At 38.8% G+C, this 1,153,433-nt stretch overlaps 5 protein-coding genes, 1 long non-coding RNA gene and 2 pseudogenes across 14 annotated transcripts; 4 read left to right on the forward strand and 4 right to left on the reverse strand.

Annotated features, from left to right (window-relative positions):
• Nucleotides 1-151,761: 151,761 nt before the first annotated feature.
• DOK6 (docking protein 6) lies at nt 151,762-569,092 on the forward strand. Of its 2 annotated transcripts, none has more exons than XM_081252874.1 (8): nt 151,762-152,159; nt 295,217-295,324; nt 325,691-325,805; nt 408,297-408,416; nt 425,781-425,970; nt 476,245-476,383; nt 489,085-489,202; nt 568,202-569,092. In XM_081252874.1, exons 1-8 carry the CDS (start codon nt 152,094-152,096, stop codon nt 568,339-568,341), a joined length of 996 nt encoding a protein of 331 aa, XP_081109000.1. In that variant the 5' UTR covers nt 151,762-152,093; the 3' UTR covers nt 568,342-569,092. The 2 variants fall into 2 exon arrangements, with proteins under 2 accessions (XP_081109000.1, XP_081108999.1); XM_081252873.1 differs by lacking the exon at nt 568,202-569,092 and adding an exon at nt 544,680-544,961 and having other exon boundaries at nt 152,000-152,159.
• On the reverse strand, nt 518,660-568,262 carry LOC308627112. The gene is made up of 3 exons (XR_014017353.1): nt 568,144-568,262; nt 567,127-567,213; nt 518,660-518,913 (listed from the first exon to the last, which is right to left on the reverse strand). It is a non-coding gene; the product is annotated as an uncharacterized lncRNA (long non-coding RNA).
• A 20,014-nt stretch (nt 569,093-589,106) lies between the features above and the next one.
• On the reverse strand, nt 589,107-666,122 carry CD226 (CD226 molecule). Its single transcript, XM_081252872.1, has 6 exons — nt 666,053-666,122; nt 665,410-665,748; nt 614,481-614,828; nt 599,094-599,196; nt 593,477-593,534; nt 589,107-590,238 (listed from the first exon to the last, which is right to left on the reverse strand). The coding sequence occupies exons 1-6, from the start codon at nt 666,096-666,098 to the stop codon at nt 590,125-590,127; spliced, it is 1,008 nt and encodes a 335-aa protein (XP_081108998.1). The 5' UTR covers nt 666,099-666,122; the 3' UTR covers nt 589,107-590,124.
• Nucleotides 666,123-680,148: 14,026 nt separating this feature from the next.
• Nucleotides 680,149-848,028, reverse strand: RTTN (rotatin). Of its 4 annotated transcripts, XM_081252869.1 has the most exons (50): nt 847,805-848,028; nt 847,277-847,464; nt 846,242-846,419; nt 844,272-844,361; nt 842,094-842,187; nt 840,620-840,734; nt 839,509-839,659; nt 836,281-836,446; nt 833,562-833,743; nt 830,959-831,074; nt 818,965-819,135; nt 813,181-813,393; nt 811,433-811,545; nt 809,863-809,989; nt 807,194-807,319; nt 806,573-806,689; nt 805,515-805,654; nt 802,613-802,784; nt 800,968-801,067; nt 798,681-798,769; nt 798,210-798,327; nt 796,204-796,300; nt 795,501-795,569; nt 791,453-791,641; nt 790,572-790,811; nt 789,202-789,346; nt 782,163-782,317; nt 780,537-780,756; nt 774,032-774,160; nt 773,457-773,567; nt 771,605-771,763; nt 770,317-770,388; nt 759,469-759,658; nt 757,894-757,985; nt 751,534-751,627; nt 747,419-747,611; nt 745,545-745,635; nt 741,925-742,078; nt 738,490-738,627; nt 735,757-735,974; nt 727,997-728,102; nt 727,143-727,240; nt 725,298-725,375; nt 721,302-721,428; nt 719,043-719,245; nt 715,746-716,013; nt 709,819-709,922; nt 708,659-708,728; nt 707,475-707,604; nt 680,149-680,229 (listed from the first exon to the last, which is right to left on the reverse strand). In XM_081252869.1, the coding sequence occupies exons 1-49, from the start codon at nt 847,833-847,835 to the stop codon at nt 707,519-707,521; spliced, it is 6,693 nt and encodes a 2,230-aa protein (XP_081108995.1). In that variant the 5' UTR covers nt 847,836-848,028; the 3' UTR covers nt 680,149-680,229; nt 707,475-707,518. The 4 variants fall into 4 exon arrangements, with proteins under 4 accessions (XP_081108995.1, XP_081108996.1, XP_081108997.1 ...); XM_081252870.1 differs by lacking the exon at nt 680,149-680,229 and having other exon boundaries at nt 707,295-707,604; nt 842,094-842,184; XM_081252871.1 differs by lacking the exon at nt 680,149-680,229 and having other exon boundaries at nt 707,295-707,604; nt 771,617-771,763.
• On the forward strand, nt 713,389-714,257 carry LOC308626983 (40S ribosomal protein S3a-like; annotated as a pseudogene). The gene has a single exon. The product of its transcript is annotated as a 40S ribosomal protein S3a-like (transcript).
• Nucleotides 762,146-763,263, forward strand: LOC308627111 (small ribosomal subunit protein uS14-like). The gene has a single exon (XM_081252875.1). It carries the CDS (start codon nt 762,662-762,664, stop codon nt 762,830-762,832), a length of 171 nt encoding a protein of 56 aa, XP_081109001.1. The 5' UTR covers nt 762,146-762,661; the 3' UTR covers nt 762,833-763,263.
• Nucleotides 848,029-906,602: 58,574 nt separating the features above from the next.
• Nucleotides 906,603-906,776, reverse strand: LOC308626984 (large ribosomal subunit protein eL39-like; annotated as a pseudogene). Its single transcript has one exon. The product of its transcript is annotated as a large ribosomal subunit protein eL39-like (transcript).
• A 998-nt stretch (nt 906,777-907,774) lies between these two features.
• Nucleotides 907,775-942,758, forward strand: SOCS6 (suppressor of cytokine signaling 6). Of its 3 annotated transcripts, none has more exons than XM_081253469.1 (3): nt 907,775-907,975; nt 912,953-913,141; nt 937,133-942,758. In XM_081253469.1, exon 3 carries the CDS (start codon nt 937,262-937,264, stop codon nt 938,867-938,869), a length of 1,608 nt encoding a protein of 535 aa, XP_081109595.1. In that variant the 5' UTR covers nt 907,775-907,975; nt 912,953-913,141; nt 937,133-937,261; the 3' UTR covers nt 938,870-942,758. The 3 variants fall into 3 exon arrangements, with proteins under 3 accessions (XP_081109595.1, XP_081109597.1, XP_081109596.1); XM_081253470.1 differs by lacking the exon at nt 907,775-907,975 and adding an exon at nt 908,443-908,639; XM_081253471.1 differs by lacking the exon at nt 912,953-913,141.
• Nucleotides 942,759-1,153,433: the final 210,675 nt, after the last annotated feature.

Consider the following 1,153,433-nt stretch of genomic DNA (forward strand, 5'->3'; position numbering starts at 1 on the left):
AAACATATTTTTATATAGTACAGTAAAAATATATAAAAATATATTTATATATATTATAATAATATATATTAAAGTAAAATATATAAAGTAAAATATATAAAAATATACAAAGTAATTAAAGCCATGTTGAGAGCAAATTTCTATCTGCAAATTCATCTTGACAGAAGGAAAAGTGCTCCCACACACAACATAATCAATTTGTTTCTTCAAATCGTCTTTCCTCTTATCTGAATGTGTGCATACCATGTATTCTTTTCCTATTCTTTAACAGAGCTAACCACTTGCACTGTTTTGCATCCATTTTTAAGATATTTATGTTCATTAAACGCCTTCTAATTCATATGCAAGACACTGAGTTAGACGTTGAGAGAGGTGCAGTTGGATGACATAACATGAAGGCTTTAAAGATGTTGCCTAAACGTTATGTAGCAAATGAGAAAGTTATAAGTAGAATAAAGGAAGCTAAGATGGGCTTAGAGAACGACACTACCACTTGGAGTGAAGAGGCATTTTTTTGCCTCACATGTTTTACTTTGACTGCTCAGATTTTATCTATATAAATGAAAAACATGAAGATGAAATCATTTTAAATCAAAAAGTTTTTATCTCTTCATAATTCTGCAAAATATGCTTCAGTAAGGAATGAACTGTTAGTTGCTACATCTTCTCAGTCACATTAGAGGTTTGAATGACAGTCCTGGGTTCGATTCCATTCTGTCAGGGATATGGAGATCAGACAGTGCACAGAACTCTCCTTTCTTTTAAACTAGCAACTGCTATTATGAAAGTGAGAGATGCCCTTCCAATATGCTCAACCAGAAATCTTTCTCAGCTAAGCAGATGGCAAAGCTCTTCTACTATGCTGACAATTTGCAGATAAACGGAAGTCTTACTTGGCCAATCTCTGTACTGCTGTACATCAGGAAAAGAGCAAAAATACAGAAAAATCTATGTGTCCCAAAAGAATGAGGACAGTCATATTTAGAAATAGGGTTAAGACCTTTTGTATCACGTTGGCAAAGCCTAACTCCAGAAGCCATACAACAAAAGCAGTGTTACTGGTAACCACACTGATAGGCTTTTCCCATACAGTGAAATTTTGTTTAAAAAATTGAAATAGATTCACCTAAATAGAAGAGTTTAGAAATGTAAATCAAATGAAGGAAAATAATTGACTTTAGATTGAAAATAGATTTGTCTTAGGTGTATTTTTTTTCATTTTTCACAGGAAAATTTGGGGGTCCTACTTATTTTCAGCTTATAATATACTGAAGTTTGCATTATTAGCATTATTTAAAAAGTCGTAATATTGCTTTAGTGATTTTACAATGTGGATAAGCTTTCAAATTCATGCAGGTTATACAATTAAATTTTTTACTTTCTTTAGTATTTTGAGATTTTTGAATAAACAATGGTTTTCTGTTGTCATAAGCTAATACCTTTCATTTTCTTCTTTCTCGTTGTTTAATAATTTTAAAGCTGTCACCAATGTTGTTATTCTCATCTTCTTTTCAAACACACACATTCCCTAAAAGCACGAAAGAGCAACTAAAATGTTCTGGATTTCTACATTCAGTAGAACGTAGACTCCATGAGAGAAGGGCTGCTGCCTTGTTTATTTCCCCTTTACTAGCTCCAGCAGTGTCTTGCAGGAGTAGATATTTTCTTCCTCTTTCTCCTTCTTGAAATGAAGTATTAATATCAAGCTGTATCTATAGTGTTTCAACGGATTCTGATATTCTCAATAAAACAAAATCTATAATTCCAAGTTCTATCTCCATATATTTACCTGTAAAGTGCCCATGTGAGACCCTTGTATTTCATTCGTCTGAAAATATTTTAGGCAGGAAAGGTTTAATGAACATGACACCTCTCTCGCACAGGGGTGAAATGCACTGTTATAAAATCTTAGTGGGAGCCTCTCTGATTTATGGTAGAAAGGAAAATCTACTCCATTAAAGGCACAAGCCTTCAGAGTGTTCTGTCTAAAACCGTTTAACCTCTTGGTGATGCCTGACAGGCAGACCTGGGAGAAGCAGAACCAGCGAGCAGACGTTACTGTGAGATAACTGAGAGGTGCGCTGACTGGCCTCTCCTCCCCTGGCCTTGCTACAAATAGAAACAGACAGCCACCGTCAACCTGGCGCGAGGCGATGGGAGTCAAAAGGCCCTCCTGACCAAAAATAACTACAAAATCCTGCTTTGTTTTCACCACTTCCAACATCGTCAGCCCTTTTAGTGCCCTTATGTGCTCTTTATTTTATTATTATTTTCTTTAATTTCCTTTGCTTTTGGCTGCACTAGGTCTTCATTGCTGCCCGTGGACATTCTCTAGTTGTGGCAAGGGGGAGTTACTCTTTGTTGCCTAGCGCAGGCTTCTCAGTGCGGTGGCTTCTCTTCTTGTGGAGCACAGGCTCTAGGCGCCCGGGCTTCAGTAGTTGTGGCCCGTGGGCTCAGTAGTCGTTGCTTCAGGCTCTAGAGCACAGGCTCAGTAGTTGTGGTGCACGGGCTTAGTTGCTCCGTGGCATGTGGGATCTTCCCGGACCAGGGATCGAACTCGTGTTCCCTGCATTGGCAGGTGGATTCTTAACAACTGCGCCACAGGGAAGCCCCCTCATGTGCTCTTTAGCTAGCTTAAGACATTATTTAAGTTTAAGAGGATAATTAATTTTCTACCAAATTAGCTGAGATTGGTTTATCCAGTTATTCATTGCTAACGATCTGAAGATCCTTGGAGAAATAAGGAAAATAAAAGGATAATTTAGGTAATAGAATAAGATAAGAAGGCTCCAAGAGTACTGAACTTTATCAGGCAGGGTAAATGTTATAATTTCTAACCAGGGGAAAGTTTAGGTGAGAAAGTAGGATTAGAGGTATTTGTGAACTATGGTACATTTGAAGGAGAGGGCTAGATGTGTCAGTCATCTAGTGACAGCTTAGAGTTTTGTACCCTTTTGACAAGAGGTGTGCAAATACCACTGTCACCATCAGAACCTATACTTGTCCTTGGAGGAAGAAAGAAGACGTTTTTCATACGCTTCAAGTGAGAAAACCTTAAATCTTTTCTGCACTCCCCGCCTCCAATGCACCCACATTATTTTACAAATATCGTCTGTATATGGCAAAGGGGAGCTGTATTCCCCATGGCAACTGGATTTTGCTTACCTGGCTGATACACGGATGAAAGGAATGAAGCAGTGGAGGTGATCAGCAAGAAGAGTAGACAGCTGAATAATAAGAATCACCTCTTAAGAGCATAAAGGCCAACACACCTTAAACACATAGAACTTTTTCCTTTTTTCTAACCCATAACATCTGAGGGAAAATTACTTTCTAGAAGAATTACATCCTGCTCTTTACTCTGCATGCACTGATTGTTTATTTAATGTTTAAATCATGTAAGATACAGTAATAATACATTTACTATAGTGAGAACTGGAAAGAATTATTTGTTAAAGCAAGGGAATGATTTCTAGGGGAAAAAATCATAGCGGTTTCCTTAAATTAGATTTTCTATTTGCTTAGCGGAAATTTAATTATGTATTGTGTAGTCAATAGGCAGCATTCTTGCATCCAGATTTTTAAACAGAGCTTAAAGATAACAGAGTACTTATCTCATGGTAGTGGCATTTTGAGAAGCTTACTTTGTGCACATGGATTTTAGGCTAGATTTAAATGTAAGGCAGTTTTTAGGAGAAAACATAAAAAAGTATCTGTACTTTATCTTGATTCAAAGACAGTTTGGTCATGCATGGAGTTGTTACATTGACCTGGAGAGCTTGTGTTAAGCTCCCCTCACTGAGTGAAGTGTTCAGGGATTAACACGCAAAGTGATATACCTGCTTCATTATTATTAATATATTTTTAATTTCAACTAACATTCATTAAGCTAGACATTGTACTAGGGGTTGGAGGGATAAAAATAAATAAAAGGGCTCTACTCTTTTCTTTTTTTAAAACATCTTTATTGGAATATAATTGCTTTACAATGGTGTGTTAGTTTCTGCTTTATAACAAAGTGAATCAGTTATACATATACATATGTCCCCATATCTCTTCACTCTTGCGTCTCCCTCCATCCCACCCTCCCTATCCACCCCTCTAGGTGGTCACAAACCACCTAGCTGATCTCCCTATGCTATGCAGCTGCTTCCCACTAGCTATCTACTTTACATTTGATAGTGTATATATGTCCATGCCACTCTCTCACTTTGTCCCAGCTTACCCGTCCCCCTCCCCGTATCCTCAAGTCCATTCTCTAGTAGGTTTCTGTCTTTTTTCCCATCTTGCCCCTAGGTTCTTCATGACCTTTTTTGTTTTTGTTTTTGTTTAGATTCCATATATATGTGTTAGCATATGGTATTTGTTTTCCGCTTTCTGACTTACTTCACTCTATATGACAGACTCTAGGTCCATCCACCTCACTACAAATAACTCAATTTCATTTGTTTTCATGGCTGAGTAATATTCCATGGTATATATGTGTCACAACTTCTTTATCCATTCATCTGTTGATGGACACTTAGGTTGCTTCCATGTCCAGGCTATTATAAATAGAGCTGCAGTGAATATTGTGGTACATGACTCTTTTTGAATTGTGGTTTTCTCACGGTATATGCCCAGTAGTGGGATTGCTGGGTTGTATGGTAGTTCTATTTTTAGATTTTAAGGAACCTCCATACTGTTCTCCACAGTGGCTGTATCAATTTACATTCTGACCAACAGTGCAAGAGGTTTCCCTTTTCTCCACACCCTCTCGAGCATTTATTATTTGTAGATTTTTTGATGTTGGCCATTCTAACTGGTGTGAGATGATCTATCATTATAGTTTTGATTTGTATTTCTCTAATGATTAATGATCTTGAGCATTCTTTCATGTGTTCATTGGCAATCTGTATATCTTTTTTGGAGAAATGTCTGTTTAGGTCTTCTGCCCATTTTTGGATTGGGTTCTTTGTTTTTTTGATATAGAGCTGCATGAGCTGCTTATAAATTTTGGAGATTAATCATTTGTCAGTTGCTTCATTGGCAAATATTTTATCCCTTTCTGAGGGTTGTCTTGTTGTCTTGTTTATGGATTCCTTTCCTGTGCAAAAGATTTTAAGATTTATTAGGTCCCATATGTTTATTTTTGTTATTTCCATTTCTCTAGGAGGTGGGTCAAAAAGGATCTTGTTGTGATTTATTTCTTAGAGTGCTCTATGTTTTCCTATAAGAGTTTGATAGTGTCTGGCCTTACATTTAGATCTTTAATCCATTCTGAGTTTATTTTTGTTTATGGTGTTAGGGAGTATTCTAATTTCATTCTTTTACATATAGCTGTCCAGTTTTCCCAGCACCACTTATTGAAGAGGCTGTCTTTTCTCCACTGTATATTCCTGCCTCCATTATCAAAGATAAGGTGACCATATGTGCATGGGTTTATCTCTGGGTTTTCTATCCTGTTCCATTGATCTATATGTATATTTTTGTGCCAGTACCATACTGTCTTGATTATTGTAGCTTTGTAGTATGGTCTGAAGTCAGGGAGCCTGATTCCTCAAGCTCCGTTTTTCTTTCTCAAGATTGCTTTGGCTATTCAGGGTCTTTTCTGTTTCCATACAAATTGGGAATTTTTTCTTCTAGTTCTGTGAAAAATGCCAGTGGTAGTTTGATAGGGATTGCATTGAATCTGTAGATTGCTATGGGCAGTATAGTCATTTTCACAATGTTGATTCTTCCAGTCCAAGAACATGGTATGTCTCTCCATCTATCTGTATCACCTTTAACTTCTTTCATCAGTGTCTTATAATTTTCTGCATACAGGTCTTTTGTCTCCTTAGGTAGGTTTATTCCTAGATATTTTATTCTTTTTGTTGCAATGGTAAATGGGAGTGTTTCCTTAATTTCACTCTCAGATATTTCATCATTACTGTATAGGAATGCCAGAGATTTCTGTGCATTAATTTTGTATCCTGCTACTTTACCAAATTCATTGATTAGCTCTAGTAGTTTTCTGGTAGCATCTTTAGGATTCTCTATGTATAGTATCATGTCATCTGCAAACAGTGACAGATTTACTTCTTTCCCGAATTGGATTCCTTTTATTTCTTTTTCTACTCTGATTGCTGTGGCTAAAACTTCGAAAACTATGTTGAATAATAGTGGTGAGAGTGGGCAACCTTGTCTTGTTCCTGATCTTAGTGGAAGTGGTTTCAATTTTTCATGATTGAGGATGATGCTGGCTGTGGGTTTGTCATATATGGCCTTTATTATGTTGAGGAAAGTTCCCTCTATGCCTGCTTTCTGGAGGGTTTTTATCATAAATGGGTGTTGAATTTTGATGAAAGCTTTCTCTGCATCTATTGAGATGATCATATGGTTTTTCTCCTTCAGTTTGTTAATATGGTGTATCACATTCATTGATTTGTGTAAATTGAAGAATTCTTGCATTCCTGGGATAAACCCCACTTGATCATGGTGTATGATCCTTTTAATGTGCTGTTGGATTCTGTTTGCTAGTATTTTGTTGAGGATTTTTGCATCTTTGTTCATCAGTGATATTGGCCTGTAGTTCTCTTTCTTTGTGACATCTTTGTCTGGTTTAGATATCAGGTGATGGTGGCCTCGTAGAATAAGTTTGGGAGTGTTCTTCCCTCTGCTCTATTTTGGAAGAGTTTGAGAAGGATAGGTGTTAGCTCTTCTCTAAATGTTTGACAAAATTTACCTGTGAAGCCATCTGGTCCCGTGTTTTTGTTTGTTGGAAGATTTTTAACCACAGTTTCAATTTCAGTGCTTGTGATTGGTCTGTTTATATTTTCTATTTCTGCCTAGTTCAGTCTCGGAAGGTTGTGCTTTTCTAAGAATTTGTCCATTTCTTGCAGTTTGTCCATTTTGTTGGCATAGAGTTGTTTGTAGTAATCTCTCATGATCCTTTGTATTTCTGTACTGTCAGTTGTTACTGCTCCTTTTTCATTTCTAATTCTATTGATTTGAGTCTTCTCCCTTTTTTTCTTGATAAGTCTGGCTAATGGTTTCTCAATTTTGTTTATCTTCTCAAAGAACCAGCTTTTAGTTTTATTTATTTTTGCTATCATTTTCTTCATTTCTTTTTCATTTATTTCTGATCTGATCTTTATGATTGCTTTCCTTCTGCTAACTTTGGGGTTTTTTGTTCTTCTTTCTCTAATTGTTTTAGTTGTAAGGTTAGGTTGTTTATTTGAGATGTTTCTTGTTTCTTGTGGTAGGATTGTATTGCTATAAACTTCCATCTTAGCACTGCCTTTGCTGCATCCCATAGGTTTTGCGTTATCGTGTTTTCATTGTCATTTGTTTCTAGGTGGTTTTTGATTTCCTCTTTGATTTCTTCAGTGATCTCTTGTTTATTAAGTAGTGTATTGTTTAGACTCCACGTGTTTGTATTTTTTACAGATGTTTTCCTGTAATTGATATCTAGTCTCATAGCATTGTAGTTGGAAAAGATACTTGATACGATTTCAATTTTCTTAAATTTACCAAGGCTTGATTTGTGACCCAAGATATGATCTACCCTGGAAAATGTTCCATGAGCACTTGAGAAGAATGTGTATTCTGTTGTTTTTGGATGCAACATCCTATAAATATCAATTAAGTCCATCTTGTTAAATGTATCATTTAAAGCTTGTGTTTCCTTATTTGTTTTCATTTTGGATGATCTGTCCTGTGGTGAAAGCGGGGTTTTAAAGTCCCCTACTATGCTTGTGTTACTGTCAATTTCCCCTTTTATGGTTGTTAGTATTTGCCTTAGGTATTGAGGTGCTCCTATTTTGGGTTTATAAATATTTACAATGGCTATATCTTCTTCTTGGATTGATCCTTTGATCATTATGTAGTGTCTTTCTTTGTCTCTTGTAATAGTCTTTGTTTTAAAGTCTATTTTTTCTGATATGAGAATTGCTACTCCAGCTTTCCTTTAATTTCCATTTGCATGGAATATCTTTTTCCATCCCCTCACTTTCAGTTTGCATGTGTCCCAGGGTCTGAAGTGGTCTCTTGTAGACAACATATGTACGGGTCTTGTTTTTGTATCCATTCAGCCAGTCTGTGTCATTTAATCCATTACATTTAAGGTAGTTATTGATATGTATGTTCCTCTTACCATTTCCTAAATTGTTTTGGGTTTGTTATTGTAGGTCTTTTCCTTCTCTTGTGTTTCCCACCTAGAGAAGTACCTTTAGTATTTGTTGTAAAACTGGTTTGGTGGTGCTGAATTCTCTTAGTTTTTGCTTGTCTGTAAAGGTTTTAATTTCTCCATCAAATATGAACAAGATCCTTGCTGGGTAGAGTAATCTTGTAGGTTTTCCTCCTTCACCTCTTTAAATATGTCCTGCCACTCCCTTCTGGCTTGCAGAGTTTCTGCTGAAAGATCAGCTGTTAACCTTGTGGGGATTCCCTTGTGTGTTATTTGTTGTTTTTCCCTTGTTGCTTTTAATATTTTTTCTTTCTATTTAATTTTTGATAGTTTGATTAATATGTGTCTTGGTGTGTTTCTCCTTGGATTTATCCTGTATGGGCCTCTCTGTGCTTCCTGGACTTGATTAACTATTTCCTTTCCCATATTAGGGAAGTTTTCAACTATAATTGCTTCAAATATTTTCTCAGTCCCTTTCTTTTTCTCTTCTTCTTCTGGGACCCTTATAATTCGAATGTTGGGGCATTTAACGTTGTCCCAGAGGTCTCTGAGACTGTCCTCAATTCTTTTCATTCTTTTTTCTTTATTCTGCTCTGCAGTAGTTATTTCCACTATTTTGTCTTTCAGGTCAGTTATCCGTTCTTCTGCCTCAGTTATTCTGCTATCAATCCCTTCTAGAGAATTTTTAATTTCATGTATTGTGTTGTTCATCACTGTTTGTTTGCTCTTTAGTTCTTCTAGGTCCTTGTTAAACGTTTCTTGTATTTTCTCCATTCTATTTCCAAGATTTTGGATCACCTTTATTATCATTATTCTGAATTCTTTTTCAGGTAGACTGCCTATTTCCTCTTCATTTGTTAGGTCTGGTGGATTTTTACATTGCTCCTTCATCTGCTGTGTGTTTCTCTGTCTTCTCATTTTGCTGAACTTACTGTGTTTAGGGGTCTCCTTTTCGCAGGCTGCAGGTTTGTAGTTCCCATTGTTTTTGGTGTTTGTCCCCAGTGGCTAAGTTTAGTTCAGTGGGATGTGTAGGCTTCCTGGTGGAGGGGACTAGCGCCTGTGTTCTGGTGGATGAGGCTGTATCTTGTCTTTCTGGTGGGTAGGTCCACGTCTGGTGGTGTGTTTTGGGGTGTCTGTGACCTTATTATGATTTTAGGCAGCCTCTCTGCCAATGGATGGGGTTGTGTTCCTGTCTTGCTAGTTGTTTGACATAGGGTGTCCAGCACTGTAGCTTGCTGGTCGTTGAGTGGAGCTGGCTCTTGGTATTGAGATGGAGACCTCTGGGAGATTTTTGCCATTTGATATTACATGGAGCTGGGATTTCTCTTGTGGCCTAGTGACCTGAACTTGGTTCTCCCAACTCAGAGGCACAGCCCTGATGCCTCGCTGGAGCACCAAGAGCCTGTCATCCACACAGCTCAGAATACAATTTAGAAAAATGAAAGAAAGAAAGAAGAACATAAAATAAAATAAAGTAAAATGAAATAAAATAATTAAAATTAAAAATAATTATTAATTTTTTTTAAAAGTAAAAAAAAAAAAAGGAAAGAAAGAAGAGAGCACCCAAACCAAAAAACAAATCCACCAATGATAACAAGTGCTAAAAACTATACTAAAAAAAAACAAAAAACGGACAGAGAGAACCCTAGGACAAATGGTAAAAGCAAAGCTATACAGACAAAATCACACACAGAAGCATACACATACACACTCACAAAAAGAGGAAAAGGGAAAAAATATATATATCGTTGGTCCCAAAGTCCAACTCCTCAATTTTGAATGATTCGTTGTCTATTCAGGTATTCCACAGATGCAGGTACATCAAGTTGATTGTGGAGATTTAATCCGCTGCTCCTGAGACTGCTGGGAGAGCTTTCCCTTTCTCTTCTTTGTTCGCACAGCTCCCTGGGTTCAGCTTTGGATCTGGCCCCGCCTCTGCGTGTAGGTCGCCTGAGGACGTCCGTTCTTCGCTCAGACAGGATGGGGTTAAAGGAGCCGCTGATTCGGGGGCTCTGGCTCACTCAGGCCGGGGGGAGGGAGGGGTATGGATGTGGGGCGAGCCTGCGGCGGCAGAGGCGGGCGTGACGTTGCACCAGCCTAAGGCGTGCCGTGCGTTCTCCCAGGGAAGTTGTCCCTGGATCAAGGGACCCTGGCAGTGGCGGGCTGCACAGGCTCCCCGGAAGGGAGGTGTGGACAGTGACCTGCGCTCGCACACAGGCTTCTTGGTGGTGGCAGCAGCAGCTTTAGCGTCTCATGCTCGTCTCTGGGGTCCGCGCTGATAGCTGCAGCTGTGCCTGTCTCTGGAGCTCGTTTAATCCCCTCTCCTCACGCACCTCGAAACAACGGTCTCTTGCCTCTTCAGCAGCTCCAGACTTTTTCCCGGACTCCCTCCCGGCCAGCCGTGGCGCACTAGCCCCTTCAGGCTGTGTTCACGCCGCCAACCCCAGTCCTCTCCTTGCGCTCCGACCTCTGAAGCCCGAGCCTCAGCTCCCAGCCCCGCCCGCCCACCCCAGCGGCCGAGCAGACAAGACTCTCGGGCTGGTGAGTGCCTGTCGGCACCGATCCTCTGTGTTGGGAATCTCTCCGCTTTGCCCTCCGCACCCCTGTGGCTGCGCTCTCCTCCGCGGCTCCGAAGCTTCCCCCCTCCACCACCTGCCGTCTCCGCCCGCGAAGGGGCTTCTAGTGTGTGGAAACCTTTCCTCCTTCACGGCTCCCTCCCACTGGTGCGGGTCCCGTCCCTCTCCTTTTGTCTCTGTTGTTTCTTTTTCCTTTTGCCCTACCCAGGTACATTGGGAGTTTCTTACCTTTTGGGAGGTCTGAGGTCTTCTGCCAGCGTTCAGTAGGTGTTCTGTAACGGCTGTTCCACGTGTAGATGTATTTCTGATGTATTTGTGGGGAGGAAGGGGATCTCTGCGTCTTACTCTTCCGCCATCTTGAAGCTAACTCCAAGGGCTCTACCCTTGAAAAGCCTCACATACTAGAAAAAATAATGGACATGAGAATATGTAATTTTAAACCAATAATGTAAGTGAATTCTCTGCAAAATGGTCTAATTGGTAGGAAAACTAAAAGGTTAATTCTGCCTAAGGCAGAGAACACAAACGGGATGCAATGTCAATTCTCTGGGCCTATTTGAGAGAAGGTTCTTAGACATGGTTGGAATATGAACACAGACAAAATTTATGCAACAAAAGGGCCTATGACTAAATGGGAAAAAAGAGCTGTTTGGTGAAATGAAAACTGTAGGAACAGTGTGACAGAATCTCCACAGCAGTTATCTGCCTAACACAGTAGGAGAGACAGACATAATAGCAGATGTACCATGAAATGTAGAGAAAGCAAATTTAACATGTTTGGAGAAAAACAAATTCCAGAAAAAGTCCTCGGCCTTCTCTTGTTGGAGGGACAGGGGCCAACCTGTGAAATGAGTGAAGGCCACCCCAGAACACACGGGGGTCAGGATGGGAGGTGGGAGAGAGCAGGGTGTGGGCTGAGGCTATCAGCACTTCAGAAATACAGAGTGTCAAGTGAGGCCTGGAAAGTCAGGGAACAAGGCTGAAATGTGGGGTGGGGGGGCCTGGTTGGGAAGCCCTGAGGTAACTTCACTCTGCACCCTGGGACTTTCCCTCCACCTCACAGGCACAGGAGGTAAACAGGCTGTACCAAGATAGAGCTGCATCTAAGGTTGATCACTCCAAAGACAGCATGCTTCCAAATGGGATATAATGCAAAGAAGCATTCAGAGAGGAAAGAATGTTGCTTACATTTGACTTTAGAAACACTGTTAAAAGCTCTGGTCAAGGGAAAGCTTTATCTCAAGGAAAGCTCACCTCCCCAGGAGTGCCTCGGCACTTGTGTGTGTTTGTATTATTGGTGCCATTTCAGTCATTGAAATCATAGGATGTCTTAGATGTCAGCATAAACTGAAAAGTGCTTATGAAATGTTCATCAGTTATTGCACAGTCCTGCCTTGGTATGTGCTCTAAGGGAAATGTGTCTAAAGACCCCAGAGTCATCAAAAGTATAGGATTATACCATACTTAGAGGAGGATTTAATCATGGTAATCAAAAAAGAACAGAAATTTCCAGGTAGGAGCATTTCCCATGGAGGAACAGGAAGTCAGTGAAGGAGAGGCAAGAGTTTCTGCTTATTCCCTGGTTTGTAACTAGAATGAATAGTTAGATAACAATGGTATTAATACGTCAACTTGCATTAATACTAATGTTATTATCATCATTAAGATAAATTATACTGATAGCTTCATTATTGAAGTCTTATTATGGACAAGGCACCATGCTACCCTATTCACAGAATGCTCGTTTCAAACTTCTAGTAATTCCGTGGATTATTTCATCCTTCACACCTCAATAATTCAGGTGGGTGCTTTATTTATACCCATCTTGCAAGTAAGCTTTTAAAGCCAAGAGAAGTTAAATAGCCCATTGATAACCAGTTAAATAGAAGTGGGTGACCATCAGTCTGACTTTCCAGCCTGTGCTTTCAGCATGATGGTGGTGCCATAAATTAAGATGAAAATACAGAGCAACCTCAGGCATGGGGATGCCTTCTGTTGAAGGAGAATGTAGGGATTGAAGTGCTCCAGGACCACTTCATGGCCACATGGAGAAGAAAGTTGACTTAAGAGACTGAAGCCCAGGGTCACAAGGAGTTCCTTGGACTCTAAGTTCCAGCACTGCTGAAGCGCTTATCCTTATGGAAAGGCATAGTGTTATCTTCTGTGCGTTCCCTCACTTTAAACCCTCTGCATTTCTCATTCCCCGTAGCTCATTCTGACTCCTCAATAACTCATGAAAGGCCTAGCTTCTTCATTTCTTCATGAAGCTTTCCAGGATTACTCAGGCTGGGTGACGTCATATTCTGTGGAGTCATTATACTCTGCCCCTCCAGTTACCACGGTCTTTCCACTTTGTAATTTAGTTTGTTATGTGTCTGTCTGCCTCTCCTAGGGGACCGTGAACCCCTTGAGGGCAGAGATGGCCTTAGGTATTTGTGATGCTCTGGGATTAGCCTGTTTTCAGCATCTGAGTTCAAATAAACGTTTTCTTGAAAGAAAGAAGCTGGTTAAATCTGTTGTAGAGATAACTTGTGACAGAGGCTAGACTAAGATCTCTATTGCACGAATTTAAATTACTGAAAAGTAAACTTCAATTCAGCTACAGAAAAATATTCTGATATTGAGGATACATACAGTCATCTCTCAGTATCCCTGGGAGATTGGTTCCAGGACCCCCATGGATACCAAAATCTAAGGATGCTCAAGTCTCTTATTTGGAATAGCATAGTATTTGCATGTAACCTATATACATCCTCCCTATACTTTAAATCATACCCAGATTACTTACAATAACTAACACAATGTAAATGCTACATAAATAGTTGCCAGTGTACAGCAAGTTCAAGTTTTCCTTTTTGGAACCCTCTGGAATTATTTTCCCCTAATATAGTCAATCCTCAGTTGGTTGAATCCACAGATGCAGAACCTGCGGTTATGGGGGGCCAACAGTGTGTGTGTATGTATATCTATAGTTATAAACATATTCACCATAGTGAAGTGGAATACTTATTATTGGACATAATTAAAAAGCAGTTTAATGACCAATTGTCACAGATATTGAGGAAGAGATTACTTCATTACTTCAATGGATATAAAATAGCTAGATTATATTACCTCTAATTTATTCTTCTCTTTCAAATATATCCTGTAATTCTACATTGTTTTGAATGAGTAATGAGTTGAGAGCAGGTCCTTCAAGACATACCTTTCTAAGACTATCCTTAGCTAACGGTTCCCCAGAGACATGACCTCTGTGCCACATCAATAAAACCATGGAGTCTGGTATAACACCCGGACATGTGTCAGTCATATGGTGGCCTGGCTCTGAGGGACATGATGGTAGTCAAAGGCAGAGCAGAAGTGGGAAGAGAGAGGACACGTTTATCTTGATGAAGGCACACTGTCCACTCCTGAATATGGCAAACAAAGTCAAGAATAATCTAAAACATGTCAACAAGACAGGACAGAACCAAACTGTAACAATAAGCTTCTCCTGAGAGAGAATTTTCCAAAAATACTTCCTTGGAAGAATTGATTACTGACATAATGGAAAGGTTAGTGTCCAAGAAATTCTACAAATACCAGGCAGTTTTGTTGCTTGGATATCAACAATGACGTGGGTCACCTAAAGGGGTTGAAGACAAAAACCAAGAGATAACTTTGGAAAAACCCCAGGAATCTAGCTTCTGGGCATGTGGAAAGGAATTGTACTAGCACAGGCGTACCTTGATTCATTGTGCTTTGCAGATACTGTGTTTTTACAAATTGAGGGTTTGTGGCAACCCTGCATCAAGCAAGTCTATGGTGCCATTCTTCCAACAGCCTTTGCTCACTTCATGTCTGTGTGTCACATTTTAATAATCCTGCGATATTTCAAACTTTTTCATTATTATATGTGTTATGGTGATCGGTGATCAGTGATCTTTGCTGTTACTAATATAACTACAACTAACTCAGATGATGGTTAGCAGTTTTTAGCAATAAGTATTTTTTAATTAAGGTATGCACATTGTTTTTTTAGACATAATGCTATTGTGCACTTAATAGACTACAGTATAGTATAAACATAACTCATATATGCTCTGAGAAACCAAAAACAACATGTGACTTGCTCTATTGCAGTGGTCTGGACGGAACCTGAGGTATCTCTGAAGTCTGTCAGGCAGACTCCTGGGCCTTGCTTCCATATCACATCTTGGCCAAAATCTTGGGCACCAGCAGGATAGCACCTGAGGCTCTTTACATGGTCCATAGTCTTAGTAATAGAAGCAGTGGTAATGCCGTCAATCACAACAGCGATGACCTAATCTGTGCGGTGGCGTGCTCATCACTGTGTATGCTGTGGCATTCACTCCTTCCAGCAATCTGAGTTACTGCATAACATGATTCCCTTTTTATGAGTGAAGAAAGTGAGAATTCAAGAGGCTGAGGATATACAACTGCAATTAACATAGCTAACTAAAAACAGAAAATCTAAACCCAAATCTCACTCTTAGTCACAACACTCTAGGATCTGAATTGAGAAGGATGTATTTAAATTGCTGTTATAGCAGACATAGCAGGGATTGTATTGAAAAATATTTAACAAAGGTAACGATGACCTTTGGCTCAGCAAGACCCCATTGCCACTGCCAAGGGCCTTGTCTGCCCCCGTGAAGTCCCTTCAGGACTAGAAGGTGCTGGGGTGGGGGTGGGGACAGTGATGAGTGCTGCTCTAAAGGAGCTCTGGTAGCATCTGGGTGAATTTAATGGTGGTCTCTGACAGTGCCTACTGGGGGTTTCCAGGCTGGGTGCGGGAGAGAACTGGGGTCTAGACAGCCCCAGGGGTCTTGGGAAGGGGGATTTTCCTGGGTCTGACTGACAGACAATGGCCAACCAGAGGAGTAGCTGGGAGTTGGTCCTAGTTGGGGCAGATGGGAAGGGTCGGAGTGGCTAAGGAGACCGCAGCACTGAGTGGCTCAAGACAGCAGCTATTTACCAACCAGTAAGGATTTTCAACAACCAGCACAGATGCCCTGGTGGGAATCGGCCCCTCATCAAGCATGTAGGCGGCAGAGTGGAGATCTCAGGGGAAGGTCTAGTTCTTCCTCCTGAAGGAACAAGCTGACTCCTTCGCTGATCCCTCTTTTGACAGAGTCAAGATCCACTTGGTTCTAGGTTTGGCTGATCTTCCATTGTCACCCATCAGACAGGCTGACTCCCGAATTGCCTGGCACGCTTATTCTTGAATTCTGCTCTCATCCTGCCCCACAGCCATCTGGATCTAGCACAGCTAAGCTTTCCTGTAAGTAAGGTGTCCTGTCCGCTGGCTTCCTTCTATGCTTAACCCTGAGAAATGACTCCTCTCTCTGAGTTGGACCTGTAGCTTTCTATTTATACATACTTATCTGGCGCTCTTCTTGGCTGCAGATGTCAGGAGATGTAAAATCTGCTTCCTCGGCGGGCTGGCGTGGAATTAGGTCGGGGGAAGGGGAGCTTCTTATTTACAGTACAATCGAAAAACAGGTTTCCTCATTACCCAGAAACGTGGCCAGCCGGACACTTCCTGTATCGCAGCCTTAACACACAGCCTGCCCTCACATTTGCGGCAGCTCAGGGGTCTTCAAATTAATCACTACACTCCCTCTCTGCCGTGCACCACAGACCAGGTGTTTTATGGGACTGAACTACCCTCTCTCTCAGCAGTCAGAGAATATCTGAGTCTGTGATCCTTCCAAGCCACCCACCAAATTCCACAGTGTGTCTCTGCATTGAATTATTGCTGATCCTCATTGGATTGATAGAATTTCATTTTCGTGCTCTAACAATAAATGCTCTTTCTGGCCTATGATATAAATAGCCAGCTTGTTTGGGTTTTGTCTGTTTCTTGCCCGGTTTTGCCCTCACTTTCGTCTTACGTTCTTCTGCTCTCAGTGGTTTCTAACTGTAAGTCTCTCCTCTCACTGTCTTCACCTTGGATCTACTCCTTAGGACTCTCTATCCCACGCCCCCATCTTTCTCTTTTATTTATTTATTTTTTGTTTGTTTTGTTTTTAATACCTCTCGTTCAGGATCTGGGACTGCTGACATTTCATTGCGATCCTCACACCCAGGAATTCATAGCACTGATTTCTACTAACTCTATCTTACTTAAGAATATATTTAAGATTCTCCATTGATATTTTAACTAAGGCACATCTAGCCTTTTAATCTGGGATTGGGCCACATGAGTCATCAACTTGTTTTGGAGAGGATGTGGGGTTTTTTTGTTTGTTTGTTTGTTTGTTTGTTTTTTGCAGTACGCGGGCCTCTCACTGCTGTGGCCTCTCCCGCCGCGGAGCACAGGCTCCGGACGCGCAGGCTCAGTGGCCATGGCTCACGGGCCCAGCCGCTCCGTGGCATGCGGGATCCTCCCGGACTGGGGCACGAACCCGTGTCCCCTGCATCGGCAGGCAGACTCCCAACCACTGCGCCACCAGGGAAGCCCCGAGGATGTGTTTTTATCAAGAATTGATTGAACATAGACTTGGCCCAATTGTGGGCCACCAGGCCAGCCTGCAGGAGGAAACGTGGACAGGAGGTATTTCTTACTGTGTCCACCTCTGTGCAGCACCCAGATTCAGCCCCCTTCACAAGGATGTCTGTACTCTGTGTCACATGCAAAGCTTTAGGAGTCTTTTAGGAACTACTTATATATTGGGGCTACCTGTCCTTTGGTCCCCAGAGGTAGTTTATTCCCAATAACTACTGGCCAATGAGAGTACAGTTTGAAGGCAGCCGTGGGGGAACAGCACTTCCTATATCACCTTTAACAACCTGCCTACAGAGCTCCCTGTGTGGCCATGTCTCAAGGTCAAAGGGTAAGTCCAAACACTTTTCTGTCAGTGACTCTATGGTTTAACCATCAACATGGCAACACTCCAAAAAAAGTAGACCTTTATACATGAATACTTTTTTAAAAAGTTTTAGAGGCATTTAGGTTTTCTAAAAGAGTCACAGAGTCAGCAAGTTACAGAATACTTAGCATGAAATCTGGCCTTCAATATGAGCAGAGAGGAAAGAAAAAGACAGGGCGCTCTCAAACAGACAGCTCTTTGGCCAGCAGGATGCAAATCTTCCCACTCCCGTTTTGCTGACTATAATAAATGTCATATTAGGCCACAGCCTCTCAAATGGCCAAAGTGACAGATGAGAAACTAGGCAGCAGGAAAGAGAAAAAAGGCTCCTTGTATACCTGCCACTGTCCTCATGCCTCAGACAGAACACTCCCCATGGGCCAGGGGAGATGAGTCAGGACACAGGACTCTGGAGGTGGAGCTAAATGAGGACAACTGACACACAGTCAACTAGCAGCCTTTGAATCTGAGCCTCCCTGATCCACTGGGGTTCAAAACCCAGCGCGACCATTGAGCTTAATGAAGTTCTTCTCACCTGCAGGTTATGTGTGACCCAAGGCTGCTCTGCTCTCAGCAGTAAAACCCAGGAGACAGCTGTATTGATGGTTCAGTGTTCAAAATACCGCTGGAACTCTGGACAGAATAGAACCCCCATTAGCTATTGACACAAAATTCCCAGGATTGAACACGTCTCTGGAACATGTGCTCCAGTATCTGCCTAGACCACCTTGGACGTCTGGTTGACAGCTCCCCAGGAATGACTCCGAAAATCAAACAGCATTTAGGGTGTATGAGTTATTCTACGTGATCTGATGTAACTACCTTGAGAAAATTTAACAAGTAATAAATAACATTAAACAGCCATAAAGAGAAATGAAATAATGCCATCTGCAACAACATGGATGGACTTAGAGATTATCATACTAAGTGAAATAAGTCAGAGAAAGACAAATATCATATGATATCACTTATATGTGGAATCTAAAATATGACACAAATGAACTTATTTACAAAACAGAGACAGACCCATAGCCATAGAAAAGAAACTTATGGTTATCAAAAGGGAAAGGGGGAAGTGATAAATTAGGAGTTTGGGATTAACAGATACATACTACTATATATAAAATAGATAAACAACAAGGACCTACTGTATAGCGCAGGGAACTATATTAACTATCTCTAACATATGATGGAAAAGAATCTGGAAAACTACATATATATATATAACTGAATAACTTTGCTGTACACCTGAAAGTAACACAACATTGTAAATCAACTATACTTCAATTATAAAAAGAAAATTTAAAAAAAAACTAAGCAAATTTTGAATCTAATAAATCTAATTCCCCAGTGACTCTGTAGCCAGAACCCCAAAATTCTGTGGAGGGCAATTTAGTCTGACTTCAAAATAGGATGTATAATAGGAAGTAACAAAAATGTAAAAATTTCTTAATTTGTAGCTCTTTAGTTGTTTTCAATTAATGAACATTGGGACATTCTAATTACTGAAAGCTTTTCTGAAAACTGAGCATAAAATATACCAATCTTAATAAACAAAAGCCAGACAAAAATTTTTTTTAATTAAATGTAATTGTAACCATATACTTTTTTTTTTTTTTTTTTTTTTTTTTTTTTTGCGGTATGCGGGCCTCTCACTGTTGTGGCCTCTCCCGTTGCGGAGCACAGGTTCCAGACGCGCAGGCTCAGCGGCCATGTCTCACGGGCCCAGCCGCTCCGCGGCATGTGGGATCCTCCCGGACCGGGGCACGAACCCGTGTCCCCTGCATCGGCAGGCTGACTCCCAACCACTGCGCCACCAGGGAAGCCCCATGTAACCATATGCTTTTAAAACATACAGTTACCTATCAGTCATGATTATAAAAACTAACAATTGTACAGATTTTAGATAGTTCTCATGACGTGGTGGGGCAAAAGTACTTCATCTAGAAAAGTCAGATCTTTGAGAAATCATTAAATTCAACATAAGACTTTAAGTCAGATTAGCAATTGATAACCTAGACAAATGCATTTTTGAGTGAGCATGCATGATTTTTTGCCTCTGAGTTATTCTGCTTCTTTGAAAATATTCACACAGTAAATCTCACCCCTGCTTTTATATTTATCCCAAACCTTTGTGGTCACTTGAAGCTTGGTGATGGTCTTTTAGTTGATTACTTAAGGTGTATTTAAAGTGTGCCTTCACTAATTTGTTCCTTTTTTTCTGCCTTTTGATATGTGTTCCAAGCTATTGTAAGATCTGTACTTTCTTCAAGATAACTAAAGTATTCCTGTCATCTAATTACATTGTTAAACACACCTTTCAATGTTCTTATTAACTTTATCTAATGTTTAACACAAACTATTAAAATGTTCAGGTGTTATCTTTTGAGTATATTTTTTCTCATCAATTTCAATTCTAATGACTACGATTAGCATAAATAATTACTTGGACAAGAAGACTGAACATTTTATGATGTGGTTGTGAGAGGGAGTTATTTTACATCAAAATTAACATTGAAGAAAAGGCGTATAATTTCCTAAGTTCTTTGCAGAATAATTTATAAAAGAGGGCTGAATATTCCATAAGCAATTTTAGAGAAGCTTTCTACCATCCCTCATTTTAGGTGGAATGTAATGTTATACTAAGAAATAAAAACAAAGTTATTTTGTGCTCCATTCTTTTGCAAGACCTCTTCATTGATTTCTTTAGAAAGAATTCTCTATGGTAACAAATATGCCTTTGTATTGCAGACCTAAATCTTGCAAGTTCTCTTAAGACTTTTTGTAATTTTTGTGATCATAACATAGGTCAAGTTCAGTTCAGCAATGAAGAGTCCCTTATGTCACTACAAAAGGTGTTGAGGTTACAAAAGAGAAAATGAAACCACCTTTCCCTGGAGATTCTCTCAGTCTGCTTACAACTGGCCAAACAGATTGTTTCAGTATAATGTTGAAAGTGTCATGATAAAATTCATCCAGGAAAGTATGGGAGAACAGAATACTTTGCCAAGCCTGAAAGGTATCAGGGAATGCTTTTTGGAGGTGAGGATGCCTGATATATGTTCTTCAGAAATGAGGAGGATTGTGTCAGTTGAGGAAAGTAACTGAGTGCCTTATTTATAACAACAGGAAGGGGAAAAATTAATAGATAAGTATGCCCCTTGGCAAGGAATGCTTAATGAAACAAATAAATGGCATTTCAACCAAGAAACTAAATTATTTCAGTATGTAAAGTACCTCCCTATGTATCATCTACCATTAGAAGATTTTTATCATTTTCAAGAGTGTTCATTAATGAGACTGCACAGTAATATTCTAGTTACTTAGAGAATAACATAAATCAGAGCCAACATTTAAAATTGAGTACCAATATATTTAACAGTGCTTTACAAACATTACCTCATTAAATCTCATATTAACCCCATAGGGTAGATAGGTAGATACTATTATGCTGAATTTATAGCTAAAGTAACTAAAGAATAGAGGGTCTAATAATTTGGCAATAAAGTTACATATCTAATATGTGTTAGTGGTTGGATTCAAACCCAAATAACCTGTCTCCAGACTCTCTTTTCAATCCATGCCATCTTCACTCAAGATCATGACTGTTTCTAGCTGGTAAGTAGCCAACTCATAACAAAGTAGGTAGATGAAATAGGAAGTAGAAACAGAGGAACCCTGTGGTTCTCAAAAAGAATTCCCAAGATTGGGTATTACTCTCACAAGCTAGAAGGAAGTGGGCATGATGAAAACAGCTAGTCCAATTTTCCAAAGAAAATTGATCATAATTTCAACTGTAGCCAAGCATATTGGTCTAGTATTAGCAGAGAATAAAATTTAATAAGTAGTGCCAAGCTATGGTCATAAATGACCAAGATGGCCTCCATCTTTTTTGTAGCCTCTTCAAAGCAAAGAATCAATAGATGTTCCAGAATTTCCCTCACTACCCCACAACATCCATTTCTGAAGATGTGTTGATTATATTTTCTATATCTCTTATCTTTGCATAAATTAGTTATTATAAGTCCCTTTGCAATCTTGGGTACTTATTTCATGTTGTACACATTTTCTCTCCAAAGAATAAAGAGTACATCTTATATTTCTTTATTTTTCCCCTCAGATTGTTAAAACAGTACCATCTATGTTGTTTAGACAGTGAGATAACATATGTGTGTTCAACCTAAGTAAATGTAGTATAACTGCAAGAGAAAAGAGAGTGGGAATTTAAATGGTGAAGATTTTGCCCACTTTCTAGTCCATGAGCACCTACCCTCGTAGGAACATAAGAGGGCATATGAATCAGTGTTTACTTCAACCATGTTCAGCTTCTTCAGACTATTCATAGCATGAGCATTTCAAGATGTGAATATGTATCCGTGGATTCAAAGGTATGTAGTTTTGTTACAACATATCTCCTGGATACAAGGTAATTAATTCATTAGGTGCTCAACTGAAAAGAACAGTGATGGCTTCATACTGGAGAGAAAACTGACTGCTCAATTTAGTGAGAAATCATATGTTAGGCTTCGATGTGGAGATTTCCTGCAAAACTTTCAAGGAAAATGCTTAATTTAAACAATCTTCACTCTATAAACTACCTATGGAATCTAAGGAATGTCACTTGTGATTACTGTACCCAGTAAACAGCTTTTAAATGAACTAATAGGATGGGCATGTGATAACAGTTATGGTGGACCTACTGCTAGAAGGTATTTGGGGAACCCAGGAAGGTCTGAATTTGATTTTAATTCAGTACCACTTCAACCCTCCAGTACAAGGTTTATAATGAAGAAAATGGGGCTACCCAAACCTATTCCTTTTAGGTTACCCTGAGTTATGATGCTCACCATCCAGACTTGTCTAGTTGCATTAAAGCACACAATTTAGTCTATAGTCCTATTAAGTCCTTCACTTCATCATGACCCAAACCCAACACCAACAGGCTGCATGGGATAGCTATCTAAATGATGATGAAAATAATTAAGCTTGTGTGTGGAGGGAAAAAAAAGGAGTCCAAGATGATTGACTGTGCTTCCTGATCACCCTTGATGGAGGCCACAGAGAACAGAAAACAGAAAAAATTCAGATTTAGTACTTCTTTTTTTTTTTCTTTTTTTGCGGTATACGGGCCTCTCACTGTTGTGGCCTCTCCCGTTGCGGAGCACAGGCTCCAAACGTGCAGGCTCAGTGGCATGGCTCACGGGCCCAGCTGCTCCGCGGCATGTGGGATCTTCCCGGACCGGGGCATGAACCTGTGTCCCCTGCATCGGCAGGCAGACTCTCAACCACTGCACCACCAGGGAAGCTCCAGATTCAGTACTTTTTAATAAACAGTAACTCTGTCTGCAAGCAAAAGGCTCAATCATCTTTCTAGGTAATCTGAAACTGTGAGATTTCTAGGTATGGATCTAGGAAGGTGATACAATATAGATCTTTTTTCCCACTCCACAATATGTATCTTGATTTACTATCTGTGTTATAGCAGATTTGGCAAAATATTGAGAATAGGTTAGTTTTTTTTTTTTTTAATTTGGAAATGCACTTACTTCCCTCTATTTCTTACATGGTATATCTTAAGACAACTTTATTAACTACTAGAGGATATTTGATGCCAATACTGGTTTGAAATCCCATGATTATGAAGCAAAATAGAAAATTTGAAAAAGTTCTGAAAAGGTCAACAATAGAATGCAAGTATTGGAGGATGAAACCATCTAGTAAAATTGAAAGGTATCAGTTACATTTGATGAAATCATGAGCTTAGGTGATTTGTCTCCCTGCTTTTATGATGTTATTTCCATTTGTATTTGAACTATACAGCTCTTTTCAGTTTTAGAGTATAGAGATTAACTCAATTACCTTAGCATAGGGAGAAAAGGGGAGTCTGGGCAAGGATTCAAGGGAAGAAGTGAGTCAGAGAGAAGGAAATTCAAAAGCAGAGTCTTGTATGGCCAGACTTCACCTATCTAAAATATGAATGGAAAATCTGGCAAGAACTCTACATCTTGAAGGCTGAAAAACCCATCTTTTTCATGATGGTGCAGCTTCTTTCTACATGTTGACTCCGTTCTTTTTTCATAACAACCACTTCCTTATTACCTAAGTTTGCACATGGTTATGAGTTCAATTTACCACTACCAAATAGTCTATTTCTCAGTTTCCCAAATTCTAATTCCCACTGGCCTAAGCTATCCTTTGTATAGAGGCCAGAAGTCATTGGTTACTGCCTTTGAATCAGGGCTGCACCATGTTGGGTATATCACTGGCAGCATAGGTGGAAGTGCCTGTGGATGAATAGACACAGCAGACAAGGGAAGTTACCGCAAAATAGATCCAGCAGACCGCACTTTATCATTTACATGTTTGTTAGCTTAACCCTGTTAAACTCTGCGAGGTTGCTGTGTTTATGATGGGGTCTTAGTGGTTGATATCCTCTATATATCAGGTTAATTTTTATCATCATATTCTCTAGCTACAGCACTTTTAAAGGTTCTGCAGCTTTGCTGGATCTGTGTATATGCTGTGTGACTTTGTCTACTGCTTTACTCAAATATGCTTTGCTGACTGGTAAATGGTATCATGAAGTGCCCAGTTGCAGGTATAACATTTTCTAACGAATTAGCAATTTCCAGTTGCTAGTTGTGGGCTCCAAGGTTATTTTGTATAATGTTATGTCACTCAGGGGACTGCAACTGAGTTCGAAGCTCTATGCCTTTCTCATCATTCTGCCCACAGTTGATGGTATATCCTTTGACGGCCCTTTGAAGTTCTGATAATGTTGCTTTTCTTCTCTCAGTATGCAGGAAACCAGGAGTTTAACACAAAATAAATAAGTAGGATAAAATTCTGCTACATTACAAGAGCTAAAGTTCTTTTCTTTCTCTCTTTCATCTCAAGTTTAATTCCCAAAGTGAAAGTGTTGCATTAATCTTTTTTAAGAAAGTTGATAGAATAATTAAATCTTAAAGCATGCATATCAGACAGCTAATATTTCTGTCTTGTGAGCCAACCAAATCCAGTCTCTCTGTGCTGCCAAAAACTGCTATCCTAATAAGTGAAATACCATTTTTCTGATAAGATAGATTTTCAGTTTCACCCTAGTTCACAGTTACTACTCTATAAATAAAACCATTGGGTCACTACTTAGATCACACTTACTTTCTAAGGAGCATTTTTGATCATGCTTGAGCAGTAATAAACACAGAAAGAATCTTTTCTACAAATTGAATTGTAATGTATTTGAATTTATGGAACTCCTTCCTCATTTTTAAAATGAAGGGTTTGGACTAGCTTATTTTTAAGGTTTTTTTCAGAATTAAAAGCCATGATAATGTAATTCTGTCATTCAATTAAACATCCCCTTTTCAATCAAAAGGATCAGAACTCAAGCAAAATTTGAACTTGGTAAGAAAGGTAACTTTTATCCCCAGTTACCTATCAAATTTTCCTCTTTGCTTTTATGGACCCTATCTTGGTCTCACAGAGCTGTTGGCGATCTTTCTCTAACCGCTTTAAATCATTGCTTCCTTCAGACCTAAGCATTTGTAAGAGGAACTTGAAAAGAGGAAAACCTTCAAGATACCAACAGATGAATTACCAAGGGTGAAACGTCAGGAAATTATGGGCAGCTGGCCACTCAGGTGACATAATGAACCTTATCTACTCGCTCCTCCTTGGCTAAGCTTGAAACTCTGGAGAATTAAACTGGATCCAAAAACTAGGTTTTCTCTGTTGTTCTAATTGACAATCAGTTAGTAGTAGAAGTGAAACAATCATTTTATTTATTGGTCAGTATATCACTGCTTCATATTCAGTCTTCTCTCAAGTTGGTACAGAAAAAGTATTTTCCTCCAATTTATGAGTGTAAGGCAGAAGCAAGTCTCCAAGACTTATGTTAGTCAAAAGATGAAGCTCCAGAATAGTGACTAGGGGATTACACTGAATAACTGAGGAATGGGAAAACCATGAATTCCATGTTCCAATACTGGTTCTAAAGGATATCTCTATGGCTTCACCATATGCCAAGTTTTGTATGTATGGGGGCTTTTGGCCACAGTAAAAAATAATTGATTAAACTGGTTAAAACAATAAGAGTATTTCTTATCTCAACTAACATAACTGTGGTTATCTTTTGCTGATAATTTTCAAAAGTGAAACGATGTGGGTTCATTAAGAAAATAATGCAGCAGGGAAATTTGGTTATTTCTGAAGTGTGCAAAACAAAGTCAATCCAAAAAATGTTTACCCTCCTATTTCCTAAGAAGACTGGATATTATGTATAATTATAAAAATGGGTGAATATAATTTTTACAGAGGAAAAAATCTTCAATTAAAATATATAATATCCTGAGATTATATTCCATTAATACACCAAGCTCATAGCTAGAATATATCATTAATATGTCAAAATAATCAAAAGATTCTGTAAGTCTGCAGTAGGTCTTAAATATCTATATATTAATAAAACTCCATAGGTAAGTGATGCATACCCTCAATTGAAACCTTTGGCCTTGAAGATGCTAGATTCAAACTAAAGAAGAAAAGTTGTCACAAAAATTAACATTTTAAAAAATAACTGAACTTATATCTGCTGGCACAGTGCTATTATCTAATTTCAAGCGTCAGGATTCTGACAAATAGAAACATGTTATGTTAACAAGGGCTTTGACAATTCTTTAGATTTTCCATACAACTTACAATTTCTGAAATATTTATGTTAATAATATTTTATCTATACCAACTTAACCTAAAAAATGTTAGCATCTCACGTGATGTGACATTTCCCATGCAAGTCATTAATTGTACAACGTCAAAAAACTTAGTTTTTTCTAACACCTTTCTTTTTACAAGGCGAAAGAACAAATCTTGTTTGATTTTCCAGTGACCCTTCAAGGTCACTTTACTTTATTTGACAAGGATATTCTCTGGAGGATTAGATCTTTGGGTGGTAAATATCAAAGATGTAAGGATATTTGAACAATTGTTTAAAATAGGATCCTGGGTTACTGAGAAACAAATGGGCCACATATTTAACCAAATCAACAATGAAAGACTTTAAAAGTATATAAAGGGGGCTTCCAGTTTCTGGTTCTGCATAAAGAGCTCAGAAGCCCCCACTCTATCCTAAATCAAGTAAAAAGCTAAAGAGAATGAAAAATCAACAACTATTCTAGGATCTGTCAGAGAGGTGAGGAAACAAGCCAAACTGCTGCCCCCAAGTTTGAAGAGACCAACAGGCAAATACAGAATATAATAACTTACCCAAGCAGAGACAAACAAGCAGAAACCTCCACAGGGACCAGCACCATCATAGGAAAACCAGAATATAATTTGATGAATTGCTGGACGCTTGATGTGGACAACTCTATGACAAACTCCAGGTGGACTCAATCAGAGAGGGACCCCCCCCCACAATCCTGTATATGTACTTCCAGGGTCTACACCAGGTTCAAACAGTAAATATCTGAGAAAACGTTCTCTCCTGCTAACTGCAGTGGGGAGGGAATGCAGCCAGAGAACTCTGGAAATACCCCAGAACACTCCAGTCTTCTTAAAAAGCCTTGCCCACAGGGGAAACTAGTTAACCATAGCCCAACCTTCTGGGTGTTAACAGAGTCTGACTCACCTGGGGGAAGGTAAATACCCAACTCCAGTTGGCTCTTGACTTCGATGTGGGAGGAGGGAAATAATGAACTTCTGCCTGCTCTAGCCATTCTCTCCCACCTAAGGAGGAGAAAAAATATTAAAAACACTTGTGAAGTTCACCGTTCAGAGGCACAGCCTCCCTAAAAGACTGACGCCTAATTATAGCATTATGGAAGACTTCTCTTCCCCCACACCTGGCCACCACATGACTAAAGGTCTATTTTTAGCAGTTCCTTTCACCCAGTACATCATGTCTGGTTATCAGTAAAAAATTACAAGGTGTTTCAAAAGACATAAAACACAATAAGAAGAGACAGAGCAAGAATCAGAACCAGACATAGCAGAGATGTTGGAATTATGAGACCGGGAACCTAAAACAACTAAGATTAATATGCTAAGGGCCCTAATGGATAATGTACACACCATGCAAGAACAGATGGACAAGGTAAGCAGGTGGGAATACTATGAAAAAACAAAAAGAAATGCTAGAGATAAAACCACTGTAACAGAATGAAGAGCACCTTTGAAAGGCTATGAGTAGACTGGACACAGCTGATGAAAGAATCTCTGAGCTAGAGGATACAGCAGTAGAATCCTTGAAAACTGACAAGCAAAGAGAACAAAGACTGAAAAAACAGAACAGAGCATCCAAGGACTGTGGGACAACTACTAAAATATAACACATGAGAAATGGAAATATCAGAAGGAGAAGAAAGAGAGAAAAGAACAGAAGAAATACATGAAATAATAATTGAAAATTTCCTCAAATTAATGTCAGACACCAAGCCACAGATCCACGAAGCTTAAAAAAAAAGAAGGATAAAAATCTCTTAATTAAAAAATTTTTTAATTAAAAAAATTCTACACCTAGGCATATCATTTCAAAATGCAGAAGGCCAAAGACAAAGAAAATTATCCTGTGAAATTATCCTTTAAAAGGGAAGGAGAAATAAAAACCGTTTCAGACAAACCAAAATTGAGGCACTTTATTGCTACTAGAACATCCTTGCAAGAAATTTTAAAAGAAGCTCGTTAGAGAGAAGAAAAATGATATAGGCCAGAAACTTGGATCTACAAAAAGAAAGTAAAGACATAGAAAAAAAAGAGTAAGTAAAAGTAAAATAAAAATTTTTATTTTTTCTTATTCTTAATTCATCTAACAGATAACAGTTTGTTCAATGTCAAAATAGTAAAAAGAAAAAAGTATAACTGATATGCGAAGAAAGGAAAGAAATTAAATAATATACAATGCTCAATTAAACCACAAAAGGCAAAAAGAGTGGAAGATAAAAATAGGAACAAAAATCAAGGGTAACAAATAGAAAAGAGTAACAAATATGGTAGATATTAATCCAACTATATACAATAATCACTTGGAATATAAATGGTCTAAATTCACCACTTGAAGACAGAGATGGTCAGAGTAGATGAATAAACACAACTCAACTATATGTCATCTATAAAAAACCCACTTTAAATATAAAGATACATATAGATTAAAAGTAAATGGATAGAGGAAAATATATAATGCTGACACTAATCAAAAGAAGTCAAGACTATGTTAATTTTGGATAGAGCAGTCATCAATACAATGAAAGTTATTAGGAATAAAGAAGGGCATTATACAATGATAAAGGAGTCAATTCTCCAAGAAGATATAACAATCCTTAAAGTGTATGCACCTAGCAACAGAGCCTCAGACTACAAGAGGTAAAAACTGAAAGAAAAACAAGGAGAAACAGATGCATCCACTGTCACAGTTGGAGACTTCAACATCCCTCTATTAGACATGGACAATTCCAGCAGGCAGAAAATCAGTAAGACTATAGATGAACTCAACAATGCCATCAATCAACTAGATAAAATTAACACCTGTAGACCACTTCATTCCCCAACAGCAGATAATATATTCTTCTCAAGAACAAAACACATGGAACATTCACCAAGATAAACAACATTCTGAGCCATAAAACACACCTTAGCAAATTTAAAAGACTAGAAATCAAACAATGTCTGCTCTCAGACCACAATGGAATTAAACTAGAAATCAATAACAGATTGATAACTGGAAATTCCCAAAATAAGTGGAGAATAAACACAACATTTCTAACTAAAATGTGGGTCAAAAAGAAATAGCAAGAGAAATTTAAAATATTTTGAACCAAATGAAAATGTAAACACAATTTAAATACGTGGGAAAAAGCAAAAGCAGTGCTTAGAGGGAAATTTACAACATGAATTAATATATTACAAAAGAATAAGGAACTGAAGTCAATATCAAACTTTCCACCTTAGGATAATAGAAGAAGAAGAACAAATTAAACCAAAAGTAAGTGGAAGAAAAGAAATAGTAAGAACTAGATCAGAAATCAGATGAAACTGTAAATAGGAAATTAATAGAGAAACGTAATGAAACCAAACGGTGGTTCTTTGTAAAGACCAATATAATCAATAAGCCTCTAGCCAAGTTAAGTAAGAAAAAGAGAGAGGACACAAATTACTAATGTCAGAAATGAAAGTGGGGACATCACTACAGATCCTGTGGACATTAAAAGGATAATAAAAGAATACTATGAAAAACTCTATGCCCACAAATTTGATAACCAACATAAAGTGAATTCCTTGAAAGACAATTGACCAAAACTCACACAAGAAGAAATAATCTGAATAGGCCTCTAACTATTAAATAAATTGAATCTATAATTAATAACCTTCCAAAACAGAAAGTACTAGGCCCAGATAGGTTTAATGGTGAATTCTATCAACATTTAAGGAAGAAATTATACTAATTTTCTAAGACAATCTCTTTCAGAAAATAGAAGTAGAAGGAATATTTCCTAGGTCATTGTATAAGGCCAGCCTTACACTATATATGGCCTAATCAGAGAAAATTTGAGAGAGAATACCTAATCTGGTACTTGAAGGATAAATAAGAATTATCAGGTTCATAATGCTAGGAAAGAATTTCAAACAGAGAGCACATCGGAAATAAAGACCTGTAGATATTACATAATTACTGTGATTAAAGCATTTTATATAAACCAGCATTTACTTAAAACATAAAATTCAAAGTTGTGAGTGCTAAGAAATTAATCAGATGAGGAAGGTAGACTTCAGTACAGAGAATGAATTTCAGAAGAACAAGATGGATGTTGGTAAGTAGGAGACAGTAATAATAATCCCTGCTACCTCTTCCCAAATCCCACATATTTTCCCGATGGCCTCATAAAAAAATATCTGCAGGTCCCTAGGCTGCTCTGATAACCTGTGGGTGGTGCCCAGTCCTTGAGTCAAGAAGGGAATCTAATTCTACTCAAATCAGATTAGACTTTTATGGTACATATTCTATAAAGTCCAGAATTAGAATGCCAGAAATGACCAGAAATTTTAGTTGTCCTTGATGTATTTTAGAGTAGAATATGCTAAAATACTTAGGAGAGATAGTATAGCTTCATAGACAGATTCTGTACCCAAGAGTGCCTTGGTTCAAACCATGAACAAGTTACTTTGTGTTTCAACTTGTTGACTTAAAATAAAGACTGCCAGTTATTTCTCTAGCAAAAATGGGTTTATGCAGGATCAACAGAGAATTGCTATTTGGGGTCTGCAACCATGGTAAGTCAACTGCAAGTCCCCTGCATAAATGGACAGAACTCTTTTATGGGGGGGAAAGGAAGTTGGGCTACAGTAAACAAACAGTCCATGGCTTATCTTTGGCTGATTTGTAACCATCTCTCACTGACTGGGCCCCTTCTCCCTGTTGGGCCCTGCTCTGGTGGTAGAGTGTGAGAGTTTCCCCTTCTGGTCTATTGACTCTATTTAATTGAGGCTCCTGTTTACTAATTTTTTACAAACTCTAAAAAGGGGATGAAAATAATAGCATCTGCTTTGCAGACTTGTGACGAGGCTTGAATATATTAGAAATTGTGTTAAAATATAACCTTCTCTGACAAATGGTAAGTGTTAGCTCCACTGCTATTGTCCCATGGTGTCATTGGAAAGTGGGTCCTACAAAAGATATTTTAAAATCCTTGATTTCATCCCACAGATACCCAAGAATGATCACACAACTGCACAGAACATCAAGTGGTAAGCGGGGAAAGAGGGAGGATTCAGGGAGATGCTTTCTTTGCTAAAAAAAATGATAATAATAATCTACAAAAGCAAAAGACCAAACCTTTACAATTTAGAAGTGCAGGCCCCCAGCCCTCTACTGCCAAAAACAGGAAATTAACAGTAAAATAAGTAATAATATTAATAATTTTAAAAAATTAAAAGAGAAAATGTAAAGCTCATGAAACACCAAATGTTGCTTCTAGACATGAAACAAGACTGACGGTGTACTTTCTTTCTTTTTTTAAATATAAATTTATTTATTTATTTTTGTCTGCATTGAGTCTGTTGCTGTGCATGGGGCTTTCTCTAGTTGCGGTGAGCGGGGGCTACTCTTCGTTGTGGGGCACGGGCTTCTCACTGTGTGGCTTCTCTTGTTGCCGAGTAGGGGCTCTAGGCTCCCAGGCTTCAGTAGTTGTGGTGCAAGGGCTTAGTTGCTTCTCGGCATGTGGGATCTTCCCGGACCAGGGCTCGAACCCATGTCCCCTGCATTGGCAGGCGGATTCTTAACCATTGTGCCACCAGGGAAGTCCCGACAGTGTACTTTCTTCCCCTCAACAGTGGAAAGACCCAATGATCTTTTTGATCACTGACTTCTAACTCCTAATCTGGCTCAAGATTACCTAATAAATTCACTCAGTTTCCAATCTCCTGAATGTCAGGGATTCTTCTATCACATTATCTAAATGTAAGATTAAGCTGTGGAGGTATTATAATGAAAGTTCTCAAATCAGCAGGAGATATGTCAAAGGGGGAGAAAAAAAACTTAAATTCTTTGAAGTTCACCAACTAAAAGACATTCTGTAAGCCAAAGGACATCCCACCCTTATTAAACAAACTGGAGAGTCCTCCTAAGAAGAAGACTATTTTATTTAACTCCTTAAGATTTTGAATCTTAAATTTGAGAACTTGGAAGTAGCAAAAATGGAGAAATTTTCCTTTAAAAGAAGCCTATATCAATTAGGATGCAAGGGTAAAAGTATTGCTTATATTTGAAATAATATATCCTGATCAAGAATCATTAATTAAAGATGTATAACTACAAGCAACTATGTTTTAATATCTGAAATGCTCTTTTATTTTACACCCTAAGGATTTATTGCCACCAAAAAGAACTTAGAAGTATTGTAATTCATACAAACATGTTATTGAACTTTTAAAAAATTTATTCAGAGAACTCAGGTTTCAAGAAGGAATCTTTGGAAAGACTCCTGGAACAGTCAGAGACCTAACAGATAGTGGTGGTACAATTGAATTAGTATACTTCAGGGAGATTTGAAAAAAGGTGACATTTACAAATTATGATCAGAGTGTAGAGGAATCACAGGAACAAGGCAGTAACCAGCTAGCAGTGTGGGTGCTGCTGGGGAGCAGTTGCTAGAACCAGGAAGGATGCATCTTGGAGGGATGGTCTTGAGGGATGCTTCTATCCTAAGGTGACTTTGAAAGGATTAGTGGAAATGAAGGCCCTCATCTCACTCCCCTCCCTTTCTCTGACCTTCTTCTGGGGTTTCCACTGGCCAACAGGAATTGAGAGGATCCCTGGTGATGGCGCTCATATAAGTCAGTGTCTTGAGGTGAGACAAGGCGCAGAACTGCAGAATCAATGTGGCATGCCAAACTGAAGATACCAGTGCAGCTGCCTCGAAAAACACGGTTTCTAAAAGACTGAAAACAAGACATTCTGTTGGTAAAAATATGACGACTGATGTTTACGTTCTTTGCTTAAAAGTGTTTCCAGCTAAAAAGACAGAATGGCTGTGAATCATTTTTCTGAAGGTAAAAATGATAGGAATTGAACTTGTTAAACTAAAAATGTTCTCTTTTTAAAAACACAATCTTATATTTAGAAAGAAATTTAACTAATGGAGTGATAAGAGCAGGCTGTAAGCCAAGAAAGTGATAAAAGGATTAACTAACTTTATTTTTTCAAGAGTCAGTTTTAAATCTTCTAATAGCAAAAGCCCAGATTTTAGAAAGGGATCAGCATCTCCTCCAACTCCATCCATTGGTTAAAGAAGTATTTATGAGTCCCTTTGTTTTTCAAGAACACATTTTTTTAATGTTTGAAGGTAAATATTAAATTCTATTTAAATTTGAAAAAGTGATTTAAAAGTAGGTATAGTATAATAAAACTGAAAAGTTTAATGTTTTGTCATTTGTTTTAGAAGAATGTTTGGTTTTTCTTCATGGAATTAAGCACATTACTAGTATAAAAAATTGGGAATTTGAGACATAGCATACACTAGTTTCCTGCAAGAATTTGCATTTCTTCACTAAATCAAAGTACATAAATTCCTGTGTAAATGTAATAGGGATTTAGGATTGTCATTGAAATGTTTTAGGATCCAAGTGACTTCGAATTTTACAAAATGATAATACTCTAAAATTCAAATCTATAAACAAAATCTATACAATCAATAAAATAAACATTAATTTTATATAGTGTTTACATATGCTTTATCTTTCCCAACATTGTTAATTTGTTAGTGGAAGTTAAGAGTTTATCATGGAAATGGATATGTATGCTTTTCCAGTGGCATCTGAAATTTTAGATTTCATGATAGGGATTTTTGTAGTTAAAATAAGAATGCTTAAAGGAACAAAGATGTATGAAGTAAAATTGAATTTTGTCACGTTATTCAAAAGGAGATTATTAACTGAACCACCACAGTGTGTATTTTCATGTACAGTTCTCTGCGAGGAGTCATCTCCTTAATTTCTCAACAGGAAATTTAAAGATTTTGACTACTGTATGGACCAAATAATACCGCCTCAGAGAATCCTTTGCAGTGATACATTGCAAGCATTGGAACAATATACATAGTATAATAACAAATAACATAATACATTATATGTGATGTTACAGAACTATTTTATATCATAATACAAAGAAAAGCTTGTGGCTCTGACATGAAATAACAATCAACTTGAAAATTTAATATAAAGACAGAATTTAGAGCAAATCCTAAGTTATATGCAGACACTATGCCATTTTATATAAGGAACTTGAGCCTTGTAGATTTTGGTATCTGTGTGTGTGTGTCTGGGGGGGGGGGGGTCCTGCAACCCATCTCCCCCCCGCCAGACAGCAAGGGATGGCTGTATTTTGAAACTTTTTAGGAATTAATGTTTTAATTATAGAAAAACAAAGTTCACTTACAGAACTAAGCATTTTAAGAGGAACACTATAATAACAGAACTGAATTGAAAATTCTAATGTGAATTCATGTCTTTAAAAGAGCATGCAATTTTCATGAGTCTTCCCTTTGTCCACTGAAACAGCCTAGGGACAATGTCACTCTAAGTTTCCATTGTTTATTAAAAAGAACAAGAGTTCCTTGAAGATACAAATAATTCCATTGGCCCAAGGTGAGCCTGGAACATACTCTGGTGCCAGAAAGCTGAATATGTTTCCAAGGTTAATGGAACAATATCAAAAGTGCACATAAAGCGACTCCCATTGAACAAAGTGTTGACAAATTGAGCATCCAAAAATGATTACAAACTTCAGTTAATTAAAAAATAATTAAATCTATAAAGACATGAGTTCATAATGATAACACACAAAAAAAGAAAAGGTAATATATTCTAAGCTATAGAATGTATTGTTGAGTCTTTTACTTAATCATCTTCACATTACAAACCCATTTTGTGTGTTTCTTAAGAAAACGGGTCTCTGTTTATATTGGAAGTTGTTTCCTATCTATTTAGGGTCACTTCCCGCATTGATACCAGCATATACATTTTGAAATATACTAGTGGGAGGTCTTGACCTCTATCTGTATATTCCTATAGTAACAAACAATGATTTGGACTTTATTTCTAACTTTTTTTTTAATCTGCCTTGTTTATTTTAGGTAAAGATAAGCCACTAAATCTTCTTCCAAATTTGAGTCTATTTTTCAGACTAATATTTTTTGTATTTCATTTGTTCCAAGTCTCTAATTTACTTCTTTCTTTTTTCATTATAAAAATCCAGACCCCACCATTTGAGGCCCCCTCATGCCCGGTGGTCCCTCACTCAACTTCCTTCTTAATTGTATACAATCCCAAGTCTAATTTCTAATTGGCTTAAACTGTTTTTTAATGGCATTACACACACTTTCAGTCTTTGGCTTGTACGGGCCCTTTCCTCCATCCATTTTTTTCAAGTCTAACTTCTTCAAATTCGTCAAGTATAAGAGACCCTCCTGTTACCATGTCTCCAGGTATCCAATAAATCCTTCCCTAAAACTCCATACAATACTAGACTCTTTCTTTCTGAGTATCTCCATTTTGGTCTGTACCACACACTAGACACTTAGTATCATGTTTTATACTATTTTATTGCTATTTTGTATGTTTATCATCTCCCCTTATCTAGAATAACATTCCCTCAGTATCTAAAACATTATTGATCACTCGGTAGACACTTAATCAATACCTGCTAGATTTCCATTCATTCATTCATTGTTATTGTTTATATACATGACAGTACAAGCATTGTTTTTGTCATCTGCATTTTCTCTCCTACTTCATACTTGGCCTCTAATTCATTTAATGCATACCTGTAGATTCAACCTCATTCTACAGTCTTTTATTATTATTTATTATTATTAGCCAGATGCATAACCAGAATTATAGATCAATAGTTTTCTCATTTAATGACCATATTTTGCTTTGTCATAGATTCACTTTTCCCAACAACCAAACAGTCATTAGACATTTGGATTACTTCTCCTTCCTCATCTGAAGTGTTGCTGGCTTGATTCCTCAAGCTTTTGAGGAGTAAACAGTACTCCTCATGTCCACATTTCATGTGATGGGTTTCTCTCTCCTGATCAAGCACACTTCATGAGAAAATGAACTGTATTTCTTTTGATCAATTTGCTTCTTCTAGTCACCTAGCAAAATACTACTAGTCCACTAAGTGAGTTAAAGCTTTCCTAATATTTTTATTGGGGTTTCTCTACTGTATTTTGAATTTAACTAATCACATCATCATTATCTGCTTGAACAGACTGGAATTTTGATTTGATTTTGTTTAGGAATTTATTAATAAATTGTTATAATATTATGAATAAAAAGTAGTTGCTGGGCTTCCGTGGTGGCGCAGTGGTTGAGAGTCCACCTACCGATGCAGGGGACACGGGTTCGTGCCCCGGTCTGGGAAGGTCCCACATGCCGCGGAGCAGCTAGGCCCGTGAGCCATGGCCACTGAGCCTGCGCGTCCGGAGCCTGTGCTCCGCAACGGGAGAGGCCACAACAGTGAGAGGCCCGTGTACCGCAAAAAAAAAAAAAAAAAAAGAAAAGAAAAAAAAAAGTAGTTGCTTTCAATTTGTTTTTTCACAAAAATATATTAATTGACTTTTTTTCAGTATCCACAGCTTCGATTTTCAATACTTAGTCTATCCTATTGCCAACTGAGCCCCATACAGATACCAGCCTCAGAGCAAATGAATATGATTCTAGCATGGAGTCCAAATGAAACTAGAACTAATTTAGCACCTTTACCATCTAGATATTATATTCCAAACTCTTTCTTAACTGCGTTAACCTTTGAGCAAAATTTAGTTCATGTGTGAATTTCTGTAACATTGTATTACAGCAAAAATGTTTCTATCATAGATCTATTCATAATAAACATAGACACCCAAGGGTCTAACACTATCATTTTTGGTTATTAACACAATTTTTTAAATGATTCTTCTACATATATTGTTATAACTTTAAAAACCTGTCAGAAAACAGGCATTAGGGCTTCCCTGGTGGCGCAGTGGTTGGGAGTCCGCCTGCCGATGCAGGGAACACGGGTTCGTGCCCCGGTCCGGGAAGATCCCACATGCCGTGGAGCGCCTGGGCCCGTGAGCCATGGCCGCTGAGCCTGCGCGTCCAGAGCCTGTGCTCCACAACGGGAGAGGCCACAACAGTGAGAGGCCCACGTACCGCCAAAAAAAAAAAAAAAAAAAAAAAAAAAAACAGGCATTAATGTGTTCCTTACTTTTTAAATAATAAGGCAAGGAGTTTCATAGAAAAATTTCCACTCTTAATATTTAATAAAACAACTCTTACAATTGCATGTGTTCATATAAACAGATTTCTTTAAGGTAAAACTTTATGAATATCACATCAATTTTCTCAGCCTACTGGTATACAAACTTTTAAAGCATTGTCAAATGTTTTAATTCATGTAGAGTTAACTATGCCATGAGAAGAAATATAACATTTAATTTTCCTCTCCAGTTCAGAAATTTTTTAAAAAATGATGAAAACATACAAAGTCTGTCATTCTCCAACTCACTGACTGAATTATTATTCTCTGAAGATTCTTCCCTATTTAGAATTTGGCCCACAATAGCACTTTCAAATAATAATTTATAATTTCTTTCATTTAATTTCGCCTTAAGAAAAAGGACTAAAAGAATGTCTTTCCACTGGTAAAAATAGTAATTGCAAATACATTTGGACTCAGTGATTAGTGTTTTTTACTCATTTAGTCATTTTATTAATAGAATAATAGAACCCATTCTGCAATTGAAAGAGTTTTAATTATTTGGCAGTTGCAAGTCAAATGTGCATGTGTGTGTAAAACCACTTGTTTTGTATTTTGTTCTTTACCAAACTGAAAAGTGTGGGGTATCATTAAGGTTTTTATTTGTTTGTCTTTTTACACTTTATTAATATGTAATTCATATGCTATGAATTTCACCCTTTTAAAGTGTGCAATTCAATGGATTTTAGTATATTCACAGACTTGTGCAACCATCATCATAATCTAAATTTAGAAAAATTTTCTCATCCCTAAAAAAACCCATGTACCCATTAGCCATAACTCTCCAACCCCACCTCAGACCCAAGCAACTGCTAATCTACAGAACATTTATTTTTGCTGCCTACCTCCAAGCTTCAGACAAAATATATTTTATTCAAGTTCAAAATTGGTTTTATCAGAAATATATTTTGTAGGTCAGTATATTAGTTTTCTTATTGCTGCTTTAACAAATTTCCACAATTTTAGAAGCTCAAAAAGCAACAAAAACAATGATCTCACAGATCTGTAGGTCATAGATCTGGAGGGCGTTGCTGTTGTCTCCACTCCAGGCCTCGCTAGGCCAAAATCAAGGTGTCAGCCAGCTGGGACTCTGGGCTACAGTCTCTGTAGAGAATCTGCTCCCAGGCTCATGCAGGTAGATGGCAATTGCACACAGTTGAGGGCTGAGGTCCCTACTTCCTCCCTGGCTGCTGGCAAGGTTATTCTCACCTTCTAGAGGCCGCCCCCCTTCCTTGGCTTGAAGATGGCCTTCTCCATCTTCAAAGCCAGAGACCTCCCCTTCTGTCTTATCTCTTCTACTGGTTCTTCTGACTCCAGCCTGGGGAAGTTCTCTGCTTTCTAAGGGCTGGGGTGATTAGATGGGCCTACCCTGATAATCCAGTGGAATCTCCTAAAGTCCTTAATTTAATTAGACTTGAAAAGTCCCTTTTGCCAGACAACAGACTTGTGGATTTTGGTGGTTAGAGTGTGGACATATCTTGGGGGCCACTCTGACATCCACAGTCAGAACTTTGTCATAGTTCCCACTTTTAGGAAGATGACATAGACCATTGACCAAAAGAAGTCAAAATAAACTGAATGAGACATACATGCTAAGTTTTTAGTAGTCATAAAACTGGTTTCAAAAAACGTGATGTCGGGCTTCCCTGGTGGCGCAGTGCTTGAGAGTCCGCCTGCCGATGCAGGGGACACGGGTTCATGACCCGGTCTGGGGAGATCCCACATGCCGCGGAGCGGCTGGTCCCGTGAGCCATGGCCGCTGAGCCTGCGCGTCCGGAGCCTGTGCTCCGCAACGGGAGAGGCCACAACAGTGAGAGGCCCGCGTACCGCCAAAAAAAAAAAAAAAAAAATGCAATGTCTGTATTTTTGTAACTCATGTTATTTTAAAGTCTGAAGTCTCTGTCTGCCTCATTGCAATTAACTTCATAGAAATACCTTCCAGTAAATTTAGTCCAATTCTTGGTTATTTTTGGTCAAGCTCAAAGTCATCAGTTTGATAAATTCTCAACTTCTTTCTCCATGCCCATGCTTATACACTACTCCAGTCCCGCAACTGACCCTATTGCCAGAGGAAAATTAACAACCTCATTTGGAAGTAGGCGTAGGGACCCCAGATTTGGTGTCCACTTTCTAAATGTTCATTTTCCCTTATTAGTCTCCTGGTCTCAGCTACTCCTGTCTTCATAGTCATTTGCTTCTGGGCATATTTGATTCTAATTTAAATACACAGTGAGTGTGATCCAATGATCTCTGATTTCTCAGGCCTGGCAGGAGCTCCACAAGGTGCTCACTTGGACTCTCAGCTCAATTTCCCAACTATTTTTATTCTTTTCTTGGGACCCATATAAAATTCACAGGATCCATTCTTTGTCATTACAGGCTAGCAGGAAAACCAGGATGGCTCTGAGCTCCAGAAAAGAGCTCAATTGTCTCCAATCCCGAAAAGACCCCAAACTTTGTGGGTCCTCCTGTCTTGTTTCTTACCATGATTTTCTCAGGACTCACCCTTCAGGGGACAGAAGAACCTCAACAATTTTTCAATCTCCTGTGTCTGGGTCCCCACCCTCCACTGCCCCAGCACTGTTTATGTGGTGGAAGAGACACACAGTTCAAGTTCTTAGTCCTTACACAGCCAACCAAATCCATCAAGGCTCACAACAGAAGCACTGCCCTTTGAATTGAGCTCAGAAGTGGCCCATCATCTACATAGCAGGTGATTATGGGCAGAGGTCAATACAGTGAGTGCAGTAGTATCTTTAGCCCTATCAGGCAGGTGGGAGTTGGCTCATCCACTCATAGTTTGAAATTTTGTAACCTCAACCATATATAAAGTACTTAAATTTAGAAGCTTGTTTTAACTTCTTCCTTTGGAATAATAAATATTTTCAAAGATACGAGGTATTTATGAATGCATGATCACTCTTTGAAATTAGTAAATCAATACTTATATACACAATGAATGATAATTATTGCATTTAACTTAAACTTGTATATTTAAATGACAATTTCTAAAGTATAATTTAAAAGTATTGCTTAATTGAAAATAAATGCATGCATCCCTTTAGTTTCTTAAACTTCTGTTTTCCAAAAATCTACTGTCCACAATTAAAACTTTAAGAAAATTTACTTTATCCTAGCCAAGTAGGACCTGGACTTACTCAGAATGGTTACATTAGATTATCTGTTTTCTCAATTTCTTTTACCAGTTAAAATTCCCATTATTGTTTTCTCCAAATACTTCCAAAGTTAATCTGAATAAACTGATTTAGGAACTTCTGCAGTTATTTATTGTTGCATAACCAATAACCCTAAAACTCACTGACATAAAAAATAGTCTTTTTATTATACTTGTGATTCTGTGGGTCAGAAATTTGGGCAGGGCACAGCAGGAACTGATTGTTTCCGCTACATCATACCTGGTGTGGGGTTGCACAAAAAAGCAGAAAGGCTGGAATGGCTGCATGCGATCAATATGCCTGGGCACTGGTTCTTCTCCACCAGCACCCACTCGGGCAGTGCCTTCCTGCAGTGTGTTGCCTTAGCTGCAATAACAAATATTGCTCTCTTTCCACAATGCCTTTCCATATAGCTAGCTTGGGTTTCCTCAGAATTCCCGGATTTGTGTCATAGCATCTGGCTTTCCTGAGAGAGGATGTTCCAGAAATTCAAGGTGGAAGCTGTAAGGCTTCTTACATCCTAGCTATAGAATTAAACAGCATCACTTCTACCACATTTCATTGGTTACAGATAGCTGCCCCAAGCCAAGGTGGGCGGGACTAGGCAAGAGCATGAATACCAGGAAGAGTATGTAATTCACTGGAGCTGGGCTACCCTAGGGTTTAAGACATGGTGCTAATTTCTCCTTATTAAACCTTTCAATTTTATCCTGGATGTCATATGTTCTAATCACACTCATTTTTTTTTTGTTGTTTGCTTTGTGAATAAAAACATAGGGAAAGGAAGTATAATCATTCTATTTCTTAGTGGAAGTCTTCAAAGCAAGAGGTAAACAATATTCTATTAATGTTATATAGTACTGGGTGTTAAATTATATGCGTAGTCTACAATCCAAATGTAGAATGTACTTTAAAATCATCCCATGGTAGAGTTGCAAAAAATAAAATTAAAATAAAAAAAATAAAAACTGAATAAATCACTTGAGCTAATACAATCAGATTTGATTGTATTGTTGCTGTTCATAAAAGGTTGCAGAATGGACATATATACACTACCAAATATAAAATAGATAGCTAGTGGGAAGCAGCCACATAGCACAGGAAGATCAGCTCAGTACTTTGTGACTACCTAGCGGGGTTGGATAGGGAGGGTGGAAGGGAGATGCAAGAGGGAGGAGATATGGGGATATATGTATATGTATAGCTGATTCACTTTGTTATAAAGCAGAAACGAACACACCATTGTAAAGCAATTATACTCCAATAAAGATGTTAAAAATAAAAATAAATAAATAAAAGGTTGTAGAGAAGAGGAAGGTTAGAAGCAATACTCATACAGTTGGACAAATTCACTTATTTTGTAGTTTCTTAAAGAGCATGGCTAACACTTTAGATTTTATGATGAAACAGGGTGGTGGTCATGATAAATTCAAATTAAGATTGAGGCTATCTATGTGATACAGTCTTTTTCAATCTTCTTTAAAAGTCATAATCCCAAGTGACATGGGTAGGTCAACATTGCACACAGGGTATTGCATGTGCAGAAGGAGACTGTCTACTCCATTTGTAGGTATACTCTTTGCCCTACCCACAACCTAGTCCCTCTTAGATTAGAAGCTTAGACACTCACAGACATTCTCCACTTGACATTTTACCCATCCTTTCTAGTTGGTCTAGACATGGCCCACTGAGAACCTAGCTTCTTCTCCTTACACATATATTTATGGCACACTTAAACATTTGTGATATTCCACTATAGAAAATATACATATTTAACAATCCACAGTATAAATAGGGTTGAGGGATATTAATTATCTCTGGAATTCTTTTCTAGTCTCCAAGGCTTCTTCAAAACCATCAGGTCTTATGTTTGGAAAATTCTGGATCCCTGGATTAGGAGTCCTTATACAAAGAGTCGCCTTAACCTCATGCCTGCCTTTCAATCACACAACTAAGTTCTATGAAGGAATCCGAGATGTGTTAAGGCAATATCATAACTAAGAAAATGTTATCTGGACCATATTCTTCAAATGTGCAGCACTGAAGTAGTAAACTTTTCATGGAGCATGTTACCAACTTGGATAATTCTCCATTCATTGTTAAAAAATAGTTACTTATCATGGCAAACACAATAACATCCTAATTCTTTACAAAGTTTCCAAACTGTGTCTGCAAACCTTTTATCCAATTGTTCATCCTATCAATATGTTCTGTATCCCACAGTCTTACCTGATTACATTTCATTCTGAATGCACCATGTACTTTCCATTTTCCATTACTTGGCTTAAACAATTCCTTTATTCTTAAAGGCTTGGAATACATTTTACCTTATCTTCAATTATCCAAAGCTTACAGCACTCAAATGAAATGTAATATATTATATTTATCATAGATTCCTACAACACTATTTATTAAATATCTTGATACCAACTACAGGCCTAGTCCCTGGTACCCTAGCACTGATATCTTGAACATACTAGATGCTTAATTAATATTAATATGTGAATAAATGAATGAAGAAACCTAATAATTAAATGGAATGTTATATTCCCCACTAATATTTGAGGAAGGTGAAACATTCAAGACCCTAAAAGAGGGATACCATAGAGCAGCATGAAATTAGATCACTGGACAGACACTTCAGAAGACCCATCAAATAGCCATATTTAGAGTGATAATGTTTTATGCCTTTTCCTATAGAATCTGAAAGCACATGAAATATAATGTAGTGTTCTAATGTTTGCTAATTATTGCCCTATAATTGTAATTAAATACACCTAAGTATTTCCTTTGAGCTTAAATACAAAATAAACTTGAAATACGAATTTGGTAATTATTTTTCCTTCATTGTCATTTCACTTTTTTTTTTTTTCAAGTAACCATGGACTGGGATCAGAAGAAATGAAAAAACAGAAAAATTCAATGTCAAAATGATTTACTGTAGGACATATTTTCAATGGGAAAAACATAAAGAATAAGGAGTTGTAAGATCCCCACATTCTATGGAAATGAAAAACAATAATACTTAAAATTAAAATGCTTTTTAAGAGGAAAAAGGTACTAGGTGAGGATTTTGTGAGTTTTTAAAAACTGCTTTTCACTCAAACTTAGGATGAGTAAAACAAGCATAACTCTCCCATTTCTATAGTTCAATATAATATTAGCCAAACTCATTAAAAGGTTGCTATTCATCAGAAAGACTGCCTTTGTATAGTAGCTGAAATATGTATATATATATATATATATATATATATATATAATTCACACAATAGCACCTTTAAAATTTTATTTGCCTTTAACTATTTTAAATTGTATTTATCTGCTATTAGAATGTATTTCATATAAAATATATGAAAATGTTTTACATATAAACTTCTATATAACTATATAGAGGAATGTGTATATTCTAATATTAACATTTTCCAAATACATATTTATAAATTCTAAATTTTTACCTTTTATCCAGCCATAATCTGGACACTTTTAGGCATTTCATTATCAAAAGGAAAAATGAAAATCTCAAAATAATTCCCCTACAAAAATTGCAATCTGATTTTATGCAGATATAGCCTTCCTATTATTGTTTTATTTCCTTTTAAAAATCATAACTTAATAACTTCCTCTTTTCTTCCTTCCTCCCTTCCTTCCTTCTTTCCTTCTTTTTTTTCCTTCCTAATACCAGAAAATAAGACTTGGCCAAAATGGGAAAAGCAAATCTTAGAAGTTATCAGACTCTTTAAAGTCATGCATGTGATTTATGTTGCCCTAAAGGCTAAAAACCTCTAGTTCTGACCGATCCTTTAGAATAATATTCAACTGTCTTCTTCTTAACATTCCACATGGTTATAAAATTCATATGCCACATCATGTCTAAAACAACACTTTTGATTTATCATCCCTTTCTCCTGTTGCTTCCTTCTTCTTTTCTAAATGGTATCCATGTGATGATTCAAGCTGAAAACCTGGACATTACCACTGAACCCTCCTATGGAGGACACTCCATTGGCAACCCCTGACACTGACCAATCCCCTTTTCTTCACTTCCTCTTCATTCTAGAGTCTAGAAAACAAGAAACCCATGTTTCCCATTTGTGCCTACAGCTAGAGGTTGCCATGTGACGAGGTTCTGGGCAATGAAAAAAAGAGCTAAGGATGTTGAGGCTTCTAAGCTGGCTTTTATGGTCCTGATCAAAAGAACAGATGTAACTCATGACATTAAATCTCTTTACTTTTCCCTTCTTTCAGTAGGTGGACATGATGCCTAAAGTTGTGACTGTTTTCATGTGACAGAGAGGCAAGAAATAGATGAGTAAAATTTCCTCCAGTGAAGGATTCAGGAGCTGGAATATAGCTTGGAACTTTGATGGCAGTTGTAAAGAACTGAACCACTGCCAGGCGACGCTTGCTGCCAGACTTCCTGTAACTATCCTGTGTTGAACCACTACAGTCAGGCACTCTGTTACTTGCAGCTCAAAGCATTCCTAACTGCCATACCTCTCCTTCTATCATTCCCTCCTTCCCATCTCCCAAATCATTCCTCAACTAAATTTTGTCAAGTCTACCTTCAGAATATATCTTAAGTACCACAACCTTATTTCAAAACTCCATTATCGGGCTTCTCTGGTGGCGCAGTGGTTGAGAGTCCGCCTGCCGATGCAGGGGACACGGGTTCGTGCCCCGGTCCGGGAAGATCCCACATGCCATGGAGCGGTTAGGCGGGTGAGCCATGGCTGCTGAGCCTGTGCGTCCGGAGCCTGTTCTCCGCAGCGGGAGAGGCCACAACAGTGAGAGGCCCGCGTACCGCAAAAAAAAAAAAAAAAAAAAAAAAGAATCAGCTCCGTTTAAGGGCTTCCCTGGTGGCGCAGTGGTTGAGAGTCCGCCTGCCGATGCAGGGGACACGGGTTCGTGCCCCTATCCCGGAAGATCCCACATGCCGCGGAGCGGCTGGGCCCGGGAGCCATGGCCGCGGAGCCTGTGTGTCCGGAGCCTGTGCTCCGCAACGGGAGAGGCCACAGCAGTGAGAGGCCCGCGTACAGCAAAAAAAAAAAAACAAAAAACAAAAAAAACTCCATTATCTCTTTCTGAGATTACTGTATTAGCTTCTTAACTGATCTGTAGTTCCACCCTTAAATTCTACTTATCTATTCTCCATATAACTTAAAGAAATAGTATTTCTCAGGTTTACTGTACATTGTGATTTTTGCTCCTTTTACCTAAAATGCCCTTCTGTGGAGCCTTCAAATAGTTGGAGCCTTTTCATTCCTCTGCTGTTACAAATATCTATACTGAAAGGAGCCTTACTTGACTATTTCATCTAAAGTGGCCCCTTCACAATCATTCTTGAATAACGTTATCCTGTTTACTTCCTTCATATCAAGGTAGTCCAAAATTATCTTTTTTCTTTGATTATTTATTGTCATTTTCTTCCAACTATTCTATGAACTCTTAAATTATCTTATTCGCCACTATATACCCAGTATTTAGAAGAATTTTGATTAATAGTAGCCATTCAATAAATATTTATTGGACAAATACATTCATGCATGGAAACTCAGAAATGTCTTCAACACTCAAATGTATTAGTATCTGAAGTCTCCCTAATATATTAATTCATTAATGTTTAGTTGCTGCCTTTTGGAGAGTGTATGTTGAAATAGTTTATACATTAGTTAGAATTAACTGTTAACTTCCTTCTGACAGATTCCTGAAGATAAGATTTTATATATACATGTGTGTATATATATATATATATATATACACACACACATATTATATATATATATATATATAAAATTAACATTATATACACACACAAACACACATATATAGTGGCAAGGCGAAATATCATGGATTGATTCTTTGCTAAGTCTTGTCAGACCTAAATTAACAGTTTGCAGTAAAACTGGAAACCTACTATGAAAAGTAAACTCCTTGGCACAGCAGAAGATACACAGTGTTAAAGATTACAAAGGCATATATACATTAGTTTCCCAAGGTTGAAATTATAGGACATGGCATTCCAAAAAAAGATACTTTTCATTGTGTTATTTCTAATTCCCAACAAGTTAAACTCTGTTGAGGGGTGGTTTAAAAGTGGATTATGACTGCAAGAATACATTTTAGTTCTTACATTCTCCTAGTATCTGCCTAAGATTCCTTACTTCTCTTAGGCCTGATCCTGTCTGAGTGCTGTGATCTAACTGTTCATTTAGTTTTAAATAACTTATAAACATTGATTCTTTTTTTAAATCTTGTTTTTAAGTAGTAAAAATGAAACATGGTTGCTGAGAGGAATAACTGTGAATAACTTTATCTTGTAGTTTGGAGGTCCAACTAAAATATAAGAGTTGGTTCAATTGGCTAACAAGGAATTACTTAACTTTTGGGCTTTTTCCATTTAGTTGAACAGCATTTCCATGGATTCTAAATTTAAAATGGGAACACTTTTAATAAGAGGTATAAGTAAAGATGACATCAGTTTCATGTCTGATGAAAAGCTTGATTCCTCCCAGAATCTGCTTTAAATTCTTACTTGATGGCATGCTTTTTTGTTAAATGCTACATTGCACGTCTACTTTGCCATTGACCTAAATGCTCCAGACTTTCCCCAAAGCACTGGGCTCCAGAGCTCTCAGTTATGAAAGGCCAAAACCATTTGACATTCTCTAGTCTTTAACAACCAAGTATTCTACATCCATTAGAGACCTCCCTTCATCTGGAATAATGCACTGAAGACACCACACTGACGTTTCTATTCTCTACTGTTTCTTCACGATGGAGTAGATTTCTCTCTCATAACTGTCTACCATTGTTGATATACACTGTGGGACATATAGAACTATTTCGGCTGCTCTTAGATTCCTCAACACTTCAAGGTTTATATTATTGTGTCTCTTCATTTTAAGATTCAACTCAGGGGGTTAGGTACAGGGTAAAACTTAACACAAACATCTCCTGTGTCAACATAAAATCTCTCTCCCTCTATTTTCCAAGCTCTTGTCTGAAAATGGAAAAAACAAACCTGACATCTTCCTTAAAATCTTTATTATTCATTTAGTTGCTAAGAATGTGTTACCATAACATTAATATGTCTGACAACACCAGAATAAATGACAGTCCCTCCTTTTGCAGATGTAACACCTTTGTTTTCAGGGTCTAAGAAAGTGACATATGTTAATATTTCAAAAGTTATTATTCTACTTCATTTGTACAAGTTAGATTATTTTGTGTTGAAATGAAAAGACACACTCATATTATCTTAACTGGTACAGAATTATTTATTTATTATAAGGATACTCTAAAAAGTATGAAATCATAAGGCACCATTTCATGACCTATAAAATTTACAGGCCAACCAAGAAGTGCTGACTAGAATGACCACAAACTGTCACTGGGAAGCTAACTTTCCCTAATCATTTGGGGGGGAAATTTCCTTTCATAATCAACTGATTGTTTATAAATCTCCCAGGACTAGATTATGTCTTAGGTCATCAATAACCTAGAGACAGTAATAGTGTCATTGCCTTGGAGGCTGGCATCTACTGTATGTCAAGCACTCTGCCTCCATCTATGCTTTCCAACTCTCTTCAGCCATCTTTGTGGACATTTCCAGTGGTAGGTATAGTTTCTGACTGCACACTAACTCACCTTCCAGGCAGAATGGATGACCAACTTTCTGCTCAAATTGATGTCCAGGATGTCTTTTCTGAGATCACTCCTGTGAATGTTCAGTATACTAAATTCTTTCCTTGTAAAGACACCTATGAACAAAAGAATTGTTTTTTTATGTTATACCTTATAATCATACGAGACCTCCTTTGAAACTCCAGAATGTGTCTATTTTTAGGACTCAGATTTTTAGAACCACAGATATGTGTGTGTGTGTGTGTGTGTGTGTGTGTGTGTGTTTGAGGAATCTGCTAATTTAAGAAACTTGTGTTTTCAGTGACCGTGGGCATCAAATGTCTTCATACTGCTTCCATTTAATAAGGAAATATTTTGAGGGCGTATATCACTCTGTTGGGGTAAATCAACTTTGCTTCAAGATGTAATTTAACTGCCAGCTTAATGTGTAGCTTGGGTTGAAAAGTTATTTAGTAACCTGTGATCAAGTATTTAGACTCTAGTAGATTCTAAAGCAAGCCAAGTTCTCTTTTCCAAAATGAGAATTATTTATACATATAAATAAAACTATGGCTTTGCTCCAAATCCCCAAGAGATCTTTCTTGCAATTCTACTATTAATCTTGTCACAGGCCTCAAGTTGCATCCCCTCTTTTTTAGATACTTCAAGCACTATTGAACCTGTAAAGATTTCCCTTTATTGCAGTAAACAGCTTTTGGGGTCATAAGATAAATGAGTTGGAGAAGGTCACTCACTTGGTGGTTATAGTCACGTAAAATCTAAAAAGTTACACTGATCCTCCTACACCTTCTTCCTGGTATGATGTTCAAGATGCAGCTCCTTGCTCTTCACATATCTACCCCTATGGCCTTAAGTCACTGGATGCACAGAAACTTCAGAAATGTAATGGATTTTCATAAGGCTTAGCTGTCTTCCTCTTCCAGGCATAGAAGACTTGTCACTTCATACTTGATGTTATAAATTTAACGGACAAGGACTTTGTCCTAGGAGAGAGTAAATCCATTAACTTGCCAGTGGACACTTTTAGAATACAGGCTAGGAGGTTTACATGACCTTGAGGCAGAATCCTAGAAGTTTGTTGCTGTTATTTTGGGTTAAAAATAAAATATATTTGGTCACTCAAGTGAAAAATAACAGAGAAGAAATGGCTTTACTATTTCAATAGCCCTGTACCAAGTACCAGGATTGGTGGGGGAGGTGGAGTGGATATGTTCCAATAACAAGGTAACATTCAGAGTAGATATAAGTAGAGCTGCTCTTGGCTAGAATTTGGGTCGTATGAAGACAAACTTTCAAAGACCAATCTGGGAAACTGAATGAGGAATTCAGATAAATTACTATATTACTCTATTTTGCATGTCTTTAATCATGTTGTTTACTGAGGTGAATATAAGAAAGAGACTGAAAGATTGCTCAGTAAGAGTTGAGTGTCAGAGGATTTTTTTTGAATTTTTGAATTTTATTTTATTTATTTTACACAGCAGGTTCTTATTAGTCATCAGTTTTATACACATCAGTGTATACATGTCAAACCCAATCGCCCAATTCATCACACTACCATCCAGTGTCAGAGGATTTTTCAGTTACTCTGAAATTTTCCTCCCTTAAAAATCATGGAGCCAGAGATTTCTGGAAAGGTGAATTTTCAACGATATTTAAAATCAAAAGAAAATGATCACCACCACCACCACGCCCAAAATGGATCTCCTAGAATGGCTGTTGAGGTGGAATTTATGGTGATAGGTTGTAATGGAACTGAGAGATGATTAGAAGGGTAACTGTAATATTGAGCAAGAGTTCCCCCCATACAACCACTGGGAGATTGCCTTTTCTCAAGTTAATATGGCATTCTCCATGAAGCTTAGACACCAATGGCAAAAAGCAGAGAAACCAAAAGTCAAAAATTGTACAGATATAATTGCTTATCCTTCTGGAAAAACATAATCAAGTTAGTGTAACTTCACTTAATAAAACAAAATAAATTCCAGATGAACTAAAAAACTGAATGTTATAATTAAACATGAAAACCTTTGCCACTCATTTTTTATGTTCTAAACTGATCAGTGGCACTAACATTTTAAAATACAATATTTTCTTTCCTATTTAGATTATACAATTCTTTTTTTTTCTTTTCCATTGCAATTTATTACAAGATAATGAATATAGTTCTCTGTGCTATACAGTAAAACCCTGTTGTTTATCTATTTTATATACAGTAGTTTGTATCTGCTAATCCCAAATCCCTAATTTATCCCCCTCTTTTCCCCTTTGGTAACTATAAGTTTGTTTTCTACGTCTGTGAGTCTGTTTCCGTTTTGTAAATAAGTTCATTTGTATCAGCTTTTTTAGATTTCACATATAAGTGATGTCATATTATATTTGCCTTTCTCTGACTTACCTAGTATGATAATCTCTAGGTCCATTCATGTTGTTGCAAATGGCATTATTTCATTTTTTTAAATTGCTGAATAACAGTCCATTGTATATATATATACCACATCTTCTTTATCCATTCATCTGTCGATGGACATTTAGGTTGCTTCCATGCCTTGGCTATTGTAAACAGTGCTGCAATGAACATTGGGATGCGTGTATCTTTTTGAGTTAGGGTCTTCATCTTTTCCAGATATATGCCCAGGAGTGGGACTGTTGGATCATGTGGTAACTCTATTTTTAGTTTTTAAAGGAACCTCCATACTGTTTTCCACAGTGGTCGAACCAAAGTACATTCCCATCCAGAGTGTAGGAGGGTTCCCTTTTCTCCACACCCTCTCTGGTATTTATTATTTGCAGACTTTTTGATGATGGCCATTCTGACTGGTGTGAGGTGATACCTCATTTTCGTTTTGATTTGCATTTGTCTGATAATTAGCAATGTTGAGCATATTTTCATGTGCCTGTTGGCTATCTGAATGTTTTAATATTATTTATTTATTTTTGTTTCGGTAAGAACACTTAACATGAGATCTACCCTCTTAACAAAATGTTAAGTGCATAATACAGTATTAACTACAGTCACAATGTGGTACAGCAGATCTCTAGAACTTATCCATCTTGCATAACTGAAACTTTATACCCGTTGAACAATTCCTTATTTCACCCTCCCCCCAGTCTCCGCCACTTACCATTCTATTCCCTGTTTCTATAGGTTTTGACTATTCTAGACGCCAAAGATAAGTGGAATCATGAAGCATCTGTCCTTTTGTTACTAGCTTGTTTCACTTACAATAATTTCTTTCAGGCTCATCCAAGTTGTTGCATATGTCAGGATTTCCTTCATTTTTAAGGCTGGGAGTTAAAGATTTAAGTGGAAGACTTTAAACTATAAAATGCCTAGAAGAAAAAAAATAAGGGAAAAACTGCATGACATTGGTCTAAGCAATGATTTATTCCAAAAGATAGTAACAAAAACTAAAACATACACGTGGGACCACATCAAACTAAAAAGCTTCCACACAGCAAAGGAAAAATTCAACACGGTGAAAAGCAACCCAGGGAATGGGAGAAAAAAAAATTGTGAATCATATATCTGACAAGGGGTCAATATCCAAAATATATAAGAAAGTTCTACAAATCAATAGCAATAAATAAATAAATAAATAAATAAATAAATAAAAATAGGCAAAGGACTGGAATGGAAATTTCTCCAAAGAAAACGTGCAGATAGCCAACAGGTATATGAAAAGATGCTCAACATCACTAATCATCAGGGAAATGCCCATCAAAACCACAATGAGATATCACTTCACACCATTAGGATGGTTATTATCAAAAAAAAAAGAAAGAAAGAAAAAATATAAGTATTGGTGAGGGTGTGAAGAAACTGGAACTCTATACAGGGTTAGTGGGAAAACAAAATGGTATAAACACTATAAAAACAGAATGGAATTTGCTCAGAAAATTAAAAATGGAATGACTGCATGATCTAGCAATCCCACTACTGGGTATATATACAAAAGAATTGAAATCAGGTCTCAAAGAAATATCTGCACTCCCCTGTTCACTGCAACATTATTCATAATAGCTAAGATATGGAAGCAACCTAAACATCCACCAACAGATGAATGGATAAAGAAAATGTGCTATGTACATACAAAAACCTTATCTGTAAAAGGACAATTAACTCGGTTATTTAATTTCCAAAGAATTCATTCCAAAATTTTATATGTAACCCCTAAATTAAGCAATTCTTGATTCTCATTCTCAAAAAGTTCCCCAAAGAAGAGAGACAAGTCATACATAGTAACATAAGTCACAGGTGAGTATCCGAAAGTTTGTAGATGAAGAAAATGGGCTGCTCAAGTTCTCTCCTAGCCTAGACACGCCTCCCTTCCTTTTAGGGGATGGAGCCTGGAACGTTTGATTGACCAAGACTTCTCCCTCTGTTTCACTATAAGAAGAGCAAATATATACTTTTAAATCTATATGGCTTTTTTTTCTTCTGGACATTAAAAGTGTGTATTTTGGTTTCCAATTTCAACTTTTAGTTGATAATACCATCGATGATTTATTCTTTGGGGGAATGGAGAGATAGAGAGGAACAGGTGGGGACTAAGAAAGATATTATTTTGTAAATAATATGTAAAATTCATGTATTTGTTTTCAACAAATATTTTAGTCTGTGTGCCTATTCTAGGCCCGGTACTCTTGTAGGTGCAGGAGAAAAGGAAATTTCCCACTCTCATAACACACTACAGTGAGATTTAGCAAATAGCTCTCTATAATTGCATATGATAGGTACCTCTTCAATTTATTACATATAATCAGATGTTTAGATTGCTTTCCTAACTTCAGATAAAATTACTCATGAAAGTAAATGGTGATATCTTAATAATTCTTCTGGGCAATAAAATTAATGGAGGGTTGTCACCGTGAACACAGTTGTGATGAAGCATTCTATATAAAAGAATGCCCTCAAATATCAAAACTGAAATACATTGCTAAATTACTCTCTAGCTTTATCATGTTTGTTTTGTTTTATTTCTATTGGTACTCCTATAGCTGATTTACAAGCTTTATCACATTTGGACAAACTTTCCCAACAAGACTTACATAAAAATGACACACAGAAAAAAATCTAAGGCTATTCTTTCCCAGTAAAAACTTCCAATCATTTCTGAGAGTAAAGAAAGCATCATACCTTTTTTGAACTTCTTGTCACTAGGTTAGGAGTCCATTTTTCTACCTATTTCACATCCATACCTATTCAGTGGCACCTCACCTTATCAATTAAACTCTCTGACGGTGGAACACAGTTAAATTCATGTTAGAAAAATTGAAGTATGGCTTCATCACTTGAATTTCTCTTACTGGTCATGACAGTAATATCTTAAAAAGCTTCCATCAGGCTGGTTAAGTTTGACTCCTATGCAGCCTGAAGTTTCTGGGATTAGCTCTATCAAAATGTCCTTTGTTTTCACACTCTCCTCTTTACTATTTCATTGCTGACTGACAGACCTCATCTCTCTGTACCATGCCAAATGTATTTTGCACTCTATAATTCTCTACCAATATAATTCCAAACAACCTAAGTCTTCCAAAGCAGTTGGTCTGGAATCTAAGCCATCGATTTTGTGTGTTTCTTGTCTCTAGTACTTCTTCAGGGGCTGACTGCATGACTGGATTTCTCAATAATGATCTTCAGTGAGAAAATTCGAGAAAGTATCCAAGCCAGCTCAGATTGTTATAACAAAAATACTCTAGACTTGGTGCCTTACACAACAAACTTTTATTTCTCACAGCTCTAGAAGTCCAAGGGTCCCAGCATGTGTGGGTTCTTGGTGAGTGCTGTCTTCCTGGCTTACTGATGACCATCTTCTCATTGTAACTTCATACAGTAGAGAGTAGAGAGAGAAAGCAAGCTCTTTCTGTCTCTTCTTCTAAGGGTACTAATCCTATAATGAGGGCTCCACCCTCATGACCTGATTACCTCTAAAAGCCTCCACCCCCAAATGCCATCAAATTGGAGGTTATGTTTTCAACATATGAATTTTGGGGAGGGCACAAAAATGCAGCTCATAGCAGAAAGATACATTATTTGAAAACAAAGGACATTGTATAGGAACCAAGTATCCATTATACAAGAAAGATTTACAAGCCAAGGTAAAATATTGATCCATGCATCTGTTTTTTCTCTTATCTCTTATCCATGCACCTGTTGTTTCTCTTATCTCTTCTAATAATTGGTGATCACTATTGTCAGTCAACCTTATTTTAAATATTCAATACACTTTTCAATCACGGTCCTTGTTCAGTATCTACGTGGCAGGTTAACCAGACAGCCTAACACATCATTTTCCCTCTTTGTAAAACCCAGATCAATCTTGCTTGGATGATCAACTTGAATAACAAACCTGTACTGCAGTCTTTTCATAATGACAATGTAGACCTTGTGTGTGAGACAATGTGAGCCTGAGAGGGAAAGAGCATTTAAATTAAAATACATATAAATAAAAATAAAAACGGAAACCAAGTAGAATTTGGCAGGATCCCATAAAAGGAATACAAACACTAAAAAGTAAATCTAACTCTATTACAAATTTACAACATAAACATGCTGAAAGTGGTAAGCAAGAAAAGAACTTAGGAAATTTTTTAAATGGTACCTTGACTAGACACTGTAAGTCTAAGAACAAAAGCTGTACATAAATGCTGTAATCTAGTTAATAACCTATTTTATGTGTATATGAGGATTGAAAATATAATTTCTCTGTGAGAGAAAGAAGTTGCAAATATGCAAAGAGGGAAGACCAAAAAGAACTCTGTGGTGCTGCACTAAAATCAGAGGTATCAGTACAAACTCATGATACATACATACATACACAGATACATAGATAGACACATACATAAACACATACTTACATATGTACTTACATACATAGACAGACCTGTATATTCATGGGTTAGTATACATGCATATATTTCCTAACTCTGTGTATTGAAGTGCCTAGAAGCAATGACACTTGGATAATGAATTGATGTCTAGGGAATAGACTTCCCTGGAGCCCCAGCACTGCCTTTGACGATGTGAATGGAGGCAGAGTGTGGGGTAAGCATCACTGATGTTCATATTCAGCATAAGGGGAGGATATTTCTCCCCAGTTAATTTGCTCACACAATTTAGTGTCAAATTTCATCTATGACTTAAAATACTTTATATGTCCCATAATAAAAAAACCTTAAAAGCATAAGTGACAATGTCCCACAGACCCTTGTCATATATATATATATATATGTATGTATGTATTAGAAGTGCTTCTTTTTCTGCAATATGTTTCTACTGCATATAGTTTGGTTTGTTTTTATTCTGGTTGTGTTTATACCTGATCCTTTGTGCTTTCCATATTTTAGGAATTATTCACAATTTCTGACTTTCTAACTGATTGTTTGCTTTATTGTTTATATTGAGAATACATTCTATATATTTTGATATTGTGTAGCTTTTCTGTTATTTCATGGAATTAGTGGACTAAAGTGCTCATTTTCTCAATCCCTATTGTAAACAATTTAGCCTTTATTTCTCATACAATTATACCTGCATTATCTTGCCTTATAATCCCCCAATCCAAAGCATAAATGTTAATATTCCTTAACTTAAAAGTATTGACAAATTTGAAGTGTGTGGTAGAAATGCATATGGAAACTAAAATATATTTATGTATCTTGATGTTTACCAAAATTATTATGATTGCTATTGTTGAAATAATGATCAAAATAGCCATGCCTAATGTGTATGCTGTTGTGATTAAAAATAAAAGATTCGAAAATACAGTACTTCATTTCGATATTGCAAAAACGCTATGTATTTTTAAAAAGTGAATAAGCAACATTTTGTGTAAACATACATACATATCTTTGATGATGTTGAGTTAGATTGCTAAAATAATTAGCTTTAGTAAGCCAATAATGAATGAGTGAAAACCATATTTTAAAAACCCTTACACGGAGAAAGCAACTGGAAAATCATTTTGCTTTAAGATAATCTCGATGATAGGCATTTTATATACATACGTATTAGAGTGTTCAGTCATTTGAAAATATGTAATATTGATTTAATAACATTAAAAAGTATTCCATCAAGAAAATGAAAGTAAACTGACAATGCCAATGGAAAATGTTTACAGCATATGACAGACTTCCCAGAATTATCTGGATAATACATCTATAATTTTTATTTATTTCATATATATTCTATTTATTTGCATGTAGATGACATCTTTAATTTAGCTAGAAATTAATAAATGTATGAGGATACATTTTATATATATATAGTAATCTAAAGTAAATATAAACTTAAATAATATAAAATTTAAATGATTTTATTTGAATTAAATGATTGATTCAAATGAATTTTAGTGTAATAATAATTTTGAAAATGGTATTTCTCACAGAATTTAGTGTCACTTAAATTTCATCTATGGCTTTAAATGGTTTATATATCTCATAATAAAGAAACATTAAAAGCATAAATATGACAGTGCCATGACAAATATATAAATAAAACTGAGGCTGAATATATGAAAAGCCATTAAGTTATAGAAATTTTGATTATCACATTTCCTCAAAATACATAATTTGATCCTATATAGACCCAAATAATTTTTTAAAAATTAGCAGGAAACGTTTCACAGCTTCAAGGAACGTCCAATAGAAAGACATGTAAAGTAATATTTTCAGAAAAATGGGCTACAACTGAAAGGCTAATATAAGGAGCTAGGAGAGTATAGCAGTAGAGGAAAGTGCATGCAGAAAAAGTGCTTATTATTTGGTTTTGTTTGTTTATTTGCTCATTCATTCAACTTGTTTCACTTATCCATTCATTTTTACCCCTGAATGTGCTCTGTAGGTTTAAAGAGAGGGCCTCATAGGATCGAATTTAAAAGCCACTGTATTTTACCTCCCCTCTGCAGGGTCCATAGTAATCCATTATAGAGGCTAGCCCTTTCCTGCTCTTTAATAAAATAGTTGCCCACGATTCCTCTGGCTATTATCAGATGATAAAAGGAGCTTCGGTTATTTCTAGTCACAAAAAAGTGTCAGATAAATAATATCTGATTCCAGTTATGAGTAAATCTTCAAATTGCATTCAAAGGGAACCCCATGCCAGCTCTGGCCTGCTGGAAGCCAGTCATGAAAAGGGGCTGAGGTGGTCAGCTTCCCTCCTTCTCCGCCTAAGTTTGCACTCTGCCTTGCTGATTCTGATTTCTGGACCCTTCAGATTTCAGGCTCTAAGGAGAATGAGAGAGGCACACTTGCATGCTCTGGTCTTGTAAGGAGCTGCCACTTTCCCTGCTGAGCCAATGTACTGGGGTTACATGGTGACCAGCACACTGCTTCTCATCACTGCTCTACTTGGGGGCTCTGAGAACCTGGCAGTATGTTTTTGCACAGCCTCTCCTTCACCTTCTCCTCTTCTTCCTTCTCTTTCTCCTTCTTACTGTAGCTCCCACTGGTCTCCAGGATGCCATCCTAGACGGGACCTATGGCAATTCCACACTGATTTTCTCTCTTCCGTGGGAAGCGCTCACATGACCTTTGACCTCACTGTCAGAAAGGACCTAACTGTAACATCCCTCCTTTTCCTGCCACCACAAGTTAGAGAGCCAGCTTTTTGCATGTTTGCTTCTCAGGCATGAATTGAACACTCTCTCACTGGGGAAAATAAATGTGAAAGAGCTAGCTCATCCCACTGAAGCCCCTTTTCTGGGTTTTGGGTTTGAGAAGGAACTGCCAGAAGAGCAACAACTTTTTCATTTAGTCTTTCCTAATCTGCAACTCTTTTCTTAGCTCTTCTATCCTCTTTGGTTGACTGATGATATGTTCAGAAACCATCTTTGCAAGAATTACAAAGAGGTCTGGAAGCCCCCTTTGAAGTGTACAATTTATATTTCTGGGTTTCAGCACAACTGGTGAGATGCTATTTAGGTAAGAATGTATTTATTTAAGGTACATACTGAGGAGTTTTTTCTTCTGGCTATGTGATCATTGAGCACTTGTGCACCCTGAAACTAAGGAATTAAAAGAGAGATCCTAGGTACTCAACTGATAATTGGAACTTGTTATGGTAACTAATTGGACAAAAATTGACTTTATCATCAAAACTCAGTAGGAAAATATGGTAGCTAATAAAGTCAAGCAGGGTAAAATTTTCTATTTGTCTGTGTGTCCTAAAATGATGATGGAATGTTTGATTACATTCACCAACAGTAATTAGTGAAACATTTGGACATAACTAGCTTTAAACAACTCAGTTTTCTTCTCTTTTTCCAGTCTCAAGACTGTAAATAACTAATTTAGCTTTTGGAATCAGTTTTAGCAAGTTTACTACAAATAGCCTATAGACTGGTTTTCATGTACTGGAAGATGTAATTAAAAATAAATAGGCATAACTTCTAATTTAACAGTTAAACTTAGAAATGACCCAAAATATGGAGTTTGTATTAGTGAGTCTAGGCAATTGAAAATTACCAAGGAAATTCTTAAGTAATATGAAGATTTTGCTTATAATATATTCCAGCACTTTTCCTAGGCAGTGAATTATTGCTGCCAAAAAGCAGTACAGAAACTGAAAATCTGAAAAATGACAAAACATTACAGGAGAGAAGCATGAGTTTAAGTGAACCGGCAAATCTAGAGTGAAATCACTTCAATCTAAATGATAGACACAAATTTGAGAAAATGTGAACATTAATTCTGAAAAGTACTGTTCATCAAATATAGTTTTTATGACCTGCATTGTAAAACTGCTTGCATTCATGAATTAATTTCATATATCTGCATTATTCCATCATAAAACATTCAGGAACTCCCACCCCACACACATATTTCATTCCTTCAAATATCAAAAGGTAGATTTTTCTAGTGTGTAATATGATAGAAGATGGCAGGTAACAGAAAACCTTTTCCATTGGTTAACTGTCATCCTTAAATGATCTCCACATGGTTTAAAAAATATACTGATTAAATCTTACAGTAACACTGATATTGAAGTACTCTAAGAAGGAACCTCATTATAAACTTCATTTTTTGCAGAGATATGATACATAGGAACTTTGTTTATTTTCCCAGGATCAAGGACATTTCAAGCTCTGAAATTGATATGCTGAGTAATAGGAATAGCAGAGATGGTCTCAGAAGGGTGCAGATTATGCTGCTGCCTAGGTGATGAGATTTTAGAAAATTAGATCCCTGTTTCCAAAATCTGCCTTCCTAATTTGCTCAATGATGGCTGAAATTCTTTCCAACATAGCCAAATTCTTTCATCCCCGAGTTAACTGAAAACCTGAAACTGCAAGTAACCTGGTAGGCTTAAAAGAGTGATATTTTTCTTTGGTCAGGAAGTCAGTGAGAACAGGAGAATTCTAGACACCTTGGTGAAAGATAAAGTTTTCATGGTAAAGGAAAGGAATTAAGATAGAGATGCTGGGGGTACTCATATAAGGTCCCCCATCTTGAACATTTTGCATATTTGCTTTGGAACTTTGCCTTTTGTTGCCATAACTGACTGAAGGATGCTTGACAAAAACTTGGCTATAATACGGTATAGAAATGGAGCATTAGACCATATAGTTTATAAGTGGAGACTGTGGATATGGATCATTCAAGCACAAACATATTTTCTTACTGTAGAAGTTGGATAAATCATATAATTCCATCATTATATCACTGTCACCATCTAGCACTTACTCATCTTTTAGAAGGTACTGTGAATGTTATTGTAGACCCTTAAAGCAAGAAGGAACCACATTCTTAGAATAAACTCAGAGAAGGGAAGGAAAGAAGTAGCATTTAAGATAATAAAACATTTATCCTCTCCTTAATTCATTAGACTTTCTTTGCTTAAACTCAAATTTACTATATTTAATTAAGCTAACAATTATATACCTATTTTTGAACAATAAATAGAAAATCTATATGATACATGCTGCAGAAGAGAAGATGAATGAAGTAGAACTCTACTATTAAGTATTTACCAGACTTGGGAAAAGGGCAGTGACAAGCAGACACCTAACTGCCATATAAATTATAAAAGTTTATATCTGCATAATGTCTTCAGGTTAATATTCAATTTCACTCTAATATTCAAATTAATAACCATGAAGAACACAATTTTAATGTTTATAAATGAGGAAACTGAAAATCAGAGAAGCTAAGAGTCTCTTCCATCTCTAAGTTTAAGGTATTTGTCTTATGTGTTATAAGAACATTTTTCACTTGATCAGTAATTATTTACTTAGCACCAAAATGCCACCTACGTATAATATTGCTTCCTGGGCTGATAGGATTTACAATCCTCTGGGAAAACAAGAATGAACAAATAAGGGCACTATAGTATGGAGGAATGCTATAGTAAAGGTTTGCCCAGCATAACATATACTGGGGGCACTGTACTGGTTTTCTATGGCCATCGTAACAAATTACTACAAACTTAGTGTCTTAAAGCAACACAAATTTATTATTCATCAGTTCTGTAGTTTAGAAATCCAAAATGGATCTCACTGTGTTAAAATCAAGATATCAGTAGGGTATCTTTTCTGTAGGTTCAAGGTGAGAGTCCATTCCTTTCCTTTAGCAGCTTCCAGAGGTTTCCTGCCTTCCTTGCCTTATGACCCTGCTCCCTCTCTTCAAAGCCAGCGAAGTTGCATCCCTCCAACTTTGCTCCCTCAGTCACATCTCCCTTTGACTCTCCTCTTTTGCCCCCTCTTCCACATTTAAGGACCTTTGTGATTATGTTCGGTGTGATTGGATAATATAGGATAATATCCTTACCTTAAGGTTGGATTTAGCAACTTAACTCCATCTGCAAACTTAATTTTCTTTTTCCATGTAACCTAAATATTCCTAGCTTTTGGAGATTAGGACATGGACGACTTTGGTGAACACCATTTCTTCTGCCTACCACAGGTGCAAAGAAGGAAGTGGAAAAGGTTGAGTGTTTAGGAAAACTTCACAATGATTACTTCTGAAATATGATTGGGAAACAAAGTGCTGTAAGGATCCTGAAGAGGGAATAATGCTGATGCAGTGAAACAATAGCATATTGCAACTGACAAACCCTCCCTGAAAGTAAATCTATACACACTCCTTCAACTCTCAAAGGCTGTAAAAGCTGAAAATATTCATGACAAACCTGTGAGAAAGCTCAAAAATACCTTGAAGATAAATGCCTCTGCCTTTAACAAATACTTAAATTGAGCAAGAAGCACCTAACACAAAAATTTGAGAAACTTGAGGGATGTTTCTTAGCAACTTGTCAGATAAAATTAACTCTTCATTTGTAATTTTTGCATTTAAATTAGTGTTTTAATCCCCTCGAAATCAAGAAGTTTACAATTGTTGTCAACTGAAGAAGAAAAAAACATGTCACTAAAAGTTTTGGTTGGAGAATTATTAATTACTTTTTTTTTTTGCGGTACGTGGGCCTCTCACTGTTGTGGCCTCTCCCGCTGCGGAACACAGGCTCTGGACGCGCAGGCTCAGCGGCCATGGCTCACGGGCCCAGCCGCTCTGCGGCATGTGGGATCTTCCCAGACCGGGGCACGAACCCGTGTCCCCTGCATCGGCAGGCAGACTCTCAACAACTGCGCCACCAGGGAAGCCCTATTAATTACTTTTTTTCTGTAGAAATCTTATTGGTCATAATACTACATTGTGATTTCAAATGAATTTTTAAAATTATATATATAAAATATGTATATATGTATATGTACTTTATATATAATGTTTTAAAATATTTTAAATTGTCTTTACTTTTTAGAACAGTTTTAGATTTACAGAAAAATTGAGTAGATAGTACGTACATCCTGCACCCAGTTTCCCTATTATTAACGTCTTCCATTATTGTGGGATGTTTGTTACAATTAATGAACCAACATTTACACACTACTACTATCCAAAGTCCATTATTCAGATTTCCTTAATTTTTACCTAATGTCCTTTTTTTGTGGCAGGATCTTATCCAGGATCCCATACTGCATTTAGTCATCATGTCTTCTTCGGCTCCTCTTGGCTGTGACAGTCTGACTTCTCTTGTTTTTGAAGATTTTGACAGTTAGGATTACAGGTCAGGTATTTTGTAGTAGGTCTTTTTATTGGAAATTCTCTGTTGTTTTCTCATGATTGGACCAGGATTATCTGTTTGGGGAAGAAGACCACATAGGTAACATGCCATTTTTATCATCTCATATCAAGGATACATACTATCCACATGACTTGACCTTGATTACCTGGCTGAGGAAGTATTGGTCAGATTCTCCTGTGGAGTTACTCTCTCCCGGTCCTGCCATACTGTCTCCTTGGAAGGAAGTTTCTTTGTGCAGCCATTATTTAAGAAGTAGGGAGTTATGCTTCCCCTCCTCAAGGGCAGGGTATTAATATGTTATTTATATAAATATAAATTATTTGCAATTCTTCTGCATGAGATTCGTAACCTCCCCCATTTATTTATTTATATCAATATGGACCCGTGGATAAGTATTTTTATACTTTGGGTTATAATCAAATACTACTTCATTTTGTTGTTCTAATTGTTTAAATAAATTTTTATTAGAAGATGATGCTACTTAAAGTGTTTTAATTATCAGTAATAATGCAACACAAAGGCTACGTCTGTTACAATCAAATGTTATATAAATTATTTTAATTCAATAAATCAGATTAGATATTCTGGGTGTGTAACTCCTTCCTTAGCCAAAACTATAGTGTTTATGATTACAAATGCATGATTTTAAAATCACAGAGAAAATGCAGTTCCCAAACAATAGTGTAGATAGAATATTTTATTCAGGACCACCCGTTTGAATTAATGACGAGCCTATTTCTTTCCATGTCCTTTATTATTTGACAGTTGAATTGACTAAATGGATTTAACTAGAGAAGCATTCTTTATATTTGAACTAAAATACGAGATACTGAGAACAAATAATAACAGAATAATTGCTTTTAGAACTCAAACTTCCCCACAGGCATATTTCGTAGGATTCAAACGATATAAAATAAAATTACTCTTACCAAAGTAACATCCAGGGTCCACATACCAGTTCAGGAGTACTTTGAACATATTAAATATATAGATTATTGTGAGCAGAAATGCATTTCTCTCTTTGCCTGATCTCTTTGGTGAAACACCTGATTTAACATTCTGTGCAGCTCTGTAAAGAAGGATTGAATTCTCAGTGCTTAATTACTTTAGTCTGCTTCCAACTGTTAAGTTAATTTCAGACCTTTTCTCCAACTTTAGACTACATAGAAATCCTGCAAGTAGGCCTATTTCATGATGGATACTTCATGTTGACAATTCAACAGACAAAGTTCACCTTCAAATTCATGGAACCAGCACACTGGCCTTATGTCATCTCCAAGCACTCCTCATATCCTTTTCACAATGGCAAGCCTAGCACTTTTTTAAAAAGTATCATGTTAAATTGCTTTTTTCTTTTTTTTTTGAGTCATATCCTTGTTCACATAAAATGGAAGTTTTAAGAATGGTTTATTAAAAACACAAGCAAATTGAGGTCTGTCAAAATCCACCTTTTAAATATCTAGCAACAGTTTGATGAAACGGCACATCTGTACTTGCTGTCAGTTCCTCAGCAAGTGATCAGCCAACATAATGGCAATGAAGTTGAACAGAGAAACCACCAATAATACAACAATGTGCATCTATCTGCCAAAATCTTGACTCTCTTTAACAGCCTGAGTCAAGGTCAAAATCCAATAACTGAGAAGACTGATTAAAAGGAATTATTTATTTCCATGAAATTTAAGGCTGATTTGGCATTATACAACTTTACATTAAATGTTAAAAAGTAAATTAAAGAGGACATTTAGTCCATTCCCTTGCTTTCAAATAGGAATGCCCATGACCCCACTTAATTTTGACAGAAGACCCAGAGATAATTAAAAGGTCCACTTCAAAGAGATTACCCAGGGTTTCTCAGTGATCTATTCCAGTGTTTAACAATTCTTAGGCACATAAAAATTTTATTAGTTTTGGACCAAAGCCACTGTATGACTTCCAAACTAGAGTAGATACAATATGATCTCTGAAAAAGATTATAAAGATAAAAACTAAAAGAACAGAGAGAATGTCTTTCTTAGTATAGAAATAAGACAAATTTCTCCAGGCTAAGCAGTTTCCAATGCATAAAGTGTCACTCAAAGTTGCAGCCCTGGCAGACTGCACCCCCCTCCAGCTGCCACCTTCCCACCCCCACTGACACATACCCCCATTCGCCAAATAATCATGGGACCCCCATGGGTGGTCACAAGCCCATTCATGGCTGGTGGGTGCTATCACAGAACCAGCAAGTCTCACACTTGTTTTCATCCATTTCTACCGCTGGTCCAGTAGGCATGTCACCTCTCGACACAGTCCCTCACAGGGGGCTGCCAGTTACCTACGGGTAATGACACATAACTGCTATCTGCTCCCGGACACTACAGCATCGCATCAGGTCCCTAATATGGCCCCAAAGTGACTCAAGCTTCTGTTCTTTCACCGGAGGCTCCTTAGCCCCAGTTTTATTATACATGTGGAAGCAACATACGTATATGCAAGATTTTACTCTAAATTTCATAAAGAAATGAGATCCATATGTCTCTGTCCTTTGGAAAGACTAATGAGAATAGAACAATACTGAAACAATCTAAGGTATTTATGAATTTAATTCTGTAGCTTGATATAGTGATGAGGGGATATGATTTCATAAGAAATGTCTACTTTAATGTTTGTTTTGTTATTATTTTCAGATGGGTGGGAGTTTTAATTGAGGAAAGCATTATCATGCTTTAGTTTTATCCACCAGGGTTCTACCTGGCAGAGGTGTGTGTGTGTGTTTGCATATATGCATATAGATACAAATGTACATCCAAACAATGTCTTCCTTTTCTTCATTTCTAACTGCATTTAACTAAGGCCTTCATTATTTATTAACAGAGTTATTACATACCTGCGTATATGTCTCTTGCACTTTGTGTCAGAGTCTCCTTCCACTTTGTGTCAGAGTGCTTTTATAAGACTCAGGCTACTTGCTTCCTTTAGTGACAACCATTGGTTCATGATAAAATGCAAACTTCTTAGCATGACATGAAGGCCCTTCTAGGAATAGCACTCACCCCTTATACTGTTCTAGAACAATCTGCTGCTTCCAGAATGTGACAAGCTTTTCTACATTTTGGCCTCTATCCCTACCTCTCCTCCCAATTTCCACTTGCCCTTGTCTGACTTCGTCACAATCGTCCCTCCATATCCGAGGATGTGGAACCCGTACATAGGAAGGCACATTGTATGTCATCCTAAATTTATTTAAGCAATCACTTTTTCTGTGCACTGTTTCCTGACCCTCTCTTAATATCCCATGTAATCTTCCCAGCCATAGCATCCATGGTGTCATTACCAGTATTGCAGCATGTGTTATTACAGAATATTCACTTACCTGTTTTTCTGTATTTGGGGATCATAAATTCTCTGATGGAAGTTTTGAAAGTTTTATGTTCCAAAACCTAACATAGTAGCTGGCATGTGAAATTGATGAGAAATATGTTATGTGATTGATAAAATGATTTGAAATTTGTAATGTGTTGTTTCCTTCCTAACTCCAGACCTCAGCTACATGACGAAAGTGGATCAATTAGTATTTGAGGGCTGAAAATTTCGAGTACACCCTACTTCAGGAAAATTTCTGTATAAATTCTACTATTTCATTTTCTTTTGCCTTTATCATACTATATGCCACAATTATTAGAAATTTTTGCCTCAAATCTCATGAGAGAACTTAACCTTGTTTCTTTGGGCTTTGACCTCATAAGGAATTAAAGCTCACCAATGTTTTGAATAGAAACCCTTTTCTATTGTTCAAGTTGTCTTGCATTTTTACTCTCTATGTTAAATTAAACCTTATTTTTCCTCTTTACTCATTGAGAATCATTTTTTCCCATTTAAAATTATAAAGTTTTCTAAAACCATGAGGAAATTTTGACAATATTGTTTTATATTCCCTATAAATATGAGCAAAGGAAATTAATAATTAGCAGAATTCTGGTCTAAAAATTTCTCAGTCAGTAATTAGTTAATTTTAAATAAATATTTTCCATGGTATTTAAAACATGAGGGTTTTTTTTCACATCTTTATTGAAGTATAAATGCTTTACAATGGTATGTTAGTTTCTGCTGTACAACAAAGTGAATCAGCTATATGTATACATATATCCCCATATCCCTTCCCTCTTGCATCTCCCTCCCACCCTCCCTATCCCACCCCTCTAGGTGGACACAAAGCACCAAGCTGATCTCCCTGTGCTATGCTGCTGCTTCCCACTAGCTACTTACTTCACATTTGGTAGTGTATACATGTCAATGCTACTCTCTCACATAGTCCCTTACCCTTCCCCTTTCCCGTGTCCTCAAGTCCATTCTCTATGTCTGCGGTCTGCGTCTTTATTCCTGTCCTGCCCCTGGGTTCATCAGGACCATTTATTTTTTAGATGCCATAAATATGCGTTAGCATACGGTATTTGTTTTCCTCTTTCTGACTTACTTCACTCTGTATGATAGTCTCTAGGTCCATCCACCTCACTACCAATAACACAATTTCTTTTTATGGCTGAGTAATATTCCATTGTATATATGTGCCACATCTCCTTTATCCATTGATCTGTCAATGGACACTTAGGTTGCTTCCATGTCCAGGCTATTGTAAATAGAGCTGCAGTGAACGTTGTGGTACATGACTCTTTTTGAATTATGGTTTTCTCAGGGTATATGCCCAGTAGCGGGATTGCTTGGTCATATGGTAGTTCTATTTTTAGTTTTTTAAGGAAATACCATACTGTTCTCCATATTGGCTGTATCAATTTACATTCTCACCAACAGTGCAGGAGGGTTCCCCTTTCTCCACACCCTCTCCAGAATTTATTGTTTGTAGATTTCTTGATGATGGCCATACTGACTGGTGTGAGGTGATACCTCATTGTCATTTTGATTTGCATTTCTCTAATGATTAGTGATGTTGAGTATCTTTTCATGCATTTGTTGGCCATACTGACTGGTGTGAGGTGATACCTCATTGTGGTTTTGATTTGCATTTCTCTAATGATTAGTGATGTTGAGTATCTTTCCATGCATTTGTTGGCCATCTGTATATCTTCTTTGGAGAAATGTCTATTTAGGTCTTCTGCCCATTTTTGGATTGGATTGTTTGTTTTTGTGATATTGAGCTGCATGAGCTTGTATATTTTGGAGATTAATCCTTTGTCAGTTGCTTCTTTTGCAAATATTTTCCCCCATTCTGAGGGTTGTCTTTTCATCTTATGATTTCCTTAAGTTTCGTTAGGTTCCATTTGTTTATTTTTGTTTTTATTTCCCTTGCTCTAGGAGGCAGGTCAAAAAGGATCTTGTTGTGATTTATGTCATAGAGTGTTCTGCCTATATCTTCCTCTAAGAGTTTTATAGTGGCTGGCCTTACATTTAGGTCTTTAATCTATTTTGTGCTTATTTTTGTGTATGGTGTTAGGCAGTGTTCTAATTTCATTCTTTTACATGTAGCTGTCCAGTTTTCCCAGCACCACTTATTGAAGAGGCTGTCTTTTCTCCATTGTATATTCTTGCCTCCTTTATCAGAGATTAGGTGACAATATGTGTGTGGGTTTATCTCTGGGCTTTCTCCCCTGTTCCATTGATCTATATTTCCGTTTTGGTGCCAGTACCATACTGTCTTGATTACTGTAGTTTTGTAGTAGAGTCTGAAGTCAGGGAGCCTCATTCCTCCAGCTCAGTTTTTCTTTCTTAAGATTGTTTTGGCTATTCGGAGTCTTGTGTGTTTACATACAAACTGTAAAATTTCTTGTTCTAGTTCTGTGAAAAATGCCATTGGTAATTTGATAGGGATTGCATTGAACCTGTGGATTGCTTTGGGTAGTATAATCATTTTCACAGTATCGATTCTTCCAATCCAGGGGCATGGTATATCTCTCCATCTGTTTATGTTATCTTTGATTTCTTTCATCAGTGTTTATAGTTTTCTGAGTACAGGTCTTTTACCTCCTTCGGTAGGTTTATTCCTAAGTTTTTATTCTTTTTGTTGCAGTGGTAAATGGGAGAGTTTCCTTAATTTCTCTTTCTGTTCTTTTGTTGTTAGTGTATAGGAATGCAGGAGTTTCTGTGCATTAATTTTGTATCCTGCAACCTTATCAAATTCATTGATTAGTTCTAGTAGTTTTCTGGTGGCATTTTTAGGATTTTCTATGTATAGTATCATGTCATCAGCAAACAGTGACAGTTTTGCTTCTTATTTTCCAATTTGTATTCCTTTTATTTCTTTTTCCTCTCTGATTGCTGTGGCTAGGACTTCCAATACTATGTTGAATAACAGTGGTGAGAGTGGACATCCTTGTCTAGTTGCTGACCTTAGAGGAAATGCTTTCAATTCTTCACCATTGAGAATGATGTTTGCTGTGAGTCTGTAATATAGGCCCTTTATTATGTTGAGGTAGGTTCCCTCTATGCCCACTTTCTGGAGAGTTCTTATCATTAATGGGTGTTGAATTTTGTCAAAAGCTTTTTCTACATCTATTGAGATGATCATATGGTTTTTATTCCTTAATTTGTTAATGTGGTTTATCACACTGATTGATTTGCATATGTTGAAGAATCCTTGCACCCCTGGGATAAATCCCACTTGATCATGGTATATGATCCTTTTAATGTGCTGTTGGATTCTGTTTGCTAGTATTTTGTTGAGGATTTTTGCATCTATGTTCATCTGTGATATTGGTCTATAATTTTATTTTCTGATATCTTTGTCTGGTTTTGGTATCAGGGTGATGGTGGCCTCATAGAACGAGTTTGGGAGGGTTCTTCTCTCTGCAATTTTTTGAAGAGTTTGAGAAGGATAGGTGTTAACTCTTCTCTAAATGTTCAATAGAATTCACCTATGAAGCCACCTAGTCCTGGACTTTTGCTTGTTGGAAGTTTTAAAATTAGTTTCAATTTCATTACCTGTGATTGATCTGTTCATATTTTCTAATTCTTCCTGCTTCAATCTTGGAAAATTGTAGCTTTCAAAGGATTTGTCCATTTCTTCCAGGTTGTCCACTTTACTGGCATATAGTTGCTTGTCATAGGCTCTTATGATCTTTTGTATTTCTGCAGTGTCTATTGTAATCTCTCCTTTTTTATTTCTAATTTTATTGAGTTGAATCCTCTCCTTTTTCTTGATGAGTCTGGCTAAAGGTTTATCAATTTTGTTTATCTTCTCAAAGAAACAGCTTTTAGTTTTATTGATCTTTGCTACGGTTTTCTTCATTTCTATTTCATTTATCTCTTCTCTGATTTTTATGATTTCTTTCTTTCTACCAACTTTGGGTTTTCTTTGTTCTTCTTCTTTTAGTTGCTTTAGGTGTAAAGTTAGATTGTTTATTTGAGATTTTTCTTGTTTCTTGCATGAGCCTTAATTGCTATGAACTTCCCTCTTAGAACTGATTTTGCTTCATCCCATAGGCTTTGGATTGTCATGTTTTTGTTGTCATTTGTTTCTAGGTATTTTTTAATTTCTTCTTTGATTTCTTCAGTGATCTCTTGGTTGTTTAGCAGTGCACTGTTTAGCCTCCATGTATTTGTGTTTTCTACAGTATTTTTCCTCTAATTGATTTCTAATATCATAGCATTGTGGTTAGAAAAGATGCTTGATATGATTTCAATTTTCTTAAATTTTCCAAGGCTTAATTTGTGACCCAAAGATATGATCTTGGGTCTTGTGACCCAAGGTGTGATCTATTCTGGAGAACATTCAATGTGCACTTGAGAAGAAAGTGTATTCTTCTTGTGTTACTGTTGGTTTCTCCTTGTATGGCTGTTAGCATTTGCCTTATGTATTGAGGTGCTCCTATGTTGGGTGCATAAATGTTTACAATTGTTATATCTTCTTCTTGGATTGATTCCTTGATCATTATGTAGTGTCCTTCTTTGTCTCTTGTAATAGTGTTTATTTTAAAGTCTATTTTGTCTGATATGAGAATTGCTACTCCAGCTTTCTTTTGATTTTCTTTTGCATGGAATATCTTTTTCCATCCCCTCACTTTCAGTCTGTCTGTGTCCCTAGGTCTGAAGAGGGTCTCTTGTAGACAGCATATGTATGGGTCTTGTTTTTGTATCCATTCAGCCAGTCTATGTCTTTTGGTTGGAGCATTTAATCCATTTACATTCAAGGTGATTATTGATATGTATGTTCCTATAACGATTCTCTTAATTGATTTGGTGTTGCTTTTGTGGGCCTTCTTCTTCTCTTGTGTTTCCAGCTTAGAGAAGTTCCTTTAGCATTTGTTGTAAAGCTGCTTTGGTGGTGCTGAATTCTCGTAGCTTTTTCTTGTGTGTAAAGCTTTTGATTTCTCCGTCGAATCTGAATGAGATCCTTGCTGGCTAGACTAATCTTGGTTGTAGGTTTTACCTTTCATCACTTTAAATATGGCCTGCCACTCCCTTCTGGCTTGCAGAGTTTCTGCTGAAAGATCTTAACAGCTTTTAACATTATGGGGATTCCCTTGTATGTTATTTGCTGTTTCTCCCTTGCTGCTTTTAATATTTTTTATTTGTATTTAATTTTTGATAGTTTGATTAATATGTGTCTTAGCGTGTTTCTCTTTGTGTTTATCCTCTATGGGACTCTCTGCACTTCCTGGACTTGACTATTTCCTTCCATGTTAGGGAAGTTTTCCACTATAATCTCTTTAAATATTTTCTCAGACCCTTTCTTTTTCTCTTTTTCTTCTGGGACCCCTATAATTCAAATGTTGGTGCACTGAATGTTGTCCCAGAGGTCTCTGAGACTGTCCTCAATTCTCTTCATTCTTTTTTCTTTATTCTGCTCCCCTACAATTATTTCTACCATTTTATCTTCCAGCTCACTTACCCGTTCTTCTCTCTGTTATTCTGTTATTAATTCCTTCTAGAGTATTTTTAATTTCAGTTATTGTGTTATGCATCATTGTTTGTTTGCTCTTTAGTTCTTCTAGATCCTTGTTAGACGTTTCTTGTATTTTCTCCATTCTGTTTCCTAGATTTTGGATCATCTTTACTATCATTATTCTGAATTCTTTTTCAGGTAGGTTGCCTATTTGGTCTTGTAGGTTTTTACCTTGTTCCTTCATCTGTAACATGTTTTTTTGTCATTTCTTTTTTTTTTTTTTTTTTGATGGGTGGGGCTGTATTCCTGTCTTACTCTTTGTTTGGCCTGAGGCATCCAGCACTGGTGTTTGCAGGCAGTTAGGTAGAGTCGGGTCTTGGTGCCGAGATGAGGACCTCCGAGAGGCCTCCCTCAGTTAATATTCCCTGGGGTCTGAGGTTCTCTGTTAGTCCAGTGGTTTGGACTCAGCACTCGCACTACAGGACCTTGGGCCCGACCTCTGGCCTGGGAACCAAGATACTACCAGCCGCGTGGCGTGCCAAAAAGAAAAAAAAAAGGAGCAGTACAATAATAGAGAATAAAAAATGAAATAAAATTAGAAATATGAAAAATATGTTAGGAAAAATAAAAATATAATTGAAACAACTGCAACAAGGTAAAACAAAACCACAACAGAAAAATGAAAAAAATTAAAAAACGGGAATAAGCCAAAAGGAGAACAATAACAAAGTATAAAGAATAAAATAAAATTAGAAAAATAAAATATTTATTAGAAAAAATAAAAATATAAATGAATCAACCACAAGAAGGTAAAACAGAACCCCAACCTAAAAGAAGAAAAAAGAAAGAAAAGAAAGAATGAAAAAAAGGGCCTTAGCTATGGGGGGGCGGAGTTTACACAGGGGTGGAACTTAGGCAGGGACAGGGTTTAGGGTCGGGAGGGGCCTAGGAAGGAGGGGGGGCGGGCAGGCAGGAGGACATTCAAGCATGGGGCGAGGCCTAGGCAGATTGACCTTTGTGTGGGTCGGGGCCTCTGCTTAGGACTCGCATGGAACGGGAGAGGCAGCACACCCAAAGGAGGGCCTATGGAGTGTGGAGTTCCGGAGTTTGGAGATAGGGCCCTGAGTGAGGGTGTGTGGGTGGGGTTTAGGCACAGCATGGAGGGAGTCTCCGAGTGTAGAGGTCAGGCCCTGGGTGGGGGTGTAGGGGCGGGGCTTGGGTTCTGCATGGCAGGAGGGAGGCTCAGAGGGCAGAGGATTAGGCCTGGGATGTCAACAGGCTCCCCCGTGCCTAAGTGGACAGGGAAAGCACTGGCCCCGTGCCCTTCCGTTCCTCCACACCCCCCCCAGGGTCTCCCCCATCACCGCTGGACCCCTAACCCTGGGTGGGTCCCGCTGGGTGTAGGAACACCCCTCCCCCAGACACCCCTCAGGGGTGCCATCCCAGAGGTCTGGCCTTTACTTTTGCTCCCCCTTCCCTCCCTCCCACTCCCTCAGGACCCCTGCGGCCGGAGGGGGCCTCGTTGGGCAGAGGATCAGGCCTGGATCTCAGCAGGCTCCTGGGGGCCCAAGTGGGCAGGGGAAACCTGGCCACACTCCCTTTTGATCCTCTGCCCTCCCAATGGTCCCCCCCTTTCCCTCTCCAGGTGTGGGATCCCTTCCCCTCCCCCAGCCACCTCTCAGGGGCGCCAGTCCCGTCCCGCCTCCACTTCTCCTCCCCCCTCACTTCCCCACATGTCCCACATCCTACCCGGTCACTGGGGGTTCTTCTGTCCCCTTAGGTATCCATGGTCCCCCACCGGTGCCTGGTAGGTGCCCTAGTTGAGCAGAGATGCGAATTCCACATCCTCCTAGTCTGCCATCTTGACTCCACCCCATAAAGAGTTCTTTATTTATAATTCCTGGAGGACACATGGTAATTCCTTTACTTGTATATTTGAATTTACAGATTTTTGAGCTCTATAACGAAGAAATCATTATGACATACATGTCTGCATATCATACAAAACATGACAAACATGCTCAGTAAATGAATTTTCCAACATAGCATAAAAGAATTAATCATTTAAATAAAATGAAATTCACTTTAGCACCTAAGTATTTGGGGGTTCCTGTCACTTAAAACTTTTTTTTAAGGCTTCTGTTACAAGGCCCATTCTTTGTTCAAAAACCAATAAAAGGAGGGGGAGCTGGAAATCTTATATAATACCCCGGTTCAAAATGTAGCAGCAGTATTAAGGAGAATACATATCATTTGGTCTCATGAAATCCTCACTATTTGAAGAGATGTGAAATAAAATATTTGCCTTACTTCAAGGGGCTTTTATGTGCATGAGTTTTCATACTTATCAGAGATTACTTCAGAGTAATGAAATTCAGCTCCTAAAACTCATCTAGAGAAAAATAATTTTAAGTTAGTAAGACTCTATTTTGAGTCAGATATTACAATTGAAGAGAGTATATTATGCTATTCTTTATCTGTGTTCTTACATCAACAGGACATGGGTCCATCAGACATAGTGCATTGGGAATCTCAAAACCATCTCCAACAGTTTTCCCTTTCAATTTCAAAGCACTTGATATATACTCCATTTAGCTTATGCTTTATCTACAATAGTCATTTACTCTATCTTAACTTTTGTTTGTATGTACTCTCCCACTCACGTAACACTGAAAATATTTTTTAAATACATGTGTAGAATTTTTCTTCCTGATTTTCACCTTTTAATACACAGATATCATAGACTACAATCATTTCAATTTAAAAATTCTGATTGTACAACTGGCATGGATAGGCCATGCCTGTGCTAGATGTTATGGAAATGAAGACAAGTAATAGGTAATTTTGTCTCTGAAGGATTTTATAATCTTGTTATTTCATGAGGTTCACATATGTGGAAACTACTATGAAAGGTAATGTGTCTCTAATAGATAAAGAGGAGCATGAAGCATTTAACTCAGTAGGACTTTACTAAGAAGAAAGCACTTGAGCTGAGTGACATGTTTGGAAAAAATCTTAAGGAAATCATATGAATTCGACAGGTAGACAAGAAAAAAGATGTCATTGGGGGTAAAAACCATACACAAAAGCATGTCATGATCTGGTGGCATAGAAAAGGAGTGTCAGCTGGCTTTGGGAAGACATGAAGTGTTATTTGGGGCTGGTTATTTAGACTCTTTGAAACTCAGTTTTTAATCAATTGTAAAATGGAGAAGAGAATTGACAGTTATTGGTAATTGATCATTGAAATCATTACAGATAAAGACAAATGTAGAGAAAATTAGTGCTGTGTCTCGCAATAATAGGATATCAACCCATTTATTGTGCTTATAACAGGCCATACCCGTCCGTGGTGTTAATAGCTATTTGGATGGTGGTATTAGAAGTTCAACATGTTTGAAGTATAGGATACTTGTTAAGGATATTGAAGCAGCATTTCAGGGCGTTGGTCTCTGTCTACCAGATTTGTGTTTGAGGATGATCTCTCCAAATGATAGAGTGGAGATAGCTATTCATAAATGAACATTTCAGCAATTATGTCATGTCCTCATTTCCCTTATTAAATTATTAATTTGGCTTTAATCCTGAGAAATTAATTGAATTTCTTCTCTGCTAGCGATCCCTAAAATGAAAAACCCTTAAAATATCTTTGAGGCTCAAGAAGAGAAGTTCTATACTCTGAAATAAGTTTTTCATCCTCTCACTTCCCCAAATATGCTTTACAAGTTAATATAATAACAAATCTTTATTATGTTTATAGAACTGAGTTATCAGCAACAGCTAATGTTAAGATATTTAAATATCTTATAACAGACATACATTAAATGTCATAGGATTTATTTCTTGCATGGAAAGAGAATGAAAATAAAATTAATATCAGGTTTCATGACCAATTATGTTAGCCTTTTCAAATTTGAAATGTAATAAGTTAAAAATCTCTGAGCTGAAACATTGAGGAAATGAAGTGAATTAATAAATATTTGTCTCATAATTAATTGAAAATTTGAAAGCTGTATTAAAGCCAAATTCAATGGGAAACATATGTGAGTAACACTTTTATAACACAAGTCCATTAATATTGTGAATATTTACTTTGGCATACATAGGCCAAAGAGAAAATAAAAATAGGATTTCATTGCATTTATAAATTCAGAAAGAATTCATCTGGACCCAGAACTAGTACAACTATTGACTGTGTGTGTGTGTTTCTTTCTTAATTAGTAAAACTCTAGTTTTCTTTCAATCAAAATCATGAAATCAGAAATACAGCTCCATCTGTACACCATAGTCTTGCAAATCACACATCATTGCTACTGCTATAAAAAGGTAAGTAAGAAAAATTTGCTGAAAGTTATTTCAAATAAATTACTCTAGATAATATCTATAGTATCTGTAAGTTAACATTCTCAGATTTACAAAACAAATGAAGAAACTACTTGGATATTTGCAAGAACAGATAAACAAGTAACTATGTAGTTTTAGCTGGACTTCATTAAAATTAAAAATTCTGCTCTCTGAAAGAATTATGAAGAGATTTAGAAAACTAACCACAGACTGGGAGAATCATTTTGCCAAAGACATATCTGATAAAGGACTTATCCAAAATATATAAAGAACTCTTAAAACTCAACAGTAAGAAAATTGACCACCTGATCAAAAAATAGACAAATGATCTGAACAAACACCTCACCAAATAAGACGGCAGATCGTCATATGAAAATAAGCTCGATGTCATATGTCATTAGAGAATGAGACAGCAATAAACATCTATTAGAATGGCCAAAATACAGAACACTGACAACACCAAATGCTGGCAAAGATGTGGAGAAACAGCTACACTCATTCATTGTTGGTAGGAATGTGAAATGATATAATCACTTTGGAAGACAGTTCAATGGCTTCTAATAGAACTAACCACATTCCTACATAATTTGGCAATTATTTCTTTGGTATCTACTCAAATGAGGTGAAAACTTATGTTCATAAAAAAACCCAGAAATGAATGTTTATAGCAGCTTTATTCATAATTGCCAAAACTTGGAGGTAACCAAGATTTTCTTTAATATGTGGACATATAAACTACACTATATCCATACAATGGTAAACTATTCACAACTAAAAAGAAATGAACTATCAAGCCATAAAAAGATATCAAGGAAACTTAAATATATATTTGTAAGCAAAATAATCCATTCTGAAAGAAGTACATACTCATGATTCCAAGTTTACGACATTTTTGAAAAAGCAACTCTATGGAGACAGTAAAAAAAACTAGTGGTTGTCATGGATTGGGAGGAGGAAGTTATGAATAGTTGGAGCTCAGAGGATTTTTAGGGCAGTGAAACCATTACATATGATACTATAATTAGATGGATATACATCGAATGAGTGAATCATAGTGTAAACTGTGGATTTGGGGTTATAAGGACATGACACTGTATGTTTATCAATTGTAACAAACACAGCTGTCCCTCAGTGTCCACAGGGGATCGGTTCCAGGGCCCCACAGATATAAAAATCTGCAGATGCTCAAGTCCCTTATACAAAATGGCATAGTGTTTGCATAAAACCTATACAAATACAGAAAACAGAGTATGTAACTATTTTTGTGCAAATTATAGTAGGGATATTGAGGAAATTTTCCAGTTCTTTCTGAGGAAGAGCTATCTCCTTTGCAATAAAAAAACAGTTTTAACTGTAAACATTAGTAGCATCCATCTACCATGAGAGATGACTGCAATTTACCACTCTGGAAGTTTACCATAACAGGTGCTGCCAGGGAAATCTTCTTAGGTACATTCAATACACTGGAATCTTAGTCTGCTGTGTTAATGTGATATTTGTATCCAGTAATACTTTTGTGCCTTTAATTAATTACAAATTTAAAAAACTATTCTCTCTGCTTCCAAAGAGTATGAAAGTAGGAAAAAAAAAAGTGTGGTACAGTGGCAATACCTGACAAACACTCCCTCAGCCAGGTGGTCAAGGTCAATCAACATCAACTGTGATAAATCCCATTGATGGTGTGAGCTCTTGGTATGCTGTGATGAGAATGGTACTTGACCTCTTGTGGTCTTCCTCCTCAAACACATAACCCGCATCTGATCATAAGAAAAACATCAGACAAAACCAAATTGAGGGACGTTCTACAAAATATCTGAGTACTCCTCAAAATTGCCAAGGCCATCAAAAATAAGAAAAATCCAAGAAACTCTTACAGACCAGAGAAGCTTAAGGTGACGTAAAAACTAAATGAAATGCAGTGTCATGGACGGGACCCTGGAACAGAAAATGGACTTTCAGTACAAACTAAGGAAATCCAAACATAGAATGGAGTATACTTAATAGTAACGTACAAGAATTGTGATTTCTTCATTGTGAAAAATAAATCATAGTAATAGAGTTCATTAACAGTAAGGGACACTGGATGAGGGGTATACAGAGACCCTCTAATATCTTTGCAACTTTTCTAGAAATCTAAAGTGATTCTGAAATTAAAAGTTTGCTTATTTTTAAAATCACTTAACCCTTTAAATGGGAGCAGCAATATTCCCTCTAGAGACAAATGTGTTATTAAGAGATGTTTTATTCTTTGACATTTATGGAGGAAATACGCTCTGAAATCTCTTCTTTACTAACATTTTTTTTTCAACTTGTCTGAAATCTCTCGGATTTCATAATTTTTAAAGACTGGGCGAGAGTAACCTTAGCTATTATTTCTTCATTTTCCTACAGCTTTTATCAGTAGGTGTATTCTCAGAATCACATCTGCTCTTGTCATGGAAAATGCATTGTTCATTGGCTTCCTTTCTGAAAAACTGACAACGTTTGAGTAATTGCCTGTTTTCCAGAAAGTTGTGAGACCAACACTGAGTAAGGATATATATCAAAAATAGAAGATAGCAAATGTACTTTAGTGGGGTAACCTGAATAAATGGAGAGAAGTCAGGAGAAATAAACAGTGATGCCTTTATCGGTGACATTTTAGCAAAGGTTATCTTAATATCCTACCCAGCAACATCTGTGACTGACACTAGTGCCATGTTTGTAAATGTAAAAAGTATACTAGTAAAGAATGCACATCAAGAACACAGAGGATTTCTTGAAAATGAATGGCCTTGATTTCTTTAACCACATTAAAAATCTTGCTTACCTTTACAAATAGTATCTTCATTACCTGAATTCTGCTAAATATAGAAGGAAGAAAATAGTCATATACATTCATGAACTAATTCAATATACAATATTCAGTGGTCCTTATAAATTTTTTAATATATATATTTAAATAGTGCCAAATGTGATAAAAAAGAGATATGTAATATAATCAACAAACAATTAAAAGACCTGGGCCCTGGATCTGTTTCCTTCACTTATTAATTGTTTGGCATATGACTGTAACAGTGATCTCTCACTCTTTCTCTTTTCATCTAAAACTGCATGGTCATACTATACCTGAATATATCTCAATGCCTCTATAAAGATCAAATGTTATATAGCATCTTTATGAGAAAAGATAAGACCTTGGATATCTACTTGGGAGTCATCAGCATCAAAACTATATTTAAAGCCATGATACTGGATGAAATAATTCAGAAAATATGTGTAAATAGAGAAGAGAAAAATTACAAGGATTGGTCCTCGCTTCAGATCACCTTTTAAAAGTCAGAAAGAAGAGAAGGAGTGAGGGAAACAGATGAAGGAGTAGCAGTTAGTGAAGTAGGAACATCAGAAGAATGAAAAAGATTGCAAATGGACTAAATGCTGCTGAGAAGTTAAGAACCATGAGTACTAACAAAGGTTGTGGTTTTGAGGACATCTACAAGTACTGTTTCAGTGAAAAAATAGGAAAGTGTAGTTTGAGGGAAAAAATGTGAGATATGGGATTAATGTATCCATAACTATTTTGAGTTTTGTTATAAAGAAGAAAAGAGAGAAGAGGTGGTAGTTACGTGGGGTAGGGGGGTAGAGCAATGAGATCAACACAGTTTTGATTTTGATTTTCTCTTTTTTACATAGATTTACATTATAGTATGATGTATAGCATGGTATATGTATACCTAGCTTTCTACATGTATATGTATGTGTGTGTGTGTATAGATGTATATACACCTATGTCTATCTATACCTGCACCTATACCTGTATCTTTCTATATGTAGATAGAGAGATACAGATGAATAAATAGAGAACTTGATAATATAGGAGAAAATAAAGGAAATCTTAAGTTTTAAGCAATTAAGCAAGAAAGGAGAGGATATAGTAAGCGTTTGACCTCAGGAATAGGTAAATTTTATTATATTAATTTTCTATAATGGCTGTAACAAATTGGCTTAAAACAGTACAAATATCTTATGTTTCTGTTGGTGAAAAGTCTGAAACCATTTTCACTGGGATAAAATCAAGGTATTGGCAGTGCTGCTTTCCTTTCTGGAGGCCCTAGGGGAGACTGTTTCCTTGCCTTTATAGCTTTTAGACATCATCCACATTCCTTGGCTTGTGGGTCCCTTTCGCTTTCTTCAAAGCCAGAAATACACCATTTCACTCTGACCATTCTTTCACAGTCACATCTCAGAGCTCTGACTCTCTTCCTCTGCCTCCCTTTTCCATTTTTAAAGAAACCTGTGATTAGATTGAGCCGACTGAGATAATCTAGGTTAATCTCCCCATCTCAAAGTCTTTGACTGAGTCACATCAGCAAAATCCATTTTGCCATGTAAAGGAGCACATTCACAGGTTCTGGGGATTAGGATGTGGACATCTTTAGGGACCATTATTCTGCCTTCAGCATTCACCTATTATAATAGGAAGAAAGACAGTACAAACATAGTAGTGGGGAAATGAAGTAGTTCTTATCTTGCTGCTGATAATGTATCATTGAATTATGACTCAGCTAGCTGAAAGTGATCAGAGAAGAAAGAATGTTGGAAATTTGAAGAAGGTATTAACAATACTTTGTCAAATGGGAGAGTGATTTGACTAGGTTAGTGTCAGCAGTATTTTCTTAAATGTCACTTGATGTTTGGGATAATAAATTTAAGGGGAGACTATTCAATATTGTTGTACATTTTCCACATTGGATTTCAGATGTTTGTATCAAGTAGGTGGATATTTGGGTTAACCAAGTGGGCAAGATGAGAAACAAGGCACTTGATGATGTATACAAGAGAATGTTTATCATCAGGGACAATTAAACTTCAGCTGGGAAAAAAAAGAAAGAGAATATATGGGTAATAATGGTCACTAACATGGTGGAAAAGAGATTCTAATGCAGTTGAACAATTTTTGAATTGGTCATGTGTTATTAGGGTATCCAGAGAGACACAACCAACAGAATATGTATATAAAAAACAAAAGTAATAGGGGATATAGATAGATGATAGATAGACAGACTTTATGAGAAATTGGCTCACATGATTGATTATGGAGTCTGAGAAGTCCAGTGGTCTGCCATCTGCAAGCTAGAAACCCAGGAAAACTGGTGGTGAATTCAGTCCAAGACCAAAGGTCCAACTAATGGTGTAAATCACAGTCCAAGGACAAGAAAAGATGAGATGAGATGTCCCAGCTCAAATTGTGAGGCAGGAGAAAAAGGGTGAGTTCCTCTTTCCTCCACCTTTTGTTCAATTCAGGCCTTCAACTGATTGGATGATGCCCACCCACTTTGGGGAGGATGATCTACTTTACTTAATCCCCTATTCAAATGCAAAATTCATCCAGAAACACCCTCACAAACACATATGGGCACCCCATGGCCCACTCAAGTTGACACATAATATTAACCATCATGGGTCAGTTCCAGGAGAAGAGATCAGAAAAGTAAAGAAAGCGTGGGATAATTGAAATTTTAATATAGAAAGGGCTTAATTATTATTAAAAATAAAGGCCAAAGTATGATCTTGGGAGTAGGTGGTAAAACTTGGTAGAGAAAACATGGTCAGAAGTGTGGAAGTAAAGAAATCAAGAAGCTACGTTTATGTTGCTGTTTCTATGTGTTTGTGTGTTTTTGTACAAATGCGTGCATGTGCATCTTTTTCTTTCCTTTTTTTTTCCTCCTTGCTTTCTTTCTTTCATTGCTTTTATAGTTTCCTGGGAAAAAAGAAGATTCAACATAAAGTCTGAAGTATCTCAAAACTGAGCTGTTAACATCTATTATGCTTGAAAAGTGATCTTTAGAATTTAGTTTCCTGAAATTTTTTGAGTTAATCTTCGTGGAGGTATTTTGCACTAAGAATAGTTCTAGAAGTTATAAAATGGAAAATCTGTGGTGAATATATTAATATCAAAAGTATACTAGTTCATTGAGTCACTATGTTGATGTGAGGACTTTAGTCTTATTTTACTAATTTGTGGAAGACAGAAGTTTTTGCTATAATCAAATCAGATATGAGGACTTTATTCCAAAATGAGGCACTAAACAAGTATAAAATTATCTAATTGGGTTGCTCACATCTGCTGATGGCAGCTGCAGGGCACAAGTAAAGATGCTTTTACCTTGACTATCAGTTAAGCATCTGCCGGACTGCCTGAGGCCATGCATAGAACTGGATAAAATAATAGGGCTCCTCTGAGGAGGGAAGGACAGCCCAGGGACAATGAGTCCCCACATAAGACATGACTCATTTCTTCAGTCCCATATCCTTTAAATGCCATCCTAATTAACAGTGAGACAATCATATATCATGACACAACAAGCATCTAGGGACCAGAGCGCCATTTTAAAAATAGATGATTTCTTAGTTCATACTGAGGCATTAAATTCTTTATATTACTCCTTTTTCTTAAATAAAGACATTATTGATATCATACAGAATGATACTTTAAAGCTTTACTATGAGACTAAGCTTTAACCCTCAGGGATAAATTCCATGATTCTCTAAAATTAATTTATTTTCAACACCATAATTAACAGTTCACTAAAATCTCCAGCACCATTATAGCAATAGAACAGCTCCTAAAGTTCCAACTACATGCTCATAAAATTTTGATTACTTCTTGTAATCATGCCATCTGGTAGCTTGATTATAGCTATGTCTTAAAACTCAGTGGGGTCTGCCTGATTTTTTAAGTTTTTTCTTAGTATTCTGAAAATTCAATACCTTAGGAATATAAATATAGTTTTTTATCTTTAAAACTTAAAGTATAAATCAATCATTTACATATAAAATGATAATTAAGCTGTTTTTTTCTATACATACTGCATTTAACATTTTTTAAATCACTATTGAATTTAAATTTAGAAGAAAATTACTCATAAGGTGCCAATAAGGGCATTTGGAATATTATAATTTGTCTTCAGTCAAATAAAGTAATTGTAAATAAACTGGAACCTAAGTGTCTTATTTTTAATTTTAGACAAGCTTAAAATTTTTATACAATCTTGTGTATTTTAAAATAATAGTAGAGGAAAGACTACTTTTAAGAGAATCTGGGATCCATCTACAATTCTCAGGTCAGGCTCTTAATGGAGCCACTAGGCAAACAGAGCTAGATGAATACAACTCTGGCTACCTCGGCAAGGGCAGGTGCAGATCTTTAGATTGAATAAGGATATGAAAGAAGCATTTGGTGAAAGAAATGAAATGAGACATTTGGTGATATTGGCCCCCAGAGACCCATAACAAATGCCTTGACCACCACCATTTCTAGAGGAATCTGACGTTGCCTGTTCTTCCTGGCCTCTGTCTATGGATGTGGCATCAAATACTGCCTCTCAGGTGTTCCTGACCCACAGAGAGACATCCTGTGGAGGCATCCACCTGCTATCTGTAAAACTGCCAGCACACAGGGGCGACCACAGCATAGCCCCATTCATGGGCCTGACTCTCTATGTGGTTTCCTGGCAGGTAGACCTCAGTCCCAAGGAGGAAACAAAGGAAAATAATCCATCTATGCACCCATCAAAAGAAAATACAAGAACACTTAAGTCACATCCCTCACAAGACAGAGACAAAGGGAGAACAAAGCAGCATCTGGAAAAAAGTAATGCTCCTTTTGGAATTAAAAAAAAAATTACACAACTTAAAAATTTCATTAGGTATTATGGAATAAAGGAGGGTAACTGTAAAACCCCAGGGTTAAGCTTAAAATATTGAGTGGAAAAATGCCTCAAGCAATAGAAAATATGTAAAGATAAAATAGAAGAAAAAATAAAATAAATAAAGTATCTATTTGGCAATAGGTTGACATGGTCTGATTACCATTATTAAATATTACCTAGAATATTGTAACAAAAGTAATGTGATAACAATTATAAACATTAAGTAGACAATAAATTATTTTTCTAATGTTTTGATTTTATACTTAAAAATTCACAAGATAATTAGAATTTATTAAACTTAAGTATTTTATTAAAGTGACTGGATATAAAATAAAGATGAGAAAAATAGTCCATCACACTGAGAGTACAAATTATGATGTAGTTAGAAATACATTTACAGAGTCCTGGACATTTATAAAAGTAAAAACTACTATAAAAAAAAAGTGTCAACAAATGAAAAAACATTTCATGAATGTGAAAACTTAAAATCATATAACATAAATTATTCCAAAACTCAATAATTAAATTCAACACAATTTCAATTAAATTCTGACAGTGCTTTTCTGATTCTGCTTTAACTACCATGCCTCCTTGCTGTACTTAAAACACACAGTTTTTTTTGTTTTGTTTTGTTTTGTTTTTACCTCAGGTATTGGCACTAACTGCTTATAATTCTTTTCCTCCATGTATTTACAGAGCTTTTATTAAGTATTTACATACTTCACTCATGTCTTGATTTAGGTGCCACTTCCTCAGAGAGATGGTTCCAGAGCACCATGTATTGAATAAAATCTAATACTTTTTAGCACCTTTTCTTCCTCATATCACTTACCCCTACCTGACCTTACATTTTGTAGTTTTAAAATGAATTTCTCCTCTCACAGACAATAAACACCATGAGGGTGTACACTTTGTTCCCTCTGCAGGCTTAAGGACAAGAGTAATGCCAGGTATGGCATGTATATTCAACAAATACAGTGGAACAAATGAACATTTTTTTTCCTATTCAGAAAAGCACTGTTGGAATTCTAATTGAAATTGTATTGAATTTAACTATTGAGTTTTGGAATAATTTACATTATATGAATAATAATATATAAATATTATTTTATATATCATTATATATGTGTGTATATATAATCATTATATTATTACATACATATATGTATAGATGGATATAATGATACATAGTGCAGCATTAAACATTGTGGTGGCAAAAATCTGGAAACAGGCAGTTATTGCTCTAATTTGGTATAACACAGTGGAATATTATGCAGCCAGTAAAAAGGAGTGAAATGTAGTTTCATTAGTGGACTTGAAAGGGATTCTGTGGGGGTATATCCAATGAATAAAACAGATATAAAGCAGCATGTATAACATAATTATATTTTAAAGCAAAAGATAAGAAAATCCCATAAATGCATATTTATACACATTTGCATACATAATTATAAAAACACAAATATTTCCATATTTTGGCATTACCATACAAATTATTAAAAAACTGTACTCTGTACTCAATATGTAACATTTGGAGAATTTAGATTGTACTGTCTTACTTTAGATTGTATTGGGTTCTGTTTTGGCAGGTAGTTAGTTTATTGGTGTGGCAAGTTAATCATCTCAAGTCTTGTTTTTAAGCTTTTTAAGGGCAGGCCTAGAGTAGTCATTATTCTAATTGTTGTCTTTCTGAGTTGTGAAACACTGTGAACTAGCTTGTTGGAACTCCTACATTTTTTAGCATTCTGTGACCTCCAACATCTCTGTGCAGCTCATAGCTCCCTAAAAGCTGTTCTTAAAAGGTCTTGTGGAGCCTTGACCTGAACATGAATAGATTAGTATTCAGCCAATGACATATGGGGACTCTATGAAGATTTCTAAAGATTCTTCTATGGCTATGTCCTTTCTGTTATTCTTCCCTGTAAATTCTAGCTGCCTTATCAGCTGTTAACTTAAACTCCTAATATCAGTGAAACTTCGATGCAATTGAACTCTACTTTTCCATGCCCTTAAGTATCCATTACTTCACCATGTCTGGAAGATAAAGTCACCAAGACATTACTGACTGTGCCATTTTTCCTTCCTCCTCAAGTCTAACTCCATAAAGAGGTAGTTTTGTAAAAAGAAACATTAATATATCCAGGGCGTTAAGCTAATGCTCAATTACTGTTTTAGTATGCCTTTTTTTTAAGCAAGTTAGGCACTTTGACATTCATGTCAATAAATAGTGCATCAATATCCCAAGAAGATGTGAAATACTTCCCAATAAAAAGAACTAAAATTCAGAAAAGGTGTAGGTTCTGGAGGGAAAGCAACTCAAACTGTTTTCAAATTTAAGTTTTTTCTTTTCTCCTATCAAGTACATCCAGAGAGAATATTGGTTATAGTTAATGTAAGTTTAAAAATCCTTCTAAAACGTTAAATCATTAGATAATTCATTATTAGAACAGAGAATATTTATTCTAATTTTTTTTTTTTTTTTTTTTTTTTTTTTTTTTTTTTTTTTGCCGTACGCGGGCCTCTCACTGCTGTGGCCTCTCCCGTTGCGGAGCACAGGCTCCGGACACACAGGCTCCGCGGCCATGGCTCGCGGGCCCAGCCGCTCCGCGGCACGTGGGATCTTCCGGGATCGGGGCGCGAACCCGTGTCCCCTGCATCGGCAGGCGGACTCTCAACCACTGCGCCACCAGGGAAGCCCTTTATTCTAATTTTAAAAGACATTTTAGACAAAATAGGAAAGACCACAACAATAATTTTAAATTAGAAATTTCTATATGTATACTGAAAATTAATCATAAACCCTTTCATTTTTTTACTGAAATCTCAAGGTAAGTAAGAAGATTAAAAGAAAAGCAATTGAATGATTCAATGAACAATTCTATTCAAGGCGGGCACTGTAGTTTTTTCATAGCCTAAAACATACACTTAATTTTAAAATGATAATTTTCTCATTTGAAAATGATAAAAATGTACACTTTGTCCAAAAGGTATAAATTTTATAAAGTTGACTATATTAATGGAAAGACGTGATAAATCATGGTGATAAAAGACTATCATTATAGAGCACCCTAATCCATCATTTTAAATAGACATTAATCATCTACTTAAAACTGAATGCTCAAGTAATCATAATTTATTATGGTAATTCAAACTAAAAATAAACATCAACAATGTGGGCTGCATTTGCAGGACAACACAAGTTAGGTGTAGAAACCACTTTTCACCCCAAAATTGTAAGTCTAGTCTATCAGGAGTAACCACATTCAGTGCAAAGTATATGTAGTCAAAGGATAAGTCATATTGCTCCAACAATTGAGCTAGCTTTGTTAAAACGGATTGATCAATGTCAATCAAACATTAAGACTCATTCAAATCCCCATAGTAACATGGACAGAGCCTAGATCATGTAACAGTTATGTATGTGTTTCAATTTAATATTAAATAATTAAATTTCACCACTTAACTCAGTATATTCTACAGAAAGAATATATAAACAATGCATGCTACCAAGATTTTACAACATGGCTAAATATGCTATAACAAATTTACCCTATTATAATTTTCCAGCTGTGTTTTCTAGAGTTCAGTTACCAGTGCCATTAACAATGTCTTGAGGGTGGTAAGAACAGAAATAGCCTTCCTTCCCTCCTCAATAAAAGCAGTTCTCTTTTAAAATTTCTTTTGTATAACAAGGTTTCAAGTGGGATGGTATTTGACAAATAGAGTTTTGCTGTAAATAAAACAATGTAAATTCTTAAAATAGTCCCACTGTAAAATAGATTAAATAAATATAAGTAAATTTAAGTACCTGGATGCATAAAGTCACTTCCTCCAGGCAGAATGCCAAGGCAATAATAAGGGGATCCTATTTTATTTCCCATTTCTCAGTGATTACAATCCTGAACAACTTGTTATCCAATATCTGAAAAAAAAAAAAAAAGAAAGCTGTTTAAACTATTTTGTCCAGTTTTCAGTTGCTTGTTGTGGAATACTTAAACATGTCTCTGATTCCATCATGGCCAGAAGTGGAACTAAAATTCATTTTTGCCAAAAATTGCATTGTAGTATATTGAGGGATAAGCTTCACAAACTTTAGAAAACTTCAATCAAGTATTACCAAAATCGAATAAGTTGCTTATAAATATATTTCTTATTTAAGAAAAATATGAACAACACTAAGTTATCTTGCAATATTTGCTCTTGAATAAGAAAATAAGTTCTACATATGGCTCTGTGATTAATATTCAGTGAGACATTTGTGAAAGCCTTTTATTTGTCTCTGTTTTGTAATATCATTAAAATATGAATAACTTACTCATTCTCATAGAAAATATTTGTACTATGAAATTGTTAATAATGACATAAATATTCTATAGGCATCAATAGCTGGAGGGTATTTTTATATAAAGGTATTCTGCAAAGTCCTCATATTTTAAAATATTTACTATACACTAGGGAATATATGTTTAATAACATATTTGTTAATATAATACCTAGTGAAGTACTGTATTATTTTTCTCACTGTTAAGAAAAAGTCTCACTTTGATTCTCTTTGGGACTGAGTCCATACTCAAATTTCACTAGATCTTAGTTCATATTCTTACTTCTCAGAATTGCACAATAAGACAGTATAAAAATTTTAAATTTCCTCATGTTTCTCAGGTAATTTGTAGTATGAGAATGTGCTATATAGTATTTCATAGAAGATCAGATATGGCTTTTCCCTCACCATAACACTTTATATACCAAATGTCACTCCCACCCAGACTCCTAATTTTGGGGACATACACCACAAAAACATGAGATGTATGATAACCTTCTTTCTCAGCCAAAGAATGAGATTTCAAAAGTTGAAGTATAGTTTAAAATAGTTAGGCATATACCCAGTGAAGACTTTGGTGAACCCTAATTTCTAATCTATGTAGTTCAGTGTAACTTTGCTCAGGAAAAAAACAAAAATGAAACAAAACAAAACAACAACAAAAATACACCTCTTTTGATTTACAGGTTGGCAAATGGCACTATTCATGGAGAAATTTGACTCTTGAATCCTATGGGCATGATTTACAATGAGGAAGAAATACTGCTGTTTTTAAAAGAAACTTTTAAAATGGTGCAAATAACAAAACAGGAATAGTTTAGGCTGAGGCTTTTATGAGATAATGGGGAAATAACTGTCAGATATTTATTTAACTTTAACTTGTCATGTATCCATTTCTTGAAAGTTAAAATAACTTTTTTTTCTTTTCCAAGATTGTCACTACTTCATGTAACAGTCTAATTGAGAATGGTGTTGGGGTAAATGATCCTGCACTTGATAAAATCTGACTCCTTATGAAAAGAAAGATAATTAACTTGGGGGCACAATGCACTCATGGATCAGCTGGACCCCTTGAATATATGACTCTTGTATATGGTGGCCAGGACGGTGGCAAACATGTGCCTTTATGTCTATGAGGGATTTGCTCCTACCAGAGGGTGAGCTGATCTGTTTTGTGCTTACTGCAGTCTTATTTGCCTGCTGTGTTAATGTTCAGGTAAAGCTCATTATAATGACTGAGTCTCAATATGATAAATATGTAGAATGTTGGGGTTCATTTATCATCTTGACAGCAAGAATAGTCTTCTGCCCAGCTGGAACTAGACAAAGTACCCTAGTTTACTGGAATGGACTTAAAATGTGTCTGCTATGATTATGGAGTTAACATTCTCATCTTTTTCCTCTTCTTCCAATAGGTTCTTAAAGAACTGGTTGCTGTCAATGTAGAGTTCTACTCTGTTCAAAGGCCAGGGTGATATGGGTGGTGGGGGGGAAAGCTTCTGGAGCTGCTTTGATTTCTTGCATATGATTTACTCTCCTGTCACAGCAATAAAGAAGCTCTACACCTCTGGATTTCATTTGTTTTCTTTAATCAAGTAAGTAATTAAGAAAAAAACAGTTTAATTATGAACTACCCACTGTGTTTGAATGGAGTTGGAACCAATTAAGATAAAATTTATTAGAATATGAGTGATAAAGTAAAGGCAACATGGATGTATGTGATGTTAGTCTATCCTATCGTCATCTTTTAAACAGTACCCTATAAAATGGTTTCGATTCAGTTTTCTAAAGCATAGTTCTGATTATAGCACTTCCCAGTTCAAAAGCCAGCTGATTTTTATCCCTTCCTGAATCAAGTCCAAGCCCCCAGAAAACCTAAAAGATCAAGTTCTTCCACCATCTGGTTCCTACCTAAATTTTCAGTTATATTCTTTATTTCCTTTAATATATTCTTTCTTTCTTTCTTTTTTTTTTTTTTTTTTTTTTAGTGGGAGAGGGTCAAAGTCCTCTATTGTCTGGTATCTATACATACTTTGGTTTCTTTTCTATTTTCCCCATTTTCACTTTGCTCTGGGATTTGGTTTTTACATCTTAGCATGCTTCTTCCTTACCATTTTGAAGAAATGCAAACATCTCTCCGAAGCTTTCTTATTTACTCATCATCAGACTTCAATTATTTTTCCCATTTTCCATAGTACTTTATTAATATCCCTTGCATAAAACTTATTACTTTACACCTTGCACCAGAATACAATCAAAACCATTATTGAAAACAGAATCCACGTCTGGTTTTCTGTATTTGTTCTCCAGCACCTAGCGTTATAAACAGAATAAACTAAATTTAAAAATGTTGGAAAATTTTGCTGTCCTTTTTAGTCATCAATCTTCAAGGCAAGCACACTGGAAATTATTATTTTTTATTTCATATGCTGTAGCTAGGTACACATTCTCTATTGTGGCTATATGATTTGGCTTTTCCTAGGTTTGATTAAACTAAATATCTGAAATGCTTTTATTAAGAACTATCATTAATAAGTTCAACTATTGTATCTCTTACTAAGTTTGCATTAAAAGCCCTTGAAGGTAACTTTCAATACTCTTTGGTTTGTCCCCCATTCCCTCTAGAATCTTTTTAAAGATAAATATTTCTGGACACCAAAAATATTCAATAAAAAGATATAATGAAAAATGCCAATTTCATGACTACAAGAGAAATAATAATTGATTTCCTCTCTTAAGATATAAATGACAAAGCCCTAATTCTTATAGAATTTTTAGCTTACAAAAAAACTTATGAAAGTGTGTCTTCTGACTATGACTCTCAATTTATGATTTGGGTATCTTCCAATTAAAATTTGTCTTTACCTCTAAACTAGATAAATAAGAATTTCGTTAAAAAAGGAAATGTCATATAAATTTTTCCTTCAGAAGATTCTGTGAAAGAAAGAATAACACATTTTTCTCTTTTATGCTTCTAGTACTAATGAAACATGGAAACTCTTTCAGTAATGCTTAATTCTAAATAAAGTTAACAAACCAAAGAGTAACATAATAAATTACAAGAAAAAATGCATTTCACCAAGCATTCATAAAAGATGTAAATCAAAGACAATTTGATAGTGCTCCACAACAAGAGGCCGCGATAGTGAGAGGCCCGTGCACCGCAGTGAAGAGTTGCCCCCGCTCGCCACAACTAGAGAAAGCCCTCGCACAGAAACAAAGACCCAACACAGCAAAAATAAATTAATTAATTAATAAACTCCTACCCCCAATATCTTCTTTAAAAAAAAAAGACAATTTGATAATTTACAGTCAGAGCCCTTGACTAACAAAAACATATTTGACGTGTAAAGGTAAACAACTGATGAATGAGTCATTATCACAATAAAAGATTTATGAATGAGGGATGGCATTCACTAAAATAATCATGAAGGAGAAAAGATAACTGATTCTGCTTGGCGGGTCATAGAAAGATTGTTTTAGTGGTAGAAAGATTATTTCATGCATATAAAAAGCATCATAGTCCATACCAAGAATTATACATCTGGCTTGATGTATGGAAATTAGTTTTCAGGAAATAAGAGGAATTATATTTTTCTAGTCAGTGACAGAGTAATAAAATTTTGATTAAAATCATAAGATAACATTTATTTAGAATCCACTATAGCTGAGAATAAAACAAACAAAAGGCAAAGCTGACATCACTTCCTGTGGGACATTTTCATCCTTTTTGTCAAAAACACTTTCCTCATTACATAGATAAACTAGCTTTCACTAAATTACTCCAGCTGCATATAGAGTTTCTTGAATAACAAGTGTCAACATCTCCACAATCAGCTATTCCTTCCATGATTTGATTTATGTTGCATTTGAATTTCACCTCCAATATTGTCACTTTCTTTTCTTTGCTGCACTTTCATCTTTACTGGCCAATTCCCTCTTTTGGGTATCCATTGTTGTAAAATACCAACTAAGTCTATCACTGGGAGGCACCGGGAGCACAAATACACACTCTTTTTTGCTGTCTATGTGTGACCAAAATAACAGATGCACAGTGATCAATCACTAGCAGAATTTGAAAGAAGTGTCATCATTGGACACCAATCATGTGTGTCTATTATTTACATGGTGATTGTGGATTAAAGAACTGGAAGCAGTATTTGTACCTCATGAAATTACTCTCAGTTACTGTGGTAACTGAAATTTTAACTATATGGCTGAGAGACTGTTGCTAACTAAACTATGGTAAATTAAATTCATGCATATAAGCAACATCTTTATGCTACTAAAGGAAAGCTGAAGTTGTCAACTTAGAATTCCTAACCTGGAGGAAATATCTTTCAGAAACAGGGGAAATCGCTTTTTCAGATATATGAAGGCTTTGGCTGGCCAGAATACAATGGGGAAATATGCTTTAAATGATGTAAGAAAACACACATACACACACACACACACACACACAAGCATACATACACAGCTGTCAACCCAGAATTCTATACGCTGAGGAAATATTTTTCAAAAATTAATGGTAAAATAATGATTATTTTTCAGAAAAAAACAATAGCTGAGATAATTTATCATAGACATATCATTATTTTAAGTAATGATAAAGAAATTTCTTTAGTCAGACAGAAAATTATATCATATGGAAACCTGCATCTAAGAAAGAAATCAAGGGCAACAGAAAAGAACAATATACGAATAGATACATATGATGGATTTTTTCTTTACAAAATCACTTCAAAGACCACTGATTATTTGTGCAAAAATGATATCAATGTATTACGGGTTTTATAACATATAAAGAAAGAAAATGCATAAAAATCAAAAAGAACAAGAAATGGAAGTACAAGGATATATTATCTGGAGGTTACCTATGATAACATAAAGGTAGAGTATAAAACAGCTTATCCTTAAAATTAAGAATTACATGGAGGCCTTGCAAGTCCGTGTGTTGTGAAAGATCAGAAACAGCTCCCTCCTCAGGTCTTTTACTATCTTTCTCTTTGCTGCATTCTAGAAATACGAGTTCAGTAACAAATATACAAAAATCATTTACATTTTTATATGCTACCAGCAAGAGATTGAAAAATGACTTTTTTTGTTTGTGTGAATTTTATTTTTTTATACAGCAGGTCCTTATTAGTCATAAATTTTATTCACATCAGTGTATACATGTCAATCACCATCTCTCAATTCATCACACACACACCCCCCCATGGCTTTCCCCCCTCGGTGTCCATACGTTTGCTCTCTACATCTGTCTCAATTTCTGCCCTGCAAACCAGTTCATCTGTACCATTTTTCTAGGTTACACATATATGCATTAATACACGATATTTGTTTTTCTCTTTCTGACTTACTTCACTATGTATGACAGTCTCTAGATCTATCCACATCTCAACAAATGACCCAATTTCGTTCCTTTTTATGGCTAATATTCTATTGCATATATGTACCACATCTTCTTTATCCATTCGTCTGTCAATGGGCATTTAGGTTGCTTCCATGACCTGGCTATTGGAAATAGTGCTGCAATGAACGCTGGGGTGCATGTGTCTTTTTCAATTACGGTTTTCTCTGGGTACATGCCCAGTAGTGGGATTGCTGGATCATATGGTAATTTTATTTTTAGTTTTTAAGGAACCTCCATACTGTTTTCCATAGTGGCTGTATCAATTTACATTCCCACCAACAGTGCAACAGGGTTCCCTTTTCTCCACACCCTCTCCAGCATTTGTTGTTTGTAGATTTTCTGATGATGCCCATTCTAAGTGGTGTGAGGTGGTACCTCATTGTAGTTTTGATCTGCATTTCTCTAATAATTAGTGATGTTGAGCAGCTTTTCATGTGCTTCTTGGCCATCTGTACTTCTTCTTTGAAGAAATGTTTATTTAGGTCTTCAGTCCATTTTAGGATTGGGTTGTTTGTTTTATTAATATTGAGTTGTTCATATATTTTGGAGATTAATCCTTTGTCCGTTGATTCATTTGCAAATATTTTCTCCCATTCTGAGGGTTGTCTTTTCATCTTGTTTATGGTTTCCTTTGCTGTGCAAAAGCTTTGAAGTTTCATTAGGTCCCATTTGTTTATTTCTGTTTTTATTTCCATTACTCTAGGAGGTGGATCAAAAAAGATCTTGCTGTGATTTATGTCAAAGAGTGTTCTTCCTATGTTTTCCTCTAAGAGTTTTCTAGTGTCCCATCTTACATTAAGGTCTCTAATCCATTTTGAGTTTATTTTTGTGTATGGTGTTATTTTGTGTATGGTTCTCCATTGTATATCCTTGCCTCCTTTGTCATAGATTAGTTGACCATAGGTACGTGGGTTTATCTCTGGGTTTTCTATCTTGTTCCATTGATCTATGTTTCTGTTTTTGTGCTAGTACCATACCTTGATTACTGTAGCTTTGTAGTATAGTCTAAAGTCAGGGAGTCTGATTCCTCCAGCTCTGTTTTTTTTTCCCTCAAGACTGCTTTGGCTATTCGGGGTTTTTTGTGCCTCTATACAAATTTTAAGATTTTTTTGTTCTAGTTCCGTAAAAAATGCCATTGGTAATTTGATAGGGATTGCATTGAATCTGTAGATTGCTTTGGGTAGTATTGTCATTTTCATAATATTGATTCTTCCAATCCAAGAACATGGTATATCTCTCCATCTGTTGGTATCATCTTTAATTTCTTTCATCAGTGTCTTAGAGTTTTCTGCATACAGGTCTTTTGTCTCCCTAGGTAGGTTTACACCTACGTAGTTTATTCTTTTTGTTGCAGTGGTAAATGGGAGTGTTTCCTTAACTTCTCTTTCAGATTTTTCATCATTAGTGTATAGGAATGCAAGAGATTTCCCCCCCCCAAACCACACTGATATCTTCTCATTAGCTTCCCTCTTCCATTTTCCCCAACAGTCAGTTTTTCTTAGTCTTTGTTGACCAAAAAGCCTTAGAACTGGATAGAGGTAGCTTTGCATGAGAGAAAGCATGATGGAATTTGTTTATATTTTTTTCTTTTTACTTATTTTGTAGTTTCAGCATTCTTCATCTTTAAGCTATGCTGAGAATGTAGTTTTGTGTAGAATTTACTTCTCTTTTGGTTTTATTTATGGGTTGGGAAGTATATTTTGGAGATACGCAACTATGCTGACACCATTGTCTTCAGCTACCAGAAGTCCTTCTTCAAATGCATTTTTATGATATTTTTGCGAGCGAGGTGGAGAAAATATTAGTTGCATGATATTGCCATTACCCAAATTCATAGCTGTGTAGTCCAAGTTGAATTGTTTAATTATTGATACTTTAACCCAGAAGTACAGGATTGAAAAGTCTGAGTGAAATAAAGGTTTTGTTCACTCTACCAGTAATTTCCTGCATTAAGGTAAAGGAAACGAAACGTGAAAGTAGAGTAGATAAAAGAAGTTCAAAATACCCACTACTGTCTCATCGGGAGTGACAGGAATGAGGACTGCAGCAGCTCTGCATATTTTCCTCCTTGATTGTCGTGTATGTGTGCGTCAACATTTTCCTTCTCTCTCCTCCTTCCTGTTATTATCTTTTATACTGTTGTTGTAGTTGGAGGTGTACAGAACAATTTAGATTTTAGGTAACAATATTAAGTTGGAACTTTCACTGAATTTTCAGATAATTAACATAACCCCAAAAGATAACACAACTCTCTCCCAAAGATAGATAAAATGACTATAGGTACTTTGTGTCTCCTCAGCTCAAGGAGAGACAATCTGTACCAAAGATAGTTTCATATTGTTAGATGCAAACACAGAGATATTTTTGTTGTTTTATAGAAGTTCAGATATGTGTAGATGGGTACATGATGCTACACAGATAAAAGAATATATACTGCCAATTATGAAGTTATTGTCTCTGAGCTTCAAACCCACAATTCTATGCCCATTTAATAAAACTGGGGCCCAGGGGTGACTGAATCAGGGTGAGGAGAGGAAAAAGAATACAAGTGAGGTCAGTGGGATACTACGGGCCCAGATTCTGCATGGCATTGTGGGCCACAATAAGTAGTCTGACTTTTATTCAGAGTGAAATCGGGAACTTAAAGTAAGTCGTGATTAGAAGAATAGCCTGATGTTAACTCTAATCATGCTTTTCATTGTCCATTTACATGCAGAAACCTCTCTCCCTAAACCTCCCAAATCCCCACCACCATCTGTATCTTCCAGGACCATTCCTTTTTCTGTTTGCTCTTTGCTTATTAGCTTTTCCATCACTTTGTCAATGACCGAAGGTTTCTCCATGAACTTGGCTCAAATAACTTATTCTTTATATGTTCATGAATAATTAATACTCTGAGAAAGTACATTTTCTGATATACCAGCTGTCTCCCTTGATGCTATAGTTTGGTTATTTCCCAGGTCGTAATAGTAAATGCCTGGGCAATAGTCCACTCTAAAATTGCCAAAGTCCTCCCCAGGGTTTGGTGAATACACTGGGGAGAATCCACATGTCTCGGAACAGATATAGAACTAATAGCCCAGCAAAGAAAGCTATGCTAGAATTCTGGCTTCTGGTTGCAATAGAAAGGAAGGATTCTTATTACACTCCAACCTAAATTTGACCATGTCTGAAGTGTCCACTACCTTTTCACAAGGCTTACATAACATAGCCTCGTTTCTCTTTTTTTCATTTACACATTATTACATATAGTGAAAACCACAAACAAATAGATATATTTTATATGCATTGTACAATTTCAGTCAACCTCAATTTAGGCAATATATGGCATGCTTTTAGTAACAGATTAATATAAAAGTTGAGAATTTCAGCAATAAAAAATACTTTTTCCATTTTTATTCTTCCACCACTCCTGATGTTCCCTTTGTACCATGGGAATTAAGTAATTCATCATTTATAGTTTTCAATTAGTTCTTCTGAACTAATGAAACAAAGCATATGATAAGCCTTCTAGGTAAAAGAGTTCATAAATTTAACTGAAGCAAGCAGAAAATTTCTATTATAGTTTTTTCCCCCATACCATTTGGAAATGTTTTTACTGTTTCTTTATGTGAATTATTATGAAGAGTAAAATTCTGAATTTTTTTGTTGGCATCTTTTCTAGTTTCTTAGTGGGCATTGGATGAAACAGCATATAAATGTACAGATATTCAAAAACATTAAAAAAATTGTGAATTTTTCACATGCATAAGTTTTGAATTTGGAAATATCTAAGTCGTGGTATAGGTAAATCCTACTATAGTAACATTTTAAAAATCACATTAAATCAATTGATAAAATCCATAATAAACCTTACTCAATGATTTGCAGAAACTTTCTTCAGTACTTCTTATTATCACTGGAGCAGTTTATATATAAGTTGATTGTAAATTATAAACTACTATACAAATTTTAATTATTATTTTGTTTTGGGAATGCTGGAAAAGAAAATTTTGCAAATCTGCTATGAAATATCTATACTTTATTAAATATATTTTAAATGTTTGCTGGTAGCAAATTTTATATTATATTTAAATAGAATGTCTTGAATCTTTTTACTGGAAACAAGAATTTCTGTTGTAATGAATGTCATAAAATATAGACTAAACCTTTATGAAGATACAAAACAGAGTTTGAATTCTTTTCAGAATCTCAGTAGAACAGTGGTCTTTGATAGTTTTACTGTGCCACTGTGAAATGATTAATAAGACTAAAAACAAAACAAAAAAAGGTCATAGTTAGAGAACCATCTGTGCTGCTCTGCTGCGTGTAAGAATGTGGAATGTAATTCTACCATTTACCAGCTAAGCCAGCATAAAAGATGAAATTGTCCAATCAGACTCACACATATCAGAAATTTTACCCAATATCAAACTTTTCTAATAAATTCAAGAATACAAATAATCAAAAGACATGGATGAAACAAGAAGGGGTCTGGGAAATCAAGGATACTTTCCCTGGTCTTTTCTTACATGGGACAAACTCTTTAGCCCAGAGGAAGAGATAAGATCTTTAAGGGAGCTGTTAGCTCTTGGACCAGGACATATTTAGGTTATCAAGCATCTTTATTTTAGGCCCAGTTACATGCTTAACTTATATGGCATTTTCCAGAGAGCTATGCCTCATAAATCTACATATTATAACTGTGTTTACCATAAACAACCTTAAACGTGGGATATCTTGATAGAAGCATTACAGAGGTAGGGGCTCTGCTCCCAATGCATGTCCTTTGTCTATGTTAAAAGGAGGTCTATCACTGGATTCACAAGAACATTAGGTAGAGTCACCTACTTTCCCTATTTCCCCAGTCATCAGGAGAGAAAGGGATCCCAAGCCAACTGCTTTAACTCTTTTTTTCTCACTACCTTATAAATTTGGGCAATTTATTTAGCCTAGATATATATTTGTTTTCTCATCTCTCATAGGGAAATAAAGGAACTCCATATATAGTGCTGCATTATTAAATGAGATGCAACATGTAACTTGCTGAGCACAATGACAGTAAGACTGCCATTAGTACTGTGTTTTACATTTTTGTGCATGTAAGGAGATGTTCTTCCTTTTTCAGGAAAAGATAATTTAAGAGAAGAACAAACAGTAAGATGGTGAGTATTAAATACTGTTAAACACATGCGGCTCTTATATGCATTTGCATTACTAGGAAAAAAAAACCCAAAATGTCGCACTCAGCTGCTCAGCTCACCCAAAGAACTTCCATTTCAGGAAGAGAAGAGTGAAAATTCATATACTTACGGAATGTTTCTGAATATTTTTAAGTTCACTGCTGAGAAAATACAGAAATTTAGCTCAGCAGCTGGTAACATGAAGCCCCACTGAAATAACAATGAATTTGCTCATAAGTAGATCTCACATTCTATTGAGTCTCCTATCTTAAAAAACAGTGAATGAAATGAGGACTCACATATATGAGGCTTTTAATTAAGCAGTAATTTTTTCTTCCATCTTGTACTAACATTCTACCTTCCTCTTGGGAGAATTTAATGGTCATTATGTTGGTAAGAGAGGTGATTAGGTACATTTATCCTTTATTTCAAGCAACCCTAATAGTTACTGTTAAGAGGAAGATCTAATTATTACCTAAAATACTTATAGAAAGTTGAACTGACATGTTAACCGTGCTTTAGTAAGATCAGCTCATTTTTCTATGACTGGGTCATTAATTCTCAGAAGAATACCTACTGAGTTCCTACCACACCAGAGACAACAGTTGAAGGAGGTCAACAAGAGGATGTAACCGCAGGTTCACCCTCCAGCTGGACCCGGGTAATTGGAGGCTCCTCACCCACTGCCATTGTAATGTACAATACCTTTCACCCATTGCTCCCAAAGGCAGAGCAGTTGGCTTGGGATCCCTTTCTCTCCTGATTACTGGGGGTTGGAGTGCCACTGGAGAAAGAGGGAAGGTAGCCTTGTTATGTAAGTTCCCTTGCTTGTGAAACTGCCACCTACCAATCTGGAGTGGTATGCCTCTTTCTACCTCTCCTTGCCCTCTGTGTGCCCTCTTCTTGATCCTCTGTACAAGGATCAGTTTTGATTTTCACCTGGGAAATTCCCAAGGTTTTGAACCAAGAGTGAATCGAAGTGCTAGGTATCCAAGGGCCATGAGTCAGGTAAAATCCCAGGCTACCTGGAACTTGTATTTTTGTTGAGTAGGAGGGAGAAACCAGAAGTGAGCGTGTGGTCTGTTTGGGGGAGCGATGTATACACAGTACAAGGGTGAACAAAGTGGCATGAAGCAAGAGGAGTAAATAATTCTCAATAATGTAGACAGGAGCTGATATACCCACTGAGGCAGGATTTTCTTTTTTTAAGATTATTTTTGGTTTTGTGTTCAGTGTAGGAGAGTTGGTTTTGGTTTTTTACTGCTGTTGATATACTGAATATCTTGCACATTACACAAGACAGTGCAGAAGGGTGCATCACATATAGCATGTGTATAGTCAATATTTGTTGAATAAATTACTAGAGCATTGAAAATGGTAATGAAGCAGGAGATGGTAGTTAAAACTGTAAATTTTTTTAAAAGTACACAAAATACTGGATGGCTGATGGAGGATTTAAGTGTAGGAGATGGCAGTCAAAAAAGTAAGGAGATGTTTTAAAAAAATCACTACATTTTTAAAAGTCCTCTCAGGAATTTTTCTTATTCCTTGAATGGGAAAAGTATCTCATCAAACAACATCATTTTGTTTGGGTTTTTTTTTTGATATTTATATTCATATCACCATACACTTATATCAAGTAAGTTTTCAATTTGTAATGTGAAATAAAATTTTCTTTTAATTGAATTGACTTTTGTAAACAGTTGATTTTAAGGAAAAAACTAATAAGCATAAATTGAAGACATACTTCTTTTGGGAAAAATAATAAAGGAAGTACACAAATAACTGAGTTTGCAGGAACCCTGCTTAGGAAGAAAAAATAGGAATTCCAGACAGTTGAGGATTAGGATTATTCATTTTCAAATGACAATGTGTCCTTCTGATTTGTTTTTTCTCCAGAAGTACGAGATTCACCTTCAAAGACAGGTGTTGTTTAAGGGTACATACCTGTGACTTAATAGATAATTAAGTCCTGGAGATCTAATACACAGTACAGTGATTACAGACAATAAAACTATATTATAAACATTAAACTTACTAGAAGACTCCATCTTAATTGTTTCCATGGCTAAAATGATAATTCTGTGATGCAACAGAGATGTTAGCTAACACTACAATGGCAATCATATTGCAAGATAAATGTATCAAATCAATATCTTGTACACCTTAAACTTACACTATGTTATATGTTAATTATACCTGGGGGAAAAAAAAGAAAGAAAGCAGATATTTAGGTTAACAGTGTTGGTTGACAATGTACCAGCCAAGTACACAGAAGGCATGAGAGCTGCAGTTTTCCAGAATGGAGTGCCAATAATCAAGAACCAGGCACTCTAAGACTGGTAAGAAGGAAAGAGATGGGATAAAGCAAACATGGGTAGGAATAACCCATCCAATTCTTATCAAGCTTAGTAGCTTCAAAGAATTAGTTAGGAAGCTTTCTATTTTGTCTAGGCTCTGCGATATTTAAATTAGCTACAACGTGCATGACCATGTTTTGGAATTCAACCTGTTAAAATGATGGATCTGAGGCCCTTCTGGAGAATAAAACTTTCTTTATTTTTCCAAAAAAATTTTTTTATTTTTTATTTCTATTGTTCCAGTAAGTTTTCTGCCTTCTCTTTAATTTCTTTGCCAATCTTTACTTTTCTTATTTAATCATCTTCATCTATAATTTCAATTGAATTGATATGAATGTATTCATAGTGATTTCTTAGAATTGTTTTTGGTCTTATTTTTATTTGCAGTTTTATTTGCTCTTTTTTATTCCTCAGATTTGCTTATGTTTTTCTCTTTTATTTCCCCTGGATTAAACCTGCTAAAATTAGTTCTTCCAAAGAACGATTTTGTGGTTGTATGCTAAAGTATACTTATTTTAATTTTTTTATTTCCATTTTATATTAAATCCTCCTTATTTTTTTTTTTATTTTTTTTTTTTTTGCGGAGCACAGGCTCCAGACGCGCAGGCCCAGCGGCCATGGCTCACGGGCCCAGCCGCTCTGTGGCATGTGGGATCCTCCCGGACTGGGGCACGAACCCATGTCCCCTGCATCGGCAGGCAGACTCTCAACCACTGCGCCACCAGGGAAGCCCCTTATTATCTATTTTTAAATTATTTTGTTAGTCTTTCAACAAAATATTAATTTATTATTAATTTAATTCCTCAATTTAAAGGTGTTTTTACTTATCTTCAGTCTATCCTGTTCTCTATGATATTCAATTTTTAATTGGCCTCTAGTTTTATACTCCATAGTTTTGATATTTAATGCTTTCATTTACATTTATTTATAATAGAACTTAACTTTATTTTAAAAAATTTAACTCAAAATATTTAGATGTTTTTATTTTAACTCTCAAATTTAACAGTTGGAGGGTAGATTGCACTATTCAATTTTTTGAATTTGATTAAAAAATTTGATAAATTTTCTTTCATATTCAGAGAATAGATCTGTATGATTTCACCTCTTTAGACTTTATTGCACTTTTTTCTTTCCATGTCTAGTAAATGGTCAATTGTTTTAAATGTTTCATGGATATTAGGAAAAATGTGTATTCTCTGTTAAGCAATATCTTTCTCAATAGATTATATATTGATAAATTGATAGATGTCCCATACAAAGCTACAGTAATCAAGACAGTATGGTACTGGCACAAAAACATAAATATAGATCAATGGAACAGGATAGAAAACCCAGAGATAAACCCATGCACATATGGTCACCTTATTTTTGTTAAAGGAGGCAAGAATATACAATGGAGAAAAGACAGCATCTTCAATAAGGGGTGCTGGGAAAACTAAACAGCTACATGTAAAAGAATGAAATTAGAACACTCCCTAACACCATACACAAGAATAAACTCAAAATGGATTAAAGATCTAAATGTAAGGCCAGACACTATCAAACTCTTCGAGGAAAACATAGGCAGAACACTCTATGACATAAATCACAGCAAGATCCTTTTGGACCCACCTCCTAGAGAAATGGAAATAAAAACAAAAATAAACAAATGGGACCTAATGAAACTTAAAAGCTTTTTGCACAGCAAAGGAAACCATAAACAAAACAAAAAGACAACCCTCAGAGTGGGAGAAAATATTTGCCAATGAAGCAACTGACAAAGGATTAATCTCCAAAATTTACAAGCAGCTCATGTAGCTCAATATCAAAAAAAAAAAAAAAAAACCCAATCCAAAAATGGGCAGAAGACTTAAACAGACATTTCTCCAAAGAAGATATACAGATTGCCATACCTATTTTAAAAATGTAGTTACTTATTTTTTGTTTGTTTTGCACTTTTGAACAAAGCTGATATCTCTGTCCTCCCACCAAAAATAAAAAGTTTGCACAGTTGTAATTCCTAATTTTCATTGTAAGATAATTACTTTTCCAGGTTCTTGTTTAAAACGTCTATTTCTTATTTGCATTAAATTAAAAAGTTTTTTTATAATAATTCAGATTTAATGATGTGGTTTTCCAATCTTTTATATGTCACATAGCTTCTTCTTTCTTGAATTTATTTTTCATGTTAATGGAATACACCCTGTCAGTTACTTTCCAGAAATTGTGCATGATGGTGTATTTCTTGACCTTGCATATATGATTAAGTCCTTTTCCCTCACAGTCAGATGCTTATTTGAATAGTCACAGAATGTTAGATTCTACATCATTTGCTCTCAGAACATAAATATTTTCTTCTAATATTCTGTATTACTAATAAAAACAGGAAATGCATGTGTTGAATGCTCAGTAAAGGTTTGTGAATTGAGTTAACGGGCAATTCTGCTGCAGCCTATCTCAATCTGTACTTCTATTCTTATATATACACATTCCCAGCAACCCATATTTCATCCAACATCTTAGAGGATTCCAGCATGGAGTAACTTTGAAAACTAAAACCCCAACAAGGATAATATATCATGTACATCTTAGCTGCTAACAGCATGGGCAGTTGCCAGCTGAAGCCTAGATGCTCTCCCCTAAATGACATAATGCTACATAAGGCACCTGGGACCTAAATGCCACCCCAAGGAAAATGCTGAATTGACAAACTACTATGGTTTGAAAATAACACTCCTGTCACATCTGCAATAATTCTTGTATATTTATTTGTGGTGTTCAATATTAGTATCTCCTAACAGACTCTTAAATGTCATAAGATGGTTATTATGATTATGACTATTTCTTATTATTTCCCTGGAACATAGGGCATACTCAGAAAATATTTATGGGCTTTAATTGAATGAACTGAATTGAACATTTTGTGAGTGGTTTATTCGAAGGAAACATAATGACATTCAAAAAGCAGGATTTTATGCATCGGGCAAAAAAGAAAAAAATCTTCCTAAGCCAATGGCTGAACACAAGGTAAATGTTAGAGATGTATTTTCATTGGAAAAATCACTGACTTGCTTTTTTAGCATAGTAAGTGTTATAAATAGGTTCTTATTGAAAAAAATAAATAAAGGTGATCAATTTTATTGTTAGCTAAAATGTTTTAGAGACACTGTTTACGTATATTCAGGCTGTGGAATTCAATGAGATCTATAGCATTTACCACTAGGGATGGTGCCTAAAATTTGATCCCAAGCTATGTTAGTGTTCTTGTCCAAAACCAGTGTTGCCACCACCTGATGCCACCTCTCTCCCTTCAGTAAAGACTATCTATCTATCTATCTATCTATCTATCTGTCTATCATCTATCTATATAAAGGAGCAGTACACTACTTCAAGTTTACCAAGTTCTGTGTCAACCTGACAGGCTTTAAACAACAATGGTTTATTTCTTACTCATTCTGCCTGTCCACCAGCAGTCATCTGGGGAAATCTGCTCCAATTTTTCTTTCACCAGCGCCAGTTCATGGAGCACACCCCAACTGAATGAGTTCGCTAGGGCTGGTGTAACAAAGTACAACAAACCAGATGGCTTAAAACAGAAATGTATTGTCTCAAAGTTATGGAGGCCAGAAGTCCAGAATCAGGGTACCTTCAGGGCCAGGTTCTCTCTGAAACTTGCAGAGGAGTTTTGTTTTGTTTTGTCTTTCCTAGTTTCTCATGCTTGCTGGCACGCAGTCGATGGTGTTCCTTGATTTGTAGATGGATCACTCCAATATCTTTCTGTCTTCACAATATGTTCTCTCCTGGGTGTCTCCTTCTTGTTCATATAAGGACACCAGCTATCTTGAATTAGGAAGGGACCCAGCCTACTCACCTCCCAAGCAAACTGCCTATCCTCTACCCCTGTGTGTTTGATTTTGATTGGCCTTTAAAAGACCTAAGGTAAGAAAAACCTCAAAGCTTGAAATAATTGGGTGAGATAAAACTATTTTTTACCAGAAAGTAAGTACTAGATTTTACATGACTTTTTCCTGTATGTTTCCTTGTTCTTCTGGATAATATATAATATATATACACACATACATATATGTATATTTATTGTTTATGTGCATATATATGTAAATATTCATATTTATGCGTATATAAAATTTTTTTTCTCTGTGTTTTATAATAATATTTGCATTTAATGTACCAACCACCTACTACAAAAAGAAAGTGATCATACTTGAACTTACAAACCAAAATTTTTAGTTGGGAAATCATTTCTCTTTGTTTTCCCTAGAAGTTATTTTGTGAGTAGTTGTGCTTATATAGGCTCCATTTAAATATCCTTAGTTTAATTTTTTTTAATCGCATATATCTTCCAACAGCTTTACTTTGCCATTTATGATTTCCTTGTGTTCTGCATTTAGGATAATTCTGAGAATCTGTATTTCTATGTGGACACGTTAAGGCTGAAGAATGGAGAGTATCCTAAATGGCAGCAGTTCCTCAGTTGTAGAAAACCATACAAGATGTGGGGCAAGGTCTAAATGCTAGGAGTTATCAGAAGGCCAGTTACCTGTCCTATTTTTGAAGCACATCCCGGTTCCCAGGCTCTTTATATTTTCAAGGCTGGGCTGCATAAGCTCCTTTATCAGTGTCTTGGGAGCCAGAAAGATCAGACACACACATAGTGGATTAATTTTGACCTTCCTTTATTGCAGACTCAGATCTCTGTGGGTCAAACTCTTCCCAAGATCCATAACTTTCTATTCCTTCTTCAGTATTACCCACTATTAACATCCAGACATGGATCTCTCCCACACTGAGACAAAAGCCCCAAACCAGCTCTCACGAAGTAACCTACAGAAAGGAGCCCAAAGTTTCACTTTCCACCAACACTTAAGCCTTGGCTAAATTTATCCCAGAAGGTGGGAGAAATTGGAGTTGAGACTAGAAGGGAAAGAAAGAGTGAAAAATTAGGACAACAGTCTCACAACACCCCTCTTGAGTACCCTGAGCTTTTATTCCATTGCCTTTGTTTTGTTTTGTTTTCGGCTACATTTTCAGAAACTAAACTTTTCACCAGGGCAATATAACATAGTTGTTAAGAACACAGTCTCTAGAGTAGGATTACATGGATTTGAGTCACAATTTATCTACTTATCTGTGTGATCCTGTACCTCATAATTTAAACTAAGTGCTTCTATTCCTTCTTTAAAATATGAATAATAATACTTACTGCTCAGCACCCCCCAGGGAAGATCATACAGTGAAGATCACACCTCTTCATCAGATTCTAAATAATTTGAAAATACATTACAACTCTGTATGTCAAAATACCCACTTATTACTGAAGGAAAATTGAAGTGGATAGCTTGGTAAGAGACAGATGTCAACCAAACCTCAGAATTATGACACTCTCATTTGCCAGCAAAACAAAATATGTCCTCATTGTTAGCAGCTGATTCCCAGAAGGAAAAATGAGGACAGCACTGAGCTATGTACACCTAGTTTTTTTTTTTTTCCCCTAAGTTTACCAATCCCCTAAGCTTGTCACCTCTCTATGGGTGAAGAGAAGAAAGGGTATAGTGGCTTTGGCTGATCTGGCGAAAATCTCTCTTCCAGAAACAAGAGAAAGCAGGAAAAGATGTCTTCCCTGTCCCACTGAGATCTGCTTCCATTCGAGACAGATTTTGCCCTAGAATTATTTGTGCCTTATCACTATTCCTGCTGTAAAGAAGTGTGTGGCTCCCCCTGAGGTTGGAGGTGAGCCATTCATCAAGTCAGCCCTGCCTCCACCTTCAGGAGGCTGTTTGTCTTATGCCAAAGGCAGGTCCTTTGGACATCCTTCTGGGACTCTGCTGGTCTCCAGTCTTTAACATGGCTGAGAAATACACATGTAAACATACGCCTCAGTCATCCCATTTCCATTCTATTCCTTTTTAATCCAAAATCATGGCCAGCTTCAAAGTACTGTGACCTCAGAAACCAACAGTGATATGAAATGCATAAAACCCACAGCATAAACTCCATTTAAAAATATCAAATGAAATATGCCCCGATTTTAATTCTATGAAATTATAAAATTCTCAGGGAGAAATTAAAGGTCAAATATGTAAATCTTATTCAAGTTAAATTTAAAGATAAAAATCCAAAGCAATTAGATTCAGCTACTTTGTTCTTAGAAGTTAAAAAACTAAAATCCAAAATTTTATGTTACATTTGGGAGAAAAAGATGTCCTCCTAAATTTCTTACTCAATTTCATCTCATTCAGAGGTATTCTTGATGACTACAAGTATGCTTCTTACAGCAGATAGAAACAGCATAGTCTGTCTCTCTTTCTAATGGTTGTATATCCTTCAGGGCCTGAGAAATTATAGGTGAAATAAATCTCTCAAGAGTTTCACTTTTATTAGTTTAAAAGGGTAAATAAAACACCAAACATTCAATTTGCTATCTCCCTGCCCTTAAAATTTGGAAAACAGGACAATCATTAGCCCTTGTAACAGTAATCCAAGGCAAAATTATATTCCCAGGATTCAGTACACAGTGTTACCAAATCCACAGCAGGAACCACATGAAAGAGGGTCTGCAGAGATCATACTCATGTAGTCACCTGGCCAGAATGACAACCAGACCATTTCTGTTATTCAAAATCCACGCCCTATAAATTCACATTGTTTGGAGGCAACAACCCTGCAAAGCATTATTTTTTTATTATATGCAACTATTATGTCTTCAGAAAAGGTTGACTTATGCATATATATCTTATCTCATACTTTAGCACTGAAATGCTGCTAGCTTCTTGGAAGTCTAGAAAATTCCAATGAAAAGGCGATCAGGCTAAAGATCATTTTTTTAAACATCTTTATAAGAGTATAATTGCTTTACAATGGTGTGTTAGCTTCTGCTGTATAACGAAGTGAATCAGCTATACATATACATACATCCCCATATCTCCTCCCTCTTGTGTCTCCCTCACACTCTCCCTATCACACCCCTCTAGGTCATCACAAAGCACCGAGCAGATCTCCCTGTGCTATACAACTGCTTACAACTAGCTATCTGTTTTACATTTGGTGTTATATATAAGTCCATGCCACTCTCTCACCTTGTCCCAGCTTACCCTTCCCCCTCCTCCTGTCCGCAAGTCAATTCTCTACTTCTGCATCTTTATTCCTGAGCCACCCCTAGGTTGTTCATAACGAAATTTTTAATTAATTCCATATATATGTGTTAGCATATGGTATTTGTTTTTCTCTTACTTCACCCTATATGACAGATTCCAGGTCCATCCACCTCACTACAAATAACTCAATTTCATTTATTTTTATGGCAGAGTAATATTCCACTGTATATATGTACCACATCTTCTTTATCCATTCATCTGGCGAAGGACACTCGGTTGCTTCCATTTCCTGGCTATTGTAAATGGAACTGCAATGAACATTGTGGTACATGACTCTTCTTGACATTATGCTTTTCGCAGGGTATATGCCCAGTAGTGGGATCACTGGGTGGTACGGTAGTTCTACTTTTAGTTTTTTAAGGAACCTCCATACTGTTCTCCATAGTGGCTATATCAATTTACATTCCCATAAACAGTGCAAGAGGGTTCCCTTTTCTCCACACCCTCTCCAGCATTTATGTTTGTAGATTTATGATGATGGCCATTCTGACTGGTGTGAGGTGATATCTCATTATAGTTTTCATTTGCATTTCTGTAATGATTACTGATGTTGAGCATTCTTTCATGTGTTTGTTAGCAATCTGTATACCTTCTTTAGAGAAATGTCTGTTTAGGTCTTCTGCCCACTTTTGGATTGGGTTGTTTGCTTTTTTAATATTGAGCTGCATGAGCTGCTTGTAAATTTTGGACATTAATCCTTCGTCAGTTGCTTCATTCGCAAATATTTCTCCCATTCTGAGGGTTGTCTTTTCGTCCTGTTTATGGTTTCTTTGCTGTGCAAAAGCTTTTAAGTTTCATTAGGTGCCATTTGTTTATTTTTGTTTTTCTTTCCATTTCTGTACAAGGTGGGTCAAAAAGGATCTTGCTGTGATTTATGCCATAGAGTGTTCTGCCCATGTTTTCCTCTAAGAGTTTGATAGTGTCTGGCCTTACATTTAGGTCTTTAATCCATTGAGTTTATTTTTGTGTATGGTGCTAGGGAGTGTTCTAATTTCATTCTTTTACATCTAGCTGTCCAGTTTTCCCAGCACCACTTAATGAAGCGGTTGTCTTTTCTCCACTGTATATTCTTGCCTCCTTTATCAAAATAAGGTGACAATATGCACGTGGGTTTATCTCTGGGCTTTCTATCCTGTTCCATTAATCTATATTTCTGTTTTTGTGCCAGTACCATACTGTCTTGATTACTGTAGCTTTGTAGTATAGTCTGAAGTCAGGGAGCCTGATTCCTCCAGTTCCGTTTTTCTTTCGCAAAATTGCTCTGGCTATTCGGGGTCTTTTGTGTCTCCTTACAAATTGTAAAATTTTTTGTCCGAGCTCTGTGGAAAATGCCATTGGTAGTCTGATAGGGATTGCATTGAATCTGTAGATTGCTTTGGGTAATATAGTCATGTTCACAATGTTGATTCTTTCAATCCAAGGACATGGTATATATCTCCATCTGTTTGTACCATCTTTAATTTATTTCATCAGTGTCTTATAGTTTTCTGCATACAGGACTTTAGTCTCCTTAGGTAGGTTTATGCTTAGGTATTTTATTCTTTTTGTTGCAGTGGTAAATGGGAGTATTTCCTTAATTTTCTTTCAGATTTTCCATCATTCGTGTATAGGAATGCCAGAGATTTCTGTGCATTAATTTTGTATACTGCTGCTTTACCAAATTCATTGATTAGCTCTAGTGGTTTTCTGGTAGCAGCTTTAGGATTCTCTGTGTACAGTATCATGTCATCTGAAAACAATGAGAGCTTCACTTCTTCTTTTCCAATTTGCATTCCTTTTAATTCTTTTTCTTCTCTGATTTCTGTGGCTAAAACTTCCAAAGCTATGTTGAATAATAGTGGTGAGAGTGGGCAACCTTGTCTTGTTCCTGATCTTAGAAGAAATGTTTCAATTTTTCACCATTGAGAACGATGTTGGCTGTGGGTTTGTCATATATGGCCTTTATTATGTTGAGGTAAGTTCCCTCTATGCCTACTTTCTCGAGGGTTTTTATCATAAATCAGTCTTGAATTTTGTCGAAACTTTTTCTGCATCTATTGAGATTATCATATGGTTTTTATTCTTCAGTTTGTTAATATGGTGTATCACACTGATTGATTTGTGTATACTGAAGAATCCTTGCATTTCTGGGATAAACCCCACTTGATTATGGTGTATGATCCTTTTAATGTGCTGTTGGATTCTGTTTGCTAGTATTTTGTTGAGGATTTTTGCATCTATGTTCATCAGTGATAATGGCCTGTAGTTTTCTTTCTTTGTGACATCTTTGTCTGCTTTTGGTATCAGGGTGATGGTGGCCTTGTAGAATGAGTTTGGGAGTGTTCCTCCCTCTGCTATATTTTGGAAGAGTTTGAGAAGGATAGGTGTTAGCTCTTCTCTAAATGTTTGATAGAATTCGTCTGTGAAGCCATCTGGTCCTGGACTTTTGTTTGTTGGAAGATTTTTAATCACAGTTTCAACTTCAGTGTTTGTAATTGGTCTGTTTATATTTTCTATTTCTTCCTGGTTCCGTCTTGGAAGGTTGTGCTTTTCTAAGAATTTGTTCATTTCTTCCAGGTTGTCCATTTTATTGGCATATAGTGCTTGTAGTAATCTCTCATGATCCTTTGTATTTCTGCAAAGGTCAGTTGTTACTTCTCCTTTTCATTTCTAATTCTATTTATCTGAGGCTCTCCCTTTTTTTCTTGTTGCATCTGGCTAATGGTTTATCAATTTTGTTTATCTGTTCAAAGAACCAGCTTTTAGTTTTATTGATCTTTGCTAGTGTTTCCTTCATTTCTTTTTCATTTATTTCTGATCTCATCTTTATGATTTCTTTCCTTCTGCTAACTTTGGTTTTTTGTTGTTGTTGTTGTTGTTGTTCTCTAATTGCTTTAGGTGTAAGGTTAGGTTGTTTATTTGAGATGTTTCCTGTTTCTTGAGGTAGAATTGTATTGCTATAAACTTCCCTCTTAAAACTGCTTTTGCTGCATTTCATAGGTTTTTGGTCATCGTGTTTTCATTGTCATTTGTTTCTAGGTATTTTTTGATTTCCTCTGTAATCTCTTTGTTATTAAGTAGTGTATTGCTTAGCGTCCATGTGTTTGTGTTTCTTAGAGATTTTTTCCTGTACTTGATATCTAGTCTCATAGCATTGTGGTGAGAAAAGATACTTGATATGATTTCAATTTTCTTAAATTTACGAAGGCTTGATGTGTGATTCGAGATACGATCTATCCTGGAGAATGTTCCATGAGCACTTGGGAAGAAAGTGTATTGTGTTGCTTTTGGATGGAATGTCCTATAAATATCAATTAAGTCCATCTGGTTTAATGTATCATTTAAGCTTGTATTTCTTTCTTTATTTTCATTTTGGATAATCGGTCCATTGGTGAAAGTGGGGTGTTAAAGTCCCCTACTATGATTGTATTATTGTCAATTTCCCCTTTTATGGCTGTTAGCATTTGCCTTATGTATTGAGGTGCTCCTATGTTGGGTGCATAAATAGTTACAATTGTTATATCTTCTTCTTGGATTGATCCCTTGATCATTATGTAGTGTCCTTCTTTGTCTCTTGTAATAGTCTTTATTTTAAAGTCTATTTTGTCTGATTTGAGATTTGGTACTCCAGCTTTCTTTTGGTTTCCATTTGCATGGAATATGTTTTTCCATCCCCTCACTATCAGTCTGTATGTGTCGGTACTTCTGAAGTGGGTCTCTTGTAGACACCATATATATGGGTTATGTTTTTGTATCCATTCAGCCAGTCTATGTCTTTTGGTTGGAGCATTTAATCCATTTACATTTAAGGTAGTTATTGATATCTATGTTCCTATTACCATTCTCTTACTTGTTTTGGGTTTGTTAATGTAGGTCTTTTCCTTCTCTTGTGTTTCCTGCCTAGAGAAGTTCCCTTAGCATTTGTTGTAAAGCTGGTTTGGTGGTGCTGAATTCTCTTAGCTTTTGCTTGTGTGTAAAGGGTTTAATTTCTCTGTCCAATCTTAAAGAGACCCTTGCTGAGTAATCTTGGTTGTAGGTTTTTCCCTTTCATCACTTTAAATATGTCCTGCCACTTCCTTCTGTCTTGCACAGTTTCTGCTTAAAGATCAGCTGTTAACCTTTGGGAATTCCTTGTATGCTATTTGTTGCTTTTCCCTTGCTGCTTTTAATATTTTTTCTTTGCATTTAATTTTTGATAGTTTGATTAATATGTGTCATGGCGTGTTTCTCCTTGGACTGATCCTGTATGGGACTCTCTGTGCTTCCTGGACTTGATTGACTAGTTCCTTTCTCATATTCAGTAAGTTTTCAAATATAATCTGTTCAAATATTTTCTCAGTCCATTTTTTTTTTCTTTTTCTTCTGTGACGCCTATAATTCGAATGTTTGGCATTTTACATTGTCCCAGTGGTCTCTGAGACTGTCCTCAATTGTTTTCATTCTTTTTTCTTTATTCTGCTCTTCGGTAGTTATTTCCACTATTTTATCTTCCAGTTCACTTATTCGTTCTTCTGCCTCAGTTATTCCTCTATCGTCTCCTTCTAGAGAATTTTTAATTTCATGTATTGTGCTGTTCACTTTGTTTGCTCTTTAGTTCTTCTAGGTCCTTGTTAAATGTTTCTTGCATTTTCTCCATTTTATTTCCAAGATTTTGGATCCTCTTTACTATCATTACTCTGAATTCTTTTACAAGTAGACTGCCTATTTCCTCTTCATTTGTTAGGTCTGGTGGGTTTTTGCCTTGCTCCTTCATCTGCTGTGTGTTTCTCTGTCTTCTCATTTTGCCCAACTTACTATGTCTGGGGTCTCCTTTTTGCAGACTGCATGTTTGTAGGTCCCACTGTTTTTGGTGTCTGCCCCCAGTGGGTAAGTTTGGTTCAGTGGGTTGTGTGGGCTTCCTGGTGGAGGGGACTGGTGCCTGTGCTCTGGTGGATGAGGCTGGATCCTGTCTTTCTGGTGGGCAGGACCACATACAGTGATTTGTTTTGGGGTGTCTGTGACCTTATTATGATTTTAGGAAGCCTCTCTACTAATGGGTGGGGTTGTGTTCCTGTCTTGCCAGTTGTTTGGCATAGGGTGTCCAACGCTGCAGCTTGCTGGTCATTGAGTGGAGCTCGGTCTTAGCGTTGAGATGGAGATCTCTGGGAGAGCTTTTGCCGTTTGATATTACATGGGGCTGGGAGGTCTCTGGTGGACCAATATCTTGAATTCGGCTCTCCCACCTCAGAGGCACAGGCATGACACCCGGCCAGATCACCAATACACTGTCAGCCACGTGACTGAGAAGAAAAGTGAGATGAAAGAAAGGAAAATAAAGTTATTAAAATTAAAAAAAATTATTAAAAATAAAAAAGTTAAAAAGAAAAAGAAAAAAAGAAAGAAAGAGAGCAACCAAAGCAAAAAACGAATCCACCAATGATAAAAAGCATTAAAAAGTATACTAAGAAAAAAAAAAAAAAGAGAGACAGAATCCTAGGACAAATGGTAAAAGCAAAGCTATACAGACAAAATCACACTAAGAAGCATACACATGCACACTCACAAAAAGAGAAAATGGGAAAAGAATATATATATCATTGCTCCCAAAGTCCACCGCCTCAATTTTGGGATGATTTGTTGTCTGTTCAGGTATTCCAAAGATGCAGGCTACATCAAGTTGATTGTGGAGATTTAATGCACTGCTCCTGAGCCTGCTGGGAGAGATTTCCCGTTCTCTTCTTTGTTCACACATCTCCTGGGGTTCAGCTTTGGATTTGGCCCCGCCTCTGCGTGTAGGTCACCTGAGGGCGTCTGTTCTTTGCTCAGACAGGACAGGGTTAAAGTAGCAGCTGATTAGGGGGCTCTGGCTCACTCAGGGCAGGGGGAGGGAGGTGTACGGAATGCGGGGCAAGCCTGCGGTGGCAGAGGCCAACATGAGGTTGCAACAGCCTGAGGTGCACCATGTGTCCTCCCAGGGACGTTGTCCCTGGGTCACGGGACCCTGGCAGTGGTGGGCTGCACAGCCTCTTGGGAGGGGAAGTGTGGATAGTGACCTGTGCTTGCACACAGGTTTCTTGGTGGCTGTAGCAGCAGCGTTAGAGTTTCATGCCCATCTCTGGTGTCCACGCTGATAGCTGCGGCATGCACCCATTTCTGGAGCTTTTTAGGGGGTGCTCTGAATCCCCTCTCCTCGTGCACCCCAAAACAATGTTCTCTTGCCTCTTAGGCAAGTCCAGACTTTTTCCCAGACTCCCTTCCTCCTAGCTGTGGTGCACTAGACCCCTCTGGGCTGTGTTCATGCCGCCAACCCCAGTCCTCTCCCTGGGGTCTGACTTCCGAAGGCCGAGCCTCAGCTCCTAGGCCCCACCCACCCTGGTGGGTGAGCAGACAAGCCTCTCGGGCTGGTGAGTGCTGGTCGGCACTGATCCTCTGAGTGGGAATCTCTCCACTTTGCCCTCCGCACCCCTGTTGCTGCGCTCTCCTCCATGGCTCCGAAGCTTCCCCCCTGCCACCCCCATCTCCACCAGTGAAGGGACTTCCTAGGGTGTGGAAACTTTTCCTCCTACACAGCTCCCTCCCAGAGGTGCAGGTCCTGACCCTATTCTTTTGTCTCTGTTGTTTTTTTCTTTTGCCCTACCCAGGTATGTGGGGAATGCCTTGCCTTTTGGGAGGTCTGAGTGCTTCTGCCAGCATTCAGTAGGTGTTCTGTAGTTGTTCCACATGTAGATGTATTTCTGATGTATTTGTTGGGAGGAAGGTGATCTCCACCTCTTACTCCTCCGTGATCTTGAAGGTCTCCCTGCAGATCATATTTGAAGTGCCTCCCTTTTACAACCAAAAGCAGAAATTGCTATTTATCCCGACTCACTTTTTTCTGATCCAATGTTACACTGAGGTTAGTGTCTTTCTCAGGCATGATTTATTAATTTTCTGAGCAACCTTTCAAGTTCCTAGGCCACAGTGGTTGGTTCCACTGCCTCTTAATTTAGGAAAACTTCAACCCCACAAGACTCAACTCTTAGAAATGATTCTTCTTCATCCCTTTGTCTTAGTTGGAAAATCACCTTCAGACTCATAATCTGGAGCTGCTATTTGATGCTTCTGAAACTTTTCCAAAAGGAACCTATAAGAACCACTATTTGTGCATGTTCTCTTTAATATGTGTATTTTTACCCAGTGTTTGAATCTTCCAAGCACTGAAGCATAAATTACTTTATGTTGCTTTTTCTCTACAGTCATGGAAAGTGCCTCTCACAATTAATTCCTTCTGCCATTGTCTTATTCCTTTCAGGAGGGTTCAGCTGGATTCCTGAAATTTCAAACTTATTTTTAACTTGGTTTCGTTCCTTCTCAAATACATGTATGATATTTTTATACTTGTTTTGCTAGAATTGACTGCTTTCTGCCTTTTAATATTTTCTTTATTTTATGCACAGGAATATTTCTTTTCAACATATTCCTTCATATTTTGTTCTCACAGTGAAATGGCTCTGGATCATCCAAATGTTCCATTGGTCTGCATGTTTGTCTTTATGCCAGTAAAGTACTATTTTAATTACTATAGCCTTGTGATATATTTTGAAATCAAGGAGTGTGATGCCTCCAGCTTTGTTCTTTCTCAAAGTTGTTTTTAGTACTCAGGGTATTTTGAAGTTTCATGTGAATTTTAGGATTTTTAAAAAATTTCTGTAATAAATGCCATTGAGATTTTGGTAAGAATTGTATTGAATCTGTAGATCAATGGACACCTCACCAATATTAGTTATTCCAACCTATGAACATGGGATATCTTTCCATTTATTTTTATCTTATTTTTTTCTTTTATTTATTTATTTATTTGTATTTTTCTGCAGTACACGGGCCTCTCACTGGTGTGGCCTCTCCTGTTGCAGAGCACAGGCTCCGGACGCGCAGGCTCAGCGGCCATGGCTCACTGGCCTAGCCGCTCCGCAGTATGTGGGATCTTCCCAGACCAGGGCACGAACCCGTGTCCGCTGCATCGGCAAGCGGACTCTCAACCACTGCGCCACGAGGGAAGCCCTATTTTTCTTTTAAACATTTCTTGCATAAATGTTTTATAGTTTTCAGTGTACAAGTCTTTCACTCCTTGTTTAATTTTATTAATTTTTTAAATATTTTCTTTCCAGGTGATTTGTTAATGTATAGAAATGCAACTGATTTTTGTATGTTGATTTTGTACCCTGCAACATTACTGAATTTGTTTATTAGTTATAATAGTTTTCATTTTTGTTTTTGTTTTGTGGAGTCTTTAAGATTTTCTACATATAAGATCATCTACAATCAGAGAAATTTGTTTTCACCATATTAATGCAATAGTTTCCCAAGTATTTCTTCTTCAAAAAACATAATTCCTAAATCAAATTTTTGCCTCAAAAAGCTAGCTCCAGAATGGAAGTTAGCACTAGCCATAACTGGATACACAATAATTTTTAAGTTATTTTATTATGTGCATTCAATATTAAAATTCTATTAATGCATTTAACAACATTCCTAACTAAAAAGAAGCTTGTCATTCCTCATGTTGAAATTCTAAAAAAAACAGCCACGAATAAGTGGTTATTTCTTAACAACTACACTGAAAACTCACTTGTGGAATATAGAGGTACATCTGTAAGCACAGATGAGGCTGACTTTTGAAAAGTCTACAAAGAACTGAACTTTCCCAGCTTAAAAATCAGCTGAAGCCTTAGAAAACTGTCAGCACAAATATGGTCAGAAGGCTCTAGTAGCCTCCAAACAAAGCTGACAGAGAACTCCCTTGCAGAAATCTGTGTATCTGAGCTACTATTCTGACCTGATTTTCTAAACACTACATTGAACCCACAAAAAATAAGGCTCTTCCATATCTCTGCCTTTTATTTATCTACAGAATTGCTATGATAGTCTTCTAAACTTTAATTTTAATCTTAGTACGTAGCCTGTCATTATTCATTATCAAATTTGATGATGTACAGCCCTCAGCCAGAATCACTGGCTGAATGCCCAAATAAAACTTCATATGTCATGTCAATCCCCATCTCCCAATTCATCCCACCCCCGCCCCTTTCCCCCCTGGTGTCCATATGTTTGTTGCTTACGTCTGTGGCTCTATTTCTGCTTTGCAAATAAGTTCATCTATACCACTTTTCTAGATTCCACATATATGCATAAATATACAGTATTTGTTTTTCTCTTTCTGACTTACTTGACTCTGTATGACACTTTAAAGCATGCATCTCTTACTTTAACATTCTTTCTCTAACAGGTTATTTCTTATCATTTCTCTCTTCCTTTTCTCATCTTTCTCTCATGACTTCTCTTTCCAAGCTCAAGCTGGAATGAATATTACCTTCTCCACTAGCTCACACTCAGCTTGGCTAGCAGGGAGACTCGGGAAATGGAGGAAAACCATGTGTCTAGTTGATATGGATCTGCCAGAGACATTTTCTCATCTCCAGTGTGACAACTCTGCTCTATCATACAGCACTGGATCTTTGTCCTGACAATTTCATTCTCAGATACCTGTAAAAATGCATTCTAAAATCAATGACAAATATGTTTTTAATAGTTGGCAACAATGGTTTCCTTAAAATAATTTTCCAGAGTCTTTCACAAATTGATGAACATTAAGATTGTTTTCAGGGTTTGTTAACTGATTTTTACTGTAACAAAGAACTTTTGCATTAAACATCCATGTACATAGCTTTTATTACCAGTACCATCATTTCTACATTTCCATAAACGAAAAATAGTGGGTCAAAATGATTATACAATTTTCATTTTAATATATGCAGCCAAATTGCTTTTTCCAACACTTTTTCCAAGTGTTAGCTAATCACATTTCTTAGAGAAGCATATGAGAAGAAATGGGGAGGTATGATTGGAGGGCGATGGACAGAAATCATACAAGAGATTTCGTAGCCCAGAAGAAGGGATTTCGGTTGATTCTGAGTTCAAAATAAAGTGTTGAAGGGCTTTAAGCAAAGGAGTGATGTGATTTTTAAAATATTACAAAAAACACTTTGATTTGACTTGGTTTGGAGAAGGCAAAGATAGAAGCAGAGAGAAAAGTATAATGAAAAATAGTGTAAGATTTTTTTTTCAATTATTTGGATTATGAAAATATTTTGAAATGAGTTCCTAATATTATAGGACTCCTCTGAAATTTTTATGCAAAGCAGTTACACTGAAACTTCTGTTTAACCTGTTTAGAATATAGCTCATACACTTGTTCTAATAAATGGATTCCAAAATGCATGTCCATAAAATACAAGAATGTGAAGTTAAAATAAACAAATAAAGTGCATTAAACAGCACTCTCTTGGATCAGTCTGCTCTGATAACCCAGTCTGAAATAGATCTTCCTCTCTGTTATCTTCGTTGATGTCAAGCATCCTTTTTTATCATAACATTTTTTAAATTTTGTAATTATAAATCCAGATGTGTCTTTATCACTTTAAAATCCATCTTTCTATCAGGCCCTGCCTCCCTGTCTGTCTTTCCTAATGTATTCTCAGGATGCAGCACAGTGTGGGTGCAGAATAAACAATACACAAAAGTAAATATTTGTTAAATTAACCAATCAAAACCTATTTACCTTCATTGCCATAGCTCATACAGGAAGACATTAGTAGACACTTTTAGGATCTAAATAAAAGAAATTACAGACTCTCTCAATTTAAGGATATATTTTATGCAGATTAGTATATTATTCTTCTATTTAATACAGCTGAATATCAGCCTTGGGAAATAACTAATGCAGATGTATTTTCAACTAACCACACATTCATGATATAGAGTCACTGCTTGATTATCATTTGAATATAGTTTGTCAAAAAAATAATTTATTTTCTAAATGATTTCTGCCTCCAGTCAGCATTCTTCTAAAGAGCTTGACCACATGGTTATAGGGAGATAGGAAATTATTATGGCATGTGAGAAGTAATTAGAAATTAAAATATGTTACACATGGTACATGATGGAAGAGTTCAAATGAATTTCTGATAGAGTTAAATTGAGAATTTTGGAGTATAAACTTTGCCTAATAAGTCTGTAGCTAACAGGGTGGAAAAAATTCACAATACTGATACACCTTGGCTGCTTCTTGATGCTTTTTACAAGATATCAGGAGATATGCTGAGGTGCAAGTTGGCCAAATACTGAGAAAAATAAAAGACAATATAATTTCACTAAAGGAAGCTCTCTCTGCTATGGACTGCCACTTAAAATGGCTGACAGTCCAATAATTTGCAGCTTTGCAGGATTGGAAAAGCCAACTGTATGTGTAACCCAAGAAATAAAAGAGATGATTTTCTAATACAAGCCAGCCCAATGGTACCAACCTACTTAAGGGTATCTTCTTCTTCCCCAAGTCTGTTATTTCACATGGCCTCAAGGTAATTGCCATTAAATTGATGGGGAGAGAGACACGCAAACAAGAGCTCCAGTAAATAAAAGAGGAGATCCATCAAGTTTTAAAACAACATGTCTGATTAACTTCATGTACAGTTTATTGAAAGCAAATAGACATGAAGGCTGCCAAAGCTTGAGGAAGTTATACTGCCACAGAAATTACAGACCTTTACAAAGACTGTGATTGTTTAATTTTTAGTTACCCTCTGTCCCATGCCTGTACCAGCCCCATGAGGTATCTCTCCATCACCGACTTCAGATTAGACCGTGAGGATCACAGATAAGGAAGACCCTCCCAGAGTCTAAGAAAGACAATGCATGGGCCAGTTATTCACAGATAGCAGAAGGAGAGGAAATCAGCAGACTAACCCAGGAAGCAGTGTTTGGTAACTACCATGGACTCTTTCACATTCTTCCTATTTCTAACACCTCATCTCTTCCTCTAGGACCCCTCAAGTCTTACATTCATTTGTTTCCATTTCTTAGTCCTCTTCAATCTGGGTCCCAGGAATGTCATTCAACACATCTGCCTATTGTATGAAAATACCTTTCTTATGCAATTACAGAACACAAAGATGAGTAAAAATAAGGTTTTTAGGAATAATGTTTGCTGTCCAGTATGGTCACGCACATGATTTAAAGGCTATTATGAGAAATTTCCTACACCCAAATATTTTTCCATAATGAATACCTTGACTTTGTTAGAGCAACTTTGAGGAAGAGGTGGGGCTTTTGTTCTAGTGGGTTCCTCATGTAGGCTTTAGATAGATTGGGAGAGCATAGACTCAGGGACAGGTGAACATATGATTTCAAATGGCACATAATTTGAATACTTTTGTGAGTAAAAACACCTACTTCACAATTTTTCCTGATCTGAAAGAGTCTCCCTTTAGTTCAGGACCTCTCCTGAACTCTCAGTTCAATAACCCCACGTTTCTGCCCCCCGCCCCGGCCCCCTCACACACATTCCAAAGTTCTTTATTTTAACATGACTCTTCCATTTCCTGTACAGCAAGAGTTGCATGCAAAAGTATACTGCAGAAACAATTTTTTGAAAAGCAATGTGGCATCTAGAATTTATTTTCCACATTGACTCTAGCCAAAGGACAAATCCTAATCCTCATCATAAACCAAAAGATGGAATGCCTTACTCCTTTTTATCATATTTTCATTTTGAAGAGCAACAAGGCTAAATTTATTCACAATTTACTGCTCTCTTAAAGAAAGCAGTAATAGGGTTTCAGAATCAAGCTGCGGAGAGCACTTAAATATTTAGCAACATTAAAGCACTCTTTTTTCTACTACAATTTAATGCCTCTAATATAAGAATTATTCACATAAAATGTTTAAGTGTTGAACACCTCTGTATAGGACATTGAATAAAGGTTGAATTAAATAAGTGTTTATGGAATTACTATTACATGACAAAATATTCCAGCATCAATTTTGATATGCTAATTAAAATGCATAGAATTAATTTATAAATAATAAACATTTTTTAAAGTCAGTGAAGGAGGAGACCTTTAAGCAGGTAGAGGAGTAAGACATGGAGATCACCTTCCTCCTGACATATACATCAGAAATATATCTACATGTGGAACAACTCCTACAGAACACCGACTGAACACTGGCAGGAGACCTCAGACTTCCCAAAAGGCAAGAAACTCCCCACATACCTGGGTAGGGCAAAAGAAAAAAGAAAAAAACAGAGACAAGAGAATAGAAACGGGACCTGCCCCTCTGGGAGGGAGCTGTGAAGGAGGAAAAGGTTCCATACACTAGGAAGTCACTTCACTGGTGCAGACAGGAGTTAGCGGGGCGGGGGGGAAGCTTCGGAGCCACGAAGGAGAGTGCAGTAATAGGGGTGCAGACGGCAAAGTGGAGAGATTCTCACACACAGGATTGGTGCTGACCAGCACTCACCAGCCTGAGAAGCTTGTCTGCTCACCCAGCTGGTGCGGGTGGGGCCTGGGAGCTGAGGCTCCGGCTTCAGAGGTAGGATCCCAGGGAGAGGACTGGGGCTGGCTACATGAACACAGCCTGAAGGGGGCTAGCACACCACAGATAGTGGGGAGGGAGTCCAGGAAAAGGTCTGGACCTGCTGAAGAGGCAAGAGACCATTGTTTCAGGGTGCACGAGGAAAGGGGATTCAGAGCACTGCCTAAACGAGCTCCAGAAATGGGCGCCAGTCACGGCTACCAGCGTGGACACCAGAGACGGGCATGAGACGCTAAGGCTGCTGCTGCAGCCACCAAGAAGCCTGTTTGCAAGCACAAGTCACTATCCACACCTCCCCTCCCGGGAGCTTGTGCAGCCCACCACTGCAGCAACGGAAAACCAGCAAATAACATACAAGGGAATCCCCATAAGGTTAACAGCTGATCTTTCAGCAGAAACTCTGCAAGACAGAAGGAAGTGGCAAGACATATTTAAAGTGATGAAAGGGAAAAAGGTACAACCAAGATTACTCTACCCAGCAAGGATCTCATTCAGATTCGAGGGAAAAATTAAATCCTTTACAGACAAGCAAAAGCTAAGAGAATTCAGCACCACCAAACCAGCTTTACAACAAATGCTAAAGGAACTTCTCTAGGCAAGAAACAAAAGAGAAGGAAAAGACCTACAAAAACAAACCCCAAACAATTAAGAAAATGGTAACAGGAACATACATATCGATAATTACCTTAAATGAAAATGGATTAAATGCTCCAACCAAAAGACACAGACTGGCTGAATGGAAACAAAAACACAACCCATATATATGGTGTCTACAAGAGACCCAGTTCAGACCTAGAGACACATACAGACTGAAAGTGAGAGGATGGAAAAAATATTCCAGGCAAAAGAAACCAAAAGAAAGCTGGAGCAGCAATTCTCATTTCAGACAAAATAGACTTTAAAATAAAGATTATTACAATAGACCAAGAAGGACACTACATAATGATCAAGGGATCAATCCAAGAAGAAGATATAACAGTTGTAAATATTTATGCGCCCAACATAAGAGAACCTCAACATATAAGGCAAAGGCTAACAGCCATAAAAGGGGAAATCGACAGTAACACAATCATAGTAGGGGGCTTTAATACCCCACTTTCACCAATGCACAGATCATCTAAAATGTAAATAAATAAACACAAGCTTTAAATGATACATTAAACAAGATGGACTTAACTGATACTTATAGGACATTCCATCCAAAAACAACAGAATACACTTTCTTCTCAAGTGTCCATGGAACATTCTCCAGGATAGATCATATCTTGCATCACAAATCAAGCCATGGTAAATTTGAGAAAATTGAAATTGTATCAAATATCTTTTTGGACCACAATGCTATGAGAGTAGATACCAATTACAGGAAAAAATCTGTAAAAAAAAATACAAACACATGGAGGCTAAAGAATACATTACTAAATAACCAAGGGATCACTGAAGAAATCAAAGAGGAAATCAAAAAATACCTAGAAACAAATGACAATGAAAACATGATGACCCAAAACCTATGGGATGCAGCAAAAGCAGTTTTAAGAGGGAAATTTATAGCAATACAACCCTACCTCAAGAAACAAGAGACAACTCAAATAAACAACCTAACCTTACACCTAAAGCAATTAGAGAAAGAAGAACAAAAAAACCCCAAAGTTAGCAGCAGGAAAGGAATCATAAAGATCAGACCAGAAACAAATGAAAATGAAATGAAGGAAACAATAGCAAAGATCAATAAAACTAAAAGCTGGTTCTTTGCAAACATAAACAAAATTGATAAACCATTAGCCAGACTCACTAAGAAAAAATGGGAGAAGACTCAAATCAATAGAATTAGAGAGAGAAGTAACTGACACTGCAGAAACACAAAGCATAATGAGAGATTACTACAAGCAACTATATGCCAAAAAAAAAAAAAGGTAAACCTGGAAGAAATGGACAAATTCTTAGTAAAGCACAACCTTCCAAGGCTGTACCAGGAAGAAACAGAAAATATAAACAGACTAATCACAAGCACTGAAATTGAAACTGTGATTAAAAATCTTCCAACAAACAAAAGCCCAGGACCAGATGGCTTCACAGGCAAATTCTATCAAACATTTAGAGAAGATATCACACCTACCCTTCTCAAACTCTTCCAAAATATAGTAAAGGGAGGAACACTCCCAAAATCATTCTACAAGGCCACCATCACCCTGATACCAAAATCATACAAAGATGTCACAAAGAAAGAAAACTGCAGGCCAATATAACTGATGAACATAGTGCAAAAATCCTCAACAAAATACTAGCAAACAAAATCTAACAGCACGTTAAAAGGATCAAACACCATGATCAAGTGGGATTTATTCCAGGAGTGCAAGGATTCTTCAATATATGCAAATCAATCAATGTGATAAACCATATAAACAAATTGAAGGAGAAAAACCATATGATCATCTCAATAGATGCAGAAAAAGCTTTTGACAAAATTCAACACCAATTTATGATAAAAACCCTCAGAAAGTAGGCATAGAGGGAACTTATCTCAACATAATAAAGGCCATATGTGACAAACCCACAGCCAACATCATTCTCATTGGTGAAAAACTGTAACCATTTCCTCTAAGATCAGGAACAAGACAAGGTTATCCACTCTCACCACTATTATTCAACATAGTTTTGGAAGTTTTAGCCACAGCAATCAGAGAAGAAAAAGAAATAAAAGGAATCCAAATTAACAAAGAAGAAGTAAAACGGTTACTGTTTGCAGAAGACATGATACTATACATAGAGAATCCTAAAGATGCTGCCAGAAAACTACTAGAGCTAATCAGTGAATTTGGTAAAGTAGTAAGATACAAAATTAATGCACAGAAACCTCTTGCATTCCTAAACACTAATGATGAAAAATCTGAAAGAGAAATTAAGGAAACACTCCCATTTACCATTGCAACAAAAAGAATAAAAGACCTAGGAATAAACCTACCTAAGGAGACTAAAGACCTGTATGCAGAAAACGATAAGATACTGATGAAAGAAATTAAAGATGATACAAACAGATGGAGAGATATACCGAGTTTTTGGATTGGAAGAATCAACACTGTGAAAAATGACTATACTACCCAAAACAATCCACTGATTCAATGCAATCCTTATCAAACTACCAATGGCATTTTCCACAGAACTAGAACAAAAAATTTTGCAACTTGTATGGAAACAAAAAAGACCCCGAATAGCCAAAGCAATCTTGAGAAAGAAAAACGGAGCTGAAGGAATCATGCTCCCAGATTTCAAATTAAACTACAAAGCTACAGTAATCAAGACAGTATGGTACTGGCACAAAAACAGAAATATAGATCAATGGAACAGGACTGAAATTCCAGAGATAAACCCACACACCTATGGTCACCTTATTTTTGATAAAGGAGGCAAGAATATACAATGGAGAAAAGACAGCTTCTTCAATAAGTGGTGCTGGGAAAACTGGACAGCTACATGTAAAAGAATGAAATTAGAACACTCCCTAACACCATACACAAAAGTAAACTCAAAATGGATTAAAACCTAAATGTAAGACCAGACGCTATAAAACTCTTCGAGGAAAACATAGGCAGAACACTCTATGACATAAATCACAGCAAGATCCTTTTTGACCCACTTCCTAGAGAAATGGAAATAAAAACAGAAATAAACAAATGGGACCTAATGAAACTTAAAATCTTTTGCACAACGAAGGAAACCATAAACAAGGTGAAAAGACAACCCTCAGAGTGCGAGAATATATTTGCAAACGAAGCAACTGACAAAGGATTAATCTCCAACATATACAAGCAGCTCATGCAGCTCAATATCAAAAAAGAAAAACAAAACAAAACAAAAAAACCCAATCCAAAAATGGGCAGAAGACCTAAATAGACATTTCTTCTAAGAAGATATACAGATTGCCAACAAACACATGAAAGGATGCTGAACATCACTAATCATTAGAGAAATGCAAATGAAAACTACAGTGAGGTATCACCTCACACCAGTCAGAATGTCCATCATCAAAAAATCTACAAACAAGAAATGCTGGAGAGGGTTTAGAGAAAAGAGAAAGCTATTGCACTGTTGGTGGGAATGTAAGTTGATACAGCCACTATGGAGAACAGTATGGAGGTTCCTCAAAAAACTAAAAATAGAACTACCATACGACCTAGCAATCCCACTACTGGACAAATACCCTGAGAAAACCATAATTCAAAAAGAGTCATGGGGCTTCCCTGGTGGCACAGTGGTTGGGAGTCCGCCTGCCGATGCAGGGGACACGGGTTCATGCCCCGGTCCGGGAGCATCCCGCATGCCGCGGAGCCGCTGGGCCTGTGAGCCATGGCCACTGGGCCTGCACGTCCGGAGCCTGTGCTCCGCAACGCGAGAGGCCACGACAGTGAGAGGCCCGCGTACTGCAAAAAAAAAAAAAAAAAAGAGTCATGTATCACAATGTTTATTGCAGCTCTATTTACAATAGCCAGGACATGGACGCCACCTAAGTGTTCATCAACAGATGAATGCATAAAGAAGATGTGCCACATATATAGAATGGAATATTGCTCAGCCATAAAAAGAAAGGAAATTGAGTTCTTTGCAATGAGGTGGACGGACCTAGAGTCTGTCATACAGAGTGAAGTCAGAAAGAGAAAAACAAATACCGTATGCTAACACATAAATATGGAATTTAAAAAATAAATGGTTCTGAAGAATCCAGGACAGGAATAAAGATACAGATGTAGAGAATGGACTTGAGGACATGGGGAGGGGGAAGGGTAAGCTGGGACGAAGTGAGAGAGTGGTATGGACACATATATACTACCAAATGTAAAATAGATAGCTAGTGGGAAGCAGCCACATAGCACAGGGAGATCAGCTCGGTGCTTTGTGACCACCTAGAGGGGTGGGATAGGGAGGGTGGTAGGGAGAAACAAGAGGGAGGAGATATGGGGATATATGTATATGTATAGCTGATTCACTTTGTTATAAAGCAGAAACTAACACAGCATTTTAAAGCAATTATACTCCAATAAAGATGTTTAAAATTAATTAATTAATTAAAGTCAGTGAAAAATAGGAGGTATGTCAGCTCCCCTCCACCATCACCATCACCAAATTGTTCATTTCTTTTTACTGTCTTAGCTAATTTCTGCTCTACTTTGACATGCTGAATTCTCTAATCTTATATCTGAGAACCTGGAAATACAATTTTTCGAATCTCTGCTCTGATAACACAACCTTGACCCCATGCATTGGTGCCTGTGTCCCAGTTAATATCACATCCACTTCTCTGAAATTTTCCCAAATGTGCAAGTGCTAATGCATTTTTTTCTTTTGTGTGGTTCCAAAAATCCATGCTACACTTATATGGCTTTTTAAATTAAAAAATTACATTTGTTTGAAATAATGAAGTGTTCCTGGGAGGTCATATTCAACAAAAATTATGATGAGTGCAATGAGCTTCATGATTTCTCACACAAAAATCAAAGGTCTAGATAAGCTCAACAATGGATTTTAAGGTCCCTCTCCCCTGGAGGAGGTAGACAGAAGTATCATTCACATAAACAACAGAAGTCTGGGTGATTCAGTTGTCTTTGTGTTTCCTCTCAGGAATCTGAGAGCAAAACGACCACTAGCGGCAGCTCTTCTCTGGGCCTCCCCACACAACGTCTCTGAAGACCTCTGGACTGCATTATGCCACTCAGCCGGGGTTAGCACGAACCTCCTTTCCCCCAGAGTGAGTTCGCTTAGAAGGGCAGTGTGATAGGAAGGAAATCAGGTGGTGTGTAGTCAGGTAAACAACTTGAGACCTTGAAAAGGTTCTATCACCCAGATTTAGCTCTCCTATCAACTGGTTTGGAGTAATAACACTTTTCTTATAAGATTTCAGAGATAACTGACTGCAAAGGCATACGTGAAGGATCTGGGAAAATCAGGCACTCAGTGACTGACGGTTTCTTTCCCTTCCTCATTTCCTTAGGGAAGTCATGCTCAGTCCATCCCTTGCTTTATGGGAATGGACCGAGTTGGCAGCAAAAGTCATGAAAGGAAGAAGAGGAAGAAAAACCTAAGACCAGGAGGTATAACGTGAGTCAACAGTAAAGGCCGTTGATTAAATATTTGGGCCTCCTGCTAAGGGTACTAGCTAAGATGCTGAGAAGCAGTTAGTGCAGCAACCACAAACCTACACACTGTGCATTAGAAATGTATGCCACGGCTGAGAATTAGCAGCGTCAGTGATTCCCAGGGCTGTGGCAAAGACTGGCGCAGGGTCAGTGATGTGAGAAGCTCACATCCCTAGGGACGTAAAATGAGTAACAGTGAAGGGAGAACAGAGTGGAAAGATACAGAGGGGGGCAGTAATATACATTACTACATAATACATAATACTACAACAGTAATACATATTATTTGTGGTGAGCTTTTCCCAAAAGACCAGGTGTGATAGAATAGTGGTTCCCAGAACCTCTGGGATTGACAGAAGAGTTTTCAATCTTTACCCTGCCTAATGAGGCTTACAATGAGATCCAAGGTCATTAGTAGTTATTTAAAAACCATTCTTCTGACACTTTGTCTTACTCAAGGTCAGGTTTTAACTGGGGAAAGAGTAAAAGGTACTTTTTCTGTTTCTGAAGTGGACATGTGTCAGTTTTTCCTGCTCACCATACATTCTCCTTTCATAATAGCAAGTCAGTTTCTTATGTGTGGCTTTTTAAAAACTCTCTCCCATTAAATGCAAATCCAAGTTCTTATCTTCCTTTATAGGAAATGAAGGGGTCAGATCTTCCTTTAAAATGGGAAAGGGAAGGAGTCAGGCTGTGTGCTAGCTCCAAGTCTGGAAAAACATTGGACCTTGAAATAGTGCTGCTAAAACCAAAGGAAAGGTATTAATCTGAGGAGCAGGGACTGAAGAGCCTGCTCTCACTAGAGCAGTGCTGTACTTTATATCCCCAGTCACCTTGGTTCCTAACCATTACTAGGACCCCCAGAATTCCCAGAGCCCTCAAGAACTTTCCAATAAATCATACTATACTTGAGTTAGTAAGAAAGTGTTCATACTGCTTGCCTTCGGTACACCTCATCTGGTATCATCCAGAATACACAGTGGGGAGAACACTTATCAAAAGCAGATAATTCGGGCTTCCCTGGTGGCACAGTGGTTGAGAGTCCGCCTGCCGATGCAGGAGACACGGGTTCGTGCCCCGGTCCGGGAGGATCCCACATGCCACGGAGCGGCTGGGCCCGTGAGCCATGGCCGCTGAGCCTGCGGGTCCTGAGCCTGTGCTCCGCAATGGGAGAGGCCACAGCGGTGAGAGGCCCGCATACCGCAAAAAAAAAAAAAAAAAAAAAAGCAGATAATTTAGGGACGGGAGATTGTGTACATCATCAGAAACACCAGTGATGGGAAAATTATTTCCTTATAATGCAACCAATTCTATGTCTGAATTTATCTAATTAAAAAAAAATCTCTTCCCGATATAGTGAATCTTCCCTGTCAAATCTTAATCAGTGGAAGATTATACAACTGAAATTAGTAAGTCAACTGTGACCTATAAAAATAGACTTCATTGAACTTCTGAAACAGAAACCAAACTGCAAAGAGTCGGAGTAAGTGAGTGGTGTGGATCTGGGAGCAAGAGAAGCTAGCGGTGAAGTAGGAGAGAAATGGCGCGCTGGTTTGAGGCACTGACCAATCTCAGAGAATGTTTTTAAAAGGCAATGGAAGCCGGTATATTTTTGGGTGAATTAGAAGAAGTTAATAGGGGTAAGCTGAGGAACAGCAGGGAGGTTGAAGAGGATAAATGAGGGGTACAGATGGAGAAAAATATCTGATAAGCAGAAGGGACATTTCGCTCAGGGGGGAAACATGACGGAAACGATGAATGAAGATACAAGGTAATCACAGAGATTGGAGAAACACACAAGAAATATCTCTGATCTTAGCGAGGTGTTCCATAAATTCATGGGCTGTAAGTGATCTTAGAAGCACCTGAAACAACCTCCTGATAAATGTATGCATTTCTTCTTCAGAATTCAAGAGAAAGAGTCAAACAGTTTCTTGAAACTTCTCGTGGTGGGAAAATACTATCTCATGAAGTACGATGCACTGTTTTTGAATAGCTCAAACTGTAAATGACTGTAGTAAATGAAGAAAAAAAATCCTTTCTTATATGTTCCATCTATTTATCCCAATTTTATCCTCGAAGACCACAAAAATTCCAATCTCTTTTTCAAACACTCACTCCAAATACTTACGTGAAGATAATTATAATTCTTACTTTAGTAGAGGAACTCATCCAAACACATCTTTTAAAATATAGCCTTCCATATCACAGACTTATTGGAGACACAAACATCTTCTGTTTAGATCATCTATTCTTTTCCGTCTGACGGGAATAACTTTAGTCCCTCTCTGCCTCTCTCTCTCTCTCTCTCACCTGCTTTTCCCCACCTTCCTCTTTCCTTCCCTCTCTCCCTCAGTACCCACTCTCCTTTTCTCTTTCTCATCGTTTGTTCTTCCCTCTTTCCTTTATTCTCTTTCTCCTGCAATCTCTCTTCTTTCTTCCCTCTCTCTTTCTGTGTCTATGTCTCTCTTTCCAACTCCTCATTTCTTTCTTTGTCTCTTCATTACTCTCTTCCTCACTTACATGTACTCTACCATGCTTATACTCTTAGGCATATGAAGGTGTACATAGTTACATGCCTTTCTATCCATGGCAATCAATAACTGGCACATTTTCTGTTAGACATCTTCCTTTGGTAAAATGTACATTTCTACATGCCCCTATTCTAACTCTCAGAACTTCATGATACCTTGGTGATTGTGTTTTTCTACTTAGATTTAAATTTCAAGTTCATGTTCTCTCTGACCCATATGTTGTGCCATCCAAAGTCATGAATATGATTTCTGACACACTTTACAATAATTTCTCCCAAGAACTGCTGAGGCTTCCTTCTATTGATTTTCTTTATCACTTGACAGACAAGATTTCCTTCATCCTACCAATATTACAGATAATATCAGATCATTTTTTTCTCCCCCTCCTTTTAAGCTTAAATTCCTTGTCATGAAATAAATAAAACTCAAGGAAAATATATCTTTTTAAAAATCTTCACAAGAGTCATCTGCCCCTGGAGAAGCAGTGTATTCTACACTAAACTATGTACCAGAAAGTCAAGTTGTGTTACTCGCTTTATTTTAAAACTTCGTCAATTTTCAGCTTCACGTAAAAATAAGAAATTAAAGTCCACCATTTATCTTAAAAACTTTCTGGTTCTTTTTTTCTTTTTTTTTTTTTTTGCAGTACGCGGGCCTCTCACTGTTGCGGCCTCTCCCATTGCGGAGCACAGGCTCCGAACGCGCAGGCTCAGCGGCCATGGCCTACGGGCCCAGCCGCTCCGTGGCATGTGGGATCTTCCCGGACCGGGGCACGAACCCGTGTCCCCTGCATCGGCAGGCAGACTCTCAACCACTGAGCCACCAGGGAAGCCCTAGATTTCTTTTTTATTGCTTATTTTCCTGATTATAAAATTTGTTACTACATTGATTCATCCTATAAATTTTTTATTGAGCATTTATCATATTCACATTAATATGCTAAACTGTATATATGAAAAGGCATATTAGAAATTGTCTTTATTGTAATGGAGTGCTCGGTTTATTATATTGGACATGTAAGTCAATGATTATATTACAATATATTAAATCTATTCATTTTTCAAGAATATTCATTACTTTTATTATAAAGGATAAAGGAATTATTGATTTTTGTCTGAAAACATGGAGATGTCAGAAACAGCCTCAAGAAGATAAATCATTTTAGTTGAGACCCCAGGAAAGGGTAGTAGTTGGATTTTTTATAACATAGATCTGCCATTGAGGAATAAAGCAAATCTTTAAATTGGACAAATCATATTGATATACAGCTACTTTCCTTATCCTCAGTAATGATTCTCCAAACATCACCTACATTAGTTCATTATCCTATAGACATAAGCAAAATGTCCTCACAATTCTTAAGATCTGTTGCTCTTCCTTGCCCTATAAGAACACGGTCTCACCCTCTTGCACTGTTGGTGGGAATGTAAACTGATACAGCCACTATGGAGAACAGTATGGAGGTTCCTCAAAAAACTAAAAATAGAACTACCATATGACCCAGCAATCCCACTACTGGGCATATACCCTGAGAAAACCATAATTCAAAAAGGGACACGTACCACAATGTTCACTGCAGCTCTATTTACAATAGTCAGAACGTGGAAGCCACCTAAGTGTCCATCGACAGATGAATGGATAAAGAAGATGTGGCACATATATACAATGGAATATTACTCAGCCATAAAAAGAAAGGAAATTTGAGTTATTTGTAGTGAGGTGGATGGACCTAGAGTCTGTCATACAGAGCGAAGTAAGTCAGAAAGAGAAAAGCAAATACTGTATGCTAACACGTATATATGGAATCTAAAATAAAAAAAAAATGGTTCTGAAGAACCCAGGGGCAGGACAGGAATAAAGACACAGACGTAGAGAATGGACTTGAGGGCATGGGGAGGGGGAAGAATAAGCTGGGATGAAGTGAAAGAGAGGCATGGACATATATACAGTACCAAATGTAAAATAGATAGCTAGTGGGAAGCAGCTGCATAGCACAGGGAGATCAGCTCATTGGTTGGTGACCACCTAGAGGGGTGGGATAGGGAAAGTAGGAGGGAGATGCAAGAGGGAGGAGATATGGGGATATATGTATATGTATAGCTGATTCACTTTGTTATAAAGCAGAAACTAACACAACATTGTAAAGCAATTATAGTCCAATAAAGATGTTAAAAAAAAAAAAGAACCCGTTCCCATAGACAGTTCAAATTTACCCTATGTGAGGAAATGCTGAGTTTGGTATAATGCAAATATGATATACCCTTGGCTCAGCTCTTAGATGCCTGGTGCTGAATGCCGCACAAGTCAGGTGTCCTGAAGCAGATGCCTAATCCCTGTGAGTCTAATTTCTCATCTGTAGCATAAATACAGTACCGACTTTGTACCTCCAGCAACAACCATCTAGCAGCCCCTATAAAGATATTGGAAGAAATGTGTCGAATGGTTTGCCTCCTTCTGCTCAGAGTTAAACTTAGGGTTTTCACAATCTAAAATGCTACATACATTAATTATTTTGTTTTCTATTTTTTTTCACTAAAATACCAGTTCCATGAGGGCAAAGATTCTTGTCTATCTTGTTCACCACTGTTTCCCCAAGTGTCTAGAAGAGGCTGTCCCATTATAAGTGCTCCACAAATATTTGTTGAATGAATCAGTGAATGACTGAAGGGAAAAAAAAAAACTGAACCAGGGAGATAGGGTGCGCCAGCAAGACTAAGGGAGTACATAAAAAAAGGTTAGCAGGGATACTATGGGAAATGAGGTATCAATTAAGTGATTCATTCTATCAATCAGATGGCTATCATGCAGTATTTGGAATGCAGCTGAAGTTAAAAGAGCAGTCCTGAGTGCAACAAGCCCACCCTACAATCAGGAGCTCTGGGCTCAGCTGGATTTAGGATCCTGGGGTCTTGCATGATTGATACTTTTGTGACCTAAGTGCATTTAATGCATATCTAAGCTGACAGCACCACACATATTTTCCAACTGCTTAAAAAGGTTTATGTAAATTAATCTTCTGATAATTTCCTGTTTGTTTTCTGGATTTTCTACAATAAGTACAATTGCTTTTATTATGAAAAAAAAAAAAACTGGTTAAAATTGAAAAGAATTTACCAAACAAGAAAAGACTTTCTTTGCTGTGAAAAGGAATGAACCCTCCAGTTAGGAAGGGATTTTATTAAATGTATAGATATTGAATTTTACCAAATAGATTTTCACATTCTAATGAAATATCTATGCATGTATTCTATGTTCACTGAGAAGAATTTCCCAATAACTCATTCATAAATTTTTTAGATTAAAAAAAGTGGTTTAATATCTTAATTTTGTAACTTCATTTTGTTAGAATTTTAATTATAAATTTTATGTTCATATTTTGCTAGTTGGTATTATTATGTGCAAGTAACAAAAGCCAACTCTAGATAACTTAAGCTACGGGGACCTTGTCAGGCGGATATTGGGGACACACAGAATGGTCAGAAGGCTGAAATAAGACTTTAGGACAGAAACCAAAGGAGCTCTGATGGTGAGACAAGTCACAGCCAGTGGCCTGCAAGAAGAGTGAGCTTGTTCTGAGGCCAAAGTGCCTTCCCATTCGGGACACTCCCTCAAGACGCAAAGTCCCCAGAGGGAATGTCTTTTGGCCCAGATGTAGCATGTGCTTGTCCCTTTGATGATCCAGGGCCCTGGCAGATGGGTCTGGGAACCTTGACTTTCCTTGAAAGGTCAGTGGGAGGTATCCTCTGGGAATACCAATTTTATTAAAGCTCTCCACAATGAGGAATTTCCCCAATGGGCTTACACTGTCACCAGTGAAGCCCATTAACAATTCTCAGAAAATAAAAATAGAATCTGGATGATAAAGTCTAACCTTTTTTTCCTTTGGGCTTAGTCTGGCTTCGCTTGCTCAGAGGGTGGCGCGTGCAGAGGCTTCACACCCATCCTTTCAGACCAGATTTCCTGGTGCGAAATGGCTGCGGACATCTCAGCTCCCGGGCTGTGTGCAGAAGCGCTGCGCACGACACCTCAATTCGAGATGACTGAGACGGCTGGCCGTGTGCAGAGACACTGTACCGGGCACTTTGACCCGAAGCGCACAGCCTCGCGAGAACTCTGCCTCCCCCGCGAGAACTCTGTCTCCCCCGCGAGAACTCTGCCTCCCGCGCGAGATCCCTGCAAAGCAGCCCCACCCACCGACTGTGGGGAGAGCTTGAGCTCTAGAGCTGGAGCTCGAGCTGTTCTCATTCTTTAATCTAAGAATAAAGCTTTCCTTTGCTTCTGAACCAAACTTGGTCTCCTTTTGGCACAAGCCACACCAGCCAGAAGGACCCGTGTTGGAAGGTCAGTAAAAACACTAGAGCTAATAGGGGCAGGTTGGAGAAAGGATATCCAGTCTCACCGCGAGTTTCCCTCTAATTATTTTTCTTACTATTTTTTTCCAGATTGGATAAATGTTATGGTGGCTATATAAAATTAATGTTTTTATATTTATTTTCTCTAGCACAGTATGTAATATGTGAATAATCTGTTCTTTAATGTACCAAGAAATTATCAGGTCTTAAGTATTTACTGGTTTCATCAAAAACTTACTGGAATGTAACTTTTAATTTTTTCAATTTCATCTGTGATGGTTGGTTTATTCCTTGATACTAAATTGGGTTGGCCAAAAAGTTCGTTTGGGTTTTTCCATAACATCTTATGGTAAAAACTAAGGGCTTGAATCATGTTTGTCCTTTTTAAATTTAATTTTTAACTTATTTAAACCAAAACAAAAACAAAAACAAATTTCTCCCAACCTCCACCCCTCCACCCCTGGCAACCACCAACCTGTTCTCTGTGTCTATGAGTTTAGTGCTTTTTTTTCTTTTTAAGAGTCCACATATAAGTGAAATCATACTGGATTTGTCTTTATTTGTCTGACTTATTTCACTTAGCATAGTACCCGGGAGGTCCATCTGTGTTACCGCAAATGGCTAGATTTCATTCTTTTTAATGGCTGAATAATATATATATATATATATATCTTACGATTTCTTTACTCATTCATCTATTAATGGACATTTAGGTTGTTTCCATATCTTGGTTATTGTAAATAATGCTGCATGAACATGGGGCTGCCTATATCTTTAACAGTTAGTGTTTTCATTTTCTTCAGCTAAATACCCAGAAACTGAATTGCTGGATTGTATAGTAGTTCTATGTTTAATTTTTTGAGGAAGCTCCACATTGTTTTCCATGGTGGCTGCACCAATTTACATTCCTATCAACAGTGCACAAGGGATCCCTTTTCTCCACATTTTTGCCAACACTTGTTATTTCTTGTCTTTTTGATAGCAGCCATTCTAAAAGGCATGAGGTGATATCTCACTGTGGTCATGTCTGTCTTATTCATAGCTATAGTCTTGGTGCTTAGGACAGTCACCAGGGTATAATTGCAGTGTTAATTAACAGTTTAATTTGTTGAATTGTGAAGGAATAACCTTAAAAACAGTTTTGATCATGTATCTTTAAGGACATGTTTCCATTCATTAAATTGTTCAGCATAACTTTCTGTGTCATACTATTTTCTTTTCATTTAAAAATCATTATGTATTTTGTTCTTTCATTTCCAGTTTTATTTATAATTTACCTTCTTTTGATGATTAGATCAGTGTTTATGGAAAATAAACTCCCGGGCTCATCAATTTTACTACCTAGTTATTTTTTTGTTTACAAGTTCTTATATTTGGTATAGTGATTCTTCTATTTTCTTAATTTAAAATGTTTTTTAGTTCAACAATTAGTTTCTTTATTTCTATTCTTGAGAAAGGAAATTACAGATAAAATTTCAAGCTCCTAATCCAGACAGCTAAAATACATAGAAACTGTATTTGGTGCAGGTTACTTAACCCCTCTGAATTTGAGTTTTTACATCAATAGGATGGTGATAATAACTTGCAGGGCATCTGTAAGGATTAAATGAAGGACTGCTTAGAAGAGTTCCTAACTTACAAAGAACATTCAATATTTCCATTCAATTTATTATCTTTTATTTTTTTAACAATGATATCATTTACAACCATGGATTTATATCTTAGTAAAGCTTGGAATATAAGGTCCATAATATTTTCATATAGTGTCCCTTCATTACATATTTTAAATAATCTATTGAACTTTAATTACTTCTTTGGCCAAAATACTCTTCAAATAGAATAGTTGTCAAAAAAAAATTGTACTTGGGATTTTAGTGCTTTACAATTACTATATAGTTTTGTTACTACTTGTTGTAAAATGTTATTTATTTTTGTCTGTTTTTTGCAGGTTCATTGAAATTTGATAGTTTCATGTCCTATAATGTATTATACATTTTTGCTTTCTTGAAATTGAGACATTTAAGATTACCTAGAATATAATCACATTTGAATCATAAATGTTTCATAGATACATTGTGGGTTTATAAGATGTAAACTGTATGTCATGTTTATATGATATATAGTTAGTGAAACATTCCAGATTTTCACTTTCCAAGCCATCATTTTCTGCATTAATTCTTTTATCTTTTAAAAACAATTCTCTTTGTTGTGATTCCTTGCCTTTTATCTTCTGTCTTTGCTGTATAGACTATTTTTAACCTCCTATCATTTTCAGAGAGCTGATGATAAAGACCTAAAATTAATCTTAAGATCTAATATTCAAACAGCACTGAAGTGAACTCAAGAAAGCAGAAAGCTTTGAATTTGTTCTTTCCCTAATTATCTGCCATGGATCTGCTATTATGGCATAAATGCAGAATATTTTTAAACGGTCAGATAGTTCCACAGATACTTTCCAATTATCCTGTTTTCCTTGCTGTTGCCTAAATTAAATGACATATTAAACACCTGATATTTACCTGTGTTCTGATAGAAACTTGCTCCAATGGATATTTAAAATTCAGGAAATAGGAGTGAGATAAGCTCTGACACCTTTTCTGACTTTCTTGAACTGTATGAATTGCCATGGTAATGAGAAGGGACTCAAGAAGGAAGACACTGATGAATCATTGGGGTTTGTGAACCTTGGTGAGAAATTTCCTCTCTGAGTCATGACTGACCCAGAGCCTTGTCTGGTCCTCGTGGTCTATAAAATCTCCATGACTCACTAAGCCAGAGAGGCTGTTATTCAAGCCTTAGTATACGTTGGGATATCCTCAGAGGAACAAAAAAATCCTCCCATTGTCTTTTTCCTATTCACTTTTTTTGTGTGTGTGTGGTACGCGGGCCTCTCACTGCCGTGGCCTCTCCCGTTGCGGAGCACAAGCTCCGGACGCGCAGGCTCAGCGGCCACGGCTCACGGGCCCAGCCGCTCCGCGGCATGTGGGATCTTCCTGGACCGGGGCACGAACCCGCGTCCCCTGCGGCAGGCAGACTCTCAACCACTGCGCCACCACGGAAGCCCCCTATTCACTTTTTAAATGCTCCTCAAGAATAAACTTCTTGTCTGATGGGAGTTTCTTTTTTGATGATTCTGACTTTTGTTCTTTCAGAGGAAGGTTTTAAGCTTCCATCTTTTATTTACATTCTTTTCTTAATTTATCCAGCTCTATTTTTATACAATAGGTCGTTTATTTAGCATCAATATTCTCTTTATTTTAAAAATGTGTTGTAAATACCCTCTACGAGTCACTTTTGCATACTTTAATTCAGTAACTACTGCTATTTATTTAAATGGCTATCTATATTCCATATTGGATATGTTGAATTTTTTCTCCACCATGAACAAGAAAATATCTGTGATATTTATCTAAGTCTGCTTTAGAGAGTTAAATGCAGTCTTTGGTGAAGTAAATGTTCTTTTTCCTCTATCCTCTAAATATTTTTCAAATGATTTGTAGTACCTGGAGTTATGGGTAATGCAATTTATATTTATAATGTGCTTTAAGGTTATATTGCTTTCATTCATCTGTCATTTAATCAGCATACCAATTATTTGGAACATTTTGTTTGTATTGGATACTCACTTTAATTTTACCAAAGAAACTTAAGATCATTAAAGGCGAATGACTCTCCAAACGTTCCCAGTTCACAAAGCTTATAGGTTGCAGAAATAAGACCCTAAATGATAGCATGTGACTTCAAATCCTATGGTCTATATTCAGTTACAAATTGCCTCTCTTTTGGATTTATTGTAATTTTAAGCATAACATAGCTCTACAATGAACTATGATATTAAATGTTTTATTTTTTATATTAATGTTGGTAAATAATGCATATACAACATTAAAATACCTGAGTATACGATATCTGTGAATCAACTAGAAAAACCATTTTGACTATAATTAGTTAGTTATACACCTTGACTATTCAATTATGTATGTTTATGTATTTGGATTGGTCATAACATTGAACTAAATAAGCTACTTTTAAAAAGTTCATCTGTTGAAAAATAATTAGGATAGCTGTGATACATGCAGATGACATTGATTATCTGTGATTCAAGATATAATGTTCCTAGACATATGGAGAGGCTAAACCCTTAAAACCCTTATACCAAAACAATTATTCAAGACAGAAGAAGACAGTTGATACTGATTTTATATAAACTGTGGGATGGGCACTGTGTCAGGGATATCATATTGTTAATAGACATCTCTAAATCACTGATATTCACCTTGGTTAATTGGGAAAAAACTGAGGCTCATGGAAGTTATAATTTGTCTTGCTCTGATGCTCTTGCTATTTCTTCAACAAATAAGGTTTCAGAGATGAAATGTGAGTGGCAAAGATTAATGATGTTTTTGAAAAACGGAAGCTGAACATCATATGTAAGAGTTAGCATCAAAGATTTTTTTAAGAAGCTCTTAGAGGCAGAACAGGAGTGTTAAATGATTATCATGGACAAGACAGATTTGCAAGTATCTCCCAAGTCCTAATGGGCAGTCAGCCTCAGGGGTTGTGGAACTCCAACACGGAAGCTTCCCTCCTATTATTCCTGTTCATGTTTTCTCTTCTAAGGGATCGTGTTGATGAAATAAAATTCATATTTTAAGGTAAGACAAGGAAAATTTAAACACAAAATTTTTCTCTTCCCATTTGGGCCTCCTCCCTCCCCTCTAGTGTGCATTGTGCATCTGTGTTATGCATTAACTGGACCTCCCCAATGGCAGAAAACCTGTTCAACCATGAAGATCAGTTTTTCTCCTTTTGACGCCAGCCATGTAAGTCCTTAGAAGATACCATTCCTTTCTCAATCCTGTAAGGGGTAACGATAACCCACCACTCGCCTTGTATGTGTAGGCATATTTGGTGAGCTTTATGTACAATGTCAATACATCATTTTCCTTAAATGGTGCAGAAATGACTGGTCAGATGACCTGGGGAGATTATTGGTCCACACCTAATGGAAGTTCTTAACTTAAATACTTATGACCTTATTAATGTTACGAGCTGTATTACTTATATTCTGCATATTTTACAAGATTATTTTGTCTTGCATTACCAAATGTGTGACTGAAACTCCAATAAAAATAATGATAATAAGGCAACTTGAAACAATGGATCGAATATATAGTTCTATAAGATCAATAATTGTCATAGTGTAACTCTAGATATGGGAAGAAGCAACATGAGAGAACCATCTCCTGGATCATAACAGACTAGTAAGACAGGTGGTCCAGAGACTTTGGTTACTGTTAACAGAGCCTAATACATTAATAGTACATTGAGTGGCCTATCAGCAAAATCCTCATCTCAACTGGGAATAAGCATTCCTAGTGCCATGAGACAAACTGGTCACAAAATGCCTCTCAAACTTTGGTCGAAATTAAGACCAAAGAGAAGGGATTGCAGCATAAAGAATGTTTTCCCCACCATCTGGTTCTACAAGAATCAAGTCATTAGCTACTGCAGTTGCTGACTGACAGTATGCCATGAAAAGAATTGATCTTCAGGGTGAAGATCAGGATGAAGCAGTTTGTGATCTCGGAAAACTGGCAGAACTGGCCCTCAGATAGTTACATATTTTTAGGAGAAAATATTATGAACCCAGTTTCTTGCATCTTCTACTTAGAAAAGCACTAAAACCATTAACTATCTGTTCCTCACGAATAGCAGTAAACTTCTACGGGGATGTGTGCTTGATTGCACAGTAGCCTTTCATCAAAATCAAAAATATACTGGCGGGCTTCCCTGGTGGCTCAGTGGTTGAGAGTCCGCCTGCCAATGCAGGGGACATGGGTTCGTGCCCCGGTCTGGGAGGATCCCACATGCCGCGGAGCAGCTGGGCCTGTGAGCCATGGCCGCTGAGCCTGTGCGTCCGGGGCCTGTGCTCTGCAACGGGAGAGGCCACAACAGTGAGAGGCCCGCATACTGCAAAAAAAAAAAAAAAAAAAAAAATACTGGCCTCCCTCCTTACCTCTTTGGAACAGTTCTCAGAGATCTCTGAGAGACTGTCTCTTAGGTTATAATCCTCAGTTTGGATCAAATAAAATTTTCCATTTCTTCCTTAGATTGACTATTGATTAATTTTGTCAACAGTGTGCATTCTACTTCCTAACTGAAAAATAACTTTTCCAGATTCTGGTTCCTTTTTATCTGCTCTACTTTAATATATTATTCCATTAAGGAAAAATCTTTGGATTAAAATAAAAGTTCCTGGAGTGTTGAAAACAAGCTACTGGTTTTATGAAATTGAACATCTCTAACTAAAAACTAAGAAGATAGCTCTGCAACTCCAGCTGACTCAATAATTTTATTTTTCTTGAATTACATGTCTTGTAAGTAGGTACATCCAAATTATATATTAATAAGTATGCCAATTAATTAACAGAGATTTTAAAATTCCAAATTAAGCTTAATAGTCATCGTTTAATACCTTGAACCTATTTACTTGTTTTAATGGGAACTAGAAATGAGATTTACAAATATTTTCTTATATGATTTGAAAAGAATGAACTTACTTTATTTATATTTAAATAATAAATCAGATCATAATTTGATGAAATATTAAATATATCATTGAAAAAGAAGAAATATGTTGCAAATAACCAATTAATCCCAATTTACGTTTTAAGCCCAATTTAGGTGGAAAGGGTAGAAACTGGAAAAAGTAAAAGTTAGATAAACTGTATCTGAAGTAGAAGAAAATTAAAAGGTAGTGCTTCAGTTTATCTCCTTTAGTTATTATAATATATACCAACATGTTTTTGAAATATTTTGCAGTTTTAGCCTAACTCTACCTATCTAGCCCACACGGAAGAGAACACTTAGCTTTCTATCAAAGCAAGAGTCTTTCCAGTTATCAATCTCCAACATCTAGACAGGAGTCATTCAAAAAGAGTGGAAGGGTCCAGAAGTCAATGAGATGAGGCAAAGCAATCAAAACAAAGCGCATGAAGCACAATTGTAGGAGAAGAGAGATGGATACAGATAAAATAATGCAAAGAACACATGAGAACATCCAAATGACAACTTTCTGAACTCATGCAAAATAATTTCAAGAGATATAAACATGTTTCCCAATAAAAGATCTAGAAAGTGACTTAGGGCAAAAATTACTGATGATAATGAGTTTACGCTCTGAAAGATCAAGTGCAAGGAATGTCTCAGAGGAGAGAGCCAAAAAATGAAGAAATGGAAAAATGAAGTTATGCAGTGTGATTTAAAGGGTAAAGCCAAAAACTTCTAAAAACTAGCGTGCAACTCCCTCAAAATGTCATTGTTGCCAGATCTTTGAAAACACAATGGGCAAGTGTTTAAAGCAATAGAGAAATTGAAAGCCATTCCTTCCCTAGGGGCATTTGGCTACAGAGGTCCACTTAGAAACTAAGATTTTTTTCTTTGCTTCCAGCAATGGGCCAGGGTTGTGGAATTGAGAACCAAGAGGAATTATTGTAACTACATGGGGCCTGTGTAACCGACGAGATTTGCAAGTGTTTCAAACACTGTCTCTTCCTAAAAACATTTGCCGTTTGATAAAATTCAACATCTCTACATGATAAAGTCAAACAGAAAACCAACAATGGAAGGGTCTCCTTAACAAAGACTACTTATGACGTTAACATCATAGTTAATATTGTAATATTAAAAGATTTCCCTGAAGTTAACAACCAGTCAAGGATGTTCAATATTATCAATTCTATTAAACATTATTGAACAGGCCTTAACCAGAGAAAGAATAAGAATTGGAGGAGGAGGAGGGGAAGGAAGAAGGGCACAAGAATAGAAAGGAAGAAGTAAAACTATTTTATTTAGAGATGGCATGATTGTACATGTAGAAGCTCAAAATAATTTCCAAATATACCACTATGTCTAAAAATAAATCTAGCAAGGTCAATATTTAAAAAAAGCAATTATATTTTTATATCCTAAAAACAAAATAAATTGAAAATTAAATTTCAAAAAATACCACTTACATTGGCTTTAAAAAGTCAAATATCAAAAAATAAATTTAAAGAAATATGTAAAGACCACTACAATAAAAGTTATAAACACTTAAAGTAACAGTGTATTAGTGTGCTAAGGATGCAATAACAAAGTACCACAGACTGGGTGGTTTAAACAACAGAAATTTATTTTCTCACAATTCTGGGTGCTAGAGATCCAAGATTAAGGTGTTGGCAGGCTTGTTTCCTTCTGAGACCTCTCTCCATGGCTTGTAAATTGCTGTCCTCTCCTCATATCGCTGCATCACCCTCGCATCATCCTCCCTCAACTCATCTCTGTCCAAATTGCCTCTTCTTACAAGGACACCAGCTATATTGGATTAGGACCCACCCTAATGACATCATTTTAACTTAAGTATTTCTTTTAAGATTTTATCTCCAAATACAATCACATTCTGAGGCACTGGTGGGTTAGGACTTCAATATATGAATTTGGCCGGTGCGGGGTGTGTGTGTGTGTGTGTGTGTGACAATTCAGCCCATAACACATAATGAGGCAATAGTGAAATAAAAAGAGTGAAAGAAGTACTTACATTTGGAGAGGTGTTAGGCATGTGGTGTAACTGAGCCAGATACTCATTTGTCCTTGAAAAAAATCGACACCAGATAAATTCTAAAGTTGAGAAATGAAGAAACAGAAGTATAAGCTTATCACTTAATTTGGAGTAACCCTCAAATAACTAAATGTAAGACTTTGAAAATATGGTTGGCTCTAGGAATAGGGACTGGGACTACATAAAGATGTAAGCTGGAAACCAGTATTTGAATTTATAAAATCTTTTGGCATACTTTTTCAGCTCTATGCTAAAGATATGCAAAAAAATGCAACTTACTACTAAAAATAACAGGTAATTAATCAGAAAAAAAAATAGACCTACATCTAGAAAACATAATCAAAAGAAAGGAACTTAAAATATTAGAAACAAGAAAGGGACTAGAAACACAAACATCAAAGAGATTTTTTAACTGTACACATAACACAAAATATTAATTTAAAATCATGAATATATTTGTGATGTATTATATAAATCACTAAAATTATCAGATAAAGATTTAGCATATCTGGAGAGACCATTAAAATCAGAAACGATTTAAAGTGATAAAATAATTAACTTTTCAAATATGTGAGACCAAAGATGCTGTCAAACTTCCATAGAGCAGATAATTATATTTAAAATGTTTCTGAGCACACAAAGAGGAACAAAACTTTCTATATCTTTTTCTTAAGACACACAGGATAGCTACACAAAAGTATAAACTAATCACACTAATCAATGGTAAGTTACTACCCCATCAAATTGAGAACTTTATTAAATAAATGATTAAATATGGTCAAATAAGCTGTATTTTAGAAATTCAAAATTGGGTCAATACTCATAAATATATTAATATACTTAGCTTATCATACTTGAAATACAAGTTATATTTTATGATCTTGATAGATATGAAGACATATTTAGTAAAATTTAATAAATTTTTTTGAGTAAGGAACACTTCATAACATAAGAATTGAGAAGTACTACTTTTATCTCCATCAACAGTCAACATCTGAATTGTAATCCCTTCCCAAATTCTCATTTACATCAAAAACATTTTTGTGACTGCTTTAGCTTCTATCTTTTAATATTGTTCCAGAAGTTATATCCATTGCAACAAAATAAGAAAAATATTATAGTAAAAATATTGAACAGGACATAAAATTATTTTTATTTGAATAAGAAATGCAAGAGAATAAATTTGAATGAATTATAAATAATAAGAGCTTTCAGTGATATGTCTATAAGAGGATTTCTAATAATCTAATTTAATAATCAGTTATACAGTTTAATAAAGGCAATAATATTTATGACAGCCAAAAAAAAAGCACCAAAGTATGAACTTGAAATGCATAAATATAATACTTATAAAAGAAAACTGAAAAATTTTATCAAGGCACATGACTTGTGGAAGGAAAAAGCAAAGTCATGTTTCTAAGTGGGAAAATTCAATATTTTAAATATATACAGTCCCTCGAATTTCACTGAAAAATTTTACAAAATTCCAAGCAAGTCTAGTGAGAAATTTGGTGGCAAAATTTGTAGGAGAATAACACTTCAGTACCACAAATTTTGATAAAGAAGAAAATAAGGCATTGGGGTGAAGAGTGGACTTGCACTGCCAGATGTTAATACACATTATAAGGACACAATAACATTTCATGGTTATAAAATAATATATAGACTATTCTGTTCTGTTGAATAGGAGGTACAAAAACAGAAAGGGATGTATATTCCTTTATGGTATATAATATTGGGGCAATTCAAATTCAATAAGCACAATTAAACATTAGAAGAAATATATCAGCACTCCCTCCAATAAACCTAAATAGATTAAAATTCGTATATAAAAATCTTCAATTAAAAATGATTTATAAAGGTAGAGGTAGATGTCTGTACCATGGTATTGGTGTGGGCAAGGAACATAATTTGAATATAAAAATCTTCAATTATAAATGATTTATAAAGGTAGAGGTAGATGTCTGTACCATGGTATTGGTACAAGGTGTGGGCAAGGAACATAATTTGAATGTACCAATCCTCTCACGTAAAGAAAGATGGCAACCGGGATAGAAAGGGAAAAAAATCTATACACAGTTTCCTTAACTAGGTGACAAGATGGACAACAGAGTCTACAATGAGAGGGTACATCCTGTCACCAGCAGGAACAAGAGTCTCAACACAAGAGTGGTTGTGTAAGAGAAACAAGAGGAAAAGAAGGATCTTGCATCTAAGAATAAAAAAAACCCAAATGCACCCAAACAGCACACTTTCAAGGGTCCCCACTCAGAGTAGTGGGTGAGGCAGACCAATCTGAGAACAACTGAAGAAACAATAGATAAAAAGTTGGAGGTTCAGACGTTCCAAAGTTCACGGAGTATATGAGGATGTAGGTAACGGTATAAGTGAAGTAAGTGACTTGGGCCTTGGTACTCTTTGAAAGACAGAGCCTAAAAAAAAAAAAAAAAAAAACTATTGGGAATAGAATAAAAGTGAACCAGGAGAGGAATTCTAACAGTATGGAAAGAAAGAAGGTTCAAATATTAGGAAAGGAGGAGACCTGAGTAGGAGTGATGTTGTTGACTTAGAACAAGAAATGTATATTTGGTCTTCTACCTGGTTCTAGTGCAGAGATTCTGAAACCCTTGGAATTTCCTAAGTAACGAGAAAGGTCATAGTTTCTTTTGTCATGTTAATCAGGTGACTTGGAAATGCCCCTAGGTCATCTAAGGGTGGGGGCTGGTTGCCAGGAGAACCAACCCTGTAATTGGAGGTTTGGAATTTTCAGACCCACCACTTGACCTCCTAGGGAGAGGAAAGGGGCTGGAGGTTAAGTCAATTACCAATGGTCAATGATTTAATCAATCATGCCTGTGTAATGAAGCCTCCATAAAAACCCCAAATGATGGGATTTGGAGAGCTTCTAGGTTGGTGAACATGTGGAGGTGCTGGGAGAGCAGTGTGATCTTGCAGAGATGTCCCCGTGTCTTCTCCTATGTATCTCTTTTGTCTGGCTGTTCCTGAGTTACATCCTTTTATAATATACCAGTAATCTAGTAAGTAAAATGCTTCTCTGAGTTCTGTGAGCCACTCTAGCAAATGAATCCAATCAAACTGGAGGAGGGGGCCTTGGAAAACTCTGATGCATAAGCCAGTTGGTCAGAAGTACAGGTTACCACCCATCTCACACCTGAAGATGGTTGGGGGGCAGTCTTGTAGGAATCAGATTCCTTAACCTGTGGAATATTGATGGTATCTCTGGGTAGATAGTGTCAGAACTGAGTTGAGTTGTAGGACACCCAGCTGGTGTCCTGAGTATTGCGAGCTGGTGTGAGGACCTCCCCTCCCCCAACCGGGCTTCACATCGAATTGGTGCCAGAACCAATTTAGTAGGTAAATCACAGAATGTCTTAAGGTGGATATGTTGAGAAGCTACTTTTTTTTTTTTTTTTTTTTTTTTTGCGGTACGCGGGCATCTCACTGTTGTGGCCTCTCCCGTTGCGGAGCACAGGCTCCGGACGCGCAGGCCCAGCGGCCATGGCCCACGGGCCCAGCTGCTCCGCGGCATGTGGGATCTTCCTGGGCCGGGCCACGAACCCATGTCCCCTGCATCGGCAGGCGGACTCTCAACCACTGCGCCACCAGGGAAGCCCTGAGAAGCTACATATTTTGACTGCCTTATGGTACAAGTGAAGAAGAAGGCCAGGAATATCCTAACTCAGCCTCTCCCCTGATAAACAAAACTTATCCTTAAAATAAGGGAAAACCTGATTCATTAAAAGTTAGCAAAAGAAAAAGACTGCCGTGTATTTTATATTTGTAGTATTTTGAGCTTTTACATGGATTAGATAATACTTTTAGATGGCACCATTGAGGAAGGGGTATGTTTGTTCATTTTGCCTATGAAAGAGTGAGGAGAGATCCGTGAGAGAACAAGAGGAGACATCCATGTTGTTTTGATAACCTAATCTGGAAGGTGACATCTCATCACTTCTGCCGTGTGTGCTAGAATTCATCCAACAAATCCAGCCCACGCTCAAGGAGAGAATATTACAAGGAGGTGGGGATCTTTGTGACCCATTTTCAAAGCTGGCTGCTACAATCTGCCCTTTGGATTCCAATGATTCATGTCCTTCTCATACAAAATATGCTTACCCCTCCCAAGAACCCTCAGATTCTCCTCTCATTAGACCATGAGCTCAAAGCACCAAATTTTGTCATATAAAACAGGTGCTGGTGTCTGTGTGGGGCTTTAAGTGGGGTACCTTAGGCACCATTTTTAAAATGTGGATCTTATTCTCAAACGGTAAACTTTTGAATCTAAAAAGACAAATCTGCTTCCCGCAATTCCAACATGTAATGGTGGGACAAGCACAGTACAACCACTGTACACATTCCTTCTCAAAAGCAGGCAGAAGAAAGCACACAGAGTCATGGCTCATAACAATTCTGAAATCCAAATGGGAAAATGATGGAAGTTCCTAGATTAGTTCTCAAGGTCAAGGAATACTTCTCCATGATTCTCGACTCTTCCTTCGAGGCTCTTAATCCCTCCCTCTGAGTCATCAGTCATATTTACTTTTTCATGAAAGGTAGTTTTTTGTTTGTTTGATTGTTTTTCTGCTGAGCTTTTCTCTCAAACTGCTTCCTGCTAGCAGAATATTGGGAGTCCAAGTGTCTCTCGTTCTGGGTGATCTTTGTCTGTTAATGTTCCTGCATATATAACTCTTTTAAGAGCTTTGTGGGTTTCTTGTGAATCTCTTTATTCTATTAGCGCACATCCAGAGCACAGCCATAAAAATTTGGTCTAAAGATACAGCCAAGGATGTGACTGTAAAATCATTAATTTTCTGAAATCTTAAAAAAAAATACATATTTTACAGTCACACCCTTGGCTGTATCTTTAGACCAAATTTTCAGTCCCCAAGGTTAGATCTTTGTTCAGAAGCCATTTCTTACTTTTGGCACTGTTGTGGTTTGGAAAGGCTGAGAATATTAAAAAAAATCAGTTGTTTGCTTCTTTTTTTTTAATGGTCCATTCCTCAATTTATCTCTCTCCTTTCTCATTTTACTAAATAGCAAGAAGAAAGAGGCTGCCCCACCAACACTTTGCCTGGAAATATTCTTATCTTCATGACACAGTTTATTAGGTACATTTTCTAGTTTCTATATAGTTGCAAGAAGCTGTATTGCTAAGCTTCCTTCCACTACATACGTAACTAGAATGCTCCTTCCTCCAATTTCCAATAATACTTTTCTCAGTTTTTGTCAGATCTCACTCACAGTGTCCTCAGTCTTCAAAATTTGGCAGTGTGTGCAAGTTACTTTATGCTTTCACCAGTATTCTTCTCAAGACCACTGATGGATTCCAAAGCCATTCCCCAATTTTACAGTTTTTGTTTGAGGCAGTACCCTACTTCCACACACTAAAATCTACTTTAGCTGTCCATTTATGCGGAACAATAACAAGTCATCCCCAAAATTAGCAGATGAAACAAGTGTGTCTTCTGTTATTTAGAAACAACCAGTAGCAATTTAGGTGGCTGGTTCAGACTCTGGGTCTCTCTCTCAAAGTGTCAGCCAGGGTGGAATCTTTAAGGGCTTCACTGAGGAGAATCCATGTGTGAGGGTACTCACAGCTGTTGGAAAGCCTCAGAAGATCTACCTCCAGGCTGATATACATGGGCCTCTCCACAGGATTGCTTCATAGTGTGGCAGCTGGCTTCCCCCAGAGCGAGCAGTCCAGCAAAGATCACCCAAGAGAGAAGCCACGGTCTTTTATAACCTAATCTAGGAAGGACACTCCATCACGTCTGCCATTCTATTCACTAGAAGTTAGTAAAAAAATCCAAGCCAGACTCAGAAGAAGGAATACATGGGCCATCATACCAAGAGTTGGGGATCTTTGGATCCCGGTTTAGAGACTGTGTACTATAGTGATAAAAGTGTGAATAATATGCAATTTTTTGGGTAAGTAAAATAGAAATAGGAGCACATATGTGTCTTATATAGTCAAAAAGCAGCAATGGAAACATGAACCCAAAGCTAGTAAAAATGGTTTCCTAAACAGAGAAGTAGAAAGCAGAAGGAAAGGACAAATCAAAGCTGTATCTCTCAATGCAACTTGTTTGGTAGGTTTGACTCTGGAAATTTGTGAGTATTTCACATAATGAAAGCTCAAAAGAAAAGAAGCAATCCTTAGATATGGAATCTGTCAACATTAATTTGAATTGGAAATATTTGTAAAATCTGAGAATTTTTCTCTTTTAAAATATATTTCTAAAAGAAGTGTTTCATTTCTTGACAACTGAAAAGCTTAGAATCAGTAGCAAAAATAACACCCTAGTAACCAGATTAATGGGAAATGAATTTCCCATTAAAAGGAACAAAGGTTCCCAGAAGAAATAATGGATTCCAGGTCCTGAGTTGGAAATGTACAAGATGAGCCCAGGATATCTTGTGAGTGATCACAGCAAAGCTATTAAGGTTCATGGTTTTTTTGTGATAGAAACACAAAAAATGTCTATTGAAGCAGTTCCTTTTGGTCAAGGATGGAGCAATTCAAACAGCATAAAGAATAAGGACTGTGATGGATTGAAATACATCACATATACAAAACTCTATCTTTGATGATATTTTAAAGGGATCAGAGTTTCCTTTTTGTGTTTGCTAGAACCCATTCAATATTTCTGAAAAATGGTTGATAAAGGTTAAGAATCAAGCATATTCCCTGCCTTTCTTACAAGGAATCTATTTCAGGGCAGTCCTGTAGTTTGCAAAGGAAAGTTTTGTTTTGTAAGAAAATAGCTTATAAATGCAGGAATAAAATCAAATTAGAAAATCAAAATGTTGCAATCCATAATAAAACAATGTATCTGAACAATGATCATCAGCCGCTGCAAAAACGATTAGGTGGGAGGTTGGAGGAGAATTTTGTAAAGTATGGATCAGGCTGACAACACTTGATTCCTCTAATCAGTGGGATAGTCAGACATTTTGTTTGCTTTGATGTGATTCAGTAGGATATATACAGCACCTCATAAATTATTCTTGAAAACAAAAAGAAGAATGTACTCAAATATCAAAGTCACATTACTAGTTTGGGGCTTAGGTGACTAAAATAAATTAGGCCATGAGAGTACAAGCAACCAACCCAGACCTAGAAGAGTTTACATGACAAATTTATATTACATAACCTAGTGTTTTCAAGATTCAAACAAACAATATAAAAAGAGGGGGAGGGTATTTTGTCATAGATACACACACATACACACACAAATTGCTATATCAGCACTATAAGAATCAAACATAAATATAGGGTAATATTTACATCATATTAGGGTATTATAAAGACTTACATAAGCATATGAACAAAGGCATAATCATTCCATAATCTTTAAAAGCCAGAGTTACCAACCTTACCTTATCCTTATCCTTAAGATTGTTGCTGAGACAAAATTAATCCCTGACTTCAAACAGCTTACAATCAATTTGTGGAAACCGATTATTATATAAAGGATGGTGGAAGTTAGTGGTCAGGGAAATTATTGTGGACACAAAACCTATCTTGAAATTGTGCCTCTGAAATTGAACATCTCTGAGCGTCAGTTTCCTCATCTATTAAATAGCAAGTATCTTTGGGTTGCAAAGCAGACTGAATGGAATAATGTATTTAAAGTATCTGCAAATCTAAAACAGTCTTCACATGAAGAAAAGAAATAACAGCCATGTAGTATACGAAATAGTAACAAATGTGTGGGCTGGACCACATGCTCCACGTATTTGGAGAAGGGGAATCACACCAAGTTAAGAGGGAGTTTATGCAAATTTTCTGCAAGTATCAGAATTTGAACTCATTCTGAGTGGCAGCCTAAGGAATCTTGCCATGTGATTGGATATATCTGCCCTGGCACCTGGCCCTCTGCATGGCGGATATCCAAACAAATGCTTGCTAAATAAATGAATGGCTAGGAATAGTGTGCTGTTTAGCCAGGTTAGAGTTGCCGTTGGGTTATATGGGCTCTGGATGGAGACTCTTGCTAATGATGGGACCACAATCACCTTTGGGGCGCCCGTTTGGTAGGGTGAGGGGCGTGCTACTTTATCCTTCAGGTTTTGATATTTTTCTCCCCTCAATCAAGTAGTTTCCTTTCTCTCTTACTATTGTTATGTTCCCATAGGGCTAAGAAATTTAAACTGAGAACATGGAAAAATACTGCTCACCAAAATAAGCAGAAATAAACACGATCTTTTGAACTCTTATTAAACATAGACTCTTGATAAAGAAGTCACTTAGAAAATTTTCAATCATTATACAGTATTTTTCTTAATTAGAAACATCCTTACTATGTATTAAATACCCTTCCCTATAGCAAAAATCCATATATTGTCCCCAACCAACATTTAATACTCCCTCTTTTTTCCTTGAATCTTATCAAACGGATATCATTTTTAGATTAAAATGTCTTTACAAAAGAGAATAGCCTACTTCTAAATGTCACGCGTTCCTACATAAAGGGGTCAGAGTTCTTCATTGTTTTGTTTTTAGGAGTGGAACATTTCCATAAATCATTTGCATCCACCGGTAACTGCCGTGGTCTGCATTTCCCCTGGAAGATGAAAAGCCACGAGCCACTTTTAGTCATAGTTAACTAACACGCGGGCATAAGTCACTCCACTCCAGCGCTCGCTGCTTCTTCGGGAGAGGACGTCGGAGACCGGGGCCTCGCCTGATTGCTCCAGTCTTTCCAGCAGCAGAGGGATTAGACACATGCGCACGATTGGTCTCTTTGTGTGCACCGGGAAGGGCTTGGCGTCGATTTACACTTCCTAACCTAACGGGGCAAAGACCTGGAGCGCGAGCGTGCGCTTAGGAATAAAAATGCACTGTAAAACACGGCCACTGAAATAAACAATTGCCTCGCTCCCGTTGGCCTGCTTCCCTGGGAGCATCCCCACCGCCCTTTCCCCGGTGTCCAGCTTGAGAGTGGAGATTAAGAGCCCGGGAATGAGGAGCCGTGGCCTCAGGAATCCCGCACCCAGGAGAGCGTGGCGGGCAAAGGGAGCCGGGTGGGAGCGGGACCCCGGGCGCGGGTGGCGGGAGAAGCTCCCCGCCCGAGTCGCGAGTGATGGGGCGCGTCTTGCGAGTATCTTCTAGTCCAGCCACCCCACGGGCCAGGGGGAGGGAGCCGGGCGGGCGAATCGGCCCGCCCCCCCGTTCCGCCCCTCCCCCCCGCGCCGGGGAGCCGCGATGGTGCACTCCGGCCAGCTGTGCGCCGCCGAGTGAGGCGCCAGCCCGTGGGTGCTACCGGGGGCGGCGGCGGCGCGGAGGGGGCGCCAGCAGCAGGCGGTGGCGGGGGGGCGAAGGTGAGGACCGGAACGCGGAGGGCGGGCGCTGCTCGCGGCGCCGGCCCGCGTTCCCCGTCCGCGGTCACCCTGCCACCCAGCCTGCGTCCCCGGCGGCGGGAGCTCGGGGGCACCGGGCGGCGGCTGGCGGCGGCCGGCTGGATGCGAGACCTGCGCGGACCCCGTGGCGGACGGCAGCTCTCGACTCGGGGAAGCCGAAGGCGCTGGCCATGGCCTCCAACTTTAACGACATAGTCAAGCAGGGCTACGTGAAAATCCGCAGCAGGAAGCTGGGGGTGAGTCGCTCGCTAGGCTTTCTCCTTCCCCTGCGCCCGTTTGGCGCAGCTGGCGATGGGGGGCGGGGCGGGGAGAGGTGACCCACTCGGGGGCAGAGGCAAAGAAGGACCCGGCCCTCCCGCGGACGGCCCGCTTGTTGCTCGGCCGGGCTGGCGCCCCGCACCTGCCTTGGGGGGCTCTGCAGACCCGGCTGAAGGCTCCGGGAGCGCCTGGGTCCCCGTCCTCATGTGCGCGGCGCTGGTTTAGACCCAGACTGAGAAGTCTTGTAGACGAAAGGGATTGTCAGTTCCGAGATGAATGCACCCCGGAGGGGGTTTACATTCAGAGCAATTCACAATGCTCTGTTCTCAGGAGTGTGCGCCTTCGGGTACAACTGCTCTGTGTGCAGGACGTGGACACACGCTCTGGTGTGTGTGTGCGTTTAGAATCACCGTTTTCCCCGCTTCCCCAGCCCTCTTCGAAATTCTCTTTTGATGCCTTGCCTGCGCCCCGCGTCCCTGCCGGCGACTGCAGGCGAGTTTCGTGCTCCCTGAGCAGTTGCCCACCGGCAGGCTCCCCGGCCGTGAGTGCGCCCGGACAGGTGGACCTGCGTCCGCGTGCACGCATGTGTGTGCTCACGGCCGCTGACACGGGAGCGTTCGCGACAGAAAAGTTTACGGAGACCTTCTCTTGGTTTTTTGAAATATGCTCTGCCCGACTTGGGAGAGAAACAGTGTAGACCCCCAAGGATTTAAAACTTCTCCAGTGACCGGATGAGGAGGTAAGAGGAACGCGTAGACGGCCCTAGAGGACCTGGGAGGTGGGCTGCAGGGAGCGAGAGGGGAGGGCGGGCACCTGGGCCGAGAGCCACCAGAGTGAGCAGACGTGGAGGGACCGTCGGAGCCACGGGCAGAGGTCCCCGCGGGAGCGCGCGCTGGGGGAGTGGGCACCCGAAGCCGGCCTGGGTGGGCCTGTCCAGAGCGCGAGGGAAACTCGATCTGGGGGCCACAGTGCCCGCTTTCCGGGATTCCCTGGATGTCTCTCCACCTCACGCTTCTCAAAGCTCCAGTTCTACGGAGCTCCGGAATCCTGGGGCAAAGCGGCCTTGAACGAGAACATTCCCTGCCTTCCCTGCTGAATGGATGAATTACTCTAACTTGGAGAGGGAAAGAGAAGGACGGAGAACTTCGTTCTTCTCATTAAAAAAAAAAAGAAAAGAAAAAAGAAAGAAAGAAAATAAATGCTAAACGTATCGTTAGAAAACTAAGGTGGGGCAGAGTCCCTAAAAGAGGACGGATCACCTCTCACCCAGAAGCCGCTTTGCGCGAGTTGGTGGACGCAGGTGTTGGGGGAGGAGGGAGGGGACGGACAGACTTGCCTTTTTGTGCTGCCCCCGTTGGGTTTCACGTTCGAGATGCAGACTGTACCCGGAGGACACACGGGACCCATTCTCGAACTTCAGCAGACCTGTAGAAGTGGGGAGTCCAAACCTGGGTGAGGACAAAGCTCCCCTCCCCCCCGCCTGGCGCCTCGGTGCGCTGCTGCGCGCCCCGCCGGGCGAGAGGGCGGGCGCGGCGTGCAGACCCTCGGCCAGGTTTCAAGGGCGGCTCCTGGGTAGAAGAATGCGCCTCATTCTTTCCCAGGGAGTGAAGGAAGAACCCTCGTGAAAAGCTGCAGTTGTCCGGCAGGCTGATGGCTTCTCGCGGCCGCTCACATCTGTCACACTGACAGCCATCGGCCAAGACAGGAGGTGCGGAGCTAGAACTTGGGGGCGCGGAGGTGGGGTGGGGGTAAGAACTGTTTCAGGAACTTGACCTTTGAAGCCCTTTGCTCTCCCACGGGGTGCTTGCTCATCATTCTCGCTCTTGCGTCTTCTTGAAATCTCAATTGTGTCTGACACCTCACACGCTATAAGCTAATGGATGATTTAAGTCCCCCGGGGAGATGTGCATCTGCTTCCACAGTCACCGTGTACGTGAAAATCAGACTAAGGAACAGAACGCTGAGAACCCTGCCTCGCGCACTTGGCCTTGGAGTCGATAGGATTCCTCTCCCATCAGAGCTTTCCAGGATTTCATACAATTAAAACTGAATTTGCATCTTAATTATAAGATAGGATCCAGGGAAAGAGCAATGAATGTTTCTTGGTTAACTATGGCATTTGCAGCCTTTGAAATGACCTTTTAGAACACCATACACCGTTTCCCCCCTAAAGATGTGTGCAGATGTTTATCTAATGTCCAAAGCATCTTTTTCCATACCCACTGTTTAGAGCTATGCATGTGTAAAGGACAGCCTTCACAGAAAACAATAAAAGCATGTTTACTTCAGAGTTTGGTGTTGAAACAGTTTTGCATTGTTTTAATATCAAAATATTAAACTAAATTAACCTTGACTATTTTGGAGAATATTATTTATTTTAAAAAACTTTAGCAACTTTTCTATTCAGAATATGCTAGTATTCAGAATGGTGAATTCCAGTGGCAGAACTTCACACAGATGATTCTGTGAAGCTTAATAAGTTAAATGGGTCCTGTAAGATAGTAAAACACTAAGCAAATATTGTGTGCCTTAAAAATGAAAATGTATAATTATACCCAAAATCATAGTTATAGGAATTATCTAAGCATTAGGTAATAGGAATCAGTTATAGGAATTATCTAAGCATAAGTTTTCCTAGTTAATAATACATATTTATAATTTTATGGGCTCAGAACTATGAACTTTTCTAAATAAAAGAATACTTTTAACTCAGAGGATACATAATGGTTCTTTTATGGATTATGTTCAAAATTAAATTTCACAATAAAAATAATTCTGATTAAATATGCACAGATATTTGATTTAGTATGGGTAGAAGGCATGCTTTCAAGAACCAAATTTTATAGTATTCTAAGGGAGAAAAAGGCCTGGATATGAGGCCAGTTGTATCAGAGATGAAAATGATGACATGAAAATATATTTTGAGATAAAGCGTTGGATGTGCCCTTTACTCCTCACAAGTTAGTGGTTATTATTATGCTGAATGAGGGCAGAAAAGCATTTCCTGTCCGCTAGGCAGTGGGGCAGCCCTTCCAGAGGTGCTTCCAGGTCAAAGTGTCTGAAAGGGCCCCTGCCCTGTGTCTTTTTGTGTCTTTTTACAGAACCTAGTGCTACCTGTTGAGGATAATTCCTTAGCCAAATAGTTGGGTGAAGTAGTAAGTGTTAAACATTTTTTTTTGTTTGTTTGCTTTCAAATTTGTCTTGGATCATTAATCAGTTTTTCTTCCATTTAGGAAAATAATTTTGAGAAAAAATAGAATCATCTTCCTGAATTTTATTCTTGTCCTTTAAAAAATACGCTTGTTAAGTCATTATTTATTTATTTATTTTTGGCTGCGTTGGGTCTTCGTTGCAGCACGGGGGCTTTTCTCTAGTTGTGGTGAGTGGGGGCTGCTCTTCGTTGCAGTGCGTGGGCTTCTCATTGCGGTGACTTCTCGTTGCGGAGCACGGGCTCTAGGAGCGCGGGCTTCAGTACTTGTGGCTCGCGGGCTTAGTTGCTCCGTGGCATGTGGGATCTTCCCGGACCGGGGATGGAACCTGTGTCCCCAGCACTGAGAGGCGGACTCTTAACCACTGCCTCACGACGGAAGTCCCAGTCATTACATTTTTGAAGGTATTAAATCATTAAAAGTATAATGACGACTCTTATAAAGAATCATTTCTTTAAATTCTCTATTAATTTTTCATTATTCTACATTACTATTTCTATGAATATATTGTTTTCCTTTTGCAGGATTTAAAAGCCCTTACTGTAGTTTAGTTCTCACCATCTTATCTGTTGCATGATTTATATTATAATTCACAAGATACCATGGTGGCCAGTATTTTTTTTTTTTTAAGAAAAGAGTAATTAAAAACTCTAATAAAAATAAAACAAAGCAAATGCTTTTTGGTCAATATTGTTTATCTCTTAGCCTTGATTATCTATTTTTCTTCTGACCTCTAATAGGTTGAATTTAGTCAGCAAGGCATATATTGCAAAATATCCAACCTGTTCTTGGTTTGCAGGTAAACTAAGAACACAATTGCTGAAACTGTTAATAACTTTATATGGGGCTTATTGACTCTATAAATGTAGCAAAAGTAAATGCAGCATTATGCAGTGACATCACCATAGCATCATCACCATTGCCACCAGTGTACAAATTCCAGACTGCAAATAGTCTACAGTAATTCTGCAGTTTGACTGCTTCTAGACTCTAACATCATTGTTTTCAAGGAATTCTATTCAAATACATCATTGTGAATATTCACAGGCACGTTGTGCATAGACAAGTAGTATTTTATGTAGCTTTTTTTTCTAGCTCTTACTCAAAGTTAGGTGAGAGACTGGATTAGTATGTGTGGGTATTGAAGGAGTGTCTCAGGATAGGTTGGTATTACATATTCAACAAACGGTCAAATCATGGAGCATCTACTGTTTATCAGGTGGCGTACACTGGGTGTGTGTGTGTGTGTGTGAGAATATTCCAGATTCATGTCGTATTAAGTCAAGGTTGTTAACAGTGGATACCTCCTATATCACCACCGCTCATGGTACACTAGGTCAGTAATAATCACCTGTTCCCGCCTGGCTGTAAGGAAAGCAGGGAAATATAGAGCACAATTTTGGAGTATTTGATGAGCACCAACCTTATGAGCTAATCATCTATTCAGGATTATCTCTTTTGCATAGTCTCCATTTGTTTTAACAACTTATTGTGGATTCATCTATCTCATGCCCTCTCTCCCTCCTTGATTAAAACCTTGAGACACCCCCATACCTGGTTTGATGATTATTTATCTGCTTCTCATAAACTGTTCTGAATTTTCCTGTCCTTTTACAAACAGCTTTTATCTGATGATGGAAGAGAGTAGTTTTTATGAGAGATGTTTTTGAAAATTTATCCCTTTATAGAATCTCCCTCATTAATATAAATGGGAATTTTTGTGGGTGCATTTGCATCATTTTTGGTCCATAGAGCATTTAAAAATTTCTCTGGTCTCCCAAATCTCTAGAAACTATTTTGTGAAGAGAGAGTATCATGTATGAAATGCATTACCAATTTGCCAAGAATTAGATACAATAAATGTATTTAAGATAATATATATAAATAACAATAATTCTGACCATTCAAAAGTTCAGAAGAACTTTCAGGATCATTACCTCAGATATGAGTTCTCAATTTAAGTATTTAAGATGTACAAGTTGTATTGGGTGCCTTTAAATCTTTACCCATTTGTGAATATTGTATATCCTGGGCATTTTGCTTTCTGAAATGGATCCATTATATCCATGGTGATTTATCATTTACCTCTTTCTCATTAAATATGGATTTAGAATGTATAAAAATTTTAATTATTTGAGCTCTCTTTCTCTTTCAGATTTTTATTTATGGTGACTATTATGTATACGTTTAACATGTGTACATACCACTTATTTCTGTATCTATATATATGTCTACAAAAATCACTTGTTCTTAGAATTTTAGAGTAGAAAATGGTCTTGTATACCTTTTATTCAATCTCGCTATACTAATTTATTTGCCACCGTATGTTTGTGTATATGACATTTTAGCTATTCTAAAGAAATTCTATTATTTGAATTAGTGAGACTTTTTCCTTTTTAAAACATCCCTATGTATGCATATGGGCATGCATGAGTTTCTTTGAATTTTCAAAACTTAAAGCCAAAAGCAAAGACAATAAAAGTAAGCCTAACTGTAAAAACCAAAGCCAGACATTTTGCTGGCTTTGATATTAAATGATTATGCCCATGCAATACCTGGGGGAAGCCATTAAATCAGGGGTGAGATATACGAGTTCACATCTCAGTTTTTGACTTGCTAGGTTTACAGATGACTGCTGTCAAGGTGAACTTTAAAAGATGGCATTCCCTCAGATAACAAAGATTGTACTCAGGGAAATCTTTTAAATGATGAAAATAGCGTAATCAAACAGTGGTCAACTATCTCTGTAAGTTTTACATTCCCAGTTTCCTTAAAAGTGTTTCAGAAGTGCTCGATAATGGCTGACGTTGGAGATGAGTATAAAATAACACGAGTATAAAATAACATATGTATTTGAAATAGGTGTCATTGTTTTGAAGTATTTTTATTCTAATGTGTTGTTCTATTTGGGTCATAATAAGCCAGGTGACTACTACTGAGTAAGACTATTAAGTATTCCTATCGTTGGTCTGTTTCTGTTTCCATCCACTTCGTTTTAGACACTGTAGAATTTAAAAAGCAAGCAATACAAATAAAAGCTACCTGTATTCCCACCATCTACAGATCATCTCTAGATTTTGTAAATTTTGAAGTGCTAGTTTAAAGGAAAAAGTAATTTCTACCAATTGAGACAAACTAATTAAAATAGAGTATACTATAGTTTCTTTGCCTTCAGTTTATAGCTTTTGCTTCATTTTACTCACGGTATTTTCTTTATTCTTCAAGCTCTTGGTAACTTGTCCAGAGAGGCCAAGAATTCTAGGTAGAGAACATTTTTGTTAACTTTCTGCATAAATCTCCATTAGTTTTTTTTTAAACATCTTTATTGGAGTATAATTGCTTTACATTGGTGTCCATTAGTTTTTATTTTAAGATACAGAGCAGGATTATCTTCTGAGTAATTCATTTTTACATTATAACACTATTTCCCACTGAGAATATTGTACCTGTCAGTCAATCTGGGTGGAATAAGGAATGGTATTTTGTTATTAGCAGAGAACAGCAATTTATTTAATAAAGAAAACTATTTTCATGTTATTTGAAATGAATGGTGGTTGTAATCTTTGAACATGTGCAAAGTGCTTTGCCTGCTATTTTACTGAATCCATTGCATAAAGCTTGGCTTAACAGTAAAATGACTTGGAGGACAAATACAGTGAAGTTTAATTTGAGACTTTTTAAAAAAATTGATTAATTAATTTATTTTTGGCTGCATTGGGTCTTTGTTGCCGTGCTCAGGCTTCTCTTTGTGGTGGCTTCTCTTGTTGCAGAGCACGGGCTCTAGGCACGCGGGCTTCAGTAGTTGTGGCATGCGGGCTCGGTAGTTGTGTCTCATGGGTTCTAGAGCGCAGGCTCAGTAGCTCTCGTGCATGGGCTTAGTTGCTCCGTGGCATAGTGGGATCTTCTCGTGCATGGGCTTAGTTGCTCCGTGGCATAGTGGGATCTTCCCAGACCAGGGCTCGAACCCATGTCCCTTGCATTGATAGGCGGATTCTTAACCACTGTGCCACCAGGGAAGCCCTAATTTGAGACTGTATAATAGTAACATAATCATGTTGCATTGGGTGTACCATGCATTTTCCAGCTTATAAAGAATTTTCATATATATTTTATAATCCTCCCAGCATACTTTTGAAAGTATATTTAGTTTTTAACCCCATTTTATACATAAGCTAAAATTTAAAAGAAGTAAAATGAATCAGCCAGGTCTACAGAGATACAGATTGGGTTTGTATGTGTGAGTGCGTATACTCAAATCTAGGTTTTATAACTTCAAGTTCAGTGTTATATCTACTAGAACAGTTTCCACTTTACAAAATATTTGGACAGGTAGTAACAGCTATGTGTACTATTTGAAGTAAATGTGCTTTCTTTAATTGGAAATAGTGTAAAGCAAATATTATCATTAACTTAGCCTTAAGCTATCTATATTGCATATAAAAGTGTGTTGGCAGGTGGGAGGTGATGGAAATGGGTGAAGGAGGTCAAAAGTACAAACTTTCAGTTATTAGATAAATAAGTTCTGAGGATGTAATATATACAATGGTGACTATAGTTAGCAATGCTGTATTGTATATTTGAAAGTTGCTAAAAGAGTAGATCTTAAAAGTTCTTATCCCAAGAAAAGAATTGCAACTGTGTGAGGTTATGGATGTTAACTAAACTTATTGTGTTGATCAGTTCACAATATATACATATCAAATCATTAAGTTGTATACCTTAAACTTATACAAAGTTATATGTCAATTTTATCTCAATAAAGCTGGAAAAAAAGAGCTATGTAATGAAAGAATGTATGCCACAGTAAGGAGGTTCTATACAGATATTTCTCCAGGCCACTTGAATGGCCTTGATTTCATTTTCATTGTACCATCTAAAACTCAGCTAACCTCTTATTTTACGAAAGGATAACAGGCTTCAAAAACTGACAGTGTCCTGGTAGAATTTAAAATGTTTTAAAAATATTTAAATCTATTTATTTTACCATTATCTTTATTTATGAAAAACCACCTTTTATTTAAGGTTGTCATATAAAAGCTTATGTTTCAATGAACTTAATGAAAAGTGAGTTTATTTAAAGAAAAACACAAGTAAAAAATAATAAACATTTACTGGGATCTGGCAAATCAAAAGGTGACATAGTTATGCAGCAAAAAGTGTGATTGTGTTACACTGTTGCTTTAATATCAGGCAGCACTGAAGTATACCGTGAACTCTGAGAGGCTGGGGTGGGTTGTGTGTTTATTTGTGTGGCTTGCTACTTTTAAGTGGCAGGAATTGAAACAGATATACTGAAATGATGTTCCTTTTTTTTCCCTTAGTTTCCTTATTTTTTTAAATTGGCTATATGCCTTTGTCACCTACATTTGTAAACTTTTATATAAGATCTATTGCATGTGTAAACATGTGTAGTTATTTTTCTCCCCATGATTTCTTCTTTGTAAATATGAAATTACTTTTTCTGACCATTCACTATCCTTTTGAATATGCATGTATGTGTGTATGTGTGTGTATACGTGTGTACATATGTACTCATACATAGATACATGCATATATATATAATGTGATATATATGTTATATATTAAATAGAATATGTATATATCTCCAAATGGTCTGTTAGTCCTCATTCACGCTGAATTGTTATCCTTCCTGACTATGTAAAAGCACCTAGCCCAACTCCAGGAGAAGAAAATGTTCACAAAATGTCTTAGCATACTTTTAAAATTATAAATTGTTACATGTTCACATTATACTTTATTTGGAAAAAATATTTGATATTAGTCTAAAATTGAAATTTAGTGTATCTTTCAAAAACTATAACTTTTAAAGGGTGGCAACCAGTAAGAGAAAATTCTGTATTTATGTCTGTCTACATAACTCTAGTGAAACTTTTCACATACTATTCAAGAAAAAGAGCAAAAACACACTTTTGACATATTTGAACTTGCTTAGAAAACTATGCCTTTTCATTTAACTTACTAGGGAAATGGAATACATCTCTCTGAGTGCTTTAAGGACCCTTGGGGCTGTGCTGTAGGAAGGACCCATGTCATTTTACTGATGCTTTTATAGACTTCATTACACTTCGGAATCTTTAAGTATTAGCTATGTAATTCTTCTAAGTAAAAGTACATCCAGTGCCAAATCATGATGTTTAGCTATAAGGTGCCAAATTTATGTATAAGTATGAAATGTACTCTTCTATACATTTAAGACATAACAACTATTTAAAGCTCCAAAGGCTACTTAACACTCATACTGTTGCATCCTGATATTTTGCATAATACTCTACATTACTTAGCCCTCTATTAAAAACTGATTCTCTGGGGCTTCCCTGGTGGTGCAGTGGTTGAGAGTCTGCCTGCCGATGCAGGGGACACGGGTTCGTGCCCCGGTCCGGGAAGATCCCACATGCCGCAGAGCGGCTGGGCCCGTGAGCCATGGCCGCTGAGCTTGCGCGTCCGGAGCCTGTGCCCCGCAATGGGAGAGGCCATAACAGTGAGAGGCCCGCGTACAAAAAAAAAAAAAAAGATTCTCAATATTTGTGAGGGACTGCACATTGGAGTCCCTGGGATGGGTGTGGAATGTTGTTGAGGTAAAGGGCCAGAATAAAGGAGCTTGCTCTGTCCTGAGAATCCAGGAAGTCACTGATGTGTTTACAGGAAAGGTTATATGTTCATTCTGAAATCAGCAACATCCCTGAATCTTGGGTGTGTAGAAAGGATTGTAGTCAAGTAGGACTTTTGGCAAAATAGGAGTGGGTTCTAATATCCAGAAAAGGCACTGGTAATTCTAGTGGCTAGCTCTGATTGAGAATCACCGATGTAGAAGTATTTTTTTCCAGCACTGAGAAGAAAGAATTCTTCAGCCTATTATTGTTTGCATTGAGAAGTCAGCTGTCAGTCATATTGCTACCTTTTGAAAAGGATTAGTCTTTTTTTCCTCAGGCTGCTTGTAACTTTCTCTTTTCCTGGTTTTCAGGAGTTTTGCTATCATATGTGGAGGTGTAGTTTTTATTCTTTTCAATATTTTGGGGTCTATAGTGCTTCTTAATTCCATAGCTTGATATCTTCCTGCAGTTCTAAAAAATTAACCACCATTACTCTTTCACATATCAGTTCTGTCCATTTTTTCTCTTCTTCCTTACTCATATGTTAGATCATTTGTACCATACGTCTGTGCCTTTACACCTTTTCTTTTCCCTATTTTTGTGTCTTGAAGATTCAGGATGGATGTTTTCTACTGAAATTTCTTCCAGTTCACTAATTTTCTATTCAGCTGTGAATAATCTACTGTTAAACCTATTCATTATTATCAATTTAAGTAATTTTTTCAGGTCTAGGATTTTCATTTCATTCTAATTTTTAGAATTTCCTATTAAAATTCTGTTTTTATCCTTGGTAGTCTTCAATGCCTTCAGATAGATGATTTTTGTATTTGTCCACCATTTCTAATCAACAGCAGAAAGGCTGGCCCAAATTACCTGGTCCACCATTAACAGGAATGGAGCGGTCCCAGCTGGTTGAGTTTTATAGTGATTGCTTTGTGAGAGCTAGAGGCCATGTGGTCCTCTGGAACTCCACTGAGAGCCAAGAGGGTTGGCTGTAGCTCTTCCATAGGAGTGAGACCTTCTCCCTGTGGTAATTTTGTCTTGAAATATTTTCAACAGGTTATTTACCTCCACATTAGAACTAGGGTTTGTGATAGTGAAGTTGAAGAAAAATGAAGATATTTAAGTTATAGGACTAACTACAACTTTGCAAGGAGTGTACGTGGGTCTAACCTGCCCTTGTATAAAAATGGAGGGAAAACAAGGCAAGGATTCTAAGCCTGCTCTAGGGTTTGACTTAACAAACGAGGCCAAATAGTTCTGCCTCTTGAAGCAATGGTTCTTAGCCCTGGATACACATTGTAATCACAGGAGAGGGTTTTGAGTTTGTTTGTTTTCGTGTTTACTAAATGCAGTGACAAGATCGGCTCCCATAGAGGCTTATTTAGTTGATCTCTGGGCAGTAGAATTGTTTTTGTTTGTTTGTATTTGTTTGGTTTGGTTTTAATCTACCCAAGTGATTCTAGCATAAGTGAAGTACTTTTCATCAGAAAATAATTTCAAAGCAAGCTGTTTATCACTATACATTACCACAGAACCCTACTGAACTAGGATAAATAGCTTATAATATACCTCAAGAAGTAGCTAAACCAATTAACAATACAGTTCAGACATCCATCATTTATTTTTTTCACCCAGCATTTGAATGTTCTTCCAACTATTTGGAGAATAACCCCACATTATGGATGTTGAAGATAGCAAATAATGGCTCACATTGTAGAAAATAAAATACCAGAAATATTATTTCCTCATCTTCCTTGCTACTAGGGTATGAGAAATGAGCTAGTATTGCCATTTACATGTCTAGACATCGAGTTATTGATGCAAGAGGCAACCCAGTGGAGAAGTCTTCACAGGGCATGCAGAATAGTCCTTTCTCCTGGATTAATTTATTGATGCAAAAGTAGAAGCAATGCAAACTGTCCAAAAGCAATAGCTTCATCAAGAAACTTTAATAATTTAATGGGTCACTTATGGTTTCTTAGTCTTGAACCTGGTTCTCCAGCCTCTATTCCTGATTTGAGGTAATGAAAAATTGAATAAACGTTTTTCCATCTAAGTCAGCCATTGTCAGCTTTGATTACAACTAATAGCAACTAATACATCCAATGGATAAAATGGCATTATTGGAAGTGACGCAATTAAATTTTAAAATATACTAAAATCCTATGTATACTAAATATATACTAAAATAACTAATTTTTAGAGTAATGGTTATTCAACAATTGTCCTTAACAATATGTAGACACTAGAATTCATTTTCTGTTGTAGTCACTCCTAATGTGGACGTATAGAGCATAGTTAGTGAATGACTCTGTTCACCCATGGAGAAGTTTAGGAGCTTTAATGGAAGCATACATTCAGACCCTATATAATTATATAAAAGTTTGTTCTAGAAGAGGAACCTACACAAATGTACGCAACACATTTTTGACAAAGGTGCAGAAACAATTCAGTGAAGGAAGGATATCTTTCAAATAAATGTTACGGGAGCAATTGGACTTCCATAGGCAAAATGAAGGGATCTCAACATAAACCTCACACCTTATAGCTCAAAATAGATTAGCGATTTAAATGTTAAAAGTAAAACTATAAAATTTCTAACAAAAGGTTAAAGAAAATCTTTGGGAACTAGGACTAGGCAAAGAGTTCTTAGACTTGACATCAAATGTATGATCCTTAAAAGGAAAACTTGATAAATTAACTTCATAAAAATGAAAAACTTTTGCTTTATGAAAGAACCTGTGAAGAGTATTTAAAGAAAGCTATGGGGGGGTGGAGATTATTTATGAACTACATGTCTCTAACAGAGAACTTGAATAAAAAACTCTTAAAACGCTGCAGTTAAATTTAAAAAATAATAATCCAGTTAGAAAATGGGCAAAAAACATGAACTGACCCTTCACAAAAGTTGATATGCAGATGGAAAATAAGCACATGAACAGATGTTCCACATTATTAGCCACTAGTGAGATGCAAATTAAAACCACCACGAGTTATCAGTAAACACCTATTGGAAAGGCTGAAATGAAAACCTGTGACAACAGCAAATACTGGCAAGAGGCAGAAAACCTGGATCACTCATACGTTGCTCTTGGGAATGTGACATGGTTCAGACACTCGTGAAAACAATGTGGCAGTCTCTTAATTAAACTAATTATGCAATGGCCATACGGTCATCAGCGGTGCCATCCACTGGACGTCTATCCCAGAGAAATGAAAACTTTTGTTCACAGGCAAACTATACACAAATGTTTGTAGCAGATTTATTTGAAATATCCCCAAACTGAAAACAAGCCAGATGTCTATCATTGGGTGAGTGGTTAAACTGTACGACATCCACATCATGTAATACTACTCAGCAATAAAAAGGATTAAACCACTGATAACCCCCAAAGGTGAGTCTTGAGAGAATTACGTTGAGTGAGTGGAAAAAAAAAATTCCAAAAGGTTATAAACTGTGTGATTTCATTTATATAACATTCTTGAGATACAAAATTATAGAAGTGAAGAATAGATTGTAGTAGCCGGAGGTTATAGACAGGGGAGAGCAAGTGGAGTCTGTGTGTGGATAGGGTGATAAAAGGGCAACGTGAGGGACCTTTGTGGTGATGGGGATATTTTGTATCTTGACCGTATTAATTGACATCCTGGTTGTAATAGTGGACTATATAAGATGTTCCCATAGGGAAAATTGAGTAAAGACAATGCAGGGTCACTCTGTATTATTTTTCATAACTGCCTGTGGGACTACAATTATCTCAAAAATGTTTAATTAAAAAATATAAGCGGGGCATCAAAATGTAGCCCCATTTTACAAATGTGATACCTCTGAGCCTCACTTTTGTTATTTGTAAAATGAGGATAAGAATACCAACCTCATTGTACTTTGTTAACATTAAATAACTATCTTACAAGATCTGAAACAGACCTTGGTCTATGATGCTCAAAGTCCCTTGACAGAGCTACTGAAAGTGTATCCCTTTGAAAAGGAATATGCATCTTTGCAGCCCTTTTGAATTGGGGTCCCATAAGCAAAGAAAGCCTTCCGTGAGTAATGCTTCAGTGACCATGGGAGTGTAGATAACTCTACTAGAGTCCTGATTTTAATTTCTTTGAATATGTACTCAGAAGTGAAACTGCTGGATCCTATGTAGTTCTGTGTTTAATTTCTTGAGGAACCTCCATACTGTTTTCCATAGTGGCTGCACTGACTTCCCTGCCCACCAAAGTGCACTGGGTTCCCTTTTTTCCACATCTTTGCCAACACTTGTTATCTCTTGCCTTTCTGATGTTAGCCATTCGAACAGGTGTGAGGTGATGTCTCACTGGGCTTTGATTTGCACTTCCCTGATGATTAGTGATATTGAGCACCTTTTCCTGTACCTGTTGGCCATCTGTATGTTTTCTTTGGAAAATATCTATTTAAGTCCTCTGCCCATTTCTAAGAGTGTTGTTGGTTTTTTTCGCTGTTGAGGTGTATAAATTGTTTAAATATTTTGGTTATTAACTCCTTATTGGATACATGATGGGCAAATATTTTCTCCCATTTCATAGGTTGCCTTTTTATTTTGTGGATGGTTTCTTTTGCTGTGCAGAAGTTTTTTTTTAGTTTGAAAATATAAATGTTGATTATTTTGCAGTTGCACATTAGTGCTCTCTGTGAAATGAGGTTTATTTTATATCAGCTACATTTGCCCACAGGACACCTTAATTACTAGGAACCAAGCGGCTTGAACACTCCATTGACTCTGGAAACAAACAGCAGTGCAAACCTCTCTACCTTTGCTTTTGAGCTCAAAGTGAGCCACCTTGCCCAAATTTTAGAAATGTCATTACTGAGAAGAAGATAAAGCTCAGCAGCAATTCAATGACATTTCATTTTGTATCTCCAGTAAGAGATCACTTGGCTACATTCCCATCCAAAAAGTGCCATTATCTGTTTTGATTCTCAAGGTGATACCTAGTTGCAGCTCCTTTTAAAATGATAATAAAACTGCCCAGAATACAAAATAAATGAAGTCCCAAATACAGCGTCTAGGAAGAGGTTTCAGTTATTGTGCTCTCCGATGACAGGTTAATTTCATTACCTGGATAGAAAGTGAAGGGGGAACCGAACAATTGCTTTTAAAAAATAGCTTAACACCTGAGGCATTTGGGTATCTGACTCATTTAGGATTCAGAAGCAGTGGTGAAGGAAATAATCATTTTGTTATGCAGTTAGAATCTGTAACATATTTGGTACGTTTTTCAATTAAAAATATCAAGACTATGTTAATATATATTAACATTAAGGGTATATTAATATGAAATATTAATATTAATTAAGGGTATATTAATATGAAATATATCAAGATGAAGCAGTAAAAGGAAGAAATATAAGAATTAGCGTCAATACCTGCAAGTCTAGTATGTACTATGCACAGGGGGTACAGAGATGGGTAAGAACCAATGTCAGACTAGCTTAGCCTGGCACAAAAGCGGGCAGTCAATAAATCTTTGCTAAATTGTTAAGTAAGTTTATATTCAGAACTGCACTATCAGGGTTTTGATTGACACATAGAGGAGTATTGGCACTGCTGTCTTGGAGGCACTTTGTAATTTCCCTCTTCATAACTAGCTTTAGCATTATCAACTGAATTGCAATACAGAGGCTGTAATAGGCGATGTATCAGCTAGAAAATGTCTTAATATCTTACCTAGGGCTTCCCTGGTGGTGCAGTGGTTGAGAGTCCGCCTGCCAATGCAGGGGACACGGGTTCGTGCCCCGGTCCGGGAAGGTCCCATATGCCGTGGAGCGGCTGGGTCCGTGAGCCGTGGCCGCTGAGCCTGTGCGTTCGGAGCCTGTGCTCCGCAACGGGAGAGGCCACAGCAGTGAGAGGCCCGTGTACCGAAAGAAAAAAAAAAAAAAAAAACTTACATAAAGATGTTATTCAATTTATAATATTTTTTAACTTCACCTAAAGACACTTCCTGAAAATTCTTTGAGAAAGCACTAAAATTTAGCTTCCCTAAGAACACACCATGCAACAGCAAAAATCCCCAAAGTGCATTTGTTTTACATAAGTTTTGTTTAAAGGTTACCTAAATTTTTTTTTATTAATTTTTATTGGAGTATGGTTGCTTTATAATGTTGTGGTATATGCCAGTGCACAACAAAATGAATCAGCCACACACATACAGATATCCCCTCCCTCTTGGACTTCCCTCCCATTTAGGTTACCACAGTGCATTAGGTAGAGTTCTCTGTGCTATATGGTATGTTCCCAACAGTTGTCTATTTTATACATAGTATCAATAATGTATATGTGTCAATCCTAGTCTCCCAATTCCTGCCACCCCACCTCTTTCCCCCTTGGTATCCATACATTTGTTCTCCACGTCTGTGTCTCTATTTCCATAAAGGCTACCTAAATTTAAAAAAAAAAGTAAGTTCTATAACATTAGATGTATTTCTTATATTGTGTTGCATTTGTTTCAGTTGCTATTCTGACTGTTCTTTGTATTTATTTTTAATATTGGTTTTGAAATTTCAAATAGTATATGAATTAGAACCTTATGATAACTGTTTTTGAGCAAGAGGAATTTTCCATTAAGAGTCATACCAACAACTTGTATTTTTATAGTATTTTACAATTTAAAACATGCTTTTACATATAGTTCCCCTTTAAAATAGCACATTCTTCAGTGGGTAGGTCAGATATCATCTTTATTTTACAGAGGAAGACTGTGATTTTAAGGGAGGTAAGATAACACTGAGTCTGAAGGCTTCATTCTTTTACACTCATTTCTAGTTTCTTCTCAGAATACCTGTGCTAACTACTGCACACATTTTGATGACAATGCATGTCACTCTTACCCCAGTAGAGGCTGCCCTCTGATATGGCATCCTTGACTAGGACATGGTATACTTTTTCTTAATAACCTATTTTATGTAGGTTTCCTCCCAATATAGATTGGAGCCATTTAATATCTCTGTTGTAGCGCTTTGTCTCTGCTGTGTCTCAATTCTTAATCTCAAAGATAATGTCACCAGTGGGTCCTCAGAGCTCTTTAACACTTTCCCTTTGCTGCGTGTAATCTGCCAGCCTTGAAACCTAGGTCCGTGCATCGCTTTAAGTGTTTGAGAATTAGGAAATTTTCTCACTTGTCTTTATTTTTTTAACATGAAAACCATTACAAAAATAGTCCTATATGCAAAAGTATAATTCTGAAATAGGTCTTCTTCCATCTCATTGATGTTGACTTATATGATAAGTGATTTTATGACTTCGATGGAGCTGATTGTTATCACTCTTCTAGCAATGACTACATTCTTTTTGTCTCTGAAATGACTCTCCACAAACCTCTGCTTCAGGAAAACTCAGTATTTCAGCTTATTCACACGAGGTAAGCCTCAGCTCAAGAGTTCCAAGCTTCAAGCATTAGCACAGTATAGTGGGGAGGAAAAGCTCTGGAAAGAAAGACCTTCAGTTGAGTCCATTAACTTTCCAACTCTGTACCTCATCTGTAAATTGAGTGTCACCTGCCAAAAGGCTATTCCATAGGGTTACTGTAAGCTGTAAATAAGATAAAATATTCAAAGTGCAGGAACATGGTAGACCGCATGACTTTTACCTATTGATAGTGGTATTTCTAAACAACAAACACTGACTTGACTTGCCACAGTGAAGCAGTATCATCATTTTGGAGTATTTTATATATTTCACCCCTTTGGGACAGTACCTCTTTCTTTGCTTTAGGCAACACGCTTCACTGAGTTTTATGTTTGACACAAAGTGGGAACATGGCAGGATTTTAATCCAGAGCAATTACTTGATTAAAGGTGTTTTAGACATTTTAGTCTGGCAAAATGATGTGCATGGATTGATGTAAGTGAAGGCATGGTAACCAGAGTGAAGGTCGCTAGGGTGATCACGCCTTGGCCACACCTGCATTGGGGCTGCCATGCTTCCTCACCTGGAGTGCTGGGCCTCCTGGACTGTGCTTGACTAGCTCTTCTCTGTCATTTGATTTTTTGTTTCGACTGTCACTCCGTTTCAGCTAATAGAAGCACATAGTGTCACCTAGGAAGCCCTCCACTGCTGGGCCTTGCATTATATACACCTTACCAATTTCCAGCCCTAAATGCATGTGCTCTGTTTCTAACAGCTGGTGTCACGTCTGTGTGGAAGGCGAGGAATCCCTGCATTTGTGCCTCCTTCTGCCTTGTCAGCTGCATCTTTCACTGGCTCCCCCCGCCTCCTGCCCTCCCAGTGCCCACCACTGCAAGGCTTCTCTCGATGGCCTGTTTCTTAAACTCTTACCTCTTTTTCTTAGAATCCTTATTTAGTCCTGAGCCCTACAGTTTTATTCCTACTTCTCAAAAGATTTATCTAAAGTAGCTATTTTAAGCTTTAATCTCACTTCCAATCTCCAGACTGGCATGCCCAAATTTTTATGAAAGCTTTCCTTCTTAATACCCATAGTGCACCCCAGTGCAATGAGTCTAAATAGAGCATACTATTTCTTCTTCCCAAACCAGCCACTTCATCACATAAAAACATATATAAGTAGATATTTCTATTAACACTACCAGTCATTTCGAAATGACTCACTATCACATCTTAGAGACGATACTGGGTCTTCCCTTTCTCTGATTCACTACAGACAACCAAATGCCGTGTCTTATTGGTGCTGCCTGCAAATGTCTTTGTCCTCAGTGGTCTCCTTCCAGTTGAAATTCTGCTTCGATAACTTCAAGCTCAAATGTTGGTGAGGTTTTTCCAACAGTTCTTTTTACTGCCAGCTCGATTACCCTTGTACTTCTGCCAGATTAATTTTCCTAAATTTCAGTTTGAAACATATAATTCCCCCTCTTAAATTTTCCCCTGGTTTCTCATTACCTAGAGTAATAATTAAAACTAAAACTTGTAATTCAAAGCTATCGACAATATCTACCATTGTTTCATTTAGGTTTTTTAAAATTATGTAATATTTCAAACCTACTGGAAATTATATAGAATCGTATTACAAACTGCCACATACAGACTACCCGTATTTTACCAATCTTATCACAGTAACACATTGAACAATTGTACTCAATATTTATCTATGTGACTACCTAGATCCAGTTTGTTCATTTCAATGGTTGTATTGTCCTGTATTACATAAATAAACTATACGTCTTCTGTTAATGGACATCAATGAGGTTTTTCTATTTTTGTTATTATAAACTATACTTCAACAAATACACTTATATAATTCTCTTGATCCTATGTCTCCAAGTTTCTCCAAGGTATGTGGCTAGAATTAGAATAGTAGTTTTTAAAATATGTGCATTTTCACTTTACTAGATGTTTTCAGATTGCTCACAAGTAATTGTTCTGGTTGTTCCAATGAAATGGGAGAACTTGTATCACATCCTTAGAAGCAATTGATATTGCCATATTTCTTTAAGTTATGAAACATTTCAAGCAGAGAACGTAAAACTGTCTTAAAAAATAACATTTTGCTATATTTACTTCACTTTTTTAAAACAAATAAACTGGGTAAAGTTGAAGCCCCAACACAGTAACTTCAGAAGTAAACTTACGTTTATAATTCTATGCATAGTTTTTCTATATTTATTACATTTTTATATTTATTTTAGTAATATGTGCTGTTGCTTTGCATAGTTTCAGCTTTATATAACTGGAATCATACACTTTATAACTTCCTGAAACATACTTGACTTTGCTCAAGATTATGTTTTTTGAGACTTAATCATGTTGATGGAGTTCCTGTTTATTCATTTTATTCTGTACACTATTCCTTGGTATAAGTGCTCCACAGTTTGTATTTCCTAGTACAATGTGCAGGAGTTTGTTTGTTTTGAGGTTGTATGCCTAGAAGTGGGTTTTCTGGGCATATGTTGGCACAGACTAGATATTGCCAAATTGTTTCCCAGATGGTATAGCCAAGTGCACTGTCCCCTGAATTTAAGTCCCTTTTACTCTGCTTCCTCACCAACATCTTATATTTTCAGATGAGACTTTTTCCTCCCTTGGGTAAATGGGTGTGTGAAAGTTATATTTCTCTACAGTTTGAACACGTTTTCATATGTTTGTTGATCAATGGATTTTCCTGGTTTATAAATTCTCTCTTCAGTTCCACTGCCTATTTTTCTGTGTGATATTTTTTCTTAATGGTTCATAGGGGTTCTCTCTGTATTTTGAACACTATTCCTATGCAGTTAGTAAACTATACAATTATCTTCTTTCATGTTATGGCTTGCCTTTAAATTTGCTTATGGTCTCCTGTGTCTTACTGATACTTTAAATTTTAATGAAATCAAATTTATTTTCTTTATGGCTTATACCTTTTGGGTCTTATTTAAGAAGTTACTCCACACGGTAATATAAAACTGTTGTTTTTCTGTTTTAGTCGGTTGCTTTCATGCATTATTTATACACTTAGATCTTTAATCAACCTGTAATTAATCCTCATTTTAGGATTTACATTTGTAATCTTATTTGTTTCCATATGGAGAGCCAATTTTTTCACCTTCATTTATTAAGTATTCTTATCCATGAGCTTGTGAAACAGATCCAATTTTTCATGTTTTCATATATTTCCAACATTTTGTTGTATTTACTCTTAATGTACTTTAAAGTTTTTATTGTCATTTTGAATGAAATCTTTTTAAATTAGATTTTCTAATTGGTTGATATTGATTTATAGGAAAGCTATTGTTTTTGCATAACTTGTATCTAACTGAATATTGAATATATTGATGTCTTGCTCTGTGCAGACACTGTGTAGGTGCTCAGGACACATCAAAGCAAAGGGCATGAACCTTGCCTTCAAGGAGCACATCTCATAAGGGGGTCAAAAAATTAAACACACAGTTGCCATGCAGAGTTATACGTGCCTTTTGCAAGGGAAGATGGTGAGAAAAGTAGGAGGGAACTTTGCCATTGAGAACCAAGAAGGCACCAGAATGGAGGTGACTGAGTTTGTTCTGATGGATGAGGGAGGCTCATTAAGTGGGTGTGGAGGAAGGATGGGGTGATGGGGTAACCTGGGCAGGGCAAAGGCCATGGAATATCTGCGTTTGTGAACCATAAGTACCCCAGAACCGCTTGTGTGTAAAGTGTGCCAGAGTAGAGTCAGATTTTAGAAGACATTTAAAGTGATAGGAGGTTACAACCCTGATGTGTATTCATTGGGTTTTTAGAAGAGGAGTTTTAAGCAGGGGAGTAATACAGTAATATTTGTGCATTTGAGGTGTGGGTTGGCATGGTCAAGATTGGAAGGGGGGATGCTATATAGAAATTAAGCCAAAAAATGCAAGAAAGAGCCAGCATAGGCAGCAAATATAGAGAAGGGCATTGCTGTCATAGTGCCTTTTGTGTATTGTAAAATGGGTGAATTTTCCCACTTCTGGCCTTTTGATTGTATATACTTACTGTATATAATATGATATATAGTATTTGTTCTGCTCTCACTATCATGGCTTGTCACAGTGCTACCTGTCTTTAAGACCACTTAAAAAGTCACCTCATTTACAAAGCTTTTCCCATAATTTCTAAGCAATACGTGGTTTTCCCCCTCCCTTTTTCAATTATTTAAAGTGCTTTGCTTGTACCTTTTATGTACTTTTTTCCTGCTTTTCACTTTATTTGTTCATGAAATTAATTTTTCAATTATCTCACAATCACATTTATTTTGTAAGGTCTTTAAAATGTAAGAAAATTTGAATTTATTTTACAATATTTTATTTTATTCATTGAATCATCATTAATGCAATTTCTTATTTTTAAATAAGAATTTTTTTAAAAATGCAGTTCTTCAAGCAATCTCTAATCAGATACAAAGTGATTCTGATTTAAAAAGCTGACAAACTGTTTCCGTATTAAAATGAAAGAAATCACATAAACTATTAAAGTCAAGGGGGATAGACAATCAGAAAATTAAGTTAAACTGTTAAACATATACTTAATTTTCTGATTGTGTCCCCCTTGATTTTATCTCTCTGTCTGTATACTAAGGCATTGGGCAAGACTATCTTTAAGATCATTTTAGCTTTAGCATACCATAGCTAGATACATATATTTATCTTTTTTTTTTATTTTTGGGGAAATTCTTCCCTGACCTACTATCATAAAGATATTCATGTACATTTTATTCTAACTGTTCCAAATTTTAATTTTCATATGTAGGTTTTTCAGTTCACCTGAAATAATTCTTGGTTAGTGTGAGATAATGATCAGATTTACGTGTCTAAAAGTTTAGCCAGTTTTCTCATCACTATTTGTTAAATAGTCTGTCCTTTTCCATTCAGGTTCAATGTTACTTTTTTCATAGATCAAGTTTCTATATATGTGTGGGTTGTGTCTGGGCTCTATTCTGTCCCATTGTGTATTTGTGTGTAATGAGCCTAGACAGCTCTCTTCACCTCCAACTACTTTACACTTCCTTTGCAAAGGTTTCTAGGATCTTTTATCCTTTATTTTGTCATTTGCATTTTGGGATCTGTTATTAAGTTGCATCAAAAACTTCGCTGAGGGCTTCCCTGGTGGCGCAGTGGTTGAGGGTCCGCCTGCCGATGCAGGGGAGGGTTCGTGACCCGGTCTGGGAGGATCCCACATGCTGCGGAGCAGCTGGGCCTGTGAGCCATGGCCGCTGAGCCTGCGCGTCCGGAGCTTGTGCTCCGCAACGGGAGAGGCCACAGCAGTGAGAGGCTCGCGTACTGCAAAAAAAAAAAAAGTACATGCATTAATTAAAAAATAAGTTATTGCTAAACAAGGCTAACCATCATCTACTCCTTCAGCAAGGGGTAATCGTTTTGCTGGTGGAGGGTCTGAAATATCGCGAGAATTTACAACGCGACAGCGATGTAAAGTAAACAGGTGCTGCTGGAGAAATGGCGCCTCGTAGACCTGCTCCAGGCAGGGTTGCCACGAACCTTCCGATTCTAAACCGCGCAGTGTATGCCACGCGCAACAAAACGAGGTATGCCTGTATGTTCTCTGACTTATTGAATCCCTGGGAATGTCTGCCTGGTACGTTTTTGCTTGAAAGATAACTTGAGCTACATTTAAATAAATGTAGTGAAAATGTAGCCAAATCTATTACTCAGGTTACAGTCTTTTTCACTGAGACGCCTGTAGACGTTGTTTCACTGTCTTCCAACATTTACTGTTTCTAATGGGGCCGAATTTGGTTTCTCAATTATCTCACTTTCTATACAAATTGCTTTTTCTTCTCGGATTTACATTCTTATTAAAAGCACATATTTTATTTGCCTTGACTATGAAAAACGTTGAACATGAAACAAAAAATGACGGACTTGTGTAAAATTTCGATCTTTGAATGGAAAAACAACTGTACATTGTATAGTTGAAGGTACTGAGTATGTGGGTAGTGAAATTCAGTAGCTTCTTGAGGTATTTCAAATCCCTCTGATTCTCAATGGGCTAATTTGTAAAAATTCGACTACATTAAGCTTTTGAAATTATACTAGAAAAGCATGGAAATTAAACTTTAAAAATCAATTCTCTGTACATCCTATTTCTGGTAAATTCTGTGTTTAAAAGAAAAAAAATATGTTAAATCAGAACTAATAGCCAACCAGAAAAAACAACCTTATGTCAGTACCAAATGAAGTTAAAGTACTATTTCATTGTAGTTATTATTATAATACTGTGTAACTGTCAAAATAGTATAAAAGTATGCCAACTCTTCTATTATAGCTGTGCTTAATTTTTGAAATTGAAAATTGTTCTGTTCATCGTACTATTTTGTGGTAGGTGTTTCAGGATCTCAGTTCTTTTGCTTTTTGAAACATTTTTTGCAATGGATGACATTAGAAGACAAGAGAAAATAAATTCAATAGGACATCTTTGTACATAACATCTGTTGTACAACTTAATATGAATTACTTGTCGTGAACTATTTTTCTTATTAAAAAAATTTCAAAGCTGTACCAAACCTACTCCCTAATGACTCATTCAAATATGGCTAAGATAACATAAATTTACAAGTTATTTCTGAATCAGAGAATTATATTGTTTCATCCACCAGAATATGCATTGGACAATGTAGCAATAAATGTAGCTACAAATCTGTTACTCTTTTTTATAATAGAAATATCAACAACCAGGGGATGACAGAGTAATTGTTCTCAATAGCTGTTGCCTGTGAAAAGCACTACAGGTGTTCTGTGGTATAAAGAGATGGCTCAGGTAGAGGTAAAACCCTGATATGCATAATGCAACACTGAATGTTTTGAGCGCCTTAAGAAAGACACAGTATTTTGGATATTGAGAGAAAAGAACAAATTGTGCTGCCTGGAAGGAGGGCAGAGTTCAGAATGATATTTTAGAAAGGAGATAACGTTTAAGCTGGGGATTAAAATATGGTTACCCTGGGATATACAGAGATAGGGTAAGAGAACAAAATAAAGGATCAGAGGATTTGGATAATCCTGAATTGTGTACAGTCCTTGCATAATTAATCAGTCTTTCTTTACCTTGTGTTTTATTTTTTAAAATTTCACCGTTAATGTCATTTTTGATTTATGTTCTTTCCTTAAAATAGGATAAATTTGCTCATCTTATGAATATTAACAAAATCATTTGGAATTATCTTTTATGTGCTTTTTAAGTATCCTTCAGGATTCCTAATATATTTGCAAATTATTTTTCAGCAGTAGAAATTTAAGTTCTGTTTGATACCTTTTTTATATACTGATCATTATCTTTAAGCCACTTGCATTTTCCCAGCATAATAGATATCATAATCTTTATATATCTGTATGAATACTGTTTTAGTGTTTCTCCCACTTACTGTGAGTTCCATGAGGTTAAAGACCACTTCTGTTATATCTCACTACATTCTCATAGCACAAGGCTGACCCATAGCCAGTGCTTAAAAATACTGAATTAATAAACAAATGGTGGGGAAATCAATGTTATTTCACATTTATTTTATCTAAAAATAATGAAGATGACTCAAATTTTTTCATTTGGTGTAAAGAGGTATTCTACCTCATAATGAATGCATCAGTAGGTTCGGGGCCTGAATAATTTCTTTTGAAGTAAAAAAATTATATTTATATAGAATCTAGAGTTAATAACATGATTTTCACATGTTGATTTTAAACCATCTTTTAATTTAAAGAATGACTTTAGTGTCTGAATGTGAAACTTTACTACCTGCTGAATGCATAGCTCCTTGCTCAGCAAGCAACTAGGGGCAGAGCCTTCAAGAGACCTTGTGAGAATGTACATATTGGTTCAGTGTATGGATTCTAGAGCAAGACTATCTCAGCTTGAAACCCAGCTCCAGCACGTACTAGCAATGTGACCTGGGGATATTTATCTCCTCTTCGTTCTCCAGTTTTCTCCTCTGCAAAGTAGTGTTGGAGTGATGAGTAAGTGAGTCAAATCATGTTAAGTCGTTTAGAAAAGTGATACAAGTAAAGTGCTATAAAAGTGTGTGTAATTATTATATTATTATAAATACCAGGAGACCCAATTCTCCACAGCTCTTGTTAGGACAGGGGTTACTCTTTCTAAGCTGGAGAACCCTGAATACTTATCTGTTTCTTGTAGCCTGCAAAGCAAGCCGGGAAGGATATTAAGCAGGGAATTAAAAATGTGAGTTTTAAGATAGCTTTAGATGACTTCAGGGAAATGGCTGCGCTAATCTAGGATCAAGTTCAGTAGGCAATTTGCAATTTTTAATAACCTTTGATGTTTTGGAGTGTATGGCATGCATCACTGCAGCCTGGGCCAATTCACTTGTAATGTATGATCATTGCAGATATATCAAGATGGCTGGATATTTGAAGAGTTAAAGAATAGTTGTGAATATCTGATTCAGGAACTCATTGCCTTCACAACTATGCCGAAAGGGCACCGTATGGAGTTGATTCAATTTGTGGTCATTTTCCAAGAATGCATTTCCCAACCATCCAGCCCCACATATGAGCTATGCCTATTTTGTAATTGTTTCTTTGAGGTTTACTTGGTTAAAAACCTCACAGAGAAGCATTTGTGTCATCCTTATTGCTGTCTCCTCAGCGCTGACTGCCATACTCATTCTTTTTTTCTAAGAAAAAAATATATTATTGAGGCAAAAGTCAGCTTAGTATAAAATAAACCATTTTAAAATATAACATTCACAGCCTTGTGCACCCATCATGTCTATCTAGTTCCAAAACATTTTCATCACCCCAAAGGAAATCTCTATTCCATACTTAGTCACTACCCATTTCATACTCCCCTAGTCCCTGGCAGTCACCAATCTGCTTCTGTCTCTATACATTTAACTATTCTGGGTATATAAATGAAATCATATACTGTGTGAACTTTTATGTCTGGCCCTTTCATCCAGCATAATGTTCTTGAGGTTCATCTATGTGTTAGCATGTGTCATTTATGTATGTTTCATTTATGTCTGAATAGTATTTCATTGTATGAATATACCATATTTTGTTTGCCCAGTCATCAGTTGATGGGTATTTGGGTTTTTTTCCACCTTTTGATGATTGTAAATAGTATTTCTATGGACATTTGTGTACAAGTTTTTAGTGATACCTTTTAAAATTATTTTGAATATATATGTATGAGTGGAATTGCTGTCTTATATGGTAATTCCTTGTTTCACTTCTTGAAGAAACTCCAAAACGTTTTGTACAATGACTGCTCCATTTTACATTCTATCAGCAAGGTATAAAGATTCCAATTTATCCATATCCTTGCCAACACTTGATGTTTTCTTTGTTGTTGTGATTATGATAATGATTATGATGATGGCTATCCTAGTGGGTATAAAGTGGTATCTCACTGTGGTTTTGATTTTCATTTCTCTAATGACTGTTGTTGAACATGTATGTTAAACATCATTTCATGGGCTGGTTGGACGTTTGTATATCTTTGGAGAAATGCCTACTAAAGTCCTTTGCCTGTTTGTGGGGCAGTGGTTGTTTGTTTGTTTTTTGTTGTTGAATTGTAAAGTTTCTTTATATATTCTGGAAACTAGACTCTTATCGGATATATGACTTGCAATTTTTTCTCCTGTAGGCTCTCTTTTCATTTTCTTGATAATATGCTTTGATGCACAAAAAAATTAATTTTGATGAAGTCCAATTTTACCTTGTGCTTTTGACTTCATATCCAAGATTCTATTGCCAAATCCAATGTTATGTAGACTTACACCTATGTCTTCTTCTAATAGTCTTATAGCTTTAACTTTACATTTAGGTCTTTGATTCATTTTAAGTTATTTTTTTTTATGGTATGAGTTAGAGGTTCAACTTTATTCTTTTCTGTGTGGATTTCCTGTTGTAATAGCACCATTTATTGAAGAAATTATTCTTTCCCTATTGTATGGTCTTGGCACCCTTGTTGAAAATCAACTGGCCACAGATGTATGGGTTTATTTCTACAATCTCTGTTCTATTCCATTGACCCACATGTCTTTCCTAATGATAGCAGGACACTGTTAGGATTATTGTAGCTTTGTAGTAGGTTTTAAAGTTGGGAAGTGAGTCCTCCAACTCTGTTCTCTATCATGATTATTTTGGCTGTTTGGGGTTACTTAAAATTCCATGTGTATTTTGAATCATATGAATTTTTGCAAAAGGCTAATGAGATTTTGATAGGAATTGCAGTGATTATGAGGATCACTTGTAGGGGTTGGGGTATTGCCACTTTAACACTATTAAGTCTTCTAATTGATGAACATGGGATGTCTTTCCATTTATTGAGGTAATTAAAAATGGTTTTGGTTTTGGCAATGTTTTATAGTTTCAGTGTACAAGTCTTGTGCCTCTTTGGTTAAATTTATTCCTGAGTATTATATTTTTGATGTTATTGTAAATAGAATTGTTTTCTTAATTTCATTTTCAGATTATTCATTGCCAGTGTATAGAAATACAGCTGATTTTCTTGTGTGTTGATCTTTTATTCTGCCATTTTGCCAATTTTGTTTATTAGCTCTAATGATTTTTTGTGTGTGGATTTTCTAGCATTTTCTATATGGAAGATTAGTGTTTCTGCAAGTAGAGATACTTTCACTTCTTTTCCCAATTTGGACGCCTTTGTTTTGTTTTTAATTGCCTAAGAGTTCTGGTTAGACCTCCTAATACAATGTTGAGTACTAGTGACCAAACTGGTTAACCTTGTCTTGTTCCTGATCTTAGAGTGAAAACTTTCAGTCTCTTATCATTGAGTAAAATACCAGCTATGGGTTTTTCATAGATGCCCTTTATTAGGTTGAGGAAGTTCCTTTCTATTCCTAGTTTATGCAGTGTTTTTATCATGAAAGGGTTTTGGCTTTTGTCACATGCTTTTTTTGCACTAACTGAGATTATCATGTGACATGAATTTTCCCTCAAGTCTGTTGTGGTGTATTACTTTGATTGGTTTTCGTATGTTGAACCACACTTGCATTCCTGAATAAATCCCACTTGGTCATGGTGTGTAATTTTGTAATATGCTGCTGGATTCAATTTTCTAGTATTTTGTTGAAAAGTTCTGCCTTTATTTTCATAAGAATTGGTCTATAGTTTTCTTATGATGTCTTTATTTGGCTTTGGTGTCAAGATTATTCTCTCCTAAGAGAATGAGATAGGAGTGTTCCTTCCTCCTTTTTTATGATTTGGAGGAGTTGGAAATGGATTGATGTTAATTCTTGTTTGAAAAATTTGCATAATTCACCAGTGAAGCTATCTGATTCTGGGCTTTCCTTTAGGGGTAGAGGTTGGTTACTGATTCAATCTCTTAACTATTATAAATTTGTTTATATTTTCTATTTCTTATTCAGTCAGTTTTGGTAGTTTGTGTTTCTGGGAGTTTGTCCATTTCATCTAGATTTTCTAATTTTTTTAGCATAGAGTTGTTCATAGTATCTCTTATAATCCTTCATATTTCTATAAGGTCTGTAGTAATGTCCCCGCTTTCATTTCTGATTTTAGTAATTTGAATCTTTCTTTCTTTTTTTTCTTGGTCAGTCTAGCTGAAAGTTTGTCACTTTTATTCACCTTTTTTAAAAGAATAAACCTTAGGTTTTGTTGATTTTTTCTGTTGTTTTTCTGTTCTCTAGTTCATTGATCTCTGCTCTAATCTTTATCACTTCCTTTCTTTTGCACTCCTTCAATACTTACCCAGGACATCCACAGCTCTACTTTAGCCTTCACTTTATGCTGGCATGGACCCTGAAAGTGAGAGAGAAGTGAATGCCTAGGTTTTCCTCAGCTCTTTTCAGAGTAGGTGTACAGCTCTGGGCATGTGCCTGGTCTTCTCAATTGCCCATTATACACTCATCTTTTAGAAGCTTTTATTTTCCCACATATTTCCTTTCTCAACCTCTTCTTCCTTGGCTTTTTGGTCTATTGCTTCTCCTGACTGTTATGCCTTGCCTCAGCCTTCTGTGCCAATACTTTTGCCTTTAAATGCTTTTGGCAAATGCTACCCCAGCATTTGTTGAAGAGGCTATGGAAATGCCTTGATTCAAATGAATTAACTGTAAGCCCTCACAGTGGTTGTTCAGGGAGCTGTCAGGTCAAAAAACACAACCACAATTCTTTGAGAATAACATCCACGTTGTTCCTTCTCGCACTAGCAGCGTGGCACCAGGAGTGTGGTCTTTTGTTTCGCTAGCCACTACTAATCTGGAGAATGCGAAACGGTATACAGGCAATTAAAAATGTCACAGCTGTCTCTTATGGCAATGCAGCAGCATCCTTCTCAGTAAGTTTTACCCTGGTTGTTGTGAGTTTTTGGCTTGATTTCAGAACTCTGCAAAAGTTAACTCTGATAGTTTTCCTGGTGTTTTAGTTGCTTTTGTGCAAAGATGGGGCCCTGGAGTTCCCTACACTGCCATTTTGGTGATGTCACTCCTTATTGGCTGTTAATAGTTGATTACACTGTGCTTGGCTCTTAATGGGAGATAATTAAATATATTTTTGAGTACCGAATGAAAAGGAAATGTGTTACTTTTTGAAGTCAAATATTAGGGATAATTAAAAGTGACATTTAATATGCATTCAGCAAATACCAATTAAGTGTCTTCTATATCAATGACCACATTTTTAAAAAACAGTATATACAAAATACAAACTGTATATAGGGTAAGCAAGTAATTCACCATCAAAATCTGGACACTTTGAAAGTAAAAAGAAGAGCTAACCAGTCAGGAACACAGGATTAAGGTGTAACCTGGACTACATTTGACTATCTAGTATATATGATAAGGCTAGTTCTTTCTTTCTCTCTAGTGATTGATAAATTTGACTTATGGTCTAGTCCCTTGTGGTCTTTAGTTATTAATTTTTGTTATTCTTATGCAGCTGTGCAAAGGGCTTGTTGCTGAAGAGTTGGGTGCAGGACCAGTCTGCTTTTCATGTAATACATCTATGAACAGTATTTTTCATTCTCACTTGGGAATAATCAAATTTATGGTAGACATTACGTTATAAACTTTTGTATCATTATTGTAAAAATGTAATTTAATACACAGTAATGAGGAATTGATTTTTTTATTAGTCTTTAATCCATTTTCAGTTAATCTTTGTGTACGGTGTAAAATAAGGGTCCACCTTCATTCTTTTAATATGACTATCCATACATCCCATGTTCATGGATTGCTAAAATGTTCATGCTACCCCCATTAATCTACAGGTTCAATGCAATCCCTATGGAAATTCCAAAGATAGTTTTTCACAGAAGCAGAAGAAACAGACCTACAATTCATGTGAAATCACAAAGGACCACAAATAGCCAAATCAATCCTGAGAAAGAAGAACAAAGCTGGAGGCATAACACTTCCTAATTTCAAAATATATTGTGCAGTTAACAGTAATCAAAACAGTACGGTGCTGGCAAAAGACCAATGGAATAGGATAGAGAGCCCAGAAATAACTTCACAATTACATGATCAATTCATCTTCAACAAGGATGCCAGGAATACACAATGGTGAAGGGATAGCCTCTTCAACAAATGGTGTTGTAGAAACTAGCAGATATGCTTTTTTTTTTTTTGGCGGTACGCGGGCCTCTTACTGCCGTGGCCTCTCCCGTTGTGGAGCACAGGCTCCGGACACGCAGGCTCAGCGGCCAAGGCTCACGGGCCCAGCCGCTCCGCGGCATGTGGGATCCTCCCGGACTGGGGCACGAACCCGTGTCCCCTGCATCGGCAGGCAGACTCTCAACCACTGCGCCACCAGGGAAGCCCGATATGCTTCTTTTTAAAAAAGTTAATTAATTAATTAATCAATTTTTATTTTTGGCTGTGTTGGGTCTTCCTTGCTGTGTATGGGCTTTCTCTAGTTGTGATGAGTGGGGGCTACTCTTTGTTGCGGTGTGCGCGCTTCTCATTGCGGTGGCTTCTCTTGTTGCAGAGCACAGGCTCTAAGTGTGCAGGTTTCAGTAGTTGTGACACGCAGGCTCAGTAGTTGTGGTGCATGGGCTTAGTTGCTCCATGGCATGTGGGATCTTTCTGGACCAGGGCTTGAACCTGTGTCCCCTGCACTGGCAAGAGGTTTCTTAACCACTGTGCCACCAAGGAAGCCCCTAATAGGTGTGCATCTAACAAGAATTGTAAGGCCTCACAGGGTTTTAGCAGATCCCTGAACTCCATTTTGACTCTTGCTGTCAAAAAAGTCATTTGATCTACTTTATCTCTGCAGTCAACAGGAAACTTTTGCTGCATTGAGTGTTTGTAAATTAATTGTCTGTGTGTGTGTGTGGCATGTGTTCTAATATATAAAGTGATTGTAGCTTGAACTGTTTTTAATAGAAATATATGTTTATATATTATGTATATTATATATTCATATATGTTATATATTTTCATATATTATTCAGGTATATGAATAATTCATACTGAAAAATATCTCAATGAGTTCCTTTCCAAGTGCTTTCTCTCCTTTTGGTATATGTGGCATATTCATTAGACTTGTGCAGAGTCACAGTTGTATTTTGGGAGATAATTCAATCAATATGGCTGTTTGTTTTTACATAGGAATGGGGAGTAAGATTCATAGAGACTCAAGATTTTAATTGACAGCAGATGAGAAGCGCAGAACATTTTGGGGGTAGATGCCACAGCATAAAATGTAAAATATTGGCAATCCTTCTCTTTCAGTAAAATTACCTGCAGCTGTATTGGCAAACGACTTATCATTTATATTCAAAAAGCTAAATTATGGGCAATTTGAACTCATTTTTCTTTTTAAAATCCATGCAAATAATGACAACATTAATCTTTTTTCTCCAAAAGAATGAACAACTAGTTTGAAATGCCAATTCTTTAAAGAGATTTACATGACTATAGTGTATCCAGATTAAAAATGAGAATTTAAAGAAGGGATTAAAGAAATAGAGGAGGCACAAGATTTCAAATTCATTTCTGCCATATACAAACAAACATTTTTCATTCAAGCATTATAATGAAGCACCATATCTACTGCATCAAAATGTGCTTTTTAAAAAAGACATTGATACCAAAACATTGTTTTTCTTCAGGAACACATTTCAAAATAAATTATTTCATTAAAGTACCCTTTAATTTATTATATTCCATAACAACTAAAATTTGCCTTTTATACTTTCCAGGCCTTGCCAGTTTTTCTGAATGGTTTGCACTTTTTCTTATTTTGAATCTACTCTCTACAATTCTTCTTGCCCTCTTTGTTGGTCCTTATGTTATTAAGTTGATAACACCAGTAATAATTAATGGCCAACCTTTACTGAATACTTGAAATGTGTCAATGTTTTTGTAATTTTACTTTTTAAATAATTTAATACTCACTTCTTTTTATATTTGAGGAAAGTCAGGCATCTGGCAAGTAAGGAGCAAATTCTAAAACAAGAGTAAAGCCTAGTCAGCCTTGTCGCCAGAACCTGTGCTCAGAACAATTCTATTTATTGCTTTTGATGGCGATTATTGCGGAGCATACTGTCTTCTGTTTCTATATTTATGTTCTTCATGACTAAGCTTCTGCCACTGTAGTTAGAACTTTCCTGTCACTGAGCACAGTGAATACTATTTGATAATTCACATTCGGGAAGAAATCTCAATATAAATGCGAAAGCAGTATATTCATTACATCTGATACTTGGCTTAAACATATATAATTGATATGAAGATATATATTTCAGATAATTTTATTAAAGAATGTAACTACTTTGATGTATCTATGGATAAAGTTCATTAAATAAGGGAGTTACATTCCTATTGGTATGCTATTTGTGTTTAAAAATGACTTTCTCTTATTTCTATAATATCATCTATGGACTCTTTTAAAAAAATCAATTTGTAGTCAGTTCCTGTCATTATTTACTTTGATACTTAAATTGACCCCAATGTGGCACATGAGAGCCTCTTCCAGCTTGTTTCTGTGTGTCTTCTTGCCACTTCCCCATAAGCTGTGAAGCATGTCCCTGCTTTTTGGCACAGGGGAGAGGAGGAAACTCTTCTTTACCAAAAAATGAGCCATAAAATTGCAAAATGAGTGTTAGAAATAGAAAAAAATATTATTTTACAATCACTAAAGTAGTAACTGAATCCCTCTGGCATCATCAACCACTGAAAAAAATAGTTAATAGAGAGAATATTCACAACTTAAATGATAAAACTTAACACCACCAGGAATGGGTCCAGTGATTATTACTATATCCTGATATAATGCAATAACAAGAAGATGCATATGTCAAAATAATATAATATATCAATGAGGTAATAATATGTTAAATACATAAATATATTGATGTAGTATATTTATATTACGTATAAAATACCAATTAGAAAGATACCAGTAAGTTTTTATGCAAGTAAAACTAAATATACAATCATGCTTTATATTATAAAACTACTAGATGGGCTTGGTCAGTATATTTGTACATAAATTTGTTAATGTTTCTATGTGCATGTTACATATTCTGAAACAGTAAGTGTGAAGTCACTCATACCTTTTCATGGGCAGTATGAGAAATTTATATTACCTGACACTTTTGTGAATTTATGATTTTCTAACTAAGCTACTGAATCTATTATTTTTTAACTTGTAAACAACGGACATCTATGCTGAAAAATGTATTTTCTTCTTTCCATATTTTTATTGTTTTAAAAGCCCACTTCTGTCTTTCTTGAAGTCTCATTTCCAGCCAGTCCATGCTCACTTTGGAATTCCTAGAGTAGCAACACTTTCTGCTTCACATTTGGTTCTGTTAACCTCTCGCGGTGTGCACGTATCTGTGTGTGCACGTGCCCAGGCATGCAAAAAGGAATAGAATTATGCTTGAGAAAAGCACAAAAAAGCCCTAAACTGACTTACATTTCCCATAAGTGCCTTCCTTATAGCTTTGTTCATAGGAAGTACTGAATATTTGAGGATAGCATTGTTACCATCATTATATTATTATTATTACTAGTCATAGCAGTGTGGTATTGTAATGCCAGCACTTTCTTTCTTGGCTCTGATGAATAAACATACTTCAGAGTCTCTCTCTCTCTGTCTCACACAGACATACAGATACACACACACACGTACACAACACACGCACACACATTTAATATATATTACTGAAAAAATTTTCAAACTCCTCTGACTCAGAAATGCCTCCTAGAATTATTTTTGTATTTTACTAGTTTGTTTGATCTTATTTTAAACCTTCTATTTCCTTTGACTTCTCACCTGCCATCTTCCTCATCACTCAGGGCAAGTAACCTTACTGCCCGTCCACCTTGAGAATACCTAACAGTGGCTTCTCAGTTTCCTGGTAAATGTCTGACAGTCTGACTGATAACTAAATAGCCTTGATTCATCCCATTGGGTTATAATGGAGCACATACCCCCCGACTCTGGTCTAAATTCTTTCCAGCTTTTCTCTGAATAACATCCACACTTGGGCACACTATTTAATCCATTGTTAGGTTTTCACAAAATTGTTTTCCCTCAATCTTTAAATAGTCTCTCTTCCCCACTTTCATTCCCACTGGAATAAACAAACATCTTTTTAAAACTCTCTTTAAAAAACAAAATTTGAAAAATTTTGATCTCATATTCTCCTACAGTTGTAGACCTGTCTTTTCCCTATAAGCGACTTTTTCAAAGGATTTCACCGACACCCACACACGTATGTTAGTTTGATAAGAAGTGGCCAAGCAATTCATCATCTCCTTTAGTCCTCTCCAACCATCTTGCCAACTAAGTCTTCTTATAAAACATGGGTTTGCCTTCCATCTTCAGCCCTTTAAGAACAACCTCAAATCCTTAATGCTTAATGTGATCTGTAAGGTCTTTTCTGATTTGCTTCCCACTTAGCTCTGTTCTGTCCGCAGTGAACAGACTCTGGTTCACCTTTAGTTTGTTGCTCACTCTTCCTCATCTCAAGACTCCTGCACATGCTTTTCCTTCTGCCTTGAAAACTTCTCCCTGCACCCTTTCCTTCTCTTGTCTGGTTAGCCTGCTAATCATGTTTTTCCTGCGAAACATTTTCATACCTCTTCTTCTAGGATATCTTCCTTGACGTTCCAAAGTGTGCTATGTCCACCCTGGCTGCTCCCATATCACTGATCATAATATATTGTGACTGTCTATTTGTTGGTATTTCCCACTAACCATAAGTTTTATGAAAGCAAGCATCATGTGTGTTTTTTAACCACATGTTCTCAAGATCTAGCACAGGTCTTGGCAGATAGAGGTTATTCACTAACCATTTAAAAAATGAAATGTTAGTTATTAGTCTTCTTGCGTAGACTTGTGTGTGTGTGTGTGTGTGCGTGTGTCCTGAAACCTCTCCTTGGGCTATGATGGTTAAGAGTATTTACAAAACGTACCTTCCAACATCAATTTTCCATGAATATTTTGATTACATTATTGCTTCTTTCCATTTCAGTGTTAAAAAGTCTAAATGTCATGGGTATTTAAGGTATATTTATTCAACATATTCTTGTAAATGAGAGAAAAATCCTGTCCTACTTGTGCTTGATTGTTGGTCTTTATTTTTATTAAAGCTTCGGTGAATTGCTTCGGCTTTAAAAAAATGTTTTCATAGAGCATTCATGTAGTGTATTAACTGATTAATCCTTCTGCTAGAAGATTACAGAAACCCTCAAATCTGTGCAGAATTCAACAAATCCAGAGTAATAGCATTTAAACATTGGAAAACATTGGAACATTGGAGAGGTGGTTTCTCTTGGGAGCTTGAGCGATTATTTTAGCTCTGTGCCCAAGTAACTCGAGTCCTTAGGAACCGTCCTTGCCTTTTAAATTCTGTGAGCCTGAAGGGCTGACTGGCAGCTCTGCCTGTGTTTCATTACCTTCAGCAGTGATTTCTTTTCAGCCTGTTGCTTGGAAGTTCGTCTTTGGCTTGGCATTGTGGAATCCGTGTCGCCATGTCCACTCTCCCTCCTGGTCCACTGTCCTCTGGAGACTTGGTCAGCACCAAGCAGGTAGAGATGGACAGCAGTGTTTGTAGCATTGCTACGTACCTACCGTTGGCCTCGCGGGCTCTCCCTCCTTCTTGAGAACGTGTTGGGTTACATGAAACACTGGAGTTTTCTCGTTAAACTAACTGAAATGTTTAACTAACGTATGCCTGAATAAGACACTTGATAAAGACGTTCACAGAGCATGTCCCAGTTTTATGTGCTACAAGTAATTTGCCTTTCCCTGTCATCTCTTGTCCTGTGCGTGTGTGCATGCGTGCGTGTGTATCTTATGATCTTCATTGTGTCCTCTCTTTAGATTTCTTGCTACTGCATCTGTATCACCAGGATAGTGCACAGCATCCTGCTGACACCAATAAAGCTTAAACTGTAATCGTTGTTGTTATTGCTACTTTGTTTGAAAATAATATCTACTATAGACTTTTGTCAATATTTTGTTACTTAAATTGCTTCCTCCTGTGTTTCTGGGATTCTGAGCTCTGGACCTAAAGCATAAAGATCTGGGCCATCTAAAGATTTGGCGATTCTTAAAGTGCACAGTGAGCCCTGGGCCTCAAATGTAATTGTAAATTGTAGCACACTTAATGAGTATAATAACCTAAGAGCAGGAGTGTTGTTTTCATACATGTTTGCATAATGATAGACTCACATCTGAGAAGAAATCATCTAATCAACGTGAATTCCCGTAATTTGTCATGAATCCTGATGTGGGATTGGCATTTGGTAAAAACCTTTTTAGCTGAAAGCTAGACTCAGCAGACTGTAAGGGTGTGTGTCACAGTGGAGGGGTTATGTTTATTTTGCTGTTTAAACTTTAGTTATTAAGGTCCACTTTCCTATTCTTTAAGGGGAAACCTATTCCCAGAGCTGTCTGTATCTTGATAGTTTGATGGCAACAGTTTGATTTTTTTTTAATGGGACTTTCTAGTAGATTATGAGAGCCTGAAGTGAATGCATATTGATACTTTTCTTTCATCATCTCCAGGGTAAGACAAAGATATTTAGTGAAGAATTTTGCTCTGACAAATTAGTGAAGGAAAATGATCTATAAGACACTGTAGAAGCATAATCCGTACAATTCAGTAGCTGAAACACTGTAGATGTCTTATATTTGTCATAAAACCTTTGTGATTTGGGCTCATTTTGAGCAGAGCCAGTCTGAACTAATAAACAATGCAAACTGTGGAATGCCTTTAAAGATGTATAATATTATTATGTAAAACTAATCAGGGCCTGAGGGATCTGCTTCTAAGAACAACAACAAAACCCAAAATAATCTCTATTTTTAAATTTCAGATCATACTTTTTAGAGTAAATGCTCTTCACATGTACTTCAAATTTCAAATCATTTATATTTCCTTGCAGCATTTTAATATAACTTAATTGGCTATTAAATACATGTGCACAGACACATACTGGAAACCAATTCACCCATTTTGTTGTGCGGCATGTTTGATTTCTATCCTTTAGTTTTCTAATAATACTAAAATCATGGAAAGCCAATATTGAGAAACATATATCTTCATTTAGGACAGAAGGAACTGAATTTACTTTTTGGATTTTTGTGATGTGACTGTAAAGGAATAAGCAAAATTCCTAATAGAAATTTTCTTTTGGCCTTTAAATTTAAAATAAAATTGTCCATATTTTCCTGCCTTTGAAAGGTTTTCAAAAAAAGAAAGCAGGATGAAGAAGGGAGAATCCTCTATTTGTTCAATGATTAGCTAATCACATACATAATGTAATATTACGTGGACAAAAATCCCAAAGACCTGAGAGAGAGGAAGGAGGAAGAGAAGGAGGAAGGGAGGAGGGGAGAGAGAGAGAGAGAGAGAGAGAGAGAGATAGGGGGAGAGAGAGAGAGAGAGGGAGAGAGAGGGGGAGAGAGAGAGAGAGAGAGAGAGAAAGAGAGAAGGGAGGCAGGGCCTTCTGTCCATAATGAAATATCCTTTTCTGATGAGTAAGCTGTTGATCCAAGTTACTTTTATATTGATACCAAGGAAAATGAGGATTCCCTTCCCTTCCCTTTCCTGCCCCTTTTTTCTTAAGTAGGAAGGATGAAGGGACCATGAAGACACTCAGTGCTGAGGATAGGTAACAGCATCGAAGAAGCCATAACTCATTTTAACCTTAGTGGTTATTATTATTGAATATTTTGTTTTGGCAAGGACAATTCTGTCTGCGTACTTTAATACAGGGAAAGTGTTAGTCAGCCCATTATCTTATTTAATAATGTTGTAAAGTAAAGAGGATGATAAAATTAATAAATATTTGAAAGAAATGATTAAAATATACTATATTATAGCTGCTAAAAGATGAGGTAATATGGCAATAGCAAATTACAAATTAATTTCTAAAGATATTGGTATTTACACATAAGATCAGAAGACCATTTTTAAAAGATGAATGTGAATGTAAGAAAGCAAATATTTAACATGAGTGAAAATTGGTAATGAATCAAGTAAGAATTTGTTTTGAATCAGAAATGTGAAGTGGTCCTGTTCTAGAAGAAGTAAGATAGATTGAAACATGAGTGGTTTCAAACACTAATTCATAGTTTTTCAAGGAAATGCAGAGTTTTCTTTACTAGTCTGTATTCAGCGAACCTGTATTTGACTCATAATATTGTATAAGTTAATAATTTAGCATGTGTTTCCTAGAAGCTCTCTGGATATTATCAAATCAGTTAATTTCTCATATCTCTTACATACTGAAAAAATCGGTCCTTTTAAAGAAACGTATCCTTCTATGTTCCACCAGAAAATCAAACACTATACCAGAATTAACCAAAAGTCTAAGTAAACAGTTTCCTCTATCATTTGTGTTACTTATTTTGATGAGGTACACATTAACCGTTAGTCTTGGTATTTACAATTATTATTATTGTTGTGATATCTGTATTAGAAGTGATGGGTGACATAGTTATCAAAATGATTTAGAGAGTATGGTGACTCCCTAATTTACTGCAAGTAATAGCATGGAAAAACAGCTTGCATTTCTGAACAGCCGTATGCCATGTGATAGGTAATGATTTAATTTTGAAGTTATTTTATTACATTTTCAAATGAAAAATCCACCCTGTTTCTTACTATGTGCCTCATTATTAATTCACACTTTATCCTCCTTAGGTGATTATCATGATTCATGTATCACTGCCTGACTTGTATTATATACACAGTTGCCATTGTATAATGGTGGGAATTTGATATTTCTCATTTCAATGGAATTACTTTCCTTGTATACAGTAAAGGAGCCTTCTGTATTTCAGGAAGCAAATTGTGAATACTTGTTTAACAAATAGGAACATGTCCACTGAGCAGATTTTCCTGTTAAATTCTGCTGTGCTTATAATTTGAAACTCAGTTAAACCCAGCACATCAATAACACACGTAATAAATTTGATGGTTTGGTATGCACCAGGTCTTATGAGAGGTCACAGGCAGTATCTGTACCCTTGAGGAATGAGTGGCTTAATAGATGGGGTTCTGCTGCATTTTGTGTCATACAAAATGCAGTAGAAACTATATAGTGTATATATTATATATAATTATCTTGAATATATTATACATGTATGTATTATATATACTGCATATATTTTTTTGTATTTATTATAATTATAGTTGTATCTGAGAAGCAGAGATGAGGCTGGAGAGAGAAATAGAAGCTGAAAGACATTAAATATCTCATGTTTAATCTAATATGCAATAAGATCTGGGGCCATTTTAGGTTTCAGACTGAGATAATGGTATGATCTAGCCACAGGTTTGAACCATTTAACTACTACTGCGTATAAGATGGACTAGAGCGTCTTCTCAAGCAATTCATGGGTGATGGACTGGAAAGAACTTGGAGTATGGGGACCAGCTGGGAAACCAAGAGACAAACACAACTCTGGATAAAAATGGAGATTTTGTTTTGAAACAAAAGCAAAGGAAGAAACTGTTGCATACTTCAGAGCAAGCTAATCTGGATTTTATAACTACTTGGATGTTTGGGACAAAGGAGGGTGGGTGAGGAGTTGCTTTTGAAGGTGATATCTTTTCTATCCCATATCTGAGGATAGTGCTGCTGCTGCTAAAGGAAAGGCAGGGTTTGTGTAGGAATTTAGGGTTGCCTCTTCTTTATAATAACTTCAACTGAAAAAGGAAAAGCAGTATGGAAGGCACCCAGAAATTGGGGGGCCAAGAGCCCAGTGCATCAGAACTAGAAAGACATTTATAAGTCTCCAGTGTCTGCTTAATACTGATAATTTCATAAAGCAAGTAGATTTTACTGAATTTGCTTTCTTATTATTTGTTTATCTAATTCTTAGTTTTATACAGGTTTTTTTTTAATTGGAGAATAATTGCTTTACAATGTTATGTTAGTTTCTGCTGTACAAGGAAGTAACTCAGCTATACAGGTTTAAATAATGAAGCATTTTATCCTTTAATTTAAATAATATAGTATTTTCAATTCCAAATCATTTTAATTTTGTGTATGGCTTTGAAGGATGGGGAAGATAATTAAGCAATTAGTAGAGATGGTAATCTAATTTGGGGAGGGTGTTTTTTTTTTTTTTTTTTTTTTCTTTTTGCGGTATGCGGGCCTCTCACTGTTGTGGCCTCTCCCGTTGCGGAGCACAGGCTCCGGATGCGCAGGCCCAGCGGCCATGGCTCACGGGCCCAGCCGCTCCGCGGCATATGGGATCCTCCCAGACCCGGGCACGAACCCGTATCCCCTGCATTGGCAGGCGGACTCTCAACCACTGCGCCACCAGGGAGGCCCTGAGGGTGTTGTTTTGAAAATACATATAATTTATGAACTATTCCAGAAAGTTGCATGGAAAAGATGTTAGTAAAGGAGTAGAAAACAAAGTGTAAGACATTTTCACTCATTCAACTAATAGTTGTTGTTTTGACTTGGGTGCTGGGGCTAGAACATTTGAGTTCTGTTCTCGTGGAGTTTTTGCTTTAGAGGATGGAGATGAGGAATATCTATTTGACACATAAGCAAAGAAATAGATGAAGATAAGTTCTACCTAAGGATTTTTTTAAAGTGTGATACAAATGGAGACGCAAGAAGGATATTCTGAACTTAGGAAACAGGCCTGGTGTATTTAAGAAACAAAATGAAGCCAAAAATGAAGGTGAGTAATGGAGATTAACCAAGGTGGTGGCAGGAGATTAACCAAGCAGGGTTTGGTAACCATGGCATGCTCTTTGGATTTTATCTGAGGTTCTCTGAAAAGTTACTGGATAGTTTTAAGTAGGAATTTGTCCTTACCTGGTTTATGTATTTTAAAGATCACTCTGGTTGCTATATTAAAAGTGGATGAGGGTTAGAGGGGACAGGAGAGAAAGAAATCAGGGAGACCATTTAAGATGCTGTTACAATATTATCATCTGAAAGAAAATTTTAATCAGTAAATATTGAATGAATGAATGAATGAATGGTCTTTTGCTTCTGATATCGCAAACAGAATAGTTTTTGGTTGAGCAGGAAATAAACTTTCAAAGCACCTAATGAAATCTGTCTATGCTCTTACTGAGAATTCTGTTCTACCCCATTTTTCATTGCAAATTTCTTATTCTCATGTTGCCTCCATTTCACCACAATACTTACCTTACAGTGTTATTATAAAATAATAAGAATAATCAAGTTATTGTTGTACTAGTTTGCATTTATTTATTAAGCAGGGACTGTGGTCGGTCTTTTACACGCATTATCTCATATCATTTTACCAAACAGCCCTATTAATTAGGTGACATAAATGTCCCCCTTTTACATATAAGGAAACTGAAGCAAAACCTCACCTGAGAAATGGTACCTCCAATTCCTATTTAGGAAAATCCAGAAATCAATATCAGAAGACCTACATTTGGAGCTAAGGAGACAGGCAAACACAGATGGAGCATCCCTAATTATCTCGGCCAAATTCTGAGCTTGACACCGAACTCAGGGAAGCAGCACTGCTCACTGGATGCAGCTTCCTCATTCCTCCTGCGATGCTGCCCTCTGTCCCCATGCTGAGAATCCACCCCCACCCCACCCCCACCCCCACCCCCACCCCCGCCCAGGGACTCACAGTCCTTAGAAGAAAAGGATGCAGATATTATTCCTGCCTTTGGGGCTCAGGTTTCCGTGAAGTTCTTGCCTGGGCTCCCTTCATTACATTGCCTTGGAATTTGCCTCCCCCTTCCCAGATTTCTGGGACTCACTTAGGCCCAGGAGGAAAAAGGTTCGTCAGTTATTTCTGGAACCTTTTTTTCTTTGTCTTCTTTCCCATTTCCTCATCAAGAGAAATATTGGGGAGAAACCCACACATGTCTGATCCCACTATTTCTTCAAAGAAACATTCTTTTCCTTTCCATTTGTCTCAGTCAAAATGTCTGGCCTAAAGGCAAACAAATTATCCAATTCAAGAACTCCTTCTTAAGAAACAAAGAATTTCAAGCATAGGTTATTCATACCTGCCCTGTTCTGATCAGTGTTGGAGAATCTCATACCATCTGAAACCTCTTCAAAAATAATTGCTGGCATTTACTTCTTTTGTTTTACAGCAGTGTTAAAGCTATAAATCAGAGGGAAAACACATTTTATATTTACCTTATATAGTACAACAAAAATTTAACTAGCACAGACTTGGGTGGGAAAAAGTAATATTCCATATTTTATGTAGCTAATCATGCTTCCCAAGTTTGAGAAAAGGTTCCAACTTGCCGCTTAATTACAAGTAGGCCTGTCAGATAGAATACAGGATACACAATTAAATTTCACTTTCAGATAAAAAATGATTTTCTTTTAGTATGAGTAAGTCCCATGCAGTATTTGTATTTTTATTTGCTGAATCTGGCAACCCTAATTATAACCTTAATTATAAAACTATTTTTAGTTGAAAGTTTACAGGCCAAATAATGGAAGAGGTGTTAAAGTGTCTCAAATTAGTTTATGTAATCACAATAATGAAGTGATGGTCCCTGATGTATTTCCTGTCGGTAGGATAATTCCTGCCATGGTCACGTTCTTTGGTCCCTGTTAACACAGACTCACCCAAGTTCTCGCCACCACTGAAGATTCTCACATATCACTCTGTTTTGCATCTGGCCTCAGTCCTGGGCCTACTACTGTGAGTCTCTGCTCAGGGGTCAGCTAGACCCTCACTGAGCTCTGTGTGACAGACCCTCCCAGGCCTTTGCTGGGTAATATGCAGGTACTTGAGGTCCCTTCCATGTTACAAACTTGCTGAGGGAAAGAGACTCAGGACCCCTGTTTCTGTGCTTTCTTGACCTTAACAGTGGCTGGCAATATTTTTAATTGCTTTGGCCACATAGCTTGCTGTGGAGTCCTCTGCAGGGGTACTGATCTTAGAATTAGAATTACAAATGGAAGCAGAACATGCACCTGTTCCTTTTGCTTTTAGCTCCTTTTCGTGATTTTTTGGTTTCTTCTGTCACCACCCGTCTTGAAGTTCACACCTAGTGGAGGTTCGGGGGAAACAAGGTTGCGGACTTGGGGAATCCTGCCCTTGTTTTTCTCTCTCTGTTTTCTTTGTTCCTCCCAATGCAGAGGGCACCTTCCTGTCAGTAGTAATAGCCTTTATGTATTTAGCCTCCGTGTCCTCCAGCAATGGCTTGAAGCTTTGCTTTTGAGTGTAAAACGGGCTTTTAAAAATGAGGAATATTTTTTCTTTGTCAACATACCTAGGCTTTTGAGACTCAGTAAAGATTCAAGAAAGCCATCTTTCAGACTCAATGACCCCTTTATTTCAGGTAGTATTATCCTTCCTGTTGAGGAAAACCATAGAAAAAGCTTCACTACAATAGGATTTTTCAGGAATTGAAAATGTATTTCAAAATTATTTTTTAAATCCTCCATATATAGCCTTTATTATGTGAGTCCATGTGTGTGTGGGTTTTGGGTGGGGGGGGTTTCCTCCTTCCTCTTTCTCTCTCTGTCATGCAGGCACATGTGCACTCTCTTCTCTCTTTTCTTTTCTTTTCTTGGAGACTGTGTAATTGTGTACACATAAGCACAGAAGCAGTATGGCCCCTCTGTATTGGAGAAGCAGAAAATCATTTGAAAGGTTAAACAACCTGATGCTGAATTTTGAGATATAAAGCAAATTCAGGCTGCTTTATTCTAATACAAACAAGAAACATTCATTTTATTTAGACTCATTCACAAAATATGTGCTTAGATATTTAAAATAAAATTTTCCCTACAAGGAATTTGATTTGACTCTTGATATGGTTTCTATAAGGTTTAATATATTTCAAAAGCCAATTTATTAGAAAATGTGTCAAAACTCTTTTTAATGCCAGTTTTCATTTTTAAACCAACGTATATTATAACTCCATTTGAAACTGCCTAGGCCTTCTTTGGCAAGAAAGTCTTTGGTCACAACATAACTAAAATAGTTCCAAAGGTTTCCCAATGCAATATTTTACAATCAGTGTATCCAGAGCTAGGGTAACTTTTGTCAAAAACAAAAATTAATGTGGTCTTGTAATTCTAGTTCAGTAACAAAACTATAACAATCTCTTCAGAAATACTACAGCCAATAATATTAATTATCTGTAAGTAAAAACTTGAACCAAATGAAAATGTATGGCAGAATGTAATGGTTTATTAAACACCAATGTATCTATTCTACATATTTGGAAAAATGTTATCTTGGATAAAATTTAAATATTATCAAAGTCCCCAAATAAATCCTGAACTAGATAGATGTTTCACTTTTGAGTTCTAGGTGGGCACATTTTTATTGATTTTTACATATTAAGGAAAAGTCAACAAATCACTCCATTAGAAATAATGTAGTTAATGAATAGCAATTGTATACCTCAGTATTTTAATCTACTTTAGCACAACATAAAAAGGTAATTGTGTAACATATACGACCATTTTAGAAAAAAGAAAGAGACTGTGGTTAAGTAGAAGATAATATTGGAATCTTATTTTCACTGGGAAGGTTGGAAAAACAGAAGTATTGATCTTACGAAGAGTAAGTAGTTTACAAGGCATAAAATAAAACTAAGAATTAAGGTTGGACCCTGTGGAAATGCACTTGTATCGATTTCAAATACCTACTTAGTATTTTTGATTTGCCCATAGTGAGATAGTAAAAAATAAAGTACTTTGAAATTGGAACTATAAACAAAGAAAAAAACAGGAAACATTTATCACAGAATTGGCAGATAATTTAAAATTTTGAAGAGAGAAATTCAGCGTTTGCTGTGCTGCTGAGCGTTGCATTGGACGCCTTCCTAGGTGAGCCCTCGTTTAAACTGTCTCGGCTTTACCTGAAATTATTTTCCTGAAAGTAAGGAAGCTTGGGTCTTAGTGGTATCATACTGAGCTGTATATCTGCTTGAAAATTAATTGTTTTCCTTGAGACGTATTAGCTTTTCTAGTAAATATGTAACAGCTATTCTTGTCTTGCTGCCCACCTGAAAAACTTTGTCTCCATTCTGCTTTATAAATGCTGACCTTACAGTTCTACTCAACAAGCATTAACAATATGAGCATCTTAGCCTGGTACCTGGCATTTTAAATGCAGTTCTCCACAGGTAGTTTTTTGTGACTCTAGTATAATTGATTTGATCCATGTATAGATTGTTAATGAGAGTTTTCATCTTTTGAACCATTTTTCTTTAGCACATACGGGTAGTTTTTTCCCTAGATATATGCACGTTGTGAATTTTTTAAATATGGAAAATGCATATAAGAGCCAGAAATTTTCTAGATGTTCTTAAACTCTCTGTGTCATAAGGGATATAAGTATCTGAGAACTCATGAATTTTTATTTTATTTTCTCAAGAACGAGACAGCAATCAGAGGGTTTCTTGGAAGACACACATAGTCGTCACTTTGTTAGTTGGGGCTCCTGGAGGAAACAGATGGCCGTCTCAGCAGGAATGATTAGAGAAATCTTAACTGTGGACAAGATGGGTAATGGACAGGTTAAGGGAAACCAACAAAAGATAGGAGAGAGCAAGAGTCAGACTCTGCCGTCCCCAGGCCTCAAGGACAAGAGAAGGGATTGATGCCCAGATTGGAGCCGAAGGTGTCAGAGGGGCCGCCCAAGGGAGTGGGCCTGGGCAGGGAGAAGCGGTGCCCTCTGAGGCCTGAGGGGGGGAGTGAAGGGACACACACTGCAACGCCATCCCCCTCACTCCCACTTCCCGCTGGAACTTTCCTCTGTCAGAACCCGACCGGAACCAGCTGGAAGCACAGGGACCTGCTCTGTGGTCCATACAGATCAGCTTCTGGGATGCAGAGCTGGCCAGAGCACAGTGAGAGTGGGGGACTCTGGAGCGGCCAGTGGAATGTATAATTCCCATTTTTATGAACACAGTAAGAGATTACTTGAATTAGTCAGTGGAGGTCATGAGGACATGAGTCCTGTTAATGACCCCATCACTGAACCTGTTTGCATTGCAGCCTTCAAAACAGGCTGCTTGTAACACGGGAACATTTGAAGATGGGTATAGTGTAGGGATGACTGTGTGTTTCATAGAGTGTGTGATAACCCAATGGTGACAGTGCTGTTTGAAATATAAATTTAAAGTTTGAAATAAAATTTAGAAGAACTTTCATCTTTGAGGGAGTCCTATCAACTCTCAAGTGTAGAAACAGGTTTCACGGTACCATTTCCGATGAAAGCATCAGTCTCAAGGATTGTTGAGATAAGATCATCCTATTGGAGCCTCTGGTGTCAGTAGGCCATACTGGCAGGTTGAGAAGGTAGAGGTGATGACTTAAAAATGTGGTGAGCATCGTGGTCCCTAAGTTTGCTCTAGATTTAAAATTATGTGTTTTATCTTGTTTTTAATCAAATGAGACTATGCTTCATATTATCTTTGTTGTTTTTCATAGCTTTGGATAGCTTACAGCAAGAGAGTGTAATTGTATCATTCAATTTATTACACAGATATTTATTGAGTTCCTCCATACTCCAAAAAAAAGTTAAATCCTGAAGTTGCAATGAATAGCATCTGTATCTATATTCTAAAACATTACTACTTGTTTTATATTTGAAGTAGGCTAATCTATATGTGTTTTATAATTCAAAGGTGACCTAATTCCTGCTTTTCGCTAGGTATAATATATGACTTTATAGGAATTTCAAAGAAAAATTTTGAACATTGATAACTTTGGTGGTGGCTTTGGCACCTCCTGAATGATCAATGTCCATTAATCAACTCAGCAGCTAAGATGGTAACTGTACAAATTAGCATAAATTTGACCTTCAAACTATGTTTTCAAACCTGCTATGTTCCTTCTACATTTGGTTTCTTTATAAACATAACTATGAAAAAGATCACTACTTTAGTATTTGAGGATTTAGCCTTAATTTCATTTAGCCTAAAACTATCACAAAATGTATCAAGAGTGAATGCATGTAAACAGTATTATCATTAGCAAACAGTAAAGAAAACTTACATCTTTTTCATAAGTTGGTGTACAATGTAGCAACATAAGTTGGTGTACAATGTAGCAACATGTGTAGTACATTTAACAGGATGAGCTGGAGGAATTATAGAATATGACTCCCACACCTTGCCCTCATATATAATGGATATTAAGCCAGTTGATAGATGACAGTAAATATAGAAGCAACTTTTGCAGGGTTCTGGGGGTTAGAGGAGTACAATGTTTTACTCCACTTGTATTTCATTGCAGATATGTTTTCTGTTCTGTAGCCACCAGAATACATTTTTAGAGATTTAATTGTGAACTCTTTGGAAGAAAAATGGCCCATTAATAAAAGTTAATATATATAAGTTAAAACATTCTTCTCCAGGTAATTTATTCATTAACTTTGGCACATTTTCATAAAAAATGAAATACCCTTTGTTATCTGTGGTATCAGTTAGAATGGAATTATGATTTCTTCCCATGAGGAAAAAAAAATTTAACACTCTTAAGTAGAGTTATAAAAATAATTTAAGGGAATGCTTAAAATTCACAAAGTATTTTGAATGAAGGTTGACACTAACATGATTAAACATTTCGCTTGCATCTGTTCAGTCTCTTGTGAGTATGTGGTAATGACCTGATTTTAATTATCGAAGCCCCTAATAAATTTAGACATAAATCAAGAGGGAGCAGGTCAACTTTGGGAGTTATTAATAAATTGGCACACTTAAAACATTTAATTTTTTAGCATCTAAACTAATGTGATGTTAGAGTCTACTTGTTGACATATTAATATAGCTGAATACATTGTTATTAATCACATATTAATTGAAATAGTAAAATATATTCTAATAGTAGTGATAACTTACCTCAAAATAATTTTCACTAATTAAAAAATAAACTATAAAGTTTAGCTTTTCAGAAGTAGCTTATGCACTATGCTCTTATTTTAAATATACCTATTGATGTGTAATCTATAGGATTAAAACTTGTAAATGATTCACGTGGGAAATTCTGTTTCTTTTTTTTTGTCCCAATTTTATCTAACTTTTGAGATGGTAAAATGAGTCTCAAAGATATGAATATTAATAGACTACAGTAGTGACAAGAATCTAACACATTTTTCATTTGTTAGCTCTACATCCTTGACTAAATTATTTTATGGAAATGAGGTAGCTCATTTAAAATATTTCTATAGCCTCATATAATTAATGTAATTCTCTGAATTTATATCATCAAACTATTTAAGGCTAGTAATGTATCTAACCTGTTTGAGTTAATTAAGATATATTTATCAGTTTTATTTACAAATGTGTGACAGGGACAGGTATCAAGGTAAATAGATATGAACTTTGCTTCAAAGCCTTTAAAATCTGAGATGTAAATCAGTGATGCTTGTAAACAGGCAAACACCATTAAAGTAAGTGAAGAGCTCAGTAAGGTAAACAAATGCTTGTATTTATTTTACTTTTTTGGACATCTGTCCCAAACATGCTGTTATTGGACTGGACCTTTGTACCTTTGTACTGTTTAGAAGCATCTTGTGGTAAGAAGTGTCTTAGCCATGAATTTACCTGTGGGTAAGGTAAATTACATAACTTCGATGTAACTGAGGTCATGGTACAAGTTTTTAATTTTCAGGCAGTTGCATCAGGTAGAGGTGGTCCCATGTCAGGGAGCTGTGAGGGTTAAGAACTCACACACAGGCCTGAGATATCTGCATGGCCGGTCAACCTGAGCTGCAGAAGCACTTCTTCCAGAGTGGCAAATGAAGAGGAGAGAAATTTCCCCTTATTCCGCTCTTTTCCCTGCTAGTATTCAGCACCTGTGCAGTGAGGCATTGATGACTGGGAGGACCCAGCCCATATCAGAGCACAGCTTCCCCCACCGGGTGCTTGAGAGAGAAGAGTGGGGACGGACACACCCTCTTCATTCTCATCCCTCCAGGCTCCTGCATGAGAGTGGATGGGAGGTGGGATGGGGATTTTTAAACTGTGCTGAACTCAACTCTTCACAACTAAAAATGATCCAAAATCAGGTGGTCCACTCAAGTGTTATGAATGGAATGGGACATGAAAAATGTAATATCGCACATTTGGGGGAAGAATTGGGAGAAAAGTTCATTTATGTTTGTGTGCCACACATTTAGAACATTCAACATGACTATTACATATATGATGGAAGGAATGATTCTGTTCTTGGGCTGAACCTGTTGGAGTGCATGCATCATTATCAGAAAGGTATTCCATAAAGATAGAAGTGAAAAAAACATGTATTTCATATCAGTATGAAAAGAATTCATTTAAAACGTTTTGGTTTCCTTAGCATATGCATGTCTCTGCTAGCAATATTTTTCTGTTTTGAAAATTGTTCTAGAAGTTAAGGAACCTTATGAAAGGGATGAAATCAAAGAGTTGTATAAGAAATATGAATAATTTAAAAGACCCTCTAAATGTGTATTTACTAATTGCTGTCTTTCAATGATGTAACGTAGTCACTTTGTCCTGAGGTCCCCCTCAGTCTTAGGAGACTTGTTCTGTTTACAAAGTGGAATTCTGGAGGCCCCTCGTGGAAGGTGTCTTAGACTGCTTGGCTGGAATGGGCCTCCATCCTTCTGTAGAATTTTAACAGTCTGTGGAGTCATCACTTTCGTGCTGATTTCTTCTTCTTTGCTTCTATTAGCTACTCCTGTCCCTGAACTTTTGTAATGTAAGAGTCTTTGCAACTCCTTTCTTCTCAGTAACTGCAGGTGACATTCAAGCCTGCAGAAACTCTTCTCTCCAGGTTGCTATAACAAACTGTGCAGAGTAGACTTGCTTGAAGAGAATAGTGCCTTAGAGGATGGCAGGCTTTTACCCATACTTGACTTAATAAAATTTAAAGAAAGGCATTAGAAAGACATTGGCCTTTGTGTTTTATTCATACTAGTTATGGACCTCCTTTTAAAAGTTAATTGTTTTAATGATTAAAATAATGTTTTTGTCCAATAATCAGCATGCCAAATTGGGTTTATTTGATTATTTACATCTTTTTAGATTTTTCAAATAAACAAGAATATTTAACTACTTAAGAATTAATCCATGTTTTCTTTTTTTTTTTTTAAACCCCACATTTGTTTATTTATTTATTTATTTTGGCTGTGTTGGGTCTTCGTTTCTGTGCGAAGGCTTTCTCTAGTTGTGGCAAGCGGGGGCCACTCTTCATTGCTGTGCGCGGGCCTCTCACTATCGCGGCCTCTCTTGTTGCGGAGCACAGGCTCCAGATGTGCAGGCTCAGTAGTTGTGGCTCACGGGCTCAGTTGCTCCGCGGCATGTGGGATCCTCCCAGACCAGGGCTCGAACCCGTGTCCCCTGCATTAGCAGGCAGATTCTCAACCACTGCGCCACCAGGGAAGCCCCATATGTTTTCTTTATCTACAGTATCAGCCAACAGGTTGAGGGTTTTCTGCTCTTTGCTGACATCCTGTGACCTTAGCATACACTGAATTTTCTGTTTGCTTAATTTATAAACCCTTTAAGGCCTGAGTCTTACCTCAAAAGGTAAATTAAATACTCCTATAAACCAAGACTGGCTGAAATATTCTTGTAAGACACTTTGACAAACTGATTTATATGTAATATGTGTATGCTTTGTAAAAAGAAATTCACAGTCTCTATTCTGTAAGCAACTGAAATATTTATTTTATAGAAGGAATCCAAATAAGTGTCTCAGCTTTATAAGTATGCATGGAGATACTCAGTTGATTTATTTTTGGTGACGGGAACAAAGCCCAAATTTAGAAGCTATCTTTCTTTGACAGTACAGTCCTAAAATACTTCTAGACATTTTCAGTTTTTGTATTTTGTATTTCTTTAGTGAATTAAAGAATTAATATAGCTAAGTCTAGAGGATGTTAAGCTTGGTCCATCCTCAGTTAATATGTTTTAAAATATTTTTATTTCTTAGTGACCCATGAAAAACTAAACATATAAGTGTATTTTTAACTATATTTTTAAACAGCTTCTAGCATGACTTGAAAAAAAATGACTCTGCCACACTCATTTGAGGAAAGAGTTGTATATGCAGTTAATTCTTGTTATTCATGGTAGTTACGTCCTATAAAGTAAACAAGAACATTGAGTTAGCTAATACTGAACCATTGTTCTTAGGAGAAATACAGACTTGGGTCCTGCCAACCTCTGGTCACAACATTTTCATCAAGCAGTCAATACATACATTTGTTTTAAGTGTGTTTCTGTTTAAAGACACTCTGTTTAACACATATTGTTGAGTGATTAACATTAGACTCACACCAGTAGCATTGTAGCTCATGATTGAGCTAAGCCTGTCTGGCACGTGTATTTTCTCCCTAAGGCACATCCCAACCCTCCTGTGCTCAGGGATATTAGACAGCACTTCAGCACTGTGCTTGGGGCCATTTTAAACAGTGACACTACCAACAAAAAGCACAAAAATGTGAAAAACATGGCAAATAAAAACATGAAAAAAGACACTAGTTTATAGTTAAGAGACTTGAAACAAAGAATATGGAGCATTGTCTTGTAAGATCTCAGCTGGGAATGTGTGGGCAATCGTTGATCCAAGTTGATCTTGGGATTACAAAAAAATATTAATGAGTAGATGAATTCTCAAATAATAGACTTTACAGATGATGAGGATCAACTGTACTGCACAGCGTATCCGGTGCACATCCTTTAAGGTTTGGTTTGGGGCTCTTTAAGTCAGCTCTTCAACACGTGATGCGCCAGCGGGGCCGCTCACATCCCCAGTCCAGGTGAGTTAGGGCCAAAAGTGAGAACCAGGCTTGAAGACCTTGTAGTCATTTGGCATAGTGTTGAATTCAATTACATTTTTATTTAATTACATTTTTAAATGGGTCTCTATGTTGTAAATATGTTTAAGATATTCATTTTCAATGTATTTCATAAAGTTTCTTAATGGGTAAGAGATTAAAAAAAAAAAAGAAAAAATGGATCCTTCCCCCCAGACAGTTGGAGAGGCATGGCTGCAGGTGGCTGTTTAACTGTCCCACTGGCCCAGAATATAGAGCAAATAGGCCAGCAGGTGTCCTGTAATCTAATCCTCATTGTCCATCCGCCACTAGTGATCCCTCCCCCCAAGTCTGTGTCTGAGACGTGAGGGCAGCCCTTTTGGCATCATTTAGTACTAAGATCCTTCAGAAGAGTGACGAAAGGCCTCATTGACCACGGCTCATCTGGTTCATCCTTCTTAGGAAGGTAGAACTGGTAATGCTCTAGAAATAAAAACATTTTTCTGCTCTGGTTTAAGTGATCAGACAAAAAGTTCTCTGATTCTACTGAAAATTGTAAACCTAAACATACTGCTTATCTTTTCCTAAACATAGGATGACAGCCATTATATTTTTCTCTTCCTCCGCCTCTTATAGCACAAAAGAAAAATAATTTTCATAATATAATTTTAGAAATATTCCCATGAAGCCTCAGATTTTTTCTGTACCTCTAGAGTGAAATATTTACAAAAGATATTGTATATATGCATATATGTTTATATAATATATGCATATGTGTTCACATAATATATACATATATATGCACAATGTATATTTATATATTCACAAGCCCCAAATCATTTCACAAATACTTTTACTCATTAATTTACAACAGATATTGAATGACAACCTTCCATGTTTCAGGATTTGTTCAATACGTATTTGTTGAATGATTTCATTAGTCATTGATTCTTCAAAGTAGCTTTTTAAATTAAAAAAATCAATTTCTCTCAAGACCTATAGTCAGTAATATATATAAATATTGAGAAATAGAGAATTTGTGCAGTACTTTGAGGAGGAGATAGATGACTCCAATAAGTGATTAGGTCAGACACGCTCTTGAAAAGCTCTGCTAGATAGATGGCTGATTATCAATCCCTGGGTCCCATTATCAAAAAGTAGTGAGAGAACAGGAGGATGTAATTAGGAGAGAAGATCACTTCTCTATTTGAAGAGTCGAAGCAAATGTGTAGCGTAAACATGTTGGATTGGTCACGGCCCTGCTCCGAATGTTCACCGGGAAGCCATCTGATGAAAGTGCCACCGTGCTGTGAATGTACCATTTGAAACAGGTCTTCTCCTTGGTTGCCATCACAGAAGACTAGGGGGCTGCGGAATCTTGCATAGGCTTTTCCCTACCTGAGCTGAAAGTGACATACATTGCTGTTACAGATGAGTCCCGATGTGACTCCTTTAAGGGCAAAGGGCCAGGAAGTAGGGAGAGCAGCCAGAATGCTTGGTAAATGGTCTCTCCTGTGTCAAAGAATGGACACTGTTTATAACGTGACAGTGTTTTTCCACTAGTACTCAGCTCACGGTGTGCCCTGTGTTTTGCTTGAAGGCAGTGAGCAAGTATGGATGACTCTTCTGATTGACGTTTCATTTAAACTCACTCACTGTTCACTCCAAAAGACACATTGATTTTCATCAGTGATACTGATTTAGCTCACTGGTTTTCAAATGGTATGCTTCCGACCCTAAACATCTACAGAAGTGTTTCAGGAGTGATATCAACAGGAGAAGGAGATCAGGTGGGCAGGGATATATGGCTGATCCCCAGCCTCAGTCCCCTAGAAAAGAGATAACCTCATCTGTTTCATTGCAATTCTGAAGAAGTTTTTTTTTTTTTTAATCTTTATTGGAGTATAATTGCTTTACAATGTTGTGTTAGTTTCTGCTGTACAACAAAGTGAATCAGCTATAAGTATACATATATCCCCTCCCTCTTGCATCTCCCTCCCACCCACCCTATCCCACCCCATCCCACTCCTCTAGGTGGTCACAAAGCACCGGGCTGGTTTCCCTGTGCTATGTGGCTGCTTCCCACTAGCTAGCTATTTTACATTTGGTAGTGTGTATGTGTCCATTCCACTCTCACTTCGTCCCAGCTTACCTTTCCCCGGAGGGTTTTACTATTGTTCCTCCCGCCCCCTCCCCCCCAAAGCAAGCAAACAAACAAACAAACAAATCTTTGCTACTGAAGAATCATTTGAAAACCAATGATATTTTACAGAAACCCACTTCATATTTATCATTGAATTAAGTCTAAAATATATGGTATAAAAAGATGGAATTTGAGGTTCTTGTCAACGAGTCTCTGAAATTTCAACAAAATACAAGAACATATATATTTGAAGGACTAGCAATTGAATCCACTTGTGATAAATATCTTCTCATTTACTTGATGTTTGAGTACTTTAATCATCTAATTCTAGTCTTCAGTTTGCTAATTTATAATGTCATATAATTATATATGTGAGAGTCGGGTTTTTTATGAAAAACTCAGTGATGGCAAATAAAGGTCTTAATCACTGAAAGAGCATAAATTATGGTACAGGTTCCCCACACTATCTGAAAGTAGAGCGTTCCTATGAAACCTTTCAGAAGCCAGAATGATGTAAAGAAAAGAAGCAGTCGCATTAGGACACATCTTGCTAACGGAGGCACAAAATAAATCGAGATAAAGCACAGAGGCTCACAGACACAGTTCAAAGCTATGGCAGCTTGATGCTGACATGCTGAGTGACTTCCGGGGAAGGAGCCTTGGCAGGGCTAGTCCTCCTTTCCGGGTGGGCACTGCCTCAGTAATAGCCCCCTGCAAGACAAACGCTGAATGCTGTTTTCACTTTTCACCTTTAGTGAAAGCAGAAATCCACTTGGGATTTCTTTTGGTTATGGAAAACAGGTACAAGTGTAGATCTTTTTAAAAGTGAAGTGGCATAATGTGAACTTTTGAAAAGCAGGAGATACTCGTAGTTTAATAATTTTATAGTAATAAATATTCTCATAGTGAATACAGAAGGTATAAAATTATATATATATAATATCATAGTTAAAAAAGGAACTGTAAAAATGTAGAAATGTCTTACAGTAGCATGGATCAAAAGAGTTGAAATAATGAAATCTTATTAAAGAATCCATAGTAGATTTTGAACAAGCTCTTAAAGAGAATTATCCTTTGGAAAAATGCCACTTCATTCGTACTAAGTGCATAGTTTTTACTTTCATTTAAACTATGTTATGTAAATATTTGACAGTGAAGTTTAAATCATTGACAGAAATTACTGTAGTGTTGTTTGAGCCTCTGACATTTATTTCCCCGTGAAACAGGTTTGTTTCCATTGTTTAATATTTAAGATACATTGCAGATTGAAAGTCTAAAGATGGATGAAAATCAATTGATAAATACATTAATCTTCCTCTTACCTTTGAGGAAAATAGTTTTATATTCAACATCTATTAGAATTCTCTTATTTTTCTCAAGTATTCATTTAATACATTGAATCACAAAAATGTTTAGAAATAAACTCAAAATATACTCTTATAGATAGAAATTGTATATAAGAAGGTAGGATGAATGATTTTGGCAACCAGATAAAGATTCAGATTTTTAAACTTCTTTATTGCTTTTTTCTTTTGCACATTGACTAATAAACAGTTGCTGATGCTTTTTTGTACACTACCAAGCTCCAAGTTCTTTTACACCTGGGACAAACTGTTTGGCAACAGGAAAGAGATACAGAGCTGCTGGGCCACATGCCTTGAAAAATTAATCCACGTGGAACTGTTTGTAATCTTATAAGTTCATGCCTGAACAAATTAAGATAGCCTCAAATAACACAAAATTGTTAGAAAGAAAGCAACGTTTTGCTTATCTGTTGCTGCCACATAAATTACCCCACAATTTGAAGCTAGAAACAGTGGTTTTATTTTCTTCAAATTTTACCAAGATTGGGAAGGGCTTGCTGAGTAGCTTGTCCCTGATGAATGGGGTGTCAGTGGGAGTCACTGAGGCTGGGGATCTATTTCCAAGACATTCGGTTCCTTGGTTCACAAGTCTGGCTCCTCCTTGCTTCCTCTCCCTCTCCTCAGGCAGCCGCAACTCCAGAGCCTGTTCCTGGGACTCAGGCTTCTCAAGCTTGGTTTTCCTGGTGCAGTCACACCTTCACATGCCAGCTGGCTTTCAACCAACAGGGACGGAAGTTCCCAGACCATTCATTGCTGTGCCTGGGACTGGAACTGCATCATTCTGTCATATTGGTCAAGGCAGTCGGAGGGTCCACCTGGATTCCAGGAGGAAATTCCAGAAATGGGCCTTAAATTAAGATTAGAGAACAGAGGATAAATCATTCAAATATACGTCTCAGTTTGAGGAGAGATAATTCTTCTGTGCAATGGACTCAAAGAATGTTGGTAGGAAACTGTGAGAACAGATTTTTCTAGGAAGAATGTCAGCATAGACATATCTTTTGGCACAGACAGCTCTTGTCTAACAAGAAGAGAATTCAGTCAAACCTTTTTGGATATAGTCATTTGTCTCATTGCAGACTTCAAATATTTAAGTTCACATAAATATACCAATATCACCTAAACCTATTTGTTTTCCTTATTAATATATGTTCTCTTTATTAAAATATGCCTAGTCTGTAAATATTATTTCTTCATCCTCTCTTGTCTTTATATGTCACATCTTGGGTGAAAAACAAATGTGAAACAGAGAAAATAGGATAACTCATAGGTGTAAAGGAGATTTGAGTTCCAGTAACAAGCAGGGTCTTTGTTTGCAGAGTATGGGATATTTCTTTTTCCTGGCTTGTTGTGCTGATTTTAGAGATTTACCTCTTCTGTTGAATGAATTGCTGAATGTCAATAGATGTTTGTAGGAGTTACACAAGAAAACTTTGGGGTGGAGTAAAGTCAGAGAAGGGGGTGATAGGATATTTCATCAGCTGGAATGTCCCTATACTTACAGATCTTCACCAATTCTAGAGTTGTGAGATCTCGGCTTCTCCCCACTTTGGTGGTCTCTGCCAATTTATAGAGTTTCAGTAAGCATCTCACTGTGTTTATAAATCAGTCCAGTTTGTTTCTTGAGTCACTGGCCAAGGTGTTGCCTTAATTCACCTCAGGGCCCCCACTGTTGCCTGTGGGTTGTTTTGGTTTCTCTCTAATCTGGCACCCCGGAGCCTGATTGCTCTTCCTGAGGGCTGACTCCATGCCTGATTCCCCAGCCTCCTGCCTGCTGCTTCCCACTCCCTCAGGCTACTCCCCAAATGCTTCTACCCAAACTCCCTGTGGTGGAGGCACACTCTATGCTCCCTTGGGGCCTGAAACAGACTCTTAATCCACTCATATAGAGCCCATGTGTCTTAGTCAGCTTGGGCTACCATAACAAAAATGCCATGGACTGGGTGGACTAAACAACGGAAGTGTATTTCTCATTTCTGGAGGCTGGAAGTCGAGGATCAGGGTGCCAGCAAGGAGGTGTCATTATGAGGGCTTTTACACTGGCTTGTAGGTGGCCACCATCTTCCTGTGTGTTCATGTGACTTCTTTGTGTGCACATGGGAGGGAGAGGGAACAAGTTCCCTGGTGTCTGTCTCTTGTTATAAGGGCACTAATGCCATCAGGAGGGCCCCGCCCTCATGCTCTCATCTGGACCTAATTACCTCCCAAAGGTCCCATCTTCAAATAGCATCACATTGGGGGTTAAGGCTTCAACATATAAATTTTGTGGGGGACACAACCATTCAGTCCATATCATCATGTGTCCCTCTCTCTACTGAGGCCACTGACCTCACCACCAATGAATGGCCTCAGCTCATCTGGGTCTCACTGTTGCTGGCTTATCCATCTGGTTGTGAGTCAGTTGTGCTGTTCGTCTTGTGTGACAACTCCTTTAATGCCAGTGTCACTGTTGCCTGTACTACCACAGCCAGACTGCTCATCAATCTATAGCAAAAGTAATGGAGAAACGAGCCTAGCTCTTTGATCAGCTCTTATTGATGTGGTCCACAGGGTCCAAAGTGTTACAGCTTTTTAAGTTTTACACACATAGAACTTTTCTACTAAATAGAAACAGAGGCTAAGTTGAGTGCACTGAAAGTGGTTCAATGAAAAACCAGCACTGAACTCAAGAACTCAAGTTTATTCGGTGAGATTGTCTCTGAAATCCTAACAATGCTTTTGTTATTTGTTTACATGTTACTGCCCTACCCACCCTGTCCAGTTTAAATATTTACGTAGTTCTGAATCCCAGTGTTTCAAAATCTTTTTCCAGAAAACTTCTCAGACTCAGTATAGGGCTCAGTATAGGACAAATACTCAAGGTCCATCTGCTCCATCCCCATCTTGCTCACGTAAGGGGTAGGTGGTCCACCTCTGATGACATGCTCCTAAGCTGGGTATGGGCCCACTAGTTCCATGTGCTGAGTACCTTCAGTGACTTCACATAAATAAGCTGGAATCAGCCATGGTGGTGGAAGTATTTATACCACAGAAATCGGCAAATGCTGCAATCTACAATCTGGGCTTTCAAAAAGAAAAAGTTTTTATTTTTTTTTTGTCAGCAAGCCAAAATACCAATACTCTTAACAGGACTGATTTCAAGCTATCAGTGTTTTACCAACAGCTCACAGAATTGCTAAAAACTTAACAATAAGCTCTCACGATCCCGTATCATTGGGCTGCAGCATACCACCTCTGTTCTTTCAAATGATGACTAGGAAAAACACAGTTTTCTTAGATATTATTATTTATGTTATAGGCTGCTGTTTTGGATATATCTGAAGCTGGGAAATTTATGTTTAGGCTTGCAGCACAAACAACAAAAATTAATGTAGCTGCAAATGTAGTCAGCACATTTCACATTATTCTTTAGTTTATAATTAATTGGATATTTGTGTTGGTGATTAAATATAAATGTATACCTCAGTCTATCTGTGATAAAACTGACTAAAATTTCCTTCTATAAAATACAAAAGTTAAATTTAATGCAGTAGTGGTCACTAACAAGAGTTAGGCAGAAGTGATTATTTGTGTATAGTGCCTGATTTTGAAGGATTCTGAGGAGTATGAAGACTGTGGAAGTTGGAAATCATGAGGTCATTGTACACATTGGATGGTAAAATGGTCAGGATGATGGGAATTGAGAAGGGCACCTGAGAGATAGGAGCAAGTGGAAACAGCTAGGGTAGATGCATATTTCCAGAGATTAGGAACACTAGAAATCAGATGGAATGGAAATCTAAAGGTGAAAGAGAGTAGGAGGATAGTTTGAGGAGGGATGAGAAGCCTTGTTACATTCAAATTGGAAACAGGTAGTCAGGAGAAAATGATAGCTGAGGATTCTAGAAAGTTAGAAAAAAATCGAGAGTGAACAACGTCCTTGACAGGCAGACTAGATATTCTCCTTCAAGACAGAAGTTGGAGTCAGGGTGGGGAGTTGAGGGCAAAGAGAGTTTAGAAACTAACATGGATTTGAGGGCTTAATATTCTCTCTCCTTTTTTTTCCTTTTAAAAACTTCTTCCTTTAGGGTAAAAAAAAAAAAAAAACAGTGATTCCACAAAACAATCTCAAGGGCCAGCAAAGTGGTAAAGCCATCAGGTGTGTCAGGCAACAGGCAGCTCCCTCCTCCTTCAGGGCAGAGCCAGTGATTCCCAGGCCTTCCAGCCTTGAGTTAGCCCTTTTTAATTTTTCTATTTAACATCTTTATTGGAGTATGATTGCTTTACAATTGTGTGTTCGTTTCTGCTTTATAACAAAGTGAATCAGCTATAGGTATACATATATCTCCATATCTCCTCCCTCTTGTGTCTCCCTCCCACCCTCCCTATGCCACCCCTCTAGGTGGTCACAAAGCACCAAGCTGATCTCTCTGTGCTATGCGGCTGCTTCCCACTAGCTATCTGTTTTACATTTGGTAGTGTATATGTGTCAATGCTAGTCTCACTTCGTCCCAGCTTACCCTTCCCCCTCCCCATGTCCTCAAGTCCATTCTCTACGTCTGCAACGTTATTCCTATCCTGCCCCTAGGTTCTTCAGAACCACTGTATTTTTTTTTAGATTCCATATATATGTGTTAGCGTAAGGTATTCGTTTTTCTCTTTCTGACTTACTTAATTCTGTATGACAGACTCTAGGTCCATCCACCTCACTACAAGTAACTCAATTTCGTTTCTTTTTATGGCTGAGTAATATTCCATTATATATATGTTACATCTTCTTTATCCATTCATCTGTCGATGGACACTTAGGTGGCTTCAATGTCCTGGCTATTGTAAAGAGTGCTGCAGTGAACATTGTGGTACATGTCTCTTTTTGAATTATGGTTTTCTCAGGGTATATGGCCAGTATTGGGATTGCTGGGTCGTATGGTAGTTCTATTTTTAGTTTTTTAAGGAACCTCCATACTCTTCTCCATAGTGGCTCTATCAATTTACATTCCCACCAACAGTGCAAGAGGGTTCCCTTTTCTCCACACCCTCTCCAGCATTTATTGTTTGTAGATTTTATGATGATGGCCATTCTGACTGGTGTGAGGTGATACCTCATTGTAGTTTTTGTTTTGCATTTCTCTAATGATTAGTGATGTTGATCATCCTTTCATGTTTTTGTTGGCAATCTGTATATCTTCTTTGGAGAAATGTCTATTTAGGTCTTCTGCCCATGTTTGGATTGGTTGTTTTTTGTTTTTGTTTTTGTTTTTGATATTGAGCTGCATGAGCTGTTTATATATTTTGGAGATTAATCCTTTGTCATTTACTTCATTTGCAAATATTTTTTTTCCATTCTGAGGGTTGTCCTTTTGTCTTCTTTATGGTTTCCTTTGCTGTGCAAAAGCTTTTAAGTTTCATTAGGTCCCACATGTTTATTTTTGTTTTTATTTCAATTTCTCTAGGAGGTGGAACAAAAAGGATCTTGCTGTGATTTATGTCATAGACTATTCTTCCTATGTTTTCCTCTAAGAGTTTTATAGTTTCTGGCCTTTCATTTAGGTCTTTCATCGATTTTGAGTTTATTTTTGTGTATGGTGTTAGGGAGTGTACTAATTTCATTCTTTTACATGTAGCTGTCCAGTTTTCCCAGCACCACTTATTGAAGAGGCTGCCTTTCCTCCTTTGTATATTCTTGCCTCCTTTATCAAAGATAAGGTGACCATATGTGCGTGGGTTTATCTCTGGGCTTTCTGTCCTGTTCCATTGCTCTATATTTCTGTTTTTGTGCCAGTACCATACTGTCTTGATTACTGTAGCTTTGTAGTATAGTCTGAGTCAGGGAGCCTGATTCCTCCAGCTCTATTTTTCTTTCTCAAGGTTGCTTTGGTGTACGGGGTCTTTTGTGTTTCCTTACAAACTGTGAAATATTTTGTTCTAGTTCTATGAAAAATGCCAGTGGTAGTTTGATAGGTATTGCATTGAATCTGTAGATTGCTTTGGGTAGTATAATCATGTTTACAATGTTGATTCTTCCGATCCAAGAACATGGTATATCTCTCCATCTGTTTGTATCATCTTTAATTTCTTTTATCAGTTTCTTATAGTTTTCTGCATACAGTTCTTTTCTCTCCTAAGGTAGGTTTATTCCTAGGTATTTTATTCTTTTTGTTTCAGTGGTAAATGGGAGTGTTTCATTAATTTCTTTTTCAGATTTTTCATCATTAGTGTATAGGAATGCCAGAGATTTCTGTGCATTAACTTTGTATCCTGCTAATTTACCAAATTCATTGATTAGCTCTAGTAGTTTTCTGGTAGCATCTTTAGGATTCTCTATGTATAGTATCATGTCATCTGCAAACAGTGACAGCTTTACTTCTTCTTTTCCGATTTTTATTGCTTTTATTTCTTTTTCGTCTCTGATTGCTGTGGCTAAAACTTCCAAAACTACGTTGAATAATAGTGGGGAGAGTGGGCAACCTCGTCTTGTTCCTGATCTTAGTGGAAATGCTTTCAGTTTTTCACCATTGAGAATGATGTTTGCTGTGGGTTTGTCATATATGGCCTTTATTATGTTGAGGTAAGTTCCCTCTATGCCTACTTTCTCGAGGGTTTTTATCATAAATGGGTGTTGAATTTTGTCGAAAGCTTTTTCTGCATCTATTGAGATTATCATGTGGTTTTTGTCCTTCAATTTGTTAATATGGTGGATCACATTGATTGATTTGTGTATATTGAAGAATCCTCACATTCCTGGGATAAACCCCACTTGATCATGGTGTATGATCCTTTTAATGTGCTGTTGGATTCTGTTTGCTAGTATTTTGTTGAGGATTTTCACATCTATGTTCATCAGTGATACTGGCCTGTAGTTTTCTTTTTTTGTGACATCTTTGTCTGGTTTTGGTATCAGGGTGATGGTGGCCTCGTAGAACGAGTTTGGGAGTGTTCCTCCCTCTGCCATATTTTGGAAGAGTTTGAGAAGGATAGGTGTTAGCTTTTCTCTAACTGTTTGGTAGAATTCGCCTGAGAAGCCATCTGTTCCTGGGCTTTTGTTTGTTGGAAGATTTTTAATCACAATTTCAATTTCAGTGCTTGTGATTGTTCTGTTTATATTTTCTGTTTCCACCTGGTTCAGTCTTGGACGGTTGTGCATTTCTAAGAATTTGTCCATTTCTTCCAGGTTGTCCATATTATTGACATACAGTTGCTTGTAGTAATCTCTCATGATACTTTGTATTTCTGCAGTGTCAGTTGTTACTTCTCCTTTTTCATTTCTAAGTCTATTGATTTGAGTCTTCTCCCTTTTTTTCTTGTTGAGTCTGGCTAATGGTTTATCAATTTGGTTTATCTCCTCAAAGAACCAGCTTTTAGTGTTATTGATTTAGGTGTAAATTTAGGTTGTTTATTTGAGATGTTTCTTGTTTGTTGAGGTAGGATTGTATTGCTATAAACTTCCCTCTTAGAACTTCTTTTGCTGCATCCCATAGGTTTTGGGTCATCTTTGAGGGCTTAATATTCTTAATTTATTGTTAGCATTCCTGATATGAGTGAAAGGGATAGAAACATTGGGAGTTTTGAAGGAAACAGGGAAGGATTTGCTGGAAAAACTCAACAAGGTAGTGAGAGAAATAAAGGAATAAAGCCCGCAAGAGACATTTCTCCCTGTTTAAGTCTCAAGTGTTAAGGCCAATCGTTTGTGAAATGCATTTTTATTCTTTTCTACCCTTAGACAAGCCCTACGTTGTTAGCATGAGGTGTACACACAGTATATATCTACTTTTATTATGCCACACCATCTTACTGTCATTTTTATCTCTGTTTCCCCCAATTCCTAAGATGGAACTTTTGCATGCCTTCTTGCTTTTTGCTTACATTTCATGCTCATTTGTTTTGGGAATTTACAGATCTTCCTTCACCAACCATGGGTTTACCTCCATTCCAATAAATCTATTCTGGGAATTCTGTGCAGGTCCAGTGGTTAGGACTTGGTGCTTTCAGTGTGGGGCCCAGGTTCAAATCCTGGACTGGAAATATTGTAAGTGAAAAATGTATTTAATAACCTAACCTACCAATCATCACAGCTTAGCCTAGCCCACCGTAAACATTCTTGGAACACTTACATTAGCTTGAAGTTAGGGAAAATCATCTGACACAAAGGCTATTTTGTACTAAAGTGTTGAATCTCATGTAATTTATTGAATACTGTAGTGAAAGTGAAAAACAGAATGATTGTCTGGGTACAGAATGGTTTAAGTGTGTCAGTTCTTCACCCACATAATTGTGTGGTTGCCCGGGAACGTCAGGAGAGAGGATCGTACTGTGTATCACTAGCCTGGGAAAAGATCAAAATTCAAAATGGAAAGAATGGTTTCTACTGAATGCCTATCCATTCCACAGCATTCTAAAGTCGAAAAATTGTGGAGTCAAACCGTTGTAAGTCAAGGACTGTCGGTACATAAACTCTCTCCTTCAGCCATTGTCTCCGCTGGGAGTGTTCTAATGCTTTCTCACTCAGTACACACCTCTCTCCTTGAAATCCCACAAGGACACTTTTCCTGACTGCTTCCCCAACAATCTGTTTTCTGAATCTTTCTTCACTTTACCTTCACGCTTGATTTATTTATGAGTTTAAATGTTTATGGAAAGTTTAGGTTCAGGTGAATGAAAACTTTGAAAGTCTCCAAAGACCAGTGAAGAGCTTACCATTTAGTGAGAGAGAACACATAAAGCAATTATTTTAAAATGGTATTTTAGTATTTAGGGAACAAATTAGTAAGTTATACACTCTTAAACACTCATAAATTATTTCCTCTAGTGTAATAGCAATGCCCTTTCTTGATCTCTGAGTGAAAGGTGGTTATGGAATTGTGACCAGCAATAAGGACGAAAAACAAATGCCTTAACATGTGCAAGAAGTTTACAGATATCACCCTACTACCTACTTAATAAAGTGTGTCCTTCTTAAGAAATAAAGTTTATTTTTCATAATTATAGTACTTTATTATTCCAAAATGCTACCTCTATGTAATATAAAATCTCTTGGAAACATATTTTTTAAACCACATCAAATTGGAAGTTATGATATTTTCTTTACAGAAATGAATCTTAACATAAAATTCTGGCAAAATGGCAAAAAATTTGATATTCCACACAGATTTTGTTTTCAGGCAAGTATCATATCAATAACTATGTGAACTATATCGGTAAAATGTTATAAATGTACCTCTAATCATTCATTAACATGATTTACATTGAACCTACTCTAGATATAGAGCAGTTTTCTGTAGCTTTGACATCATGTATATTATATCTCTTTTAAAAAATATATTTCACGTTTTCACTCATATGTAGAAAGTAGCAGCCTTTTATATAAAACAGGTTATATATACATTTTTAACATATATGATTAAATGGTAATCACAAACTAAGAACCATAGGAAATCTAAATTGTAGATCAGATTCCCCAATCAGTCCATAAAGACCTATTTGTTTTACTAAGCAGAAGTACATGAATCTTCTTCAGAGAGATGCTTCTCCTGCCCCATGTTTCAGTACCAATTCCATCCCTCCTCAGGTAATCATTTGTCTGCTGAGCATGTACCTCTCCATGGAATGACGTAGGTGGCATGTGCTATTGGATAAGATGTGGGCTCTGGGGCCAATGGACTCATTGGCCTCAGCAAGTGACAGTCACTTTGCTTCAGATTCCTCACGTGTGACAAGGGATACCAAGAGTCTTATTGCTTGGAGTTACTGTGAGGCTCACATAGAAGTTAAATTAATAATGTATAGTCCCCAGCACACAGTATAATTGTCATTATTATTCACTCTGAAGGTAGCCCTGGCAGAAATCGCTTTTCTCCTGAATTGTCGCCATTACCTCTCCCCAAACCGCACACCCACAGTGATACCTCTCACTACTGAGATGCAGGAATGATAACAGAGACATTACAGCTACAAAGATTTCAGGAAACTGGCAGCAAAAAAGGCAGAGGATTTTTTTTCAGAGATTGAGAGCTGAGGCCAGGACCTTCTTTAAAAAATATTGATCACATATCAACTCCTTGGTCGTCCCATTTATTTTCTTCCCATGACCCCAGAGATCAGCCCAGCTTCCCTCTTCCCATTGCCATCACCATTTTATTCCAGTCAGGGTTTCTTTTCTCCTATTTCTTATAGAGTAAAGCAAACATTTTTGAGTGTTTCCTTATCCTTCTGTCCCTAATGCATACAGAAAGTCCTGTTCAGATTTCCATGTGTTCCATAAGTCTGTTTGTGTATGTTTTGGCATATCTCAAGTAGATAGTTTACTAATTCTTGGTTTACAAAGTCTGAGTTGTTTTACCATACAAATTAGTACACCTTTAGAAGTGGAAGGTGAAAAGAGTGGTATTTTATTTATTTTTTTGTCATATATTTTGCCGAAAAAATGTTGGGAGGGACAATTTTGAGGTCATGCATATATTTTGGAAAATAATTCTGGAAAGCCTGTCTCTACATAAATGGATTTCTAAACAAATTTCTGGTATATATAATGCATTATTGCAGGCTGCTCTTTCATAGTTCTGAATATTCACAGAACATGCTAATTAGTCCAGAAGCTCAGATTGCTGGAGAACTAAATTTTGAAAAAGAATTGTATCATGTGATCATATATTTTCTATTTTTAAGGAGCTTGACATTTCTAAAACAACACAAACTTTTTTTGCCCCAATGGGCGATCTCTGTGTTTGTGTGCATTGTGACTTCCTATAAGTGATGAAACACTAGTTCTCACAGTGGTATCATTAGACAGCAGCTATGTCTCACAGCACAAATGGGAGGCTATTCTGTTCCATGCTGTTTTCATCGGCAAACTTGATACCCCACATGCAAAGAGTAATTTCATTACAATTGAAATGTCATGTAAAGAAGTGAGGTTGATAGAATATGCAAAATTCAGAAACAAAGAAGAACCTCCACAATGGATTGTGGAAATACAAAGAAAATATGAAAAATGTTTCCAGTTAAGAAGTAGTTCTTATGAGTTCTTTTAATTCTTATATATTTTAGAGAAATTTAATTTATTAATATATGTCTGCTAGCATATACTTAAATGAAAAAATACCTCTCGTATCATTTAATACAGATTTTTTACTTAAAGAATCTTGAGACCAAAGGCTAAAACTGTGACCACCTATATACTAATTTAATGCTTTCTTAAGTGTCTTGTGCAATTAGAACAAGCAAAAAAAAAAAAAGACAATTGGCTCTATTTAAATTTAATTTTTTTGCTTAAAGTAAAAAATATGATTTTGAGATAACTATAAAGTGATAAAATAATGACACATTTATGATTATTTAAAAGTCTTAGGTTTTATATTTAACTTTAGCAAATTGCATCCCCTGGTTTCCAAATGGGTTGATTTTGCATACTGCTAATACGTGCAAGTATGTATCATTGTGACGAATTGAGTTACACTTGGCTCCTGTGAATAGTATGGGGACGCGGTGTGACTCTTGCTCCCACTGTGAGTGGTGAGGGAGCAGTTGAATAGATTGCCTTCAACACGTTCTGCTCCTAGGAGAGCCTATGATTCTTCCTCATACCTGGCCTCAACACCTTATATGTTTCTTGGAGGAGACAAAAAGTGTCATATAAAATAAAGCTACTCTTTTTTAATTTCTTAATTTAGAATATGATGCCTTCACATATTGAATTGATGGGACAGTAGCCTGACCAAGAAATCAGGAGGCCTGGAAAGCATGTTTGGATAGGGAGCTCAGTGGTATTTGTCAGAATGCAGAAATGTTTAGAGGTTCTACAAGTAAGGAAATGTTTTTCACAAACCACAGAAATATGCAATGCTGGAGGGGCCTGTTCATTGCTTTTATTCATTTTGAGTTCCAAGAAATATTTTATTTGAAAGAAATAAATGATTGCAGAAAAGATTGATCACTGGAGTAGATGTTTACTCAGTCATCTCCAGCTCATTGGTTCCAATGAATAAGCTTTTACGTGCCTAAGTGTTTTCTGACTATAAATTAAATATATATTTATTGTAAAAAAAATTGGGAAATACAACAAGTATATACTAAAGAAAGTTAAAATCATCATTGAAAAAAATTATTTCTCTATTTTGTATTTACTTTTTAAACAAATAGCAAACATTACTGTCATAAAATTCCTCTAATTTAGTGGACAAATTTAGCCTATCATATGTCTAGACAATATATTTAGCACTGTATCTTTATAATTTTCAGTGTTCAGTAGTTTAGTTACATTCAGTATTTTAAAGGTATTTCTTTATAAAAATGATACCTCTGGGGTTACTCACAAAATTGCTTGAGTGTATATACTAATTAAGATAGGAATACAGGTTAGCTATTTCACTGAGACAATATTAACAGATCACCTAAGAATTTTCTTCTTCCACAAAACGTATGAGAACACATGCTGGAAGGTAAGAAAAATTTATATACATAATTTCTAATATTGAAAGGAATGTGCAAAAATTTGTATATTTATACATTATTAGTGATTGTATAAATTTATACAAGACTTTTGAAATCAGTTGTATAGCAAGGGCTTAAAATTATGTATGTATTTCTCTACTTCTTGAAATAAAAAGTTTGTTGAAATGTAAAATCACCACACATGGCATGGCATGTACTAAATACTCAGTAAGTATCAGCTGTTAATATTAACCACAATGAAATGGAAATTGTTTATATTAACTGAACAATGTTATCAGTATAGAACATCTACTGAGTTTATTTTTAGATCATTAGTGAATACTTTTCTTGACTAATTTCTAGAGGAAATGCATACTTTTTGCACTTTGCTCTCTTGATTAGCTCAGATGCCCTTCACGACAGAAAGATAACTAGTGAAGAATTATATTGCCTATAATTTTCTGACACAATAAATACATTTTGTGTACATAATATAATAGGATTTTTTATGTGTTGTTGAATGTGTCTTCCGAAAATAGCTGATGGTGTACAAAGAGTGTTTTCTAAAAACTCAGTAAAACTGCATGGGACTAAATTTGAGATTCTGAAATATCATCTCACTGATCCCATTATTGTACTGTATGTCCTTTGTGTGATGTAATTATGATCGTAAATTAGCAAAATGTTTAGCTTGTTATCTGTACATTTCCTAAGGAAGAACTAAGAATCTGAGCTGAATATTAATTCCAGCCATGACTGAGGGTTTTCTAAATTGCCATAATCATTTATCAGGCTGTTATTTTGCATACAGCTTTGGCCTTAGAGGTTTTTTATTGTATCTGTTGAATTTGAAGTTGTGTACAATAGGTTGCCTAGGCATGTTTCAGAAATGTACCATGCTATCTAAATATATAAATCATCGAGGTTTTTTGTTTTTTGTTTTGTTTTTTGCCAACTGGCTCGACATACCACTCAGTAAATGGCCATCAGTGTGCAGAAGAAAACCAAAGGAATATTAAGAACAGACATCTCCAAATTGAGAGCTCAGATAGGTTTACTATGGCTATATTTGTAAGAAAGTATTCATTCCCAAGTCTATCTCTTTTTGTGCAGAGATAATCATATGCCAGCAGCAGATAGAAAACTGAAGAGATGAGTGGTGTGCATCTATAATTTTGATTATCTCATATAGAGGGAAATACGGCCTGTAGGAAGAATAATACATTTTCTTTTTTGAAATTGTACAATAAACATCGTGATATTGTTTACATGAGAGTATGGTGACATCATACAATTATTGATTTTATACTTATGGCTCTCATACACAATGGAAAATAGTGTTAGACATGTCACTTCCTTAAATACCAAAGAGCAGTTATGATGGTGGTCCTGGAACAGCGGCATTAGCATCACATGGGGACTTGTTAGAACTCAAATTTCCAGCTGCACCCAGACCTACTAGTCATAAACTCTGGGAGTGAAGCACCAAAAACTGTTTTGTAATAATCAGTCTGGTCGAGTTTAATGCATGCTCAAATTTGAGAGCTATCGCACTAGACAAAGCAACTAAGCAGATGAACAGCAGTCAGTTATAATGATCAGTTTTGTCCAATGCACAGATATACACCCATTCTACTGGCTCTCAGCTTCCTAACCCTGCCTTAATAGCCACAGTCACTACGTGAAGAGTACCTCCCCTAGAATATAAACTAGATGGGGGCAAGGAATCCAGCTCCTCTGTTCACTGCCTGTTACCCCAGCACCTATAGAGGGTGATTGAATACATATTTATTGAATGAGCAAATTGCTGAGAGTTCAATAATTTAAACATTATGTTAATGGGTAATGTTAATAACAATTAATTTTTAAGATAGATATAGATAAATAGATCGATGTGTTCACCTTTATTTAAACAAGAGTAACCCCCCTTATCCATGGGGGATAACATTTCAAGATGCCCCAGTGGATGCCTGAAACCTTGGATAGTACTGCACCTTATATCTATTAAATATTATGTTTCTTCCTGTACATAAATACCTGCCATAAAGTTTAATTTATAAATTTGACATAGTAAGATATTAATACCAATAACTAATAATAAAATAGAACAACTATAATAATACACTGTAGTAAAAGTTATGTCAATGTGATCTCTCTCGCTCTCAAAATATCTTATTGTACAAATTTAATCATGCACACACTGTGGCCCCAATTTTTCCAGTTTGAGGTGGGACAGCAAAATTAGCATAATTTTCTTTTTCCTTTTCACAATTTCGCAGATAGGATATTTGTTCTTACCATAGATTTTAGCAACCTCAGCATGAGATTTATTTCCTTTTCTGATGAGTTGAGAACTTTACCTTCTCACTTAAAGGAAACACTTTATGGCTGCTGTTTGACATATCCAAATTGACAGCATCACTACTCTTGCATTCGAGGGCCATTATTAAGTAAAATAAGCATCATTTGAACACAAGCACTGTGATACTGTGATGTCAGTAGATCTGATAACTGAGATGGATACTAAGTGGCTAACGGGCAGGATGCTCTGGACAAAGCAGTGATTCACATCCTGGGCGCGGTGGAGCAGGATTTCATCACGCTACTCAAAACATCAGGAGATTTAAAACTTCTGTGTTCTTTATTCAGTTTTCCATTTACTACTTTTGGACCTTGGTTGACCGCGGGTAACTTAATCCTCAGAAAGCAAAACCATGGATAAGGGGAGACTCCTGTAATATGTCAATCTTGTATCACTCTGGAATGTAAGCTAATTTTAGTCAATATAGTTTGACAAGTATGAAAAATATTTAATATTTAAAATTTGTGTAGCATGAAACCACCATGCTCATAACTCTAGCAGTCACCTTCAATAAATTATTTTAATGCACGTACTTGGAAATAGTTGGTAAAATTTGAAATGCTAGCAACTTTTGGTATTGGGTTCTGTGTGAAAGTGTTAGAATGCTGCATTTCCTGTACTTTTATGAAAAGAATCCTCCAAAGTGAAAAACAACCCTAAAAAAATGGTGTATTCAACCAAAACATGAGATGAGAAAAATAAATTGAAATAATTATGGTCAATAGCATTCCCATGTAATATCCAAAATGTCATATTCACTAGCAACAGAAGTAAACAGTACTTTAGACTTGTGCCAGTTTGCTTTTTAGAACTAACTTCATAGTAGAGTGAATTCTCAACAATTGTGAATTCTCAAATTTATCACTGTGAAATGATCTTGAAAAATATTCATTTCATACTAACTTCACTGATTTAACTGGTTAGTGACCTAATCTGTGTGTGCTACTCACTAGGTAATCAGAAGAAAAAAGTGCAATTTTCAAAATTTATATTATGGTTGAAACATACTACATATCAGAACCTAATATCCTCAAATAATTTACTTTCATCTAAGGGTGTAATTTCAGTGTGAGTTGTCTAATGCAGCACTGCCACGAACACCAAGTCAACATCTGTTCCTCTCAAGGAAGAGTCACTATGTAGAGTCATCACTCTCAAAATATAATCTTGGGTTTCAGTGAACTTGTGTGTTAGGTGAATGATATTTTAGTGGTCTCCATGCTTTTAAATTTGCATAATTAATATATAATGATTGCTGAAAAATGCCTGATGACAGCTAGGACACATGGTACCTCTTTAGCTTTTCTGACAAGTTTGTAACCATGCATATCATAATAAGGCAAAAAAGAAACACATCAGTCAATGTAATGACTAATTTAAAATATTTCCCACTAAAACACAGAATGCTTTATACTTGTATTAGATTCTTTTTTTAAATTAATTAATTAATTAATTTTTGGCTGTGTTGGGTCTTCGTTTCTATGCGAGGGCTTTCTCTAGTTGTGGCAAGCGAGGGCCACTCTTCATTACGGTGCGTGGGCCTCTCATTGTCATGGCCTCTCTTGTTGCGGAGCACAGGCTCCAGACACGCAGACTCAGTAATTGTGGCTCATGGGCCCAGCTGCTCCGCGGCATGTGGGATCTTCCCAGACCAGGACTCGAGCCCGTGTCCCCTGCATTGGCAGGCAGATTCTCAACCACTGTGCCACCAGGGAAGCCCTGTATTAGATTCTTAAAATATATTTTATAAATGCTAGAATATTAAATCTGCAATTAAGATTTTAATAAATACAAAAGATATGAAACACCAAGTTCATTGTTATCAGAATCAAATCCCCATTATATTTATTTTAGGGGGAAGAAAAACAGGAGGTTTGGAACAATTCTCTGTAACAATGGAATAACACTTCTCCCTTGATATCTTCAGAAGAACTAAGAGAGCTGTTATTTCAGAAGCAATTGCTTCCATTTAGTATTACAATTGTTGGTCTTACTAAAATTAAAAAATGCCATTAGATTGACTTTTATAGTGGTAAGTTGTGCTTAAGATGGGTTGGTACTAAGTAAACAGCTGCATAACTTGCTAACTTCCTTGAAGTTATAGCATGGTCACTTATCATAGCTGTTTTGGTGGGACATGATTATTGTATTAGGAAGGGTGTTGAATTTGAACGTCTTATATATCCAGCAGATGAAATTTCAGGACTCTGAAAACAAAAAATCTATGAAAGGGGAGGAGATAATTGAAGGAAAGATTGTTGAGAGAAAAAAACTGTATGCTGAGGGTAGAATGAGGGGAGTCACTGATATTTTAAAAGTTGAAAAAGGAGAAATAATTCAGGAAGACAGAGATGAAATTGCAAAACAAAAACAGAAATTCTCAGGTTAGAATCTAGGATCCCAAAGAGAGAGCGCTTCAAGAAGCAAATGGTCCACAGTGTCAGATGCAAAGGAAAGGTTGTTACAGTATCGTTAATTGGCTAGAAAATACTAAAGCACTGACAATGTGATACTCTGCAGTGGTTACTCTAACCCTAGGGATGGATCACTTGTCCTATCACAGCCTCCAATTCCATGCATTTTCTGTGGAATGAAGAATCCGACACTCTGAAAGAACCTACACGTGGTTGTCCTGGCAATTTATCAATCAAAACACAGACTTTATAAAGTACTATAATAATGCAAAAAATTAGTTTTGTTAGTGAAGCTAGTGATTTTCAAGAGATGATAGACTTGCTAAAATATTTTAAAGATACTTTTTTCTCCTAAAATATAAGTATATAGAAGGTTCTGCCATATGCAGTCTGTGGATTGATCTTCAAATTGCCTGTGTCTGGTTGAGGATTCTAAGGATTTGGCTTAGCTGAATAATGGCCACAGAGTATTCTCACATTTTTCTTAAGTGAACCTTAATGTAAACTAAAGTTTCTGGGTAGCTAGAATTTCTTTGAATCTGCAAATAAATTGTATGAACCTTTTTGTGTCTCCCTGCTAAAACTATTTGTCTAATGAATAGCTCCCTGTGGGGGAGATTTCAATCTGATATATTCTTTTATTTAACCTGAAAAGATAATTATAGGAACCTTGAACATTGAAGAAGCTAGGAGTTGAGCATAACCAAAATGCATGTCAGTTTTAAGTAGAGACCCAGTGAGCTGAGGACAGAATTGACCATTGGACTTTTCACTGTGGTTGATCTGTGCCAGAGGAGGTTCAGTTTTTTTGTGGAAGCCTAAATCTACTGGCGATTGGCTGAGGAGAAGATGGGAAGCCAGAGAGTGCTGGAAACACCCAAGTTGACAGTCTCCATTCTCATTGACTGGTGTAGTCTCCTATTTTGATAAATAGTAAGTATGGTTAAATTTCCTTCATGTAAGAGTGAAGAAGGCAAAAGTATTTAAAAGCATAGACTTTAAAACAGTAAATTTGTTAGACTGTGTCTTAAAATAGCACAAATATTTGTTTTTCACTTCAATATATGTGGCACTTTTAAAAAGGAATTAATTTCCTTTTGGTTAATGTATCTGTGTCTAATAAAATTTGACAGATGTCATTTTGTATTGAATAACATTTTTAAAACCAATATTTTTTATTCAGAGACAGAAAAAAGAATGAGTAGAGTCACTATTCTTCCTGAACAATAGGAGAAATGTTATATTCATATGTATAAAACATTGTTTCAAGAGAAAGACCTTTTGAGAAGTAAAGAATTCCTGAGGGCTCTCAGTGACTCAGATGATGTTTTATAAAGCATCTTTAGTCATGTCCTCCACATGGAGTCACAGTGGAAACTTATAATATGATAGGTTTCCATGGCAAATATTAAACTACCAATCTAGGTGATGGACACCTGTCTACTCTGAGAGTTAGTGAGGTACCTGTAATGCTAATGCAAAGGACAGTCATTTAATCTTGGTAGCCAGATGAGTAGTTACTCTCCAAAAAACTCTTTTAGAAATATGTGTGGTCAAAAAGATCTATTAAGTTAAAATTTCTATTGTCTTAATTGGAACTGCCCAAAATATCTCATTGCATTTAACAAACTACGGGCAAGGGGATGACAATTGCTTAAAATAGACACACCAACTCTTTCTTCAGAAACATAACTTTTCATGAAATTAACCTAAAGAGGGAATGGAAAGTATATAAAAAGTTTAATATTGAAACACACGCCTGATATTATCTGACCCTAGCCTCTGGTTAGTGCTTATTTTAAGGTTTGCTATTTTATTTTTATACCTTGAGCGACGGACTTATTATACACAGTAGTAAACATTTTTCACCCAATGAATGTTATAAGAGGAAAGAGGATATAATTAATAATATTCAAATATAAAATGAATTTATGAGGAGACCTTCAAGATGGTGGAGGAGTGAGATGTAGAGATCATCTTCCTCCCCACAAACGCATCAGATATACATTTACATGTGGAACAACTCCTACAAAACACCTACTGAACACTGGCAGAAGACCTCAGACTTCCCAAAACCCGTGTGGCTGACAGGGTCTTGGTGCTCCGGCTGGGGGTCAGGCCTGTGCCTCTGAGGTGGGAGAGCCGAGTTCAGGACATTGGTCCACTAGAGACCTCCCGCTACATGTAATATTAAACAGTGAAAACTCTCCCAGAGATGTCCCTCTCAATGCTGAGACCCAGCGCCACTCAACCACCAGCAACAAACAGTGCCGGACACCCTATGGCAAACAACTAGCAAGACAGGAACATAACCTCACCCATTAGCAGAGAGGTTGCCTAAAATCATAAGGCCACAGACACCCCTCAACAAACCACCAGATGTGGTCCTGCCCACCACAAAGACAAGATCCAGCCTCATCCACCAGAACACAGGCGCCAGTCCCGTCCACCAGGAAGCCTACACAACCCACTGAACCAACCTTAGCCACTGAGAGCAGACACAAAAAAACAATGGGAACTACAAACCTGCAACCTGCGAAAGGGAGACCCCAAACACAGTAAGTTAAGCTAAATGAGAAGACAGAGAAACAGCAGATGAAGCAGCAAGGTAAAAACCAACCAGACCAAACAGATGAAGCGGAAATAGGCAGTCTACCTGGGAAAGAATTCAGAGTATTGATAGTAATGATTTCCAAAATCTTGGAAATAGAATGGAGAAAATACAAGAAACATTTAACAAGGACCTAGAAGAACTAAAGAGCAAAAAAAAAAAAAAAAAAAAAAGTAAACAACACAATAAATGAAACTAAAAATTCTCTGGAAGGAATCAGTAGCAGAATAACTGAGACAGAAGAACGGATAAGTGAGCTGGAAGATAAAATAGTGGAAATAACTATGGCAGAGCAATATAAGGAAAAAAGAATGAAAAGAAATGAGGACAGTTTCAGAGACTACTGGGAAACAGTAAACTCACCAACATTCACATTATAGGGGTCCCAGAAGAAGAAGACAAAAAGGAAGGGACTGAGAAAATATTTGAAGAGATTATAGTTGAAAACTTTCCCTAATATCAGAAAGGAAATAGTCATTCAAATCCAGGAAGTGTAGAGAGTCCCATACAGGACAAATCCAAGGAGAAACACACCAAGACACATATTAATCAAACTATCAAAAATTAAATACAAAGAAAAAATATTGAAAGCAGCAAGGGAAAAGCAAAACATAACATACAAGGAAATCACCATAATGTTTAAAGCTGATATTTCAGCAGAAATTCTGCAAGCCAGAAGGGAGTGGCAGGACATATTTAAAGTGATGAAAGGGAAAAACCTACAACCAAGGTTACCCAGAAAGGATCTCATTCAGATTCAATGGAGAAACTAAAATCTTTACAGACAAGCAAAAGCTAAGAGAATTCAGCAGCACCAAACCAGCTTTACAGCAAATGCTAAAGGAATTTCTCTAGGCAGGAAACACAAGAGAAGGAAAAGACCTACAATAACAAACCGAAAACAGTTAAGAAAATGGTAATAGGAACATATATATCAATAATTACCTTAAATGTAAATGGATTAAATGCTCCAACCAGAAGACATAGACTGGCTGAATGGATACAAAAACAAGACCCGTATATATGCTATCTACAAGAGACCCTCTTCAGACCTAAGGACACATACAGACTGAAAGTGAGTGGCTGGAAAAAGATATTCCATGCAAAAGAAAATCAAAAGAAAGCTGGAGTAGCAATTCTCATATCAGACAAAACAGACTTTAAAATAAAGACTATTATGAGAGAAAAAGAAGGAGACTACATAATGATCAAGGGAACAATCCAAGAAGACAATATAACAAGTGTAAATATTTAATCACCCAACATAGGAGCACCTCAATACATAAGGCAAATGCTAACAGCCATGAAAGGAGAAATCGACAGTAACACTATCACAGTAGGGGACTTTAGCACCCCGCTTTCACCAATGGGCAGACCATCCAAAATGAAAATAAATAAGGAAACACAAGCTTTAAATGCTACATTAAACAAGATGGACTTAATTGATATTTATAAGACATTCCATCCCAAAACAAGATAATACACTTTCTTCTCAAGTGCTCATGGAACATTCCCCAGGATAGGTCATATCTTGGGTCACAAATCAAGCCTTGGTAAACTTGAGAAAATTGGTTTCATACCAATTATCTTTTCTGACCACAACACTATGAGACAAGATATCAATTACAGGAAAAATCTGTAGAGAATACAAAAACATGGAGGCTAAACAATACACTACTTAATAACCAAGAGATCACTGAAGATATCAAAGAAGAAATCAAAAAACACCTAGAGACAAATGACAATGAAAACATGATGACCCAACACCTATGGGATGCAGCAAAAGCAGTTCTAAGAGGGAAGTTCATAGCAATACAAGCCTACCTCAAGAAGCAAGAAACATCTCAAATAAACAACCTAACCTTACACCTAATACAATTAGAGAAAGAAGAACAAAAAAACCCGAAGTTAGCAGAAGGAAAGAAATCATAATGATCAGATCAGAAATAAATGAAAAAGAAATGAAGGAAACAATAGCAAAGATCAATAAAACTAAAAGCTGTTTCTTTGAGAAGATAAACAAAATTGATAAACCATTAGCCAGACTCATCAAGAAAAAAAGGTAGAAGACTCAAATCAATAGACTTAGAAATGAAAAAGGGGAAGTAACACCTGACACTGCAGAAATACAAAGGATCATGAGAGATTACTACAAGAAACTCTATGCCAATAAAATGGACAACCTGGAAGAAATGGACAAATTCTTAGAAAAGCACAATCTTTTGAGACTGAACCACAAAGAAACAGGAAATATAAACAGACGAATCAAAAGCACTGAAATTGAGACTGTGATTAAAAATCTTCCAACAGGGCTTCCCTGGTGGCACAGTGGTTGAGAGTCTGCCTGCTGATGCAGGGGACAAGGGTTCGTGCCCCGATCTGGGAGGATCCCACATGCTGTGGATGAGCTAGGCCCATGAGCCATGGCCGCTGAGCCTGCACATCCGGAGCCTGTGCTCCGCCCACAGCCAACATTGTTCTCAATCGTAACTGAAACCATTTCCACTAAGATCAGAAACAAGCCAACGTTGTCCACTCTCACCACTGTTATTCAACATCGTTTTGGAAGAGTGCCACAGGAGAGGCCACAGCAGTGAGAGGCCTGTGTACCGCAAAAAAAAAAAAAAAATCTTCCAAAAAACAAAAGCCCAGGACCAGTGGCTACACAGGTGAATTCTGTCAAGCATTTAGAGAAGAGCTAACCCTTATCCTTCTCACACTCTTCCAAAATATAGTAGACGGTGGAGCATTCCCAATCTCATTCTACGAGGCCAACATCACCCTGATACCAAAACCAGACAAAGTCACAAAGAAAGAAAACTGCAGGCCAATATCACTGATGAGCATAGATGCAAAAATCCTGAACAAAATACTAGCAAAAGGAATCCAACAGCACATTAAAAGGATCATGTACCATGATCAAGTGGGGTTTATGCTAAGAATGCAAGGATTCTTAAATATACTCAAATCAATCAATGTGATAAACCATATTAACAAATTGAAGGAGAAAAAACCTATATGATGATCTCAATAGATGCAGAAAAAGCTTTTGCCAAAATTCAACACCCAGTTATGATAAAAACCCTCCAGAAAGTAGGCATAGAGGGAGCTTACCTCAACATAATAAAGGCCATATATGACAAACCCACAGCCAACATTGTTCTCAATCATAACTGAAACCATTTCCACTAAGATCAGAAACAAGACAACGTTGTCCACTCTCACCACTGTTATTCAACATCGTTTTGGAAGTTTTAGCCACAGCAATCGAGAAGCAAAAGAAATAAAAGGAATGCAAATCGGAAAAGAAGAGGTAAAGCTATCACTGTTGGCAGATGACATGATACTATGCATAGAGAATCCTAAAGATGCTACCAGGAAACTACTAGAGCTAATAAATGCATTTGGTAAATTAGCAGGATACAAAATTAATGCACAGAAACCTCTTGCATTCCTATATAATGACAAAAAATCTGAAAGAGAAATTAAGGAAACACTCCCATTTACCATTGCAATAAAAAGAATAAAATACCTAGGAATAAACCTGCCAAAGGAGACAAAAGACCTGTATGCAGAAAACTATAAGACACTGATGAAAGAAATTAAAGATGATACAAACAGATGGAGGGATATACCATGTCCTTGGACTGGAAGAATCAACATTGTGAACATGACTGTACTACCCAAAGCCATCTACAGATTCAGTGCAATCCCTATCAAACTACCAATGGCATTTTTCACAGAACTTGAACAAAAATTTTCACAATTTGTATGGAAACACAAAAGACCCCGAATAGCCAAAGCAATCTTGAGAAACAAAAACGGAGCTGGAGGAATCAGGCTCCCTGACTTCAGACTATACTACAAAGCTACAGTAATCAAGACAGTATGCTACTGGCACAAAAACAGCACTATAGATCAATGGAACAGGACAGAAAGCCCAGAGATATACCCACACACATACGGTCACCTTATTTTTGATAAAGGAGGCAAGAATACACAATGGAGAAAAACAGCCTCTTCAATAAGTGGTGCTGGAAAACTGGACAGCTACATGTAAAAGAATGAAATTAGACCCTCCCTAACACCATACACAAAAATAAACTCAAAATGGATGAAAAACCTAAATGTAAGACTGGATACTATAAAACTCTTAGAGGAAAACACAGGCAGAACACTCTTAGACATAAATCATAGCAAGATCCTTTTGACCCACCTCCTAGAGAAATGGAAATAAAAAGAAAAATAAACAAATGGGACCTAATGAAACTTAAAAGCTTTTGCACAGCAAAGGAAACCATAAACAAGACAAAAAGACAACCCTCAGAATGGTAAAACTATTTGCAAATGAAGCAACTGACAAAGGAGTAATCTCCAAAATATACAAGCAGCTCATGCAGCTCAATATCAATAAAACAAACAACCCAATCCAAAAATGGGCAGAAGACCTAAATAGGCATTTCTCCAAAGAAGATATACAGATTGCCAACAAACACATGAAAGGATTTTCAACATTACTAATAATTAGAGAAATGCACATCAAAACTAGGTATCACCTCACACCAGTCAGAATGGCCATCATCAAAAAATCTACACACAATAAATGCTGGAGAGCGTGTGGAGAAAAGGGAACCCTCTTGCCCTGTTGGTGGGAATGTAAATTGATAGAGCCACAATGGAGAAGAGTATGGAGGTTCCTTAAAAAACTAAAAATAGAGCTACCATAGGATGCAGCAATCCCACTACTGGGTATAAACCCTGAGAAAACCATAATTCACAAAGGGACATGTACCACAATGTTCATTGCATCTCTATTTACAATAGCCAGGACATGGAAGCCACCTACGTGTCCATTGACAGATGAATGGATAAAGAATATGTGGCACATATATACAATGGAATATTACTCAGCCATAAAAAGAAAGGAAATTGAGTTATTTGTAGTGTGGTGGATGGACCTAGATACCATCATACAGTGTGAAGTAAGTCAGAAAGAGAAAAATAAATAACATGTGCTAACACATATATACGGAATCTACAGAAAAAAGAAATGGTTCTGTCGGACCTAGGGGCAGGACAGGAGTAAAGACGCAGACGTAGAGAATGGATTTGCGGACCGGTGAGGGAGAAGGGTAAGCTGGAATGAAGTGAGAGAGTGGCAATGATATGTATATGCTACCAAATGTAAAATAGATAGCTAGTCGAAAGCAGCCACATAGCACAGGGAAATCAGCTCAGTGCTTTGTGACCACCTAGAGGGGTGGCATAAGGAAGGTGGGAGGGAGACGCAAGAGAGAGGAGATATGGGGATATATGTATATGTATAGCTGATTCACTTTGTTATAAAGCAGAAACTAATACACCATTGTATAGCAATTATACTCCAATAAAGTTGTTAAGAAAAAAATAAATGTACAAACAATAAATGCTGGACAGGGTGTGGAGAAAAGGGAACCCTCTGGCCCTGTTGGTGGGAATGTAAATTGATACAGCAACTTTGTAGAACAGTATGGAGGTTCCTTAAAAAACTAAAAATAGAACTACCATATGACCCAGCAATCCCACTACTGCGCATATACCCTGATAAAACCATAATTCAAAAAGAGTCATCTACCACAGTGTTTATTGCAGCTCTATTTACAATAGCCGGGATATGGAAGCAACCTAAGTGTCCATCGACAGACGAATCGATAAAGAAGATGTGGCACATATATACAATGGAATATTACTCAGCAATAAAAAGAAACGAAATTGAGTTATTTGTAGCGTGGTGGATGGACCTAGAGTCTGTCATACAGAGTGAAGTATGTCTGAAAGAGAAAAACAAATTCCGTATGCTAACACATATATATGGAATCTAAAAAAAAAAAAAAAAAGGTTCTGAAGAACGTAGGGGCAGGACAGGAATAACGATGCAGTTGTAGAGAATGGACTTGACGACACGGGGATGGGGAAGGGCAAGCTGGGACGAAGTGAGAGAGTGTCATGGACATATATACACTACCAAATGTAAATAGATAGCTAGTGGGAGGCAGCCTCATAGCACAGGGAGATGAGCTTGGTGTTTTGTGACCACCTAGAGGGGTGGGATAGGGAGAGTGGGAAGGAGACCTAAGAGAGAGGAAATTTGGGGATGTATGCATATGTATAGCTGTTTCACTTTGTTATAAAACAGAAACTAACATACCATTGTAAAGTAATTATACTCCAATAAAGATGTTTATAAAATATATATATAAGTACACATTCTTTAGTAATCAATTCAAGAAGTAATATTTTTCTTAAATAAAAGTAACATCTTTTTTACATATGATTAAGAAATATCACTTTATGATAGTTTAACACTTACTATATGTTTTCAAGACCAAGAGTAATTAAGATAAATTTTTAAAACTTTTAAAGATTATTTGTAAATCTTATGATCTAGGGCTTGTGATATTCCACGTGAGAAACATTTAAATATTGTCCCGAATTTTCCACCACTCTTTCAATTTTATTACAATGAAAAGTTGAGGACTTTGACTATGAAATTACATAACACAGACTTAAGCTAAATCTTTTTATATTTTTACATACAAATGCTTGATTAAAGCATATTTTAATTCTTCACTCCAATAAAATATTCCCAAATTGTTCACTTAATATATAAGCTCATATTTAATTAAAATATGACTGCTCTTATTTAAATAAAGCAGTCCCCATAGGATTTTATTCTTGGGCAAACAAAACTAAATTGCAAGTTTGCCGTTGATGTTCTCAGGGTGCTGTGCGTTTATGCATCAGTAAATGGGAGTGATATGCTGTCGTTATTTTCAGTCTTCAACATAGGAACAGCAGCAGTGGCAACAGTTTTTTGCTAGCAGTGTTCAACTTGATTGAACTGCTCTTTCTGGATGGTAGTTTTATTAAATCAGTGTTGCGGCACAGAAGTCTAATGGAAGAATGGTGATTCAGTGTAAATTTTACCCTGCGATTACTCTCCTAGGAGATTAATACTCTTTATTTGTGCTTTGTGAGCTTATTATTTTAGAATCATTTTGGCTCAGCTTTGAAAATTCTTTGAATCAAATGAATCCCAGAATTCTTATTAAGCACAGAAAGCAATAAAATGTAAATGTATTACACCGAATTGGAGCTACTGGGTATTGTCTTTTTAATTATTACTAGTATATTTCTTTTTGGTGCTGTTGGAATTGTATAATATTGCTTTTAGGTCATATCCATTGTTAAATAATGAAAACATTTTTAATCACTTGACAGGATACTTTGCCTCTTACTGATCATACCATCAGTTTTGCTGTTGTGAATATGGACTACTTTTTTTATCTTAAAGTTCTTCACTAATTGCTTTTAAAATATTTATGCCAAATATTTTTTTTAATGAATGACATGAGTTGGAGTTTTGTTGTTTAGCTTATTACATTTAAATACCAAACACTGAGCTAATTATTCTAAAAAATTTTTATGGTTTTCTGAATGGAAATTACCAGTGTGAATGTAACAAATTTGTATTCTATCCAAAGTGATCTATATATCTGTAATTTGGCAACAATACAAGGTATTAGCATTTTTCAAGTTACCTTTACTGCAACATACAAAAAGTGTTATGATTCTAAATTGGTATAAAAGAGAAAGGAAATCAGATTTGATTTAGTCAATTTGGTCTGTCATTTTATAAAAACATATTTAACAACTAATTTTAACTCAAAGGATTACATTATTTTAGTAATTTGAAAAATTATTTTAATTTAGTTTGTTGATTTTTGTTTTCTCTTCTCCTTCATCTTTTTTCCTAACCCTTCTCTCTTTCTCTTTATCAAAATTATTTTGTATTTGGTCAAAATTATAAATGTTACCAAATCATAAATGAAGTTAAGTGGGTGAGTTGAGGAAGAATACAAATAAGTCTGGCAACACTGTCTTATTTACCCAAAAAAAAGAGTAAAATTAAAACAAAACTTGTTAGCAGAGGAAATAAGTTTTAAAGAGGGAGATGATTTAAGTAAATAGATGACTCCATCCTTGTTACTTTCTTTATATTAAAATTTACTTCATATCTTTCACACCTTATTATTGTAACATTATATAACCCTCCATGACCTTAAACCATCTTTCTCCCATAACACCTGCTGTTTGTATCTTGGCACGTTCCTCTGACACATTATGACATGCCTTTTTTTTTTTTTTTTGGAATGCATTGCATCAAATGAGAGGGTACAGATCTGTAATACTGTGATTGTGCGAGTGTTTCTTTTCAACTCTCTTTATCTCAACCTTAATTTCATTTGGGAGTTAAGCTGTAATAACTACTTACCTAGGAATTAAGGGCAAATACTTGAAGGACTCAGGTAATACAAAGAGTAAGAGATCTTCAGAATCCATAAAACCTTGCTCCAATTTTATCGTTCTTATGCAGATACTCATTAAGGGAGATGGAGACTTAAACACATGGGCACATTGTCATTTTTCCAATTTATTATTGTTATTTTATAACACAGTAAATAGTAGCAATATTTGGGTAAGGCACATGTTGATATAATTGACATATTAAAGGTTTTTAATTTGTTGAACCCATTAATGGTTACCACAGACATACCTCATCCATATTTAATGTTAAAATTAGGGAATTTCCTACAAAATATTAAACAATTTGCCTGTTAATTATAAAATATAACTATCTGAATATCATTTTTCACTAAATCTTTTCTAGAATGTGGCTCACTTAATTTTTATTCCAAATTAAGTGTCCAGTAGACTAAAATTACTGCACCTATCATAACACATAGCAGAATGTTAGATAATCCTGAGAAATATGCTGGGTTGTTACAGTTTGGATGTAGAATGGAAGAGAGATTTGTTTGGTGGTACCTGTTGTGTTATGCTTGGGCTGATATTTGAGTTTATCCTGACAATCACAGTAATGATGCTTAGAGTGTATATTAGTTGATTTTTCTGTTCACTCTCTCCATCGCCCTCCCCTCCCACTGTCTTTTTGTTTAAAAAGCATTCTCTCACTTTTTTAAATTTTATTAGAGTATAGTTGATTTACAATGTTGTGTTAGTTTCAGATGTACAGCAAAGTGATTCAGTTATACATATATTCATTCTTTTTTCAGTTTTTTTTCCATATAGGTTATTACAGAATATTGAGTAGAGTTCCCTGTGCTCTACAGTAGGTCTTTGTTGGTTATCTATTTTATATATAGTAGTGTGTATATGTTAATCCCAAACGTCTAATTTATCCTCCCCCCGCCCCACATTTCCCCTTTGGTAAACATAAGTTTGTTTTATAAATCTGTGAGTCTGTTTCTGTTTTGTAAATAAGTTCATTTGTATCATTTTTTTAAATTAGATTCCACATATGAGTGATATCATGGTATTTGTCTTTCTCTGTCTGATTTACTTCACTTAGTACGATCATCTCTAGGTCCATCCATGTTGCTGCAAATGGCATTATTTCATTCTTTTTTTAATGGCTGAGTAATGTTCCATTGTATATAGGTACCACATCTTCTTTATCCATTCCTCTATCACATTCCATATTTTCGGATCTTGCCTCAGTGCTCCCCAAACCTCACCCCTTGCAAACAAAGACGTGAACCTGACACTTAAGCCTTGCCAGTTAAGATATCCCCTTTCTTGGGCACATAGTATTTTATGCAAGAGTGGGCATTTAGTCCAAGCCAAGCCTATTAGAATCTCCCCTTGAACTTTGCTTCTTAAACTACCATGGAAGAGTTGATTTTGATAGTGGGGTTGGGGAGAGAAAATGTAATGAGTATTAAACTGAGTCCTTCCTGTACTATCGATAAGGGTTATCATCTTTGAAAAGTCAACCAATCTCTCCATGACTCAGCCCCCATCTAAAAAATTGAGGATTTGGTCCAAGTCAATGGTTTCTATGATTATTAGCCCTTAAAAATTGTTATATCATTTTTTAAAAAACCTGATATATGCACCCAATGGTCCAAATTTCCGTTCGCTGTCTCATATTTTAGATGTCTTATAGCTCATGTATTATTTTCTAGTGTAAATATGTATCACTAGAGGTAAATGCCAGGTAGATTTTTACCCTTATTTTCATTAAACATTGCAAGTATCTGATTTTGTTAAATATATAAGATAAAATTCTGATACCACTTTTTTCATTTTCTACAAGTATAATTAAAACACAGAAATAAAATCTCTTCACTAAATTTGATGCATATTTTAGTTTGATATTTTATATTTGAACAATAGTTGTACTGATCTCTGTTCATTTGTTTGCATTGAAAAAAATCATGGCAGAAAATATTTTTGGTGCTGTCTAAAAGCAAGATGAAGAACAAGCTCTTAAGATTTTATGATTGTTGCCTTATTTTAGGGAGCAACTATATTTCTGTCCCTCTGTCAAATGCTTAAATTAAGTTCCTAGCCTGACTGCATGTATGTAACTCTGTCAGACATACACACTTGCATACATTTGTGTGCATGTTCACACACACATACACACACCTTTGGGTACATTCTACCCCAGCACATTGGGTCCATACTGTGCTTATGGGAAGTTCCGGTCACTTGGGGATTGTGCTAATGGGGATTTCCAGCAATAAGTAATCTCCAGAGAAAAACTGTTTCTTTTCTAACCAATCTGATATTGGTGAAGAATAGTATTTTCTTTTTGGGTTCAACGCTACATTTCACTCTCTGATAAAATGCATAGAGACCTTTTTATCATTTGAAAATCTTGCATAACAGGAGAGATTTTTTGCAATTTGTGCATCATGGTAAAATTCTAGGGCAGCAAAGCAATGTAAAGGCAGTGTAGAGTTTTTTAATTGTGAGATCTTAGTTGGGCTAAATTGCTTAGCAATGAAAAATGCAATGAATAAATAGTTCTTACTTGCCAAGAGATCAACATATTTCTTAGTATTATAGGACAACAGTATTATAATTTTATCTAAAAAGCTTATAAACCAGTGAAAATATAAAATATTTTATCTTTAGAAGATAATTGTATCATCTTCTAGAAACTAAGCTCTCTGTAATCAAATATAGTTCTCATTTCACAGTAACATTTGACAGATTAAAATTTAATAAATGCTAAGTCCACTTTAAGGTTAAAATACATATTCCCTCTGGTTAGGTTTTAACTTTTTGTCAATGAATATAACTTATTGAATGTATATTTAAAGATGTTAAGTAACAGTCATTCAAGAGTCAATATATGCAAAAAGGATAAAGTGTAAGATCATTTTCCATTTAGATTTTTTTCCTCTTGAAATCTTCTTGCAGTTATTTGATTACCTCCCCTATGTAAATACTTGAAGTATATATGTATGTATTATTCCACTATTGATTTGTCCATGTACTTCTTTTTTTTTTTTTTTTTTTGGTGGTGGTACACGGGCCTCTCACTGTTGTGGCCTCTCCCGTCGCAGAGCACAGGCTCCAGACGCGCAGGCTCAGCAGCCATGGCTCACGGGCCCAGCCGCTCCGCGGCATGTAGGGTCTTCCCGGACCGGGGCACAAACCTGTGTCCCCTGCATCGGCAGGCGGACTCTCAACCACTGCGCCACCAGGGAAGCCCCTGTCCGTGTACTTTTTTACTGATCACTTTGAGATCAAAATATTGATTCAAATATATGATAAGAATACAAATGAGTAGAGAAAAAAACACGAAGGAAACAGGAAAATAAGAAAAGCGGGGGAGGGAGAGAGGGTGGCAGAAGGGAGGGAGGGAGGGAAGAAGGAAAAAAGGGAGTATTGTAAAAGTTTCTTCCTTTGCTATCATTTTGAAGAATTACCTGTGTTCTGTATCTATTTTCAAATATCTATGTGCTAAATTTCTGAGGTCGGAAAAAGTGACATTCCTAAAAAATTTAATAGGATATTGTGTTGTAAAATTGTTTACTAGCCCCATAGTTGACTGAATCCTGACATGGAATGAATAAACCATGTAATACATTTTAAACTGTTTAAAATGAAAACAGAGTCCATATAACTCATAATAGATACCCTTGTTGATAATAAACAAGTAGGGGCTTAGTTCATTAACTTACATTGTGAACAGAATCATGACTGATGTCATTTGAGCAACAAGTGTATTACTTTTTCACACATCTTTCTTCTCAAAAAAATTATGGCAGTTTTTTTAGAATCCATTTTTATTTCAGAATTAGATCATAATTCTCACCAGCAGGATAGACGAAGCCCTCCCATGTAATTATGCAGTGTGCTCCCTCTTCTACAAGACCACTCATGGCTGGAGTTCCCCATTTTTTGGAAGACACAGGCCATCATTGTGTGCCTTTGAGGTTTGTAGGTAGAGCCATTCAGCCCAACACTCAGCTGTGTCTTCTGTCCGTAATCTCAGGCTAATTAGAAGTTCTGCTCAATTAATAGGATGATATGGTGGGAAACTGTTAGAATGATTGATGGCGAATTTTTAATGACCGGTTTGGCTATTCGTATGTGGGATGCTCTTGTTAAGGTCAGGATAACGTAAGTCTTCCGTTCTATTTTTTTTAAAACATGCTTACCCTATTTTCACTGTAATATTTAAAACACATGAGATGAAACAAATATTTTTCCACCAAAATTATTTTATCCAGCATGTTTAATTTTGTACAATTTATCATGTCTGCCGTTTCTTCGGAGACTTCTTTTAGACCACCAAGACAAGAGTGCACTGGAAGCGTTATGTAAATATGTATAACTAAAGGGAGATTTCCCATATGTTTGTGGTCAGATAACCTTTCTAATGCATATAAAAGGAAAGATAAACTTTTTTTCTGATTCTATGGTGAACCTGATAATAAATGCAGCAACCTGTCAGCTTCAATGTTTTCTGATAGTCACCAGATAACCTCCCTTTTTTGTTATTGCTTGGTCAATCATTTGTCTTGTTTCCCTTTGTTTTTGAGCCCTCTCAGGGCATCATTACCACAAAGCCAGTGACATACTGATTAAATGAGGGATGCAGGCAAGAGTTAAAGAACACAGAAGCTATTTTTAATACTCTTTGTTTCTGCTACAGCTCAGATGAAACAAAAATAGAATGGATTTGAAAAAATAAACACAAATCTATGAGACAAAAGAGGGGCAAAAAATCAGATAAGTCCATAGAGAAATAACGTGGATGTGAAAACTATATGGTACTAATGTTTTCACTTTCACTTCCCCTGTTTAACTTTACATCAACATTTTTTGGGGGGGAAAAAATAAAACCTTTTGTGTAAGACTAGGCTCATAGAGGAATAATAGTCTCTATCTCTCTCTTTCTTAATCTATGATCAAGTACGTTTGGGAAGTCTTATAATTGAGGGAATGTTTCATCATTGTAGAGCCGTCAAGGCATGCTAATATGTTTTATAAAGTTCTCAAACAGATTATGGTTATGCATTTCCAAATTCTTCAGACCACAGTTAATTTTCACCAATACTCACTTTAGCATATATTGTTTTGGTTTCATTGTTTACTAAACACTGATCAATTCTTACTTTTTTGAAGCTTTGTAATTCCCAACATGATTTAAATTTCTATTCCAGAGAACTTTACAAGAAATCTGCAAATGTACAAAGTACAGTTCACCCAAGAAAGTTTTAAATTCTAGGCATTATACAATATGCTGGGGATTAAGAAGTTACCTTTCCTATGAATTTAAAATAATACCTGGTCTAGCAAGAATGGCAGAAATACAAACACATAACCATTATATAAATAATTAGTGGTACAGCACAGGTACAAATAAAGTCCTATTTGCTGAAATGAGAGAACAACCAAATGTGCCTGGAGGAACTGGGAAGACTTTGTCCAGATGACAACTAAACTGAGTCATAAAGATAAATTGTTATTTCACCAGGTGAAGATGAGAAGGAAATATTCTAGATTGAGGAATGGTGTAAGCGAAGACATAGAATCACAAAACACTTAATTTGCAAGAAACAATGAGAAACTCATTAATATTTACTAGGCAATAATTTCTCTGAAGGCAAAGATTTTTTATATTGACTTTTTATTCTGTAATTTAATATACTATCTTATTAATCTTCTTTAATATTATATTGACCAACCTAGGTCATTTGCATTTTCACATAAAAAAGTACACCTATATCCTCTTAATCTATCTACAAAGATTTTGAGCCTACACCGTTTTAAATAGCAGACTTTGAAAATTGAGACTGTAATTTTCGAATCTTTATGTTCTCAGTTCTATTTATGGATATGAACACATAGGAGACTCTTTGTAAATAAATAAAAACTTAAAATACGATTTCAAGGCCACTAGATGCGAATAGAATCAAAGCAGAGATTAACAACTGAAGTTTTTAAGCATTAGTAGATTATTACCTTCATATTTACTATATGGATATGATGCCTGGATGGATTAGATGTCCCTGTTACTATGTGAGACCACCTAACTTCTGCATAAAGAAAAAGCTGCTGTCTTGCTTATGTATTTTCTAGATTCTATTCATACTATTAGCTTTTCAATTTGCATCGTTTTTGGCTTCTGAGGAATATCCTTGACTATGTTCATTAAACTTGAGAAGTTCCAGGGTCTCTCTGAATAGTTGAACAGACTACATAGAACCCTGGGACTCTCTCTTGCAAACCATGTCTCCGCAAGACCCCTTTTTATGTAGGTACAGTAGTCCCCCCTTATCCGAGGTTTCAGTTACCCGTGGACAACCACAGTTTGAAAATATTAAAGGTAAAATTCCAGAAATAAACAATTGATAGTTTTAAATTTTGTGCTGTTCAGAGTAGTAGCATGATGAAATCTCTCCCTGTTCCAATCCCCCCAGGATCTCCAACCATTGACATCTGTTCCTGACTGACGTCAGGTTTCATATAGTTCAGTAACTGTTGACATCATCATGGGTCGATGATCCAGGATCATCCTTCTTCTGATGTATTGTCAGAAGGTCAGCAGTAGCCTAATGTTCCATCCCAGCACCTACCTCATTCACCGCAGTTCATCTCATCATGTAGGCATTTTATTATCTCACATCATCACAAGAAGAGTGAGTACAGTAGAATAACCTATTTTGAGAGAGAGGGAGAGAGAGAGAGAGGGAGAGGGAGAGGAAGAGGGGGAGAGGGAGCACACTCACATAAGTTTTATTACTGTATATTGTTATTCATTATTGATGTTATACTGTGCCTAATTTATAAATTAAACGTTATCATATCAATAGGTATGTGTGTATAGGAAGAAAAGAGTATATACTGGGTTTAGTACCATCTACAGCTTCAGGCATCCACTGGGGGTCTTGGAACATATTCCTCCTGGGTAAGAGGGGACTACTGTATGTATTTATTGATTGTAACTAGAAGTCAGGTTGTTTTGCATTTATGTGTTTTTTATATGTATTACTTTCGATTTCAGCTGAGTGTTTAATGACCCTGTCCCTAATTCTTAGGATACTTCACTTTAGATGCCTCTGAATTGAGCTCAGCCAGATTTGAGAGTTGTGTTATATAGCTTGAATCTTTATTTTTTTTAAATCTCCCATCTCTAAGCCATTTCTTAGAGATGTTGAATTCTGAGCAGTAAATAACAAGAATGTGCACATGTCAACCATGGAATTGTGTTGATCATAAGGCCTGGGCTGTCCTCAGTCCTATATATCAGCTGGCAGAGCGTGGCCTTTCACTCGCCCTTGGTGACTCTGCCTGCTAGCCACTGGCAGCTTAGTTTCCATTTGTGCATCCCAATGACTCCTATATTCACAGTATGATTATTACCTGCCATAAGTATGAGAAGAATTACTTAGAAAGAAAGGATTTTTATCAGCACTCCTTCATTTTGGGAAAGCATTGCCGGTCTGATAAACTGAGAACTTGTTTTCAAAACATTAAAATTGTGGAGGATTCTGCTGGTAAAAATATGCACAGCTGAACACAAAATGCCTGAAAAGAGAATGACGTGTGTTACTTCCAGCCCTCCTCCTCCTCTTCTTCCCTTTTTCTTTTATTATTATTATTATTATTTTTTGATGTGTCCTGCCTCCAGTGTTGGTTCTCCTCCCTGTCTGTCTGTCTACTTATTAGTCTTCCTTCTTAGGCATGTTCCTTTTTATGCTCTTTTATGAGACAGCACTTTACTTACTTATAAAATACTGCATTGTGTTTTAAACATTTTAATATGTAAATTCAGTAGCAACACTGGTCATTTTGCCTGTAATCATTATTACTGTAAGTCAGGTGTTTGACTGAATTTGAAAATTTTATATGAAAATTAAATGAGGAGACAGCAGCAGAAAATTCATAGATATTTGGCAAGGTAATATGTGGATCATCCTTCCAGAGCATCATCTTTTTGGCTAAAGAGAACAGAAAATGTCTTAAAAAATAAAAGGTAAGACTAAAAATTAAAACCATGCTATATAGAAAGGATAATCTGATAGAATGAACACAGTGGAAGACATTGACTCAGTATAACTCTGAAAATTATGTATTTAAGTTTCATTAGATATAATGACATACATGGTGGAAGGTAAATTTACCATTGATTTTAAAATGACAGTAGTTTTAAAAATTGTCAGATGCATAAAGTTATTTTCTCCTAGTCACATTTGTAATGGCCACCAAGTATTTGACAATGGAAATTCCTTCTGCTGTCTGTGTTACATATAAACTAAAAAAGAAAATGCAGAAATTTAGCAACAGCACTTTGTAGTTGGCTTTCAGAAATTTTCTTGAGAAAACACAAAAAAATAGGATTAAAAAATTTAAGAGTTAGGAATATTAACTCATTTTTAGGCTCAACCTCACAGATTTTGTATTGGACACCGAAAGCAAATATTGTGCAAATATTAATGTTATGATAAATTGTGTTGAACATAATTACAAATGGTGAAGACAAATGTATATTGGTGCAGACTTTGTGGGGGGGATATTTTAATATTTCCTATTGAATTTTTAAAGAAACCTTCAACTGTCAGTTACATTTATATTCACTTACTAGTCAAACTAAGGCAATCAGAATAAAGAAGCAGAAGAAAATAATTCAGATGCAAGAATGCTTTATTTTCATTATTCATACATACAAAAAATTAACTGAAATGCCACAGATGTAAGCAAAATTTAAATAAATCCATATATTGGATTTGTACAGAGTCATTAAAAATTGAGATTTTGGAGACTACTTAGATATTTAGGAAGATGTTGATTAAAATGGTATGTGTAAAAGGCCCATTAAAAAGGAGCTCCACAATTTTGGAAAAATGTAAACATAGATAATCTGGAAAAATATACTAATAGTAAAAGAGGCTACTTTGGGAGTAGTTATTAAAATATATGATTTTCTAAATTTTACTTTTCTAAATTTTCAATAACAGCATTATATTACTTTTGCAATTAAAGAAGTTTTCTTGAAAGTGTTTGAAATAATGTAATAAGTCTTGTGCATAACATGGCATAAAACAGATTATAAAAAAAGTGATGTTAATGTTTATAATTGTAAACTATCATATTGGCATTGTCAGTAGATCCTTCAGCAGAAAGGTTAGATAATTTAATGTGTAGTATTTTTGTTTTTTTAGTTTCCTATTTTAAAAGGAAAATTATTATTTTATTATTATTGTTTGTTATTATTTAATTGCACAAAATAACACTGCTAAAAAGTGTCTATGACACTGTTAGTCTGAATAGCTTCATTTAAAATAATAGTATTAAAATAAATAAATCTCTTTTCTTCTATGCAGGTGAAATAACTTTGAATACCTTGAATTCTAATCTCAATTCATTTTATATAAAAACTGTTTATTATATTAAGGATAATTTATGCATTTTATAGTTACTTGCAATTTCAGTTACCCTCAATCATGTTTCTGAAGACTCTTTAAAAATGAATTTTTTTTAAAGATAGTATATTTACTTATTTAAAACTACTAATTGCCCTAGTTAAAAATAGTTACTACGCTATTGGATTTGGGTAAGGTGTTATTAGTGTAAGCCAAAGTGATTAAATCATATCTTCTTTGTGTACTTTTAAATATACTTGAATATTATATATGTCAGTAGATTAGGTTTTTAAATCTTAATTTCTTTCTTTCTTTGAATCACTGATTGATTGTTCAGATCTTTTCTGCTTTTGTTTTAGAAAACTGTGTAATAGGGTGGGGTCAGCCTGAACATTTTCTTTCGGTTCAATTCAGTTCAGTTCAATTCACCACTATGAAATATGCGAAGTTCTACCTAAAATGTGTGGGTATAATGATTAAAAAGACAAGCCCCCTTCACTCCATTGTTCATGTTTTGACAAGTAGGATGCAAAAGCAATTAATGAAACGTGGAATGGGGGATGGTAGTAACAATAAGTGTACTGGTTAAGAGATATTAGTCCAAAAAGCTTAGTCTTTAATGGATTGTTCTGGTAAGATACCTCTTGGATACATGAGATATCACTGTAGTTGTAACCTGATTTAAAAATTTTACTTAAATATTTATACATATTATAGAATTTCACTTAAACACCTAGAATCTACAGAAATAAATGAATCTGAGATTTTATTTTAGTATTGCATGTTTTAAATAATATATGCTTATCTCTCACACTATGTTCGGCAGTATATGTAATTTACATTCTCTGTCTTAAAATTCAGGTATCTGTATCTTAAAATTCAGGTGAGACAAAGAACCAGTCAAATCATATGTCATTAGTTTGGCAGTGTTCTGAGTTCTTTTAGAAGGTTTGCTGTATCTAATATCTTGAAATTTACAGTCATTTTTTAAACTTGTGAATTACTGTTTATTTCCATCTTTGCAAAAACCTTTAAGAAAGGACATTTTGTTTAAAGTCAAACCTAGTGTTTTAAGTACATTTTTAATGGACAATGAGAAGAAAACACTGAGGCTCAAAATTTTCTATGAAAGAAGAATTTACAATTGACATTTATTAATTCTTCTAGGAGAAAATAAGTAGTTACTTGCAAAACTAAATCATTCTTTCTAAGAGAAATAGAATTATTGACTATTTGTCTCCATTCTGGATTTATTAGTTAAAATAATTTGTTGTAATATAAATTTTTTTATGTCTGTAACTGACTTGGTTTGGGCAAAAATAATAGTTCTCATGTAAAATTTATAGATATTATTCTATTTAGCTTTTATGATATCTTCTTCTGTGATACGGAGTATTGTTCCATGTTATTGAATTATCTTCTAACCTTTGAAAAGTTACTGAATTACAGTTCAAAAATGTGACAGAGGAAAATAAAGCTATTCTTTTCAATTCCCTTTCTGCTTCTGAAGGAAGGTAAATCATGGCAACAGGAGCTTGCCTTGTTTTCTGAGCATGATTATGGATATGATGGGTAGCAGTGGAGGCAATGAGACAGGGGTTAATTGCTCTGAAAGGGAAGGAAAGAGGGAAGGAAGAAGGAAGCTGGGACAGAGGGTCTAGGAAGTCAGGCAGCAAAGCACAATGTAGAGGCCTCACAAGGCAATGGTCAAGAGAGAGCAAAAGTGGGACTTCGGAGTGACTGGAAACATGTAACATAAATTTGTTACTGAGTTGTTTATTTTGTGGTTTGTAATGTAAAGCCTCTCAGTTTCCCACGGATTTTTCACTGAAGCCCATATTTTTTTTAACATTTTTATTGGAGTATAATTGCTTTACAATTGTGTGTATACATATATCTCCATATTTCTAAGTATTGATTCAATAAAGTTCATCTTCCACGATGGACACAGGCAAACAGTAGAAGCAGAACACAGAGAGAGCCACCAACTTGATCTAAAATTAGTGTTTTATGAAATGTGGGTAAGGAATGAGGCAATTTGAAAATTTTTGATGAACATATTTTAATGTTTATGTTCCATGAGTAGTTCCCAATTACTTTTTAGAAAATTAAACAATATGCATAATATAAACCTCATTTGAAAAATAACATATTGCCTCATTTATCCGCCAAAGAAATCTAAATTTAAACTCTCTAAGATCGGTGTAGTGTAATACATACCATAGAAATGATTTATTGGGTTTATCCTAGCTTTTCCATTTTGATTTCAAAACAGATGCTTTACTTGATGATTGAAAATATTTTCTCTTTAAATGGTTTTTTCAGACACTGTAGATATTGATCTGCTACCAGAGAAAAACATTTTTTTTCTCTACATGAAGTTTTTTCCCCATCTCTTTGGTTTTATTTGTTTTGTTTATGTGTTTTTGTAACTGGGCCAAGGAAGAACTGCTGTGTCAGCACCAATGATGTTTGTGCTGTTGGTAACTCCGTGCAACTTCAGTTCCTTCTGGTAATGGTTATGGTCATCTGACCTAAGAAAATGTCTGCTCAAAATTTGCAAATGCATTAGGTCTACATGATCTAAAAGTTAAATATTGACTTGAAAATTGATCTAAAGTTATTCCTGGTTCTTAAATTCATAGTCCCAAATGTTTTTCCAACTTCCGTCTCAGTTTTGCAGCAGCTGGGAGAGTGAAGAGGTGATGTCTTCAAGTGCACAGGTGCAGAAGTCTAATGCTGTTACCAGAGATTTTATCCACACCCGTTTGTGCCTTATGCAGTGACTTCTGTATCCTGGAATGTGTGAGATGTTTTGTGTTGATTTTGTGTTTGAGAAACACATTTATTATTTTAGTCAAATTGGACAGTTCTGCATAAGAATTGAGGTTATGGAGTGAATTAATTATTAAAAATTAAAAACTTGAAAGTTCTATAGATTAAGCAACCTAAACATAAGAAATGAACCAAGCAATACTTTCCAAATGTTTTGGGTGTCACAATCTCTTATCAGAAGGTGTGTTTTATTAAACCTTCTTCTACTTTCATGTGATATTTTACAGGCATACGTTGTTTTATTGCGTTCTGCTTTACTGCACTTCACAGATCTTGTGTTTTTTTCCAAGTTGAAGGTTTGTGGCAATCTTGCATTGAGCAAGTCTATCGGCATCATTTTTCCAATGGTATTTGTTCACATCATGTCTGTGTCACATTATGGTACTTTTTGCAATATTTCAAACTTTTTATTATAATTGTATTTGTTATGGTGACCAGTGATCTGATGTAACTATTGAAAAAAGATTATGACTCGCTTAAGCCATAGATGATGGCTAGCATTTTTTAGCAATAGACTTTTTAAATTAAGGTATATATGTTGTTTTTTTAGACATAATGCTACTGCACACGTAACAGACTACAGTATAGTGTAAATGTAATTCGTGTATGCACTGGGAAACCAGAAAATTCATGTGACTCGCTTTATTGCGATATTCGCCTTATTTTGGTGGTCTGCAACCGAGCCTACAACTGGCCCAATGAAGAACCATTCATTTTGAAGTAGCAGACATGATGGCTTTTTCTGGTTATGAAGAATTTCCACTTTTTAAAAAAAATCAGGCAACTACTCATGCATTAGCCTGAAACTATTAAGCAAAGTTTTGAAAATGAAAATTAATTAAATAATTTGATTAGTTTGTTTAAAAAAATAAATGGTAAGTTTTTTCTTATATCAATTTGTATTACTTAATTGTTTTTTTCTTCTCTTCTCAGTCATATATTATTGCAATTATTAGACCAGCTTTGAATGCTATGCTCACAAGTGTACTGGAGAGAGGAGAATACTGTTCTGAATAAATTAATTATAAAACAAGGCTTTTTAGTGGAAAAAGAAACCTTCATTCTCATGGTATATATTACATATATACTGGCATATAAAATTATTATCTGAATTAAACTAAGTCAAATGCTGTATTTTACAATTTTTAGGTGGATAAGTAGAAATGACTAAATTTTGAAACTTCTTTAAAACTATATAAGAAATGGGAAACTATTTTTGCAAATAATATTTGTTTCTATTTTTTAAGGAGAAATTCATAATACTCTAGAATTTTTCTTCATTATGTATAATAAAATGTGATTTATCTAATGGTTAGCATTACCCTCAAATGCCAAATCATTCTGTTCCAAAAATTTAGATATTTAAATTTCAGTTTAACTTGTATTTTTCTTTATAATTAAAAATTTTAACCTTAAAATCTATGTAAAAATTTTTTTGAAGTATATCATGAATGATTTTGCATGTTTCTGGAGGGTTTCTATTTTGTATTGAAAGTTTAGGTAATCACTAAAGAAATCTAAGGAGATAATTGCTGTAGAAAGATGATTCTGCTTGTGCTGAGGACTACGGAGCGAAGAAAGATCAATGAGTAATGAAATCTATCATTCTGTTTAATTTGAATTCAATATTCCCTTTTAATCTTCACTGCATTTGCATTAGTTCAGGCACACACTACTACCCTTGGCTATATATTTCCTTTCTCTGGGCTCCTCACAGTGACTGGGAAATGTAACATTTTTTTTTCTGCAAAAAGCCAGATAGTAAATATTTTAGGCTTCTTTGTAGGCCATAAAGTCACAAGTACTTAACTGACCCACTGTAGTATAAAAGCCACCATAGATAATGCATAAATGAATGAAAGTGGCTAGGTTCCAACGAAACTTTATTTATGGACATTGAAATATGAATTTTATATAATTTTCACCTGTCATAAAATATTCTTCATTTACCTTTGCAATCATTTTAAAAATGTAAAAATCATTCTTGGTTCTTGAGTTATGTATAAATCTGGCCTGTTGTCTGTTTTTTTGTATGGGCCAAATGAAGTTTGAGAATCTACACAAATTAAAATTTATTCATTAAGTCATATTTATAAAAATATATCATTTTACAATCAATTTATACATACTCCTCCTTTCCTTACTATATTTTTATACCAGCTTTGTTGAGATATTAATCACATATCATTTCACTCCTTTAATGGCACAGTTCAATGGTTGTTAGTATACTCACAGAATTGTTCATGCATCACCACAATCAAATTTAGAACATTTTCATCACCATAAAAAGAAATCCTATAACCATTAACCGTCACTACCCATTTTCTCCTAATTCCACTGCAACCCTAGACAACTACTTGTTAGTGACTTCTATTGATTTGCCTATTCTGTACATTTCATACAAATAGAATCATACAGTATGTGGCTAACTTCTTTCGCTTAGTATTATGTTTTCAAGGTTCATCAGTGTTGAAGCATGTATCTGTACTTCATTTCTTTATATTGCTGAATAATATTCCATTGTATGGCTATCTCACATTTTAATTATCCATTCATCATGTGATGGTCATTTGGGTTGTTTCTACTTTTTTGGCTATGATTAATAATGCTACTGTCAACATTCATGTACAGATTTTTGTGTGGACATATGTTTTCACTTCTCTTGGCTATAGCCCTAGCAATGGAATTGCTGAGTCATATAGAAATTTGCCAAATTTCTTTTGTTAGTGATTTCTAATTGCATTCCATTGTAGCCTTAGAACATACTTTGTATGATTTCAATCCTTTTAAACTTATTTAGGTTTGTTTATGGCTCAGCATATGGTCTGTCCTGGACAGTGTTCCATGTGGACTTGAGAAGAATGTATATTTTGTACATAAAGTTGCTGAGAGAGCAAGGAAATATATGGGTGTTTCCTAACCCATGTATGTGTGCAGATGTATAAATATTTATAACTATAAACATACATCTCTATATTAAGTGAAACTTGAGTTCCTACTGATGTCTCCATGTCTCATCCATCATCACATGGATCATTCTAGCCTCCTCCCCTTGCTTTTCTGTGACCTCCCACTCCAACAGTGGGAAACTTGTTTCCTACCATCCACCATCTTTGCCTAATTGTTTAACTCCAGTTACAAGTATAGTAGTTTCAGAATTGTTAACCTGTACTTCTGTGGGAAAGAGCTTTGTCCATAAGATTCTGTGCATTTGTGTAATTGTTTTTGCTGTTAATCTCACAGTTTCCCCTCATTTCCAAAGTTACTTAATTCAGCACCTATTCCCTTACCAACTTCAGTGAGGCTGTTTCAGACATTTATAATATAGTTATATTATTTAGTCATATTCTACATTCCATCGAGCCTACTTTTAAAGGGCAAATGCCAAGCCTTTGTTGATTTGATTTCATACATAAAAAGTAGTGATTCTGTTTTCTATACCTAAATAATAGTCACCATTAATGAACGTTAAACTTAGTTGTAAGCATAATCGTAAAGCTGTGTTCCAGTACAAGCGCTTCAACTTACAGATGCATAAACCAAGACTTAGATACATAAATTATTAATATCACAGTAAATTAATGGTGGAGCCAGATTAGTATTCAGGCTACTCTAGGAAGAATGTTCTTTTCTTATATTCTCTCAGACACAATATTATCTAATATTCTCTAATCATTTTCCTTTCAGAATTTAAAATTTTCTAAGATAATTAGGGTTAGTATAAGGAGGAAAATAACTTTGAAATAAACAAATACTTAACTTCCCAAGAGTTTCTAATAGCATATTAAACTTCTGAATCAAGGAGAGTTAGTACAAGATCTTTGTGTTTGGCATTAATCCAGGAGATTCCCTGAATTGTAGCCTAACTCACTGCTGATAAGAGTACTTCCCCCAAGGAAGGCTGTAATCTCGCCAGATTTTACAGTGCTAAAGAGTCCTCCGCTCCAGCAGTTATTTGTTTAGACTTTCTATTTAAATGTAAGGTTTAATAAAACCGGATCTCCGTGATCTAAGTATCCATCATTCATGCTGTAGTTCTCCCTGGGCCGCATTAATTACTCTTTAGCACAATCATGACATATGTAACATTACTCAACATCTCTCCTGGTTGGAAACTATTAAAACAAGCACTGCTTTAGAGCAACTGGCAGTGCTTACATTGTGGTACTCACTATCACCTCTTTCCAGGAAAGAAGAAAACAAAAGTGAATTTCCATTGCCCTGACAGGTCCAAAGAGCAAAAGACAGTGGATCTAGCAGTATAAAAGGGATCAAGGACTGGATTTTTGTGTCTTTTGTGGTCAGATCTTGCAATGAGTATTATGTATTGGTTTAGGACTCTTATTTTCCCTCTTGCTCTCTTGTTTTCTTTCTCTCCCTCTTTCTCCACATATCTATGCATATCCTCCTCACCATCTGCAATGAAAGGAAATTATATAATAAATTAGATTACCTACCACCTAAACTGAATCCTAATAATACACCAGGCGTTATCGAGAACTCCATAAATTCCATTCCAGTCTTTGTTTAATAATTGGAATTCCCCTTTGATTTCTTTCTCCTTTACTCCCCTATCCAACTAACCAATAATTATTTTCATTGCTTTATGACTTTTTGCACCGGCAAATTCTTTTAAATTCCCATAATCAGCACTATTTTATACCTTCATCTCAGACCTTGGTTTCATTTCTCAATGAACTTCAAACTGTGTTCTCCAAAGAAGTTTCCCTGTCTGCAGTCTCTGCAATCTTCATTTATTTATGCAGCTAACTCATTTAAGGAATTGTGACCCTGAGTTGGAAAGGAGTACAAGTATTTGCTGAGTCCCAGCTTCTGCTACAAAAGGCAATAATTGCATGATATCACCGTGAGTACGCCACAACATAAGTACCCTCTCTGCCCCAAAGACTGTTGGTATTTTCCTCCTTTAAATCTTTGCTCAAGTTATTACTAAACAAAATACATTCTTTTTCTTAAACTTTTTACATTGTATTGGAGTATAGTTGATTAACAATGTTGTGTTAGTTTCAGTTGTACAGCAAAGTGATTCAGTTATGCATATACATGTATCTATTCTTTTTCATTTAGGTTGTTACATAATATTGCACAGGGTTCCCTGTGCTATACAGTAGGTCCTTGTTGGTTATCCATTTTAAATACAGCAGTGTGTACATGTCAATCCCAAACTCCCTAACTATCCCTCCCTGCCACCCTTCCCTCCCTGGTAACCATAAGTTCCTTTTCTCAGTCTGTAAGTCTGTTGCTGTTTTGTAAATAAGTTCATTTGTATCATTTTTTTTTAAGATTCTGCATATAAGCAATATCAAACAATATTTCTTTCTCTGTCTGACTTACTCTACTCAGTATGACAATCTCTAGTTCCATCCATGTTGCTGCAAATGGCATTATTTCATTCTTTTTTAATGGCTGAATAATATTCCATTGTACATATGGACCCCATCTTCTTTATCTGTTCCTCTGTCGATGGACATTTAGGTTGCTTCCATGTCTGGGCTATTGTAAACAGTGCTTCAATGAACATTGGGGTGCATGTATCCTTTTGGACCATGTTTTTCTCCAGATATATGCCCAGGAAGGGGATTTCAGGATCATATGGTAGCTCTATTTTTAGTTTTTAAAGGAACTTCCATACTGTTCTCCACAGTGGCTGTATCAATTTATATTCACACCAGCAGTGCAAGAGGGTACCCTTCTCTCCACACCCTCTCCAGCATTTATTGTTTGTGGATTTTCTGATGATGCCCATTCTGACTGGTATGAGGTGATAGCTCATTGTAGATTTGATTTGCATTTCTCTAATAATTAGCGATATTGAACATCTTTTTGTGTGCCTCTTGGCCATGTCTTCTTTGGAGAAATGTCAATTTAGGTCTTCTGCCTATTTTTTTTTAACATCTTTATTGGAGTATAATTGCTTCACAATGGTGTGTTAGTTTCCATTTTTTGATTGGGTTTTTTGTTTTGATGATATTAAGCCGCATGAGCTGTTTGTAAATTTTGGGGACTAATCCCTTGTTGATCATATCATTTGCAAATATTTTCTCCCATTCTGTGGGTTGTCTTTTTGTTTTGTTTATGGTTTCCTTTGTTGTGCAGAAGCATTTGAGTTTAATTAGGTCCCATTTGTTTATTTTTGGTTTTATTCCCATTACTCTGCCAGACAGATTGAAAAAGATCTTGCTGTGATTTATGTCAGAGAGTGTTCTGCCTATGTTTTCCTCTAAGAGTTGTATAGTGGCTGGTCTCACATTTAGGTCTTTAATCCGTTTTGAGTTTATTTTTGTGTATGGTGTTAAAGAGTGTTCTAATGTTCTATTTAAAATACATTCTTAAATAGTGAATTCCATGTGCATCAGAATCACTTGGAAGGCTTGTTGAAACCTCACCCCCAGGGATTTTGATGTATAATTTGTTCCCAGGTGATGCTGAAACTGCTTGTCTGGGCACCACACTTAGAGAACCACTGTACTAGAAGGTTGTGTGTTGATAGCTAGTTCACTAGTTTACCTTCATTGTGAGGGATCCCAGAGAGAGATTCAATCTAGACCCCTAGATTTTACTTACACTAGTTATTCAGAGTTAATGAGAAAATTGTCCAGGTATGTGTAGAATGTTTTCTGTGGAAGATAATGACAGGAAGTAATAAAAACATGACTTGTTGATGGATTCTGATAAATAATTATAAATTGATGAAAACAATTTATACATGTATGGTAGCATGTTAATAACATTTTCATCTTTATTTTGACTAAGCAGAAAATCAATATTGTACCCTATAGTGAAATTTCTGAAAAATACAATAGCTTTTCCTTTTTAATTTTTGCTTAAGAAATCTTAATTGGCTAGTCTTTACAGATTAAAAGTAAGTCTGTTACTAACAAGTATTTTACAAGTAAGTGGGTAAATCCATTGGTTAATTTTCCTATTTGAGAATTTCTTTTAAGAGGACATTACCAGTCATGAAGAGTTATTAGTAAGTGTAAACTTTTATTTCTTAAGGATTTCTGAATTTTATAAATGAATTTTTCATTAGGGAGCCAAGTTTCATCAGGCAGTACTTTTGTAGGCTAATGGCACTCATCAGGAATAATCTGCTGATTTCATAGTTTAACATTAATTTAAGCTGAGCCCTTGGAAATGTGTGCCAAATCTAGTTTCTTAATGGACCACTAATAAAATTAAAACTTTCATACCTATCATAACTTGGTAAAGAAACAAAACAATTTTTGTTTGATATATAAACACGTAAAAATTTGTTAGTTTTCTGTGTGATTCTAATGTATGCCCTGCTATTTGTCCCCAACTTAAATAGGTTAAACTGTAGCATCATTTAAAAAAGTAGATTTAGATAATAGAAGCTACATGGAAATTTATCTTAGAAGATATGAGATGAGTCCATTAATTGTTTCCAATTCAGAGTTTTGGTTTATGATAAAATAGAAATAGAGAGTATTGTAGAATTTTATTTTGTCTCTGCTTATTTTAAGCGTTTTCCTCATTGGTAGAAAAGGAGATAATTTCTCATTAAGAGAGTGAGTTCAGTAATTCTCTCACTCCCTATTTTGCTTCTTCTATCACATGTTTTCGATACCAAATCCATTACATGAAGTCGAGCACATGTATACCACATCATCTTAGTTCTCAGTCTGTATGCCCTCTTTCCAATGTGATTCTCATTCCTTTTGTTCTCATGAAATTTCTACACCATTTCATAATTTAAGCCCCTGGACATCACCCATCTGTATCTGTTTTTCTCTCTTCTTTCTTTCTTCTTTCTTCTTTCTCTCTTCTTCACTCAGACCATAGTATTTTCATTCTCATTAAAATATTGTCATTACCATTTCTCCAGAGAAGACATACAGATGGCCAATAAGCACATGAAAAAATACTAACATTACTAATTATTAGAGAAGTGCAAATCAAAACTGCAATGAGGTATCAACTCACACCGGTCAGAATGGCCCTCATTATAAAGTCTACAAATAATAAATGCTGGAGAGGGTGTGGAGAACAGGGAACCCTCCTATACTGTTGGTGGGAATGTAAATTGGTGCAGCCACTATGGAGAACAGTATGGAGGTTCCTTAAAAAACTGAAAATAGAGTTGCCATATGATCCTGCAATCCCACTCCCAGGCATATATCTGGAAAAAACTCTAATTCGAAAGATACATGTACCACAATATTCATAGCAGCACCATTTACAGTAGCCAAGACATGGAAGCAACCTAAATGTCTGTCAACAGATGAAAGGATAAAGAAGATGTGGTGTGTGTGTGTGTGTATATATATATATATATATATATATATATATATACACATACACATACATACATACACAATGGATTATTACTCAGCTGTAAAAAAGAACGAAATAGTGCCACTTGCAGCAATATAGATGGACCTAGAGATTGTAATACTAAGTGAAGTAAGAGAGAGAGAGACAAATATCATATAATATCACATGTGAAATCTAAAATATGGTACAAATGAACTTAATTATAAAACAGAGACCCACAGACATAGAAAACAAACTTGTGGTTACCAGAGGGGAAAGTGGTGGCAGGGGAGGGATAAATTAGAGGAGTTTGGGGTTGGCAGATGCAAGCTACCATGTATAAACTAAACAACAAGGTCCTCCTGCATAGCACAGGGAAATATATTCAATATCTTGTAATAAACTATAATGGAAAGAAATGTGAAAAAGAATATCACTTTGCTGTACACCAGAAAATAACAAATATTGTAAAGTAACTATACTTCAATAAAAAATAATAAATAAAATATTGTCATTACAAGCATACCTTGGAAATATTGTGTTCCAGACCACCTCAGTAAAGCAAATAAAGCAATAATGTAAGTCACACGAAATTCTTTGCTTTCCCAATGAGTATAAAAGTTATGTTTATACTGTACTGTAGTCTGTTAAGTGTGCAGTAGCATTATGTCTAAAAAACAATCTACACACCTTATTTAAAAAATAATGCTGTTGGAAAAATTCTGCCGATAGACTTGTTTGACACAGGGTTGCCACAAACCTTCAATTTGGAAAAAAACGCAGTGTCTGGTAAACGCAGTAAAGGGAAGCCCAATAAAACAAGGTTATGCCTGTATGTTGAAAACACTTAGGTGTTACTTTTTTTTTTTTTTTTTTTTTTTTTTTTTTTCTTTTTGCGGTATGCGGGCCTCTCACCGTTGTGGCCTCTCCCGTTGCGGAGCACAGGATCCGGACGCACAGGCCCAGAGGCCATGGCTCACGGGCCCAGCCGCTCCGCGGCATATGGGATCCTCCCAGACCGGGGCACGAACCCGTATCCCCTGCATCGGCAGGCGGACTCCCAACCACTGCGCCACCAGGGAGGCCCAGGTGTTACTTTTGAAAGGACATCTCATAGACTTCTATCAAAATTCGGTGATACTTGAGAGCCCTCTTTTTTATTTAAACAAAGAGCTCTTGTCCCTTTTCAGTTTTACAGTTAATACCCTGGGGAAGAAGAGCTTTATTCGAGACATTGGCAGAGTTCTCAATATCATTTTCAGTCTGCACAGCACTACGTTTATGACTCTGCATGAAACAATATCCAAAGAAGGGGCGTTTTCTCATTTTATAAAAAAGTGAAAATAAAGGTTTTTCCTGTCGGTTCTGGTCAGAACGTATTTAAGCGTTCAAAACTGTAATTGACTAAGTCAGGTAATAGTTTTATTAACACATTAGGTGATACTTTAAATACATATTCACTGTCAAAAGCTTTAAGATATTTATGGAACTAAAATTGTTTTAAAAATAAAACGAGTGGAGGTTAAATATTCATGAAAGTAAGTGTTGTTTTCTCAGTAAACAGCCTTATGAGAAACCATCAGTTTCAAAGTTTGTTCCTTAGGGACCAAATGCATACAGTCATTTTGAAAGGTGGCATTTGTGATATCCTAAAAGAAATAAGGAGAAATAACAGTGCAAGTAGGTTCTTTTAAAAAAAAGATTTCCCATGTTTAGTTATGTTAGCCCAATATTGTATCCTCCCTCAGAAAAAATAATTAATTACTGAAACAAACAGTCCTCTACATTAATGTGGAAACGGCTTCAATTTTATTTTACATTGTAAACTGCATATGTTTAAATGAACATATGTACAATATTGCTTATTACTAATGTAATTTCGATATTAACTCAAAATTAGTTCTGACAGCTTTCCTTTCTTTTCAGCCATTTCAATTGTGTCCTCATTATCCTCTAAAAATTTATTTTTAGTGTATCTTGTCGTGTCTTCTATAATACAGAATAAAGCATGTCTAACATTATGCCAACAGGTTTTTCTATTCAATCAAATTGAATAAAAATAAGGTACTGGGAATTATGCACAGAAAAAAGTAAAAAATAGAATAGATTCATATTATGCAAATAAATATAAACATTAACCTGACAACTGCAGGAGAGGAACTTCTGTAATTGTTTTATTTAAATGAAAAGTGCATATTAGAATACATTCCATATGGACAAATTCAATATTTTATTTTCAGTGATCAATAAAAAAATCAACTTCTTAAATTTATTATGTAATAAATTTAAAATTTTATGAGTAGATTCTTATAAAGCAAACTGCTTTACTTTTCTCTTTTAATTATTTCTCCCTTGGTTTGAAAATTAAGGAAATTATTTCTTTTTATAATTCCTAAATCACTGGTTTTTATACTTTGATAGAAATGTTTGATTACCAGCACATGTTTGGAGACTGGAGGATGGGGGGAAATCACACCATAAATCCCTTTGTGTGTGTATTTTGTGTATGTGTGTTTTCAAATAACAAGAGATTGACTAGAACTACTCATCCAGTCAGATCAGCCTTGTATGGATCTATTCTTTTAAGTTTTCTAAGATAAAGGAAGTCAGCTTTTGCCTGTAAATATGAACTGTGGATATACTGAATGTGATAGATTATTCTAAGGAGACGTATCACTTAAGACCTTTGTTCTCCAGATACTTAGAAAGACTTAAAATAATTGGACAGAAAAGCAGTTGAACAAAATGCAGCATTATTGGTGGTTTTGTATCTTTCTGTATATACCTAGATTACAGCAGCTGTATTATTTCATTAGTTACTTTAGCTGATCTGCATAGAACCAAGCCTTGTGTATCCCTTGTTTGAATATCCAGGGTCTTGGATTTAGTTGGTTTTGAATGAATGCTTGTATATTTAATATAAAAGAATCAAATTTATTTATTTAAGAATATGTATGCCTAGTCCCTTCAAGAGAGAAACTGGGATAGGATGGAATACAGTTTTTTAAACAAATTTATATGTGCTCATTAACCCTTTTATATACTGAAAGACACATGTACTCACATAAAATGGTCTTACCTCACTGCATTCTGGGTAGGTTGTAATTCCTAGGTATAACTAAGGCACTTAGGAAAGTGATTTTATTTATTTATTTATTTATTTTTTACCAGTTAAGTTTAATTTTATTTTTTTCTGCTTTATAACAAATTAAATCAGTTATACATATACATATGTTCCCATATCCCTTCCCTTTTGTGTCTCCCTCCCACCCTCCCTATCCCACCCCTCCAGGCGGTCACAAAGCACCGAGATGATCTCCCTGTGCTATGCGGCTGCTTCCCACTAGCTATCTACCTTACGTTTGGTAGTGTATATATGTCCATGCCGCTCTTTCGCTTTGTCACAGCTTACCCTTCCCCCTCCCCATATCCTCAAGTCCATTCTCTAGTAGGTCTGTGTCTTTATTCCTGTCTTACCCCTATGTTCTTCGTGACATTTTTTCCCCTTAAATTCCATATATATGTGTCAGCATACAGTATTTGTCTTTCTCTTTCTGACATACTTCACTCTGTATGACAGACTCTAGGTCCATCCACCTCATTACAAATAGCTCAATTTCGTTTCTTTTTATGGCTGAGTAATATTCCATTGTATATATGTGCCACATCTTCTTTATCCATTCACCCGATGATGGACACTTAGGTTGTTTCCATCTCCGGGCTATTGTAAATAGGGCTGCTATGAATATTTTGGTACATGACTCTTTGAATTATGGTTTTCTCAGGGTATATGCCCAGTAGGGGGATTGCTGGGTCATATGGTAGTTCTATTTGTAGTTTTTTAAGGAACCTCCATACCGTTCTCCATAGTGGCTGTACCAATTCACATTCCCACCAGCAGTGCAAGAGTGTTCCCTTTTTTCCACACCCTCTCCAGCATTTATTGTTTCTAGATTTTTTGATGATGGCCATTCTGACTGGTGTGAGATGATATCTCATTGTAGTTTTGATTTGCATTTCTCTAATGAGTAAAGATGTTGAGCATCCTTTCATGTGTTTGTTGGCAGTCTGTATATCTTCTGTGGAGAAATGTCTATTTAGGTCTTCTGCCCATTTTTGGATTGGGTTGTTTGTTTTTTTGTTATTGAGCTGCATGAGCTGCTTATAAATTTTGGAGATTAATCCTTTGTCAGTTGCTTCATTGGCAAATATTTTCTCCCATTCTGAGGGTTGTCTTTTGGTCTTGTTCATGGTTTCCTTTGCTGTGCAAAAGCTTTTAAGTTTCATTAGGTCCCATGTGTTTATTTTTGTCTTTATTTCCATTTCTCTAGGAGGTGGGTCAAAAAGGATCTTGCTGTGATTTATGTCATAGAGTGTTCTGCCTATGTTTTCCTCTAAGAGTTTGATAGTGTCTGGCCTTACATTTAGGTCTTTAATCCATTTTGAGCTTATTTTTGTGTATGGTGTTAGGGAGTGATCTAATCTCATACTTTTACATGTCCCTATCCAGTTTTCCCAGCACCACTTATTGAAGAGACTGTCCTTTCTCCACTGTATATTCCTGCCTCCTTTATCAAAGATAAGGTGACCATATGTGCGTGGGTTTATCTCTGGGCTTTCTATCCTGTTCCATTGATCTATCTTTCTGTTTTTGTGCCAGTACCGTACTGCCTTGATTACTGTAGCTTTGTAGATAGTCTGAAGTCAGGGAGCCTGATTCCTCCAGCTCCATTTTTCATTCTCAAGATTGTTTTGGCTATTCGGGGTCTTTTGTGTTTCCATACAAATTGTGAAATTTTTTGTTCTAGTTCTGTGAAAAATGCCAGTGATAGTTTGATAGGGATTGCATTGAATCTGTAGATTGCTTTGGGTAGTAGAGTCATTTTCACAATGTTGATTCTTCCAAGCCAAGAACATGGTACATCTCTCCATCTATTTGTATCATCTTTAATTTCTTTCATCAGTGTCTTATAATTTTCTGCATACAGATCTTTTGTCTCCGTAGGTAGGTTTATTCCTAGATATTTTATTCTTTTTGTTGCAATGGTAAATGGGAGTGTTTCCTTGATTTCACTTTCAGATTTTTCATCATTAGTATATAGGAATGCCAGAGATTTCTGTGCATTAATTTTGTATCCTGCTACTTTACCAAATTCATTGATTAGCTCTAGTAGTTTTCTGGTAGCATCTTTAGGATTCTCTATGTATAGTATCACGTCATCTGCAAACAGTGACAGCTTTACTTCTTTTCCGATTTGGATTCCTTTTATTTCCTTTTCTTCTCTGATTGCTGTGGCTAAAACTTGCAAAACTATGTTGAATAAGAGTGAGGAGAGTGGGCAACCTTGTCTTGTTCCTGATCTTAGTGGAAATGGTTTCAGTTTTTCACCATTGAGGACGATGCTGGCTCTGGGTTTGTCATATATGGCCTTTATTATGTTGAGGAAAGTCCCCTCTATGCCTACTTTCTGCAGGGTTTTTATCATAAATGGGTGTTGAATTTTGTCGAAAGTTTTCTCTGCATCTATTGAGATTATCATTTGGTTTTTCTACTTCAATTTGTTAATATGGTGTATCACGTTGATTTGCATATATTGAAGAATCCTTGCATTCCTGGAATAAACCCCACTTGATCATGGTGTATGATCCTTTTAATGTGCTGTTGGATTCTGTTTGCTAGTATTTTGTTGAGAATTTTTTCATCTATGTTCATCAGTGATATTGGACTGTAGTTTTCTTTCTTTGTGACATCCTTGCCTGGTTTTGGTATCAAGGTGATGGTGGCCTCGTAGAATGAGTTTGGGAGTGTTCCTCCCTCTGCTATATTTTGGAAGAGTTTGAGAAGGATAGGTGTTAGCTCTTCTCTAAATGCCTGATAGAATTCGCCTGTGAAGCCATCTGGTCCTGGGCTTTTGTTTGTTGGAAGATTTTTTATCACACTTTCAATTTCAGTGCTTGTGATTGGTCTGTTCATATTTTCTATTTCTTCCTGATTGAGTCTCGGCAGGTTGTGCATTTCTAAGAATTTTTCCATTTCTTCCAGGTTGTCCATTTTATTGGCATAGAGTTGCTTGTAGTAATCTCTCATGATCTTTTGTATTTCTGCAGTGTCAGTTGTTACTTCTCCTTTTTCATTTCTAATTCTATTGATTTGAGTCTTCTCCCTTTTTTTCTTGATGAGTCTGGCTAATGGTTTATCAATTTTGTTTATCTTCTCAAAGAACCAGCTTTTAGTTTTATTGATCTTTGCTATCGTTTCCTTCATTTCTTTTTCATTTATTTCTGATCTGACTTTTATGATTTCTTTCCTTCTGCTAACTTTGGGATGTTTTTGTTCTTCTTTCTCTAATTGCTTTAGGTGCAAGGTTAGGTTGTTTATTCGCGATGTTTCCTGTTTCTTAAGGTAGGATTGTATTGCTATAAACTTCCCTCTTAGAACTGCTTTTGCTGCATCCCATAGGATTTGTGTCGTCGTGTCTCCATTGTCATTTGTTTCTAGGTATTTTTTAATTTCCTCTTTGATTTCTTTAGTGATCACTTCATTATTGAGTAGTGTATTGTTTAGCCTCCATGTGTTTGTATTTTTTACAGCTCTTTTCCTGTAATTGGTATCTAGTCTCATAGCATTGTGGTTGGAAAAGATACTTGATACAATTTCAGTTTTCTTAAATTTACCAAGGCTTGATTTGTGACCCAAGATATGATCTATCCTGGAGAATGTTCCATGAGCACTTGAGAAAAATGTGTATTCTGTTGTTTTTGGATGGAATGTCCTATAAATATCAATTAAGCCCATCTTGTTTAATGTATCATTTAAAGCTTGTGTTTCCTTATTTATTTTCATTTTGGAAGATCTGTCCATTGGTGAAAGTGGGGTGTTAAAGTCCCCTACTATGATTGTGTTACTGTCGATTTCTCCTTTTATGGCTGTTAGTATTTGCCTTATGTATTGAGGTGCTCCTATGTTGGGTGCATAAATATTTACAATTGTTATATCTTCTTCTTGGATCGATCCCTTGATCATTATGTAGTGTCCTTCTTTGTCTCTTCTAGTAGTCTTTATTTTAAAGTCTATTTTGTCTGATATGAGAATTGCTACTCCAGCTTTCTTTTGGTTTCCATTTGCATGGAATATCTTTTTCCATCCCCTTACTTTCAGTCTGTATGTGTCTCTAGGTCTGAAGTGGGTCTCTTGTAGACAGCATATAGATGGGTCTTGTTTTTGTATCCATTCAGCCAATCTGTGTCTTTTGGTGGGAGCATTTAGTCCATTTACATTTAAGGTAATTATCGATATGTATGTTCCTATTCCCATTTTCTTAATTGTTTTGGGTTCGTTATTATAGGTCTTTTCCTTCTGTTGTGTTTCTTGCCTAGAGAAGTTCCTTTAGCATGTGTTGTAAAGCTGGTTTGGTGGTGCTGAACTCTCTCAGCTTTTGCTTGTCTGTAAACGTTTTAATTTCTCCATCAAATCTGAATGAGATCCTTGCTGGGTAGAGTAATCTTGGTTGCAGGTTTTTCTCCCTCATCACTTTAATTATGTCCTGCCACTCCCTTCTGGCTTGTAGAGTTTCTGCTGAGAGATCAGCTGTTATCCTGATGGGGATTCCCTTGTGTGTTATTTGTTGTTTTTGCCTTGCTGCTTTTAATATGATTTCTTTGTGTTTAATTTTTGACAGTTTGCTTAATATGTGTCTTGGCGTATTTCTCCTTGGATTTATTCTGTATGGGACTCTCTGTGCCTCCTGGACTTGATTAACTATTTCCTTTCCCATATTAGGGAAGTTTTCAACTATAATCTCTTCAAATATTTTCTCAGTCCCTTTCTTTTTCTCTTCTTCTTCTGGAACCCCTATAATTCGAATGTCGGTGCGTTTAATGTTGTCCCAGAGGTCTCTGAGACTGTCCTCTGTTCTTTTCATTCTTTTTTCTTTATTTTGCTCTGCAGCAGTTATTTCCACTCTTTTATCTTCCACCTCACTTATCCGTTCTTCTGCCTCAGTTATTCTGCTATTGATCCCATCTAGAGTATTTTTCATTTCATTTATTGTGTTTTTAATCGATGCTTGATTCATCTTTCGTTCTTCTAGGTCCTTGTTAACTGTTTCTTGCATTTTGTCTATTCTATTTCCAAGATTTTGGATCTGGGAAATAGAATCTTGGATCATCTTTACCATCATTATTCTGAATTCTTTTTCAGGTAGACTGCCTAGTACCTCTTCATTTGTTAGGTCTGGTGGGTTTTTATCTTGCTCCTTCTCCTGCTGTGTGTTTTTCTGTCTTCTCATTTTGCTTATGTTACTGTGTTTGGGGTCTCCTTTTTGCATGCTGCAGGTTCGTAGTTCCCGTTGTTTTTGGTGTCTGTCCCCAGTGGCTAAGGTTGGTTTAGTGGGTTGTGTAGGCTTCCTGGTGGAGGGGACTAGTGCCTGTGTTCTGGGGGATGAGTCTGGATGTTGTCTTTCTGGTGGGCATGTCCACGTCTGGTGGTGTGTTTTGAGGTGTCTGTGGTCTTTTTATGATTTTAGGCAGCCTCTCTGCTAATGGGTGGGGTTGTGTTCCTGTCTTGCTAGTTGTTTGGCATAGGGTGTCCAGCGCTGTAGCTTGCTGGTCGTTGAGTGAAGCTGGGTGCTGGTGTTGAGATGGAGATCCCTGGAAGATTTTCGCCGTTTGATATTATGTGGAGCTGGGAGGTCTCTTGTGGACCAGTGTCCTGAAGTTGGCTCTCCCACCTCAGAGGCACAGCACTGACTCCTGGCTCCTCAATTTGGGATGATTTGTTGTCTATTCATGTATTCCACAGATGCAGGGTACATCAAGTTGATTGTGGAGCTTTAATCCGCTGCTTCTGAGGCTGCTGGGAGAGGTTTCCCTTTCTCTTCTTTGTTCTCACAGCTCCCGGGTCTCAGCTTTGGATTTGGCCCCGCCTCTGCGTGTAGGTCGCCGGAAGTCGTCTGTTCTTCGCTCAGACAGGACAGGGTTAAAGGAGCAGCCGCTTCGGGGACTCTGGCTCACTCAGGCCGGGCGGGAGGGAGGGGCACGGAGTGCGGGGCGAGCCTGCAGCGGTAGAGTTCGGCGTGACGTTGCACCAGCCCGAGGCGCGCCGTGCGTTCTCCCAGGGTAGCCTTCCCTGGATCCCGGGACCCTGGCAATGACGGGCTGCAGAGGCTCCCGGAAGGGCGGCGTGGACAGTGACCTGCACTCGCACACAGGCCTTGCGGCAGCCGCAGCAGCAGCCCCAGCGTCCCACGCCCGTCTCTGGGGTCCGCGCTTTTAGCCCGGCTCGCGACAGTCTCTGGAGCTCCGTTAAGCAGCGCTCTTAATCCCCTCTCCTCGCACAGCAGGAAACCAAGAGGGAAGAAAAAGTCTCTTGCCTCTTCGGCAGCTCCAGGATTTTCCCGGACTCCCTCCCGGCTAGCTGTGGCGCATTAGCCCCCTTCAGGCTGAGTTCTCGCCGCCAGCCCCAGTCCTCTCCCTGCGCTCTGACCGAAGCCTGAGCCTCAGCTTCCAGCGCCGCCCGCCCCAGCAGGCGAGCAGACAAGCCTCTCGGGCTGGTGAGTGCCGGTCGGCACCGATCCTCTGTGCGGGAATCTCTCCGCTTTGCCCTACCCAGGTACGTGGGGGGGTTTCTTGCCTTTTGGGAGGTCTGGGGTCTTCTGCCAGCGTTCAGTAGGTGTTCTGTAGGAGTTGTTCCACGTGTAGCTGTATTTCTGGTGTATCCGTGGGGAGGAAGGTGATCTCCGCGTCTTACTCTTCCGCCATCTTCCCCGGAAGCTCTCTCAAAAAAAAAAGGAAAGTGATTTTAAATAGAATAAAATAAATTACGGTTCATATTGTAACTAGAATATTTATAAAGTCAAGACCAAACCTAGGATACAAATAGTATGTATGTGCCTTAATCATTAGGCTTTAACTAAATATAGAATTCTGGATCTCCCCAGCAGCACACAACCAAGTCTGCAAATCCTGTCACATTTGCTTCTAAATAAATTCAGAATCTGCACCTCTTTTAATCATCTCTGCTTGAGTTCTGCCTTCTCTCAGTCTGTCTACCGCAGTAATCTCTGGTATGTACACACAAGCAGAATTGCTGGTCACTGGGAATGCTTAACTTTAAAAAGGACTTCCTGTTTTCAAAATTGGTTGTACCATTTTACACTATTTCCAGCAATATATTAGAATTCTATCTCTCTTTAAAGATCGTTTTAGCTGTTCTGGGTCATTTGCACTTACATATAAATTTTATAGTCACCTTGTCAGTGATTACTATAAAAGTCTGCTAGTATTTTGATTATGATTGTATTGAATCTCTAGGAATTTGGAAAGAACAGGGTATATCTCTCCATTTGTATGAGTGTTCTTTAAGTTCTCTCAGAGGTGTTTTACAGTTTTCAGTATAGAGGTCTTTCCTGGATCTTGGTATATTTTTTCTAAGTATTTTATACTCTTTTGCTTTTTAAACTTTATTTTCCAATTGTTAGTTGCTAGCATACTGAAATGCAGTCATCTTTGTGTTTTAAACCTTCAGTATAGTTTATATATTCAAAATAGTTGATTTGTTAGCTCTAATTGTTCTTTACACAGCTCTTAGAATTTTAGAATATGAAATTATGTTATCTGAAAATAAAGGCAGTTTTCTTCTTCCTTTCCAAATTTTATGCCTTCTATTTATTTCTTGGCCTCATTGTCCAGGCCAGAGAATTTGTCCTGGGATGAGATGACTCATCCTTGTCTTGTGCCTGAATTTAGCAAAATTGAAGAGATAGTAAGAGTAAGTAACTAACCTACAAGTCCTGCTGCTATTAGTAGCATTAAAAAAAAATTTTTTTTTAAACCCATATTTGTTTATTTATTTATTTTTGGCTGTGTTGGTTCTTCACTTCTGTGTGAGGGCTTTCTCTAGTTGTGGCAAGCGGGGGGTCACTCTTCATCGCGGTGCGTGGGCCTCTCACTATCGAGGCCTCTTTTGTTGCTGGAGCACAGGCTCCAGACACGCAGGCTCAGTAGCTGTGGCTCACGGGCCCAGTTGCTCCGTGGCATGTGGGATCTTCCCAGACCAGGGCTCGAACCCATGTCCCCTGCATTAGCAGGCAGATTCTCAACCACTGCGCCACCAGGGAAGCCCCTATTAGTAGCATTTTTAACCCAGGTCTTGGGCTATGCTATATCTCTCTCTGTTCTCCAAATTTACATTTCTCTGTAACAAAAAGAAAATAAGATGTTTAATCCTATACATGAATTCAGAGATATCAGATTGTAATTACACAGAAGGGCTCATTGGATCTTTGATGCTGACAGTTTCAAGTGCTGATACCACTCCGCTTGGCTGGTTTATAGTGACCACAACTAAATCTGAAAGCGGCAAGATGATGCCACACTCACCTGACCCTGGTCTGGTTCCACAGCTGTGGGAGAGGCTTAGCTGGAGTAATCAGCTTTTCCTTTTGTTCTTCTGTAAAATCATTCTGCATTCCAGAGTATGTTAAAGATGCCAACAGTTGTTTATAATTGGAAAATTCCTAGTTTTTCACTAATAATGACCACAAATTTTACCTAACATACTTAAAACTTTTAATCTAAATATCTTGGAGTTTTTATATTTCTTTATTTCTACTCTTACCATTGAGAAATTCCATTGTGCAGAAGGCTAACCAGGTGTGTTGTGAATCAGTAGATTGGTGTTTTATAAATAAAGGAACAAAAGCAGATCCAAAATGGATGTGATATTTTATTATACTTTAGAGACAGTATTGAAGAAGTGAGCTTGTTATGAAATATAATGTTTCCCTCTAGGCTAAAGACTCCTTTATCTTTTCTTAGTTCTAACAGTAGGCTTGACATCAAATAGATTTGACATAGTGGATAATTGTGTTCTGAACTATGCAAGAAAAATTGCATTATTCTGTTTATTTGGTCCAATATGTTAATATGAATACATTGATAATACAATTTTTAATCTTCAAGTTGAATCATACATTTTTGTTGTATTGGTGTACAACCTATATAACTTCTATATATCACTGTATATATTTTAGGTATAAAAATTTTTCTTCATGGTTACTATTAAATGTTCATCATTTAAGTGTGACATTTACTTATAATAAAAATTAAATTAACCAATCAAAAAATGTACCTTGTATGAAGAACTGTAAAACTGTCTTACTTTTTAATGGGAAGACTTATAGAATAATGGGAAAAATACTGGCTCAGGATTAGCAGAATTAAGTTCTAATTCTAAATAGTTAATTTAAAAGTGATGGTGATTTTAGGGAAATTATTTTGTCTCCATTTTCTCATGTATGAAATTAAAACTAGGATCATTTAGATGATCTGATTAGATGGATGGTGTTTACAGACAAATATCTGATACTTTTTCATCCTAATAAATAAGAACCAAACAAAATTATTTTTAAATTTTGATGCAATTAATATAAAATGTATTCAAAATGAACCTTCTATTAATATATACTTCCTAAAGAGTGAGAGTTTGAGTATGTGAATGTGACATTATCTGGTCAGTCTGTAACATGGGAAAGCCATGCTCTAAATTATCATCTACCTAATGCAATTGCTCTGAGTACCACAACATGTGGAGAATAAGATAAATGTGATGTAAAATTACCAATATGTAAATGCAAGATGATATTCCCAGCAGGTGCTCAGTTTAGAACACTGACGTCTCTAGTGCCCATCTGTGTTAATGTTTCTGCACTATCTTTGAAACATCTGTTATAGTTGACCTCTGCTCTTCCCCATTTTGCTTTAGTAACTGCATTCTTCTCTCATTTTTCTCAACCGCAGTCCTTATTTGTATATGCTTCAACCCAGGCTCTAATTCAGCCTAACAGTGATTCTTTGCTGTACCTTGGCAACATGCTGTAAAATTTGAATTGAATGCCTTGAATTTTAACTCCACTAATCAACTAATCTCTGGTGCATTAATACTATCCCATTAGAACAATAAATTCTAACAAAATCATGGCTCTTCCTGATTCTTATTAAAGAAAGGGAAACTCCCATATACTTATAAGCAATAATATTTTGTTTTCCCAAGTTTGGGAAATAGCAGGAATTAGAATGATGAAATGTTCTAATGTGAACTGAATAAATTTAAAATTTTCCTCTCTTAAAGTCTTTATTATGTAAAGTTTAAACTACTCATAGATTTACGGAATAAAAAAAAATCAATACTTACATATTCGCCAACAAGTCTAAGAAGAATTTTTTATCTGCAACTAAATACCCTTTGTGTATTTCTTCATATATCCTGATTTACTACTAGATTTCACTCAAAATATCCAGGTTTGCGTGAAAAGTCATGTACATATTGTCATCTCTTATCTGTTTAACATATAATCTCTGGGAATTTAAAACATGTTAATGATATATTTTGACAAATAGTATTTTACATTTCAATATAGTTATGTTTCTCAGTCTTTACCTTTATGTCCTGTGCATTTGACATACAGTCTAAAAAAAATCTTTCTCAAACATGTAACAAAAATGTTACCCTGTATTTGGTTCTAAAAATTTTTAAGCATTGCTTTTTATATTTATTAATACTATATTTATCCACAGGAACTGATTTTGTTTATGGTGAGACGTTGGAATAAAACGTGTTCATTGTTTTTTCCATATGAATAACCAGTTTTCCCAGTACCATTTATTGATTTATTGAGAAGTCTTTTACTCCATTGTTCTAAATCCCAGCTCTGTCATGCATCAGTGTTCCACACTTTTGTCTGTCAGTCGATGAGACCCTTAATAGTTTCCACTCAGCCCTTTATCTGTCTCTGTGTCAATACCAATTAATTATTATACCTCCATTATAAGTCTTCTTTAGCATCTGCCATGATTTTAGGTTTGCAAAGCTGCATAAAATACCATGCAGGGGTTTTGGTTGAAATTACATTAATAGATTAGGGTGAAGAGAATCAGTGTGAATCATTATACTGCTCATATATCTCTTCATTTCCTTAGTACTTTAATGTCTTCCAAAAAAGTTAGATATTTTCTCCATATTACTCTTAATCACTTTTATTTCTTAGATTTATTCTTGTTTTATATTTTCATTACCACTGTAAAACTTATATTTTCCTCTTACATTTTCTACATCTTTGTTGGTGAATGGGAAAGCAATTGATTACTGTATATTGCTCTTGGGGTTGGTTGACCTACTGAAATTATAATTTTAAGAATTTGATATGGATTCACTTGTTTTTTTAATGTAGGCAATCTAATTTCTATGAATAATGATAGTTTCTGTTTCTTTGACATTTTCCTAACCCTTATATACTTTTTCTTTTTTCTTGACTAATGAACTTGCTAGGAATTATATATAATATACATATGATAACGGCCATTCTCATCATGTTCCTGACTTTAAAGGTATTATTACCTCTGTCTTTTGTTATTAAATATAGTGTTTCTGTTTTTACTTAGACTATATTAAAAAATAAATAGAGTTCTTCCGATTTCCATACAGAAAAGAAAATGACTTACAATGGGATTATACAGATGAGTCTAAAATTTTCTTATGAAACTTTGGATCCCAGAAAATAATATATGAATACCTACAAAGTTCTGGGTGCTTGGAAATGTTATCCAAAAAACTATTGTACTTGGCCAAATTATTATCCAAATGTCAGTGCAATAGACTTACTTTCTTAAACATGATATATTTTAGGAATCATAACACCTAGAAAGAATTCTTGAAAAATAATAAAGAAGTATAAAGTCCTGCCAAAAAATAATTGGAGATGACATAGGAAAGGACCAGTGCCAGACTCAGCATCTGCGTAATTAGCACAATGTCTGTAAGGTCTCAAAGCATCAAGCATTTACCAAGGAATTTAATCCAGCCAAATAGTCAATGACTATAAAGAAGACATGTGACAATATTCAAGGAAGTAAGAATTCAAGGAATATACCTACAGACCTTCCTTAGAACAAATAACTTGGCCATAAAGTTAGGTCCACTGAAAAATGCATAGGAATAATTACCTCAGGAATAGAGAATCTATGGTAAAAGAATCTAATAAGCATTGCATACCTTTATCTTTAGATAATTTAGTCAGTTATTAGCAGAGTAAAAATTACATGCCATAGTATTTGATATACAAAAATATGACTAATGAAATACAACATATATATTGTTAAATATATATTGTTAAAACAGAAAGGTAATATGAATGTTTTGCTCTTATTAAATTAAATATAGTTTTGTTAAACATCTCATTTTTGTAAAATTATCTCTGACTATCCATCCATTCATGCTAGTATATTGAAGAGAGAATCTATATAAAATGTTGGTTACTTTGTTAATTATAATTATTTATGATTGATAGAAGACTTTCTGTCTTTTTTGCATTTCTGTGGTATTTGAAATTTTTATAATTACTATATACATCATGATTTTTAGAAAGATTATCACATCCTTCTTTTTTTTTTCACACACACACACACACACACACACACTGTATTTTATTTTTACAGGAGATAAATAGACTGACACCAAGCATTGTAAATGGATGACCACAACAAAAGCAACAATGATTGCAATTACCAAACACGAAACACACTCATACTATGCCATAATATTGACATTCAGTCCAGTAATCCTCCACTGTAACAGCTCCTTTACTTTGCAGTGAAAATTGATTTGTATATTTTTTGCCTCTAAGTCCTTGTGGGATTTTTTTTTTATTCAAACAGAAAGTCACAAAAATTATAATCATCCTCATCAGTTCACTCAGTACCATGTAATTAATTTTTTTTTTTTTTTTGCGGTAGGCGGGCCTCTCACTGTTGTGGCCTCTCCCGCTGCGGAGCACAGGCTCCGGACGCACAGGCTCAGCGGCCATGGCTCACGGGCCCAGCCGCTCCACGGCATGTGGGATCTTCCCGGACCGGGGCACGAACCCGTGTCCCCTGCATCGGAAGGCGGACTCTCAACCACTGCGCCACCAGGGAAGCCCCCATGTAATTAATTTTTCTTATCTTGACCTTTTGTTAACACTTTTATGAATTCATCAGTTTTCCATTAGAGTTCTGAAAATGCTTATTCATTCAGTTCAGCAGTATAGTCTGTTACCAGAAACCTGCACTTGTCATAGTCTTTTCCATGAATTCCTTGAAGATGAAACCCTTTTATAGGAACATATTTGCAAAAGCATCATAGTACACCCAGAACTGTTTGTAAATGACAAAAGACTTAAAAATGACCACGGTTAAAGATTTGATGAAAGTTCATAATAATGCAATTGACAAGGAAATTTAGTTATTTCTGAGATATACACTTTAAAGTAATAACTAGAATTATGACTTACAACATTATACCAGAACATATAAGATTTTTAGAAATTTCATGTAATGTCTGGAACATTTATATTAACATATTTCCATACAAATACCCAAAGAAAGTTTAGCATTGTTTTGTTTGTTTGTTTATACTGCAGATTCTTATTAGTCATCAATTTTATACACATCAGTGTATACATGTCAATCCCAATCGCCCAATTCATCACACCACCACCACCACCACCACCACCCCCGCGGCTTTCCCCCCTTGGTGTCGATACGCTTGTTCTCTATGTCTGTGTCTCAACTTCTGCCCTGCAAACCAGTTCATCTGGACCATTTTTCTAGGTTCCACATATATGCATTAATATACAATATTTGTTTTTCTCTTTGTGGCTTACTTCACTCTGTATGACAGTCTCTAGATCCGTCCATGTCTCAACAAATGACTAAATGTCATTCCTTTTTATGGCTGAGTAATATTCCATTGTATATATGTACCACATCTTCTTTATCCATTCGTCTGTTGATGGGCATTTAGGTTGCTTCCATGACCTGGCTATTGTAAATAGTGCTGCAATGAACATTGGGGTGCATGTGTCTTTTTGGATTATGGTTTTCTCTGGGTATATGCCCAGTAGTGGGATTGCTGGATCATATGGTAATTCTATTTTTAGTTTTTTAAGGAACCTCCACACTGTTCTCCATAGTGGCTGTATCAATTTACATTCCCACCAACAGTGCAAGAGGGTTCCCTTTTCTCCACACCCTCTCCAGCATGTGTTGTTTGTAGATTTTCTGATGATGCCCATTCTAACTGGTGTGAGGTGATACCGCATTGTAGGTTTGATTTGCATTTCTCTAATAATTAGTGATGTTGAGTAGCTTTTCATGTGCTTCTTGGCCATCTGTATGTCTTCTTTGGAGAAATGTCTATTTAGGTCTTCTGCCTATTTTTGGATTGGATTGTCTGTTTCTTTAATATTGAGCTGCATGAGCTGTTTGTATATTTTGGAGATTAATCCTTCACATCATTATTCTTAATCATTCTTAAACTTGAATAATGAATGGTAGAGATATAGCCTGTGTATTCACATGTATTAATATATCCACAATAAATCACAATATTTTTTGTTTTAAAAAGACTCTGAATAGTGATTTAGTTCAACTCCTTCATCTTACAGGAGAGAATAAGTAAGCTCAAGTGGTTCGGAAAGCTGTCCAGTATCACTTAGCCTGTTAGCAATTGAATGAATGAGGGAGCAATTTCATATATCTTAAATTAATTCATCAAAATTGTCATACAGACAAAGAATAATAAACATTAACATACAAGAAAGAAGTATTTAAATCCTATTCAAGTAATCACAGATAAAATGATTCCTAAGATAATTTCACTTTGATTTTGTAAAAAACTTGCTTCCTGCCTCTGATATTGCCTGGTTAACTCAGTCTCACTCTAATCAGCTTTCCTTCATTCAGCTTTGTCAGATGCTCCTCTTTGTCTCAGGGTACTGAGAGTACCACTATTGAGGTGCTTTCTTCAGTGATTTGAAATTAGTTTTTGCATGCTGGTCTGCCCCACCAGCCTGCAAGTTCCTTCAAGCCAGGGTCCATCCATTATCATATTGCCAGGTGCCTAGCACAGTGGCGTATATTAAGTGGTCTGTGAATATTTATTGAGGTGATCGAATTGCATTTGGGGATCTGTACACTCAGCTAATTATTGAGCATTTGCTATGACTAAGACATGTTGATAAGAGTTGGAGTCTTCCTTTATGTCTAGAAGAGTGTGGTAGTTTTATACAAATATGCAAACTTCTACTTCTGTTCTGATTTTATGCTTTTGAACCTCTGGCAAATACATTTCAAAGACATCATCAGTAGTTACCTGGCCAAGATGCCGATAAAATCGCTTTTGCAGAGGGAATTCTTTCTGCTTTTATATGATTTTTACAACAATATGTCTTAAAAGTGCATTGACAGTATAGTCCAGAGTGTCCAAGATGTATCAGAGATAGAGCGTCTAATAAAAATAAGCTCCCTAGAAAGCTTTTTGTATTGTTATTTTTCTAGAGGAATGAGTGAAAGATGTTTTATAAGGACTTGTATCCAAGCAGAAATTTTAAAATAAACCTGCTATGTTCAATTTGATGTTTTACTATTGTAACATATGACAAATACTGTGAAGTTACAGGGCTATCGTTATTTTTATTGAAAAACTAGGTAAATAGGCTCTTTTCCCATGTATCTTGATGGTTGGAAAAATGCATTTTGAGGATAGAAGTGTTACTTTGATGTATGAGAACCTACATGGAAGATAAATATGAAAAGAGTGAGGAGAAAGATAAGCAAGTCCTATAGCATTTACGTTCCAGCAGAGACCACTGTGGACCTGGTGTCCCGTTTTTAGTGTCATTTCTTTCAAGCAGGCTACACATTGCCTTTTATTTTCCCCAATAAGAATAGTTAAAATAGCCACCTTAGATGATTTGTTTTTTACTATACCATCCCTTATATTCCTACTCTCTTAATTACTGGGTAATAACTCTTTAGTTATTCCTGTTACCTTTCTGATTGTCTTCCTGGGAATCCCTTTCCTCTATTTCCCTTTAAATGTCCATCTTCCCCTGCTTCCTTCTTCCCCTACCCTCTCTCTTCCCTCCGCCATGCAAAATGCTCTCCTTGGTCCTCCAAGGCTAGTAGACAGTTTTTCTGAGCCTCAGTTGCTTCATCTGTAAAATGGAAATAATAGGGATAGTTACCACACAGTTTTGGTGTGAGGGTTGAGTGTGAGAGAGTGCTTGGCATACCAAAATTGTTTACTGAATGTGAGCTATTGTAGAAGTAAAGCCAATTAAGGGATCTCCCTGACTCAGACTTTTTCCATGTAAATTTTCTTTTAAAAGCCAAATATCTCTGTGAAACTTTAAACACTTGTTGATCATATTTTAATATTCCTTACCAGGTAGGTAAGGAATATAACTGGTGCATAATTCATGAATTGAGAAGTTTCTCTTCTACCTTCATCTTGGTAAACCCTACCCCTCGCTTCTGTGGTGGAAACCAATTTTTAAAGTTCTTTTTTGTGGTTCTAGTGTTTCTTTTTGGAGATCCAAGAAATTATGGCTATATATTTTTAAATTTCTTTCTTTCTCATACAAAAGGCATATGTGTGTGAAAAAAAAACAAGTTTTTTTTTTTCCTACACATAAACATAACCTGGAGATATTTTCGATCCATACATAGAAAGCTTTCTTATTCCATTGTGTAGATGTGCCATATTTACTTGACAAGTTCCTTATCAGCAGGTATTAGGGTTATTTTGCTATTATCAACGATCCTGCAGTATATAATTTATCCACATAACATTGTTATGAATGCAGATGAACTGATGGTGTAAAATTAAAATGAGGGACTGCTGTGTCAAAGTCATGTATGCAAATTTTATACTTTTTTTTCAAATTTAAAATGTTTGTTATCCTTTCTGCATTGATTTGAGATGACACCTTTATTGTCACATGGTCTTTGCAGAATTTCTATTCTTTTCTATTGGTCTGATTGCTCAGGTGCCATTACCACACTGTTATAATTATTGGGGTGTTATAGTATGTTTTAATACATGTTAGGTCTCCCCAACTATTGTTCTGAGGGTTTTTTTGTTTTTGCTATTTCCTATTTTACCATAAGTTAAATAGTGTGTCTAGTTATGAAAGAGTAATTTAAGGTTTATTACATTAAACATATGAACTAATAGAGGTGAATTTATTTTCTATGACAATCACAGGGCATCTTTGCATTAAATTGTATTTGATGTCCTCCAGAAATGGTTTCTAATGTTCATTTTTGAGGTCTTAACATTTCTTTTGAGTGTATTTCTAGATTTTTTTAACATTTATGTGACCACCATAAATGGAGTTTTCCATCATACTTTCTAAATGATTATTGTTTGTTATATTTAAGATTTTTGACTTCTGATGATTTTATAAACTTTTACTGTAGTGAAATGAATTCCCTTATGCTCTGTAATAGATCTCAGCAGATTCTACTGAGTTTACCAATATATAGTTATTTCATCTGCAAGTTGTTTTAGCTGTTACTTTCTAATATTCCTATCTCTAATTTCTTTCTTTTTTTGTAATTGCACTGGATAATATTTCTGCTACCTTGTAAATCTTAGTGTTGCTAAAGGGTATCTTTGTTGTAATCCTGATTGGCAGGAATGATCTAATGATGTGTTTTTCCTTTAAGTATAATGCTGGTTCCTGGGCTCATTTGAGTGATGGGGGGAAAGGGGAGAGGAGTGTATATTTTATCCTTTAGTGCACATATATCATTGCCCTTTTCTTAACTCACCTGATATTATGTTTATTTGTGAGTCTGTTTCCCCAAACTTTTAAGATAAGTATGAGTTTTACTCTTTCATATAGTAAGCATAATGTTTACACATTGTCAGCATTCATTCGTTTTGCAATTTGAATTATAATGAAGCCTCTAAAATTGTATCCTACTGTAATTTGCTGTCATGCTCTGGAATAATTCCTAAGTAGATATATTTACTTGCATGTGATGTAGGAATTGATGCCCTTCATAATGACTGAATATATAAGACTTGTGTCAAGGAGGTGGCAATGGGTGAGACCTGTGAGTAAGTAATATATCAATATATTATCCACAGGACTGAAAATATTAAGTTACATTCAAAAATTAAATAACAACCATTTCCAATCATTTATGAAAGACGTTTTATTGGGAATAAGTATTAAACTGTTATTGAAGCTTATGGTTGCACTTAAGTTTGTAATGATTATACTGGTTCTTTATAAATCTAAGGTGAGTTTATGCTTTCTACCAATATATATTGAGCCCTTATAAGAATATATTATGCAAGAAGCTGTTTAATATACAAAGTTGTACTTTCAACAAGCATGGGCTCTAATGAGAGAAATGAAATTTATACTGAGTCACAAAACAAGGAAGGCTATAATAACTCTCCCATTTGTGGAGACCATAGGAAAGTGGAAACTGGAGGTATTATTGTGAGCAGGCAAGCTCAATCTGCCCCAAGTTTCCTTCTTTGAAACCTAAGTATCACATTGATAGGAAAAGTTAATCAGGTTGACCAGATGTCAGGACATCTGGAAGCACAAAGAAAGTATTGAATATATTGCATGGTGATTATAATTAACAATACTGTATTGTACTCTTGAAATTTGCTATATGAGGTAACAGATATATTAATTAGCTGGATTGTAGTGATCATTTCACAGTGGTCCATAAGAAAACATTAGCATGATTATTTCAGTGGTGGTGTACAGAATAGTTTAGAGAGAAAGCAGAGGTAGGAGGCCAACTTAGCAAACCATAGCAATACTTTAGAATTGTGCCAAACTTTGAGTAAGTTACTTAACTTTTATGCCTGAGTGTCCCATATTGTAAACAATGATAATTATATTGCCCACCTTATTGGATTTTGGTGTGGTTTAAACTATGTTAATATTTATAAATTCCTCATTACATTGGAGAACATAATAAGAACTTAAGATGCTAGTTATTAGTATTGAAAGTCAAGATTGCTACTGTTACCTGATTGAAGCAATGCCCAAAATGTTGAATGAAGAGGAAAAAGTCAGGTTAAACCACAAAATTAAAATAATACTAAAACAAATATAGAGCATCCAAATCTAATTATGTAGCTGTAAATAGAAAGCCAGTACATTTTTGAAACAGCAGCCAAAATTAAATTAGGGAAAATGAGAGAAATAAAAATGTAAAGTAGATAAGAAACACGGTGTACTTTTTGCTAAGAAACTAATTTTCTTTTCTGAGTAAAACCTCTCACTTAAGGTGTTCCATTTCAAAATGAGCTTTTTTTTTTTTTAAACATCTTTATTGGAGTATAATTGCTTTACAATGGTGCGTTAGTTTCTGCTTTATAAAAAAGCAAATCAGCTATACATATACATATATCCCCATATCTCCTCCCTCTTGCGTCTCCCTATACATTTGAAATCAATCACCCTTTAAACTATTTCTTCCCTGGGCTTTCGAACTCCTGAAACTTTCATGTCTTTTTTTTCTTTTTTTTTTTTTTTTTTTTTGCGGTATGCGGGCCTCTCACTGTTGTGGCCTCTCCCGTTGCGGAGCACAGGCTCCGGACGCGCAGGCTCAGCGGCCATGGCTCACGGGCCCAGCCGCTCCGCGGCATGTGGGATCTTCCCAGACTGGGGCACGAACCCGTGTCCCCTGCATCGGCAGGCGGACTCTCAACCACTGCGCCACCAGGGAAGCCCTTCATGTCTTTTTTATGCTCTGAGGAGAGAAGCTTCTGTTCAGCTACTGAGCGTGGATTAGCGCCTAAGCCTTCAAGGAGCCCATACTCTCAAATACCATTTAGTTTAGATCTTGACATTTTCTTTTATTCTCGATCTTTTTAAAATCACTCATTACTGCACAAGATTTGTATCCTTAAAATGAAAGGATACAAAGCGTGTCCAAAGGGTATTTTCAAAACAGTCTGTTTGGGGGGTAAACATTTATTTATAACTAAGCACTTGGATTGAGTTCTTCATTGGTTTAATCACAGACAAGCCTTGTGTTGCCCGTAGGTTCTCTAGGTTTTAGAGGAAAGGAAGTAAATTTCAGATCCTTCTTCTTTTCATTCTTCTTTTCAGTTATCTTTTTTTGGTCTTTCTCATCACTTGAGTTTTTAGACATGAAATGTTGCAAATGTGCTGAAATTTTCAGTGTATCAGAATAAACGGGTAATTCTCCTTCACTGGCTGGTTTCCATCCCTTGATAGCAAGGACTGTCTTCTAGATATTTAGGATACATTTCTCTGTGATTTAGGTGAATAGAGAACAAATGGTAAGGGATGGGTTTGAGGAAAGAAAGAGACAGAGGTATTTCCCACACATGATTGACTTCAAAAAATAGAAATAGATAAAAGACAAAAATTGACCAAAGTAGACAAAAAAAAAAAAAAACTAGACAAAATTTCTTTGTTTTTAGCATCCTTTTTTTCCTAGGCTCAGGCTTTCATTCTTGGAGCAAGCCAAACTTTCTTCTTATCTTGATGTAAGTTTTCCCAGCTTTAAATTCAACACATTAATATCTTGCTCATTTAAGACTGAGAGGACATAGTGCATGAGAAGGTAATGTAATAATAACAAATACAAGCTCTGAAGTTAGATTATCAGGGCTTGATTCCTATATCTCAGTGACTAGCTTTAAAAAAATTTTTTTTCTGTGCCTCAATTTTGTCCTATGTAACATACAGTAATAATGAAGCCTAATAGTTGTTTTGTGAATGAAATGTGTTGATACATTTCAGATATTTAGATCAACATGTGACCAAGAGTATGTGCCCATGTTGGAAATTATAAAGGATTATATACCTATAAGGTATTGATTGATTCATCCAACAGTTTTTAAGTATTCACTTTGCAATGAGTGAGTTTAGGGATGGAGAAGGAAAATAATAACGTGTAAGGCATGGCTGCTTCTCTGAAGGAGACTATAATCCAATGAGGGAGATTAACTGTCAAAAGACAGCAAAGAACAAATGATAAAGGAAAATGGTAAAGAGATGCTTGTTTTGACTGGTTTTATCTAGGAAGACTCCATGAGAGAAATTAAGACTTAAGTCTGGGTTCAAAGGGTAGCTAGGATTCTAAAGAATGTGAATTGAAAAATAGGAGAATTTCAGGTAAAGAATATGATGCAAAAAAGAAATGAAAGCAGTGCAATTCAAGGAGAAAATTTAATGGGAGAAGTGACAAATATTTCCCAAGACTTTGGGATTCGTTCATGAGGGTTCTTGAATAGCAAGCTTCAGAATTTGAAATTTCTTTTATAAGCAGTGGGTGATAGTGATGCATTGGAAAGTTTTATGTTGTTCTTTTTTTCATTTGTTTTTTGGTCTGAAGATATATGTGGCCAGAGCTGTGATTTAAGACATTTAATATGGTAATAGTTAATAAGTTGGGTTGGAGTAAAACAAATGTGAAAGCAGGAGATCAGCTGGGAGGTTACTAGAACAGTGTTTCTTAAAGTGGGATTCCGCTAGATGTTAGTAATGAAAAGAAAGAGAGGGATGTTATACATGGGTGATTAAATGTATTTGTCAACTAAATGAATACTTTCATGGAGTGGAATGAAAAAAGTTTTCAAAGGCTACTGAGCAAAAAAAAAAAAGTGAGACAGTCTAAGAAATTTTATAAATCCATCACAAAGTAGGAAAACAGTAAAATATGTACATTAAAAAGAATAAAACAAATATGAGGTGGTGAAAAGTTCAAATATATCAGTAACCACATAAATGTAAATAGATTATGCATTTCTCTTAATAAACAGAAGTCATAAATATATAAGCAAAACTGACAAACTATCTTAAAGTGAAAAACTTCTGCATGAAAAGTTAAATTATAAAAAAGTGAAAGTCAAACTACAAAATAGGGGAAGGTATTTCCAATACATTTACCTGATAAAGGATTTAAAAGTAAAATATATTTAAATTTTTCTGCAAATCAACAGCAAAAAGGACAAAAAACAAATATAGTCTATCAACATGGATAAAGCTCTAATATATAATTGGAAGTGAAAATTCGGTTTTATATTGTTTCGTACATGAAGTTTTATACTATTTGTGCAAAATTTGTAATATAAAAACAGTAATAAATATTGCTTATAAAGGTATAAAGATATAGTAGATATATTAAAGTCTTCGATTGGAAGGATGTATGTTAACTTTAAGGTAATATGTCATATGCAGTACATATATGAAAAAGAATTTAATGATTAGTAACTACTGACCCTACAAGTTCTGGAATTTCTCAAAGATCATTACAAAACTTCACGTATAATTGACGTTTTCATAATTCTTTAAGTTCATTACCAAATCTGGCAGCCGTTTTTGGCTAATTGAAATGAAACCAGTAACATCAGTTATAATCACATTTATTACCAGAAAACTCATGTCTGTTGTCAGTTGAAACCTTAGTATATAAGTCCCTCATTTGAAACCAACATCTGGATATTATCATTACTTTTAAAGAACAGTGGATTACGAGAGGCATGGAATAATTCTATTTTAGGCTTAAACATTTTACTCAGGACAATTCAACAAGTATGTAAACTTAGGTCAAGTTGATATACTAATTTGAAACAGAAGTTGGAAATGTTTTTTCTGATTCAATATTTTAAATATACTGTACTTAATTAGTTTCAAAGAGGCACTAGGTATTCAAAAAAGCACTAGGTGTTGAATCAACATTGGATGAGTCTGAAAATTTATATCTGGAAACTGAAGTAAAATAATGGTTTCACAAAGAGGACATAGTTTAATGGTAAGAAGTTATCCTGAGGTAGTCTGGAAAGCAACATTTTACAGAAAGACTGCAGTTTATAAATTTGTCAAGAGCAGTTTTGGTAATGCAATTGTTTAAATATCATATTAAATTCAATATATCTCAACTAAACTCATTTAGTTTAGTTTATATATCTACATCTTACTAAACTCATTTCTTAGGTTTTCTGACAGTTGCATAAATGCCATCATTCACTTGGTTATCTAGGTATAAAAACTTAGATATATCTTTAATTCTTCACTTGTATTAAGTTTATTGTGAAGTTCAAATTTTTCCTGTAATGTTTTTCACCTTGGGTTCATCTTCTCTTTCTCTGCTGCCCTCAACATTGGCTGAGTTGTAATCTCCTTCTCTGGTATGAATGTACTAATCACCTAATGAAATTTTTCTATTGTCATAGTTATAGTAACCCTACTACTGATCTAATATTTTAAAAATATTATTCCCATAATGTCATTCCCTTAATAAAACTGATCATTGACTCCATTTTCTGCTACATCAAATGAAAACTGTCTTTGATTTTTAAGGGTTTTTACCATTTGTGTTTTTATTCTTTATTTCTTTCCTAGGTGTGTGTGTGTGTGTGTGTTCCTCAATTCTCCCCATCCTTTTTTTTAACATCTTTATTGGAGTATAATTGCTTTACAATGGTGTGTTAGTTTCTGCTTTATAACAAAGTGAATCAGCTATACATATACATATATCCCCATGTCTCCTCCCTCTTGCGTCTCCCTCCCACCCTCCCTAGCCCACCCCTCTAGGTGGTCACAAAGCACCGAGCTGATCTCCCTGTGCTATGCGGCTGCTCCCCATTCTTTTATATCACAGGAGCATCTCACTTCTGGATTTTGCCCACAGATTCTTGGATGGTGCAGGTAAAGGCAAAAATTAATGAAGACACCAAGATTTGAAGCGTATGTGACTAAAAAGAGGAAATAAAAATCCTGGAAGGAGAAGTAAATCGAAGAGGAAATATTTTGATTTGGACATTTGACTTTCACTTACTGAACCCTATAGTAACTGGGTCCATAAAATAGAAACATGCTGGTTGTACCTGGGAATAGAGTTTTCAGTGATTATTGAGTTATGCCTCTACAACTGACTGATGAAAATAAAATATTGTCAGTTTCAAAAGCATAAGTTGATATAGAGTCAAAGAATACTCCGATTTTAGAGAAAGTAAAACCCAGAAGACATGGTTCTTTCCTGGAGATTTTGAGCAAAGAGAAAGGATATTTTGTTCTGTGTCATGTCAGTGTTGGGCTCTTTGAAAGCAAGGAGCAGGAAGAGAGTAATTGTAAGACTCCCTCCAGTGCTGTGGTTGTCTCTAAAGATTGCCACCTGCTTGGGTTACTGCTCTGCAGGTCTGCTCTACACCTGGTTTTCATTCTCATGATAATGATGACAATTTCACACTCTCAACCTAAAACTTGCTGCTGCTGTGAAGTGTTTCATTTCTGGCTGTGACGCTAAACCATGTCTGTATTCTTTCCCAGTATTTCATTGATGGCCTGGTAGACAAATGCAGTAGAGAGAACTATATATATTCAGGTGAAAAACAAAAAACACTTGGCCTCCTCAAAAATTGGCAATGGTGAGATTTGGGGAATCATTGTTTGCCTTTTGTAAATTTCCAATTGTTTTTCTGGGTTATTAAGATAAAGAGAAAGCAAGATAATAGAAACAGAAAAGATGAACACATTTATTTTGGTCTTTCCAACCATGAAACGAGAAAAAATGAGATATACATATTGTGCTTTAAGCATTTTTCAATGTTAATGGATACCAATATTTATATTTTGCATTAAACAGTAGTGAATGATGCAAAGCTCTTGAGTTAACAAAATTGGTGAGAACTTCCTTTTTTTAAATTGAAAAATTATGGTCCGAGGAGAAGGGAAAGAAGTTTTTAATTTTTTGGTTCTGTGCTTTATATTTAAATAGGTGAGCGTTTATACAGAGATAGATGCATATTTATGTATATTATTTATATATGTATATAAACTGAAATTTAAAAGTCAGATATAGGACAAATGCATTTATATATAAATATAAATGGATAGCCATATACACATAAAATGATAGCCTGCCTTTACTCCGTTTCATCCTTAATGACCTCTGCTTTTTCAGTCACAGATTATATAACCTAAAACAGAAATGGCCAGAAGTATTTTTAAAACACTGAAGTAAAAACAATCCTTGAATTAGTGATAAGATTTCTTATATTTTTTGAGATACTAGTTAGTTTTTTGCTAAATTAAGTTACAGATAAAAATGAATGTATTTAGACTTGTGGATATTTAAGAAAATATATTTACATCCTCCATCCCCAGAAATATACTCTCTGCCTGTTTACAATGAGGGCTGCTTGGTGCCCCTTATAGCACCTTTAAAGTTGCCTCTGGCTCATCTCTTTTCATTGCTCTTGTATTCTTAAGTATTTCTAATCAATTCACAGGTGGAGAAAAACCCTTTGGGTTTTACATTTATCAGAGAGCCACTGCATTTATGTCAGGGAACTCAGCAGGCTGTGAACTATATCCAGAGTTGCAGGTGTGTACAAAGGAGGACCCGTAGTGGATATATTTGATTATAGCAGTCTACTCTCTGGGCATACAGAAGCCACAGGACTGTAGACATTGCATTTGATAGCTGCAAGTCTTACAGTTTAGAGATGACATGTGCCTTGAAAAATCTAAGCATTTAAAAGAAATCAACCTGAAATACCCAATATTCCTGACTTTATACCACTATATAAACTATCAGTTTACTTAAGGACATCTACCATAACTTAGAGAAAGAGTTGATGAATCTGATTGAAATCTTAAAGCCAAGATCCTTCCTGACCTGGCTCTCCCATATCTTTCTTCTCTTATCTCTTACCACCCTTACTGTGTTTCACTGCCCTCCACACTGGCCTCCTTGCAGTTCTTGGAATAATAGTTCAGGCAGGCTCCCTCAACAGGGCATTTTGCAATTTTGTCTTACTGAAGCACTCTTTCCCCAGATGTCTGTACCACTCATTCTCTCACTTCCTCTAATGCTGAAATGTAGGCTCCTGGGTGAGCCTTCCCTCACCATCCCTCCATAGCACTGAACACCACTGAAAAAAATACTATTTACAACTACACTTATTTATTTGCTATCACCTGTCTACCCAATTGAAATGGATGTTCCAAGGGGCAGGAACTTTATTTCCACAAGGACAGAAAGTTTGTGTGTTTTTTGTTGTTATTATAATTTTTATCTGCATTTTTTTTACTACTGTATCCACAGAACAAAGAGCTCTCAAATATTTTTTGAACAAATGGAATAGATAAGAGTGATTCTGGTATCAGTATATATTTGACAGCAATTAAATTAGCCAGTGTTGAAAGTTCATATCTCTATTGAAAAAGATAGCTAAAGCTAAATTCATCAGTGCATTAAGCTTAATCCTGTGTATTAACCACTTTTTACAGAAACACAGAGTGTCTTTCAATAGTACCATACACAATTTGTGAGAGGAGAAAGACTCAGGACTAAGTAATTGATTTTACTCATAGCATAAGCCTGCAATAACCATTCCTGAATGGTCTTTGCTTATGTGTTTATTTATTTGTTGTCTTGATATGTTCATCTTATATACAGTTATAAATAATTGAATCCTATATCCCAAGTTATCATTTATACAGTATCTTGCTTTCAGAAGGAAACACAGGGACTTCCCTGGTGGTCCAGTGGTTAAGACTTCACCTTCCAATGCAGGGCATGCGGGTTTGATCCTTGGTCAGGGAGCTAAGATCCCACATGCCTCACGGCCAAAATCCCAAAACATAAAACAGAAGCAATATTGTAACAAATTCAATAAAGACTTTAAAAATGGTCCACATAAAAAAAATCTTAAAAAAAGAAGGGAACACAAACATAAGATGCTCCAGATATGCCACTGTCTTCTATCTTTTTAAAAATCTCTAGAAATGAAGTTTCTGTGACTCCTTTTAGTGCAGTGGATCCTCAGGTTTGACAACTCCTATAATTAAAAATTCTCCCAAGTTTTTAATCAAAATCCTACATGAACAAAGTTCATTAGGTCAACATCTTATGATGGAACAGGCCCATTAAATCCGACTTTTGGTTAAGTTAAATCTTGGGAATGGATGCTGGATAAATAACGTCATTATGGCTATGAACTAAAGCAAAGAAATCAAACCATCTACATCACAGTGAGTCTTAAATGGAAAAAGGATGCCCTTTGTGTAAAATCTCCTTGAAAAGGAGAAAACACTGAAGAAAAGGGACTGCTATGAGGTAAAAGGTTTTCATCAGATGGAAGGGAATCAAGAGGGTATTTAACTATGGTGATCGGTCTGGCTGGCTAATGCAGTGTAAAACTGAGGTGAGGAGCAGCTGTTCTTCCTGGGGATTTCTGTAGTCCTGGCAACAACGTGGAATTTTCTCGAAGGAAAATCTGAAGGGTAATCAGGAGCCTGTTTGGTGAGACAACTGGCATGTTTAGGAGATAACTTTGAGTGAGAAGGTGAAATCAGTTACTTCCTCAGGAGAGAGTGAAGCAGCATCTTGGACAGTGATGGGACAGGCAGGCGTGTCATCCGAGAAGGGACAGAACTCGGGAGAAGGTGAGCCTTCCTGCAACCTGTAAGTTCCGTTGCTAACCAGCTAAATGGTCCCTGCATCTTCAGATGCCCTTGAAGAGCCAAGCAGTGTCTGAAGAGACTGCAACCTCTCCTCCCACACACTGCTAAAGAAGGGCACTGATTTATGTCCTGTCTCTTGGAACAAAAGTAAAAATACCGAATTTAAATTAAATTAGTAAAAATACCTAATTAAAAATACCTAATTTAATTGGTGTGATTCTCTTTCAGGCACTCGAAAAATGTGTATCTTTCATTTATAAGCAAAATAAAACCTATTCCTTTATTTTTTCTTCTCAGAGGAGTGATTTCCTGGTCTCGAGCAGTCATTTTTGCTGCTCATCTCCAGAATTCTCCAACATTCTCATATAAGGCATCAGTTCCAGGGCCTAAAGCAGACTAACACTATTAAAATCCCACTTGATAAAGAGTAACAGGGAGGTGATTTCCTCATGCTCCTATTAACTGCATGCTTCTGGTACAAAGGTTGCTTTCAGACTGCTGACTCATGCTGAATTTGACTTCACATTGACAGAGAAAGACACTTCCAAATTCTCTGCACCAGGTCCCTTTTTACTACCATCACAAAGCAAACTATTTTGGAAAAAAAAAAAAACAAGGTGGAAAAAAAAACCCTCTGCATTTATTAGCATTTATTAAATAAGTTAAAAAATTCAACTAGACATCAAAATATAACTAGTCCACAGTCATGATAATTCATACTATTTTCCCAATAATTTTGTTTTAATAACTGTATTATGAGATTTCATTAGACTTTTGACATATCAAAAATAATTTAATTGAAACAGAAATTGAGGAACTTTGTGCAAAATACCTGGCCAGTAGTTTTCAAAACTGTCAAGGTCATGAAAAGCAAAAAAGGCTGAGAAACTGTCAAAGATCAGTGGAGATAAGGAGACAGGACCACTGAATGCAGCCTAGTGACCTGGATTGGATCCCAAAACAGAAGAGGACATTGGTGGGAAAAACTGGTGATTTCTGAATAGAATCTGTAGTTTAGATAATAGTATTTTACTAATGTTAAGTCTTAGTTTTGAAAAATGTGTCATGGTTATTTAGGGTGTTAATATTAGGAAAAGCTGGGTAAAATCTTTTCGGGAAATCTCTGCACCATTTTTCCCAGTGTTTTATAAATCTAAAATTATCCCAGAACAAGAAAATAATAACTTAAGGGCCTTGGCTTGGTAAACAGTCTGTTACATCAGGTCTTTAACAATCAGTTTTGTCTATATGTGGTTGCCTCTGTTAAAGTAATAGCAAAGAGATAAGATGCTATCATAAATACCAAGTCTATTTTTCCTTATTAGCCGTTATCAGGTTTATTCTATAGCAATATCAAATGCGTAAATGGAAACACTTTTGCTTTCTGACTCATGTTTATCTAACTATTCAGTAAAAAATAATGTTGTCACACAAGCTGAGACATTGCAGTCAGGGAGTATGTTTGTGTATTTCCATGAATATTACAAGGCTTCATTGAATATCACCATGGTTCCTGAGCAATAATGTGCACAGGGTACAGGGGAAAGCATTCTTCTCTAGGAAAGAACAGAAACTATACCACCAGGATTTTGGGTCTCAAATCCATTCAAAGAGGGTCTTCCTACCTCAACTAGAATTCCAAATCCACTAATAAATAATCAGGAGATAAATATTAATAATCTATATACTTTGCAAAGGATATGTTTATTTATCTGCCTTGGATCTCTCACATTTCTACTCAGATTCATGTAACTGTTTTTCACTTCCACAATATTACTATTAATACTACTACTCTGCTAATAAAAACAAAATCTAAAAAAGTATCTCTCTTAGTCAGCGTGGGCTGCCATAACGCAATGCCATAGGCTGAGTGGCTTGAAAAACAGACATTTATTTTCTCACAGTTCTGGGGGTTAGAAGTCCAAGATCAAGGGCCAGCATGGTCAGGTTCTGGCGAGAACCCTCTTCCCAGCTTGCAGAGACCAGCATCTCACTGCATGTCCACATGACCTCTTTTTCTGTGAGAGCATGGAGAGAGGGCAGGCTCTCTGGTGTCTTTTCTTATAAGAACACTAATTCCATCCTGAGGGCCCAACCCTCATGACTTCATCTAACCCTAATTACCTCCCAAAGCCCCATCTCCAAATACCATCACATTGGGGGTGAGGAATCCAATGAACCATATGCTGATATCATATTATTATCAATATTTATACTACCTTTTTTAGGTTGTTTTACCTTGAGGGTAGAGATCAGTAAGGGGTCAAAAAATAAATAAATAACTAGAACACAGTGTGTGGAACACAAGTGTGTGGAGAGAACACTAGGAGATCTGAAGGAGTACTCTTAACTCCTTATGTCCAGGGCTGTGGTTAGAAATCCTGTGACAGAGGAGATGGGTCTCCACCTGGCTAGAGAAAGAGAGGTATATTCACATGTGCTGAAAGCCCAGGGCTGTCCTTCATGTGCTTTTTGAAGCTACCAGTATGGAGCTAGGAAAGGTAACAAGAGTAATATGAAATTGTGTGTTTGTACTGTTATTCTGTTTATTCTGCTTTTATGATGAGAGGTCTTCCTGTGATTGTTCTGAGTGCCTTTGAATAGGAGAAATGCTGTCTTCTAGTGAATAATAGACAGTGCACACTCCAGAGGAATTATAGTATCTGACCTATATTAGTTAAAAAAAAGTATAAATAAACTTTGCAGTATAAATAAAGAAATAGAACAGAACAGAGACCTTCAAGATAGCAGAGGAGTAAGACGTGGGGATCACCTTCCTCCCCACAAATATATCAGAAATACATCTACATGTGGAACAACTCCTACAGAACACCTACTGAATGCTGGCAGACAACCTCAGACTTCCCAAAAGAGCGAAGAACAGATGCCCTCAGCGACCTACATGCAGAGGCGGGGCTAAATCCAAAGCTGAACCCTAGGAGCTGTGCGAACAAAGAAGAGAAAGGGACATCTCTCCCAGCAACCTGAGGAGCAGCAGATTAAATCTCCACAATCAACTTGATTTACCCTACATCTGTGGAATATGTGAATAGACAACGAATCATCCCAAAATTGAGGCAGTGGACTTTGTGTGATTTTGTCTGTATAGCTTTGCTTTTACCATTTCTCCTGGGGTTCTGTCTGTCCTTTTTTATTTTATTTTTTTTTAGGGTAGTTTTTAGTGCTTGTTATCATTGGTGGATTTGTTTTTTGGATTGGTTGCTCTCTTCTTTCTTTCTCTTTTTTATTACTTTGTAATTTTTTTTATTTTCAATAATTTTTTTTACTTTTTATTTTAATAACTTTAATTTATTTTACTTTTTTCTTTCTTTTTTTCTCCCTTTTCTTCTGAGCCGTGTGGATGACAGGGCCTTAGTGCTCCATCTGGGTGTCAGGCTGGTGCCTCTGAGGTGGGAGAGTGGAGTTCAGGACATTGGTCCACCAGAGACCTCCCAGCTCCATGTAATATCAAGTGGTGAAAGCTCTCCCAGAGATCTCCATCTCAACTCTAAGAGCCATCTCCACTCAATGACCAGCAAGCTTCAGTGCTGGACACCCCCTGCCAAACAACTAGCAAGACAAGAATATAACCCCACCCAGTAGCAGAGAGGCTGCCTAAAATCATAACAAGGTCACAGACACCCCAAAACACACCACCGGATGCGGTCCTTCCCACCACAAAGACAGGATCCAGCCTCATCCACCAGAACACAGGCACCAGTCCCCTCCACCAGGAAGCCTACACAACCCAATGAACCAACCTTAGCCACTAGGGGCAGACACCAAAAACAATGGGAACTACAAACCTGCAGCCTGCAAAAAGGAGACTCCAAACACAGTAAGTTAAGCAAAATGAGAAGACAGAGAAACACAAAGCAGATGAAGGAGCAAGGTAAAAACCCACCAGGCCAAACAAATGAAGAGGAAATAGGCAGTCTACCTGAAAAAGAATTCAGAGTAATGATAGTGAAGCTGATCCAAAATCTTGGAAATAGATTGGAGAAAATACAAGAAACATTTAACAAGGACCTAGAACTGAAGAGCAAACAAACGATGAACAACACAATAAATGAAATTTTAAATTCTCTACAAGGAATCAATAACAGAATAACTGAGACAGAAGAATGGATAACTGACCTAGAAGATAAAATAGTGGAAATAACTACCGCAGAGCAGAATAAAGAAAAAAGAATGAAAAGAATCGAGGACAGTCTCAGAGACCTCTGGGACAACATTAAATGCACCAACATTCGAAATATAGGGGTCCCAGAAGAGGAAGAGAAAAAGAAAGGGACTGAGAAAATATTTGAAGAGATTATAGTTGATAACTTCCCTAATATGGGAAAGGAAATAGTCAATCAAGTCCAGGAAGTGCAGAAAGTCCCATACAAGATAAATCCAAGGAGAAACACGCCAAGACACATATTAATCAAACTATCAAAAATTAAATACAAAGAAAAAATATTGAAAGCAGCAAGGGAAAAACAACAAATAACACACAAGGGAATCCCCATAAGGTAAGCAGCTGATCTTTCAGCAGAAACTCTGCAAGCCAGAAGGGAGTGGCAGGACATATTTAAAGTGATGAAAGGGAAAAACCTACAACCAAGATTACTCTACCCAGCAAGGATCTTATTCAGATTCTACAGAGAAATTAAAACCTTTACAGACAATCAAAAGCTAAGAGAATTCAGCACCACCAAACCAGCTTTACAAATGCTAAAGGAACTTCTCTAGGCAGGAAACAAGAGAAGAAAAAGACGTACAAAAACAAACCCAAAACATGTAGAAAATGGTAATAGGAACATACATATCGATAATTACCTTAAACATAAATGGATTAAATGCTCCAACCAAAAGACATAAACTGGCTGAATGGATACAAAAACAAGACCCATATATATGCTGTCTACAAGAGACCCACTTCAGACCTAGGGACACATACAGGCTGAAAGTAAGAGGATGGAAAACGATATTCCATGCAAATGGAAATCAAAAGAAAGCTGGAGTAGCAATTCTCATATCAGACAAAATAGACTTTAAAATAAAGATTATTACAAGAGACAAAGAAGGACACTACCTAATGATCAAGGGATCAATCCAAGAAGAAGATACGACAGTTGTAAATATTTATGAACCCAACATAAGAGCACCTCAATACATAAGTCAAATGCTAACAACCATAAAGAGGGAAATTGACAGTAACACAATCATAGTAGGGGACTTTATCACCCTACTTTCACAATGGACATATCCAAAATGAAAATAAATAAAGAAACACAAGCTTTAAATGATACATTAAACAAGATGGACTTAATTGATATTTATAGGACATTCCATCCAAAAACGAATACACTTTCTTCTCAAGTGCTCTCGGAACATTCTCCAGGATAGATCATATCTTGGATCACAAATCAAGCCTTGGTAAATTTAAGAAAACTGAAATCGTATCAAGTATCTTTTCCAACCACAATGCTATGAGACCTAGATATAAATTACAGGAAAAAATCTGTAAAAATTACAAACACATGGAGGCTAAACAATACAGTACTAAATAGCCAAGAGATCACTGAAGAAATCAAAGAGTAAATCAAAAAATACCTAGAAACAAATGACAATGTAAACACGACAACCCAAAACCCAGAGATAAACCCACACACCTATGGTCAACTAATCTGTGATAAAGGAGGCAAGAATATACAATGGTGAAAAGACAGTCTCTTCAATAAGTGGTGCTGGGAAATTTGGACAGCTACATGTAAAAGAATGAAATTAGAATACTCCGTAACACCATACACAAAAATAAACTCAAAATGGATTAAAGACCTAAATGTAAGACCAGACACTATAAAACTCTTAGAGGAAAACATAGGCAGAACACTCCATGACATAAATCACAGCAAGATCCTTTTAGAGCCATCACTTAGAGAAATGGAAATTAAAACAAAAATAAACAAATGGGACATAATGAAACTTAAAACCTTTTGCACAGCAAAGGAAACCATAAACAAGACGAAAAGACAACCCTCAGAATGGGAGAACATATTTGCAAATGAAGCAACTGACAAAGGATTAATCTCCAAAATTTACAATTAGCTCATGCAGCTCAATATCAAAGAAACAAACAACCCAAACCAAAAATGGGCAGAAGACCTAAATAGACATTTCTCCAAAGAAGATATACAGATTGCCAACAAACACATGAAAGGATGCTCAACATCACTAATCATTAGAGAAATGCAAATCAAAACTACAATGAGGTATCACCTCACAGCAGTCAGAATAGGCATCATCAAAAAATCTACAAACAATAAATGCTGGAGGGGGTTTGGAGAAAAGGGAACCCTCTTTCACTGTTGGTGGGACTGTAAATTGATACAGCTACTATGGAGAACGGTATGAAGGTTCCTTAAAAAACTAAAAATAGAAGTACCATACCACCCAGCAATCACACTACTGGGCATATAGCCTGAGAAAACCATAATTCAAAAAGAGTCATGTACCGCAATGTCATTGCAGCTGTATTTACAGTATGTAGTTCATGGAAGCAACCTAAGTGTCCATTGACAGATGAATGGATTAAGAAGATGTGGCACATATATACAATGGAATATTACTCAGCCATATAAAGAAATGAAATTGAGTTATTTGTAGTGAGGTGGATGGACCTAGAGACTGTCATACAGAGTGAAGTAAGTCAGAAAGAGAAAAATAAATACCATATGCTAACACATATATATGGAATCTAAAGAAATTTAAAAAATGGTCTGAAGGACCTAGGAGCAGGACAGGAATAAAGATACAGACATAGGGAATGGACTTGACACGGGGAGGGGGAAGTGTAAGCTGGAACAAAGTGAGAGATTGGCATGGACTTATATTTACTACCAAATATAAAATAGTTAGCTAGTGGGAAGCAGCCACTTAGCACAGGAAGATCAGCTCCGTGCTTTGTGACCACCTAGAGGGGTGGGATAGGGAGGGTGGGAGGGAGACCCATGAGGGAGGAGATATGGGGATGTACGTATATGTATAGCTGATTCGCTTTTTTATAAAGCAGAAACTAACACACATTGTACAGCAATTATACTCCAATAAAGATGTCTAAAAATAAATAAATAAATACATTTTAAAAATTAAAAGAAATAGAACAGCAATACAGTGATCTTAGTTTCTGGCTATAGAGAATGTAAACTCCAGCAAAAATATGCATTTCTATAAAAGTTTGAAATATTAAATTTGCATTTCTAGACCTCTTTAGTTATTGAAAAAAAGTCTCATTTTATTGATTTGACTTAAACATACCTGTGAATGGAGGGTGATAAGGCGGGCATCAGGTGACAGTGTAAGAGCCAACATGAATTAGTCCTGTAAAATCAGGCAGAGTCCAGAAAGAAGGGCCTGTGTTTGTGTAATATATAGCCCTGCTTTTTTTAAAAACAAAGCCGAAGAGATGTGTGTTCAGACAGATGTGTGTTCAAATCCTGACACTTACTCTCTTACTATCTTTATCCTAAAATGAAGACAACCTACCTCATATAGTAGGTATGAGGATTAAATGTGTCTATAAATTTTAAAATGTATTGCACATAATAAGCGTTTAGTAAATAGTAGTTGCTATAAAAGCATACAAGGGTGTGACAGATGTGTCCATTATAAAAACATATCTGTTTCATTTTCTAAAGTAGTATATGAGCATTTTTTATAATTAACACTGTAAGTTAATTTTTAAATGCAATGTTTTTCCAAAGATAGAATATTGAACATTATGAAAGTGCTTAATCTTAGTAAATTGTTACTTCATTATCATGGAAAACAGAATTGTTTGTCACCAGGATGGTGAGAATAAATATTTTATATGGTGTTGATACCCAGATGATTTAGTTAGATTAAAGAGGATTGAAGCCAGTGCACTGAAAATGTCATAGCATAAAATCTTTCCATATAAAATTTGTTTATATTTAATATTGTTTTTAAAATTTGCTATAATTTTAAAGAATAACATGTCTCTAACTTCCCAAATTTTTTCTCTCTGTAAGATAAGTGCATGTAAAACAATTTATTCCCCCTGGATTAGTTGAATAGATAAATCCCTGATGCTGTTAAACTCATGTACAAAAGACATAATGGGATTCCTTTATTTACTTTCAGATTTTCAGACGTTGCTGGTTGGTTTTTAAGAAGGCGTCTAGTAAAGGACCCAGAAGGCTAGAAAAATTTCCAGATGAAAAGGCAGCATATTTCAGAAACTTTCATAAGGTAAGTCACGGTCTTTGGAATCTCTGGGGAATAACTGTACCCTTGGCAACAACTCTGGAGACATTTCTTTTGATAGATGAAATCTGCAGAGGCAGAAATGCATGGCCAGGATAAAATGTCCCTGCACTGATAAAATGCAAAAGTTTTTTTTCTCCTTTATTTTAATCATCTGCTATAAATGCCAGTGGTACCTCTGCAAAATGAAAGAGTCATTTTTATTGCTACTTTGCAAAATGAGATGACTCATAACTCAACCAGATCAGTTCCCAAGGTGCTGAGTAGGCACTTTCCCTCTTTTCAGGTTAATTGTGCATTTTTACTTTGATTTAAACCGTGGGCAATGTTTTGGAGATAAAACTTTGGAGGCTGGTGTTAGCAGTGTTATTGGCTCTTTACAGCTTAACAAGAACGATCGTCGTGTATGCTGATGTGTAGACATGTGACATAAATCCTATGAATGAAATATCAATTTCCTAAGAATTAAAAGTATGTAAGAAATTGCCCTAGAATGATGCTAAATATGCTCCTGAAAGTTATCTCTGGTGATAATGTCAAAAAAGAGTTAAGTATTTGATAGTAATGTGGAGGATTCATGATCAGAATGCAGAACTGTGAAACAGCATTGCTTTTTTGATAGAATGTCCACATAAGCTCAGGAAAGACTAATTCCTCACTGGTGGTAGCATAGAGTAAGTTACCCTGAATAATGTAATGAGTCTGTGGAATTTATTTCATGTGATGTATAGTGCTTATTTCTTCCCTTATTAAAAATAGAGTGTTTGCCAGGGATGAGGGGGGTGGGAGGGATAAATAGGCATAGGACCGCAGATTTTTAGGACAGTGAAACTACCCTTTATGATACTATAATGGTGGATGTATGTCATTATAAATCTGTCCAAAGCCATAGAATGTACAACACCAAGAGTGAATCTTACTGTAAAATATGGACTTTGGGTGATTATGTTGTATCACAGTAGATTCATGAGTTATAACAAATGTACCATCTGGTGGGGATGTTGATAATGGGGGAGGCTATGTATTTGTGAGGGCAGGTTGCGTAAGGGAAAGCTCTGTACTTTCTGCTCAATATTGCTGTGAACATAAAACTGCTCTAAAAAGTAAAGTCTATTAAAAATAGATTATTCAGCAGTAATGTGCTAATCAATCCTATTACACAAATAACTAGTAATCTTTTGTATTAGATTTGAACCTATATCATAAGGCTTAAAATGTGAATTTCTTTAACTCTCTATGAGGTATTCTATATTTTAATATAGATTTACTAATAGAGAATCCAAGTTCAAGTTCCTGCCCAGCCACTTACAAGCTCATAGGAGTTTGGTTTTCTCATGAGGACATGGATTTTAAAATTGTAATATTACATGTCTCTTTTGAAGACTATTTAAGATAGAGTATCAAATAAAAACCAACACAGTGATGCAGGTTCTAACTATATGAAAAATTATTTGCAGCCTGAAGTCATATTGATATTTTGTATGATGATGATGACCATGGCAATAATTTTAAGCCTGACTTAATGACAAACTGCCAGGTCATGAAATGTAAGTCTGTAACATTTAGCTTTTGAGTAAAATTTTGGAAGACTGAGCATAGTATATATTCTGTGGATTCCTGGTCAGAACGCCTGCCTGCTGGTCAGTGCTGTACCCTGGCCGGACGCTCTCCAGCCAGCGCACCTAGAGTCCATGTACTCATGATTCAGCCATCTTTTACTTGCAAAATGGCAACATTATAAGCAGTATTATAACCACCTATAAGGGTTAATAATTTAGACAAAGATAAGTATAAGCTGTCTGCTTTACACGATGCACTGGGGTGCACGAGGAGATGACGAGGCACAGTCCTTGCCCTGAAAGAGCTTGTATTCCAGAGGAAAAGACACACATATTTAGATAATTTTGATTCAATATGAACAAGTCTTAATAAATTGAAAAGGATGGAGGTCATAAAGAGTGTGTTCTCTGACCATAAATTATTTAAATTAGAAATCAATGTTATCTAGTAAATGCTAAATATTTGGTAATTAACATAATCTAAGGGGTAATAATTCCAAGGCAATGTAGTAGTCACAGAGGCTATTAGCACATATTCTAAACTCAAAGATAATAAAAACACAAATATTAGCATGCGTGGAATATAGCTATACCAGTGAGTATAGGGAAATCTATAGCTATGAGTTCTTACATTAGAAAGAAACAATAAATGTAGGAGAAAATATCAATGAAACAGAAACCAAAATAACAATCAGGAAATTTTGTAAAGTCAATAGCTGTTTCTTTTACAAAAAAAATCACTCACTTGATAAACTCTTAACTGAATTTATCAGGAAAAAAAAGAATTAAAAAAATCAAAGACTGGGAAGAGCAGAGGGGTTATCACTACAAATTCTACTTGACAACTTAAATGAAATAGACAAACTCCTTGAAAGATACAAACTACCCAGCCTTATTCAATAGCTCAAGACCTAATAAAAACTTTGAACTTATAGTCAAAACTTTCCCACCAAGAAAACTTCAGGTCCATATCATTTCACTTGTTAATACTACGACATATTTAAAGGGAAAAAATTAATCCACATAAATACTTAAGGAAAATATAAAAAGGAGGAAAACCTTTCCAACTCACTTTATCAGACTGATATTATCTGAAAACCAAAACTAGATGAAGACAGTAGGGGAAAGTGACTGATCAATATCCCTACAAATCAGAACATTTAAACAAAATATTAGCAAACCTAATTCAACAATATGTTAAAATGATAACATATGATCAAGTAAGATTTATGATAGAAATGCAAGGTTGTTTTAACATTTGAAAATGGACCAATGTAATAATGTAGAATTAAAGAGAAAATATATCATGGGATCCTTTAAATGTATACAGAAAGACATTTCTGTATGCATATAAAGACAAAATTCAACATCCATTTATGATTTAAAACTCTCAGAACATCAAGGACTGAATGAACTTCCTTAATCAGAAAAAAAGCATCTAACAAATACCTACAGAAAAGAAAAAGAAAACTCTGTTTCTATGCTCAATGACATATTTGTTTGTTGAAAATGCATGATCATCTTCAAAACAAATACCAGAAGTAATGAATGAATTTAGTGAATGACATTTTATTATCATTTGCATTTTTAAATAGTAGCAGTTAACACTTGATAAATTAATTTTTTTAAAAAGAACTCAATTTACAGTGGTGCCAACAAATAATTTTAAAGCACGTGTGCAATCTCTACACTGAAAACTATGGAACATAGCTGAGAGAATTAAAGAGGACCCAAATAAATGGCAAGAAATAAAATATTATTAGATTGATACCAATTCAATATTGTTAGGATGTCAATTCTTCCTAAATCGATATGTAACATAATTCTTATCAAAATTCCAGGAATATTTTCTTGTAGGTATTGACAAGCGAATTCTATATGGATATTTGCATAACCTATATTAGCCAATGCACTTTTAATAAAGAACAAAATTGGAAATTTATAAGATTTCAAGATTTACTATAAAGTGACAGAAATCATGATATTATGATTTTAGCAAATGGATATTTATATAGATCAATGGAAGTGGATAGAGAGGTCAGAAATGAATGCATACATATATGGTCAGTTACATTTTGACAAAGGTATGAAGACAAGTCAATAGGAAAAGAAACTTTCTCCAACTAATGGTGCTAGAACAACTAGATGTCTCTGTGTAAATAAATGAACATTGATCTTACGTCACATTACACACATAATACACTCAGAGCAGATCATTGGTCTAAATTTAAACGCCAAAACTATAAAACTCTGCGTAGTAAGTATAGAAGAAAACCTTTTCCACTTGGTAATAAGCAAATATTTCTCAGCACACAAAAAGTATAAACCATAAGAAAAACTTGGTAAATTGAGCTATATTGAAATTTAAAACTTTTTCTCTTCAAGTGATTTAGCTAACAAAATAAAAAGGCAGGTAAGTCTGGGAAAATACATGCAAACATTTCTCTGACCAGAAACACATATCCAAAATACTTAAAGAATTCTTAGAGCTCAATAATAGGATAATACCCCAGTATTTTAGATTGAACAAAAGACGTGAACAGATATTTTCCAAAATAAGATATATGAACAGCAAACAAGAACATGAAAAGATGCTCAACATCATCAGTGATCTGCAGGATTTAAAATCAAAGTAACACTATCCATCCATTAGAATGGCTAAAATTATAAAGATTGAAACTAACCAGAGTTGTAGGACTCATACATTGCTGATGGACATGTAAAATTTTATAAGCACTTTGTAAAACAGTTGGCAGTTTCTTTAAAAGAGTAAACATACATCTGTCCAGCCATTCCACTTCTAGAAATTTACCCCCCTTCCCCACAAATGAATAGCCATGTCCAAATAAATATATGTACGAAAATGTTCATAGTAGCTTTATTCAAAATAGCCTAAAAGTGGAAACAACCCAAACAGGAGAATGAATAAACTAATTGTGGTACATCCGTCAATGGAAAACCACTGAATGATTGAAAGGAAAGACCTACTGATACACATAATAACAGATGAATCTCAGAATCATGACGCTGTCTGAAAGACAGAAGACCCAAAATAGTACATATTGTATGATTTCACCCTTGTATTTGTGGTAACAAAATTCTCATTTATAGAAAAAAAATCATAGCCTTCCTTGGTTGCCTATTTTGAGGGAGGAATAGATGGAAGGTTGGACTGCAAAAGGACCTAAGGCATTTAGGGGGGTGATGGAAGCCCTCTTTATTCTTATTGTGGTGGTGGTTTAAAAGGTACATACAATGGTCAAAATTCATTCAGTTGTTCACTTTAAATGGTGGTAACCTACCGTGTATAAATCATTCTTCAATAAAGTTAACAAGGAAAGAGATCATCCTGGAAAACAGACTGTTGAGAAAGATCAAGAATTTTAACCCCTTTTGAGTCTGTGTGGTGACATTTACAATCTACTCTCTTAGCAACTATCAAGTATATAATACAGCACTGTTAACTGTAATCATCATGCTGTACATTAGCTCCTCAGAACTTATTCATCTTACCCTTTGACCAATGGTGATGGAGATATTAACTAACCTTATTGTGGTAATCATTTCACAATATATGTGTATCCAAACATTATGTTGTACACCTTAAATTTACACAATGTTATGGGTCTGACATGGCAGTAATAAAGTTGGAATAAAAAAGAACCTTAACCACATTACACAGTGGGTAAGATAATAGGCTCTGGAATCCAGCTTCCATATTTAACAGCTGTGTGAAATTGCATAAGTTATTTAACCTCTATGTACCTAATTTTTCTCCTCTGACAGATTAAGATTTTAATAGTGCCTACCACAGAGAGCTGTTGTAAGGAATGAATGGTACTGTAGACATACAATGAGATTAAATATAATTCATTGTTATTAACAAAGGAAAATTTATAGCTAAGCATATAACTACTTACTTGGTGTATGGTTAGTTTAGAAAATGTTAGGTGTTATTCGTCTAGCCTAGATGTGGCAGTAACTCCAATGAATGTGTTAGTATTGAAGTTGGAGGTCAAAGGACACATTTTGGATATAGTTTGTGAAAATGGACAGAATGTACCTATGGATTAAATGTTGAGTGTAAGTGAAAGGTAGGACTCATGGACTTGAGCAACAGAGATAAGGATGGCGCAGTTCATGAAGATGGGAAAGACAGAAGAGCAGGCTTTGAGTAAAAATCACAAGGTTTCACTTAGCATATGTTAAATTTGAAATGTCTATTAGGCATTCAAACTAAAATGTCAAGTAGTCAATTAGATAAATGTGGGCTGGGGTGGGGGAAATGTCACTGATAAAGTTATTTATCTGACTGTCATTGGCATATTGATAGCACTTTATTCTGTAGCACTGGATAAAATGTCCTTGGGAAAGAATGAAGAGAAAGGAGATAACACTCCAACTCTTAGAGGATTAGCAGAGCTGGAGGGGCCAGAAAGGAAATCTGAGAACAGCAGGCAGTAAGATGAGAAAAATAGCATTAAGGGTAAACCATTGAAAACTACGAGAAAACTGTGCTAAAAAATGTGAACAAATGGTCATCTGTGTCTAGTTTAAGAGATTGGGAAAGGTGACAGAAAAGGGACCATTGGACTGACAACATGGAGGTCTTTGGTGGCTTTGCCAAGAGCTATTTCAGTGAAACATGGGGACTTATTTCACCTGGAGTAGCTTACACGAGATTGAGGGGTAAGGAATGGGTAGCTACTCAGGCAATTTTTTTCAAGACGTTTCACTGTAAAATTGAGCCAATATATAGAGCAGATATGTTTTTTAAATATGACATGTATTGTAACACACCTATATGCCAAAGGGAACAATCTAGTAGACAGAAACTGTGATGATTAAAAGGTTCTTGTGTATAATGATAGGGTTTGGTCTTTAACAGAACAAGAGAGCATTCATTTTAACAAAAAAAAAGGAAAAGAATGACTGCAGATATAAGTAGGTTAAATAAAAATTAATGTTAGAAAACTATGACTAACACTTTCAAAACATACACACTTTATGTGTGTAAGCTCTCTCTCCAGTCTGTGAAAATTAAGTCATGAAAGATCCTGTGCAGTGCAGTGAGAATAGGAATAGTTCATCTTTTAATAAATAACTAAACAGATATTACTGACTGTAACTTGAAACTTCCTAAAGCACTTTAATAACTAGATTCAGTGTGTGTGGCAGCTTAAATTTACTTTTCTCACAGCAATGTTTTGGAGATTAAAAGCTTTTATTATTACAACTTATTATTCCCAGCAGTTGGGAGGCTAATTCTGTTTCCTAGTGATTTAAATTTCCTTTCAGGAATTTTATCTTATTTTTTTCCTCAGTGATTGTGAATTAAAACCATGAAGTTAGACCAATTCTGTTATGGAAGAATAATTTGGTCATGATTCATCAGTAATAAGAAATCTTAATGGTTGTTTTCAAGAAAATATGTAAATGGTTTCTTCTCTTATTTTGATACTATTTTAGCAAGTTTTGCCTAATGCTTCACTGGCTGTCTTATTATAGGCTTTGGGTAAAAAAAAAATCACACGCTTTTATTTTGTACATGCTAAATTTGAAATGTCTCTTCGGCATTCAGACCAAAATATTTGTGTCAACCTCACTACTTTTCTTCTTAACTAGCTCTATGACACTGATTTTTGCTTCTTTATTTTCTTAGAATGTACAGCTAGCATTATTCAAATTCTCTTTTATCATCTCTTCTATTATTCAGTACTGCCACTCTTTATCACTCACACATGATAAAGTTCTACCTAGCCATCAAAATTATATTACCATTGGGCAACTCTGATGTTGCTCAAATTAAAGGAAAAACTTTCAAAGTAAATATTTACTTTCACTGGGTGCCATAAGTAACATACAGGTGCATCTTGCCACTGAGAGTAATTTCTACTGTGCTACAAAGGAAAAGAGCCCTGCCCTGAATATTGGGAAATGACTGTCAAACCCAATTCAAGAAAACAGAGAAAATACTATTTTTATAATATAATATAATATAATATAATATAATATAATATAATATAATATAATATAATATAATATAATATAATATAATATAATATAATACAATATAATATAATATATAGTTTTGCGAAACTATGGTATCTGGTGACTAGACAGACACTGAGGCTCAGAAGATGAAGAGATGAGATACTCTTCTTATTTTTCCAATAGTGACAGTAATTGCCCTACTCCTCCAAGACCGTTATGAGGTGTAAATAAGATACTACATGTGAACTCTTTAAAGACTGTTTAGAGCAGTCAAAAAATGTTAAGAGTTATTATCATTATTGTTTTAAGATTTTACAATACAAGAAAGCTAGGTTATAAATAGCTAACTACAATGAAATATGATGAAGTGCAGTAATAAAAGTAAAAGGGAACACTTGTCTACCTTTGGAAATCAGGACTTTCCAAAGGGCTTCTTAAGATTACTCTGTTTTGACAAAACAAAATAATGGAGAGGGATACATTCTATGAGGAAGAAAAAGGGTGATTACAAGTACTGACGTTACACTGCATGGTGAGTTGAAGAAAATTTGAGGAATCTAGTGTTGGCAAACTCTGAAAGGAGGGCTGTAGTGGTGGAAAATAAGCACAAAGGAAGTGGGTGAAGCAAGTGAAGGGTCATAAATACCTTCCTCATGAGTTTAACCTCTATCCGGTAAGCAATAGAGCAGTTGTGAAGGGTTTTAAATGGTTTTTCATATCTTCAAATATGTATTCAGAAAAAAATAATTTGCATGACATCACATCAAATGGATGGGATAATAGACTATATACAGAAAAACAATATAATTAAATATTATAGTATAATTATTTCCATTTCCCCATAATAGACAACAGAGTCCTAAATGGAGAAGGGTAAAGTGAATGGAGAAGAGATAGATTTGGGTGATATTTTCTATGTACAGTCAAGTAAAATTAAGAAGACTTAGTAACTGATTGGATATCGGGGAAATGGAAGAGAGAGGAATAAGACTTGATATCTTTTCAGGACTGAGTGAGGGATGAATGGCTGTGCTGTTCATCGAGACTGGGTGAAAAAATGGTGATTCCTGGCATGTTAGATCTTGAAGTATTTATGTATGGTATATTCACGTATATATTTCATTAAACAATTAGAAGTACAGCCAGTTTGTAGTGAAACTGCCCAGGAAATCTACTGAACAGAATTAATGTGAAGGTGGATGTATGTCAACACTTCTCTGTCAAAGCCTGATCAGTGTAAAATGAAACCGTCTTCTATAAAAGACACTGGGGCTTCCCTGGTGGCGCAGTGGTTGAGAGTCCGCCTGCCAATGCATGGGACATGGGTTCGTGCCCCGGTCTGGGAAGATCCCACATGCCGCAGAGAGGCTGGGCCCGTGAGCCATGGCCGCTGAGCCTGCCCGTCCGGAGCCTGTGCTCCACAACGGGAGAGGCCACAACAGTGAGAGGCCCGCGTACCGCATAAAAATAAGTAAATAAATAAATAAAAAATAAAAGACACTGACCGTAGTTCCAGCCTTATCGTGACATCCAAGATATTTCACACGTATTTCAATTATAAATTTATTGAGAGTTACAAATCAAAAAGTTGATACTTGACTGAAAAAAACACCAGCTAATTCAAGGAATGATAGAAAATTATGAAAAGTCCCATTTCAATGAGGAAATGCTAGTAGAATAAACATGAAAATCCTATCCAGTAAAATTTATAAAATGTATAGTAATTATCAAGACTCTTTAAATATACTCCTAGCTGAAAAACGTAATAATTCTAAAGAGATAATTGTTAATTTTACCATAAAGTTATTAAAAATACTGACATTTGCAAAGAGTTTGAAGAAGAGAGAAGACAGAACTTTGGAGACTGTGTGAGTCCTGCTCTTCTCTGGGGCTGCCCCTCCCTAGGACAGGGCGGGTGGGTGTAGCTAGTGTCCAGAAGGCCACCCCAGGAGTCAGATGGGTTAATTTGTCCAAGGCCTGGACAACCATCCGTCAAGGCAATAAAAACAATCACAGATGTTCATGACATTTTTATCCTGAAATATACTTTCGCTTCTTCAAAATCAAGGACTGAACTATCACTTCCCATGGCTTTTTCCATTCATAGAATTATGAGTCCTTTTTTTCAGATGTGAACATGGCAAAGCTCTAAATTTCTCATAGTTCCCTCTGATGATCAGGTCAATAAAGAAAGATCTCTTTATGAAAAAGGCTGGCATATTGAAAATCTTTGTTTTCCCTTGAACAGTTAATGCTCAGTCCAAATATTGGATCTCCAGAATTGGAAAAAAAAATACTTCATTTTCAAGATGGCTTAAAGAAGTAGACCATTATGGATTTCCCAAATTGTCCTATTTGTTAATGTTTAAACACTTTAAACTTCTGATTAGTCGGTTATTTTGATATGCCCTAAAATCTGCTGTAGTGCTCAATAGAAATAAATTAAAATAATCAATCAAACGAACAAAATGTTTCCAACCTAAGTGAGGGCCTTCTGCAAAATAATCTAAGGATACAATTTTTTTTTTACCAACTTTAACTTAATGCTATACTCTATCTGAAACATACATATTACAAAGCTTATGAGTATTACTGATCTCATTTAGACATTTGATATGTTTACTGTGAGAGAGATCTTGCTCCATAAATCAATTTTTATATGAAACTGCTATAAGATGGTATATAATTTTTTTTTACTTCTCAGTAGAAAGAAATTTGAAATTCAAATCACTAGCTGCTGAAGGAAGTTATTAAAAATGCATTAGGGTTGAAAATGTAGCTATATATAATTGTCATAACAGATATTCAAAACAAATTTATCCTCAATGGAAACTGAACTAAAGCAATTTACATAGAATCAGCTAATAAATTTTCCTTAATTTTCTAAGCAGATGAAAAAGAAACAGTTTATAGAAATTTTAATAAAGTAAATATGAGTGCTGTCTGTAGTGAGGAAAATATAAATAGAATCCCTTAGAAGCATGAATGAAGATAGTGCTATGTGAAGTTCCCATTCTACTCGATGCCAGAAAAGTGATGCCCGTATTGAGACCAATATTATTTCTAAATTCCCTATAACCTGACATTAAAAACATTGTTTTATTCTCTTTTACTCCTATTTGGAGTTGTCCTATTTATCTATATGTAAAGTAAACATCTGAGAGAATTTGGGAAAAGATGAAGGCGTCCTTATGAAAAACAGCCACCTATAAATATAGTATGTTCTTAAAGCTAGAAGCAAAAGCATTGGTAAGTGTAGAAACAGCACATGTGTACAGTGTGGTATCTTGAACATTTTCATTTTGATTCCATGAAGAAATGGCTAAATGCTTGGATGAGCACACACTTGGTGCGGTGTGAAGAGCAATCATAGGCTTGGTTTGTCCTGAAATACCCACCAGAAGTTCCCAGAGTGATAATCATTTATTTGGGTTAAGGCATCTTATCCATTTGTGTATTTATTCATTCATTCATCTAGCTGTAATCTCTTAGTTTGAAGACGTTTCAGTTTCTTGAACAGAAGCTCCTATGGACACACACGTTGGTTCCTGTGACAGTCACTGTTAATCCATGATCATTTGTTAATTGTCTCATAATATCTGAACACTAGTGCTAGTCACTCAGGGAAGACTCATAGAAATGGAATACGAAAAGTTGGTTTTATGTAGGATAAGATGAAGGGGAGAAATGCCCAAGGCTGGATGCACCTTCATTGACAGAGATGGATGGGCTGAGAATGGACAGCTCTCAGAGATCAGCAGGAGAGACCATGGGTGAAGACCTTTGGATGGAGGGGATTTATGGAGCTGTGATCTCAAAATAATAGGGAACTCCCAGAGTTGGACTTGATGTTTGTAATACTTGAGTCAAGGTCAATTGAAATTTTGCAACATCTAAGATATCTCCAATAAGAATCATTCTGTGTGGCTTAAGAAAGCCATGGAAAAGCAATCACTCAGCAATCAGGACTTGTTTATAACCTATTGCTCTATGACAGATATCTGTTCACTGAGAAATATGGAATCAGACTCTTAGAAAATATCTGTATGATTAATCTGGGCTTGACTTAGAGTATGCAGCAATATGATTTATGTTAGGAAAATTATTGTCTTTATTCACTTTTTAAAACTACTCACTTGTGTGTGTAGGAGGCAATCCTCTGCAATGGTGCTACATCAGGAAGACATAGTATGCTTTAAACAACGTCTTTCTCTCACTTTCCTGCCTGTAAAATGCAAATAATATCATAGCTCAGAAAGTGAGATGACAGCTTCATGTAAGACAATGTGAAAAGTAAAACAGTTACGGTTGTGCAAGTCATTTCAGCCTCAGATTTTGCATCTTTGAAACCAGAGACATAATTCATACCAACTTTAGAAAAAGTTTGAGACCCATTTGCATGATAAAGTAACTTGTAATTTCAAACAAGCCATTTTCCGTGGTAAATCAGATAGTAACTTTGAGAAAGAATATTCAACAGCACAATTTTGTTATGACATTATTTCCATGATTTCTGAAACATTTTTACATTCATCTAATGGATTTTGATCCAGTACCCTTAATTATTCTTTCAGAATATCATCAATGCATTTTGGATTTTTAAAACTCTCTTACCCATTAACAAAGTCTGCTTAGTTGTATCATATCTGACAGATGCAACAGGAGAAAAGCTAATTGCATAATATTCACTGAGGATAAATTGTTTTTCTACCATTAATGGAAATTTATATATTATACTTCAAGTAATGAAATCATATTCATTTACAACTTAAAATTTGAAGAATATTTTAGTGAGACTTTATTCTTGAATTATTACTTTGTACCTTGCTATAAATATCTATGTATCATCTTTTGTTTTATAAATAACGCTGTTTCATATTTGTTTCAAATTATATAATATTTTAAAAATTGTAAATCCTTTTTACATCTAATACTTCTTTTTGTATGTGTGTGTGTGTTTACATTGGACCAGTGGCCATTTTATTTTATTTTATTTTAATTAATTTTTATTAGTGTATAGTTGCTTTACAGTGTTGTGTTAGTTTCTGCTGTACAGCAAAGTGAATCAGTTATACATATACATATATCCACTCTTTTTTTAGATTCTTTTCCCATATAGCTCATTGCAGAGTTATCTAATACTTCTAATAACAAAAGGTAAAATTTTCATTACCCGTTAAACGATCTTAGGTTACAAACAAGTAGTAGCCACTAAACTGATTTTGTTGATAAGAGAACAGGTTCTTAATTTAGGGAACCATAGGCTTTGAGATTCAGTGAAATAAGTGTTGAGTTTGTTCTACTCGGAATTATTTTCACACATAATTTGACATCCTGAATAAATGATTAAATTCCTGCTATACAATATTCAGGGAAGTTAGGAGTTTTCCCCCATTTATTTAGAGACAAAGAGAAAGAGGGATTGTAAGTTTTATGCAACTATTTCCACCCCAGTTCTCCTTTTCTATGTCTTTGAATCAAGTTAATCATTTAGAAATCCAGGGTACTATAAAATTAAAATGTAATCGGATTTGCAGTAGTCTGTAATTCTCCACTATTCTCCTTTTTATGCCCTTTCATAAAAAGCTGTCTTGGTGTAGTGGAAATTGTCCTGCTAAGCTCAGGGCTACATGATATTCTCCTAGTCTTAGAGCTAGTACAGCTGACTCCCTGATGGTGAATGTAAAAGTCAACTTTCCTGTCTTTTATTCCAGTTCCATCTTGCAGATAAACTCATGTGGTCAGACTCATTATTACCCCCGAACTTGGATCTTTTATGCAGTTTAATCACAAATAATTGGAATGTAGCTTTCACTTACTATTGTTGTGTAACAAATTGCCACCAACTCAGGGTCTCAAAAAACAGGCATTTATGCGCTCACAGTGCTGTAGGTCATAAGGTGCAGTATGGCTGGGTTCTCTGCTGAGGGTTCCATGAGCGTGAAGTCAAGTGGTCAGTCAGACTGAGCTCTTATCTGGTGGCTCTGGAGAAAAATCTGCTTCCAAGCTCCTTCTGGAGTTGGCTGATTCAGTTCCTCGCAGCTGTAAGACTGAGGTCCCTGTTTCCTTGCTGGCTGCCAAGAAGGTTTGCTCTCAGCAACTAGAGGCTGCCTGAAATCCTTGACTTATGTGGCTTTTTCCCTCTCTGAGACAGCAATGGAACACCAAGACATTCTCAAGCTTCGACTCTCTTTCTCTCCTACGACCGGCTGGAGAAAAAGTTCCCGTGACTAGGTTAGGTGACCTGGAGTATCTCTGTGTTGTGACCTAACTCTAGTGCGTACTATTTAAATTTTTGTTTATCTTCATTTGGGAAGGGGTGTTTTTGGTCTGGCAAAAGTGAGAGTATCCCCTTTCCCTCATAGCCTGTAGGAGGTATACACAAGATAGGTATTGCATTTGAAGCAAAACATGATGCAACTCTGACAGTTCAGGCATGGGGTTTAATTGAATTAATTGCTAACTCAACACCCACCCATTTGTAACTCACTTCTTCCATTCCCATCTTCAATATAGAGACTGAAAGAGCTAGATGATCACTTTTTCCACTTCCTGCAGTTATGGAGGTACATTTCTGACCAATGAGATAAAAATTTTAAGCCTACTAAAGGTTAGAAAGGAATTTATATTTTCTGATATGGCCAGTAATGTCCCTTATTCCCTTTTTCTACATTGAAAACATGATAGCTGGAAATGCAGCAGACATTTTGTGCCCTGAGGAGATGAGCTTGAGAGAAATGGTGGCGAAAACAGGTGCTGATGTAGGTCTTTAATAAAAGGGAAGTGGTCTAAAGAGAACTTTTGAAAAGTGGGGAATACCTGTATTTGGGCCTGAGTTGTTGCCTCTTATATTATCTAACTGCTAAACTAACACCAATAACTGCCTACCTCTAAGTTATTATGTGAGAAAAAAAAAAAAACTTGCTTAAATCAGTGGCCAGCAAACTTTTATCTGTAAAGGGCCAGATAGTAAAAATTTTAGGCTTTGCAGATCCTAAGGTCTCTGTTGCAACTCTTCAACTCTGCCCTTGTAGTACATTAAACAGCCACAGACAATACGTAGACAAATGGCTGTGTTCCAATAAAACTTTATTTACAAAAACTTTATTTACAAAATTTATTTAAATTTGGCCCACAGGCCATAGTTTGCCTACCACAGATTTCAATCACTGATATTTGAGTTTTCTATTACTTAAAGCTATGCATTTTTAAATCTAAATAAAGAGGTATAAATAATCCTGGATATCCTGTCTAGATGCTATAAGCATATATAGGTGAACAAGCTAAACATGATTCGCAGTTAAGTCATGGATCTCACCTAGAGTTGGTCTCATAAGCATAGGGAAGTAACCAGAGCCTCTTATAGCTTTCTTATATATACACTCTTTGGAACTGATATACATTAATGATCGTACCAATACCCTTTCCACTCTGTGTCCTTTACTAGCAGAACATAATTGTGCCCATTAGTTACTATGTTAGGAGTCACCACATACTAAGCCATAGAGAGCTGAGCTGAAGACTAATTCAGAGCACTGAAAAGTTGTAATAGCCATATAATTGTTAATAGCAGTTGACCTGCTAGAATTTCACATATCATTCAGTTGACTTTTCTTTAGGAAGTGGATTTTCCTCCCTCCTTCCTTCCTTCCTCCCTCCCTCCCTCCTTCCTTCCTTCCTTCCTTCCTCCCTCCTTCCTTCCTTCCTTCCTTCCTTCCTCCCTCCCTCCCTCCCTCCCACCTTCCTTCCTCCCTCCCTCCCTCCTCCCTCCCTCCCTCCTTCCTTCCTTCCTTCCTCCCTCCCTCCCTCCTTCCTTCCTTCCTTCCTCCCTCCCTCCCTCCCTCCTCCCTCCCTCCTTCCTTCCTTCCTCCCTCCCTCCCTCCTCCTTCCCTCCTTCCTTCCTTCCTTCCTCCGTCCCTCCTTCCCTTCCTCCCTTCCTTCCTTCCTTCCTCCCTCCCTCCCTCCCTCCTCCCTCCCTCCTTCCTTCCTTCCTTCCTTCCTCCCTTCCTCCCTCCCTCCCTCCTCCCTCCCTCCTTCCTTCCTTCCTCCATCCCTCCTTCCCTCCCTCCTTCCTTCCTTCCTTCCTCCATCCCTCCTTCCTTTCCTCCCTTCCTCCCTTCCTCCCTTCCTTCCTCCCTCCCTCCCTCCTTCCTTCCTTCCTTCCTCCCTCCCTCCTTCTTTCCTTCCTTCCGCCCTCCCTCCCTCCTCCCTCCCTCCTTCCTTCCTTCCTCCCTCCCTCCCTCCTTCTCTTCCGTCCTTCTTTCCTCTTTCTTTTTCTGCGTGTGATAGAAGGCAGCTGCAAAGGTTGATTTAATCATTATTGCTAAGTTAATGGATGCTATCATCATTTATCTCTATAATATTTGATTAATCTATTTAATTCCCATTTCTTAATCCCATTCATCTCTCCACTTCCATAATCATTATAATGATTTTGATGGGAAACTTTATGTGAATCTTATAAATGTATACTGTTGATTTATTGAACATGTCCTGCTTTGTTAATTCACTTAAGTAATATTGTATTATAACTTACTATGTTTATTTTTAATTCATGCTGCGTTATGACTTTTAGACCTATTTGCATTTCTGTGTCTCCATTTTGCCAGTTGCTTCTGTTACATGATACGCCATAGTTTACATCCATTATATTTTACTTTTCCATTTTCCTAGTGATAGAAACTGGATTGCCAGCAACTTCTCATTACCTCAAACAATGAAGTAATTAAGATTTTTGTTCTGTGTCTTTATGCCCCAATGTGAGAAATTTTCTGGCATATATAAAAAGAATAAGATCATTGCATGAAGGATATGTGAGTACTTAAGTATGTACAACCAGATGACTTTTCAGAAATCAGCTCCACTGTACACATCCGCAGGGCACCTGAGGGCTCTGTATGCTCACATTCTTATTAATACTTTCCATTAGTCATTAATTTTCCAAATCTGATGGGTGTAAAGTGATATTCACTTGTGTTTTAACATACAGTTTTCTATTCCCAATGAATTTGAGAAATTCTTCCTATGCACAATTGCTTTCTGAGTTTATTCTTCCACGAATTCTTTGATCATATCATTAGTCCATATCATACTGGGGTCCGTTTATTTTTCTGGCTGTTTTATAAGGTTTTCTTGTCTATTCTAAACACTAGTCTTACTTCAATTTTAGATGTTGTAAATAATTTCTCACCTCTGTCCGTTCACTTTGTGGAGTCCTGCATTAAACAGAAATCTATTTTTTTAATACTTAGGGACTCAGTTATCACTAGTCCATTTGTTAAATGAGCTATCCTCTCAATTATTGTGATGGCATAGATCTTATACTCACATACATATGTTTTTGTCTGATTACTCTCTACTGTCTCCTTGTTTGTTCTTGTACCACTAACATGCCACTTGTCTTAAATAACCACCGATCACACGATGTTGTGGCATTTGTTAGGAACATTGTTCCCCAAACACGCTCAGTTCTTACTTTCTAAAGTTACCTTAGCAGTTTATCTAAGGACATGGAGTATGCTTTTTACTCAGCTCCTCTTTTAAGGTTTAAAAATTTTTCCAATGAAATCCCTAGGTATGTTACAGTTTTTCTTGTTATTGTGAAGGTGTTATTTTTTCTAGTTAATATTTGCTAGTGTAGAGAAATCCTGCTGATTTTTTGTGTTGACTGTATTTGACAGTATTGTTGAATACTTTTGTTTTAATAATTTATTTTTCTACTAATGCTGCTAGTGTTTACATGTCAGTGATCATGTTGTCTACAAATACTGATAGTTCTGTCTTCTCCTTTCTTAGCCTTTTTCTTAACTTCTTGTCTAGGACCTATGTTACACGGAGGCACTGACAGAGAGTATCCTTGCCAAGTTTCCAGTAATAAAGGAACTGTGTCTGGTACTTGTGCATGAAGTAAAATAAATGTTGGTAATAAACTTTAAAGAAAATTCCTTTCTATACTTGATATATCGAGGGTTTTTTTCTCATAAAAGGTGTTGAACTTTATCAATTATTTTTTTAATCTGCTGAGGTAACCATGTGATTTTTCTCATGCCGTCTATCAATTTTGAGAACTATGTTTAGACACTTTCTGATGTTAACCATACTTTAGGTGACTCAAAATAAATACAGATATATTCTTTGCTTTTTAAGAAACTAATATCTTACTAGAGAAATGGGGCTATATACAAATCTTTCATCATTTTCTTTCTGTCATTTTACCTTCATTCAAGACTACTGACTTTAAAACACAAATTGGGCTGTTCATCTTCAAATAGTACTGTATAATCGTATTAGTTTCCCAGGCTGGCCTAACAAACTACCACAAATTCGGCTTAAAATCGCAGAAGTTTATTCTCCCCCAGTTCTGGAGGCCAGAGGTCAGGAATCAAGGTGTCCGCTGGTCTGCATCCCTGCAGAGCCTCTAGGGGAGCATCCTCCCTTGCCTTTTCCAGCCTCTGGTAGCTCCAGGAACCCCTTCACTTGCGGCAGCATCGCTTCCGCCTCTGCCCTCACACTCACGTGACCGTGTCCACTGTGTCCTGCCTCAAAGCTCCCTCTACTCTTCTAAGGACAGTGGTCATTGGCTGTGCAGCCCACACTGAATCCAGGGTGATCTCCTCTCAAGGTCCTTCACTTAATTACAGCTGCAAAGACCCTTTTCCCAAATAAGGTCCCATTCACAGGTTCTGGGGTTTAGGACTTGGACATGTCTTTTGGTGGGCTGCTATTCAACCATTACTGTAATTAAAAGATTTTAAATTGTGTATCTAGTAAGTAAAGTCCTAGAATCTGTAGAGTATCTGTTAGTATCTGTGTAGCAAAGCTGTGCCTCTCAGAGTGAGAATGATGCTAGGGCTGACTGAGCTGTTTCATGCTTTTTTGTTCTTAAGTTAGTGAAACATATTATTAGACACTAAATTTACACATGTTGAGAGAGAGAGAGAGAGGGAGGGAGAGAAAGACATATATACATTTCCTATTTTAGTGCTTATTTTTCCTTTGTACTAATGTTCTGCATTTCTTAGCCCTGAAAATAGGTTATCTTTTTGTTTTTCATAATAGAGAACCTCAAAGTATTTTGGAGTAATAAAGTAATGAGTTTTTCTGGGATTCCTTTCATCATCCCTACAATTTGGGTCTCTTTGGTAGTTGAATTCTCCTTCCTGTAATAACTTCTTGATTATCCATTTTTGCCATTATTAAATAGCATGAATTTCAGAGCAATAGCTATTGCATAAGTTGATGGAAAGATCACTAGTGTGAGAAGCAGGAGGCATGGCCCTGACTCTGGTCATCACTCTAACTGTGGGACGGCCACCCAGACAGGGACAGCAATTTCCCATTGTTAAATGAGGAAAGCTTAGCTCTCTGTTTTATAAGTTAGAATGTTTTTGGCTGAAAATAACAGAAACCCCAATTCAAACAACTTAAAGAAGAGCATTTTCACATATTACAGCATGTCCAGAAAAAGAAAATGGCTTCAGGGTTTGGTTCGTTCTTGATTCTGCTTAAGAATGAAAATTAAAGACCTGGTGGGGGGGGTTGTTTTTTTTGTTCTTCTTTCCTATCTCTGCTCTGCCATCCTTAGAGTTGCCTTCATCTTCAATCTAGTAGAATGATAACTGTAGCATCTCTGAATTATGACATCCAGACAGGACAAGATCCACTGGAGAAGGGGGCTAGTTTTATCTGGAGGTTACCTCCAGATAAGACAACATTTGTCAGAAGCCACCAGAAGACTTCCATTCACAAGTCATTGGTTATATTTAGGTCATGTTCCCTTTCTTAAACTAATCACAAGCAAGGAGACTGTGACCCTAGGAGTAATAAGTTCTACCATGATACTAGGGGTGAGAGATGCCTACCAGGGCACTTGGGCTGCATGATGTAGGAGTGTATAACTGAAAAACATCAGATTCTGTTATGAATGAAGGAACTGGAACTGGATGCTGATTAGACAGCCAATGGTGACTACTATAGTTAATTTTAATTCTAATGTAATTTTATCCATAGTTATTTTTTCTAGAAGATGCATTTCATAATGTAGTTTAATATTTGAGAGACCTTAAGTCTTTCAAAGATTTAAAAGACTGAACTTGTAATTATTGATTATGAGCATGTTGGGATTGTCAAATAGTAAGCATGGGAGGTCTGTATCAGAGTACATGATATCATCACAAGGAGCTTAAAAATTGAGTTATATTGAGTCTTTCAATGGTACACATTCATATTATTCAGTGACAGGAGACAAATGTAAGGAAGCAGCTATTGGAAAATTGATATAAATTATATCGAAAGGAAGCAATTATAAAATTTCTATGCAAATATTATGACTAGAATATTGAAGTATACAATGTATAGGATAACACCAATATTTAAATTAGCATTATGAAAATCTAGGACTCAAGCTTTCAAAAGAGATTGATATGTATTAATTGTAATAATTTAAAAACTTCAGTAAAACTTCCACCTTTTTTTCTTATTGGAAAATCAATATTCTCTATCCTAATAAAGTGGATTTTATTAAACTAGCTCCTAAAAATATCTCTTCTCAAAAATCAAAACTCTGACTTAATTAGAACAACCATAGAAGATTAGTAAAATGTCAGGATTGAGAAGAATTATTAGTAAGATTAATAAGAAAGAGGAGTGCAATTTATTTTCAAATTCATTTAAATATACTTGAAAAGACTGCCAACAAACACACGAAAGAATGCTCAACATCATTAATCATTAGAGAAATGCAAATCAAAACTACAATGAGATATCATCTCACACCAGTCAGAATGGCCATCATCAAGAAATCTAGAAACAATAAATGCTGGAGAGGGTGTGGAGAAAAGGGAACACTCTTGCACTGCTGGTGGGAATGTGAATTGGTACAGCCACTATGGAGAACAGTATGGAGGTTCCTTAAAAAACTAAAAATAGAACTACCATATGACCCAGCAATCCCACTACTAGGCATATACCCTGAGAAAACCATAATTCAAAAAGAGGCATGTACCAAAATGTTCATTGCAGCTCTATTCACAATAGCCCGGAGCTGGAAACAACCTAAGTGTCCATCATCGGATGAATGGATAAAGAAGATGTGGCACATATATACAATGGAATATTACTCAGCCATAAAAAGAAACGAAACTGAGCTATTCGTAATGAGGTGGATAGACCTAGAGTCTGTCATACAGAGTGAAGTAAGTCAGAAAGAGAAAGACAAATACCGTATGCTAACACATATATACGGAATTAAAAAAAAAATGTCATGAAGAACCTAGGGGTAAAACGGGAATAAAGACACAGACCTACTTGAGAATGGACTTGAGGATATGGGGAGGGGGAAGGGTATGCTGTGACAAAGCGAAAGAGAGGCATGGACATATATACACTACCAAACGTAAGGTAGATAGATGGAGGGAAGCAGCCGCAGAGCACAGGGAGATCAGCTCCGTGCTTTGTGACCGCCTGGAGGGGTGGGAAGGGGAGGGTGTGAGGGAGGGAGATGCATGAGGGAAGGCATGTGGGAACAGATGTATATGTATGACTGATTCACTTTGTTATAAAGCAGAAACTAATATAAATAAATAAATAAATACATTGAAAAAAATATATATACTTGAAAAAATCTGAAAGTTAATGTCTTTTATTTTTCAAAATAAGATTAGGTTTAAAGAAGGAAACTGAGTGCCTAAATAGGCAGCATCTGATCTCAATTGTCATGACAGTAAACTGATAAGACACTTTAAAACAAAAAATAATTTCAGTAAATATGCTTTTTTCAACTTTTTATCTGTATACTAAATAGTGAAAATTAATTTTATACTTGTGAGTAAGATCTGCATTGAATGCTAATATTTAGTTTAATTTGTACAGTTATGCTAAGGGGAAAGGTATATAACATAAAAAGTATGATGATTTTTAAATTGTGCAATAAACCTTAATTTGTTTATTCTAACTGTTGCTAGTATGCAAATAAAATCCCTCTGAAAAACTTGGACTTAATTTGAAAAAATATCACTATGTCCTTCAGCCCATATCAGATTCTTCCTGAAAGTTCTAAGTAATGGTAGAACAAGTAAAGTCTAGTTAACCATTTTGATATACAAGTGAAGCAGCTTCTCTGATGTTTGTTCTTTTTTATATTAATTTTTATTGGAGTATAGCTGCTATACAGTGTTGTGTTAGCTTCTACTATACAGCAAGGAGAATCAGCTTACGTATACATATAACCACTGTTTTTTTGGGTTTCCTTCCCATTTAGGTTACCACAGAGCACTGAGTAGAGTTCCCTGTGCTATATAGTAGGTTCTCGTTAGTTATCTGTTTTATACATAGTAGTGTATATATGTCAATCCCATTCTCCCAATTCATCCCACCCCCCCTTCCCCCTTGGTAGCCATGTTTGTTCTCTATGTCTGTGTCTCTATTTCTGCTTTGCAAATAAGATTATCTATACCATTTTTCTAGATTACACATATATATGCGTTAATATACAATATTTGTTTTTCTCTTTCTGACTTACTTCATAAGTTATACATAGAAGTATGCCCTCCCTTTCAGAACATATAGCCCAACGCAGCTGTATGCTACCCTCTTCTTTATCTTTAGTCTTTTCTTCTCTCATCAAATATGAAAGAAATAATCACTTAACAGATGCCTGCTGGTCTTCACTGTGAAAAGCATATAGTCAAAATGCAAAAAAAAAAATCCTATGTTGAAGTCTAGTTATGTAAAGAATTAATAAATAAATGACATGAATTAGTAAAGGAACAACTCAATAATTTACTTACTGAGTCCAGTGAAAGAACACAACCAGGTTTCATAATGAGTCAAGGAGCCATCCAAATTCAGATCAAGCTGTCAAGGTCTTGAGAAACATCCCACCCCTCCATCACCAACAGGGATAAGTTATTAACCATGCATGAGTCATTCAGGAGAGACTAAGGGAGGCTTGCCATTGGTCTTGATGAATGATTGTGAGCTTGACAGGAAGATGAAGGAACTGGGAACCCCAAGAAGATTATTCTGTGAAAGACTACATAACCTTTCAATAGCATGTTTCTATTCAGGAAAATTGAAAGATTTTGTATATGGCTGGAACCTAACTTGTGTTCAAAGTTGGTGTAGAGAAACATGAGATTAGATGTACAGGTAGGAACTGAGTCATTAAAGTTGTCAAGTCCTTGCTAAGGAGTGAGAACTTAATTTTGAGGTGTTATTAAATGGATTTAAGGCCGTGAGGGGCAGCATCAAATGTTTGGATTAACGATATTAGTCTACGATCAGTGTGAACAAGATAATGGAAGACGAAGAGTATGCCGGCTGACGGAAAAATAATGGAAATATTTAAGATGAGAAAGAGTGAGAGTCTGGATGAGTAGTGAAGTTGTGGAAGGGAAGGAGTAAGAGTGCTCATGAAGTAGACGTTGACAGAGTTTTATGACAGAGCAGGTGTTGTGGGCCTGGGACAAAGCTGTATTTGGAGCAGTGGATCTCAGAGTGGCCCATGAAGACAAGACTCTTTCCATCATAGTACTAACATATTACTTGTCATTTTCACTTTGTTTTGGTGCAAAGGCAATAATAGGTAAAACTGCAGCACAAATCAAGGCAATGGCTCCAAACAATAGTAGTAGTTATTGTATTATTTTTTAAAAGATAAAATTTGTATATATTGAAGGTGTACAACATGCTGCTTTGGTATACATATACATAGTAAAATGATGACTAGAGTCAAGCTAATTCACATATCCATCTCCTCACATAGTTAACCTTGTGTGTGTGTGTGTGTGTGTGTGTGTGTGTGTGTGTTGTGAGACCACCTGAAATCTGGTCACAATATAATACATAATACAATATAGTATTATTAACTATAGTCATCATGCTGTACATTAGATCTCTAGACTTAACACCCTACATACCTGCAACTAGGTATCCTTTCACCAATATTTCCCCACTTTCCACACCATTAAGTACTATTCTGCTCTGCTTCCATGTATTCAACTTTTTTAGATTCCACAAGTGAGATCATACAGTGTTTTACTTTCTCTGTCTGGCTTATTTCACTTAGCATAGTGTCCTCCAAGTTCATGTGTGATGTCACAAATGGCCAGATCTCCTTCTTTTAACACTGAATAACATTCATATTTTATATGTTATATGTATATCACAATTTATTCATTGACAGACACTTGCATTGTTTCCATATCTTGGCTATTGTGGATAATACAGCAATGAACATGGGATCGCAGATATCTCTTTGATGTTCTGGTTTCATTTCCTTCGGGTATATGCCCAGAAGAGGGATTGATGGATCATGTGGTAGTTCTATTTTTAATTTTTGGGGAACATCCACACTGTTTTCCGTAGTGGCTGTACCAGTTTAGATTTCCACTACCAGTGTACCACGGCTCCCTTTGCTCTGCATCCTCTCCAACACTTATCTTTTAACTTTTTGATAACAGCCCTCCTAACATGTATGAGGTGATATCTCCTTATAGTTTTGATTTGCATTTCCCTAATGATTAGTGATGTTGGACACCTTTTTCATGTTGGTTGGCCATTTGTGTGTCTTCTTTGGAAAAACATCTATTAGGTCCTTTGCCCATGTTTTAATTAGGTTATTTTGTTTTGTTTTGTTTTTAGCTATTGAGTATTGTACATGTATTCCTTATATGTTTGGGATATTAATCTTTTTTTTTTAAGATGTTGGGAGTAGGAGTTTATTAATTAATTTATTTATTTTTGCTGTGTTGGGTCTTCATTTCTGTGTGAGGGCTTTCTCTAGTTCTGGCCAGTGGGGACCACTCTTCATCGCTTTGCGCGGGCCTCTCACTATCGCGGCCTCTCTTGTTGCGGAGCACAGGCTCCAGACACGCAGGCTCAGTAGTTGTGGCTAACGGGCTTAGTTGCTCCGTGGCATGTGGGATCTTCCCAGACCAGGGCTCGAACCCGTGTCCCTTGCATTGGCAGGTGGAGTCTCAACCACTGCGCCACCAGGGAAGCCCTGGGATATTAATCTTTTATCAAATATATGGTTTATGAATATTTTCTCCCAATCTGTAGGTTGCCCTTTCATTTCATTGATTGCTTCCTTTGCTGTGCAGAAACTTTTTAAAAAAACAGAAGTAGATGAATTACTTCCAAACGCTTGCCTTTTATGAGGCCAGCATCACCTTGATACCAAAGTCAAGCAAAGACAAAGAAACCACAAGAAAAGAAAGGTCAATATCTCTGATGAACATAGATGCAAAAATCCACAATAAACTACTAGCAAACTGAATTCAACAGCACATCAAAAAGATTATACATAACGACAAAGTGGGTTTTATCCCTGGGATGCAAAGTTGGTTTAACATATGCACATCAATCAATGCAATACTCGACATTAAAAAATGAAAGATAAAAAACACGTGATCATCTCAATGGCTGCAGAAAAAGTATTTGACAAAGTCAAAAATCCATTCATAATTTTTAAAAAAACTCTCAACAAAATAGGTCAGAAGGAAATTTCCTCAACAAAATAAAGCCCATTTATGAAAGGCCCACAGCTAACATCATAATCAATGGAGGAAAACTGAAAGCTTTTACTCTAAGATCTGGTAAAGACAAGGATGCCAACTCTCACCACTTCTATTCAAAATAGTACTGGAAGTAATAGAGCAATAAGATAAGAAAGAGAAATAAAAGGCATCAAAATCAGAAAGGAAGAAGTAAAATTATTGCTTTTTGCAGATGACATGATCCTATATGTGGAAAACCTAAAGACTCCATAAAAAATGTTAGAACTAATAAATGAATTCAGTAAAGCTGTAGGATAAAAAGTCAACATACAAAAATCAGTTGCATTTTTTATACCAGTGATGATATCTCCAAAAAGGAAATCGAGAAAACAATCCCATTTACAATAGTATCAAAAAAATGAAATACTTAAGAATAAATTTAACTAAGGAGGTGAAAGACCTGTACACTGAAAACTATTACTCACCGATGAAAAAAAATTGAAGCAGGTATAAATAGAGATATCCTGTGTTCATAGACTGGAAGAATTAATATTGTTAAAATATCAATACTTCCCAAAGCAATATACAATATTGAGTCCATCACTATCAAAATTCCAAAGGCATTTTTCACAGAATTAGAAAAAACAATTCTAAAATTTGTATCAAACCACAAAAGTCCCTGAACAGCCAAAGCAATCTTGAGAAAGCTTTAGGCATCACACTTCCCCATTTTAAATTATATTGCAAAGCTATAGTAATCAAAACAGTATTACAATGGCATAGAAGTAGACGAAGATACCAGTGGAACAGAATAGAGAGCCCAGAAATAATATATATATATATATATTTCATCAACTAATTTTCAACAAGAGTGCCAAGGAGAGACAATGGGAAAGGGGTAGTGTCATCAATAATTGTTGCTTGGAAAACTGGATATGCACATGCAAAAGAATGAAATTGGAACCTTCTCTTATACCGTACACAAAAATCAACTCAAAATGTATTAAAGACTTAAATGTAAGACCCAAAACAATGAAATTCCTAGGAAAACACATAGCGGAAAATCTCCTTGACATTGGTTTTGACAATTATTTTTTTGGATATGACACCAAAGGCTTAAGCAAAGCAGTAAAAATAAATGGGACTAAAGTCATTCTATTCTTTACCATCATACATTCACCCAAATAAGCAAATGAACAAACAAAACATATGTCAATTGTATTTTCATTTTACTTAGGAATCATCTTGATGAAACAATAAAAATAACTTTATTAAATCTTGACCTTTAAGTACATCTTTTTAATACTGTATGTGAAAAGATGGTAAGAACCCATAAAACACATCTGCTACATACTGACATGAAATGATTATCTCCAGGGGGAGCACTTGTGTGATTGTTGAAATTACAAGCAAACTGGCAAAAATGTTTTTCACAGAACACCTATTTTAATGAAAGTGTGATTGACAGAAAAAATATGGTTATTCAGACTTGGGTATTTCTCAGACATATTCTCAAAAATGAACTAAATGAGCCTGTCTTCAAAGAAAACAATTGACAGTATTTATTAACAAAGCTAAATTTTAAGTTTTCAGATGAAAATTAAAATTTGGGCATCTACTGTGTCTGCATTCTTGAGCTTAACAACTTCTCAAAACTTACAGACTTTTTTGTGGAAACCAAGGGTGATATTGATGAATTTTTTATATTGATAATGAAATATGTTGACATTTATAAGATCTTCATAACTCAGTGAACCGGTGTTTTACCCATAATCAGCCAAAGGTGAAGAGACCTATGGATTTTAATGCAACAGAGTGTAAAGCGTGTATGACACTATGTCAGACCCCCCATGGTAATAACCTTTAAAAGAAATATGTCAACTTTGGAGATAGAATTGAAGAATATCTACAGTTGGCTGAAAATGCTCTTAAACTATTCTTCCCTTTTGCAACTTCATGTCTGTGTAAGGACTTATTTTCTGTATATACTTAATCAAAACCATGTATCTGAATTCAGAAGCAGAAATGAGTATCAAGCTGTCTTCTCTTAAGCCAGACATTGAGTTTTGCAAAAATGTAAAAACATTAACATTCTTTGCCTATTTAAGAAATTTTTTAAAATTTTAGAATAGTATTTGTGTTATCATAAAATGGTTTATTATTAGTTTTAAACACATTAATAAATAAGTTTTGAATACTTTATAAGTACTAATATTTCTTATTGTGATCATTAATAGATATAACCCACATGAACAAAATAGGGCGGGAGAATAAGGTTTGGAAGCTGTCTATATACTTTTTTAACTTATGCTTTAAAATCCAGGTTTCTTGTAACAGTGATTGGTACAGGTGACCAATCCACAAATTGGTTGCAGAAATACAGACTTTCTTTTTCTGTGTTTGTTTGGCTATCACAGGGTTTATCACCATCATTTGTAATATTATCGCCCCAACTATGTTATGAAGTCCTTCAGAAAAAAAACTATATGTTTTTTCTTTGAACTCTCTACCTCTGGCTCTTATCACTATGAATTCCTTGGGGATTGCTCCTTGAAATAAAAATTAAATAACACCAGGTAGCAAAGTCATCATTTAGGTATGTTTATATTTAGGTTTTACTTCTATCACTTATTAGACCTCAATATTTTAAATTATTGACCGTGACATTTATTGACTTAGACTTGAAAAACCAGAATTATTTTCAAGTAATTTTTCCTTTAATTATATTCTGTTGACTTCATATTTAAAGTAATTATTTTAATACTTTATTATTAAACTTTAAAATTTTGCCCTTTTATAGCAATATGAAAAATCAATATTTCAGATATATGGATTGAATTGTTAAATGATGTAGTAATTTATTGATATATTTTATTGAAATGCTCTAGGATTTCACAATCTTAATAAAAGTTCATAATTACTTTTATGTCACATTGTTAGGTTTTAGACTAATAAAAACATTTTTATTTTAAAACATTTAAAGACATTCTTTTAAAAATTATCTTCATGTAAGAAAATACAAATAGTTTTGTACTTGATGGTAAAATCATATAGTACTGAGAGTGAAAAGTGAGGACAGGAGATTCAAATATATCTTGACCTAAATTGTTATGATTTTAAATATTTTTAAAATATATTTTGAATTAAAGATATATCAAATTCCAAAGGTATACCAACTCCTTAGAAAATCTTCTAAGTATGGTTTTGGTATCTTCTGGTATGATTTTGTAACATTTTATAATCTAGTATAACACTTGAATTTCCTAACCAAGACAATCTGAGAAGTGGAATTTTATGCTCCTCATGAGTATTTTGCTTTCTGGCATCTCTTCAGTGTGTTAGGGCACACACTGAAGTGGGTGGCATCGCTCTATTGATCAACAACAAAAAGCCTTGCACTGTTGTGGAAACCAGGATAACAATGTCTGCTTGAAGAGGTTCTCTGCATTTCTAAATGTAAATTTTACAGAAGAGCGAACACTTTGTTTGAACTACATCATCTGTCAGATTGCCTAAGGCACTAAAGTTAGATCTCTAGTGCTTGCTGCATTTTGCTAGGGTATTTATTAATTTCTTCTGTTGATTTTTTGCTATGAGGTGACAAAAAAAGATGTAATCCACAATATCTGTTCCAATATTCTTTTATATTTGTAAATAAACATATTTGGAAAGACCTTTGAGCAGGGTAGTAAATGTTTTTATGATATTGTTTGGTACAACTAGATATTATATATAATGTACATAGCAGCATATCACTTTATGCTCACCTGACATAAATTGCATCAGTTCTTAAGCAACACAAAATCTTCATTGCTTTTAGTCTCTATTTAATTTTGATAAGATCATTTGTTTATTTAAAATGAATAACACTTGAAAATAGTATCTCTTTTTAAAATATCTTTAACTTACTATGTTAGAAAAAATTTGGCTTAAATATTACTTGAGTCAGTTATCAAATCATTTAAAAATTCAAGAATTTATCATTGAGAACATGCTTTAATGTACTTTAAATATAATATGCAAATCACTGTTCTAAAAAAAAAAATCTCATCTTTCTCCCCAGAGTATTAGACCTCAGACATTGTAAGATATTAGTGTCTAATTATTCTTTCCTGGAAGAGAAAATGAGTATTTCCAAATAGGTAGGTAGGTAGATAGATAGATAGATAGATAGATAGATAGATAGATAGATAGATGATAGATAGATGATAGATAGATGATAGATAGATATAGTATGTGTATAATTCACAAATGAATACATACAGGTGTTTATATATATATGCATATATATGAAGCAAATCATTTTTAGTTTATTTAACTTAAAATCACTTATCTTACCCATTTTAATTTTGCATGTTAATCTTAAATGAGATAATGACAAGGAGAGAGAAAAAAACAAATATGAAGAAAAGATGTATTAAAATGAATTTTCCTGCAGTGTAGAATGTAGACAGTAGACTGTAAATTCACTGTGACAAAGAACAAAAGGGCCCCTATGGACAGCCTACACAGCAACACTGAGTGATAAGCATGTTATTTTATGAGGCTAGAAGTCTAGATCACTACAGATTTTAAAAGGAAATATGACAAAAAACATAAAGCTCTTTAACAAGTAGCCACATAGTTTTATTTTACAGATATTAGGTGTCATCAGTACAATTGTTAGCCATGAATTGGTCATTTAAACTATTTTTATACTAGTATATCCTAATCAACATCAGAGGTATCATCTTCACAAATAGAGGAGCAAATTTTTTTAAATATATAAGTATATCTGTTTATCTTTTTTCACTTAGAATACTAGTTAGTGATTGATAGTGCTTCTAGGATGGCATTGTGAATCATAAATGGAATTAAGTCATTTCCCTTCATCAAAACCCTTCATTTTCAGTTAAAATGTGTGATAAAGTGAAAGCATTGAACATTGATCAAGTCAAAACTGGTACCCTTGTTAAAGACAAGGTAAATACCCAGTTTCTGCCCACTCTAGCCATCCTCTCCCACCTATGGTTAGGGAGGACTGAGAAACACTTGTTAAGCTCACAGTCCAGGGGCACAGGCTCACTAAAGACCGAGACCTAATGACAAGACTGTGGAACACATCCCTTCGCCCACACCTGACCTCCACATGACTAAAGGCCTATTTACAGCAGTTCCTTTTACCCAGTACATCATACCTGGCTATCAAGTAAAAATAGCCATTGGAAAGTGGCTTAAGACAGTAATAACTGATCATTTTGTGTAAGCACCGATATATAGCATGTACTGTACACTTAAGTTAAAAATATTTTTCTTTCAAGGTAACTGAACTGCACAACATCAAAAATATAACCAGGCTGCCTCGAGAGACAAAGAAACATGCAGTGGCAATTATCTTTCATGATGAAACGTCAAAGACATTTGCCTGTGAGTCAGGTAAGCAATTATAGCCTTGTCTCCAACTTGAAGATATGGAATTGCTTCTGAGACAGTAGCCCAGATGGATTAAGATCTACCACTGAATAGGATGGCTTATTGTGATGAGAATGTGCTGTGGAAGGCTTTAGTAAGAAGCTCAGTGTATCTATTTCTACAGATGTTTTGGGTGCTTGTTTATTATGTGTCGGGCTTTTGCTCCCAGGTGGTCTGAGGACTCTTCAGGTTTCCTTTCAAGCTCGGAGAATTAAATAAACAATGCCAGTGAGAAGCTGTTAGGGCAAGCGCATGCTGTGTGTTCTGGTCCTTGCTGAGTGTGCAGCTGGAGGCAGTTGGTAGCACGATAACAGTGCTGCTGTGCAGGAGTGTGGCACGGCACAGCCGCGGTCCCCAAACATTTGAAAACAGAACTTGAGTGATTGGTTGCCTTCATGGATTCTCAGTATTACAGTGAAATACCTTTCAGATTGAATTTTAGCACCCCAGTTCATAAAACACTCTGGCATTATTGAGTCACAAGGCAGGTTATTGTTGGAACTTGCAGTGTTTTTGATTTTGGAATCCCTGTGCTGTGTAATATATTAGTTGGCTTATTATAGTTTTTTAAAGATTTTGCTCAGGGAAATGGTGTATTCATTTTATAATGGATGGAAGCAAAAAGCACTAAGGGTTTGAGAGATGTGAATTTCAAATAATAGATGAGTCTTTAGGAGAAGCTTTGTTGAGTAATTTTTAAAAGGGATTAAAGTTTCTGTATTTATGGTTAAAGTTTATAGGTATATTTATTACCGGGTTATGTTATTCAAAAACATAAAGTCACTTTGCCTAAATAAATTGCTCATACCTCCTCACCTACACTTATCTTAGATTTCCCAAATTGAATTAGAATGTATCAAAGTGTTCCTCTTTCCTTGAATGCCTTTATTCCTTTTATGTACCTTTCTTCACTAGTCATCTGACCTCATTTCATCATTAAAAATTGTCTTTTTGGTGGTTGCATGGAAGTCTGTTAACTGGTAATATAAATCCCCATGTGGTAATAGAACCCATCCCAAAGTTGCTGGTGTCATATATTAACATCCAAAAGTATCTGTGCCTTCTTGTTCATTGTCTGCGACTGCACAACCTCAATTTTCTCTGAGCTCTTAAATAATGTTGCATATTAAAACTAACAACAACCAGAGGAGGACCTTCAAGATGGCAGAGGAGTAAGATGTGGAGATCACCTTCGTGCCCACAAATACATCAAAAATATGTCGACATGTGGAACAACTCCTACAGAAGACCTACTGAATGCTGGCAGAAGATCTTAGACTTCCCAAAAGCCGTGTGGCTGACAGGGTCTTGGTGCTCCGGCTGGGGGTCAGGCCTGAGCCTCTGAGGTGTGAGAGCTGAGTTCAGGACATTGGACTACCAGAGACCTCCCGGCCACACGTAATATCAAACGGCGAGAGCTCTCCCAGAGATCCCCGTCTCGATGCTAAGACCCAGCTCCACTCAATGACCAGCAAGCTCCAGTGCTGGACACCCCATGCCAAACAACTAGCAAGACAGGAACACAACCCTACCCATTAGCAGAGAGACTGCCTAAAATCATAATAAGTTCACAGACACCGCAAAACACAGCACTGGACGTGGTCCTGCCCACCAGAAAGACAAGATCCAGCCTCATCTACCAGAACACAGGCAGTAGTCCCCTCAACCAGGAAGCTTACACAGCCCAATGAACAAACCTTACCCACGGGGGCAGACACAAAAAACAACGGGAACGACAAACCTGCAGCCTGCACAAAGGAGACCCCAAACACAGTAAATTAAGCAAAATGAGAAGACAGAGAAACACAAAGCAGATGAAGCAGCAAGGTAAAAACCCACCAGGCCAAACAAATGAAGAGGAAATAGGCAGTCTACCTGAAAAACAATTCAGAGTAATGATAGTAAAGATGATCCAAAATCTTGGAAATAGAATGGAGAAAATACAAGAACGTTTAACAAGGACCTAAAAGAAATAAAGAGCAAACAAAATATGATGAACAACACAATAAATGAAATTTAAAATTCTCTAGAAGGAATCAATACCAGAATAACTGAGGCAGAAGAACGAATAAGTGACCTGGAAGATAAAATAGTGGAAATAATTACCACAGAGCAGAATAAAGAAAAAAGAATGAAGAGAATTGAGGACAGTCTCAGAGACCTCTGGAACAACATTAAACACAGAAACATTCGAATTGTAGGGGTCCCAAAGAAGAAGGGAAAAAGAAAGGGACTAAGAAACTATTTGAAGAAATTATAGTTGAAAACTTCCCTAACATGGGAAAGGAAATAGTCAATCAAGTACAGGAGGCACAGAGAGTACCATACAGGATAAACCCAAACAGAAACACGCTAAGACACATATTAACCAGACTATCAAAAATTAAATACAAAGAAAATATATTAAAGGCAACAAGGGAAAAGCAACAAAGAACATACAAGGGAATCCCCATAATGTTAAAAGGTGATCTTTCAGCACAAACGCTGCAAGCCAGAAGGGAGTGGCAGTACATATTTAAAGTGATGAAAGGGGAAAACCTACAAGCAAAATTACTCTACCCAGCAAGGATCTCATTCAGATTCAATGGAGAAATCAAAAGATTTACAGACAAGAAAAAGCTACGAGAATTCAGCACCACCAAACTAGCTTTACAACAAATGCTAAAGGAAATTCTCTAAGCAGGAAACAGAAGTGAAGGAAAAGACCCACAAAAGTGACCCTACATCAATTAAGAAAATGATAATAGGAACATACATATCAATAATCACCATGAATGTAAATGGATTAAATGCTCCAACCAAAAGACATAGACTGGCTGAATGGATACAAAAACAAAACGAGTATATATGCTATCTACAAGAGACCCACTTCTGACCTAGGGACACATACAGACTGAAAGTGAGGGGATGGAAAAAGATATTCCATGCAAATGGAAATCAAAAGAAAGCTGGAGTAGCAATTCTCATATCAGACAAAACAGACTTTAAAATAAAGACTCTTACAAGAGACAAAGGACACTACATAATGATCAAGGGATCAATCCAAGAAGAAGATATAACAGTTGTAAATATTTATGCACCCAACATAGCAGCACCTCAATACATAAGGCAAATGCTAACAGCCATAAAAGGGGAAATCAACAGTAACACAGTCATAGTAGGGAACTTTAACACCCGAGTTTCACCAATGGAGAGATCCTCCAAAATGAAAATAAATAAGGAAACACAAGCTTTAAATGACAAATTGAACAAGATGGACTTAATTGATATTCATAGGACATTCCATCCAAAAACAACAATAATGCACTTTCTTCTCAAGTGTTTATGGAACATTCTCCAGGACAGATCATATCTTGGGTCACAAATCAAGCCTTAGTAAATTTAAGAAAACTGAAATCTTATCAAGTATCTTTGCAGATCAACGCTATGAGACTACATATCAATTACAGGGGAAAAAAACTGTAAAAAATACAAACACATGGAGGCTAAACAATACACTACTAAATAACCAAGAGATCACTGAAGAAATCAAAGAGGAAATCAAAAAATACCTAGAAACAAATGACAGTGAAAACACGATGCCACAAAACCTATGGGATGCAGCAAAAAGCAGTTCTAAGAGGGAAATTTATAGCAATACAATCGTACCTCGAGAAACAAGAAAAATCTCAAATAAACAGCCTAACCTCACACCTAAAGCTATTAGAGAAAGAAGAACAAAAAAACCCCAAAGTTAACAGAAGGAAAGAAATCATAAAAATCAGATCATAAATAAATGAAAAAAAATGAAGGAAACAATAGCAAAGATCAGTAAAAGTAAAAGCTGGTTCTTTGAGAAGATAAACAAAACTGATAAACCATTAGCCAGACTCATCAAGAAAAAAACGAAAAAGACTCAAATCAACAGAATTAGAAATGAAAAAGGAGAAGTAACAACTGACACTGCAGAAATACAAAGGATCATGAGAGATTACTACAAGCAACTCTATGCCAATAAAATGGACAACCTGGAAGAAATGGACAAATTCTTAGAAACGCACAACCTTCCAAGACTGAAGCAGAAAGAAATAGAAAATATAAACAGACCAATCACAAGCACTGAAATTGAAGCTGTGATTAAAAATCTTCCAACAACCAGAAGCCCAGGAACAGATGGCTTCCTAGGAGAATTCTATCAAACATTTAGAGAAGAGCTCACACCTACCCTATCAAAGTCTTCCAAAATATAGTAGAGGGAGACTTCCGGGTAAGATGGCGGAAGAGTAAGACGCGGAGATCACCTTCCTCCCCACGGATACACTAGAAATACAGCTACACGTGGAACAACTCCTACAGAACACCTACTGAATGCTGGCAGAAGACCCCAGACCTCCCAAAAGGCAAGAAACTCCCCACATACCTGGGTAGGGCAAAGCGGAGAGATTCCCGCACAGAGGATCGGTGCCGAGCGGCACTCACCAGCCCGAGAGGCTTGTCTGCTCACCCACCAGGGCGGGCGGCGCTGGAAGCTGAGGCTCGGGCTTCGGTCAGAGCGCAGGGAGAGGACTGGGGCTGGCGGCGAGAACTCAGCCTGAAGGGGGCTAATGTGCCACAGCTAGCCGGCAAGGAGTCCAGGAAAACTCTGGAGCTACCGAAGAGGCAAGAGACTTTTTCTTCCCTCTTGGTTTCCTGGTGCGCGAGGAGAGGGGATTAAGAGCGCTGCTTAAAGGGTCTCCACAGACGGGCGCGAGTCACGACTGAAAGCGCGGAGCCCAGTGACGGGCGTGGAACGCTGGGGCTGCTGCTGCCGCCGCCAAGAAGCCTGTGTGCGAGCACAGGTCACTGTCCACACCGCCCTTCCGGGAGCCTGTGCAGCCCGCCACTGCCGGGGTCCCAGGATCCAGGGGCGGCTTCCCTGGGAGAACGCACGGCGCGCCTCGGGCTGGTGCAACGTCACGCCGAACTCTACCGCTGCAGGCTCGCCCCGCACTCCGTGCCCCTCCCTCCCGCCCAGCCTGAGTGAGCCAGAGTCCCCGAAGAGGCTGCTCCTTTAACCCTGTCCTGTCTGAGCGAAGAACAGACGCCCTCCGGCGACCTACACGCAGAGGCGGGGCCAAATCCAAAGCTGAGACCCAGGAGCTGTGAGAACAAAGAAGAGAAAGGGAAACCTCTCCCAGCAGCCTCAGAAGCAGCGGATTAAAGCTCCACAATCAACTTGATGTACCCTGCATCTGTGGAATACATGAATAGACAACAAATCATCCCAAATTGAGGAGCCCGGAGTCAGTGCTGTGCCTCTGAGGTGGGAGAGCCAACTTCAGGACACTGGTCCACAAGAGACCTACCAGCTCCACATAATATCAAATGGCGAAAATCTTCCAGAGATCTCCATCTCAACACCAGCACCCAGCTTCACTCAACGACCAGCAAGCGACAGTGCTGGACACCCTATGCCAAACAACTAGCAAGACAGGAACACAACGCCACCCATTAGCAGAGATGCGGCCTAAAATCATAAAAAGTCCGCAGACACCCCAAAACACACCACCAGACGTGGACCTGCCCACCAGAAAGACAAGATCCAGCCTCATCCACCAGAACACAGGCACTAGTCCCCTCCACCAGGAAGCCTACACAACCCACTGAACCAACCTTAGCCACTGGGGACAAACACCAAAAACAACAGGAACTACGAACCTGCAGCCTGCAAAAAGGAGACCCCAAACACAGTAACATAAGCAAAATGAGAAGACAGAAAAACACACAGCAGGAGAAGGAGCAAGATAAAAACCCACCAGATCTAACAAATGAAGAGGTACTAGGCAGTCTACCTGAAAAAGAATTCAGAATAATGATAGTAAAGATGATCCAAGATTCTATTTCCCAGATCCAAAATCTTGGAAGTAGAATAGACAAAATGCAAGAAACAGTTAACAAGGACCTAGAAGAACTAAAGATGAATCAAGCATCTATTAAAAACACAATAAATGAAATAAAAAATACTCTAGATGGGATCAATAGCAGAATAACTGAGGCAGAAGAACGGATAAGTGAGGTGGAAGATAAAATAGTGGAAATAACTGCTGCAGAGCAAAATAAAGAAAAAAGAATGAAAAGAACAGAGGACAGTCTCAGAGACCTCTGGGACAACATTAAACGCACCAACATTCGAATTATAGGGGTTCCAGAAGAAGAAGAGAAAAAGAAAGGGACTGAGAAAATATTTGAAGAGATTATAGTTGACAACTTCCCTAATATGGGAAAGGAAATAGTTAATCAAGTCCAGGAGGCACAGAGAGTCCCATACAGAATAAATCCAAGGAGAAATACGCCAAGACACATATTAATCAAACTGTCAAAAATTAAACACAGGGCTTCCCTGGTGGCGCAGTGGTTGAGAGTCCGCCTGCCGATGCAGGGGACACGGGTTCGTGCCCCGGTCCGGGAAGATCCCACATGCCGCAGAGCAACTGGGCCCGTGAGCCGTGGCCGCTGAGCCTGCACGTCCGGAGCCTGTGCTCCGCAACGGGAGAGGCCACAGCAGTGAGAAGCCCGCGTACCGCAAAAAAAAAAAGAAAAAAAAAATTAAACACAAAGAAATCATATTAAAAGCAGCAAGGCAAAAACAACAAATAACACACAAGGGAATCCCCATCAGGATAACAGCTGATCTCTCAGCAGAAACTCTACAAGCCAGAAGGGAGTGGCAGGACATAATAAAAGTGATGAAAGAGAAAAACCTGCAACCAAGATTACTCTACCCAGCAAGGATCTCATTCAGATTTGATGGAGAAATTAAAACGTTTACAGACAAGCAAAAGCTGAGAGAGTTCAGCACCACCAAACCAGCTTTACAACAAATGCTAAAGGAACTTCTCTAGGCAAGAAACACAACGAAGGAAAAGACCTACAATAACGAACCCAAAACAATTAAGAAAATGGGAATAGGAACATACATATCGATAATTACCTTAAATGTAAATGGACTAAATGCTCCCACCAAAAGACACAGATTGGCTGAATGGATACAAAAACAAGACCCATATATATGCTGTCTGCAAGAGACCCACTTCAGACCTAGAGACACATACAGACTGAAAGTAAGGGGATGGAAAAAGATATTCCATGCAAATGGAAACCAAAAGAAAGCTGGAGTAGCAATTCTCATATCATACAAAATAGACTTTAAAATAAAGACTACTAGAAGAGACAAAGAAGGACACTACATAATGATCAAGGGATCGATCCAAGAAGAAGATATAACAATTGTAAATATTTATGCACCAAACATAGGAGCACCTCAATACATAAGGCAAATACTAACAGCCATAAAAGGAGAAATCGACAGTAACACAATCATAGTAGGGGACTTTAACACCCCACTTTCACCAATGGACAGATCTTCCAAAATGAAAATAAATAAGGAAACACAAGCTTTAAATGATACATTAAACAAGATGGACTTAATTGATATTTATAGGACATTCCATCCAAAAACAACAGAATATACATTTTTCTCAAGTGCTCATGGAACATTCTCCAGGATCATATCTTGGGTCACAAATCAAGACTCGGTAAATTTAGGAAAATTGAAATTGTATCAAGTATCTTTTCTGACCACAATGCTATGAGACTAGATATCAATTACAGGAAAAGAGCTGTAAAAAATACAAACACATGGAGGCTAAACAATACACTACTTAATAACGAAGTGATCACTGAAGAAATCAAAGAGGAAATTAAAAAATACCTAGAAACAAATGACAATGGAGACACGACGACCCAATACCTATGGGATGCAGCAAAAGCACTTCTAAGAGGGAAGTTTATAGCAATACAATCCTACCTTAAGAAACAGGAAACATCTCGAATAAACAACCTAACCTTGCACCTAAAGCAATTAGAGAAAGAAGAACAAAAACATCCCAAAGTTAGCAGAAGGAAAGAAATCATAAAAATCAGATCAGAAATAAATGAAAAAGAAATGAAGGAAACGATAGCAAAGATCAATAAAACTAAAAGCTGGTTCTTTGAGAAGATAAACAAAATTGATAAACCATTAGCCAGACTCATCAAGAAAAGAAGGGAGAAGACTCAAATCAATAGAATTAGAAATGAAAAAGGAGAAGTAACAACTGACACTGCAGAAATACAAAAGATCATGAGAGATTACTATAAGCAACTCTATGCCCATAAAATGGACAACCTGGAAGAGATGGACAAATTCTTAGAAATGCACAACCTGCCAAGACTGAATCAGGAAGAAATAGAAAATATGAACAGACCAATCACAAGCACTGAAATTGAAACTGTGATTAAAAATCTTCCATCAAACAAAAGCCCAGGACCAGATGGCTTCACAGGTGAATTCTATCAAACATTTAGAGAAGAGCTAACACCCATCCTTCTCAAACTCTTCCAAACAATATCAGAGGAAGGAACACTCCCAAACTCATTCTACGAGGCCACCATCACCTTGATACCAAAACCAGGCAAGGATGTCACAAAGAAAGAAAACTACAGGCCAATATCACTGATGAACATAGATGCAAAAATCCTCAACAAAATACTAGCACACGGAATCCAACAGCACATTAAAAGGATCATACACCATGATCAAGTGGGGTTTATTCCAGGAATGCAAGGATTCTTCAATATACGCAAATCACTCAATGTGATACACCATTTTAACAAGTTGAAGGAGAAAAACCATATGATCATCTCAATAGATGCAGAGAAAGCTTTCGACAAAATTCAACACCCATTTATGATAAAAACCCTGCAGAAAGTAGGCATAGAGGGAACTTTCCTCAACATAATAAAGGCCATATATGACAAACCCACAGCCAACATTGTCCTCAATGGTGAAAAACTGAAACCATTTCCACTAAGATCAGGAACAAGACAAGGCTGCCCACTCTCACCACTCTTATTCAACATAGTTTTGGAAGTTTTAGCCACAGCAATCAGAGAAGAAAAGGAAATAAAAGGAATCCAAATTGGAAAAGAAGAAGTAAAGCTGTCACTGTTTGCAGATGACATGATACTATACATAGAGAATCCTAAAGATGCTACCGAAAAACTACTAGAGCTAATCAATGAATTTGGTAAAGTAGCAGGATACAAAATTAATGTACAGAAATCTCTGGCATTCCTGTACACTAATGATGAAAAATCTGAAAGTGAAATCAAGGAAACACTCCCATTTACCATTGCAACAAAAAGAATAAAATATCTAGGAATAAACCTACCTAAGGAGACAAAAGACCTGTATGCAGAAAATTATAAGACACTGATGAAAGAAATTAAAGATGATACAAATAGATGGAGAGATATACCATGCTCCTGGATTGGAAGAATCAATATTGTGAAAATGACTCTACTACCCAAAGCAATCTACAGATTCAATGCAATCCCTATCAAACTACCACTGGCATTTTTCACAGAACTAGAACAAAAAATTTCAAAATTTGTTTGGAAAAACAAAAGGCCCCGAATAGCCAAAGCAATCTTGAGAACGAAAAACGGAGCTGGAGGAATCAGGCTCCCTGACTTCAGACTATACTACAAAGCTACAGTAATCAAGACAGTGTGGTACTGGCATAAAAACAGAAAGATAGATCAGTGGATCAGGATAGAAAGCCCAGAGATAAACCCACGCACATATGGCCAACTTATCTTTGATAAAGGAGGCAGGAATGTACAGTGGAGAAAGGACAGCCTCTTCAATAAGTGGTGCTGGGAAAACTGGACAGGGACATGTAAAAGTTTGAGATTAGATCATTCCCTAACACCATACACAAAAATAAGCTCAAAATGGATTAAAGACTTAAATGTAAGGCCAGAAACTATCAAACTCTTAGAGGAAAACATAGGTAGAACACTCTGTGACATAAATCACAGCAAGATCCTTTTGGACCCACCTCCTAGAGAAATGGAAATAAAAACAAAGATAAACAAATGGGACCTAATGAAACTTCAAAGCTTTTGCACAGCAAAGGAAACCATAGACAAGACCAAAAGACAACCCTCAGAATGGGAGAAAATATTTGCAAATGAAGCAACTGACAAAGGATTAATCTCCAAAATGTATAAGCAGCTCATGCAGCTCAATAGCAAAAAAACAAACAACCCAATCCAAAAATGGGCAGAAGACTTAAATAGGCATTTCTCCAAAGAAGATATACAGACTGCCAACAAACACATGAAAGAATGCTCAACATCATTAATCATTAGAGAAATGCAAATCAAAACTACAATGAGATATCATCTCACACCAGTCAGAATGGCCATCATCAAGAAATCTAGAAACAATAAATGCTGGAGAGGGTGTGGAGAAAAGGGAAGACTCTTGCACTGCTGGTGGGAATGTGAATTGGTACAGCCACTATGGAGAACAGTATGGAGGTTCCTTAAAAAACTACAAATAGAACTACCATATGACCCAGCAATCCCACTACTAGGCATATACCCTGAGAAAACCATAATTCCAAAAGAGACATGTACCAAAATGTTCATTGCAGCTCTATTCACAATAGCCCGAAGCTGGAAACAACCTAAGTGTCCATCATCGGATGAATGGATAAAGAAGATGTGGCACATATATACAATGGAATATTACTCAGCCATAAAAAGAAACGAAACTGAGCTATTTGTAATGAGGTGGATAGACCTAGTGTCTGTCATACAGAGTGAAGTAAGTCAGAAAGAGAAAGACAAATACCGTATGCTAACACATATATACGGAATTAAAAAAAAAAATGTCCTGAAGAACCTAGGGGTAAAATGGGAATAAAGACACAGACCTACTTGAGAATGGACTTGTGGATATGGGGAGGGGGAAGGGTAAGCTGTGACAAAGCGAAAGAGAGGCATGGACATATATACACTACCAAACGTAAGGTAGATAGCTAGTGGGAAGCAGCCGCAGAGCACAGGGAGATCAGCTCGGTGCTTTGTGACCACCTGGAGGGGTGGGAAGGGGAGGGTGTGAGGGAGGGAGATGCATGAGGGAAGGGATGTGGGAACAGATGTATATGTATGACTGATTCACTTTGTTATAAAGCATAAACTAATAAAAAAAATGCAAAAAAAATATATATATAGTAGAGGGAGGAACATTCCCATACTGTTTCTGTGAGGCCACTATCACCCTGATATTGAAACCACACAAACATGTTGCACACACACACAAAAAAAAACTACAGGCCAATATCACTGATGAACATAGATGCAAAAATCCTGAACAAAATATTAGCAAACAGAATCCAAGCGCACATTAAAAGGATCATACACCATGATCAAGTGGGGTTTGTCCCAGGAATGCCAGGATTCTTCAATATATGCAAATCAATCAATGTGATACACCATATTAACAAATTGAAGGATAAAAAACATCTGATAATCTCAATAGATGCAGTCAAAGCTTTTGACAAAATTCAACACCGATTTATGATAAAAACCCTCCAGAAAGTAGGCATAGAGGGAACTTATCTCAACATAATAAGGACCATATATGACAAACCCACAGCCAGCATCATTTTCAGTGGTGAAAAACTGAAACCATTTCGACTAATATCAGGAACAAGACAAGGTTTCCCACTCTCACCGCTATTATTCAACATAGTTTTGGAAGTTTTAGCCACAGCAATCCAAGAAGAAAAATAAAAGGAATCCAAATTGGTAAAGAAGTAAAACTATCACTGTTTGCAGATGACATGATACTATACATAGAGAATCCTAAAGATGCTACCAGAAAACTACTAGAGGTAATCAATGAATTTGGTAAAGTAGCAGGATACAAAATTAATGAACAGAAATCGCTTGCATTCCTATACACTAATGATGAAAAATATGAAAAACAAATTAAGGAAACACTCCCATTCACCATTGTAACAAAAAGAATAAAATACCTAGGAATAAACCTACCAAATGGAACAAAAGACCTGTATGCAGAAAACTATAAGACACTGCTGAAGGAAATTAAAGATGATACAAACAGATGGAGAGATATACCATGTTCTTAGATTTGAAGAATCAACATTGTGAAAATGACTATACTACCCAAAGCAATCTACACATTCAATGCAATCCCTATCAAATTACCAATGGCATTTTTCACAGAATGAGAACTAAAAATGTCACAATTTGTATGGAAACAGAAAAGACCCCGAATAGCCAAAGCAATCTTGAGAAAGAAAAACGGAGCTGGAGGAATCAGGCTCCCTGACTTCAGACTATGCTACAAAGCTACAGTAATCAAGATAGTATGATACTGGCACAAAAACAGAACTATAGATCAATGGAACAGGATAGAAAGCCCAGAGGTAAATCCACGCACCTATGGTCACCTTATTTTTGATAAGGGAGGCAAGAATATACAAGGGAGAAAAGACAGCCTCTTCAATAAGTGGTGCTGAGAAAACTGGACAGCTATATGTAAAAGAATGAAATTAGAACACTTCCTAACACCGTACCCAAAAATAAACTCAAAATGGATGAAAGACCTTAATGTAAGGCCAGACACTATAAAACTCTTAGAGGAAAACATAGGAAGAACCGTCTATTACATAAATCACAGCAAGATCCTTTTTGATCCATGTCCTAGAGAAATGGAAATAAAAACAAAAATAAACAAATGGGGCCTAATATATCTTAAAAGCTTTTGCACAGGGAAGGAAACCATAAACAAGATGAAAACACAACCCTCATAGTGGGAGAAAATATTTGTAAATGAAGCAACTGACAAAGGATTAACCTCCAAAATTTACAAGCAGCTCATGCAGCTCAATATCAGATAAACAAACAACCCAATGCCAAAATGGGCAGAAGACCTAAATAGACATTTCTCCAAAGTAGATATACAGATTGGCAACCAACACATGAAGATTTGCTCAACATCACTAATCATTAGAGAAATGCAAATCAAACCTACAATTAGGTATCACCTCACACCAGTAGGAATGGCCATCATCAAAAAATCTACAGATAATAAATGCTGGAGAGGGTGTGGAGAAAATGGAACCCTCTTGCACTGTTGGTCGGAAAGTAAATTGATGCAGCCACTATGGAGAACAGTAAGAAGGTTCCTTAAAAACTAAAAATAGAACTACCATACAACCCAGCAATCCCACTACTGAGCATATACCCTGAGAAAACCATAATTCAAAAGGAGTCATGTATCACAATGTTCTTTACAGCACTATTTACAATAGCCAGGACATGGAAGCAACGTAAGTGTCCATCGACAGATGGATAAAGAAGATGTGGCACATACATACAATGGAATATTACTCAGCCATAAAAAGAAATGAAATTGAGTTTTTTGTAGTGAGGTGGATGGACTTATAGTCTGTTATACAGAGTGAAGTAAGTCAGAAAGAGAAAAATACCATATGCTAACACATATATATGGAATCTAAAAAAACATAATGGTTCTGAAGAACCTATGGACAAGACAGGAATAAAAATGCAGTTGTGGTGAATGACCTTGAGGACATGGGGAAGGGGAAGTGTAAGCAGAGATTAAGTCAGAGAGTGACATTGACATACATACACTACCATATGTAAAATAGTTGGTGGGAAGCACCCGCATAGCACAGGGAGATCAGCCCCGTGCTTTGTGACCACCTAGTGGGGTGGGATAGGGAGGGTGGGAGGCAGATGCAAGAGGGAGGGGATATGGCGATATTTGTATACATATAGCTGATTCACTGTGTTATACAGCAGAAACTAACACACCATTGTAAAGCAATTTTACTCCAATAAAGATGTTTAAAAAAAAAAAGGAAAAAAAAAAAAAACTATCAACAACCAGAAAATTGGTTTTCCAAAACACATAAAAGAACATTTTCTCTATTGTTGGTATGTTTCAATTTTCACTGTTGTTTTACCATTTTTATTTGTACTGAGTTGTGTTGTGGGTACATAGGCAATACCAGAGCGTCTTATTTCGGATAAGAATGATATTGAATTATGTTTCTACATAATTCTGAAATTTAGACTCACAGTTGTAACCCAGAGGTCTGAAATTGGAAGCTTTGCTTTCTTTTTTGACAGTAGTGGTAGTTTCATGGTTCATGTAAAATTTTTGAGAAATGAAAGTCTCTTATTTAAAAGAAAATGGCCTTAAATTTCAATGGAAGAATATCCTGACAGTGAGACTGAGGCAAGACCTAAGTGTAAAAATGAAGAACGATTTTTTTTGCATTTCTTGCAAAGAGTTTTCAACTAGTTTAAATTATGGTTAATTTGAAAGTATTATTTATTTTTTAAACCATTTTTTTATGTGTAGATGTAACAGTCTGCTTTTAGATGGTAGTAAAAGTGTTTAAGAAGCCATGGCACATTTTTTTAAAATTGTGTTAACTTCGTGGCATGCCAGTGGGAAAAAAGGAAGTACTTAAAAACAAGGAATTTGAGTATTTTTTCTTGCAAATTATGTTTTTCGGATAGATATTAAGATATTAAGATGGAATAGTCTATATCTTTTAATAAAATGACAAAATTACATGGAAAACAGACTCAAACTGAAAAGCAGTCAAATGTGAAAACTAAAATAACAAGATTAAATCCACGATTAAAAGGAGCTCTCACATTTACTTCTAATGAAAATGAAGATTAAAATATACTCTCATAATGGCTATTGAGAATGTGAATTGTTTCAATTATTTTTTTCAAGAAAACTGACAACTGCCACTATAAACATACATACCTTTGACTCAGTGAACCTCTTTGGGAACATATCCTGTGTATTATACATTATGTGTAATGACAACAAAATTGGAAACAAGTGAATCCCTCTCAGGAAAATCATTGAATAAATTATGGTATATCCTTATCATGAAATATTGTACAATCAATAGGAAGAATTCTAATTAACCCAATTAACATGAAGACATTTTTAAGAAGTGTAGTTCTTCAAGCAAAACAACCAGCAGAGAAGTATGTAGTGAATAATCCCATTTTGTAAAAGAAAAATTGAAAGAGTGTGTGTTTTAACAAGCATTACCTGGGCCGAGGAGATGATAACAAGGTAGATAGAAAGGAAGATGGGTAAAAAAAAAAAAAAAGGCAAGCAAAAAGGAAAAGTAAGAAAATAAAATGAACAGAAGAAAATACCCAGTATATATAAAATATCCCATTTATATGAAATTATGCATATGTGAATGTTCCCATGAATGTATCCAAGTTTTTAAAAAGTTAATCATCAGGGAAATGCAAATTAAACCATAATAAGGTATCACTGTGCACCTATCTGGATGGCTGAAATTTAAAAAAATAATAGTGATACCAGTAAGTGCTTGAGGGGTTGCAGGGACACTGGATCACTCATACGTTGCTGGTGGGAATGTAAAGTGGTCTAGCCACTGTGGAAAGTGTGTGGCAGCTTCTTATAAAATTAAATATGTAATTATTACACAATCCAGCAATTGCACTCTTGGACATTTATCTCAGGGGAAAAAAAAGAAAACTTATGTTTACACACACATATACACCTGTACAAAAATGTTCATAATAGCTTTATTCATAATAGTCAAAAACTAGAAAGAGCCCAGAGGTCCTTCAACAAACTGTGGTATATTCATACTCCTCAGCAGTAAAAAGGAACAAATGTTTGATATATGCAGCAGCCTGGGTGAATCTCAAGTGAATTAGGCCCAGTGAAAAAACAGCTTATCCCAAAAGATTATATACTTTGTGATTTTATTTATACAACATCTGTGAAATGACACATTTTACAAATGGAGGACAGTTTAGTTGCCAGAGGTTAGGGTAGGGGTTTGGGGGTGTGGAGACAGGGAGTGTATGGTCATAAAAGGGTAACACGAACTTGTATTGGACCTGAGCAGTTAGTTATCTTGATTGTGGTGGTGCACACACAAATCCACAAGGTGATAAATTGTGTAGAATTTAACACACACACACACACACACAAATAAGTACAAGTAAAACTGAGGAAACCTGAATAAAATCTGTGGACTTCCAATGTCAGTTTCCTGGTTTTGATGTTGTACTATAATTTTGCAAAATATTAACATTGGGGTCAGAGAGAAGAAAGTGGTCAAAATATACACAGGATCTCTCTGTAGTATTTCTTATTATTACAAGTGAATCTACAATTATCTCAGTAAAACTTCCAGTAAAATACTAGCTCTATATCAGTTATCTGAAGGTCAACTATGATGTATTTTTAAGTTAAAAGACAGATTAGAGAAAGAATTGCAGAAATAAAAAGTGGTATAGTCTAACATGCTAAAAAGAAACTGACAGCAATAACAACAAACAATAAAAATAATCCTAAATGTGTACCTGTGTACCTTGTGTATGATTCATGAGTACAAAGACATGTGTGCACGCGTACATACATGTGTGTCTTGCTCCTTCCTAACGTGTAGACCTTGTATGAGCTTCCCCAGCCTACTATGCCCCCCGCACACTTCAACCAACCATCTCTCCATTTCCTTCCATCCTCAGTGTAGGATCTCATGCTTCCTGCCCCTCATCTTAGTATCTCTGCTCTATTCCGCCATAGCACTGGAACTTGGACTTCATGTACCTTGTTCAAAACCTCTCTGCTGTGTAGGATTTTAAGCTCAATGAAGACATAACCCTGGTGTGTTTCTCCTCCTGGAATTACCAGCACCACAGTGCTAATAAAAATTTGTTGAATTAATGAATGAGTAAAGTTTATACTTAAGTTTTGTTATAATGGTATGTTTATCATCTTCCTTTTTCAAAGAGATCATTGTTTTTCAAAACAAGTTTGGGAAACTAATTTGACTGCCCCATAGGAAAAATTATTTAAATTGCCAAATAACAGATTGCTCTGTGCTGTGATGGGGAGTGGGGGGTGGTGATCAGTGTGCTGTGTGTGTGTGTGCAAATCACCATGGCCCACCAGGTCTGCTGTAACAACTATGAATAAAACATTCTTGAATACAAATGAGCATTTCTGCATTCTGCCATTCCTTGAAAAGGGAACCCATGTTCATTGCTTTTTTTTTTAATTTTTATTTTTTGGAGTATGTTCAATGCCTAGTGAATAAAGGAACTGATGGCTTAGATGTTGGAAACCCAGAGGTTGGGTAATAGATTCTGTTACCTTCATTAAGGAAAAGAGAAAAGGAAAGGAAGAGCTCAGCTATGTCTGTCTTTGTCAGTATATGAAATCTGAAAAGTTGTCTCCAAATAATTCAGGGCAAGTAATATTTAAATTCTGAACAACCTGGTTCATTTCCTAAATAATTATTTGAAACACTGAATTTATTCTGTAATATAATGAACGTATTTCTATAGTTTTTCCCATTTGAAATTTGTAATGGAATATTCATGAATAAATTGCCCCACATTAAAAACGAAAACTATTTGGGCAAAACCCAAATCCCGATATATCCATAAACTTATTAAATTGTTCAAAAGTTTTGCATAAGTGTTACTTTGTACCTGAAATCCCTGGATATCAGTTAATCACGTTTCAGTTTATTCACATTGTATTTCCCAAATCCTATATCTTTGTGGTTTTTTTTTTTTTTAGAAAATTCATGTAATGTCTGAAACATTTATATTAACATATTTCCATAGAAATACCCAAGGAAAGTTTAGTATTAGTTGTTGTTTTCTTGTTTGTTTGTTTTTTTATACTGCAGGTTCTTATTAGTCATCAATTTTATACACATCAGTGTATACATGTCAATCCCAATTGCCCAATTCAGCACACCACCCCCCCCACTTCACCACGGTTTTCCCCCCTTGGTGCCCATACGTTTGTTCTCTACATCTTTGTCTCAACTTCTGTCCTGCAAACTGGTTCATCAGTACCATTTTTCTAGGTTCCACATACATGCATTAATATACGATATTTGTTTTTCTCTTTCTGACTTGCTTCACTCTGTATGACAGTCTCTAGATCCATGCACATCTCAACAAATGACCTAATTTCGTTCCTTTTTATGGCTGAGTAATATTCCATTATATATATGTGCCAAATCTTCTTTATCCATTCATCTGTCGATGGGCATTTAGGTTGCTTCCATGACCTGGCTATTGTAAACAGTGCTGCAATGAACATTGGGGTGCAGGTGTCTTTTTGAATTATGGTTTTCTCTGGGTATATGCCCAGTAGTGGGATTGCTGGATCATATGGTAATTCTAATTTTAGTTTTTTAAGGAACCTCCATACTGTTCTCCATAGTGTCTGTATCAATTTACATTCCCACCAACAGTGCAAGAGGGTTCCATTTTCTCCACACTCTCTCCAGCATTTGTTGTTTGTAGATTTTCTGATGATGCCCATTCTAACTGGTCTAACTGGTGAGGTGGTACCTCACTGCAGTTTTGATTTGCATTTCTCTAACAATTAGTGGTGTTGAGCAGCTTTTCATGTGCTTCTTGGCCATCTGTATGTCTTCTTTGGAGAAATGTCTATTTAGGTCTTCTGCCTATTTTTGCATTGGGTTGTTTGTTTTTTTTAATAATGAGCTGCGTGAGCTGTTTATATATTTTGGAGATTAATCCTTTGTACGTTGATTCATTTGCTATGGGAGAAACTATTTTCTCCCATTCTGAGGGTTGGCTTTTCATCTTGTTTATGGTTTCCTTTGCTGTGCAAAAGCTTTTAAGTTTCATTAGGTCCCACATGTTTATTTTTGTTTTTATTTCCATTACTCTAGGAGGTGGATCAAAAAAGATCTCGCTGTGATTTATGTCAAAGAGTGATCTTCCTATGTTTTCCTCTAAGAGTTTTATAGTGTCCAGTCTTACATTTAGGTCTCTAATCCATTTTGAGTTTATTTTTGTGTATGGTGTTAGGGAGTGTTCTAATTTCATTCTTTTACATGTAGCTGCCCAGTTTTCCCAGCACCACTTCTTGAAGAGACTGTCTTTTCTCCATTGTATATCCTTGCCTCCTTTGTCATAGATTAGTTGACCATAGGTGCATGGGTTTATCTCTGGGCTTTCTATCTTGTTCCATTGATCTATGTTTCTGTTTTTGTACCAGTACCATATTGTCTTGATTACTGTAGCTTTGTAATATAGTCTAAAGTCAGGGAGTCTGATTCCTCCAGCTGTTTTTTTCCCTCAAGACTGCTTTGGCTCTTCGGGGTCTTTTGTGTCTCTATACAAATTTTGAGGTGATTTGTTATAGTTCTGTAAAAAATGCCATTGCTAATTTGATAGGAATTGCATTGAATCTGTAGATTGCTTTGGGTAATATAGTCATTTTCACAATATTGATTCTTCCAATCCAAGAATATGGTATATCTCTCCATCTGTTGGCATCATCTTTAATTTCTTTCATCAGTGTCTTACAGTTTTCTGCATACAGGTCTTTTGTTTTCCTAGGTAGGTTTATTCCTAGGTATTTTATTCTTTTTGTTGCAATGGTAAATGGTAGTGTTTCCATAATTTCTCTTTCAGATTTTTCATCATTAGTATATAGGAATACAAGAGATTTCTGTGCATTAATTTTGTATCCTGCAACTTTACCAAATTCATTGATTAGCTCTAGTAGTTTTCTGGTGGCATTTTTAGGATTCTCTATGTATAGTATCATGTAATCTGCAAACAGTGACAGTTTTACTTCTTCTTTTCCAATTTGTATTCCTTTTACTTCTTTTTCTCTTCTGATTGCCATGGCTAGGACTTACATAAGTATGTTGAAAATAGTGGTGAGAGTGGACAGCCTTGTCTCATTCCTGATCTTAGAGGAAATGCTTTCAGTTTTTCACCATTGAGAATGATGTTCGCTGTGGGTTTGTCATATATGGCCTTTATTATGTTGAGGTAGGTTCCCTCTGTGCCCACTTTCTAGAGAGTTTTTATCATAAATGGGTGTTGACTTTTCTCAAAAGCTTTTTCTGCACTATTGAGATGATCGTATGGGTTTTATTCTTCAATTTGTTAATATGGTTTATCACATTGATTGATTTGCATGTATTGACGAATCCCTGCATCCCTGGGATAAATCCCACTTGATCCTGTTTTGTGATCCTTATAATGTGTTGTTTGATTCTATTTGCTAGTATTTTGTTGAGGATTTTTGCATCTATATTCTTCAGGGATATTGGTCTGTAATTTTCTTTTCTTGTAGTATCTTTGTCTGGTTTTGGTATCAGGGTGATGGTGGCCTCATAGAATGAGTTAGGGAGTGTTCCTTCCTCTGCAATTTTTTGGAAGAGTTTGAGAAGGATGGGTGTTAGCTCTTCTCTAAATGTTTGATAGAATTCACCTGTGAAGCCATCTGGTCCTGGACTTTTGTTTTTTGGAAGATTTTTAATCACAGTTTCGATTTCATTACTTGTGATTGGTCTGTTCCTATTTTCTGTTTCTTCCTGGTTAAGTCTTGGAAGGTTATACCTTTCTAAGAATTTGTCCATTTCTTCCAGGTTGTCCATTTTATTGGCATAGAGTTGCTTGTAGTAGTCTCTCAGGATACTTTGTATTTCTGTGTTGTCTGTTGTAACTTCTCCTTTTTCATTTCTAATTTTATTGATTTGAGTCCTCTCCCTCATTTTCTTGATGAGCCTCGCTAATGGTTTTTCAATTTTATCTTCTCAGATAACCAGCTTTTAGTTTTATTGATCTTTGCTATTGTTTTCTTTGTTTCTATTTCATTTATTTCTGATCTCATCTTTATGATTTCTTTCCTTCTGCTACCTTCGGGTTTTGTTTGTTCTTCTTTCTCTAGTTCCTTTAAGTGTAAGGTTAGATTGTTTACTTGAGATTTTTTCTTGTTTCTTGAGGTAGGATTGTATAGCTATAAACTTCCCTCTTAGAACTGCTTTTGCTGCATCCGATAGGTTTTGGATCGTCGTGTTTTCATTGTCATTTGTCCCTAGGTATTTTTTGATTTCCTCTTTGATTTCTTCAGTGATCTCTTGGTTATTTAGTAACGTATTTTTTAGCCTCCATGTGTTTGTGTTTTTTACATTTTTTCCCTGTAATTGATTTCTAATCTCATAGCATTGTGGTCAGAAAAGATGCTTGATTTGATTTCAATTTTCTTAAATTTACTGAGGCTTGATTTGTGACCCAAGATGTGATCTATCCTGGAGAATGCTCTGTGCACACTTGAGAAGAAAGTGTAATCTGCTGTTTTTGGATCGAATGTCCTATAAGTATCAATTAAATCTATGTGGTCTGTTGTGTCATTTAAAGCTTGTGTTTCCTGATTAAATTTCTGTTTGGATGATCTGTCCATTGGTGTAATTGAGGTGTTAAAGTCCCGCACTATTACTGTGTTACCGTTGATTTCCTCTTTTATAGCTGTTAGCAGTTGCCTTATGTATTGATGTGCTCCTATGTTGGGTGCATATATATTTATAATTGTTATATCTTCTTCTTGGATTGATCCCTTGATCATTATGTAGTGTCCTTCCTTGTCTCTTGTAACATTCTTTATTTTAAAGTCTATTTTATCTGATATGAGCGTAGCTACGCCAACTTTCTTTTGATTTCCATTTGTATGGAATATCTTTTTCCATCCCCTCACTTTCAGTCTGTATGTGTCCCTAGGTCTGAAGTGGGTCTCTTGTAGACAGCATATATGGGTCTTGTTTTTGTATCCATTCAGGGAGCCTGTGTCTTTTGGTTGGAGCATTTAATCCATTCACGTTTAAGGTAATTATCAATATGTACGTTCCTGTGACCATTTTCTTAAGTGTTTTGGGTTTGTTTTTGTAGATCCTTTTCTTTCTTGTGTTTCCCTCTTAGAGAAGTTCCTTTAGCATTTGTTGTAGAGCTGGTTTGGTGGTGCTGAATTCTCTTAGCCTTTGCTTTTCTGTAACGCTTTTGATTTCTCCATCAAATCTGAATGAGATCCTTGCCAGGTAGAGTAATCTTGGTTTTAGGTTCTTCCCTTTCATCACTTCAAATATATTGTGGCACTCCCTTCTGGCTTGTAGAGCTTCTGCTGAGAAATCAGCTGTTAACCTTATGGGAGTTCCCTTGTATGTTATTTTTCATTTTTCCCTTGCTGCTTTCAATAATTTTTCTTTGTCCTTAATTTTTGTCTGTTGGTTTACTGTGTGTCTTGGCGTGTTTCTCCTTGGGTTTATCCTGTATGGAACTCGCTGCACTTCCTGGACTTGGGTGGCTATTTCCTTTCCTATGTTAGGGAAATTTTTGACTATAATCTCTTCGAATATTTTATCTGGTCCTTTCTCTCTTCTCCTTCTGGGATCCCTATAATGTGAATGTTTTTGCTTTACTGTTGTCCCAGAGGTCTCTTAGGGTGTCTGTCTTCATTTCTTTTCATTCTTTTTTTCTTTAGTCTGTTCTGCAGCAGTGAATTCCACCATTCTGTCTTCCAGGTCACTTATCCGTTCTTCTGCTTCAGTTATTCTGCTCTTGATTCCTTCTAGTGTAGTTTTCATTTCATTTATTGTATTGTTCATCTCTGTTTGTTGTTCTTTAATTCTTCTAGGTCTTTGTTCAACATTTATTGCATCTTCTCGATCTTTGCCTCCATTGTTTTTCCGATATCCTGGATCATCTTCACTCTCATTATTCTGAATTCTTTTTCTGGATGGTTGCCTATCTCTACTTCATTCAGTTGTTTTTCTGTGGTTTTATCTTGTTCCTTCATCTGGTACATAGCCCTCTGCCTTTTCATCTTGTCTATCTTTCTGTGAATGTGGTTTTTATTCCACTGGCCACAGGACTGTAGTTCTTCTTGCTTCTGCTCTCTGCCCTCTGGTGTATGAGGCTATCTAAGAGGCTTGATGGGAGGGACTGGTGGTGGGTAGAGCTGATAGTTGCTCTGGTGGGCAGAGCTCAGTAAAACTTAAATCCACTTGACTGTTGATGGGTGGGGCTGGGTTTCCTCCCTGTTGGTTGTTTGGCCTGAGGCAACCCAATACTGGAGCCTACCTGGGCTCTTTGGTGGGGCTAATGACAGACTCTGGGAGGGCTCATGCCAAGGAGTACTTCTCAGAACTTCTGCTGCCAGTGTCCTTGTCCCCACGGTGAGCCACAGCCACCCCCTGCCTCTGCAGGAGATCCTCTAACACTAGCAGGTAGGTCTGGTTCAGTCTCCCCTGTGGTCACTGCTCCTTCCCCGGGTCCCAATGCACACACTAATTTGTGTGTGCCCTCCAAGAGTGGAGTCTCTGTTTCCCTCAGTCCGGTCGAAGTCCTGCAATCAATTCCCACTAGCCTTCACAGTCTGATTCTCTAGGAATTCCTCCTCCTGTTGCCAGACCCCGAGGTTGGGAAGCCTGATGTGGGGCTCAGAACCTTCACTCCAGTGGGTGGACTTCTGTGGTATAAGTGTTCTCCAGTGTGTGAGTCACCCACGGAACCTTCACTCCAGTGGGTGGACTTCTGTGGTATAAGTGTTCTCCAGTGTGTGAGTCACCCACCCAGCAGTTATGGGATTTGAGTTTACTGTGATTGTTCCCCTCCTACCATCTCATTGTGGTTTCTCCTTTGTCTTCGGATGTGGGGTATCTTTTTTGGTGAGTTCCAGTGTCTTCCTGTTGATGGTTGTCCAGCAACTAGTTGTGATTCTGGTGTTCTTGCAAGAGGGAGTGAGAACACGTCCTTCTACTCCGCCATCTTGCTTCCTAATCTTTTTTTTTAATATAGTTTCTCAAATATGCCATGCCATTTACTGTTTCATTCCTTTGCATGTTGTGTTTCCTCTGCCTGGAACTGAGCTAAGATGAGACTCCCTCAATTTCCTCCTCCCTCCCATTCTTTGGAGGATTACTATATCTTCATTTTTAAGAGAATATTTTTTTAATATAATCTCTTTTCCTGGTAATTGTTTATATTAGTAAGATATATTTTTATCTTAAATTTTATTCGTGATTGTTTTATGAAAGTATTTTTTTCCAGAAGATTTTCTATGTTTTTCTGCTTCTCAGGTTTCCTATAATATTTTCCTACCACAAATACATCCAAATACAATCAAAAATCATTCTTGAATTTAGATTAAAAGGTAATAGGCATACATTTAAGCCTTTTTGATTAGCATTTTTATTATATATGCAATTGCAAAACGTGTGCTGGCTCCCACCCATGGCCTAGAACCTTTAAACATTAAAAATGAACTGTTTAAGCATCTGTGTCAAATCGTTAAGACATGCTGGACTAGGAACCTGTTCTTGGACTTAGGTGAATAGAACTTACTGTAAAGTACCATTACTATTCATTAATTTTATAATAAAATACGTGTAATTTCACCAAAAGTGATTTTTATTTGATTAAACAAAATCCTCTTTGCTGATTAAGAAATCCTTTGAACCATGTGGATTATTTACTTTTGGAAGGGCTGAACTTCTGCTTAAGAATGAAGGAAAGTCCACTCATAAAAGTTCTATACTCCAAGTATGCCGTGCAGATTATAGAACTTTTCAAGTTTGTAGTATTAAAGTTAATTCGATAAAAGTAAGCTAGTGAAACAACTAACAAATTCTAATGATTGTTCAGTTCATAATCAAATGTGACTTTAAATTGTTAAAATATAGTTTGTATAACTCAAAATAACAGCTGGTATATATCCCATATGAAGGAGGAAATCAATTTTATTACATTTAAGAAGTCAAATTAGGGTGTGACATTAGAAAAAAATTCACTGCAGCTGCTCAGCTACATGGTCTGTGGATAAACATACTCCATCAGTTTCAAGTGATGTCAGCCCAGCACTTTTATGAGCAGTCCACTTACTTTCGGGATAATGGGAGACTTTTCTGTTTATTGATTGTTCAATACAAAAGACAACTTGAATGAGGTTGTAACAACTTATATTTCTAGCTGACTCAGTCACTGTGGGATAAAATTGCCAGTTTATAACCATCTGGTTCTTAGCTATCCTGCTATGAGATTTAGAAGAAATCATTAAAAAACAGAAGCTAGTGGCCTTATGTGATCTGAAATGTGTTGGGATTTTGAAGTTATTTCTTTAGAGAAAGTGAAATGCTGTGTAGCAGTGACAGTGTAATGAGACTTTGAATTTTTAATGCTCCTCTCAGACTCACATTGAATAAAAATACCCAGCCTGCATTTGCACCCTCTCATAGCAAGACTAAATTAGTTTGGTAAAATTTGGGCATGGTTTTTTAAGGTTGGTATGACAATAAATCAGAGACAGAACTGATTTGAGCAAAATTTTATGACATTACAGTGTCCAGGTGCTGATGTGTACTGGAGGTAAGTGGAGTTGTCTGGTAGGTTCAGTCCAGAGCAGTCCCTACCTAGGCACCAAAATTGTGGCCGAGGTGAGTTGATGCCATTTAGGATGAATGGGGCTAATTCACCATCACCTGAAAGAGGTTCTTTGATTTGGGACATTGGAAACAAAGACGAATTAGTTCACTATGAGAGGAAAATACATAAGCTGTTTAACAATTAAATTAAGCATATACCATTAAGTTTAACATGTATAAAACTGATATATCCTGGTTTAAACACTCACTAAAGACTGATAAACTCTAGAAATTGTTAACTGGAGAATAAAATCTACTACATATCCCTGGAGTCTTCTGTTTAAGTTCCAGTTCTAGTGGCTTGCTTTTTCACTTTCACCTTGGTCCTGCTTTAGATCCCTGCCTTTGAACTTTGTGCTCAGTAAAATGAGCTATAGCTAATTGGCCATTTGCTGTGTCAGCACCCTGTATCATCCCGTCACTCCATCCTCATGTCCGGTAAGCCACCCTTCCTGTCAGGCTGGCTCTGCATGGTTTTCTGCCCATCGTTTCACACAATGAAGCTAACTTTTGTGCTCTTTCTTGGAGCCAACCAAGTAGATTTCCCCAAAAGTCAATCAAGCTGCAGAAAGTTAGAACTAACTGCTCTCTGGGCAAGACTGCACAAAATACTTTTCAAGCTTTATGAACAATTACCATAGAGTGTCAGCTGGAAAATGGTCAGATGGGGAAGCAGTGTTGTTATTCCTTATTCCTGCACATTAAGAAAATGTACTTTTGCTTTATTTTCAGGATTTACATAAAGAATATTACCCTTGATGTGTCACTCTAAAATTGTACCATATGTTATACAGAACTGTTCTTTTCTAAGATATCAAGCCATCTATAATTGGGTGCCAGACTTTTGAAATCTTTGAAGCAGAAAAGTGGTTTGAATATTTTTATTCAGAAAAAAAACCTTTAATTTGAAATGTTGAATGAAGACTAAAAATTGAGTATGTTTCTTAAAGAGGCAACTCATCTCAGTAAACTAGCTTAAAAATATGTAAGACTTTCTAATTTAAGCTTTCTAGAAAATCTTTTAAGCAATTAATATTCAACAGTGAAATAGACTTCAAGACTGAATTTATTTTTTGCCAGCTTGTCCCTTATGTATCCATATATTTGTAGAAGATTGAATATAAACAGGTTAGAAAGAAGCCTTTATACAAAATGCTCTAGTAGCAAAACAGAGTGATATGATAAAAAAGAGTTCATAGTGGGTTGCATTGTGTCCCCTCAAAATATATGTTCAAGTCCCAACCCTTGTTGCTTTATTTGGAAACGGGGTTTGCAGAGACAGTCAAATCAAGGTGTGGTCATAGTCGATTAGGGTCACCCATAAATCCAATGACTGGTGTGTTTATAAGAGAAAGGAGAGGCAGATTTGGATACAGAGGCATAGAGGAAACATGGAGAGATAAGAAAGCTATGTGAAGATGAAGGCAGAGATTGGAAAGACGCAGCTACAGCGAAGGGATGCCAAGTATTGCCAACAACCATCAGATGCCAGGAGAGAAGCACGGAACAGGTCCTTCCTCAGAGCCTCCAGATGAAACCAGCTCTGTTGACACCTTGATTTTGGTCTTCCAGCCTAGAGAACTGTGACAGAGTAAACTTCTGTTGTTTTAAACCACCCAGTCTTTGAAAATTAATTATGACAGTCCTAGAACTAATACAGAGCTCTTCCAGATCAGGTTTTTTCAAAATATGTCATTTGTGGAGGACTTTGAATGGCTTTCAACATGTGGGTGGAGAGAAAAAAGAATTCCATGTAGAAATGCAAACAAGAACTGAAGAAGTTCCTTCATGTTTTCAAAGTCATTTTGGGAGCAGAGAAAGAAGAGTGGAAATAGCTGAGAGGGGCTCCAGAGTTTGGATGTTGTTTTGAACACAAATGGAGCAAATTAAAGTTTTTTGGGTTTTTTTTTACATTTTCTTTCTGATTATCAAAGGGATACAGGCTTTCTGTTTCCAAAAATAAGGCTGCTTTATGTACTGAAAATACTTAGAAGTAAGTACTAAGTAAAATATAACAAACATTTAAGTGCATAGTTCAGTTTACAAGAAAGAAAAGAAGTGCCACCAAAAAGAAGACATGAGGAGAAAGCTTTGCAGAGGAGTGAATTGGACCCGGGAGCCTTGGTTCATCTGCGTAATGAACACAGGACATGCATTCATCTTCACAGCTGTGCCTGCAGGGCAACAGACAGTGCCTGGGCTCCTGCCAGTTGGGGAAACAGAAGTCAAAGCTTCCAGTAAAAAGTGATTAAGAAAAAAAAATTCAAATGCCAGCAAAGAAAAATGTCTAGGAGACTTCCTCTCCTAGGCTAGACTTTTCTGAAAATTTCAATCCCATATCTGTCCTTGCTGGCATTTTTGTGCCATTATACCACCTTTATGATCCTGGACATCACAAGCCCAGGAATTTGTCTAAAATGACTCAGAATTGGTAATTCTCCTTCAGCAACACATACCTCTCAGGATTCCCATGGGCAACCTCTAATATAGGGATTTGCTAGCAAAGATGACCAAATCATAAGCAAACAAGCACCATGGATAAAAGTTAGAAAACATACAAGGAAGATCACTTCGGTGCTTTTTATAAAACAGAAAAATTAATGAAGTAATTGTGCACTAGTTTGTCATTGGTTTAAAAAATAAAATAATTTGCACCAATTAAAACCGATGATGTAAATTTGTATTTATTAATTTGAAAAGATGCAGATCATTTATTAAGTGAAAAATGCAGTTCATAAAATGTACTATAAGGTACAGTATTTTGAACATGTGTGTAAACACATACACAAGCATACATATATATACACATGCACACATACACACAAATATCTGTGTCATAAAGCATGAAGTACTGAAAATTCATATCAATGACTTTGCTTTGGTAAAGGAATAGCAGTGATGTTCTTTTTATAACTTTATACTCTAAAAGTTGTTTAATTTTTATGTTTTGATTTTATTTTATTATGGATTATTAAAATATCATACATAGATAATAATATAAATAATAGTATTACAAACACCTGTGACCCCATCAACCACCTTAAGAAATAAATAAATCAAATACTGTATAAATATGTGATACGTGCTTTTGTTATAATTATATAATCCCTAAAATGTTATTATAATTGCATAATTTATTAAACATTTGTGAATTATAGCTTTATTATAATTTATATTTATTTCTAGAATCGTGGCTTATTTTACATATTTTTGAAATTTGAATAAACATATAATCATACTCTATTCTTTGGAAAGTTGCTATTTTCCTCATTGTCATGTTTGTGAACTTCTTTGGTAAATATGGCCCTAGTTCATTTTATATCATTACAGTGTTATACTATGCTGTATTTCTGATAAATAAGTCATATTCTTAAAATATGTCAATTCACTCAAATTCGGCAATATAATTACAAGTTTCTTTTTCCTCAAACAATTAATAGGATAAGCTATGTCAATATATTTCCTGCAAAGTCATGGCCTGGATCATACTCTAGAGCCACACTGCCTGAGTTCAGATCCTCCCTGCACCCTGATTCCTCCTCTGTAAAAGGGACCAATAACAATTTCACCTCATGGGTTTGTAGTAAAGATTTAAAGTCAAAAGAACAATGCCTGGCTCGTATTAAGCATTTGACAAATGTTTCAAGAGTCAATCCCAATCGGGCATATTGAAGCATTATTCTTGATAGACTCAAGTTCAATTGTAACACAGGATTTTTACAACTATATTCACAGTTGAGACAGGTCTGTGAATTTCTTGTACTTTCCTAGACAGGGTTTGACATAGGATATTGTCAGTGTTCATAAAAAGAATGTCCAGATGTTCCCTTTTTTAAACTATCCAGTGGTTTATATATGCTTCTGAAACCATATTGCTTTGTTTATAGACTTCACAGCCAGGCAGGCTTTCTGCATCCATCTGCATGCATTCTGATAATTTTATTTTCCTGGAGCACTGTCCACTTTATCCTGGTTTTCAGATTTCTTTGTATCTGACCAGGCAAGACCACAGCCTCCGTCATCGACTGCCTGGGTTCAGATGCTCTCTCCCTACTTTCTAGTGGTGTGTTTGGGAGAAGGTGACTTCCTTTCCATAAACCTTGGCCTTGTCACCTTTAAAAGGACAATTACAGAAGGTACTAAAATTGTTAATCACTTAGGGTGACTGGGGCTTAGTAAGTGCTTGTCAGTGTTAGCTCTCATTACTATGTAACTTCTGATTCTAATTTCCTTTCATTTGTATAGTTCTTCTCTCATTACTAAGACTGTGTACTTGTGTGTCCTTCTCTTTCTAAACTATTCAGAGGGCTTCGTAATGTATATATTTTTTTGTCTTGTTTTGGTAAGTGAATAGTAAGCAGCAAGGGGAAGAGTCAAGGAAGTTGACTTTGGGGGCCTGGGGGTGATTATAATGGTTGACAGTAGAGTTTAAGCTGGATAAGAGTGAGAGTGGGGACATCAAGGGGTGATTGAGTTTGAAAATAAGGTAGGATCAGCAGTGGGTTAGTGGTCTTGATGGAGTTCAAGGAGTGTTGGAATTGAGATACTCAATGGAGTAAACTGAAAAAATAAGAGATGCTGGTCTGAGGTTGGAATGTGTGAAGATAGTTTTAATGAAAGATGTGCAGTTTGGTTATTTGGAAATTTTCCTATGGGAAATATTTATTCCTTAATAATAAAAGATGATGCTTTACACCTAGTAGTTTCACACAAAATGTACGTTGTTACCGATCATGTGTCTTGAAAGAGAGAACATGACCTTAAAATATGTTTAAAATAATATAATTAAAAGTTCATTCTATTATACTTCTTGTGTTGCTTTCTTGGGAGGATTTGATTTTTACAAGGAAATATTTTAATTTTATGATTTGAAAATACTCTTAAGTACAGTAACAGATATTGTGTTAGTTTCCCTTTTGAATTTTTCACTTTTCAACAGATTTAGATGCCGGAAACATGTAACATCCACTGAGCCAGGTACCATGCTAAGAAATGTCTCATAGGAAATCCCATTGAATTTTTTAAACAAACCCTTTCTGTTTATTGTGTTTTCCAGGAACACACCTTCTTTTAAGCTTATAAACCCATTGCCTTATTTTTATGACGTTCTCCAGCTCTATAAGGAGAAAAAATGGAGAGTTGAGAATTATATTTCAGGCCACAGTGTGATAGATAACCTTTGTCTCCTGTGAATTCAAGCTTTGTATTATGGAAGCACATCACATTGACATCTGCAGGATTTATTTGTTTTGATAACTGTAATGTGTTGGGCAGAATATATCACAAAGCTGCCTTTTAATGTCTGCAGCCAACAGCATTTTTCTTTCGTGTGTCACTAAAAATGCTATGAAATAAGCAATAAGATTTTGGGTTTAAGTACCCTGTTGCCATTTGCTTCAAGCTGTGTTTTTCTCTTTAAGTGTACTACTTCTAACAACATAGCTGTGGTTCATTACATCATATTGAATTTGTTTATAAATAGTGAGGCAGGTGTAGGCAGCAAGTTAGATTTAATGCAGGGCACCATGGCCTCTTTAGGTAAAGAGCTTGCAGGCATTGAATGGAAATTGCAAAATGACACAAAGAAAATTGAGATTCAGAGATTCGAACAACTGGTAGGTACAACAACTGTTATTATTGTTTAAGGGATACAAGTGTAAAAACTAAAAAAAAAAAAAAAAAAAATCAGTGGCCTTGAGACCAGTTCTCACTTGGGAATTTCAGGAAGATAAGAATTTATAGGTTTGTACCCAACTGGGAAGAGAAAAAAATAATTACTCATGTTCATCACCACCGCTCCTGAATCATTATGAAAGTGAAATAAACCCATTTGCATTGAAATTGCCATCTCCCTATTTCCACAACACTTTGTTTATATACTATGATAATTATTGTAAACACTCCATGTATTATATTGGGGAAGTTTTCCAGTGCCTGGAAAAGGAGATAAAATCTACTTAAAGCATAACTAGGAGAGTAAAATTCAGCTTAGGTCTAAATTATTTATTGAACATCTGCCTTGCCCAGTTAATATTGGCTCATAATGTGCCTAATCATATTTCCAAGAAAAGTTCTCCATCTTCTAAGAAAGTAAAGCAGTGGAAACAGATGAATCCCGTTCAGCCAATTATTTGCTCTGTGCCTCTAGGCAAAATATTACGTCCCTCTAATGACGGTTACTAATGTTTATCAAATACTAATGTGTTTCCAGCACTGTGTTCTACACTATGACTTCATTTTAATCTCATAATAATTCTCACAAAGCTCGTAGTAGGTAGTTGTTTCCATTTCAGAGGTGATGAAATAAAGGCACAGAGAAGCTGTGATGATGCCCATAATTCGAAAGTGCTAGAGCCAGGATGTGAATTTGGAAATGCCACACCTAGTCGCTGCATTACATATATTTTAAATTTGGTGTTTTCGTCTGCAAAAAGGAATATAGTGCTATTAACAAATAGACATCACAGATATAAAGCACCTAGCATAGAGTAAGCTCATTGTGAATGGTAACTAACCATCACTTTTTGGCTCAGATAGTTACCTCTTCTATCAATTTTTTTTCTTCTATCAATTTTTGATGCAGCCTAAGGGACCAGTGCCATTTCATTATTTGAGGACTTATAATGTTTAATAAATCTAAAAACAGTTTAGAAATGAATTTGTTTTATTTGTTGGCCCCTGAAATTCTCTACCCCTTTTCTGAATCTATCCTTAAAGAGGTTAGTTTAAAGCTATTTCATCATCGGTGTCACCAATCATCCTCGTCCTCTCATGGTGCCAGAAGATTTAGCAAATCATTATAACTTTTACTTCTATCGCCTATGAGTTGAGAAAGACAATGGCCTAACATATGTTTAAAATATAGCAAGCTTTTGTAGCCACTTTTATAACAAATGCCAGCAGCAGGGTTCTATTTCAAGTTCTATTGGTTGGTAATCTAAAACCAGATAGGAAACCAGGGCAATATGAAGTCTGTCCCTTTAATCTTTGGTCATCCCATTAGATCCCTAAACCATATGCAATTAACCAAATAAAAGTTTAGCCAGGGATAAATTTCACGAGAGAATTACTTTCTGATTATTTTTAGAGGCATATTTTTAAATTAATTAACTGATTCCTAAGTATATTTTCTTTCATGCCATTTTTATTCACTCTTCAATTTATAATGAATCCTGGCTTTTGAATCACTTTAGCATACATACTAGAGGCTGGTCTCTTCCCAACTTGCACATATAAAATAGTGTTTTTGTGCATTCTTTTACTTTATGGTACAGAGGTTATACCTAATCTTATTAGTATGGTCCTTTTTTCTCCTATCTGCTTTTCCAAACTTTTGTGGAGTTCAGTGCTGTTTTAAAGCTTCTCTACATCCCACTCTACTGGATATTACCTATAAATTTTTATTTTTTAAGTACTGCTCTCAAAGTCATTAAAATATACTGAAGGCTGAAATGCATTCTAGAACAACTCGACAAGGCAACTCTAGAGAAGATCTGAAAATTAGTTTTCTTCCATTTTTTCTAGCATTTTCCATGTCCTTATCACATAGGTAAATGCTCCAAATGCCATTTAAAAGGCTATAAAGCAGTGTGAGTAGGTGACCTAAGAATGCAGTAAACTATTGGTGTCAAGACCAAATTAGAATTCACTTTAAGGTAACAAGTTAGAGTGGTTTTATTACATTTTCATGAGTCAGAATCCTAAGAAGAGCATGTTTTATGACCAGAGAGTAAGTTTGTTTTATAATTTGTCAGGGAAATAAATTCTATGGCTTGATCCATTTCTCAGGTTGTGTTTGTCAGAAGGGCGACTCACCTTCAATTGCCTTGGTTGAGACTCTGCTTTTAAGAATAAATTTTACAGTAGGTAATACACATAACGAGGGCCCATCTATACCTAGCCAACCCTACACCAGACTCATTATGTCTGTTATTGATAATAAATAATTATCCTTGTTTCATAGGTTTAAGGTCAGATGGACATGCTTATATGTGTAAGTTCAAATCCTGAAGATAGGACAAAGTAGTCAAAGCTTAAGAAGTATTTTTTTTTCAAGCAGGTATCTTAATTAGCTTCAGAAAATATGCAAATCATTAAGCTCTTTTCCATGTCAGCAGTAGCAGCACTATTACAATTTTTATATGCTTTCTTTGGGCCAGGCCCCATCAAATATTGGAACTCTATGAGAAAATGTTCACAGAGTCAGCTCAGTTATTTTGAAGCCTGTTTAATTTTACTTTCAAAATTTTAATTCGTAAATATTATCTCTATGAAAACAGAGTCACAAAAAGGTTTAGTGTTTTCAGCGATAGAACTAAGTGAATTCTGAGATGTGGAGTAGGAAAATGTGACCTCCTACCTATATTCCTAGACAGAGTGAACATCAACCCTATGTTAGGATTCATATCAAAGATGCCTCTAACACACTTGACTTCAGATAACACCTAATTCCACTGTTCACCCCTGATTAAAAAGACAAGTTAATGTAACCTGTGCCCTTTACCTTCTCCCCTTATCACTTTAAATCCTCACTCAATCCATCCACATTGACTTTTATTGATGACTGCCAGAGAAAAGAATAGATATATACCTTTCTGCATTTCTTCCTTTCTTTATTCATTAATTCCAAAAAATATGTATTAAATGTCAACCATGTAAAGGCTTGGTTCTAGACATTAAGGATACAGCTGTGAACAAGCAGGGAAAAATTCATGTCTGCAAAGAGCTGATAATCTAGTTGGAAGAGACTAAAAAATAAGCACAATAAATAAGTAAAATGTTTAATAAGTTGGTGGTGAGTGCTATAAAGAAAATCAGCAAGAAGTAGGAAGAACTGGCCTTACCCATAGGAAAAGTAAACTTGCTCATATCTGGGAGGGAGCTGTACAACTTGGAGCAAGGCATCCAGGGAAGTGAGGCTCCTTGCCTCCCACAGACACCGGGAGATGGGGTGCTGTCTTCCTTGATGGTTCCATTTCAGAGGGATGGCTGCCAGGACATTCCTGGGAGGCAAAACTGGCAACAGGGCTCTTAAAAGGACCTACTCCTAAGAAACGGCAAAGTAAATGCTCTAAGAAAAGGGAGAGAGGGACCTCTGTGGTTAGGCCATCTGGATTCTGTAATCAGGGCAGTGGTGAGTGAGAGGTCAGAGGCCTAGAGTCCAGCTGAGGGGAACATTAAGACTCTTGATTACCTTGTAGATGTGGTAAAGACTGTAGTTGGTGAGACGGGTAGGCATTGGAGGGTGTGGACCAACCATGTCATGGTCTGATTCACATTTCAACAGTTGAGAAAAAGCAGGACACGGGAGGAAAAAGGGAGACAGTGAAGAAGGGGTGAGGGCAACTGAAATAGGGGAGAGCTGAGTGGTGTTGGAAGACAAGGAGGAAAGCTCAGCTGACAACAAGTCGACAACTACAGATGGATCCAGCCTCCATGACAGCCATAAGGAGCAGACACAGACACTGAAAAATGTCAGCAGACACATTTAAACCAGAAGTTGGAGCAATATATATGGTGTAGTAGAGAGTGTTTTCTACTGCCCAGTGAGATACCTGTGTGATATTTTGTGAATAATTAAGATTCCTATACTCTTCAATGGTCTTCAAGCACAAATATCCTGGGTGTCAAGTCAATCAAGTATGAGGATGAAGGAGACTTAGCAAAATAGGGATCCTTGCAACTTGATGGAGTTTATCCTTGGGAGAACACTCTTTCTTCAGTATAATTAATCACCCACAACTTACATTTGTATGTAAAATATAGAGCTGTCATTTCCTAAGACTGCATAAAATAGAAAAATTCAAGATACACATTTTGCCCCTTTCAATGAACTTTATACATAATGTACAAAAAAAAAAGTTGTTTCCTAGAAGTGCTCCTATGGAATCAATATTTAACTTTCATTCTTTTGTAAATAATACTTGAAGAAATTAATTTTACATGAGAGTAGTGTTTTTCCCAAATCGTAGACCATTGATTTTTTGCAAGGTTAATAATTTAATGAGGAGAGGTTAGTTGAGTGATCAAAAGTTTGAGGAATTCTGGATTAAACAGACTTGAACAATTTTGCTTGCTATAGAACACAGAGCATTTAATACGTTATGGTAAGTTGTGCCCCTCTGAGAAACAGATATGAAATGAAATTTTTCTAAATGTATTTTTGACTATGGACTTCCTTTTTTTTTTTAACTTCTGACTATATCTCTGAAGTTCTGTGGAGACATATAGAAAGAATTATTACATTTATTGGTTTGAGAATGTCTTAGACATTGACCTAAGTTTGAGACTAGTTCACACCTTCATGTAGAAGAGGTTCTTGGATGCATCAGAGCAGGACTTCAGTGGGCTACTACCAAATGTAAAACAGCTAGCTAGTGGGAAGCAGCCACATAGCACAGGGAGATCAGCTTGGTGCTTTGTGACCACCTAGAGCGGTGAGATAGGGAGGGTGGGAGGGAGACGCAAGAGGGAGGAGATATGGGGATATATATTTATGTGTAGCTGATTCACTTTGTTATAAAGCAGAAACTAACACACCATTGTAAAGCAATTATACTCCAATAAATATGCTTAAATAAATAAAAGAACACTAAAAAGGAAAAAAGAAAGAGTTCACTGAAGACTGAGGTCAACTGGGGCTGGTGGTGAAGCCATGTGCAAGCCACAGACATCAAGGTTAAGTGCTTATTCATGGTACCAGAAGGCACCTAGCCCCTGGCTGGAGGGATGATCCTATAGTAGGAAAAAAACTGCTGATTTATTCACAAAGGCGGCAATATTTTAAGGTCTCCTAGCCAATCAGAGGGAATGTCAAGAGTCTGCCAGTTTGAGAATTATGGTTCCTGCCAAATTAACCTGGCAGCTGTTCTGAGAGTGTTCAGGCAGCTCCAGATCTATCCAGTAGCTTCATTCCAGGGTCTTTATAGCCTGGTTCCCCTGGAGCAATACAGATGAGTGCTGTAGTCTTTAGAGACACAGCAAGTGGCAGTATTTCTGTAATTTGCTCAGTGTACAAGAGCTCAGCTGGAGGCTTGCTGAGCTTTAGAATAAGATACCAAAAATAATTGTTGCTTATTTTTTTCTATCATCCTAGATGGTCATGTATTAGACTTGCTCCTGACATATTTCATATCCCACATTCTGTACCCAATTAAAAGAGTGGCATTCTGACAGGCCCTTTTCCTTTGTCTTTCTCCCTTCCAGCATCTGTCATTCTTTTTGAAAGAGAAATTTGCAATATGTTTATTTTACTGTTAATTTATTTACAAGTGGGATAAAAACCATTATGAGAACTTGGCATTGAGGAGCTAGTTAATATTTTTCTGTTATAACTGCCAACTGCAATAGACTCATTGTCCTCTGTGAGTTTCTATTTGGATGGCTCAATGGAGACAACACTGTTCCCATCACCTAGAGACTTAAATTGAGAATTCCTATGGAACTAGGTAAATCATGTCAACACGACAGTAAGAAGAGAAAGTGAGACATTTAAAAGGAGGTTGTTGAATCCTGTCCCTGTAGAGTTAATGATTGGAGTCTGTCATTTCCATCTTGGAGGACTGATGCTGGGGTGACGTGCTGGTCCTGAGGACTCTGCATCCTTATCAAACCTTCCTTCAGCACTGGGTCTTCAGTACCTTCAGCTCTTCAGCACAATTCCAGGAGAAACTGTAATATACAGTTGACTCTGCATTTGCTAGTAATTTTTAATGATTTCTTAGTTCCTAGTGAAAACCTGTTAGGTAAGGCAAGTTTACCCCGCACACATATCCACCTGGCCTATCTCAACATGCAAACGGCAAGGATTCAAGAAAGACCTGAAAGATCTAACCAAACCCTGATCGTTTAAATGGAGATGTTTCCAAAACCAAGTAGAAAATGGATTCTGGGTTTCTTGACTCTGTTGCTCTTTTTATTACGCCATGCATCTTTTGAATGAGAGGGGGAAAAAAAGAATGGCCCACCCTGTCAAATTTTATTCCTTTGCATTTTTAAAAAATGTTTAGCAGCATTTATGTTAAACTGTATTTTATTTTAAAACTTTTTGCATGAGTGAGGAAAGCTATATATTTCTTCACATTCAGTCATTTATTATTCATGAAATCAGAGCACAAATAGCCTGTCAGAATATAGCCAAAGGGCTGAATTTAGACTAAGAGTCTCGCTGTTACCATGTAAAGTGCCATAAAAAAATGAAATCATAATAATGGGGAGGAGATATATTGTTCTTCCTGAGGAAATGTCCCCCAAGTCTCACAAAGCATTAATCATTATATCCATTTCTCTTTTCAAAGCTCCAGGCATTATTTTGGATTTCTTTCTTCTCTATTGAATGGTCAAATTATACTCTGACTGCATGTATTGCATTGTACGTTACAGCTCTTTGTCAAATTCCCATAAAGGGCTTCTGTAAAATGTTTTGGGTATTGCTGAACACTTTTTTGTGTTATTCAGAAAAATTTAAATTTATGGGCCTTTTCTTAAGGTAGTTTCTTAAAGCTATAAAAGGTAGACGCCCCCAAGAAACTTTCAGCGTTTAGAAATGCAAGAAACTGAGCTTTGCAATCTGAAGGCGTCAGCTCAAATTGTTAAATAATCAACATCCAGGAGGTTGTGTTCATCGTTGAATTAGCATGCATTTCTCTGCCAGGAAATTATTCCTGTTCTAATAAGTTACCTCTAGCTAAATCTGCTTTGAAAAAGCAGCTCTTGTCTTTGCATTTAAAGATGCATTTCACAGCATTCCTCCTTGATCAAGCACCAACCAAGGAAATATACACCAGAGACGATCTGGGAAAGCATGTTTGCTAATTGTCCCTTTGGATGAAAAAATCTGATGACTAGGAGTTTGGAGAAGATATAATTGTTAATGCATAAAGCCAGTGTCTTCTGAGGCTTCTGGATACCCCAAAGAATTGCTGACCAACGAAGTTCTGACAGTAATTTGTAAGTTGAATTTGAGACATTGACAGATAATGTGGGACTGGAGACCTTCAGTGAAAAGCGTGATAATTTACTGCAACCAAATTGAACCCCCAGCTCTCGTCATCTTCTGTCACTGCTCAGCCTCAGTGTGGCCACTTGGGTTGTTGTGCACTCCAGCATCTCACACACGGACTACCCGCTCCAGCCACCTCGTGCCTCATCCACTCCTCCTCCCACCCCCAGACTCAGTCTTCACCGAGTGAAGGACTCACCCAACCAACACACTGGCCAGTGTGGCCACCTGTCAGTGTAGCTAGACTATCTAGGATTATCTAGATGCACTTCCCCACAATATTAGATGCAATCATCTGACTTGAAACAACTGCTAGAGTAAATGTGCACATCTGAATAGACATATTGTCCAAAAATCAAAGCATTACCTTCTTGAGTTCACACGCCTCTTTCCTGAAAATACTCTTGTATATATAAGCCTGTTTATTTTTACCTCTAATCCTTTTTATCACACCTCACTAATATTTACTCAATTTGAAAATTATCCTGTTGGTTGCATGACTAAACTTTGATTCATTCTGTGTCTTCAATATTCAAATATTAACCCATCTTCTTGACTGCATGACTATTGAATAAATGCCACTGTCCACAACCCTAAATTTTTATCATTGAAAGTTAAGACATCTTTACCATTATTTGGTAATTTAATAAAATGCATTTGCATTTCCCTTGATGACCTTTCAGTAAAGTATAAAAAGTATATACAGTTTATCACTGAAAAACAGAATTGGTTTGTCTTAGGAGTACATATTGTCTTAGCTAATAGATAGTAGAACTTTTGAATGCAGTGTATAATGTAATCAAATTTAGGTGTCTTGGTATGTGGAGCTCAGGAAAACTTTCGTGCATTTTCTAGTCTTTTAATACATACCTCTCTCTCCTTATGTTCTGAATTTCCACTTGAGTAATAAAAATGATTATTTTAGGGCTTCCCTGGTGGCGCAGTGGTTGAGAGTCCGCCTGCCGATGCAGGGGACACGGGTTCGTGCCCTGGTCTGGGAAGATCCCACATGCCGTGGAGTGGCTGGGCCCATGAGCCGTGGCCGCTGAGCCTGCATATACGGAGCCTGTGCTCCACAACGGGGGAGGCCACAACAGTGAGAGGCCCACGTACCGCAAAAAAAAAAAAAGATTATTTTAAAATTTCCCAAAGTCCTGCATTCAACTTCTCTAAAATATTATGAAAATAATCTTCTAAATTTCAGGACTATGGTAGTCTGTTGTCTTACTGAAAGACCATTGTGTCAGAATGCAGTATATAGGATAGAACCTGGAGACACATCTTCTCATAGATATAAATTTTAAATATTAAAGTCACCTTGTGGCTTCTGAAAACTAAAATGATTTTGCCAGTAGAAAGAATCATCCTCTTATCTGGAAGCAGGATATTCAAAAGTAAGGTCTCCCTAGGTATGTTTAGAAATATATTTAGAAATACACAGAAATATTTAGAAATAAACAGTTTTGGTGAGCCACTTTTTACTATTTTCTTTAAAAACAGCATTTATTGATAAATTTATAACTACAAATATGTACAGAGTTTCATATAATAAATATACAAAGACACATCATTTGGAGCAAAATGAAACATGTATTCGAATCCAGCTACTTTAAGAAGCAATGGTAATCTAATGTTTTCTTTCCCCTAGTATTTTTTTTGACTCTATGTATAAGACAGAATTAAGCATAGAAACTGTTTTTGGTCAGATGCCATCCTCTATGGCCACTACCAAGTGCCCAGTTTGAATGTTCTGGAAGCATTGTGATTTACATTAATTTCAGCCATGTTTATCCTTCATCCACCAGCAGTTACTAAGTTTATAGCTTTAGGTCAGAGATTCTCCATATACAGTTCATGTATGGATGTTAGAGAATCCATGAATCCCCTGACATTTTCTTCTAGTTTGTGTTTCTGTGTCTTTCATCGATTTGTTAAGAACTATTGTTTTACATTCTCTGACATAAATCCTAGCAATGTTTTCTTAAGTCAGTCTCCCAAGGCAATAGAAATAAAAGCAAAAATAAACAAGTAGGACCTAATCAAACCTACAAGCTTTTGCACAGCTAAGGAAACCATAAACAAAATGAAAAGACAACCTACAGACTGAGAGAAAATATTTACAAACTATGCGACCGACAGGGGATTAACTTCCAAAATATATAAACAGCTCATACAACTCAATAACATTTATCACTCTTGAAATCTGGCAGAAGTGGAGACATGTCACAATGAGTAGTTTATATTGGAAGGATGATTTTGAGACCATTTAACAAACATTTTAACTCAAAACAACAAAATTTCTGTACTGAATATTGAATATGGGAAAATTTTTAAATGGTCATCATTGGCTCACCAGTTTTAAGCTTTAGGAGAAAAAGAAAAGAATAAATAAGAGAAAGTAATATTGAAAGACTTGCATGAGAAGACAGAAAAAATAGACTTAATTTAGCAGTGACTTGGATCTATCATAACTAGAGGAATATCAGAAAGTTGTCTCCCAGCCAAAAAAAGTACAGTATGGTACCATATCTTCTCCTCTTGAAAAATAAGTCCAAGCATAAAATATCTGAAAATGGAGTTAGATGACTTGAGTTCAGTACTACGTCCTGCACAAAATAGTAGTGCGGCCTTGGGTGAGCCAGTTAGACATTTAGGCTTGTCTCTAAATGAGGAAATAATAATGCCTCTTTCACCTATATATCATGGTGATCATAAAGTGAAATTTTCTCTTTTGACAACTCTTGGACACTCTAAATTTTAGTGTACTTTTGTATACCATTTTAAATTATACCCCCTACCCCTGCCACAGAAGTCAAAGAATTTTAGTCCCAGTTATTTCACAATCTAAGTTGTAACTTTAGTGTGTCATAAGTTTTCCAGTTTAATTTCCTCTTCTATATGTGAATTAGACAAGGTGATCTCTGATAGGTACAGTCAGCCCTCTATATCCACAGTTTCTGCATCCATATTTCCACCATCGAGGATGGTAAATATTTTTAAAAAAAAACAATTTTCAGAAAGTTCTGAAAAACCACAACTTGAATTCTATGCACCAGCAACTATTTACATAGTGTTCAAATTGTATTTATTACTGTTTACATAGCATTTACATTGTATTAGGTATCATAAGCAGTCTAGAGATTATTTAAAGTACACAGGAGGATGTGTGTATGTTCTGTGCTAAGACTTCACCATTTTATACCAGGGACTTGAGCATCCTCAGATTTTGGTATCTGTGGGAAGCGCTGCAACCAATCTCCCATAGATACTGAAGGACAGCTGTATTCATTTTCTATAAATTAAATATAATGTAACAAGGGGGAGAAAATATTAAAATTTTTTGGTATTTATTAATTCAATAAATAATTATAGGCTGCCTACTCTTTGCTTGGGGTTAGACAAGTGATCAAGGCAGATAAAATTCAGACCAAGAGAGAACATTCTAGATGGGGAGACAGACAACAAACAAGGAAACAAGTGAACGTGTAATTTCAGATAATAATAAGTGTAATGAACAAAAACAAGGCAAGGTAAGAGATTGGGAAGTGGCTGAGGATACAGAGACAATTTTCAGTGAGGTATTCTGGAAAGGTCTCGCTGAAATGGTGACAATTGAGCAGAGACCTGAATTAAGCAAGGGAATAAGCTATGGGAAGAGCTAGAGATTCTAGGCAGAGGAAACCACACCTGCATAGGCACCAAGGTGGCCAGTGTGGCTGGAGAGGAGTGAGTGAGGGGAAGAGTAGTTGGAGGTGTGGACACAGGGCTTTTGCTTGTAGGTCCACCATCCATTCAAGTAAACTTTTGTGTATGGAGTGAGAAAGAAGTCGAGGTTCATTTTTCTATATAGATATGCAGTTGTTCCAATATCATGTTTTAGATAGACTATCCTACTCTCTGAAATACATTAGTGCTTTAAAAAATAATCCTTCAGTCATCCATGTGTGGGTCTCTTTATGGAATGATTCTCTATCCTGCCTCTTTGATCTTATATGTCTGTATTTATGCCAAAACCACTCTGACTTAATTACTTAGAGTTTTATTTATGGTTAGTCTTGAAATCAGGTAGTCTAAGCCTTCCGACATTCTTTTTATCAACATTGCTTTGGTTTTCTTGGTCATATCTGACCACCATGGTTCAAGATGAAAGCTCTCTCAGCTCCTTCATCCCATTGGCATTCTATCTGCTCTGCATGCTGTATCAGCAATAAAATCTAACTTTCCCAGAACAACAGCTTTATCTATTCTCTGCTGAGGGCATGATGCTGAGAAGAGTCAAAGAATCACACTAAAGTGTCTCTAACTTCAGCCAGATCCTTACTGCTGATTCATTTTGTAATGATTTCCTAACAAGCCGCCCACATCAGGTGTTCCAAAGCTGAAATACTCTTAATGCTCTAACTATCCAATTCTTAGCAAATTACTTTGCCCAATACATTACTGATAAAATTAAACATCTTTTATCTTATGTACATTACTTTTCAATATTTTGTAATTTTTTCTTTCTTAATATTTCTTCCTTTTTAAAAAAAATCCCCTCAACCTATGTGTTTAATTTCATCCTTCGATTATCCTCTCTTTATTTTCTCCATGTTCACTGGCTTCTTCCTGCCTCTGATGACTCAGGCACACCTGGCTCAGGCACCTCTGTAGTTACTCTTGTGGCTACCAGAGCCAGGTGGGCTCCAGCTGACACCCACCGGGTGCAAACTTACAATGCACACGCTGTGTGCTTCTCACTTGTCTCCATGGCTGTCCTGTTGACCCCAAGGCTTCAAATACCATGGGATCCTGATTGGCACTAACCCTTAGGCAACTAGAAGGTGTATGGGAAGTTCAAAGCTCTGGTGTAAACCCTTCTCCAGTGGGAGGTGGAGTCTGGGGATTAAATGTGAACACATGCATTGTTCTTTTTCTCCCCAGGTGGATGGGCTGGAGACAGGTTTTGGTGGCATTTCACAACACAGCGCTGCCAGACTGAGAACCCATTTGCACGCAGAGGTGGCCAGCTTGGTAGCACGTCTTTAGATTGGCTTTCCCTTCTCTCCCTCGCCCCTCACTGCTCCCTCAGTGACTGTACTTTCTAGTGAAGTAGGACCACATATGGCTTTGCTTTGAGCCTTGCTTTTCCACACGACCCGTGCTGCCAAGGAACCAGGAATGGCTTTAGACAGCACACCCTCAGATAGGTTTTGGGAGCTGGATTGCTCCCCTGAAGGAGGATCGGATTTTGATTGTAAGCAGAGTGATTTCTCTTGGCCTGCAGTAGCATCTCAGTGACTCAGACTTGCACTGGTCGGAAGCTGGGAGCAGGCTCAGGTGAAAGGGGAGCACGAGAATTGCTAGTGACCACATGTCTGGACTCCCCACCCAGACGGAGGACACCATGCTACACTCAGCATCATCTCCAACTGCTAAGAAAGAGGGTCAGCATTGGGGGAGGGCTTCTTTAAATTTGGAAACAACATATATCATAGTTTAGAATGTTTTTCCAAGCCGTTTCTTGATTTACTTGGAAGATGGCCAGTTGTCAGTGGCCTTGTGAGCAAGTGAGGACTCTTCAGCGTATCCTGGCTGTGTTGAAGGCATTCCTGTCCCCGGAACCGTGCGACCCAGTAGCCCTGTGGCGCTGCTGGTGCCTGTGATGTGTGAGAGTGTGATGGGAGTCCCTGGCAAGCCCCCCAGGAAGCCTGTGTGCAGAGACCCAGGGATCTCAGAGAGTTCATCTCTCTATGGAGCACTGCTCTCCATTTAAATATCACCCCTTGTGTGGTCTTGGCCTTGGTAGGGAATAATTATTGGACCACGGGGCACTGAGTGCCGATGTGATAGGAGCCACCCTTTGTGAGCTGGACATTAGCAAACCTTCCAAATCTCAAGGTCAGGTGGACACAGCAGCGATGCACTGTACAATGGAAATATTCAGGATCAAGTCCTAACAGGTACAGAAGACACAAGATATCACAGGAACAGGTAGCATAGAGCCCCACATCCTGTCTCTTTCCTGCCTTGGCATCTTTCTTTCACCCCTTCGCCGTGGCCTTGTGTAGGATTCTCTGCAACCAACAAAAGAAGATGGAAACAATTCAGGCATGCTTCACAGATTAGCTAGCCGGATCTGGCTGTGCTAGCCAAGGGGGGATGTGCCACATGACAACTCCACTCACACACTCTCTGAAGGACAAGAGGAACGAAAATCTTCTCAGTGACCTGAGTTGCTTGTCTCAGGCTCTGCTTCCCCGGGGTAACACAAGCTAAGACACTTCCTTGTTACCTTTTGCTACATCTAAGTCGCTTTATCTCTCTTTGTAACTGTCAGTGTTTTCCTGAACCTGTGATCAGGGCTGCCAGGGATACTATGCTTATAAGTCATATTTTGTGTGCCAGTTCTGCAGAGCACATACGCTTATGCAAACAAAGTCCAGTTCAGAGAAGTTCAAAATCATTTTAAAAGCCAAAAAAGGTTGGAAAGGCAAAAACGCAGCCTGGGAAGTGAGGGTGTAGTAGGTGAAGTGACTTCAGTTTAGGAGACAGTACGCTTCTAGGATGATTGGGTGTCTGTGTGGACCTTAAAGCACTCTTTCTTTTTTAGCCCTGAATGGCAGAGCCCCACTCCTCACTGCTGTGACGCACTCACTGCCTGGCACCAGAGTCATTACCTGGAGCCTTCAGGAGAAAGCACCCCCACCTGCCCCCCATGTATCCTCCTGATCTTACAGCCAAATGAGTCTTGCCGTTCAGCTTTATTCTGTCGTAAATCTACGGAACAGCCCACTGATCATCATTATTTAAAGCGGTGTTTTCTGTAGAAAAGAGGTCACAAGAGATGTTCAGAAAAATGAGTCTTCATGGTTCTGTGAGTTTGGGAAACACAATATAATACGTCTCCCCTTTTGAAAATTCATCAGGCACATTTACATATTAAAGGCTTTAAAAAGAGAGTAAAAAAGCAATAAAATGACACTTTTATCCTTATTCAGTTCAGCAATTTCCAAACTTACATGCCTACATAACTCCATTTTATCTTTGTTTTAAGCACTCACCCCCCCCCCCCCCCCACCGCTCTCCAAATGCTTCTTGGCCCTATCAACATTCAGGGAGAAAAAAAAAAGAAAGAGAAGTGATCATAATAACTTTGAAGTATCCATGCGGTACATTTGTGTTCACAGAATTTTAGAATTCAAAGGGACATCGGAGAATATCTAATTTAGTGGTTCTCAAACATTTTATCCCAAAAAAACATTTTACTTTAATTTCTTCCCATGTCCGCAAGTTTTGAAAGAAGTATTCTACCAATCACTTGATAAATGATAATGATTTCTCCTTTTTTATTCAGCAAAGGGTTATATAGCCACCTTTCAGAGCCTTTGATGAAGTGAGTTACATATTTATTTCGGTGGTTTAGTAATACTTTCAGCAAAATATCAAAGGATCAGGATATTTTAGTTGGTGAACTTTTAAGTTCTCAGGAAAAAATGACTTCTCTCCATCATCTCCTAAGGAAAGATCTACGGTTTACCCACAAATCACATGCCTTGGTTTCTAAAAGATTGAAGGTCCTACCCGAGGCCCACTGTTTTTCGTAGAACGGGGACTGTAAACTATAAACTCAGAGCTCCTGATTCCCTAATCAATAACCTTCATATTGCCTTTGATGTTTCTCTAGAGTAGGGGCTGGCAAACTATTTTTATAAAGAGCCAGATAGTAAATATTTTAGGCTTTGTGGGTCATACAGTCTCTGTTGAAACTATTCAACTTTGCTATTGTTGTGTGAAAGCAGCAATTGACAATACAAGTGGGTGTGACTTTGTTCCAATAAAACTTTATTTACAAAAACATGGAGCAGGCTCAATTTGGTGCCCAAGCTATAGTGGGCCAGCTGCTGCTATATTGCGCTCTATCATACACCTGCCCAGTTATAAGAATCACCTGGCCTTTAGGGTGAACTACAAATTCCATTGTCTCCATTGTCTCTTATTCTGCTCTCACGTAAGACATTACAGGATCCTAATGAGATGCCTTATTTACTGCTTTATTCCCAACCAGTTAGGGACTAACCAAAGCACAGCATCTAATGCATATAAGTGACTGAATGAATATGAGAAAGAAGGAAGAAGGGGGGTGGGGGTGGAGAGGGGAAGGAGAGACAGAAAGAGAGAAAAGAAAGAAAAAAGGTGAATATCAACAGAGCACATGAGACGTATCATCATTATTAATCAGGAGATATCTGAGTATCTCTAACCATTAGATTCCTGTTTCTTTCCTGTCCCTAAACTAGAGTAGAATCATCTCCTCCAAAGTCCCTTGTCCTCTTCTGATTTTTGTAGCTAAATCATGGCCCTGTTAACTGATGATGAGGGTCAGTTGCTGGTTCCCAGGTGACCATGAGTGCGCTGAGCAAGTGTTTCTGCTCTTACTGTTCATTTCACCTAGTTCTCCTGACCCCAGCATCTCTGCTCAATTCGTTAAAAATGAAAATGCCAGATTAACGTATAGCATTGTTCTAATAAAAAAAATAACCAAAAACCTTTGATGTTTCCATATTGCTGCCTAATAAAAGGCCCTCAAGCCCTTTGCCTGCCAAGCTAGACTCACTCTCTGGCCTTACCCAGTACTACTCTCTTATTACCACCTGCCTGAGAAATCACTGTTCACAGACATGCCCACTCTGATTCTCCCATTCTTTCCCTTGTGAATTCTCTACCTATTCTTTGAAATGGGTTCTCAAATGCTATTCCAAAGAGAATCTCACTGCCTTTAAGCTTCCTTATCAGTTTGTGTTTTCCTGGTAAGCAATTTTTGTCTCATTTTCATCTCATAGAGGCACAGTTGTATAAGAAGAGCACTGTGGAATCAGAAAGATGTGGACTGTGCTATATTCCACTCAATGCAATTGGACAAGTCGCCCAGCCATTTGGAGTCTCTGTTTCCAAACTGGCAGAATGTTTTCTAGAGCACTGTGATAGTTCATTTTTCAATGGCCAAAAGCAACTGAAAACCCCCCCTGCTCGGAGCAGAAGCTTCACCACTTATTAGCTGAGTGACAGATGCAATAACAACAAACTTTGGGAATAAAGAAAGGAAGAGACTGAGCAGCGGGATAGGAGGGGCAGTTGGATTGTAGACGGGCTTCCGCATTTGTAGAATCAGGACTCTTAAACTTTACTAAAGAAAGTGACAGAGAGAGTTTATTTCATTAGTGGCTAAGAAGACATAAAAAAATATTGTCTTCTTCCAAGAACATAAAAAGAAACAACCACTTAGAAATCAAACATCTCTTTAAGAATGCTGTGTTTTATTCTTTCTTTCTTTTTCTTTTTTGTATTTTTAACATCTTTATTGGAGTATAATTGCTTCACAATGTTGTTACTTTCTTCTGTATAACAAAGTGAATCAGCTATACATATACATATATCCCCATATCTCCTCCCTCTTGCATCTCCCTCCCACCCTCCCTATCCCACCCCTCTAGGTGGTCACAAAGCACCAAGCTGATGTCCTTCTGCTATGTGGCTGCTTCCCACTAGCTATCTATTTTACATTTGGTAGTGTATTTATGTCCATGCCACTCTCTCACTTTACCCCAGCTTACCCTTCCCCCTCCCCGTGTCCTCCAGTCCATTCTCTATGTCTGCGTTTTTATTCCTGTTGTGCCCCTAGGTTCATCAGAACCTTTTTTTTTTTTTTTTTAGATTCCATATATATGTGTTAGCATACAGTATTTGGTTTTCTCTTTCTGACTTACTTCACTCTGTATGACAGACTCTAGGTCCATCCACCTCACTACAAATAACTCAATTTCATTTCTTTTTATGGCTGAGTAATATTCCATTATATATGTGCCACATCTTCTTTATCCATTCAGCAGTCGATGGACACTTCGGTTGCTTCCACATCCTGGCTATTGTAAATAGAGCTGCAGTGAACACTGTGGTACATGACTTTTTTTGAATTATGGTTTTCTCAGGGTATATGCCCAGTACTGGGATTTCTGGGTCGTATGATAGTTCTATTTTTAGTTTTTGTTTTTTTTGGGGGGGGGGCTGTGCAGGCTTCTCACTGTTGTGGCCTCTCCCGTTGCGGAGCACAGGCTCCGGACACGCAGGCTCATTGACCATGGCTCATGGGCCTAGCCGCTCCGCGGCATGTGGGATCTTCTCGGACCGGTTCATGAACCCACATCCCCTGCATCGGCAGGCGGACTCTCAACAACTGCGCCACCAGGGAAGCCCTATTTTTGTTTTTTTAAAAAACCTCCTTACTGTTCTCCATAGTGGCTGTATCAATTTACATTCCCACCAACAGTGCAAGAGGGTTCCTTTTTCTCCACACCCTCTCCAGTATTTATTGTTTGTAGATTTTTTGATGATGGCCATTCTGACCGGTGTGAGGTGAACCTCATTACAGTTTTGATTTGCATTTCTCTAATGATTAGTGATGTTGAGCATCCTTTCAAATGTTAGTTGACAATCTGTATATCTTCATTGGAGAAGTGTCTATTTAAGTCTTCTGCCCATTTTTGGATTTGGTTGTTTGTTTTTTTGATATTGAGCTGCATGAGCTGCTTGTATATGTTGGAGATTAATCCTTTGTCAGTTGCTTCGTTTGCAAATATATTCTCCCATTCAGAGGGTTGTCTTTCCATCTTGTTTATGGTATCCTTTGCTGGGCAAAAGCTTTGAAGTTCATTAGGTCCCATTTGTGTATTTCTGTTTTTATCTCCCTTTCTCTAGGAGGTGGGTCAAAAAGGATCTTGCTCTGATTTATGTCATAGAGTGTTCTGCCTATGTTTTCCTCTAAGAGTTTTCTAGTGTCTGGCCTTACATTTAGGTCTTTAATCCATTTTGAGTTTATTTTTGTGTATGGTGTTAGGCAGTGTTCTAATTTAATTCTTTTACATGTAGCTGTCCAGTTTTCCCAGCACCACTTATTGAAGAGGCTGTCTTTTCTCCATTGTGTATTCTTTCATCTTTTATCAAAGAAAGGGTGACCATATGTACGTGGGTTTATCTCTGGGCTTTCTATCCTATTCCATTGATCTATATTTCTGTTTTGGGGCCAGTACCCTATTTTCTTGATTACTGTAGCTTTTAGTATTGTCTGAAGTCCAGGAACCTTATTCCTCCAGCTCCGTTTTTCTTACTCAAGATTGCTTTGCCTATTGGGGGTCTTTTGTGTTTCCTTACAAATTGTGAAAATTTTTGTTCTACTACTGTGAAAAATGCCATTCATAGTTTGATAGGGATTGCACGGAATCTGTACATTGCTTTGGGTAGTATAGTCATTTTCACAATGTTGATTCTTCCAGTCCAAGGACATGGTATATCTCTCCATCTGTTTGTATCATCTTTAATTTCCTTCATCAGTGTCTTATAGTTTTCTGCATACAGGTCTTTTGTCCCATTTGGTAGGTTTATTCCTAGGTATTTTTTTCTTTTTGTTGCAATCAAAATGGGAGTGTTTCCTTAATTTCTCTTTCAGATTTTTCATCATTAGTGTATAGGAATGCAAGAGATTTCTGTGTGTTAATTTTGTATCCTGCTACTTTACCAAATTCATTGATTAGCTCTAGTAGTTTTCTGGTAGCATCTTTAGGATTCTCTATGTATAGTATCATGTCATCTGTAAACAGTGACAGCTTTACTACTTCTTTTCCAATTTGGATTCTTTTATTTCTTTTTCTTTTCTGATTACTGTGGCTAAAACTTCCAAAACTATGTTGAATAATAGTGGTGAGAATAGGCATCCTTGTCTTGTTCCTGATCTTAGAGGAAATGCTTTCAGTTTTTCAGTTTTTTTTTTTTTGAATTTTGTCAAAAGCTTTTTCTGCATCTATTGAGGTGATCATATGTTTTTTTTTCCTTTAGTTTGTTAATATGGTGTATCAGATTGATTGATTTACATATGTTGAAGAATCCTTGCATTCCTGGAATAAATCCCACTTGATCGTGGTGTATGATCCTTTAAATGTGCTGTTGGATTCTGTTTGCTAGTATTTTGGTGAGGATTTTACATCTATGTTCATCAGTGATATTGGTATGTAGTTTTCTTTTTTTGTGACATCTTTGTCTGATTTTGGTATCGGGGTGATGGTGGCCTCATAGAATGCATTTGGGAGAGTTCCTCCCTCTGCTGTATTTTGGAAGAGTTTGAGAAGGATAGGTATTACCTCTTCTTTAAATGTTTGATAGAATTCACCTGTGAAGCCATCTGGTCCTGGGCTTTTGCTTTTTGGAAGATTTTTCATCACAGTCTCAATTGCAGTGCTTGTGATTGGTCTGTTTATATTTTGTATTTCTTCCTGGTGCAGTCTCGGAAGGTACTGCTTTTCTAAGAATTTGTCCATTTCTTCCAGATTGTCCATTTTATTGGCATAGTGTTGCTTGTAGTAATCTCTCATGATCCTTTTTATTTCTGCAGTGTCAGTTGTTATTTCTTCTTTTTTCATTTCTAATTCTCTTGATATGAATCTTCTCCCTTTTTTTCTTGATGAGTCTGGCTAATGGTTTATCAATTTTGTTTATGTTCTCAAAGAAACAGCTTTTAGTTTTATTGTTCTTTGCTATTGTTTCCTTCATTTCTTTTTCATTTATTTCTGATCTGATCATTATGATTTCTTTCCTTCTGCTAACTTTGGGGTTTTTTGGTTCTTCTTTCTCTAATTGCTTTAGGTGTAAGGTTAGGTTGTTTATTTGAGATGTTTCTTGTTTCTTGAGGTAGGATTGTATTGCTATAAGTTTCCCTCTTACAACTGCTTTTGCTGCATCCCATATATTTTGGGCCATTGTGTTTTCATTGTCATTTGTTTCTAGGTATTTTTTTATTTCCTCTTTGATTTCTTCAGTGGTTTCTTGGTTATTAAGTAGTGTATTGTTTAGCCTTCATGTGTTTGTATTTTTTACAGATTTTTTCCTGTAATTGATATCTAGTCTCATAGCATTGTGGTTGGAAAAGATACTTGATATGAAATCAATTTTCTGACATTTACCAAGGCTTGACTTGTGACCCAAGATAAGATCTATCCTGTAGAATGTTCCAGGAGCACTTGAGAAGAAAGTGTATTCTGTTCTTTTTGGATGGAATGTCCTATAAATATCAATTAAATCCATCTTGTTTAATGTATCATTTAAAGCTTGTGTTTCCTTATTTATTTTCATTTTGTATGATCTGTCCATTGGTGAAAGTGGAGTGTTAAAGTCCTCCCTATGATTGTGTTACTGTCGATTTCCCCTTTTATGGCTGTTAGCATTTGCCTTAATGATTGAGATGCTCCTATGTTGGGTGCATAAATATTTACAATTGTTATATTTTCTTCTTGGATTGATCCCTTGATCATTATGTAGTGTCCTTCTTTGTCTCTTATAGTAAGTAGTCTTTATTTTAAAGTCTATTTTCTCTGATACATGAATTGCTACTCCAGCTTTCTTTTGATTCCCATTTGCATGGGATATCTTTTCCCATCCCCTCAGTTTCTCTCTGTATGTGTCCCTAGGTCTGAAGTAGGTCTCTTGCGGGCAGCATATAGATGCGTCTTGTTCAACTTATGTGTTTGGGGTCTCCTTTTCACTGGCTGCAGGTTTGTAGTTTCCGGTGTTTGGTGTCTTCCTCCAGTGGCTAAGATTGGTTCAGTGGGTTGTGTAGGCTTCCTGGTGGAGGGGACTGGTGCCTGTGTTCTGGTGGATAAGGCTGGATCTTGCCTTTCAGCAGGGCGGGACCGCCTCTGATGGTGTGTTTTTGGTTGTCTGTGATCTTATTAAGATTTTTGACAGCCTCTCTGTTAATGGGTGGGGTTGTGTTCCTGTCTTGCTAGTTGTTTGGCATGGGGTGTCCAGCACTGTATCTTGTTGGTCATTGAGTGGAGCTGGGTCTTAGTGTTGAGATGGAGATCTCTGGGAGAGCTTTTGCCATGTGATATTATGTGTAGCCAGGCGGTCTCTTGTGGACTAATGTCCTGAATTCAATTCTCCCACCTCAGAGGCACAGGCCTGACACCCAGCCAGAGCATGAAGACCCTGTCAGCCACACGACTCAGAAGAAAAGGGAGAAAAAAAGAAAGACAGAAGAATAAAATAAAATAATGTTATTAAAATAAAAATATATATTAAAAGGAAAAGAAATTAAAAAGTAATTAAAAAAAACGGACAGACAGAACCGTAGGACAAATGGTAAAAGCAAAGCTATGCAGACAAAATCACACAAAGAAGCATATACATACACACTCACAAAAAAGAGAAAAAAGAAAAAAATATATATATATATCTTTTGGGAAGTCTGAGGTCTTCTGCCAGCATTCAGTTAGCTGTTCTGTAGGAGTTGTTCCACGTGTAGATGTATTTTTGATGTATTTGTGGAGAGGAGGGTAATCTCCATGTCTTACTCCTCCGCCATCTTGAAGGTCTCTCCCAGTGTTTTGTAATGCATTCTTCATCTCGTTGAGTTCTTTAGCTCCAGAATTTCTTTAGTTCTTTTTTATTTTTATTTTTTTAATAAATTTATTTATTTATGTATTTATTTTTGGCTACATTGGGTCTTCGTTGCTGTGCGTAGGCTTTCTCTAGTTGGGGAGAGCAGGGGCTACTCTGTTGCGGTGCATGGGCTTCTCATTGTGGTGGCTTCTCATGTTTCAGAGCACAGGCTCTAGGCGCATGGGCTTCAGTAGTTGTGGCATGTGGACTCAGTAGTTGTGGCTCACGGGCTCTAGAGTGCAGGCTCAGTAGTTGTGGTGCACGGGCTTATTTGCTCCGCAGCATGTGGGATCTTCCCAGAACAGGGTTTGAACCCGTGTCTCTGCATTGGCAGGTGGATTCTCAACCACTGCGCCACCAGGGAAGTCCTCTTTGGTTCTTTTTTAGTGTTTCAGTCTCTTTGGTGAAGTATTTCTTGTGTTCATTCATTTTATTCCTGAGCTCATTGAACTGTCTTTGTGAATTTTCTTGTAGCTCATTGTTTCTTTCTTCATGACTCGTGTTTTGAATTATCTATCAGTTAGATCATCATATTCTGTGACATTAAGTTTGGTTTCTAGAGAACTGCCATTTTCTTTTCATGATGCCATGTTACCACGGTTCTAAATGGTGCTAGATGAGTTGTTCCTCTTGCTGGTGCATTTTAAGTAGCAAACACCTTTCTTCTTTAGGTAAAGGTTTTTTGTTTGTTTGTTTGTTTGTTTGTTTGTTTTAACATGATTATAATGGTTCAACAGGTTAGTGATTAGGGGCCTTTCTTTTCTTTTCCAGTAGGTGGCGCTACACACAAGTTTTTGGTGCCTCCCCTGGGATGCCTCTGGTTATATTTGAGACTCTTGTCACTGCTTGTGCCTTTGGGTAGCTGGTGCCTTGCTGCTGCAGGTGTCCCTGGTGTTGCCACCTGAGGCACAGGGATACCAGGCACCTCCACTACATTTGGGGTCTCCTGGGTCACAAGCTCTGCTGCTGCAGAGAAGAAAGAGAGTGGGGATGGGATAGCCGGGTCACAGGTGTCTCTGCTGTGACAGGGTTGTCGGGTTCCTAGGAGCCGCCACTATGGGGGAGGGGGGTAGAGTTGCTACGGCCTTTGCAGCTGGACGGATGAGGTCATACGCTCCACTGCCACTGCTGTTCAGTTCCCTGTGGGTGTGGTGCCACTGCAGCCAGAAGGCTGGTGTCAGGTGCGCTTCCTCGCTTGCTGCTGCCCAGTTCTCTGGGGCTGTGGACTCAGCCTCCATCGCCAGGTCCGGATTGTAGGCACCACGCTCATTGTTCCCGTGGTTCTGTCTTCTCTGTGTGTTCCAGTCCACCTACCTTCACATGCACAGATGTGTGCAATTTTCCAGAATCCTGGTGTGTTGGACAGAGGCACCCCTGTTACAGAGTTATGGATGTTTTACTGGTTGTAGATTGAAGGGAAGAGACAAAGGGAGCATCTCACACTGCTGTGATGCTCTCATATCTTTAGCATAAGGACTGAGAATTAGAAGATGTGAGAGTGTGGGAATGTGTGCACTGAATGTCCCGTATTAACTGGTAGGTGGCACCTCAGTGCCTGGGATTCAGCAGTCTTGAGCATGCAAGTTTCCTTTGGCTAAATGCCAATACACATTCTGCTTGTGCCTAGACAGGGCTTGAGGAAAATAATCAGAACAGCCCCCTATTCCCATCAGCATTAAAATAACTGTTCATGCAATTGGGAACAGTAGTAAATTCTTTTTTATTTCTTGGTTTCTATGCAGAAGGTCAAATCCCTGGCCAATTTCAGATGTACAATATTTTTTAAAAATGTATAAATTGAGACAGAACATGAGCAGAATCTTACCAAAAAAAAAAAAAGGAAAGAGAGAGACAAGGTTTGTACTACTAAGCACACAATCCCACTGGATATGACATTATCAGCGCATAGCATCCAGATGGCATATTCTTTTTTTTTTTTGCGGTACGCGGGCCTCTCACTGTTGTGGCCTCTCCCATTGCGGAGCACAGGCTCCGGACGCGCAGGCTCAGCGACCATGGCTCACGGGCCCAGTCGCTCCGCGGCATGTGGGATTTCCCCGGACTGGGGCACGAACCCGTGTCCCCTGCATCGGCAGGCGGACTCTCAACCACTGCGCCACCAGGGAAGCCCGGATGGCATATTCTTGAGTCCTAATCATTTCCTGGTACCGAAGTTTCCCTAACTTCTCTCATTATCCACAGGAGTTCCCATTTAAGGGTCTGTGACTATTTCTCTCTGTAGGAATACATGCAAACCTCAGGCATGTGAGGAAGGCTAGTATTTTTTTCAACACCTGTCATTCATAATATTTCAAATGCTTATCTAATTATAGAAAAGAAAAATATTAACTTTATATTCATTTTTAAAATAGTCACAACAAAGCTCTCAGGGAAAGAATTTGTGACCAAATAAACCAAGTCTCCTGGGCAGAGATCTGAAAACTGATGCACTTCATTGAATGGCCTGAATTTGCACAAGTCCATGGTACTAATGAGAAAAGGGGTCTTAGTTTAGGGTACATCCTGTGGTTACATCCCTTTCACTGCCAGGGTTTGCCCACTTCTCTTAGGATGAAGAAACTTAAGTTATCAGCCTCAATAGATACGCTCAGAGCTTGGCAATTAATTTATATTGCTGTGAGGAATTTTTTTGCATAACTGTTTCTTTTAATAGTTGAGTCACAGCAAATTCTGATTGTATAACTAGAAAATGCAAAATAATATCAATCGAAAATGGATTTGAATTAATGAGTTTAGTAAAGTGGCTTGACAAAAGATCAAGATACAGAAATTAAGGACTTACAAAGAAGCAATACATATTTATAAAAGGTAATGGAAACAAATGACTTTATTTCCAATGACAGAAATCCCCATAATAGTAAACAATTTGAGAAATATGCAAGACCTAAATAAAAAATATGTAAATCTTTATAGAATATAAATTATATCTAATCTTCCTATATTCATCTATTCGTGCAATGGAACTGTAATAATTACAATTTTTAAAAAATGACCACTAATTCTAACATAGATCTGTCAAGAGACACCCCTTTAAAGTCCCCTACATGAAGCTTAGATGCTCCAAAACCACCATGTAATGGATTTCCTTTCTGAGAAAAGGAACGTAGGACTAATACTCTATGCCCACTGTCTCTTGTTCTTGGGTAAGGTAGGTCAATGTGATAGGTACATGTCGGACAAGAATTTCTGAAAATTCCATATGATGTTCCATTCTTGTTTAAAAAAAAAAAAACAGCAGTGGTTGATTTTTTGTATCTGTAAAGAAAATATAAGGACTACTTCTTCTGGGTGGGTCGTGGACCATAATATACTAATAAATGAGAGTTTCAGTCTCTGAGCTAGGAGAAGTGACAAGAGGATCAGGATACCTCCTGCCCTGAGCAAGGGCTCCAGATGCTGTTAATAGAGGATCTGCTACAGAGAGTGGACAACAACCCACTCATCTCTCCCAATCCCGGGTCAGCCATGCCAGCCCTAAATAGGAAGGAACAGTGCAGAAAATGCCTGGATATTGCTTGATATGTATCTAACATGGAATAATAGAAAACAGAAAAGCCTTTCACAAGTTTAAGTGTCTTGGCTTCTCAAATTTTCAGTGATATTTTGGTAAAACTGGATCAAAATTGACCATATCCAATGAAGGGAAGAGCTCCTTGCTGTTCAATGGACATAAACTTTCGATTATATAAGATAATAACTTGTGGAGATCATCTGTACAGCAATGTGCCTGCAGTTCACAATACCGTGTTGTACACTTAAAAAATTAAGAGAGCAGCTCTCATGTTAAGTGTTCTTACCAAAATTAAAAAAGAAAACATTCAAGAATAAACAAAATTTTGAAAAAAATTGAGGGGGAAGAAGAGACTTGTCCCATTAGATATTAAAATGTATTAAGAAGCCATGGTTATTAAAACTTGTTTTGGGTGTAAAGGAGTAAACAAATAGACCAGTGACAGAGAGCGCCAGAATGCAAAAGTTCACAAAAGATGCATGACTGTTTGGGAACTTGATTGAGGATATATATTAGGAAAAGCTGTTGGTTTTCCTTTAATATTAATCCATAATTCATTTAGGCATAGACTTCGAGATTGATAATAATTTATCTTATAATTCTGAAGACATTTTTATATTGCATTCTTGCTTCCAATGCTGCAGCTGAGACACCCAAGGCCATTTGTGATAGGTGATCCCTGTATGTGGCATAGTCTTTTTCTCTCACTGAAAGATCTCTGAATTATCACTTTATTTTTGGTATTCTAAAAGGGTGCTTGATTCCTGCCCTTCATTATTGGAAGTTTTTTTTTAATATTATTTGTTTGATAATTTCTTCTATTATTTTTCTCATTCCACTGATTTTAGAAGTTCTACTAATAGTGTATTGGACTGCCTTGCTAGAGAGTAATTATTTTTGCAGCCTCTAATTTTACCTCCTGGTCTGTTTGTTTTACTATCTATAAAATATTGACATTCTGTTTCATCTTCCAACCCCTTCATTATTTTTTTACTACTGCTGTTTTTGTCTCCTCTGTTATAGCAGGAGGCTTAGTAGAAAAGATGAATGCAGATGTTTGTACATTTTGTAATGGGAAGCATTCTGTAATGATGACTTCTATTTTCTCTGTGAAGTAGGAGAGAGATTCCTTTGTTGGTTAACAAAGGATTGAGAAGGCAGTGAGGGCTGATATCTGTCTCAGAGGTGGGGTTGGAGAAGAGTCACCCAAATAAAGGCTCACTCCACATATGAATATAATGTATTAATATAAGTTATTTGCATAAGGAAAGAATCCCAAACTGAGATTAAGCTCAGAATTTATACAGAATTGCTCACCGCAGTAGGGTTTTGAAGGAGGCAAAGTTGAAACAGTTTTGTTCAGAGACTTTAACAATAGAAGGCTTATGATATTTCCAGAGGAGAGAAAACCTTTCTGAAGATGAACTTACAATAAAGCAGTACAAACCACATGAAAAAGTTACAAGAGAAAGTTAGCTGATACAAAAAGGCAAATTAGCACTCCAAGAACCAGAAATAATAGGAAAAGTTTAAAAAGAATGTTAAATACTTGCATTTAAAATAAATAAAGGGGGGAGGGATAAATTAGGAGTTTGGGATTAATATATACACACTACTATATATAAAATAGATAACCAACAAGGACCTACTGTATAGCACAGGAACTATACTCAATATCTTATAATAAACTATAAGGGAAAAAATCTGAAAAACATATATATACGTGTGTGAGTGTGTGTGTTTGTATATATCTATATATCCATATATATATACACACACACATATAAAACTGAATCATTTTGTTGTAGACATGAAACTAACACAACATTGTAAATCAATTATACTTCAATAAAAAAATAAACATGATAAGAAAGAAATAGACATCACATTAGAAGGGCATAATAATATGAAAACAGAACACAGGCAAAATAAACCAGTAGAACTTCTAGATTTTTTTAAGTCATTGAAATGGAAAGGACTGAATAAACTAGACTGTCTGAAGAGATTACTAGTTAATTAGAAGATGAATCTGAAGAAATCAAGAAGGCAGCACAAAATATGAAGAGATAATATTAATTTATGATACTAAGATAAGAAAGAATGAGAATATCCAGCGCATGTCCAACATATATCTGACAGGATTTCCAAGGTAAGAAACAGGAGTGAATAGGAGAGAGCCAAAACTCAAAATGATAATAGCTGAAAAAAATCTCAGAACTGAAGAAAGATATGTGTCTTCAAGAGTTACATCAAAGCAACAAGTAGACACAGTATGGTGAATGTGCAAAATTAAATATAAAGCAAAAAATCTTAAGAACAACTCCCCCCAAAAAAATCAAACTACTTTTAGAAGATGAATGGATGACTCAATATTAGCAACAAGAGGCAGAAGACACTAGAAAAATATTTTCAAAATGCTGGAGAAAAATAACTGTCAAGATAGCTTCAAGAGTGAAGGTAGACATTTCAGAAATATGAAAACTAAGGAAATGTATTAACCTAAGCCTTCACAGAAGGAAGTACTAAAAATATGTTCTTTAGCAAAAAGGAAACTAAAAGCAGAAAGAAAGAAGGATTCAAAGTGCAGTGATGAGGGTGGTTAAGGATGTGGGTGCCAGAATCAGCTGTGCTGTGTAACTAAGAGAAAATCACTTACCTCTCTGTGCCTCAGTTTCCACATATAAAATGAAAATGAAAATAATAGTAGCAATTATATCATGTTTCTTATGGGAGGTAAACAAGTCAATACTTGCAAAGCACTGACACATAGTACAAGTTCAATAAATGTTGACTAAAAATATAAGTGAACAATTGCTAAATTTGAAGTAAAATTGATATAAAATGCTAAAAATAATAACTATTTTAGGACTTTAGAGATAAGAGACTTAAAATAAGCTACAAATAAAATGTTGGAAAATAATATGGTACAAAAATGAGAGGAAATTATTGAAGTGTTTTAAGATCATTGTATTTTCTTCTTCTACACGGGGAAGGTGGAAAAGAAAGAAAATGCAGCTAATGCTATAGAACACTGTGGTCTCCAGACCAACAGCACCAGCATATCTGAGAACTTGTTAGAAATGCAAATTCTCCGGCCCCACCCCAGACCTGCTGAATCAGGTCCTCTGTGTGTGGGGGTCCAAGAACCCATTGAACAAGCTCTCCAGGTGACTCGAAGGCATAGCAAAGTCTGAGAACCTCCGGTAGAGACGAGTACAATGAAAGGTGTGGGGGGGTCGGGGGTGGAGTCACAAGTGGAAAACTTGAAATGGTAGACAAAAATCCAAATGAATGTAAATATCTTCTGTTTTTTAAAGAGATCTCTAATTGTTTTTTAAAATTTAGTTATATGCTTCTTACAAGATAAACACACACAAAAGTTAAGACCCGGAGTGAGAGAAAGAAAAGGAACGAGAAAAGATAAATCCCATGTAGATGATTGTTCTCCATCATTACCTCTCTCTGTTATAATATTGAGTCTTCTTTTTCATTAACTTGCTTTCATCAGCGAAATAAGGGAGCAGTGACACGCCACATCTGAGCTTTAAGAGCATTGCACGGCTCTGTCTTTGCTTTTATCTCCTTTATCTTGAGCCTGGGATAAAGGCTGCCAGCCTGGTCCCAGAAGGAGAAAACCAGGAGCAAAGCTGAAGCTGACCTGCATCCAGCAAGGTCAGGAGAAGAAAGAAGCATTTTTGTTACAGAAATCCCATGAGATGGCAGGGCTGTTTCTTACCACAGCATAATCTAAGCAAAAGGTGGTTGATACAGGAAAAAAAAATGCAACAACACAAACCAAAGGAAGCTGGTGTAATGGAATGAGAATTCTAAGTTAAATTATTTATTAGCAATCAAGTGTAATAGTCCTCTGCTCTTATACACCTAATAAAATAGTCTCAAAATAAAGGCTGTATGCTGATAACATGACAGGAAGAAATTTGACCCAAACCATGAGGGAAATGATAAATCCACCAACATGATGGAAGACTTTCACCTGCAGTTCATAATTCTGGAATTGGGTTGGAATTCTATCAGACATAAAATAAAAATTTACTGTACTCTTCTATTATGCAAAAGAGAATAGACTCTGGGGCTGGATGCTGGGTGTGACCCCTGGACTTCACATGCTGGAGATGTGGGCCGGCAGTTTATTTACATGCTTGGGTCTCAGTTATGTCATCAGTAAAGCTGGGATACTAACAGTGACTCTCTCATAGCATTAATGGGATGTGTATGTGACTTAATACTGCAATGTAAATTTCTTAGCATAATATCTGGCACACAGTAAATATATGAAAAATAACAAACATTGTTTTAAAGTTTAGAACGATAACAACTATTGTTACTATTACATTATTATTACAGTATAAGCGCATTCATTTCAGACTATGGAAAACACACTGCAGTGAAGAATTGCCTTTTATTTATCAAATTTCCTGATCAGAATAAAGGGGTTCAAGAAGAACTACAACCCTGCACCCTGTGGAACAAAAAACACATTCACAGAAAGATAGACAAGATGAAAAGGCAGAGGGCTATATACCAGATAAAGGAACAAGATAAAGCCCCAGAAAAACAACTAAATGAAGTGGAGATAGGCAACCTTCCAGAAAAAGAATTCAGAATAATGAGAGTAAAGATGATCCAGGACCTCAGAAAAACAATGGAGGCAAAGATCAAGAAGATGAAAGAAATGTTTAACAAAGACCTAGAAGAATTAACAAACAAACAACCAGAGATGAACAATACAATAACTGAAATGAAAACTACACTAGAAGGAATCAAGAGCAGAATAACTGAGGCAGAAGAATGGATAAGTGACCTAGAAGACAGAATGGTGGAATTCACTGCTGCAGAACAGAATAAAGAAAACATAATGAAAAGAAATGAAGACAGCCTAAGAGACCTCTGGGACAACATTAACCGCAACAACATTCACATTATAGGGGCCCCAGAAGGAGAAGAGAGAGAGAAAGGACCCGAGAAAATATTTGAAGAGATTGTAGTCGAAAACTTCCCTAACATGGGAAAGGAAATAGCCACCCAAGTCCAGGAAGCACAGAGAGTCCCATACAGGATAAACCCAAGGAGAAACATGCTGAAACACATAGTAATCAAATTGGCAAAAATTAAAGACAAAGAAAAATTATTGAAAGCAGCAAGGGAAAAATGACAAATAACATACAAAGGAACTCCCATAAGGTTAACAGCTGATTTCTCAGCAGAAACTCTACAAGCCAGAAGGGAGTGGCATGGCATAGTTAAAGTGATGAAAGGGAAGAACGTACAACCAAGATTACTCTACCAGGCAAGGATCTCATTCAGATTCAATGGAGAAATCAAAAGCTTTACAGACAAGCAAAAGCTAAGAGAATTCAGCACCACCAAACCAGCTTTACAACAAATTCTAAAGGAACTTAGAGCTCTAAGTGGGAAACACAAGAGAAGAAGAGGACCTACAAAAACAAACCCAAAGCAGTTAAGAAAATGGTAATAGGAACATACATATCGATAATTACCTTAAAAGACACAAAAGACCCCGATTAGCCAAAGCAGTTTTGAGGGAAAAAAGTGGAGCTGGAGGAATCAGACTCCCTGACTTAAGACTATACAACAAAGCTACAGTAATCAAGACAATATGGTACTGGCACAAAAACAGAACTATAGATCAATGGAACAAGATAGAAAGCCCAGAGATAAACCCACGCACCTGTGGTCAACTAATCTATGACAAAGGAGGCAAGGATATACAATGGAGAAAAGACAGTCTCTTCAAGAAGTGGTGCTGGGAAAACTGGGCAGCTACATGTAAAAGAATGAAATTAGAACACTCCCTAACACCATACACAAAAATAAACTCAAAATGCATTAGAGACCTAAATGTAAGACCGGACACTATAAAACTCTTAGAGGAAAACATAGGCAGAACACTCTTTGACATAAATCACAACAAGATATGTCTTTGATCCATCTCCTAGAGTTATGGAAATAAAAACAAAAATAAACAAATGGGACCTAATGAAACTTCAAAGCTTTTGCAAAGCAAAGGAAACCATAAACAAGATGGAAAGTCAACCCTCAGAATGGGAGAAAATATCTGCAAATGAATCAACGGACAAAGAATTAATCTCCAAAATATATAAACAGCTCATGCAGCTCAATATTAAAAAAACAACCCAATCCAAAAATGGGCAGAAGACCTAAGTAGCCATATCTCTAAGGAAGACATACAGATGGTCAAGAACCACATGAAAAAGTGCTTGACATCACTAATTATTAGAGAAATGCAAATCTAAACTACAGTGAGGTATCACCTCACACCTGTTAGAATGGGCATCATCAGAAAATCTACAAACAAGTGCTGGAGAGGGTGTGGAGAAAACGGAACCCTCTTGCACTGTTGGTGGGAATGTAAATTGATACAGCCACTATGGAGAACAGTATGGAGGTTCCTTAAAAAACTAAAAATAGAATTACCATATGATCCAGCAATTCCACTACTGGGCATATACCCAGAGGAAACCATAATTCAAAAAGACACATGCACCCCAATGTTCATTGCAGCACTATTTCCAATAGCCACATCATGGAAGCAACCTAAATGCCCATTGACAGATGAATGGGTAAAGAAGATGTGGTACATATATACAATGGAATATTACTCAGCCATAAAAGGGCACGAAATTGGGTCATTTGTAGACCTAGATGGATCTAGAGACTGTCATAGAGAGTGAAGTAAGTCAGAAAGAGAAAAACAGATATCATATATTAACACATATATGTGGAACCTAGAAAAATGGTACAGATGAATTGGTTTGCAGGGCAGAAATTGAGACACAGATGTAGAGAACAAATGTATGGACACCAACGGGGGAAAGCAGCGGCGGGTGGTGGTGGTGGTGTGATGAATTGGGAGATTGGGATTGACATGTATACACTGATGTGTATAAAATGGATGACTAATACGAGTAAAAAAAAGTAAAAAATAAAAAACAGAGTAAAGGGGTTATTCTGCTTTCTTGACTCCACTACTTTGATCTCCCAGTATCTCCTCTGTATTCCTCCATTTCTTTCACAAATGGAAACATCGTTTTTTCTAGTGTCTTTTTTCATTATTCCAGAATAGAGCACAAGCTAATAACCTCAACATGCTTATTGTTCGCATATATAACTTTCTTTTTCCAATAAGGGAAAAAGTGAATTGGCAACTGGGATTCCAATAACTCATTTCTCAATATTCCTGATCGACTCTTATTGGAGCTGTAACAGTAAGCCTGCATATACTAATAAAACACTATTACTTAACAGACTTCAGCTGGCAAAGGCCAGCCCTTAAGAGTTACAACATGGTTCTGTCTGGTTCCCTTAAGGAGATATTTTTTCCTACTCTGAACATTTGAAAACATATTAAAAGCCAATATACACAGTTTGAAAACTTCCTTCACACCCTGCAATTTCAAATGTTAGTACTCTCTAAACATTTAATCGCTGTATCTGGTTCTGCTGCCCCTGAATCCCAGCCATAAAGGGGTCTCCCACCGCTCCAACTCCTAACCTCCTGTGCTTTCTCCCCTCTATGACTTGTTCAGAAGAAACTAGCAACATCTGGTCTTTCCTATTACATAAGGTGATTATTTACAAAGGAGGCACAGCAAAACATAAAAAATAGTGTCCATAAGAAAGAGATGAAGTGACCAGGAACACGTGAGAAAGAAGGCTACATTCTGTCATGTTGCAAAAGAAGATAATCATGTAATATAATGTGTTTCTGCATGATATATTTCTTTGTGTTTTTATTTAGGAATCAATTCCCTGAGAAATTGCACACTGCTTACCTTTACCAGCAGAATTTTGTCAATTAAGCAGCCTGAGATAAAGTCAAGGGCACTGCGGACAGGAGCAAGCAGGTTGTTAAATGTGGTGACTGGAGTGAGAGGATCAGGACAGCAGTAACATGCACTGCCTAGCATTTTACAGCCATGGTGTGTCTTGGCATGTCTCGGGAATGGCTAAAAAAGACCTTAATCTGGGTGGACCTGTGATTATTTGCTAGAACACTATCTTTCTGGACATTGAATAAGTGCTAGGTTTTAAACATCGTTGGATGAACAGTCAGAAATCCTGTGTTGCACTCTAAGCAGTGAATGGTAGAACTAAGTCTGTTGACGCAAAGGATCAGGGTGTGTCCCAGCTGTGCAGGGAGAGGAGGAACCTCCGCTGTGGCATGTTTCACTTTCTGTGCATCCCCAGGTCCATTTGGAAGAGGCTGTACTGCATGTCAGAAACAGATGCGCATGTCGCAGGCTGACAGGGCCCCAACTTCCTTCCTGAAGGCCACTTTTAAATCTTTTCTACATGATTTCTGTGCTTCTGACACAGACACTGTGCATGACAGCCTGCAAGATGCATCAGTTGTTCATATTTGGGGACATAGACTTGAATCAGTTGCTAAATGTGTTACTTTTTATATGGAGAGTAGTAGGATGCACGTGTCTCTGTTTATTTATTTGATTAAAAATTAATGAATGTAAAATTTCCACCAACTTGTAAATGTTGACTCCAATATACAAATCTCAAAGAGGCTGGCCACTTTCTCTCATCGTCTGTTTTAGGATGGGGCGTGCTAATGCAGGATAGTGACATTTGTGGGGAGATTGGTCCTAATGAAATCACTAAAATAATTTCATGTTTCTTTCTCAAGTGATACATTCATCAGAACTAAAGTTTTATGAAGGACCCCTCTATAATGAGGAAGGAATAGTCTCTTCAATAAATGGTGTTGGGAAGCCTGGACAGTTACATGCAAAAGAATTAAACTGGACCACTAACTCATACCATACACAAAAATTAACTCAAAATGGATTAAAGATTTGAACATAAGACCTGACACCATAAAACTCCAAGAAGAAAATTTTAGGCAGTATGCTTCTTGACGTAGGTCTTGGCGATTATTTTTTGAATCTGACACCTAAAGCAAAAGCAACAAAAGCAAAAATAAATAAGTGGGACCACATCAAACTAAAAAGCTTCTGCACAGCAAAGAAAACCATAAACAACAAAAAAGGCAACCTATGGAATGGGAGAAAATATTTGCAAATGATATGTCTGATAATGGTTATACATAAGGAGCTCATACGTATCAGCACAAAAACAATCCAATTAAAAAATGTGCAGAGGGGCCTCCCTGGTGGCGCAGTGGTTGAGAGTCCGCCTGCCGATGCAGGGGATACGGGTTCGTGCCCTGGTCTGGGAGGATCCCATATGCCGCGGAGCGGCTGGGCCCGTGAGCCGTGGCCGCTGAGCCTGCGCGTCCGGAGCCTGTGCTCCGCAACGGGAGAGGCCACAACAGTGAGAGGCCCGCATACCGCAAAAAAAAAAAAAAAAAAAAAGGTGCAGAGAGACTTCCTTCGTGGCACAGTGGTTAAGAACCCGCCTGCCAGTGCAGGGGACATGGGTTCGAGCCCTGGTCCAGGAAGATCCCACATGCTGCAGAGCAACTAAGCCCGTGCACCACAACTACTGAAGCCTGAGCATCTAGACCCCACACACCACAATGAAGAGTGGCCCCTGCTCGCCGTGACTAGAGGAAGCTTGTGCTCAGCAACGAAGACCCAATGCAGCCATAAATAAATAAATAGATAGATGAATAAATAGATAAATAGATTTATTTTTTTTTAATGGGCAGAAGTCTGAATAGACATTTTTCCAAAGAAGACATGCAGATGGCCAACAGACACATGAGAAGATACTTGAGATCACTAATCATCAGGGAAATGCAAATCAAAACCACAATAAGATACCACCTCACACTTGTCAGAACAGGTATGGTCAAAAAGACAAGAAATAACAACTGTTGGTGAGGGTGTGGAGAAAAGGGAGCCCTTGTGCACTGTTGGTGGGAATGTCACTTGGTGTAGCTACTATGGAGAACAATGTGGATATTCCTCAAAAAAATTAAAAATAGAACCATCATAAGATCTAGCATTTCCAGTTCTGGGTATTTATTTGAAGAAAATGAAAACTCTTAACTCAAAGAGATATACATGCCCCCATGTTTATTGTAACGTTATTTACAATAGCCAAGACATAAAAACAACCTAAGTGTCCGTTGATGGTTGACTGGATAAAGAATTGTTTTGTGTGTGTGTGTATATATATATATATATATATATATATATATATATATATATATATGAATATTATTCAGCCATAAAATATAATGAAATCTTGCCATTTGTAACAGCATGAATGGACCTCAAGGGCATTGTGCTAAGTGAAATAAGTCAAACAGAAAAAGACAAATACCTTATGATCTCTTATATGTAAAATCTAAAAAAACAAAAACAGAAAACAAAACAAAACAAAAAAACCAAGCTTATAGAGAGAACAGATTCGTGGTGCTAGAGGTCCACATCAGGGGAGGGGATCAAACGGTAAAAAACAAAAAAGTGGAGCCCTTTCCATTACACTCTGTAATAATAAATCAAGGTTCCTTTCTGTGCAGTTGTTGGGATAATGGTTCTAAAATTCAGCTTATTCTTATCAAAGAATATCAAAATGCAACATGATTAATGATTATCTAGTTAATTTTGGTTTCCTACCTAAAATAGTTGTTTATTAAGTTATAACTTTAATTTACTGGATTAATTTTTAAAACTGAATACAGACACAGATACAATGTAAAGGAAAACTAGAAAGAGTACAAAAAATACATGACATAGACTGTCACCGATCTCCCCAAACTGTAAATGCACATTACAGACGTCTTCTTACTTGTTTGTCCGAATCGGAAATCTGAATTATACCTACCTTGTGACCGCTCTGAGAAGCTGACTTCTGGGCTTAGCACAGAAACAAATAGTAATCAGAAGAGAGACAGCTAGCCTGTTTTCAACTTAGTTCTTCTAAATAAACCCAGAATTTAATCTCCCCACAGCGTTTTGATGCAGAATTCCAGGGGTGAATCTTTGTTTTCTTCCTTTTCTCCTCTCCTCTTTCTCCCACACTTCTGTCTTGAGACGCTCACATTTTAACCAGGATATACATTTATCTTAGATACTTTTAGAATGCTTGCTCCTGATGTAACTTACTGCTTTCTTTACCTTCATTTCTTGTAAAGAGAGTCTTTCCTTGAAAATGTTTTTCTTCTCCCCTAACTATATTCTCCAAGTCTGAAGCTCTGTCCTTCTTGTCTATTTGGGTCTTCTGTCTTCAGGTCTTTGTTGGGAGATGGATATTTCCTTTGAACAGATAGAAAATAGAAAATATTTGTATACAGTTTCACGTTGATTGACTTTAATCAAACCAAATTTTGTATAAGGGTGCATCAGTTGATTCACAATGAGACTTTTTATAGTCAGGTTGAAAATCTGAGGAAGAGGAAGAGACCCTGACACCTGTTTGGTCGGCTAGCATGGGTGCCGGCCTCCATGGACTTGCATGGTCTCCGAGCCAAAGGCTCTCTTTGGGTGGCACTCGGGAGCTCTTTGGGAAGACGGCCGCCTCCCTGCACAGACCCGACTCTGCATACACGTGCTCCGACCATCGACCCACGCGCGTCTCTGCTGACCCCTGTCCAGCGGCCTCCACCAGGGTCTGTGCAAGAACTTCTGGTGCTGGGATCCCCTATCCAGCCCTCAGCCAGCATGCAGCCCTCTTGGACTTCAGCAGGGTCCACTTGGGACACACTGAAGTTTTATTTTTGCCGTCTCATGTTTGTGAATGCCGGCCGGCCACCAATGCCACCTCTTGGTCTCTTTCCAGTCCTTCCTCTCTCCCTCATCAAATTGACAAATACGCAGAACAGCAAGTTCAATAAGCAGATTCCATGCCTGGGAGTGAAACCAGTAGCCTGATACCCCCAGTGTGTAGGAGAAGCTCTCTCACCACTCACTCTCCCCCACACACACATACACACTGAGATGCACAAGAACACGCCGTCCCGTGGCTTGAGATAGGGTGTTTCGTGCCTCTCTTTCAGAATTAGAGAGGGGAATTTCCATGGTACTTTCCTAGGAACTCAGATCATTGCTTCTAATTTCCGTGGTTGTGGTTGTTTGCTCTAGCATATGTATGGGAAGGAATTGCAAGTGAAGGCAGCCACCTGGTCTCACGCTTCTAGCTTTAGGTCCTGGGTGAATGAGTATGGTGGCTCTCTTTAGAATGTTTTCCCAATGTGAGGATATTTAGCTGTTTTCAGGTGGTAGCTTTAGCTGGATCCAAACCCAAGAGGACAAATCCCGTTTACTGGTATTATAAAGTTTACTTTAATAAAATATTTCTGAAATATATGAAAACACATTTCCAATTTATCTCATTTCACAAGCCATTAATTTAAAGGATGATTGGTCAACAAATACATTTTTAAATAAATTATTATGTAATGTTTGGATTGGGCACAAAGGTGATATAAAAATAAAGATTAAAATTTAAAATATACTAATGCATCAAAAGTGCATACAATTAATTTCAGGATCTGATATTTTAAATTCTTGTAGTTTTTTGAACTTAAAATAATCAGTTGGGTTTTTTTCATTATTTCTGTATTTTGTTTTCAAATTGCTAGGAAATAATTTTTCAGACTCATCTGAGTACTTCTCTGAGGATAATATATTATCTTTATTCCCAGTGAATGGAAAATGAATTTGAACATAGTATTTATTATATATTCTCAGTTTGATACTAGTTTTTGAAAAGCCATCTTTGTCAGGTGTACATAGTTATGATCATGTGAAAAGAACGTAAAAATATTAATAATCATCTTGTAAATCATCAGGATAATTATCATTTTTATACTTCTCGTGGTCCCCATGCTTTCTTCATTTCTGAATGTATGATTAGAATGAAAGAAGAATTCCAGCAGGCGTTATGGTCAAAACCATTAGTGTATTCTTGTTAGAGATAAAAAAAAGAAAAAGATATTCATGACATTCATCCCATCTCCTAACTGCAGGCAGGGCTCCCCCTGTGTGCTCTTAGAGTGACTCAAACTGTGTGTACTTAAAGGGAACGTGCTACTGTATTACTTTCTCATTCACTCAACAAATATTCGGTGTGCCAGGCACCTAACTCCAAGGGGAGAAAATGCCATCTAACTATGAACCTGAAAGTAGAAGCTTCAGATCCAGTTTACCAAGTAAAGGGAATATACCATCCACACTTCTGGTCACCAAACATCTGTTCAGTTTTCTTCCTAAACAAAAAATACATTCACCCCTTTCTAAAAGACACAGTCTCGGTGTCTCATCCAGTCGGATGCACGGTTGTTGCTGGAGGAAGTCCAGATGTGGCTTTTCATGGTAGAAACCTATGCTCCTCCTCACCGTGGCGGAGACAGAATAAATGCTGTGCAGAGGCCCCCTGCTGTGTGGCATGGGGTCTGGTACTTGACTATGTACCAGTTTTGTTCCCTAGAAGAGGGTCACCTGTCCTTTGTTACATGAAACCTGTGATTCCAGTCTCTGGGACTTTCCTGATTTCCTTTTCTCTGCCTTGACTTGACATCTGAAGTGAACATGGGCATGTATACCTTCTTTAGGAACTGAGACACTTTCTCAACAGCTTTCTGCCCTAGAAGCTCAAGGATGGTATACAAGCTCCAAAAGCCATTAACTTTTTCTAGGGCAGATTTCTGTTTCTGAATATGTAGCCATTTTTAATCTATTTGATTTTTACTTAGTTCCGTGTGCCAATAGTTATGCCCACATTTCTTTTCTAGAAACACTTCTCTTGAATTCTAGGCCTCCTGCAAGGTCTTCTTCAGACTTTGAGAGGTCACGTTTGATGGGAGAACCACCCCCTTGGTACCTTCCTCCTGAGCTCTTTCTCCTAATGAAGAGATACACTGGCCATCACACCCTTGGCTGGACCTTTACTCCAAGGAACTTTCAGCCATTCAGAGGTTTCAAGAAAGGATTATATAGCTCAAAGCCTTATTATTTTTATTTTTATTGGAGTTGACTTGGAGTTGAGAAGCAGCTGTCTTTTTCAGCCTTGAAAGGCTCTAATTATTTGCATATACTCTGCTTCCTTTAAATCCTTTTATGTGCAAACTGACCAATTATTTTCCTTATACCTTGTCAAATGCAACCTATAGCAACTAACACTTGCTGCTAATATTCTGTTTTTCAGTTCCTTTCCCTACTTCATGTTATTTTCTAACTCCTTCACCAAGTTACTGCAGGTGACATTTTAACCAAATATTTCACCACCTCCTAATATGCATCAGCATGCATCTGGTTACAGTTTCCTTATACCTTGCTGACTGACCACCAAGACAATGACACATTTTAAGTTTTTGTGATAGAATCACCCACTTCTCTTTCTGTTCCTTCTATTTTTTTTTAATTAGGAAACATGAGACATGTAACCATAGCATACAATCCTAAAATCTCAGTCCCTTGACCCAGCAAACGTTTTTTTTCCTTGCTTACCCTGTGAGTCTGTAGAATGGCTCCGTTCATCATGGACATCAGGAATCCAGACTGACGCAAGCACAGTTTCATTGTTTCCTTTCACCTCACTGCATCAATGGGAAGGGAGTGTAAAGAATTATACACCCAGCTATTACAACTTTCACACAGAAGTGTCACAAGGAATTTCTGCTCATAATTCATTGGTCAAACCAGTGACTAAACCAGATGTTACTAGTGCAAGGAAATGCCATCATGCTACAAGCCCTAAGGAGAAGAAACAAAAAATTGGGTGAATAGCACTCAAGACTGATATAGAGGGAGCAACTGGAGACAAAGAAACAGGTTAGGATGCTATTTTCTGTAGTCCAGGCAAGATATGATAATAAAATAAATATTAAACATAAAGAGGTTTAAAATGGGAAATAGAATGACAACATCTGTTTTGTGCATGAAGGTGTTTCAGGTGGATTAGATGTAGGGATGATTGTTATAGGAAGGTCCATGAAGTAGCTTTTGTCTCAGTTCAGCAGAGAGAAGGAAACAAAGAATGGTAGCAGTGGGAATGGGGAGAAGCGATTTGTGAGAAATATTTTAATGTTACATTTGACACTGTTGCCTCCATAAATAAGACTTCCTTGACCACACTGTCTAAAAGAGCCACCACAAATGCCTGACTCTGTCACTACCTTAATTAGTTCTTTCTGCTGCTTCATTGCCTGTTTCCATTAGAATGAACCAAGAAAGCAGAGACTTTATCCCCAGGATATTAAATGGTGCTTTGCACGTAATGGGGCTCAATATTTATTGATTGCATTGGATGATATGAGATGGAAAGTATGGAATGAGTTAAATGACAGAAGTCAAAGGCGACCCCAAGATTTGTGAGATTAAGAAACAACTGCCTTCTGATGAACCAGGATCTCTTTCCACAAAAGTCAAGGGGAAGAGATTCCTGTGCAGTCCACTGTCAGTGGGGCTGAGGTGACATTCTGTGCGCTCAGCAGGACAAGAACCCAGGGAGGCCTTGTCTGCAGTGAAGAGGAAATTTCTCACTGCCTTGGAATATGTCTGGCAATCTGAAAGCTCCAACTTCAGCAGGAGCCACCAGGAAGCCCCAGGAACTGTGCTGCCAGAAAGACCTCCCATCCCTTTCTCCGCTCGGCACTCACTGTATGTATTGCCGTACTGTCTGCATGGGGCCATTAGGACCAATTTCAAATGCCCTTTATCTCTGTCACGTCAGTTACCACGAGAAGCTCATTCTTCTTGGTCATCTCTCGTGTCCAGAATCACCATGGAGGCCTGTATATGGCACTGTAGTTCCTTCTCACACCCCTGCACAAATCCTGATAGATACCCTCTAAAATTCTTATCTCACTTTTCCCTCCACATCGCTTGTGCCACCTCGCTTCTATCTTTTACAAAAGACAAACAAAGCCTTCAGAAAAGAGTTGTCTATATTTACCTATATTCTGACTCCAATTTCTGTCTCTTCTCTCCTAGTTTTCCTTGTACCTGTTCAATCAGCCTTTTATTTCTATCAGTTAATCAAAAACTCTCCTTACTAAGGAAACGAATGCCCTCCACATTGGTGAATCTTGTAGTCAAATTTGGACCTCATTTTATTTGAGCTTTGCTGGTATTTAAAGCAGTTGGTCATATGATATCATTGTAGTTTTGATTTGCATTTCCTTGATGATTAATGTTGTTGAGTACCTTTTCATGTACCTGTTGGCCATTTGTATGTCTTCCGTGGAAAAATACCTGTTCAGGTCCTTTACCCATTTTTTAATTGGGCCATTTGTTTTTTTTACTATTAAGTTTTATGAGTTCCTTGTACATTGTGTATTTTAACCCCTTATCAGATATGTGGCTTGCAAATATTTTCTCCCATTCCATATGTTGCCTTTTCATTTAGTTGATGGTTTCCTTTGCTGTGAAGAAGCTTTTTTAGTTTAATGTAATCCCACTTGTTTATTTTTGTTTTGTTGCCTGTGCTTTTGGTATCGAATCGTAAAAATCAAGGAGCTTACTCTCTGTTTTCTTCTAAGAGTTTTATGATTTCAGGTCTTACATTCAAGTGATTAATCTATTTTGAGTTGATTTTTATGTATAGTGTAAGATAGGGGTGGAGTTTCATTCTTTTGCATGTGCATATCCAGTTTTCCCAACACCATTTATGAAAGAGATTTTTCTTTTTTCTTTGTGTATTTTTGGTGCCTTTTTAGAAAATTAATTGACCATGTATGCAATAGGCAAGAGATAACAAATGCTGGCCAGGATGTGGAGAAAAGAGAACCCTTGTACACTGTTGGTGGAATGTAAATTGGTGTACAGACTACACAGTTACTCAAGAAATTAAAATAGAACTATCATATGATCCAGTATTCCTACTTCTGGTTATATATCTAAAGAAAAAGAAATCATTATCTCAAAGAGATATCTTTACTCCCATGTTCATTACAGCATTATTCTCAAAAGCCAACATATAGAAAAATAAGTGTCCATCAGCAGATGAATGGATAAAGAAAATGTGGTACATACAAAATGGAATATTATTCAGCCTTTAAAAAGAAGAAAATCCTGCCATTTGTAAAAACATGGATGGACCTTGAGGGCATCATGGTAAATGAAATAATCCAGACAGAGAAAGACAAATACTGCATGGTATCACTTATATATGGACATTTTTTAAAAAGTTGAACTCATGGAAACAGAATAGAATGGTGGTTGTCAGGGGCTGTTGGGTAGAAGAAAGGAGGAGAGGTTGGTAAAACAAGGCAAGCCGGGAGGGCTACTCTTCGTTGCGGTGCGCAGGCTTCTTATTGTGGTGGCTTCTCTTGTGTGGAGCATGGGCTGTAGGCGTGAGGGCTTCAGTAGTTGTGGCATATGGGCTCAGCAGTTGTAGCTTGTGGGCTCTAGAACGCAGACTCAGTAGTTATGGTGCACGGGCATAGTTGCTCCGCGGCATGTGGGATCTTCCCAGACCAGGGCTTGAACCCGTATCCCCTGCATTGGCAGGAGGATTCTTAACCACTGCACCACCAGGGAAGTCCCTCTGTGTTCATCTTTAATCTCTCTCTTTCCCTCATGCTACAAATATTGCAAATATTGCAAACTTGCAAATATCATAGGTTTTCATGAATACATTCTAAATTTAACGGTTCTTATCACCACTATGCCCACTCTACTGGTCCATCGATTCAAGCCACCATTATTCTTTTGCCTGGTACCCATCGCCACTACTTCTCTCCTTTTTACTTCTTTTTTCATGACAGTTTTATTTTCTCACTTTGGTCAATGCCTCTTAGTAAGTTTTCATTTGAGACTGTTTTGTCTTAAGCATCTTATAATTTGTCATTTCAGAGTTAATTTTCTCTTTTTCTTTCATTTCTTTTCTAGATTCATTCCACTTTTCATTTCACCTATTTTTGTTGTTGTTGTTCATTTCCATTCTTAGTTTTTGAATTCCTAATTCAAACAGAATTTTTATATCCACAAATGCTTGTTTGAATGTGTTCATCTATTTTTGGAGTGCACACTTACAGTGTTCTTCTGCTTCATGTTATCATTTTGGGAGAATGGGGTGAGGTGAGAGGCAGTTTTCCTAAACTGATTTGAATTTGTGTGAATTTTCACGTCTTGAACTTCTGCCATAGTTCTCCATGGACTTTTATTTCCTTTGTTGATTCTTTTGACATTGGGGTGTTTTTAAGAGTCCTAGTTTAATTCTGCCCTTTTCTGTCCTTTTAACAAGGTCCGGGTAGCATGGCAAGGGTTTGTTTGCTTTGGTGATGGGGAAGAGAGTGAATTCTCTGAAATGTGGCATCCCTTTGTCTTACAGGATCCTAAATTTTCTACTTTTTCTTCTTTTCCCCTCCCCCACCCAGTTGCTGAAGGGTTCTTCTTCTTTTTTGCCTTTTTTTCTCACTTAAAGGCTGTGTAACTGGAAGACTCCACAAAAATCACTCTTGCCCCTCAAAACCCAGTGTGTCCCTTTAAATCGCATTTTCCTTTTATATGACATCCGGTCCTTTAGATCATGCATCCTTTTACATCCCTTCCCTATAGATCATGTCCTCTTCTACCCAGTCCTTTCTTTTTTTTTTTTTTTTTGTTTTTTTTTTTTGTTTTCAGTTATCAGTGTCATTGTTATTGGAGACCACACACACACCCGCCCCGATAAAATGAATATATAATTGTGTTGATGTCATTAGGAACCAAGATTTTCAATGTAAAACAAAAGAGACACAAATATAAAATGAAAGTAAAAGAAGCTTAGTGGTAGTGATTTTGAATTGGAAATAACAGTATAAACTCATGACTATTTTCCCCTTAAAATATATACATCTTAACTCTCTCCACTGGAAAGACCTAGAAGCAAAGAGCCACCCAATAGTAATTACTCTGAAAACTGGTAAAGGGAAAGAATTGAGGATTTATCCTCCCTCTCCTATACAGACTGAATTTCAAGGTAAACCAATAGCTGATAGGGGAAAGTTTTTTTTTTTACTTTTTATTTTATATTGGAGTATAGCCGATCCTTTCTTAGTATCTTAAGATTCAAGCTGCATCTCATCTTTCTGGTGATTGCTCCAACTCTCCTCAGTCGTCGTTGCCAGCATCCCTCCTCAACCCCCTGCTGTTTTTTTTTTTGGCTAGCTCTTGGCAGTTCCTGCATTCTCTGTTTTGAGACTCCCTGACCCCAGTGTTAACCAGGAAGTCTTTCCTAATTATTTTACTTCTTAAGCTTCAAGCAGATTTAATCACATCATGTTCCATCTATATCTGTATACCTTACTAATTTTTCATGGATCACAACCCATTAAATTAATTTGCTTGCTTGGAGGTTTTCTTGGTAGAGAGGAAGAGACTAATTGGCCTTTGTGTTTGTTTTGGTGTTCTGTTTCTGACATAAAAAAGTGCCCTACACACAGCAGCTTAAACCAACACAAATTTATCATCTTACAGTTCTAAAGGACAGAAGTCCAACACTAGTCTAACCAGGCGAAAACTAAAGTGTCGGCAAGGCTGTGTTCCTTTCTGGAAGCTTTGAGGATAATACACTCCCAGGCTCATTGGGGTTGTTGGCCAAATTCAATTCCATACTCTGAGCAATTGTCAAAGGTTTTTGTAATAAATTTGGCCCTGTATAGAGAAACAATTTCAGAGCTCTGTGTGGTTTCAGGCACAGTCTTCGATTTCTAACCACGGCACCGGCAACACTTCCATATTCCAACACAGAGCTCTCCTCTTTCGTGTTTTCCTTTCTACTCCCAAGTACCTCACGATTGCTGCGTAGAAAGGAATTGCTTTTAGGCCTTATGAGAACATGATTAAGAGCTCTTGATGGTGCCTCTTTCTCAAAAAGTTCCCTGCTTCACAAAAGTTCCTATGAGAAGCTTAGGCACGCACATCAAGTTTTCAGTTGGTGTCTATTAAGAATTCCACAGATTGGAAAGTGTTCCTCCTAGGGCTGGTTTTCTATCACAAATGCACTCACTCTGGAGCTGACCTTCAGCGTTAGTGCAAAGGACCCCTTTCTACCTTGCTTTCTTGTAATGTTTTGACATCATTTTCCCATCATTCTCAGGCTATTTGCAAGTGTTCATTTGTGTTCTTTCTTATTTTCTCTGATTTGCTTTAAGCTCTGTGTCATTGACTAACCTCCATATTGAAGCATTTTGCAGCAAATTCTTGTCAGGCTAAAAAGCAGCACATTCGATGGTTCTGTCATTTTTTGCTGTTTGTCACTTGTTACTTTGGAAGACAGACGGGAGCGATTTTCTCTTTGGCCACATCTGAAAGCCTCGCCTCACTCCTCTAATTCACAAAAGGAGAGAATGGCAGAATAAGACATGCTATATTGAATCCAAAAATGTGATGTATCAATCCGTTAAATTAAGGAAAATAAGTTATGATTATGTGCATAAAAGATCAAATAAACTTAGGTAACTCATTTCCTTGGCTCAAAGTTGACCTTTTCTAAGATTCCATTTCCATATCGCTATAGAAAATAAAAATCTTGTCAAGTGTTTATCATATATAGGATCAAAAGGAATATATACAAGTCTTCCATTTTGGCATAAATACCACTAATGAGGCTAAAAGAAAAAGACAGCTTATTAAAATAAGAAACCTTTCGAATGTGAGATATTTTAGAATTACTGAAGTTTGATAGAGAATCATATTTGAAATTTCTCTCTTCCCCTTCCTAATCAAAGATCTGTTTTATCTAGACGAGCCAGCTGTGAAGAGTAGAAGTTATAATCTCCACTTAAAATGGGGATGAATAAAGACTTCAAAACATCCAGCAAGTGACTACTTCCCAAATTATTTTCATTTGGTTCTAGAATGTGTATTAATTTCCAGGAATCAATGCAAATCACATCTACTTACTTGTTCCACATTTATTTATTAGTTTCCATATCCAGGTGCTGCACTGGCTCTAGACTGACTAAATCAATGTCTCCCTGACTCTAGTATCAGAATATAGTTGGGAAAGGCAGACAAATAACTCAGGGATATAGGGACTATGATCGAAGTATAGACAGAGTGAAATGGAAATGTAGAGGAAAGATGTCAAATCCAAACTTGGGCCTGAAGGAACTAAACAAAGAAGGGCGTATTTGAAACAAGTTTTAAAGGATTATTAGGTGTGAGGGAATGTGGAAAGGAGCAAATTAAGGCACCTCAGGGACAGGAAATAAACATGCCTCTTACTTAGAAAAGAAAACTAAATGTTCCACATCTCAGAACTGATCAACCCTACCCATCTGACTTTAACAGACAGGGCTCTTTCCTGTGAGCTAAACACTCTTCCCGTCTTTGCTGAAGCATGCAGTTAGGGTTTAACTGGTCTCTTGTCTTCCTACGCCAGAAAAAGTAAGAGAAAAAGAAAAGTCCATAACATATCAACAAGGCCAGTTAAATAAGAAGTAGGTGCCAATTTTCAAGAATGAAAAAAATGTCATCAAAATATAGTATATTTTAATAGCTCTATAAATTTCAAATGACAATAAGAGATCTTTGTAGCAATAGTCTACATCGGGAGATATTTTTCTTCACTTCCCAGCAAATACTGAAGTATTTAAGACTTCAGTAAATATAAAAACAACATTTGTCACCAAATCATAGCAAATCTGCCCAGCAAATAAGAATTACATACACTTAAGAATTCCTGGTTTTGCTGATGACAAAACGGTATTATCTTACCTACATTTTGCTAAGATTATTAATAAAAGCCAAATCCAGTGAGGACTAAATACAAAAATTTATTATTTCCACACAAAACTAGTCTTGACTGTATCTTACAGCAAATTACCATGAAACTGATTCAGTGCCATTTTTAATTCTGCTATATGATTTTAGCTGATAGCCTATTTTCTGTAGATGTGATGACCCTTTTTCACTGTTTTCAAATATAGCTCCTTTTGGATCATTTAACTTTCAAGTCGTTATCCTAAGGCCTAAATTTAGTGAAAGTAATAAAGCTTAAATTTAATCATTTATTCAACAGGCATTCTTAAGAGTCTGCTATGTAAAGATCTCTTCTTATTCAGAGGAATTTAGCCATAATTCTGCAAATTCTCCCTAGAATTCTGCAAAGAAGTGATGGAAAGAAACTCGGGAGCAGCCGTCCATCTTTGACTGTATCTCTACTTAGCAGGGTCCCTGATCATCATTTTCCCTACAGTCTCATTATTTAGTTTAGTCTCTCTTCTCTATTTGTCTTGTTATTCCCAAACATCTTTCAGGGTTTTTTTCTTTTGGAAGTTACCAAATTTGTTCATTTAACTAATCCTATACATAATGAAAACATTATTTGGGTTTCTGTTCTAGAGAAAAGTTATTGACCTGAATTAGGAATTTGAGCATAGCTGCAAGCTATCCAAAAAAGACATCTAAGTGAGAAAGCACTTCCACCATAAAGAGAAAAACGTAGAAAATGTTGCAGAACATTTTATGCCTTTATTCCTCCATAAAGAAATTGAATTATTTACACATTATGTGTAGACCAAGGTAGACGCTTGAAAGATAAAAGACAAAAGGCACTGAAATTATGGAAAAATAAATATTTTAAAATACAGTGGGTTTATTAGATTATTGCATTCGTATTTAATCTCCTCAGTTCTGTGAACATAGAAAATGGAAAGGTGAAAGATGTAAGGTAATTCAGAGAAAAACACTAGTTAAATAATGATGGGACAAAGTAAATTAACATGCAATAAAAGATATTAAAGGACTTCAATACATGGAGTTTGCCTAAGAAAAGAGCAAAGGAAAAGCACAGCTATAATTATTTGTAAGGTGACCGTCAAAAACAGATTTTAAGCAACAAAGCCTTGTATAATAAACAAATCCAGCTTGTCTGCAGCAAAACTGTTAGATCAAGTATGCAGACTACAAAGGTTAGTACTTTTGAGGTGAAGGTTTGGGGCTGATCTACCTGAACTAAATACTACAAAACCGGGAAGAGGACGGACAGAGTGCTGACTGCTTCTCAGACTTTACTCCTTGAACTCAGCGCCGTCCCTTGCTGGTCACAGGGTGTCACTGTCGCTGTCCTGGATGTGCCTCTCCATCTCAGCCCCGACCACCCTCCTCAGTGCGGCCTGGTTCCTCCAGCACATTCACACAGAGACACGTAACGCCCCGTCATACTCTCACACAAATGCCTCACACACTCACATACTCATACACAGACCCGTGTACTCACAAACACACACACGCTCACAAATACTGTCACACACTGATGCGCTCTAACATACTCATATGCACACTGTCCCACGCTCACATACACTGATACACGCTCATAAGCTGATACACAGACACACACCCATACACACACTCACACACACTCCCTCTCCTTCCTGCTCGCCCTGCAGGTCCCTGATCAGGTTCCCTCTGAGCTGCTCAGCCTTTGTCCTGGTGCCCCAGCTCCTACCGGCTAAGCCACAGCCCTCCAGAGAACCACACACCAGACTCTCCTGCCCACCCACCTGACTCTAAGATTACTGAGAACAGAAACTGTGTTCTTCCATATCCTCTTAGCACAGTGCCTGGCTTATAGTGAGAAAATGTTTGTTAATAAAGAAATGAACCCTTGATGATTCTGATCTGATCTGATTCTTCTGAGCCGAATTGCAGGGATGTCTCTCTCTCTTTCTCTTTCTCCCTCTCTCTCTCTCCCTCTCCTTCTCTCTCTGTTTCTTTCTGAAATAGTTTATAATTCAGTCTTTAATGTGACTATATCTAGTCTAATTGTATTACTCTTGCTATTTCTCTTCATACATGCTGCTGTACTATTAAAATGCAGAAGCGGGGCTTCCCTGTTGGCGCAGTGGTTGAGAGTCCGCCTGCCGATGCAGGGGACGTGGGTTTGTGACCCGGTCCAAGAGGATCCCACATGCCGCGGAGCGGCTGGGCCTGTGAGCCATGGCCACTGAGCCTGCACGTCTGGAGCCTGTGCTCCGCCACGGGAGAGGCCACAACAGTGAGAGGCCCGCATACCGCAAAAAAAAAAAAAAGCAGGAGCGTTGCAATTCTCAAGATTGGCTGCAAAAACCATCTTTACCTGCTGGTGGAAGCCCAGGAGCCCCTCTCATTGCTGTGGAGGCAGCCCGCTGGCTCTGGTCCTTACAGAAATGCCAAGTTGAGTTCTACTCAAAATAGTCAGCTCGAGCTTCCTAGAAGCCCTTTACAGTGTGGTTGTTTTCTTTATCTCATTCAATCCTAGGACAAAAGAGTCACTAGGAGTGAGGGACATATTTCTTTAACCTCTGGGCATGCAGTGACTTAGTATTTAAAGGGAACGTTGTGACACAGGTGCTTTGTCATATTTCACTTTTAATTGCACCACACGTAGCAGAGCAGATATTCTTCTTTCCATCTATGGTGTCCTGGAAATACTCGCAGGTAGAGTCATGCAGATGAGATGTTAATTGCATGTGATTTCACTGATGATTGAAGGTCATGGAGTTCTGAGAAATAGTCAAAACATCAAAAGGTAAAAAGAAAAAATATAGCCATATTGTCTCCCTTAGCAAAAATATCAAGGATTTCTAGAGACATGGCATGGAAATTGGCTTAAGCTTTTGATCTGTTGTTAGAAAAGCTTTCAAAACTTTCATAAATTTTAGAAGTCAAAATTCATATATCTAATGAAAATTATTTTCAATATATGCTGTTGTTGCTTGTGTAAAATTTTTCTGTGAAGGCTGGCATTCCCTCACCAGAAGAAAAAACGTTTTTTTTTTTTTTTTTTAGAAAGCTGTGAGCCTCAGCAATGCCTTTTTATTGTATTAGAGGCCCTGGGATCAGAAGGGATTGTTTTCTGGGTTCATGAGGAAAAGCCCACCAGCCAGACAAGGAGCCAGGCCTGGCCCACATGAGAATCTGCTTTCTCCTTGGGCACATGCTGTGTCTGACACCACAGAGGACAATCCCTGAAGGATGCAAACCATAGCTTTTGCAAGGAAAAATCACTTTTGTGATTTGAACATCGGAAGCGTTATTTTCGTCAGAATAGAACTCCGTGGGAGACTGCGTGTTCTTTTTCTTTATTTTCTAACAACATTCTATGGTCTTGATAAAACTAAGGAAAAGTGACAAATACGGCTTGACATCTCATTGATCAAACCCATTTTTGATGCTGAGGCGCTGTGACAGAGCACGGCGAGAAAGCATTCCCCAGGTTTGATGACGCTGGCTGTGGAGCAGAACCGTTGATACTCATATCCTCGGAGTCAAGAAAACGTGTCACAGATGACGTTTTTATGGGGAGTTCAAAACGCCAGGGCAAAGGCTGCAATGTCATCCACGGAGGGGGGCAAGAGGTTTGAAGGAAATCTATATTAAACTGCTCTAGTACAGACTTACGCTATGTGAAAAAGTCAGAAATTTCTCTGGATGAGTGTCAGTGGAAAGCTCTTATCCAATTTCTGTGCAGTGATTTGGGGGCTTGGCCCAAAATGTCTAACCTTTCGGACCTCTGCATATAAAAATAGTTAGAAGGCTTGGGTTCCAATTCTGTCTTGGTGCTGACCCATGATAGGATATGAGACCCAGTTATGACACTAATCCTTAGTCATCTCATGCACAGAGGGCTTATATTAGGATCAAATTCATCCATGATTGTGAAAGCGTTCGATACTACAAGATTTTGTGTAGGTGTAAGGTATTCAAAGGTTTCAAGCAAAGAAAAACCGCAAATATAGAGAAGTCGGCAAGTAATGGGAATAAAAAGAGAGTGATCTAATCAGTATCTTAGATAATTGGAGTATTCTAAAGGGGAAAGTTATTTTTAATATCCTCTCCCTAAATTTTTTTAAGTGAGGATGGTCTACTTTTGAGATTTGTAAAAGGAAATCGATCACATTCTTCTGCTGATCTATGATCCACTGCAGTTCAGAATGACGGGGATCAGACCTTCAGTCTGCACAAATCCAAGTTACATTCAGGAGTGCAGTCATGTGTTTAATCTAGTTCGACATTTTTCAGCTATTCACTTATATATTTTTATTTTGTATTTAATTTTTCCAAGTAAATTCTTTCCTCAAATTAAATCAATCTAAATTATACTGGATAGTAAACAAATCTCAGTCTATTATTTATAAATAAGATAAAGTGCATTGGAATAACTTAAAATAACTTTAAAATACAGTGTTATAATGTCAAGGGAAACAATTGTGGAGATTGTTTTATTTCACTGCTTAAATATAGCTTTTTAGTTTTCTTAAGGTAGATTTTTTAATGCTCACCACTTACCTGGGAAACTGGTTCAGGAAACATTCTTTCTCCATCATTCCTATGTAGCCTTGCCTCACTTCCATGGCATGTGCTCATTTTCAGAGCTGGAGGCCGAGGAGTGGTGCAAGCATCTCTGCATGGAGTGTCTGGGGACCAGGCTGAATGACATCAGCCTCGGGGAGCCTGATCTCTTGGCGGCAGGAGTGCAGCGGGAACAGAATGGTGAGTGTGCGTCTCCATCCTTCCTTTCTTTTAAAGTGCACTGGGAGTTATAGAACTTTGAAAGTGGAAAGGACCTCAGAAATGTTTCAGACCAGTCCTAGGGAAAGTAAACTGATCAACCTCAGCTGTTAAGGGACTTTCTCAAGACTGCATGCCAACTAGAAAAATACTAAGGTACAATCCAGGTCCCCTGCCTTCTTGCTCTGTGACATTATCATTTATCTCAATAAATAAGTTATATCAACAATAAGTTTATTCATTATAAAGAATCTAATTCCCGCATATACTTTAGAGAAGACCTGAAATTGTAATAACATCCAATGCCATCCAATGCTTTTTTAGGCTTATTTTGTTTAATAATCCTAAATTGATAAAAAGGGTTATATGTGCTTTTAATATATAGTAATTATTTAGTTAAAGAAGGTAGTATTTGATACATTTAAATGATGCTCTAAAAGTACATGGTACCATAAGGGAAATTGGCAGTCTTACACACACACACACACACACACACACAATCATGATCACTGAGACCCTTCAATGTTTAGCGTTAAAAGGAAAAACTTAGCTGGAAGGATTTCTTTTCCCCAGGAAGTACCTTCCACGTGGGTGAATTTCTCTCTTTGAGTCCAAGGCCATGGACATAGCCATTGCTCCAAGCTCTTCGAGTCTACATATACTTTCTTTAAAATGCTTCCTCAAGTCCAAATAATAACATCTTTCCTTTGTTTCTTTTGGCCATTGAGAACTAGCTAAAACTTTTTAAAAGAGTAATTTATACCATAGGACAACATGAAAGCCATAAATCTCGACAGAATATCTAAATTAAAGACTCTACTATTGCCAGCTCAAAAATCCCAGTGAATATGTGTTTACATGCTGCCTGGAAGAGAAGCACACATACACAAATTGGCACAATTTGTTACTTGCATTCCCCGATTTTGTCACTTCCTAATCAATAGACCTCCCCCGTAAACATGATAATTCCATTTTAAGTCTGCCCTGAAATAACTACCAGTAGTCTATAAAATCCTATGCTAAAGACTAAGAATGCTCTTTAGCTAACTTGAACCCTCTCCCTTGAGCCCCAGGATTGCTTTAGGGACACACCTGTTCTTTTTACTACATGTAGGGAAAATATTTGTTGTTTTAGCTAACTAAAGTATTTTTAAAAATAATATTATCTTTTAAAGCTGTCCTTCCATAGTTTTCAATCATAACACCTCTTAATATAAACAAATTCTTTAACTTCCTAATACATGTTTTAAGTCATTAATATGTTCAGATTGGAATCAATCCTTTATGAAAGATTTGTCATCACAGATTTAGGTTTTTTCCTTAAGGCATTTTAGTGTTAAATTCTATAATTTCTTATTCATCAGAAACATTATTTTAATGTTTTACCAGTGATATGCTGGGATTTAGTTTGAAATTTCTCCTAAGAGATGAGATACACATGCATGTGTGGAGAATTGATGTAATAAATTACATTATGGTGGCTTGTGGTGATCTTGTGGTATCCCGTCATCAAGGGAAGACTCACTGCTCAGTCCTGACCACAGCATTTTTTTTCTGACATTCAAAATTGCTACTTCTCCTCTAGTGTTTTTCTGACTCTTCAAACAGCTTGGCCTTATTTACTCTGAGACTAGCAAAGAGTAAACATTTGTGCAATTAATTTTTAAATGTGTAATGTATGTTGCTAAGATAAAAGTGGCTATTGATTAAATTCTTTGCTATAATCATTTTTCATCTAGTGCTGTCGGCTGCTTTCCTATTGATTCAGAATCCCACATAGTATAGGTGAAAATAAGGGAACACAAGTACACACACACACACACAAACTTATTCTTAGACTTCAGATAACACTGCCACAAAAGAGTGCATACTAAGTAGACATTTGGAGCTTTAAATTCTTACAACTTGCAGAATCTTCACATCTTTCAGTTGTATTTAAGATAGCCTGTGCTGACCTTAGAAAATATTAATGTAAGGTGTTAAAATCATAGTTATTTAGAAAGGAGTCACAATACATAATACCAATTCTAGAAAACAAATGTTTCATGTTAATCATTAATAGCAGAAGTAAGCATCACAACCAAGAAGCGAGTCACTTGTGGGAAGTTCCTGCTGTTACAGTTGGAAGTAGACTCAAGGATATGTCCATTTTGCTATTGATACAAGAGATCATTATCCAAAACAAAATGGAAAAATAACCTCAGACTTTGCCGTCTGGTTAATGCAGAGTCAGATTTGAGGGTTTAGTTTTTTTCAGAACCAAGAGTCCCTGCTTATGAATGGTCTAGAATTGGCATGAATTCCTACTTTTAGCCTAAGAATGTGTGTATAACCTTTCTGCAGAAGCAAAGCAGTATTCCAGTGTTGTTTCTAAATTATTTACTTAGGTTGCCATAGTAACCATGCTCCCTACATTCCACTCAGAGTCCCTTTTATGTCACTCACTCATTCATTCTTCACCCATCAAACATTTTTGAGGCTATGCTATGCAAGAACTAAGCTGAGGAAATGTAGAATTATATAAAATAGGGCCATTACTTTTAAAAAGCTCACAGAACAGTGAGGGAGACAAACCTACAAACAAGGTGTATTGATCAATGTTTTCTAAAATAATGCTGTGTTCTTGATCACACAAAATCTCAATAGCACAGATCTGGAAGTGTGTCTTTATCATTCATGCATAGGTGGGTTGGCTAGGGTTCATTGGATTTAGGCTGAGTAATGCTGAGATTGGCTCCAAGCTGCACATGATGTCTACATCTCTTCCATGTATATCTCTTCCTCCTGATGCTAATGGCTACCTAAGGCATGTTCCCAAAACAAAAACATTAGGGCAAGAGATCAAGCCCAAACTTGCAACATAATTTAAGTCTCTGCATTTGTCATGTCCACTGACATTCATTGACCAAAGCAAATCCTATGGCCAAGCCCAAAGTCAAGGGGTACAAAAGTACACCCCACCTGTGAGGCCATGACATGAGTTAGAAAGTCTGATCTAATGTGGAGAGGAAGTGAAGAATTGAGATAAATGATACAATCTACATGCTAAAATAAAATTAGAAGTGCTATGGTATAGGTATGATCAGTTCTAATCAGAGCAGACTACCTTTAAAAAAAAACGTATTTTTTATTCCTCTAAATAAGCCTTCTCAATCAGGCAGGAAGTCTGAAATTCTTAATGTCCATCAGTAATTAAAGCCAGTATTAGCAGGCCTTTATTCGTTTGGAAAATGGCCAGTTAATGACAAAACAATAACACCCGTAACAGTAAAACTTTCTCTATTTGAAGGGTCTTTTCCCCAGTTTTTCAAAAATGATTTGGGGTAAGCCATATTCATACGTATACACATACTTTATGACTAGTCATGAAAGAGTGTTCCAGGTTATTATTATTTTTTTTTGTCCCTGGGATAACACTCAGCAAAACCAACTTTTGCATGGGGAGAAGAAATTTCACATACCTATGTTTGAGCTTCCAAATGCCATCCACACACTCCTGTATTTCCCAAAGTGAGTTCCAGGACATACTGTTCCTACTACTACTATATGCCTTCTGCAGTGAGGGAATCAGCAGAGTGAATGTAATATTATATAACACTATTGTGAGTTAGATTGTGTTCCCCTCCAAAATAAGAGATGTCAAAGTCCTAACCCTCAGGATGTGACCTTATTGGGAATAGGATCTTTACAGAGAACCAAGTGTAAACAAAGTCATTAGAAAGAGCCCTAATCCGATATGACATGTGATACGTCCTTATAAAGAGGGGAAATTTGGACACAGAGATGGATGATGTGAAGAGGCACGGAGAGGAGACGGCCATGTAACTTGCGTGGTGCATCTACCAGCCAAGGAAGGCCAAGGATTGCCGGCAAACCCCAGGAGTTAGAAGAGACAGGGAGGATTCTCCCTCTAAAGCCTTCAGAGAGAACCTAGCCCGGCCAACGCCTTGATTTCAGACTCCTAGCCTCCAGAACTATGAGATAATACATTTCTGTTGCCTTGAGCCACCCAGTTTTTTGGTACTTTGTAACAGCAGCCCTAGGAAATTAATACCAACCCTATATGATGGTCACCATATGCATGGGCAGAATACAGCTGTTGAGAAGTACTAGAATAAAGATCTTTTTTAACTCTGTATAATGCGGCATTTCCCATACTCATTTTACCTATCTGTCTTTTTCTACGCATAACCCCCGTTCATAGCTTGTGGATATTCATATCTGTTCCATGAAACAGGTTGGAAGAAGCCAGTATAACCAGTGGAGGTGCTTATCTACAGGGAAAGCTGAAAGATGATGGTGATGGGAGCAGCCATCCTGGCAAGAATAAGATGATACTCATGGATGTAACACAAAGTCCTGAGTGGGCCCTAAATATGTGCCTTCTCACCTTATCTTGTATTGCTAATTCCATTCTTTGATTGCTGTCGACATTGCATATAATCAATAAACTAGGTCAAAACACCACTTTTCCCATTTGGTCCTCAGTATGCACTACAGTGGAATCAAGACCAATGCCAAATATATTTCTACCTCTCTTTGAAAGAGATGATTCAAGGAAAGCAAGGGTGTTTTGTAGTGCTTCCCTCCCTACACTGCCAAATCTAAGTGATCCATTGTCTAACTCTGGCCATATCGTTACAAAGTGAGATGCATACTGGGAGAAATATCTTGAAGCACCAAAGGACCTGTCCTCTTTCCTTTGCCCTGGAAACATGCTCTATACAAACACAATGATAACAAAAATGCAAATTTCAGAAACATTTGTAATTATGTGAAAGGAGAAGCTTCTGGGGAGAATACTGAGTCCAGAATTACTGGTATCTCCCAACTACAGGCAAAAAGAGGGACTTTGAAAATAAGGTAATGCCTTGCCCTTACCCTTTCCCTGGGAGTTTGAGTGGACACAGACACATGCTTCTATCTCCTCATGTAAATTGGAGGCTACTACAAGAACAAAGACTAGAATTTGATTCTCTGCATGGAGTTTGATGACAAGCATAGGAAGAGATGGAGAGATGTGGTGGAGAGATGTCAGCAGAACCTAGCAAGGTGTAACAAGATAAAGCTACACCTCAACTGTCTCAAAACTGATATGGCATGGATGGGGTGCCCAGGCTTCCTGTTGGCCCCCACTGGACCCCAGATACTCTCTGAAAGCAGGACTTGCTGTGTCACAGGAAAGCAAGTGAAGTAACCCCATAGGGAGATGGGTACATACGAACCAGATAAGAGGACCATGTTTCCTCTGCTGACACCTGGGACTATATCAGTTCTGAGGGTTTTCAAATCAGCCTGGATGAAACGAGGAGGAAGCTCAAAGATTGAACTTTGACCAGAAACTGGGTTAAATGAGTCCTCATTTGACAGAAAACAAACACAAATATACACACACAAAAAGAGGAAAGAAAAGAAAACCTCAGTATACACTAATGAGATTTCTTTTTTTTTTCCTTTTGTAATGCTATGAATCTTATTTTATACATTTAAAAGCATAATTCTGAGAAGAATCCATGGCGTCACCAGACTGCTAATGTGGTTTGTGGCTCAAAAACAGTTAAGAACGCTGACCTCAAATTTGTCTCACTCTTCTGTGCTCTGTTAATTCAGAGCATTCATGTGGTCCATTATACTTTCATACCAAAGCTTGTTTAGATTCGGGTAGTACAAATTAGCTTCTCTAGGGCTTCTCTTCATGGACCTCCTGGATATTGTGAGTTCCCTTTGAGTAGGTAGGAATGTTTCCTACCATTCTTGTACTTGGCTTCTGCATTTCTTCTTTCACTCCAATTGTCTAATCCTGTGTTTCTACTGTATTAGACTCTCCATCCTTTTCACCGGCAGAATAAAACCTTATGTTTCTCCCCCTGGATATTTCAGTAAGTATCGAGTTTTTTGGACCCCAAACTCTGATTTCTTGAATGAGTTTTGCAACTTTCTGGCTCAGTCCGGGGAATTCCATTTCCTCTCCCTCCCACCAATATAAGCATTCAGGGGCCGAGATTTCATTTTTGATATACCCAACTTTTGGTGATCCATTTTGTTCCTGCTACAGTAAAACTATGGTGTCAAGCTTGAAAGTCAAACTTGTAACCTGACGAACATATGTTGCCAAACAAACTTAGTACATCATCAAGTTCTGTCCCACTTCTCATAAGCTCTGGGGCCATGGTCAAGAGACTGAAATGCTCTAAATCTCAGATTCCTGCTCTTTGGGATGATACTGATAGTACACGTCTCATAGGATTGTTGTAAGGATTAAATAAAATATAGCATGCAAAGCAAGTAGAACAGTGCCTAACAAGAAAGTCCATATTTCTCTGGAATATTGTGCATGTCTCTGTCACATTCACATCAAGTGTGTGTTAAACAAGAAAATTCTGGGCCCCCAGCCACACTCTAAAACAAACATCTCTGGGACGTGGGACCAGATATCTCTATTTTAATAACCCCAGGAACCTAACATGCACTAAAGTTTGAAAACTCAGGGTAATAAACTGTTGATTATAATCAGCTTCAAAACATCTACCAGTGATTTTAGGAATCTCTTGCAAAGTTTTCTTGCAAAGTTTCTTGCATTTCTTACAAAGTTTCAAAATTACTGACATAAATTTAATCACAACATCCTTGTAGTATCTTCTTAATACCTGTCTACACTGTAGTGATAGCTCCTTTTTTACTTCATATAGGTTATTTTTGGCTTTTTTTCCCGTAGTCAGCATCATCAGAGATTTACCTATTTATTAAACCTTTTTTTCAGTATGTTTTAAAATGTATTAATTTCTGCTCTCATTCACTATGACTAATCACTCAGTTGCTCCACAGTTTTGGATTTAATTACAGGTTCTTTTTCAAATCTTTTGAGGTGGATGTTTAGAGCATCAAATTTTAGCCTTTCACTTTAAATATATATTTTGCAAAGCTCTACATTTTTCTTTGAGCACAGTTTAAAATCCTAACTGTAGTAATAACAGTCCCAGAGCTCAGATTATGATATAATAAATGGTAAAATTGGAGGGAATAGTGTCGGGGGAAATGTTTTTTAATTTCCATCTGCCATAAAAGAAAAAATCAAAATATTATCTCTGATTATAGGCTTTGTAAATAAAATAAAATTTTGTATTACTTAACAGAGATTCAAATTACCCAGAGTAACTTAACAAAAAATAGAAAACCTAAAGAGCCCTATGTCCATTCAAGAAATTTAAATTAAAAAAAAAATTTTTTTAAAAAGAAATTTAAATTAAAATTATGCAACTTCCCATACACGAACTCCAGTCCCATAGAGTTGCACTCTTGAATTCTATTTAAAGAAGAAATAATATCAATCCTATGCAAAGTTTTTTGGAAAACAGAAGAGGAGGGATGATTTCACAATTCATTTTATGAAGCCACTATAAGCCAGATACTGAAACCAGAAAAAGTCAATGCAAGAAAATAAAATTCCAGACAGATATCTTTCATGCATATAAGTACAAAATCCTTTTAAAAATTAGAAAATGGAATATTAAAGTAGTACTTAACAAGATAATACACTCTGATCAATATTGGTATGTATGCCAGAAATGCAAAAAAAATCACAGAAATCAACCATTATGTGTCATTACATTAATAGGTCAAGGGAGAAGATCAAATGATCATTACAATTGATCCATAAAAAGCATTTGATAAAATACAATATGCATTTATGAAAACAACTCTCAAAAACCTAGGAATAGAAGGGACTTTCGGAAACTGATGGACATCAATGTAAAACCTTCAGAAAATAGAATTCTTGAAGGTAAAATATTGAATGCTTTCCTCGTGAGAAAAGGGAAAAGATATCCTCTCTCACCACTTCTATTCAATGTTGTACTTACTCTACTTAAGGTCCTAATTTGTGTGATATGACAAGAAAAAAAACTAAAATTGTGAAAATTAGTAAGAAAATAAGAGGTTAAGATAGTGTACCTTGAAAACGCTAAGGAATCTATGAGAAAACAACTACAACTACCTGAATTCAGTGATGTTGCAGGATAAAAAGTTAATATGTATGTATTTATATGTATATATGTGTGTATAAATATTATATAGATATAACTTATCTATATAACTATAACATTTACACACATATATATCACATATATATTATCAGTGAACAATTACAAATATGATAGTATCATTTATAATACCATTTTAAAAAATCACATACTCAGAGATAAAATCGGCAAAGACCTCTACCGTGAAAACTAAATACTGCCGAGAGAAATGAAAAGACATCTAAATAAATGTAGTGATAAGCCATTCATGATTGGAATAGTCAATACTGTTAAGATGTCAGTTCTCCTTACAGTAACCTATTGATTCAACACAATTCCAATAAAAATCCTGAAAGCCAGGCATTTTTTTCTAGAACTTGACAAGTTAATTTTAAAGTGTATTTGGAAGGCAAAGGACCAACACTAGCCAAATTATCTCAAAAAGGAAGAACCAAGTTGGAATGTGTACCCTTCCTAATTTCTGGACTTATTATAAGTGACAGTAATCAGGACAGGATAGACAAATAGGTCAGTGGAACAGAACAGAAAGAAAATGATCCACATATATGGATCAGTAATTTTTGACAAGGGCACCAAAGCCCTTTTTCATAAGCTTATTGGTCATTTTGATGAGAAAAGGAATACTTATTTAATAAATAGTTTTAGACTGACTGGATATCTATATAGGAAACAATGAACCTTAACCCCTACCTCACACCATACTCAAACATCAATTTAAGGTGGATGCAAATTTAGGGTAGGCTAAGATTTCTTATATAAAACACTGAAAAAAGACTGTAAAAAGAAATAATTCGGGCTTCATCAAAATTCAAACTTATGCTCCTCAAAAAACACCATCAAAAAAAGTTAAAGGGAAATAAATAAAAAATAAAAATGGAATGCCACAAACTGGAAATAAATTAGTGCCGTGCTGAGCTTCTGGCTCACAGGAGACTAGTAAAATAGGCAAAAATAACCTACAGTGTTAGAAATCAGATCAGTAGTTGCTTCTGGGGGCCATGGGCAGCTGGAAAATAGCATAAGGGAACTTTCTGAGGTGACAGAAAAGTTGTGTCTTGTGCATTTGTCAAAACTGAATAAACATAAATAAGATATGAACATTTCATTGTGCTTCAATATACCAGTTACTGTAAAAAATAAAATGCTAAAACTGCTATGAGCGGGTAATATAATATTTAACCTTTCAGTAACAAAGGACTTATTAGAAAAATTAAAACTATTTTCCATTTTATGGCCATAAATACTATAAACAAAATTAAGGAAACCTGAGATGAAGTCTTTGTCATAAACATGGTAGGAAAAATTTGTAGTATATAGAATTCTTAAAATCAACAGAGAAATAGTAAACCTAGTTTAAAAATCTGGAAGAGGACATTTATGTAAAATGAATATATAAAATATGTTTTTTAATTGGAATATGGATTGGTAAGGAATTTCTGGAAAGCAATTTGGCAGTGTGTGGTTCTTAAAAGAGTTTATGGCATTTAATCCAATAATTCAGATCTTAGTACCCAATGTAATTTAATCAAGGGTATTAAAATGATCCAAAATGTATATATAAGAATAAAGTAAACCCTATGACTCAATATAAAATGAGTGAATTTTTAGCAAATTAAGCTGAAAGTTGGTTATTTTCTTATAGCCTAATTTATATCAGATAAGTTGACTTAACTTCAATATTCATCAAATAGATAATTATTAAATGAAATATGGCATAGCTATACAGTAGAATATTATGCAATCATTAAAATTATATCCCCAAGGAATCCTTAATAGCACCTGAAAATTTTATACTATAGTAAAGGCAATATAAAGGGTTCAGTACTTTATATTCTGTATGATAATAAGTACAATAGGGCTTCCCTGGTGGCGCAGTCGTTGAGAGTCCGCCTGCCGATGCAGGGGACACGGGTTCGTGCCCCGGTCTGGGAAGAGCCCACATGCCGCAGAGCGGCTAGGCCCGTGAGCCATTGCCGCTGAACCTGCACGTCCGGAGCCTGCGCTCCGCAACAGGAGAGGCCACAACAGTGGGAGGCCCGCATACCGAAAAAAAAAAAAAAAGTACAATGTATGTGAATGTGTTTGTATATTAAGATACACATTACTTTAACAGATTATCTCTATACAGTATAATAGCAGTTGAATTTTTAATGATTTTCTGTATTTACTACAATGAACATGATTTACTTGGAAATGCAGATAAAATGCTGTCAACAGTAATTTTTTTGTAAAAAAATAAATTAGTTCCTGGGGGATTAAAAGATATTACTGGGTTTTTTTTAACATGCTGCCATTTGATATAAGAATTGCAAGGATTCCAATTCACAGTGTCCATTGAGCAAATGGCACCTGGCAACTGCATTTATTGCTATTGCCACGTTATAATAAAATAAATTTTGACAAATTTCAGTACTCTGGTGGAAATGGAGTCACAATTTCTGAAGAGTTCCACAAATTTTGACACGCATAAATCATCTTTTGTTTCATTGCTGGCTTAATTGCATTATACAGATCTCAGGATGTGTCTAAATGTGCAAATATCTGCTTTCTCAGTGTGGCTCCATTTCTAAGGCTGCTGAAATTGAAGGCTGACCACTGCAATATCCCAATTTGGAGACAAGAATGTGAAGTTCAGAATGATCTTGAAATATCGCATTATTTTCTGAGTAGTATCTGGTTCTATTGAATTTTGTGGCACTTCATATGACCATTAAAAACAAAGCATATTGTATCAAACAATGGGGTGAACCTAAATTCGAAATTGAGATGAATACTCATTAATAAATTCCAACACTCCCAAGCATGCATTTAGTTTTTCAAACACCAGATTCTTGTGGACTTACTAATTAGTGGTTAATATTAGACCAATAACTCTGGTCCTTTGACTAAATAACATTTAGTAGACTGTTTATTAATTTAGTATTAATATTAAAATTTCATGTTTGGAATTGGTATGTAACAATTGTTAAATATAGAGCCTAGAGTGGGACTTTCTTGCTGTCTCAGAAATGTACTGCAGCCCCAGATTGGTGGATAATGGGTGAAAAGCACCATGAAATTCTAAAGAGCAGGCTGGAAGATTAATTGAGGAGGATTCTCTCATAGGAGAAGAGCAGAAAGGAGGAGGTCTGTCCCCCTCCAAGCACGATGAAGGGGGAAAGGCAAGAGAACCACTCATAGAATTTGGATTGTTCACCAGATGGGGAGGTTGATCTCTCACCCAGGCTGCCAGAGCTGTAGAATCATCTAGTCCTGACCAGGCTGGTTCCAGAGCAGTGTGCACGAGAGTATAGGGGACAACCTGAGTTTAGAGGTGTAGTGGTTATTCTTCTCACCATGCTGAATCTGCGAGCAGGATACAGGATGCAGCCACAGCTGTTCATGGTGGCTAAATAAGGAGATAAAGGTAATCAACTGGACAACGCTCATTTCCACATTTGATGGGACGAATAAGTTTGGGTCTTTTAATGAATTAGCTGCAGTAATAAATTTAACTGAAAAGATGTCTTCCGTAACTATCAATATTCTGATCACATGAAATTTTGAGAAAAAAATTGAATTATCTTGCTATAAAATAATTTGTTAAATCTTTAAAATTATTTTGACCAGTAAGTTGTATGTAGAGTGAGTTTTACTTTATGGAAACACTGGTTGATAGAAACAACTAAGTGAAATTCAAAATTATACATCGTCCAATCTTTCATTTAGAGCTATTTTTAATCATTACATAACCATATATATGTATATAAATATTAACTTTAAGTTATTTAATTTAATAATATCTAAATATTTTAATTAATGAACTTTAACAAATATTTAAGTCTCTACTATATGGAAGACCCTGGAATTGAAACTCAGAAAATTAGGGATGTCACCAAATTGCTAAAGAACACTTTTCTTATTGTGGGGCTTCTCCTTTTGAGCCATACTTGGATTTTAGGAAGAGAAGGTAAAAGTATGACTTTACACTCACCCACTTAGCTGAAGTTATTATAAAGTTTAACCTCTCCCCATGGAAAACCTGATGGTTTTAATATTTATGAAGCTCTTATTTTTCAGATATTTAGGTGTAATACTTAGTTCCATGTTCCATCCTTTCTTTTGACCCAACCTTCAGACCCACAACTTCTGAAGTATCAGGAGAAGTGGGATAGACAGAGGGGGATAGACTGCTCAGCAATCAGCTAACAGCTAAAACTTACAGGACCTTCTGTGAAAAAAGAATGGACTGGCATCCAATAGACATTTCCCAAATTTATTTTAATTAATCAGCTAATATACACAAGATGTATTTTATATTCATGCAGTCACAGATACTGAGTGTTTACTAAGAGGTAGATTCACAAAATTATTCAATACATAAATTCCAGAAGTCTGTTTTTTTTTTAATATTTCAATTTATTATCAAGGAAACTTCGCTGAGCTGATATGTCTGTTTTTCAGCATGGTTCTCCTTTAAAACCAGTGTTCCATCTCTTCTGTTACAAGATGGAAATTACCAAGAAACTGGTTGAAGGGTTCATCATCCTTTTGTTTTCTGTTCATTTATTTCTAGTCACTGGAGGGTATTTTGCTTCATGTCAGAAACCTCATCAGTGATTCTCTGCTTCCTGCTGCAGCTGCAAGCTCCACTTACCTCCACTTGCCAGGCTCCAGCTAATATTATATTGGGTTAGTTCCTGCCCTAAACAAGATCTATGTAAAACCTCACTGGCTGAGAAGGGAAGGTCTCCGTCCTTCTCAGGGTCTCCCACATATCACCTGGGGTCTCACTATCCCTTTTCCAGGACCATTTCTCCTGAGTGTAGCTACCCTTTCTCGCCAGATCTTGTCCAATTCAATTTGACCAAACCTTGTTTTGTAGCCGCCTCGAGACTGTTCTTGTGGTTGTGACCTTAACCCTGTGTCAAGGCCATATGGGGCATGGTCTCTTCCTTTGGACCTCTTAATCCAGCCCTAGAGTAAAACTGCCCTGGTAAGTGCAACTGCAGATTCAACAACAGTAAGCATCTTTGTTGGACAGAGCAATTCATCTTATAAATATTTCACCTTGTTATTGTTTTGACCATTTAAAATAAAATTATGTTTTCTCATATATCTATCAGCCATTATACAAACCTAAGTTTTACCAAAATACAGTTTTATGGGCAATGTGTTTGGGATTTTTCACTCTAGAATTCTGTAGTTTATATGTGTGAACACATTTAAAACTAATATTTTTTACATAACCTTTCAAAAATTTATTTCTTCACACATTCACCAGTCTTCACAGGACTTTATATTTTATTCATGTTTCAGGATATTGTTATCATTATTTAGACAGCTAGTTTCTTTTCTAATTCTTTTGGCTACTTGGAACTCTGCTGTTTAGTGCTTCTTTATGGTGTTTTTATTGTTATTGTTGATGATCTCAAAAGGACATACTTGGAATATACATATCTTGCTGAATTGTAAACTATCTTTCATATACCCCCTTTCTATGCCTCTCTCCCTTCTTTATCCCAATTGGCATAAGAACTCTTTCTTAACAAGTCAGTCATGAGTCAGTTGAGATAGGATTAATTTATTTGAGCAGAGATTAGAAAACAATTTTGAATAAAATGTGCTGATTTGCTCTACTGGAACATAGCATCACTTTTCAAAAGCATTCCTCATGGTTTCTCGGATGCTGCTACTTCCTTGGTAATATTTTTTTTTTTACAACTTTATTGGAGTATAATTGCTTCACAATGGTGTGTTAGTTTCTGCTTTATAACAAAGTGAATCAGTTATACATATACATCTGTTCCCATATCCCTTCCCTCTTGCGTCTCCCTCCCTCCCACCCTCCCTATCCCACCCCTCCAGGCGGTCACAAAGCGCTGATCTGATCTCACTGTGCTATGCGGCTGCTTCCTTGGCAATATTTTTAAATGAGTTTCACAAATCGACACTTATCAAAGTGTGGTCCCCAGAGCAGCAGCATTAACATCTCCTAGGAACAAGTAGAAATGTAAATTATCCAGCCCTGGCGTAGACCTACTGTATCAGAAACAATAACGGTGGAGGCAAGCCAGCCATCTGTATTGAAGCAAGCCCTCCAGGTAATTTTGATGCACACTGAAACCTGAAAACCTGTACGCTAGGCAGTAAAACCCAAATGCAGTTTCTTAAATAAAAAGGTGACATGATCAGAGATTGGTTTAAAAAACCTGCCTGATAGAATTATTTCACAGAGGTAAATATTTTTAAAAGTCATTTTAATGGAACCAGTTTTAACTATTTCATATTGAAATGATCCAATGGAAAACATAACAAGTTTTAGTAAAACAATGTGTTTTATGTTACTAAGGGCATAAAATAATTTCTTCATAGCAAATGCAGAAACCTTCCTTCCATTAAAATGGAATTCAAAGAAGTATAATTTGCTAGATGACTTGATGTGCTGCCCTTATCTTTATGTGCCTGGTTTTCTGCTGGATTAATTAGCCTACGTTTTCATTGAATCTCAAATCCTTGGAAATTAGCCATTAGAGGAAGATAAATTTTGAATATTTAAAAATTGAAAATAAAATTGTTTAAGGTAATTCCTTTCTTAAGATAGAAGAAATAGCATCAAAAAGAAGGTAGGAGCATTCTAAACCATAACAAGAAGGGGTTACTTGAGTTGCCAGGTTAAAAAAAAAAAATGTGGGAAAGTAGAAGGCAGGCCAGAGACAAGGGATCCAGGTATGGTTCACCTGCTTTGTGCTGTCTAGAGGTGGCCCTGGAAGGACTCCTTAGGGGAGTTATCCCATCACTCTGAATTTGTTCGTAAATGAGCCTCAAAGACTTTGGTGTGTAGAGCCCTATGTCATGTGACTCATAATAAATTCATGTATTAATTATTTTCCAGCTTTCTCCAATGGCCATTGTGATGACTGTACTGTTTTTATTACTGTTAGGTTTTATCTGCTAACATTAGAGCACGCAGACATTTCTGTGAAAACGTTATGGTTCTTCTGGGTCCTCTGAAATACTCTGTAGATTATGTGCAACCTTTCATGGAAATTTGAAGGACACTCTATGTCAGGATCATTTTCTTGTATGCTCCGTTTTTTCAGTTACAAACAATGGGTGTGAATATCAAGGGTCAGTGCAGTCTTAAGCAACAGTAAGATTGTTTAATGATGTTTATTATTTCAGTATTTTTTTAAAAGTGTTGTTATTTCTTGGCATTTTGGCAGTGAGTCTTCCGATGCTCTCTTCAGACTCCGGGATTGATGGAAAGGAAAGAATTTAGAGGACTGTTTCACTTTCCGCTTTTATAATGACAATATTTTCCCTATGCACAACATATGCCACTGACATGGTTAGTTCCAACTGTAGAAGCTGAACTTCATCAAAAGTGTCTTGAGCAAAGAAAAGAATATTGCTGTTCAGGCATTAACTGTAGCCCTGAGTCACTCTGTTGGGTCCAAGTTTCATTTATATTCTCATATTAGATCATACCCTTTTGATTTACTTGTAATTCCATTGGAGAGGGGACTGTGCTGGGAAAGTGAAGGATGTATTTAATGCTGCACGTAGATACTTGCACACAAGAATTTTAAGGTTTATGGAACATGTATGTGTCTATGTAGATATAGATTTCTACATAGATATAGATACAGCCTTTTATTGCACATAATTAATGGGACATCTTCATTTTTCAGCTATAGAATTTGTCTCATTTTGCCTTTTCTTTGGGAAATAATTGTGAAACTATATACATATTGCTTTCATGGGTCAACAACCTAAGTAGAATATTGAATCATTAGATTATTTCTGGTCCCAGAATATCTAGGCACTTGAACATAAATATTGTCCATATGGTTATTAAGTTTCAAGTTGTTGTGCTTAAGTTAAATATAACTGATTTTGCATCAGAAAATCCTTGCTTTACAAATTACCTGCCACTGAAAAGATTCTATTATACGGACAATTCCAGCTCAGTACCAGCAAACATACAGTGTTTAAGATCGTAGCATCATGATGGATGATAGCACATTTCTAAATATCTCAATCCTTTACAGACTGCAGCTGCACAGTTATGCCTCTCAAAATAATTCATGCAACAGCACTGCCTTTAAAGCACTATTCACAATTAAATCCAAACTCACAAAGATGTATCTGCCAGTAATTCTTAAACTTTTTGTTATCACGACTCATTACTTTTTTGGAATTCCTCAATTCTTGCAGCCCATATTCATCGTGGGATATATTTATTTCCTTCATACAATTAACTAATATTTACTGATCATTTACTATAAACCAAGAGTACAGTGCTAGGAACTAAGGATACTTTATAGGACACTTTGTAGGTCATACCAAGTTCTTTACTTCCTGGAACTTACCAACTAACCTTATTTTTCAAAATAAAGTCATCTAATGCATTTAAATGGAGATCAAGGGCTGCAGGATTTTGTGGTAAATCCTTTGAGATACATGAAAAGTTATAAAGCAAGGTTTGGAATCATTGCCGAATAATCAGATTTTCAATTTCAAAATATCCAGGAATGAAACAGTTATGTGCTTTTATTTTGCATATCAAAACAATGTCTGAGGTTCTGCTGAAGGCCATAATGAATGTCTGCAATTATTATAAGCTGAATTTGACCATGAATATTCTGTGCTTTGAGAGTCAGTCTGAGTGGGCATTAAATACTTCATGCCTCAAAGGTAAAATTGAGTAAGTTTTTGTGTAAGTTAAAGAAGACATTCCTCGCAGAAATTATTTCTATGACATCCACTTAAGATTATGTGAAGAAGCGGACAGTTACGCCATTTGGGCAGACTCCAATTAGTTTTTTGCCCTTACGGTCCCACTGTACAATTTAACCATTTAATCCCCACCATAGAGAATGCATGCAACAAAAAGTTGAAGAATGAGTGAATGGATTAATGATTAAGAATACTCTGGGCTTCCCTGGTGGTGCAGTGGTTGGGAGTCCGCCTGCCGATGCAGGGGACACGGGTTCGTGCCCTGGTCCGGGAGGATCCCACATGCCGCGGAGCGGCTGGGCCCGTGAGCCATAGCCGCTGAGTCTGCATGTCCGGAGCCTGTGCTCCGCAACGGGAGAGGCCACAACAGTGAGAGGCCTGCGTACAGCAAAAAAAAAAAAGAATACTCTAACTCCTTTTCCCATACAATAGAAAAAGGTAGTGTTTCACAGTATATATCTATGTTACCAAGGGACACGGTAACACCTTCTGAAGGCTGTAGGTAGGTATACAAATTCATACAGTGCTGCCATAAAAAGTTACACCTCTTTTGGCTTCATTTTCTCCATCCCTTGTTTCTTTGCAGAGCGATTCAATGTGTATCTTATGCCTACACCAAATCTGGACATTTATGGCGAATGCACAATGCAGATCACTCACGAGAATATCTATCTCTGGGATATCCACAATGCCAAGGTCAAGCTGGTGATGTGGCCTCTCAGCTCACTGAGGAGATACGGGCGGGACTCAACATGGTTCACGTTTGAGTCAGGAAGGTAAGCTTTGAGCACAGAAGCCACAGGCAGGAGGTCGCGGCCCTCCTGGAGCAAAGGTTCTGTCCCGCAGTGCCCAGGGTGGCCGTTTCATTTCCATGAAGGGTAGAGATCACCAAATATATATCAATAATTTCTTCACATTCTTACTGATAATCTGACTAAAATTGTGTTAATTCTATGGCAGGTTAAGTACCCCATTCAAATAATTCCCGTCTCACTCTGGCATCAAACCAGTTTCATAATTATCTTTATCATACAAGATCTTTGTGAAATTATTACAATATTATATTTGGGGTTCATCCTCCTATATTTTTGGTGCAATAGGATCTCCATAAAATTCAACATGTCCTTGCCAGCATTATAATTGTGGGGTTTTTTTAAAGGAAAATATTTTGAAAGGAGTTTTATATAAAATTGCTTAAATACTACCTTTTAGGTTTGAGATAAGTTAATGCAATATTCATTTACCCAGATGTTTATGTTAATAACATTAATTAAGTATTATTAATTCAGAATGACTGAAAAAGAAGTTGGCAAATCCATAGTTTATGAAATGTGTAATTCAGATTTTAAATGTAGTATGTCAAGACAAATACATTGGTTTCTTGATCACAGCATATGGTTGGAATCCATATGTCTAAAATGAATGCTTGCTTCACAATCATTATTCACAGGTATGGGTTTAGACGTGAGCTTCAACCAACTGAATCAATGTCATTATGCTCTGACCCCTTTGTGATATTGTTGTCACACATCCAAGACAAGACTTAGGGATTCTATACAAGAGGTGTTTAATGTATTCACACTTGGGGACATGATTTATCACATTCTAGAAAGGAATCTGTGGCCTTATAAGGTAATTACAGTGAAGTCACTATGTGACTAGATAGATAAATTATAATAGTTATACAACAGAATATTACCTACCCATGACACACAACTTGGATGAATCTCAAAAACATTGTTGTAAGCATTATGTGTAATTCCATTGGTAGGAAATTCTACAACAGACCAAACTAATTTACAGTGACAGAAAACAAATGAATGGTTGCCTAGAATTGGGGATAGGGAGAGAATGTACTCTAGGAAACACAAAGGAACTTTGGGGGTGGTGAAAATGCCCTGTATCCTGACTTTTGTCAAGAGCCATGGAACTGTTTATAAATATTGGTGTGCATTGTTACATGCAAATTATCCCCCAGTGTTTTTAATGTGAAAAGAAAAAGTGGGGAAAGAAAGTTGGAGGGGATTTACTATTCTTATTTTATATACTTTCCCACTGTTTGAGGTTTGACAATGAGCATTTGTTACTTTTACAACAAAACACTTCCTCTGGAAGGAATGGGGCCAAGGAAGGGGAGAGAGCCCCAGGCATTTTCTGGAGAGGGGGTCTTGAAGCTGTGAGATACAGCCAGGCCTTTATTCCTAGGTAGGCACAGTAAAGTCAGAAGTATGTTTTCATAACCTGAGCAGGCTTTGCACTTTTTACATTTTTCTTGTAAGTCTCCATTTTTTAATACTTTATATCATCTGATTAAAAAGTTAACCCAAACTTTTGAGGGAGTAATTGGAAAGAAAAGCTTAAAATCACTCATAATTTCTCCATCTTGAGAAAATGGCTTCTAATATTTTGGTTTACTTCTTTCCAATATATTTTAAAATCAGCATATTTTCACTTAACATTATATTGAGAAGTAATCTCTGAGTCCTTTAAAATCAAGATTTTTGTGGTCATATGGTATCTGAACATATGGCTGTACTATCATTAATTTAATATTAGGGTGTTTCCAGAATGAACTAGTATAAATAAAGCCACACTGACGGACCATCTGCGAAAAGATGTGCAAATATCTGATCATTTTCTTAGCAGAGCCTTTTTCAAGAAGAATTACTGGGTCAAAAGCTGTGAACATTTTCAAGGTTCTTCACAGTATAGCAAATTGCTTTCAAGGGAAGTAATATCAATTCACACACCCTCTAAGGGTGCAAAAGAGCGTGCTCTTCTTGACCCCATAACCACAGCATTAAAATGATGATTTAAGATGTTTCTATTTTGATAGAGGACTTGGATATCTTGTTTTTTTTTTTCTTTTCTCCTTTGTTTCTTTATGTTTGGAGGTGTGTCCTTGTGTTCATTTCTATGTTTTTCCTTCTTTGAATTTTGGGTGTCCTTTGCCCTTTAATAATTGGGCTACTGACCATTATTCTGTGTGTCTAGTTTGTAAATTCCAGAAGATCTCACTCTTATTAAAGGTAGCCAAGGGCAGAAGGTTTTGTCCATGTGTGATCCAGAAAAATGAAAGCAGGACGCTGTGTTCCCTAGGTCAGAACTGGGAGAAGCTGGGAGGGGAATGGTATGGGTGATGACAAGTGACAATTTAAAGGAAAAATAGGCAGGTAAGGCCCGACCTGTCATCCTAGTGAATGTTGAGCTGAAGAATGACATTTTCTGCGTTTTATTTTACTAGCTCTTTGTACAAGGCACATCATTTGGAAGCAGTTTCTAGCCATTTATTTATACCACTGCATGTACTGGAATGTAATAAAATTGGATGTCAAAATAGTCTTTTTTCTACTGACAGGCTTTTTGCAAAATTCACTTTAAATTCTACTGTACCAATAAAAGACAAGAATAGACAGTAAAAGTGGAGCAAGGTCATTCTTTCTGGAGGAGCATACCTCATACATCCTCACATTCATACCCCATACATGTGAGGACAGAGAGCAAGCGAGGACCAGGAAGCATTCACTGGGAGCTGTCCTCAGAGGGGCGCAGCCTGGGGAGATGAAGTCATAGTCCCCTGCCTGCTCAGAGGAATTGCTCTTTTTTTAAAATAAATTTATTTATTTATTTATCTATTTATTTATTTATTTATGGCTGCGTTGGGTCTTCGTTGCTGTGCGCGGACTTTCTCTAGTTGCGGCGAGCGGGGGCTGCTATTCGTTGTGGTGCGTGGGCTTCTCATTGCGGTGGCTTTTCCTGTTGCGGAGCAGGGGCTCTAGGCGTGCGGGCTTCAGTAGTTGTGTCTCGCAGGCTCCGTAGTTGTGGCTCGCGGGCTCCAGAGCGCAGGCTCAGTGGTTGTGGTGCACAGGCTTAGTTGCTCCACGGCATGTGGGATCTTCCTGGACCAGGGATCAAACTCATGTCCCCTGCATTGGCAGGTGGATTCTTAACCACTGCACCACCAGGGAAGTCCCAGGAATTGCTCTTTTACCGTAAAGATTTTAAGTTTGTATTTTAAGAATGAAAACAACCAATTTGTCATGCAAGATTATTTAATCAAACAATCAAAAAAGATATCCAAACCTGCAGAGGAAGTCATAGGATTCATGATTATGTGCAGTTTTATCCTGTGAAAGACAAAACCACTTTTTTAACTGCTGATGTGGCTTTTTCACTTCACATAACCTCATAAATATTGTAAGCAAAACTAAGGATGAGCTCAAATGCCTGCATAACAAAATTCAAGTGAGCCCCGAATCCTTTTTTATAAAATGATTGTTCAAAACATAACCTCCCTATTCAGCACAATGCTTAATATAACACAATCAGTGCTTAAAATATATGTCTTACTAACTTTGATAATATTATCCCTATTGAGAAGCCTGGGGAAAATCTGGTTACAGATTTTTAACAATTGGAAATATAAGACAATACGGTTCCCATAGGAAGATGGTTAATGGAAGCAAATGCTCTATGTGCTATAATCAAGGATTTCGTGATGTCATAGTGAGGCTTATTCTGTCCTTAAACCTTTTTTGATCAGTAATACAGAGAGAAATCCTTCCTTCTCTAATGTATGACCAGTTATTTAAAATAAAAGGTAAGGCAGAGAGTTTTTAAATGTGATACCAAAGCATGATTACTCCCCCCAAAAAAGATAATTTGACGTAGCAAAATTAAGAATTTGCCTCTGCAAAAACACTTTTAAGGGAATGAAAGGCAAGACACTGATTTAGAGAAAATATTTGGAAGTCACATATTTGACAGTGCACTTGTATCCAAAACATATAAAGAACTTCCAACTCAAAAATAAGAAAAACTACAACCCAATTTTAAAAATAGGGAAAAGATTCAAGCAGAAACTTCACCAAAGAAGACATATGATTGATCAATTATCACAGTAGAAGATTCCAAACCTAATTATTCATTAGGGAAATGCAAATTAAAACCACAATGAGATACAATTATATATCTATTCTAATGGATATAATTAAAAAGGAAAATGTGACAATATCAAATGCTGACAAAGATGCACAGCAGATGAAACTCTCCTATAATGTTGGTGGGAATGCAAAATGGTACAGTGATTTGGAAAGGCACTTTGACGTTTTTAAATAAACCTCAACATACACTTAAGATATGATCCAGCAATCCTGCTTCTTGGTATTTCCTCATGAAAAATAAAAATATACATAGGTTCATACCAAAACCTATACATGAATGTTGCTAGCCACTTTATTCATCGTTTCCAAGAACTGAACAAACGAAATACCCTTCACTGAATGAATAAACAAACGGTGATAAATCCATAGGGTGCTACTTAGCAACATAAAGGAGCAAATGACTGATACACACATGACAAATATATCACAGATTCGTTGTTCTAAGTGAAAGAAACCAGATCCAACAAACAACATATTCTGTGATGCCATGTATATGGGGAAAAAAAGCTATAAGTTTAGAAAAGAGACCAGTGAGTGCCAGAGGGTGGGCTGTAGAAATGAATTGACTAACAAAGCAAAAACATAAGGGAAATTTGGGAGATGGTGGAACTGTTCTTTATCCTGATTGAGGTGGTGGATATGTAATTCTGTACATTTGTCAAAACCCAGAGAACTGTTTGGCACAAAGAATGAATGTTACTATGTGGAAATTTTTAGATTTAAAAATAAATTTTAAAAAAGGAAAGAGTTCACATATATAGCCAAATGACTTTTGGCAAGCCTGCCAGGACCTTTCAATGGTGAAAGGACAGTCTTCAACAAATAGTGCTGAAAAAATTGTATATCCACGTGCAAAGGAATGAAGTTGCTCCCTTACTTACCACCATATTTCACAAAAATTAACTCAAAGTGAATCAAAGACCTAAATGTAACACCTAAAGCTATAAGACTCCTAGAAGAAAACATAGATCAAAACTTTATGACTTTGGATTTGGCAATGATTTCTTGGATATGACACCAAAGGCAGCAAAAGAAAAGGTAGACAAATTGGACTTATTGAAAATTTAAAGAATTTGTGCATCAAAAGACAATATCAGCAGAGTAAAGAGGCAACTCATGAAATGGGAGAAAATATTTACAAGTCATATATTTGATAAGGGGTTAATGTCCAGAGTATAGAGAGAACTTCTAAAAATCAATAACAACAAAAAACAATCTAATTTAAAAATAAGCAAAGGACTTAAGTAGACATTTCTGCAGAGGAGATATACAAATAGTCAATAGTGTATGAAACGATGCTCAGCGTCACTAATTTTTAGGGAAATGCAAATCAAAACTGTGATGAGATGCCACTTACACCCATTAGGAGGGCTACTATCAAAATAATAATAAGTGTTGGTAAGGGTGTGGAGGAATTGGAACCATTGTGCACTGTTGGTGGTTATGTAAAACTGTAGAGCCCCTGTGGAAAATAGTATGGCAGTTCCTCAAAAAATTAAAAATAGGGTTACCATATATGATCCAACAATTCCACTTATGGGTGTACACCCAAAAGAATTGAAAGTAGGGTCTCAAAAAGATATTTGTACACTAATGTTCATAGAAGCATTATTCACAAGAGCTAAAACATGAAAGCAACTCAAGTGTCCATCAATGGATAAATGGATTTTTTAAATGTGATATATACATACAATGAAGATTATTACACAGCCATAAAAAGGAAGGAAATTCTGACACATGCTGTAACATCGATGAACCTTGAGGACACTATGCGAAGTGAAATAAGCCAGCCACAAAGAGTCAAGTACAGTATGATTCGACTTACATGAGGTACTTAAAGTGGTCAAAATCATAGAGACAGAAAGTAGAATGGTGATTGCCAGGAGCTAGGAGGAGAGGGGATGGACAATTATTGTTGAATGAGTATAGAGTTTCAATTTTACAAGATGAAAAGAGTTATGGGGATGGACAGTGATGATGGTTTCACAATATTATAAATGGATTTAATATCACTAATCTTAAAAGCGGTTAAGATAGACCACACAATATTGAAGGAAAAGAACTGAGTAAAAAGACCAATACTACCAGACTTCAAGACATAACTAAAAATCTACTGTCATGAAGGCAGTGTAGTATTAGTGAAGAACACACAAATAGGCCACTGGATCAGAATAGAGAGCCCAGAAATAGGCCCTGATAAGTAAAGTCAACTGATCTATGACAAAGGAGCAAAGGTAATACAATGGAGAAAAGCTAGCTTCTTCAACAAATAGTGCTGGAAAAACTGGACATTCACATGCTAAAAATAATTCTAGACACAGACCTTACACCCTTGACAAAAATTAACTCAGAATGGATCACAGACCTAAATGTAAAATGCAAAACCATAAAACTCCTAGAATATAACAGAGGAGAAAACCTACATGACCCTGCATATAGTGATGACATTTTAGATACAACACCAAAGTCATGATCCATTAAGGAATTAACTGATAAGCTGGACTTCATTAAAATTATAAACTTCTGCTCTGCAAAAGACTTCTCAATGAGAAGACAAGCCACAGGCTGGGAGATCATATTTGAAAAAGATACATATGATAAAGGACTTTATCCAAAATTACAAAGACTCTTAAAACTCAACAGTAAGAAAGCAAAAACCCAATTAAAAAATGAGCCAAAGACTTTGACAAATAACTCGTCAAAGAAGATATACAGATGGCAAATAAGTACACCATATATCATCAGGGGAATGTAAATTAAAATAACAATTAGATACCACTATACACCTGCTAGAATGGCCAAAATCTGGAACATTGACAACAGCAAATGCTGGAGAGAATGTGGAATAAAAGGACTTTTCATTCCTTGCTCATAGGAATGCAAAGTGGTGTAGCCACTTTGGAGGACAATTTGGTGGTTTCTTATGAAACTAAACATATTCCTACCATACAATACAGCAGTCAGGCTCTTTGCTATTTACCCAAAGAAGTTGAAAACTTATGTCCACACAAAAACCTACACATGAATGGTTATAGCAGGTTTATTCATAATTGCCAGAGCTTGGGATCAACCAAGATGTCCTTCAGAAGGTGAATGAATAAACTGTGTTGCATACAAATAATAGAATACTATTCAGCCCTAAAAAGAAATGAACTATCAAGTCATGAAAAGATGTGGAGGAACCTTAAATTGCATACTGCTAAGTGAAAGAAGCTAATCTGAAAAAGCTACACACCTTATGATTCTAACTATATGACATTCTGAAAAAGCAAAACTGGAGACAGTAAAAAAGATCAGTAGCTGCCAAGGGGTTCGGGGATGGTAGAGGATAAATAGAGCACAGAAAATTTTTAGGCCAGTGAAAATACTCTGGATGATACCATAATGATGGATACACATCTTTATACATTTGTCCAAATGCATAGGATGTACAACACCCAGAGTGAACCATAATGTAAACTCTGAACTTTGGGTGATTACGATGTCAGTGTAGGTTTATTAAGTACCACAAATGTACCACTCTGGTGGGAGATGTTGATAATGGAGGAGGCTATTCATGTGTGTGGGAAGGTAGTTGTCAAACCTCTGTACTTTCCCTTTAATTTTGCTGTGAAACTAAAAACTACACTAGAAAATGGTCTTAATAAAAAAAAGTTATGTTCAATAACTTAAATGTATACAACTTCTATTGTTCTTATACCTCAGTAAAGCTGGAAAAAATAAATCTTGTATGTGGAAGTGTTGGAATATATTTTTGTTCTAAATTTTACACACCTATTGTTCCCTATAATCTAATACCTTGTAATGGTATGATAAATTTCCATCATCTATTAGTACAGTTGTCCATCGGTATTTGTGGGGGCTTGGTTCCAGGACCCCCTGTACATAACAAGATCCAAGGATGCTCAAGTTCCCATTATAAAATGGTGTAGTACAGTTGGCTCTTTGTATCCACTGGGTTCTGCATCCTCGAGGATGGATTTGAAGGACCAACTGTAACTGTGGCTGGAAACAACGGACATGCAGCACACAGATATTTCCTTTGACTGTGCCATGAAGCATGAGACACATCAGCAAAGCTGTATGAAGATGGAAGAACATGTGTTTTTGCAGCACTATTAGATTTGGGTTAAAATACTTGTTCTTCTATGTATTTCGCCAAATTGGTTTTCATTCTTGTGTCTTATACCCTTTATTTGTGACCACAAGGACTGAAATATTACTTTGTATCCTTTTGTGATGTCTGAGAATTAGGCAAGGTTTGGAATGTATTCAGTGCTCAAAAAATACTAGTTTTTCCCCCTTTTTAAAATCTCTTCTATCTTTTATTTATGAAAATTGAAATTATTTAATAAATGCATAGTTTTTTAAAAGTCAGATGGTCAGTAAGCTATAATAAAATGGTGAAAGTCTAAGCAAATAAAAAACTAAAAGAAAATATGAAAGAAAAATGTTTTGAAACAGCTGATGTTGACACAATTTCAATTTCCTTCACAACATGTAAAGTATTATTTGTCTGTACTCTTCTACAGTTGCTAAAAAAAAGATAATTCTGAATTTTTTAAGTTTAGTGAAATGCAGCCCTAGCTGAAATGCACTCACGAATTACTAGCATGACCACGTGTATATAATATGCTGTGTGCCTGTAACAGGTAAAGATACTGATGAATTCACTGTCTTGAGTGAGTGGTAGGTTTACTCCTTTGACTAATTAAGGACTAAAATATTTTCATTTGTATGGGAATTATTTTAGGTTATGGCTATTTAATTAAAAATAATCATTTCAGCACTCATTGCTTGTGCTCACTGGTGGATTTCTAGCCTCGCAGTGTCCTGAGGCTTATGCCCGTGCTTATCACCAGCATTAAAATAAATGAACCCAAAGTCATAAGACTGGTCTGGAGTGGCACATTAACTCACTTTGAAAGTTCCTCTTAAAGCTTTCATAAACCAGTCTAAGAAACTGCAATTAACAGTGATATGTGCATCTCCTCTGTAGGTGACCACTTCCCCAGAAAGAGTCCCTTTGTATATCTATATTCAGCACATTTGTTAAAATACAGTCTCTATTTTTTAGTTACACTCTGGGATAATACTATAAAATCATGTCCTGGTGTTTTAGCTTTTTTCATAGAAGAATGTTGATTTCTTCAAAGCAAAGGATCCTTTTTGATTACCAGTATTGCCGTATACAGTGTTGGGCATGTGAAATAGGTGTTTGATGAATTTAATCATCTTTTGTAAATGTGTTACATCTGATAGCTTTCAAAGCTCTTGCTATTACAGGCACACAGCTTATGAAAGTGGCCCAAAATACAGTCACATCAAAAATAATAAAATATCTATGAGTAAATCTGCATAAGGGGGTAAAAGACCTATACTTGGAAAACTATGAGACACTGATGAAAGAAATTGAAGACAACACAGATGGAAACATATACCGTGTTCATGGATTGGAAGCATTAATATTGTTAAAATGACCATACTACCCAAGGCAATCTACAGATTCAATGGAATCCTTATCAAAACACCAAGGGCATTTTTCACAGAAATAGGACAAATAATTTTAAAATTTGTATGGAAATACAAAACCCCAAATAGCCAACACAATCTTGAGAAAGAAGAATAGAACTGGAGGAATCATGCTCCCTGACTTCAGATTATACTACATAGCTACAGTAATCAAAACAGTATGGTACTGGCACAAAAATAGTTACATAGATTATTGGAACAGAATAGACAGCCCAGAAATAAAGCAACACACCTATGGTCATTTAATCTATGACAAAGGAGGCAAAAATATACAATTGAGAAAAGACACTCTTTTCAATAAGTGGTGCTGGGAAAACTGAACAGCTACATGTAAAAGAATGATATTAGAATGTTCTCTAATGTCATATACAAAAATAAACTCAAAATGGATTAAAGACCTAAATGTAAGCCCAGAATCCATAGAACTCCTAGAAGAAAACGTAGGTGGAGCACAGTTTGACATAAATTGTAGCAATATATTTTTTTGGATCAGTGTCCTAAAGCCAGGGAAATAAAAGCAAAAATAAACAAATGGAACCTAGTTACAGGTAAACTTAAAAGCGTTTGCACAGCAGAGGAAACCATCAACAAAACAAAAGGACAACCTACTGAATGGAAGAAAATATTTGCGAATGATATGACTGATAAGGGGTTAATATCCAAAATAACAAGCAACTCATACAACTCAACATCAAAAAAACAAACAACACAATTTTTAAAAAATGGGCAGAAGACCTGAATCAACATTTTTCCAAAGAAGACATACAGATGGCCAACAGGCACATGAAAAGATGATCAACATCATTAATCATTAGAGAAATGCAAATTAAAGCCACAATGAGATATCACTTCACACCTGTCATAATGACTATCATCAAAACATCATAAATAACAAATGCTGGCAAGGATGTGAAGAAAAGGGACCCTTATACTCAGTGGGAATGTAAATTGGTGCAACCGCTATGGAAAACAGTGTGGAAGTTTCTCAAAAACCTAAAAATAGAACTACCATATGACCCAGCAATTCCACTCCTGGGTATTCAAAAAAAAAAAAACCAAAAACATTCATTTGAAAAGATATATGCACCTTAATGTTCGTAGCAGCGTTATTTACAATTGCCGACATATGAAAGCAACCTAGGTGCCCATCAACAGATAATTGGATAAAGAAGATGTGGTATGTATATACAATGGAATATTACTCAACCACAAAAAAGAATGAAATTTTTCCATTTGCAACAACATGGATGGACTTGGAGGGTATTATGCTAAGTGAAATATGTCAGACAGAGAAAGACAAATACTGTATGATATCACTTATATGTGGAACCTAAAAAATAAAACAAGCTAGTGAATATAACAAAAAAGAAACAGACTCACAGATATAGAGAACAAACTAGTGACTACTGGCGGGGAGGGGGCAAGGGGAGGGGCAAGATAGGGGTAAGAGATTAAAAGTTACAAACTACTGTGTATAAAATAAATAAGCCATGAGGATATATAGTACAACACAGGGAATATAGACAGTATTTTATAGCAACTATGAATGGAATATAACCTTTAAAAATTGTGAATCATTGTGTTGTTGTACACCTGAAACTTATTGTTAGTGTATATCAACTGTACCTGAATTTTTAAAAAAATAGTCAAAAAAATGGCTGGACAGAGCTTCCTTGCCCCTTCCACCATGTGAGAACAGGTGAAAAGAGAGTGTCTATGATTAAGTAACCTCTCACCAGACACCACATCTGCCAGCTCCATGATCTTAGACATCCCAGCCTCCAGAACTGTGAGAAATAATTTTTTGTTGTTTATAAGCTACCCAGTCTGTGGTATTTTGTTAAAGCAGCCCAAAATGGACCAAGACATCTGCTACTCTGTTTATTTGAAATTATTAACCTGGTTAAAGATAGCCCACAACTTCACTAGATAGATATATCTAAAATTTAAATCTATGTTTACTTTCATGCATTAAAAGCACCTCCCTGCTGCCTATACCATAAAGACTAAGTTTTTTCGGCATGGCCTATAAAACACTCCTGGTTCTGAGCTTTTTTTGCCTTTTCAACAAACTCTCTGCTTATGTCCTGCTTACTGCTCTAAACTCCAGCATCAAGTAACACGTAATGAAGATCATCTAAGCTTTGCCCGTGCTGTCCATCCATCCTGAACACCCTGCCACCTCCCACTGTCCTCCCACTTTAGCTCATATCATTCCAACTCATCTTTTGTGATTCCAGTTGCAGATCGTCTCCTTCGGGAAAACTCCTAAGTCCCTAAAATTGGATTCAATGGCCTTTTGCCCAAACAGTACTGCTCTTCAAGTATCTCATGCTCCCCTACATTTCCCAACACCCAGGGCAGTCTGGGGCACCACCTGGCTAGCTCCCAAGTAAGGGTTATGAACACAAGTGATCTGTGTTTAAGCTAATGCACTTATTTCCTATGCCAATGTTTGTCCTGCTTGCCCAGGATAGATGCCCAGAACCAAAGTGGACTAGTATGAGTGAGAAATTCCTGCTGCATTAAGCCACTGACACTTTGTTTGTTATTTAAGGATGTCTATTTGATCCTGATAGAAATTGATAGCAGGAAGAGCGCCGGCTGCAGCAATAAATAAATAAATAGCCCTAAGGTCTGTGGCACTGAAATCATGGTTGTGCCAGGGATAAAGGAGAGGGATGTGGAAGCTGGAGAAGAGATGTCATGCAGTTGATGAGATGCTGGGCAAAGCTCTTGCCTCTGGGTGAAACGTGTGATCACTTGCCAGGCCAACTGCATGTGTAATGAGCTTCTGGATTGTAAGACCAAATACAAATTAAAATTAAGAGACTTCATTCTCTGTTGAAAGTGGGCGGAAAGATTGCTCTCCCCTCCCTTTTTCTCTGAACTTACTTACTTTAGAAAATGTAAAATTGTAAGTACTTTCCTCTATTTGAAATGCATGTAAATCCTTCGGAAAATGAAATAGGTCTTTTGTCAGCTTTAAGAACCAGGAGTGCCCTTCTCTCTCTCGGGAACTCAGGAACCACTTCTTAACCATGAAAGGAGAGAGTGCCCCCAACCCCCAGTTTCTGTGGGAGAGTAGGAGCCTAACGTCCGTGGTGCTTGGCTCCAGACTGCAAAACTGCCTCCTGTCGTAAAGGTGTGAGAAGTCTGTTTTTCCTCTAGATACGAGCACGTAGCTAATTTAGGTAGTCACTCCAGTTACCAGGAGAATCTAGGATGAGCGCTGTGGCAAATGCTGCTATCACGTCCTCTCACTTGAGACCAGTTATGGTTGACCTGGAGAACATGTACTTAGTGGGTTATAGGAAAAGGGCAAGATGTCTTTTTCTTTGCAGTCTCTTAGCGGATTGCCGGTGATGTGCGTCACATTCTGGTTTAATATGAATAAGGTATCAAGAGTATTTTCTTTCTCTATTACTTTGGTGGAGAGGATTTCTAGATTGGAAGACGATTTTGTTTTTAATTGTATTTCCCAACAACATCTAGGGGAAGAAGTTAGAAAGCAGAATGTTTGTTGGCTCACAAGAGACTACAAAGAAAGGATCTCAGGGAAAACTTGAGAACTTGCAAGCAAAAATGAAGGGGATTTGAAAAAAATCAAAACCCTGCAAAACTGGAAAAGATAAGTATGTTGAGTCACCAAAGAGGAAGGAGATAAAATGAAGAAAGTCTTGGGCTTCCCTGGTGGCGCAGTGGTTGAGAGTCCGCCTGCCGATGCAGGGGGCACGGGTTCGTGTCCCGGTCCGGGAAGATCCCACATGCCGCGGAGCGGCTGAGCCTGTGAGCCATGGCCGCTGGGCCTGCGCGTCCGGAGCCTGTGCTCCACAACGGGAGAGGCCACAACAGTGAGAGGCCCGCGTACAGAAAAAATAATAATAATAAAAATAAAATTAACAAAGTCTTTTAAGTGACAAAAATAAGTTAAAACAGCCTCAAGAAAAAGAACAGAATAAGAGTATAGTCTCCACATTTATTGCTAAAACCTCTTGATAAAGGCGTTCGAGGTAAAAGGCAGCTTAAGAGTATGGTGCCTAGGATAATCTTTTAATTATAAAAGATGACCGACGGTAAAGGATTGATTGAGTGGTGCTCCTACAGAACTTGACAAAGTCAAGGTAGCACCTTTAAACCAAAAGAGAGAGGTTTGGGGAAGAGGAAACAAAATATTATAGCAAATCTGAGAAGTACGTCTTAAAAAAAAATCCAAAATGGTGGGAACATAATGAGGGTCAAGGATCACTGTTAACCCTTAGTTAGGGTAAGGAGCCTCGGCTCACCTGGTGAGCAGCATTTCAGAATGACCAGGGCCAGTCCCGCCTTCTGCGTGTCTCCTATTCCCTCTGCTTAAAGGGGAGTGTTTGCAGTGCTGGGCTTCCTGACCCTCTTGAACCACTGTTCATTAGGTGGGAAAAAGCAGAAAAATTCCTTTTAGATCATTCTTTTGGAATCAAGAGAAGTCACATTGGGAACTGATGTAGATACTGTTGCATATCACCTGCAGATTCTGGACCTGGAGCTGGAATCGAGGGCTGGATGAATTGCTTTTCGGTTTGTCTCCTTTAGGGAAGGGTTGAGTGTGTAGGAAGAAGAGAGGAAAGGGATCTTTGCCGACCAGAAGTGATGATTGTGGCAGAGACAGTCGTGCTTACCAAGCAGTCCACCTACTCCCCTGTATTTACCTTTCCCCTTGCAATTAGGTGGGCTACGTGAGACAGTTCTGGGCAAGGGGCTAATGTGCATTGCCTCTGTGCCAGAGTATTTGAATGTCTTGTGTTAGTCAACTTGGGCTGTCACAACAAAATACCATAGAATGGGAGACTTAAACAACATAAATTTATTTCTCGCAGTTCTGGAGGCTGAGAAGTCCAAGATCGAGGTGCTGGCTGAGTGGTTCCTTGTGAGGGCTCTCTTCTTGGCTTGCAGACAGCCACATTCTCACTGTGCCCTCATGGTGGAAAGGGAGTGAGAGGAAGCAAGTTTCCTGTGTCTCTTGTTATGAGGACACCAATCCTATTGGATCAGAGCCCCGTTCTTATGCCTCATTTAACCTTAATTACCTCAGAAAGGCCCTTTCTGCAAATATGGTCGTATTGGGGTTCAAGGCTTCAATATATAAACTGGGGAGGGGGGGTGTACAATTTAGTCTAGAACATGCCTGTTGAAGAATTTTCCAACCCTTTCACCGACTGTGCAACTTAAGTGGTCTATTGCTGAAATGTCTTAGCCACAAGATTACAGGGGCCTGGGTTTCTGAATCCAGTTTGCCCTGGTGATTTGCCCAGACACGTATCAGACATAGCTTGAGTGAGAAATAAACATTTGTTGTGTTAAGCCATTGAGGTTTGAAGTTACCTTTATTATTTTTTTTAATTACACAGCATAAGTGAACTAACTTTCCTAATCCATAACCTTTTTGTGATTTCAGTACCTACTCACCAAATCTCTTTTATTACATTCCTACTTTATATTATAACCATTGGTCCATCTGTCTCTCCAAGCACCCTATGAGCCCATGAAGGACAGGGATTATTTAGTCATCTCTCTTTCTCTAAAACATCATGGTATTTGACAAATGATTGAAAGTATCTCATAATTAATGGGATTTTCAATGTCACAAAAAGATTTAAATTATCATGTTCCGTTGAGTTTTAATTACGTAGGATAGGGAATAAGAAAGGCCTCTTCCTTGAAAAATTTGCATCACGGATATATGTGATGTTAAAAAGTCCTATGTCTGTATAAACTTTTCCTTTAATTCCAGAGAATTAGTACTAAGACAAAGCCTTTGAGGAACTTAGTGTCTTTTGTGTGTGTGCCTAATTTGGTAAATCTCTTGCTACTACAACACCGGGACTAATTTTTTCCCCTAGGATAAAGCATTAATTAAATGACTTAGGAAACCATTCTTATCAAGAAATGGAGGCTCTGATCTTAATTTTTGCTCCATTAACTTTAAGGTTCAGTACATTTTAATTGAACCCATACATACTTTAATGTGAATTGCTTTTCATTAATTGGTCTATAGGGATTCCAATGAGAGTCTTGGCCTTCCTTTTAGGTTTTTTACTTCTCCTTCAGAAAGTTCCTAAACTTTAGTAATAGTCATTAAGTCAAGGAACAATTGCTGGAATCCAGAGGATGAGAATCAATGGAAAGAGATGGAAGTTCTGGTTTGATCTCCTCCTTGGGTGTGGCAGGTCTCCACCTCCACCAATGAGACTTACACCTCACAGGAGACTAATCCAGCCTGGCTTTTTTAGAACAGTTGAACCATTTGTTTATTAATGACTGATTGATTCATTCAAAAGATGCACATATTTTCACATGTCTGGAATTGAGATCTATGTTGTTACTATTATGGCATTTACATTGAATGGCATCATTTGATGGTGGCCGCCAGGTGGTGCTAGCAATGTAGTTGCCATTACCTGCAGGCACACAGCCTTGGTCATTGATGCCAACGTTTTCATCCTTTAATGGAAGCTACATGTAATGTTAGTGCTTCACTTCTTGAGTTTAATTATATTTCAGTTTAATGTCAACTCTTCAGTTTTTCACTCAAGAAACATTTTAGGACCATTCGAGAAAAGCAAAACTTATTGTGAACACCTTCTTGTAGATAAAGTATTCACCAGCCAGCATAAAACTTGTAGAGTGGGTGTCAGTGGTTTAGAAGAAAATTTTAAAATCAAAACCAGCATACTCTTTAATAAAGAACTGTGTACCACTAACACCCATAATGTCAAATGAAATAATATTTTGTGAAAAAAGAAAAACAAAGGACATTGGTAATTCTGGATTGATTCAGAAGAGTTGGACTCTGTATGTGCAAACGTTTTAGAAATTCCTTTGTTAACTTATTTTACTTATATTTTCCTTTTATGCATATATAAAAGTAACATATAATAATCTATGACAAGTGAGCCTGAGTCTTATAATACATACATTTTTAAGAGACTAAAAAAAACTTTGTATAAGAACATAACTGTGATACATAAAACTGGGTGAGTCTTACAATCCTTGGTGTTTTATATTTGACAAAATATGGCAGTTATTGTGTTCATATTATATGCCAGGCATTGTTTAGGTGCTTCGCTGACTCAGAGAACAAAGGTCTCTGCCTTCGTGATGCTTATGGTTGTTGAGGCAGGACAATAACAAAATAAGCACATTAAGATGAACATAAATAATATATCAGGTGTTGATGAGTGTTATGGAGAAAAAAACATAACATAGTAAAGGTATAGGCATGATGGGGATGGATGCTATTTGATAGAGTTGGTCAAACAAGGTATCTTATTTAAGGTGATATTCCAGTAGATACCTAAAGGAAGTGAAGAAGGAGCTTTGTAGGTGGTTATTTGAGAAATAACACTCTTGGAAGAGGGAGTATCAAGCCCAAAGACCCAGCCAGGGACAGTATTGCGCTTTATATTTAAAGAGTAGAAAGCGTGGCCAGAGCAGAGTGAGTGTGGAAGGTTTAGGAGATGACACCAGACAAATGCTTTGGGCCCGACTAAGTAGCATGCTTTGAGGCTTATTGAGGACTTTAGGTTTTACTTTGATTGGATTCAGAAGCCATTGGGATACTTAGATCAGCATGATGCAGCCTCCGTTATATTATAAAAGAGATTTATTCCAGATGTTGTATGGAGATCAGACTGTAGGGAAGTAATGATGAAAGCAAGGAGAACAGTTAGCATCCTGTTACAATATCCAGACAAGTGATGATGGACCAAAGTTTAGCAGGGGAGAAGAGGATGAACTATCAAATTTAGAGTCTGAATAGATGTGGAATGTGAAAAAAAAAAACATATGAATTAACCACTGACTTTGAGAATTGGACCAAGCAACCAGAAAAATATAGATGCCATTTACTGTAATGTAGAATACTGAAAGGGTGAAAGGTTGGGTTGAAAATCCAGTTTGTTTTCTGACATGGTAAGTTTGAGATATCTCGTGGACAACCAAGTGGAATTTCAGAAGGTGGCTGTGTATATGTATCTGGATATCAGGGAAGAGTCATCAGCAAGTAGATTGCTTTTAAGTTATATACCTGAATGCCTCACTTATGGGAAGAGAAGATACAAACATCCATTACTTAGTCCTGGGCAAAAATGCTTCAAGAAGTAGATATTAACCATGTTAAGTACTACAGAGAAGATGAGTAAGATGAAGCTTGAGAAGCAACATGCTGATTTTGCAAATCAGAGGCCACCAGTGGCCTGGAAAAGAGCTGTTTCAGTGGAGTCATGGGGGCAAAAAACTGGAGTGAGTTCAAGAGAGTGAGAGGAGAGAAATCAGAATCAGCTGGACGATGACTCAAGAAATTTTATTGTGTAGAGAACAGAAATAGAGAAGTAACTGGAAAAGAATGTGTGGTTAAACTTTTTTTTGAAGTTGAGCTATATTAAAAAACATTTGCATGCAGACAGGAGTCATACTATACAGAGGGAAAAAATGATAAAGCAGAAGCAAGAGGGAAACGTCACTAATCAATGTCCTTGAGTTGACGAGAGGAAATGGGATCTAGTGAACAAGTGAGCAGCTACAGTATATATATATATATATATATATATATATATATATATGTATGTATTTTAAACAGGAATGTATAATGGAGGATGATATAAGTGGAGGCAGGCATTTGGGGCTCACGATAGAGGCATGTGGAAGTTGTCTTCTGATAGTTTCCCTTTTCTTGGTGAAATACAAAGCAAGGTAACTGACTGTGAGGCTAGAGGAAAAAGGTATTCAATATTTGATGCAAGAGAAGGTGTAACATGATTGTCTGGGTGAGTAAACCCACCACAGAAGTAGAGTAAGATGGCCAGTTAACACCAAAGTAGAGTTCTCGTAGCCGCCAGCCGAACCTGGGGCCGCATCCATTTTCCTCTGCTCCTGGCTCGTCACCCAGTGCGACTTCCAAACTCCCACAGGTTTCTGCCCTTTGTATCTTCAGTGGGGCTCAGGGCCTCTCTGCACCCACAGGCGAGCCGGGCAGTGCTCAGGTCCCTGTACTTGCCCACTTCAGACACCCACGTCTGCCAGTGTTCCTCTTCTGCACTCGGAGTGGCCGTACGTGGGGATTGTGAGGCTTCTTCGAGGCGGCTGCCGCCTGCCTCTGCTGTGCTCCTATGTATAATGTCCCCAGGCTCCCCGAATACCTGAGCATTTCTGAAGTGTCCCCCTCCCTCCAGCTCACATCCTGGGTTCCCGTCATTTTATGCTCATCGCTAGGATCCTTCTTACTTACGTCTGTCCAAGCCGTCTTGTCTACCTGGAATAGTCCTCCCCCTACCCCACCCCTCACGTCACACACACACACACACACACACACACACACACACACAACCGTTCAACCTTCCTTAACTTAGATGCTCCTATAGTGACGTATACAGAACCTCTACACTGTAGCACTGAACACACTGATTGCAAAGCCCTACACACCTCATCAGACTCCACGCTGCCCTAAGAGTCCTTTAAGAGGAGATGTTTTTCTAGCAGCCTGCCTGGTGTCTGCCATAGAAGTCTGTGAAATGAGTGACAGGACACACGAGTGAGGGAGACTGCCAGCCCTAGAGGAACTGGGCAGTGTCGTGTGCAAGACCCCGAAGCCCAGCACCAGTTCTAAGATTCTCTTAATCACTCAGATTAAGCAGGAAAAAATAAATAAGTCTCTTAGGCTATGTCTACTCTAATGAGACAGCGTGGATAATACCAACAATTACGCTACTTTATGAGGCGGAGCCGTGAGAGCAAAACCTCAGAAATGATTTCCAACTGTCAGGTGTTTTCTTCACTTAATAGGAATGAAGGATCCTATTGTAACAAAATCTGAGAATGAAGCAGCATCATAAATCAGGAGAAAAGTTAAAGATGAGGGAATACTATTATTTTTCATTTCTTTTGTGTCTAAGGTGTCTGTGACTTAAACAACAAGTGTATTAGTCTCCAGATACAGTCAAAACATATTCCTGTTTCCTAAAGTGAGGGCGATTTTGGCAGGAATGAAACGCGTTCCTGTGTCATCCTTCCCTAAGTACACGTCCCATGGTGCGAGAGATTTCTTATGCGTCTCTCCCCTCCCCCTTCCTCCTTCCCCCTCCCCTTCCTCCTTCCCCCACCCCCTTCCTCCTTCCCCCTCCCCTTCCTCCTTCCCCCACCCCCTTCCTCCTTCCCCCTCCCCTTTCCCCTTCCTCCTTCCCCCTCCCCCTTCCTCCTTCCCCCTCCCCCTTCCTCTACTCTCCAGACGTCCCTCTTCCCCCCTTGCCCACTCCTCTTCACTCCTCCCCTTTTGCTCCTTTCTCTTCCTTCTTTTTAATAAATATTATCTACTTTGGCATCTGTTCTGCTTTCCTTGTCTCCTTTCTACCTGACAAATCCTGATCCAGTCCCTCCACAATGTCAAACTTTCTCCAAGCTTCCCTCCTAAAACTACTTAAACTTTCATGTGAAATAGACCTCCTAAAAATCCCTGAAGCAGAAGAATGTGTAACGTCAATTTATATATGAAGCCACAAGGCCCTAAATTGAAATTTAAGTCTACTAACTTTAAGAAGAATAAAAAAGTTTCAGAAAAAAATTTCACTTTCTTTTTTTTTTCAGTTTGTTTATATCATGGTACAGTATACATAAACATAAAATTTACAATATTACCGTTTTATTAAAGATATTTTTACAGCAATTTTAGGCTCACAGCAAACCTACAGCAAAGGTACAGAGATTTCATATATATCACCTGAACACACACATGCACAGACTACCCCATTATCAACTGCCCCACCAGAGGGGTGCATTTGTTAAAATTAATGAATCTACACTGGCACACCATAATCACCCAAAATCCAGAGTTTACATTATGGTTCACTGTTAGTATTGTACATTCTATGGGTTTGGACAAATATACATGCATCCGTCATTGTGGTGTCATCCAGAGATGTTTCACTGCCCTAAAAATGCTCTGTGTTCAGCCTATTCATCCCTCCCCACCCTTAATCTCTAATTACAACATTGATCTTCTTACCATCTCTGTAGTTTTGCCTTTTCCAGAATGTCATATAGTTGGAAATATACCAGTATGTAGTCTTTTCAGAGTGGCTTATTTCACTTAGTAGTGTGCAATTTAAGGTTCTTCTGTGTTTTCTCATGGCTTGGTGGTTCATTTTTTTTTAGTGCTAAATAATATTCCATTGTCTGGATGTACCAAGTTTATTTATCCATTCACCTACTAAAGGACATCTTGTTAGATTCCAGGTTTTGGCAATTATGAATAAAGCTGCTATAAGCATTCATATGCAGGTTGTTTTGTGGATATAAGTCTTCACATCCTTTGGGTAAATATCAAGGAATGTGATTGCTGGCTTGTGTGCTAAGAGTATGCTTAGTTTTGTAAGAAATCACCAAACTATCTTCCAAAATGGCTGTACCATTCAGCATTCCTGCCAACAATGAATGGGAGTTCCTGTTGCTCCACATCTTCTTCAGTGTTTGGTGTTGTCAGTGTTCCAAATTTTGACCATTCCAACAGATGTGTAGTGGTATCTCATTGTTGTTTTGATTTGCATTTCCCTGGTGATATGTGATGTGGAGCATCTTTCCATATGCCTATTTGCCATCTTAACTGGGTTGTTTGTTTTCATATTGTTGAGTTTTAAGAGTTCTTTTATATTTTAGGTAACTGTCCTTTATCAGATGTAGCTTTTGCAAATATGATCTCCCAGTCCGTGGCTCGTCTCCTCATTCTCTTGACATTGTCTTTTTCAGAGCAGAAGGCTTTAATTTTAATGAAGTCCAGCTTATCAATTATTTATTTCATGTGTCATGACTTTGGTATTGTATTTAAAATGCCCTCATCATACCCAAGGTCATCTAGGTTTTTAGGAGCTCTGTGCCAGGAACTAAGACTAAATATGTATTTCTTATTATAAATTACAATATCTCAATAAGACAACTCAAACTGGTATCATTTAAGAGGAGCAAAAAAAAATAAATGAATGGAGTCCCTGAGTTTATGATCTGATTTCCTTCAAGTCTATTTCCAAATAGATATTTTTAATTTACAAGTAGAATTAGCAGGAAATTAACACATAGAGAATTCATTACATTTGGACATAAATTTTAGTAAATGATCTGTGAACTAAATTATTTTTAACAACTATATGTAAATAGTGATCTTTAAATCACAGATAAAAGAATGATTTGATTTGAATATCTGTTACCTTTTTAAACATTAGAAGATTCCACTATCATGAGAATTTTATTTTTCATATTGGTTAAAAACTAACCAATGAGCTTGTGTATCCTCTGAGTCATTTCTTTTGAAAAACACTGTTTGAATTACAATTATTGGATATGGAAAATATACTGTTGTTACACTGTTTTTAATATGAAAATATATTTGCTCCTTGAAATTCTGAATAATCCATTTTCATTTGACGTTTGTCCAAGCACTCCTTAAGGCTTCACATGTTTACTTTCCCATTCATTACCTGACGTGTTTTAATCGCTCATCAATATTGCCAAATATCAATTAATTTCATCCTATTTTGTAAAGGTTGTGCTGAGTCAAGTAGAAAAGAAGATAGAATATCAGTTCATGTCAGAAATACTGGGGAACAAAGCTTTCTTGACTTTTAATCCTTTGTGGATACTTTATAAATATAGAATATATATACATATTCCACCAAAATCTTTGAGCATGCCAATTACCTTGCCATAAATGTTCATAGGAAGCTCACTTCTCCAGAAATTCACAATAAATGAAGTGCTAAGTATAGCACTTTTTTTTTCCTGATTCAATTATACAAATTGAGAACATGTTAAAGAATAGTGTTTTCAAAACACACCAAATTCGCCTTGAAATTAAAACTGTAATTGAGAAATTTAGAAATACTTTGCATGCCAGGTTATCGAGACTAAAATGTGTCAGTTACTCGTCCATAAATGGTCACTGAGTCCCTACTCTTTGAAGGGATATACAGTATACCCAGCTCACAATCTATCCCTAGAATGATTAACCTGGTTCAGGGAAAGCATGACAAAGAGAGCTTGCTATGACTATTATTTAATAAGATCTAAAATTCATAAATATGTTTTGGTGAGTCAACGAAGAAAAGATTTAGAAGTGTACAGGCAGCTAAGAAGTCAGAAAATGTTTATTTCTCTCATCATTATAACACAATGACATTAGAAAGCTAATGCTGTCGGGGGTAGAATGGCCTGCAGATATATGATAAGACGTTTAATAACTAGTAGCCTGCAGTAGACCCTGTACAGATGTTTATAGTTTCTTCTCCCCCTCTACATTTTTTTGTAAATTTTTATTTCTGCTTTACCTCTACCTAAAAATCTTTTATGGCATATTTCTTCTACTTATTTTATGTGTTTTCCAGAGCTTCTTAATTATTGAATGCAATTCTGTTGGCATAAATATATTCTCCTACAGGCAGATTTACTGAGATGCCTGTGATCTATGTCTTCAGGATCCCTCTGTAATAACAGGGGCCCTTGCAACCTATCTGCATATGTGATGAATGATTTTCATCACTTTGTAGATGTACAGTATTTTTCTACTCTTCTTATTACAGTAAAATGACTTCCAAAATTCTATAAGATTTGGGCCCCACAAAAACCTGGATCTACACCTGATCACTCTTGTGTCTGTTGCCTTATTTCACCAGTAAGGATGCTGGATTTGTGTAAACATATCTACCTTTTCCATACCCGCCTCCTTTCCAAATGGAATTAACTCTCACTCCGAAGATGGTGGCCTGCACTGGTGTCCTGGTTCCTCACCAAGAATCATTGCTGCTTGGATCACATAGGAATTAAATTGCCCATCTGGGCCCTAAACTTCATCAGTCCTCCAAGCACAGTGATTCTAAAAAATTATAAGTTCAACAGTGTATTCCACTGTGGAGAAAGGAGTTAAAGCTCCTCGTCTGTGATCCATTTTTCTCCTGAGTGACACTAAAGGAATGTCCAGGGGACAGAAGGAAAGCAAGTGGTCCAGGACAGTCTTGTAAACATGCTGAGTGACCTCCTGGTAAACAGATTAAGGATATTGCTGGGAACAGATTGCCTATCTACAGAATGCTCTTAGCAGGATGCTCCTGGTTTAAGACTGCCTGTGGTAAACAGTCCTGTGGTGGACTTATAAGGCAGCACTCCCTAGAGAATGCCACCTAAACTAAATATTTGCGATATAAAATAAAGATATATGGGCTTCTCTGGTGGCACAGTGGTTGAGAGTCCGCCTGCCGATGCAGGGGACACGGGTTCGTGCCCCGGTCCAGGAGGATCCCACATGCCGTGGAGCGGCTGGGCCCGTGAGCCATGGCCGCTGAGCCTGCGCGTCCGGAGCCTGTGCTCTGCAACGGGAGAGGCCACAACAGTGAGAGGCCCGCGCACCGCAAAAAAAAAAAAAAAAAAAAGATATGTATTTCCTGACTCTCTGCTGGGTGTGACTGTCGCACACATCACTTAGAGAAATCACGTAATCTGAGGCAGACAGTTCACGTCAGCAGCAGAAGGAAGGTCCTGAGGAGCTGCTCTTGATGACCCAGTCCTTTTCCTGCCTTGTCTGTACCTCTTGATTAGGGTAAAATTTGACATTCAGTAAAATCTCTTGACAGTCTGACCCTTTGGATTGGCTCTTCCCCAATATGCTCACAGTTGGTTGACAGGGAATAAGTCAAATACATTCAGAAAGACATTATGATCCATTAATATTTCTTATAAATGAGTAATCCTTAAATGTAAATGTTTTTAGCAAATGTAAATATTTTAGTAAATATTTTTAGTTAAAGAAAAAATAATAAAAAAGACGTTTCAAATAGACGTTAATACCAGGGTACCATCTTAGTTGGACACAAAGAACTGAGAAGGAGATTTTGTAGGGCAATTCATTTTATTAAATATTTAGGGATATTTTTATATGATAAATATTTTGTGTATCCAGCGACATTCTCCAAAACATGATTAGAGTATTTGTCAACATATAAAGAACTTAGGTAAGTTGAGTTATGCTTTCGTTGGCTCACAGAATTACTCCAAGGGAAGAAGGATTTGTATGAATAATATGCGTGACCAAGTTTTTATATGACCAAGTTTGACACCATGATGCTATAAATTTCTCACATTAAGGTCATGTAATGAAGTGGGTTAGACTAGAATATGAAATCTCAGGCAATCGATTCTGGATTAAACTTCTCTTGTGCATCAACTCCTTTGAATGTCAGATCCTCATCTGAAAACTGGAGATTAATTTTGCCGAAGCCATGGGGTTGTTTTTAGAATTAAATGGGAAAAAAGTGCTACTTATAAAGAAACTATCACAGTGTTTGACAGGCAGTATACAGGAGCCCAGTTATTATTAATTAGATGTATTATGTCTTTTAAATTTTTAAGACAATATCTGAACTTAAAGGACACTAGAGTTTTCTATTTTAAAAGAGAAATTAGAAATCAGATCCCAGAGTGTTGCACACGCATGCTACGGAACAAGGTAGCCCGTGGCCTCACAACTTTCCAAGCTGAAGGTGTCAGTCTCCCACCCCTCACACCCTGTTCTGAGTGGCAGAACTGTCAGTCAGGTGCATTGTTAACCACAGGGCTGGTGAGGAATGAGAAGCACAACATTTGACATTTGGCTTTGCAGATGAATGAATTCTTCCAATCTCACAGTCTTTGAAATAAAAGACTCTCGCTGATGTTACATTTGAACGACTCATGCTCCATTGCATCTGTAAAGGGATTGTATTTGAAACAAGTCAAATCAGGGTTTGGATTGGTCATGTAGGCATTGAAAGTCCCCACTGACTGTCTATTTGCTTTCCTATTACCATTCTGAACCCATTCTACTTGTGCACCGTGATTTTTGAGGCTACTACGTTTGCATTCATTGTACCACAGTTAAGACAATTTGCAGTAACTGGTTCACTCAGCAGAGAGCAAGAAAACAAACCATTAGTAATTCTGCTGGAATTAACTAATTTATTTGTGAATATAGAGTCTAATCAAAAGGAATTCTTTAGCAACGTCATTTCAGCAGCCAAATCCCAGCTCTATTCAAATGGATTCATTTATATTCCTCACACCTTGCTTAGCAGGCTAAAAACTAGTTTCTCTCTTCCTGGGGAGGTCAGAGTGAACACAGAAAGAACTCTGATAGATGAAACTGTGTCTCTTTCCTACTTACCTGATTATTGAGGGGATTCGTTATTTGAAGCTCACTTGGTCCATGTTACTCTACAAAGCTCCACCTTGAGGAGTTAACTGGAAACTTTCAGCTGAGAATGGCACCATATGATGAGAACTATGGGGCACTTTAATAGACCGCTGACTTGTTACAATTATAAATGACAAACTACAAATGAAGTTCTAATATGAGTGTTTCTATTACCTCTTCCCTACAGAAATGGTGAAAACCTTAACCTATTAGAGTTTTCTTTTGTTTTCTGTCTTTATTTGTACAGGTTTCACTGATTCTGTGCTACACCCACACTGTGCTTCTCCTATAGGACCCTTATTGCCATTTAAAGAAAATCTCAGACTGTGCCTACAGTTGCTCAAAGTTTCTTTAGACGACAGGCTCTACAGAACTGGCAAAAATACCCTCCTCCGGTTACTTGTAACTCCTGCCCTAGAATGGTGTTTTAAATTCTGCTATTTTTGCTAAGAATCATTTGTGCATTATCTCTAATTTCCAAATGGGCACCAAGCAAGCACAACCACCCACCGCACCCCCAGCCCCCGATTCCTATCCTTATAGTTTTGCTTTTTTCCAGAATGTCATTTAAATGTATGTCTGGCTACCTTCATGTAGCATAATGCCTTTTTAGATTCTTCCATGGTGCTTCATATACGGGGGTCCATTCCTTTTTATTATGGTGTGAATATACTACAACTCTTTTATCCATTCACCAGTTGAGAAGTTTAAACATATTGTAGTTTCTTGCTTCACATAAACGAGTGATCTCTGCTTTTAAGGAAAATTCTCTCACACTTTCTGCACCACAGGCAGAGAGATTGACTCATTCCATGAATTTCTTGAATCCAAATGTAGACATATTACTAAATTTGAATCCCTATGCAATATAATATCTTGTGACAAAAAGCTTTTGTAATGCAAACAATAATATGTAAAAGTATGTATTAAGCCACATTTAAAAACATACTTCCCTGTGAATAAAACATAAGCTTTAAAAAATTAAAAAATATTTTATGAAAATGATAGAAAATATGAGAAATATATTTCATATTGCACCTAATAAGTGCTCATAAACAAAAAATTAGAGTACATGGGTAATTGTTTCAGTAGGTTTTATTATTATTTAAGTGTGGTGAGGCCTACATATAAGGAAATGAATGCCATTGAAAAGATAATTGGTCACCGACGGTTCTCAAGAGGAGGGGCCCCATCTATGACAAAGGAGGCAAGGATATACAATGGAGAAAAGGCAGTCTCTTCAATAAGTGGTGCTGGGAAAACTGGACACTACATGGAAAAGAATGAAATTAGGACACTCCCTAACACCATACACAAAAATAAGTTCAAAATGGATCAGAGACCTAAATGTAAGACCGGACACTATAAAACTCTTAGAGGAAAACATAGGAAGAACACTCTTTGACATAAATCACAGCAAGATATTTTTTGATCCACCTCCTAGAGTAATGGAAATAAAAACAAAAATAAATGGGACCTACTGAAACCTAAAAGCTTTTGCAAAACAAAGGAAACTACAAACAAGACGAAAAGACAACCCTCAGGATGGGAGAAAATATTTGCCAATGAATCAACAGACAAAGGATTAATCTCCAAAATATATATACAGCTCATGCAGCTCAATATTAAAAAAACAACCCAATCAAGTAATGGGCAGAAGACCTAAATAGACATTTCTCCCAAGAAGACATACAGATGGCCAAGAAGCACATGAAAAGCTACTCAACATCACTAATTATTAGAGAAATGCAAATCAAAACTACAATGAGGTATCACCTCACACCAGTTAGAATGGGCATCATCAGAAAATCTACAAACAACACATGCTGGAGAGGGTGTGGAGAAAAGGGAACTCTCTTGCAGTGTTGGTGGGAATGTAAATTGATACAGCCACTATGGAGAACAGTATGGAGGTTCCTTAAAAAACTAAAAATAGAACTACCATACGACCCAGCAATCCCACTACTGGGCATATACCCAGAGAAAATCATAACTCAAAAAGACACATGAACCCCAATGTTCATTGCAGCACTATTTACAATAGCCAGGTCATGGAAGCAACCTAAATGCCCATCGACAGATGAATGGCTAAAGAAGATGTGGTACATATATACAATGGAATATTATTCAGCCATAAAAAGGAACAAAATTGGGTCATTTGTAGAGTTGTGGATGGATCTAGAGACTGTCATACAGAGTGAAGTAAGTCAGAAAGAGAAAAACAAATATCGTATGTTAACGCATATATGTGGAACCTAGAAAAATGGTACAGATGAACTGGTTTGCAGGGCAGAAATAGAGACACAGATGTAGAGAACAAACGTATGGACACCAAGCAAGGAAAGTGGTGGGGTGTGTGGGGGGGTGATGAATTGGGAGATTGGTATTGACATGTATACACTGATGTGTATAAAATGGATGACTAATAAGAACCTGCTGTATAAAAAGATAAATAAAATTCAAAAATTAAAAAAACAAAAAGATGAACCCCACACCCCATGGCCTCATCACCAGCAACTATATACAAGTCTCTATGCGAGAAAGGAGAGACCCAAGCATCGATGCACATGGAGAATTGCTGGCTTCCACTGACACTGAAAGGCTGTGCATGCTCTTTCCTGTCCTGAATCCTTCTAAAAAGCTAAGCAAACTAAGTGCTGGATCAAATGCTACTGTGTCTCATGAGTTTGATTGCCAGTCAAACCTGTTACCAATGCAATAGTGGGACAGTGTATTGTACTTCAATAAAAAGTTTACTAAAGAAAAAAAAAAGAAAAGAGGAGGGGGCCCTCCATGGCAGGGGGGCCACAGGGGAAGTACCAGGAAGCAGAGAGAGAAAGGGAATGCAGTCAAGGGCCTTTATTGTGAACCTGGTGAGGCAGCATGAGCAGGCTTAGGATTGGTGAGTTTGAATCATTTCAGGGGGCTCTGGGGTGGAGGAGCTGTCCCTGGGTGTCTGGTACTGACCCTGGGCTGATTAGGGCATGTGAGTTTACCATCTCTAGGAATTGGCCAACCCTGGGAGGGGCTGTCTCTCTAGGGTCAGCAAGGTCCTAAATGTCAAAGCATCAGAACAAAGAAAATAAAGACATGGTGAATACAATGATATACTTTTACAGTGTATTCCTTTAAGAAATGTAACTCTTGGGCTTCCCTTGTGGCACAGCGGTTAGGAATCTGCCTGCCAATGCAGGGGACACGGGTTCGAGCCCTGGTTCAGGAAGATCCCACATGCCGCAGAGCAACTAAGCCCATGTTCCTAGCCTGTCCTCTAGAGCCCATGAGCCACAACTACTGAGCCCCCGTGCCACAACGACTAAAGCCCGCGTGCCTAGAGCCCGTGCTCAGCAACAAGAGAAGCCACCGCAATGAGAAGCCCGTGCACTGCAACAAAGAGTAGCCCCCGCTCGCCACAACTAGAGAAAGGCTGTGTGCAGCAACGAAGACCCAACATGGCCAAAATAAATAAGTAAAATTAATTTATTTTAAAAAAAAAGAAATATAACTCTTTCGGTGGTCTTTACAATCAGTAGGAAGTTGCAGAATTCCATGTCAGTCCAGAGGGTGAGAATAAGGGCAGAGGAACCCGAGGGGTCCACGTTGAGTCTTGGAGTCACTGAGGAGGAGATTTGCATCTTGGTGCATTTGAAGTGATCTGGGCTGGATGGAAGGCAAGTAAGAGCACGCAGCCGCTGTCTGAAAGCTGAGGGAAACGGGCAATTTCCATGCAGCGAGAGGAAGTGCTGAGTCGTTTAATCCACTATTCAGAAAGCAGGAACTCTGAGTTGGGAGTAACAATAGACCACATTTTATCAAGAAAGGAACTATGACTTCCAAACAGGGTTTGGAAGTAAAAAGGTAGTAAAATTGTTACAGAAATTGTTTCTCTACTATTATGATAAGGCCACTATTTAGTTTTTTTGGTTGTTGTTTTGTTGGGGTTTTTTTGCGGTACGTGGGCCCCTCACTCTTGTGGCCTCTCCCGTTACGGAGCACAGGCTCCGGACGCGCAGGCCCAGCAGCCATGGCTCACGGGCCCAGCCACTCCTTGGCACGTGGGATCTTCCCGGACCGGGGCACGAACCTGTGTCCGCTGCATCGGCAGGCAGACTCTCAACCACTGCGCCACCAGGGAAGCCCCCACTATTTAGTTTTAAAAAGAAAGCATAGTTTATGCTATGCTCATGGAGTGAGTAATCACTTTCCATTGTATTAATAGCTTTACTTCTCCTCGAGGAGAACTTGCCTGGTGTTTTATACTAGCCAGAAATTCTACCACTCACATAAGCCCACTAGTATTCATTATGAACACCTACTTCATCTCCAATGCACTAGTACTGTATTTGCCTCTAATTTTTACTGGGACCAAAGATAGCATTGACCTAGGTCAGCCCTCAAAAAGAGAACCTGGATAACCATCCAAAGGGATACACGAATATACTAGACTCTGACAAAAAGGAAAACTGGAGTCTGTTCAAAATCTAAAGAGCTAAGACGCTGGGAGTACAAAATAATGGTTGGACATTAATAATTGTGTAGTCTTAGAAGAGCAAAGAATATAATTAAATTGTTGAAAGCAAAATGTAATCAACACCTAAAGTCCTATGCTCCGTGTGGTTGATCAGTGGTTTACATTAACATTAATATGAACAAACCATGCTTTAAAGTATAAGTGTGGAACCATGATTTAGCAAACACAAGACTTGTATTGATGGTATTTATATATACGTTATAACCTGATTTAATTATTAAGCATCATAATAGCTACTGGCTTTGCAAGAAGTTATAGTGCTATAATTATACTTCTGAATGATCTCTTGATAGATAGATATATAGATAGATAAATAGATATCTATATGAAGAGAGAGAAAGAGTAAGTACCCCTGGAGTGAGAGCACATAGCAGCTGTCTGAAAGCTGAGGAAAACAGGCAGTTTCCGTGCAGCATGTATTTTCCCTTCCCCACACCTCTCTACAGGTAACTCCTTCAATGGTCATTGTGGCCCAAGCCTTCCAGCACTCTCCTGGTACAGCAGACTCCTTCTGTTACAGCTTTCATTACAAGTTTTGATGCTGTAATTCATTAAGATGTCCTTCATCTACGGAGTCAGTCTGTCAGCAATTCTAATTCAAAGTGCAGAATTTACAAAGGCAGGATCTTGGAGAAGGCAAACACAAATTATCTCCGGAGGAAAATAATATGCATTTTAAGCCTCAGACAATTTCACTAAAAAGTCTATTGCACAGTAAAAAATAATCAGGTGGGGGCTTTCCTGGTGGCGCAGTGGTTGAGAGTCTGCCTGCCGATGCAGGGGACACGGGTTCGTGCCCCGGTCTGGGAAGATCCCACATGCCGCGGAGCAGCTGGGCCCATGAGCCATGGCCGCTGAGCCTGTGTGTCCGGAGCCTGTGCTCTACAACGGGAGAGGCCACAACAGTGAGAGGCCCACGTATCACAAAATATATATATATATATATATATATATATATATATATATATATATGTGTGTGTGTGTGTGTGTGTGTGTGTGTGTGTGTGTGTAATGTAAACAGTGTTGTCTTTTTAAATAGAATAAAGTCAAAGGATCATTGAAAGTTTATTCTCTATAGTGTGAGCTATGGATATGTTGGAAAACATGTTTGATCTGTCTTTATACAAAGAGGCTTAAACTATGAGAGAATTTTTTGAATAAAAATGGTCAGTTCAAGGGTACCTATGGATTTGGAATATTATGGTAACTCGGGGGAAATGAAAATCTCCCTCAAAAAAGAGATGGTGTTGTTTTATACCTCTTTTCAGTGGAGATCTTAATTTAATTCCACATAATACAATGAAATCATAGGTTTGGGTCTGTGTCACTCTGGGTCACTGTTGAAAGCTGTGCTACTCTTAATATGTTCTTTAGGGACATTAGTCACACTTACACCTTTGAACTCTCAGTCCATATTTATGAGAGGGTGTGATCCAAGTAAGTTATTATTCTTATCTTCAAATGAGTACCCTCAAAAAGCCTAGCAACTCCTCCTTGATGTAGAGGCATCAGCACCAATGTCAGCCTCATGTCTCAGCTTTTGATCTAAAGCTCAGAGAACACTGGTGACCCAGCTTTAGAGACAAGTACCATGTCTTCTCCCCAGAATGCCCTTCTCCTTGGTCCTTCTCTGACTTGGCACAGACTGGACAAGCATGATATTTTGAATGTACCAAGCATTCATTTTTTAAAAAATGCAATTCTTGAACTTCTCTGCATAGTCATTACTGCAGTTTTCTGAAGGATCCTTAAGGGCTGCACACAGTTGAGGGTGTCCTCTCCAGGCAGTCATGCCTCAGGATAGAAGAGTATCTGGATAACCTCTGTTGTCATATTCTGTTTGAGCTGAGGCTAACCCTCCTGTCCCAAACACAAGATCTTATGGCATTAGCTTCCATCCAGATACACTCTTTGACCCAGCATGAGACGTCTTCTAAGCCAAGGCTCTGGTGTGTTTGAATCCTGTGCTCTCTCTCTCCTAAGACTCTAGTCCACAAAACTTACTTCTTTTCTGCCATCTAATTCTCTCTTTTTTGGTTTTTATCATATAATTTTTTTTAAATTTCTAATTCTAACTAATATGCAACATCATCTGTTGACACTCATGGCCAGCATGCCTTTGGAAACTCAGATGATAAACAGTTTCCCTCTGCTTAACTTCCAGTGCGCCTGCATTGTGCTCTGGTCTGCTGCTGTAGAGACTCAAAAAAGCACAGCATCCCAAAACCTTCTTGGAGCACCTTTTTTTCTGCCATCATAACATATTGATTATAATAATGTATGATACAAATCACTCATTTATATAACATAATATTTTTAAATAACTGCCATATTTTTCTTATTTGCAAAGAATGGTTCTATCAGCTGCCGTTGCTGTGTAACAACTCACCTAAATCTAATGGTAAACAACAGCCATTTATGTCCATGAGTCTGTAGGTCATCGATGTGCTCAATTGGTCCAGGCCCGCTGATCGTGGCTGGGCTTGCACATTCTCCTGCAGTCAGGTAGCAGCTTGGCCGGAGACTGGATGACCTAATAAGGTGTCTCCTACCAGTCTAGGGGATCAGTGACCAGATGAGCATGATGGGGACATGTGTCTCTTGTTATCCAGCAGGCTTCCTGGTCTTGTTCACACAATGGCAAGGTTCCAAAGCAGCAAGCAAGGAAGCACAAGCCCTTTGTCTGCTGCTGATGGCATCTCATTTTACCAGTGGCCAAGGCAAGCCACAGGCTGGCAGAGAATCAGAGGATGCATGAAAATGCCACCTTTGACGCGAAGAGTATTAACGGCACATGGCAAAGGCATATACACAGGATGGGAAGTAGTTTGTGGCCGTTTTTCCATTCCACAGGAAATAGTATCATGGGTAGAGGGTGAGCTTTGCAGTAGATACATAATGCAGGCCAGGTATTATTATTATCACTATTATTATCTCCATCCTTATTCCTGCTCATCATAACAGTCTTCTGAGATGTACTGGATAAGTATTCTTTTCCTTCCTTTATATATGAGAGAACAGACTCAGAGAGATGAAGAAACTTGTTATAAATTAAGTTTAGACCCAGCAATAAAGAAATGACCTACTCAAAGGGTTTGAGAAGAATCCAGTGTAGGAATTATTTTAAAAGGTGAGGGTATGATTAGGGAACAAACACGGGGTGGTGGAGCACCCCGAGACTAGTAACAGAGAAGCTTGTCCCTACCCCAGGTCTGAAGGAGCAAGGAAGCCAGAGCCCAGAAAGAGCTTAGATCCTTGGAAGAAGGAACACTGTCAAAACTACAGTGTTGAGACAGGAAGGACAGGGTGGAAAAACACCTCTGTTCTCCTTCCAGCTCTACTGTCTTCTGTCAACACCTTCCTCTGGCCAAACCAGGAGGCAAGTAAGCCTGAGCCTGTAGAAGTCAGCTTCCCAGGGCACAATGCCAGACAGACACGTTAGAAAAAGATAGAGAATGGGTATCAGGGTACAGGTAGAGAACAGTCAATACCTTCAAGGTCACATAAGTCCTTTTTAGCACATCCAGAGAAGACATCTGTCACTATAGAGCCTGAATCCAGAACGCTTTTTTTTCAACTAGAAGATTTAAATGGTAAATTATTATTTCCTTTGCCATGTGTTTGCATGAAGAGCAAAATACTTGATATTTCAAAATTTAAATTCAATCACATTTATGTTAATTAAAATATTAATAACAAATATTTAGCACTGAAATCTAAAATGACAACATAGTATCCTGAGGAAATATATATCATTGGTCTATTTACCTGTAAAACTGGCTCAAAATGAACCCCACAATAACATAGAAACCCTAAAGAAATTATTCTCACTAAAAGAAATTGTTTTCTTACTCTTCATGCCAAGGTAAATTGCCATATTTTAAATAGAACCCCAGAGAAAAATACATAGTCACCCAAATCTACAATAGAAACTAAGCCTTTCCATCATGCCAGTCCTGATGACCTATACATATTGTTACATACTGCATTTCTATTAAATATGCAGGAAGCTGACAATAGGTATAGTAATGGGTTATTTTGCCTTCAATTCTAACTACATCATTTACACACTGCACTAAATATAATGAAACTCGGTGTAGAGGGAAGACAGCACAGCCCTTGAGAACAAAAATGAATTTCCAAAAAGGCCACGTTACTAGAGCTATATAATCAACACTTTCCACTGCAGGAAAAACAGGTTGAAAAATGACCTTTACATGAGCTGATGAAATAACAAAGTGTTTTTCCTTCCCTTCTCCAACATTGTCTGTGCTGGTGAAAGCAGAAGGCCGATTTCCCCCGTGGAAAGCTGCCACTTTACCAGAGGAAGCCGTTTTTCACAGGCAAATTCTCCGACAGGGGCAATTGCTAGTTGGACAGAGTACACACCAGGGCGCGACTGGGCCTGCCAGAGGCCTTACAGGTCACAGTTTGAGAACAGGAAATGCCATCTCCAAACATAGAAAATGCAGCAGCGTCATCGGGGGATGCAGCAGAGGTGGGTGATGTTCAAAAGCAGCCAGAAGGCGTCGCTAAGGAGGAGGTTGGAGCTCTCCAGATGCAGGAGTGCCCTGGTCAAACCAGCTCCCATAATCACACTAATAATATCCTTCATTTCGTAGTACTTGACAGTTTTCAGGATGCTTTCACATTTTGATCCTCATAGCAATCCTATAAGGTATGTAAGACAAATGGTCTTATAGACAAGCAGCTGAAGACTTAGCGGTCAGGTGACTTTTCCAAGGCCTCCAAGCTGAGCCAGAGCTGTTTGGATCCTCAGGGCTTCCCCAGGATTCTGGGTGCCTGCCCAGGGCATCATCTTATCCCTGTGGCTTCCATCCACCGCTGCCCATGCAACCCAGGGCTGCTCGGGCTCTTAACCCTGATCCCAAAACCTTGACTGCTTCCTTTGACATAAACACAAATTGAAAAGAAACAGAGATTTGCCTTTCAATCCTCCCTTGTTTGGTACCTTGCTAATTCCTTCTCACCTTTAATCTGTGGAAAATCCTAATGAAAATAGCAAGACAAGCAATCCTTGGGAATTGGAGCCAGTCATCAATCCCTAGATGGAAAAAAATAGTATGAATTATATAAACATAAGATAACTCTATGGCTCAAGCATTTAGAATGGTAGACAACAAAGCAACACAGAATGTTATATAATTGAGATTCTGTGACATCCTTATATGTGATAAGAAAAATGGAATCATATAGATATTACTTAGCAGCAAATGATCTTTTGTTCATTGCAAAGATAGCATTTCAAATGAGCACATAGAGCTTGATCCATGATAGGTATTTACAGTAACCAGCCAAGGGCTTTGACCATTAAGAAAAGTAAGATAAAATGTATACCATTTGAATTCCCATTAGAGCTCAAGGGTAGAAGAATAAATTTCTCTCAACTACTTTGCCTTGTGGCATTTTCATTCCATTCTTTACAACAGTTGGTGCTGGGCTGAGAACACTGGAAAAGATTCCAGTAAACTCCCACCTCCTTTACATTTCCACAGTATTTCATCTTGAGCGGGGATGGTGGCTAAAGAGGATGCTGGCAGCCAACTCCTCTGTCTTCTCCCGTCTCTGCCGGGCCACTCCTCTGGGGGAGAATCTGAAGAGCCTAGAAGGGGTCCAGTTGTTCAGTCAGCTGCATGAGGCACCTTAACCAGCTCTTGCCAGAATCATGAGGAATATTAAGATGGCATCATCGTTTACTTAGGATTTTTTGTGTCTGTTCCTTTCCTCCTCCTGACCCACCAGGAAACCATTATCTTCAGGCAGCCCTCTGGCTAGTTAAACCAATGTTGCAATGGTTTTCATTGCTAAAGACTTGAAATTGCCCTCTTCAGAAAACCATAACTCTATTACTATAAATACTTCTCAGTTACGCAAATAAGTAATTCGTTCCTACCACCAGGCCCTCAGCTTTCTTGAAGATGTTTAATTAATGATTGATGATATTTCTGGAAACATGAAAGAAATTTATTTGGGTCCAGGCATGGAGATATGGTGAACTGGAGGTGGCAGATAGAATATAAATTACTCAGAAAAAGTGTCAGAATATTATTCACAGGTTACCTTTTCCAAATTACCACCCAGCTCTACACAGCCACTTACCGAGCCAGGCAAAGTACCTTGCATACAGTGACTGACAGATAAATGTTTGTTGAATGAATAAAGAAGCTAATGAGAATTTGGTCCTGTGAGAAGGTTCTGTGCGGCCCTTTAGTTCTCGCCTACATTCAGTGGAGCAGGAAACCATACTGACGTGCTCTAAAAGCACTAGTTGCGAACTTATATGTGCACACGTATCACCTAGAATGTTTGTTTAAAATATGGAGTCACTCCCCCATTATCCAAAATCTTATGGAATCCAAACACGTGGAACAAAGTATACCCGGAATCAGACCAAATGCAGCAGAGCTAAACACTCAGAAAGAGGCTCCACACCTCCGCCAAGATGTGTTCACCTTTTCCCGAGCCTCCTTTCACAACTGAGCATCTAACCCTGATGTTATTACCCCCGAGTTTCGTAACTAACTTAAGTCACTGAACAGGGAGAATTTGATTGTCTCACCCACCTGCAGCTTAACTCATCAGGGAAATGCAGTCAGTGCCCTCAGCCGGGGCTGTGGGCAGAAGGGGCAAGGAGAGATACGTCCCGAGTATCCTCTGATGATGGAACTCTGAAAATAATACTTACATTTTAAAGCTATTTCCTCAGCTTCTTCTGATCTTTACTCCCTCCTTTCTGGCTCCTGGAACCTTTTGTGTCCTCAGGATATAGCCAGCGTGTTCACTGAAAGAAACTCTTGCTTGAATAATTGCTATCTCCACTCACTCCTGTGGATTTTTATCACCATTTGACCTGCTGACCTTTCCCAAGCATCTGTTTTCTTCTTTAACTTTTTGTCTGTTTGCGGCTGCTGCTCTCTCTCGCCCCGTACCGTTTCTCCAGTTTCTTACCAAGCATTAATGTTGCTGGAGAGACTACTTCTAGTTTACTAATTCATACTCTCCCAATCTCGATGTGAATGGCCACAGCAGAAAGGATTGTAGTGCTCGGATGTGCCTGCCCTACTGACCCTTCTTTAGTTGGACTCTTTTCTGAAGTGAAATCTGGGTCTTTGGAGCTTGTTCGAGCACATCTCAATGCTCAACATCTAAGAATATATTTTTGGTTTTGGCTCTTTCTGTGGTTATCTGACAATGACAAGAGCTTCTTCAGTACTAATACCAATCAAAATAAAATACATCCAGTTCTCTCCATCCTCTCAAGTAATTGTAGAGGCCAGGGACAGTGTGGTGGAGGAATTGCAAAGAAGTGTGGGAAGAAACTCAGAAAAAGTATTTTCCCCACAAATTCATGGAGAGACAATACATCTGGCCTGACTGTATAAATGTGAGATTACAGCAAATGAAAAGCTTTGCCAATTAATTTTCACAGACAAGGGAGTGAGGGTGTTACGACTTGCGACTGCAAACATTTACAGCTATCACCAGCTCAAGAATGTAACACAACTGGAGCAAAGAAAATGCAGATTCTTTATGTCCTATCTAATATTCCTCATGAATCCCCTCCCAGTGAGAAGGAGGTAACTTTAACTTGCCATTTGGAATCGTCATTTTCAGATGACTCTTCGTGGTGATACACTGGCTTCCTCCTCCTTCTTCACAGTTGCGTGTAGTTTGGTGTTTGGACATTCAACAGTCTTATGTGACCTCATGCAGTAAAGGAAGCTCAGTTCCAAGCACCACCTGGTCTGGTCTGCCCCACACTGACATTTGCTGAAGTATAACTGTACCCATTTCACCTTTCGGGGAAATATGCTGGCACTTTCCACTGGAACCTGATCAAAGACATCCTCTTTAATCTCAGAGCACTCACAGCCTCTCAACTCCAGTCCCCTCCACAGGACACTTTGGATGCCCTGCATCCAGGCTTAGGCTGTGGGAAGTCAAAAGTGTAGCCTTTGGCTCACTTATCTAGACACCGATTTATTAACATCCCTGCCTTCTCCAGAATTTCCACTCAGGGAAGAGACATCAGGACATGCAAGCTTCACCCACTGCTTTCTCTACCTCTTTTTCTCTTCTCTTTCCCACCGTCACTCAGGTCCCCAAGGAACAGGGTCATCTTGTAAGTCACATCCCAATTTCTCTCTAGCCTTGAGTTATAGCAAAACTCTGATTTAGTCATCTACACTTAACTCTGAACATTCATAAAAACCTGCTAGCTAGGGGCTCAAATCTTACTCTGAGTTTCAGAACCAAAGTATTTGCTTCATATTTCTTTTGCTGTAATAATACTCCCCAGGGCAGATTACAGAGAAAGTCTCCACAGTGCTTTTTCAGTAGAGAAGGGGAAAAAAAGTTATCAGTTAGACTAGTAATCTTCTCCTGCACTTGCTCTCCAAGTCTGGCCGTGTCTAGGGCTGCGTTTGGAGAAGACAAAATGGTACCTTGGGTCTGGTGGGCAGTATTTTTCTTACCTTCTCACTATAAGCTGACTCAGAATGCAGAGTCTTTGTGGATCTCAGTAGAAAGAGAACAATGTCCACAATGAAGCAAAAATGCAAATAGAAATTCCTCTTTCAAAATCTGTTTTCTTCATTCTTTGATCTTTAAACCACCACATGATTTTTGTGACACCAAGAACATCTGTATGGATCCTGCTCACTACTCTGTCACTCCCAGAGTCAGGATAGCAGATCTCCACTGGTTCCAGGAGGACTGGTGAGACCAGAAGCCAAGATATGCCTCCTGCATTATTCAGGGTTCTTTGGAGGCACAGAGCAACAGAACTTTTAAATAGATAGATGGATAGATAGATAGATAGATAGATAGATAGAGGGGGGTTATTATAAGGAATTGGCTCACAGGATTATGGGGAAGGAGAAGCCTCACAATGGAGACTTCAGTTGCCAGCTGGAGACCTAGGAGAGCTGGTGGCATAAACTCCAGTCCAAGTGCAGGAGAAGACTGATGTCCCATCTCAAAAATAGTTTGGCAGACAGCAAATTCTCCCTCATCCCACCTTTTGGGCTATTCAGGCCTCCAATGGATTGGATGAGGTGCACTCACATTGGGGAAGGCAATCTGCTTTATTCAGTCCACCGAGTCAAATGTTAATCTCATCCAGAAACACCCTCACACACACACCCATAATAATGTTTAGCCAAATGTCTAGGCACCTATGGCCTGGTCAAGTCGACACAAAAAATTATCCATCATACTTGCCTTAAAGAGTGGGCTGTTGACTGTAGAGGTGATATCAGGATGTAAGCCAGAGAGTTTGAGTGAGAATTTCCAAGAGCAACCATGTGACATTAGAGCTCGATAAATGATAGACCGAATGGATCTGAGATGGGTGTAAATGAACCTTGATATGAGCTATATGTTCATGCTGATCTTCTGCACATCCCTGTCTCATGAACTCCTGGACAGCAAGATGACTTTGATTAACTCCATTCTCTTTTCCCTTACCTGGAAGTTGTTAAGAAGGAAAAGGAAAAGTACCCAAGGCAAGACTAAGGTAACAAAACACAGTACATCATGTTTTAAAGACACTGGCTGCCTTTTGAAATACAAGCATAAATAGATGAAGTTTAAAGCTAACTAACCACTTAAATGGATCTGTAAGCTTAGTTATGAACTGCTTCTGTATTTGAAAGGGATCTTAACAATCATTTAGCCAAACCTTCTTACTTTAAAAACAGGAATACTGACACTCAAAAATGGATAAGAAAAGGATTACTAATAAGTTTTTTCATTTATACAACTTCCATTTCACATCTTTTTACATCTTTCAATATCAGTGTTTCTTTTTGTCATTTGCATCATTCCATGACTTGATGTGTGTAGGAATCTAGAGACTTTGACATAGACTGTAAGTGAAGATGGATCAGAGGTGGAGACTGAAAACCTGTTCAAACATTAAAAGGAATGTATTCCCAGGAGTCATCTCCTTTAAGGAATGATGACTTGTATCTCCTTCGTCTCTAGATTTTTGAATTAATGTGATTTTTTTTTCATTTCATTCTTTTTTTTTTTTTGGCTGCATTGGGTCTTTGGTGCTGCACGCAGTCTTTCTCTAGTTTCGGCAAGCGGGGGCTACTCTTCGTTGTGGTGCGCGAGCTTCTCATTGTGGTGGCTTCTCTTGTTGCAGAGCATGTGCTCTAGGCACGCGGGCTTCAGTAGTTTTGGCACGCAGTCTCAGTAGCTGTGTCTCGTGGGCTCTAGAGTGCAGGCTCAGTAGTTGTGGCACATGGGCTTAGTTGCTCTGTGGCATGTGGGATCTTCCCAGACCAGGGCTCGAACATGTGTCCCCTGCATTGGCAGGTGGGTTCTACTTTGAAGGTGATTCAAATTGTCTGTTCACTATATGTTCAATTCAGATACTTTTAAAGAAAACAATTTAAAATTTAAGTGAAGTTTAAAAATTAAGGTTTAAAATTTACTAACCTGGAATAATGATGTTTGAAATTATAAAAAAAATACTAAGTAATTGCATTTGAAATTCTTTAACTTTTTAAACTTAAGTATATTCATTTTTTACCATGGCATTCATTTTAATTTCTGTTTCTAAACAAGTGAAAAAGCTGTAGTAGACACATATGCCCACATCCTTTGTAATACCAATCAGTATTCTCCCTGATTGGTATTACAAAGAATGTAATATTCTACCTTAGAATGATATGTTTTGTACCATTTTACCGGGTGGTTTGTTTTGATAATGGCGGTAAAAGAGTAAAAGTTATACTCTATCAGTGATCTGTCAACCTAAAACCTCTAGAGAAAATTTTAACACAATAAGGATAACCAGTTCAGTTCTTCAAAATGTGTAATTATGTTATGTATTTCATATAGCCATCTACTCACTTACTGAGTTTTTAACTGAAAAAGTAAACACATAGAAAGATGGGTAGATAGATAGACAGGTAATGAGAGCAAATGCAATTCATGAGTTAATGTTTATTATTTAATTATTTTTTAAATACAGTCTAGAAGCTAATACAGGGCCTGATGCATTATTGGCTGATGTCCAAAAAAATCAATGAATGAATAAATATAACCGAAGAAGAAAAGGCAATATAACCAACATAAAATCAAGTATAGTCTTAATTTTTTTCTATTTTGGCTATAATTTAAACACTTTCCTCTGTAGTCACTTGAGACAACAAAAGTATCTTTCAAATAATTTTAAAATTACCTTAATTAACTGGATTTAGAGCAAAAAGAGAGCGAAATGTCATTTTAAACCCTGATTACATGCTCTTTTGCTCTAAGGGAATATAATTATCTCATTTTTAGGCTCCCCTCAAAATGGTAAGAGAAGGAAAACTCTTCTTTTGCAATTCAGTGTCTAAATATTAGTAACTTGCATGATAAGCTAAAAAATCTTCCAATCATAACTTGGCAAATTCACTTTAAAAAGGGAATATAATTTCTAAATGACAGAATTTAAACTTTTGCTTAACTTGTTTTGTCTTTAGCTCTTCCTACAAAAATAGGTTTGGTTGTTTCATATGATATACACACAGCCTCCCTCAAACAATATTAAGACAGACCAAGTGTATATCACCTGGGAACATAAGAACGTATCAGCTGTTTTCCTTTGGATTGTTTGGTCTACTCCTTTCAGAAGAATGTGTTAACACTATGGGGTCATTCTTCAAAGAAAATTTCTTTCTTTGATATATTATTTTATTTTATTTTATTTTATTTTATTTTTTTTTGCTACCCAGAACTACAATTTCATTACCTGTCAGGAAGCCATCATAATGATAATTTTCAAGTCATTTCGGTCAACAAACATTTTTGGAGTGCATCGGGTGCTTTTTGTGGTTGACACTTGGGGGTTACAGATGTTAAAACTCCTAATCCTCAAGGAATATGTAATATTTTTACAATAAAGCCACCGGATGCATATAAAATTAGCTGTAAACCTTTTAAAATGCTTTTTTTCCCACTAAACCTTCATAAACACAATGTAAGAGTATAATGAGAATGAGAATGTTAATAATTTATGATCATGCTTTGAGGTAATTAAATAGCAACTGAAGTCCTATGGTTTATTTACATCTTCACCTGGTGGATTTTTCAATTCTCAATTTTTGAGGCAGGAAGGAAGGTAAGGAGAAGAACATCTTATATGTATATTTTCTCAAGGATTTAGTAAAACCAGAACTTCAGACTGCTTCAGGGAGACTCAACTGGCTTTTTCATTGAGGTGAAAAACCAAAAGAGAACATTTGGCAGTAAGAAAAAGTAAATAGAATAGAATAATACGAAAATTTGGAAAATATGTGTAAAGATGGAGATATTTTAATTAATGTGATTATAATTTGTACTCATCACTGAGTACACAGGTGGAGGAATTGTAGAATTTTGGAAGAAATTTGTACATTAGAGATCATTTATATCAATTCTTTCATTGAAACTCAATTTTATAAAGGATCAAAATGGCATTTCAAGCTAATTTGCAGCAGAGCCTGGACTAAAATCAAGATCTCCTTGTAGGATCGAGTCTCTCAACTTGTTTGAGGGACAGCATGGTAGCCCTAAGGTACCAACAGTGAGATAAGCAAGAACAGGCACCATATGCATTAAATGTTTAAGAACATACAGTAGTCCAGTCAGGAGGCAGAGAGGATGGCAGATGTTCTGCTAAATCTTCCTCCTTATAAAGGACTTGACTCAAAGTTGGGAGTCCAGGGTATGTCTGAGTCCAATTCAACAGTTTTGATTGATTTACCTTCATGTGTATTTTAAGGGTGCACATATGCCATTGAGGTATGTGTCTTGGGAACCTGATTTGACAGAAAAGGAACAGCAGCAAAGAAGGAGAGAGCTTTCAAAATATTTTATCCCGAGCCCTGTCCTTGCCCTGTTTCCCTATTGCAAAAATGTTCATAATGAAAGAATTATGTGTGCTTTTCTGCTTCTTGTCTTGAATGAATGCAACTGGGCTTAGTGATGATGAGCTTATGCTCCAAAATCACATGTTCAGATCACAGCTCGACCACATCAATTTTAATGACTTTGGGCAAATCTGTTAGCCTCCTTAGCGTGGTGTTTTCTGTAAAATGGAAGCAGTGAGAGCTTTGTTGGGTGTTGTGAAGCTCAGGGAGGTAATGCACACACGGCAGTTCTCACCACGCCTGGCACTAGTAGGTGCTCCCCGAAAGCTAGCTGTTATCATTCTCCTGTTTACTGTGGGTATTGTTTCAACGCTTTGCAAACCAGAACTCTCCATAATCCTGGTCCCTTGAAAATCAGATCAGGTGCCTGTGCTACACTGGAAAGAGATTAAATGTATATATAATGTGTGTGTGTGTGTGTTTAAACTGGAAGGGAGGCCCTTAAGTCATCAGTACAGTATTGTGTAAGTTTAACAGTAAAAGTGTACAGTCGGCACTCAGTATCCGTGGGTTCCACATCCACAGATTTAACCAACTGAGCATTGACCTGCAGATGCAGAACCGCTGACACTGAGGGCCAAGTGTACTACATCACTTTATACGAGGGGCTTGAGCATCCCCGGATTCTGCTATCCAGCCCTGGAGCCAGTCCCCCGTGAATACCGAGGGCAGCCTGTTATTTGCTAAGGAACAGAGACTGAGCTGGGCACATCATAAACACTACATCTTCACAAAAACCCTGTGAGGGTCCTCAGACCTTTACTTCAAATTTTAATGTGGTTTAACTTTAGTGAATTAAATTCAATTAATAAATCCATAGCATTCCTTTATTTAATTTGATGGTTTACATAAAGAAGAATCAGCAAAAAGTGTCCCTCCCATACTCATAGACCATCTGTCACGTTCACTTCCCCCCCCAGCAAATAACATGGTTACTAGTTTCTTGTGCATTCCTCCAGACTTTAATGTACATATAAGCAAAGATGTATATAAATTCTTCCCCGCATAATTTTTTACAATACTGTTAGCACACTATATACATTATATTCTCCTTGTTTTTTACTAGTTTAGCAATATGTTTTAGATATCTAACTATTTGGGTAGTAGTAGTAGTAATAATAATAGAAGTACTATTTCATATTAATAAGTTACAAACACTTAAAATTTACATATATTAATCCATTTAATGATCAAACAACCCAATGAAAAAAATACTGATATTATACCTAACTTACAGGTATCAGAAGTTATCAGTGTTGTGAGTTTCAAATATTTTTCCTAGTTTTGAATTTGCCATTTGTTATCTTATGATTTCTTACTTATTTTTTTAATTGTTCACAGGTAGATTTATCAATCTTTTGTCACTTTTTGCCTTGGATCATAGCTTGAAACCCCCTACATTTTCTGAGTTTATATAGGAATTCTTTCCTACTTTCTTCTGGTCTTTTTTGGTTTTGTTTTTGCTTTCTCTGGAATTTATATCAGTGGAGGTAGAAACATGGATCCAAATATTTTACCAGATGGCTATTGTCCAAACACAGTTAATTGACTAGTCCAGCTTTCCGTCACAGATTTGAGACAACACTTTCACCACATATTGAACTCCCGTATGAACTGGGTCTGTTTCTGGACTTTCTTTGCTGTTGCTTTCATCTGTTTGTCCATTTTGCTTGTAATTTTTTTACTACGGATCAACGTCTGACTCACTAGAGCTTTAGAGAGAAACTTCAGCCTTTTCAAAGCTGCTAAAAAAAAAAAAGTAAAATGCTAGCGTCGTTAAGTGACAATAAAGATTAAACTGTCATCAGGGAAGAATTGTTCATTGGGTTTAAGTGCTCTGCAGGAGAGCTGTGCTTTTAAGAATTTCATTACTTTCTATAATTAAACATTAAGTTTTAAATAATGAATAGAAACACCACTGGGCTTTCAGGAAAGTGCTCCTGCTTTACACCATTGCTGAGAGTTTAAAGTTTCTAAGTGCATGGAGGATAAATATTTGGTCACAAAATATACATACAAAACTGCAAAACTCACTGCAGGAGTGAATTTAGACGCTGCGAAGATGGACAAAATTGCCAGAGGTTTACAAATTCATCTGTAGCGAAATTATGTCTAAAGACCCCCAGAGAGTTATTTTAAAGTATCCATTTTCACTTCTTAAACTGTTTCCTTAACTTCTCACTTGGTAAATTTCTTTTGCTTGCCATTTGGAAGAAAGGCTGGAATTCTGATGCCACTCCTTCATAAAGAGCTAAGTTTGAGACGTAAGGACAAGAAAAGGTGGGCAGTGGTCTAACGATTACATGGTAGGGGCTTCTTCTCAAGTGAAATTGCCTCCGTGGCACCATCTTTTAGGATTATTTCTCCCTTGAAGGGAACTTTGAGACACATACATAATGGAGTGCCTCACTGGAGTTTAGTTTCCTCTGAATACAGACATTCACAGGGAACTCTAGTTATTTCTTACTTGTTAGAACATAGTAGAGATGAGACTGGCAGTACTGTTATTTTAAGGGATTCTGGAAGGGAATGGTGAGGTGGGATAAAGAAAGAGAGCATGCCCTCTTAAATCCCTAGAGGAATGGAATTTGAAAAAGAGCCATTTAAGGAAAAGACTAGGATTTTTAATATTCTTATTACATCAAAATATATTAACAACCTACCACCTGCTGGCTGTCTTGGGTGGAGGAGACTCCAGGACTATCCTCAGGCTCAATGATTCCCTAGAAAGACTCGCAAGGTTCAGAAAAAAACTATTATGCACACAGTTCTGGTTTACTAGAGTGAAAGGTACATGTTACAATCAGCAAAGGGAAAAGACACAAGGATGCAGACAAGGAGGGACCAGGCATGAGCCTCCACATCCCCCTCCCGTGCAGTCACACGGGGACAGCAATGATACATGACAGTGAGCGTGAGGTGTTGTGAACCAAGGAAGCCCCCGCTCCCCGATCCTTGGTGTCTGAGGTTTTGGTTGAGGGTCAGCTAGATGGGCATGCAGTGTCCTCAGGGTCCAGGAACAACCTCAGCCACTCAGACCTTAGCCACCACCAGAGCAAAACAGGCATTCATGATGAACCACCTATTAGGATAAACTTACCTGGTCAGATCAATACAGCATGGCTCAAGGCCTCAGGCACAAGAGACACTCTTATCAGACTGAATATAGCAAAGACTCCAAGGTTGCATTCTAGAAACCCTCCAAGGGACCATCTCCAAAACAGACTTTTCTTCGGGATGTGCAGAGTTTGAGCAACCCAGGCCTGCTGAATTAATCCTTTCCTGCCCACTGTCACATACATTATTTCATTTGATTAAAAGAAAAATAAAAACAATCTTGTGACAAAGTCTTGTCACCCCCATTTTGTACATGAGGAGTAAATAGGTGAAATAACATTCCGTGGCCTTCCTCTTGGCCCTGTACTTCTCCCTTCTAGCATTTACCACAGTGAGTGAGTCATTTTCTGAACAATGCTTATCTTCCCCACCATTTAAAAAGCCTCAGAGGCAATGAGCCATGTATATTGTTCCCTCCTTTTCATCCCCAGGCTCAAGACAGTGCCTGGCTTATAGTACTAGATAAGTATATGATAAATGAATATGACAGGCCATAACATGATTGTTGAAATTTGTACCCTTAGTCTTTTGACTGTACTATTATAGTCTATGCTATTATAATGTCCCTTATATCACAATGTCAGAAAAGAAAAAAAAACCTGGAAATAAGTGTGTCAGTCCTACTTTTTAGAATTTTTATGAAGCCCCAGATTATTCCTTAAAGCTGAAAGGGACCTTAGAGATTCTACTCTTTAACATTTTATTTTAGGTAAGAAGTATTAATTCTGTGCAAATACCCTGTTAAGTATAAAGAGAGCTATCATTTGTAATTATCTATACATTTCAATAAAATTCTAGTTTGGAGTCAGGACAAACATACATTGTGCATATTTTCACTTATTCTTCAAGTCAGTGCAGTTGAGGAATGTGCATGTTAGTGGTGAGGGCTTAGGATATTCAGGTGTAACCAGCACCTCTATCTTAGCTCTTTCCACATTAAGGAAAGGATTCTTCCAGAGGTTTTCTTGTCCTTTTCGTCACATTTCTTCCATTCTAACCTTCAGTTTGTTATGTCAAAGTCTTAAGCTGCACAAAAATGGCTTCTAATTTGTCCTCCTATGAGTCCCAAGCATCATCTCCCACTCCCTTGAATGAAATGGTGACCTGTGGGAAGGGTTCTATAGCCCAGTACTTCTCAAACCACAACGTGCGTACAAATCCTATTGTCAAATGCAGGTTCTGCTTCAGCACTCTGGACAGCACCCAGCGATGCAGGTGCTGCTGGTCTGGGGACCAGATCGAGGAGCGAGGCAATAGCTGTCAGAATGATTTTATCCCTCCCCCTTTTTTTTTTTTTTTTTTTTGTGCGGTATGCGGGCCTCTCACTGTTGTGGCCTCTCCCGTTGCGGAGCACAGGCTCCGGACGCGCAGGCTCAGCGGCCATGGCTCACGGGCCCAGCCGCTCCGCGGCACGTGGGATCTTCCCGGACTGGGGCACGAACCCATGTCCCCTGCATCGGCAGGCGGACTCTCAACCACTGCGCCACCAGGGAAGCCCCTCATCCCTCCTCTTAATTGTCCTCTCTAATACTGGCTTGCTACCACAAAACTGTTTAACTGTATAAGAAAAAGATCTTGATATCTGTTCCTTACCACTCCCGAGAGAACACGTTTTAAACAATAACTGGGAAAAACCTGAACTGTTTCTTCCAACACTGCTGACAAAAGTCATAAATCTGAGCCAATTATACTGAAGAAGTTTGATTTCAGCTTGGCTTTAGGTACCTATGTTTTAAAAAGAGCCCCTTCTACCTAAAAGTTCTTTGCTTTTTATACTAGCATGTTCTAATTCCTGGTTTCTTGATCGATGGATGAAGTTTGCAGTAGTTTTTATTTCAGAGGCTGGAAATAAAACCCTACTGTAAGTTTTCAGCCTCCTTCACTGGGCAGAGTTAAGTCCCAGGAAGTGCTAAGTGTTAGACCTTTGCAACTCAGTGGCTGAGTATGGAATAACAATTTGTGTCTCCGTTATCTCATTTCCGAAGGCTAATAAGCAGTGTTTTTCTGGTAACAGTGAACAAAACTCAACCTCAAACAAGATGAGCTCACCACTCATCAAGGGTTTGCCTGCTTCCGCTGTTGGAGTTCTTTCCCCCTCTGAATCAACAAAGAAAGCTCATTTGTTTCACTTTGTGAAAACTCTTCGTTTTTCCCTCAGACTTTCCATTTCACGCTTTGTGAATTTTATTAAGATCTCTTTCACAGAAGCTAAGTGCTGGCTCTATGGAGCCCTGAGGGATGGCAGTCACAGCCTCTATAATTTCTGAAGCCTCTTGAGACACTTCTTTTCTACTAAAACTTGGAGAATCATAAGGTAGAATCTAAAATCTTTTTGGTGCTGGAAGACAGAGTTTGGCCTCATGAGCATTTTGTACAAATCTTTTGGCATTATAGCCTGAAAACAACAACACAGCAGTCCAGTTAAGGTCCAGTTTCTGATTGGGAACATCATATTGATATTCAGTGGGTCTTTCTGAAGGCCTCCAATTATTTTTAAAAGCTGGTTTAAAATATTAACTCAAAATATGTTTTATTTTAGAATGTCGTTATTAATAAAACTTAACCATAATCCTGTTGCCTAAGAAATTGTCAGTGGCTTTAGTCCAATAAAAAAACTATGTTTTAAAAGGTAATTATAGTTAAATAATTGAAAAGGAATTTGTATTCTGATTTTCTTTTCCTCTTGAATTTACATTATAGGAAATTTAGGGAGTTCCCTGGTGGCCTAGTGGTGAGAATTCCAGGCTTTCACTGCCATGGTCCAGGTTCAGTCTCTGGTCAGGGAACTGAGATCCTGCAAGCCCTGTGGCAAAATAGCCAAAAAAATGTTTTAATGTTATTATATGCTCTCAGAAATGACATAGTAACAGTTGTATAATAGTCCATCAGATAAAAATATTATATTTAAGCCAACCATTTCTTTATGGTGGATATTGAGATTAGTGCCATAGTTTCTCTATGATGAAAATAATGATAACTAGCATTTTTGAGCACTTAATATCTGCTAAGTAACACTATAAATATTGTATCAAGTCTCTTCACTGTCGTAAGTATCTGATGAGATGGGTATTGTTATTTTTCCTGTTAGAGATGTGCGAAGGAGGTACAGGCAAGTTAGTCAGCTTGCTTAAGGTCACACTGCTGGTAAGTGGCAGGGCCAAGTTCAGACAAATATTCTCACATCCAAACGGAGTCTCCTCTCTGCCATGTTATTTCTTAGGCTATACTGAGATTTACGTAAGGATTCCTCAGTTTAAGTAAAAGCTTCAAACTATGTATACAAATCCTTAAACCAAACAAATCTTCTCCTTGGTTCCTACTACATGAGTATAAATTTGCAGATTTTTTCTTAAGTTCTTAACATTTCAAGAGCTATCAAGTCATAGGAGACAGTGCTATGATATCAGTGAAGGCTGTTAAAGAAAACAACTATTTGCTTTTATTCTTTAAATATTGGTAAGACATGCACTGTAATAACTGACAGCACTTTTGTCTGTTCCTTCATGCTGTTGTCACCACTTCATCTTTAAAAATCCAAATGTGCATGGATTTTCACCCTTAGTTTCATTCTCATGCACCATTTAAAGATGCGTTGGTTGGTTGGTTCGTTGGTTGGTTTGGTCAAGGATGAATCTGCTTCACTCACTCCTGTGAAAATCAAGGTGGAGGGGTTGACAGGGTGAGGGCACCTTTTACATGGAGAACTGTTACGCACTTGAACACATGAAGACCCATCTCTTTCCCTATCTCTATCCTCACAGAATGTGTGACACAGGAGAAGGACTATTCACTTTTCAAACAAGGGAAGGAGAAATGATCTATCAGAAGGTCCATTCTGCGACACTGGCCATAGCTGAGCAACATGAAAGATTAATGCTAGAAATGGAGCAGAAGGCCCGGGTAAGGCTCCTTCCTTGGTAACCTAACAGCTTGGAAATGAATGTCACTGAGGTCTGATGCACATCGCGTGTATGTGGGTCCTTTCATGACAGCGCCCCAGCGTCCAACCCCATCCCGGCCCCGAGAGCTTGCCCCAGTTACTGAACCTCATCTTTCTAATATCCTCTTCAGCATATGACAAAAGAAGCTATTTGTGGCTGCTAGCCATGCACTTCGTGTATGTACCTATGACCTGTTACCACAGTTACCCAGAGAGGGGTGGAGTGCACAGAGAGTGAAACAAGAAGCAGTGCTCTCTGCATCTCTCCACATGTAGTTGGACAATCAGAGATGCAAATGTGGACCCAAAATAATGAGGAAAATAGGTTTCTACCAGAAAGGATTACACTTTTCTTTTTGTCTTTATATTTATCCTAGATTCTCTGAAACTTCCAGCTCTTTCTGTCCGTGTTTCAGAGCCGATACTAAAATGTTTGCAAAAGGAGCTTATACTGTTTACCAGCTATCTGTTATCCTGTCGTGGAACTATGCTATAGTTTCAGGGTCAAGCTAAGAAATAATTTAATAAAGAATCTGAAATAACAAATTTTACAAGTGGCTAAAAAAATTATAATCTTTACTACTAACTTCTTTGAAAAGCAAACAATGGAATTATTATCGGCTATAATTTTAATTGGTCAATATTCTCTTTCTTCAGAATTTATAGGGATGCATTAGATTCCATCTATGAGAGGACAAGTGGAGCTTTGGGAAATAGGTGGGTCTCTACCCAGAAAAACTTTCATAATTCTATTCCATTTTAAGACTATGGGACTTTATATCTAGTGTTATTTTAGTTTTGACTTTTAAAGTTCTCAAATACATAATATTTTGAAGTATAAAATTATCTTTTAAATATAAGAAGACAAAATAGTCTAGCAAATGATTTTACATTATTTTTAATACATTTCAGATTTTGTCAATACTACATACACATTTTTCTCTATCTAGGGTATGGTTTAAAAAAGCCTTCCTAATACTTAAGGGCAGCAAGTGCAAATCAGGCTTACATTTGGCCTTCAGTGGGGCTGAAAGAGTAACTTGAACATTAATAGGATTATTAACATGGGACTATGGGATTAATTGATGAAGCATCAGTCGGAAGTTGGTATGTTTTAGTCTTCTAGAAAGATTTGGGTTAAATTTAAATTATTGTAACAATTATCTAATTAATATGACATTTTTCTAGTGGCTTGAATCGGGTGAAAAAAATGTAACTACCAAACTTCAAATTATTTCAGAATGTTGAACATTCATTATCAGCCCATATTTACAATCTGCTGATGTTAATTTTCAGCCAGAATGAACAACTGTGATGTCACTTGCTATTAGTCAACAGCTGTAGTTCTTTACTTCTAGTTGTTCTGAACGGGCAAAATGCTCATAAGTGAGCCATTTAAATTGTATTTCATAAAGGAAATTTCAAGAGCTCTTTCATGCAACTGTAATTGTCTGCCGTAAGGAGAGCGCTCAGTGTACTGGGTTCCCATCCCCGTTCTACCACTTACTGTCTGTATAATCTTGAGCAGGTTATTTAACTTCTAAATGTCTCATTTTCCTGTATCTGTAAAATGGGGATACAAGAGTTCTGCTTATTTGGCTGTAATGAGGTATCTGTGCATTAACATATATAAAGTGCTAAGAACAGACCTGGCACTCAGAAAGTACTATGAAAGGTTCACTATTATGATGGTGATGTTGAATAATTATAAGACTTGCAATGTTTGTGAAGACACTAAATTTTTATTCCCAACTATAGCTACATAATGTCTTCCAATCCTTTACAAGTATGTCTAACAATCTTGTGCCAAAACATTTGCAAAACAAAATTTAATTTACATTTGCTTTTGATGCGGTTGTATGTTTATCTTATCCTGTGCCACTGAGAATCAAGTCCAGGGGAGTGGAGTGAAGCAATTGCTGTGAAGGAGTTAGAGATGGTAGGTCCACCTACTAAGATCTCAGGCAGTGGAAAGCCAGGATTTGGGTACACCGTGGATATGGGTGCTCGGAGATGGCAGGGAAAGGGGGCAGGTGTTTAAATAGCAGGCTCAGTATGGCTTAACAAAGAAACCAAATGTTTCTGAAAATCACAAAATCAGAGACTCCATCAACTTGGTGCATACATATAAATGGAGTCTTTGGTTTAATTTCAACAGTGATTGCAAAGCTATGCTTTTCTCTGAAGGATAATATTGATACTAATTAAATTACTCCATAGGTAGTCCATTCTGTAGAATAAGTTGAACTAATGATGCTTTTCCAAGGGCATGCTACCACAACTTGAGAACTGCCCCAATTCCCCAAATTCTAGGGCTGTAAGCAAAGATTTCCAGGTCTCCCAGATACCTTTTCTTTTAAGAGACCTGCTCTACGTGCACAAATCTCTTTTTAAAAAAGAAATTCCAACAAGTATGGAATAGAATTTAAATACCCTCTATCTAACTCTTAATTGATGTATACAAAAGAAAACAAAGGTTTGTGCCATAAACTAGGCAATAGTGTAATTTGAGAGTTGGAAAAGTACCGGAAAACCTACCTAAGATATAAAAATGTTGCATTTTGTTTATTATGTATTCACTTCAAAATAAGAAGATAACACTGCTCATTGGCTTTCCAGTTTTAAAACCAAGCCGTGGAAGATAAATATTGATCAGATAGAAAATGTTTATACATTTTTAATGTTATAAAAAAAATTTACAAGATTACCAAGAAGCTATACAAGCAATGAACTCCCCAAATATTGTTGTTCAGGCAACTGAAGTATTTACTTTCATCCTTTAAAAAAGAGATGATTTCAGAGTGTTACTGGCTTTATAGATAAACTTGAATGAGAAATAATATCTCAACAACCGTTTCTTAACTGTAAGAGAAATAATTAAATATATCTTTTAACATCCTATGCATGTAAAACTTTGTTTTGCCCCACTTATCACCATCCTTCCTAGGGAACACATGAATAAACATATTTTGATATATCTCTATAATCTGAGTTAGGCAATGTTTCTATTCTTGTTTGAAGAATCTGATATCTAGGAAAGCATTGTGCATAAAACAGTTCATTTGCACTGTGGAGAATGGATAAAAAGAATCACTAAATCGGTGAGGCTGTTAGAGGTGTGTACTTACATTTCCTTCACTGAGAAAGATAAGGAAAGAATGAATGAATATTAACTGCCTCCGTTAAGAAGTTTTAAAGGAGAAGTTGGCCATTTATTAACTCCATTCACAGGTTTGTAAATAATACGTTTATTACTCGGTGCTCAAAGCGCTGCGGGGTGGTAGGGAAAACAAGAAAAGGACAAAAACTTTCCTTCTCTCAAGTGGCCCAGACTTTTGTGGGATCAAAATTTTGTAATTTTGAGTAAGCTTATCTTTTTCCTTTCACTCCTTGAAATCTCAAGTTTTCCATGCTTTATTAATGTAACTAATTAAATCAGATGGTTAAGAAATGCCATTACAGGGCTTCCCTGCTGGCGCAGTGGTTGAGAGTCCGCCTGCCGATGCAGGGGACACGGGTTCGTGCCCCAGTCCGGGAAGATCCCACATGCCACGGAGCGGCTGGGCCCGTGAGCCATGGCCGCTGAGCCTGCACGCCCGGAGCCTGTGCTCCACAACGGGAGAGGCCACAACAATGAGAGGCCCACGTACCGAAAAAAAAAAAAAAAAAGAAATGCCATTACAAAATTTTGATTCAACTATACTAAAAACACCAGTTGGTCTTGTTTATGTTGTCATGACAGTAGAGCCTGATTGATTTCTTGGATAATCAACTTATTGGAAGGTCCTCAGTCAAAGCTCCATGGAGAATGATTTCTTCAGTACAAGAAGACACTCTTCCTTTTTCCATTCAGATGTAAAGCTTCAGCTTCTCACTCCAGATAAGTCCAGATAAGAAAGGGAAAATGATCATGAGAGTAAAACAAAGAGTGATCTTACGTAGTCCTATATTTTCTTTACTTACTAATTCAAAACTAGCCTTATTTTAAAAGAGGATTTTGTAAGGGGGTACGTGGGAGAATTAAGCCACGATAATAAATTTTAAACTGGAACTCTGTCTGAGATTACTAAGATTCAAATATTTGAGGAAATTGTTAAAGCTAGATAGTTAAACAAATGGCACCTCTAGAATTTGTTTCCATTTCATAGAGCTCATGTTCTCAGAACCCTCCAAGTTCTCCGAATTCTATTGCCGAAAGCATTTGTAGGTGCTCTGCCTTGCCATGTGCAACATCATCGAGGAAAGTTTTCATTGTCTTGGTGAACAGCCATTCATCAGAAAGCACATTGCAAATGTGCCGGCATGGCTTAGCCCCCGAGGGTGAGTGTAGGCTGACTTCATCTTCAACAAGACCTGAAATAATTTAATTTTGGATTTCCGTGGATCTCTACACACATACACAACACAAACACACACACAAAAGCAAACACAAATAATACAAAAGAAACTTCTTTTTTAATTTGCTTTTTATGTTTTTAAGCTTTACAAGTATTATGAAATGTCCACAGGAAAGAAGCAGCTGAGATGACATAAATGTAATGTTTAAAACACAGATTTCTCCTGATATCTTATCAAAAATAAGTAAAGGAAGTGGGGGAGGGGGTCGTTAGTAACTTTGTAATATTCTAAGTGATTTAAAAGAGAACAGTCTCCCATAACAAGAATTACAGTGTGTCCTTTAAAAGCATAGTGTCTGGAATGCTCCTGTTTCCAGTAATTCTTGCCTCCTGGTCACCAGAAAAGCTCTGTACACAATTTAAGGACAAATAGCCTCAGTGGTATTGAAACACCTGCAAGATAGCAAACCCACTTCTAATGCCTAAAAAACGACACTGGCAAGACTTGTTGAAGGCACGGCTGTCCAAAGCTGTCAGTTCTTTGGTTTTCCTAAGCTCTAGTGGTTGGAGAAAAACAAATAGCAGAGTCTCACATAGAACTTCTTCCCTAGAAAACAGATGGTTTTCTTTCTCTAAGATTTGTCATTTTACTTGCCCTTGTTACTAGAAATATAAGGAACAAAAGTAACCTCGCACATTTAACAAACTAAAAAATTTGTACTGTTCCCAAAACAATAAACCTTTTGAACAGTAATCATTTAAAAACAAATTACCTTATTTCCTTTTATAATGTAAGATGAAAAGAAATTTCTGGTGAGGAAGCAGCATTGTTTGACTCTACTGCCCTGTAGGCATGGAGGTGGGTCTAATGCCGCCCTGTCTCTGGGGAGGGCAGAGTGGAGAGGAGAAGAGGAGAGGGGGAGAGAGAACGAAGCTGGCTTACGTACAACTAGCTTAGACTGCGACTCAAAATTCGTGTATTTGCCCTTCTGGATTTATACTTGATCATAAATCTTACCCGAGTATTGACTGCTACCAGCCTATGAAATTATTTTTTGTCTAAATAGTTGCATGAACGAGGAAATGCTATTCCATTGCATCAATTCCAAGAGGCACATCTTTTTCACAGTTTAACATCTCTCTAGTCAGATGGGAGTTACAGTTTCATTAGCAGCACTGTTCTTTTGTAGTGCTACATAAAATCACATTGGCTTTCTAATGATGGCATCTTAGAGTGTATAAAATACCGTAATACTTGTTGTAAGTATTCTGAAGACACTAAACTGTTATTCCCAACTGTAGCTAAATTATATCTTTCAATTCCTTTCAAGTATATCTAACAAAGCCATGAGCACTATATGTTCATTTATAAATTTTGAAGGAATAAGAAAGCTTCCAGAATGGGATGTATCCTAGGTAGTTTGGCTTCCTTTTGAGTGACAGCATTCTTCATACCCACATTTTACAGGAATCTCTATCAGCTATGGGGAAAAAACAAACAAACAAACAAAAAAACTAGTTTTCCCATACTGAAAAGGTGAAGAATTTGGAAACATAATAATCTCGTGAGCCACACACAGGAAAGCCTTAACACTTTTTGCAGTCTCTCTTCTAGGTATATTCATAGAAGTTTATAAAATCCTAGGAGAAGTTTAAATGTGTCATTTGTGATTGCAAGTGGTATGTTATATCCAATACATAGGAATATCTGTTAATGAATTCATTCTTCAAAGTTCTATTCTTGATTCTATTGCTCAATATTCTCAGTTATTAACCAAAAAACAAGAGCCTTTATTATTACTGACAATGACCAGTTCCCTGCTGGGAAATGCCATTAGCATTTTTGTGAAATTTTCTTTTACTGACTGACAGACACTGATTAAACTAACACAAGCTCACTCAATTAGAACAAATTATTATAGTTGATAACTAAAGTGGGCCTGTGTTCCTAATGTTTCAGAACACTAAAGGAAATTTCGTCTCTAAACAAACACACAAAAACAAAGAAAATATACATTTCTGTCTGCAATAAATACACAAATGAGATGGAAATGATGAGAAGGCAATGTGTAATTTTTCTAATACGTGGTGCTGAGACAGTGTAATAGTAAATATTTTATTTAGATATGTTTTTTCCCTTAAAATTTTTTGTGGATACTCTAGATGTCACTTCAAAGAAAGCATTATATCAATATATAATATTTATGTATAATATTTAATCAACTTGATTAGAATTGATAATGTATAAGGAAAACGAGTGCCTAACACTAAAAATTTCAACTTCTGTGTTTAAAAAATACAATTTTGTTTCTTTTATTTGTACTGCTAGAATGGAACAATAGTAAGGAAATTACAAAAAAAAATTATTTTTAAACTGTGGTAATCTTATTTATTGAGGGTCATACAATCTGCTCTTGGTTATTACAAGAATAATTTCCTTAAAAAAAAACCAAAACAGATGTCAAAAGTCAATCAAGATGACTCAGCATAAAAACATATATGACATACACACATACAACCCAAAGAATCAGACTGACTCTTCTTTGGCATAGTGCTGTAAAATAGGGAGACACTTAGGCCAATAGTGGTCAAACTAAAATCTAAGAAATTGATGTAAGCATTGCATGGGAAGATAATTAAGGATGCTTTCAAAGAATGTGAACATAGTTCACATTCTGGGATGTATTCAGTGAATGCATACACATTACATGGAAGCAGCATGGCATGGTGGGTAACCAGGTAGACTCTAGGGAAAGACGAGCAGAGCTGTGTGACCTCCTGCGAGTCGCTTACCTCCTCTGTGCCTTAGCTACCTCTTCTTAAAAGAGGAAGAAGGATCAATAATATCTACTTCAGAGTGTTAGAATGCCACCTGGTCTTGAGTAAAAGGTCAATAATTATTAGCTAATTCATAAAATGGCAAAAGAAAAACCTTTCATTTTAAATGGGTAAAATTGTATAACCACCACTAAAGTTCATCCCAGATTTTATTATATGCAGACATTGGAAATTAATTACATAACCTTATTATAGCCTCTAGATATTTATATATTTCAAAATCAAATGACAGCAAAAATTTTATTTATGAAATTTAATGCTTTAATATGTATTCTTCATGTTCCTTATATTCAATGGGTGTCTCTGTAAATGTATCTGCTTACAGATGATAGACAGATGAATGATTGATAGAGAATATATATTCTTAAAATCATTACTGAGTACAGGTAAGAATATACCTGTACTTAATACTCAAAGTATTTATGTAGATGTTTGTAATAATTTCTTATGTTATTCCAAAATCCAGCTTTTTTCACACTCTATGAAAGTATTTTGGTCAATACATGGTTTAACATATATAATAATGACATCCGTTCTGTTTCAAGTTAATGAAAATAATATTCTACACAGTCCAATTTTAAATGTCACCTAGCAACTTCCACTACATGACTATATGAACTACATTTTATTTGTTAGTCTGATACAAACTCAGCAAGATATCTTCTTTTTTTTTTCCATTTATCTTGAATAAAATGGAAGATTAAGTGTAAGGTGTCCCCTATTGAAAATTAAGTCAAGTCTGTGAGAAGCCAATTGTCCATAAACCTTCCAACTTCAGAGGACTGTTTGAACAAATCCAAACAGTGCCAATCCAAGCTTGGCTGGCTAACGCTCTCCTGGGCTTCTGTTTCCATACAGTTTTCAAGTTTCATGAGCTGTTTTCCAAGAACAAGTAAAACTAAATGTTCTCGACCAGGAGTGCACTGGTGTTGAGCATTTCCTTATTAAGCAGCACTGTTTTTTCTTACACTGACATACATGTCACATTAACATATTTCCCAACCACCTGTATTTTTGCAGTGCTTCTTACCTACAGTGTGTTTCCCGGCCCATTTTCTCTTGTCTCAGACAAACCAGGGCCCATGTTCACACATCCACCCGTATGAGGCATTCTTTAACTCTCTTCATACAGAAAAGCTGTCTGTCTCTTCCCAGCTGATAGTACATGTATGTGCAAACACACACGCACTCTGCTCACCTGTCTCCCCTCTGTCTTCCACCCCTCCCACCTGCCCATACTGACCACCTATTCCTGACTCACATTACTAGAGGTTTTTTACTTCTATTAAGCTTTTAGACTTAGATCCAAGTAGATGCCTCTGCCTCCTTCGTCATTCCTTTGATAGCTCATTTTGGACAAATCTCCACATCTTGACCATGTGGAGACTTGGACGCCAGTGGTCTAAGCCACCTTTCTGTGCAGTGGAAGCAGTAAAGGTGCAGCTGTCTTTACTGAGCACTTCAGGCATGACAAGCATTGTGCTTTTCACTCTAAAATATCATCTTATAAAATATTTATAACAACACTTAAGGCACATTATATTAACTTTAGAGATAAGGAAAAATTGAATCTTAAAAAGAAAAGTTTAAGTACCTTTCCTGAAGTCAGAAGGCTAGGCAGCTGTGGGGTTGATATTTGACAACAGGTCGCTGACAGCAAAGCCCATGGAGTTAACTCCGTGATTTTGCCACACAAATTGTGGTGTTCTGTCTTGAACATAGCAAAGAGGCACTCGCATTCCGGCCTTGATCCAGTGGAATAGACCCAGTTGGTGTAATTCTCACCTAACCTGCTCTTTGAATAAGAGGGTTCCAATCATTTATTTTACAGTGAGTCATGGGCTCCGAGCCTCAGAAACATTACCCACTGGCGATGGCAGCGTGAACAAATCACATGACCCCTCTGAGCCTCGTTTTCCTTGTCTGTAAAGTTCAGATGGCATATGTGTTGACAAGTTATGTGGATATTAAATGGGATAACCTATGAAACCAGTTTGCACAGAGCCAGGCCCATAGAGAATGACTCATAAATGCTAATCTATAAATGCTGAATTTTTCCTCTCCCAATTATATAGATTTGTGTCTCGAGTGCTCAAATGATTTTTTAAATTCTAGGCAATAATTAGGGAGAGACGGAGCAAAAGGAAAATTGATTTTTTTATTATTTTTTTTCAATACTTTTTTTCTTTTTTTTGGCCGCACCGCGCAGCTTGTGGGATCTTAGTTCCCTGACCAGGGATCGAACCGGGGCCCTCAGCAGTGAAAGTGCAGAGTCCTAACCACTGGACCACCAGGGAATTCCCCAGAATTGATTTTTTTTAACGAGTTTTTTAATACGTATGAATTTTATGTAGGTGAACACAAATTAGCATTAAGGTTTATCACAAGGGCCAGCAGAGTCCCAAAACAGCAAAGGGAAATTGCAAAAGGCAGTAGCATAACCTGGATAACGTTTGTGGTAAAAGCGAGAAGAGGTGCTGGTAGCCTGTATGTTCACAAAAATTATATCAGTTGTCAGGCCCTTCCTGCTGCTTCTTGGCGGCACAGGTTCTGTCAAAGTGCAAGGCTGTGTTGTCACATGTTGTCGTATGTGGGGAGGAAGCTCATCTTCCCAGGAGAGATCAGCATTGGAGTCTAAAGAGCAGTGGACTCAGAAGTCAAGAGAGCTGTTTTCTATCGGAGGTTCTGGAGTTAGGATTTTTTTTTTTTTTTTTTTTTGCGGTACGCGGGCCTCTCACCGTTGTGGCCTCTCCCGTGGCGGAGCACAGGCTCTGGACGCGCAGGCTCAGCGGCCATGGCTCACGGGTCCAGCCGCTCCGCGGCATGTGGGATCTTCCCGGACCGGGGTACGAACCCGCGTCCCCTGCATCGGCAGGCGGACTCTCAACCACTGCGCCACCAGGGAAGCCCAACAGGGCCAGACTTTTAAATACACCAAGCTGGACACTTTTGTGGCAAGACATAGCAGTTCTGGAAATGCCTCACTACTAAAAAAGTGAAATCCAATAAATACGTTCAAGCCCAATGGTTTGACCTTCTGTTAAAATTTAAAAGCCTCCGCCTGTATCCCTCCCAGCTTGCATCCCCTTCCACCTGAATGTGCCCTAGCTTGCGTCTTTGTCCACCAGACTGTATCTTCTCACCATATCCCTCCAGCCTATATCCCCCTGTGAAAGGAAGAAATCTATCAATAAAACAGCTCCAAAGATGCCTGGGCCCTGATATGCACACACCGTCTCCCAATTATTCAATCAAACTCTAATTTAGGTGCTGCTGTAAAGGGATTTTGCAAGTGTAATTAAGGTTCCAAATTAGTTGACTTTAAAATAGATTATCTGGGTAGGCCTGATCTAATCACATGAACCCCTTAAATCTGAGTCTAAAGGTTGGAGACAGAGAAATGAGAGATGTGAAGCATGAGAGGGCATGTGGAGGGGGCCTGATGGCAAGGATCTATGGGTGCCTTCCAGTTGCTGGGAGTGGCCTCCGCCAACAGCCAGCAAGAATAGGGGGGTCTCTGTTCTACAGCCACAAGGAGCTGAATTCTTCCAACAACCATGTGAGCTTGAAAGAGGCCCCTGAGCTCCAGAAAGGAATACAGCCCAGCCGACACCTTGATTTTAACCTTGTGATACCCCGAGTGGAGAGCTCAGCCTCACCATGACTGGACTTCTAATAAATGGGTGTTGCTTTAAAAAAAAAAAATTTTAAAGCCTCCTAGTTTTATATGGCTTTAAAGGGCCTGTTATATCATACCAGGCACTCCGGACAGCGCCTTCTTCAAAGGGTAGTGCCACTGGATACAGACATATGAGAACTGTTGGCAGTTGGGAGAGCGCCTTGGGGCAGCGTCCACCCCAGGGAACAAATGGGACTCGAAGGCTAGGTTTGACCAAAGTGACCCTTACAGCTCCCAGTTTTGCCAAGAGTCAGGTATTAAATAAAGGGGAAATGTGAGATGTTATTAATTAGAGGATTGCCCACTGTCAGAAAGTGCACGTTTGCTCAGATTACATCAGAGAAATGTGCACAAAGGCCAAACAAAACCATTTCTGGATATTTTTTAAAAACAGTGTGAATCAGTAAAAATGAATGTCTTTCTTGAAAATGCAATGTAAAGTATTATTCTGTTTGAACTAATCATGTGTCTGAGCATCACCTGATGGGATATTGTGTGGATCTCTGTAGCTAACCTTACAGTTTATCTTTCAAATAAGAAAATATACCACACTTTTATCACAGAACTTCTCAGGGAAAACACTTTTTCTAATATGTACAAACTCCTATTGCAGGAGCAAGGAAAAAGCCATTGGGTGAGGGTGGGAGCAGGTGTCAGGAAAAACTGTAAGGCACTGTATGTTCAGGCCACTCAGGATGGCTGCTCTCCTGCTCTCTGTCCATCCGCTGCCCAACCAGGGCCTGCTTCACCTACACCCTATGCATACGACTGACCTTCCTGCGTACTTGCCCCAGGTCCCAGCTGGTGATTGTTCTTATCAAAGGGGCCGGGAGGTGCATGCCCTCCGCTGGTTTCCCTGGTAACTAATGAGTCCACCTGACGTCAATCCCCATATAATTGGCAATCCCCATATAACTGGCAATCCCCCTCCGCCAGCAAAGACTGCCGCCATGTCCTGCCGCATCCTGCCTGCCGCATGCTGCCTGCCTTGCGCTGGCACACGGTACAGTGTCACTCCAGGACCTTGCTTCAGACATGTAAGCTCCCCCATCCATTAAACCACTGATGTCTCTGTTGCCAGCTCCGGGCTCTTTCTTCGGTCTTAAAGCTGGGCAAACACAGGGCTTGTAGGCTTGTGAGGTGCAGCCCAACAGACAATGAAATGGGTGAAAAAGAAATGGTATCTTGTGCTTGGCACCATTTGGGGGTATCTGTTTCGGAAAGGGCTTACACCTCCATTTTTTGAGTTATTTTACAATTCAATAAATTGTAGAAAGCCGATAGTATCAATAATGCAGGTAATTCTTGCTTCTAGAAATGCAAATAAACTTGTCTGATGGAATGTAATTGATTACTGCTGTGGCTGTTTACCAGCGTTCCCGGCCAGCTATAAGCCCTTTGAATTCTCCTTGGAATCAGTCTACCATCTTTTTGTTCCCTTCTTAATTAATGAGTGAGATTAATTGTTTACAAGTGTTCATTTCATATTTTTTAAGTCACGATTTTCCTTTTTTTAAAATGATATCTTGGGAGTTCCCTGGCAGTCCAGTGGTTAGTATTCAGTGCTTTCATTTCAGTGGCCCCGGGTTCAATCCCTGGTCGGGGAACTAAGATCCTGAAAGCCACACGGTGCACCACGCACCCCCCTCCAAAAAAACCAAAATGGTATCTTGAAACAGCAGGTAATGCAGGAATCTGTAACAGAGTCTATCATATGTCACCCACGTTTAACGCTGAACTTTTAAAAGAACGCATTTCAGTTTAATATTTTAAACAAAGCCTAACGCACATTATCTTTTTCTTTTAGCTTCAGACAAGCTTGACTGAACCAGTGACGTTACCCAAATCAATCTCTCTCCCGCGCAGTGCATACTGGCATCACATCACTCGGCAGAACAGCGTTGGAGAAATCTACAGTTTGCAAGGCAAGTAACCGTAAAGCGCCTCCTTCAGCTTCCTACAGGTGGGCCACGAGCCATGCTAGTTGCTTTGTATTTGCATTACTTGCTTTTCCTCCATCTCCATTTACCAGCTGTCACTGGCCACAGTGGGAGCTCTGAGATTTACCGTGGCTTTGCTAAAGGTATCATTTCATAGACTCATGGTAAAAATTATCCCAAAGATCACCAAGGGCTGAGGACCCGCTTTGGCCCAGGAATTTGACTAAAACATTATGCAAAACATATTATCAGGAGCTAAAAGTAGCTAATACCAGGGTCTGTTTCATGCTGTGTTTTACAAAGGATTTCTTTCTTAGCATCTTGTTGCCGTAATAGGATTGAATATCAGTTCAGGAGGCTGACTTCCAGCTCTGTGATGGAATGCTGCATGAACCTACTCACAGTTTTAAGGTTTAGCCAAAGCCTTGACATAGAAACCATACGGGCGGGTGCAGAGCAGAAGGAGACAAGTGTAAGTATTGTTGCTTCTGTATTTTTCCTAATGATGAAGCGTTGACTGACTGCTTAGCAGATGAATCGGAGGAACAGGGAGCAGGTATTTGACCAACAGCAGCAGAGCTCAGTTTCCGTGGTTCTCCTCCTATTTTTTCCCTTTTGTCCTAAATTCATAAACTTAACCTTCAGATAAAATATTCAGCTGCAAGAAACTAACAGCTGACCAAGACAGGAGGAAGCAGGAACTAAGAAAAATAAGGCTAAAAAGACACAGCTGAAAACACTCATCAAACCTTGTTCGAGCATAATAGGCTTGAACATACTAGGAACCCAATAAATATCTGGTGAAGGAATGGCCATCATAACCTTTCAGAATATTTTTCTTTTCATACATTAACTTTTGCTCATATTAACAACACTAAATGTTTTGACAAAAAAAAAAATTTCTGTAACAAGCAAACTGAAATAGTGTATTTTTAAAGCAGTATTTGCTTGCCAGAGTTTCAAACCTAGAATAATGGGATTTGATGAGTGGGAATGAATGATTAAAGATACATTCTGCAAGGACAAGCAGTCAGAACCATGTTAGTCACTTACAGAAGATAATTGCATTTTATATTTTAAATGAACCCTCTTATCACCAACTTGACTACCTGTATTTAATAGGTCCTTATTATCTTTTTGTATTACTTATTTGTATGAGAAAATCTTTAATGGCACAAGGATTAGAGGATTGAGAAAAGGAGGGGAACTGCTTCGACAGTTTCATTTGTCAGAAAGAGGAGACGTGCTTCCATTCTGTTTTTTCTGTCCACAAATGCCAGTAACCACACACTAAAATCACCCCAGTCATGATCTTATGAAGCTAATCTTGCTTGTTCCAGGGATTAGAAAAATTAGAAAATATGCCTTTAACGTAAGGTTGTTTTTATTTAAACATAAACATATATATGTAAATATTGATATTCAATAGAAGAAAACTAAAACTGTGGAATATTTGAATAAAAGAATAAAACAGTTAAATTTCTAAACAAAAAGAAAGCGAGATGTTAATACAAATAAATTGGAAATGGGTTGGAACCACTGTACTGAAAACTTTGGGTTCTGACAAGGTGTCAGTTTGTAATCCCAGCAAATAAAAGACTGTGGTTTTCATGGTAACGTACAGAAAACTTCTCCGAAGGTAGCATTAAGATTTAGACTGATAACTTTAGAAATAATGTCATAATCACCCAACAAAAAATACCAGAATGCATTAAATTTCTGAAAACATTGCCAGAGACTTGTTGGAGGACAGTATTGATTTACACAATAAAATAGAATCAATAACTAATTAGAATTCTCTATGATTTATGTCCCAAATATTAATTTCCAGTTAAGGGTTTCAAATGCCTTATTGATTGCGATGAACTGTTTATTTATATCATCTTGTTGGCAAGGTAAAATTTACCTTCTAACCTTCCAGCTTCTTTGGCTGGTCTAATAATTAAATTGACATTAGATTAACAGGAGAAAAAAAATTTGTTACATATACGGGAGTCCCATGGGAGCCAAAGGCAAGTCTGGCAACTGAGGCTTATATGGCATCCTGAGCTAAGGGAAGGGACAGGGACCTGGGACTTCCATGGGGAGGAAGGTGAGTCACAGGACGATAAGAAGAGCAGATGTTTGGTAATTAACTGTTTGCCCTGCCACACTGATCGGTCATTCAGATAAAGTTATCTCTGTGTCTGAGCCAGGCCCCCTGTCTAAATTCTTTCAGGCAATTAAGTGAGAGGTTAAAAGCTCTTCCTGAGTCTTTTGGACCTTGATTGTCTTCAGCTCAAAATAACCCACACACCAAAGTGGCATATTTTGGGGAGGCTCATTCTGAACCCCTTCAATCTCAACGTCGCATTCTTCTTTGGTCGTTAGTTGTTGTTTTTATGTAACAAAAAATATGCATTGATTAAGGTAATTACTGTAAGTCAGATAAGTATAGAATATACTCAATGTAGAGTACATTTCACTATACTGTGAATTTATTTTTGTGTTGCATACTTCTTAGAGAAACACATTTTGCCATTTTCTATACCCCTCATATTATGGTTATATCATATAGAGAGATAAAGATAGATAAATAGATTGTAGGTAGGTAGATAATATATAGGTCAATATAGATACAAATTTGTTAGTGATACTTTGACAATGATTTATTTTGTTCTCCTTTTGTTGTGCTGAGAGAGGTGGAGGGGCACAGCCTTTGACCATGGTTTTTACCAGGGTGTAACCTCCTCAGGCTCTGCCCTCATGGAATTAGGGCGGAATAAAACTACTGAATCAAGAAATCAAAATAGAAACAACCTCATCACCCCTTCATGCACAGGTGCATTTTTTTCACTAAACTGCATTTAAAAGTGTGGTTATTTTGCATCTCACTCCCTCAGTTGTGCTCCTTGAAGTGGCATCACCTCTTCTTTACAAAGAGGAGAACATAGTCAAGCAACTATCATCATTGATCTTCCAGAGTCAAAGGAAAACCTTGGCGTTGGTGGGTGATATATCATCAAGTAAACTGCAGGTAGCATTGAGGAATAAAAATCCGTCGTTAGAATATTTTCACCATACGGTTAACATTCTAACTGTGAAGCTGAGATCAATATGAATTAAATTCAACAGGCTTTCATTCAGAAGGTAAAGGGGGGGGAAGTTTTATATGCTTAAAGTTTAATAGATTGGAATTCATTAATAAGCAGCACATGTACTGGAATGGAAAAAGATTCCTGGTGTGAAAACAAATCCATTACATATAAAGACTTCCTATAACTTCAATTGCCGGTCACCCTCAAAACTGTACTCTACTTGGTTTTACTGTATTCACTCTGTCATCCAGTCTATAACCATAGAGGCAATATACACTGTAGAAGATTGACATATCAATACTGACATCCTGTGTTGTTTGCTCTAATGTTTGGAAGAAAGGTGCAATATCAGATCTCTCCATGGTACTCCCAGAACAGCGCTCTGAAAGTATGAGCTGTTATGGTTTCCCCGGTGTGCTCTAGCTCTCTGGAGTCAAAAAATTTGAAAAACAGAATGATTCCTCTTTAATAAGTATACACTAGCTAAGTACAAGGCAGCTGCTGTTTAAAATCTCTATCCCTAAATGGCTGTGATGGGTTATGTCACCTCTTCCTGGAGAAGTCGTTAAAAAAGACTTTTCCTTTTCTCGATTTTTACCAGGTAATCGGAATGATTGATTTGTATTAGAACGTAATTTTTTATTTATGTTTCTCTAACTTCTGCATTTGTGAAAAACATTTGTGTCACAACACATTCTAGAGATATTATCTCTAGACTCAGGGAAACATAAACCGTTAAAGGGAAGGAAACATGATCTTGAACTCTTGACTCAAAAGTGAATGCTCAAAACACATCATTTGTTTTACTAGTGATAGAACTGTGATTTTAGTTCTAAGGCCTTCAGCAGAAAATGTGTTGGGAGGATGAGGAACGCTCCAAAAAAGCAGAAGACAGAAAGAAAGAAGGGGGGAGGGAGAGAGAGAGAGAGAGAGAGAGAGAGAGAGGAAGGGCGGGAGGAAGGGGAAAGAAGGAAAGAAGAGAAAGAGAAAAAGAAAAGAAGGAAGAAAGAAAGAAAAGAAAGAAAAAGACCACTCAACAGCCAATAAATCAAGAGGCAAGATTCGGTAGAAAAGGATGGACTTTATTCAGAAAAGCCGGCAATCTGGGGAGATGGTGGACTCATGTCCAGAGACCAGTTCCCAAGATTCTGCTCAGCCATGACAGCTTTTAAAGGGAAAAAGGGGAAACCATCTCAGTTAATCATTAAGGCAGGAGGTCAGATTCTTCATCATTTTTCCGCTGTGTGCAGGCCTGCTGACTCCTCCCCATCTTCCTTGGGACGTGTCTTGCCCACGGGGTTTACCTGCCCCCGCAGGGTCCACCCGCAAATTTTCTAAGGGGAAGAAGCTAGGGGTAGAGAGTCAGTCATTCTTTAACTACTTAATTCTTCATTCTTATTTGTTCTCATCCAGGAAAGGAACTAACAGGTTAGGTAAGGTGTTGTGTATATTTAGAAAAGCAGAAACCAGGAACTATGTTAAATGTTGCCTGATGATCTCATCTTTACAACTAAGGTCTAAGGAAAACAGGGATGAAGAAACAGAAAAGGGGCAAAGGAGCTGCTTACAGTAAGGAGGTCAGAGTTGTTCTTACTTAAGGCTCTCACCTTGACTTTTAATTGCCATTCTACTTATTTAGATGATGGACTATAGAGCAGGGTCTTTAAAGTGGGATTTGTGAAGATGACAAGAGCATTTATTAAAGACAACAAATCAAACTAGTAAAGACCATGGGTGGTACCAAAGCTCGCTCACGGGAGGCACTTGTGAGTCTTCAATGAACTCAACAATGTATTAGAAAATGTGTTATAAAGGATACAAGGAGGGGATGGTGTCGCGACCACTCTTCTCTCTGAGGACAGCTCTCAACCAGTGTCGCGAAAGGAACCACATCCACTCCACGGTCCCAGCAGCCCTTCTCGGTGCACAGGCTCAGGCCTTTGTTGGCGCGTCTGTTCCTTGCTTTAGGATCGTTGTTACTGAACACAGACGCTTCCTGCTGCTGGTCTTTCCTTTGGTAGCACAGGAGATACTGTGAGATGCTGGGTTTCTGCCTCTCCACCTGATGCTTCCATCCAGGATTTGCTCTTCTACAAGCTACAATGATGAGAAGGGGGCATCGAGAATGTGAGCTGGAAATGATCCCTGTGTGCCGCCTTATGAGACTGTGTGTTATCCTTAAGCTTTCCCTGATACATTTAATTACTATTTTTTACACACATCTACATAGATAGGCTGGGACTCGTTTTTGAACAGCCTGAACATCTTCGCTCTTGGAATTAAGGACAATTGGGGATGCCGTTTGTAAAGGTGACAACTTTTGGAGTTCTGCTTTCATTAAGCTGATTAATATTCAAACGCCAGCTCTGAACTGTCTGCTCCCTCCGCCCGTGGTACATCTGTAATTAGCTCCAGACCCCCTGTGTCAGCACAGCAGCCAACCTGATTACACAGAAGGCATGTTATGTTCACCGAAAGGGCATCTGCTGCTCCAATTTCTCAGAAGGACAGGATGCAAACAGGCAATTAGGATTAGAGATAACCTTTGGAAAACGGTAAATGGAGTTCTGGCGGAGACGAGGGAGGGAAATCAGAGGATTTACTCTCTGCTCAGTTCTGACCCTTTGTCCTTCTTTACGGCCTGTTTAATTTCAAGTTCACATGGTTTTTAAATTGCTTCCATTGAGATCTTCTGTTTAAATTTTCATGATATGATGTTTTCCAAATTGCAAAGTTAATAAAAGCCTCCTGTAGCAAGTAACACACACACACAGAGAAATTTGCACCGGAGGTAAAAAGGAGCTTGCACGTGTTCACGCTCCCATCTTCCCAGGATTTGATCTACGTGTTGTCAGGTGAATCAGTCACTGTGGGTCCACAGCAGCCAATACATCCCACGTTCTCCATAAGGCCCGACCCTGCCTTCTGGCGATTTGGCAACAAACCTTAAAATATGAGCCGGTTTTTAGAATCAACACTTTGTGTCGATCAGACCTTCTCTGTGAACATGTACTGCATATCCTTACCTTACGAAGGGTAAGTCAGAGCAGAAAGTGTCTCCCTGGATATCAGTTTTCAGAGAGGAATGAAACAGTTGCTTCCCCAAGATAGACAACAAAAAAATGCTCCAAATATTCTCACTGTGAAATGTCCCTTATACCCCACAGTTATCATCCAGCACTCCCTCTTACAAGCTCCCAGGCATTTAGGTATAGCTTTAATATATCAATCTATTTGTTTATAAACCTGTTTCTTCTACTAGGTTCTGAGGTAGCAACTTTTTTTTTATGGTGAATCTACATTTTCTTTTTCCTTTTTTTTTAATTTTTAAATTTTATTTTTTTACACAGCAGGTTATTAGTCATCCATTTTATTCACATCAGTGTATACATGTCAATCCCAATCTCCCAATTCATCACACCGCCACCACCACCCCCTGCCGCTTTCCCCCCTTGGTGTCCATACGTTTGTTCTCTATGTCTGTGTCTCAACTTCTGCCCTGCAAACCAGTTCATCTGTACCATTTTTCTAGGTTCCACATATATGCGTTAATATACGATATCTGTTTTTCTCTTTCTGACTTACTTCACTCTATATGACAGTCTCTAGATTCATCAACGTCTCTGCAAATGACTAAATTTCGTTCCTTTTTATGGCTGAGTAATATTCCATTGTATATATGTACCACATCTTCTTTATCCAACGTCTGTCGATGGGTATTTAGGTTGCCTTCATGACCCGGCTATTGTAAATAGTGCTGCAGTGAACATTGGGGTGCATGTGTCTTTTTGAATTATGGTTTTCTCTGAGTATATGCGCAGGAGTGGGACTTCTGGGTCATATGGTCATTCTATTTTTAGATTTTTAAGGAACCTCCATACTGTTCTCCACGGTGGCTGTGTCAATTTACATTCCTAGCAACAGTGCAAGAGGGTTCCCTTTTCTCCACACCCTCTCCAGCATTTGTTGTTTGTAGATTTTCTGATGAAGCCCATTCTAACTGGTGTGAGGTAATACCTCATTGTAGTTTTGATTTGCATTTCTCTAATAATTAGTGATGTTGAACAGCTTTTCATGTGCTTTTTGGCCATCTGTAAGTCTTCTTTGGAGAAATGTCTATTTAGGTCTTCTGCCCATTTCTGGATTGGGATGCTTGATTTTTTAATACTGAGCTGCATGAGCTGTTTATCTATTTTTTTTTTTTTTTTTTTTTTTTTTTTTTTTTTGCGGTAGGCGGGCCTCTCACTGTTGTGGCCTCTCCCCTTGCAGAGCACAGGCTCCGGATGCGCAGGCTCAGCAGCCATGGCTCACGGGCCTAGCCGCTCTGCGGCATGTGGGATCTTCCCAGACCGGGGCACGAACCCGTGTCCCCTGCATCGGCAGGCGGACTCTCAACCACTGCGCCACCAGGGAAGCCCATGTTTATCTATTTTGAAGATTAATCCTTTGTCTGTTGATTCATTTGCAAATATTTTCTCCCATTCTGAGGGTTGTCTTCTCGTCTTCTTAGTAGTTTCTTTGGCTTTGCAAAAGCTTTTAAGTTTCATTAGGTCCCATTTGTTAATTTTTGTTTTTATTTCCATTACTCTAGGAGGTGGATCAAAAAAGGTCTTGCTGTGATTTATGTCAAAGAGTGTTCTTCCTATGTTTTCCTCTAAGAGTTTTATAGTGTCTAGACTTACATCTAGGTCTCTAATCCCTTTTGAGTTTATTTTTGTGTATGGTGTTAGGGAGTGTTCTAATTTCATTCTTTTACATGTAGCTGTCCAGTTTTGCCAGCACCACTGATTGAAGAGAATGTCTTTTCTCCACTGTTTATCCTTGCCTCCTTTGTCATAGATCAGTTGACCATAGGTGTGTGGGTTTATCTCGGGGCTTTCTATCCTGTTCCATTGATCTATATTTCTTTTTATGTGCCAGTACCATATTGTCTTGATTACTGTAGCTTTGTAGTATAGTCTGAAGTCAGGGAGCCTGATTCCTCCATCTCTGTTTTTCTTTCTCAACATTACTTTGGCTACTCGGGGTCTTTTATGTTTCCATACAAATTGTGAAATTTTTTGTTCTACTTCTGTGAAAAATGCCATTAGCAGTTTTGATAGGGATTGCATTGAATCTGTAGATTGCCTTGGGTAGTATAGTCATTTTCACAATGTTGATTCTTCCAATCCAAGAACATGGTATATCTCTCCATCTGTTTGTATCATTTTTACTTTCTTTCATCAGTGTCTTATAGTGTTCTGCATACATGTCTTTTGTCTCCTCACATAGGTTTATTCCTAGGTATTTTATTCTCTTTGTTGCAGTGGTAAATGGGAGTGTTTCCTTAATTTCTGTTTCAGATTTTTCATTGTTAGTATATAGGAATACAAGAGATTTCTGTGCATTAACTTTGTATCCTGCAACTTTACCAAATTCATTGATTAGCTCTAGTAGTTTTCTGGTGACATCTTTAGGATTCTCTATGTATAGTATCAGGTCATCTGCAAACAGTGACAGTTTTGTTTCTTCTTTTCCTATTTGTATTCCTTTTATTATTTCTCTTCTCTGATTGCCATGGCTAGGACATCCAAAACTGTGTTGAATAATAGTGGTGAGAGTGGACATCCTTGTCTTGTTTCTGATCTTAGAGGAAATGCTTTCAGTTTTTCACCATTGAGAATGATATTTGCTGTGGGTTCCTTGTATGTAGCCTTTATTATTTTGAGGTAGGTGTCCCTGTATGCCCACTTTCTGGAGAGGTTTTATCATAAATGGGTGTTGAATTTTGTCAAAAGCTTTTTCTGCATCTATTGAGATGATCATATGGTTTTTCTTCTTCAATTTGTTAATATGGTGTATCACATTGATTGATTTGCATATATTGAAGAATCCTTGCATTCCTGGAATAAATCCCACTTGATCATGGTGTATGATCCTTTTAATGTGCTGTTGGATTCTGTTTGCTCGTATTTTGTTGAGGATCTTTGCAACTACATTCATCAGTGATATTGGTGTGTAATTTTCTTTTTTTGTAATATCTTTGTCTGGTTTTGGTATCAGGGTGATGGTGGCCTCATAGAATGAGTTTCGGAGTGTTCCTTCCTTTGCAATTTTTGGAAGAGTTTGAGAAGGATGGGTGTTAGCTCTTCTCTAAATGTTTGATACAATTCACCTGTGAAACCATCTGGACTTTTGTTTGTTGGAAGATTTTTAATCACAGTTTCAGTTTCGTTACTTGTGATTGGTCTGTTCACATTTTCTATTTCTTCCTGGTTCAGTCTTGGAAGGTTATACCTTTCTAAGAATTTGTCCATTTCTTCCAGGTTGTCCATTTTATTGGCATAGAGTTGCTTGTAGTAGTCTCTTAGGATGCCTTTTATTTTGGCGGTGTCTGTTGTAACTTCTCCTTTTTCATTTCCAGTTACACTGATTTGAGTCCTCTCCCTCTTTTTCTTAATGAGTCTGGCTAATGGTTTATCAATTTTATCTTTTCAAAGAACCAGCTTTTAATTCCATTGATCTTTGCTCTTGTTTTCTTTGTTTCTATTTCACTTATTTCTGCTCTGATTTTTATGATTTCTTTCCTTCTGCTAACTTTTGGTTTTGTTTGTTCTTCTTTCTCCAATCCTTTTAGATGTAAGGTTAGATTGTTTATTTGAGATGTTTGTTGTTTCTTGAGGTAGGATTGTATTGCTATAAACTGCCCTCTTAGAACTGCTTTTGCTGCATCCGATAGGTTTTGGATTGTCGTGTTTTCATTGTCATTTGTCTCTAGGTATTTTTTGATTTCCTCTTTGATTTCTTCAGTGATCTCTTGGTTATTTAGTAATGTATTGTTTACCCTCCATCTATCTGTGTTTTTTACGTTTTTTCCCCTGTAATTGATTTCCAGTCTCATAGTGTTGTGGTCAGAAAAGATGCTTGATATGATTTCAATTTTCTTAAATTCACTGAGGCTTGATTTGTGATGCAAGATGTGATCCATCCTGGAGAATGTTCCATGCACAATTGAGAAGAAAGTGTAATCTGCTGTTTTTGGATGGAATGTCCCATAAATATCAATTAAATCTATCTGGTCTGTTGTGTCATTCAAAGCTTGTGTTTCCTTATTAATTTTCTCTTTGGATGATCTGAGGTAGCAACTTTGAATGATTTTTTATCCCCATGGCTCTGCTAAATTTGGGTGCCTCAGTCATTGTGAAGAGGCTCTATCTGCAGAGGTTAAAATCTGGGGTTTCAGAGTTAAGTAAACCTGAGTTTGAATATTAACTTTACCACTGCTAAGGTGTGTGACTTTGGGCTGTTTACTTAATCTTTCTAAGCCTCATATTCTTGACCTCTAAAACGAGGATAATGGTACCTGTCACAGTGATTAAATGAGATCGTCCACATAAGGTATAAAGATTCCATAATTACTAACCATTGTCAATATTAAATTTGCAGTAAGAAGTTTCTTTTCTAGACAAAGGGAAGCATGCTATCCTACTAAAATTTTTTTAACATCTTTATTTGAATATAATTGCTTTACAATGGTGTGTTAGTTTCTGCTTTATAATACAGTGAATCAACTATACATATACATATAACCCCACATCTCTTCCCTCTTGCATCTCCCTCCCTCCCACCCTCCCTATCCCAGCCCTCTAAGTGGTGACAAGCACCGAGCTGATCTCCCGGTGCTATGTGGCTGCTTCCCACTAGCTATCTATTTTACATTTGGTAATGTATATATGTCCATGCCAATCTCTCACTTTGCCCCAGCTTACCCTTCCCCCTTGCCATCCTCAAGTCCATTCTCTAGTAGGTCTGTGTCTTTATTCCCATCCTGCCCCTAGGTTCTTCACGAACATTTTTATTTTTTTTTAGATTCCATATATATGTGTTAGCATATGGTATTTCTTTTTCTCTTTCTGACTTACTTCACTCTGTATGGCAGACTGTAGGTCCATCCACCTCACAACAAATAACTCAATTTTGTTTCTTTTTATGGCTGAATAATATTCCATTGTATATATGTGCCACATCTTCTTTACCATTCATCTGTCGATGGACACTTAGGTTGCTTCCATGTCCTGGCTATTATAAATAGAGCTGCAATGAACATTGTGGTACATGACTCTGTTGATTTTTTTGTGTGTGTGTGGTATGCAGGCCTCTCACTGTTGTGGCCTCTCCCATTGCAGAGCACAGGCTCCGGACGCGCAGGCTCAGCGGCCATAGCTCACGGGCCCAGCTGCTCTGCGGCATGTGGGATCTTCCCGGACCGGGTCACGAACCCGTGTCCCCTGCATCGGCAGGCGGACTCTCAACCAGTGCGCCACCAGGGAAGCCCATGACTCTTTTTGAATTATGGTTTTCTCGGGGTATATGGCCAGTAGTGGGATTGCTGGGTCATATGGTAGTTCTATTTTTACTTTTCTAAGGAACCTCCATACTATTCTCCATAGTGGCTGTATCAATTTACATTTCCACCAACAGTGCAAGAGGGTTCCCTTTTATTCACACCCTCTCCAGCATTTATTGTTTGTAGATTTTTTGATGATGGCCATTCTGACTGGTGTGAGATGATATCTCATTGTAGTTTTGATTTGCATTTCTCTAATGATTAGTGATGTTGAGCATCCTTTCATGTGTTTGTTGGCAATCCATATATCTTCTTTGGAGAAATGTCTGTTTAGGTCTTCTGCCCATTTTTGGATTGGGTTGTTTGCTTCTTTGATATTGAGCTGCATGAGCTAATTGTAAATTTTGGAGATAAATCCTCTGTCAGTTGCTTCATTTGCAAATATTTTCTCCCATTCTGAGGGTTTTCTTTTCGTCTTGTTTATGGTTTCCTTTGCTGTGCAAAAGATTTTAAGTTTCATTAGGTCCCATGTGTTTATTTTTGTTTTTATTTCCATTTCTCTAGGAGATGGGTAAAAAAGGATTTTGCTGTGATTTATGTAATAGAGTGTTCTGCCTATGTTTTCCTATAAGAGTTTTCTAGTGTCTGGCCTTACATTTAGGTCTTTAATCCACTTTGGCTTTATTTTTGTGTATGGTGGTAGCGAGTGTTCTAATTTCATTCTTTTACATGTAGCTGTCCAGTTTTCCCAGCACCACTTACTGAAGAGTTGAAGAGGCTGTCTTTTCGCCATTGTATATTCTTGCCTCCTTTTTCAAAGTAAGGTGACCATATGTGCGTGGGTTTATCTCTGGGCTTTCTAGCCTGTTCCATTGATCTATATTTCTGTTTTTGTGCCAGTACCATAGTGTCTTTTTTTTTTTTTTTCTTGATTACTGTAGCTTTGTAGTATAGTCTGAAGTCAGGGAGCCTAATTCCTCGAGCTCCATTTTTCTTTCTCAAGATTGCTTTGGCTATTCGGGGACTTTTTTGTTTCCATACAAATTGTGAAATTTTTTGTTCTATTTCTCTGAAAAATGCCAGTGGTAGTTTGATAGGGATTGCATTGAATCTCTAGATTGCTTTGGGTAGTATAATCATTTTCAGTGTTCATTCTTCCAATCCAAGAACATGGTATATCTCTCCCATCTATTTGTATCATCTTTAATTTCTTTCATCATTGTCTTATAGTTTTATGCGTACAGTTCTTTTCTCTCCTTAGGTAGGTTTATTCCTAGGTATTTTATTCTTTTTGTTGCAATGGTAAATGGGAGTGTTTCTTTAATTTCACTTTCAGCTTTTTCTTCATTAGTGTATAGGAATGCAAGAGATTTCTGTGCATTAACTTTCTATCCTGCAACTGTACCAAATTCATTGATTAGCTCTAGAAGTTTTCTGGTAGCATCTTTAGGATTCTCTATGTATAATATCATGTCATCTGCAAACAGTGACAGCTTTACTTCTTCTTTTCCCATTTGTATTTCTTTTTTTTCCTCTGACTGCTGTGGTTAAAACTTCCAAAACAATGTTGAATAACAGTGGTGAGAGTGGGCAAACTTGTTTTGTTCCTGATCTTAGTGGAAATGGTTTCAGGTTTTCACAAATGAGGATGATGTTGGCTGTGGGTTTGTCATATATGGCCTATATTATGTTGAGGTAAGTTCCCTCTATGCCTATTTTCTCGAGGGTTTTTATCATAAATGGGTGTTGAATTTTGTCAAAAGCTTATTCTGCATCTATTAAGATGATCATAAGTTGTTTATTCTTCAATTTGTTAATATGGTGTATCACATTAATTGATTTGCATATATCGAAGAATCCTTGCATTCCTGGGATAAACCCCACTTAATCATGGTGTATGATCCTTTTAATGTGCTGTTGGATTCTGTTTGCTAGTATTTTGTTGAGGGTTTTTGCATCTATGTTCATCAGTAATACTGGCCTGTAGTTTTCTTTTTTGGGACATCGTTGTCTGGTTTTGGTATCAGGGTGATGATAGCCTCGTAGAATGAGTGTGGGAGTGTTCCTCCCTCTGCTATATTTTGGAAGAGTTTGAGAAGCATAGGTGTTAGCTCTTCTCTAAATGCTTGATAGAATTTGCCTGTGAAGCCATCTGGTCCTGGCCTTTTGTTTGTTGGAGGATTTTTAATCACAGTTTCAATTTCAGTGCTTGTGATTGGTCTGGTTATATTTTCGATTTCTTCCTGGTTCAGTCTTGGAAGTTTGTGCTTTTCTACGAATTTGTCCAGTTCTTCCAGGTTGTCCATTTTATTGGCATAGAGTTGCTTGTAGTAATCTCTCATGATCCTTTGTATTTCTGCAGTGTCAGTTGTTACTTCTCCTTTTTCATTTTTAATTCTATTGACTTGAGTCTTCTCCCTTTTTTTCTTGATGAGTCTGGCTAATGGTTTATTAATTTTGTTTATGTTCTCAGAGAACCAGCTTTTAGTTTTATTGATCTTGGCTATTGTTTCCTTCATTTCTTTTTCCTTTATTTCTTTTTTTTTTTTTTTAATTAGTTTCTGCTTTATAACAAAGTGAATCAGTCATACATATACATCTGTTCCCACATCCCTTCCCTCATGCATCTCCCTCCCTCCCACCCTCCCCATCCCACCCCTCCAGGCGGTCACAAAGCACCGAGCTGATCTCCCTGTGCTCTGCGGCTGCTTCCCACTATCTATCTACCTTACGTTTGGTAGTGTATATATGTCCATGCCTCTCTTTCACTTTGTCACAGCTTACCCTTCCCCCTCCCCATATCCTCAAGTCCATTCTCAAGTAGGTCTGTGTCTTTATTCTCGTTTTGCCCCTAGGTTCTTCATGACATTTTTTTTTTTAAATTCCGTATATATGTGTTAGCATACGGTATTTGTCTTTCTCTTTCTGACTAACTTCACTCTGTATGACAGACTCTAGGTCTATCCACCTCATTACAAATAGCTCAGTTTCGTTTCTTTTTATGGCTGAGTAATATTCCATTGTATATATGTGCCACATCTTCTTTATCCATTCATCCGATGATGGACACTTAGGTTGTTTCCAGCTCCGGGCTATTGTGAATAGAGCTGCAATGAACATTTTGGTACATGTCTCTTTTGGAATTATGGTTTTCTCAGGGTATATGCCCAGTAGTGGGATTGCTGGGTCATATGGTAGTTCTATTTGTAGTTTTTTAAGGAACCTCCATACCGTTCTCCATAGTGGCTGTACCAATTCACATTCCCACCAGCAGTGCAAGAGTGTTCCCTTTTCTCCACACCCTCTCCAGCATTTATTGTTTCTAGATTTCTTGATGATGGCCATTCTGACTGGTGTGAGATGATATCTCATTGTAGTTTTGATTTGCATTTCTCTAATGATTAATGATGTTGAGCATTCTTTCATGTGTTTGTTGGCAGTCTGTATATCTTCTTTGGAGAAATGCCTATTTAAGTCTTCTGCCCATTTTTGGATTGGGTTGTCTGTTTTTTTGCTATTGAGCTGCATGAGCTGTTTATAAATTTTGGAGATTAATCCTTTGTCAGTTGCTTCATTTGCAAATATTTTCTCCCATTCTGAGGGTTGTCTTTTGGTCTTCTTTATGGTTTCCTTTGCTGTGCAAAAGCTTTGAAGTTTCATTAGGTCCCATTTGTTTATCTTTGTTTTTATTTCCATTTCTCTAGGAGGTGGGTCCAAAAGGATCTTGCTGTGATTTATGTCATAGAGTGTTCTACCTATGTTTTCCTCTAAGAGTTTGATAGTTTCTGGCCTTACATTTAAGTCTTTAATCCATTTTGAGCTTATTTTTGTGTATGGTGCTAGGGAATGATCTAATCTCAAACTTTTACATGTCCCTGTCCAGTTTTCCCAGCACCACTTATTGAAGAGGCTATCCTTTCTCCACTGTACATTCCTGGCTCCTTTATCAAAGATAAGTTGGCCATATGTGCGTGGGTTTATCTCTGGGCTTTCTATCCTGATCCACTGATCTATCTTTCTGTTTTTATGCCAGTACCAGACTGTCTTAATTACTGTAGCTTTGTAGTATAGTCTGAAGTCAGGGAGCCTGATTCCTCCAGCTCCGTTTTTCGTTCTCAAGATTGCTTTAGCTATTCGGGGCCTTTTGTTTTTCCAAACAAATTTTGAAATTTTTTGTTCTAGTTCTGTGAAAAATGCCATTGGTAGTTTGATAGGGATTGCATTGAATCTGTAGATTGCTTTCGGTAGTAGAGTCATTTTCACAATATTGATTCTTCCAATCCAGGAGCATGGTATATCTCTCCATCTATTTGTATCATCTTTAATTTCTTTCATCAGTGTCTTATAGTTTTCTGCATACAGGTCTTTTGTCTCCTTAGGTAGGTTTATTCCTAGATATTTTATTCTTTTTGTTGCGATGGTAAATGGGAGTGTTTTCTTGATTTCATTTTCAGATTTTTCATCATTAGTGTATAGGAATGCCAGAGATTTCTGTACATTAATTTTATATCCTGCTACTTTACCAAATTCATTGATTAGCTCTAGTAGTTTTTCGGTAGCATCTTTAGGATTCTCTATGTATAGTATCATGTCATCTGCAAACAGTGACAGCTTTACTTCTTCTTTTCCAATTTGGATTCCTTTTATTTCCTTTTCTTCTCTGATTGCTGTGGCTAAAACTTCCAAAACTATGTTGAATAAGAGTGGTGAGAGTGGGCAGCCTTGTCTTGTTCCTGATCTTAGTGGAAATGGTTTCAGTTTTTCACCATTGAGGACAATGTTGGCTGTGGGTTTGTCATATATGGCCTTTATTATGTTGAGGAAAGATCCCTCTATACCTACTTTCTGCAGGGTTTTTATCATAAATGGGTGTTGAATTTTGTCGAAAGCTTTCTCTGCATCTATTGAGATGATCATATGGTTTTTCTCCTTCAACTTGTTAATATGGTGTATTACACTGATTGATTTGCGTATATTGAAGAATCCTTGCATTCCTGGGATAAACCCCACTTGATCATGGTGTATGATCCTTTTAATGTGCTGTTGGATTCTGTTTGCTAGTATTTTGTTGAGGATTTTTGCATCTATGTTCATCAGTGATATTGGCCTGTAGTTTTCTTTCTTTGTGACATCCTTGCCTGGTTTTGGTATCAAGGTGATGTCGGCCTCGTAGAATGAGTTTGGGAGTGTTCCTCCCTCTGCTATATTTTGGAAGAGTTTGAGAAGGATAGGTGTTAGCTCTTCTCTAAATGTTTGATAGAATTCACCTGTGAAGCCATCTGGTCCTGGGCTTTTGTTTGATGGAAGATTTTTAATCACAGTTTCAATTTCAGTGCTTGTGATTGGTCTATTCATATTTTCTATTTCTTCCTGAGTCAGTCTTGGCAGGTTGTGCATTTCTAAGAATGTGTCCATTTCTTCCAGGTTGTCCATTTTATTGGAATAGAGTTGCTTATAGTAATCTCTCATAATCTTTTGTATTTCTGCAGTGTCAGTTGTTACTTCTCCTTTTTCATTTCTAATTCTATTGATTTGAGTCTTCTCCCTTTTTTTCTTGATGAGTCTGGCTAATGGTTTGTCAATTTTGTTTATCTTCTCAAAGAACCAGCTTTTAGTTTGGTTGATCTTTGCTATCGTTTCCTTCATTTCTTTTTCATTTATTTCTGATCTGATCTTTATGATATCTTTCCTTCTGCTCACTTTGGGGTTTTTTTGTTCTTCTTCCTCTAATTGCTTTAGGTGTAAGGTTAGGTTGTTTATTTGAGATGTTTGTTGTTTCTTAAGGTAGGATTGTTTTGCTATAACTCTTCTAACTGCTTTTGCTGCATCCCATAGGTTTTGGGTTGTCGTGTTTTCATTGTCATTTTTTTCTAGGTATTTTTTGATTTCCTCTTTGATTTCTTCAGTGATGTCTTGGTTATTAAATAGTGTATTGTTTAGCCTCCATGTGTTTATATTTTTTACAGATTTTTTCCTGTAATTGATATCTAGTCTCATAGCATTCTCTTTGGAAAAAATACTTGATACGGTTTCAATTTTCTTCAATTCACCAAGGCTTCATTTGTGACCCAAGATATGATCTATCCTGGAGAATGTTCCATGATCACTTGAGAAGAAAGTGTATTCTGTTGTTTTTGGATGGAATGCCCTATAAATATCAATTAAGTGCATCTTGTTTATGTATCATTTTAAGCTTGTGTTTCCTTATTTATTTTCATTTTGTATGATCTGTCCATTGGTGAAATTGGGGTGTTAAAGTCCCCGAGTATGATTGTGTTACTGTCGATTTCCCCTTTTATGGCTGTTAGTATTTGCCTTATGTATTGAGGTGCTCCTGTGTTGGTTGCAGAAATATTTATAATTGTTATATCTTCTTCTTGGATTGATCCTGTGATCATTATGTAGTGTCCTTCTTTGTCTCTTGTAATAGTCTTTGTTTAAAGTGTATTTTGTCTGATATGAGAATTGCTACTTCAGCTTTCTTTTGATTTCCATTTGCATGGAATATCTTTTTCCATCCCCTCACTTTCAGTCTGTATGTGTCCCTAGGTCTGAAGTGGGTCTCTTGTAGACAACATATATATGGGTGTCATTTTTGTATCCATTCAGTCAGTCTGTGTCTTTTGGTTAGAGCATTTAATCCATTTACATATAAGGTAGTTATCAATATGTATGTTCCTATTACCATTTTCTTAATTGTTTTGGGCTTGTTATTGTAGGTCTTTTCCTTCTCTTGTGTTTCCTGTCTAGGGAAGTTCCTTTAGCATTTGTTGTAAAGCTGGTTTGGTGTTGCTGAATTCTCTTAGCTTTTGCTTGTCTGTAAAGTTTTTAATTTCTCTGTCAAATCTGAATGAGATACCTGCTGGGTAGAGTAATCTTGGTTGTAGGTTTTTCCCTTTCACCATTTTAAATATGTCCTGTCACTCCCTTCTGGCTTGCATAGTTTCAGCTGAAAGATCAGCTCTTACCATTATGGGGATTCCCTTGTATATCCTACTACAATTTATTATAGTTGTTAACTTTAAAATATTACTATAGAATTTCCACTCTGCATGAAGAATTTTGTTCTAAGGACTTTATAAAAATCTCGCTTTAAGAAATGGTTGTCTATGGAGCTGGAGGAATCAGGCTCGCTGACTTCAGACTATACTACAAAGCTACAGTAATCAAGACTGTATGGTGCTGGCACAAAAACAGAAATATAGATCAATAGAACATGATAGAAAGCCCAGAGATAAACCCACATACATATGGTCACCTTATTTTTGATAAAGGAGGCAATAATATACAGTGGAGAAAGACAGCCTCTTCAATAAGTGGTGCTGGGGAAACTGGACAGCTTCATGTAAAAGAATGAAATTCGAACACTCCTTAATACCATACATAGAAATAAACTCAAAATGGATTAAAAACCTAAATGTAAGGCCAGACACTAGAAAACTCTTAGAGGAAAACATAGGCAGAACACTATGACATAAATCACAGCAAGATCCTTTTTGACCCACCTCCTAGAGAAATGGAAATAAAAACAAAAATAGGGCTTCCCTGGTGGCGCAGTGGTTGAGAGTCCGCCTGCCGATGCAGGGGACACGGGTTCGTGCCCCGGTCCGGGAGGATCCCACATGCCGCAGAGCGGCTGGGCCCGTGAGCCATGGCTGCTGAGCCTGCGCGTCCGGAGCCTGTGCTTCGCAACAGGAGAGACCACAACAATGAGAGGCCCACATACCGCAAAAAAAAAAAAAAAAAAAAAGGGACCTAATGAAACTTAAAAGCTTTTGCACAACAAAGGAAACCATAAAGAAGACGAAAAGACAACCTTCAGAATGGGAGAATATATTTGCAAATGAAGCAACTGACAAAGGGTTAATCTCCAAAATTTATAAGCAGCTCATGCAGCTCAATATCAAAAAAACAAACAACCCAATCCAAAATGGGCAGAAGACTTAAACAGACATTTCTCCAAAGAAGATATACAGATTGCCAACAAACATATGAAAGGATGCTCAACATCTCTAATCATTAGAGAAATGCAAATCAAAACTGCAGTGCGGTATCAACTCACACCAGTCAGAATGGCCATCATTAAAAAATCTACAAACAACAAATGCTGGAGAGGGTGTGGAGAAATGGGACCCTCTTGCACTGTGGGTTCATTGTGTACATTGATACAGCCACTATGGAGAACAGTGTGGAGGTTCCTTAAAAAACTACAAATAGAACTACCATATGACCCAGCAATCCCACTACTGGGCATATACCCTGAGAAAACCATAATTCAATAAGAGTCATGTGCCACAATGTTCATTGCAGCTCTGTTTACAACAGCCAGGACATGGAAGCAACCCAAGTGTCCATTGACAGATGAATGCATAAAGAAGAGGTGGCACATATATACAGTGGAATATTACTCAGCCATATAAAGAAATGAAATTGAGGTATTTGTAGTGAGGTGGATGGACCTAGAATCTGTCATACAGAGTGAAGTAAGTCAGTAAGAGAAAAACATACTGTATGTTAACACATATATATGGAATCTATTAAAAAATGGATATGGAGAACTTAAGAGCAGGACAGTAATAAAGACGCAGACTTGGAGAATAGACTTGAGGACACAGGGAGGGTGAAGGGGAAGCTGGGACAAAGTGAGAGAGTGGCATGGACATATATATACTACCAAGTGTAAAATAGATAGCTGGTGGGTAGCAACCTCATAGCACAGGGAGATCAGCTCAGTACTTTGTGACCACCTAGAGGGGTTGGATAGGGAGTGTGGGAGGGAGACGCAAAAGGGAGGCGATATGGGCATATATGTATATGTATAGCTGATTCACTTTGTTATAAAGCAGAAACTAACACTCCATTTTAAATCAATTATACTCCAATAAAGATGTTAAAATATATATATATATATATATATATATAGAAACAGTTTTCTAGCTTCTAAAGTTCGAGAAAAACTAAATCTGACTATAAACCTAACCCTAAGTTGTTTTCTTTTTTTAATTGAGTCATAGTATTATTTCATTCTTTTTCGAATTTTTTTAAAATTTATTTATTGTATTTTATTTTTGGCTGCACTGGATCTTCGTTGCTGCCCTTGGGGCTTTCTCTATTTGCAGCGAGCGGGGGCTACTCTTCGTTGCTGTGTGCGGGCTTATTGCGGTGGCTTCTCTTGTGGTGGAGCACAGGCCCCAGGCACACGGGCCTTGGTTTTTGTGGCGTGAGGGCTCAGTAGTTGGGGCTCATGGGCTTAGTTGCTCCATGACGTGTGGTCCTCCCAGTCCAGGGCTCAAACCCGTGTCCCCTTCATTGGCAGGCGGATTCTTAACCCCGCCGCACCACCTGGGAAGCCCCAAACCCTATGTTTTTAATGCAAGAAAAAAAGAATGTCAGGCAAAATGTCAGGCTTAAGTCTTCAGTCGTTTTTTTCTTTCCATCTGTGAGTATAAACAAGACATTGCCCCCTAAAGAGATGAACCCCTTCTCCCAAGCCTTACATCACTCAGTCCATGTAGCCCAAGGGAAACGGGACACTTTTTCAGGCCATGGAGTTGCAAGATTCCTGAAGGACTTTATTCAGGTCAGTGTAGAAGAGGTGTCCACAGCCCACCCTCCCACCCAAGGTCAATTCTTGCTGATTCATCACCCTGACTCCTGAGTAACCTGAGAACTTCCTTCACCAGGCCCCAACCTCTCTCTTCAGGTAGACCAGCTTTGCTTGAGCCCATTACTACTAAACTGATTTTATCATGGCTGGACCAGAGATGAAAGACAAGATGCAGACTGTTAATTAAGTTCTCCTGACATAGCACAATGAAAAATCTGAAGGTAGCTCAGTGTGAAATGTTAACAGTCAGCCATTTAATCATTGTCTATTAGACGCATAAAAGTAGTTACTAAAAGGCCCAGAGTTTCCAGATATTATATTGGATTAGTGTAATCTAACAATGGCCTTATTCAAGCAAATCGCTTCACTCTCTTTAATTCAAACCTGAAATTGAAATTTCAATTTCAGAAAACTGAAGACAGGAAGAAAAATATTAATATAAGTGAACTTTTTTCCCTCTCAAGGTTCTTCTATGTAGTTTATAGTTTGTGAAGTGTAGCTTAACAGTTAATTAAACCTGAAACTTGGTCTCTATATTTGATTTTTCTCCATCAGGCTTCCCCATGCAATTTTCTAAATATAATAGGTAACATGTAGTTCTATATGGATCAAACTTTTACGGAAAAAATATATTCCATTTGATTCAGTAGGGAATAAACATGGTACATAATATTAGCTCAAGGAAAGGTTAATACAACCATGACAGAAGGTCAGCTGTCGTTGTCATGTATTTATGTGCATCTGCACACACACGTACACACACATACGTACACGCACACATACATACATACATACACACATGTACACACACACACACACGTACACACACAGGACCATTTGGCTCACTGGTGTCTCACCGTATATCACTTCCCTTGAAATGTGCCTATTCAGCTACACTTCACAAACGGTAAACTACATAGAAGAACCTTGAGAGGAGAAAATTCACTTATATTTTTCTTCCTGACTTCTGTTTTTTTAACCTCATCTCTACCTCTGGCTCTTCAACTAAATGTACGCAATCCCTAGTTCTAGGTTTAAAAATTGTATTTCATACACTTTCCCCTTTATTTTTTTTGTCTGCCAGAGAGCATCACATCTGGAGACTTGATAATGATTGGAGAATAAGAAGAGAAACATCAGGAATTAGCATCATTAAAATTATACTGCAGAGTTAATGTAGATTTAAGCCAGATGTGGCCTTCAGTGAAGTTCTGACACTTACCCCACTGCCCTATAAATAACAGATGCTAACTCAATGTTTGCTACTTCAAACTTCAAACAGCCAGTCTTTTAAAACTTAGGAGCATGGTTACATGAGAGAAACTTATGTTAAGAATTTAAACCATGTACTTATGTTTTAACGTCTGTATTTAACACAGGAAGACTAGTATAGTTTGGGCATGTTCCTAGAAATTTTTGATTGGCATTGCTATATTGCATTGGTTTGGTAGGGAATTTAGAACCTCCATTTTATTAATATGTCTAAATATCCATAATACAAAAAAGAAATTCAATGCCAAACCTTAAATGACATAATATGTCTTTTACATATATATTCAAAGATAAAAGGTATGTGACTTTAGAACAGAATGTTCTCACTGACATCACAACTCTGTGAGAGAAATTATACTTCTTATCCTTTCATCCGTCAGAAAATCCCATTCTTCCAAATGAATTTGACAAGTTGCCTCTCTTGTATATTTGAGGAATAGTCATTGTCTATGGCCCTGGAGTATTTATTTTAGAATTCTGTATGTGCTCAAAAAAGAGGTTGGCTTAGAAATACCCCGTGCTTGTGTTGGGCTGAAGATCTGCAAGCCTTATAGTTGCCCAGCCTTCAGACCAAAGACAGAGCCCGGAGACAGTGACAGGGACATCAATTGTTTGCTGGGCAGGGGACCTCACACAAAGGGTCCTGGAGTAGCACCCCACCCGTGCGGCACTGTAATCTTAGAGTTTCCTTTAACAACACTAATGGTTGTAAGGTCGGATCTTAACAGATGGCACCGCGAAACAGAGGAAAGCTTCAAGTGAGCTTTATTAGGGGGCGCTCCCGGGCGAGGTTCACTGGTCCAAGAGAAAGGGGCCAGAGAAGTCGCACCTGGGCGAGGGTTGGGCAAGATATTATAGGGGAAGAAGGGAAAGGGGTGTGGTGAATCTGGGAGGGCGCAGGGAATTCCTTATCTGGTGGTCTCCTCGGTATCGTGGCGATATCTGGTGCCGGTTACATCAGTCTTGGGACCGCTAGTCCCGCCCCTCGAAAGGCGGGAAGGCTGGGCCGGGTGGAAGGTCCCCAGGTCAGTTCCTGGAACTGGGTGGTCCGGAATGTCTCCAGGTCAGTTTCTGGAACTGGGTGGTCCGGAGAGTTTCGGTCTGATGCAACCTGTGAATCTGATTGCATTCCCCTGCCTCGGGCCAGTTGGCCTTACATCCCGACATCTTTGGTGTAATGGGTCAGCGTTCTGATCTCTGGCTACTTCATGCTGAATGGGGGCATCGAAAGGGGAGTCGGGCGACCAGAGGTCCGAGGCTTAGGGGAGACCAGTGGGGGGTTCTGTAGGAAGCAAGGTGTAAGGACCGAGGACCATTTGGTTTGTGGCCACCCGAGAGACTTCCTCCATGCGCCTGCGAAGGAACCTAAGAAAACAGGGGGCAAACATGAGCAAGGTACAGATGAGAATTAAGGGGCCTAAGATTGGTGGTAGCCAGGTCTAGAGGGTGGATCGCCACCAATCGAAGCGATGGAGGGCGTTTACGTTGTCTTCTTCGCCGAGTCCTGTTTCACTGATGTAGTAGCAACATTCCTCCTGTAGGAAGAGGCAGGTACCTCCGTTGTCGGCCGTCAGGAGATCCAGGGCTCGTCGATTCTGGAGAGCGACTCGGGCTGTGGAGGTGATTTGGCGCTGGAGAGAGGAGATGGAGGCAGCGGAGGCTTCAATGGCTAGCTGGAGTTTATGTTCTAAGTCGCGGGATGTTGAAACACTATGTGTTAGAGCTCCTCCCACCCCCCCGAGGCCTGCAGCGACCAGGGAGGAGGCGAGAGAGATGCCTGCGACCAGAGGAAGAAAGATAGCTCTTTTCCGTCGGGTAAAGGGCGGCGTGAGTAGCGAGGAAAATTCGGCTTGGCTATACAGTGTGAGTTGTGGGACGAGAGTAACGGGGATACATGGGAAGGGGGAGGAAGAATTGATCTCTTTTGTGAGGGAACCATTGCACCGCAAAAACATGCCTGGTGGTGCTTCCATTGATGTGTTTACCGTGAGGGATGAGTTGCAAAGAAACCCAGTATCAGCTAGATTTGGGCGGCTGCCGTAGATTTCTTGAATCAAGGAACATGGGGAATAGTAGGTGGAACTCCTGGATGCAGGAGGGGCCCAGGAGGGAGAGAGAGACTTGTGGCCTAGGAGGTCGACCAGCCAGTGGGAGGAAAACACGGTTAGTGGGTGGGCCAGAGTCAGTTTGAGTGTTTGGTCAGTTCGGCTGCTGCTGCTAGGACCCGAAGGCATGGTTGCCATCCCTGAATGGTTGGGTCTAGCTGTTTGGAGAGGTAAGCCACGGGGCGGTAGGAAGGCCCTACAGGCTGGGCAAGGAGACCAGTGGCTATTCTGGCCCGTTCATCTGCAAAAAAGGTGAAAAGGTAGGTTTGGGTTGGGCAGAGAAAGGGGAGGAGAAGATATCAGAGCGTTACGGAGGGTGAGAAAGGCCTGTCGAACGGCAGAAGGAGAGGTGAGGGGTCCTTGAGGGGTTTCTTTAGCGGCTAGATATAAGGTTTTAGCGAAGAGAGCAAAGTTAGGGATCCAGTGTCGGAAAAATCCTATAAGGCCCCAAAAGGAGAGAATTTGTTCCTCTGTTTCCAGAGGCTGGAGTTGATGGATAATCCGGGTGCGATCGGCTGTTAGACCTTTTGTGGTGGGGGTAAGGCAGAGCCCCAGGTAGGTTACAGAAGATACAGATAACTGAGCCTTGGCTGGGGAGGCCCAATAACCGCGAGAGCCAAGGTGATTGAGGAGATCTGCAGTATGTTGTCTTGAGAGGCTGAGAGATGGGCTACAAAGGAGGAGGTCATCTCCATATTGAAGGAGTGTGCTGGGGGTAAGGGAGCAGGAAGTGAGGTCCCGTGCCAGCGCCTGACCGAAGAGGTGAGGCCTGTCGCGGAAGCCCTGGGGAAGAACTGTCCAGGTGAGCTGACTGGAAGTATGAGTATCCGGATCCGCCCAGGTAAAGGCGAAGAGGAAATAGGAGTCGGGATGTAGGGGGACAGTGAAAAAGGAATCTTTGAGATCCAGAACCGTAAAGTGGGTTGTGAATGGGGGGATATGGGAGAGCAAGGTGTATGGGTTTGGTACTACTGGGTGGAGAGGAGTTATGGCCTCATTGATTAGTCGGAGGTCCTGGACCAGGCGATAATCCCCAGAGGCCTTGCGGACAGGCAGGATGGGGGTGTTTGCAGGGAGAGTCAGTGGGGATAAGGAGTCCCTGGTTTAGGAGTCTGGTGATAATAGGTTGTAGACCCATAAGGTGAGTCTAAGAGATGGGAAACTGGGGCCTTGGTGGAAATTTGGAGGGGTCCTTTAGGCGGATGAGGACGGGGGAATGGTGTGTTGCCATTATGGGCTTAGAAGTATCCCAGACTTGGGGATTGATTGGGTTCGGTGTGCTTGGAAGAGGGGGATAGGAGGGGGAGGGTTCTAGAGACAGGCCGAGAAGAGGAAGCAGGAGTTGGGAGGAGGGGACCTTAGGGTCAAGTCTAACCAGCTGGAGGGAGGCCCCTAAGTGGAAAAGGACATCCCGGCCCAGCAAGGGAACTGGGCAGGATGGTATGACTAAGAAGGAACGAGTAAAAGGGAGGCCTTCGATGTGACATGGGAGTGGACCGGTCTGGAGTGGGAAGGATGGTTTGCCATCAATACCCGTGACCGAGATCTGGGAAGGAGAAACTGGCCCGGAATAAGTAGGCAGGACCGAATAGGCAGCTCCCGTGTCCACCAGAAATGAGGTGGACTTACCCGTTACCTGTAGCATTACCCTGGGCTCGGCGAGGGTGATGGGGGTTTTCAAGTCCGGGCGCCGTCAGTCGTCAGCCAATCCCAGCAGTTCTAGTGGTAATGCCGTGGGGTCGGCCCGCCCCCCGCGTGGAGACGCTGAGGGAGGGCCAGTCGTAGGGCAGTCGCTCTTCCAGTGGCCCGTTAGCCGGCAGCGGCGACAGGGCTTAGAAGGAGGTCGGAGACTGGGACATGGGCGAGCCCAGCGGCCTTCTTTTCCGCATTTGAAGCAGGCCCCCGGCGGGGTTGCCTTTTGCGGACACCGTGGATGCTGTGATCCATGGGAGATGGCCGGCCTTAGGGCGGCTACAAGAGCTTGGGTTTGGAGGGCCACCTTCTGGTGCATCCGAGCCTGTCGGCTGGATTCTGCCAAATCCTCAGGGCCATTGTAGACTTTAAAGGCCGTCTTTACCAGATCTCGAATAGGGGTTTGAGGGCCGTCTTCTGCCCGTTTTAATTTCTTTCGGATGTCCGGGGCTGATTGGGTGATAAAATGGGTGGCTAGGACCGCTGCCCCTGCCAGGGTGTCGGGATCCAGCCGGGTGTAGAGAGTTAAGGCCTCTGTAAGGCGATTGAGAAAGATAGCTGGATTTTCGTTAGGTTCTTGGGTTATCTCTTTTAGTTTTTCAAAATTGACTACCTTATGAGCGGCAGCCTGCATGCCAGCCAGGAGGCATTGGATCATGAGGTCGTGTTTATGACGGCCATCTTGGCCATCCTGATAAGTCCAGCCTGGATCGGTGCCAGGTACGGCAGTCGCTCCGACAGGCATGGAGTTGTCGGTAAGGTGAACCTGATCTGCATGGTTTCGGGCAGCAGTTTGAACTCTTTCCCTCTCGTCAGGGGTCACAGTAGAAGATAGGATCACAGAGATATTGTGCCAGGTTAGATCGTAAGCTTGAGAGGTAGCGAACTTCTTTGATGTAGCTGGAAGAGTCGGCAGAAAAGGAGCCTAATCGCTTTTCTATTTGAGGGACATCTTGGAGGGAAAAGGGAGCATGAACTCTGACTAATCCTTCCGCTCCTGCCACCTCCCTCAGAGGGCAGACGAGATTTGGATCTTGTCGTGAGAGCGTGTCTGTGCACTAATTGGCGAGGCAAGGGGCGTGGGAGGAGAAACCCTTGAGGGAGGCGGGGGAGCGGTTGGATGGGCCGGAGCGGGTTCGGGAGGAGGAGGGACCGCTTCAGGGTTGGGTGGAGGCTGGAGAGGAGCTCTGGAGGGGGGAGAGGCGAGAGATTCGGGTGGGTCGGCTAGTGGAGAGGGGTCATCGTCAAAGGAAATTAGGGGCTTGGATGTAGGAGATGTCTGGCAAGAAGGATCTGGGAAGTGGAGCAATCGACGCAGAGGGAGGGGCAGGAGCGTAAATACCAGGAGGCCTGAACGTAGGGGACCTCGGACCATTTGCCCGTCCTGCGGCAGTAATTATCTAGATCACGGAGGATGTTAAAATCAAGTCCCTTCAGGAGGCCATTTTGGATTGATTGTCTACAGGATATTGTGGCCAGGCCACAGTGGAATAGAAAATAAGCCGTCGGCGACGGAGATCTTGGGAGAAACCGAGGGCTGTAAAATTGGCTAGGAGACACCCCGGGGGCGTCTTAGAATCTGGTTTCGATTGTGAGCTTCCCATGACCCCCAGTCTGTCCCTGAGTGAATGGAGAGGGAGAGAGGCGTCCCTGGTCTCAGTCTCCAATTCACAGCAGGTCGGAGGGCGGTCAGGCGATTGGGACGTCTCCACAGTTGCCCGAGGCCCGGAGAGAGGACGGAGGAGTCCCTGACGCGGCCGCGATTAGGGACAGGGAGTCCAGTGGGTAGGGACTCTGGGGTTCGGAGGGAACAAGGGAGGGGGACTTACCCCGTTTTCTGCCGGATCGGGTGGATGAGTGGAGGTTCCCTAGTTGTCTCCTGGGGGAGGGGAGGAGCGGGCCGCGCGGTAACCCGCGGGGCTTGGTACCCCTCCCGGGTTTCGGCACCAAATGTAAGGTCGGATCTTAACAAACGGCAGCGCGAAACAGAGGAAAGCTTCAAGTGAGCTTTATTAGGGGGCGCTCCCGGGCGAGGTTCACTGGTCCAAGAGAAAGGGGCCAGAGAAGTCGCACCTGGGCGAGGGTTGGGCAGGATTTTATAGGGGAAGAAGGGAAAGGGGTGTGGTGAATCTGGGAGGGCGCAGGGAATTCCTTATCTGGTGGTCTCTTCGGGTATCGTGGCGATATCTGGTGCCGGTTACATCAGTCTTGGGACCGCTGGTCCCGCCCCTCGAAAGGCGGGAAGGCTGGGCCGGGTGAAAGGTCCCCAGGTCAGTTCCTGGAACTGGGTGGTCCGGAGAGTTGCGGTCTGATGCAACCTGTGAATCTGATTGCGTTCCCCTGCGTCGGGCCAGTTGGCCTTACATCGGTGTTTCATATTCTGCCCTTTCCTATCCTTCCAGCATTTTCTCCCTCAGTAAATCTTATGCCAGGGATGTACCTGTCGCAAATGGGAATGTACTTTCCCATTTTTACTCTATTTGTTAATATTGGGTTGGCCGAAAAGTTCATTCGGGTTTTGCCATATCAGACGGAAAAACTTGATGGAAAAACCTGAGCAAACGTTTTGGCCAACCCAGTACTAGCACTTCCACCCAGTGTCCTTCCCACGTCTGTCTGTACTAGTAACTTTGTTATGTGTACTTTGAGGTCCGGATAAAAGTGAATTAATTGTCTCCTTCTCCAGGTAGACCCCTACCTGCTCACTAGGTTGTCAAAGTAGAAAATACCTTCGCTTTCCCTGGTACCTACCCGGCAGAGTGCCTTACAAAGGTCTTTAGGGCTGATCTTATCTATACAAAAAGCAGTATGTTTCTGGCAAGAAATTCCCATGTTGTTGTGCTTCTATTTATTAAATTCTTGTAACTGGGTTGCCTTACGATGATAGAAGTTTTGCCATGGAGAGAAGATGCAGCCCAAGTTATTTTGGCTCTAATTTGTAAGATAAAAATGAAAAATACAGTTGACCCTTGAACAACACAGGGGTTGGGGGCACCACCCCTCTAGGCAGTTGAAAATCCACGTATAACTTACAGTCAGTCTTCTGTATCTGCAGTTCTGCACCCAAGGATTCAACTAACCCTGGTAATTCTATTGAAAACTCCTAAGTGGACACACACACTTGTTCAACATTGTGTAGTTCAAGGGTCATCTGTATTCTCAGCTCTTAGAAGTGAAAGGTGATTTGGCAGTGGCCCCCTGTCTCCCTCCCCCTCCCTTTCCCTGTTTCCCCCTTTGCCCTCTCCTCCTCCCTCTCTCCCTCCCCCACATCCCTCTCCCTCCCTCTTGATGCTAAAAACTCAGCCTCTGTGCACAGATGCCGAATCGAATCTCAGAGACAGAGTTTTGGGTGAAGTAGAAAAGAATAGTTTTATTGCTTTGCCAGGCAAAGGGGGACACAGCAGGCTTGTGCCCCTGAAAATCTGTGTGTCCCAACCAGGGGGATTTGGTGAGGAGTTAGACAGCAATCCGTTCAAGGGTGGGGTTGCTGATAAGATTAGGGTGTGTGCAGGGCCTGCAGTCCTTTAATCTGGTCTCAGGTAACCTGATGAGTTTCTGTGGTTCCTTTAATCTGGACTCAGGTGGTCTTATGGAAGGGCTTCTCTGGTTCCTTTAGTCTGGAATGGAGAATGCTGACATCATCCATCTGTTGGGGGTTTTAGTCCTGTACAGGGCTTGAAGATATGTTATGTTATGTGTATCCCGAGGGGGAACCAGGACCCTGCCCCAGGGCTGAACTATTGTGTCTTGGCGGCTCCTCCCTTGTCTCTGCATCCCCTCCCTTCCCCGATGAGCAACTGTTCAAATATGCCCTTCGGAACTCGGGGAAGGTCATAGAGGCTGGAGGCTGTTCCCTGCAAACAAGAAATGGGGGGCACGGAAAGGCTTCTGTGCCCAGGAGCCCCACAGGGTCCTGCTCGGCTTCACTCCCCCCTCTCTGTCTCTCCCTCCCTCTCCCCCTCTCACTGTCCTACTATTTCCCTCTCCCCATCTCTCTCTCTCTCTCTTTCCCTCTCTCCCTCTGTGTGTGGGTGTGTGTTTAACCTGCCATTGTACCGCAATTCACTTGACTTCATATTTAGGAGGCTTTTCCCTGGTTTTCTTCTTGGTAAAAGATGATAGTGGGCTGGTAACTCCTGCAATGTCCTTAAAACCTGAACTTAACCTTTTCTATCTTGGGAATCTACATTTGACATATTTTTCATATTTTCACATTTTTGTAAAAAATAATCTGAATCTGGTGACAGCATCCTGTTTACTGGGGGAAAAAAAAGCTTATTTTAATCTGAATTGTACAAATGATTGTATAATTGTATAAATAATAGGACATGAAAATGTGGACCCACCTTTACATTTAAATGAATATATATAACATATAATTTCTGAAATATATATTAATATTGATATATATTATAATTGTATTTAAATATATAACATATATTTCTAAAATTATAATTAGGAATGAAGGTTATGTGTCAGTAATATAGAATAAAAAATTTTGGCAGACACAATCTGTTTACATACAGCACAGAACATTAAACAATATCTCCTGCTATGTATCAGAGTTTATTATAAGATTGAATCCATGGTCAGGGAAAATTATAAAATAGAGCCAAGATTTCCACTGAAAACCAAGCAATCGTGTTTTATGTTTCTGAAAGCATAAAAGGATGAGAAAAGATCTGTGTTTTGGGTCAATTTGTTTTTCAGTAGCCACAAAGATGTGGATATTCATTGGTCTGTCTACTGTAGAGCCACATGTGGTAACTATGGGATTTTTTTTAACATTTTTATTGGAGTATAATTGCTTTACATTGTTGTGTTAGTTTCTGCTGTATAACACAGTCAATCAGCTATACGTATACATGTATCCCCATATTCCCTCCCTATTGTGTCTCCCTCCCACCCTCCCTATCCCACCCCTCTAGGTGGTCACAAAGCACCGAGCTGATCTCCCTGTGCTATGCGGCTGCTTCCCACTAGCTAGCTATTTTACATTTGGGAGTGTATATATGTCCATGCCACTCTCTCACTTCATCCCAGTTTCCCCTTCCCCCTCCCCATTTTCTCTTTCTGACTTACTTCACTCTGTCTGACAGATTCTAGCTCCATCCATCTCACTACAAATAACTCAATTTTGTTTCTTTTAATGGCTGAGTAATATTCTATTGTATGTATGTGCCACATCTTCTTTATCCATTCATCTGTCGATGGACACTTAGGTTGCTTCCATGTTCTGGCTATTGTAAATAGTGCTGCAGTAAACATTGTGGTACATGACTCTTTTTGAATTAATTTAGCCTAGTGAGGTTTTCATGGATTTCTCTGTTCATGTGACAGATGGCCGTCTGCTGGAAATATTATGGTGTGCACTGTGTCTTTGCTATACCTGCAAATACTTTGAGCTAACAAGAGAAAATACTTTGAGAATAGTTTCTGAATTCCAACTGATCATTTGCTTGTCCTCTTCAGAATGTTCAGAGGATGTCAGAAGATTTTCCTTAACTTAAATAATTTGCACTATTAAATGGGAGAATGTTTTCTTTAGTGCTATAAAAATAAGATGTGTTTTCCAAAGGAGGAGTACAGTCTTAGTGGGTAAGCTTGACTGCTGACATTTTCTCCTGTGACACTGCCTAGATTTCTTGAAAATATACCCTTGGTTATGTAAGCCATCACTCACCCTCTGTTCACAGGATACTTTTACTGGCAAAATTATCCCTGGCTTGAAATAAACTAGCTCTAGTTTTACCATCACTGTTAGTCAGAGATATGTTTTGTGTGATAAGAAATAAATGTTATTAATGTTATGATTTACTTATCACCTAAACATATGATTATTCAGAGAAAGCAAAACTACAATATAGGTAAAATTTATGAAAAATACTCCATTTCCACTGTAACTGAATAGATATTTTTGTATTCTACAAATAAATGACTCCATTACAGATGGAGAAACTAGGCTTAAAAGTGCACTAGGATAGTTTCCTATATAGACTATTGTAATAATGTTCCTTGTTTGATTAAAACATTCAAAACAAAGAAAAGAAAAAGGTGCACTTAACGTGGTAATACATGGGATTATATATTAATAATAATGGTCACTTCAATTGAACTTTACAGATAAATGTGATTGAAATCATCCTGTCAATTTATACAAATAAAATAGTTTGGAACATAAATTTCTAGAATGGTGACATTGCCTCTGTCAAAAGCAAACTTATCAAAATAAAAATGACCTTTTCATCTAAATGACTGCCTTGACATGGTATTTACCTTTGAAAGAAAACTTTGTTGTAAATAATTAAAATTACATATTTTCTAACCGGAGAGAGAGATTTCATTAGATAAAAAGAGTTCTTTCCAGAATTGGGCAGTCTATTATTCACATTTGTGATATGGAAGTCGCTTAGGATGGATAAGAGGTCAGAAAGAATAATATAGCAGTTTTATTATGGTCCAGAGTTAATAAAGCATCTTAATTACTATGGGAAAAAAGGAGGTATTACAGAGAGAATAAATGCACATAGAGACTACAGAAAGAATAGACATTTTGAAGAAGTGAGCTCCTCTTTTCCTGTCAATGGCTAGAGAATTTTTTAAAATCTAGAGCTATCTGGAGATTTTATGTGTTCTAAGATTTTCTAAAACTTCATCCATCTCCCTGAAGAAAGTATCTTAGAAGCTAGCTGTACCAGGATGAAAGATCAAGTTATGTTTTTTAAAATAGAAATGGTTTAATAAACACATCACAATAGGTCATAAACAATTTTAAAAAACAAGCTTGTTATTCATTCCCACTCTCCTTAAGAGTACATTAGTGTCTTCATGTTTGTAAATTTTCCTATTTTCATTACCTTATTAATACCTAATTTCATTACACTGTGTTAAAAGATACTTGGGATGATTTCAATCATTAAAATCAGTAAACTTTGATACTTTGAAGACATTTATTCATATAAAAACCATATATATACAAAGTTGAACCATGTGATCACCATTTTTTTAAATACTTTAAACTTTTATTTGCGTGATCACCATTTTTGTAGCCCAAAAGCAATTTCATATGAATCAACCTAATTAGAAAACTACATAGATCCTAACGTACGACTTGCTGATTTTCTCAAACTGAAAATACCTTTGCAACCAGCAGCAAGATCAATATACTTTTCTTTTGTCGTAATGATGTATATTAAAATAGGGGGGTACAGCATCTTTCCTTTGACAACATATTAGCTTTATTCATAACCTTTAAATATTTAGAGAGGTGGGCTGTGGGCCTCCATTCATGTTCTTGCCCCGGTCCACCTCTGGAGGTGAGAGAGACTGGAATCGATGTGCAGAGACGAAGATCCACAGGGGGCCTCGCAGGTTTTACTCCTGCCTGGGGTCACAGTCTTGTGCTGCCTGTTGTCCAAAATCAATTGTTTTATATAGTGTATCTACTTTCTATAGTTGTTTATAATCAAGAAGTAAATTTTGCCCATTCCTCCATCATTGCTGGTAGTGGGAATCTGGGCTATGCTACTCACTGACCTCCATCTGAAAAGTGGTTCCAGTATCCTTCAGGCCCTGTTCTCAAACTCTTCTGCAGAAGGCGTCCACGTGAGCAGAGGTGAGGGAATCTGGGTGCCTACAGGCTCTGGGGGAAAACCCAAATCAGCCCAGTAAAAGAGCGAAATATCTCTGAAGTCTTACCTTTAAACATTATAATCTCTATTCTCCTCCCTTTTCAATCCATGTGCATTTTAGATTAAATACATTCAGCCTCAGAGCTAAACTTGCTTCTGAGGGTATCCATACCCTGGTTCTCGTTTACTTATTGCATTAACAGATGTTTAGCATCCAAAAGAGTGTTTCTGAAGAAACTGCCGAGTCACCAGGCACCTCTAGGATATTTTGAAATCCTCCAATGGCACAGCCCTCCTGGACCCACTAAAGGGACATGGGTTAAATGGGAGAGGACCCTTGTCTGGACCCCTCAAATCTCAAAACATCAATACTTTGTCTTGTATTTCTATTTTCTCCACTCCAAAGTGCTAACGAGTTTTGGAGTAACTGAAGGTAATCTGCGTCTCTCCTGAACTGAAATGAGTGCCGTGGAATTCTCTCCACAAAGCAATTTAAACAACCCACCACCCAGGGAGCAGAACCGCACACTACCAGCGTGTGTGCCAGCATCAGCAGGAATCTAGGAATCTCCCAGGCCCTCCTCTCACTCACCCAAACAACTGCATAGTTCAGAAACAGAGGAATGAATGACTGATTTCCTGTGGAGGGTGGACACAACTTACAAGCATAAATGGGCTCCTTGTAATGAGAAGAGATTAGAGGCCTCAGTTCCATCTACATAGTGTAGAGGAACAGAGGAGAATGGACGCTTCCAATGTTCTGCAAATAACAAATTAGGGCGCAGGTAGAAATGCCAACATTAAAGTAATGTTGACCATATGATCCATTTAAACTTGGCACTGAAAGAGTGAATAAAGCTGTCCAAGGGGTCCTAACTGATCATCTGGAACACTGGCAAAAGGGGTTGGCGTAAAATTCCATGCCATGTGCAGTCAGAATGTGTAAGTTGTGATCATAATGCCTCCTAAATGTACCCATGTCGGTAACAGAGTCGCTGCCAGGTGATGAAGGTGGACTGCTTGATCGGAAATGGCAGTCTCATTGACTTCGGTAATATGTCCCAACTTGCAAATTAGGAGTGTAAAAAATTGCTTTTGCTTCCCTGTGTTTTCACGTCTGGCAAGGCTATCTCATGAAATAATGGAAATGTTTTCCTACGGATAACTGAAGTCTAGAAATAACGTGACTCATTATAATACAATAGAGTCCCTCACTTCACCTCACTTTAACCAGGTGGGCATGCCCGATAAGCATCTCCTTAAAACAGGAAGTAGCAACATTTGATGTAGTTCTTAAAGGTAAATAATGTTTTGCTATTTTTTAAAAATCTGCCAAATAAAACCCAAACCCATATATTTCGTTTACAAACTCGGTCATAAAAGTCCAAGTGAATGTGACAGTTGTGAAAAATTAAGGCAGTACAACTTTCACCTCCTGATTCTGAATCCCTTCTTTCACTCAAGTAATTATATAGTAGTTACCAATAGGATTTATGTAAATTATTAAATGTTTGTCAAATAATACATTATATATATATTATACTTATTATATATATATAAAATCTGGTTTTACAAGTAAACCATGTAATCTTATAGGACCTATCTTTTAGTTTTCTTTTGTTCCATTTTAATTTTTCCATTCTGAAAATGCTTGCGTTACATTGGTATGGCTCCCTAAGTTTTCACAAAACACACTCTAAACAGTGGATGTGTGACCATTATATTTGGTCAGATGTGTGTATGTGTGCATGTGTATGTGTGTGATGTAACTAAAAGTTTTAAGAAACTAATTTATTATCTCTTATCTTGTAATGACTGAAGATAAGAAACCATCAGTTTTAACTGTACACCTGCTTTCATTTTATTTTAGTTTTTAAGTTTTTTTATATGAGACACATAATGAAGATATAACATTGTGAAAGTTTAAGGTGTGTGTATTGATTTGATACACATTATATTGAGAAATGATTATCACCAGAGCATTGGCTAACACCCTCATCTCCTTACATAATTACCCTATTTTTAAAAAAGAAAACAGATCTTTATTGGAATATAATTGCTTCACGATACTGTGTTAGTTTCTGTTGTACAACAGAGTGAATCAGCCATATGCATACACAGGTCCCCATATCCCCTCCCTCTTGAGCCTCCCCTCCCACCCTCCCTATCCCACGTCTCTAGCTCATCACAAAGCACCAAGGTGATCTCCCTGTGCTATGCGGCTGCTTCCCACTGGCTGACTATTTTCCATTTGGTCGTGGATATGTGTCCATGCCACTCTCACTTCGCCCCAGCTTCCCCCTACCCCGTCATGTGTCCTCAAGTCCATTCTCTATATCTACGTCTTTATTCCTGCCCTGTCACTAGGTTCATCAGTACCTTTTTTTTTTTTAGATTCCATATATATGTGTTAGCATATGGTGTTTTTCTCTTTCTGACTTCACTATGAAAAACTCTAGGTCCATAGACTACAAATAACTCAATTTCATTTCTTTTTATGGCTGAGTAATATTCCATTGTATATACATGCCACATCTTCTTTATCCATTCATCTGTCGATAGATATATAGGTTGCTTCCATGTCCTGGCTATTGTAAATAGTGCTGCAGTGAACATTGTGGCACATGTCTCTTTTTGATTTATGGTTTTCTCAGGGTATATGCCCAGTAGTGGGATTGCTGGGTCATATGGCAGTTCTATTTTTAATTTTTTAAGGAACCTCCATACTGTTCTCCATGGTAGTTGTACCAATTTACATTCCCACCAACAGTGCAGGAGGGTTCCTTTTTCACCATACCCTGGCCATTCTGACCAGTGTGAGGTGAAACCTCATTGTAGTTTTGATTTGCATTTCTCTAATAATTAGTGATGTTGAGCAGCTTTTCATGTGCTTCTTGGCCATCTGTATGTCTTCTTCTTTAGTGAAATGTCTATTTAAGACTTCTGCCCATTTTTTAATTGAACTGTTTTTTTTGATATTGAGCTCTATGAGCTGTTTGTATATTTTGGAGATTAATCCTTTGTCCGTTGTTTCATTTGAAAATATTTTCTCCCATTCTGAGGGTTGTCTTTTCCATCTTGTTTATAGTTTCCTTTGCTGTACAAAAGCTTTTAAGTTTCATTAGGTCCCACTTGTTTATTTTTGTTTTTATTTCCATTTCTCTAGGAGGGGGTCAAAAAGGATCTTGCTGTGATTTATGTCATAGAGTGTTCTGCCTATGTTTTCCTCTAAGACTTTTCTAGTGTCTGGCCTTACATTTAGGTCTTTAATCCATTTTGAGTTTATTTTTGTGTATGGTGTTAGGGAGTATTCTAATTTCATTCTTTTACATGTAGCTGTCCAGTATTCCCAGCACCACTTATTGAAGAGGCTGTCTCTTCTGCATTGTATGTTCTTGACTCCTTTGTCGTAAATTAGGTGACCATAGGTGCGTGGGTTTATCTCTGGGCTTTCTATCCTGTTCCATTGATCCATATTTCTGTTTTTGTGCCAGTGCCATATACTGTCTTGATTACTGTAGCTTTGTAGTATGATCTGAAATCAGGGAGCCTGATTCCTCGAGCTCCATTTTTCTTAAGATTGCTTTGGCTATTTGGGGTCTTTTGTGTTTCCATACACAAATCAATGTGATACACCATATTAACAAATTGAAGAATAAAAACCATATGATCATCTCAATAGATGCAGAAAAAGCTTTTGACAAAATTCAACACCCATTTACGATAAAAACTCTCCAGAAAATGGGCATAGAGGGAACCTACCTCAACATAATAAAGGCCATATATGACAAAGCCAAAGCCAAAGAAAACATCATACTCAATGGTGAAAAACTGAAAGCATTTCCACTAACATCAGGAACAACACAAGGATGTCCACCCTCGCCACTCTTATTCAACATAGTTTTAGAAGTCCTAATCATGGCAACCACAGAAGAAAAAAGAAGGAATACAAATTGGAAAAGAAGAATTAAAACTGTCACTGTTTGCAGATGACATGATACTATACATAGAGAATCCTAAAGATGCCACCAGAAAACTAGTAGAACTAATCAATGAATTTGTTAAGGTTGCAGGATACAAAATTAATGCACAGAAATCTCTGGCATTCCTATACGCTAACAATGAAAATCAGAAAGAGAAATTAAGGAAACAATTCCATTTACCATTGCAACAGAAAGAATAAAATACCTAGGAATAAACATACCTTTTATTTAAGGAGATAAAAGACCTGTATGCAGAAAACTATAAAACACTGATGAAAGATATCAAAGATGACATAAACAGATGGAGAGATATACCATGTTCTTGGATTGGAAGAATCAGTATTATGAAAATGACTATACTACCCAAAGCAATCTACAGATTCAGTGCATTCCCCATCAAACTACCAATGGCATTCTTCACAGAATTAGAACAAAAAAATTTACAATTCGTATAGAAATACCCTTTCTTTTTTGCGGTAAGAACATTTAAGATCTACTCTCTTAGCTACTTTCAAGTACATAATACAGTATTGTTAGCTATAATCACCATGCTGTACATCAGATCCCCAAAACTTACTCTTTTATAACTGAGAGTGTAACTATGCCTGTTTTGCACTGTGGTAGAGGTGGGGTGTGCAACTGAACACACACAGATTGTCAGAGTTGCAAAAAACATTTTTAAAAACATTTATACAAACGTACTTTGCAATATTTCTTTTGCTGAAATATGTATCAATTTACTAGTTATATCCAACCAGGTTAAATATATTACACCTAGTTTTTTCCAAATGTAGCTATGGCTAACCACTAAGATTTCAGCTGGCACTAGCTGAATCTCAAGTTCAAAATAAATTTTTAAACACTTTTTCTTCTTAATTTGAATATCCAGCAGGTATTCTGCCACTGAGGTCCCTACACAGCTGTGAGCACATCAGCAGAGGCTGCAATGTGAGTCTGAAGATACTGTTTCTAAGACGCAAAGACACTGCACATCCCCTGTGACATAATAATCTGCCTATTACTGAAATGCACCACTAATTTCCCTTTGCTGCTGCGGCGGAATGACAAGCCCCACGTCCTCAGAGTTGAGCAGAGCACGGGTTACACTCCAAGCCCTCTGTTACCCATGATCAGGGATGCTCTCAAAAAAGAGGATGTCTGCTAATGCGGCTGAAGAAGCACTGAGCACCTCTGCCATTTAAAAACAGTTGCTGTTTCTCAGGTGTCTAGGCAGCCAGGCTCTCTCTTGTGTAAACTTGTAACCTTGATGGCTGGGACTTCCATTTCAGTCCCCAAACCTTCCGCGGCCCTCCTATCTGGGCCTCCGTTTTCTCTCTCCCCTCGTATTTCATTCCACACGCAGAACCAAGCCCACAGCCATGGCCTAGATCACTGAACATTAGCCTTTAGATAACAAGGTGTCTGAAGCAGAGGGGCGGGGAGCCAATGGTAGACACAGGTGCTCACATTGTTCACATCTGTCCGTTTGTCTTTGGTGCCTTTAATTTTGTCTTTTGGAATTTCCAATGCTGGTGGACGCCCTATCTGGATTTGTTCATTTAGTATTTTTTTTTTTTTTTTTTTTTTTTTTTTGCGGTACGCAGGCCTCTCACTGTTGTGGCCTCTCCCGTTGCGGAGCACAGGCTCCGGACGCACAGGCTCATCGGCCATGGCTCACGGGCCCAGCCACTCCGCGGCACTCCGGGATCTTCCCAGACCGGGGCACGAACCCGTGTCCCCTGTATCGGCAGGCGGACTCTCAACCACAGCGCCACCAGGGAAGCCCCTGGATTTGTTCATTTAAAAAACATTTACTGGCGTCCTACTTTCCACCTGGGCCAGGCACAGTGGATACAGAGAAGCCTCCTGCCCTGGGGGAGCGGGCACAGTGGTAGAGGAGTTGACATGCATGCCAATCTTTTTTTTTTTAATAAATTATTTTTTTAAGTTGTTTTTGAGAATTACGTTATAAAATCTAGAACATGTTTATAATTGATTGTGCTATCTAGCTGAAGCACATTCTACATAAGAATGTTTTAAATTCCTTTAACAATATATGGAAGATATCTAGATCTTGGTTGTCTATATTTAGCGTATGTGCAGTCGTGCGGTGTGCTGCATCGCCTCTGTGAACCAGATCCTGGTATGCGAGGGAATCTGACCCGTCAAGAATAAAAAACACTCAATTCTTTGAGCTCTGTAATTACAACACATTACATGCTCATTTAGGTTTTGTTGTCCTTGATCATCTGGTAAATAGTCCTTCTGGGAAATAATTTTAAAATGATGCAAATTATAGAAAAACTAGAATGGTCTCCCTTGAAAATTAGTATGTTGTTTAAACAAGTAAGAGATGGTTGTCTTGTGGTCACTTGGCTCCTGACCACTCTTCATATCAGTTTGGTTCCGTCTTCGTTTCTAGCTCACCAAACGTGGCCAGTACTATTCAATAGCATATAGCTTTATCAAATATCCAATACGTTTTAGCTTGGTTTCTGCAAAAGTATCTATTTTTTGTGGTGTTCTGGAGTAAGCATGATCTCCCTAGCAGAGGTACGCATCGTTAGGCAGAGGAGAAAGTTATTCTCTGGAAAGTGAATGTCTATTTTCAGATCCACCAAAATATGCTTTTTTCCTCATCATTTTGATTTTTCAGCTTTAAAATCCAGTGATACCATTTCTTCAAATGAAGTACTACCGTGGCTTAAGAGTACTGGCAGTAGAAGTAGTGACAACGCGTCATGTTTTACAGACTGAGATGTGCGCTCTAGGATTTCAGCACAGGTGTGCGAAGTAACTCGAGTAACCTAATACTCTCTGACCCTACTGTCATCAGATCCTACTGAGGTCGACACACCTGGGTTTTCATCCCAGTTCTGTCCTAGCTTCTCGTACAACCTTGGACAAGTTGATCACCCTCTCTGAACTGTAGAGTTCTCTTGTGAAATACGGACCAGATGTAGCCAAGGTCATTTAAGCTTAGCATGCTCAGCGCTCCAATCTACCTCACTTAGAATATGCTTAACAATGGCTGTAGAAATCCTTCAGTCTCTTTAAACGTGTGATGAAGGATATGGGGATAGTTCCAAGGAGCTAAGAATTTATTCTTAACTATGAAACAGCGGGTACAAACATTTGCAAAATTTAATAGCAATCCACTGAAAAACAGCACGACCTGATCACCAGAGAAAGCAGAAATAAAGAAAAAAAAGCTCGGAACAACATTGCCTTTGAGCAACGGGAGAACAGGGGTCCAATACTCTAATGCTTATATTCATTTAACAAATGTTTACTGAGCCCTGACTGTGCACTAGGCAGAGTGCCAGGTCTTCTGTATAACAAAGTTCCTTATTATACAAACTGATTCACTTAATGACACCACGGTTTGGGAATTTTACCCATTTGGCAGGTAGGGTAAATACAAAGTCTTGCTGCACTCAAAGTAAAGGTCTTTAATGAGAAGTTTCATCTGCTTTTAACTACCTCCTAACAAGTGGGAAGGAAGAGAGAAACAGCTCCCTGTATCTGCCCAGGCTTATTTTTCCTCTGAGTAACCAGACTGTGGAAGGCCATCCTGGACCACGTAGGGAAAGAGCTAGTCACCAAACTGTGAACTGCAGTCATCCCGGAACTGAGGGCCTGGGGCACTTTCTAGAAGAATGAACTTTCTGCCTGAGTACTTCTTTGAGGGAGAAGAGAAAGGAAATGTCACAGCAATCGTCTGGGCGGTGGACAGTGTAGGGAAAGCTGGCTGTGGCCAGAGTCCCAACTAGTGGATTAGACAGAGATGAATCCCTGTCACTTCAAGGTGAGCCTCGTAACAGGATAATTGGAAGCAGGAGAAGAAATCCAGAGAAGGGTCTGGAAACACATAAATGAGCATGGCTTGCTTTTCAGGAATGTTTGGGACCCACATTCCCAGTTTCTCTAATCCAAATTCTACCAATCCACATAATGAAAAAATTGTCACTGTGAATTTGTCTCTGATGATATTCACTCTTCCCCTCACTTCTAATTAATTTATTTTACTCTATGTAAGTCTAACTTCTGTCAGCTTTCACCTGTACACCAGCCTTCTTAGAACGTAAGACCACCATCTTTGACGGAACTTTCTCAGCCTGGGAGGGTCTGAAATATGAACGCACATATCCTTAAAAGTAGAATTTGCTAAGCAAAATACGTGGCACAAGTCAATTTCAAAATAGACCAGTCTTGCTCCCAAAATAAAGTTTATAGAAAAATTAAAGTCACTGACAACTTGTTGAAATTCCCTATCATGAATGCGCTTAGGAAATGTACATGTCAAAATAGGGACTCAGCACTATTCCAGAGCAGGAAGTCCTAGTCAGAACCCCAAACTGTCAAGCCAGCTACCAGACTCCAGGTAGCAATGGCTTGTCATCCTCATAGCCTAGTTTGGGGCAGCCTAGACTATTGAAGCTATTTGATGTTGCATGGAGGGTGGTGTCTTGAGCAGAAGGTAGAGTTCAGATTAAAAGCACCCTGGGTCGTGTGAATATTTTTTAGTAAGATTCTTGAAAACAGCTCTTGTCTCATGACAACTCAGCTGGGCTATGGTGATTACTCTTTCTGGAAATTGCACCTGTTGATTCAGTAATTTTATAAAGATTAATTTATTTTCAATTTTTATGTTACCTCCTGATAGACTTGCTTATATTTACCAGAAATGAATTAGAAACCAATGATTTACACCTGCACAAAACCTACCCCAAGGGACAGGGTCTTCTTACCAATTGAAAGGAAGAAGACATGATTTTAAAATTCTTTGTGGCATTGCTGTGGTAAAATTCTTCTAAGATTCTCTCAAAAAAGAGTTGTATCCTTTTTATGGGAATAAAATGCCACCATCACTGTAGTCAGATAATGTTACCCACCAACGGCATATTAAATGTGAAAAAAATAAAACAATTAGGAAAATATGTATCATTGCTTGCTTTACTTTCATTTTTTTCACATTTTTGTTCCACTTACCTGAAAACTATTTACCACATGCTATATAAGCCATGTCTCATTTACTAAGTTGCCTCTCTAAAGTAACTTTTTAAATTTCATTCAGGAAAACTATAAAAATGTCAGAATGTCACCCTTGGGATACTAATATCTTGAAATGACATTAACCTTTAAAAAATACCTGTATATATTAAGGAAGAATGTAAACAAAAAAAAGGGCAAGAATCTTCTATTTTGTTAGTCTAGGGGAAAAATAGCTCAAATTTTTTAATATACTGATTTTTAAAAGAATATAAAAAATAAATGATACAAGTAATTGTTAATAAATATTTCCATAAATAAGTTATCTTCTACTTCTTCTACTAAGGCCTTTTGTACCACTGGTTCCCCCAACTGGGTATAAGTTCTTCCTTTTTTGAACTGCCATCACATTTCTTTCTTTTCTTATATGACACTATTTCATAGTTTGTATTACAAATGGTATGTTCTCTAGTAGTTAGGGGCAGTTATCTTTTTACTTCCTCACAGTGACTATCACTGTCTTATATTCATTTCTTCTTTTTGTTCATTCTTTCATCAAATGTTTATTAAAGCAGGGATTAGTAAACCAGAAAAATAAGGTTGCTGCCTCCATGCAATTTTCCTCTTTAAATATGATTCTCGACTCAGATTTTCATCACAGCTTATACCCTGGAGTTTTATACAGATTCATGTAATAAGCCAACTTGATTGACTTATTTATTTTTGTTTTCCCATATTAACTTGTTATCGAGTTATAATTTACCTACAATAAGATAAATATTTATAGACCGTTAATTTCACACCTTTGAGGTTTGAAATTACTCATGTAACCACCACCTAAACAAGATATAGAACATTTCTATCACCTCATAAAGTTCGCTTGTGACTCTTTCCAGTCAAATTCTCCACCGCCAAACAACTCCTTCCTGAACTCGATCACCATCGAATCTATTTAACTTGTTTTTAGACTTCTAAAGATGCAATGAGACATTGTATATTATTTTGTGTCTGGCTTCCTTCTCTCAACAAACTTTTGACATTTATTTGTATTGTTGTGTGGTTTAGTGCTTTGTTTCTTTTCACTGAATACTGTCCCATTATTGTCCAGTAACATTGAATATTATTCCATTGTATGAATATACCACAATTTGTTAATCCTCTCTCTTACTGACCATCTTGTGGATTGTTCCCAGTTTTCATTATCATGAGCGAGACTGTGAAAAACAATCTCATACAAGTCTTTTTTGGACACATATTTTCATTTCTCTTGGTTAATTAATTGGGGGGGAATCACTAGGTAATAAGTTGGATGTGTGTTTAACTTTGTAGGAAACTCCCAAACGTTGTTATTTTACATTCCCACCAACCACTTGTGAGAGTTCCAGTTGCTTCTTCAACATTTGATGTTGTCAGTCTCTTCTATTTCAGCCATTCAGATGGGAGTGTAGTTCCAGTTGTTTCCGATCCTAGTCAGTATTTGGTATTTCAAGATTTTAACTTTAGTGATACTAGCAGGTGTGTTGTTCTATCTTGTTTTTTTATTTGCATTGACATGAGTAATAAAGTTGAACATCTTTCCATGTGCCCATTGGCCACTGTCTATCTAATTTTTTTTTTTTTTTTTAAAGAAGATGTTGGGGGTAGGAGTTTATTAATTTATTTATTTTTGCTGTGTTGGGTCTTCGTTTCTGTGCGAGGGCTTTCTCTAGCTGTGGCAAGCGGGGGCCACTCTTCATCGCAGTGCGCAGGCCTCTCACTATCACGGCCTCTCTTGTTGCGGAGCACAGGCTCCAGACGCGCAGGCTCAGTAGTTGTGGCTCACGGGCCTAGTTGCTCCGCGGCATGTGGGATCCTCCCAGCCCAGGGCTCGAACCCGTGTCCCCTGCATTAGCAGGCAGATTCTCAACCACTGCGCCACCAGGGAAGCCCCTATCTAATTTTCTAAAGTGTCTGTTCAAGGCTTTTGCTCTTTTCAAAACTGGATTTTAGGTCTTATTTTTGTTTTGTAGGTGTTCTCTATATTTTCTTGGTATAAGTTGTTAAATATAAGTATTGCAAATTCTTTCCCTTTCTATGGGTTGCCTCTATACTTTCTTAATGGAGTCCTTTGTGGAGAAGAAATTTTTAATTTTGGAAAACTCTGATTTCACACTGTTTTCTTCAAAGGTTTGTGCTTTACTAAGTCCTCCCTAAGAAAAAGTTGCTTACCTCAAGAACACAATGATAGGCTTCTATGTTTTCTTCTAAAAGCTCTATGGGTCTCACTTTTACATTTAGGTATTTGATTCACCTCAAATTGACTTTTCTACATGGAGTGAAGTAGGAATAGAGGATTTTGAAAATCTATATAGATACTAAAGTTGTTGCAGCACAATCTGTTCAAAAACAAACTTCATTTCCCCCATTGAGTTGATTTGGCATCTTAGTCAAAAATCATTTTCAAACCTGAAATCTGATCAAGTCTCTGTATACACCTAATTTTCAGCAAACAAAGAGAGGAGCAGAATATATTGACCACCATAAATGTGCAACAGTGAATCCAGCCTTTGGGCAACTCAACCCTACAGGTCTGGTTCAACAACTGAAACTCAATTAATGCAATCCATCACATCAACAGTCTAAAAAAGGAAAATCAAATGAGTATATCAGTAGACACAGAAAAAGCTTTTGACAAAATCCAACACCCAATTATTATAAAAACTTTCAGTAAACTGGGACTAGAGGGGACCTTGCTCAGTTTAATAAGAACATCTACAAAAAATCTACAGCTAACATCACACTTACTTAAGAGTGAGAAACTAGAAGCTTCCCCAGTAAGATCAGGTGCAAGACAAGGATGTTGCCCTTTACACTTCTTTTCAGTATTATACTGAAGTAGTATAGTAGCTAATGCAGTAAGGAAAGGAAATTAAAAGTACGTAGATTGGGAAGGAAAAAATAAAACGGTCTTTGTTCTCTGATGACATGATCATCAATGCAGAAAATTTGGGAGAACTGACCAAAAAACTCCTGAAATGAGTAAGTAATTAGCAAAGCTGCAAGATACAAGTTAATACAGAAAAGTCAATTGAATTCCCATATACCAGCAATGAAACAGTGGAATCTGAAATTAAAGCCACAGTACCATTTACATTAACATCTAATAAAGAAAATCAAAGAAGAAGTAAATAAATGGGAAAATAGTCCATGTTCACAGATAGGAAGACTCAAATTGTAAAGATTCTAGTTCTTCCCAAACAGATGTAGAGATTCTATGCTTTCCCATTCAGAATGCCAGTGATTTGTTTCATAGAAATGACAAACTGATCCCAAAGTTTATGCGAAGAGGCAAAGACTCAGAATAGATAACACAATATTGAAGGAAAAGAATGAGATTGAAGGATGACATTCTCCAACTTCAAGACTTACAAGACTTACTATAAAGCCACAGTAATCAACACAGTTTGGTACTGGCAAAATAGGCAAATAGGTAAATGGAACAAAATAGAGAGCCCAGAAATAGATCTTTGACAAAGGAGCAAAGGCAACACAATGGAGCAAGGATAGTCTTTTCAGCAAATGGTGCTGGAAAAACTGGACATCCATATGCACACACATACAAAACAAAGTTTAACTAGACACAGACTCTACACCCTTCATGAAAGTGAACTCAAAATGGATCACAGACCTAAATGCAAAACATAACACTTATAAAACTCCTAGAAGATAGCATAGGAGAAAACCTATGGGTCTGGCGATGACTTTTTCGATACAACACCAAAGCCATGGTCCATGAGAGAAATAATTGATAAGCTGGACTTCATTAAAATGAAAAACTTCTGCTCTATGAAAGACAATGGCAAGAGAATGAGAAGTCGAGCTACAGACTGGGAGAATATATTTGCAAAAGATAATCCAAAAAGGACTCTCATTTAAAATATAAAAGGAACTCAAACTCAACAAAAGGAAACAGCCTGATTAAAAATGAGCCAATAGTCTTAGCAGACACCCCACCAAGGAAGATATACAGATGGAAAGTAAGCATATGAAAAGATGATCCATGTTATATGTCATGCAAAGTAAAACAACCGGATTCCACTCACTGGAATGGCCAAAATCCAGAACACTGACAACAGCAAATGCTGGTGAGAATGTGGAGCAACAGGAACCCTCATTCATTGCTGGGGAATGCAAAATGATACAGCCACTTTGGAAGACAGTTTGGCGGTTTCTTAAAATACTAAGCATACTCTTACCATACAATCCAGCATTCATGCTTCTTGATATTTACCCAAAAGAATTGGAAATTTACATCCACACAAAAACCTGCACACAGCTATTAATAACAGCTCTATTCATAATTGCCAAAACGTGGAAGCAACCTAGTGAATGCATAAATAAACTGTGGTATATCCACACAGTATTATTCCAGGCTAAAAATAAATGAGTTATCAAGCCATAAAAACAGATGGAAGAACCTCAAATGCATATTACCAAGAGAAAGAAGCCAGTCTGAAAATATTATGTACTTATGATTCCAACTATATGACATTCTGAAAAAGGCAAAACTAGAGAGACAGTAAAAAGATCAGTGGTTGCCAGAGGTTGGTCAAGGGAAAGATGAACAGGCAGAGCACGGAGGATTTTTAGGACAGTGAAAATACTCTGTATGATACCATAATGATGGATATATATCTTTATACATTTGTCCAAACCCATAGAATGTACAACACCATGAATGAACCCTAAAGTAAACTATGGGCTTTGAGTGATTACGATGTATCAATGTAGGCTAATCTGTTGTAACAAATGTAACATTTTGGTGGATGATGTTGATAATGGGGGAGAGGATGTGCATGTGTAGGGGCAGCGGGTTTATGGGAAATCTCTGCACCTTCCCTTCAGTTTTGCTGTGAAGCTAAAACTATTCAAAAGAGTAAAATCATAATTTAAAAATTAACTGTATTAATTATATAACACTTGCACGTTAGAATATGTCTTCAAATCTTTGTGAAAATTCAAGTTATCTAAAATGCCAGAAGTTGATCTTACCAGATTTTAGGAGAACAGAATTCTTTTGTTTTCTGTTTTGTATACTTTTGGAATCTCTTAAATAAACTAAAACAATAGTATCATGTTATTCATTATTAATATTATTATTAATATTATAAAATTTAGAAAGAAATATTCCACTTAACTGTTGCTTCTAAGTTTTTAGATTATAGAGACAACCATTTTCACTTCATGTTTTTTAGCTTCTAGAGGGGATGAGGGCATTGGTTCTGAGGCCAAACCAACCTTGCTGGAGTACTAGCTATGCAATCATGGGCAGAAAACTTAACTACCATATTGTCTGTTTCCGAATGTGTACAATAGAACTAAAAATCTTTTTAGCAAGTCACTGGCTTGTAAACAGAATTTAATGTGTTTAAAGAAACCATAAATCTTAGTACATAGTAAACTTACAATTAATGCTGTGATTTTTCTACTATTACTACTAATTATTACTATTATAACTAATATATTGACCTGCAAGGAAGAAATTGGAGTTGTGAGCTAAAAGGAAACATTTCTTCATTTGAATTTTAAACACTTTTATCTTGTTCATCCAAAATCCATTAAGATACCACAAAATTAGAAACTATTTTTTTAGAAGTTTTTTTGTCAGCAGCAATATTCTGCAAACTAGCTGAGAAAAATTAAGTATTTTTAAATCTGAGAACACCTAACCTCATTTCGTTAAAAAATTAAGTCATTAACTCTGGCTTGCCTATGGCCCAAAAGGCAACAAATGGGCTTTGAAAAGCACTTACCATTCTGAAATGACTGAAATTGTTCATTCTAAAAAAGATCGGAAAAGGTATGAAGTGTTTTTCCATAAAAAGAAAGATACCTATACTTCCTTAGCATTGCTTGAATGTCTCCGATATTTGCTTGACGGGCATCCAAGATCATGAAGTGCCCTCAATAAGTTAGTTAGCTCTAAAATGAAACTTTTTTTTTTTTTTTTTGTGGTACGCGGGCCTCTCACTGTTGTGGCCTCTCCCACTGCGGAGCACAGGCTCCGGACGCGCAGGCTCAGCAGCCATGGCTCACGGGCCTAGCCACTCTGCAGCATGTGGGATCTTCCCGGACCAAGGCACGAACCCATGTCCCCTGCACGGGCAGGCGGACTCTCAACCACTGCGCCACCAGGGAAGCCCTAAAATGAAACTACTTTAACAACAAGTTTTGGCCATGAGATTGAAATGTGATGTTTTTATCACGTAGAATCCACATCTTGAGTAATCAGGCTGCTTCAGTCATTTGTGGAAGACACAGCATAATAAATATCAGATGTGATTCTACCCTGAGAATCCATCATTTCCATGATGCCCTGAGGACCAAGCCTCTATTACAGTTTTCTCACACTTGACTGGTTCGCTCTCAGATATCATCAGCTGAGAAACCCTCTAAACTTAGCCGCACAGCTTCATTCTCCAAGCCATTTGACTTTAATATAAAAGCAAATAGAAGTAATTATGATGGCTGTCTTTCAAGGGGTGGGAGTTAGTTCCCAGCATATACAATTTTAAGGCAACAAATTGAAATCAGCAGGAAAGAAACATTTACAGTTCAGCTTATCTTTATGGAGTTATTTTTACAATTTTTAGGATTTTTTTTAATCTCTGTATGTGCTATAAAAACAAAACATTTGGGGCTTCCCTGGTGGCGCAGTGGTTGAGAATCTGCCTGCCAATGCAGGGGACACGGGTTCGAGCCCTGGTCTGGGAAGATCCCACATGCCGCGGAGCAACTAGGCCCGTGTGCCACAACTACTGAGCCTGCACGTCTGGAGCCTGTGCTCCGCAACAAGAGAGGCCGCGATGGTGAGAGGCCCGCGCACCGCTATGAAGAGTGGCCCCTGCTCGCTGCAACTGGAGAAAAGCCCTCGCACAGAAATGAAGACCCAACACAGCCAAAAATAAATAAATAAACAAATGTGGGTTTAAAGAAAAAAATAAGAAACTACATTAAAAAAAAAACACACACAACATTTGGAACCATTCAATTTGGCTTCCTTTTTCTATTGCATTGAAACAGTAAATGAAATCTAAAGCCACTAATCCATGAATTTCCCTAATTTCAAATTATGTTAATATTTTTCTTTAGGTACACTACCTACCAAATGGCTTCTCATTAAATGGGATTTTAAAATATATTCTATATTACAATTACATTCTACTCTTCCCCGTTATATTTTCAAATTGCTTATAACAAAGAAGTTACATTATGTCAACATTTATTTGGCCTCTGTTTAGTTCCTCTTTTCAGAAATCACTTATGCTTCAGAAATTACCCATTATGGTTCTGGGAAAGATATTAAGTGCCATTATTGAACATGATTCATCCCATGCACTCTGCCTGTATACAAGTCCAGTAGATCTAGCTTAACACAAAAAGCTTTGTTACTTTATTTTGTCAGAATTCATAATTTTGTAAAAAAAAAGTTCACATGAATATCTTCTTTACTCCAGACTTTTTTCTATTTTGGCATCATAATAGTTTCAGAATGCTAGATTTTTAAAATTCATTTATGAAAATGGCCTCTGAAAGACATGGGGTATCTTTTTTTTTTTTTTTTTTTTTTTTGCTGTACGCGGGCCTCTCACTGCTGTGGCCTCTCCCGTTGCGGAGCACAGGCTCCGGACACACAGGCTCCGTGGCCATGGCTCGCGGGCCCAGCCGCTCCGCGGCATGTGGGATCTTCCAGGATAGGGGCACGAACCCGTGTCCCCTGCATCGGCAGGCGGACTCTCAACCACTGCGCCACCAGGGAAGCCCTGGGGTATCTTTTTTACAGTGACCTGTTATATAATCTGGCCTCTCAGACTCAACCTCTGAATAGTTCAGTCATTCTGGCCAGCTTAGAAATGTCATTACTAATATCTTGATGTTTGTATTTTAAGAAATATGACTTTTTCCCTACCCTACACTCTTTCCAAACAACATAATAAATGACTCTGAAACATTTATTTTAATGATTTTGTTGCTACAACTAACATACCTTTGGAATTTTTCTCATTGGGCAAAATATATTTACATCCTTGGGTTGGAAAGAATCCATTAGAACTTGAAATACAGAGAGTATCTAGTTCTGTTATACGCTCTCAACAACCCATGAAACTCCAGTCCTAAGACGTCAAGGTGGCAGGTAGCATGCAGAGGAAGAATAGGGGTTCTTGTTTAGGACTCTTCCCCTTACAAGCATTATGATCTCAGGTAAACTAAATTCTCTGTACTTTATTATCTTCATCTGTCAAATGAGAATAATTTTAGTACTTATCACATAGGGATACAAATATTAAGTGAGTTAATGTTTTTTCCTCTTAAATATTCACTTTTTTTCTCCTGTTTTCCAGGCCTTAGAATAAAGTGTGTGGAACACAATTTGGGTTCAACTAGTATCAGTATGGTTTTTACTTAACTGTGTAAGGCTCTTGTGGTGAGCTGGATAATGGTCCCTCAAGGACACCCATCACTTCCGCATCCCCAGAACCTTACATGACAAAGGGCCTCCACAGGGGTGATTCAGTTAAGGATCTTGAGTGGTGAGACAGATGCATTACCCAGAGGGGCCCTAAAAGTAATCACAAGTGTGTCTATAAGAGGGAGGCAGGAGGGGATGTGGCTGCAGAAGAGGACAAAGGTGATGTGCCAGTGGGATCATGAGCCAAAAATGGGGACGGCCTCCAGGAGCAGGAAGAAGCAAGGAAACAGTCCGGAGGGAGCGTGACCCTGCTGACCTTTCTGCCCAGGGACGTTCATTTCAGACTCCTGCCTCCAGGACTGCAACAGGGTAATCTGTGTTGTTCTAAGCCGTTGAGTTTGTGGCCATTTGTTACAGCAGCAGTAGGAAACCAAAACAGCCATCCAACTAGATACTGAAGTTCCCAGAACTATTACCACATCTCTGACTCTCTGGCTGTTATACTTTTCATCACATTTTGGGCTAATCCATAGAGAATACTGCACATTTGGGGTCACCTATATGCTAGAGAATACTGGACTCTTGTTCAAGTACCGCATAGTTGGGAATTGAATTGCCAAGAAACTGTCAAAGACAAATATTTTTTTTCATAGTTTAAGAAAGGCCACTCAAGTTTTCTCTTTTTACTTTTTCGAAACCGACATTTGTTTTATTTTCGAGTTGAAAGTTCAAGCCTGAGGGGGGGCCTAGCAGCTGAGCCTCACGCAGGCAGCACACTTAGGGCCAGTGTCACCCCTAAGGCTTACTGTGCTACAGCTGGGCGAGTCAGCGTCTCCTGGCACAGGGACCAGAGAACAGCAGGAATCCATCTCCTGTCCTCCGTCCCCTTGCAAAAAGAGGTTAGCCCCAAGTTTGCTTGATCTCAAGGGAAACCACATCTTAGTGACCACTATTAGGAAAGAGAACCTACTCCTTGCTCTGTGGTGACCTACATGGGAAGGAAATCTAAGAAAGAGTGGATATACGTATATGTATAACCGATTAACTTTGCTGCACAGTAGAACCTAACACAACATTGTAAAGCAACTATACTGCAATAAAAATTAATTTAAAAAAAAAAAGGAAAGAGAACCTACTCCAAACTGCACTGTAACAAATATTGTTAAATTACATTATTTACAATATTCTCTTTTTTTCAAACGATTTGTAAGGGGGCTTTAATAGTATTTTTAAAAAGAGATAGTTACGATCCCACCATCTAATTTTGCTAGTGGACCTCATTTAATAATTAGGAATGTTTTTTGCTGCAAGTAAGTTAAAAACCAACTGACAGTGGTTTACACCAATAGTTCATTTCTTTATCATATAAAAAAGCCTCATTTGGCTCCTCTTGTTGATTTAGCTGCTCAGTGATATCACTGGGGATCCAGGGTCTTTCTATGCTTCTGTTCTATTGTGCTTAGCAAGCTTCCTTTCCATCTTCATGCTTGTAACTCTTGTTCACAAGATGACTGCTAGAGCTCCAGGAATCACATTTACTTTCAAAACACAAATCAGGGGGCTTCCCTGGTGGCGCAGTGGTTGAGAATCTGCCTGCCAATGCAGGGGACACGGGTTCGAGCCCTGGTCTGGGAAGATCCCACATGCTGCGGAGCAACTAAGCCCGTGCACCACAGCTACTGAGCCTGCGCGTCTGGAGCCTGTGCTCCGCAGCAAGAGAGGCCGCGATGGTGAGAGGCCCGCGCACCGCAATGAAGAGTGGTCCCCGCTTGCCGCAACTAGAGAAAGCCCTCGCACAGAAACGAAGCCCCAACACAGCCAAAAATAAATAAATTAATTTTAAAAAAAGAAAAAAAAACACACACACAAATCAGAAGGAAGAGACAAAGTTTCTCCACTTTTAGGCTTATTAATTTTTAATCAGTGAAGGAAATCTTTCCAAATTTCCACACAGATGTCTTCTATTTCATGGGCCAGAATTTTGACATTATGGGTAACTCTGTCTGCACTGGGAAACGCTGGGAAAGTAAGTAACTGGCAAAGGGGAAGGAATTGCTGTGATGAGCTTACTAGTCATTATTTATCTCCTTGCCTGAGGGAAAACCCTAACTTCCCTGAGATCAAAAGATTTCTACCCTGGCTTCTTATCACAAGGACAAAAGGGCAAATGGGCAGTTGTCAAGGCAATAAACAGAATCTGGCATATTTTAGGACAATATAATTAGAAACTGCAAGAATATTTATTCAAGCAAGTTACTATTTTAAATCTATCTTTAAGTGCATATACTTCTGATTAAAATAATGTATGGGAATTGAAGAAAATTTGGGGAAAGAAAAAAGAACTAAGAATAAAGTGAGAAATGAGAATAAAATGTTTAAAAGCATCTCCCAGAGACTATCATGTTGGTATGTAGGTATAAAGATATGTGCAGCCTTTTTGTTTAGTTTTGTTTAGTTTGATTTTTTTACTCAGTGCATCTTATCTTTAATACTTTTTCATCAGTCTTTTCCTTAACAATATGTCATGGGCATTCTCCCACATCATTAATATCCTTGTACATCATCATTTAGAATAGCTACACGATATTCTAAGCAGTAGGTCTATAGTTTAATAGATACAACCAACTCCCACTGTCAAACAGTTAGACTGTTTCCTGTTTGTGTTTTTTGGTTTGGTTTTTTATTTTGCTATTAAACACCAAATTATTTTTCTTGTGATGAGAACCTTTAACATCTACTCTCTCAGCAACTCGCCAATATACAATCCAGTATTGTTGACTATAGTCACCATGCTGTACATCACATCCCCACAACTTATTTATCTTAGAGCTGGAACCCAAAGTACCTCTTAAGCTTCCTCAGAAAATCTTAAGCCAAGATTTTTCATACCCACAAATTACTCTGCCATCTCACATATTAACACAGACTGCCAACTGGTATTGGTGTTATGAGTGTCATAAATCTTCTCTAACTCTGACTTTGGTGCAGGGTATCTACCAAAGGGAGTAACTGCAAAGTTGGATAAAAATAAAGAATGGAGAAGTTTAGCAACAGGGGGAGGGTCAAAATACATTTCTGCTCAGAAAGGAAGGTGAGTCCTTACATCCTTCAGGGAAGCACTTCAAAACAAGCTCTAGGGCTTCCCCGCTGGTGCAGTGGTTGAGAGTCCGCCTGCCGATGCAGGGGACACAGGTTCGTGCCCCGGTCCGGGAAGATCCCACGTGCCACGGAGCGGCTGGGCCCGTGAGCCATGGCCGCTGAGCCTGCGCTCCGCAATCGGAGAGGCCACAACAGTGAGAGGCCCGCTTACCGCAAAAAAAAAAAAAAAAAAGCTCTATTTCATATCCTTTTACTGCCAAAATGGAGGCGTTTGGTAGAGCAATTTCTCACTCATTTAATGATTCTTATGATTAAGTGCCATCAAGAAGTCAGAACTTGGACAGCACATAAAGAGACACAGCTCCTGCACTTGTGGTTTATAATCTAAGGGAGGCATATATGCTGGTGAGACATTAAACTCATCACCGAAGAAAGTATTTTCACCTCAGAGGAGGAAAGTTCATGAGCGCTTAGATGGTGGCTTTATTTCACCTGTTATGTCCTTTTGGGGAGGATGAAGGTGGGAGTATGAAGGCCATTGAAAAGATTTCATGGAAGAAATGAGTGATGAGAAGTAATGATCCAAGAAATAAGACTACTGATGAAATAATCCATGCAAAATAAAATAGACATAGCCCTTTTTAAATACACATAGCCACATGCAAAATAGGCAGTGCTATAATTTTGACTGAACTTGTTTCTACAGTTTAATAATCTTTCAATATTCCAGGAAACCATAACACTGTTAAGATACCTCTCATACACACGGGGAGGAAAAAAGAAGAAACACAAATAGGCCACAGTATTTCCAAATAGATCTTCTCCCAAACAAATTCTGATCTAACATAAAGCACATATGTAATAATGTTTGAGAACTGTCAATTAACAAGCAATACACATTTTCCTGAAGCTTTGACCAAAGGTTCACAGGCTTAACTGAAACATTTTAGGGTACAAACATATGAATAAACTCTGAAGAAAAGTCATTAATTGTATCTATCCTTTCAAATAAGTTTTTCATTTTATTATTAAGGGAAGAGATATTATAATTTCACTTATTTGGTTTTTGAAACTGAGTTTATGTTTTGTATGTGTGTGTACTAAAAAAAAAAGGTTGTGTACTTTACTGTTTACTTTTCCTTCAAGATTTCTTGGATGTATTTCAAAATTTTAGATTGAAATTTGCATTATATCCACTTAAATGTCTCTCTTATCTGGGCTTTTTTTAGTTCTCTAACCTAGTAAAGCCCTAATCAAAGAGAATTACTTGGGGCTTCCCTGGTGACGCAGTGGTTAAGTATCCACCTGCCAATGCAGGGGACACAGATTCGATCCCCAGTCTTGGAACATCCCACATGCCGTGGAGCAACTAACTAAGCCCATGAGCCACAACTACCGAAGCCCGCACGTGAGAGCCCGTGCCCCGCAACGAGAAGCCACCGCAATGAGAAGCCCGCGCACCGCAACGAAGAGTAGCCCCCGCTCACCACAACTAGAGAAAGCCTGCACACAACCAAAAATAAATTTTTAAAAAATTTTTTAAAAACAAAACAAAAAAAAATTACTTGTTCTATTATAATTAGTATAATAAATTATATATTAAATGGTATCCACACAGTTTAGAAAATTAGTTTTATTTTTGTCTTCTTAGATGGTCTTGCTGCCTATAAATTCTTATTGGAAGGCAGCTGAATGAAATATAAAAATTTTCAGGAGCATACTGCTAATTCTATTTGTGCTGTATGTTAAATTTTAGCCCGTTCCAACTGTTAATATTGTAAAAGGTCAGATACTCAATGCAGTGCATTTTAGTGTCTGCACTAAATGCCAGATTAGTCTCAGTGTAATTAATGAGTTTACCCTATATTTATTAAGCAGGAAAATAGGATTATTTCCCTCAGAACCCATGAACCCAGAATGATAAGAAACATAAATTGTGCAGCTGCTGCCCTGACTAGAAATTAGCTATAGAGCCCAAATACATTCCTTTTTGGTGAGACCCAGAATCACAGTATAAAATCCCATTCATCAATCACTGTAGTCCCATTATCATCAGCCTTAAGGATGAGTATTTTACAAGGCGGGCTAGGTAATTGAAGATTCATACCACTAGGCAGGTTATTATATAACATTATTATGCTAAGTGACAAGGTCATTCAGAAATCCGATGGCATGCAGATTGGCTTTGATGTCTCTACAAATTTCTAAAACATAAACACTATCCATTCAAGTTCATCATAGGTTCAAATGGAAAAGGGAACCAATATTGGATTCACATCAAGCTTTAGGCAGACCTGGTCAGGAGAAGCTGGTGGGTATGTATGAGCATCCTCCATCTTAGCTTCTCATCTTCAAAAAAGTGCCAAGCTACATGGTTTTATCAGCAGCTTACTGACAGTGACCACTGTCACTCCCAATCACAGCTGGTTGAAATTTAAGGGAATTTAGAAATTATGTGGGCCAGCAATTCTTAAAGTGTGGTCCCCAAGTCAGCAGGATCAGCATTATCAGGGAACTTGTTAGAAATGCAAATTCCAGACCTACTGAAAATCAGAAATTCTAGGGGTGGAGCCCAGGAGTCCATGTTTAGGAAACCCTGTGGGTGATTCTGATGAACGCTTAAATGCCAAGCAACTCTGCCCCATTTTGTTCCATTTTATGAGTGACAAGACAGTAAAGTCAGAAGGAACCTCAGATCTCCTGACTTCCCTAAGAATATCCTACACCGTTCATACCGATGATTGCCTTTTTTTTAGTGGCAGAGTTGGACTTCATTTGGGGAGTTAAATGGGGGAAGGGGGACTTAGAGTTTTGTCATTAGACAGCTGATGTTCCAGAAGCCACGAAGCAGAGCCCAGAGGACACCCAGGGTGCAGTGTGAGGAAGCAAACACACAACCAGGAACTCGGCAATCTGGGTCGTAGACTTCACACGCACCTGACCGCTCCTAGCAGTGTCACACCAGCCCCCAGGTTGTTTCTCCGAGTACCAAGTGGGAATAATACCTGCCCTCTTCTCAGTGCCGTTTTCAGAATTAAAATAAGTAATTACATGTGAAACTATCTGAAGCCTGAAAGCAACATATAAACATGTTACTACTTTGAGCAAGCATGCGGCCCGCGGCCGAGAGGGTATAACCCGGAAGGGAGGCACCGCCACACAGAGCTGGGGGAGTGACAGGAGGGACCCCCAGGAGAAAGGACGGGACAGACCGTGGCCTAGAGCTGGGTGACCTTGAGAAAACCCGTAAAGGACGACGATAAAAATACGGGGCCGGCGATCAGAAACCAGTAGCAACCCGAAAGAGAAGTGGAAGAGGTAGGCTGGGTGAGGTGTTCCTGAGCTGCAGTTCAACAACCACAAGCGTGTATTTTTAAGGCTACACTGGCCCTGGGTTGGGGGGGGGAATGGGAGGGGACAAAAAGTGGCGCCGTGGTAAACAAAGCAAAATCCCTTTGCGGGGACGTGGCCAGCAGGACAAGTGGCCGGACAGGGGGAGGTGAAGTGGAGGCGGGGCTGGGTTTTAGTTTCTCTTCTCTAATAATTCTGCAACCATCGCAGGCAAGTCTGAAAGTCTGAGCCCCGTAAGAATGCAAGTGGACGTGAGCTGGCCTCCCTGTGCCCGGCGCTGCGACCAGAACGGAGATGTGCTCCCTGCAAATCACAGGCCTCGGGAGACCTGGGGAAGCCTAGCTTAGCGGGCAGGAAATAAAAGCACCAGGAGGGAGGGAGGTGAGATCTCAGGCCCCCAGGGGGAAACGACACAGAGAGAAAGCCACGCCTTAGCCCGGGGTTGAAGGAAGATGGGAAGATGAACTTTACTTTTGTTCATCTTCACATTGTCTGGTCTCACTCACTACAACAAACATGCATCTTCTGTGATTGAACACATCAAAGAAAAAACTTTTAATAAAAAACCAATACTATATCATGGAGTTGTTTGCTAAAATTAGCATCAAAGCCATTAACTGGGGCTAGGAATAAGGTCTGAAGCATCACAGAGTTCATATGATGAGTGCTGCAGCTCTTTCTAATTAAAACGTAAGAATACAGTTACAGGAATAAGTCATTTAAATAAGAGCAAATGAAGTTGACAGACGACATAAAACTTTGTAATCATCACATTTTAAAATTCTGTATGTATGTATTTTAGGTTGAACTCCATGAAATTTCTCATATTTTACAGTTTGTGACCTAAAAACAACTATTATAGGGTTCAATCTTATCTTTCTATTTGGATATATAGATGGATAGATAGATAGGTAATGTAACTTGAGACTTTTCAAGATTTGGTTAAAATTCTTTTTTGGTTTCATTGTCAGTTTCATTGATTAAATACATTTGCATGAAAAATAATCTCCACAGTTGTAAACTTATACAACTGTACTTTCTATCCTACATTTTATGTCCTCTAGGATTTATGAAAAATGCTAATTTCTATGCAAATGATTTTGGTATCCGAAAATAAAACACTATGACTTAAGGAGCACAGCCAAATATCTTGATATTAATATCACTTTTAAAAACAGATCAAACAGCTTTATTTGTATCCTCCATCTAGTGATATTTTTTAAAACATAAAACAAGCTCCTGAATCTATCAGAAGACCCACCGCAATCCCACTGCTCCGAATTTGTGCTGTTGAAGAATCAAATTCCAGAAGTGAAAGGCCTATGGCATTGCCAGGCCCCTTTCCAATCTGATGTGCAGGACATCGAATGACCACAGCTGCTCCTATATGTCTCTCTGCCAACAGCACTGACCATTTTCCATCTCCAGTGCAATGTGTTCCTCTTCCAAAAAACAGGAACTGTGCATAATAAAATTGTGGCCACACATATTATAATTAGACCCATTCCCCATGAGCAAATTAATGAATTAACTTCGCAGCCTTAAAGCAGATTTGCAGTGAATGGATGATGTTTTGTGACCAGAAAGGTTGGAGATTTGTTGTTCTGGGGTATCTTTTTCCATGGTCATAAACATAAACAGCTAATATGTATGGAACATTTACAGGAGTAAGTACTGTGCAAAGAACTTCACATGTGTTACCCTGTTTAAAATACTTTCTACTTAGCCTAAAACATGAGGTAGATAGATATCACCACCACCACCAACCACCACCACTACCACCACCACCACCAACAACCACCACCACCACCACCACCACCAACCACCACCACCACCACCAACCACCACCAACCACCAACCACCACCACCAACCACCACCACCACCACCAACCACCACCCACCCCCACCCCCACCACCACCACCCACCACCACCACCACCACCACCTGCTTGAAAAATGCAAAACCTGGGGCCTTTAAGTGACTTCCAATTAAGGGCAAACAGGATTTAAATCCAGATCAGTCGACATGCAAATCCTGTACTCGGTCTGAGAACTTGTCCACATTGGAGGAGGTCAGCTTTGTAGCTGCTGGTTTAGGAACCGTTCCTGACCTTTGAACGCTATGCCAGGAGGACCGGGGAGGGGCAGAGAAGGCCAGGGCCACAGCAGAGGCCCTGAGCAAGAGCTGCAGGGTCGCATCGCAGCAAAAGTTACAGCTGCGTCCACCAGTACACTCCTGAAGAAAACCCCAAAGGGAAAACATTGTGCATCGGGCACCGTATTTACGGAGGAGAGCAGACTTCTCACGCGTCCCTGTTGCCCATGAGGTAGTCAGTAGACTCACAGCTTCGACAAACACCAAAGGATGTGCAAACTAAACTTTTAAAAGTGCTACACTTCAACCGTTGCTGCCTAGTAGGTTTTCCTTCTTTGAATATGAGCCCAACTCATCTATTTCTTTCTTATTCTTTCATGAAATGCCTTATACAATTCCATTCAGTGAATGTTTGTCTTGAACTGATCATCGGTGATCACTACTGCTGATCATTTCAGATGTGTTCCATCTTTATTAAGTGAAAAAGCTTCATTTTTCTTCTTAATTAAGAAATAAGAGGGGCTTCCCTGGTGGCGCAGTGGATAGGAATCTGCCTGCCAAAGCAGGGGTCACGGGTTCGATCCCTGGTCCAGGAAGATCCCACATGCCGCGGAGCAACTAAGCCCGTGCGCCACAACTACCGAGCCTGCGCTCTAGGGCCCGCGAGCCACAACTACTGAAGCCCCCGCACCTAGAGCCCGTGCTCCGCAACAAGAGAAGTTACTGCAATGAGAAGCCCACACGCGTACCACAACGAAGAGTAGCCCCGGCTCACAGAAAGCCGGCGTGCAGCAACAAAGACACAATGCAGCAAAAATAAATAAATAAGTTTAAAAAAGAAAAGAAAAGAAATAAGACAATAATAAAAATGGTCCTTAAGGATCTTTGGCCCTAAAATCAATCACTCCAGAATCTACTGATGCTGCCATAACCAAACACCGTAGACTGAGTGGCTTAAACAAGAGAAATTTATTTTCTCACACTTCTGGAGGCTGGAAGTCCAAGGTCAGGGCATCAGCATGGTCAGATATTGGAGAGAGCTTTCTTCCTGGCCTGCAAATGGCTGCCCTCTTGCTGTGAGCTCACATACCTTTCCTCAGTGAGTGTGGAAAGAGAGAGATCTCTCTCTTCTTCTTCTTATAAAGTCACCAATGCTCACTGATTAGGTCACCCTTATGACCTCATTTAACTTAATTATATCCTAAAAGCCTTATCTCCAAGTCAGTCACATTGAGGATTACAGCTTCAACAAGTGCATCTGGGGGGGACACAGTTCAGTCCACAGCAGTCCTGCAACCGTTGGGTTCAGTCCAGGATCCCAACCATCACAGGCTAGATGCACCATGAGAATCCCGCCTCTGGTCCACACCAATGTCAGCATCTCAGGGAAACTCAGTGGGTACCCTCACCTCAATTATGAGTTCTAGATCCAGACCGAAGCAAGAGCATATTTAAGCTAAGAAAGGCCGCCAAAATCAGAATTCTGAGGTTTGGAGTTTTTTAGACAACTGAGAACTCAGAAAGAGTCCTTGGGATCCAAAACCAAACACCATACCATATACAGCCCTCCCCCACAAATACCTACTGAAGACCCCCCTTCAAAATGAGAACCAATGAACTATGAGGACCTTGGAGCCTCCTGAATCCTGAAATGCCATCACATTATGGAGCATTTCCAGCCTGTGAACTGGCCATTTTTGCAGCTACGGCTTTCCCAGACCCGCTGTAGTTTGTGGAGCCACTTCCAACAGAGTTTCCTGTACCCCAGGGCATCTCAAGCAGGAGGGATGTGCTCCGAGACCAGAACTTAGTTACAGCGGACACCCCGGTGCATGCATCCATCCATCAGGGTGCAGGCAGAGAAGCAGAGGCAGTTGGAGAGACACACGGAGACAATGCAAGGCATCGGCTTATGTACTTCTGGGGGCTCACTGGGCAAGTTCAAGATCACAGGCGGGGACTCCGGGACAGGACGTGAAGCTGCCATCCACAGGCAGCATTGCTCCTTCACCAGGAAATCCTCAGTGCTGTTCTTTCACCTGATGGAATCAGCTCCACCCAGATTCTCTGGGATCATCTCCCTACTTCTGGACTCTAACCACATCTACGAAACACCTCAGAGCAGCATCTCAGTTAGTGTTTGATTAAAACCGGGTCTGTGGCCCAGCCAGGTTCACACAGGAAAGACCCCCCAGCCTGCAGGCGTCCCCTCCACCCTATAGAGGGCTGTCGGGCACCACGGCGTTAACCCCCGTGAAATCTGAGTGTAGTTCTCTACTGCGAGGGCTTCATGAAACAATGCATGTAAAAAATACTAAAAAGAAAATTTTTGCACACATGTAACAGTCTTAGTTTTAGCACTGTTGGTATCAGAGAATGTCTGCCTGTTATTCTAAAAGCAAAAAAAAATATTCTTACAAGTACACAGGGGCATCAGGCAGTACCATCTCACCAGGAATGAACTCTTGCATCTCTGCTACTTTTGTTGAGTTCCGTGTTTCTTAATTTTAGCCAGTGTCACTCAATCTAATCTGTATCGTTATCTTAGTCTTAGGAGAATAGCCGTCTACTTCAGCATGTATTTTTCTCAATGAGTGAAGAGTATGCATGAAGTGAAGAAAAACGTCTAGACAGAACTACCCCACTGATGCAGGTTTCCACACTGTCTACAGTGCACCTGCTGCCCCGCAAAGCAGCGAGCAGCTCCCGACCACCCTGTGATCCTGGCTGTGAGACCGTGTGAGCTATCCCTTCCCCAAGAGCTCTGCAGCTTGTCCAAGACCAGTTCTCATTCCAGTGCATCCCATATATCCAGAGACTGAACGCGATTTCAGACAACGATCTTAACCACCAGCTGTGTCCCACACGCATCCCCACACTAAGCTCCCAAGTCTCAAGTACCTGAATGGACAAAAATTATTGTGCTTTGTAGTTTCTGCCACAAAGGAAAACACATATAATATTTTTTAAATATAGCATATATACATATATTATTTATATAGATAGATAGATAGATGCAGACTTAATGAATCTATCTAAAGTTGTGATTGTCAGTAGCAAGCAAAAGGCAGAATACATGTGTAATGATGCAAGTCACTGATGAATTTTTCCCAACAGTACACACTTCAGCACACACCAAGCAATAAGGGAGCTGCCTCTGTGCATGGATTAGCTCCACCGGGCACAGGTTAGCACAGACAGTGAAGATTAGGAGGGATGTTAAACCTCCGATTTACTGTTTTTATATCCTATCTCTTTCCACTTATTTAAAAATACAGCTGCAATATGTAAACACTGCCAGAACCTACTGTTATTAAAGTAAAAAGGCAAACCATTCAGAAGTTTGTAAATATCAGAATAACAATCATTGGCCATTCATTTTCTATACACATTTTTTTTTCCAATAGACTCACGTGTCAACCATCCTGTGAAAATTACACGTAGTGGTTAAAATGCTTGAGAATAGTGAGGCAAGTCGGTAATTGAAAGTTATCAATAAGACAGCGCGTGTCCGATTGTCAACTGGCTTATCAACCACCCCCCACCGTATTTCCTGTGTCAGCCACATTTCTCTGCTTTCCGTCCCACGTTCTAACAGCAGTAACAGGATATTCTAAAATACACTAAGACTGCATCTTCTCAGTTCAGTTTAACTGTCTCACAGGAGACAAAAAGAAACTATCTTTTTTTTTTTTTTTTCTTTTTGCGGTACGCGGGCCTCCCACTGTTGTGGCCTCTCCCGTTGCGGAGCACAGGCTCCGGACGCGCAGGCCCAGCGGCCACGGCTCACGGGCCCAGCCGCTCCGCGGCATATGGGATCCTCCCAGACCGGGGCACGAACCCGTATCCCCTGCATCGGCAGGCGGACTCTCAACCACTGCGCCACCAGGGAGGCCCAAGAAACTATCTTAACAAAAGAACTCTGATAAGAGATATATTCACCAGTTAATCATCCCCTGAATGTTAACCATCACAGCTTGTAAGCTATTTACCCTATAATCTCTTTATTTTCTATCTTTAAAGTACCCTATTGCGGTACAACAATCGTCTCTAGAGCAATTTTAAGTGGCAGCAAATCTTCAAGCACAGTCTTCCATATTCAGAATTAAAACATGCTTCACTGTTTTTAACAAAGGCTCTAACAGAATGAAAGCTTCATTCTAAAACCGCAGGAATCATTCATCTTCTCTGTGTTGTGTTTGTCCTAAAATAAATGTTTCTTTCTTCCCTGTGACAATTAAATGAACTCTCTGATTTTTTTCTCCATTTTATTTTTATGTTGACAGCATGCTATTTTAAAAAAAAAAATCATCTGAAGAAGAGACTCTCCACATCAAAACAATAGCAGCAACAAAAATCTATATGCCTTATAAGAAATAATTTGGATAATTCTCAGGTGACTGGACTGTCTTTACTGGAAATTAATTTTGATTAATAAGTATATCCATCCTATGAATTTGAGTGGTAAAAGAACTGCTTACCTAATTTTCTGTTTTCTAGTAAGAATTCCAGAATATCCGTATTCATTCTTTCTTTCTCACATATCATGGAGTTACTCAGCTCTCTCTATGAAACTGTCCTATTGGTCACTACCATGAAATTATTTCATTAAGATATGATGTGTATTTCAGATGATGAAGAATTTCACTGAAACTTAGCAGAGTCTTACTAAATAATGTCATTGTAAAAATCCAACAAAAACTGGAAGTCACTGCCATTATCATGAGAATCATTAAATATCAGTATTTATTAACATTGTCAAGAACTGTGGACAGTCTTAAGATTTCACCCCACATGCCAGCTAGCCAGTAAGCCTGCCGCAGTTTCGTGGATGCTGGCAGAAAACAAGAGACCCGTGGATCAGAGACTAAGGACCCTTTATTACTCACAGCAATAGCACTGGCCAGAGAATCAGCATTTATGTTGGTTTCCTGAGTCCCATTTCTTACAGGGAGATGAAGAGAGGGTCAGGTGACACCCACATATGAAGTATGAAGTAGGCTGTGTTACAGGAGAGGAACCACAAGCACAGGGAACCCCAGTATTTTATAGTGGGTGATTATCCAGCCTGAACTTTGTCCCAGAGGGAGACATTATCCTTACTTCATGGGACATAAGCAAATCTTCCCTTTTCTCCAGAGGGAGACACTTGCTCCATTTTTCAGAAGAAGGCCATCCGTGCCTTTGCTCACAAAACATGCAGAGATGCAAGAGGATCATGGAGGATCGTCTACCAACAAACTTTCACTTCCTCGTTTTTTCACTAAACTCGCATGTGTTCAGATCTTTTAAAACGTTTTAAATTGGTACATTTGTTGGGGTCAGTGTATTATAATGAAGCTGAAAATAATCATTTCCTTATTCTCCTATCTGTACCTATAGCATACATTTGACAATCACATTTAGCCTTACATTATTACTAAAATTCTAATTTTAAAAAGGATTGTCATTTCCCCATTAGCCAGGACCAGGTGACATCATTAAATTATTTTGATTCAACAAAATAATTACTGACCATCAAAGACGTGCGAGGCAATCGATGAGATATCAGTCCTTCTATCTTCTCTCTGCACAGAGTGAGCTGCTGCATGCATTTTTCATAGTTTTATTCATTAATATTTATTGAGTGCCTGCTGTGAGACTGGCATTTTACAAGGTTCCAAAGACAAAGGTAAATAAGCTTCCTTTCCTCAAGTTCAGGGTAAGAGCTCACAGAAGAGACACCAAGGTGAAGCGTTAAGAGATGAGCAAGAGGTGCTAAGAAAGTGTAGCAGGGGCTTCCCTGGTGGCACAGTGGTTAAGAATCCACCTGACAATGCAGGCGACAGGGGTTCAAGCCCTGGTCCAGGAAGATCCCACGTGCCACGGAGCAACTAAGCCCGTGCGCCACAGCTACTGAGCCTGGGCTCTAGAGCCCGCGAGCCACAACTACTGAAGTCCCTAGAGCCCGTGCTCCTCAACAAGAGAAGCCACCACAATGAGAAGTCCACGCAGCGCAACGAAGAGTAGCCCCCCCTCGCCACAACTAGAGAAAGCCCACGCGCAGCAACAAACACCCAACGCCGCCAAAAATAAATAAAAATGGAAAAAAAAGCGCAGCAGACTCAGGCTGGGTGATATGGTGCCAGGCTTCCAAGATGGATTCTTCAAGAAAAATAGGAATTAGCCTGAAAGAGCTGAGCACAAAGGAATGTGAGGGTGGACATTCCAAGCAGAGAAAGAAGCCCATGCCACGGGTCAGGGAGCCTCTTTAGCTGGGAACTGTGTGTCCTTTAGAAAGAGGCCGTGAAAGCAGATGTGGAGGTGGAGGCTGGAAAAAGCTGAAGCTGGAGAAGTGAGCACAGTTCAACTCAGAGTCCTTAGGGGCAGTTCCAATATATTCATACACACATATATAGGAAGGTGTTTAAGGGTAACAATGTGGTTAAAAGGAAGCCCTGGAGGATTTGTCTTGAAACCGTATTTGTAAGCAAAGCAATGTTTTTACATGGCTTTTTACTGGAAAGGAGTGGAACTGATGGATTTTGTACATGAGGGTCGAGTAAAGAACCCCCAAAGCATACCCTTGTCACCACCACTGAGAACCTTAAGTACTTAAGTACCATGCGGGAGAGTTTGCATTTACCCTGAACAGGTGTGCAGCGGGGTGGACACCACTGGTCAGCTGGCTGGCTATGGCCATAAGCCTGACGAGAAGTTTAGGGCACAGGTAGGGAGCATGAGGAAAATACGTGCATTCAAGAGGTTCTGAAGAGGTAGAACCTGCAGGACTTAGTGGCTGATGGCAGGAGGGGAGATGACAGCAAAGCACGGAGACCAGGATGGCTCCCAGTTCTCTGACCTGGGCTGGGCTGATGGGTGCCATTCACTGACATAGTAAGTACAGGAGGACAGGAAATCAGGCAGGGAAGAATGGTGGGTTCAGTGTTGGAATACCACCCGTCAGTAATGGACAAGCTTTTGTTTTCTGGCCATGCTCTCCTGTTTAGTTGATGAATGCCAACTTGAAGAGGCACAAAGGTTTTCCCCATTATAAAAGCCTCTCATTCTTTGTCTGTAGGTGATAGAGAACATTGCAGCGATCAGATCTCCAGCTGCTGGGCTTTCCCAAACGGGAACCCCCAAACAACTCACCTTTCCCTCCTCCATTTTTAGAAATCAATTCTCTCTCCCATTTATCAGAGCCTAGTTATTTAGTAAAGCCAACAATATCCAGAAACCCATTTCAAATAAAAGGGAAGCAAAACCAAGGCATCACTAGAACATACTGGGATCTCCTCCCAGCACTGGTTTAGTTCCACTGTCCCACTTCATCTCCACTGCTCAGGTGGAGTCCCTAGGGCTGTTCTCATTTCACAGATAAAGAGGAACCTCAGGTTTCAGCTACAGTCAGGACTCTATAACTCAAGTCCATCACACCCTGAATTATATTCTTTAACTTTCCTGTGTTCCCCGTACAATTTCGCTTCAAAGTTTCTAAAAGGTGTAGTATTTTGCCACCTCAGTCTTGTTTCTAAACCTGCTGAAACCATTTAAATTATTTGTACTATAACTCTGCTCAAGGCTTAAGGCTAGTAAAGTCTGCGAGTCTGGCAGAATCAGCAGTTCTCAAGGTCCCATCTCTGGTCTACCAGGCACTTCTTTCACAACTGAGAGGAATACATTTCTTACGCAGCTAAACTTCTGCAGTTTTCTTTGTGAGAATTACATTTCTAATCTGATTGAAAGGAACAGGAGGGCCTACATACTATGGCCGAATTCATATAATACTGGTATCAAATTCTCAGGTCAAGCAAAAATGCTCTCCTTTCTCAGCACCCTCCTGGTCCTTTCTCTAGAATTCCGTATTTCTAGCTCCTGAGAGACGCCTGTTCTTTGTCTTAGTTGTTACACTCATCTTCACTGAGAGATTTTGTTTTTTCTTTTTTTGCGGTACGCGGGCCTCTCACTGTTGTGGCCTCTCCCATTGCGGAGCACAGGCTCTAGACGCGCAGGCTCAGCGGCCATGGCTCACGGGCCCAGCCGCTCCATGGCATGTGGGATCTTCCCGGACTGGGGCACGAACCCGTGTCCCCTGCATCAGCAGGTGGACTCTCAACCACTGCGCCACCAGGGAAGCCCTGAGAGATTCTTTCATTATCATTTCATTGGATTTATGTTTGGAATGACTTGTCTTCCAAAAAAAATGTTTTAAGTAAAATACATATGACTGAAGATCACAAGTTGCAATCATTAGATGATAGTACTACCAGCCTGAAATATATGTATACATATGTGTGTATATACATATGTATGTGTATATATGTATGTGTGTATTCATATGTATATATATGATATATCCAACCAAAGCACACAGAAAATGTACTCACATTGGGCAGACTTGTCTTAAGTAAAAATATAATTTCCTTTAAAATTTTTAACAAAACTAGTTTTCTGACCACTTCAAGCCCACTCACCACCACTGTCATGACCCCTCACTGAATCAGTCCAGGCTGAAATGTTCTCTAACATGTAAATGGTAGCTAATAAACACTTTCCTGACAGGGTCACATTAAAATCGAGGCTCCACAGGACTGAATGTTGTCCAGCTTTAGAGGAGTTAAAACTCAGAATTTGATTCTTTTCGACTTGGTGTCAAAAAATGACAAATGACCCTTTATTTTAACTTCAGCTGCTTTCATACTTAGAAAAATCTCCCAATTCAAACTACTTTCCTAGATTTATTTCTAGTGATTTTTAATGCTTATTTTTTCACTTGCTTTTCAAGGTCTTTGTAATTTATTTTTATATATAGTGTAGGAAAGAATAGAAACTAATATGTTTCCTTAAAGAGCTGGCCAAATTTCCCAGTACTAGAAAGTTTTAAAATTTGATAGAATTAGAGACTTATGTAGAGGCGTAAAGACTCAAGGAAACATAAAGCTTTTCTGTCTTTGACTTAGTTAATTAGGAAATTTTAATTTTTATATGATTTACCAATTTAAGTCAATGTTATTAATTATGTAAACATAAATGGTTTCCATAAAAATATTACGCTCTACAGCAGTAGTGAAATTGAGTGAATTTAGTAACACTGGCCAACTCACTGTCATGGACATAATCCAAGAACAATCCAGATGGATTATGGATCATAACTTTCTAAGATTTAGCATTTTATTCTATTAAGTGATTGTTAAATATTTAAAAAAATAAACGATAGAAACTAACATTTCTGACTTTCACAATTATAAAATCAAAGTAAAACATATAAAGAAAGAAAGACTCTTGGAAAAAACAGTGAATATCCATATTCTCACAGTCAAGTAACATGAAATAAAGTAATTCAGATTATCCTGTGCTCTTCTGAAAATCAATATAACTGAGGGAATTAAAAGAAAAAAAAGTTATGAGGCCTGCTTGCTCCCTTGCCTCTAAAATATGTTTTTGTTTGCCAAATCGTGCCCTTTTCTCTGTTGTGCTAACTGTGGGGTAGCCTTAACCTTCTGGGGTGAGTGAAGAGTTTCAAGCCAGCAGCCTGGATTCCAGCACTGGTGTCTGTGCACCCAGGAGAGAGCGTATAAGAGGACTGATCCTATAGGGCTGCCAGGTGGATTAAGTAAATCAACGTAAGTGAAGCATCTGACACTTCCTGGTACACTGTTAGTGCTCAGGATTAGTGACCACTAATATCATGAGTCAAGCACTCGGATACTTGATGTATGATTGTATCGCACCCGAGGTCACCCGGTGAGGCTAGGACCAGCCTTAGAGCCTGTGCTCTCAACCCTTCCCTGTCCTGGCCTGTTTTCAGTGAAATCATTACAGGTAACGTGACATTGTAAAATGGCAATAATTCTACAAACATTTTCTAGCCTTTTGACATTAGTACTTAATATTAAACAATAACTGATGAAAATATATTTCAATCTCTCACAGAGTAAAAATAAAATAAAGATAACTAAATAAAAATTAAAAGCTAATCAGGGGTTAAAATGATTTTCCCTGCTGTCTCTGGGTACAATGGTGAAAAAATGCCTAATAAGGATTTCTCAACCTGCCTAGAAAAGTAATTTGGATTTTTTGCAGCAGTTTCTCATAAAACAGAAGAAATGTCCACAGAACACGTCCTTTGTCCTGTACTCCTTGACTCCATTTTCATGAATCTCAGATCTCCTACTCTATTTATCTGGATATTTTCAATATCAATACAGACACTGCAATATTGACTTTCCAGGAAGTGCTACTAACCAGAAACTATCTAGGCTTCAGACTTCCAGGTTCTGAAATGACTGCAGTTTATTGACTGTATAATGAGAACGCAGAATACTGAATTTAACTATAGTAAGAAATGTCTGTAGGTCTCTCTCAATGACAACGAATGTCCTCAACTCCTCACCACCCCCATCCATCTGGCCTCATTCTTCTCTAGGTCGGTACCAGCAGTTTCCAACGCTCCCACTGGACCTGGAAGAATGCTGATGAGTTGGAGAAAATCAGGAAGAATTATAAGTAAACCCTAGGAAATGCACATAAAACCAGAGGCTTCTTTTTATATTGGCACTGCCTTCCGTGAGAAATTGTTCTATCTGGGGCTAAATTTAATCTATCAGATGTGTGACGGTGGGAAAAGATTGATTACAGCTCCTCTGTCGTCTCATTGAATGAGCGAGCTTTTGAACCGCAAATCCGATCCAATCACTCATCTTTAAATCATTCAAAAGTTTTCTATCATCCATTTAAAAAGTATCCAATTGGCTTCATAAGATATAACAGACTCTCCGGGCTGTGTCCCCTCCCCACATCCATATCTCATCTGCTGCAACTCACCATCTGGAATTTTAGCTTTCATTATTAGCATCATGAGGGCCTAATTCCTAATGGTGAGATACAGAGTCTGAAAGCCATGACCATTTGGGCACTGTGGTCTTATACTGACAAACAAAATATTTACAAATCTAAGAAGACAAAATTTTGTTTGTGATTATCAGAATGTTTCCCAGATCTCTGAAAAAATCAACCTAGTCATTACTAGAAGGAAAAATTCTAGGTAAAGTTCTAGAGAGAATGAGATGAAATCAGATGTGTCGAGTGCTAAGCAGATTTTTGGACACTTATCCTCAAACTCATTTCAGAGGTCCTCAGACTAAATGCAAGCTTAACCTTGTATCTACCGCAGAATAAAACTGTGCTACATTCTATGAAAACCTGACAGTAAATTTTCAATAATTTTGTTAATCTTCCTCATATTTAGTCTTTTTTGCAAAATTCCTCCTATGTAAACTTATGTGACATTCAATATTTTTTCTATAACATTTCTGTCGTAACTCAAATCTCTAACTATACATTATGTAGGGAAGTCCCATGCTCTTGGAAAAGTGTTTCTATGCATTCATTTAAAATCTTTAGAAAAGAATTATATCAAATAAAAATTTCCATTTTCTCCCTAAGATATCATCTTGAGGACGATCAGCTGGAAAGTATTCTTGTTATTGATTTGCAGGAGATTAATGTGACTTTTCAGTAAACTTGTTAAAATACCTCAGATTATAGTTCTGGAGATCTCAACCTGAACTGGGCACACCCTACTTCATGATCCTGAATAGTTCCTTGATTGCTAAAACTTTCTATAAATAATATATTCATAAATGGAAACAAAGATGTATCAATATATAACTTATTTTTATTAACATTATATTCAAAAATTTATACCTAAACCCTTGAAAATAGCAATGCAAAATTTATAGCTCAAAAACTAAATAAAAAACTGAATTTTTATTTTATATTTTCCCATTCCTCAAAAAACTGAATTTTTATATTTTCCCATTCCTCTTGTTGAGCAACACTGATGTATTTTTATTTCATGTATTCTCTACTCAGTTTCAACTTAGATTATCCCATGTTAATATTTACCATTTTAGTAGCTGCCACAGATTGCTTATACCTTCCACAACTATTCAAATGCATTCTGCTAACAGTGAAGAGTTCAGCTAAGTCTTGTGAAGAGATCACAGTTATAGAAAATTAATATCACAGCTGTAGAAAATTAATATCCCAATGGGTAATTAAAATACATGAGAAATGAAATGCAAGCAACAGGGAAAAATGAATGCTACATCAACCAGAATGATAGATAGAAGACTATTTTTAGTCCAGAGAATTTATGAAATGGGTATTAAAAATGTAATTCTGTATGAATCAAATTAAACCATCTTTAAAACAAATTAAACTATTATAAACTATATTGTGTTGGATATTTTTCAGTATTAGAATGCAGTTGCTAACCCACCAGTCTCTTTATAACTGGAGGCTGGGTATTACATAGAATTAAATAATATGCATTTTCCCATTCAAAAATTTCTAATTTTTAAAGATATGAGTAAAGGATATTTAGATGTCCACTTATGAAACAAGCAAAAAAGGTCCATAGTTTTAGGGGTAAAAGTGCCATTATTTTTTTATAGCTTTTTTTTTTTTTTTTTTGGCTGTATGTGGGCCTCTCACTGTTGTGGCCTCTCCCGTTGCGGAGCACAGGCTCCGGACGCGCAGGCTCAGCGGCCATGGCTCACGGGCCCAGCCGCTCTGCGGCATGTGGGATCTTCCCGGACCGGGGCACGAACCCATGTCCCCTGCATCGGCAGGCGGACTCTCAACCACTGCGCCACCAGGGAAGCCCAAAAGTGCCATTATTAATAACAATAAATGTATGAATGTATATTAAAGAAAGGAGAACAAGAGAGGGAAAGTAAAAGGGAAAAGAAAGCTTTTGCAAATTAAAATTAGAGCAGTAAAATCTTTTTTATAATTTAGTAAACTTGGAAGAGAAGGTTAAGCAAACCTCAAATCTCCCACAAAATAAAGCAGCAAAAAAGAGAGTGAAAATAAAAAAGATTGGAAAATTGTAAGATCAGAACAGCACTGGAACATATAACTAATAGATGGTTAGAGAAAGAGAACAGAAGTGGGAGAAAGAGAGCAGAGAAAAATGGTGGAAGGGAAATAATTAACAAAAATTATAATAATAATCCAGAAGTATTTCCCAGAAATGAGACACCTTGGTTCCTTGATTGAAAAAAAAATCTCATAAAGTATTTGGAAAAATACTAACACCATGACACATCATTATGAACCTCATAACAAAGGATCAATGCCAGGCACTATTGCAAACGCTTTGTTTCTACTACAGTAGCAGGTTGTGAAGATTAAATGAACTAGTGGGCTGTGTGTGTGTAGTGCTTGCACGCTCGTGTGCATATACCACGATATAGTACCCCTGCTCTTAGTGTTAAGATTGTATTATATAAACACTAATGTAATACACCATTAGACTGTGCTATTATGAAATAACTCTTTTAACACATGATCCTATTGGTAGAAACTATTATAATTGCCATTTTACACTTGAGGAACTCGTAGGACAGAACAGTAAAGGGATAGAGTGGGAACTCAAACACAAGTCGTCTTCCTTCAGAGACAGCACAATTAACCATCACACAATACAGGATCCTTAACTTAGGGCATGAACCAAGAGAGATTCCCAATAAATTAAAAAGCTGAAGATAGCAAAAGAAATTTATGAAAATATAAAAAGAACTTATAAGAAAATATTTTAATAATCTTGTGATGAAGAAAGACTTATTTCAAGACACAAAATCAGAAACCACCAACACTTGACTATAAAATTTAAATACTTTATGTAGCAAAAGGAAATTAAACAATAAGATGTAATTTTTCATCCTTCAACCTGGCAAAATTTTTAATCTAATTAATATCCAGATCATCTAATGTTAAGATAAAAAGTACTCTTATACCCTCCAAGTGGGAATGTAAACTAGTGCAATGCAAATTGACAGTTTATATCAGAAACAATGGCATAAAACAACCATTAAAATTTTTCTTTTTTTGACAATTTGAAGGATGAAAAATTACATGTCATATTTAATCATTTTATGTAATCTTAAACCAAATTACATAATTTCACTAGCAAGTACAAATACCTCCCAGAGAAAAGGTCAAGAAAATAATAATCCCTAACAAAAGAAAAGGTGTCACCTACATTTTCTCAGATTAATGTCTCCTGATTAATTTTATTTATCATAAAATGAATGGACTATGGACTGAACTGTGTCCCCCAAAGTTCATAGGCTGGAGCCCTAACTCCAAATATGACTGTATTGGAAATAGGGCCTTTAAGGAGGCAATTAAGGTTAAATAATATCATATGGGTTGGACCCAGGTCTAACAGGATTAGTGTCCTTATAAGAGGAAGAGACCCCAGGAAAGTGCACACAGAGAAAAGCACCAGTGAGGACCCCCTGCCAGCCCAGGAGAGAGTTCTCACCAGGAACCAACCCTGCCAGCACCGTGATCTCAGACTGGCCTCTGGGACTATGAGAAAATACATATCTGTTGTTTAAGCTACCCAGTCTTATAGAATTGATATGAGGATTTTTAAAAATAATATTTCAAACATAGTTAGCATAGAAATATGTGCTCAATGAACAGTAGTTATTCCATCATGGCTTTTCGTTCCAAATCACTTTCTGTCTGCATTGAAACCCATGATCTTCATTCCCCGGTGGCTCAGATGCACTGAACCGAGCCTCAATTCCCCCCAGCAAATCTATTCAAGGGTCATGGAGCTCCTGGGACCCTGGAATCCCCACAGGCATTTCTGGAGCACCCCCCTAGGAGAGCACAAAGATCGACCAAAACATAGTCCACTTTGAACTGTAATTAGAACTGAGGAAAATTCAAATACAGCTTATAGAAGAGCCACTGACTAAAGGTCCTCAGCATTTCTAAGCATGACTAATACATGGTAGGTTTTTACTAAGAGACTGGAGATGGCCCTTGTTGCTTCTACCTCCTGTCTGGTTTCACCTTTTACCTGGCTGCAAGGTAAACATACAAGTTTTAAACATCCCATAGAAACCTGCTGGCCCCAGATTCACTGTAGTGAGAGCCCTTAAGCCCTCTGCTTTGCACCCCAACTTATTCTTCCATTCCCTCCTCCAGCATCCGGGCCTGATCTGCCGTGTGCCCTCTCCTAACAAGGGGTTTCTAGCCAGAGAAATCAGCATCTCCCCTGTGTCCACCTAGTCCTGATTGCTGCTGATGCCTTGATTCCAGGCCGCTCCCTTCCTCAGGAGGCAACTGTTTTATTTGGGGTTTTTTCCTGCTTTGTTTTGTTTGTTTTATTATTTAAAGGGACAACACTCTTTCCTCTCCCCCAGATTCTAACAGACTAATAAAACACACAAATTCACGTCAGCACGTAGCATTACTGGGGCATCACCTCTTACCAATTAATAACCACAAGTTTTATGCTTTGGGAATCTTCTGACTTCCTTCCAAAACAATTTCCTTTATATTTTATGTAAAGAATAAAATCGGTATTAGTAAGTATGGAAAACTAGAAGCTAGCAGAAAGAGAATGAGCAGTGGTAACTCTGTACCAGGCAGCAAAGTACTACTTAATCCCTCAGGAAAGAGAAGATATTTACAAGAGCCGGCCATTCTTCCCTTTTTCTCCTAGGTGATACGTGAATCTCTGCCCCTGCATTCCGATTTGGTAGTTATTTTCTACTGCACTGTGTTCCATCTAGTTTATTCCTGGTTTGAATCTTTCATGATGCGGTAGGAAGTTTTCCTTCTATGGCTAGAGTCACTTCACCTTTCTTGTCACGTGGTACTCTTCAGTTTCCAGAAGTCATGTAATTTTGTTAGAATAAACAAATGTCTTAAATGCCTCTGTATCCAATATATGTCCTTCCTTTTGGAGTGGACCCATGTTTCTCCATCTGGGGCTCATATACTTGCCATGGAGGGAAGCGGGTAGGGGATGGTATGGAGTGTCATTTCAGAGTATACTTCAAACCACCAGGTAAATATGATGTTTCTCTCCCAGATTGTCAATGTTACCTGAATATATGGGTAGAAAATATTATTTTCTATTAAAACAAACATGAATATACAATGGAGTAGAAATGAAAATTCAAAAGGACTTTTAAGATAGACTGATAGCTATGAACAAATTTGTTACTTTTAAATTGCAGCATCCCCCAGATGCCCAGAGTCTGTCTTTCAGGGGATGGTCCGGAGGGGAAAGTTTAGGAAGGATTTAAATAGGGTCTCTGTTGAGTGGAGTGACCAGATCTAGTCCAGCAAGTTTTTCATTTAAGCCACAAAGTTGATTTGTTTTGTTTTGTTTTGTTTTCATCAACAGTGCCTAAGGGCACAATTCAAATAAATGTTGAGAAAATGATTCATTACTTCTCTCTTTTGTTCTCATACTCATTGTTGCCAAAACCAAACAGCACTTATTAAGCCTTCATATGTTCAGCTCTGATTGAGGTATGTTATTTTTGTGATAAGCAGAAACAGCATCATTTGTGAACGGTCCATAAAGAAATGGTTGAGGTAAGAAAAAACATCATTTAATCTCCCATTAGACTAGAAATTGTTTGTAGAGGAGAAGAAGAAATCTTCAAGATGACCTTGAAGGAAAATAATATTCCAAACCTGTCACAGTGAGAACAGCGTACTGCAAGGGTAGACAAAGTATAGACATTGAACAAGAAAACGGACAAGAGCGTGGACACATTCAGCATAGAAAGAAGGGATCAAAACTAACATTTATTAGGTACCTACCATCCCAGGTGTCTTCCTGTATGTTGTTTTGTTTAACCCTCAAAATACCTTAGGAAAGTATGTTCTTTCCATGCAAAAAACTGAGGCTCAGAGAGGGATGGCAGAGCTGGACTTTGGACTCAGCAATGTCAGAGTCCGTGGTGGTGGTGTCTACACACTCCGTGGAGCAGAGGTCTCTGGTGATTGTTGAACTGAAGTGTACAGTTCCGTAACCAGCTCTTCTAAGCTCCGCTGGCGTCCTGCTCTGATCCCGTACAGCACTGGCTGTGCGGACCCTTCATTTGAAGTTTACTGTTATCTATCCTTGTCTGATGATCATTCCCAAAGCAGCTTGTGAACTCTGGAAACTCAGGAACCATGGCTTCCATTACGTTGTCTTCCCTGTAGAGTCCTGATCTATTTTAGTAGATGCTTGGAAAATTTTAGTTGCACGATTGAAGTTTTACCCCCAAGATTCTAGATTCTGTGTACATAGGCAAAGACTCTTCTATATTCACGACTTAAACCTTAGCCTTTGACCACAAGTAATGGGAATTAAAGGTGTGCTCTCGCACTGCTCTCTTTCAGATATTCCTTACATTTTTTAAAATAACAGGATAAAACCAAGGCCAGGAACATGGTCTTAATATTAGGATTTCCAACTGGTTCGTGCTCATGAACGCCAGTCTCTCCTCTTACGGGAACTGAACTATCATCCAGCAAGTCAATGGTGAGATAAGGAGGCAAACTGTTAAAATTTTAAGTGATGTTCCCCATATTGGACTAGTGTATCACAACCTTGTCGTATAAGCATCATGTCAAAAGGCCACCTCCTCAGGGAAGCCTTCACGGACTGCCCCCTATGGATGGCCGTGCTGGATAGAGTCCCTCATGGCATCTGTCTCTTGCTGTGTGGATGCATTTAACATGTATGAATTTAATTGATACACATTGATTTAATACTCAAAAGCACCATATTATACCATTATTGTCATCCAGAATGTGCAGATAAGGAAACTGCGAAACCCAGAGACCAAGTAAGTCTCTCAAGATCAGTTACAACGAGTTAGCCACAGGGGCAGCACGTGTGCCCAGAGCTCTGACTCCTAAGTCCCTAAGCTGATCTCGCCTCTAACGGCCAAACCCTCCTGCCTACCCCCAGCTTCATCTTCCTCATTGCCTCCTCAGGGTCCTACAGCAAAGGGAAGACACACTTAGCTGAGATTTTATGAGAATTTGATGATGGAATTTAATTGGACCCTTGAATCAGCTGTCGGTCCAATTACTGAACCAGTACGGAGATGTGAGAGACGGCAAGGCAGCCCTGCCCGCCTCAGGCCTGAAGGAGCACAGAAAGGAAATGGGGTTTCAGGACCCTGGGAGAGGCAGGGAAGGGAGCAGAAAGGTCTGGAAACTCAGAAGCAGGAGGCTGGGTGGCAGAAGAAGCACAGGAGCAGATGGGACGGCCTCGGTAGGAAATGCCCAGGCCTCTCCTCCCTGACCTGCTGCTGAGTCTTAATGAGAGAACCAGGCCAACAATGAAACTAAAATGCTTTCTATCTCGAAAGCAAGATTTTGCTCTCACGACTTTTTAACATTAAGAGCTTCTACCACTTTAATTACCTTTTTATTGCCCAATGCATTTGCATTTCCTCCCTGGATCCCAAGCTTCAGACTCGACACGGATCGATTCTGAGTCACCAAACACACCTGACGATGAAACTGGCTTTTAGTGCGTGACCTTGCGAACGCCAGCCCCACCTGAGGAGCCTGATGAGATGTTTGATGTTTCTGTGTTAACAGATCATCTTCCCTGGATTCCTCACCATAGAGACGAGAAAAAATATAAACCAAACTCAATACATCTCTTGCTTTGAGTCAAATAGCTCCGAGAGGGCAGTGCACACTGTATCTATGTTTCCTTCTCTCCCCACTGAGCTCATCCATCAGATAATCACCATTCTCACGTGTGAAGAACAATTACTGACTGATTGAGGAGGATGGGGAGAGCCCTGGGAAGTTCACCTGAGGCCCTAGAACGCATCCTGTCTCCCTACGTTGTTAGCATTCTGCTAGTTTTCCAGTAATCATTTCTGGATTTTGCATTAAACTAATTTCTCGTTGCAGGGGTGCATCTGAACTATAAAATCATAGAAATAAATTTCCTCTAAGATTTAACTCTGAGGCCATTTTAGTAACCGTGAAGGTTTATCGTTTGGGTTAACCATCATGAAGTGGGCTCGATTACTCACAAACCCGCCAGGAGAAGCCAGGGCCTGGAACGCAATCACTGTGAAAGCTTTCTCCTGATAATTGATGGTGACGGGTTAGGATAAAGTGTAGTCTGCCTGCTCAAAAGGTTTTAAGAAGTATGTCATTTGCTTCTGTACGCTGAAAAGTGAGTATCAAAGAAAAGAAAGCGCTTACAGGCTCTCCGGCAAAAACAGCTTTTTTTTTTTGGAAAAGCTTTTCGTGCTTTTGTTCCAGAGGTTGAAGGAGAGTACAACAAGTCTGAGATCCCTAGCTCTCTGGCATCCAGAATTTCTGAGAAGACACACTAAGGAAACTATTGAGCCCTGCATACAACATTTGTAACTCACCAAGGAACCAGGCGCCGTTTCTCCATTTTTACCTACTCACCTCGCGCTTTTCGGAGTCAGTTTCTTGGTACAGCTCTCCTTCCTTTTTCTCTCTCCAGGTCACGGGTTCGGGTCCTCGAAGATGTCACGAGCACAGACGTTTCCCAGCTACGCCTCGGAGCAGAGCGAAGAGACACAGCCGTCTTTGTCCCGGTCAAGCAGCTACGGCTTCAGCTACAGCTCCAGCTTTATCCAATGACACCCAGAGAGATGCTGAGACCAGAGAGACAGTCTGTCCGGACCTGCCTGGGGGCCATCGCGCCCTCTGCCTCGCGGAGGACCAATTGCAGGGAACATTGAAATGGGTCGGGTCTATCCCCGCTCCCAGTGGAAGGTTAAAAACTGGAGTTCCGCTTCCTTGATTCCGTGGCTAAGTCCTTTATTTATTGAGTTTCTTGCGGGGGAGTCTATGTTTTACAAAAATAGAATCCAAATCGTCTGAACAGTCATTTAAATAAAATCCTTTGAGTCTGACAGTACCAGAAGCCTGGGCAGGGTGAGAAGTCGCCCACGCTGGACTGTACCTGGGTGAAGGCATTGCCCCTATCCTCCTGGCTCAGTCCTCCCACCGGAGGAGAGGTCTGTCCTTAGACAGAAAGGTGACCCACCACAAGCTCTGTGGCTTGGAGGGTTTCCACAGGGACGAATCCAGTAAACTCTACAAATGGCATCACAACTTTCCATATAAATAAGCCCAGTGACAAGGGAACACGCCCACGAAATTTAGAACACACTCTTAAGCAGGGCCTTGTAGCTCTATTCCGTGTGTGTGCTCTGTGTGTGTGTGTGGTGTGTGTGTGTGTCTGTAGACAAATAGAGATATGGATATTGCTGTATCCATCTATATCTAACAAGTATATATCAATGTGTGCTGAGAGTGACAGCATGTGCTCACTTAAATTGTTGAAAACTGTTATTTGGTGCATTAAAATTAAGATTGTTATGTTGAATAGCTATTGTTAAAATAGTGCTGTAAAAAAAAAGGCTTCTTATTAGCAAAGTATTTATGTAGTCATGTCTGCTCCTGTGACAAACATAGGTGACGATGTGAAAAGGGGGACCACTTTGGAAGCAAAGGAACCAGTCTGGCTGTCCTGCACGTCACGTCACTGCACTGTCTTTCTGTTCAGTAATCCCTTGTTGGTGACGATGTTTCTCCCTTTGGCCCCCTCTGAGCTACGTGGGGAAGATTGGGTGTGATCCTCGACTGGCTTTCATTTAACCTCGAGAAAAAGAAGGACTCTAAATGACAATCTGTTTAAGAAAGAGATAAAAATACACTTTAAATGAAATCAGACGTTTTGCAGTCAGGAGACCAACAATAGGGACAGGACTGTAGGTATCATTTTATGTGTCACAGATGCTGTTCTCAGAGAGCCATCAGGGGCTTGTAATTTACTGTGTAACCAGAATTGGCTGGGCTTTACGTTCCTTTTACTGGATAGGGGTTGGCTGGGATTATAAGAGAAAACGGATCAAAAAAAAAAAGTTTTTTTCATTCCTGAGACTAATGACAAACCTAGTAGATTTAAAGGGACGTGGTGATTTCCATGTGAACTGGGGAAGTTTGGCTAATTTGGGTCAACATAGATATTTTTGCCCTTAGTTTTGGAGTTTACTCAAGTAAAAATAAAAATCATTCTGCCCGAATTATCTGATGCCACGTGCCTAAGATGGTCAGCTCATAAATACTCCAAAGGTGGATTTAAAGAACAGTGAGCCCAGGTCATGTAAGATGAAAACCTGATTTTGTTTTCAATATCAAATTTTTTTTAAGCTTTCAAAGTTAGTCTGTTGAAAGGGTACCTTTTTTGCTGATCTGTGATAAGACTTTTTTTTTCATCCATGTCCATAGCTTGAAATACAGAGTCACAATTCATTGTGGAGAGTTACTAGTGGTAAAAGCGGTATTCAGTCCCTCCGTGATAAATGTGCACTTATAGCGACTGCCTAGATTTTCCACATCTCTCAGATAAGTCTGAAAATGCCCTCAAGATGCTAATCATAAGAGTTAATGTGGCTGTGAAAAATAATTATCCTAAGCTTTCAGGGATAAAAAGAAAATTACTCAAATGCTCTGCACTGTGAATTTTGATGACACAGCAGAAGAGCGGATGACTGGTTCCTGACGATGATACAGCCTTCCCTGAAATCCCAGCTTTCAGGGTTGAACACCTCTGAATTACTTTAGCACATGGCATTTGCTTTTGAAATGCCGCTAGTGAAACACACCAGAGCAACTCCCAGCTGAGACCAGCTGAGCACAGCTCCCAGTGGTGCCGCGCTCAAAGCAAGCCTCTCGCGGCTCACTCGGTCGAGTTGTTGCTTACAGACCACACGTTTCTACATGGAACTTAGGGGGACAGATCCTCAGGGGTCCTGGTATATGTCTCAGCTTTATTAATGTGCCAGAAGCACAGACAGCGGGTCCGGGGTGATTCTGCTAATTAGACGAGTCTGCTCTTGTGTACGTTTGATGGGAGACACGATTCCTGCATGAAGTAGTTTCCAGAACACTGTTTGCTTGTGACCATCACCAGTGAGTGTAACTGAGGGGGTCCCAAAGATCAGGCATAACCTTGGGCCAGTTCAAAATAATGTCATAAAAAAAGAGTCAGAGAGAAATTTCCTTCCCATGTCCTTAACCCAATCTCATCACAATGAGAATAATGCTGTAAAAGATTTCATGATAAATTTTTGGAAATTTATTCTAGCATACTCCTATAACTATACTTAAAATTGCAGCTAAGTCAAAATTGCTAAATGAACAGATAGGAGAATTTATATTAACCTAATATACTTGGCATAAGGCAATGCACACTGTAATCACTGACAAGCAGATAAATATTCTGCAAAAACCAAAGATGAAAACTTACTGAACCAGTCTGCTGGAAGGTCATAAAACCAGCACCAGTGGCATAAGTAGAGTTATAGGCATGTATCCAACTCACTCAAGCTCGTAGGTTTTTGACTGAAGATGCCTCTATGCTTTGCAAGCATTTTTCTCCCTTCAGAAATTGTGTTCTTTTTTAATATACATGTGACTTTTTCATTGTGAGGGAGTGACTGCTATGAACCAAAGACATCTTTCGGCTCCTTCTGAAACTGACTCAGTCAGCTTTCCGTCCAGATTTAGACCGGTGGACGAAGATGGTCACAGCTTCCATATCGGGTTGGAAGAAAGCAGTGGTCAAGGACCCCAACACAAGTCATAAAGGATCTTCTGAGAGCAGAGAAAGCCTGGAAGACATACACATTTCATGGAAAGATTACCTGAAGGGATTTATTTTTTATGTCCCCAATTTTTTGTTCTGATAATATTAATTGTTGTACACGTGACATTATATTTACGTAGAAAAGTACAAAATAACTTTGACCCAATGGTTTACTATTCTGGTGGGAGGGAAAAGAAAACACTTCTTTCTCTTAGTCATCAAACAAATAATAGGCACTCAGAACTAATTTGTTTATGCAATAAATATTTATGAATCAATAGGTTTTGGCCACTGCCACAATTTGAACTTAATGAAATAAGAAATATATATTTACTTATATATTAAGGAAGATGTGGTTTGATAGAGCATGTGAAATAAAGTGAAATGTATTTATTAAAAGTAAACCTCACCTTTTCCAACAAGTAGTAACTATAGTACTAGTCCTGGTATCTTGTACAATTTTCCTCTGTCTTCATTGGGCAATTATGTTTGAAAATAATTTATCACTTATAAAATGGTTAACCACTTATTCTTTCTGTCCAGTATAGAAGCAGTGGACTGATAAATAACTTTACACTGTTAGTAGTTTCTATAAATCCAATTTATTGCATGTGGTATCTTTATAGTAGATATTAAAAACATCATAAAAATTGATGTCTGCCCCTCATTCTTTGGCCAATATCTCAGAAAACTCTGTAAAAAAGCATGATTACACTACTCCCTTGATTATTTGAGCCACTTACTAAAATGGACCATTAATGCTACAGTGAAAACAAGCTAAGAAAATTATATTCTTGTAAAAACACTGTAGTCCAGATTTGATTTTTACAATACATACAGCACAATAAATGGGCAGTATACACTCAGTGGGGCTGAGCTTAGGCCTTTAACACTTTGTGTTTTATAGCAAACATTATACTAAAAACTGCTCAAAGTGAAAATTATACATTTTCTCCAAATCTATCATGTCTGTCAACACCTTGTAATTTCAAACTGCTTTATCAATCATTAACTATACTTTATAATCCCAGAAGCTTGGCCTTCTCAAAATAGATAGAACTTTGCCACTAGACCTGTGTTAATAATTATAGTAGGTGATACACCACACAAATGAACTTCTAGCCTATGAAATTTATGGAGTGCAATTTCCCATGGAGGGGGTAGAACAAGAGGAGGGGGACTAGTCAGGAGGGCAACAGTTTAGGTAAAATTACAAAAACTCCAATGAAGTGTCCAGTGTTACACTGGGACTCTGCTGTCTTCATATTCTGACCTCAGTTCTATGTCACAGACGTGGCCTTCTTTACTAGTTTCACCTCGTACTAAGTATGCAGTTGAAAGAAGACATCGGTTGTATCAGGTTTTGAAGTTACCACAGAAAGACAACACATATCAAGTATGCTTCCTTCAGTTTAGTGAAAATTACTGCACACAAAAGAATGTATCATCACAAAACACCCACGGTTAAATGTCTCTTCAGTGACATGAGCATCAGTTTCGTATGGTCAACCTCATCTGAGTTTCAGCACGAAGATGTATTAGCTGTGACACTGGCTGGGGACTAAACAAGAGGTCAACAGCCTCACATGTGAATTCTCTATCAATGTACTCGAAAGATTCACCCACTTTTCTTCTCTGACATGACCACAAATGCTTCCTTTTTTACTCGAGAATGTGAATTTTTGTTGTATCATTTCTACAATTATTACAACTAGGTGAGGCATGGGATAGTTCATAGACTCTTGGGGAAGTATCATGAGATGTTGGACACATTTTCTAAATAGATGGAATGCTAGCTAGCTTGGAAAGCAATCACGTAGAAGAAAATTTCGGCTTTATGTTCTGCTCAGGAGAAAACCCAAACCCGTGGTTATTGTAATTTATTCAAAGGCAAAGAAATGGTCAGGAATAGTTTTGCCTCACTCCAGGCTTCTAATCCAGGAATGTTTCCTTGACTCCATGTCATCTCCCAGTTAGGCATGGTGGGAGCTGAGAAATACCACGTGGCCTCTAAATAAATAGGCCCTTGTACACTTAAGGGTTTCTTCCAATTTTTTAGATGTTCCTCACGCTTCCTGGATTCATCACCACTATATCAATAGAAAGGCTGGATGAGGCAATTCATTAGACTGGTTGTAGGTCATGAATGATTAGGATAAGTTTTATTCCTCCTACACTGTCTTCGAGTTCTTTGTTGGAAATTCAAATTTATTTTTCCTGAAGCGATAGTTGAACAACTATAAAAAAATTAAGTAGATGTCTATGTTTTGTATTCCTGCTAGTTCATCATATTATAATGGTGATTATTATTTTGAGGATCTTTATCATTCTGTAGCACTTTCGTTTAATTATTTATGGCATTTGTCACAACTTAGATAATAGTATCCAAGCTACATTTTTTTTCATGTGAACTCAAAAAGCTTTCATTTTCAATTGAAATTTGGGGAACGGCATTTTTTACATTAAAATAGCTTACACATCAAGTTTTTTCTTACACACTTCAGTAGACAATTATTTAAATTAACTTTAGATAAATAAGTTAAAATTACTAAATAATATGAAAACCACATTTTACTTGTGATTTTAGTACTTTTTTCCCAGTTGAAGATTTTAACATCTTGTTAAGATTTAAAGGAGAGGAAAAATACATTTTTAATTGAATTATACCAACTTCCTTCTACAAATTCAGCTTAATAAGTTTTTATTTTACCTCATCTTCTATGTCTGCTACCCTAGTCCATATTCCAGATTCTGGTTTTAAGAAGAATGAGTGGATTAAAATTTTCTAATAGTTATTTTGGTAAGTTTAGTAGTTGATGCAGTTAACTTCCTCAGACTGCTCCCTGATTTTAGGACAATTTTAGACTTAAAGAGAACATAAAATCAATCCTTTTTGTAGACACAGAATCATGGGTCAAATGGAGCAAGGTCTCCACACTGTCCCTGTAGTTGTGTTCATGTTGGAATTTGATTGTTATCTTAACACTCAAGTGATCCACAGCCTCATAAGAGTTGCTTATTTTCAGGAATCAGAAATTTAAAACCCAAATTAAGGAGAAAAAGAAAATTGAGATGATGGTTTAAAAAAAAAATTTTAAGTCACCACATGATTTCTCTCAAAGAAAACATTATGAGAGGGTTTTTATGGTGTTTCAATATCATTAACTCTTTGACTGAGGCTGAAAGGCATGAAAAATGAAGAAGAAAATGACAGAAGTATCTTGATATTAAGTATGAATCAGAAATTAATATGATAAAGGTCAATATGAAATAATTTGATTAATAAAATTGAGATTTACATATATATTGCATAATTCAAAGAACAATGCTTTTTATTATCAAAAAGAAAATATATATATAAGTGGGTGGAGTTGGGGGAGATGGAGCTCCAAATTTTTGTGATGACATGAAGTAGAAGATTCTTTCCCAGTATAAGACACTCTAATTTTAGTTATAGCAAGCACTGTATAAATCACAGCAACAAATCAGTCTACCCCTTGACAATAAATGAACATGAAAGCCAGAATCATCTTTACTGCAGATGACAGGAGACCTCCCAGGGTCTGCAGGGGCCCCAGTTACTCTCTCCACACAAGCCCTAACACACACACATACACATGAACACACACACACTTTTGACTATTTACCTACACTATATATTCCACTGTAATACTCTTTTTCCTAGGTCCACACAGAATTATCCCATCTTGTAAAATCCTTATCCCTATGAATCTTCAAAATATATTAAAATTATGTGCTGTATGTCTACTTTCCATAAATTCTTTTAAATTAATTTATATATAATTTGTGAAGTGTTATACTGTACATTGTAAACAAATGTCATTTGTCATTGATTAAATTTATTGTTTATGAGTACTTTGATAAAAATAACTTTGGATGCTAGGCCCCTGTTAAGTAATAAAATACCCATTGCAAATTTGCTTCTATTGGAAAATATGTGAGTTGACATTCTTTATTTTTAATCACAATCTATCCCAGATAAATAATAGTTTGGGGATGTCTGGACTTAAATACTTGTTGGGCCACCTTTGGGAAGGGGATGCAAAGAAATAGCTGTCCCTGGAAACTAAATGTGAATTTCTGGTAGAACAGAAAATATTATTATAATGTGGCAATAATAAAATTAGGAAATTAAATTATTTTAAAATCTGTCTGTGTGATTTTTCCCCTTGGTAAAATACATGAAATGCATAGTTCAAGAATTACCTTTTTCTGAATTCATAGTTTCTATATCTCAATCCTTAATAGATAAAACTTATTAATGTCTTACTCATAATTCTAAGAAATTTACAAATGATATTGTTACCAAGAGGAAAATTTATACTGTGCAAGATTAAGTTTCCCCCATCACTTAAAAAAAGGTAAAGCAGTTCAAAAATATACTTTACACCACAACTTTGCATGACTGAGATTTTGAATATCTAACTTGATGGTTTTTACTCAAGAATTGTTTAATATTGTTGGCACTGTAATATTATATAATTTCCTTAATTTTTGTTATTGAATGATGAACTGTAACTATGTAATTAAACAGAATTCTGGCAATCATATTCTGCTAACCTTTAAAATGTCAATTATTCCTTTACTTATTGGCTTGCTATTTTTAAAATAAAGTAAAAGAAGGCCCTTTATTAAATGTAAGGTTACTGAGAATTTATTATATATTTCCAGTGTTTTCCTCACCCTATGTTATAATAGAATATAATTTTTATTAGGTTGACTCTGGTTTGGTGGAATCATAGAATATTAATATTGAAAATGACATTGGTGGTCAACACATTTTCTAGTGAAGTCACACCCAAAGTTTTTAAGTGGCCTTCTCAGTGTCACACAACTAGAAAAAAGTTTTTCCTCCAGAACTATGCTCACCCTCTAATAAAAAAAAAGAAAATTATTAAAAATGAACATTTGGTAGACAAAGGTTTAATATCCAAAGTGAAATGTGTGTGGTCATGACTCTACTAGACACCAGTGGCTTCTTTATTATTTTCCATCCCATGATATAGAACCTTTGTCACTTGGATTTAGACCACAGAATCTGTTCCTGAAACTTAATCTTTAAATATTAGCTGGATATATCTTATTACTTTATCAAATTAGTTGGGAGTATTGTTCCTTTTAGAGAGTCATGTCTTTAAAGAAAGGGTGAGGCTTCCATAATATCAGAGAAATCAAAATGGGTGAGGGTCACGCGGTCAGTCCTAGTGCTAAAATGTCCTGCTCCAACCAGGTCTGGACAAGGTCATGAATTTGAAGAAAGCAATGAAAAATGTATGAGTGCTTTCAATTCTGTGCAGAAGGTAGAAGGTTGGAAAATACTTAGGGAGTGGCAATGATAATGCAAACACTCATTCTTTCTAACTGCTGAATGAAATACACCTTATTCTGGATATGACTTTTTTGTGCTAATTTCATAACAAATTGGTGATGTGAACTTGATGGATTTTTCTTTCCCTTCCTGTCACTATTAAAATCACAGGGCTTATATTTACCGGGGAAAGGGTCTTTATGAAAAGTGCAAGGTTTGTGTAAGTTTAGAGCTGACATAAGAGAAGGTATTTAATAAATGCATGTCAGAGGGCACAGCCCAATAGCAATTACTATGCTATTTTTGTAATATACAAAGAAAAGCAAAATCAAATAACTCCCCAAAATGGCAAAACTGCTATCTTTATTTCCAAGTTATTCAAGAAAAATATTAGGCAAATATACCTAATTTTGATATCCATATGCTGCTGATTTATATGATCTCAAAGACTAGTCAGTGGCTGAATACTTACTGAATGCTTGATATTGACAAAACATGAGTAGAGGGCACCCGGTATCTCTTGGCTCTTGTTCTTGCCTCCTTTTAATTACTTTTGATACACAGCAGTGCCAGGAGGGCACTCTGATGGCAAAAGGCTATGTGGCTTTCCACAGAAGACCTGAGATGGCAAAAATAAAGGAGTAAGGGAGGGAAGAGAGACCAGCCTCATCAGCTTCCTAAATCCCTTTCTCAAAGCTGTCTCTGCATTTCTCTCTTCCTCCTCCCCCCCTTCCCACCCCTTCCCTTCCTCCTCCCCCCCTTCCCACCCCTTCCCTTCCTCCTCCCTTCTTTCTCAATCCCTCGCTTTTTCTCTCTCTCTCTCTGAATAGCTAGGCCTCGCTTTTTTTAATCACAGGAAATTATTAGGCAGCATAGTCTAACATAACTCCAAAATTACCTCTTGCTATTTCTATTGTATAAATTTTGTTAAACTAGTTTTTCTAAAATTCCCTATTCCTGGGCTTCCCTGGTGGCGCAGTGGTTGAGAGTCCGCCTGCCGATGCAGGGGATACGGGTTCGTGCCCCGGTCTGGGAAGATCCCGCATGCCGCGGAGCGGCTGGGCCCGTGAGCCATGGCTGCTGAGCCTGCGCGTCCGGAGCCTGTGCTCTGCAGCGGGAGAGGCCACAACAGTGAGAGGCCCGCGTACCGCAAAAAAAAAAAAAAAAAAAAAAAAAAAAAAAAAAATTCCCTATTCCTCTCGACACAAACGTGTACATAAGACGAATACACACTCGCCATCACTGTCTATGTATGTATGAATTACAGAAATCTGTTCTACATGTCTTATACTCTTCTGAATATTTGCAAACTTTGATTATAAGGTAGCCAAAAGAAAAAAAATACTATTTCAAAATTCAATTTAAAAAACATTAATTGAACCTTCTAAGAGCTGGGAATTCAAAAGTGAGTAAGACTTGGATTCTCCTTTAAGGAACTCACCATTTAAGGACAAGTATGCATTTCAAGTCATGAAGTAGGTATATCCAGTCTAGCGCTGTTCAGCCAATGTCGCTTGACTTAATAAATTCCTTTCTTGTTCCAGTATCCATTAAAAAATATGTTTTAGGTAGCCTGCTGTTTCTGAAATTTATAGTGTTTTAACAAATGTAATTCTATTTCAGAGACCTAAATAGATAGAGCTTCATGTCCAAAACAATAAATATTAAGGCCATTAGCAGAACTAATCCATTTCACTCACTCTAACTACAGCCACCTCACTGTCAGCAAAATAATCTAAAGTAAAAATGCCGCAAAGGATATACTGTGAACGTTCTGCTCAGCTCCGCACCCCACCCTCCTTCCCCACCATCTGGCCTTCTTTCTCAATACTGAGAGAGGCTGGCATTCTAAATTCTAAATTGCATGGACCATTGAGAGCGCTAAGAAATGTAACTAAAATGAATCATCATAAATTTAGAAATTGTAAGTGGGATGACTAGGTACTATGTAGGAAAGATTGTCCACTGCTACTTTTAATATTGTGCACAACTTAGACTGATTGGTGGTGATATTTGATATCTCAGGTAAAATCAACATTGCATATAGTACAAACTATTTCACTACATATGTGAACAAAATGTAATTATTCCATCCTTCGTGTGACATTTGTCCTTTCCAACTCTTCAATAGAGATGTAAAATGTATACATATCCAAGAGGCACTATTCCCCAAAAGAGATGTTATATTATGATGTTTGACATTTTAAACAATAACATTTATATGCTATACTTAACTGTGTGTTGTAGAGTTTGGGGCATTATTTTTAATGTATCAGAACATTATGAGCTCTCAAATAATTCAGGTCACTGATGAGAACTCAAGTAAAAGAGATCATCTCTGTCTTTTTTGGTTCCTGTCTAGACACCATCTTTTCTTGAAGCTTAAATGACATGGGATTCTTACAATAATAACTGGTGGTTATTATTAACGTTGTTCCCTAATCTGGAAGTGATGGTAACAGGTCTTGGGCAGTAATGGGTTGTTTCTTAGTCTAACTTAATAGAAATGTTCAACTTCAACACATATTCTACTAACATGTAAAGAGAAAGAGTTTAGAGTTTTAGAAGAAATTGTTCAATGATCTATTTAGAAAAGCTTTGCAATGTTTTGGTTTATGGCCATATGGAGTGAAGAAGCTATAGGGCCACTCTGACTTGGGTCCATTGTTCATGTTAAAGTGACTCTTTCACACATTTATGAAAGCATATAACTAACTAGCACTGTGTAACGGGCCCTCAGGATGTGTGGACCTCCTTTCTCAAGTTGCCATTCTGTTTTGTTTATCTTGCTTTGCATTGTGTGTTTTCTTCCATTGAAGCCTAACATTCATCTGTATATATACACCCTGATCATGCTGTTAGTGCCTTGTTTTCTCTTACCCATGCATTCTTCTGACTCTCATTTACCTTCTGTGCAACTAATCCTTAAAATAAATTTATACTGAATACATGTAACCAGGGAAACACTTTCCTTTGACTTGCATTTATTTCATTTTAGCAGCATCCAAAAAAAGTCATGAAGTCTGGTGCCTCAGACTGTATTCTGGGATGGATGGGTGTTACTGACAGTTCCCCTGACTTAGTTTTTGTTGACTGTGTAGACTTGACACATTATTGTCTTCTTGTGGCTTGAGATGGTATGTCTCTTTACTACCTTTTGCTTCTTTTTGGACTAAAAATTTTATAAGGCCTGATGTTGATCTGAACAGTCAGGGAAACTGAGTACGATCATATGATCTCATACGAATCTTCAGATTGTATTCTACATTTTATTTGTGCTCAATTTTCATAGACAATAGATATTTTGTCACGTGGATCTGTGGCCCATGAAAGTGGGACAAAAATAAGTATGGAATAGAGGGAGTCAGATGGGTCAGAATCCAGTGTCAGGCCACCCTAGTGAAGCATCACAAAATCAGGATGAAGAAACAGGCCAGAAACCAAGACAGTAGAAAATACATATACTAAAAGTACGTGGGGAAGGACTTCCAGGTTTAATGCCAACATAGAAAGAGCTTGGCAGTGGCCATGATTACAACAAGAAAAAACTGAACAGACTAAAACCAGTGACTTTCCTTGGATCTATCAGAGAACTGAGGTCACAAGGCAAACCTCCACTGCAAAATCTGCAGACGGACACATCCAGACAGCTACCACAACCAATATCTCCTCACCTGGAGCAGAAGCTCTGAGGCCATCAACTAATAGGAACACCTAAATGGTGAGCTGGACGAATTGCTGAACGTAATTGTGGACTAAGTGTGAGAAACTCATGGGAACCATAGTCTAAGAGGGACCCCGAAAGCCACCAGAGTCTCACCAGGAGGATCCAAGAAAGATTCCCTCATGGATCTGGCCAGGGAAGGGGCAGCATCACCACTGTGAAATAAACCAAGCGCCTTCTCAGTAACAAAGACCTACACTCCGCAGGACGGGACTCCGTCAGAGCACAGTTCTCACACCTAGTCGCAGCTCCTGCAGCCTTCCTGTCTCACCTAAGAAAGAAAAATAAAAATCATAACCATCATAACATAGTTGACAGTGGCCAGGCTGTCATGGAAGTAGACTGGAAACTCTGCAGCTAGGGATTGGGGTAGAGGGCAAGAGGGAAAGCAATTCCGCCAGGGAACCATCTGTGAACTTAACAAAGTCATAGGCTGAGAATGAATCATACAGTAGTAGAACACCCTCCTCCCCCGCCACTTGCCATCACACCAGTAGGGGTCCAGTATAATCACAGCAGACTGCAGACAAAAGAGCTGCAAGAGGGAAAATCTCTCTGAGGAGTACCTAGGAGTACTTGGTACATTTTTTTCTTTTTTCTTCTTTGTGAAGTCTCCCAGGAAGGGAAGGGGGCACATGTGAAGCTCTCAGGATGCACTTGGTGACTGTGGCTGTGTACGGGTGGGGAGTAAAGTGCAGGTCCAGGTAGAGGCTCAGGCAGAGAACAGGCTGGGATGTGTTCAGTGTCAGGAGCAGCTAAGAGGACAGCAGAAGATGCCCAAGACTCTGCCAGGAGCATTCATCCCAGAACGAGCCCCATGTCTCCTGATCTCAGGAGTTCCTGAGGTGGGGGGAGGGGTGGGGGAGAGGATGGAGAGTCCTTGGATGGGAAACACCTGGGCGCCCCAGTTGCCAGAGGCCATTATTCCAGACTTCTCAGTATGCAGTCTGGTCCATGCCATCTTTCAAGCAAACCCCAATCATTGTCAAGGCTTCCCAACCCTCAATCAGAATCACAGTGCGCTGAAGTCTCACCCCAAAGGCACAGCCAGCTGTGGGGACCAGGCTCTGGGCCAAAGGACATGCAGAGGCAGGACTGACCAAAGCCAGGGCGGGGGTATGTACTGCACATGTGTGGGCCAAGAGTGTGTACACTTCCAAGCATTCTGGGCCACAGTGAGGACTCCTGGGAGCCAATCCAATGTCTGCCATGGTCCAAGCCCATAGCTGGAGATATATAGGACATGCTACCACAATTAAAAAGAAAGCTGGAGCACCTGTTTAATTTTAGACAAAGCAGACTTCAGGACAAGGAATGTTATCAGGGATAAAAAGGGCATTACATGTGACAAAGTGGTCAATTCTCCAAGAAACACTGACAATCCTAAAAGTGTATGTTCCTAATAATAGAATATCAAAATCCACGAGGCAAAAGCTAATAAAACTGCAAGGTGACATAGACAATTCCATAAATGTAGCTGGAGACTGCAACACGTCTCTATCAGCATGTGATAGGTCAAGCAGGGAGAAAATCAGAAAGAATATGGGTGACCTGAACAGCACTATCAGTCAGTTTGATCTGCTGAACATTTATAGGATATTACATCCAGCAGCAGAATGCACATTCTTCTCAAGCTCACATGAAATATTCTCCGAGGTAGACTATATTCTGGGCCACAAAACACACCTTAATAAATTTAAAAGAATAGAAATCATACAAATAATGTTTTCAGACTACAAAAAAATTAAATTAGAACTCTGTAAGAGAAATATAGTAGAGAAACCCAAAAATATAGAGAGGTTTAAAAAGCATTTTAAAGTAACCCATGAGTCAAAGAAGCCTCAAGAAAAATCCAAAAATATTTTAATTAGATAAAAATAAAAATACAGCTTACCAGAATTTGTGGGATGCAGTGATATTTAAAGCGTTAAATGCCAAGAATGGAAAGGAAGAGAAATCTAAAATCAATAACCAAAGCTTACACCTTAGGTAACTAGAAAAAGAAGGGCAAAATAAATCTAAAGCAAGCAGAAGAAAGAAAATAATAAAAATTAGAGCAGAAATCAATGAAATTGAAAATAACAGAATAAAATCAATGAAACCAAAATCTGATTCTTTGAAAAAAAAAATTAGTAAGGTCAAGTGAGGGTAGTCAAGAAAAAAAGAGAGAAGACAAAAATTACCATTATCATAAATAAAGAAGGATCATCGTTACGGATAGCCAACTGAAGAAACAATTGGATGTTAAAGGGTAATAAGGGAATATTGGGAACAACTCTATGCTAACAACTTGATAACAGATAAAATGGGCTAATTCCTTGAAAGGCATAAACTACCAAACCTCACACAAGGAAAAATAGATGAACTATATAGCCCTATTAAAGAAACTGAATCAAAAATTAATAACCTTCCAAAGTGAAAGTACCATCCCACCAAACATTTATGGAAAAATAATACCAATTAATTCTCTACAGCTCTTCCAAAAAAACAGAAGAAGAGAAATCATGTCTAACTCATTCTATGAAGTCAGAATTATCCTAATATCAAACCAGATAAAACATTGCCAAAAAAAAGATAAATATCTCCCATAAACTTAGATGAAAAAAAATCAACAAAATATTAGCAAAACAAATCCAACAATGTCTAAAAATAATTTTTGTTATCAGCTAGGATTTATTACAGTTATGCAAGACTGGTTCAGCATTCAAAATTCATAAATGTAAGCTACCACATCAACAGGCTAACAAAGAAAAGTTATATAATCATATCAATTGAAGCAGAAAAGGCATTTGACAAAATACCACGTGCATTCATGATTTTTTAAAAACTCTCAGCAAATTCAGAGAAAAACTTTCTCAACTTGATAAAGAACATCTACAGAACACCCACAGCTAACATCATACTTAATGGTGAGAGAAGGCAGGAATGGACTATCTCATCACTCCTATTCAACATTTTGCTAGAAGTCCAAGCTGCCACAATAAGACAAGGAAAAGAAATAAAATGCATAAAGATTGGGAAGCAATAAATGAAACTATCTTTATTTGCAGAAGACATAGTTGTCTATGCAGAGAACTCCAAAGAATCCACCAAAAAAACCCCTGAAACTAACAAGCGAATACAACAAGTTAATAGGATACAAAGCATACAGGTCCTGTACGTATTTAGTTAAAAATACACCTAAGTACTTTATATGTATATTTTTGGTGCTGCGGTAAATGATGTTGATTTTTAAATATATAATTCTGATTGTTCATTGCTGGTATGTAGGAAAGCAATTGACTTTAAAAATAATATATTGGTCTTTTATCCTGTTACCTTGCTATAAATGGGAAGCTTTTAAGAGGTGTCTGTGAAGCTGCTACCACTGAATACCTATTGCCTCTGTGGTTCTGCAGCCAAACATGTAGCAATATCTGGAGTGATTTTTGGTCTACAGGGTCAGCAGTCAGGAAGAGCTGGACATGCAACAGAGGGGGGTAAAGACAAGCTGGAATGTGCCAGACCCTCTCCATCTGTCCATCAACCTTGTCCTAAATAACCTACACAGAGCAATACCCAGTGCCCCACATCTCATGCAAGTTCCATTTTAGCCAACTATAACCCATAACCACATAAAAAAAAGGAGATTCCAGGACTTACAGTTCCTTGTTAACCCAATGGACAAAACACAATCGGGCACATAGTTTCTCTGGATCTTTTTGCCTCAATTGTCAATTTGGATAATCATATTTAACTTGCCTATATCTTAGAGTTGTATTAAAAATTAAATGGGATAATGTAAGAAATTTCTTTGAGGAATTATAGTGCATAGTAAAAACATATAATAATATTTTTGTCAGGAGCCCAAATTTATAATAGTTAGCTATTCATTAGCCATTGAAATTATGACCAAACAGACATCTAAGATTATAGAAAGGCTAGAAGAGTTTTGTATGTCTCTAGAAGCTACTGAGCTATTACATTTCTTTGTACGTTTATCATGTGAGCTAAAAAAAATCAAAATTTGCTTCTGATGATCTTCATTAGAAATGATAAAATTTAAAGGCGAGATAAATTAGTGCAACTGAAGCCACATCAAAAGCTGTAGCAAGAAATTTTAATAACATTGAGAGTAAATTGGAGACTTCAGTCTTACCCAATCATCAGATTAAAGGATAATGGTCTTATTCACTATAAGTATTTTTAAATACCGGGAATAAAGGTTGTCATGAATAAGCAATTGAATAAGAAGGAGATCATCTTAAGAATGAACTAGCATAAAAATATAAAATCAGCTGAGGTTAAGTTTTGAAGAGTGAAGAAAGTTTTCAGAGCTCAAAGTGGTTTCCTGCTTGTGGACCACTGGAGTTGCCACTTTTTCTCTGTTTTCTAAACTTGTTCCATCAGTGTCCTGGAACTACTATGAGCCACCCATATCACTCAAATAAATTAACTGTTTTATCTATAACACGGTCAGCGTCTGCTTCTAATGCTTAAAACCAGTACCCTCAACTTTTACAGACACAAATCCAAATATAACAGGCTTCTTATTGTGCCTTTTCCTGGGTACTGCTTAAATACTTGTAATCTGGCACCTCATATCCTTTTATACTGGGAAATTTTCTCGAATTGACTCCAGGTTGTACTGTCCTCTCTCTACTTTTTTCTGGATGAAGAGAGACATCAGGATGACAGCTTTGCAGAAAGAATCACTGTTTATCAGCCCAAGTCAACGTTCTAGGGTAATTTTTTAGGAGGAGGAGATTGCCTAAATATCTATTGCATGTCAGAGGATCTGGAAAGATCCCTTGGACCATTGGTGAAGAGTCTGAGATAAATTTATGGTAAATACAAAAATAGTAAACTACAAAGAGAGACAATAATTAACTCTAGGTAGGAAAAAAAGTTATGTATGAGAGAATGCATAATCATTTTTACCATGGGATTCAACTAAAAAGAGTATTGGCAAGATCATTAAAAATAAACACCAAATATTGAAATAATCAATATTTTAATATAAATATTTTGGAAGGATGGGTACTTGGGAAAGGTACACATGTGTGGTGAGTTCGTGGAGAATAAGACACCTAAATCAATAAAGAATGTCTAAAATTTTTAAAAATCTAGTAATGATATATGTATACTATTCAGAAAAGTAGAAAAAATAATCAGAAGTGAAATTTGTTGTCTCAATGGTGGGAAAATGTAAAGAACAGGGAACTATATTTTTGCAAAAAAAAAAAAAAAAAAAGACCCTTGAACAGCACACTTTGACTCTCTGAACTACATGCCTTTATAAAATGAACTGAATGTTGCACTGAGATAGAAGCTACAAAGTATCACTGGTTTGATTTTTTTCTGCATTTAACTCTTCGTGTTAATATTATTCTGTAGGAATTTTCCCCTAATATTCTTTGATAGCAAGTGAAACTAACGATCGTGGAGCTCTACATTTTATTCATTCAAACAACAGAATACCGTATATCAAGGTAAACATTTGTATGCCTTACAAAATCCAAGTCTGAAATTACACATAAAACTGGAAAAAAAAATGTTCTAAAGAGGGTGACTATGTTACTTATCATTCAAACGGGGACAATAGGCAATAAATGGGGATTATTCCAGACATTTATCACCCATACCCCCAAATTAGATCTTTTCTTACAACACCTTACAACATAGTGCTTTAAATCTCGAAAAACATAATATGTAATCCAACCTTGAAGACTTGTAAAAATTTTTAAGAAAGCATTGCAGTTAATTCTAGAAACCATAGTTCTACCTATCGGATCACTAGCAATAGAAAAGTTTTTTAAAAAGCTTATTTTTACTTCATAAATGTATAAGAGCCTAGAGACATGACTTAGAATAATCCAATGAACAGACCAGTGGAAAAGTGTATTAATTTATGCCAAAACCTGCACGTGAAGGTCAATACTTTCTAGACACTACATTCTAATAGTGGCCTAACTACTGATGATAATAAAATAATGGTATTACATGTTCATATTGTTTTATATTTTTCAAAGATATTTTCTTATCTCTAATGTGGAAAGAAGCTAAACTTTGTACTCACTGTTTAGCACCTTCATTCTCACTATATAAGCATCTGTATTCTACAGTATCTTCAATCTTGTTGACAATTCACACCAGCAGTACAAAATACAGAATGTTATTAAAAATCAAGGAGAAGCATTTTGATTACAGTGATTTCTAATTACGATGTGGACTATACCAATTTGGAAAATTACTGTAATGTAGCTGTAGTTATTTTTTAACATAGTTCTATACAAACAAACATGACTTGGATGTTTACAATAAAAGTAAACCTACTAAAATTATTTTTATTTTACTTTATCTTGTAAATTGATAGTCAAAGTATTTTAAATGTATATGTATAATATTTTAGTAATAAACTGAATTACTTAAAACTTTCTATAAACGTGAATATTTACTAACTGAAAACGCTAACCTCATCCACCTGCCTCCCACCCATATAAGCATGATTACAAGCTAATGAAATTCCTATGCTATTTTCTCAACATGCATAAAGGCTTTTAAATAATGTTCCAAGGTCTCTCTGATGATAATATAATCAATACCCTAATCATTGTAGGTTAATAAGATGTATTCTTTCCCTGACAAAACTGTGTACTCTATAATGACATTTAACAAACTTACCTACCTTGTCATCACACAGCAATTCCTTGTAACTGGTTACTTTAATGTAAATACTAAAATAAGGGCACTCAAAGGAAACACAGATTATTATTTAATGTATTATGTATCAGTATAAATTATATATGTAAAAAAGAATCTTAGGAAGCATCTTGTTTCCTAAATAACACCTTGCAGAAAAGATTTAAAACATAATTTAATTCAAGTCTGACCTTTCATTCCATGGATCTGTTTTGATCTGTTTCCTTAGTAACAACTGGAATAGTAGGTACAACAGATCAGGGGAAAAATATATACATGTGTGTTTGTATGTAAATATATATATACACACATACTATATATATATTATATACCTACTATAGATACCATATATAGGATGTGTGTGTGTGTGTGTGTGTGTGTATATATATATATATATATATATATATATATATATATCAAGCATAGTTTTTTATATATATAAAAACTCTACTCTATAGGTAGAGTTCACAACTCCAGCAAGTTAGGTATAATATTAAAGAGACTACAATGAAAGTGATTTGTTAAGTAGAATATCCAAAGAAAGAAAATGAATGAACGGAATTTCATCAGCATAACAGCTGACAGTGTAGCAGGATCAGTAGAGGAGATCAGAGAAATTTCAGCAGGACTTAGGAAGGTTCCAAATCCCCGAAAATATTCTGAGCCCTGCAGAGGAAGAATTTATAGAAAAGAAGGGAAAGAGTAAATAGTTCTCATAAGTATTTTGAGTGAGAGATTTTTATAAAACGTTAAAACACCCATGGAAAAAGAGATGAGTTTCAAGTGTTCTGGAGGCTTTGCAACACGTAAGGGGTTTGCCACAAAAATCTTCCCTGAAACCATATTGTAATGGTAGAAATGTTTTACTTCTCACCTACATTAGTCATAGAGGATTTGGTTATCAGAATCTTCCAGAAAGTAATATTTTTATTAACTTTTAGGGAAAAGAAGTCATTTATCTTTTAAAGGATGTTAAGTTTGCCTCACCATGCAAATTGATAGATTCAGCCATGGAAACTTGCATTGATCTGATATAGTCAACAAAACAGTAGATGGTTTTCTTGTAAAACTGCCTTCCAACTTTGTTACAACTATACTTGTGGAAACATTTCTTGAATCCAGATATGAAGATCTATCAGCAAACAAAATAAAAATGAGAGCTAACTCTCATTGCATGTATGTAAGTACAACAGGGAGTGGTCGGTTTTACTTTTTCCCTTCTGAAATAGGTAGGGGCATTCACAATTTCTGTAATTCACAGGTAATTGCACTATGTGGCATGCATGTATTTAAAGATAAAACCATAAAACATCCACTGGCCTGCTAAAACTGTCAATTACAGCTTGAGCATCTGTCTAGACAATATGAGAATTTGGTTTGGGATTGCTTAAGATTATCATGAAAAGTCTCCAACTTTGAAATCTAAATGCAGCTATTGTGATGAACCTTTTAGAAATGAGGATTTTTTTTTCTTTCTTTCTTTCTTTTTCTTTTTTGGCTGTGCCACACAGCTTGCAGGTTCTCAGTTCACCAAGTAGGGGTTGAACCTGTGCTATGGCAGTAAAAGCCCAGAATCCTAACCACTAGGCCACCAGGGAACTGCCTAGAAATAAGAATCTTTTAAAGATGAGTATTAGAGACACGAATGATCATTATATTTAGTCATTACCAAACCATTGTGGTTTCAAGGTGACCAAGACCATTACTGAGTTTCACAAATACTTTTTATTGTTGCCTGCATCTAGAATTTGGACAATGGCAGGCATGGTCTCTAATTGCCGTGTCAGTCATAACATTAGGCCAAACTGTGTCTTTGGCCAAACTCTGAAGCAACAGAAGTTTCTTTGTACCCTCCTATTCTTTGGTCCCTTTTCCTCCTTCCCTAACCCTCCCAGTGCTCTTCCCCCTCTCTTTTCTACCCTACCACCTTATACCACCACCTCCAACTATCATTCTTTTTCTCGTATTTAAATTTCACATAATTATTTTTTTAAAACTAATAATGTCTAGGTATCTGACCCTTTTGAGAGAAATTTATATTAAAAATAATTCTCAAAAGTATAAAAAATTCAATATAAAAAATTAAGTTATTATTGGATCATCTACTACTCTTGCTCATAAGGCTAAACAAGGGAGAGTGAAATTCTATATGAAATCAGAAATGAATTTGAGAGTAGAACACGAAGAGATTTCCCTGTCACATTTATCTTCCTCTTGACCATTTAGTCATTCTACTGCCAAGTACTCTTCTGGACCAAGCTGACAGAGTAGGTTCAAGAAGTGGGAAGAGAGAGAGAGCTAACCTAGACCTGCCCTTCTACTCTTTTTAGCTGGCGAACAGAAGATGTCTTGGAAGGTCATTACAGTCCTCATTTGTTGGCAACCAGCCCAGCTTCCAGGCTCCCCTTTACTTCTTCTAATAAAACTCTGAATTTCCCAGTAGTGTGCTTTGGTCCCACTCCTACTTAGCTCTAGAGGTGAGCCCTTAACTGACTTAAGCCATTTCATCCTTTCTGGCCATAATGACTGTTTTATGATGGACAAGTAACCAAATGTGTTTGCTCTATCAGAGCAAACTCTTTACCAGACAGAAACAAGGATTATGAATTGCCAAGAGTTGTTGGCAGTCATCTTGGAAACACAAGGGGAAAGCCTGAATGAGAGTTAGGCTAACACCAAGGAGGTAGATCCAACACTGTGAAAGGGCATGCAGAAACTGTCTTATATCCATACTTAATTCTAGACATAATATTTAAGCCCTGGTAAATAACCCTTGCCTGAAGCTTGATCTCCCCTTGATTGTTCCATTACATGATTCAATAAGTTTCCTTTTATGTGTAAGCTAATTAGAGTCAGGTTTTTCTAAAACATTTCTGTTAAGAACGCTCTCTAGTTAAGGCAGTATTTTTCCTGTCAAATGAAATAAATTTGGTCAACTAGTATCCAAGGTAGACACTAAATAGTGGGAAGAAATTGTATAAAGATCCATGTGCATAATAGTCATCATTAATATGCTCAGATTAAGGGAAAAGCTTAGACTCTAGTCTTTGGTCTACGAGAAAAGGTTGGGTAGTTGACATAAATATCCTCTCCTGCACCATCTGAAGGTTGGTTGGCAGGGACAGGACTTCTGTAGTTGTTGGTTGCCTAGAAAGACAAACACAAAGGATGTTAATAATTCACTGCATTTCAGCACTTAATAAAGACACTCAAAACATAAATCTCTTCTTAGTTCAACCATGAAATAGGTCAAATTTCTATTACAGTTAATTTCATAAAACATTCTCTTTACTGTATGGAACTTCTGTGAGAAATTACATTCTTGACTGGCAGGGTGGTGAGTGAGATACAACAGAGACCTAGCCTTGATTATCACTTGATATATTGTGATATAAATTACCTGTTTAAATGTAAAACTCCCTCTCCTGATGTTAGGCTATTGCGAAGAGAACCATTATTTGCATTTTTTATATAGAAAGTCTAGTACAGTATTTTCCCATAGTGGATAATCATTAATTTCTGTTGAATGGAAAAATAAATACTTTTAAAGTACACAGTATGCTGGCTTAAAAATAAGCAACTGAACACAATTTAAAAATTACAGGGACTCCCCTGGTGGCACAGTGGTTAAGAATCCACCTGCCAATGGAGGGGAAACAGGTTTGAGCCCTGGTCCGGGAAGATCCCACATGCCGCGGAGCAACTAAGCCTGTGCGCCACAACTACTGAGCCTGCACTCTACAGTCCGTGAGCCACAACTACTGAGCCCGCGTGCCACAGCTACTGAAGCCCGCATGCCTAGAGCCCCTGCTCTGCAACAAGAGAAGCCACCACAATGAGAAGCCCGCACACCACAACGAAGAATGGCCCCCGCTCGCCGCAACTAGAGAAAGCCCGCAACGAAGAACCAACACAGCCAAATATAAACAATAAAATAAAATAAATAAATTTTTTTAAAATTACAAAAATAAATGGAGATTCACTTTCAAGACGATGTTATACTATCATTAATCTTCTCTACCTTAATTGGGTCACTTTGACCACCTGTATGTATGTGTGTGAGAGAAAATATGTAAGCATAAGTGACAGAGGGGGAGAGAGAGCGGGGGTGGGGCAGAATTGAAGGGAGGAGAAGAGAGGGAGAGAGAGGGGTCTTTTGGTGAGTAGTCTGAAAATTTAGTGTGGTTTCGGTGTTTGCCAGGAGAAAGTAAAAGGAAAATTCAAGTGCTATTGTTTCCTATGTAGTTTGTCTAAAAAAAAACCCTGAAAGAATCAAGTGGGTCTAACTTCACAGACCAGCTTACTGTCTAACTTTCTAATCACCATCCAAATTATCATTATTCTGCAAAAGCCTGGAAGAGTTGAATACCTAGTGAGGAAGTTGCAAAGCACCTCTCCTTCTCTGAAATTCACAGCAATAAATGTGGCTTTGGGGCTTCCCTGGTGGCACAGTGGTTGAGAGTCCGCCTGCCGATGCAGGGGACGCGGGTTCGTGCCCTGGTCTGGGAAGATCCCACATGCCGCGGAGCGGCTGGGCCCGTGAGCCGTGGCCGCTGAGCCTGTGCGTCCGGAGCCTGTGCTCCGCAGCGGGAGAGGCCACAGCAGTGAGAGGCCCGCGTACCGCAAAAAAAAAAAAAAAAAAAAAAAAAAAAAAAAAAAAAATGTGGCTTTGGATTGGCTTGAATGGACAACAGCTAAGGACAGAGAAGGGATCCGGAAATTGTATGTGACAGAACACGGTTTCCTTGAGTGCAGGCACGGCAGGTCAGACAAGGCCAGACTTCTCCAGCCTTCGCACTTGGTGCCCAAAAGCAAACCATGAGATATTTGGAAAAAATATTTTTTTGTTTTGCAAAAAAGTAACTACCTAACAGAAAGAAGAAAGTTAAACTGATAGATTATTAAGAAGTTTGAAGCACACACACTGGATTGTCAGAAACTTTTTAGTACTTGAGGTTTTGGCCATGTAGCATTCAATGGCAAATAAGTAAATTGAAGAGATATGGATGTAATTTTAGATAACAGTCAGGGAAACGTTTTATTGTAAAATTTTGTAAACACAATAGTATGTGTTAAAGAGACTATCTGACCTATAGTGGAGACAATAAGCACGAAAATAAGTGTCCCTCTTATCTTCAAACCCAGAAGGAAATTTCTCCTCTGTCAATTAAACATTAGGGGGCAGGGGCACGTAGAATAAGGAGGACAGGGCTTCCCTGGTGGCGCAGTGGTTGAGAGTCTGCCTGCCAATGCAGGGGACACGGGTTCGTGCCCCGGTCCGGGAAGATCCCACATGCCGCGGAGCGGCTGGGCCTGTGAGCCATGGCCGCTGAGCCTGCGTGTCCGGAGCCTGTGTTCCGCAGCGGGAGAGGCCACAGCAGTGAGAGGCCCGCGTACCGCAAAAAAAAAAAAAAAAAGAGGAGGACAATGTCAAGTTCACTCGATTCTTGCAGCCCAATAAAAAGGTCTTTAGCTTTATAATCTGAACATCCATTAATTAATAAATTAATCCAAACATCATAACAATAATGAATATCCTGCATTGCATCTTTCTATGTGCTTGCTATGCTTTCAGTTTAATTTAATTTAATCCTCACAGTAACCTCACGACATAAAAATATTATCATGTCCTGTACTGGGTCAGATATCATCCCCCGCTAAATTTTTGTCCTTCTCAGACCTTCATTAATGTGACCTTATTTGGAAATAGGGTTGCTGCAGATGTAATTAGTTAAGATGAGGTCATACTGAAGTAAGGTGGGCTCTTAGTCCAATATGACTGGTTCCCTTATAAAAGGAGAAGAGATACACACAAACACACAAACACACACACAGACACACACACACACACACATGGAAGAACGCCATGTGAAGACAGAGGAAGAGACTGGAGTGATGTGTCTACAAGCCAAGGAATGCCAACAACCACCAGAAGCCAGGAGAGAAACACAGAACAGAGTCTCGTCCCAAGAGGGAACTGATCCTGAGACCTTGATTTTGGATTCCAACCCTCCAGAACTGTGAGAGACTAGATTTCTGTTGTTTCTAGTCACCCTCTTTGTGGTAATTTTGTTGCTGCAGCCCTAGGAAACTAATACAGATTTTGGTAATGTGCAATGTTGATTATTATTATCTAGTGTAATTGCTCCTTTATTTATGTGAATGTAAAACAAACAGTTTCAAAAGGTATTAATAATAGGAGACTAGTTCAGAAAATAACCATTTCATCAAATAGCTGATACTGGAACAACAGGCAACTGCATTGGTTAGGTTATTGAAAGGAGAATAAAAAAGAAGATTGCTAACTGCAAAATGGACTGACTTTACATTTATGATGCACAAAATGTGGAGGGGGGCAGGGAATGACAATTCTGAGAAAACTTACCCTATTCTGTGTGTCCCAGTACTTTTTAAATAGGCCTCTCTTCTGTCTCCTTCTCCTTCTGGAAAAACACGTACAAGAGACATAATAAGAATGACACTCCAGCACCAGCATTATTTCAGACGCTCTATAATACCTCACCTGTGCCCGCAGCCCACATGCCCTTAGTAATTATGTTAAAGCAGCTGTCCACAGCGGTTTTATACATACTCACCCAAAATTCCGTTGTCCTAAATTTTTTCATTTTTCGTACCTTCTCCAATGTGCTCACAGATGGTGAAGGCAACTAAATGGATATGCAGCCATTTCCTTAGTAATTAATCTCAGTGAGTTTACTAAAGAATGGTGCAGAGTGGGCTATTAATGATACATAAATGACTTAGAGATTTCCCACAATTAAAACTTCTTTTAAATGCCAACAGTGCAACTTCTTGGATGACAATGACAATATAACTAAGCTTTATGGAATCTTCCGGCTGTTTTACTAAACCACCTGTATGGATTATTTTATTCAGATTTCATCAAAAACTCTCTATTTAATGAACTGGGGAACTGATGCACTGTGAGGAAGAGTAATTTTCCCCAAATCCCATGGTGGGTTATCCGTAGAATCGGGATTTGAATTCACAGCCCTCCTTCCTGACTACCAGGCTCACTGCTTCTACAGTCACATTGCTGCAGCTGAAAATGGGCCATCCAAAACCATACTATTCCATAAACTCTCCACAGTTTCAACAAAACTTATAAAAGCCTAACTTCAGGAGGAATCTTTGAAAAGAAAATACAAGAGAAGAGAGTAATGTAATTAAATGCAAAGATGAAATAACTATATCCAAGTGTATGGAAATTGTTCTCATGGGGAGATGGTGACTATTTCTTTTCATCCCCCTACAGAAAAGATTCTTATTGAACCACAGAGGGGACAGGTCAGATACAAAAGTGTAGAGTTTTGTTTAAAGATGAGGTTATACATCTTTACTCATTAGAGAAATGCAAATCAAAACTACAATGAGATATCATCTCACACCAGTCAGAATGGCCATCATCAAAAAATCTAGAAACAATAAATGCTGGAGAGGGTGTGGAAAAAAGGGAACCCTCTTGCACTGCTGGTGGGAATGTGAATTGGTACAGCCACTATGGAGAACGGTATGGAGGTTCCTTAAAAAACTACAAATAGAACTACCATATGACCCAGCAATCCCACTACTGGGCATATACCCTGAGAAAACCATAATTCAAAAAGAGTCATGTACCAAAATGTTCATAGCAGCCCTATTTACAATAGCCCAGAGATGGAAACAACCTAAGTGTCCATCATCGGATGAATGGATAAAGAAGATGTGGCACATATATACAATGGAATATTACTCAGCCATAAAAAGAAATGAAATTGAGCTATTTGTAATGAGGTGGATGGACCTACAGTCTGTCATACAGAGTGAAGTAAGTCAGAAAGAGAAAGACAAATACTGTATGCTGACACATATATATGGAATTTAAGAAAAAAAATGTCATGAAGAACATAGGGGTAAGAGAGGAATAAAGACACAGACCTACTTGAGAATGGACTTGAGGATATGGGGAGGGGGAAGGGTAAGCTGTGACAAAGCGAAAGAGTGGCATGGACATATATACACTACCAAACGTAGGGTAGATAGCTAGTGGGAAGCAGCCGTATAGCACAGAGAGATCATCTCGGTGCTTTGTGACCGCCTGGAGGGGTGGGATAGGGAGGGTGGGAGGGAGACGCAAAAGGGAGGGGATATGGGAACATATGTATATGTATAACTGATTAAATTTGTTATAAAGCAGAAAAAAAAAAGATGAGGTTATAATTCACAGAAATTTTGAAAACCTGGCAAGATAGTCTCTCTCCAAGGAAAGGTTGTTCAGATAATCAGTGTTGACTCTGATGGTCTCTTCTAGTTGCTATGAACTCCTCCTACCATGTCAACAGAATCACAGACTATGTGTATTTATTTATTTACTTATTAAGTGGTATTTAAACAAATTATTTACTTACTTTATGTGTAAATTTACTATGTGCAAGTCATATTTCTAAGATCTTTTATATAAATTATTTATTCCTCATAAGAAATCTATGATACAGACACTATTATTATCCTCTTTTCACAAGTGAGGAAACAGACACAGATCTATGACCTTTGATCCTTTGTTAAATTATCCTTCACAAGGTTTGTTATATAATAATATAGAGTTAACTTTCCCAAGTAGGTCCAAATATATATATATATATATATATATATATATATATATATATATGTGTGTGTGTGTGTGTGTGTGTGTGTGTGTGTTATATATAAACAAATCTATTTTTTAACATCTTTATTGGAGTATAATTGCTTTATAATGGTGTGTTAGTTTCTGCTTTATAACAAAGTGAATCAGCTATATGTATACATATAATCCCCATATCTCCTCCCTCTTGCATCTCCCTCCCCCGCTCCCTATCCCACCCCAACAAATATACTTTTAACATAAGCTTAGCATATACAATGTGATGAGGAAAAGAGAAGATGATATTTTTCTCCAGTTTTATTGAGATACAATTGATACAATATAGCACTGTGTAAGTTTAAGGTGTACAACATAATAATCTGACTTACATACATGATGAAACAATTTCCACAATAAGTTTGGTGAACATCCACCATCTCACATAGACACAAAAGTAAAGAAATAGAAAAAACATTTTCCTTGTGAGGAGAACGCTTAGAATTTGCTCTCTTAACCACAGACATACATAATGTAGAGCCGTGTTAATTATATTTACCACGTCGTAGATTGCATCCCTAGCACTTATTTATCATACAACGAGAACATGAAGTTTAGAGCTGGATGATCTGCGTCTAACTTGTGCTCTGCAATTGACTAGTTATTTGCATCTCTAAAGGTCAGTGCTCTCGCCTGTAGAATAAAGACAATAAACATATTCCCGTTCTGGCTTGCTTGATTCTAAGGAGTTTCCCTGGGATGAGGAATGATCAGTGCTGAAACCGGGAAAGTCCCAGGTAAACCAAGACACCCTATTTGCTGTGAACCTCGAAGCTGACAACAAAGGTAAAAGAAAGTGCCTAACATTTGCTCACTAAATATTAAATTTCTTCCTACAGACTCAGTTGTCAATCTCTAGACTGTATCTCGGCTCCTGTCACGCTTACTGGTGCTATGCCTTCCCCTAGCCATGCTCACTGAATATTGTCACTATTCTGGTCTCTAACTGGAAATGACACCAACTGTGCTCCAAATGCCTCGTGCTCACAGGCTCCCCAGTGCTGGGCATGAAGGAAGAATTCAGTTTCCTTCAGGCACCCTGTGATGTATTTTGGCTTCTCTCCAGGTCAGCACATCTGAAGCTGAAGCAGCAGGATTATTTTAAACAGTTGCTAAGACAGAGTTCAGAAGGTCATTGTTTAGTCCCTTGGGTCATTTTTCAAGACGTTTCCATTCTAAGTAACGACCACAAATCAATACCAATGACAAGGTAGAAAGAACAAGTGCTTTTTGCTGTGTGGTGTTCGGCCATGGTTATGCATTCAAGTCCACTTATCTTCTTTTTATCACATTTAACCAAGTGGGACAAGATATTCTACAGTTCAATTTAGCTATTCATGTAAAATTGATGCATTTTCATGAAGCTAAATCCTTTCTGTCCAGTATCTGTGACCCTCTCGAGGTCTGTCCTGTCACTCACTCTCTCCTAGCCATATTCCCTGAGTTCCCATGTGCTCCTCCTGTCGTATCTGCCCTCGGTGCATTTTTTAATCAACCAAGGTGAAGCAGTAGAGACATCCTCAGTGTCACTAACATCCTGGGTTCCTTACCTCAATTTGCTAATTTCTGACCAGGGAAAGACTGGAGGGCAGCCCATGATGGAGAGAAAGGAACGACGACGGTTTCATGTTTCAATTTAATTAGACAAATGCTTATGGACCATCCATTATTTGGAAAGATTAGCGCTAAATGCTATCAAACACTAAAAAATGAGTAAAACATAACCCCTGCCATTATGAATAGAAGGGAAGACAAGCATGGAAATGATTAAACTACAAAGCGGGCTGCGAGGTGTAGTGGTTACGAAGGGCAACATGATTCTGGATGGTGACATCATGTCTACTTGTAGGGAGGGAGAAGCAGGACAGCCCTCGCAGAGGGGACATGCATCCCACACCTTGAATGGTCTGCAGGACCAGATCATTCGAAGGCCAAATATGGGGGAAATCAGCATTTTGGTGGCATAACAAATGGGAAGATTCAGGCGTGTTCACAGAATAAAAGTTGTAGTTTCAATACAATTTGTCAATATCAGGGGAGTAAGTAAAGTAGAAAATATGAATGAATATTAGATTGGGGTCAGATTAATTGGGCTGGGGTCAGAACAAAGGGCACCTGTGCCACAAGGTTAATGAGCTTAGCATTATTCTGGTGCCAGTGGAAAGACAATAAACAGGTCTTAAACAGGGAGATGACGTGGCCAGTCTAGCTTTTAGAAGAGGAACCAGGAAAATAACAGATGGGTTAAAAAGAAAGAGAGTACCACGGAAGTCAGGCGAGCAGTGAGGAGAGCCTTCAAAGAGGGGGAGTTTGGGGATATGACGACGAGATGGAGAAACCGATGGGAAACCCTATCAATAAGCACGCAGGACTGTGTGTGTGTGTGTGTGTGCGCACGCATGCATCAGTGGTAACATTACTGAGGGAGAAGAGTGGAGATGGCTGTATTCCTTCACTCAACAAACATATAGTAAGTGCCTACAATGTGTCAGACATTCAAAATGTAGACATCAAAAGTTTGGTTCCTTCTTTCCTTAAGAATTTAATAGTTTAGTTGGATCACAAGTATAAGGAATGATTCCAACCCAATATGACTACAACTAAGACTGCAACAAATACCTAGACTGGTGAGTTGATGAACATGGGGCAGCTAAGAAGGGAAGAGTTAACCAGGAACATCCTAGAAAATTGCCAAGTGTGCCACAGGCAGTAAAAAGTAGGAAACTTTAGAAGAGGCCAAATGGCCACCTGCTCTCTCTAGGGCAGCCCCTCCCAACTCCTTTCTTCTCAATAATTTGTAATAAAGGCACCTACACTGATTGTTTCAGAGAATATATAACCATTTAAAATCACGTTGTTTGCTTATTAGAATATGCATGCCACTATATCTCAGTCACCACTGTCACAATAAATATTTAATGAATGAATAAATGAAGGCATTATTACTGTTCAACCCTGATCTCCTCTCAGAATCCATCTCTCTCTCTGTCACACACACATACCTCCTGCTCACCTGACAGCTGTTTTCCTTTGCAGGAGGAGAGGAGAGACGGGGTAGCAGACAGAGCAGAGGCTCCAGGCGGCTGGCTTTGTTAATGCAGGGGCGCACTGCCCACTCCTACTAATTCCAAAATGAGTCACTCTAGCCTCCTCCTCCAACTTGAACTCCTTCTCCGCTACGTACAAGAGCAGCGCTCAAAGTACATGGACTCAGTACCTGAGTCATAAGACAGCTTGACCAACTACTGGGTTATTAATAGAGAAACTCCAGCATCAGAATTACTCAGGGAAAACCAGATCCAGGAGGAGCTGCAATACTCACCTCTTATAAAGAATGGCGATGACAGTGGTAATTAGGATAATCAACAGCAACAACAAAGCTGTCCCTGCAGCCATGAAGAGGATGGATTGGTTATTGGTTTTACCTAGAAGGAAGCAAAATTATAGGAGGAATTAGGAATTCAGCTAAAGCCAGAAAAGAAAGGGAAGTGGGAAAATTAGGAAAGGGTATATTAATCATCATAGGGTAACAGTGTAAAACAAAGATTCCAATAAAAAATAGGATGAGATAGGGGAAAAAGACTTTTCTTTCAGTCTCCTAAATATTTCTGACTCCTCACAGATTTTCACTAGTTCCTTGATCTAACGGTGGGTTTGACACCTTAATGAGACCAAGAATAGAAAGCATTCAAGACAGATATCACTTCATTCTAATGAGCTCCTGATCACATACACAAAATCTTTTGTAGGAAAAAAAACACATCAAAATAGCATATAAATGAAGATTACTTCTTAGTTCCATTGCATTAAGTACATCCAAGACACAACAGTATGTAACTTTGATGTTTATAAGTGGAATTTTGTTCAAGAAATATTGTCTACTCAATTATGGTTAATGATAAAAAAAATCAGGAAAAGCATGTTACTTTTCCAACTCAGCAATTAACTGGAAAGAGCAATGGTCAGGGAATCTGAAATTCTCATCCTGGTTCTTTCACTGTTTAGCTGTTTGACCTCCAGCAAATTCCTAACCTTCTCTGCCAGCCTTCCTTCAACTGTCAAGTGATGCCAACACTTCTAATTACATCACAGAGTTGTGATAAGAGGCTAATAAGGCAATATTCAAATATTTGCTCACCTCTGGAGCCAGATCCCATGAGGTCAGAGACCATTTCATCTTTCAAATGTCCTCCTGCCCACAGCACACCTCACCCACCGCCACCCACAGAGCCCCTTACAAGGAGAAGAAACTCGTCAGTATGTGTTGTTGATGGAAACAGGATTGAATTGAAACCGAGGCGCCATCTTTATGGCCATCTCTATATCTTTAGGCAGCAAATTTTCCAGGAAATTTGTAGAAAAGGGGCAGCTATGGCAGAGAACAGCACAGCTTCCCTCTCTCTTGAAATAAAAGCTCGAACACTTGTACCCTGACTCCCAGGCTATCTGGAATCCCACAGCAACCTGTAAACCATACTTTTCACAGCATTCTTCCCAATCCTTCACTCAGATGATTTCTTCCTTCCTGACCCACTATAGCTGAGATTTTTTTCATGATAAGAGCTCAAAGTCTACTCCACTCATTCTTTTGCAAGCTTTACTGCAAAAAGAAACTAAGTCAAAAAATAAACATTATTTTTATGTTTTAAATTTGTTAACCTGTAAGGTGAATAAAGATAGAAAAAATATATGAACACTTTAAAAGACCTTGTATGTAGTGTCTAAGATAGGGTTTTGTCCAAATACGATGGGGAGAAGGAAAGCGAAATTTATTCAGAACAAAAATACATTGAACAAAAACAACAACAAATACGCTGAACCACCACTGCAAAAGGAACAAGGATATTTTTTCCCCGTCAAATAAGAAATTAATGATTTTAAGCTCTTGGTACATTATTAAAAGCAAACAAAATACCTGAAAGTATTTGCATTGTAACACAGGCCTATAAAAGGACCGCAGTTGCTATGCTGACATAATTTGAATACGGCAGATGCTAAGGTTAAATTAAATAGGCATGGTGGGAAAAAAATGAAAGTTATGATCAAAAAATTCATTGACAGTATTTTGGGAAAATTATTTACCTGCTTTTTGAAATACTATTTAGATCTTAATTACAGTAAAAAAAAAAAAAGCCAATCTGGGTGGACTACAGAGATCTAAATGTTTAAATGTAAACATGAGAAGAAACTATAAGTGAGTATTATTTAATCTCTGTAATGAGAAACGACTTTCCAATTTATACAGATAAGCAAATACATAGGGGACTGACTGGGTCAAAATGAAAAATATCTGTAGGTCAAAATAATCACAAACAACATGTAAAGGCAAAAAAATAGTATCTTTAACACACTTTGCTATCAAGAAAAACCTATGTTAAGACAATAAGAAAGATAAAAACAACTTATTAACCAAAAGTGCTTAAAGGCACGTTTGCATGAAAGGAAGAAGGTGGCAAGATGGACTACCTCAGGCTCCATTGGGGGAGAGAAATCTGCTGCAACCTGCCTCTGGGAAGAAATCGCTCTCTGTGCGTCAGACCCTTCCACGAGCTTCTTGCACATTTGATTAATTACTTTTTTCCTAAAGAAATGCTCAGAAATGTGAACAAAGAGTTTTGTCGAACATTTATAACAGCAAAAAGAAAATCCTTATTTCCCAGCAGCACTCTAAAGTAAGACTACACAGCTGAGGGTCTCAAATGTAATTAGAATCACAGGGCAGGGGGGTGGGGGGAGGCTCGTTAAACCACAGATGGCTGAGCTCCCCCCTCAGAATTTCTGACTCAGGAGGTTTGTGTGGGTCCCAGAATTTGCAGCTCCTGTGTGATGCTGGTCTGAGGCCACCTCCTAGAGAATCACAGCTATAGACATTAGGATCATGGGTGTAAAGAATCCCAATGAAATGGAAAACTGCTGACTCTAGATAGAAAGTTAAGTAAAATTTCAAAGCCAGAATTCACAGTTGTGCATACTATGATATCTCAGTCAAGTATAGAACTTAGGAGAAAATGCCTGCCAGGCAGCAACATGCCAAAATTTTAAAGTGATGATCTTCAGGGAATAGAATTAAAAGCAATGGTTTCTTTAAGCTTCTTGCTATCTTTCAGATGTACTAAATGATGTATTGCTTTTAATAATCAGAAAAAATAGTACAAAAATTTAAAGGTCTGCATGCTTAAAGCAGAATACTCTGCCAATTTTTAGTGGTTATATTTAAAGTGCAGGATATAGAGAGTGTCTTTGCAGAAGTGTACTCAGAATCCTTAAGAATTAAGATGGCATTCTTTGCTAAGCTCTCAATTATATGAATTAAGTAGAAACCACTGAATAGTATCTTCATTTGTTTCACACTGCTCACTTATAAAGCCAAAATCTGAACTTCAGATGCATTGCTTAATGTGAAATATGTTGCCTCTTTTTAACCTCTTCTAGCAATGGGTGACCTGCTGGACTCAGATCCATCTTCTTCGCTCATCTTTTAACACATAGTGTTTCAAGGCAGACTGTGTACCTGGCATTAGAGATGAAATGGTGGGCACCGACAAAAAGCATGGAAGTCTGGTAGAGATTCGCTTACAATCCAGAGTATCCCAGCCTATAGCTAATCCTACTTGTTACCTCCTTCTCAGCTTCCCACCCCTCTGCTGCGTTATTGTGAACCAGCAGTACTTGGACCAGGCTGGCGTAAGTACCCAACTTGCTGGGTCCTGTGAGGCTAAAACCAAAAAAAAAAATGGAAAAGCAAATGGGTGTGGGTGCTTTAGGGAGTTAACAGTTCCCAACGTTCACTTTTTCCTAAATTCTGCTAACAGATCTTAGCTTGAGAAACATCAGCCCTCAAGCCCCTCTCCTAAAGAAAGAATTACTGTCTCTTCTAGGCAGCCACTTTTTTGCTGATTTTTTTTTTCAACCTTCATCCCAATGCGGTGTTGATTCATAAGAGGACAAAAGTGTCGTGAACCATAAAGCCATTATTTTCCCTCCCATCAAGAAAGATAAATAGGACTCCCCTGGTGGCACAGTGGTTAAGCATCCACCTGCCAATGCAGGGGACACGGGTTCGAGCCCTGGTCTGGGAAGATCCCACATGCCATGAAGCAACAAAGCCCATGCACAACTACTGAGCCTGTGCTCTAGAGCCCGCAAGCCACAACTACTAAGCCCACGTGCCACAACTACTGGAGCCCGTGCGCCTACAGCCCGTGCTCCACAAGAGAAGCCACTGCAATGAGAAGCCTGCACACTGCAATGAAGAGTAGCCCCCGCTTGCTGCAACTAGAGAAAGCCTGCGTGCAGCAACGAAGACCAAATGCAGCCAAAAATAAATACATAAAATAAATAAATTTATTTAAAAAAGGAAAGAAAGGTAAATACAGTTAAAACAATTTAAAGCACGTCAGTGAGATATATAAATGAGTAACTTACTCGAGGACTGCAAACCTCCAGGCCACGTTTCTGCCAATGCCAAGTATTTACAGCTGAGTTATAAACCCTTAGAAAGGCTTGGGATATAAATGCTGCCAGGTCCTTGCCTCAGAGCCAGGCAGGTAAGAGCAGGCATTGATGTTTACTATTTATCTTTTATTAGAGTCTGGGGTGGGGTTAGGGACTGGGGAAACCAAGCAACTTAGAACCTAAATATCTGGACCAAAAAACATGCTGAGAAAAACTCAAGAGATCCTGACCCTCTACCCAGCCCTGGGCAGGTCATGGTAGATACCAGTAAAAGTTATTCCTGCTGTCTTACCTCATTAAAAAGAAGAGAAATATTTGATTTCACTCTATGTACAGATGGGATACACACTGTGTATGTTACCACAGGATAGATGTGTATTAGTTGACAGACTCAGCACTATCAGGTTGATTCCAATTTTTGACTCACTGTACAATGCAAATATCCAATCTTCGTCCCACATTAGACACTGATTTGCTGAAAAAATAGATGGAGGAGGGAAGCCTTCGGTTCTAAGTCCTATCTTCTAATTCTTTTCCCTGGAAGAACCCGGCGTAAGATCACTTGATCTTCTGGACACTTTTTTGGCAACTGCAAAATGATGATGCAATCAATCCAAGGGTGGTCATGGGGGTGGCTCTAGATAAAACATGTAGGGGGGCTTTATTTACATATTTACATATTTAAGCACCACATAATGTAAGCTATTAAGAGTGAACTTATGTTTTGTCCACACACATTCAAAATTAGATTTAAACAACTAATTTCTATTCTTTTCACGTTGACATTCCATGTTGCACTAGTCATGTATAACAGAGGATGCTTGTTCCTGTAACTAGATTCACCTTCCTGGGGAAAGGTAGAAGTGGTGTTGATAAACATGTATAAAATGGTTGTAGCTTTGGAGGACCACTGGAAAAAATGGTGGTCTGAAGTCTGTTGAACGTTCCTGTATGCCTGAAATACAGGCATGGTAATATGATTCCAAGTTTTCAAAGGTCAACTTTCTTTGTGCAGACCGATTTTATACTCTTTGTAGTTCAGAAACCTTTCCCTGTTTTATAGCAAGAAGGTCCTAGGGAATAAATTATTTTCAGAGAATTAAAGGGCCATGACATCAACCTCTAATTTTTCTTCTGAGTGAATAGTAACTATTCCTCCTCAAAATGAAAGTATTATTGTATATGTGGAATCTAAAATATGACACAAATGAACTTATCTATGAAACAGAAACAGATTCACAGATATAGAGGAGACTTCTGGTTGCCAAGGGGGAGGGGGGTGGGGGAGGGGTGGGTTGGGAGTTTGGGGTCAGCAGATGCAAGCTATTATGTACAGAATTGATAAACAACAAGGTCCTACTGTATAGCACAGGGAACTCTATTCAGTATTCTGTAATAAACCATAATGGAAAGGAATATAAAAAAGTATATATATACATGTATAACTGAATCACTTTGCTGTACAGCAGAAACTAACACAATATTGTAAATCAACTATACTTCAATAAAATTAAAAAACTAAATTATTAGATTTTAACTGAGAAACATAAGGTGTACAGAATCTAAATAATTGTCCTGTAATTACAGAGCAAGCCAATGAGGAAGCGAGTTTCTAATCTTATGTACACGTTTTGCTGCAATGGTTTTGCCTCTCTTGATGGAAAATAGTTTCCCAAGTGACTTAAACACTTTAAAACTTTACGTCAAAAAAAAAAAAAAAACTTTACGTCAGTTGGGAAACACATAGTCTAAGGTAGGCTGTAAAGTCTACTACTGACTAGGCTGACTGCAGTAGCTACATTTTCTGGTGTCACTATATGCACTGGCTGTACTCTGGGCCATAGTGCTCTACAGCGACTGAAGGATGGGAAGGGCACCCAAGTCAGCATATGCGGCACAGGGATGGTGAACGTTCTGATTTGGTAATTTGTTGAGAAAATTTTCAAGGCTGACTCCATCATATTAGATGTCTCACCTTTCTACCCAAGTATTCCTTAGTCTTACATTATATTTCTTAAAATATTTCTCCATTTTCATAAACAGATATTATTTATGAAAGGAGATTGTATTTATGCATCACAAGTCAGAATGTCAAGACCTGCACACTTCCTGCTCACTTCTGTGGTGAATTAGTGTGCAGAAAAGAATTAATGTAGCAGCCCAAAGACTGCTGGCCTTAGAAAGGCCTGCTTACAAGGTTGGCCCTTGGCTAGTGTGTGGGAACTTGGAATTGGGGAGTGTTCTCACCATTTCTTAACTGTTAGGGTGGTTTATTGAGTCTAAACTGTTGACACAAACAATGTGGTTTATGCTAAACACCTGCTTCCCTTCTGGGAATTAGTCCTTCTGACTTTGCCCCACACATCTTTTCCCTTTGCTGATTTTGCTTTGTATCCTTTTGCCGTAATAAATCAAAGCCATATCTTTGGAATGTAATCATCAAAGAAGGGAGAGCCCATATATTCCAATTCTGTGGGAAGGTAGAAGCCTAACTTCCAAGGGCACCTTGCTCCGAGGTACAAAACTACCTCCTGGTGTAAAGATGTAAGAAGCTCATTTTTCCTTTGGATAAAGCCAATTAGCTAACATAGATGATCATACCAGGTGAATTTAGGATGAGCTGTGTGTGACAAATGATGGCTATCAAGTCCTCCTACTTGAGGACTAGTTACTGTTTACCTTGAGAACATGCATATAATGGGTTGTATCTGCCAGGCTTTACAAAAGGTTAAGATTTCCTTCTGTCTTTGCAGTCTCTTAGTGGACTGCCTGTGATGCGTATCACAATTCTAGTTTCATGCTTATTCAACAGTAAAATTGTTTTCTTTCCCTTCTTCCTTGGTGGAGCAGTTTTCTGGGTAGGGAGGAGATTTTGTTTCCAATTCTAATTCCCCAAAACATTGTTGTTATTACTGTTGTTTAACCAAGTGTAATTCTACATTACTGTGTCACTATCATGCTTATCCATGAGGATATAATAGGAAATTTTTCAAATGCTCCACTAAAATCAAGATGAACATTTTACCCATGCAATAAAACATAAGTAGGCATAACATACCATTTAAATTATTTATTTATTTAGCTGTTCAAGATAAAGGTCCATACATGTGAGAGAATATAACTCTTCAGAATATTTAATATAGAAAATAAACTTCTGTTTTTTCGTGGGAGATTGTGAAGGCTAAGTCCTTGCTGTCCTTACTCTGATGGCTAATAACTGCAGCTCTGGGCCCAATGGTCATTAGTCAACCTCGAGAACTGGAGAGAGAGCAGGATTCAAGAGGAAAGAGGAGGGACTTAAGGCGGAAGGAGGCCGTGTTCGGGAACTCTGAGCTGGTTCCAGGGCAGTCGCTCAAGGGAGCAAGCTTGCCCACAGGGAGGTTCTGCTGGGCGGGTCTGGTGAAGACCTTGGGGGCAGGTGTTCGCAAAGCCAATGAGTCACGTGAGAGCTGAGCTCTCACCAGTTCTCTCCAGCAAGGCCCTTAATTCGCCTTTGCCTGGAGGCTACTCCTAAAGCTGCCCTAGCCTGTTCCTGGTGTGGACGTGCCTTCATCAGCAACCCGCACTCCCCTCCAGACCCTAACACCTACTACCTGGTTTTGCTTGTCCCTCATGTGACTGTGTGAACACCCTCCCTCACGTGACTTCAGGATACCTGCAAACCCCAGAAAAGGGGACGAGTCAGCGGGGAACCCACAGACACAGCACCTAGGGCAACCTGAGCAGGTGGAGCTGGAAGAAACTAGCGGGCGATCAAACTCCCGCTCCTTTGCCTACAGATACTCTATGTGCTGGTCCGGTAGGTAACCCATTGCACCTACGAACCTCCTAAAAGAATGGACACAAGGCTGTGGAACTCCACAGTAGCCAGCTTCCCTTGTGATGCTGCTCTTGATGGCAGTAATGATTTTTTCCTTCCACTTGGAGAAGCAAGATAGTGCCACAGTTAAGAAAAAAGAACCCTGAAGCCCGTCTGCATGGCTTTGAATCCCAGCCCCTCTCCCTACTAGCCGTGAAGTCTTGGATAAGGCTTCATGCCTCACTTAACCTCTCCATGCCTCACTTTCCTCATCCATAAAATGTAGATAATAATAGAGCTGTAGTGACAACTAAATGAGTAATTGCCAGTAGATTCTTAGAGTGACTGGCACAAACATAAGCATAATGTGTGAGTTTGTCATATAGTGGCCAAGACAAAGCCCTGTGACATTTAGTTCTTATAACTGCTATTTATAACTTTTCCCTTGGGTCCTTAGAAAACTTTAGACTTCAAACTATATGGCATTTATAAAGGCCTATATATAAATGTGCTATAAATGTCATCCAGATATTTTCAGAATATGAAACAGACAGCAAGCTTTGGGCTGAGTATGTACCTCCACATATTCTATCCAACTTAAGACATTTTAATTAAAAAACTGTTTACTAAATGCTCTACAAAACATGTGAAAGCTAATGCCTGGCTAAAGGAATAAGTGCTCTGGTAATAATTGCAAAATCTGCAGCTTTATGCTCTAGAGTTTAATTATCCATCTGATCTCTCCATTTTTAAAATAGCCAGTGATTAAAAAAAAGGAATTGCATGATTGGATTTCAAAGCTGATATCTTTACTTATTAGACCAGGAAGAGAAGACAGTAGCCAGCATAAAAGCAAAACAACCTGTTCTGATTAAAGTATTTGGGGTTTGTGTGTTTCTTGTGAGTGTAAAGTTGCCCACACAAGCACATGTATTTATTGAATGTTTACCATATGGCAGATTGTTTCACCTAACAATATTCACAGTTATCTTAATTCACAACATTTCTGTATATACACATACAAATTAAAAGAGTGAAGAATTTATCTCAGTGCTCTATATAAAACATGAAAAAATCAGAATAATGGTTATACTTTGCCAGCCTGTATTTTTTTATATTTGTAAACTCACCTCTTATGTGGCCCCAGTTTGGGGGTCATTTGCACATCCATCATGCCCTTGAGCTTCTTTGATTTGAAGCCACAGAAAATATCCCATCCTTTGTTAACGTAGTTTCTCATCTCAATATTTACTCTTTACTTGCCCGTGTCCATCACTGTGTTGATAAGGATTTTTCATTTCACTCACTAGTCACCTTAGCTAAAGGTGACTAGTTTCTCACTCCTCCACCAGTGCAGTGGAGAGCTTTAAACAGTTCAACCTTACATCCGTGAAAGGAAGAATCTCTTCCTGTGGGTTAATTAAATAAAACACTACTCTTATACTTAAAAGATTATGAACATCATAGTTATTTTTGAGTTTTAGGCAAAGTGAAATGCATCAAATTAACTCTGGAAATGAAGTTTAGAGTGACCAATGAGAGTTACAAAATATTTCTTTTATTAAATTATCCAAGCATACTCCTCTGTAAAATAAATAACTCTTAAAAACCCCTGAATCGTTTCAGTGTAAATAACTTTAAGATAAAAATGGGGGTTCAAAGATGTATCTCTACAAATGACAGATCTGTGTTTATTCTTCATTTCTTGTTCTTTTAAATAACATAGCCCTCTGCAAACCTACTAGGTCACCTTTGAATATTTGTCCAGGGTCAGGTCAGTACATGTTTGAAATATCTCAGTTGAAGTTGGAAGTAGTTGTCTGACTAATTGAATTGCAATACTTAAAACTAGAATTGCTATTAAGAATGAAATGCCATTAATCTTATATGAAGAACTAATTTTTTTTAAAATTTTAAGTAATTTTCTACTTGCCTTTGGGGAAAACTTCACACAGTCATCTACGTTCAGTTTCTAATAAGGCTCTAAGAGACAATTACAAGCTGTTAACAATTCCCAGATGCTTTAAAATAAAAAAAGCACACACACGACAAAGGAGTCCAAATGGCTGTTTTGCCTTGGGAGTCATTAGGCAGGTCTCTCACACAAGTGTGGTCATGGATTTTAAGTGGGAAGAAAATCAGTACATTTTTCTGAATTTGAATTCCTACCTGTACTCTAAGTTCCTACGGAGAGGAAAGTGTCATGAAAATTACTTGAAATTCAGGCTGAGGATAAGGATCCACTTAAAGAAAAGCAGTTCCTAGGATTAGCTGCTTTCTAATACCACCAACTTACTTTGTTTACGGTAGTGATAACAATACACATTCATCAATGTTCCTTATGTAAGAGCACCATCAAATCCACTTAACATTAGATTTTCAACATTTCCTTCTCTCTGTTAATAACTTGTCAATCCAATACCTTGTTTATCTACACAAATATGGTACGTATAAACAATGACTGCAGGCAAACATTCCAGGATTGTGTGCCTTAGGAAAGATGAATAAATCAACATGTGGGCTCACAAAACAAACTGAATGACTGACTGGTTGCTTTTTTTTTTTTTTAATTAGATGTCTCATAAAAGAACTGATGTGGGCAGAGGCAACTGTAAAGCTACAACGACATAATAGGCCCTGATTGAGTAATCAACTCACTTGTGATGCTGGAAACAGTATGTTTCATCTGGATACCCAGTTATCATCCAGAATTTTAATAACATAACTAAATTGGGCTAAAAATTGTACTTGATCTGTATTGGTAGAGGCTATTTGAGCCTCCAGGCAATGACACCAGTGCTCTGGGATTCTGGCCCTATGGTTCTATCATATAAATTAACTGTCATGGACATTATTTTCTATGTAGGAAGAGATGATAAAAGGCTGAGGTTCATCACACCAGGTCACGGAAATGGACGTATCTGGCAGCCCAGCGCATACCAGCTCAGAAAACTGCCATGCCTACAATAGTTGCATCTATTATAAATTCAGAGGAGTGGGACAGAAGGTACTGGATTAATAAATCCCTAAAAAGATACATTTTGTCTACAACTTCAAACTGTTTAGGAATCCAAATCACCTGGGAGAAAAGTGAGTGAATTTTAGAGGAAACTAAGGCCAAAGAAAGAAATGAAGTTTATTTCTCCTCTGTAATATTCTCATGGTCTCACTCAGGAGCACAGAGTCCAGAGACAGTAATCTCCACCAAGCCATCACAGGCAAGATTTAGAACCTATAGCATCTATTCCTCTACGCTACCCCTTGGTCGACCCCATACCTCACGGAAGAAAGATATGGGAAGATTCTCTTGGCTGTGGCCCCATGACTTCCTAGTGAAAACTTCTTCAATCTCCATTTATAATTTCCATCCTCCATGTCTATTGACTAGCCATTATACACCATTTATATAGAATATGCAAAACAAGAGAACTAAAAAAAGGAAATCACCTTTTTGAAAGATATATATGTGAACAAAGTTCATGAAAATTTTCTCCCCAAACATTGCAGTGGATCTTCTGAGAGTTCAGGTTTCTTTGATCAGCAATCACTAAACCTCAAATGTTGTGTTGATGAAGAAAATCTAGAAATAATCCAGCTAGAAAACTGGGAAATAAAATGGACACAGTCCCTACTAGAACATACAGAAATATTAACATTCACAGAATCGGTCAAGAACACTTATTAAGCACGTTCTGGAAAGATACATTGACAGCTCTAAGCAGAGATGTCATAATCCTTAATCTCAAGTAATTTCTAATATAAGAGTCGGGACCACTGCAAATAGACACAGTTATTAAATGACTCAAGGGTATCAGTTTCCTAGTTATAAAAGTTTGAGAAATTCAAGATGCTTGATGGTTCAATGTCAGGGAAGCAGTTTGAGCTAATGTGAAAAGATCGTGAAGATGGTAAGATCAGACTGAAACCCTAAAGGAAAGGAGGTAACTGCGGTGAAAATTAGTAAATTGGTTGGGAATAGGAGAAAGTAGGAACGTGGCACTGGTGACAAGCACAAGCTGACGTTCCAATCTGACCAACAACACCTACCCCTTCTCCAGGCCATCTGTGTGCCCCGCCAAGTGGGTAGGGGACCTGTGGCCCATCACCAAGCCTGTGCATCAGCTTGGGTCTTCATCAGTGTGGAGGAAGGGGCACCTTTTTTCTAATTTATCTGCCATTTGTAATTTGTCTACCTGAAGTGGGCTCATTTTTTGTGTCCCAAAGACCCAGTATGTGACAGTGGTAGCCTAGTTTGAGAGCTCAGTCATTCATGTACTGATTATTGCAACTGACTCTTAGCTAATTTCCTCTGCCTCAAATTTCTCTTTTTCTACGATTTGACTTACACTTCCTTAAATACTACTTTGTGCCATCTTTGATCAAGAATTGATAGTGGCTTTCATTGCTCTTACATGAGATCTAGTATTTCACCAAGTTATCACTTAATTGAGCCTACCTCCTTCTATATTAACCCATAACTCAGAACCTCTGTACCAACCTAGTCATTTGAGTGTAATCACCCACGCACAACTCCCCCACCCCACCCCATGCATACTGTGTACATCCCCGGACTCTGTTTTGTCTCTTTGTTCTGCTCTGATCATCAAAGCTTTATGTGAAACTTGATGGTTCAGATGAGTGGCCTCGTTGGTGGAAGATGATTGGAGAAAGACATGAGTAACTATACTTCTTAATATAGTTAAAAACTAGTCTTTTCCAGAAACTTTCTGAGGGTCTGATTTCATTTCTCTGATCCTCATTATTTTTATAATTAATAAGCTCAGTTGAAACAATTGTAGTTTGCACATCATTAAATTAATATTAAAAGACTTCACAAATTATTTTGGTAGAACTTAAAATACTTTTCTCATAACTAATGAAAATCCAGAGGATATTAAGGGCCAAAAGTAATTTTGGTCACTGTCAGTATGCATGCATTTTTCCCCTGTGGTCTAGACAAGCTTCAAATTCAGAAAACTCAGTCTGGAAGCATTTTACACTACTTCCCAGGTCTTGAGTGCAAACAGGGGGAGTCAAGTATTTCTTTTCATTCAGCAAAGAAAGTCAATTTGGGTTCAACTCATGCTTCTGCCACTTTCTCCCTCTGTTCAAAGTAAGTCAAGGCCTGGATATACGATGTATTGGTTGACATCGTATCATCTTTTCAGTGGCCTCTCAGTACCTGGTACTTGTCTGAAGATGAACACAGGCAGGCAAAATCAGGGGAAGAACGTGTGTGTGTGTGTGTGTGTGTGCGCGTGTGTGCATATTTTTGCTTTCCATCTGATTTTTTATCTTCAATCTTTACTTATAATTATTTTTAAAAGCAATTAGGGCTTCCCTGGTGGCGCAGTGGTTGAGAGTCTGCCTGCCGATGCAGGAGACGCGGGTTCGTGCCCCGGTCCAGGAAGATCCCACATGCCGCGGAGCGGCTGGGCCTGTGAGCCGTGGCCGCTGATCCTGCGCGTCCGGAGCCTGTGCTCCGCGACGGGAGAGGCCATAGCAGTGAGAGGCCCGCGTACCGCAAAAAAACAAAAAACAAAACAAGACAACAACAACAACAAAAAGGAATTAAACCAAAACATACAGTAAACAGGTATCATCTTCTATCAAATATAACTTTTTACTAATGGGCCGAGTTGATATTCTTTCAACCTGTCAGTTGAATGTCAAAAAGCCATTTTTCAAGAATTCAAAACACTTCAACACTAACAATGCTGACCATTACACTGTCACCTTCATTTTCGACACTGTTTATAGCTTATGTACAAAGAAAAGAAACAGCTTTGTGCAAGGAACTTAGCCATGTTTGGGTAACTGAAAGACATTTTTATTAATTAGTAAGAGTTAAATAATTATACCTCCAAGAATCCATTTTCTCTATGATTTAAGGTGTTTTTAATAAGTTTTTCAACATATAATGGACAACATTTTATTTCAGAAGTGTTTGAAAATGGTTCTTTATGACATTTTCTGAATAGAACTTTTTCTTGCCTTGGTCTCTGAGAAAAGATTAGCGACTACCTTTATTCTTTCTTTTTTTCTGTCCAGGTTTTAAGAACACTTCTATAATGCAAGAGTATTTTTTTTAAGGTGAGAAATATTTTCTCAATGTCTCTGAAGGAATGGAGTCAACATGAAGAACCTCAATATTTCTCCCCCAAATATTCCATCAACCCTCTTTTTCATCAAGTTCTAAGCTCCCTCTGTCATTAAGAGGAGTAGAGAAAGCTTTGATGCTGTGCAAGGTGACTGTGTACAAAAGCTGCTGACCTCTGGCAAAGGGCCTCCTTAGCACACACAGCTGCTACAGTGGCAGCAGTGGAGGCTGCTCTACATACAAAACCTCCTCTTCTTCCTTCCTGATGCAGGAGGGAATCTCAGCCTGCACTATAAGCAGAGTCTATGAACGGGCAGCCACATCCTAGGAAGCCTTGGCTCTAAAAGTCTACACACAGGCCAAGGCACATGAGTTGGCTAGAAGCATATGGAAGAAAGGCAGAAAGAAAGACGGATGGATGGGCAGATGCATGGGAGGATGGGAGGAAGGAAGAGGGAGGGAAGAAGAGGGTGAGAATAAAGTGAAATGAAATTTCTGTCATCAGTAAATAGAAATTATTTTCTCTGACAGGTCCCTCTGCAGTGAGAAAACTTGCCTGGAAGCAGAGCTGGCAGTCTGACGCAGACTTCCTCCCACTCAACTGGAATGCAGGTCTACACAGGCCTCTCTGTATCTGCCCATCAGTCGGTGAAATACCGCTTTTCCTTACACTCACACAGGTTTTGTGGAGCCTGAAGCTTACACAATTTAGGGCTTCATCATGACACAGGAGACAAATAACTAATACAAAATAAGTACCAGGCCTTGGAAGGAGCCAGCTCAGGTGAGAGGCCCTGAAGGTCAGTTTCAAAGCTTCAAGGCCAGTCTATTCCTGCTCCCAGCTCTGAAAAAAACTGAGGGAACCAAAGCTCTGATCTGGCAAAGTAGCAACCACATTATTAAACATTTATTACACTTTACTCAACACTGACTCAGCAAATACCAATCTAACACCTTATTATTGCTGAGGATACACGAGGATTATAAAACCTAGTTACCACCATCAAAAAGTTTTAAAGTAATTGGAAAATTAAAAATTATACAGCTGAAAAAAAAAGAAATTATACAGCTGAAACTTATAGGCTGTTGATACCATGTATTTTTCAGACTGACTGAATCTTTTTTTTTAATTTTAGGAAAGTGGCAGATCAAAAAAATGGCAAACATTAAATCTGTTAAATCTGTGATTGATGGATTAGCAAGATAAACACTAACATGCGATAACTGACAACTTACCAAATTCAATCATTAAAGATATTTTGAATAATAAAGTCATGAAAAAGACAAAAGAAACCAATCCACAGTGGCTGGCTTTTTCCATTTTTGACACATTAAGGCATCTGTCACCTACTCACCATCGGTTACGATCAGTCTCATCACGAAGGTTTCAGTTTCTCCTGTGCTGGCTTTGAAGCCACAGCGGTAGAGTCCTGAGTCAGAGGCCATAATGTGGGGCATGGTGATGAAGGCCCTCCTCATTCCCTGGATGCAGTTGCTCAGTATCTGTCTTGGGTACTTTGAAGTGTAACTTCTTGCTTGGGACAAGTTGCAGTTAGTTAAGAGGTCAATCTGATGGGGCTGGATCTTTTCCCATGTAACTTCTTCTAACAGCCATTTCATTTGAGGCTGGCAGGTGAGTGTGACATTTTTTCCAGGTTCTGAGACTGTCTGGCTATTTGATGGCACAGCTGTCTCAAAACCGTCTGAAAAGAAGAAGCAAATGATTATACTTTGGTCCTTGAACTCTTGGATGCTAAGGCGGAAGCACCCAGAAAGTTCTGGGCGCTGATTGGTGATGGAGAGGAGACCTTCAAGATGGAGAAAGAGTAAGACGCGGAGATCACCTTCCTCCCCACAAATACATCACAAATACATCTGCACGTGGAACAACTCCTACAGAACACCTACTGGACGCTGGCAGAAGACCTCAGACCCCCCAAAAGGCAAGAGACTCCCAAAGTACCTGGGTAGGGCAAAAGAAAAAAGAATAAACAGAGACAAAAGGATAGGGACGGGACCTGCACCAGTGAGAGGGAGCCGTGAAGGAGGAAAGGTTTCCACACACTAGAAGCCCCTTCGCGGGCGGAGACTGCGGGTGGCGGAGGGGGAAAGCTTCGGAGTAGCGGAGGAGAGCGCAGCCACAGGGGTGCGGAGGGCAAAGCGGAGAGATTCCCGCACAGAAGATCCGTGCCGACCAGCACTCACCACCCCGAGAGGCTTGTCTGCTCACCCACCGGGGTGGGCGGGGGCTGGGAGCTGAGGCTTGGGCTTCTGAGTTCGGAGCGCAGGGAGAGGACTGGGGTTGGCGGTGTGAACACAGCCTGAAGTGGTTAGTGCGCCACGGCTGGCCGGGAGGGAGTCCGGGAAAAGGTCTGGACTTGCCTAAGAGGTAGGAGACCATTATTTTGGCGTGCGCGAGGAGACGGGATTCAGAGCACTGCCTAAACGAGCTCCAGAGACGGGCGCAAGCCACGGCTATCAGTGCGGACCCCAGAAACGGGCATGAGACGCTAAGGCTGCTGCTGCCACCACCAAGAGGCCTCTGTGCCAGCCCAGGTCACTATCTACATCTCCCCTCCCGGGAGCCTGTGCAGCCTACTGCCACCAGGGTCCCGTGATCCAGGAACAACTTCCCCAGGAGAACACGCAACGAGCGAGCCCCTCCCTCCCTCTGGCCTGAGTGTGCCAGAGCCCCCTAATCAGCTGCTATTTTAACCCCGTCCTGTCTGAGCAAAGAACAGATGCCCTCAGGTGACCTACACGCAGAGGCGGGGCCAAATCCAAAGCTGAACCCCGGGAGCTGTGTGAACAAAGAAGAGAAAGGGAAATATCTCCCAGCAGCCTCAGGAGCAGCAGATTAAATCTCCACAATCAACTTGATGTACCCTGCATCTATGGAGCACCTGAATAGATAACAAATCATCCCAAAATTGAGGCGGTGGACTTTGAGAGCAAATGTAGACTTAGGGTTTGCTTTCTGCATCTAACTTGTTTCTGGTTTTATGTTTATCTTAGCTTAGTATTTAGAGCCTATTATAATTGGTAGATTTGTTTGTTGATTTGGTTGCTCTCTTCCTCCTTTTTTTAAAATATATAGATATATTTTTTTCCTTCTGTTTTTGTGAGTGGTATATGTATGCTTCTTTGTGCCTTTGTTGGTATAGCTTTGTTTTTACCATTTGTCCTAGGATTCTGTCTGTCCATTTTTTGTTTGTTTGTTTGTTTAGTATAGTTTTTAGCGCTTGTTATCATTGGTAGATTTGTTTTTTTGTTTCGTTGCTCTCTTTTTACTTTCTTTTATTAATTACTTTTTAATAATTATTTTTTATTTTAATAACTTCATTTTATTTTATTTTTTTCTTTCTTCCTTCCTCCCTTCCTTTCTCCCTTCCTTCCTTCTTTCCTTCCTTTCTTTCTCTCTCTCTCTCTCTTCCTTCCTTCCTTCCTTTCTTTCTTTCTTTCTTTCTTTCTTTCTTTCTTTCTTTTCTCCCTTTTCTCTGAGACTGGTGGCTGACAGGGTCTTGGTGCTCTGCCCAGGTGTCAGGCCTGTGCCTCTGAGGTGGGAGAGCCAAGTTCAGGACATTGGTCCACCAGAGACCTCCTGGCTCCACATAACATCAAACAGCGAAAGCTCTCCCAGAGATCTCCGTCTCAATGATAAGACCCAGCTCTACTCAACAACCAGCAACCTACAGTGCTGGACACCCTAACCAAACAACCAGCAAGACAGGAACACAATCCCACCCATTATCAGAGAGGCTGCCTGATATCATAACAAGGTCACAGACACTCCAAAACACACCACCAGACATGGTCCTGCCCACCAGAAAGACAAGATCCAGCCTCATCCACCAGAAAATAGGCACTAGTCCCCTCCACCAGGAAGCCTACACAACCCACTGAACCAACCTTAGCCACTGGGGGCAGACACCAAAAACAACGGGAACTACGAACCTCCAGCCTACGAAAAGGAGACCCCAAACACAGTAACTTAAGCAAAATGAGAAGACTGAGAAACACACAGCAGATGAAGGAGCAAGGTAAAAACCCACCACACCAAACAAATGAAGAGAAAATAGGCAGTCTACCTGAAAAAGAATTCTGAGTAATGATAGTAAAGATGATCCAAAATCTTGGAAATAGAATGGAGAAAATACAAGAAAGGTTTTAACAAGGACCTAGAAGAACCAAAGAGCAAACAAACAGTGATGAACAGCACAATAAATGAAATTAAAAACTCTCTGGAAGGGATCAGTAGCAGAATAACTGACAGAGAAGAACAGATAAGTGACCTGGAAGATAAAATAGTGAAAATAACTACTGCAGAGCAGAATAAAGAAAAAAGAATGAAAAGAATTGAAGACAGTCTCAGAGACCTCTGGGACAATATTAAACGCACCAACATTTGATTTAAAGGGGACCCAGAAGAAGAAGAGAAAAAGAAAGGGACTGAGAAAATATTTGAAGAGATTATAGTTGAAAGCTTCCCTAATATGGGAAAGGAAATAGTTAATCAAGTCCAGGAAGCACAGGGAGTCCCATACAGGATAAATGCAAGGAGAAACACGCAAGACACATATTAATCAAACTGTCAAAAATTAAATATAAAGAAAAATTATTAAAAGCAGCAAGGGAAAAACAACAAATAACATACAAGGAAATCCCCATAAGGTTAACAGCTGATCTTTCAGCAGAAACTCTACAGGCCAGAAGGGAGTGGCAGGACATATTTAAAGTGATGAAGGGGAAAATCCTACAACCAAGATTACTCTACCCAGCAAGGATCTCATTCAGATATGACAGAGAAATTAAAACCTTTACAGACAAGCAAAAGCTAAGAGAATTCAGCATCACCAAACCAGCTTTACAACAAATATTAAAGGAACTTCTCTAGGCAGGAAATACAAGAGAAGGAAAAGACCTACAAGAACAAACCCAAAACCACTAAGAAAATGATAATAGGAATATACATATCGATAATTACCTTAAATGTAAATGGATTAAATGCTCCAACCAAAAGACATAGACTGGCTGAATGGATATAAAAAAAGATCCATATATATGCTGTCTACAAGAGACCCACTTCAGACCTAGGGACACATAAAGACTGAAAGTGAGGGGATGGAAGATGATATTCCACACAAATGGAAATCAAAAGAAAGCTGGAGGGCTTCCCTGATGGCGCAGTGGTTGAGAGCCCGCCTGCCAATGCAGGGGACACAGGTTCATGCCCCAGTCTGGGAAGATCCCACATGCCGTGGGGCGGGTAGGCCTGTGAGCCATGGCCGCTGAGCCTGTGCGTCCAGAGCCTGTGCTCTGCAACGGGAGAGGCCACAACAGTGAGAGGCCTGCGTTCCGCAAAAAAAAAAAAAAAAGAAAGAAAGCTGGACTAGCAATACTCATATCAGATAAAACAGACTTTAAAATAAAGAATGTTACAAGAGACAAGGAAGCACGCTACATAGTGATCAAGGGATCAATCCAAGAAGAAGATATAACAATTATAAATATACATGCACCCAACATAGGAGCACCTCAATACATAAGGCAACTGCTAACAGCTATACAAGAGGAAATTGACAGTAACACACTAATAGTGGGGGACTTTAACAATTCACTTACACCTATGGAGAGATCATCCAAACAGAAAATTAATAAGGAAACACAAGCTTTAAATGACACAACAGACCAGATAGATTTCATTGATATTTATAGGACATTCGATCCAAAAACAGCAGATTACACTTTCTTCTCAAGTGCGCACGGAACATTTTATAGGATAGATCACATCTTGGGTCACAAATCAAGCCTCAGTAAATTTAAGAAAATTGAAATCATATCAAGCATCTTTTCTAACCACAACGCTATGAGATTAGAAATCAATTACAGGGGAAAAAAACATAAAAAACACAAACACATGAAGGCCAAACAATACGTTACTAAATAACCAAGAGATCACTGAAGAAATCAAAGACAAAGTCAAAAAACACCTAGAGACAAATGACAATGAAAACACAATGATCCAAAACTTTTGGGATGCAGCAAAAGCAGTTCTAAGAGGGAAGTTTATGGCTATACAAGCCTACCTCAAGAAAAAAGAAAAATCTCAAATAAACAATCTAAGGTTACATCTAAAGGAACTAGAGAAAGAAGAACAAACAAAACCCAAAGATAGCAGAAGGAAAGAAATCATAAAGATCAGAGCAGAAATAAATGAAATAGAAACAAAGAAAACAACAGCAAAGATCAATAAAACTAAAAGCTGGTTCTTTGAGAACATAAAAAAAGTTGATAAACCATTAGCCAGACTCATCAAGAAAAAGAGGGAGAGGACTCAAATCAATAAAATTAGAAATGAAAAAGGAGAAGTTACAACAGACACCACAGAAATGTGAAACATCTTAAGAGAGTACTACAAGCAAGCCTATGGCAATAAAATGGACAACCTGGAAGAAATGGACAAGTTCTTAGAAAGGTATAACCCTCCAAGACTAAACCAGGAAGAAAGAGAAAATACGAACACACCAATCACAAGTAATGAAATTGAAAATGTAATTAAAAATCGCCCAAGAAACAAAATCCAGGACCAGATGGCTTCACAGGTGAATTCTATCAAACATTTAGAGAAGAGTTAACACCCATCATTCTCAAGCTCTTCCAAAAAATTGCAGAGGAAGGAAAACTCCCAAACTCATTCTATGAGGCCCCCATCACCCTGATACCAAAACCAGACAAAGATACTACAAAAAAAGAAAATTACAGACCAATATCACTGATGAATATAGGTGCAAAATTCCTCAGCAAAATAGTGGCATACAGAATCCAACAACACATTAAAAGGATCATACACCATGATCAAGTGTGATTTATCCCGGAGATACAAGCTTTCTTCAATATACGCAAATCAATCAATGTGATACACCATATTAACAAACTGAAGAATAAAAACCATACGATCATCTCAGTAGATGCAGAAAAAGCTTTTGACAAAATACAACACCCATTTATGATAAAAACTCTCTAGAAAGTGGGCATAGAGGGAACCTATTTCAACATAATAAAGGCCATATACGAAAAACACACAGCAAACATCATTCTCGATGGTAAAAAACTGAAAGCATTGTTCTAAGTTCAGGAACAAGACAAGGATGCCCACTCTCATCACTCTTATTCAACATAGCTTTGGAAGTCCTAGCCACGGAAATCACAGAAGAAAAAGAAATAAAAGGAATCCAAATCGGAAGAAAAGAAGTTAAGCTGTTGCTGTTTACAGATGACATGATACTATATATAGAGAATCCTAAAGATGCTACCAGAAAACTATTAGAAGTAATCAATGAATTTGGCAAAGTAGCAGGATACAAAATTAAGGCACAGAAGTCTCTTGCATTCCTATACACTAATGATGAAAAATCTGAAAGATAAATCAAGGAAACACTCCCATCTACCACTGCAACAAGAAGAATAAAATACCTAGGAATAAACCTACCTAAGGAGACAAAAGACCTGTATGCAGAAAACTATAAGACACTGATGAAAGAAAGTAAAGATGATAGAAACAGATGGAGAGATACACCAGGTTCTTGGATTGGAAGAATCAACATTGTGAAAATGACTATACTACCCTAAGCAATCTACAGATTCAATTCAATCCCTATCAAACTACCAATGGCTTTTTTCACAGAACTGGAAGAAAAAAGTTCACAATTTGTATGGAAACACAAAAGACCCCGAATAGCCAAAGCAATCTGGAGAAAGAAAAACGGAGCTGGAGGAATCAGGCTCTTGGACTTCACACTATACAACAAAGCTACAGTAATCAAGACAGTATGGTACTGGCACAAAAACAGAAATATAGATCAATGGAACAGGATAGAAAGCCCAGAGATAAACCAAGCATGTATGGCCAACTTAATTTTGATAAAGGAGGCAAGAATATACAATGGAGAAAAACAGCCCCTTCAATAAGTGGTGCTGGAAAAACTGGACAGCTACGTGTAAAAAGAATGAAATTAGAATACTCCCTAACACCATAGACAAAAATAAACTCAAAATGGATTAAAGACCTAAATGTAAGGCCAGACACTAGAAAAGTCTTAGAGGAAAACATAGGCAGAACACTCTATGACATAAATCACAGCAAGATCCTTTTGACCCACCTCCTAGAGAAATGGAAATAAAAACAAAAATAAACAAATGGGACCTAATGAAACTTAAAAGCTTTCGCACAGCAAAGGAAAACATAAACAAGATGAAAAGACAACCTTCAGAATGGGAGAAAATATTTGCAAATGAAGCAACTGACAAAGGATTAATCTCCAAAATTTACAAGCAGCTCATACAGCTCAATATCAATAAAAAAGAGAAGCCTATCCAAAAATGAGCAGAAGACCTAAATAGCCATTTCTCCAAAGAAGATATACAGATTGCCAACAAACACATGAAAGGATGCTGAACATCACTAATCATTAGAGAAATGCAAATCAAAACTACAATGAGGTATCACCTCACAGCAGTCAGAATGGCCATCATCAAAAAATCTACAAACAATAAATGTGTGTGGAGTGTGTGGAGAAAAGGGAACCCTCTTTCACTGTTGGTGGGAATGTAAATTGATACATCCACTATGGAGAACAGTATGGAGGTTCCTTAACAAACTAAAAATAGAACTACCCTACAACCCAGCAGTACCACTCCCGGACATATACCCTGAGAAAACCATAATTTAAAAAGAGTCATGTACCATAATGTACATTGCAGCTCTATTTACAATAGCCAGGGCATGGAAGCAACCTAAGTGTCCATCGAAAGATCAATGGATAAGGAAGATGTGGCACATATATACAATGGAATATTACTCAGCCATAAAAAGAAACGAAATTGAGTTATTTGTAGTGAGGTGGATGGACCTAGAGTCTTTCATACAGAGTGAAGTAAGTCAGAAAGACAAAAACAAATACCATATGCTAACACATATATATGGAATCTAAAAACAAAAAAACAAACCAAAAGAAAAACGTTCTGAAGAACCTAGGGGCAGGACAGGAATAAAGATGCAGACACAGAGAATGGACTTGAGGACACAGGGAGGGGGAAGGGTTAGCTGGGACGAAGTGAGATAGTGGCATGGACTTATATATACTACCAAATGTAAAACAGATAGCTAGTAGGAGGTAGCCACATAGCACAGGGAGATCAGCTCGGTGCTTTGTGACCACCTAGAGGGGTGGGATAGGGAGGGTGGGAGGGAGAAGCAAGAGGGAGGAGATATGGGGATATATGTATATGTATAGCTGATTCACTTTGTTATAAAGCAGAAAGTAACACACCATTGTAAAGCAATTATACTCCAATAAAGATGTTAAAAAATAAATTAATTAATTTTAAAAAATGATTGGTGATGTTATTTTACATAGTTTCACTAATTGTAAATATCTTTATACCACATTTTATGTAAGAAAAAGGCTTTTGAAAGAGGCTAGAACATAAATAGAAAAGAGGATATGACTGTTTACACATGTTCCTTCAAGTTTTACTCTGTTAACCATATAATAAGAAACATAACTGAAACTCCTGGAGCTTTTCTTGGTAGTGATCATATCAAGAGGCTGAATTTCACAGTACTGTTCTGTGGTAATGCTGGGCTGGCGACTCAAACACTTATACCATACATAAAAATCAACTCAAAATGGATTAAAGACTTAAACGTAGGATCTAATACTCCAGAACTCCTGAAGAAAACATATTATGTCATTGGCCTTGGCAATGATCTCCTGGATATGACACCAAAAGCACAGGCAATAGAGCAAAAATAGGCCAGTGGGACTACATCAAACTAAAAGGCTTCTGAACTGCAAAGGATAAAATCAACAGAGAGAAAAAAACACCTAAAGAGCAGGAGAAATATTTGTAAACCTTATATCTGATAAGGGTTAATTTCCAAAATATATAAGGAATGCCTATAGCTCAACAGCAAAATAAACTAATTGCCCAATTTAAAAAATGGACTAAATACTTGATTTATATAATAAGACATATAAATGGTCAACAGATACATGAAAAGATGCTCAATGTCACTAATCACTGGGGAAAGGCAAACCAAAACCACAATGAGATATCACCTTACACCTGTTAGGATGACTAATATAAAAGGAAGGAAGGAAAGAATGGAAGGAGAGAGGGGAGGGAGAGGAAGGAAGAAAGAAATTAGTTGTTGGTGAAGATGTGGAGAAATTGGAAATTTTGTATATTGTTGGTAGGAATGTAAAATGGTACAGCCTCTATGGAAAACAGTATGGAGGTTAATTTTAAAAATTAAAAATAGGACTACCATGTGATTCAGCAATACCACTTATGGGTATTCATCCAGAAGCAGCACTCCTATATTCATTGCAGCACTATTCAAACAGCCAAGACATGGAAGCAACCTAAATGTCCATCGATGGATAAGTGGATACAGAAAATGTGGAATATACATACAATGAGATATTATTCAGCCTTAAAGAGAAGAAAACTGTGCAATATGAGACAACAGGGATGAACCTGGAGGACTCTATGCTAAGTGAAATAAGCCCATCACGGAAGGACAAATACTGCATGATTTCACTTATATGAAGTATCTAAAATAGTCAAGTCATAGAAGCAAAGAATAGAACAGTGGTTTCCAGGGTCTGGGAGAAGGAAGAAATGAGGAGTTGCTAATCAATGGGTATTAAATTTCAGTTATGCAAGATACATAAGCTCTCAAGACGTGCTGTACAACATAGTGCATGTAGGTAACAATACTGCTTGTATACTAAAAAAAAACTGTTAAGAATTTAGATCACATATTAAATGGTCTTACCACAATAAAAAAAAATTTAATAGTTTAAAGGGATCCTGAGAGCAAGCAGTTTAAGAACCTGATCTAGAGAATAAACTTCAGGAATTATTTTTCAAAATTACAATAGCCCAGAATGGTAACATGTCTATCTATTTAGTAGTTATTACCACGTTTTTAATTTGATAGCTTCACAGTTGCCAACAAGGAATTCTGACCTATTGTTCAAGTAAAAAGAAGAGTAACAGTGTCACAAAGAACACAGACTCCAGATAAGAAATGCAGGAAGGTGAGAGCTTCTGTCACAGACTCTACCTGGTCACAGATTTGCTCAGGGCTTGTCTGGGAGCCACTTTCTTGTCTTCCAATTAAAAAAGCAAAGAAGGGCAACAAAAGCAAATATAAACAATGGGACCATATTAAACTAAAAAGCTTTTGCACAGCAAAGGGAGCCATCAACAAAACAAAAAGGCAACCACTGAGTGGGAGAAGATATTTGCAAGTGATATACCTGATAAGGGGTTGATATCCAAAATATTTAAAGAACTCACACAACTCAATTTCACAAAAGCAAATAACTCAATTAAAAAATGGGCAGAGGACCTGAATAGACATTTTTCTGAAGAAGGCATACATAGATGGCCAACAGACACATGAAAAGATGCTCAACATCACTAATCATCAGGGAAATGCAAATCAAAACCACAATAAGATACCACCTCACACTTGTCAGAATGGCTATTATCAAAAAGACAAGACATAACAAGTACTGGCGAGGACGAGGAGAGAAGGGAACCCTGGTGCACTATTGGTGGGAACATAATAAATTGGTGCAGCCACTGTGGAAAACAGTATGGAGGTTCCTCAAAAAATTAAAAATGTAACTACAATATGATCCAGCAATTTCACTTTTGGATATTTATCTAAAGAAAATGAAAACACTAATTTGAAAAGATACATGCACCCCTATATTCACTGCAGCATTATTTACAATGGCCAAGATATGGAAGCAACCTAAGTGTCCGTCAACAGATGAATGGATAAAGAAGATGTGGTATATATATACACAATGGACTATTACTCAGCCATTAAAAGATAATGAAATCTTGCTCTTTGAAACATCATGGATGGACCTAGGGGTATTATGCTAAGTGCAATAAGTCAGATAGAGAAAGATAAATACCATATGATTTCATTTGTATGAGTAATCTAAAAAAATAAAACAAATGAAGAAACAAACAAAACAGAAGCAGACTTATAGATACAGAGAACAAACTGGCGGTTACCAGTGGGGAAGGGAATGGGAGGTTAGGTGAAATAGGTGAAAGGGATTAAGAAATACAAATTTCCAGTTATAAAATAAATATCGGGGATGTAATGTACAGCATGGGGACTATAGTTAATAATACTCTACTGGGAATTCCCTGGTGGTCCAGGGGTTAGGATGCAGCACTTTCACTGCTGTGGGTCCAGGTTTAATCCCTGGTTGGGAACTAAGATCCCTGCAAGCCATGTGGTGCGGTCAAAATAATAATAATAATAATATTGTATTAATTTTGTATGGTGACAGATGAACTAGACTTATCATAGTGATCAATTCATAATGAATATAAATGTTGAACCACTATGTCGTACACCTGAAACTAATATAATGTTGCTTGTAAACTATACTTCAAAAAAAAGAAAAAAAAAGAGTAGAGAAGAGAGGACAGGAGAGAAGAGGAGAAGAGAAGGGAAACCACCCTTGAAAAAAAGAAATTTATTTTAAAATATGATAAGATGTGCTATCTGTGTTAAACTACAATATTGTGTCTATGAGTCTCATATCTACCAAAAACTAGCTTCCTTTCTTCAGCAAGTGGTTCCATGTGACAAAATGTTGGAAAGAGAAACCACAGCCCTCCGGCTGACAACCTGAAACCATACAGCTATTTACCAAAGTTAACACTTCACCCACATAACAAGCACACAGAAAACATTTCATCTCTAAGTAAGGTGAGACAAGACCGGGGCAAAAAAAGAAGAAAAGGGAGAACACTCATAAGAAATGGAAAAAGTAAGAAAATAAAAGCTTAAAGGAAACGAATGAGAAATTAAAATTCATACAGGGAAAGGAAGGTATGAGAAAAGAGAAGGAAACTGTGGGACAATATAAATAAAAGGCTAAGTCAGATACGGGACACTGTGTTGGGAAAATGAAAGAACATAAAACAAAATTTTAACAAGAAGGAGAAACAAAATTTTCTGTGAGCCATGCTGGACCCTGGAAAATAAGAGGCAGGCTTGCCCTTGCCACAGTTTTGCTGTCTGTCTTCAGGGCCAACGCACCTGTTTCGTTTTGTTTGGTTTGGTTTTCCTCTGTGGGTCTTGCTCGGGGGTCTCAGGTGGAGCTGTCCCTTGGGGAGCAGGTACAGGGAGGCTTTCACAGCACAGGCTCTGTGTAAGGACCCGAGCTACCTGTCAATAGACTAAGACTGGACCTGAAGGCCACAGGCCCTGCCCCAGGGGCAGGTGGTTGAGAAGCACAGAGTAACCCCACTTAACCTCTCCTGATGAACAGAATAGCTGACTGGTGTCAGAGGAAAATCCAGACCCAGCTGAGGTCTGCAGAACCTGCCTCGCCTTGCATGCTTGTTGATGCTCAGGCCACCTGATCCCCCTGCTGGGCACGTGTAAAGTGACATGAAATGACCCCGAAAACAACAACCAGAGAGACCCCACGTCACAAGAAGACCTGGCATCTGGAGGTGCTTGGAATTGGAAAGGGAATCTACTTAAAATAGGGATCAAAATGTCATTGTTAATAGGGAAGGAAAAGTTTGATTAGGATTTAATTGTAAAAATAGAAACAAACATAATAAAAACCAGTTAATTTTATATTTCTATTTAGTTATATATTAATTCGCAGCATACACATAGAAGAGTCTGTGTTGTGTTTTGTTTGAAAGACTATTTTTTAGAACAGTTTCGGGTTTTACAACAAAGCTGAGAGGAAGGTACAGAAATTTACTTAATACGTCCCTGCCCTTTCGCACACACGCATGCGCACACACACACACACACACACACACAGAGCCTCTCCCGTTATCAACATCATACGCCAAAATGATACATTTTTTACCAAGGGTGAACTAACACATCATAACCACACAAAATTCATGACATGTATCCATCACTACAATGTCATACAGAGGAGTTTCCCTACCCTAAAATCCTCTGGGCCCTGCCTAATCATCCTCCCCTCCGCTCAATCCCTGGCAACCACTGATTTTTTTATTGCCTCCATAGTTTTACCTTTTCCAGAGTGTCATATAGTTGGAATCATATAGTACGTAGCCTTTTCATATTGTCTTCTTTCACTTAGTAATATAGATTTAAGATTCCCCTGTGTTTGCATGTTTGATAGCTTGTTTCTTTTTAGCACTAAATAATATTTCATCATCTGGATGTACCACAGTACCATTCACCTACTGAAGGACATCTTAGTTGCTTCCAAGTTTGGGAACTTACGAATAAAGCTGCTATAAACAACCATGTGCAGGTTTTCATGTGGATATAAGTTTTCAATTCCTTTGGGCAAATGCCAAGAAGCATGATTGTTGGATTGAATGGCAAGAGGCTGTTTAGTTGTGTAAGGAACTGACAAACTGTCTTCCAAAGTGGCTGCGCCACTTTGCATTCCCACCAGCAATGAATGAGGATTCCTGTCGCTCCCCTTTCTCAGCAGCATTGGGTGTTGTCAGTGTTCTGGATTTTGGCCATTCTAATAGGTTTGTCTGTGTGTTGTTTTCACTTGATATTTTGTTGTAGAATAACATGATGAAATCCTCTGTACTTTGAATGTGATTTTTCTGGCAAGATAATAGATCATTTTTGAAAATTATTTCAGTGCTTCATCACCTTCTCCAAGCACCATTCAGTCCCTGGTTACTACAAACATTCCTGGGTACCCTGTGCATCACGCCACTGCCCCAGCCACGGTCACATCCCAGCTGCTCACCCTTCCTCCTTCATAGTCCTCACTGGTCATTGGCTCTATATAGTAAAACATCAATCACTATTTTTCTAATAAAAAATTAATTTGCAGTTTCACTTGGCAGACAATATGCAATGTGTATCCATTGATAATATTAAGAAATGTATTTAGAATCACATTTGTAATGCCTAAACGAATTAATGTTTCCGGGCAACAATCATCAATGCCAGCAAATTCACAAAAAAAGGCACTCATGTCTTCACAACACCACCTTGGAAGTAGTAGCCTTGCCCAAATCATCAAACCTGACTCTGATCAAGCCTCAAAATCTAATGACCAATCTGCAGAAGTACAAAGAGCAGAGAAATATGTCCGATGACACCCTGGCAAGCAGTCCCTGGGGTTACGGAAGACTCAAAACGCCTCAGCACTGAATAGGATCTCTCCCAGGCCTGCAAACCAACTTCAGGCGCTGGCTCTCTCTTCTTCCCCATCCGTTCATAATTCTGCAGGGAACCTCTTGCTCCTCTGAACGTGCCTAATCAATTCTTACGTGAGCTTCAGTGAACCATTTCCACCAAATCCAGCACTGCAGATGTCACCAACGTGCTTGACATTCGGTACTGGATCCTTGCCCTCCTGGCAATGCCTTGGCTTCTGTGACACTGCACCTTCCTGCTTGTCCCCTGTTCCTCCTGACCTGCCCCGGTCTCCTTTAGGGGTCCCTCTTTCTTTGCTGGTCTTTTAAAATGCCGTCGCTCCCCCAGGACTCCACTGCTCCCCCCCACTCCACTCACCATCCCTGGTCATCCCACCTGCTCTCCTGAGGAAGGCCAAGTCAATAGCCCCTGCTCAGTGAGATCTCTCCCCAGGGTAAAGCCTGAGACAATACCTTCTACTTCTGATGTTTAAAACAGGCTAAAAATTAAACAGCCAGAGTTGCCTGAAGCTTTCTGCAGGAGCACTGCTTTTACACCAGCTAATGAGAAGTGATCAGAGCAGGAGCTTTGCATACTCCCAGCTGTGCCTAGACTATGTATGTGCTCAGTTGAGAACTTTCCTAAAAACTCGTTAATATAAAGTGTTCTCTACAAATGCAAAATAAAATGTTGGCTGCATGGGACTGTGGAAGTATTCTAAAGTGACCTGAGATGAAGCTCTCAAAAATAGCAAGCAATTGCTAAGAGAGTAGATCTTAAAATTTCTCAGCACAAGAAAATTTAATATTCTATATCTATATACATAGGGTGATGGATGTGAACTAGATTTACAGTGGTGACCATTTTGCAATGTATACAAATATCAAATCATTATGCTGTACACCTGAAGTTAACAGTGCTATATGTCAATTATACCTCAATACTAAATCAATTCATTAAAGGGAAAAAAGGCAAGCAAAAGAAATAGAAACACAAATTCCTGATCACAAGCAGGCAGCAAGGTTCAGAAAGAAGAGCAGTGGCCCTTGTGGGGCTCAAAGGGCACAGGCAGTGTGGGGAGGAAGCTGCGGGTTGAAGGAAGAGCACAGACTCGAAGGCCGAATTGCCACGTATGACTTTGCCTCCCCGCAGCTCCGCCTGTGACAGGCACTAAGGGACACAGAACTGAGGTGTCGAGCAGCTTCAAGCAGAACAAAAATAGAGCACCCATACCTTCTCACACTGTAAACTTTCCTCATGTTTTTTTTCTTTTTTTTTTAATTGGAGTATACTTGACTTGCAATGTGTTGTTTCAGGTATATAGCAAAGTGAATCAGTTATACATATACATATGTCCACTCTCTATTTTTTTTTAGAGTCTTTTCCCACAGAGGCCATTACAGAACACTTAGTAGAATTCCCTGAGCTATACAGTAGGTTCTTAGTTATCTAGTTTATATATAATAGTGTGTATATGTCAATCCCAATCTCCCAATTAACCCTCATGGGTTTTAATTGTTGAAAGAACAACACTGCAATCTCTCTGTCATGGTACAATGAGAATGATGCTTTTTATTTAAGTCAGTAGCACAAGGTTTGTTAAAAAAGTTTAACTTTTGGGCAACTCTGCAATTTCTCCCGACTATAAAAAGAAATGACTCACGGGATATAAGAATTTTAAACGGTCTAATTCTAAGGTCTTATAAAACCAATAGATGACAATACTGCCCAGGAGCATTGGCTTGTTTTCTGCTGAAATGTTAGCAATTGACCTCCCAGATTTGGAAATTTAATGTAGAGTTTCTGCATGGCAGAGTTTCACAGAAAAAGAATCAGAGATTAACACTAACCCTAATCATCCCCTACTAGAGAATATGTCATGTTAGTGAATTGTCTAGACTACATTAAAGCATTTGGTCTCAGATACTTTAAACATTTTTAACATATTTTAAAAGGAAAATAATAAACCTTGAATGAGTCCTTATTATGTGCCCACACTAAATGCATGACATGTGCTCACACATTTAATCCTCAGAGCAGCCATCGGAGGTGAGTCTCCTAGCTGGCTGACAGCACAGAAGGGAGTCCCCCCCGACCCCCGGGCAGGGGTTTATGGAGCCGCCCTGGCCCTCATCTCTGGGAAGGGTCTACATGTGATACTCAGAGTTTTCCTCTCCACCCTGCAACTGGACTAGATTGCACAGACGCAAAATAGGCTCCCAGGAAGACCTTCTTTCTAAATATCTTATTTTACGATGCCTTAAACCCTATAATTAGAAATGTTTCTTTACTTGTCCTTGTTAAAATGCACATAACAACCTCAGCTCTTGGCAGGCGCCAACACTGGTGTGAAATCGTCCATTAGATTGCTTACTGAGTGGAAGGAAAGGAGGCAGGTTCCCGCAGGTGAGTGGCCTGGAACAGACAGACTGTAGCAAAGGACACTGAGAAGAGGTAGGAGCCAGCCTGGCACAGGCCATTATGCTCCCGGGGTGGGGGGCAAAGGGCAGCAGAGAGGGAGCACCTGTGAGTGCAGGGAAGGGGTGGGTGGAGACGTAAGCAGGGAGACAGATTACAAATGGGAGGCAATGGGCTTCCCTGGTGGCGCAGTGGTTGAGAGTCCACCTGCCGATGCAGGGGACACGGGTTCATGCCCCGGTCCGGGAAGATCTCACATGCCACGGAGCGGCTGGGCCCGTGAGCCATGGCTGCTGAGCCTGCGCGTCCAGAGCCTGTGCTCCGCAATGGGAGAGGCCACAACAGTGAGAGGCCCGCATACCGCAAAAAAAAAAAAAAAGAAAGAAAGAAAGAAAGAAAGAAAACAACCCAATCCGAAAATGGGCAGAAGATCTAAATAGACATTTCTCCAAAGAAGATATACAGATTGCCAACAAATACATGAAAGAATGCTCAACATCACTAATCATTGGAGAAATGCAAATCAAAACTCACACCAGTCAGAATGGCCATCATCAAAAAATCTACAAACAATAAATGCTGGAGAGGGTGTGGAGAAAAGGGAACACTCTTGCACTGTTGGTGGGAATGTAAATTGATACAGCCACTATGGAGAACAGTATGGAAGTTCCTTAAAAAACTAAATACGACCCAGCAATCCCACTACTGGGAATATACCCTGAGAAAACTGTAATTCAAAAAGAGTCATGTACCACAATGTTCATTGCAGTTCTATTTACAATAGCCAGGACATGGAAACAACCTAAGTGTCCATCGACAGATGAACGGGTAAAGAAGATGTGGCACATATATACAATGGAATATTACTCAGCCATAAAAAGAAACAAAATTGAGTTATTTGTAGTGAGGTGGATGGACCTAGAGTCTGTCATACATAGTGAAGTAGGTCAGAAGGAGGAAAACAAATACCGTATTCTAACACATATATATGGAATCAAAAAAAAAATCGTTCTGATGAACCTAGAGGCACAACAGAAATAAAGACGCAGTCGTAGAGAATGGACTTGAGGACATGGGCACGGGGAAGGAGAATCTGGGACAAAGTGAGGGAGTGGCATGGACATATATACAGTACCAAATGTAAAATAGATAGCTAGTGGGAAACAGCTGCATCGTACGGGGAGATCAGCTCGGTGCTTTATGACCACCTAGAGGGGTGGGATAGGGAGGGTGGGAGGGAGATGCAAGAGGGTGGAGATATATGTATACGTGTAGCTGATTCACTTTGTTATACAGCAGAAATTAACACAACATTGTAAAGCAATTATACTCCACTAAAGATGTTAAAAAAAATAGTGGATATTGGAAATAGTCTAAATATCCAGCAACATAATAAGGCTAAGTGGGTTATAAAAAATAAAGATGTCAGTGCATCCATGTTGGAATGTTTATGATATAATGTAAAGAGAAAAAATGTATTAATGCCATCTGCACTTTGCTGAAAATTATAAAATATGTGTGCCAATGAATAAGAATTGAACAGGAAATGGAAAGATGAAACAGGAGAATGGGATCTTGAGCTCTCATTTATTTTTCATGCTCTAAAACCTCTGTAAATATTGTTTTGATCATTTTGGTGAGTTGTGTAAGGAATTATTTTCAAAGGAAGGGGAGCCCTTTTGAAGGTGGGCTAAACTTGGTGACTCATGTCCAAAGACTAGAACATAGGAAGGGAGAAGAGTAACTTTTTGGTGGAGAAACCCGGCAAACACACCTTAGCCAAGGGATGGGGGTAACATTCCCAGTGGTGTGTGGATATCATATACCCCTGATATGACCTGATGTGAAGGGCACCTCACCTCTGTGTATTCTTTCCAAAATCCAAAAATCCCAGGATAATTATGAGAAAAACATCAAAGCCCAAATGGGGGACACTCTGCAGGATATGTGGCTAGTACTCCTCAAGACTGTCAAGGTCATGAAAACCAAGGAGAGACAGAAATTGCCATAGAGCAGAGTAGGCTGGGGAGACGTGATGGCTAAATGCAGTATGGTGGCCTGGATTGGACCCTGGAACAGGAGGAGGACTTTGATGTGAAAGTGAGGAAACCCCAGTAAAATCTGGAGCGTTGTTAACAGTAATAGAGTAATTTCATTTTCTTTCTTTTAACAAATATATCACAGTAATGTGAGATGTTAGCAAGGAGAAACTGGGTAAGGAGCACATGGGAACTCTCTGGACTATTTTGCAACTTTCCTGTAAACCCCAAAATACTCCAAAATCAAAGTTTATTAGAAAGAGAGGGGTGGGATTTGGGAATGTAGAAGAGGAAAGGGAGACAAGACTGATGGTGGAGCAGAGGAATATTTTTCCAGTATCATCTAGAGTGACACAAGGAAAACCGAGTAAATACAGTGGGAGCCCTGGGGCTGCACTTCAGAGGGTTCAGAAAGAGGGATGATGACGAGATACGGGTGGACCCACAGACAGGAATAAACTGGGTGTTGGTGAAGTGAGTCAGCACAGGAAGCTGGTATACACAAAGCAACGTTATATTAAAAGGACCTATTGTATAGCACAGGGAACTCTACTCAATATTCTGTAATAACCTAAATGGGGAAATAATCTGAAAAAGAATGGATATATGTTTATGTATAACTGAATCACTTTGCTGTACACCTGAAACTAACACAACATTGTAAATCAACTATACCCCGATAAAAAATAAAAATTAAAAAAATAAAACTGCCCAACATTTTGTTAACTAAGAATACAAATTTCTCTGTTTCTTCTGAGACATGATCACATTGAGAAGGATGGGCTAGTCCTATTTTTTAAAGTAAGTAATAAATGTCAAAATTCAGAGAGAGAGCTTCAGTGAGATAGGTTTGGGCTCCGCAGGACAGAGCAGATTAGTGAAATCAGCTGAGCTCCAGTATCTTTTGCCCAAATACTGACATTTATCTAACTAAAATAATGAGTTATTAGAAGCCAATTAGCTCACCATGTGCTAGAGCCTGCCCTTTTTGGAATCTGGGACCAAAACAAATTGGAAATAACCCCTAAATAAGTGTCTCTCCCAACCCAGTGCCAGGACAGCCTTAAAATCAGTGCTGTAGAAAGAGGCGAAGCTGTCAGCCCACCAGTCATGATCACAGCTATTCCTTCAAGTCACTGTGTCTCCAATATCATAGATGAGGACATCCACCCAGGTTTGGGAAATCACCCGCTGCCACTCAAAGTGCAGCCACGAGCCTCAGATCCAACTCCTCCTGGGCATCTGCTCTTCACGCCTTCCTCACCTACTCCTCATACTGCTCAGTCTGGTTTTTCATTTATTTCCAAATCACTAGGTCAAGATAAAGAGGTAACTACTTTGGCATACATTTAAAAAATTCTGTGTCTTTTATTCCTTTCTCAAAATAAAATAGAAATTATTCAGGAATATACTGAACAAATAATTTTTGCCCAGTATATTAATTAAGATATCTCTTAATCATATTTCTTAGCTGTGAACTTCTTAAGTTTTTGTTCAGTTGAATGCAGTAGATTCTTCATTTCCTTATACTTATTCAAAGTGTTTTTTGAGCTTCTTTGTTTCAACATAAAATGGCCAAGCCCTGCTATGAGAAGGATATTGTGCAAACCCAGCAGACCCCAAAAAATAAGAGGTGTTACCATGATGTGACATAACTGCCTACTTTTAAAACGGTGCCCATTCTATACTTTTTCTTTGTTTCTATCCACATGTCTCTTTCTTTCTTAGTCTGGAGAAAGGGTAAATAAAACTCTATAAAATTTGAAACTGAGATACCCAGAGTATAAAATTGTTTAAAATTTGGGATAAAAAATCCTCCCCACTGGAGCTACAATTGTCACCCTGATTTGCTGAGCTTGTCAGCTATGTTTCCTGATCCCTGTCAAGAAGGATGATAATAATGTAATCTCTGGATCTGAGCTAATAATAATAATAATAATAGCCATACTTTCTAGAGTACCTCTTATTTGCTTGTCACTATGCTAAATGCTTTTCATATAGTATTTCATTTTAGTGTTTACAATAATCCAATAAGGTATATACATACCTTATTATTAGCATCATCTTATAGACGATGAAACTAAGGCCAGAGAAGTAAGGGAAAGAGGCAGGATTTGAACTTATCACTCGTAATAAATGCAATATATTTCCAAGTCACCACATAGAGCACAAGAAGAAGCTAGGAGATGGAGAGCATCTCAGAAACCAATCTCAACAAAGAGTCACATTCACTGGCTTCTTATAAATAGAGTAAGGTACTCCCAGGCTTCAGTGACACTCTGCTTCTTAAGAGGAGAAGCAGTAGAAAAGATCACATCTGATGGGCAAAGGCCCCTCACACAGCAGGTGGTACATGCTGTCTCTGAAGATGTGCCTTTAAGATTGGCCCAGCTTCACCACTAACATCTTACCTGGATCCATAGAGTCATCTTCCCTGCCTCCACCTCATGACCTTTTCAAAAGCAGTGGAGAAATGAGAGAGAGAGAGAGATATGGAGAATATCAAGGATATCACAGAAAGAAAAAGGAACATAAGGACATTTTAGAAAGTAGAGTGGCAGAGTTTTGACCACAAAACAAGTCCTTAATTGAGATAAATATGCGTAAAGGATTTGATATTGTCATAGATCACAGATAAGATTATTTTGCCATTTAAGTTTCTCATTTCTCAAAGTGGAAGAAGGACTAGCTTGGCCACAACTGGAAAACAAACAAAATTTTTTTTATTTTCTAAAATGGAAAACTGCCAGAAACAAATTCAGAATTTCATTAATCTATGCTTATGCATTAAAGTGTAAATATTCAAAAAAAAAAGATCACCTTAGAGCTAAACTGGTAAACCTCTACCTGTCTTGCTCTGTGGTTATGGTCCCTTTGCCAGCTCAGGTCTCAGAGGCAGAAGGAGGCACTGTGGATAGAGAATGCTTCTCCCACAGCTCAGGTGTACTAGTCAAATGCTTGTCATTGAACAAAGAACCGGCCCCAGGGACACAGGAGAAACCTCAGGCAGGCTAAGTGAACTGAGGGTTATAGACCTCCCGTAGGAAGGAGAGGGAAGGAGAGAAGATGCTTCTTATCAAAGTGTGCGAGGAAAAGACTGGTATCCCAGGCCTTCTCTACAATCCCTCGTGTTCATAATGAAGCTCCCGAAAACAAAGTAAGTTGGGGAAAATACATCACTGTTATTAGAGACATTTCCAAAATTTGGAAAGCTGTCTTATGGTGATCATATTTTCTTAGCGTTATTTCAGAGCAATGATCGAAAGCATCTATTATTTATAATACTGTCCAAGAGTTGGGTTTGTACATATATCAGGAAGTAGAATTTTTCTGGCTCTGAAATCCTACCTTTCCACAAAAACATTCCATACAACACATTTCAAACAGCTCTGTGGCCCTTAGTGTGTTAGGTGAGCACGTGCTAAGAAGTCTTGAGAGCAACTGCATTGCTGAGCCTTCCGAGGAGTCTGATGAGATATTCCTGAACTGTTTCTGACCACCTCATATTAGTGCCATTGGCAATGAGAGGAAGAACCAGTGGAGCTTAGTTCAAGTTCATTACCACTACAAGAAATGAAACTCACAATGTACATCCTATATCAATATATTCACCGTGTCCATGGACCCAGGGCAAAATATTTCTTTTCCAATTTTGCTTTGAACATGTGGTTGGCAATTCCTTGCAATGGCTCTTTCAGTCTCCAATTTTCTCATTGAAGAGCTGTAGAGTCCAATATTTTTCCAGGTCCTATACATTGCTCTTTTAGAAAAATATTTCTACTCAAAGAAATTGGAAAAAGAAGGAAGCGCAAGACAGAACAGACTTTTGGCCCTTCTTCTAATTGACAATGACAACCAAAACCATTTCAGTTGCGTTCAGCTGTCATTGTTACTCCCAATAAAATAGGAATGTTCACGCTCTAAAGTAACTAACACACAAATAACCATCAATTGAGGACTTAGTATATTTAATACAATGTTTTTTGAGTTCTGAGGCAAAACCTAACAACCTTCAAAGGAATTGCAATTAATAATGCAAGAGGTCCTGACTCATCTGAAAAGTAAATTCATACAAGAAAAAGCCCACAAAATATTTCTGAACTCTTTTAGCATATCCTGACTTTTTTTAGGAATTCTATTCCTGGTCAGTTTAAATGGGGGAGGATTTTACCTGGAAGTATCAAAATGTCACCAGGAGTTGTTCATTTTGAAAACAGCATCATTGGTGACAATACCACTCAGGGTAATTGCATCTTCAACGGCACGTGTAGTCATGGTTCACAGTGATTCTAGATGGAGTGGACACATTTGACCACTTTTTGTCTTTTCACATAATAAAGCCTGAACACTTACATGTTTAAATGTAGACTTATAATAAATTAATTTCTTGTTACTTCTCCTTGAAATTATACTTAAAGCATTATGTTTATTCTTTTGAAATTGTATGTGTAGGTAGGTTTTATTATCTGTGATATGATTTCAAAATAGTTAAAGGGATTTATAAAGTATTGATTATGAAAGAGAAGATTGGCTCTAATAGGGCTTAGAATCACTGCTACTTGCTTTAATTTATTAGTAGAATAAGTGGAAATATATAGACACATATAGCCATGTTAGTAAGTGACCAAAGAGCCTGTGTAATGTATTTTTCAGTCTAATAAGTGAATCCACTGTTAATGTCACTAACCAAAGACCCTGGGTGCCTTCTGTTGTGCTGTGGCTCTCCACTTACTAGAATTCATCTAAAAGCCACATTAAACTTGTAAACACTGGAAGCAAAGACGAACTAGAAAAAAAAAACAGAATTCTTTTTCAGATTACCATTAGTTGTCAAACACATTGTTTGAAACAAGGTCATAAAGAGCTCATATAAATATGCCTCTTATGAATGTGAATGTCCTATTGCTACGTGTCACTTTTTAAAAGCAGAAACTAATTGAAATGGTTATATCTGAACCCCACGTTTGCCATCTCCCTGGCTTTTCTATCTTGCTGTAAACTCTTCCTCTAAGTTAGGGGTGACTTCCATTTTCCCCACACAGTACACACTTCCCTCCAAAGTCTGCAATTTAGTTTCTACTTCCGTAATTTTAAAGATTTTAAAGTCATCATTTTACACTTTCCATTTTCCTCTAAAATTGCCTTCAGTGATGGCTTCCTAACTCCATTATCTTGGAATTACCTTTATCACATTTACGGGTTTGCCTTTTAAAAACAAAACAAAAAGCTGTAAAATCGGGGGGTCTGAGCCTAATCACAGGATGTGTCAGAGCCAGTAGTGGTGATTACTAATATACCCTAATGTGTTGCAATCAAGGTGAGGTTTATCACAGTCATGTTATTTCATTTCACAGGTATACCATGTAGAGTAACAGATAGGAGAATAAAGCATCTTTTTTCCTGTCAATAGATTCAGTAGTATTCAGCCGCAAAAATAATTTACTCATGGGCTTAAATTAGGCATCTAAGTGGTGCATATAAATAAATTGCTGGTGGCTTAAGCAACTAGAAATAATCACCAAGACGATGATCTGTGAGCTATTTGCGATACACCACAAATAAAACCAAAAACCTCGCTGCAGATTTCAGGAAAAGATTAATTTAGTGCATAGTTACTTATAAAATCATATATGATAAGTAAACCAAAACCAATTTTAAATAATAGAATTTAAGAATATGCTAGCCCTAGGGAATAATTTAGTATGGCATTGACCATCTCCACTTGCCCTCTCCCCAAATATTATTTCAACTCTGAAAATGAAATATATCTTCTGAAAAAATTAAAAATAGAAGGTAAAAAATTAGGTTGTCAGACTAATCTGTATGAAATAAAATGTTTTCCAGAAAGCTATGACTTGAAGCATTTATCATCTCAACCAGAAACAGTCATCATATGTTTGATTCATTGCATAAGACAAAAAGTATATTTTCTTGACTTTTAGACAAAAGTCAAACCACAAAATAATATTTCGTAATGAGTCATTCCCAGGGAACTAGAGCTCTAGCTTCATCTTCCGTAATGAATAAATGGTTCATCAATGGAAGTATAAACCTCCTAAGGGCATGAACCTTGTGTATGCCATCTGTGTATAAGAGAACACCAGGGAAGAGTTTTATACTCAATATGTGTACCTAATGACCATTCATTATAGTCTCAGTTTTGCTTTAAGAGATGTTAAAAGAGCAGTCCTACTTCCTGCATGTAACTTCTGAACCTTTGTGACATGGTATCCTCCTGACGGTCTCTGTCTCAGTACATGCATCACCACATGCCATGTTACCTGAGTAGAAGCCAGCCTTAATATCCCCCGCCTACTCCTCTCATCTAACTCACCTGCAAGTTCAGTCACTCATGCTCCCTAACAGCCTTCAGTCTGCCCCTTCCCTGCATCCCAGTCTTGCATGTTCTTATCGTCCCCACTGCCCTGGGTTGCAGCAATAGCCTGATACTAACTCTCCCCATTCATGCCCACTTCTATCCATCCATCCCTTATCATAGAGTCAGAGCAACCTTGGTAAAACCCAAAGCTGGCCCTGTAGATCCCAGCTTAAAAGTCTTGAATGCATCCCCAAAGTCTTTATGGGCCTGGTTTTGCCAACCTTCAACTTTGGTCCACTGCCCACCTGTCCCTGAGCTCACTCGGGGTCCTCCCATCCCCCCCACACACGAGGTCAGTCCCTCCCTCAGCTCCATCCTTCCTTCCCCTCCTGCCCTGCCTGTGCCTCCGCCTTGGGAGTCAGGTGTGGAGCCTTCCGTTAAGCTTTTCTGTATCACTCCTCCTCCCGCTAGATTAGACCACCCTCCCTCAACTTATGCCCATAGTTTAACCTATATTTATCTCTCTATTCACAGTGCTGCTTCTAAGATACGCTTCTGCTGTAGCTGTTGGCTTTTAAAAATAAAACAGAAGGACGTACATGTTTTCTTACCCAATTTTGTCTTGATAGTTTGAGTACACTTCCCCAAATTGTTGCTTTTACCTCTCTATCATCATTCAGAACATCAGGTAAGCCCTGAGTTTTGCGTATAAACATATCTTTGATTCCTTATACAACTTGTTGGCAAAAAAACCAAAAAGTCACTGAAAATTATCCAAGACTGAGGCTCCAGTGTAATAATTCATCCATTGCTCACTATGCTTTGAGATCACAGGGGGAAGGTTTAGTGAAAGAAAAAAAAAAAAAAAAGAGTAGTTTGGATTCACTCTGAAAAGGAGCAAAAGAGCTTGATAACTGCCGGGAGGCCCTGGATTCAAACCTTGAAAATGGCCTGGAATGTTGGACGTGTGTTTACGCTGAATTTTGTAGATGGAATGTTTGGGGCAAAGTAGTGATACTGCAGGAGAGTGAGCTGGACGCTGTTCTCTGGACACAGGAAGCCATCAGAGGAGGCAGGAGGTGGTGGAGAGCTGTCCAGGGCCTAGAAGTGGAAAGATGGAGGAGGACTTGGGAATCATGTAGCTCCAGGAAGATATGGCAGCCGGAACGAGAGAAAAGCGCAACGGGGAGAGAAATGTCAAACACACAAAAAGGTTGAAACTTTACATAGTAAATGTTTTGACGGGAGAGGCTGCGACCACTGCACCGAATGAGTACTGGATATTATCTCAGCCAATCTGCCGCTTCATTTCTCAGGGATGACCCAACACTGGCTGAGGCCTCTCTGCTTCCATGATGCTCAAGGTAAGAAAGAATACTGGAGAAACTTGAGTAATTCAAACATTCCAGAAAAGCTGCTGGGGAAAGGTTTTCAAACACAGAAGAAAAAAAACTTGACCTTTTATATGACTAAAGTAGAATATCTAAAATATTTCAAAAGAAGCCATGAACCAGGAAATTTTATCACATAGGAAAAAACATTTCATTTTCACCACAATAATCGAAAGGGTCATTTGGAAGGTAGATAAAACCCTTCAACCAATGTCTGGTAGCAAAAGAAAAGTCATGACTCTACTTTTTGAAAGAACTGAAGGCAAGAAGGTTAAATTTTAAGAATAAATAGATGGTGAAGAAACAAAGCATATTATCTCTGTGTGAAGTAAATTGCATTCTGCAAAGCATATTTTTATCTTATTTTGCTGAACAATGCAAGGCAGGACCATCAAGTCTAACAACAAAGAACTCTTTTATCATGACTAATAGGTAAGTACTAGTAACGAGATGTGTAATTTGCAGAGTAGTAGCAGACACTGCGTGAGGATTTTTAAAATGAAGTTCTTTCAAAGAAGATCCAACCAGTTACCCTGAGGCCCAGGAACTATCCCCTCACCTTCAGCTGCTCTGTTCTCACTCTTTCCTCATAGGCTCAAACCCCAAACTGGCACACATGGAATATGCTCTTAACTGTCTCCCTTACCTCAGGAAACATACAGCAAATGAGCTTATTGCTCTCCCTCCGCAGGTTCTGATTAAAGGTGGCCTAGTCTCTTTGTCCTTCATATTTATGAACCCTCACTTCATGTGTTTTGAAACACAGGAATTTCCCACAGAAAACACACCCCTGTTACTTTCAAATGTCAATTCAGATAGGAGATAAAAGAATGCCCCGTGCAGCATGTACTATATCAGCCCTTATTGTCCTACGAATGCATCCCTTTCTTTTTTTATTGTATCATTTGAAAAATCTTGACCCTTCTCTCTTTTACTTTCATGCACATATGTTCTCTGTATCTCTCACTCTACACAGCACTACTCGTAACTCTTCTTCAAAAGAAAACAACTTTGGTGCATTCTTTTTGATGTGGTAATTTTGGCTAATTAATGATAATAATATTTAACATGTACTCAGTACTTACAATTTGACCTGAGATGTGACACTTTCTGGGGAGTGTTTCATTGAATCTCAAAGCCACCCTACATTTTAAAGGTACTATTATTATCCTTCTCATTTTAAAGGTATGGTAACAAAGTCGTGGCTACTGAAGATACAGTCAGTATTTGAATCTGAAACGTGATTCAATTTCTTAACAGAAAGAACCAAAGGCTCATTATGGACCAGAATAGTAGGTGTGTATCTTACAGCACATCATAGCTCCTACTTTTTTTTTCTTTTTGGCCAGGCTGTGCGGCCTGTGGGATTTTATTTCCCCCACCAGGAATCGAACCCGTGCCCCCTGCAGTGGAGGCACTGAGTCCTAACCACTGGACCACCAGGGGAGTCCCGTAGCTCCTCCTTTGACCTATACAAACTACTGATTCTGGAGCCCTTTTAAATAAAAACGTCAGCCCCCGTGCACAGTGTAAATCAGCTGTACGTGCCCTCCTCCTATCTTCAGTCACCGTCATCTTCAGATGCGTTTGCTTTTCACGCGGAGGCTATGGAGACGTACATGCATCTTTCTCCCGAGAGCGCAGTCTTTCCCGATTGTCAGTCTGATCGCGACCATCTCCTCCACACGAACCCACAGTTTCAGCCCCCCTGGGCCAGCAGAGTCTGTCGTCCCTCTTCTGCCCTCAGCGCCTCGTCACCAAGTCCACCCGCGGCTGTAATCTCCGTGCTCACCACGCCACTCGAGGCCTCACGTGCCCACGCTCTCAGCCACTCCCCCGCGACCTCGTGCAGGCTGCTCTGTCCGCTGGAACCCTCCTGAATACCTCTTCCAAGGTGATCTTCTGTAAAGCCTTCTCTGCCTTCACTGCACAGGTAGTTTTCACCTTGGTATCTCTCCCGTCTAGACATTGCCGTCAGAAATTAACACACCTTCTTGTGCACTAGACTGTGAGCACCTCCAGGGCAAGAGTGGCCTCAGCCACTCTGGTCCAGTGAGACCAGAGGGCACCAGCCTTTTCACCGACCCACCCAATCTCCTTAATACGCCAGTGACCCCGCCCTCCAGGCTGAGCCCCTGTGAAAACGTCAAGGTCAATGTGTGCCTGGTGGGGAGACTCATGAGGTCTTCCTCGCTTTACCTTATCTTTGAATATGACCTCACATGACCCGTCTGCTCATTAGGCAATATAACTGTACATCAAAGTGAAGGACACAAACGTTAGATGTCCTGCACACTCTAAATTGTACCCAGTGCCATTTGGAATAATTTGTCTCCATGATGTTCTTTATTCTTATTACCCTAGAGACTTCTTTCCTTCAGGTTTTTGGTTTTGGTTTGGTTTGGGTGGTGTGTGTGTATGTGTGTGTGTGTGTGTGTGTGTAAATTGAAAACAAGATCCTATTTCCGTCTTTGGATGACTACACTTAAGAGAGTACTAAGAACCCTTACTGTTTTTGTTACCCATCATTACCAGGTCCATCAAACATAAGAAATTCCCCATGAAAAATAACAAGTTATCGTTTATTAAATGAAGCACTAAGGTGTATACGAAGCTGGAAAAGTAAACATTCAGAAGGTTTTTTTTTTTTTTTTTTTTTTTTTTTTTTTGCGGTAGGCGGGCCTCTCACTGTTGTGGCCTCTCCCCTTGCAGAGCACAGGCTCCGGATGCGCAGGCTCAGCAGCCATGGCTCACGGGCCTAGCCGCTCTGCGGCATGTGGGATCTTCCCAGACCGGGGCACGAACCCGTGTCCCCTGCATCGGCAGGCGGACTCTCAACCACTGCGCCACCAGGGAAGCCCATCAGAAGGTTTTTAATAACAACATTGGAGATGCTGCAAATCTATTGCAAAATTTAACATTTGTTCTAACTAAAAAGGATAGTCTTTTTCAAATATTAATAGAGGTCTAATAAGGATCATTTCATTGAGAAATCATTTCATTGTCAAGATGAAAGGCCTTGCGTGTTTGCTGAGTGTCTATCATGTTTTTACACTAAACACAGACTAGGGTCAAAGGAACAATTGGTGTTGAAGAGCCCAAGACCCAACATAGAAATGTTAGACTTCAACAGAACCTCACACTCTTCTCTGCACTAATCTCATAAAGTCAGAAAACTCAGACCCAGGCCAAACTGAGGACACGCAGTGCTGAAAACCAAAGCCTGGGAAGGGAGCCCCTCTCGGCCCCGTCCCCCAGCTCCACCTCCACCTCCAAGCAGTTTTAGGTTAGAGGCATTGAGAGTAGTTTTGAAGCAGAAATATGGTAACAAAATGGCAAAATACAGCATAATGTCGGAGAGGCTGGGTCAAGTTGCAGGAAGACAAGATTGGAGGATGAGGGGCTGGTAGATACAGGAGGACCTTGGCTTTGACTGATTCGAACCCCACCAAACACTTGATTTTTCAAGTCTCTTAGCAGCAACTGCCAACATGTTCTCCTTTATCTCTGCCCTGCCCCATCAGCTCTGGCCTTTCTTAAAATGTGCTGTTCCCTGGTGAAATCTCTATCCTTCTTATCTGGGAACTGACCAATAGGAATCCATCACTTTATCTCCATGTATCCTGGAGGCCTAAAAAAATTAAATGGGTTAATGGGAAACTTTCAAGAAAGTGACAAGCTTGATATAAGTGAAACATCTGATTCAGGGTGGAAATAGGTTAATCAATAAAAATTAATGGAGTATTATGCCTTTGGACAAAAGAAAATGTTTCTAGAAGATAGATACAGCATCATGTATAAAAGGACAGCATACACAGAAACTGTCTAAATAGACAAGTGCTATAGAAACTTAAAATTTTTACAAAGTGGGCACTAGCTTGGGTTGTTCTTTAGACCTTCTAGCCAATATTATAAAACTTTGAGGAAAATATTATGCAAAATGGAGCAGACTGAAAAATTAAACTGGTGAACTCAAATTTATCTACACTCTGTCTTGAATTCCCCCTCTGAAAACACTATTGACCCCCTGCATTTTGGTTTTACATGTAACTGTTCCGTGAGTCCACAGGAAATAAAGATACATTGAAATTTATATCACATTGTGAAATGGAATAGATACATGTTATGTGCTTTGAAGCACCTGTCATGATCAAAATGACTAAAGGCAATTCTAACTAGAAATCAAAGTAAAAAAATAAAATTGGAAATTTTGTATAATGACAGGTAGAAAGGATAATAAAATGCATGTTTTCTGGTTAAAAAAATAAAAGATATAGTTGAAAGAGTAAAAATCCCAGAAGAAACCCCAAACCTACTGAAAAACACCTTTTTGAAAGTTCAGGGAAAGTAAGTGCTGCAGATCTAAAGGTCTGGGTGTTTAAAACAAAACCACTCATGGTTAGACTGGCAAAGCGAAAGTGCCACAGTAGGATGAAGGTCTCACCAAAAAACAAAAGATCATTCAACTGAGAGAGTGCCGAAGCCCAGAGGCACAAATGAGGCCAAAAGGGTATTTGAAAAACATCCTGCAAAAGACTGCAAAATAAATGCCAAAAAGTTTTTAAATACATCAGAGAGAAAGTGAGTGAGAGAAACTTGACAGCATTTGAAAATAGCACCCCCAACAAGTTTTTCAGAGAGCAAAAAGAGAATGACAATAAGGACACTTAAGGAATTATCTGATCTGATTCCATCTTTATGGAAGCTATTAGGGAATTTCCAAATTTTCCCATTAGAACAGAGAGGTAACATGTTACTCTAAAGAAGTTATGAGCACTTGACCTAACTCAGGAACTGGACAAAAATGACCTCCCCAGGAATAGGGAAACTCCACTCAAGTTTCTCTGCAGATGCTCGATGAAGGCTTGTTTGACAAAATGTGCATCTGATATTTACGAATGGCGGCCATGCTTCAGAACAAGTATCTTTCCAGTGGGCACCATACAACAAGGGAGCTCTAGATAGGTCACAAAATTAACTACACTGAGGCTCACTCTTGTCCAGAAAACTGGGAGGATATGCTGGAACAGCACTTAGTTCATAACCAGCTATAAACGAGAAAGGACACTGCATCATGGTATCTGCAAAGAGAAACAACACCCAACTCACCTCCTAGAATTTCCTAAGTAGACAGTGATGTGGAAAAGGCGAGCCAATGGATACACTTATTTAGATTTCCAGAACTTCTTTCTCCACTTTCTGTTCACAGATATTGCAAAGCCACGTTCCCCTTTCCAAGATGGCTCCATCCCACTCTCCCCACTGTTCAGAGCCCCGGTGACATGCTGAATTTCTCTTCCCTTACACGTTCACGCAATCAGTGGCTGGATCCTGTCAGTTGTACCTTCTAAATATCTGTCAAACATGTCTCCTGCTCTCCATCCCCATTGCCATGTTCTAGTCCAGTCCCACCCCCTCCAGCCTGTGTTCCTGAAATAGCCTCCAGCCCAAGCTCCCTCCAGTCTTGGTCCCATGCAAACTACTCTCCACGACACAGTCTACTCTCTATCCTCTGGCCAAACCCTTCAATCACCTCCCCGTCCCTGGCACGGCACACAGAACCACTTAGTGTATGGCCCCTGCTTGCCTCTCCCTTTTACCTGTCCCCATCCCTACCTCATATTTTACCTTCCAGGTTCATGGGCTCCCACCTCAAGCAGCTCACACTCTCTTTGTTCTCTGGACCTCTGCACGTGCTGGTCCTACTGTGGAGGATACATCTACTTGGCTCCTTCTTTGGCCAACTCTTAGCCCTCCTTTAGTTGTCAGACACCCTGCCCACAACTTGCACAATAAGGAAAGACAAGGGTCACCCTAAGGGCTCTGATAGCCCCCTTTGGCATTTATCCCCATCAGAGCACCTATCATACTGTGATATAGTACCACCTATTTCTCTCCCCTACTAGTATGTAACAGGGATGAGGGCAGGAGCTCTATCTTCTCACTCATCATAATATCTCAGGTTCCTGAAGGACTGCCTGGCAACTAGTAACTGCTTACTTGGTGTCTGTGGAAATACTCTTGACACAGAACAAGAAGATCCAATTTTTTAGGGAGCGTGGAAAGGGAATCCAATGCAGCCACCATGTACCCAGCACCTGCTATGACCTCATAGGGTCTTGAATACATTATCTCATTAATCCTCAAGCCTGCCCATAAAGTGTATATTATTATTCCCATTCTATAGATGAGTAAACTGAAGCTCGATAAAAATGAAGGAACTTTCCAAATGTCACAAGACTACTAGGAACAAGGGCAGAACCTGAACCTAAAGTTCTCTGCCAACAAATCCATTTTTGTTCTCAGTGTCATGAAGACAAAAAGCAACACAACAGATAGCAAGAACTTCTCTGAAAAGAAAATTGTTAACAGTGTAAATCTCCCATGAATTAATCCTGTAACTAAGCTCACTATTATATATTTAATATATATTTTTTCTATATTTATATTTAATTGTGGAAGAATTTATGTAACATACAATTGACCACCTTCACCATTTTTTTTTTTTTTCCCGTACGCAGGCCTCTCACTGCTGTGGCCTCTCCCGTTGCGGAGCACAGGCTCCAGACGCGCAGGCTCAGTGGCCATGGCTCACGGGCCCAGCCGCTCCGCGGCATGTGGGATCTTCCCAGACCGGGGCACGAACCCATGTCCCCTGCATCGGCAGGCGGACTCCCAACCACTGCGCCACCAGGGAAGCCCACCTTCACCATTTTTAAGTGTACAGTTCTGTAGTTTTAGTACAGCCACCTCATTGTGCAACCAATCCTCAAAACTTTTCATCTTGCAAAATTGAAACTCTATACCATACCCATTAAACACCCTCCATCCCCTGGCCTCAACCCAACATTGTCTTGGGCCTCACCCCAAGACAACCAACATTTTACTTTCTGTTTCTATGAATTTGACTGCTCTAGGGACCTCATATAAGAGGAATCGTGCAGTATTTGTCCTTTTGTGACTGGCTTATTTCACTTAGAATCATGTCCTCAAGGTTCATCCATATATCATGTGTAAGAATTTCCTTCCTTTTTTAAGGCTGAATAGTATTTATTGTGTCTTTACCACATTTTGTTTACCCATTCATCCCTCAGTGGAGACCTGCATTGTTTCCATCTTTTTGGCTGTTATGAACAATGCTTCTGTGAACTTGGTGTACTAAACTCACAATATATTCACAAATAATGTGCTAATAGATATCCATAGCAAAACCTTGCAAATGACACTAAACCATTCTGTGTGGTGAAATAACAGACCAGTGGGGTGGATTACCAAGGTATCTCAGCAACCTGTGAAATATGCAGAAAAGTGGTTAGGTACATTTTAATAAATGCCCAATGGAAAGAATATATTTAGGGTATAAAAAAAACTCCTCTACTTATCTTTTAAAATGAAGTTAGGTATAAATAATTAAATTATTTAGGGGAAAAAACTACACCAAAAAAAGACTTCAAACTATATTTTATATATAATGTGCTATAAATCTCGGTTTACCACCCAGGAAACTACTTTACACTTCGTGGAAGGTATCAGAAGAGGCTGTTCTGTTCCACTTAATTGTGTTTGGAATAAACACCTTTCCTATGTACTGATCAGGGGTTGATGCTGACGATTTTCTATGGAAGATTCACTCCCCTCCCTTCACCCCCACCTTTTTGCTGTTTTATTGAGTCATGTCTCCTAAGTGCAAAGCACAGTGTCCAAGTGTGTTGGGATCATGGGGAGGGGGAGGGGGTATGGCCCTCAATGGAGGGTTCTGAGGGTTTTGATGGGGGAGGCAGTGAAGAAACTGGCATGGTACCCGCTAGGTGGAATACAAAGAAAATGACATGTAGTCAATTTTTTTTCAAGTTTCTTTTCTTTTTAAAAAAAATTATTTATTTTTATTTTTGGCTGTGTTGTGTCTTTGTTGCTGCGCACGGGCTTTCTCTAGTTGTGGCGAGCGGGGGCCACCCTTCAGTTGTGGTGTGTGGGCTTCTAATTGCAGTGGCTTCTCCTGTTGCAGAGCATGGGCTCTAGGGTACGCGGGCTTCAGTAATTGGGGCACGGGGGCCCAGTATTTGTGGCTCACAGGCTCTAGAGCACAGCCTCAGTAGTTGTGATGCATGGGCTTAGTTGCTCCATGGCATGTGGGGTCTTCCCGGACCAGGGCTCGAACCCGTGTCCTGTGAAATGGCAGGCGGATTCTTAACCACTGCACCACCAGGGAAGTCCCAGCCTATAGTCAATCTAAAAGTAGTCACAGGCTGGAAGCTGAGGCTCGGGCTTCGGTCAGAGCGCAGGGAGAGGACTGGGGCTGGCGGCGAGAACTCACCCTGAAGGGGGCTAATGTGCCACAGCTAGCCGGGAGGGAGTCCGGGAAAACTCTGGAGCTGCCGAAGAGGCAAGAGACTTTTTCTTCCCTCTTGGTTTCCTGGTGCGCGAGGAGAGGGGATTAAGAGCGCTGCTTAAAGGGGCTCCACAGACGGGCGCGAGGCGCGACTGAAAGCGCGGAGCCCAGTGACGGACGTGGGACGCTGGGGCTGCTGCTGCCACCGCCAAGAAGCCTGTGTGCGAGCGCAGGTCACTGTCCACACCGCCCTTCCAGGAGCCTGTGCAGTCCGCCACTGCCGGGGTCCCGGGATCCAGGGGCGGCTTCCCTGGGAGAACGCACGGCGCGCCTCGGGCTGGTGCAACGTCACGCCGACCTCTGTCGCTGCAGGCTCGCCCCGCACTCCGTGCCCCTCCCTCCCGCCCGGCCTGAGTGAGCCAGAGTCCCCGAAGAGGCTGCTCCTTTAACCCTGTCCTGTCTGAGCGAAGAACAGACGCCCTCCGGCGACCTACACGCAGAGGCGGGGCCAAATCCAAAGCTGAGACCCAGGAGCTGTGAGAACAAAGAAGAGAAAGGGAAACCTCTCCCAGCAGCCTCAGAAGCAGCGGATTAAAGCTCCACAATCAACTTGATGTACCCTGCATCTGTGGAATACATGAATAGACAACAAATCATCCCAAATTGAGGAGCCAGGAGTCAGTGCTGTGCCTCTGAGGTGGGAGAGCCAACTTCAGGACACTGGTCCACAAGAGACCTCCCAGCTCCACATAATATCAAACAGTGAAAATCTTCCAGAGATCTCCATCTCAACACCAGCACCCAGCTTCACTCAACGACCAGCAAGCTACAGTGCTGGACACCCTATGCCAAACAACTAGCAAGACAGGAACACAACGCAACCCATTAGCAGAGAGGCTGCCTAAAATCATAAAAAGTCCACAGACACCCCAAAACACACCACCAGACGTGGACCTGCCCACCAGAAAGACAAGATCCAGCCTCATCCACCAGAACACAGGCACTAGTCCCCTCCACCAGGAAACCTACACAACCCACTAAACCAACCTTAGCCACTGGGGACAGACACCAAAAACAACGGGAACTATGAACCTGCAGCCTGCAAAAAGGAGAGCCCAAACACAGTAACATAAGCAAAATGAGAAGACAGAAAAACACACAGCAGGAGAAGGAGCAAGATAAAAACCCACCAGACCTAACAAATGAAGAGGTAATAGGCAGTCTACCTGAAAAAGAATTCAGAATAATGATGGTAAAGATGATCCAAGATTCTATTTCCCAGATCCAAAATCTTGGAAACAGAATAGACAAAATGCAAGAAACAGTTAACAAGGACCTAGAAGAACTAAAGATGAATCAAGCATCGATTAAAAACACAATAAATGAAATAAAAAATACTCTAGATGGGATCAATAGCAGAATAACTGAGGCAGAAGAACGGATAAGTGAGGTGGAAGATAAAATAGTGGAAATAACTGCTGCAGAGCAAAATAAAGAAAAAAGAATGAAAAGAACAGAGGACAGTCTCAGAGACCTCTGGGACAACATTAAACGCACCAACATTCGAATTATAGGGGTTCCAGAAGAAGAAGAGAAAAAGAAAGGGACTGAGAAAATATTTGAAGAGATTATAGTTGAAAACTTCCCTAATATGGGAAAGGAAATAGTTAATCAAGTCCAGGAGGCACAGAGAGTCCCATACAGAATAAATCCAAGGAGAAATACGCCAAGACACATATTAATCAAACTGTCAAAAATTAAACACAAAGAAATCATATTAAAAGCAGCAAGGCAAAAACAACAAATAACACACAAGGGAATCCCCATCAGGATAACAGCTGATCTATCAGCAGAAACTCTACAAGCCAGAAGGGAGTGGCAGGACATAATTAAAGTGATGAGGGAGAAAAACCTGCAACCAAGATTACTCTACCCAGCAAGGATCTCATTCAGATTTGATGGAGAAATTAAAACCTTTACAGACAAGCAAAAGCTGAGAGAGTTCAGCACCACCAAACCAGCTTTACAACAAATGCTAAAGGAACTTCTCTAGGCAAGAAACACAACAGAAGGAAAAGACCTATAATAACGAACCCAAAACAATTAAGAAAATGGGAATAGGAACATACATATCGATAATTACCTTAAATGTAAATGGACTAAATGCTCCCACCAAAAGACACAGATTGGCTGAATGGATACAAAAACAAGACCCATCTATATGCTGTCTACAAGAGACCCACTTCAGACCTAGAGACACATACAGACTGAAAGTAAGGGGATGGAAAAAGATATTCCATGCAAATGGAAACCAAAAGAAAGCTGGAGTGCAATTCTCATATCAGACAAAATAGACTTTAAAATAAAGACTACTAGAAGAGACAAAGAAGGACACTACATAATGATCAAGGGATCGATCCAAGAAGAAGATATAACAATTGTAAATATTTATGCACCAAACATAGGAGCACCTCAATACATAAGGAAAATACTAACAGCCATAAAAGGAGAAATCGACAGTAACACAATCATAGTAGGGGACTTTAACACCCCACTTTCACCAATGGACAGATCATCCAAAATGAAAATAAATAAGGAAACACAAGCTTTAAATGATACATTAAACAAGATGGACTTCATTGATAGTTATAGGACATTCCATACAAAAACAACAGAATACATATTTTTCTCAAGTGCTCATGGAACATTCTCCAGGAGAGATCATATCTTGGGTCACAAATCAAGCCTTGGTAAATTTAAGAAAATTGAAATTGTATCAAGTATCTTTTCCAACCACAATGCTATGAGACTAGACATCAATTACAGGAAAAGATCTGTAAAAAATACTAACACATGGAGGCTAAACAATACACTACATAATAACGAAGTGATCACTGAAGAAATCAAAGAGGAAATAAAAAAATACCTAGAAACAAATGACAATGGAGACACGACGACCCAAAACCTATGTGACGCAGCAAAAGCAGTTCTAAGAGGGAAGTTTATAGCAATACAATCCCACCTTAAGAAACAGGAAACATCTTGAGTAAACAACCTGACCCTGCACCTAAAGCAATTAGAGAAAAAAGAACAAAACAACCCCAAAGTTAGCAGAAGGAAAGAAATCATAAAAATCAGATCAGAAATAAATGAAAAAGAAATGAAGGAAACGATAGCAAAGATCAATAAAACTAAAAGCTGGTTCTTTGAGAAGATAAACAAAATTGATAAACCATTAGCCAGACTCATCAAGAAAAAAAGGGAGAAGACTCAAATCAATAGAATTAGAAATGAAAAAGGAGAAGTAACAACTGACACTGCAGAAATACAAAAGATCATGAGAGATTACTATAAGAAACTCTATGCCAATAAAATGGACAACCTGGAAGAAATGGACAAATTCTTAGAAATGCACAACCTGCCAAGACTGAATCAGGAAGAAATAGAAAATATGAATAGACCAATCACAAGCACTGAAATTGAAACTGTGATTAAAAATCTTCCAACAAACAAAAGCCCAGGACCAGATGGCTTCACAGGCGAATTCTATCAAATATTTAGAGAAGAGCTAACACCTATCCTTCTCAAACTCTTCCAAAATATAGCAGAGGGAGGAGCACTCCCAAACTCATTCTACGAGGCCACCATCACCCTGATACCAAAACCAGACAAGGATGTCACAAAGAAAGAAAACTACAGGCCAATATCACTGATGAACATAGATGCAAAAATCCTCAACAAAATACTAGCAAACAGAATCCAACAGCACATTAAAAGGATCATACACCATGATCAAGTGGGGTTTATTCCAGGAATGCAAGGATTCTGCAATATATGCAAATCAATCAATGTGATACACCATATTAACAAACTGAAGAAGAAAAACCATATGATCATCTCAATAGATGCAGAGAAAGCTTTCGACAAAATTCAACACCCATTTATGATAAAAACCCTGCAGAAAGTAGGCATAGAGGGAACTTTCCTCAACATAATAAAGGCCATATATGACAAACCCACAGCCAACATCGTCCTCAATGGTGAAAAACTGAAACCATTTCCACTAAGATCAGGAACAAGACAAGGCTGCCCACTCTCATCCCTCTTATTCAACCTAGTTTTGGAAGTTTTAGCCACAGCAATCAGAGGAGAAAAGGAAATAAAAGGAATCCAAATTGGAAAAGAAGAAGTAAAGCTGTCACTGTTTGCAGATGACATGATACTATACATACAGAATCCTAAAAATGCTACCAGAAAACTACTAGAGCTAATCAATGCATTTGGTAAACTAGCAGGATACAAAATTAATGTACAGAAATCTCTGGCATTCCTGTACACTAATGATGAAAAATCTGAAAGTGAAATCAAGGAAACACTCCCATTTACCATTGCAACAAAAAGAATAAAATATCTAGGAATAAACCTACCTAAGGAGACAAAAGACCTGTATGCAGAAAATTATAAGACACTGATGAAAGAAATTAAAGATGATACAAATAGATGGAGAGATATACCATGCTCCTGGATTGGAAGAATCAATATTGTGAAAATGACTCTACTACCCAAAGCAATCTACAGATTCAATGCAATCCCTATCAAACTACCACTGGCATTTTTCACAGAACTAGAACAAAAAATTTCAAAATTTGTTTGGAAAAACAAAAGGCCCCGAATAGCCAAAGCAATCTTGAGAACGAAAAACGGAGCTGGAGGAATCAGGCTCCCTGACTTCAGACTATACTACAAAGCTACAGCAATCAAGACAGTGTGGTACTGGCACAAAAACAGAAAGATAGATCAATGGAACAGGATAGAAAGCCCAGAGATAAACCCACGCACATATGGTCAACTTATCGTTGATAAAGGAGGCAGGAATGGAGAAAGGACAGCCTCTTCAATAAGTGGTGCTGGGAAAACTGGACAGGGACATGTAAAAGTATGAGTTTAGATCATTCCCTAACACCATACACAAAAATAAGCTCAAAATGGATTAAAGACCTAAATGTAAGGCCAGACCCTAGAAAACTCTTAGAGGAAAACATAGGCAGAACACTCTATGACATAAATCACAGCAAGATCCTTTTGGACCCACCTCCTAGAGAAATGGAAATAAAAACAAAGATAAACAAATGGGACCTAATGAAACTTCAAAGCTTCTGCACAGCAAAGGAAACCATAAACAAGACCAAAAGACAACCCTCAGAATGGGAGAAAATATTTGTAAATGAAGCAACTGACAAAGGATTAATCTCCAAAATTTATAAGCAGCTCATGCAGCTCAATAGCAAAAAAACAAACAACCCAACCCAAAAATGGGCAGAAGACTTAAATAGGCATTTCTCCAAAGATATACAGACTGCCAACAAACACATGAAAGAATGCTCAACATCATTAATCATTAGAGAAATGCAAATCAAAACTACAATGAGATATCATCTCACATCAGTCAGAATGGCCATCATCAGGAAATCTAGAAACAATAAGCACTGGAGAGGGTGTGGAGAAAACGGAACACTCTTGCACTGCTGGTGGGAATGTGAATTGGTACAGCCACTATGGAGAACGGTACGGAGGTTCCTTAAAAAACTACAAATAGAACTACCATATGACCCAGCAATCCCACTACTAGGCATATACCCTGAGAAAACCATAATTCAAAAAGAGACATGTACCAAAATGTTCATTGCAACTCTATTCACAATAGCCCGGAGATGGAAACAACCTAAGTGTCCATCATCGGATGAATGGATAAAGAAGATGTGGCACATATATACAACGGAATATTACTCAGCCATAAAAAGAAATGAAACTGAGCTATTTGTAATGAGGTGGATAGACCTAGAGTCTGTTATGCAGAGTGAAGTAACTGAGAAAGAGAAAGACAAATACCGTATGCTAACACATATATATGGAATTTAAGAAAAAAAATGTCATGAAGAACCTAGGGGTAAAACAGGAATAAAGACACAGACCTACTTGAGAATGGACTTGAGGATATGGGGAGGGGGAAGGGTAAGCTGTGACAAAGCGAGAGAGAGGCATGGATATATATACACTACCAAACGTAAGGTAGATAGCTAGTGGGAAGCAGCCGCATAGCACAGGGAGATCAGCTCGGTGCTTTGTGACCGCCTGGAGGGGTGGGATATGGAGGGCGGGAGGGAGGGAGACGCAAGAGGGAAGGGATGGGGGAAGAGATGTATATGTATGACTGATTCAATTTGTTATAAAGCAGAAACTAAAAAAAAAAAAAAAAAGATAACAGGGACATAATTTGAGAATTGTGGTGTCACAAGCTAATGGGACACAAAATGGTCTCATTTGGGGACATGCACTAATGTTACTGAGCTCTGCCTCAGAGACAAGTATTGAATTCCCTGGCTGTTTCTCAAATGAAAAATGGTATACACACTCTCAATTGTAGCACCCAGTTTGTAAAGAGAAATAAATGTACTCTCACCATTAGTGGAATGAATTAGGTGGATGACCTAAAATTTGCTGAAGTTTTGGGTTCTTTATATGTCAAGAAGGAAATTATCCTAAACATATGCATACACCTTCAGTAAGCTATTCTGGAAATGTCAGTGTTGGTAGCATATAGGATTTCACGTAGCCTGCCAAGAAATGGAACAAATATGTTCTTAAGAGGTAATTTGCTGAAATGAGAATATTAAGTTTCTTAAGTATTCTGCTAGTTAAATGCACATAAATGTGCATTAATAAATGCACATAAGTGCTCACAGAATTCATGCCCAGACATCACCCTTATTGGCCCTACTAAAACCCAGCAGGTATGACGTGTATAGCTATTTACAGTGCTATTAAATATGAATATTGCATCTCGCATCTCCATCCTTAGAAAGCTTTCTATATCAATCTTCTACGGAACATGGGTCTTTCTCTCTGGGCAGATTATGCAGAAGACTTTTTTTTTTTAAATGTAAGTTGGTTAAAGAGCTTAAGTCAGGGGAATTTTTCTCACATTGAGATTTATTGGATTGTGAGTAATCTCTCAAGGGAAGTGCCAGAAGCCCCATCAGCTGAGTTATTTAATTAAAACTATTGTGGAGTAAGTAGAAGAGATGGTGTGTAGGGGAATAATTTCTCATTGATCCCTGAAGGATGGGCTTGATAGTCTTAAAATTCTTAATGGTTTCAAAATCTTAAATGTCTTCAGAAATGTTCCCAAAGGAACAGAAAAGCTATCCTGTTTGCAACCTCCACTCCCTATAAAAACCAAACAAAAACAAAAACCAGCAACCAAGAGCCGAGCTTAGAGACAAGTCTTCTTTCTATAAACGCTAAAGCAGCTGCCCCTGGACAGCATCGGCTCAAAGAGAAAGCGGGCTGCACAGCCCTAAGCTTCTGGTCCTGAGAGCTTGACCCTTTTCCTTCTTTCTTCAGTTATTTATTTTCCTTTCACTTCTTCGTTTTTAAATTTCCCAAATCCAGCATTTTTATCTTACAAAATTTTTTATCATTTTACCCTCCATCAGGACTGTGATCTGTGGGGATGCACATCCCTGTAAGGTCTCTTTGAAGGTCCCTGACGCCTCCCCCTAATCCTACGAGAAGTTTCTGAGAGAAGATGCGGTGAACACACCTCCATCAGGGCTGTTCTCAACCTTTGATGAGAGGAATTTTTTAGAAAGAATCTAGAAGCCGAGACGGTCCAGGGGAGGGTCTCAGTGTGCGTGGGCCCAGCAGGTTCCGATTACCCTGAGGGGCTCTTACTCACAAAGCCACAATCCCCACCCTGCACTCACACCACATGCCAGCAGCACCCACTCTGCAGAGGAAGCGTGTTCCAGAGCCCGCAGTTCGCAGCCACCCGAGTGCTGGGGAGAGGGGGGTTGTGGTCACAAGTGATAGAAGAGGTGCAAGTTGTCTCGATCGCTGAGGGTTGAAGGAGGAAAACCCAAGAACTGTGTGTCTCCGCTGCACGAAGACCACCTCCAAGGGCCACAGGGGAGCCAGTGCTCCTGCTTCAGCTGTAGTTCATCCTCGAGCCAAAGCCACCCTTACGCTATGGTCATCTTGGAAATAACAATAGCTGCTCAAGGAAGGGTAGGGCTTGTGGAAGTAAACAAAACAACCACAGGCAAAGATCACAGCCAGGTGCCTCCCCTGCTCTGGACTGCCTGAGTGGATTTCCCAACAAGTCTAGGGAAAATGTTCTCTTCTGGATGTTGACCCGGCTGAGAAGTGGGAAAGCCTGGGCGGCCTCGCAGGGCATGGAGGTAGCACAGTGGACATAGGCCTGTGCCCTCAGATAGACAAACAGAAAAAACTATTCTCATCAAACCCAAATGTGTATTTGTTCCTGTACGTTAAACTTTACCTGCCATTCAATTGTTGAATCTAATTTTGTATATAAATCCAGTATTGCCTTGTTTCAGAGTTGTTTTTTATGTCTCCCTTTTTGATTTTTGATTACAGAGCTTTACCCCAAAGCCTGAGCGCTGAATCTCATGGTGATATGTGCTCTCAAGCATCTCCTCCCTGGCTTAGCAAACGGAAAGCAAGTCAATAAAAACAACCTTGGCCTGGGTTCTGGTAACTAGTTCACTTTCAGATTCCCATAAATTTCACCCTTGAGAAGTGCAGTGACCATAACCTTGCCTTCCACGAATCTTAAAATGCTCTTCACCATTTGCCTTCTCTATGTACTATTTTATTTCATTAAGGAGTGAGACTTCTCAGCCTTGAAAATGTTTTTGTTTTCATCAGTTGGCTATTTCTTATTGATACTACTTAATATCTTTTCTCTTCCTTAAATGAAAAACTGCTGAAATGTAACATTTCACAGAACCCTTTTTTATTCTCATATATGTATGTATATAACACAATTATACAGATGGGGAAACTTTCATGACTTATTTCTGAGCTTGTAAGAATGGACCTTAAGAGAGTTTATTATTTATTAATATTACCTATTGTTATCTATTAATAATTATTTATTAATTCTTTAAACAGTAGATATGAAAGAATTTTTTTCTTATTCTTCTACCTCACTTAAAAACAAACAAACAAACAAACAAACCCAACCCCAAAGCAAAAGAGAAGCATCTGACAGGCAAAGCTGAAAGAATCCAGCAGGGACGAAACATGCTGGTATGTATTGGTGACCCATGTAACAGGAGAGTAAGAAAGACTCTTTTTCCATGGCCCCTTAGCCCTGTTTGGAATTTCCACTGACAGGCAAAGAAGGCTTTTAGACAAAGGCTTCCCCTCCATCATTTTGCACCTTTCACTAATATATAAGGTAATGCAGTTTTCTTCTTTCCTTCTGAATTTGGGATAGATAACACACAAGCTGAAATGAAAGCATGAAAATATTCTCAAGATACGCTGCAAAATATAATTGCATAACACATCTGGATTCCTATGCCTTTTGAAGCATTAAGTCAACACATTGAAATAAACCAAGCCATGAATTTTAAACCAGAATAAACTGCATTCATTGTTGATCAATCCTATGTGTTGGCTTGCAAAGTAGGTTAAAGCAGAGCCAAAGTTATCTATTTTTTAGATAATATTTAAAGGAATTCTCCTGAATGCTACTCCGCCCAACTCCATGTCCAAATATTCTGACTTACCTCCTTCAAGGTAAACTTCAAATTCCCCCCTTTCAGGGAATCTATCCTCAGTTTCCTGGTTGAAAGTAAATTCTATCCTCTGAACTACAATAGCACTTACTCTTTGCTTTACGTTATAATTTGTGATATACAACTTTTATCTCCCCTAATGCTCTGCATTCTGTTTAGAGCTAAGATCATGTCTTTCTAGCTTCCCCACCACAGACATTATCTTGAATATAGTAGGTTCTCAATAAGACTTGATGAGTGAATTAATGGATAAGTGAATTCGGTCCCACAAATCAGCACACCCATTTCTACAGCCAGATCTGGGCCACTCCCCCATTTCCAGATTTAAATAAAATTTAAATCCTGAGATCACTCCAACATTAGAAAAAAAAAAAAAGTAGGGCTTCTCTGGTGGAGCAGTGGTTGAGAGTCTGCCTGCCGATGCAGGGGACACGGATTTGTGCCCCGGTCCGGAAAGATCCCACATGCCGCGGAGCGACTGGGCCCGTGAGCCATGGCCGCGGAGCCTGCGCGTCCGGAGCCTGTGCTCCGCAACGGGAGAGGCCACAGCAGTGAGAGGCCCGCGTACCGCAAAAAAAAAAAAAAAAGGTAACTGGCAAGAGAAAAGCAAATACTGATGTTGATGGGAATAGAGATAAGACCCATCTAAGACCGAGCATGGATGACACACAGGGAGCCCCATCCCACCCAGGAAAGAATGAAACCTTAAAAAGGAGACAGTGAGGAACATCCCGTGTCAAAGTTGAGATGCGGGGGTTGGAGTGTGGAAGATCACAGAGTGAGAAATCTATGTGATACAGTAACACAGAGCACCAGAATGTGTGGAGGGGACCATCTAACCCTCTCCTGTACACATGAGCTAAGAGGAAACCCATCTGGCTCCTACACCAGTTACGCGTCTGTCCTGCATCTCGAGTCTCCCCTGCTTCTTCACTCCCTCCCCTCGCTATGCCCTCTCCAGTCTTTAACACAAATGGTCCCCCCACTTCGATGTGAGCATCCTTCAATGCCACGGCCTCAGCTTCTGTCCCATGTACAAGTACGTTCTTAGTTAACCATCTTCTTCACGTGTGCTGGGTGATCATCCAGATGACTCCAAAATTGGTATTTTCAATCCTGAACTTCATTATGGTTTGTCATTCCATAATTTCAGCCGTGAGCTGGTCAAAGGCTACCTTATAACTCAATGCATCTGAAACTGAACTTATTTACTCTCTTCCAAGCCAAACCGGTCTCTTAATTTTCCATCTTTTTAAGTGAAACCATCATTTTTCAGTCCCTGAATCATAAAAATTTGGAATCCTTGTTTTCCCTCTTCCAGACCTCCAGGCCAAATCAGAATGAAGATCTTACCCTTAACTTAGATAATTACCTGTGAACTGCTCACAATTACAATTGTATCCTTCTTCACTGTTTTTATTAGAAATTCAATAGATTTGAGAGAAGTTTCATAAAACATTTTTAAGACAGATGGGAAATAAAACACCTGTATAAGAAAAACACCTGATAGTGAACTTGGAACACCCTTGTATTCCTTCCTGGTTCTATCTCCTTCCTGACTGTGCTTCGGAGATCTGCTTTCCTTAGAGTTTTACCATACGTTTGTATCTATAAGTAGCATATTGTTTAGTTGCATGTCTCTAAACTTTAAAGGAAAGGAATCATCCCCTGTGTGTTTTTTTGAAACTTGCTTTTTTCTTTCACACAATGTTCCCCAAATTCATCCCTGTTGATGAACCTCACGATCAGTCATTCATTTGTTGGCTATCACGGTGATCTGCTGCCTTAAACATCCTCAGGCATTTCTCCTACATGTGGGCAATCCCCAGAATATACAATAGAAAGAATGATTAGGTCTTAGGAATGGGGTTCTTTAACTAGCTAATGCAATATCATTTTCCAAAATAGATGTGATGGCTAATTTTAGGTATGAATTTGGAGGGTGGTTTTGGATAAGATTAACATTTAAATTGGTGAATTTTGAGTAAGCAGACTGGACTACATAATGTGGGTGGGCCTCGTCCAATCACCTGAAGGTCTGAATACAACAAAAAGACTGGCCTCCCTGGCCTCCTTTCCACCTGCATCTACACCATCACTGGTTTTCCTGGGTCTCCAGCCTGATGGCCCACACTGCAGTCTCCATGATCACATGAGCCAATTCCTCATGATCAATGTCTTTCTATACACAGACACATCCTATTGGTTCTGTTTCTCTGGAGAACTCTGAATATTACCAATACCAATAGTACAGTAGATCCACCAACTTACACTCCTACTAGCAGTGGATAAGCGTTCCAATCCATAAAATAATAGTTATTCACCCTGCCCCTTCAACTCTTCCCCTTCTATAAGGATGTAACTAGTTTAATCCTCTAGGTGGTGAAAAAAAGTGGTCATTATGTGTCTCCATCTGAAAACATTCAGAGACTTCCCACAGTCTACACTGCAGGGTCAAGTTCCAACCCCATTAGGCTCAGCAACATTGGGCCGTCCCATCTTTCCAAGTTCTTCTCCGACACTCTCCTGCCCCATGGGCTTTGGCTTCTTTTTTAAACATAGGATCTACTGTATAAAACCTTACCTGGGGCCCCAGAGCACCTCTGCTGTAAGAGCAGAGAGAGGGTCCCACTGTTACAGTTTCTTCCTCACCCTCAAGGCTGCCTCTCAGGCAGTGAGGGGCCCCGGAGCCCGGGTGAGACCTACTCCTCCTGGAGCTCTGTGCTCCAGGCAGACCATCCAGTCTCTGTCCTCTGCGTGAACCAGACTTCCTCATCCCTTCTCCACACCATCAGTACCCCCGGAGATGCCCTTTTCTCTTCTTCCCTCACACCAGTCTCTCTATGCTAAAAAATTCCTGGTACAAACTATTATGTATTAAATAAGCTACAAGGATATATTGTACAACACAGGGGAATATAGCCAATATTCAATAATGACCATAAATGGAGTATAAGCTTTAAAAATTGTGACTCGCCACATTGTGCACCCGTAACTTATATAATATTGCACAGCAACTCTACTTCCTTTTTTTTTTTTTTAATTGTTCACGTTCACTCTGCTGGTGTCAAGCTCCGCTCCCTCTCATTTCTGGCTCTTTGGAAACGCCAGCTGGTTTCATCCTGGTGCTGCGGCTCAGCAGCTCAGCAGCCTTCAGTTGGTTAATGACCCTGAACTTCAGTTTCCTCAGCTGTCTAATGTGAGCACGCTAATCTCCCGCCTGCTGTTTCACAGGCATTAAACGAGAGGACAGGCATTTACTTCACACACAGTAGGCACCTAATCAGAGTTAGCTAGCAGAGTTTTGGGGGTGCATCATACATTTGGGGGGACATTTCCATAAATATAACCACATTTGCCTTAAGTGACTAGTAAAGCCAGAGACACATGGGTTACGGTAATTTTCTCCACAAGCCCACTTCCACCGCAAACTCTGCCGTGAAAGGGCTGCCTTTGAAATGTCACCTCTCAAGTCGCCTCAGCGTATTTTTCCATGAGGCAGTGAAATAAATGCAGCCATTCTTGCCACTAAATGCTCTAAATCAGTTACTGATTAAGAAAGGCCTGTTCTGAAGGTAACACATGTTTTAACATAATTTTGCATTAACAATATCATTTATCCAGAATAAGACATCCAATGTGCTCTTCAACTCTGGGCTGAAAACTCAAGGGGGAGGGAGGCCAAAAGGACAAGCAATGATGGATGTCTCCGCATTCAAGGGCCCCCACCTGCTCCTATGCCCCCCAAGCTGGCACTTTCCATCCTGTAATTGCAACTCTATCCAATGGACACAAACGAAGTCTGAGAACTTGAACAGATTACTAGACCTTACTTCCCTTCAGTGTCCTCACTCGAAAAGCAAGGTTACGTCCACAACCAAGTGTGCAGGGGGCGTTAAACGAGAGACCTAGGTAAGGTACTGATCAAGTTTCTCACACATCATCAGCTTCCAGTGAACAGAAGAAATCAGTATGTTTAGAGAGCATGTGGCTCAATTCCTTCACCTCTTTGACGATCTTAACGATCTATTATACAGATTAAGATTTCCGGATTCCAAGTCCAATCTTTCACTGTTAAATAGATCATCAACTCCCCCTTTATGTTATACAAGCATGTAAGATTTGTAGATCCTGATATGTTGTTAATAAAGCATACATGGAAGAATTTAAGTATATCTAAGGTTAATTTAGTATATTTAAGGTTAAGTATATTTAAGTATATTTAATGTAAATACAGCTACTATATTTTAATAAATTCACTATCTTTCTTAGTTTTTTTTTTGTTTGTTTGTTTGTTTTTGCGGTATGTGGGCCTCTCACTGTTGTGGCCTTTCCTGTTGCGGAGCACAGGCTCCGGACGTGCAGGCTCAACGGCCATGGCTCACAGGCCCAGCCGCTCCACGGCATGTGGGATCTTCCCGGACTGGGGCACGAACCCATGTCCCCTGCATCGGCAGGCGGACTCTCAACCACTGCACCACCAGGGAAGCCCTCTTAGTTTTAAAAAAATACGAAGCTCTCCAAATCTCAAAAGTGGATGAAATACTCTCGCTGGCTGGTTAATGCAATCTATTCTTTAAAAATATAAATGATCAAAAACAACAGCAAAATGTGTTTAAGAATACCATCAGATTCTAACCTGAACTAGACGGAGAGTTGGCCGCCCCTTTCTTGGTGACTGACTGAAAATCTCACCACTGTTTTTGAAAAAGCCCCATAAGGCAGAGATCTCCCTTTTCCTGTCCTCAAAATAATAACAGGAGAAATAAATCTGGATAAAATTAAGAAAATATTGCCAAAATCATTCATACATGATGCTAAAAATCCTACTTTGGTGTGGCAACCATAATTTAGTTCTCAATAATTTAGTGCTACCCTCTATCCTAAACCTTCACAAGAGGTCAAGCTACCTGTTTTTGTTTTGTTTTGCTTTTAATAAAAATTGCATATGTTTAGGGCATATACAACAAAATGATATGTGGAATGATTACTATAGTCAAGCTAATTTACACATCTTCTCCCCATATAGTTACCATTTTTTGGTGATAAGAGCACCTGAAATCTACTCTCTTAGCAAATTTCCAGTGTTCAAGACAATGATATTAACTAACATTAATGTCTTCATGCTGTACACTGGGTCTCTAGACTTGTTCATCCTGCATAACTTCAACTCTGTACTCTGACCAACATCTAGCTCCCCCTTTCCCCACCTCCCCACCCAGGTAACCACCGTTCTACCTGCTTCCTTTTTTCCTTCTTTTTTTTTTTATTGGGGTCTAGTTGTTTTAAAATGTTTTGTTAGTTTCTACTGTACAGTGGAGTTCCTTGTGCTATACAGCAGGTTCTTATTAGTTATCTATCTTATACATATTAGTGTATATATGTATATATGTACAATATCTTCTTTAGCCATTCCTCTGTTGATGGACATTTTTGTTTTTTTAATATTTTAATTTTATTGGAGTATAGTTGGTTTACAATGTTGTGTTAGTTTCAGGTGTACCTGTTTTCAATTGGTTGTTCTTTACAGAAATCGGAATAACCTGATTTGGGACCCAAACTACAAAAGCTCACCACACGAGGCAGGGTGGGGAAGGGCATCTATTTCTGGCCATGGTGGCTCAGGCCATGTGTCAAACAGCTCACCCCTAAGACCCTTCCCATCCTCTCCGTCACTTGCATGGCTAATCAGAGTGGACTCTACACTGCAGACTTGCAAACAGCATTTAACAGGTGGCTGCACACAACAGCAAATGAGATCTTGAGTGGCAAAATGGAGTCTGTAATAAGTAAGTATTTAACTAAAGAGATTTTGCTAATTGACACTCTGTAAGCCTCACCCATATACACAGAATTATTATTGAGCTTAGCTACACCTAAACAGAAAGGGAAAACTTACACATGGGAATTTTTCTTACTTCCTGACCATTAGATATTCCTTATATAGCACTTTAAATTGTTCTTTTATAATACGGATTTCTTAAAAAGAAAGCACTATATCAGGTGGTATATGATGTACTCTGCTGGAGGTCTATTTGGGATATAATTTGAGAGACACCAGACAAGAAACACACAGTCCCAAATTATTTCCTTCTCTAGACTATCTATCTGTGACAACTAAAAATTTCATCACTAGTCATTTTGTATCAAAAGCCTAGGAAATAATAACAGTGACAGTAATAATAATACCTACCATTCCCCGACTACCATGGGCCAAATTCCTTACATATATGATCCCTAAACCATTCAACAAAGAGGATGGTATTATTAACTCAATTTACTGTTCAGGAACCTGAGATTCAGAGGGACTGAGCAGCTAATATAAGGTTATAAAGGAAGTAAAGGCTATAAAACCCAAGTTTTTCCAACATACCACACCCAATCCATGTGGCTATTACTTGTAGGACTAACTAAGCATCAAACCACAATCACTGGTAGACATGGCAGGAAATACTTCAAGAGATCATTCGATTCTTTCTGAAATGACAGCTTGCAATTTCTGAAGCATCTTCTCTAGTGAAACTTGGATGAAGCTAAAAACAGAGCCAGTGCTTGAACTCTGCCTAGGACTCACTAATAAACCCAGATTTGGTGTTACAGAAAGGACTCTGAACAAGCAGGGTTGGAAGCAAAAGGAAATGGGACTACGTCACAGGAGGTGTCTGACCCCTGAACCCAAACATTGCCAACATCAGCTTCATCTAGGTTCAAGTTCTCATTAAGACAAGATAAAGCCTGTGCTTTCTCCCATGACATTCGAATTCATGAGATGCTTCTTCTACTCAGAAATGATAGCACATTAAGGAAAATGGAATTGTATTATATCTTTGAAACAATAATATAGAACCTAGAAATGGAATTGGAAAATGGCACAAAAATATGATAAAGCATTTCACAGTTTCTACTTGGTCTTTACAGAAACAAATATTGTAGATGGGTAAAAAGGTAAATAAAAATTTCACTTACCTGATGGAACCACCTGTATCACCTTTTCCCAGGTTCCATGTGGGAAAGTATGAAGAAAGCAGGAATAGAAGCCAACGTCCACCTCAGAGGCATTATGGAAGGACAAGGTCATATCGTTAGAGGCCATGGTTGAATTTGAAAAGTAAACCCTATCAGCGTACGGCTCTCTTATGATCACACGGTAAGTAGGGTTGAAAATGGCTATGGACTCTCTCTCCAGTGTCTTGATCTTGAACCACTCCATCTGGGTTAAAGTGTCCTTTGATGGATACACACATTCTAGGGCCATATTCTTAGCAAGTTTAACAGTTGTGTCCCAAAATCTCTCTTCACATTGAGCTGAAAGACACACCATGATGTGATCATGTGAATTCAATTAGACATGATGATTGAAACACCAAACAGACATCTGAAGCTTACTCTAGACCTATCAAGATAGTAAATTGAGATCATGGTAAAGGCTAACAGTTTCTACCTTAGTCTAAAAAGGTTTCCACTGCTGATAATTGGTATTTACAACTTGTAGTTTTTCTGAACAAGTAAGAAATTATCTAAGCCAACTAAGGGCATTATAAATTCTGAACATGTCACACTATAAGACTAAAAAAGGAGTAAATTCTTTAAATGAAGACATTATCTTTACCTTTGTATACATAAAGAATAGCCAAGAGGAGAGTAAGGCAATCCATCTCTGGAACCTGTTTGGGAGGCCAGTCCACAGAAAGACAATTTATAATGTCACATTGAGAGCCCCAGCACGATGCACTGTTTCCTTCCTCTCAGATCCTATCAGCAGTGTCTTCTTTATCTGAAGTATGAACACAGGAAAAAGGTCTTAGCTTCAAAGTCAGGTTTGCTCTCGTACAAAGATGGGCAGATTTGAGTTACTTCTCTCTCGGGGAAATAGCTTCTTTTCAAGCTTTCATTTTCTACAAAGATTCATTCATTTGAACAAACATTCTCTGAGTGCGTGCTCTGGGCCCAACTCTGCTCTAGGTGATGAGGATACAGCAATAAATTAAAAAAAAAAAATCCTTGCCGTAATGGAACTTACATTCTAGTGGGAGGAGACAGAAAATAAAATAAAGAAGGACAAAATAGAGTTAGGTGGTAAGTGCATGAAGAAACACAAAGCAGGACCGGGATGGCGTGGTAGTGTTCCCCCCTGGATAGGAGGGCTGGGAAGTCTGCACTGAGAATGTGAGATCGGGGCAGAGTCTACAGGGCACAGGAAGAGGCCTGCTGCTCCACCGCATGGATGGCCCACGGGGCATGGCCTTCCTGTCCCCTCAGCCTCTTCGCTGACCTCAGGCATTTGCTTCGGGGGTGATGAAGGGACCGCTGATGGCCCTCCAGATTCCAAAGTGTCGTGGCTCAGGGAATATGCAAATCCACCATTATCATTGATTTTTTTAAACTTTTTATTTTGAAATAAGTGTACAGTCACAGGAATTTGCAGAAATAGTACAGAGAGGATCTGTGTACCCTTCACCTTATTTCCCCCATGGTTCTGTCTTATATAATCTTAGTAGGTACGTCATTACTCCCTTCCCTCTCTAATAAAATAACAGTTCAGTTTCCTAAGAACTTGCTGGGAATGTATAACCATGTCAGCATAAAAATATATTATTGCCTCTGTAACAAGAGGCAACAATGTAAGAATGCATTTGACCCCTGATGAGAGATTCAAAATAAAAGGGGGGTGAAAACTGAGAAAAGGGGGAGCAGGCACCACTAAAGACAACTTTGCCTAATGCTGACTCTGAGCCTATGTGATTCCATCTAAAAGTTCACCAGCAGGTGTCTTCTCCTTAACATCAGTATCTAATGTGGGAACTTTCTCAGGAAACATAAAATCAAATATGAAATAAAAAATGTAATGATAATCAGGACAAAATTATAATGTGTCCATATAATAACATATAATGCTGCCTTATGGTTACAGAGCATTCTATTTTCCAAAACCTTTCACATCTATATTATCTGTGCCTATAATAGCTCTGTGATATAGTCAGATGAAGTAAGTCTCATCTCTGTCTTGTAAGTAATTTAATGAAGCAATTTGATGAAAATTTTACTGAGCTCTACCAGGTACCCTGCTTAGGTCCTGGAGACACAAGCATGAGAAAGACACAGTCTCTGCCCTCTAGTCATGCATAACGTATTGGGTCAGATAGATTAAAGGAAAAATTCATTATAATAAAACTAGATCATTTCTTTGATCAAGTTTTACAACATCCCAGAGAGGAACAATTCATTCTAACAGATTCGGGGAAGATTTTGTAAAAAACAACAACAAAAAAAGTGTACCACATCCTGGGCCTTCCAACCTGAATGAGACTTTCCAAGTAGAGAAATAAGAAGAGGAGATAAAGGTGCAAAAACACAGGGCATTTTCAGGAAATGATGTGATTACCGTCTAGTGGGTGGGAAGGGACAAAAATGAAATTGGGTCTGGTTTGAAAATGTCTTGAATGACATCCATAAGGGAGTTCAAACTTGACTTTTTTTTTTTTTTTTTTCTGCCGTACGCGGGCCTCTCACTGCTGTGGTCTCTCCCGTTGGGGAGCACAGGCTCCGGACGCGCAGGCTCAGCGGCCATGGCTCACGGGCCCAGCCGCTCCGCGGCATGTGGGATCCTCCCAGACCGGGGCACGAACCCGTGTCCCCTGCATCGGCAGGCGGACTCCCAACCACTGCGCCACCAGGGAAGCCCCCAAACTTGACATCTTGCTTACATCTGTCACTCCAGCGCCAAGCACGATTCCTGGGACATGTGTCTAAGGCATAAACAATAACAGTTCTAGGAGGAACTTGTTTTAAAACATCATTATAGCTGGACCCATTGAGAGGAGATGGGGACAGACAATGATAAGAGATTAGATTGTGTAGACAGATAGGATGAAGATTTTCTGATACAATGCTAAGAGCAAGGGGAAGCTGTTGGAGGCTTTTAGGCACCAGAATTACGTGATCTGATTTAAATTCTTAGAAACAGAGCTGAGCATCACCCATTTCCCTCTCCTCACTCCTAACAAAAACCTGTTTTGGTTTGGGCATCCATATCTCCCACACCACTGGGATATTATGACAAATCTGAGCCATTCCACTGACAACTATGACTAATTTGGGGGCCGGAGGTGGAGAAGCCAAGCGTGGACTGAGTAGATCCAATCAGAGTCAAGGAAATTATATTTCACGTCAGAAAGACAGAAAGACCCTCAGTGAATGCCTGCCCCGGCACTGGGAGTAAGGACTCAGGAATGTGGGAGGATTACTGGAAAAAAAGTGCTCATTGATAATAACTAGTAGTAACCCCTTCATTTGCAAGGCACCGAAGTCAGCGTAGCTCAAGGATGAAGAAAGCAGAAGGGCACTTGCGTTCTGATGTGTCTAAACTCAAAGGACCTAGAGGTCTCGGATGTGAACGAAAGGTGCAGAAAGACACGGAACTGAAGGTAAAGTTCAACTGTTACAACTTTGCTAAGGATGAGCCCTATTTATCAATGTCTAAGCAAAGGCAAACAGAGACTGGCCCGGAGCTATTTTTGTTGTGTAGGCAGCCATTTCTTGCATGATTTATGAAGGGATTTTGGCTCAAGGTTTGTTTTCTAATAGAGCTGTCTGTATAAAAGAGCTTCATCCTCAAGGATGGCATTAATCAAGATATTCCTGGATTTCTCTACTGTTAATATGTCTCAGCAAACCTCAGAAGTGACTTCGTCTCACACGTTCATCTGGGTTGGGTGCCCCTAGGTGGCCTGGGCTGGGTGCCCCTCTTCAGACCTGCTGCTTCCTCTCCTGGCTGTCCTTACAGACCTTCTCCACCTCCTCAGCCACACTGCTCTGCCCTCTGTGAGATGTTCTGCTTTCCCGGATGCCGGTGCCCTTTCTGAAACTGGGAGGATCCTAGTCTCCCCTCGGTTCCCCAAGCCAGCATTTCCCAGCCCGCGCTGAGACTCCTGCTGTGTCTGGGAGCCCATTCCTGCTCCCACATCTTTCCTCCCCAGCTTGGACAACTGTCCACATGCTGAGGACCCGAGGCCTGTGAAAGAGAAAACCTGGGCTAAGCCCTGAGAACAAGCTGCTGGGCCGGAAGGGTCACAGCTGTGTGGTCCTTAGTCCCCTCCCTTGTTTTTAGAGGCAGACCTGATGGTGCCCGTGGCTGGGAGGTCTGGGCTGCTCAGAGGCTCCTGCTTCCAGGGGGTGCAAGTGGTCCAGGTTTCCATTCCCTGCCTCACAGCATCTTCTTAAGAGAATCTTTCCAACCAGGGCCTGTGGTGAGTCACAGACCTGCCCCCAGGACAGGTTCCACTGCCGCTGAGGGGCCATAAAAACGTACTTCCATTCAAAGCAAAGACTTTAGTTCAGCCTCAGGGGGATCCTCCAGAACAAGCCAGCCCACTGTCCCATTGCTGGAAATAGTTTGGCTGGAACTCAGACATGCCCGTCTGTCTACGTGTCTATGGCTGTTTCCATGCCACTATGAGTAGCTGCAGCAGAGACCATGTGGCCAGCAGAGACCATGTGGCCTGCAGAGTCAAAAGTATGAGCTTTCTGGCCCTTTGCAGAAAAAGTTCACCAGCCCTTGCTTAGGGTTATTTATACCTGGAGAGCGAATCTTTATTATTGAAGTTCATCCTTGCTCAGGCTTACTTGAAGGAAGGTAGTTTAAGCCTGATAGCCTGACACTGGTAAAAGAGCTAAATTTTCTTATTCTCAAGACCCAAACTACCAGACTTTCCCAGGAACAGATTGAGAAAAAGGACTTTATGCAACACCCTTTTACTACACTATGCCCATCAGTAAACGTACAGGTTCATAGAGATCAACCATTCTGCGAATTAATTAAAGCTTTTCCCCACAGCTCTCCTCCTGCTTTCCCTACTGGTCATCCTCCTGTATCCACAGCCCGAACTCCCTGCCCACTAATAATTGTAAAAGTGTGAACTTGGTCACATCCAGTCTTTTTTCTAGAAGGTTACTAACCTTGAGATGTGAGCGCTCTGCTCGCTCTGACTCTTCTTTCCCGGTGTGTGTCTTGGTTAAGGGCTTCCTGTTTACCATGGCCTCTTGGCCTCACCCCCTTTTGGTCAAGGCCATCTCCCTGGCTGTGCTCATCCCCTAGTTTGCATCTTGGCAGTAGCTGGGGGCGTTCGTCCTATGCCCTCTCCACCAGAGCTCCCTCAGGTCGGAGCTGAAGTAAATCACTAATATTTCACTGAGGAGGATTAAAACCAGTCAAGAAGTGTCCCTGCTTCTGGAAGCATCTTTACCGTTTTAGCTTCTCAGACTCATTCCCAACTCAGATATACGTCTGTCCTTCTCTTTGCCCCACCTAAGCTTCTACAGTCTGCAAGGATATACTTTCACTGTGAATGTTCTAACTCTGAACTGAAACTACACACAAAAAACTTGAAATTGGTTACTTTGCCTTTTCTTCCCCATCTGCTTTCCTGCCAATCAAAGCACTTCAGAGTCAGAAGTCTCTGAAGTGCAGGAAGCTTATCTCTGCCCATATCTCAGGGCGTTTGAATCCTACCTCCTAGATACTCTTTTCAGTTGTTTTCTGACTCTCTGAGTCTCAGACACAAAAAGCACACAAGTTGGTGGTTTCCTAAGAACTGTCCCCGCAAGTCTATCAGCTTCTTTGTCCCAGACATGCAATAGTTTCTAGGTTGTTCCAGAGGACAGGAGAGTTAGTTTTACTTTTCCTTTTGATGTACTAGGGAATGGAGGTTAAACCACCATGAAGGGCTGTGGCTGAAGTTGAGTTCATGCAATTCGTGGAAATACTGGGGAGAAAAGCTGGCATCTGACAGAAGAGAAGCCACTTGCTGGGGGCTAACCTGCCCCAAACACTGAACGACAGGTCACACATTTGGGCTGGCCTCTTCTGCACACTGTGTATGCCTGAAAGCATGCAAAAGACCTTGAAGTACTGCCTTGCATCACACAAATATCTTCTGGGCACTTAATTGTGGGACAGAGGAAGCTTCCTAAAACACCTGCCTGACTTGTGTCACTCTCTTCAAGGCCTCCCCATCCTCAAAAGAATATCCAACTTCTTACCGACTTACGAGGCCAGATGCACTTGAACTCTGCTGTTTTTTCCTGTCTTACATCTGACATCTTTGCTCACTCCCTTCCTTCACTCCAGACCCACCTAATAGTTTGGGCTTAAAGGTGCTGCTTACCTAAAAAATGAAGGTGGTTTACTAATCTCATGCAGCCCAGAGAGCAGCTCTGAATGGAAACCAGGATCCCTTCAAAGATTTCAAAACAAATGTACCTCTGCTGGGACCAGAGGGGGATCTGCTACGTTCCTTCGAAACAGCAAGAATATCTGCACAGGCATTGCCATTCTGATACAATCAGGCTTGAAATAATAATAAGCAACAAACCATGCAGGAAACCAATACAGAACTCTTTCATCAGAGTTCCCTCTGGCTAAAGAGTGAGTTAGTGAAAGAAGTAACCAGATCTGTGGCGGAAGCTCAGCTCACCCAAGAAGTCAGTCAACCTCACTGAGGAAGAATATCAAGAATATGTCTAAGCAAAGGGAAGAGGCCTCCTGGAGGAGAAAAAGATGCTTTGAGCAACTGTGGGACAGGAAATACTCTCTTACTTCACTAAAAGGGCTTTCTTTGTCTTATGTGAATGGTTTACCATCTTTTCAACACTAACATCTAAACTCCTGTGTCACCCAATGTTCTAGTCGGTCAGGATTGCATAGACGTTTCACATACGTGTAAAATGTTTTCCCGTAATTAAGTTGAATCAAATAAAGTGTAATTAGGTCTCATGGAAAACGTTTTTTCAGAAATGAGTAGACAGTGAATGGTGGCTCTGCAAGTCAGCTTCTTTTTCATAAACCCAGAATTAATTAGGGTTTTATAAAAAGAATTACCGATGTTCACCGTATGACAACAGTGACATTTCAGCACAGCAGGGAAAGAACTCATTGTCTACTGTCGGGTGTTAGTGAAAGTGACTGGCTATTGGGAAAAGCTGCAGTCGGCATCCATCCCCCACCCCGTGGACGTCTGCCACCCCCGGGAAAGCAGGACCTCCCCACGCCCACCAGAGGGCCCGCACAGCTAGTGCCTGGGTGGGGGAACTAGAATCTTGCTAACACATTTATTCCATCAGAATCCAAATCCAAAGCTTGAGGATTCAAAGCAGGGTATCAACAGGGCCCCAAGGGTCCATTCTGGCCAGAGGGCAGCAGGGCTGCAGCCCTACCAATGCCCAAGACAGCAGCACACAGGCTGTGCCAGCAGCAGGGGAGTTGGGTGTCCCCGTGGAGTGGCGGCAGGGCCTGCGCCGGCTGCAGGGGTGGCTTCGCAGGCCTGCGGGGGTGGCCCTGGGGGAACTGTGGCCGGCCTAGTGGCACGGAGCCAGTGCCCCCCAACTCACACCCATTCGTTCTGTGACCTGCTCCGCGTCCCCTGTCCCTTCAAGTTGCTTCCTTCTCACCTTAGACAGAAGTACTCTGGAAAGTTACAACTAAGGACCCTGATCACTACACTCAACTGGCACAGCAGCACACATTTCAAAGGTATTAATAATTCGAAAAAGAAAAATATTCTAAAAAAGGGGAGAATATGTTTTATAAGCTTGAGCGTAGAGATGGATTTTTGGTTTTGAGATTACATACATATAGAATATGTATATATATAAATATATTAAGGTACACATTTTAAGATGTATATATATATATATGTGTGTGTGTGTGTGTATATATATATATATATACACATATAAAATGCCAAAGCCAGGGAAAATGTGATAGCTTTTCCTACATAAAAACTTAAAAGTCTGGCGTGGCAAATATCACACACTAATAAAGCAAAAGGCAGGACAATCAGGAGAGGGATGACATAGAAGTATAGTATTTTCTAAGTCCAAAGTACTTAAATATCAGTGACAAAAAGAAATCCCACAAATGTCCCAACAGAAAACAGGCAATGGATGCTAAACATCAATTCACATGAGAAGAACTACAGATAGAAAAATGTAAAAAGATATTTAATCTCACCAGTTGTAATAAATGAAATGAATGAATAAATAAAAATGAAAACAATGACAAATTAATTTTTGCATGTCACATATGTAAATATACAAATGAAAAGAATGATAGTGACCATTGTTAACAAGAGCAGATGGAAACACAAATGCCATATGCTGTGAGTGCAAATGCACACAGGTACACATTTTCTATGCAGAAGAGTTAAGATATGACTTATTGTATCCTCTGACCCAGCAAGGTCACCACAAGATAGTTATCCTAAAGAACAATAAATTTAGCAAAGATATGTGTTTAAAAATGGAAATGTTTATTACAGCATTATTTCTATTAATGAAAACTGGAAACAATCTGCATGACTTTCTCTAGTGGCCTGGCTCAATTAATTGTGCTAAGTCCATAGGCTGGGATGCTCTGTGGCTCTTTAATGGTTATGCAGATCTATATTTAGACATGCAAAATGTCTGTAGTATACCAAGTGAAGAACTTTTTTCAACACACGTCCACTCATAAAACTAAGGCAGCAAATGAGCCATTCTGAAAAGTTCTACCCAGAGTGGGAGCCCACACCCTCTCCTCACCTGGTGTGGCATTGCTGGGTCCAGCAGGCAGCACTCAGGACTCCACTGGCCACTGTCTTCTTCTTCCTCCTCTGTTTATCAACCTCCCCTCTCCTGATGGTCTCAAGGTTTCAAGGAAATAAATACTTGCACACACATTTTCAGGACTCCTGACCTGAGTATCAGGCCTGGGTAAGTACTAAGTTCCTCTTTGGGAATTGGTTCTAAAGACCCCAGGAAGCAGCAGACAGCCACTGTCCATGGACGGATGGGGACTTGCAGATATTCACTATCTCTTCTCCACAGCCATCCCCTGACAGAGCTCATTCCTTTCTCCTCTGCATCCCACGTTACTCTGTGCTGCTGCCATGTGATAACACTCCCTCTGCATTATGGTTAGTCAGTGAGAGAGAGTGAGAGTTACTCCCCTATAAACAAAAGAGTATGGGCTTTGCAAAGAGACTTATGTTCAAATCCTGATCCATCTTGGACTAGCCGTGGGGCCTCCAGCTCCCAGGACTTTGATGACAGCAAAGACCCTGCCAGCCCCAGTGGAGCACCCAGGCTGGCAAACCCCACCCTGTTAACCCAGCCAAGTGCCCTCCACTCAGATGGGGAATTTCAGACACAAAGCTCTGAATATTTTATTCGGCCTCTTATACTCTCAATACTGCTGCATCCCAGGTACTTTAAAGAATTTTTTTTTACTTTCCAAAACAGCACAAAATATACATGTGCTAAGATACAAAATTAATATACAGAAATATGTTGCATTTCTATACACTAATAATGAACTATCAGAAAGAGAAATTAAGAAAACAAACCCATTTACAATTGCATCGAAAAGAATAAAGTACCTAGGAATAAACCTACCTAAGGAGGTAAAATATCTGTACTCAGAAAATGATAAGACCCTGATGAAAGAAACTGAAGATGTCACAAACAGATAGAAAGGTATACCGTGTTTGTGGATTGGAATAATAATATTGTTAAAATGACCATACTATTCAAGGCAATCTACAGATTCAATCCAATCCATATCAAAACACCAAGCATATTTTTCACAGAACAAGAAGAAATAATCTTACAATTTGTATAGAAACACAAAAGACCCCAAATAGCCAAAACAATCTTGAGAAAGAAGAATAGAGCTGGAGGTATTACACTCCCTGACTTCAGACTATACTACAGTATACTACTAAAGCTACAGTAATCAAAACAGTATGATACTGGCACAAAAACAGACACATAGCTCAATGGAACAGAATAGAGAGCCCAGAAATAAACCCATGCACTTATGGTCATTTAATCTATGACAAAGGAGACAAGAATATTCAATGAAGAAGAGACAGTCTCTTCAATAAGTGGTGCTGGGAAATCTGGACAGCTACATGTAAAAGAATGAAATTAGAACACCATATACAAAAATAAACTCAAAATGGATTAAAGACCTAAATATAGGACCAGAAACCATAGAACTCCTAAAGGAAAACATATGTAGAACACTCTCTGATATAAATTGTAGCAATATTTTTTGGGATCTGTCTCCTAAAGCACAGGAAATAAAAGCAAAAATAAACAAATGGGACCTAATTAGACTTAAAAGCTTTTGTACAGCAAAGGAAACCATCCACAAAAAGAAAAGACAATCTACAGACTAGGAGAAAATATTTGCTAATAATATGACCAATAAGGGATTAATATCCAGCATATATAAACAGTTTATATAACTCAAGAAAACAAACAACCTGAATTTTTAAAAATGGGCAGAAGACTTGAATAGATGTTTTTCCAAAGAATATATACAGATGGACAACAGGCACATAAAAAGATGCTCAGGGGCTTCCCTGGTGGCGCAGTGGTTGAGAGTCCGCCTGCCGATGCAGGGGAAACGGGTTCGTGCCCCGGTCTGGGAAGATCCCACATGCCGCGGAGCGGCTGGGCCCGTGAGCCATGGCCGCTGGGCCTGTGCGTCCGGAGCCTGTGCTCCGCAATGGGAGAGGCCACAACAGTGAGAGGCCCACATACCGCAAAAAAAAAAAAAAAAAAAAAAAAGATGCTCAACATTGCTAATCATCAGGGAAATGCAAATCAAAACCACAATGAGATATTACCTCACACCTGTCAGAATGGCCATCATCAAAAGGACATAAATAACAAAGGTTGGCAAGAATGTGGATAAAAGGGAACCCTTGCATGCTGTTGGTGGGAATGTAGATTGGTGCAGCCACTGTGGAAAACAGTATGGAGGTTTCTCAAAAAACTAAAAATAGAATTGTTATATGACCCAGCAATTCCACTCCTTGGTATTCAAAAAAAAAAAAAAAAATCCCAAACCTTCATTCAAAAAGATACATGCACTCCAGTGTTCATGGCAGCATTATTTACAGTTGCCAACATATGGAAGCAACCTAAGTGTCCATCAAAAGATGAATGGATAAAGATGTAGTATAAATAAATATACTAGAATACTACTCAGCCATAAAAAGGAATGAAATATTTCCATTTGCAACAACATGGATGGACTTGGAGGATATTATGTTAAGTGAAATAAGCCAGAGAAAGACAAATACTGTATGATTATGACTTATATGTGGAATGTAAAAAATAAAACAAACTAGTGAATGTAACAAAAAAGAAACAGAATCACAGATACAGAGAACAAAATAATGACTACCAGTGGGGAGAGGAAAGGAGGAAGGGGCAAGATAGGGGTAGGGGATTAAGAGTTACAAACTAGTATGTATAAAATAAATAAGCTACAATGATACATTGCACAACATGGGTAATATAGCCAATATTTTATAATAACTGTAAATGGAATATAGTCTTTAAAAATTGTGGATTACTATCTTGTACACCTGAAACTTATGTAAAATTGTACATCACCTACACCTCAATTAAAAAAAACATATATATACTTAAATTAGATCCTTGATAGATACTGTTATTACAAATTTCTGAACTTTTTTTTTGTTGTCATGGTTGTTCCTCTGCTTTGCTGGTGCCCTGAGGACAGTTTTGTCTGCAGTCGAGTAATGGAGCTTATATTTGAGCTGTTTGGTTAACAATTACACCAAGGTCATTGTCCCCATAGCCTGTCACCATGGCAGGGTAACTAGATAAGGGAAGGTTTGCTGCCTCAGCTACACAAGGCCCCACATCTTCCTGTAATTTGAATCCAGAATAAGTGTAGTCTAATGTAGATAGGGTCCCATCTCTCTCTGGAGCCCCCCAGAATGGCTCCAACATACACCTGGTTGAACTGGTGTGTTTATTAATAGCCTCCCATTTCATTCTCAAAAGTGTCCTGGTTTGGATAATAGGTCATCTTAAAAGCCACCTCAGTTAGCTGTGGGTTTGAAATCCCATGCACATTGAAACCCTTCAGTCCTGGACAAATCAGGATAGCTGGTCTCCACTTATACAGCAGTAACAAAGACCGCCTGGGCCCTGGTGCTGGGTGCAGCCCATCTTCATTCCTGGTCAGCTCCTGGTCACCTTGGGAGGCTATGGTGTCTTTTCTACCCAGCCCTCAATCAGGATTACCCTTATCCATCATAAAGCTTCTAACACTGCTGGCTCTCAAGGAGGCAGGGCCAGAGTCTCCATCCTCCTCTCCCCAGTGCATGTGGCCTTTTTGAAAAGTTTCCACCAGGTCCTGTGAAGGGCAAGCTGGGTCAGACAGAAAAACAGTCCTTCTATTCCCTTCCCTCAGGGCAATGGGAGCCTACCCACTTCATGTGTATCCACTCTGAGGGGGTAAGCAGTGATCCTTCTGAAAGTCAAATTATGACCTGCGGTGACCCTCTCTTTCCCACACTAGATATAGAAGGAGCCAGCTCCTTTTTCAAAATGAATAGATGAACTAATATATCAATAGTTTACATTCCTTCTAACCTGACGCTGCACTATATATAAAACTGTGCCTTTTGTCTTATTTTTATCTGCTTTGCATCTGTCTCTGGATCCCCCAACTTGAATGTGAATTCCTTGAGTGCAAAGGCTGCCTTGTTCACTGCTGTGCTGAGTGTGACCCACCGTCCTGGTTTGCCTGAGGCCAAGCAGTTTCCCAGGACATGGGATTTCAGTGCTAAAACCAGGACAGTCCCAGGTAGACCTCGGCAGTTGTAACTAACTCTATCCCCAATCCAAAAGTGATGGCCAGTATGTAGCAGGTGTTCAATAAACAATAACTATGATCTAACTTTATCTTATATATTTGGCTTATTTTCAGTCATTTTACCACGTTTCCCATTTATTTCAATCTTCTCTGCTATTCTGAGCACCAGCATGCCTTTCTCTCCCTTAATTTACTCTGAGGAACCATTCCACCAATTCAGTGCCCTAAATAAAAAGCTGAGATGTCCTCAAAGTTCAAAGTTGCATCACAGGCATAATTTTCCTTGTAGTATAGCTATGTAATCAAATTGTTCCTTTACCAACACGGATCAAATTTCATAGTTTAGCATAAACAGGCTGAAACTCTTTATTTTCCTGCATTTATTAAAACCGGAAATTAAAATATCTATTATTTTTTAATGAGAACGCTAAAATTATCTGGCTGACACGTTAATATCCAGGACACACTTCATTCATGGGGGGTACAATATCCATTTCCCTAATGCCGAGGCTGAACACTGCTGTCACCTTTGGGTCATCTTTTTCAACCCCTCATATTCAATCACCAAATACTACAGAGTCAAAGAAAGTATTTTAAAAAGCAACCTCTACATCTGTACTCTCACTGGCCTAGTCCTCAAAGCATCCAACATGGGAGCATAGATTCACCTGCTTCTAACTCATCCTACAACTGCCCTTGGATCTACTTTCCTAATAACTACTTTCAGAGTAATAAAATTGATAGGCATTTTTCTGATCATCTCACTTAGTCCTTCAACTATAAACAGCACAGGAAATGACTAGTAAGTGGTTACCAGTTGCCTGACACTTCTCTAAGGCTTTACATGTTTCATTCATTAAACCTTTTAAAAATCTTAGAAAGTAGGAATTGTTACTATTCTTACATTACATGTGAGTAAACAGGCACAGAGTGATTAAGTAACTTACCCAATGTTCCCCACACCTTTTAGGTAGCAAAACCAGGATTTGGACTCAGATGTTTGACTGTAGAGCACACACTCTTTACCTCAACATCCTACTGCCCACCCATGGAGTCAGGCTTTTTCCCCTCTCAACAGATAATGAAGTGGGCTTTCAGCAGGTAGGAAACCTTCCTGAAGTTCCATGTGTAAGACCTACCGCAGCACACTGCCTTTCTTCTATGGTACTCCCCAGGTCAGAAATTTTCATTAGAAAAAATTATTTCCTATGGCAATGTTTCCCAAAGTGCATCTTCCAATTATCACAGACATTATGGAAAATGTGGATTTTGTGGATAAACTGGATTTGGAAACTTTACACTCTTCATTCCCTTTTTTGAAATACAGATATCATTCAATGCAGCATATTAAAGGTTCTGAGAAAATCAGGAACGAAGAAGCCTACTGAATTTAGTTTAAACCACTGTTTCTCAAACTAGTTTGACTGTGAAATTACATCTATATGTATCCTCTATTAGCATAAGTCTCAGAACATACTTTGGAAAATGGTGTGCAATAGATTCACATCTAAACACCTTGGCTTCATTTTCAAAGTCTTACATGGTGTACTCCCTTCTTCACCTGTCCAAAGTCACTTCTCATTTGAGAATCAAAAATAAATGTAATTTGGGCTTCCCTGGTGGCGCAGTGGTTGAGAGTCCGCCTGCCGATGCAGGGGACACGGGTTCGTGCCCCGGTCTGGGAAGATCCCACATGCCGCAGAGCGGCTAGGCCCGTGAGCCATGGCCGCTGAGCCTGTGCGTCCGGAGCCTGTGCTCCGCAAGGGGAGAGGCCACAACAGTGAGAGGCCCGCATAACGCAAAGAAAAAAAAAAAAATAAAAAAATAAAAAAAAAAAAATAAATGTAATTCAATATATCAACAAGTTAAAGAAGAAAAATTATGTGATCATATTGATTGACACAGAAAAAGAATTTGATAAAAAATGTAACACCCACACACAATAAAAGCCATGAGTTAGAAATGGAGGGGAATTACCTCAACTTGATCAGGATCATCTGCAAAGAACCCATAGCCAGGACTGAATGCTCTCCTCTTAAGACTGGGGAAAAAGTAAGGAGGTCCGCTTGAACCATTGCTGTACAACATAGTACTAGATGTTTCAGCCACTGTAATAAAGCAAGAAAAAGAAATAAAAGGCATACAGATCGGGAAGGAAGACATAAAACTACTCCGAACTGCAGATGTCATGATTGTTTATGTAGCAAACTCAAGAAATTTACAAAATCTTCTAGAACTAATAAGTGAGTTCAGTAAGTTTGCAGTATACAAGATCAACATCCCAAATTCAAATGCATTTCTATATACTAATAATAATCATAGGGAAACCAAAATTTAAAACATAATACCATTTATAATCACTCCAAATAAAATAAAAGACTTAGGTGTCTGGTATATTTCTACCATGGGATACTACTCAACAATAAAAAAGATCAAACTATTGATACATGCAAAAACTTGGATAAATCTGCAGGGAATCATGCTGAGTAAAAAAAAAAAAAAAAAAAAAAAGCCAGTCTGAAAGGTTTCATAGTGAATGTATTCCATTTATACAACATTCTTGAAATGACAAAAGTTTTTAAATTTAGAAATTTTAGAAAAGATTAGAAGTTGCCAGCAGTTAAAAAATGGGGAGTGATGTGGGAAAGAAACATTTGTCATAACAGGCAACACAAAGGATCCTCATGATGGTGGAACTGTTTTGTATCTTGACTGTGGTGGGAGATATGCAAATTTACACCAGGGACAACACTGTAGAGATCTTAATATAATTAATGCAATTATTCTTGTATTAACATGATATACTTATGCATCTTATACAGCTTAATACAATAGAACTTAAAACACACATGCACCCACAAATGAGTACAAGTAAAACTGGGGAAAGCTGAATACTGTAGGTGGATTGCACCAATGTCAATGCCCTGGCTGTGATGTTATACTCTATTTTGTAAGATGCTACCGTTGGGGGAAACTGGGTAAAAATATGTGGAGTCTCTCTGTATTATTTCTTACAATTGCATGTGAATCTACAATTATCTCAATGAAATTTCAATGAAAATAACGAGAGAAGGCAATAACATATCATAACATTTATGGTTCTTTGGTGCCCCACTGTCAGGAATCTTCTGTGAAGAGTCAGAACTGGGGACTCATTCACCTTTTAGGTGTCATCAAGAAGGGTATTAGATTGGTTCAAGATGGCAGAGTAGAAGGACAAGCTCTCACTCCCTCTTGCAAAAGCACTGGAATCAAAACTAACTGCTGAACAATCATCAACAGGAAGACATTGGAAATCACCAAAGAAGATACACCACATCCAAAGACAAAGGAGAAGTCACAGTCAGATGGCAGGAGGGGTGCAATCACAATAAAATCAAATCCCATAACTGCTGAGTGGGTGACTCACAAACTGGAGAAAACTTATACCACAGAAGTCCACACACTGGAGTGAAGGTTCTGAGCCCCATGTCAGGCTACCCAACCTGGGGGTCCAGCAAAATGGAGGAGGAATTACTAGAGAATAAAACTTTGAAGGCTAGTGGGATTTTTTTTTTTTTTTTTTTTTGCGGTACGTGGGCCTCTCACTGTCGCAGCCTCTCCCGTTGCAGAGCACAGGCTCCAGACGTGCAGGCTCAGCGGCCAAGGCTCACAGGTCTAGCTGTTCCGCAGCATGTGGGATCTTCCCGGACCGGGCCACGAACCTGTGTCCCTTGCATCAGCAGGCAGACTCTCAACCACTGCTCCACCAGGGAAGCCCCTCTAGCGGGATTTGATTGCAGGACTTCGACAGGACTGCAGGAAACAGAGACTCCATTCCTGGAGGGCACACACAAAGTAGTGTGTGCATTAGGACCCAGGGGAAGGAGCAGTGACCCCATAGGAGACAGAACCAGACCTACCTGCTAGTGTTGGAGGGTCTCCAGCAGAGGCAGGGGGTGGCTGTGTCTCACCGTGAGGACAAGGACAGTGGCAGCAGAAATTCTGGGAAGTACTCCTTGGCATGAGCCGTCCCAGAGTCCACCATTAGCCCCCAAAACAGTCTGTACGCTTCAGTGCTGGGCTGCCTCAGGAGAAACAACCAACAGGGAGGGAACCCAGCCCCACCAATCAGCACACAAGTGGATTAAAGTTTTACTGAGCTCTGCCCAGCAGAGAAACACCTAGCTCTACGCACCACCAGTCCCTCCCATCAGGAAGCTTGCACAAACCTCTTAGATAGCCTCATCCACCAGAGGGCAGACAGCAGAAGCATGAAAAACTACAATCCTGCAGCCTGTGGAACAAAAGCCACATTCACAGAAAGAGAGACAACATGAAAAGGCAGAGGGCTATGTACCAGATGAAGGAACAAGTTAAAACCCCAGAAAAACAACTAAACGAAGTGGAGACAGGCAACCTTCCAGAAAAAGAATTCAGAATAATGAGAGTGAAGATGATCCAGGACCTAGGAAAATGAATGGAGGGAAAGATTGAGAAGATGCAAGAAATGTTTAACAAAGACCTAGAAGAATTGAAGAACAAACAAACAGAGATGAACAATAAAATGACTGAAATGAAAAATACACTAGAAGGAATCAATAGCAGAAGAACTGAGGCCGAAGAATGGATAAGTGACCTGGAAGACAGAATGGTGGAATTCACTGTGGCAGAACAGACTAAAGAAAAAAGAATGAAAAGAAATGAAGACAGCCTAAGAGACCTCTGGGACAACATTAAGTGCAACAACATTCACATTATAGGGGTCCCAGAAGGAGGAGAGAGAGAAAAAGGACTCGAAAAATATTTGAAGAGATTATAGTTGAAAAGTTTCCTAACATGGGAAAGGAAATAGCCACCCAAGTACAGGAAGCACAGAGAGTCCCATACAGGATAAACCCAAGAGGACACACGCTAAGACACATACTAATCAAATTGGCAAAAATTAAAGACAAAGAGAAATTATTGAAAGCAGCGAGGGAAAAATGACAAATAACATACAAGGGAACTCCCATAAGGTTAACAGCTGATTTCTCAGCAGAAACTCTACAAGCCAGAAGGCAGTGGCAGGACATATTTACAGTGATGAAAGGGAATAACCTACAACCAAGATTACTCTACCAAGCAAGGATCTCATTCAGATTCAATAGAGAAATCAAAAGCATTACAGACAAACAAAAGGTAAGAGAATTCAGCATCACCAAACCAGCTCTACAACAAATGCTAAAGGAACTTCTCTAAGTGGGAAACACAAGAGAAGATAAGGACCTACAAAAAGAAACCCAAAACAATTAAGAAAATGGTCATAGGAACATATATATCGATAATTACCTTAAATGTGAATGGATTAAATGCTCCAACCAAAAGACACAGGCTCGCTGAATGGATATAAAAACAAAACCCATATATATGCTGTCTACAAGAGACCCACTTCAGACCTAGGGACACATACAGACTGAAAGTGAGGGGATGGAAAAAGATGTTCCATGCCAATGGAAATCAAAAGAAAGCCGGAGTAGCAATACTCATATCAGATAAAATAGACTTTAAAATAAAGAATGTTACAAGAGACAAGGAAGGACACTGCATAATGATCAAGGGATCAATCCAAGAAGAAGACATAACAATTATAAATATATATGCACCCAACATAGGAGTACCTCAATACATAAGGCAACTGCTAACAACTATACAAGAGGAAATTGACAGTAACACACTAATAGTGGGGGACTTTAACAATTCACTTACACCAATGGAGAGATCATCCAAACAGAAAATTAATAAGGAAACACAAGCTTTAAATGACACAATAGACCAGATAGATTTCATTGAGATTTATAGGACATCCCATCCAAAAAAACCAGATTACACTTTCTTCTCGAGTGCACACGGAACATTCTACAGGATAGATCACATCTTGGGTCACAAATCAAGCCTCAGTAAATTTAAGAAAATTAAAATCATATCAAGCATCTTTTCTGACCACAACACTATGAGATTACAAATCAATTATAGGGGAAAAAAACGTAAAAAACACAAACACAGTGAGGATAAACAATATGTTACTAAATAACCAAGAGATCACTGAAGAAATCAAAGAGGAAATCAAAAAATACCTAGAGACAAATGACAATGAAAACACGACAATCCAAAACCTATCAGATGCAGCAAAAGCAGCTCTAAGAGGGAAGTTTATAGCAATACAATCCTACCTCAAGAAACAACAAACATCTCAAATAAACAATCTAACCTTAAACCTAAAAGAAGCAGAGAAAGAAGAACAAACAAAACCCAAAGTTACTAAAAGGAGGGAAATCAGGAAGATCAGAGCAGAAATAAAAGAAATAGAAACAAAGAAAACAATAGCAAAGATGAATAAAACTGAAATCTGGTTCTTTGAGAAGATAAACAAAATTGATAAACCATTAGCCAGACTCATCATAAAAAAACAGGGAGAGGACTCAAATCAATGAAATCAGAAATGAAAAAGAAGTTACAACAGACACCGCAGAAATAGGAAGCATCCTAAGAGACTACTACAAGCAACTCTATGCCAATAAAATGGACAACCTGGAAGTAATGGACAAATTCTTAGAAGGGTATAGCCTTCCAAAGATTGAACCAGGAAGAAATAGAAAACATGAACAGACCAATCACAAGTAAGGAAATTGAAATTGTGATTAAAAACCGTCCAACAAATAAATGTCCACGACTAGATGACTTCACAGGTGAATTCTATCAAACATTTAGAGAAGACCTAAAACCCATCCTTCTCAAAGTCTTCCAAAAAATTGCAGAGGAAGGAACAGTCCCAAACTCACTCCATGAGGCCACCATCACCCTGATACCAAAACCAGACAAAGATACTACAAAAAAAGAAAATTACACACCAATATCACTGATGAATACATATGTAAAAATCCTCAACAAAATACTAGCAAACAGAATCCAACAGCACATTAAACGGATCATACATCATGATCAAGTGGGATTTATCCCAGGGAAGCAAGGATTCATCAATATACGCAAATCAATCAATGTGATACACCATATTAACAAATTGAAAAAGAAAAACCATATGATCATCTCAATAGATGCAGAAAAGGCTTTTGACAGAATTCAACACCCATTTATGATAAAAAACTCTCCAGAAAGTGGGCACAGAGGGAAGCTACCTCAACATAATAAAGGTCACATATGACAAACCCACAGCAAACATCACTCTCAATGGTGAAAAACTGAAAGCATTTTCTCTAAGATCAGGAGCAAGACAAGGATGTACACTCGCACAACTATTATTCAACATAGTTTTGGAAGCCCTAGCCATGGCAATCAGACAAGAAAAAGAAATAAAAGGAATAGAATTTGGAAGAGAAGAGCAAAATTGTCACTGTTTGCAGAGGACATGCTACTATGCATAGAGAATCCTAAAGATGCCACCAGAAAACTCCTAGAGCTAATCTATGAATTTGGTAAAGTTGCAGGATACAAATTAATGAACAGAAATCTCTTGCATTCCTATACACTAATGATGAAAAATCTGAAAGAGAAATTAAGGAAACACTGCCATTTACCACTGCAACAAAAAGAATAAAATACCTAGGAATAAACCTACCTAGGGAGACAAAAACCTGTAGGCAGAAAACTATAAGACATTGATGAAAGAAATTAAAAATGATACAAAATGAGTGGAAGAATCAATATTGTGAAAATGAATATATTATCCAAAGCAATCTACAGATTCAATGCAATCCCTATCAAATTACCATTGGCATTTTTTATAGAACTAAAACAAAAAGTCTTAAAAATTTGTATGGAGACACAAAAGACGCCAAATAGCCAAAGCAGTCTTGAGGGAAAAAAACGGAGCTGGAGGAATCAGACTCCCTGACTTTGGACTATATGACAAAGCTACAGTAATCAAGACACTATGGCACCGGCACAAAAACAGAAATATAGATCAATAGCACAGGATAGAAAGCCCAGAGATAAACCCATGCACCTATGGTCAACTAATCTATGACAAAGGAGGCAAGGATATACAATGGAGAAAAGACAGTCTCTTCAAGAAGTAGTGCTGGGAAAACTGGACAGCTACATGGAAAAGTATGAAGTTAGAACACTCCCTAACACCATTCACAAAAATAACTCACAATGGATTAGAGATCTAAATGTAAGACTGGACACTATAAAACTCTTAGAGGAAAACATAGGAAGGACACTCTTTGACATAAATCACAGCAAGATCTTTTTTGATCCACCTCCTAGACTAATGGAAATAAAAACAAAAATAAACAAATGGGACCTAATGAAACTTAAAAAGCTTTTGCACAGCAAAGGAAACCATAAGCAAGATGAAAAGGCAACCCTCAGAATGGGAGAAAATATTTGGAAATGAATCAACGGAGAAAGGATTAATCTCCAAAATATATAAACAGCTCATGCAGCTCAATATTAAAGAAACAAACAACCCAATGCAAAAATGGGCAGAAGTCCTAAATAAACATTTCTCCAAAGAAGATCTACAGATGGCCAAGAGGCACATGAAAACCTGCTCATCATCACTAATTATTAGAGAAATGCAAATCAAAACTACAATGAGGTACCACCTCACACCAGATAGAATGGGCATCATCACAAAATCTACAAACAAATGCTGGAGAGGGTGTAGAGAAAAGGGAGCCCTCTTGCACTGTTGGTGGGAATGTAAATTGATACAGCCACTATAGAGAACAGTATGGAGGTTCCTTAAAAAACTAAAAATAGAATTACCATATGACTTAGCAATCCCATTACTGGGCATTTACCCAGAGAAAACCATAATTCAAAAAGATGGGCTTCCCTGGTGGCGCAGTGGTTGAGAGTCCGCCTGCCGATGCAGGGGACACGGGTTCATGCCCCGGTCTGGGAAGATCCCACATGCCGTGGAGCGGCTGGGCCTGTGACCCATGGCTGCTGAGCCTGTGCGTCCAGAGCCTGTGCTCCGCAATGGGAGAGGCCACAACAGTGAGAAGCCCGCGTACCGCAAAAAAAAAAAAAAAAAAAAGACACAAGCACCCCAGTGTTCATTGCAGCACTATTTACAATAGCCAGGTCATGGAAGCAACCTAAATGCCCATCGACAGACGAATGGATAAAGAAGATGTGGTACATATATACAATGGAATATTACTCAGCCATAAAAAGGAACAAAATCGGGTCATTTGTAGAGACGTGGATGGATCTAGGGACTGTCATACAAAGTGAAGTAAGCCAGAAAGAGAAAAACAAATATCGTATATTAAAGCATATATGTGGAATCTAGAAAAATGGTACAGATGAACCGGTTTGCAGGGCAGAAATTGAGACACAGATACATAGAACAAACGTATGGACAACAAGGGGGGAAAGCAGCGGGGGGTGGTGGTGGTGTGATGAATTGGGCGATTGGGATTGACATGTATACACTGATGTGTATAAAATTGATGACTAATAAGAACCTGCTGTATAAAAAACCAAATAATATAAAAATTTTGAAAAAAAAGGGTATTTAACTTGGGTTTTTGATAGTTACAATTCATGCACTGCCTGTGATTTTCCCACCTCAAACAGACTGTGATATAGATATAAAGTAGCATAGGAGATACTAAACATTGCAGTTCCCTCTTCCCCCATAACTTTAAGGAAAGCAGGGGAATTATCTAGGCAGCATCCAGGAGCTTAGGTAATACTAACAGGTGAAAGAAGACGCCACATCAGGTTGTAAAACAGTGGCAAGGGTCTGATTTTCTTCCTTTACGCTTAGAAAGAATAGAGTAGGAGGTAGAACAGGAGTGATATTTTCTTTTTTCTCTACAATATGAGCATGCTTTCATTTGATAAAGGAGGAATTTTTTTTTAATGAATGTGCCATTTTTCCTGTCACTAGGGAATTACTTTATTGGGAGATTAAATAAATGAAAATGATACCACAATGTAAATGGCAGTGGTTATGTGGGTTGGTGCCTTAAAGGCAAATTTATATTTTTATTCATGAACCTCTTTATTTTACGAATTTCATATGAAAATGTATTATTACTATAATAAGACAAGAATGTTTTAAATGAAAAAGGCAATGAATGATTATTTATTGAATGGATCAATAACTGCTGCAGTCAAATCTTGTATAAGCTACTACAGTAAAACAATCCATGAAAATATGGACAAACTCTTCAATAAGTATTGATTGACCTGAATAGGTTCTGAATGAAAATAGGTGAGCACAAAAAGTATATGAATGTGCTTGATTCTTAGGAAGAGAAAGTCATTGCTAAAGTCAATTTCAGAGAGATAACAATGCATTGAAAGCAGTTTATTTAGACCATGTGACTCTGAACACAGGTCCCACACAGAGCAGACACTCTCATTTGAGTCTGCGCTCTGCAAATGGCATATGGTGTCCTTCACATTTTGTCCACTATGGATCTTTATGAATTTCCAAATTACACACTCCAGTCACATTCATAGCAGTTAATTTCAAGCTGTTCCTCAAACAAAGCATTCTCTTTCAACCTCTGTGCTTTTACATTGAAACGGGCCTCCCCTCTGGGTTTAGTAAACTGCTTCTCCCTGAGAAGAGGAGAGAGACACAGGTGCTGGAAGTGGGCAGCTCTCAGTGACCTGGAAACTGTCTATCACAGCTGCAGGACTCAGGGGAGCTGGGGGAATGTGGGCCAGAAGTTAGAGCATCTCCTACAGCAGCTCTGGGGAGAAAGGCCTCACATACACTCCTGGGACCGGTGGGGTGGGGCGGAGGACAAGGCGGTACCCCAACAAAGGAATTTAGAAGGAGCCAACAAACTGTGTCTGCATTTACGCTTTGATCTGGTAATTCTACTTCTCGGAGTTTGCTCTGAACAGACACCTCTACAAGGACAAAACAACATAGGAACAGGTTTTTAATAATTGTGGCATTATTTATAACAGCAAAACATTGGGAACAACTTGATACTCATTCATGAGAAACTGGGTGAATAAAGTATGGTACATCTATATACTGGAGTACCAAGAATGAGGAAGAGCCCTCTGAACTCATGCAGAGTGACTTCCAGGATATATTTTAAATGAAAAAGAAGTACAAAAGAGTGTGTACAGCATGCTGTCCTTTCTGGAAGAAAGAAGGAATAATTATATACCTATATACACATACTGCAAAAAAAACTACAGAAGGGATAAGTCATAAACCAGGGATGATAGTTATATGTAGGGTTGGTGGGAAGCAGGTGGAGGCAAACGGATAGGAATGAGACCTCTCTAGCTATTCCTCTTTATATGATTTTGACTTGAGTTATGTATGTTTTACATATTCAAAAGAAAACAATTAAATGAAAGGATTTAAAAAATCAAACTAAAATTGACTACAAAAAAATTAACCTGTGTACTTCTAATATATAACCACACAGAAGAAGAAGACTTAATTCCAACCACTTTGGAACTCAGTTCTCTGACTATAAACTTTAATACTAAGGCTATATTGTAAACACAAAATAATTGCAATTGCAAAAAAAAAAATTGAACTTTACTTAGCAGTAAAGTAGGACCAACTTGTTGCTGGTGGTATCACTCATGTAGTGATTCTGAAACTATTTTGCTGGGGTTGGAGGATAGAGGAACTGAGTAGATATATTCATTCTGATGTTGTAGGGAACCAGGGTTCTCACTGTGAAAAAGAGATATACAAATATGGAATGGAGAAAGGAGAAGAACTCTGTGTTCCTAAGCTAATATTAAAGTTATCAGTGTAAACTCATGAAATTTAAAAATAAGTTTTCTGGCTCTGTCCACCGGAAGGGTCTAGAAGCAGTGACAGCTGAGTGGCCAAGCACAAGCCTATCTACCCACCATCGGCTTGGTTTCTAGATCTCATTCCCTATAGTATTTTGGACAGCTATGAATATACTAGCAACATTATATATTTAATGACACAATTGGGCACTGAGGCGCCTTTTATTTTAGCCATGAGCAGAACGAGGTTGGGTCAGTTTTCTGAATCTAATGATCTAAGGCCCTTGAAGAGGAAGTGGGAGTGGAAAGTAGAGAAGGGACCACTTGTGAGAGTGTGGTAGGTGGAGCCATCACAAAGCACACTCAGTTATGCTATAATTTTGACAAGGTCAGTGGATATGAAAGAGCAAAACTGTAGTCTGTTGAAAATTTGGAAACATTTTTAGAAGAGATAAACATGAGCTTCTAGTAGGATATTTTATTCTTTTTCAAAGCCAATCATTTATCTCTATTATTCCTTAATTACCATAATTATAAAAATTTTTGTATAAGAACACCAAAAATTTCCCCATATTACATTTCACGATCCTCTGCAGTCTGCACATGTCCCGTCGAGACTGTCGATAACCTTGGTTGTGTGACTGATGTCATGTCAGCTTGAACAAATTGCAGTTACAGTGACAAAGAGTAACTGTTAACCACAGGATGATTCCACAGTGTAGTGCATAGAATGTGGAGGAAACTTTAATTCCTCTTGGACGGGCGGCCACTTAGATCTAAAAGGACCTGAGAAATCAGGCCGATAGAGAGGCATATGGATAGTGAGAAGGAACAGTAGGAATGAGACAAGGGTTTACAAGCAGAGCCAGGGTCTTCCCAGTAGAGGTCATAACTGAAGTCAGAGGGGTGATATGACATCTTGGGGAAAGTACATAGGAGAAAGAGCTGAAGAATGTTTATAGTAAAACTAAAGCAAAAATAACACCAATCAAACCCTAAACCTTACATCTCTAAAGAGTCCTTGAAAGATCAGAAGACAGATCTTATGGTGGGTTCAGATTCTCAGAAATGAGAACTAGCTCATCGCTGAGTAGAGGTAAAAGTGAAACATAAGCCCTTGTCACAAGTGTTTTCAAGTTAGTGATCATCCTATAGCTAACAATAAATAATATTTCTATTCTATAAAATAGAGCACTAACAAGGTGTGCTAAATAAGAAGGAAGTCTGAAGACTAAATAAGAAAAGTTTAGCCATCTTAAGATGCTAGAAGAATAATATTAGGGGTCCCCAAGACACAAGCACACATACTGAATTCAGATATATGAAATGTCTCACCTGCTAATCGAGCAGAGGGAAGGAAATTAGTGGCTGTTGCCTGAACACTTGGAACATACGATTCTCTAAGTATGGAATAAAAGCAGACTAGCAGTTGTTTTCTTTTCAGTTTAATAACTGTATTAACTTGATCTGTGCTCTTATCAGCTCTAAGCAGCGAGGAGACAGACCTTTAACTTCACTGGATTGGAGAACAATAACACATAATTCAAATGCTTCAGGGAGTGAGGTCGGTGATTACTGTTTGGCATCCAAATGTAAAATTAGGTGGAGGATCACTGTATAATCAGAAATACCCATGTGTGGGAGCCAGTGGACGTTCAAGCTGGAGGTGGGTGGAGCACCACCCAGAGCAAGGTGACAGGACCTGAGATCAGGGCAGCCCTGCCTGTGGCCTTAGAGCCCGAGCCACGTGGGGTAGCATTTGCACAGTAGCACAGCCCTGCCCAGCACAGGGTATCCAAGCCCAAGCAATGCTACAGCCTGAACAGGGTGTTAAGTAGTCAATTTGAAGATGTTTGTGTTGCTTGGTGTCACTCTCTCTCTGTTTCTAGGTATCTTCTCCAAACTCTAATATATATGCCCATGATGTGTGTGTGTGTGTGTGTGTGTGTGTGTGTGTGTGTGTGTTGTGCGAGGCAGAGCTCTACTTTCTCCCGCCCTAGAGGATACTGGGGGTCAAATCCACATATTTCCAAGTCCATCCAGAGCAAACCTCTTTCTTATCTACTCCTCTCCTTTGGGATTGAAGTACTTTTAGGACTTTTGTGGATTGTGTCTGAATACGAGTTCAAATTATACTACTTTTCTAATTTCAGAAGTAACCAGAAGGCATCCATGAGCTGAGCTAGTTTTAAGATGCCCCACGAAATCAGCATTGACTGTAAGTGCCATCTTCAGCACCAGTGGTCTGGGGCAGGTGAAGTTAGCTGCCTCATCTGCTGGACTCTAGGAGCACCGTGCTCTTATTTGGTCATGTCACCTGGCAGTTCATGTGTGTATATGTTTGTCTCGGCCCTGAGGGCTGGGAGCTGCTTAACCAGAAGCTCTGTTTCATATCAGGGTATCCAGGCCTGGAACATAGTAAGTGTTCAATAAATGTGTGTTGAGTTAATACAAGTCTACGCCGGGGGAAATGTACAGTGGCCTAGTACACAGCATTTTTCTTTTTGAGATTTTAGATAGTGATGCTCAGAATTCCAGGTATACTTTCATAACAATGAAATCTGAGAGGTTCTTTCTAAATTACGGCAATAGGTTAAAGGCATTTTTAAACTTTTCAATTAAAAAATGTTGGCAATTATAGCCCTTCTTTAAGAAGCATACAATTTCCATTTTTCTTGTTCTACCAATTTACTTCTCAGTTTGTTTCCAAGTCCTGCATCAAATAATGCTTTTCTCCTATGTTATTCATACATAACCAGAATAAGAGATAGAGCAGTCTTAAGTTGAACAGTATACCAAACAGACTTGCAAAACATATGAATGTATATTATCAAGTTTCGTTCTGTACATTTGTGACATGAACTTTTAAAAACCCATCATACAACATTATGTAGCTTGAAACATAAACTGAGGGATCGATTCTATAAAATCAATGAAATAAAAAGCTCCAAGTGACTACTTTTACAGTTGACAGTTTAAAAGAATAAGAAAAACTTCCACTCTCAGTGCACACATCAAATCTCACCCCAAAATCCTGGCAGCCATGTGGAGAAGGGGAAGGGGTACATGATCAGCAAAGTTTGCGTCATGCCTCCTATAACCACCAGAATCAATATTGCTTTCAACAAAGGAGGCTGGGAAAACTAGATATCCAGATGCAAACTATGTTCCCTCTATACTAACTTTGTTGAGTTTTTACCATGAACGGATACTGGATTTTGCCAAAAGCTTCTTCTGCATCTATTAAGATGATCATGTGATTTTTTTATCCTTCTTTTTGTTAATGTGTTGTATCGTGTTGATTGATTTGCAGATACTAAACCATCATTGCATCCCTGGAATAAATCTCGCTTGATCACGATGTACGATCATTTTAATGTATCACTGAATTTGGTTTGCTAATATTTTGTTGAAGATTTTCACATCTATGTTCATCAGGGATATTGCCTGTAATTTTCTTCCTTGGTAGTGTCTTTGTCCTGTTTTGGTTTCAGGGTTATGCTGGTCTTATATAGAGTGAGTTTGGAAATGTTCCCTCCTTTTCAATTTTTTGGAATAGTTTGAGAAGGCTAGGTATTAACTCTTCTTTAAATGTTTGGTAGACTCCCCCTGTGAAGCCATCTGATCCTGGTCTTTCGTTTATGGAAAGTTTTTTGATTAATGATTCAATTTCATTGCTAGTAATTGGTCTGTTTAGATTTTCTATTTCTTCCTGATTCAGTCTTGGAAGATTACATGTTTCTAGGAATTTACTCATTTCTTCTAGGTTGTTCAATTTATTGGCAAATAACTGTTCATAGTATTCTCTTAAGATTGTATTGCTGTGACATTGGTTGTAACTTCTCTTTCATTTCTAGTTTTATTTATTTGGGTCCCTGTCTCTTTCTTTCTTGATGAGTCTGGGCTAAGGTTTATCAATTTGGTTTGTCTTTTAAACAGATCTTTTCATTGACCTTCTCTATTATTATTGATGGTGGCGGTGGTGGTCTCTCATTTATTTCTACTTTATTTCTTTCCTTCCTTCTGCTAACTTTGGGCTCTGTTTGTTCTCCTTTTTCTAATTCCCTTAGGTGGAAATTTAGGTTGTTTATTTGGGATTTTTCTTGTTTCTTGAGTAGGCTTATATCACTATAAACCTTCCTCTTAGAATTGATTTTGCTCTGTCCCATAGATTTTGGAAAGTTATGTTTGTATTTTCATTTGTCTCAAGGTATTTTTTAAATTTTCTCTGATTTCTTTGTTGACCCATTGGATTTTTAGTAGCATGTCAGTTAGTCTCCACATATTTGTGTTTTATTCCAGTGTTCTTCCTGTAATTGATTTCTAGTTTCATACCTTGTGGTCAGAAAATGATACTTGATATAATTTCAATTTTCTCAAATTTATTGAGACTTCTTTTGTGGCCTAGCATGTGACCTGGAGAAAGTTCCATGTGCACTTGAAAAGAATGTGTATTGTTTTTGTATGGAAAGTTCTGTAACTATCTGTGAATTCCAAATGGTCTAACATGTCATTTAAGGCCACTCTTTCCTTATTTATTTTCTGTCTATCAACATTCATTGATGTAAGTGTGGTATTAAAGTCCCCTACTATTATTGTATTACTACCAATCTCTCCCTTTATGTCTGTTAATATTTGCTTTATATATTTAGATGCTCCTACATTAGGTGCATATGTTTATGAATGTTATATATCTTCTTCTTGTATTGACTCCTTTATCATTATGTAATGCCCTGCTTTGTCTTTTGTCATAGACTTTGTTTTAAAGTCTATTTTGTTTGATAGGAGTATTGCTACCCCAGTTTTCATTTCCATTTGCATGGAATATCTTTCTCCATCCTTTCACTTTCATCTGTGTGTATCTCTAGCTCTAAAGTGTGTCTCTTGTAGGCAGCATATATATGGGTCTTGTTCTTGTTTGTTTGTTATTATTCATTCAGTCACTCTACATCTTTTAATTGTAGAGTTACCTTTAAAACGATTTTAAAGGTAAAACGATTTACCTTTAAAACGATTATTGATAAGCATGTACTTATTATCATTTTGTCACTTATTTTCTGGTTGTTTTGTAGTTCTTTCCTTAAAGTTCTTAATTTTTATATATTAAAATTTATCAATCTTATCATTATATTCCATGTTTTTTAAAATTTAGTCAAAAAAATTTTCCTAACCATGTTCATGTTTTGGCTTTTACATATTAGTCCTTAATCATTTGGAATTGATATATATTTTTTTTTTTTTTGGCAGTACGCGGGCCTCTCACCGCCGCAGCCTCTCCCATTGTGGAGCACAGGATCCGGACGCGCAGGCCCAGTGGCCATGGCTCACGGGCCCAGCCAGTCTGTGGCACGTGGGATCCTCCTGGACTGGGGCACAAACCCGTGTCCCCTGCATCGGCAGGTGGACTCTCAACCACTGCGCCACCAGGGAAGCCCAGTTTTAATTACCATAATTTCATAAGAAATTCTGCTGCTTGGTAAGGTAAATCCCCTCCTCCTGCTATTGCTCTTCAAAAATGTCCTGGCTATCTCATTATTCTTTCATGTAGACTTCAGAATAATCTCATCAAATTCTACCAGGAATACCCTGTTGAAATTTTGGGTGGAATTGTATTAAATCTATCCGTTAATTTGAGAAGAATTGACATTTAATGATATAAAACCACCACCATTTTGTTAGTCAGGAATCAATGGGTCAGGATTCAGAGGAAGCACAGCAGGGATGGTTCTTCACCTACCGTGACATCTGGCCTCGGGTGGGAAGATGGAAAGACTGAACGGGACTCAGTAGCTCACAGGAAGACTCGTCTGAAGGCTCCTTCATTCACATGTCTGGCTGTTGAAGCTGGCTGTCTGCTGGAAACTCATCTGTGGCTGTCATTCAGAACATCCATTTATGGCTTCTCCATGTGGCTGCCTGGCTTTCTCACAGCACAGTGGCTTGGTTCCCAGAGAACCAAAAGGAAGCTGTACCACCTTTCATGGTCTAACCTGGGAAATTACGTAGTATCACTTCCAGCCTAGAATCATAAATCCACTTCTGGAGGGAGAAATACCAGTCACTTTCTAAGATAGTAGATGAGATAGTAAATACTGCTGTGGCTATCTTTGGAAAACACAGTCTGCCACATAAGTCTCCCTGTCTATTCACATGGTATCGCTCATTTTTATGTGTTAATCATGACTTAATAAACATTTCTAATTTTCCCTGTAGAGATAGTGCATGTTTAGCTAGATTTACTACTCAGTACATTATATGCTCCATAACTATTGTTAATGATGGTTTCTTATTAAATGTGTTTTTAGTTGCTTGTGATGTAAAGAAATGCAACTGCTTTTGAATCCAGCCACCTTGCTAAACTCCCAACTCCTAAAATAATTTATTTTAAATTGTTTTGACTTTTTAATGTGATTATATCATCTGCAAATAATGATACTTTTATTTCTCCTTCCTAATCATTATGATTCCAGTCAGTATTTTTTTAACCTCATTATACTGCATAGAACTTCCAATGAAATTTCAATAGAAGTGATAATAGCAAGCCTCCTTGTGGCATTTTTTAATTGTAAGGGAATAAATACAGTCATCCCTAGATATCCACAGAGTATTGGTTACAGGACCCACACGAATACCAAAAATCCACAGATACACAAGTCTCATATAAAATGGCTTAGTATTTGCATATGGACATACTCCCTCACACTTTAAATCATCTCTGGATTACTTATGACACCTAATGCTATGTAAATAACTGTAAATACAATGTAAATAGTTGCTGGTGTGTGGCAAATCAAGTTCTGCTTTTGGAATTTTCTGGGATTCTTTTTCCTAATATTTTTGATCTGCAGTTGGTTGAATCCGAGAATGCAGAACTGCAGATACGGCAGGCCAACTGTACTTCTACTGTTTCCACATTTAGAGTGCTGGTGCTCTGGTTTTTAAACATACTCTTTATTGTTTAAGGTATTGCCTTCTAGTTCTGATTCACTAAGAGATTTTGACATTAATTAGAATACTATCAAGTACTTTTTCTACATGTACTAAGAGAAACATATATTTTTCTTTTTTTATACACAATGTCTACTTGACTTGCTAGTAATATTGTTTAGGATTTTTGTCTCTGTTAATGAGATAAGTGGGCCTATACTTTTCCATTCTCATACTGTTCTGGTTTGGTTTTGGTAGCATAGTTATACTGGCTTTATAGAACGAATTGGTATTCTTCCTTCTTTTCCTATAACTCTTGCAAAGAGTTTGAATAAAATTGGGATTGTCCTTGGAATGTTTATTAAAACTTGCCTATAAAACCATTTGTCTTGTGTTTTCTTTGTGGGAAGATGATAATCACTACTTCAGTTTCTTTAATAGCTATAGGACTACTGAAGTCTATTATTTTTCAGGTCAATTCTAGTAAATATTTTTCCAAGAATTTGTCCATTTATGCTTTCAAATTTGCTAGCATAGAATTGTTGATAATATTCCAGTAGTAACTCTTTATTCTACTTTATCTGTACTTATGTCCCCCTTTATATTCATTATAGCGTTTGTGTTCTTCTGCTCTTTCAGTTGATCATTTATGGCAGAAATTTGTCTACTATTTCTTTTCAAAGATCCAGTTTTTGCTTTGTTGATTTTCTATATTGTAATACCTTTGATTCTATTTCATTAACTTCTGCTCGTTTTTTATTATCTCTTCAACTTAATTTAGGTTTATTCTGTCATTATTTTTCTAATTCTTAAGATATATACATGGCTTATTCATTCTGAGGCCTTCTTTTAGACAGATTTAAAGCTAAAAATTTCTCAAGGATTAAAAAAGTGAGAGAACTTTCACTTTTGCTGCATCCCACAGGTCTTTTTGTATAGTTTTCATTATCATTCAGTAACTTTCCATTGTGGTTTCTTTTCATTGTGAGTTATTTAGAAGTTTGTCTTTCAATTTCCAAATACACAAAGATATTCTCCTTATCTTTTTGTTATTAAATTTTAACTCAATTACATAGTGGCAACAGTTCCTTCTATATGGACCTATTCTTTGAAATTTATTGAGGCTTTTTTGCCTGATACTTGAATCAACCGTAAATGCTTCACATGGACTGAGGAAAAAATGTGTCTTTTCTAATTCTTGGTTGCAGAATTCTGAATATATCCATTAGATTAAGGTTATCAATTTTGTTATTCAGATTTTCCATATCTTTTCTGAGTTATTGCCAACTTATCAAAAATCAAGAGCATGGGTTGAAGGCTACTTCTGCAATACCAGGTAACCATTTTATCCTTATAGTTCTGCCACCTTGGGGTTCAAATATTTTGTTAGATACATGTATTAAAATTGCCACATCTTCAGGGCTTCCCTGGTGGTGCAGTGGTTGAGAATCCGCCTGCCAATGCAGGGGACATGGGTTCGATCCCTGGTCCCGGAAGATCTCACATGCCGCAGAGCAACTAAGCCCATGCGCCACAGCTACTGAGCCTGTGCTCTAGAGCCTGCATTCCCCTCTCAATAACAATATAGCATCCTTTTACTTGCTTTGTTCTTCTCCTCATTAATGTCCATCATGTTGATATTATCTAAACTTTTTTTCTTTCAGGTGTCTTGTTGAAGTATAATATACATATAATAACGGGTACACTTTTAAGGCTTTTTACACATGCATACACCTGCATTACCACACCCTGGATCAAGGAATAAAATGTTATAGATCAAGATACAGAAGCCAGATGATTGCTTTGTGCCTTTTCAGTTAACACACCCCAAGACTACTGTTATTATAAACTCCTGTCACCAGAGGTTAGTTTTACCTGTTATTTAACTTCATATAAGTGGAATCAACCAGCATGTTCTCTTTTGCGTCAGGCTTCTTTTGCCCAATTTAATGTTTTTGACATTTATTCATGATGTTGTGTTTATCAGCATTTTGTTATTTTTTATTGCTGAGCAATATTTCATTGCATAAATATACCACAATATTTTTGAACTTCTCTTATTGATGGGCATTTAGGTTGTTTCCAGATTGGGGTTATTATCATTTTTATTGGGTTGTTTGGGGTTTTGTCTTTCATATTCTTAGATTTTTGCAATGAGTGTATATATATATATTTTTCTTCCCTCTCTTCTTCAGCTTTCTATGAGCTGTTTAAGTATAAACTTTATCTTCTCTTTTCAGTATTAGGAAATTTACTTCCACATTTCTTCAAGTACTTATTTTCTTTTTATTCTTTTCCATTTCTGAGACTTCTGCCATCCAGATGTGAGCACTTCTACTTCTATCCTCCATATTCTCCTAGTTTTTATATTTTTATTTTGTATTTCCTACTTACTGTTGTTTTCTTCCTTCTCAAAGATTTCCTCAATCGTGTTTTCTGAGTCATTAATTCATAACTCAGCTGGATCCATTCTACTTGTCCTACCTATTGTTGTCTTTCTTTCAACCTTTGTATTTGTTGAACATTTTTTTTGTACATTTTAAATGTTTTCTCATTTGGGTCTTATAGTTTTATTTCCTTATCTCTTTAAATTTGGCTAATTTAAAATTCCTGGTTCATCTGTTTTAACACTTACGCTTCTTTGGAAAATATATTTCCAGCATGTGATTTTCCTTTTGAAGCGGTCGTATTCCTCTAATGTCTTGTTATTTTGACCAGTGAGCTCACTTCCTGTGGGAATGTCAGACAAGTACCGTGAAAGGCCGTGCACTCATCTGTAGAGGCCACGTCAGCTCAAGGGGTGGAGAGTGCGGGTCCAGGGCACCCATCGATCAGTCACTTCCGCACTCCAAAAACCACCCCCTTCTTGGTGAGAAGCAGCGTTAGGAAGAGACACTTTTTGCGCTGCAGTGCCCAGGCCTGGGGCTCTGAAGCGGCAGGGCACAGCAGGGCCTGATGGAGATCAGTGAGCTCCACCGTTTTCTCAGCCCCTCACCACTGCAGGGGTTCTGTGTTGTGGCCTTGAGCTTGCTCATGAGCACCCCAGGCCCAGAGATGTGAACGGAGGGGCAGGCGCTGGTTCCCTCAAGGCAATGGCTGGTGGGAGCGAGAACAGACCCCCAGTGTGTGCTTTCCCTCACACAGTCCTGCGGGGCCGTCTGCTGCCCATGACCAAAGACACGGCCGCCCCCTACACACAGCAGCTCCAACAGCTGCCCCGTGACACCACGGTTTGCTCACCGTTCTCTCTCTCCATTCTGGGAGTGAATTTGGGAGGAGGGACCAGCAGTCCTGATGGTTCAGCCCCCGTCTCCTTGACAACTTCAAATCTTTAAATCAGACAGAGCAAATGCCATATACATTGGACCCACCAGTTTTGAATCAGACTCTGTACACTTAAAGCTTCCCCATTTGGGTCAAAACTCAAAATCACTGTGCAGGAGCTGTAGTATTATCCTCACCTTGCAGATGGAACTGTGTATTATCAGCTGTGGATAGGAAATATGCATGAAAAATGTAAAGTGATGCAATCACAGAATTCATTCCCTATTGCAATGGTACCAAGAGATTAAGCATTTTCCCCAATTTTAAGTCAAAGTATTAAAAGCTTCCTTTTGGCCTTTACTGCTGCCCCTCCTCTCTTTCTGTGCAAAGCAGGGTCACATTTATTTTAGTCAGATTCTCACAGTGCCTGCTGCCGCCAAATGTGGGCACTAAGAAACAGGAACTGGAAGGAAGCTGACAGCTTATCTGTTGATTTGTGCTTTTTACACAGCATGGGTAATGCAAATTGGCTTCTTCTGTTTTTTCCACACTGCCGGGGTTGCAGCTTATATAACTTTCAGAATTTAAGGTTCTATTTGCAAAAAGCTGATACCTACATCCTGCCTCCCAAAAACAATAGCCCAAATAAGATTCTTAGTAAGCAATGGATCTTGAAAGTTTAGACTAGAATCTTTGTTCCATGTCAGTGCTGGTTATATTTTCAAATCATATCTAAAATATTGGGGTTTTATTCCTACTCTGCTAAACTAAAAAAATATTCTAAGGATTTTAAAGTGTCTTTAAGCAGTGCTTTTTGGCTTCATTCTTTATTTTTAGAACCTAACAAAAATCTATTCTCATAAAAAACTACTTATAGTAATGGCATTTTGACAAAGTCTACAGAACTTTAGCCTAATTTACATTACAAAATTCTATGGCTTTTGTTAATAAAGTATTTTCCATATTCATCCATTCATTCATTCATTCCTGTAAATAAATATAAACTGAACACCTGCTTTGTGAGGCATTGTGGGAGGCATGGAGTCACAAGCTCAGTCAGAAGTCCTGTTTTGAAGAAGAGAGTGGGAACAATGACTTTATGCAAGTGAGTATAATACAAGGCAAAAAGCGCTAAGTGATATAAAAGGCACTAAAATTGGCGTGGAAACTCAAAGAGTAAAGACTTTCCTGCCAGCTGGGGAATCTGACACAGCTTCACGGGAGACGTGACATTTGATCTTAGCCTTTTAAAGCAGGCAGAAATGGAAACGTAAAGGTGGGTGGAGGCACACGGGTGGAGGAAAGTTAGAGAATTCAATCAAAGAGGCAGGAGAAGAAAGGGCACGGATAAGCAAGCCAGAGAATGTGAAGAAGGTACAAGGTAAGTTGAGAATAATGTCCAAGAAGGACCCGTGTCCTTTAACCTCTGGCCTTCTTTGTGTCTAATACAGGGAGCCAGGCAAGAATTAGCCACAAACAAGAGGATGTTCAAAGTTTCAAGAAATCTTAAAAGCTCATAGTATAACCTCTCTTTATTGGCCACCAGAGAACGGATTTGCTAAGCTTAAACAATTCTCTCCATTTTCCCAATAAACATACCGGCCAACCAATGCCAGAGCACATGAGTACAGGGGTGAGTGGACCTCCCTCCAGCACAGGCCTCTCTGGCTTCCACTCGGCGAGTTTCATACTGACCAGGATCTGGCTGTACTTGTTCCTAAAACATCTGTACCGCTTGGACTCCTTACTGTAATTATAGAATTTGGTTAAATACTAAGGACAGCAGTAAGATGAAAAATAATTATTTCTATAAGAGCTAAGTTGGATGCTTTGCAAAGAATTAGAAACAAGGAGTCACAAATTGTTGTTGAATCTGGTGTGGTGAGCTAACTACAAAAGAAAGTCAGAAATAATAGAAATTTGGAAGAATTCTTGGATAAAATGGTAAAGAAAAATCTGGAAGAGGCTGAGGTTTAGATCACTCAGTAAGTATCTTAGTTTTTGCTCCACTTCCAGAAACTGAAACTGGAAATTGTCCAGAGATGTGATTTATGCCCCAAAACACATCAGTGAAGGAACTACCTTCAAAAATGGCCTCAGCCCTTATTAAGAGACTGGGTAATGAACACATATTTACATATTTGAAATAAATGGTAAAAGTACATATATTTTTTAAGTTTCCAATTAATTTTTTGATTAATTAAACTATCATTGAGAATGCTGGTGTCTGCTCAGACCAACTACTCTGTCTTCACCGCCATATTTCTCTATGATAAGCAGGTGGGTTCTAACAACTGAAGGCTTTCATGTCATGGGGATAAACCCACACCAGGAAGTGATCTTACTTTATTCTCTGACAGTACTATTTCCAGTTCTAAACGCGACTAGACTTAATCACAAAGTCTAAATGCAGATCGAATAAATTCAGTAAGCATCTAACCTCTTATTTTTAATTTGGGAACATAATACTTTAACTTCTAGTTGTATCATGTTTTTCTCTTAAATCAGCTAGAACATTGGCCAGTGGGGCAGGGATTGGTAGTTGCCTAACTGAACCCCTTGTTCCTTCCTGCCCAGCAGAGGCCTGTGTTACTAAACGTGCAGTGAGCCCCGCTGAAGGACTACAACCCTTCTCTTCCCTTGTAGTCAACACACTGTTCTGTCCAAGGACCTAAGGGCAAGTTGTTAGACTGCTCTTTTGGGAAGCCTCCTGAAAGGGGCAATAGACAGCTGGGGGAGTTCTTTTCCTTCCAGATGTCCACGTGGCAACTTGCTGAAGGAAGAATGCATCAAAGAAGGATGGGCACTTGAGCCCCTGAGGACACTGTCAGCCAAGGACTGCACCCCACCCCGGGGTGGCGGTGGGGAGCTTGCTGGCTGTGGAAAAAAATAAAAAACAGAAGAAGAAACTCTTCTCTCACTGAAGCCATTATTATTTTGGACTTTCTACTCTGCAATCATGGCTTTTCCTAACAGATGTAAGAAGTAACTTTTTATAAGAGGTATCATATACATAAACTGATTCTTTGCGATCCAGTCTTTACAAATACCACCAGAAAATGATTAAAAATAGTTTTCCACTTTATAATCTGTCTCTTCCCAGGGTAAGCCAAGGGAAGAATGTTCTAACAGAGTATCTGAGGAAGTCATGTTTCCAGAACTGCAAGCAATCTGCTACCAGAATGCCGAGCATTGCTGCCCAGATGAATGAACCAAATGGGACGCAGACGCTCCAAAGGCACGGCTGCGGGCACGGGTAAGGCCACAGGGAAACAGACGTTATTGGAAAAGAAGAAATGCATGAAAGAATTTTTCCCTTGGAGTCTACATTAAAACACATACATTTCTCTTGGTTTTCATGTGAAATTAGTTAAAAAGAAATTTATTGAACGTTACCATATGGATCTTTTATGAAACACCGCTTTAAAAAAAGCAGATTTTTTTTCTGAAGCAGATTTCCCAAATGCAGAAGGAGCAAATGAAACACAAAGATGAACGTTGTTGGGAACAGTTAAAACAGGATCATGCTGAGCCCCTCGTGTCTTGCTGCCAAACCTCAGAATCCCAGGTCTTGGCATGGTCTTCCGTACATCCTGAGCCTATGTATGAGACTTGTTACCTGAGTTTTATAAGGAATTTTCTGTGAGGAATAACTTCTGAGTTAAGAAAAATAAGCTCTAAGTTCCCCAAAACTAAGTTTCCTAATTCACAGAAACAATGGCCTTTTATCATCCATTCCCCTAACTTCCTGGATCACACAGGTCAACAACAGGTGGCAAGAGGAAAAGGCCTGCTCCCAAACTGATGGATTCTGTAAGCTAAGATTTTCTTTTGGCTGCTAAGGTTATAATTTCTTGTATTTTCCATTTTCACAATTCAGTGGAGAAAGAGCAATATTTCACCAACTGACATTCAATCAAGACAACCTGATGAGCCGAAGAAGAAAAAACATCAGGCCACCCAGGTGTATTTAGCACCTCTATGCACTGCTTTGCAAGACTTAGACGACTTGCTCAATGTCTGTGCCTTTAGCGACCTCAGGACTGTGGATGTGCACCTCCACCAGAAACGGATGATCTTTTTGGAATGTGGGAGCCTTAGTTCTGACAACAAAACTCACTTTCCAGCACATCCCCCTCCCCAAAGGGAGAGAAGCATTGCAAGGACACAAAAGAGTTAATGCTTTCATGAAAGAGAGATACATTTCTGAGACTGTAAGAATAATCAATCACTGATAACATCGAAGAGACAATGAGCTATGTACCAGGTACAAGAAGAAGACTGGGCACTCAATCCTCTCCCCAACTTTACAAGGTGGGTATACTTATCCCCAGTGACAGCGGAAGATATGGCCTGGAGGCTATCCCAGGTCCCTGCAGCTGTGCAGGGTGAGGCCAGGGCTGGCCCCAGGTCCATATGACTCCAGAGCCCTATGCCCTTAACCACTTCACCACATTCCCCGAAATAACTGTGGGCACACCTCGTACGGCAGGAACAGGAATGCCAATCATTATTCTTACTCACCAATTTGCCAAGTTTGAGAAACATCATAGGTCAAGCAGCAGATCTCAGGAAATGGTGGGTAGACAAGGTGCAGCCACAAGACTAATGATGGAAAACATACTCATCATCTGTAGTAATTTAACACTACAAAGGAAAATCGGTGACCTGCTGTTAAACGGTCAAATTCTATTTTTCACTTCATTATTTACAGAATACCAAAGAAAAGTACTTCCAGTTATTCACTTCTGAAAGTGATTTTAGGAAGAGTGGGGAAAGGCTCCAACTAGGTGAGCTAATTATTCTACTTGTTTCCTCTGTTTTCAAAACCAGGGGCTGCCTCGCCCCCCAGACTGCTCAAGGCCCTAAATACAGACACCTCAGGATCAATGTCTGCCTGCCCTGGTTAACACGGCAGTCTTCGAGCTCATTCTCAGCACAGACACACGCTAACACAACCAACCAAAGAGGCCAGGAAATGGGAAATCTGCAGACCGCAAGGCATGAATTAGTTCCCTACACCTGCTTTCTGGACCTCTGCCTAAACTAGGGATGTGTGAAAGAAAGAACACTTGACTAGCATTCCAGAGACCCAGATTCAAGTTCTGATTTCCTCACTAAGTAATCAAGTGGTGTGAAGCCAGTTTCATGTTCTAGGCAGTTTTCTGTAAAGTCAGGGGATTAATCAGTGCTTCTCCAATTGTGGTGAGTGTAAAGATCACCCGGCGAGTTTGCTAACAATTCTAGACACAGGCCTAAGACTATGCTTCAGTGGGCCCAGGAATCTGCATTTCAACAAGCATCCTGGGGGATTCTGACGCTGGTGGGTCCCCAAGGTAGTACCATGGCAGTTGCTGAAACAGTGGCCGGTCACCTCAAGGGTCTTCTGCTTAGCAGCTTCTGCACTGGTTGGCTGGACACAATCTGAAGAGACAGATGGGCGGGTGGGCCACCACGGCCCTGGAACACCATGTGCCCCTGGGGTTCACACCCAGGACATGTTCTCCTGAAGCCACGACCTCTCTCCCTCTTTCCAGGGCCCCTGGGATTCAGCAGGTAACATCCCTGCTGGGTTACAAATCCCCCTGTAGTACTACCTTGAACTGCTAGGGAACATAATCAATTACAATTCTCTCCAATTCCAAAGGTATGAGGCAAAGCAAACTCTGACATGTGAATCGATCAATCAGTGAACCATAAAGGAAGTGATCATTTCCCTGAGAGATCCCAGTTTTGTAGAAAAATGTAAGTTAACCATAAGATCCAAACACAAAGACAGGTATTTCAATGAGAAAAAAGGCAGCAGAGCACAGTGGTTAAAACCCTGAGGCCTGGGCTTCCCTGGTGGCGCAGTGGTTGAGAGTCCGCCTGCCGATGCAGGGGACATGGGTTCGTGCCCCGGTCTGGGAGAATCCCACATGCCGCAGAGCGGCTGGGCCCGTGAGCCATGGCCGCTGAGTCTGCACGTCTGGAGCCTGTGCTCCGCAACGGGAGAGGCCACAACAGTGAGAGGCCCGCGTACCGCAAAAAACAAAAACAAAAACACCCTGAGGCCTGTCAGCAGTTATCCTTGGTTCCAACCTCAACTTCCCTATTCATCACCCACAAATGGATCACCTAGCCACTGCATTCACTCACCTCTAACACAGGTACAACGGTAGTATTTTAGAGAAAGATTAAATAATAAACGTTTGGAGAATAGTGTCTATGACATAGAAAGAGCTCTTTAAATGGAAATTACAGAGAAATCTGTTCTATCATTCACCAATGAGGGCTTAAAGGTGATACCAAGAAAATGACATAGAATATAAGAAACCAGGAAAAAAGAAAGAATTCCTAAGATTCCTGCTCTTAGAATTTTTCAGAATATTGGCATGTCCATTGCTTCAAATTAATTTGGGCTATTCAGAAACTTCTGAACTTCCTAGACCTATTTTTCAGATCTCTAATGAATAACTTTCAGAAACTACAAATTTATCTGCTTCTATTTCAGCATTTAACACATATTTTGTCCCCATGGTTCTAGCGTAAATAACATCCCATGGTTTATTTTATTAATGATAGCAATTTGCTAACAGTACTTAATAAACAAAGTTTTTTTCCTTTTTCTTGTTAACCATAGTTTAATTAGAAAAATGTTTCCTAAATAATGAGTGTATATATATGTGTGTGGTGTATGTGTATGTATATGCACGATCTTAGTTCCCCGATGAGGGACTGAACCCGGGCCACAGCAGTGAAAGCGCCAAGTCCTAACCACTGGACCACCAGGGAACTCCCAATCTTAAGTTCTGAGCGCAGAACTACATGTTAGTTAAGAGTTATGTGAGGAGGCCTCGACAGAGTTGTTCCTGCTGGATTTTTCACATTCCTGTTCTTCATGATGTTCTGAGCTGAGACAGAATTTGAACCCAGGCCACGGTACATGACCATAAACACTATTTCTTCCTTTTTTATTACACAACATTTCAGAGGTTGAAAGGTGAAAATAATAAAATATAACACATTTATAAATCATATGGAAAGGAATTACTCTCACTAAAAATTGCAAAAAGAAGCTACTCACAAAATTATACACGTTTACTACAAATATTCCTTCACTGATGTGTATGCTTTGAAAAATAAGGATTTGTATTGATGAGCCAAATTTCACGTAAAAATTTTTTTAAAAAAGGAAATCAGAACACAATGTCTTCTTTCCATTCCTAAAATTTATATTCATGAGACTGATAAAAGCCTGTAAGCAGCAATTATTAGTCAATTTTCAGTTGCTAAAAATATTTTATTTCATTAAATAACTGATAAATAGGATTTTTACAAAACACATTGCATAGAAAAAAAAGATGTTTGTGTTCCCAGGACTCTCTATGCCCTTTGATGCAGAGGCTTAGCACGTCTTCAGGGACAGGTCTACACACAACTTGCTTCAAGGTTGGCTCACCTGTCCGGTGGCCGCTGGCTTCGGGGCAAAGCATCTCAGAGCGCTCACGAAGAGTTAAGTTGCTGCACAAGGTTTTCAAGACATTTCAAATAATAGGCATTTAGAGGGGTTTCTTCTGAGCTTAAGAAAGCTGAGATAGAAAAATTAGAGCACAGAAGAGCAATTTATTAAACTTTAGCACTTCACTGAACAGTAGACACACACACAAACACACGTGAACAGGATTATCAGTGACAGAGTTCTATTCCAATTCTTGAGCACTAGCATTATAAGAATATTTTTAAATTTAATATTTAAAATATTAAACATTTTAAAAATTAAGAAGTTATGGAATTTATTTTTAATTACTGGTTTAGCCACAGAGTATAAACAAAAAACGATACACCTCCATAATGGACACTATTACCTATGATCCCAAATGAATGCCTTGCTCTTTTTTACGTACCACCCCTCCTACCACATAAATTCAAACATTCGTTGCCTCTAGAAACTCATGGTCATAGCTAGAAACAAACCGAAGTGGGGGCGGAACCCCAAAACTAAACCACTTACAAAAAATTACACTATAAAAACACAAATTAATAGCCAACAGACACAGAACAGTACAGGAAAGACACAGTTCAGTATCTTAGGGGAAAGAAGGTTTAGAGAATAATGCTCATTGCAAACTGGTATCACTTAAAATGAAAAATGCACTTTGAGAGGAAAACCCTGCCTCATATCATGATCACTTCACAGGACCGAGTGGATGCTGGGGCAATGGGATCTATTCTTGGAAGACTGTAATTCAACTCCCTGACGTTAGACCAACATTTTCTGTTCAAGGTCAGTTCTAATTGGGCCTAGTTCTTATCACGTAAGAACACACTTTAGCACAGTGGTAGCCACTGGCAAAAGGAAATTTGATACAAAAAAATGAGTTGGAGAAAGATCACTGACATGTCAAGAAAATACTGTATCTCAATCATTCATCTATTAGATCATTTTATTATTTTAAAAAATGTTACAATGAAAAACATGGACCAAATATTGGCACACTTTACAATGCTTCAACATAAAAGCTCCTCAAACATCAGTGTAGAAAACTGCCATTTTGCTGTGAACTGTCCAAATATATCATTAATCAGAGAATTCAGTGAACAGCTTCCAAGTTTAACTATAATCTCTTTAATAATAAAACTTACTTTTCTTTGCTGTGGAATATGCTTCATCCACTCTTCTTTTTATTGATGGATTTTTCAAAGTTGTTTTTGCCTAGGATAATACAGAGCAATCCATCAATTAGATTCATTCCCATGTGTTTAAGAATCAGGATAGCACAATACTAGGTCTGCGCTTGTTGACTACGGTATTAAACAGGATACTACAGAAGATAATAATGTAGCTGGAGATTCCACCCCACTCCACCCCACTGTGCCACCGCCCACCCCTTCCCTAGCTGACTTGATTTTTACTGTCCCATGTTCTTCCTTTTCCCCCTTTTCCCTCTTTTCCCCCTTCTCCCCTGATCTCAATTTGCTATTTTAAACTATGCCATCTCAGTTTCAGTATTTCATTATTTCCTCAAACCTCAGATTTCAGATCAAGGATACACAATACTAGCAGTCGGTCAGTTGGTCAACAAGTATTTACTGAGAGATCCCAAAGTGCATAACCCTGTGCTGAGCCCTGGGGGTACAGGGGTGACAGTGACAAGAGCAGCCTCTGTCCTCACGAGTGCTGACACCAGCCAGTGCGCACCAGGGACGGCCAGCTGCGTGAGCACCGTTTGAGGATGGCCATTTATCCTAACACTGTCACCTGGCCACTACTCAGCCACTAGGTACACACAGGTATTTCTCTCAGGAGTGAGACGTCTGCAATCAAAGAGAAGACCAGAGGCCAGAGAGAGCAGGTGCAAGTCCCACCTGCTGGCCGTTCCCCTGGGGCCGGCCCTGTGTCACAGCCTTACAAGGACTGAGCTGACTTCAAAGTTCAGTGATGACATGTCCTAGAGAAAGACGAATCTCGCAACTAGATAAAACTTCATTGTTCGGCCTGAGTTCAAGACGAGTTTTTCCTTGACATGTCTTTTAGAAGAAACAGTTCATACTAGCATTGTACCAATATGGCAAATCAAGTTATATTAACAGGGAGAATTCACTCAAGAGAGAAACACTTGGAACTGAGACACCTCCTATTGAAATGATTACATGAAAGATTTTGACAGATAGTTTACTAATGGTTTGAATGCACAAAGGCAACACTATCTGTGACTTTGATTTTTTCCTTGCTGACAGTCCTCTGACGTCCCAAGAGCCTTGGTGTTTGCCCCCTAGGGACAACAACGATTTTAAAAACTGACCTTTTGGTAATTGTGAATCAGAGCCCAAAGCGCAGCTGCTCCAATCCTCTGAGCATTTTGATTCTCACTTTCCAGACAGGCAGCTAGCACACTAATGACTTTTTCTAATAATAAGCACATTAAAAAAAAAAAGTTTAGTCCCAGACAATACATTGTATTCATATCTTAGACTGGTCAGATAACCCTTTTTACCCACCAAACAAATACAAAGTTGGCAAAAGCAATCTTTTATAACATGTGGTATGTGGGAGAACCACCTGGAAACAAATTGTTTTCACAGCAGGCACAGGGAAGCCACGGCTGCTTAACTTTTTCGGCCCTAATTCAACAAAGGCACATTCATTTAAAGACAACGATAGAGCAGAAGTAAGCCACTACACAATGAGTTTATCAATGAGCTGTTCAATCATATCTCACATTTTCACATGCAGGAAAATAGGACTTGCTCTTATGATAAATTATAAAGACATTATACAAACATATCAATAGCATGGGCTACTATATAAAATAATCAAGAAATACCATATTAGTTAAGCCTTTTAAAAAAGGACTAAACATTTCAAAGGCATGTTTGTGTGTGTGTGTGTGTGTGTGAGAGAGAGAGAGAGGAAAATGTTATTTAAAGGCGTAACAACACACAAGATACACCCCTCTGTGCAAAGCTGGCCAGAGTATGAAAGACTTACAAATTATCTGCAGCAGCCTACTCATCTTAAAGTAGAGATGTCTAGCCCCAAGGAGATCGTCCAAGTGTTTCAGAACAATACATGAACCTATTTTACTACTTAACTGTATGTATCATTAAATTCTATCAAATTATTTTCCCTCTAAAATGTGTGATTTTAAAAACATGTTGCATTCTTAGGGGTGAAACACTTGTTATTGGGAACTCTCTCTATGTATTATCCCAACCTCAATGAATGCACCTAATGAAACTGTAACCTAGCTGAGGGCAGTCTGTGTGTCTGCTCACTGGTGAATATTCACACTGCAAGTTTATTGTAGAGGCTCAATAAATACTAGTTGGATGAAAGATTCCATAACTAAAGCAAACAAAAATGAGTTTAAGTAATCTTATTTAGCATTTTAAAAGAAATTTTAAGAAATTTAAAATCTTTTACAGAAAAAAAAAAAAAAAGCGGCTCCATAAAGTGAACTCTGTGCAGCGGAGGGACAGACAGCGTGGAAGTGAGGTGTGGGTGCAGCAACTTTCTGCCGACTACCCCTCCTGCCTCACCACCTGCTCTGCACTCCCCGCCACCTCTGTATCATAACCTACCCAGACCCAGCCTATATACAACAGTTACCTGATGCAATTCATCATGTGAGGTGATGGGTGGCAGCTGGTACTCTTAGGGACCATCATCAAATGGGAGGGTGATTTCTGTGTTCTCCAACTGAGTATCATCCAGGGATGTTTCCATACTTTTTATCAGACACTCAGAACATATAACCCATGATCTAAATAAGTTTATATAACTCCTTCAACCAGTTACTATCTCTTAAAATTTTTAATAAAGTACTGTATAGATACTGTATAATGTATAGGTCACTTAATGTAGTGTCCCCTCTGATAATGCAAGTGGATCAATTTTTTTAAAAAACACATTTTATTGTGAAATATAACATGTATACAAAAAAGCATGTAAAACATTTTTAAGTTTAACAAATAGGTATGAACTGAACTCGCACAGAAACACAGAAATAACCTCGAGAACAGATGTGGATTTACTTTTATTTATCTGCTCGGAATTATCTGAGTCTCCTGAATCTATGGATTAGTGTCTGACGAAAACAGTTCTTAAAATGTTTAGCTGTCATCGCTTACATTTCCTCTCTTCTCCTCTCCTTTGAGGACTTTAATTAAACATGCAATTAGACTGTCCCAATGTATCTGCTATGTCACTTACCTTTTTTTTTTAAACCCTTTATTCTTTTAATCCTTTCTCATCATTTTTAGCTATCTGTGCTGCATTCTGGGTATTGTTTTTCTGATCTATCTTCTAATGCCTAAATTTTCTCCTCCACTGCACCTAACTTGCTGCCAGCATGTATACTGAGTTTTTAATTTTGGCTACTGAAGTTCTAGAATAGTCCTGTCTAATAGCACTTCCTACAATGATGGAAACGTTTATATGTATGTGGTCTAATAAGATAGCCAATAGCCACATGTAGCTAGTGTGACTAACAAACTGCATATCTTAATTTACATTTAAACACCTGTAAGTGGCTAACTGATTATCATACTCAACAGTGAAGCTCTGCTTGGTTCTTTTTCCAAATCTTTCAATTTTTCAGTTTCCTATTCCCAGCAAATACTTTCAAGTTTGTCATTTATTTATCTAAATATTGTATTAAAAAAGTCATTTCAAATCTGTGTTTTACAATCCCAACATCTGAAATCTAGGCAGATAAGTTGGTATTTTTCCCCCTGCTGTTTCTCACTCATGTTGCCATTTTTCCTGACAAGCTTGGTCATCTTTAACTGTATACTGGCTGATGCTTTTGAAAAATTATTTGTGGAGGTTCCCTGAGGCCCAGTACAAACGTGTCCTCCATCCATCAGAGGGCAGTTTGCTTCTGCTCAGCCCCCAGCGGCACTGTCAGTCGAGGATCAGCTGCAGCCAAGGTCATGGGCCACTTGTCTACGTGTGTCTGGGGTGCAGAGCTGTGAGGGGCAGTCTGTGGTGCCCATTCTCACACTTGTTTTTCTTTTCTTTCTAGTCGCCTGCATGAGGTTTGGGGCACCAACTTAATTCTGATTCATCCTTTTCTAAGAGGTTAGTTCTTTGGGATTCCAGCTCAATACCTGCAGGATGGTCCATAAGACTCCAGAGATTCCTGGTGTCTGTCCCCTCCCCTCTTGGCACTCCTGGACAAAAGCCCAAGCACACAAAGCTGGCAAATGTCCTGGGAGCTAAAGAGCCTTCTACAAACTTCTTACCTCTCTGGGCACAGACTTTCAATCAAAATTGGGCTATAAGTTTCCCACTATGTTTTCAGTTCTTTGATTTTTTAAGGTGAATTTTAATACATTTTATCTAGCATGTTTTTGTTGTTTTCAGAGAGGACACCTACTCTGACATGACCAGACACAAGGAGTACTCTGCATCTGTTTAAACAGCAAAGTCAAGCCCCACTGCCCACTCTACTCCTGGCCATCTAAACTGGATGTTTGGGTGCTACTATCAGAGTTACGTAGCCTTGCTGGGGAGATTTCCAAGCTGCCTGACCCTGCCAAGCATTCCCTCTGGATCCCCAAGTGGAGACGGAGGCAGTGCCTGCGATACATCCATGTAGAAGCGGCACAGTTGCTGCTTCCTACCCTGCCTTGAAGGCCCCTGATCTCACATCTGTGGGGCTGGGGAAAGCTCCTTCTTTAAGCTAATGAAGGAGAGAGCACATTGCTGATACAAGGAAATGTTTAAAAATAAATCCTGAGTGATCCAGCCTTTTGGCTCTCTGAGCAGCACCCTGGCAGTCAGCAATAACAAGCATCTTACGAAAGGCAGCAAAAAGGGAGCCAAGAAGAAAGTGGTTGACCAAGTTTCTAAGAAAGATTGGTATGAAGTGAAAGTGCCAGCTATGTTCACTGTAAGAACTATTGGGAAAACACTGGTCACGAGAACTCAAGGAACCAAAATCACATCTGATGGCCTCAAGGGTCTTGTGTTTGAAGTAAGCCCTGCTGACCTGCAGAATGATGAAGCTGTATTTAGAAAATTCAAGCTAATTACTGAGGATGTTCAGGGAAAAAACTGCCTAATTTCCATGGCATGGATCTTACGCATGACAAAATGTGCTCCATGGTCAAAAAATGGCAGACCATGATGAAGCTCACGTCGATGTCAAGACTACCGATGGTTATTTGCTTCGTCTATTCTGTGTGGGTTTTACTAAAAAATGTAACAATCAGATTCGGGAAGACCTCTTATGCCCAGCACCAGCAAGTCCCCCAGATCCAGAAGAAGATGATGGAAATCATGACCAGAGAGGAGCAGACAAATGACTTGAAAGAGGTGGTCAATAAACTGATTCCAGACAGCACTGGAAAAGACAAAGAAAAGGTCCATGATGTTTTTGTTAGAAAAGTAAAAATGCTGAAGAAGCCCAAGTTTGAACTGGGAAAACTCACGGAGCTACAGGGTGAAGGTAGTAGTCCTGGAAAAGCTATTGGGGACGAGACAGGTGCTAAAGTTGAACGAGCTAATGGATATGAGCCACCAGTCTAAATATCTGTTTAAAATTCAGACTTTTAATGGTGACAAATAAAATATCTTATTTGTGGAAAAAAAAAAAAAAAAACAAACCCTGAGTGATCCAGAAATGCAGACTTTTCCTTCAGCTCCCTAAAGCCTGACCTTTTCCCAACTCTCTCAATAATAAAATTGCAGTTAGCAGTCCCCAAAGAAAAAACTTATTCTGAGAAAGGTGAATGCTAACAGGTGATGGCAGGAAGAGGAACAGACGCCTCACACGGGCCGTCTCACTGCCCTCGGAGGTAGGGCCCTAACGTCACCCTCATTTCACAAACGTAAGGACTGAGGGAGACACAGTGAAGGTGGATGGAAACCTGGAAACAAGTCGCTGGAGCCCCCCCCCGCCCCTCCCCCATGGCGGCCACACAGAGTCAGCAGAGGGGCCACGGGAGAGGAGATCCTCATTCATTCAGGTAAGTTAAAGGCTGGCTGAGCTTCTAAAACCTTCCCCTGCATTTCTCGCAATTCAATAATTATTATCAGAAAAATAGAATCATGACTATACACAACAGAATGTAAGCAGAATCCTTTCCACTTGGAAAACTCCGTGTTTCATAGAAAAACACCTCTAAGAAAGTTTAAGTGAAAAACATGAATGGAAAGAGAACTAATACATCTGGAGCATCTACCATGTACCACAAACAGTGCCAGGCAGTTTCTGTGTTAACAACTGATTTCTACCGAGGTCAAGAAAGGAGGGACCATTTTCTAGATGAAGAAAGGGGACCCGGAGAAGCTGCCCCAGGCGACGCTGCGGGAGCACACGAGGGCCTGGCAGCCGGCACCAGGTACGTGGGAGTCTAGAGCCCACCTCTCTTCTTTTCATGATAACGCGTCTCCTCATAAAACTTGAAATTCACACACGCCTCACAGAAACAGCACATGGCTGCACAAACAGATGTTTCCATTTCGCTCCTTCTGTTCCAAACTTTTTCTGAATCCTCACTGATCCTCGCCTCCATCTGTCCTGAGATCAGAGAATGGAGTCGCTGTGAAGCTACTGTCGCCATGTGCTCTTGGGTCCTGAACTCCGCTGCCTGCTCAGTGTGGCTCTCCAGCTCACACACCCACTGGGCGCCCACTAGTGACGGGCGCGAGTCTAGCTGCTCCAGAGAAACGTGAACAAGAGGCAGAAACCTCTTGACTCGTAAGAGCTTATGTTCCAGTGCAGGCAGACGAGGAACCCGCAGGTACACACCGAAAACACAGTGCAGCAGCGGGTGGTAGTGCTGTGGAGAAACGTACAACAGGGCAAGGGGCAGGGGTGAGAGCGCGGGAGGCAGGAGGAAGAGGTGGGGTCGCCACGTGGACAGGCTGGTCTGGGCAGGCTCCACGGACAGGGCAGCACCCGCTCGAAGGCGTGCAGGAGTCAGAGGACCAGGACGAGGAACGGGAGGAGGGAGGTGAGGCCCAGGCCCACCTCGGTACCACCTCCTGGATCCAGCCTGGCCGTCGTGCGGTGACTTGTTAACCCGGGAGACTCAGCAGTATCTCAGGGGTGGGAATCACGCCCGATTCGATTAGTCCCTACAGCTGCGGCCTCCCACAGTGCCTTGAACGTGGCGCGTGATGCATAAGCACCTGGCACATTTATAAACTACTCTGTGTTTTCACCTGAATAACCACACGTATAAATGGATGCGTGTGGTGTACAGGCAGAATACTCACCATTAGCCAGGATCTTGGGCTTATTGGCAGGGTTGAAGCAAATGTTATGAAAAATAAGAAGAGGTAAAGAAGGGCTGCTCTTATGCTTGAATCTGCTCATCTCTGTAAGTAAGTCTAAACAGCCATCGAGCCTCAGGATCATTTGCTGCCCATCTTCTCCAAGTGATATATTCAGGAGTAACTTCAACCAAAGAATGGTCAGATTACTGAGATGTTTATTTCCTCCTTTTGGCAATGTTAGAGACAGAAAGTTCTGTAAGAAGTTACTCTGTGGATAAATAGAGAGAATATTATTTTCCTCTTGAGTCTTTTCATTATTTTCCTAGTCCCTCAGAGATCAAGTACTAGCATTCTGCTCCTCTTTTCCCCAACTTTAATTTCTCCTTCCTCCCAATACCTTCCAAATACTCCATCTATACTGTTTCCAGGTATAAGTGAAAAGGTTAAGGAGAACAAAATAGTGCTCAAATTTTAATTCTTACTAATCCTTTCCTGATGATGGATAAAGTAACTAGTCAACTCTTAGTTATTTAGGATTGTTCATTCAGTTTGGGGATTATTTCAGGCTTCTTGAGTTTTCTCTTTATGTCTGCCTTCTGGCAATTTTGCTACTCATTTAAAGCTATCCTACAGGAAAGAAAAAGAAACAAAACCTCAGTCAGTCTTAGACACCAGTTAACAACTCTGGTAGTACCAAGGACAAGTGTTTTTTTAAAAAAATCTGTGAGTACATCTTATATTCACTTTACCCCAGCTGCTCATCATTACAGATGATTTCTCGTGGCTACATGTCATTCTTGTAAACTTATAGATGAGAAAGCTCCATTACTTAACTGTAAGAGTTATTTCAACCTCCAAATAAAACCCCTTCTATAAAACCACACCAAACCCTGAACTATGTGAAAGACAATAACTTATTGCCTAGAATAATCTGTATGCAAACAAGGAAAGAAAGCATAAAAGTATTAGATCAAGAAGAAGCCCAGGACAGCATGGGAACCACAGGCATTTGGATCAGGGTGCAGAAATACAATCGCTTAACTTTCACAACTCTCCAGAATAGCTCATCTTTCTTCCTGTTTAACAATCTATTCTGGCTTATTTCTTGGGTTCCCTACACCTAAATCAAAATTTTGGCTTGAATCTATAAAATAAATTCTGCACTTTTACATAAAAGGACTAAGCACAAGAACGAAACGAGCTACAGAAGCATTAGCAACACCACCCAAGCAACAAGTACACTGCAGAACTGCATCCCACTCCGCCCTGCCCTTGCCACCACTCACACCTCTTCCCACCTCTCAGCCCAAATTAGTGCTTTTTAGATTCATCCCTTGTCTTTCCCATTCAGCTAGATTCTGCCATGATCTTGGAGATCTGGAGTTGAAAACAGTGATAAAATATATGATAGTACTTTAAATTGTAAATATGCTCTGGGCAGTCCTTCTTTTTGCTGGGCCTAAAGACGTTTTTAGACTATTTCCTGCACTGGGTAGAATGCAAAGAAATATGCCATGGTAGAGAGAAAACAGATGATTTTAGAATTTTAGTTGTACAATAGCATTAGCTACATTTTCTAATAACTACAGATGAGTTACGGGAGGTGTAGCTGGAAGTGTCCAGGGCTCATCATAACAATGAGCAGAGGAAGGCTCGGAGGATTCCTAATTAGAGCAGAGGAAAACTAACCTGACTGATCTGCACCTGAAACGGAAATCTGATGAAATGGAGTCCGATCACACTTATATCAGAATACACTTAAGGGCACTTCCCTGGTGGCACAGTGCATAGGACTCTGTACTCCCAATGCAGGGGGCCCGGGGTTCGATCCCTGGTCAGGGAACTAGATCCCGCATGCATGCCGCAACTAAGGAGCCTGCCTGCCACCACTAAGAGCCGGCGCAACCAAATAAATAATTTTTTTTTTTTTATAAAAAAGGAGAAAAACAAAATATGCTTAAGTACCTTACCAAAATCATAGATTGGGGGTTGAAATATCTTAGAGATCATTTTGTTTAACCTAAAATTTTTTTGAATGAAGAAACTGAAGCTTAAAAAGAATAAGCATCAGCTCAGTCACACATCAGATACAAGATTATCATTTATATTCCACTTGGGAATTCCTACTTTGCTTCCTACCAGCGTGCTCTCCATAAGGAAGTGGCAGAAAGCACTGTCTCCCCCCGCAACAAAATCCAGTTCCGGATGACTTCACACACACACACACACACACACACACACACAGCAAATATCCAGCCATGTGCTGGCAAATAAACAGCTGAGGTGAGAGTACTAGGTCCCTGACGTGCATGGCGTGAATATTCCCACCATGGCTGATTTCAAAATACCACCAAGATGTCAGCTGGCTTGCAAAGTCCCTGAAAATTAACAAAAACACTCATGAACCAGCGTGAGTTAGCTCCAACATAGCACTGAGAAGATCTTTGCTTAGTAAGACTGCTATTTATTTAGAGACTGCACTCAAAGTGTGTTTTTTTTTTTGGAGGGGGTGGTGGCTGGGGAGATGACACAATAGAGGAAAAGGAGACTCAGTTCTTAGGAATGTGGTCAACTTTCGCAATTTACCTTGGCATTCATGCAAATGAAAGGGAAGCATTCAAATTACTATGTACTAGTAAGTTACAGATAATCTGATCATATTCAAACTTTAAGGGATCTTCCAAATTGGGGATCCTGTTTATACACACCTAAATACAGCCTAAGGGAACGTATGTATTGGGTTTGCTTAAGCCAACCGTCCCTCTTAAAGCGCCCAAGTTGAAACCAGCGGCGGGAAGTCACATTCTGGCACAGGAGTCTCAGGGACTGAAAAGTCACCTGTGTGCCATAAAGAAGTTAGGTCTAACTTGGGGAGGGGCCGTGATTTCATAAACCACTTGACAATGTAAATTGAACTAGAACTGTTATGCTCAATTTGGTCTGTTTAAAGACCAATATATCGCTTTTATGATCTCAAAATAAATTTAACACAGCTGCCTTTCTAAAACCGTCATCTTTGAGAGAGAGAAAATACAGTCCAAAAGCTAAGAAGACAAACTAAAAGGGAATGGTGTGATCATATTCTAGTTTCTGTCACTTTCCATGTATCATCTATCAACAGGCTTTAAACAAAGTGAACCTCCTGATCCTTTTACAATCCTTTAAAATAAAATGCCTTAAAATCATAATAATTAATCCTAGAAACTGAGTTCTAGACTTGTCACACATGTCCTCGGTTGAAAGGATTATTTTACTGAGTCTCTTTTTTATGATAGGAAGGAGAGTTTAAGTACTCACTTTTTGAATTACCCCTTTACAGTCATGAGACAAGGCCAGGTTTGAAAGAAACATGAAAACCATCTGCTGGACTGCAGTGTTCTCGAGAGGCACCTGGGAAGCCATCTTCAGGATACACAGCATCAGGGAGCTGCCAGGGGCCCCTCGATGTGCAGCTTGAACAGGATATTGTCCGTAACTTGACCAACAGAGAGAACTGCAACCTTCAAAAACAACAGTCCATCACAACATCATCTCAGCTTCACGCTTTAGTTCAACAACCTGAGTGGTAAAGCATGTCTATCAAAGGACTCGGCCATTAGCCTGTGAACTGCAATGGCACTGAAGGCTGGTGCTGATATGTCTGCATCTGATCTAATGGACTGAGGGCCTAACGACCTCAATAAAGCATTTAAAAACACTGTGGTCTAATGCCTCCATTTTCCAGAAGAAAAAAATGAGGAACACGATAATCCTGGGGTGGGAGGACAGGACAAATGCCACCAGCCATATATGCTAAACGACATCTCAGGGCTCAGAGGTGTCAGTGACTTGCTCAAGGTAACACAGCTCACAAGCAGCGAGCGCCAGCAGTAGCATCAACTGGTTTTCCAGAGTCCAGTGTTAACTCAGTAAATTAAACAACTATATGGGATTTATCAAAGGAGAAAAATAATCATAAAAGAATTAGAAATACATTTTACTGTATTGTAACGTAAGCCTAAGGTGTGATTAGCTTGTGAAAGTCCATGCAAGGAGGCCAGCTTAAGTACAACTAGATCTGAATCAAATACATCCTGTAAAATAAACTCATAAAAGGTAAGTAAACACAAATAAATACAGTGATCTTTCCTGTATTCACACTACACAGCAGTATCCAAATACCAAGGTTTCCGTTCATGTTACACAAAACTATCACTAAATGATGCAGGTTTGCTTGGAAACAAACAAGACAGGAAAATAAAAAGCTTCTTCCTCAATTAGAGCCACATTCTAATATTTGCATCAACTGTAAGTATGTAAGTAACACAGATTATGGTTTCAAAGATCTATGGTAAAGTATTGGGTTGGCCAAAAGTTCGTTCGGGTTTTTCTGTAGCATCTTATGGAACAACCCCAAACTTTGGCCAACCCAATATATGTTTCTTTTGCTCAGTATCTTGCAACGGATTCTTTTCTTCCCCTAAGCACATCTCCCTAAACCCTAAATTAAGGAGTGACGGGTGGGGTAAAGAAGGATGATGTGCAGAGGCCACACTTCAGAGACCGCCGTGCCCCGCCGGTCACACTGCGAGAGGCAGTGGGGGGCAGTGAGAGCAGAAGTGAGGACGGGAGAGTCAACAGCAGCGGCCTGAAAACAAGGACGACGCTGTCCTGCAGTGCTCTCCATACACCACAGAGCCTGAGGCTCTGTTCCCGCCAGCTCACATGGCCAGAGGCACGCGGAGTGGGCGACAGGACAGGCGACAGGACAGGCGGCTCCAGGGTGGAGGAAAAAGCCACCCCCAGCACACAGCAGTGACAAGATGGCTGTGAATATTCTCAGTTCCGGTCCTTTCTCTGTCTGTCTATTGATACCGGGCGAATCCAATTGCTACGCTGCTGACTGTTGCTAGAAAAAGCACGCAAACCTTAAACTTGCTGACTAAACCTTAAATCTGTGACCCTAAGTTTACATGGGAACTTCACACTGCCCGCAATGCCCCCCACCTCCTTCCCCTCAAACAGCTACCTCACACCTCCTCCTCCTCTTCCCACGTCACCTCCCCGCCTGCTCCGCTCTCTCTTGGTTGCTGGCCTCTAACAATGCAGGGCCCGGGAGGCTCTCAATAAAAAGTCTGTCAAATGCAGGAATGAAAGAGGCACCCCAACGATACCAACTGTTGCCAAGCCAACCGAACCCAGAACTACCTTTCATCACGCCAGCCTCCTGCTCTAGAATCTCTTAAAGTTTTAACCTTAACGTGTTTTTAAGGTCTTCCATCATAATTTTCACTCTCAATTTTCCTCTTAAATTCAATGTTCCGCTGCCACATAATCACGACAGTTTCTCCCTCTCTATTCCCTGAGCTGTCTAATGACTCTCCTGTCTCATCAAACATATACTAACGTAACTGCTCGTTCTTATAATACCTATGAGAAAGCATACCTCTAACCAACATACCCTCAAATAAGTGGAAGAAACACTTCAAAATGTATATTCATTTTTCCACTTTAACAACATTACATAAGATTAGTATTGTAGTGTATTTTTGAAAGGCAGCGTTGGGTTCCATTTACCATTTGGAAAATTTGCAGTATAGACACAAAGCAGCTGCAGGGCAGTTTGCATCAGTGAATCATCCATCAAAAGCCAAGGCCAGAGACAGTGCAAGACAGGGACGAGATGAGCTTCCAGGGCTGCCTCCTGTAGCAGGAAGGAAACAAGGGCAGCATTAGTCTGAATAATGAAAATATAAATTAAAATCAAAGCCAAAAAACTTGTCACCGACATGAGACAAAAACTGAATTGATTTGTGTTCTGATTAGAGAAAGGAATCCTATGGATAGATTCAGCACCTTGCAACCCGGACTGCCCTGACCACAAGCCTGACCAGTCTCAGGAAGTCCCTGCAACACTGGGGTGACCAGGATACGCAGCTTAGGTCAGAAATGTAGAAAAACAGCTTCTGAACATGTAAATTAAGCAAGACAGTGATATCTTGCGACATTAAATAAACTCTTATAAATGCTATGATATGGTTAAGAAAAGGGATTTTCTGGTTAAGGAAACATTCTGATCAATTCTGAGTTCTCCCTGTGTGTAGGTATATGTGTATATATCTAATATGTGTGGCTAGACAGATAGATCAGAAGTAGATTACTGTTTTGAAATAAGTTGAATATGATAAACTTCAGTCAAAATATTATGCTAAATCAATAATTCTTAAGTAACTCAGTTTTTATTACGAAGATCAGTTACCGCTGGGACAATATTATGGATAAAATGTAACTATCGGCAGTAAACGCAACAATTTTTTTAATGAACAGAGTTACTAGGCAATTTGTAGAGCCATGTGCACACATGTGGGCCTCATATAATGCCCTACACAATTTTATGGAGTATCAATGCTCCATAAAGAGAGTGGGCAGGTTATTCCCAATGTTACTCCCCACTCCCCGCAGGCCTGGAGCACAGCCCTACGACTGCCGCAGACGACCCTGCTTCCTGTCTCACACAGAAGGCAGGAACGGCGAGGTGCGAGCTCCTGCTCTACTCTGCCGTTCCGTGCACATGGTGTATCTGCGTGTCCCTGCACCCATCCTTCCTTCCTGGCAGGGAGCAACAGGTGCTCCTCTTTGGGCAGAGACTCATCCGTCCACCTGTGTTCTGGAACACAGCCCCGCGTGCCTCCTCAGGGATCTTTATCCATCCATTAGCTCTTCCCTTCCTGTCTCTTTAATAACTAGGCCCCGATTTGCTCATTTCTGTTTATATTTAAGCACTTTACGTGTCAGGAGTAAACATGCAGACTAGCTTCCTTTGATGCTATATGTCCTCAATTGTAACTGCTGCTTTTCAGAGCCAAGCTCCTAGGAAGAGTGCTCTTACTGCTGTTATTTCCCAGCTATTACTTAACCTTCAGCTTACTTCAATTTCTGTTCCGAACTGGTGAGGCTAGTAAAATCGCTCCTACCTTTAGAGCTGTCAAACCCTCAGGCACTGTGGCCACTATCAAGGGCTCTTTGTTCTTCGTTTCCATGCAGCCCCTCTATCCTAGATTACCTCCAAACTCTCTCCAGCATTCCCTTCTCAGCTGTTCTCTGTCTCCTCTTCAATAGTTGTATTTTCTGAGGACATGACCTAGGCTTTCACTATATGCTGTCTTGGGAAATGTCAACAATAGTCACGGCTACAAACACCTCTGTGCACTGCTGGCTCCTAAGATCCCCAGCCCACGCCGCCCCTCAGAGTCCCAGAGCCCTGTAATCCACTGACTACCAGCCATTCTCCACCCCGAGAGCCCGAAGGCTCTTTACACTGCGATGTGCGAACCCAACACGAGGATCCCTCACGGCTACAGGCCGCTCTGTTAGGCACGCCTGCGGCAGACTTGAGCCCGGAAGTCATTCTACATCCCTCTTCTTTCTCCTCCGTCTCTCGCATTTGCTCCCCTCCCTCCTTCCCCGCTCTCCCTGCCCAGCTAAGGTCTCGTCACCTCTTGCTGCACCAGCACATTCACCCCCTCTAACTTTGCCCGCTCTTCATTCCATCTACCTCACAGCCCCGGTGACCTTTCCGGTATGGAAACTCCTCCGTGTCATACGTATAGACAGCGGGGTGGGGAGGCATGGGTGACTTGGCGAATCACCACAAGAGTGACCAAGAGTTAGTGATGGGAGTGCGTCACCCACCTCAGGTGAGCTGGAACAGGAAAAGAGATTAAGAATCTCTGCCCCCTAGAACTATGTCTATTCTCAAGAGTAATCTAAATATTCTTCTTTGGATTTATTCCTTATTAAACAACTTGGAAATGCAGAAACACGTGACTTATGGAGAGATTACACTTTCATAGTTGGCTGATGTGTTACAAATGTGAACACTACACTTACAACCAGTACCCAGGCGAGCATCTCGGAAATCCACAGGCAGATCCTACTTGGAAAGTGTGCTGGCGTGTTGCCTGACTGAGGGGTCACGGATGCATACTAACTGCACCCAGTCACAAGGACCCTAACAAACTTAGTAAATGACACCTCTATTTGGAGTAAAAAGTTTGTACCACTGGGAATCTTAATGAAATCTATCAATGCTTAATTCCCATCAAATTGCTTTGAAATGTAAATTGTTAGTCATGTGTCTTGAACAAATTATTTTACACAGTTTAAGGGACATGTGTTCAAGATGTTCATTTCCTAGATATAGTATGTATTTTCCAGTTTTATCACAACTAAAAACAAAAAAGGTAAGAAATTTTTTTAAAAAACAAAACTTCTGTAATTTATCTTCATCTTACTCATTTTCCATAGTAATTCTGTGTGGAAGCTAGTTCTTCAAAAGTGTCGTATCACTATGACCAAGCAAATCAAAGTGTTCCAGATACTATATCCTGTATAACAGCACCAACGGCTGTGTTAAATGACAGCATCAGTGCTCACAGACAGAGCAAAACAACAGAGGGGCTGCGGCAGGGCTGGGAGTGAGGAACCTCCTGGACGTCAACAGGCCCACACTCAGCAATAGCAGTAAGCGATTTCTCCTCTGAAGCGGGAGACACCCTCATCTTCTTTCCTATGGATGCAGACACCTCTACTTATCCCCTTGGACAGTTGTCTAACAACCACCTTTGAAAAAATTCTGCCTTAAGATACATACATAGCCATGGGACTTCCCTGGTGGCGCAGTGGTTAAGAATCTGCCTGCCAATACAGGGGACACAGGTTTGAGCCCTGGTCCGGGAAGATTCCCACATGCCGTGGAGCTACTAAGCCCGTGCACCACAACTACTGAGCCCGCGCTCTAGAGCCTGCGAGCCACAACTACTGAGCCCGCGTGCCACAACTACTGAAGCCCGCAAGCCTAGAGCCCGTGCTCCACAACAAAGAGAGGCCACTGCAATGAGAAGCCCATGCACTGCAACGAAGAGTAGCCCCTGCTCGCCACGCCTAGAGAAGAGCCCGCGTGCAGCAACGAAGACCCAATGCAGCCAAAAATAAATAAATTAATTAAAAAAAAAAAAGACATACACAGCCATTCATTCCATCTTAGTTAAAAAAAAAAAACAACCGAAATGGCTACCAGTAGAAAAAAAGAGGCTCAAGTGTGCTTTAGCTGCCTGAAGTTAGTTTCAGTGATAAAGTTAAAACGCCGACATAAGAAATGTCATCGGGGGATTCCCTGGTGGCGCAGTGGTTGAGAGTCCACCTGCCGATGCAGGGGACACGGGTTCGTGCCCCGGTCCGGGAAGATCCCACATGCCGTGGAGCGTCTGGGCCCGTGAGCCATAGGCCGCTGAGCCTGCGCGTCCAGAGCCTGTGCTCCGCAACAGGAGAGGCCACAACAGTGAGAGGCCCCCATACCGCAAAAAAAAAAAAAAAAAAAGAAATGTCATCAGGGTTGAGGAATTAAAAGATTAGGTGCATACATTTCTGAGAATGAACACTGAGCTTACAAACCAATCAACTGTGCATCAAAAAAAAATTCGAAGAGTTTTCCATTTTCCCTAATTATCTCATATAAAATTTAAACTGTTTAATAACAGCACTATCAAAATTTTGAAAAGAAGCTCTACTTACTTTACATTCTTCATTCTGATAAAGACAATTTCTTAGGAGCTGCATGGCAATGTTTAACTCTTTAGTAAAACCATCCTCCTGTTTAAACAAAAAGCAGTTGAAAACTGTGAACAACAATAGCATATTCCACTTTTTACATACAGTAATTCCTTCTCCCCTGGGTCACATTACAATGCAGCTATGCTCTCACTGTGCCTGACCACCATAGCTTTGAGGGAACTGACAGGCTAATGATCTCTGAAAGATGACCGTATCTCAAGAAGCGCATCCACCAAGAAAAAGCTATTTCTGTTCTATCAAGCACAGAGGAGCTGAGATATATAATAAGCTCCATGTTTCATCTCGATAAAGTGAAGCAGGTACTGACTGGTTTTCAGTCATATCAGGTGTTGGCTGACACTCTCAATGATTAAGTAAAGGGCCTCTGCATGAGAGGAAAAAGGAAAAGAGGCAAGAAAAGAAACTGACAAACATATAAGTCCCTGGACCAATGAAATGATCAAATATGGCTTTTTCTTGGTTTCTTATCAAATGCAGTAGAAACTAGTTATTACATAGACCGCTGCAATAATGGTCTTTTATATATATATATATATATATATATATATATATATAATAGATATACTTAAACATATACACATATTCATTTTTCTCGATAAGCCTGTGTGGCAGATCTTTTTAACCATAGTTATTAGTATTAACCATTGCTATTATATAAAAACTGTTATTTCCAATAGTCCAGATATGAAAGCAACCTAAGTGACCACTGACAGATGAATGGATTAAAAACATGTGGTGTATATATCCAATGGAATATTACTCAGCCACACACACACACACACACACACACAAAAATCCTGCTGTTTGCAGTAACACAGATGGACCTTGAGGGCACTATGCTAAGTTAAAAAAGTCAGACAGAGGAAGACAAATGTTGCACCATTACAACCACATGTGGAATATAAAAAACAAACAAACAAACAAACAAAATCCAAATAAATGAACAAACCAAACCAAATAAAAACAAACACAGAGATATAGAGACCAGAGCAGTGGTTACCAAAAAGGGAAGTGATGAGGGGGAGGGCAAAAAGGGTAAAGGGAGTCAACTCTACAGTGACAGATGGAAACTAAACTTTTGGTGATGAGTATGGTGTAGCGTATAAAGAAATAGAAATATAATGTCGTACACATGAAACATATAATGTTATAAACCAATGTTACCTCAATACAAAATATAATTTTTTAAAAAACCTGTGTTATTTCAAGTTTACAGTGAAAATGCAGCTTGAACATGAGTCCAGCAGACTCAACGCTTAAAAGAGACATTCAGAAGTCACGGAAGGAAATAAACACGATTAGGAATACGAGCTCTGCAACCACCCAGATATGGGGCAAACAGTGGCTTTATCCATTATCAGTTATGTGACTGTGGTGTCATGAGTGTGCAGGGGATAATAAATATGAAATGTTTAGAACAGTGCCTACCATACAGAAAACACTTAGGAAGTTATCTCATTCCTAGTGAACCTATGAGAGAAAGATTTTCTTTTTGTAGTATAAAAATGTATCATGCACACTCCAAAATGTTTATAACAACAACATATAATATATAAATATCATTAAAAGATTTTCAAGTGAGAACTCACACACACACACACACACAAACCCCGAACGCAAACCTGCTAATGTAGAAATCTCATTCATTTATTCGGCTGTACCTTTCTTCTAAAACAGACACTCATTTCAACCAAACATTGGTGTCATTTATAAGCACAAAGATACTGGAGAGACAGTCTCTACGTATGGCCATTCCTGCCTCCCAGAATTTGAGAATTCAGTCACCTTCTTCTTCAGTGCTGCCCTCCCAGGCCTCAAAGATTCCAGGTTCAGCTGTGCATGAACGTGCTTCATCTGCTCCACGCAACTGTCTATTAGATCGGCTGAAAGGGAAAATCCAAAACAATCAAAAGGATATTCCATTTCCAAAACAGTTAAAACTACACGTAACAAACTCTCAAAAAAATAACATTTTCTATTTCCAACCAACTTCATTTTCGCACTTTCAGTGAAACATTAATGAATCAGAGGATAAAAATGTACGAGAACTAAAATGCTAAAGCCCACTTGTTTTCCACTTAGTATGATACCACCCATGTCTCATTTATATTGGAGGAGTGCAGAGTTTGTTTCAGTAGCAAAGTCACAACTCAAATTAGTGGGCTTGATGTTGCTGCTTGATGTTCTCTTTCATCTCTGAGACCTGTGTTCCCTGATTCCAGATGAGAAATTATGACATCCTAGAGGGGAAATTTCTATGAAACTACAGGATCATCTAATGCAGTTGTTATTACTATCAAAAGTACGTGATTTCTTCACGTGTGCAATATGTGCTTGTAGTTAAGATTATGATTAAGATTACTGAGTGATGTGCTACTTTTAAAAGCTTCTCTAATATTTAGATATAGATTCTCTGCAGTCAGAATCATTACACAAAAAATAATCTACGTGTGTAATCTTTTTATTTTAAAAGCAATGCATGTTTACTATGTTTCTGTACAGGGAAAATAAAACCTATGTTTTTTTAGTGATACTAAAGTTCTTTACACTTGAGTCCAAAGAAAATTAAAGTGAAGAGGCAGTACAATATACGAATTGAAAGCATGCCATAAAAGGAGCTGATGTGTCAGGTGGCTCACCCTTCAGCGCGTGTTTCTGTGCTCTTCTACTGACGGCCAGAAGCGACATCAGCGCATTCACTGTGACTCTTTTCAGGACATCTCTGGAGGATTTTCCTTCGTAACACTGCAAAGAACATATATCAAACTGCCTTCGAGAAAAACTTAAGCTGGAGCAAAATGGTTGTGAATAAAAGATGCATTCCATTTAAAAGCTATGGTTAGTTTTCAACTATTCCATGAAATTCACTGGAATCTGAAAAATTATTAAGATTTGAGAATGCTCTATGTGGATAAGACTGAATAAGAAATTTATAATATGGAAAAGACCAAAAATCATTCTCAAAGGCTCATCATCTAAAGAAAAAAGCTATGTTTAATACTAACACATAGCAAGTTTATACACTTAAATTCACTAGGGAATATATGAACACATGTGTAACTTATTTAAAAGGGCCCTTGGAAAACTGTGGAATTGGAGAACTGTTATCAAATTCCTCCTGTCTTCTTCTTGAGACACATTCCCCTCCCTCAATTTCTACTCAATGTACCCCTGTATCTCAGGTGATTTGGTTCTTTCCATCTTTCATTTCTAGAGCAACATTAACCTACTGTGTGGCATGTTTTTCAAAAAAAATATGACTTAATTTTTTGACTCTCACATAAATGAAAAAATCACTTGTAATTTTGAAAATGCTGATATTTTGGTATATTTCCTTTATACATTTGAATTTATGAGTTAAAAATCTTTCATTATAAAAAATTCAAGTATGTGTAAGAGTAGAAAAAACAGGATAACAAATCCTCATACTCTTTTAAAACATTTTTGGCTAAAGTATTTTAAAGTAAACAGTAGATATCATAAAATGGCACACTCCAGTATACATAACCATAAACCCATTATCATGCCTAAACTACTTATCAATAATTTCTTGGTATCAGCTAATATGCAGTCAAAATTCAGATTTTCTCTTGTCTCAAAAATGTCTTCTCACAGTTGGCTTATTGGAATCAGGACCCAATGGAACATTCACATCATATCTGTACATTATATCTCCTACGATCACCTGCCTCTTCCCCCCACCCCACCCCACCCACCAGGGTTTTTCACTGTTGTTGTTGAGACGTTGAATAAACCAGATCAGTCATCCTACAGAATGGCTCACATTATGGAACAGTCTGTTTGCTTCCTTATAATGATTTTAATTTGTCTTCTCTCCTCTATTATTTCCCATTTACTGGGTGTTTTAGCTCTAAAGGGTTGACTAGATTCAGGTGAATTTTTCATGGTAAGATTCTCAGGTGGATATATGAGTACATTTTTATTACAAGTTCAAGGGGTTCATAAGCTCAAGTTGAAGAATCTAGAAGTTCTTCGTTTGGTTTATAAATATTAGATATCATTCAAATTCATAACTTTTCCTTCTACCAGTAATTTAAAAATGATCCAGCCGTATAGTATTATTAAAATTAAGCTTAAATGACATAACTTTACATAAAATATAGTACAGCATAATTACACAGGTGCAACTCCATTTACAATTTCAGCCTGGCCTACACGGCAGCATGATGCTGGAGGAGCCTGCAGAGTAAAGTGGGGGGGCCTCCCAGCCCTCCCACCAGGGGCAGTGATTCCATCTTAAATATCTCACTTAGGTCGCTGCCTTGAACCAGGCAGGTCCCTGTCTGGCCAATGTTAGATGTTAAATGGCCAGGCCAGGGATGCTTGATAAAGACCACGCTGAGTGTGACCATGAGAAAGGGGTGAAAAGGCAGTGAAGTGTTATAGGATGATGAATATCTATGGAATATAATCATTAGAGTTACCTATGAGAATCCCAATTTGTCTATAAAAAATCTTCACCATTAATAGGAAAACTGCTCTCACAAACACATCCTTATTGAATTTGCACGTATTAGTGACTCGAGAAAAACAAAGCTGAGCTCATTGAAAAACTCTACTCATCTACTATCTGCAGCAATGAGGGAAAAAAGGAGGTAAGACTTCTAGGGAAAGAGTTGTGCACACAGATGTGTCTTTTATTCTCTAGTGAAATCTCATTAAAATGACAGAAATGGGATTAAACACACACACACACACACACACACGCACATGCAAGTTTGGAAACTAGAAAGTCGATGGATGAACGGCCAATGCACTCGCAGGCTTGAGAATCCAGATTCTAAGCGGTGAGTGAGAAAAACTGAGTATCACCCCAGTCCATACACTGAATTGACAACGGCTGAGGAAACTTAGTACCATGTACCCCGGGGAGAGTGAAGGAGGACTGTTTGAAAAATCTCTGAGGAGCAGTTACATGGGACCAGATTCTTCCCATCAGGCTCTGTGCAGCCAAGCCACTCTTCCTCCCCAATCCTTGTAAAAAACTGGAGGTTCAGTCTCTGGAGAGGATGAGTTAGAAGGATTCTAAACTGGCAGAGATTCGGCACCTGTGTAGGTGAGGGTGTTCTACTGAAAACAAGGAAGGATTAAGTGAAACTGTTCAAATTAAATTCTAAGACCCCAGCTCTCTCCAACTTTGCTGCAAAACAGTTGGCAGGTGGGTTTTCAACCCCAGGCAGGAGGTCGGAAGATTCCGCTCTTGGGAATGTGACAAGCTCACCGAGACAGGGTCACAAAACGACCCAGCCAGATCCCTCCCGCACAGAGCCTGCAGCTCACCAGCGCCGCTCACATGCTCAGAGCATCCACCTGCTTTATGTCTCCCAGTTTGAAATATAACAGACAACCAAGATTACCAGACATCTGACAAAAGCTCCCACAGCAGGGGACAGAAAACAAAATCATGAGAGGAAAAAGAAGAAAAGAGAGATTATGTAGGAAGAAGAAAAGTTAACAAAAGTTCCCAGCACACAGAGCCTATAAAGTGGAGGGAATGTCAATGAAGTCATTAAAAAACAGGAGTTTACAGATGAAAAGAACCCCCAAGAAAGCCCAGCACAACAGAAAAAAGAGACCCACACCTAGGTACTTCATCAGGAAAAGGCAGAATACTAGGGACAAAAAAAAAAATTCTAAAAACTTCCAGGAGAGAGATACCAGGAATCACAATGACTTCAGAATTCTCGACAGTAACGTGAAAAGTTAAAGGAAATAGACGAATGCTTTTAAAACTCTGAAGAGAATGATTTCCAGTCTAGAATTCTCACTTGGCTAAACTATAAATTAAATGGAAGCGTGGCTAGATTTCAAAAAAGCCTCCTATGCACCTTTTCTCTGGAAGCTGCTGGAAAAGAGACTCTACCCAAAGAAGGCACGGGGCACAGGGGCTCACAGGAAAAGACAGAGAGGTGAAGGAATTCCCCAGGAAGGAAGTGAATGGAGACCCCAGGATGACACTGGGCACCAACCAGGTCAGAAGGAATCGGGAGTGATTTCTTCCGGAAGATGAAGCTGATATAAGTCCTGACATTTCTGACTATACTAGGAAGACATTCAATGGCTGGCAAAGAACAAGGAGCTTTCCAGTGATAAGAGAAAACTCATCAAATGAAAAATAATACAATTACCTCTAAGGAAAAAGAAAGCTGTGCAGGAAAAGAAAGGTGAACACTGCAACATGGTTCAGTTGTGTATAACGTTTTCACAGTTTAACACTACACCCTGCCTAATCCTAGTCAATGTGAAGCTATGTAATACTGGGGGAATGAGAGGGGAACCCACTGCGGTTGGGTAGGTAGGTGGGACATGGAAAGAGAGTTAAAAGTCTCATTTTCGGGGGCTTCCCTGGTGGCGCAGTGGTTGACAGTCCGCCTGCCAATGAAGGGGACACGGGTTCGTGCCCCGGTCCAGGAGGATCCCACATGCCGTGGAGCGGCTGGGCCCGTGAGCCATGGCCGCTGAGCCTGCGCGTCCGGAGCCTGTGCTCCGCAACGGGAGAGGCCACAGCAGTGAGAAGCCTGCGTACCGCAAAAAAAAAAAAAAAAAAAAAGAAAAAGAAAAAGAAAAAAGTCTCATTTTCCACACGAGAAAATCAACAGCGTCTAAAACTGAATAACCAAGATAAAGAAATACAAGCATGTTATTTAGAGACATGGAAGGGAAACTATAAAATAATAAGCTAAAGAGGTACAAGGAGTCACCTCTGAGAAGAGGGAAATGAGAGAAGGTGGCAGAAGTTCCCTACTTTGGGTAAAAAAAACTTAAAAAACTGGCAGTTGAAAATGTGTAGGTGGTAAAACTGGTATGAAAACCCAAAACAAAAAAAAAAAAAAAAAGAAAGAAAGAAATAGAGAACTAACGTCTAGTAAATCCACACACTTTTCAATACAGACCAAAGGCCAGAGCACAGGATTTAATTCCGTCTCCCACTTAGCTCTTACTGCAGACTGACAAGGAGCTGCAGCATCGGAGCCGGACACCCTGTAAGGGTGGGAAGCCGGGGGCAGGAGGGGAGGCTAAGATTCCACACGCAACAGGTGAAGTGACAGACGACTAGCTACTGGACGACGCAGACACGCAAAACAAATCAAGAGGATACAGAGCGAGAAACCATAGGCAGAAAGAAACTAAGAGGACCCAACGTAATTTGTTTACATATTACACAGTGTGTGATATAGCTCCTTCCATACACTAGGTGATCTAGACTTTTTGCTTTCTTTCCACAAGGTACTAAAGTAGAGAAGAGCCTTTTTAATTACAGTGAACGTTCACTGACACAGCAGAATCTCAAATATGTAACACGTCTGCTCTCCAACAGATTTACTGTTGAATTTTACCACTCACTAAGCAGTAGTGCAAAACATACCTCCTAAAATGTGACATAAGTTTGCTGTTTCCTTGCATTACTATCCTTAGATATCATATCATATAAAAAGAGTAAAAATAATCCAACATAGCAATTACAGACAAAACCTATTATAGAGATAGCTTTTACTAATCTTGTTATCTATATGTATTTGCAAATGAAACATATTGAGTATCTCACTAGAGAAGGCAAAATCTCCATTAAGTCAAATGTGTTCAATATTTTATGTTCAAAAGACAGCTAACAGTTTCTGAACCTGAAGGCACCTCAAAACAGAATTACAAAAATTATGGAAAAATAAACATACGTGATTTAAGAGATGAGTACCAAATGCAAACTTTCTCCATGTACCATCTGTAGGATACTGCTGTAAAGCAGCCGTTACAAAAGATTCTTTGTCACAACATTTTAATTGAAGTTACATACAATATAATTTATCAGGAGACGGAGAATTTTAGAGCCAGCAGAAGCTGAGCAACAATGTAACACAATCCTACCATTTGCACTGAAGAACCGAATCAGAAAAGGTTAAGTGATATGCCTAAGGTCACATGTCTAATATTTTTTGAGTACAGTTTTACAGAAAATTTAAATATGCCTTTGAAAGGCAATTTCAGAATACTACTTTTTCTGATGATTTAAAGACTAGAGTTTACTTTGCTTCATATAACTCCCGGCACAATTCATGGCCCACATGGATATATATTAAGAAACATATGCGATTTATTATAATGTATTGCTGCTTAATGCATTCTAACAATATTTTAATTCACATATCATCTTTATGCGGGGCACTGTAAAGAAAACACAGTATCTGCAGTTTAACAAGTTCATCAATAAATGCCCCATCTCATGTCAGGCATACGTTTCTCTCATAAACTGTCAAAGGTACAATTCCTTTCTCTCCTTTGTCCTCAATTTCTGTGCCCTTCTAACAAAAGTCACATGTTCATATTCTACTGTTTACATGAGCAAGAAGAGTATGATTTATGAGGAAACACGATTTAAATAACTGGTTAACATATCCGTATCCACACAGATCTTGTATCTTTTGTAATGTGGAAGAAATGGGGAGGAAAGTTAGCTAATCATCAGGAAAACCACTGAGATACCCTCGGTTTCCCTGAAGAGAAAAACCTGTTGGCACAAGCAAAGGCCCCTCGCCCAGGAGAAGAGTGTTCCGCCAAAGCCAAAATTGGGAAACTAGTAACGATTGCTGATCGGGGCCGGGGCAGAACTTCGGTCAAGTGTAAAGTTTCGTTTCCTGCTTAGAACACAGGGGTCCTTCGGTATCCACGGAGGATTGGTTCCAGGATCCCCGGGAATTCCAAAACCTGCGGAGGGTCAAGTCCCTCACGTAAAATGGCGAAGTATTTGCATATAACCTAGGCACATCCTCCCATTTACGTTAAGTCATCTCTAGATTACTTCTAATACCTAATACAATGTAAATGTTATGGAAATAGTTGCTGGGCATACAGCAAATTCAAGTTTTGCTTTTTGGAACTTTCTGAAAATTTTTTAAAAAACATTTTCAATCCGCATTTGGTTGACTCCCCGGAGGCAGGACCCGCAGATACGGAGAGCCAACCGTATTCCATAAAGTGCAAAATCGGACTCAGTTTATCATGGGGGAATAAAGCCTATTGTTGTGATGGTGACTGAGACAATTAGAACAGTGTCCAGTTTGGGTTCTAAACTAAGAAAAATCGAGTGGAATAAGTGAGGGAGGAGCTACAGGAAGTGGTGGCTTCCCAAGAATAGGTGTCTCTGAGGAATACTTTGGGGACCTGTCCCCTAGAGCTCCAGCTCCTGAGGAAGCTGCTGAGACAGAAGAGGAGGTGTTGGGGAGCCCTTACCAGCCTCCTTCCCGTGCCATGAAGACCACTAGAGTCCGCTGGGCGAGGGGGACAGAAGTCCCCGAGGAGCCCGTGAGCCCCTCCACAGGCAGCTCAGGCGGGGCCGGGGGCTGCCCCTGCCTCTGCCAACTCTGCACCCCAACACAATCAGGCTGTCATGCCAAACACACAAGGGGCCATACCAGAAGGACCTGCGTGACCACAACCCTCCCGGGCATGGGAGGCGCAAAGATCCCAGAACCCTAGGCCCCAGGGACGGCGGCAAGTGGGCAGAACACAGGCTGACTGTGAAACACGGCTGGCTGCCCGGGAAGCAGGAGCAAACCCTTCAGTGTGCCCACCCACCACTGACCCACCTTCCAGTGAGAAGACAAAACTCATAAAACCGTATGATGATTTTCTTTTAATTTTAACTTTATTGGAGTATAGCTGATTTATTAAATGTGATTATTAAAAAGGATTCTTAATACTGAAAAATCTAGTAATATTCCTATTTGTAAAAAGCTGTGCAACTCAGGAAACACTTACCGTTTTTTTTTTAACTGTTAATCTATATATAAAATAACAATACTTCAGCGGCTTTAGAAAGATTTTGATGAAACAAAATTCTTGGTTCATATTTTAGGATTGCAAAAAATAAGTTTACAAGATAAAATAGGCAGCAGGGTTTGGAAAGGGGGCATTTTCCCAGAAATATACCAACCACGTCCACCTACCTCCATGGACATACCCCTTAAATATATAGCTCGTTTACAGTAGAAGCCAAATGCCATTTAGGTAAAAATATTTTCAAAGATGTAAACATGTCTTGAAAGTGGCGATAAATTATGAATTATAGCTGTATTCCTGAAACGTGATCATTCTGGTCATGACCCAGCAAACTATTTTGATAAACAGTGGATTTAAATTACTAATGTTTCATTTTGAATTTTTACATCATGTGTATTAAAGAAACCGGTCAGCATCAGAGGAATGAGACTGGAGAGGAGATGGTTAATTTAACTTTATATATTTTTCTATTATTTAAATTGTCATAGTGAGCATTAATTGTTTTTTAATTCAAATGACTGAAAAAAATTCTTACAAGACCAAGACTGAAAGTCAATTCATTTAAAAACTAAACCAAATCTTGAAAAATTAAGAAATCACATACCTGAAGAATTACTTCATTAAGTTGTTCTAGAGATTTCTGACTTTCCTGGGTTTTATCAAGAAGTGAAGCCATCGTTGGACTGTGGCATAAACTTGTTTTATCCTTATCCTGGAGATGCCTTTTTGCTTCTTCAGTCAGGAGAAGAGAAAGGAATTGCAGGCTGGCAGTACACAGAGTGGGGCAGGTGCTAGACAAACCCACACATTTGCAGAACATATCTGAAAGAGAGAATAATTCCATATGTAAATGACTGAAAACTTCTTCAAAATTAAAGAAGTTAATCAGATTCATTTGAGTAATGAAGTTTATCGCTTTTTTATTTCTAACGAAGTAAAGCTTATTAGCACACGAATAACCGTAGTGTTTAAAGGTAAGTTAAACAGTACTAAGACAACCTACTGATGAAGGAATCTAATTTTCATTTTGTTCTTTTTATATAGGTTCTTTTTTATATGAATGTGAGTGTGTGTGTACAAGTGTACATATACACAATATCTGCTAAGATCTAAAATAAGAGGATTATATATAAATGAGTACTGATCCCTCTGGGGTCTACTGGGGGACCCAAAAACACTCTAGAGTTTTTGAGTTTTTATTTCAGTGTTAACCTTAAAAAATAGTTAATGTAACTACACTCTGGATTATCTAGATTACTATTTTACAAGTAAGTGTGATTGTTTTTCTGTTTTCAAACAAGTTGATGCTAAACAGTACTTAAAATAAGACCCAGCTTGCAGTGTTGGCATAATGTAGGAACAAAGGTTTCAAAGTAGTTCAGAGAGAGAACAAGAGTGATTATGAAGTGATCTCCAAGTATAACAGAGAGGAAAGAATAGGCAAACAAACTCAAAAGAATCTAGACTGAAGCAGTCATCATTAATCTCCTGTTGTGAGCACTGATTTAAATTTAATCAAAAGAATGTTTGCTATATTACATTAATTTTATTAATTTGACTGCACTGGTTTATAATTTTGTTGTGTTTTATTTTTATATTATTTTGGATTTATACTTGTCTATGAGTTATAACCATAAGAATTTCTACCTAGATTCAGGCTTATAGAAATTCTTATGTTCTTAAGTAACATAAGAAAAGAAATTTAGTCAGCGGGTTTCATGGGAATCATTTAAATGATGTCTAAATATTAGATTTGAGAAAAAACTGTTATAGATAACTTAAGTTACAAAGTGACTTAATATGTTTTAAATGCGTATGGGCACATGGGATGGAAAATGATAAGAGAAACAGAAAACAGACAAAAACAACCCCTCAGTGAGGAATATCAATTATCATTCTTATTAGTTATATTTTCATCAACATTGTGATTATCAAAGCTAAAAGTATATGTAGTAGGTTGTTTTTTATTAGCACCATTATTATACAAAACTGTGTGTATATTTTGTAGAAAGACTGAATTTAATATGTCTTTATTTTATCACTAGGGAAACAGTGTCAGGTAAACAGGCTTAAATCATGGGTCAGCAAACTTTTTCTGCAAAGGGTCAAAGGGTAACTAGGTATTTCATGCTTTGCAGGTCATGGGCCTTTGTCACAAATATTCACCTCTCTACTGCTGTAGCAGGAAAGCAGCCACAGGCAATAAGGAAATGAATAAGCGTGGCTGTGTTCCAGTAGGATTTTATTTACCAGATCAGGCAGTGGCCAGATTTGACCAGCTGGCCTAGGTGCCCCATATGAGTGCCATAAAGCATGCTGCTCTGTACTACTGGTGATTCAGATGATAAAGTAGTTTCCCCCCTGCCCCACACCATGGACGCAAGAGGAAAATATTAATCACGCACTTGGTCAATCTCTTTCAATTTTTATCTCTTTTAACAAAATAATAATCCCTAAATGGACACTATTCCCCTTAGGGTAAACTCAGAACTCCTATATCCAGATAACTAACAATTCTGTTTCTTGCTGAACATGTACTTCCCCATAACCTTTCTTCAAAACTATCACTCTGGTGACAAAATGTACCATACATGTAAGTTTACAGAATGACCAAATGATAAAATGAAATGTGAAAAAATAAGTCAGTTGAATTAGTGGAAACTTAAAAGAACTCAATTTTGAATACATTTTAACTGGCTATTTTTAAAAGGTAACAAGTGTTATTTATATACATTTATAAAAAGGCTCTTGCTATACTAAAATTTAGAAGAGACTTTATGAAAAATTGAAGACAGCAGTAATATAAAAAACAATCATTTGTTTATTGTGGTAGGCAACTACTATATGGAAAACATCTTACAAAAATAATTAACTACACTATACCCTTGGCTATCAGAAAATCCTCATGTCTCAAGACAAGACACTATTTTTATTATAACTTTCCAAGTTATCATGTAAGCAGGATATTATACAGGCAGCTTTACCCACTCACAATGCATATGTGTGAGAAAAGAGGTGGGTTTCTACATCAACAGAAGAAAATCTATCTCATTGTTTTATAATCACATCATATGTATCTTCATAACGCCACAGGCTTTTCTTACTTGTTTTTATAGTATCTTGACACATGTTTCATTTTTTTTTAAATGCATTTTTTGGGCTCCTCAAGAGCACTGCAAATTTCTCGAAGCAAGTACCTTGTTCCTCTTTCATATACCATGCCATAACTACTTAATTTTAGAGAATACATATAAATTATACACAAAATCAGAAATAAGGGATTATCTTAATTTTTATTAGCAGAACAACCCCAAACCCAGCGAGACTATCTTCTTACCGACCACCGTCGCCCAGTACCTGGCCAGACCCATCGTAATAGATGGGAAAGAGGCAGGGCCAGCTTTCCTCAGGAGTGTGGCCAGAAGGTTAAATAAATGTGTCCATGTCTGATAAAAAGCCGATACTAACTCTTTATCTATAAAATTAATCAAAACATTTCAAGTTATTAGCACAAAGAAGAAAAACTTCACCAAGACACTTCATTACACATAAAATAAGAGGTATGCATTCATCAAATGAAGACAAACGTAATTCAGCATGATCCAAAATTTATTTCAATTTCTCCTTTTCATTGCTTCTTAAAGATCTCTCTTCCACCCACCCTCCTATGGATAAATGAATACACACTCACACATCCTCCTTTTATTAAAGCATATTCAACAATAAGCAGAAACTGGCAAACTAAATATTAAGCCATAGCCTCAGAACTACATATTGGGCACATCATAAAAACATGTCATTGCTTGTGCTACTTCTATAAAAGTGAAGTTTCTCCTGTTTTCTTTATCCCCTCTAGCAGCTTTGTGTAGGGGTGAAAGGGGAAAACATAATGGCCAAGGTCACAGCAGTAAAGAAAGGAAACTTCTTTGAAGAACGGAAAAGAGTATTTCCCCAAAAGGAAAACTGTGATACCAAAGAGGATTCTGCAGCTTTGCCTACGTATGGCTAAGGATGCAGCAATTAACCTTCTAGAGGAAAAACAGCCTTTCCCTTCTCTCTACTAGGCAAATGGGAGCTGGAGGGCAGTAGCTACCTTAGGACAGTCATCTGTGGCCACACCGCCAGCAGTTATCTGCCAACTGTGTTAAACTCATTACAAGGAACTGAAGGCTCCCCGCTCAGTGTTCTTCAGCATCAATGAGGCACTGGGAAAGAGCATCTTCCAGGGAGGCTGGATTGTAGCAACCTTTGGTCTTTCTCAACCTTTTGTCATTATCAGCTCTATAAATAGGAGCCTTTTTAATCATATGTCACCTTATCACAATCCCCGTGAAATATTAATTTCACAGATACCATATATCTGTTTATGTAATATCTATATATTTGTACTTTACACATAAAAAGAGTAAATAGCTTTATTTAATATAGGCTTAAGATGGTCAAATAAAATATTTAAGTTGAAAGTTAAATTAAAAACTAAAAAGCTATTCACATTTAACTTTATAACTGTGCTTGCTGAACAATTTTAATGTAATTTATTTACACATATAAATTAAGATATATAAAATTATATATGAAAATCATCAAATCATATAAATATATACCAGAAGTATGATCAATGTTTTATAAAATCATTCAAAACTGTTATTTTTCCAGAAAAAAAATTTAATTTCTTAAAAATTAATTATTTTAATGTTTAATGTTTGAAAGATATGAGAAAATAACTTTTAACTTAACCACCTGCTAAATATACATTCAGATATTACTGACATTTTTTCTTTTCAGCACTTGGCATAATTAATTATGGGTTAAATAACTTTCATATACTTAAATATTAAAATATATACCATTTTAATTTAATTTTCAAAGCCTCAAATCAAAGCAAGGAAATCAATAAAACATCCACAAGGCAGCTGCTGACAGCCAAAACATGCAGGCCACCTCTTGTCATGTGACTTTGGGATCAAGCATTAGATCAAAAGCACTCCAGTCACAGCCATGTTCGCACCAGGTTTTTAGCACTTATCTTGCATATTTCTCATACATGTTCCATGAGCTCAATGTCAAAGCTTCTCAAGTGATACCCAACAAGAGAAACTAAATACTAAGGAATAAGATTTTATTGAGAAGAGTTGAGCTTTTGAGGGCCACAAACCACTGTAACAGCTAAGATTTTTCTCCCCCATCCCTTTCTCTCAAGAATCACTTTTTGCTCCTTGTAGGGAGACATCATCACCCTTGCAGAGAACACATGGTGTAACCTAATTAGCTTAGTCAGGACATCACTGCCACTTGCAAAATTTCCATGTAAGTAATTACTGCTGCTCTAGCACTGGGATAACTTAGTACTGATGAGACACAGAGGACCGGCTTTGCTGGGCATCATAAACCACTTCACTTACCAGACCTAAACCCTGCAAATCCATAAATTCAAAGGACTAAATAAGAATGAATTGATGGGGCTTCCCTGGTAGCGCACTGGTTGAGAATCTGCCTGCTAATGCAGGGGACACGGGTTCGAGCCCTGGTCTGGGAGGATCCCACATGTTGCGGAGCATCTAGGCCTGTGAGCCACAAGTACTGAGCCTGCGCATCTGGAGCCTGTGCTCCGCAACAAGAGAGGCTGCGATAGTGAGAGGCCCACGCACCGCGATGAAGAGTGGCCCCCGCTTGCCACAACTAGAGAAAGCCCTCACACAGAAACGAAGACCCAACACAGCAAAAATAAATAAATTAATTAATAAACTCCTACCCCCAACATCTTCTTAAAAAAAAAAAAAAGAATTGATGGGCAAAGAGAATTATCACATGATCAATTACTTCATTATAAACTATTTTAGACAATTATCATATCTTAATTTTGACAATGAACCTTGTTGTTTTAATTTTCTCCACTACTAAGCTCCATGTTCAACATTTCATCAAAGTATATTTTTTAAGAATTCCAGGACTTCCCTGGTGGTGCAGTGGTTAAGAATCTGACTGCTAACGCAGGGGACACGGGTTCGAGCCCTGGTCCAGGAAGGTCCCACATGCCATGGAACAACTAAGCCAGTGTGCCACAACTACTGAGCCTGTGCTCTAGAGCCCATGAGCCACAACTACCGAGCCTGTGTGCCACAACTACTGAAGCCCGTGCGCCCTAGAGCCCGCATGCCGCAACTACTGAGCCCACGCACGACAACTACTGAAGCCCGCATGCTCTAGGACCCGCGCACCACAACTACTGAGCTCGAGTGCTGCAACTACTGAAGCCTACAGGCCCAGAGCCCGTGGTCCGCAACAAGAGAAGCCACTGCGATGCGAAGCCCGCGCACCGCAACGAAGAGTAGCTCCCGCTCGCTTCAACTAGAGAAAGCCCATGCACAGCAACAAAGGCCCAACACAGCCAAAAAAAACCAAAAAAAAATCCAGACCTTAGGAAATTTCTGATACTGTATTCTAGACTTGCTTAAACTTGTTATTTAGCCATAGACTATAAGAATAATTACTATGTAATACTTAGTGCACTTTCTAACATATCATAAAGAACTTTACCCACATTTAAAATGACAGCACAGGGAATGGTCCTTTATTATACTACATAATTGCCTCAAATGGTCTCCTGGAACCACTTAAAATATCCAAACTATAAAACACATTATAAAAGGCTTCCAAAATACTGGCAAAGAACAACCCAACATGTGACCTTGATCTGAATACCTGGTGCAAGGTAAGATATTCTTCCTCAGTACTATTTACTTTCATCCTAAACTAAAAAAATAAAGCTTACCTGATATATCTTTGGTGCATATGGTGAGAACTCTGATGATGTTTGTGATAAGAGGTTTCAGAATCTCATCCTGAATCACAAGGTCAGGATCTACCAATAAACATGACTGCAGAAGCCTGGACAAAGAGGACAGGTATTCTAGGAGAAAGGATACCTATTCAAAAAAGGATATAAAGTAAAACAAAGCATGTCACATGAAAAGCCCATCTCAGTGATAAAGTATTTTAGTTCTCTATGCATTATAAGAAGTCACTTTTTTGTAACATAAGTTAATAAAAAAGTAATAAAATATTCAGCATAATTTTTAAAGACCTAAAATGAATACACAGCAAAGCATTATTTTTCTCATAAGCTTGTCATTAATGGCCACATTAACACTGTCAACTATAATAATACCAAACAAAGCAACATTTCCAAAACCAAATTCTGAATTCTATTTAGAGAAAGAAAGTCTTCATATTTTTCAAGTAGCTAAATTGTAGAACCAATACTCTGGAAGAAGCAAAAAAGGCAGTCCAAAGCCATAAAATCTACAATTTTGTAAAGAAAGATTATAAAATACTCTTTAAAGTGTACAACTGAGGGGTGGGAAAAGCCAGCTTAATAGCCTAGTTATTGCTACAAATAAACTGCAAACATGTCCAATGTTTGGCCTCAACTATCCTTCAGCATAAAAATACTATTCTTAGTTACAAAAGAAAAATTAAATCTTCCCCCAAATTACCAATAAAAACATCTCTGGAATGTTGCTTGATACATACTAATAGCATAAGAAGTATTAACCGGCAAGAGTACTTTAAAAAAATTCTCTGGATATATAATAATTTAAGAATAAACTGCGAGGACTCATTTGTCCACTATCCCCGGGCAATGAGACAGCCCATATAAATGAACTTTACAGAGATATTCTGAAGCCTCTGTCTCATTCTGTACACATGTGCGCACGCGCGCACACACACACACACACACACTCACAGTTTTTGCTCCCACCTTATTCGGCTGCTGTTGTGAGAGCAGGGACCATTGGGCGTTTGTGGAGGCGTAGTGCCTCTACGGTAAATGGCCTCAGACTATTTCCAAATAGTTCTCCTGTCCTACTTCTCTTGATGAAAGGTAGTCCCTTTATCTAATCTGCAGATATATTTTACATAAAAGTATAGGTGGCGCTACGCTTTTCCCATTGGGTAGAATGCAAGCAGTTTGTGAAATTTAATTTCCTTATTGCTGTGAAGTATTTTTTGATCCCCTCATACACTACACTACTGAAGTTACAGCGAGTCTGCCCTCTCCAGGTATGGTGTAACCATAAACAGATAAACCATGGGAGGTGAGGAAGCATTAGAGAGAGAGAACAACTGAGCTGTCAAAGATTCTTTTGTAAATTACCATACTGAAGATGTAATCAGCTATTGATATGGTAGTTCATAAAGTAGCTCTTTTTTTATGTTTGAAACTCCTTCTTCAAATAAATAGACCAACCAACCGACTCCATGCTTCAGAACCCTCGTACCTTGGCTGCCTGCAGGCTCACCGTGCAGAGTCCTGCCCACACACTTTGCCCACGACCCACGGCCTGTTTCGTCACCTCCGAGGCATCTGCTCACATCTCACCTCCAGGAGGCCTTTTCTGACCACCCGACAAGAAAAACATCAACCTGTCTCCCCTTTACCCATCCTCATTTATTTTTTCCACACCATTCGCCACCATCCGATAAAACAGTTAAATTTTATTTACTGTTTACTGTCTCTCCTGTACCGAGGACACAGACTTCATGTGGGCAGGGGCATGTGTCTGCTTTGTTCAGAGATGCATCACTAGCACCTACGACACAATGTGGCAAAGCATGTGCTCCAAAATTTTTCTGGAATGAATGATCTTATGTAAGGACAAAAGGCAAGAACATTTAGTCTACATAAGGCCAGGCAGTGCAGCAGTAAGAGCGTGGCTTCTAGAACCAGCCTGCATGTTCTGGCATCTTGGCTCTGCCCTTACTGTGTGAGTGACCCTGGGCAAGCTACTCATCTCTGGGCTCCAGTCATTTCCTTTATAAAAAAGGGCCGCTAATGGTACTTCATGTGATTGATGTGAGCATTACATAAATTCACACAAACAAGCACCCATGAAGGTTCGTTACTGTTATTATTCATTCATTCCACAGGGACTGAATGAGCACCTGCCATGGGAAGGGCACTGTGCCTGACACTCAGGACACAATGGAATGAAACAGGAAGGCCCTGCCTTCATGGAGCCCTGAACTCTCTAGCCCCATCTCCGCCTCGCAGGTTCTGCTCTGGCCACTGCTTTCTGCTTCTTGAATAGGCCAGCTCTCAGGGGCCCTTCTATGCCCCATAGGACCAGCTTCCTCACTAAAACTTCAGACCACACGTCACTGTCTGAAAGCCCCTCCCTGACCACCCCATGCGGAAAAGCCCTGCCCCCCCAACTCTGACCTCACTTCCTGTCCCTGCTTTAGTTTTTCTTCTTCCACGTCTAAGACATCATCAGGTATAGATGCAGTTGCTCACTATCTACTCTCCCAACTTGAGGGAAAGGGTCTTTGCTTCATTCATTTAGGGAAGATCCTGGTACACAGTAGGCCCTTAATAAAGATTTGTTGGGGCTTCCCTGGTGGCGCAGTGGTTGAGAATCTGCCTGCCAATGTAGGGAACACGGGTTCAAGCCCTGGTCTGGGAAGATCCCACATGCCACGGAGCAACTGGGCCCGTGAGCCACAACTACTGAGCCTGCACGTCTGGAGCCTGTGCTCCGCAACGAGAGCCCCGCGCACCACGATGAAGAGTGGCCCCCGCCCGCCGCCAACTAGAGAAAGCCCTCACACAGAAACGAAGACCCAACACAGCCAATAATAAATAAATAAATAAATAAATTTATTAATAAAAAAAAAAAAAAAAAAGATTTGTTGGATGGACAGACAGAAAAATGGAGGCGATGGTCATTATGCAAATAAGCACACTCACAAATGAAAACGCTGTAGTGGGACAGTGTTTGGAAGATCAGGTACAGTGTTACCCAACCTTGCCCTAGGGGGTCTGCCGTATTCAGAAAGCTCAAAGAAGACATCACAAAGCAAAAGATACTGCTAGTCTGCCTGTAATTATCTCTCACCCCAAATAAATCACGTAGCCCTTCTTACAAAATCTGATTTTATGATAATATTTCTATTAGCAGCAACTACACTAAATATCTGTGAAGGAACAAACATAAATTTATTCTTATTAGACTGAGTTTTGAATATACACAGAATTTAGTCACTAAGTATTTCACAACTTCAATTTAGGTGGAAATGACAGAGACAGCCTAAAATCACAGAAGGGGAAGGTGGGCTATACAACATCCCCTTTTTTTAACACGGTGCTCAAAGATACCCAGATCCTTGATTAAACATTTCTAGCTGGTTAATGATGGAACCAGAACACAATCTAGGTCTTCAAACCCCACTGCTCTTTTCTACCATCTATTAAGTAACCTATTTCAAATAACCTCGTCATACCACGTATATCCTGAGAGATGTTCAACTTTCTCCTGTGGTTAGTATATCCTCAGTAGAATTTACGTTTCTGGCATTTAAGGGTAAACGAACGCACGTGCAGGCGCTTACCTGAGCCTGAGCGTGTTCAACAGGAGATGACGCGGGCAGCAGGGCCTGGAGCTCCTGGACGCTCGTCTCTATGAGGGCAGCATCTGCGATGCTGTGAGGACAGAGAAGGAGCGCCCTTCAGATGATCAGTATGCTTATTACTGAAGACTAATTCGTCAGAATTTAAAGTTCGGATATAACCATGAACAGAATTCAAGAAAAAGGATTTTTATAAAATAACGGAAATAAATGTTTATAAAAGTTACCCTACAATATTTCAGAACACAGGAAAAGATCTCATCAGATAAATGTGGGAAACAAGGAATTCTAAGAAAAATATCTAATGAAACCTATTAAAAGCAGAATAAAATATAATAAAGCCCTTTCAGAAGGAAAAGAAACAAGAGAAAGACCCTGGTGGTTACGTCCTTATTTAAAACAGGAAAAACATTTGCCAGGAAATAAGTTCTGATTTTGAAAGTAAAAAACAAAATAGTGAAAAACAAACAGGAAAAAAAATTTAAATCAGAAATAAAGAACAGGGATGGAAAAATAAGCCTTTGCCATGAAAGAGTCTTTAATACCTCCGTGCCCTCAATGTCACAACAGACTCTTAACTGACTCTGGAGAAGCCAGTATATTCCAAAAGCCCCACTCTGACCCTTTTTGAGGCAGGAAACATTCAAGAAGGAAAGACAATCAACTAGCAGTTTCCTTTTTTCAACTCTAGTAGGCATCAAAGTAGAAAAGATGACAAATGAATGTAAACAGAACAAACTCACACCCTGCTGCTTATTATAAAGGGCAGAGTAAAGGAGTAACCACAACTTTGTGAAGGGAGGCAAGGCAGGCTTCTTTCTTTTTAGACTGTTCTTATCCCAGAAAGAAAGAGAAAGCACTGTGATCTGGCAAAGAGGAGGAAGACCTTTCAGACAGTGAATGTTCAAAGGGCAGAGACAGAGAAATGCAAGTGAATATGTGGTGAACAGGAGGTAGGTACACCTGGCCAGAATAAACATATGTCAGGAGAAAAGGAACACTTAAGATAAGACAGTATCCTAGACAACATCACTTTTAATCCTAACGGTAACCCCATTAACTAGGTGTTTATTAATGACACTTCAGAGATTAAAGTTACTTTCCCAAGGCTGCAACACTAGTGAGAGAATGAACTCTAATTAGGACTTAAGTCAGACTGAATTCAATATCCTTGGCCTTTTTAACTATATCATATAGCCAATCAGAAAATCAGAAAAAGTTATGTCAGACACTGATTAATATTAGATAAATGAAAGAACCAAATCATGATTTCTCTGAATTTTATCAGACTACTTTCTAATAAAACTCTCAGGCTCCCATAACTAAGTAACTCCAAATGAACTTTAAAAATGACTTTTCAGGGCTTCCCTTGTGGCGCAGTGGTTGAGAGTCCGCCTGCCGATGCAGGGGACACGGGTTCGTGCCCTGGTCCAGGAGGGTCCCGTGTGCCGCGGAGTGGCTGGGCCTGTGAGCCATAGCCGCTGAGCCTGTGCTCCACAGCGGGAGAGGCCACAGCAGTGGGAGGCCCATGTACCACAAAAAAAAAAAAAGACTTTTCAAACCAAGGACATTATTCTGATATGACTGCTAGGGAGGTGAACTCCAAAACTCCTTCTTCCATTCTGAATGACCAAGGAGACTTGCATCACATTCCTTGAATGTGGCAGAGGACAAATAAGGTTTCAGAACTTCGGAGTTTAAAAAAAATCTGGACGGGGAGCTGGGGAAGCTTAATAGTCAACGTAACAAACCCATCCAAGTGCTTTAACAGATCTAAAATAAAAACTGTCGAGACAATTCTGGCAAAAGCAAAAACCTGCAGTCTACACGCCTCTCTGGGAGTATTTATCTCTTACCTACAAAGAAGCTCTATGAGACGAGCTTGTCGAAAAGCATTTGCAGTGTCGCCTGGAGTCGTTGCCAAGAGGCTGTCTAGGAGGCTGCACATCGCGGAAAGAAGAGGCGGAGTGACAAAAACACACTGTCTGGGCAGAGGAGCAGAAAGGGATGAATCATGAGGAAGCCGTGGAGATGCAGTTTCATGCTGACCTATTATTGAAATAAGTGTGAAAATTATCACCATTTTGTTTACCTTGTGGTTATGTACAATATTCACAAGTTTTGATAATCAGAGGAAAGTTCCTAAAATTGCCAAAGAGAAATGGCTGGGAAATTCCCTTAACTGCTCAACACACCTCAACCCCGAGGCCAGGAAGTCAGACGTCCAACTCCTCCAAAGTGTGTGTGTGTGTGTGTGTGTGTGTACATGCATGTACGCAAGGGTGTGTGTGTCTACCTTGGGTGACAGTGTACTAGCCAAGACAAGAAGGGCAGGGCATGGTTTTGTGTCCCAAGCATTCAGACACTGAGGAACAAAGAGATGCTCCACAATCCTTTTTATGAAACTCTAGGGGTCAGAAGTGTTTCAGAATTCAAAATATTTTTAGATTTTAGAAAATAAGGTACGTGTACCATATATTAATTAACACTTCCAATGGAATCTTGGGCATCAGCCCATAAGGAAATAAATATTTCTGCAATGTAGGAGACACATAATCACAGCAAGCAGGATGAATACATAAGCAAATACAACCTCAAACTAGAATTGGTCAGATTTTGCAGCCAACTATATACAGGTACGGGAAAACTTTACTGCCACCTGTGTTCTGAGAAAACTTTCCGTTTTCAGAGATTCTGGATTTTAGAATTGAAGATATGAGGGAACTTTCCTAGAAGACTCAGCAGGGTACTGCTAACAAGAAAGCTTAATCTGCCTCAAGATTCCCTCATGACCTTCGTTTCTTATTTCTTTTTTAAAGAAACATATTTTGAATAAATCAAACTTACCGAAAAGTACAAGAGTACAAAAATTCCCAATATACCTTTACCCAGATCCCTAAATATTAGTATTTTACCACGTTTTATCTACCTATCTACCTACCTTCTTATGAACTGTTTGTGAGCTGCACACAAATGCCCCTTTAATCCTAAGTTAGCTTCCTAAAAACAGAACTTTGTCTTTTATAACCACAGTACAATTATCAAAACCAGGAAATTAACATTGATGCAGTGGTACTATCTAATCCATAGACCTTTTCCAAATTTTGCATACTGTCCCACCAGCATCCTTTACAGCAAAAGGAAAAAGTTCTTTTTCTTGTTTGGATCCAATTCGAGATCTGCTTTGCCTTTAATTCTCATGTCTCTCTCTGGGTTTTGAACTGGAAGGGTTCCTCAGTCTTGCTTTGTTTTTCAGAACCTGGACATTTTGTGAAGAACACAAGCTAGTTTCCTTGTAGAGTGTCTGATGTTTGATGTTCCCTCATAATTAGATCTTCAGGACATTATATCAGGAGAAACATGATTCCTATTTGGCCCATTATGGGTGGTGTTAACTTTGGCCATTTGATGGATTAAGGTGGTGTCTACTAGGTTTCTCCATTATAAAGTTATAATAATATTTTCCTTTGTAATTTACTAATTCCTTGGAGGAGGCACTTTGGAACTATTTACTGTCAAGACAGATTTGATATTTTAAACTAAATTGGGAAAATTAAATTTAGGGAATTCCACAGAAATAGTTCAACTGCCTTTAAGGGAAAATTTTATATATTTACAAAAGATGTACTACATGTCTTCAGCACTTCTAGGGCAGCATACAGAAGAAAAGAATACCAATAAAATAGGAGGGGCTTAACATTTAAGAAATTCAAACTCATTCAATATATTTTTTAAAATGTAATATTTTATCTGGAGAGATCTCAATTATTTATATTTGTAATACTCAAATATACTAACATTTTTATTTTGTAATGATTCTTTTCAACTTTGTAGATCAAATGTATGCTTATAGATCATGAGACACTGTTAAAGCCTTTCTTAAAACATAAAAGGATTTTTCTTTTACAAAAGTTAGAAACTAAACTTAAAAATGAGAAGTTGGACATCTAAAGTGGCCCTAATGTACATGATAGGGAAAATTCTCGTCATCCTGCTCTAAATCGCTTTGGGGCATTGTAATTCCCTGGTTAATCAAGAATTAACAGAACAAGAAATAAAAGGACTAACCAGCTTCATGGAGAAATCCTTCACTGAGAATTCCAGCTGAGGGAACTATAATCTCATTATCACTAAAAAAATTTTATCTTAACACTAACTATTTTAAAGAGACGGAATTTAGAAAGATATGTAACAACAAAATTGCTTTAGTCTTAAGGCTCACTGACAAAAGATATTTAATGCTTTCCAGTACTATTCAAAGATTCGTCGGCAGATTCAACAAAAAGGAGTAAAATACTTTTTTGTCAAATACATACACTCAAGTAATTGGCAAACAGTAAAACTGAGCATGAATATATATTCTAAGCACAATCCTTGAAAATAAAATAAATCCAAGTCAAGAATAAGGAAATCAAAAAACAAACAAAAACCACACAACTGTATGTTCACATAAAAACCTGTATGACTGTTTGTAGCATTATTATTCATAAAAGTCAAAAAGTGGAAAAAATCCAAATGTCCATCAACTGATGAACGGGTAAATAAAATGCAGTATATCCATATATATCCATATAGTATATCCACACAGTGGAATATCATTCAGTAATAAGAAATGAATCACTGATACAGACTACGACACGGATAAATCTTAAAAATATTATGCTGAGTGAAAGAAGCCAGACACAAAAGAACACATATCGTATGATTCCATTTTTATGAAATGTCCAAAACAGGCAAATCTATAAAGAGGGAAAGTAGATTAGTCATTGCCTCAGGCTGGGGAGAATGGGAGAGATCAGGAGTGATTGCTCATGGGAACAAGGTTTCTTTTTGGGGTGATGAAAATGTTCTAAAACTGACTGTGGTAATGACTGAACAACTCTGTGAATATATTAAAAAAACAATGAATTGTACACTTAAAATGGGTGAACTGTATGAATGTGAATTATATCTCAATAAAGCTGTTTAAAAAATAGTAACGTAACACACTCTTAGAAATAAATATTCATGAAATTCATTATCAAATTTCATTTCATGCTCTGTGTCCTTAGCCACTTAAAACAACCTGAGTTTGCTCCTTTTGTTCTTAAGAGGATCAAATGAGTACTTTCTATAATTAAACTCTTTTGTATATTGTTAACATAAATTACTAAAAACCAAAATGAGACATTGTTTAGGAAGTTATGGAACAAACACTGTAATGAAAATTCAGAGTAAAGTCTTACTTAAGCAAGTATCTCTGAAGTTTTAGAAAGCATTTTCTCTGCACATGCTTATATGTCAGTGTTTAAAATTACCTTTTTTTTAGGTAGTATATTCTATATAGGTTAGGAATTTAATGCTACTGAATAAAGGTCTATCTACTGTCTTAGAAAAAACAAAAGTTAGGTTGTAATCTACATAAATATATAAAGCGTAAAGCATAATAGAGTTGGAGGCAGTGCCTAACACAAAGAGTAAAATCGATATATTGTCATTAATAAAAATAAACCCTAGGCTACTCATCATGCATTTCTAACAAAATAAAGACTCAAAACACTTTGTGTGCTTTAAAATGAAAGCATAGGCTTTGCAAAATACTTATGACCCCATTCTCGTCACTTTCAAGTGGATTACTGTGGTAAATTGAGGCGTTTTCCCAAAAGGGAAAAAAAATGAAGCTAATTAATATTCATTAGTTCCTCGATTCAAACACCAAATATCTACTCTTATCTAATAGGACACGATATGGCAGTCAGACTTTTTATTTGATGGCCAAATTCCCATTTATTAGTTAAGAGTATTTGTTTTGTTAATTTCTGATATATTTATTCTATCATGTTCTGTGATATTTCATTTTGTTCTTATCTAGACAGTTTGTTCTGTGACTTATTTAATTTGGTTCTTATCTAAACATTTACTTTCAACGTATCTGCCTGGACCAACTTATCATTTTTATTTTTGAAAGTAGAATGTCTTCCTAAAAGGATACCTTGAGCCACAAACTGGTCATGTGAGGCTTCGGGGAGAGGCGCCGTGCAGAGCAGTAGCGGCTGAACTTCAGCACTTGCCGACGACGCCGCCACCTGGGGATCAGGAAAGAAAATCATTCTATACTCGGAACAGTCACTCATTCACAGTACTAGTTGGAAAATGAAACACGAGCAATATGTATACAAGATATCCTCGAACAAAAAGGTATATTACAAAAGTACACTAGTTCGTATAACGGAAAATACTCCATATCTCGACAGTTAAAACAGTTTTTTGAATGGCATTTTCTAGTTCTTCTTATAGGTGCTGTTACAGTTTATACCAATCAGTAACTCAAAGGCGCACAGTTTTGATCTGAAACCCATCCAGAGTTTAAGGTCCTGATAAAGCCTCTTCCCACTTACGCTCAAATGTTGAAAGGCTAAAAAAAACCCTACTTTATAATTCGTTGTGTCCTTCGAGATATTTTGCACTTCTTAATTTATAAAAAAGGGTTTTTTAAAGTTTCAAATGGCACACACAAATTGTAATAGTGCCTCTAAAAGAATCAGCAGAAGTATTAAAAGATTGTTCTCTACCTCTCCCCATGTCACAAATGAACTGTTTTTAAAAATTAGGCAATATCTGACATTGTTCTTCAGAATACATTTTTTGGAAACATTAAACATAACAGAAATTCTGTAGAAAACAAACACAATTTCACACACAGGTTTACCAATGAGCAGGCTGTAAAAGCCTTAAAACTGAAAAAGCCCGAACTGATGTCAAGTACCTCATATGTGTAAAAATACTGTATCTTCCCATCAATTTTCTTTTCTCTGAGACAGCATGAACTTTCCATACTTGGATAAGCTCCAGGTCCGTGCATGTACACAGGTAAGCTGTCAACAGAACTTATGAATCAACTCTACCACAAACCCAGATACTGTACAGCTCACAATATTTGCATATTGATTACATATCTATTCTAACACTTAAAGTAGGTACCTTAGACTTGATATAACAGGATGAAAACAAAACCCAAGGTTATTTTCATTTGCAGTTTCTGATAGTAAAGAGAATATAAATTTGAAGAAAATGGCACACGAAATTAATATATAGTTTTTTAAAATCCCATTTTCAACTTAAGACCTCAACTGCCTCTCACCACTTCAAGTATGACATTACAGTAATAAGAAATACAGAAGCTGTAGCCAAAAAAGTAAGTTAAGCACATAAAGTCATCTAAAAATGAAGGCTGGATAAATCTCAGTCTAAATAAATCACTCATAAATAAGCATGTATAAAATGCCTTGTTTGATATAACATTAGATCTACATAACAGGGAAAAAAACCTAAAGACATTTTTAAAATTATATTTACCTAAAATTGGTTATAAGAGATGTGTTTAGAAAAAAAAACAGTTCCTATCAATAGACATCCAGATAACTTTTAGCGTGTGAAGCAACAAGCACACATGGAGACTGACATCACAACCGTGCAGGAGCTGATGAACGAGCCTGGCTCCTGCCACAAGCTCCCTTGGTTACACAAGAAAGTTTAAGAGGACAAGGATGCCGGAATCCTTTATCTTTTCACTGAATATCCTTTCAGTTGGCAAACACTCAAGCAGTCCTCACTACGGGTGAAAACAGAGATAGCATTCACTGCAGGAAAAGAGAGCTTCTGAGGGCCACTAAACACCTGGCTCATTAGAACGCTGAGTTACCATTCGTGACCAAGGTCAGGTATTAATAAACGCCATGATTTTCCTCCGTATAGTCCAAGGAAGGGATACACAAATTTTGAAAATATGATTTTAGAAAGCATCTAATAGTTGCATTATAACTTACCCCATATAGCTGAGAAAACACAAGAACTTCTTTCTATAGCAATATACTGTGTTTTAAAAATTGATTAGGGGTGATTTATATTTCTACTAGCCTATCTATATTTTTAAAATTTGCTATATTAACATATTACTGTTTTAATAAATAAAGGTAAAAAAGCATTAAGCTGACTTGCTCTACTACTATGCTCAAATCCTGCTTGCTTGAAAATAATCTTCAATGGACACTCATTTGATTATATTTAATAATACACATCAATACATAAATGTATTGTCATCCTGTTCTATAAAATAACCTTTAACTATCATCAAACAAATGTCAATTCATCTTTCTCTAATGTCCTTTGTAATGCTTCATGACATTTTACTTTGCTGAAATGTCTTTATATCTTTACAGCTGTTATCTCTTATCTCTTCAAATCCAAAACCGGACTCGGCTCTCCTGGCTAACCCCACCTGGTTACACCAGGAATCAAACTTCAGCCTTCTTCCCACCCTCAAAACAACCCCATCGGGCTTCCCTGGTGGTGCAGTGGTTGAGAGTCTGCCTGCCGATGCAGGGGACACGGGTTCATGCCCTGGTCCGGGAAGATCCCACATGCCGCGGAGCGGCTGGGCCCGTGAGCCATGGCCGCTGAGCCTGCGCGCCCGGAGCCTGTGCTCCGCAACGGGAGAGGCCACAACAGTGAGAAGCCTGCGTACCGCAAAAAAAAAACAAAACAAACAAACAAACAAAAAACCCCATCTTGCATCTTCTGAATATCTAAGGCATTCAGTACCACACAGCTTGGCATTCAGCTATTTCCTAATTATGCTTTACGTTCTCAAGTAGACTTTCAAACCTCATAAGTGGGTACTGAATTCTAAGACATATTTGAATATCTTTTTAGTTCCTTGCAAATGTGTACATAATACAAAAAAGGGATTGATCCTTTAAAGCCCATTTCAATCGCCACTTCTTACACAAAATCACTGCCTATTTCATCATTCCTTCTAATCTAAGCTCACTTCACCCTGACCGTAACATCTATTTCGGGACTGATCACATCTTGCTTTGTAGTGAAGGAGCAAAACATCATGGCCAACGACCTGGGCTCTAGAGCCAAACACACTTCTGGATTCAAATAACGCTCCACCAGTTAGCAGTGCTGGAACCTTACATAAGACACTTATTCATTCCATGCCTTAATCTCTTCTTCTGTAAAACAGTAAAACGATTTTCAATTTTTTAAAGACTAAGAGGACCCATGAGTAAAATTTCTCTATAAATGTTTAAATAAACTTAAAGGAAAATCAGTTTTCCTTAAATTAGTGCTCCAGGAAGTTTGAAAGAATCACATATTTCACAAAGAAAAGCTCAAAAGCAAATGACCTACATTTCCTCTTTTTTGATAACTGATAAAACAGATTTTAAAAAATACAGACATAATCTGCTCAAGAGCAGCAGAAAAGATCAAATTTTGTTCTTAAAGCTGTTGCTACAAACTGGTTTGTCCTAGGCATAAACACCTATCCAGTTTGGGTATTTCTGAGAAGTAGAAATGTGATTTCAAGAGGAAAAACAACTGATACCTGACCCCTCCTCCCCTGGGGAAGGAGACACTGAGTTGAGGGAAGCGATCTCTGAAAAGGCATTTATTTACCAGGGCAACACCCCCAAGGTAACAGTGACACTCCTTACTCTACCTATAATTTACAAAACATACAAGTCGAAGTCAACTAAACTAATATTCATTAGATAACACCATTAAAGTCCCTAATGTGGCATTAACAGCACAGAAAGGATAATGACCCAGCAACAGCACACTGGATGATACGACCCATATCAAAAGACAGTGCTTTCCTCAGAAAGACAAAGTGGAAAAACAAACCAATCAACAAATTGTATCTTTTCTCAATTCTGGGAGACATATAAAATAATGATATAAATAACCAGATAAACTCATTAGCAAGATTTACATCCACTCAACTGATACCTCAGTTTGTAACTTGAACATTTTCTTATACCCGAGAAAGTATTAGTTGGTCTGGGTACTGACAGTTTAGGTTTAAAGTAATACTGGTATAACGGCTTCCCTGGTGGTGCAGTGCTTAAGAATCCGCCTGCCAATGCAGGGGACACAGGTTTGATCCCTGGTCCGGGAAGATCCCACATGCTGTGGAGCACCTATGCCCATGTGCCACAACTACTGAGCCTGCACTCTAGAGCCCGCGAGCCACAACTACTGGGCCCGCAAGCCACAACTACTGAGCCCGAGCGCCACACCTACTGAAGCCCGTGTGCCTAGAGCCCATGCTCCGCAACAAGAAAAGCCACTGCAATGAGAGGCCTGCACACCACGACAAAGAGTAGCCCCCGCTCGCTGCAATTACGGAAAGCCCGCACACAGCAACAAAGACCCGAAGCAGCCAAAACTAAAGAAAAAATGAAATTTAAAGTAATGGTATAATGAATAAACTCTCCATATTTGTCTCCTGCTGGAAAAAAGATACATAGTATATCTCATATGGTAAGGAAAACATGACAATTCGTAGAATTGGGGTAATTAGATTAATTTTTGTGAATAAAAGTCACCAATTCGGTGAGTAATTCACCAATACCAAAACCCTTCTGTTTGGAAACCAAAACAGAAAGAAAAAAGTTGACTGTAAAAATTCTAACAGGTAATACTAATCTTTTGAGAAACTACAAGAAGGTAAATCTTACATAAGACTATATATATGAATTCTTAAAAAAAAAAGATTTCACTGGTATGTATTTCTAAAAGTCTATGTGATATCCTAACATAAACAAGTTAAAGACTTTTGCATTAATAGAGGTGCTTCTATTTTAATAATGATTATAATAAGTGACATATTTCCAAAGTGTTTCTTGGAAAATCTAGTATCTTAATCTGTAAGATTTATATATTATTATAAAATAGAGAAATGCAAAAGTTTGATTTGCTTTTGTTTTTTGTATGTTAGTTTCCTTGTATAGAATAAATATAACTTGGGGACTTCCCTGGTGGTGCAGTGGTTAAGGATTCACCTGCCAATGCAGGGGACATGGGTTGGAGCCCTGGTCTGGGAAGATCCCACATGCCGCGGAGCAACTAAGTCTGTGTGCCACAACTACTGAGCCTGCACTCTAGAGCCCGTGAGCCACAACTACTAAGCCTGCGTGCCACAACTACTGAAGCCCGTACGACTACAGCCTGTGCTCCATAACAAGAGAAGCCACCGCAATGAGAAGCCCACACACTGCAACGAAGGGTAGCCCCCGCTTGCCGCAACTAGAGAAAGCCCACGCACAGCAACAAGGACCCAACACAGTCAAAAGTTAATTAATTCATTAAAAAATAAATAAATGTAACTTGATATCTACAAAATAGCTAAATCAAAGTTACTTACAGCAATTACTATTTACTGCATACCTACTATAAGCAAAGAACTGAAGAATGTACAAAGATTTCAAAGTTAGTCTACAGCCCTTTAAACTAACAGGGTAACCTAAGAAGAATTATTTTTAAGCACATATTAACACTGTACTTCTGTGAACTAAATAACCAATTAATACAATTCCCTTTAGCATTGAATCATATAATTATTTCTCTTATTGAGACAAAGATACACACTATTTCTAGCTTGCAAAAGAAAGCATGACATCTAGTGGAATTGGAGTAATTATTCTCTTTTTCTAAATAAAGGTTCGATTTAGCACTAAACATAAACTCTTCTGAGTCTAGAGGGAAAAAAAAAAAGTCTCTTAAAACTTGGCAAAAAGTACCAGTCTCTTGAGAAACTGTAGGAGGTAAATCTTATTAATGCCTGTATAATTATTTAATTCTCATATTATTTTTGCTCCTGGAAGCAGTGGTGTCGAGGCTTTGCCTTCCTAATAGGTTCTACAACACAGTATATTGTTCCAAAAATACATTGCAATGCTTTCCAGTTGAGAATGATTTTGTATGCTCATAAATCAAATGAAACCTAGCATGTCATTATTTAGAAATACTTAGTGTCTCAAACTTTTTAGAACAAAGCTCCTTATAAATAAAAAAAAAAGGAAGAAAGGCAGGCAGGTGTACATAAATTTCAGGTATTTCAGATAATCAAGACAAGCTTCTATTTGATGCAAACATTTAGAAATGTGTTTAAAATCATTAGTACCACACTGGAATCATCTGAATGGATCAACATTCTTCAAACTGCCTTGTCCTTAAGCAAAATTTCAGGGTAATCAAGCATTACTAATCATATGGGATTTGTTCTCTTTTTCTACTACTACTGATAAACATTTTAAAACTTTTGAACTTCCGGTTCTATCACAAAAGGTAGGAAAGAGGTTGAAAATTCATCTAAAAGGATATTCAGTGCACTTATTTGAGCAAGACAGACACTAGTTCTGCTATAGATGGCACTACAAATAAATCACAGTTGTTATGGTCATAACCTTATATTTCACATCCATTCTTATCCCTCCACTATGTAAATCCAAAATTTTTTCAGAAATTCAAAATGCAGCACTTATGCGTTCTTTGGAAGTACCATTGTTTCCAAAGTGGAGAGAGAACTTGGATCTCGATCTTGACTGGACATCCGAGATGGAGCCCTCCAAAACTTGAATGAGTCATCTAAACCTGTGACAACAAGAAAACTGTCAACGTGAATAGTCTTCTGGGCACTGTAACGATTAACAGAAAGAATACTCCTTACATGAAACCAATCCAGAACTAAAGAAGTGTGAAAGAAGTGTGCCTAATTTTTATTAATATTAATTAATTTATATATACAGCATGTTTCACACAAAAAAATTTTAAACAATTAGTTGACTGCGCTTTAGCTTAATCTAACACTACTTAGCAAGAGCACCAGCTCCCAAACTTCAAAGTGCAGAAGAATCATAAAGGGCTCGTTAAAGTGGTTTCCTGAGTCCTATTCCCAGAGATTCCATTCCCCAAGTCAAGGTCGGGGGTGGCGTAAATCTGCATTTCTAACAAGCTGGAAGATGTCAGTGCTGCTGGTTCAAGGGCCATGCTTCCAGTAACACAGATACAGAGGAATCCAAACAATTAAAGCAGTCACTTTCCTCACAGGGACATTTGTTTAGAATGTTCAAAAACTTCATCAAATGTCATTCTCCTTTAATGCCTCCAAGAAGTGAGCAGAAAAGTGAACCAGAAATTTACATTTAAGTATTTCAGGGTAAGGGAACTTCATGTTTGCAGTTTACTCTTAAATGGCTCAGAAAAAATATATATATATGTATATATGCATATAAATAAATATATTTCACTTATACACACACACATACACATGGTGTAGGAGGGCAAATATAGTAAAATGTTAACATTTGGGAATTCTCTGTTCTATTCTTGTACCTTTTCTGTGGGAAATTATGTCAAGATTTTTTAACATTACTTTAAAATTTTTTTAATTTTAAAATTTTTATTATTTTATATTAATTTTTATCTTAAAATTATCTTTATTCTTACTATTAAATTATCATTTATTATTATGAGACATAATTATCATTTATATGCGCTAAGATCTTATACTTAGGATATCCAAGAGAATCTACAAACAAGTAGAAATGAAAAGATTTCAGCATATGTTTTGATAAATGAGTAACATTCCAAAAAACAAATAGCTTTTCAATATATTAGCAAAACAAATTAGAAAATTTAGTAGGAAAGGTCTCATTCTTGATTGCCTGGGAAGAACCTTCCAAAAATTTAAGACATTAATAGAGGAAAAAACTGTAAAACTTTACTGAAGGGCATGAAATAACTTATGAAACATTAGTAAAATGTCAAAAATGGTTTCCATGAAGAATTTATAACATAGAAAAATGCTTAGGCAATGTTTAGTGAAAGGAGGAAATACAAAAATGTACATAAGATATGAACACAATTATGTAAAACAAACAAAAGCTATACAGAGAAAGAAGACTGGAAGAAAATACACTGTAAGGTAACAAAGGCAACCTCTGGGTAGTGGGACTAGAGAATGTTTTCCTGTGTACTTTTCATTATTTTTCAAATATTTTGTAACAAACACATAGGTTTTTAACAGTTTACGAAATGTTACATTTTATTAAAAATATAAATATAATATTCTTACCATTTAAATCATTGCCTTCAGAAGTTCCATTAAGAGCAGAACAATTCAAATCAAACGTATACCGGCCCAGGTAACAATGTTTTACCATCTGATTCAAATGTTCATAAAAATGGCAGTGGTACAAAAGAGCCTGAAGGGCAGGTTTTCCTATGAGTGACAGGCCAGAGTCCTCATCATGGACACAGGGGCCCTGTAGGAAAAGAGGGGGAGAGAGGCAGTGATTTATCACTTAATTTCTTCAAAAAGACCCACGCCTCCCCAAATTCCCCTCAACGAAACAAATGGGTCCCAGATGTGACCATTCTCCTTTCACCTGCCTCTGTCTTTCCACACGTACACCAGCCTGACCCAGGCAGAGGATTTCACAGGACTCCAGGTCTCTGCTGCCTAAAAATCCACTGAAGGCAGAAGGCTGATCTAGTCCCTCTCTTGGGGGGCCACTTAGCTTAACGTGGTTCTACGAAATGGCACAGCTTTAACCAAGTAATTATATACTTGAACCACAAATACAGTAAAAGCAGTATTTTGCAACCCACACAGAACAATGAAATGAGTTGTATTAAAATATCTGAAATAACGTGGTCCAAATAATTATGTTCAAAATTATTTTTTGTACCTATCAATAAACTAGATAGAATGAAAAGGCCCACTGATATCCACAGTAAAATCTGTTTGCCACTTTACTTGCCACTGAATTAACCCTTCTTCCAAGGGAATTCCTTGCATACATGCATGCATGCGTGTGTGTGTGCGCACACACACACACACACACACACACACACACCTTCCAGCAGGAGGCTGAGAAGGATCTGCCATTGCAAAATTTTAATCTCTTTGCACTTTTTTTCAAATAATTTTTTGCACTGCCACTCACTACTTTTCCTGGAATATCCAAATGGCAAAAATCAAGCAATCCGTTAAAAGTATGCAAAGGATCGGTTTAAAGTATGCAAATAATCACATCATTAGTTTATAAATATTTCTCTTTTTTGGAAAATGATAATCCATATAGTTAAGACTTTTCAAACAGACCATAATAGAGAGAAAAATAAAAGATAGAAAATTGAAATCTAAGTGCCAACAGGAAAGGTCTGGTCAAAGCCTATTCAAAGTTTACTGTTAACTGAAATTTGCTTACGTGTCCCTTCTCTCATGCCTCCTGATCACCAAAGAAAGATGGATATTAAAACTTACTATCCAGGAAGATAAAGTAATAGTTAAACGTATAATTACAGTTAAAGATATAATTACATTAAGAAGATTATTTCCATTAACCCTTCTCTTTAAGAATATTATTAAAATTAAATGTCTTACTTCAATATTAAATACTTTTTATTGTTATGAATTTGTTATTGTTGTGTTCTAATAAACCTACCCAACACTGTGAGCTTTACTCTTTACAAATAGAGCAATTTACTTGTCCAAGAAGAAATAAGACTCTTTAATGAGCAGTCACAGACGCTGGTCACCGTGTTAACTTTAAATCCAGAGCTTGAGAAGCGGCAGGCGAAACAGAGAGGAGTACATGAACAGGGTCACGTGGCTCCTGTTTGTGAACCAGGTACACATCTCAGGCAATGTGGCCCTTTCGTGCATTACTTTATTTAAATATCTAGGACGAAGTAATTCATCCAAAGCCACAGAGCCAATCCTAACATTCAAAATGTTCTATCTTTTAAGCAACTTATAGCATTCATAAATGTAAAAAGCACACATGAGATCTGCAAGACTTGCTTAACATCACAAATTAAAGCCCTCATTATATTGATTCCAGGAAGGATCAACAACCAAGAGGAGAATTAAAAATAATGCAGCAAAGGTTACTAGCTTAATTGCAGCTGTGTAACAAACCCCAATAAATCAATAAAATAAAATTGTTAAACAAAGTACCACAAACACTATTTTTTAATTTATTTCATAATAACACTAAGAATAATTTTCAAATATTTTATTATACATATTATATAAAATTATTCAAAAATTTTTCTTGTGCAAAATTGTGTCTATATAATTGTTTCCTGGATGAGTTAACAGCCACAGTCCAAATTAACAAAGGTTTAGCCTAAAATACATGAAGAAATGTAAACTGTATAAATGCTGAAAACAAGTTCCTCAAGATTCCTAAATCTGCTGATTCTTTATCTGGTAAAGGCCCACTGAGGCTGATGGTTTCACCATGTGCTAGAAGAAGTGTTACAAACCCACTGTCTTCTAAAATCCATCTTTTCTTTAGTTATAAATATTTTCAAAGTGAGAAATTACACATGTAAATATGATGTAGAACTATAGTAGTTATTCTATAAATATGTATAATTATCATGGTAATTATCATGGTATATAATTGCATAATATTCACCCCTTAATTAATATATTTTAAAAATTCATTTTTTCTCTAGTTCTTACTAATATAAAAAGAAAAAAGATTTAGAAAATAAAGATAACAAAAGAAGTCATAAAAGACATAAATTTAAATCCACCTAGTAAAGTTTAGGACCTGATTTTTTTTCTTCACCTATAAGTCACAGTGAAAGTTATTTGGCCTACCAAGATTGAAAAAATTAAACTGGGCTTCCCTGGTGGCGCAGTGGTTGAGAGTCTGCCTGCCGATGCAGGGGACATGGGTTCGTGCCCCGGTCCGGGAGGATCCCACATGCCGCGGAGCGACTGGGCCCGTGAGCCATGGCCGCTGAGCCTGCGCATCCGGAGCCCGTGCTCCGCAACGGGAGAGGCCACAACAGTGAGAGGCCCGCGTACCGCAAAAAAAAAAAAAAAAAAGTTAAACTAATTCTGATATGAACAAAAAAATTAATATCCCAGAATTTAAAGACCAGGAGATAGAAAAGATAAGGAGCAGAAAATTAATTCAAGAGGCCTAATATAAGACTCATATAATTTCTGGAAAAATAAAGAAAAAGGAAAAGTCATTTTTTAAATAAATAAATATGAAAAAAAAATTGTCAGAGCCAAAAGAAATGGAACATCTATGTCTCCAAATTAAGGAGCTTAATAAATATCAAGCAAGAGAAATGAAAAAAAGACATAAAATCAAATTCTAGAACATTAAAGACAAAGTGAAGATAGTAAAAGAAAAAGTCATCCATAAAGAGGTAAAAAGAATCAGATGGAAAAATTCTGAAGAGTGCCTGCATGCGCTCCCTCTTTTGTTTTGCCTCGTTGCAGCCAAGAAAGCAACATGGGTCACCAGCAGCTCTACAGGAGCCATCCGAGAAAACTCGGCCAGGGTTCTCACTCTTGCTGCGTTTGCTTAAACCAGCACGGTCTGATCCAGAAATATGACTTCAATATGTGCCGCCAGTGTTTCTGCCAGTATGCGAAGGACATTGGCTTCATTAATTTGAACTAAGTGTGAACTTCTTGAATGGGTCATCAAGCATATCTACTTTCCTCAGAAACAATACTAACTCTCTGTATATAAATAAAAATGTTAAAACTTAAAAAAAAAAAAAAGAATCAGATGGGTATCCAACTTCTCATCTGTAGTAAGAGACAGTGGAGCAAAATTCTTATGAGGAATGATTTCAGCCTAATACCTAGTAGCCCAAATTATCAATCCAGTGCAATTTAAATACATTTTCAAACAAACAAGAACTCAGAAGTTTATCACTCATGCATTTGTTTTTAGGTAGGAATACAATTATTTTGAGGATGATTACTGGGAAAGGGGATTCTAACTGAAGAGAAAGGATGATTAAGAGCTTAGAAAAACTTGATCTATGATACGGACTCACAATGCAAGAAAAAAAATTAACAGAAACTCCAAGGGCAAAAAAATCACCCAACGCCCAAATCAAGTTTTTAAATCACACACACACACACATACACACACACACAAATAACAGGAAAGTTTTCCTCTGAGTGCCAGAGGGGTCATAGCCCTGGAAGCATAGATAAGGAAGTGTAACCACAGCCCAACAAATAATGGCTCTGTAGCAAATTACTAGTTTTCACTTTCTAGAATCAACTTATAGATATAAGGAGGCTGTAGAAGAGAATCTAACCGTAATCAGCCCTCACAAAGTAAAAGTAGAGATGAAACTGGCAAAGATTGGCAGTAGAAGTGGGGGACGAGATACCGATAAAAGGAACAACTTAGCCACATCTTACCTTCTAAATGGGGGCAGGCAAGAGATATGACCCATAGGTAAGGAGACCAGAAACAGCAGGGGTGACCAGGGGAGAAACTAACACCAGTAACAGAACTATATTGGCAGGACATTGTTTAAGTGAGCTAAATCCTATGTATTGACACAGTAAAGGAACAAACATACTGTATTACTGCAAACACACTATTTAGAGACAGGAAGGTAACTACCTGAAGAATTAAAATCAGTAGGAGGTAAAGCTGTCTCTGTGAATGAAGAGGGTAAAGAATTTCATTATAAGCTCTATTAGCTTTTTTAACCATATATATTCATTACTTGAAAAAAATAATTTCTTCTAAAAATTCAAACATTTCACTCAAAATATTTTTAAACTTCTCAAACAAAACCAGATGATCTGGAATAGTTACATATTACATAACCATTATTTATTTTTTATTTGATTTATTTTAGCTAAGCATTTAGCCTGAATCCCCAATCTCCACGTGCCAGAGCTTCCTAGTAGCAATGGCACATTATCAACAGAGCTTTAATCACAGCAGTGAAGCCAAGTCCAGCATAAGCGCAAAAGATGGTGTGGCTCAGGCTTTCCACACATGACTAATGTACAAGGGCCAGAACAATGAAGCCTTTCACTCATGTACTAGGCTTCGCCCCATAGATTCATCAGTAATTGATGGGGCTGTCTTCTGGTAAAGGGGGGAAATCAGCACAGTCTAATTGCTCTGTCTCAGGACGTCTATATCCTTACCAGCCTCGCCCTCAGGTGAGTGCTCGGGCTGCCAGATCATCTGCAAAATTGCCAGGGAGAGCTGAGAAGGATAGTATGCAAAGAAAGAAAACTCTTCAAATCACCAGGAGCCATAACAAATAAGTTTGCAAAGAAAACAGCAATTATGTCATAGAATACTCCGATTAATTTAAAAATATTGTTCCCAAGGGTGCAATAAGCTACAACATTACATTTAAGACATTTTACTCCTAGTGTCACAGTACTAACATACCCATTAGCTATGATTCAAAAGGAACGAGAAGCAAAACAAAATTACATGTAAGAAGAATGGAGAATATTTTCAAGAAGAAAAAGGAATTATTTTGATAGATAACAAATGTTTTAAATGCTATAATGTAATGCAGAGATTGAAAAAAATGACCCTAATTACATAAGAAATCCCTAACTGCATATAAATTATGAATATAGTTAAAATGGTATTGTTTCTCTGACACCAAGTACTTAGCATTTTGTGAAATCAATACTCATAATGATCCATTATGAACACATTAGAAGATGAAAAATATGCATTGATAATTATCACATCAAATATGAAAATGATACATACTACAACTATAAATGAGTCGGCCATCTCTCTACAACACATATAAACACATATGCAGACAGTCTAGCTATGTCCACTGAGAGTGTATAGAAGCAAAGACCCCTCCCTCGGAGCAACGAGCATATCTAGAACTCATTTCTATATACATTCTCCATTGAAAGAAATCAGGGCTCTTTGAGCAAATGTCTGATTCCAGGGTGGTGCTGGGAAAGTCGAGAACATCTTGCTATGCCAGAAAGTAAACAAGTACTCAAAGGTTGATAAAGACATGTTAAAAGGATATAGGAGTCTTCGTGAAGGAAGTCCTCCTAGCCAAATCTGAAACAATTTGAACATCTAAATAAATAATGATAGAAAGAGATCATAATCCATGAAACATACTAAGAATCCTTGAGTCCATACTGGTGTAAATAAATAAGTGAATAAATAAATAAGAAAGAAAGGCTCTTCCTTACAGTAAAATGTAATTAATGTGGAAGAAATAATGGAATTAGAACATCATCATTTGGCAACCATTCTGTAATAACTGCTTCAGACAAGAATCACAAATGGAAGTTAAAACTAATAAAAGTTGATGAGAAATAGATATTTTACAGTCTCAAAGCACCTCCTGGGAAAAGGAAAAATTTTAAGTCCACAATGGAGAAAACAGACCAACTCTACCTTAACCAAGTAAGCAAGGTTAATATCACCAGCAATGGGACAAAGAGATAGCCTATCTGCTGATATAATACAATGAGAAACACAGAGCACTTCTGTGGCTTTTCTGCCAAAAATGCATAACCTGAATCAAATCATGAGGAAACAGACAAACCTAATTAAAGAATATTTCAAAAACTAAATAGCCTATGCTCTTCAAAAATGCCAAGGTCATAAATGTTAAAGATTTAGGAACTATTTTAGATGAAAGAAACTAAATAGACATGACAGCTATATGCAACATGTATTCCTAAATTGGATCCTAGATCCTGACTGTTTTTTTTGTTTGTTTGTTTTCTATGAAGGACAGTAGTGGGACAATTGGAAAAATTTGAATACTTTCCACATTTTGATAATTATTATAGTGATTCTGTAAGAGAATGTCCTTGTTTTTAGAAAACATACAATTAACTATTTAGGGAAAATAGAAATATATGTCTGCAACTCTCAAATAGTTCAGAAAAAAGACACTAGGTAGAGCTAAAGCAAATATGGTAAAATTATAACATTTGGGGAATCTGGGTGAAGGGGATATAAAAACTGCTATACTGTTTCTGCAACTTGCCTTTAGGTCTAATTTTTTTTCAAAATAAAATTAAAAAAAATAAAATCTATGTGCCAACTCCTCTCACAAATGTGGAAAGGAATGAAAGCATTAACAAGTGTATTTACATCACAAACTGACATCTCATTATATTACTTAAGTGCATGAAATTACCTTTACATTTAAATCTGTGACACCATTTTCAAGGGAAAGAACAACTTTAATATTGTAAAAAGTACACATAAACTACCATGATCATATATAAAACACTGTAGTAATGTTCTCTTGGTAGAACACTGTCTTCCCCCCACAGGCCATAAGCCCCAGAGCAATAAGTCAGATCATCTGTGAATCCCCAACATTTAAATACTCAACAAACATTTAGAGAAATGAACTGAAACAAACTACACAGATAATCCCTATCTAACAGATTTCTTGTTATAATCAACTCTAAGATTCCATTCTGGTTGTTAAAGTTGCAGGGATATGGATTTGTGACATTGGTTCTCAAACTAAACCCAGCAACAGAATCTTCCACATCCAGGAGTACTAAATCCAAGTCAGACTCTAGGAAACCAGTTTACAAGACACTGCACAGCTGGGAACACAACACAGTTGAGGGTCCCTTGGACACTAATTCTGTTTTCCCTCCCTAAGAGAGGAATGTAGCCTTGAACAAAGAAAGACCAGTATTATAAACGCTGCTGTTAGAAAACAGAATAGAAAAGGTCTGTGATGCCCCGAGGACCGATGCACCAGGAACTGGGCCCTATGAGGGCTGCTGGGCACCTGGGGAAGCTGTGCTGAGAGGCTCTTTACCTGTTCCTACTCCTCGTGACCGCCCACTCCCAGTGCGCTTCTGTATCCATGGAAAGCTAAATGGGAATTACACTACAAAAATTAAGACCTGATTTTCAACTTTATTTACTTAGCAACATCAAGAAGACTAACAGGATAAATGGAATGATTTGCACATTTCTACGCATTAGCAAAGACGGATGGAGGACCATTCTCTGTGGATGGGGCTGGGAGAAACATTTTTTTTTAATATTAAAAACATGGTCCTGAAATACACATTCCACTTAGGAAGATTAAGTTAAATAGTAAGAAATATGCAAGATAGTAAAGGTAATATATGAGAAGAACCTAATTTAATGGTATAGACATTAAATGCTAGTATCTTTCAGAGAAGAGGAAGATTAAGATGGATTGTAGCAGTTGCTGAAAGTATTTTTTAAAAAATACTTGCTTTAAATTAAAAAAAGTTTTATTGTACAACACACGGAATATAGCCAATATTTTATAATAACTATAAATGTAATATAAGCTCTAAAAACTGTGAATTACTATGTTGTACACCTGAAACTTATATTGTATATCAACTATACCTCAATTTAAAAAAAGAAAAAAAAGTTTGCAAATGAAGTAAACGTTATCCAAAAGCCCCTTGAAAACACTGCTAAATTTTGGTAGCCTTATAAATAGACTAAAAAAAAGAAAAATTATAAGCTAAATCTTAAAACTTAAGAACTAAATTTTTATAAAATTTATAACTTTAATAAATTAAATATTCCTTTCAACACCCCCCCAAAATGTTTTATGTGACTTATGCCTTACCTTGCTCCAGAAAAGATTTAAGCCCTATTACAAGGAAAGGTAAATTATAACATGAAAAGTACACCAGAAATGAAAGAAAAACAAAAGGTATGTAAACAGTGGAACCAGCTAAAAAGTATCTACCACATTTGATAAGAGAGCACCAAACTTTACTTAACAACAAAAGGAAACCCGGCCAGTTATATAACTCATAATTTATTTATGCAAATGATTCCCACTCAGAAGTACAATTTCAATAGTAACATGAAACAGAAATCTAGACTGGCTGTGTGGGGAAAGAATTGGGACAGAGGTAATAATCTTAAAGCAAACACTGCAGAACACCCAGTGGAACAAGAGCGTAAAGGCCATCAACTCAGACTTCAGGCACCAAGACAAAGTACAAAGCAGTAAAAGCAGTTCTCTTTGTAAAATATTATTAATCAAATATCTATCTCAACCAAAATAAAATATTTGCAAAGCTTCTATATACTAGTGCTACTTCCTGCTATATCCTCCCAAACACTGCAAAACGTACACCAAGGCAAGTAAATGAAATGTCTTATTGAATAAGATTATTACTCATCGTTCTACCAAAGACAGTTTTAATTTTAAATTACTGAAAAAGTAGCACCTTCTTTCTGCTGTAGTAAACTGGCAAAGGTCACAATTTCTTGGAGATTATAAAATTCCATTATCTATATTTGAAGACTATCTTCCTCCCTTACTAGAGCAGCTGTTTCCACTTTGGGATTTAAAGTACCACTAAACTTTTTAAAAATTGGGGGACATATACTAGATTACCAACTATTTAATACTACCAAGTGAGGACACTTAAGAAATAATAACCAAAAACAAATTAAAAAGAGAGAGGAAGAAAATGTGAGTTTATTAAAAATACACAAAAAATAGACTGATTTTTCTAATTTTGCTTAAGACAAGTAGAAGTTCCATCATCAAGTACTATTTTGGATTAGAGTAGCTCTCAAATATTTTTGATTATGGCCAACATAGGTAAAGCAAAAGACTCTAAAAGCGTACTTAAACCACTGTTTTCAACTTTTTTAGTAGAAAATTAATTCTGTGATGAAGAACTGGAAAATAACAAAATCAAAAAGCTGCACTAAGCATGTCACCAGTAGCAAAAAGGAGCTGTATACTATTTAACTTACTAGAAAAAAATGTGAACTTCTACACATGGTTCTATATTATAATGTCCCAAGGGCTTTAGTAGAACCCAGAAAACTTATTACTCTTGCCTTTATATTTATTTCAATAATTAAAAAGAAACTCACTGGCAGTACATCACAAAGGTTATAGTATGCAAGCTTCACTACTTTAACAATGGGAGTAGAGATCATTTGCATTTGAGCCAAAAACAACATTTTTAAATGTAGTTATTGGATAACAGACATCAAAACCACTACACTGTTAATATAAATATTAATCCTCTGTATTCTTTTCTAATTTGTCTCCTATGGTTTTATTACAACACAGACTGTGAATAACAACCATCATCAGAAGGCATGTTAAACAAATTAAAGGAGCCAGTGGACAAGCAGCCTGTGATTTTCAATAATTGACAGCATTAAACTGGGTTTGCAAAGTTTGGAAAAGTGAAGCTTCCAAGAGTTAAATGAGATCCAGGCCTTAACAACCACCAGGATTCAGGCTCTAGGTGACTGCCCCAAAAGCTGCCCTCACTACAGCTCAACTAGATTCAGTAACTCCTCCAAATATATTCTAACGAAAACTTAAAAAGAAACCTTAGATCTTATCCAAGATCCTGGGGGATGAGATGCAACAGTGTGATAAATATGCACGTATAGGATGAGGACATATGGATAAAGACTAGGGTAGAAAAAAAGCATGTCTCATCTGCCCCAGGTGAGCACTTTTCTATCCTCCAAATCACCTAAAAAGCAGTAGGCTATAAAAAGAAGTTAGGTAAAACTATCTACTGACTTGTCATTCAGAACATGATACAAAAAATAAATCTAACAGAAAGCAAAGAAAGATAAATTATGACTCAGTGTACTTACCCAGAAAAGAAAAAAAGACGTTAACATCAATGCATATTTAACTACAAACAAATTTGTTTATTATTATTAAATTAGAGAGACAATACGGTGAGTGCAAAAGAGAAACTGCCTGGACTGAAAGCAAAAGGGTGTGATTTAGGGCCAACTACTTAAACCCGCTGTGCTAAATTTTCTTAATCTAAAAAATGAGGATAATAATGGTTCATAACTCAAACCATTACACAAGCTGATATTTGTTATGTTTCTAGAAGAGTGCCTAGTACATAGTAAACATGTCAGTGATTATTATTTCTGTTTAAAATTATGTTTAACACCACAGAGAAGAATTGGTAAATCTGATCAAGCATAAAAAAAAGTCTACATTCTCTTTCAAGAGGTCCTGTTGGCTTGTATAAAGTTTCATCAGTAAGGAAATATATACATATATAAATATATATATATATGCTGAAACTTTATCATCAATTAATCTCAAATATCTACTAGGTTGATAATTGTTTAAAGTCACCTACCTGCCAAGTATAATCCTTTATGATTACTGAAGGCATTGGAATTACAAGGAGATTTTGAAAAATAAATGCAGCCTGAAATTAAAGGAAAAAAATGTCAATACTGCCATCTTGTTGTCATGTCTGAAATAACCGATATAGTGTTATTTAATAACAAAAAAGCATATCCCTGGTCAGCTGCACACGCTGAGAGGTCATTATGAGAACTCCCCACTGCCCTTCTGTTAGGTGATGACATACTAGTGGGGGAAGCTACTTCACCAGGAAAGATATTTTTTCCTATTTCAGAATTTGGTCTTTCCAAAAAATGATCTGTAAACCATAAACTGTTCTGGTAGCATTTAAGCAATCTACTTCATGTTTCTATTATCCCCCTATAGGTCACACACACACCTCTCTCCCCATCTCTTTCTTCCTCTCTCATACAAGCTCCTCCCAATAAAAAACTGCTAACTAGAAATACAAACCACAAATGTCCAACTTAACCTCCTAGATCCTGAAGATGGTCAAATTAAATAATCATACTAATTATGAACACTGATTATCTATTTAGTGAAAGATTATAACGGGAGAATGACCAGAGTAACAGAGGGGATCCAAAGGGAGTGAAATTTTCAACCACCTTAACTGGAAGCCAGTAGACAGTCTTTAAAGTTGGTAAATCAGGAGGAAGCTACAAGTTTAAGATTATTAAAAAAAAAAAAAACAAGTAATAAGAAAACTACAGCCTTTGGATTTTGGAACTGGAAACTGGCTAATGGTGGGCCCAGGAGCTGCTGTTTTCTTTACAAGCCTCTAAGCATTATTTGATTACTGTTCTTAAAATGGTCTGCATCAATCATCACCTTGATAAAAGCAGCAGTAAAGAAAATAACAAACTATTTAGAAAGAATTAAAATAGCATTTACTTTTCCTCTTACATGTTACATAATAAATACTACAGAGTATTTTGACAGCCCCTTATCTTAAGTAAAGCTTTATAAACTTAAACATTGAGATCATATAAAAGTAATTTCTTTTCCTGTGAACTACTTTTCAATGTGTAATAAAATAGAAGAGTCCATTTAAAATGCACTGAATTCTGCTTTGATCTTTCAGAGTAAAGGACTCCTGTTCTGACTGTGAATCAATACCATTTTGTTCTCTGTAACCATTTCATTTCAGTTTTTCACAGGTCAAAGAGACAATGGTCAGTGGTGAGCCCACGGTGTTGAACAGGGAGTATGGTTTCTAAGAACTACCACAACAGGTCTCTGAGGGAAAACGGGCGAGGCTAAACAGACAGGCCTACCTCCCGGCGTACCATGCTACACTCCGACTGGTCCAGAAGAATGTTCACCACCGTTCCCCAGAGCCCACCAGAAATGTTTTGACAACTGTTTGCTAAGGCCACACAGCCAGTTTCAAGGGTAGTCAGTGCCGATCCTAATCCCAGTGAAGTGAACCTCACCTGTTCAAATTAGAGAAAACGTTGTGAAACCAAAGAACCCAATTTCACAACATGAATTCTTAATTTTTCTGGTACATAAAATATCACATTTTTATGACACTGTCTTGACAATCCTAAATTATAAGATACTTAAAGAATACTGTCCTATAAGTTTATGAGTGAATAAAAATTCTATTCCATTATTTAAGAAAGTAATAATATAGGTAATAAAAGCTAAATAAAAGCAAATGTCACAAAAAGTCAAAACCAGCTATAAATAAGACTAAAAATTATAGTTCAAAAGTCTTTTTCTAGGGAAAGCATAGGGTGCTTACATATCTTTCATGAACATGATTCTTGTTTATTTCTCATTTTTAAGAGGATACTATTATTTTGTTCCACCTTCCTTAATTTTTCAGTGTTTCTTTCAAACAAATGGTTTTAACTTCTTTGAAACTTCTTTTCAAACAGAAGTAATTGAATTATCTTTTTATAAGGTACTTAGTATTTTCCCCAAAATTATTCTAAAAGAAAAATGTTTCAAAAGAGATTGACATGGTGTAATGTTTGCCATAGTACCCCCACTGCTCAAGCTACGTATTGGGTGAACTTCTGAATTTTGATTTCAGAATAGAGTTTCACTGATAACCACAGGGTAACAAAAAGTAATGCAGTCATAAGGCAATCAAGCAACAAGTCCAAGTTCAACGTGGCTCAAGAATGTATCTCTAGCTGTTAACAGTACTATATTATATACACAAAAATTTGCTAAGAGGGTAGATCTTATGGTAAGTGTTCTAATCACAAAAACAAGCAGTAAGAGGACAGAAGAAACTTCTGTAGGTGAAGGATATGTTTATGGCATTGAATCTGGTGATGTATATTTCAGGGGTGTATACTTATCTCCAAATTCATGAAGTTGTACACATTAAATAGGTATAGCTTTTTGTATGTCAATCATACCTCAATAAAGTGGTTTAAAAAATCAAATCAGTAGACAAATGACTAAAACTGGAAAATTCATTAATATAAAACGCTGCACTGTAATGATACTATTCTATTAAATGACACTCAAAAGTCACTTGGCCGCTATCCTTCTAAACTGTTTAAAAATGGCTGGACTTCTCCAATAGTATTTTGCTGTTCTTTATAAAACTGATAGATTCTATAATAGTTCCTTTCTTACTATTTTTAATCTGTACTCTGAATGTGACTGAATAGGGGGTGCCATGAACTGAATTATGTACCCCCAAAATTCATATGTTGAAGCCCTAACTCCTCATGTATTTGAGGAGACGGCTTTTAGGAGATAATTAAGGTTAAATGAGACCCTGAGGATTGGGTCCTAATCTGATAGGATTGGTGGCCTTATAAGAAGAAGAGGAGAGAAAAGGTCATATGAGCATGCAATGAAAAGGGAACCATCTGAAAGCCAGAAAGAGTCCTCACCAAACCTGACCATGTGGGTGGGCACCTTGATCTTCAACTTCCAGCCTCCAGACATGTGAGAAAATATATTTCTTTGTTCAAGCTACCTAGTCTACGGTGTTTTATTACGCAGCCCAAACTGACCAAGACAGGGGGTAAATACAGCTTAAGGTATAGCACTAAAATAACCTCATTTTAGAAAATATGGACAAGTATATGCATATATGTTTTGTTTCATTTGTTCTTTAATCTACACATAATGCACTCGATTTTCCTTCACACTGACCTCTGGGTCTCGGTCAACCCACAACGGAATCAACCAAGCCAATCCCTGTTGAGTGGTAGCATGTTCTTCACTGTGACTACCCAAAGGCAAGAACCAAAGGGACATCCACTCCTAAAATGAAAAAAAGGGAACAGAAACACATCAGGTACGTTTCTAAGGATAAAATAGAGTTTAAAATAACTGAATTTTTAAAAATCAAAACAAAGTAAAAATATGCTTAAGTCTTGGTTTTAATTCATTATTTAGCCAACAGAAGGCAAACAACAATCTCAGCTCCTCCTTAAAACGTTATACATAACAATTTTTCTTCAGAACAGCTACTTTCCCCATGATTTAGATAAAACGTAGTTCTCTAGTACATGTAGATTTCAATCAAAATAAATTTAAAATAAAATTCAGATTTGTGTAATATACAGCTTCTAAGAAACACCTTTGTCAAAAATCATTTTTGTCTCCTAAAAAGACAAGTCAAAAGACATTTTCCTAGAGTAAACATATAGGCTTGAAACGTGTTAGACACAGCACATTCCCTTCCTAGCTACTGTGGGAAGACAGGCAGCTTTGAAAGCTCTCACCGAGCTCTGGGCCTGGGCCATCATCTCATGGGATAAGTGAAGCAAGCAGAGAACCGTGCTCTTTGTGACACCTTTTCCCATGAAGGACATAGCATTTCCTCCACGCTCCACATAAAAAGAAGTAATGACCTGAAAAACAAATGCAAACAATTTTGTGGCAGCTTTACTCTTAGTGGCTAAATATATACCATTCTACTGACTTGTCTGAATTGAATCCTAACCACATGAAGTATATTATAATATTCTTAGTTTATACATTTAAAAGTGGTTAAGAAGGTAAATTTTATGTTATGTGTATTTCACCACAATTAAAACAAACATTCTTAGTTTAAATTGCTTTCCTTTGGAATTTGTACAAAGAATGTGTAGTATCCTCCCAGAAGATTTTGTGATTTAAAATATGCTTGTAACATTCTTCAAATGTTATAGTATCCTTTAAGTAAAAGAGTTTATTTTATAAATACCTTGTTGAAAAGTATACTTAGAAATTGCTAGCTATATAAAACTCTTACTAACTACCAGAGTTAGGCTAAGTTTTCTAGAATTATGGTTTGAATGTAAATGGACATTTACATTTCTAAGCGATCTTAGATTTCTACTCCATATTTAAGCATATATTTATTACTTAAATCATTGCCTGTCAACTTTTTCTCTCCCACATACCTGAGCGACTTAACAGTAACAACAAAACAGTAACAACAAAAGAAATGTTTCTTTTCTGAAGCTATTACGCCCTTAACTGAGAAGCTGAATCAGAATGAACATGGGGAGTTAGGAGACAGCAGTTTGAGAAAAAGTCCTTCCACCTGATGTAGAAAATCCTTTAAAATATGTGACAAACTCTTTTGGAAAAGTTCTGTGTAAATCATATATTGTCCCCCATATAGGGGTTCAATAAATATTTGTTGACACTGAATAATAAGCATCATTATAGCTTTCAACTCAAAATAAAAAATTTAAAGTGACAAAAGATCACTTTATAATTCACAAAGTTTTAATAAAAAAAGAATGCTAACTATATTTAGGTGTCAATACATTATGAAGGAAAAACCTGTGAATCAAAGCAATCAAAACCACATGTTATCTAATACAGCAGAGAGTATTTCAATTCATCCACCCAAGGACTCAATGCTTTTATTCAGCACAGTAAGCCATCTTGTCTTATAACAGAGACTACTTTTTAGTTTGGATTCTTTTTAGCTCAGGCAGCAAAGAAGATTAGTTTAAAAAAATGGCATAAATATAAATCACGTTAGGCACAGCTTATTTAACAAAAGCAATTTATTCGTAAGATAACTTGGGGATTTTGACTTAAATTAGAATTTTCATAAACCAAATAACTGTGTAGTATGTCTGAAAATGAAACAGTTTGGCCAGGGGTTAACAACTACAGGTGACTGCGACAGGAGCCCTGCTCTACTATTCTTTCTGCCTATGTATATGTTTAAGGTTTTTATAATTAAAAGTTTAAAACTTTAAGGGACTATTTTAGAAGAGAGCTAAATGATCAAGTCTTTATTATCTTCCTATATGTCACTGGAGAGAGCTATATTGTCATGGTTTAGGTTCTAGATTAAAAGGGAGAAGTCAAGAACATTGATATTATCTCCTTTCAACTTACCGTCAGATCCCTGGAATTATACTTCATATATAATTTTTAAGGCTTTAATTATCATAGTTTATTCATCTATCATAATGAATCATGCTTAGTCTAAAAGTCTCATTTCCCAACCACAAAAGGCAAATACTGCATTCAAATTTCACTGTGCAGAAACAAAATATCTAATAATGAATTACAACTCCCATCTGAAAAGGAATCAGCTTTAATTACTGAGAAACTATGATGCAAATCATTTGGACCAACTATGGCTTGTTTCAATGTCCAGTTACATAAGCATTACTTTATTCTCTAAAAGATCAATTTAGCCAGTAGTAAAATAAAGAAACCTGTTTAGCTAGCTAAGTAAGCAGAAGGACCCAAGTAAGATTTAATAGGACACTGACACAATTTCTAACAAAAGTGACAGACTTTTTCATACTTTCCTGTCATTTAATGTAAAGACATAAAGATTTTCTTCCCAAGATGTTATGTGAAGCATAACATGTATCCCTCTGTTTATACCAAATAAAGATTTGTTAATCAGGTTTTCATAACAGTGAAACATTATAAAACAAGCAACACACTTTATATCTATTCCTTAGCTAATAAACTGTGTTGATTTTTATTACCTCAAAGACAACTGAGCTTAAAATGACAGTATTGTCTTTTTTCCCCCGACGTCTAACTCAGAACTAAGCCTTTCTGTTCTCCAATAACATAGAAAGCTCATTTTAATTCCAGGTATTTGAAACACAGGTGTGATCTGAAGTCTCTCCTGTTACACAATTTTACAAACAAAAGTACTTCTGAGGGTTTCTAAATATAAACAATGTAACGCTTCTTCAATTACTGCTGTAGTAGGTCCTTACATATCCTTGATCTGAAACAGATAAAAATCACTTAATAGAGGAGACGTGTTCCAAAAGGTTTATAAATGGAGTATTTATAAATCACATTACAAATAATGCTATAAATTAGTTACTTGTAGACTAAATTATATTAAATGCACTGGAGGAGCTGACTTCTTAAAAAACATTATGGTAAGTTTTTAGCTAATATATCTATTCTAAAAAATTCATATTATTTCTGATCATGGATACCTTGAAGCATGAGATAATTAATTTACTGACAGTTTGCTCTTTTTCAGTATTTACAAGTATTCAAGATAAAAAAATTATTTCATTAAAGTGACAACACTAAAATTCATATTAAATTTTATAGTACAGCTGAGAGTATTTAGAATTTTGAAATATTTTTTAAAAAACAAGATGTACTTTTGGAAACAAATCCTAGATAATATCATCTGAAGCATGATTTACAGCTGAATATATAAACATCACCTAAAGTATGATTTAATAATGAAAATACAAAAATTAAATACACATCATTTACATTCATTTACGTCACATTTCCAAAGTTATTCAAACTTTATTCTAATTTAAAAATCATAGATAAGATAAAACTAAATTATTCACTATCTGTCCACTATGTACAAATCACTGTCCTAGGCCAGTGGGGAGCTGGGGGTAGTGGTAATGGTCCACAGATGATTCTCACAAGCTCACAGTCTAACAGATCAAAGCATAAAGCAAAATAAAAATACAATGTATTAAGTGCCATAATAGTGGCATATATAAACTGCTTGAGGTACATAACCTGTAGAAGAGATCAGTCAGTCAAGAAATACTTACTGGGTGACTATGTGTGAAAGAATAAGAAAAGGCTTACTAAAGGAAGGCAAATGAACAAGTGAGATCTTCAACTTTGTGTAGAGATTGCCACCCAAAGAGAAAAGAAGCTGTATGAAAGAAACAGATTTTTTAAGCATGCTTTTTTATTTAATGAGAAGAGCCACATATAACTGAAACTTCAAGAGATGTGGGAAAATTTTAAACAGATAAGACTCAAAATGCAAGATTATAATGAGCCTTATGCACTTGAAAAAGGAGAGTGGGAGTGAAAGGTTTCTGTTTTGAAGAATGATCTGGTGGTGGGTAGAGACCAGTGGCAAGTAGGAACGTGCAGCACAAAAAGGAATAGGAAGTTACAGACATGATTTGGTCAAAACATTCCATGTCTAGAACACCCATCACTTCTGATCAGTTTATTCATCTTCCATACCTCTCTCTACACTGCTTCCTACAGGAGCCTTGCCTAATTCCTAACAGTTAAAGATGCCCACCTCTATAACTGAACCTTTCAAGGCAAGCAATGCTGGCAGACTTGGTCACTAAGCAAACAGCGAGCCATTTATAGATCTAGACAGTTTATTACTTACATAAAAAGCATAAGCAAGAGTAGGCAAAGGTGCCAGCTCTCAGTGTCCCTTTTACAGGGTGACACTGAAACAAAGGGGCCAGATGACAGCAGTGCAATGGCAAGCTGCAGCTGAGCCGTCTATAGCCTGCTACTGTACCTCACGGGAGCGAGGCAGAAAGCCCGCGAGTGCATCAGAACCCAGGAGGCGATAGAAACAGGCCCGTGATACACTTCCTAAGAGAGAGTGAAGTGAATGAGCAACAGCCTTGTAGCAGTTCCTTACAGGCTTCTCATGTTCCAAAAGGATCACAGGAAGTTCTGCCAGAGCTTAGATCAGCCGCACCTAAGCCCTGCCTATGTGGCCCATGTGCAAACACACAAAGCTGCCAGGGCACCGTGGCAAAGCTGTTCTCTTACAGAAACCTATCACTGCTCTATTCACTGCATCATTCTTAAAATATACTGGACTAAATGATGATGAAAACAAGGCATAAAGTTAAGGCCATGATTGGAAGGTGATTAGAGCTAAAAATATATTTTTGAGAAAATTTTTTAAAAAATCAGTGAAACAAGGCTCTACCTTAAAAAGGTAGAAAAAAGCCATAAATTAAAACAAAATAAGAAGGATATAAATACAGGCAGAAATTAATAAAAGAGGGAAAAAAACATTAAAGGGGGATCAACAAAGCCAAAGATTCATTCTTTGAAAAGACTAATAAAACATACAAACCACTAGTAAGGCCATCGACAAAACTGGAGAGAAGGAAAAATCAACGTCTGGACTGAAATGGAACCTCACTACAGATCTGACAGATATTTTAAAAACAAGATGATGTGATGAACAATTTTAAGGCAATGAATTTGAAAATTTGGATAAAATTCAGTAAAACATAGCTTACTAAGATTGACACACAAAAAATCTGAGCAATTCTAGATCTACTTTAAAAATTCAATTCATCTATAATCTTCCCAAAAAGAAAACTCCAGTCCCAGATTGCTATACTGTCAACTTAACATTTAAGGAAGAAATAACACCAATTCAAGCCAACTATTCCAAAGAAGAAAAAAGAGAAAGTTACATAAAGAAAAAGAAAATTATATAAGGATGGACTTATTTTGATATTAAAAAACTGACAAAAGTTTTATGCGAAAGAAGATAGATATAGTAATTCTAGAAACTTTTTTGGCCAATGAAAATAGGTAGAATAATTCTAAAAACATTAACAAACGAAATGTTTATATATAAAAAGAATAACACATCACAAACAAGTTGAAATTTTTCCAGAAATGTAAGGTTGTTTACCATTTTTAAATCAACCAATGTAATCCATCATCTTATGGAATACAAAAAAAAAACCATATGATTATCTTAAAAGATACAGAAAAAGCAATACACACTTATGATTAAAAAAAAAAAATTGGGCTTCCCTGGTGGTGCAGTGGTTGAGAGTCCGCCTGCCGATGCAGGGAACATGGGTTCTTGCCCCAGTCTGGGAAGATCCCACATGCCACGGAGCGGCTAGGCCTGTGAGCCATGGCCGCTGAGCATGCGCATCCGGAGCCTGTGCTCCGCACCGGGAGAGGCCACAACAGTGAGAGGCCCGCGTACCGCAAAAAAATTCTTAGCAAAGTAAAACTAAAAGAAAATGTCCTTAATCTGACTTTTCTTTCAGTAATTGAAAAAAGACTACCATAAATAGCTTACTAAAAGATAAAACATTAAAGGCCTTTCCTTTGAGTTTGGAAACAAGGACTGCTGGGTACACAATTAACATATAAAAACTGAATATATTTCCATACATCAGCAATAGTTAGAAAATAAAATTTCACAGAAGACATAATATACTCATTTTCAACACAAGTGTACAGTGGCAGTATCTAAAATTACCCTAAACAGGAGGAAAAAGAGAAGCCAAATCGTCCTTCAGCATTGTAGTAGAGAGAATACTACACAAAAATGAAATTAAACTCCACCTACGGGAAGCAAAATGAGTAACTCTCATAAGCATAATGTTAAAAAGAAATACAATTCCATTTAACAAAATCAAGAGAATGAGAAATTATTGTATATATGGACACATAATTAACTGGTAAAACCATCAAGAAATGCAAAGAAGTTATTACCGTAAAAATCAAAATAAAAACTACCTTCAGAGGAGGAGTAGAGACTGGAAGTGGTTATGATGAAAGCTTCTAGGGTGGTGGCTACTCTCTGTTTTAGGATCAGGTGGTTACATGTGTGTTCATTATGTGATAATAAACTATGTATTTACGTTTTGTGTATTTTCTGCATGCGTGTATTTCACAACAAAAGGGTTAATAAATGCAAATAAACAAGTTACCCAAATAAAGGGGCTTAATGAAGTGTAAACCTTACTTTTCTTGAAAATGAGCTTATTCATAAAAGTAATCTTACTTATATATTTGCTAATAAAAATCATTAACACGTTTAACTACTAATGAGCCATAAACACTGAATAATAATCTACATTAACTATAATAACACATACAATGCACCTAATATTGTGCCTGGTATACACTGAGTGGTCAGTAAATAGTTAATAGCTATCATTTGGGGGTTTGTAAATAGCTACCATTTAGGGGTTTTATTATTGCTGTTTATAGTTATTGACTATTTTTACTTACTTCGAGGAGACCTGACAAGTACTTCACACAAATTTCTAGTGGCTTTGTGAAAGGGGAGTGTGAGCTCCATCCCGGAAACGCTGTAAGGTGGGCCATCCCTCGTAAGGTCCTCTCGAGGGACGGCAGGCCGTAGAAGCGAGGAGCGTCCGTGACTCTCAGACACTGGAGCAGTTTCAGAGCCAGCTGCGTTTGGAAAACATAAAAAAGTTCCAAGCATTTCCTGTGTATGTAAAGGAGGAAAAAAAATCAACCACGGAACAAACGTAACTGGCTTAATGGGCTTTCTTGGTGGTGGTGGAGGGTTACTAACAACTTACTGTATCAAAAAAGTATGAACTAGTGGAAATGGCAGGAAATGGCAGAAAATACTCCCTCTTAAAACAAGACTTTTTAAGAAAAACATAGTTAATATACCATCCAGAGTATATGATGTAAAATACAAGTAACAATTATATTGAAAAATGCATAAATGGGTATTAGTATTGCCAACCAATAATGAAATTAGAAGTTAACATAGAGTTACCACATGAACCAGCAATTCCAGTCCTAGGCATATACTCAAGAACTGAAAACATATGTCCACACAGAAATTTGCATATGAATGTTCATAACATCACTCTTTTTTTTTTTTTTTTTTTTTTGCATTACGCGGGCCTGGGCCTCTCACTGTTGTGGCCTCTCCCGCCGCGGGGCACAAGCTCCGGACGCGCAGGCTCAGCGGCCATGGCTCACGGGCCCAGCCGCTCCGCGGCACGTGGGATCCCCCCGGACCGGGGCACGAACCTGCGTCCCCTGCATCGGCAGGCGGACTCTCAACCACTGCGCCACCAGGGAAGCCCATAACATCACTCTTTACAACAGTGAAAGGCAGAAACAACTCATATGTCCCCCAACAGATGAATGGATAAGCAAAATGTGGTATATCCATACATGGACTATTATTTAGTCACTGTAATCTGCTACAACATGCATGGACCTTGAAAACATGATGTTAAATGAAAACAGCCAGACACAAAAGGTCACATACTGTTTCACTCCATTTATGTGAAATGTCCAGAATACACAATTCATAGAGAAAGAAAAAAGATTAATGGTTACCAGGGGCTTGGGTAAAGGGCGAATGGGGAGAGACTGCTTAATGGGTACAAAGTTTCTTTTGAGGGCAATGGAAATGTTCTGGAATTAAAGAGTGATAGTTGTACAACACTGTATATATACCAAAACCCACTCAACTGTACACTTTAAAATGGTTAAAATTGTGAATTTAAAATTTTTAAGTCAGAGCTACAGATATACATTTGAAAATCATCCATGCAAAAATAGTTGTACAGTCATAGAAATGGGTATGACTGCTCAGGCAGATGTGTAGAAAATTAAGAGAGAACCAAGAACTAAACCTAGAGACAACAAAATACTGTGTGTGTGTGTGTGTGTGTGTGTGTGTGTAATGACAATCAGGCTATATCAGAAATTGATCTGACCTAAAAAACAAACCACCACAACTGATTTTTACTGAAGTCTTTTCTCCTCTTAATTTGAAACTAAGGAAAAGTAAGACCCTTTCGAAATCAAAAGAAAACCAGGTTCTGTGTGAAGTTCCCAGACCTCCAATAATACAAATGGTACCTGTCGGTAAGTGCCACGGAACTGAGCAGCAAGGTGTTGAAGAGAGCGACCAGTTCTTTCTGGAGCTGCTGCCGGACGGCGGTGCGGATGTCATCTGCTTCCTCTCGTGCCTGGGACTCTGTCAGAAGCAGCAACTCCAATAGTGGGTTTGGACTCTAAAAAATGGAATTTGTAAAACATATATTTACCCTCTAATGGAGCTGTATGTTGTTTCCCATAAAGGTTTTTTTTGCTAATCATGTTCTGGAGTAACTAAATTATAGCACCTAAATCGTAGGTTTCTACGGCATTAGTAGAGATGTTCTCAACTCAGAAGGTGCTTCATATGTTATCTCAAGAAAAGGAAAGCATATCCATTACAGAAAACTGAGGAAAATACAGAGAAGCACAATGAGAAAAACAAAAACCACCCATAATCACACCTCACAGAGGTAGCTGTTATTAGTATGTTGGTACGTACTATTCTTTTTATGTGAGTGCAAACAGAATTATAATTCAATATTTTTAACAAAACTGAGATCAAGTGAAAAAATCCACTACTGTGACCATTTTTTTAAACAATGTTATTATCAATATTTCTTCAAAAACATTATTTTAGTATCTGATTGTTATTCAGCCATAAGGGTTTACCACAACTACTGGATAATCAGTGATTTCTAATTTCACTGAGCTTCAGCAGAATGCTCAACTCTGATTATACCCTATGTATGAATTCTAAGCAATGAAATCACTAAATCAAAACATTATAATAGTTTTAATGCTTTCAGTGTATATTGCCAAATTGTCCCTGCAAAAAGTGTACCAGTACACATGACTAAGGCCCACAGCACCCAAGCCAACGCTGAGTATTATTACTGTTGTAATCTTTGCCAATTTGACAGGCTGATAAACAAAGGAAACTAGTACTACTTAAATTTCAACCTGTTTTCCAACTTAAAAAAAATAGCTAAAGGATGTAATAGATGATTTCTAGTAATATTGAGAGAGCAGAAAATGTTACATTAACCAACAGCATTAAAAATAGATGGAATATTTATCTATCATCTATAATGTCATAGGCACTGTGCCAAAAAAAAAAGAGAAAGAAAATAAGATTTTATTTAACTTTTGAGTTAAACTAGAAGATCTGCATTTTCATATTTTATAGATGGGCAAACAGAGGTTCATGAAGAGGGTAGGTAACTTAACCAAAGTCATATGAATGAGCAGAGCAAGAATTCAACCTCAGGACCATCTTACTTCAGAGATAGTTAACATTCCATCCCCAGCATTATGTCACATCAAGAGTGCATATTACAACGTTCAAAAAGAGATAAAATCAAAATGTAATTACTGTTGTCATGGCATCCTTCACCTAAAGAACTCAATTCAAAAATAACGACATTCTTTTTAAGGAAAAGAAATTTTTTTAATGGGAAGAAAATTCCAAGTTGTTTACATTATGTAGTATGTACAGTATACTTCAACCAGGTACAAGAATTAAAAATAATCTAACTGACAGCTTTTGGAAAATACTGAGGAGAGATGCTTTACCTTTAACTTACTTTACTATGTTTCACACCTAAGCAGCATTTTTTTTCAGCTTTTCCTTTCATCTTGAACAAGAAGTGTCTCATTTGGTTCAAGTAAAATTACATAAAACATAACTACAACTTCTAAGTTTCATACATGAATAAAACAACTAGACACACATTTAATAAAATCATAAAAATAAATATATATTCTATAGTATTCTTAGCCCCAAATCACCAAAGGCTTACACCCACACTCCCTCTAAATCCCGGAAATACTGACTAAATGAGTGAGCTGTTTTTAATGCAAACCCCATATTGGTAAAATGTAATTTTACCATCAGCAATTATTAATTCTGATATACATATAAAAATTAAGTAGAAGCTACTGATTAACATATTAATATATTGAAGCAGTATGTAAATATATACCTAAAACTAAGACCCTTCCAAAGAATCTCATCCTATTAATAACTTATTTTTGCAGGTATATTGCTGAGATTTTTTTCCCTTTATAACATATCTTGGATTGACATGTTAACATTAAGATTCAGTGAACCTCAGCAACACCACTTGTAAAATATGGGATTTATTACCATTCCTCAAGTACAAGAGGAAATAGATGTCTCTACTGATGCCTACTGATCCCAAGTACTTAACTATATCTGAAGGTTTTGTCTTTAGACACTGGTATTCAATCCTAATTTTAAACCAACTACGTGGGCCATTATTTCATCAGTGCTGACCTCCAAAAGGCAACAATTTCTGCAATGATGGTTCATTTTCTTTACCCGCAGAGTTACCACTCATCATATCCAATTTTCCATCCGTCAGCAACCTACAATAGCAGGATGGACAACGCCCTCTGTGAACTCTGAGTGCCCATGAGCCAGTGGAAGTCCAACAACAGACAGACATGTGCTGTGTAGTTCTGAATGGTCCCCCCATTCAGAACTGAATGGCCCCACTTTGATAAACTTCCATCAAAAACTCATTCTGAAAAGAAATGCATTCAAATTCAGCACTTCTGAGTTATTTTACATACTAACAAAATATGAATACATTAAAATATAAATTAGTAGTACAAAAAAATTCCTTAAGTATGTAAAATGCTTGTCATAAATGAAAGTTTTGATAAAACATGTAGACAAAATTTTCACAAGAGAAAGTTTCTGTATCTTCCCTCGGTAAGTTAGCTGATTTTTCTTTATATATCTTTTAGGCATTCTTCTGCTTAATCAGGTAGGTATTCATTTCTGTCTAATTTTCTTTTTGCCACCATCACTGTTGCACATCTTCATATGTTATGCCCATACATTCAAAACAATTCCTTTGGAAATGCTATTTTACTGACATTCTTAAGCCATTTCTCATTTATTTTACCCATTTCAGATGATAAACTGTAAAAGTCACTTTTTGACTTTCTATTTTCATGCTTCTTTTATTTTGAACATTGGTTGTTACATAACGCTTAATAATTTAATCCTCGTAGCATGATATTTAGAGAGTAAACTCTCCTGATAGTGGATGCTTAAGTCCACTTTACTCACCCTTAAAAGTATTACTATTATTTATAAGACTAGTGATGAAAATATATGAGACAAGGTAAAAGCTCTCCAAAGACAGCTTTGATACCATACAAAGTCAAACTAATTATACCAAAAATCCTTTCCTAAAACTGCATTAAAACTACAGTACAATCATCTAGAGTCCTGTAGAAATTTCATTTTAGTTTCAAAACTATGAATAAATTATGCAATATGTATCAGCACTCATGACATACTACAAAATTCATAATCGTTTAAACGTAAAGTTTTAACTATCTAGTTATAGTTACAGTTTAGGTACGTATATTTTAATTTTTCTATTGTTATATACTATTTACAGTCATATGCAAACATTCAACTATTGCACAGATTTTCAAGAAAAGATTCTAAAACTAAAGCCCACCATATATCTGCTATTTTCACAAACCAAAGCAACCACAGCTCCCAGTGTACAAGAACTCTAACTGAAGAAGGAGACTGTTTTAGAGGTTATTTTTTTTTAAAGAGTAAGATTATGAAGTTATAAAAAATTTATAGATCAAAAATCAATTTATCAAAAAACTCATTCAGAGGAAAAGCTTCACGGACATTATTTTAATAATATTTTAATGTCTAATCTATTAAATATTTAAGCAGGACTAAAAGCTGAAAGAAGTATGACAATAGGTTTTCCTGTTTGCTTTATTAAAAAATATCCAGAAAAAAACTGCCTCCGAATGCTTTTAAAATTTTTTTTTAATAATTAAAAGATAAGAGAGTGCTTCCCTGGTGGTGCACTGGTTGAAAGTCCACCTGCCAACGCAGGGGATGCGGGTTCATGCCCCGGTCCGGGAAGAGCCCACATGCTGCAGAGCGGCTGGGCCCGTGAGCCATGGCCGCTGAGCCTGCGCATCCGGAGCCTGTGCTCTGCAAAGGGAGAGGCCATACGGTGAGAGGCCCGTGTACCGCAAAAATAAATAAACAAACAAACAAACAAATAAATAAATAAATAAAAGATAAGAGAAAATAGAAGTAAATACAGTACTTTGAAATCATCCTTGGGAAAGTAACAGAAGAGCAAACTTTACTGAACAATAAATCTATGTACCCTGGAAGTGCAATCATCTTATTAAGGACTCAAAAATTATAATTTAAGGAAATTAGTTTGTTGTCTCTCATTTGTGTTATAAATAATTTTCTCAGTTTATCATGTCTTTTTAACTATGCTTAAGTATTTCTTGCCATACATACAGAAACCAATAAAATTCACATATAAATGCCCTCTTACTGGACAAATGTTCTGTCATAAGTTTCACAAAATGAAAATAGAAGTGAAATAGCCAGAGAAAAATATAAAAAATAAATTTTATTAAGGAAAAATTTGCTATGATAATTTAAAAATGTAGTTCTTCAGAAAAATACAGGCACATCAAAGGAACATAATACAACATTCAATCAAAGAGTCATGCAAATATAGGAAATCAGTTTACGGTTTTAAAAAATGGTGCCAATTCAAATCAGGGGTAGACATGACTTGAGAAAATTGCTAACCATTAAAAAAAATAATCTACATCCTCAGAAATTCCAGATGAATAAAGATGTAAACAAAAATAAAACCTTAAGTATCATAAAAGAAAATATGAGAGTGTTTTCTCAAAACTGGAAAACAGAAGATCTTTCCAAGAAGACACATAATTTAGAAACTATAAAACAAAACCTATAAATATGACTACATGAAAATAACATGGCAGTGAATGAAACAAACTACATAACCTGTCCTCCCACTGCCCACATTCTAGTGGGGTAGGGTGGGGTAGAAAGAAAATGAACAAAGATATTCTGCAAGTGGGAGCGATAAGTACAATGAAGAAACATAAAATAGGATTAAGAAGGCACAGAGAGTCAGGCACGGAGAAATGCTACATTATGATGATAAGGATGACTAACATCTGAACAGAGCACTGAGTCAAGTGCAGTAGTCAGCTGTACAGATATCTAGGGGAAGAGCATTCCAGCCAGAGAGAAAAAGAAATGCAAAGGGAGCTATGAGTGCAGTGTTTGAAAAACAACCAGAGGCCAGTGTGGCTGGAAAAGAAGGAGTGGAGTACAGTGGTAGGAGGGAAGGTCAGAAAGATACTCAGAATCAAGCTCAAATAGAGCCTTGTAGCCTGTGGAGCTTAATCTGAACGAGAGGAAGCTGGTGGAGGATTTTGAGAACAGGGACATGAAGTGACTTAAGTTTAAGATCACTGTGGCAGCTGTCTTGAGAACCACAGGCAGCATGGGTGGAGGCTGGAAGACCTAACAACTACCTGGAAGAAGGAGGTGATGGCTCAGCCTAGAGTGATAATGGTCAAGGTGGTGAGAAGTCAGGTTTTTCTCATTCATTCACACACACACACACCCCTGTAGCACTATACCTAAATGTGGAAATTATGATCATGGAACACAATTTAAGTACTATAAAAGATGAAAAGTAGAAACAACATAACTAACAAAAGCTAGGGGATGAAAGGGGTAGATAAAATAGGAAAATAAGTCCAAAATACAGTAAGGTCAGAAGACTAACGACAAGAAAAAAACATTTGCAACTCATATCACAGATAAAGGGCTAATCTCTCTAATTTATGAAGGGCTCCTCTGTTACCAAAAATGAAAGAGAGAGAGAGAGCGAGAGAGAGAGCGAGCGTGTTTGAGCACACACGTGCAAGAGAAGACTAAAAACCCAATTGTGGGGCAAAACTAGCAAGGGCATCAAGGGACAGTTCACGGAAAACCAAAAAGCCCCAATCATGAAAATCATCGTATCATTCAAAATAAGAGTTAACGTATTTAAAAAAAAAAAAAAACACCTCAATACAGACACATATACACATGTATCTTTGCAACTTGTAACTGACTCAGCAATTACAGTTCTAGGAATTTATAGTTTCCATTTGTTGTATTTTAACATGTTACAAAATTAAGGTTATGTGTGTTTCTTGTAATTAACTACATACCTTCCTTAAAGTGATATGTTTACTAGTAAGTTAATAAATGTTTATTGAGAGCTCACTATGTACAAGGCACTATGGTAGACGCTGGGTATGCAACGGTGAACGAAACAGTCCCTATTTTCACCAATCCACAATAAGGTAGAAAATAATAAACATCTAAACAAGCTTTATACACATATAAACATTCATATACATAATATATTTTTTAAATCTATAAATACTTTAAAAAGTATTCTCAATTAGAATTTCTAACTTACATTACATTAGCATCTTGCATTTTTATAGAAAATCATGTCTTTAAATGAGCTTTGCAAACGTATTAACATATAATGAAATATATTTGTTTTATAAGGTCTATTATGTTCTATTTCAGATTAGGCCTTTTTTTCTAATTTTAATGTGTTTTTTTCGTGATTGTGCGAAGGTTTATCTTTACCAGGTTAAGTAAATCCATATGGTATTTGCAAAAAAAAAAAAAAATACAGGCCAACGATAAAAAAACAAGCTAGCTTCCTGGGTTCTTGGCAAGTTTCTCAGAACACAGCTATAAAAAGTAGAGAGTAGTGGGGGGGCAAACACAGGTAAACACTACAGTAAACTTACATGAAGCCTGAGCACAGTCTGACTGAGTCCTTCCAACCTCACCTCACTACCCCTCACTGCCGCCAGGCTCGTCTCGCTGCCCCTCCACATCCCTACTTGAACTCCCCCACTCCAAGATCCTCACTTAATACAGCTGCTGCTGAAAGCTCACATATAGAACAGGTTTCGTTAAATGCCAAGACTGAAGGTCCCATTTAGTCTACAGACTTTTAACTTAAACCTAGTAACAATCACGTCAGGAAGGCATATTGCTAAAAGCCATCTATTACAACATAAGGACTACTTGGCTAAACATGGGCTATGTAAAAATTATACTTTTCCATATTTTCATATACAGTATTAATGATTTTTACAAATATATCATTTGTCAAACCTAAAATTCAAATTCCTTAACAACACTTACATGTCTAAGAATTAATTCAAGAAGCCAGTTTAGAAGTTCTACGGATACATTTTTTCTTTGTTCCTTCAATAACTTATTTAGAAAATGTATGATATCTATTAGCAGCTTCTCATCTTCAGTGCAAGCAGGAAGTACTTGTAAAAACCTACAATAAAGAAGACAGTAATCATGGCTTCTAGTTCTTTAAGTAAGTGGCGTGCGGATAAGTATTTAACAACTGGCTGAGAAGTGGGGTGCTGATTTGCCGTGTTTGCCAATTTCCATAGTGTAAATACCCCGCCATGGCTGACTGCAATCCTCCAATCTACCACACAGCTGTGGAGACAGGCACTGCAGCACACCATTATACAGCATTTCCACAGCACAGACAGAATCCATATAAATAACATCGAGAGCACTGATAACAGTAAAATGCTGTAAAATAATTAGGAAGCCATGACTCTGCATAATCATTACCTTTATTTTTCATATAATTTATTTAATTGTAAGTTTACAAAGTTCAATTTTAACAGTGGTTGTGTTTAACAACTAACTTGCAAAAATCCAGATAATTTAACCATCACCTCTCTTACCAGGCAGTCCTAGCTGGCTACAGCACACCACTGAAAAAGGTGAACTAGATATCCAAATTGTGAGAGCTACACTAAATAAGAGCCCACATTTTAGAAACTCAAATAACCTTGCATTTTGAAAATGGCACATAATAGAGAGTTATACATTTTATACTGAAGTCACATGAAGACTAAAATGTAAAACTGCTGGCAATGGCTGCTTATCAGTCTTGTTTCAAATGCAGCCATCTGCTACCAGTTAAACGTGTTAAATTTACAAGCCAGGGCCTTCCCAATAACTACTAAAGGACCTCCACATGGCTATCAACTTCACGAAATTCAGAGGAAAAAGAAAAATGAGATAACTTACTTAAGAACAGAACGAAAGCAAAACAAAACAGCCAGAGTTACCAAGCCTTTAATCAGTTCCCTGATGTCTCAGCTCATTTACTGATATAATATGGACAGGGATAAACATTCAGTTTGTTTACCCATGTCTTATCCTAATCATTTACTTCTGTGAGATAAAAAATAAGATTTGCTATGTTAGGATATAAAAATATAATAATTATAATATTTGTAAAAATTATAACAATTTATTAATAATTCCAAAATGCAGTAATTATGTTAAAATTTATTTTGCTATTATTAGACCTGTATTACAGATAATAAAAGTCCTTAAATTTTTCTTTCTAAAAAGCATTTCTCTCATGATACCAACAATAAGAACACATGCTCCTATCTTCAAACATGTGGAGATGAACCCAAATACAATTCCATCCAGGCCTCTGAAACCAGCAGGCTTGAGCTGACACTGACCTGTTTAGTGTGGTGTGCCAAGACAAGGACTTCAAGGTGATCCCACATGGGCCAGTGCCACCCTTGAAAGACAATCTGTCATTCAGAAGATAAAAACTCATCCTCGTGAGAGCAGCCCTCACTTCCCGGTGGGCTGCAGCCTGAACAATGGAGTGGAGACAGTCCTTCAGTCCACTTGCTGTGTGTGTCATCTTCAGAGTAAGGGTGTCCTCAGTGGATAACTTCAATGTATCTAAAAATCTAAAGAAAAAGAAAAAAAGAAAGAGCAATATAAAGCTATTAAGTAAAAACTCATAATTATTTTTATTATAAACTGTCTCCCCCAAATTCTGTTTTGTTTCCTTTTAATTTAAGGGTGACTCACGGCCAAAAGAAAATCTGATGTGCATCTGTCAATATTAGGGTTTCACACTAGCATGAGGATGTTTATATTGACATTTTCCTGCTTACAGAAATATAATTTGCCTTCAAATGAGAAAGTACTGACAGATCAGAATACTGAGGTATTTAAAAGTCATCATCATCGTCATCACCCCAGTAACGATAACGAAATTCACACATGTATTTACCAAGCTTCTACCCTAACCCAGAGCACTCTTCCTAGTGAATTACATCTGTTAACTAACCAAACTTTATATAATCTCCAAAACAGCATAGAGCACAATGCTTTTTAATTTAAATTTCTTTGTGTGATAGTTTTTAAAAAGTAATGAACGACAGGTAATCTTTAAAACAAAGTAAAAATTATAATCTTCAGTGAGAAAGCAGGGTCAGATGATAAAAAGTAAGAAAGCTACTTGACCTAAAGGAAAAATAAGGCCTAGCTTATTAATCATAATTAGGTAGATGTGAATGCTTTTCTAAGACATGTAACAGCTTACTCTTGGATTTCCGTTTCAGAGTTCATTTGCTTCAACAGATTATCACTCCCATGATACCATGATAGGTTCCAAGCTATTCGCAGCATATCTGAGACCGGCTTCAAGGCCAAACAATCAGCAGATAATGGCAAAACTATGGAGTAAGGACTCACAGCATGGTGGCCAAGTACATGTACTGGTAGATGATACCTAAAGAAAATGTATAAAAATAATTACATACTTTTAAATTCTTAAATGCTACTCAAAAGAATGAGCCACAAATGAGGGCTAGTTCTACGCCTCCCATTCTACAGCAATACAAAGATCTCTCTCGTGGTCCCAGTTTTGAACAGTTACCATGCTTGATTCTTTTGCCATCCTCTAAACTTTCAAAAACACCTGATTAAACTTCTTTCCTGAGGACTTACCATACTCTGTGTTGTATTAGGGTTGTTTGCAGAGATGACTGACGCCCCTTGGCTACAGTGAACCACACACACACACAAGGTGTTCAGTTGAAACACAAATGTCTACTTTATGCTACACACTGTACATTATCTACCTTTCATTCACAGTTACATGGCATGGCACCATGAAATCCATTTTACAGATGATCAAAATGAGTCTTAAAGACGCTAAATGAACTGCTTATGTTCACAGGGGTCACTAAGTGACAGAATCACAACTTACTATTTTCACTTGAGAACACAGTTGCACCATCAATAAACTCAGTCACTGTGTGTCACCAAGAGAACCCAGAAATATTTTTAGATCTAAGAAAAGATTCAATAGCAGCATCTCTTAAACTAGTTAATGTTAATTTAATAGTGTTTAGCAGGATTGCAATGCCTAGCATCTCAAATGTTAAAGAATAATTTTGCTTATAAAACATATCCCAAACCCCTAATTCACATATTTGTAACTAATATTAGAGAAACACAATTGGGCAGGATTTTTAAGGGGAAATTTAGTGTGCTTTTTCATTTCATGCATCTCAAAAAAAAGAGGCTAAGGTAGAGTTCTGTATATAAATGAAGCTGAATAATTTTTTAAAAGATAGTAAATTTTAAAAATTGGAATTTTCCTTAGAAGTAACCAGGGCTCCTTAGAGAAATGGCTAATGCTAGGTCTGAAATAGGGAAATCAAAGGTGAACCATGGACATCTCTTCATGCCAGAAAGCAAGAATGTACTAAACGGCTTGTGAAGCCATGTCAAGGGCACAAGAGCCTCCTTGAAAGGACTTGCACTAAATGAAAAGAGTTAAGGCTGTCAATCAATGGTCAAGCTTTTAATAAGTTATAAAATGTACTGCAAATTACACCTGAAGAACATAGAAGGAAGAAAATAATAAAAAGCAAAGGGTATTACATCATGATCAGTTTGAGAAACCACTACACATCCACCACGTGGACAATTTTTACTATGTGTTAAGAAGTTACTGTTGACATTTCTTCTCTATGGACAACCCTGATCTTGAGGTAACTCTCTGACCCTTCTCCCCAGGACAACCAAATAGATATGGAATGTCAACAATTTTACTAAACCGCTTTGCTTATGGTGACAATCACTCCCTGCATCTGGACTGGGAGGTGTGGAAACAACCCATACCTGTGTGTAAATGTACAGTGGGAAGCCACAGCTCTGAGTATCCCTGAATGCTGTGGCTCTCATACATGATGTGCCTTGCGGGAACCTGGACGTTATGCCCACGGCGTGCTTCCTAGAGATCACATTTTCTATTGGGACGTGGGCCTCCTATGCCAAGAGAGCCCCCAGCACCCACACAGGTAATCACATTTCAAGCATGACCTACTGTCGTGTGTGTTTTATTATTTAGCCAAACCTAAAGACCATAAAGAATGTGATGTTTACAACTAAAGAATTTCATTCCTAAGGATATATCCAAGAGGAACTGTTGGACACATATCCCAGGAGATACATACAATAATGTTTACAGGGATGTATACAGGAGCAAAAACCCAGAATCAACCCAAATACCCCATGACAGGAGAATGAATAATCTGTGGTATCATCTAACAAGAGTATTATACAGCAGTGGAAATGATTATACTACATGTAATAATATCTAGCAAGCTATAAAATGTTATTTTAAAATTAATCATAGTTTTATTAAGGTATAATTTTCTTACCTTTAAAATACACAGATTTTAAGTGTACAGCCTGATGAATTTTTATATATGTGTTCATTTGTGTAACCACCACCCAGAATAAAACACAGAACATTTCCATCCCCTCAGAAAGTTTCTTTGTTCCCTTTTCTTGTCAATTACTCCCCTAGCCCTCCTCCAAGAGGTAACTATTATTGTTACGTATTCTGATTTCTCTCACCAGAGATCAACTTTGTTGGTGAACTTTAAATAAATGGAATATACAGTATATACTCTTTTGTGGCTGTTTTCACATTATGTCTATGATTATGTCATAAGCCCTATGTCTATGAGACTCGTGTTGTTGTGTGAAAAGTAGTTTTTAAATGTTGTATAGTGTTTCACTGTGTGAGTATAGCACAGTTCATTTATCAATTCTCCTTGCTGTTGGACATTTGGGATGTTTCAAGCTTTTGGTTACTATACATAAAGCTGTTATGAACATTCATTCACGTATATATGTATATAAAAGGATAGGGGGTGATGTCAATACCAAGAGCTGGAGAGGGTGTGCAGCATCTGGGACCACTACACTGCTGCAGGAATGTAAACCAGGACACCACTCTGTAATACTGCCTGGTGGCATCTACTAAAGCTAAACATATAAACATCCTCTGATCCATATGTGTTCAAGAATATTCTTAGCGGTCATTATTCATAAGAGCCCCAAACAGAAAACAAACCAAATGTCCATCAGTGATAGAATGGTAACTACACAGCTGTATATTCTTACACAGAATACTACACAAAAATGAAAATAAATCAAATACTGCTTCATGCAATGACATGGACAAATCTCCCCAAGTTGAGCAAAAGAAGGCAAATGCAAGAATATACTTTATAAAATTCAAGAACAATGTGTAATAACAGAAATGAAAATAGAATTATCTTTGTGGGTGCTGGAAGGTAATAAGGAAGGACAAAAGTGGTTTCTGGCATGCTAGTGATATTTTGTACCTTAATCTACGTGTTAGATACATGGGTGTATTTATCTGGAAAAATTCAGGATTTGTAAACTTTATGTATCTTATACTTCAATGAAAACAATTTACTTTTTAAAAAGTCTAGAGGGCCTCCCTGGTGGCGCAGTGGTTGAGAGTCCGCCTGCCGATGCAGGGGATACGGGTTCGTGCCCCGGTCTGGGAGGATCCCACATGCCGCGGAGCGGCTGGGCCCGTGAGCCATGGCCGCTGGGCCTGCGCGTCTAGAGCCTGTGCTCCGCAACGGGAGAGGCCACAGCAGTGAGAGGCCCACATACCGCAAAAAGAAAAAAAAAAAAAAAAAAAAAAAAAAGTCTAGAGAGACATGAAAACCAAATGCAATTCATGACCCTGACTGGATCCTGCATTAACAAAAAAAAATCTATAGAAGATATTTGGGATATAATTGGAGAAACTGGATCATGTTACAGAATTATTTTTAATTTTCTTAGATGTGACCATTCACGGTACAGTGGTTATGTAGGATAATGTCCTTAATTTAAGGAGGTACATGCCGGAATAATTGGGAGGGAAGTAAAATTATGTCTGAAACTTATATCTAATTGGGTTGGGGAAAAAGATTACACAAAAATAAATAAATGTATTGAGAGAGAGAGAGAAAGACAGAAAAGCAGACCCATGTGTTAACAGTCGCTGAATCTCGGCTGAAGGGTATGCAAGTGTTCACCATATAGTTCTTTCAAGTTTTGTGTAGACTTGAACAATATCAAAATAAAAACTTGGCGACAGGGATGTACACTTACTGAACTTTCAGAAGCACCACCATGAAGGAAAGATTAAAGCATTACAAGTCATGTGATGAAACACTAGATGAAAACTTTAACAAATCATAGATTTTGATTTCCCTTTCTGTAACAGTATTTTATCTTTGAGAAAATCAAAGAAATAAATTCTTTACCTTCTAGAAACTGAAACAGGCAAACTGAAGACTGATGGTGAAGAAGGTTTATTGGAAAGATTATCAGACCTATTTCACAAAAGAAACACAAAAGAAACAACTGAGTAGACCATCGTTTTGTCTAAGAAACACAACTTGCTTCGCTTCCTTGACTGAAACTCAAATCAAGAGTTGCATTTGGTTCTATCATTTAGTATAGTTATAACATGGTGCTACTACCCAGATTTGCTTTTGAAGAGCAAATTATGCTTTTCTTTAAGAAGTCCATATAATAAATGACCCATACAATGCAGACGCTGTACTGGCAGGTGGCCTCTGTGTCTCCCTCCCACTGACCCTGCTCAGGGTCAGTGTTAATCAGATATTACATCCTAAACATCTTCTGCAAGGTTTTTTAAAAATTAAATATTAAAGAAAAAACACAAAAAATTGAGAGTATATACCAAAAACATATTAATGATAAAACCTACTATAGTAATTATCAAATTTTGTACTTAGTAATGTTCAACAATAAAAGTTCAGGGTGACTTTTTGAGCCAATGTGCATAATACTGCTACTCAAACCAAAAATCATACCATGTATATCTACCATAGAAAGCATAAGCTTCCTAAGTCAGAAATTTCCACACACTGCTATAAGACTGCATCAGAAACTCAGACAGACAATTCAGAGTAAAAACCTTTTAAAACTCTTATAGCTCACCACATATCCATTCTTGATACTTCATCAAATAACAGAAGGCAAAATAATGCTCCAACTTCAGTCACAACGGTACAATCTTCATGAAATATCAAGGAAACTGTAAATAAAAAGAAGCATAACTTTATAAAATATTTTTACCTCTAGAAAGAATGAACTTCAAATTTAAAATATCTTAACTCGAAAAGAAGAGATGCCATTCTCAGAGAAATGCGATGTTAACCTAGATAAACTGACATCATTAAAACAGTGGCTCTCAACCTTCAAATCTATGCAAATCTCTGCAGGACTTGTTAAAACAGAGTTTTTGATCTGGTAGGTTTGGAGGATACAGACACTACTGGCCTAGCACATAGTATGCACTCAATAAATGTTTGCTGAGGGATTAAGTTTCCTTGTTGAGTACCTAGTTAAAAAACTAATTTTGCCCTAAATTCATTAATGAGAGATATTATAATTCATTTTCAGGCTCACTTAAGTAATTTTTGGAAACATCAATGAGATCGTAAAGTATTAAAAGGGTACAGATTATGTTGCCTTAGAAAATGCCTTTGAATCTAGTAGGTGCTCCTAATTAATTGATGGCTTGAATAATTTAAATCAAAATTATAAATGGGGGTTTCCCTGGTGGCGCAGTGGTTGAGAGTCTGCCTGCTAATGCAGGGGACACGGGTTCGAGCCCTGGTCTGGGAGGATCCCACATGCCGCGGAGCAACTGGGCCGGTGAGCCACAACTACTGAGCCTGTGCGTCTGGAGCCTGTGCTCCGCAACAAGAGAGGCTGTGATAGTGAGAGGCCCACACACCGCGATGAAGGGTGGCCCCCGCTTGCCACAACTAGAGAAAGCCCTCCTACAGAAACGAAGACCCAACACAGCAAAAATAAATTAATTAATTAATAAACTCCTACCCCCAACATCTTAAAAAAAATTATAAATGAAAAGATAAACTAGGAACTAAATTCTACTGAATGAGGTTAACAGGAAGACAATTATTAACAAGACAAAAGAAAACTAGAGATCCCTACCTGCTACTCTTCCACATCGATCTATAAAAAAACTTACAAAATTTTACACACTATTCAAAATTTATGAAGCCGAACACACTGACTCCCTTTAGAACTTTACCTGGTTTGAACCTTTATCAGTGTTACTTAAACTGTGTCCTATTCACTTGGCAAGCAGAAGCCATTAGAAGAGAAGAAAATGCTAAAATAAAATGACTCATAATATTTTGAACATAAATATCATTAATCTCTTACATGCCTGATAACTGACAAGCCTAGGCATATTGAGACATTTGATCAAGATGTCTCTTGTAGAATATTTAAAAGCAATGGCCTACATTTCTAGGAAAGAAAATAGCACAGAATGTTACCAAGCTCTCTATTGAGAACAGTCAGAAAAGAAGAGAAAAAAAGAGAAAAAAATAACATGGAATTTTCCCACCTAAATACATTACTCAATTACAACCAAACTGAAAAAGGTTAAAAAAAAATCACACTTTAGAAAATGTAATAAGTTAATGCTCAGAGTCATTCAGGATGGTCTAGTTCCCACTCCCCACAAGTTGAGTCTATACACTCTGAATGCCAGTTTAAGGACATAATCAGTTATAACAGCAAAGCGTCAGATCTAAAGGCACAAACAAAACAAGAATGAGGAAACAGACGGTGGAAAGAGGCAATAGTGACATCAGCTGCAGCGCTCTCTCTCTACAGGTAAGAACTGACCATCTGAGCACCAAACGACAGCTACATTAAGGTGCAGAGAGCGATCAGAGGCTTCAGCCCTCCTCAGCCCTAAGGTCTACTCTGTAACAGGATTTTGAGAAAATTCCCACAAAAGTGTTAAACATTTTCCACTGCGATGGGTTTTTTCAGTGGCATATTCACTAATAAACTTTGTTATTGTGTTAGTAAAGCGGAAAGTAGATGTTACCAACAGTTAAAAGAATAAACAGTTAAAGCTGAAGATTGCTCTCATTACTGTCAGAATGTATTTTATTTACCTCTGAACAGCAGAGTCAAGAGAGAAGGTTGTTGGGAGAGGGAAACACGCAGGACTGGGTCAGCACAGAGAATCTTCCTCAGGAGCGTGAGGCTTGGCTGTACTAGACACTCTACTACCTGGCCAGCAGGGGAAAACACAGTTATTTATTTTTATCAATTCTAAGGTGAGATAAAATATACTATAACATCATCTTATTCTAAATGTCATGCTTTTTCATCAAAATTGCGTGAAACTAAAATGCAAATATTAAGATTTTCCACTGAAAGTACGTTTTGTATATACTTCTGCTTACACATCTAATAGAAATTTTAAGGTTTTCCTTAAGAGACCTCACTTTTCGAAATTAAAAAAAAATGAACAAGGTAGTGGATGTTACTCAAGACTGAAACTCCAAGTACTCATCCAAATCCAGTTGAATTCATTTCAAATTTAATTAATAAAAAAACCAATCTGTAAAAATATGTCTTACCTCACCATCCTGACTCACACATTTATTTAAATACTCAATTATCTTGTCAGTTAAGCATAATTTTTTCACCACAGCATGCATTTTAATATCTGTAGACCAAAAAGAAAGTTACTAAAAGTTAAAGAACATTTTCTGTAGTTTTAAAAATAGAACAGACATCCACACAACTTTCAAACTTTTAAAAATAATTATACCTAGTGTTGAAAATTAGAGGATGACACTTTAAACTTTTTACTTTATACACATCTGAACAATTTGAAAACTGTTAAGTAACAAGCACATCTTACTTCTGTAATATAAAAAAAAACTATTTAAGAAGAATAATTAAATGAACTAGCTCAGATTCTGAAAAGGACTAGAATTTTAAGTATACAAATGAACACTTTTATTTGTACATGGAGAATTATTTTATGTTCTTTCATGGACATTTCTTCTCTTTTCCAAATCCATCATCTCAAAATGTTTAGAATTCTCCACAAGCTAATGTGTAAATATGACTTGCATTTTTCTATCAATATTAATACAAAATCGTTAACCTCAAACTGTTAATAGCAAATATAAAAGAAAGGGTCTGTAACATACTCTACATATTTCTAGAGAATATAACCTCTTTTTTAATAAACATATACATGTGGGTGTGTGGGTGTACACTGTCGCAGTCTAAATGTTTGTGTCCCCACAGAACTCACATGTTTGAAACCTAATCCCCAGTGCGGTTGTACGTGGAGGTGGGGCCTTTGGGAGGTGATGAGGTCATGAGGGTGGAGCCCTCCTGAATGAGATCCATGTCCTTATAAAAAGAAGAGAGCTTTGTTGCCCCTTCTCCATGCGAGGACACAGGGAGAAGACAGTCACCTATGAACCAAGAAGCAGGCCCTCACCAGACACTGAATCTGCGGCGCCTTAATCTTGGACTTCCAGCCTCCGGAACTGTGAGAATAAATTTCTGTTGTTTATAAGCCACCCAGTCTATTGTATTCTATTATAGAAGGCCAAACAGACTAAGACACACACACACACACACACACACACACGTACTAGATATCACTAGCACCAAAAACTCTAGTTGCTTATAGATTAGTGACAAGTATTTCACAACTTGCAGACAAATTTTCTTAGTTTGTACTCCTGTATTCTCATTGAGAAAGACGTACAAATATAAAGTTGATATTTAATTTGTAGCTTTCACTGTAACTACCTTTAGCTGCCACTTTAAAAAGGTTAGTTTCCACTACCCTCCAATATAGTGCATACCAAAATTATAAGCTTTATTTTTGAAATGTTAAACAACACCAAAAGAATATCCTCTAAAATTTTCTTTAATCTTCTTAGCCAAGGCTCTCCACATTTGCTTGAGCCTTATTTTCTGTAGTCTCTATTACTGTTATTAAAAGCACAAATATGTTGAATATGATCTTTCAAATTACTCTCTCATCCCAGTTTCCACTAATGTCAGGATGGGAATATCCATCATACCCCACCTTCCAAGTTAAAAAAAATATTTTTATGTAAATGCAAAATTACTTCTCTCAAACTTTAAAGATAAATTACATATATCACATATAGGAAAAAATTAAAAACTCAGAGAATAACAACTCTACAAACAAAGCTAAGAGTAAATTTTACTAGTTGTTTTTAAAAATAAACTTTTAAAGAAAATACATAGCTACATTATTTTTTATTGCATTATTTTTATCTTACCTACCCACAAAGTACAATTTGATTGATTTCTCTAAGCAAGATGGAACAAACTGAAATATCATATACTAGGTAGACTGAGAAAGGAACAAGCAATTTACTGTTAGAATTATATCAACATTTCAGAAGAAAGATAATTTTATCAAATGACATTCCACAGGTCAAACAACAATAATCTAGACCAGGGGTCAGCAAACTTTTTCTTTAAGGAACTAGATAGTAAATGTGTTGGGCTTTGCTGGCCGCATATGGCCTTTGTCTCATATTCTTTGTTAAAAATGTAAAAACCATTCTTAACTTGAAGGCTGCAAAAGAAAAACAGGCCACAGGCCAGATTGGCCTACAAACCATAGTTTGCCAACCCCCAGTACTACTACACACAGCAATCTAAAATTCTATTCTCAGCAGCGTTTTCCTTAAAAGACATTGCCTTGATAGGGAGGGTGGGGGGAGGGAGGCGCAAGAGGGAAGAGATATGGGAACATATGTATATGTATAAATGATTCACTCTGTTATAAAGCGGAAACTAACACACCATTGTGAAGCAATTATACTCCAATAAAGATGTAAAAAAAAAAAAAGACATTACCTTGCATAATCACAGCTAACTGTTCTGCGGCTGACTTTCTCAAAATAAGATCAATATCGTCTGAGATAAAGATGTCATATACCTTTTCAACAGTCTCCAGCTGAAAAAAAATTTTTTTTTCATCTACTTCCAATTCTCCAGTAAAAGTCTACAGTTATAAAAACAAAAGCTCGAAGGCCAACTTATTTAAGTAACTGATATATTTACATTTGCAACAATGATGTGCTAGGTCAGAGAGGGAGTTAGGATCTAAAACAAAGATCCACCATGTCAAATAAGCCTCTCCTCTTAACGTACATTTCCGCTAGGAAGCCATTCATGACCCATTAACCATCAAAGTTACACAGCATCACTACAGGTAGTTCCAGGCTAGCCTGAGAACAGCAACCCCAGACACATGACTTGGGATTTCTCTGCTGCTCCCCGAAGCCCCCAGCTGGAATTCCCTTGGCCCTCTCCGCTTCCCCCTCTTAGGGACCCCGAAGCAGACAGCTCTCTGGGGCTTGCTGCCCAGCACTCTGACCAAGCCCCCCAACAGCAGTCCCTGACTGTCACTTTCTGGCGGGACAGTCTGAGGAGGCAAAACACAACAAGAAAGGGGGGGGAGAAAAGGACCAAGAGCACACCCCTCCTTTCTCCCCCCCACTGCCACCTGCAGCCCTCATGTGGACTCAGGAAAGAGAGTTCTAGAACCCCACTCCACCTTCCTCCACGCGACACACAGGGCGCAGTAGTGATACCAGTGGCTCAGTACGCAGGAATTCCCCAACAGGACCCATGGAAGGTTCTCCAATCCTCCTGCCAGGGCCATCAGACGGCCCCAAACACTTAGGTTAGAAGAACACTGAAAGTGTTTCCCTGTTTTAAAAAATATCCATTGTGTTGTATGTGGCTCTACCACAGGCCTCGGGGGCTGGTCCAAACTTAAAGAAAACTGCCAGACTGCACACTTGGAGTCACAGGAGAAGCTACAAAACACAGAAATGAAGCAATGAAGGTAACGGACAGCTTGCTTTATCTGATCCTACATCAGCCCGCGATGATTTGGGTGCAGTTCTGGACAGACAGGGAGATGAAGGCTACACCTCTTAAGAGGGGGGGAAAAAGCCAAAGATTTAGAAAAGAGATTAACAAAAAAAAATCTCAGAACCACTGTAACATTTAAAAGAAATTACCCTTGCCTTCTATATTATTTTTCCTGTAATGAAGAGGCTGAAAACTTTTATCATCATAATATTTTCTTTTTTAGTATTACAGGCAATTTACAACAGAAGAAACAGAAGAATAATTTTATGTCAGTGATGTTTGTTTTTAAGAGTCATCAGAGAATTTCTTTCCACTAGATCACCTTATGTTGTATTTAAGATACTATTCACATTAATTTGCATTTCCAGCGTATATTCTGAATGAAAAGGGACACGATGCCTGGCATATAGGAGGCACTCAAGAAATATTTGTTCAATAAATAAATGTATCCAGGAGCCAGAAAAAGCCAGGACACAACTTCACACTAGGCAGGAAAAACCACAGGTGAAGCCACCATTTTTCTCCCTCTCCCGTACATAACAGAAATTGAAAAATGTAACATAAAATATATCACATAACCACACAGTTATGAATAAATAAACTTGAAAGTTATGATCACCTTAATAATCAGTTCTCTTCTGTCATCCAATTTGAGTTCAATAGGCTTTTTCACAATAAATAAATTAGTAACTCTGGAGAGAATTCTGGCATCGATTGAAGGGCGCTTGGTATCCGCCCCCTCTTCCCTTGTAAGGTGACTTGCTAAAAGCTTTAATGCCAGCACCCGGACCCTGAAGAAACAAAGTCTTTAAGTCAACAGTTTGTAATATACAAATGTATAGAAATTATAAAGGCCCATAACACAAAGGATTATTACAAATCAGCACAATAATTAGCTATGCTTATACTGACATTACTGATGACATTTTACCTTTTCTATTAAAATACTTAGTGTATAACCACAGTTATTCCTGCATTTTACAGTTATGAATAAGCAGCAGAAATAAAGAATCATCAGTAATTACAAGTGACGGTGCAGACTCACGGAGACCGCGAACTTCACTGTCAGCATCACCTCAGCTCCAGCGAGTCGCTCTGCAAATGAAAGAGCCTAGCTCCTGACTCCAAGGCCAGTGATGTATCTCAATCATAAAAACTATCACATGAGCAGACCCCAAACAACGGGTCGAACCTCCAGGAGAGTCATCATACTAACAGCTAATGCGAGATATTGGGGGTGAAATAGATCCCCTCAGATATGAAAATACAAATACTTTTGGTTCCCATCAAAATTCTATTTTATCTGGAATGGATTAGCATCAAGGTCGGTTGAGCACTGAGTGGGGAGGTAGAAGATTTCAAGAAAAGGTTAACTACTGCATGCACGAGACAATGAAATGGAAAAATAGGAAAACCATTGAGTGGACGCACAGCAATGAGTTACGGAGACAGGTTCTGGAACTACGTGGACACTGGGCAAATTTTAAGCAGTAATACAAGTTCCAGGTTTTAGGTTCTACTTGTGAGACTATGATTAAAACCTGCACACTCGCGGGGCATCCCTACCACAGCAAAGGCTGTGTCCTGTCCCCCTGAAGTCTCCCATCATAACACTGATCTCGCTGTATTACAATTAATCATAAAGTAGAACTGGTAAGATCCCTCTTCTCAATTACATGCCCAACTCTGGAAGGGCAGTGTCGTGTCTGTGTTGTGTGCTGCTAGGTCCCACTGCCCACCACGGTTCTCAAGCGCTTACCAAATCTAGAGAAAGCGGGAATTTACTGTATTACTAATAGATATCATCTTTGAAGGGCAAATATTTACTCCAAGATGGTGTGGCAGTCAGGCAAACCTCCCTCTCCCATCTGCTGTGACCTCATGAAAGCCCAGAACAGCCAGACACCCACACGATGCTCTTGCTTTGTGCCAGCACTCTCTGTATTAACATCTCGGGTCGTCAGTGGAGAGACAGCCACCACCTCCAGGCAAAAGCCTAGAGTGGGATATGTAAAGAATGTTTTTAATGCATCTCCTCCTCTGGTAGATAAATTTAGCCTTTTTTTTAGGTTTAGCATGAGCACCATGGTGCGATTATTTCTCTATACTTATTTCTTTCAACAAATACATTTTGAGCATATTTATGCCCAAGGTACTCAATGAAGTTCTGAGGATGTAAAGATTAGCCAATGGATGGGGTTCCTGCCTGATGGAGTTTATGGTCTGGTGAGATGGGGTACAACTAGTCAAATGATGAAAACAAATATGTAATTTAGACTGCTTTAAGTTCTGTGTAATTGAGAATTACCTTACCCAAAGAGAGGTCTGGCCTTGCCCTTGGCTCCTGGGAGGGGATCTCTAAGGCCTTAGAATGTCCTGCCTGATAAGAGTGTTTTTGTTTACCTGGAGACTTTGGGCCCCCAGAGGCGAACCAAAAATATACACCTATTGTGTTACATCACCAAATTTGGGGTAGGGAATACTACACTAGCACATTAATAAAGACACTGCCCAGGGTCAACGGGAACATTTGCAGAAGCCAATCCCCGAGGAGCACAAACACACTCACCCCATCTGCCCCTCTGCTTCCTGCATCACCCACAACTTTCCTCTCTGTACAATGCATGAGCCCTTACAATCCCCTCTGACTTTCCTCCTTCCATTCTCTTAACATTTTAGTTTATTTCACCTACTTCCTTAATTTTTAGTCTGATCATCTGTTTATAAATAAGCCACTGCATTCTCCTGATGTAAGTATGGGGAAAACAAAATTATCCATTGTCAAAAGAACACCTGTTTCTCCTCGTCTTTTCAACCGACGCTTTCTCTCCATCACTGCTTATCCATCTTTACTCTAAGATTTCTTTCTCTTCTCAGTGAGAGAAAAATCTAACCACTGTTACCTAAAGAGAGTAACACAAGACTCATGTTGCACTGACAGAGAGGGAAGGGAGACAATCTTTCTCTCCTTCTTTTCTTTTAGTTAAAATGACACTTACACTAATGGTAGAGGAAAGGACACTTTTTCAGTTTCCCAAGTAAGAGGACAAGCTAAACAACATTAAAATACATGCATACCCTGGTATGTGAGGCAACTGGTCCACTACACTTTCATGAAAAACTTTAATTTTCAGAACAAGTATTTAATTAGAAAAGTGGCACTCCAGGAGACTCACGATTTCTAACGAGAGAAGGCAATGCGAATGCCCTACAGTTTTTGCAATCTGTTTCTCTCCACGGCTCTCCCCGCTGCCCGCAGCAGCACTGTGAACAGCACTGAGGGCGGCGATGCCGTCACACAGGCTCATCTGACAGCAACGCTGGAGGACGGACAGAGCGTCTTAGAAAGTGGCCCAAAGACCTTCACCGAAGTAGTTCCAGCCATGAGCTCCCCGTCTCTGTCTAGCAAGGGAATCACTTTCCTTCACCTCCTTTGGTTCTATACTGCTTGATACAATTACTACCCTTTCCTAGAACATTCCCGTTCATCTTTCACGTTCAGTAGGCTCCGCTGTACTTACGATGGCTTTTTCACCAGCAGGAGCCGTAGTATGGACTTTAACCACGTGGTACAGGGGAGAATCCCTTCACCAGCCTCAGAACTCGCTTTGCTTAGGAGGAGAATGCAGTTACCCAAAGGATCCTCTGTGTCAGCATAGCCCTAACAGATTTCATAAAAAGAGAAATGACCATTTGATTGTATGCACATACTGCTTAATTGTTTAACTTGAAATAAGAATTGTGTTGACCTGTCAGGCAACTCACAAATTTCTTTCAATTCAGTTGAATATGACTCTTCAAAATAACCGACATGACGTAAGAAGCCTACATACAACTGTATTTAAAAACTAATACTGGAGAACCTGAGGAAAATGTGCCAACCCTCCTGACACTTGCTAATTTTCCTACTTTCCAAGATCCTAGTAGTGGCCCTGCCCCCAGATGCGGCCCCTCCCAGATCTCCAGACCTGTCCCCTCACCACAAGGGTGGAGTGCTGCCGGTGCGCCTGCAAGGAACTGAGCTGTGCAAGCGGCAGGGCCTGAGGCCCGGGCTCTCTCTTCTACGAGGACTGTTCCTGTGATGGTGTTTCCCATCTCCACCTTCTCATGCAAGGGAGGGAAGGCCCTGCACTTCCCTCCCTCCTTTACCTAAGCCCAGAAGGACTGCTAAAAAAGCTTTGTTTCTAAGAGCTCATTAATCAAAGCATCAGGCTAATCCATACATGCACACATAGAATTCATGAAGCCAGTTTCATTACATAAAGTCTGTTTAGAACGCACTGTTAGCTTTGCCTAAAAGCCTTTCTATAAGGCTGAGCTCTATTTTTCACAGTCAGTGCTAAATGCCTGCGCCTCACTTCTTAACCTCCCACCCGGTGTACACAGACAAATTCGCTAGCCTGCTTTAACCTTCTGCCAGAAACAAGACAGCCGCCCACTTCCTGTTCCCTTATCCACAGCGCCTTCGTGGCTTCACTTCATTCCTCTCACAGCATGATGGTTCTACTGCTTGCGTGCGTTTAAATCAATCACACTCGCCAAAGAGAAATGGTAGCGTAAGCGGGTGAGCACAGAGTACCTGTAGCACTGGGAGGACAGGACACAGAGACTCGATAAACTTGTTCCAGGTCAGTGCTGTCATCCTCAGTCGCCCCTGCAGCAGATGTATCAGGATGGCCTTGGCGGTGGCATTCACCTGCTCAACAATACAGGGGAAACAATCCAAGAGGAGGTGGCCCGTTAAGTCATCTTACATACCTGTAATATTTCATAAAATCTGGAAAGGTAATTAGCATCTCTTCCTTCAAACATTCGTATTTCCACAGCATCATCTTACATTCTGTTCTCAACCAGTCCTTAATGATTTCCTTTTTTTTTTTAACCTTTAAAGTATATTTTTCCATTGAATAACAATGTTCCTTAAGGAAATACTCTGCTTATTACAACTACTGCATCATTCCTAGATCTTACATGAAAAACTTAACAGTTTGATCTGAATTCTCTGAGAACAAGTATGTCCTGTATTTTGAGCCTCATTTTTTTTTTAACATTTCTTTTTAGTTAAACAACTTAACTGAACCCATACATCAAAGACAAGTTTCTTTTTAGTTTCTCATACTACCTTGTGACATTAGAATATTATCTTGATTTAGCTGAGTATCTAAAAAATTCTTTTGTACTTCCTTCTAACATGCCATACCTCATTTTTGGGCTCTTGAATACCAAACACAGAGATTTCATACAGAACTTTTGGGTGAAGTAGAAAATGGATTCCATTACAAAGGGAAGACACAGGTTTACTGACATTATGGACACCTAAACATTCCTGCAAAATAATACAAAAAGTTTTTAAAAATTAGTGACAGTGATTTTTCCAAAGCATTCCTCTTTCTTCTGTTTATAATTCAAATCCAATTTTAGTACTTATGTCACTGAAACTTTTCTTTTAACTGATAGAAGACAAAAAAAGATTCTCTTAACTAACAGTTTTTGAGTTTGCATGAGATACCTATTATATTTCTTTCAGCCAACAAGAGTGGTGGTGTTGACAAATTAAATAACCAAACTGCTGAGACAACCATAATCTTTTAAAGTTGTTCATAATAACAGACATAAAGGAAATAAACAACACCATAAACTTATCTTAAGGTGTTTGCATTTTGCTTACTGAGGTTTGACAAAGAGAAAAATCAAATCAAAACAGACTTAAATTTCTGGGCGAGGGGGAGGACAACATATATGTGGGATTTTTCTTATCAATACAGTGATGCACCTGAATATAAGTAATGACTCTGTATCATCTCTTTGACAAAATTAGCACAAATTCCACTCTGGATATGCACCCCAAAAAAACTGAAAGCAGAAACTCAAGCAGGTATATCTGTATACCTGAAGCATTGTTCACAGTAGCCAAAAGGTGGAAACAACCCAAATGTCCACTAACACATGAATGGGTAATAAAGTGTGGTATATATACAACAGAATATTATTCATCCTTAAAAAGGAATGCAACTCTGATATATACTAAACATGGATGCTAAGTGATATAAACCAGACACAAAAAAGACAATTATATGATTCCACAAGTATGAGGTACCTAGAACAGTCAAATTCAGAAAGTAGAATGATGGTTGTCAGGATCTGGCGGGGGGGGGGGGGTTGGAGGAATAGAGTTATTTTTTAATGGGTACAGAGTTTCAATTTAGGAAGATGAAAAAGTTCTAGAGATGGATAATGTTGATGATTGCACAATGTGAATGCACTTAATGCCACCAAAAACTTAAAAATGGTTAAAATAGTAAATTTTATGTTATGTGTATTTTACTACAATTTTAAAAAAGCAAATTAGACATCATTGAGCAAAGAATTAGTGTACTGAATGACAGTACTGAGGAATTCTATCCAAACAAAACAAAAAAAGATAAAATATAAAAGAGGGCTTAAATGACACAAAGGGTAAAATAAGAAGATCTAACATGATCTAATGAGAGTTCCACTTGGAGAGAACAGCAAGGATAAGGGAAACAATAATGACTGAGAATTATCTAGAAGTGAAGGCAGACATGAGTTTTCAAACTGAAGCATGCTAAAAAAGATACATTAAAAAAAAAAGTGTATACAAAGTTACATTGTAATGAAACTGCAGAACTCCAGAGCTAAGGAAAAGATCTTAAAAGCAACTAGAAGAAAAAAAATACAAAGAAATTATAATTTAACTGATAGCAGACTTCTCAACAATGATAAAAGCCTAACAAGAGCAAAGCAGTATTGGCAAAGCGCTAAGGAAAAATGGCAGTCAATCTATAATTCTATAGAATTCTATAATTCCAGCTAATCTATCATTCAAGAGTAAGGTGAAATCAAGACATTTTCAAACACATGCACTATCAGTTACAGACTGTCACTGAAAATACTGAAAAACATAGTTCAGTAAAAAGACTGAACCTAAATACTTATCAATAAATAGAAGAAAGTATATTCAAAGTAAAGAGCAGTTAAGATGAATCTACTAGGTAGATCTTAAACCTTACTATTAAAGGAAAAGAACAGGCAGCAAAAACATGTGTACAGTATGAAATTATATACTTTTTTAAAGAGACGAAAACAGTAATATATATGATTTATAGAGATATGCATATATAAAACACATGCATGGGAAGGATCAACAAAAACTTTGTAAGAGTGGTTATCTTGGTGGCATAAAAAAAGGGGGAAGAGAAAAGAAACAAGCTTCAGTTATAACTAATATTTTTATTCCTCTGAAAAAAAAGGATCATAAGTAAAAATGGCAAAATGTAAACATTATATCTAGATAGTACTTATAAGAGTATTGAATACAAGAGGACATTTTCAAAAGTACACAGGAATATATATATTTTTCTATACTGTCCTATGTACAGTGTTCTTTTCAATATTGAAATAGTTAATATTTATGTACTATTCTATGTTGAAATATTTTATAATTTAAAAACGCAGGAAATATTTGTTTCAAAAGAAAAGAAGAATATTACTAAGAAAACAGATCTGAAACTATAAAATTTAAGCCATAATAACCTAAAACTTTTCCTGAGCATAGAAATCACCTTTGAATACTTGATAGAAGTCAACTTTTCCTTACAATTTTTCCATCATTAAATAACACAACATAAATGTAATTCTTATTAAAACTGCTAATAAGGCAATTCAGTTGCTAGACTTACTAAGGGAATTCAATAGTATAAATTTCTTAGAGTTGACTAATAACTACCATCTATTTTTATGGTAATAACTCTTATATCCAAAAGGTCAAGTAATTTAATTTTGGAGTTATAATCAGAAAATTAAAAATTTTTAATGCTCCCCCAAAAAATCAAAATCAAAAAAACCTACCTTAACAATTTCCAGACAACAGTGGTAAGTTTTCACTTTCACTTGTAGCAAAGGGTGAGACAACATACGTAGAAACACCTTCTGACTTTCTCCTTGTAATAATGGACTGGCCTGTGCAGATTTCCAGCTGGTAAAAAGGTAAACATCCAAGACATCTAAGGCAAGTAAAGTACTAAACATAAGACTGAAAAGCACAGAGAAAGGGGTTTCTTCCTACTCCAGTTCCTACAACTGAGATCTTGTTTAACTAACCCAGAATTAATATTTACTCAAGCATTTACTTGTTTCAAGGCAGGGAATATTCTCTCTTAAAGAATACAAAAAAACAAAATGTCTTTAGAAACCCATATTTAGAATGTAAAATGGTACAACCATTATGAAAAACAGTATGGAGGTTCCTCAAAAAACTAAAAACAGAACTACCATATGACCCAGCAATTCCACTTTTAGGTATGTAACCAAAGAAAATGAAATCAGTACCTCAAAGAGATATATGTACTCCCATATTCGTTCCAGAATTATTCACAATAGCCAATACATGAAAACAATGTGTCAGTTGATAGATGAATGGATTTTTAAAAATGTGGTATGTATGTGTATGTGTGTGTATATATATATATATTTTATATATATATATATAATATATATATAATGGAATATTATTCAGCCTTAAAAAAGAAGGAAATCTTATCATTTGTGACAATATGGATGAAGCTGAAGGACATGCTAAGTGGCATAAGTCAGGGTACAGAAAAACAAATACTGCATGATCTGACTTATATGTGGAATCTAAAAAAGTCAAACTCTCAGAAGCAGAGAGTAGAATTGGTGGTTGCCAGGAGCTGGAGGAAATGCAGAGATGTTGGTCAAAGGGTACAAAGTTTCAGTTATGCAGGATAGGTAGTTCTGGTGACTATGGTTAATAATGCTGTACTGTATACTTGATATGTGTTAAGAGAGTAGATCTTCAGTGTTCTCACCACAAAAAAAAGGTAATTATGTGAGATGACTGATTGATAGATAGATAGATAGAAAGAAAAATAAATCCCATATTTAATGGATATTTATCACCATGGAATTTACTCTTTCCAAAAGCAATGAAAATACTAAGTTTTAAAGAAAAATCTGTTCCAATGTCCCCCAAATAAATTAACCAATGCATGATGCTTTCCAAAAATCCATATAAAAGGTAGGAATAATGAAATTTACATTTAAAAAATCCTCAATTCAAGTTATTAATTAAAATGTTAAAGATAAATAAACAAATGTGCTTGAATACCTGTTTGGAAAGACACCAAAGACACCAAAACAAATGTATAAAAATCCAAGGATAATCCATGTTGATTACAGGACATTTTTAAAGCTTACTCTTGAATAAAACAGTTAACTGTCCTAATGCTACTATACATATACAGTTTAAAAGTCAAAACATATAAAAGCAATTTAAACTAAAAAATAACAGATTTAAGACCAGTTTCATTTTCATTGCTCCTAAACTTACACACACACACACACACACACACACACAAAACCTATAATAATATAATCATATTAAAAAAGAAAATATTACATCTTTGAACAAATGCAGATGATTTCCTTTATTAGGGGGAAATGCTGATGATAGGAAAAGCTATGTAAGGCTTGGTCTGCCAGCTCCACTAATTCTAAGAGATTCTTCTCTCCCTAAAAAAAGAAGAGAATGGAACAGTAAATGTCAAGGTCATGTACAATAAAATTCTCAACAGCTAACAAAGCAGCTTCAAGAAATTAGATCATCCACAGGCCCTGAGACTGTTCACATTTGCTTAAGTCAACCTGCTCAACAAGCAAACCAAAAACGTCAGCCTAGGAGGAGAAATGTGGGGAACATGCCTAACTCAATGCCACTTAAGACTTTATATTATTTACCTCTGAGTGGCATGCTTCTTTGACTGCTCACTTGTGGCCTTATCCCTCTACTAACTGCAGCTCAAGGCAGGACTCATGTATTTTAAGATCCACCTCCCACTTCTAACATCCTGACTGGTTCTAGGGAAAATAGGGGGTGATCAATACCTGTGTGATTAACTGACCATGCAGAATGCCACAGAAATAATTCAACTAAAAGGCAGTTCAAAATTCTATCATGGAGGAGACAAGATACAGTGGCATAAAGATGTGGGGAAAAGAAAATAAAAATAAACAATAGTGGGTAAATAAGGAAAATTTAAAATATGAAGTTCAAAAAAACTCCACTGTAGGGGCCAAACGGGATAAAATTTTGCTCCTAATTTTTCAAGATCTTCAGGGCCCATTTTGGTATTTTCAAACAGTAAGCAACTATTGTAGTCAATGTCTATTTTAAGACTCATTAACCCTTTAACTGATAATATACTAAATAATATCCTAAAAGGGATAAATAACAAATACATAATTATTGCTATAACATGGTATCGAAAGTCATCCAACTACCTTACAATCTAGTTCATGGCTTTATTTAATAAAAAATCAGGCTCTTTCTGTGCATAAATAAGTATTTATGCACAGAAAGAGCCTGATTTTTTATTAAATAAAGGGAAATACTAAGGGAAAAATACTAAGGGAAAATACTAAGGGATATACTATGGGAAATAATGTGTCTACAAATAAGGGAAATACTAAGGGAAAAAATGTGTCTACAAATAAGCACTAAAATGGCCCTTATAATACTAAGGGAAAAAATGTGTCTACAAATAAGCACTAAAATGGCCCTTATAATTCTGTTTACTAAGGGAAAATATGTGTCTACTAAGACACATATATACTAAGGGAAATACTAAGGGAATACTAAGGGAAATACTAAGGGAAAAAATGTGTCTACAAATACTAAGGGAATACTAAGGGAAATGTGTCTAAGGGAAAAAATGTGTCTACAAATAAGCACTAAATATTAAGGGAAATACTAAGGGAAAAAATGTGTCTACAAATACTAAGGGAAAAAATGTGTCTACAAATAAGCACTAAAATGGCCTTATAATTCTGTTTACGTCAATTGTCACTCTGTTCACCCACAGAAAGCCACTTCAGAGAGGAACTCACTAATAAAGATATTGATAATAATTATTGTTTTTTAAAAACCACTGGTCTCATGAATATATACCATTCATTAATCTAAATCTTCATTTTACTTCTATATAAATCATACCCTTACTTTAATCTTATAATTGGGCCATTCAGTAATAATGGATCCCACCCCTAAGAATTCAATTGTTAAATGTCCATCAATTTGAAAACTATAGGTTAAATTTTCTAAATATTTTATCAAAGGAATTTTAAAGAGATATTAACAAAACTTTTTACCTCCTTCCCAACATCAGACAGGAAGTTACAGGTACACTCAAGTGAATAAACAGCCTCTGCAGTTCGTTTATAAATACTGTAGTTTTCAGAATTCAGCTGTTCCAAATAGGCCACAACAGCTTCATGAATATTTGGATATTCCAAAGAAACAGGCATGTCCAAAGAAACTAGAAATAATGCTGCTGACATAGGCTCTGGTAAAAAGTGGCTTGCCTTGATAAATTAAAAAAAAAAAAAATTTAACCATTTTTAGATAAATATAGTAAACTATAATATTAATGTAGTTCAACTTTTTTAGTAATTCTCTATCACAAAGTCTATGCTTTTCCAAAGAAAATTCTATTCCCCAACACATCATTTATCTACACCTAGGTTCACTGCAATTTTTCTCTGCCCAAAATATCCCAAGTCCAAATTTCAACTCCTTCCCAAAGCCTAGGATTCAGGATACCTCCTCTTCCCCACATCAACACCCAGAACTGCTCTCCCTCTGGGCCCATACCTCGTTTATGCCTCTGCCACTGAACTGAAGGTACCAGGCCTTTTTCTTTAAGTTTTTCATGCAGGTGCACACAAATCTCCAGAAAAATGCAATAAACCCCTGAAGCCCAGGGCTTATTAACTACATATTGAATTGAATAACACTAAATCAAGTACAGCTATAGACTGATTTGAACAAAAATTAATTTTTATTTGGTTTTGTTTGTGTTTTAGAGGGGAAAGGAGAAATTCAACATATTTAAAATAGTTCTAGAACACTCACAAAAGACTGACCTTTAATTAGTACAAAATCAAGGGGCCAAATGAAATAGTGTATGTTTTATAAGTTAAATCAATTGATTTAAGACTAAAAAAACCCTTTGCTAGATTTTGTTTCTTTTAATGATTCTAGCTTTGCAATAGGATTTTAGGCATCAATTAAGAAAATGAAAAGGCCTGAAAATTCAATGTTCAGAGAAAACCATTTGGCAAGGTTCACTACTATGGCTGAAATGCTGCCTTTATTAAAGTAGGTTTGGTCATAATTTTTTCATGGATAACCTATTTTAAGGATAATCATTAACTGCCTGAAAGTCTAAGAACTAAATCTGCTAAACAATGCCTTTTTTTTTTTTAGAATTACTGTTTTTTTTTTAATTTATTTATTTATTTTTGGCTGCATTAGGTTTTCTTTGCTGCACGTGGGCTTTCTTTAGTTGCATCGAGCAGGGGCTACTCTTTGTTGCAGTGCACAGGCTTTTCATTGTGGTGGTTTCTCTTGTTGTGGAGCACGGGCTCGTGGCACGTGGGCTCAGTAGTTGTGGCACACGGACTTAGCTGCTCCGTGGCATGTGGGATCCTCCCAGACCAGGGCTTGAACCCGTGTCCCCTTCATTGGCAGGCGGATTCTTAACCACTGTGCCACCAGGGAAGCCCTAAATAATGCTTTTAAATGAAATACAGTTGCCAAGTGAATATCAAAAGCTAAAGGAATCAAAATTTTAGGTTACTAAGCATGAAAAAAAAACCAACTATTAAGACAGCAGCTATTATAAAGTTGAGAGAAATTTCTCTTATTCTGTAAAGAACTCTCCTAGTGGGGAAAAGAGAGAGAGAGAGAGAGAGAGAGCAAGAAACCAAATTACCTAGTCACCAATTATTTGCTCACTCAGCAAATACTCACTGGGCCCCTACCGTATGCCAGGCACCATTCCAGATCCTAGGGACACAGCAGGAAATAAAACAGAACCTCTGCCCTCACGAAGTTAACACTCCAGTGGAGAAAGCATAGAGTAAACCATACTTGTCCAATGTGGCTAGGAGTGCTAAGCAAATTTTAAAAACAGGGGATAGGAAAGATGGAGAGAATAGGGAAGTTACAGGAGGTGGAAGCAGAGGAAGGCCTCTCTGATAAGGTAACATCTAAGCAGAGAAATGGAGGAGTGTATATCTGAGGGAAAAGCACTCACAGAAGAGGGAACAGCAAGTACAGAGGCTCGGACACAGAGTATATTTGACAGCAAGGAGGCCACTGGAGCTAGTGCTGAGGGATGGAGTCAGGGGGCAGTGGTGCTAGATCAGGTAAGGCCTTGGGTCACTTTAAGGACTTGTCCTCAGAAGGAGCATTGGAAGGTTTCAAGCAAGCCTCAGGATGAGTCTGGAGAGAACAGATGGAAAAGAGCAAGGGTGGAAGCTGAGAGACCAAAGAGAAGGTTACTGCAATAATCCAGGCAAGATAGGATGGTGGCTTAAACTCAAGTAGCAGCAGTGGGAGTGGTGAGAAGTGTTCAGGTTCTGGATAGACGTTCAAAGGAGAAATAACACATGTTGCTCAGGGATTGGATCTAAGTGTGTGTGAAAGACAGGAATCAAGGATGACTCTAAGGTTTTTTCCTGATCAACAATCAACTAGAATGAAGGTGCCATTTACTGAGCTAGGGAAGACTAGAGGAAGAACACATTTGTGCAGGGAAGTAAGGCTTGGGGCATGTTCAGTCGGAGATATCAACTGTCAAGTGAAGATGTCAAAAAGGATATGGATATATACATATGAGTTTGTGATTCAGGTGACACGTGTTGTCTGAAAATATAAGTTTGGGAGGTGTCCGCAAATAGATGGCACTTAAAGACCAAAATGGGATGATATCTCATGAGGGCCATGGCCAGTCCTGGGGTTCCACCCCTTTAAGAGGTTAGGAAGATAGAGAGGAATTAGCAAAGGAGACTCAGCGAGTTGGGCTCTGCGCTAAGATAGTAAATCCTAGTGGGTCTAACTCCAAAGGCACTGTGTTTTAGTTTAAAAGAGCTTTCTCTGACTCTAGGCAGAAAAATAATAGCTGATGTGAGGATTAAATAAGCACTGGGCAGAGTGTCCAGCATATCACATTCAATAAGTACTAATTTCCTCTCTTTCCTCTTTTCGCCCCATCATTAAGGAATTCTGACATTTTCATTCTGCATACCTACATCTGAAACTCCTCTCAGCAACTCAAAGCACGAAGGTAATGTCATACGTTTAATCCTTGCAGGGCCAATGGACCCATCACAGTTTACACCCCAGACTGAAGACGGTGGTCCTACATATATAAGCATTAGTCACGTGTCAGTTGGAACTAAAAGTGACAACATTTCAGTGGAAAGCCATTACCAGTATTAGATAGAAAAGAGTCAACATCGTCATCTTGTGCGTGCTGGAGGAGGAGGGGTATAATACTGTTTTCTCTAAACCTTTTGCCACTCAGAGCAGCCAGGGCGTTATCCTGGCATGGCTTGTCAGAAGTACGGATTCTCAGGCCCTATCCAGACCTTACAGATCAGAACATGCGAGATCGGATTAACAAGATCTCTGGGTGCACATTACACTTTGAGAAACGCTGTTCTGAATCAATCAGCTACACCAATTATTAGATTTTATATACCTCACTAAAAATGTCAAAATCTTGTGGTATAAATTCTTCCTTGCCTTCAGTCTGCTTGGCTGAGAAAGAGTCACAGGGGTTCCTAGGATGCTCTGGGATCTTGTTTCTGGCACAGGGCCAGTATTTTTAGCTCTTATTTCCCAGATGGTTCCCCCATATGAAGTTAACTTCATTTGTCTTACCAATTTGATTTACCCAACCAGAACACTTTTAATTTTAATTTATAACATTGGTAATGACATTTGCCAATGCATAATTTTAACCTATACATGGGTATTCTCCAAATTCATTTAAAATCAGCAATTATCAATTTCAGAAAAGGTCTTCAAGGGCATTTTGTCAAAACATTCAAATTCAGGAAATCTCTACACAGATTCATACTATATCATTTCCCAACTTCAAAATTACATATTTGGTAAGTGGCAACTCAAATATTTAAAAGCCACTTTTAAGGTAGAGAGTTTCAGAGTCCAAATTCCACTTCAATTTTTGGTGGGCTAGCAACAGGCAGAGGGCAGCATAACCTTGTATTTATATAAACTGAAGGAGAAATTTAACAGCAATGGAAGAGCATGTTTGTTTAGATCTCATTTTAAAGTTCTTAGTTAATCAATCAAAGCAATTATAACCATCTATAAGCTGATACCTTAATTACAATCTCTTCAATGACCCCACTTACTGTTCTAATGAAGTTCCAAGCTACATATTTAAAAGAGCTCCCCAAAATTAGATACTGATTTACCTTCAAAAACAAAAACAAAAAATAACTACCTTAAAAAAAGACATGGAGGGCTGGTTTTACATTATTCTAACACTAAAGTAAGTCAAATAAAATAAATTATTGACTTCTATTTTGATTCCTGCCCAAATAAGCACATAGATGAAAAAAACTCTATAATCAAAAAAGCAATAAATAAGCTCTCTGGTACAACTGACAAGTAACTTTTCCAAAAATACCTCAACCTATACATAGATTGATCATTTGTAATACTGAATAACAAGTTATTGTAGCACTACTAATTTTTCAGTTATATAACATTATCATGTAAAGTTGAGACACCTATATTTTAAATGCAATTCCAGTTTTATATGACTGAAATTCTTCAATTTATAATGTTTATGCCTTGGAAAATTATCACTCTTTAACACAGAGTGTTATTCAGAAACATAACAATTAATAAAAATGTTAAAAATTAAAATTAACAGAAATGGGGGCTTCCCTGGTGGCACAGTGGTTGAGAGTCCGCCTACCAATGCAGGGGACACGGGTTCATGCCCTGGTCCAGGAGGATCCCATGTGCCACGGAGCGGCTGGGCCCGTGAGCCATGGCCGCTGGGCCTGCGCGTCCGGAGCCTGTGCTCTGCGGCAGGAGAGGACACAGTGGTGAAAGGCGCACATACCGCAAAAAAAAAAAAAAAAAAAAATTAACAGAAATGTTATTTTCCCTAAAGGAAAATACTATATTTAAAATTTAATGTTCTATTCTTGTTTTTCCAGATGACCTGATACTATATTCCATATATTGCATATGTGTTATTAAATGGAGTTTAGACTACATGCTCTGCAGAATTCTACGGAGCAAAAGGGCACGTGGCTATAACAAAGGACAACAAAAGGCACAGGAAATGGTTCTTTAGCTGCAGTAATTTTTCCCATCCCTTCAGTTAAGCACGATGCCACACCTTTCTTTTTGCAATAAGTATACTACACAACACTTGCATATGAGTCATCTGAGACATTTTTACCACCGACGTTCAAATTCAGAGATATAACCTCCACTTTAAAGTACAGTCAATAAGATGATTTAAAAGAAGTATTTACACCTATTAAAACCACCATTAACATACAGTCACATAATGGAATAGTATTTTGCAATAAAAATGAACAAACAACTGCTACAAGCAACAACAAAAATGAATCTCAAAAAAAAAAATTCTTGAACAATTACATACTTTATACGTCTATTTATATAAAGCTCAAAAACAAAAAAAACCCTCTATGGTGACAGAAGTCAGAAAGGAGTTTAGCTTGCAGGGGTGGGGACAGGAGAGGTTAAGCAACGGGAAGCGGCCTTGAAAGGCTGGTCATGTTGTACTTCATGTTTTGGGGGGTGGTCACTTTCTAAACACAGATATATTCACTTAGTAAAAATGCACTGAACTGTGCACCTTTCTAAACACCACAGTTTTTAAAAGTTATCTTAAAAAATTTGTATTTTTTTCTATCAATTGATTTGTCAAAACTAATTAAAAATGTTAGCCATTTCTCAATTTCTACATTTCCAATAAAATCTTTGTACACCATGAAATCATCAGAAGGAATTTACAACAGGACAGTGATTGTAACACCCAGTAAACTACAAAGAAGCCACGCTACCTGCCTTACCTTTTCAACAGGGAGAAGCGTCTGCAGCAGTCGGACTGCAAACAGCGAAATGCTGACAAAGGCCATCCTGTGGTGCACCAGCACCGCCTCTGGTTGTTCCAGACTGATGTTGTTTTTATGGTAGCACATGCTGTCTCCAAGGGACCCCAACACCATGAGCAGTTTCTTTTTCTGCAAACAGTTAAACACAAAACAGAAGAAAACAATCAATTTTAGGGGCCAATATAGAAATGTCATGGAGAACCATATAAAATGTTATCATTAAATAATATAAATGTATTCCTCTCTATAAGAATAACCAATACATGCTGAGATACTTTTTTTTTTTTTTTTTCCGTACACGGTCCTCTCACCACTGCAGCCTCTCCTGCTGCGGAGCACAGGCTCCGGACGCGCAGGCTCAGCGGCCATGGCTCATGGGCCCAACCGCTCCGCGGCATGTGGGATCTTCCCGGACCGGGGCACGAACCCGTGTTCCCTACATCGGCAGGCGAACTCTCAACCACTGCGCCACCAGGGAAGCCCTGAGATACTTTTAATGGTAGGAAAGAATGATAAGTATACCTAAATTTTTTAAAAAGCTAACAGTTTTTAAGTATTTAATATGATGAATTCTAACTAATAAAAATAAACAAAATACAAAAATTTAATGAACCATTAGTTCCTCCTAGTTTCTAGTGCTTAATTGTTCCAACTTTGAACACTGCATGTAAATCTCTCATCCAGTATTTATTGGGTTTAGTGTATGCTTCACACAGTGGCAGGTATATGGGGGAAAATGCATTAGTTCAAGAGACATGATCCCGCCCTCAAAGTAATCCCAAAGTTACTAAAGAAATGAAACAGGGAAAGTCAAATAATTAAAAAACAATGAAATATTAAATTGTATAATCTCTCTCTTCAGGTAATAAGGTTGTTTCAGAGCAAATGTTCCACCATCATAAATTTCTAGATACGTTACTACTTAAACAGAAGTTATATCTTTTAAATTGAAAGGTATGCATAAAACATGAAAACTAAAATACAGCAGACTAACTGGCAAGTCATAACAACATAGACCAAAATATATCCTAGATATGTTGACATGACCCTATAAACTAGCTGCTGAAAGGACAGGATCAGAAAAGGGGTAGAACAAAAAAAGCACTGGAGTTCTCACTCTCAACTTTCCACAGAAAATATATGAAAATTAACATGAGAAATTACCTGTAAGCTAAAGACAAAAATATAATGTATGTCAGAAATTTTTTAATTCAAGGATAAATAAACAGGAAATAAAACTAAAAGATATGGGGCCTACAAAAGTTACATAAACTATCAAAGCCACAACAGATACACTTCACATCCATTAGGATGGACATTATCAAAAATAATAGGAAATAACAAATGTTGACAAGGATGTGGAGAAACTGGAGCACCTGTACATTGCTGGTGGAAATGTAAAAGGTTCAGTCACTGTGGAAATAGTATGGCAGTTCCTCAAAACATTAAACATAGAATCACCATATGATCCAGCAATGTCACTTCTGAGTATATGGCCAAAAGAATCGAAAGCAGGGATTTCAAACACTTATTTGTTCATCAGTGTTCACAGCAACATTATTCACAACAGCCAAAAGGTAGAAAAGCGTCTATCAACATATGAATGGATAAACAATATGCAGTAGATAGTATACATACAATGAAATATTCAGCCTTAAAAGGGAATGATATTTTGACACATGCTACAACAAGATGACTCTTGAAAACACTGTTAAGTAAAATAAGCCAGATACAAAAAGACAAGTACTGTATGACTCCTCTTATATGAGGTACCTAAAATATACAAATTCATAAAGAAAGAAGGTAGAATAGTGGTTATCAGGGACTTGGGGAAGGGCAGAGTGGGGAGTTATTGTTTACTGGGTGCAGAGTTTCACTCTGAGATGATGAAAAAGTTTTGGAAACATAATGGTGACAACTGTACAACAATGTGAATGTGCCTAATGCCACTGAATTATACACTCAAAAAGAGTTAAATGGTAAATTTTATGTATATTTTACAAAATTTTAAAAATTATATAAAGGAGTAAACATTTTTTTTGTTACTTACATGGATCATTTGAAAAATTTAAAGAAAAACACAAATAAAATTAAAACTATGATACTTTGCAAATCACCACAGAAGTAAAAGGAAGATAAAATAATCTATAGAGTAAAAAAGAAAAAGGAAACAAAAGAGATAGCAAAACTTCTGCATGAAGACCAAGTATAATAACTGTACTAAAAAAGGTTAAATTTCCCTGTAAGTGAAATATAATTTCATACTGAAGTAAAAATCAAAAATAATCTACACATACAAAAAAGACATTATCTTTGTACATAAAAGGTTAAAAATTAGTGTAGTGAGAAAAATCTCAAATAAACAATCTAAACTTAACACCTAAAGGAACTAGAGAAAGAAGTAGAAACAAAACCCAAAGTTAGTAGAAGGAAAGAAATCATAAAGATCAGAGCAGAAATAAATGAAATAGAAACAAAGAAAACAATAGCAAAGATCAATAAAACTAAAAGCTGGTTCTTTGAGAAGATAAACAAAACTGATAAACCTTTAGCCAGACTCAAGAAAAAGAGGAAGAGGACTCAAATCAATAATATTAGAGGGCTTCCCTGGTGGTGCAGTGGTTGAGAGTCCGCCTGCCGATGCAGGGGACACAGGTTCGTGCCCTGGTCCGGGAAGATCCCACAGGCCACGGAGCGGCTGGGCCCGTGAGCAATGGCCGCCGAGCCTGCACGTCTGGAGCCTGTGCTCCGCAGCAGGAGGGGCCACAGCAGTGAGAGGACCGCGTACCGCAAAACAAACAAAAATAATAATAATAATATTAGAAATGAAAAAGGAGATGTTACAACAGACACAGAAGAAATACAAAGCATCCTAAGAGACTACTACAAGCAACACTATGCCAAAAAAAAACGGACAACCTGGAAGAAATGGACAAATTCTTAGAAAGGTATAACCTTCCAAGACTGAAGCAGAAGAAATAGAAAATATGAGCAGACCAATCACAAGTAATGAAATTGAAACTGTGATTAAAAATCTTCCAACAAACAAAATGACCAGGGCCAGATGGCTTCACAGTTGAATTCTATCAAACATTTAGAGAAGATCTAACACCCATCCTTCTAAAACTCTTCCAAAATATTGCAAAGGAAGGAACACTCCCAAACACGTTCTATGAGGCCACCATCACCCTGATACCAAAACCAGACAAAGATACTACAAAAAAAGAAAATTACAGACCAATAGTACTGATGAATATAGATGCAAAAATCCTCAACAAAATACTAGCAAACAGAATCCAACAACACATTAAAGGATCATACACCATGATCAAGTGGGATTTATCCCAGGGATGCAAGGATTCTTCAATATATGAAAATCAATCAATGTGATACACCATATTAACAAACTGAAGAATAAAAACCATATGATCATCTCAATAGATGATCTTTAGATCATCTCAAAAGCTTTTGACAAAATCAACACACATTTATGATAAAAACTCTCCAGAAAGGGGGCATGGAGGGAACCTACCTCAACATAATAAAGAAGATATACGACAAACCCACAGCAAACATCATCCTCAATGGTGAAAAACTGAAAGCATTTCCTCGAAGATCAGGAATAAGACAAGGATGTCCACTCTCACCACTATTATTCAACATAGTTTTGGAAGTCCTAGCCACAGCAATCAGAGAAGAAAAAGAAATAAAAGGAATACAAATTGGAAAAGAAGAAGTAAAACTGTCACTGTCTGCAGATGACATATGATACTATACATAGAGAATCCTAAAGATGCTACCAGAAAACTACTAGAGCTAATCAACGAATTTGGTAAAGTTGCAGGATAGATACAAAATTAATGCACAGAAATCTCTTGCATTCCTATACAGTAATGATGAAAAATCTGAAAGCGAAATTAAGGAAATAATCCCATTCACCACTGCAACAAAAAGAATAAAACACCTAGGAATAAACCTATCTAAGGAGGTAAAAGACCTGTACTCAGAGAACTATAAGACACTGATGAAAGAAATCAAAGATGACACAAACAGATGGAGAGATATACCATGTTCTTGGATTGGAAGAATCAACATTGTGAAAATGACTATACTACCAAAAGCAATCTACAGATTCAGTGCAATCCCTATCAAACTACCAATGGCATTTTTCACAGAACTAGAACAAAAAATTTCACAATTCATATGGAAACACAAAAGATCCCGAATAGCCAAAGCAATCTTGAGAAAGAAAAACAGAGCTGGAGGAATCAGACTCTCTGACTTCAGACTATACTACAAAGCTACAGTAATCAAGAAAATAGGGTACTGGCACAAAAACAGAAAAATAGATCAATGGAACAGGATAGAAAGCCCAGAGATAAACCCACGCACCTATGGTCAACTAATCTATGACAAAGGAGGCAAGGATACAACATGGAGAAAAGACAGTCTCTTCAGTAAGGGGTGCTGGGAAAACTGGACAGCTACATGGAAAAGAATGAAGTTAGAACACTCCCTAACACGATATACAAAAATAAACTCAAAATGGATTAAAGACCTAAATGTAAGGCCAGACACTAGAAAAGCCTTAGAAGAAAACATAGGAAGAACACTCTTTGACATAAATCACAGAAAGATCTTTTTTGATCCACCTCCTAGAGTAATGGAAATAAAAACAAAAATAAACAAATGGGACCTAATGAAACTTAAAAGTTTTGCAAAGCAAAGGAAACTACGAACAAGACGAAAAGACAACCCTCAGAATGGGAGAAAATATTTGCAAACGAATCAACAGACAAACAGAAAATATTTGCAAACAAATCAAACAGACAAAAGAATCAACAAAGGATTGATCTCCAAAACATATAAACGGCTCAAGTAGCTCAATATTAAAAAAAACAACCCAATCCAAAAATGGGCAGAAGACCTAAACAGACATTTCTCCAGAGAAAATATACAGATTGCCAACAAACACATGAAAGGATGCTCAACGTCACTAGTCATTAGGGAAATGCAAATCAAAACTACAATGAGGTATCACCTCACACCAGTCAGAATGGCCATCATCGAAAAATCTACAAACAATAAATGCTGGAGAGGGTGTGGAGAAAAGGGAACCCTCTTGCACTGTTGGTGGGAATGTAAATTGATACAGACACTATGGAGAACAGTATGGAGGTCCCTTAAAAAACTAAAAATAGAATTACCATATGGCCCAGCAATCCCACTACTGGGCATATACCCAGAGAAAACCATAATTCAAAAAGACACATGCACCCCAATGTTCATTGCAGTACTGTTTACAATAGCCAGGTCATGGAAGCAACCTAAATGCCCATCGACAGATGAATGGCTAAAGAAGATGTGGTACATACATACAATGGAATATTACTCAGCCATAAAAAGGAATGAAATTGGGTCATTTGTAGAGATGTGGATGGATTTAGAGACTGTCATACAGAGTGAAGTAAGTCAGAAAGAGAAAAACAAATATCATATGTTAGCACGTATATGTGGAACCTAGAAAAATGGTACAGATGAACCAGTTTGCAGGACAGAAATAGAGACACAGATGTAGAGAACAAACGTATGGACACCAAGGGGGGAAGTGGCGGGGTGGGGGTCGTGGTGGGATGAACTGGGAGATTGGGATTGACCTGTATACACTGATGTGTATAAAATTGATGACTAATAAGGACCTGCTGTATAAAAAAATACATAAAATAAAATTCAAAAATTCAGAAAAAACTAGTGTAGTGAAATATGAACAAAATGTATGAAATATAAAAAATGAATAATTCAGAACAAAAAAATTAGATAAATTAGATAATTTTCTATTGATGAAATGCATAACAGAGAGTAAAGACCCAACATGAATGAGTCATTGTGGTCTGAATAACATAAATATCAAGCAAAACCTGAAGTTGGATTTAAAGGTTTTAACTCAGTCTTTTTTACCTTAATTAATAAATTAAATAGATATAAACTTAGAACATTTCAAAGACTACAACTCCTCGAGTTTCCAAGAAACACTGACTAAAACTAGCCATTTACTTAGTCGCAAAAATGGTCAATGTATATTTAGGACTATGTTCTTTGAGCCCACGGAAATAAAACTAAAAGTTAAAAATTTCAACCAAACGTAGGGCCACCCTTATAAAATTAAAATAGAAAATTTTAATAGCACTTATATTAATAACCACTGGTCTAGAGAAAACAAATTAGAAACACAGTGACAGTCTTATTACATGGACAGGCAATTCTTCCACCCAGTGCTTCTCCATTAAAATACTTTTTTACATCTACAGACAACATATCTCTGTTATTCAAGACTAACTTTGACAATTTACAATTTAAATCAATGAACACATTTAAGACCTCAGTATTGCAAGGCTGTTTGTAAAACTCTATTTACTTGTGAAATTGTTTCAAATAACCTTGCTAATTCTAATGATGAATTGACGTACTTCTCAAAATAGTATGAAAAGGAAGTACTATACTATAAGAATCAGTCTTGCAGCTTTTACTATTTCCAACACTTCTTCCAAGCCAAAGGAAAAAAAGAAGTGTTTTGTTTTTAATGTTTTAAGAAAAGAAAGAATTTTAAAACAATACTATCTGGTCCACAGTTTTAATTTGCTGGGCTAAAGGTATTTAAACAGCTGTAAAGTAGTTGATGGAGAAAAAAAAGAAAGAGCCAGTTTTCAGAGGATAGTCAAAGCTTTTACAAAATTAGACTTAAAATATCAGATGAGCAAAATATTCTAAATATTCCCAATAAAACAGAATTTATAGTGCAAACACAATTTCTCCACTATCTGCACAATATAAAACAGGTTTTGGATTCTATAAAGCATCTGAAATAAGTGACTCTCCCCCATATGCTCCCAGCCTCACACTCCCCACTCCCCTTCTACAAGGCAGCCAATTACTGTTCTGCATGCAAGTCTCACCAGGCACTTCTATGTTTAAGAGCAAGCTCATCCTGCCTTCAGAATGACAGCCAAACTACTCAGCAGCATGTCAAAAGCCTTCTGTGAGCAGACCCCACCTGAACCCTCCAGCCTCTCTCCCACCACATCCACCTCACATTGTATGCTTTGGTTGCTTGCACTCCTCCCAATAGCCCTACCCTTGACCACCAATCAGCACTATTCATTCCTCCCCATCATTCTCTTCCCCTCTGCCAGACAAAAAGCCCTACCTTTACTTTCTTAGCCAAATCGTATTTGGAATTTAAACTCAGCTCAGTCACGATTTACAAAAAGCCCTCCCTGAGATTCTCGGCTGGGAGTGTTTTCAAAGCACCCTTGGCACATGAGAAGATACTCAACATTACTAGTCAGAGAAATGCAAATCAGAACAACAGCGAGATATCACCTCACACCTATCAGAATGGCTATCAACAAAAAGACCACTAATACAAATGTTGACAAGGATATGGAGAAAAGGGATCCCCTGTATGCTGTTGGTGGGAATGTAAATCGATGCAGCCGCCATAGAAAAAAGCATGGAGATTCCTCAAAAAACTAAAAAGAGAGTTACTGTATAATCCAACAATTCCACTCCTGGGTTTATATCCAAAGAAAATGAAAACACCAATTCAAAGAGACGTGCCCCCCAATGCTTAAAGCAGCTCTAGTTACTTCAGCCAAGATATGGAAACAACCTAAGTGACCATGACAGATGAATGGATAAAGAAGATGTCGCATATGTGTAAACAAACATACACACACATATACATACAATGGAATATTAATCAGCCATAAAAAAGAATGAAATCTTTGTGACAACACAGATGGACCTAGAAAGTATTATGCTAAGTGAAATAAGGCAGATAGAGAAAGACAAAAAACGTATGATTTCACTTATCATATTTCACTTATCACTTATCAGGTAGCTGCCAGAGGGGAAGGGAGGGGGGGAATGAGTGAAATAGGTGAGAGAGATTAAGAGGTACAAACTGCAAATTTCAAAATAAATGAGTCATGGGGATGAAATGCACAGCATGGGGAATACAGTCAATTTTTAATCTATCTCCCACAAGAGTGAAAAGAATTGCTGCTTATTCATCTTGCACCCCCAGGGCCCAGGGTCGACTAAAAAATTATTCACAACCTAAAAGTTGAGAGTTATGTTTTATTCAGCGGGAATTTGTAGGACCTCAAGCCCGGGAGGCCGCATCTCAAGTAACCCTGAGCGAACTGCTCCGTGGAGGCGAGGTGGGGAGCTAGGATACTTGGGAGTTTTGTAACAAAGGGCAGGGAGTCTGAATGTCAAAAGATTACTGTTAATTAAAGAAAACCAGATACCTCAAGTTAAGGAATTTAGCGCTTTTCTGCACACGGGAAGATGCAAGAGTCTGGGCTCACTGAAATCATTGCAGTCTGATGGCTGCTAGATGGCAGGTATTCTTTTCCTTCCTGAGTTTCCTCACCGCTCACCAGCTCACCATCGGAGGTGGCTGCAATCGCTGATGACTGTGACATCCTTTGTTTACTGATATGGCAGGCACTATTCCGTTTATCACTAGCATATAATAAGCAATCAAAGAATGTTTGGTGAACTAAAAATACCTGTCTCTGTACTGGTGGCATAGCAGGAAAAGCATACGCTAATTAGCGATGTCACTCAGCCAATTATAAATTCACAATCTGGTTCAATTACCCTTCTCGAGCCCTTACTGGACACCAAAGCCCTTCTCTCTAGAAATTTTCATAATCCTCTCAACTTCACTTGAACTTCAACCAGCAATTCTTCCAACATGCCTGGAAATCTAAGTTACCACCTCACAGCTGGTCAGATGGGAATTTAGAAGGAATGAGTCATAAAGAAGGAGAAAAGACTGCTCTTCATGACACTGAGTGACAGCAGTGACAGAAAGAAGAAAGGCAAAAAATGAACAGAAAACAGCCCCAAGAGTCGGGTTATCTGGCATGAGGAAAAGGGCCTTACTCCCGTGAACCTAACTTACCATGTGAATAAGGAAAAAACAAACTTAATTTCATAGGTAGGCAAAAAAGGGATGACATACTTCAGGTCATCCTAACTTTTACAAGTGCTTACCAAAAAAATTTTTATTTTAACAAAATATAATTTCAGTGAAAATATTTTTTCTTTTGTTTACTTCGAGTGAAATAAAAATATTCAATTTATGGAGAAAACATTTCTTTGACTATGCTTACATAAACTGAGTTATGGAATTCCAGACATGAATGCTATTAGCACTATTTGGAAAGATCTAGAGAATTGATAACATATCTACAGGCATTCAATTACTGAATTGGTCAACATTTATTACTTGGTTCCTTTAATGACACGACAAAAATATGCTTCTGCCTTCTGTGTAAACCTCACAAAAGTAGGGACATTAAGGAATTCTACTTAATTGTCTGCTTCTATTAATATATAGCCCAAAGGGGTGAGATTTTTCCTAGGAAGCATTTATTCTTTTAAATAAATAAGTCAAATATAATTTCCAGCAGTACTAATTAACATTTCTAACATACCAATTGGCACTTGCACAACAGATTTAACCTTTAAAGTAAAAATAATTCATTGAATCATAAAAGATCAGCAGCCAAAAGTTAAAAATGAATGACTAACTTTTACAGATAAATGTTCTGGCCAAGAAACTTGAGCTATTTTAAGAAGCAACTGATAAAACATTCTTCACACTTCTCAAGGAAAACTCACTTGCTGAAAACCTTCAATATGTGAAAATGTTCTAAAAGTACTACAGAATAATGTGATAACCTTAAGGACTAACGAAAAACTAAGATAAGAACTATTATCCCTATTTTATAAATAAATTGTAGGACTTGAAACAATATATTACACCTACTGTAAAATGTTTCAGTTGTGTTTCTTTTCAAAAGATTTGTGTAGATAAAAAAAATTGGTGTGGTTGAGAGTCCACCTGCCGATGCAGGGGACACGGGTTTGTGCCCCGGTCCGGGAAGATCCCACATGCCGCAGAGCGGCTGGGCCCGTGAGCCATGGCCGCTGAGCCTGTGCGTCCGGAGCCTGTTCTCCGCAGCAGGAGAGGCCACGGCGGTGAGAGGCCCGCGTACCGCAAAAGAAAAAAAAGGGAGAAAAAAAATTGGGGGAGGGCTTCCCTGGTGGCACAGTGGTTAAGAATCCGCCTGCCAATGCAGGGGACACGGGTTCAAGCCCTGGTCCGGGAAGATCCCACATGCCGCGGAGAAACTAAGCCTGTGTGCCACAACTACTGAGCCTGCGCTCTAGAGCCCGCAAACCACAACTACTGAAACCCACATGCCACAACTACTGAAGCCCGCACGCCTAGAGCCCATGCTCTGCAACGAGAAGCCACCGCAATGAGCAGCCTGCACACCGCAACGAAGAGTAGCCCCCGCTCGCCACAACTAGAGAAAGCCCGTGCACAGCAATGAAGACCCAACGCAGCAAAAATAATTACTTAATTTTTAAAAATGCACATTACTCATTTCACATAATTTTTGTTAGCAATTATGTCTATTAACATGTTTATTGAGTGAATAAACATACAATGAAGCACTCGCAGCCTGTAATAAAGAATGAAGATCTCCACGTATGAACGTGGAATAATCTCCATGCCTACATTTACATCCATCCATCTATCCAGGATGCATTCTTTTCTCTCCCAGTTTTATTGAGATATAGTTGACATATAGCACTGTGTAAGTTTAAAGTGCAGAGCTTAATGATCTGACTTACATACATCATGAAATGATGACCACATTAAGTTTGGTGAACATCCATCATCTCATATAGAAACAACATTAGAGAGATAGAAAAAAAGTTTCCTTTCCTTGTGATGAGACCCTCAGGATTTACTCTCTTAGCAACTTTCATACATAACACACAGCAGTTCTGCATTACATCCTAGTACTTATTCATCTTAAAACTGGAAATCTGTACCTTTGATCACCTTCATTCAATTCCCCCTCTCCCCAATTCCCACCTCTGTTAATCACAAATCTGATCTTTTTTTTCTCTGAGTTCGTTTCTTTGCTTGTTTTTGAAGAATAACTGACTTACACAACATAGTGATTCAATATTTCTATACATAATGGTCACAACAATAAGTCTAATTACTATACAGGATTTACTCTTACGTTGTAAAAACAAGGTATGAAACTGTACATGATATACCACCTTTTATGTAAGATGTGAGAGAGGGAATAAGAATCTATGTACTTATTTTCTTACATTTGCAAAAACTAAAATAAAAATGGAAAAAATAAACTAGAAAACAGGATGGCAGGGAGACATCCCTGAGTTACATTTTTATGAAGAGAAAACAATTCCCAAAGATGAAAACAAATTGAAACAAAAATCTAACTGTATACTGAATTGGTAACAGAGAAAATAATTCTTTTGAGTGACTTTAAGGCACAGAATTTTGACTTTATGTACTTAGTGAGATTTAGTCTAAGTCAAAAAGAACTGCAAGAAAATCTTGAACTTTATTAGTTATTGACCACAGTGATACTAATACTGCTACTGTGAAATTACTTACTTTATGCTGAAGGTTAAAACTAATAAGCAATTATGTTGATGTTGCTAAGAATCTATGAAGGGCAATAAAGTCCAAGCAAAGAAATACAAGTGTAAACTCAGAAGTAGCAGTCTGAATGCATGAGTTTTTTTTAAATACAGATTTCCTAGTTCTATTACTGAAGGGAAAGAATGATATCACCATAACTACAAGCAGCCCTAATGGCCCGTTTTTGGTCTTGATATACATTTCCCCCATTAAAGGTAACCAGAATCTCTGGAGAAATGGCCTATTCCAGACTATGCGCAAAATAAGCCTGGGATCTACTGTGTCTAAAACAAAGAAAGTTTTCAAAGACTAATGAGACAATGAAACCAGCTTAAAAGGACCAAGGTAAAATAAAATACTAATATTATTACCCACATCCCAAGGGAAACCCTGATTCTCACCATATCTACAGCAAAAAGACTGCTGTCATCCCAGATATCTGTTGAAATCGCTTCACCAGTAAGCACCATATCCTCTGCAAGCAATTCCAGAACTCTTATTATCATTTGTCTACTACCTAGGAATACAAATAAGAGAGAGAGAGAAGAAAAACAAAGTTAATTCAAATAAAGCTGAATATCATATTGCTCAATCTTCTGGTTAGCTAATGCCCCCAAATTCCTATTCTCTCTTTATTTTTATTTTCTGATGTTTTTAGAATTGTTTAAAAGAGACGAATAGGGAAGTCACAATATACAATCACCATTAGACTTCTGTTTCGATCAGAACACTATTTAACTACAAAAAATCCAATGTGCTCGTAAGTGGGAAAGATACTCAGGAAGAGTATAACCAAAATCTAACTAAAAGCACTGTGAAACAGATTAAAATAACTTTTCAGATTCAGAGACCATCCATGTTACGTGTAATAGGTGACAAAGCGCAGGTTTAGTTGAGAAGATGCAGTCTAATAAATTTCCCACTTAGGACTAGAAGGCTTAAGCCTTGTCATGAATTAGTAGTTTCCTACACAGGAGTTGCCTGGGAAACCTACACTCACCTTGAAGTCTAAAAACATTCCGGAGGAAACTGTGCTGTCAGAGTCACACCCACCTGAGCAACCTCCTTCCTCCACAGAAACAGAGTAACAAAGGAATTCCGCCACCCATAATTCTAAGTAAGGTGAATGTTCAATCAAGACTTTCCTGTCCCACATACCAAAGGTCAATTTCTAATGAATAAAAGTAAAACAAACTACCAGATCATAAGGGTCTAGATTAGTTGTTTCAGGAGAACAGCTGGAGCAACTTCTCTTTGAAATCTCTTACGACACTGCACAAATGCAAATTATGCAATAATTTTCCACAAAAGGGCAAGAGAACATTTAGAAAATTTTATGTACCATGATACAGCTCTATAATTATCAATCTGACTTTTTACAGCAAATTAAGGAAAGGTTAAATGCAAAATCATTAAATCTAAAACTGTTCTCCTCAGTATACCATGCACACAAACATATACACTTGATGATGCCAAAGTTCAGATCTTCCTTCGTGTCACATTATTAGGACATGAATGAATATGTATTCCTCACTCCTGGAAGCAGAGTTCTTCAGTCAGTGAGAAGTTAAGGTATAGAGTTTTCTTCAGAATAAAAAAAATTGTTAATGTTCCCAAATATACACCTACCTCCTGCCTTCCTCCCTATCACTTCCAAGCAGGCAAAAAATAGCCATAGGACTTAAAGAACCATCAGCATGGGACAGATTTTTTACTCAGCCAGTATAAACAAAAAAAAGCAAAACCTGTTTATCTTGTATTTATATTTTGACAAGTTTATCAACTACTTAAAATGCATATATTTAGAGAATAAAAATCATTATTTATTCCAAACCTTTCTTTACCTTGCAAAATGCATGGACTCTGGTCCCAGAACTGTAGTTCAAGCCTCTGTTCTTCACTATTTGACTTCGGATAAGTTTCTAAAGCACTCTAAACCTCAGCTTCCTCATTGTAAAACAGGGAGAAAAGCAGTAATTACCACTAAGGGATGTATAAAATGGGTTGATGCGAGGCGTGCACAGAATGATGTGCACAAGACCACATCCGGGGGCCGAGCACAGCAGGTACTCAATGCGTGGTAACCTGTTTGATTACTAGACTCTCTTGGACATCGGCCATATTGTTATCCTTCTCATCACTCTCCACTAGAATCACAACTACATCCCAGTGTATCTACTGCAGTACATCTTTGCAAACTTACCCAGCACATCTGAGAGAAAATGTAACTCCAGAACGTTTGGGTTTTCTGAGTTTTGTTTTGTTTTTTAAGAAAAAGAAATTACTGCAAAGGTACAAATCCAGTGTTGGGTTTGTTATGGTTTTTAACATGTTTCATAGCTCAAGTAAAAACTGAGTAGGAGGGCTTCCCTGGTGGCGCAGTGGTTGAGAGTCCACCTGCCGATGCAGGGGATACGGGTTCGTGCCCCGGTCTGGGAAGATCCCACATGCCGCGGAGCGGCTGGGTCCGTGAGCCATGTCCACTGGGCCTGTGCGTCCGGAGCCTGTGCTCCTCAACGGGAGAGGCCACAGCAGTGAGAGGCCCGCGTACCGCAAAAAAAAAAAAAAAAAAAAAAAAAAAACTGAGTAGGAGGAGTGAACAACTGAAAGCAACTCAAAAAATGTCTAAAGAGCAAAAGCCAGAGTGTTTTATTCTGGTCTATTTATGCCAGTCCATCTTCTCTAACTTACTCCAGTTGCATTGTTTTTTCAGTGCTTACCTTCAAAATAGCCACACACAAATAGAAGTCTGTGCAATAAAAGGCCAGAAATGGAAGGCGATACTCTATCTGAACAGTGCTCCATGGCACCCACGTTTAATTAAGACATAATAAAGACCTTACTAAGTTCTTAGGAATCTGTACCCCAAAAAAAGGTAAGTAAATCCAGATTTTAAAGGTCCTAAGACAGACAGAAAGCAAAAATGAGAAAAATTAGAGTCCTAGAAAATAGACAAAACAACACCAAGTATACAAAAGGAACTCTGACTTCAAGGACAACCAACCTGTTCTTAAGAGAGGAACGGCAGACTCCAGGATGGAGACGCAGAGCTGGGGCAGGCTCAGCTGCTGAAATCGCAGCTCTAGCGTGTCCTCAGCCTCCAGCTCTGGCAGGTCCAGGTGCACCATGTCCAAAGGGGAAGGGAGGGAGACCCTTGAGTTGACATGAGCATGACTACTACTTCCACTGTAAAGTAGACAAGGATAACAATAAACCTTGAGTATGGAAACAGCCCCCAAACAGATTTACTGCATAGCTGCTGCCTGGCATATTCGGAGACTCATACCGTGCACAATTATATTGCTCCATGAAACAATTCTGGTCAGATTTACAGAAACCTTGACAAATTTATGAGATTAAATTCCATAAAGATGACTCAAAATTGTAAGTGAAACCAAGAATGCTTTTTTTATGTTGCTTTTCAAACTGATGTTCTCCAAACGTGTCAACATTCCTATAGCAGCAATCAACATGAAAACTGATAACCCATCCATTTCTAAAGGAAAGCAAACAGATTCATAGCAAAGTTCTTCTGTAACTTATAAAGGCAAAACTAAATAGTTCGTATGGTTTCCTAGATTTTCTGTGATTTTCACCAAATGTTCTAAGTAAGCCAATGTTAGCAACTGAAGAATTCTAGAAAATGCCAGAAAAACATGATGAGAAATGGATTACTTTATTTAGTACAGTCAACATCATATGATTTTGAAAATGTACCCCAAAATAGAACATCCCTTCTTGGCTTACTTTATAAAAAAATTTTACCTTGGGTGTAAACGAGTGGGGTGGGGATAAAAGTGCTATAGAAAGGCTTGAACTTCACATTTATAGAGCACCTCAAAATGTTGACTTTTGATGTTATCCACAATTGAAGCTGAATCACAGAGATGCACTAACACTACTGAACATGTAAAACTCCCAAATTTTAATACATTTTGTCATTTCTTCTATTCCAATAAGCCAAGCATCCCAAAATATGGAAATGAGCTGGGCTTCTCTCAAACTCTGAAAGGGCCCAGGAGGACGTTCACTCAGGAGTGAACATCTACAAGCACGTAGCACACTAGATATAGCTCAGAGAATGAGGTAAAGGGAAAAACCACACCTGATCGACACCAGCCACCCCGTAAGGACGAGGAGCACAGGCTCCCGGACCATATACTGCTCACACCCCTGCCCCGTCCACACCCCTGCCCTGCCCACACCCCTGCCCCGCTCTTCACCAGCTGTATAAACTGGGGCTTGGCTCCCAGCCTCTCCAAACCTCAGGCTTTTCTATAAAATGATGATAATAATAATACCAATTCTATTATAGGACTGTTATGAGGACTACCACGGGAGGCAAAGCACATGAAGCACTTAACGTAACACCAAACATGCAGCAAGCCTGAGTCAGTGTTAGCCTGGAGCAGCAGTAGCCACGTCACAAGAGAAAAATCAAGCCAACAGACAAGTGCTGGTCTCACTGAGCACTTAGCAGAATGACACTGAAGAAAAGACTTAAAAAGAGCTTTTTAAGAACTTCTCTGGTGGCGCAGTGGTTAAGAATCCGCCTGCCAACGCAGGGGAAACGGGTTCCAGCCCTGGTCCGGGAAGATCCCACATGCCGCGGAGCAATAAAGCCTGTGCGCCACAACTGCTGAGTTCGTGTGCCACAACTACTGAAGCCCACGCACCTAGAGCCCGTGCTCCAGAACAACAGAAGCCACCACGACGAGAAGCCCACACACCACAACAAAAAGTAGTCCCTCAAAGCGAAAGAGAGGCATGGACATATATACAGTACCAAACGTAAGGTAGATAGATAGTGGGAAGCAGCCACATAGCACAGGGAGATCGGCTCAGTGCTTTGTGACCGCCTGGAGGGGTGGGATGGGCAGGGTGGGAGGGAGGGAGACACAGGAGGGAAGGGATGTGGGAACAGTTGTATATGTATGACTGATTCACTTTGTTATAAAGCAGAAACTAATAAAAAAAAAAAAAAGTAGCCCCTGCTCACTGCAACTAGAGAAAGCCCACGCACAGCAACGAAGACCCAACACAGCCAAAAATAAATAAAAATAAAATAAATAAATTTTTTTAAAAAGAGGTTTTAAGATGCTTGTAGCCTAATGAGGTAACACACAAATACCATGCCAATGCCTTTAAGAAAACTATATATATAAATATCTTTCTTTACACCAACAAATAAAATACCGTAACTGTGCACCTTGAAGGGGACTTTGTTTTATAGATTCTCCAATCATTCCCTTTAATAGTAAACACCAATGCATCTAAATTATGATTAAACTTACAAAAGTGGGCTTAAAATGTTATCAAAAAGTATCTAGCATTTAAAACTATGCTTTTAAACTAGATCACACTCCACTTGTGGCTGCTAAAAACAATTCAGTGGGTCAGAATCACCATTTTTTTTATGAAATAGAAATGCACTGTGTAACACAGAATGAGAGAACAATTTTGTGAACATTTTGTTTCAGTGGACACACACAGATGCACACGCACACATACACAGAGTATATGTCTGTGTACTGAGTACCGAGTTGCAGTATAATACTTATTTCTTACTGGGGGTCATGGTCAAAAAAGTATGAAAGTCACCGGTTTAACACAAGGCCAATACCTGTGTTAATGTTTCAAAAGAAAAGACGAAAGAGCAAAACAACAATCTCCCTCTAAAACTGAAACACACACACAAGTTAACCTGGCTTTCCTACAGTCACCTGGAAGACGCGGCGTCCCAGTCCTGGCCGTCTCCTCTGGGTCGCTGGCCTGTGCGTCCCACCACAGAAGGCCGAGGGCTGCTGCTTCCTGGAGAAGGATTCTGGGAATGATGAGTGACTCTTGCTTCATGACAATAAGACAGAGAAGAATTTTGGGAAACTGTATCTGGGGGAGAAAAAAAAGAATAAAATTATTCCTTGGTAGAGACAGATTACTGATTATGTAGTTCTTGTCATTCTTCAGGAAAAAAATTAACAAAATTAAGATAGTAGAAATGCTTCTATGAGGTAAAAGTAAAAGTCAACCTTTTCTGCAGTACTCCCTTAGCACATTTAGGTTCATGTCTAATTGACCTGACTACACGGAACCTTTTAGCCAACACTGTTCACTTACAACATTAGAGACCGAATCATGCACCCTCCCACTTAAAACCGTCCCAGAGACCCTACCTCAAACCTTGTGCAAAAATTAACTCAAAATGGATTGACAACCTAAATATGAGTTAAAACTGTAAAGCTCTTAGCGGAAAACATAGGGGTGGATCCTCATGACCTTGGATTTGGCAATGAATTTTTAGATATGACACCAAAAACACAAACAACCAAAGAAAACAGAGATAAATTGGACTTCAACGAAATTTAAAACTTTCATACATCAAAGGACATTAACAAGAAAGTAACAACCGAGACTTCCCTGGTGGCCCAGTGGTAAAGAATCTGCCTTATAATGCAGGGGACGCAGGTTCAACCCCTAGTCCAGGAGCTAAGATCCCACATGCCGTGGGGCAACTAAGCCCACACGCCACAACTACTGAGCTTGTGCACCTCAACTAGAGAGCCTGCGTGCCATAAACTACAGAGCCCACGGGCCCTGGAGCCCATGTACCACTGCTAGAGAGAGAAAACCTGCACACCACTGCTAGAGGAGAGAAAACCTGCACGTGACAACTAAAGGGAAGCCTGTGTGCCACAACAAAAGATCCCGCATGCCTCAACAAAGATCCCGAGTGCCTTGACGAAGACCCAACGCACCCAAAAATAAATAAAGTAAATAATAAATAGATCTTCAAAAAAAAAAAACAAAGAAAGTAACAACCTACAGAATGGGAGAAAATATCTGCAAATCATATACCTGATAAGGATTTAGTATCCAGGATATATAAATAACTCCCAAAACTCAACAGTGAAAAACAAGAAGTCAACCATCCCAATTTAACAATGGGCAAAAAACTTTAATAGACATTTCTCCAAAGATATACGAATGGCCAGTAAACACGTGAAAAGTCACTAGAGAGTCACTAGTCATTATGGAAATGCAAATCAAAATCACGAGATACCACCTCATACCTACTAGGAGGATTACAGTTAACAAAAAAGAAAGAAAGAAAAAGAAACAAGTTTGGGCGAGGCTGTGGTGAAACTGGAAGCCTCATACGCTGCTGGTGGGAATGTCAAACGGTGCAGCCGCCGTGGGACACGTTTGGCGGTCCCTCAGAAAGCTAAACGTAGAATCAACGTATGGCCCAGCAGTTCTGCTCTGGTAAACACGTAAAGAATCGAAAGCAGAGGCTCGAACAGATACGCCAGCATTCACCGCAGCATCACTCGTAACAGTCAAAAGGTGGGAACAAGCCCCACGCCTACCAACAGATGAATACATAAATACAATGTGGTGTGTACACACAGTGGAATGCCATTCGGCCGTAAAAATGAAGTTCTGACACGTGCTACAACATAGGTGAACTTTGAAAACATTACGCTAAGTGAGATAAGCCAGATGAATACTGTACAATCCCGCTCTCTGTCTAGGGACCTAGACAGAAAATAGACGAGAGATTACCGGGGGCTGCAGAGGGAAGGGGAAATGGGGAGAGCCGCTTAATGGTTACAGAGCTTCCACTTAGGATGATGACAAAGGTTTGGAAACAGATGATGGTGGGGGTCGCACAATACTGCGAATATACTGATCAAATCCTTACAAAGGTCTGCCAGTGCCATTGCACCCTGGGCCCAGGCCACCTCTCTGACCTCACCCCATTCCCCTCTCTGTACCCCCAGCCCGCTTACTACGCTCCACTCACACCAGCCTGATTTTCGTTCCTCAAGCGTGTGGCCCTCAGGGCTGAGGCCTCCGACCTTCCTGGAGTACTCTTCCTGCCGCTCTTCAAGCGGAGGTTCCTTCTCACACTTCAGCTTGCCTCCTGTCAGATACCTTCCCTGACCATCCTACCCGAGAAAGCCACATCCCCAGTCACATTCTGCCACATCACTCTTCTTATTCCCTTTGAGCACTTCATATCTAAAAACTTGTTTGTTTACTACCTGTCCCAACCTTCTACAATACAAGCTCATAAAGGTGGGGACCTTATCTGTTTTGTTCAGTGTTATACCCCTTAGAGTATCGGTTGGCACAGAGTAGGTGATAAATAAATATTTATTTAATACACGAATAAGTCTTCTGATTTATCCACTATTTTTACCCACATTATAACTCTTTTTCTGATGAAATATGGGGTACCCACAAGCTCTCAAGAATGTTAATGAGGAAACCCCATGCCCCCTGAGGTCTATAATAAAGCTAACATAAAGGATAAATATTCAAGTAGCACAGGATCAGTGAAACTCTCAACAAAATAGGGCTTAACTATGAAGCATGATGACAAACCACTGTAATTTAATATTCGACTTTCAATATATATTGTATTACATAAGTGCACAGAAATCCTAAATTGTAAATGCTAGTTTGACAAGGCCAGCCTAGTACCCTATTTGGCCATTAGGTGGTGCTTTTTCCCTGACAAGTCTGGCACTGCTATCCTATATCTGCCTACATCACAAGTTGCATAAAAATAGTTTTCATAAAATACAAATAGGTATTTTTCAAACCAAACAATTTCTTAACACAACACATAACTTGCTAAAATGCCCGAAGTCCCACGTGAATAGCTGGACTCAGAATCCTGGTCCTTGGCTCCCAACAACACTCAGCATACGTGGGAGAAAAACACCTTGCAAATGTCTCTTATCAAAAAAAAGAGGATGGGATCATGAGTGCTTCTGTCATTCGTACGGTTTGTTTTCAAAGATTATAATTTGATTACATTCAGGAATGGGGAATTTATGTTGTGAAAATGTATACATAATAACCCTGACAGTAAATATAATGGGGAGTTCTTGGAAGAATCTACAAAAACCACCAGTGACCAAGGAATATATAAACATAAATACCTTGTTTACTAGAGAAAAAACTTGGATCTCGGTGAAAGTTAAGTCTGTTTCTTAAATACGTGCACAGCTGCTGCAAGCAGGACACTGACTGCAATGCCAGGCGATGTTTTCCATCTCCTCCAAAGGCCAGTTTCAACAGAGATAAAAGGCTCTGAAATAAAGAAGAGCTATGAAAATGATCAAGGGAACAAAGTGCTCGACTTTCAAAGAAGGATGTGGAGCTTAAGTGAGGTTAAATGAACAGTCAAAGGAATTAAGATAAGGTGCAAATATTTATAAAGCATAAGAAACAGAAAAGGGCAAAAATGACTTGGCATAATGCAGGAAGATGGGTCAAAGTAAGATAAAATTTAAATACAACAGTCAGCGTTTCTCATATCTGAACTGTTAGTTGAGTACCTATCGTGAAGAACACAGGAATTATTCCCCATTCAGGACATTAAGTTACACAGTACTTTTTAAAAACCACAAGAAGCCTCTTACATCTCCAACAGCTGAATCATTTCACATGTTTTGATAATTTACAGCTTTCCCTCTGCTATCACTCATAGCTGGGACAGTATGAAGTCATAGCTGCCATTCACCAGCACCCATCTCAGCCCCGTGATTGCAGAGCAAGGGTACCAAGCCTTACCAGATGCCGTGGATACACCACAATCCCAGCCCGGGATCCCAGTCTCTCTACTATACACGTATGCAATAAACTGCACTGCAAAGAATCCACCTACATTGCTCACCTCTGCCATATTTCCACAGTATCCAGCACCGTGCCTTAAACGCCTAGATACCCAAAGTGATGCAATTCTAACTATTAAGACTGGTCACTGCTGCCCAACCTCAGTTTCCCAGGTCTAGTCTCCCCAAGTGATCCATAAATGGTAAGTTCAAGGTCGTCAAACTGGACTGCATGTGTCAAATGAGACTACTTCCTAACAGGAGAACAACCACTATCTAAGTAAGTTAGAGAGTAAGTGGTCTAAAGAACCAAATACTTCATTATTTAAATATGGTAGGGCAAATTTGCTTCCCAAGGACTCCTACTTTGCAAAATGTGTTTCACTGCAAAAACTTCCCTGTTTCAAAATCTAAAACTATTACAGAGGAAACGCACCTGAACAATTTTTGGCCTTTGAAGGAAAATCTCAGCAGGAAAATCTTGCATGATAACATCTTTCAACAGTTCACAGGTGTTCCAGATTAAAGTGTGGTTACTACTTCTTAAAGAGCTACAAAATATACAAAATACAGTATTATTTATTTTTAAAAAGAATTTACCTATACCAGATTCTAGGTAACCTATTCACAATCCTTCAGGTCTCAGCCAAGACATCTTGCCCTGGGAAGCCTTCCCAAATCTCCTCCCTAATCAATGAACAACCCTGGGGTAGGTGTGCTCTTTCATGTGCCCATAACCTGTGCTACGGTAACTGCCTGTTGACTTCGTAGCCCCACTAGACCCTCCTCAAGAGCAGGGACTACACAGTGTCCACCACTGTATACCCAAAGACTATCACAATGCCATGAAATGAGATCAATGAAATCTGCTGAATGAATCAGGAAATAAGACAGAGGAGATCTAGTAAGTACAGAGTTAAATTCCAGGAATTAGATTCCTTACTGCTCTTCCCTGCTCGAGAGGAATGAAGCTGGTACTCCTCTCATCTCATGGAGAGGACACCTCTCAACTTCTCTGACAATATGTGCCCTCCTAGGGATGTCACAGTCGTTCACCTCTCACCCCAAGAAACCAAACCTGCTCTCAGCCCAGCTCCAGTCCACCCACAGTTCACCACCCACAGGCGCCCACTAGAGACCATACCTCCTCCTTCCTTAGCGACCGACTCAGAAGTGACAGATCAACGCCACCCCTGCCCCATCCCCGTGTGCACACTACCTCTTCAGTATGTTATTCCAAGAGAATTTACTGATGCCCATCAGTAAAAAGGGCCATCATCCAAAGTCATTTAATAGCATCCCCCTGTATTGGGCCCTAACTCTAGAAGTTGGTCTTTATTTTTCAGATTCTCACCAAAAAAAGGCAGACAACTCATTTGATGTGGCATTCACTGAAATTACGTTTCAGCAAAAAGTGAAACTAGACATTAAAACGGTCTCCAAACTTCTAGATATTGGCGATCTACTTTTCGGGGTGATGACCAAATAAAATCCAATACATCAGATCAGATCAGTGGTCCCCAACCTTCTCCTAACAGAGTCCATGTTTTGAAATACATTGTCTACTAAAAAGACTGCATTTACGTTTAATTTCTCCGTTTTTGTTCACCAAGGGTCTAAGCAATGGCCAGGCAATCTGGTCAATAAGAGATGACTCATATCACCAAGGAGTGCACAGGATTCTAAGCACAAAAAAGAAACTTGATGTGAAGCCTGATTAAAGGCAAACAGGAATTTTCTGGCTTGTTTTTTGAAATAATGAAACTCATTCATATATTCCCATTGCTACCTATCACAGCCACTCAGTATCTTTTTTCCTGATGAAAATGTACAGTAACAACTCTCAGACTTCATGGTTATAAATATCAATACCAAAAGCCAAAACACCTGAAATACATCAGGTACCATACCTTTCATTAGAGGAGAGAACATGCCTATCAGCTGTGGTCAGGGGGAGCCAAGGGAAGGTAGAAAACTTCAAACACTTCACGGTCGGATTTGCTGCTAATGGAAGAGCAAAACTTAAGGCATCAAAGGAGACAATGCTGACAGACTCACAATGTTCAGAATAAGGCTTCACCTTTAAAACAAGTCCTCAAATAAAGTCACAGCTTACAGTACCCTAAAATATACCAAAAAGATCAGCTGCAAATTTGTTCCCTCACAGAATAAATAGCAGAGCTCTCTTTTCATAACTTAAACAGAACTCACATATTATTATTAGAAGGGTATTAAACACAAACCAATACTGAATGACATTTAGAGCATCAATTAAATTTTCTATTTCACCATGTGGCTAACCAGAACATAGAACATAAACAAAAAAGGAACTGGCATTTGGAGATCTCTAACTATAGAAATTAAAAACGATATAAACGTAATCATATACTATATTTAATTAGTCATGTTCAAATATCCTAAATCGTGTTAGACATTGAAACCTCTTTGAAGATGACTTGAAGACCATAAGATTAAAGATCAAATATCAGTGCTCAGACAAGATTAAAAGAAATCCGAGAAGCCAAATGCAATTTTATACTACCTTCCTTCAAATTATTTTTAAACACACAGTGTACAGGTTAAGGTGGCAACACATAAGCCCTTCCAAATGGCCAGTAGTCTTTCTGCCAAATGCTCTGAAAGAGCATGGAATTGTTAAATTCAGATAATAGTATTATTAAATTCTCAAACATAGCAGTTGCTTCCTTCAAAAGTGCTAACACAAAAGCAGTGTTTACTTTCTAAGGGAAAAACAAGAGGTGGGTGAAGGGAAGGACAGGCTCATACTGCACACATAAAGATGTACCCAAAATAAGCCACACCATCAATCCACAAACTGCAACTCACATAGAAACATGTTACCATCTCAATCTTCCTGAATGTTTCAACCGCTTCACTCAAATACCCATGATGCCCAGCCCTGGAGACACTCCCTTCAGATACCTCCCTTCAGATGTCTCTCAGTTGTCACTCAGTTAAGCCTCTCAGCCACAAACACAAAGAACTACCATGTCAAAACCAAAGCTCCCTATAAGCCTAACAAAACTTTTCCAGAAAGGAAAGGTAAAGTATTTTAACAGCTGAACAAGTTTTCTGTTCTTTCTTATGCTGTACTCAACCTGAGAGTTTCTACGAAATCGTTTTTTATAACAGAGGGCCTCCAAACTGAGTTAAATTGGATGCTTGACGTCCGCATATATATTCTTGGAAGCAGCCTTATTTCAACTATGCAGGCAGTAAGATGTGAAGTACATGCTCACTTAACCAAGCCCTAACTGTGTCACCTGGTACAAAGGTTTTATCCTTTCTAAGCCCCAGTGTTCTCACCAGTAAGATGGGGTTAATAATAATATCAACCTCACTGGGACTCCAAGAAGATTCATTCATTCATTCAAGAAATGCATACTGAGTGCCTAATCCATTTCTGGCACTGTTCCCCACACCCACACAGGTAAAGCAGTATTTGCAGCTGTCATTAAGTTTATAATGAGGGAGACAAACAGGAAGTAAATGAATACATAATATAATAAATACATATAGGAAGAAAAGCAAATGTAGATAATAAGTGATCTCTGGCTAGAGTCCTCGGGAAGGTCTCTTTGAGGAGGCGGCATATGACCGACCAGAGACCAGATGCAAAAAGACCTGGATGAGATTCCTGAGAGAAGCTCTAAATCAGAACTCTTCAGTCAACTGAATGTTGGAGTAAAGATAAATGAGGAAACAAATTTGACCCTGAGCCTCTGGCTTGAGTCACTGGGTCGACAGTACCGCTTAGTGATCTGGAGAATTAATGAGGCGGCATGTACAGTGCACAGCTCAGCTCTTGACAAAGACTCCTGGCTCGATAAGCACCAAGTACCATGGCCACCGTTACCACTGCCTAGAGAGCTGGTCAAAGGCACTTAGAATAACATACAGTTTCACCATTTAGACTCTATATCCTAATCTAACTTGAGGGAACAAACATTCAGTTTGGTGTTTAAACATTTAAGTCTGACCACAATATGTCTTCACAACAATAAGGCAAAGTACATTAATTTCCAATTTCCCAGGTAGACAGGACCTACGTCCCTGTAGATACACACCCATAGGTCTCAGAGGTACTTCCATCTGCTGGAAAGTACTTTTGTCTTGAGGAAAATATCCCGTTAAGATTTCAGGTTGCTGTGGCAATTCTGAAAAGAAAATATATATTACTGTGTTACTGATGCATTATTTGCTGAAAGAGAAACTTGCTCTTTTCAAATATAAATGGTTTATCTTAAGTTTTTGAATCACTTTAAAAACTAGAAAAATAATCCAGTTACGGTTCTCTGAATAATCTGTCCTCCTAAAGAGGAAAAAAATGTGGATGCCGAGTCAATTTCGAATTGAGGGGGTTTTTTCCTCTCTCTTTTACTGTTATGTAACTACAATTATTTCTTAGAATGAAAACATCCACAATGTACATAAAGAATCTGTTACAAGGTATTTATTCAAGAACTGTTCATCTCAGCTTCTTAGTCCATCTCTCTCCTCTCCCTTACTCTACATATTTCCTGATCACTTCAATTTTCATGTTTTTTTAAGAAAAAGTTGTCAAAAGCAAGAGTCAGACACTATCTTTCAATAACTCTGACGATCCTCTATCATACATGATTACATATTTATCACTTCAGTTGTGATGAGATTGAGAATGAAGAAAAGGCTAAATCCAAATTTTGTAATTTTCTGTTTGAAGTTTTCATGCCAGTAGTTCTAATGTTAATACAGAAAACTAAAAATTAGCCCTAGACCATACCTCTAAACTCACCTGCAAGGAACTAGGTTGAAAATTCATGATTTAAGATTCTACTTTATTTGTTATAGCTTAGACAGAAACTGTAAAATACACTGTTAAAAACCACAATCACACAAGAACTCAGTAAACGGCAGCTGCTACTGTTGTTCTTGTTAACAGCAGGACCGAGGGTCACAGCAGTGGCAGTACAGCACTGGCATAGAGAAGAATAGGGTCTAACAGATTAAATGAGCAAAAACACAGTTTTTTATACTTTTACTACTCAATCATATAAATTTCAAGAGCATTTTCTTTCCTTCAAATCAATTTAAATGCTTTCCATGAGCAAGGCACTATACTGGACATCAAATGATAACAAGTAACAGTAGCAGACAAGGATTCTGTGCTTAACATACGCAGGGCCCTATGCTGAGCACCGTCCAGATATTGCCTCACTTAATCCTCACAAAAATCTTATAGGGGCTTCCCCGGTGGCACACTGGTTGAGAGTCCGCCTGCCGATGCAGGGGACATGGGTTCGTGCTCCGGTCCGGGAAGATCCCACATGCCGCGAAGCGGCTGGGCCTGTGAGCCATGGCCGCTGAGCCTGCGTGTCTGGAGCCTGTGCTCCACAATGGGAGAGGCCACAACAGTGAGAGGCCCGCGTACCACAAAAAAAAAAAAATCTTATAAGATGTTCTTGCTTATTGTACCAATTTTTGGATGAAAAAACTAAAGCCTAGAGGGATTAAGTACCTTAGCCAAGGTCACCCAACTAGTGGCAGAAGTGGGACTTAAATCCATGTCTCTTTGACTCTGATTTTAGCCAGTATACCATGTGTAGCTCATTTTGATTGGACCCCGTAACAAAATCATGAACAGGGCAGACATCCTCCCTATATGAAGAACACAGCCCCAAAATGCAAGTATAGAATATATAAAACAACGTCTGGCACATAGTAATGAGTGCTCAATGAAAATCTGTTGTTATTGCTATAAAAATAATCTGTCAAACTAGTCTCACAAAAAGAAAGTCACTTCATCTTTTATGCCCCTTGACCAAAACAAAAACACACAAGTATCCTCCTCTCTGTAACATTAGAGGAGGGGAATTAAGATCAAATTCATGTAAGTTAACATAAGAAAAATAAGAGTTGCAGGGGGGAGAGGAGGAGGATTGTTTGTTTTTTTAATCTAAGGTTCCTTTTCCTTAGAATTAACCATTAGAACCAATATATTATATTTTAACAGATTGATTGACTGATTGATTTCATCAGAATGATTCCAAAGAGTTACCAGTTTGACTGGTTTGGTAAGACGCAGAATATAGGTCAGGAACTTCTGAAGGAAGAATAAAAAGTCCATCCAGAATGCCATCAATTTCAGCCTGTAGATTCGGCTCCACATTAGGACGAAGTTTAGATAAGAATTCGACTGCACCAAGGTCAACCAAATGCTGGACTGCTGGGGGATACTGAAATAAGAAAAGGAGTGTCTTGAGAACAACTATAAATATCAAAATCTCTAGACTTTATTTTACAGCAATCAAAACATGACATTATTTTTGGTATACCAGATGTTCCTTTTTAAAACATAATTTTTGCGGTGATGTACATAAGATGTAGATTTACAGAGACATACGTAAAACATTTAATAACACTTATGAGAGAAAAGCCCAGACACTGAACACTAGAAATGCACACTATCCATTCCTACTTTTATTTATTAAATTGATTACTTCTCTTCACTGACACTCACTGTATCCTCTTCTACCTCCAATCACTCAAAGGACGCCAAAGTAATTAGTATCCCCTACAACTGCATAGTGAGTTACAGGTTGGAAAAGTTAAACCTGCCACTTTGATATTTGACCCTGACAACTAACTACTCTCAAGACAGACTGAGAAACATAAATCTGAAAAACAGATACGGGAAAAACAATGTAACATACTTGTGCTGCTTAGTATCATGGTCTATAACTTCATCTTTAAATGTGTTCTCTTTTATACAAAGACATCTCATTTTTACATGTAAATAACAGAACCATAAGGGAAAACAGAATAAGTATTAACCTCCAAAGACGATTCCCCCAAATCAGAACATACCTGAGACAGAAACTGTGTTACTTCAGAACACAGCAGAGACAATGTGAGATTCAACAACACAAATAAGAGAAAAGGAGGATGCAGCATTATATACCCAAATGAATTAAAATTCAACATTCACAGCTGTTTTTTAAAAAATTAATAATTTAAATGTTCAACAAATGCTACAATTAAATGACTACGAAATACTCACTTGTTTGATTATTTTATTTCAAAATGATCCTACCTTAACCAATCTGTTCAACAGACTCAGAACCTCTTCTTTCATTGGAACGGACGGGAAATTGAACCATTCCAGCAAATGGAGAAAAAGGAGCCTCTCCTGAACCAGATCAGCACAGCAGATTAAACTGTGCTCAATCTTGCAGAGAATATTCTTGAGAGCGCGTGCCCTGATCTCGGCCAGCTGATGACCTGTCAAAGAAGACAGCACAGAGCTATTTCCCGAATCCAAAGAGACGCCCACAGGGAGTTTACCCTAAAACTTCGTTATCTACGCTGGGAGCGGGAGCGGGGTGAAGAAGGAAATAAAGAAACCAGTTTTTTCCACATGCAGGACGCTGGTGCATTCACGACGCGAACTGCGGAGTTTACACAAAGTCCGAGGTGGGCCCCCGGGGGCTGCCCTGCCGAAGCCCGGACGAGACAGGAAGCCGTGGCGGGGTGGCCCGGCCTCGGCAACGTGACACAGCCATTCTCAGCAAGTGGCCACGACGGGTGGGCGACCCGGGCGAGGGGCAACTCAGACTGTTACCCAGTTTCCTGATGAGCCCCGTCAGGACCATCTCGTCCCGCTCAACCAGCCGCCGCCGGAGAATTAAACTGCCGCGCCACAGCGTCCGACCACAATTACTGTCCCCCTAGAAACCCGGCCGGTCCGAAAGCGAGTTCCTCAACGCCTGAGCGAAGGACCCAAAGAGTGAGAGGCATTCCGTGAGCTGTTCCGGTCCCCGCGCCAACAGAGAAGCTTACAGTCTCGCTATAGTGACTACTATGCAGTTCCTAGACAGCGGACTCCGTCGTAAGAACTGGAAAGAATGAGGAGTCAAGCAGGGATAGAACGCGTTTTGGCCGCCGTGCACTTCGGGAGTTGTAGTCTTCGCCAGTTCGTGCTCTCCTCCGGAATTCCGGACCCGCCACCGCTCCCGCCTGCCTGGGGTTCCGGCGACCAAGGGCGGGCTGTGGCGCGGGCTGCGGAGGCTCGCGCAGAAGCCCAAGTCGGCCCTGCACCCTCCCTCTGAGAGTGGTTCGTTTATGACCCTGCCAGTCTGAATTCTCAGCTCCCAGAACTTTACAACTTAGAGTGCAGCGTTTTGTTAGGATGACCCACCCCGTTCCACCCCTACCTCCCTGCCGTTACTAAATGACTTAACCTCTTTAACTGTGAGATGCACCTGCACAATCATGCAATGACCTTGGATACCTGGGTTTAGAGTAAACAAGCCGAAAAAGAAATGAGAGCGGCGGCGGGGTTGGGGGGGGGGGGGAATAACTGAACAGGAGAGAAAAAGGGGGCTGTAGAAAGAAAAGGGGGTGAGTAGGAATTTGAATTCGTATTTGAATGCCACTAAAGTTGCCTTTTGCACTGTGATTGGTCTGAACTAATAGAAAAAATCTAAGCAATGGTAAGAGCAACCACAACAAAACTAAATTTGTAAAGTGATTTGCATTTTAGAGAACATTTTATCTCACGGATTTTTTTCATCCCTGGAGAAAGGATTTCAAGGCAGCAATTCCCATTCCTATTTAGCAAAAAAAAAAAAAAAAGGGAGTGGGGGACTACGTAAAATCAAAGAAGTACCTGGCCCACGTCAGCTAGTAAGTGGCTGATTGAGGACCCGACCTTATGCTTCTTTGTCCCATTGTTCGGACTTTGCTGCCTCTACAATTGTGTAGGTAAAAGAGTGGTGACATTTGAGCTGGAGCTTGAGGGATAAGTAGGAGTTTGTTTGCCAGGCAAAGAAATGGAGTAAGGGAATTTCTGCCAAAGAAAACAGTACATGCAAAGGCAAGAATTCAGAGTGAGTCTGTCAAAGTCAGGGAAAATGAGAAAGTCTGTGCGGCCAGATTACCTCTGGGAGGAAGAGAAGACGGGGAAGGGGCAGCTAGCATGCTGGTTATTCTCCATGTGGCCCTCCAGTGGCTCCTCCCCTCTCTGCCAGCCTCTGCAGGTAACTGACTTGTACACAGGAAAAGGCTACACCACCCAGGCTCCCTGGCCCTCAGGCATCCAGCTGACTGTGGCTAATGGGAGAAACCTGAAAGAAATCAGACGGGGGAAGAAAGAGACTGTGGATATTTAACCAAGACTCTGACAGCACATACCTAAGCCTGCCTGGCCAAGAGTGTAACAGTGGCTGCCTTGCTCAACCCTAGGACAATAGTTCCTGATGCATAAGTGTCCCAAATGGACCAAAAAATGGAAATATGGAGGCACTTATACCAGCTGAGAAGTATCTGTAGTTCTACAGGTATGAAGGATTTAGCTGTAGATTTGAAATGTCAAGGTCAAAAGGCACAAAACAGTTCAGAGGAATAAGAGAAATAATTTTTCAATGATATTTCTAAGTTGAACAGTCTTAGGTGATAATAAACTGAGGATGTCAGTGGGTATGGGGTGATGATACTGTGGGAGAAAAATAATTTAAAGCAGCCATTTTGTAAGTAAAATGGGGGATCAAACTATGAAATGATATAGTTTACATTGCTTTTGTATTCTAACTTATTGTTGAGCATATATTGCTTTTTAATTAGACAAAAATCATTAAGTCCTGCTTATTACATTCAAAGCAAAACAGTTATCCATCATTTTCCTATTAGACTAAGTATTGATTTGCCAATTTTTTCCTGAAAATATCAACCTTCAATTTATTAATTCTACTGTTAAAAAAAAACATACATAGGGACTTCCCTGGTGGCCCAGTGGTTAGGACTCTGTGCTTCCACTGTAAGGGCAAGGGTTCGATCCCTCGTCAGGTAACAAAGATCCCACATGCCAAAAATATATATATATTCTAATGTATTAACTGTACTTTTATTTAATATCAGTTACTTTCTCCTTCCTTCCTTCCTTAGGCTTGTTTTACCATTCCTTTTCTAACTTCTTGAGGTTAAGGTTTTGTTGCTTTACTTTTATTCTTATTTAGTTATAGTGAATTTTAAGTCCATGAATCTGCACCTAAGAAAATCATCAATCATATATCATGAATTCAGATTTATAATATTCTGTTATTATTCTCAACCATCCTGAAACTACTGTTTTGATATTTCCTATTTCACCCAAGATTTAGAAGGGTGGTTGCTGTCTTTGTTGCATATACTTTAGTTATTAATGTCTACTTTTTTATATCCCAGTCAACAGCTAGGGCTTTTGTAATTTTGAACTTCAAGGTCAAATATTTTAAATGATGCCCAAGTACTTGAAAAAAATGGACAATAGGTATCTGCATAGATGTATGGAGAACTGTATGTGTATGTATCTTTGTAATTTTCTATGTATACTCACAACAGTTTTTGTTATATTTATTTGAGTGCAAACAAAATAAATACACGTCGAATTTTACATGATGGTAAATGGCAGTCATTCAACTGGCAGTACATATGTGGATCAGGAAAGGGGTGAAGGATGAAGATCTTCTGTGTTGAGGTCTGCTTATCAGCACAAGCCTTGCAACGTTATGGAGAACCACATGTGGACCCAGAGCACAGGTCAAATTCTACTAACTACTCCCGAGATCCACTTAATTCTCAATTGTTCTTCAACCTTACAGTCATACCCAGAAATCAGCCATTGCCTCAGTCTGCTATATCAGATCATTCAGATTAGATGAAGATATTTACACAGGAAATATTCAGTTGCCCTTCTAAGAACTCATATGACTACTATCTATGGTGATTTATTCTAGGAGAAAAAGAAATGCTTAATTTTGTTTTCTCGAAGAGACATGCAGTTTTGCTCTCCTCACAATTTGGACATGAATTTTAACACTTGGGGTTATGTACAGTAGGTCTGCCGGTGGTGAGCCTGAGTCTTTCATATACTTTATTCCTGATACTTTGACTCACTTGAAATATCTGGCTCAGAGCTGTATAACCAAAGTATTGCATAGAGCACAAACTTTAGAGCCAGACAGGCAGAGATTTAAAACCAGCTTTGCAACCTTAGCTGCATAATTGTGGATAAGCTTATGGTTGCAAATGACAAAACTCTAACTCGAACTAGTAAGCAAAAATGAGTTTTTATTATCTCACTATAGAAAAGGATTTGGCCTCAGAGACTCAAAAATATCACGATTCTTTTTCTCAATCTCTTTGCTATGCTTCTCTCAGTGTGTTTCATTCTCTTATATTGCTGGCAAAATTCTCCACAAATGTAGGGAAAGAGAGGATTGTGATCCAGGCTTCCATCTTTCCATGTAATGACTCTAGGAGAAAAGGAATCCTTCTCCCTCAACATCTGGATATCAAATCCATGATAAGAACTTCATCAGAATCATTATTATGAGATTACCTGATCCTAGGTTACTTGTTCACACTCTCTGAACAGTAGGGCAGGATATTTTAACTAGATCTAATAACAAGATACTATGCTAGGGTCACAAGGAGGTGGGCAGAAGACTTCCACTAAGGAAAAGGATGGTATTAACAGAAAATGGGGGGAAAGAATTTGGGGTAGGGGAAAAACAACCTGATGCCTCTATAACCTCAACTTCTACAAGTAGACATTGGGATTAATAATAGTACCTAGTGATAGGACTGTTTGAGGACCAAAGGAGATAACTCAGAGAAAGCACTTATCCCAGGACCTCCATAATAGGTAGTTACAACTAATAAACATTTGAGCAGCTGTCAAAGTGAAGGATGCCTCTTTGCTATGGACTGAATGTCTTGCCCCCATCCATCACCAAAAAAAAATTCATGTTAAAATCTAATCCCCATTCTGATATTAGGAAGTGGGACCTTTGGAAGGTGATTGGGTCCTGAGAGTGGGCTCCTCATGAGTGGGATTTCTGGTTTTGTAAAAGAGGCTCCAGAGAGTTCCCTCCTCCCTTCTGCCATGTGAGGGCACAGAAAAAAAAAAAAAAAAACCCACCTATGAACCAGGAAGCAGGTCCTCACCAGATACTGAATCTGCTGGTGCCTTGATCTTGGGCTTTCCAGCCTCCAGAACTGTGAGAATTAAATTTGTTTTTTACAAACCATCCAGTCTATTTTGTTATAGTAGCCCAAAAGGACTGAAATAATCCTCTTTCTAGGAATCAAATGCAATGTCAGACCATATCCCAGTGCTACCTGCAGGTATAACCACAGGGGAGGGGATCCCTTCATAAGAGGGGTCCTGGGCCCCAGAAACAACCTTGCTGCTCAGCGAGGGAGGCTTCAATGATTGGAGGTCACAACCTTACAACCATTTGTACAGCCATATCAAGGCGAAATTTCCAGGAAAAAAAAGCAGTGCTCTGACCCCTTTTCCTCATTTTTCAGAGAGAAGAAATTTATTGGCCCAAAGGGGCAATCCTTTTACAGGCTACTTTTATATTAATTGGGATACTAATTTATTTATGAAGACAATGCGAGCAGGATTCCTAAACAAAAGGGCTCTAACCAATAGCTATGCAGAAGTAATTCACAGTCCCCCAGGGCAGCAAACATTCTGTGCGACTTCCAGGAAAGTCACCTGGACCCAAGCCTGCCTTATTTAAGAATAAAGCTCACAATTTATTAATAATTCTGATCTCTAAGAAGGAAAAATGGTTGAGGCCTGAGGTTTCATCCCACTCTCATGAATTTTCCTAATCATGCCCCCTAACTGTGTCCTGCGAATTTACATAATATTTAATTTTTAAGGGGATTGTCAAATTCTAATTTATCCTCCCAATACCAAGATAGAAAGTTAATAAATAGTTTATGCCCTTTTAAAATGGAAGGATGGAACCAAGATATATTCATGTTCCATTTCAAATAGCAAAGCAACATAAATTTGAACTATGCCTTTTTTGCACAATTTAATAAATATGGGTCTTAATTATACATGTGGCAAAGCAGACAAGGATGTCTGCTATAACCATTTCTGTTCAATATTGTACTGGAAGTTTTATTTAGGGTAATTGGGCAAGAAAAAGAAAAGCCATCCAGATTAGAAAGGAAAAGTACATCTATTTCGGTTTGCTGTTGACATGATCTTATATAGAGAAAATCCTAAGGAATCCACAAAGAAACTATTAGATGAAAATAGACCTTAGCAAGTTTAGAGAATACAAAATAAATACACAAAATCAATTCTATATCTATATACTAGCAATAAACAATCCAAAAATTAAATTAAGAAAATTATTCCACTGCTGTACAGCAGAGATTGGCACATTGTAAATCAACTATACTTCAATTTAAAACAATGAAAAGGAAAAAATTATTCCATTTACAATAACATCAAAAAGAATAAAATACTTAGAGATAAATTTAACACAATAAATGTAAGACTTCTATACTGAAAACTATAAAATATCATCGAAAGAAATTAAAGAAGACCTAATAAATAGAAAGACAACCTGTGTCATTGATTGGAAGATTTACTATTGTTAAGATGGCAATGCTCCCGAAATGAGCTACAGATTCATAGCAATTTCTATCAAATACTCAACTGCCTTTCTAGTAAAAACTGACAACCTCATCCGTATGAAAATAATAGTCACGTGGAAATCAGACTGACCAAAATAATCTCAAAAAGAGCAAAGTTGAAGGACTTATACTTCCCAGTTTCAAAACTTACTACAAAGCTACAGTATTCAAGAATGTTTGGTACTGACATAAGGACAGACATATACTCTACTGGAATAGAATTGAAAGTCCAGAAATAATCATTCACATATATGGTCAACTGATTATCAAGTGGTGTTCCAAGACAATTCAATGAGGAAAGGATAATTTTTTTCTGCAAATGGGACAGGATACCCACATGCAAAACAATGAATTTGGATTCATACCTCACACCATTAACAAAATTAACTCAAAATAGATCAAAGTCCTAAGTACAAGAGCTAAAACTATAAAATTCTCAGATGAGAACATAAGCATAAATCTTCAGGAGTGTGAATTAGGCAATAGTTTCTTAGATGGGACAGCAAAAACACAAGCAAAAATAAATAAATAAATTAGACATCATCAAAATTTAAAACTTTCGTGCTTCTAGGGACACTACCAAGAAAGTGAAAAGACAACCTGAGAGTGGAAGAAAATATTTGTAAATCATATATCCAATAAGGATCTATTAACAAAAATATGTAAAGAACTTTTACAACTCCACAATGAAAGGGTGAATAACCGAATTTTAACATGGACAAAGGATATGAATACATAGTTCTTCAAAGAAGATGTATAAATGGCCAATAAACAAATGAAACGATCCTACACATCATCAGTCATCCAAGAAATGCAAATCAAAAAACAGAATGAGATACTACTTCATACCCTCCAGGATGCCTATAATCAAAATTGGAGGCAGTGGGCTTCCCCGGTAGCGCAGTGGTTGAGAGTCCGCCTGCCGATGCGGGGGACACGGGTTCGTGCCCCGGTCCGGGAGGATCCCACATGCCGCGGAGCGGCTGGGCCCGTGAGCCATGGCCGCTGAGCCTGCCGGTCCGGAGCCTGTGCTCCGCAATGGGAGAGGCCACAGCAGTGAGAGACCCGCGTACCGCAAAAAAAAAAGTGCAAAAAATTGGAGGCAGTAACATTGTTGGCAAGGATGTGGAGAAACTGGAAACCACATACATTGCTGGTGGAAGTGCAAAATGGTACAGCCACTGTGGAAAACACTCTGGCAGTTTTTGAAAAAGGTAAACACAGAATCAACATATGACCCAGCAATTCTACTCCTAGATTTATACCCCTAACTATTGAAAACAGGTATTCAAGCAAATACTTGCACATGTGTTCATAGCAGCACTATTTACAATAGCCAAGGGTGAAGAGAACTCACGTGTCCATAAATGGAGGAATGGATAAACAAAATATAGTATATCCACACAATTGAATAATATTCAGCCATAAGAAGGCATGAAGTAGTGATACATGCTACAATATGGATGAACTTTGAAAACATTCTATTAAGTAAGAGAAGCAAGTAACAAAAGTCCACATATTTTATGATTCCATTTATCTGTGTGTTAGTCTGCTCGAGCTGACATAACAAAATGCTACAGGCCAAGGGGCCTAAACAACAGACATTTATTTTCACACAGTTCTGGAGGCAAGAAGTCCAAGATCAAGGTGCCTGAAAATTTGGTTTCTGGTGAGGCCTCTCTTCCTGGCTTGAAGACGGGAGGGGGGAATAGGGAGTAACTGATAAATGGCTACAAAGTCTTCTCTTGGGGGTAATGAAGATGTTTTGGACCTAGATAAAAATGATGGTCGCACAACACTGTGAATGTACTAAATGCTACTGAATTGTACACTTTTAAATGTTAATGTTATGTGAATTTTCCCTCAATAAAAAAATTAATTGAAACTTTTAAAAAAGGTCAGAGAACAACAAGTTTCCACCAGGGTGTGGAGAAATAAGAACCCTTATACAGTACGCTGCTGGTGAAATGTAAAATGTTGCAGCAACTTTGAAAAATAGTCAACAGTTTCTCAAAAGGTTAAATATGGAGTTACTATATGACCCAGCAGTTCTACTTTTAGGTATTATACCCTCTCAAATGAAAACATATGTATTCACTCAAGCTTGCACATGAATGTTTGCAGCAGCATTATTCATAAGAGCCAAAAGGTAGAAACAACCCAAATGTCCATCAATTCATGAAAAGAGAAACAATGAGTGTATGGAATGGATAAATCATATCTATAACAATAAAACATTATATAGCTAAAAAAAGGAATGAAGGATTGAGACGTCATAACATGGATGAACCTTTGAAACATTATGCCGAGTGGAAGAAGCCAGATACAAAAGACCACGAATTATATGATCTCATTTATATGAAATGTCCAGAATAAGCAAGTCTATAGAGACAGAAAATGATTTCATGCTTCCTTAGATTTGAGGAACATTGGGGCATAGAGTGGTGATAGCTAAGGGGTGAGGGGTTTCTTTTATGAAATGATAAAATGTTCCAAAATTGCTTGTGATGGTTGCACACGTCTGTGAATATATTAAAAGCCATTGAAAAGTACTCTTTAAATTGGTGAATGATATGGCACATGAATTATATCTCAAGAACATGTTATAAAAAGAAAAGCAATAAGAAGACATTAAATTGAGAACAAGAATTTATTTTATAAAGGACTTATTTTGTAAAGACACCAAAACAGATTGCTGAGGAAAATCACAGAATGTCCTTTCCTGTGAATTTGTGAGAGTGTTTTCCCCCTGTATCTGGTGACATTTAGATGCAGCCCTTTGAAAGTGATAGATTAGATGGGTGGTCCTCACGTGAACTTTTGAGATTCATTACATTTATCACCTACCTTATTTGGTAAATGCAAGACATACCTGCACCGTTTCCCTACTTCCTTTCAGTTGGGGTAACTGCCTATCCTTTAACTTCCCCAAAACATTCTCTTTGGTAAAATGAGGTAAGTATACACTTTCATTTCCAAACTCTGAGATTTAATTAGCTAATGATAAAGTCCTTGGATGAAGAGTGCAGGGGAAGCTCAAAGTAATATTGTGATTATGTTTAGATATTTTTTTCAATGTGTAAAGTCACATAACCTCATTATTGCAGTCAGATATATGATTCTGGGCAAGTGTTACTTCCAGGAAAATGTAATAAAAGCCAGCTCCTTTGAGATCCAGCACAAAGATATATTTTCCTGTAATCTTCAGGTGATTCCCACGTGGGTAACCTCTTTCAACTCAACTTTAATAATAATGACCTCCATTTGTGCTCCAGCAGAAAGTAATCTATTTAATTGACAATCAGAAAATGACCCTGACTTTCAGGCCTGCCTTGGCCAGTGATACAGCTGTGCTGAATGTATCTTGGATCTGTAAACAAAATACTGATTCCAGTCGCTGCCACAGAATGCGTGTTGATACAGTGGGTATTTTTCAGGGCTGGCTCCATTTTAAAGTTAGGTATCTCTATGGGAAAGTGGGATATCAGTTAAGACAAAAAAGGTAATCCAGAGGTAACCCTGGTAATTTTTTATTAATGTTTTTGGTCTTTTAATTTGGGAAGGTAACCTTGTACAGCAATCAGGTAGATTAAACACTGTGTCATTTTGACTTCCAGATGAAGACAAAAGTCTTGGAATTCTGAAGAACATTTCTCATAGGGCAGGTGTCCACAATCAATAGACTTTTTTTTTGAATTTTATTTTATTTTTTTATACAGCAGGTCCTTGTTAGTCAACAATTTTATACACATCAGTGTATACATGTCAATCCCAATCTCCCAATTCATCACACCACCACCACCACCACCACCCCTCCCTGCTTTCCCCGCTTGGTGTCCATACGTTTGTTCTCTACATCTGTGTCTCTATTTCTGCCTTGCAAACCAGTTCATCTGTACCATTTTTCTAAATTCCACATATATGTGTTAATATACGATATTTGTTTTCTCTTTCTGACTTACTTCACTTTGTATGACAGACTCTAGGTCCATCTGCATCTCTACAAGTGACCCAATTTCATTCCTTTTTATGGCTGAGTAATATTCCATTGTATATATGTGCCACATCTTCTTTATCCACTTGTCTGTTGGTGGGCGTTTAGGTTGCTTCCATAACCTGGTTATTGTAAATAGTGCTGAAGTGAACATTGGGGTGCATTTTGAATTATAGTTTTCTCAAGGTATATGTCCCATAGTGGGATTGCTGGGTCATATGGTAATTCTATTTTTAGTTTTTTAAGGAACCTCCATACTGTTCTCCATAGTGGCTGTATCACTTTACATTCCCACCCGCAGTGCAAGAGGGTTCCCTTTTCTCTACACCCTCTCCAGCATTTGTTGTTTGTAGATTTTCTGAGGATGCCTATTCTAAAAAGACTTTTTACCTATAGTATTTTAGGACACATCGTATGGCTCAAGGCAGGCTGGGTCTCAAAGGGGCCTGTGGTTGACTGCTCGAAACCTTCTCCATCTTTGCATTTCTGTAGGAATCTAGCCCACATTATCTGCCTAATAAATATTCTGATTGAATAAATGAATGAACTTCCAGATAATGCTTTAGATCATTGTGCTGGTAGTTTCTGACCTAAATTTGTTCACCATTAGTGTTCCCCCTTCTAGAAGTTCATATCGCCTGTTTTTTGTACTGGTGTGTGCCTGGTAGGCAGAATAATGTTACCCCCAGAGATGTCCACATACTAATCCCTGGAACCTATGAATACATTATTTTACATGGCAAAGGAGAATTAAGGTTCCTAATCAGGTGACTTTTAGAATAAGGAGATTATCCTAGATTATCTGTGTGGGCTCTGTGTGGTTACAAGAGGCTTTAAAGGTGGAAAAGGAGGGCTTCCCTGGTGGCACAGTGGTTAAGAATCTGCTTGCGAATGCAGGGGGCACAGGTTCAAGTGTTGGTCCGGGAAGATTCCACATGCTGCAGAGCAACTAAGCCCACGCACCGCAACTACTGAGCCTGCACTCTAGAACCCGTGTCACAACTACTGAAGCCTGCACACCTAGAGCCCATGCTCCGCAACAAGAGAAGCCACTGCAGTGAGAAGCCTGCACACTGCAACGAAGAGTAGCCCCTGCTCTCCGCAACTAGAGAAAGCCCGCGTGCAGCAACGAAGACCCAACGCAGCCAAAAATAAATAAATAAAATAAATTTATTTAAATAAATAAAAAATAAAGTGTACAGTTCAGTGATTTTAAAAAAAGAAAAAGTGGAAAAGGAAGATAGAAAAGGAGGTCAGAGTGAGGCAGTGTGAGAAAGATTCACATGCTGTTGTGCTGGCTTTGAGGGTGGAGGAAGGGGCCACGAGCCCAGGAATGCTGGCAGCTCTAGAAGCTGGAAAGAAAAGGCAAAGAGAGAGATTCTCCTCTAGAGTCTGCAGAGTGTACAGAACCCTGCAGACACTTTAATTTTAGCCCAGTGAGACCATGTCAGGCTTGAAACCTACAAAACTGTAGGATGTAAATTTGTGTTGTTTCAAGCCACCAAGTTTGTGGTCATCCGTTATAGCAGCAAACAGAAAATGAGTACCGTTCCCTATCTTTTTCTTGTCAACTGACTAGAGTTCCTTACGTAGTCTAGATACTGATCTATGTCCTCGTTTTGCACACTGAAAATATCTTTTGATCTTCTGTCACTCATTTAGTGTTTTCTATGTTGTCCTTCATTCAACAAAAATCCTTACTTAATTTTTATGTACTCAAATCTCTCTCATTGTGAGTCCCTATGGATGGTACTTTTGGGGTCTTATTTAAAACACCTCCTCCACCCCAAGTGTCAAAGACATTTTCCTTATCTTCCTTGGTTAGTGTCATGGCTTAACCATTTCCATTACGTTTCCAGTTCACAGGGGTGGAGTTTATCTTGTAAGAGGTGTGAAGTAGATCTCTGTTGGCTGGAATATTGGCTCAGCTGCCCTAACAGAGCCCAAACTATCTGTGGCTTAAGAAAGAGAGAAATTTATTTCCTTCTCATTACAGTCCAGATATCAGCAGGCAATACAGATGTGTAGGGCCTGTACGTGTGCCTTCCATATCAGAGGCCAAGTGGCTGTTCTAGTACATGTTTTATCTCAAAGGCCAGGGGAGATTTTGATTCTCATTTGCTTTCTGATAAATGTATCCAAAGACATAAACTTATGTTATTCTGCTCTAGATTTGTCCCCAAATTTTTGGCATGTAATGCTTTAAGTGTCATTTATCTCTGAGTATTTTATAATTTTCCAAGGGATTTCTATTAACACTTGGCAGATTTAGCCAGTTTTCCTGTTTTTCATTACATTGCCTGGCATGTAACAATATTCTGTGAAATCTTTGTCTTTTAGTTTCAATGTTACATCATGGTGTAATTTTTTTGAAGACATTTAGTTAATAATTAGTGATCCAAGTATTAATTAAAATTTAACCCTGTGGGACTTCCCTGTTGGCGCAGTGGTTAAGAATCCTCCTGCCAATGCAGGGGACATGGGTTTGAGCCCTGGTCCGGGAAGATCCCACATGCCACGGAGCAACTAAGCCCGTGCACCACAACTACTGAACCTGCATGCTGCAATTACTGAAGCCCACGCACCACAGCCTGTGTCCACAACAAGAGAAGCCACCGCAATGGGAAGCCCATGTACCGCAACGAAGAGTAACCCCCTCTCGCTGCAACTAGAGAAAGCCCACACACAGCAATGAAGACCCAACACAGCCAAAAATTAAAAATAAATAAATAAATAAATAAATAAAATTTATAGAAAAAAATTTAACCCTGTGAAATGGTACCAGTGGAAATAATTAAGCTAATCTGATAGATGCATAGAATCTTCAAAGTGTGTCTATATTAGTAGGTGGGTAGGCACTGAGAATTATGTTATAATTGAGAGTAGGCAAGTTTCTTTTGATGCTTATTTTTTAGATTCATTTCAATTTTAGTAACATAAATGCAATAACAGTAATAGTAATAAATAAGAGAAAACTAAGCAATTGTTCCTCTTTTTTTTACACTCAAAACTACCACACAATTAAATTTTGTGTGTATTTAGCACCACCAACTGAGCAAAAATCTAAGACAGAGAAAGAGATGGGAATAAAGCACAGAAATAAATATAAATGATTGGGTTAAAAAGAGAGAAATGAATAGGCATTTCTCCAAAGAAATACAAATGGCAAATAAACACATGAAAAGATGCTCAACATCACTAATCACTAGGGAAACTCAAATCAAAACCACAATGAGATATCACCTCACACCCACTAGAATGGCTACTCTAAAGAAACAAAAAACAAAAAATAACAAGTGATAACAAGTGTTGGCGAAGAGATGGAGAAATTGGAATGCTTGTGCACTGTTGGTGGGAATGTATAATGTTAGCACTGCTACAGAAAATAGGATGGCAGTTCCTCCAAAAATTAAAAATTGAATTACCATTCTACTTCTGGGTACATACCTCCAAATAATTGAAAGCAAGTACTCAAACAGACGTTCGTACACACCTATTCATAGCAGCATTATTCACAATAGCCAACATGCAGAAACAGCCCAAGTGTCCCTCAACAGATGAATAGATAAACAAAATGTGGCTCAAATATACAATGATATATTATTTAACCTTACAATGGAATGGAATTTTGATACCTGTTACAACATGGATGAACCTTGGGGACATTATGATAAGTAAAATAAGCCAGACACAGGACAAATACTATATGATTCCGGTTATATGAAATACCTAGAGTAGTCAAATTTAAAAAGAAAGTAGAATGGTGGTTTCCAGGAGCTGGAGGAATGAGGAGTTATTGTTTAATGAGTACAGAGCTCAATTTCAGACAATAAAGAAAGTTCTGGAAATAGATAATGATGATAGTTGCACAACAATGCAAATCTATTTATGCCAATGAGCAGTACAGTTAAAAATGGTGAAGATGGTAAACTTTATCGAATGTATATTTTACCACAATTTTAAAAATAATTTTTAAAAAAGAGAAATTTCAAAGGTGAAAAGAAATGGCCAATGATAGGGTCCTGTAGTGTCTCATCCCAGCTTCATAATTTTGCCAAAAGGTGTCCCTTTACAGTTAACTCATGGGAAAACAAACATGTGACAACATAACACAGAAATGAGGCATGAGGGACACGTCAGTGCTGAGGACATTCCAGGCAGGTCAAGAACGTGGAAAGAGGAGGCTGGAACCGCAGAATGTGAGATGTCAAAACACAAACTTAGAGATTGTGTTTCTGGTTTTGTTTGTTTGCTTCTTTATTTTTTATTTTAACCTAGTGGCCTTGGCCCTCCAGGGTGTCAGTCAATCCCTAACTTTTTATCATTTTTCTTATTTGTACACATGCACTGTTTAAAGAGAAAGTCCGTGGCTTTCATCAGATTCCCAAAGCGTTGATCAAATTGCAGGAAATAAAGAAAGAGATCCAGTTCACTCTCACCTTTTTCAAGTGTGGAAACTGAAATTTGAAGAAATGAGGCTTCAAGCCCAAGGTCACAGAGTTCGTTATAGGAGATTCTGCTTCTTTTTGCTCAGGTGCTTTTGAGTTTCAGGTGATTTCCCCTGTGGGAGTATTTCCGTTTTTAAGCCAGCTCTGCTGGAACCAGCTGTCCTGGAACAAAGGGACAGATGGTAGCACAAACCCTGACTTTGCAGGCCCTGCCCCTACTGATTCCAATGGGAGTCCTTTAATGAGGGAGGGAGGAGGGTGACCAGAAAGAGGAACAGAGGGAGGGACAGTATTTGCTGACAGCCATGGGGGAGGGGGAGGTGCAGAATGTAACTCTTTGGCCGTCCTTTGACCCAAACGACTCCCCTGAGAAGGTGGCAGGAACTAGAACCATTGTACTCATATCGGGGCACAATCTCGCTGCCGGGCCAGGCACAGCACGATCCAGCTTCCAGAAGGGAGGATGGAAAGTGATTCGTAGCAGCACCTTCCCAGAACAAAAGGAGAAGGAAGAAATTTGGGCTGAGCACAACAAAGACCAAACAGGCAGTCTGATCAAGCACTGAGCCAGCCAAAGAAACGTAAGTCTTCTTCTTGGCAAGAACTAATTATGTTTTAGTAATAAGATCCTTTCTCAGGAAAGCAGGTGCTTTGTAGACAACTGGTCATAATGAGCGCACATCAGTAGCTCTGGCTGAACACCTCACAATACCAAAGAACAGAAGGGTTAAATCAACTGAGGAAGGTGCCATAGTGGTTCAGTAAAGGAAGGCACACTGCCCGGAAACTGTACACTTGTCCATTAAGTCTCAAAAATGTTGCTGCAAGGGACACAATGCTCAAAAGAAGTTAAATTAGCAGATTAGAATGATCAACTAATGAAATTATGGGGCACAGTCTTTCCAGCATGAAGTCAGCAGCAAAGAACCTATTGAGATTAGCTAGGGAGCAATGGCATTCACAGGAAAAGGAGCAGCTCAGACAGTGCTTACATGTGCTCCAGCCTCTGTGCAGCATCAGCTCAGAGGATTCACTTAGTGCTGGTGAGAGACAAGTTTTACGAATGGGGAAGATTCAAGTAATAAATCATTTTCCTATGCACGACTCTAAATCTGCTTCAGGCGATGTTGACAGCAAATATAAGAGATGCTGGTTTGCTTTTTCTTGTATGCATGAAATGACCAGTCAGGAGGTCTGAGGACTGTCCTGATAATGGCCTGTATGCTGCAGTCAGAATTTGAATTATTTACTCCATGGAAAATAAAAATCATTTCCTGTGCTGTCAAATGCACAGTTTGCTGCTCATAAACTTTTTTAAACAACATATACTAACTATTGAGCTATCTAAGGATTCTCTATGGTAATATATAGCAAGAATATGATTCAATGAAGAATAAAAAAGAAACTGAAAACCTATTTGGCAAAAAAAAACTAATAAGTAGAAAACAGAAATGACTTACATCTAAACAGTATATAAAAGAAGGCTACAGGAGCTAGTTAGCATTAGAAATTGCAAATATATATATATATATATATATATATATATATATATATAATTAACTAGTGTCAATTTGATATCAAATACAACAACTTTATTTTGAGCATTGTAAAAACAAACATGCAATAAAACTCTCAAAAAGGATGTATAGTCCTTTTTATAGTTTAGTCTGGGTATTTCCACTACCCAAATAATTCTATATCACTGGATTTTTAAAATTATATATTTGGAGTTTTCACCATAATCATTGTCATTAAAGACATGTTTGAAATTGCAAAAAGGTAGAAAAAGGGAAAAATTACATTTTACTTTTACTTTAGGATTTCTATGTATGAATTTATTTACTTAATAAACTGAATGTATGAACTAAAACCATAAAATTCTTAGATGATAACAGGTCTGAATCTTTATGACCTTGAATTAGGCACCGGTTTCTTAGATATGACACCAAGAGTGAAAGCAACCAAGGAAAAATCATCCAGACTTCACCAAAATTTAAGATTTCTGTGTGTCAAAGTATACTATCAGGAAACAAAAAGACAATCTATAGAATGGGAGGAAATATTTGAAAATTAAATAAATGTCTAGTACCAGAATACATAAAGAACTCTTACAACTCAACAATAGAAAGACTAATAAACCAATTGAAAAATGACAATGGATTTGAATAGATTTGCACACTTTTTCAAAGAAGATGACTAATCAACACATGAAAAGATACCCAATATCATTAGCATTTAAGGAACTTCAAATCAAATTACAATGTGTTCCATTTATGATAAAAACCCTCCAGAAAGTAGGCATAGAGGGAACTTACCTCAACATAATAAAGGCCATATATGACAAACCCACAGCCAACATCATTCTCAATGGTGAAAAACTGAAAGCATTTCCTCTAAGATCAGGAACAAGACAAGGTTGTCCACTCTCACCACTATTATTCAACATAGTTTTGGAAGTTTTAGCCACAGCAATCAGAGAAGAAAAAGAAATAAAAGGAATACAAATTGGAAAAGAAGAAGTAAAGCTGTCACTGTTTGCAGATGACATGATACTATGCATAGAGAGTCCTAAAGATGCTACCAGAAAACTACTAGAGCTAATCAATGAATTTGGTAAAGTTGCAGGATACAAAATTAATGCACAGAAATCTCTTGCATTCCCACACACTAATGATTAAAAATCTGAAAGAGAAATTAAGGAAACACTCTCATTTACCACTGCAACAGAAAGAATAAAATACCTGGGAATAAACCTACCTAAGGAGACAAAAGACCCATATGCAGAAAACTATAAGACACTGATGAAAGAAATCAAAGATGACACAAACAGATGGAGAGATATACCATGTTCTTGGATTGGAAGAATCAACATTGTGAACATGACTATACTACCCAAAGCAATCTACAGATTCAATGCAATCCCTATCAAACTATCAATGATCTTTTTCACAGAACTAGAACAAAAAATTTCACAATTTGTATGGAAACACAAAAGACCCCGAATAGCCAAAACAATCTTGAGAAACAAAAAAAGAAGCTGGAGGGATCAGGCTCCCGGACTTCAGACTATACTACAAAGGTACAGTAATAAAGAGAGTATGGTACTGGCACAAAAACAGAAATATAGATCAATGGAACAGGCTAGAAAACCCAGAGATAAACCCATGCACATATGGTCACCTTATCTTTGATAAAGGAGGCAAAAATATACAATGGAGAAAAGACAGCCTCTTCAATAAGTGGTGCTCGGAAAACTGGACAGCTACATGTAAAAGAATGAAGTTAGAACACTCAACACCATACACAAAAATAAACTCAAAATGGATTAAAGACCTAAATGTAAGGCCAGACACTAGAAAACTCTTAGAGGAAAAGGTAGGCAGAACACTCTATGACATAAATCATAGACAGATCCTTTTTGACCCAGCTCCTAGAGAAATGGAAATAAAAATAAAAATAAACAAATGGGACCTAATGAAACTTAAAAGCTTTTGCACAGCAAAGGAAACCATAAACAAGACGAAAAAACAACCCTCAGAATGGGAGAAAATATTTGCAAATGAAGCAACTGACAAAGGGTTTATCTCCAAAATTTACAAGCAGCTGATGCAGCTCAATATCCAAAAAACAAACAACCCAATCAAAAAATGGGTAGAAGACCTAAATAGACATTTCTCCAAAGAAGATATACAGATTGCCAAAAAACACATGAAAGGATGCTCAACATCACTAATCATTAGAGAAATGCAAATCAAAACAACAATGAGGTATCACCTCACACCAGTCAGAATGGCCATCATCAAAAAATCTACAAATAAAGCTTTGTTGTGATTGTGTCCAACATTCAGGCCATGGTAACACTGTCTTTATCACATCACCAATTTGTTGTAATAAATATCCAGTTCACACACACACAAAAAAATCTACAAATAATAAATCCTGGAGAGGGTGTGGAGAAAAGGGAACCCTCTTACATTGTTGGTGGGAATGTAAATTGATACTGCCACTATGGAGAACAGTATGGAGGTTCCTTAAAAAACTAAAAATAGAACTATCATATGACCCAGCAGTCCCACTACTGGGCATATACCCTGAGAAATCCACAGTTCAAAAAGAGTCATGTACCACAGTGTTCACTGCAGCTCTATTTACAATAGATCTATTTACAACAACCAGGACATGGAAGCAACCTAAGTGTCCATCAACAGATGAATGGATAAGGAAGATGTGGCACATATAATAATGGAATATTACTCAGCCATAAAAAGAAACGAAATTGAGTTATTTGTAGTGAGGTGGATGGACCTAGAGTCTGTCATGCAGAGTGAAGTAAGTCAGAAAGAGAAAAACAAATATTGTATGCTAACACATATATATGGAATCTAAAAAAATGGTTCTGAAGAACCTAGTGGCAGGACAGGAATAAAGACTCAGACACAGAGAATGGACTTGAGGATACGGGGAGGGGGAAGGGTCAGCTGGGACGAAGTGAGAGAGTGGCAAGGACATATATACACTATGAAATGTAAAATAGACAGCTAGTGGGAAGCAGCCACATAGCACAGAGAGACTAGCTAGGTGCTTTGTGACCACCTGGAGGGTTGGGATAGGGAGGATGGGAGGGAGACACAAGGGGGAGGAGATATGGGGATATATGTATATGTATATGTATAGCTGATTCACTTTGCTATACAGCAGAAACTCACACACCATTGTAAAGCAATTATACTGCAATAAAGATGTTAAAAAATATTACAATGTGTTTACATTTACACTTCATACCCATTATGATGGCTAAACAACAACAACAAAAAAGGAAAATAACAAGTACTGATTGGTAAGAGTGTGGAGAGATTGGAAATCTCATACGTTGCTTGTGGGAATGTAAAATGGTGCTGCCACAGTGGGAGACAGTTTGGTGGTCCCTCAAAATGCTACATATGGAATTACCATATGACCTAGAAATTCCACTCTTAGGTGTACACCCAAGGGAAATGAAAACCTGTTCATGTAGAAATCAGTACACAAATATGTATAGCAGCAGTATTCTTAACATCCAAAAAAAAATGATACAATGCAAACATCCATCAACTGATAAGTGAATGAATAAATATGATACATAAGTATGATATATCCATTGAATGGAATATTATTTAGCTGTTGAAAAAAGAAAGGAAAGAAAGAAAACTAATATATGCTACACCACAGTTGTATCTTGAAAACTTTTTCCTAAGTGAAAGAAACCAGGTACAAAGCACTACATATTTATGATTTCATTGATATGAAGGGTTCAGAATGTTCAAGTCTATAGAGACAGAAAGTAGAGTATTGGTTGCCAGGGTGTAGGAGGATTTGGGGGGAATGGGCTGGTGAGAGAATGGGGAGTTGCTGCTAATGAGTATGGAGTTTCTTTTGGGGGTGATGATGTTCTGCTATTCCATCATGGTAATGGTTACAGGACCTTGTATATAGACTAAAAATAAGTGAATTGTACTATTTTTAAAAAGTGATTTTATGGCACGTGAATTATATGTCAGTAAGAACAATTGATCTTAAAATATTTTAAAATGGGTGTGGTGGTTACTTTTTTGTGACAATTTGGCTAGGCCACAGTACCCAGATATTTGGTCAAACATGAGTCTAGATGTATCTGTGAAGGAACTTTTTAGATGAAATTAACATTTAAATTGGTAGACCTTGAGAAAGTAGATTAAGCTTCATAATATGGGTGGGCCACATCTAATCAGTTGAAGGCCTTAAGAGAAAAACCATGAGGTCCCTCAAGGAAGAAGGAAATCTGCCTACAGACTACCTTAGACACAAGCTGAAATATCAACTCCTCCCTGGGTCTCCAGCCTGCCAGTCGACCCGGCAGAACTTGGACTCATCTGCCTCCACAGTGCTGTGAGCCAATTCCCTAAAATCTCTCTCTCTCTCTCTTTCTCCACGTACACACACACACACACACACACACACACACACACACACACACCCTCTCTGTCTTTATATGTATATATTACATAAATGCACCCTATTGGTTCTGTTTCTCTGGAGAACCCTAACTAATACAATGGACAAAGGATTTGAATAGACATTTCTCTGAAGATCTGAAGAAGATTAATGGTCAATAAGCACATGAAAAGATGCTCAGTGTTATTAGTCATTAGGGAAATGCAAATCAAAACCACTTCACACCCGCTAGGATTGCTATAATCAAAACTCTCTCTCTCTCTCTATCTCTCTCTCTCTCTCATAGTTACAAGCACCAGAGTTGAAGTTAAGCAGTAAGTGCCTGGGATCAGTAACATGCACTTCCGCCATTAGAACATAGAGCCACAGACACCTGGCCTCCGCTATAGCTTGCCCATTGGCCTGCTGAACCACCAAGGTACTGTCTACTAGAACACAAATGGGGCCAGCAGGATGGGTCCAAATGAGTAGCCAACCTAGGGATGACTAGCTCTCCATCTGGAAAAGACGTGGTCCATACCTTATGACTTGATCGTTCTCATATTTTTCTTTCTATAAAACAAACAAGGGGCTTCCCTGGTGGTGCAGTGGTTAAGAGTCCGCCTGCCGATGCAGGGGACATGAGTTCGTGCCCCGGTCCAGGAAGATCCCACATGTCGTGGAGCGGCTGGGCCCGTGAGCCATGGCCCCTGAGCCTGCGTGTCTGGAGCCTGTGCTCCACAACGGGAGAGGCCACAATGGTGGGAGGCCCGCGTACCAAAAAAAAAAAAAAAAAAAAGTTTTCTGGTTTCGTTCTATTTATCATATATCTCTAGAATGTTATGTACTATCTATATTTAACATATGAATTCTGCTCATGTTTCTCAAGCTACTTGTTGACTCATGTTCCATCTTTAACACATCCTATGAATTCTACCTATAACACATAAGCTACTAGCTTATTTATTAGCTGTGCTTAACACCCATGAGTTTCATCCATCCTATTTATGATGGCTAATTTTATGTGTCAACTTTACTTGGCTACAGGCTGCCCACATAGCTAGTAAAACATTATTTCTGGATGTGTTTGCAAGGGTGTCATATAGCTAGTAAAACATTATTTCTGGATGTGTTTGCAAGGGTGTCTCTGAAAAGATGAGCATTTGAATCAGTAGACTGAGTAAAACAGATCCACCTTTACCAACGGGGCAGGCATCATCCATCCGTTGAGGGCCCAAATAAAACAAGAAGGCAGAGGAAGGGCAAATTTGCTCTCTCTGCTTTAGCTGGGAACTCCATCTTCTCCTGCCCTCAAGCAGCAACATCAGTGTTCCTGGCTTTCCAGCCTTCAGACTCAGGCAGAGACTTACACCCCCGATCCTCAGACCATTGGTCTCCAGCTGAACTGTACCACCAATTTCCTGGTTGTCTGCTTGCAGATGGCTGTTCATGGGCCTTCTTGGCCTCAATAACTATGTGATACAAATTTCTACCTTATATATACACACACACACACGCACACATATATAATTCCTATTGGCTCTGCTTCTATGAAGAACCTTGACTAATACACCATTTTCTTTCTTGCCTTCTGTAGCAGAATTAAATATTCAATAAAGATACAGCAAAATCATATCACAACAACTGAGAAAAACCCTCGGATCGGGTCAATTTTTAGAGTACTTTCACATTACTCCTTCTTAATAAAATATTATAAAATTTAGCCATTTGACCTTCCAAGTAAATGTGGACCTCTGTAAAGTATTGAATACCAGCCCTATTAGATGACTGATTTTTATAGTTGAATTGTTTTCACTCCTTTCCTCCAAATACAATTGTATCAGTCAAGAGAAAGAAATAACGTGTTCTTTTAATGTAGAGAATTTAGTATAAAGAAATGTTTGAGGCACTGAAAAGGTAAAAAAGAAAACACTTACCCTCCACAGTGGTAACAAGCGTAGGAAGAAGATGGTCCCTCCTCTTTGAGGAACTAAAGAGAAGCTTGGAGGAAAGGTCCCTTAGAGTTGAATCCCAGACCCCTGAGAGGGGTTGCTCTTTGGCACTGGAACCAAGACTTCTGGTCAATGCTGGCGTATCTTTTTTTTTTTATACATCTTTATTGGAGTATAATTGCTTCACAATGCTGTGTTAGTTTCTGTTGTACAACAAGTGAATCAGCCATATGCATACACATGTCCCCATATCCCCTCCCTCTTGAGCCTCCCTCCCACCCTCCCTTTCCCACCCCTCTAGGTGGTCACAAAGCACAGAGCTGATCTCCCTGTGCCATGCGGCTGCTTCCCACTAGCTATCTATTTTACATGTGGTAGTACATATGGCCATGCCACTCTCTCACTTTGTCCCAGCTTACCCTTCCCCCTCCCCGTGTCCTCAAGTCCATTCTCTATGTCTGTGTCTTTATTCCTGCCCTGCCACTAGGTTCATCAGTGCCATTTTTTTTAGATTCCATATATATATATATGTATATATAGAGAGAGATATAGATATGTATATATATATGGATATAGATTCCATATATATATATATTCGTTAGTAGCTACATGTAAAAGAATGAAATTAGAACACTCCCTGATACCATACACAAAAATAAACTCCAAAAGGATTAAAGACCTAAATGTAAGACCGGACACTATAAAACCCTTGGAGGAAAACATAGGAGAAAACACTCTTTGACATAAACCACAGCAAGGTCTTTTTTGACCCACCTCCTAGAGTAATGAAAATAAAAAGTAAAATAGACAAATGGGACGTAATGTAACTTAAAAGCTTTTGCACAGCAAAGGATACTGGTGCATCTTGAGGAGGTACATTGAGTCTAGTCCTTCATGGATTAGAAAAGCTGCAAACTGGTTCATCTTCTGTCCTCATAATCAGCTGCTGTTCCTGGGGTAGGGCTCAGAGCAACAGGACTAGACAGGAAACCCACAGGAAGGAGAACCCTCTTCCCCAGCCTGGCAGCATCCCTCCAGCCCCGCTCTATAGGCAGGACCCACAGGGAGCCAGTAGGCAGGGCTGAAATGTGGTTGGCAGAGATGCCAGCCCCCATGTCACAAAGCGCAGAGACAGGGTAGTTCAGAGCTGAGAGCTGATGACTCGGTAACTGGCACAACCATCCTATCCAATGTAGTTAGATAATCTGTTACATGTTATTATTACTAAAAAGCAGGCGGCAGTTCCTCACTGACATCAGAGCTATGTATGGACTGAAGCCACAAGGGCCAATCTTTATTTCTGTATGTGATAAACTGGTATTCTATTCTGGGTGAAGCCTAAGAACAGGACCCCAAAGGAGTAACATACCTTTCCTCTCTCGAATGGGGAGACTGTCATGAATTATCAGCTAATGGTCAATTCTTTATCCTCCTGAATGTTTAATTTATAACCTGTATTACTTTCAAGACTTCAGAAAGGTTTATTTGGTGGCTCCTGCTAGCATATAATGGTAAGATATTTCTAAGCATTAAACCTCTAGTAACTGCCCCCATTTTCCACAAATCTATAAAGGGTCACTCTCAATTGCCCTGTGAATTTTTATCTCTGTCCCATGGGGTATTAAATTTGGCTGTAAATTCTTTCCTCAGCGCCATCCTTCTACTGAAATACTTAAGCTATGATTCAAAAGGAGCTCCATTTGAGGTATATCATTATCCCGGTTATGTTTAGTTATTTACTTCTGTAGCACAAAGCTCAGTGTAACTATCGAGAGAATTACACCAATATCAATAATCAGAGATCTGCAGCTTGAATTGTTTTTGAATATCAGTAGAAATTCAAGACTATATTGAAATTTTAATAATTAATCAGAAATATGCAATGTTAATGAAGCCCCATATACTCTGTATGACTTCTTATAACACAGCATGGGCATAGAAAAATATACATCATATTTAAATGAGACCACAAAGTTGTGGAAAAAAACCCAATGAAAAAACAATTTATTGAGGTAACATCTTCCTTGTTTTAATTTTAAGCAAGTTTGCATCATATTATTGAAAGCAGAGTAAAATCAAACCTGGGATTTGCCTCAAAGAGCTGTTAACGGGCTTCCCTGGTGGCGCAGTGGTTGAGAGTCCGCCTGCCAATGCAGGGGACACGGGTTCGTGCCCCGGTCCGGGAAGATCCCACATGCCACAGAGCGGCTGGGCCCGTGAGCCATGGCCACTGAGCCTGCGCGTCCGGAGCCTGTGCTCCGCAACGGGAGAGGCCACAACAGTGAGAGGCCCACGTACAACAACAACAACAACAAAAAGCTATTAACTGCATACTCCACTTACCATAAATGTTTTCAAAGTAATATTAGTCATGTCAATAATAATACTCGGGGACTTCCCTGGTGGTGTAGTGGTTAAGAATCCGCCTGCCAATGCAGGGGACACAGGTTCATTCCCTGGTCCGGGAAGATCCCATATGCCGCGGAGCAACTAAGCCCGTGCGCCACAACTGCTGAGCCTGCATGCCACAACTACTGAAGCCCAAAGCTCGCACGCCTAGAGCCCATGCTCTGCAACAAGAGAAGCCACCACAATAAGCCCACGCACCGCAACAAAGAGTAGCCCCCGCTCGCTGCAACTAGAGAAAGCCCACGTGCAGCAACGAAGACCCAACGCAGCCAAAAATAAATAAATAGATAAATAGAAGTCCATAAATATAAAAAAGTAAATAACTTATTAAAAAAAGATACTCTTCTTTAGTTTTATATATCTGTCAACTAAACTAATAATGATTTATCACCTCTCTCATAATAGAAGAATATGCAAGAATTGTGCACTATAGCAAGAGATATTGTTTTCATGAAGAATATTGTTTTACTAACGATAAATGTAGTGTCAGTTGTGAAAATATTTTTTGAAAGATACATGTCCAGATATTAACCATTTGGCGGAATTCCCTGGCGGTCCAGTGGTTAGGACTTTGCACTTCCAATGCTGGGTGCATGGGTTCGATCCCTGGCTGGGGAAGTAAGATCCTGCATGCTGAGTGGCAAAAAAAAAAGAAAGAAAGAAAAAAAGATTTTAAACATTTTATATATTTGAAGTAACAATTATCATGTATTTATCAATTATCCATTAGAAATACCTTTTTTGTAGAGATACAAAAATAATGTTACTTCCCTTGCCCCAGCGGAACTTGGAGCTCAGTAAGATCTAGGATTTTAGGTCTATCCTTCATGTGCATTCATCTTTCTTCTGCAATCTTTGAATCCAATTATTGGCTTGAGAAAGCACCTGGTTTCAGATCGAGATGTAATATTCGCAAATTTTGTCACAGTGGTACTCATCTGGTCTAGTCTCTGCATCCTGCCTTAGTGAGCGAGTGCCTATGATATGTTATCTATTTAATTAATGTCTTCAACCACTGTTTATAGCATATACATGGGGTTATAGAAAAGGTTAAAGCGCTTTTTCAGACAAGTAAAGTCAGACAAGAATTTTTTGGTCAGATGGTATTATTGATCAAACTCACTAGATCATAGTCACTAGATAATCTACAGTTTTCTCCTCTGCTTAACCATTGAAGTTAGTTTTTTGTTGGTGTGGTTGCAGTAGGAACTTTTAAGAGCTTGTTATTGCTGATTGCAATAACCGAATTTAAGGTTTATTTTAAAGACATAAACATAGACGATGATTGTGCCAACAGATGAAAGGGTTTTATTTAGGATACTTTAAAGACTGTACCTCCTTTACAATCAGAAATTCCTTACAATTTTTAGATGACTGATGGGCGTGCAGGTTGCTCAACCATAGCAGTGCAGTGAGTAAACCTGAATATATTTAGTTCAGTAGCTGGGCTTTAGGATTTCAAGAAGATTATGGAATGATTAATAAGATCACAGAAGGACTCTCCATTTTGAAAATGCTTGTTTTTAATAATAATTATGACTTAAAGTGAATATATGTGTGTCCACGATTTAATCCCTCATTTACTCTCCATGATTTTATGAGGAGACTGTTTACACATGGGGAGAATGTGTTTAAAAGCTTAAAGACACTAGTCTAGGATTACACAACTAATAAGTGACACAGTTTCACTCTTCTCATAAAAGTGCCTAAGAGCTGGTGTTCCTTAGAACAGTTTTATTTTCCCACAGTTTCAAGGGGACAGAGTCACAACTGTGTAAAACTCTGGAACTTGCCAGGAGCAAGAGAACCTCTTGGTCCCAAGTCTGACGTTGGCCTCATGTTGAGAACCTACAAGACCAAACCAAGTCATGGTTTTGTATTTGGCATCTCCAGGGACAGGAACTCCATTCACTTGTACCTGTAACCAGTCACCATCCTGACAGTGTGCAATCCAGCCTCATGCTGGAGGTCTTTCCATAGAAGTTTCCTCTGTGCTCCTCAAATTCTGAAAGTGAATCTTGAAATCCAATTCCCTCTTCAGGCGTCACCCTCATCTCTGCTGAGGTATTAACTGATATTGTCAAGTATGTTTATCATTAGCTCACGAAAGGATCTCCATTAGTACCTGACACAGAGTCGAATGTGTTGAATGGATGCATAAATAAATGAATAAGTGAATGAATGAAAGTGTGTCCCAATGACTAGGGAGAAGTTATCATTTTGGAATTTACTCTGAGGTTGGCTTGGCAACCAAGGCTAGAGACAGAAGCAACATCTCTACTGCACTGGAATTATCCATCTCCTTTTGGTCATCTGCTCTTTTTTTTTTTTCCTGCTGGAGCTCTAAGACAAAAACACCACTCTCAGCTCTCTCTCTTTTGCCCACTCTCCCCAGTAGACATACCTTTCTAATTAGCGAGTTAGCATAAAAATCAGTACATCACTTCTAGTCAATGGTGGGTGGGAAAATGCTGAACAACTGGCTTGGGGTGGCAAGGCACTGTGAGGTCGGTTCAGACTGCCGAAGACTCCTAAGAGAATGCAAGAGTCTAACATTCTAGAACTGAAAGCCCTTTGGAAGTTATCTAATCCAATGCCTTCTCTATTTTACAAGAAACACCTGAGACCCAGCAAGAAGTAGCTCCTGAAGGAAGGTGGCAGAGTTAGTGACACAGGGAGGACTAGACACGAGGTCCCACATCCCTCACCCTTGCGGGTGGTTCGCAAGTGCTGGTCTACGGATATCGTACACTGGACTCATCTTTCCACAGCGTATCAAAAAAGAAGATAAGTGTGTTCACTTGTTTTCACTTATTTAGTGCTTCTCTTGTTCATAAACAACATAAAATGAAGATGCCCCAGCCTCTTCACATTGGCACGTACTCTCATTCCATGCCACCCTGCAGCATGCCTATAGTTATGCTTTTAGTTAAAGTGACTACTAGGTCTGAGGTCAAAGTCAATTGCCTAGATGGAAAAGGAATAAACAACACCAGCGTCTGGTACTAGTATCTTTCCTTAACTTTAAATAATCTAAGTGGGGGCCCATCCATGATATTTTTCAAGACTGTAAGATAGCTTTCATGCCAAAAGATGCTCAACATCACGAATTATTAGAGAAATGCAAATCAAAACTACAATGAGGTATCACCTCACACTGGTCAGAATGGCCATCATCGAAAAATCTACAAACAATAAATGCTGGAGAGGGTGTGGAGAAAAGGGAACCCTCTTGCACTGTTGGTGGGAATGTAAATTGATAGAGCCACTATGGAGAACAGTATGGAGGTCCCTTAAAACACTAAAAATAGAACTACCATATGACCCAGCAATCCCACCACTGGCCATATACCCTGAGAAAACCAGAATTCAAAAAGACACATAATAGTTAATAATACCATTAATACAATTTTAGAAAAAAAAAATTTAAAGTTAAAACCAATGACTTGTTTGAAAAACACACATAAAAATTCAGGTGGTCCCTCATAGTTTATTATAAGAGGAATATACGATATTCCATCATTTTTAGAAATAATAAATAAATATCCTAGGGAATATTTTTATGAAGGCAGCTCTTAGATAAGTTGATCATATATATCATAGAAGCCTAAGATAACTGGACACGAACCTTTCCAAAGATGGTGTGCTTATTGTTAAGTTCATCTGCTTGACCCAGTGTAATAGTTCATTGCAGCACTATTCCAATAGCCAGGACATGGAAGCAACCTAAACGTCCATCAACAGAGGAATGGATAAAGAAGATGTGGTACATATATACAATGGAATATTACTCAGCCATAAAAAAGAACAAAATTGGGTCATTTGTAGAGATGTGGATGGACCTAGATACTGTCATACAGAGTGAAATAAATCAGAAAGAGAAAAACAAGTATTATATATTAACGCATATATGTGAAATCTAGAAAAATAGTATAGATGATCTCATTTGCAAAGCAGAAATAGAGACAGATGTAGAGAACAAATGTATGGATACCAATGGGGAAAGGGAGGGTGGGATGAATTGGAGGTTGGGATTGACATATATACCCTATTGATACTACGTATAAAATAGATAACTAATGAGAACCTACTGTATAGCTCAGGGAACTCTACTCAGTGCTCTGTGGTGACCTAAATAGGAAGGAAATCCAAAAAAGAGTGGATATATGTATACATATAGCTGATTCATTTTACACCTGAAACTAACACAACATTGTAAAGCAACTATATTCCAATAAAAAGTAATTTTAAAAAAAGAAAAAAAAAGATTGTTTTCATGCCTTCACAGAGAAAGTAAGGATCAGACTCTACATATCAAGAGTAAGTATGAGAGTTCCCAAAGTTATCTCGTTACCTTCCCCAGCAATCATTTACAGATTTAGGAAAGAAACCTAAACGTTCACTTTTGGTATTTTTATGCCAACAGTCCTTCTGGTCAGATGCACATTCACTAATTCAAAAAGAACAGTTTAGGGGCTTCCCTGGTGGCGCAGTGGTTGAGAGTCCACCTGCCGATGCAGGGGACACGGGTTCGTGCCCCGGTCCGGGAGGATCCCACATGCCGCGGAGCGGCTGGGCCCATGAGCCATGACCGATGAGCCTGCGTGTCCGGAGCCTGTGCTCCGCAACGGGAGAGGCCACAGCAGTGAGAGGCCTGCGTACCGCAAAAAAAAAAAAAAAAAAAAAAAAGAACAGTTTACTGAGGTCAAAAAATCTGAATTCAAGGTCTAGCTCTGCCATGGCTGGGTTGGAAAACTCGATCTCTGGAGCTCCACTTCCATCTGTAGAGTGGAAATGATATGAACACTTCTTTATTTTTCAGTGTTATGGAAATCAAAAGTGGTGATGCATGAGAAAAGACCTGGTAAATATATTGCTTTAGCATTTACCAATATATCTTCCAGAGAGAAAAAGTAATATATTTAAAAGAGATCTGCCTTTAGAAAATAAAACAGTTTTGTCGATAACCGCCTTGTGAAGCATGCTAATTTCCAATTTTGAGAACTGATCATCACAGAGAAGATAAGCAAAATTTGATATATTTACCCAAATCAAAGATCAACGTTAGATGAATTTACTCCCATTTTGTCAAATAGAGGCAAATAGTAGTAAATTCCTTAGAAGTTTCTGAATTTCACAAAGATCTTACAAAAAATAAGTTTATGAAGAATTGCAGTGTGGTTAATTTATTGCTTTTCCCACAGTTACTATATTTTTAGACTTGAAAAAAATCACAGAAAACATCCAGGAAATAAAAAATGACATTAAGATTTTTTAAACTCTGAGTAACTGTCTTGAATAATGCATAAGTTCCTTTGCAGTTACATCTACAGTTTACTCAGCATCTCTTTACATTAGGGAACTGAAACGGCTGTATTTCCCAAATCACAGTCACTAAAATTCTGTGGCTATTTTCAAGTTAAGTTTTACATGGTTTATTCACTTTTCTCCATACATGGTAATAAGGTAATGAACAAGTGTTTTTCTTAACTGAAAAACTGCCTCTCAAAACAGTATTGAAATCAATATCTATCAAGTATTTGAGGAAGGATTCATCTTTTTTAAGTTTCAATGATCCCATTCGTTTCATTTAAACTAGGCTTTCCACTTGGAAGTATTTATCAGTTTGGTCAGGGAAATCTATTGTGCTGGAGTGTTTATTTTACTGCAGAAAAAGACACCTTCCAGTTGGAAATTGTTAGCCTTTTTCCTGAAGCAAGCTAAATTGGGTAACACATGGTAAAAATAAAACAAGTTTGCTTTGTGGAGTTCACCAGGTGTGAGCATGCTGTCACATAAGACTTAATCACCATATATTTTAATAGACTGTTCTTAGTTTCTCTACTCTGGGACATACATAAGTGCGAAAGTGCCTAGCTAATAAATATCCCAAGTATGTTTGAGTGAGTATCAATGCTGACTAGTCTCTGTTTTAAAAAGAGAGATGTAGTTTCTTTTACCCAGATGAAAGAATTGTGTAAACCATTGTGACAAAAGCTCTTGGGAACCACCTACACCACTGACAGCTGTGCTACCCTCGGGATGGTGCTTAGTGTCAGACCTTTTCATGGGGCCAGTGAATAACACTCACTGTGCATTTTATTCCTTGGGTTGTATTCAGTTATCAAGGAGATGAGCCCGTCCCAGTCCTGGGTAGGGGTGAACCTCCTTTGCTCATTTCGATGGCAGGTGATGGAATACCAGCCAATGAGACAGGAAGGAGGACTCCATAGGGGACCCATTCTAAAAACAGGACATGAGAGGGAAGGTGCTCTTCACTGCCCATCAGCTTCTGGATACTCTCGTGTGAGCATGTGATGCTGGAAGCTTACTGCAGCCAACATGTGACCGTAGGGACTGGCAGGAGGTAGCTCAATGCTGTAAGGAAGGCGGAGCAGAGAGATGAAAACTTTATCCTCTGTGATGTCTTGAGCCTCTGATTTAATGACCCAGGGAGCCACCCTCTCTCCAGACTGCTCGTAATGGAAGAATTTCCCCTTACCTTTCCACCTGGGTGTTCTGTTACCCTCAGGCAACGCTATCATAGCTGATACTTAATACAGCTGACAGTCAATGAGTCAATAGATGGATTTTTGGAGTTGAGTACCAGCAGGCTCAGATCTAATTTTTTTTTTTTAGGACTTTTTTGATGTGGATCATTTTTAAAGTCTTTATTGAATTTGTTACAAGACTGCTTCTGTTTTATGTTTTTGGTTTTTTTAGCTGTGAGGCATGTGGGATCTTAGTTCCCTGACCAGGGATCAAACCCGTGCCCCCTGCACTGGAAAGCAAGGTCTTAACCACTGGACCGCCAGGGAAGTCCCTCAGAACCTAATTTAATAATAAACCGTTACCCTGTTCTGGTTCAAGCTCTAACAGAATATCAAACTAACATCAAGGGTGGTGGGAGTTTTTTGGTTTTTTGTTTTCTCTTTCTGCAGTTCAGTCTAGACAGACATACACCAAGAGCCTTCACCATGCAGGTAAGTAGAGGGAGAAACAGGTCTGCCAGGCATCCCCTGTCTCTCCTGCAAACCCTTCGGTCCTTCACACAAGTGCCTTGGGTACCTGGAGTGTGCTGACAAGCCCACTGCTTCTCGAAAAGGGAAACCAGGTGTTGCTTATCTCCGTGTGCTGAGGGGAGGCCCCTCCTGCTGTCTGCCCATTTCCATTTCCGCACACCATCGCAGCCCTGATCCTACTGATGAAGTGAATTCATATATCAGGACGCACAAAATGGAGGCGCCCCAGTGGCCCGGCCCATGTCACAAATCTAAACCGAAGTCAGCCCGCACTTAGGCGCAACATCTGTCAAGGAAACCTAACAAATACCAATCACAGTCCTCCAACTTAGCTTTAGCTGGCTCATGTTACCCTGGAAAATAGGACCCGCTGCCTTAGAAGGAAATCCCCTCCCTCCTAGCCAATCATGCCCTGTTTCTGAGTTGCCTTTTTTTTGTGTGTGTGTGGTACGCGGGCCTCTCACTGTTGTGGCCTCTCCCGTTGAGGAGCACAGGCTCCGGACGCGCAGGCTCAGCGGCCATGGCTCACGGGGCCAGCCGCTCCGCGGCATGTGGGATCTTCCCGGACCGGGGCACGAACCCGTATCTCCTGCATTGGCAGGCGGACTCTCAACCACTGCGCCACCAGGGAAGCCCTGAGTTGCCTCTTCTAAAGCTCCATAAAGCCCATTCTTGCCCCAGATCTCTCAGGAAGTGTGCTCCACTGCTCGTGGGGCACTGGGCTCCCCCAGTCCGTGGGTTGCATTCCCTTGAATAAAGGACATCAGACTCATCACTATATTGTCTTAGTTTTCTCATTTGACATAATTCATCCTCCTCGTTTCAGATGGAAATCCTGAGTGGACCCAGCATCTGGCTGACAGCTTACCACACTTACGTTGTGTGTAGGAAATTGTCACTTTGCCTCTTTTATCTGGATTTGATTTCTGCTCAGATAACGGGGATTAACCAGGGCAGGTAAAGGAATGTGAAGTCACTAAATGGGACGAAAAGCACGGGATGGCTTTCCACGGGGAACCCGACACAGGGAGCCGCTGACCCCCCGGGGCTGCTCGTCTTCCCCACTCAGTTGGTTTCTGTCACTTACCTGACAGGTCCCTGAGGCTCTGGAGCTCGTGCCTCCTGGTGCAGGACGGAGCAGGGCTGGGGAGTCAACCCTCGGTCAAATGCTTGCTTTGAAGCTCACCGGCTGTAAGCAACGTGGGCAAAGTTACTTCATGTCTTCAGCCACAGTCCCGTTTCAGTCAGATGGGGATGGAAAGGAAGTCTAGGCAGAGAAAGGAAACGAAGCCACAGAATCTGCCATTCCCATTCCTAATAAAAAGTGAGTGGAAAAACTAGTGAAAAGGAAAGGGCAAAACACACCCGCAGCGATCAAACAGAGCATGACTTCATGAAAAAGGGTAGCCGTTTAGTTAATAAGCAACTCCTGGAGAGACTCCCACCATGAAACTCGGTGGAAATCTCATGAATATATGTCCATCACAGAGAAGTCCATTCAGGGGATATCTTTATCTTTCCTCTGCTGTGTGTGTCTCTGTGGGAGTGACTGTTGAGGGGAATTTCTAAAATAGTGCAGTGGAAGGAGAGGTCCTGTTCTCTTGGCCTGAGGCAGAGCCTTAGGCTGTCGAGCTGGATTGGGCAACCATCTGAATCCTAGGGGCATCGCCCCATGGGCTCAGCCTACATCCTGCCTGCTGTCTCTGGGTAAAAGGAACAAGTGGCTAGGACATTCGGCAAAATCTGGTAAGAGAGAGTGAAACTCTGTAAATTCAGTTTGTAAAGCATTCCACTTGGCCATCTTAAATAACCCCAACACGTTAGGGGAAAAAACAAGGGGAGGGCTTCCCTGGTGGCGCAGTGGTTGACAGTCCGCCTGCCGATGCAGGGGACGCGGGTTCGTGCCCTGGGTCCGGGAGGATCCCACATGCCACGGAGCAGCTGGGCCCGTGAGCCATGGCAGCTGAGCCTGCGCGTCCGGAGCCTGTGCTCCGCATCGGGAGAGGCCACAACAGTGAGAGGCCCTCGTACCGCAAAAAAAAAAAAAGAAAAACAAGGGGAATCTGAGATAAAAATCTCTTTGAAGGGCGTGTTCAATAAATGAGCGACGGTCTTTGGCAAGGAAGATTTCTATTTGAAAATTTACAGCCATTTCCAACCACTGCACTTTCATTCGAACAAACAAGCAATGACTCTTCATTCTAGCTTTATGTAATTGCTTAAACATCAAGAGCATCGTTACTCAATGGTAAGATTGTATAACAAGGAAAAACTGACAGCACATCCTGCATACTTTTCAAAGGTGTGCCTCTTTTGAGTAAAAACTAGCTAGGGCGTGGTGGAGCCCACAGTTCACATGGAGTTAAAGACTTACAAAAACAAAAGCGTTAGAGGACACCTAATTCACAGACAACGGAAAGCTCACAAACCAGTGCGCTGCTTACTCCAATGTTCAGACAGAAGCCAGAAACAAACAAAACCGACAAAAAAAGTCTTATTGAAAGTTCTGAAGTAATTCTTTTCCAAAAGGCATTTTTTTTCTGTTTACCAATGATATATTTCTTTACACAAATTTGTAGGGCATTACAATGCAAGGCAAAACATGGACCGAGCTTGAAGGAATTACAAATCATTGCTTCGATTTGTGTGAAGACCAATAATTAACAGTGAATATCAGCAAATAACATTGTTTGCTAACTGGGGCGCGCAGGAAAGCTTAACGGAATCTGCCTCATAATTGTAAGAGGAACTGCCCAATTTACCTTTCCCATCACCAGAAACAAAAGATCCACACGTGATTTAACTGTGCTTACAAATAAAATATTTGTGCTTTAGTTCTTTCTCAAAATTATTTTTCTCAAAATTTAATTACAATGGTGCATAAGACAAAGGTCTACAGCATAATATTCACTCCCTTTCACACTAGCAAAGAATTAAAAACAGAAAAAAAGACTACCCAGGAATTTCTGACAATGTTTCGGGGGAAAAAATGTGACATTTTTTGAGTAGCAATGGAATGTTTTTTTAGCGGGTGGAAACAGTAACAACAGACACTCAGAAACATAATACTTTATTTTTTTATTTAACGGAAAAATACTTTTCAAACATACTACAGTTTATTTATTAAAAAAAAATCAGTGTACAGAAAAGTGAAATGTATTGAAAAGTGAAATAATTTTCAGAATCATAAAAATCAGACAAAAATTTAAGAACCTTTATTTACATGGAGAATGTATCAAAACCTCTAACGTAAAGAAATATTTTTTAAAATAGTCATTGTGTTAAGGTGGTCAGGTAATTAGTGCTTTTCTTTGTTTTTACAAATATTCCAATATAGATAGATACATACATACAAAAAGAGATATATAGATACAAAAAGGAACCAATCTATATCAATTTCTCATATGTATATTTTAAGTATAAGCGAACATTCAGAACAGAAACATTTACTCAGCTTAAAGCTGTATTGCATCATCTTTTACAGCATTGCTTAGGGTCACAGGTAGATTGTAGAGATAATTATCAATACCTATTAAATGTCCACAGTACTCTGTAAAACAACTACTCAGACACTGTTATGCCAAAAATGCATTAAATTTAAAAAAAAACATGAATTCCAAGCTTACCATTTCCTTTCTGCAACACCCACGTTCCCATAACGTCATACAGGAAGACTTCTGCAAAATTTCTTTCATCTGGCCATGCAGCCTTTGGTATAATTCCTATCACAGCCAATATTCCAACACTCTGATGAGAGGGGAACCCAGAAATTAGATAGATGCCAGTGTTTCCGAGTCTAGAGGGACATCGGAATTACACTAGGAGCTGTTTTCGAAAATCATTATAAAGCCATGAAAAGTATAGAATTGTAAGAACTAAAAATTAGAAGTCCCCACTCTTTTCCTTCTCCCCACAAACCATTTCCTAGAGATAACCCTGTTAACAGTACAATGTATATTTTTTCAGATATTGTGTATGCCTATATAAACATATAGGAGGTATGTGGAAATAGAATGTGGGCACACTGATTTTTAGATAACTTGAATCCTATTGTACATATTAAATACTTGTTTCCTCCTTTCATCTGTGGCAAAGACTAGAGGTTTATTCACTGAATACACTGAAGTAGAGGGTTCTGGACTACAGATTTCTGGCACAGACAAAAGTATATCAGGCTGGGTCTTGGCAGGAAACAGATGCACACTTTCCCCTGTACTGGGAAGGGGGTGGGGGTAAGTGAAAGTCCTCGTCATGGAAAGTGTGTCCTCTGTCCCCTTCCCCAGAATGCAGACAGCCATGTCTTCCTTTCTGAGGAAACTGACCAGTGAAAAAAGAGAACACAAACACACAGACAAACAAAAAACAAACCTTAAAGATACATCTGTGTCTCAGTAGACCGACATGACACTCACAGGACAAAAAAGCCCTGCTCAAACACACAGAGCTTCCGAATAAGTCTTTTAGAGCCTCATTTTAAAATAGTAATAGACCAGGAGGGACCATTAGACATCTGAAGAAACCCAGAAATGAAAGATCAAGAACAAAGCAAAAACACGACATTGTAAAACAACTATACCCTCCACACACACAAAGAAAAAAGAACAAAGAAAAGAAAATTGCAAAGGATAGAGAAAGTTTGGGAAGCAGAGGAAAAAAGATAGATTCTTAAAGTTATACAAGAATATATTTCCTCCATGAAACAAAGCCTGATCTTACATCAAGGGGAGCATGCATAAAACAAAAACAGCTGTGGGAAATTAATATTATGATAGCAGAAATAAAACATGCAATAGAAGGATTGAGAGATAAAGCTGAGCACATCTCTCAGAGAATTAAAAGGAGAAGAGAGAGAAAATATGAGAAAAAGTATGAAAAAATAAGGTTACAACAGAGACCCATCATTCAACCGGTAAGAATTCTGGAAACAGAGAACAGAGAAAATAGACATATCAAAGGTATAAGATGAGAACATCCCCACAAACTGAAAAGTAAGAATGTTTGGAATAAAAGTCCCTATCAAGGGCATAACACAATGAATGGGAAAAGACCAATGTCAAAGAATATCTTTGTGCAATTTTAAAGCAACAGGGATAAAAGGAAGATCCTAATTGCTCCTTGAAGGAAAAAAACAGGTCATATGTAAAGGCAGAGGAATTCAAATAGCTTAAAGACCATGGGGCCGTGCGGTCACACTTTTGAGGAAAAATTCCAACCCAGAATTATAAACCTACCCCAAACTCAATTAAGAATGAAACCATGATGGTTAATTTTATGTCTCTATTTGACTGGGCTAAGAGGTGCCCCGGTGAAACATTATATCTGGGTGAGTCTCTGAGGGTGTTTCTGGGAACAGGTGCAAGGGTGTTTCCCGGAAGAGATTAGCATTTGAATCGGTGGATTAAGTAAAGAAGATTGCCCTTGCTCTGCAGGTGGGCATCCTCCAATACGTGGAGGGCCTGAACATGACAAAAAGGCAGAGGAAGGATGAATTTGCTCTTTGCTTGAGCTGGGACATCCACCTCCTTCTGCCTTCAGACATCCGCGCTCTTGGTTCTTAAGACTTTGGACTTGAACTCCAGTTTACACCATCAGCTTTCCTGGTTCTCCAAGTTGTACGTGACCATAGGACTTTCTGCCTCTGTAATCATATGAGGCAATTCTTATAATAAATCTCTCTCTCTCTCTCTCTCTCGGTTCTATTGGTTCTTCTTCTGTGGAGAACACTGACTACCAAAAAAAATAGTTAATGGATCTTCGCAGGCTCTCAGTCACCTCCTGCATATAGTCACCTCCTATAAGATGTAGCAAACCTCCCAAAGGCCAGTGACAAAGTACATATTTGACCTCCAGAGCAATGTTCTTATCTTCTGCTTTCCCTGTGGCTCATAACCTGCTACTTCCTAGGAGTTCAGGATCTTGCAACTGTGGCTTCGTATTAGAATCACCCAGGCAGCTTTTAAAGTATATGATCCCCAGAATCCAATAGATCTAGGTTTGCATCCTGGCTCTGCCTTTTACAAACTGTGTGACCTTGGGCACATCCCTTAACTTCTTCTTAAACTTGGGCATTAATACCATTATGGGACTTCCCTGGTGGCGCAGTGGCTAAGAATCTGCCTGCTGATGGAGGGGACACAGGTTCGAGCCCTGGTCCGGGAAGATCCCACGTGCCGCAGAGCAACTAAGCCCGTGCACCACAACGACGGAGCCTGCACTCTAGAGCCTGCGAACCACAACTACTGAGCCCACGTGTCACAACTACTGAAGCCCACGTGCCTAGAGCCCGTGCTCCACAACAAGAGAAGCCACCGCAATGAGAAGCCTGCGCACCACGACGAAGAGTAGCCCCTGCTCGCCGCAACTAGAGAAAGCGCACGCGCAGCAACAAAGACCCAACACAGCCAAAAATAAATAAATAAATATATAAATTTATTTTTAAAAATACCGTTATGTACTCACTTAAATTTTGTAAGCATTAAATGGGACAATATATATGACGTACTATAGTGCCGGAGTAAATACTTTAAAAAAAAAAAGCTTGTGTTTTAAAAATTGTTGTTTTTGCTAAATTATTTAACCCCTCTATACCTCATTATTGTTATCTGTAAATAAGAATAATAATAGATTCTACCTCATAGGGTTTTCCTAAGGAAATAAAGTATTTACAACATTATGCCTAGCCTAGAGTGAATACTCAAAAAAGTTTGTTATTGTGATTACTCATAAGTTTACGAAAAGCAGTAAAACAACATCTGTCTTGTCTACCCTGCTGTGTTTTGTAATATTCAAATTAGTTCTTGTGAGTGAAAAGCACTGTTCTTAAAAATATATATATAAATACTGTACACATGTAAGATACGTGCATATGAACATGTGTACATATATGTGTGTGTGTGTATATGCATAATATATTTATAACAGCTGTGGAAATCCCTTCCTGTTGTTGACTCTATAATTACCCACCCCAAACATTCACATCCTAGTTCTCCGGACATGTGACTATGTGATCTTACATGGTAAAAGGGATTTTGCAGATGTGGTTAAATCAAGGCTTCTGAGAGCGAGATTATCCTGGATTCCCTGAGTGAACCCAATGGAATCACTAGGGTCATACAGAGGAGGCAGGGTGATCAGAGTGAGTAGCAGGTCACGTGATGATGGAACAAGAGATGGGGGTGATGTGAAGATGGGGTCACGAGCCAAGGAGTGCAAGGGGCCTCTAGCAGCTGAAAAAGTAGGAAAATGCCTTCTCCCTTGAAGCCCCCAGACGGAACCAGCCCTGCAGACACCTTGAATTTAGCCCCATGAGATTTATTTTGGACTTCTGACATGCAGAACTGTAAGAGAATAAACTTGTCTTATTTTAAGCCACTGAGTTTGCTTAATTTATTCCAGCAGTAATTGGAAACTACTACATTTCCCTTGAAGTCAAGGACAATGAGAAGTAAAAATTAAGACTATTTTTAGACACAGTATGTTCATGGTCTTTATTTACTGGTATTTTACTGCTCTTCTGAAGTAGGGACACGAACTGACTTAAAAGACAGTATTTAACTCTTCTAAGAAAGAAGAAAATTGCAGATCAATTAAACAAATGTTTGTCTAAGACAGATACGCCAAGTTTTGTGTACTTGTTATCTGATAGATATGAAATTAGATAGCAAGTATTACATGGTTTTACACAATGAAAAGTTGGAAGGCTAGAACATGATTCTCTCAACAGCAAGACCAAAAGCGAAAGTCAGCACTGTGTCCTGGTACTACTAATAACGTTATTCAAGACTATATATAGATAAGGCTATTTATATTTTATAGATAAAGAAATTTGATAAGACTTAACTAATTCCAATAACATAATTACTTTCAAAATTATAAAAAATATATTTTAGAAGGTATTCATGGTTAATAAAGGAAAGCCTTGTTGATAGCAGACAATTATGTAGTTACTTTGACTTTGTGTGTAGTTGTATATACGTATGTGCTCAGGATTGCCAGATTTAGCAAATAAAACCACAGAGCACTCAGTTAAATGTGAATTTCAGATAAACAGTGAATATTCTTAGTATAAGTATGTCCCAAATGTTGTATGTGTACTTATATACAAAATTATTTGTTTTCCTGAAATTTAAATTTAATGGGGCCTTCTATATTTTATCTTGCAACCCTAGTTGTATGGTTATTGGTAAAACCAGCTTAACATATAAGCAATCCCTACTTTTTACTATAGTACATGTATGACAATTACATCAGAGAACTGTCAAATAAAGATCATTTTAATCTTCCTAAACATAAGCTTTTACTTAACCAGAAATCACCATGTGTATTATCAGCTACACTATACATTGATCAATTAAAATGCAAATTGAGGCTCTTTTTCCTGATGAACATACTTCAGACATGGATAAAACTCATGAATAACTGATTAATGGTGAAAAAATGATAGATAATGGCACAGTTAGATAAGTTAATCAGTGAAATTGGGAGCAGGAAAAGGAATAAATAATTATAAGATGCTCTGTGGATTATACAACAGCAAGCCATCTCCTTAGGGGAATTTGGTCCACAGAGCTATTTCTAGGAGGTACTGGGGCACACATAATCATATTATATGCTTCCTTCTCTCCCTAACTATCAATTTTGTCCAGCTGAAACCTAGTTAAATAAATTTCGGTCTCCCTTGAGGAAAAAGAGAGGCACAAAAAAGCAGATGGGGAAGAGATTCCTCTTTTGCTTCAGAAATTTGGTGCGGAGCATGCTTATATGATCATATACTTATATGATCAATGAAGAGAAGATGTGAGAAAGATTGAGTCAACTTCTCTCTTTCCTCCAGCACTTCTCCAAGAGTGAGCCCTTCAAAGACAGAGAACTGATGCCATCCATGGTCTAGGTATGGCTTCCAACATGATATCAAGAAACTGAAGGGCTTCCCTGGTGGCGCAGTGGTTGAGAGTCTGCCTGCCGATGCAGGGGACACGGGTTCGTGCCCCCGTCCGGGAAGATCCCACATGCCGCGGAGCTGCTGGGCCCGTGAGCCATGGCCGCTGAGCCTGCGGGTCCGGAGCCTGTGCTCTGCAACGGGAGAGGCCACAACATTGAGAGGCCTGCGTACCGCCAAAAAAAAAAAGAAAAAAGAAACTGAAAACTGTGGGGAATTCTCTGGTGGTCCAGTGGGTTAGGAGTCCACACTTTCAGTGTCGTGGGTTCGATTCCTGGTCGGGGAACAAACATCCCGTGAGAGGCGGAGTGAGGCCAAAAAAAGAAAGAAAGAAAGAAACTGCAAACTATGGCCAGCTGTCAGTCAAAACTGAGATGTCAGAGTTCCAGGAGTTATAGATTTCAGGGTGAAAGAGGTAAGTCATTTGTCACTCAAAAATTATAGACATATCTTGACTATCAACCATGGTGCAAAAGAATCATCCCCACGATGTATGCATTCACCAATGTGTGAAATGAGCTAGTTCTCCTGGCCTTTCGAGGTTGTCTCCTAATCCTGGCTTTCTGTGCCCTAACACCCTGGCCTCAGACACAGCAGCGCAGACAGCCCTTATCACTCCCGGGTCACAGCCCTTATCTGCAGTCTGCTCTTCTGAACCCAGGCACATGTTCGACGCCTTCTGTCTCATTCACCACCCACAGGATCGAGAATCTAGACCTGTTTCCCATCTTTCCACACTTCTCACCCTCATTTTTTCACTATTCTTCTCCATAAGAATTAATTTTGCTCTGGCCTGTGACTCTATGAGACAGAGGTCAAGTCTATTATATGAAAGTTTTGTTCTGAGTAAAAATTAGAATGTAACAATTGGTCTTGTAATTTTGATATACGGATCATCAATTTTCAGGTTTGGGAAATCATCTGGTATTTAAACGGTCTTAGATTTATGTAAATAAAATTTACTTCCTTCCCACTGATAGAGAAAATGTATGAAGATGAACAATTCAAAGAGAAGCCAAAGTATAGAAAAAGCAAAGCTCTGTCAGTGATGAAGAGCTGTAATAACATCACAGGTGACTGCCCTGTGATCATAGTTCATCACACTTGATTCTAAAACTAAAACAAGAGTAGAATCAGGTTTATGTAACATAGGCAACGTAACTGATATTTTCCCCTAATGAGTTTGTCTTTTTTTGCTAGCTCAAAAAGAATCTGACTTATTAAAAACTTGAAATTGATTTTACTTAAGATGAACTTATATAACAGTAGTTTCTCTGACAAAACCAAAGTGTGGTTTTAAAATAAGTGTTATAGCAGAAAGTAATCTGTGGGTTGATGATTTGATACCATATGAATACCTCATTCCTCACCAACCTTTCTCTCCCTGGTTTTAGAATCCATTGGTTATCCTTGCCCAAGGCAGTGATTTCAGTCATAGTTGTAAAGTGGTGACTTGATAATCCCATCAATCCTTCTACATTTATAAGCTAAAATTGATATGCAGGAAGAGCTTTTCCTCTTCTATATGGAGGATGGTCAGTGTTCCCCCTTTGGACAACACAGGAGTCTAATCCTTCTTTTCCTGGCCATCCTTCAAATGTTTTAAAGCCTTGATTTTAGATTCCTGCAGCCTTCTGGTCTCCCAGTTAAACACCCCCATTTCTTTAGCTGTTTCCCATTATCACACGCTTTGGAATTCCTTCACCATTCCGGTCACTTTCTTTTGAACAAGCTCCCATTTGCACACAGATAATATAATTCCCAAGTGGGGTCTGATTGAGTGGATTGAAACAACAGCCTTCTTCACTCTGGACATTATAGTTCTGGTAATGCAGCTCAAGGTCAATGTAGCTTTGCTAAGGTCACATCATACGGTCGATTCATATTTTCACTAAAATCGCTGAGATAAATTTCCTCCAATCACACTTGTTCAAAAAAGTTTTACGACCAAAGGTCAAGAACTTATTGTGCTAAATTCCGTCTTTGTAAATTCAATCCAATTGTCCAGATCATTCTATTCAGTTTTTTTATACTAGCTGTAAATCTAAGGGGCTCTACATTTTTATCTAAGCCATTAATAAATTCGATCAGCAAAGGGCCAAGGACAGAGCTTACCCTTGACAATGATCATTTGACATTTCTTGATGGCGATCATTCATCCAGAGCTCTAACTAGCAATCTGTCCTTGCCTCTAGCTAACATTTCTCTATCTAATCCTCAAAGATATCATGTGAGAGAACTTGTCAAATGCTTTGCTGAAGTCCAGATACCCTGGGTCTACAGCATGCCCTTTAACTTCCCCTTTAGTCACACTGCCTAAAAAAGAAATAAGGTTAGTGAGACATCACTTGTTTTGAGTGAAACCATGCCATAGCCTTATGATCCTGGCTTTCCTTCCAAGCAGTTCACAAACTGCTGGATCAAGCAACTCATTCATCAATGTAACAAAAGGTGCTTTTAAAAAGTAAACGTGAAACATGCTTAGGGAGAATTATCTTAAAATTCAGATAAAATATTAAATTGCAACACTTGATTATTTAGAATTTTCTAAATTTCTACTGTGCTCTGACCATGGAAGAATTTTGTAAAAGCATGAAAATATAATAAATGGCAATAAGTGTGTGATTAATTTCAAGAGAAAGCTTTTCATGTATGTTTTTGATTCACTGTATTAAGTTTAATTGTTTAATTTAAGTTTAATATATTTCAACAAGTTCTCATTATTTTCAAGTGTTTGCAATTTTCTAAGGAAAAAAAATGTTAAAGCCAGTCCTATTCTCTAAACCTGCTTTTAAATTTTAACATCATAGTTTGTAACACTGGCTGTGCAGCCTCATTGAATAACATTTCTACATTACTGGCTTTATGTAATGTTTAATAGGTCCATAAATCTATCTAAACAGAGAGAAGAAATCAGTTAACAGGGTCCAACCAAAGGGATCAATCAGTAATTTCATGGCAGACAATTGTGCAGATAGATTGGTCTGTATTAAAGTTTTAGCATGGCAGTTATATTCTGGAGTAGAAATTCGTGCAGTAGAGTCAACATAACATTACTTCATAAAGTTAAAATATGAGTGAGAAAAAGTCCAATGATTATTTTTGTATAGACCTAAAATACTATAGACGTGTTTCTGGCAATAACATTTCCTAGACTTAAACCACCATCTTTGCCTTTGAATTTGTGTAGGAAAATCAGTCAGTAGTACAACACTCAAAATTTCTCTTGTAACTTAGTGATGCTGAAACCAACAGAGTGAGGAATGTGGTCAAAATTTTAGAGACATATAAATATGCTCACACTGATGCACTTAAATGTTTGTTCTGCTTATTTTAAGATATTAAGACAGTTAAAGAGCTAACATCCATGTGTAAGTTATCAGGAATTGAAAGTGCATATATAAGTAACTTTAATATGAACTAGAATGCTAGGCATCTAATACAAGAAAAATAATATGCTTAATATTATCACAAAATGTGAAAGGATCATTTCAATGTTACTAAATAGAAAATATTGAAATCAACTTATACCAGTTCAAAAGGAATAGAAAAAATCAATCTTATTTAAAAGAGGCTAATTTAATTACTCTGTTTTCCTGAAAAGGAAAGTAGCACTTCACCTTTAATTATGTATTGGAATTCCACTAGGAGTTCTGTATCTAAACATTACTTGGTAATTTTCATCTATTGTTGAAATATTAATCTTTTCTTTTTTTCCAAAATGTCCAATAATTGTTCCATTAGTCAAGGAATAAAATGCATAAGGCAAATGATCTCTTCCTTTCTCTCCACATTGAAAACAGAACAGAAATTGCTTCTTTTTCAGTGATTTTTCTAAATCTAGGTAATGAATATGTTTTGGTATCATTGTTGATCATACTAGCCTATATTTTAAAGAGTTATGGAATATGTATCATACAAATAAAATCAATTTGTTAGTGGTAAATTATACAAAATATATTTCACTGTGGAAAGTTTAATGTTAATTTCAGATGCCCTTGCTATGAATTTATTTATTTCTCTCCCCTTCCCTCAGCCCATCAAAACAAACTCTGTGTTAATTACAAGCTTAGTTCTGGCTCGGTACTGACCATGCTTCGCATCTATTTGTAGTGAGCTCCCCAGGACTATACAATTAATGGAATAGAACACTGTCCAGGTTCGGTGCCAATCACTTTTAAACTAAACATCTTTTAACTAAAGTGAACACTGTGCCAATATACATATTTGATTTAGAAAATAATTTTTAAAGTTAGAAAAAATTCTTGGTTTAGTTTCTGTAATGGTCTAACATCACCCAACTCCATTATCCCCTTCAGATTGATGAGTTCCATTGTGGATGGCACTTAATTAAATAAGATAATGCATGTTCTTGTTAATATGAATGGTCTTCCTTATCTCTTAAGAGGAAGTTCACACAGTAAAAAAAATGGTTGCATTAAATAATATTTTTCAGGCTGGTGAATAGAAAAGATATTTAAAGTATAATTTTTTCCAAATAATTATTGTTCTATACTTAGTTAACTTCATAAGTGGACAAATTAAGATTCTACTTTTGCTCTCTTACCTTCCTTTATGAAATAAACAAAAGGTCTTATGATTCTTAGATATGCTGGTCATGTTTATTATACTTATCTTTATAAAAACAAATTTTTCCCCTTTTTAATATAAAAATATTTGGGTACAATCCACAATATCACATAATCCAGAAAAGCAAAGATGTTCATAAAAAAGAAAGTCCCCAAATAATTTGTTATGAATGTTATTACCTAATGTCGTGTCACATTTTCTACCAGATGTGGGTATCAGACAGTGAATAAACTCTATGCATTAGAGTCGTAACTTTGAAGAATAAATTCCAAAATAAGAAACTAGGAATGTAGCCACATCCAGAATTTTTTCTTAGTATACTAATTAGGACCCTTTGTTTCTTACACACACAAAAGACATGGATGACATAGTAAGTTTCAAATATGTGGGAAAAAATTCTATAAGAAGAATATGGAAAATGTTCCTGTGATTGCAAAGAACGTCACAATCCGAAATGTGTTCACATGGAGGGAGTTTTATTGGCCCAATAAAAGAAGGTCTTTGCCTTCCACTGATAAAACATGGGATGAAAGGATGCTGCTTCCTAGGAGTAATTTAATGAAAGAATAAATAACACCCATTTTCTGACAAATTTAGACATGCATAAACTAAAGAGAAACAAGGCAAGAGAGAAAGAATGGGATTAATACAGATAAATGAAATGTACAGGTCATTTCAAATTTAAAAGTTAATGATTTTTAAAATATTTTTGAAAAACCTAATAATGCACAATAGTTTGAGAAATATGAAAAATAGCTCATTTGAATTTAATTTCCAAATCTTAGCTTCTGTGAGGATGCTAATAGCCTCAAATCAGGCATCCAGACTGATGTTAATTAGTTAATTATGTTCTCAAAGAGAATACAATCTCACGGTGCTATTTCTAAGATATTTTAGAAGGTAATGAGGCTCTGAAGTAACAGTTGAAATGGTGTTAATAGAGAGATAAATAACAGAAAGTATTTGAACGTCTAATGTACATATGGGAAGATAAAAGAATTGTTGTGTAAATATGTGAGGGTTTTTACCAGAGAAGCAGAACCACTATATATATATTCTTGGTTAGTCAACTATTGATATGTTATAAAGATTGACCTCACACAATCTTGGGAACTATAGTTAGTTAGGCAGCCTCTGTAAGGCTGTAGTTTTTTTCTGCCTGGTGTTTGGCCTTCAGTCTGCAGGGCTACAGGCAGAAAGGGAAGAAGGTATAAGGTTGGAGAACAGGAAAAGGAACTGGGTGCATGAACTTGAGCTGGAGCCCGCAAAGACAGACTGGGACCTGGCGCTTTTCGTCTTAGAGCTAAACACACACACGTGGCGCAGGCATCACAGACGTGAAAAGGAGGAGGTGGGTGGTGATGGCACAGCTGCAGGGCTCGGGTCCTGCTTACATCCACTGGGTGACCCAGCAGGTAAATAATACCAGGAGGGAGCTGCCACATTACCTGTGCCTCTCTACCGATCTTCTGAGCATAAGTGTAATGTAAGTGCTACTTCACTTCCCTTTCTCAAATGTCATTGTAGCCCCCGCCCTAACCAGAAATATACAGGGACGAGAATTCCGGGAAATGTTGGCTAGCCCAGCCAAGTTAGCATATTGCCAGGCCACCAGAGGATGCTTAGGGGTTATCCAGAAAATGAAATGACAGCTTGGCTCTAAGATATATGCTCCAATAAAACTCCTCCAGCTACAAAGCTGAACTGCAGTCATTGAGAAGAGAGGAGAGGTGCCGTATCACTCAAGAGTGCTGGCAAAACACAAGGCAGACCCAAAAGGTTTAACCAAACAAAGCATAAGTAAGGAAGAGTACACAGAGTGGTGAGCACAGGTAAGGACTAACATGGGAAGATGACACCCAGGAACTAGCCACAGTGGCAAGTCCATTACCACCCAAAATGGCAAGCAGAGGGAACAGCCCCTGTGAGCGACGGAGTGGTGGCTGAGAGGCGTGTCTACAAGACCTAGAGCCAAGGAAGGCGGCCTCTGTCCAAACTCCAGTCCTGCTAGGACGGACCAGGGGAACAAGCACCGGAATTCTCTCTGCTCCGGGTCTCCACTCATACTCTTTCCTAACGTTGCTGGACCTACTTGGACACCAGGGGGCAAGGAAGCCCAGGGGATGGGGCCAGAGTGGTCAGCCTCCTACAGCAAGCGCAGACAGGAGAAGGGTGAGCATGGATTTGAGTGGAAAAGAGAACAAGCAGCACAAGTGATCAGTCTAAACCAAAATGGCCTCTTTCATAAGCAAATATCTACATCTATATCTATATAGATATTTGCTTATCCTACTGAAGCTACAGTCCATAACAGACTTGTGTAAATATTACGAAGGTTGACAAATTCCTGGGAAATACTAAATTACTCAAAAGGTATTTGTTCCTAAGAGTCTGTTTCTCTACCATCATGGTGTTTCTTTTTTTCTTTTTTTTTTTTTTTTTGCGGTACGCGGGCCTCTCACTGCTGTGGCCTCTCCCGATGTGGAGCACAGGCTCCGGACGCGCAGGCTCAGCAGCCATGACTCACGGGCCCAGCCGCTCCGCGGCATGTGGGATCCTCCCGGACCAGGGCACGAACCCGTGTTCCCTGCATCGGCAGGTGGACTCTCAACCACTGCGCCACCAGGGAAGGGAAGCCCCCCCACCATGGTGTTTCTTATTTGCTCTTTGATGTTATGCTCCCTCAGGTACCAGGACACTTGCAGAGCAAGTGCAGACCCTCACGGCTGCCCCCTCCCCCTACTTGGTGCGAGTGTAAGTCACCGACTGTTGGGTCTCCGCTACCTCTCCAATCCCTCCACCCCTCACCCTCGACCATGTCAAACCAACGCGCCTCGCCCGCACTGCCGGGCAGTAGAGGCAGCATCTCTCCTGCCCGTGGGTCTGCTGCCTCTACCCAAGGCCAAGGGTATTGCAACTTCCGCTGAGGGACGCACTACGTACCTGGAAGGAGGGAGGGCAAGAGCCTCGTCCTGCCTGTCATCTAGGATGAGACAAGGTGCTGCCGGCCCAAGGTGAGCCACGCCCCATGCCGAGGCGTTGCGCATGCGCTTCTGGCCCGGTTCCTGATCCAATCAGCGCTCAGGTGGGCCCTAGGCAGGGACCAGACGGGGGTGAACAGGTGGGCCTGGAGGCGAGTTCGTGGAGCAGGTGACTTAGAACCTGACGGGAAGGCAGGGGAGCTCGACTACGTGTGAGCTGAGGCTCCAAGCCCCCAGAGCATGCTCCACTTAACAAAAATCAAATTCAAAAAGAAAGCCATTCAGAATTCCACCGCAGAGCATTAACCCACAGTTGTGGGACCCTCTGCCTGTGGGACGCCGGGCAGCCACGCCGGTCCCAAGACCATGAAGCGAGCCTAGGGAGGGTTTTAGAGTATTTTTTTTTCCTAGAAATTCTCTCAGGGATTTTAACCATGTTTCAAATGAAGCCAGTTTCCTGAAGCGATCTTTTGTGTCTGGAACATCTTACAAAAATATTCATGAAGCGAGGCATAATTGTTGAATGCCTTAGACCTTGAGACAAAGTTTTTCTGTTTTTTTCCCCCTAATTTGGTGATGGGGTTTTCTATTTATTAATTATTCATTAAGTGATGTTTTCTTATAATCTGGCTATATTTTCAGTAACAAGAAATTTTTAACACTGACGTAGGATGAAGAGAATTTTATTTTGAAAGACACTCAGGATTCTTGTGAACCCAGGGTAGCTTTGATAAGCAGTTAGAAGATATTTTACAGAGCTGCAATTTTAATTCCCACTTCTAAAAAAACTCACTATTTTGCTTCTTTCTAGATGTTAAGATTTTGGATTTTTTTATTCTTTCACTGATAAAGTGCATTACTACTCGGACAAATATTTGAATCTTTTTTTAATAGAAACACGAAAAATAGAAGATGTTGTGCAAGCATTTCTACAACCTACCTGAGTTTCTCAAAGCTGAGCTATTGGTATCAATTAATTTAATTAGAACTGAATGTCAGTTTCAGTGTGTCTATTTCCACTGGTTTGATAAACTAAAAGGAACTGTCAAAATATTTCCTAGTGTTCTTCGATTTTTAGTTAGTTTAAAAAATTAACAGGAAATCTCTGATCTTGCCTTATAAAGTATGAATTAGCGTAAAATAATTTGATTTTTTTTCTTTCCTCTGTTGGAAATTACTTAGGAAATAAGTAATAATAACTATTACTTAGGAAATACTAAATAATTACTTAGGAAATACTTCATTCTTGTAATTCAGTCTTGAATTACAAGATTGGATTATATATATATATATCTCAAGTAATTGATTTAAAAGCCTCTGATGTAGGAGACTAAAAGGTATAAATAAGATTAGAGAGGAAAATGCCTTTTGGATTCTTCTATACACATTTAAAATAAAACAAAATTAAAATTCAACCAAAATATTTTGAAACAATGAGTCCTTCTAAATGGGCAACATTCATGTTAAAATATTTAATCAGAGTATTTCTGAAAATTAGCTGTTATTTAAACCTGCATTTGTATTTCTTAATTTTTACTATATGGATCCTCACCTCCTCTTTCAAAATAAGAAGGTACACTAAAGTGGATAATCAACAAGAAGCGGTAAATAAGTTTAGAAAATATAAAGAGAATTTATTTCATCTAGTAGAAAATGTCTGAGTTTTGTATTGCTTTACATATGTGTTAGGGTAAAAGTTTTTGCCATGTTAAAGCACAGCTTTGAACTATGGGGCTTCCGTTACTTGTCGGGACGACAGAGCAGAGGTGAGATTGTGAAGGGTTATTTTGACCCTGCCCTCAAGAAGGCCCTGGGACAACCTGGGGGCCAACATAGGAAGAACCTTCTATTCAGCTCTATCCTCATTGGCTCCCTCAACTTTCCGCTGTGTGTGTCTGGCCTGGCCTCAATGTGTCCAAAAGTTAAGCCTATTTCCCTGCACCAGCGAGAAATAAAGACTTAAATACACGCCAGCCACTTGCTGGGAATAAAATCTTTATCCCGCTCCCTCTCAAGCTTAGCAGCAACTAAGTTGAGCGATGTCTCTGTGGCCATGACCTGTCAGGGCTCCAGTGAGTCCTCTGGAAAGGAGCGCTAAGTAGTTGGACTGCTATTGTTTGCTGCACCATCCCAGGAGGATTGGTTCAAACAAAACTGAACCTGAAAATAGTCAGTGACAGAAGGAAGTCTGAGTCACACTGATGTTTCCTTAATAGCTCCCCAGGTCTTCTGTTGCTTTCTCTTTTCAAGTTAAATCCTGGAGGTGCCAGATTTTTCCTGAGTTTACACACACTCAGCAGTATTTTAAAGGGAGAGTCTGTGAGGAAACTATTCCCAGAGATCTGTCAAAATTATTTATTGACTATTTTTATTATTTATTTATTTATTTTTATTTTTTTTGGCTAAGTCGGGTGTTAGTTGCGGTAGGTGGGATCTTCGTTGCGGTGCACAGGCTCTTTGTTGCAGCACTCGGACTCTCTAGTTGAGGCGTGCAGGCTCAGCAGTTGTGGTGCGCAGGCTTAGTTGCCCCGTGGCATGTGGGATCTTGGTTTCCAGACCAGAGATCAAACCTGCATCCCCTGCATTAGAAGGTGGATTCTTTACCACTGGACCACCGGAGAAGTCCCTCATTGACTCTTTTTTAACAGACGTTAGTTTGCTACTATCATAAAGTACACACTGTATGCTAATGAAAATATAATGTTCAAATAGGTATTTATTGCTAGACATTTACGTAGTTCCTTACGTAATGAAGAATTTTTTGCCAAGTGCTTTTCTTAAGTGAGTGCACGGCCTTTTCTACTTCTGGGTTTCATTTGAAGTCATACTTTTTCATCATGACCACCAAAGAGTAAGAAAGGGAGAGAGGAAAGAAGTGCACAGGTGGCTGACTTAGCATTTACCTTGTCGTGATCATTATTGATATAGAACTACACGTTAACACTCCTTTCCAGTTATTCCCAACTCCTCGTGATCAAAAGTTTAGCAGTGAGATGACATTGAAACCTGTTTTTTTCGTATAATTGTTGCATCATTTCTTCCCTACAAAATATGGTTACCATGGGAACGGCAAGGGGATAATCCTGATGTCAAGAGTAAAGAGAAAACGGAGACAGATTAGAACGAGAACATGGTCAGGGTGTGCCTTTTTTCTTTTTTTTTTTAAATGAGAACATGCGGTTAAGTAAGCAGTTTATATATTTTGAACCCTCACGAATGGATGTTGAATGCTATTTTCTTAAAATGTTCATATTTCATTGGGTTATTTAAATTAAACATCCAGTCTATTACAAATTAAATTTTATAACCCAGGTTCATATGAATGAAGAAGGGAGGTAAATCAGGGTAAAAGAAATATATTCCCTCCACAAAAATTTTTTTTCAATGAAAAGAGCACAGAAGAATATTTATTATAAAATATTCAGTCATTATCAGCTTCTGAATATGTTCAAATACATGCAAAGCCTTGATGGTTAAAAAATAATATTTTCTTCTCTAAAAAATAAAGTTTATTTGGGCTTCCCTGTTGGCTCAGTGATTGAGAGTCTGCCTGCCGATGCGGGGGACACGGGTTCATGCCCCGGTCTGGGAAGATCCCACATGCTGCGGAGCGGCTGGGGCCGTGAGCCATGGCCGCTGAGCCTGCGCGTCTGGAGCCTGTGCTCCACAACGGGAGAGGCCACAACAGTGAGAGGCCCACGTACCACGAAAAAAAAAAAGTTTATTTAAAATTCTGAAAAAAATCATATAATACAATAGTATCATTGGGATATTCAGGTACCTATTGGCCACTTAGAAATCCTATTCATCCCCATGATGAACATCACACTTCACTTTCTTTCAGTGGCAGAGAGATTGTATATAATGGTTAAGAAAGGGTGCTAAACCATATTATCCCAGTTTCTTTGGGTCAAGGATTCAGAAACAGCTTAGCTGGGTGATTCTGGTTTGGGGTCTCTTATGAAGTTGCAGTCAAGGTGTGGGCTGGGCTGCAGTCATTCAAAGGCTTGTCTGGGACTAGGGTTCCCAATAAAGCTCGCTCATGTGGTCCTTGTTTTGGGCAGGAGGCCTCTGTGCCTGCCCAACTTGGGCTTCTTCTCCTCGGGTTGCTTGAGCCTCCTCACAAGATGGCGATGGTTTAGCAAGAATCCCTCTGCCCTTCATGATTCCTCTTAGTAATTTTCCATCCACTGACCCCCTTCACCCTGCTTGTTATAAATAAATCCCTATAAATCCCTGGCTGTCTTTACTGTTTCCAGAGTTAAGCCCCATCACTTTCCCCTATTGCTAGAGTCTTGACCCTACCAAAATAAAGTCTTCTTTACCATGTTAACAAGTGTCAGAGTACTTTCTTCTTTAATACCCTTTAGGACAGGAAGAAGTCCTTCGGGAATTTCCTGGTTCCAGTTCGCATCTACAGGTCCACAAAGCCCACGGGTGGCTCCCTTGTCCTTGGCCTGCCATGCTTGGTTGGGGGGTGGTCTTGTCTCTTCTTTCTGCTCCTGGGTCAGGGCAGCTCTGGTCAGGCTATACTCTTCAGCATTTTCCTGTGAGAGTCTGACACCAGGCCCTCCACAGCTCAAATTCCAAGGGCACAGGTCAAACGCTCTAGTTCTCTTGAAGCTTTCCATTACTTGGCTTAAAATGGAGAAGAAACAACTCCTTCTCTCCCTCATTGGAGGATGGGACACACAGCCTCTTCTCTTCTGTACCCTGAAGTTAGGTAGGTTGGCAAATTCAGGCAAAACAGGTTTTGAAGCCACTCCTTTTGCTAGTCTGGCATAGATTAGCCCTTAATGTCAGGGTATTTAGCACCTATGGTTCCCAATCTCCACCAAAACTCAAGGTCAAGGGGGCATGAAAATGGATCCTGTTGGAAAGCCATTCACTGGAAACACTTGTATGGCATGTACCGTTTCAAAAAGAGTGCCTTCTGGTCTCAAGTTCTTTGCCAGCCAGTGCTAAGATGTGACTCAGGATAAGAAATGTATGCATTACCAATTACAGATATGTTCATTATTGTTTTGTGACAAGACATTTGAATAACAGATATTTTTTCTTGCCCTAGGAGAAATCTCACACTTTTTAAATATGTCTGCTGTTAATTGAAGACAGTAAAATTAGTTCAACATAAACTATAGGTGAATGGGGAAACACAGATATGAAAAGTTAAAAATGATGCAAGAATCAAGTAACAATGTGGTAGCAATATATAGGTCACAGAGTAATAAACAACTGATGACGTCTAAAAGTGCTATTGCTTCTAGGGAGCTATTTGTGCTTTTTTTTTTTTTTTTTTCCGGCAAAGTGTCTAACCGCTGCACCACCAGGGAATTCCCAATATTTGTTCTTTAATAACTCCAAATCTAAAGGAACAAAGCTCTAATATAGAATTTTAATCCATGCCATAGAAGGTACAGTATTTTTTTTCTTTTTTTACAGATTGTCAGGTCTTCCTAATGCTTTAGAGTCACAAACATGGGTAGAAGTTTACTTTTCTGTAAAATCCTACGTTGGATTTCTAGCTATTGAATGCAGAGTTATCTTGCTGTAGAGAAGGGTTCTTTAAGAAATGGGATTCTACCCAGCTAGAAGTCTCAAAGCGAGGGAAAGTAGTGATGGTATTTTAAGACCGCCCTGAACTTGGCCATAGGAGTTCTGACTCTCTGTCCATTAGGGAAGAATTCTGATTCCTTCTTCCATTGTTGGGTTAATTGTGAGGGTGGGAGTGTCTATCGTGTTATTCTCTACTACAGGACCTACGCACGCCATCAACTCCTCATAATAATGGCTATTTGCTAGACTTTTTTTTTGCACTAAATCAACAGGGTTACCTTACAGAGTGAAAGACCCCCTAAGCAGTCAGCGGGGCTCTGGATCCTGGAAGTGGAAAGGGCAGGCATGAGTGAGGTATTTCTTTTAATTGTCTACGAGTAGGAATCTCTGATCCGAAATGGAGAATAATGGGAAGCTGAGCCTACGAGGGACTCTTACCATGTAGGAATGATATTTTGCTGAAGTGCTACCTTTCTCAGCAAAGAAACACGTACCCAAGTACCTTCTGCCAGGTTTTAAAAACCCTCAGAATCCCTTGTTCTGAGAGGGAGGCACCATTCCTTTGCTGTCAGCGTGTCCCCAGCGAGCAGAATCTAGCTGCTGATTGAAATAGCCCTGACGTTTTCCCTTAATAACTGTCGACTGAAGAAAATTGCACAACCTAAAAGTTGAGAATTACGTTTTATTCGGTGGCCTACTGAGGACTATAGCCTGAGATTCAGCCTCTCAATTAGCTCTGAGGAACTGCAGCAAAGAGTTAAGGGAGGATCCAGGATATATAGGAGTTTTTGCTGCAAAAACCTGTAGTTGAACCTCGAAAGATTACTGCTAATCACACCGAAACACCCAGACATCCCAACATACTGATTTTAGTGCCTTTCTGTATATGGGAAGATGCAAGTGGCTGGACGCATTGAAATTATTCCTTTGATATGCATCTTAACTATCTAGGGGCAGTACCTTGTTTTTCTCCAACCTGAATTCCCCTCAGGGGGCACCGTCAGGGCTGCAGCTGTGGCAGAAGGCTTGATGGTGGGTAACGTTCACTGTTTACTGATGGGGCAGGCAACATTTTTTTGTCACATAATTATGCTCTGGAGATCAGGTATTTGTCACTTCCCAAAGGACAAACCAGCCACCCCTATATCTTAAAGTGGATCTTTTTTTAAACAAAATAATTAAATAATTAATTAATTTTGGGCTGCGTTGGGTCTTCGTCGCTGCACGCGGGCTTTCTCTAGTTTCGGCCAGCGGGGGCTACTCTTCGGTGCGGTGCACAGGCTTCTCATTGCGGTGGCTTGTCTTTGTTGCAGAGCGCGGGTTCTAGGCGCATGGGCTCAGTAGTGTGGCACACAGGCTTAGCTGCTCCCCAGCATGTGGGATCTTCCTGGACCAGGGCTCGAACCCGTGTCCCCTGCATTGGCAGGGGGATTCTTAACCACTGCCCCACCAGGGAAGTCCTTAAAGTGCACCTTTAAGGACTATTCTCAGATGGATGGAGAGAGGAATGAAATACTCATATTTATTTATCAAAGATGTCTTGAGTCCCTATTATATGAAAAAATCTCATTCAAGGTACTAGTAGCATAATACGAAGATGAATAAGTCAAAGCATCTGCATTCAAAGGAGAAGAGAGAAGAATTGTTGCAATTCAGGGTAGAGTACGACCTGTGCTGTAAAACCCAAGGTGGGGTTTCTATATAGCCTGACATCGTTTCTGACGGGGTGGATCTGAACATCAACTGATGAGGAGTAAGGTTTTCAATATATAGAAATAATCAGAGGGTGTGTGTGGCAGGTGGGGGGGGGGTGAGATGGAAGAACATTCTAGGCAGAGAGCAAAGCACACGTTAAGGCACAGGGTAGGGACTGTCTGGAGATGGACTTACCCAGCTTGGCTGGGCAAAGTGTAATATGAGGAAGCAGTGGACTTCGGGGCTGGAGAAATGGGTTGGGTCCAACTCTCTCTTTGAATGCCAAGTAACTGAGTCACTCTTTTGTACTTTATGGGGAAGGCAGAGTGAACGCAGAATTTATTTTCTGAACAGGAGCAACTTTGGGATGAAAGGTGGCATTATTCACATTTGTGCCGGAACAATGGTTATAACCTGGTACTGTCCTGGGCAAACTGGAACCATGGTGACTCTAGTAATTGGGGAGCTCTATAAGGAGGAGATTTGATTGGGAGGAGACTTCAGTGACTTCATTCCAGAGAACAGGCCCTCCGGGTGGGTGGATGGGAGGGGGGGAGGGGTGGGGACACAGGGGTGGGCAGGCCTAGGACTCCTGCACTAGTTCCCTGTGGCTGCCACAACAAAGCATCACATGCTGGGTGTTTAACCCAATAGAAATATCTCCTTTCCTGGTCCTGGAGGCTAGAAGTACAACATCAGGGTGTGTGTAGGGCCATGCTCTCCCTGAAGGCTGTAGGGGAGGATCTTTCCTTGCCTGTTCCACCTCCAGGTGTTGGCAGCAGCGCTGGCAATCCTTGGCTTGTGGGCACATCACTGCCATCTCTGCCTTCCTGGGGGTCTCCCTGATTGTCTTTATACGGTCTGCCCTCTGCATGCCTGTCTCTTGTGTCTGTTCTCCTCTTATAAAGACAACAATCAAATTGGACGAAGGGCCCACCCTACTCCACTATGACCAACTTAACTACATTTGTGAAGACCCCACTTTCAAACAGGTCACACTCTGAGATTCCAGGAAGGATACCCTTCAATCCAGTACAAGTACCAAACAGGGAAACTCGAATGAGTGGAGGACTTCTCCTGATCCTCAAAGGCAGGAAGGCAGGAGGGAGCAGAATGGCAGTGGGAAGGTGAGAGGGGTGTTGAGAGTGCGGAGTGTTGCTTACGTGGACAGCTTTCCCGCAGGGGCCTAGAGGGGGCTTTTAGCGAGGATGTACGTGAAATATCAGGACAAGGCTGGAAGGCTGCCTGCCGTATCCCCTCCTGCTTCCACCCAATTTTCTCCAGTCTGAGCTCCTCTTCTGCCCTATTCTGGAAGAAGGAAGACGTTTAATACTAGAAATCAAACCAGACTTGAAATTGGGAGATGGCAGTTCAAGTCATGACTCAACTATTTTTAACTTTGTTGCTTGGGCAAGTCAGATGATTTCTGAATCTATTTCCTCCTCCATCAAATGAGGATGCTGAGGATGATCCAGAAAGTTCTTTCTGCCTCTACCAGTTATGACTTTAGGAGGAAGAGGTAGAACTATGCTCTTCTGCCCCTGTTAAGGGGATAGACTTTCAATAGGACCCTTTGACATCACCATCTTTTTTTTTTTAATTAATTTATTTTATTTTTGGCTGCATTAGGTCTTTGTTGCTGCACGAGGGCTTCCTCTACTTGCAGCGAGCAGGGACTACTCTTCATTGTGGTGCCCGGGCTTCTCATTGCGGTGGCTTCTCTTGTTGCGGAACACAGGCTCTAGGTGCACAGGTTTCAGGAGCTGTGGCTCGTGGGTTCTAGAGCTCAGGCTCAGTAGTTGTGGCGCACAGGCTTAGTTGCTCCACGGCATGTGGGATTTTCCCGGACCAGGGCTTGAACCCATGTCCCCTGCATTGGCAGGCGGATTCTTAACCACTGTGCCACCAGGGAAGCCCACTATCTTTCAGCAAGTGTATCTATCAGACAGTGTTGTCTGTAGCCAAAGTATTGGAATTCAGCCAAGCATGGAGATTTTAATGGTATATTTAGCCACTAGTATCTCTACACTAAAGTTGTTATATTATTCATATAGTTCTCACTATAATTTCAATTTAGTGGTTAAGAGCTCATATTGTGGAGTCAGAGAGATCTAAGTCTGAATGCCAGCTCTGCCGCATAGTGGCTGTGTGACTTTGATAAAGTTATTTACTACTTGTACACAAGAAGCCACAGTTTCCTCACCTGTAATGTGGGGATGATGATAATACTGACCTTACAAATAGATTATTGTTAAAATAAAGTAGATAATATACACCAAAAAATATTTAAATGCCTTGCCTGTAAAATATACATTACCTAGTAATAACAATCATTATGGACCAGGTTTTGTGCATTATCTCAAGTAATCTTCACAACTATTTAATATACTTAATATCAAAATATCAAACCCCCCTCCCCCACTCCCACCCCCCTCTTCAAAGACATTGAAGTTACAACTGAGAAACTTAAGGTCACATAACCATATGAATTGTCAAAGCTGAGACGCCACACCAGCTCTGCCAGACTCAGAAGCCCGTGTCTTGATCCTGTCTCCTGGAAGGGTCAGCTCAGTCCACTGCTAGCTTAGTGCTTATCAAGTCCTGCTGATGGCCCCCAGCTGGCCTTCTTTAGATCATATAAGGAGACACCAGCCCCCTGATGCTCCAGTCTGTCCCATGTCTTTTCCTTCTGAACGGCTTACCACAAGAGGGGTGGGTTGAAAAGTTTGCTTCTTTTCTAATTACCACTTAAGATTATCACTGAGCTCTTTGACCATTCTATTTCAGTCAACATTAACTGTGATTAGATATTTGAGAATTGAGTTGTATCTAAATTAGGGTAACAATAATGGTAGGGGTTGAGTAATAAATTCAACTAAGAACTGAAGATGACAGAAGGCCTGGTGAATCACATATAACAAATGACATCAACCTTATATATACTATTCAGTCATACAAACCAATTGAATCACCTGACAATCCAATTTTTAAATTATTAATCATTGTGTGTTTAGATGAGAATTATATATTCAACATTTATAGGAATTAAGATCAATTACTTGCACTTTTTTAAAGCTAACAGCTTAACTGCGGTATAATTCAGCTACAAATTCACCTTGGAACAACTTTAAGACTTTTTTCCCTAGCCTTGTTTCCTCCTTAAAAGGTCCATACTATTCAAGAAATACAAGTTTTAAAGCCAACAATTATTAAGTTAGATTTTTTTTTCCAACAAAAGGTTTCACATATTTATTACTGAGCTACATAGCAGTGGTGAGGAAAGATCAAGAAAAGAGGAGAGAGCCATTCCATTTCTCCCATCAAACCCAGGCAGCTGTTCCAGACACTAGTGACCTGATATGGTAAGAAGCAATTGACCTTGATAGCGTAAATGTGTGCCACTTCATATGTGAGGCTCCTTACAGACCCAGCTTGGTTCTTCTCCAATGCCTTGTATTGGAGTTGTACCTGATTTTATTACCAGTTTTCATTGGAATCCACTGGAGAATGGGACGATTCTGCTTTTGTTTCTTGGCCAGGAATCGCTTGATCCTGAAGTCTTGTGGGAAGACATGGCGAGGACCAAATTCAACCGCACATAGGATGGCGGACAAGAGAAAAGAGCTTAAGTTAGATTTTTTTTTTTTTTTTTTTTTTTGCGGTACGCGGGCCTCTCACTGTTGTGGCCTCTCCCGTTGCGGAGCACAGGCTCTGGACGCGCAGGCTCAGCGGCCATGGCTCACGGGCCCAGCCGCTCTGTGGCATGTGGGATCTTCCCGGACCGGGGTATGAATCCGTGTCCCCTGCATCGGCAGGCGGACTCTCAACCACTGCGCCACCAGGGAAGCCCTAAGTTAGATTTTAATGATGCTTTAATCACTTTTCTTTGATGAAAAGAGAAATAAAAATGTTCCTGTTGCTTCTCATTGGCAAAAATCCAATTTGCTGTTATTGCTATATGTTGGGACGGGTCAGCCAATTTCCAAAGAAATGAGTCAAGTCACCAACACGCAACTTTATGTCACACTACTTTGGAATTCGGCGGCGCAAACAATAGTGAACTATTCCTGCATAAAACCCCACTAACAAGGACTAAATGGAAAAGCAGATGGCTTGAAACAAGGAATAGGTTTTCTTTTAATAAGCACATTCTACCGTTAAGCTAGACAAGGTGTGGGGAAGGGCTTCCCTCCCTGGCCCTGCTCGGGCGCGCGTGCTCGCCCGTCCCTCCCTCCCCGCGGGGACCGGGCCCGGGTCACCGCGCCAGGTGAGCGGACCTCGGCCGCGTGGAGGCCGCCGCCTGACCGCAGGGACAAGGGCAGGGCCGGCGGCCGAGGGCCGAGGACATCTTCCTTTCCGCGTCGGCCCGGCCGCCGAGGAGGGGAGGCTGCAAAGGCAGAGGCAGCACCGGACAGAACGCCGGGCCAGCGGGCGCGCCCGGCAGGCAGATGCCGGGACTCCGACTCCAGCGGGGGACCGGCCCCCCGGCCCCGCGGCGCCCCCGGCCCCGCCCCGCGCGCCCCTACCCCCGCCCCCGCCGGCCCGCCCCCCGCGCCGACGCCCGCCGGCGCCGCGGGCCGAGTGGTGGGCGCGAAGCGGCCGGCTCGGCTCCTCGGCTGCGGCTCCAGCTCGGGCCGGCGCCCGGCGCGCCCCTCCTGGAGGAGGAGGAGGAGGAGGAGGAGGAAGGAGGCGGGAGGAGGAGTTGCGGGAAGGAGGGCCGAGCGCGGCAGTCGCGCCGACGCTGGGCGAGGAAGCGGAGCGGGCGGCCGCCGGGTGAGCGTCTGCGGAGCCGAGTTGGAGGCTGGGTCCGGGCTCGGCTTCCCGCCCCCTCTCCTCGGCGGCCCGGGGAACCGGCCGCGGCGGTGCCCCTTCTCCTCCGGCCGGCGGGGCGGCTCCGGCGCGGAGGGGGTCGGGGAGGCCGCCCGACGGGGAGCGGCGAGGGTCCCGGCGGCGTGAGGCCCTGCGCGCCTCCGCGGGTCCGCGGGCGGGGGCCGGGCCGGCGGGGAGCGGCGTCCGGGAAGCCGGGCCGGGGAGGGCCGAGGCCTGCTTCCGCCGCGCGCCGGCCGTACCCCTCGGCCTCTCGTCCGCCGCGCGCGCCGGGCCCGGGCCGCCGCCTTTGTTGCCCGCAGTCCACCGGGGAGAGGCCGGGGCTCGGCAAGGCCTGGGGCGGCGGCGCGGGGCCTGCGCGCTCCGCAGCCCCTCGGCCGCGCTCGGACCCCCGGGCTGGAGGCCGGCGGCCGCAGGGCGGGCTGGGGGCCGCAGGCCGCGCCCGTGCCGTTCCCCGGGGGGTCGCGTCGGGCGGAGACCCTGGTCTGTTCCGCGCGTGGAGGCGCCGCCGGACCCTCGCTGGCTCGCGCGGGCGTGGGGACTGGAGATGTCAAGCCGGCCCGGAGACGGGCCTTGATTTTCAATTTGCTTCAGGTGTTGACAACTTCAGGTACACCTTTGTGGTTCATTCTGGGTAAGAACTACTGACATTTCTCGGGGGCAGGTCCTGGCGCAGAACTTGGAATGTGTGCGGTCGTCTGTAGGCCACCTTAACATTTAGTCGGAATGTGGAATTTTGGGTTGCTATCCGTACTTTTTGGAATTCAGGGCCAGGTGGGAATATGTGGCAGAGCTCAGGCTTCCGGTAATGAAATATATTAATGTTGAATTCAGTTCAGCAGATGTTTCTTGAACGTCTACCCCGGAAAAGGCGATATGCCGCTTTACTGGGTATGAGGACAGAGAACGTAGTAATCACAGTTATAATGTGAATGGTTTCCGAATATGTGCTTCGTGGACCGTGTTCCTTGGAATAAAGATATATGTGTATTCAAGCAAAAGTAAACTGCCATCTACTTCAAGATGAAATGTCTGAGGTTTTCTCAACCATAGTAGGTGTACATTTATCCTGACTTTTTTTGTTAACCTAACAAATATCACAACATAAAATCTACTTAGCTTACTTGAATGAATGAATTTGAAGTGGATTGTTTAGTGCTGTGGGGAATCAGTTTTGTTTAGAAACATGAACGGCGGTTGTTTATCAAGTTTCACAGAGAAAACCCGAAAACATAGCCTGTGATCCGTTCCCCATGCTTTCTTATTTATTTCTCAGTGTCGCATCAGTTAGCATGGATATGGTAAGTTTCGGAAGCCATTCCAGAATATACAGAGCAGAATATGTGGCCTCAGCCCTCTGGTTCCGACATTGTCCCTAATGTTTCCTTGTTGCCTTTGGGGAAGCTGGCCCACTGACCTTGGGCTTAACTAGGACACTTAGAAGAACTCACCTGTGACTTGGCAAGTGCTTTCCACTGGTCTGGGTACGATCACCCAGATTATTCACCTGAACCTTTACCCTTTTTAGAGCTCCCTTCATCTCTTCTGAAACATTTTTTCCTTTTTTTTTTTTTATGATCTTTAAATACCTCCTGAATTGATGGGAAGTACATGGCACTGCGCCTTGCCCTTCTTTTAGTGGGAAGATGGGCAGGCCTTAAACGCGGCCTCTGCAGGATCCAGGGGCACACTCTTGGTGTCACCTGGCACCCTCCCCATAGCACCTTGCAGGGAGTGGCAGAGAAAGGGTTTGGGTGCCACTGACCTGGGCTGCAGCCAGCCTGGGCTGTGCCATGACCTGGGAGGGAAACTCAGCGGTACTGAATGGATTCCTACTCATCTCATGGTCCTGAGTGCTCCTTTAAAAAAAATTTTTTTTTTAATTTATTTATGTATTTGGTTGCACCAGGTCTTAGTTGCAGCACGGGCTCCTTAGTGGCAACATGCGAACTCTTAGTTACGGCATGCATGCGGGATCTAGTTCCCTGACCAGGGATTGAACCCGGGCCCCCTGCACTGGGAGCACAGACCCTTAACCACAGTGCAACCAGGGAAGTCCCTGTGTGCTCCTTTAATGGCCCTCTTCTTAGGGAACAGAAGAAAGCATCTTCTTAAGCCTGTCTTGTTGGGTAATGTCACTCTTCAGAGAAAACTCTGGTAGTTTTCTCCATTGTGGTCAGTTTTCAGGAAACTTTGTGTTACTAACATTATCTTTTATTTTGCTCATAGAAGTGCCTGTGTGATCTTATTTAAAAGTCAAACCATACTCCAGAAAAGGGAACTGTTACGCCCATTTCTGAATTTGTGGCAGTTACTGTTATCACTAGCTTAAAAATACGCAGTCATGGGCTTCCCTGGTGGTGCAGTGGTTGAGAGTCCGCCTGCCGATGCAGGGGACATGGGTTCGTGCCCCGGTCTGGGAAGATCCCACATGCTGCGGAGCGGCTGAGCCCGTGAGCCATGGCCGCTGAGCCTGCGCGTCCGGAGCCTGTGCTCCGCAACGGGAGAGGCCACAACAGTGAGAGGCCCGCATACCGCAAAAAAAAAAAAACAACAAAAAAAAACGCAGTCATGCAAAATGGATCGGTGCACACACACATAAACACACAAATATACTGAAGTATGAGGTCAAATACCCCACGTTATTTATAATCTCGAATAACGAATGGGTGTGTATGCATCTATTTTGATACTTAATAAGGGTAGGTAGGTAAATGACCTAGAGTTAAACAGATTACCTTTTGCTGTTTTCTGCTTGTTGCATTTTATGGGAAATGAAGATCGTCTATTTCAGTTCTCTGTCCTCATCCCTGACCTCTTCCACTTTTGGAAATGACACATCTGTGGCGCCTGGGTAATTTTGTAAAATTATTGCTTTTGCAAGGGAGAAATTTATAATATTCATATGTGTCATAAAAAGGGGAAACTTTCTTGTATGACTAGCTTGATTGAAAGAGTTGTCCAGGTAGAGAAAGAGAGTAACAGCAGTGGGACATGTTTTCAAGTGTATTGAGAGTGAAATTGTCATTAATATTTTTATGGTTAATTTATTATGCTGCACAACGGGTTGGTTTAGCTAGTAAGTAGGGAAGGCTTTTGGACCGAGGGCACATTTTACCTTAAACCAACATCAGAGTCATCTTTGATGATTCATACAAACATTACGTTTTACTTTGTTGTGACGTTTGTTTTGGGTGGCCGTTGGTCTCGTTAATGTCGAAGAATAGACAGACTTAGATAAAGTCATTTAAGACTTCCATTCTCCCTTTGCACACAGAGGACGTTTCAGAGGTGTTAGATCTTTAGGGAAGAGTGTACATTCCTAGCTTTGTGACCTTGAACCCATTATTTAACCCCGCTGAGTCTTATTCCTCATGTGGCACTAAGGTGGGGATAATCTGTCAGAGTTACTGTGAATACATGTACATTTTGTTTAAAGTAAAATCCAAACTCTTTACCATCGACCACAAGACTTCTGCCTGGTTCTTCAGCGCATTTTGAACAACCCTCTCTCTGCCTTAGCACAAAGGTGTGGTCTAGCCTTTCTGTTCCTCAACATTCCAAGCTGCTTCTGGCTTCCTCCCCTTTGACAGTTTTCCTAGACTGCTCTTCAGTGGCTCCCCCTGTGGTTGGTTCATTCTCAGAGAAGCCTTCCCTAACCACCCGTCCCTCCAGCTCCTTCAGTAATCCCATTTTATCAATTCGTATGTTTCTGATTCAACATTCATTACTGAGTTCCTCGTGGAGGGCGTGGGCTGTGGTCTTTCTCCTTTGTCTCCCTCACACATGGCATGGAGCCTGGCCACTGAGTGGGGATTTGGTGTACAGAAAGCACTTGTAGCCTTTACACGGTTGTCTGCACGTTAAAGGCAGAGATGTGCTGGCTGGATCTTAGACATCCGTTGGGTTTTTTGTGTTTTTTATTTATCCCTGGCTGAGTTGATCTGCTCAGCTGAATAAATCATAGCACTGATAAGGACAAAGTTCTTGAAACTACATGGCCCCAAATCCCCACACAGGGAGAACTACATCTTCTTGTAGAACTGCAGTGTGTGTCTGAATTCACTCACATGCCCCACTGGCTGGTTGTGAAGATGCACAGGCCTCTTGTTGCTTCTGGAAGCACAGTTGAGTGTGAGGAGAGTAATGGCCCCAGAGCACATTTCCCTTGATGCTGCTTTACAGAGCTTAGCAAGGTAAAACTTCAGTTGTTTGGAACCTCTGGCATCCTCAGAATTAAGCAGGAAGGAAGAACTCTTTAGGAATTAGACAAGCCAGAGACCTGGTTGACTGACTGCAGCTGGTGAAGGCAGTCTCTCATAGGGTTGCAGATCGAAGTTTGAATTTCAGCACTGTGATTTTGTAGGATAGGTTTTTAAAATAAAGTCAAAGTCTTATTTGTCTTATCTGTAAAATAATCATGGCGCCTTCCTCAACATTGGTGTAATAATTGAGATAATGCATGTAAATGTATGAGTTCAGTGCCTGGCCTGTAACAGGTGCTAACAGTAATAATTAGTTTAAAATGTACTGTGATTAGTTAAAAGGAGTATTCTGGTTAATCAGCAATATCTGCATAAGACTTGGTTTTTCTTGTTGAGGAAGCCCCGTTTGGGGAAGGGGTGTGAGACCAAAGAGACGAGAAAAATGGACATAAAAGAGGAAGGAGAATGGGAGTCTACAGAAGTATTACTGGTGCAGCTACTAGAATTGTGAGGATTACACATGGGTGCAGTGTAAGCAGCGGTGGGTTGACTGGCCCTGGGTCACTGTGGTCAGTTGGTGGGAAATCTAGAACAGAAAGGTACTGCATGTGGCCACCTGCAAGGCCCTGGGCGCTTGTTCTCCTACTGATTGTTTTAATATTGTCTTAACACTCTCAACAGCCATCACACTGAAATTTTTTCTTAAAATTATTAAAAGGGCATCACACTTGGAGACTATGTTTGGGGAGCGGTGGCTATCCCATTGTCCTTGGGAGCCGACTCTTGAGTAGTAGAGAAGAAGGATAGAAGAAAAGACCACATCTCTCTGAAGGCCTGGGAGACGAAGTTTCCTGAGCATCAGTAAACCCTGCAAGCGTCACTATGCCGTCCTGAAATCTTCCAACAGGTAAATTTGATCATTGAAGAGGCATCTGTCTATATACAGCATGAGATTATATTTAATGTACACACTTGTGTTTAAAGTGTCTCTTTTAAGAAGGCAGAGGAATATATGACTCCTATTAGACAAAATTTCTATCAAAAACAATTTTAAGACTTTAATGTTACTCTTTAGAACTATTTAGAAAAGATGTATTCAGCATGTGCTCTAGATCACCTATTACTCGGTGCTGCTTGCTATTGTACTTAGAGTGATAGACATTATTCTGGCCACACCAATGACACACTGGGTGGTGGAAGCAACAGGGTTAACACACTTTTAAAGTAAGATGAATTCTTACTGGTAGACTTGTTATTTCGTATGATTTTCCTTTTGTTTAGATGTTTATAATAATGAAGGTGTTTGTTATTAAACCTGAGTTTGGGTTTTAAAGGAAATATCATCCCTCTGACAATAGTCATTTTTGTCTGTTGACATTGCTTTTAAAGTAAAAAAATATATATATATATTTAAGGAATAACATTATTACCAAATATCACTGACTGTCAGAATATGTAAGCATGTACCAAACATAGAATTGTATCAGGATTTAGTGGTTTTGTACATTGGCAGAATTACTGCCTTGTAGAATTAGAAGGAACCTTCTGATAACCTCATCCTTATGCAGATGATGAGGAAATTGAGACTAAGAGTGGTTACGTAATTTGCCCGAGTCACAAACCACATTGCTGGCAGATTTGAGAATGCAACTCTTTTCTTGCTATTGATGCAAGATGTTTTCATTTACTTCTGGTAGCCAGGAAATTTGGATTTCTGTCTTCATGGAGGATGTCACAGTTGAGCTGACTCTTGGAGGGTGTTTGGGAAGAGCTGTAGATGGCAAGGGCAGTATCCCAAACAGGCTGAGCAGTACGAGCTATGCCATCAACCTAGAGATTCTTTTCTCTCCTCTCCTAAGTAGGGTTACCTGTTTTCGATTTCTTGGTTTACTTCCTTGATGTTATGGAGCTTAACCTCCTAGTAGCTTCCTAGTAAGGTGATGGTGTGTGTGTGTGTGTGTGTGTGCGCGCGTGCGTGTGTGTGCGTGCGTACATGTGTGTGCGTGTTTGAGACCTTGCATGTCATAAAATGTCTATGTTCTAAATATTTGCTTTATAGCCTGACTGTATAGAATTCTAGGTTACTGTTTTAGTCAGCATAGAATAGGTTATGCTGCAATGGCAGATTAACTCTGAAATCTCAGTGTGTAAATAAATGCTTATTGTTTGGTTTCACCAAGTCTGCTGTGGGCCTGGCGCTCCTCTGGCATCTTCCTGCAGTTCCCCAGCATATCATCCCATGACTCCTGGTTGCCACAGCAGGTGCAAAAGAGAGCTGACAGGTCACACGCTGGCACTAAATATTTGGCCCAGAAGTGACGCATGTCACTTGTGCTCACAGTCCATTGGCCGGAGCCAGTCACGTGGCCCTGCAGGGGGGCGGGGAAACGTGGATGTGCTCAGAAGAGTTGTTGACTATAAATGTGTGCCGCATTGGAAGCAGACTTCCTCCTGGAATTTCGGAGACATTGCTCCACTAACTTCCAGCTTTCAGTGTTATCACTGTGTCAGTTGCCATCTCTTTCCCAGTCATTTGTATGTAAATTTTTTCTCTTTCTGGAAGCTTTATAGTATCTTTCTGTTACTGTCTAAATTTTAAAATTTCACCATGATGTGCCTGATTATTTTTTCTTCTTCTTTGGGTGTACTGAGCATTCCATGGATTCTTCAGTGTGTAAACTTGTGTTCTTCAGTTCAGGGGAAAATTTAAAATTTTCTTCTGTAATGCTTTCCCCTTCATTTTCTTTCTTTTCCTGACTAAAGCTCTTTTCTTGTTGGATGTTGGACCTCCTGGATTGATATATTAATTTTTTTTAGCCTTTTCTCAAATATTTAAGTCAGTTAATTTTCTGGTTCTTTTTTGGGGGGAGGATTTTTCAGTTTTCCTTCTGTTGAATTTTTATTTTGGTTTATAGGAGTTTTTGTTTTCTAACTGTTCTACCCTCACTTTTTAATAAATAGCATCTGACTCTTGTTTCAGATTTGCGATATTTTTTCTTAGGCTTGTTTCTGTTGCCTTCCCTTCCAATAGGCTTAGATTTCACCTTTCTCTCATTTGTTTAAGCCAGTTAACTCTGTTGTCATTTGTTTTCCAGTTTTCATTGTCCTTGTGTTTTTGTGTGCATGTGTATGGAGGTAGAAAAGTATATGTTTCATTAGAAGCTCATCCAAAGTTTTTTTCTTTTTAATAGTTTTTTTGTTTTGCTAGGATCAGTGAATATTAAAGTCTTTTACTTTGGGGGAAACCCAAATCTAATTTTTCTTTAAATAAAGGTTTTCAGTGTGTTTTCAGTTAGTGCTGTCATGAAGCCACACCTGTGTCACTGAACGTTGTGCAACTTAATTTATGAAATGCTTGCTGATCTATGGTGGGTAACATGAATTATTTTTAAGTTGGATCATTTTAAAAGCGTCAAGAGATCCCCTGTTTGGCAGCCTATAATAAATGATTACTTTTGACAATTAAGTTATCATTTTACAGTGTGTATAACCTTTCCATTTTGTAAGATTTTAATATTTGCTTAATAGGGGCTGAATCATTCATTTGAATAATTATTGCTCTGCAGGATGCCCTTTATCGCTAATGATCAGTGAATGTGGTTTATATTCACTCTTAATATACATTTAATAAATCTTTTGTGGATTACTTTTTGTACCCCAAATCTGCTCTTCTTTATTAGGTATACTTATATAAAATGAGGAAAAGATTGTTTTAACTAAAATCTCTTATTCTCTAATGCAGATTGAATGAAAAACTCTTACATATTCTATGCAAAAGCATATGAACCCATAATTGACACATTTCATATTAAATTGGAGCTTTGTGTTAAGACCTAAAGGCTGAAAGCGGTCAAAGCAATTGCTTTACTTTTCAATTATTTTTATGTGCATGTTGCCATTAGGAGTTAAAAATTTTTGCTTTAGTAGTTCATTATATTTAAGAGACTTTATGTATGAACACATTTTGAAGAAAGAAAAGTAGAGAAGGAACTCCATCATTATACTATTTGGTACAGCACCCCTGTCCCAGAATAAAAATAAACAGTAAACAGATATTTGGGCCCTACTTAATTGACAACAGTATGTCAAAAAATTCTCAAAGAATCTTACCTACTTCATAGTTTAACCAATAGTTTAATACTTTCTTATAGGCGGTGGAAGTGGTGAGACTAGGGATTTACTATGTTTTTAGCTAAAACGTTGGTAAGTTCATGGAAAGGTGTAAAAATGTGTACATTTAAAAAATTAGCATGTATATACATAAAGACAGTAATGAATTGGTAATAGGTGTACTACTGTTTAAATACAACATGTTAAAATCTGAATCAAAAAATTGAGAGTGAGTTTATTTCATTAATCAAATCTTATAAGCCAGCTCCATTAAGTTTAAATGATTGAATTTATGAACATTTGTTTTATATTCAATTTAATAGCAATGTGTTGAACACAGTTATAGGAAAAGATACTTAGAAGTGCTCACAAAAGTTCTCTACAGGTTAAATTTCTAAGTCTGCATATTTTTGTTTTCATGGAATCAGATAATTTTAGAGCTTGATGTGTTTTAGAGATCAGCCTCTTTATTTTATATGGGGAATCTGAGACTCACTCAGTGTCACATAGAAAACTTAGTGCTACACTGTATTTTTGTATATAGCCCACAAAGTGGGATTTGAATCACTTGAAAATTTATTAGGCCTAGAGTCTGTCATACAGAGTGAAGTAAGTCAGAAAGAGAAAAACAGATACCATATTGCTAACACATATATATGGAATCTAAAAAAAAAAAGTGGTTTTGATGAACCTAGGGGCAGGACAGGAATAAAGACGCAGATGTAGAAAGTGGGCTTGAGGACACGGGGAGGGGGAAGGGTAAGCTGGGACGAAGTGAGAGAGTGACATGGGCATACATACACTACCAGATGTAAAATAGATAGCTAGTGGGAAGCAGCTGCATAGCACAGGGAGATCAGCTCGGTGCTTTGTGACCACCTGGAGGGGTGGGATAGGGAGGGTGGGAGGGAGACGCAAGAGGGAGGGGATATGGGGATATATGTATATGTATAGCTGATTCACTTTGTTGTACAGCAGAAACTAACACACCATTGTAAAACAATTATACTCCAATAAAGATGTTAAAAAAAGAAAATTTATTAGAGCTTTTGCTGTAATTATAAATTCATTCTTTTTTTTTTTTTTTTTTTTTTTTTGCGGTATGTGGGCCTCTCATTGCTGTGGCCTCTCCCGTTGCGAAGCACAGGCTCCGGACGCGCAGGCTCAGCAGCCATGGCTCACGGGCCCAGCCGCTCCGCGGCATGTGGGATCCCCCCAGACCGGGGCACAAACCCGTGTTCCCTGCATCGGCAGGCGGACTCCCAACCACTGCGCCACCAGGGAAGCCCTATAAATTCATTCTTAATTTTAAATTATATGGCAACTTTAAGTCTACTTTTCTTTTTTTTTTTTTTTTTTGCTGTACGCGGGCCTCTCACTGCTGTGGCCTCTCCCGTTGCGGAGCACAGGCTCCGGACACACAGGCTCCGCGGCCATGGCTCGCGGGCCCAGCCGCTCCGCGGCACGTGGGATCTTCCGGGATAGGGGCACGAACCCGTGTCCCCTGCATCGGCAGGCGGACTCCCAACCACTGCGCCACCAGGGAAGCCCAAGTCTACTTTTCTTAATTTGATTATATTTAAATGTCTGCCTTTGTAGCCATGCAAATATTCATATTGCTTTTTTAAAAATATATTTATTTTAAATTTATTTTTGGCTGTTTTGGGTCTGTTGCTGCGCATGGGCTTTCTCTAGTTGTGGTGGCTTCTCTTGTTGCAGAGCATGGGCTCTAGGCGCACAGGCTTCAGTAGTTGTGGCTCGTGGGCTCAGTAGTTGTGGCTCGTGGGCTCTAGAGCGCAGGTTCAGTAGTTGTGGCGCACGGGCTTAGTTGCTCTGCGGCATGTGGGATCTTCCCGGACCAGGGCTCGAACCCGTGTCCCCTGAATTGGCAGGCGGAAGCTTAACCACTGTGCCACCAGGGAAGTCACCATATTGCTTTTTAAAATAAAGCTTATTGTGTGAAGATCCAGAGGATCTAAAAGAAGTGAAAGCAATTGTGTTACATTTGCTACATTTCAGTTATTTAGTGAGAGGAGTTGGAGATTTTACCCGCCTTGCAAGCTATCAGATTAGCCAGAAACAGTTTCATGGTTGCTGCCAGAAGACATGAGACTCCTGGGTCAGAGATAAAGGACTTTGTTACTCAGGATAGTGACAGGCATCTGGGGCCAGTTCCCTGAGCACCAGTGCAGTGTTGAGAGAAGACTGGGGTGGGAGCGGGGACAGAGGGGAAAGCAGGAAGCTAATTAGGAGGCCGTTGCCGTAATGCAGGCAAGGTAGGACAGCAGCTTGGTCCGGTGTGGAGATTGGACCCCAAAGTGATTGGACTTTGCCTACATTTTGAAGATAGGAATTGAGATTTTGTGACCTATTGCAGCGGTCCCCAACGTTTTTGGCACCAGGGACCGGCTTCATGGAAGGCAGTTTTTCCACGGACGCTGGGCTGGGGCTGGCCAGTGTGGGAGGTGTTATGGTTCAGGCGGTGACGCGAGCGATGATGATGGGCAGTGGCAGATGAAGCTTCGCACGCTCGCCCACCGCTCACCTCCTGCTGTGCGGCCCTGTTCCTAAGAGGCTGAGAACCCGTATCAGTCCGAGGCCCGGGGGTTGGGAACCCCTGAGCTATTGGATGTGGAATGAGAGAAAGAAAAGCCATGGGTGATTCTGAAGGTTTTGATCTGAGCAGTTGGAAGAATGGAGTAACCATAAATGAAAGTGGGAAAAACTGCAGGTAGAGCAGGTTTGGGGGTGGGATGGGGAAAATTCAGAGTTTAGTTTTGAACATGCTAAGTCTCAGGTATCTGTAAGACAGCGCAGCAGCAAAGTCAAGAGGGGAGTTGACTATAACTGGGCTAAATAAAGAGATAAAAGTTTGGGAGTGGATGACGCATCGTTATTCCATGCATGAGAATGAGTGACATTGCTGGGGGACGTGAGTGTAGATAGAGAAGCAATGACCAGGGTCTGAGTGCAGGGTGCCCCAACGTTAAGAGATTAGAGGCTGAGCATCTGAGGGGTGACCAGCTGTGTCACATGCTGCTGGTAGAGTGTGTAAGATCAGGACTGAGAGCCGGTGCCGGATTTGCAGTGGAGACGTTATGAGTGACCTTGGCAAAAGCAGTTTCTGTGTAATGGCGGTGGAGTAGGTCTCTGGCTTGGGTTTAGGAGAAAATGGGAGAAAGGGAATTGTAGATCTCAAGTATGCATGATTTTCCCAAGGCGTTTTGCTGCAGGGGGGATTAAAGAGGTAGAACCATAGATTGTGGGGAAAGTGGGGTCAGGACAAGGTTTTTTTGTATCTGTGAGAAGTGACATTTTTAGGAGTGATCCAGTAGAGGGAAATTTTTGGAAGGGGAAGGAGACCAAGCACACCAGTGGAGGGGGCCCTGTAGAAAGGTGCGTGGATGTATATAATCAAAGGATGGATATGGGTTGATGTGGTGTTGGAGTCTGCAGTTTTCTTCTGAAGTTCTTAATTTTCTCTCTGAAATAGGACACTGGGCTATCCGCTGAGCTTGAAGATGGGGGAGTAGGTGTTGGAGGTACGAGGAAAGACGTGACATGGTCCGCAAGGAAAGTGAGAGGTGAATGGACCAGGGGAATGTGGTTTGATTTCCAGGCAGCATTAAGGCTCCATCTGAGGTTCATGGTGATGACTACAAAGTGAGACCAGCCAGAGTGGTCACGTGTTTCTCCAGCCACGTTCCCTGTAAGGGTGCAGGCGTGGCGCAGGGAGAGGCTGATTTAACGGGTGTTGTGGTTTTGCCAGGGGAGTTTTTCAGAGTGAGAATGGGGGAAGGGAATTGAAGGTATGAGCTGGGGAATGATGGTGATTAATCATGGGATATAAGCTGAAGTAGGGAGGGAAGAGGGTCATTGAAGAGCTGGTGGGGTTATTACTCTTAGCATTTAAACTTTGAATATTTCATACACCAAACAAAAAGTAACGTCAGAGTTGCAAAAAGTTATTTTAAGTGGGCTGAGGAGGAAGGGGCTGTCTAGTTTGTAATAAAACAAAAATAATGCAATATTCTTATCTATTGATTTACTTTTCTGTTTGGTGGTCATGCCATGTACAAAAGCCAAGAAAAGACCTTGCGTTCTGCTCTGACCTACCTGATGGATCTACTCAGCCATTCCCTTTTAAAAAGTACCTTAAGAACAAACAAATTTACAGACTTTATTCTTATAAAAACACTCCATGTTTATTATAGAATATTTTGAAAATAAGGTATTGAAAATAATATTTACAAAGTCTTCCATGATCCAGTTGACAGTTATGCTGTATTTCTTTCTGGTCTGATTTTCCTCCCTATTCTTTCTACATAATCGAGGCCACACTTTACATAAGATTTTGTTTCCTGTGTTTTTGCCCTTAACAAATGAACAATATGAACTTTTCCCCCATGTTATTTTTAACTGTATAAATATCAATTTTAGTGGTTCCCTAAAGTTCCATTGTGTAGATGTTTAAGAATTTTGTTTATGGTTCTCATAATGTTGGAAATTAGAATGTTTCTGGTTTTTTAAATTTAAATTTATTTTTCACCACATAATAATGCAGGGGACATTGTTATGTTTTGTTTTCATATTCAAGATTTATAAAAATAGCATTATTGGGTCAAAGAGTATGAATATTTTTAAGAGTTGCATATAGCTAAGTGATTTTTTACAACTATATTAAGACATTTTTAAGTAGGGAATATCAGCATTTAGGAAAATCTTGGCTGATTTGACTTGTGAAAAATCACTACTATTTTAATTCGCATTTCTTTGATTCTTATGAGGGTCAATATTTTTCTGTGACTGTGTTGAGCCAATTGGTTATCCCTGTGGAAAAATGCAAATTAATCCCGACCTCACACATACGTCAGTGCTGACCAAGTATTAACCAAGGGCTTACGTGTGAAAGGCAGAACTTTTAATACTTTTTTATAGGAAATAACAGGAGATACATGCTTTCATTGTTGGAAGAATTTCTTAAGACAATAGAAGCGGCCTACAATGAGGGAAGACTTACAGATTCGACTAAAATACAGTGAGAAACTTAAGTTCTTCAAGACACCACAAAAAGAATAAAACGTCAATACACAATACAGCTCTAGAAAAAAGAAAGTAGGTGATCTGTATAAACTGATACGGAGTGACTCCTAGGGGTCTGAAATTACCTGCCTTTTCATAAGTCTTTGTTTTCTGTATATCTAGTCAAGCATTTTAATCATTCTTTCCTGTAATAAGGAAAAAAGAAAAATGTTTAAAAGCCAGCTCATTTTACGTTGCCACCAGTGATGTAGGAGGGTTCCAGTTTCTCTACATTCTTGCTAAGGCTGGGTCTTGTCCTTCTGGTGGTGGGTGGTGGTATCTCACTGTGATTTTCATTTACATTGTCCTCACGACCAGTAGTGTGAGGACACCTTTTCATGTGCTTACTGGCCATTTGTATGTCTTTGGTAAAAGGTCTTATTTAAGTCTTTTGCCCATTTAAAAACAGGTTATTTGTCTTTCATTCAGTCTTAAAGAGTTCTTTATATATTTGTTCTGGGTGCAAGTCCTTTATCAGATACATGGTATGCAAATATTTCCTCCCAGTCTGTGGCTTTTCTTTCCTCTTAATGATTCATTTTGCAACACAAAAGTCTGTAATTTTAATGAAGTCCCAATGTTCACTGGTTTTTATGAATAAGCTTCTCAGTTGTATGCTGTTAATTTATCTCCAAAATGCTGAAATGGTTGCTTTTGACAGTTTGGCCCAGCTTTATAGTTGCTTTTCACAGAGAGGATTTATTAGCTTCCCTTTCCATCATGGCAGAAGTGGATCCCCCTTGATATATACTTTTTAATTCCTATTTTCAGATGGGGAAACGGAGGCATGGATGCCCAAGATCATTGGGCAGTGGTGGCTGTGATTTGAACTCCGTCAGGATGGCTGCAGAGTCTCTGCTCAGAACCACAAGGCTCTGTCCTCCCAGGCTCCATGTTGTGTTAACACAGTCAGATAAAGTGACACGTGACAGGAAACTGCCAACAGTCAGCTCTTGTGTCTATTGCTTGGCAACTTCCTTTGTGACTTTGGGCCAATTGTTAAACATTCTAAGGTTTCATTTACTCTTCCAGAAAATGGAGATAAAGATAGGACCTTCCAAACAGAGTTCTTGTGAGGATTCAAGGAGATTAGTGTGCATTTTAGTGCATAGTAACCTCCTGGTGGGTGGTGCTTGTGGTGGTGTTAGTAGCCATAGTGACAGGACACCTCCCCTCTTCCTCCTGGTGTGAGTTAGGTCTCTCTGAATGATGGTTGCATCCTAAATGTGTTCCTTTTACAACCCTACTGCAAATGCTTGCTTACTTAAATTCTCTACTAGAATCTAAGGGCCTGGAGGGTAAGGGCTTTATCTTTCATCCCAGTGTTTTTACTGTGGTTTGCAGCTATCTCCTTATACTGTTCAAGGAAGTGCAGTGTTTTATCAGTGTCAGGACAAGTATGTGAGCTGGAGTGATAAATACTGTAGGAGAGGGAGGCAAAGAGGTGGGCATAGTTAAGGAAACATGCAGAAATTGTAGTGAATGATGAGAACCACTTGTATGGAGTGAACTCAGTGGTACCGAGGTTGTTTGATGTCAGGGATTTGGCTGGATCAGGTGTTCATTCCTGGTCTTCATAGGAATCAGAGCTGCTGGGAGAGTCTGGGTTGTGAATAGGAAGCAAAAGACTGAAAGAAGAGAGTGCAGTATATGGAATGAGACAAGGCAAGGTGCAAAGGGGAAGATGGATCAGGAGATTAGAAGCTGGGGAAAACTGGGAACAGTTTAAGCAGGTTTAGAGAGACGGATGATTAAGGAAAGCTGTTGAGGCCTTACCTTTGACCCTGAGGGCATCAGAGTCCTGCTTCTCATGACACAGGTGGCTGAAACACACAGACACACATTCCTTTACACAGGCTGCAGGTTTTCTTTTGTAAGGGGAGAGGGTGGTCATTGTTCTGTAGTAAAGTGAAACCTGCTCCATTGCTACAGGAAGATCTACTGTAGAAAATGTATGTCTTGCATGTAGGGCTTCCTGATCCCATTTCCTATTCACTAGAAGTGTAATCCCTGATAACTTGGATATTCTTTGAGACATTTACTATACATATTTAGGCGTACAAATAAATACACAAATGGCATCATATTTGCATTTTATTTTGTAATTTGCCTTTTTCCAACAATATATCTTAGACCCCTTTCTTTATATAATATTCCATCGTATTGATGGATTATAATAAACTAGTCCACTGATTTTTGATGTGTATTTTTATTGTTGCTCCCTGATATTTAGATTAATTCCACATTTTTACCAAAATGAATTATGCAGCAAAAGTCTTGTGTAGTGATTAAGTGGACTCGTTCTGTAGAATCAGTTCTGTGATCTTAGGCAAGTGCCATGATCTCTGCCTCAGCGTCCCCATTTATGCAATGGGAATGTTACTATTGTTACGACTGCCTTTAGCTGCAAGCACCCGTATAGCTTACTGTGTGGTCAGCATTTTTTAAGGACATCACATTTATGAACACATTTAAATCTCACAACTAACTTGCATGATTGATACTGTTATTTCTAAGATAACACACCGATAAAAGGTGGACCTGGTATATACGTCAACTCGTGCATTCCAGTTTCAGAGGAGTGCTTCCCACTGTGCTCTACTTGTGCCCAGTACCGAACTCGCTGGGTCATCGGGATTAAACGAGACACAGTGTATTCCAAAGGCTTAACCCAAGGCCTGGCACATATCAGGCCAATATGCGGCCTATACTTACCAATAGTAGGCCATTACTAGGTAAATGATCAAGTAATATTAGTTTTTTTTTTTTTTAATTCTGTAGCAAACATCGTTTTCCATATGTTCCTGTTTTTGGCATGAATACAGATCCAAAAGACAAATTCCTAATAGCATAATTATTGGTTAGAGCATACGTGAATTTTAAAATTTTGATAAATATTTTCAAATAATCCTCCACAAGTTGTACCAATTTGCACTTCAACGATTAGTTATCAGAGCTAGTTTCCCATACCTTTGCCAACGTTGTTATTTAGTTTTTTCAAACTCATGGGTGAAAGATACTATCTTGTTTTGCTTTGAATTTCCTTTTCAGTGAATTTTTAAGGTTGATATACAGTTTACGTACAGTGAAACTCACCCTTTATCGTGTACAGTCTGTTGAGTTTATACAAATGCATTCCGTCCTGTAACCACCATCACAATCTCATTGTAGAACAGTTCCCATCACGCCCAAATTCCTCTAATTTCTTTGTGGTGAATGAGTTGAGAATCTTCGAGGGTGTTGATTGGCCACTGGAATTCATCTTCTCCCTCTCTTGTTCGCCTGATTTCTCTCTCACTTGTTTTCTTGACTTTTTTCCCATCGTTCTTTTTGTGTGAACTGTTCCTTTGTATATTTTGCCCGTTTGCTTATAGGATTGTGTGCCTTTCTCTTACTGATTTCTAAGAGCGTGGTCTATGTGACAGAAATTAATCCTTGGTCATATGTGTTGGCAGTTTTCCTCCAGTTTGTTTTTTGGCTTTATGCCATTTCTTGGCTATCCAGAAATTTATACATTTTGCATTGTTACCTTTGTCGATCTTTTTCTTTATGGAGTCAAGGTTTTATGTTGTGCCTAGAAAGTCTTTCTTGCGGTGCAAGTTTTTTAAGAGTTTCCTTCAACTTTCATTTATTTATTTATTTTGTTTACATATTTGATCCTTCCGGAATTTATTTTTACATAAGAAATAAAGTCAGACTCTTGCTTTCCCCACCACTCCCAAATGGTTTTCCAACCTACTCTCATCGTTTCTTTAATAACCCACCTTTCCTCCGGTAGTTCAACCTGTCTTAGTTACAGAGCCTTTCCTATGTGTCTGGTCTGTTTCTTGACTTCCTAGTCTTTGTCCCTCCAGGTTTAAGCGCTCACAATGTGTTCTCACATCCAGTGCAGCTCATCCTCCTTCATTTGTCCTTTAGGATTTTCCTTACTCTTTTCATTGTTTATATGTCAGAGTTAACTTCAATATCATTTTGTCAGGTTTCTTGCAAGGACATCATTGATGTTTTCATGGGATCTTGAATTAATATTTTGACAGAATTGAATTGTTTTATTGAAGAACAAGATAAGTCTTTCTATATATTTAGATCTCTTATGATCCTCTGAGAAGTTTTAGAGTTTTTCATGAAGTTCTGGACATTTAAAAAATTAATTTCATCTTTTTAAAAACTGTTATAAGTAGAATCTAGTCTTTTATTATATTTTCTTACCAGCTTTTAAAAAATATAGAATTACTAGTGATTTTTACATATATATTTTGTAAGCAGTTACTTAACTGAGTTTTCTTCTTTCCCCCCAATAGTTTCTCAGCTGCATCTGTTGTATTTCCAGATATTCATTCAATCATGTCACTTGTAAATAATGACAATTTGTCTCCTCCTTTCCAATATTTATACTTATTTCTTACTCTTGTCTAATTAATTGGCTAATACGTTAAAAATAATGCTAATTAAAGTATTGATAATTGGCATCCTTGTTGCTGGCTTTCAGCATTTCTTCATTATTCATTATGGCTCATAATTTTGTTATATGTATCGTGTTAAATGTCCATATATTTCTATTTTACAAGGACTATTTTGGGGGGAAGTCAGAAATTGATGTTATTTTTTCAGATCTTTTTTGTTCTTTATAGCTATGCTCATATGATTTTGCTTCTTCGATCTATGATAAATTATACTAATAATTTGCAAATATAAAGCCATGCCAGCCATCCTGGGATGTACCTTATCTAGTTGAATTGTTTCCCCCCACTACTCTGAATGTTTGCTGATGTTTAAGATTTCTGTTTCGGTATTCATAAGTGAGATTGGTGTTTTGGTTTTTTAGAATTTGTTGTCTTTGTCCAGTTTCGGTATCAATGTTCTTTTGACTTCAAGAATAAATTTGGGAGCCTTTTTTTTTTTCCTCACTATGCCCTGAAGAGTAATTTAGTGAGTATTGGACATATATCTATAGTGACTTGTCACTTTCTCTCCCCAAGGGAAGAGAGGGACATGGTAGTTCTTGGATAACTTTCTCAGGTTCTTTGACAACTATTAGCCTCTTTTGGATTCCTCCCTCTTCTGATACAAATTTTGGTAAGATATATTTGCCATAAAATTATCCATTTCATCTGAGTTTCAGGTTAATTTTCATAGCATTTCAAAGTACTCTTACATATTTTGATTTCTCATAGATCCATAGTTATTGCTCTTTCAATTTCTAATTTTGTGTAAATACATTTTCCCTTTTTTCTTGATTATGACAGCCAATTCTTTTTAGCTTATGCCTTTTTTCATTCTTTTCTATTAGAGGATTTTTTCCCAAAATAATTAGGATTGGTATTTATCAGTTAATGGAAAAACTGCACTTAAACATACACTCATGTACTTTTAAACATTTTATTTTAAATTAAAAGAAGTAAATATGCACTCTCATTCATTTCCAAGTGTAGGACCAGTGTCTTTTCTTTAAATAATCAGTGACTAAAAACTCTATCAGTTTGAATTATATCATCTCCAGCCTTCCATAATGCATCATCTATGATTTCCAGTTTGTCACTTCTTTTAAGTAAAATTATAATCACACTTGCAAAGCAACCTTCGTACAAAGGCCGAGATATTTTTTGAAGTAACATTTTCATAGTCCTTTAGAGTGGTTTTGCTTAGACCTAATTCCACAGAAAATTTTTTTAGCCATCTGCATTTATTTAGTGTTTACAAATCGATTTTTTTTGTAGAAAGAACTTAAAAAAAAAAAAAAGACTCTAAGTTCAGAAAAGTTTGGATGAGCATCAGCAATGCCCAGGAACTATTTCAGTTACTGGGGTCTAACAAGTGACCAAGTGATAGTGTTCCTGATCTCAAATAGAATACAGTAGATATAATTCAGCTGATAGAATAAGAAAATCACAGGAATGCTGAAGAAGAGGAGAATCGGAAGGAGGTGGCTGATAGAAATTTTATGATGTTTTGAAACTTTATGAGGCAGTTGGTTTTAGTGTGTTGTTTATATGTAACATATGATTGGATTTAAAAAAACCAGGTCTGAAAGTCTTTTTCTTTTTATAGTTGGGTGTATCCCATTCATATTTATTGGCATAACAAACATTAGGACCTAAATTCCATCTCCTGTTATGTTGGCCATTGACCTTATTTTCCTTTTTTATATGGTCTGTTTCTTTCCCTCATTTCTACTTCTCCCTTTATGGAAAGGCTTTAGTATCTCTTTTTTATTTTTCCTTTTTTATAAAGGTAATGGCAGGTAGTGACCTGACAGATTCAGAAGCAGTGGAGTAGAATCCAGGGAGCTGACCTGGAAGGGCATCAGCCATGTCACGCTCAGAAACTGGCTGGAAATTGAAATGCAGAGAGATGGTTACAACAGTGAACCTGCTATCTTGCTGATTTTTAATGTGGATGCTTTGCTTACATTAAAAGTCTTTCTCTTTGTTCTTTTAAACTGTCTTCACGGATAGTTTAAGCTATCAGTTCTCAAGGTATGGTTTGTGGATCCCCTTTCATAATAATGCTAAAACATTTGCCTTTTTCACTGTATCGCCATTTTTGCCGAGGGTGCAAAAGCAATGTGAATAAAATTGATGGTGCCTTACCACGAACAAGGCAATGGCACTAACTGTGTAATAGTATTAAACTTTCATAGTAGTCATATGTTCTTCACCTCCAAGCACTTGCAGTAAGAAGAAAATTCCAGTTACATTTAAGAATGTCATCGATGAAGCTATAAAAATTATTAATTTTATTACATTTTGACCTTGAGTACACACCTTTTCAAAATCCTTATGATGAAATGGAAGTGCGTAGGAAGCACGTGCACCACATACTAATGAAGGTGTCTTGAGCGAAGCCTTGTGCCATTGTTTGAGTTACTTACTGAACTAGCTGCTCTTTCATGACACGCCACTTTTACCTAAAAGAACAATTGACAGACAAACTATGGTTAATCAACTTGAGTGTTCAGTCGATATTTTCTCATAAATGGTCAAAGTAAAGCCTTCCTCTTCACGGACAATATCGTTGCCCACATTAAATTCAAGCAAAAATTAGAACTGTGGAAAACTTCTATCTACCACTGTTTGCTTAACTGCTTCCCAGTACTTACAGACTTTTCTGATGAGATCAGTGGTGATATTAAATGTAATTTTTTGATATTGTATAATGAAATAACTAATATATGATGTTAAAAAATCATGCATGCATAAAAGATTCATTCAAAATGTCACTGAGACCAATGGATTTAAATGTAGTAGAGTAAAAAAATTCTTGATATGGCTGTAGATTTCTTAGCACTAGTAACTTTTAAGAAACTAGCACTTGATTTTGTTCTGGTATCACAAGAAGACTATCCTCAGTTATATGAAAAGGTTATTAAATAAAATATCCTCCCCTTTCCAGTTCTCTATCTGTAGGAGGTTGGATTTTCTTCTTACACTGTAACTGAAACAACATGTTGTAACAGATTGAATGCAAACACAGACGAGTGCAGTTGTCTTGTCAGACAGAGAAAAGATTTACAATAACGTAAAACAGTACTACTTCTCTCACTGAATTTTTATTGTTTGGGAAAATGTATTTATTTTTCTTGAAAAGTTATTTATGTTAACATGTAATGAGTAAATTGTCATTTAAAAATGAATTAATAAATATTTTTAGTAAATCTAATTTCTAATAGGTGTTAAATATAATAGAGTAAAAAAATTCTTGATATGGTTTCAGATTTCCCAGGGTAACTAACTTTTTTTTTTTTTTTTTTTTTTTTGCTGTGTTGGGTCTTTGTTGCTGCGCATGGGCTTTCTCCAGTTGCTGCCAGTGGTGGCTACTCTTCGTTGTGGTGCGCGGGCTTCTCATTGAGGTGGCTTCTCTTGCGGAGCACAGGCTCTAGGTGCACGGGCTTCAGTGGTTGTGGCTCGCAGGCTCAGTAGTTGTGGCGCACGGGCTTAGTTGCTCCGTGACATGTGGGATCTTCCCGGACCAGGGCTCGAACCTGTGTCCTCTGCGTTGGCAGGTGGATTCTTAACCACTGTGCTACCACGGAAGCCCAGGGCAACTAACTTTTAAGAAACGATTTCAGTAGCTATAACCCACAAAGACAGAGCTTTTTGTGGCCTTCAATAATGTTTAAAAGGACAAAAAGGTCCCAAGACAGGAAAGTTTGGGAACCGCTGCCTTAAGCACTAGCACGACCAGCAGGGCACCTTGTTATAGGGGAAACGTGAGCTTTGGCGTCAGCAGCCAGGTTCAAATTCTGGATATGCTAGTTTTCCTAGTGGCAAGTTATTTAACTTATTTGGGCAAGTTCTAATCCCTCTGAGACTCAGTTTCCTCACTTTTAAAATGGCAATAATGCTGTTTTGTTTGTTGAAGGTTAGGTAGTTGTTTTGATGTTGTCCTTTAAGTTTTTTCATTTCACAGTGGCAAGCATGACTACCTCCAATCATTCCTTAAAAAAGAGGTTGTGAAGTTATTTGAAGATATTATCTTCTGCCTGTATGGATAAAGCATTCATGTCTAAAACTTCCCCTTGAACCTTTGTACACATTTTCAAATATATGTGTAAACTTAAAATTTTACAATTAGAAAAGCAGTGAAACTAATTCAGAACATTTACTTCGGCAAGATGAGACAGATGGTAATCCTATAAAAAGATGGCATATATTTTTAGAAGTGCAAACAGAACAACAGATACTCTGAAAAATTCCAGAGTAATCTTTGCCTAGACAATGAAGGGAAGAGATGAAAGACCATATGGTCTACTAGAACTTTTTGTAGTTTCTAATGTTTAGGATTGAATTTTGTTTCTTGAATGTTCTATTAAGTCGCATATGGGTTGGTAGGTAGTTGAAAAAGGAATACTTATCAAGTAGATAATTACCAAGTACTTTTACCGTGGTTGTCAGTCTTGTTTTCTATGAAATGGATATGATAGTGGGCAGCAGAACCATCTGAACCCCAGATCTACTACTAAGGGTAAATTTAAATGTAAGACTTACCACGTCAGAGGCGGCTACCGAACCTGCTCCTGAGGCAGTCACATACATCAGCATCAGGTCGCCTGTCACTGTGGACCAGTGTTCTCATTCACTGTACTTCGTTGTTTATTCAGCAAATATTTATTGAGTGCCTTCTTTGGGCCAGATGCAAGCTAGGTGCTGTGATAACATGCTGGGGAAAAAATGGACATAGTCTCTGCTTTTGTGTCAATCATAGTCTGATGGGGTGATAGGTATGAATCAAATAATCATACAAACAAGATGTAAGCATACATCCCAGATAAAAATCGTAGGCCAGGGAGGTATGCAGTATTCTGAGATCATGTAATTGGGGGATTTCACATAATCAGGAAGAGTAAGGCATGTTCCCTAAGGAACGGACTAATGAGCTGACGACGTGTGAAGGAATTAGTCAAGGAGGAGAATGGAAAAAAAGGAAACAAAACACAGTTCAAATCAAAGGAGCAGTATGTTAAAATGTTCTCTGTTGAGTGAAAATACGGTGAATATGAATGGAGCAGAAATCATCAAAAATAGCCAGATTGTGTAGAACTTTATTGACCATGTTAAGGAGTGTTGTAACTTTTTCCTGAATGATGGTGAATTATTGCTTCAGGTGGGGAGTGAGGAAGGTGAAGGTGGGCAGGGGATCTGTTCGCCATACCTGATTAGGTTTGCATGTCTACAGTTTACGGACTCATAGTTACTGGGCACCTCCTGTGCCCGTGCTGTGTTCCTGGATGCTTGGGACACATCAGTGAATAAGGCAGAGTTAATATCCCTACTTTTGTAAAGCTTATGTTCTTTAAAGAGGGGGGAGAGTGACAGAGAACCTACCAAGACAGTTGTGTTGTCTGCCAGGGAAAATGAATGAGCATGGTAAGAGGGTTTGTGTTGCAGCCTAAATGGTGTGATCAGGGCAGGTCTCGGTGAGAAAGTGACAGTCGTGAAGACTTGAAAGAAGTGGCGGGGGAGGAGTTGGTTGTGTAATGTTTGCAGCCAGCACCCAGGCCCTAAATGGCAGCATGTTTGTAGTATCCTCAGAGCACCAGGAGGCGAGTGGAGAGGGCCAGGGAAGAGTGGTGTAGGAATGGGAGCGCAACATCACGTGCGGCCTTACAGCCCGCTCTAAAGACTTCTGTTTTTCACTGGGTGAGATGGAAAGCTCTTTCGGGTTTTACTCTTCCTGCAGTTTGGCAGTTGGATTCGAGGAAGACCAGAGTGTATGTGGGCAGGAGATTAGGCTGTTGCCTTCTTATAGGCTGCCTGGATCCTGCAGTATGTTCTTTCTTTTTTTTTTTTTTTGCGGTACGCGGGCCTCTCACTTGTGGCCTCTCCCATTGCGGAGCACAGGCTCCGGACGCGCAGGCTCAGCGGCCATGGCTCACGGGCCCAGCCGCTCCGCGGCATGTGGGATCCTCCCAGACCGGGGCACGAACCCGTGTCCCCTGCATCGGCAGGCGGACCCGCAACCACTGCGCCACCGGGGAAGCCCAGTGTGTTCTTTCTTATTCAGGCCTCCTTTCCACTTCATGTTCTGAATCTTTCTTCGTCTTCTGAACCTACTTTTCAGAACTTACCTAGTTATGAATCCTTGAAGCTTGGGCACGTGCTGCAGGTGTTTTCCATGCAACCGCGGGATGAGTCTGTATGTGTTCCTAGCTGCATTAACTGTGTCTACACACCTACACACACACCTACACACACACCTACACACACACACCTACACACACCTACACACACCTACACACCTACACACACACACACACACACACACACACACACACACACACACACACACACACACACACACGTTTCTAATGACTGGTATATCCATAACTGGTGGACCCTGAAGGGTTTGCAACTACAACTATTTCCTACCAGAATTGAAATTGAATGTAATTCACTAAAATTATATCACAAAATTGGGGCATTATGAAGAATTGCTTGCAAATGGAAACTAGCTATGGATAAAACCTTTATATGCAGTTGACTCATGTTTGAGTCTCTCCAGTGCTTTATGTTGAACTTGAACTCTCCCCACCCATCCATTGTTAGAAAAATTTAAGAGGCATGTGGCCTGTTAGGAGAACTTGGATAGTCCTCCCCTAGATCTCCAAATGGCTCCAAATGATTTAACATCTTACATTTTATTCAGAAACTGTTCATCTGTTTTTCAGATGAGGCAGTTTGAGACCCCTGGGTTCTTTGTGGGCTTCTTTGGTTTGTTTTGTCAACAAAGTTACACTCCCGATGGGTTTGTGTCTGTGTTGGAGAGGGTGATGTGTGGTCTTAGAACTGGGAAGTGCATATATACTCTAGACCATGTTCGTATTTGAAACCTTTTAGTTCTTCTCATGGCACTTCGAACCAGACCCAGGTGCCTTGCCGCGCCTGTCTTGTGCCCACTCTTCCTTCACGCCTGGGACTCCGGGCACACTGGGCTTCTCAGTTTTGCATCTGCAGTTTCCCACCTCAGGACCTTTGCACGTGCTCTTCCCTCAATCTAGAAAGTTGTTCACTCAGCCTTCCTTTGCATGACTGGCTCCTTCTCATCATTCCAGCCTTAGCCTAAATATTTGGCTGTCAGAGAGGCCTTGGATACGTGTCTTATGTGTTTATGGAGCCTAAAGTAGGAACCCTGGTGTCCTCTGATAGCCTCCCTTTCCTTCATGGTATCTGTCACAGTTACCAACGATCATGTCCTCCGTGCTTTACTTGGTTTGTGTCTGCACTGCCCAAGCAGCCTCTCCCAGGAAATGGTGAGCACCAGGACCTTAGGGCCACTGGCTCTGTTACCACTAAGGTGCATTCTTCCCACTTACAAAGTTTTCTCTGAAGACAGAAGACCTTTTTTGTAGGTCAGGACTTCTTTGAGGGTGTGAGGAAAGTGACAGTTGAGGGTGTGAGGAAAGTGACAGGTAGAGAAAGGAACATAGAGTATTTGGTCTGTGAGTTCAGGGGATTGGCAGAGCCACTAAGACCCACTCGTGAATTTTACCCACACCCTAGCATGCAGCAGGTTAGGGTGCAGCTAGGAAGCAGCATCAGGAATCACTGTGCCCTCCCCTGTGTCTTTATTTACAGTCTAGTCTGACTTAGGGCTTTTAATCGTTGGTCATGTCCGTAGTTGACTGCTTAAAGATACTCTATCAGATTGTGTCTGTCCGGTCTCTTCCTATCGTTTTTTTTTTCTTTTTTTGAATTTTATTTTATTTTTTATACAGCGGGTTCTTACTAGTTGTCTATTTTATACATATTGGTGTTCCTGTCATTTTCTTTCTCCCATCTTGGAGCTCACAGATTTCATCTCTTAGTTTTGAATCACACATCTTAACTCCTCTTGGATCCAGTAGTATCTTACAAACGGGAGGGGGAAAGGGCAGTAGAGGACTTCATGAAAAGCAGCTTACGAGCAGAAAGGACAGTCTGTAGCACCTACTGTAATATTTTGAGACTGAGGACAACCTTATGTTTCTTTTGGATCCTCAAGACAGCATAGTACTTATATAGGTAGTGCCACTGTTACGCTACTTTTCACCCAGCCTCAACTTGTGAGATCAAAGATACTTTTTATTTTTAGATGTACTTATACAACTATATGATACTAAGTATTGGGGGAGGGGATGTTATTTAGTATATTTACTGCCTTCTCTTTACTAGTATTTATTTGGTGGAATTTCTTCAGTAGTTTTCACATGTCTGAACACATACCATGTGAAGTATGGGAGTGGACACCCGTTACCGTATGGTAGAGCTTGCTAACAGATAGACACGTGTTTTTCTGTGTGGCTTTTTTTATGTGGAATTGCCAATCCTTGATCGTTTGTACTAATGACTTTTGATTTTTATAGGAGATAGAGTGCTTTATTTTTTTTATTATTTATTTATTTATTTATTTTTTGCGGTACGCGGGCCTCTCACTGTTGTGGCCTCTCCCGTTGCAGAGCACAGGCTCTGGACGCGCAGGCTCAGCGGCCATGGCTCACGGGCCCAGCCGCTCTGCAGCATGTGGGATCTTCCCAGACCAGGGCACGAACCCGTGTCCCCTGCATCGGCAGGCGGACTCTCAACCACTGCGCCACCAGGGAAGCCCGAGTGCTTTATTTTTTTATTTTTTTATTAGATCTTTATTGGAGTATAATTGCTTCACAATACTGTGTTAGTTTCTGTTGCACAACAAGGCGAATCAGCCATATGGAGTGCTTTATTTTGATAAGAGGAGATTTAGCCAGTTTTGCACAGTGTGGATTTTTCTATCCATTTACTTGACAGCTAAGGAATATTTATTTGGTATCAAAGAGTTTAAGCAGTGTATATTAAGTATCTAATGATAGTTCCTGGTTAGGAATATAAAAAATGAATAAGACATGGTCTCTATTTTTTAGTACTACAATCTGGTTGGAGAGATAAGACATGAATAGAATACAAGCAGTTCTAAGTCACTGTGTGACATACTATTAAAGAGGTACAGGTTGAGTATTTGGAGTCCAGAAAAGGGAGGGAACTCCTTTCTGGCTGGGTGATCAGAGAATATTTAAGTAGGAAGTATATTTTTTAAGGAATTCCCTGAAAGGTGGATTAGGAAAGAAGAAGAGAACATTTATCAGGAGGAGGAAAATAGTATAAACCAGGCACAGCGGTAGAAAAACAAGACTTCATAATTAAGATTGAAACTGAACTAACTTTTTTTTTCTTCCCTTTTTATATTGAAATACAGCTGATTTACAATGCTTTAATTTCTGCTGCACAGCAGAGTGATTCAGTTATACATATATACATTCTTTAATTTTTTTTTCCATTATGGTTTACCATAAGATTAAATATAGTTCCCTATGCTATATAGCAGGACCTTGTTGTTTATCCATTCTATATATAATGGTTTGCATCTGCTAATCCCAGCTTCCCACTCCATCCCTCCCGCAACTCTCTCCTCCTTGGCAACCACAAGTCTGTTCTCTGTGTTCATGAGTCTGTTTCTGTTTCTGTTTCTTAGATAGGTTCATTTGTGTCATATTTTATATTCCACATATAAGTGATATCATATGGTATTTGTCTTTCTCTTTGTGACTTACTTTACTTAGTATGATAATTTCAAGTTGCATCCATGTTGCTGTAGATGACATCATTTCGTGCTTTTTATGGCTGAGTACTATTCCATTGTATCTATGTAACACATCTTCTTTATCCATTCATCTGTTCATGGACATTTAGGTTGCTTCCATGTCTTGGCTGTTGTGAATAGTGCTGCTATGAACATAGGGGTGCATGTGTCTTTTTGAATTAGAGTTTTGTCTGGATATGTGCCGAGGAGTGGGATTGCTGGGTCATATGGTCATTCTATTTTTAGTTTTTTGAGGACCCTCCATACTGTTCTCCACAGTGGCTGCACCAACTTACATTCCCACCAACAGTGCAGGAGGGTTTCCCTTTTCTCCACACCCTCTCCAGCAGTTTTTATTTGTAGACTTTTTACTGTTGGCCGTTGTGACAGATATGAGGTGGTACCTCAATGTAGTTTTGATTTGCACTTCTCTAATAATTAGAAATCTGAATTAACGTTTTATATCATTCCTAGAAAGTCAGCTGGGCTTGACCCTCTACGTCGAGCTTTAAATAGATTTACATGCTTGGGTTTGGGAGGCGGTGGGGTGACGCTCCAGACAGACCAGATACAAGCCATTTTGGATACTGATCCACTGATCTCGTTTATCGAGAATTTGCTGATTTTTGGTTATTATTGTAAACGTTACTTCCTTTGCAACGTCCCTGTTGTTGCGGCAAAACGTGTTTGTTTTGTCTGGTTTTCACAGCCTTTGGTTTTATGGATATTGGTAGTTAGGTTTTCTTAATATCTGTGTGAACTGATGCCCAGTTTTTTGGTGGACAAAATTGGGTTCATTGCTAGTGAGCCAGAAAATTATCACTTAACACAGGGAGGCTTTTATTAGTCTTCAGGTCACCAATTTCTACCTGTTAAGACAAATACATGCAGTTTCTACTACTATGATGAATTGTACTTATCTAGTTGTTAGGAGTGTTCCCTGCAGGGGAAAGTGTTGAAGCTCCAAGTACCCCTCTCGGGGCATACTCGGCTGTGCAGGGTACTGGCAACGCGAAGGTGGATGGGCCCTGTTCTCGCCGAACTCATGGCTATAGAAGGACATTTCTAGGCTTTTCCTAGATAACTCATCACAGATTATGGAACTGCTTTAATTCATTTTTACAGATGTTTGAATATTTAAAAATACGTATAGTTTGTTGTAGAATCGATTAGGCTTGTTACGGACATGGGGCCTTCTTTGTTGAGTGCTGGCCGTTTTCAGGACACAGGCTGGTGGCTGGAGAGGCCGGGGATGGTGTGGATCAGTGTGAGGAAGATGAGTGGCTCTGTTAGAGCTGTGTTAGGAAATAAGGAGCACGAACCATAATTAGGGTAAAATCAAAGTAAGGTGCAGAAAGGAAAGAGGTAGAGTCGGCTTTGCTCTTTAAGCATTATCAAATACTTGTCATGTGCTGATTATGTAGTAGGCAGTGATGCGTTGTGCTATGTGAAATGGAAAAAGTATCTGTCTTAATGGAGCTTACCTTCTTATAAACATACTCAGGCATCCTTGTTGAGAAGCTAAAGGGTTAAAAGTGACTAAAATAAAACGTTTTGTGGACATATTTTTTAATGTGACCTTTTAACATTTTTTTTATTTTTTGCATTTTTTTAGAAAATGGCTCCAAAGGGTAAATGAAGCGGGAAAAATACATAGATGCAGCATTGCGTGCAGCCTCTCCAGATGTTCGAGGATAATATTCCAGAGAGAAATTGATTCCCTTGGATTAGGTAACTAGTCAGAATGAAGAAGATTAGTCTTAAAACCTTCCGGAAATCTTTCAACTTGAATAAAAGTAAAGAAGAAGCGGATTTTATGGTTGTACAACAACCATCACTAGCCAGCGACTTTGGAAAAGAGGATTCCTTATTTGGTAGCTGCTATGGGAAGGATATAGCCAGCTGTGATCTCAACAGTGAAGATGAAAAAGGCGGAAAGAGTAGATCAAAAAGTGAAAGCCTAATGGGTACGTTGAAAAGACGGCTCTCTGCGAAACAGAAGCCGAAGGGCAAGGGTGGCGCGCCCTCCGGGGGCTCCGCGGACGAGGACACCTTCTCCTCCTCCTCGGCCCCCATCGTCTTCAAGGACGTGAGGGCACAGAGGCCCATGAGGTCCACCTCCCTGCGCAGCCACCACTACAGCCCCACGCCGTGGCCCCTGCGCCCCACCACGTCGGAGGAGACGTGCATCAAGATGGAGGTGAGGGTCAAGGCCCTGGTCCACTCGCCCGGCCCGGGCCCGGCCCTGAATGGCGTGCGCAAGGACTTCCACGACCTCCAGGCCGACACCGCGTGCCAAGAACAGACGAACTCGCTCAAGAGTTCCGAGTCTCAGGATGGGGACCTACATCTCCACCTGGAAGAACATGTGCCTGTCGTTATCGGACTCGTGCCTCAGGACTACATCCAGTACACTGTGCCTTTGGAGGAGGGGATGTACCCTCTGGAAGGACCGCGCGGCTATTGTCTGGACGGCTCCTCCCCCATGGAAGTCTCCGCGGTCCCTCCTCCAGTGGGAGGGGGCTCCTTCCCCGAAGACGAGAATCAGGTAGACCCGGACCTCGTGGTGGCCCCAGAGATCTTTGTGGACCAGTCGGTGAACGGCTTGCTGATCGGCACCACGGGAGTCGTGCTGCAGAGCCCGAGGGCGAGTCCTGAGGACGCCCCGCCACTCTCACCGTTGCTACCTCCCCTGCAGACGAATCAGATCCAAAGGAACTTCGGCGGGCTCGCCAGCTCCGACGCCCACGTGGCCGAAAGTATGCGCTGTCACTTGAATTTCGATCCTAACTCTGCCCCCGGGGTTGCCAGAGTTTATGACTCGGTGCAGAGTAGTGGTCCCATGGTCGTGACAAGCCTTACAGAGGAGCTGAAGAAACTTGCGAAACAGGGATGGTACTGGGGCCCCATCACTCGCTGGGAGGCAGAAGGGAAGCTGGCCAACGTGCCGGATGGTTCTTTCCTCGTTCGGGACAGTTCTGACGACCGTTACCTTTTAAGCTTGAGCTTTCGCTCGCATGGCAAGACCCTTCACACTAGAATCGAACATTCAAATGGTAGGTTTAGCTTTTATGAACAGCCGGACGTGGAAGGACACACGTCTATCGTGGACCTGATCGAGCACTCGGTCAGGGACTCCGAGAACGGGGCCTTCTGTTACTCCAGGTCTCGCCTGCCGGGCTCGGCCACCTACCCCGTCAGGCTGACCAACCCCGTGTCGCGCTTCATGCAGGTGCGCTCCCTGCAGTACCTGTGCCGGTTCGTCATCCGTCAGTACACCAGAATAGACCTGATTCAGAAGCTGCCTCTGCCAAACAAAATGAAGGATTATTTACAGGAGAAGCACTACTGAGAGGCTATGAGAACCCTGCGTCTTGCACTTGGGGAGGAAGAAAAAGAGATTGAAATACAGTTTACAGACTTTCCATTGCTATCAGAATCTTTTGCTGCCATACTGTTTCCGTTTTATGTGTAAAAGAGTAACCAGTTCGTTAAGGGGTGGGGAAGTGTCGGCAAGGTGTCTTGGGTTTACTTTGGTTCTTTAAAAAGGGAAGTCTTGAGGTTTTAGAAGAGTGAACTATCTTCCATCAGTGTGCAGAATAATCACAATGTGAATTATCAGATTCTCCTTACCCACCCCGCCCCCAGTCCTTTGCTGCTATCCACTGTGATTTTTATGCATTAAAAGCACATTTCATGTGTATTCAATCCTAAGTAAAGTTAAATGAAACTTATAGAATGAACATTGTTATGTCTCTTTCAATGGCCCGTTTTCAAAGATAGTGTTGAGTAAACATAGCCGTGTGATAAATCACAGAATTCACACCTACACTGAAAATGATTTTTAATTTCATACTTTAGAAGGAATTATTTAGAATTATGAAGTGACATAATCTTGGGTAATGGAACAGAGATCTGCTACATATCTTTTACAACATTCATTTCTAAATTATTTTTAAGGTTGTGCTGTTATTTTGGTTGTGAGAAGTTGGACTTTTCTGTTGCCTTCATTTTCATCTTGTGGTTTGTCTGTTTTAATAAATGGCCTTACAGAATTGTAAAGAAATGTATACCACCAATTTAGAAATTGTTGCCTTTTCTGTCATTAAACTCTGGTACAAATTGGCATAACATATAAAGACCTAATGGAACTAGAACTATTAAAGAAATACTAGATGATCATAGTTTCCGGTGTTAAGCAGTTTTATTGTTATCTATACTTTCCTTTGGTAAAATGTTTTATCTGTGATTTCTTTAGCTTAGTCAGCATTTTCTTGGGTGAACTTGATGTAGAAATGATTTTCATAAATGGACTAGATCCTCTTGCAACATAAAGTTTATATAAAGTTTTAAATTGATTTGAATAGAAAGAAAACATTGTTTTAAAGTTGGGCTTATATTTTTCTTTCATGCAGTCACTATTAAGATGTGCTAGATTTGACCCTTCCTGCCCCCCACCAAAACAACAAAAACAAAAAACCAAAAAAACCCAGTGACTTTAGTTGAAAAATTGTGGAGATTGTGGAGCACCATGTAAGAAAAATATTAAAACCCAATCAGGTGTATGGAAGTGTTTGCCTACCATATATACTGACCTTTAAAAACAGGTTTTCTATTTGTTTCTTTTTAAGTCCTTAGTAAGTTGACATCATTAGGGTGGAGTATGTTACCTCCAATACTTTTTAGTTATTTTGAAATGCAGTGTTTATTTACTGCATGATTCATTAGTATTTCGGAATTGCTCCATCCAGAAGGTGTTTCTAGCTACATAACTTTAAAGGAAATGTTTCTCTCTCAGATGAAACGTAATTTAAGACATTTCTTCCTTTGTCCCTCGGTTTTCCTATCTCTTACCCCCATTTAAAAACAAGAGTAAAGGTCTCAGATCAAATTTAATAGCGTTGTCATTCAGACATAAGCAGTATCCCCATTTGTTTTCTCTCTTTGTTTTTTAGAGTCAACTGAGAATTACCAAGAAAAGGCACAATGCCATCATATCTGTTACGATATTTCGACTTAAAGGGGAAAAGGTACTTAATTTTGGTGGAATGTTTGATTGTACCTTGTTACAAAGACTCCTCTTTCATTTTCTGATATGTTTTCACCTAATAAGATGGAATATGGAGTATACTGTAATAATATAACTTAAGTGTTCATTGTAAGCTATTTGGATTAAGAACTATTACAGAGTTGTAAACTTGTTATCAAATTAATGCAAGACATTTAAACTATTTTTTTGCAAAACTATTTATTTTTAAACAATTTAAAATATATCTAGGGTGAGTTAAAAGTCCCTGTGCATCTATATTAGATGGCAGGTATTGTCACAGAGTCACTGTGTATTAATAATAAATGTTGAGATGGCTTCTCCATGTTTCTAGAAGCATTTACATGTACTCTTTGTGAGATCATGGTGCACAGAGGTCTTTGGACTGCCCTGAACCCCGTCTTAATGTGGGCATAGCCTGTTCCCCACGCCTTCTTCATGATACCATGTGTTTAAGATCTAGCCATTTGGTTTCAAGTTACGATCATTCTGATTTCCACATAAATGGTTTTAAAATTGTATTTTGTGTTTTTATGGAGGGCAAGTCTTGATACTGTTCTAATTCAGAAAGCCAATCTTTAATGTGCTTTTTTATGTTCATAATATAAAATACTTTTAAGTAAAATGCCCTATTCTAATCTGATTTCAAATTGCTAGGGTCTGATAGTGTATCAGTAAAAATAAAAATAATTTGCCAAGAAGTTATTCACAAACAGAGAAAGGAGCGTTGCAATATTTTCTGCTTTTGTTTAAAGAGAACCATTTGGCATATAGACAGTACAACATAATGTGAAAGACTGGCTTTGTAGGGTAGTAAAACAGTCTGGTTAAAATTGGAAAGGGGAAAAAGAGAAATCATCCTGTAGTTTTGTCTAGGTAGCATTTGGGTGAATTTCTGGATTCTGTTGAATGGTAGCTTAGATGACATGGGCACTACCTGTAAGTGATTTCTTAAATATATGTTTCTGAAAATCTGAGCTCAAGGCAAGAAAAAGAAAAGAAGAAAGCTGTATCTTTCTGCCATAATAAATGAATCAAGAGTTGCTTTTTATCAAATATCTCATCACAGAAACATGATGGAGGCCAGAAGCTATTTCCAGTGTTACTAGGACACTATTATGCAATTTTACAAATAATAAGAAAGCATACAAAGTACTTGAAAAAGTCTCTTTCTAAGGAAGACTGTTCTCTGGTGCAATAATGTGAAAATTTTGGAAGGTCAAAAAATATCACAGGAAAAGATCATAGAACTAAAAATAGTTTTTAAGGAAACCAGCTACACAGGGCATCCATCTTGCTGTTAAAGAAAATCATGTGCCAAAAGGCTAAATCACTGGCATATAGGAAATAAAACCCAAGTATATACACATGATAATTTCTGAGCCAGTATTACTGAAACAGGATAAAAGTTACTGAAATCTTAAGTAGGTTATATGCAGTGTCTCTGCTAGTGCTACCAGTCTGAATATCTTTCTTAACAATGCTTTCAGAAATGCCAATTTTGATCATTGTACATTTCACATTGTATATGAGAGATACTTGCTTTATGAATGATTCAAAGTAATGTATTTTAAATCTTCATGGCTTTTCATCGAATGCGAAGTCTTAATTTGAAAATGAAATCATGCTACCAGCAATAGACAGTTTTGTTGAAAACTCTAATAAGGAACAGTCGCCAGTTCCGTAAATAACTTTAAAATTCTAGAATAAAGTATTGGTACGCTAGTAATCACAAATTCGGATTCTTTTAATACTTTTTTAATCCTGTAAAGATTTTTTATAAACATCCTTTTTTATTAATCAGTTATAACATGGCGAATGTGTAGCTGCCGTTTCTGAAAAGTGATCCAAACTCTACATCCAGAGATGATGAAAAATTCTTATAGAATTTTGTAATAAGTATACATGTTGGGTTAAGGAAATTTTATAGTCGTTGGAGTGCCATGGAATTAATACTTGCAATCCAGATTGCTGTAGTTTACACTTTTCTGTATGTTTCGAATCAGGTGTGTACCATTTGTACTGAGAACACCACAGAATGAATTATCCAAAGTCCATTGATTTTAATACGTGTTTTGGTTTGTAAACAAATTAGAGTAATTTCTTGCACATTTTTGGAAATTAATCGTATAAAGAATTTATGTATCTGCTTCTAGATACAGTGTGTAAATAAAAATTTCGTTCACAAGGTCTGCCTTGCAGTCTATTTAATAACCAGATGCAGAGTTGGATTTTAATTAGTATAGGGTTAACTAGATAATTTCTGGATGTCCCATAAACTGGGCAGTTACTGGAGGGTAGGTACCAACAAATTTTAGTAAAACAGCAAAAGTGAAATGGTGACATAGGAGACATCAAACAAATTAGGAATCAGCCAATGTTGCTGATATCCTAGAGCCTTCAATACAAAAGCTGGAGTGAGTTGGCAGAACATTTGCAAAGCAAAGACTAAAATTAACACAGTAATAAAACCTCATTAAAAGAATGTTAGGGGCCTCCCTGGTGGCGCAGTGGTTGAGAGTCCGCCTGCCGATGCAGGGGATACGGGTTCGTGCCCCGGTCTGGGAGGATCCCATATGCCGCGGAGCGGCTGGGCCCATGAGCCATGGCCGCTGGGCCTGCGCGTCCGGAGCCTGTGCTCCGCAACGGGAGAGGCCACAACAGTGAGAGGCCCGCATACCGCAAAAAGAAAAAAAAAAAAAAAAAAAAAAAAAAAAAAGAATGTTAGGCCTAATGGTAAAATGTTTGGATTGTGACATTTGAAAAAATATGTCCCTTATTGCTTAATGGTATTTTCATAGAAATAGAACCAGGTCATCAAAATAGTGCTTTGTGTAGAAGTCATTTAGAAATCCCTTCATAGGCAAGAATGATTTCTCATAGCCGCTGAATTTCATTATATGCTTTTAAAGTTCTTAAACGCCACATTGGGTTAAATGTTCTGCGTTTTGTTGTTCTATTACCTTTTAACAAGTCTTTTGTCATAGCTGATCAAAAGATACATTTTTAAATGACCTTGTTCGGAATATATCACAAATTTTGACTTTCGTAGACTCCAAATAACGTCACGTTCTAACCACATTTTCCAGAACTGGTATCAGTTGACAGCATTGATTCTAACGTCAGACTTTGCTGATGGAGGTGCTAATGAAATATGAAATTAAGGAAAGGGAATGGTCAGGCCTTAAGAACTATGTAGAAGTACAGACTTCACAAACTTACACCCTAGCCGAATAAACAGATTCCTGCTCATTCAACAAGAGAGCAAGACTTGCTGTCCAGTATGAGATGACGTACTGAAAACACTGGGTCCACCTCAGTGTCCTAATTGATTATCCTGCTGACCATACTCCCTGCCACCTCACCTTTAAATTCTTTTTTTTTAACCTCACAGATTTTACTTATTCTTTTACTAGACCTTCAGCTTTCTGAATCAAAAATATTTTAACCTTTATTTCACTTCAATTTAGTCCTTATTGTCTGCTATTTTAACCTCCAATCTAGTGTTCTTTTTTTCTTTCAACTCTTTAGCTTCATTTAAACTTCATTATTTTTTTTTAAATTTCCTTTAATTCTTGTAGCCTATTCGTATTCCAGTCTCCAGTTTTAAGGGCTTCCCAACCTTCTGAAACATCTTTTTAAAAAAATTGACTAGTGTTTGTTCTTCCTGCTCTTTTTGCATGACTTGTCTTGCGAATGGATGTTTCTGCCTCAGCTTCTTTGTTCCCACCATCCCCGTCCCCCTTCCCCCTTCCCCCAGCCTCCTTGCCAGAGTCCAGGGCCTCCTGTTAACACCAGGGCCTGACAATGACAAAGAACACAGGAGTGGGTGTCTGCATTAAGCATCCCTTTCTGAGCACAGCTGAATTTTGTAGCCAGACTCCTGGAGTTTTGTTTTAAATTGCATTTTCCCTACTTAATACCAGGCAGCCTCACCACCTCTTCCAGAAGTGTTGGAGGAGGGTCCTCTTGGGAAAGGCTCCTTCAGACTGTAAAAGCCAAGGAGAAGCTGGCCAGAGCTGGGATTATTTTGACAGGGTTTATGAACAGGGCCAGTTGCCTTTGCCTAGAGGTCATTTTGGGCCAGCAAATTCTGTCCTTGGTAACTTGCTTACAAATAAAGGGTCCATCTTAAGTTGGACCCCCAAAGAAGAGTCTTTTTGATTATGAGCCACACCAAGGAAGTTTTAGGAAGCACAGATTCTTTTAGGAAGCTAGCTTTTTCTGGTCTCTCACTTTGTTCTGTAAGTCTAATAGACACTAGCTTTTGATAACACCAGCCTAGGTCACAAGTGAAGTTGTATAATGTTCTCTTAAATATATGGAATTCCATCCTAGGATCCCATTAACGAGAACCTCCCTTCCTTTGTGTAAATAATCTGGCCTCTGGCGCCGTTCCACCCCAACAGCTTTAAGAAGTGGTGTCTCTGGTCCTCTCCATTGAGAACTGTCACTCTGAAGCCACCTGCTCACCTAATGCCTTTGTCACAGCCCACTTCTCCTCACTGTAGTCCTTGACACATTGTTCTCTTGTGGCTGGCAACTGGTGAGCGCCATTTGGCCCTAAGTATTACCAGGCTAACAGTGACTATTCCGTGTGACACTTGCCTGGAAAACCAATAGATGTATATCTTTAAATGCAGAAGAATCCATTTCCGTGCAAAAACTGGGGGTTCTCCGGGAGTCTACGTAGTAGAATCGACAGATGAAACCAGAGAGCTGGATTTTACACCATTCATTTCTTAATTATAATAGCAAACACGTTGGGCAAATATATATACTGCTAATACCTAACATATATTTCATATCCTCATAAGAGCCCTATGCAAGGCAGGCACCTGAGGGTCATAAAAAAGGAAACTGAGGCAGAGGTAAACTTCCCCAAGGCCACAAAGAACCCAGTTTTAAACTCATACGATCGGGCTCTGAAATCTATGTCCTCATCCCATGTGTCTTTCTTCAGGGTTTTCTATTATTTAGAGCGTTTCTATCTGTGATTGTCAAGGGAAAGAACTGTAGCAGAAGCAAGTGAGTGACCTACTATCTTCTCCTCTAGGGGACTACTCTGTAGTTTAAACAACTTACGGAGGCCTAACTGGTGGAGTATCTGGGGGGCTTCATATTCTATTGCTGAGGAAGGGGACCACTGCTTTCCCTTGTATGGTCTCGTCAGTTTTCTTAAAACTACCTAATGTACTAATATAGGAACAAGATTCAGTGAAATTGAACTCTTCGGAGGACTTCTCCACATGTTTGGTGCATGAGGAAAAGTGTTAATTCTGCTTTTTTTTTTGCTAATGAATTTGATCAGATTGCTGAGACATTCACTGTGCCCTGTTGTACTAGGAGCCATGTTTTTTTGCTTTATAGCAGAAAAAAGACTCCACCCTTTCTCTTTCATTTCCTATACCCATGCTTGGCCAACTCTTTTCCACACCCTGAGCAAGAACTTCCTTCCAAAAGAAGTTCTAACTATACTTCCACCCTATGTTCAGCTTCTCTGCCCATACCTAAATGAGTAGAAAAATTAACCACCTGTGTTCATATGATAATTATGATCAATCTAAGGGAAATTCCCCTCCATACTTCTGGGAAATAGTGATTTATATTATACATAGCTCAGTCAGTACCATTAAAACAAATACTCTTTTCATTATAGACTTGGAATCGTTGTCCTAAACTCTATCAGCACATATGATTAGACTGAAAAGTTTAGATAATTAGGTGAAACTGAAAGTAGCTAAATTCTATTTAAATGAATTTTACTGTTTCTCATAGTGCAAGTCTGAGAGCAATTAATTCTCTCATTTTTTTGTTTAACTGAAATATCTTTATTTTACCCCTTTTTTGAAAGATATTTCCACTAGATATAGAATTCTGGGCTGACTGTATTTTTCTCCTTATGCACTTTAAAAATACCATTCCATTGTCTTCAGGGCCCCAGTGTTGCTGATGAGAAATTAGCCATCATTTGTATTATTGATCCTCTGTCAATTTTGTGTAATCCTCTCACCCCCAGCAGCTTTTAAGATTTTTCTCTTTATTATTTTTTATTTTATCTTTTTGATTTTTCTCTGTATCTTTATTTTTCAGTAGTCTGATTACGAGGTACTGAGTTGTCTGTTTCTCTTTGTATTTATCCTGCTCGGGATTTATTGTGCTTCTTGGATCTCTAAGTCATGTCTTTCGCCAACTTTAGGAAATTTTTGTTAAATTATTTATTTAAATACTTTCTGTGCCTTTCTTGCTGTCCTCTCCCTGTAGGATTCCAATTTCATGTGTGTTAGACTGCTTGATATTTTCCGAAATATCATTGAGGCTCTTTATTTGCTCAACCATATTTCTCTCAGTGCTTCAGATTGTATAATTTCTCTTGATGGAGCTTTAAATTAATTAATCCTTACATCTGCAATCTCCAGGTTATTGTTAAGCCCATCATTTATTTATTAGGCTGCACCGGGTCTTAGTTGTGGCATGCAGGATCTTTGCTGCAGCATGTGGGATCTAGTTCCCTGACCAGGGACTGAACCCAGGCCCCCTGCATTGGGTGTGTGGAGTCTTAACCACTGGACCACCAGGGAAGTCCCTACACTGAGGTGGTTTTTTTTTTTTAAACATCTTTATTGGAGTATAATTGCTTTACAATGTGTTAGTTTCTGCTGTATAACAAAGTGAATCAGCTATACATATACATATATCCCCATATCCCCTCCCTCTTGCGTCTCCCTCCCCCCTTCCCTATCCCACCCGTCTAGGTGGTCACAAAGCACCGAGCTGATGTCCCTATGCTATGCGGCTGCTTCCCACTAGCTATCTATTTTACATTTGGTAGTGTATATATGTCCATGCCACTCTCTCACTTGGTCACAGCTTACCCTTCCCCCTCCCCGTGTCCTCAAGTCCACTTTCTACATCTGCATCTTTATTCCTGTCCTGCCCCTAGGTTCATCCGAACCTTTTTTTTTTTTAGATTCCATATATATGTGTTGGCATATGGTATGTGTTTTTCTCTTTCTGACTTACTTCACTCTGTATGACAGACTCTAGGTCCATCCACCTCACTGCAGATAACTCAATTTCATTTCTTTTAACTCAATGTCGTTTCTTTTTACGGCTGAGTAATACTCCATTGTATATATGTGCCACATCTTCTTTATCCAGTCATCTGTCAATGGACACTTAGGTTGCTTTCAGCTACACTGAGTTTTGATAGAGATCAAAGAAAATGTGAAAATCCTCTCAGAATAAAGTCACCTCATTAAGATGAGAACAGAGAGGAGGTTATCAGAATTTTACTACTGGTTTTACTACATTTTAACTTTAATAAATATTGCCTAATCTAAAACACTTTAAAAATTCTAAAGTATCTTAATTAAAAATAGCTTTAATCTTTTGATAGTTAATAATTTTTTTAAAATAAATTTATTTATTTATTTTTTGCTGCATTGGGTCTTCGTTGCTGCGTGCAGGCTTTCTCTAGTTGTGACGAGCGGGGGCTACTCTTTGATGTGGTACACGGACTTCTCATTGTGGTGGCTTCTCTTGTTGCAGAGCATGGGCTCTAGGTGCGTGGGCTTCAGTAGTTGTGGCACATGGGCTTTAGTAGTTGTGGCTTTTGGGCTTTAGAGAGCAGGCTCGGTAGTTGTGGCACACAGGCTTAGTTGCTTCATGGCATGTGGGATCTTCCCAGACCAGGGCTCGAACCTGTGTCCCCTGCATTGGCAGGTGGATTTTTAACCAGTGTGCCACCAGGGAAGCCCATTGATAGTTAATAATTTTCAGATATATGAATTGCAGAGTAGATACAAGATTCCCTGGGCATGAAATTTCCTGCATTCCCTACATTTCTCATTTTCTTTTTTTTCCTAACAAATAGTGTGCCATGGTATGAAGACTCTGCTGTGCCCAGAGCATTTACTCCATAGAACATCAGGTATTGCATGCACCTTTTGACCCATCTATGGAAATAAAGAAAAGTCTTTGTCTTACTGAACTGTTTTTTTTTTTTTTTTAAAGTTTATTTATTTATTTTTTTAATTAGTTTCTGCTTTATAACAAAGTGAATCAGTCATACATATACATCTGTTCCCACATCCCTTCCCTCATGCATCTCCCTCCCTCCCACCCTCCCCATCCCACCCCTCCAGGCGGTCACAAAGCACCGAGCTGATCTCCCTGTGCTCTGCGGCTGCTTCCCACTATCTATCTACCTTACGTTTGGTAGTGTATACACGTCCATGCCTCTCTTTCGCCTTGTCACAGCCCACCCTAACTGAACTGTTTAAAGGGACAGCTTTTATTATGACAAGGTTAAGAACTTAGTATTGCCTAACTGGCAGAAATTAATTTCTTTCCCATTTAGTTAGATATTTGGTTGTAATGATAGTTCTCATGACCTATATGACCTATAATGGTGTTTTTGGTTGTTTAAAAGTTCTAGACAAACCCAATCCATAACCAAGAGAACTTTTTCCGCCTTTCATCGTCAGTAGATGAATTTGCTCTGGATGGAAAACATCCTGGGATTAATTTGCTTTTGCTCTGCTCTGGCCACCCCCATCCCTGGAGTCTTCTAACCCTAACTCAGCCTTTTTGCCTTTCCAGAAACAGCATTTTTATTCATTCTATATTGACTTGTGCATGATGTACAGTATCTAACAAAATTCCCTTTTGAAAATGAGAATTGATTTTGGGGGAGAGGTAGAGATTCATTTAAAAAATATTTCCTCCATGTGAAAAGATTAAACGTAAAAGGAAATCTCAGTTGCTGAAATGATTCCATGAAAGGTTAAAATCTACACCCTCTTTTTCTTCTTTTGGTACAGCACTGCCTTTCCTTATAGGTCTCCAAACGAAGCCATTTTAATGAAAAAAATATGACAAAGCACAAGGCAAAAATATACATCAATACTTTTCTCTGCTGTGACCTCGGGGCTCTCAATAAAGTGTATTTGTATGTCCCTCAGTAACTTTCAAAATGATTTTTTCACGGCTTTGATCACTTTCTGAACTGGTTTCTTGATTTCAGGCGATGGTCTCATTTTCACATGAGAATGCTTCTTCAAGAAGTAACAAGGTTGAGAAACCAAACTTTGATCTATATCCTTTGATTATGGAAAAAATACGAATGTAATTCACTTATTGGAAACCATGTAATTTTTAGAGCCTTCAGTTGAGAAGCATAGCTAAGGTGTGGTATGTAGAAGTTTATATTTATGCCTTCAAGGTCTCACTCAAATCCTGACTACTTATTTCCCCGGTAGTGATGGTTGATGGTTGGTTTTGATTGCTTTAAAAGTGATTTCATTTTCTTTCTTTTTTTGGTCTGCTTCTGAGGAAGTAGTTTTTCACTGTTTAGAACTTAAAGACAATTGGTGGAATCCAGAAATTTGGCAAATGCCAACTAGAAAGGGAAGTCTGAACTTGAGTTTTTAGAACAATTTGAACCAGATATTGATTTTTTTTCTTCTTTACATATTGAAATACTTACACATTTATATTATTTCTATTCATTTGTGGCTTTTCAAGCTATGTGCATTTGCTGTGTGATGGGAAGATACATTTGCCGTGGGATGAGAAGATTAAATGTTAATTCTGTGTTTAACTAAATTAATAATTTAATTAATATGAGTTATTAGCTCAAGGGTACGAAAGAGTTCATCTAAGTACATTAAAGATGTAACATTTATCAACTACTAAATTGCTAACCTTCATCATTAATTGGTAGCATCTTGGATTTAACCTTTTTGTTAAACTGCTTCAGTTGAAAGGATTTCTCTATAGGAACTGGGTGATAAAACTGTAACAGGGTGGGAATATATTTCTATTGTTTTCAGAGGAAGTTGAAGTGTAAGAGGTCTAAATGTTCAAATAACTCAAAACTCTTAGTAAAACTCTGGGTAAAAGAAATAAATGTACTGTACTTATGTTTTTCAGTTTTCATTTCCATGTTAGCCTTAGGCTAAAAATTCAGTTTTAGTATCATAATGTTTGTTCCTATTCAGAGCTTGTGGTAGAAATGAATATGCTTAGACCCAGAGGTTGAGCATATATTAAGGTAATCTGTTTGAATTTTTGTATAAAGTTTTCAGTTGCATTTCTCAGCAATTTACAGATTAGTAAATTTTATTTTTCATCTAAATAAGTTACAGGATAAAGTTCTGGAGCAAATTTCCTAATAGTCTAGGTCTTACATCATACTGAATTAGATATTATATGTTCCTAGCTCTCATTTTAGCAATTAATCGTAGACTGCTTAACTGTTCTCTGTATAGCTGTCTGGGCTCCACAAAGAGATTATAAAAACCCACAAATTAAGGTTATAACATTGCCATAATATTCAGCATCTAGGACATGATGACTTTCATTAAAATTTTACTAAAATTAATAATAATTTTCTTTAGTAGACATGTATGCCAAAATTATTCACAATAAAGAGAAGGGTGATTAGAAAATTATTGTAGTCTTTCTTTTCTTCATTATCTTGAATCCTTAAAATCATCTTTATCTTAAAATCCTTAAATATCATGAATCTTTTCTATCTATAATGTACATATAAATCTTAAAATTTCATATCTTGCAAACAGGACCATATATGTTTCCAACATAAATTTTAAAATGAAAAATAAGAAAGGAAAATTGTAATCATTGATGATTATATTTGAGTATTCTAGAATCTAGAGAAATTTAGGTTATTGAACATCAGAATCACAAAGAGGCCATTGAACCACTTTTCCTACTGTTCTATTAGGTGGAAGCAGGAGGTGTTACAGGAGAAAGAAATAGCTAAAGCTCTTTGTTTCTATAAAAAGTAAATAAAGGGTGAAAAGTAAAAAATAAGGAGAGAGTAAGAAAGCTAGGGTTTTTATTTCTCTCTACATTTTGGGTCCCACATTTCCAGAAAGAGTTAATTCTTTAAAACAGTAGTCCTCAAATGGGGTTAAGTATATAAAAGTCTAGAGGTTAAGTACATGAAAACTATTTTAAAATATGGAAGCATAGATATTTCAGGGAGTCATTTCCCAGATTGTCAAGTACTATGTCTGTTGTTTTCTAAAACTGATCTTGAGAGCATGCTGTGGTGGAGGTGTCATTCTGTGTAACTCCTTCAAAACTGTCCTTCTCTGTTACTCCATAACTACAAGATGCCATATAGACCACTCTCCACATGATTGTCTCTCAAATCTCAATGTCATTTTGGAGACAGGGAGGAAGATTTACAACCCAGTATACTATATAGAGTGTGAACACTAAATAAATATGAGGGTAGAATAAAAATATTTTAAGACATGCAAGCTAAACAAAATCATGCACCTTTTCTCAGAGAGGTACTGGAGCATGTGCTCCAACAAAAAAGAGGGAGTAAAAGGGACAGTTAATCATCAACATAAGAGAAATGTGAAGGGAATCCTGGAAGTGATACCAAAAGAATATCTCCAGGTCATTAGCTATAATAGATTCGAGAACAATCAATCTAAGTTTAAATGAAAGGGCATAAGGGCAAGGAGAGGTATTTTCAAGAAAAGAAAAAAAATTACTAGATTTTCTGCTGTGTTTGAATGTACTGAGAAATGATTCCCAATTTTGATGAGAACCTCAAAGATGATTGATACATGGAAAATTAAGTGAATGGAAGAAATGACATATATGTAAGAAAGAAAAAATAATCATAGCATAATATCTATTTTAGTTCTAAAAATATTTCCATGCTTATAATAATGTAAACACCTGGATAATGATTTAACCAAAAATTGGAGAGAATATTTGGTTAACTAATTGGGAAATTTGTAGAATGGGGATAGGAGGAGGGTGTATGTATGTGAATGTTTGGGCACATAAAAGAGTGAAATCTTTTATCTGTTAAGGCTCAAACAAGAAATTCAGAAATAATAATATACACTAGTAAAATAATTTAAAAAAGACTTTGGAATTGGGATGGGGAGTAGTGAGTGTGATAGGTAGATGCCCCAAAGATGTCCAGGTCCGAATCCCCAGAACATGTGAATATGTTAAGTAACATGACAAGAGGGACTTTGCAGATGTGTTTCTTTTCTTTTCTTTCTTCCTTTTTTTTTTATGCTTCGGGGAAAGCTCTGTTTTTTAATTAATTAATTAATTTATTTATTTATTTAGGTTGTACCTGGTCTTAGTTGCAGCACGTGGGATCTTCATTGCAACATGCGGGATCTTTAGTTGCAAGTGCAGACTTCTTAGTTGTGGTATGCAACTCTTAGTTGCGGCATGCATGCAGGATCTGGTTCCCCGACCAGGGATCGAACCCAGGCCCCCTGCTTTGGGAGCATGGAGTCTTACCCACTGGACCACCAGGGAAGTCCCTGCAGATGTGTTTCAATTAAGGGTTTTGAGATTGGGACATTATCCTTGAATATCTAAGTGGATCCAATCTAATCATATGAACCTCTGACAACAGGGAACTGTTCCTGGCTGAAGTCAGAGGGAGGAGAGAGAAAGAGAGAGAGGGAGAGAGATGTGACCACAGTGGAGGTGGGAGAGATGCAAGACATGAGAGGGGCCTGACCAATCATTTCTGGCTTTGAAGATGAAGGGAGGGGGCCATGACTCTAGGAATATGGGTAGCCCCTAGAAGTTGGGAACAGCCTTTGGTGTTGCAAAGATCTGGGTAAGGTTTACTGCCTAAGATGGCATGTAGGTCCTGCCAGTTTCCAAAAATGGTTGAGGGCCATGGCCCCCAGCTCTGGCTGCACAGCACAGTTACCTGGGGAGCTGTTAGTCCCATGGCCAGACCTCACCCCAGACCTGCTGGATCACGGTAGGGAGGCTCTTGCATGTGATTATCACCAGCATTAAAATAATCGAACCTAAAGACGTAAGACTGATCTTGAGTGGCACATTAATTCACCTTGAAAATTCCTCTTAAAAGTTTCATGAATCAGTCTAAGCAACTGTGACAAAACAGCCAGTTCTTCTTCCATGCTCTTCCTTTCTTTATGTAGGTACAAGTTTTTGACCTATACCATATTCCTTCTCTCTAAAGAACTTCTTTTAACATTTCTTATAAGGATAGTCTGCTGACAACAAATTCTCTCAATATCTGTTTGTCTGAGAAGTACTTTGTTTCTCCTTTACTTTTAAAGGATAATTTCATAGGGTACAGAATTCTGGGTTGGTGCGGTTTTTTCCTCTAAACCCTTTAAATATTTCACTCCACTTTCTCCTTGTTTGCATGGTTTCTGAGGAGAAGTTAGATGTAATTCTTATCTTTGTTTCCCTGTAGGTGAGGTGTTTTTCCCTTCTGGCTGCTTTCAGGACTTTCTTGGTTTTTCTTAATCTGTGATTTTCTGTAATTTGAAAATGATATACCTAGGTGTAGTTTTTTGGGCATTTATCCTGCTTGGTGTTCTCTGAGCTTCCTCAGATAAATTAACTTAGATGAGGTAAGAATGCTTTGAGGTTGGTGCTCTTACTGCTCCCACAGTAAACTCGATCAGTTAGCTTAAGGCAGTGAGCAGTTAAATCACGTGGCTAGTATGTGACAAGGCAAGGGTTTGCACTCAGGCAGTACTATTGATATTCTAAAGCCCTATGATTCATGTAGACTTTATTCCCAGCCACCTCACATTATTTTGAAAGAGTTGTGGCATGCCTTATTAACACATGAAAACAAAATGCTCACTTAACCTCAGTTACCTCTCAAATAGTGCTTAATATATATCTAAACTATCTCTTCCCTCTCTGCTACTACTAGTTGCTCTATTTTTGCTTATTTTGTAGACAATATTTGCAAATATCTGTGACTTTTAAGCATTACTTTGTATCAGTGCTTTCCTTATATTGTTTTTTCTTTTTTTTATTCCAAATGTTTAGGAGACAAAAAATGACTATGGTGCCTTAATTACAATGATTTCAATGAGCTGGTTTGACTTGCCTTTTTGTCTGTGTCCCCTCTGAATCCTGTCCTAGTTTCTGGGAGGTGTAAGGAACTGAGTGATTCATTTGGATCATCTGCTGTCATCAGGAAAGAGTGCCTGAGGGACAGAGGCCTGGGATTTAAGATAACTGGAATCTAATCTCTGCTGGCTTACTGGCTGTCTTTACGTGGGGCTACATGTTGACTGTGATGTATGGGTGATCACTTAATTTCCTGTTCTTTGTATCTTTTCCCTCTAAAATGGCAGTAATTATTCTTTATCCCTTCTCCCCCACACAAGGATATTGCAAAGATTAATTATTATTAAAAACAAAATTATCAAGAGATAATTTGCTATATAAATCTAAGAAATGATTCTCATGATTTCCTTGATCTTTATACCTGTGCCTGTAGGGTAAATAAGCACGTTCTCAATGAAGAGGGAGTGGTGAAATTCCTTCCAGAGAAGTCTGGCACTCATTCTAAATTGCCACGGAGGCTCAGGAACCCTGGAATTGTTCCAGCTGGTTCTTCCTCTGCCAGGTAAATATTTCCATGAACTAACAAGCTGTTTAAATTGATTATTCATGGATTCGGCCGTAACTGTTGCCAGTTCTTGAGTTATTTTTGTGTTATGTTTTTAGAACCCCTATAATTTTGTAGGTCCCAATGCTGAATCCGAGTCAGTATTGTTCTTTTAGGTGTCCTGTTAAAAAAGGACATTTATTGCAAACTTAATAAAATATTTAGAGGGAGGTGTTTCCAGATTGGTTTGTGACTTAGTATCATGGGGGTCCCATGTTCTTTCTTTCCTATGCTTCAACATCTGTAGCCTATTTAGTTTTTATCCTTAGGTGTCAGGCTTCATGGTCACCAGGTGATTGCCACACCTACAGACAGCAAGCCTTTATGCGGCCGTGTATGAGGTCAGAAGGAGGAGAGCTGTCAAGGTGGCAAGAGGCAGCTCTTCTCACGTACCTGTTTCCTTTTATCCAGGAACAAAAGTCTTTCCCAGAAGTCCCTCTACCTTACATCTCTTTGGGCAGAAGGGGGTCTCATGGCCTCTCTGAGCTACAAAAGTGGCTAGAAAAGGAAGGATCTCGCTTTTTTAGCATCTACATTAGGAGGTGGGCAAGGAGAAAGGATGAGGAATCGCCAACCAAAGTGTGTGTTGCAACTAACAAGCTCCTTTTCTTTCTTTCCCTTCTCCATTTACGGACAGCAGTGTCTGCCAACAGCCTCCCTCACTCTTGGAAATGGACTCTGACAAACTTACCGCCGAGGCAGTTGACACTTCCCATCGAGCATGGAAGAATGGGGTTCCGAACTTTGTTACACTATTTTTGAAAGGTAATCAGCTCCTGTACGTGAGTGGATGGAACAGGTCCATTTAAATCACTTTGAAGTTTACCTAGTAAAGCACCACAAATCTGTGCAAGCTGAAGAATTGAGGGGGAAAGTTGTACTGGCATTGATCTGTTTCTCATAACTGCCTTGGAAGGAGACAGATGACCATTAATCCTACTGATTTTATAAATGAGGATGAACAATTAAAGGGGTAGCAGTTTGAAATCTAGGAACTAGGCGTGAACAATTTCATTTCTAGGCTCTGAATGACCAAAGGTACCAGGACAATAAGTTTTCTGTCCAAAACATGTTTGATATATATCCACTGACAGCTGGAATTCATCTGAAATTCATGGATCTCTCCTTTTAAATCATTGTTTCTCTGAATTCCATACTTTTACATTGAAATTTGTATTTTGTTTGCCCTAAATAGTCGGAGAATGCATAGGATGACCTTGTCGTTAGGCAGTATACAATACAGTCAACTCTATGTGTTAATTCTAGAATAGCTTCCCATTGATAGGAATGTAGGAAACATACACGGGCATCATTATCCTGGACATTTCTCTTTGTTTTTATTGTATTCAATAAAATATTGACTTCAGTAGCTCACCTTGGAAGAGAAGTGTGATGGAGTTTGACTCTCCTTTAGTTTCACCTTAATTGCCAAAATGCCAGGACCCCAAACCTGTCTTCCTCCTAGTGAGGTCAGGTTGGAGACAATGAGCACATCTTTCTGAAGGTGATCTCCTTGATCTGAAAATAAAGAGAACCACTTGATGTGAATAAAACCCAAAGAATTTTGGGAAATGTTGGTGTTTCTTGATCCACACTCTTTACTTGGGATAGATTTAGCTGAGAGGGGCAGGAACTTTGATACTGCTTAAACAAATAAGGAGTTTCATTTTTCTTGCAAAATGTATGGAGGTGGTCATTTCAGGGTCCAGTGCAGCTGTTCTAGGGCCGGGCTCATTTCACCCTTTTACTTCACTGTCCTTCATGCATAATGGCTGAGCATCTAAGAATCATATTAGCATTCCAGAAACAAGGAAGATGAGTGAGGAAGAATAAGTGGCTAGATCAGGATTTGGAACATTTCCAGACACCCTAGTAAATGTACATCTTCTTGCCCTGAACTGTGTCCCACAGTGACCTTCAGCTGCAATAGGGTCTGATGACTGTTTTGTTCTCTGGGCCCAGTGCCATTCCTGTCAGAATTGAAATTCTCTAAATGAGGGTGAAACAGGGAAGTGATATTGCCTCAGCAACTCACGGTGGACACCACACCCATCAGAGTCAGGCAGGTTATGGTATCTGTGTTTCGTTTGTTGGTCATTATTCTCAATCTCTATTGCCATAGCTAATGTAAGTCGAAACGATTAGATGTCAAAAATGAAGCTACCATTTTCTTTTCTTTTTCAAGTAAGCAATAGTAGCCTTCCTATGCGTGTTTACTTCTGTGCAGAGTGGAAGTTTGTTTTCTAGTTTTATGTGTGTCGTTTTACATATATTCCCAATTTTGGTGAGGAAGTGAAGGTTCATTTGGATGATAAAGTGAATCTTGGAGGGGCAAATTCATTCAGTTGTCAGATGGGTCTGGGCCTCATCCGGTCACTTCTGGGCCCCCTGTATGGCGCCTGGGCACCTGGCCTCCCCTTTGGAACCAGGGCCCCCTCAACCCTGCCCGACCTGTAGAGGATGTGAGCTAAAGGCTGAGGAGCAGCTTCTGGGTCCCAAGGTGGCTCATTTTGTGCTGTGCTGACCTGGCTGGCCAGCTGGGTCTGTGGGAACGCTGCCGCCAGTGTCAGGCAGTAGGTCAACAGTGTATTTAAACGGAGCCGGAGGCTGCTGCATGCACAGCCTGACTGCATCATGAGTGGGGATCTTTCCCTAGAGACCTGAAGTGTGACAGGCGTTCCAAGCCGATGGACTCATGGGGTTAGCCTTTTGCAGCCATGATACTAATCAGAACATTATACTAATAGAAACCTTTTTAGAAGAATCTAGAAGTCACTTTTCTAATTTCCCACCTGTAGGAATCTCAGAGGACCTCACCTAGTTCTTTGTGAAGACATCTACAGACACACACACATCATTTCACAAGTCAGCCAGTTCTGAAGAGCGTGTCCGAAGGGTGTTGATTGTCTTAGGTGGATAGCTCCTATCAGATTTCAAAATATCATACTAACAGTGAAACTCCAAAATCCTATTGGATAAAATGACAAAAAGGACTATTGCACTGACTGGGTATTACACTGCTAGGTCTTCCCTTTTGCGTTAGGCTTTGTTGATTCAGCAGTGAGCGATAGTAAGTCTCTGTCAAAAAATTTGGAGGGGAACTATATATGAAGCACAGCAATAATTCTGAAAAATGTGATGCAGTATAAAACAGAAAGAAACAAATGATGTTATTTGCCCTTGTGACTGGCATCTTTAAAATTAAAATGTTGAGGATATATCCTTGCAAGGAACTTTGATCATATTCCTCTCCATGTTCGGAGAGATGGTAAAACAGGGCTATCTTCTTCCTTCTTTCCTTCCTCCCTCCCTCCCTCCCTGTCTTCCTTTCCTTCATGCCTTCTTTCCAGGGCTTATAACTGTGAGTGTTTCAAGGAGGAGAGCTTAATCACTTTGGTTTGAAATCATGAGAAGAGACATCAGGAGTGAGTTATTTGAGTGTTTGGTCAGATGGGATGGGAGATATTGAATCAAAACATGTGGACCAATGCCATGCTTTTTATTGAGTCTCCTAGAGTGACTCAGTCATGATTATTCAGGCCACTGTTTCACAAAGTAAATATGCAGCCCACAGGCAGCCCTCAGTGTTGACACTTCCTTATGCTTTACTTTGGGGAGGGCAAAGCATTTAGGAGCACACTGATGAATGCTCAGCTATTTTCAACAGGTTTCCCCAAGAGGCAGATGACCTTCTCAAGTGACAGGCTCTCAAGGAGTTACCTTGGGTTATGTGCCACTCTGGGCAAGCGACCTGTAACTGTGTCACCATCTCTCTTAACAGCAGACTGCAATCCAAGGAGAGTGGAAACACAGGGGGAAACAAATACAGGTGCCCTATGTGTTTTTAGAGGGTTGTCACAACTGATTTTAACGAAGCATATCGATGATGGTAGTTGAGGACTATCAAATGGTTGAAGACCACTGTAGACTTCATCAAAGTCTGTTTATTCAGTTTCCTGTAGTGAGGGAGTCAGCTATTATTTCACTCCTTTTGCTGGAGACACAAAGGGATTTGAAAGGATAGTTTTATAGAGCAAAAGGAGGAAATTCAAACAGCTTTTGGTCCATGTCCAATTTGGGAGGGATTTTTTTCCCTTTAGGGTGGGATTTGGGGAAGTGGTATGGAGGTGGTAGGAGTGCGCTGTGGGCCAGGAGTTTTCTGATTGACTTGCAAATGTATGTGACAGTCTTTGATTGGGTCACAGTCAGCAGGCACATAACTGGGGCCTTCTCAGGCTGGGTAGGCCATGGGGGTTTTCCTGTTTCAACTGAAAGAATATCTGGTCCTTGGCTTTGGGCTCCAAGTCTAGCCTAAGCCAGTGCTGCAGGACTGTTGCATTAAACCCTAAGCCTCTTGTTCAGCATATACCAGTGCCTGGTATACAGTAGGGAGTCAATAAGTATTTGTAGAATATACAATACATATTTTATAAGAGGGACTTTTCTCCCAACATTTAATTGTAAAATTTTCAAATATAAAAGTTGAAAGAGTTGTACAGTACGTGTCCATATTGCCCACCACCTAGGTTCCATAATTAAAATATTACTATATTTGCTTCATCACATATCTATCCATATATTTGCTCCACAAGAGGGATTTTCCTATGACACATTTGATTAAGCTAAAAAGAAAACAGTTTATAGCCTTACATACTTAGGTGAGTAGAGATCCTAGTCCCAAGAGAATGTTGAGCGATGGTTCTAGAAATGTCTTAATTGCCCTTATAAACCACTATTTTTTCCCAAACATGGGAGGGGCTCAGATCCCGTATGAGGCTTTTAGTGTCCACCAACTTTAGGCAGTTAAAGTGCTACAGGTTCATTTGTCGATAGTATTATTATTATTATTATTATTTTTTTTTGCGGTACCCGGGCCTCTCGCTGTTGTGGCCTCTCCCGCTGTGGAGCACAGGCTCCGGATGCGCAGGCTCAGTGGCCATGGCTCACGGGCCCAGCCACTCCGCTGCATGTGGGATCTTCCCGGACCGGGGCACGAACCCGTGTCCCCTGCATCGGCAGGCAGACTCTCAACCACTGCACCACCAGGGAAGCCCTCGATAGTATTATTGAGCCAGGATTTACCCACACTGAAAAAAGATTATTATTAAACGTGTAGGGAGAAATGCCAATTTTAAAAAACTATATGAGATTTTAAGCTTAATGGAGCTAGTACAGTGTTCTTCATATGATTTTTTTGAAGATTCCATGAAAGTCAGCTTAATTCACAAATGAAAGTTTATTCTGTAGGAGGAATGAGGCAGGTAAAAGTTGAATATGCCTCCTGCATCACAGACTGGTAAGAGGCTTGTCATCAAAATATGTTTGCTTGGTTTTTCCTCTGTTCTGAATTTTGTCTGGAGAGTTAATATATTTCTGTACTCTTATTCTCTACTGCTAGATATCTGTGTGCTGTGAAAAGTCTAGCATATGGCCAGGGGAGGACTTGTGGGTACAACTGAGAGTCAGTGCAGCCTTTGAGTACAGAGCCAGATGCCTTGAGTTTGGGTTCAGCCTCCATCCTTCATAGGTGGGGCAAGTTACTTAGCTGCCCTGAGTCTCAATTTCTGCACCATGGAATTAATTTAATCCACAATGAAATTACCTCTCAAGGTTGTGATAAAGATGAAATGAGATACTGTGTGTAAAATGCCTGGCGCATAGTGACAACCAGTAAATACTAGTTGTCATCAGTTAAAATGTGGTAAAAATCATATACTTAGGAGAAAAATTAAAATATATTTATATCGGTAGAATAGGATTCTAGTTTTGAGCTGGAAGGGGCTTCAAAAATCCTCTCCCTCAGCTCCTCATCTGACAAATAAGAAACTGAACTCCAGAGACATTAAGTAATTTCCCCACAATAACTGTTGAATTTATTCTGGAATAGGCTGAAAACCAAGGTTTTTTTATTCCCTTAGTAAAAAGCTCTTTCCACTATTCCAGGTGATCCTGGTTTGAGGATGCCGAGGACAGCCTACTACATCAATAAAGAGCACAATCCTTGGAGGCATGCAGACCTGAATCCACATCCAGACTTCACCTCTTATTATGCGGCCTGGGTAGGTTACACCTTGGTTTTCTCTCTGTAAATAGATTTTGTAATCCTACCAGATGAGGCTGTTCTGAGGTTAAATGAGATAATAGAATAAGGTGCATTGCACAGTGCTCTGGCATATGATAGGTTTGCTGTTATGGCAGCTGCTATCAGTGAAAAGCAAGAAGAAGAGGTGGAGAAAGAGAAGGAGGAGGGGTTTTAAAGGAAGAACACATTCCCTAATTCTCATAATACATTGTGAAAGACTTGGATCCTGAAAAGACTGTGGTACTTTCAGAGGGAGTTAGAAGAAAAGCAGAAATGAAGTAGGAGGATGAGAGAAGGAAAGAAGAGTAGAAAGAAAAGATGTTGATGGAAAACAACTGATGGTCATCAATCATTTCTGCTTTGGGGGCTCCTGACTTCGGTTAGGAACAGACAAGCACAGACATGGTGCAATGTGATTCCACTGCAAGATTCGCACCAACAGCACTCCACCTCACCCTCTGCATGTGATTTGTTTTCCTTGAGTCCTATCTGAGCTTAAGTTTTGGATTACACGGATGCAAAATTATTGTCTCAGAAGGTTGCTTTGCACCCTTGGATGTGTTATATTGAGTAGCTGTGTGAAATGTAGGCCCTGAGTAAGCTGTTTTCTCAATAAGAGAATGAGATAACCTGAATACGTTTTGAATTCAAGTGTAACCATTACGATGGGTGGGTAGAGCGGACAGACTGCTGGAGTCCACGCTGCAGTGCAGTGTCATGGTCAGGAGCACAGGGCTGTAAGAGAAGTATCTGTGATGATGGAAATGTTCTCCATCTGCTCTGTCCAATGGAAGCCATGAGCCACGTGTGGCTGTTGAGCACTTGAACTGTGGCTAGCCCCATTGAAGAACTGAATTTGTAATATTATTTAATTTTAATTAGGTTAATTAATTAATTTATTTTTAAAAATTTATTTTATTGAAGTATAGGTGTTTTACATGTTGTGTTAATTTCTGCTGTACAGCACAGTGATTCAGTTATACATATAAATACATTCTTTTTCATGTTCTTTTCCATTATAGTGTATCAGAGGATGTTGAATATAGTTCCCGGTGGTATACAGTAGGACCTTGTTGTTTATCCATTCTATATATAATAGTTTGTATCTGCTAATTCCAAACTCCCAATCCATCCCTCCCCCTTGGCATAATTAGGTTAATTTAAAATTTAAATATGGCTGCCGCACATATTGGGCTGTGTAGGGCATAGAGTGTAATGGTAGGACGCAGACACTGAGGCACGTGGCCAGGGTGTGCATCCCAACCTTGCCCCTGCTGGTCGCTGCACTGCTCAGTTCCACGGTGTCCCCGTCTGTCAGAGCTGTCGTGAAGACCATGAGTCAATAGATGGGGTCAATATATGGAAAGTCATGTATTGTGCCAACATATGGAAAGAGTCACTATATGAAAATGAATCAATATATGGAAAGTACTTAGAACAATACCTGGAAATATCACATATATATATACATATATATACATGTATATATATATATATATATATATATATGAGCTTGTTATTATTATTACTTTTATGAGGAGGCCATGAGATCTATTTTAATTAATTAGATCATTAAATAGTTATTTGGCCGATTTTTGCCCTCCTTGACTGCCTAGGCCTGGGTAGTTCTATCAGATAAACACGGGGTTAGTCAATGCATCCTCTTCTGGTTCTGAGGGTTAATGTCTCTGTGCATTGGCCGTTTTCACTTGTACGGATGATTGATAGGAGGAAATTTTGATTTTGCTACAGATTTATTGGTATGTTGTCTTCTATCCTCAGTTTTTGCAACTGATGGATGAGGAAAGTGCTACCTCATTTCTCAGATGTCTACATTTTAGAGTCACATGAGGGATATTAAATAACATTTAAGTAAATAGTTGCATTTCAGGTGTTTGGAACAGATTTCCCATGAATTATGATAATTATAACATAGCAAATACTGAGTGATTTTTCTAGGCACTGCGCTAAGTGGTTTATGGGCATTATTTCCATTGGTCTCCAGTGCAACCCTATTAGGGAGATATTGTCCCAGTTATTTTAAGGGGACAAGACAGAGAGTTTAAGCAGTGTGTTCCAGGTCACGTAGCCAATGGACAGCAGAGACAGGCTACATTCTCTTTGACTCTGAAGCGTGAATCCCGAAGTTTGCTGAGTGGCCTTCTCTTACTATCTGAGTACACACTTGTTAACTCAATGTGTTTGCCCACGTGCTTTAAAAAATTCAATGATTGAGAAATCAGTTTTTTTTTTTTTTTTTTTGCGTTATGCGGGCCTCTCACTGCTGTGGCCTCTCCCCTTGCGGAGCGCAGGCTCTGGACGCACAGGCTCAGCGGCCATGGCTCACGGGCCCAGCCGCTCCGCGGCATGTGGGATCTTCCCGGACCGGGGCACGAACCCGTGTCCCCTGCATCGGCAGGCGGACTCTCAACCACTGCGCCACCAGGGAAGCCCCAGAGAAATCAGTTTTAACTTTGGAAACATTTTAGGAACAGGAAGCAAGATAGCTTTACAGAATGAGGAGAGAAAATGTTGGTTGTTTATGCCCCTTTTGCTGGTGAACTTTCAGTCATTTGGAATTTACTCTGCAATTTTCTTTCAGAAAGTCTCTTGCTCTGGGGTTTCTTATGCTGTTGCCAACACAAAGAATCTGATGAAAATAAACTCCCAATTACCCCCGTTAGCAAATAAAGAAATATCTCACTGCCTGACGGCATTTCAATAAATTTTTTTAACTTGCAAATCTGTAAATGTAGAAAGGGTGGGGAGGAACCTGAGTGGATAAATTACTTAAGGTAACATTGGCACATTTTTTGGTTGTCTCTTGTCCAGAAAACCATCTCCAAGAGGTCTAGGGACACCTACACAACCCCAGTCCTACCTTTGTGTACTTGTCTTCCTTTGTGCACAGCTGTCAAGGTCATCCTTACTGTCTTGTTGTCTTTCTTATTCATTCAGTGAGTGAATTCAGAGAGTACTGGGCACCTGATTTCCTCTTCAACAATCGTCTCTTCATTCACGTTGGTGGGATTGAGCCCACCCAACACCCAGGGATGGACCCTCACTGGTTTCAAATAATAAGTGCTTACCATTTTTTGTTTGTTTGTTTGTTTGTTTTTGGCCAAGGGATCTTAGTTCCTCCACCAGAGATGGAACCCAAGCCCTCAGCAGTGAAAGCATGGAGTCCTTACCACTGGACTGCCAGGGAATTTCCTTACCATTTTTTTTTTTTTTCTTTTAACATCTTTATTGGAGTATAATTCCTTTACGATGGTGTGTTAGTTTCTGCTGTATAACAAAGTGAATCAGCTATACATATACATATATCCCCATATCTCCTCCCTCTTGCGTCTCCCTCCCACCCTACCTATCCCACTCCTCTAGGGGGACACAAAGCACAGAGCTGATCTCCCTGTGCTATGCAGCTGCTTCCCACTAGCTATCTATTTTACATTTGGTACTCTATATATGTCCATGCCACTCTCTCGCTTCAACCCAGCTTACCTTTCCCCCTCCCTGTGTCCTCAAGTCCATTCTCTACGTCTGCGTCTTTATTCCTGTCCTGCCCCTAGGTTCTTCAGAACCATTTTTTTTTTTTTTAGATTCCATATATATGTGTTAGCATACGGTATTTGTTTTTCTCTTTCTGACTTACTTCACTCTGTGTGACAGTCTCTAGGTCCATCCACCTCACTGCAGATAACTCAATTTCGTTTCCTTTTATGGCTGAGTAATATTCCATTGTATATATGTGCCATATCTTCTTTATCCGTTCGTCTGTTGATGGACACTTAGGTTGCTTCCATGTCCTGGCTATTATAAATAGAGCTGCAATGAACATTGTGGTACATGACTCTTTTGAATTATGGTTTTCTCAGGGTATATGCCCAGTAGTGGGATTGCTGGGTCATATGTTAGTTCTATTTTTCGTTTTTTAAGGAATCTCCATACTGTTCTCCACAGTGGCTGTATCAATTTACATTCCCACCAACAGTGCAGGAGGGTTCCCTTTTCTCCACACCCTCTCCAGGATTTATTATTTGTAGATTTTTTGATGATGGCCATTCAGACCAATGTGAGGTAGTACCTCATTGTAGTTTTGATTTGCCTTTCTCTAATGATTAGTGATGTTGAGCATCCTTTCATGTGTCTGTTAGTGATCTGTGTATCTTCTTTGGAGAAACGTCTATTTAGGTCTTCTGTGCATTTTTTGATTGGGTTGTTTGTTTTTTTGATATTGAGCTGCATGAGCTGCTTGCATATGTTGGAGATTAATCCTTGTCAGTTACTTCATTTACAAATATTTTCTCCCATTCCGAGGGTTGTCTTTTCGTCTTGTTTATGGTTTCCTTTGCTATGCAAAAGCTTTTGAGTTTCATTAGGTCCCATGTGTTTATTTTTGTTTTTGTTTCCATTTCTCTAGGAGGTGGGCCAAAAAGGATCTTGCTGCGATTTATGTCATAGAGTGTTCTGCCTATGTTTTCCTCTAAGAGTTTTCTAGTGTCTGGCCTTACATTTAGGTCTCTAATCCATTTTGAGTTTATTTTTGTGTATGGTGTTAGGAAGTATTCTAATTTCATTCTTTTACATGTAGCTGTCCAGTATTCCCAGCACCACTTATTGAAGAGGCTGTCTTTTCTCCATTGTATATTCTTGCCTCGTTTATCATAGATAAGGTGACCATATGTGCATGGGTTTATCCCTGAGCTTTCTATCCTGTTCCACTGATCTATATTTCTGTTTTTGTGCCAGTACCATACTGTCTTGATTATTGCAGGTTTGTAGTATAGTCTGAAGTCTGGGGGCCTGATTCCTCCAGCTCTGTTTTTCTTTCTCAAGATTGCTTTGGCTATTCGGGGTCTTTTGTGTTTCCATACAAATTGTGAATTTTTTTGTTCTAGTTCTGTGAAAAATGCCACTTTACCATTGTTTTGTAAAAAATACATAATTGCCAAGCCCTATGCTTGCCCATAAAGTGCCTGCTGCAAGAACCGGATGGAGCCTCAAGTATCTCACTTGGGATCTCTTGGAAAACCATGCCTGCACTTTGTCTCATAAACTTAAAAAATTATCCACCAAAAGGAGGAATTTTCAGCCTCCCTCCCTCCTCAAAATAATCAGCACTCAAAGCCTAGAATCCCTGCTAATATGGAATAAATGCCTCTGTATTCCTACATGTCTATCCCTTTTTCTTTTAGTTGGTTTCTGAGTGAGAGGCTCTCTTCTTCTCAGGAAGAAAATGAACTTAGCTTTGCTTCTTGCTCTGGGCCTCTTTCCTTTATTCTCTGACACTGTCCTGCTGAATTCAGGGATTCCTTTTGTTATGGTGCAAGACCTAAGTCAGCCCGATAAAGACCATCTGGACTTTCAGTAAGCTGCCAGGAACTTAAATGAGGAAGCTTGTAGCTCTAGAAACTACCAGTTGCCATCTTAGGAGGAAGAAGAAATCTGGTCAGAGGTCAAAGTTGTACAAAGCGCAGAAATGAGATATAGAAAGAAATTGGATCCTTGATGATCAAGCCTTACCTGAAGTCTAAATTTGCACTTTTCAGTCAAATGGGCCAATAAGTCCTCATTATTTAGATGAGTTTGAATTTTCCTTAACTGATAATGGGAAACATCTTAACTTGTGCAGAGGGTGTAGTATACAGGCTAAGAAGCATAATAGCTCCTGGCCTTACACTGATGGATAAGATAAAATCCTTTCCCTTAAAATTCAGGAGTTCAAAAGAGACTGAAGGATTTATTTCATATTTAGACCAAAGTGACATGAGAACTAAGTGTAACGCATGATTGTAGACTGGTTCCTGGGCTGAAAAAATTAGCCATTAAGGATGTTACTGGAATAAGTGGCAAAATTTGACTATGGACAGTAGATCAGTCAACAGTATCAATGTTATATTTCTGACTTAGACCACTGTGCTGTGGTTTGCTAAGAAAATGTTCTTGCTCTTAGGAAGTAATCACTATTTACAGGGAAAAGGGCACAATGTCTCCTTACCTTTAAGGGGTTCAGGAGAAAAAAAAACATGTATATATGGAGAGACAGTGAATGCCAAAGCAAATAAAGCTAAATATTAATAATTGGTGAATCTAAAAAAAAAATTCAGGAATTCATAATTCAAAAACCTTCTTTCCCCCATTTAATTTTTTCCTCCTTGTAATGAAATAGGCAGAACTATTCTTTTGTGATACCGTTAAAATTTTTTAAATATATATTTTGAATTGAGGTATAGTTCACATGCCATAATATTCGCCCTTTTAAGATGAGCAATTCAGTGGCTTTTGTATATTCACAAGGTTCTGCAATCATTGCTGTCTAATTTCAGAACCTTTTCATCAGCCCCCAAAGAAACCCTGTATCCCCAGAAACCCCGTATTCCCATCCATCTTCCCCTCAAGCCTGGCAGCCACTCATCTCCTTTCTTTCTCTATATGTTCTGGACACTCCATATAAGTGGACTCATAATATGTGGCCTTTGGTGATTGCCTTCTTTCACTTGGCATAATGTTTTCAAGGTTCATTCATGTTATGGCATGTCTCAGTCCGTCATTCCTTTTTCAGGTATAATTAACATACAACACTATATTAGTTTTAGGTGTACAACATAATGATTCGGTATTTGTATGTATTGTGAAATTATCACCACAATACGTCTAGTTAACATTCATCCCCATACATAGTTACAGAATTTCTTTTTCTTGTGAAGAGATCTTTTAAGATTTACTAACTTAGCAACTTTCATATATGCAATATAGTATTATTAACTATAGTCACCCTGCTGTATATTACATCCCCATGACTTATTTATTTTATAACTGGAAGTTTGTACCTTTTGACTCCCTTCCCCCATTTTGCACACCAGCGCCTTCTTCTGACAACCACCAATCTGTTCTCTGTATCTGTGAAATTGTTTTTTTTTTAGTTTATTTTTTGGTTTTGTTTTTTAGATTCTACATATAAGTGAGATCATACAGTATTTATCTTTCTCTCTCAGACATAATACACTTAGCATAGTGCCCTCAAGGTCCATCTGTGTTGTCATAAAGGAAATTATTGATATAGTAGGTCTAGAGTGGGTTCTTTGGGATCTTTTTCTTTTTAACATCTTTATTGGAGTATAATTGCTTTACAATGGTGTGTTAGTTTCTGCTTTATAACAAAGTGAATCTTCCTTTTTATAAAACTTACCTGATAGTTCTGAAAGAAGCCAGATTTTGGAACTATTGCTCTGGATTTAAGCAAGCACTGTTTTTGGTTCATTACTTGTAATTTGAACAGTGTCTGGCCCATTGTCAATGCTAAGTACATTGAGGATCATGATAGAAAGATCTAAGACTCTGGAGAAGCCCTTCTATTTTATTCACTAACAAACTGGATAAAAAGGGGAGCAGAAAACATTTGTTCAGAGTTGCACAGAACTTCAAAACACTCCATGAGGTGACAAAAGAAACTTTGGTATTAAATGTCCAGGCCTCATAATATGCATGAGGGGATGCTGACCTTCCATTTCTAAAGTCATGGCTCTGTGTGTGACACTTGGAGGCCCTCAGAGCTGGGGGTCAAAGAAATGGAACCTAGATGTCATTTGAAGTCACCTTGCTGCCTTCGTGATATTAATAAACAAGCTGAGACTCCCTATCTTAGTTTGTTAAAAGCCTTTCCCAAGTTTTCTGCCAAGTCCTGAAGGTTTCATATCAAGACCCCTCTGGCTCCCAGGCTCTTTGTTCTTCAGTCTTTCCCCGCTGCCCATAGAACGTGGCCTCTGTCTTTATTCTTTGTTTTATTTTTTGACCCTGCCCTCCTGGATGCAATGTTTCATTTCCATGTGGGTACAAGCCCCAAGTCAGGCCAGTTTTGTTGTTGTAGTAGATGGCGGAGGGTTTGGGGGTGAATGTGGAGGCTTCTGACACAGAAAGCATGGAGATTAAAGCTGAATATTAGACATTACTTAGAAAGCCTTTTAGCCTTCCCACTGTTTGGAATTTCTCATGTAAACTTCCTCCAGCCTCAATAGGTTGACCAGTTCTCCCTCTCTCCCTCTCCCTTTCATCTTTCTCTTCAACTCATCCACATTCTTCTTCCTTTCTTATACAGAGCAGGTCAGCTCTCACGGTGCTTCTCTTTCATGGTTTTAACTCTGCTCTCTGGGCAAAGTTTGCACATCATAAAACTTCTTCATACTAAACAAATATAGTCCTCTCTGGCTAGTGATGAAAAACACAAGACACATACACACACACACACACAGAGTTTTCTCCTCTGCACAGTTAATTGTTAGGTGCTTAGGCTCAAGATTTGTCATTTTACATATGATATTCAGCTTTCAAAGTTCACACAATTATACAAGTACATTCTAGACAGTGATGGCCAAAACAGTTTGTAATTGGTTCCTGTAAAATGCAAGTAGCTGGTGCTTCAGATAATCACACACTCCTTCCTGTTCCTCTCTCCTCCGGGCTCTCACCTACCAATGCCTGACAGCGACTCAACAAATATTCACTGCATACCTACCATGAGCGGGCTCCATGTTGGACACTGAACAAGATAAATCACTGAACAAGGAAATATGACTCCTGTTCTCATGGAGTTTATAGGTACTCACGTATAATAGATTACAAACATCAACTCTGGGAAAAAACTAGACCAGAAAGAAATCTTACGGCATCTTTTGCGTTATAGCCTTTAATACAATAAAAACTTCCTCCAAAATTCTTACTGTAATACAGAGATTTGGTCCCCTAGTAGCCCTTAGGTAAATAGTGATATGCAGTGTGTTTTCCCCATTATGACACTAAAAGCCTTTAAATTGGAAGTTTCTATTCTATCACAAAACTAAGAAGTTAGACATTTATGAAGCCCCTAACTGAGGATTTATTATTAAAGTGGAACACCAAGGAGCTGTTAGGTCAATAAAAATCTCTAAAATTCTTTAAAAATTATCAGAGAATCAGAAACAAAAAATATATTAGCAACATTATTTGGATTACAGGAAACAGGATGTGTAATTAGCCATAAGTGGAAGTGAAATACATGAGATGAATATTATTGCTCAAGGAAAATATAAAACGAAAAGGTACAAAAAACATATAAAGCACACAGCACATGTGCTTTTTTAAAACTTATTTTATTGCAACAGCTAATGTACATTAGCTTATCTGTTTTGCTTTTTACATATAATAATAGCAAGTGAGGCATTAAAAGAACAACAGGCAAAACCCGAGTTATCTTCACCACCTCATTTTATGATAGCTACACCTTTCCTAAAAGATACTTGAAAGCATCTTATGTTCATTAAATGGTAACAATGAGAAAAATGCTTGAGGAAAGTGCTGCGAGGAATTTTGCGTATACTATACACTCCTCCCTCCACCCTTTGTCCCAGGTATAGTCCAGATACAAAGGAGTATAAACATGGGCCTGTCTTAGAGGAGCTAGTCGTTTCTTTAGACAAACCACACATAATTCCATAACAAGTAAAATCAAAGGCAGTAATTACACTAGCAAGGGATACTTTATTTAGGCAAAGATGGGTTCCGTTACTGGGCCGTGATAATCTGGAAGGCTTTGTGGAGGATGCAGTGGGACCTGGGCCAGGAAAATGGACCGGTTTTGGAACAGGCATAGACGAATGAAGAGCAGCTGAAGTGAATGCACGGTGTGAACAAGAGGAGGAGGGAGCCGGCCATGTAAAGTTCATACATTGATTTCGGTTCCTGGGGTAGAAGAATTGGGGGCAATTATAGAGAAATAAACAGGAATAATAAATCAGGTAGTAACATATTGTGGAGAAGTCTGACAAACTGGGAAAGGAGCTTAGATTTCTTTTTCTTTTAAAAATTTATTTATTTTTGGCTGCGTTGGGTCTTTGTTGCTGCGTGCAGGCTTTTCTCTGGTTGCAGCGAGTGGGGGCTACTCTTCATTGCGATGCGCGGGCTTCTCATTGCCGTGGCTTCTCTTGTTGCGGAGCACGGGCTTTAGGCGCATGGGCTTCAGTAGTTGTGGCACGCGGGCTCAGTAGTTGTGGCTTGCGGGCTTAGTTGCTCTGCAGCATGTGGGATCTTCCCGGACCAGGGCTCGAACCCGTGTCCCCTGCATTGGCAGGCAGATTCTTAACCACTGCGCCACCAGGGAAGCCCCTCTTTAACACTTTTAATAGGCCTCAGTTTATCTTTGAACAGACATTAAAGTTCTTGCAGTGTAACATCCCAACACACACAGACAAAATTACTGATGACAATCCTTCCAAAGGGTCATCAGTCTCTGGCTAAGCATTTCTGTTCTATAAACATGAAGCTATTATTGCAGCCCCATCTATAACAGTCAAACATTGGAAGCAACCAAAATATCTAGTACACTATTAGACAACAAGTATAGCTGTGAACATTTGTGAAAATATTTATGATTTTAAATAAAAAAGGCAGAATATAAAGTTGCATTTATATTATGCTTAAAACTAATTGTGGGAAAGAAGATGGAAAGATATGATGAATGGAAGCAATTGTTATGCTCGGGCTCTGAAGGTAATTTTTCTTTTAAACATTTATAAGTATTCTATAATTTTGCTTAGTCAGTGTTCTTATATCAAGCGAATACAAATAAGAGGTTGGTTTTACTTTTTTTTCTTTTCTGCTTGAAAACAGATAAAGTGAGAAAGGGAGATAGTAATGTTCTCCAGGGGTTAGAGACAATGATCAAAGAAAAAAGTTTCAACTTTACCTGGTGAGACAAGCAAATATTCCATACCTCCCACCCCCTTTGAAAACCATTGTAGCTGTTTGTTGAATTTACATCTGCAGTTTAATGTGAGCCAGGGGATCATATTAAAAAGGAACAGTTTTAAGAGAAAACACAGCACAAGAGAAAAACGTTAACCAATTCTTAGAACAAACCTAATTACATTTTCACTTAATCCTGAAAAAAAGTATCTCCTGTATTTTACCGCACCATACAACTGATTGGCAGAGCTTCCCCATCTGAGTGAAGTCTTTTGGCTTGTTTTAATGTATCTTTATTACTTAGATGTAGCAGTTTAGTGTTTAGATGCAGGGACACATGCTTCTTCATTGCTGTGTCTTCTATTGTCTGGAGACTCATAAAACCAGAAGGTAGACAGATTCTGTTTTGTTCTTATTATTTGCCCAAGCCATTTAACCGCGAGATTTGTGCTGGAGCCCTACAACAGTTTATAAAGGATAGTGTTTCCTGTTTTAGGATGAGGATTTTCAAATAGAGGAGTCTGAGGTTTTTGGATTAAAAAGGTCAACCACAGCAAACTCAATTTGAAATAACCTTAAAAACAATATTGCTGTCCCGTGGAATGAAAATGTTAGATATATTTAATTTTAGCTTCTTTGACAATTTCTGACAATTAACCTTATAGTTTTAAAAACTAGATGGAGGGCTTCCCTGGTGGCGCAGTGGTTGAGAGTCCGCATGCCGATGCAGGGGACACGGGTTCGTGCCCCGGTCTGGGAAGATCCCACATGCCGCAGAGCGGCTAGGCCCATGAGCCATGGCCACTTGAGCCTGCGCGTCCGGAGCCTGTGCTCCGCAACGGGAGAGGCCACAACAGTGAGAGGCCCACATACCACAAAAAAAACAAACAAAACAAACACTAGATGGAAATTAGTCATTAGTGTAGTAAGCAAAAAATGAATATATTCTGTTCGTATTTAGAGAGCAAAAGATATATTCTAATTTGGAGGAGGAGTATTGTTTTCCTCTTTTAACATAGAATTTGAAATTCAAATGCTCTGGTATTTAAGTAGTAAATATACAGTCTATCTAGGTGCTGAATCAAATAAAGGGCAAGTCAAGATTTTTTAGTTTTATTCTAACTTGATTATAAATCTTAGAATCTAGGAAGACTCATACCAGGCAGACTGTAATTTGTTAATTTTCCCCCTTATAATAATTTAGCACAATTTTATCAAATCCCTCCTGGCTCTCTGTTAATTAGATAAATGAAAAGAACTCCTAATCTTCATCTAAGGTAAACTTTTAATAAATAATCGTGCTTTTCTGCTTTGTTAAACTTTCCTCTCATCTTACATATGTTGTCCCTCTACTAGGTACTCCCATTTTCTCGTTGCTTTGGTTACCTTTCCTTTCCTGGCAGGCGACCAGCTTATTAATGTGGGGACTCTTGGGCTTCCCTGGTGGCTCAGTGGTTGAGAGTCCGCCTGCCGTTGTAGGGGACGCGGGCTCGTGCCCCGGTCCGGGAAGATCCCACATGCCGCGGAGCGGCTGGGCCCGTGAGCCATGGCCGCTGAGCCTGCGCGTCCAGAGCCTGTGGTCCGCAACGGGAGAGGCCACAACAGTGAGAGGCCCGCATACCGCAAAAAAAAAAAAAAAGTGGGGACTCTTTAGGATCTGGCCCAGATCAACAGTGACTGAAAGGGCTCTTCCATCTGTGTTTGGCTGGTAGATGTGTCTGCCTGAATTTGATTTGATGTCAAAATTAGAACCATAAAGAGCGATGGGGCAGCACTGGGAACCGAAAAGCAAAGGATAAAATGTTTTGAAATAACTTAAAACTCTGCCAGTGTGTGTTTGATGAAAATATTTTAATCAAGGCTTTTTAATTAAGAAAACAATCAAGCAGACTTAACAATATGAATTCATTCTCAATAAGATGATTGGGGAAATGCAAATGACTACCAACTACCCAGATATCTGAGAAAAAGGTGGGTGCATTTAAAGTTATACAAAATGACATTGTTTCAAAGGGTCCTGGCGATGATCGGCCAAGGTAATGCACTTCTGGCCTGAGCTGAACTCTCCGGAGACTGTGGGCATTTGTGCTGAAGCAAAGCATTGCTGGATCCACGGGCAACACACTCGAACCAGACAGAAAAGATGTGTACTCTCTCCAACCTATTGCTCTGGTGACCATCCCGTGCATTTGGGAGGTGGAAAACCTACATTGGCTGCTAAGGTCTTGAGCATGTCATTTAGGTTTTATTGCAAAAAGGAAGCTCATTCCTTCTCTTTTCAAGTATTTAATATGACATCTGCATCTCCCCTCTCTCCTTCTCTCTCTTACACACACACACACACACACACACACACCCCCCTCTTTCTTTTGTTTATTTATTCTTTAACTTCTAGACTTTACATCCTGTGGCTCATGCACTCACAGCTGCAAAGTTCTTCTCAAACCCCTTCCTTCCCCACAAGCCTCCAGCTGCTGCTTTTTGCTGCTTCTTTTCGAGCCTTGCCTTTTCAGCCGCATGAACAAGACCTGTGTCAGAAGAGTTTTATCAGAACTTCCCGCTGTGAGTATTTCCCTGTCCCACAGAGTCCTCAGCATCCACCCTGACTGCTGGTGTGCTGGGAGGACCCAGGTGAAGTTCATGAGCCTCAGGGTCTGGAAGAACCCAGCCCCGCGTGGTGGGCTGTGAGTTGGTCCATCGCCTTTTGCTTATCTCCTGCTAGACTTCTTCCCCTATTCTCTGGGACTTCAAGTGTGTTTGGGGAGCAGATCTTGCTCACAGACCCAGATGAATGTGTCTGTCTGATAAAAGCATGGGGATTCGAGTGGCTCTAGTTTTTTTTCACCCCCAGTCACTGATTTTGGTAGCGGAAATAGATCTACATCATCATTTAAGTGATAGGCTGGAAGATGCGTCCTGACACGCTTGTGAGTGAGAACAGCCTTGACTGTACCTGGAGAAAACTAGACCTTGTTCCATTAATGGTTAGGAAGCAACAGGCCTGGCCAGCTTGGAGGTGAGTTGATTTCACCCCGTGGATTAGGTTCCTAGGGCTCCTGTCATAAAGTGCCACGCACGGGGTGGCTTAAAACCACTGCAATCTATCTTCTCACAATTTTGGAGGCCAGAAGTCCAAAATCAAAGTGCCGGCAGGGTTGGCTCTTTCTGGAGGCCCAGAGACTCTCTCCACGCCTCTCTCCTGGTTGAGGGCAGTCCCTGATGTCCCTTGACTTGGAGACACATCACTCTAGTTTCTGCTTCTGTTGTCACATGGCGTTCTCTTCTCTGTATGTCTGTGTCCACATTTCCCTCTTTTTATAAGGACACCGGTCACTGGATTAGGGCCCATCCTACTCCAGTGTGATCTCGTCTTAACTTGAGCACATCTGCAATGACCCTACTTCCAAATCAAGTTACCTTCCCTGGTGTTAGGAGTTGGGACTTGAGCATAAGTTTTTGCTTGGACAATTCAACCCAGTTCATGGCATCCACGTCCTTTTCTGGACTTACAGCTTCACTTCGCCTTTCTGCCTCCTCAAGTCAGTCCTGAGGCTTTGGCGCTCTGCCAAGCCTGCACATTCTGGAGGTTTCCTACCTGCCTTCCCCCCATAGCTCAGGTTCACCTTACTGACTGTTTCTACCACCATCGCTCCCTCAGAGGCCTGATCTTTGCTAAAGGGATCGTGATTTGTAGCCGACTTGACGTATGCCCTTTGTGGAACAAAGGTCCGTAGACCCTTGGCATTCTTAAATTACACATTGTGATTTCAGCTATTAGAAGGTAAACGGGACGCACATGCGAAGCAGCCATTTGTAACTTGGGGGCATCCTTCTGAATTGGGTAGATCTGCCAAGCATGTGGAGTCTCCCAGAGCTGGTGAGTGAGCCCGTCCCACCCCCCAGCCTGGCTCACTGGCTCGCTATCCAGTATCTGTCCCTTTTTTTTTTTGAGAACATTGTCCATTGAGAGATAAACTATATGTTCATGAAATGCTGCCAGGGAATTGGAGCTTGGAAGGAAGAACAGCAGCGCAGGATAAAGACTTTTGGATATGTATACATTTGGAGATCCTTGAAGCTCTCACATGTTCCTCACGAGCATCAGGGATCGATCATATTTGCAGGTTGTATTGCAGTGATCTTCAAGTTATTATTTTTTATTTTCAAGTTATTCTTTTTAGCAGCAGCATGTGTTTTTTTCTAAAAATATTACTAACTGGAACTTTAATGTATAATGATTGATGAAAATGAATCAGCAGGTTCCTCAAGGACTTATAGAGATTTTCCTGTTTTCTGGTTTGATGAGATAGAACCTTCTTGTTTAGCAGGACGGCCTTAAGAATCTACCTCCTCTCTCCTGCCCAGTCCCACGGCCACAGGTGCATCTGGGCATGGCACCCCTTGGCAGGGGTCGGCTGAGTGTGAAGGTTAATGGCACCTTCAGAGCCACGGAACAGCCGCTGTGGCCCTGTGTGTCTGGCCCTGAGGGGAACAGACGACCTTTGAGTGTTAGGATGGCCTCGCCCTCCTGACCACTGTGGCTGCTGTGGCCAGAGCTCCTGCCTTGTGTGTTTCCTCTGGATTTACAATAAATTTGACTGTAATCATATACTGATTTCAAATCGATTTCAAATCAAATTGATTTCAAGCATATGTTCAAATATTTAAGTTTACTTTATGACTTTTATAAAATGCGAGTTCAACTTCAAAATTAAACAAGGCATAAAATAATAGGGAAATGTATGAGGTGAGGTGTGTGTTACTTATCTCAGTGGGGGGAAATCCTTTCACAATGTATATGTATAGCAAATGATCACATTGTACAGTTTAAATATCTTAAAAATTTATTTGTCAAATATACCTCAATTCAAAAATTTTAATAAAGTCTAATTTATGTATCAAAAAATAAATAAATCAAAACATAATGTCTAGCTTAAATATAATCATAATAGTTTTATAGATATGAGAGAAAAAAGTCTTTCCATATATATATATATATATATATATATATATATATATATATATGAAGAGATATATATTCCCTCCTCTCCCCACTGGGCCTGTCCATTGAGTGAGGTGTATCCTACATAGAATACAATAGAGCAGTGTTTTTCAACCCCGGCACTACTGACATTTTGCAGGGATAACTCTCTGCTGTGGGGTTTCTTGGGCATTGCAGGTACCCATTAGATGCCCGTGGCCCTCCCCCACCCAGCTGTGATGACCACAAATGTCTCCAGACATCGCTCAATGTCCAATGGGGGACAAAACTCCCTTCGGTCAAGAACCACTGCTCAAAAAAAGAAAAGAACCACTGCTCTACAGTGATTGCAGTTTTACCCAATTATCCATGTACATTCTAAGAGATTTTATCATATGTATTTACTACTTTGTTATTTAGTACCTATAGATTCATGACTATAATACCTTTTTCATGACTTTTTATCATTACCAAATTACTCTGTGACCTTTTATTTATTTATTTATTTTGGCTGTGCCGTGTGGCATGTGGGATCTTAGTTCCCCAACCAGGGATGGAACCCGTGACCCCTGCATTGGGAGTGCAGAGTCTTAACCACTGGACCATCAGGGAAGTCCCATACCCTGTGACTTCTTAAAACGTTAAATTCCCTATTAATCTTTTATTAATCTTGCTATTCCTACATACTTTGTTTGTATTTCCCTGGTAAGTTACTGCTGATTCCTTTCTTTTCTTTTCTTTTCTTTTTTGCGGTACGCGGGCCTCTCACTGTTGTGGCCTCTCCCATTGTGGAGCACAGGCTCCGGACACGCAGGCTCAGCGGCCATGGCTCACGGGCCCAGCCGCTCCACGGCATGTGGGATCCTCCCGGACCGGGGCACGAACCCGTGTCCCCTGCATCGGCAGGCGGACTCTCAACCACTGCTCCACCAGGGAAGCCCCCATTCCTTTATTTTCAACCCATTTTGTATAGTTTCTATTTCACCATGTCCACAGCTACCACCACACATAAATTAGAACTCTACCGAACTGTAAACCTGAATCCACCTTGATTGTATTTCTCTCAGCAAAGGAGATGTTGGGCTGTCAACCTCACCTTCTCTATGTCCTGATACTGAGCTGTGTTATGGGAAAAACTGAGAAACCTGTATCCCATGTCTTTCTGTGCTTCAGCAATGCACTTATTGGACTGTAAGAAGAACATAGTAAGTGTCGTATTCTTTCCAGCTGAAGCTTGTGCAGAGTTTGATGCCACTAGAGAGAAAGAAGATTCTCTCTCTAACCCCATGACTTGGACACTTGGATTCTGAGTCATTTTGTAAGGGGCACCAAGGTGGGTCCAGATGTGCCCCGCCCAGGTACAGCCCACACCAGTCCTACCTGCTTCTGATTTTGTGGTTATTGCACAAATATAGCCTCCAGAAATGAGCAGAGCTTCCTGGTACCGCAGATACTTGTGAAAAGCTCCTTCTGTTTCTGGAGCGCACTAGCTAGGGAGTGCTCTGAAACGTTCAAAATCCTTGAGAAGAGAGCTGTAAGTTACAGTCTAACATTCAGGATCTCTAACAGGAGGAGACAAACTCCCAAGACTTGAAGTGTAAAGACAATGGCAATTGAACTGGTTAATTCAATTTTGGGTAATGAATTGGAGGTCACTTTCCTGGTCCTGCCCACCCGCCTGCTGGGAAGTGTCCATCTTCTCTGCCAGGACTGGCTGCCACCCACTCGGTTTGTCATCTCGCTCCATTGTTACCTACACAAAGCCTTTCTTTCTTCTCCCCCAGGCAGCGCTCATGGCTTCTTCCTCTGGCTCCCACAGCCCTCTGTGTGTAAGCTGTATTTAGGACTAAACAAATTGTTCTGTAATGATTTGTTTATTTATCTGTCTTGCCCAGGAGGTGATGAGCATCTTGGAGCCCGGGGGCTGTGTCCGCATCAGTTTTATACTCCATCTCCTTTCGCTGAGTGAATCTTTGAGTCTATTTTCACAACTTTCTGAACACCTTTTGGTGATTCCCACACCGTCACCAACATAAACTCCAAACTTCACTTGTGTCAAATGCCTCAGCCGGTCAGGGTGAGCAAATGTTCACAGGCTCTTCTCAGAGCCTTGGGCTCTCTTTACTGTTTGGAATGCACCTCCCAAGCATCAAACCACCCCCTTTCCCTGCTTTGGGTTAACTCTTCCTCATTGTCAAGATTGGTTAGAAGCACACCCTGGGTGTTCCTATCGTATTCTCTGCTTTCTCAGCACGTGAGTTAACACACGGTGTTATGATCGTCTGCCTGTGTGTCTGCTTTACCCCCTAGACTGAAAAATCCTTGAGCAGAGAGCTTGGGACTCAGTAAATATTTGCTGATTGTTTCTTACAAAATCCATGTAACGTATCAGGAAACTTTGGCGTAGAATAGAAAGAGTTCGTAATCCGATATTTCAAAACTTGTTTTTTCATCCAGGTTCTGTTATTTATGCACGGGGAAGAAAGTAGAATATAAAAGTTTGCCTAACTGTGAGAATATGTTAGCAAAAAGTAGACGTGAGCAAAGAGAAACAGGCCCCTGTCAGGAAGCAGGAGCCAAAGTACAAGGACAGTGAAAACAAGAGACAAGTCAGCTTAGCAGCAGCTGGGCTTAACAAGATCCAGCTGAAAGGGGCATCCAGTCCTCAGGTCACAATGGCCTGATGACGACGCAGGCCAGGAGGACAGGCCTGTGCCCAGGCAGGCGGTTGCCACCAAGGTCTCCCCACGGACAAAAGGAGGAAAGAACTGGCTTTTGGCTTTGGGTAAAAATAAGACACCAAGCCTGAGGTTTATTTATTTATGCACAGGTCTGCCCTTAATTCCCTGGTGAAGCCCTGGGAACAAATCCTTGTCAGCCGTGGGGCCTTGCTGCACGGAAGGGAGAGAGTCAGGCTCAGGCTTTGGCAACTCCTGTGACATGAATGCAATGTGACAGCCGCCTGGACTGCTCACCCTGGGCCTAGTCAGCACGGCCCAGCTGTGGGCGAGGTGGCAGGTCATTCAAAGCCTTTGAGCCTCAGGATCTGTCTCGCCAAATATGGGGACAGACATTTACATTATGGATCTCCGGCAGTAATCAGCCTTGAACATGTTATAGACATATACATCGTTTATGCCTCTGTCCACGGCCCTTCATGGCCTTGAACGTACCTCTAGGAGGGCAGGGATGTGTCCTGTGTCGTCTGTGCCACCCCTGAGCTGTCCAACCGGGCTGTCACACACAGTGGATGTTTTAAAATAGATGGTATTCTTTGACAAATGTAGAGCCATTTCTCATTAAACCTCTCCTCCTCTCTCTCATGGGTTAGACCCCAAAAGCCCCCATTTTGCCTACCTTCCTTGTTAGTGTATTCACTTAGGAGAGATTTGCTGTGTGTCTCTCCTCAGTGTCAGCAGTGAGGATGTGCAGACAGAGTAGACTGGCCCCCAGACACCGGGTATGTCAGTGCTGTTTTGCTCATTGTAGTGGCAATGGCTAAGGGTGATGTCTTGCAGGTGACGTGGGGCAGCGTATTTTGAGGGCCTGGCCTCGTCCAGGCTTGGATTCAAAAGGCAGAGGGGGACAGCTCTGGAGTCAGGCTGTGTTCTCTCCATGTTCTGTCTCTCAGCATCTGTGTCGCCTGGAGCATGTCACTTGCTAGTGTACTGTCTGCGGGGTGAGAAGAACGAAGTGCCTGCTGCATGAGGTTGATGCGGGGAGCCCGTGGGACTACGCACGGTACCCTAGCCATGATCAGCAGGCAGTGAACGCAAGGTGTGACTCGTTCCTTGTTGAGTTCTGACACCAGCGTGTCAAACGGGTGCCACTACTGTCCGTGAGAAGAGGACGAATCTGTCGGCTTAAATAAATGAAAATGACACTTTTCGTTAAGTGGCTGACTGGGGGTTTGCACTCAGCTCTGTCCGACACGCAGAGAGGGACTCTTTTCTTAGTGCCCTGCTGCACTGGAGGTGGTCTCTAAGCTTAGGAAACTTCCTTGTGACCTGCGCTGAGCCAGCTGTCTCCCTTTGCACACTCCTTGCCTTCAGATCAGCACACACTCTGCCTGCCCGCTTCCTCTTCCCTCCTGCAGCCTTCCCTCCTCTCCAGGGCCAGGCCCTCGGGGAGGGGCGAGTTGAAGTTGGCCATAGTTACCTCATTCTCTCTGGGCGAGGGGCTCAGAGCAAAGCTCCTGGAGGAGCGGGGAGGGAGGAGGAATCTTCTGGAGAAGCTTCATGACTCTAAGAAACAAACACAGCTGGGAAGGACTGGACAGGGAGATGGGGGTGATCGGAGCCCGTAAAGTTGCTGTTGCTCATGTGTTAATTGCACAGTCCTGCAACCAGCCACCGTCCCCGTCACTATGCCTCAGAACAGGGCTTTCTGCTATGAGAGATGATAAATTTACTTGTATTAAGGTTATTTCAAATAGGAACTTCTATTACTTTTAGCCAAAGAAATCTAAACGGTCTTTGGTCTTATCTCCACATTAATCAATCAAGGTGACTATGAACGCAGTGAGATCTTCGTGGGAGTTTTAGACACTAGAATTATCATTTCAGACTTAGTAAGAGGTTTATGTAGTGAATTATGGCATTTTGGGTTGGAAGGGCTCTTAAAGATTAAGCAAGAGTGTTTACTACATCTACGTCCATGACTTTCCCAGTTACCTCTTTGGGCAGGACGAATCACTTTCAAAACTCAATGACTTGGGACTTCCCTGGTGGCACAGTGGTTAAGAATCCGCCTGCCAATGCAGGGGACACGGGTTCGAGCCCCAGTCCGGCAAGATCCCACATGCCGCGGAGCAACTAAGCCCGTGCGCCACAGCTACCGAGCCTGCGCTCTAGAGCCCACGAGCCACAACTACTGAGCCCGCGAGCCACATCTACTGAAGCCCGTGCACCTAGAACCCGTGCTCCGCAACAAGAGAAGCCACCGCGATGAGAAGCCCGCGCACCGCAATGAAGAGTAGCCCCAGCTCACTGCAACTAGAGAAAGCCTATGCGCAGCAATGAAGACCCAACGCAGCCAAAAATAGAATTAATTAATTAATTAATTTAAAAAAAACCCCCAAAACTCAATGACTTAACACAACCAAAAACCTTTCATTATTGTGGTGGTCGGCCTTGTATGTCAACTTGGGTAGGTTGCTGTACTGTGTCATTCAAATACTCATCTGGGTTGTTGCTGTGAAGATATTTTATAGGTGTGATTAAGATCTATAATCAGTTGACTTTAAGTAAAGGAGATCACCCTTGATATTTTGACTGAGGCTTCCCTGAGGAGGAAGAGGTCCCCGCTGTGGGCCGCAGAGTCAGCTCCTGCCCGAGAGTTGCCAGCCTGCCCCTCCTGGCCCCCACCATCAGGACCTAACTCCTTGCCATAAATCTACATCCTTCCAGTTCTGGTTCTCTCCTGGTGGAACCCTGGTACAGTTTTTGTGGATCTCTCTCACAATTCAGGGGGGTTGGCTGAGCACAGCTGCAGGTGGTTTTTGCTTGGGACCCCCTCAAGCAAATGCAGTTAGAAGTCATGCAGAAGGTATCACTCATGTGTCTGACAGTTGGCCGGGACTCAGCTGGGCATTGACTGGAAAACCTAGACGTGGCCTTGCCGTGTGGTCTGAGCTTCGTCCTAGCACAGCAGCTGGGTTCCCAGAGTGAGTGCCCCAAGAGAACAGGGGGAAAGAGCGTGGCTTTTTTGTTTTAAAGAGATGTGCAATTTATTTATTTTTCAATTTTTTGGCTGCACCCCGAGGCACGTGGGATCTTAGTTCCCTGACCAGGGATTGAACCCACGCCCCCTGCATTGAAAGGGAGAGTCTTAACCACTGGACCACCGGGGAAGCCCCTGGCTTTTTTTTTTTTTTTTTTTTAATGACCTAGTGGTGGAAGTCACAGAGCCTCACTTTTGCCACATTTTATTGGTAAGGCAGCCATAAAGGTCCACACAGGCTCAAGGGGCAGTTTTCACCAGTTCATGGTGGAATGAGAAAAACTACAGCCAAACTGACTCACTTTAGAGGATGGTCCTTGATTCTGACCTTAAGTTTTGAGGTTGAAATGTCCTATATGGAATGAAGTGGTAATTATTGTACTTGATGATTCTTTTTCTAAATGTATTTAGTACACAAAATAAATAGCTGGTGACTTAGGGTCAGTCACTGGGGTCTTGTGAAATTCAGAATCTGGCAGTTTGATTGCATGCACTTTTCTGTTCAGTGTTGTGAGGCCTTTTGCAACATTCCCCATTCATTCCTTCTGTGGGTACTCCTGGTGACCTTGGACTCTCCTCACTGAAAGATTAGCCGTCCTTACTGCTAACAATCCTTGCTAGTGTAAAGTCCTGACTTACTTCCCTGCTGTAACTTGTACCCTTGATCTTGAATCTTCCCTCTCTATTCACTTAACAGCTTTTCTCCTATAACCTGTCGTTACTGCACCATTAACTCTTCCTTTTTTCTAGGTTTAGCTATAATTCCTGTAAATGTTCTCTATGGGATCCATCAGTAGATTGGGATTTAGGTGAGCTTCTATTTCATGGTAGTATTATCTCTACTTTCTATGATTTCAGTATTCTCAATTTGTTCATATTGGAATTATGATTTTTAAGGTACTTGCTGGCTAAATATGTCTATATTCTATAATTCTGTCTATATACTTCTAGAGTCAGTACAATTTGGTAATGTTCTTCTTTAATAGGTGATTACCACAGAAAGCGTGTTCTTAGCAATACAGAATACAATGAGCTATTCAAAAAAAATCAGGTATGACATAGAGATGGTAAATGTTAAATATGTAATTAATTTTAAATCTACATATAATAAAATAGAAACTTTTACTTTTTTAAAGTCCTATCCTTGTGCAATTGATTATTTTTACCTTCAATTTGGTACTTTACTTTTATTTCTATTTTATTATTAATATTGCTATTATTAGTATTTTGCTAAGCATTGATGATAATGCATTTCAATCATTCGTTTTTAAAAAAATTATTCATTTAATTTTTTAATTTTGGCTGCGTTGGGTCTTTGTTGCTGTGCGCGTTGCAGTGAGCAGGGGCTACTCTTCGTTGCGGTGCACAGGCTTCTCATTGCAGTGGCTTCTCTTGTTGTGGAGCATGGGCTCTAGGCGTGCAGGCTTCAGTAGTTATGGCACGCGGGCTCAGTAGTTGTGGCTCGCGGGCTTAGTTGTTCTGCGGCATGTGGGATCTTCCCGGACCAGGTATCGAACCCGTGTCCCCTGCATTGGCAGGCGGATTCTTAACCACTGCACCACCAGGGAAGTCCTCATCTCCCTTTTTGAAAGTCAGCTGATTAGCATCCTTGATTCCATCTGCTACCTTAGCTCCCCTTTGCCGCCTAACATAACTTTCACAGGTTGGGGGATTAGGATGCCGTCATCTTTGGGGGCCATTATTCTGCTACCACAGGTATTTAAGAACATCTGTATTGGAGGACCTTGGCACGTCAACAGAACCCCTTCATGCATTGTCAGCAGCAGCTTCCTGGAGCCATTTTCAGCAGCGGCCAGGCTGCCGCCACCGCCGCCTTGCAATCCATTGCATCCACTGCCTCCATCCCCCCTCGAGGCCACCCATCCCGGCTGCCCGGACCCTCTTCTATCCAGAACCGTGATTACTTTTTGGCTCTCCGGGGCCAGTGCGGTGCGGAAAAATAAAAAGAAAAGAGAGAGAAGGGGCTCGGAAGTGCCGGGCAGGGAGGGGAGAAGGAAGAGAGACTTGGAAACTCTGACTGTAAATAATACAGAAATTGAAAACAATACATTAATATACTCTAGCAATAAAAAGCAGGAGCAAAGAAAAAACCTATATATCTCTCTTGTTTCTTAGTTGATTAGAAAGATGTTGTATGTGGATTTTAAAAATTCTCTCGTGTCCGCCTGCCGATGCAGGGGACACGGGTTCGTGCCCCGGTCCGGGAAGATCCCACATGCCGCGGAGCGGCTGGGCCCGTGAGCCATGGCCGTTGAGCCTGAGCGTCTGGAGCCTGTGCTCCGCAACTGGAGGGGCCACAGTAGTGATAGGCCCGTGTACCGCAAAAAAAAAAAAAAAAAAAAAAAATTCTCTCGTGAAAACTTACAATTCGATTGATATCTCTATCATAGCACTTATGTTTTCTATCAAAATGATCTGTTTATTTATGTGTCTCTCTCCCCCACTAATACATATGCTTCTTAGTCATCTTTGAATTCCCTGAAGACAGCACAGTGATAGTATAAAGGAGATACTTTGAAATGATTATATGGAACTGAATGAATATAATTTTTTTTGCAACAATTTCTTGTATTCTCCATCTTTAACTCTGACAGATGCTTTCCAAAACCCAAGTGCCTTTGCTTTCACAAATTTTGTCTTTCCTTTCATATAACACTTTTTCATCTCACATACATTGGGAAATAAATGATTTCTTTCATTCTATTAAGTGGAAATTCACACAAGAAACACATAAAATGAAAATAATAATCAAAATTATTTTCAAGGTTTTTAAAAGGAGAATGAAAGTCTGTGAAGTTTCTTAATATCTGTAACTAGGATTTTTTTTGCAAATGCAAAAGGAATTTGGACATTATCTTTCCAGGAAACTTTGGTTCCAGTAACAATGAAGCATTTTTTCAGTAATTTATTCAAATCATGTTTTTATTGAAGTATAGTTGATTTACAATGTTGTGTTAGTTTCAGGTATACAGCAGTGATTCAGTTATACAGGTATATATATATATATATATATATTCTTTTTCAGTTTCTTTCCCCTTATAGATTATTATAAAATACTGAGTATTGGGGCTTTCCTGGTGGCGCAGTGGTTGAGAGTCCACCTGCCGATGCAGGGGACACGGGTTCGTGCCCCGGTCTGGGAAGATCCCACATGCCGCGGAGCGGCTGGGCCCGTGAGCCATGGCCGCTGAGCCTGCGCGTCCGGAGCCTGTGCTCTGCAACGGCAGAGGCCACAACAGTGAGAGGCCCGCATATCGCAAGAAAAAAAAAAAAAAAAAAAAAGGGGAGTTAGAGAAGATACTTCTCCTTTTTAAAAGCATTAACTCATTCTCCATCATTTATTTCAAAATTAACCCATGAAAACACAGAAAACAATTATCTATAGTCTCATTGAGGGTGACAGCTATTAGTCATTATTTTTCTAGTTTTTATATAAATTATAAATATGTATATATAAAGCTGTTCTATGTGTATATCCTTTTTATTTATTTTTTAATTTTTATTTATTTATTTTTGGCTGCGTTGGGTCTTCCTTGCTACGTGTGGGCTTTCTCTAGTTGTGGTGAGCGGGGACTACTCTTCACTGCGGTACACGGACTTATTGCGGTGGCTTCTCTTGTTGGGGAGCACGAGCTGTAGGCACACGGGCTTCAGTAGTTGTGGCACGTGGGCTCAGTAGTTGTGGTGTGTGGGCTCCAGAGCATAGGCTCAGTAGTTGTGGCACGCAGCCTTAGTTGCTCCGCGGCACGTGGGATCTTCCCGGACCAGGGCTGGAACCCGTGTCCCCTGCATTGGCAGGTGGATTCTTAACCACTGTGCCACCAAAGAAGTACCCCTTTTCTTTTTAAATAACAAAAATGTCATCATGTACACAATCTGTCCCGCTCACTAGAATGAAGTCTCCTTGGGACTGTCTTCCTTATCTTTTTTTTTTTCTTATTAGTCATCCATTTTATACACATCAGTGTATACGTGTCAATCCCAATCTCCCAATTCGTCACACCACAACCCCCATTCCTTATCTTATTATCCACTCTATTCTAATTCCTAGAATAGTATCTGGTATAAAGTAGACAAGCAAGAAATAAATAGTTGTTATCACTGAACACTTTGCTGTGAGCCTTTTCCACAATAATTAATACCGATTGTGGGAAAATTAATTTAACCTAACCTTACTGAGGAATGTTGAAAGGTATGCCTTAAATCACAAACTTTCAGTCGTAAAAGGCATAAATTCTGGGGATCTAACGTACAGCATGGTGACTTGACTTAATAATAATGTGTTGTATACTTGAAATTTGCTAAGGGAGTAGATCGTAAGTGTTCTCAAACAAGCACACACGCACACACACAATGGTAACTGTGGGGTGGCCAGCGTGTTAATTAACTTGATTGTGGTAATCACATCAAAATGTGGACGTATATTAAACCATCACGTTGTTCATGTTAAATATATACAATTTTTATTTCTCCATTATACACCAATAAAGCTGGAAAATAAAAGAAAAAAATGTGAGTTACCATATGTATCGTCAGTAAATGACCGGCGGGTCAACCGCAGGTGGTATTGATAAAGAATTAGGAAGAACAGGGGCCTTTGCCTGCTGAGAGCTCGCAGCTGAGTCTAATGAATGCCCTTGGCTGGAGAGCTGCCTTGCCCACCCTTATCTTCTGGGGGCAGTCACACACAGGGGCTGATAGATAGAAGGGGGGACCCCAAGTCCCAGCCCTCTCACCTCCAGCCAGGTCATCTCCGAAGGGCCAGCTGAGCTCCTCGTGGGATCTTGGCTAAGGCTGCAAACTCTGTCTTCACTCGATCCTGCTTCCCACCCTTCTTTCCCTGAGTCATTCCTGAGAACAATCTCCAAATAACCCCTGAAATCTCTAGGAGTCTGTGTCCAAGGGAACCCAACCCATTCAATGTAGGCTGTTTTCAAGTATGTATACTTGAACATTTTCGAGAAAAATTTTGTTGATTAGAAAGCATGAACATTTGTAAGCCTTTTGATACCAGATGGCAGCTGACCCTAGAAGGGCTGAATAATTTACGTTTTAACTGGCAGTGTATGATGGTGCCCATACCCACCCCCTGCTTTTGCCATCACTGTGCATTCATTTGTTGGTTTCTTTTTAATTTTGATTAATTTAATGGGGAAAAAACCTTTGTCATTGCTTTTGTATCTGCAGTGCTTTGATAACTAGTAATGTTCCACATATTTTCATATATCTGTGGAACATTTGTATTTCCTCTTTTGTTAATTTTCTCTTATGGTCCTATTACCGTCTTCCTTTGGAGGGTAATAAATCAATAAAAAGAGAGTCTAATTGTGTTTATATAAACTACTCTTAAACTTCTTACAACGTTATTATTCCTGATCTACATTTCTACTTTGTTAATTTTTTAAAATGCAGAGACATATTTTTATTTTTTGTGGTTAAACCTATCAGATTTATCAATCTTTTTTCTGTGTAAATTTTGCATTTGGAGTGATGCTTAAAAAGTCTTTCCCTACCCCTTGAGAGTGTGAATATGTACCTAAATATGTTTCTAAAGCTTTTTGATTAAAAAAATTTTTTAATACATTTATTTATCTATTTATTTATTTATTTTTGGCTGCATTGGGTCTTTGTTGTTGGGTCTTCATTGCTGTGTGTGGGCTTTCTCTAGTTGCAGCGAGCGGGGTCTACTCTAACTTGCGGTGGCTTCTCTTGTTGAAGAGCATGGGCTCTAGGCTCACGGGCTTCAGTAGTTGTGGCACACGGGCTCAGTAGTTGTGGCACCACGGGCTTAGTTGCTCCGCAGCATGAGGGATCTTCCCGTACCAGGGCTCGAACCCGTGTCCCCTGCATTGGCAGACAGATTCTCAACCACTGCGCCACCAGGGAAGTCCCAATTTTTAAAATATTTTAATTCTTCAGCATTTATTTTGCCATCAGAGAGAGGATACAAACTGTTGGTCTGGGCTGTATTGGACGTGTAGTTTGTTCTGCTTGTGTAGTGGGTTTACTGGGTCCCCCCGAAGAGGGGGAAATGTGAATGTGAATGTGACCTGGTTTCCAGATGGGATCTTTGCAGATGCTTTCAAGTTTAGATGAGCCATACAGGATTGGGGTGGGCTTATAGAACATGGAAAATGTGGACACGGAAGACACAGAGCTCGGACTGAGGCATCTACAAGCCAAGGGCTGTGGGCTACACCAGACGTTAGGAGGAAGGCAGGTAGCAGATTCTCTCTCAGAGCCCCAGGCAGAACAACCCAGCTGACACCTGGCCTCAGAACTGTGAGAGAGTAAGTTTCTGTTGCTTTACGCCACTCAGCTTGTGGTAATTTGTTACTACAGCTTTAGGAAATTAATACAACTTGGTTCACACACTGTTTTAAAAATGTTTGAAATGGTCGCCTACGATTAAAAATTGGGAGATTTCCTATAAAAATGCAGATTTCTCTTAAAAGCACCCAAACCGTGAGCCCTCCTGTTAATACGGTCCCTGGCTGACCTCGAACCTGCTTTCTTTGCTTGCCCAATGCCGGATGGGTGGGGGAGCTCTACCCTTTTAATTAAAGAAATTTTTTTCTTTTTGTTTTTTAATGGTAAACTTGTCCCAATACCATCTCCTAAGCAAACCTCAGGAGATTAAAAAATGCTGCTTTTGTCATCTACTATATGCTTATCTGGCACTTGAGTCTATTTTGGGGCTTTCTATTCTGATCCTTGAATCTGTTCAAATAGCCTCTCATCAGCACTGCACAGTTGGACTTAATGGGAGTTTAAAAATATAACGTTAAATCTCACTGGGCAAGTAGGTGCTCAAAGTTTCCTTTAGTATGTAAAATTCTATCAGGATAAGTGAATTTAATAGAAATGAGTACAGATTCTGCTTAATAGACTTTAAGATTTAAAAAAAATTTATTGAAGTATAGTTGACTTACAATGTTGTGTTAATTTCTGTACAGCAAAGTGATTCAGTTGTACATATACATATATATTCTTTTTTATATTCTTTTCCATTATAGTTTATCACAGGATATTGATTACAGTTCCCTGAGCTCTACAGTAGGACCTTGTTGTTTATCCAACCTGTATATAATAGTTTGCATCTGCTAATCCTAAGCTCCCAATCTTTCCCTCCGCCATCCCCTCCTCCTCTGCTTAATAGACTAAAAGGTGAACCCACCGACTTAGATAGGTCTTCCCACTGAAAATGTTAGCCATTAATTTTCTGGCTGTGGATTGCTTTCCCACTACCAATTTCTTTGGTATGAAAAAAATAATTCAAATAAAGAGTCATCTCATTATCATTGCAGTTGTGAATATCATTTGTTGTCTGAAAAGACTACGTGGCATTAGAATAAGGAAGATATTTGTCAGTCACGTAAACTTCATTAAAATACATGTGAACATCCTTTTTCCTGTAGCGAAGTGTCACCTTCTTGAAATTTTCTGTGCACAAAGTTTGAATTAATAGAAAAAGGAATACCTGGGGGAATCATGTCTGTAGACTACTTAAAGGTGTGCTTGAAATGACTAATTTATGATAATGTTCAGAAAAGCCTTGTATTTACATGTTTTTATTTTTATAACTCTTAAATGTGATATAATTACAGATTCACAGGAAATTGTGAAGAAATATAGAGGGAGGTCCTGTGCGCCTTTCCCCCCATGTTAATATTTTATAGAACTATAACGCCATAACTACACCAAGAGACTGCCTTTGGCGCAGTCCATAGATTTGTCCTGAGTTCACTGTTACATATGCTCTCATTTGTGTGCGTACGTGTGTGTGTTTATGCAATTTTACAGCATAACCACTGCCGCAATCGATACTAAGCTGTGCTGTCACAAGGCTCCCTCCTGTAACCCACGCCCATCCTTTCTTCTCTTCTCTACCCCCCTGCAACAACTCATCTGTTCTCTATTTCTATAATTTTCTCATTTCAAGAATGTTGTATAAATGGCATCATATAGTATGTAGCCTTTCGGGATTGGCAGTTTTCACCCAGCATGATTCCCTGGAGATTCACCCAGGAATGTTCATTCCTTTCTCTTGCGGAGTAGTTTTCCATGGTGTGGAGGCACCACGGTTTGTTTAATCATTCATCCATTGAAGGGCATTTGGGTGGTTTCCAATTTTGGTCTATTACAAGCTGTGGGAGGCCAGCTGTACCAACATCATTAGTTAAAAGGATTGCCCTTTATCCATCGAATTGCCCTGTACCTTACCAAAAATCAATTGGCCAAACCTATGTGCGTCTACTTCTGGACTCTTTATTCTGTTATATTAATATTTTAAAAATATGGCTACCGGAAAATGTACAATTACGCATTCAATTTCTGTTGCACCGCATTGCTCCAGGGCACGGATGATGGCACAGAGGGCTGGCCTGTGGAACTTTCCAGTCAGTCCCTGGCTGCAGGGCCCCCCCGGGGTTGGGCATGACCTCCCCGTCGTCCTTTCCAGGGGAGGTGGCTCTCAGTGCTGAGGGCAAACCTCAGACGCTTACAGCAACTCGCGCTGTCAAGGGGGACCTGGGTGGGGCGCCAGCGCATCTCCTCCAGTCCTCTCACCTTTATATTTTGGTCTCTCTTTTCTTTCTCTCTTTCCTTTGTGCTGCTTAAGTTCTGAGCATTGCAGTTCCTCCTTCCTATTCTGTCCGCCCTACCCCCAATCTGTCTCTCTGTCTGTCTGTCTCTCTCCATTTAGCATGAAGTCTTATTTATTATCTTAATTCATTTTCTCTTCCTTGTGGACCTTAAATTATTTCTTTCTCCCTCGACTTTCTTACCTCTGACATATACACACTGCCAAATGTAAAATGGATGGCTAGTGGAAAGCAGCCGCATAGCACAGGGAGATCAGCTCAGTGCTTTGTGACCACCTAGAGGGGTGGGATAAGGGAGGGTGGGAGGGAGACGCAAGAGGGAGGGGATATGGGGATATATGTATATGTATGGCTGATTCACTGTGTTATACAGCAGAAAATAACACACCATTGTAAAGTAATTATACTCTAATAAAGATGTTAAAAAAAACCCAAAACCTATAGACTTATTCATGATTATCTGGAAGGCCTTGTTATATCCCAATACTACTATTTAGTTTCAGCTTCTGTGTTTGTAATTTTTAATTGAACTGATGCTCAATGATCATTTAAAGGGATACTATTTAATTTCTAATATAGCATTTCTCGAACTGGGCACAGAAGCAGCATTCTGGATTGGCCTGTGAATTCCCAGGGTCTGCAAAGAACTCCAGAATTCTAGAGATTGACAAATTCATTCAATAGTGATTTTAAGCGCTTCCTCTGTCAGTCAAATTGTTGCTGTTACTGAAACACCAACACGAACAAGGTCCAGTGTTTGTTCCCAAGGAACTCATGTCCTAAAGGAGGCAAAAGGACGAGAAAGCAATGTTTACAATCTGCAGAGGTCGTGTCAGGTGTGGAGGAAACCCTGCAAAGGACCGCGAAGGGGCAACAGCTACTTGGCCTGGGGGGAGACGAGAAGAGAAGAGAAGTGGGGGGGCTCCGGGGGAGGTGCTGCTAACAGGAGCCGAGTGAGAACCGTGCTCTGGCACGCGGATCCGGATCTGAGCAGGCGCGGCCGTGCCAGGTGGAGAGGCGTGTGCAAAGCCAGCGGCGCGAAAGGGCCTGGTGCATCGCTGCATCGGAGAACTACCAGGGATCGTCCTCGGAGGGAAATGTGGGCTGGTTGCAGGGGGTACATTGGGAGGGAAGTTGGAAGAGAGCGCCAGGGGCCAGATTATGAAGGATTTAAGGAGCTTATAAGTGGTGGGACCCTGATGAGTAATCTTTTCTTTTTTTATTAGAGTATAGTTAATTTACCATGTTGTGTTAGTTTCAGGTGTAAAGCAAAATGAGTCAGTTGTACATACATATATATCTGTTTTTTATATATATATCTATTTTTTCAGATTCTTTTCCCTTATAGATTATTACAAAATATTGAGTACAGTTCCCTGTGCTCTACAGTAGGTTATCTATTTTATATAGAGTAGTGTCTGTATGTTAATCCCAAACTCCTAATTTATCCCTCCCCCTGATGAATAATCTTAAACACAAGACCAGCAGGACCGAATCTGAAACTTTGGAAGGTAACACAGAGCAGCGTGGAGGACCGATTCTGGGGTCACACTGGGGTCGTGTAGAAAGGGGTTAGGAAGTTATTATTTTATTTGCAAGCATAAGAACACAATAAGAAGGAGAAATAAATATTCCTGTGGGGAATGGGGAGATGGAGGGGTAGGCGGTTGGGACATGAGCAGCACAGAGAGGAGATGTGTTAGGAAGAAAGGACCTGCTTCGGGCTGTCTGGGTTTCCAGTGCTCTTCTGGGTCTCTCCACCAAAATTAAGTTCATCTGTGACTGACTACAAGCACAAAACAACAACTGCTTACACGAGAACCCTCTTCCATGAACACAGATGGATTTGTCCAGGGCTCCATGGTGGCTCCAGACCCTCATCTGAGAGCGAGCCTCCTTCTATTGTGTTACTGTGCCCTCCTCGTGGACCAGCTCCACCTTCCTGTGCTTAGGAAGGAGGTCAGAGGGCAGGAGGGACGCCTCCTCCCTTTAAGGACCCCTCGCAGGATTCGCACAGCGCACTTATGCTAACCTCATGGGCTAGCTCTTAGCCAAATGGTCACACTTACCTGCAGGCAAAGCTGCACAACATAGTTTTTATTCTGGATGGCTGTGCACCCAGCTACAATCTAGGGGCTGCATTACTGAGCAGAAAGTGGGAAATGAACAAATAGTCTTTATCAAGCCTCTCGGTAGCCTTTACATTAAAAAACAACAGGCCTTGTGCATATCTTGTGGTGTTTATCAGAAGGTATTTCATCATTTTTGTTGGAATTGCAAAAATGTATCTTCCTTTCCATCGTATTGCCCAGCCGCTCCGCGACATGTGGGATCTTCCGGGACTGGGGCACGAACCCCCACCCCCTGCATCGACAGGCGGACTCTCAACCACTGTGCCACCAGGGAAGCCCTAAATTTAGTAAATTTTTAGTCACTTCCTTTGGGTTTTCTCTGTATATAAGTCCGTCACCAGAAATTAATTCCAATTTGTTATTTCAGATTTTTATATTTTGTGTTTCCTTCACTTGCCTGCTTTCACTGGCTAATAACTCCAGAACAATTTTAATGATAATCGTGCTACTGGTATCCTTGTTTTTCATTTTAATAGCAGTGACTCTAGTATTTATTCACTGAGCACGTGTGTGCTTTTACATATGTTTAGTTTTATATATTTAGACTTACATATTGAGATTTTTAAAATTTAAGAATGTTGAGTTTTATCAAATGCTTTATAACATCTATAGAGATAATTATATGATTTTTCTCTCAGTATGGTAAATTAAAATCTTAATAGTAAGCCATTGCCTCATTCTAGCTGTGAACTTTACTTGATCAAGATGTATTATTCTTTCACTGTGTTTCTAGATTCTGTTTGATAAGTTTATCAGCTTCATTATTACAGTATTGATCTATATGTGAATCTCAGTTTTACTTTGCTTCTGCTCATTTATCTGCATTTACAATTCCTCGATCCTGGATGACTTCATCCTTTAAATATTTGTATCTACTGCAGATGCCTACCCTACCTAGTTAATGTTTACCTAACTTAAACCTGTTTAATTCTTTCATATAAGTTAGCCTTTGGTCCTAGGTATGCATTTTGATATTCCTTTTCATTTTTTTTTCTGGACTTTTACTCATTGGCGAAAATTGCTGTTAAAAAATTGTAAAGAAAAGCACTTTCCTCTAAAGAAAACTGAAAGTGAAAAACTACTGGTAGATGTAGCTACTGAGTCCCTGTGAGTTGACAGAACAGGATGGAGGGGCTGTGACTTACTGACCCCCTTACAGTGTGAGGGGGTAGGGAAGAGGTCCCAGCCTACACTCGGAAAGATCCTTATTTATAAGGAAAAGATGGAAAGTCTGGGTGAGAAAGTAACCCAAAACAACTTACTCAGTATCATTGAATTCAATAAAAATTAATAGGACAGATTAGGTTTCATGATCATTTAACATGTAGTAAAAATCAAATTTTAAATGTGATGAGTTATGTTTTATGTTATTAATCTCTAGGAGAAGTACTGGAAACATCCCCATTTATTAACTGTGCAGGAAGATGCTTCCAATATCACTGGAGTAACAAGGCTCTGATGGGACAGGCAGGGTCCTGTGAAGGCCAACAGCATCCCAGATTTCCAGAGCTTTCCTTGTTCCCGGCTGTTTACAAACAGAACACCTCCAGTAGGGCTGGGCCTGGGAATAGTATTCTTGGTAACATTTGAAAGTGATGAAGAGATGGACCCTCCTGCTGAAGCCACAAAGTATAAATACTGAGCAAATCACACCAATGTAATTAAATAACCTTTAAAAGATTAAACCACTGTCCATGTAGCCATAGACTAAGTTGGCCCATCCCAAGTGATGAGGAACACAGGACAAATGGCTCCCATAAGTGACAGCCGGAGTCTGAAAGGCAGGCAGGGCGAGGTTGGGGTGTGGTTAGGAGAGGCCATTGAGCTGACCTCCAGCCTCGTCACAATTAGTTTCTTAGGTGTGCCAGGATCTGACCTGTGCCCTGGGGATAACACAGATTAAAAATGAACTGTTACAGCATAATGTAGTATTGATGGTCTGGCATATCTGCCTTCTGAGAATGTGAGTTGATTAATCTTAAGGTCAGAGAAAGAATGTGCTAAATGACTAGACACAAAAGTGCATGAGGTCAGGGACATATATTAACTTACTTAATACTTATGAAACTGTCCATGAAATGGAGACACAGAGAGGTTAAGAACTTTTCCAAAGTCACACAGCTAGTGTGAAGAGCTAAGATTTGAATGGACACTCCGAGCTGCTTTATTGCTACACAGATGAAGAATGTAAAAGCACATGGTAATACTCATTAATTTTGAACTATCATTATTTTTTTAAAATATGTATTTATTTTATTTTTGGCTGCATCAGGTCTTAGTTGTGGCATGTGGGCTTCTCTCTAGTTGTGGTGCACGGGCCGCAGAGTCCATGGGCTCTGTAGTTGCAGCGTGCGGGCTTAGTTGCCCCGCGGCATGTGGGATCTTAGTTCCTTGACCAGGGATCGAACCCACGTCTGCTGCATTGGAAGGCGGATTCTTAACCACTGGGCCACCAGGGAAGTCCTTAAACTACCATTATTTTAACCTTGATTTTAAGAAGTGTTCCTTGATGTAGGCAGCTTGAGTTTCTCTTCCTGATTATAAAAATAACCTTTCCAAAGGAACTGATTCTACCTCCCAAGTATCTATCCCTTGGGGACTTCCCTGGAGGTCCAGTGGTTAAGACTTTGCCTTCCAGTGCAGGGGGTGTGGGTTGGATCCCTGGTTGGGGAGCTAAGATCCCACATGCCTCACTGCCAAATAACCAAAACATAAAAAAAAAAGAAGTAATATTGTAACAAATTCAATAAAGACTTTAAAAATGGTCCACATCAAAATAAATCTTAAAAAAAAAATCTATCCCTTGAGTTTATCTGTTTCTAAGTCATCGGGGAGTTCAGGCTACCATTATTTCTGCCCAGGATTACTGTGGCAGCCTCTACTTCTGCTTCCAGTCTTACCCCCTCCCACGCTTTTTCTTCAGGGCAGCTAGTCATCTTGCTAAAATGCCAACCTTATTTCATTTGTCTAGTTCACCAAACACCAGCGGACAATCAATCAATAATTATGGAATGAACGGATGAGTGAATTAAATATAAGACTTCCTTGGTCATAATTCCCTCTCCATTATGGTGGTGTTTAGATGAACCCTACCACTGCGTCATTTTTTCCAGCTTCCTTTGCTGACAGTTCCCTCTTCCAAGCAATTATTCTTCCAGTATTTCATTTAATCCATCAAGTGATCTTGTGGGATTTAAAACGTAAGAGGAAGAGAAGTGTTAGTGTGTTTTAACTGGGTGAGGGCTCTTTACCCTTCATTTTCGAATTGCTCTCAAACTTTAAGTAACTCATTATAATTCATACTGGTCTTAATCTCATATGGCTAGATCTGAGCTATATCTTTTCTCTTAATTTTGTTGCTTATCTAATACAGATATTCCTCGACTTCGATGGTGTTATATCCCAAGAAAACCATCGTAAGTTGAAAATATCGTAAGTCAAAAATACATTTAATATACCTCACCTACGAAAGCTCCCAGAGCTGTACCCAAGGGCCTTGACACACAAGACCTTCAGGCTTTTGGGACCATCCAGAGACCAGGGGTGATGTCTGGATGGACAGTGGTAACTCGGGCTCTGATTCAGTGTGTCAGGATCACCATCCTCATGCCCACCCTCAGTCCCCTTTAACTTCTAGCTTAGTTTCAGGCCATCCTTGGCTCAGATTTTAAAACTTTAAACCATCACCTAAAAAGATTTAAACACTGACTAGGTCCTAGATACATGTTTTGGTGTACGAGTGAGGCAGTGGGAGCTTGTCAGGGAAAGGTGGGTAAGCAGGCTCTGTGGACACTATTAAATTCTATTGGTAAAGAACTAATTATATCTCTTTCTCAAGAGTTCTGCACACTCAAGAGTTTTTTCCTGGATTTTCATACCCGAACCCCAGCAGGGACTTGGGGCATCATGGGCTCCAGGCATTCTGGATTAGGTGACAGGTTGACTGGGTGACCTGGGAGCCAACGAATGTCGCAGAGTGACCGATGCTGACCTGAGTCTGCCCTGTACTCTGCTTTGGATGCTCTTCAGTTCGACTGGCCTGGGCCCCAGCATCGGGTGCAGCAAGGATGCACTCCTGTTGATGGAAGGGGTGCATGGGGAGCATCCAGTGGCTGATTTCACCCCGAGGAATACGAGCTGGGCTCTGCTGATTGAAGCACTCAGGGTTGCCCTCCGAACAACTGCAGGGCGGCAAAGAACCTTTTATCTCAGACTTTCCAGAAAGCAAGTTCAGCATTTCTTTTCCTCCGGGCATAATTTTATTTTTGAGCCCAAGTTTTGAATAAAAATAGCACACTTGCTGGTGCTCAGCCAACTCTTTGATAAAGCAGCCAGGCTGAGGAGGTGAGGCTTCCGACGGCTGGTGACTCAGTCCTGCTGAGCATGTGCCCAGGTAAATATCTCCCCCGGGGGCAGGGCTGGGTGCTGAGTGCCCGAGGAGGATGCGGTGGTGGGGTGTCGTTAGACACTGTGCTTCATTCCACTGCAGACCAGGCCACGCTTCACTGTGTGCGGCAGTGACCAGGGGTACAAATGTGTTTTACAATTAGGGCTGCCAGGGCACCAAACACCGCTGTGGAGATGAGAAGGGATTGGACGGGGCAGCTGGAGGGCCTGGAGGCAGAAGCAGGCAGGAAGGCACAGGTTTGCACCAAGACTCGTTATAAAACAACCAAGAGGGGACTTCCCTGGTGGCGTGGAGGTTAAGAATCCACCTGCCGAAGCAAGGGACACGGGTTCGAGCCCTGGTCCAGGAAGATCCCACATGTCATGGAGCAACGAAGCCCATGCGCCACAACTACTGAGCTTGCGCTCTAGAGCCCGTGAGCCATAACTACTGAGCCTGCGTGCCACAACTACTGAAGCCCGCACACCTAGAGCCCGTGCTCTGCAGCAAGAGAAGCCACCGCAATGAGAAGCCTGCACACCGCAACAAAGAGTAGCCCCCACTCGCCACAACTACATAAAGCCCACGCACAGCAACGAAGACCCAACGCAGCCAAAATTAATTAATTAATTAATTAATTAATTAATTAATTAATTAATTAATTAAAAAAGAAACAAGCAAGAGACAATTACGGGCACAGCCTTCCAGAATTCCTTAGAGTGAGGCGGGTATGTGAAGGGGTGCAGCCCGCTCACACATCTCTGACATTCCCATTTTGTGGTTTTCCCTTCCCTCATTTCCTGTTCATTTTAGGCAGAATTCAGTCTGTAACAATGGTAAGACGGTGATGGGCAGGCCTTTAGACAATGTTCCTGGTACTTAGAGACAGGTGTTGCTTCCTTCTTGGTAATTTTATTCAACTAATATTTATTGAGCATTTATAAGTGCAGGGCATCACCGAGTAGGTAAAAATATACACGTAATACACATTCACCCAGAGATAGTCGAAGAGCTTGCTTTACATGGAACAACGAATTAGGAGGTTCTCAACCGAAAAGATGACTTTTTGGATTTGCAAAGTATATCTATGTAAGCCTTGAAACATATGTTTGCTCTGTAAGAAATTCAAACAATACAAAATATAGAAAATAGGGAATTCCCTGGCGGGCCAGTGGTTAGGGCTCCGTGCTTCCACTGCAGGGGGCACGGTTTCCATCCCCCGTCAGGGAATTAAGATCCCACATGCTATTCAGCGTGGCCAAAAAAAAAACAAGGTGTAGAAAATAAAATGTGAAACTACCCCATAATCCCCTCCAGATAGCCACACTTAACAGAGCATGTCTTTAAAACCTGTTTAATATACTTTAAAACAACTATTGGGGAGTTTCTGGAAAGAAAGAATGAGAACATTAAAAATTCAGAGGACATGAAAATATTGGCATTCCAGTTAAAGAAAGTCATCCCTGATTTTCTTTTAATATTGTACTAGAAATGATCTTATTTTCCTAGAAAGATGTTGTTGGTTAAGTCGTATATGAGATTTGTATCCAGAGCGGCTCCTGAGAGGTCAGGCCTGTTACCTGAAGTCCTTCTAGGCTGGAGTCTGCTGGCCTGAGCTGAGTCCCTGAAGCTGTGTCTGAGTCACTCACCTTTGTGATTGTTCATCCAGGGAAGGCCACAGTGTACAATCTACCTTCTAAAACACAACTCTGGCCAGGACCCTCAGACCTGAAATTGAAGTTCTCATTTCCCTTGACCAGTAAAATGAACACTTGCTCTGATGGCATCTGGCTTCCTGGAGGTGTGAGAGATAGGTTGAGATGCTGGAATCTAAGAGGGATGTAAAGACGCAATGCATGTGTTCAAGGACGTGCCCCCACTAAAGGCACCACCTAATCATTGTGAGCAGGACATTTACTTGGAGATCTTATTTAGAACAGTTTTGTAAACCATTTTAGGAATGCCTTTGCTCTCTCAGTTTCGTCTTTCCAGGATAAATTTCCTCTCATTTGCCTATCAAAATCTCATCCATTCTTTAAAGCTGAGCTTTAATTTCATCCTTGGCATAAGGTCCTTGGTAAGAATATTTTTTCCACTCTTCTTTTTATTTCTACTTCTGCCATGGCACTTTTATTATTATGAGTTGTCGTTAGCTGTTTTCTTCACTTGATAGCAAACTTTTTAAAAGCAACAATTATTTATTTCTGTAGATACTAAATGATTAGTTCAGTTATAAGCATAAGCTGATGTTCAATAAATAGACATTTTATTTATTTTCCCTATAGGACTGTAACAATAATTACACTGAGGCAATTTTTTTGGCACTAGAAGGTCTAGAAAATAGGAAATACGTGGTCCACATCTCCTAATGTTCACGGCTACCATTTATACCTGCTTCTCCACACTGCTGAGCAATGGAGCCAGTCTTTTCTTCTTTATTATTGCTTTTGCCTTTCTTTCTCATGATTGATAATCCATTGGCCAAGCTAAATGTCAATCATCTTTTCCTTTGTTTTTCCTTCTCCTTCCAATTGTGCAATCATGCACTCCAATTTTGGCTTGTTTAGGCAAGATTCATGGTCCTGACCACAGGACAGTTTTTTCTCTTTCCACAAATACTTCTTTGAGCAAGGATCATACTTCTTTGGTAGCTTTGTGACACCTGGGGATCTGTTTTCCTTATGGACCACAAAAGCATGGTCAAAGGATTCACCACTGAGCTCCACATTTAATGACTAAAGAAGACATCAGTTTGAAATATCACCTGTTCCAAACCTGGCATTTTACTTATGAGGGCCTTGAGGTTCCACCTAAGATGAAGGCAGGACAGAAAAACAATGTCCATCAAGTTGCAGAGTTCTCCCTTCAGAAGATATCAGGCTAATGCATTTCTGTCTTCTACTCTTTGCTCCAGTTTTCGTATCAGGCAGCCATCAGTTTTATCCCTGTTCCTTCATCTGGAGAGAGAACTAGTAAGTCTTGGTCAAACCCTATGATTCATTTCCTTACTTTCAAGCAAAGGTCACTGAAGTTCCCATTCAGGTTCTGCCAAGTGCTCCCTTGGCGGGAGGGGATGCAACCTGCGTCCTCTTGACCTAAAAGGGCTCTGGTGGGGCGATGACTCATTAATTCCCTACTGTCCTTTCCAAGTGCAGATAAAGCTCACAGTTGATTAAATGATGGGTCAAGGTATGGAATGAAGGTTGGCACCACGCTAGGAAATAAAGTACATTTCCTTTGCCAAAGTAAAACATTTATTTTATTTGGCTCACGATAAATAGTAGGGGCAATTGTAGCTAACAAAAGAGAAGTGCACTCTGGAGAACCGGCATAGTATAGAAAAGAAAAAAAAAAGCACATAGAGATAGAAAAATTTTACATCAACCCTATTTGTGCCTTAGAGCAGTTTCATAGGATGATAAAATTTGCTGGAATTAGTAGCTTTGGAGAGTAATTGAGAACCACAGTATTTCAGAGCTGAGAGGTACTTTACAGAATAACTGATCAACCCCTTTGATACTGCAGATGAAAAAAAGATGAGGTCAAAGTGTTTAGAGACAGGACCAGTTTCCCAATTCTTGTGTGCCTTCGACTGAAAAGTTTAGGTGAATCACAGATCTTGATTGCCATAGACCTCTAGAATTATCTAAACACCACGAAGAAGCTGCAGCTGGCTGGCTTTTCATCACCTTTCCCGTAACTTTGGGATTGGGTCCATATTCGTGGGTATCCAGGCTGGGTTAAAGGGCTGGACCTCCTTGAGATGCTCTGAGCTCCCAAAGACTCAGCAAGCTTATCAGGACTCCAGATAGGTGAGGGTTCAGGCCCTTGGGACCCCTTTGTGTCTCTCCGTGAAACGTTCAGGTGAGTTTTGGGCTTCCTGTGGCTCCAAAGATGTTCTGGGACTTTGGAACGTGGCATGGAGGCGATGCTTAAGATGAATACTTTTAAACATAATTATGCTTAAAAGTCTTTAAAAGCCCTTCATTGGCAACAGGGATGTTTTAAAAAGTAGGTTTTATTGTTATTCGGGCATGGTGAAACCGACAGATCAGCAACAGCTACAGAAAAGATAGTTTGTTCTTCATACTTCCCAAGAGGAGGGGGCAAGTGGTGCCATGGAAGCCCCCCTCGGGGAGCACAGGGGGGGTCAGGAAGCAGAGGAACTGGGAGAGCATGGCAGAACCTTTATTGTGGTTTCCTCAGGAAAAGAAAGGCAGGGTAAGCAGGCTTAGATCTGGTTCATTAGAATCATTTCAGTGGGCTCTGGGGTGTGGAGGCTGACCTTGCGTTGATTAAGGCAGGGGACTCTTGCCTTTGGGAGTGTAAGAACCATATAGAGGTGGCAGTGGGCTTGCAAGCTCTGGTTGAGTTAGTCTGTGTAGGAAAGGTGAGTCCTAGGTGTGCAGTTTGCTGTCTTTGAGAACTAGCTAACCCCGCCAGGCACAGAGGCCCCAGGTGCCAGAATTCAGAAAACAGAGTTAATACAACTGGCATTTGCAGAAGTGTGCATCTCAGAACAGTTTTTCTGGGAGACGCTCTGGAGGGAGAGGGTTCTGTCACCCTTTTGGGAGCTGTTGCATATGGTGCCCTGTTGGTAGCACATTAGTAGGTTAAAGTTGTTGGGGAATCCTGCTTTAAAGAAACGTGTTAGTCTTGATTTAATACAACTTTCCAAGCTTGTTTAACCATAAAATACTTTTGAAATACATAACATGTGGGACTTCTCTGGTAGTGCAGTGGTTAAGAATCCACCTGCCAATGCAGGGGACACGGGTTTGATCCCTGGTCCGGGAAGATCCCACATGCCGCGGAGCATCTAAGCCTATGCACCACAACTACTGAGCCTGCGCTCTAGAGCCCGCGAGCCACAACTAATGAAGCCCTCGCACCTAGAGCCTGTGCTCTGCAGCAAGAGAAGCCACCGCAATGAGAAGCCCGCGCACTGCAATGAAGAGTAGCCCCCGTTCGCCACAACTAGAGAAAGCCCATGCGCGGCAACAAAGACCCAACACAGCCAAAAATAAATAAATTAATTAAAAAAACTACATAACATGTAGTTTTTAAGATATCTTGAATATGGTGTTTTAGACCTAGAATCCAGATTGCTCTGTCCATAACCCGGCACTCATTTTCTCCCCTGGGGTTTCTAATAGAAGGGGTTTCATTGCAGGTAGGCTGGTTTAATTAGGGTCAATAACAAGCTCTCCTCATTCCTGCCTCTAAGCTGTGTTCAAACCGGTTTTCCCCACTATTCAGGATCGTACCTCAGGCTCTGGACCTAATTCCACTCTTTCTAGTGCCAGCTCCTCTGTGAAGTCCTTGCCAGCTTCCCAAACCCACAAATACGTGCTGCGTGCCATGTGCCAGACATTCTTCTAAGCATTTCAAAATATCAACTCACTTAATCGTCATAGTAGCCCTACAAGGCAGGACTATTTTATCCCTATTTTATAGATAAGCAACTTGAGATACAGAGATGTTGAGTGATTCATCCAAGGTCACAAAGCTAAAAGGTGTTCAGGATGTAATTGGCATTGACTTCATGCTATTGGAACAAATGAAAATGTCTGTGGGGGTAAGGGAGGTGCTTTCTGATGGGGGTGTGTGTGTGTGTGTATGTGTGTGTGTGTGTTAATATGTGCTTTAAATCCAAGGGAAGAAATCTCTCTCTCTTTTTTAACACTCTGGAACTTTATTAAGACTCCACCCATTCAGAATTTGTTCAGAATAATTCATTTTCAATTTTAACTTAAAGTTTACTTTGGCTTAGTTAGTGAGAGATTTTCTGAGTCCATCCTCTGAGGGTGTGAGTTCATCAGTAAACAGAATGCAGGGGAAATTGTAACCCACTTAAACATATACTTTGTAGTACTAATTTTTATATGCATACAATATGTGACTGCTAATTCATTCTTATTTTTTAATTTAATTTAATTTTTTTATACAGCAGGTTCTTATTAGTCATCAATTTTACACACATCAGTGTATACATGTCAATCCCAATCACCCAATTCATCACACCACCATCACCACCACCCCTGCCGCTTTCCACCCTTGGTGTGTCCATACGTTTGTTTTCTACATCTGTGTCTCTATTTCTGCCTTGAAAACCGGTTCATCTCTACCATTTTCTAGGTTCCACATATATGCATTAATATATGATATTTGTTTTTCTCTTTCTGACTTACTTCACTCTGTATGACAGTCTCTAGATCCATCCACGTCTTTACAAATGACCCAATTTCGTTCCTTTTTATGGCTGAATAATATTCCATTGTATATATGTACCACATCTTCTTTAGCCATTTGTCTGTCGATGGGCATTTAGGTTGCTTCCATGACCTGTCCATTGTAAATAGTGCTGCAATGATCATTGGGGTGCATGTGTCTTTTTGAATTATGGTTTTCTTTGGGTATATGACCAGTAGTGGGATTGCTGGGTCTTATGGTCATTCTATTTTTAGTTTTTTAAGGAACCTCCATACTGTTCTCCATAGTGGCTGTATCAATTTACATTCCCACCAACAATGCAAGAGAGTTCCCTTTTCTCCACACCCTCTCCAGGATTTGTTGTTTGTAGATTTTATGATGATGCCCATTCTAAATGGTGTGAGGTGATACCTCATTGTAGTTTTGATTTGCATTTCTCTAATAATTAGTGATGTTGAGCAGCTTTTCATGTGCTTGTTGGCCATCTGTATGTCTTCTTTGGAGAAATGTCTATTTAGGTCTTCTGCCCATTTTTTGATTGGGTTGTTTGTCTTTTTAATATTGAGCTGCATGAGCTGTTTATATATTTTGGAGATTAATCCTTTGTCCGTTGATTCGTTTGCAAATATTTTGTCCCATTCTGAGGGTTGTCTTTTCATCTTGTTTGTAGTTTCCTTTGCTTTGCAAAAGCTTTTAAGTTTCATTATGTCCCATTTGTTTATTTTTGTTTTTATTTCCATTACTCTAGGAGGTGGATCAAAAAAGATCTTGCTGTGATTTATGTCAAAGAGTGTTCTTCCTATGTTTTTCTCTAAGACTTTTCTAGTGTCCAGTCTTACATTTAGGTCTCTAATCCATTTTGAGTTTATTTTTGTGTATGGTGTTAGGGAGTGTTCTAATTTCATTCTTTTCCATGTAGCTGTCCAGTTTTCCGAGCACCACTTATTGAAGAGACTGTCTTTTCTCCATTGTATATCCTTGCCTCCTTTGTCATAGATTAGTTTACCATAGGTGCATGGGTTTATCTCTGGGCTTTCTATCCTGTGCCATTGATCTATATTTCTGTTTTTGTGCCAGTACCATATTGTCTTGATTACTGTAGCTTTGTAGTATAGTCTGAAGTCAGGGAGTCTGATTCCACCAGCTCTGCTTTTTTCCCTCAGGACTGCTTTGGCTATTCGGGGTCTTCTGTGTCTCCATACAAGTTAAAAAATTTTTTTTCAGTTCTGTAAAAAATGCCATTGGTAGTTTGATAGGGATTGCATTGAATCTGTAGATTGCTTTGGGTAGTATAGTCATTTTCACAATATTGATTCTTCCAATCCAAGAACATGGTATATCTCTCCATCTGTTTGTAACATCTTCAATTTCTTTCATCAGTGTCTTATAGTTTTCTGCATACAGGTGTTTTGTCTCCTTAGGTAGGTTCATTCCTAGGTATTTTATTCTTTTTGTTGCAGTGGTAAATGGGAGTGTTTCCTTAATTTCTCTTTCAGATTTTTCATCATTAGTGTATAGGAATGCAAGAGATCTCTGTGAATTAATTTTGTATCCTGCAACTTTACCAAATTCATTGATTAGCTCTAGTAGTTTTCTCGTGCCATCTTTAGGATTCTCTATGTATAGTACCGTGTCATCTGCAAACAGTGACAGTTTTACTTCTTCTTTTCCTATTTGTATTCCTTTTATTTCTTTTTCTTCTCTGATTGCCGTGGCTAGGACTTCCAAAACTATGTTGAATAATAGTGGTGAGAGTGGACATCCTTGTCTTGTTCCTGATCTTAGAGGAAATGCTTTCAGTTTTTCACCATTGAGACTGATGTTTTCTGTGGGTTTGTCATATATGGCCTTTATTATGTTGAGGTAGGTTCCCTCTATGCCCACTTTCTGGAAAGTTTTTTTTTTATCATACATGGTGTTGAAGTTTGTCAAAAGCTTTTTCAGCATCTATTGCGATGATCATATGGTTTGTTAATATGGTGTATCACATTGATTGTTTGTGTATATTAAAGAATCCTTTCATCCCTGGGATAAATCCCACTTGATCATGGTGTATGATCCTTTTAATGTGTTGATGGATTCTGTTTCCTAATATTTTGCTGAGGATTTTTGCATCTATATTCATCAGTGACATTGGTGTGTAATTTTCTTTTTTTGTAGTATCTTTGTCTGGTTTTGGTGTCAGGGTGATGGTGGCCTCATAGAATGAGTTTGGGAGTGTTCCTTCCTCTGCCATTTTTTGTAAGAGTTTGAGAAGGATGGGTGTTAGCTCTTCTCTAAATGTTTTATAGAATTCGCCTGTGAAGCCATCTCGTCCTGGACTTTTGTTTGTTGGAAGATTTTTAATCACAGTTTCAGTTTCATTACTTGTGATTGGTCTGTTCATATTTTCTATTTCTTCCTGTTTAGTCTTGGAAGGTTATTACCTTTCTAAGAATTTGTCCATTTCTTCCAAGTTGTCCATTTTTTTTTTTGGCATAGTGTTGCTTGTAGTAGTCACTTAGGATGCTTTGTATTTCTTCTGTGTCTGTTGTAACTTCTCCTTTTTCATTTCTAATTTTATTGAATTGAGTCCTCTCCCTCTTTTTCTTGATGAGTCTGGCTAATGGTTTATCAATTTTGTTTATCTTCTCAAAGAACCAGCTTTTAGTTTTATTGATCTTTGCTATTGTTTTCTTTGTTTCTATTTCATTTATTTCTGCTCTGATCTTTATGATTTCTTTCCTTCTGCTAACTTTGGGTGTTGTTTTTTCTTCTTTCTCTGGTTCCTTTAGGTGTAAGGTTAGATTGTTTATTTGATATTTTTCTTGTTTCTTGAAGTAGGCTTGTATTGCTATAAACTTCCCTCTTAGAACTGCTTTTGCTGCATCCCATAGGTTTTGGATTGTCGTGTTTTCGTTTTCATTTGTCTCTAGGTATTTTTTGATTTCCTCTTTGATTTCTTCAGTGAACTCTTGGTTATTTAGTAACGTATTGTTTAGCCTCCATGTGTTTGTGTTTTTTTTTTTTTTTTTTTTTTTTTTTTTTTGCGGTATGCGGGCCTCTCACTGTTGTGGCCTCTCCCGTTGCGGAGCACAGGCTCCGGATGCGCAGGCCCAGCGGCCATGGCTCACGGGCCCAGCCGCTCCGCGGCATATGGGATCCTCCCAGACCGGGGCACGAACCCGTATCCCCTGCATCGGCAGGCGGACTCTCAACCACTGCGCCACCAGGGAGGCCCAGTGTTTGTGTTTTTTACATTTTTTTCCCTGTAATTGATTTCTAATCTCATAGCGTTGTGGTCAGAAAAGATGCTTGATATGATTTCAATTTTCTTAAATTTACTGAGGCTTGATTTGTGACCCAAGATGTGATCTATCCTGGAGAAAGTTCTGTGCACACTTGAGAAGAAAGTGTAATCTGCTGTTTTGGGATGGAATGTCCTACAAATATCAGTTAAATTTATCTGGTCTATTGTGTCATTTAAAGCCTGTGTTTTCATTAATTTTCTGTTTGGATGATCTGTTCATTGGTGTAAGTGAGGTGTTAAAGTCCCCCACTATTACTGTGTTACTGTTGAGTTCCTCTTTTATAGCTGTTAGCAGTTGCCTTATGTATTGAGGTGCTCCTATGTTGGGTTCATATATATTTATAATTGTTATATCTTCTTCTTGGATTGATCCCTTGATCACTACGTGGTGTCCTTCCTTGTCTCTTGTAACATTCTTTATTTGAAAGTCTATTTTATCTGATATGAGTATTGGTACTCCAGCTTTCTTTTGATTTGCATTTTCATGGAATATCTTTCTCCATCCCCTCACTTTCAGTCTATATGTGTCCCTAGGTCTGAAGTGGGTCTCTTGTAGACAGCATATATATGGGTCTTGTTTTTGTATCCGTTCAGCAAGCCTGTGTCTTTTGCTTGGAGCATTTAATCCATTCAAATTACCTTAAATTACTGTTTAAGGTAATTATCAATATGTATTTTCCCTTTACCATTTTCTTAATTGTTTTGGGTTTGTTTTTTAGGTCCTTTTCTTCTCTTGTGTTTCCCACTTAGAGAAGTTCCTTTAGCATTTGTTGTATAGCTGGTGTGGTGGTGCTGAATTCTCTTTGCTTTTGCTTCTCTGTAAAGCTTTTGACTTCTCCACCAAATCTAAATGAGATCCTTGCTGGGTAGAGTAATCTTGGTTTTAGGTTCTTCCCTTTCATCACTTTGAGTATATCATGACACTCCCTTCTGGCTTGTAGAGTTTCTGCTGAGAAATCAGCTGGTAACCTTATGGGAGTTCCCTTGTATATTATTTGTTGTTTCTCCCTTGTTGCTTTCAATAATTTGTCTTTAATTTTTGTCAGTTGGTTACGATGTGTCTCGGCATGTTTCTCCTTGGGTTTATCCTGCTTGGAACTCTCTGTGCTTAGTGGCCTTTGGTGACTATTTCCTTTCCCATGTTAGGGAATTTTTTTTACTATAATCTCTTCAAATGTTTCCTTGGGTCCTTTCTCTTTCTCTTCTCCTTCTGGGACCCCTATAATGTGAATGTTGATGCATTTAATGTTGTCCCAGAGGTCTCTTAGGCTGTCTTCATTTCTTTTCATTCTTCTTTCTTTATTCTGTTCCACGACAGTGAATTCCACCATTCTGTCTTCCAGGTCACTTATCCATTCTTCTGCCTCAGTTATTCTGCTATTGATCCCTTCTAGTGTTTTCTTCATTTCAGTTATTGTATTGTTCATTTTTGTTTGTTTGTTCTTTAATTCTTCTAGGTGTTTGTCCTTTGCATCTTCTCGATCTTTGCCTGCATTGTTTTTCCAAGGACCTGGATCATCTTCACTATCATTATTCTGAATTCTTTTTCTGGAAGGTTGCCTATTTCCACTTCATTTAGTTGCTTTTCTGAGGTTTTATCTGTTCCTTCATGTGGTACATAGCAGTCTACCTTTTCATCTTGTCTGTCTTTCTGTGAATGTGGTTTTTGTTCGACAGGCTGCAGGATTGTAGTTTTTCTTGCTTCTGCTGTCTGCCCTCTGGTGGATGAAGCTATCTAAGAGGCTTGTGCAAGTTTCTAATTCATTCTTATATTGATACATTAATGACAATGAACATTTTCAGAACTGTATCAGTCAGGGTTCAAGAGATAAATATTAAGAGGTTTATTGCAAGGCATTGTGTTATGTGATTGTGGAGCTGACTAATCAAGTCTGAAATCCGTAGGACAAGCTGGGAATTCTAGAATAGGCTGAAGCTCCTGTCCCCAGGCAGAATTTCTTCTTCAGGGAAGCCTCAATTCTGCTTTCAAGGTCTTCCAGCTGACTGAATCCAGCTCAGCCAGATGAACTAGGAAAATCTCCCTTAACTAAGGTCAACCGATTATGGACTTGGTTCACATCCACAAAATACCTGCACAGCAACACCTGGAGGAGTGTTTGGTTGAATAACTGGGGACTGTAGCCTCTCCAAGTCCACGCATCAAAAGATCATCTCAAGAACCTTCCCTGATCGTCATGACATTCTTTTCTTCTATGTTCCTATTTGCATATGAAAAATAATTTATTTAGAAATATTCTATTGGATAAATAAGACGTTTTCATCATTTAAGTGGGCTTTGTTTCCATTGGTGTGAAGCCATGTGGCACCATGTATTGGTATTTCCTTGGTTTGCGGTCATCTTACGATGCCTTTCTGGTTATGCTTGCCTTTCTCTCTCCTCATGGTCCTGGCATAAGTATCTCCAGTTGATATTAACCCTGAGCTCAGTCACCTTATCTGAAAAGGAGGACAATTTGAGTAGTGATCTCCAATCCAGACTGGAGGATTAACGGAATGAGTTAAATCACTTAGCACAATGGCATGTCTGGCATGCACTGAGCAACATACTTTAATAGTAGAAGTTATTCTTCTTTCCCTCTGTTAATTTTTTCTGGCCATGAACATGCCCTTGAGTGACAGGTCCTCTGAAGCAGACACCCAGAGGTTCTGATGTTGCATTTGGAAGAATTCAAAAATTGACATTTATCCATCCCCTCCTAATGCAAAAGGTATCATTTCAAAGACCTGTTTCCCAACATCTTTCTGAGGTGCTAGAGATTCACACAGCCTCCAGGGTGGTGGCTGGAAGAGCTTTTGAATGTTCACTGTGGCTTAGCTGCCAGGCCAGGTGGTCGGCCTTTCACTTGATGTGGTCATGCCACTCATAAACTCTCAGTAGGTTCAAAGACCTTTCTAGGCTTAAAGCTTCCTTTTGAGGTAAATAAGTATGTTTTATTATCATCTCGTTATGAAGGAAGATACTAAGATGCTGAGAAAGGGCATTTCCCCGGTCTCAGCTCTGGAATTAGCGATGAGTTGTTCCAGGTGTCCAGACCCTCACCTGCCCAGTTGTGGAGGAAACTGGCTGGTACTGAACACTGAACTCTGTCTCCGTTCTCAGTGGGCACCAACTCCCGATCCTAGGTGAGGTGGTCAGGAAAATCTCCCATCTTCTTCCCCAGTTCTCTTTTCCTGGCAGGAAAGCAAATTTCTTTTGCCAGCAGTGATATTTGCCTCATTTGCTTTTAGGAGAGGGTGGCAAAATTTCTTCTGGGAAGAGAGTAGCAGTTGCTGCCTTGCAAATAGGAGGCAAGAGCTCTCAGCATCCCCGGAGTCACCTCTTTGCAGAAACACTCCAAGCTGTTTGGAGGCGTGGGAGGGGGAGGGGGTGTGACGAGGGGGAGGAGGATGTTTTCTTTCCACATCCACCTCCGTCAGCTGTCCACAGCCATCTGGTGGGGATGGTGTATGCGTTGTCCCCTACACAGGCGGATAGAATCACGTCTCATGCTCTGAAGTCTCCAAGAAAAGTTGTCATTTCAGAGATATGACCCATGTATGTGGAGCCAGCCTGGCAGGTCCTCTTGCTGTACCCATGTCCTTTTCCCCAGCCCAGTCCTGCCTCACCTGCAAGAGCGTGAAGTCCTCAGGTCCCATCTGCATTTCCACGCTTCCCCGAGGAAGGCTCGAGGCAAAGCACCTGCTCAGCAAACGCTGCTTGAATGCGTGAATGAATGGATCCACTAAAGGCTTTCTAGGTTCATCTAAAGGAATAGATAGTCGAGACGTTTCTCAGGACCCAGAGCTACCAGGAACAAGAATTCAGAAATGGGGTTTCCCTGGTGGCGCAGTGGTTGAGAGTCTGCCTGCCGATGCAGGGGACACGGGTTCGTGCCCCGGTCCGGGAAGATCCCACATGCCGCGGAGCGGCTGGGCCCGTGAGCCATGGCCGCATGGCCGCATGAGGCTGCGCGTCTGGAGCCTGTGCTCCGCAGCGGGAGAGGCCACAGCAGTGAGAGGCCTGCGTACCGCAAAAAAAAAAAAAAAAAAAGAAGACCTGATTGAGAGAAAGAGGCATTTATATTTGGGGTTTGTTCGGACTGCAGCCCGGGAAGCACAGGTTCAAGAAGCATCTGAATTTTGTTCTGTTGGATCACGAAATAAATGGAGGAATATATAAAGGCAAAAACCGCAAGGCCACCGTTACTTATATAAGCTGTTTGTTAAGAATTATCACTGGAGCTGGCAAGAAATGAGGATGCTTTCTAAGCAAGGGGGGTTGGGGTCTGATAGGGTTACATAGTTGCAAGGGGGGATCTTGAGGCCGCACGGTTGCAGCTGGTGGGTGTTGATCTAAAACAGCTGGTGGTGTCCTTGGGAGGTTGTGTTCTGGTTCAGAAAATTCAAGTTCTCAGCACTGCAGAAAGGTGTCTATGAGCCCGTCCCCAATGGCCACCCAGCTCCACTTTGCGGGCCTGAACCAGGGTTACTCCATTGTAATTTCAATCTGTCATCAACGCCGAGGGGTGGGGACCCAGACTGTCCCCCGTCCCCCATCCCTGGCTGCAGCCCAACTTTCTCCAGCTCCTGACTTCCAGCGAAATGCTTGCCCCTCGTTGGGGTGTAAGAGTTTCGGCGTCTTTTTGATATTTGTTCAAATTTAGCCAGGCATTATTGACATTTTTCTGCAATTTTGCACAGTATTCTTTCATTTATTTTAACACCTCATTTGTGTTCCAAATGAGGAGACTCACTGTGTTTTTGTTCCTGATTTTCTTTGCATTTCTCTATCCCCCTCCCTTTAAATGGATGCAAGTGGCGAGAAAGAGATGAGAGAATCTGAAATCTAGAGAAATGCCATGGATGTACCAACTGGGCCTAAATTAAAAAACAGAGCACCTGAAGATGCTCTCTCAGCGGTGGTTACACTGGTCTGTGTCACCTTCACGCAGCACAGCTCACTGCATAGGAACTGAGTTTTTTTTCTGGAAGGCATACAAGGACAATAAACAAAGGGTGTTAAATAATAATGACTTATATAAACATAAGAACAGCCTTTACAATAAGTGCTGGCTATAATGTGCTGGATGAGAGTTCCAACAAATCCAGACTTCAGGCGATAGGAGCTCTCTATCAGTTTAGAATTACAGTCCTAACAGTTCATTTTGTCACACATGTCAAGGAGGGTCATGCAGCAACATGCTAGTAGAAGGCCTAAGGATGCAAAGTTCACGTGACACAAGAGGAAAAGCCATCTTGAGAGGGAATGGTGCTCAAGAGTCCATTGGAACGGCTCCAGCAACCTCCCCACCCCACCCTGGTAACAAGTGCGCTCACTGCCCCCGTGACCGTGGGCACAGAAATTGTGTCACACCCAGAGGGTGCATCTCAGGATGCCACAGAGCAGGAGCAGTGTGGGGACTTAAGGATGTCGTGAGTAGGAGGTAGAAGGAGAGTCAAGTCCAGGGGTTTCAGTAAGAGCAAAGGGACCACCCACTGAGTCTCAGTGTCAAGGTCGCTGACATCACGGCCACACAGTCACACATGAGGAACCTTGGGTGGACAACGTAAGTATGTAAACATGTTCACTCTCAGTAGAAGCCAAGGAAAGGCAAAGAAAAATGGAAAGTAACTTCCCACTTACCAATATGGTGGAGATTAGAAAAGAAAGATAATGGTCAGGGTCTGTGAGGGCATCAGGGAAGCTTGGCTCACGCCAGCGGTAGAAGTGGAGCTGATATGAAACTCATTCATTGCCCTCCCAGAAATATATAAACACATATACAGTATTATTTAAAACTATAACTCTCATCATTTTTACTGCCCAGGAATGGCAAATGATAGCAACTTAAATATCTTTATGGTAGCAAAACAGTATCCATCCATACAGTAAGATGCACTGTAGTGATTAAAAAGGAAAGTACAGATAGAGGAATATTCAAGGACTAGAAGGATGCTCAGAATAGATTTGTAGGAGGCAGATGATGGGCCCCACCCCACCCCGAAGGTATCCACAGCTGCCCTGGGACCTGTGAATGTATTGTGCTTCAGGGTAAAGGGGATTAAGGTTGCAGATGAAACTAAAGTGACTAATCAGTTGAAACATGAGAGGGGAAGATGATCTTGGATCATCTGAGTGGGCCCAGGGTACTCACAAAGGCCTTTATAGGTGAAAGAAGGAGGCAGGAGAGTCCAAAGTAGAGGGATGCTATGTGAGAGAGACTCAATGGGCCACTGCTGGTTTTGGACATGGAAGGGGTCCAGGACTCTGCTGATACCTTGATTTCAGACCAATGAGACCCACATTGAGCTTCTGACCTCCAGAACTGTTAATATATTAAATTTATGTTGTTTTTAGGCACCAAGTTTGTGGTAATTTGTCACAGCAACAATAGGAAATGAACACAGCATTGTTAAGTGAAAAATGTCTAGTTTTGTATTGTGTACACTGAAGAATGAGTTAAAAATATAAAATACATATACAAGCACACATGCACACACACAGCAGAAGAGTCTGAAATGTTATACAAAATGGCTAAATTTAATTGTGGTTCTAGCCAGGTGGTGACGTTACCCTTGATTTATATTATTTTTGGATATTTTATTATCTGCATTTTCTGCAGTACTGCTTTGTATCAGAAAAAATGTATTACTTTATAATCAGAAAAAAAAATGTTTTGTTAAAATGTTGTAGAGATCTCTCAGTTGAGGTCGCTGCAAGCCCTACTCTAAATTTGCAGTATGCATCCTTCACAGAGAGACTTGAGTTTGTCATTTGTTTAAAGGTGGAGCTGTTGCTCTGGGGATTTTCTTTCTTGTAGGATAATATTTTCCCCAAATCATAGACAACTGGTCATTGATAGTCATGTAAAAGCCCGAACAAATATCTTTCACTGAAGGGTGTTCTCAGGTAAGCACTTCAGATTTTTAGTACATTACAGTGACATAGTTTTTACTACTCCAAGTGTAGTCCCATATTTTGACAATGTGCCAATTCATTCTTTAAAAGTTTATTGCCAGGCTTCCCTGGTGGCACAGTGGTTGGGAGTCCACCTGCCGATGCAGGGGACATGGGTTCGTGCCCCGGCCCGGGAAGATCCCACATGCCGTGGAGCGGCTGGGCCCGTGAGCCATGGCCGCTGAGCCTGCGCATCCGGAGCCTGTGCTCTGCAACGGGAGAGACCACAGCAGTGACAGGCTCGCGTACGGCAGAAAAAAAAAAAAAAGTTTATTGCCTTCTTCCTTATGCTGAGCAGTGTCCACTTGCTAAAATATTGCACAGCCAGAGGACAGTGGTGATTATAACTACTCTGTAGGAACATTGAAAACAATGATTATACTTTGTTCTGTGAAAAAACAGAATGGAAAAGCCCACAGACCTCTAATTACAACTTTATAAAAAAGAACCATCAGAAGATTTATATTGGTGACACCGCTCAGAAATAATTGTCATGCAATGCAGTCCACAGCACAGGGACCGTGGTTTTCTCTGGAAGGTCAATAAAAACAATAAATGTGCATAAGAAGAATATCAGTAGTTGGCTTAGAGGGTCTAATATTAATATCAGCTAAGAGACATCAAGGACTTATTTATTATTTTTTAATGCCTATGTCAGATTCGTGGTAGGTGTAACTACTATCTCAACATTGTCAACTGAGGCTTCGAGAAGTGACTTGCTCAGTGTCACACTGGAGTAGCAAGTTAAATCAAAGTAAAATTCTGATTCTAAAGCCTGCACTGTTAATCATGATTACTCTCAAAGATTATGATTTTTTTAAGGTTATTATTTTTTTAATGATTAGGTTACTTTTATAATTGAACCATAGAAATAACTCTGCAACTCCCTGGTCTCCCCATAACCTAAATAGAATGTTAGCCCTGGGTATGTGTAAGGAAGAGAGAGAGGGAGAGAGAGAAAATCGCTGTAAGGAGAAATATAAAGGAAAACTGTGATTAAGAGAAATTATCATAGCTTTCCTTTAGCCACTGCATTTTTGAAATGTCAGAAATTACATCTCAGTGAATAGTCTTGATTTTCTATGGGTAGAGAAAGAAGAGTGACTCCATCTTGGCGGTGGCAGTGGCCAGGATAATCACCTTACCTCTCAGTTTCGACTGGGCTGATGCCACAGAAAGGGTATCTGGGGAAAAAACTGCTTCGGAGAGACTGTGCCAGTGATTCGGTTACTGTCAGGTCACCCCAAGGGAACTACCTCTCAGACCATCGAAGTGGTGAGAGGCAGGCACGTTCTCGAAGAAGGCCGGAGCACTCATTTTGTAAAAGTTCAAATGCAATTTACAGCCTTGGGAGGTTAAGTTATTTGCTAGAAGCACAAAAACATCACGAGGAAGCCTTGTTGGTTACTTGCAGTTTTTGCTTGTACAGTTCAGTTTTGATGGTTTTGATTAGTCTCTGATATTTGGGGAGCATATTGTCATTATCTGAGCAGAAGTGTCCTTAGTGAGGGACAAAGCATCTAAAACGAGCAAAATGGTGGGGAGGAAAGACCATACTTTTTTGGTTTTTTTTGCGGTACGCGGGCCTCTCATCGTTGTGGCCTCTCCCATTGCGGAGCACAGGCTCCGGACGCGCAGGCCCAGCGGCCATGGCTCACGGGCCCAGCCGCTCCGAAGCATGTGGGATCCTCCCGGACCGGGGCACGAACCCGTGTCCCCTGCATCGACAGGCGGACTCCCAACCACTGTGCCACCAGGGAAGCCCCAGACCATAAGTTTTGAGAGGTGGGTTAGGTAAGTGTGAAAGGGTTCTGACTCCAAGCTTTGCCGAGGGCTGAGAGGGGCCGCGCATGTGTGAGAGATTCTTAATGAACAGACGGTAGACAAGGCTGGGCCAGGGCTGGTCAAAAGTAACTCCTCCAGGGCTTCCCTGGTGGCACAGTGATTGAAAATCCACCTGCCAATGCAGGGGACACGGGTTCGATCCCTGGTCCAGGAAGATCCCACATGCCGCAGAGCAACTAAGCCCGTGCGCTACAACTACTGAGCCCACGTGCCTAGAGGCCGTGCACCGCAGCAAGAGAAGCCACCGCAATGAGAAGCCCGCGTGCAGCAACGAAGACCCAACACAGCCAAAAATAAATAAATAAATAAAATAAATTAAAAAAAAAAAAAAAAGTAACTCCTCCAAATTCCTGAGAGAGCCAAGGAACAGGACATCTTTGCATTGTTTAATTTTTAAAATTTATGAAATATTTCATAATTACAGAAAAGTACAGAAAAAGATGACCCCCACCAGCATGGCCACTGACCCCTATCCAAGCTCAATGTTTGGCCACATTTACTTCAAATGGTTTAACCTGAGGACAATTACAGACACGCTTGAGCCCCTCTGTAAGGTCTCCCTCTCCCATCCCCACCTCTCCCTTTACATTCCCAGAGAAGGGTGTGGTGTTTCTTATTCCCATGAGTGTTTTTTGTTTAAATCAGTTTGTTACTGAGGTACGTATCTGTAGATGATTGATAATATTTGCAGGGGGTTGGATGGTGGCCTCCAAAAGATATGCCTACATCTTAACCCCTGGAACCTGTGAATGTAGCTTTATTTGGGAAAAGGGTCTTTACCAATGCAATTAAATTAAAGATATGGAGAAGTGATGACCCTGGATTATCCAGCAGGTCCTAAGTCCAGTGGCGAGTGTCTTTGTAAGAGAGAGAGAGGAGGAGGCTGATGGAGTTTGAGGCAGATGTGAGAGAAAAGCAGCTACAAGCCAAGGAATTCCTGGAGCCTAATCTTTATGATTTGGTCTTTTCCGTAAATCTTGTGTAGGAAATCCTTTCTCACCCTAGTCATAGCATCTTGCTCTGATATTTCTTTTAAATGTTTTAATGCATTTGCTTTCCATGCCTAGGTTTTTAATAGACCTTGAATTATTTCTGTGTATGATGAGAGTGATGGATATAATATCTTCCATATGGGGGATCAATTGTTTCATACTTACTGAAAAGACCAGTGTGTGTCCGGGCTCCCTGAAGCCCTGGGCTGCTTGCCTGGCTCCCCCACCTAATTGGCCATGGTTTTGTAACAGTTCCTGTTATCAGATAGGCAAGTCTCACCCTTCCGACAGCTTTTCTTCTTCAGAAATGTCTTCATTATCTTGGCTCTTTGCTCTTTTTCTTTTTTTTTTTTTAATTGAACTATAGTTGATTTACAATATTGTCTTAGTTTCAGGTGTACAGCAAAGTGATCCAGATTTTTCAGATTTTTTCCATTATAGGTTTTTACAGGATACTGAACTCTTTATGGATTTTAAAATATGTATGTTTAATTATGAGGAAAACCCTGTTGATTTTTAAAAATTGGAGTTTCTTTATTTTAGATCAAGTCTGATATATTTATGAGTCTTTCTGTGTAAGGACAGGGCATATGTCTCTATTATTCAAAACCTTCTTGTGGGGCTTCCCTGGTGGCGCAGTGGCTGAGAGTCTGCCTGCCGATGCAGGGGACACGGGTTTGTGCCCCGGTCCGGGAAGATCCCACATGCCGCGGAGCGGCTGGGCCCGTGAGCCATGGCCGCTGAGCCTGCGCGTCCGGAGCCTGTGCTCCGTAACGGGAGAGGCCACGGCAGTGAGGGGCCCGCGTACCGCAAAAAAAAAAAAAAAAAACCTTCTTGCGTATGTCCTTCAATGACGTTTATTGTTTCCTCCATAAAAGTCTTGCCCATACTTTTTAAAATTTATTCCTTTGCATCTTGCAGTGTATGCTACCACTTTTGGGGCCTTTTTTTTCCTAATAAATTTTGCACTTGGTTATTACTTGTTTATTCTAAAGCTATAGCTGAACTCTTTAGTAGTTTTGCTTGCATTTTTAATGGTGAGACATTTCCTACAAATAAGGAATTCTGTAGAATTGTTATCTCTAACTTTCCACTTTTTATACCACTTACTTCTTTTCCTCTCTTTAACTACATTGGTTAGGTGCCTGATACAAGGTTGAAGAAAAGAAGTGTTATTAGTTATCCTTGATGTGGGGCATTCTTGTCCCTGACTTAAGTGGGAGTGTGAGTTAATAACTTAAGCTATATTGAGTGCATGGGAGAGAACTTTTTATTTTTCTCAGCCTTGCACTGTGGTGGTGAGACACGTAAGAAGAGACACATAGAAACACACTGCTGGGAATTCCCTGGAGATCCAGTGGTTAGGACTCTGTGCTTCCACTGCAGGGGGCACAGGTTTGATCCCTGGTTGGGGAAATAAGATCCTGCATAGCCACGCAGAGACAAAAAAACAAAACAAAACAGAACAAACAAAAAACACAAAATACTGCAAGGAGGGCTTCTAGAAAAATCGTTTTTTGGCACCTACTGAGATGGTGATCTCAGGCTACCTGTATGAAATAGCATGTGACTTTTTAATTTTATTTATGTATTTTTTGGCTGCGTTGGGTCTTTGTTGCTGTGCGCGGGCTTTCTGTAGTTGCAGCGAGCAGGGGCCACTCTTCGTTGCGGTATGTGGGCTTCTCACTGCGGTGGCTTCTCTTGTTGTGGAGCATGGGCTCTAGGTGCGCAGGCTTTAGTAGTTGTGGCACGCGGGCTCAGTAGTTGTGGCTCACGGGCTCTAGAGCACAGGCTCAGTAGTTGTGGCGCACGGCCTTAGTTGCTCTGCGGCATGTGGGATCTTCCCGGACCAGGGCTTGAACCCGTGTCCCCTACATTGGCAGGCGGATTCTTTACCACTGCACCACCAGGGAAGCCCCAGCATGTGACTTTTTAATACCCACTGGTTGTTCATGATAATCACATAAGTATGTGAGCACTTTACCCAGAAAAAAGTAGTAGACAGTGTTCATGAACTTGGAGGGAGGGAAGTGAGTATTTCCCTGCACTGTGGGAGGGGACCGTGGTCTCGTGATGCTCCGCAGCTGAAGCGAGGTGGGGAAAGCAGCCCAGGATGCTCTCCTGTCTTGTGGTCTCTGAAAAGAGGGGAAGTGGTTAAGCCCATGACAGGCTAATGGTGCCTAAACCTTCTCCATAATATTTTAAACTGTGAGTTGGAGCTTAAAAAACATTTCTTTTTTAAAGCTGAGGCCTGTATAACTTTTCAAACTTCAAAATGAGCATCTTTCAAAACATGCTAATCTGGGTCCGTAATATAATTTGAATATTTACAATATAAAATTATTCAGTCTATTATAGACATATAAGTATAAACAAAATTTCCTTCTAACTCTAATTTCTCAGCAGTCAATGATAGTGTCATCAGTACGATTTTTATCCAGGATGTAATGTCCTGCTGAAGCTATTATGCATCAGTTCCTTAGAAGATGCAAATGTAAACAAACATCTCTTTATGTCAGAAATAGCGAGGTTCCCCCAACCAGATCGCTTCCAAGGCAACTGCAGTTTGTTGCTTGACCAACAGGCAGGAGTCCAGCAAGTCCTGACTCTCTGCTTCTGGCCACACGGAAGAGACTAGCGCCCTGAGGAGAGAGAGAATTTGAAAAAGGGCTCCCCGTACCATCTTATACTCTTTAGCTCCAATGGGCAAGTCTTCCTTGTGAAAAAAGAAATCAGAAAGAGCTTCAGGGTGCAAAGAAAGCTTGCCAACCACTGATGCCAGGGGAGAAGCTGTTTCTTGCCCAATGGCGTGAATGATCTCTTCCAGGCTTCTGTTGTTCCTGGGACACCCCTGGGGCAGACTTGAACTTTTAAGAAACCGTGTTTCCTCGAGAAACCGCATTTCCTCTGCTCTGTCACGAGAACCTAATCTGGCTGTTTAGCTGAGTCAAAGCGTAGGACCCTACAGACAGCTATTTCAAGCCACTGCCTTTCGCTTCTGTCTGGACTGTTTCTTCATCTTTATCCTCAAAATCCTATCCGCTCGTCAGTCTGTGCTCAAATATAGGTTTGTCCCTGAGGCCTGGGAAGGCTTCCTCCCCGTCACTAATTCTCATCTCTCATTCCCTCTCTCTCATAGCTACCGATATGTTTCTACCTCATTTTTAAGGAGCAGAGGAAGGGCTTTGGAGGCAGACCTCGGTTCAGATCCCTCTCTGAGTCTCACTGCATGGACCTGACGGGCAGCTTTCTCAATTTTATGGGCCTCAATTTCCCATCTATGAAACAGGGAAAATAATGCCAATGTCACCATATTTGTGAAAAATGAGATATGCATATAAATCATTTGATATAGCATCTACCAAACAGCTGGGCCTCAATAATCTATTATATCCCTCCTTTTTTTTTAATTGAAGTATAGTTAATGTACAATGTTGTGTTAATTTCTACTGTACAACACAGTGATTCAGTTATACATATGTATACATTTTTTATATTCTTTTCCATTATGGTTTATCATAGGATCTGTTTTATTTCCACTTAGCTACTGACTGTTTAATAACATTTTGATTCATGGGTGTTGAGACTGCATCTTAAAAAACTTTGTATCCTCCTGAACCAAAGATAGTGTCTTGGGTGTATCAGGCAGTCAGTAGGAGTTGTTGAATTAAGCTGCTCAGAAGAGAAACAGAGAAGAAATGAAAGGAGAGAAACTCAAAATGGACTAAAGACCTAAATGTAAGATCTGAAACCATAAAACTCCTAGAAAAGAACACAGGTGGAGCACTCTTTGACATAAATTTTAGCAACGTTTTTTGGATCTGTCTCCTAAGGCAAAAGAAATAAAAGCAAAAATAAACAAGTGAGACCTAATTAAATTTAAAAGCTTTTGCCCAGCAAAGGAAACCATCAACAAGACAAGAAAACAACCTACTGAATGGGAGAAGATATTTGCAAATTATATGACCAATAAGGGGTTAATATCCAACATATGTAAACAGATCATATGACTCAACATCAAAAAAAAAGAAACAATTAGAAGATGGGTAGAAGGACCGAATAAACATGTTTCCAAAGGGGAAACGCAGATGGCCAACAGGTACATGAGAGGATGCTTACTCACTGATCATTGGGAAAATGCAAATCAAAACCACAATGAGATATCACCTTACACCTGTCAGAATGGCCGTCCTCAAGAAGAACACAAACGACAAATGCTAGAGAGGGCGTGGGGAAAAGGGAACCCCATGCACGGTGGGTGGGGATGTAAATTGGTGCAGCCGCTGAGGAAAACAGTATGGAGGTTTCTCAAAAAAAAAAAAAGAAAAATAGGAATAGAACTACCATATGACCCAGCAATTCCACTCCAGTGTATATATCTGGAAAAAAGACACTAATTCGAAAAGATACATGCACCCCAAAGTTCATAGCAGCCTTATTTGAAATTGCCAAGATGTGGAAGCAACCTAAGTGTCCATCAACAGATGAATGGATAAAGAAGATATGGTATATATATACAATGGAATACTATTCAGCCATAAAAAAGGAATGACATTTTGCCATTTGCAGCCACATGGATGGACTTGGAGGGCATTATGCTGCGTGAAGTGGGTCAGACAGAGAAGGACAGATGCTGTATGATATTACTTGTACGTGGAGTCTAAAGAATACAACAAACTAGTGAATATGACAAAGGAGAAGAAGACTCATGATATACAGAACGGGCTGCTGGTTACCAGTGGGGAGAGGGAAGGGGGGAAGAGCAGTATCAGGGTGGGGGTTAAGAGGTACAAACTATTAGGTATAAAATAAGCTACAAGGCTATATTGTACAACACGGGGAATATAGCCAATATTTTGTAACAACTTTAAATGGGGTATAACCTTTAAAAATAGCAGATCACTCTATTGTATACCTGTAACTTACATAACATTGTACAGCAACTATACTTCATTTACAAAAAAGGCACATAATCAACATTCTGGATCTTCACTTCTTACTCTTCAATGGAGAAGACAGCAGCAGGTTTCAAGGTCTAAATACCAAGGAGTGTTTTAGACCAGGACTACTGTGTACTGAGCCCTAACAATTCTTCTGCTACCTTGTTGCCAGAAAGACTCTCGGAGCCACTGTGACCTCACCTAAAAGCCTTAAAATTCTGTCTCCTTTTCTTTTGCTGCATAGGACACTAGTGGTATGACTGGCACACTTGTTATAAGATCTATAAGATAGATACTGGTAGGATATCAATGCTGATTTCCTGCTTTTGATAGCTGCAATGTGGTAAGGCAGGTATTTGGGCAGAGGGGGTTATTATGTCTGCCACTCACTTTCCAACGCTTCAGAAAAAACATACTGTGCTTAAGACAGAGAGAGACGGATGGAGCAATCGTGATAAAGTGTCAATATTTGGGAATTTCCTTGAGGGCTCTGTGGGTATTCTTTGTACTAGTTTTACAACTTTTCTGTGAGGCTGAAATTATCTCAAAAGAAAGAATTGAAAACAATAGCTCTTTGAGAGTATATGTTTGCATCTTACTTGACCAGGTGAGGGAGTTACCAAACCAAATTATAGTTCTCTCGCTTCTTCCTAAAGGAAATGCTAATTATGTCATTGGCTAAGCCTGATTCAAAACTTTTGAGACAGTCAGCTCTTCAGGGTCTGAGGCATTTCTGCTGCTCACCTGCAGTTTGAGCCCCACCATCCCTTATCCTGCTTGGATGGAGTGTCATCCTGGAGTTTGTTCTACATCGATCAGGGACAAGTACAGAGGCTTTGCTTGACCAGCAATGTCTGAAGTGGGTGCATTCATGGAGCTGGGGGCACGGTCACCTTGGAAAAGATCAGCTTTGACAAACAACACTTTAACGACACGCTTGCTTAATGGACTAGCATTGGGCTGGATTGTTTTCCAGAGGACTGGTCAGAACTGTTTGACTCTGTAACAAATTTGTACTTGGGTGGAGGAGGGAGGGGAAGAAATAATGCTATAGATTTATTATATTTTTATGAAGGATAAAAGATAAATATTGGAACAGCTCTTTGCAAAGGCGGACTAAAGTATATGTTTAATTGTAAATAAAATTGGCTTTTCTATAATTTTCCTTACAATATTACCAGTCTGTCAGATTTCCCTTCCATAGCAAACAGAGGACTCTGGGAATGACATTAGGAGGTCACTGCAGGCCCCTAAATTGTGGTCCAGCTAGAATTCAAGCATTTCTGCCAGACCCATGGGAGCAGCCTTTTTGATGGGCAGCTCCAGAAAATAAGGGAGAAGAGATTTGAGTGAAACTTGGTGTGATAGAGACACCCCAGATCTGTAGACGAGAGAAGTTCTAATGCAGCTGCCAACGATCCCTCACCCCCGTCCTCATCCATTAAGCTCGGGTCCTCTCCTGCCTTCTCCTCACACACCCTCCACCAGGTGAGGGTTTCACGTCTGGGGACCAAAAGCAGAAAGGCTAATTTTACAGATCTGGGAGTGGCATTGGGAGCATAAGGAAGCACTTTGGGGAACCAACCTAGAAGCGTGACCTAGAGGGTGTGTGTGTGTGCGCGCGTGTGTGTGCGTGTGTGTGTGCGTGTGCGCGCTCACGGCATCATCGGACAGCACAGCGCATCACAGCGTGTGTGCGCCGAGGGCCCAGCATGCTGACATCTCAGTGATGCTGGTGAGATCTCAGCCAGGCAGTGACTTTGGCGCAGGGGAGGACTCGACACGCCGGGCACTGGCGCTCTGGGATTCCTACGTGGCATCGCTGCCATGCACCGATGGCATCAAGCAGCTTCATATAACACCAAGCATAGGAAGGGAGCCAGAGCTGAGCAAGTCAGCACGCTGGCAGCTCGGGGATCTGTTCTTGATTACCTGCGAGACAGACGCCTTCTGGAGATTTGCAATTTTGAGAGAGACCGATCCTGCAGTAACCAGCGCAGGACGAGCAGAGAAATAGCTCATGTACTACTGCTGTAAAAAACCCAAATGAGGGCTTCCCTGGTGGCGTAGTGGTTGAGAGTCCGCCTGCCGATGCAGGGGACACGGGTTCATGCCCCGGTCCGGGAGGATCCCGCGTGCCGCTGAGCGGCTGGGCCCGTGAGCCATGGCCGCTGGGCCTGCGCGTCCGGAGCCTGTGCTCCGCAACGGGAGAGGCCACAGCAGTGAGAGGCCCGCGTCCGGCAAAAAAACAAAACCAAAAAAACCCAAATGAAATCCACAATGAACCTACATAATCCACATGTGGGTTAATTGGCAGATCATTTGCATTTCTTACCTTGCTAACTTATAAGGATTGTTATTTTTTTTAATCTCAATTTAAATATATACATTAAAATAAATTTTATTTGATTGCCCCAATCGTACTCTAACCTGATATTCGTTAAAGCAATGCAGAGATTCTGAAGCTGGGGTGCACATCAGAATCACCTAGAGAACTGTAAAAATACATATGCCTCGATCCCATCCTGAGAAAGTAGGATTTCAAGATTTGGGATGAAACCAACATAGCTATAGTTAAAAAAAATTTTTTTAAGGAGATTTTAGGATTCATTTGAGTACTAACAATGTAATCCTGTTACATAATATAAAATGTACAATTATAAATGTATGATACTTATACTCTACTTAGATAAAGCCTATAGTTATGATAAAATGTAACAGGTGAATCATAAAAGGAAATCAAAACTGATTATATAACACTGTCTTGCGTTGTATTGCCATTTTTATCCTTTCAAAGGCCTTTACAACCATTATTCTGATTTGTTCCTACAGCAATCGCAAAAGAGGTGTGAAAAGTCTTTGGGCTGTTCCTTGGAAAAGAGACAATGATGGGGATAAGGTAGCAACACAGGGAGAGTCTTACCGGAACGGATCCAGGTAAGTGCGTGTCCCGAGCTTAAACGTGCGGATCTGAACATACTTCTGGTGTTTAGCAGAGATTGCCCAGTACCTACCTGTCTGTTTGTGCTAAACTCTTTTGCAGGAGAATTATAGCCGTTATAGTTAACTGACTTTTTAGCATTATGCTCTGTAATTTAAAAATATTTCCCAAACCCCTACACCTGTAGCCTCCTGCAGTCTCCACCTGGCATCTAACATCTTTTGAAATCTATTCCCTTAGGATTCTACTCACAAGAGCGGCTGGTCCAGTTCTGCCAGATGGCAACCAACTTGCCCAGGTAATCTGCATTTTCATCAGGAAGTCCAGAACTAATTTAGGGTAAAGCTTTGCCCATTTAGTGTACGTTAGTCCTTGTTCTTTTAAGATGATTTAGATGTATCCACAGGCCCATCATTTTTCCTGTCAGTTGTCTGGCTGACATAGATACTCTTATCACAGTGCTTGCATGTTACTGAAAATAGAATAGAAATTCAATTTGACTATAATTTATAGATTTGAGGATGAATATTTTTGGATTCAACATATTCATTTCCCACAAATATTTCTTTTTTTTTTTTTTTTTTTTTGTTTTGCGGTACGCGGGCCTCTCACTGTTGTGGCCTCTCCCGTTGCGGAGCACAGGCTCCGGACGCACAGGCTCAGTGGCCATGGCTCACGGGCCCAGCCGCTCCGCGGCATGTGGGATCCTCCCAGACCGGGGCAAGAACCCGTGTCCCCTGCATCGTCAGGCGGACTCTGAACCACTGCGCCACCAGGGAAGCCCTCCCACGAATATTTCTAAGAGAAAAAAAATCAACAGAGATTTTGAACAATGGATATCAAATCAGAACTGCAAGGGAATAATCATCTTGTCATCTTTATTAAATGTTAAAAGCATTTGGCAGAATATAGTTTTGCTTCCATTGGCATTAAAAAGTCATGGCACTCAACTGGTATTATTTTATGTACACAAATCAAAACAACGATATATGATTATTTGCTACTTCTTTGTATAATCAGCGAAAATTTAATAATTCTACTTTTAAGAGGAAAGGTTAGTATTTCTTTGTAGAAACAATAAAATTAAGTTGCAGCTGTAGAGGCTTAAGCATACAGTTAAGAGAAATATTGCCCCCTGCCCCCCCATCTGACCCCCGATGAGACCTGCTGATTCTCCCTCTAAATGTCTAGAGCCTGTTTCCTTCTCTCCATCTTCTCAGACATCGTCTTCCTGGACTACGACCCAAATTCCTCACCACATCTGGGTCTCGCTACTTCTGCTTTTGCTGAATCCCCACCCCATCCATTTATACAACAGACAAATGATTTTTTTCCCTGTAAATGCCATGGGGTCATGATTCTTCTCATTCACTGGTTTCCCACTGCACTCGGGATACATCGGAACTTCTTCAGACCCAGGATTCTCTTTCCTTCTCACTCACTGTGGACTATCCATGCTGGCTCTGGTGTCTGTGACCCAAAATGCTGACTCACAGCTCTTGGCCTGAATGGTCTTCGGGTGTCTGCTTAAATGTCACTTCCTCCTAGAGGTCTTGTCTGGTCGCTCTGCACTTTTCTTTCTGAGCCTTTCTCACTATGTGTAATTGTATTTTCACACATTGGTTTGCTCATTTAACACAGCTCCATGAGGGCTGGGATCTCTCTGGTTTTGTCCAGAGCAGTGCATGAATGAATACCCAAATGTTTCAGGTAAGCGTGGCACTTGGGCAACGTGGATGAATCAAAATTACACAACATATCCCAAAGCTGGTCCCAATCATCCCCATGGGATTTCCCCAACCAGTTCATTGTAATCTTTTGTCCCTGTGTTTGAGGTGATCTCTGTTCTTCTTCACTCTTGCATTACTTTGTTCAACTCTTCTAATTTTAGAATGAAGACATTGCAAATGTTTCTGCCAATACTAATCTCTGCGTTTATTGTCTGCAGTAGAGCATTTAGTTTTTTATTTTTACCAAGAGATGTTATGAGTGTGTGCCTGACCTCTTCAGTTACAGAGTAATTAAAGACATGGTTTTTTCCTTTTCCTTGGCACTGAGCTCTGGGTGAGATTGAATATATATCTATATACCTAGAGATACATATTTGAGGGGATGCATGTATTTTTTATACATATATTTCTCCCCTCTCTTAATTTCTCTTATTGCTTTTGAATGAGGAGGATCCAAGCTAGTTTTTGCATGAAACATATATTTTTAACAAGTGGATTTTTTTAAACATGCTGTAACCATCTGTCAGTCAGTAAGTCTAAAAATCAGATATATTGAAATTAACATTCTTTTAGAAGAAAATGTAGTCATTTCTTGTAAGACCTTTATACCCGCAAAGGGACCTAGGGTACTTTTGCTTCGAAGCAACACTGACCTCCTGTGGCCAGGGAGTCTAATTAAACAGTTTTTCTTTTCTTTTTTTCTTTTTCTTTCTTCTTCTTTTTTAAACCAAGTTTACCTTTCTTTACCAAGTTTTCCTTCTAATAATTTCTCTATCATGGAAATTTTTATTTTCAAGCCACAAAGTTTATTTTAACTTAGCTGTGATGGTCTGGTCAATCTATAATTCTCGCTCGCCAAGGCAACAGTGAAGGAGAGACCCTCTTCTGTCACTTGTGGGGCAGGTGCGGGGCTGTAGAGCCTCAAAGTGCAGGAGATATGGTATTTGGAGTCTGGTCGCTCTAAGTATGTGGTTATTTCCCCCATTTACTGCACTTTTCTCCTATTCCTTCCATTCAATAAATGGGTCAGTCTTATTTATCTCATGAAAACCTTGGAGTCAGCTCTTCTTTAGTTAGCTAAAGCTCATTATTCTCATGGCCCATCAATTTACTTTTCAAATACCTTGCGTCTGAGTCTCTTCCTCACTTGCACTTTCACCACCTTTGTCTTCAGCTTCCTTGAAGATGACAGTAGCCCCCGAGCGTCTTCTCTTGATTTTAACTCCCTTTTTTAAAAAAAAATTGAGGCATAATCAACATACAACGTTATATTAATTTCAGGTGGAAAACATCATGATTCACTATTTGTACACATTGTGAAATGGTCATCACAATGTCTAGTTAACATCCATCACCATGCATAATTACAGAATTTTTTTTTCTTGTGATGAGAACGTTTAAGATTTAGTCTCTTGGGCTTCCCTGGTGGCACAGTGGTTGGGAGTCCGCCTGCCGATGCAGGGGACACGGGTTCGTGCCCCGGTCCGGGAAGTTCCCACATGCCGCGGAGCGGCTGGGCCCGTGAGCCATGGCCACCGAGCCTGCGCGTCCGGAGCCTGTGGTCCGCAACGGGAGAGGTCACAGCAGTGAGAGGCCCGCGTACCGCAAAAAAAAAAAAAAAAAAAAAAAAAGAATTTCAAATTGTTCATGATCATTTGACAGAATAATTTTGTGTATATTTGAATCTGATAACAAAAAAATGGGGTTTTGGGGGTAGTCATTGCCTTTTTTTATTCCATGTTCTAGACATCTATTTTTGTTGTATTTTATTGTCTTTTGTAGCAACCCTTCTTACGCTGGAAATAAACCAGCCCTTTGCTCCACGAGGTTTGCAGAACACTGTTCTCGTCTAGCCCGCTGGACTAATCCCTCTTCACCATCCTTTTTTAGGGGTTATTTCCTTACTCAAAGATTTCCATACACTTATTTCACAGTGCATCACTTCTAAACTGTCCCTAGGATTTCTAGTGAATTTTAACTTCAGCATCAGGAAGAAGCTGTCCAATTTTCTTCTCAAGTCAGTCCCTGGGCTCTCAGGGACCTCTGTGCAGACGCTCCTTCGGTTCCATTCTTTCTTTGCTTATATTCCTGAGCCGCCCACGCCTTGGATCTAACCTAGCATCCCCTTCTTTCTCTGTGACCCGTCCGAATGGGACCCTTGCTTCTAGGTCCCCTACATGTTTACTTCCTGATTAGAGTTTCCTGTTGTCGCAAACCTTAGTCATCTTCCTGTCCAGTCAGTTCCCATGGCAACCATAATGACAGGTCTTACATTTTTGGAGGGCCTCTTTGTGCAGGTGTTGCACCTGTGCTTTCTGTGCAAAATCTCCTGTAATCCTCAAACTAGCCCTTCAGGGTAGTTGCTATCTTCATCCCCATTGTATGGGTGAGGAAACTGAGAAACAAGGTGTTAAGTCTCATTCCCAAGGTTGCAGAGGTTGTAAGAGGTGGAGCGTCCATAACACCAAGTCTAAATGGGTTTTGATCTCTCTGCGAGATAAGTATTATGAACCCTCGTTTAGAGAGGGCCACGGAAACTGGTGCGGAATGGAGGTGAACCCATGTCAGTTGTATCAGTTTCCTTGGGCTGCTGTAACAACTCATGACAACTTGGGTGCCTTAAACAACAGTTTTATTGTCTCAGAGTGTTGGAGGCGACAAGTCTGAAGTCAAGGTGTTGAAAGGCTCCTGGAGGCTGCAGGAGGGTCTGCTCCATGCCTCTGTGTCTCCCAGCTTCACGTACCAATAGTTGCCAGCAAGCCTTGCATTCCTTGGCTTGTAGCCGCATCACTGTGATGTCCACCTTCATGTCCACACGACCTTCTCTTCTCTGTCATTGCTCCCTGCCCTTTCTCTTGTAAGGACACCAGTCACTGGATTTAGGACGACCTCCTCTCAAGACCCTTAACTTCATTACAAGTACAAAGACCCGATTTCCAAATAAGGGCACACTTGCAGGTACCCTGATTTTGGGACATGAACATCTCTTTTTGGAGAACACGATTCAACCCACTACAGGGTTTGTCTAACTACACAACACACATTCTTCCCATGCCATGCTGCCTTGTGTCCATCGCTGTCATATTTGATGACATGCTCTCCAGACTTGCAGCTGTATGTTTCACAAGGCTTGGTTTTATTTCAACTGTTGGTGCTTCAGGACCATGCTTTATACACCATCGGCTGCCCCTCAGTGCCTCCCACAGAGCAGTATGTAAGAAAGTGCTCAGGAGGGAATGGCTGGCATCAGAATGGATGTAAGAGCTGTCCTTGGAATTCTACATCACAGCCACAGAAAGGTAATTGACATCTATGGACAAAGCCATTCCTGGGTGTAAGCACATGAGTGGTATCCCTACACACAAACAAGGAAGCGTGCTGGAAGTTCTGGGGCAGGAACCCATAATTATTGAGCTTCTACTACATACTCAGCCTTGTCACCCATTTTACTTTATTATTATCTGATTCATACTCAGTCCACTAAAGTTCACAGCAGTAGGGGGAAAAACAATGAAGCAGCTAAAATAGGTAAATTGCAGTGGATTTGGGGATAGTAGTTTAAGGCTAACAAGACTGAAGAAAACAATTTTTTGTGGCTCATTTTGAAAATAATTTTTGAAAAATAATCGAATCAAGGTATCACAGGTCATATCAATCAAATAAATGCTTTTATTAAAGAGACAAAACTTTGGGACTTCCCTGGTGGCACAGTGGTTAAGAATCCGCCTGCCAATGCAGGGGACACGGGTTTGAGCCCTGGTCCAGGAAGATCCCACATGCCACGGAGCAACTAAGCCCACAAGCCACAACTACTGAGCCCACATGCCACAACTACTGAAGCCCGTGTGCCTAGAGCCTGTGCTCCACAACAAGAGAAGCCACTGCAATGAGAAGCCTGCACACCGCAATGAAGAGTAGCCCTGCTCACCGCAACTAGAGAAAGCCTGCGTGCAGCAATGAAGATCCAACGCAGCCAAAAATAAATAAATAAATGTATATATATATTTAAAAAAATGACAAAACCTTAGCACTGTGAGAGAAGCTTCGCTTTTGTATTGTCACTCCTGGGAAAGCTTTAAAGCTAAATCATAATGAGGCTTATAACTTTTAGTCCTCAAGTTTCAGCACTTCTTTCTTTGGTGACTTCACTTCAGGGCAAGTTAGGAATAGTGGAATTAATTCTGAGCACAACAAAGCCTAACTCAGACTTTCAGAACTCGATTTGCAGTTTAAACCTTCGGTTTTTGTTTGTTTGCTTTTGTTTTTCACTTAGCCCTTGAGAATATAATGGTAAAAGACAGCACTTTGAACTGAAATGATGTGCAGGGTAATTGGAGCCTGGCTGGTGCGGGCCAGGGGTCCCCCTGAAAGACTCCCCCCTCCGCCCGATACTCAGCTTTCCAGCTGTTTTTGTTCTGTTTTGTTTGTTTTTTTGTGTGTTTTTTTTTGTGGTACGCGGGCCTCTCACTGTTGTGGCCTCTCCCGTTGCGGAGCACAGGCTCCGGACGCGCAGGCTCAGCGGCCATGGCTCACGGGCCCAGCCGCTCCCCAGCATGTGGGATCTTCCCGGACCGGGGCACGAACACGTGTCCCCTGCATCGGCAGGCGGACTCCCAACCACTGTGCCACCAGGGAAGCCCTCCAGCTGTTTTTAAAGTGGGATTGTTCCCCAAAGAGAAGGAAGAGTAAATATATCTTAAGTGTAATGCTCTGTTGAAAAGAAGCAAAGACTGCCTGTTTTTAAATGACTAAATCTGTGATGAGAAAATAAGATAAGGGAAGGCCGGGTATTCCCTTCGGTTTGCCTGTTTTTACGCGCGATGCTCCATTTCTGGATACATGTTCTTGAACATACCCTGTTTTAAAATCCCTTCCCTCCTTTGTGAATTGTCCAAGTTCATCCTGATATCCCAGTAGGGTGGAAATGGGAAGATTGTTTCCTTGTGTTATCTGCGTGGCCACGAAAGGGCTCTTGTTGGTTTACCAACAGCGCCCCCTGGTGGCGTTTCTATGCATTTCATCATTCTAAATAGTTTAAAAATCTCAAGGACAAGATGAGGCTAAATTTGACTTATAAACAATATTTTACTTAGGTTTTCGAGTTGTTGATTTAATTACTCTTCTCTCCTGCTGTATCTGTTGGTTCTGCCTGTCTAAGGCGGGGGAACTGGTCTTCGTTAGTAAATTTAGGGATGAAGTCTTTGGCTTGGAGTGGACTGGGCCTCAGGTTCACGTAGGGTTCGAACACACGTTATTAAGTGACCACTAAGTCAGTGGCAACAGTCTGTGCCAAACCCTCGCACCCGACTTGTTTTTAAACATTTGAGTAATTTAATTCTAAAATACACTTTTTCAAGACTGAAGTATTTTTAATTGTTGTTGTTGTTATTTCAAGGTATAGTATTCCTTTTATCTTTATTTGAACTCAGACTTTTTCACTAACTACTAAAATGTATATCTTGTGCAATACCTTATAAGCTCACACTCCACTTAAATTCTGTGTGAAATTATTTGGAAATTAAGTTGTTTGAATGAGAAATTCATATATGAGAGGTATAGACCCAGCAAATGACGGCTACCCTAGGCTTTACATCTCTTTTTTTAAAAAAAAAAAACCTCCATGCTTTAAGTCAGAGCAATAAAAATCAGAATTAACCCATTTTACATGAGAGGAACATCTGGTTTTGAGCTTTGCTCTAACTCTTGGTATTTTGGTGTTCTCATGACACGGACATTAAAAATGCTGCCTGACAACTTCTTCCTTTCGGTCATCATCTTACTTTCCTATCACTACGACCACTTTTCCATCTGTCTGTCAAGCTTTTGCCTTAATTGAATAATATAGATTAGGCGGTCATTCAGAGATCATTTTAAATATAGTTTTGCCTAGACTATAGTACATATTTTACTCAGTGACTGCTTAGCTGTAGAAATAATCAGATCTAGGGCAATTATTAGAGGCCCAGGACTTATCTCTCTGTGTGTGTGTGTGTGCGTGTGTGTGCGTGTGTGTGTGAGCAAGCATGCTTATGTGTACTTAAAAATCATGTTGGGTTTACATGTGTTTTGAATGTATATTCTGAGAAACAATAGAATTTCTTCTAGAAGCAGTAGGTGTCAGTTTTCTTAAATTTCTATCGTCAGTTTCTTTCTCATCTGGGCCATAGTTTTTTAAGTGATAAGTTTTTAAGATTTTAAAGATACTTCAACTTGTATTATCTAGCTCTAGTTACTCTAAGAAGTGCTTTGGACTTGCCCTATTGTTTTAGTATAATTAGCTATAACACCTACCGTAACCTCTATCTTTCGTAGAACATTTAATGTACTATCTGTGACCTTCTGACTTTTGAACTATAAGATTTTGCATCCCTGATTTATAGTCTGTGATGACTGTATTCTTTTATGAAGAAAAATCTTTGAAAGAAATTTCTAGAACTTTATGAAACTTTGGGTCTTCTAACTAGTATAAGCTTTGCTTGCTTGCTTATTTATTTATTTAAATTGTGGTAAAATTCACATAATATAAAATTACCATCTAAACCATTTTTAAGTGTTTTCACATTTTTGTGCAACAGATGGCTAGGACTTTTTCATCTTTTATAAAACTGAAATTATACCCACAACTCTCTCCCTTCCCCACCCCTCCATGTCGGGGCTTTATTCTTTATGGACCTCACAGACGGAGGACCAGGCATGGAGCAGTAGGGCAGTAAGTCAATACGGCAGCTGCTGGGAGAAAGGAGGGAATCAGGTGATGCTAAAAAAAGCCAATTTACATTATAATCAGTCTCTTGCATCCAACTACTCTCCATGGAAAACAAATTAATCTTATACTACTGGTTAATATATCTTAACTATTTTTATGAACTCTCCTTCCCTTCTTGTCCCTCAATTTTGCTGATTTTTAATAATCCAATTTCATATATGAGGGAAGAATCTACAGTATGATTTGTGCTAGACAGCTTTGATTTTTTTAAAAAACTTAAATTCAATATTTAAAAGCGCTTTCTAAGAAGTGTTTAAAAATATGAAATACATGGAATCCTGAGGCCTGATGAAAAGAACTTAGGTTTTTTTAACTACTTAGAAGAGAAACAGTCACAGGGACAGTGTCTCTTTTTTGTCCATCTGCCTTTGTGAATGATGGGAGGCTGCTACTTCCATGTTGATAATCCACTGGCCAGTTCTCTTTCTTCTCTTTCTTGAATATGGCTGAATGTATAGCAGCAGCCAATAAATATTTGTTAAAGGATGAAATAAATAAATAGAAAGGACAAGCTATACGAGAGCAGCGAAGTGCTATGGAGAAAGAAATAGGAATCTGTTCTTGCTTTGGGTACATAACCGGGACCAGGAACTGCATGTCTCCTTCCTCACCCCACTTTCAAACAATAACCCTAAGCAATATATGCTCATATGCCACTGAAGACATGGCACTAGAGGAAGTAATAGAAGGAAGGCTGCATCTGGAGAGCAGCAACTCTAAGAGTTGGGTGGAGGGACTTCCCTGGCGGTCCAGTGGTTAAGACTCTGTGCTTCCACTGCAGGGGACACGGGTTCTATCCCTGGTTAGGGAACTAAGATCCCTCAAGCTGCTTGGCTTGGCCAAAAAATTAAAAAAAAAAAAAAAAAAAAAAAGTTGGGTGGAAACAGCAATGGGAGGGAAGGTAAGTCATGCTAGTAACTTCCAGAAACAGTGGGCATGGGAGGGGCAGAGGTGGGAAGTTAGTCATGGAAGGAGAGGTGATAAGAAAGCAAGAAACAGATTGGCTTTTAATGGTCTAAGAACTAGAATGATTGAATAAATGCACAGAGCAACATGAAAAACAGGCTGCTTCATATTGCTAATTTAAAAAGAAGAGTAAATTACTTCATTCAAAAAAAGTGCTTTAAATATAGACAAAATTCCAGCAAATTGAATGGAGCTTTTTTCCTTCTCATTGTGAAAGGTCACAGTGGTTGTAATTCCAATGTCCAATTACCAAGCACCATCAGCACAGCAAAGTGGAATCAACTGAATTTCAATCTCAGGCATTTGCCTCACCTTTAACTAGCTTTGGTATGACTCACTGCTATTTTCTCATCAAAAAGCTAATTTTGGGAGCAAAATGTCAAGAAAAGATGAAAAAGAAGAGCCTGGTTTTGCGAAGGCTGGGATTTTTTTTTTTTTTTTTTTTTTTTTTTTTTGCATTTCGGCTCCACTTCTAAGCTACTTGTCAAGTCAGTCACCGACAGAAGCCTGTCTGATGTTTTCGCTGTGCTCTGAGGAAAGAGAAAAGAGAGAAAGACAAGTGTATTTGTTCATTCCCTAATCTCAAATGTAGGGTAACATTCTGTTCCAGGCGATCCCTAAATTTTGACCTGATGATTCTTCAAAGAAAATGTTCATTTGCACGAGCAGACTTGACATAATGAACATGGAGTCTGGTGGCTCCTTACCCAGTTGTCCTGTAAGAAAAGAAATACTCTTGGTAAGTGAAATCTAGAGAAGGAGGGAAAAAAATAGATTTTCATTCTCTGGCCTGGCATTTCTGCTTTTTTGCTACAAAAGAGGAGCAATATGTTTAGTCCTCTGAATGATCATAACGAAACCATCAGCAAATTCTTTGATCAGGCCATACGAACAGGTGTCCAGGGCAGGGCGGTTTCCCAGAGGCTCTTGGTCTAAGCGTCCTGGTGTTTCAGGAACACTCACATCCTGGAACACACTCTGTAGGTCCAGCGAGATCCCTCCCTCCTTGGAAAATCTTATCTTATTGAATCAACACGAAAAATTACAGAATAGTAATCCAATTACCTTTTTATTCTTGAAAAGCCAGACTTCTTATCCAGAAGCCAGAGGCCTTTATCTGTCTTCTGGGACTTTAACCATATTTGCTGTCCTGTTTGACCCTATGTTTAAAGGCTGCCCTTGCCTGTGAGCAAAGATATGAGCTGAGATCACAGTTATTTTTTTTACCGTGTTGTTTCAAGAAATTATTTTGTATTTACGACTGATCTAGTCTACAGATGAACCAGAGCATGGCAATTAAAAAAAAAAATTCCAAACGTTTCAGTTTTTTTTTTCCAGTCTAGACAGTCATTATCAGCTGGTATTAAGAGTGCAAAATAGTAACAAGTCCAGAGGGATGTAAAAGGAGGCGCGGTGGGGCTTCCCTCCCCCAGTGCGGTCCCTGCAGCCAGGCCAGTGGTGGGGTTGGTGGGGAGCACCGGACTGCTCACTTTGGGCCCAGCACCCTCTGAGAACAAGCTCCCAGGCAGGAGGGCTCCTCACAAGGTGTGTGTGTTGCTGAGGTGCGGGGGAGCAACACCTGGGAAGGGGCAAGGGCTGTGTCCCACCCCAGGCCACTGGCATCTCCACGGCTTGGGATAGGGGTGTTAGGCGGCTGGAGTTTGCTAACCCTACCCCTCTCCAAACCCAGGTATCTTTCTCCCGCCTTAGTTCTCCTTGGTCCAGTGATTAGCCAAGTTGGACGACCAGGCCCTGTTGGTGACCCCATCTGACCCAAAGTGAGTAGTTGCCATAAGGTATCATATTCTAGCCATGGTGTGGGCTGCAGGCCCCTCGGAGATGCTGGAATCACCACGGGCTTGTCCTTGCCAAAGAAACAAAACAAAACAAAAAAACCCAAACAAACAAATGAAAAAACCCATTTTAAGCCACAGAAATCAACCCAAGATGATGCGCATTGGTGCTACCGCCCCGAATACACTTTGTCTCCTGAAGGCGACTGACCCCCGAGACAAACAGCCCCTGCACCCCACAATCATTCTGGTCCATCTGCCAAGACCCCTAGCTTGGCCTCGAACCCACTGGGGCTGTTCGGTGAAAGGCCTACCCCTGCAGCGGTGCTGGGCCACCGGACCCCGGCTGCCTGTCTCTGGTCATGTCCTGCACACACTCCCGGAGGCCTCACCCCACGCGGGGAGGCCCAGTCCCTACTGGCCAGGGTCCGAGTCAGTTACAAGGCCGTCTGCACGGGAGTCACCGAGTCATCGAGAGTGGCTCCCGAGGCCCACGGAGCTTTCCAGACCTGTGCAGAGGACTCCAGGCTGGCTCAGTGGATGCCCCTGCACCCCAGGCCCAGGGAGGGAGGGAAGAAGCGGCGCCAGAAGTCCGCGCCTTGAGGGACAGGACCCGAGGAGGGCCCGGGGCTGCGCGTGGCGACGATGCGGTGCTACAGGTGCTCGGGCCTCGGCGCCGTCCGGGCCAGGCTCTGGCCTGCCCCCGCTGGGCGGACACCCCAGCCGGGCGTGGGTGCGCCCTGGGCCCGGAGCCGCGGGGAGGCCCGGCGGTCAGGAGGGAGCCGCACGGACCTCCAACCGCTCTTGAGTCGCAGACTGAGAGGAGGCCTTGGCTCCCGGCATCTCCCGGGGTCTCCCGGGGTCGTGTTCACTGTCCCCAGCTGCTGCCGGTTTGCCTCCTTGAGCATCGGGGCGGGGTCCTGGCCCAGGCAGCAGCCCTTCCCGCGGAGGTTCACGCCCGCTTCGTGTTCAGAGCATTTGAGACATCTTCGAGTGGTGTGACTTCTCTGGCAAAGGCGATCTCAAGCCCGGGAAGTGGCCAGCGGAGCTCGTGTTGATCTGTCTTCTTGGAAAACCCCCGTTCTTCATAATTCAAAAAGAGTCATGTACCACAATGTCCACTGCAGCTCTATTTACAATAGCCAGGACATGGAAGCAACCTAAGTGTCCATCGACAGATGAATGGATAAAGAAGATGTGGCACATATATACAATGGAATATTAGCCATAAAAAGAAACAAAATTGAGCTATTTGTAGTGAGGTGGATGGACCTAGAGACTGTCATACAGAGTGAAGTAAGTCAGAAAGAGAAAGACAAATACCATATTGCTAACACATATATATGGAATCTAAGAAAAAAAATGTTCTGAAGAGCCTAGGGGCAGGACAGGAATAAAGACACAGACGTAGAGAATGGACTTGGGGACACGGGGAGGGGGAAGGGTAAGCTGGGACGAAGTGAGAGAGTGGCATGGACATATATACGCTACCAAATGTAAAATCTATAGCTAGTGGGAAGCAGCTGCATAGCACAGGGAGCTTGGGGCTTTGTGACCACCTAGATGGGTGGGATAGGGAGGGTGGGAGGGAGACGCAAGAGGGAGGAGATATGGGGATATATGTATATGTATAGCTGATTCACTTTGTTATACAGCAGAAACTAACACACCATTGAAAAGCAATTATACTCCAATAAAGAGGTTAAAAAAAAAAAAGCAACCCGGTTCTTGTCTCAGGTAGGCATGTGCACATGGGAGGGGTGTGGGCAGGAGCGTGCCAGGGCATCTCGCCCTCCTGAGTTTCTCCGGTTGTGTAAGGCAATGACAGGACGAGGGATGCAGCCATAGCTCTTGATTCATTCTGTTTATCTGTGTAAAAATACAAATTTGAAGTCCATGCACTATTTTATTCTTTTGAGGAAAAGAGACATGTCTATTGTTTTTGGAGAATATTTTAGGCCACGCAACAAGGCTGAACGTTACAGAATCTGGCCTTTTGTGAAGAGATCAGAGTTATGTTTTTTTTTTTTTTAAAAAAACTTTGCCAACTTCATATTCTAATTGCTCAGACATTTTCATACAGGATTAGGGCTGTTTCATTTTGGAATGGAAAATGATATACACCCTCCCCCAATTGTTTCCCTGAACCTTCATCATAACATATTATTTACGACATAGGTGGGAAATGAATCCATCCTCTTTCAAAAAGTTCGGAATGCTTTAGGATAAAGTGTCAAGGATGGAGCTATTTCTTTTGGAAGAAAATCTGGAAGAATATTAAGAATTTAGCCAATTCTTTTCCCTGAATTCGTTTTTCATAAATTCAAGTATAATTTGAATTATAAAAATATGAGTAATATACCAAATGAATTAAAAATCAAACAAAATATTGGGAAAGTATTTGACACAAATATAATAGTGCAAGTGTGAATTTTCTCAAAATGGTAGAACTCACAAACATTGAAATTTTGCTTTAATCTTGCTTTTAGTTCTTTGTAAAATAATAAATCACATAATTGGATCCAGTAGTCGATTTTTCTCCCCCAGTATCAGATGTTGTTTTAGATGATTAAACTCAGATGAACTAAGACCTGGAGGGCTTTGTTTACCATCACTGGGTTAGTTAGTGGCCATTTAGAGTGACCTCAAAAGCGTGGCTCTGTGGTGTCATTGCCATCTGAGCTTTGTAACTCTGCCTGCACCCAACTGCAAGGGATACTTTTTTGTGTCCACTTGGCTGGGCTAAGGGATGCCCAGAAAGATAGCTGGCAAAACGTTATTTCTAGGGGTGTCTGTGAGGGTGTCTCTGGGAGAGATTAGCATTTGAATCAGTAGACTGAGCAATGCAGATGGGCACCGTACAGTTGTTAAGGGCCTGAACAGAACACAAAGGCGAGGAAGGGTGAATTCACACTCTCTGCTTGAGCTGGGACGTCCATCTCCTTCTGCCCTTGGACGTCAGTGCTCCTGGTTCTCAGGCCCTTGGAGTCGGACTGAGTTACCTCGTGGGCTTTCCTGGGTCTCCAGCTTGCAGACAGCAGGTCGTGGGACCTCTTGGCCTCTGCAGCCGCATGAGCCACTTCCCGTAATAACTCTCCCCTTGCGTACATATCTGTACAGATCTGTTGGGTCTCTTTCTCTGGAGAACGCTGACGAATACATTGACAGCCCTCTCCTGCTCATGGTCCTGTCATCACCCCTTATGCAAATGAGGACCCTCACCTTGCCCCTTCTTTTACAATACAGCGACAGTGAGGCCCAACAGCAGTTTAAGAGTGTCTGTGTGAATGAATTTATGAGGCCAGGACGACTGGAAAATATCAGAATGCCGGCTGTGGGTACTGGCTAGATATGAGAAAGAGGGGGGAACAATTGAAAAAATTGAGAACATGGAAAAAAAGTGCGGGAGTTCATAATTTTGACCATACATAGCCTCGTACTATTGACTTAAGTGACAAGTCACGTGTAAAGTGTAAAATTTTTCAGGAAGGAAAAAGCTAGAGATAATCATTTTTGTTTGTTCTCGGAAAAGTCAAAAATGTGACCGAATGAGGCAGATTAATTACAATATTTTTCAACCCACTCTTAATTGAAAATGACGGCTCCTTGCTGTGGTGGGGTGAGCTATCCATCTAATAAATTGGAGGATTAGGGCGGCTTGCTTTCGGTGTGGTATTTCCTAGTTAACAAATTAGGAGACTCTGAACATATTAACGCTTGAACTTTATCCCCATGAATCTTCAGATAGTTGCCAAATGTTACTAAGAACTTACAAATGAATAAAGAATTCTCAGCTTGTTGTCTTGGAAAATTTTATTTTAATGAATAGACACAGCTCAGAATGTCTATTATCAGCATACAGACACTGCCAAGTTCTTTTCTTGAAAATGCCATCATTTACAAAAGTTTAATCCTTTAATATGAAAATTCCATGTTAAATCTTCATCCACATTAATAACTCACCAGATCTATTAGCACTAGCAAGGCAATGAAGAAATGCAGCAAATAAGAGTTGTAAGATTTTTCTTCTTTTCGTTCTTTGGGGAAACTTTATGAAAAATACATTAAAAATAAAATGTAATACATCCGTGCGGCACTTTTTAGTAACCCCCCGTTTGTATTATATTACATCACTTAGTCCTTATGACAGTACCGTATGTTTTGGAGGGTGAGAGTTTATACCACTTTACAAGTGAGGAAATGTGGATTCAAAAGCTTAAATGACCTGATTCAGGGCATACAGGCGGTTAAGTGAAAATTCAGGGTCTGACATCAAGGTTTTTATAGATCCTGGTTCAGCATCCTCTCCATGACACCATGGTGATGCTTTTCCACTTTTAACCATAAACTCTATTTATTTCTTTTTACAAAATATTCATAGTGTTGGAATGCCCATCGCTGCTGGGGATATATGTTGCTGCTTATATTTGGACCATAAACCTTGTGAAACAATAAACCAGGTGCATTATTTTGTTATCCCTCTCTGTGCTCCAGGCAGTAATAAATCGCTGTGGATTAGTAGTAATGCTGATCTTACCTGGGATGTTTTTTACAGTACTGTGAGTCTGTGAAGACACTGAAATGGTAAAAAAAAAAAAAAAAAAAAAAAAAAATGTTACAGGCCGGTAAGGTTTTATTTCAACTACAAGGCTGCTGTAAAGATTGCACTTTGTTTTCCGGCGCTTCCCTTTCCTAGGAATGAGCAATTTATGTGCATTCCGTTTTTGTGGAAGTGACTGCTTCCCTTAGAAAACAGCCCAGTCTTTTTAAGTTAGCGCTCAGTTTGGGGACTGGTGTTAATTCTTTCGCTGGCAGCAGGCCAAGACAGAAGGAACGCGAAGCCTCCCTGGGCTGAAGGTGTAGGAGAGTCTGCCGCATCTGGATCTGGCCAGGCCTCACGCTCGGCAAGGCCAAGTTTACCTTCTAATCACACCATAAGCTAAAATGAGATCAGCCAAAGGAGTAGGGTTCTCCCAAGGCCTTAAAACTGGTACGTGACACACGGTCTGGATCTTTGACAGTCTGCCCCGTTGGTAATTTATTCCAGCAGTATCCATGCACTTTGCGACTTGGCCTGAGGCAGGGCGTCGCCTCTTTATCATTTTCTGACGTGACTCCTCAGGTAGGGGAAGAAACACCTTGCCTCTGTCCGGCTAGCTTTGATAACTGGGTCTTTGGAATAAACTAACAGCGGGCAGATTAACATGAGAAAAGGTACCGAAATTTATTCATGTTTAATATTAAGTATGTGGGGAAAGCACAGGGAAAAAAAAGGGAAGATCCCCCAAAGCATTGCGATTTGAGAGCATATATACCGTCTATTACGGGAAGGAAGAGGGGCCGTTTAGTAACCCGCGTCCCCTGCGTCGGCAGGCGGACTCCCAACCACCGCACCACCAGGGAAGCCCTGAAATATTTTTAGGAACTGATGGTATACCAGCATGTAGGACTCGTTACTGATGTCGAGTGTTAGGAGATGCTAGAACGTATTTTAGAGGAAGCTGTTTCCTGATACTGATACTGTTTCCTGATGCTACTTTTTGTGGGGCTCGTATCTCTCTTAAGAACTCTTTTTATTTTTCTGATTATAAACTGAATATATGCTTTTTATAGAGTACTTGAAAAATACAGGTAAGTATACCAAAGAAAACAAAAATCACCCATTAATTCCACACAAAAAGTGTTCACTGTTAATGTTTTGGAAGTATTGTGTTTACTACTTTTGAAACACATATGCATATGTAATATAATATTTCAGATGTACCACATATAGAGATTTTAGGTTTTGCTTCTTATTAAACTTCACTGTGATATGATGTTTATACTGTAGTGTCCACCCATTGTAAATGTACAACACAATTAAAAGTAAGTGTGTAAACTTGTACCATCACAGCTGCTCATTTGCGGTTAATTCTTTTACCCACTGGCACTCAATCTAGGCAACCACTGATGTGCTTTCAGTCTTCACAAATTTACCTTTTCTGGACATTTCAGATAAATGGACTCACACAATCTATAGCTTTTCGTGTCTGTCTTCATGCATTTAGCATACGTTTTTGTCGTAGTGTGTCGTAGCAGGTATCAATAGCTCGTTCATTTTAATCACAGAATAATCATCCATGGTATTAATCTGCCACTTTTTCTTTATCCATTCACCTGCTTTCGGTTATTGCGGATATTGTTGCCACGAACACTCACACACGGTTGCATTTCTATTGGGTAAAATCCTAGAAGTTGAACAGTTGGGTTGTACAGTACATTTATGTTTAGCTTTTTAAGAAATTGCCAGACAGTTTTCCAAACTGGCTGTGCCATTTCACACCCCCAAAGGCAACATGTGAGGGTTCAAGTTTGTGCATATCCTTGCTGACACTTGTCATCGTCTATCTTATTGACAGTAGCCATCCTCGAGTGTACTGGTCCTCACTGGGGTTTTAATTTGGATTTCCTTAGTGACTAGTACATGCAGCAGCTTTCCACGTGCTCACTAACCATCTGTGTAGCTTCCACACTGAGTTGTTTGTTCACATCTTTTGCCCATTTGAAAAAGTGAATTGTCTTCTTACTATTGAGTTATGAGTTCTTTATTCTGAATGCAATTCCTATTATCAGGCATATGATTTGCAAGAGTTTTTCCCCAGTTTGTGGCTTGGCTTTTCATTTTTTTACTGCAAAAGTTTTTAATTTTGATGAAGTACAATTTTTTCATTTTTTCTTTTATGGGTTATGCTTTTGATGTTGTATTTGAGAGCTTTTTGCCCACCCCAGGGTCACTACAGTGATCTCTTTTGTTTTCTTGTAGAAGTTTGATAGTTTTACCTCTTATAGTTAGATGTATAATCCAGCTTGAATTAATTTTTATGTATGGTGTATGATAAGCGTTTCAGTTTTTTTGTTTTTTTGTGTGTGGCTATTCAGTTGCCCCAGCACCGTTTGTTGAAATGCCTGGGCATATTTGTCAAAATTCGATTGACCATGAATGTAAAGGTTTATTTTGGGACTTTCAGTTCTGTTCCATGGATCTGTGTGCCTGTCCTTATGCCAGGACCACCCTGTCTTCTTTACTTGTCTTGATGACTTTGCAGTCATCGTGGAATTGGGTAGTGTAAGTCCTCCAACTGTGTTGTTCTTTTTCAGAATTGTTTTGGCTGTTTTAGGTCCTTTGCATTATAAGAACATACACTTAGGATCAGCTTGTGAATTTCTACCACAAAGCCTGCTTTGATTTTGATAGGGATTTCACAGAATTTACGTATTTATTTTATCAGAGCATTTCCCCGTACTTTTATAATTCTGATACTTCTGGCTGGGATAGTTATGGAGGCATTTCTGGGGGCAGGAAGGGAGTTGGGCTAGATTACCTTTCAGTTTCCCTTTTCATCTTTGAATTCACTCAGTTTTTGCTACGTGTATTTGCAAGGATATATGGGTCTTTACAATGGAGAGACTGGTGACTATGAACTTGTCAGTTGTTAAGACCTTACAGAGTTCTCCCTGGCAGGTCCTAGGGTCACCTGGAGGAGAATGGGTGGCTGAGGCAGTCCTGGAGGCTGGCGATCATGTTGATGTGTCCTTCAGTACCGGGGTGATCACTCCTTAATGCCACCAACAGCGTAGGTTACCAAAGATAACTCTCAAGATGACACAGAGATGTGCCATATTACTCAGCGGGCCAGGCAGGCAGCAATTGCTGACAGGAAGGCATCTGCCAGAATTAGGGGTAAAGAGCATCCCTGCCATTTCCTGACATCAAGATCTGTGGGAGGCATCGCCCAGCCCAGCGCTGATGGGATCCACACATGCAGCACAGGAACGGCTCTCTGGCTTCTCCCAGATCAAATGGTCCACAGTAAGGTTTACAGTCCTCACTGCTGATGTTATAAAGTTAGAGGCAGTGACCTTGGGAGAGTTTACACTCAATTTAATTTTTATTGTTTCTTGAAATGGGAATTGTGTTCTGCCAGTCAATAAAGCAGTGGGCATCCTGGTGTATAATGGATGTGGATAGACTATTACTTTTTGTTATAGCCGCTTAACTGCAGGGCAGTCCTATTAGGGGGGGGTTTCAGAACCACAGGACTCTTGCCAGCCTCAGGGCTAATTCTTTATCCAAGTCAGCGTTAACGCTGTTACATATAACAGGTTATGACTGCTTCAGAAGGAGAGGAAAGTTCCAAGTCCCTGAGGTTTAAAACATACCAGAAAGGAAAGGAGCTGAGAGAACCAAGATCTGAGCAATCAGGAAGTTCAGGGGAGCCGTGTCTGAGACGTAAGCCAAGCAATCAAATATTCCAGGACACAGTGGCCCAGCCAACCTAGAAGGTAAAAGAAACATTATCAAAGAAATCAGCTGAATCACAGAGGAGAAGCAAGTGACTAAGGCAAAAGTCATCATTAGTTTAGGGATGGAAAAATGATCGATCATTTTCCCTGCATATTATGAAAAAAATACAAACCATCCTAAATGCCTCCAATTCCCAATTATCTATCCAAATTGAGCAGAGGTCCTATTGAAGCTTATACGAAAGAGCAGGTTATAAAAGGGATCATAGCTTGGCTTCGGAAGGCCAAGAAAATGTCCTCGTTATACTGGTGTGGTATGATCTGAAAGTGATGCTGCATTCTGGATCATGGGCCAATTAATGCAGAGATGCTGGGGAGAGGGTGAGAGTCCCAGGCCGCCGTGAATATAGGAAACAGGGAACAAGGAACCTTTCTCAGAGGTGACATGTGGCATCGAATAATACTGTGGGTAAAGAAGTTTTGTAGTGGGAATAGACTGCAGCTGTGTGTGTGTGTGTGTGTGTGTGTGTGTGTGAGAGAGAGAGAGAGAGAGAGAGAGACAGAGAGAGAGAGAGAGAGACAGAGAGAGGGATCTCCAGTTATTCTTTGTGCTTATATCTAAGTCAGGTAGTGCTGGTTCTCCTGGCTCTACTTTTTGCTTCTTCCATAGCACTTATCACCTTCAAGTATGTTATTATTTACTTATTTATTATGTTTGTTGTGTGTCTCTTCCCCGTTAGAATGTAGAGGGCAGGAGTCCTGCTTTGTTTTCTTTACTGATGTATCCCAAGCACCCAGAACAGTGGCGCATGGCACCCAATACATGATTGATTGAATGAATAAAGACCCAAATGGGAAGAAAAGGAGGATTCTTAGCCAAATAGGGAAGTAAAGAGTTAGAACTTCTTACTGCGGGAAGGAAGATGGTGGCACAGAAGGGGAGTGGAAGCTGTTCCAGATCTCTGCTCAATCTGGGTCTCGTCTGCTTCAGTCCAGAGAGAAGCATCTCTCTCAACAGTGGGTTTTAATGGTTCAACTGCAACAGCACAGACAGGGAACAAGTCCTGTGCAATCCCATAATTTGATGAGCAGTCCTCTGTTGTTTGTTTCAGAAGTAATCTACCCATCCATTAAAATATGTTGCCAAGGGCTTCCCTGGTGGCACAGCGGTTGAGAGTCCGCCTGCTGATGCAGGAGACACGGGTTCGTGCCCCGGTCCGGGAAGATCCCACATGCCGTGGAGCGGCTGGGCCCGTGAGCCATGGCCGCTGAGCCTGTGCGTCCGGAGCCTGTGCTCCGCAACGGGAGAGGCCCCAACAGTGAGAGGCCCGCGTACCGCAAAAAAAAAAAAAAAAGAAAAAAAAAGAAAAGTGACTTTTCTGTTGCCCATGTGTATTAATCTGCCAAAATTTTGCTCTTCCAAGCGAGCATGTGGTTACTATTTCTTTTATTATTCTAGTTGTCCAGATTTTGTCACTGGGCAAGTTTAGCTTGCAAATCCCAAGTCCTAACTTCTAGCTCAAAAATCCCAAACTGCAAAGAAATTCTCCTTATTGAGTTTGCCTTTTGAACTTTCAAAACACATCTTCCTTATAATAATTTCAAAAATGAAGAATATTTAAAAAAATAAAAGGCTATTCTTTCTTTTCTCATTCCGCACCCCAGATGGGATCACATTTAGAAGTTTTATGTATCCTTCCAGACATCTTTTATGCATATCGAAGCATATCAGTTTATAGATATTTGCAAACATTGGTTTTTCTAGAGCATATGTTTTACCTAATTTTGATTGAAATCGTCATCCTTAACTTTTATATAACTCAGGCTTCTGGCAGAGTGAACTCAACAGAAGGTACTAATTATTGTTATTATTGTAATTTTTACATGAAGAAATGTATTGCCACACGAGTAAAATTGCTGAAATCAAAAGGATTAAAAACTAGTTAAGGAAGGTTCTTCCAAACTGGTGGTTCTTAACCTTGGCTGCACACTGGGGTCCCCTGGGAGCCTTGAGACTTACCAGCTCCTTTGCTTCCCCTTCAGCGATTCTGACTTCATTGGTCTGGCGTGTGGCCGTGTGGATTTCAGGAGTTTTCCGGGCCCCCCCAGGTGAGTCTGTTGTACAGCCACGACTGAGAACCACTGTTCCAAACAAAGATTAAGGACCATCACTGTTAAAATACAAATACAGTTAGGGGCAGCCCCTTGGAGACTGACTCCCTTTCTTCTTCTTTTTTTTTTTTTTTTTCGGTACGGGGGCCTCTCCCTGTTGTGGCCTCTCCCGTTGCAGAGCACAGGCTCCGGATGCGCAGGCTCAGCGGCCATGGCTCACGGGCCCAGCCTCTCCGCGGCATGTGGGATCCTCCTGGACCGGGGCATGAACCCGTGTCCGCTGCATCGGCAGGCGGACTCTCAACCGCTGCGCCACCTGGGAAGCCCAGACTCCCTTTCTTAATTAAAGGTTTCTGATTTTCACTTGACTCCCATGAGTATGTGGTTTTCTTAGAACACGAACAAGCAAACACCCAGCCAGAAGCAAACGCCCTGCTACCCAGATAGTCTTTCCAAAGGTGTCACGTTGGTTGGTGATGGGGGCAGGGCTGGCCCTCCTCTGAGCCTTTTCTGCTTCTCTGGGCTGTGGCAGGACCAGGTGTGGTGCCGCCCCCTTTCCAGGAGCCTTAAACTGAAGGTGAGGCAGGGGCTGAGCCTGGGTGGAGAGGCGCCAGGAGGTCACAGGGAGTGACTCATCTGTTAGGGTCAAAGGTCCACAGGGGGCAGATTAGGAAGTGGTGGGGAAGGAAAAGGAGAGAGGCCTAAGCATGGGTTTGGGAGAGGAGGTTGCTGGGACGATGCTTCTGTATCTCCAGGGGTCCCAGCCTCACGTGGTGGCACTTCCACGTCCCAAGTCAGGACCTAGGCAGAGGCATCTGCTCGGACGGGCCGTGTTAGGATCCGGCCCTGCCACTCTCTTCTCCCAGATGGGTATTGGCGGGCTGGGGGGAGGCGGCCTGAGCTAATTGCCTGGCAGGCGTGACTCCCATCAGCCTCCACCAAGGGGGCAGGTAGGCAAGGAGGGACTCCCAGTTCCCTCCCATAGGGCACCCCTCTTACGGGTGACGGTCACTGTCCTCTTTTCCCCAGGGGCAGCACAAATGCAACTAATTGTACCTTCAGCCAGAATGTTCAAAGAGGCTGAGTTATACCCTCAGCAGGTTAGAAGTAGAGCTTTTGGCAAATGATCAAGCGTCTAGCTGTGTGTCTACAACTGTTCATTTGGGGTTTGGGCAGAGAGGGTGAGTGTGCTCCTTCCTGTGGACCGCCTCCCCCAAAGCCCTCACACTGGGCAGAGGTATTTCATCACTAATCATTCCCGAGCGGTTAGGAAAAAACAACTCTCTGTTCTTTAAAAGAGTCAGAACAGAGTAAGATAATGGAGATTCAAAGCTAGGATTTTGAAAAAAAAAAAAAAAAGCTAGGATTTTTTTTTTAAGTAGTTATGTATTCAGTATTTTATTTATTTATTTTTGGCTGTGTTCGGTCTTCGTTTCTGTGCGAGGGCTTTCTCTAGACGTGGCAAGTGGGGGCCACTTTTCATTGCAGTGCGCGGGCCTCTCACTATCGCGGCCTCTCCTGTTGCGGAGCACAGGCTCCAGACGCGCAGGCTCAGTAGTTGTGGCTCACGGGCTTAGTTGCTCCGCAGCCTGTGGGATCTTCCCAGACCAGGGCTCGAACCCGTGTTCCCTGCATTGGCAGGCAGATTCTCAACCACTGCGCCACCAGGGAAGCCCAAAAGCTAGGATTTTGTATGCAAACATTGGAGTGAATACTGTGTGTAGATAATTTATTTGAAATCTATTTTACAAATTAAGGCAATTATTTAAGAATTTTCATTGAAATTTGGTCTAAATGCTACAGAATGAAACAGTTATTTTCCTGTTCTCTGCAACATATTCTCAGGGAAGTGGCTGTGTGAGCCTGACCGAGAATCCCCCCGAGAGGCATAGAAAATTTGCTCAACTTTGGTCATCGGGAAATGGTAGAACACCACCCTCCATCGTATAGGTTCTCTGAAATAGTTTGCTAGTGATGATAATTATAACTATAATATCATAAAAGTTGTTGGTGGGGGGGGAGACCGGCCAGTTTGGCAAGAGGTCCTTCAGATGAAAAGGCATCTTCTTCCCTCATTTATAAGTGCCATTTGGAAGACACAGATGGAGGTTGGCAGGACTCCAGGTATAATTACAAGACTTGATTCAGTTACAGGCCTGACTGAAGGGAGAGGGTCAAGCTTGCCCACAGTCCAGAGTCAAAGCAGTGAGTTCCCAGACACTCAGATTCAATTATTTAGGGGAGACCTCTGCCAGCTCCGGTTCTGTTACTGCACCTTTGAGGCTCCCTACCTACAGTGGATGCCTGCTGGCAGTCACAGCTGATAAACCAAGTAGGAGTTTCCTGCTCTGGGGGCAGCAACAGCTTCTGCCGAGACCCATTGCTGGCAGCAGCTCCGGCAGTGGGGACTCCAAGCTACAGCATAAAAGCCGGAGGTTATCTGGCAGTGACTTAGCAGGGCTAAGGGCCACTTTGAAATCCAATTTTCTCTCTGTTTTGGACTGATTCAGAAGGCTCCAGGGATCAGGGTAAGTGCTATCCTAAGATGGTAGAGTCCTTGGGAAAAAAATCTCTTTGGTGGGTAAAGCACTGGCAAATAGAAGTGGAGATGACTGTTTAAATGTTGCTCACACTCTGCCGATATAGATTTGAAAATAAAAAGAGGATTAGAGCTCTCAGGATTAATACAGGATTAATCTAGTTCTTTCCTTGATACCAAAGACACAAATGTCCTGAAGGAGAAATTGATGCTCTCTTCAAAAAAAAAAGAGCTCATAATTCTATAGAATTAGAATTCTCATAAGGAGATCATCTTTTGTGAGCAAGATGATTTAGAAGAAATTCATTCCCTGATCAGCTTATGTTCATGATGAATGTAAATGTTGTTTTTTAAATTGCCATTGATGGCAACAAAGCAGCACTAATTTAAGGTGTGCTGAATTCTGGTCGATGAACAATATCAGAGTTTGGGAAGTAAGTTTCATGTTTACAGCTTCGAGGTGCCAATGAAATACCAACTTGGAAGTGTTCCTGGTTATTAACCTTTGGAGAAAGGGAGCTCATCAACATTTTATTAAACCTATTTTCTTTAATGTGGCCTTCTTAGTTACTAATCATCATTCAGCTATGCCGAACAAATTTCAGAGAGGTTTCTTCAGGCAGAAGTTTCAGAGTATTTTGTGTCTATTTTTTTCTCCATCTTAACATGCAGTCTCATTGATATTTAAGATGTTAATATCTATATTCAGAGAAAAAAGAATGCCGTTCAACATCTCTATTATTTTTGGAATAAGCCTCTGGATGAAAAAGACGATGGTATCAATTTAGGGACCATTCTTGACAAAGATTCTAACTACAAACGTTCAGGACCCTGAATCTGGAAACATGTTGCTGGTGATTTGAGGGGCAGTAAAGGAGAGGAGATACATCTGTGGGGACAAACCCAGGAAAGCACTTCTGAGTGCAGTTAGATGAGACCACTGACAATATAAATTACCGTTTATGATTTTGAACTTTGGAACCAGACAGACTTGGGTTCATATTCTGATGCTGCCTTTAAGACCCTGGGTAAGTTACTCAACCTCACTAAGCCTCAGTTTCCTCATCCCTAAAATGGGGACGGTGAAAGTGCCAACGTTACAGGATGACTGTGAGGCTTGAATGATAATTCTTATGGCACATAGTACATTCTCAATAAATGTATGCAACCCTTTTGGCTGCAGTTGGGGGTCAAAATGATGGCTCAAAGGAAGTAGGCACCAGTTAGAAGAAGAACATCTGTTTTTGACAAGGACTAACTCTTACAGCCCTGGGTACTTTCATGACATTTTTAAGGAGGATTCAGGAAAAATATGCACCAGATATACACTCTGTGAGGCTAAGAGGAAAATAAATTTTACTGGCCAAAGAATAGCAGGGTGTCCTTTATGGATTGAGTCAAATTTGATTGCTGACAAATGCAACGATATGTCATAAAATAAAGTCTTACATCTGCATAATACTCTTGACATTTTTTTCTCTCTTGTGTTTTTGGCACTGGCTCTCCTTTGAGTTCCAGATGTTTTGATTTGGGCTTTTGCTAGGTAGATTAGAGGATTGTGCTGAAAGTTAGTGGTGGGGCTCGATGAGCATGGCTGGTGGAGAGAACGTTGTGAGGTAAAACACAGAGACATGATCTACTGAAGGTCACAACCTGTAAGTGGTAGAACAAGCATGGAGGTCTTACCTTATGATGGGTGAGTGAAAAAACGAATGGTAATTCTATGCACAATGCCTTCTTTCACTCCAGGATATCTCTTAGTAGCTCAGTATCAAGAATAATTTTGTGCAATGCCTAGTTAATTTGCAATCATAACTAATCAATCATTTCATTGATTCAGTTAGTACTTATTGAGATCCTACTAGGTGCATTGTATTAGATAATGTCATTTAATAAATATGTCAAGACATATACATAGATTACAGTGGTGGCAACAACCCACCAAAGCTTTGAGCCATTTTAAAACAAGGCATCATCACCTTTTTTATAAACCCATTGAAGATTTTTAGAATAACTACGAATTAAAGATTTTCTTTTTTGAAAATGGATTTAAAAAAAATTTTTTTTCCTAACGGTGGAGAAGTGACCAAAGCTACAGAGGGATCATGGAATGGTGAATTCCTTTAGGAAAAAGGATGTAATTTATACATTTGATTGCCAAGATGCTTGTAAAACCAGCTGTAAAAATTGACACATTTTGTCCAGGGAACCAGGCAAGATTCCATCACTGAACAATCAAACCGCTGTTGGAGGTTGCAGGATACCAGGGGCCAACACCGTGGAAAACTGAGGCCTGTGCATTGTGGGCTTGTGGATAACGTGTTAATGGGTGGGCAAGACCCTTGATGTTGAGAACCAAGGATACAGCAGCTCTCGGCATATGTGTTTCATTGACGGAGATGAAGGGAGAATGCTGGATAATTTTTGTTCTTTTATTTTATTTTTCCTGAAATCACATAACGCAGGAGTTTTGTTCGGTCCACAATTACTTGAGCTGTACGGGAATCACACGGTCTTCATTCTCCAGTAGAACCAGGGGTTTGTGGAGCGTAGGGATACAGCCCTGGGGCAGCTGAGGATGGGCAGTTGCCCCAGAGCAGTGTTCTGTATTACATTCAAAGACCTCTCAGCATCACTGGATCCCCGGAGTCTTCGGCCTGCACTTCTGCTGGGAATGCTCCACTCCCGCATATCCAGGGCCGTGGGAGCTGAGCGGCTGCCAAGGTCCCTGCATCCTGGGCTCGTCCTTGAGCATCCATGCATCCCTCCCTGGAGCCTCTGTGAGCTCCTGTTTCCATGTTGCCATCCTGTCACCCTATTTGTTTGACAAGTTAGAAGCTAAGACAGAATGACTTCATTGTTCCTGTACGTATGCAATTCACATTGTAGACACAATTTCTGCAGACAGTTCTTTTTAAACTTTTAAATGTAGTTTAAAAAATTTATTTTTTGAAAGAACCGTATAAGAATGTGGTTAAAAAATAACCAAGCAGTACCAGAGTATACACTGTGCAGTGGACACTAAGTCCCCTCCCCCTTCCTCCCCAGCCCCCCTTCCCAGAGGTCATTCCATACTCTTCCAGAGCAATGCTGTTGATCAACAAGCATGTATATCTGGGGGTGTATGACATTCTGTATTCTGTACGTTTTTCCAAAAAACAGTGTCTCAGAAATCTTTCCATATTGGTATATGTAATTCTACTCCTTCTCCAAATGTCAGTATAGAATTCCATTGGAGAAAGGTAACAGGATTTATTTATTCAGCTTCCTCCTGGACATTTCTGTTGTTTCCAGTTTTGTTTTGTTTTGTTTTGCTTTTTGCTATTACAACATATGATGCAGTGAATATCTTTGTATCAGCATGAATTGATGTGTAAGATAAATGCCTAGATGCATGTAGGCATATATATAAGATTGATTATGATGAACATTGCCAAACTGTCCTCTGTAAAAGTTGTAGGAGTGTCTTTTCTTGCCAACAGTATATCAGAAAGGTTGTTTGCCCATACCTGCTTTAATGCACAAAGATTATAAAATGTTTTTATTTTTACCAATTTGAGAGTTATTAGATTAAAAAGGTATCTTATTTGCATTTCATTAATCATTAATGGGGTTGAGCATATTTACAAATGCTTAAAGACAATCTGTATTTCTTTTCTCTCTGAAAATTGTCCATGTGTGTCTTAGTAGATGGCTGGTATTTTTCTTTCCATTTTGTGTAAACACTTTTTAAATAGTAAAGACTTTAGCCTTTTCATGTGTGTTGCAAAAACTTTCACAGTTTGTCACTTGTATTTTGACATTTAGGTAATATTGTTTGGCACAGTAAAAACTTGCTATTTTGTGTAGTCAAATCACACAATTTTATCTTCATTACTTCCAGGTTTTGTTTCTTATTTGAAAGGCCTCTTGGTATATGGTTTAAGTGGGTATCAACAAAGATCTGGGTGAGGCTTCTGTCTTCTCAGTGCTCCTACAGCACCTCGAGCACAGGATGTGAATCTCAAGGATTAACTGAAGTGACTTCTGTTTTCCTCCAGATAAAACGGAGTCAATTTGACCCCTAAAGAGGGGCCCAGAATGCTCTCTCCCCTTGTCCCAGAGGCCTGCTCAACCCCTGTTCCTGCCATCTGTGTCACTGACGTCTGTATCGCCCCCCCCCACCACCCAGAGGTTGACCCACCTTGTCCCAGAAGGGTACCCTCCTCCCTCGCTTACTGGTCTCCGGACCAGAGAACCTGGCCTGGAACTCAAATAGAGGTTGTAGACAGGAACCCATCTAAGTCTTAGCACAGTGTTGTACCTGTTTTCTTTTCTAAAGGTACTGAGTACACAACCAGAGGTTTATTATGTTACACGTATTCTGTTCTTCATCACCTCTTACTATTAAAAATTCTATTTACTTCTGGAGCCCAGGACATCTCTCTAAATTCATCACCGGGAAGTTTATTGCAGTATTGCACAATTTGGCCCTATGGTTAATTTTGCAGCATTCGAGAAAATCAGACAGACCTTATGGGATGTTTATAACATTCAAGGCTTCAAAGATAAGCAACATGTACCCCTGCCATGGATGAGCTCACAGTTCCAAGGGAGAAGACATGGGGTGAAAGTTCACAGTACAAGTGGTTAGTGCAGCCATGGAGGGCTGTGCAACACTGAGGAAGGAGTTATAGATGGGGTAGTTTTTGACCTGGGGCTTGCAGCAGGCATAAGAACCCTAATTCTCTACATACGCTCTATTTTTTGCAATGGATATTTCTTTGTACAAGGTAGCATTCCGCTTGTTTTGTTCAATAAAGGTGAACACTTGTTCAATAAAGGAACTACAGAAGTGAATGGTGACTATGTGGAATTATATCTCTAATTCCGAAAAATGTCTTAGTTTTTCTTTTTTCCTACTTTCTTCTTCCCATTATAAGTAACATCAATACTCAGGCACTTTGTTTAATCGCGATGTTAAATAAATTGGCCAGCAGAGGGCACTGCATACTGACGGTGCCTCCATATTGGATGCTCAAATCTTTAAAGGCTCCAGAAGTGACTGTGTCACTCAGGTCTGTTGGCAACTGTTTCAGACCAAAAAATATGGCAGAAATTAAAAGAGGAGTGTGGTAAATCAACTATACTTTAATATAAAATGAAAATTAAATTTAAAAAAGCAAGGGAACTTTTAAAAAAGGAGGGCAGTGTGAATGAAGAAATTAGATGGTATAGTAGAATTTCTCTTTAATTGTTAATAAAGAGGAAACGTCTACATGGTTATGAATAGCTTACATCAGTTAAGAGAAGGTAATATGATAACATCAGTGTCCTGTATAAATCAGCATGACTTCTAAATTCTCTTTGAAAATGTTTTTAGTTTCATTATGTGGTTTAATTCTCCATCTTAAACTAAAGAACCAGTTCCTAATGTATTACATTCTTTTAGACATTGAGGTAGATATTATTGTTTGAATAGTGTCAAAATGTTGTAGTTGTGCACAAATTCTTTTCCTATCTGTTTACAGAGTTTTGTTTTGTTTTTGTTTTTGTTTTTTTTAGCTGCATCACATGGCTTGCGGGATCTCAGTTCCCCCAGCAGGGATCAAACCTGTGCCCCCTGCAGTGGAAGTGCGGAGTTTTACCCACTGGACCACCAGGGAAGTCCTACAAAGATATTTTGATTTATGTATTTCCCCTATGGATTTGAGGATTCCAAAACATTTTTCGAGTATGATTTTCTCCCCTCCATCTTTTCCTTAAAACTTTTTAAAGGTATCATGTTTTTTTTTTTTTTTTTTTTTTTTTTTTTTTTTTTTTCTTTTTGTGGTATGCGGGCCTCTCACTGTTGTGGCCTCTCCCGTTGCGGAGCACAGGCTCCGGACGCGCAGGCCCAGCGGCCACGGCTCACGGGCCCAGCCGCTCCGCGGCATATGGGATCCTCCCAGACCGGGGCACGAACCCGTATCCCCTGCATCGGCAGGCGGACTCTCAACCACTGCGCCACCAGGGAGGCCCAGGTATCATGTTTTTAAGCCCATTTGCACGTGGTCGAACTTGACAATGTGGAGACCCTCTGTTACCATGGCTGGCACTTTAAGTCAATGCCTGGCATTTGTGAGCAAACTGAACTGGCCCCATGAAATGAGCCCAAATCATGGAAACACTGTCAAGAACCTACCCCAAATTTCTCAGAAGGAGGAAAACATTCAAGTAGATTGTTGTTTGCAGGAATCCCACATCCCCAAACCGTAATCTCTGTGTTCCAATGATTTCTTACTAATTTATCAGACATGTTTAATGACAGTTTGTAACAAAGTCCTGCTCCGATAGGTAGGTGTTGTGTAGAATCAGAAAGTGATAAGACATTCTCTCACGCCTTAATCCATGCTCCATTTAACTAGTACTTCTACTTTGGGTTATTGCTTGGCACAGTAAAAGTGTAGTGGTGGAAATGAGATATGGCCTAACCCGGACTATCAAATATTACTGGGGAAACTTTTAAGGGAAATAATTATAATTTTGAAAACTATCAAATAACAGCTGTTCAGTGCTTTGAGATTTAGATATAGGTTAAAGCCACTCTTTAGATTAAATCATGATTTGTCTTTTAAGCTTGGAAAGCAAATGAACGTTTGCCCCTAGGCTTTCTTTGCAGTGAGCGACCACCTGGGTACCTGGGGGTGATCCTGTATCCCTGCATCGTTCTGCAGATAGAATCCTCTGTACCACTAAATGTTTGGCCTCTTACATTTCAATTTGGATTGGTGAGGCAACTGGAATAGGAGTTCCTTGGAACAGGTTTGTTATATGTTAGTAGTACCTTGGTACACACTGCTTTGGGAAGACTAATGACAGCCTTGGGGTGTCATACCTCGATGGTCTAAAGATTAGCTTCAAGTCATTACATTTGTACAGTCATTTATTTAAAGTGATTATTGCTTGTAAATTATTGTTATTTTAAGAGAAGCTTTTCTCTCATTGCCTGGATCAACGACTTGTAATAAGTTCTGTATTGAAGAGTCATTGCTTCCTAATTACCTGTGTATTTTCAGCGCAGGCTGGGTCTATTTTATCCTGGGGCATGATGGGTGTGGTCTCTGATTGGCCAGAGTCTAAATAGCATTGTCCAAATAGCATTAACCCTAACACAGGAAGAGCTCAAGGATGCCACTCCCCATCCCACCGAAGGCGAGCAATTGTTCCCTCTTTTCTCAAGCATTTATGTGGCCTCCTCTAGGGAAGAGGCAACAAGTAGATTGTGGTTAAGACCCAGGTTCTGGAGCCAAACAAACCTGGGCCAGCCAGGAACACACTTTGTAAGTTTAGGCAAACGGTTCAACTTCCCTGCCTCAGTTTCATCATGTGCAAATTGGGTGTAGGAACAGGTAACTGTGAAGATGAAGGGCCACTCTGTCTATAAAAGACTGAACGGTCCTTATTAGTTATCGTTAACTGACAGAACTGGTGGTAAAACCGGGTACTAAAACTGGACTTGCCTGTACAATTTTTTATTTTAAATTAATATTATTTTTTAGAACAGTTTTAGGTTTACAGAAAAATTGAGCAAAGAGAGCTGAGATTTCCCACATTCTCTTCTTTCCCACCCACAGTTTCTCTTATTATTAACATCTTCCACTATTTTTTATAATCAGTGAGCCAATATCGATTCATTATTATGAACTAAAGTCCATAGTTTACGTTAAGGCTCGTTCCTTGTGTTGTACCTTCTGTGGGTTTCGATGATGGATAATGTCATGTGTCCAACATGTTAGCGTCATACAGAATAGTTTCACTGCCCTAGAAACCTCCTCTGTTCCACCTATTCATCCCTCCCCTCCCCCAACCCCTGGCAATCACCGATCTTTTTTTTTCAATTTGTTTTATGGAAGTACAGTTGATTTACAATGTTGTGTTAATTTCTGCTGTGTAGCAAAGTTATTCAGGTATACAAATATATACATTCTTTTTCATATTCTTTTCCATTATGTTTATCATGGGATATTGAATATAGTTCCGTGTGCTCTACAGTAGGACCGTGTTATTTATCTGTTCTATATACACTAGTTTGCATCTGCTAGTCCCAAACTCCCAATCCATCCCTCCCCCCACCTCCCTTCCCCTTTGACAACCACAAGTCTGTTCTCTATGTCTGAATCACTGATCTTTTTACCGTCTCCATAGTTTTGCCTTTTCCAGAATGTCATATAGTTGGAATCACGCAGTATGTAGCCTTCTCAGATTGGCTTCTTTCACTTAGTAATTTGCATTGACATTTCCTTCATGTCACATCTGGCTTGATAGCTCATTTCTTTTCATCTTCGAGTAATATTCCATTTTCTGACCGTACCACATTTTGTTCACCCATTCACCTCTCGTTTTCCGTGGTATTTGTACTGCTTTCTTCCCTCTGTCACCCAGTCCTGGGAGCCGATGGAGGAGGAAATTGCAGCTTACACATCACTGTAGCCTTAGAATCTGGGACAAGACTGGCTAAGTAGTAGGTCTGCAATAAATGTTTGTTTAAATAAGAAAAGTGGAGGGCTTCCCTGGTGGCGCAGTGGTTGAGAGTCCGCCTGCCGATGCAGGTGACGTGGGTTTGTGCCCCGGTCCGGGAAGATCCCACATGCCGCGGAGCACCTGGGCCCGTGAGCCATGGCTGCTGAGGCTGCGCATCCGGAGCCTGCACCCCGCAACGGGAGAGGCCACAACAGTGAGAGGCCCGCGTACCGCAAAAAAAAAAAAAAAAAAGAAAAGTGGAAAGAAAGGACTTTTAAATCAGCTACAATAGCATTCGTTTTGGAGGGTGCTGCTAAGTGGCAGGTTTTCAAAGGGCTGTCGGAAATGATGTCAGTCCTTGGCTTGTTTTATCCTTGGGAACCTGGAGGGTCTGGTGCTGAGTCTGCAGGGCAGCGACACACGTCCCGAGCAGGGACAGGCCAGCGGGCACAGCAGCCGGACACGTATTTTCCACTGGCCCAGCAACGGCTGCGCTCCCCGGAAGGTGGCCCGGCAGTTACTGTTGCATCTTTGCTTAGAGAGGAGTGAGTGTAGTCAGGGGGTCTGGAGACTAACCGGCCTTTGAGGTGATAAATTGCAGTTCCCTGGGGATCCGTATAAATACATCATTAAACCATGGAGTGACTGTGACCAAAAGCATCGCTATAAAGTGTTCATTATTTAACGGCTGCTGCGGAAGAAGTTTTAGAATGTTCCTAGGTGAGGTAAGCAGGGCATAATTCACGTCGTAGGCAGGAGGTTATTCTTAAAATCAACATTATAAACATGAAAGTAGAGAAAAGAACAAATTACTGGGCTTCCCTGGTGGCGCAGTGGTTGAGAATCCGCCTGCCAATGCAGGGGACACAGGTTCGAGCCCTGGTCCAGGAAGATCCCACATGCCGCGGAGCAACTAAGCCCGTGCGCCACAACTACCAAGCCTGCGCTCTATAGCCCACGAGCCACAACTCCTGAAGCCCATGTGCCTAGAGCCCGTGCTCCATAAGAGAAGCCACTTCAATGAGAAGCCCGCACACCGCAACGAAGAGCAGTCCCCGCTCGCTGCAACTAGAGAAAGCCCGTGCGCAGCAAAAAAGACCCAACACAGCCAAAAATAAATAAATAAATTAAAAAAAAAGAATAAATTACTATTTGGTGTCATGCTAACCCACGTGAAACCCTAGCCTGGAACTTTTTTTTTTTTTTAACAGAGGAAAAATGTTTCTTCCATGAACTTGTGTCTATAGAGAAACTGTTACTTAAGAAGAGGAAAAGATTTGATATATAATCATTCTTCTTATTGTTTTTTTAATTAAAAAACAAAGGATCAGAGACCTGTCCTGTGGCATGAGGGGTGGCCTGCCCTTGAATCACCCCTGACCCATCTGGAAGGTTCACAATAGCTAAGGTTTCATGTGGCGAAAGCTTGAGGGGACTTTGGGGAATTAGCCAGTTATGGACTGTATTGTTTTACTCATCTCCTGTTCGCCCTGCTGGTGAGGGAGCAATTCCACCCCAGGAATGGGGATGGCGAGCACACAGCCTAGAGGAGGACACCACAGGCCATGCTGGGCCACATGGGGCCGAGCTCAGAAGAGTGTGACCCAGCAGGGGCTGCAGGAGGTGGGCTGTGTACTCACAAGAGGGTGAGGTACCCCTGGGTCCCGTGGGAGGATGTGATTGACTTGTTTATTTTTTTCATTTTTATTTTATTTTATTAAATTTTACCTATTTATTTATTTTTGGCTGTGTTGGGTCTTCGTTGCTGTGCGTGGGCCTTCTCCAGTTGCGGCGAGCGGGGGCCACTCTTCGTTACGGTGCGCGGGCTTCTCACTGCAGTGGCTTCTCCTGTTGCGGAGCACGGGCTCTAGGCACCCGGGCTTCAGTAGTTGTGGCTCGTGGGCTCTAGAGTGCAGGCTCAGTAGTTGTGGCACTTGGGCTTAGTTGCTCCACGGTATGTGGGATCCTCCCGGACCAGGGCTCGAACCCATGTCCCCTGCATTGGCAAGCGGACTCCCAACCACTGCGCCACCAGGAAAGTCCCAATTGACTTGTTTGAATCATTCCCTGGGCTGGCTGGGGACTGACACCCACTACTCAGCTGTGCGTAGGAGCCTGCCTGGTCCCGTGACAAGGGTCACGCACTAGGGGATCTTTTCTGCAGGAGCAGCGTGGGGAGGGGAACTTGACCTTAACCTTTCCAAGACCCTCTTGGTCTCAGATGTCAAGACATCACATAATACAGCACTTAATTTTAGGTCTTATACTGCATGTGCATAGGTGAGGGGTGTCAAAGGGAGAGTGTCAGGCTGATGCTAATTAATTAAACATAATTAAATTAGCAGCCAAAGTAACCAGTTTACCTTTTCCCCCTTATTCACGGCAGCCCATGTCTCAGGCACAGTTCAGTTCCTGTTCTCTGAGTCACCATCTCTGAGTTTCATCACGGAGAAGTCGTAAAAGGCACACACCTCGCTTGCTAGAGCAAATGAAAAGACCCAGAGAGACACCTCACACCCGTGGCAGGTGATTCAGGGGCAGTGGGTGTTTTCTGCACCAGACATGAAACCCGAAGTTCTGTTTTATACATGGGCACTGGACACCACATCTGAAAGCAAGTATGTGTACTTGGGCCACAGAGCACAGAATGGTTTCTTTCTGCAGAGTGCATATGGAATTTTCCTTTGTTTTTAATAACGTATTTTATCCTCTGGTGGGATTTTTCATATACCAGTAGGCATTCTCCAAAGGCACAAAGACCTATATTTACTTGTCATCATGAGGGACGGAGGTGGGGTGGGCCTTGATGGTTTCCTTCGCGGAGTGCCGTGTGGCTAATTTGTTCCGTCACGTCCAAGGCGCAGAGGATAGGAAGTGTCATTTATTGTGACTGAGGGACTTTTAGACTAGCATGAAATTCCCAACGTGTATATCTTGATGGCTAACTTTAATTTTCATTCTTAGGCGTTGCTGTATGTTATTCCAAGGGTGAGATATGGGTGACCTTGCTGTGTCTGAATTCTCAGATTTTGCTGAAGAGCAAAAGGTGTGTTCTAGATTTTCTTTACAGAGACGCTGGAGACCAAAACTCTTGTTCCTGATTAGGGGCCTTGTTCTTAATGTTTGTGAGCCCATGGACTCCCCAGCGGGCTTCTCTGTTCCCTGAGAATAAATAGTAAAGCCCCTGATCTGTCTCTTTCTGGCTTGGGGGGTTAGTGTGTGCCCTCCACAAGAGAAGGAGAGACTGTCTTCACTGAGTTAAAGTTGCTTGTGCTTTTCCCTATTTCCAACCAGCTGTTAGGAATTCTGCAGCTCTCAGCCCTGCCTGCCTTGGCATTACCACGCGTGTGCTGAGGGTATTGATCCAGTGTGGGCAAAGACAAGATTTAGGCCAGTTGTTAAAATCCTGATGAGAGTTAATGCACGCTGAGCATGGATTTACATTCTACCTTGAGAGTCATTAAAAATGAATGCTATGCTGAGCTGTTTTGTCTTGGCTTTGCATTTGAGAAAAACCTCTAAGTAAAAGCAACAAAGAAAGTGTGAATAGCTTGGAAGTCCCTTCATATTCATCATAGTTTTGTGTGTGTGTGTGTGTGGCAAAGAATTTCCAATGTCCAGTTGTAATTGGTGACCTGCAGTCAGCCCCCAGGGTGGGCATTATTACACCCTGTGACCTCTCAGGCATACACCTAACCCAGGCAGGCAGAAAATGAGAATGTTTTATGTCAGTAAATTAAATCTGTCCCAGGCAGATCAGCCGATTATGCCTGATGACAAGCTTTAGTTGGTGTTTCCTGTCAACAATAATATTGTAGGTATGTAGTGGGATGGGAGGGGGTGATGTGTGTCAGTATCTCTATAACAGACTTCTCTCCAAGATGCAAGTATCCAGTGATGTGTTTGGCAGATAATAGGTTCAGTTTTATGAGCTTTATTGTTATCTTGGTGATGTGCTGATGCCTGAAATCTCAGTCTGGGCAAAGCTGTAGCAACTGGAATTGCCCAAGGTTATAGATTGCTAAATGTAATTATTCAACCCTGTGTCGACAGGTGACTTCAGAAATATAGAGATGCTAATCCTGGCTCTGCAGAGTTTGGTGGAGATTGCTGCTCAAATAAATAAAATATTACATTTATACGGAGATCATGTAAATGATCTTCTAAGAAACAGTCCCATTAATGGAAAGAAAGCATGTTGCTTTAAAGGTCAGGTGTGTTACTTTTAAAATATCTGAGACAAGAGAAGAATAATTTAAGAAGCGTTTATCGAGAACATTTTTTGGATGTCATTTTTTTGGGTTACTGGTGAACACTGAAATATTTGAAATCCCAGTTGCTGATTTCATGGGCTTTAATGAAACGACTGAAAAAAGCACACACATACACAGAAAATCCTGTGATCAAATGTAAACCTCATATAAACAAAGAGTGTTAGTTTAAGAGACTAGACATTAATGTAAAAAATTTATTTTAAATTCTGGGGGTCATTAGAGGGAGCCAAACGCCTCCAGCACTGGGGGTATCCAGCCATCTAAACCCTCCCTCGACAAAACTGGGGTGTCTCAGCAGGTCCGTAACACGGGGCACCTGCCGAGGCTCACAGTATGGCCACTGTATTGAAATCTTCATTATGATTTTTGTAATTTGAAATTTCCATGCTTTTCCAACAGGATTGCTAGATTTAGCAAATAAAAATGTAGGACACCTGTTAAAACTGAATTTCAGCTCAACAATGAATACTTTTTTTTTTTTTTTTTATCCTTTTAATAGACCTTAAGAGCAGTTTAGACTCAGCACAATGGAGCAGAAAGTGTAGCGAGTTCCCGTATACTTCCTTCCCCCATTCATGCACAGCCTTCTCCATAATCAGCACCCTTCCCAGAGTGGGGCGTTTGTTAACCAAGGATGAACCTACATGGACGCATCGTCACCACCCAAAGGCCACAGTTTGCCTTAGGGCTCACTCTTGCTGTGGTGCATTCTATGGGGTTTGACAAATGTATAATGACACGTATCCACAATTTTAGTGTCATTCAGAGTCCTTTCATTGCCCTAAAAGTCCTCTGTGCTCCATCCCTCTTCTCCTGAAACTCCTAGCAACCAGTGATTGTTTCATTGTCTCCGTAGTTTTGCCTTTTCTAGAATGTCATATATTTGGAATCATACGGTATGTAGCCTTTTCAGATTGGCGTCTTTCACTTAGTAATATGCATTTAAGTTTCCTCCATGTCTTTCCATGGCTCGATAGCTCATTTCTTTTTATTGCTGAATAATATTCCATTGTCTGGATGGACTGGTTTATTTATCCATTCATGTGCCAAAGGATATCTTGGTTGCTTCCAAGTTTGGGCAATTATGAATAAAGCTGCCATAAATATCCATGTGCAGATTTTTGTGTGGACATGTTTTCAGCAACTTTGAATAAATGCCAAGGAGTGTAATTACTGGATGATATGATAGGAGTATGTTTAGTTTTACAAGAATAGTTTTTTTTTTTTTTTTTTTTTTTTTTAGTATAAATATGTCCCCAGTATTGCAGAGCAGCTCTACTTTTCAAAGATGGAGGGCTTCATGCAGGGCAATGGACACAGAGGTCACATTTTTTAAAAAAATAAATTTATTTATTTATTTTTGGCTGCGTTGGGTCTTCGTTGCTGCGCATGGGCTTTCTCTAGTTGCGGTGAGCAGGGGGCTACTCTTTGTTGCGGTGCATGGGCTCCTCATTGCGGTGGCTCCTCCTGTTGCGGAGCACGGGCTCTAGGCACGCGGGCTTCAGTAGTTGAAGCACGCGGGATCAGTAGCTGTGGCGCACGGGCTCAGTTGCTCCGCGGCATGTGGGATATTCCCGGACCGGGGCTCGAACCCGTGTCTCTTGCATTGGCAGGCGGATTCTTAACCACTGCACCACCAGGGAAGCCCAGCAGTCACATTTTTAAGTTAGGGTTTTGAAAAATAAGGCAAACTTTACATCTCTCTCTACCCCTCCAATTGATGTAACTTACTCCTAGCCCCCTGCTGGTTTCCATGGCAGCCAGTGGTGCTGGAAGGAGCCAGAGATCCCACACGTGGGAGGGATGGACAGTGTCCTGGGCACTTTTTTTTTTTTTTTTTTGCGGTACGTGGGCCTCTCACTGTTGTGGCCTCTCCCGTTGCGGAGCACAGGCTCCGGACGCGCAGGCTCAGCGGCCGTGGCTCACGGGCCCAGCCGCTCTGCGGCACGTGGGATCTTCCCGGACCGGAGCACGAACCCGTGTCCCCTGCATCGGCAGGCACACTCTCAACCACTGCACCACCAGGGAAGCCCTGGGCACTTAAAAAAAAAAAAAAAAAATTCTATTGGAGTATAGTTGCTGTACAGTGCTGTGTTAGTTTCTACTGTACAGCAAAATGAATCAGTTATACATATACATGTATCCCCTCTTTTTGGATTTCCTCCTTTTTTGATTACGAGGCTGTGCCTGACACCCACAGAGCCTCTCACTGGGCTTGGACTTGGGACTGTGGGCTGAAGGTGCTCCCCCATGAAGTGCTTGCTCTTCACTGAGGCCTCTCATGCCTTTCAGCTTTCTGGTTGCCGAGGCCTTGCTTCTGCTGCCCCTAACTCATCGTGCCGTCCCGATCTCCCCAGAGATTTCTCAGGGGGGCCGGCGGGCTTTCAGAAGTGAGACCTGAGGCTTGGAAGGCATCAGGCCTTCTCTGCAGAGCTGTTTTAGGTTGGAAAGGAAAAACAGCTGTCCCAGTGTGAAGACGATTGGCGGACAGCCTTTGGTGCTGCAGAGATCTGGGTAAGCCTTTCCGCCTACGAGGGCACAGAGGCCCTGCAGCCGTGCCCGCAGCTCTGGTGCTCAGCACAGTTACCTGGGGAGCTCCTCATCCCAGGCCTGCTGGACCAGGTGGGGAGGTGGAGGTAGCAAAGCGCTGTGTGCAGCAGCTCCCAGCCTGAGAGGGACTCCCGGAAGGGGGCGGGGCGGGGCTGTAAGGTGGGGACTTTCTTGTCCTGGGATCTGCCGGGGCCCACGAGGTGCCAGAGCCAGCAGAGGGGACAGGCCTTCAGTGGTGAGGAAGTGAGATGGCCCAGAGCACACCCTTCCAGAGGGCAGCTTGCCAGGTCCCCCTGCCGCCGTACCGCTCACTCCCTTTTCAAAGTGGCTGAGACACCACTCGACTTCAGGTCCGCAGGACGTGCCGCAGCCACATTCCTGGCCACCAGGGGACCCTGGCACCCAACAGGGAGCAGCTGTGGGCAATAAGGTGCAGGGACATGCTCAGGTTAATCCCGCCTCAGGGGCAGCAGAGTGGACGTTGCTGGAATGCTGAAAGGCGGCCTGGGGAACTCACTGATCATTCCTCAGTGACCTCCCCCTGTGGAAAACCTAAGCTCCCTAAAATTCTAAGAGTCAGTTGGTAAAATAGGACATAAAATCTGTACTTTTATTTCCATGGGACGTGATGAGGTTGGATGAGTTTAGGAGCTTCAAAGAACGGGCACAAGAGGGCGCCACCGGGGAGACCTCCTGCTCGTCCCCTGAAGTGCCTGAACGCGTGAAATAGAGCAAAGCCAAACATCCCGCCTTGTCAGCATCCTGAGAGCAAAGCTGACACCCTGGTGAAGCTCATGAGCCGGGTTTATAAAGCCCAAGTTTTATGAGATTAGGATGCCAGGTGACTAGCAGTGGAAACATAAAAACTTAAAAGATTTATAAGCAAGCACGGAGGGACTTAGAGGCTTTAAATGTTTGTCCCTAGCATTTCCACAAAAGGGGTTGCTTTGCTGGGGATAGACTTTTCTCTGGGACTCTCCTGGGATGGGCACCATCCTTGCAGGCCCTTTTCTGCAAGGTACTGTTCTGTGCTTCCAGGACAGACAGCCCACCATTTGGATTAAAAAAGCTAAATGTATAATTAGGGTGATGTCTAGTTGTGCAATTTGTGAACAATTCTTTTCCAACTTCATTTATGTGCCCTGATCTACCGTTGTGTTTATACTTTGATTTCGGAAGCAATTCTCCCATTCTCATTTCAAAATCTTTCGGCCTCATCTCAACTAAAATACAAGGCTTTTAAAAAACAAAGAAATGTGTTAGTGATCATAAATGATTGTGATGTGACCATGTGATGATTAAACACCTGAAGATCACATATAATCAAGTGAATTTAATTCATTGTCTGTCCGGCTGCTATAACAACAATACCACAGACTGGTGGCTTAAACAGCAGACATTTATTTCTCAAAATTCTGTAGGCTGAATGTCCAAGATGAAGGCATCTGAAAATTCACTGTCTGGTGAGGACCCTCTTCCTGGTTCTTGGTAGATGCAGTCTTCTCCTTGTGTCCTTGCATGATGGAAGGGGCAAGAGAGAACTCTCTGGGGTCTCTCTCTCTCTTTTTTTTTTTTTTTTTGCGGTACGCGGGCCTCTCACTGCCGTGGCCTCTCCCGTTGCGGAGCACAGGCTCCGGACGCGCAGGCTCAGCGGCCGTGGCTCACGGGCCCAGCTGCTCCACGGCATGTGGGAACTTCCCGGACCGGGGCACGAACCTGTGTCCCCTGCGTCGACAGGCGGGCTCTCAACCACTGCGCCACCAGGGAAGCCCTGGGGTCTCTTTTATAAGGACAATAATCCCATTCATGTGGGCCCCACCTTCATGACCTAATGACCTTCCTAAAGTCCCCACCTCTTTATACCATCACGTCAGGGATTCGATTTTAATATATGAATTTTGGGAGAACACAAACATTCAGTCCACAGCAGCACATGAATAGATAAAACACAGAAAGCTAAGAAAGCACTTTTCATGGACCTGGGTTCAATTCGATACAACAGCCATTTGTTGGAGTCCTACTGTGTGTCAGGTCCAGGGACTTGTTATTGGATCAACATGTGTGAATGAAATGTTCTTATCTGTAAGGTGGTTAGAGGGGAATTGGATGAATTACAAATAATTTTAACTAAATGATTGAAGGCAATTGAATTTTATGTAATGGTTGCCTGTATTTTTGTTATAAAATGTTTGCTTATACTTCAAGGCTTTTAAACGGTGATAGATATGGATGTTGACTTGACATTTCAATACTAATAACGATCACAAAAGTGGTCCTTGCGTTATAGCCAGGAAAGAGCTGGCCATACAAGGAAGAAGCCTCTGATGTGTCCCTATACATAGGTTAGAATAGACCGCCTGTTAATGTTTTGTGATTTTTTTTCATTAGTAAAACTGAAAGTACATTGTAAAGCAACTAGTACTTCTATGAAAACATACGTATTTTAATTATTACATACCTTCAAGACCAGAAGAGGGAGTAATCTAAAAAAAGACGTGTCAATAATACGCTGTGGGCTGCATTGAAGGTTTAACGTATATTTACTTTGATATCCCTTAATGAATGTTTAATTTTTATTATTAAAAAATTATCTCAGACCTTTCCGTTCTTCCAGAAGAGGAGAAAGAGAACTTTTCAGAATTTGGAGCTAGGGAAATACTTATACTTGCATCCACCTTTGTTATGGAATTTTAATCATACAGCACTGTTGCAAATAAATCTTCTGAAAAGAGAGCAGCTACAAAAAAATTGCAGCTAGATGTGCACCAGATGTTTTTCTAACAGGCAGTTTAACTGGATTATATAAATCGAGTATAATGATGGTTTTTAAATCTCCATTTTCCCCAGGTCCGTTTTATTTTATGACTCTATCATCAGATTTCTTTGGAGACACCCAGGCTTCCTGTCTTTTTTTCTGTATTCTTTTCATTTTATACCTGCTTTATTCTTTAATTTGAACTTGAATCACAGTCATCCTTGTCATCTGTTCTTTCCTTTTTCTCCTTTTAGTTCTCTCTCTTCTATATTCTTTCTAAAATATTTTATACACACATAGCTTTTAGTGGAAATAGAACTTTTTATTAGAACTTTAGGTTAGAAATTCTCTAACCTAAAAGTTTTCTTTACTTTAGAATATGATCCAAAAGGTGTCTAGTTGAATGGAAGCAGGAATTTAAAAGGCTGAGATTATGTTAACTTAAACTTTGATATTTGAAAATAAGATATGATGAGCAGTACAATACATTTATTTGACGAATAATTTGGCCTCTTTTGCTGGCATTAGAATAAAATTGGTGAGGAAGAAATTTCATGTGTTTTGGTTAATTAACAATTTTCTTGCCAGTGTGTTTTGTATGGATGTGGCATTTAGGAATGTCAGAGACATAAATATTGTCATGCTAGAGAGAGATGTTGTGGGAAATAATTTGGTTTCTGTGTATGCACTTATTTAGAATTTTAATTCAGCTTCTGGTATGTTTGTTGTATCTGTACATATGTTCAACTCCGTCTTGGTTTTCTATCCTATGGTGTTTAGGAAGCACATCTATCTAAAACTTCCCATCTATTTTTTTTGTCTTTAATGACATAATACAATTTATTAATTTTATTAAATGTTGACCCTTGAGTAAACATCTTTTTAATATTTTGTGTGACAAAATGGGAAGTATACACAAAACATTTTTGCTTTATATTGAAGTACAAAGGCTATCATGAGGTTGAATTGTGAGCTGAGCTATTGGCTTTTTGCATAGAATACCATTTTTCCTTGAAAGAGCCACTGATACACAACCATACACATCTATGGCTGTTCAGACTTGTGTATTCGACAGACCTTTCCTTAAAAATGTCAGTTCAAGAAAACAAAATACTATATTTGTTGCCGAGGATAAAATTGGAAATTTCAGGTAAAAATTTACATTTTTGAAAACTTGTGTCTATCCTGAGCTTGAAAACTTCCCAGTTCTTAAAGATTTTTCTGACGAGCTCAATGGTGATACAAAGGTAACTTTTTGATATTGTGTAGTGAAATGTGTGAACATGTGGAAGATCAGTATAACTCAGTAAACCAATATTTTCTAAAAAGTATCAATGTATAATGTCACAGAATTATGTGTGGTAAGAGAACGATCCAATGTAAAAGATAGACCAATCGATTTTAATGTAATAGAGTAAAAATATTTACTTAGGCAATTTAAGTTTCCACATGGTAGCTAAATTTAGAAAAACTTCCACTTACTGAGTTTTGGTGTAGTTTCAAAAAAGAAATAATATCCACAATCATCTGAAAATAGCTATGAAAATACTTTTCCTTTTCTTAAGTATATATCTGAATTAAGTCAGATACTTTTCATATGCTTGAGCAAGAGTAACCCCTCAACATATTGAATATAGACCCTTATATGAAAATTCAGCTGCTTCTATTAAGCCAAACATTAAAGGTATTTGCAAAAATATAAAACATTGCCACTCTTCTCACAATTCTTTTCTTTGGGAAATATAATTATAAATATAATTATTTATAAAAATATATCATTTTCTTTAAAAAATAATGGGTTTATCATTATTCATTTAAAATAAATACATACTTTTGAATTTTTCAGTTTTAATGTCTAATATAAAAAGTGACAAATGTAACATCCATCACCATTCATAGTTACCAATTTTTTTTCTCGTGGTGAGAACTGTTAAGATCCCCTCTCTTAGCAACTTTTAAATATGTAATACAGTATTATTAACTATAGTCACCATGCCCTGCATTACATCCCCATGATGGATTTATTTTATAACTAGAAGTTTGTACCTTTTGATACTTTTCATTCAGTATGTTTCTTCTTGATGAGGTAGTATATCCTTTAATAATTCTTTCAGACAGGTTTGACTGTGGATGATAAATTCTCTAAGTCTTTGTTAAAACTTACCATTTATTTTTCTAGGAAAGTAAGCATATTTAAGTAAATACTTTGGTGGTTCTGGAAAATTTCTGTAATTTTCTATGCAGATACACACATATACATACTAACATTTGCCCCTGTATAAACTATATTTATTATGAAAATAATGCTTGACAGTTAAAAACCAAGAATACAGAAGTTCTTCCCAGAGCTTTATTTATTAATGATTGGGTGTCTGTTCTTTCCAGCTTTTCTCTACGTCCCTAACTGTGGTTCTTACATTTCAGAAGGCATCAGAATCTACAGGGGGGCTTAATAACAGAGATTGCTGAAGCCCATCTCCACCATTTTTGATTCAGTATGTCGTCGATGGGGACTGGTTGATTTTTAACCACATGCACATAATACTTTGAGCAAATTTCTCAAAAGTTTTTTGGTGTTGCCGATATTGCTGGCCTAGGAATCAGACTTGGAGTCCACTGGTCTATAAAATGCTACAGGTTAAATTGGTTTTTTTCTAATTTCCTTTCCCTAAATGTAACTTAGGGGAGGCATCAAATTAATTTTGTGGTGGCCTTGAAACTGCCCGCCTTGAAATCCTCACTTTGTCAACAATAAAAACTGTTGCTGTTATTATTATAGAGTACTGTACAAATATGATCAAGTGTTACATGCTTGAGGTTAAAAAATCATACGGTACAGAGGCATTTAGAGTGAATAACAACTTCCTCCCCTTCTGTATTTCCAGTTCTCAGAGGGAACCATCTTCACCTCAATCAACCCTTTTCTCTGGCATTTACCGCTATATATTGCTAATATGTTTAAATTGTTGTTTTTTGATTCGTCACTTTTAGACACATACTTGTTTTGTGAGAGGACTCCTTGAATTAGTAAACCAAACTTCTCTGTCTCCATCCCAGAAGGATTGTATTACTAATTTTAGTTCCTTGATTGATTATTTTTAGACTGTAAGTAGTATTTTGCCTTTGTATTTCTTGTTTCATCAGTTATAGGCAATAGCTCTTGATTCCTCACTTCATGATATGAAGATAACAATAACATTATTCTTTCAGCTCTTCTGAATTTCTAGCTCTTGTTTTCTGTGATTTCTTCACATAACCTTTCATTTTATTCTATAACCAAAATTGTCCTCTTTGTCGAGATTTTGATAAGAACTTGAAAATAGAATAGTTTACTTGATCTCAGTATGTGCTTATTGTTCACTAGAGGGCCATGTAGTATAATGATTGTATTATCTTTGTTTTTTTTGTTTTTTTTTTGTTTTTAATTAATTTATTTATTTTTGGCTGTGTTGGGTCTTTGTTGTTGCTTGCGGGCTTTCTCTAGTTGTGATGAACGGGGGCTACTCTTCGTTGTGGTGTGCGGGCTTCTCATTGCAGTGGCTTCTCTTGTTGCAGAGCATGAGCTCTAGGCATGTGGGCTTCAGTAGTTGTGGCGCACAGGCTTAGTTGCTCTGCGGCATGTGGGATCTTCCCGGACCAGGGCTCGAACCCGTGTCCCCTGCATTGGCAGGTGGACTCTTAACCACTGCACCACCAGGGAAGCCCTGTCTTTGTTTTTGAACTCTGTTTCACATGGAGTTTCTATTGACTTTTTTTAAAAAAACTTGACTCTTTGCCTTTATCATAGTCTAATTTTTTTTTTCATGTTTATTATTTATTTATTTGGCTGAATCAGGTCTTAGTTGCAGCATGTGGAATCTTTAGTTGGGTCATGCAGGATCTTTAGTTGCAGCATGTGGACTCTTAATTGCAGCATGTGTGACCTAGTTCCCTGACCCGGGATTGAACCCGGGCCCCCTGCATTGGGAGTGTGGAGTCTTGGCCACTGGACCATCAGGGAAGTCCCCTCATTTTTAAATAAGTCAATATCATACCAACTATTTTGTTAATTTCCCTTTTACCCAAAGGCCTCTCTCTGAGACCTTTATCTTTTTTCTCTGATCTTAAGTGGCTTTTTCCTAGGACTGCTACATAGCTCTCACCTAGGGACCCCCTTCATAACTCTCCTCAATTGGGTCCACTCATTCCTATATCCCCTGATTTCCTCTTTCTCATCCTTTTTCTTGACTTAGTCCTTCCTTTTGCTGATTTACATTCTTAATAAAGTTACTAAGAAGGAAATAAGTATTGTGAGTCCTACGATGTTTAAAAATGTCTCCATTTGGCACTTAAAATCAATTAATTGGTTGACTTATATAGAAATTTCTGTTAAGAATGACTTTCCCATCAGAAATCTGAAGATGTTACTACATTGTCATCTGCCATCCAGTACTAGTGATGGGAAATTTAATTCTTTCTCCTTTGTAGGTGATTTTCCTCTATCTTCTGTGGAAGCCTTAATATCTTCTCTTTATTCTCAGGGTTCTAGAAATTATCTGATTAATTTCTTTTTTCTGTTCCTTGTGATCTCTGTTTGGAATCTATTAGTTTGGTGGAAAACAAACTGGATTTCTTTCTTTATTTTATTGAATAACTGTCATCTCTTCTCTTTGTTCTATTTTTCTACGAGATATTTTAAATTTATCTTCTTCCTATCCTCCTACTAACATTGTTGGCAATTATATTTTTAATCTCTGAGTCTTTTCTGATTCTCTGATTTTTCCTTTTTCATAGCCATTGTTATTATTTGTGGATGGAATATCTCCTAAGAGGTCGCCAAATTAGACTTTAAAAAAAAGTTCTATTTCCTGCCTTGTGTCTTTTTCCTTTTTTTTTTTTTTTAAATCCTGGGATCTTTTTGTTTTGTTTTGTTTTTTTAAACCTTGGTCTTTATGTTGCAGAATATCCTCAAATGTCTGGTGATGCTTGGTTGCCCATTCATATTTAAGAATGAAGCACCAACAAACAGACCCCAGAAGGCATGGGTTAGTTTTTGATATATTCTAAAATGCCAAGCTACACATGACTTCATTTGGTGCTGTGTCCCCTATGATGGCCTCCCCAATTCTTCTCAACATTATTCCCAATTTCTTTAGGGAAGAGCATCTTTTTCTGTGACTTGTATTATAAAAACAGGCTGCCAAGTGTTTTGCACATGGAAGTTGGGAGTGGAGTGGGGAATCAACATTTATAGGCTGTTTTTATCCCCATATCTCCTACTCCTTCTTTCCTGGCACTTCTGAGTCTTGAGTTCCTCCAAATTGGCAACTGGCTCAATGGAGGTCCCCACAAGGCATCTTCTGGCCTGTGATTTTCCTGCTGTGCTTCATCATTCACGTCTCCTGCATCTGGGCCATCTTGTAATCTTTGGCCAAATCTCCCTCTCATTTAAGAAAATTATTGTGGCTGTTTGTTATTCATCATTCTAATGACATCTCAGGAATGGAGGCAATAAAAGCATATTCTTAATCTTGTGTCCAAAATATAAAGGATCACACATCAAAGTTTATATTGAAGGTATGTTGTATCTTACTTTGGTGAAATCACAATTTATAAAGAATTGTGTTTCGGCAGAATTTTTAAAGTAATGGTAGACTTTTGTTGATGAGTTAGTATTCGGAATCAGCTGTCAGTCAGTGGGTCTCTGACAAAGTCCTTATTTCATTACTGTAAGCACGGGAGACTTTTTTACATGGGAGAGGTCCAACTGAAGTTTTTTTTTTTTTTTTTTGCGGTACGCGGGCCTCTCCTGTTATGGCCTCTCCCGTTGCGGAGCACAGGCTCCGGACACGCAGGCTCAGCGGCCATAGCTCACGGGCCCAGCTGCTCCGCGGCATGTGGGATCTTCCCGGACCGGGGCACGCACCCGTGTCCCCTGCATCGGCAGGCGGACTCTCAACCACTGCGCCACCACGGAAGCCCTAACTGAAGTATTTGTGGTGATAGACATGTTCTATGGCGTGCTTTCCAATATAGTATCCTATGTGCCTGTTGAGCACTTGAAACATGTCTAGTGCTGCTGAGTAACGGAATTTTAAATTTTATTCACTTTTAATTAATTTAAATTTAAATAGTACATGTGACAGGTAGCCACCATGTTGGACAGGCCATTCTAGATCATTGGATCATTTAGTTTTCTTAAAGTACTTATATGTGTTTACTTTGAGCCCATCAGAGTATTAGTTCTTTAAAGGCAGCGATGTGGTCTGTCTTGGTCCCTCTTGTATCTTCAATGCTTATCACTGTACCTGGCACACAGTAGGTGCTCAAAAATATTTGTTGCCTACATAAATGGAGAATTGAGAAAGATAACACATTTTTAGTGTGCACGTAGATCTGAGTTTTTCAGGCTGTATCTTGGTGGAGATTCAAGACTAGGACTGGGCTGTAAAGAATAGATACACCACTTCCTACTTCAAAATGTCATTTAACACGAGCTGTTATGTTGCTCATAGAAACATACTGCGTTTCATGGGAAGCTTTTCTTCTACCTGGATAGCATGTTTGCCCTTTTCTCTGTTCTATTTTCTACTTAGCTAAATCCTCTACATTAAGATTCAGCCTAGGTGACCCTGTACTCCAGGAGGTATTCTGTGACTGTTTCACCCACTCTTCACTCAGCCTCCTCCTCCCTGGGTCTGGATTAGATGCTTCTGCTGTGTTACTGGCAAGCTGCTCAGTACTCACCATGCGTTGATCACATATTTTCACCATGATACTGTGAGCTTCCTGAAGGCAACACCTTGTCTGATCAGCTCTGGTTCCCAGCATAACACCTGAGAAGGGCAGGCATTTGACTAGCTCTTACTCATATCAATTGCTGACCTTGGCTGTTGCATCTAGTACTAGTGACCTAGGAGGTAAATATGTAATATCCCAACATGTTTGTGGCTGTGGTTTGTGCATCTCTTATTTATTTATTTATTTATTTTAGATGTTGGGGGTAGGAGTTTATTAATTAATTAATTTATTTTTGCTGTGTTGCGTCTTCGTTTCTGTGTGAGGGCTTTCTCTAGTTGTGGCAAGCGGGGGCCACTCTTCATCGCAGTGCGCGGGCCTCTCACTATCGCGGCCTCTCCTGTTGCAGAGCACAGGCTCCGGACTCGCAGGCTCAGTAGTTGTGGCACACGGGCCTAGTTGCTCCGCGGCATGTGGGATCTTCCCAGGCCAGGGCACGAACCCGTGTCCCCTGCATTGGCAGGCAGATTCTCAACCACTGCGCCACCAGGGAAGCCCCCTACGCTTCTCTTATTTTTAAATGTAATTATCAGAAGTTGAGAAAACGACCTATCTTTCTTGGTACTTAGCATATATGGTACAATTTAAACATGGATAAATACCAGGAATTATAACTAATAAATTTCACTAATCCTCATCCATGTATTTACGGAAAAGATTGAGCATTTAGCAAGCTAGCATTACTTTGTCTATGCATCTTCTCTTGTCTGGAGCTGAGAGGAGAATGCTAAAATGCATCTTGGGTCTGGGTCGAGGGCTGCACGTGGTGATTGTGGAGCTGACATGAGAGGTTGCTGCAGTTCTGAAGGGACCACGGTGCTTCAGAGGGTGGGGATGGATACCATTTCCTTAAGTGGGGTTTGCATGCCTGTGAAGCACATTTCAGCAAAACAAGCAGATGCCAATAAACCGTCCTCTTAGTAAAACAGGAATGAGGCAAACAACCAGGTGTTTTCCTTAACATGAGCCATGCAGAGAGACACGGGCTGGATAACAAAACAGCCCAGGATGCTTTGTGTCTTTATAGGAGAGAGGTGGGAGAGAAAGACACAGAAACCAGGGATCATCATAATAAAGGCTGTAAGAGGATTAACTATCAGGGCCGGAGGAAATGTTTCTGAACCACGATGGCCTGGCCGGGAGATGCTGAGGCCACGTGATGTGCTGCCCTGGGAGGTCCTGCCTGCCCTACCCGCCCCCCCAACCATGGTCTCCCTAGTAACTTACTGCCACGTCTCTACCCCTAACTGAAGAGGCAAGAATCCACCTCAGGGCAAACTCCAAACTTTGGCCACACTCCCCACCTCAGACTATCCAGCTCCCCAGGTTCCCTGGGATGGAGATGTCCCCCGCGGGCTGCACTGAGAGAGCAGGGCCAGTTTGTTCAGGGTTCCCATGTTTGACCTGTCAGCGCAGCCTCCCGTTTCCACCCGGGGGCATCCTTTCTGCTCGGGCAACCCTGTCTGGAAGCAGGTTTTCATTAGCCTCAGCCAGAGGGGCTACCTTATTCATACACATCCTCTCTGAATCTAACATGCGCAGCTTCTGAATCACTTCTGGAACTGACTCTCACGAGAGGTTTTACTAGGTTCCTCATCTGCCCTTGAATCTATACCACCCCCTCCCTCAGAGCAGACACAGGAAGGGAAGATACCTGGTGAAGGTCAGCAAAGGCCAGAACAAGTTGCCCCTGCGAGCCTGTCCTCTGCTCACCGCCCTCCCTCCACCAGCTCCTGTGACGTGGGGAAGCCAGGCCTTGGTTCTGGTCTAGCACTGTCCACGGCGTGGCCTCCCATGGAGCACCCTGGGTAGAGCCCATAGCTTTAGGCCAGAATCTTTTTTTTTTTTTTTTTTTTTTTGCGGTACACGGGCCTCTCACTGTTGTGGCCTCTCCTGTTGCGGAGCACAGGCTCCGGACACATAGGCCCAGCGGCCATGGCCCACGGGCCCAGCCGCTCCATGGCATGTGGGATCTTCCCGGACCGGGACACGAACCCGTGTCCCCTGCATCAGCAGGCGGACTCTCAACCACGGCGCGACCAGGGAAGCCCTAGGCCAGAATCTTGATCAAGTTTTGGCAGGACAAGAATGACTTTGATTAACTCCTATAACACCAAGTGAAACTGCAAAATATATTTAGCGCTCTGAGGTTGGTGGAAGCAGTCAGAGTTATTTTCAGAGACACTGTCCATCTCTGGGGGACCTCCAAGCCTTGGTCAGGAAGGGAGAGGCGTCCAACACAGCCCCCGAGCACCGCTGAAATCCATTCCTCTCAGCATCACAGGGTTCCCCTCAATGTAGCGTCAGCTGCACTCTCCCCCAAAGACTCAATACAATTGCATTAGTCATAGAAGACACTGCAGAACCCAGTGCTGCGTCTGCTTTCGGGACCGTAATTGCAACGAGCATCAGCGTCCTCTCTGCGCCCATTCTAAGCTCCGGCCAGCATTTCAGCTGCTCTGCCTGCACAGGTGAGGTGATCTGGGCTTATCCTTGGGGGCTGGGGTGGGGGAGGTGTGTTCTTTTCTTCTTCTTCCCAGGATTGGTTGCCGCAAAGACCTATTCCCTATGAAAGGCATCCGGGGCAGCCCAGGGTCCTTTCTTGCCTTGAGCCACTAGCAGGAGAGGCAACATGGCCAGGTGGGAGTGGTAGCTTTAGACTCAGGTAGAACTTTACCTTATCCTCTGTGCGAGTGATCATCACGCTGGAAACCATCACCTCTGATCATGTAAACCTTAAGGGTACAGGGCTGGGTGACGTAACTTCCCCAGGGGATATCTGGGGCTGGTGGGTCGAAGGTCATCCCTGGTCGAAGGTCATGCTTCACCGCTGGCTCCCAGGCGACGCAGCAGCATACAGCAGCCTCTGGCTTCCTGCGTCCTAGAGGACGAAGCCTGGGTCGTAAACCCTCGCTGGGAGTCGCTGAGGAAGTGGTTTACTGACTCGGCCACCTGGACTGAAGAAGGAAGAGCGGAGCCAGAGCAGCGCAGGTCACGTGGGACAAAATGACGGGGCGGAAGCGAAGGAGGCGGAAGTTGTAGCCGGCTTCGTGGGACGGAGGGCAGGACACTTCTCGCCTCGCGTCTCACTGTCCTCCCGTCGGGCTGCTGTTGCCACGTCTCCCCTGAGACTGCCCTGGTGCCTCAGTCTCCCCTGCGGCTGGATCCTGAGACACTCCCCTAGGCTTAGTGCACTCGAGCCCGCAGCCTCAGTCCCTTCCACACACTCTCCCACTGCTTCTGTGAAGTGCGGTCCGCTCTCTCTTCTCCAGTCCACACTGCCTGCTCCTTCTTAGATGGAGTCTTTGTCGATTCCTCCTTGTCACCTCTGTCATCACTGAATAGCAAAGTGCGTCGAGGCTGGAGCCTGGACCTCCCGTTCCTGGATGACCTTCCCTCCCTGGGTTACATCATGGCATCAGGAATTCTCTGTATGCTTATACCCCCCAACTGGACTGCAGCACAAACTTCTCCCCTGGGCTATAAATCTTTGTATCCAGCTGCCTACCTGACATCTTGAGTTCAGTGTGGAACAGAATTCTTGCTTCCCATCCTTCATATGTCGCTGCAGGTGGTTGGAAAAAAAACACTAACTTTTTATTCTTCATTAGAGTTAAAAATATAATTAGAGTTAACTCTATGAGTTAATTTATTTTTGTAGCTTAAATCCTCCAGGTTTAGCTTATGTAGTGTGTGTACTTTAAAAAAAATTAATTCTTAAGTGTACGTTTGTGGCCTCTTAAATAACAGCTCAAGGCTCTTCTCCATCTTCCTGCCCCACTTACCTCATTCTGTCTTAATTGCTTTTGCAAAGCACACATGGCCCTGGAGCTCTGGAATTAAGGAGGCAGCTAGGGATGAGGAGAAATGCCCAACCCCTGACCTCCTGAATGATTGTGCTTCAAGAAGTCAAGATCTTGTACAGTAAGGTCTCCTCATTGCTTCTTTCTGCTGTGGGTGTGGGTGGCAATTCTGATGTAAAGCACACCCACTGCTTTCTTCTCTGATCTGGCGTTTTGCATTAATATTATCTAAAATCTGGTTTCTGAATTTGGTGGAACTATAGGGAGAAGAAAAAAAAACAAGGGCAGTGGTAATTCCTGGTTGGGTGTCCTTAATGACATTAGATAAGTTCTATGACTTCAGATTTCGGAATCATAGAATGTCTATTAGATTCATATATTTAACAAATTTACCAGGTGCTTACTAGATACCAGGTATACTACATGCTTGATTTTATTAGGAGGGAACTAAGTATCCACACTTAGCTATCAAGAAAATCTAAAATGTAGCTACAGAATAATTTGCTTTTCATTTTTCGAGAACACATATTCAAAGAAAATACAACTGTTGTTTCCAACTGTGAAAACAGTTATATGGGAAAACTAGAAATGATGAATCAACAGGTAGGGTGGGGAATCCATGGGAGAGGGCAACTCAAAGTTATCCATGCCTTTCTTAATGTTTAGTGACTTAGGAAATATCCAAACTTAGGGAATACTTTTTATTAATTCACTAATTTGTATTGTTTAGTCATTCTTGTTTGTTTCCTAGGTTTTTATAAATTTTCCTGTTATTTTGCTATCCAGTGATTTAAAAAACATTTGGTTTTTTTTCCTCTTAGCCTGCTCTGGCTAATTGTTTAGTGAAATTTAACAGGTCATGTAAAAAAGGAATATTTTTCCTTCTTATTCTGTTTGTGATATAGTATCTATGTTAGCATTTCTGCGTGAGAAAAATAGGCCGTGTATAAATGAATAGGTGACAGACTGGCTCATTTTTCAATCATTATGTGAGGACAAAACTCAGAAAGGATTGTGTCGCATTAATTAAATATGACTAATGGCTGTGAAAATGAAGCAGAAAAACCATTGTTAGAAATCTCTTGGGAACCTGTTCTTCAGAAAATGTGTGAGAAAAGTGTCCTCCAATGGAGAGGAAAATGTCTCTTTACGGAGTTTATTTGTATGCATATTTTGAAAATCTAAATTAACTTGTTAAACAGTGAAACATAAAATATATGTGAGTTATTCAAATCTATAAATTTAAACTCAGTGTAAATTCCCTAAAAATATACATGCATTAAAACTACCAAGCTGGTGTGCCATGGAGTGGTAGGCTAACATTTTTGAGGGCATTGGGACTGTAAGGATTCTTACTGTTTTGAATGGTTGAAACAGTGTCTGATGTAATTTTGGTGTGTGAGACTCATTCAAGTATGAAGCATATAAAAATGTTCAGAAGGTGTTTCTTATGATTGCTAAGATGCCTGCACGTGTGGGCATTTTCTTAAATGGCAGTAAAATATGTTGCTGAAGTGTAATTGTTTCTACTTTGACAGCATTTGACTATAAAAAGTGGTCAGATAAATCAGTGCTCACAGTTCTCATCGGCTCTCGGGGGGAAAAAAAGACAAGTATTTATTAGTATTGATATTTTAATTCTTCGGATGAAATATTTCCCACACTCTCACGTACTCTCATAAAAATTCTGAGAAAACCTTGTTCGTTCACTTAAAGATCGATCAATTTATCAAATTTATAGAGTATCCATATGTTTAGCAATAGATTTAGAACAAAATGGACCGAACCAAACAAATCTCCATATACGTTTATTTAAAATCTGAGAGATATTTATCTCATTTATCTCATTCTACACTCAGGTTCTGCCCACCCATGTGTTCGTATTTAACCCGACTTCCTGAGCCGAGTGGTTCTAAGCACGCTCTTGCTGCCTGACTCACGTGAAAGCCAATCCTGTTGTTTCAGGAACGGGGACGCCTTCCAGGGCCCGAGAGAGGGCTCTTGTCTGACACTCGGAAATGAATTGTCCAAGGAGACACACGCGCTGACAAAGCAAGAGACCTTATCGCGAAGGGGGCGCCTGGGCGGAGAGCTGCAGGGTAAGGGAGTCTCGTGGTGGCTCGCAGTCTCGGTTTTATGGTAATGGGGTTAGTTTCCGGGTTGTCTCTGGCCAATCACTCCGACTCAGGGTCCTTCCTGGTCATCGCCCAGCCAAGATGGATTCAGCGAGGAGGCTCCTAGGAGGTCGGTAGGACATGTGGACTGGCGTCTCCTCTCTCCTTTTGACCTTCCCCGAATTCTTCCGGTTGGTGGTAGCTTGTTAGTTCCCCGTTCCTTACCTGGACCTCCCGGTGTAAGAGAACTCATGCAAGCGGTTACTATGGTGCCTGGCCAGGGCGGGCGGTTTCACTCGGTGGTTCCCCTAACACTGTGGCACTGGCTTTTGAGAAAAGAAAGAGCTTTATGGAGGTGCACCAGCAAGCAGACAGGAGGCCAGCTCTCCAATCTGTCTCTTCATCCAGGGTTTGGGGCACAATGTAAGGAGTTAGGGGAATTTCAAACTTTGAAGCTGATTGGCTAGTTGCTAATCAATCCATATAAACTACCTGTGCTGCTGGGATCCTGATTTTCTTTATTGACCAGCTTTTTGCTTCGTAAAGGGCTCCAGTGGCAACATTCCTATTCTTTGAGTGCCGTGAACTGCACTCTTGGTTCCAGGGTCATCTTGGAGGCATGGGTTCCCGTCTTGCACCTGTGCAGTGTTGCCTCTGTAAAATAACTCTAGGTTTGATTAATTAACAACCTATTCAGGGAGGGCAAACCAGCTTAAGCTGGTGCTGTTTCAATTTGATTAACCAATAACCCATTTACGAGGCAAAACTAGTTTCAGCTGGTCAGTGTTTTGCGTGCTGTTTGAAGGTTAGTGTTTGTTTTTATCATTTTGAAATGAAGATGCATATGTAATAAATATATTCCTGTTGTTAAAAGTTCAAACAATGTGTATGAATCTAAATCTTCTCCCCAATTAATCTCCTTCCTCTTTTCAGAGGTGACCATGTATGTTACTTTTCTATTTTTGGGTAACAAATCACCATAAATTTAGCAGCCTAAAAGAACACTCGGGTATCATCTCACTTCTGAAGGTCAGAAGTGCCGGGGGCTTGGCTGGTCTCCCTGGTCGGGGTCTCACGAGGCTGAAATCAAAGTGTTGTCCGGAGTAAGCTTCTCACCTGGGGCCCAGGGCCCTCTCCCAACCTCAGTGGTTCTTGGCAGAATCATTTTCCTTCTCATGCTTTCCCTGTGGTCCGCTCCATCTCCAAGCCGGCTGCATGCTCTGTTTCTGGTGCTCTGATTGTTCTCCTGATGCCTTTTGATTGTTCTCTTTGACTTTTTCTTTCTCATCTGGTAAGAAGCTCTTTTTCAAGGGCTCATGTGATTAATGCGGGGCCCACACATCATCCAGGAGGACCTCCCTATCTTAGGGTCACTTGATGAATAATCTAAATGACATGTTTTGCCATGTAACGCCTGGGCATGGCATGAGGGGATGAAGGTCATGGGGACCAAATATCTGCCTACTGGATGATGGTAGTCGATTTGGCACCTTCTTTTTTTTTTTTTTTTAACATCTGTATTAGCATGGAATTGCTTTACAATCGTGTGTTAGTTTCTGCTTTATAACAGAGTGAATCAGTTATACATATACATATATCCCCATATCTCCTCCCTCTTGCGCCTCCCTCCCACCCTCGCTATCCCACCCCTCTAGGTGGTCACAAAGCACCGAGCTGATCTCCCTGTGCTATGCGGCTGCTTCCCACTAGCTATCTGTTTTACATTTGGTAGTGTATGTATGCCCATGTCACTCTCTCACTTCGTCCCAGCTGACCCTTCCCCCTCCCTGTGTCCTCAAGTCCATTCTCTACGTCTGCATCTTTATTCCTGTCCTGCCCCTAGCTTTTCCAGAACCTTTTTTTTTTTTAGATTCCTTATAGCATACAGTATTTATTTTTATCTTTCTGACTTACTTCACTCTGTATGACAGACTCTAGGTCCATCCACCTCACTACAAATAGCTCAATTTCGTTTCTTTTTATGGCTGAGTAATATTCCATTGTATATATGTGCCACATCTTCTTTATCCATTCATCTGATGATGGACACTTAGGTTGTTTCCATCTCTGGGCTATTGTAAATAGAGCTGCAATGAACACTGTGGTACATGACTCTTTTTGAATTATGGTTTTCTCAGGGTATATGCCCAGTAGTGGGATTGCTGGGTCATATGGTAGTTCTATTTGTAGTTTTTTAAGGAACCTCCATACTGTTCTCCATAGTGGTTGTATCAATTTACATTCCCACCAACAGTGCAAGAGGGTTCACTTTTCTCCACACCCTCTCCAGCATTCATTGTTTCTAGATTTTTTGATGATGGCCATTCTGACAGGTGTGAGAAGATATCTCATTGTAGTTTTGATTTGCATTTCTCTAATGATTAATGATGTTGAGCATTCTTTCATGTGTTTGTTGGCAATCCATATATCTTCTTTGGAGAAATGTCTGTTTAGGTCTTCTGCCCATTTTTGGATTGGGTTGTTTGGTTTTTTGACACTGAGCTGCATGAGCTGCTTGTAAATTTTTGATATTAATCCTTTGTCCATTGATTCATTTGCAAATATTTTCTTCCATTCTGAGGGTTGTCTTTTGGTCTTGTTTATGGCTTCCTTTGCTGTGCAAATCTTTTAAGTTTCATTAGGTCCCATTTGTTTATTTTTGTTTTTGTTTCCATTTCTCTAGGAGGTGGGTCAAAAAGGATCTTGCTGTGATTTATGTCATAGAGTGTTCTGCCTATGTTTTCCTCTAAGAGTTTGATAGTGTCTGGTCTTACATTTAGGTCTTTAATCCATTTTGAGTTTATTTTTGTGTATGGTGTTAGGGAGTGTTCTAATTTCATTCTTTTACATGTAGCTGTCCAGTTTTCCCAGCACCACTTATTGAAGAGGATGTCTTTTCTCCATTGTATATTTTTGCCGCCTTTATCAAAGATAAGGTGACCATATGTACGTGGGTTTATCTCTGGGCTTTCTATCCTGTTCCATTGATCTATATTTCTGTTTTTGTCCCAGTACCATACTGTCTTGATTACTGTAGCTTCATAGTATAGTCTGAAGTCAGGGAGCCTGATTCCTCCAGCTCCGTTTTTCTTTCTCAGGATTGCTTTGGCTCTTCGTGGTCTTTTGTGTTTCCCTATAAATTGTGAAATTTTTTGTTCTAGTTCTGTGAAAAATGCCATTGGTAGTTTGATAAGGCTTGCATTGAATCTGTAGATTGTTTTGTGTAGTAGGGTCATTTTCACAATGTTGATTCTTCCAATCCAAGAACCTGGTATATCTCTCCATCTATTTGTATCATCTTTAATTTCTTTCATCAGTGTCTTATAGTTTTCTGCATACAGGTCTTTTGTCTCCTTAGGTAGGTTTATTCCTAGGTATTTTATTCTTTTTGTTGCAATGGTAAATGGGAGTGTTTTCTTAATTTCACTTTCAGATTTTTCATCATTAGTGTATAGGAATGCCAGAGATTCCTGTGCTTTAATTTGGTGTACTGCTACTTTACCAAATTCATTGATTAGCTCTAGTAGTTTTCTGGTAGCACCTTTAGGACTCTCTATGTATAGTATCATGTCATCTGCAAACAGTGATGGCTTTACTTCTTCTTTTCCGATTTGGATTCCTTTTATTTCTTTTTCTTCTCTGATTGCTGTGGCTAAAACTTCCAAAACTATGTTGAATAATAGTGGTGAGAGTGGGCAACCTTGTCTTGTTCCTGATCTTATTGGAAACGGTTTCAGTATTTCATCTTTGAAGACGATGTTGGCTGTGGGTTTGTCATATATGGCCTTTATTATGTTGAGGTAAGTTCCCTCTGTCCCTACTTTCTGGAGGGTTTTTATCATAAATGTGTGTTGAATTTTGTCCAAAGATTTTTCTGCATCTATTGTGATGATCATATGGTTTTCTCCTTCAATTTTTTAATATAGTGTATCAAATTGATTGATTTGCACATATTGAGGAATCCTTGCATTCCTGGGATAAACCCCACTTGATCATGGTGTATGATCCTTTTAATGTGCTGTTGGATTCTGTTTGCTAGTATTTTGTTGAGGATTTTTGCATCTATTTTCATCAGTGATATTGGCCTATAGTTTTCTTTCTTTGTGACATCTTTGTCTGGTTTTGGTATCAGGGTGATGGTGGCCTCATAGAATGAGTTTGGGAGTGTTCCTCCCTCTGCTATATTTTGGAATAGTTTGAGAAGGATAGGCGTTAGCTCTTCTCTAAATGTCTGATAGAATTCGCCTGTGAAGCCATCTTGTCCTGGGCTTTTGTTTGTTGGAAGATTTTTAATGATAGTTTCAATTTCAGTGCCTGTGAGTGGTCTGTTCATATTTTCTGTTTCTTCCTGGTTCAGTCTCAGAAGGTTGTGCTTTTCTAAGAATTTGTCCATTTCTTCCAGGTTGTCCATTATATTGGCATATAGTTGCTTGTAGTAATCTCTCATGATCTTTTGTATTTCTGCAGTGTCAGTTGTTACTTCTCCTTTTTCATTTCTAATTCTATTGATTTGAGACTTCTCCCTTTTTTTCTTGATGAGTCTGGCTAATGGTTTATCAATTTTGTTTATCTTCTCAAAGAAACAGCTTTTAGTTTTATTGATCTTTGCTATCATTTCCTTCATTTTTTTTCATTTGTTTCTGATCTGATCTTTATGATTTCTTTCCTTTTGCTAAATTTGGGTTATTTTTTTCTTCTTCTTTCTCTAATTGCTTTAGGTGTAAGGTTAGGTTGTTTATTTGAGGTGTTTCTTGTTTCTTGAGGTAGGATGGTATTGCTATAAACATCCCTCTTAGAACTGCTTTTGCTGCATCCCATAGGTTTTGGGTTGTCGTGTTTTCATTGTCATTTGTTTCTAGGTATGTTTTGATTTCCTCTGTGATTTCTTCAGTGATCTCTTGGTTGTTAAGTAGTCTATTGTTTAGCCTCCTTGTGTTTGTATTTTTTACAGATTTTTTTCCTGTAATTGATATCTAGTCTCATAGTGTTGTGGTCAGAAAAGATACTTGATATGATTTCAATTTTCATAAGTTTACCAAGGCTTGATTTTTGACCCAAGATATGATCTGTCCTGGAGAGTGTTTCATGAGCACTTGAGAAGAAAGTGTATTCTGTTGTTTTTGGATGGAATGTCCTATAACTATCAATGAAGTCCATCTTGTTTAATGTATCATTTAAAGCTTGTGTTTTTTAATTTATTTTCATTTTGGATGATGTGTCCATTGGTGAAAGAGGGGTTTTAAAGTCCCCTACTATGATTGTGTTACTGTCGATGTCCCCTTTTATGGCAGTTAGCATTTGCCTTATGTATTGAGGTGCTCCCTTGTTGGGTGCATAAATATTTACAATTGTTATATCTTCTTCTTGGATTGATCCCTTGATCATTATGTAGTGTCCTTAATTGTCTCTTGTGATAGTCTTTGTTTTAAAGTCTATTTTATCTGATATGAGAATTGCTACTCCAGCTTTCTTTTGATTTTCATTTGCATGGAATATCTTTTTCCATCCCCTCACTTTCAGTCTGTATGTGTCCCTAGGTCTAAGTGGGTCTCTTGTAGACAGCATATATATGGTATTGTTTTTGTATCCATTCAACCAGTCTATGTCTTTGGTTGGAGCATTTAATCCATTTACATTTAAGGTAATTATCGATATGTATGTTCCTACTACTATTCTCTTAATTGTTTTGGGTTTGTTATTGTAGATCTTTTCTTTCTCTTGTGTTTCCTGCCTAGAGAAGTTCCTTTAGCATTTGTTGTAAAGCTGGTTTGGTGGTGCTGAATTCTCTTAATTTTTGCTTGTCTGTAAAGGTTTTAATTTCTCCATCAAATCTGAATGAGATCCTTGCTGGGTAGAGTAATCTTGGTTGTAGTTTTTTCCGTTTCATCACTTTAAATATGTCCTGCCACTCCCTTCTGGCTTGCAGAGTTTCTGCTGAAAGATCAGCTGTTAACCTTATGGGGATTCCCTTGCATGTTTTTTGTTGTTTTCCCTTGCTGCTTTTAATACTTTTTCTTTGTATTTATTTTTTGATAGTTTGATTAATATATGTCTTGTCATGTTTCTCCTTGGATTTATCCTCTGTGGGACTCTCTATGCTTCCTGGATTTGATTAACTATTTCCTTTCCCATATTAGGGAAGTTTTCAACTATAATCTCTTCAAATATTTTCTCAGTACCATTTTTTTTCCTCTTCTTCTCTTGGGACCCCTATAATTCAAATGTTGGTACGTTTAATGTTGTCCCAGAGGTGTCTGACTGTCCTCAATTCTTTTCATTTTTTTGTATTTATTCTGCTCTGCAGTAATTATTCCCACTATTTTATCTTCCAGGTCACTTATCCGTTCTTCTGCCTCAGTTATTCTGCTATTGATCCTTTCTAGGGAATTTTTAATTTCACTTATTTTGTTGTTCATCATTGTTTGTTTGCTCATTAGTTCTTCTAGGTCCTTGTTAAATGTTTCCTGTATTTTCTCCATTCTATTTCCAAGACTTTGGATCATGTTTACTATCATTATTCTGAATTCTTTTTCAGGTAGACTGCCTATTTCCTCTTCATTTGTTAGGTCTGGTGGGTTTTTATCTTGCTCCTTCATCTGCTATGTGTTTCTATGTCTTCTCATTTTGCTTAACTTACTGTGTGTTTGGGGTCTCCTTTTCACAGCCTGCAGGTTCATAGTTCCAGTTGTTTTTGGTGTCTGTCCCCAGTGGCTAAGGTTGGTTTAGTGGGTTGTGTGGGCTTCCTGGTGGAGGGGACTAGTGCCTGTGTTCTGGTGGATGAGGCTGGATCTTGTCTTTCTGGTGGGCAGGTCCACGTCTGGTGGTGTGTTTTGGGGTGTCTGTGGCCTTGATATGATTTTAGCCAGCCTCTCTGCTAATGGGTGGGGCTGTGTTCCTGTCTTGCTAGTTGTTTGGCATAGGGTGTCCAGCACTGTAGCTTGTTGGTCGTTGAGTGGAGCTGTGTTCTGACGTTGAGTTGGAGATCTCTGGGAGATTTTCACCATTTGATATCACGTGGAGCTGAGAGGTCTCTGGTTGACCAGTGTCCTGAACTTGGCTCTCCCACCTCAGAGGCACAGCCCTGATGCCTGGCTGGAGCACCAGGAGCCTGTCATCCACACGGCTCAGAGTAAAATGGAGAAAAAATGAAAGAAAGAGTGAAAATGATAAAATAAAATAAAATAAAGTTATTTAAATTAAAAATACTTATGACAAAAATTTTTAATGTAATAATAAAAAAGAAAGAAAGAAGAGAGCAACCAAAGCAAAAAACAAATTCACCAATGATAACAAGTGCTAAAAACTATACTAAAAAAAAAAAGAAAAACAGAACGGACAGACAGAACCCTGGGACAAATGGTAAAAACAAAGCTATACAGACAAAATCACACACAGATGCATACACACACACACTCACAAAAAGAGAAAAAGGGAGAAAAAATATATGTATCATTGCTTCCAAAGTCCCCGTACTCAATTTGGGATGATTCGTTGTCTATTCAGGTATTCCACAGATGCAGGGTACATCAGGTTGACTGTGGAGATTTAATCCGCTGCTCCTGAGGCTGCTGGGAGAGATTTCCCTTTCTTTTCTTTGTTCTCACAGCTCCCGGGTCTCAGCTTCGGATTTGGCCCCGCCTCTGCGTGTAAGTCGCCTGAGGGCGTCTGTTCTTTGCTCAGACAGGATGGGGTTAAAGGAGCAGCTGATTCGGGGGCTCTGGCTCACTCAGGCCGGGGGAAGGGAGGGGTACGGAGTGCGGCGCAAGCCTGCGGCAGCAGAGGCCGGCGTGACACTGCACCAGCCTGAGGCGCGCCGTGCGCTCTCCCAGGTAAGTTGTCCCTGGATCCCGGGACCCTGGCAGTGGCGGGCTGCACAGGCTCCCAGGAGGGGAGGTGTGGACAGTGACCTGCACTCGCACACAGGCCTTGCGGCGGCGGCAGCAGCAACCTTAGCGTCTCATGCCCGTCTCTGGGGTCCGCGCTTTTAGCCGCGGGTTGTGCCCGTCTCTGGAGCTCCTTTAAGCAGCGCTCTGAATCCCCTCTCCTCGCGCACCAGGAAACAAAGAGGGAAGAAAAAGTCTCTTGACTCTTCGGCAGGTCCAGACTTTTCCCCGGACTCCCTCCCGGCCAGCCGTGGCGCACTAACCCCTTCAGGCTGTGTTCACGCCGCCAACCCCAGTCCTCTCCCTGCGCTGCCACCGAAGCCCGAGCCTCAGCTCCCAGCCCCGCCCGCCCCAGAGGGCGAGCAGACGAGCCTCTCGGGCTGGTGAGTGCTGGTCGGCACCGCTCCTCTGTGCGGGAATCTCTCCGCTTTGCCTTCCGCACCCCTGTGGCTGCGCTTTCCTCCGCGGCTCCGAAGCTTACCCCTCCGCCACCGGCAGTCTCCGCCCACGAAGGGGCTTCTAGTGTGTGGAAACCTTTCCTCCTTCACGGCTCCCTCCCACTGGTGCAGGTCCCGTCGCTATCCTTTTGTCTCTGTTTATTCTTTTTTCTTTTGCCCTACCCAGGTATGTGGGGAGTTTCTTGCCTTTTGGGAGGTCTGAGGTCTTCTGTCTGCGTTCAGTCGGTGTTCTGTAGTTGTTCCACATGTAGATGTATTTGTGATGTATTTGTGGGAAGGAAGGTGATCTCCACAGCTTACTCCTCCGCCATCTTGAAACTCCTCTCTTGGCACTTTCTGAATGAAGGTTTTGGTGGTCAAATATGTAGCTAACTTTCATGAGTGGCCCATAAGTACTTGACAAGAGGATGTTTTCACTGTTTTCTGAGTTTTCTATATAAATTAGATATTTTGTTCTTTAAGTCATTTAAATCTTGACATGTTTTTACCTGGTTGTGTTAGAGCTTAAACTCGTTTTAAGCATTTCATGCTACTAGCTTGTTTCTATTTCTTGTCTCTCCTACCCTTCTTGCTTTACAGATGTTATGGCCATGCTATTTGGAGCACCGTGATTCCTAAGTTATGTTCATGGTGAATTGTACCTTCTGGGATTTGAAGTACGAGTCTTTGCCCTTGTAATTTTTTTTTTTTTTTTTTTTGATCTTGCAAAGGTTTTGGCTCTGTGTCTCACAGCACCACTTAATAAGATCATGATCTCTCTTTTCTCTCTTTCTTTTTGGTTTGGTTTCATTTCCTTTTCCTTTTATAGCCAAGCTTTTCAGTTCTGTTTAGATTTTTCTTCTATGTACAGTTGTTTTTGTTTTGGAATCAAACAAAAATTCTTTAAGTTGTTGAGTTTAGCTCATTTACAGTTATTGATGGGACAGATAAGTTTGGTCTTAGTTATTTTATAGAATATTGATATATTTTCTGGTTTTACAGATATTAAAAAGCATTTTACTATGAGGTCTCTGCTTCTCTTTTTGTTGTGGGTGTGTGTAGTGTTTATGATACTATAATGTTCATATTTCTGTGCTTTCATTCAAGGGGTTGTACTTTAAGTTCCTCATAAAATGTTTGGCTACAGATTTTTCTGTTCTTTGGCAACATTTTTTTCTTCTTCTGGTATTATTCATCTGTTCATAAGTTTTACTGACCTCTTCCCTCTTATTTTATTTTTCATTATTGCATGTTTGCTTTTTTTTTGGTGCTATAACTTTTTTTTTCTGTTTTATAACACATTTAATGCATTAAATGCATGTTTGCTTTGATACCCTGCCACTTCCTTTTATTTTATGTACCTTTGAATGAATTGGGCTTTCCTGGGCCACCCATTAGCAAGTTTCCTTGTGGGATATTAGATAGACCAGAGCAGAATTCCATTTTAGTTGCTTTTCTTTTTCTGTGCTTTGGAAACATGACTTATTTGTAGCCATATCTCATCGGGTTGTTGAAACAAAACTGCATCCAACAGGCCTTTTTGGCAGCTCAGCTCTATCTATTTCTCCCAACAGTGGTGGCAAAAAAGGTATATAACTCTTGCCCTGATCACGTGTCCACACTTCTGGAAGTGTAACATTTGTGCTGTCTGAGGTATGCTGCCTTCTGAATGGCTCCCATTCTAGTTTAGGATTTTTTCCCAACTCCTACATATGATCTGAGGTCTGGGGTTTATAGGGGTCTCCTAGTATCCCTGAAAATTGACACCTAGGAAGAGAAGGAAAGATCCTTGCTGATTTATGAGCTCTGTTCATAATGGGATAATGGATGGGGGAAGGGGAGGTCTCTGGAAGTTTTAAAATTTTGGATGTAGTCCTTTGTGTGTTTAAAAATATTTTCTTCCAGGCTGGGCTTGTCTTTTTTTCAGTGGAGATTACCATTGTTATGTAGTCAGAACTATCCATTTTCCTTTATTGCTTCTCTGTTTTGCGTCTTGTTTTAGGAAGTTTCCTTCCTCTCCCCAAGGTTATAAGCAATTCCGCTGTTTTTTCCCCCATGCTACCAGAGTTTTCTTTTTCACATTTAGTCCTTTGTGCATTGAGAATTGATATGTTCTTTATGTGATGCAGGGATCTAAATTTACTTTTTTTAAAAAAAAATTACAGTTATTGTGCCAACACTGCATGGACAAATTGAATAGTGCATCCCTTCCAACTGCTTTGAAAGGCCACCTTTTCATATATTCACCTCTAAAAACTGGGACTGTTTGTGAATAGTTTCTTGGTTCTATCGATCTATTTATCATTGCTGGCACTTTTACCCATGCTGTTTAATTTCCTACAGTTTTGAAGTATATCAAGCAAGTATTCCCTCCTTCTTTTCCAAAATCTCTTTGCCATTCATGGTTTTATTTCTCTTTTACATGACTTTTCTCATCAAGTTGTTAAATTTTGAAATGTTTTATAAACATTAGGATACGTACTGAACTTTCATTGAATATATACGTCAATTTAAGGAACATGATCAATATTGGTGTTGAGTCCCCTCATGTGGAAATGGCTTTCTCCCTTCACTTATTCAGCTTGTCCTTCAGAAAAATTTCAGATTGTCATCTAGATCTTGCACATTTCTTGAGAGATTTGTTTGGTGTTTTACAGTTTTTAAAAAATTTTATGGCTCTTGTGAATGGAAATTTTTGTTGTATTCATTTGGTTATTGCAAGTGTAGGGGAAAGCTGTTGATTTTTCATTTGTTAATATTCTACACAACCATTTTTATGGTTTCCATTTACCCTTGTTGCTCTTCAGAGCTGGGATGTTTCCCTGCTCCTTTGCTATAGCTTACTTATCATTTGCGGGTTAGCTGACATCCTAGCTTCCTTCATACACGTCTCCTGCAAACGCCTTTCCTTAAAAATTTCCCCTTTCTCTGAAAAGACTGGCAGTCTGTTGATGCTATTAAGGTATTTGTGCTCTCTTTATTGTTTCATAAATGTTTTATTTTCTTTCCAGATTATAAACTGCATGATGACTATGACCAAATTTCAAGATTATTCTCTTTACACAAATGATTTAATGATGAGCTTGTGATTATCAGCAAATACTTGATCTAGTAACCATTCTTAGATCCACAGAACTGCTATTTTAGCATGTTAATTATCATATTAGTTGGTTCTTATAATTCCAAAAATATTTATAAAAAACACATGCTTTTAAAAGAATCTGCCTTTTCCAGTTTTTGCTGAATCAATCCATGATAACAACTATGGTAATTATTCCCCAACTTAGGCTATTGCTTTCCTGGAAAGAATTTGAAATTCAAGCAAAATTCTAAGCACACATCTCATCCAAAAAGAATGCACCAAAGTCAGGGATTGGAAGTTGTTCAGTTTCCTATGCTGTTTCATTGGTCCTGGTTGTAATATACCCTGGAGCATTTGTCATCATAAGCAGAGGAGGTTTATGAGTCTAAGACCCAGGAGGTCAGATGCGGTATGCTGCTGCATTGCCCATTACCATTATTTACTTTCACCCTGGAACTGAATTGGTTTCCTGTTTCTTTTCATTTAACAATGTTTACAATGTGGAAATAAGCTGGTAATAAAATCTCCTGGCCATTTTTAATCTAGCTGGTGAACTCCACTTTCCCTGGAAATAGAACGGCTGCATGGTTGATTTTGTAACTGTCTTGTCCCGTCTTGTCCTGACACTCTTCCCATCCCTGCTCCACGCCCTCATTCCCCAGTGAGGTTCAGGATGCTGATCTGTTTGCCTGCCTCACCTGCTCCGCAGGCTGCTTCGAGCAGCCTGGCTACTTGTATTAGCCTAGCTTTATATTACACTTGGGGGATTAATTACCAAGTACAAGCCTATAAGGAGTCAGGAAGAATATAAAATGCTTCAGTGCAGGCTTAGCAGAAGGGAAGTTTGAATCAACCTCTCCCCACTAAAAGGGTGGGTTAGAGATAACACTTTATATGAGACTGTAAGTGACTAAGATGAGATTTCTCTATTTTCTTGTGCAGGGGGTCATGAATATCTCATCCTGTTTCAATTTACGGGTATAAGGAATATAAAATTAAATCCTTCAAATGATGATTCATGTGTATGTGTAAATGTATCATTTTAAACAAGGTCATTAAACAATATCATTTAAACAAGGTGCTCTAATCTTTATAGTTCAGAAGCTTTTTTCTTCGTATAAGCATAAACTCATAGTAAGACAACTGGGAGATGGGTTATATTAAGGGTTAGATGAAGAATTCCAGAGGGTACCTGGTACATTCTTCTCAGGAGTCTTGAAAAATAGGGGAGATTGTCTTGCATCTGGAAAGAAAGAAATGAAATAAAAATCTCCTGACTGTATCTTCCAACCCTGTGTTAATGACTAGGGAACCCATCACTTAGGTAAGCTCTGTAGACATACCTCCAAAAATACTACCAAGGGAGCTTGTAGGAGTTTTTAGGTAATTGAAATATTTTGTATAATATTTTCATTTTAGAATCTGGCCCTGGTGTGAATTTTATGCCCTTGCTTGACAAACACACAAGATCTTGGGCCTGAAATTTGCATATTCTCGGATGCCCATGCTGGGCCTTGTAACTGAGATTTACAACTATTTCTTTCCAGCTAGGCAGGCAGGCTAAAACAAAGCAAATGAGTGGGCCATGTGCATAGGGCAATTAGTAATTCTCTTACATCAGAGCTCCTGTGCCAGCAGGACCTCAGGATTGAGCTGCATGCTACTTTGTCACATAGCTCTTCCTCTTAATTGCCATGACTTGTTTTTTTCAAGACTGGTTCAACCTCATTGTTATTCTGCATGTTCTGTGATACCCCTACCTGGAGGCTGCTACAGTATCCACCTCAGTTATGTAGATGGATAGAGATGTAGATACAGATGTAGGAGATGTAGATGTAGATCTCCATCTCCTGGATCTAGATGGAGAAACAGTCCTTTCTGACAAGTGGTGGAATAACTAAGGTGGGGTATGGAGGGTGAACTCTTTCCGGTTCTGAATTGCAAACTGTGGCTCTGATTGCCTTCCAGCAGGAGTGAAACACTGTGGTTAATCCTGGCGACAGTGATACTCCCTCTGGGGGTCTTGTTACTTCTCATATACCCAGAGGAAAGCCTGCTGAGAGACTGCAGGGGACCCAGTCTGCTCTGGAAACAACGAGCATTGCCCATAGGTTAGATGGGAAAATTTACAGGTACAAAAGGGCTTTCCTCTCGTTCTTTTAAGCCAGTTCCAAGCTTTGATACAGGCTCTGCATTCAGAGATGTTGTTAGTAGCCCAAAGGAAAGCCCTATATTTGGCTAGAATAAAAATGAAGCTTCCTGGGCAGGACGCGGAGTTCTGTGTTTCCACGGAGCACCCGGTGATCTGCTGCTTTTCAAGTTAGCTTGGTGACGACTGTTTCTGGAAACTGGAACCTTTTGGGTGGGGTCCTAGGGAGTCAGTCCTAACTCTGGAAGGCTTTGCTTCTTTGTGCCTCGCCATCCACTTCTCCAGGTGGGAGCTGGTGGGAACCTGGGGGGAAACCCACACTTTCCCTGTTAGATATAAAAGACTCCTATTGCTCTGTACTGAATTTGACTTGTAAAAGCCATAGGGCAATACTCACTGAAATAGACAAGGAATTAGAAGTTCTGGGACTGTCTCTGCACGAGGCCGTGGGCATCTATGTTAATATTACGTCTTATTGCTCTGTGCTCTCCCCAGCGCCTTATGTCTCTAGGAATAGTGAAATAGAAAAGAAAGTGGACATTTCAGTTTTCACATCATATCTAAAAGTTAAGCTCTAGCAGAATTTTTGAAAGCTAAGTTGGATGTAGAAGAAGACCATACAAATGAGGAAAAGCAAAATCTCTTCATTCAGAGCTTGGTCTCGCAAAGGGGTCAGCCACTGTCACTTGGGTTTGGCAGAGACTCAGAGGCTGGCAGGCAGAGGAGCGGGGCAGCTCTTTGGTGATAAATGAAGGCTCCAGGTGTGCCCTGATGGGAGGGTATTGTCATGGGGAAGCTGCCATGGGTACTTAGAAGCAGGGCATCCTACGTGAGTGGCTAGAGGTGCATGTTTGGCTTTCTCTGGTTGGTCCTAAGTTGGACGTGGGGGAAAGATTAGGGAAGCTGTCAGTTATTGGTCAAGTCCTGGCTGTTTAGGGCTGATTGTTACGGGTTTATTGTTTGGCTTCCTGGACTGGTTGCTAAATATAATGGTCTGACTTTCTACAAGTCTGACTTGCAGATAGTAGGTTAGCTTCCTGGACTGGTCATTGAAGGTAAGTTGGTTTCCTGGACCGGTTGCAGACTGTGGGTCAGAGTTCAGTTTTTCTATCTGGTCTGGCCATTGTCTGTTTCTGCACTGGGTCTCTCACAGGTTGGAGACCGTGACCCAGCACAGCTGAGAGACAAAATATTTGAAAACGTATGGAAAAACCTTTACACGAGAGGAATAAACTTAGCCACATGTTTGTTTATATGTACAAAAGGTCCCTGTGCTCACAATGTTTTGTAGCACTCTTGAAATGGAGTGATTCTGACCTTAATTTTTAGGATCTCCCTAGGCTATAATTAGAAATGTTCAACTGAGAGTGAAATTTGCCAAAGTGGCAGTGAAGGAATCCAATTTATTTAGCGTTGAAATTAGAACAAAAGTGATTCCTGAGGACAACAGGGATGACAAATGATTCCGGAGCAAGATGTGGAGAGATGCAAAAAGTAAGGATAAAAACATTCTGGAAAAGCCAGTCGGGAGAAGTGCAGGTGCCCAGAGGTTACTGCAAAATTAATAAATTCCTGAAAGATCAGGCACGCATTCAGCCTCCACACAAAGTGGAATGAAAGAAGACCAGTGGAAAATTACAACAGCATAAGAAATAATTACAAGGAGAAGCAGTGATCAGATTAAAAAGTGTGTAACAAGAAAATAGCTTGAAATCTGAGGCAAATCATAAGGCGGACATTTTATCAAGGAAAATGCTAAAATGATAGGATGCTTTGTAGAAAATACACGTTTTGAATCCTGTAGTTTGAGTGACGATTGAGGGCTTCTCATTATGAAATAGATGAGATTTTTTTTTTTTTTCTGGTGAGAGATTTAAAGAGCAAAGCAACTACAGGTTCAGTGATAATTGAAATGACACCAAAGTAGTAGAAAGAGGACAGAGAAAATCAACCCTTTGTAGCTTATGGCACTTTTAATCTCAATCCATGAAAATTCAGCATTATCAGTGTATGCTGTTGTCATTATGAGGCTGCTCCTGTTCTTAGGTTCTTAGTTTTGATTCATTTCTTGATTGGCTAGAGGCAGTTTTTCAGTATTTTGTGAAAGGGATAATCTGTAGGTCATAACTCTTTAAATGTAGTATATGTTGCCCTATTGTCTTATGGCAGCTAGTGTAGAAGAAAAAATATAAAAAGAAAAAATTTTTTTCCTCTTTAGGTAACCTCTTTTCCCTATGCTGTAGATTAAACGCCCCCCCCAAAAAAAACCTTGCCATTAAAATCACTGTATTGCATCAGTGATTTATTTACTGATTTATTTACTGTATTTATTTATTTATTTAATTTATTTATTTGGTTGCGCTGGGTCTTAGTTGTGGCCGGCAGGCTCCTTTGTTGCAGCTTGCGGCTCCATAGTTGCGGCACGTGGGCTCCTTTGTTGCGGTAGGCGGGCTCCTTAGTTGTGGCATGTGAACTTTCAGTTGCGGCATGCATGTGGGATCCAGTTCCCTGCCCAGGGATTGAACCCGGGCCCCCTGCATTGGGAGCTCAGAGTCTTACCCACTTCACCCCCAGAGAAGTCCCTGGAGGTCCTTTTTGACGAGTTGTTGGGAAGCCCCTGGTTCTTCATATCTTCCCATCGCCTATTTATTTATTCTTTCCTTTGTATCATAAAGACCTTCTTACTCATCTCCCCCGAGTACAATCCCGGCTGCCTTTGTAGAGAACTTGCTCTGTGCTGGCACAGTGCTTTCTATACGTTCCTGTCTTATTTTATGTTTGTCACTCGTATTCCAGATTCCACTTGCTATAGCATCAGTCTAGCTGTGTACTATCTCCAATGTCAATTTTAATGTTTTTTACATTTTGAAATGTATCTGCAATTCTCCTTTATTCGACTGATCTTCTGTCCTGTTGGCTTTTTTCAATAGAGCCCATTTTTTCTTTTCCCCTTATAACTTTCTACTCCTATTTCATAAAGAAAGTGATTGCTTGAGTCTTTTTAAAATTTTTTATTTTTGAGGTGAAATATATATAATATAATCATTTTAGAGTGCCAAGTAAAATAAGCTAATTATAAAAGGATCGTGTTATGATTCTACTTCTAGAGTAGCCACATTCATAGAGAAGAAAGGGAGAAGGGAGAGGTTTGGTGGGCAGGAGAAGGGGATGGGGAAGAGAGAATGGGGAGTTGCTGTTTTGTGGGTGCAGAATTTCACCTGGGGAAGATGACAAGTTCTGGAGATGGATGATGGTGATAATTGCACAATAACATGAACGTACTTAATCTCGAGTCTTTTTTTCAAATGTGAACGATGTAGAGACATTTCTTCTCTCTTTGTGCTAAGTTATGTTTAGGGCTGTGCTCAGAATCTTTGGGATAATGTTCCCTTTCCACCTTTCTGCATTTTTGGTGGGTGTGAGCCCCACTGGTACGTAGTCCTCCCTACTTCTTTACTTTTCAGGTACTCAGCCTCACAGAGGAGGCCTATGACCCCCACAGACACGCCCTTCGGGGCTCTGACCTCACTCGGTATGGACTTGGGCCCCCCTGGATCCCCTTCTCGAATCTAGAACCAGATGGAAGCTGAGATGTGCATTTCCGGGCCCAAACCCCAGCATCTACTGGGTTTTAACTAGTATAATTTTGGTAAACAAGGCAGTACGTTCTTCTAACCCTGTCTCCTCTGACACTGACAAATAGGTACTGACTATAGAAAAATTTGAAATAAAAATATGCATTACCACACACCTTTCTGTCGTTACCATTTCTGCTGTGCTTTAGTGGCCCGGGCTGTGCTTTCCAGGATCAAATTTATGATGGCTGATTCTTCTTTTTCTCTGATCCAGTTGTCCAGATTTTGCCATTTCTAATTAGATTGGTTTATAGGAAGAGAAGTATTGCTGGGAGGGAGGAAGGACAGTACACTGGTTTTCTTAAACACTCCTCCCAGTGTTAAAGTTGTTGTTATATACGAAATGTCTGAAAAAGCCAGGAATTGAAAAAGGAGGAATTGGTCTTGGTTGGGTCTGTAGGCACTTGGGGGATCCTGTCCAAATAAAGGGGCACTTACTGCTTAGCCCTACTCACAGTTGCCAGATCTGTTCTGTTTTTTCACCAGAAGACAAAAATCTAGATTTTGTGAAATCACCCAATTATTTAAACACCAAATAAGATTAAAATGAAACTATAATCATACAAAATACTATGTGTACCCAACTAAACCTGGTCCACAGGCTAAAAAGGATGGATGCCCCGTGTCTGGTTTACAGTCATAGTGTGTCTGAACCAGGGGGCCTTCGTTCAGAAAAGAGAGGCTATGATTGCCGACTTTGGGAAGATGAGTTTTTCTTAGCATCAGTGTGATGATCAATGTCTTAATTTGTGATGGGATGCTGAATTTTATTTCCCACTAGCTCTTTAACAGTAAAAACAACAGAAATGTCAAATATTTCTTTGTAAACTCATGAACAATTTCTTCACTTAGAGCCAGTAAACAGTATAAAGTAGTTGATAAGAAATTTTAGATTTAAGTTAAATGAGACATTCTGAACTCTTTCAATATTCTTGTCTTTTCCAATAATGGATTTCATGTCTAAAATGACTCAGATTCTGGCTTTGGCTGTGCACACCTGTGAATTTTCACCTTAGTTATGTGATTTTCTGCTTTATCAGTAAGTATTTAAGTCAAAGCAATCTAGATAACTTAGCTGACTTTTAATCTATTTATCTCCTTACATAAACAAAATGGCCAAGTATAGAATAGGATACCATGTCTTGCTCCTGTGTTATTTTTAATGTGTTTCTGCTATAAGTGGAAACAATGCTGCTACGATCTCATTCCTGGTGAAATAATATGGATCAGCATCACTCTTTTTACAGGAATATGCAACAAAGTAGTTTCATTCTGTTCCAGCTCTCAGGCACACACTGGCTATTGTGTTAGTTTGATTGGGCTGCCATAACAGAATACCACAGGCTGGGAGCCTTAAACACCAGAAATTTATTTTCTTACAGTTCTGGAGGCTGGAAGTCCAAGATCAACGTCCAGCAGGGTTGGTTTCTGGTGAGGACTCTCATCTTGACTTGCAGACAACTGCCTTCTAGCTGCCTCCTTCCATGTCCTTTCCCCTGTGTGCAGGGAGGGGTCTCTGGTGTCTTTTCCTCTTCCTATAAGGACACTGGTCCTATGGGATTAGCTCCCTCCCCATGACCTTATTTAATTATTATTTCTTCCTTAATAAGAAATAATTCTTATTTCTTTCTTAAGTACAGTCACATTGGGGGTTAAACTTCAACATGATTTTGGGGGACATAATTCAGTCAATAACAGCTGCCTTGTAAATAGTTCCGTATCAGGGAAGCACTCTTTTCTACAGTGTAGCATAGAGTGGAAGGATGCAAATAATCTAAAAATATAAATTGTCTCCTGGGATCAAATAAATGACTACATAAATAACAAAGGTACTGAAATTAGATGCTCTTATGTTTCCTTCTTCATATTGGTAAGGGAGGCTTTTGAGTTTACTTAAAATGAAAATAAAACATTTAAAATGGCTTAAAGTGCATAATCATTGTGTATAATTATATATAACATTATATAATTATATATGTATATATTATATATTAATTACATGTATATATGTGTCTATTAACTATATAGTATATATGTAAATCTATAAAATGAGATAACATATTTCCAGCTATCTAATTCATATTCTGCAATTTAATTTTGCAGATTGCTTAACCCAAGAGGAGTAGTGATGTGTTTGCTTTGGAAGTAATTACAATGTAGGAAAAGGCTTTTAATTGGGAGAGAAAAGCACATAGAATAAAGAAAATAAATTAAAAAGTCGATAGTGTACATTTTCCTATTCTAGATGGAAGAGTCCTCCTTCCCAGATGATAATTAGGCTCCATCACAAAGCTTTAGTGGACAGTCTTTGGCAACGATGATCCTTTCTTTCCACGACCCAAACCCAAACTTCCTGCATGGTAAACGTTGCTAAGGAGAATGCTTTTCTCCAGGTGACTGGTTAGTTAGCTAGCTTCTGTGTGTTCATGTATTACACTGTGCCTCACTTAGCCTTTCTATGTGTAGGGTTTGGGGCTAGATATTGAGTTCTCAGATATGTAATCTCTACCAATTATGCAGAAAAGGTATCTGATTTTATCCTATTTGTAGATAATTTACCTCGAGTTTCTAATTAAAGCAGAAGAGAACTATAAACACTGAGGGATTCCTGGGCTCTGCTTGTGGTGATTCCTTGTTACCACACTCAGGTAACTCAAGCTCTGTGATCAGAGCATCCCAGTCAACCAGCAGAGCATCCACAGGTCCTGGAGCTGCCCACCCAACAGGGCCAAGGTCTACAGAAAGAGGGAAGCAGGGCCAGAGCGCAGGTGTCCGTATACCTTGCCAGCCCTTCTAATGTTGCAGCCAGAACCCTTTCTTCATGTTGCCAACTGGGATGGAGAACATGGGTGTCAGTCTGGTCTGGTCTCTATCTCAGAAAACAAGAATTATGGCTCAACCATCTACATTCAAATTAAATTCTATCATGATGATTTACTTAGTGGTCTTCCCTAAGATGTCAGGAAAGCCAGGCGTCTTGTCAGTGGTGTCATCCAGATTTTACTGCCATCCTGAAGGAGGTTTGTGTGACTTAGTACAAAATACATTTATCTCCTGGTCATAATAGCTTCTTCAGCAGACCTTGTAGTTTCTTCTTAAAAGACTCCCTCGTTAGACTTAATTTGGTCATACTATTTCTTCTACTAAAACTTTATTTATTTATTTTTCTTTTTTTTTATAACAAATTTAATCAGTTATACATATACATATGTTCCCATATCCCCTCCCTTTTGCATCTCCCTCCCACCCTCCCTATCCCACCCCTCCAGGCAGTCACAAAGCACCGAGCTGATCTCCCTGTGCTATGCGGCTGCTTCCCACTAGCTATCTACCTTACATTTGGTAGTGTATATATGTCCATGCCGCTCTTTCACTTTGTCACAGCTTACCCTTCCCCCTCCCCATATCCTCAAGTCCATTCTCTAGTAGGTCTGTGTCTTTATTCCTGTCTTACCCCTAGGTTCTTCATGACATTTTTTTTCTTAAATTCCATATATATGTGTCAGCATACAGTATTTGTCTTTCTCTTTCTGACTTACTTCACTCTGTATGACAGACTCTAGGTCCATCCACCTCATTACAAATAGCTCAATTTCATTTCTTTTTATGGCTGAGTAATATTCCCTTGTATATATGTGCCACATCTTCTTTACCCATTCATCCGATGATGGACACTTAGGTTGTTTCCATCTCCGGGCTATTGTAAATAGGGCTGCTATGAACATTTTGGTACATGTCTCTTTTTGAATTATGGTTTTCTCAGGGTATATGCCCAGTAGTGGGATTGCTGGGTCATATGGTAGTTCTATTTGTAGTTTTTTAAGGAACCTCCATACCGTTCTCCATAGTGGCTGTACCAATTCACATTCCCACCAGCAGTGCAAGAGTTAAAACTTTATTTTGACTTAGGTTTTTATGGAGAAAGGATTTCCACTTTGGGGAGGTAAAATAACAGAGAGGGAGAAAGAGATCAGGGTGAAAGCTTGGTGACAGAGCACAGCAGGATGGCGTGTGGGTGACCCCGTGGGGACTGAGCCAGTCAAACCTTGGTGCACGTGTAGGGTTCTGACTAGAAAGGTTTCTTCACAGACCCTGCCTTTACTTTTTTTTTTTTTTTTTTTTTTGTGGTACGCGGGCCTCTCACTGCTGTGGCCTCTCCCGTTGTGGAGCACAGGCTCCAGACGCGCAGGCTCAGTGGCCATGGCTCACGGGCCCAGCCGCTCTGTGGCACGTGGGATCTTCCCGGGCCGGGGCACGAACCCGTGTCCCCTGCATCGGCAGGTGGACTCTCAACCACTGCGCCACCAGGGAAGCCCCTGCCTTTGCTTTTTAATTATGATTTGTTTTCTCAAGAAGAGAGAATCTTCTTCATGAAGTTCTGCTAACAAAGCTTCCATCATTTTCCAGTGAGGCTGGGTGTTGTTTATTTATGTGACTGCTGTAAAAGCAGGTGTGGGGTGATCTGAAAAAAACCCACACAGCTTCCTGAGTTTATAGAAGAGCCCAAAAGTTTCCTGTGTGCTCATGTCAGAAAAGACCCTTTGGAGAGAAGCCACATTTGGTGAAGGATAAAGGAAGGACTGTTTCAGTGTTCTAAGTTCACAGTTGAAGCATATGTAAAATTGAGTGAGTGGGTTTGTATATCTTTTTTTTTAAAGTATAAAAATTCACCCTCTCCCCTTTTCAGAGACCAATTAATGTATTTAATATTTCAGATGTAAAAGTTGCACTTAGATTACTGAAATTGTGACATAAATAAAGATTATAGTTCTTCCTTTCTCAGCTTGTGGCAAAATAACTAGAGGCAAAACTTTCAGAGGCATGTAGGCTTAGAGTGAGGGTTTTGTGGTAATACAGAGGGGACAAAGTTCCTCTGGATTGAATAGTCCCTGTGAGATGAGTGCTATGGAAATACGAAAAGGCCCAAACGATATTTTCCTCCAAGGCTATAGCATTTGGCAGCTGTTTTGTCTGATATTTTTTTCTTCCAATTACATTCTCTGTACAGACCTTTATTCTTTTTAAAGAAAAGTTATATTTGTAGCTAAATGGCAGTATGCATAATAGAGGCCAGAAGGTGACTGCACGCAAGCTATTTCTTCTCAACTCATATGTCCCTGATACAGGGACTGGGCAATAGGTCCAGGGAGTGCATTTATGTGGATGCTTATCCTGTAGAACATGAGGCAAAAACAGCATCGCTAAAGGCGGTCAACACAGAAACAATACAAGCTTTCTTTAAACAACTCACATCCTTCCTAGAAGTCTAAGCTTTAAGCGTTTTCCTCTTGTGACCTTGAGAGTGTCACCTTGTCTTGCATTATCCTTCTAGGATGTCACTTCAGCCTTTCACGCATCTCCACCATGAAATAGTTCTCTACAGCCTTGCTGCCATGGTCCTCCTTTGGGTTTGCTCTTACCCTGGGAAGGAGAAGGAATATCAAAAGGGTCCTGAGGGAACAAGAAGCTATTCCTCCTTTCCGAGGGCTTCAGGTATTTCACTGCCACATCAAGTATGTGTTTAGTGTGTTACTTGTCCTGAAAACTCTAAACCCCTCTAGTTGGAAAAGTACTGCCTAGAAAAATAGTTTGCTCATGGTGTTGGCTTATGTTGCAGCCCTGTTAATACCATGCATTTGGGTTTTCATGGGGGAGAAGAGGAAGGGGCTTCAGTGCCTGTGTGCACATCACTACTTCTAAAAATCACAAATGGCTGTGGGCAAACCAAATAGACAAATCCTCTGGGGCTCGGGGGTGTGAGACTAGAACTCATTTTAGACATAGAGGTTCCAGGTAGCAAAGTAACTGAAATCAGGGTGCTACCTACTCATTTGGTATAAGTTATTACATTCTCTGGGAAAGCTTATGAGTGGCTATTACGTGTCTGTTCATACACATAGAGCAGGCTCGTATATCTTCTTTTTGCAGACTTTTTTTTAACCTTGTAACATGTCCAAACTCTTACTGTCTTCACTCCATGATTATGTAGTGGGAACAAGAGGTACTTTTACATTGAAAGTGTTCCTCAGGCACTTCTCCAGGTTACGCAAAAGTTGGCAGCTTAGCAGCCGTTTTTCTGGGTTTTGGTGCAACCATTGTTTTTGGTGACGTTATCGGACTGCCATTTGTTGGGACCTCAAATGTGTGAAGCTGGTCACTGGGGGGGAGTGGATCCCTTTACACTGGGAACCCCACAGTCTTAAGGAGGGGTTAGGTACCCAAAGATAAACTGTTCTCTGAGATCAACTGGCAGAGCCATCAGAGTGGATTATGGTAGTGTTGGCTGAGGTCTGGTGGCAGGAAAGGGGATGAAATCTCTTGAAATATAACTTCCTTGAGAAAAATGTGAGTTTAGGCTGGTGACCCATACTCAAGAGTTCAAGGAATGAAATCCACAACTGATGCTGGAAAGATTTCTCAATTCAGTCACGTTAGCACAGTGGTTCTGCTATGAGAAACACTAGCTGAGCACTGAGAGTGTGAAATTAAACAAACTTCAGTTTCAGCATCCAACAGGGGCCCTTCCACTGTGGCTTGTCCTGGACCTGGACCAGAAAGGGCATCCTGGCATCAGTAGAAAAGCATCATACATCACATGGTATAGGATCACTCATGACAGCCACTCTGTGTGGCAAAGAGAAACAGTTGCAGCGCTCAGCTCTTTAGGTACCAGGCCTCTGTACTCGTGTTTGGACACAAGACTGAGACCTCCTTGCACTGGATCTCAGGCAGTTTGTGTGAGGGGAGGAGGGGATCTTCTGAGGATGCTGAGCCTTTCTTTTAGGGAGCAGGGATCAAGTGACTTATTTGCTTGGAAAAAAAGAGATAAAACCACAGTTAAACTTCCTTCGTGAAATATGACCTTCCAGTGTCATAGACTGATTCTTCATAAAGGGTGTTGTAAGTCAGGATACGTGATAATGTGAAGGCATAATATTATCAGCTGTGAACCAGTTCTTAAAAATCAGTATTTCCTGCTACTCTTCATCTTCTCCAGTCAGGCAGCCATGAATTCATTCTCTGTATGTTTACTGCCCCTCAGTAGTGGTTCCACAGAAACGTAAAGGGAAAGAAATGATCAGCTTTTGAGTTTCCAAATAGACTTCTGTGGTAAATACTAGATGTAGTATCTTTGAGAGAAAATACTTTTTGAGACCCAAGGCGGGGGGAGTAGGTTTGGGAGAATAAAATACTGTTGCAATTTACTCAGCGTTATACATTCTGAGGAAAAATAGGTATATTAAAGATTATATTTACAAATCCTTAAATTCCAGGGAATGAGCATCAGAGAGCTCAAAATTCAGGAACGAATGGTGTTTCCTCTCTGCATTTTGGCTGTGGTATTTGAGTAGGGTAGTGGAGGTTAGGGTTTAATTTGAAAGGAGGAGAGAGGGTAAAAGGCATTACAAGGCAAATGCAGGAAAGCTGACACGCTCCTCCTTTGTTTAAGTTGAGAAAGTGTACTTCTCGTGGATATAGAGAACAGATTGGGGGGTGCCAGAAGTAGGGGCTGGGAGTGGACAAAAGCGGGGAAGGGGGTTAAAGTACAGACTCCCATCTGTAGAATAAGTATGTCATGGGGATGTCAAGTACAGCCTGGTGACTATAGTTAATACTACTGTATTGCATATTTGAAAGTTGCTGAGAGGGTAGACCTTAAAAGTTTTCATCACAAGAAAACATTTTGTAACTATGTGAGCTGATAGATGTTAACCAGACTTATTGAGGTGATCATTTTGCAGTATATACAAGTATTAGGTCTTTATGTCGTATGCCTGAAACTAATATAATGTTGTATGTCAGTTATATCTAAATAACAAAAGTATACTTGGATTTGAGAACATGGCAAGCAACACACTGTGCCCCTCAGATTTCTGCACGAGAGTGTAAGACCTCTCTGACCTAGGAGAGGGAGAGAGAGTCTCAGTAGCCGTCAAGAGGGCTAGCTGCCTTTAAATGTGTCTGGCTGGAACTCTAATGATATAGAGGTTTGGGGCTGTCTCTGGTCAGAATTACACGAAATGGTACCAGAAATGTAAGTGTTGCTCAAGAATTGTTTTCCTGTGTCATTTCAGCATTGTGGTTCAGCAAAGAATAGAAATTGAGGAATTTTATGTGTAGATAAAGAGAGATGGGGAAAGATTCCTTAGTCTCCCATGACCAAGTTCAAGAGGCTAAGAAATGGCTGATAGAGACCCGGAGGTGGTGGTTACTTTCTGCTTAGAAATATGAGGAGTGTTTAGATGGAGAAAGGGAGACTGATGACAATGTGAATATAAGAAGTCTAGTGAGATGGAATAAAATTGTGGATGTCTGAAGGGCGGGCGTCCAATATCTGATAATTCTCTCTGTTGATGTCAAACCAGCGAATATCCCCTAAAATCAGCTCATTACCACGAGGATTCAAGGGAGCATCCACATTCAGCTGGGGAGTGAAAATGCTCACATCCTACTTCCTAGCCTGACAATGTCACACCTGTTACAGTAGTGTTGAATTTGTGGATGCTCTACAAATCCTCACACATTTATGTCAGCAAATTCTAATTCAAACTGATGAATGCTACAAGTGCTGAAATGTATGTCCACTTGCAGTCAGGAACCCAAATTCAGGGGCATGTCCACAGAACAGTGAAGAAGGAAGAGGATGTCTGCCAAGGCAGATGAGTAGAACTAGCCCGGATCATCAGATTCTATAGCTGGATGAAATTTATTTGAGCAACTTGGCTTATCAAATGTGATGACTTTCATATTTAGGGTCCGGCCTGGCAGTAGTTAGTCTCACGGTCAAGGATGTAGCAAAACTAGCATTCTGTGTTCTGCTGTAGACTTGCTATTGCGTTTCCGTACTTTCATACATTGTGAATGAATTCCCTCTTTGACATGATATACCTTGGACATTGGATTCAGTATTTACATGAAGGATAGACCATTTCATTTAAGGTCGCAAAAATGTAAGACAGAAGAACAAAGATAATTCTTTAAAAGATTCACTGGTTATCAAGTTAAGAGCTGTCTTTGTTTGCAGGAGATGCTGACATGGTAGTAGGATCACAACCAGTTTCAATGTTGCATTCATATTTCCATTGTTTGATATTCACAGAATAACAATAGCATTGTCAAAAGGACAATCCATCAGGAGAATCTTTGTTGTGTTAGCTGAAGCACTGTCCATGAACCGTGTGCAAAAAACAAAAATAAACGTGTAAGGAGTGTGTCTCCATCATTACATGATGAAAGTCTCTGACACTCAGGCCATGATTTCTTCTTGGCTGTTTTATTATATGATGTGAAAACCTTCACTCTGAAGGCTAAATAAAAGCTTATCTGTTTTGGTTCCCCCCTGTGAGTGTACCTTACATTTGAGAATTAATTTCTCATTTAGGCTTCTGAACATTAATATATTGCAGAGTTTAAACACAACGACTTGAGGCATTTCCATTGAAAACAGAGCTTTTAGTATGATTCATGATGAATATTTTACATTTCCCTCTTTCTAAAGCTGGAGGGAATTGTTATATAAGTTGTAAGGAATATGTCTGCAAGAACAAAGCCACACGGTGTAAACAGCTCAAAACCATTCTGTGAAAAGCGCTTTTCTATCTAGTTAGTTTATCCACACCTTAGCAGCATTTCCCCAGCTTTCCCCTGGCAAAATGTGAAATAGGATGCCCTAGAGGGTTACAGATTGGTAATCCTAATATTTGGTGTTCCCCAAATCCATTTGTAAGAAGTGAGAAGAAAGTGTATCCATCTAAGGGTTAGAAGAACAGAATTCTGGGCCCAATTCCTCTACTCTTCAGCTGTGTGACCTTGTCTCAACAAGGCACATAACTTCTTTGAATCCAAATTTTCCTCTTCTTTTAAATGGACAAAGTGACATTTACTCCACATTCTTCCGAGTTGTGAAAATTGAAGATACTAGATGAGGTGGTGTTTGAAAACAGCCATCTACAAAACTAATGAAGAGTTGAGACAATCTAGAAAACAGGGTGAATCGTTTTATTAAATCAACTGAATGTGTGGTCTCCACTGCCCACAGTGGACCCTCACCCCCAGACTCATGCCTACAGTGTGCATATTTCAGTCTTAAGTTATCCCATCTCCACCCTTTCAGAGGTTGATGTTCTGGTGTTATCAGGAGTTATCGTAGTTCACAGATACATCAGATGGAGCCTAATTTCAAAATGACACAAGAGATTATCAGTCGTTACTAATAATTGAAAGTCCATGGTTTTTACCGTTGTATCACATCCTTCCTGCAGTGAATGTTTTGTTATAACCAAGGTCTAATGGGTTTTGAAAGTGAGACTGATGAATTCATATGTCTCTCGATCTACCTTTGTTGATGGAATTCTCTCAAATCTGTACATTGGAGCACAGCATTGGTTTGAATGTGAATATTTATTCTTATAGCATTCTTTTTAATTAAAGGTGGCTTTTGGGGCTAAGTTTTGTTTTGTTTTCCTTGAGTCTCTCCACAAAACCTTTTACAGTTTTTCCTTTTCTTTGTTCAGTAAACAAGTCTTTACCTGACAAAAGGAAATAGCTGGAGATAGACCTTCACAAAACCCCCAATGATGTTCCCTGGACGTATGCTGTCCCAGTTTTGTAAATTAGAAATCTGGTCATCTCAGCTCAGTCTCTGAGCAATGCCAGCTGTCTTCTCTTTCTATCACTGCAAAGATGCTTTGAAGCTGCTCCTGTATTGTGTTGGCAGCATTAGCACAGGAAGATTTGAAGACTATAATAGCTGGAAAAGGTTACACAGCGTCACATAATTGACTATGGCGATATAAAATATTGCCTGCTCTGTTTTGTAACAAAGTAGATATTGCTTTCTTTTGCATTTGAAGGGAAGCAAAGTAAAGCAGAATTGCCTTTTCTGTTAAGTTTCCAGGTTAAAAGCTGCAAATCTGTGTTGTAAAGTGTGTCTTTCCTGGCTGCATACAGTTAAATTACCATCCCATCCTGCTGTATGGACAATATGTTTCCAGCTTAATGAATCAGATGCTTTGTATTTTCTCCAGCTACTTAGTGTAGGGCAAAATGGGCTCATAAAAGAGGAACAGCCTTGAGGGACATCCGTCATTTTAGTTGATTTGCCTTCAAGTAATTGTCAGGTGAAATAATGATGTAGAATTTTTTTTAGAAGTCGAGAAATAAAAGGTAAATATTTTCCATTTTTTAATTATGAATAAAAATTCAAAATGAATCATAAATAGCCAGAAATGGCTTCGCACTGTGGTAGTAATTGTTAGTCCCAGGCTGAGCCTACTCAGAGAGCTCTGGTCTGAGGAAGTAGGTTTTTAATGAAAAAAAAAAAAAAGTTCTTTGTTTCTGTTACTATTGCATTATTTGAAATCAAAGGGCAGGTTAGACCTAATCCTACTTTTACTTTGGGTGGTTTCAGGTTTATTTACTTGGTGAGTCTGATAGGCATTTAGGAAAACATGGGTGATAATACCAGATTAATTCTTTCCATATTCATCACTCTCCCTCTAAAAATGGATGTGACAAGACACCCTTAAACAACAGAGCCATATGGGAACTCCTCTGAGAAGCTCTTAAGAATTCAAACACTATTCAAACAATTTTCACAAGACAAAACCACTATGGAGCACTTGGGAAACAGGTATCAAGGCAAGATAAAAATTCCCCTATATTTATATGTTAAAACAAGAATCACAAAATCAAATTCATTCTAAGGCAGGAGATAAATACCATCCTAATGGCTACAAACGAAAGAACAATGAAGAAATTATTTTCCAGGTATTCTAGAGGTAATAGAAATAAACCTCTAAAGAGAAGCATGAAATATTTACTGAGGAGTACACCGCACACTCTAGAATTACACGGGGCTGGTGACAGTGATTAAATGTTCTGAGGCTGCATAGAAAGATGCTGAGGTTTTAATGTACAAGATATTGATTACATGATGAATCGCAACAGTTTGTTTCCTGCAGTCGCCTGCAACATGGGGAGAAGTGAAAATAATGCACACACGTTTGTAGGCTACATTGTACACAAAATGGAGCAGGTGATGAGCTAAATGAAGGACGAGTTTCCTTCTCCCGTTCATAAATGTGAGAGTTGCATAATGAATTAATCTGTTTGAAACCAGGAAGTCTAGCTATAGAGTACAATTATTAAAAATGTCAATGAAATACTCAGATTTTCACTTCAACTTGAAGATTGGCCCCTTTATTTGGTTTTCATTTAAAATCTCAATGTGCAACGCTACCCATTAGGATTGCTTTTATTCCCCCAGTGTCAGCATTCAAGTGTGTAATATAGAGGACCCTTAAGCAAATCAGAGAAAAGTAGGGAAAAATTGCACATTTTGAAATGATTTGATGGTATTTATGATTTCAAGGCTCCTGTGTAGGTGGCTGCTACATAGATTATATTAAATTTCAGTTATTCTTCTAATTGTTATCAACACCTTTTATTTTATTTATTGTTTAACATCAAGCTTTACCTTTGACTATAGTTATCCCTAAGTAAGAAACACATGATTCAGAAGGGCAACCAGCACAGAATCAGTGGCAGGATGAGTAGACGTAAATGAGGACCTGGGTGTGAGGGAAGGAGAGTGAAGACCAGTTAAGAGTGGCTGAATCAACTTTCCTACCCATGTCTGTCCAGCCTGCTCTGTCCTGCGTGCTTGAGGGTCCATCACATTCTCCACTGACCACCCTGTCCACATCCTCACAAGAGCAAACCCCCCAAAGGTGCACCTACCCCAGTCCTGTTTCTGTGAGTTCTCTTCAGCGTTCATGGAAACGTAATGGAGTCAAGTGCCAAAGGGAGCATCAAAGTTAAGTCAAAAAATAAAAAGACCCCAACAGAAAGTTCTTCGTAATTCTACTGTCTCTTGTAAAAGCTTCTCCCTAATGGATGATGAAAAGGTGAAGCACAGTTCAGAAGTGAGAGAGTTTATGGTTAATGGACTTAGGATGGCATTGCATCTCGGGGCATTGGTCTCCTTGCATTTCCTTATATAAGAATATCTTGACATATTTGACAGGTTATAGAGTATATTTGTATACAGATATGTTTTAGCCAAATCATTTGCGAGTTATAATGTATGAAGCACCTAGTCTACTGCATACTTGCAAGTATATCATATAGCAAATGATGGGACAATGTCATGCTAATTTTTAAGAATGAAAATAATGTGACTTTTTTTTTTTTTTTTTTGCAATTTACCTACTAGGAATGGTAGAGTGCTTTAGGAAAGATGATTTATTTAATAATGAACCTAGTCTAAAATTTAAAGGATTGAAGTCATCAAATACATTTAAGCTGTTTCAAATTGAAACATAATATTTATCGCAGGGAAAAATATTAGAGAAAGGATAATGTGTATTAAAAACATTTCTTTTGTTTTTGGCTACGCCGCACAGCTTGTGGGATCTTGGTTCCCCAGCCAGGTATTGAACCCGCGCCCTTGGCAGTGAAAGTGCTGAGTCCTAACCACTGGACCGCCAGGGAATTCCCTAAAAACATTTTTGGTAATAAAACTTCCAAACCTCTATAAAATTAGAGATGATCTTATGGTGAACCTCTAAATCCCATCATTCAGCTTCAGTGATGGTCAACATATGATCAGTCCTGTTTCATCTAAATTCTCAAATACTTTCTTCCATCAGGGGATTATTCTGAGGCAGATACCAGGCATGATAGCAGTTCTTTCATAACTACTTCAGTATGCATCTCTAAAAGGAAAGTTCTTCTAAAGTGTGAAACTACTATTATCACAACTAAAAATTAGCAATGACTCCCTAATGTTATGAAACAGATTGTCAGCTTCATATTTTTCCCCATTGCTTTACACGTCTCTTTTTAAGTTTGTTTGTTTGAATCAGGAGCAAACAAGTTCACACCTAGGGGAGTGCATGTTCTTTTATAGCAATTAATTCTTAGAAAAAAATATTCCTTTTGGAGCCTAGAAATTCACTCCTACAGGTGCATCTGATGGTTCCACGTTATCTTGATAGATCTGGTTACCTTTCTTGAAAATGTAATCCTCCTTTTAGGTGTTCTCCTCTGAAGAATCCTTCAGACCAAGGAACCTTTTGAGGCACTGTCTTTCTTTTGTGAATCCCACAAAAGAAATGAAACTCCAAAGTAAGTGGTGACCCAAGAGTCCGATGACATTTAATTTGGACACTTAACGTTTACATGGTGGCCACAGCTACCATGAATCTAAAGTGTGTTCTTTTATCTGTTTTATCTTGTCAAAAACTTCATGACTTTGACCTTTTCTTGCACAATCTATACATATACAGTAGAAAATTTAAAAGTACTTTTGGCAATCAAGATTTTCTTCTGATCCCTGTGTGAAAAAAGAAACACTTATGATCTTGAAAAAAGCATATGTTAACTTCCTTTGAATTCTTTATATCAGCTAAAAGATGAATTTGCCATTTTAAGAATATAATATTGCAGAGATCTGTCTTCAAAGTGAACACAAGCAGGAATACATTTTTATTTAGGGGATTTATATTTTTTAAAGGAAACAGCAACTAAATTTGAAAACCAGTATGTACCCAATGCATCAGGCTTTTCAAAGAACCGTGTCTCAAAAAATAGAGCTTTTGATTTCTTAAAATGATCTCTGAAGTCCCATCTTGAAATACATAAGTCAGCAAATTGAATTTTAATGGAAAATCAAGGGTGTTTTTCAAAGGACGGTTGAATGCACCTTTGAAAAATGCGAAGACAGAGAATTATCAGCTTGTTATAATGGCATTGACTTGACACTAACATTTTATGTTTAAGTAAGAAAGGAGGTGACATCAAGGACAAATGAGGAAAGCAGCTTGGAACTGGCACAGCCCACCTTTTCCCTCCTCTGTGGACTTTCTCATCAGCCCGCTGAACCACCTGCCTGAGCACCAGCAGCCAAAATCATAGTCACACGTTCTGCATCCGTCTCATTTCAATATAGCTGTAGTTGCCTCTTTATCATTATATGTTTATCTTTTGATTATAAAATAATGAAATAGAAGATGAGGCCACCATGTTGTTCTAGAAGTCCTCCCTTCACTTAATAATATAATATTCAAAATGGAAAAAGACATGGACTTCAGGTACAGTAAATCTTTTGCAAACTAATGCTGTAAGATTGTTATATTATTATTCCCATGTCCTCATGGAGGACCTGAGACGGTGGGTCTGGACAAGCTGCTGGTGTTGCAGTCAGTGGCAGGCATATTCCTCAGGTCTGGGTATTAGCTACAAGTCACATGTGTGTTCCCCCCACTGTGCCAAGAATTCTACTAATCCATAAGAAAAAGGACAAATTTCAAATGAAGAAGTGCAATTTCAGACTACTCAGGGCTTCCCTTTGAGTGGGAAAAACTGAAGAAATCGGTCAATATGCAGGAGAAAATTGAGAGTAATTGCTAAAGTGCCAGACAGTTAAAATGGCAGATCTCTTTTAGAGTGTGATAAGGGACTTACACTTATGGTTATTCCTCTACATTTTACTCTCCTGTGTGTTCTCTCAGTGGGGAAAAAGGGTAGTCGCTGTGGCTGCTTGCTAAGTTTCCTACATCGAGTAATTACAAAGAATATATAGTCATTGAGAAAGATATTTTCCAGCTAAGGCTATGCCAAGGTGTCCTAATGAAAAAAGGACATTATTAAATCTTAAATTGAAATGAATGTAGATAATTGTGTAATATGTCATGTATGCCTTAATTTTGATTGCGTATGTATTTCATTCATGACCCATTGGAGATATTTAGGTCCTCTGTGTATAGAGAGGAAGAAAAAGAGAAACACTACCTGTCTTTTTAAAAAAAATATTTATTTATTTATTTTTAAATTTATTTTTTTATAGTATGTCCTTGTTGGTTATCTATTTTAAATATAGCAGTGTGTACCTGTCAATCCCAGACTCCCAATCCATCCCTGTCCCCCACCCTTCCCCCACTGGTAACCATAAGTTCATTGTCTAAGTCTTCAGTCTGTTTCTGTTTCATAAGTAAATTCATTTGAATCACTTTTTTAAAACCCACAGTCTCCTCCTTTAGTTGTTGGCTTGGTTTCATCCACACCATGGCCTGGAATCTTTACTTTCTGGTTCCCCGGATAGTTTTGCTTGGGACTGTGTGTGTGTTTATATAAAGACTTTAAAACTTCCCTGAATTTGGGGAGCTATGGAGTAATGATTTCATTTAATACATTGAAATTGTTCCCATCTGGAATTGTTATAATTGTTATTGAAATAAATTACCTTTATATTCTTGCTTCGATAACGTATGATGTTGCTCGATACAAACTAAAAAAAATTGAGATTGTGTGTGAAAGCTTTATCGTCATGGAAGTATCAGCCCTCTCAGTAGGGTTTTATGTGGAAATTTCACTCGTTTTCTAGTCCTGTTTGTTTCCATGAATTATTCTGTTTGGAGCCCTCTGTACTGTGTAGGGTCAACTTATGAGTTTGCCTTCCTGCCTGGGGTGTTCTTGTGGGTTATGTTGGTCTCATAGGCAGGCATGTTCCAGAAGAGCCACCAGAGGTGGGTCGCCCCAGTCTGTGCCCAGGGTGAAGGAGGGGAGATCAAGGCAGTACGTTTCCTTCTGCTCCTGGGACACTTCTGTAAGGATTTCATGCTAAAGGAGGGGGCTGAACTCAATGAATTCTGTGATTACACATTCAATTTACACATTTTCGAGGTGAGCCCTTCTTCCATTTTTAGCCATAATTTCTTTATTTCATTTCAATAAATGGTTATTTCAGTTAGTCTGCAACTTAAAAAAAGAACACATTTGAAATGCTTTTTAATTTGTACCACTGTGTACTGACCTTTTTTAGTGTGTATTTACCATATTGAAACTGCTGTTATTTAGGTACCTTTCTACTATTAATTTTTTCTACATCTTATTGCTTTTCTTTATTGTGTTTTATTTGTTTATTTTTTTTAGAAAAAGGGAGTGAATTTTTATTTATTAATTTATTTATTTTGCAGGAAGAGCATTTGTTTATTTATCTATTTATTTTTTCTATTAGTCTTCCATTTTATACACATCAGTGTATACATGTCAATCCCAATCTCCCAATTCATCACACCACCACCACCACCCCCTGCCGCTTTCCCCCCTTGGTGTCCATACATTTTTTCTCTACTTCTGTGTCTCAATTTCTGCTCTGCAAACCAGTTCATCTGTACCATTTTCTAGGTTCCACATATATGCATTAATATATGATATTTGTTTTTCTCTTTCTGACTTACTTCACTCTGTATGACAGTCTCTAGATGCATCCACGTCTCTACAAATGACCAATTTCATTCCTTCTTATGGCTGAGTAATATTCCATTGCATATATGTACCACATCTTCTTTATCCATTTGTCTGTCGATGGACACTTAGGTTGCTTCCATGACCTGGCTATTGTAAACAGTGTTGCAATGAACATTGAGGTGCATGTGTCTTTTTGAATTATTGTTTTCTCTGGGTATATGCCCAGTTGTGGGATTGCTGGGACATATGGTAATTCTATTTGTAGTTTTTTAAGGAACCTCTATACTGTTCTCCATAGTGGCTGTATCAATTTACTTTCCCACCAACAGTGCAAGAGGGTTCCCTTTTCTCCACACCCTCTTTAGCATTTGATGTTTGTACATTTTCTGATGATGCCCATTCTATTCAAGATATTCTGTGAATGTGGTTTTTGTTCCACAGGCTGCAGGATTGTAGTTCTTCTTGCTTCTGCTGTCTGCCCTCTCCATCTTATTGGTTTTCATTATTCACTTATTTCTTGTGGTCCTTTAACATTTATCATATCTTATTTTTAATTTCTTCAATAAATGTTTAGTCATTTTTTATTTCAAAAGTTTTCTACTTTCTTTAAATATATTTGACTTGTTTTCATACTCTTATTTTCTCCCTTTACATTTTAAAAGATTTTTATTTTCTTATTTTAAAGGTATGTGAATCATCCATAGTTCTTTGATTGTCTTCATATTTTACACCTAGCTTTTAGAATTTTTTATGCATGTTCTTAACTTTTTAGTTTATTCTAATACTTCTGTTTCATTTTACTTATTTTAAACATTGTATTTCTTTCTGTTTTCTTAAATAAAAGTTACACTTTTTAGTTAATGACAGTAGAGAAGCAGTGCTGCAGGTAAGCTTGTGAGGGTCCATATTGCAGGGGGAGTTGGCTGGGGCTTTCCCCCTTTATCTGTCCCCAAAGCCGTTCCTCCTATTCCTTTGTATAGATTTTCTCTCTTTTCTAATATCAACGTTCCAGATATTTCTTTGGGATGCTCAGACTCATAGGACAGTTACCCTACTTAGGATATTTGGGAAATTTATGAACAGAAGGTGCATGTGAACTTATAGTACAGTATTGTTCTTTGAATTTGAGTATGATTCCATTCGTGACACAGAAATATGTTGAAAATCTATGTTTTATGACAAAACTAAACAGAGTTTGGGCACACTCTGTCAACAGTATTTGCAATGGTGGGAGGTGAAAATAAGCAAGACCTAAACTTGAGGATAGGGTAAATCCTTCTTGCAAGGACTCAGTTGAATTTAGGAAACTGTCAAGAGATACTAGATTTCTTGATAAATATGCCTGAGACTCAAGGAATGTAACCCTGTCTTTCCCTGAGGAACAGTGTTCAGGATTCTGTAATTCCCCATTAGAGGTGATTTTATAGACCATAATAGCAGTGGATAACAAGAAGTGATACCCACCAGGGTTCTTGGCCTCCCCCAATCAATAGAAATTGACTAGAGGCCAGAGAAGAAATTCAGGAAAGACTTTATTGGGGCCCATGCTGCAGCAGCATGGAGTGAGAACAAGTTAACAGGTTCTCGTGCTAGCTCGCTCCCTGAGGGGGAGGGTGAGCTTGCTCCTTACATGGGGTGAGGGTGGGGGTGTGTCTAGGGGTCCGGCTGGAGGGGTGGCTTAGGGGTTTTGCTCACTCCTCTGGAGGTGTTGAGTGCAGAGGGCATGCTCAGTACCCTGCTTTTTCTCCCAACGCTGTTTTTGCTCTAGGCTCTTCAAAAGTGGCAGTTGGGTTTTTTTTGTCTCTTTGTATCTTTTGTCCATAATTTTGCCCCAACTGTGCATGCATGCAGTTATTTTTAGTTCCATATAGTTTCTTTGCATTTTGTTGCTCAAGGAGAGGTTTGTTGCTCAAGCATTGCGGCACTGCAGCAAAGGGTCCCAGGTCCCAGCCTTTCTCAGAAGGGGCTGTACATTCAGAACAGACGTGGCACCAGAGTGTGCGTGCAACGCTTCCAGTAATACTTATACAGTAGGTGGTCTCTCCCATGCCAACTTTGGCTTCATCCACCTTCTTTTTCAACCTAGCTTAAAAAGTTTCATTCTGTGGTACTGGTTTTCCTCAGGTACCTCCTGGAGTAATGTAGGGCCAACCAGACCTGGCCAGGGCTGGAGTGATTCTTGATAGAGATTTTTAGCCATGCCTCTATGGGGGCGGGCCCACCTGTAGACTAATCCAGGACTATTCCATTGATTTAAAAAATGCAAAAAAACCTAAGGAGAAAAGATATCCCTTTCATTAATAGACTTCTGGCCTTGGTCTTTCTGAAAAATCCAAGAGAGGTGCCAAAGGGTTTTTGTGTTCCACTAGCCTGTCTAGAATAAACCCAGGAAGCCATTGGGGAAGATAAAAAGTCTCCAGGCTACTCAGACCACAGAGCACTTAGGGCATTTAGCCCTTTTCTTGGGCCTGACAGTTCCTTTGAGTTCCCCTCTCAAGTCAGCTTGACTTTGAGGGCTCAGTGGAGGGGAAACAAAGGCGCTGGTGAAGCTCCCCCACTGATCTTCATCCTCACTGACTGGAGTCTCCACAAAGTGTCAATCAGTAACACTGCCCCTGCCTTTCTGGGCACTGCATCCTAGGGGCCCCCGTAATTTCCTCATTGCACCTGCCTTATGGTACCCATGAGGCCTCTCATTGGCTTGAATCACCCTGATGTCTTAGTTTAGGAATCACCTAGGACTCCTGCTTTAACTCATCCAACACACAATCTCTTATTGGACAGGAGGTGAATCTGGCTTGTCGGATGTAAATTGAATGACTGACAGCATTCTGAGCAGCAAGCCTGAGCATGCTGTTCTTTAACATCTGATAGATTTTCCAGAGTGAGCCTCAAGTTTGAGACTCTTTTCTAAAATATAGCTAGTTCTTGTCCCCAAAGGAAAGGAAACCCAGAGAACTAGATAAAGCAAAACCAAACATTTTATTTAGCAAAGTCAGGGGTTTAGCCTCCCTGTCCCCATGGTTAGGGAAAGTAGCAGGAATAACAGTTGTTGGTCATTCTACTCTCTGTCAAATACCCAGATCCTGGCTCTTTCGATAAATATCTGTTTCTTCTCTTGGTAGAGTTCCCTGAAGGCTGGTCGTAATCTGTCTCAATATTTAAATTATTCCTGACTCTGTGGATATCTGGGCACCTGTGGATAATCTTTTAAACACTATTTATTCATTATAGAGCAATTTAATAACATATCAGAGCATTTGAATTGGCTGTGAGATTAACAATGCTTCACTTGCCATCTTTGAGTAAGCAGAACATTGCTTCCCCAAGGGCAGTTCTAGAATGCAAATACCAGTGGTACATTTCTATTCCTGGGGAAGACTTCTTATTTTGGTTATTTCTTGGCTGTTACATAGATCCGGGGGGAAGAAAAGCCTTTAGTTAGTCATCGGGTATTTTCTGCCGCTTTATAGTTAAACCATAAAAAGAAATGAGGATCTTTCATATTTAACAAAGACTTCCAGGGCTTCCCTGGTGGCGCAGTGGTTAAGAATCCTCCTGCCAGTGCAGGTGAAACGGGTTCGAGCCCTGGTCCAGGAAGACCCTACATGCCGCGGAGCAACTAAGCCCGTGCACCACAGTTACTGAGCTTGTGCTCTAGAGCCTGCGAGCCACAACTACTGAAGCCTGCGAGCCACAACTACTGAAGCCTGTGCGCCTAGAGCCCGTGCTCTGCAGCAAGAGAAGCCACTGCAGATGAGAAGCCTGCGCACCACAACGAAGAGTAGACCCTGCTCGCGGCAACTAGAGAAAGCCCGAGCAGCAATGAAGACCCAACACAGCCATAAATAAATAAATAAATAGATAGATAGATAGATAGATAGATAGATAAATGTAGAGGTTGAAGCACTAGAAATCCTTATGGATTTGTTTGTTCTCTGGAATCTTATTGATTATAAACTTATGAAAACCTTGAAAATGACCAGTTCTCTAACACACCAAAGTATAGGAAATATATATTTATACTAGATGAATAAAATGAATGATAAAATTATTTTAAAAATATTTCACTGGTTTGACTTTTCAATTTAATTTTAAGGATGTCATTAAAGAAACATAAAGTGTAATTTTAAGATTTGTTGAAAAGCTTTAAGCAATTAGATGAATGGTAGGAAAAATGATCAATTAATTAAACTAGAACTTACAAAATTGTTTTGATAACTATCAGAGAAGTCCCCATCTGAGGTTGTATTTTCCTGATAATCATTGTCAAGCAAACTGAAAACTGCATTACAAAAATTGCTTCTTGTTTTTATAATTGCCTTAAGAAGAGTAAAATTATATACTCTATTTTTTGACATTTTCAAAACTGTAGTGTGATTGCTACTGTACTTTCAGGTGCCTCTCTAATACTCTGTTTTGCCAAATTAAAGATTTAAAGAAGAAAATGAGTTGAAAGACTCTACTGTAAGGTCAGAGCACTAATAGGGGTTCCAATAGGATAGCTGGTTATTCTCCAGATTTATACACATGTATGTCAAGAGGCACTATGCCATTGAGTTATGCAATCTGTTTCAGTATTGATTTCTTACATTTTATTTTATGCTTTTGATAAAACCAATTTTCGAGCATATTGCTAAAGCATATTGGTTTCTTCAAAACTGCAGGGAGGACAAGGGTCAAATATCTTCTGTGTGTGGGTGTGGGTGTGAACATTTGTATGAAATAATTTATATATCAGTTTTCATAAATTTGCATGAATTTTAGAGACATCTGAGATGTAGCTTGAAAATGAAGTCACCGGACAGCCCTTCTCTGGATGACAAATTTAAGAGTGAAATGTAACATGGAATAAAAGTCTTACTCAAGGAGTTTATTTTTATTTTTTATTTTTTTTTACATCTTTATTGGAGTATAATTGCTTTACAATGGTGTGTTAGTTTCTGCCTTATAACAAAGTGAATCAGTTATACGTATACGTATGTCCCCATATCTCTTCCCTCTTGCGTCTCCCTCCCTCCCCCCCCATCCCACCCCTCTAGGTGGTCACAAAGCACCGAGTTGATCTCCCTGTGCTATGTGGCTGCTTCCCACTAGCTATCTATTTTACGTTTGGTAGTGTATATATGTCCATGCCACTCTCTCACTTTGTCACAGCTTACCCTTCCCCCTCCCCATATCCTCCAGTCCATTCCCTAGTATGTCTGTGTCTTTATTCCTGTCTTACCCCTAGGTTCTTCATGACATTTTTATTTTTTCTTAGATTCCATATATATGTGTTAGCATACGGTATTTGTCTTTCTCTTCCTGACTTACTTCGCTCTGTATGACAGACTCTAGGTCCATCCACCTCACTACAAATAACTCAATTTCGTTTCTTTTTATGGCTGAGTAATATTCCATTGTATATATGTGCCACATCTTCTTTATCCATTCATCTGTCGATGGACACTTAGGTTGCTTCCATGTCCTGGCTATTGTAAATAGAGCTGCAATGAACATTTTGGTACATGTCTCTTTTTGAATTATGGTTTTCTCAGAGTATATGCCCAGTAGTGGGATTGCTGGGTCATATGGTAGTTCTATTTGTAGTTTTTTAAGGAACCTCCATGCTGTTCTCCATAGTGGCTGTACCAATTCACATTCCCACCAGCAGTGCAAGAGTGTTCTCTTTTCTCCACACCCTCTCCAGCATTTATTGTTTCTAGATTTTCTGATGATTGCCATTCTGACTGGTGTGAGATTATATCTCATTGTAGTTTTGATTTGCATTTCTCTAATGATTAATGATCTTGAGCATTCCTTCATGTGTTTGTTGGCAGTCTGTATATCTTCTTTGGAGAAATGTCTGTTTAGGTCTTCTGCCCATTTTTGGATTGGGTTGTTTGTTGTTTTGTTATTGAGCTGCATGAGCTGCTTGTAAATTTTGGAGATTAATCCTTTGTCAGTTGCTTCATTTGCAAATATTTTCTCCCATTCTAAGGGTTGTCCTTTGGTTTAGTAAGTAGTGAAAATGAATAGAGAATTTACTTCTAAGAGTGTAAGAGTTTCTGCAGTGTTCACCAATCTATCATTGTTTCATAGTCTAGAAAATAATATATGGATGAAACCCAAGGAACTTTCTCATGACTGGGTTGCTAATTCTTCTTACAAATCCGTTATGCTAATACCACGTCAACCATCAGAGTGATCAGAATGGTCATCTGATCTGATTGCACTCTCTTCTATTTATATAACCTTATTTAGTTTCATTTCTTTGTTGTTTTTAAGGTATTTCATTAATATGTTATTATTCATGCTAAAGGAATAATAAAAGTATACTGAATTTCATAGTGCTTGAGACAATGCTGTAGAGAAATATCACATCCAATTTTATCTTCACAACAAAGCTCTTTGGAAAATAGGTCAGGAATTAGCATTTAATTTAAAAATATCACGTAAATGTTTAAATGGCACATGTGTGAGTATGAAAGCTCACGTCATGTTTTTGCTTCCTCAATGTTATTCCCCAAAGGTGACCACTATTAAAAGTTTTCCCTCAGTCAGTTCTTAATTTTTCTAAAATCTATATTAACTATGGACCTCGATGTTCACATATAGCATATATATTTGCAAAAATATTATTTGCATGTATTTTGATACATATAGGTTTTTTTTAAAATTGAAGTATAGTTGATTTACAATGTTGTGTTAGGTTCAGATCTACAACAAGGTGATTCAGTTTTATATATATATATGTATAAATATATACAAATCAAATATGAAGAACAGTTGATTTTCTTTTATTACATTTTTTTAATTAGGAAGAATGATGGATGCTAACACCTGCACTTGAAGTTTTTCAGAGTTAAATAGTATTTCATGATCTATGGAAAAGATCAGAATTCTTAAAAATACTGTCTAGATGAGAATGAGACTTAAATTACAATGTAAGTATTTTAGGTTAATCAGAGAGAAAGCTCTAGACATTTACATATTGATTAAGAAAAATTGAGATGAAATATATGTACTTGAATCCTTGGGAAAACAAAAAGGAGAAAAAACCCAATTATATCTATTTCACATATTTAGATTACCTAAATTTGGGGAAAATAGCAAATATATATAAGAACAGAATCAGGATTCTAAAAATCTCAGCACTCAGGGATAATGCAATGACTCTAACAGAATGAAAATTGATTAGGACAAAAGTAAAGTTCTAAACAGCACAAGAAAAGATGAGGGAGAGATGAAATATTAGTAGAGCTGAACGGGATTTAAGTTGATATTATTGGTGTTAGGGTTGTTCCAGTATACTCACATAACCATAGGTTCCCTTTAATAAAGCAGAGAAGCTAAAACCAGACATGAGAGGTTTGGTTCCATTGCCTTAGGATGTCAACTTAGTTCTTCAGAACCTTGGTTTCCTCAACAATCAGACAGGTGTACTAATACCTGTTGGCCAAGTTGTTACAAAGTGAGACAGACTTCCTTTCCAGGCAGCCTGCCTGAAGGAGTCATCTTTGTCTCTCCATTTCTTTCTCTCACTAACACTAACAGGTGTTTTTCTAACACCTCCCTGTTTATGGCGCTCTTAGATTCCATAGCCACAGCAACATCCAATGCAGCAGATCCTTCTCTGCTCCTTGAAACATGGTCTTCATTTGGCTTCGAGCACGGGTTTCCCTCCTGACTTCTGGACCTTTCTTTCTCAGTCTCCTCTGCTGATTTCTCCTCATTTCTTCTCTTAGGTGATAGAGCACCCAGGGCTCAGTCTCATGGCTTTAAATACCATCGATAAGAGGATGGCACCAAACTTACATCTCCAAGCTGACCCCCCCACCGAGGGCCCAACTGCATATCCCACTCCTTTTTTGTTTTTTTGTGTGTTTCTTTAATTAAATTTTTATTTTATATTGGAGTATAGCTGATTTACAATGTTGTGTTAGTTTCAGGTGTACAGCAAAGTGATTCAGTTACACGTATACACATGTGTATTCTTTTTCAGGTTCTTTTCCCATATAGGTTATTACAGAGTATTGAGCAATGTTCCCTGTGCTGTACAGGAGGTCCATGTTGTTTATCTATTTTATCTATTTATCTATTATCCCTTCTTGATACACCCACTTGGATAAGCACCTGAAACTTGATTTCTCCAAAATGGAGCTCCTGGTACAAGCCCAGTAAGCCTGCTCACCCTCAGTCTTCCTCAGCTCAGTAAATGGCAGCGCCATCTTTCCAGCTGTTTGGGATAAAGCTTTTGGATTCATCCTTCATTTTTTCTTTCAGGGACCACGTTCTATTCACCAGCAGGTTCTATTGGTTCTGCCTTAAGCATATCTTGGGAATCAAACTATGCCTCGCGTTCTCCTCTGCTAACGCCCTGGTCTGATCTTCTGTCACACCTTGTGTGGATTATTGATGTAGCCTCCTGACTGGTTTTCCCACCTCTGGCCTTGTCCCCTCTTCAGTCTCTTCTCAACACGCACCAGATGATCATGGTAAGACATGTCAGTTCATGTTCCTTATTTGCCCCAAACCCTCTGCTTCCATCTCATTCAGAAAAACCATGAACTCCTTCCATATTTGCCCACCCCTTGCTTGTCTCTCTAACCTTCTCTCCTATTAATTCTCTCTCATACACACTCCATTCCAGTAACACTGGCCTCCTTGTTATTCCTCAAACAAGCCAGGCATGTCCCTGCATTAGGACCTTTTCCTCTGCCGTGCCTTACCCCTAGGACGCCTCCATCTCTGAAGCTGTCTGTAGACATGGTTGTTAACCAGCAGGGATGCAGTAGAGGGAATTCAAGGACCATAGGGGTAGTTGAACTAGCTGGATATATAAAGCCTTTTCTGCTTCTGAGGCCATAACTTTATTATAATTAGTGGAGGAAATTCATTGTGTACCATGTAACAGTTCTTGAATTTCTACTAGTTGCAGGAGTGCTCAATTCCAACAGGTAAAAATGGAAACATTTCCTCTTGTATACATGTAGTTTTTAAAATTTTTTAACAGTGAACAATTTAATAACTAACTTTACTTGGAACCTCATCTCCAGTATATAATATCAGTGCAAGTGGGTCTGCTTAGGGCCTATGCCAGGCTGATAAACACCTGTCTGTCCATGATCATTAGAGCGAGATGGTGTCCATACTGATTGGGGAGCACCTGTGGGAACCGATTGCTCAGTGCTTTGACCTTCACCCATGGAGCTCGTTGGGTAAAGGGAGATGGGGATGTTCCTGAAGTTCCTTTGACCATGCCTCCTCCTTAAGGAGGTTGTTGCAGTTAACTTAGTAGAACCCAAGGACTTCGTGAAACACAGTCAGGAAGACACTATTCTAGGTTGTATTTCTAGAGTAAAGATTACTTCCTGAGCATCTTAGGATGGACTGATCTTTCTTCTTAAATTTGGGAACAAAGCACTTATTCGTTCTCCTGACCACGAAAAAATCTTAAAAATGGCAGGAATCAAATATTTCTTGTAAAGATGTGTCATATTCAGCAGAAGGGATTTGGGAAGTCAGACTGACCCTCCCTCTGGGGCTTAGGAAATGACTCGGGGACCCTCTTCATTTTAGGGTAGCTGGCTCTGAGGGACCTGGAGCCGTCTAGCTACTTGGGGGACCAGGAGAATTGTTCAGCTATTATTTTCAATAGCAGCATTGCACTCTTTAAAGACAAGTGTCAGAAAGAAGAGGAAAAAGTCTGTGCTGAAGAATTCAGAATATGATATTCAGAATATGATATCCTTAGGGAAAAAAAAGCGCAGTTTGGTCGCCAGTCATCGTCATCCCAGTGTTTTGTAATGAATGCATTTTATAAGATTGCAGTACAAGTAGAAGAGCTGCTTGGTGGCAAAAATGATCATTGATCAGTGATTTTTCATCCATTTCCTCCCACTGAGCTACAGCAGTAAATTTTTTCAGAAGGGGTTTTTCCAATATCTGTGGTAAAAAGATAACGATCAAGCTGAAATCTTGAGAGAATAATCACTTCTGAATGTAATGGAAAATTCATGGCCCTAAAACTTTTCTTTGGCCTCTATCAAGCCGTTGTTACCCCAGTCAATATCCTGTCACTGTTAATTAGAAACTATTTGTCCCACAGCTGATTTGTCATTCTGTGAAATCCCTACAGAGGGACGCGGGGCAGGGAGGCCGGGCAGTCAATGCCACAGCTCACAAGAGAACAAAAGTGAGTTTTCAAAGGATCCAAAACACACTAAGTGTTGACCCAGGTTCTGCTCCCTCCCTTATTGCTGTTAGGCCAGAAAGCTAATTAAAATCTCTGCTGGCACAAATGGGTGCTTGGTGTCCTAAAATATGTCATCTCTGAAAAACTGACAGATCGAAGCTGCTGTAATAGGGCTTTTACTTGGCTTTGTCTTCATGGATGCATTGATTTTAGACCCTAAAAACTGCCCAAGTTGTGCCCTCACTGAACCCAAATGTTGCTGAGGAAATTTGACTTTAGCCTGGAAATGTTTCTAATCATCTGAACAAAGCCAGGAAGGTGATGATTTCTGGTCTCATTAACAGCTAAAGAAACATGGAAATCATTGCTGTGATTTAGTTGGTTACCTAATTATTTTCAAATCCTATTTTTTCTGGAGCTTCAGCAGAAAACCCTCTAATAATTTTATCTTTTGAAGATAAACTTGATGGTCCATCGCTGAAATTATGAGGACTGGCTATTTTATAATCTGTACATGTATGATGGTGGTGGAAATGGGAGAAGTTAATAAAATGTGACACTAAAACATAAAGTGACTTTTAAAAAGTTCCATCACTCTGTCATGTAAATACAAATCACCTGTATGTGGCAGGTAGATCAGAAGGACTAATATTAGTGACTTAATTGCTATTCCTATGTTGTTTCTTACAGCGGCCTGATAGGTTTTTGAGGCAAACATTCGAGGATCGTGTTAGATCCTACAGTGAAATCTTTATAGCTCACAGTATCAATTATGGTATGTAATTATATTTGGAGACCCTTGGTCACACTTGCAAATGCTCCTGCTCTATTTAAAGATGCTAAAAACAGCAATTGTTAGTATAGTTCCTGCAGAGTGCTCCACGAGCCATGTGACAGTCTGACGCGAGGGAGGCGGCATCTGAGAACATTTGTAAGATGGTTAGTGAGTCTTAACGGTAGGCTGACAAGAAAATGACCCTGTGGGTTGATCTCTACAGATATGTATGACTCACGCATGTACGGGGGCCTTTCGAGGAAAGATCACTCTCTCCCTTTCTGTCTTATTTGCCAAGAAATAGGGAAATAAGGGAGGGAGAAGAGAAAACTGTACTTGTACTGTTTAAACCGATATGAGGATTGGAAATTGCTCTTCACAAAAAACTCAGCAAAAGCAAGTGCAACACAGCAGAGAAAACTGGATGAATTTGCTTGTGCGTGTAGGTGGGGCAGCGTGTTCATCCTTACTCTCCTCTAGGACCTGTGTCTTTAATTTTAAGACAGGACAACTTCAGGTAATAACAATGAGAACAAGAGCATCACATCGGTGGTTATCACCACGGGCGAGGTCTGGATCGAAGGCTTTGCAATTCAGATCCTCATGACAACCTAGTGTGTATTTACAGGGGGTGGGTTGGGGGCCAGTATCTCGTATTTTTTTCTCTTCCGTTATGGTTTATTACAGGATATTGAATACAGCTCCCTGTGCTATACTGGAGGACCTTGTTGTTTATCCATCCCATATCTAATAGTTGGCGTCTGCTCATCCCAATTTCCCACTCCATCCCTCCCCCTCCCACCACCCCCTTGGCAACCACAGTCTGTTCTCTATGTCTGTGAGTCTGTTTCTGTTTTGTAGATAAGTTCCTTTGTGTCACATTTTAGATTCCACATATAAATGATATCATATGGTATCTGTTTCTCTGTATGACTTCCCTCACTTAGTATGATAATCTCTGCATCCAGGTTGCTGCAAATGGCATGATTTCACTCTTTTTTATGGCTGAGTAATATTCCATTTTATATATGTACCACATCTTCTTTATCCATTCATCTGTCGGTGGACATTTAGATTGCTTCCATGTCTTGGCTATTGTAAATAGTGCTGCTGTGAACATAGAGGTGCGTGTGTCTTTTTGAATTATAGTTTTGTCTGGATATGTGCCCAGGAGTGGGATTGCTGAGTCATATGGTAATTCCATTTTTAGTTTTCTGAGGAACCTCCATACTGTTCTCCATAGTAGCTGTACCAACTTACATTCCCAGCAACAGTGTAGGAGGGTTCCCTTTTCTCCATACCCTCTCCAGCATTTGTTATTTGTAGACTTTTTAATGATGGCCATTCTGACATGTGAGGTGGTACCTCACTGTAGTTTTTCATTTTCATTTTTCTAATAATTAGTAGCTGGTGTTTTAAATTAAGAATCTGACCTGCTGAGCGAGGCACAAGCCACCCACAAGGGGTTGGCAGTAGCTCCCTCAGTGTCCAAGCTCCTGCTTCGGGGAAGGGAAAACCCCAGCTTGTTTTGATTGAAGGGGCTGTTTGAGTTCACTTGTACAAGGAAGTACAGTCACAAGATTTATTTCTTACAGATCCCAGAAGCTGGGGGGTGGGAAACGCAGTGATCCAGGGAAGGGCAGTTCTGTCCTGGGTCACAGTGAGCAGGAGAGACAGCCTAGGGCACCAGGCACCTGTTACTTAAGCAGTTGGGACAGAGGTCACTAACTTCTCACAAGGTCACCTCTAAGGGTTTATTTTAAAAGGTGCCCTGGGAAGAGCAAAACAAGAGCTTGGGGCAGGAATCCTAAGCTCAGGTCCTTCTTTAAATGTCCAGACTCTGGCACGACAGGGTTGTCATGCTGTGACATGCCAGGGCAGCAACTCCAAATAGCTGTTTTGTCCTCACGGGGGAGGTGGGGGTGGGGGTGGGGTGCTGTTGTTATTCCCATTTTACAGATGAGGAAAACAGAGGCACAGAGAGGTTAAGAGATTTGCTCTGTTCCTGCTTCTAGTAAGCAGGCTGAGGCTGGACTTGAACTCAGGCAGCCTGGCCCAGGCATCCAGGTCTGACCCTCTATAGCATGTGGCCTCCTGAGGCAAACAGTCTTCCTGTCTCTCGTCTGGTCATGCTCACCACCTCTGCACTGTGCACTCCTTCCGGGAAGTGTCTCTGCAAGGTTTTCCCCCTCAGATGGGGTCTTCTCCTCCCCCAGGTCTTCACGTTTATCCTTTTCTTTCTGGATCTGGTCCTCAGACCTCACAGAAGGAGAAGAGCGGCTAATGTGTCAGGAGATGTTCATGACTGACTCTCTTTCCTCCACGCAAGTAGCTGTTTCAACAGGTGCTTTCCAGACAATGCTTTGTTCCAAGGAGAGGCTCTGACCATTCGGAGTCAAGGCCTGGGGGTGGGACAGTTGTGTGTATGTGACTTTGCTGATTTCGACCCACCCTGCTCTAAATATCCAGGCTCAGCTGCAGAGTCCAATTAATTCTCTTAATCATCCATAATTTATTGCCCTGCGTCTTTTTTTTTTTAAATTAATTTTATTTATTTATTTTTGCTGTGTTGGGTCTTCGTTTCTGTGCGAGGGCTTTCTCCAGTTGTGGCAAGTGGGGGCCACTCTTCATCACGGTGCACGGGCCTCTCACTATCATGGCCTCTCTTGTTGCGGAGCACAGGCTCCAGACGCGCAGGCTCAGTAGTTGTGGCTCACGGGACCAGTCGCTCCGCGGCATGTGGGATCCTCCCAGACCAGGGCTCGAACCCGTGTCCCCTGCATTAGCAGGCAGATTCTCAACCACTGCGCCACCAGGGAAGCCCTCCCTGCGTCTTCTTTATTGTAGACACACACTCTTGGTGGCATCCATTTCCAGCTTACTCCATAATATTGAGATTTTGATGATGGTTCATTTTAAAATCTTAGAGAAATCTTGTCAATCTTACTTTACCTGATTAGAAACAGGATTTCAATCTTTATGTCTGAAAAAAATTAGTTTGCTTTTCTTTTCACTGTAATAGAGGAATTGAGGGACCATATTTAACCTATTAGTTTGGTGCTGGGAAATATACTCTGTAGATTGAAAGAAAAATAATTCTCAGGTCTAATACACTGTCATGGAGAAAGTAAACCACGGAATTTTCTGGAATGATTCCTGTGCCATTGCAATAGGTAGAACTCCTGGGGGCAGTAGGGTGCTGCTAAATTCTCACATTTGGAAAACATATGAAACTTGTCCGCTAGGCCTCCAGGCAGGGACTCAGTTCCCTGGTGTGGTGTTCTGTGGTGTTTCCTCTGCAAGCCCCTGGTGGACCGGTCAGCACAGGAGGGTCTAACAGGAGACACCGGCATCGCGGTGCACCTGTGTGAATTTTCAACAGCTTTCAGATAGAATTGTTCTCTATTTTAAAGCATTCTGGAAGGCGAATGTCAAAATAAATTAAAATTCTGATCCTATCAAGCATGCGGATACAGTCAGCTTTCTCACCCTCTTGTGACAATAAAGGAACATTTACGAACTGGAAATTTCACTGTTCTGCCTGACCTTTTAAAGCCTTGGCAGTGATAATATATTAAATTACAAAAACTATGATCCTAAGTAAAAATTACGGATTTTTGCATGGATTCATCTGAACTGTAATTGATTGTCTAACATGGAAACCATGCTATGTGAAGTATTTGGCCCAGTGCTAATATTGGCTAATTTAGAATGTAATTATAATCAGCACGGATCCTTTCAACTGCACTTAGGAACTTAGCTGCAGTGGGAAAGCATCTAGGACTCCCCACAGTGCAGAAATGACTTGGTTCTTCGGAAGACATATAGTCCACGTTTTTAATTATATTCGCCTGGAGTTCTTTTTAATTTTATCTATCTAAAAAGGCATGGATTTTAATATGACAGAGGTGAGGCTCATGTTATAAAGGAAGCACATTACACAGAGTTTATAACACATCCCACTGAGACAAGCTTTAGCATTTAAAATGAGAAAAAGGTTATTCTTTACATTAAAAATGTGATCAATCCAAATGGAAACCAGAATCAAATTTAAATACTATCTTGATAGCATAAGCTTATCATATTCCAGTTATGTACTAATAATACTCACCTGTCTATAAAGATTTTGTGGCATCCAGAAGAATTTATTCGCTGAAGTCCTAGGAAAACAAGATGCAAACTTCCTACCCCAAGTCATGAGGGGAGAGATTCATTAGTTCTATAATCGATATCCATGTTTCCTTGTCTAATAACAGTGGCAGGAAAAGAAAATTCCCCTGGTCTTGTAGTGATATTTTAGACATAGATAATCATTATATTCAAAGCACTTAATATCCAGAAACATAAATGTATTTTATTTGCCAGACACATGATGGCTACTGATGACTGCAGTTGACTGGCTAACAGAAAAATAAACCATTTGCAAGTAGCTCTTTGCTTAGGTTGAATTGGGTTTTCATAAAAATGAGAAACTTTGGTTTTTAGTATAGAAACAGTGATTACAGGCATGAATATGGTCACTGACAGAATATAGACTAGGAAGGATAATTTTTTATTTTGTCGAGGCTTCGAGATTGCTCTTGAAGACAGTTGAAGGGGAGGTGGATTGGGTGCTGATGAGAACTCACACAGGGAATTCTGCTGATAGCAAGCCTGTGAGTCTGGGGAGAGTGGTTGCTTGGAAACCATGGGGCTGAGTGTAGTTTTAGTAGCTGCCTGTGCAACTTTTCCCTCATACTCTAGCACAGCAGCTTTCAAACTTCAACACGCATCAGAATACCTGGAAGGCTCGTTAATACACAGATTACTGGGCCCCATCCCCAGAGTTTCCGATTCAGTTAGTCTGGGATAGGGTCTGAGAAATTGCTTTTCCGAGAAGGACCCATGTGATGCTGCTGCCTTTGCTCTGGGGACCCTACTCTGTAGCTAACATGCCTGGAACCTCCGGCGTGGTGCTAGGTGCAGGAAGAGAACAGGCAGCTCTGCAAAGCAGAACTGCTTTTGATGCTCATGATCTATTGGTCAAGAATCATGGCAGTAGACAGACCACCCAAATGAGCATGCTGTCTATTTTCTTATCTACAGTCTAACTGCATCTCTGGATGGACTGTGGCAGTGCCCATCTTAGGGTACTGGAGCCCATATCTTTTGGCTTACTTAAGGACTTTTCTCTGAAATTATATTTATTCTTTTCTGCATCACCACTTTCTTCCTCTCTACGTCATCATTTCATTCTATTTAGCACTCATACATGCTCTATTTTCTCTCATCTTAAGAAAAAGGAAAAATCATTCATAAACCCACTAACTCTTCAAATAATAATTTATCTCTTTGGTACCATTTATACCAAGTATTTAGAAGTTCGAACCCGTGTCCCCTGCATCGGCAGGTGGACTCTCAACCACTGCGCCACCAGGGGAGCCCTGGAAGTTTTATGTTAACTTTCTCTACTCCTGTTATCCTATTTCTCTAACTTATTTTCTTCAAATAATTTTTCATTTCTGCCACTCCACTCAAAGGACCATTGACAATTTACCAGTGACCTTCCTCTTAGGACAAATGTGTGATCAGCATTTGGTTCTCCTCTTGCCCTTGCAGAAGCATCGGGTGCAGCTGGTCATGCCATCCTTCTGGAAGGGTCCACGGCACTTGGCTTCTAAATACCTCGCGCTTCTGCCTTTCCTCCTCCCCCTCTGGTTGCTCCTTATCAGTCTAAGGAGCTGGCAGCTCCTCATCTTTTTTTTTTGGTAGGAAAAATATTGTTCTTTCTGTTCTCTTGTTTTATTTATCACAAATTAAAATATTCTCTCATCATTTTAACCATACAGTGAAATGCACACAATCACAACTTTTCCTGTGAAGAATGCCAAGTCTGGCCCAGTACATCATTAACCTGTGCTACAAAAAGGTTTTTTTTTTACAGTGGATATCAAGGGGGTATCTTTCCATAAGAAAAATGAATGTGCAAGTTGTTCCTGGTAGCTTTAAAATTCAACCATCTATGAGTATGCTACCCCTGAATCAGGTTTCATTACAAATAAGCATCAAAAACATGATATTAGAACTCCCTGAATTCTTTCATCAAACAAGGTGTGGTATCAATCCGCCACTCCATGAAGCCATAGAGCATCTGTCTGCAGGCTAACCTGGGCTGGGATTTCTAGCTAAACAGACTGCCTGTTTTTCCTTTTTTTAAATTTTTATTGGAGTGGAGTTGATTTACAGTGTTGTGTTAGTGGAGCTCCTCATCTTTGCAGGGATCAGTCCTCAGCCTGATTTTCTTCCCCACTGACACTCTCTCCCTAGATGACCTGTTCATCTTCATGCTTTTAAGTCTGGTTCACACACTCATGGATTCCAAACGCATATCTCCAGCCACAACCTCCCTCCCAAGCATCAGACTCATGCCCTCGACATTTACCTAAATCTAGTCTAGCCTCATAGGCATCGCAACATTAACACGACCAAAACAGAACTCCTGATTTACTCCCTGCAAACCTGCTTTCCTCTAGTTCTTCTTACTGCTTTAATGGCCTCACGATCTACTTAGTTCTCAGGTGAAAATCCTAAAAGTCTACCTTGACTATTATTGTGCCCACCCAATTCCACATTCAATCCATCACCAAGTTCTATAGCTCTACTTGAACAATATATTCTAAGTCTGACAACTGTCATTACATCCACCACCCTTGCTGGGCCATCGCTGTTTCTTCTCTGGACATTCAATTGCATTTCCACTTACCTTCTTGCTTCCACAGTGGTTGCTCTGTGGTTAATTCTTCATATAAAAGCCAGAGTGCTCTTTTGAGCCTCAAAATTAGATCACTTCCCTTCCCTGCTTGTCATCCTTTAATAGGTTATCATCACACACACACTCACAATAAAACCCGTGGTCCTTACTTCAGCCTTTAAGTTCTTATATGATGTGGATTCTGACAGCGTGGCACATCACATCTCCCCCAGCTTTTCACCCTCCCCCTCTGTGTGAGCTCAGTGGTCTTCCTGCAGTGCCTTTAAGACATTAGTTTTATTCCCTTGTCAAAGCTTTTGCTCTTGCTGTATTCTTCTAAATCCTTGCAGGGCTCATTCCCTTACTTCATTCAAGTGACTGCACACAGGTTTCCTTCTCAGGAATCCGTCAATCAAGTCACTGCCTGTCACCTCGCTTGGCTTTATCTTTCCTCAGGGGACTTCCTGCTGGGTGGTATTATATGATACATTTATCATTCTGTTTCTTAGTTGTCTGTTTTCCTATAAGCTCTACGAGGATGGGAGCTTTGTCTATCTTGTTTGCTATTTTCTCTCTAATACATGGAGCAGCCATGTATGTACAGTAAGTGACTGGTAAATTGTTGTGGAATGAAGGAGAATATGACTTATCATACATTTTCATATTTTGTCAGTTAAAGATTTAGCTTGTAATTACTGTAAAACATTGCTGGTTTTCACTACTGGATAGGGACCAGTTTGAATTAGTAAATACATTTTTAAAATTAAATCACATGTTATTTTAAATATGTATTTTTTATTTTCAGTGTTATTTTAAACAATGAAAGACCATTTCAGTGTTTTGAAATTAGATGTGGTCTAAACAATAAAAAATAATACTCGGTGGTTTAAGCCAGGTTAATATTGAATCACTAATGAAATTAATAACAATGATTTTGCCATAAGCAGTATTGACTACCAAATGATAACTCCCTAACTTCTTGAAAAATAGTTATTTCTCCTGGAGAATAAATACTGACAATTCAAGTCTACTTCAAACACTAATTTCTTATTCAGTTCTTTAAAAATTATTAAAATTGAAACTCGTTATTCATTGATTTCGTAAAATATCCTAACTTAGCACAATTTAAAATTTTAAACACTTGTCTTGTTTACAGATGAAATGATATCATACTTGCGATTTGCATCAAAACAGGAAGTTGGGGTGTTGATGAGAGTAAGGATGGACTAATAATGGCCATGATTTGAAAAACGTTGAAGCTGGGTGATGAGTAAAAGGGGCTTTACTATACTATTCTTTTGTATTTGTTTTACATTTTGTATAGTAAATACTTTAAAAACAAAAATTGTTTACTTGAATTTTATCACCAAAATATTGCTTAAGAGAGAGATGCAATCATGATAATTTGAAACTTTTTTTTAAAAAGCATGTATGATTTTTGAGAGATTTTATTCATTATGTGAAGATGTAGCAAGCAAATTTACTGTATATTATTGGTCAGTTCAAGAACCAACTTCAGAAATTTTTTGATTCATGCCAATTATAATTTTATTTCCATAGATTTTATTTACATATAAATGCACATTTTGTACAACTTATAGATTTCATATTTCTCTCTAATTTTCTTTATTAGACATAGGCCAGAGATATATGTCATTTACACTCTAAATTTACTGAGTCTAAATAATCTCATGTGCCAACAATGTTAAAAATTGTGCATACTGGAGATACTGAAAATATGCTTTGTTAGGGCCATTATTTAAATATTTAATAATAATGAGTTCTCATTAAATTATAAAAATCATTTTGTAGACTTTAAAATGTGAGATCATTGTGCTTAACTGGCATACTAAGGCCAACACCTGCGTGTCAATTAGTTCTTCCCTCTTCTTTAATAGCCTACCTCAGGTCTATCAAAATGGGCAGGATGCTTGCATTTACCAAGACGTTTTCCGCTAATTGGATGTCAGTGGATTGTCAAAAGTGCAGTGACTGAACATTAGTATGGTGGTTGGGAAAAAGTAGCCCAACTGCTATGGAATTATCTCCAAGTCATATAGGGCATAAATATAAATTATTATGTCCTTAGAGCTCAGAGGGGAGGTTTTGAATATAAATGCCTTGAGATTTTTAAGAGATATGATACATACATGATCATAAGAACGTCTGAATATTGAGCATCGAGGTTTCACAGAGAATGAGGATAAATGGCGTTAAACATGAGTGTAGAATTTTGTGTTAAACTAGTGATGTAATTCGATTGCACAGACGTGATGTATGTACTCAATCACAGGGAGGCAGCTTGTCCCAGCTCTGATATCTACCAGGTGGGGGACCCTAAGAAAGTTGCTTAATTTTTAAATGCCTCAGATCGCAATCCCTGAAATGGGGCGGTGGGGGGGGGGGAGGTAGGGTTGCCAACTCATAGACTAATGCTTATTGATTGAATCTGAAATATACTTTTATTTCTTTATCAGTAAAATGATTTTTACATTTAATATTGTTAATACATTAATCTTGATAATAACAAGGTATGGTAACAGATATATGCCTGTTTTATTATTAAAAATAGACATTTGGTAACTTAATGCCTACTAAAATTCTATTTTTTGTATTCTCTGTTTCTTCTGTGATTAGAAGAAACTCATGGAAGCCCAAGGTAATTCTTTAATTAAAAGCAGTAGCCAGATGATTTAGTAAGGGTTAGATAGGTCAGAATGTAGGACATCTGAAGCTGAAGCGCTGTAAGTTGTATCTCCAGGACGTGGAGCAAGCATTCAGGAGGGTTTGTTGATGGGACAGATTGAAGGTGGCTGCAGTTTCTTGGATGCTCCTCATGAGAGGTCAGATCCATGTCTCCTCCCCTTGAACCTAGCTAGGTCCTCATTGCTTTGCCCAACGTGATGTAGTGGAAGTGATGCTGTGTTATGTATGAGGTCCAAGTTCCTAAGAAGGTGTCAGCTTGGAATAGACTTTCTGGGAGCCCTGAGCTGCCGTGTAAAAAGTAGCCATATTCTGACACTGCCATGAGGGTGAAACCACCTGTAGGTCCTTCAGTTGACACTTTGAACTGGGTCTAGACTTATAACCGTCCTCACCAAGGCGCATACATGTGAGTGAAGGTGTCTTGCGTCCTTGGGACCAGCTCTCTGCCAGCTCCATACCACCAAGTGCCCTCATGCATCAGGGCCATATGGAGCGTATGAATCATCCAGCTGAGCCCTGCCTTGGTTCGTCACTGACCAAGTGAGATCTAATAAAATGAATGGGTGGGTTTAAGCTAATAACTTACAGGGGTAATTTGTTAGGTAGCAATAGGCAAGATTGGTTCCCCCCAAAATAACTTAATATGAAGATCCAAGAAGGCAAAAAAGCAGAAAATGATGGTAAAAATACCTGCAAAGATAATCATCCTACTACTCTCCCTATTAGATCATCCTCCTTAATATTACTGAGTCTGATCATTAGGTCAAAGAGCTAATATTTGAAAGAAAAGAACTTTTTTTTTTTTTTGCGGTACGCGGGCCTCTCACCATTGCGGCCTCTCCCGTTGCGGAGCACAGGCTCCGGACGCGCAGGCTCAGCGGCCATGGCTCACGGGCCCAGCCGCTCCACAGCATGTGGGATCTTCCCGGACCGGGGCACGAACCCGCGTCCTCTGCATCGGCAGGCAGACTCTCAACCACTGCGCCACCAGGGAAGCCCAGAAAAGAACATTTACTCATTTTCTTCTGACATACATTTATAGCTCCATGCCAAAAATATATGTAAATTCTGATTACCATTGTTAAAAATAATTACTTAGTTTTTACCTATTATACAGGAATTTATCATGTAATAGCTGATTCAAATACAAGGTAGACCATTTTGGTGTGGAGACAAAGGGGCTATTACAGATCAATGAGTATGGAGTAAACCCATTTATGAGTAAAGTATAGTATTTATAAGCAAAGAAAAAGTTAATTGATTTGGGCTCCATCAGATTTGTAAACATATAGGATGCTTCATTTTAAGATGAGGGAAAAGTTGAACTTCAGAGCTAGAATCTGTACTTTTTTCTCAAGGCTCATATTCCAGCACTATTTGTCAAGAATGCTATAGCAGCCTGGTTGCCTCACATGGCCTTTGATGTCAATGGAAACTGTGCCCTTCAAAGATGAGCATGTCGTTTAGAACCTTTGTGGGAGGAGTTGGACCTGCAGAAAAGGAATGGTGTGTTGAAGACTTAATGATGTCTTTCAAAAATTGCTAACCAAATTTTGTGCTTCCAGAGCAGCATGAAAGAAATATTTTTGTTTATAGAAAAGAGCTTGTGCTTTCAAGTTAAAAGTATTGCTCTGTTAGAGCACTTGCTCTGCTAAACCTTCTACATTATTAATAAAAATGTGTTGCAGTGTAACTCAATGCTTATAAAAGTGTCTCCATGTACACGTTTAGAGATATTCTTCATTCTGACTTAAAATTCCTTGCAGAGATTCCTTATTTTGTTTTGTTTTCCTTTTTATGCTCTTGGCTGCAAATCTTCTGACTACTTTTCAGTCCTTCAGCATACTTTACCAGAGGGTGGTCAGTGAGAATAGGAGAGGGCAAAACACAAAGCAATTAATTTAAAGTTTCTGCTAAAACAGTTTTAATGGAGTATAATACTGAAATCAACAACAATAAGGGTTCTTAATTACTTTCACATTTTACTTATCCATATAGTCAAGTCAATTATATTAATTTCCCTTTAACTTCATGGATTTGTAAAAAAAAAAAATACACAATAGATTATGTCATTCTTCTTTGTATAATTTGCATTTAACATAGTATCTGGATCACAGTGGATACTTAATTATATTTGCTAAATAAAATTATTAAAATCACCCATTTTTGTTAAAATGTTTTAGAGTCACTAAAGGAGAAGCAATATATGAAAAAATATTCTGGCTTTATGAGACACACTTGACATATAGCATCGTGTATGTTTAAGGTGTTGGTTTGATACACTTGTATATTCCAAAGTGATTACCACCAAAGCGTTAGCTAATACCTCCAATCACATCACATTGTTACCATTTATTTTTTGTGGTGAAAACGTTTGAGATTTACTCTCAGCAACTTTCAAGTGTATGATACAATATTATTAACTATAGTCACCATGCTCTACATTAGATCACCTGAACTTATTTTTCTTAAAAATGGAAGTTTGTATACTTTGACCAACATCTCCCCATTTTCCTCACCCCCCAGCCCCTGGTGACCATAATTCTACTCTGTTTCTATGAGTTTGGCTCTTTTAGATTCCACATATCGTATAGTATTTGTCTTTCTCTGTCTGACTTTTTCATTTAACATAATGCCCTCAAGGTCCATCTAATATTGCCACAGATGGCAGAATTTCCTTTTTTCTTATAGCTGAATAACATTCCATTGTATGTATATACCACATCTTCTTTATCCATTCATCTGTTGATGGACACCTAGGTTGTTTCCAAATCTCAGCTATTGTGAGTAATGCTGAAGTGAACATGGGAGTGCAGCTATCTCTTTGAGATCCTGATTTCATTTCCTTTGATACATACCTAGAAGTGGGATCTGGATCATATGATATTTGTCTTTTTAATTTTTTGAGGCACCTCCATACTGTTTTCCATAGTGGCTGCACCAATTTACATTCCTACTAACAGTGCAAAAGGGTTCAATATGTCCTTATTGATTTTTTATCTGGATGATCTATCAATGGCTGAAAGTAGGGTTTTGAAGTTACCTACTATTATAGTATTATCTCTGCAGATTTGTTACTATTTGCTTAATATATTCAGGTGCTCCAATGTTGAGTGCGGATACACTTAAACTGCTATATCTTCTCAATGAATTGACCCCTTTATCATTCTCTTACGATGTTCTTTGTCTCTTCTTACCATTTTTGGCTTCAAGTCTATTTTGTGTGATATAAGAATAGCTATCCCTGCTTTCTTTCAGCTTTTACTTGCATGGAATATCTTTATTCATCCCTTCACTTTGAGTCTATGTGTGCCCTTGAAGCTGAAGTGAGTGTCTTACAGGCAGCATATAGTTGGGTCTTGTTTTTTAAATTAATCTAGCTGCTCTATGTCTTTTGATTGGAAAATTCAATCCATTTACATTTAAAGTAATTATTGATAGGTAAGGACTCACTAATGCATCTTATTGTTTTCTCGCTATTTTGTTGTTCCCTTGTTCCTTTCTTCCTCTCTTTTTGCTCCTTTCTTTGTGAATTGGTGATTTTCTGTAATTGTTTTCTTTGATTCCCTTCTCTTCATCTTTTTTGAGTCTACTGTAGATTTTTGCTTTGTGGTTACCATGAGGCTTCCATAAAATATCTTAGATTTAACCATCTATTTTATGCAAACAGCTTTACCTCAGTCGTGTGCAAAAACTCCATCCTTTTACTCCCCCCCACTTTTATGTTTTTGATGTCACAATTCAGCTCTTTTTATATTGTGTTGATTAACAGATTATTGTAGCTGTACATTTTCAGTATTTTTGTCCTTTAACCTTTATAAAAGGTTAACTAGAGTTAAGTGTTTAATACTGCACCATATTACAGTATTAGAGTATTCTGGATCTGCTCTATATAATACTTACCTTTACCAGTTTGTTGTATTTTTTTTTCACATGTTTTTATGTTACTAATTAGCACCTTTCATTTTCAGCTTGAAGAACACCATTCAGCATTTCTTGAAAGGCAGGCCTAGTGGTGATGAATTCTCTGAGCTTTTGTTAGTCTGGGAAGGTCTTCATCTCTCCTTCATTTCTGAAGGACAGCTTTGCTGGGTGAAGTGCTCTTGACTGGCAGTGTTTTTCTTTCAACACTTTGAGTATATCATCCCATGATCTCCTGGCTTGTGAGGTTTCTGCTGAGAAGTCTGCAGATAAAATTATGGGGTTCCCTTGTAAGTTACAAGCTTTCTTTCTCATGCTGCTTTTAAGATTATTCTCTTTGTATTTGATTTTTGACAGTTTTATTACAATGTACCTTGGAGAGAATCTCTTTAAGTTGATTTTGTTGGGTGACCTGTGAGTGTCATGAACTTGGATGTCCAAATCTCTCTCCAGATTTGGGAAGTTCTCAGCCATTATTTCTTTAAGTCACTTTCTGCCCCCTTCTCTCTCTCTCTTCTCCTTCTGGAACTCCAATGATTTGCATACTTGTTCTTTTGATGGTGTCCCATAGATCACATAGGATTTCTTCACTCTTTCATTAATTTTTCTTTGTCCCCCTCTGACTGGATAATTTCAAATTTCCTGTCTTCAATCTCACAGATTCTTTCTTCTGCTCCACCAAGTCTGCTGTTGGTGCTCTCTATTGCATTTTCATTGCATTCATTGTATTCATCAGTTCCAGAATTTTTTGGTGTGATTTCTGTATCTTTGTTAAGCTTCTTGTTTTATTCATGTATTGTTTTCCTGACTTCATTGAATTGCCATTTTGTGTTCTGTTTTGTTTGTTTGTTTCTGTAGCTCATTGAGTTTCCTTCAAACAGCTATCCTGAAATTTTAATTGGGTATATCACAGATCTCCATGTTTTTGTCTTCAGTTCCCAGAAGGTTACTGTGGTCTTTTTGTAGTGTCATGTTACCTTGATTTTTTAATATTCTGTGATGTTTTGCATTCATGTCTTTGCATTTGAAGTAGCAGTCACCTTTTCAAGTCTTTACTGACTGCCTTTGGGAGAAAGATAACTTCTGTTAACCCTGCTAGAGAATCTGTGGCTACCTCAGACCTTCTATGGGTACACATGCTCCATCTTCTTGCTCCCGTTGTGGCAGAATTATTAAGCTTGTGTGCCTTCTTTGGATCTTGCAACACACCAGCCTGAGTGCTGACAACCTCTCTTCATTTTCCTAAAGGAGGTGCTAAAGCTCAAGTTTGTAATCTCTCCCTGGCCTGAAGATTCTGATGATTTTATCTGTGTGCTCATTGGCCACCTGCCAAAGCCCATTCTTGCTGCCACCACCAGGAGTGTGCACAGAGAGCTGGCCACAGGGTATAGTGGATCTGTGGGTGAGGCATTCCATTGGCTCCTGGACAGCCTTCTTGATTGAATCTGAAACGCAGATAGTAAAATCTGTATCCCATTAATGTCTCCTGAGTGTCCTATCTGCCCTCTTCCCACCTCTTTTGATCTCGTCAGGGAGCTCATGATTCAGTTCTCTGGATGGGGCAGGAAGGAAATGAGCCCCTTTGGCAGCATCCCATATATCTGGGAAAGCTCCCTCCTATACTCTCTCTTTTTCCTGTAGGAGAAATCATGGTCAGAGGAAGATCTCTTTTATCCCTAAACTGTGCCACCTTTGGGGAGGGGTGATGTGGAAAAAGTCAAACCTCTTACACACTCCAGTGCATCCAAATCAACTTTTTTGCTCCATCAGTGTGCTGGAACTTCTCTGGAAACCTGGCCCTCCATGAAGACTCTCTTTCATAGGTGATTCTAGGTCACTGTGCTCCAGGGACTCCTGGACCATGGCTGAGAGGGGCTGGAGCCAGGATATGGGCCACTGCAGGGTCCCTAGCTGGGACGGAGGGCTGTGTGCTTGTTACCAGTTGTAACTCGTCCCAGGTCCCTTGTAATTCCTCTGGACCTCACAGATCCCTCAAAGGTATTTTAGTCTGTGGATGGAGGCCAAATTTTTATTGTTGGGGGAAGGCAAAAACAAGGCACGTTATGCCAGCATGATGCTGACATCATTCTCTGAACTATTAATAAAGTTTTAATATCCATCCAGTGAAGCTGTCAACAGTGTGGCAAAGAGAATATAGGTATATTAGTTTCAAAGGTATTGGCATAAAGTAGGAATTTCAAGATTTTCAGAAATGGTAATTTAAAAGAAATTTTGAGATTTTGTAAGTATGCATTGTCCTTTGCAAAGGACAATTACTGATATTTTGAAAAAACATCTGTAACAGAAGATCCTACAATTGTGAAAAATGTCATAAGTTTTTCATGCTCCCAGTTCTTTTGTCACAGATTGTTATCATATTTTCTGCTTAGAAAGTGTTTTTGGCTGAAATAGGCTAAATTCTGTCTTGCATGTAGGCACACTGGAAAAGTGACAGGTAGCTGTCAAAGCCCTTTTTGGAAATATGTATTTATATAAGGATATTCACAATAATACAGTAACTGTGGTGACATAGGAGACAAAGTAACATAATTATAATTTCTCAAAAATGTATTTGCCATTTTATTTGTATAGTTTTTTATCTGAAATATAATGGGCAAATATATAGAGGACAAAATTAATGAAATGAAATTTAGAGATAAGTTCCCTCTTCAATAAAATACTTTAATGATGAACTTGAAAATACAAATATTAAGAGCCACTTTGCACTTGCAGGTAACTATTCTATAAAATTTAAGGTTAAATATCTCAAATGATGGTAACTGACTGAATACCCACATTTCACATTCCTCTCAAATCTTAACGTTTTTAACTAAGGCCTTCAAGTTAGTATATCCCAGTAAAAACCTTTTATATTTAAAAATTTATTTGTTTTTATTGTGTTAAGATGTATATAACATAAAATTTACCAGTTTAACAATTTTAAGTGTACAGTTCAGTTATATTAAGTACGTTTACATTGTCATGCAACCCTTAACTCTATCCGTCTCCAGAACATTTTTATCTTAGCAAACTGAAACTCTCATATCCATTAAACACTTATTCCCTATTCTCCACCCCCTTCAACCCCTAGTAACCACCATTCTACTTTCTGTCTGAATTTGTATGAAATTTGTATGAATTTGACTACTTTACATAACCTCATATAAGAGGAATCATACAGTGTTTTCCTTTTGTGACTGACTTACTTCACTTAGCATAATGTCTTCATGATTTATCCATGTTGTAGCATGTGTCAGAATTTTCTTCTTTTTGAGGCTGAATAATATTTCATTTTGTGTATAAACCACATTTTGTTTGTCCATTCACTTGTCAGTGGACCCTGGAGTTGCTTCCACCATTTGGCTCTTATTTACAATGCTTTTACGAACATGGGTGTGTAAATACCTGTTTGAATCTCTGCTTTCAATCCTTTTAAATATATAGCCATATTGAAATCGGTGGATCCTATGGGAATTTTATGTTTAATTTTTTGAGGAATTTCCATACAGTTTTCCACAGAGGCTGTACCATTTTACATTCCCACCAGCAATGCGCATAGTTCGAATTTTTCCACATCATCACCAACATTTATGTATGTATGTATTTATTTATTTAATAGCATTCTAACAGGTGTGAGGTGGAGTTGTGGTCTTGATTTGCTTTTCTCTTATGATTAATGACGTGAGCATCTTTTCATGTGCTTATTGGCCATTTGTATGTCTTCTTTGGAGAAATGTCTGTCCAAATACTTTGCCCCCTTTTTAATCAGGTTGTTTGCTTTTTGTTTTGAGTTATAAGCATTCTCTATAAATTCTGGATACTAATTATCAGATACATGATTTGCAAATATTTTCTCCTATTCCTTGGGTTGTCTTTTCATGTTTTTAATAGTATTCTTTGATGTACTAAAGTTTTTAATTATGCTGAAATCTAATTTATCTATTTTTCTTTTGTTGTCTCTGATTTTAGTGTCATATCTAAGAAGTCATTGCCAAAGCTTAGGTCATGGAGCATTTCCCCTATGATTTTTTTCTAAGACTTTTATAGTTTTTTAGCCTTTATTCTTAGGCCTTTGATCCATTTTGGTTAATTTTTGTATGTGGTCTTTCCTAAGAGTCCAACTTCATTATTTTCCATGTGGATATTCAGTTTTCCCAACACCATTTGTTGAAAAGACTATCCTCTCCTCATTATATGATCTTGGCATCCTTGACTAAAATTATTTGACCATATATGTGAGTTTATTTCTGAGGTTTATATTCTATTCCATTGTTCTATAGGTCTGTTATTATGCCAGTACCACACTGTTTTGATTGCTGGAGATTTGTAAGTTTTTAAGTCAGGAAGTGTGAGACCTCCAGCCTTGTTCTTCTTCCCCAAGATTGTTTTGGCTATTTGGGGTCTTTTGCAGTTCCATACAACTTTGTTCTTTTTCAAGATTGTTTTGGCTGTTAAGGATCCCTTGATATTCCATATGAATTTTAGAATGGACTTTGCTATTTCTGCAAATAATATCCTTGATATTTTGAGCAAAAATAAGGTATGATCTGGTGGAAAGAAGTTAAGTGTTTTAACTTTATTTTTCTTCCTATCTGAACAGAAAATGTTAGTATATATAATTCTTCCCATCAAGTGACTGAAATATAGATTTTAGTTACTGGCTTTTGTCTCCAACTGTGCATCTAAAAGAGCTCTACTCTTGGTCTGGGGGGACAGAATGCTAAGTGGACTGAGAACTTAGGAGCCTTTAAGTTGCTTTTTACCTTTGTTGTTTTTCCACACTGACTGCTAGGAATAAAAGAATATGTGACTAGCTAGTAGCCAAGCAGTGCTATGGAAAATACAGACCAACCTGAGAGCTATTAAATTTACTTTTTAAAGAATTCTCATATTGTAACAGTCTTTTGTTTCAATACACTATGCAGTGAATCCACAGGAAATCAATTATAGAGACTCCTAACATTTTTCTCAAATCTCCCTTGTAAAGCTAGTTGAGGAGACCTGACCTCATGGGTACAGATGTCCTCTCCTCATTTTCCTTTCTTCTCCCTCTTTCCAAATATTTAATTTTGAATTTGTTTTAGACAATCTTTCAGAATCACAAACTATTAGAACTAGAAGTCACCTTAGTAAGTGTTTATTCTAACTACCTATTAACTTATTTAAAAATTTAAAACAGTACACATTTTCCATTATTATTTCCTGTGCTCTGTGCCAGTTTGTGCATTTGTGTTTTGTATGAGTCACCCCTGTCTTGCTATATAAGATGGAAGGTCCAGAAGGATGTGAGTTACAGCCTTGAGGGCTTCAGGTTTCCTTTGCTCTTAGTGCTCAGTAAGTGTTACTGTTCGACTGACTCCTAATTAATGAAATGTAATTAATGGAAAATGGAAAAACCCTCCATATTAGTAGAATATGACTTCTAAATGGTTTTGACCTCTGGAGAAAGGAAAAATTAGAGGTTGTTTGTCTTTTTGACTATTCTAAGCTCAACATAGCTATACCCATTAGACCTGATAAGACAGTAGAAAATTTCACTGCTTACTGAGCTCCTGGACTATAATTGGGGCACAAGTGGAATCGTCTTTTCATAGACATGCCTTAGTATTGCAGAACCTGGTTAAAACAATTCACAAAAAGGCTTATTGTTCCCAAGAAATATTTGCATCCAGAAAGGTAAACTTCTAAAGACAAATCAAACTTCTGTAGCACAAAGGACTAAAATGATACACAAGGTATCCCTACTGCACAGCATAGGTAATATATACATAACTGATTCAAAAGATAAATAGCCATGCAAAAAACAAAACCCAGTAAATCTCCTGAAATCAAAACCCAGATTTCAGGAGAGCCTTTTAGAGATGAGCAACAATTTACACCTCATTAACAGGATAAAGAAGAAAAATCTGACTTTTCAATAAATTCATAAAAGGCATTTGACAAAATCTAACACTTCTTCATGAAAAAAACAATCAGCGAAGTGGGCTTAGAAGGGAATTTCTTCAGTTGGATAAAGGGAAGCTATACAAAACAATAGCTAACATCATAATTAATGTTGAAATACTGATCACTTTCAACTGTGACTGGGTACAAGGCACGGATGTTTACTTGTACTGGAGATCCTAGCCAGTGAAATTAAGAAAGAGAAAGAAATAAAAGGCATTAAGATCAGAAAGGAAGAAATAAAATATTTTTATTTGCTGATGACATGATTATATCCATCAAAAATCCAAAGAAATAAAAAAAAAAGTTCTTACTAGAGCTAACAAGTGAATTTAGCAAGGTTCAGAATTGAAGCTCAATATACAAAATAAATTTGTTTCTGTATGTAAAGAAAGAAATAAAAATGTAAAATACTACTTACATTAGAATAAAAAATCAAAATATACTCAAGAATATATATAGTAAAATATGTGCATGACCTTTGCAATAAAAAGCATATACTGCAGGGAAAAATTAAATAAAATCTTAGTAAATAGAGAGATATAACATGTTCATGGGTCAAAATCCTTAATATATTGCTAGGGTGTAAGTTCTCTCTAAATTAGTCTATAGATACAATGTAACACAGCAAGCTTTTGCTTTGGGGTCAGAAATTGATAAATGGATTCTAAAATATATATGGAAATGCAAAAGAGCTAGAAGAAATAAAATCATCTTGATAAAGTAGAAAATTGGAAGAATTACTATACCTAATTTCATGACTTAATATAAAACTGCAAGTCAGACTATGTGATATCAGTGTCAGGACAGATGAATAGGTCAATGGAACAGAACAGAGACCAATAATAGCCTCCCACTAATATGATCAATTAATTTTTGCAAAGTCACCAAAGATATTCAATGGAGATAAGAATTATTTTCAATAAAGAGTGCTGAAACAACTAGAAAATTGTATGAAAAATATGGTCTTTTGCACCGTACACTAAAATTATTTGAGATTGATTTTAGTCTAAACTTTAAATGTAAAACTCAAATCTAAATATAAAATGCACATCTTCAAATATAAACATAACACATTTATGTCTTTGTGATGTCCAAAAAAAGAACCATAAAAGAAAAAAATTTGTAAATTGGATTTTATCGAAATTGAACATTTCTGTTCATTAAAAAAATATGATTAAGAAAATGGATATACAAATTACAGGCTAGGGGAAAATATTTGCAATGTATATATCTGACCAAGGAATTGCATCAAAAATGTACAAAGAACCTCTACAGATAAAGAATAGGAACCCAATTAAAACTTATTAAAAGAACTTGAAAGTTTACAAAGGATATTATACAAATGACCAATAAATACATAAAAAGGTCCTCAGCATCATTAATCATCACTGAAATGCAAATTTAAACCAAAAGATATCTTTATATTCTGACCAAAAATGGCTTAATAAAGGCTGACAAGACCAGATGTCAGCAAGAATGTGAAACAACCCTGACTCTCGTTTTCTGCAGGTGATAATATACAGTGATACAACTTTTTTTAGAATACTGTTTGACAGTTTCTTGTAAAATTAAACTTTCCCCTACAACCCAGCAATTCCACTCCTAGATATTTACACAAGAAAATTAAAACATACATCTACAAAAAGAATTGGATGAGAATGTCCATAGCAGCTGTGTTTATAATAGCCAAAATGTGAAAACAACTTAAATGTCCATCAACATGAATAAAGTAATTACGGCATATTTATATTATGCATGTGTGCTTAGCAATAAAAAGCAATGAACTGGGCTTCCCTGGTGGCGCAGTGGTTGAGAGTCCGCCTGCTGATGCAGGGGACACGGGTTTGTGCCCCGGTCCGGGAGGATCCCACATGCCGCGGAGCGGCTGTGCCCGTGAGCCATGGCCGCTGGGCCTGCGCGTCCGGAGCCTGTGCTCCGCAACGGGAGAGGCCACAGCAGTGAGAGGCCCGCGTACCACAAAAAAAAAAAAAAAAAAAAAAATTGAATTATGGATCCAGAGCAGCATATATTAAAAATTAACTCACATGAGGTGAATCAAAGGAAAATTATAGGGTAATATTAAAGACAAAGAGAAAAATCTTAAAAGAAACCAGAGAGAAGAGACAGATGACCAATAAAGGAAAATGATTAGACTGACAGCAGAAAAAACAGCAGTCAATCTAGAATTTTATTTCCAGAGTAACTGTGATTCAAAGTGAGGGCAAATAGAGACATTTTCCAGATAAAATTCAGAATTCTTACTGATAAACTGCAAAGCGCAGAAAATTCTAAAATTAATTAAACCCATAAGGAATGAAGGGCATGGAGCCCCGAGAAATCTCTCACTGGGGCCCCTTGGGTGACTGTCTCCTGTGTGGTATAATGTTGATTGTTCTCAGTTAATGTCTTGAGTTGATCACTGTCAACTTCAACTGGTCTACCCGACCTCGACTGTGGAGCATCGTCCAGTGAGAAGTCTCCAGCATGAAACTTTGCAAACCGCTTTTGACATGTTCAGCCAGTCACAGCACCTTCTTCATAAACTGTACAAATCTTTCTTTGCATTTCAGTTGCGTTTTAACCTTTCTTGAAATAATAAAGCATACTATGCCAAAAATGTTGCTTTTTTTCTTCCATCTTCAATGTTAAAATGGCTACACAAAAATTCACCAATCTTGATAAGTCTGTTTTTAAATGCATGCCGATATGACAGCCGTCACAGTACAATCTCACAAAATTGGTTCGAATGAAGTTGAAGACAACTAAGCACTAGTAGAGCCATCTTACAGAAAAAAGCCAAATGAACTTTCTGGCCAACCCAAAAGAAATTAGGATGCAAAGAAAGGAGACAGGGAATCTATTAGTAGAATGGGTGACCAAGCAGATCTGGGTCAGCAGCACAAAGGCAGGACCTGTTGGATACTCTCCCCCGCCCAAATTCATATCTGCTCAGAACCCCAGAATGTGATCTTATTTGGAAATAGGGTCTTTGCAGATAAAATGAGTTAGATGATATTGACAGAAGACCGGATAAGGGTGAGGGTTCTGAATCCAATGACCGATGTCCTTATCAGAAGGCTACGCAATGATACAAGCACAGAGGGAGTCAGCTACATGCCGAGGAACGAAAGGATTGTGGGCAACAGCCAGGAGCTGGAGAAGGCAGGAAGGATTCCTCTCGAGAACCTTCCAAGGGAGCATGGCTGTGCCCACACCTTCATTTTGGACTTCGAGTCTCCAGAAGTGTGAGAGAATAAATTCCTGTGGTCTTGAGTCACCCAGTTCATGGTAGTTTGTTATGGCAGCCCAAGGAAATTAATCCAACCTGGACTCTGGGAAAATGAAGCAGGACTTATATTAAGTAACAAGACATTAAGCCAACCCATGTATTTCCCCTGCTAGGGGCCAGGTCGGTCCCAGAATCTACAGTAGGAACAAGGCAGAAGGCTGAGGTTAAGGAGATCCAACCGTGGAAGCTTCAGGAATTTGGCGTCAAGGAATCAGGCGAGTTCTAACACTCTGGCTTGCACCCCCATTCCTCCACTGAGGAGGAAATGCACAAATGATTGTCATTATTTACTGGCATCCGCACCTCTGCTCTCAGTCCCTCCCCCTCATCAGGGCAAGAGGCTCTGTGATGTGCTTCCGTAAACAGTGTCGGCCCCAGGACAGGGCTCTGGGCACTGTGAGAAGTTAATCTTCGGTAAAATCATTGAAGAGTGATTTCAGAGCTTTCCTCCTATTCTGCATGAAACTGAAATTCCTTCATCATCCTCAGTGGTACAAGAATCTGCAGTTTACTTTAAACAATGAATGATTGTGAAAATTACAGTTTGTTCTTCTTCTATCCCCCGAGGAACACCAAATGGTACTCTGAATGTCATTAATATAATATGCAAATGATCTCTCTGGCACCTCTTCTCAGTTTGGGGTAACCTTTTCAATCAGCCTGTTGGCTGTAATGAGCGATCTGATGATGGTGTGCCCAGCTGCTGAGAAGGTCGCTCAGAACCTTGACCGCCCCTTCTTTGCATGACAACATGTGATGGAAAAGGAGAGAGCTTTGACATTTATCTGAAATCACCTGAGTGCTAATTAAGGACCATACAGAGATCTTACTGGAATATTTCCTCAAACACAAATAAAGAGCAGCCCTCCTTTCAACTGAGCTGTCTGAATATTTAAACGTTATTATATAGATACGATTTCAGAATCTTCTTCAAGTGGGGGTGAGGAGGGATGCTAGATCATACAGTTTCATATTTAAATTTTAGAAACATTACTTCAGCATGATAAGAAACATTACTGTATGACTGTATTTTGAAAACTGATGTTCTGTTAATATCCTTGTGCTCTGAGAGACTTTCAATCTGTTTAAATGAAAAAGGAAATGCTGTTTTGTTGTAACTACGTAACTAGGTGGAGAGATGGGAAAACTTTCTTTAAATGTCATTGAAGAATTCCTAAGAGTAGAAATGCGAGAAACATAAGAAAGCATGGGAGCATTTAGATAAAAGTTTGTTAGCAACTTAAAAAAGTTTTTTTATTGAAGTATAGTTGATTCACAATGTTGTGTTAGTTTCAGGTGTACAGCAAAGTGAGTCAATTATACATATATTGATAAATACCTACATCTGTATCTATATCTATTCTTTTTCAGATTCTTTTCCATTATAGGTTATTACAAGATATTGAATATAGTTCCCTCTGCTATGCAATAGGTCCTTGTTGTTTATCTATTTTATATATAGTAGTGTGTATCTGTTAATCTAAAATCTCTAATTTATGTCTTTTTCCCCTGGTGCCCCCATTTCCCCTTTGGTAATCATAAGTTTGTTTTCTATGTGAGTCTATTTCTGGTTCTGTAAATAAGTTCTTTTGTACCATTTTTTTAGATTCCACATATAAGTGATATCATATGATATTTGTCTTTCTCTGTCTGATTTACTAGTTTGATAATGTCTAGATCCATCCATGTTGCTGCAAATGGCATTATTTCATTCTTTAATGGCTGAGTAGTATTCCATGGTATATATGTACCACATCTTCTTTATCCATCCATCTGCTGATGGACACTTACGTTGCTTCCATGTCTTGGCTGTTGTGAATAGTGCTGCAGTGAACATTGGGGTGCATGTATCTCTTTGAATTAGAGTTTTTGGCTAGAAACTTTTAAACGGGTATTTTTTTTTTCTGCAAGAATTATTATGATTAGGAAATTTCCCAAGAGAAGGACTTTTGCTGTGAAACAGAGTTGATGGTGACCTTGGATGTCTGATGCGAGCAAAGCACTCTAATAGTTGCTGTGCATGGATGAAAAATAAATAGAAGACAGTCTTTGTCTCGTGAGGTGTACATGTTCGGCTGTGTGTGCATATTTATCTATTTAACACATTTGATTTAGTGTTTTTAGCTGGTCTAAAAGTCTTTAAGTCTAAAACTTAAAGATAATGAGGAGGTCCCTTCAAGAAAGGGGTCCCCCTACATGGCTTTTGAAGTGAGAAAATCGTCTAGCATTGAAGCAGCGTGGAGACTCCAATTCTGGAGACAGTAATCCCAAACCGGTCGAGGGAAGAATCTACTTTGGAGATGATATAAACTGTACATGTATATAGATCTTTCCAGATTGCAAATCATTGCCACTCACATCATATGTGTCAAACCTTATAACAGTCTTGCAGTGTACATGTTACCAGCTTCCTTTTACAGGACTGGAGCTCTTACAGAGATTACCTTCTTGCCCCACATCTCAGAGCGAGAGGATTGGTCTGACTCAGGCCCCTGGTGCCAGTGTCTGTTCTGCTGACCCTTCCCCCCCACCAAGCCTTTGCCCCCTGTCCTTGGCTGTAAACCCCTCAGGTCGGCTGCCTTCCTGACTTGCTGTGGCTGCTGAGATAGCTCCCAATGCATCTCTCCACCTCCAGCTGTGACCCCCGTCCTCAGATTGTGGAGGAATGATCTGCTCGCATTATTTCTATTATTTGCTTGAGTCCTGTTACCCCCAGAAAAAGGGCACCCAGCCTTTGACGAGGCTCATGGTGGTGCGTGCCCTGTCCTTCTCCACTGCTGACGGGGTCCAAGTGGTTAGCTGTGCTCTTTCCTACCTCCTTGTCTGGCACCCCTGCGCCCTCCACCCTGTCTTTCCCATCTGCCTGGAACGTTGAGCTCATTTCATCACAGTCTGTCCTGGGGTTCTTCCTCTTTGTCAAGGGAGGTGGTTGTATCTCAGCATCACAGCACGTCTCAGAATGCCTTGCTTTTTCTCCTGGGATTGAATCCTGTTCCAACTTTTACTAACTTTAGAAAGGCACCGGGAAATAATGGTGACCATGAGAATGAACGTCTACTGGGTGTGGATTGTGTGCCAGGCGCTATTCTGTCATATGTGTATCAGTTCGTTGAATTCTCCCAAGGGCCTCACGAGGTAGATAATACTCCTCCTTGCATTTTATGAGTTGACTCATTTCATCCTCAGAATTGTCCTATTTCTCTGAAAGCTATTATTAGCCACGTTTTGCAGAAGAGAAATCCCGGGCACAGAAAGGTCAACTACCTTGCCCAAGGTGACACAGCTACTGAGTTGTGGAGCCCGGTTTGGAACTCCTCAAGAGTCTGGACCTGCAGGGGTTTCGTTGTTGGGTCCCCAGCACCTACTCAGTAAATGTTTGCTGATTTGAATTCAATGTAAATTAGAGGGAATATTTGTGATAACTATGGAAATTGTTTCCTGATTTAAGATTGGAGATGTAAGAAATGTCTGGGAAGAAAAACATGCTTTCAGACTCCCTAGAATCTCTTTTAGCACATTAAGGAGCTCAACTTTCAAATCCCGGGGATAGAAAGACAGGTTATAGGAGATCTGGTCTGGTTTTCTTCACAAATGGAGGAACAGCCGTTTATACTGTATTCTTTGAAGCGCTGTCTCTCATTTATGATCGAATTAGAATGCTTTTTCATTAAGGCCACCTCTGTGCCCAGTGTCCCCTATGTAAGACCAGATTTTGAGACAATTCTTGATTTCAAGGTCAGGGAGAGGAATTTTAGGGCATATAGCCCCTCTATAAAATTTCATACACACTGGAATGGTTATTCCACCTATGAACCGTAATGATTTTGATTAAAAAATAGCTATACTGAATGCTAAGAAAAATACAGTCTAGTCACTAATGGAGCTGATATTTCATTGCTTCAGTTTTGACTAATTTTCCAGTCATGACTCTTTTCCTGGAGGGCCATAGCAAGATAATGCACTGGGGAAGCTAATTATTTGGGGATGTAGTTTGGTTAAAAATGACAACCCCATTCTTTTTTTTTCTAGAAAATTTATGTGATAGAATGATAAAGATACAGTCCTAGAATTGGATGACAAATGAGTTGTCAAGAAAGATTTGATTTTCAAATACACAGAGGTGGAAATGGAGACTAAATCAAAGATGGATTTTCTTAGAGGCATGACAGAGAGTGCTCGCTCGGTGATTGCTTTGGGGGAAGGTGCACAGGTGGAGACTTGGAAAGGGCGTGAGGTCAGGGTACATGCGGGGGAGGAAGCAGCTATAATTTTAGAGGCAGGAAGACCGAGTTAGTGCATTACTGTAAAGCCCAAAGGAAGCCTTTCAGCAAGGAGGGAGTGGTAAAGAGTTTGATGTGTCAGAAAATGTCAAGGAGAATGGAAGTTGAAAAAAAGATCATTTGATTTGGGGAGAAGCCGGTCGTTCCTTAGTTCCCGGGGCATTGCGGTGGTAAGGTTGTTTCCTGCCCTCTCCAGGTAAGTGCTAATGGCCATTGATGATATAACCTGACTTTTCCAAGATACCTTTATTTCTATTTATTTATTTATTTATTATTGGTTCTCTTCCATGTGCTTTATTTTTTTTAACATCTTTATTGGGGTATAATTGCTTTACAATGGTGTGTTAGTTTCTGCTGTATAACAAAGTGAATCAGCTATACATATACATATATCCCCATATCCCCTCCCTCTTGCGCCTCCCTCCCACCCTCCCTATCCCATCCCTCCAGGTGGTCACAAAGCACCGAGCTGATCTCCCTGTGCTATGCGGCTGCTTCCCACTAGCTATCTATTTTATATTTGGTAGTGTATATATGTCCATGCCACTCTCTCACTTTGTCCCAGCTTACCCTTCCCCCTCCCCGTGTCCTCAAGTCCATTCTCTATGTCTGTGTCTTTATTCCTGTCCTGCCCCTAGGTTCTTCAGAACCTTTTTTTAGATTCCATATATATGTCTTAGCATGTGGTATTTGTTTTTATCTTTCTGACTTAGCAAGATACCTTTAAAAAAAGAAAACATGTGATTCATCAAGGGCCTGCAATGAATCATGAAGTGGATAAGCGTGTTATAATCAGTGTAGTATCCTTTTTTCTTAAAAAAAAATTATTTAATTTATTTATTTTATCTTTGGCTGCGTTTGGGTCTTCGCTGCTGCGCACGGGCTTTCTGTAGTTGCGGCAAGTGGGGGCTACTCTTCGTTGTGGTGCACGGGCTTCTCATTGCGGTGGCTTCTCTTGTTGTGGAGCACGGGCTCCAGAGGCGCAGGCTCAGTAGTTGTGGCTCGTGGGCTCTAGAGCGCAGGCTCAGTAGTTGTGGCACATGGGCTTAGTTGCTTCACGGCATGTGGGATCTTCCTGGACCAGGGCTCGAACCTGTGTCCCCTGCATTGGCAGGCGGATTCTTAACCACTGCGCCACCAGGGAAGCCCAGTGTAGTATCCTTGTGATTTTATGTTAGGGATTTGATGCTTTTCTCATCTAAAGAAGGGGTGAAAATGAATCAAACCAGGAAAGTCACTTTTATACATGTGTAAATAATCCCATTAAAAGAGAAGGATGAGAGACAAATATGGTGGCCCTAGTTAAATTTTGGAGATAGAGAAAAGTCACCAACTATCTTTTCCATTGATTATACTTGCAGAT

The sequence above is a fragment of the Mesoplodon bidens genome (assembly GCF_964165515.1).
Source record: "Mesoplodon bidens genome assembly, chromosome: 13".
In the NCBI taxonomy this organism is placed as follows: domain Eukaryota; kingdom Metazoa; phylum Chordata; class Mammalia; order Artiodactyla; family Ziphiidae; genus Mesoplodon; species Mesoplodon bidens.

Excerpts from the sequence above, each read along its gene's own strand:
- RTTN (XM_081252869.1), bottom strand. The coding sequence starts at position 847,835 with ATGGTCCTGACGGGGCTCATCAGGAAACTGG. Across the intron at positions 806,690-807,193 it reads TTCAAGAGCCCAAAAATGAG|GTGAATGCCACCGCCAAGGC; the intron begins GTATGGCATGTT and ends ATTGTTGAGCAG. Across the intron at positions 790,812-791,452 it reads TCTGAAACGGAAATCCAAGA|ATTTTTAGATACATTGAAGT; the intron begins GTAAGCTGTTAC and ends CTTTTTCTTTAG.
- LOC308627111 (XM_081252875.1), top strand. The coding sequence starts at position 762,662 with ATGGGTCACCAGCAGCTCTACAGGAGCCATCCGAGAAAACTCGGCCAG.
- SOCS6 (XM_081253469.1), top strand. The coding sequence starts at position 937,262 with ATGAAGAAGATTAGTCTTAAAACCTTCCGGAAATCTTTCAACTTGAAT.
- CD226 (XM_081252872.1), bottom strand. The coding sequence starts at position 666,098 with ATGGATTGCCTTACTCTCCTCTTGGCTATTCTTTATGTATACAAAG. Across the intron at positions 665,749-666,052 it reads TATTCTTTATGTATACAAAG|CTCAATGTGAAGAGAGATTT; the intron begins GTAAAGATAATG and ends TGTGTCTTTCAG. Across the intron at positions 599,197-614,480 it reads GAGACTGATCGTAACCGATG|GTAAAACCAATAACCAATCC; the intron begins GTGAGTAGGTGA and ends GCTTCCTTCTAG.
- DOK6 (XM_081252874.1), top strand. The coding sequence starts at position 152,094 with ATGGCCTCCAACTTTAACGACATAGTCAAGCAGGGCTACGTGAAAATC. Across the intron at positions 408,417-425,780 it reads AGTGCAGCGGGAACAGAATG|AGCGATTCAATGTGTATCTT; the intron begins GTGAGTGTGCGT and ends GTTTCTTTGCAG. Across the intron at positions 476,384-489,084 it reads AAATGGAGCAGAAGGCCCGG|CTTCAGACAAGCTTGACTGA; the intron begins GTAAGGCTCCTT and ends TTTTTCTTTTAG.